Consider the following 1,153,433-nt stretch of genomic DNA (forward strand, 5'->3'; position numbering starts at 1 on the left):
TTTCATGCCTATGTGTGTATTCTTAGCAGTGGAATTGATGGGTCATAGACCAGGTGCATCTTCAACTTATTAGGTGTTACCAAGTAAGTCAGCAATAGGTACTTATTTACACTCCTACCTGTAGTGTGTATGGATTTCCATTTCCTTTCATCCTTGCCCAAAGCTGTTTTATTTCACAGCTTTGCTAGTCAGAGGGATTTAGAGTGATATCTTTCCCTGGCTGGTGACAGAGTGTAGGCCCCGTCAATGCATGTGCCTGGGGCTGAGGGTTCAGTCCTCAGTGGGGGCACATGCAAAAGGCAAATAACTGCTGTTTCTCTCTTATATCAATGTTTATCTCCCCCTCTCTCTCCCTCATGTCCCTTCTCTTTAAAAATCAATAAGCATGCCCTTGGGTGAGGATAAAAACAAAACAAAATGATATTTCTCTTCCCTGCATTTCTCTAGCTTCAGTATTATTGAACATATTTTAGATATGTATTGACTATTCTGAATTCCTTCTATGGAAATTGCTTGCTCAAACAATTTGACCATTTTTCTAGTGAATTTTTTATTTTAAAAACAGATTGGTATAAATTTTTACAGATGGCAGAGAAATACAAAAAACAATGCTCAGTAACAATTGTTGAAGAAATGGAAAGTAAAGCTACAATGAAATAACCTGACCTACTAGAACTTACCTTTTAGAACTGCTTTAAAAACTGACAATACCAAGTATGGCAAGGATAGAAACCATGGGATCAAGTACTCACACATCAATGGTGGTAAAAAAAAAAAAAAAAAAAAAGGCACAGCACTTAGGAAAACAAACAGTATGGAGATTCTTAGAAAGTTAAACATATGATCTATCATATAACCTAGAAGACCAATAATGTTTATTTGAGAGAAAGGCAAATACATGTTCATACAATATCCTGTATACAAATTTTTATGGTGGATGTATTTTTCAATATATTTTATTGATTATATTATTACAGTTTTCACTGTTCCTAACATCCCCCTGTCTGTTCCGTACTTACCAATTGGTACTTCTTAATCCCTGCACCTTTTCCTTCATTCTCCCAATTCCACTTCCCACCTGATAACCCTCCAAATGATCTCCATATCTATCTATGATTCTGTTTCTGTTCTGCTTGCTAGTTTGTTTTTTAGATTCAACTGTTGACAAGTATGTATTTATTGCCATTTTATTGTCCATAGTTTCAATTTTCTTTTTCTTAAACAAGTCCCTTCTCACATTTTATAAAATAATGGCTTGGTGATGATGAACTCCTTTAGTTTTACCTTGTCTGGGAAGCACTTTATCTCCCCTTCCATTCTAAATGATAACTTTGCTGGATAGAGTAATCTAGGTTTTAGGTCCTTGCATTTCATCACTTTGAATACTTCTTGTGAGTCCCTTCTAGCCTGCAGTGTTTCTTTTGAGAAATCAGCTAACAGTCTTATGGTAACTCCTTTCTAGGTAAATCTCTGCTTTTCTCTTGCTGCTTTTAAGATTCTCTATCTTTAACCATTTTAATTATGATGTGTCTTGGTATTGTCTTCTTTGCGTCCATCTTGTTTGGGACTCTCTGTGCTTCCTGGACTACTATGTCTACTTCCTTCACCAAATTAGGGAAGTTTTCTTTCATTATTTTCTCAAATAAGTTTTCAACTTCTTACTCTTTCTCTTCTTCTTCTGGCACCCCTATGATTAGAATGTTTGAAGTTGTCCCAGGGGCTCCTTACCCTACCCTATGTATGTGTGTGTGTGTGTGTGTGTGTGTGTGTGTATAATTTTTTTTGGATTCTTTTTTCTTCTTGCTGATCTGACTGAATTATTTTCCTTCCTTGTGTTCCAAGTCATTTATGTGATTCTCAGCTTTATCCACTTCACTGTTGATTCCCTGCAAATTTTTCTTTATTTCACTTAACCTTTATTTATACCTGGGTCCTTTCTATGTTGTTGAAGTACCCAATGAGTTCCTTGAGCATCCTAATAACCAGTCTTTGAACGCTGCATCTGCTGGATTGCTTATCTCCATTTTGATTAGTTCTTTGTTCTAGAGTTTTGTTCTGTTCTTTCATTTAGGTTGTATTTCTTTGTCTTTTCTTTTTGGCAGCTTCCACGTATTTGTTTCTATCTATTAGCTAGAGCTGAATTGATTCCTTGCATTAATAGCATGGCCTATTGTAGAAAAAACACCATAGATTGGATGGGTCAGAGCCTTAGGTAATGGCCAGGGCAGGGCAACCCATGTGAGCCAGGTTGATGGAGTCTCAGATATGGTGCTGCCACTCTATGGATTTGTGTGGGGGAGGGATCAGAAAAGGGACAATGGCCACTGCCTGGCTTCTGGAGTTTTGTCTGGGAAGAAGCTGTCCCCCAGCTCTTGCCCTGATGCCAGGCACATCAGTTTCTCCCTGTGTGCCACTGGTGCTCTTCCAGGTGCTTGCTCCAGTGTTGGAGCCCAGAGGGAGTGAGTCTGTGTAAGTCCTAAATTTGTTGTGGACCCTTTAAGAGGAGATGCCTGAGAATCCTGCAATATCTTCCACCACCCCAATACCCACTGGTTTTTACAGCCAGAAGTTATGGGGACTTATCTTCCTAGCATTGGAACCCTGGGCTGGGTGGTCTGGTGTAGGGCTGGGTTCCCTTGCTTTCAAGATATCCCTCCTGATTTTTATCTATCACACGTGGTTGTGGTATTGCCCCTTTCACGTCTCCACCCCTTCTACCCATCTGAATGAATGTGATGTAAAGCTTTAATTTCTTGGTTGTCTGACTTCCATACAGCTCAATTGTCTGACAAATATGGGTTACAGTTGTACTGTAGTTTAGTTGTAATTTTTGCTGTTTTTCTGTGGAGGCGAGCTGTGTTTACCTACGCCTCCATCTTGACAAGAACTCGAGAAACAGTGGATGTATTCATAATCTCTCCAAACAGGGAACATCCTAATGTTTCTCAACTGATGAATAAATAAACAATAATAACAACAACAAAAAATCTGATATCTCCATATGGTGGAACACTACTTAGCAGTAAAAATGAAAAAACTAGTATAAACAATGAGATGATCTCAAAAATTTTATGCTAAGTGAAGGAAGCCAGACTCAAAAAGCTGTGACTCAATTGAAATTACATTTGGAAAAAGCGAAAACATAGGGATAGAACATATATCAACAACTGTCAAGAGCTAGGGAGTACTGTGGGGGAGGTGAGACAGATGGATTACAAAGGCAGCCTACAAAACTTTTTGTAGATAAATATTCTATACCCTAATTGTAGTACTGAATATACAACTGTTATGCATTTGTCAAAATTCATAGAACTATACTAAAAAGGATGTGTTCCTGTTTATAAATTATACTTCAATAAACCTGGCTTAAAAAAAGAGTGATTTTTAGGAGATATGTATATATATCGTACATATGACACATGTACATATATCTACATATGTATATTTAATATGGATATAAATCTATGGTAGTTTATATGTCTGGAAATATTTTTTGCAGTCTGTGGTCTGTCTTGTAACATTTATATGTTGCTTATTATTGAACAGAACCTTAAAAATTTTTTTAAGAAGTCCACTTTCTTTAATGTACAAAAATGCATGAGTAAAAACAAAGGCAAGTTAAACATTATCACATAGGTTTACACTACTATCTAGTTCTTCATATCAACTTTACTATTCAAACATTAGAAAGCAGGTGGCCATTGAGGGGTTGGGAAAGAGATAAAACAAAACAAAACTTTTCTACTATGTTTATTCTGTACTGTGTAGAGCTGTGCTCACAGAGACGGCTTCCTTTACTTTCTCCACTGTGCAGGAACTCAGTTGTATATAAAGCTGAACGGGCTCAGAAGCTGTGGGAGGCTGGAGATGATGGGCCCGTACCCTGGTGCGTTGTCGTACAGCTCAAACAGCGGTGCGGCCACCAGCTTGTAATTTTGGGGGACACCAAACAATGCTTTCTCTTGAAGTTGAACCAAAAACAACTTCTTATGCTCCGGTTTTGTAATATGTGCAGGAATATATGGATACTGAGGAGGCTCGAAGTTCAGTCGCCACCAGTTACCGATGCAGTCGTCAATGACCCAGTCCTGCAGGACCCCGTCCTGGCAGCCTAGGATCTCTGTCATTAAGCATTTTAGTCCTTCAACTTCATCTTCCCCTGGGTTAAGTTCACCACCAGGTAGTTTGAAGAAAGTTGTCCCCAGCTGCAGCAGTAGCACAAGAGGTAGCCGGTGCTCGTGGACAATGAGAACCCCCTCCACAGTCCTCCTCATTCCAATCTTACCAAATTCCTCCCTCATGCGTTATCCAGTTAAAAAAATAAAATCTTCATTTATGTTTTAAACACATAAACTAATAAATATTCTAATAATATATATTGAGGCCTTATAACCTCAGACTCACAGAAGAATCAGCTTCAGCACTAACTGACTGGTAAGGAGTGTGGTGGAGACTCAGAGGGCTGGCTTGGCCCCCACAGGCAGCAGTGCTGGAGGGATAAGTAAGCGGCCGGTTAGATCCCCCTAAGAAGAATGGGGTCTAATCCCTAAGCTGGGATCCCCAGCCTAGAACACCAGAGTCCCAAAGTACACAGATAACAACTGGCGGCAAAACCCGCAGGGTTGCTCTCTGCCAGAGACAGAGGGCTGGAGACCTTAAGAACCATTTAAAGGGCCAACGCACAAATTTTCATTTGCAGCCACTTACCCAGGGCTCTGGCAAAGGCGGGGGCAGAGTGGGCAGGAGGCGCTTGAGGAGAAACTGGGGACGGAAGCTTTGGGGATAGAACTGAAAGAGTAGATGCTGGGATCTCAGTGCTGAATCATCCCCCATGCGGCAGCAGCCATCCTGCTCAGGCAGACCACTCCCCTCCAAGCAGCAGCAGCCTGAGGGGAAACAATAGCCCTGACCTCAGGAGGGATTCTGCGCCACCCTATGGTGCTTAAACCTGACTGCTGAGTGCAGGCTGACTAGATTAACAACTGTAGGAGAAAGCCACAGGCAGTAGATCCCTGGAAGTCTTGAACCAGCTGCCAATGGGGTCAACATCTGACGTCACCAGAGGCGGATCCAGAAAGAAAAAAACAGTGGTAAATACAAGAGGCTACTGAAATCCACTGTGGTATTCTCCATGACTTTCAATATTTTATTTCCTGCATAGCTTTTTAACATTCATTTATTGTCCAGCAAGCTTGTGCATGTTAAGTCACTAGATTTTATACTATAGTTTATTTCAATTCACACGTTTTGCCCCTCCCTTCTCTTAACCCATTTTACCTTCTTTCCTCTCATTGTTTTCATTTTTCATTTTATTTTCTCTTGTGACACAACTTGTTTCCATTCCACACTCTTACTGTTTTTCCCCCATCCAGACACCCAAAACCAATTTTCTTGTCCATGGTCATCTCACATCCTTTTCCCCTGCTCTTAAAATACCCATGTTCTCTCTCCTCCTTCAGCAATCTTTGCTAGGTGGTTGTGGGTAGGGTAGTTATTGTTGCATTTTTCAGTTTAATCTCTAGATCTTTGATAATTTTGTATTTCAAATATCAAATTTATTGGTCCCCTATCCTATTCTTTTTGCATCTCAATTTTTTAAATTTTTCCCTGTCTTAGCCTGGTTTTGTTCCTCACTGTTAGTATTCCCTCTCCCTGTATCATTTCAAAAGCCCTTCCCATTCCTCTAGACATCTCTTAAGCTTTTCTTTGTTTCTTTTTTCCCCTCTTACTCTCATACCACCTATAGTAATTTTAGCTCACTTGTTGATAGTCCTGTAGTGGATCTTTACCTCCAATTTGGTTCCTACATTTTTATAACTTATTTACTTTTTTCCTTACTTTTTGTTTCTCTCTCTCACTTTAATTTCTGTTTAAACCTAATACATTTCCCTTCTCATACTCCATTCCACAAATGTTATTCCTTTTGTGCATGATGTAAATTTTACTTTCTCCCTTCTCATTGCTCCTGTTTCCAACTCCTATTAGTGCTCCTCCAACTACTCTCTCAAAATCATTTTTCTGTCAGTAGGTCATTTCATATTTACTATCCTTTTTTATAATAGTCTTAATCTCATTGCATCTTTACTTATACTGGTTCATTTGCTATTGATAGTGGGATTGTGAAGGGGAATTATTTTTGTGGGTGTGGGTTTGTATCCTTGGATTTGTGGTTTGTTCTGGCAGCACCTGCACAATGGCACACAAGCCCTGCTGGACGGAAGGACCCTCAGTCAACCAGCCGGAGGGAGGGACTCACCAAAGAAATACCAAAGAAAGAAAGACTGGTGTAGCCACTGTGGAAAACAGTATGGAATTTCCTAAGAAAACTAAAAATGGAACTGCCCTTTGACCCAGCAATTCCACTGCTGGGATTATACCCTAAGAACCCTGAAACACCAATCCAAAAGAACCTACGCACCCCAATGTTCACAGCAGCACAATTTACAATAGCCAAGTGCTGGAAGCAACCTAGGTGCCCTTGAGTGGATAAAAAACTGTGGTATATTTACACGATGGAATACTAAAGAGCAGAGAGAAAGAAGCTCTTACCCTTCACAACAGCATGGTGGAACAGGAGATCATTATGCTAAGTGAAGTAAGCCAGGTAGTGAAAGACAAATACCATACGATCTCACTTATAAGTGGAACCTAATCAGCAAAACAAGCAAGCAAGCAAAATATAACCAGAGACACTGAAATGAAGAACCAACTGACAGTAACCAGAGAGAATGGGAGAGGTGGATACTGGGGGAAAGAATGGGAAGTGTTGTCAAGGAACATGTATAAAGAACACATGGACAAAGTCAAAATGGGGGCAGGATCAAGGGTGGGAGGTGGGCATGGCTGCAGTGGGTGGGAGTCATGGGGAGAAAATGGAGACAATTGTACTTGAACAACAATTTTAAAAAAGAGAGAGAAAATGCAAAAAAAGAAAGAAAGAAAGAAATGGCTATTTGCCTAAAGAAAGAAAAAGGAAATATTGAAAGTCCTGAAAAGTAGGGACCTGTAGCCAAAATTGCTCTACTCAGCAAAGATATAATTTATAATCAAAGGGCAGATAAAAAGGTTCCCAGATAAGAAAAAAATAAAAGAGTTCATTATCACCAAACCATTATTATATGAAACATTAAAGGGACTTATTTCAGAAAAAGAAGACCAAAACTATGAACAATAAAAGGGCAGTAAATATATACCTGTCAACAATTGAATGTAAAAAGAAACTAAGCAACCATCTGAACTTCCAGCCAAGGTGGAGGCATAGGTAGATACTTTGCCTCCTTGTACAACCAAGAGAAGGACAACAACAAATTTAAAAACAAACATAACCAGAACTGCTAGAAAATTGAATTATATGGAAGTCCACCAATCAAGGAGTTAAATAAGAAACATTCATTCAGACTGGTAGGAAAGGCAGACATGGGCAGCTGGGGTGGAGAGGACCCACCGCCAGATGGCAGTTTTAAGATAGAATGGTCCCACATTTGTGAATGGATAAATCAGGAGGAACAGCTGGGGAGTAAGACAGACCACACAACCCAGTGTTCCAGCACAGGGAAATAAAGCCTCAAAACCTCTGACTGTAAAAACTTGTGGGGTGCAGTGGTGGGAGAAACTCACAGCCTCATAGGAGAGTTCGTTGGAGAGACCCACAGGGTCCTAGAACATACACAGACCTGGGAATCAGCACCAGAAGGGCCCAATTTGCTTGTAGGGAGTGGGGGAAGTGACTGAAAGCCTGCTGAGAGCCGAGCAAGCCCCATTGTTCTGAACTACACAACACAGCAATGTGGGTTGTCCCGCCCTGGCAAATACCTAAGGCCCCGCCCCTTACAATGTAACAGGCACACCGAGAAAAAAATTGGCCCAAATGAAAGAAAAGATCAAAGCTGCAAAAATAGAACTAAGCGATGAAGAGGTAGACAGCCTATCAGATGCAGAGTTCAAAACACTGGAATCAGGATGCTCACAGAAATGGTTGTGAGTAATGGTTATGGTTGCAAAATAGAGTAAAAAGTGAAGGCTATGCAAAGTGAAATAAAGAAAAATATGCAGGGAACAAACAGTGATGGGAAGGAAACCGAGACTCAAATCAATGATTTGGAACATAAGGAAGAAATAAACTTTTAACCAGAATGAAGAAACGAGAATTCAAAAAAATGAGACGTTTAGGAACCTCTGGGACAACTCCAAACATTCCAACATCTGAGTCATAGGGGTGCCAGAAGGAGAATAGGAAGAGCTCAAAATTGAAAACTTATTTGAAAAAATAATGAAGAACTTCCATAATTTGGCAACAGAAATAGATTTCCAAGAAGTCCAGGAAGCTCAGAGAGTCCCAAAGAAGTTGGACCCAAGGAGGAACACACCAAGGCACATCATAATTACATTACCCAAGATTAAAGAGAAGGAGAGAATCTTAAAAGCAGCAAGAGATAAGGGGAGAGTTACCTACAAAGGGGTTCCCATAAGACTGTCAGCTGATTTCTCCAAAGAGACCTTACAGGCAAGAAGGGGCTGTAAACAAGTATTTCAAGTCATGAAAGGCATGGACCTACATCCAAGATTAGTCTATCCACCAAAGCTATCGTTTAGAATGTAAGGGCAGATAAAATGCTTCCCAGATAAGGTCAATTTAAAGGAGTTCATTATCACCAAGCCATTATTATGTGAAATGTTACAAGGACTTACCTAAGAAAAAGAAATTGATCAAAACTATGAACAGTAAAATGACAACAAACTCACAACTATCAACAACTGAATCTAAACAAAAACAGAAACTAACTAAGCAAACGACTAGAAGAGGAAGAGAATCACAGAAATGGAGATCACAAGGAACATTATCAGTGTGGAGGGGTAGAAGGGAGAATGGAGGAAAGGTACAGAGAATAGGTAGCATAAGTGGTAGGTACAAAATAGACGGGGGAGGTTAAGAATAGCATAGGAAATGGAGAAGTCAAATAACTTATATGTACAACCCTTGGACATGAACTAAAGGGCTGGGAGGGGGAAAAGCTGGTGGGAGGTGGGTGCAGGACTGAGAGGAATAAAGGGGAGAAAAAATGGGACAACTAATAGCATAATCAATAAAATATATTGACAATAATAACAAACAAACTAAGCAAACAAGAAGAACAAACAAGAAGACAGAATCTTGGATATGGAGAGCATTTTAATGGTTGCCAGATGGGAGGAGTGTGTAGGGGAATGGATGAAGAAGTGAGGGTATTAAGAAGTACAAATAAGTAGCTGCCGAATTCCATGGGGATGTAAAGTACAGTATAGGAATTGGAGTAGCGAAAGAACTTATACACATGACCCATGGACATGCACAATGGTGGGGGAGTGCCTGTGGGAGTGGGGAGTGCTGGGTGGATGGGTGGCAAAGGGGGAAAACTTGGGACAACTTGTAACAGCGTAATCAATAAAACGTAATAAAAATAAATAAATAAAAAGGAGAAACATGCCAAATTAATTTAGTAACATTTTAATTAACTCATTATAGTCAAAATATTATAATTTTGTTATTTAAGTAATATAAAAATTTTGAGGCACTTTACATCCTTGTTTTCATATATCAAATTTTGCATGAAAATTTGATGTATATTCCTAAATTCAGAGTAGCCTCATTTCAAGTTCAATAGCCACACATAGCTGGAGTGGCTACCGTATTGGACAGTGCAGATTTAGAAAACCTTGCCTTTGTAAATAACTAAAAATGCTGGATTAAAATCTAAATGAAGACAATAATCTAAAAAGTTAAGTTTATTGCTGATCAGGTTTTATCTGAGGGCATTTGCCAAAATGGCTAAACTGAGCTTTATCTTCAGGGCTCCCAGGGTCTTAGGAGGAAGACCGTGAAGCCAGGACCCTAGGTGGAGTCTAGCAGGACATTTCCACTCCTCCCCGTCCCCCTCCCCCATTAAGCTAAGACACCAAAAGGCAGCAAGCAACCTTAGTGCAAAGATGAAGCAAAAATTAACCCATCCCATGGCTACAACTAGGCCACCTCTAGGGTGCTCTGGTGCCTTTAACACAATTAAAATCTTGTGAATCAAAGAAATATCATAAAATAAATTAAGTGCCTTAAGTTACATAATAATGAGATACATATTAAAATTTGTGAATGCATGAGGACTTCCCCTGCATGCTCAGCTTATCGGGTCAGTGCTGAGAAGGGTTCATTGGAGAGTTTATCTCCTGGAGTTGGCATTAGTGTTTGGAGGACCTGCTCTTGAGTCTTAGCACCCACAGGATTTCTCCACGGAGCTCTAGCTCTCCGGCTTCCACCATGCATGCAAACCACCTTGGTGGTTTGATTGGGATGCTGCCTGAGTTTCCTTACTAGGGTTGGAGACCTGCCCTGAGTCTCAGCCCACTGAGCTCCTTTAAGTGATTCAACTTGACCCTTGGATTCCTAGACAAGCAGATGACCATCTTGGCCCCTAAAAATAAAATAAAATAGAAAAAAAACCCTGTGGTATGCAGATAAAATACTGTGTAGAGGAAAATTGATAATAATTTTAACATGCTTTTATGAGATTATACTAAGAACCCAACCCAAGAAATTAGAAAAGTAAAAGAGAATGAAACCAAAGAAAATAGGACAAAATAATAAAGCTATGACTAGACAGTTTTACAGGTAATTCCACCATATGTTAACGACAGACAACTCTATCTTACATAAATTATTTCACAGAGTAAAAAGATAAAATGCTCCCTCAACCCATCATATAAGCCACTGTAACCTTAACTACCAAACAAGACAAAGACAGTGGAATGCCACTTATGAACACAGATGTAAAAGTTTTAAACAAAATATTGCACGTGAGATAAGTCTCTTCACTCATTTTTTTGAAGGCCAGCTAGGAACCAAGCTTTGTGCAATGCGGTTGGAACAAGGTGAATAATGTATGCTGTGTCCTTAACAAACAGCTAATTTTGTGGGAAGAAAGTTGCATTAATAATTATGATCCAATATAATTGCTTTAGTCAAGGTATGCACATAATGGGAACAAAGTATAACAGGCACAGAGACCAAAATGTCTAAATTTGCCTTGGTGGGTTTTAGAAGGTTCCACAGGGAGATCACTGAAGCTGAGACTTTGTGAATAAGCAGGAGTTTGATGGTTGAGAAGAGGTGGTGTTGGCACTGCAGGTGGAAAGGACAGTGGGGATGTAATTTAAGGTAGGGTGTGTGTTCCACGTGGGGGCAGGGAAGAATGAAACAGACAAGGATGAGAAAAAACAGCAATTCAAAGGAAAGCTTGGAAGCTTCCCCTTTCTTTAGACTCAAAATACAGGGAAGAGAAATGACTTCAGTTAATACCTAAAAGACTCTAAAAGTTATCAGAAACTGCAGAACAAATATAAGTAGGTAAAAATGGTTGTAAGTTTACCTTTAAGTTCACAGAACTTTATAATGAATTCACTAATCTTTGTTTTTAATTTTCAGTGTTTGCTTCTGCCTCTTTTTATTCATTTTGTTTCAATATATTGAAGTCTATACATTAAATCTGTAACAATTTTTATCTTGATAAAAATAAAGACCAAATTTTACTTTTAAATTTAAAAATTACTCAGGGCAAAAAAAGTAAAACATATTGCCAGCATACTATAATCACTCTGAAATCAGCTGAAATGCTTTAATAATCTGATTTCCAATTGAAATTGCATAGTTTATCAAATCATAGCTAAGCTAATTAGTGTTACATCTTCATGTTTCTTGCTGTCTGAAAAAGTGGCATCATGGTGTAATGAGCTTCTGGGCATTTATGTCTTTGGCTAAACAACATGTTATAATAGCCTCGATACTTAATGTTCTTGTTATCAGTTTAATGGGCATTGGCTTCTGCCTTTTAACTGGTTATTCTGCTGAATTTCTCCAGAGATATGTATTGAACAAATTATAATGGGTGAGTTTTATGTTCTGTTTCAGAGTCTTATTATTACCCAAATATCCATTTAAGTAAGATTATTGGTGAAAATGAAAAACGGGTCTTTTATTTTATGGAAAAAACTAAACGAACTTTTTGGCTAACCCAGTAAATTTGTTGACAACTGCTTGGAGCCCAGAACTTATTAGCCTGCCAAGCTTTAGTTTACTTTCTGTAAATTAGGGGCTGGGATGAGTGGAGAGGTTGCATCAGATCAGTGACTCTTAATCGTGACTGCAGGTTAAGAATCACCCGGGGAGTGTGATCAGTGTGGCAGCGTGGAGCCATTTGACAGAGATGCTATTCCACACGTCTGGGCTTGGCTTTAGCCATTGTAAAAACATGCTTTCCAGATGATTCTTGGACTGTTTGCTGAGAACGAGAAACTGTTAAACTAATGCTGCATTTTTAAAACGGTAGAACTGTGACCTATTAGTGCAGAAGTGGGGCAGCTGCCTATTTTTGTAAATAACATTTTAGTGGAACAGAGTCATGCTCCTAATGTCCATATTGACTAGGGCCGCACTCCCGCTGCAGCGGCAGAGTCTTGAGTAGATCTGACAGACACATGGCTCACAAAGCCAGAAAATACCTACTATCTGGCCCTTTAGAGAAAAAGGTTTGCTGATGCTTTCATTAGTGGGTTATAAAATCATTTTAATAGGTTGCAATCAGTATTTTATAAAACAAAATAGAAAATACTAAAGCACATTGCATGTATGTAAGTGCTGTTTTGTTAAATTTGTTAATATATAAACACGTTTGTGTGTATTTGTATATATACACATATATGTGTATACACATATTGGGGAAAATGTATTTCTCACTGTGGGTAGCAGTCAAAAAAGCTTGAAAAAAATTAAAACACTGACTCAAGGTCCCTTCCATTTGTGGACTTTCTCTTAGTCGCACGGGTGCTATGGCAGCATGGATTTGGGTGGGAGGGAGGCCTGGGTCGGGGAGGAGACAGGAGAGAACATGGTTTTCCTGACTCACACTGGTTCTGGGGCTGCTTTGTCTTAATCGATTACCCCTTGGACAAAGGGTAGTGCTCAATGCCCACGTTTATCCGACTGTTATTACCAGAAGCAGAACCGACTGGAGTTGTGTAGAGGGTGTGAGGGTGTTTCAAACGGGGCTGATAGTAAACTTACGGGGTGGTTATGAGGGTTAAATATACATCCAGCGCCTCAAACTAAGTACAACAACAACAATAACAAAAGAACTAGGATGCCACTATTTTTTCTCTGTAGCTGTTGATTCCTGCCCCGCCTTGCTTTGGGTTGAGCTCTGGAATGTTACCAGCTGCAGCACTGACCATCCATCCCTGACCATCCGTCCGTCTGTGAAGGCACCAGTGGCGGCAATGAGGACTAGGAGAGACAAACACCCAGGTCAAAGCTAAGGAAGAAAAAGGACTGGACTCAGATCCATTGAATGTTAGGACGATTCTTATTTCCAAAAATAGTAACAATAAAAAAAATAACAAACAGAAAAATCTACTGTATTTAGATTCCTTTGATAAAAATTCTAACTTGCTAGCACTGTTATAGTCTGAATGTTTGTCTCCTCCAAAATTCATGTTGAAACCCTAACCCCCAATGTGATGGCATTAGGAGGTGGGGCCTTTTGATTATTAAACCCTGAGAGCAGAGCCCTCATGAACAGGGTTCCTGTCCTTATAAAAGACTCCAGAGAGCTCCCAAGCCCCTGCAGCCGTGTGAGGACACAGGGAGAAGACAGCTGTCTATGGACCAGAAGGGGGCTCTCACCGGAGACTTAATTGCCTCAAGCCTTGAGCTTAGACTCCCCAGCCTCCAGAACTGTAAGAAATAAATTTTTGTTAATATCCACCCAAAAAGACTAAGACAGACTATAAACTGTTAGCTGCCCAGATTGAGGAATTAGCCTTTTGATTAATCAAGAATGATCACTATGTAACTACTTTAAAAATATTAGTATGTAATAAAATATGGTTAAAGTTTTGGTTGGTAGTGACTGATTTATTTATGATATACTCATATATGTAATCAAATATAAATATATATATTCAAATGTAGGACTTTTTAAAAAATTTTTATTGTTATTCAATTACAGTTGTATGCCTTTTCTCCCCGTCCCTCCACCCCACCCCAGCTGAACCCACCTCCCTCCCCCATCTCCACCCTCCCCCTTGGTTTTGTCCATGTGTCCTTCATAGTACTTCCTGTAATCCCCTCTTCCCACTGTCCCCGCCCCCACCCCGGCTATTGTTAGATTGTTCTTGACTTCAATGTCTCTGGTTATATTTTGTTTTCTTTTTTCTTCTATTGATTATGTTCCAGTTAAAGGTGAGATCATATGGTATTTGTCCCTCACCGCCTGGCTTATTTCACTTAGCATAATGCTCTCCAGTTTCATCCATGCTGTTGCAAAGGGTATAAGCTCCTTCTTTCTCTCTGCTGTGTAGAATTCCATTGTGTAAATATACCATAGTTTTTGGATCCACTCGTTTGCTGATGGGCACTTCGGTTGCTTCCAGTACTTGGCTATTGTAAATTGTGCTGCTATGAACATTGGGGTGCACAGGTTCTTTTGGATGGGTGTTTCAGGGTTCTTAGGGTATAATCCCAGCAGCAGAATTGCTGGGTCAAAGGGCACTTCCATTTTTAGTTTTCTGAGGAAATTCTACACTGTTTTCCACAGTGGCCTCACCAGTCTGCATTCCCACCAACAGTGCACTAGGGTTCCCTTTTCTCCGCATCCTCTACAACATTTGTTTGTGGATTTGTTTATGTTGGCCACTCTGACTGGTGTGAGATGGTACCTCATTGTGGTTTTAATTTGCATCTCTCTGATGGCTGGTGATGCTGAGCATCTTTTCATATGTCTCTGGGCCCTCTGTATGTCTTCCTTGGAGAAGTGTCTGTTCAAGTCCTTTGCCCATTTTTTAATTGGGTTGTTTGTCTTCCTGGAGTGCAGTTGTGTGAGTTCTTTATCTATTTTGGAGATCAGGCCCTTGTCTGAGGTATCATTAGCAAATATGTTTTCCCATACTGTTGGTTCTCTTTGTAATTTGGTGCTGTTTTCTTTAGCCATGCAGAAGCTTTTTATTTTGATGAGGTCCCATTTGTTTATTATTTCCTTTATGTCCCTTGCTTTAGGGGACGTGTCTGTGAGGATGTTGCTGCATGGAATGTCTGAGATTTTCCTGCCAATGTTTTCCTCCAGGACTTTTATGGTGTTACGACTTATATTTAAGTCTTTTATCCATCTTGAGTTTATTTTCGTGTATGGTGTAAGTTGGTGATCAAGTTTCATTTTTTTGCACGTAGCTGTCCAGATCTCCCAACACCATCTGTTGAAGAGGCTGTTTTGGCTCCATTTTATGCTTCTGCCTCCTTTGTCAAATATTAATTAACTGTAGAGACTTGAGTTTATTTCTGGGCTCTCTGTTCTGTTCCATTGGTCTATGTGCCTGTTTTTATGCCAGTACCAGGCTGTTTTGATTACCGTGGCCTTGTAATACAGTTTATCAGGTATTGTGATCCCTCCTGCTTTGTTCTTCTTTCTCAAAATTGCTGCAGCTATTCAGGGTCGTTTATGGTTCCATATGAATTTCTGAAATGTTTGTTCTATATCTCTGAAATATGTCATGGGTACTCTAATAGGGATTGCATTGAATCTATAAATTGCTTTGGGTAGTATGGCCATTTTGATGATGTTAATTCTTCCAATCCATGAGCATGGTACATGCTTCCATTTGTTTGTGTCTTCCTTAATTTCTTTCTTCAATGTTGTGTAGTTTTCTGAGTACAGGTCTTTTACCTCCTTGGTTAGGTTGATACCTAGATACTTTATTTTTCTTGTTGCTATATCGAATGGGATTTTTTTTCCTGATTTCTGTTTCTGATGTTTCGTTGCTGGTGTACAGGAATGCCTTTGATTTCTGGGTATTGACTTTGTATCCAGCTGTTTTGCCAAATTCATTTATTAGGTCGAGTAGTTTTTTGGTGGAGTCTATAGGATTTTCCATGTACACTATCATGTCGTCTGCAAACAGTGACACTTTCATTTCCTCCTTTCCAATTTGGATGCCTTTTATTGCTTTTTCTTCTCTGATTGCTGTGGCTAGGACTTCCAATACTATGTTGAATAGGAGTGGTGAGAGAGGGCATCCTTGTCTTCTTCCTGATCTTAGTGGGAAAGCTCTAAGTTTTTGTCCATTGAGTGTGATGTTGGCTGTAGGTCTCTCATATATGGCCTTTATTATGTTGAGGACTGCTCCCTTTATTCCCACTTTGCTGAGTGTTTTTATCAGAAATGGGTGCTGTATCTTATCAAATGCTTTTTCCACATCTATTGATATGATCATGTGATTTTTGTCTTTGCTGTTGTTGATGTGATGTATTATGTTTATTGATTTGCGAATATTGTACCATCTTTGCATCCCTGGGATGAATCCCACTTGGTCATGGTGGATGATCTTTTTAATCTATTGCTGGATGCGGTTTGCCAATATTTTGTTGAGAATTTTAGCGTCTATGTTCATCAGTGATATTGGCCTGGAGTTTTCTTTTTTTGTTGTGTCTTTATCTGGTTTGGGGATTAGGATGATGCTGGCTTCATAAAGAGAGTTTGGGAGTCTTCCATCAGTTTGGATTTTTTGGAATAGTCTGTGAAGTATAGGGGTTAGCTCTTCCTTAAATGCTTTGTAGAATTCTCCTGTGAAACCATCTGGTCCAGGGCTTTTCTGTGTTGGGAGTTTTTTGATGACTGCTTCAATTTCGTCTGCTGTTATTGGTCTGTTCAGGTTTTCTGCTTCTTCTTCATTCAGTTTTGGAAGATTATATTTTTCTAGAAATGTGTCCATTTCATCTAGGTTTTCAAATTCCTTAGCATACAGTTCTTCGTAGTAATTTCTTACAATCCTTTGTATTTCTGTTCTATCAGTTGTAATCTCCCCTCTTTCATTTTTAATTGTGTTTATTTGGATCCTCTCTCTTTTCTTCTTGATGAGCCTACTTAAAGGCTTGTCGATTTTATCTTTTCAAAGAACCAGCTCCTGGATTCATTGATCCTTAGAATTGTGCTTTTAGTCTCTATGTCATTTAACTCTGCTCTGATCTTGGTTATTTCCTTCCTTCTGCTTGCTCTGGGCTGTCTTTGTTGTTCCTCCAGTTCTTATAGGCGTAGGGTTAGGTTGTTTGTTTGAAATGTTTCTATCTTCTTAAGGTAGGCCTGTATTGCTATGAACTTCCCTCTCAGGACTGCCTTTGCTGTGTCCCATAGGTTTTGGGTTGTTCTGAGTTCATTTTCATTTGTTTCCAGAAATGTTTTGATTTCTTCCCTAATCTCATTCTTGACCCATTCATTGTTTAATAGCATGCTATTCAGTCTCCATGATTTTGAGTGTTTTGGGTTTTTTCCTTTGGGGTTGGTTTCCAGTTTCAGTCCCTTGTGGTCTGAGAAAATGCTTGATATGATTTCAATTTTCTTGAATTTGTTGAGGCTTGCTTTGTGTCCTATCATGTGGTCTATCTTTGAAACAGTTCCATGTACACTTGAAAAGAATGTGTACTTTGCTCTTTGGGATGAAAAGCTCTATATATATCAGTGAAGTCCATTTCCTCTAGGGTATTGTTAAGTGACACAATATCCTTGTTGATATTTTGTTTGGAAGACCTGTCCATTTTTGACAGTGGGGTGTTAAAGTCCCCTACTATAATTGTGTTGCTGTCAATATCCTTCTTGAAATCCTCCAAGATTTTCTTTATGTTTTTGGGTGCTCCTATGTTGGGTGCATATATATTTACAATGTTGATGTCTTCTTGGTGGATTCTCCCTTTGAGTATTATGAAGTGACCTTCTGGGTCTCTCTTTATGGCCCTTCTTTGGAAGTCTATTTTGTCTGATACGAGTATTGCTACCCCTGCTTTTTTTTCCTGTCCGTTTGCTTGGAAAATTTGTTTCCAGCCCTTCACTTTCAGTCTGTGTAAGTCTTTTGTCCTGAGATGGGTCTCTTGTAGGCAGCATATGTGTGGGTCATGTTTTCTTATCCATTCAGCTATTCTATGTCTTTTGATTGGAGCATTTAATCCATTTACGTTTAAGGTTATTATCGATAGGTAGTTATTCATTGCCATTTTTTCCTACCTGTGTTCCTCTCTCTTTCTCTTTTCCTTCCTTTCCTTAAAGCAGTCCCTTTAGCATCTCTTGCAGAGCTGGTTTGGTGGAGCTGTATTCTTTTAGACTTCTTTTGTCTGGGAAACTCTTTATTTGGCCTTCTATCTTGATTGAGAGCCTTGCTGGGTAAAGTAGTCTTGGTTGCAGGCCTCTGGTTCTCATTACTTGCAATATTTTTTGCCATTGTCTTCTGGCTTGGAGCGTTTCCATTGAGAAGTCAGTTGCTAACCTTATTGGGGCTCCTTTGTATGTTACTTCCTTTTTCTCCCTTGCTGCCTTTAAGATCCTCTCTTTGTCTTGGAATTTTGCCATTTTAATTATGATGTGTCTTGCAGTGGGCCTCTTTGGGTTCCTCTTGCTTGGGACTCTCTGTGTTTCCTGGATTTGGGTGACTTTTTCTCTCATCAGATTAGGAAAATTTTCCATCATTACTTTTTCAAACAGGTTTTCTATCCCTTGCTCTTCTTCTTCTCCTTCTGGTATTCCTATTATACGGATATTGTTACCTTTCAGGTTGTCCTGCATTTCCCTTAATCCCTCTTCATTCTTTCTGAGCCTCTTTTCCTTTTGTTGCTCTTTCTGGGTGTTTTTTTCTACTTTGTCCTCCAGCTCGCTGATCCGATCCTCTGCTTCATCAAGTCTGCTTTTCATTCCTTCTACTGTGTTCTTCAATTCAGAAATTGTATTCTTCATTTCCTTTTGGCCCTTGTTGATAGTTTCTATTTCCTTTTTCATGTTGCTATAGTTTGCAGTGAGTTCATTGTAGTTTCCCTGTGGTTTCTGGTAGTTCTCTGTGAGCTCACTGTGCTTCCTGATAACCATTGCTTTGAACTGAGTATCTGATAGTTGACTTGCCTGTATTTCAGTTAGCATTCTTTCTGAGGCTTCCTCCTTTTCTTTCACTTGGGAATTGTTTCTTGGTCTTCCCATTGTTTGTAAGACTCTTCTTGTTAGCCTCTGCTTCTTAAATTGATCTATTCTGACTCCCTGGGTTTATGGTATGAACTTCTATGGTAGAATGCCAATGGGATTCAGTGGTGCTGTCTCCTTAATATCCTGTGCTCACTGGTCTTGAGCTGACGTTTATGGGTGTAACACAGTCTTACTCTGGTCTTTTCAGCACTCCAGGTTCTCTTGTATCACCTGTGGGAAAGAGAGAAATGGGGGCAAAAAAAAAAAAACCCGGAAGGAGGGAAAAAGGGAATAGGAAAGGAAGGAAGGGAGCAGGAATAAGGAAAGATCGGAGGCAAGATAAGAAGGAATTTTTTAACAAAAATTAAAACAGAATAAATAAAAGAAGGCAGGAAGAAGGAATAATAAAGGTAAAGGATGGAAGGAAGAAGGAATAAAAAAAGAAAGAAGGACAGAAAGGAAGAAGGAATTCAGGGGGAAAGAAGGGAAGAAAAAAGAAAAAAGAAAGAAAAACAAAAAAAAAGGTCTTCTGCTGGCTTTAAACTGGTCAGGTTAGTTCTGCTGGTCATCCTGTCTGTGGAACGGGAGGGGGTGGTTGGAAGGATTGGTTTCACTTTTCTCCCTTCCTGAGCCACACTCTTCATTGTTTTTCAGCCTTCTGTCTAGTTCCTTCGGGTCCTTCTGCTCCCCACTAGGCCTTTAGTTCACCAGCTGTGGCTGTCCTTGAGTTGCACCAATTAGGGGCAACTCACATTCCACCGTCTTGCTCTTTGCTGTCTTAGATGCTAGGGGCTTTCGGTGCTGCTATGGGGTAGTTCAGCCCCCTACTGGGTCGAGTCTTTCTGGGGCATGCAGTCTCCCCTAGCCCTGCAGCTCCCCTCTGCTGGGCGTTCTGCCTTCCTCCTAGAGAGCCAGTAGGCCCTGCAGAGTTCTGTACACCGGGGCTACGTAGGAGTTTTCAGAACCAGTGCTTTTTTTGGCTGTGGTCGCCTGCAGGCAGCCAGGCCGTTGATGGGGTTGTGTGGCTGATCTCCGCTTTGGATTTCGGTTGGTTGCCAATCCCCTGCTGTGGGTCTGTGCGTGGGGGCAGCCAGCCACTGATCTAGTTGCGCGCTCACCCAGGAGCTTTTTGTCTGTGCTCCCAGGCGGCTGGGCGCTTATCAGGGCGCCCACCCACCGGGGTTTCAGGTGTGGGCCCCAGGCCACTGTGGGGTACGCACCCACTGGAGCACTTTGGGACTGGTGCTCAGGCAGCTGGGCTGCTTATCAGGGCTCACGCTCACCCAGGGTTTCAGGTGTGGGCCCCTAGGCGCGTGCCAGCCGGGCTTCAGGTGAGTGCCGGGGCTGCTTTTCTGAGTTCACAGTCCAGGGGCTGAGGGGGGAGGGGCACCAGAGGCTGCGGCTGCTGCGGAGAGTTCTCTAACTAGCTACTACGTGCCTCTATTTTCTTTTCCTTTTTGAAAAATTCTTCCTATTCAAGCCCCCCTGGTCCAAACAAGCACCTGGCTGCTCACACTGCCCAGCCTGGCTCTCTCCCACGAATCCTGCAGCAGACCCTGCGCCCGGCGGGGGCTTCAGTCGCCCTCCTCCCTGTGCGCATCCCGGGGATCTTATTGTCCTTAAGCACTCTTCTTACCGTCTGATCTTTCGGTGTCCTGTATCTTTGGTCTTCGATCTTCATATATGCTGGAATACCGCTGGCTGTTCGCTCTGCTCCTCAGATCAGCTAGGTATTTCACTGGCGTTGAGGGGAAGTGGACTCTGCTCCCACCTATCTTGCCGCCATCTTCTGTTCCAAATGTAGGATTTAAAGGGACCCCAAGGTGACAAGGTGCCATTGTCTTTTGATCTGATGCCTGAATTACTTCTGATTTAGTCAATAGATATTGTGCACATACCATGTGCCAAGCACTGTTTCATACACTGGAATACACAGGTGAAAAAATGTTCTTCCCACACAGAGTTCACATTCCCTCAGCCTGTTTGAACTGCTCTCAAAGGGACCCATTCTAAGGGACGGCCCAGTGCATCTTTAGATTTGGCAGGTTTTCCTGTCAATTTCACTCATTTAGAACTAATGCAAACCCATTTCTCCATGACAGTCCCACAAATATTTGAAGGCAATTCTCAATGTCCAACCTCAACTCTACGTTTACCCTCACTCCTCTCCCGATTTTTCTCTTTTCAAGCTAAAAGTCTTCCATTCGCTCAACTATCCCCCCGGGGCAGGAGGCTGCCCCACTCTCCACGGAGTGGTAACAATCCTGCTTTTTAAATTTTTCTGCTGCTTTTAATGTTAATAAAACATTCTTAAAATGAGAAACTTACATAAGTGAAGATAGATTAGGAGTTGGGGAGAGGGAAGTAGGTGTGGCTGTAAGAGGGCACAGGAGGGACCCTTGTTGTGGGTCTTTGTGGAGAGAGGACTGTTCAGCACCCTCTCCGCGTCAATGTCATGAACCTGGTCAGGATATTGTACTATAGGTTTTCAAAATGGAGAATGGGTGAAGGGTGCACAAGCTCTCTCTCAGCACTATTTCTTGCAACTGTGTGTGAATCTACAATTATCTCAACAAAAACAGTTTAATATAATATTTCTCACCAGAAAGAATACAGACTTTGCACATTGTCCAAATGCATTCTTTTTATTGGAGAAGGACAATCTCAAGGCAGCGCCCTTTGAGAAAGGCATCTCTCATCATCATGTACATGGAGATCAACCATTACTCTCCGCCAAGTACAAAAATACACACATCAGTGACTTCCGTACAATAAATACATAATCATGCATCCCACAATAAAAGGCACGGAAAACTGGTCACTTAGTAGTCATAAAAATTGCTAGCTACATTATTAACAAAGCCACCCTAATTATCGGTATAAGGAACTGTAACAATATATTCCAAAGGTGAAAACACATAAGACATCTTTAAAATAGTATGCAATAAATATCTCAATTGTTTTATATATTTAAAAATTATGCCATTGTAAACAGCATGTAAACAAACAAAACTCACGTTTTCTTGCCATTATTAAAAGTAATTAGAGCCAAAGTTATAACCTCTGCTCTGTCAGGTATATTTCACTGGCAAGTGTGCTAAGCAGTGAAAAGTTTCACTCTTTTCTGCAGCAAACAGAGCCCACTGTGTAATAAATAGATGTGATCTGCATCTTTTAGATACAGTATAATTTCAAAACAGACTACCGAAATGTAGTAAACTCTTAACTATAAATAATATAGAAGAGGTTAAAGTAAAACTATCTCTTCCAATGTAAGGGTCAAAAGGAACTCTACTGTTATGATTTTGATAAGATAAATATAAGGCAAACAGTTACCAAGTATCTTTAGCAAAAGGGTCAAGTGTCTAGCCTTCTGAGCTTCCCTCTTTTATGGACTTTTATAACATCCAACAAACTAAGAGTTTTCTTTTGTTAGAGAACATAGAAATGGTTAATACTTTATGCTGACGGGAAATGGTGACTTCAAAATGTGCCTACCAAAATGTAAATATACATACAAGTAAGGTTTTTTTCATACTTATGGACAATAAAGGGCAGTTTTTTCCTTCTCGTAAAGGAACCCTATTGCCTAATCATCAATAAATATTCAGAAGTGCATTTTTTATAACTCAAATATTTTTGTTTTATCTCACCTGTATGTCAGTGCATTGCGGCACACCAGTATTACCAGTATTTCACTATGTGCCTAGATAAGTATGCTACCTGTTAAAATATTACTCCCTGCTCTCCAATAAAAGTAATTGAGGTGGAAACATCTCTACCAGGAAGCATTACTTTACAGTGCTCCCCCTCTGCTGTGGTTCACAAGGCCTACCTCATACATTTTGGTGTATGTGTCATTCATAGGGACACATGCCTTTCTAAAATGGACTTGAAATTTAACTCGTGCTCTACAAATCTGTTAGTCTCCTGGGTCACACACAGCACCTACGACTGTGTAAACGAGGCTCCACAGGTTTGATGAAAGCTACACTTGGCAAATGATGGGCAAAGGTACTTGTGGTTCTCCTGAAGATACAAAAACTGTAGACACAGAAATGGGATTACTTCCTTATGACACAAGATTTGTTAGTTTTTTGGTGTGGAAGGAGACCACTTCTCTGAAAAACTCTGAGAAATATTTGCTTTAAAAAGATACCCTCCTAATTTTTTAAGTGGACTATAGAAAAGTAATTATGAAAACAAACAAGCCCTACCAGACAAGAATTATGTGTTACTTTAGTTGTATCCCCAGCATCTAATGAGGTGTCAAGAATAGAGCAGGTAGAAAAATGGCTATTAAGTGGGTGAAGGGAGAGGGCATTTAATCACAGCATTTGGGGCTATTTAATTTTAGAAATTATTAACTTGATAGACCTTTTTGCGTTAATCTTAACCATGATTTGAGGACATTGTTGAAAGACTTTACAGAATCACAAGAGGGAAACAGACCCTTGGTTGTTTGGAGTGCGTATAGAAGAAGTAGTAATAAGTTTTTGAAGATTTTAGAAGTGAGGTTTTAGTCTCTCCTAAAATGAATAATATGAACATGTAGAACACAGATAATAGATTTTAGTCTTTATAAAACTATAGGGGGTAAAAGTCACAATCTTTCTTATACTTGCATCATAAAAAAATCAAACAAGTTATTAGCTACAAACCTGAAATCACACAAATTCAGTGTGATTTCACAAAAATCTCTGGCTGAATATTATTTTTAAGAGAATTTCAGCTGATTACTGTTTTAATTCTTTCTGAAGTCCCATTAGTTTGTGTAGGTGATCAGTGCACGTGTTTCTGTAGATCGAATACACCGAATGTCTACAAAGTACAACGACAATCTTTATGGCATATGTATGGAGTACAAATAAGAGTTTGTCAGTTATGTGACATTTGATAAGTCTCATAATTTAGAAACAAGAATTCAGATTTGGTAAATATTTCTGATAAACAGCTAACAGATGAGTATCCTTCATAAAGCAATGGCTCTTTCCTGCTTTTTATCTTCTGTTGGTTTCCTAGAGTATATGTGTGCTCATGAATACACATACCTCATGTGGACTCTCAGAGAAGTCTACGTTTACATTTGTGAAAATACAAAACTGTAGAAAAGTTGGGGTTCTTTACTTCCTTCACTCAAAAACACTTTTAAAGTCCTATCATGTGCTGGCTAGACAGTGAGACTACAAAAAAGAGAGGTTAATGGGGGAGGCAGGAATATATAATACATAAAATTGTTGAAATGTGATGTTATTTTAACAGAAAAAGTTTCAAGATTCTATGGAGCATGGATGAAATGCTGAAACTGGTTTGGGGAATTTGAACTGAGTCTTGCATGACTTAGCCTATGGTATGTGATTATGCCAAGGCACTAAGTTGTGAATAGTTCCAAATTCCGGAATTACAAAAGATCTCTACAGGAAATGGTGGGTGAGGAAGCTTCAAAAAAAAGGTGAAAAAATGGTGGGGTGAGGACGCTAAAAAGGACGCTAAAAAGTCAGGGTCACAGAGATCCTTATGCATCATGCTAAACTGTTAGGCTGCCATGCTGTAAGGAGAGTGTATTTAAGAACTTATAACAAAGCATGCAAGGTAAATTTGTGTTTCAGAAAGACCACTGTGTCAACAATGAGGAAGATGGACTAGAGGTGGGGAATGAAGGTAGGAAAACTGGTTTCTGAAAACCAGAAAGGCACAGGATAGAAAAATGGTGAGTTTGTACTAATAAAAGCAATAGAATTATCACTTTACTGCAACGAATTAAAAATAGAACATAACATGCAGATTCAATTTTAAAATGGACAAAAAATGAAATATGCAACAGCATAAATACTGAAAAAACTTTGAGATATAAAATGCTTTTGTTTATACAATCCAAGACCAAGATTAGAATTAAGCATTTGTTTTGTTCCATATTTTAGTTTATGAGTTTCTTGGCAGAAGGATATAACCATATAATGTTGCTATGAAAACTGTGTCATCTCTTCAAAGCTTTGTGAAAGCTTTTCAAGTAAAATGAGAAGAACAAAAAGAACTGCTGAAGTTTGCAATTTTTCCATCCTCAACCTTATGCATATTAAAATGTATTGCACAATTAAAATCTGTAAATAGGGCAGGCTCTAAAAAATCATAACTTTAATTATACTAAGGTCAACTGTGTATCAGGTCATTGTGGGAAACAAATTCCCAGAAAAAGTGATTTCTTCCTGTCACTATACCAGATCATGCTGGAATTATCAATTAGAGATCTGTCATTATGATAAGTTGTGCCCTGGTTGGGGTGGCTCACTTGGTTGGGCGTCAACCCACAAACCGAAAGGTCAACAGATCAATTCCTGGTCAGGGCACATGTCTAGGTTGTGGGTTTGATTCCCTGTTGGGGTACATTCAGGAGGCAACAGATCAATGTTTCTGCTTTACACTGTTTCTCTCTCTCCCTTCCCTCTCAAATGAGAATAAAATAAATACTTAAAAAAACTAACTTGTGTTATTAAGACATCAAAAGCCATGTGAATAAGTTCCGATTCAGTCTTTTCCTTTATGTCGTATAGCTTTCACACTTTTACGGGAGCTCCAAGTTATCACATTATGCTATAATAAACACCTGATTTTGCAAAGAAACCTTAAGCCAAGGATCAAATAGTGACTGAATTCAAATGTCAGGCAAAAATAAAAGCAATATTCATTTCCTCTAATGTGTATTTAATGGTTTTAACTAGGTTATTCTAATTTATTTCCCTTAATTGTACTAAGGTTTTCATTATGGCAGTAATTAAGGAAATCGCTAGTTTAGTCTCTTTACAGAAGTTTGGAAGGTACTTTGCATTAGAGAGTACCAATCCACAGGCAGAAAATGTAGCCAATGATCCATGCTTGGGATCAAGCAGCGAGGAAACCATTCAGCAGTCACTTAGTATAAAGAGTAAATGACATCACAGGATACGACAAGGTCAGGGAGTCCTGTGATCCATTTTTTTAATGACTGATTTAAATAAAGCTCCCCCCTCCAAAAAACAAGAGGAAGAGGAAGAAACATTTTCCTCTTTAGAGAATTAATATTAGAAAACACGAAGGTCTTAATTTAAAAAATATTCACTGCTGTAAAATGGTTGGAATAGGTACAGAAAAAAATACTACTAAATTTCTGGAGATTTCAGAGGTGAGTTTTTAGATGATCCTAAAATGAGTAATATGAGCCTGTAGTGCACAGATGAAAATACCCATAACCTACTCTGATACAGACAGTACTAATGTTACTTCACTCTTATTTTTAAACTGAACATCAAGGGATATTAATTTGGAATTTTAATTTTCAAGCTATAGTCTTGGAAGCTTTCTTTATGTCTTAAATGACAGTGGGAAAGAAATGGTAAATTTAGGTATGATTCACACTTATGTAATTTTTTGCCAAAGAAAAATTCCCAAGTACTTATAATTGATAATATTGTGTGCCATCTCTAATTGGGGAAACTGAGGCATGTAGTTTTAGAAAGGACACCGTGAGCGACCACCAAAGTCAGTTATGGAACTCAGTACACCTAAACCATATTCCTGTTTCCAGAATCACAGAATTCAGCTATGTGTAGTAATTATAAATGTTAATAATTTTTTTTTGTTTCGAATGAAAGGAAAATCTATCCTTGCTAAAAATTTTAAGTCAGGTTCATGAAGATCTCCTTTGTCTGAATGGTATGATCCGATCTGTATTTATCAGAGTTCTTCTCCAGGGACTAGTGAAGCCCTTCTGACAGGCTCTCCCTCTACCAACCAATCACTAAGTGGAGGAAGCAGACATTATCTGCCTTATGTAGGAAATAAAAATGATTAGTAGGTCATCCAAACTACTTGCTTCAATGGCTTCTAAATTTCAACAGTGAAATGGGCCCCCTGAATTCTACTGGTTATTTGGGAAAAATGCAGACAGAGTCTCAAGAGGCTTCAGCAGGGTGACATTTTGGGTAGTGATTGTGACATTGTGCCTACCCTCAAAGGTTTTGTGCTTCTATAATATATGGTGAAAGCTATCTATATTCAAACTATTTATTTCCAAGTCTTTCCAAAAGAACTCAAGCCTCATTTCTTTTAATACCCATATGATGTTTCTCACATTTTCTTTTTTCCTGCCTTCAATAATTGCTTGTGTAACAGTAAAGTTAATATTAAACTGTCTTTAAAATTAAAGTAAATTAATTCTGGATCTCTTATTATAGTTTTTAAATAGTTTATAATTCATCTACTGCTTATACTATAAAACAGTTGAATTTAGGGCTTGCTAAAGTGATCTCTTTGGTATACAATACTGCCCCACATTTAGTCAGAACAGTTTTATTTTCTTGAAAACGTGATTTTATTCTGTGTGTTATGTTGAGCCATTATGTTTTAGATATTGTTTTTGAAACAGTTGAATAGACTACTTTTAAACCAAAATAATTCAGAACTCAATTAAAATCCCATTGACTTAATTGACAGAAACAAACTATTAGTCACCATGGTTACTATTTGTAAAGTAGCCCAGATTAAATGCAATTATGTGTTAGAAATATACACCCTGGAACCTGGAGCTAGCCACTGGAGGTATGTGCTAATTTGGGGTTCAAGATTCTTAATGTGCATTTGAATGTCATACTGGCAGTATAATCACTGAGATCTCGTTTACAGTACAACAAAAATTGAAAATTTACAATAGAAAAGAAGTTCTGATTTGAAGATAAACTATATACATATCGGCAAAAAACAGCACAATGAATTCCTTGGCTACATTAAATCCTTAATAGTGGTGATTTCATTTTGGCTTTTTGCTTTTTCCACATTTATTTTAACCATGATAATTATTTTTAGCACAGTCCCTATTACTATTTAGTTACCTATGATAGTAGAGAATACTTTTTTTTAATATGGAAAAAAACTGGGCATCTGTTTGACAGAAATGAGTATTTCAAGTATGCAAGTAAATCATCAACAGAGCTATTATACTCTAAGCAAGAGCAGTAACAAGAAAAGAGCTAGAATATGCATTTTGTATAAAGATTACATTTCACAACATAATAAATAAATGCACTGATTTATACAACTTGTGAAAACCTTCTACTGATGATTACAAATAATACTGTCTATTGTTGACTTTGCTGGTAACAGCACTGCCTCCCTTAGAGACTCAAAGGTAAAATTCTTGCCCCAAAGCCACAAAATATACAAAGCTAGTTTGTTATTAAATATTTTGTCTGCTACAAGTCCAGCAAACCAAAGTACATTTTGGCAGTTTGAATAACCAGCATGACCTAATTATCTGGGTACAAAAAGATAAGACAAAATTTAATATGAAAATTAATAAAACCAGTAAAAGGAGAAATCTGTTGTATAAATAGACACTTTAACATAAAAGTGAGAATTTTATCTCAAGTGGAAAAAAATTTTGATACAACTTATTTAAAGATTTGAAAATAATTATATTTCCCAGCTCTAGTCAAATATATTACTTCAATTTATTAGTCATCTTAATATACAATATATAACTCACAAAACTGGGAATGTTACAATAGCAAAACCTTTTACAACATGTTACCAGTTACCAGAACTGTAAGAAATAGTAGTTGTATATCAATTTAATACTTAGAATATAGAAATAGACATGGCTAAGTTTTGTGGTAAACAATAGTGCAATCAAATAGAAAGGACCACAAAATATATTCTTTTTCTTTTTTAGCTTGTACATCTAACCTCATTATCCTACTTCAATGGCATAATTAACTGAGTATAAAACTTATTTTCATACATTTAAAAGTAACCCTACATTCCTTTAAGTTTGGCTAAGTTATTCTTGAAATGCAGTTCCTATGAAATACCCAGACTATTAATAAATTCCTATGAAATGAATAACTTGTAGCTAAAATAAAATACTTTATGCAAAGTTTTTAGAACTTTTAAGTAATGGTTTGTCTTCTATTTTTCCAATTAAAACTTGGAAGTGCATAAAAAGAGAGAATATAAATATATGTAAATAGAGTATCTTACTTACATAAAGGAAATTAATCTGTTTACCTATATTAGTAATGTGATTTCTAAAACAACATTACTGAGTTTAATGCAGTCTCAGTTACTGTTAAACTTCTTTTCCTGGAAATAACAGAAAGAAGTATACAAACAGGTACAGTCCAGCTGTCTTTTATCTCACTGTTCTTGGTAATAATAAACCTTTACAGTTTTTTATTCTAACAGAAATATCTCTAAACAAAACCTAGAGAAAATAGTAAAGAGAAAACATCAAGAAAGATTAAAAATTAGTGCTTTGCTTAGTATAAAACCAATAATCATTGCCTTTCTAAAGTTTTGGCTATTTCTTTAGGAATGCATCCTATTGCAAAGGCAACATATTACCCTGACAGAGAGACAGCTACACAAAAGCCACCAGGGAGATGCCACAGCAGGGACGGGCCAGCCCCAGGCCACACTGGACTGGCAGGGGGTGGTGAGCAGAGATGGAGAGGCGTGGGGAGGCTATCCAATTGCCTTATAGCATTTGAGGAATCTTTACTTTTCACTCTTCTCAGCTGATTTAAAGGACTTGCGTTTTAAAACTGCCACTTGTATCATGAATCTCTAAACCCACTGTTTTACCCAAATTCCATCTGAAAAATGCAGTTTTCTGGAGTTTATTTTCTGGGGGGAAGAGAGCACAGGAGAAACACTAGATACCAAGGTTGAGAGAGGTAATACTTTTATAGCTTAATGAAAAGCTACATCCTTAAATAATTCACATCTGCATTAACACAAAAGTTCAATATGTTGTTAGCCCAGTTGGAGATGATAGATAACTTGCTTTAGAACAATGTGTCAAGTTCCCATTATAATTTTTTAAGTCATGGCTTTGCCTGAATATTTCTTTCCTCAATTCCTGTTAAAAATGACTTTCATTAAGATTAAAGTAGTGACCTTTTCATTCACAAAAATTAGCTAAAGATTCTCTAGGAAGCAATGTTTTGGTAAATTATATAAAAGATTAAGTGAAGGACTATTGACAGTTTAAGTCATAGGGAAAGGTCCTACTATAGAATTAAATAATTTGTATTTTGAGGGTCAAGAATATAATATAGTATTTTTCAGACATTATTTTAAGAAATTATTAGCTATCTGAAAATGAAGATTAAATTAGCGTAAGAAAAACATTTAGTCTAGCAAACATGCCGTCTTTGAGGGCTTTAACGACACGTCTCACTTTACTGGCAATCTTTTGAGTTTTCACGCCTAATGATTCATTTAATGTGCTGCTGTGTCCTCAAGCATGAATGATGTCAGCAGGATAATCTAACCATAAGAGAAAGTGAAAATGTGCAAGGTGTCAGAGACTGACCCAGTCTTACTTATCTCAGTGCATATTCTTCTGACACATTTTCTGTGACTTAAGTTGTGAACAAATGAGAACGCCACGTGAGCAGTGGACTGAATGAATGTAGACTGGCAGTGACTAAGACGTGGTGTAAGGCCAACTGTGGTAGTTAGCCAGTCTCCTGTGTTCCACCTTCGCCACCGAAATGTAATCACTGGGTAGGCAGGGCTCATCTAGAACCGGAATTAGGAATATGGACTGAGAAGAAAACTCAGCTAGGGTGATAACTGAGTTTTAGCTGATTTCTAGGATTAGCTGGAGAGGCGATATGAAACAGTGGATTGGGGAGTGAGCTATTCTAAAGACCTTTTGAAGACCTCAGATCCCTAATATCTTGGAGGGATAAAATGTATTTAGGCCAGTGCAAATCATTCGGATGAATCTTGTTTAAAATTCTTGATTCACTAGGTCTGGACTAAACCTAAGAATCTGCATTTCTCTTAAGTTCCCAGGTGATAAGGATGCTGCTGGTCCATGGCCCACATTTTGGGTAGCAATGCCCAATGTTATCCAATAGTTTCTGTAATGATGTAAATGTTCAATATCTGTACTGTCCACTATGGTTATTTAGCCCTTGAAATGTGGCTAATGCAATTGAAAAACTCAGTTTCTACATAAAGTAACTTAGATTTAAACAGCCACATGTGGCTAGTGGCTACGATACAGGACAGCACAGATCTAGACATTCGCGGTCACCTCTTCTCAGTAACAGCAATATATATGTGTGTATATACACACACACACCATGGTCCCCACACTGTCTGTGCCACACGTGGCAAACACAAGGCCCACAGGCCAAATCCAGCCTCCACCTTGTTTTATGCAGCCCGGCACCTTGTTTCTACCCGCTGGCAGTGCCGAGCCCTTGCTTAACTGTTAAGGAGTAGTTACATTAATACAGTCCTAAAATTACATTCAGCTCTTTGAAGACAACTGTGAGGCTGATGTGGCCCCTGGTGAAAATGAGTCTGACATGCCTGGTAATCCAGTAAAATTCACTTAAGATTAGCAAGTCTTTTATAAAATGCGAATGGTAAAATTAGTTTCTTTAAATTGTTTTATTTCTAAAACTTTGCTAGATGACCCCCAGTGAGTGCTAAGTTGGAAGAACTGAGTCATTTTGCAGTAGGACAGTTGATGAGGAAAGCGTAGTATACAGCAGTGAGAATTCTAGCAACCATCACTGTGCTGGGCATGTGGGAAAATGTGAAACCAGGGAGTGGAAAAGAAACTCAGAAATGGAGTGGAAAGACACAGAAGAGAAAAATTAAATAGACACCGAAATTTTATTTAGGCCTGCCTCTGTCCCCTTACTTCTTGAAAAGCAAGTTCTTCCTCAGGAAAAGGAGACCGAAAGGAAGTGGGTGTTGGCTTTGATTCCTCTCCATCCCTCCCAAATTATTTGCATGTGGAACAGCCAAGCAGGTTGGAAGGTGGCAATGACAGCTGGCAATCAGGAGCAGGCTTGGGCTACTCACCCCAGCTTATGCTGGATCAAGGCACAGAGGCCTCACCTGCACACCCCAGAGCTGTGATCAGGCACCAGGAGAGAAATTCTTCCCACTATTTTTTGCAACCTCATCTATTAGAGAAGCTGGTTCCTCTGTGATACTGACAGGCACCTAAGGAGGCTCTGAGGGCACCACCCTGGCAGACAGGTGTTGAGTGAAGTTGTTTGGGTCCTACGTAACCACAAATGACAAAGTGGGCAAGAAAATTTGCTCTCATTTAGCAAAATAAAAAAAATTAAATGGTCATTTTAAAGGATTTCCCTTATCCAAGAGCCACTTGCAGGAAAATTCTACCTAACTAAAGATTCCGTTAACAGAGGTTTTACAGTATATGTAAGAGATGGTATCTATGAATGAAATACCAACATCAAACAAAAAAATCCAATCATTTACATCTTACTCTTACATTCTGAAAATGTAATAGCTTGAGAATTTTTTCTATTGGCAAAGCAGTATTTTGGGGGAGTGAAAATCAATAAAGGTTTTTATATTCATTCATTTTTTTCTAATGTTCCTCACCTCCTTGCCCTGTCTTACCTTTTTGGGCAGAGCTGGATAGGGATCTGTGACCTGCGCAGAGTTCTGAGAACCTGGCGACATATCTCCTATTCTGATTCCACAGGGAAGTGCCGGGAAGAGCAGGACTCCTTGTGGGGGTGGGGGACAGGGCTAAAAAAGGGACTAGAAAAGAAGACCTTTGATTTCTTAGGTGTGGGTAACATTAAAATTTTAAGCAAAGAGCTTTTTACTCCATTAAGCTACTTGATATAATTCTCTTTGGAAAATTTCCATTTATTCACAACTTAGGTAAAATATGTCACATACTTGGTTAGGAAACCATCAGGTTCATTTATTTTTAAGATATCCAAATTTTGTGATTTTCACTAGTAGTTAAATACTAAAGTTATGAATAAGAATAAAGTGTCAAATATTTAAACTCCTTTGACCTAATTGTGTCTGACAGTAGTTCATTTTAATGCTTTCCTATCAATACTTCTCTTTAAGCATTCAGCAAACGGTTGTCTAGAAAATATCAATGAGAGTATATTTTGTGATTTTAAGTGTGAATATACATATAAATGTATACGTGTGTATATACATATCTATGTGTATATGTATATATGTGTATGTATGTCTATTGAGCACCTACCTAGAAGGCTACTTTATGAAAATTGTCACCACTGGGTCAGTACAGTACCCTGTTTACTTCTTTTATATAGAAGATTTTTAAATATTACAATTAACTTTTGGTATATAATATCTAAAGAAAGCTTATTTAAAGGTATTTGTGTGACTTTTTGAAATGCATGCCTTTGACTTTCAAAGATTTGATAATCGCAATGTTGACTCCTAATGAGCCACACTGAAGTGTAGTGGTTTAGAAAAAGGAAAATAGTATCTACCCGATAGGATATAAGAATTAGGTGAGATAAGAAGAAGAATGTAAAGGCCTTTAAAATAATTTAAATTTCTCTTGTTGGGAGGCAGTTTGTGTCAGGAGTAACTTGAGCTAGTGGGTAAGTCACTAGTATACAAATCCCAGTTGAGACACTGAAGAAATTTCTGGAGGTCAACAGTCTCCTATATCATAAATGCAAACACAGCATTAAATAATTATTAAACTGAAATGGGAAAATAAGTGCAAATGTGGGAATTTAGGTTTGGAAAGCATAATTAATGTTAGACAACAGATGTAATTTGTGAAAATATTCAGAAAATATTGTTAATGTGTATGTCCACTGCTTATGATAAGTGGACATAAAACTGGCTTGCAAAAGAGTGTATCATTTGTTGATTATGGGACAGACACATGTTCACAAATTCTTAGATACGGGTATTTATGCAAAGTCCACACTGAAGAACAGAAAATGCCTTTAGCTAACAAAAAGGTACTCAGGTAGTAATAAATTAATTCCATTAAAACTGAGAGTTAACAATATTAGATATGACATGCAAGAAAAAGACAATTCAGGCAGCAACAACGTGCGTTAAGATTCGCATTCATTCATAGTACTTGAGGGATTTTAAGCATACTGTTTGACCACGGAGCACTAGGAATGTGAGGTGATACCGATCTAACACTTAAAACACACCTTAATATATCTTAGACCCCTAACCCATGAATTTAAGGAAGAAGCCAATGCCTCCAATAATGAGCTCTAAGAGGTTTTAGCCATATATTGTTTTGTGGTTGCACAATAAGAATATTCCACATGACCAGTTTTAAGAAAAGTAAACATTTTGCAATCCCATCTTTTTGACAATCCAATTTTCTCAGTCTTCCCATTTTTTACAAACACGAGCAAATTTGAACATATTAGGTTTGCACAATAAGAAAATGGCTCTGTGAAATGTATTTTTGGCACAAAAATATTTTCTAATACCTCAAATCAAAATTTTCACCCACAGCAAAATATCAAGTCATCAAGGTGCTTCAGTGGTGCTTACTCATCTAGGCAGAAAACTACAAAAACAGGCAATTGCTTCCAAGAACTTTGTATTAAGTAGCAATTACTTCCCTTCCAAGGAATAGCACCGATATGATTACACCTCAAACTGGGGAGTGCTTCTTCCAAGCTCTTTAATTCCCTGCAGAATTCGCTTCACATGGCCCACTTTCAGTATCCCCAGGTCCTAAAAAGAAAAAGAAAAAAGGTACAAAGAAAGCAAGAAGGAAGAGAAAGAAGTTTATTGACAAGAAAAAATTAGCGGTTAAATATTTAACTTATAATTAGCATCCACTTCATTTATTTTAGTTTATAGTCAATGATTCAGAAAGTGAAAGCTAGAAAAATAAGTTTATAAAACAAAAATAACCTGACATTGAAATTTTACCAACCAGTAAAAAAATCACATCCTATACAAATTCTGAAATGTAACATTCTGATAAATGATATACTATGGCAGTTCTTCAAGAGTCTACATTTGTTTCTCTTTTTTCTTCTTTTTTTAAGAACACCGGTTCTTTTGGGATCCCTGAGAAAAAACATGCGACACCTGGGCACCCACAATCAGTCTTAAATTAAAGCACCTGCACTTTTCCTCCATCAAGTGAATGTGGGGCCTAACCCTAGAGGAAGATACTAGTACCCATTACCTGCATTTGGAATGCAAATGACTTTGTAGTTGCATTAAGAGTCTTTGATTTCAGAGGAATATTTAAATATTCTGAACATTTTGTAATGTGTAAGTGTAAAAAATTCTTAAGCATAGGTATCTGCGGGTTGATGCTTTTCCTCAAACACTTTTGGCTCCCTTCCCTCAGAACTCTTCTTGTTTCTTAAAGAACTATCTTTCTATAAAGAACCAAGAATTCAATAGTTAACTCAGACATGGATAACGATTGGAGTGTGCACAGGTAGCGGGCACTTGGCAAATAAATTCCTGTTGCAGAAATGAATGAAACCCATCCAAGATAACCATAACATTCACTATTTGAAAAACTAACAGAAAGGGTGAAGGTCTCCAAACACAACAGCTTCTTTACAGGTGAGGGGCATAATATGTGCAGTGGATAACTTTACAAAACAGAGTTTAAAATATTTGAAAATTAGTAAAATGATTACTACTTCCAAAGTAGCCTAGAAAATAGGATTATAAGGTATTGGGTTGGCCAAAATGTCCGTTACGTTTTTTCCATAAAATATAAGACACATTTTTTATTTTTGCCAATGACTTCATTGATTTGAATATTTTGAGCATTTGGGTATCTCCTGCTATTGGCTTCTAGTGAGTAGAGGCCAGGGGTGCTGACATCTTCCAGTGCATAACACAGCCCTACAGCAAAGAATTATTGGGCCAAAATATCAATAGTACCAAAAAACTCTGCAAACCACTTTTGACACAATCAGTTACAGCACCTTCTCCATACACTGCACAAATCTTTTTTTGTGTTCCAGTTGCATTTTTACCTTTCTTAAAATAATAAAGCATAATACGCTGAAAATGTTGCATGTCCTCTTTCTACCTTGAATATTAAAATTCACCAATTTTGATGTTCTTTTTAAATGCATGCTGATATGACAGTTGTCACAACACAATCTAACAAAATTGTTTCAAATGAAGGTAAAGACAACTAAGCGCTAGTAGAGTCATTGTATGGGAAAAACCGCACAAACTTTTTCTCCAACCCAATACTTTATGAGCAATTTGAATTCTATAGCAACAGTGCTACTGGAGACTCTGAATCATCTGGAAAGTTCTCTTTCCATAAATAGTGCTTTTTTCAAGCTTGAGATGACTTCAGGGTAAAATTTTTACAATATTTAACTGACCCTGAAAAATATTTTCTCATATGACAACAGATCATCCACAATCAGTCTTAAGGCTACTATACATTTCCTGAGTGTGTGTTAAAGTAAGAAAAGCAAGGCCAAATCCTAGAGGAAGATATAATACCAGTGTCTGCTGCCTCAATTTTAAATACAAATGCATTTACAGTTATATTCAGACTCTTCAAGTGAAACATTAAATATTCTTTATACTTTGTGATAACATAGTTATCTGGGGAAGCAATCCAAGTGCCCATCAATAGATGAGTGAATAAAAAAGCTGTGGTATATATATACAATGGAATATTACTTGGCCATATAAAAGAATGAAATCTTAACATTTGCATCAGCATGGATGGACCTAGAAAGTATTACACTAAGTGAAGTCAGAGCAAGAAAAATACCACATGATTTCACTCATATATGGAATCAAAAGAACAAAATAAATGAACAAACAAAACTGAAACAGACTCACAGACACAGAGAACAGACTGATGGTTGATAGAAGGAAGGGGGTTGGTGAAAAGGTGAAGGGATTAAGATGTGCAAATTGGTGGTTACAAAAGAGACAGTGATGTGAAGCACAGCATAGGAAATATAGTCAATAACACTGTAATAAGTATGTATGGGGCCAGGTGGGCACTGAAAAGATCAAGGGGGGCACTTTGTGAAGCAGTATGTTTGACCATCACACTGTACACCTGAAACTAACACAAAATAATAATGAATGTCAACCATAATAAAAAAATTTTTAAATTAAGTGTTACATTTAACACTCAACATTTTATTTGAGGTCATATAAACTTCTTTGGGAGGGGTAATCTCTACTCAAAATTACTCTTACAGTATAATGAGATGAAAGTTTTCCACTGGGTTACACCAGCTTCTTAGCTATATTTTCTTTAGTTTGAGTTCAATACTTTCATGTCTTAGAGAAATTAGGCTGTGATAAAGTTATGCCCTGACATCAGTTATATATATATGTATATATCTGTATATATATATTTAAAGATTTTATTTATTTATTTTTAGAGAAAGGGTAAGGGAGGGAGAAAAGAGGGAGAGAAACATTAATGTGTGGTTGCCTCTCACATGCCCCCTACTGGGGACCCAGCCCGCAACCCAGGCATGTGACCTCACTGGGAATCAAACTGGTAACCCCTTGGTTTGCAGGCCTGCGCTCAATCTACCGAGTCACACCAGCCAAGGCCAGTTATATATTACTTTATTTTTTCATATTCTTTATTACTGGTTTTTGCTTTCTTTGGATGAATAGGCCCTAATTTTACAGAAGCATGCTTTGTGGATATTCTTTGTAGTTATCATTCTAGCCACACATACACAAGTTTTTAAATGGAAAAAAATAAAAAATAAGAAATAAAAACCAACTAAAAACCACTGTGCCTTTACCATTTTGGGGGGTATCCACCTGTTTTCTCTACCTTCCTCCAGGAGAAAAAATACTGCAATCAATGTATTCGTCTGTGGTGTGATTTTCCCCCTTTGCTACCTTTAGACTGTCACACTGCTATCTGTAGTTGTGGTGAAAGGAAGTAACGCCTGAGCCAAGATCTGAGCAAGAGTTAGCCAGGTGAGGGATAAGGGGCAGGGGGAGAAACATACCACCAGAGGGTACACTCCGAAATTGAGACAATTTATTATTTTTAAGTAAATGAAATCAGGCCAGGGGAGACAAAAGGTAAAACCCAGCAGGGGGACAGTAATTCCACCCGGAAGTTGAATAAACAGGCAGAACCAGATGGCCTCACAAAGATGTAAGTTATCCTAACACAAACAAGCCACTCAAAGGTTTTAGGCAGAAAAGTGATATGCCTGATGTTAACATTATCACTCTGATTGCAATGTGGGTAATGGGGTAGAGAGAGCAAGAGAAGCAGAAGGGCCAGTTAGGAAGCCATTAACCTTACACAGGCAGAAGTTATAGTACTTCGGAGTAGCACATGGACAGGAAAAAGCAACCTGACTTTGTGAAGGGCTCAATGAATTAGGAGGGAAAGGATAAGGAAGAGGAAGGTGTTAAGTATGACCTTGGGTTTCTCTGGCTCAAGTACCTGGAAGGAGAGAGGGGTGATTACTAAGATGTAGAGCACTGGAGAAGTGCCAGAATGGGAGTGGGACAGGAGATCAAAAGTTTGGTTTTGGACATGTTAAGATTGACATCCCTGTGTGATAGCCAAATATCAGGTAGAATTGGTGACATAATCTTAAAGTTCACAAACAGGGTCAGGACTGGGAATATAAACTTGTGAACCACTGATATAATGTATTTATAGAGTAGGTAATCCTTCACACTTAAGACACTCTATTTCGAAGTGTGTGCTCTCTCTGACAGCTACAACCACAGAGACTGAGGGAGAACTCAACCTCTACTTTCAGTTTTGTTCTAGAAGGCTCTTTCTGTAAAATTATTTTTCTTTTCCCATTTCCCTACACCTTATTTTAGAACTAAAAGAATTTAAAAGGACCACCAATACAAATTTCTAAAAAAAATGTTTTAAAGGAAAGAATGTTGTTTGTATTAAAAATAAAAACAAAACAGACAGAACCAAAGTCCCATGAAAGCTAAAGAGAAAGTTTAGTAAAATAATTCTTTATTATCTACTTTTTACTTAGTCTTTTTTTCCAGCCAGGTCCTAGCACACTAACTTTGACTTAGTATGTGTGTATGCCATTATTTTCATTCTAAAGGTAGTTGCTTCACTCGCTGTGTATGTATTTGCATGTTTATATGTGCTTATATGTACACATATATAACATTCACATATATACAAACACAGTCTTTTCCGCAAATGTAGGCTTATTCATGGCAAATAAGATGTAAGCTTCCAGAGGGCAGATATCAACTAGGGAAGCTCCCATAAAATATATCACTCAGTAGCTATTCCATAAATATTTCTGCCTGCTGATGATATCAGCAGCTACACAAATATGTTGTAAATAATGATTCACCCGCTTTTTTTGTGTATTCATTTCAAGCTTTGAAGTCAATCTTTATGAACTTGAACAATATCTTTTGCTGGGTTCTAGTTTTGGGTCTCTCAACTAAGGTAATTAATCTATTATTTTATTATTATTCTGGGCTAAAAATGTTTGGGTATAAATGGTGCCCACCTTTGATGTGCTGAAACTGTATAACTACATTCTAAAGATCTGTACTTTACATTAACCTGTATCTGCTCAAAACATCTAACATACTTATAGGTAAAGACATAGACATTTCATTAATTTGTTAGGAACTTACTGAATCAAGCATTTTAGAACTTGGTCTACAGGAAAGAGATCATGCCAGTGAAGGCTGAAGGCATTGCCACTTGTTTATTAAGCATCTTGAAAGTTTTTATATGGCAGCATATGCTACGAAAATATAACATGAGAAACCCTACTCCTAACTCTGACACCGAATGGCCACTTTGGCCATTTCTACTGTTGAGTGTCCACCCAAAGAATTAAAAGCAATGGCTGCAGACCATGAATTAATGATTTTCCTTTTCCATCATAAATGACAAATAGGCTCTGAGCTGCTTTCTAGCAAAAGCAAGACATAATTTTTACTTCATTTACTAAAGAAAATAATAAATTTATTTTTTAGGATAATACAATTTTAACAGTAAGTCATAGAAAGGAAATTTGAATTTATTGGTCTAGTTGTTCCTCTGATATCTGAAAGATCAATTTAGAAATGCAACAAAAGCACAGAACTGCTATAAATCTATCATCTAGTTCCACATATTAGAAAAGATGACTGATATTTTGAATTACTTTTTAGTTGTTAACCTTGTATTAGATTTTTTAGTCATTTTCAGCAACAATTGTCACCTTTCATGCTAATTTAGTAGAATGAGCAGATGGAAACATCATCCATTTAAAAATATTAGCACATAGGGACAGCCATACCATTGGATGCACAGAAAAATTAGTAAAGTCATGCTAAGCTTTAGCTATAATAGCTGGAGAATGATTTTGACAGGAAAATATTGCAGACATTCTTGTTTAAAAAACATACAAGGAATTCAGACCACAGGATAATGCACATTAGATTACTGCACGTTTGCATAATATCAGCCAAGCTATAAGCACATAACAGAAGCGGCACAGGAAAAAGGATTCTGTTTTGCAAGAAAATTTCAAGAGCAAAGGATAGCACAAAGGAAATACCTTCAGATCTCGCCTCTCCAGATGCAAAAGTTCAGCCCCTCTGATGTCATGACGGATGAAGATTTCTTTGTACTCTCCCAAATTGATCAGATCCAGCCAAGCAGCAACTTCCTCTGTGCCCCATTTCTGAACTACCAAAGTTAAGAGCAAAACCCCCTTAATTTCTACATGCTCAATGCATTACAAAGCAAAGGTTGGCCAAAGAAGATGCAAACAGAGCGGCAGTGCTAGCAAAGGGAAAGGTTAAAGGTGTTTCATCAAAACCACAATTCCATTTTCCCCCATGCAGGTCAACACAAGGACCACAAGGACATTCGCTGCAGTGCACCTGTGCCCTTAGCTTCAGCTGAACTTCCTCTGTAAAGCCACCCAAACTACACAGCATGTAGGAAAGATGGATTTCTCATGATTAGGATCAGTAGTATAAGGTCTAAATAAGTTCAGATGATTTTCTTAAGACCATGTATGAAACTGGCTACAGTTTAATTAACTACAAATGTTAATTAAAATTTAAAATCTAAAACAGGGTACTCTAAATTTTACAATAACTTCTGCTTTAGGTTTTGCTGACTTTAAGTGCCACCTTTATTGATTCTATTACTATTGATAATTATAAAAATAAATGTCCTGTTAAATTGATTTAATATCATCTAACAATGGTCAATACTACTCTCTGAGATTAACTGGATTGTTATTTCTCAGCAGCTATACTCATTCTTTTATACATTTTATTCAGCATTGATTAGCTTTTAAAAGCCTACTTATTTGCCATGTTTGGTTTTAAAATGCCATTCAACAGCTGCTCTATGATTATCAAAAATCAGGTTATATGTCACTTTTGAAAAGTTGATAGCTAACTCAGAAAAATTAGAGATTGATTTGATTGTGAAAGGCACCTACCATCATATACACAGGACTTGCAGGTGCTTTGGCACTAGTACAGCATTAAACTGAATCTCTAGGGAGTGGGAAGCGAACTAGAAAGACAATTTCAAAGACAGAATTTAATCTGCTTGAGAATGCAAGTCACAGTAGACTGCCATTACTGAGGGGCTGAAATGGTGTAGTAAGTCCTAAAAAAGGAGAAAGAAAATACAGAACTTCAGGAAGAAAATACATTTAGCAAGCTAAAGGAATATATGAAAGTTTCCATGTTCCATGCATCGAAATGATCTAGATGTTGACTTCTGAAGACGAAAAACAAGTTATGCGCAATGCTTTGAACTGCTATTGAGCGAGACAGAGACCATCTAAACAGAGCAGCAAATCAGCAACCACCTCTTTTTCTTGTGTGTTTCTTAACTACTAATTCCTCTGACATTTGGACAGATTTCAGGTACAATATAATTGCAGTAAAACGAACATTAAAGAAGTCACCACTTTAACCATTTTATAGTGGCATGTAGCACATTCAAAATATTATACAATGATACCCATTATCTGGAACATTTGATCGCCTCAGTGCTATCACTTCAGTGTTATTTTTCTATAATGTTATACAACCCTCTGCTCCCACCATTATGGACCACCTACCAGGCTGTGAACTTGTCTTCTGCTTCTGAACCTTTTCCTTTTTAAACTTTGGCACTATACGAAATACTGTGCTTCTGTTGTTTCTCTTGGTGCAATCCATAGGAGGCTCCTGTTCAAGTAGAGCAAGAAAAGAGTTTTCTCAGGATAGTAGGAGAAGAATAACCCATTTTAATATTAGAGATAACACAGGTATAGGTTAGAAACACAAAACATTGTTGAAGTGATAACTTCTTCCAAGAAGTTCACGACGTTATATGTTGCTAAAAATGTACTGACCCCTAAGTTACCCTGGTTCACATAAAAGCCTTTGTTGTTTGTTCATGAACAGTACATTTGAAAGTGATATTCCAAATTTATTTTCCCGTGAATGTTTCTTACAAAAGATGAGTTCAAATTCCATCATTATAAAGTCTGCACTTACAGAGAAGCAGGCCGAGTTTCACATACCTCATCCTCATTCGGGTGTAAGATATAATAGAGCCAGGGGATCTCTGTTAGTTTCTGTAACTCCACTTCCACAGAGTGTAAGGCACTGGACACCCGCTCTTCATGTGGAGATTCCAGCTGCTATTTACCAGCACATTAAAAAGAAAACAAAACAAGGCTCAGTGCCCAACCTCAAATAGAATAAATTATTTTATTTGATAATGAATATCTTCATCTCTTATTAGGCTAGGCTAGGTTGTTGTTATTGTGTAGTTGCTTTTGATATAAATAAATATTTAAAAAGTACAAATGATCTTATACTGGGTTCACTGAAAAAAATCTGGATAGATTTATCCTTCCTTTCCATGATATAAGCTAGTGTGACTTCTGCTTTAGTGAGTAATCTCATATTTGTGGCAGAGATCCTTCTGATTTACACAGGTCACTAGGTAAACAAACAATAATACTTTAAAAATTAGTAAAAAAATACATCATATAAAAGGAACTGCTTGGCAAAAAAATCTCCTGGAGAATGAAAATAATAAGATTAAGGAGAAAAAGTCACAAATCTCAGAAAAATTTGTGATGAAAAGCTGACGAAAATTGGGGCAAAGCAACAACCTAACTAGCCTGTAATCTGGAAGAAGTTTTGTAAACTTTAAAAAGAATTTAACTACTCACCTATTATCTCCCCACTCGAAATAGTTATTAGAAAGCACTTATAAATTCAATAAATGAAAAAAGGCAAAATAAACACGAGCGTGTAAAGAACTGGAAGGGAGATGGCTGAATTCTGGTCCTGGACTTGTTACTAATTTGCAACCAATGGAAGGTTAGTTGATTTCAGAAGTCTTAGTTTACTTCTCAATAAACAGTAGAATATGACCAGATTATTTCTAAGGTCTCTTTCAGCTAATCAGTATTTTTACAAATTACTTTAAAATTGTAGAATACCACACGTAGATTCACAGAATTTTAAACTGACAGTTCAAAGAAAATGTTACTGTTATTATGGACATTATATTTTTCCCTCTGTTATTTAAGATATCTACCATTTCTTGTAGTTAAAAACATGGAGATTCTCCAGCCTGTCATATAAAATTTACCACTTTCCTTTCAGTCTAAAAATACATCTCTTACAAAATCGATAAAATGGTGATTGTACATTCATTCTAGAATCAAAATAAAGAGTAAACCTTAGTTGCTCTCAAATATGACTGACTCTTCATGGTGATATCAACATTGTCAAAGGTAAATTTGATGAAATTTAGTGGTATACATTTTAAGCCAAACATCCATTTTCTGACAATGACAGAAGCACTGAAAGTGGAGGGGAGGGGTCCTTCTATATTAAAATAATATAATTGATAAATATTAACCAAATAAGACTCCCGGATACTTTCGGTGTAGAGAACTAAAACACAGAATAAGTTAGGCTTCCAGTCCTTGTCAATCAGAAATCACCTTAAATGTACTTCAAACAACACAAAAAATACATGTCGTCTATCCAAAAACCGGGACCCAAGTCACGGCTCAGTAGATTTCCTATAGGACTAATTTTAGAAGAGCAGCACGAAAAGTCTGGTTAATAGAAGTATCAAGAATAGCCAAGATTCCCACTGGTTTTATCAAAAAATATAACCAACGTTTCTCCCTACAAGTTTCTCTTCACGGCCACGGCAGAAGCAGCCACCTCTTGCATTAAGGAAGCTGTATTTCAGTTGCCTCTGGAGGTAGGTGAGCAATGTACTTCATGCAGCCTTTCAGTTTCTCTTCTCAGAGTAAAGGATGCTCTGAGGGCAGCACTCTGTTGAATGCCAATCCAGCAGAAATTCCAACTACAGTCACTTATAAGTTAGCCAGACTATGTGACATACCTCCCATTTTTTCACTGTGCTGCAGGTACTATGACTTCTTTATTTAAGTGTATATTTTCCAAAGCAAGAGATAAAATTACAGTCAAGAGAAATGTTTTAAGAGCATCACCTATCAATTAATCAGAATTGTTACACTGTACAAGGAAGAAAAATTAAGGCTTTCTATAGCTACAACAGCATGTGTGAAAAACCCACAACTGAACACTAGGTGGCGAAAAGACCCACTATGCTAGAACCTTTGAAACCAGAGAGGGAATAGAGGCTGACAAGACAAACCAAACAGGACACCTATGGTCTTCTAGCACTTAAGCTTAAGGTCCACGGACTGTGGTCAAATGCAGACTTGGCCTTGATGTCCAGCACCAATCCGAGTTAATCTAGGAATATGGCTACTTCTTGAAATTTAGTTTTTGAAACTCTGAGTCTAGAAAGTGTTGTCTTCTAAGCAAATCTAGAAAATCATACCAATCATATTTTAATGTTAATTTTGAGAACAAACCTATGATTTCCTCTACTTTTCTGCAATAAGGAGTTAATGATAACTGAGGAATATCTTATAATTTTATAAACTTCAAGTCTCTTGAAACTGACTGGACAGCAGGATTGCCTGAAAACACGTTGGTGTTACGTGAGGGGAAATCTCCTGTTAGCCTGAATCGTAACTCCCAGGTTTAGCCTTTTCTTTTATTAAAGGCAAAAGCTAGGTGAAAAGACAGCTCTAAGGTTGGGGGCCAGAAGGCTGCTTCTGTGCTCCCTAATGAAGGTAAACCCCATACATCCAACATCATTCTTATGTGACCAGTCATTTCTTTTCCTTACCAAAGGAACTCTGCCGACTAGTAAAGATTCTGTTTCATTATATAGTGCCTTCACATTGATGGCTATTTCAGTGGCAGTGTCTCTTGTAAGACTCTAGAAAAAAAATCAAAGCCAAGTAGTTTTGTATTAAATTGGGATTTAATCATCAGCAAATACTTTAAATTTTATTATTCCAATTTAAATTCACATCACAAATATTTTTAAAAATCTACCAAAATTCTATTATAACTGCACAGTCATGATTATCAGTGCAATTACTCTTCTAATTCTTGTATGCACTGACTCTAGTCAATATTCCCAGGACCACATCTCCTACATATAAGTATGTACATGCTGGCAACAGTGTATATACAGATTCCGAGAAAAAAAGTTAAGTCAAAGAAAATGATGTTTTAAAAGGGTATTATGATCATCTGATCATAACTAGTTCTACCCATGTTTTTCAATAATTGCAACCAGACTACTTTTTAGACTATAACCCAAAGGACCAGCACATTTGTATATGACTGGAGAACCCCCCAAAACCCTGGAATTTATTTATAAAAAACTGTGTATTTATTCTTGCATGTTTAAACTTCAGTCACCTTCAAAGTGGCCTCCATTTGATGCAATACACCTATTGAGATGTCCCCCCCCACCCCCCCCCCGCTCAAAACAGTTTTTGAACTCATTGATTTTGATGCTTTTTAGTGCTTCTCCATTTTTTGTTTCACCTCTCCCACATTGGCAAAATGTTTCCCTTTGAGGACTTGTTTCATCTGAGGAAACAAAAAGAGCTGCCTGGGGTTGAGATCGGTGAATAGGGAGAGTGGGGCACGGGGGTCACGCTGTTTTTGGCTGAAAACTGCTGAACACTCAGTGTGATGCGGGCAGGTGTGCTAATAAATCACCCATCAGGAAATGGGCAAACACATTGAAACAGTCTTCAAAAAAATTCATTGAGGCTGAATGTAGCATCTCACAACAATGCCAGCTAGTACACCAATACAGATGGGTTCCTAGAACAGTCACCTAGCGGGGCAAGCCTGTACTACAATGGGTCCACCCTCCAAAAGATAATCCAGTTTTTGGGTTTCCCTTGTATTAATGTAGCTAACTTCAATTGAATTATTAAAATAAAATAATGTTATCTGTTTTCTATACACTATAGCCTTTTATAATGTATCACATTTCAAGGGAGTTATAGCCATTCTATTAACTTCTACAAAATTTTAATTTCTACATTAAAAATTTACTGAATTTATTAATTTAATAAAATAAAATGAAATAAAAATAATTTCAGTATACAACCTCAAAAATGAATGAATATCATAAATAAAATGCATGATACCTAGGTTTGTCCTATAGCTAGGTACAGGGGAAAAGGTAAAAGAAGAAATAAGGAGGAATGGTAGCAGTTATAGGAAGAAAGAGTAGAAGGAAGATAGTGAGGTGACAAGTGATGGAAAATGAAGCAGAAAACATGAAGAGAATGTAAGAGCAGGTGTAGAAAAATGGCAGAAAGAAGAAAAAAAAAATTTGGCCACAAATTCTAGACTATATACTGTTCTTCCAAAGTGCACGTTTTATGGTATCAAAATATACACGTAACACCATAAAAATCTGTGGAATGAGGTTTACCATTAGCTCCTCACCTCTGGGAACTGAGGGTTGGCTTTGTTCAGTGCATGGGAGCAGGCATTCACCGCGTGGGCCAGTTCTTGCTCCAAAAGACAGTGGATTGTGGCGGCATCACAAATTCTGAAAGAAAAACCCAAACAAACAAAACACTTTTTTGAGCACTGCTGATTGTTCTGAAGCATAGAAGTGGTAAAATAAATACAGGTTAAAAAAAAATAAAGTTTCCCATTAAGGGAAACTTTTAAAAACTGACTTCAATTACGAATGGCACAGGTTGATTTACAAAATTCAAACCCCATCACAACAAAGAATACTAAAACCAGAAATCTTTATATAAAAAGTTGGCTTAGAATCAGAGATAAATATACTGAGGTGCTATGTGGAAAAACAAAATTTAGTCACACTTGATTTTGCAGAATCATTGGAAAGTGAGAGGGGGGTCCCAAATGTAGAGAGTAGAAACTTATCTTTCATTCATTGAAACTTCAAGCAGGAACAAATACAACAGATTAGGGGAGGAACATTGCCATATCTATTATCTACATACTAAGTACTTTATATGTATTATCTAATTTAATTCTCATAATGTAAAAGATAGCTGTGACTTTCTCCACTTTATAGATGAAGACATTGAGGGTCAGAGTGATCTAGTATGGATACAAAGCTAGTAATAAGTGATAGTCAGTTATGTCTACCTAACTCCAAAGACTGGTGTTCCAGAGTCTCTGGAATTGAAACCTTCAAGAATAGTCCTACAAAGACAAAATCCTGGAGGGCTCTAAGGCCAAAGAAGAGAACAGAAGAAAAGTTCTACCAACTGCTAGAAAATGTAAGGTTTGTAGATGAGCAAGAATTCAAGACTATTCAAACCCTTTTTGCTTCTCACATCTTCAAAGAAAATGATTTTCAATATGGAAAGAGTAGGACAAAAGAAGAGACGGAGTCCTACATAGTCGAATCAAGAGTAAAGGAAAAGGGTTTAATTCCTAAGGATCACGCAATTGATATCCAAGGCCTAAAGGAACTTGCAAATGTCACCTCAGCATTCTTACCAATAACCCAGGGAAATCATAAAGAACTGGTTGTTTACCAGAATAGAGACGGGTAAATGTTCTAATTTTCAAAGAAAGTTAAAGTGGTAAATCAACTTCAGATCAACATTTCTAAGTGCCAACGGAATCTCCTCCTAGATATTTTCAACATAACTGAAATTCTCTTAAGTCTAATCTGGGGCCCACCTATCACTTTCTCTCTCAAAATCTGCTCCTTTTCCTGAATACTATGGCTAGCATTTGACTGGAAACCTTAGGGCTACCGTGTCTCCTAATTCATACTCACGTACTAATTTTAGATCCTGACCTACCTGAAATCTCTCTCCTCCTTCCCATGTCTCTTGCCTCAATCCATGTTTCCTAAGGACCATTCTGACAGCGCTCATCCTGCCTCAGCTTTGCTGTGCTGCAGACAATGCTCCACGTTGTTCCAGAAATGCCCTGACAAAGCTGTGGCCCCTCCTCAGCCCTCCTTCCACATTTCCTCACCGGCAAATGTACCATGCCATCACTTTAGTCACCCTGAACTCCCTGAAGTTTCCTTAAAGTGCCAGGTACTCTCGCTCTTCTGGCCTTTGCCCAGGCTGGGTCCCAAGCTTAATTAGCTTGCTCCTTTCCCACTCTTCTTTCAAGACTTGGCTGAGAGGCCACTTCCTCCAGGCAGTCTCCCTCACTGCCTCTGGCCTCCTTTGTAGAACTACAGCACCCACTATGCGACCTATGACAACACTCCAGCCACACTTCTCCCTCCTACTACTCTGCCCGCAAACTACGAGGAACTGCAAGAGTTACCTTGGCATTCCCAGTGACCAAACTGGTGACCAACACACAGAAGAGGTTCAAAATATGAGTTAAATACTGAATGACTAAATTCTGAGAATTGACGAGTGAGTCTGATTTTCATCATTTGTAAAATTTAAAAAAACAAATGTAACCAAACTAGGTTGACCAAAACCAATTCTGGCCAAGCTGTACTTCCTTTTTTTATAAGGTTATTTGGTTGTTTGACAGGATGACAATATAGGAAGCACACTTTGGTTTCAAGGGAACATATTTTGGTTTTAAGAAAATGATGTAGATCTATTTCTATTTTGTTGAGGAACCTCCATACTGTTTTCTACAATGTATTAATTAGCTTGATTGTGGCAAACATTGTACAGTGCACACGTGTATCAGATCACCACCCTGCATACCTTAAGTGTATGTAATTTTCATGTCAATTATACCTCAATAAATCTGGGGAAAAACATGGGAAGTTGGGAGTCCACAGATGTTGTCTATAGCATCTAAAAGATGGATTTACTCTAAATCTCATATCTCTGTCGGTAAGAAGCTAAGATGTACAATAATGCAGTTATATGAGTTTAGCTATTCATTTTCCCTGAATTTCTTCAAAGCTTCTCAGTATCTGGCAGTTATCATACATTATTCTAAGTTTGAATGTTGGTCTCCAGCAGTAGGGAGAGTATATATTTCTTAAAAAATATCTTTAAAATCTAGTACATTCTAGGTGTCTAACAAATGCTCTTCTAAAGAGAAGAGGAAGGAATGGGAGGATAGCAGACAGTGGGTCGGAGGGAGGAAAAATGGGGCAAGTAAGCACCTAGTACCCCCGAGCTTTGTTTTTCTTCTTTTTCAACATTTTAATGAGTAACCAGATGAACGAGTGGGAAGAATATAATAGCTAGCATTCAGAGAACACAAAATGTGCCAGACAGGATGTGATAATAAGCAATGTACACAGTGGGTCTCATTTAACATTCATAGTGGCCTCGGAAGGCAGTGCTTAATTATCCCCACCTGTCCACAGTCCCTCCTCCCCTTTGAAGGTTACTTCCTAGTCATAGTGATTTTTATCGGGAACTTGTCATTTTTATCCTTCCCCTTTCTGTCCACCAAAATTAATTTCTGTATGGTCTCTCAGTCTCTGTGATAAGTCTGTTGGAAACTGATTCTTGGACTCTTTCCCTACCTCCTCAACTCTCCTTGGGAGCAATTTCCTTCTATATTCCATCAACATTTAATTAATAATTAATTATAAGGCGATATAGAAGTCAGTAAAGATTGCATATAAACTGCTGGGGAAATAATAACAGAAAGAGTACTGTGTGGTAGGGTACATTGGGCAAGCTCTCCACTGTGTTTCAAGAAGTCTGAGATCTGTTCTGTGAAGAACACAGGTGTGAGTATATATGTATTAGAGGGGATCTGATGAAGGAGAACAGTAAGCATTGAGGCAGAAAACGAAGGAGAGTAAATGCATCTCTTTTACATACTCCAAACAACTGAAATGATGTATTAAAACTAATAAAACAAAATTGGGCAACACCAGAGTTCTCATGGTTCACAAGTCAGCAGGACCACCATACCTCGTAATGAGCTCCTCAGCAGCCTGGGAGCACAGCTGCATCTGTGATACCTCCTCCGTGGCCAAATCAACAGCATGTTGGATGTACAAATGGGTTCGAAGAACTGGTTTATCAGAATCACACTTCTGTTTCTCTTCCCAAGATTTTAGAGTGCTTTCAAAAGCCTATTTAAAGTCAGTATTACAATGAACTGTTGGTTTAGAGCTCTGAGACCCAAATAAATGTGTATTTATATAATGAATGACTTTGAAACTACTATTGCTTTTGTTCTAATCTTACACATCATTAAATAAATCATGAGTACAAAAAACATAGTTTTCCAGTATACATAATAAATAAAAAGCAATGTAATCAATTATGAATAAATACTACTAGAAAGTTAAAAAGAGGACAGCTTCAATCGTTACTATTCTATGTGTAGTAGATAGGATGGACATTGGTAGTTTTATTTGTTATGTGTGTGACTTTAATTAAAAATGCATATTCTGGAAAAGCCAAAACTATAGAGATAGTGTGAAGATCGGTGGTTGCCAGGGGCAAGGGTAAAAGGGGGAGGAACGGATGGGTGGAGCATGAGAGGTTTTTAAGGCAGTGAAACTACACCGTGTCATCCTGAAATGCTGGATACTAGTGATTGCACATTTGTCAAAACCCACAGAACATGCAGCAGAAACAGTAAACTATAAACTTCAGGCAGTAAGTATCAATATTAGCTCATCAATTATAATAAATGTACTAATACCAGATTCTAATAGTAGGGGAATTCATGGGCTTGTCCAGGTGATGGGGTATGTGGGAACAGAATTAGAATTCTCTGTACTTTCTGTTCATTTTTTTGGTAAACCTAAAAACAAATTAATTTTTTAAAAGACTAAATAAATATTTGTTCATATTTCAAACCACAATGACTTAACTGTCAAATTTAAAAGACAATTTAAATCTTTTTCCTTGACTTCTACTTTTACATGACAATGTAAGATTTTTTTTAGAAGTCTTGATAAAAATCTAGAGGAGTGTGTTTGGTTACATACCCTGTCCCTTGTTAGCATCTGAGCTCTGTTTTTGTGCACAATTTTGATAATCCCTGGAGGCTGAACCCATGCTTCGCCATCCACCTGCACTGGGACTCCCTCATCACCAAATATAGTGATTTTTACTGTACGACACTGAAACAAAACACATTATTTTAAGAGTACAAATCATCCTGAGAAATTGACATAAAATCCACATTCAAGTTTGCCCTTTAGTCCACAATGTGGAACACTATGTTAGGCTTTTCCACTGTGATGACATAGTAGTAACTGACATTGGGAGAAACTCAGTATTTTTTAGATGAACATGCAGTGCAGGAGTCATGGAAAATAGCTTCCCCAGTGTCCACACAGGGGAGTCAAGTTCCACTAGAAAAACAAACCTGGGCTATCCGGTGATGCTGTAGTTTAATGACCCTTGAAACCGCCATTTGCACGCTATCAAATACTGCTACGACTTCCAGGATCTTGTCATCAAATGAAGGTGCAGCAAATATCTGAGAGAAAAAAACTGTGTTACACTTCCACTAATAAAATTAAGGTTTAAGTAAACTGGCACATCAAGCAATGCACACTCTGTAATACATATGTTTTTAAAAAATCATGAAAATACTAAGAAAAGTAAATATTACTAGGAAATGATAACCCCAAAACAAAAATATCACTGAAGATGGCTTAAAACAAACAAACATAATAAAAATTAGGTTTTGAGACCCACATGACATCATATTCATGCCACTCATAATTCATCTTGGTATAAAATGTATTAAATATCTGAAAGATAACACAGATGTCCTGACAAAATGACGCATGCAATTTTCAGAAACCTAAAAAACCTGAAAGGTAATACAGAGTTCATAAGGTTAAAGCTAAAAGAACATGCAGATTATGATCCAGTTTACTTGGTATGTTTTTTAAATTGATTTTAGAGAGAGAAAGGAAGGGGTGGGAAGGAGAGGAGAGAGAGAAAGAGATCATTTGGTCGTTCCACTTATTTATGCATTCATTGGTCAATTCTTGTATATGCCCTGACTGGGTACTGAACCCACAACCTTGGTGTACTGGAACGATGTTCTAACTAACTGTCTTATCAGGGCCACTTGGTATGGTCTGAGGGAAATCTTTCAAGGTGTTACAAACAATATGTATATGTGTTTTATATCTTATTACAACTCTTTAGAGCATTTGACAATATGGACATGGAAACCTCAGGGGATAAAAATCATGTAGGCTTACATTATTTTGATGTTAATTGCATTTAAAAAAAACCTAAAATTTTAAAATTTCACCTGTTTTATTCTGTCTCTTTTACTCTTTTTTTACTATATCATAAATAATTATGCCTTTGAAAAAAATTATTCAGTACAAAGTAGCATCCTAATTAAAACTTCGACTGAAAATATCAGAACACAAATTTGCAGACATGATATTTCTGATCATTTTTTAAAACCAGACTGCCTAGTTTTAAACTATGTCTCTGTTACTTATTAACTGTGTAAACTTAGTGTCAGTTCTTTAACTGATAAAATTTAGATGAAAATACTAGGTATTAAATAATAAATATGTAGCGCTCAGAACACTGACTGCCTAGGAAGTGTTCAAGGAATGTTAGCTTTATTCATCTTAGTATCACTGATTTCTTCCCCTTAAAATATTTAAGAGTAGTGACAGGCTGACAAAAAACTGACTGCTGATGTTAGTTTTTATACACCAATAGGATTGGAATATATTCACATCATGAAAATTACAAATGCTTCCCAATTTATTTCACACGTTAGTTCCTGGCTGTTTATTTAACAGCTCTGAGAAGATGGGTCAGTGGGACTGTTACATCATAAATCTCAAATCAAAGGGCCTATCATTTAATGTATGTGACTCTTCAGACAAAGATCGTGATAACACTGCTCATTTTTATGTTCTATGTACTTTAGTAATTGTGCCCTCTCTTTTTAAGTTATTTTGAGAACAATTAGCTTTGTTAGGTTGTGTGTTTTTTAAATATAAAAAACCATGAAAACAAAACAAAATAGCTATCAACCTCAATGGCCAAATGAACCCTCTTGACATTCTTCAAAATAATTTTTAAAATAATATATCACATAAACTTAGAAAACTAAAAGTACAGAAAGGTATTCTGGTGGGCAGAATAATGTCCCTGTCCCACCCCCAAAATGTCCATGTCCTAATCTCTAGAACCTGTGAATGTTATCTCATCACATGACAAAAGAGACTTTGCAGATGTGATTAATTTAGAGATGTTGAGAGGGGAAGATGATCCTGGATGATGTGTGTGAGCCCAATGTATTCACAAAGTTCACTAAAAGTAGAAGAGGGAAGCAGAAGAGGAGATCAGAATGATGCAATGTGAGAAAGACTCACGCTGCCTTTGTTGGCTCTGAAGACAGGAAGGTGCCAGAAGCCAGGGGATATGGGCAGCCTCTAGAATCTGGAAAGAGGAAGGAAATACTTACATCGTCCTCTTTAGTTCCACCCCAAAAGTTAGTGCCTCCGGCATAGCTGGGGATGTTCAATACTGCTATTCCTTGCAGACTGGGGAGAGGAATATATTGTCCATCACACTGTAAGGTAAAGAGCTTAGAAGTTAGATAAAAAGAGCAAAACCGCTAGTTTTGAAGCCACCAGTACACTAAAAAAAGAGTGATGGAGGAAAGTGTGCTGGTAAAGTCTGTTTTCCTGTAAATATATTCCTAAACATTATTTTTATCTTATTTGGTTTTAATTAAAATTTTTTGAGGTATAAACAACTATAGCAGAAATTTTTATAGAAAACCACACTAAATAAAAAAAGGTTTTACCTCTTTTTTCAACCAAATTCAGGCAGTACTTTTCTTGAGTTTCTTTTTCAGGTCAGTTAAGATATTCTCACTTATATTACGGTCATCCTGGTCCTTACTTTATGCATCCCTTTGGAAAGTAGCAGCTGTGAGGATAGACTCTGAGTCCTAACCATCTCATCTAGCACCTCTCACAAATCCTGGTATTTTGCTGGTGCCGTTACTAACCAGTGACTGGTTAAAGTCAAAAATGAATTTTTAAGTATCAGAACCAAAACCAAAAAAAGAAAAAAGAAGTTAAGAAGTATCTTATACTCCATGCCTCCTAATTACTCACTTAGATGAAAATTACATTATCACTTTAAAAAGAAAAAAAATCAGTTATACATGATATGAATAAATTCTCACCGAATACAGGGTTTAAGGCTTCATTTAGAAGAAAAGAGCTTACAGATGCTATACTTAAAATACATGCTATATTTTCACTAAATAATTCTTACATTAACACTAAAAGTAATTAACAGATCTTTTTAAGACTTGCATTTTAATGTCCAATCAAAATTATCTGCCATCTTTAAAACAAATGAGAATCCAGTCTGAACCCATTTTCAACCATTTGAAATAACTGAGAATACGTTATAATTTACCCCACGGACATTTAAAAAAATTCCCTTTCTTCACTTTTGCATGGAACACAATGAAAGGTCCACACTGTTCCAGCACTGAGGGCCATTCCTGGCACCACAGCTGGTGCTCACTGTATGTTAAATGAAGAAACATTAAACATTTAGAGGAACAGTATCTTTCTCTGGACCCAATATTCTTAACAGGCATCCTTGTGTTCTTTAGAGTGACTTGAATTATATAACTAACTTAAAGGAGATGAAAACATCTATCACTATTAAATATGAAGAAGTACTTCAAAGAACAACTAAGAGCGATCCTAAAGATTTTATAATAAAGGTCATATACAAGTGTGATAAGCCCACAGCTAACGTGATATTCCAATGTGAAAAGCTGACAGCTTTTCCTGTAGGATTAAGGACAAGACAAGGCTACTCTATCAAAAAACTGTTAGAATAAATGAATTTTATAAAGTTGCATGATACAAAATCAATATACAGAAATCTGTTGCATTTTATATACTAATAATGAACTGTAAGTACAAAAAATTTTTAAAAATCCCATTTATAATAGTATCAAAAAATCAAATACTAAAAGATAAATTTAACCATGGAAGTGAAAAACCTGGATATTGAAAAAATATGCCCTGACTGGTGTGGCTCAGTGCAGTGGGCGTGGCACCAAAGAACAAAAGATTCCCAGTCAGGGTACAGGCCTGGGCTGCGTGCCTGGTCCCCATTTGGGAGTGTGTGAGAGGCAACTGACTGATGTTTCTCTGGCACATCAATGGTTCTCTGCTTCTCTCTTCCTTCCTCACTCTAAGTAAATAAAACCTTTAAAAAATTGATCTCTGTTGTCTTTAAGAAAAAAAGAAAATTACAAGACTTTAATGAAGGAAATTGAAGAAGACATACATAAATGTAAACGTATTACATGTTTATGGATTAAAAGAATTAATATTGTTAAAATGCTGATACTACCACCCTGGCAGGTGGGCTCAAATGATTGAGTGCCGTCCCGTACTCTAAAACATTGCGGGTTTGCAATGTTCTCTCTCATGTCAATGTCTGCCTGCCTGTCCTCCTCTTTCCCTCCTTCCCTCCCTCCCTTTCTTTCTTTCTAAAATCAAAGAGCATGTCTTTGGGTGAGGATAAAAAAATAAGGAAAATTAAAAAAATAAAGTATTCATACCACTCAAAGCAATCTACAGATATAATGCAATCCCTATCAAAAATCCAATGTATTTTCACAGAATTAGAACAAATAATCCTAAAATCTGTATGTAGCTATGAAAGACCCCAAAGAGCCCAAACAATCTTGAGAAAGAAAAAAGCTGGAGGCATCACATTGTCTGATTTCAAACTATATTAAAAAGCTATAGTAATTAAAACAGTATGGTACTGGCATAAAAAGACACATGGATCAATGGAACAGAGCAGAGGGCCCAGAAATAAACCCATGCATATATGATCAATTAATTCACAAAAAAGAAGCCAAGAATATACAATGGGGGAAAGGACAGTCTCTTTAATAAATACCGTTGGGAACACTGGAAGCCACATGCTTCCGAGGAAGCAATGAATGAAACTGGACCACTATATTACACAATACCACACACAAAAATGAACTCAAAATAAATTAAAGACTTGAACACAAGACCTAAAACCATAAAACTCCTAGAAGAAAACGTAAGTGGTAAGTGAGCTCTTTGACACAGGCAATGGCAATGAATTTTTTAATGTGACACCCAAATCCAAAGCAATGAAAGCAAAAAAAGAATAAAACAAAACAACAAAAACAAACAATTGTAACTATATCAAACCAAAAACCTCTCCACAGGAAAGGAAACTAACAAAAAAATGAAGAAGCAACCTACTGAATGAGAGAAAATAATTGTGAAGCATATATCTGATAAGGGAGTAATATCCAAAATATATAAAAAATTCATAACTCAATAGCAAAACAATCTGATTAAAAATGGGCAGAAGATCTGAATAGACATTTTTCCTAGAAGACATAAAGATGGCTAACACGTACATAGAAAGCTTCTCTACATCATTAATTATCAGAAAAAAGCAAATCAAAACCACAATATTACCTCACACCTGTTAGAATGGCTATTATCAAAAAGATGAGAAATAGTGTTGCTGAGAATGTGGAGAAAAGGGAACCCTTGTGCACTGATGGTAGCAATGTAAATTGGTGCAGCCAACATAATAAATAGCATGGAGGTTCCCCCCCAAAATTAAAAATAGAACTACCATATAATCCAGCAATTCCACTTCTGGAATTTATCTGAAGAAAATTAAAACACTCTTTGGAAAAGATATATGCATCCCCAGGTTTACCACAGCATTATTTACAACAGCCAAGATATAAAACACCCTAAGTATACATTGATGAATAAATGGGTTAAAAAAATGTTGTGTATATGTTACAGAATATTATTCAGCCATGTATAACAAAAAATTCTTTGAGGGCCTTATACTAGGTGAATGAGTCAGAGTAAGACAAATACCATATGATCTCTCTTAGATATGGAATTAAATTTAAAAAAAATTAAAAATTAAAAAATTCAGAAGTCATATTTATAAGTGAAAATAAAGTAAAAATATTTATAAATGAATACACTGCATGATATGAATGAGTGTATGGTATGAATAAAATGAGTATCTTCAGAAGAAAGCTCTATTTAAATTGCTTAATTTAACATACTAATAGTTTAAAAATATTTTGTAAATTATTTCAGTATTATTGGTTTCTTTTCTATGTCTATGTATTTTATCTGTTGCATTCAAAACAATGCTTTGAGTTCAAGAGGTGGATAGGTAAACACAGCTCATGTCCTCACACAACCCCAACTAAATTACAACTAAACTATAGAACAACCATCATTCAGAATTGTGACAAATTGAGCTGAATAGAAGTCCTACAATTACAGAATTAATGAAGAAACTGCACCTTGACTGGTAGGAGGGGTGCAGATGCAGAACGGGCAGGTTCCACACAAACATGTGGCAGATAAAAATTGGGATGGATATCTAAGGAGTGAAGCCCTACACCAGGCCCCCCAGCCCAGGGTTCTAGTGTCAGGAAGAGGAATCTCCATAACTTCTAGCTGTAAAAAACTAGCGGGGATTGAAGCTGTGGAAGACAGAAACTGCTGGACTGCCTTGAAGTTCCTCTTAAAGGGCCCATGTACAAACTCACTCCCTCGGAGCTCTATCGTGAGGGCAGCAGATTGAAAGGCATCAGAGGCATATGGAGAGAAAATGAACTGTCCAGCATCAGGGTGAGAGCTGGGGGATAGCTTTCTCCTAGAAGGAAGTGCTGGCAGAGGCCACTGTTCCTTTTCTCAGCCCTCCCCGTACAGAGCCAAAGAGCTAGCAGGCATGTGCCATATCTGAGACTCCATCAACCTGGCTCACTCTGTTTGCTCCACCCAACCTGTTTCCAGTGTCTTTTCCTTATGAATGACTTCTTGGCTCATGCTTCAGCTTTTCCTTAATTATTTCAAACAAGTAGCATCTGGCTTCAGCAAACCCCATACCCCTCACTAAGTTGTCCCAGGCCTGGCACTAGCAGCTGCCAGCCTCAGGTCACAGCTTGGCCTTGCCTGGGCACCTGCAAGCCCAGCACAAGTAGCAGCAATCTGCAGATTACTTTGTAGTTTATGTTATGTGACCCCAGAGAGAACACTGGCAGTGGCTGATCTTGGATGTACCAAAAGCAATCAAGGCTCAACTACAACCAGCACACCTTGAGTACCCAGGTTGGGTAATAGAGGAGGCTGTGCCACTGGACCCTGCAGGACACCTACTACATTAGGCTACTCTACCAAGCTTGGGAGATGTAGTAGCTCTACCTAATACATAAAAAAATAAATAAATAAATAACACAGAGAGGCTGCCAAAATAAGGAGACGATGAAACATGGTCAAAGGAAAGCACAGAAAACAACTCCAGAAAAAGAACTAAAAAAACCAGAGACAAGCAAACTTCTAGATACAGAGTTCAAAACACTGGTTATAAGGATGCTCAGTGAACTTAGTGAGAACTTCAACATCATAGACAGGGCATGGAAACCATAAAAAAGAACCAGTCAGAAATGAAGGATACACAATGAAAATAAAGAACACTTTACAGAGAATCAACTTTCCTAATTTTGTGAAGGAAATAGACATGAAAGTCCAGGAAGCACAGAGTGCCAAATAAGATGGATGCAAAGAGGCCCACTCCAAGACACATAATTAAGATGCCAAAGGTTAAAGATAAAGAGAGAATCTTAAAAGCAGCAAGAGAAAAGCAGTTAGTTACCTATACTGGGGGTTTACATAAGATTATCAGCTAATTTCTCAAAAGAAACTTTGCAGGCTAGAAGGGATTGGCAAGAAATATTCAAAGTCATGAAAAGCAGGAACCTACAGCCAAGATTGCTCTACACATCAAAGCTAGAACTGAAGGACAGATAAAGAGCTTCCCAGATAAAAACAACTAAAGGAGTTCATCATCACCAAGCCATTATTATATGAATTGTTAAAGGGACTTATTTAAGAAAAAGAAGATCAAAACTATGAAAAATAAAATAGAAATAAATACTTATCTATGAATAATTGAATCTAAAAAACAAACTAAGCAAGCAAGAAGAACACAGACAGAATCATGGATATGGAGAGTATTTTGATGGTTGTCAGATGGGAGAAGGGTGTAGAGGAATAGGTGAAGAGGTGAGGGGATTAAGAAGTATAAATACGTAGTTACAGAATAGCCATGTGTACATAAAATACAGTATAGTATATGGACTAGACAAAGAACTTATATGTATGACCCATGGACCTGCACAATGGTGAGGGGACTACCTGATGGATTAGGGGGTGCAGGGTGGAGGGAGGTAAAGGGGGGAAATATTGAGACAACTGTAATAGCATAATCAATAAAACATAATTAAGAAAACAATGAGGATAGTGTAAGGAGCCTCTAGGACAACTTTAGGCATACTGATATTCGTTATCGTGGGTATACTGGGAGGAGAAGAGAGAGCGCAAGAAATTAGAAATCTATTTGAAAAAATAATGCCAGAAAACTTCCCTAACTTGTTGAAGGAAATACACACACAAGTCCAGGAAGCACTCTCAAACAAGATGAACCCAAAGAGGCCCAACTAAGACACATCATAATTAAAATGCCAAAGGTTACAGACAAAGAGAGAATCTTAAAAACAGCAAGAGAAAAGCAATTTTGAAGGCTCAAAGGGATTGGCAAAAAATATTCAAAGTGATGAAAAGCAAGGACCCACAATCAACCAGCATAGCCCTCATTTAGAATCAAAGGACAGATAATGAGCTTCCCAGAAAAGAAAAAGCTAAAGTAGTGTATTACCACCAAACCAGCATTATGTAAAATGTTAAAGGGTCTTCTTTTTTCAAGAACAGCATTTTGTAACTGTGAATTTTCCTGATTCTGTACCTTTTCTGCAAGTGACATTTATCTTAACTTTACAAGCATTGATGAATCAAGATAGCTGATAAGTAGTCGGCATTCTAGAATGGGAAGTGTAAGATGTTTATCTTTCCTAGAACATTTAGTTCATAAGGAATGAGGCAGGCGCCTGTTGGTCTACATTCCAGAGTTAAGAAAACACCAGCAATAATAATGCTCTGTTTAATTCAATGAGCTATAGATACAAGATTTGCTCACTTTTCGGTGTATAGCATATACCTTTAATTAGAAATTTAAAAAGATACAAGATAGGAAAGAAATGCCTATCAGCACAAACAGTGAGCCCTGGAACAAGGGTAAAAGAAAACCAAAGTCATAGAAATTAGTAAACTTTTCAGAGTCATATCCCCAACCTTCTTTTTCCTGTTATTATAGATTTAAATCACTTTTGCTTTCCTTAGTTTCCTTTTTAAATTAGTAAAAAATACTAAAAAACTTTAAGTACTCAAAGTATCTTTTTCTATTACTAACTTGTCAGAAATAATTGGAACAAAAAAGGTATTTAAATCAAAAGATTCTATTTATGACTAATGTTGTTTTCAGGGATTTGTGAAACTTCAGGCATTATAGACTGGGGTCAGTATTTGGAAATTTATATAAAGAAATCTATTAAAAATGCTATCCTATAACTATACTCCCACAGAGTCATCTCTTCACAGGGTCCCATGACTCCACAGTAGCATCCAAATTACAAGAGCTAATGAGTATGGTAATTAAGTGCATCACATATCCAGTGTCTATACCTTCTTTAGTAGAAGGTGATTACTATTTCCATTTTTTTCCCCTTGAGTGTTTAAATGCTAATGAAGAGGAATTTAGGCCAAATGAGCTCCACAAATACAATCACTTTCCTAAGAAAGGTAACTTGAAATCTCTCTACTGCAAGATGAACTTACCTCAAGTTGAACCCTCTGTTCTAAATTCTTGTATGATCTCTGTAGTAACTCCCGGGTTCCAAGGACTCCATACCACATCAAGTTTTTAGTTCTGCTCCTGACAATAAACGTTGGCAGGCAATTTCAGTAACTATTATTTATTTACTCTTTAAAGGCAGAGCAAGCAAAAGAGATAATGAATGAAATTAAAGTAAAATTGCCTTTATGCAGTAACATTATTACTATTACCAAAATTACCTGCATTTTTCAGGATGTTCCTCTCTCTTATTATTAAATTCTAATGAAATTTTTGCATCTAATCCAATCCCAAAGTAATTGTTCATGACACATTTTTCTGAATATCCATCTCTATGATAATAAGAAAAAGTACATGAAAGTCAATTTCAGGTTCATAACACTTACAATTTATATACAGCACTTAAAACCATTAAAGATTCCATTCCTGAGAATAAAGCTAAGCAGAAATCACTTCCTATTTATATGCAATATGCACGACCCCAGTGTATGGGTGTAAATATTGGTAATATATAAAGGAATGGTGGTCAAGACAAAGTGAAGAAAGAGTCACGGTAATGCTTCTGTATGATTTGTAACAAAATCTTAGTTCTGTCTCCTAAACGAGCCCCCCGCCCCACTACATACACAACTGGGAAGGGCTTGCAGTCAGGTGCCAATACTCCTTTCATCGTTAAAAAGTTTACTCCACTTCTCTTATCAAAGGACATATATGTGCCAACCAAAAAACTACTAGATCTATTCCATTTTTCTAGGTGCTTTGGAAAGTGCTAAGTTTAAATATGGTACTATAGTTGAGGACTGTCATTAGAAAAATGAGACATAATAAAGGAAAAATCAAATATGAAAGTAAAAGGAAGCATATACTGAACTGCCAAAAAGAATTTTAGGAGTCTAAGAAGGGAAGAAATCAATGTGGGCCAAAAGCTTCCTGAAATAAGTAAACTCAGAAGCTGGATGTGGAAAGATGATGGATCTGGCAAGACCAAGAAGAAAGGAGGTGAAGGGAAACACATGAATATGAACATGAAGGAGTCAATGAAAAAAACATTCCAGAGAAAAGTGAGTGGAGTGTTGTCTCACTTTGCCATAGGCTTGTTATCGGAGACAATAGGCTGGAATGGATCTACTTCAGGAACACAGCATGAAAACCATTGTATTTCACTTGGATCAATGTGCTCATCATTATCAACTTTTGAAATTTTCTGATGATTACTTTTGTACATGGAAACATATTTATTGTAATACATTTAAAATGTTACCATTAGTATAAAACAGCAACAAGAAAAGCCAAAACAAAACTTCTGTGGGAGTATTTGCTTACAGTGAATCTGGATCTGGGTCAATAAATGGCGTTGCACCAAAAGGATCAATATTTGCTAGTAACATTTTGTTGATAATAGAACTCCCAGCAATTGAGGCAGCTAGTCCTGCTCTTAAACCTGTACAGGGAAAAATAAATACATACAGGGTCACACGTTAAGGAAAGAAGACAGAAAGAAACCCAGTCCATTATTTTCAGGCCTAATCTCAAACATCTTGTTCCCAAAGCATGGTTTTTCTGTGCCTGCTCCTCTCATTAATAAAAATTTAAAATTATTACATTGGTAAGTACAAAGCTTTTAATGCCTCTTAGGATCTATACATTGCAATAAAAAAAGAAGAAACAGATGAGCACCTTGATAGGAGTCTCTTTGTGACAGTTTCTTATTCACCATCCCAACAATTCTATAACTTCAACAAGTATTACTTCCTTTATTATAACAAATAAAGTACAAATACAGTTAGAAATTTATAATAAAAGCTGAATTACCCAAAATGTCATGGAGTTACCACTTCCATACTCTCAAAGTATAGATAATAATACTCAGTTTAAAATGTTAACAGATGTACTAAAGTAAAAACACAAGTTGGTGTCAACAATAAAAAGTAAAATGTTAAATGCAGGCATTAATATTTTAATTTAAAAAAATTTTATTGATTGATTTTAGAGAGACAGAGGGGGAGAGAGAGAGGAGAGAAAGGAGAGAAACATCAAGTATTGATTTGTTGTTCCACTTATTTATGCATTCATCAGTTGAATCCTATATATGCCCTGACTGGGGATCGAACCTGCAACCTTTGTGTATCAGGTTGATGCTCTAACCAACTGAGATACCCAGCCAGGGTGTGTATTTATAGTTTTAGAAGACTACAGCATTAAACATTAAAAAATGAAGCATTTATCTTACCTCTAAATATGCAAAACCAAATTTATCTTAACATTATTTCTACTAAATAGTTGTGGTATTCAAAAGTGAATGATTTTTATTACTACTCAACCCAATATTAAGGCCAGAAGCACAAAGTCTGGAGAGAAAACAATGTAATAGGCGCTTAAGGGAACAAACAAACATAAGGAAAACTAGTAAACAAAAATATGTCATGCAATTGAGGAACATTAGGGAATTACAAAAAAAAGACCTTTCATAAGCAAACATTTCTTTCCCAACATGTGCCATGTGTACTTCTTAGATTATTATTCATTGTTTTACCTACTATAGTTTAGCTGACTATCAAATAATCAAGATGAATTTTATTCTGCCATTTAATTTCATAGTTGAATATGCAATAGCATACTTTACTATGCCAACTGCCCTTATGTCTAATTAAGTAAATAAAGAACAAAGCAATCGTTCTGATGAAAGGAAAGAAAAGTATGGACAGGTGAAGAGCTATACCCCAACTGTCCCATAGAAAAGTGCAATATTTTCTAAAATGTTTTAAGGTTAGCCATATTTACAGTTTCAGCCCCAGAAAGGTCACTTCAAAGTTCCAGGATTGTATCTCTATGACTTCTAGACATGAAGGTCTTTCCAGAATCAGGCATGTTCTGGATTTATCTTTTTTGTTTTAACATTTTCATTGAGATATAATTCACATACCATCAAACTCACCCTTTAAAAGTGTATAATTCAGTTGTCTGTAGTATATACAAAAAGCTGTGCAATGATAGCAACCATTTAATTCTACAACTTTTTTTATTACTCTCAAAAGAAACTCCATACATATTAGGAGTCATTTCCATTCTTCCCTACCCACCGACCCTGAAAAGCACTAAAACACTTTCAGTCTCTGTGGATTGGCTATTCTGGACATTTCATATAAATGGAATCATGTGACTTTCTATGTTAAGATACTTTCACATGACATAATGTTTTCAAGGGTCATCATGTTATAGTAATGTATCAATTCTTCATTCTTTTTAATTGCTGTATAGTATTACACTGTATGAATATATTATATTTTCTTTCTCCATTATAGTTGATGGGTACTTGAGTTTTTCCCACTTTTTGGCTTTGTAAATAACCTTGTTATAAATACTTGTGAAAAAGTGTGTGGATAGACATATATTTTCAATTCTTATGGATACATGCCTAATATTGAATTTCTAGGTTATATGTTAATTCTGTTTAACTCTTTGAGGGGCAGCCAGACTTTTTCAAAATGGCTTCACCATTTTTTATTCTAAGCAGTGACGATGACACTTCCAGTTTCTCTATGCCTTTGCTAATATTTATTTTCTGTCTTTTTTATCACAGCCATCCTAGTGGCGGGGGGAGCAGTATCTTACTGTGGGTTTAAAATTTACTTTCACTTTTTTTTGCTCATCCATGATCAATATTCTTCTATTTTTTTTATTGTTGTTCAAGTACACTTGTCTCCACTTTCACCCAACCACTCCCCCACACCCCAGCCATCTCCACCTCCCACCCTTGATCCTACCCCCCTTTGGCTTTGTCCATGTGTCCCTTATACATGTTCCTTGACAACACTTCCCCCTTTGCCCCCTATTATCCCCTTCCACTTCCCCTCTGGTTAGAGTCAGTTTGTTCTTTATTTTAATGTCTCTGGTTATATTTTGCTTGCTTGTTTTCTTGATTAGTTTCCACTTATATGTGACATCATATGGTATTTGTCTTTCACTGCCTGGCTTATTTCACTTAGCATAATGTTCTCCAGATCCACATCCATGCTGTCGCAAAGGGTGGGAGCTCCTTCTTTCTGTTGCATAGTATTCCACTGTGTAAATATACCACAGTTTTTTGATCCACTCATTTACTGATGGGCACTTAGGTGTAGCTTCAAGCACTTGGCTATTTTAAGTTTTGCTGCTATAAACATTGGGGTGCATAGGTTCTTTTGAACTGGTGTTTTGGGATTCTTAGGGTATAGTCCCAGCAATGAAATTCCCAAGTCAAAAGGCAGTTCCATTTTTTGTTTTCTGAGGAAATTCCATACTGTTTTCCACAAATGGCTGCACGAGTCTGTATTCCCACCAACAGTGCACTAGGGTTCCCTTTTCTCCATATCCTTGCCAGCACTTGTTGTTTGTTGATTTGTTAATGATAGCCATTTTCTGACCAGTGTGAGGTGGTACCTCATTGTGATCTTAATTTGCATCTCTCTGATGGCTAGTGTTGCTGAGCATCCTTTCATATGTCTCTGGGCCCTCTGTATGTCTTCCTTGGAGAAGTGTCTATTCAGGTCCTTTGCCCATTTTTTAACTGGATTGTCTTCCTGGTGTTAAGAGATATGAGCTCTTAATATATTTTCAAGATCAAACCCTTGTCTGAAGTATCATTGGCAGCAAATATGTTTTCCTATACAGTTGGTTCCCTTTTCAGTTTGATGATGGTTTCTTTAGCCAGGCAGAAGCTTTTTAATTTTATGTAGTCCCATTTGTTTAGTCTTTTCTTTATTTTCATTGCCCTAGGAGATGTATCAGCCAAATTCTGCAGCGTGGGATATCTAAGACTTTACTGCCTATGTTTTCCTCTAGGACTTTTATGGCGTCACAACTGATATTTAGACTTTTGTCCATCTTGAGATTATTCTGGTGTATGGTGTTAAGTTAGTGGTCTACATTCATTTTTCTCCACATACCTGTCCAGATCTCCTGACATCATTTACTGAAGAGGCAATTTTTACTCCATTCTATGTTCCTGCCCCCTCTGTCAAATATTAATTGACCATAGAGCCTTGAGTTTATTTCTGGGCTCTCTATTCTGTTCCATGGATCTATGCGTCAGTTCTTAATGCCAGTACCAAAATGTTTTCATTACAGTGGCCTTGCTATAGTTTGACATCAGGTATTGTGATCCCTCACACTTTGTTCTTCTTTCTCAAGATTGCTGAGGCTATGTGGAATTGTTTTTGGATCCATATAAATTTTTGAAATATTTGTTCTAAATCTGTGAAATATGTCATTGGTAGTTTAATGGGGTTGCATTGAATCTATAGATTGCTTTGGGTAGTATACATATGTTAATTATGTTAATTCTTCCAATCCATGAACACAGTATATGCTTCCATTTATTTGTATCTTCCTTAATTTCTTTCTTTAGTGTTCTGTAACTTTCAAGTACAGGTCTTTTACCTCATTGGTTAAGTTTATTCCTAGGTACTTTATTTTTCTTGTTACTATAGTAAATAGGATTTTTTTCCCTAGTTTCTGATTCTGATTATTTCATTGTTGGTGTACAAAAATGCCTTCAATTTCTGAATATTGACTTTGTATCCTGCTATTTGCAAAATTCACTTATTAGGTCAAGTAGGGTTTTTTGGGGTAATTTTATTTATTTATTTTTTAGAGAGAGGGGAAGGGAGGGAGGAAGAGAGGGAGAGAAACATCAATGTGTGCTTGCCTCTTATACATCCCCAACTGGGGACCTGGCCCGAAACCCAGGCATGTGCCCTGACTGGGAATCGAACCAGCGACCCTTTTGTTCTCAAGTCAGCACTCAATCCACTGAGCCACACTAGCCAGGGCAGGTCAAGTAGTTTTTTGGTGGAGACCAGAGGGTTTTCTACGTACGCTATAATGTTGTCTGTAAACGATGACAATTTTACTTCCCCCTTTCCAATTTGGATGCCCCTTTTTAAAATTCTTGTCAGATCGTTTTGGCTATAATTTCTAATACTATGTTGAATAAAAGTGGTGAAAGCGGACACCCTTGTCTTGTTTCTGTTAAGACAGGGGAAAGCTTTTAGTTTTTGTCCATTGAGTATGATGTTGGCTGTAGGTTTCTTGTATATGGTTTTTATTATGTTGAGGTATGCCCCCTCTATTCCCACTTTACTGAGTTTTTTTATCATAAATTGGTGATATACTTTATCAAATGCTTTTTCAGCATCTATTGATATAATCAGTGATTTTTGTCTTTCCTTTTATGTGTTGTATCACGTTTACTGATTTGCTAATATTGTACCACCTTTGCATCCCTGGGATGAATCCCACTTGCATCATCATTTTAATGTACTGATAGATCCTGTTTGCCAATATTTTTTTAAGGATTTTAGTGTGTATGTTCATCAGTGACATTGGCCTGTAGTTTTCTTCTTTCTTGTGTTTTTACCTGGTTTTGGAATTAGGATAATACAAGCCTCATAAAGAGAGTTTGGTAGTCTTCCCTCTTTTTGAATTTTTTGGAATAGTTTGCAAAGGACAGGAGTTAGTTCTTCTTTAAATGTTTCACAGGTAAAATTCACCTGTAAAAACATCCGGTCCAGGGCTTTTTTGTGCCAGGAGTTTTTTGATTACTACTTCAATTGCGCTAGTTGTTACAGGTGTATTCAGGCTTTCTGCTTTTTCTTCATTCAGTTTTAGAAGATTTTGTGTCTCTAGTAACTTCTCTATTTCACCCAGGTTGTCCAATTTCTTGGCATATAGTGTTCATATTAATTTCTTACAATCCTTTGTATTTCTGTGGTATTAGTTGTAACTTCTCTTCTGTTTCTGATTTTATTTGGGCCCTCTCTCTTCTTGATGAGTCTGGGTAAAGGGTTGTCAATTTTATTTATCTTTTCAAGAGATCAGCTCCTGGATTTACTGATCCTTTGAATTGCTTTTTAATCTCTATGTCATGTAATTCTGCTCTGATCTTGATTACCTCCTTCCTTCTACTTGCTCTGGGCTTTGTTGTTGTTCCTCCAGTTCTTATAGATGTAGGGTTAGGTTGTTTATCTGAAATGTTTCTATATTTTTTAGGTATGCCTGTATCACTATGAACTTACCTTTGATGTACCCCATAGGTTTTGGACTGTTGTGTTTTTCTTTTCATTTGTTTCCACATAATGTCTGATTTCTTCCTTTGATCTCATTGTTAATCCATTCAATATTAAATACCATGTTATTCAGTCTCCATGTATTTGCATGTTTTTGAGTTTTTCTCCTTAGGTGGCTCCTTAGGTGGGTTTCTAGTTTCAAGCCATTATGATCCAAGAAGATGCTTGATATGATTTCTTTTCTTGAATTTGTTGAGGCTTGTTTTGTGTCCTACAACGTGGTCTATCTTTGAAAATGTTCCATGCGCATTTGAAAAGAATATATATTTTGCGTCTTTGGGAAAGAAGGTTCTGTATACATCAATTAAGTCTATTTGCTCTAGAGTGTTGTTCAATGCCACAATATCCTTGTTGATTCTTTGCTTGGAACATCTGTCCATTGTTGACAGTGGGGTGTTAAAATCCCCTATGACGAGTGTGTTGCTGTTGATACCTTTCTTGAAGTCCTCCAAGATTTTCTTTATATATTTGAGTACTCCTATGTTGGGTAAAGGATTATATCTTCTTGTTGGACTATTCTGTTAAGTAGTATATAGTGACCTTGTTTGTCTCTTTTTATGGTCTTAGTTTTGTATTTTATTTTGTATGATATAAGTATTGCTACCCTGGCTTTTTTTTTCATCTTCGCTTGCTTGGTATAGGTTTTTCCATCCCTTTACTTTTAGTTTGTGTAGATCTTTTGTTCAGAGGTGGGTCTCTGGTAGGGAGCATAAGTGCGAGTCATGTTTTCTTATCCACTCAGCTACACTGTGTTTTTTGATTGGAGCATTTAATCTATTTACATTTAAGGTTATTATTGATAGGTACTTACTTCATTGTCACTTTTTCTCTTTGCACCTGTATTCTCACCCCCACCCCTCTCTCTTTTTCTTCATTTTCTTAAAGCAGTCCCTTTAGCATGTCTTGCAATGCTGGTTTGGTGGAGATATATTCTCTTAGCCTTTTTTTGTGTCTGGGAAACTCCTTATTTAGCCTTCCATTTTCAGTAAGATCCTTGCGGGGTAAAGTAGTCTTGGGTGTTCACTGCGGTTTTGATTTGCATTTCCCTGATAACTAATAATGTCATCATCTTTTCACATGCTTATTGGCCTTTTTAAAAATCTCTTTTGGGAAAATGACTACCCAGATCCTTTGCCCATTTTTAAATTGGTATATTTGTCTTTTTATTTTTGAATTTTGAGTTCTGTATATATTCTCTTATCAGATAAGTTATTTTCAAATACCTTCTCCCATCCTGTAGACTGTCATCTCACTTTGTTGCTGCTGCCCTTTGAATCAGAAATATTTTTAATTTTGGTGAAGTCCAATTTCTATATTCTTGTGTTGCTTGTGCTTTTGGTGTCATATCTAAGAAGCCAGTGCCTACTCCAAGGTTATAAGCATTTATATCTACATTGTCCTTTTATGGTTTCATAGGTATAGCTCTTACATTTTTATGTATGATGTGAAGGAACAGTCCAACTTAATTTTTGCTTATATCTAGTTGTCCCAGTACCAGTGGTTGAAAAAACTATTCTTTCCCCATTGAATAACTGTGTTATAAAATTTGTTGAAAATCAATTATCCATAAATGTAGAAGTTGTCGATTTCCAGTTCTCTTCTATTGACCTACATCACCATTATTAAGCCAGTTTTATGCAGTCTTGAACACTGTAGCTTTGTAGTAAGTTTTGAAATCAGGAAGTGTGTCCTTCAACTTCTTTCTTTACAATATTATTTTAACTATTCTTGATCCTTTGTATTTCAATGTGAATTTTAACATCAGTTTGTCAATTTCTTCATAATAGGCAGTTGGGATTTTGGTAGGGATTGTGAGGAATCTGTAATCAATTTGAGATGAGTTGCCATCTTAATAATACTGTCTTCTAATCCATGAACACAGATGTTTTTACATTGTTAGATCTTGTTTTCAGCAATGTTTTGTAGTTTTCGGTGTTCAAATCTTTCATCTTCTTAGTTAAATGTAGTCCTATTTTTTCTTGTTATTTTTTATGCTATTGTAAATGAAATTTTTTTTCAATTTCATGTTCAGAGTGTTCACTATTAGTGTACAGAAATGCAATGACTATTTGTATATTGATCTTTTTATCCTGAAACCTTGTTGTACTGATTTATTATCTCTTTGGTTCACAGCCCACACTCAATCCACTGAGCTACACTAGCCAGGTGATTTATTATCTCTAATAGTGTGTGTTTGTGTGTATTCCTTAGGATTTTCTAAATGTAACATAAACCATAAAGGCATGCAAGTTTTACATCCTCATTTCCAATTTTGATGCCTTTAATTCTTTCTATTTTCCTAATTTTCCAAACTAGAAATTCCAATACAATGTTGAATAGGAGTGGCAAGTGGACATCCTTGTCTTGTTCCTGATCTTAGAGAGAAAGCTTTGAGCCTTTTCCCATTAAGTGTTGTGTCAGCTATAGGTTTTTTATAGCCAAGAAGTTCCTTTCTATTCCTGGTTGTGGGTTTTTACCATCAGAGGATGTCGAATATTTAAAAATGTTTTTGTTGTATCTACTGCGATAATTACGTGATTTTTGTCATTTATTCTATTAATATGGTATATCATGTTGATTGGTTTTCACATGTTGAATCAAGCTTGCATCACTGGGATAATACTGGTAATGGTGTGTAATTCTTACAAGTTGTTGGATTCAATTAGCTAGTATTTTGTTGGGAATTTTTGTGTTGTTACTCATAAAGATATTGATCTTTAGTTTCTTGTGATGTCTTTGACTGGTTTTGGTATCAGAGTAATGCTTGCCTCATAGAATATGTTGGAAAGTGTTTTTTCCTCTTCTAGTTTTTGAAAAAGTATATGAAGGACTCGTGTTAATTCTTTAAATTAACTCTTTAAATTAAATCTTTAAATTAATTCTTTAAATTTCATGCTTAAATTTCAGCACAAAAGCAATTTGGTCCTGGGCTTTTCTTTACAGAAAGTTTTTGATTACTAATTCAATCTCTCCACTTGTTTTAGGTCCAGACAGATTTTCTATTTCTTCTTGAAGAAGTTTAGGTAGTTAGTGTGTTTCTAGAAGTTTGTCCATTTGATCTAGGTTATCGAATTTGTTCATATGCAATATTTTATAGCTTTTCCCTTATAATTCTTTCTATTTCTGTAAGGTCCATAGTGATATCTTCTCTTTAATTCCTAATTTCAGTAATTTCAATCTTCTCTTTTATTTTCTTTGTCAGTGTAAAGGCTTGTTAATTTTGTTAAACTGTTCACAGATCAACTTTTGGTTTCATTGTTTTCCATATTATTTTTTCTACTCAATTTCACTTATTTCCACTCTAATCTTTATTGATTTCTTTCTTATTGCTGCTTTGTATTTAGTTTGCTCTTTTTTTTCCATTTATTAAATTAGAGAGTTATGTATTTGAGATCTTTCTACTTTTTTTAATATAGGCATTTAGAGTTATAAATTTCACTCCAAGCACTGCTTTAACTGCACCATATATGTTTTGGTATATGACGTATTTTTGTTTTCATTCATAGCAAAGTATTTTTAAATTTCTCTAGTGGTTTTTTTCTTTGATGTACATATTTGTGCATTTCCCTACTTTCCAAATTTCCTTGCATGACTACAATCCTTTAAATTTACTGAGAATTGTTTTATGGCCTAATACATGGTAAATCTTTTTTTTATGTACTTGAGAAGAATGTGTATTCTAATGTTGTTGGGTATAGTGTTCTATAAACATGTAGTAGGACTACTTGCTTTATGTGTTTTCAAGTCTTCCCTTTCCTTGTTGATCTCTTTTGTTCTATCCACTATTGAAAGAGGGTACTAAAGTTTCCAACTATTACTATGGAATTGGGATTTACCTTTAAAAATACCTTGTAGAAGACACAAGAGTGTGCTATATATCAGGGTGTAATTTGGGGTCCAATCTACTCTGGAATGAATCTGGAGAGTTTTCACTAATTCAAACAGCAACGAATTAAGAAGGCCTCTGAGACACCTATGTTTTCCTCCATCCTCTGCTGCACAAATTACTAGGTTTCCACTAGTATAAACCTAATCCCAGTGAAAATTCATCTTATTAGGTCTGGCATAGATTTTGCAGGTGTTACAAAATGAAACAATATTTCTATTCTAAAAATAACTGTAGAGAGACTTGTGGGTTAAAACAAAAAGGAGGCCCTAGCCAAGTACCTCAGTTGGCTAGAACATCATCCCAGCATTCCAAAGTTGCGGCTTCAGTCCTCAGTCAGGTCACATACAAGAATCATCCAATGAATACATAAATAAGTGGAACAACAAATCGATGTATCAATGTCTCTCCCTCTTTCTCTCTCCCCCCCTCCACTTCCTCTTTCTCTCTCAAATTAATTTAAAAAAAATTAAAGGAAAGCTGTGAAGATACTTAAAAAGTAGTATAATATAAGATCACATTTATCTTGGGTATATAATAAATGGAGATTCCTGGGTTCTACTCCAGAACTACTCAAAGAAAATTTCCCAGGGCAGAGCCCATAAACATGTATTTTAATACTTTCTAGGCAATTCTTACACACTTAAAATTTTAAGGATCTGGATTCTAGTTGGTAAATGTACCAAGCACATTCTCTTAAAGGGACATTTATCTTTAAGAACACATTTCAGAGAGAGATCCAAGATGGCGGCATAGGTAGATATGCCTCCTCGCACAACCAGAACTGACAGAAAATCGAAGGGCAAGGAAGTCCGGCACCAAGTTGATAAAAAAGAAACATTCATCCAGACCGGTAGGAGGGGCAGAGATGGGCAGCCAGGGCAGGGAGGACTTGCGTTGCCGGGGCGGGACCTAGACTGGCGGAGTGTGGGACAAACGGGGCAGGCAGTCTGACCACTAGCAGACCCTGTGGCCCCACATTCGTGCACAGATAAACCGGGACGAACGGCGGGGAGCAGAGCAGACCACGTAACCCAGGGCTCCAGCTCGGGGGAAATAAAGCCTCAAACCTCTGAGTGAAAACACCCGTGGGGGTTGGGGCGGCAGCAGGAGAGACTCCCAGCCTCACAGGAGAGGCCGTTGGAGAGATCCACAGGGGCCTAGAGTGTACACAAGCCCACCCACTCAGGAACCAGCACCAGAGGGGCCCAATTTGATTGTGGGTAGCAGAGGGAGTGACTTAATTCTGGTGGAGAGTGGAGTGGGCGCCATTACTCCCTCTCGGCCCCTCCCCCACGTACAGCATCACAGCACAGCGACCAGCGTTACCCCGCCCCGGTGAACACCTAAGGCTCCACCCCTTTAAGTAACAGACGCGCCAAGACCAAAAAAAAAAAAAAAAGCCCCAAATGACAGAACACTTCAAAGCTCCAGAAAAAATACAACTAAGCAAGGAAGAGATAGCAAACCTATCACATGCACAGTTCAAAACACTGGTTATTAAGACACTCACAGAATTAGTTGAATTTGTTTGAAAACTAGATGAAAAATTGAAGCCTACGCTAAGAGAAACAAAGGAAAATGTACAGGGAACCAATAGTGATGAGAAGGAAACTGGGACTCAAATCAATGGTGTGGACCAGAAGGAAGAAAGAAACATCCAACCAGAAAAGAATGAAGAAACAAGAATTCGGAAAAATGAGGACAGGCTTAGGAACCTCCAGGACATCTTTAAACGTTCCAACATCCGAACTATAGGGGTGCCGGAAGGAGAAGAGGAAGAACAAAAAATTGAAAACTTATTTGAACAAATAATGAAGGAGAACTTCCCTCATGTGGCAAAGGAAATAGACTTCCAGGAAGTCCAGGAAGGTCAGAGAGTCCCAAAGAAGCTGGACCCAAGGAGGAACACACCAAGGCACATCATAATTCCATTACCCAAGATTAAGCAAAAGGAGAGAATCTTAGAAGCAGCAAGAGAAAAGGACACAGTTACCTACAAAGGGGTTCCCATAAGACTGTCAGCTGATTTCTCCAAAGAGACCTTACAGGCAAGAAGGGACTGGCAAGAAGTATTCCAAGTCATGAAAGGCAAGGGCCTACATCCAGGATTACTGTATCCAGCAAAGCTATCATTTAGAATGGAAGGGAAGATAAAGTGCTTCTCAGATAAGGTCAAGTTCAAGGAGTTCATCATCACCAAGCCATTATTATATGAAATGTTAAAGGGACTTATCTAAGAAAAAGAAGATAAAAAATATGAACAGTGGGAATGACAGCAAACTCACACTTATTAACGACCACACCTAAAACCAAAACAAAAGCAAAGCAAACAACTAGAGCAGAAACAGAACCACAGAAATGGCGATCACAAGGAGGGTTATCAATAGGGGATTGGGAGGGGGAGAGAGGTGGGAAAGGTACAGAGAATAAATAGCATAAATGATAGGTGGAAAATAGACAGGGGGAGGGTAAGAATAGTGTAGGAAATGTAGAAGCCAAAGAACTTATAAGTATGACCCATGGACATGAACTATAGGGGGGGAATGTGGGAGGGAGGGGGTGGGCAGGATGGAGTTGAGTGAAGGGGCGGAAATGGGACAACTGTAATAGCATAATCAATAAATATATAAAAAAAATAGAACACATTTCAGTAGTTCATAGAAATGAGTACTTATACATCTTCACAGAAATACAAATAGACAATGTATCAGAATATGTATTACCTGGGCATATTATTCTGGTATTGAGCACAGGGAGGGTTTCTTTGCTGGCTGCCACAGTTGGACCAGGGCCAGAGTCAGTTTGGGAACGACTTGCCCGACCATCTGGAGACCGAGGTGCAGTTTTAACTGCTGGCAAAAGGTCCAGATTAAAAAGAAAAAATGATAACGTTACAGAAATAAGCAAGCCCCTAAAAATTCAAGACAAAACAATTTAATACACGTTTAAACCCATCAGTAGTAATGATATTACACTGTGCTCTCCTACTTTACTATTCTGTTTTCATTTTCTTGGGATTTACTACATGGAGAAACTCTACCACAGGTAGATATCTTCACCTCTCATTTCAAATAGATGAAGATCACTAGAAAAGAGGTGCTTACCGTACTTAAAGGTCAGTAATACTCGTAATTTGAATGTGACCACCTCATGTGTACAGATAAAAAGAAATTCCGAAATCTGATTATTTTTTAAAAATAAAATGTGTTATTTATATTATGAATGCAATCCTTTTTTCATAAATGTTGAGTGAATGATCAAATGTAATTAATGTAATTACCAGGACTAATATGTTAAACATGATTTAACATTTTCTTCTATAAATGGAAAGAAAAATAGGTTTTTTTTTTCAAATAAAAGCAATATACTTTTTCTCAATTATTTATTCAAAATAATGATTTGCCCCAAACAGTTCTATCACATTTTTTAAAACCTCAATACATTTTAAAATTTGTTCCAAAAGAGAATTACTCTCAAATTTAACAACAAAGAGAGAGATTTAATTCTACCTAAATTGGAGTATTTTAATGGAGAGCATAACTAATTTAGGAGTTGTTGGCAGGTGTTTTAAAAAACAGTAATCCTCAAACTCAATTTAAAAATACTCTAAAACTTAATTAACTTTATTCTTTCTAGGACTAATTACAAACTAACTATATTAATCTTACACTGTCTTTTCTTTGTTCAAAGACAGTCCAGTTGCACTAAAGAAAAGTAACAGAACAGATACAATTTTTTTTTTTGACAGATGGAAGCCCTGGGGCTAATTTCTAATAAAAACCACCTTTTGATATTCATCCCTGATAAAAAGCAGAGAACATCCTAGTGGCTAAGATTGATGTTTCATTGCAAGTAAATAAATTAATATTTCATGCTTCTTCTTATAAGTTTCATTAGTCATATAAATATACTGTTCTTGCACATCTCAGACATTAATTATTATACAAAATAATGGTAATACAATGAGGGTGCTTCAAAAAATAATGATTATTTAATACAGAAACACTTCTATTGTGGATTCTGACTAAATTGGATTACTCGTCACCAAATAAGATCAAACACTGCATCCTTAAAGACACATAATCTGCCATTTCAAGATCAGTATGTATAGCTCTACAATTGCATTTTTTAGTTTCCTTTGCTGACTACAATGGAAATGTCATGTTCATGAGAATATTAGTAAGGTGTGTGATAACTAGCTGAAAAACCATTAGCAGTGAGGGCTGAAAAACTAATCCTCCAAAGACAGCCATTGTGTTAGGGGGAATTATCAAGCACCATATTGTAACTACACCATTGTCTGCCTTGCTTGAGTCAACATGTTTTCATGGATGAAACATGGAAAGCCTGCTTATAGAATTCCAGATGAAGTACATGTAAGATGCCAAAATAAAGCTTCAAAAGACTTTCACAAGGTGAAATGATAGATCTGCATCAAAAAGATAAAAAGTTCACAGGGCTGAGTGTAAACTACTATAATTAGGTTAAAAAATCACTTGCACTGAAACAAAAGGAGGAGTCCAGTGTTATATAGTACTATTATATAATACTTCAAGGAAAAAAAAATCTTAGGTAATATTTATAACACCAACAATGTCCAGAATGAGTAGTTTATGCATATCAGTGTGCTATTACACTACAGGAACAGAGAATTTGGTTCAAAATGGGAATGATATTTTAGAATAAACAATGACCAAACAGATGGGTGCAACCAGATAAACAAGAAGCTTGAAATTATCAAATCAAAGACTGCTAGAGGAATTTAGGAGAGATAATTTGGAAATGAGGATAGAAGGTGTAGAAAAAGGATGTGGTGACATGGCAGGGTCATCCTCAGTGTAGTGGAATAACGCGTGAAACTGCTTTTAAACTAACCATAAAGCACTACAAAAACGCCATTAGTCACTACTGGTAACATTATCACATAGAAAACTTTATGAGTAATAACAATTTCCTGGGTGAAAATTTAAGGAAGTAAGGTCTAAGGTTATAAAACTGGACTGTGTGCTGGAACGGGTGTATATTAAGTCTGAAAGGGTTAAGGTTGTAGAATATGCAGGTGTTGGTTGTACACCAGACATTTTGAGTTCTGTAAGGTCTAATTTGAAGTTGTTTTAGAGTTTTAAATACAATGAAGGGATGTTTTTTCAAAGTTAATGTAATCAGTACCAGTGCCAGTAGTAGCAATAATGATGATGACATCAAACACTTATACAGATAGCATTATGCCTGAGTCTCTATTCTAGGCATTTTATATATATTAACTTATTACACAAACCCTAACAAGTGGGTATGTTATGAAGCAGGTACACTAGTATCCTCATTTTACAGATGAGGAAGCCACAGAGTAGTAATCTACCCAAGTTAATATGTAATGAAAGTAAGTGGGATGATTGCAAACACTGTAAGTGTTGACTTTACATTAGTACTATGTAATTATATTCATATTATTTTCTCACTTTCATTAACATTTTAATTTCTGCTGTTAATCTCCTAAATTAATCTTTCCCTTCTACAACATGATATATTAAAAGTGTAAGTCCATCCTCAATTCAAACTTAAAAGGTAAAGAAATGGTTAGCATTCTTAAAGCACCTACATATTAATTTACTGGTAAAATGAATTTCAGTAGTGAAGGGGTTGTAACTAGACATCTTACGATTTTTAAAGCTTAATTTAACAATAAGGATTTAAGTGGTTTATCAACCACTTATACACTGATCAATGGACTCAAGGAACTGATAAATTATTTAAATGCCAAATTTTATGCCTGTGGGGCCTGCAGCTTTATATGTGGGCACAAATATGTTAAAATCTGGTTATATAGGTGTTTTGTTTCTTCCCTGTTTCTTCAGGAAAACTGAGACATTAAGCATGTTTGCTCCTATAATCCTTAGTTTACTATGATAATGTCTACATTATATGATAAAAAGGAGATGTGAAAGAACTTGACAGGAGTCTAAATAATGTTACCTTTAAGTATTCATGAATAGCTAAGCTTTACATTTTGAAAAGACTTGTTAAAGCATTATGCTAAGTGAAATAAGCCAGGCGGTGAAAGACAAATACCATATGATCTCACCTATAAGTGGAACCTAATGAACAAAAGAAGTGAGCAAAATAAAACCAGACACATGGAAATAAAGAACTGACAGTACCCAGAGGGGAGAAGGGAGGGATAATGGGGAAAAGAAGGGGGAGGGTCACCAAGGAACATGTATAGAGGACACATGGACAAAGACAACTGGGGTGGAGGAGTGAGGGTGGAAGGGAGGACTGAATGTGGGAGGTGGGGGCTCCGTAGGGCAGGGGAGAGTACTGGGGGGAAACTGGGGACAACAGTAATTGAACAATTAAAAAAATACAGTTTATTTCAAACTGATAAAACTAAAAAAAAAAAAAAGATTTTATTTATTTATTTTTAGAGAGAGGGTAGAAGAGGGAGAAAGAGAGGGAGAGAAACATCAATGTGTGGTTCCTCTCATGTACCGCCCAACGGGGAACCCAGGCGTGTGCCCTGCCTCGATGCAACAGCGACCCTTTGGATCACAGGTCAGCACTCAATCCACTGAGCCACACCAGCCAGGGCCAAACTGATAAGCCTCTTGAAAAGAATAAGCACTATTATATTTTATTTAATTTCAAAATAATTTTATCATAGTTTTCTTACCAGTTAATGACTCTTTTGCATCATCATCTTTAGATTCTTTAGATTCATCTGTTTCTGTGCTATCATAATCAAATGACTGATTAACTGGTTCACAGGGGTGAACTGTCTGGTCTTCCATAACTTTAAGTAATAAGAAGATAAATATGTTTAAATAAGAAAAAATAAAATCCATGAATATAAATAATGCTCAGGGAAGGAAAATTGGAACATAAATCAAAATAAATTCCATATTCACAAATAAACACTAATTGACAATAAACTTAGGGGTATTACCCGTGAGTGCTAGAGATTATAAAATTAAACTGTAAAAATTACATTTATATTAGAAGCAAAAATAACATAAAAATTTTAGAGAATGAAATACAAGTGCAATTATAAGTTACAATCTGTAAAGGGTTTTTCGATATTTATTAACTATGTTATAATTAACTTTTAGTATGCTATAAAAATTCTAAGAGTATATACATTATACACAAAAATTAAACTATAGGCAGAGCTTCTATAAACTCTTAAAAAGGCAACATAAACATTTAGGAAATAAAATTTAAAAAATATACAGGTTTGATTTTTGTTTAGAATTCAAAGATTCCAATTATGTGAAAAAGTATTTTAAATCTTAGAATATTATTTAAAGACATTTTCCATTTTATTTCAATGTTCCCAGTATAACTTTGTTTCTGAGATTTTAAGTATCATTATGTTGAAACTTACTATTAAAACAATAAGTAGGACTATTCACTAGTAAAAATTTCACTTTAATAGCTTTACCTTTTATTTTGTCTTAAAAAAAATACAAACTTTTTAAGTGTGTCCAGTCTGACCAATACAAAAATTTCAGTTTGTAACCAGTATGTTGCTAACTTCTTCAAAAGCCAATTTTGTTAATGTGTACCTTTTCCTGCTTCTTCGATGACCTGCCTCACTGCTTTCTTTAAACTGTTTGCCCGCATCATTATTTCCTTTGGTTTCACTGCTTTCTGGGAGGAAGGTTTTGTAGTGTCATCCAAGAGTTGTTCCTTGCTTTCACATAAGGATTCTTCACTTGAAGATTCCACAGTATCTTCTTCTACAATGACAGAGCCAATGCCTGGGAGAACTTGAGCAGCCTGGGAATCTGTGTGCAAAGCCTGGAGCAGTTGTTCAAGCTTCTCATTTAGGACCGAACACTAAGAAAACAAAAAATGTCACAGTGAATCTCATTTAGTGGATTAAAAAAAAGGGTAATTTAAAAATGATTTTAGAGGAAAAATGCGATATACTGATGTTTACCATTAATTGACTATTACATATTACTTTAAATAGATACCCATGGACTAAATAATTTAAAATTTTAAAAGAACACAATTACGGATATTTATACTTCAGAACCATTCAGCCTCCATTTCATGGGTGAAAATCTTTACAATCTTGGTATAGCTATTTTTCCTTAAAACAAAACAACACAACAAACACTTTACTATAACATGACCATTGGCCCTGGATGGTGTGACTCAGTGGATTGAGTGCTGGCCTGTGAACCCAAGGGTCACGGTTTTATTTCCAGTCAGGGCATGTGCCTGGGTTGCTGGCCAGGTCTCCAGGGGACATGCAAGAGGCAACCACAAATTGATGTTTCTCTCCCTCTCTTTCTCCTTCCCTTCCCCCTCTCTGAAAATAAATAAATAAATAATTTTGAAAATAAAATAAAATGGCCACTGCACGAAAGTTTTATATATTATGCAAAATTTCCTATATATTATACAAAATATCGAATAAACACTTTTTTAAGTAGTCAACTTATGGCACCATCTTAAGCATCACAAGTTGCAGATCGAGGTTTGGTAAGCTCACCTTCAAAGCTTTGGTTTGCAAAGGAGTGAACAGTGCTTAAGGAATCATTGGCTCAAAGGAAGAGCAAAAAGGAAAATGCAAAAGTAATCAGCCCTTGTTTTTTTTGGCTTTCCTTGAATTCCTGGGGGCACAGAAACATTTAGGACTGAACTTTAAACTCTTTCATTCTCCACTTATTTGTTTTTGATGACTGGCCAAGACAAAGTTACAGCAGAAAATGTGAAAAGAAAAAAGTGTCACTAAAATATTTGACAGAGGAAGCAAGCACATTCAATGGGCTAATGGTGTTGGGAAATTTGGACAAATACACGCAGCAAAATGAAACTAGATCACCTTCTTCACGACACACAAGAAAAATTCAAAATGGATTAAAGACTTAAATGTTAGACCCAAAAGCACAAAAATCCTAGAAGAAAACATAGGCAGTAAAATCTCAGACACTGCTTGTAGCAATAGCTTTCTAATATATGTCCTAAGGCAAGGGAAACATAAGAAACAATAAACAAATGGGACTACGTCAAACTAAAAAATTTTGCACAGCAAGGGAAATCGTCAACAATATAGATAACCCATGGAATGGGAGGATATGTTCACTGATATATCTGATTACGGGTTAATATCCAAAGTTATAAAGAACTTACAAACTCAACACCAAAAAACAAACAAACAAACAAAAAAACAAAAAAAAACTACTCAACAAAAACCGAACAATCTAATTAAAAAATGGGCAGAGGACCTGAATAGACACTTCTCCAAAGAGGCCATACAGATGGCCAATAAACACATGAAAAGATGCTCAACATCAGTAGTCATCAGAGAAATGCAAATTAAAACCACAATGAGATATCACTTCACACCTGTCAGAATGGCTACCATCAATAAATCAATAAAATGTAAGTAATGGTGAGGATGTGGAGAAAGGGGAAGGAACCCTTTTGTATTATTGGTGGGAATGCAGATTGGTGCAGGCACTGTGGAAAGCAGTATGGAGATACCTCAAAAAATGAAAAATGGATCTGCCTTTTGACCCAGCAATCCCACTTCTGGGAATATATCTGAAGGAACCCAAAACACTAATTCAGAAGAACATAAGCACCCTATGCCCACTGCAGCATTATTTACAGTCACCAAAATATGGAAGGAGTCCAAGCATCCATCAGTAGATGAGTGGATAAAACAACCATGATACATATAAAAAATGGAATACTACTCAGCCATAAAAAAGCAACAGCATGGATAGACCTGGAGAGCATTATGTTAAATGAAATAAGGCAGTCAGGGAAAAATAAATACTGTATGATTTCACTCGTGTAGAATCTAATGAACAAACTAAACTAACATGCAAAACAGAGACTGAGTCATAGATAGAAAGCAGGATGACACCTTTGGGGTGGGGGTTTGGGGTAGAGGGATTGAGGAAAAGGACTCATGGACATGGATAACACTGTGGTGATTGTAGGGGTGGAGGGGGAGGATGGTATAAGGGGAATAAAAGGTTAATGGAAAAAATACAATTAAAAAAGTTGTCACTAGAGAGGGTTTCTGTTTTCTGAAGCTCTCCACAGAGCAGAAAAACAAGAGAAAGGCTTAAAAACTCAAATGTATGTTTATTTGTATTTTCTTTTTCTTCTGCTCAATTATCCTACTATCTACACCGTGAATTTCGGGGAGATCATTTCTTTGCAAGCCCAAAAGAGCCCAGTCTTGTAAAACTGCCTTGCCGTGAACTCATGAAAGCAAACACAGTAGCAGCTTTTAAGGTTCAGTAAACTACTCTCATTTTAGCCTCAGAAAACTCTCGAAGGGGAAAGAAATCTATAAAGATAAAGGCAAGAACAGAACGCTGAAAGGTACTGAGGACTGTGAAGTCTAGGGAATCTAAGGAACTGTACTGTAGGGTGCCTGACTAGCTGAACTCTGCCTGAAATGGAAAGCCATTCCACATTCCCCTGGAACCCCAGCCACCCAGCATTCTTCCCCAGTAACCTGGCTATTGTACATTTCTCCTTCCAGATGCCAATCCGTTGGCACAGGGAGTTATGTTATAAAATTCAGTTTGTCAGATGGTCTTCAGCAATATAGTTTTCCAACCCCTTAAAGGCTTACTCTAAAATAGAATGTTTTTAAATCGTCGTATGTGATTCAAAAATAACTTTTCTCTTGATTTATAGTGTTTTGGCAGGAAAACCACTTAATCACTTTATCTGTAAAACAAGTTCAATGCTAACACTGTCAATGAAATTCTTCCATGCCCTCTGTATGTCCTTACTTTACTGGCCACAGCATCAGCTACAACAGCATTTTCCAATGTTTTTTCATATGCCTTCTCTACTTTGGCAACGAAGTCCTTTACAGTTTCACATAGTATCCTTTGAAGAAAAGAAATTGTACAATTCAGTATAGTCAGTAGGCTGATTTGTTCTCATTTATAAACATATTAAAAGTAAATACAACTAAGCAAACTCTCAAAATATTGGGACCATTTGTATATAAACCCATAATTCTATCTGCTGTTTGATACATCTTAGAGTAAGTTAAAACATGCTAAGTGATGGATACTTGAAGAAACCTTGTACATGATATAAATAAAAGCAATTTTAAAGTAATAACAAGCCTTTGTCAAATATTCAACTTATATCTTGATAAGAGTATTTTTAAACCCCATTTGAAAACATATCACCTGTTAAACATAATCTCATAATAACAGGATAAATCTGTCACTTATGTTGCCACTGTCACTCTACTATTCATCCCAGTGGTGTCTTGATTTTACATGGTTCCTGAAAACAGGTTGTGTATTATACTAGAAATGTACCCATCACTTGAACTGAGTTATATTTTCTGTGAATTCATTCATTTCTTTCCTTAAGATAATATGTGAGATTAATTTAATTTAGGTCTTGTTAGTGCCAATGCATATAGTTTACTTCTTTAAATTATTTTTTAAATTACATTTCGTTTCTTTGTAAGAGACTGGAAGAAAAAATGATCTGAAACACTAACAAAATCTGTTTTTCAAAAGTCTCTGGAGCTTGTGTTGGATTAAAAACAACAACTAACAAGCAGAAAGGTATCGTATGACCAGCTTTTTGTAGCAAAGACTAATACTGGTTCTGAGAACAAAACCAGACTATTTACAAATAATATGGACAATAATGTGGTGACTGTGGGGGCAGGTAGAAGTGGCACAGGTGTAAGCAAGATAAATGGTAATGGAAAAAATACAATACAAAAAGAAAAAAATCTTTCTCTTTATCATTGGTATAGATAGAGGAATTTGAAGGAGGGGAAAACAGATTCCAGTAATTCTTCTGGAATTTACACAATTTTCTCTCATATGTTAAGTGACATAATGGTTAAGTTCCTAGATGCCTAAGTGTTATTAAATCAAGACATTTAATAGCTACAGGACTCTCTCTCTCCAAACCCTTACCTTGATTGACTGATTGATTGATTGATTTCTCATCAAGGAAATAAAGGCACTGCTCCTAACAGTTTTTGCTTTGTTTGTTGTTTTTTGTCAACCACTTCTAGATTTCACTTGGACAAAATGTAGTGTTCCCTAATCCTCAACCTTTTTGATTGGCCTTTTAAACTCAAATTTCTGCAGATAATATTTAGCTTACTGTTTATTAGAGATGCAATCATGTGCTTCACATCAAGTTTTGTGTTTTTTTTCATGTATAATACTTTTATGGAATTTATTGAAATATTAAAGCAAGCTATCATGGAATTTATTCTATGGCCCTTACTGATAGTTTCTCCAAGATGTCTCACTTCTAGGGCAAGGAGACACTGACATTCCCTTCTCCTTATGTAACTCCAAAATAGAAGTCTCTCTTGCCATAATTACAACACTGTCTCGATGTAATTTTCTCTTGGATTAATGAAATTGTGAATGCTATAACATTGGGATAGCTACATTGCTGGTATGTTACTAACTGCTAAGGACAGAGCCCACTGGTTCATCTTGCTTGGAATGAAAGGGGCGGCAAGGGTGCCTTCCCCCAGCTGTGCTAGGCTGTTGAGGCAGATGGAGACTGAAGGACAAAGGATGATTCTGTGCTGGGAGAAGGCTTGCCACATAAGTTGAGGGAAGAATCAGAAGAAATGGTCTCTTATGGTCCATTAAGTTCCATATTCCAGAAGATATAGGATATTTACATTCTGATGGCATGAATTAACTTTTTATTATACTTAAATAATAAATGAGAATTCTTAAAATAGAAGTAAATACATTTAAAACTAGCACAATTTTAAAGTCACACCAATTGGGAACTTACACACTGGAGAAAAAAAACTTTAAGATGTATTTTCTATAGTAATGCAAAAGACATTCTCCAACTACTTTAATGCGTCAAGACTTCTAGAAAACGTGCAAACATCAAATGAATCAAGTAAAATATGAATTTTTCCAATAGAGCTAAAAACATTTAAGTCCCTAATTACATCTTTAATTAATGTTAGGACAATTTTGGTGAGCTATTGCAAGCATTTTGTCTTTAACTTTGTATTCCGTTGAAGTTGAACAGTTAATGGTGTATATCACATATACCATTGAAGCTGACAGTAGTCCACATTTAGCATGCTTGATGATTTCTATCATCTCAATTATACTATATATATGACCTATACTTCTTATCACTAGTAACAGCACCTTCATTCCTCAGTTTTCCATTTATTTTTTAAAATAGAGACAACGGACAACAAAACATGCAAATACTACCCTACAATAAATATGGTGATGGTGCAAACAGAATCACATACTGGCAGGCAGGGGCCAAGTCCTATAAGAGCCTGAAAAATTCACTTTTCATGAGATATAGAAAGTTTAAGTCAAAAATTAAAGGTGTTTTAAAACAAACCCTATGTAAACAAACCATAGCTATCTGTGTGCTCTGAGGAAAAGATTCTAATAGCCACATACTTTACCTGACCTACTCAAGGAGGGGGGTTGCTGAAATTATCTCTAAGGTAAATAAATATCAAAACTAAAATTCTCTGGTTCTGTGACGATGGTTATTACTTTTTCTTACCAGCGATCCTTATTTTTGAAAAGTTCTGTCCATGGAACCAATTGCCTCAGGACAATTACTTTGCTTTTCATTTTTAATCAGGACACTTATGATTGCTAATTAGCACTACTGACTCTTAGTGCTTATAATTCTCAAAAGATAACTCACATTACGCACTGAACTGACAAAATTCCAGTCAAAGAAATAAACTACTTTCTTAACCTACACATTATCTATGCTAATGGAACATAGCTTTTCCATTGGCATTTTTGATATTTAAAAAAGATAAAAATAGCTTAAGCTACTGGGAATTACAACTTTATGAAATAAATATAAACACATTTTCTGAGCATTAAAGCAGTCTGCCTTAATGTATCATTCTAATGGTAGTAACAAAATAAGGGAGTTCTGCACTGGTGGTGGGTACAGGGACGTGAATGGGTGTGTATGATTTTTCTAATCACTAAGTTGTGCCCTTACGATCTGGGTAGTTCATTAGATATATATCATGCCTGAAAAACAAAAAAAATTTTAAAGCACTGGGACAGTATCAGATTTTACAAGTCTTAAAGGGACATAGCACCCAAATGCAATACATAGACCTTGTTTGGATGTTAATTTGAACACATCGATTGTTAAAAACAAAAACAAAAATCCTTTGATATAACTGGGGGAAATGGATGGAATAATATAGTATTATTAATTTTATTATATTTTTTGAAAAGATTATTGGACATATATATTGAAAGTGGAATAAAACAATTTGAGGTTTGCTTAGAGACACTGTACCAAAAGAAAGTGGGGAGTATGTGACAAATATTGATAAATGCTGAAGCCGAGCGAACAAGTACGGTGGGAAATCACTTTCTACTTGTGTATGTTTGCAAATGTCCATAATAAAACTAAATTAAAAGTACATAGTATTATGGGTATTATATGTTATCCTCTCTTTTCTGTCTTCAATCTCTTTAAAATTTTAATCTGGGGTTGTAAACACAGGGCAGCCAGGCAAGCCCCCAGTAGTACTGATGAGTGATGAGAAGAGACCAGGGCTGGAACAGAATCTGCTCAAAGGCAAATGATTTAGTCAGAGAGAAATCCAAAGCTAATGCTGAAAGCACAGCCTAGAAAAGGGGCCAGGTCAAGGTCAAAAATTTTTTTTTTATCTAACTGGGAAAAACATGAGGTGATAATTTGATGATTTAATACAGCACTCTACAGTTTATAACATCTACTTATTTTTTTCTTTTTAAAGTAATATTTCATTGATTATGCTAATACAGTTGGCCCATTTTTTTCTCCCCTTTATTCCCCTCTGCCCTGCACCACCCTTCCCACTAATCCCTCGACCCCCTTAGTTCATGTCCATGGGTCATACATGTAAGTTCTTTCACTTCTCTACTTCCCCCTATTTCGTACATACCATTTATGCTTCTTATTCCCTGCACTTTTCCCCCCATTATTTCCCTTCCCTCTCCCTGCTGATAACCCTCCATGTGATCTCCATTTCTGTTATTCTGTCCCTGTTCTAGTGTTTGTTTAGTTTGTTTTTGTTTTAGGTTCAGTTGTTGATAGTTGTGAGTTTGTTATCATTTTAGTGTTCATAGTTGTGATCATCTTCTTTTTCTTAGATAAGTCCCTTTGACATTTCATATAATAAGGGTTTGGTGGTGATGAACTCCTTTAACTTGACCTTATCTGAGAAGCACTTTATGTGCCCTTCCATTCTAAATGATACCCTTGCTGGACAGAGTGATCTTGGATGTAGGTCCTTGTCTTTCATGACTTGAAATACTTCTTTCCTGCAAGTTTTCTTTGTAGAAATCAGCCGATAGTCTTATGGGGACTCCTTGGTAGGTAACTGTCTCTTTCTCCCTTGGTGCTTTTAAGATTCTTTCCTTCTCTTTAATCTTAGGTAATGTGATTATGATGTGCCTTGGTGTGTGCTTCCTTGGATCCAACTTCTTTGGGACTCTCTGATCTTCCTGGACTTCCTGGAAATCTATTTCCTTTGCCAGATTAGGGAAGTTCTCCTTCATTATGTTTTCAAATAAGTTTTCAGTTTCTTGCTCTTCCTCTTCTTCTTCTGGCACCCTATGATTCAGATGTTGGAATGTTTAAAGATGTCCTGGAAGTTCCTAAGCCTCTCCTCATTTTTCTGAATTTTTCTTTATTTTCTTGGTTGGATGTTTCTTTCTTCTGCTGCAAACTGTTGATTTGAGTCCTGGTTTCCTTCCTGTCACTGTTGGTTCCCTGTATATTTTTCTTTATTTCACTTTTCAGAGCCTTCACTTTTTCCTCTATTTTGCAACCATACTCAACCATTTCTGTGAGCATCCTGATTACCAGTGTTTTGAACTCTGTATCGGATAGGTTGGCCATCTCTTCAACACTTAGTTCTATTTTTGGAGCTTTGATATGTTCTTTCATTTGGGCCATAGTTTTTTGTCTTGGCAAATGTTACATTGTAAGGGGCAGAGCCTTAGGTATCCATCAGGGCGGGGCAACCCACTTTGCTTCTTTGTGGAGCTGTATGTGGGGGAGGAAGCAGAGAGGAAACAATACTGCTTGTTCAACTCTTGACACACTTTCAGTCACTTTCCCCACTACCCACAAGCAAATTGGGCCCTTCTGGTACTGATTCCCAGGTGTGTGGGTTTGTGTACGTTCTAGGACCCTGTGGGTCTCTCCACTGAACTCTCTTGTGAGTTTGGGAGTTTCTCCTGCTGCCACAACACCCACAGAATTTTATAGTCAGAGGTTTTGAGTAATTCTTTTCCTGTGCTTGCACCCTGGGTCACATGGTCTGACTTGCTCCCCAGTTGTTCCTCCCAGTTTGCGTGCACACAAATGTGGGACTGCCCAGTCCTCTAGCCACCACCTTGCTGCGTGTCCTCTCCACCCCAGCTGCCCGTCCCTGCTGCCACTACTAGTCTTGATGAATGTTTCTTCTTTAACTCCTTGGTTTTCAGACTTCATACAGTTCGATTTAGCCACCACCTTGCTGCGTGTCTTCTCCACCCCAGCTGCCTATCTCTGCTGTCACTACTAGTCTTGATGAATGTTTCTTCTTTAACTTCTTGGTTGTCAGACTTCATACAGTTCGATTTTCTGGAAGCTCTGGTTGGTTTTTGTTTTTGAATTTGTTGTTGTCCTTCTTTTGTTTTTGCAAAGAGGCAAAGTTATCTACCTACACCTCCATTGTGGCCTGAATTTCAGCTCTATTTATTTTACTACTCAACTTAGTTCTGTTAACAATTCTGTGAGAGAGGAAGAATAGGTATTATTTCCATTCTTAAACCTGATAAACAGGCATAAGTCACAAAGCTAGTAAATGGCCGAGACTCAACTAGGACCCTAGATTTATTCCTACTTAGTGCAACACAGTGACTTAGGTTTTGAAGTTGTTTTGCAAAAATATTTCAAAGATTCCACAAATGCTTGATTCAAATTATTTAGACATATAGAAAATAATTTTAATGCCCAAATAATCATCAGAGATATTAAGAGACAAATATGTTAACTTTTACTGGTTTTGTGCAAATTCACTAGTGTTGTGCATGTCTTGGACTAAAACATCTTCTGCTATTTTTATTTAATTGAAGGTGACTTCTTTATACCTAAATAAAATAAAATACAGAAGTAGGACTGCATTAAATATGAAATTGCCATCTATAACCATATTGCTTAATATTTTTTCATAAATGACTAATAATTTAATCCTCTCCAATTTATTAATGCCAACAAAATAAAATTTTAATTTTTTTAACATTGAAATTCCACATAAGTTTTTATTTGAAAAAAATTCCCACTGCTAAAAATGTTGTACTTCACAGGTACTACATTTAAGAACACTAGGGAGAAAGAGGGGATGCGGCTATAATGAGCTGTTTGTATCTGACCAAATTTTGTCACATTAATTCTATTTACTTAAAAATATGAATAGATCTTAAAGGTTCTCATCACAAGAAAGAGGAATGTAACTGTGAGGCGATGGATGCTAACTAAACTAATTGTGGTAATAATTCTGCAATGTATACATATTTCAAATAATTACAGTGTACACCTAAAACTAATACAATGTCAATTATATTTCAATTCATAAATTTAAAAAGGATGTTTAGAACATGTAGGAAGAGTCAGTGATCAAACACATGACGGCCAACAGTGACGCTTTGCTAACCTCCAAACCACGAAATGTGACCAGATAAAATATTTTCTTAACTGTATTAAGAATAATTCTTTCATAACTTTACATACCATTAAAAAGGTTCCATTTCAATTTTCTGGCTTTTTCTATCAATGTCCTATAAAATGTCCTATAAAGAAGCATTTTATTTATAGGCAAAGGTGGCAAACATTACATGTCTTCCTTGAAGAAGTAATTTAGGAAGCACCTAAGGAAGTAACTTTGGTATATGAATTTGGCCCAAGATGACCAAGTCAATAGGGAGTGCTGGGGCGTGGAATAAGCTGGAGATCTGCACATTTCACCGTAAATCAATAATTCACTAAAAACACCCAACCAAACAACAACGAAACAACCACCAGCAGCACTGCCATCACACAAATGGTGTCTGCAGCCCACCTGAGTGGACAACCAGGGTGCTTTGAGGGCCATTCAGCTCTTTTCCTATTGCTCAGTCTTGTTTCCTATTTCTGGGGGTCACGGCATCAAAACCAATTGTCACTACATTTGTACTTTTATCACAAGCAAATTTATTTGTAACTAATTGTCTTTCCTTGACTTTTTTGCAAATTAAGTATACACTATACAAAAGTTTGTGTTTTTTTCCTCCACCACTTTCCCACTCTTTTTCTTTCCCCCTTCCCCTGCTTTTTCTCCTCTTTCTGCATGATAGTAATATTCCCTTGGTAAACCAGATTCCTAAAACATTCTTTTATTTTTGATTATCAGTTGAAAATTTCAGTTGTTTTCATTCCTTCATCTAGTTAACTTTCCAGTCTTCATAACTTCAGATTAGGATGCCTTAAAACTAAATTCTAAATTCCAGCCAGGCAATATTTGGGATAATGAAATCAAGTAGCTTTGGCTCCACATACAGAATCAACTTAACTACAATCCAGTAACTTCAAATGAAAATACAATTATACAATTTAAACACGCTGAGAGAAGTCCTTTTGAAAAAAATTCATTATTGTTTTCCTTTTCCTGATAAACAGTTCCTAAATAGTAGTGTCTATGGAAATAATAAATTATAATAAAATATGTTTGCTGCATTATAATTAATCATAAATATTTCTTTAAATAGGAACTTAGAGTAATTGAACTCTAAATGTTTATTTCACCTTGACAAAAAAAATCTTTCAAATTAAGCATTAAAAAATACCCTCTGAATATTCTCCAATGTAAGGAAGATGCTAAAATGATATTTTCATATGAAAATTTACTTTGTCTAATTCTATAAGCTACTAGAAAGATACTTTTTGGAAAATAAGTCAGAACCAGCTTTTCTTTCATCTTTGCCATATAATGATTACATGACATCACTCTGTAACTCACTTGGCAGATGATCTGACCACTGCATGTTCATCAGAATTAAGGATTTTTGTAAGATGAGCTGCAACTGAGTCTTCATAAATTGTCATCTGAAAAAAATTTTAAAACTGCATTGTGTTACTATTGCTGGCATTAGTAATAACTCAGTTATTACTGCTTCGAAGATGGGATCATTTGTGACATATGACACAGGGCAATGGCTACAAATAATATGTAACAGAGTCATTATACAAAATAGACAAATATTTTCTTTCTGTGAGAGCTTTTAGTTTCTGGGATTCTTTAATTTATACTCTTAGAGAAATCCACAAGACCCTCTTTAAATTTTTTTAAATGTTAAAAGGCTGAATATATAAAGTATTCATACAATTGAGTACAATAATGCTACATAACCTAATAAGCATGGGACAAAGATGAAAAATTTAATGAGGTAGATATCCAAATGATTCATAAACAGATGACAAGGTGTTCAACCTTATAAGCCCCCAGGCAAATGTAAAGTAAAGCCACCATTTGATACCACTATGTATCAGCCAGAAGAGCGAAAATAAAAATAATAACCAGAAAATGTCAAATACTGGCAAAAGCAGAAGAACTCTCATACTCTGCTGGAGGAGCAATTGATACACATAATCTATAAAACTTTGGATAGTATCTATAGAAGTTGAACATATGCATTAACACTGCAGAACCCAGCAATTCAACTTCCACATGTATACACAAAAGAAATGCAGATGTATGTTCAGCAAAAGACATGTATTAGGATGTTAACAGCAACATTTACTTAATGGTAGAATGGGTAACAAATTATACAATGATATATTTGTGCAATGGAAAACTAACTAAAGGGCAATGAGAACATATGATTCATAACTAAACCACCATACAGATGAATCACACAGAACATAATGTTGAGTGAAAGAATTCAGAACCAAAGGAGTACATACCAAATGATTCTATTTTATAAAGTACAAAAGCAGACAAAACTAATCAGTGCTGTTAGAAGTCGGGAGAGTGGTTACTGGAGTGGGAGATGGGGTGGTGAACGAAAGGGGGCCTGAGGAGGTCTCATGTGGTACCGGCAATGCTGGCCTGTGATCTGGGTGTTGATTACATTTAGTTTGTAGAAATTTACCAAGATGAACATTTATGACATGTACACTTTTCTGTATTCAAAATTCAACAAGGTTTTTTTAAAATGCCAAATGCAGTGTCATACAAGCATGTAAATAAATATTTCTCTCAAATCATGAAATAATGAAATGCTAAAGGAGTCCCATATCCCGTTTTCTATTGGATTCAAACTTTAACATTCTGTTGAAAGAATACATCTTCCTAATAATGAAAATGTGTACAGTATTTAAACAGTTTCATAATGAGAACCTTCCATCAAACGTTTGCCTCAAATACTCCATGTCGCAATGGTTCAAGAACTTCCATTATAAACCACCTGTTCTATTCAAGTCAGTTGCCTAAGCTCTTCTGCCTGACTCAGATATCCTTTCATTGCTTCTTTTACTAATCAGCATCAGTTTATTCAGACTTAAATGAAAATTCAATTACCCCCTAGGCAAATATAAGGCCCCAGGCAAATGTAAAGTCCCCTCAGTACAGCCTTCCTGACTAGGTCCCCCAAAGGGACCTCATTCCTGACTAACATCCAATTCCAAAAATGGCTAATCAGTATGTTGTTACTCTTTTAAATTTCTATCTTACTTTTTTCAAAGGCAAATCACATATGGAAAAAATTTACATGAAAGAAAGGTGGAAAAAAGTGAAAATGGAAAAAATTTACATGAAAGAAAGGTGGGAAAAAGTGAAAATGGAAAAAATTTACATGAAAGAAAGGTGGGAAAAAGTGAGAAAACAAAATATTTTTTCAGAAAGATTAGTTTTATTTCTTTTCTCTATAGGATTATTGTAAAACCTAAGAAGGTAGAAAAAAAAAGTACTATAAACTATCATTAATTCCATTTCAATTTACATTTAGAAACCCAGTGTTTTGCCCTGACTGCTGTAGCTTAGTGGGTTGGGTGTTGCCCTGCAAACCTGAAAGGTCACGGGTTCGATTTCCAGTCAGGGCACATGCCTGGATTGCAGGCCAGGTCCCCACCTCTGGGCATGCAAGGGGCAACGGATTGATGTTTTCTCTCTCTCTCTCCCCCTCCTTCCCTTCTCTCTAAAAAATAAATAAAATATTTTTTTAAAACCAAGTTTTTGTCCATTAAAAATAAACAAAAGCAAAAAATACCGTCTCTTCCAGAGGAAAATGAAGTAAGTTCTGTGTCCAAGGGCAAAATTACTGATACCACTTACTAACCTATTATGTAGTCATTTAGTTAAGTCACAAAGATAAGGTAATAATAACAGTTAACATTTTAAAATTGTGTATCAAGCACTGTGATTAAGCACTGTGTATGTATTTGTCCCATTACGTGTCCTGTTCCACAGCCAAGGAATATGAGGCTCACGTGAACTGAGTGATTTGCCTGAGACCCACAATTAATGAATGAAGAGCAGACAAACTAAGGGCCAGCTCTGAGGCTTTTCCCACCACACTGCCCCCTGCTTCCTCTCCCACCAAGTCCTGGTCTTTGCCTAACTGTATTTGTTAAACTTAAGTATCATCATTTCTCAAGTGTATCATTTATAACAGCCTCCTTGTTGAGCTTCCTAAGTCTCTCCTACTTGTTTTCAAACCATTCTCCAGTTTACAGCACAGTATTTTAAAAAAAATATCTGATCACATTCCTGCCAAACAGTGTCTCAGTGGATCCCTCCTACTTTCTAGATAATGTCAAAACCCTTCAGCTAACAAGGAAGGCCTCCCGTAATTCCCGAGATCTGACCCTCCTTTCCTCTCTGTCTTGTCTGTTGATGCTCTGTCTTTGCCCCACATGTTCTAACTCTACAGAATTACATGTAGTGCCACAAATTTACCAAAATATTCATTATCATGCTGTATGTAATGCCCTTTTTCAAATGGCTCATCTCTACTTTTCTTCTTTTGTGCTGAAAACCAAGTTTACGCACAACTCCCTCTGTAAAGACTTCAATGAACTTGCCAGGCCAAGAAGCCTCTCTTCTGAGCAACCATTATACCCTGAAAATAACCTAAATACTATTGATCATTTCCTTGTCTGTCCCTCCCACTACAGCAGAGATTCCAAACTTCCTGAGTTCATGGCATCCTTAGTGTCTGAACAATTTTGTCATACTGTCCTTAGGTCAAAAGAAATACCTAACAGTAGTTAACTCTAAACAATAAGTATTTATGTCCTAACAACTTAATAACTATTTTAAAATAATATACATACATTAAAAGGAAAAAATCTTATTTCATTCTTAAATAACTAATTGTAAGCCTGTTGGCATGGTATACACGGTATACACATAACACCTTGGCATCAGATTGGACATTGATGTCCTCATTTCCTATTCCACACAAATTTCTGTGTGGTGTTTGCTTTTTACCAAGTAGTAAACACCCAGCTTCACAATAATATGATGTCATCAAAAGGAATATAGCGCAGCCTAATGTTCAAACTGTGCACTCCCTCAATCTAGTAGTTTGCCCAGCATCCAACAGATGTTGAGTATTACCATGTGTTCTTTGAATTTAAAAATATCATGGTGGTACCCTGAGGCACACAGCTTGGGAACCACTACTCTAAGCTGACTGAAGCTAGAGGGTCTTTCATTTCCAGTCCCAGCTACCAGAACTCAATCTTGCTAAATGAATGAGAGAATAAAGTTACAATTTCTTAGCATGCTGCTACCAAACATCTAGAAAACCAACAGAATTGAGGGGAGAGAACTTTTACTATTCTACCAGAGTAAATTTAAAAATAAACTAATAGGAAGGATTCTGTTTCCATATTTTTAAGGCCATTCTTTCCTGCTTTCAGGGAGATGACTGAGGTGCAGTAGTTCTTACTTCCTCTTTGATTACCTTGGCATTCGTAAACAAGCATCTGTTGCCTTACTAGACTTGTACGATTGGGATATGATATGGAAGAGACCAAAAATATGACTCCTGCACCAAAAAGCTTTTAATCCAATTGGAAAGCAGTAGGAATCTGGCTTCTAAGAAACAGGCAAGGCCAGAGGGCTTTGATGCCAAGATGCCCACTGTTCCAAAAGGGTTTGGTCTTTCAATCAAAATTTAAGAAGAATGTGGTTATTCTGCCAGTCATAGTGTTAGGTGACAACACACTGGTGAGAGAATAATACACAATGCCTGACCCTTACAGCATGATAGTACCAAGATAATGAAAGGTGAACAGGACTACGGAACCACAGAGGAAGAGCACAGTACTAGGACTTGAGAAACAAGGATGGCTGCTTGGAGTGAGTGATACCTAAGCTGAGACCAAAGGTAAGAACGAGTGAACTAATAAGCAGAGGCCAACGGAAGGATACAAATTTGTTTGCAGAGGGTTAGAAGAAAAAACATGATGGGCATTCTATGTTAAATGCAAACAATAAATTTTCTAATACTGAGTACTAAATAACAGAATCACTCTTACTGAAGGAAATCAGGAAATTACTCTTTTTACGATGTTTAAAAAGTACAACACCAGGGGTGGGGGAAAAGGCAGAGAACTGTACTTGAACAACAATGAATTAGAAAAAAAAACAAACTTCATAATAAAAACTTTTATAAAACTCAAAAAAAAAAGTACAACAGCAAAGAGAATTACTTAATTATGGCCATAAAGAATTAATCGACAAAGCTCACAATTCTTTAAGCTCTGTAATTCTACAATGCCAGCAGGATGCTGGCAGTAAGATAAGTAGGAAAATCAACAACTTTTTTGTACTTCTAAGAAAACTGAAAAAATAATTTCACAATCAGGCATAAGGGAACCCAAAATGAATGTTTTATATCATATAAAGGAAAGTGCAGCTTACTTTTATTGTAGTTTTCAAGGCAAAAAAGTCACACAGTGACTGGTCAGAGTGATGCAGAAAATTGACTTAGCCTATAACCTTAAGGCATTCTATCCTTTTGTTGTGAAATATTATAATAAGAAACCAAAACAAATAAAGGTTCATTCAAAACCCTTTTATATTAAAAAAGAGGTTTCTTCCACGTAGCTGCAATTGCACCTCACATTTAGTGACCATATATGTGGGAAAAGCAAACTGTCAACCTTTTTTTTAATGCTAGGAAATAGACAACTCTGAAGTAAGTAAAGTAAAAAATTTGCCCTTTGTCTCTTTGGAGAGAAAATAACATTTACAAAAATTATTATTAAGAAAGAAGACTAGTTCCTATAAAACATGTATTATGGTTATAGTTAGATAAAATAATATTATATAGTCCTGGTCACATGGCTCAGTTGTAGTATCATTCTGTGCACTGAAAGGTTGCTGGTTCGATTCTCAGTCAGAGCACACACCTAGGTTGTGGGTTCGATTCCCAGTTGGGGTACATGCCAGAGGCGACTGATCAAAGTTTCTCATGTGGATATCTCACTCTTTCTCCATTCCCCTCCCCCTTCTACTCTCTCAAAAATCAATGGAAACATGTCCTCAGGTAGGGAAACAAAGAAACAAATAAATAAAATAACATTGTAAATGAAAATACTGCTGGAAATCAAATAGTAAATAAATATATTAATCTTCAATAGTAATTATATCTGGGTGGAAAGACTCTAAGATTTTTACTTTCTTTTTCATATAATTTTTATTTTCAAATTTTTTAGACGCAGCTTTTGCTACCTTTAAATCAGAAAGTTTTTCAAAATTCAATTAGCTTCTTTAAGAGCCCCATGTTCCTAGTTACCATTCCTTTCCTTAGTTTTGACAAAATCATAATTTTATTAATCACAAAACAAAGATTTCAAATGTAAAATAAACAGATGAATTTTCTTTGAGGGAAAATTAAGCTATTATAGATCAAATGGTCTGAGTGAGTTAGAGAATAATCCTTTGAAAATTTGGTTCTGTTTTAAATCTCCGGTGCTTTGATGTTTAATCAGAATACTGAATCTTTAAGAAGTCTAAAAACTGTACTTATTAATGGTCTACAGCAGGGACGGAATAGAGTGCACTGTTTTCTTTCTTATTTTGATCAACAGGCTTATTAGCCTGTAGACCTGTGCTGATGAACCTTCAACGAAGCAGGCAAAGCAGGAGAAATTACATAATATTCTGGCCACAAGTATCAGTGTGTTTGAGGATTATTAAGAAAGAGGAGTTAACCCCTAATAATCATACAGGTGCTCATGGCTGAAGCAGAAGATGAGGAAATGCTAACAGGAACTTGCCATTAGTTGGCATTCCCTGGAGCCCTGTTGGTCAGAGGAAGCAGACAGGTGCAATATTCAGGAAGAAATATTAGGGGAGGTTGAAGGGAAATTTGCATGGCTGGTGTTTTGCACACATTCACTGGCCTATTTAATCCTCACAACATGGTCATCTCACTCTACAGATGAGGTAACTGAGGCCCATGAAGGTGAGCAATGTGGCTAAACTCTCACTCCCAGTGTGGTGTTCACAGAAGGACTCTAACCTAGGTCATAAAGATTCAGTCCTCTGGGGGAGAGACTACAAGTAGTCAGTGAGACCATACCAAAACCTATGAAACATAAAATTAAGTAAACATGCTACCATGTCTTATAAGCTTTCTTATTTGTTCAAGATATTCACCCCCATCTTCAAATGGTAAATACGTAAAGGGTTAAAGTCTTACATAAAATTCTTCAGATGCGCCTGGAGGTTCTGGAAGTAGAGATGCCTTTGGTGGCAATTTGAGTTCATAGGTCATTATACTCCACCTGAAGGGAGAAACATCTTTGGTCTAAAATTCCTTTAAAATTTAATAAACTGATTTTGTCCTCACCTCATATATAAAAATATGCACATATATTTATGAACTATGCTTTATTGTATCTAAAACAACCAAATATGATTGAATGTAAACTGTACTTGAAAAATTAAAAAGTGAAATAAAGCAACCAAATATGAGACAGATAAAATTTGGTAATTTCATAAAATGCTGAATTCATAAGTTATGCTTTCTATATCTTATCAATTCTGTTATTAGTGACTTCAAAAATTTTTAAGGTCTTGACCACGGTAAGAAATGCATGTACCTAACACCTCCCCTTCTTCACCAGATACAATGCACTAATTTTTCTGTTCTTGTCTGTTTTACTTCTAAAATGATGCTCATCGTATTTTACTAACTAGATTATAAAGTTACTAATGGATCACAACCCAAAGTTCTAAAACAACACCCTAAATTAAATAAATGCTTACTACCTATAAAAACTACATCACACTCCATGCCACAACCAGCCATGTCAAGTCAGCTTGCACATACATGAAGTGAAAATCAGCTAATTATCCCTTCTTAAGTTAAGAATGGGATGAGAGAAAAACACTAATAGAGGTAACTGAAGCAAATTTATTTCAATTAGCTACAAATATTAATTTCAAACCTAACATTGAATCATTGGTGTTACAGAAAAGCAATCAAATCCAGATAAATCCAGTTGTGTATTTAAAATAATTTCAAACTCTGCGAGAACAATTGTGTATGTTGTCCATAACAGGATGTGAAATAAAGGTTTTACAAAGACACAAAGCATAATAAAAGTAGTACCATAACACATAAATTTTAAGAAAAGCATTTCACAGCTGAAACCAGAACCTATAGGATAGTTCCAAGATTAGCATCGGTATTCAAATAAGCTTAGTGCATCACTCAGAGTAGTAAGTTTTTGCATAAAAATATAAATTCCCAGAAAATCCCCTAAAAGACATATGTTATATTTTAGGATGTATTAACTGAATAGTTACTTATAGTTTATTCAACTCTTGACAGGAAGGTACTACACAGAAATATATACTTGACCATAAAAAGCCATTCATTCATCCATCATCCATCTATCCACCCACCCATCCACGCAAGAGATAGTCAACATCTCAATGTGACAAGACACTATTCCAGAGTCTGGAAATATCGTAGTTTTTAAGACTTCCTTAAGGAACCTTATATTCTAAAGCAGAAAATAGATATAATACAAGCCATATGTAAAATAAGTAAGCCTTGAAAATATCCTAATAGGGAGAAACACAATTGAAAACATGCAAAGTGAAGTTCCTTAGAGCTGGAAATATTCTGGTTAAAGGAGAGTTAAAGAAATGGGACAGAAATTCATCCAAATGTCTTTAATTCTTTGTACCTTCCCTGCTGCACCTCCACCCTTGATGGGAAATGACCGGGGTCGAAGAAACAGGAGAATGCGGCCATATGAGTCAGAAATGGACACATGTTGGTACTAGCTAAGCAGAGTTAGAGGCCAGAAGGTAAGGATCCATCTGGTATGTATGTGCATTAAAGAGGAGAGAGTGCACTGCTGAGGAAAGACCTGGGGAACTAGAGTCTGGAGTTAGTTTAGAGTGCCAGTTCTACCACGTGCTAGCTTTGTGACACTGATAAGATAACGACCTCCTGAGTCTCTTTATCTGTAGGATGGAGATTATAGTAGTAGCTCTCTTCAACTGTGCAGTGATGATTAAATGAGATGATACTCTATCTAGCAAATACTCTATCTATCTAGATTTACCTATCTAGTAAAGCCACTAGAAGTGCTAGGCAGACAAAAATCTAAGTAATTCTTACTATAGTGTCTCCACTAGCCTTTTCATCTCTGTAAGATAGTCATTGTAATGCTTTTATTAGCTATCCCATGGTGTTGTTTTGAGGATAAAACCAACTGGCTTATATGAAAAAGTGTACAAAATTTGGAATATTATTAAACAATGATATTTTCACACGGCCTTAGCAAACAGTATTCTTAAGTTAGTAATGAAAAGCCAGGAGCACCTTCCATCACCAGATATTTGGACCCCCCTTTACCCACATGGTAATGGAAGATGATTTGACTTTGGGTGGTAGGCATACAATGCAATATACAGATCATTTATCATAGAAATGAACACTTGAAACCTATACTGTCTTATTAACCAATGTCACCCCAATAAACTTTAAAAGAATCAATTCGAAAATATTTTTTTAAAAAGCCATGAACAAAATATTTTTATGTTCCTAATAATGGCCTTTTTTAAGGTTAAAAAATCTAATAGGTTTCTTTAAAAATCCCCTTTTATTATTTTTTTTCTTCTTATATTTTTTTGCAGGTCTGTATCAAGGAATTTAACCATGGAGACACAATTTCTCTGTTCACTATCTGGAGAAGGTAATTCTCATTGCACACAGGGAAAAGCAAACACAGGGTAGAGGAAATGCCTAGCAGCATTTCCTAGGACGAAATGAGAATGTGGTATTTAAATCTGCACAAAAAGCCCTTTAAAATAACTTGTGTGGTTTGGTGAGCACAGAATTGGGTAGTTGTCTGAGAAGTCACCTCCCAGCTCCTTTAAGACTTGAAAGTTGAATTCACTTTATGCACCCAAACTACTGGAGTAACTGGGGTATCCCTCTCACTGACGTTAGATACATATCTAACTACTACGCTATACACTTGAAACTAATATAATGTTGAATGCCAACTGTAAATTAATGAAAAAAAGTTTTTCAAAAGAGCATTTGGGATAAACTTAGATAAATGTTCTACAGTTCAGCTCTCTTTTTATTTTTTTCATAGTTTAATATTTTATTGTTTATGCTATTACAGTTGCACTAATTTCCCCCGTGTTCCCTGTCCACCCAGCCCACCCCCCACTTCCACAGTAAATCCCCACACTATTGTCCATGTCCATGCGTCTTTCACTTATGTTCTTTGACTAATCCCTTCACCTTCTTTCAACCAGCTCTCTTTTTAAATATTCTGCCAGCAAAAGAATCAACCATTACAACATTACCTTATGACAGGCAAGGTTACAATTAATTAGGTTACAGTTCATTTGAGGGTAATTACATTTTAGAATGGTGGCTCCCTGATGAGATTTTGTTATTTTCGGGAAGAGTTCCACAGATGGCTAATCCTATCAAAGTTGTTTTAATTCATGTTAACTCAAGTTTATAATGATATTTTGATATCTGTCTTCTACTTACGGAGTTGGTAAGGTGGGGGTGGGTCGTTACTGCTTACTGAGTCCTGTTGTTCCCTATACCCAAAATCGAAACCCCTCCTCCAGGATACTCAGGGCACACACATTGTGATTTCTTTCTTATATGTGGAGCATTCAGAGAGAAAGCAGTGAAGAGCTGCGGTCAAAGGACACTACAACATACAAGGATAGTTCCTATAGTTCCTTCAGATGAAGCTGTCTTCCTAATACTTCCCTGGAAAAGGATTATCTTTTTATTGTTTTATTTATTTATTTTTATAGGGTTATCTTTTTTAGCATTTACCATATTTTGCCATGTATGATGAGTACTTTTTTGCTCACATTTTTGAGGGAAAATAAGGACGTTACATGTGTGTTATGACTACATAGCATGGGTATAACAATGGGTATAATAATCCCATGCATAGTGTACACAAAGCCATGGGTGAACATTATACACAGCAAAATATGGGTAGTCCTTTGTTGTTTTAATTCATTCTTCCCAGGTATAATTAAGAAGAGATATTCTAACAAATCTGAACTTCATAGGTCTTTTTCTGCTTTAATAGAACAAGATGATAGGCATCAAGAGCACTACTCCCCATGTTAACTATTTAAGCTTTCTCCTGCACTGAATAACAATGAAAAGTAGTTAGTATCAACCTTCTACCTTTAAAATAATGGGTTTATTAGACTACTTTTCTCAGTTTTTGTTAAAATTAACTCACTCAAAAAATATTTCTATTGAGTGTCTACTCTCTGCTGGGCTCAATTCTATACCTCAGGGATGACAGAGTAGACAAGACCAGGAAGTCTCTGCTCTCAAGAGGTTTATAGTCAGTAAAATTTGAATGATCAAAAAACGATTTCAGAGTGCCATTTTCACACTAGGTGTAGAAGAGAAGTCACTTTTACCTGTCCAACATTTTGGTACTGGCCCGTTCCAACTTCTCTAGTATCTGGGGAAGTTGAGTGTCATCATCATACGAACCTCCCCAGCCAAGAACCCGGGCAAGGTCATTTCCAGTACCCAAAGGCAACACTCCCAGCTGACACTAGAAGTAAGAGCACAACAAGGAGGCCTCAGGCAGGGTGAGAAATAGGGGCTATTACAGTTCTACACATTTCTTGCAGCCGGTGAGTATACGTTCATGTTAGCTAATAATGAAAATAATTAGTACTTGCCTGTTTATTCAAGTTGAGCTTATCAATTTCTGACAAAACCCAACCTACACTTCCATCTCCTCCACAAACAAGAATCCGGAAATTGTCAAACTTCTGGAATAATCTTAAACTGAAAGTAAAAAGTATTTTATTTTAATATAAATAAATAAAATTCACTTTCCCCATTTCTTTGTTATTCTGCATCTACTGGTATTCAAGTTCAAATTAAATATAAAAACTCTTACATATTAATTGTACTATAAAGTTAATTTCAGTACATAGTTTTAACTTAAGCAAACCTCTTAATCATAAAGACAAAAGGGGATTATAAGTAGAAATGGAGACAAATTAGAGAGAAAGCAAAGGAAGAGATGGGAAAACACACAAAGGAAGAACCCAGGAAAGAGAATGAAAGGTAAGTAATGTGAGATGGTAGACATAGTGATTTTTCTCTTTCCATTACCAGGCTATGTGATTTCCTTAAGCACAGCAGATTACAAACCAGGGGTGGGAGGTCTAGGGCACTGAGCAAGGCAATTCCTACAGGGATCCACCCAACTTTGTCAATGCATCACTTTTTGTACTTCCTGTCTGTTTTTCCTCCTCCTCTTCTCTGAGTCTCAGGCCAATCTCTTTACTTCTATCTTCTTTCCTCTCAAGTTGTGATACATCCTACCTCCTGAATGTACCTTTGATACCTCAAGTATTACGGAAAATCTAAAAAATATGTTATACAGACAATCTCAAGAAGTTTAACAAAGAGAGTTCCTTGGGTACGAAAAAATGAATGTCAAGAATATAAGATATTGGAACTATTAAGGATTATTAAACAGATGTACTATAAAGGGTGACAAAGCTAACCAGCAATGGAAGAGACAAAGGTGAGAAGAGAGGCCAGATGAGGAAATGCCAGGACCCAAACAAAGGAAAGCAAGTGATGTCCAAGCAGATAAGGATGGAGCAGGGTACACAAGAAAAAGACCCATACCCAGGTGACCAGAAGGGCCTGAACTTAGCAAGAAAAAGATAACGGAAATAAGAAGGAAGACTCTGAAGGGACAGAAGTGAAAAGAAGCACAAAAAGAGACTGAGGAGAGAGACATAGAAGACAGGAAAGAGTTAAATTATAAAACATAAAAGGCCTTTTCAGGCACTAGCATCTAAAAATCCCCATTTCTACTTTCATGTTCATGCGTAAGGTGATGAGAACCCCAGAGAAAAGCCAAGTTGGCATAAGGAAACCATATAGAGATGGCTGGGCTCTGGCTCCAATGACACAATCAATGAACATCCCGTACTCACACGGAAAATGTGCTGAGGAATGCCTCCAGGCATATTTCCTCTCACTGAAAATGTTATTTCATTTTTTTCAGATTTTACATTTAAATGACATTCCAGATAGCCGAAACAATCAACGAAAGTCTTTCTTTGCCATTTGTATGAAGTGAGTCTGAAATCCTTAAGGAACTGACTTACAGACCCACGACAGTTCTGTGCTTTGGCTAAATAATTGACCGTATTATATGTAAATCAATACTAGCCTCCCATACGAATCATTTTCTGAGGTTATTTTGTATTTCTATATTTACACGTTCATCTTTCTTAGAGCTAAGCATGCTGTGAGTGCTTGTTTAATCTGTAGTGCAAAACTTTTCTAAACAAATTTTGCAATTTTTAGCACATAAGGCAGTTACGCAAATATCAAAAGGTTGTGGTAAATTTATAATTAGAACTTTTAAAAGAGAGAGAGGAGTGGGAAGATCAACACACAGATTTCTAGGAGAGTCTACAACGGTCATGAACTGGAGTGCCAGGCATTATTTCATGCTCAGAGCTCCATTTCACTTAAAAGAGATTTATCAATAATCAATTACCCTAAATAAGGGCCTCCATTCATTAAATCAAACACCTGAGCCGGATTTAGTAACTGTTTAAATCGTCGGAGGAACTTTACTCCCTGATTATCTCCACTCTTAGAATTGACAAAAACCAGCAGAGGACTAACACAGAATGAAAAAGTTGCTCTACAGAAACCTGTAAGAAAACACAGGACAAGATCAGTAAGCACAGTTTCTCTCTTAAACTGCTAACAAAGACTCAGAGAAAACAAGAGAAATTCATAAAAATAAAGAACTATGTTCATTACTTTTACAGAAAGTTAAAAATTAGCCACTGAAATGGAGATAGCTTTGTGATTTACATACTGAGAATATATGTTATCTTTTAAAATATGCTCTATAATGAAAAATTATAATAAATGATAAAAGTATTAATTATAGATAATTTGAGATATACGACCTGCCTTAACACTTATATAAGAAAAACCAATCATAGTCTGTGTTCATATTCATTGCTATAAAATATTTTAACTGCTCCTTGATGAGGCCTGAACAAATACTTTAAAATTTATAATAAACAACAGAACCTTGATATATCATGGCTTACAGAGGGAGGGCTTTTAATACCACTGTTTTTTCTTTTTTAAAATAGCTTCTTTTGAGGCTATATCCTTAAACCTGTAAGATCTATTGGCGTAATTTGCACAAAAAGTTTGAAAACCATAATGTACTTTATCAATACAAAACACTGATAATATATGGTAAAAGCCTTCTGTAATATGGTTCGCTTAGAAGGTTACTAATATGCTATTCCCAAACCAGTGTTGTAAACAGGTTCCTTAGCACTTACAACTAAGTTGTAAGATTCTAGAAAAAGTGAATAAACTTATAGCAATATAAATTCCTGCAATGAAACTATAAGAAAACAGCCCTGGATGGTGTAACTCAATGGATTGAGCACAGGCCTGCGAACCAAAGGGTCGCCAGTTTGATTCCCAGTCAGGGCACATGCCTGGGTTGCAGGCCAAGTCCCCAGTAGGGGGTGTGCGAAAGGCAACCACACATTGATGTTTCCCTCTCTTTCTACCTCCCTTCTCCCTCTCTAAAAATAAAAAAATACTAAAAAAAAAAAAAAGAAGAAACTGTAAGAAAACAGATTTCTAAATAAGAGATATGCTAATGGGCAGTTTCAATTATGGAATAATAAAAACACAAAAATTAACCTTTTCAAATTACATTTTGGCACAGAATAATGATCTTATTTGCTGAAATGTACAGAAATTTCACCAATGCGTTTATACCTATGTTAATTTTTTTAATGTTCTCTTAAAAATTAAATGTACCGTTCAACAACTTAAATAGGTTTATTATATAAAAGTGGTAAGAATAACCAGTTACAATTCTGTTCATTTTAGGAAAATAAATGTACATATCAACTTTCGATATACCAGGAATGTCCATACAGTGCTGCTACATACCATCAGAATCAGTGCTGTTCAGTGCAATTGGAGGTATGATAGACACTCTACACTGGCCAAGTGGACATATAGGATGGTATAAGTCTTTGCAGGCAGTGTGTACCTAATAACAAACAAATACACTTTTAAGAATCATAAAAACAAATCAATATTTAGTTATGTTGTAAATTATATCTAAGTAACTGAAAATTTAAGGATCAACTACATCACAAAATGTTCAGTAATTCATAAATTACTTTAATGGTACAATATTTATGCTTCTAAGAAACGGGCTAATAATTTTAGAGATGGGAATTTGATTTTGTCTGTGTAGCTTGTTTTTGTGATTGTCTCAGGAAAGTAGTGTATAGTAATACAGTAAGTGCTTGTGAAGGCAAGGAGAGGGGCGAGAAGAGAAAGGAGTGCAGAGGAAGGGATAGAAAATAACCAGTATGCCTCAATATCATTGTCCGTTTAAAAAAAAAAACTGATGACATCTATCTTATAAAATTCTTACAGAATTTAATGAAAATAAATAAAATCTATTATATGTCCACTCTTTGTGTAACAACCCTATAACTTTCTATTCACACCTCTTTATAACATTTTCATATTATAGTTACAAGTATATCCGTGCCTACATAAGGAAAAGGAAAAGGTCCTATTATTATACACTCATCTTGGGAAGTGATGTACATAATAGGCACTCAGTAAATGTAGAAACAAAGTTTCAAGGTCATTCCAGATACTACTGAGAACAAAAAACACAGGGTTAACTTACTTATTAAGTGGGACACAGGCAACTTTGAATACTTTATGGTATTAGCTCCAGAGCCTTTATGTTCTAACCAGTAAAAGTAGATATTCAATACTTCACAAAACACTTAATATGGCATATTTCTTTAGTCCTTTTAGATAACTGGCATATTAATGAAACATGCATTTATCCAAACTTTTGGGAAAAAAACTGAAATTTAACTAATTCTTGTTCTGCTGATGACCTAATTTTAGACATCTTCCTAATTTGATTTATAATAACAATCCAAATTGATTTTACAAAAACAAGCATGCACAGGTAGTTTAAAAGGAATAAAAATAAAGTAAAACTGAAAAATATAACAATGTTAAATGAGAGAAGTGGAAGATAAAATTGTACCTTCACTATTTTTACAGAAAATGTAAAACTATGTCTAGAGAGTGACAACAACTGGAAAAATGAGGAGTCGACTCATTAGGGTTGTGGAACTGGTTTGGTTTTTCACTTAGATGACTGTGTTTAGACACTTAATATTCTGCTGTTAGAAACTCCTATTTTAAAGGCAAAATAATATATAAACAGATAAATCAGAGTGTACAGGAAGTACAGAGTAAAAGATGGCTCAGAAACCCACACATCTAACAGGTAGAGTGGAGCCAGAATGATTCTACAATAAGGTGATATTTAAATTTGCCAGGAAAAAAAAAAAGGGAAAAGACATTCCAGAATGCTCTCTTCTATAATCTGTAATAATATTATTAGTGAAATCTTTTAAAGGTAAGGGTGAGTAGAGTGAGCAAATAAAAAAACTAATTTACTCTTATTGTTAAAGTTGGTGAAGTTTAAAACTACTGACTAAATACAAGTACAAATCTATATATTGCAGGCAAAGACAATTTATATAATTGTCATTTAAAAAATAGTTCATTACACATGACCTTTCTTTTAAAAAGTTAAAAAAAAAACAGCTGAAGTTCTTGGAGAAGAGAGTCAGACTCCAGTAAATGTGGACCAATAAGACTAGCAGCAGGTGCACGTATCACTGGTTGTCCCGCCGTCCCCACCAAAACCAATCTTAGGTAGGATGAAAATTTAAAATCTTGTTTAGGGAGCACTCCTTTAAAATTAAGGAATGGCAAAAGAGGGTTTTAGGGTTTGTGGTTACACCAAAACTCCAGAGAGAGATAGTCTATATTAGTATAGTCTATATTATATTAAATGGGATAAAAGAAACGAAAAGTATGCCTATGCTAACAAAAAGAGGCAACTGGTGAAGAATAAATAACAAAAGGACAAAGAGAATCATGTTTGATTTAAAAATGAAAAGGAAACACAGATTACTTATTAGGCCTGAGTAAAACACTATAGGACTTATTTTCCTCCGTAGCCTATGGAATCGATCTCAATATGAAACCAACACGTCACACTCGCTTCTCTTACACTTGCTGAACTACACCATATTTATTAAAGGCAAATTTTTTCCCACCCATTTTTGGAGGGGGCAGGATGGAGAGCAGGGCAGCTGAAGTAGAAGACTCAAAACAAGACAAATCAGCCCAATGCAAGGCAATCACTGTCACAGTAGCCAAGCATCACCCAGTAGTAAGATAAGCACTCACAGCTGTTGCCTCCTGGCCCTATGATCTCTTAGTCCCCACGCCACACTCTGTGTGGCCTCGTTCACTCTGAGTCCTGCTCTAACCGCCCACATGCATGCGGAGGCCCGGTCCTCACACAGTCCAGCACAGACTATCACTGGTGCCACGTTATGTTCAGTGTGCTTCTCTCCTCTTGCTTGCACAAGCAAGAAAGCTTTAAAGTACGTATTTAAATGCACAGTTTAACACATGGCCTACTGAACTCGGCATTCTGTCAGAGAACATCCATAGATTGTAGCAAAATTACATTTTGTATGCCAGGCAAAATTTGGTGGCTTTCTGTATGCAATACATAGTAAAACAGGCCTGAAAATAGCAACCCACTGCGGGTGACTAAAGCATAATGAAAAACAATAAAACCGGGGAATGGGTCTTTAGACAAAGGAAATATATAACAAGAGTAAGTTTTACAAAAAGGGTATTTGAAAAAGTAACCAGACTGAAAGGAATACACCTTGAAAAAGACAAATTTTACAGTGGGTACATGTGCTACCCAGCTCTGCTGGGCCATAAATTCTTTAAAATGTCTCTAAAGTGCACACATAAAAGTTATGAAAAGGAGCTAATTAAAAAGGACTCACCATCGTTTTACACCAAAGGCACTTCCAATCTTGGAGACGAAGAACACTGCCGCAGGTTTTGTCACAAACAGCACATTTGGCGCTCACAGGCAAGTTACCCTCTAGCCACTGGTGAGGCATAGCCACCTGTGCAGCAGGATTAAAGGACAGTCAAATTAAAGACTGTGGAGCACACCATTCTTCCCCCAGGGAAGCTATACAATAATTTCTTACTCTGTGAATTGAATAATATGTATTATCATGGCCCACATTCATTTACCCCACATTTATGGAGCCTGTACTATGCCCCAAGCACTATAGAGGTAAAAAGATAAGTAAGACTAAATCTCTAGCCTTCAGAATTTGTAGTACAGTTGAGGAGAAAGGAATGCAAAACGCATTATATCACAGTGACCAGAAAATGCTATCCAAATGTTTAGGCAAGGTATAATGGAGGCAAGATTTTGAAGGTGGGGGCACCGTTCAGAGGACGCCCCAAGGTCTGAAGAGTCAGGATCTGGGCAGACAGCCGAGCTAGGGCTTAGAGACATCTTCGTTTCCCAGGTCAGCGACACCAGCCCCACACCACTCCTGAGCCCTAGTCACATTTCCCGTCAAGTTTAAGAGCTGAAGGATCCAAGAAGCATCTAATTGAAAATAAAAACTCACAATACCCAAATTCTTCCATTTAATACTAATAGTAAATATTCCCACCTAAACCTGTCATTATTTTCCACTGGACAGCAAATCAAAGACAGGAGGTACTGGGAAGAGATCGGAGACAGAACATGGCTCACCCCATCTTCGTCCTCTATGATGTCCTTCCCGATGGAGGCCAGAGTTGTCCATTTGCAGTTATTTGTTGCCCTCACTGCACACCTTTTGTGAGCCTTGAATTTACATACTAAAAAAATAGAGAAGACCATTTCTAAATGCCTGTGTACTTTTCGACAAATGATTAAAGGAAATCACAGGGTGAAATTTAAAAGAGTTGGAGGGTGGAAGGAAAACAATATTTTAAAAAGTTCAAATTACTCTTCAACAGAGAAGATGGCAGCGAGATAGGTGGAAGCAGAGTCCACTTCCTCTCAGCACCAGTGAAATACCTAGCTAATCTGAGGAACAGAGCAAACAGCCAACGGTATTCCAGCATATATGAAGATCAGAGACCAAAGATAGAGGACACTGAAAGATCTGATGGTAAGAAAAGTGTTTAAGGACAATAAGGTCCCTGGGACCTGCGCGGGGACCAGGGCAGCTGAAGCCCCGGCCCCGAGGCAGGGTCTGCTGCAGGATTCTTGGGAGAGAGCCAGGCTGAACTGTGTGAGCATCCAGGTGCTTGTTTGGACCAGGGGGACTTGAATAGGAAGAATTTCTCAAAAAGAAAAAGAGGAAATAGAGGCACTCAGCGGCTAGTTAGAGAACTCTCCACAGCAGCCGCTGCCTCTGGCGCCCCTCCCCTCTCAGCCGCTGACCTGTGAACGTGGGATACACAGCCCCAGCGCTGACCTGAAGCCCCGCTGGTGCGCAACCAGATTAACGGACTGGGGGCCCACACCTGAAACCCTGGTGGGGCATCTACACCGGAAACCCCAGCTGGGCGCCCACACCTGTAACCTCGGGTGGGGGGTGCGCACTGGGAGTAGAGGCGACCTGCCCCACGCGCAGCCACAAAGCAGCGGACCCGCCAGCCTTGCAACCCAGGCCCAAATAGGCAGATGGGCTGATCAACAGCCTGGCTGAACTGCAGGCGACCACACCGAAAAGCACCGGTTCTGAACAACTCCTACCTAGCGCCTGCGCACAGAGCCCTGCAGAGCCTACTGGATCTCTAGGACGAAGGCAGAACACCCAGCAGAGGGGAGCTGCAGGGCTGGGGGAGACTGCATTCCCTGCAAAGACTCGACCCAGTAAGGGGGTGAACTACCCCATAGCAGCACCAAGAGCCCCTAGCATCTAAGGCAGCAAAGAGCAAGAAGGGGGAGTGTGAGTTGCCCCTAATTGGTGCAACACAAGGACAGCATATCTGGTGAACTAAAGGCCTAGTGGGGATCAAAAGGACCCCGAGGAACTGGACTGGAGGCTGAACAACAGCGAAAAGAGTGTGGCTCAGGATGGGAGAAAAGTGAAACCAATCCTTCCAACCACCCCCTCCCTTTCCACAGACAGGAAGACAAGCAGAACTAACCTGACTGGTTTAAAGCCAACAGAAGACTTTTTTTCCCTCTCTTTTTTTTCCCCCTCCTTTCGCCCTGAATTCCTTCTTCCTTTCTGTCCTTCTTTCTTTTTTTATTCCTTCTTCCTTCCATCCTTTACCTTTTTTATTCCTTCTTCCTGCCTTCTTTTATTTATTGTTTTGTTTTATTTTTGGTTAAAATTCCTTCTTATCTTGCCTCCGATCTTTCTTTACTCCTTCTTCCTTCCTTCCTTTCCTTTTCTATTCCCTTTTCCCCTCCTTCCCTTTACCTTCGCCCCCTTTCTCTGTTTCCCACAGGTGAGACAATAAAACCTGGAGTGCTGAAAAGACCACAGTTAGACCGTGTTACACCCATAAACATCAGCTCAAGACCAGTGAGCACAGGAGATTAAGGAGACAGCACCACTGAATCCCATTGGCATTCTACCATAGAAGTTCATACCATAAACCCAGGGAGTCAGAATAGATCAATTTAAGAAGCAGAGGCCAACAAGAAGAGTCTCACAAAAAATGGGAAGACAAAGAAACAATCCCCAAATGAAAGGAAAGGAGGAAGCCTCAGAAAGAATGCTAACTGAAATACAGGCAAGTCAACTATCAGATACTCAGTTCAAAGCAATGGTTATCAGGAAGCACAGTGAGCTCACAGAGAACTACCAGAAACTACAGGGAAACTACAATGAACTCACTGCAAACTATATCAACATGAAAAAGGAAATAGAAACTATCAACAAGGGCCAAGAGGAAAGGAAGAATACAATTTCTGAACTGAAGAACACAGTAGAAGGAATGAAAAGCAGACTTGATGAAGCAGAGGATCAGATCAGCAAGCTGGAGGACAAAGTAGAAAAGAACACCCAGAAAGAGCAACAAAAGGAAAAGAGGCTCAGAAAGAATGAAGAGGGATTAAGGGAAATGCAGGACAACCTGAAAGGTAACAATATCCGTATAATAGGAATACCAGAAGGAGAAGAAGAAGAGCAAGGGATAGAAAACCTGTTTCAAAAAGTAATGATGGAAAATTTTCCTAATCTGATGAGAGAAAAAGTCACCCAAATCCAGGAAACACAGAGAGTCCCAAGCAAGAGGAACCCAAAGAGACCCACTGCAAGACACATCATAATTAAAATGGCAAAATTCCAAGACAAAGAGAGGATCTTAAAGACAGCAAGGGAGAAAACAGGAAGTAACATACAAGGGAGCCCCAATAAGGTTAGCAACTGACTTCTCAATGGAAACGCTCCAAGCCAGAAGACAATGGCAAAAAATATTCCAAGTAATGAGAACCAGGGGCCTGCAACCAAGACTACTTTACCCAGCAAGGCTCTCAATCAAGATAGAAGGCCAAATAAAGAGTTTCCCAGACAAAAGAAGTCTAAAAGAATACACTTCCACCAAACCAGCTCTGCAAGAGAAGCTAAAGGGACTGCTTTAAGGAAAGGAAGGAAAAGAGAAAGACAGAGGAGCACAGGCAGGAAAAAATGGCAATGAATAACTACCTATCGATAATAACCTTCAACATAAATGGATTAAATGCTCCAAGCAAAAGACATAGAATAGCTGAATAGATGAGAAAACATGACCCACACATATGCTGCCTACAAGTGACCCATCTCAGGACAAAAGACCTACACAGACTGAAAGTGAAGGGCTGGAAACAAATTTTCCAAGCAAATGGACAGGAAAAAAAAGCAGGGGTAGCAATACTCATATCAGACAAAATAGACTTCCAAAGAAGGGCCATAAAGAGAGACCCAGAAGGTCACTTCATAATACTCAAAGGAAGAATCCACCAAGAAGACATATAAACATTGTAAATATATATGCACCCACTATAAGACACCCAAATACATAAAGAAAATCTTGGAGGACTACAAGAAAAATATTGACAGCAACACAAATAAAGTAGGGGACTTTAACACCCCACTGTCAAAAATGGACAGGTCTTCCAAACAAAATATCAACAAGGATATTGTGTCACTTAACAATACCCTAGAGGAAATGGACTTCACTGATATATATATATATAGTTTTTCATCCCAAAGAAGCAAAATATACATTCTTTTCAAATGTACATGGAACATTTTCAAAGATAGACCACATGATAGGACACAAAGCAAGCCTCAACAAATTCAAGAAAATTGAAATCATATCAAGCATTTTCTCTGACCACAAGGGACTGAAACTAGAAACCAACCCCAAAGGAAAAAACCCAAAACACTCAAAATCATGGAGACTGAATAGCATGCTATTAAACAATGAATGGGTCAAGAACGAGATTAGGGGAGAAATCAAAAACTTTCTGGAAACAAATGAAAATGAACTCACAAACAACCCAAAACCTATGGGACATAGCAAAGGCAGTCCTGAGAGGGAAGTTCATACCAATACAGGCCTACCTTAAGAAGATAGAAACATTTCAAACAAACAACCTAACCCTACACCTACAAGAACTCGAGGAACAACAACAAAGACAGCCCAGAGCAAGCAGAAGGAAGGAAGTAACCAAGATCAGAGCAGAGTTAAATGACATAGAGACTAAAAGCACAATTCTAAGGATCAATGAATCCAGGAGCTGGTTCTTTGAAAAGATAAACAAAATCGACAAGCCTTTAAGTAGGCTCATCAAGAAGAAAAGAGAGAGGATCCAAATAAACACAATTAGAAATGAAAGAGGAGAGATTACAACTGATAGAACAGAAATACAAAGGATTGTAAGAAATTACTACGAAGAACTGTATGCCAACAAATTTGAAAACCTAGGTGAAATGGACAGATTTCTAGAAAAATATAATCTTCCAAAACTGAAGGAAGAAGAAGCAGAAAACCTGAACAGACCAGTAACAGCAGACGAAATTGAAGCAGTCATCAAAAAACTCCCAACACACAAAAGCCCTGGACCAGATGGCTTCACAGGAGAATTCTACAAAGCATTTAAGGAAGAGCTAACCCCTATCCTTCACAGACTATTCGAAAAAATCCAAACTGATGGAAGACTCCCAAACTCTTTTTATGAAGCCAGCATCATCCTAAACCCCAAACCAGATAGAGACACAACAAAAAAAGAAAACTTCAGGCCAATATCGCTGATGAACATGGATGCTAAAATTCTCAACAAAGTATTGGCAAACCGCATTCAGGAATACATAAAAGATCATACACCATGACCAAGTGGGATTCATCCCAGGGATGCAAGGATGGTACAATATTCGCAAATCAATAAACGTAATACATCACATCAACAACAGCAAAGACAAAAATCACATGATCATATCAATAGATGCGGAAAAAGCATTCGATAAGATACAGCACCCATTTCTGATAAAAACACTCAGCAAAGTGGGAATAAGGGGAGCATTCCTCAACATAATAAAGGCCATATATGAGAGACCTACAGCCAACATCATACTCAATGGACAGAAACTTAGAGCTTTCCCACTAAGATCAGGAACAAGACAAGGATGTCCTTTCTCACCACTCCTATTCAACATAGTACTGGAAGCCTAGCCACAGCAATCAGACAAGAAAAAGAAATAAAAGGCATCCAAATTGGAAAGGAGGAAATGAAACTGTCACTGTTTGCAGATGACATGATAGTGTACATGGAAAATCCTATAGACTCCACCAAAAAACTACTTGACCTAATAAATGAATTTGGCAAAGCAGCTGGATACAAAGTCAATACTCGGAAATCAAAGGCATTCCTGTATACCAACAACGAAACTGCAGAAACAGAAATCAGGAAAAAAATCCCATTTGATATAGCAACAAGAAAAATAAAGTACCTAGGAAGAAACCTAACCAAGGAGGTACAAGACCTGTACTCAGAAAACTATACAACACTGAAGAAAGAAATTAAGGAAGACACAAACAAATGGAAGCATGTACCATGTTCATGGATTGAAAGAATTAACATTATTAAAATGGCCATACTACCCAAAGCAATTTATAGATTCAATGCAATCCCTATTAGAGTACCCATGACATATTTCACAGATATAGAACAAACATTTCAGAAATTTATATGGAACCATAAGCAACTGCAGCAATAGCTGCAGCAATTTTGAGAAAGAAGAACAAAGCAGGAGGGATCACAATACCTGATATCAAACTGTATTACAAGGCCACTGTAATCAAAACAGCCTGGTACTGGCATAAAAACAGGCACACAGACCAATGGAACAGAACAGAGAGCCCAGAAATAAGCTCAAGTCTTTACGGTCAATTAATATTTGACAAAGGAGGCAGGAGCATAAAACGGAGCAAAAACAGCCTCTTCATGTTGGGAGACCTGGACAGCTACGTGCAAAAAAATGAAACTCGATCACCAACTTACACCATACACAAAAATAAACTCAAGATGGATAAAAGACTTAAATATAACTCATAACACCATAAAGGCCCTAGAGGAAAACACTGGCAGGAAAATCTCAGACATTCCACGCAGCAACATCCTCACAGACATGTCCCCTAAAGCAAGGGGCATAAAGGAAAGAATAAACAAATGGGACCTCATCAAAATAAAGACCTTCTGCATGGCGAAAGAAAACAGCACCAAATTACAAAGAGAACCAACAGTATGGGAAAACATATTTGCTAATGATACCTCAGACAAGGGCCTGATCTCCAAAATAGATAAAGAACTCACACAACTGCACTCCAGGAAGACAAACAACCCAATTAAAAAATGGGCAAAGGACTTGAACAGACACTTCTCCAAGGAAGACATACAGAGGGCCCAGAGACATATGAAAAGATGCTCAGCATCACCAGCCATCAGAGAGATGCAAATTAAAACCACAATGAGGTACCATCTCACACCAGTCAGAGTGGCCAACATAAACAAATCCACAAACAAATGTTGGAGAGGATGCGGAGAAAAGGGAACCCTAGTGCACTGTTGGTTGGAATGCAGACTGGTGAGGCCACTGTGGAAAACAGTATGGAATTTCCTCAGAAAACTAAAAATGGAAGTGCCCTTTGTCCCAGCAATTTCGCTGCTGGGATTATACCCTATGAACCCTGAAACACCAATCCAAAAGAACCTATGCACCCCAATGTTCATAGCAGCACAATTTACAATAGCCAAGTACTGGAAGCAACCTAAGTGCCCATCAGCAAGTGAGTGGATCCAAAAACCATGGTATATTTACACAATGGAATTCTATGCAGCAGAGAGAAAGAAGGAGCTTATACCCTGTGCAACAGCATGGATGGAACTGGAGAGCATTATGCTAAGTGAAATAAGCCAGGCGGTGAGGGACAAATACCATATGATCTCACCTTTAACTGGAACATAATAAAAAGAAGAAAAAAGGAACAACTGTAATTGAATAACAATAAAAAATTAAAATTAAAAAAAATTACTCTTCAACAATATTAATGGTATTCTATAAAGCAAATATGGCTATGTATTTATGAAGCACTTTTATTAATCTATGAGTTGCTACTTAGATTCTATTTATTCATAAAGGAAAACAGAAAAGGAATAAATACAAAAGAATTGGTTCTTGAGGAGAAAGGAAACAACACACACACACACAGAACTAAATACAATTCAGTCAAACATAGTTGCTAATAACATCCCATTTCTTACTCCGAGTGCTAGTTACATAAATGTGTTTAATTTGTGAAAAATCCAACAAGCTGTACACTTATAAAACTTAAAAAGTATGAAAATACCATTAAGGGAAAGAACAAGGTAATTCAAAGGAGTTCTGAATTCCAAGTATGTCAACACACTTTCCAGGCATCATGGGAAATAGCCTAATAAGGGTCACAAATTTGGCACTGTGCTTTGAAAGTATGGTATTGGAATGCCTACAGCAAAATGTAGAGGAAAGAAATGATGAAGTTCTCACTACGTGCATCACTAATTCTCCCCAGCCAATTTACCATAAAGGGGCCTACAGAAAATAAGAGACACTGAAAACTATATAGCATGGATGAAAGAAACTGAAGACAAATAAATGAAAAGATTCTGTTCTCATAGACTGGAAGAGTTAATATTGTTAAAATGTCTATACTACCCAAAGCAATCAATAGATTCAATGCAATCCCTATCAAAATTCCAATGACATTTTGCACAGAACTAGAATCACAAAAGACCACAAACAGTCAAAGCAATCTTGAGAAAAAAGAAGAAAGCTGGAGGCATCATGCTCCCTGACTTCAAGAAGAAATTGTTTCTCACGTGCTCACAACTGTAAACCTACTTTTATCCTATCCTGTATATTATAAAGCTGCAGTAATCAAAACAGTATTGTGTCGGTATAAAAAAAAGATGCATAGATCAATGAATTAGAGAGCCCAGAAATAAACCCATGCATATACGGTCAATTAACTTATGACAAAGGACCCAAAAAAATAAATGAGGGAACGACAGTCTCTTCAATAAACTGTGTTGAGAAAACTAAACAGCCACATGGAAAGTAATAAAACTGGGCTATTCCTTATACCATGTACAAAAATTAACTCAAATTGGATCAAAGAATTAAAAGTAAGACCTGAAACCATAGAACTACCAGAAGAAAGGATGGGGTGTAAGCTCTAAGAGGGACAACATCAAACTATAAAGTGTCTGCACAGCAAAGGAAACCATCAACAAAATGATAATGGAATCTACTCACAGGACAAAGTAAGTGCAAATCATAGATCTGGTAAAAGGTTAATATCCAAAATATATAAAAAAGTCATATAACACAATAGCAAAAAATAATTTGATTTAAAAAATGGGCAGAAGGATCTCTTAAGTGACATTTTTCCAAGTAAGACATGCAGATGGCCAACAGGTATGTGAAAAGTTTCTCAACATTACTAATCATCAGGAAAATGCAAAAACCACAGTGAAATATCACCTCACACCTGCTAAAATGGCTATTAGCAAAAAGACAAAAAAATTACAAGTGTTAGTGTGGTTCTGAAAAAAAGGGATCCCTTAGTACTGGTAGCAGGAATCCAAACTGGTACAGCCACTATGAAAAACAGTAAGAAGGTTCCACAAAAATTAAAAATAGAACTACCACATGATACAGGAATCCTACTTCTCAGTATTTACCTGAAGAAAATGAAAACACTGACTCGAAAAGATGTCTGCACATCCATGTTCACTGCAGCATTATTTACAATAGTCAAGATATGGAAACAATCTAAATGTCCACTGATATATGAATGGATAAAAAATGTGAGATACATACATGGAACATTTTTCAGTTATAAAAAAATGGCATCTTGCCAGTTGAACAACATGGATGGATGCTGAGGGCATTATGCTAAGTAAAATGTCAAAGACAAATACCATATCATCTCATTTTTTATGTGGTATATAAAAAAACAACCACCTAACTCATAGACACAGAGAACAACAGTTTGGTGGTTGCTAGAGGTGAGGGATTGGGAGGGTAGGCAACATGGGTAAAGGGAGTCAAAAGGTACAAACCTCCAGTTATGTAAGAAGTAAGTAGTGAGGAGGTAATATACAGCATGGTAATTAAAGTTAGTTAATAACACTGTACTATGTATTTGAAAGTTGCTAAGTTGCTAAGAGAATAAATGTTAAGAAGTTCTCACCACAAGCAAAAAAAATTCTGTAACTATATATGGTGACAGTAGCTAGACTTATTCTGGTAATCATTTGCAATACATACAAATATTGAGTCAAAAAAAAAACAGAGAGAGAAGTTAAGAGGAAACCACCATGAAAGAAGCAGCATAAATATGAAAAATAAGTAAACCACAGATCTGTAAAATTAACCCTTGCTTATAAAAATCAGAACCTGACTACCATTAAACTTATCCTTCTAAGGACACAAATTATCCAAGTGTTAGTGGATTCCAATGTTACACAGGTTTCTGACTTTTCAGATAAATAGTTAAAAGTAGAGATCACTTCAGTGGAAATATTAATAATACGGTAACTGTTGCTAAATTCTAATTGTAAGGTGGCTCCCTTTCACTTAATTTTGAGTTCCTAACAGTAAGCTATGAATAAACTAGAAATGATGGCCAACACACCATTCTTTTTAAGAAAACCTAACGTAATGTAGCATGAAAACTAAAGGGTCAGGTAAAATAACTAAGGTTTCTACAGTCAAATGTTCAAATGCTTCAGGTGTCAGGAATAGCCCATACTTAAATAGTCACTTACACTAAGCTGGCTTTTCCGAGTCTGCACACACTGGAAATGTTTCATTTACATGCTTCTTTGTGTGCACTCACAAATTATTTCCTGGAATCATACTATTTTTGAGATAAATGACTTTGTAACTACAGCACAGACTTCATACAGACTACAATAATTACTGAATTGAATGTTATTGCTGATAAACATTATTGTAAAAAAGAACACTATAGGAAATAAGCTTAGTTTGAAAACCAATTTCGGCATCTTGCTCCAATACAAGTGACTATTTTAAAACTATGGTTAGTTAAGTGTCTCTAGGCCTTTTCATCTGTTTTAGTATCGCTCAAAAGCATGGTCCTAGTTTTAATTTTATCTGCAACATAATCCCCAGGCTGCTTTTTAATACAAGTAAGTACTTGACATTAATGGTCAATAACTACTTTCTAAGAGGCAAAAGAAGGAAGTAAAAAAGGGCAACAGGATATAATTTCACGGCTTTTTAAAATTTTGTTACTCAAAATCAAGCAGCACATTAAAAATAAAAACCACAGGTTTGTAATAATAAAGTACTTCTTGAAATAACTCTCAAAAATTGCAAAGTTGCTTAATATACAATAACTATAATAATAATACAAATGAGGCTGTAATTATGGTCACTAAGAAGTGGAAATGATTAATAGGTACCTTAATTTCGTTAGGTAACAATTAAATTTCACCAAATAAATTATTCTGAAATAAAGCACTTTCCCCTGACCTGTAAACCCATTATTTTAAAACTCTAAGACTTATAAAATATACTGAAAGGTAACAAAATTATGATTTTTTATTGTAATGTTTATTCAGCCTTTACTATACTGAATCTTTGTGTTCAATCATGGTTAAGATAAAAATTCCTAAGTTCATATATTTGATACTGTTAATTAAAAAATTCACCATTTAACTTTTTTTGTAAAATTGCTATTTAAATACCAATGAAGAATAATTATGCTCTGAAATTATAATTAACAATCTCAACTGATTTAGGGGATTATTTATGAAAAGTCTTTTGTCTTCTATTTTTTTCATATACTTTATACATGAAAGGTTTCAAAGCAATAATTTTAGTTATTACTCAACAAACCTGGAATACAGATCTGTACAGCCTTGTGTTATTGTATGAAACAAAGAGGCAGACTAAGTAAACTCAGCAAGGCTTCACACACTGGAAGCTGGATTCCATTCTAACACGGAGTTTTTCGTTGTCACTGTTAAAAAAATTTTTCTTGTGTTTGAATCTCTGTTATAACTTAAATCCTCTTGCATTCTGTGGCTTTAGTTTTATTAAGCAGGCAGTTTAATCAGATTGGGGGGCGGTTCCCTAAAGTTTAACTATGATTACAATAAAAATATCCTAAATAGCCATATTCTCATAAAATAAGAACACAACTTTTTTATATATTCATAAAACCCTTGATATTTTTAAAACCTCTGCTACAGTTCTAAAAATACTAATGGTCAAAATGCTATAGATTTAGGATTTTGATCAGCAGAGAAAATGAATACTACCATCAGTTCCTCTAAGAATGTAATTTAAAAGCACAATAATTGAGACTTTTTTATAACTCAGGAGGACTTCATTATTAACTGAATAATATAACAACAAATTTATTTAAAGACTTTAAAGTTTCTTATTCTCAGCAGCTAGTGTAATTTTCATTTTTCTTTCAAAATACTCAGAAAAATATTCAATCATCCCACTATCAATCTCAATTTCTAAACAAATATATTTAATAATGTGTAACTCTCAAATCATATGGGTACCACAGAGTACCTCAGATCTGATAGCATTTTTAGCTTTTTTTTTTTTTTTTAGCATTTTTGGGAAGAGAGACTAGAGGGTAACAGTAAAAAGACCTTCAAGATAATGCCACTTGTCACAGAGCTGGAAGGAGGTACTCGGAGCCATAGGAACCTTTAATATTATTAAAGTCATAAAGGCCGATTATAGCTTTGTTTGCAAAGATTCTTAAAATCTAAAACAAAATGTTTCCTGTCTCCTCCAAATGTTCATTTTTATGATTTTTAAAATATATATATTTTATTGATTATGCTATTACAGTTGTCCCATTCCTCCCCTTCACTCCACTCCATCCTGCACACCCCCCCCTCCCTCCCACATTCCCCCCATGGGTCATACATATAAGTTCTTTGGCTTCTACATTTCCTACACTATTCTTAGACTCCTCGTCTATTTTCTACCTACCATTTATGCTACTTATTCTCTGTACCTTTTCCCCCTCTCTACCCCAACACTCCCCTGTTGATAACCCTCCATGTGTTCTACATTTCTGTTATTCTGTTCCTGTTCTAGTTGTTTGCTTAGTTTGCTTTTGTTTTCGTTTTAGGTGTGGTTGTTAATAACTGTGAGTTTGCTGTCATTTTACTGTTCATATTTTTAATCTTCTTTTTCTTAGATAAATCCCTTTAACATTTCATATAATAAGGGCTTGGTGATGATGAATTCCTTTAACTTCACCTTATCTGAGAAGCACTTTATCTGCCCTTCCATTCTAAATGGTAGATTTGCTGGATAGAGCAATCTTGGATGTAGGTCCTTGCCTTTCATGACTTGGAATACTTCTTTCCAGCCCCTTCTTGCCTGTAAGGCTTCTTTTGAGAAATCAGCTGACAGTCTTATGAGAACTCCTTTGTAGGTAACTGTGTCCTTTTCTCTTGCTACTTCTAAGATTCTCTCCTTCTGTTTCATCTTGGGTAATGTAATTATGATGTGCCTTGGTGTGTTCCTCCTTGGGTCCAACTTCTTTGGGACGCTCTGAGCTTCCTGGACTTCCTGGAAGTCTATTTCCTTTGATTAGCGAAGTTCTCCTTCATTATTTGTTCAAATAAGTTTTCAATTTTTGCTCTTCCTCTTCTCCTTCTGGCACCTCTATAATTCCGATGTTGGAATGTTTCAAGATGTCCTGGAGGTTCCTAAGCCTCTCCTCATTTTTCTGAATTCTTGTTTCTTCATTCTTTTCTGGTTGGATGTTTCTTTCTTCCTTCTGGTCCACGCCATTGATTTGAGTTCCAGTTTCCTTCCCATCACTACTGGTTCCCTGTACATTTACCTTTGTTTCTCTTAGCATAGCCTTCATTTTTTTCATCTAATTTGCAACCAAATTCAACCAATTCTGTGAGCATCCTGATTACCAGTGTTTTGAACTGTGCATCTGATAGGTTGGCTATCTCTTCATCACTTAGTTTTATTTTTTCTGGAGCTTTGATCTGTTCTTTCATTTGGGCCATTTTTTTTTTGTCTTGACATGCCTGTTATGTAAAGGGGTGGAGCCTTAGGTATTCACCCTGGCGGGGTGACACCTGTAGATGTGCTGTGACACTGTATGTGGGGGAGGGGTCCAAGAGGGAGCAATGGTGCTTGTTCCCCTCTCTGCCAGTTTTCAGTCACTCCCTCCACTACCCACAATCAAATTGGGGCCTTCTGGTGCTGATTCCAAGTGGGTGAGTTTGTATATGTTCTAGGACACTGTGGGTCTCTCCAACAAACTCTCCTGTGAAGGTGGGAGTTTTTCCTGCTGATGCCTCAACCCCCCAAGGTGTTCAATTAGTGGTTTGAGGCTTTATTTCCTCACTCTGGAAGTCTGGGTCGGGCGATCTGTCAAGGGGGTCCACCAGCAACTGTCTTGCCAGACAGCTGCAGCTTTGCCCAGCCCGCTCCACAATCTGCCACCTTGCTGGGTCCTCCAGCCACCGCCTTGCCACAAGACCTATCTGTCTGGCTGCCTGTCTCCACCCCTCCTACTGGTCTGGATGAATGTTTCTTCTTTATCTCCTTGGTTGTCCAACTTCCATACAGTTTAATTTTCTGTCAGTTATGGTTGCTTTTTGTTTTTAAATTGTTGTTGTCCTTCTTTTGGTTGTGGGAGGAGGCACGGTGTGTCCACCTACCCCTCCATCTTGGCCGGAAGTCCCATTTTTATGATTTTAATGCATCAGGTCATGATGTAATCTGTATTTATTTTTTTACTTGATACATTTCTTATGGGGCACAGTTAAAATTTCTATAATTTACTTGACTAGAAAAATAGGTTTATTGCATGTATTCTCTCATTTAATTTCCATAATGTTTTATGAAATAAAAATGACTATTATCCCCATTTTACAGATGAGGAAATAAAAGTCTGAATGAGTTAAGACTATTTCCCCAGGTTACAACATGAAAGGCTAGAAGTAAAACTGGAACCCAGAGGGTGTAAGTGCAGAGCTCCATTCTTGACCACTATGCTGTGTCATATTAAGAAGCTGAATTAATGACATTTCTCAGATCTTATCATTTAAAATGAATAAAACTGTGACTCTGTTTTGTTATTTAATTATAAAAAGTTATATTCTCAATTACTCAATAATTTTTTGTATTAGAGAAAAAAGCTAGTAATAGTATTATAGATTGTTCAAGAGTAGTGCACAATGATGTAATCACTGAAGTATGAAATTAAATCAATCTAAAGAAGTCATGAGTTGCCCTGACCAGTATGGCTCAGGTAGGGCATCATCCCACAAAGCGAAAGGTTGTGCGTTGGATTCCTGATCAAGGCACATGCCTGGGTTGCAGGTTTGGTCCTGGTCAGGGCAAATATGAAGGGCAACCAGTGGATGTTTCTGTCTCACATTAATGTTTCTCTCCCTCTTCCTCCTTCCCTTTCCCTCTCTCTTAAAATAAATAAATAAAATCTTTAAAGAAGTTATGACTTTTCTCTTGGTAATTATTAAAGTATTTCCTTTAAATGGTCATTGCTCTTAAATTAAAAAATAATCTGCAAAGTCTATAATGAAAACAACATAGGCCTTATTTTTAGAATATGTTAAGTAAAAGGTTGGCATCAATTTAAATTAAACATACTTGAAATAAAAGAAAACAGCGTTTAAAACAATGCAGTGTAAGTAACAATCAGAAATCATGCCAAAGAGTATAGACTGTCCTCACAGAAAATTTTGTTCTCCATCATCAATCACAACAGAAAAAAGAATACTTAAAACTGGAATTATATACAAAGTCTAGAGAATTTTTTTCTAGTCAGTAGTTACTAGTTCCTCAGGAGTGAAATACTTCCTTCAAATTATTTTATATTATCTCTTCCTGAGCCAAAATATTAGTCTTACGTGTGCAGACCTCCACTTTAAGCCACCATAAAACTTAAACCCTCTTTTTCCACTGCGTTGCTCTCAGCTACTGTTTCTGCCCAAGGGAAATGTTTTGCTGTGGTGGTTTTTCTCTATTCACTTCTCAGAAATACCGATGGCAGCATGTTTACGGTATGGTCAGTATTGAGGGACAGCAAATGCAATGCTACAGTACCTTCGCAGGACAGGCCATGGGAGGTGACTCCAGAAAGACTTTCTCGGCACACATTACAGAATGTGGGTCGGGCATGGGAGCAGGCGTACCAGTTGTGCATCCCTGAGAAATGCTCCACATTAAACTGGGCCACCTAAAAATGAGACGTTAGCACACATCTGCCAAACAAGAGAGCAAGACTACAGACACTGAATATTTGGAAAGTACATAGTTATGATTATAATTTCAAATCCATATTTTAATAACTAAAACACTAAGTAAAATTAATGCAATATCAGGTTTAACCAAGTTACTGAATGAATCTCCACATACATATTTTTGCAGAAAACAGAATCAGCTCTTCAATTAACATTCTCTAAGAACATGAGATGACCGAAGAGATGCTACTCTACCTCGTAGGGTTCTCTGGTCTGTACAGACTTCAGAGAGCTGATCCAATCCTCCATCTCCTTTCTGTTCTCAGCGCATAGCATTAGTCTTCTGAATGGAGTGATTATCTGAAAGGGATAATTCAATCTAATGATTGTTAATAACGAACAAGAGAGGTTATTGCAAAACCTGACATCTTACAAAGTATTCCATTTCTAATATGAGTCCTTACTTCCTTGATGAATAAAGTAAAAGTCTATAAAGTAACTGAGTTTAGTTCTATAAGTGTGATGCAATGTGGTCTAGGAAAGAAAATTCTAAGGAAACTTTTCTTGACTTTGATCTCATTGCTACGTACTTATCATGTTTTTTAGCCTTTTACCAAAGGCTATGAACATAAATAAGCAATGTATTCTTATTTCATAAAATATACCTTAAAAATTGACTCTAAATATACTTCAAAATGACTTATGGTAAGCTTAGAATTAATGCATAGCTATCAATGTGGAATTATTATGAAAACTGAAAATCAAAGGAATGTAGTATAATATGGTTTTATAATTGGCTTACATAATATCAAGAACACTGTTATTAAATTGCCTGTTTTAATATGATTTATATGAAGGACTTTTTTCCCCATTGTGTAGAACTCCACTTTACTATTTTTTAGTGAGAGCAGGGAAGAATTAGCATAAAAGTCCTTTATCTGGCTTTAAGGGAAAAAAATTGTGAGTGTCATCTGTTTTCATATCATTAAAGAAAGCAAATTAATTAAGAATCTTAATGCAAATGAAATGGAAACTTCATGCTGTTATAGCACCAAAAGTGATTCAAAGTAGGATTCTGAAATGATTTGAAAAAGCTCCCATTTCTGTGTGAAAATATTCTGGTTGTAATCCTGAAATTGATAAACCCTAAGCATTTGCTACAATAAGAGACCATTTATTTACTTGTGGAAGAGGAGCAAAATGTTATATTCCTACCCAGAAACTATTCCCAAATAATAAATTACATATTTATTTATATATCAAATAAGTTTTCTCAGATTAAAAGGCATTTGATCAAGTGATAATCTACATATTGCATTATAGGACATATTTCCCAAGTAATGAAAAAGCACTAATCATCTTATTTAAAAAAAGGAACCCTGTCAAAAAGTAGACTAGCAATCCTCAGTCACTACTGTTCATCTTAGTAAATAAGTCCATTACTCAAAACTACAGAAATCAGCCCAATCTTAGCTACTCACCAGTCACAGCCTCCTCTCATTACCTCAGGCTACAACATCCTTCCCTAAACCATGAGGCCTTAAATACATCTGACAGTCACTCGCACTTACACACAGCTGGCCAGAGTCACATGGAAGAAGAGCACCAATCGTAGCTTTGGGTTTGGGGTAACTGCCAACAAAACTGAACAGAACCTCCCCTCTGCATTTTCCTCTGTTTTCCAGTATCCTCTTTGGATAAAGCTCATTAGCAGTTGGTCACGTCTCTTCTTCAATAAATAGTTAATGCAAAAAGCAATGACTCCCTCACTACTTAGGAGCCAAATGGATGCTTTATTGCTTCAAATGTGTTTTTGAGACAGCTCACCAAAAGCAAGAGAGCAATGCCATTAGATCACAATACACTCCTGGCTCTGACGACTGGCACGGCATGCTTGAGATCTCAACATTCACTGGGCTGAATACATCTGATATTTACCTGAAAAAATATCACCTCAGGTGTCTTACTTATTTAGCAATATATATAATGTAACTGTAAAGATTCCCTGTCTTTCATTCTGTTACAATGAGATAATTGTTACTCAGATAAATAAACCAGACTTGGTATCTTATTCTTTAATTTTGTTTTGTTTAATTCTAAGTAAAGCAGGATGTCTGAGATTTTAACTATCTTTAATGCCTTTATATTCCTTCAAAGTCAACATGAATTCAATAAAAAGGGAGAAAGAAGGATAAATAGCTTCTCACTATTCCTGTCATTTTTGGAACTGCATAATGCCTCAATTCTAAAGGATTTCAGCAATAAGAATCATGCATGTATCTTATACACTGATGACACAAAACATCAGAAATTTCTCCTTTTTAATAAAATTTGTTTAAAATGGATGATCATAAGCAAGTAAAGATTGTAACACATTTAAAAAATAATAATTAAGTTTTAAGAGCCAAAAAGAAATTAGAAGTAATTTTGATTTAAGAAATTCACTGATTGTAAAGGTCATCCCTCATTAGCCTTCAATGCTCTGAGTCCCCTTCATACCTTTTATTTAAATTCTTCCCCAGCCCCAACCTTGGAAGGAAAGAGAATTACAGTTGTTAACTGACAGGCACTGCTTGTGTCCTAAGTGAGCCCCATTGCAGGATCTGATCATTCAAATTTTTATTAGGAAAACATTTGGGGAGCAGCAAACTCTGAAATTATTTCTTTTGGTTCTTACTCTGAAAGTACATCTGACTCAGCCTTTTTTATTCTGACAAATGAGTAGGATAGAGAAATGGAACGATAAGAAGATGAGAGGAGGGAGTTATTCCCAGGCAAGACTGTCTGAGCCTACTGGGGGCCAAGGCCAGGATGTTTCTGGAATTAGAGGACTTTCTACATTTCTTGAAGAACCTGCAGCTTACCTCTCTTAAAGTGTCCCTTAGCCCCTGTCCTCATCTCAATTCCACTCTTATTCTCTCCACCTACTATTCCACCATTCCCCAAAATAATTTTTTTCAGGCACATCTGAATTTATTTCATTAATTAGTTTTTTCAAACTTTAACCACCAGTCCCACTTCAGATCCCAGAACATAGCTGTGTCTGTTCATGCATCCCAGCACTTACTGAGCACACACTGCATGCCAGAACCCAGGGGGCTTTGAACCATATGGTCTTTGCCTTAGTAATTTAGAAGGAAGACAAGGAAGCAAACCAAGATTTACTTGTCTGAAAAAGAGCTATACAAGTAGTACAAAGGAGAGACATCTAATCAGTTTGTCTCCTAAATGCTACCTCACATAACATACAAACTCTCCATTAATAGGGATATTACTCTACTCTTGAGAATTACTGGGCTATAAGGGTTAACCAAAAATACTGCTATATGTGCCTAAGAATCAAGTATTTCTCAGTCTGGTAAAGCATGTGACTATATGAGAGATACAGGCAATATGGCATTAAACACATAAAATTTTATAGAAGAGTGGCATAGCATTACAGTTAAGACTTTAAATACAGAAGCTTTTTAATTTGATGTAGTCCCATTTGTTTATATTTTCCTTTATTTCCTTTGCCTTAGGATAAATATCAGTAAAAATATTGCTATGCAAGATATCCAAAATTTTACTGCCTGTGTTTTCCTCAAGGATTTTTATGGTATCACAACTTATATTTAAGTATTCTATCCATTTTGACTTTATTCTGGTGTGTGGTGTAAGACGGTGGTCTAGTTCCATTTTTTTGCATGTTCCATTCCATTTCACCCAAGACGATTTATTGAGGAGACTATCTTTACTCCATTGTATACTCTTGCCTCCTCTGTCAAATATTAATTGACCATAAAGAGCTGGGTTTAATTCTGGGCTCTCTATTCTGTTCCACTGATCTATGTGTCTGTTCTTATGCCAGTACCAGACTGTTTTGATTACAGTGGCTTATAGTATAGTTTGATATCAGATGTTGTGACCCCTCCACTCTGTTCTTCTTTCTCAAGATTGCTGAGGCTATTCTGGGTCGTTTTTGGTTCCAAATAAATTTTCAGAATATTTGTTCTAGATCTGTGAAATATGCCATTGGTTTCTTAATAGGAATTACATCGAAATCTATAGATTGCTTTGGGTAGTATTAAAGAAACCATCTTCAAAATGAAAAGGGATCTAACTGTGTGGAAGAACGTATTTGCCAATGATACATTGGACAAGGGTTTAATGTCCAAAATACATGAAGAACTTAATACAAATCAACACCAGGAATACAAATAACCCAGTTAAAAAATGGGCAAAGGACCCCAATAGACATTTCTCCAAGGACATACAGAAGGCACACAGACATATGAAAAAATGCTCAACATCACTAGCCATCAGAGGGATATAAATTAAAACCATAATGAGATATCACCTAACACCTGTCAAAATGGCTTTCGTTAATAAATCAACGATAAGTTAGCTGGTGAGGGTATAGAGAATAGAGAACCCTAGTGAACTTTTGATAGAAATGCAGCCACTGTGGAAAACAGTATAGAATTTCCTCAAAAAACTAAAAATGAAACTGCCTTGACCCAGCAATTCCACCGCTGGGAATGTACCCTAAGAATCCCAAAACACCAGTTGAAATTATGCACCCCCATGTTCATAGCAGAGCTACTTACATTAGCCAACATTTGGAAACAGCCTAAGTGCCCATCAGTAGATGAGTGAATAAAATAATCTGTGGTACATTTACACAATGGAATATTATGCCACAGAAAGAAAGAAGTCCTACCTTTTGTGACTGCATGGATGGAACTGGAGACTATTATGCTAAGAGAAATAAACCAGTCAGTAAAAGACCATATGATCTCACTTATAAGAGGAATCTAATGAACAAACTAAATTAATGAGCAAAAGAGAACCAGAACCATAGAATCATGGAACAGACTGAGAGCTGTAAGAGGGGAGTGGAGAGGTGGGGATTGTTTGAAGGAAGGTGAAGGGATTAGTCAAAGAACATATATGAAGGGCCCATGGACATGGACAATGTTTGGGGGACTGATTATGGAAGTGGATGGTGGGCTGGGTGGAGGGGACGAAGGGGGAAAAAGTGGGACAACTATTAATAGTATAAACAATAAAATATTTTTTAAAAAAGACTTTAAATATACAAACATACCCAGAAGAAAAAGATACATAGCAAAATCCTATGCTGCTTGCTCAGCGAAGGAATTACAGATCATTTTAATTGTAAATTTGTATTGGTTTGTTTTTTTAGCTTCTAAAGTAAATATGTAGTACTTCTATAATAAAAAGTTATGTTTTTTTATTTAAAGAATAGAAATTTAGAATCTAAAATTTTGTGTTGTTCCAAAGTGGGAGACCTCAAACTCCACTGTACATTGAAATCACCTGGGAGATTTTTTTAAACTCCCAATCTTCAGGCCACACTCTATACAATTAACTCAGAACATGTGGCGGTGGGACACAGCTACCAGTTGTTGTTGTTGTTTTTAACTCCCAAGTGACTCTAAAATGTAGCCGAGTTCAATAATCAGTACTCTAAAGATATTTTATTGTTCCCCATAACACTGTTAGAACTTGAGAAATGAGGGAAGTTTCTGCACAAGTGAATTACAGGGAATTGTTAATCTGCAAATTCCCAACTGGAAACCAGTAATGTAACAGCAGTGATTCAGAGCCTAAACTCTGAAGTCAGACTGATGAGAAAATACCAATGGTACCCTTTCTTATCTGTGTGGCTGTGGACCCGGTTCCTGGGCTCTCTGAAGTTTGGCCTCACCTCTGCTAAGTGGGGACAGAGCAGTAAGTAATTCTCTGCTCTACACAGTGCTGCAAATTAGTAACATAACCCAAGTAAAGAACTCAGCAGTGTCTTTAACAAAGCCAAAGCTCACTACAATGTTAGCATCACGATTCTTCTTAGCACTAAAATTGAGTATATATGTTTGTAAGTTCTGTAATTAACATATTTTGTGTGTGTGTCAGTGTGGTCCACAGACAAAAATAACACAGCTTAAGTCAGAAATAGAGGCATTTTGCCAACAGAATAGTGACTGACTAGCAAACAACCAAAATAGAACTGGGGGTAATTACCTCCTTCTTAACAAGATATTAAGAAAATATCAACAAACAAATTAGGGAAAAATGTGCCCCCTTAAGTGCACTATGTCTAACCTTCCCCAAAGCAGGAATATGAGATGGTAAAAGGCTTGCCAAAGTTAAGAGCATCAGATGCCAGTAGATAACATGCTTAAACTGCACAAGATAAATGCTTGCTCATTTTAACTCATATTTTCTGATTCTGTAATCAAAGAAACTCTGCAACCTTCTCTGGCAATTTTAAAGGTACAACTTTTTTTGTTAGGCAATTCTTATTTCAGTTCTAAAGTTCTTTACTACAAACTTATCACATTGGCCCTCCTGCAAGTAATTAATGTTTAATCTTCAGTGATTAATCCTGAACAGCCATGAATGAAATAGAAATTCACCTGCAGTGAGCAGCCTTCCTTAGAAAGCGGGACAAACAGAAAGCTTAGTTGTGCTATAATAATTTTTATTGTCTATATTTATTACAACTCAGGGGCTACAACTCGACTTTTGTGAGAAACCGAATCAGGTATAATGTCTTTTTAATACTAAGTTTGCTATAACTGTAACTGCCAACTGGTTAGTCTTAATATACCTCTTCAATCCTTCCTCATAAAACCTATATGCAACTCTTAAATTATGTATGTTGCTATTTTTCATTCTTCCTTTATGGAATGAAATAAATCACTTTGACAATGTAAATGTGCCAAATATATTCAGGCATCTTAAATAACTATTTTGAGGGCAGAGATATGTACACCCATATTTCAAAGACTAAACTGGAGATTTCTACCTCTCCAAGAGTACAGGTCCTTAACTATGCACTGCATGTGAATCCAGCGAAGAGTTGTTGTTTTTTTTTTTTCCAAAATATCCAACCATGCTCCATACCAGACTTAGTGAACTGAAATCTCACTTGCAATGAAGGTGTGGATTATTTCAGATGTTATCTATAGTTCGGCAAAGATACACAGGCAACTCTGACGCATACCCCTGTTTATCAACCACAAAGGTAGCAGCATCCAACTTTCTCATTAGTAAAATCAGGATCTCATCTAAAAAGTGTAAAGCAGACTGGGTGGTCCCATATTCGCATGTGGAAAAGCCAGGAGGAGCAAAGAGGGAGCAAGACAGACCCTGCAACCCAGTGTTCCAGTGTGGGAAACTGAAGTCTCAAAACCTCTAGCTGTAAAAATTTGTGGGGGTTGTGGCAGCAGAAGAAACTCCCAACCTCAAAGGAGAATTCATTGGAGAGACCCACGAGGTCCTAGAACATACACAAAGCCACCCATCTAGGAACAGCACCAGAAGGGCTCAATTTGCTTGTGGGTTGTGGAGGAAGTGACTGAAAGCTGGTGGAAAGCAGGCAGAGAGCCAAGCAAGCGGCATTGTTCCCTCTCTGATGCCTTGCCACATACAGTGCCACAACACAGCAAGGTGGGTTGCCCTGACCTGGCGAATACCTAAGGCTCCTCCCCTTATAACAGGCAAGCAGAAACAAAGAAATATGGCCCAAATGAAAGAACAGATCAAAATTCCCAAAACAGAACTATGTGATGAGGAGATAGCCAACCTATCAGATGCAGAGCTCAAAACACTGGTAATCAGGATGCTCACAGAAATGGTTGAGTATGGTCACAAAACAGAGGAAGAGGCGAAGGCTATGGAAAGTGAAATAAAGAAAAATATATAGGAAGCCAACAGAGAAGTAAACTAGGACTCAAATCAATGATTTGGAACAGAAGGAAGAAATAAACTTTCAACCAGAACAGAAAAAGAAAGAAGAATTCAAAAAAAATGAGGAGAGGCTTAGGAACCTCTGGGACAATTTCAAACTTTCCAACATCCGAATCATAGAGGTACTAGAAGGAGAAGAGGAAGAGCAAGAAATTGAAAACTTATTTGAAAAAATAATGAAGGGAAACTTCCCCAATCTGATGAAGGAAATAAACATGCAAGCCCAGAAAGCTCAGAGAGTTGCAAAGAAGTTGGACCCAAGGAGGAACACACCAAGGCACATCATAATTATATTACCCAAGATTAAAGAAGAGAGAATCTTAAAAGCAGCAAGAGAAAAGGAGACAGTTACCTACAAAGGAGACACTTACCTACTCCTAAGACTAGCAGCAGATTTCTCAAAACAAACCTTGCAGGCAAGAAGGGGCTGGAAAGAAGTATTCCAAGTCATGAAAGGCAAGGACCTACACATCCAAGATCACTCTATCCAGCAAAGCTATCATTTAGAATAGAAGCGCAGATAAAATCCTTTCCAGATAAGGTCAGTTAAAGGAGTTCATCATCACCAAGCCCTTATTATATGAAATGTTAAAGGGACTTACCTAAGAAAAATAAGATGATCAAAACTAGGAACAGTAAAATGACAGCAAACTCACAACTATCAACAACCAAACCTAAACAAACACACAAAACCCAAATAGAATAGGAACAGAATCACAGAAATATGGGAGGGTTATCAGCAGGAAGGGAGTAGAATGGGGAAAAAGGTACAGGGAATAAGAAGCATAATTGGTAGGTACAAAATAGACAAGGGGAGGTTAAGAATAGTATAGGAAATGGAGAAGCCAAAGAATTGATATGTATGACCCATGGACATGAACTAAGTGGGGGGAATGTTGGTGGGAGGGGAGGTGCAGAGCAGAGGGGGATAAAGGGGAGAACAAAATGGGACAACTGTAAAAGTATAATCAATAAAATATACTTAAAACAACAAAATTTTTTTTAAAGTGCTGTAATCATTATGGCTCCCTATCTCCCTTTTCAGCACCCCTCTGCTCTCAAATCTCCAGTGTTCTCACCTGCCTCTAATGGTATACCTTTGTGTGGGACCAATCTGAACTAGCCTACCACCTACAGCACCCCACATGATATAAAAGCAATCTCAAAATGATGAACTCTGAATTTTTTGTTGGTCCATTATGTTTGAACCCTAAAGTGCTGTGTTATAAAACATCAACAACAAAATTAAAGCCCATCATATTAGACAGGTACTTTGCTCACTCACAGTAAAAGAGTTTAAACCTGTTTTCTTCAGCTGCCATTTCATATACATGTACTACCCAGTGGGCCCTAGAGGCACCTGAGATTGCAACTCCGTTACTTTCTGGGGTTGATACTCCCCTATTTTATTATCCAGTTGCTGTTAAGTTCCATGTGTTTTCTAAGATGGCAATTCCTGACCTAAAAAGTCATTTTTTTTTCCTGTAGTGTTAATAGACAATGAAGGTTTCATGTATATTTTCTCCCAAGGATGCTTGAATTTTAACAGAAGACTAAGAAATATAATGCCACAAGTTTATTTCTGGCATCAAATTCAAAGAAAGTGACAAAGCTATTTTCAACATAGTATAATTTAAATCGGCAACACCATAAACATTCATTTTATAGCTGTAAACACTGGAATATGCATTAAGTGTTCACAAAGAAAAACTAGTTCAATAAAATCCTGAAACACAAATTGCACAATATCTAAAATGATGTGAACAAAAAACTTACAAAGATGTAATGGACTAATGGTAAGGATGAGATTGACAGGTAATTCACACATGTGCAAGAACCTCAATATTAATCTGCAGGTTACAAAGAAATTCTGCTACTCAGACAGTGCATGATGTAAGTAGGATCTTAAATCATTTTGCTTGGTAGTATTCCCTTTTGGAATGATCTAAAACAAGCAAAATAGAGACAGACTTAGAAAGCAGACTGACATCTGGGTGGGCGATTGCTTAGGGGCTAAAGGGATGGAGGGATTGAGCAAAATATAAAAAATGAGAAAGTCATGGATATGGACAACCACATGGTGACTGCTGGGGAACTAGGGGACAGGATGGATGGAGGTGGAAGAGATATACAAAGAGGTGGAAGAGGGGGGATAAATGGTGATGGAAAAAACAGAATAAAATAAAGAAAAAAATGTGTATGTAAAAAATTTTTGAAAAATCCCCTCACATGTCTGTTTAGAACCATGTTTAGATTCATACACAAACACACATGTAACTCTTTACTATGAGTCCAAAGGGATCTTTGAAAATCATTCCACACTTTCCATTTGTGCTGGCTGATCACCATTCTAACTGAAGAGTCATTCTGGCTGAGTAACAACTTACTGATGTTAATATGCATTCCTATAATGTAGACTAGGAAGTAGGAAACATCCCCATAGTCTCTCAAAATAAAGAGGCAGGCATTAGTCATGAACATAAGGAAGTCTGCCCCCGTGTTGCTTATATCCCTATCTAAGGAGAAGTTATATATATCATCTGCATATGATATTTATTTTTTAAAAATGAAGTAATTACCTATATATTGACATAAATAATTGAGAATTGTATAGCATAGATATGAAATATTACTCGTGACAAGATTCTACAAAAAAGTGCAACTACTGAAAAAAATTTTTAATGGAAACTTTTTGAAAATATGTACACAATTATTCTGAGAAAACAATGAACTACAGAATGAAAAAAAGACCTGTGGATGAGAGTGGAAGATCTCTGCCAAGAGTATGTCTGTCTTCTTGTCTATGGGAATACTTGACTACAAACTTATGGCACAAAGGCTATATATCTTATTGACTCTCCCATCATCTTTTTATATTAAGTATAAAGTTAATTTTGTTACAACACATTGAAGAGAAAAAAAAATGTAGAAGTTATATGAGCTATCCACAATTAGTTAATATACTTTCTATATGAGGAGTTGACAAAAAAGTACCAGCATTGCTATAACAAGTTAAAAAAAGATTATTTCTTCACTGTAAAATTGAATTGAGTAACTATGGTCAACTCAGTTAATGCTTTTCCTTCAAAGCTTCTGCATACTCAGGCTGTGTTTAAGAAGAAATATAGAGAAGAGGCAGAGTTAAAATTAGAAAACGGTATTTTTAGGGGTGACAATTGAAGAATGTGGGGTCAGGTAAGAGGATCAGAAATACCTGCTTTAAAATACTTAATTTTTCATAATTAAATAAAAATGTACTCAAGCATTTGTGAACCCCAAGCAAATTTCTTCAAGGATCTAACAAGGTAAAGGACCTGGTGTCTTAGTCTCATATCAACCTTATACAACCCTTAGCCCTGAACTCACCTTGCAGACACAAGTCTCTGACCTCTTACATCCCTCCCCCTATCAAATTCAAAGTAGATGAATAATGTGGTTCCCTTGCTGGAGTGATCCACAATGTCCTCAGAAGCTGATGAATTAAAACTTCTGATCACTGGGGGAGATGGGGTGGGATGGATGGAGCTGAAGAAAGCTATGCAAATTTGCTTCCAGATTTCTTTAGCCTCAGTGACTGTGCTTAAAATTTGGTCAGCAGATCACAAAACTTCTTTGGTAAAGGAATCATGACTTTAGAACAATGCCATTTTCCATGTTAATTTGATTTCCCTGTATAACCTCATGTTGGATTTTTTATTGCTTTAGAATATGAAATATAAATAAAATGTGAATTTTGATACCATTTCCATGACAAAAAAGCCTACAAATTTTAGAGCTATTAGTGCCAATATTTTCACTACATACATAGTATTTCCAAAGGATCTCACACTCTAAAAGGCAAATCTTCCTTTATTAAAAAAATCCAAAAACATGCTAAAATCAAAATTTTATTGAATATTTTTGACAAAATATTATTGAATATTAATACTAATAAATTAAGTTTATTAATTGTTTGTTAACACAAAATAAAGATATAAAAGCAGAATCCAAACACTTTTCAAATCAGCAACTGTATTCAACATTATATAATTTATATAGTCTTAGAATTTACTAAAAATGTAAAAGAGAGCAGTGTATTTAACATCTTCCTGGGACTATCCTGTCTTAGAGCTTTGCTGCAGAGTAATAGTCCTGATTGTCATTTCCCAAAAGCCCTGGATTCACCAGAGAGCCATGGGGAGAAAGACAGTGAAACCATGGAGGTACAGACAGTCCCTTGGCATATTAGGCTCCTTTGCCCTGCTGTCCTGGAAATATGGCAAAGGCCTTCAATGTTATTTGTTGGAGTATTCTATCATTTATATATAAAAATTACATGCATAACCATAAACCACTGTTTCTTTGATGATGAATGAAGTTTGGATTAAAGTCAGTACTAAAAGCACTAAAATCTCTTAATACAGTATAAGCAGTTTCCTATTGCTGTTATAACAAATTGTTCTTTTACAGTTGTGATGGTGAGAAATTAAAAATCAAGGTGTCCAGAGGGCTGTGTTCCTTCTGGAGGTTTTTGAGGAGAGCCCATTTCCTTGACTTTGCAGCCTCTAGAGGCCATCTGTACTTCCTGGCTCATGGCCCCTTCCTCAAATCAATCCAACCTCCCTCCATAGTCACAGTTCCTCTGACTCCAGTTCCTCTTGCCTGCCTCTTGTAGGGACCCCTGTGATTACACTGGGCCTGTTACAGATACTCCAGGATGATTTCATTCAAGATCCTTAACATAATCACAGCTACAGAGTCCCTTTTACCATATAAATTGACATTGACTGGCTACCGGGATTAGGACATGAACATTTTTGGGGTGTTCAACCTACCACATCTAGAAAATAACGTAACATATTTAAGAAAAGTTATAAACATAATTATAACTTTTCTGGTTATAATAATGAACTGGTAAATCAATGGCACTTGTAATCTCTTATAGTCATAATTTCAAATAATATGCATTGATGCAATTTTTCTTCAAAGGAACTGATACTTAAGTTCATAAAAATAGGATAATTAGGGAGCTCTATGTTCATACTTTAATTCAATTTTTATTTATTTATATTTAGATACTTGTTTTTTTGAATTATAAAGGAATTTTGACATTTATTGTTGAACATATAATGGTACAAGAAATTTTATGTAACAAATAATTAAAAACACAAGAACGAATGCAAAGTCTTCTAGGTACTACCTATGTATAATGTGCATCCTTATTTTTCCCTCAAAAATTTGGGCAAAAAGCTGCACATTGTACATGGCAAAATACATAAACCCTATGCATCGTACAATTTGAAGTGTTTTGCTGTCAATATGGTCACATACATTATTTCACTTAATCTTTCATATATTTGGCCTGCATAATAGGTACAAATAAATTAATTTGTTTTTAACGGCAAACTCAGTAAGTAGGAGTCAGAGGGTACCCATTAAATCTTCCCACTTCAAATCACAACTCTTTTTTCTGTTATTCCAGGCACGTAGTCCTTTTACCAGCTGCCTTCAGGTGGACCATAGAACCTGCCCAAAAAGCAACATCCATTGTGCTGCAACTGTGTATGTAGCTCTAAGAAATCACCTGCTATCAAAATAATTCTTAATAAAAAATAAAAGAATTAAGGTAGTGAAAGTTTCAATTAGTACAAACAAAATACTACTTACCATAAAAACTTTCAAAACAATTAAACTATAACTTCATTTAGCTCGAGCTGTACCTAATTATTAAAAATATACTTGCTTATTGAAAGTTGGTAAGAAAAAGGAACTAAAAATAACTGATAAGCATCCCAAGACCAGCCAGCCCCTAATCAATTAACTTTTAATTTTCTAAAAAAATATTTGATTATGTTATTACAGTTGACCTGATTTTTCCCCCTTAGCCTCTCTCCACAAAGCTTCCCCCACTCCCTCAGGCAATCCCCACACCATTGTTCATGTCCATGGGTCATGCATTAAGTTCTTTGGCTACTCCATTTCCCGTGCTGTACTTTACATCCCCATGGCTATTCTGTAACTACCTATGTGTACTTCTTAATCCCCTCACCTCACTCACTCCCCCACAACTCCCTCGCATCTGGCAAATATCAAAACCCTCTCCATATCCAAGATTCTGTCTCTGTACTTCTTGCTTGCTTAGTTTGTTTTTTAGAATCAATTATTGATAGATATATATCTATCACCATTTTGTTTTTCATAGTTTTAATCTTCTCTTTCTTAAATAAGTCCCTTTAACAGTTCATATCATAATGGTTTGATGATGATGAACTCCTTTAGGTTTTCTTGTCTGGGAAGCACTTTATCTGTCCTTTCATTCCAAATAATAGCTTGGCTGGGTAGAGCAATCTTGGCTGTAGGTACCTGCTTTTCATGACTTTAGATATTTCCTGCCAAACCCTTCTAGCCTGCAAAGTTTCTTTTGAGAAATCAGCTGACCATCTTGCGGTAACTCCTTTGTAGATAAAACGAACTGCTTGTCTCTCACTGCTTGTCTCTCACTGCTTTTAATCTTTGGTGTTTTAATTATGATGTGTCTTGGAGTGGGCCTCTTTGCATCCGTCTTGTTTGGGACTCTCTGTGCTTCCTGGACTTGCATGTCTATTTCGTTCACCACATGAGGGACATTTTCTTTCATTATTTTTTCAAATAGATTACCAATTTCTTGCTCTTTCTCTCCTCTTCTGGCACCCCTATGATGTGAACGTTGGACCTCTTGAAGTTGTCCCAGAGGCTGCTTACACTATCCTCCTTTTTTAAAATTCTTTTTTCTTCCTGTTGTTCTGATTGCTTTGTTTTTTGCTTCCTTATGTTCTAAATCATTGATGTGATTCTCGGCTTCATCCACTCTACTGTTGTTTCCATGTACATTATTCTTTATTTCAATTAGTGTGTACTTCACTGCTGACTGGATCTTTTTTTAGGCTGTTGAGGTCCTCACTAAGTTCCTTGCACATCCTTATAGCCATGTTTTAAACTCTGCATCTGCTCAATTGCTTATCTCCATTTTGTTTAAGTCTTCTTCTGGAGTTTTGATCTGTTCTTTCGTTTGGGCCCTGTTTCTTTGTCTCCTTGTTTTGGCAGCCTCCCTGTGTTCGTTTCTATGTGTTATGTAGAGCTGCTTCGACTCCATGTCTTGGTAGTGTGGCCTAGTGTACTAGATGTCCCATAGGGTCCAGTGGCCCAGTGGCCCCTGTCACCCAAGCTGGGTATTGAGGTATGCCCTTTGTGTGGGTGGAGTGCAACTTCCTTTTGTAGTTGAGCCTTGATTGCTGTTTCAAGATCAATGGGAGGGATTTACCAAGGCCATTCGGCTCCAAGGACTGGCTGTGACCACTGACTACCAACCTGGCCATCCATGGAGGATCAGCTGTGTAAGGGTAGGATGGTGGGGCTCGGAAATGGTCTGTAGCTGTCCACTGGGTGTGCCGGCTCTAGGGTTTCCCCGGGTGATGCAGGCCAAGGTCAGCTACCACCTGTGTTCTGCCTGGGGCCACCCTGTATGAGCTATAAAGCAGTCTGAGATGGCTGCTACTTGTGGTGGGCTTGGAGGTTTCCAGCTGAAGGTAATCTGTAAACCTATGCTATCTGCTGCTAGTACCAGGCCTGGGACCACTTAGCAAAATAGGGTGGGTAGGGAGGAGGGGCGTGGTGCTGAGAGCTGAGACCAGCTGTTGTTTGTTTGAGAGGATTGGTGAAGCCTGAGCCCAGAGCAACCATTCATATGGAAAATTCACTGTTAATAGTGAGGGTGGGCCTGTAAATTGGGTTGATAGGAGTCTTAGGAGATTTCCAGGGCGGGGCAAAAGTTGAGGGTTTTAGCCAGGTTGATGGAGGCTCAGATATGGCACCTGCCTGCTGGTTCTATGGCTCTGTGGCGGGGGGGCGGGATCAGAAAAGGGAAAATGGCCTCTGCCTACCTTTCTTTCTGGAAGAAAGCTGTCCTCAGCTCTCGCTGTAATGTCAGACATTTCACTTCAGCCCCATATGCCACTGGTGCCTTTCAAGCTGCTACCTTGGTGCTGGAGCTCAGAGGGAGTGAGTCAGAGTAAGTCCAGGTGTGAGTTCTTTCAGAGGAACTGCTTGGGAATCCAGAAGTTTCTTCCACTGACTCAATCCCCCTGGTTTTTGCAGCCAGAAGTTATGGGGACTTGTCTTTCTGGCAATGGAACCCTGGGCTGGGGGACCTGGTATGGGGCTGCAACTCCTCACTCCCAAAATATCCCTCCTGAATTTTTATCCATCACTCATGGGTATGCGACCAGCCTGTTCCATGTCTCTTCCTTTCCTACCAGCCTTGATGGATGTGTTTTTTTTTAATTCCATAGTTGTTGGACTTCCTTTCTACTTGATTTCTGATGGTTCTGAGTGATAGTTGTTTTATATTTTTATATGGCTGTGCGAAGGGGCAAGCCATGTTTACCTATGCTGCCATCTTGAATGGAAGTCCCCAATTAATAGTTAGACTGACAATGTAAAGTAAGGACATTTTACAACTACCAAAAATAAGAGAATTCAAAACTGAAAGGCAGGCCACACAAATCAGCTGCATAATTCAATATAATTTGCTTAATGCTTGGAAATTGACATCATCCTAGAAGAACGGGCAGAAAACACTGCACCTGCTGCTTTTTCTCCCCTTAAAAGTAATTGGGGGTCCTGGCTGGTGTGGCTCGGTGGACTGAGCAACAGCCTGCAAACCAAAGGGTCGCTGGTTTGACTCCCAGTCAGGGCACATGCCTGGGTTGTGGGCCAGGTCCCCAGTAGGGCCGTGTGAGAGGCAACCACACATGGATCTTTGTCTCCCTATATCTCCCTCCTCCTGTCTCTAAAAACAAGTAAACAAAAAAAATAATCGGGACTACTGCAGAGTTATATCTCAACCCAACACTTGTGCAATCTTTAGAGATAAGCAAGAAAGGGGATAAAAAAATGCTGGTAAAAATTAATAGTAATAATAATGATAAGATTAATTTTACTAATTTAGGTCTCTGCAAACCAAGCATCTTATATAACAAAATATTTACAAAATATATAATCACATATAGCACTGTAATTAAGGTATTACATTGTACATGGGAAACAGGGGTTTTTTAGCATTAATTGTAATAACAAGGACCAAAGTGATTTCAGAAATTATTTGTTTTTGTCACATACACTTCCACTGTAAATTAGCTGTGAGTATTAGTTAATGGACACATTAAAAATTTTACCATTCATTTGGTAGTTTCAGACTGTACCAGAGATGGGAACAATGCATTAGCCTTGTTCCCTTGGCACAGGTCCTTTATTTTATAACAGGAAATTGCTTTGTACAGGGCATGTATGTAATGGGACATTTCAAAACAAAATAATTATCTTGTTTGTACCGGTCATCACAAAACTAAAACATTTCTAAAACCTAATTTTTCCATTACACCATAATCACACTTAAGGAACAGAGAAGATATTTGAATATGCTGAAACTTTAAAAGAGACATAAAAATGCTAATACAAAAGTACTTTAAGCCATTGTAACAGTTTTTAAAGCATCTCTCTCAATTGCCTGCAGACATCACCAGGACATCTTACCACTATTTCAAATTCACAATGTACAATTCACAGCATCTTCATTTCACTCCCCACAAATCTTTTTTTCCCTCATTTTCTATGCTTAATTAAAGGCATCATTTATGTACCAACCATCACAATTTCAACACCTCTATGTTAATTTCCTCCACTCCCTTCTCCTTCCCTCCATCCGCAGCTCTCTCTGGTTCTCCCTACATGATCTCTACCTTCCCTCATCTTACAGGCGGGCTGTTATGTATGCACCCTTACCATGGTTTCTTGGACATCATAGCAGTGTCCAAGCTGTGCAAACCTACCCCTCTTGTCAAATGCATCTGTTAGGAAGCTGCCAGAAAGAGTTCCTATGGAGCATTTAACTATTTTCTGAATAGATAATACATATTTGTGATACAATATCCAAAACACATTTAGAATGAAAAGTATGCTTCCCTCCTGAGCCTGTCCTAAACTACTGAGTTCCTTCCCTGAGTCAAATAAATTTTTGTCAGCTTCTGTGTATCTCCCCAGATATCTGTGTATCTCTCTGTATATATAACAAATATGTGATCATTTTAGATTTAAACATTTGTACACATAAACACAGAGTAACATTTTGTACATGCACATTGTTCCATATCTGGCTTTTCCCACTGAATAAAGTTTGGACCTCACTGCATGTTGTTATGTGTAGAGCTGATACATTCTTTTTTGTGGTTGCATAACATTCCACCATGTGACATATTTCATAATCCACTTCAACCAGTCCCTAACTTACACATTTGGGTTGTTTCCAATCTTTTGTTACTGCAACGTGCAATAAATATCCTTATATGTTTGCACAATAAACAGTACATTTCACTAGCCCTGCTAATTCTGGATGATGTGGACAGTGAATTCATTGATGAATCTAAAGATATGAAAGAACCTTCTTTACAAATCTATCCTATTAAGTGTGTATCTTGATCATTGTGTTAAACCTCAGGTTAAAGTTTTTAGAAGCCTGTCAATAGTCACTTTGAGGATAGTCACGTCAGTCCTTGCTGGTAGGCACACTGTTACCGAGGCTGAAGAGAAATACAATCTAAAACATACTCACATGAACAACACTTTCCCTGTATACACACATACACACCTCTAAATTCTTACAAAGGTACTCAAAGGGAGAGGGTGTAGCTCCTTTATCCTGATTATCCTGACAGCTTTTCTCACATACAAACCTAATAATTAGGGCAGCTCTAATAATATTGTTGAGCAATTATGAAATTCAATTACTGTATCTTTTATGAAAATGAAAATGGCCAAGGTTTGTGCAGAAATCAGACCACAGAGGCCAAACACTCAATCCAATGCTCTCATAAATTATGAGATAACATAAAACATACATCTATGTAACACACAGAATACTGTCACTCTTCCTGCTAGAAGATTAGGGGCAGGCCTGTGTGACCAGGCAACTTCTGGTTACAGTCCCAGCAGCTTGCCACTCTCTGATGTTCATACTAATACCATGTCCTAAATCAAAACAAAGCATTCGTGAAGTGTGTAAAAGCAACCCATTTGCAGAGACAAAAAATCCCACCAGCTGATCCAGACAGACCATGTCACTAGGCCATGACTGGTGACTAAATCAATGGAAGACATCATCCAACCTTCCAGAAGGGGCCTAATGAAGTTCTGAGGTCAAGAGCTATGATATTATGTAGCCACATCGCCTAACGTAACATGTGAGCTCTGTTTAACAGTTTCTTGCTACTAGTCTGTTTTTCTCCAATATTTAAAGACCATCTTCTACTTTGAGTTCCACATCATTGGGTGCACACTACCAGAAGCTTCTTCTGAAAGGTATCCTAAGAGAGCTATCCAACCAGCTAACACAAGCTGAGTGCCAGGAGTGTCTAAAACCCTTCAGATCTACTACGAGCAAGTCCTGTGACAGCAACAACAACAAAAAAAGAAAAACCTCCAATGGATAGCCCTCAACCTACCTTTTGTCAATAGAGATCTTGCCTCTGACTTCATTTGTCTGTTGCTGACTAGACTGTAATCTGTGTCCCATAACCACAACTGTACCTTTGCTTTATGTAGTAAGATTTGGTCTTGGCAAAGTTTAAACTGGGTCCAGGGACTAAAATACATTTAAAGCAGAAACTATTGAACTGAAAATCTCCTTTTAAACGACTTTCTTGGCATAAAATAAATTCATTCTTTCTCTTTCTTTTAAATTTTTATTGTTACTCAATTACAGTTGTCTGAAAATAAATTCTTATCTGAGAGTTGTCACAAGGCAGAAGGAGATCAACGTTGTATGCTCTCAATTCCATTAGAAATAATTAGCCTGATGACCACAAGAATTGACATTTTGTGGCAAACAATGCCAGCTGGTACAATAATCAACATAAACTTTCTTCTCACTTGTAAGGTAATGAGGATTCACTAGGAATGGCCAGAGTGAACTACATCCTATTAAAAATGGTGGTTACCATTATTGTACAATTTACAGGGGCCTGAAAATTCTAATATGTTATGCATTCTCATGGAAAGAGCTCATATTTAAATATTAACTATGCTACTTATTGACTATATAAATTTAAAAAGTTATTTTCTGGGCCTTACCTCTTCATCTGTTGAAGAAAAGGAAGAATACCTATATCATGGGATAATGAGATAATGACAGAACATAAAAACTTAAAAGTTACTGCTGATGTGCTCATTACTCCTTGATTGTGAGTGACAGGGTAGCTCAACAAGATTTTAAAAATAAATAATCATTTATTTTTCTCATCTATATTATAAATGCATTAAATTTTTAAAATCTTGTATAGTAAGTTTTCCTTAGTACTGGTTTTACTATTTCACTAACATTCAAGGCAAACACAGCTATTTTGAACTTTTAAATTTCTTCTCTATCCTACAGTTTATATATTCATTTTAAATTATATTTCATTGATCATGCTATTACAGTTGTCCTGATTTTTCCCCCTTTGACAAACCCAACAAGAACCTCCCACTCCCTCAGGCATTTACGCACCATTGTTCATGTCCATGGTCATGCATTAATTTCTTTGGCTACTCCATTTCCTATACTATACTATACTATACTATATTATACATCTCCATGGCTATTCTGTAACTACCTATTTGTACTTCTTAATCCCCTACCTCTTCGATCATTTGCCCAAGCCTGCTTCCCACCCGACAACCATCAGAACACTCTCCATATCCAAGATTCTGTCTCCCTTCTTCTTGTTTGCTTGGTTTTTTAGAGTCAATTATTGATAGAGATGTATCTATTACCATTTTATTGTTCATAGTTTTAATCTTCTCTTTCTTAAATAAGTCCCTTTAACAGTTCATATCATAATGGTTTGATGATGATGAACTCCTTTAGGTTTTCTTGTCTGGGAAGCACTTTATCTGTCCTTTCATTCCAAATAATAGCTTGGCTGGGTAGAGCAATCTTGGCTGTAGGTACCTGCTTTTCATGACTTTAGATATTTCCTGCCAAACCCTTCTAGCCTGCAAAGTTTCTTTTGAGAAATCAGCTGACCATCTTGCGGTAACTCCTTTGTAGATAAAACGAACTGCTTGTCTCTCACTGCTTGTCTCTCACTGCTTTTAATCTTTGGTGTTTTAATTATGATGTGTCTTGGAGTGGGCCTCTTTGCATCCGTCTTTTTTGGGACTCTCTGTGCTTCCTGGACTTGCATGTCTATTTCGTTCACCACATGAGGGACATTTTCTTTCATTATTTTTTCAAATAGATTACCAATTTCTTGCTCTTTCTCTCCTCTTCTGGCACCCCTATGATGTGAACGTTGGACCTCTTGAAGTTGTCCCAGAGGCTGCTTACACTATCCTCCTTTTTTAAAATTCTTTTTTCTTCCTGTTGTTCTGATTGCTTTATTTTTTGCTTCCTTATGTTCTAAATCATTGATGGGATTCTCGGCTTCATCCACTCTACTGTTGTTTCCATGTACATTATTCTTTATTTCAATTAGTGTGTACTTCACTGCTGACTGGATCTTTTTTAGGCTGTTGAGGTCATCACTAAGTTCCTTGCACATCCTTATAGCCATGTTTTAAACTCTGCATCTGCTCAGTTGCTTATCTCCATTTTGTTTAAGTCTTCTTCTGGAGTTTTGATCTGTTCTTTCGTTTGGGCCCTGTTTCTTTGTCTCCTTGTTTTGGCAGCCTCCCTGTGTTCGTTTCTATGTGTTAGGTAGAGCTGCTTTGACTCCATGTCTTGGTAGTGTGGCCTAGTGTACTAGATGTCCCATAGGGTCCAGTGGCCCAGTGTCCCCTGTCACCCAAGCTGGGTACTCGAGGCCTTTCATGTGGGCTGAATACAACTTCCTCTTGTAGTTAAGCCTTGGTTGCTGTTTCAAATCAATGGGCAAGATTTACCCAGGCCATTCAGCTCCAAGAACTGGCTATGACCACTGACCACCAACCTCCGCCCTCCTTGGAGGATAAGCTGTGCATGAGCAAGGTGGTGGTGCCCTGACGTAGTCTGTAGCTGTCCACTGGGTGTGCAGGCTCTGGGGTTTCCCAGGTGGTGCAGGCCATGGTCAGCCACTACCTGTGCCTGCCTGGAGTCACACTGCATAAGCTATAACGCAACCTGCAGATGGCTGCTACTTGTGCTGGGCTTGGAGGTTCCCAGGCAAAGCCAAGCTGTAAACCTAGGCAGTCTGCTGCTATTACCAGGCCTGTGGCCACTTGGCAAGAGGTAAACGCTCACTTGGAGCTCACTTCACTGGCTGTTCTCTGTTTGAGAGGATTTAAGTTGTGCAGCTTAAACTGAGAGCAGCCATCATATAGTTGTTAAAAGCCACTGTTAACAGAAAGGGTGGGCCCTTAAGTTGGGTGGGACAGAGCCTCAGGGGATCTCCAGGGTGGGGTAAACAGTCTTAGCCAAGTTGAGTCTGGATGTGGAACCCACCTACTGTCTCTGTGGCTCTGTAGGCAGAAGGGTCAGAAAAGGGAAAATGGCCTCTGCCTACCTTTCTTTCTGGAAGAAAGCTGTCCTCAGCTCTCGCTGTAATATCAGACACTTCAGTTTAGCCCCATACGCCACTGGTGCCTTTCAAGCTGCTACCTTGGTGCTGGAGCTCAGAGGGAGTGAGTCAGAGTAAGTCCAGGTGTGAGTTCTTTCAGAGGAACTGCTTGGGAATCCAGAAGCTTCTTCCACTGACTCTATCCCCCTGGGTTTTGCAGCCAGGAGGATTATGGGGACTTATCTTTCTGGCATTGGAACCCTAGGCTGGGGTGGGTGGTGTGGGGCTGTGACTCCTCACACCTGAGATATCCTTCCCAAATTTTTATCCACCATCTCTGCCCCTCCTACCAGTGTTAATGATGTGGTTTCTTCAATTCCATCATAGTTGGGACTTCTGTTCAACTTGATTTCTGATGGTTCTGAGTAATAGTTTGTTCTCTAGTTTAGGTGTAATGTTGATGTGGTGTGTGAGGAGGTATGCCTCCATCTACCCTGACCAAAGTCCCCGATTTTTTTTTTTAATAAGAGATCAATGTTTTATGTTTTAAAATGAAGCAAAAAATCTGAGAGGTGTAATAATGTGTTCTGGTTTTTAAAGCATTTCCTACTGGACAGCAAGCCTGATTCTGGAATCATCCATAACACTAGGTGGGATGGACGGGGTGCCCATATTTGAGTGCACATCACCTGTGCATTGTCAAGGTGATTCAAGATGCCAGCAAACTTGGACCACTCATAAAGCACAGGATTTTAAGTATCTCTGGGACTTTCTAGGCAGTTTGAGTGCAATAGCTGTCCACTATTCTCAATTTCTTAACAAGACACCAAATAGTCTGGCTTCCTGAGAGACCTGGAACATCAAAGGTCTTAGAAAATAAGACTCCATCAAGCTAGTCAGTACAAAATTCACAAGATACTAAAATCCTTAGGGTATCATGCTCTAGTCAGATGGCCATAGGCCTTGAGGCCCTCTTAAGCTGATATCCTAATACTTACAGTGTTTTAAAAAAAAATTTTTTATTGCCAGTAGTTTGTTTTCCCATACAGGCCCCCATTCCAGGTACCTTCAAGGAGACAAAATGTCATTTACAGGTTTTGAGGATTTATTCTGTACCACAAATGAGTATCAGAAGTTGAGGCTCATTTAAATAAATGTGGAACTAAAGAACCTTCAACTAAGCACTTCAGCCATGTAAAAGACCCCAAGTCCAAGTAAATTCAATAGCCCTTCTTCAAAAAAGGCACGAATGGAGCAGTTAATATACCTTTCATGTTAGTGCACACAGCTTAGAAGCCTCTGCATAACTGAATGGTTGGTGGAACTGGGGCTGCTAGTTCAAAACTGGACAAATCCTTGCGAAGTTTTCATGCAAAATCTCTCCAGAGAGGAGATGGGATCTAGAAGTTCAATTACACATAGCTACAGCTACACTCTCCAGGATCATGGTGACAGTGACAGCATCAGCTCAGGACCATTTAGCTAGAGCTGTGACAGGCCTAGCAGTGTATGGAGCACATGAGTGAAAATCAGATTTATAACTAGTCCCAAGAACAGAGGCTGTGCAGCATGTTGCCTTTCAGTGGGGAGCTAAGTATAGAAGGGACACTATGAAGGTCACTCCTCTATGACACAAGGTTAAAACGGAACAGATGGCCATAAGGTGTCTGAGGCTAAAGTCCTCCTAGGGAATGAGTTCCATAAAACACTGGAATCTAGGGTCAGAGATAAGCAATTCTACATAATCATTATATTTTGGCCTCAGAAATACTGGCATGGGGGTAGCGTTTGTGGAGAAGAGCAAAGGGAATTCTACATTCCCAGAGGATTCTGTCTGTGGAATCCAGAATGGTTTGGGCTTCAAGTTCTAAGGGGGTATATAGTCCCCTCTCTTTCCTATAACCTGTGATGAGACAGTTTCCCATCCCCATTGAGTAGAAATTCCTTGTTTTTTAAATTTATTCTTTATTGTATTTTTTCCATTACCAATTCCTTATTTTTTGTATCCCAACAATCCTATTCCAGGGCCACATATTTTAAAGACCGGGACCTATCCACAGGGGCTTTAAAACTTTTTTAAAAAATTGTTATTCAGTGGTCAATTCTTTTTATTGATATTCACCACTGCAAATCCAGAATCTAGCAAACAGCAATGACTGATCCATGTAGCAAGCTCTCAATAAATATTTCCTATATGGATGAATGAATATCTAAGGGCAGTCCCAGAAGGGAGGATGGGGTAGGGAATGGGCTGCTCTACACTAGCCTGTGGGATACAAAAAGTACTAGAGGCGGCCAGTTGAAGGTCACTGAATAGGAGGACAACATTATCCCTGAGTCACGGACCTGCAGCAAGACCAGGACAGACAAGGGGAAAGTATTGATGCCAAACACAGCTACTTAACATGGCACCTTGCCTGGGCAACCAGAGACACAGTTCTTTAGATGATAAATCCTCTCTCCCAAACTATTGATAGTGTCTGTTCACACCATAAGAGTCCCTTTGATGGAAATTACCTATGTGCTAGGACTCCCAAGGTCTGATTATGCAAACAAGCCAAGTTACTAGAGTTCCAGAGTTGACAGAATACCCAAGGATATGGTCTCTGGTTTCTGACTACTTGAAAGGCCATGGGAAAGATTTATGGAAGACTACCAGTGAAGGCAGAGACAAAGCACAATTTTTCCACCTATTTCCTATGTTCATACCAAGACAAGTTTAGGTAAAAAAAGGATCATTGGTTTATTACCCTCAAGGATTTTGGTCTGTGAAATTTCTTAATAGCTTTAAGAGGTATTTTTCTGGGTTGTACTCTTCAAAAAGATAATATATCACTAAATGAAAACATAAAATTTGAAATACCCACAGAAACAATGATCAGATATTTTATTTCTAAGACTGGTGTCTAATTTATAGAATATAAATTTCAAACTTAACTTATAAACTATCAGCTTTTGTAGTATAAAGGTATATCTAAACTACATATATCAACTTTAAAGAGCAAAAAAGTAACTCAAATTGCATTAGTGTGATATCATTTTAGAGTACTATAAAATATTTTAACCAACTTGGATGTAAAAAATATTAGTTTTTGCACTATCAGGCATCTAGTAGTTATGTGAACCACTGCAATGATTAATAACAGGCAAGAGTCATGTTTATAAGACTTATTTTTGATATAACACCAGTCTGGGTCATGATATAAAGACTGCAACAAGAATACAAGTATTTGTAGGTATATTACAATTCAACATCATGGGAAGAGGATTGAAAAACTCTTCTCTAAGTTACCACTTGAAATGACATTTTTCTCCCAAAGAAAATTTAGAGTTTACAAATATCATTCATTCATTCATTCATTCAACAAGACACATTTCTTCATTCATTCAACAAATATTCATTGTCTTTCCCCTCTATGCCAGGCCCTGTGTTAATCCTTGGGGATTCAGTGGTGAAGACAACTTCTGTGCCCGCAAGGAAATTTCAGTCTCCTCCATCTCTCCTCACCCCTCCCATATACACATGCCACGCAAAGATTTCCCCAGGAGCATTCTTAAAGGATGGTCACTTAGCTCTTGCTGTATGCCTCAATGAGACAGTGCATTTAAACGGTCCAGCACAGTGCCCAAAAATCTCTAAATCCACTCCCCCTTACAAATGCAAAGAGCTGTAAGACACATATTCTGGACTAGCTGTGAAAAGCTACTAGCCATCCAACCTTGAGTACTTCGCTGTGAGAACTCTCTTCTTAAAGGCCCTTTTCAGTTCACAGACAAGGGATGACTAGAGAGTTCTAACACTGGCTGGAACCATGACCTCACAAGGGACCTGTTCTCTCAGATGACTCAAGTTAGAAAGTTCTCTTTGGCCTAGAGCTGAAATTGAACCTCCGTGAGTTCAATGACAAGTCTATGCAGTAACACAAAACTAGTCTACTACCTCTTTTACATGATAATTCCTCAAGTATTAAACAGATATGTCACAATTTACCAAATCTTTAAAACAAAAAGTGCCCTTTAATGTCTGCCAACCCATAACTCCCAGACCTTTTCATAATATTGATTACCTTCCTCTGTGAGCTCTTCAGCCGATATTTCTATTTCAAATGTAGTACCCAAAATATAATGCAATAATTCTAGGTTTGTAGTATGACCAGCAAGTATAAAGTAAGATTCTGGTAATGTAATGGGAGACACACCCCCTGGAAACGGGGCAGGGTTTGAGCTGCGTATGTGTGACTGGAGACTTTGCCCCACTGCTGAGCATGGCAGCCAGAAGAAGGGCAACGGCAAACATGGCCCACACTGGCCCTCATTGGTTGGAAGGCTGGACACTCTCACTGACTTTGGGTGTACCTGGAATTCTGGGAGAGGACTTTTGAAACAGAAGGCGCCAGAAAGCAAAAAAGGCAGTTGGTTCTTTCCCCTCCCCTAGGGTGGGGTGTCAATGGTCGCCAGCAGGCCTGCCGACAGTGGCCAGTGAAGAACTATGAGTGGAAGGCTGGGGGTACAGACTCCAAAAGATGCCTGAGGCTGGACAGGGACTGGACACCAGCTAAACCACCTATGTTTATGATATTTTGGGTGACAGAAGAGGTTCCTGGCGCAACTTTGAACTGAGCAGGCAGAGGGTGACAGGGTGATTTTTTTTTTTTGCATGTCTTGGAGGGAACAAGCTTTGAAGCAGAACTTGGTTATTTCCAATGACCTTGGTGATAATAGCACTGAAGAGATTTTTCTTCTTGTGTTATTTTCAGTTCTTGAACCTATCTGGTAGTTATAATGAGACTATTTTTGATGTCATACTCCAACTTTTTCATTCCCCTTATGTTTTTTATCCAGATATTTTAGGCCAAATATCTCTTGTTCCGTTTTATACCCTGGAAAGGTCTACCAGACCGTTTCGCTGTAAAACTCTAAGCAATCTACCTAACATTTGAGTCTCCACATTTCTAATCCAATCCAACTTCAGAATAATGTTTGAGAGAAGAAATTTCTAAAAAATATTTTAACAAAAATCTTCTCATGCCTAAAATAAACTTTCATCTTTATCAATTAAATCAACAAATACAGATAAGGTAATATGAGGTAAAAAGATAAGACACAGTCCCCAGCAATTATAGGTCAAGGAGGTTATAATAAACATAGTTAAGTATTTAACTAAATATAAGGCAGAATACAGTAAGTTCTATAAGGAAAGTAGAACAGAAGAGACTGCTTGCAGTTGACGGTCCAAGAAAAGAGCTGTGCAAAGGATTTGAATAACCTACCTCAAAAATCCAAGTGTTTCAGTTTCCTTTACCTTTATCTACTCCTATACCCTGGCGCTTGTCTTCACCTGAAATTATTCCATCCCTCAGATCATAAATGCTTAAATCCGCTTTCAGACTAACCTCTTGATCCTTGTTGGGAAGAAACCTATGCAATACCTGACATGCTTTTTAGCCTTTCTGAACCTCAGTATCTTTTTTTAAAAAAATGTTTTATCGATTATGCCATTACAGCTGTCCCATATTTTTTCCATCTCTTTATTCCCCTCCACCCTATACCACCCCTCCCACCAGTATTCCCCCCCAACTTAGTTCATGTCCATGGGTCATACATACAAGATCTTTGGCTTCTCCATTTCCCATTCGATTCTTAAGTTTCCCCTGTCTATTTTGTACATACCATTTATGCTTCTTAATCCTTGCATCTTTTCCCCCATTCTCCCCCCACTGCCTCCCTACTGATAACCCTCCATGTGATCTCAAGTCTATGATTCTATTCCTCTTCTAGTGTTTGCTTAGTTGGTTTTTGTTTTAGTTTTGGGTTTGGTTTCAGTTGTTGATAGTTGTGAGTTTGTTGTCATTTTATTGCTCATAGTTTTAATCATCTTTTTCTTCGATAAGTCCCTTTAATATTTCATATAAAGACTTGGTGATGTTGAATTCCTTTAACTTGACCTTATCTGGGAAGCACTTTATCTGCCTTCCCATTCTCATTGATAACATTGCTGGATAGAGTAATTATGAATGTAGGTCCTTGCCTTTCATGACTTGGAATACTTCTTTCCAACCCCTTCTTGCCTACAAGGTTTCTTTGGAGAAATCAGCTGATTGTCTTTATGGCCACTCCTTTGTAGGTAACTGTCTCCTTTTCTCTTGCTGCTTTTAAGGGGAATGTAATTATGATGTGCCTTGGTGTGTGCTTTCTTTGGTCCAACTTCTCTGGGACTTTCTGAGCTTCCTGGAAGTCTATTTCCTTTGCCAGATTAGGGAAGTTCTCCATTATTTTTTCAAATAAGTTTTCAATTTCTTGCTCTTCCTCTTCTTCTGGCACCTCTATGGTTCAGATGTTGGAATGTTTAAAATTGTTCTGGAGGTTCCTAAGCCTCTCCTTTTTTTTTGAATTCTTGTTTCTTCATTCTGTTCTGGTCAAGTGTTTATTTCTTCCTTCTGGTCCAAACCGTTGATTTGAGTCCTAGTTTCCTTCCCTTCACTGTTGGTTCCCTGTATATTTTTCTTTTATTTCACTTTGCATAGCTTCACTTTTTCCTCTATTTTGTGAGCATACTCAACCATTTCTGTGAGCATCCTGATTACTAGTGTTTTGAACTGTGCATCAGATAGGCTGGCTATCTCTTCATTGCTTAGTTGCACTTTTTCTAGAGTTTTGATCTGTTCTTTCATTTGGGCCATTTTTTTTTTTTGTCTTAGCGCACCTGTTACATTGTAAGGGATGAGGCCTTACATATTTGCCAGGGCAGGGCAACCTTCATTGCTCTTTTGTGGCACTGTATGTGGGGGAGGGGTCCGAGAGGGAACAATGCCACTTGCTCGGCTCTTGGTCGGCTTTCAGTCACTTCCCTCACTACCCACAAGCCAATTGGGCCCTTCTGGTGCTGATTCTGGATGGGTGGGTTTGTGTACATTTTAGAACCCTGTGGGTTTCTCCAGTGAACTCTCCTGTGAGGCTGGGAGTGTCTCCCACCGCTGCAACCCCCACAGATTTTTATAGCCAGAGGTTTTGAGGCTTTATTTCTGCGCACTAGAATTCTGGGTTGTGCAATCGCTCCAGCTGTTCCTCCCAGTTTATCTTCACGCAAATAGTGGGAATGCCCAGTCCTCCCACAGCCGCCTCACCCGCCCTGGTCCTCTAGCTGCCACTTTGGGGCGTGTCCTCTCCACTCCAGCTGCCTGTCTTCATCCCTCCTACTGGTCTAGATGAATATTTCTTCTTTAACCCTTTGGTTGTCAGACTTCCATACAGTCAATTTTCTGGCAGTTCTGGTTATCTTTTGTTTTTAAATTTGTTGTCCTTCTTTTGGTTGTGGGAGGAGGCAAAGTGAATCTACATACATCTCCATCTTGGCCAGAAGTTCTCTCTACCTTTTATGAGTTTCCATAGAAGGGAGAGGACTATTATTCACTCCTCAGGGAAGGAAAGTGGTAAACCTGATTGCTTCATCACCCTACCCCACCTTCACTAGGAAGAAAAGAATAATAAGGAACATTTTGGCCTTAGGTCTCCAACAATTTATCAGAGTCTCTGTATTTAGTGGTTATTGGATCCTGTGAAGCCATTAATAAGCTGCCCCTTAGCACCTGTGTTTCATTCTCAAAATATGAGAACTCAGAGGGTGAAGGTAGATGAGTTACTAATCCTCCAAATATCCAACAATCCCTTTATCTTCTGTCCAACATTTCCTAATCAGTGGTTCCCAACCTTTTTGGCACCACGGACCAGTCTCATGGAAGACTGTTTTTTCACAGATGGGGTAGGGGTTGGGGGGAGGGACAGGAGGCAGAGCTTAGGCATTAAGGCGAGGGAATCTTCCCTTGCTCATCTTCTGCTGTGTAGCCCAGTTCCTAACAGGCCTTGAACTGGTACCAGTCTGCGGCCTGGGGGTTCGGGACCCTTGCTATAAATAATCAACCCTGGATCATTTTAGTTGTTCTCTAGCCTCATCTTTAAAAAATGCTATATCCCTAAGAACTAAGAACATTACTAAATTTGATCTCCAATCTTTCTTTCGTAGACACTACAACACTGTCTACTACCTCGTAAATCTTCCACAGATCCCAACTCAGTTTCAATTCTTATTTTCTATAGAAGCTATTCGAAATTCTCCTAAACTCTTATTCAGAGCAGATGACCTTGTCTTCAACTTCACTGAGAAAATGGTAGTATTTCCTGCCAACATCTACGGTTAGCAGTGGATGGTCAGTTGGAGCTCACAGAGTGTCCCCCATCGGCCAGGGTGGTGAGAGGGGAAGGTTCTTACACTGAGTGTGGGAAAAGCCCTTCCCCTTAGGCCCCCTGGTACCAGACTAGGGGTGGGACCAGGGGAAGGCAGGCACATGTGCCATAGAAGTCAAAATGGTACAGAAGATACGTTGGAGGCCTGCACCAGAGGCCTGTAAGTCTAGCCTAGGAAAAGAAGGGACTAGATGGGAGGTGGACCCACCTGAAGCACACAAAAGTTTGGGAAGTTGATTCGTTATTTTGAGAAAGCACTTGGTCCATCCCACACCCAAGCTAACATAGTCCCATGGGAACAAAGAAATGCTATCTCTTGCTCAATGCTCAAGCTCAGGACCTGCACTCACACAGTGTATTTCTCTCCATGGGCTACATGGCTGCTAAGGCCACGTAGCCCATGGACTCCACGACGGAGCCTTTCTCGCTTTCTCCCCCACCTGGAGATGCACAGGCTAGTGCATTCCCGCTTTCCCTCCTGGGAGCACGTGACCCTGGGGTCCTAGCAGCTGCATGGCCCATGACCTGCAGGAGAGAGCCTGAAATGGGCAGCAGCTGGGAACATGCTAGGCTACCTGGATAACCACGTAGCTGCCACCTGTGCGCTCCAAAGGACTATGCTTTGGAATGGAGCAGAACTTTGGACACTTGCTCTTCCATGGTTTTGCTGAAGTCATGAGCTTTTAGACCAGAGTCTGCCATTCTCTCATTGCACAACACCTGAATAAAACCTCTTTCTTCTTTCACCAGCAAGCCTTACAAGTTTGGCTTTTGTGGTGGCAGGCAGACTAACTCCCTTTTTTTATTTGGTAAGACTATTTCCATAAACTTTCTGTCTCCTGTTCAGGGCTAATCTCCTTATCCTGTCCTCTAGTTCCTTATCTCTTTGGCTTATGCAGCAATCATGCTCCATTAATTATTCCCCCTCTCTCTAGAAGCTTCAATTTCCAATTCCAACAATTCTTTATTCTCTTCACACATACACAACCAAAACCCATTTTAAAAACAAAGCAAAAGAACAACAAAACCAAAATCCCGTCTTCAAGCCTGACTATTCTTCTAGCTATACTTGTTCTCCTTTAAAGAGCAAGTTTTGGATTCCAGCCAAAATAGAGGTATAGGTAGACACACTGCACCTCCTCACACAACCAAAAGAAGGACAACAACAATTTAAAAACAAAAAACAATGAGAACTGACAGAAAATCAAACTGTATGGAAGTCCGACAACCAAAAAGATAAAGAAGAAACATTCATCCAGACCGGTAGGAGAGGTGGAGACATGGAGCCCAGGAGGAGAGGACTCATGGCAGGCAGCGGCTGGCGGACCCAGCGAGGTGGTGACGGATTGTGGAACGGGGCAGGCCGCGCTGCAGCTAGCAGACCCCACAAGGTGGTGGCTGCAGACCCCGCGACCCCACATTCCCGCATAGATAAACCGGGAGAGACGGTGGAGGAGCAAAACAGACCGAGCAACCCAGGGCTCCAGCTCGGGGAAATAAAGCCTCAAACCACTGATTGAAAACACCCATGGGGGTTGAGGTGGCAGCGGGAGAAACTCCCAGCCTCACAGGAGAGTTCGTTGGAGACACCCACAGGGGCCTAGAGCATGTACAAGCCCACCCACTCGGGAATCAGCACCAGAGGGGGCCAATTTGATTATGGGTAGCGGAGGGAGTGACTGAAATCCAGCACAGAGTAGAGAAAGCACCATTGCTCCCTCTCGGCCCCTCTCCCACACACAGCGTCACTACACAGCGACCTGCGTTACCCTGCCCTGGTGGACCCCTAAGGCTCCACCCCTTTACATAACAGGCATGCCAAGACAAAAAAAATGGCCCAAATGAAAGAACAGATCAAAGCTCCAGAAAAAATAAAACTAAGCAATGAAGAGATAGCCAATCTATCACATGCTCCGTTCAAAACACTGGTAATCAGGATGCTCACAGAATTGGTTGAATTTGGTTGCAAATTAGATGAAAAAATGAAGGCTATGCTAAGAGAAACAAAGGAAAATGTACAGGGAACCGATAGTGAGGTGAAGGAAACTGGGACTCAAATCATGGCGTGGACCAGAAGGAAGAAAGAAACATCCAACCAGAAAAGAATGAAGAAACAAGAATTCAGAAAAATGAGGAGAGGATTAGGAACCTCCAGGACATCTTGAAACATTCCAACATCGGAATTATAGAGGTGCCAGAAGGAGAAGAGGAAGAACAAAAAATTGAAAACTTATTTGAACAAATAATGAAGGAGAACTTCCCTCATCTGGCAAAGGAAATAGACTTCCAGGAAATCCGGGAAGCTCAGAGAGTCCCAAAGAAGCTGGACCCAAGAAGGAACACACCAAGGCACATCATAATTACATTACCCAAGATGAAACAGAAGGAGAGAATCTTAGAAGCAGCAAGAGAAAAGGACACAGTTACCTACAAAGGACTTCCCATAAGACTGTCAGCTGATTTCTCAAGAGAGGTCTTACAGGCAATAAGGGGCTGGAAAGAAGTGTTCCAAGTCATGAAAGGCAAGGACCTACATCCAAGATTACTGTATCCAGCAAATCTACCATTTAGAATGGAAGGGCAGATAAAGTGCTTCTCAGATAAGGTCAAGTTAAAGGAGTTCATCTTCACCAAGCCCTTATTATATGAAATGTTAAAGGGACTTATCTAAGAAAAAGAAGATCAAAAATATAAAAAGTAAAAATGATGGCAAACTCACAGTTATTAACAACCACACCTAAAACAAAAACAAAAGCAAACTAAACAAACAACTAGAACAGGAAGAGAACCACAGAAATGGACATCACATGGAGGGTTATCAACTGGGGAGTGGGAGGGAGAAAGAGTGGGGAAAGGTACAGAGAATAAGTAGCATAAATGATAGGTGGAAAATAGACAGGGGGAGGGTAAGAATAGTATAGGAAATGCAGAAGCCAAAGAACTTACAAGTATGACCCATGGACATGAACTATGGGGGGGGGAATGTGGGAGGGAGGGGGTGGGCAGGATGGAGTGGAGCGAAGGCGGGGAAATGGGACAACTGTAATAGCATAATCAATAAATATATTAAAATTAAAAAAAAAAAAGAGCTAAGTTTTTAGGAAATGCAACCTACCCTGGCTCCCTCTGCCTTTCCATTTTGAATTCTCAGTGCAGCCTAATGCATGCCACCCCTCCACTGAAACTATTCAAATAAATCACTGTGACCAAATGACGTGCAAGCTAACAAATTCAACAATCCATTTCTATTTCTTCGACTTGACCTCTCCACACTTCTTGATGTTGAACAACTTCTTTCTTGAAACTCTCTTCCAATGGTTTTTTGTAACAGCATTGCCTCCTGATGCTCCTTCGATACTTCAGAATGTTCTCTTTCAATTTTATCGGTCAAACCTTAAAATTTAATATTTTCCTAGGATTCTATTCTTGGCTTTCCTCTTCTCAAACTCACCTCTCCCTGGGGAGGGACTGGGGAAGGGGAAGGAATATTAACACCACAAGTTATCCCCCACATCCATAAATCAATAAGACTAAATCTGAACTCACTTGCTTCCTCCCCCACCCCCACCCCACGAGTGCTTGCCTCTATCATGGCACTGCTCTGTGTCTATTTGTCTGTCTGTCTTCCGTGCCCTAGTATGCCTAGGGGATGCACACAACACAATGCTGTCAGCAGTGGTGGCTCCCTAGAGCAGGGACTGGGAGTGAGTGTGGTGGCATCTTAGAGGATTTAAGGAGTATATAGTTATAAAAGGAACTCTAGATTGACTTCACTAACCTATGCTATGAATATTTTAAAGGGAAGTGATATTTATTTGCTTATCCATCCATCCATCTCTGAATCTCTGTGCACAGCACAAGATCCTGGCACATAGTACTCAACCATAAGGTACTCAAATCATGTGTTTTTGAATCAGAGACGTACAAGAGGAATGGGGTATCTAAGATAAGCTTCGAAGAACTGGTAGAATCTTCAATAGGTACAGATGGAGGAGAAATCATTTAAGTCAAAGGGAATAGGCAAAGCACAGGCACAGACAAAAATGATGGGCTGGCAGGGTGAATAAGTCAAATAATTATCAGTTAACACGAGGATACTGGGGCACAATTTTATAAAATTTTAGGATGGAGTTGCAGATGCAGCCTGACAGTCAATGACATACCTGTGAAGTGTCTTAAGTGATGGGATTTGCGATTGGAAACGGAAAGAACTAAATGGACAGAGGACACCTCTTAAATAGTTACCAAATGAGTTACTTAACTGAGAAGAAATGAAGGCCTGAATATAGCAACTGTCTAAACCTAAACGACACAGAGCAACTAGAGTAAAAGTAGAAGAAAAGGGGGAAAATATTGTTTTTGAGATTGCAGGTAAAAACCAAACTTTTTGAATACTCAAGAACAATGAAATTAGTTGAAGTATTAAATTTAAAGGAGGTAAAAAATGGAAACTACTAACATTACAATCATGAATGATGTTGGGTGCTGGCGTACGCAATGCACTTATCAAGTTTATTGTGTTGGTCAGAACTCCAATAACAATAGGTTGACACAGCTGGTAACTGAAAAGGGCATTTTTTATATGTTAGGGAAGGTCATTCTGTAACTTGAGTAGGGAGTTTGCAAAATATAACCATACCGTGAAGCTGTTGTTAGCATTTTTTGTGCTTGCTTCAGCTACGCTGGCATCTGAGAGGTCAACTTCATCAAATATCAGAGACTGTTAATGAAAAACAACACAAATATATTAAGTGAAAACCTAACTCATTGCTCCTCTGTGTGTGTGTATATACATATACACACACACACACATATATATAATAAAATACATACATATATATTTTTTATTATGTATGTATTTTATTATCAGGTCATGACTATGAGGGTATGTCAGGAATTAGGAATAGAAAAATGAAGAAAAATTTAAGTGACACTTCGTGAGGAAAACGACAAAGTACAACTAACACATAAATCAGCAACGTCTGTAAACCTTGTATCTTTTCACAACTTCACCAGGAAGTCAGAGGCAACATCAGCAACATCGTCGTTCCTACACTGGCTAAGTGAGAAATGAAAAGAACCAGTCCTGACTGAGATCATGTTGAGTTACTTAACTTTCTAAACCTTATTTTCCTCATCTATCTAAATGTTCAAATGAGCTGATGAATATGCTCTGCAAATATAAGATGATGCTTCTCCTATACTCTTAAAAGTGGTTTTAATCAAAAAAGTTACACTGCTAAAAACTCCACAGAAATGGAATCTTTAAAAAATTTATAATTCAGAAATTCAGAAATTCTAGTAAATAAATGTATCCTTCCCACTTTTAGTCATTTGGTCATTTTTCACACTCATTCAACAATCTTCCTGCAAGGCTGTACAACGATGCTTCTCCTGAAGCCAGCCCCCTTCTCTGATAGCGTCCACTGCCTCCCAAGATCTCCAGAGGGTTATGCTTCAAACCAACTGATCTGATTATACGCCTTGTTCCCTGACACAAAAGAATTTATAATCTAGCATGGGTGATAAAACATACAGAACTAATTTTAATGTAAGATAGACTATTAAAAGTAGAACAGATAAGATACTATGAAACGCTATGAAAGGTCACAGGTAATTTCCCCAGTAAAGGACATTTAGCCTCTTTCACTTATAAATAATGGAATAAGGGGCACTTTAAATAATTTCAAAGAAAATGGAATTTCATCAAGTGGAAACAGAGGGAAAGTCACCAGATGATGGGAAACAAGGGGCCAGGCTGCCAAGTGGTCAGTGCTGCCTAGAGACAAAGTGAAGTCAGGGTGGAGCCGGGTCAGGGACGACCCTGAACATAACGACTCTTAAAATAAGATTATTTTATTGGGTTATTACTTCTACGGCTGTATAAACCAAGACTTAGGTCTTGTTTGTTGATTTGTTTTTATTTCCTGGTGTATAATTCTAATTACATCAGGAACATACATTGTTTAATATGGAAATTATCAATTACTTAAATGGCACAGCAACAAAAAAAATCTTCATTTTTTTTTTGAAAAAAAATAAAACTAATCATTACAATTCTTTTCTTCCAAAACTACATCATTCGTATTTTATTCAACTGTTATATAAAAATTATTTAAAGCCTTATTTTGACTTTGCTATGATTTTTACTCTTAACCACTAGTGCAACTGAGAGATTACGGTGTGTCAAGTGCCATATATGCAATCAGCACTTTGTGTCTACAATCTCATTTCAGCCTCCTCTCAAGTCACATGCTGTCCACAGCCATTCCACATGCTGGAATTGGATAGGAATTCTTGTCTGAAACCAGAGTATTGATTCTTTTTTTTTAATTTAATTTAATTTTATTTTAGAGAGAGAGGAAGGGAGGGAGAGAGAAACATCAATGGGTTGCCTTCTTGCAACCCAGGCATGTGACCTGACTAAAAACCAAACTGGCGACCTTTTGGTTTGGGGGATGACACCTAACCAGCTGAGCCGCACAGGCCAGCCAGGGCAGAGCACTGATTCTTAACAACTATAGCAATTCTCTCACTTATGGTCAGGAAAATATTTATAATGTAAAAAAATAGCAAGAAAGGGAGAAAAACCAAATTTTGAGTTTATCATACCTAATAAGGTTACATTTAATATTTCATTTAGTTGGAAGGAAAGAAGAACAAAAATAATGAAAAAGGAAGGAAGGAAAGAAAGGGAGAGAGGGAGGGAAGGAGGGAAAGAGACAGGGAGAGCTAGCTACACTAGAACCTTCCTATTCCATTGTCCTTAGGGGACATGCTGTGAAACTGACTCAGATGGTCTCCCTCGGGGTTGGGCCCAAGACGGATCACATTTACACGGAATTCATGCAACTGCAAAAGGCTACAGTGAGCCCCAAGACAAAAACAGTTTAGAAAACCAAAATTTAAAATCCATATACAATCTCAAGTGCTTGCAACTAGTATTCTCTTGAATTACCTTTGAGTCTTTTGCATAATAAAGTGTGCGGCCTCGAAGCTTGAAGTATCGCTTTTTCCACCTTTGGAAAGAACTGGTTTGCTTCAATAGTTGTCCCTCTTTAATACTGGTCTGGAGAGAAAGAGAGGCACAATGACAGAATTAAAATGAAGTTCAAAACCAAATAAAATTCTGAATTAAAAACACATTATCATTAATATTTTGAATATTGTTTCCCATGTCCTACAAATTACATGAGAGAATATTTTCTTCTCCTTTTTTTTATTCAACCAAGGGAGCATACGTGCAAAGTCCCAAAGAGCAAAGGTAAATTTAACATGGCTCCCTGACCTCCACGCAGTCACAAATAGTATGAAAGGCACATGCACACAAACTAGTAGTCGTAATACAGTGTGATGCATACAATGACTTGTACATACTATTTAATAAATGGTGAAACGGGTAAGAGGCGTAGTATATGTAATGATTAAAAAGGGCCCAGGCTTTACATTCCCATGACTTTTTATAACTGGAAATTTGTACTTCTTTCACCTTTTTACCCATCCCCTCTACTCTTCTCCCATCTGACAACCTTTATGAATATAGTCAATAATATGGTAATAACTATGTATGGTGTCAGAAGGATACTGGACTTATCAGGGTGATTACTCATAAATGTCTAATCACTATGTTGTACACCTGAAACTAATATAATATTGTATGTCAGCTGTAATTAAACAAATAAATTTAAAATAATTAAAAAAAAGAAAAGCATGGGCTCTGGAGCCAAAAATCTTGTGTTTAACTCCTTGTGCCACCACTTAGTAGCTGGATGGTCTTAAATTACTAAACTTCCTTATACCTTTATTCGTTCATCCATAAAATAGGATAATAACTTATAGGTTGTTGTGAGAAATTAATTTTAAAAAATTTATAAAGGGCTTACTACTGTATGGCACATAGTAAGCGGTCATTAAGTAACAAATACCTAATGATACATGTTATTGTAACAAACTCAATGCACTGTGCACGGCTGTCCAGAGAAAGAAGCATCAGCTCTGCTTCAGAGAGTCAAAGACATCCTCCCAGAGGAGGGCCCAGAAGGGTCTGGAAAGAGTTTATCAGAATGATAAAGGATGAGGAAGTGTATTTTAGGTGTGTGCCAAAAAAGAAAGGTTTAAAACAGTATGAATATTTGAAGAATCTTCAAAAAGCTTCAGTTATAAATGCAGGGCAGGGTTTATAAGGGGAAGCAGCAAGAGATGTGGCTGAAAGAGGCAGGCAGGGGCTCTGTGCCAGACCCTGTGCTAAGTGCTTATGTACCCAAGTTCATTTCAACATCACCAGCAAAATACTTGGAACCCCTCCAGCCTCATCCTAGTAGCTCTCCCTCACCTGGTCTCCTCCATCCACAATGTTTGCTTTTGGAGTGCATGCATTCTCCTCCCTTAGGTTTGGATACTACCTAGTCCCTCCTCCTGAACTGTTCTTCCCTCAAATACCCATCTGCCCAACTCATTCACCTCCTTCAGTCTCTGACTTTTCAATGAGACCCACCTCACCGACCTGCTATTTAACACAGCTACATGCTCTCCATATCTCCCCCATCTTGGTCTTACTTAGTCCCCCACACAAAGCACTTACTATCTCCTAATGTATAGTGTAAAGTATTATGTTTATTGTGCTGTCCCTATTAGAACAGAAGGTCCTTGAGTTTATTATATATAACAAAATTAAACTTAATGTTTCACATTAATTGGAAGTAAAAAAGAAAGGAAGGAAGAAAGAAGGAAACTACACTTACAGCAAAATAAACTTCCAGCCTCGCTGTTGAGTTTGTCCTTAGGAGACAAGTCACAGGACTGACTCAAATAGACCCCCTTGGGAGGGGGTCCAAGATGGGTCACACTAATACTGAATTCACAGGAAAGCCGGAAGGATATACTGAGCCTCCAAAACAAAAACAGCTTATAGAACCAAAATCTTAAATCTACCCCACTGGATTGCACACTGATATCTCAAGTGCCAAGCACATACAATATTGAGACTTATATGAATTTATAGCAGGTACTAATATTAAACGCATATCTATTTTAGGGCAGAGTTTATTACCAACTTTTATACTTCACTGTCTTTTATTATCAAAAAGACATAAAATATTGAGAAAAGTTTGACGTCACCAATAAGGTAGTTAAGTTATATTAATGTTTATTTGCAATTTCAAAAAAAGATTTTTCTCTATAGCTTTCTCTAAGACTGTCCTCCAGGAACTGCTGAGAGGTCACTAAAATTTAATGATAACAAAATATTTAAAAAACTTTAATACCAAAAAGGTTGAACTGGATGCAGACAAACTTCAAGACCAGCTCTGCAACACACTAAGAATAGAACCTGGGCAGGTTACTCCAGCTCTCTGTGCCCCAGTTTCCTCTCCTAAAATATGGGAATAATAATACCACCTTAACAAGCTTGTTGCATTTAATTTAATTACAAGTTAATGCCTGGAGAGCACTTGCGCTGTCTGGGTTACAGAAAACATTCAATAAATGGCAGAAAGTGGTATTATTATTATATCATTATGTTATTAACTTCAGGGAATATTTGCCAGGCAACAAATTGTAGAGCTTCTTGGATGAAGAGAATAAATGTTCAACAGCTACTGTGAGGGCAAATAACAGCTGGAGCAGGAGGAGAGTATGAAGAGATGAAGCTAAGGGAGACAAGAGTTAGGAGCTGCTGGCTTTTTTATTCTAAGTGCAAAAAGCGAGTGAAATGTTAGGAGCAGGAGAGTGAGAATGGGGAAAGGGGCAAGAAAGGAAGAGGGGGACAAGGTAGGAGGCTGCTGCGGTAGTTCAAGGGAGAGACTCTAGGAGCTCAAACCAGGTTCCAGCGTCACTGACATGGACAGAAGTAGAGCAATTTGTGATGTTATCTTGGAGGCAGAATCTACTAAACTTGCTGATACTCATAAAGGACAAGAGAGGGAAAAGCACCAAGGAAACTCTCAGCATTTGGCTTGGGCAGCTAGATGCAGAAGACTGAGAGAGAGGACGGGCGCTGGAAGAGTTCCATGTGAGCTTCACTGCGGTGCTGCTGCAGCGTTGCGTGTTACCCTGGGCAGGGACTCTAATTCTTAAATCCAAACACGAAGTACTGAAACACTATAAAAATGTAATTTATCCAAAGAACAAATCAGTTGGAGATCCGAATTACAGAAGTGAGTGTTATTGTGATTTTGGTAGAATTCTCTTTAAGGCAACGAGGAAGAAAATCTAATGTTTGGTCTATTTGTGTTCTGTGAGCACTGTTTTAAGAAAGCATAAACAACCTACTTCATTCTCCACATGGTTATTAAAGTAATTTTCTAAAACAAAGACCTGATTATATTATGCCACAGCTCAAAGCCCTTCATTACTTCCCTCCTGCCTACAGCATAAAGTCCAAACTTCCGTCAGTACCACAGAAGACCCCTGCTTGATGCTCTCTGACCTCATCAAGGCCCCTTCCCTTGCTGCTCCCTCTGCCCTAAGTGTTCTCTCCTCAGTCTGTCTTAAAAGCTCCCATTCATTTCAACTTGGACCCAGTGCTACTGGCCCTGTGAAGGCTTCTCTGACCGGAGGAAGAAGTGACCACTCCCACCTATGTCTCCCGGACCACCCTTGCCCTATCTGTATAGTCTTCCAACAGCCACCTATTACATTGCTTCAAACCTAGCTTTTCTATCAGCCTCCAAAACTTCCCACCAGATCCTCTTGAGTCCAGGCCATTTTGGCTTTCTACTGTGTATCCTTTCCTCTTCTGAATTTTGTCCCACCATGAATTTCTTACTTCCTTAAAATTAAATTTGAGCTCTTAATTGAAGCAAATGCATATATCACATTAAGCTTTATTAAATATACCGGTTGTTCTAAAATCTGGATAATCATCTGAATTAGGTAGAAAACTTTGTAGACATTAACAGCCTCAGTTCATCTGGGAGGTTCTGATTCAACATGCTTAGTGTAGGGCATTTGTTAACCTGTACACGTTAACATCTCTTCCAGTGACTGTAATTGTCATCCAGGCTTAATAAGCACTCTCATAAACAACAGTAAGTATAATAATTTGTGTAAGTCCTTTAAAAAGATAATTCAGCACTTTGGGGTTTTTTTTTTCATTCACTTTTAATTGGTACTGATCAGTCTAACCATTTTCTCTTATCTGACTTTGTGTATTTAAAAAATTTGATAAGAGTCTAAAACACATCTTTCAGGAGGTGCTATATCACTACAAACTCAAAATGTTTTTCTCATGTGTGCAGCCCCATCACATGCCAGTCCTACCCTCTTTCCACACCCACTAGCTCTTCTCCAGGGAAGGAGGGGGTAGTAATTTGGGTTAGTAACTGTGCATGCTCATTCATGTTCTTCCCTTTTTCTTCTTGAGAGCTAGCTGCCCATAAGGAACCAAGTCATGCTCAACTGTCATTCAGAAAAACAAACAAACAAACAGATTTGATTTGCAGAAGAAGACTAGAATAAGACTTCTGAATAACGGAATGAAAATCTGGGATTTGTACCAAATACTACCATGTACTACGAAATGCAGGGAGGGAGGTAGATAAAGAATAGCAGCCCTAGCTGTTGCTTCTTCCTCTCCTTTAATGTCTCCAGCCTGAACCACCACCCAAAGCCGGTGCTGGCACTGGCCTGACCCAGCCAAGAAAGCAAATGCCTGCAGAGGAATCACAGTGGGAACAATGAAAGGATGTTTCACACAGGAGCCAGAAGATAATGCAGTAAAAGAGGGAGATCTCAGCTTATAAAAGAATGGAGATAGGGAGTGTTTGTGGAATCAGATTTGATAATGATGCAATGAAGTGATTCAGCTGATTTGTCATTTACAACATCACTAAATATTTCCCCTTTTATGAACTGCCATTTGAATAAGTTTTGTGTATCAGAATAATCAGATGATATATGACAAAGCACTTTTAAACAGTAATCCAGAACCTGACCAGCTGAGCCTCCTCCCCAATCTGGAGGACCTCTAAGGAATTCTCCAGTTCTATGAAATACAGTCCAAAACTATACAGCACGATAATTACATGCCCTTAATATAATGATATTTAATAGTCATACAATAATCAGCATCTAGTATTCTAGAAGTCTGTGAAATAGCTTTATTTGTTTTAGTCATACACAACTACTGCTGTTTTGGTTAAAAAAATTTTTTTTTTTCGGAAGTAATTGTTTACTTTGACATGTAATACACATCCACACAGGACTCAGGTTGCCTGGGATGTGACTGTTGAGAGAGAAATGTAATCTGGTCATCCGTCCTGCACTGGCAGCAGATACACTCTAGCACTGTGTGTACAAGTGTTCGTTAAGTCAAGGGAAGCATAATACTCTGGGTCTGTGGTTCTGCAATTTCTCGTCCTGCCATGTGCAATGGAAAGGGCTTCCCACCACAACTTCCAGGACCGACCTCTGTCCGAAAGGATTCAATCTGTCAGACGATACCCAACTCTGCAGCAGCAGAACGCACTAACCCTGAGAAGGCATGAGGTCGGCTCCTCAAGAAATCCAGGGAACATGTGCATAAGGAGACAATGAAAGAGCTACAGTTTCTCCAGACCTCGTGAAATATTCTGAAACCTCCGAATCTATTCAAGATATCATCATCATTTTGTTTGAAATACTCTAAACTCTCATATTTGGAACACATTTAATTATAAATTAACACATTCTAGAGCAAAATCATGGAGATTACCTAACGTTGTAATTGCCCTTGATATCAAAAACCATTTAATGATTGCTGAGGTACTTCATCCCTTATATTGCTTTGTAATTCCCTTGAGAAAAGCTATTTAATTACTTTCCTGAAACTGTAGTTGTTTTGTGAACTTTTAATTTGTTAATTCCTAAAATTAAGCTTTCTTTCTATTTTTAATATGTTCCTTCTTTAGGAGTTTCTAAATATATTTTTCTAATAGGTAATATTAAAAAGATAAACATATATAATTTTATAACATGCTATTATACTCATTTAAAGGAGAAGATAAAAAATCTGGGCAAATCAAATATGCTTTTTCCCTATAAAATACAATGAACTACAACATATTACCACAGGGTGGTAGTGGTGTTATGCCTAATGCTCAGGTTTTTCTTTCAGGGCCAGGAACATAGATGGGCCTTTTGTCAGAGTTAGAGGAATCCTGGCCAATACCCATGAGTGACACATAGTACTCCGTTGTAAAGGGGTAAAAAGATCTATTCTTTCAACTGTGAATTTACTTCTTCCTTTATTAAACACCCTGACTCACTTCCAAAAATAATCCCTTTGCCAACACAGCCACAATGACACAATTATTTTGATGTAGAAGCCCAAAATAAACCACTAAACATTATGTTTATTTTTTTAAACTAGAAACTAACATGCAAAACAGACAACCTCACACCATGCCTGAGTCACAGTGTTCCCACTGCTCCCAATCCCAGGTCGCAGTTCTTGGCTGAGGGAAGAGCTGGGCATCAGAGGTGTGGTCAAGGAAGGGATGGAATGGGGTGAAACTCAGGACCTGCAGACTAACTAAATATAAGCAGGAGTCATATAGTCACCAAATATATTTGTGTCAGAAGGACTATTAACCATTCTATGCAAAATATCTGCTTATTTTCTGGAATTCAAATTGTATACTCAATCATATGCTTCTCAAATTCTCTGGTTCTTCCCAGAGATTAAGTATCTGGGTCCCAACTGCATAAGAAATTCTTAGATTTCTGCCAATTCATAGGAAAGTAGGTAGACACTGATATATTTAATATCACAAACTGCACTCTAAAGATGGTTTCAAGGGGCAGGACTGGTGCCCCTAAAAGGATGACCCACTTCCAGTAGACTTTTAAGAAAATCTTAGTTGTTCACAGAAATGAGTGAAATCAAATGTGACTATCCTCTGGGAAAGGTCAGAGAGGAAAGCTGGGCAAAGGACTAAGAAAAACAATATGCGCACACACAAAAACCTTACACCAACACGGGCTCTGCACTTTGCTCACGACAGTGTGTCCCTTTGTCTGGATTCAGCCCCCGTCACCTATGTATGCCTCCAGAGATCTTGCCTGCCTGAAAAACTGAACTCCTCACTCCTTTATGCTGCTTCTGTACACTCCTTGTACTTCTCTCTGCACGGCAGCACTGCAATCTGTTTACGCGGAGCACAGAGGTGCAGAGCTGTGGCCTGCGTACAAACCCTGGCTCCACAGCTGACCTGATGTTAAAGAAAGGCCTTGGGCAAATTACTTAACCTTTCTATGCCCAAGTTTCCTTTAAAATCCGAACAATAATGATGATAACTAACTCATACGAGTTGTTTGGACTAAATGAGTCAACGCATGGAAAATACTGACAACAGTTCCCGACACGTAATGTTCAGTATGTATTAGCTGTTCTTAGGTTTCTCTTGTTCCTGCCCTTTACTAGGCAGTAAACTTCCCACAGGCAGCACCGTGTTCGTTGACTTCATCTCTGTATCTAGTACACAAAGCACATGCCCATCACCTCAGTGGTACTTATAATTTCTTAAGCCAAATTGAACACTTCCCTCTGTTTTCCATCTCTGATTGTTCCTTCTCCACTCATTCTTTCCCCTTGGCATATCTGGCCTTAAAAAGCAAAACCTTTCTTTTCACCTCTTGACTACATCCCAGGTCACAATCTATGCCTTCTTCATGACTATAACACTCATGTAAAAAAAAAAAAAAAAGAATATTCCTGCTGCCGCTTTCCTTTTTTTCAACCCACTGTATCACTTTCACTCTTTTAAGAAAACAGCCCCGTGGCTATTTCCAATTATATCCTCTGTGCCAAATCTCTCTGGGTGAATGTGTCCTTCACATTGTCCCAATTATGTCATCTGAATATATGTGTAACTCCTAAAAAAATCTGTATTTATTTTCAATTTTTCACTCCAGCCCCATTTACGACTGTGCATTTGACATCTCCACATCCACCTAAAACTCAACAAGTATATTTTATTTCATGTAATATATGTCTTATTGTAACAGAAAGAAACATTGATCTGTTTCAGGAAACCTAGATTCAAACTCTGAAACTTCCAGTCAATAACTACCTAACACTGAGTAAAGGTCACCCTATCTGGAATTCAAAATGAACTCAGCACCAACCTACGGCCAGTCGGTCCCCTTTCCTGTGACCCCCATCTGCTAACAGCAGTTTCATTTCCCTAAGCACACAATCCTCAAATTCCAAACTATCTTTTATTCTCCCTTGCCTCTAAATTCATTAGTCTTCCAACAAAATGATTTCAAAACCTGGACTTCCTTTCTGCTTCCACTACCAGTGTTTCAGTGCTAGTAACTTCACTGTTTCTCACCTAGACTTAGTGAATCACCTCCTGTGAAAAAATGAAGACTAGCACCGGAGGCAGAAATCTCCTGCTAGAGAGATGGATCAGCTGGATCAGCCAGCCTGATTGCCTCCAGCACCAACCCTACGTTTGAAAGTTACTGTCCCCTTTAACTTTGGCTCAAGTGTGAAAAACTATTCTTAAAAGCCCATAATAAAGTGGAGGCACAACAGAACACTAAAACAAGTCTTAACCAAGTCTTATTGCTGAATAAGAAAAGGGATGAAACACAGAGAGGACCATGCTAGACAAGATGAACAAAATATCTTGTCCTCCAGGCCTATAGCCCAAAGAAGAACCACAAAACCTTCTCCTGACTCCCCCAGCAGGTGCACACCAGGTGTTCTCCTACCATCAGGGAGCACAATCTCAGAGAGACACCACATTCAAGGTCTCCAAAGCAAAACCAAGAATTCAGACCCTCCTGTCAGACTGTTACAGCCTGTTCTCACAGCTGTTCCTCTACACATAGAGATGCTGGCTTGCGGGGGCAGGCCTCAACTGAATACTGGTCCTTATTTTTCATAAAAGAAAACCACATGGACATAAATATGAAAAACACGTACACCAAATTAGTCCCTCCCCAACCAATTCTCTACACTCCGTCCTTCCAGAATGACTTCCCTTTTATGCAGGTCCCATCATATCACTTCCCTGTTCAAAATCTTTGTTGTTCATCAACTACAGAGTTAAAGAAAATATCTGCATTTAGAGCCCTTGACCATCAACACCTCTACTGCTTTTGTAGCCTCCTCTCTAGGTGCAGCTTCCATCCCACACTCCTGCAGCTTATGCTCCTGGCATACTGGCCTACCTGTCATTGGCTGAGCAAAACACACAGCCTCCTACCTTGCAGCCTTTATTTCAGTGTCCTTCCACAGGCCCAGAATGCTCTTCCCCAGGATTTCCCCCCTCATTGACTCACCCTTAAATATGTCCTTTCCAAATGTGTCACCCAAGCGAGTAGCACTCACTCATTTACAATTCCATGTGCTCAGTGCCCTATTTGTAAAAGGTAATGGAATCGCAGGAAGAGAGAAATGTGCTAATATGATATTTACTGTAAAGACCTTATCACTGTCATTTTCAATATTGTCAGTGGTACACAAATTCCGGAAAATAATTACACTATGAGAATAAAATAAATTACAAAACAGGTTAAGTTACCCACTCAGTCTTCATTAGATTGTTTAATTCTTTCTCCCTAACCCCAAAAGTCCAATTATTTTTTTCCTCATCTTACTCAAACTCCAATCCACTTGAGAAAAGTTGTGTTCAAAAAAGTGGGTGTTTCTTATTGCCCATCACCTCAGTGGTACTTATAATTTCTTAAGCCAAATTTATTATTGGAATGAAGTGGAACATTTTCTTTCCCTCTCTCCAATTCATATATTCCTATGTCTTGGATGCCTTTATTAGGCCACATCACATTACGTGGTATCCTTATTACACATGATGCTCTGCATACACACAGACTTGTCTGCTGAGGTTATATAAAGTCAGGGAAGACTTCCTGCTTGCTGTACTTTTCCCTAAGAAGGTAAAGACTATTTCACTTAGATGCCTAAGAAGTAAAAAAAATTCCTGAAGTGGTAAAAATGAGGTTCAATGATTCACACATGAACTATTTAACATCTTTTCATTCATTTAACACATTTATGGAGTATCTGCAAGTCAGCAACTATTCTAAGCAATGGAGATAAAGCAGTAAACAAATCAGATGAAAATGGGTTCCTTCCTGGAGCTAGTAAGACCAGACTTAAGATTCTACAAAGGATTTTTATCAATATTTAATTTCATTTTAATTAACCTATATATAAAAGGTGTGTAGACGCTACTCACCTGCTTACAAACCCTACTAAACTAGTTTGTATGACCAAGAAAATCTGTAAGTAGCATACAAAGCAGTAAATATAAAAGTTTGGAACAACATCCTATGATCACTCAAAGAACAGAGAAAGCAAGCAGCCACCTTAGAGTAGCAGAATCAAAGTCCAAACGAGTGTCAAAAAGAGAATTTACCACGTACTTCCAAAAAGATGCCTGTTTTCTTTTATGAAATGTATAACCTTAGTATATAAAACTTTAAAACCACACTCACACACACACACACAACTGTATAAATTGTTAACTGTTTTAGATGGCCAAGATTATGTATTTTTTATAAAGCAACTTCAAAAGTTTTTCAACTTTTCTAAATTAAATATTTTATTCCTTTAATACTGCTTTACTACTAATACCAGAAGTAACCAAACTCAGACATGTTATGAGTGACTATCGGCCTTAGGCATTAAATAAATAATAAAAAAGTAGTTTCCCGATAAAGAGATCCTGTGCAGCACAGAGAAAATCCTTTGTGTGTTGGCCGGGGGGGGGAGTCAGTTAGTAATCTACCATAATCAGTTCTTCCCTTCTCCTCATCCTTGGCCTTCCAGCTACAAACTCCATTTCCTGGCCTCCCCTGCATGTGGCCATGTGACTAAGTCTAGGTTAACGGGACGTGAGAAGAAGTGATAGGTACAATTTAAGTATCATCCTCTTATAGACACTTGACCTGGGTTTACACTGTCTCTTTCCCACCTTCTGCTGGCTGGCGATGGTGATGACTTGAGTAACCTTAGAAGCTGCCCAGAAACACTACACTGCCCAGGTATGATAGACAATATCTGTATCCCCCCCAAATTCGTATGTTGAAGCCCGAGCTCCAAAGTGATGATAAGGTCATAAAGGCAGAGCCCTCATGAATGGAATTAGTGCCCTTATAAAAGAGACCCCAGAGAGCTCCCTCACCCCTCTACCATGTGAGGACACAGAGAGAAGATGGCCATCTATGAACCAGGGACAGTGCCCTCACCAGACAGTGAATCAGCCGGGGCCTTGCTTGATCTTGGACCTCTAGCTTCCAGAACTAGAAGAAATAAATGTTTGTTGTTTACAAGCCACCCAGTCTGTTTTGTAAGAGTAGCCTGAACAGACAAGTCACGAGGCTTTTTACAGAAGTAACAGATGTCACTGTAGTCTAGGCCTTTACACATGGGCCAACGTGCTCCATGTTTTCTTTCACTGCTTTCTGTCTGGAACCCAGAAATGGTGACATAGCTTTGACCATAAAAGCAAGGACGATCCCCTGGAGATACAGTAAGGAAACACTATGGAGGGAACCAGGGTTCCTGAATGGCCCTGAGCAACAGAGATACCCACTTACCTCAGAAGCTTTCCTGGAGCCTGATGTTAAGACAGAGACTTTTTTTGTCCTCTGAGTCTCTAAACTTAGGGGATTCTTAGTTATTACAACTTGGCAACAATGTTCAAGCTAGATTAAAACCACCCCACCAGATCTGGACCACATGCCTCTGAACTGTTTCTGGTGAAAGAGAAATGAGCTTTTACATTATTTGAACCACTATATTTTGGGTTTTGTCACAGCAGGTTAGTCAACACATACTATGTTCCTACCATCTAGTCTGTAAGTAGTCCGTACACATGTGTTGCCACTGTTCAAGGTCTGACAGGTCCGTGGTATTTGTGCAGATGGAAAAATATTCACGGAGCTGTTGGGATGTCTGGCATGCCTTTATTCGTGGGTGGGTGAGCCACGCATGTTGCAAGTTGTGTGTTTATCTGCATGTCTCATGTCGTGGCCCTTGCTCCCCATCGTGGCACCCATCGTGGCAGCTGTCCCCTTGTGTGTCTCTCATCATCATCACCCCCAGCAGGGAGTCCCTACCTGTTTAAGTACTAGAGGGGAACAAAGCCGGAAAGATGCCAGAACATTACATAACATAACATAATTCTGCACATGTGAGCCCACTTCATGTTATGGGAACGGTTTCTCAGACCCAGTCTCAAGGCTATGAGAACACTAGTTATCAGGCCCCTCCAAGGCTATGGGAACACTGCTCCTCTTAGCTACCTAGACACCTGGGCGAGGAAGCCAGACTGCCTCCACTTCCCCTACAACACACGAATCCAGGAATAGATGAAAGAATCTATCCAACATCCATTTCCCTTTTCCTCCATTGCAACAGAACCCTGATCTGGTTTATACACTCCTCTGAAAGTCATGTGCTTAGGGGAGGCTTGCTGACTCTATTCCTAGTTCTAGCAAGTACACAATAATTAGTTTAATAAATTGCTATGAGGATTCCTTCCCCCTTGCCATCAGTAATTAGTTCAGAGGTTGGACATGACCCGATTCCTGCCAATGAGAAGTGAAGGTCTCCTGGGGAGGTGGTGGGTAAGCTGCTTTTGGTATCCAAAAGAAAGAGCCCACTTTCTGTCTGCTTTCTGTGACACCTTGAATTGATTCGGGCACTTTGCTAGGGACACAGCTAACACAGTGATGAGGGCAAAGCCAAGAGAATCAGAGAGAGAAGTCAGTCAGAGCGTGCCCCTCCTCTAGGTGCTTAAGCCAGTATGACTTACGGCCTTTTGGTTACCTGCAGCTGATAAAATATAAGAGTCCCCATAGAGTATACATAATAAATAGACCAATGCTGGAAATGAAACAAATAATACACTACCCCATCCCAATCACAAAATGAGGGAAACATACTTAATTGCTGTCACCCTTGGAGCATCAAAGGGCACCTGGAACCACCACAAGCAGAAGAAAGCTCAGCTGTGTTAAACAGCATTCATTTGCTTTTACTTCAAAATGGCAATCCACAAAACTCTAAGGCTTAATACTACATAAACCCCAAACCCTAAATAAAATACAACACTCTCCTCCTCAGGTGGACAGTAGAGGACTCCCAGGAACAGAAGCAAAACCTCATCTGCCTGAGCCACTTGGTTCCTGTGCTTTCTCTTCAACCCCGGCACACTGAGGTGATCTTTTCGCTTACTTCTTACTAATTCTCAACCCAATCTTTTAAAAGCTTTTCGAAACATTCTTGTCAAACTCCAAATCAGTCTAGTCATTTCCCCCCCCAAAATAAAGCTCCACTGAGTACAAACAGCAGAAACAGTAATTTCTCCAAATCCATTCAAACCCTAATCATTCCTTGTCATGGATGAAATGTTCCAAAGCTTTTCCAGTCATTCATAAAAATTAAAAGACCTTTTTGGTCACAAAACAACTTTGTATCAGGAGGTAAAATGTCCAGCCCAAACTCCAAACTTTATTCAAAGTTCAAGTTTCTCCCCTCCTCAAGCCGGGGCTGCTCTAGGTACCACAGGCATCTTCTCCTGAATCTGTCAGCTCTTCCCTTCAAATCACTACCCAGAGTGTCTGACTCCTCAAGTGCAGCCTCTTCATGGGTTCTGCAGAGATTTTTCCCTCCGGAAACATCCTGCTGTGGCTCCCAGGGCTCACAAAGAGCCTCTCCTCCAGATGATCTCTTAGAATGTCCCTGCCCTCCAGCCTCTGCATTTAATGGGCACACCCGCAGCCTCTACTGCAGAGGCCACGCTGCCACTGGCAGGAAAGGCTCTTGGGCAGGGACACTCATTAAAAGACCCTCTCCTGGTCTTCCTGGTCCAAAGAAAATAGTCCCCACTGCCTATTATTAGTGAAAACACAGCTGGCTCCCAGGGTGGCCACATCTTGTTGTTCTGCAGCCAGACAGGTGGGTATAGCTCCAACATTTGACCTCTAAACTTTTCCAGTCCAGTTTCAATGTCCCCCACAGCCTCCAGAAGATACAGATCAAGAGAACCAAGCAGTCTCTTTCCAACCCCCTCACTCAGCTTGAGGTGAAATGGAAGCACCCCTTTCCTTCCTGCCCTCCCAGCCCATCTTGGCTGCTTCAACCTAAGTTACACCTTCAAGGTGGTGGGCTAGGGGGAGCAACCTTGCTTAGGAATGTGGATGTCATTGCCACCTATTGTTTTGTTTGCAACCTTTTGGGGCCTCAGCCAAAACTGAAGTAGAACAAAACCCATGTCAACATCCTGTTTTGCTTGTTTGTCCCAGTATCCAGTAATCTACCTCTTCCTACTCACTCTTCCTCCGATGTCTAGGACAGACTCAGTCCTTCTGTTTTCACAAACTTTTTTTACACATACTTTTTTTTTAACTTAGCCATTGTGTTTTTTCCCTATGTCTCTCCCTCTTGAAACTATAGCAAACCTCTAAAATTCCCTAAGCTCGTCACCTCTATTTCTTCAGCAATCATTTCCTCTGACCATGTGCAAATATATTTGTCCTCCAGAAATCCCTGAAACAAAACTCTCAAGTCACCTGTGACCTTTTAGACCGGTGTTGTCCAACAGAGTTTTCTGCAGTGATGTAAATGTTCTATATCTGCACTGTCTAATAGAGTGGGCACCAACCGCACGTGGCTGTTGAGCACTTGAATTCCCAATTCTTGATTCACTGTATCACTATCTTTTGGTGCTGCCAGGTGTTCTTCCAGGAACTTTTCTTTATCCATTAGTTCTACAAGGCGATTTTTAAAACATGTGTAGAATTTAAAACAATGGGCTGAAAAAAGAGGCCAGTCTAGGCTGGGAAAATAACATGAATATACCCTTATGCAGGGATTAATTGATCAGTAAATTATGTCTTAAAAAATGTACATACATTAATTTAAAAGTACTTAATTGCTCAAAAGTTTTAACCATCATCTGAGCCTTCAGTAAGCTGTAAACTTTTTGCTGGTAGAGGTTCTTGACTAGATATTGATGGCTACTAACTGATCAGGGAGGTGGTTTCTGAAGGATGTATTGGCTGTGGCAATTTCTTAAAATAAGACAATGAAATTTGCTCAATCGACTGACTCTTCCTTTCATGAACAATTTCTCTGTGGCATGCAATGCTGTTTGATAACATTTTACCCACAGAACTTCTTTCACAATTGGAGTCAATGCTCTCAAACCTGCTGCTTCTTTATCAAATAAGATTATATAATATTCCGTCTTATTTGGGACTCTCTGCACTTCCTGGACCTATGTGTCTTTTCCACTCACCAGATTAGGGAAGTTTTCAGTCATTATTTCTTCAAATAGGTTCTCGATCCCTTGCTCACTCTCTTCTCCTCCTGGTATCCCCATGATGCAGGTGTTGTTACGCTTCATGTTGTCCCAAAGGTTCTTAAACTCTCATTTTTTAAAAAATTCCTTTTTCTGCTTATTTTTTTTCTACCTTGTCTTCCAAATCACTGCTTGATCCTCTACTTCACCTAACCTACTGTTTATTCTTTCCCATGTATTATTTATTTCAGATACTGCATTCTTTTTTTCTGACTGTCCTTTTTTTATGGTTTCTACTTCTTTCTTCATGCTGTTGAGCATTCTTATAATCTTTAAACTCTATACCTGATAAATTGCTTGCCTCCATTTCATTTAGTTCTTCTGGAGAGTTTTCTTGTTCTTTCATTTGGATCTGTTTCTTTGTCTTCCCATTTTGGCTACCTCTTTGTGTTTCTTCTATGTATTAGACAGATCTGCAAAGACTCTGGTGCACACTTATGTCAGACATTGCCTGTGACTGGCCCTGGGCAACATGTTTGGCGCTATCAGTGATCCACAGCTTTTACTCCTCTGCTGGGCCTGGGTATATGCAGAAAGAACCAAGCTGCACACCAAGGCCAGCTTTTACCAGCACAAGGCCTGGGTAAGAGTCAGTGAAGGTCTCAAAGCTCCCAGAGATCTACCTTTGCCTTCAGGCTTTCTGTTAAGCTGAATCAGTTATAGTGGCTCTAGCTATAGTGGCAGTAGCCTGCTTAAGCTCCACAGGATGGGGCAAGAGGAATTCCTGCTAGTGAGACTATTGCTTCCACCTAGGCAGGGAAGGGAGTGCTCTGCCTGAGAAGGATGGCTTTGGCATGGGGAATGACTCAGCACAGGGATCCTGGTGGCTGACCCTTCAGCTCTATCCTCAGAGCCATTAACCCCAGACTCTCCTCACGTGGCTCTAGTTGGGTCTGCTCTCCCACCCCCAGAGACCAGGGTAAGTGGCTGAAAATGAAATTTTGTGTGTTGACCCTTTAAGAGGCTCTCTGCGTCTCCAGCCATCTCTCCCTGGTGGACAGAAACCCCGTTGCTTTTCACAGCCGGATGTTATTTGGGTTCCATTCCTGGTGCTCCAGGCTGGGGACCCCCACTCTACACTTCTGAGGGAGAAACCCCTGGCTGCTGAAACATCCCTCCAGAACTTCAGGTGCCAGCATGGAAGCCCAGCTAGCCCTTTCATGCCTCCACACTCCCTACCAGTCTCCATGCAGTGAAGTGGTTTCTTCTGTAAGTCCTTGGTTATTAGGCTTCTCTCCAGCTTGTGTTCAGTTGGTTATTCAGGATGACTTACTTGTAATTCCAGCTTGGTCCTGGGAGGTTAGTGTAGCTTCCCCCTACTCTGCTGCCATCTTGAATACCCTTCTATGTAATATTCTAAATTCTTTGTTGTCTTTTCAACAATCTTCACAGCATCTTCATCAGGAGTATATTCCATCTCAAAAAGCTAACAGAAAAAGCAACTCTTCATCTGTGAAGTTTTATCATGACATTGAAGCAAATCAATCACAGCTGCAGGCTCCAATTATAATTTTAGTTCTCTTGCTATATCCATCACATCTGCAGTTACTACTACCACTGAAGTCTTAAGCCCCTCAAAGTCTTCCATGAGGACTGGAATCAACTTCCTCTAGAAACGTCTGTTAATGTTGACATTTAGACCTCTTCCCATGGATCACAAATGTTTTTAATAGCATCTAAAACAGTGAATCCTTTCCAGAAGGTTTTCAATTTACTTTGCCAAGATCAATCAAAGGAATCACTATCCATGGCAGTCATAGCCTTACAAAATGTATTTCTGAAATAAGACTTGAAAGTCAAAATTGCTCCTTCATCCATGGCCTGCAGAGTGAATGATGTGTTAGCAGGCACAAAAACGAGGTTAAACTTGCACATCTTCTCCATCTATCAGAGCTCTTGGATGACCAGGTGCATTGACAACAAGCAGTAACATATTAAAAGGAATATTTTTTCTTAGCAACAGGTCTCAACAGTGGGCTTAAAATACTCAGTAAACTACATTATAAACAGATGTGCTGTCATCCAGGCTTTGCTGTTCCATTTATAGAGCACAGGCAGAATAGAATTGGCATAATTCTTACGGGGCCTAGGATTTTCAGAATGGTAAATGATTACTGGCTTCAAGTTCAAGTCATTAGCTGCATTAATTCCTAACACAAGAGTCAGCCTGTCCTTTAAGTTTGAAGCCAGGCACTGACTTCTCCCTTTTTGCTATGGAAGTCCTAGATGGCATCTTCTTCCAATACAGGGCTGTTTCATCCCACTGAAAATCTGTTGTTTAGAGCAGCCATCTTCATTAATTATCTTATCTAGGTCTTCTGGATAATTTGCTACAGTTTCTACATCAGTACTTCCTGCTTTACCTTAAACTTTTATGTTATAGAGATGCCTTCTTTCCTCAAACTTCAGAAGTCAACCTCTGCTAGCTTCTAACTTTTCTTTTGTAGCTATTTCATCCCTCTCAGCCTTCTTAGAGAACTTTTCCCTTTGCATTCACAACTTGGCTAACTGGCGCCAAGAGGCCTAGCTTTTGGCCTATTTCAGTTTGCCTTTCTCCCTAAGGTGAATCGTTTCTAGCTTCTTATTTGAAATGAAAGACATGCAATTCTTCCTTTCCCTTGGACACTTACAGACACTGTAGGGTTATTAATTGGCCTAATTTCAATACTGTTGTGTCTCAGGGAATATGGAGGACTGAGGAAAAGGAGAGACATGGGAGGAAAGGCTAGTCAGTGGAGCAATCAAAACACACACATCAATCAAGTTTACTGTCTTACACAGATATGGTTCATACCATGGACTGCTGATCACAGATCACCATAACAAATATAATAATAATGAAAACATTTGAAATATGGTGAGAATTGCCAAAATGTGATACAGAAAGAGAAAGTGAACAAAAACTTCTAGAAAAATCATGCCAACAGACTTGCTGAATAGGGTTGCCACAAGCCTTCAATTTATTTAAAAAAAAAATCAGTATCTGTGAAGCACAATAAAGCAAAGTCCAATAAATGATGTATCCCCGTATTGCAAAGTCAATTAATATGAACAAAACTATTTTGAAATCTAGGCCTTTTTCCAAACACGAGCACAAGTTAATGCTTTAGTGGTATCTACTGTGTAAAACTTTGTACACAATGTATTTGTCTGTGCTTTTTCTCATTAGTGTTTTTGAAGTGTTTTAAAGCATATTAAAAAAATAAAATTCAGAACAAATGCTTCCTAATCCCCCGCAGCACCTCTGTAGCCCCCAGGTTTCCGTGAAGCAGTGTGAAATTCATTCAATCACAGGTCCACAATCCCCATGTCCACCCTCCTGCTTTATTGTTTTCTCTTGCAGTTATCACCTTCGCACACAACCTACTTACACAATCTACTTATTTGCTACACTTATGCTTTTTATATGATTCTATGAGATTTATATTTATACCTGATATTATATGTTCTGTTCACTGCTGCATTTAATTGCAAAACAGTTGCCTGGCACATAGCTGGCACTCAATAAATATTTGTTAAAGGATGAATAAAATATCTTTCAAGACTTCACCCTTGCTTTTAGTGCTGCCTCCACACCTTCAACTCCAAAACACCAAACTATGCCCAAGTACTCGCTACTGTTTCAGGCCTTCTAAGATCCTATGCACTACACTTTCCTAACACACCCCATGTTTTTCCTAAAATGTTCAATGTTCACATCTGCTGCACCCATGAAGGGGTCCAGACTTCTTGAGGGCCTTTATTCAGCCTCAACACTGCACACTTCCTGGCTCGTATTAAGTCCTTAAATAAACATGCTGAGATGCTATATAATTGAAGTGACAAACTGGAGACATATTGCAAAGGAAGAATCAACAAGATTTGATATTGTGAAATAGAGAGGGTAAATATGCAAGACGGGGAATGGAAGAATTGGTTCTGCCACTAACAAAATGAGAGACAAGAGTGGGTTGCCCAGGCACTGAGACTCCAAGCAGAGACAGGAGAAGTATATCTATCTATATAAAGAAATGAAAATGCAATAGAAGAGTTGGAAAGTAAAATTTAGAAGATCACCCAGAAAGCAGAGTGAAAAGACAAAAAGATGTAAAATGGGGGAGGTGAAGGGAAAATGAGATGATGAGTGGAGAAGGTCCAACATCCATATAAGAATGATTCCAAAAAAAAAGAAGTACAGACAAAACAGAAGGGAAGAGATAATTCAAGCCAATTACCCAGAACTGAAATCTGAAAAAGTATACAGAAAGCCTACACAAGGGAAGAAAATAAACCTACACGAATATCACTGTGAAGTTTCAAATTACCATAGAAAACAGAATATCCTGCAAGCTTCCAAAGAAAAGGGGGGAAAGGTATAAAAAGCATCAAAGATCCAGATTATAAAGGATTTCTCATTTCTGGCAATTCAAAGGTAATAAAGCAATGCCTCCAATGTGCTGAAGGAAATGGTTTATAAACTATAATTCTGAACACAGCCAAAGCATAAAGCCTGTGTGATTAAAAAAAACAGATGCATCTTCAAACATGGAAAACCACCTGTCCAGGACCCTCGACTCCTACGTGCTCTGACTCATCATCAGACCCTGAATAATCTTTGCCCATTCTCCTTTGTCACGTGGGTATTTCCATCCCACCTCGAGTGACACCTGCCTCTTGAAACAGTCCTTGGTCTGGTAACAGGAACATCTCTCCCAATAGGGCAGCAATTTTATTCTCATCTTTGTAAATCCCACTAAGCATAACAGAATGTGCAAAGCATTACATTATGGAATAGAAGTTACTAAAATTCATCAATGGGCTAGAATAGGCAAGACTTGAATGACTGTGAGGCTCTTACCACATAAATGGAATCTGAACTGAATGTGATGCTCTCAAAAACTACTTTGACCCCAAAATAACAGATTTACACAAGTCAAAACAGAAATATTCATAAAATTAAAAAATTTTAAACTACCAAAAAATAACAAACAACATAGAAATGATACAATTTTTAAATAAACCAACACAAGTACACTGTTCTCTAAACTTAAAGAGATTTGGGCAAATCAAGCAATGTTTTTAAACCAGAATACCAACAATGCATAGTTACCTGTCAATTCGTGAAATAAATCAGATCACAACCTTGATTAAATTGTGTTAATTATAACAATATTAAGCTAATGGTCATCCATAGGTATGAAAGGAAATACTGTTTTATAGAAGTAGGATATATAAATACAAAAATATATTCACATGTAGATACTCATATATAAATTAGTAAAATTTTAAATTTATTTTAAGAAAAATAGAAAGGATAGGCTTCTTCAGCTTTTCTCTGGAGAGGAAAGAATACAGGAAAAAAAATGGAGGATATAAAAATTGACTAATCATCATTATCTAACAATTCGGATTAAATAGCTGGTAACACTCCAAAAACACAATTCTTAACTCCAACATTTAATTTGTTCTTCCTAATTGTATTATATACTAACTAAAAGTAGTCAACATTTATTGAGTAGCTGCTATATGTACGACAGTACTATAGCAATATCTTCCACAGTCAAAATAGAACAAAATTGTTGAGTAATAAGTAAAATATAGGACAGCCCACTTTTCCTTCTAAGTCCCCTTTCTATCATTGAATAATCTCCTGCTTCCCAACACTCCCTCCTGCTCCCTACTTTACCAAGTCCTTTGCCTATTTCTAGTCAGGAAACCAGATGACATACTTCACACTACCTATTTATTTTTTGCTACCTTTCTATGGGTTCTCTTTGAAATCACAATTCTACAAATCTGGAAGGAAATATGAGAGGTATACAAATATATTTATTTTTAAATAAAATCTGTAAATAGTACACTACTGTATATTTGCTGCCTATCTTTATCCAACTGATAGTACTCAGTTCATTACACAGATCTTGGTCTGTAAAAAACAGGAAGGAAAAATATAAACCCTTTATAAAGCAAGAAAATTTGAACAAAACATTATTACAATGAAATAATACCAGGACAGGAGACTTCTGGTCAAGATGGCAGCATAGGCACACATGACTTGCCTTTTCACACAATGTTAAAATTACAACTAAAATACAGAACAACCTCACTCAGAACTGTCAGTAGTCAAGTTGAATGGAAGTCTGACTACTATGGGATTAAAGAAACCATGTCCATCCAGACTGGAAAGAGGGGCACAGATGAGGAATGGGCTGGTCCATCACCCACATGTGGTAGATAAAAATTCAAGAGTGATATCTCGGGAGCAAGGAGTCCTACCCCCATACCAGGCTCCCCCGGTCCAGGGTTCCAATGCCAGGAAGGTAAGTCCCCACAACTTCTGGCTGCAAAACCGGCAAGGGTTGAGTTGATGGCACAAATGGCTGGATCCCCAAGCAGTTTCGTTAAAGAACCAACACAGAGACTGACCTACTCAGACTCACTCCCTCTGAGCCCCAGAACCCGATAAGTACCCTGAAAGATACCAGTGGAATACGGGGAGAAATTGAGGTGCCTGTCATCAAGGCGAGCAGAGGCCATTGTCTCTTTTCTAAAACCTCCCACCACAGAGCCAGCAAGCTGGTGCCATACCTGAGACTCCATCAACTTGGCTAACACTGTTTGATTGGCCTTGGAGATCCCCAGAGACTCCACCCACCCAATCTATAGGCCAATCCAAGCTGGTTTCCCTAAGAATTGCTGGTCTTATCTCATGCTTCACTACTTCCTAAATCCTCTCAAATAAGCCACAGCTGACCTCAGTGAGCCCCAGGCCTGGCACTAGCAGCAGATAGCCTAGATTCACAGCTGGGCTTCACCCAAGAATCTTGAAGCCCAGCACAAGTAGCAGATATCTCAGATTGCTTTACACCTCATGCAGGGTAACCCCCGGTAGAACAGAGGTCGAGGATGACCTTGGCCTGCACCACCAGGGAAAGCCTATAGCCTGCAAACCCAGTGAACAATTATAGACCAATTCTGAACACCACCACCCTGCCTCTGCACAACTGATCCTCCACAGAGGGCGGAGGTGGGTGGTCAGTGGTCACAGCCAATACTTGCAGCTGACTGCCCTGGGTAAATCCCTCCCACTGATCTGCCAACAGCAATCAAGGCTCAACGACAATAGGAGGGTGCACTCAGCCCACATGAAAGGCATACCTCAAGTACCCAGCTTGGATGATAGGGGAGGCTGTGCCACTGAACCAAACAGGATGCCTACTACATTAGGCCACAATACCAAGACACAGAGTCAAAGCAGCTCCACCTAACACATAGAAAAAACACAGGGAGGCTGCCAAAAGGAGGAGACAAAGAAATATGGCCCAAATGAAAGAACAGATCGAAAGTCCAGAAAAAGAGCTAAAGGAAATGGAGATAAGCAATAGATCAGATGTAGAGTTCAAAATATGGGTATAAGGATGCTCAAGGAACTTAGTGTGGACCTCAGCAGCATAAAAAAGATCCAGTCAGAAACGAAGGATATACTAATTGAAATAAAGAACAATGTATAGGGAAACAACAGTAAAGTGGATGAAGCTGAGAATCAAATCAATGATTTGGAACATAAGGAAACAAAAAACAATCAGAATAACAAGAAGAAAAAAGAATGCAAAAAAAGGAGGATAGTGTAAGCAGCCTCTGGGACTCCAAAAGGTCCAACATTCGTATCACAGGAGTGCCAGAAGGGGAAGAAGAGAAAGAGCAAGAAATTGGGGATCTATTTGAAAAAATAATGAAAGAAAACATCCCTAATGTGGTGAAGGAAATAGACATGCAAGTCCAGGAAGCACAGAGAGTCCCAAATGAGATGGATGCAAAGAAGCCCACTCCAAGACACATCATAATTAAAATGCCAAAGGTTAAAAGCAGTGAGAGACAAGCAGTTTGTTTTATCTACAGGGGAGTTACTGCAAGATTGTCAGCTAATTTCACAAAAGAAACTGCAGGCTAGAAGGGATTGGCAAGAAATATTCAAAGACATGAAAAGCAGGGACCTACAGCCAAGATGGCTCTACCCAGCAAAGCTCTCATTTAGAATCGAAGGACAGATAAAGAGCTTCCCAGACAAGAAAAATCTAAAGGACTTCATCATCACCAAACCATTACTATATAAAATGTTAAAGGGACTTATTTAAGAAAAAGAAGATCAAAACTCTGAAGAGTAAAAGGACAAAAAATACCTATCTATCAACAATTGCATCTAAAAAACAAATTAAGCAAACAAGAAGAACAGAGAGAGAACCAAAGATACAGAGAGCATTTTGATGGTTGCCAGAGGGGAGGGGTGTATGGGGGAATGGGTGAAGAGATTAGGGGATTAAGAAATACAAACAGGTAGTTACAGAATAGCCATGGGGATGTAAAGTACAGTATAGGAAATGGAGTGGCCCAAGAACACATTACCAATGGACATGAACAATGGTGGGGGTATTGCCTGAGGGAGCGAGGGGTGCTGGGTTGAGGGGGACAAAGGGAGAAGAATTAGGACAACTGTAATAGCATAATCAATAAAATATAATTAAATAATAATAATAATACCAGAACAAATCTCTGTGAACTTTGTGGCATTTTCACAGACCCACACTAAATTTTATTCCCACAAATCCAACACAATTTATGAGTGAAAAAATGTGTATTTAAAGAGGAATGTTGCACTACAAATTTTGAGTCAAAGTCTGCTTCTTAAAAGCTGCTTAAAATCTAGAACTATAAACCAAATTAGATAAGTTTTTCTAAGCACTATTTTAACAAACATCTTTATATAGTTTCTTTAAGCTTTTTAAAAAATTGTGCTAAAATACATGTAACACAAAATTTACCATCTTAACCATTTTTAAGCATGTAGTTCAGTGATGTTAACTACACTTACACTGTTGTGCAACTATTCTCCAGAAATCTGGCATCTTGCAAAAGTGAAATTCTCTATCCATCGAACAAAATCCCCTTTCTCTCTACTCCTAACCCCCCCGTAACTACTACTCCACTTGCTTTTTCTACGAGTTTAGTTACCTCATATTAGGGGAATCATACAGTATTTGTCTTTTTCTGGCTGGCTTATTTTATTAGCAAAATGTCCTCAAAGTTTATCCATGTTGTAACGTGTCAGAATTTCCTTCCTTATTATGGCTACATAATATTCCACTGTTTGTGCATGTGTATATATGTGTTTGTGTGTATACATATACATTTATATATCACATTTTGTTTATCTATTCACCCACTGATTGTCATTTCAAATGGTTCCACCATTTGGCCATAGGGAACAGTACTGCTACAAACATGGGTATACAAATATATTTTGAGACCCTACTTTCAGTTCGTTTGGGCATGTACCCAAAAATGGAATTACTGGATCACAATAATTCTATTTTCAACTTTTTGAGGAACCACCATACTGTTTTCCATAGTGGCTACATACCATTACACTCTCACCATCAATGAACAAGGATTCTACCACATTGTCACCAACACTTGTCCTCTCTTGTCTTGTGGGTAACAGCCATTCTAATAGGTGTGAAACAATACCCCATTATGATTTTGATTTGCATTTTCCTGAAGATTAGTGATGTTGAGTACCTATTCAAATACCAGTTGGCCATCTTTATGTATTCTTTGGGAAAATGTCTATTCAGTTCCTCTGCACATTTTTTAATCAAATTGTTTGGGAGTTTTCTATTGAATTGTATGAGTTCTTTATATACTTTGTGTACTAGTCTTTTAGCAGATACAGTAGGTTGCCTTTTCATTTCGTTGATTTCCTTTTTTGTGTAGAAGCTGTTTAGTTTGATATAGTCCTACTTATTTTTGCTTTTGTTGCCTTTGCTTTTGGTTTCAAATGCAAAAAATTATAGCCAAGGCCAATATCAAGGACCTTACCACCTGTTTTCTTTTAGGAGTTTTATGGTTTCAGATCTTACATTCAAGCCTTTAATCCATTTTGAATTGATTCTTGTGCATATACTTTTTAAATAATTAATAATGACTGAAGTTTACTGAATGTTTTCTGGATGTACCTTTAATTCTTAAACTTTATGAGGTAGTTTTATCACTCTTTATGAGGCTGGGACTACCATTCAGTTTGAAGGAGTGAAGTGACTTGTCCAAAATCAAATAACTGGTAACAGGAAGAGCCAAAATTTCAACTCTAGTGCTTTTTCAAAATAAGACATTAATTTGTAACTTATGGTGGAAGAAATTTACTGATGTCCTACTACGTGTCTTAGATGCTTAGATGTCTACGTGTACAGTGCTTTCCTACGCTGTACCTTATTGGTCACACAATGAACTAGACATTATTAGCCCATTTTACAAATGAGCAAAATAGGGCTGAGAGTTTAAGGGACTCAACTGTCAGAAGGGAAAGCGCATGAAACCTCAACTGCCATACAACCCAAGGCTTCTGGGCCACAGAAGAAGTAACTGATTTCATATCAGTCAGACCGAGACAAAATGTTCCAGACTGTGCATCTGTAAATGTATGATGGGGTCCAACTTCTAGAGCTCGCGCTGATGGCATCACACAGCTGAACAGCTCTATACTGTGTACATCCACATGAGTTTTTCTGATTGCGTAGCTTATGAATGGGGAATAACCAACCCTGTAGCAAGTCAGATAGCCAGATGCAGCTGCTACTCTATGGGGAACGGTTCCAAGCGTGGGAAATGTGGCTCAGCCCCCACTCGGAAAAGCCAGTGGGGAGCGAGGTTGGCGGGCAGGACCCACGTCCATGGATAGGTTCTCCCATGGGAAATCAGGCCTGCATTGTACCTAGACTGCTATGGGACTTGCTCTTGCTAAAACTCCCTCACCCTGAGGCAGCAAATGTTTACTGAGTATCTTTAACTTCCTAAAGTCTGTGCTAAACCACCCAAGTATGGAGTGTGAGCAGTTTCCCCCTTGAGCTGTAACATCCTTCTCTTTGAAGTAATTAGCAGTATTCTGTCCTTTGTTGTCCTTAAAAGGTAATCACCTGTGGTGAACCTGTGCATAGTAAATGAGGAAAATCCTAGATGTAATGTGCCCAGAAAAGCAATAAAAGCCTGTCCAGGCAGGGGTCGGCTCTCTCTCTTGGACTCTCTCTAGCCCTCTTGCCCTCTCTCACTTAGAGAGTGGCCATGCCATCCCTTTTTCTCCACAGGATTTCTGTAGTCCGTGTGTATTTGTATATTTCAGCCACAACACAGGATCCTGCGGGCTGGGATCCGCGTCATCTGCAGCTGCTACTCGACTGAGGTGGATCATACGATTGTCCAGGTTGTGGTGGGAAAAGAAAATTAATTGCTTTTCCCCCTTTCTTAAACTCTAGAATCTGAAGTTTTTTCTCCTCAGGTGCCAGGGCTGTTTCCTCACAAAATCAGTGCATTCCATTCCAGTATCATAACTTCACCTTTTTTCTAATCAACTCCTCCAGGATTTTTCCCTACAGTTCCAAATATCTTGTAATTAGCCTTGTGATTCTTCTTTAACCTATGCATTATTGAGAAATGTGTTGTTTAGTTTACAAACATTTAAAGATTTTTCCAAATACCATTTTGTTATTTTTTCTATTTAAATTCCCTTGTGTTCAGAGAATACACTCGACATTATCCCAATCATTTTAAACACAGTAGGGAGAACAGTGCTTCCCTCCAAAGAAGTTCATGTCCTAATTCTCAGGACTGTGAATATGTTACCTTTTGTGGCCCTGAAGAATTAAGGTCCAGGTGGAATTAAGTTTGTTTATCAGTTGACTTTGAGATGGGGAGATTATCCTAGATTACCCAGGTGGGCCTGACATGGTCACCAGGGTCCTTTTAAGTGGAAGAGGGAGGCAAAAAGGAGAGAACCAATGAAATGAGGGTATGAGGAAAAACTCAGCCAGACATTGCTGCCACTGTGGGCAGCCTCTAGAAATTGGAAAAGGTAAGGAAACAAATTCTCTCCTAGAATCTCCAGAAGAAACATAGCCACATGAATACCTTTGTTTTAACCCAGTGAGACCCACTTTGAACTTCAGACCTCCAGAAATATAAGGCAATACAGTTATGCTATTTTAAGCCACTATGTGTTTGGTAATTTGTTATAGCAGCCAAAACTAAGACATCACATTTATTGTAACTTAATTATTACATAGAATATATGGTCTATTTGGGAAATAAACTTAAAAAGAATTTGTACTCTGTTATTGTTGGATTGAGTGCTTTGTAAATACCAATTAGATCCAGTTGCTTAAGTAATATTCAAATCTTAAGATCCTTAAAGTCTTTCTGTCTATTGTTCTATCAGTTATTAGTAAAGTGGTGTTGAAATTTCCAAATATAACTGTAAATGTGGTCATATCTTCACTCAGATCTATGAATTTTTTTCACATATTTTAAAGCTGTTATTAGCTGCATGCACATTTAGGATTTACAGGTCTTCATGATGAATTGACCACTTTGCCACAAATAATGTCCCTCTTTATCCCTAATAATAGTCCTTGTTCTGAAGTCTATTTTGTCTGATATTTACATAACAACTCTAGTTTTCTTTTGATTAATATTTGCATGATATATCTTTTGCCATTCTTTTATATTTTAAAAATCTGTGTCTTTATTTTTAAAGTGGGTTTCTCATAGAGAGCACATAATTTTGTTGTGCTTATCTACTCAGTCTAGCAATTCATTCAAAAGAGAGTATTTTACTCCTGGTCAAAATGGAGACGTCGGTAAACTTGGCTCACCTCCTTGCACAACCACATGAAAATTACAACTAAACTACAGAACAGCCATCACTCAAAACTGGCAGAAATAGAGCTGAATGAAGTCCAACAACTACAGAACCAAAGAAATCACATCCATTCAGACTGGTAGGAGACATGGAGATATGGAGACCTGGAATGGGCTGGTCCCCCACCCACCTGTACTGGATAAAAATTCAGGAGGGATATCTTGGGAGCAAGGGGTCTCAGCCCCACACCAGGCCCCCCAACCCAGGGTTCTAGTACCAAGAATATAAGTCCCCACAACTTCTGGCTGTAAAAACTAACAGGGTTTGAATTGGTGAAAGAAACTACTGGATTCCCAAACAGTTTCTCTTAATGGGTCCACACATGGACTTCCTCAGACTCCCACCCTCTGAGCTCCAGCACTAAGGTAGCAGCTTGAAAGGCATCAGTGGCATACAGGAAGTGAAGTGTCCAGCATCAGAGCAAGAACTGGGGGACAGATTTCCCCCAGAAAGAGCAGGCAGGTAGGGGCCAAATGTGGGACTCCATCAACCTGGCTCAAGTGGTTTGTTCCACCCTGGCGAATCTCTGAGGCTCTGTCCCACCAACCTACAGACCCAGCCAAGCTGTTAAAAGTGATTTTTCCGTATTTACGGCTAGCCTCAGCTCAGGTATCGCATCTTTCTAAATCCTCTCAAACAAACAATATCTAGCCTCAGCAAGAACCTAGACCCCATACGTCTGGTAAAGCAGCCCCAGTCGAGCAAGAGCAGCAGCCAGCTTTGGATCATAGTCTGGCTTTGCCTGGGAACCTCCAAGCCCAGCACAAGTACCAGTCACCTACAGACTGCTTTGTAGCTCAGGCAGGATAGCCTTGGGTGGAACAGAGGTAGGGAATGACCCTAGTCTGCACCACTAAGAAAACCCCAGAGCCTGCACACCCAGTGGAAAGCTACAGACCACATCAGAGCACGAACACCCTGCCCCTGCACAGCTGATCCTCTATGGAGGGTGGAGGGTGATGGACAGTGGTCACAGCCAGTCCTTGCAGCTGACTGGCCTGGGTAAATCCCTCCCATTGACCTCCCAACATCAATCAAGGCTCAACTACAAGAGGGTGTACTCAGTCCACAGGAAGGATGCACCTCCAGTAGCTTCGGTGATAGGGGAGGTTGTGCCACTGGCTCCTATGAGACATGTACTACACTAGGCCACACTACCAACACAGGGAGATGTAGCAACTCTACCTAACACATAGAAACGAACACAGGAAAGCTGCCAAAATGAGGAGACAAAGAAATATGTCCCAACTGAGAGAACAGAACAAAACCCCAGAAAATGAACTAAACCAAATGGAGACAAGCAATCTACTACATGCAGAGTTCAAAACATGCTTATAATGCTAAAGGGACTGCTTTAAGGAAAGGAAGGAAAAGAGAAAGAGAGAGGAACACAGGCAGGAAAAAATGGCAATGAATACCTATCAGTAATAACCTTAAACGTAAATGGATTAAATACTCCAATCAAAAGACATAGAATAGCTGAATGGATAAGAAAACATGACCCACACATATGCTGCCTACAAGTGACCCATCTCAGGACAAAAGACCTACACAGACTGAAAGTGAAGGCTGGAAACAAATTTTCCAAGCAAATGGACAGGAAAAAAAGCAGGGGTAGCAATACTCATATCAGACAAAATAGACTTCCAAAGAAGGGCCATAAAGAGAGACCCAGAAGGTCACTTCATAATACTCAAAGGAAGAATCCACCAAGAAGACATATAAACATTGTAAATATATATGCACCCACCATAAGACACCCAAATACATAAAGAAAATCTTGGAGGACTACAAGAAAAATATTGACAGCAACACAAATAAAGTAGGGGACTTTAACACCCCACTGTCAAAAATGGGCAGGTCTTCCAAACAAAATATCAACAAGGATATTGTGTCACTTAACAATACCCTAGAGGAAATGGACTTCACTGATATATATATATAGTTTTTCATCCCAAAGAAGCAAAATACACATTCTTTTCAAGTGTACGTGGAACATTTTCAAAGATAGACCACATGATAGGACACAAAGCAAGCCTCAACAAATTCAAGAAAATTGAAATCATATCAAGCATTTTCTCGGACCACAAGGGACTGAAACTAGAAACCAACCCCAAAGGAAAAAACCCAAAACACTCAAAATCATGGAGACTGAATAGCATGCTATTAAACAATGAATGGGTCAAGAACGAGATTAGGGGAGAAATCAAAAACTTTCTGGAGACAAATGAAAATGAACTCACAACAACCCAAAACATATGGGACATAGCAAAGTAAGTCCTGAGAGGGAAGTTCATACCAATACAGGCCTACCTTAAAAAGATAGAAACATTTCAAACAAACAACCTAACCCTACGCCTATAAGAACTGGAGGAACAACAAAGACAGCCCAGAGCAAGCAGAAGGAAGGAAATAACCAAGATCAGAGCAGAGTTAAATGACATAGAGACTAAAAGCACAATTCTAAGGATCAATGAATCCAGGAGCTGGTTCTTTGAAAAGATAAACAAAATCGACAAGCCTTTAAGTAGGCTCATCAAGAAGAAAAGAGAGAGGATCCAAATAAACACAAGTAGAAATGAAAGAGGAGAGATTACAACTGATAATATAGAAATACAAAGGATTGTAAGAAATTACTACGAAGAACTGTATGCCAACAAATTTGAAAACCTAGGTGAATGGACACATTTCTAGAAAAATATAATCTTCCAAAACTGAATGAAGAAGAAGCAGAAAACGTGAACACACCAATAACTGCAGATGAAATGGAAGCAGTCATCAAAAAACTCCCAACACACAAAAGCCCTGGACCAGATGGTTTCACAGGAGAATTCTACAAAGCATTTAAGGAAGAGCTAACCCCTATCCTTCATAGACTATTCGAAAAAATCCAAACTGATGGAAGACGCCCAAACTCTTTTTATGAAGCCAGCATCATCCTAATCCCCAAACCAGATAGAAACACAACAAAAAAAGAAAACTTCAGGCCAATATCGCTGATGAACATGGATGCTAAAATTCCTAACAAAATATTGGCAAATCGCATCCAGCAATACATTAAGAAGATCATACACCATGACCAAGTGGGATTCATCCCAGGGATGCAAGGATGGTACAATATTCGCAAATCAATAAACATAATACACCACATAAACAAAAGCAAAGACAAAAATCACATGATCATATCAATAGATGCGGGAAAAGCATTTGATAAGATACAGCACCCATTTCTGATAAAAACACTCAGCAAAGTGGGAATAGAGGGAGCATTCCTCAACATCATAAAGGCCATATCTGAGAGACCTACAGCCAACATCATACTCAATGGACAGAAACTTAGAGCTTTCCCACTAAGATCAGGAGTAAGACAAGGATGTCCTTTCTCACCACTCCTATTCAACATAGTATTGGAAGTCCTAGCCACAGCAATCAGACAAGAACAAGAAATAAAAGGCATCCAAATTGGAAAGGAGGAAATGAAACTGTCACTGTTTGCAGATGACATGATAGTGTACATGGAAAATCCTATAGACTCCACCAAAAAACTACTCGACCTAATAAATGAATTTGGCAAAGCAGCTATATACAAAGTCAATACTCAGAAATCAAAGGCATTCCTGTACACCAACAACGAAACTGCAGAAACAGAAATCAGGAAAAAAATCCCATTTGATATAGCAACAATAAAAATAAAGTACCTAGGAAGAAACCTAACCAAGGAGGTAAAAGACCTGTACTCAGAAAACTACACAACATTGAAGAAAGAAATTAAGGAAGACAGAAACAAATGGAAGCATGTACCATGCTCATGGATTGGAAGAATTAACATCACCAAAATGGCCATACTCCCCAAAGCAATTTATAGATTCAATGCAATCCCTATTAGAGAGTACCCATGACATATTTCACAGATATAAAACAAACATTTCAGAAATTTATATGGAACCATAAACAACCCCGAATAGCTGCAGCAATTTTGAGAAAGAAGAACAAAGCAGGAGGGATCACAATACCTGATATCAAACTGTATTACAAGGCCACTGTAATCACAACAGCCTGGTACTGGCATAAAAACAGGCACATAGACCAATGGAACAGAACAGAGAGCCCAGAAATAAACTCAAGTCTTTACGGTCAATTAATATTTGACAAAGGAGGCAGGAGCATAAAATGGAGCAAAAACAGCCTCTTCAACAGATGGTGTTGGGAGATCTGGACAGCTACGTGCAAAAAAATTGAAACTCGATCACCAACTTACACCATACACAAAAATAAATTCAAGATGGATAAAAGACTTAAATATAAGTCGTAACACCATAAAAGTCCTAGAGGAAAACATTGGCAGGAAAATCTCAGACATTCCACACGGCAACATCCTCACAGACACATCCCCTAAAGCAAGGGGCATAAAGGAAATAATAAACAAATGGGACCTCATCAAAATAAAGACCTTCTGCATGGCGAAAGAAAACAGCACCAAATTACAAAGAGAACCAACAGTATGGGAAACATATTTGCTAATGATACCTCAGACAAGGGCCTGATCTCCAAAATAGATAAAGAACTCACAGGACTCCACTCCAGGAAGACAAACAACCCAATTAAAAAATGGGCAAAGGACTTGAACAGACACTTCTCCAAGGAAGACATACAGAGGGCCCAGAGACATATGAAAAGATGCTCAGCATCACTAGCCATCAGAGACATGCAAATTAAAACCACAATGAGTTACCATCTCACCCCAGTCAGAATGGCCAACATAAAGAAATCCACAAACAAATGTTGGAGAGGATGAGGAGAAAAGGGAACCCTAATGCACTGTTGGTAGGAATGCCAACTGGTGAGGCCACTGTGGAAAACAGTATGGAATTTCCTCAGAAAACTAAAAATGGAACTGCCCTTTGACCCAGCAATTCCACTGCTGGGATTATACCCTAAGAACCCTGAAACACCAACCCAAAAGAACCTATGCACCCCAATGTTCACAGCAGCACAATTTACAATAGCCAAGTACTGGAAGCAACCTAAGTGCCCATCAGCAAACGAGTGGATCCAAAAACTATGGTATATTTACACAATGGAATTCTATGCAGCAGAGAGAAAGAAGGAGTTTATACCCTTTGCAGCAGCATGGATGGAACTGGAGAGCATTATGCTAAGTGAAATAAGCCAGACGGTGAGGGACAAATACCATATGATCTCACCTTTAACTGGAACAGAACATAATCAATAGAAGATAAAAGCAAACAAAATATAACCAGAGACATTGAAGTTAAGAACAATCTAACAATGGACAGGGGGGAGTGGGGAGGGGACAGTGAGGAGAGGGGATTACAGGAACTACTATAAAGGACACATGGACAGTTGGGGCAGGAGGGCGGAGATTGGGAAGGGAGGGGGGTTCGGCTGGGGTGGCGTGGAGGGATGGGGAGAGAGGGCACACAACTGTAATTGAATAACAATAAAATTAAAATTAAAGAAAAATTTTTTTTAAAACATGCTTATAAGGAAGCTCAAGGAACTTAGTGAGAACTCTAAACCAAAAAAAAAAAAAAAAAGGCCCAGTCAGAAATGAATGAAATACTAGCCAAAATGAAGAATTTACAGGGTATAAGTAGCAGAGCAGACAATGCTGAGAATTAAAGCAGCTTTTTGGAATATAAAGAAACAAAAAATACCCCATGAGAAGGGCAAAAAGAAAACAGAATCCAGAAACTTGAGGACAGTGTAACAAGCCTCAGGGACAACTTCAAAAGTTCCAATATTCACATTATACGGGTGCCGAAAGAGGAGAACAAGCAAGAAATTGAAAAGCTATTGAAAAAACGACCAAACTTTCCTAACCTGGTAAAGGAAATAACCATGCAAGTACCATGAGTAAAAATAGTAAACAGAAATCTAGGGTACATACACAATATCCATTTATGGGATTAAATGTTATTTTATACTAACAAAGAACAAATATTATTTAAAAATTCACTGGGTTAATAAAGCAGAATTTGACCATTAACATCCCTTACCCAAATTTGCAATATTCCTCCATTCCTCCATCCACTCAAAACTGAGGAACTTATAAAGTCCTTGTCATTTTGTCAGAAACCTACCAACCCGAATTATTGTGGTATATTGCTGGAAACAGAAATCTGCATGTTTAAACTATCAGTTTTGGGGGGTATATCTAATCATTAACTATCCTTCTACAACCTACACAGGATATTGTTAACTGTAAAATTATATTCTAAGAATATATTATTGGTTGTGTCAAATATAACCATAGAGTTTATTTAATATTTGTTCAGGATGAAAAGAATATAGGCAATTCTGTATTGAGCTAAAGCTTAAATATAGGGTCTAGCACAAATAACACCCCTTTTTTATTACAAAATCTTTTAATAGAAAATCAGAAGCATGTAATTCTGTAACATAACAATATCTCACTCAAGCACACCATGTGACATTTTAGGTGAAATGTTCAAATTAAAACTATAAATTATTACACCCATATTATTACTCTACCAACCACACTGAAGCAAGCCTTACTTCTGCTGGACCCTATATAGTAACATACATTTTTTAGGTAATTGCATCTTACTATGTTTATATAAAGTTAACCTTAGTATCAATTTTTTTAAGTAGTAAAACTCTTTTAGATAAATGAGGCTATTGTGAATAACTTCCTGAAAAAAAATCCTGGTAGTTTTAAATATTTACACCTAAGCTAAGAACACACAAGCACTCTCATATACAACACTGAATAGCAGATGGGATCATTTCCTAGGATGTGGTAGCAAAGAAAAAAAAGAACAGATTGTACTATTTCTGTTTGGACAGTAAAAAGATGAACAGCAAAGAACTTCTAAGAGATACCTGGGAATAAACAATTCAAAAATGTTCTTAAATCACTTTATAGTGCCAACATTTATAAACATATAAAGTGCATATATATATATAAAAATGTCTGTGTGGTCCTTTATATAAAATATTTACATAAATATGGTGACTTGTCTCACTAGGCCAACAGTGTTATTAAAGTTTGGTTACCAGTTCCTATATTGACTTCCCCTTAACTTGCTCTCAAATTTGGTTCTCTGCTGTGGTCACTGTTTCTACCTGGAATGCCCAGGCTGCTGCTCCCCTGTCCTCATGCTTCTTAAAATGGGGTGTAACACCCATTCCACTCTTTTTACTTTGTAGAATCCTTGAGAAAGTATGGTGGGTTTTTCTGGGATATTCTCTCTCCCTCTCTCTTTGCTTGTTTCATTTTCAGAATTTCTTTCAAGCCTTTAAAGACAAAGACACCTGTCCTAACTCAGATGCCTTAGAAAACTGAGTCCCAGGCAGCAAGAGGGGAGAAAGGATTAACAGAAGAAAGACAATTAGAAGGGGGCCAGCCATGGATTCACAAACAGTTGCTCAGGGAAGCCACAGACATTCCACAGAAGCCTATAAGGGAGAGGGCTAGGGTCCATCCCTACATCTGGTGGCTCCAGATGGGCTGGGTTAAGACACCTCTTAACCTTGGCAGAGTCCCTGGCTTCCACTCCCATCCCCCACCCACAGGGCTGCCCTGCCAGGCAGCACCAGGTGAGATGGTGCTGTGGCATTTGTATAACTCTATTATTTTTAACATTTCTCCATTTGAGTCTCACAGCTGATTAAAGTAAGATGAGGATGGCACATCACAGTTAACAAATGGAACAGTTTCGGCAACCCCTCAATTTCATACTGCTACTTAGGGGTTTCACTGCCCCTTTCCAGGCCTCCCTCTCCCCCCACTTAAGATGCAAGTTCCTTGAAGAAAAAGCAAATCTTTTGGGATGGGGCAGGGGGCTTCTCAAACACTTTAAATGCTGACAACTGGCATAATATTTACTAACAGGACCATCTTTAAACACCCTTATTTAAATTCTTTAATTTTTAAAATTTTCCATGATCCTAAGTTATGTTTTCATAGAACCAGAGTACTAAAGTACTACATAATTTCAGGTAAATTACTCATATGGCTCTAGTTAAAGTTGAAATTTCTAGGCTTTTTCCCAGACCAAAATAAGGAATAAAGTCTGGGCAGTCTCCAGCATAAATGCTATCAATTCTCCTTTATCCCAAAGACCTAGAACTGATGCTCATTTTCACACTCTTCAAAAGAATTTCAGAGAACCAAGATGGCGGCATAGGTAGACACACTGCGCCTCCTCGCACAACCAGAACTGACAGAAAATCAAACAGCAAGGGGGTCCAACACCAAGGAAATACAAAATAAACATTTATCCAGACTGGTAGGAGGGGTGGAGAGGGGCTCCGGGGTGGAGAGGACTCGCGTGGCTGTGGCGGGACCAAGACTGGCTGGAGAAGTGTGGGATGAATGGGGCAGGTAGTCTGACCACTAGCAGCCCCTGCGGCCCCACATTGGCGCACAGATAAACCAAGAGGGCCGGACTCAGAGTGGCAGAGAGCGGGGCAGGCTGAGCAGTGGGTAGCACCCCGCGGCCCCACATTTGCACACAGATAAACCGGGCGAACAGCGGGGATCGAAGCAGACCTCGCAACCCAGGGCTCCAGCTCAGGGAAATAAAGCCTCAAACCTCTGATTGAAAACGCCCGTGGGGGTTGGGGCGGCAGCAGGAGAGACTCCCAGCCTCACAGGAGAGGTTGTTGGAGAGACCCACAGGGGCCTAGAGTGTGCACAGGCCCACCCACTCAGGAACCAGCACCAGAGGGGCCCAGTTTGATTTTGGGTAGCGGAGTGAAAGGTTGAAATACGGAGGAGAGTGAGGCAGGCGCCATTGCTCCCTCTCAGCCCCTCCCCCAAGTACAGCATCACAGCGCAGCGACCAGCGTTTACCCCGCCACAGGGAACACCTAAGGCTCCGCCCCTTAAAGTGACAGACGCCCCAAGACCAAAAAAAAAAAAAAAAAAAAAGGCCCAAATGACAGAACACTTCAAAGCTCCAGAAAAAATACAACTAAGTGAGGAAGAGATAGCCAACCTATCGGATGCACAGTTCAAAACACTGGTTATCAAGATGCTCACAGAATTGGTTGAATCTATTCGAAAAACAGATGAAAAAATGAAACCTATGCTAAGAGAAACAAAGGAAAATGTACAGGGAACCAATAGTGATGCGAAGGAAACTGGGACTCAAATCAATGGTGTGGACCAGAAGGAAGAAAGAAACATCCAACCAGAAAAGAATGAAGAAACAAGAACTCGGAAAAATGAGGAGAGGCTTAGGAACCTCCAGGACATCTTGAAACGTTTCAACATCTGAATTACAGGGGTGCCAGAAGGAGAAGAGGAAGAACAAAAAATTGAAAACTTATTGGAACAAATAATGAAGGAGAACTTCCCTAATCTGGCAAAGGAGACTTCCAGGAAGTCCAGGAAGCTCAGAGAGTCCCAAAGAAGCTGGACCCAAGGAGGAACACACCAAGGCACATCATCATTACATTACCCAAGATTAAACGCAAGGACCTACATCCAAGATTACTGTACCCAGCAAAGCTATCATTCAGAATGGAAGGGAAGATAAAGTGCTTCTCAGATAAGGTCAAGTTAAAGAAGTTCATCATCACCAAGCCCTTATTATATGAAATGTTAAAGGGAGTTACCTAAGAAAAAGAAGATCAAAACTAGGAACAGTAAAAATGACAGCAAACTCACAGTTATTAACGACCACACCTAAAACAAAAACAAGAGCAAACTAGGCAAACAACTAGAACAGGAACAGAACCATAGAGATGGAGATCACATGGAGGGTTGTCAATAGGGGAGTGGGAGGGGGAGAGGGGGGGAAAGGCACAGAGAATAAGTAGCATAAATGATAGGTGGAAAATAGGGGGAGGGTAAGAAGAGTGTAGGAAATGTAGAAGCCAAAGAACTTATAAGTATGACCCATGGACATGAACTATAGGGGGGAATGTGGGAGGGAGGGGGTGGGCAGGATGGAGTGGAGTGGGGGGGGAATGGGATAACTGTAATAGCATAATCAATAAATATATTTAAAAAAAAAAAAAGAAGAAGGAATGCCGTACTCTGTGAATATGCTAAAAGCCATGGGAGTGTCCAGCTCAGTGGGTAAATTGTATGACATATGAATTAGATCTCAGTAAAGCTGTTAAAAATAAAAAGAGAAGGGGTTGGGGGTCCCGGAAAAGATCCAAGCCCCCACAACAGGTGCAGAGGAGCCTGGCACCTTCGGAAGAAGCCCAGGTGGCCAGAGCCAGTAGAGCCAGCAGAAGTGGCTGGGTACATACGTCAGACCGCACAGGGACCTCAAGGCCATGAGGGACTTTGGTCTCTTTCTCTAGAGCAACAAGGACACCGAAGAGCTTTACAGCTGGGTCCGACCTGATGAAATTTGCATTTTGTAAAAGTCGCTCTGGATGACATGTGGCAAAAGGAGTGGAGACGGGCAGAGTGGGAATGTGCACAGTTCAGAAGAGTTTGGCCCTGGCTGTGGCTCAGTGGACTGAGCACCAGCCTGCGAACTAGAAGGCCTCAGGTTCGATTCCTGGTCAGGGCACATGCCTGGGTTTCAGGCCAGGCCTCCTGTTGGGGAGTGTGCAGGGCAACTGATTGCCATTTTTCTCCCTCTCTTTCTCCCTCCCTTGCCCTCTCTCTCAAAATAAATAATTTTTTTTTTTTTTTTAAGAAGCAACATTTGTTGTGAGCTGGAGAGAGGTGAGGGGCTTGCTCAGGAATGACAGCGTGGGGACTGGGCTGAGCACACAGACTGGGAGAGACATCCAGCTGGTCCCACTCTGTCCACGCTCCACTGCCCCGAGCGAATGCCAGCCACGCTGCCAGGCCCCCAGTTGCCACCCAGGGGGATGACTGTGGCCACTTGGGACACAAAGCTGCTCTGCTCTCACTTGTTGCGTGTGCTCCTTCCGAAGAGACTGCACCCGTTTGTTTTAAAATTAATATTCCCAAAGGACACTGGGGGTGGCAGTGGGAATTGGTGTCGCCTTTCTGAGGACCATGTGGCAGCATATTGGAAAAGAGTTTAGGAAATGAACTACTGAGGCAGATCGCTGTGACAAGGGCCCCTGTGACTCCACCTCCCTGCGGCCATGACCCTTGGCACGTGCTCCACCCATCAGGAGACAGAGTCTGTTTCCCCACCCTCCTGAACTGGGCGGGCCCTGGGGCTTGTTTTGGATAATAGAATGTGGCAAAAGCAGTATCCTGTGAGTTCAGAGTCTGGGCCTTGCAGCTTCTGCTCTTGTGCTCTGGGAATGCTGGGTCCCCGAGGGGCAGCCCCAGGCCGGCCTGCTGGGGGCAAGAGGCCATGTGAGGAAAAACCGAGGAACTCGGTGAGTGCCAGAAATATGAGCCGGGCCACCTGGAAGCTTCCAGGCCAGTGGACCCTCCAGCTGCATGCAGCCCCGTGAGTGACTTCAGAAGGGGGTCACCCTGCAGGGGATTTATTTCTCCAGCCATTTCTCCCTTAGAATCATAGGAACTAATTAATTGTTGTTTTAAGCCACTGCATTGGTGGGGGGGGGGGGGGTATCTCCCAGCAATAGATACTGAAGAAATACTTACTCTTTTAATTACACAAATCCACTTTAGGTATTCATACCAATAAAAACAAAATCCACAACATAAAAAAAAAAAAAAAAAAAAGAATTTCAACAAGCCCTATGCTGACCCCTAGGGATATTTAAGCCAAACAAACAAAAGACTGGGGGATCTAGTAGGGAAACAGATGTAAATCAACAATACAATGTCTAAGTGTAAAGAAAGCGGACTACAGAGGACTACTGATGCCCACAGGAGGGACACCGAACCCCCGGGAGAGGTATTACCACGGAGTGTCCTCTTAACAAACAGAGCGCATTCCAGAACCTGGTGAAATGATTTAAAAATATCAATGTGACTCCTTGTTACAAGTCAGCATTATTTTATATATATTAATTCTACTGCAGGACAAGCATTGCGATCCAATTATTTGTGACATCAAACAAAAACACTGTACCATAAAGCTTAAAAAATTGGGCTTCTGCCCTGGAATTGTATTAACAATGGGGAGCAAGTATAATAATAAAACAGAAACTGATGGCTGGACATAATTTCAAATAATAAGGCAAAGAGTACAAGAAAAATATTAAAGAATATAAAAATCATAAGAACATGGTGCAGCTCATTAAAAATACAGCTGAAAGGTATAGAAAAATATTTCAAAAAGTAGCTTATTTTGTGCTCTTATTGCTAGTAATAAAAATATAATGTTTAAGAACTCAGTCCAAAAGCCAACTAGATGGGGCTGAGCAAGGGAGGCAAGTGTGGGTTATGAAGCAGGTAGTCAAGGCGGTAGTGAAGGTCTGTCTCCACATAGCCTTGTTCAGAGCATGGTATGTGACACCCAGCCCACAGGAGGTATTGGAGCCCGGGGCGGTGAGAGTGGGGTGAGGACAGCAATCATGGGGGAGAAGGGATAGAAGCAAACAAAGAGCGTTGATATGATCTAAATGTTTCTTCTTCTATCTTAATCCAATAGAATTAGGATAAAAATATCTAGTTAGAATGTGAGCTGCAACAGTAGTTTAGGATTATTGCATCACCATTCTAAGTGCCTTTCCTGATTCCAGCCTTGCTTCCTTCCAATCCTCTCTCTACAGCTAAAGTGCACTATTTATTTCTTTAACAGAGAAATATTTTTGGAAAAAAACGAATAAAAAAGTAAAAGATAATAGCCTTTTATATTCCCATCATGAGGAATTAAGCAGTATGAACATCTTGTCATGCTTTCTTTTTTTTATTTGCTTGAACTAAAATCACTGTATTGCTTTTGCAAAAATAAATACTATACCAGCAATTGTACAGAATCAAAATAAATGCGGTAAAGTCCTGTATCAGCAAGGTTTCAATCTAGGAAATAAAACATTTTTGTTATTTTAAACAGAAAGAGTTTTAATTCGGGGAACTAGGTCCTTAAAAATCCGGGAGAGGTGAGGAGAGCAAAAATCAAAAGCTGGTGCGGGACTGTGTTAAGGTGCCATCGGGGGTTCCAGGGGCCGCAGCTGCTACAGCTGCCTCACACCTGCAAGCACTTTCAGGACGGGGGCACGGGTATTTTTTTAGTTCTTTTAGGTTTGAGAGTGTCTGCCTGTTGCCTTTTTTGCATGAATAATTCAGCCGAATATAATCTCCAGTCTCATTTTCCTTTCCTCCAAATTTTGTTCTATTGTTTTATTACTTTGCTTTTGCTTTTATTATTATTTATTAATAGTAAATAATTATTTATCCTTGAAGTAATGGTTTAGTTTTCACTGTAACCAAATAGAAAATTTTCTATTTAACACTGTAATTTAGATTTCTTTATCCTCACCTACTGGTGTTGTTTTCCTTTATGCTTTCTGACATATACATTCCATACAATAACTAGTGTTTCTCATATTAAATGTAACAATATTAGAGAAGGCATTTAACTTTTCAGTTCTAGATTTACTACGTACCTTATGAGAGGCTGAGTTTCCTACCATAGAGGTGGATGGGCACTTGAATGAAATGAGTTTCTGTCCTCTGGGACAAAGGGCTGGAATACGTGACCTTTAAGTTCCCTTCCAGCTCTGGTATTTCTTGATTAGTATTTTGTGACTTCCAGTAATAGTCCATAATTAGGCTGTATTTTGGTGAAATTATTTGGTAATTGTGTTTGATGTAATAAAAATGAATGATTTCGGTTCTTCATAATCTTTTGAAAACTAATGTCTGAATCTACTCATCTTTCAGAAACCTTCCACTAGGAGGTTCAGATTCTAGGAAGGCTACCAAAATGGACTATTGTAAAGGTCAGGTCTGCAATATTAAGTTATAACAGAATCCTTTATAACTGTTTTTTTTCCTGCCCTGCATTTTTTTAAAGTCTGAAATCTCCAGATTTCTGAGCATTTTTCATAAAGTCTACCCACTTTAGTTATTATTTAAATTTTCCTTAGAAAAGGCTTCATGTAAGATTTTATTTGGAAAAATAAAAGGGCTTTCTTGAATTTAACAGGTCAGAACCATGAATCTAATTTAGATCCCTTTCTTCATAGGTGAGGAAAGTAAGAATCAGAGAAGCAGTTAAGAATTTGGCACAACCTGTAAATCAGAGGGTTTAAGTCCTAACTTTTATGCTTCTACCGTGGAAAACAGAGACTCAGATCACTCTTTATTCAAAATTTACCATTTATATATACATATTTAAAATGCTACAGATAACTTTTTTTAAAATAAGGACCGCAGTATTTGCCAAATGGATTTTCTAATTTCATCATTCTTTCTCTACAGGGTGGGACAAAAGTAGGTTTACAGTTGTTCATAAGGAAAAATAATACAAGAATCAACTGTGTTTTGCATACTGACAACTGTAAGCCTACTTCTGCCTGACCCCGTATTTTTTAGTTGCCATTCTGCTAAGGAAATGCTTTCTCTTCTCCCCATTTATTTTTAGGTTTATTTTTGTGTATATCAGTGCAGACTTATGACTTCCTATTTTACTCAGTGGGTTATATGCCTTACTGTTACTTGTTTCAATACCCAAGTTATCTTAGTTCACCGAGTAGGTACCCTTTTAGGTTGGTTTGTATGTTCTCTGATATGTCACCATCATTCTTAAGCACGTCTTTACTTTCTGGCATAATGAGATATCCCACGTTCATCTGTTCTTTCCTTTCTCCTTGAAATAAGCCCCTTCTCCAAGGAGCCCTAGTTCCTTTAAACAGAGAAAAGTGTTTGGAAACCAAGATCTGAGCATTACGTGTGCTCACGGCACTGAAGTGGCACTTTTCTCAGCCTCCCTCAGCAGCCAGAAGTACATACGCATTTATGTCTTTATTTATTTCTGTATTCATTCAAATTGAAAACCATGATTTCACATGGGCACCCTTGATTTCAATCCAGTACTACAAGGTATGTTTAACATTTCTCTCTTCTCAGTGAGAAACCCCATTCTTATTATCCTCAGTATGTATATACATGTGTGTATATATACACACATATATAACAAATACAACCAATCTAAAAGCAACAGGAAAAATGTCTGAACTGAAGTGCCAAAAGAGAGTGAATAACCATTGTGGAGAAAGAGAAGGTAGTACATAATTGTATATTTTATAATGAAGAAAAACTTCAGGGACTTTTGTTTTAAAAGGATAGAAGTCTCACCTACAAACCACCAAAACAAAAACCTATATGCACATACGTTTTGAAACACAGAAAATATTCTAATAACCTATAACTTCTTTCTCAGTGCTATAGAAACTTGAGCTATACCAAATTATTTTTATTTATTTATTTATTTATTATTTTAAAATCCTTAACCAAGGACATTTTTTCATTGCTTTAAAGGAGAGAGGGATGGTGGGAGAGGGAGACAGACATCATTGTGAGAGAGAAACATCGACTGGGTGCCTTCTCATACACACCCACAACCTGAGTGTATGCCCAGACCAGGAATCAAACCTGTGACCTTTTGGTCTACAGGACAATGCTCCAACCAACTTAGTCACATGCGCTAAGGCTATACCAAATTATTTTAAGTAGCAGACTCTTGGAAGAATTGCACTGTCACATATGAATCGCACATTTTTTAAACCTGTATTCTATTGCTTATGTATTCTTGGAAAAGAGCCATAAACTACTTATGATAAAACAATCAAACTCTCAACATTAAATGTTAAAATTCTATGGTCACAGGAAATAGAAACAAAGTTAAAATAGAGTCAACTGTGGAGAAAACATGGTTAACCTAAATGTAAAAATAGCAGTAACAGTTCTACAAAATAGGTAGTAAAAAAGGTTATGTTTTCTTACAAAACACTTTACTGATACAAATATGATGGAGGTTGATTTTTCTCTCCTCTCTTTAGTTGGTCATTGTCCAAAAGGCAGGTGCAGAAAGTTCCCATGACAGGCAATAGAAAATAAATTATAAGGTCCATCAAGGAACATGTATAAAGGACACACGAACAAAGCCAAAGTGGGTAGGTTCAAGGGTGGGAGGTGGGATGGATGGGTGGGGCTGGGGGCTGAGATGGGGTGAAAATGGAGACAACTGTACTTGAACAATAAAAATAAAGAAAGAAATTATGTTAGTACATATTATACATTTATATATACCATACATTAAATTCTTTTTCACAAGTAATAATTGTCTTAGTCTGTTCAGGCTCCTATAACCAAATACTGTAGACTGGGTGGCTTATAAACAAGAGAAAATTTATGTCTCACAGTTCCGGAGGCTGGGAAGTCTGAGAACAAGATGCCAGCAGCTTCAGTGTCTGGTGAGGGCCCGCTTCCTGGTTCATAGATGGCTATCTTTTCACAGTGTCCTCTGATGGCGGAAGGGACAAGGGACAAGGGACATTTCTGGTATCCCTCTTATAAGGGTACTAATCCCATTCATAAGGGCTTACCCTCACAACCTAATCACCTCCCAAAGGCCTCACCTCCTAGTACCATCATCATGGGGGTTAGGTTTCAACATAAGAGTTTTGGAAGGAACACAAACACTCAGCCTATAGTAATAGCTATTTATTCTTTAGGACAATAAAGAATCGAGCTACTTCCTCTCCAACACAGCAGTCTGTTACACAGGCTACAAACAACATGCCTATCAATTTTTACCCATCTCGTAATTTTTTTTAACTTATTTTAAGTTTGTGTCTTGGGGGCTAGAGACTTGGGTATTTTTAAGTCATAAGCTAAATGTTGAGAAATTTATTTATAAAAGCATTTGTACAAATATTATCCAATATTTACAACCACTATCTGCAATTTCCAGAAAAAGGTTGTAAGAGGATTATATGCGATGATCCAAAATAGAAAGTGGAATCACATCGAAAGGGAGCTCATATTAAAAGGAAAAGGCTATTATTGTATGAGATTGAAAGCTTAGTATATTATGCGTTGTTTAAAACTGTTCAGAAGTTTTCGAGCTTTCAAAAACTAAAATAGGAAGACTAGATGAGAATCACAGAAATCAAAAAAGGAAATAGCTAACACTGGTGGAAATGAGGTGACAATGAGTTTGTAAATTGCAGATATCAGTCTGAAAATAGGAGAGTAGGAGGAAGCTGCTGAGACAGGTAGCAGCAAATGCTTAGCTGGTAACCACAATAACCAGATCCATCATTTACTGCATGAGGCCTAAGAGAATCCCCACCTTCTCTCCTTAAATTTCACTTGATGGCTCCAGCAACCCATAAACATTAATAAGTAACATTTAAGTAGTCTAAACAAGCAGGCAGAAGCAATGGAGACTAGGTAACAAATCTGTTAAGGGCTAAACTTCAAATGGACTCCTGAAGATTTGCAAATTAAGGGAAGAGAATGACTCTATTTTATTTATAAATTAACAATGGTGCAAAAATAATGACAGTAGAAGTTCAGCCAAGTACTTACTGCACTTTTACACATAGATCTCATATTCACTGATGTCCTTAGTCCCAAGAGACACGCTTTCACAATTAAGTAAATATTTCAATTATGAAGTTCTTTCACTTGAGAACAGTGAGAAACAATACAGCAACATGACCACCACAAATCTGTCAGCCTGGAAATTAGTATTCTAAATGCACTGTGTCAAATTGTAGGGATTTATTACGCTTTGAAACACCACTAGTAAATTTAAATGTAAACTTAAATTACAGAAATATGGCCTAAAGCAGAAAAAAGCAGAACAGAAAGCAAGACTGAAGCTCACTTTCTCATATCTCATGTCATTTAATCCTGGTAACAACCCAAGAAGGTGAATCTAATTATCTCAACTTTAAAACTACGTATTGATGCTTGAAGGCGTTAACTAGCTCATCTACTACCATACAGCTAGTAAGCATAGGAGGCAGAAGGGCCTAATATTAATATACCTTAAAAACTCAACTTCATCCGTCACATGCACTGCTGCTGTGGTGCTCAGTGTGACAGCACTGCCGGTAACTGGGTGCGACGTGAGACAAGCACTGCCGATGCAAGAGTGGAGCATACTTTCAACCCTGCGATTCGGCTTGTCCAAAACTTGTTCTGTTAAATCGAACTATGCATCTACTAGAAGTTTTGAGTTGTTGTTCAACATTAGAAAGCCACACCAGACAGTGAATAGCTAAAATACAGGAACCGTGTTCTATTAATCCTTGTAATTCCAGTGCAAATAGTATGGATGCAGACTTTGGGGGCTAAGTAGATGGACGGAGACTGCACCATAACCTGTTTTAAAACATTATCTGAGTTAAGAGATGTGCCGATGTAATACAGCCCATAAATTGACGTGGGGCAAATGCCTCTTTCAAATAAAAAGTTTACAGATGTTTACTTACTCAAAGGTGGAAGGGAAGAAGAAATCTAGGGCTTTTCACAACTTATTTTTGAACGAGATGCCTAAACTTTTATCGTCACCAGGATAGATTACAGGAGACATGTAAGAATAGGATTTAAAAATGGGAAAAATCATATTTTAAAGAATTACTTAGTACTCTTTTAAAAATACACATAACCTCAGTAATAATTCTCTATGTCCAAAACACAAAAATTTCAAAAAAATCAGCACCATTTAACTGTTAAGTTTTCTAGAATTTACCTTAAAACCATAATGACTACACATTTTAGATCACAATAAGAATATAAAAATAACTTAAAGGTTTCTATACTCTGGTTTCTCTTCAGATTGTATAAATCTTTCGCCTTAAAAATAACTTAAAGTTTCTAATTAGTCTTTCCTGTTTTAGGCAACCCCAAAAAACACCATGATAAGTTCTTCTATGAGAACCCCTGAAAAAGTTCTATGAATTCAGGGGACTGAAAAAACGTGTTTTACATTAAGGGTAACAGAGTACTCATAGTGGAGTACTAGGAGAAAAAGCCACTGTGCCGTTCAGTCTTGCTAGGATGCCTTTCTTTCTTGGTGCCTGATTTCCGTTGCTCACTCTTCAAGCTTCAGTTCAACAGGGCTTCCTTGGAAGCCTTCCATATCTACCCAAAAGTGCCGTGTTTGCCTCTGTTAGAACGTGCATCCATCACCACATATATATTTACATGCATGGCTGTCTCCTTGCTACAAAAATAGACTGCATCCTACTAATTTTATATCTCAGCACAGAATAAACCTTTAATGAAATGCAAAGGGGAGAAAAGGTTGGGGAGAAAGTAGGTTTATAATTGTTTGCACAGAAAATAATACAATAATTGATAACTAATAATACAAGAATAAATTCTGTATTTTGTGTACTCACAATTGTAAACCCACTTTTGCCCCACCCTGTATACTGCAAACCAGCTATAAAATATTGAGAGTACCTATCATGCAGGATACTGATCTAAAATTGAGTTACTCTTACCATACCACACACATATCAAAGAGAAGGACGAATATTACCACATCAACTAAAATATAAAGAAGAATTTCTCAAAATTAGAACTGTTCCTTATTCAATCAACAAATACTTTTTAGGCAAGTACTATGGGACAGGCAGTGTTCTAGGCACTGGAGATAGAGCGAGGAACAAAACAAATATCTCAGCCCCTATGGGGATTTTATTTTAGTGTTTAGAAGATGGACAATAGAGAAAAATATACATACTATGTAGGTATTAGATGGTGATCAGTAATCAGGGGAAAAGAAACTGGAGCATGCCAGGCTCTGGGTGGGGTGCAATTTCGGATGGCACTGCCCCAGCAGGTCTCCCAGAGAAGGTGGCATCAGAGGGAGGGAGGGCATCTGATTAGTTGAAGATACTTTTTCCTTTGTTTAAAAATTCACTGGTGGCGAGAACCAAGATGGCGGCGTAGGTAGACACACTGCGCCTCCTCGCACAACCAGAACTGACAGAGAATCTACGGCAAGGGGATCCGACACCAAGGAAATAAAAAATAAACATTCATCCAGACCGGTAGGAGGGGCGGAGACGAGCACCGGGTGGAGAGGACTCCTGTGGCTGTGGCGGGACCGAGACTGGCGGAGTGTGGGATGAACGATGCAGGCAGTCCCAGCACTAGCAGCCCCTGCGGCCCCACATTCGCACACAGATAAACCGAGTGGGCCGGAATATAGGAGTGGCGGGGAACGGGGCAGGCAGAGCAGTGGGTAGCACCCCGAGGCCCCACATTCACGCATAGATAAACCTGACGAACGGCGGGGAGCGAAGCAGACCGTGCAACCCAGGGCTCCAGCTCAGGGAAATAAAGCCTCAAACCTTTCATTGAAAACGCCCGTGGGGGTTGGGGCAGCAGCAGGAGAGACTCCCAGCCTCACAGGAGAGGTCGTTGGAGAGACCCACAGGGGCCTAGAGTGTGCAGAGGCCCACCCACTCAGGAACCAACACCAGAGGGGCCCAGTTTGATTGTGAGTAGCGGAGAGAAAGACTGAAAACCGGAGGAGAGTGAAGCGGGCGCCATTGCTCCCTCTCGGCCCCTCCCCCACGTACAGCATCACAGCGCAGCGACCAGCGTTACCCCGCCACAGGGAACACCTAAGGCTCCGCCCCTTAAAGTGACAGACGCCCCAAGACCAAAAAAAAAAAAAAAAAAATTGGCCCAAATGACAGAACACTTCAAAGCTCCAGAAAAAATACAACTAAGCGAGGAAAAGATAGCCAACCTATCGAACACACAGTTCAAAACACTGGTTATCAAGATGCTCACAGAAGTGGTTGAATCTGTTCGAAAACCAGATGAAAAAATGAAGCCTATGCTAAGAGAAACAAAGGAAAATGTACAGGGAACCAATAGTGATGCGAAGGAAACTGGGACTCAAATCAATGGTGTGGACCAGAAGGAAGAAAGAAACATCCAACCAGAAAAGAATGAAGAAACAAGAATTCGGAAAAATGAGGAGAGGCTTAGGAACCTCCAGGACATCTCGAAACGTTCCAACATCTGAATTACAGGGGTGCCAGAAGGAGAAGAGGAAGAACAAAAAATTGAAAACTTATTGGAACAAATAATGAAGGAGAACTTCCCCAATCTGGCAAAGGAAATAGACTTCCAGGAAGTCCAGGAAGCTCAGAGAGTCCCAAAGAAGCTGGACCCAAGGAGGAACACACCAAGGCACATCATCATTACATTTCCCAAGATTAAGCAGAAGGAAAGAATCTTAGAAGCAGCAAGAGAAAAGGAGACAGTTACCTACAAAGGTCTTCCCACAAGATTGTCAGCTGATTTCTCCAAAGAGACCTTACAGGCAAGAAGGGACTGGCAAGAAGTATTCCAAGTCATGAAAGGCAAGGACCTGCATCCAAGATTACTGTATCCAGCAAAGCTGTCATTTAGAATGGAAGGGCAGATAAAGTGCTTCTCAGATAAGGTCAAGTTAATGAAGTTCATCATCACCAAGCCCTTATTATATGAAATGTTAAAGGGAGTTACCTAAGAAAAAGAAGATCAAAACTAGGAACAGTAAAAATGACAGCAAACTCACAGTTATTAACGACCACACATACAACAAAAACAAGAGCAAACTAGGCAAACAACTAGAACAGGAACAGAACCATAGAGATGGAGATCACATGGAGGGTTGTCAATAGGGGGATGGGAGGGGGAGAGAGGGGGAAGGTACAGAGAATAAGTAGCATAGATGATAGGTGGAAAATAGACAGGGAGGGTAAAAATAGTGTAGGAAATGTAGAAACCATAGAACTTATAAGTATGACCCATGGACATGAACTATAGGGGGGGAATGTGGGAGGGAGGGGGTGAGCAGGATGGAGTGGAGTGGGGGGGGAAATGGGACAACTGTAATAGCCTAATCAATAAATATATTTTAAAAAATAAATAATAAAATAAAAATTCATTGGTTAAACAATGATATTTTGTAAGTTTTTTATTACAAATTGAACTCCAATGGTTCTGTCCAGGTTTTCTTAAGGAGATTCACAATCTAGTAAATTTAGAAACTGTTTAAAACAAGTAATGGGAAGCTATTGTCTGATGACAATAGGCAGATCTATATATTTGCAATCTTAACATTTTTTTCTTGATTATCACATAAGTTTGTTTTACATGCTTTTATTTTAAACATCAAACTTGCTATGGTACATTAACTATTTTCCTTTAATATTAATCTAATAACTGACTTCTATTAAATAACAATCATGTTTCTAGCCACTGTTCTAAATACCTGTATTATCTCATTTATATGCTCACAACAACTCTGAAATAAGTACTATTATTACCCCACTTTTACAGGTGAGACTGGCTTAGAGAGATTAGATAACTTTCCCAAAGTCACTTGCAAACAGTAAGTAGGACAACTGGGATTTAGACCATACCTTTCTCAAAAAATAAAGTCCATAATCTTAACCACACACTCTATTGCCTCAAATATAAGAGCAGTTATGTGACACAGCATTTCAACATACCTGCTTATTAGCTGTTCAAATACAAATTTAACGTGGAAAGAGACTTTGTAATCCATACATTAAGCAATACGAACTCAGAGAAGCAAAATAAAGCCCCTATTTTTAAAGATCACCTTAGGAATCTATTACATAGACATAGTGAATAGTGATCCCAGAAGGATCATTATGTAGGAAAAGGAATATAAAATGTAACTGACAAAAACAAAAGTCAACCACATCCTTATGCCTCTAAGAATAGCTCTAGTCTCAGAGCTGTTCCTTTTAAATTAAACCAATAGAGAAGAAAAAAATAGATCATTGATTGCTAAACCATTGTGGCAATACCTAGCTGATAACAATTAATAATTAGATGAGATCAGGCGCATTCAGGGTGGTATGGCCGTAGACTACAATTAAATCCAACGATTAAGAACTAATGTAAAGTGTTGGTATTGGTATACACAATGACATCTATTTGCCATTTCAAGCTTTCAAGATCCTTCTGAGACAAAAACCATTTTATATGACATAAAAAGATCATATCAAATATGTTTAGTGTAGAAAAATGAGTCATTTTAATAAAATGAGTAATTCTAATTCTGTCTTCTATCTTCAAAATTTTTTGAGTGTGTTGAAAATTAAAACATAAACTACTTTCTATTCTGACAGAGCAGATTTTTTTGATATACAGTTCTGACTTGACAGGTTCTTAAATTATGGGTTTCAGCTCAAACATTATCTCTGCTTTGATGAAAATGACTTAAAAGTCTCTGATAACTTTTTTCTCCTGAAACAAAAATAAGGAACTCAAAGATTTTTAATGAATGTTTTCTTATTTATTTATTTATTGACTATTTAAATTCATTTATTGGTTGATTTTAGAGACAGAGGGAGAGAGAGAAAAATACATCAATTTGTTTTCCACTTATTATGCATTCATTGGTTGAGTCTTGTATATGCCCTGACCAGGGTTTGAACCCTCAACCTTGCCATATCAGAACAGTGCTCTAACCAGCTGAACTACTGGGCCAGGGCCTGAACGTTTTATTATCAAATCATTTTCTAAACTGGGTTCCACAGAACATTTTAGTTTTTCTTGAAAAGCATCGATACTGATAATATTTTCCCATAAGACAGTTTAATATACAGTTGACTCTCTTCATTTGCATAATTAAATAAATAGCCATAGAAATCTTGAAAAAGAAAAACAATATCACACTCCCTGGTTTCAAACTATATTACAAAGCAATAATAATCAAAACAGTATTGTATGGGCATAAAAACAGACACACAGATCAGTGGAACAGAATACAGAGCCCAGAAATAAACCCACACATATATGGTCAATTAATTTATAACAAAGGAGCTATGAATACACAATTAGGAAAGGATAGTCTCTTCTATAGATACTGTTGGGAAAAACTAAACAGCCACATGCAGAACAATGAAACTGGACCACTATCTTATACAATACATAATAATTAACTCAAAATGAATTAACGACTCAACTCAAGATCTGAAACCATAAATATCCTAGAAGAAAACATAGGTGTTTAAGTTCCTTGACATCTCCTGGCAATGATCTCTTTTTTTTTTGGGGGGGGGGGGGGGCGGGGAAGGATTTGACACCAAAATCAAAGACAAAGGAGCAAAAAAAAACAAGTGGGACTACACCAAACTAAAAAACTTACACAAAAGGAAATCATCAACAAAATGAAAAGGTAGCCTACTGAATGAGGAAAAATATTTATAAATCATGTATCTGGTAACAGGTGAATATCCAAAATATATAAAGAACTCATATATAACTCAATAGCAATAAAATTAAATACATAATGTGATTGAAAAATGGGCAGATAATCTAAATAGACATTTGCCCAAAGACATAAAGACTGCCAGCAATTATATGAAAAGGTTTCAACACCACTAATCATCAGGAAAATGAAAATCAAAACCTCACGCATGTCAGAATGGCTAGCATCAAAAAGACAAAATAATTCTTTGCAAAGATGTGTAGTAAAGGGAACCCTTGTACACTATCAGTGGGAATGTAAATTGGTGCAGCCACTATGGAAAACTCGAGGTTCTTTAAAAATCAAAAATAAAAATACCATATGATCCAGCAGTTCCACTTCAGGGTATTTATCTGAAGAAAATGAAAACAGTACTAAAAAAATAACATAGCATATTTATAATAGCCAGGATATGGAAATTACCTAAGTGTCCATCAATGAGTGAATGAATGAAGAAAATATGGTTATATAACAATAGAATGTTATATAACCATTAAAAAAATGAAATCTTGCCGTTTGTGACAATACCAATGCACTCTGGGGGCTTTATGCTACATGAAATAAGTCAGACAGAGAAAGACAGATACCATATGATCTCACTTATATATGGAATCTAAAAACAAACAAACCAATAAAATAACAAGCTCAAAGATGCAGAGAACAGTCTGGTGGTTTGCCCTGGATAGGAGGGGAAGGGAAGGTATGATATGGGTAAAGAGGATCAAAAGGTACAAACTACCAGTTATAAAATAAATAAGTCATGGGGATGTAATGTGCAGCATGGTGACTACAGTTAATAATACTGTATTGCATATTTGAAAGTTACTAAGAGAGTAAACCTTAAAAGTTCTCATCACAAGAAAAATACATTTGTAGCCCATGTTAACTAGACTTCTTACTGTAGTCATCATGTAAAAATATATACAAGTATTGAGTCATTACACTGTATGCCTAAAACTAATATATGTCAATTGTGCCTCAATAAATCTTTTTTAAAAACTGAAAACTGAAGAGAACATAACAAATAAGGTATCTCAAAACTCAAAAAAAAAAGTCACTGTGAACACAGAATTGGCAAATAGTGAGCCATAGTTCCTAAGGGAAACGCAGGGTTAATTTCCTATGTACCTTTCCATCAACTAGTCAATACATGATCTTGTTTTTTCTATGTGTTCCTGATTAATATATATTGTTGATCCATTAACACTGAACTTACAGCCAATAGCGCTGTAACTCACACCTGAAGGAAACTTAGCGAACACATAATTTTTCTATAAGGCACATCCCAGCCCTCTTGCTTCTAGGTAGACAACATTTCACAACTTAGCCTGGGGTCATTTCAAACACTGAGATCACCAAGAGAAAGCACAAAAATGTAAAAAATGTCTCACTAAATAGATCACAAAAAGGACACTTGTTTACTATATGTGAAGACAGGTTGTCCCCTGGTTCAACCTCAGCTGGGGATATGCTCAAGCAACAACTCAAATCTTCTGCCACTATACATGTGTCCACCAATGACCACAAAAGCAAAGTAAGTATTGGTTTTGGAATTACAAATAAATTTGAGTGAGTAGGCAAATTAGCAAAATGGAATTCACAAATAATGAGGATCCACTATATAAAATGTTAAGTCCATGCATGTAGTATCATTATGTGACAAACTACACTTAATGTGTTATGTTAGACAACAACGTCAGCAAGCTGAACTAAAAGGTTGCCAGATACCAGAAGGGATATGACTTCTGACCTCACAGTAATGCACAGGTTGCATTTCACTAATATCTGTCATTTGATGTGGGTCATCACTGACCTGGGCCATGTACTCTGTTGTATAATGTCAAAATAAATTTCAATGGTTTCTTCACACAAAGCATTTCTACTAGACATGTTTATGCTCTATTTCAGGGGCTGAAAGAAGGGAATTTCTCACAAAAGGGGTACATTTTATCAAACAAGGTGGTATTACTATTCTTTCAGCATATTATACTAAGTATTTTTTTGTTGAAATAAGTTTTAGTATTGCTATCAATAGCCAAGGCCTTTTATTATAAAAAATTTTAAGAGTTAATGTTTAGGATTCCAACATGGCAGAGGAGTAAGTAGAAGCTACACTAACCTCCTCCCAAGACCAATCTGGAATTACAACTAAATTGTAGAGAAATCACCCAGAAAAACCAAGGAAACAAAAGCTGAAGATAAGCCTTATAACCACTGACAGACAAAAGAAACCACTTCACTACAACGTGACTGGTATGGAGTGTGGAGGGAACAGGAGAGAGCTGGCTGGGCTCCCATGGGGGGCAGCTGAAGTGCCAGAGGGAAATTCAGTGGCTGTAGGTTTCCTCTTGAGAAGTGTGGGGTCTAAACCCAAAGCTGGGCTCCCCAGCCTACAACACCAGAGTCAGGAAAGGAACCCAGATAACATCCAGCTGTGAAAAGCTGCAGTTTCTGCCTGCCAGGGACAGACAGCTGGAGCTGCAGAAAGCCTAAGCCTTTTAGAGAGCCAACAAAGCAGGATGGGGGTGGGGGGTGGGCAAAGTGGACTACAGACGCTGAAGGAAACTCAGGAGTCCGTGGCTTTGGGGGTAGATCTGAGGGAGCAGCCACTAGAATCCCTGTGCTGAGTCACTCCCCATACTGCAGGAGCCATCATCATCTTACTGAAGCAGAGCAGTCCCCTCCAAGGGGCATCAGCTGCCTTGGGGAAGAAATAGTTCCATCCATGGGAATTACTCTGCCCCACCCTGAAGTACTTAAGCCTGACTGCTCATTACAGATTGACTATTTCCTCCGTTCTCTTACTACATTTTACCTTCATCTTTCCTCTTATTTTCATTTTACATTTTATTTTCTCTCTCACTATGACTTGTTTCCATTCCACGTCCTTACTCTCCCGCCAAGCCACTTAAAACCATTTTGCTTGTCATTAGTCATCTCACCTTCTTTTTCCTATTCTTAAAATATCCTTATGCTTTCTCCGCCTTTGCCAATCTTTGCTCATTAATTGTGGATATGATGGATATTGTTGCATTTCTCCAATTTAATCTCTAGATCTTCACTATTTTTATATTTCAAATCTCAAATTTTACTACTGCCCCTCATACTCCATTTTGCCTTGCTTCTGCCCTTTCTTTTTTTTCAGTTTAAATTTTAATTTTTCCCTATCATATCCTGGTTTTCATTCCTCACTCTTAGTATTGCTTCTCCATCTATCATCTCAAAATCACTTCTCTTTCCTCTAGACATCTCTTAAGCTTTTCTTTCTTTATTTTTTCCCTCTTATTCCCCTCCCAAGTATATTAATATTTGCTCATTTTTGCTGATAGCACTGTGGTGAATCTTTTTCTCCAATTTGGTTCCTATTATTTTTCTTCTCTACTGTTTTTATTCTATATTTTTTATTTATTTCTTTAAATTTGTGTTTAAAACTAATACTATACGCTTCCCCTTCCTTTTCCATTGTGCCTTCTTTCCTCCCTTTTTTATGATATAATTTTTTCTTTCTCTCGCTTTACCTTCTCCCTATTCCCTACTCTTATTGCTCATCCCTCTACCCTTTCAAAATCATTTTTCTTTCAGTTAGTCATCTAATATTCATTTCTTTCCTTTCTTATAAGTCTTAATCTCTTTATACCTTTATTAACACTGGTTCATTTATTGTTGATCATGAGATTGTGGGCGGGGGTTAATATTGCGTGGTGTTTGTTTGTTTCCTCAGCTGTTTTGTATTGTTCTGGCAGCACCTATACAACAGCATAGGAGACGTGGTGAGCAGAGTGACTCTCAGTGAGCCAGCCGGAGGGCAGGACCCAATAAAGAACAACCCAATGACAACCAAAACCCAGTTATAAGCAGAGAGCCCATATGAATGACATAAAGAACGTCCTAAGAGCATCAAGTTCAGGAGATCAAGGAGACTGCACCACTGAATCCCACAGATCTCTTACCACAAAGGCAGAGAGCCATAGCCGATCAATCTAAGAAGCAAAATCAAACAAGAAGAGTCACCTAAAATGGGAAGAAAGAGAAACAAACCCCAACTGAAAGGAAAGAAGGAATCCCCAGAAAGAGTGCTAGATGAAACTGAGGCAAGCAAACTATCAGACAATGAGTTCAAAACAATGGTTATAAGGATGCTCAATGAGTTCAGTGAGAACTACAAAGAACTCCAGGGAAGCTACAAGGAACTTACTCCAAACTACACTAGCATGAAAAAGGACATAGAAACTATCAATAATAGCCAGGAGGAAATGAAGAACACAATTTCTGAAATGAAGACCACAGTAGAGGGAATTAAAAGAAGGCTAGATGAAGCAGAGGACTGAAACAATGAGCTGGAGGGCAAGGTAGAAAAAATTACTACACACAGCACCAAAATGAGAAAACTCTAAAAAAAAACAAGGATAGTTTAAGGGAACTTCAGGAAAAACATGAAACGTAATAATATTCGTATCACAGGGATGCCAGAGGAGGATGAGGAGGAGCAAAGGGTAGAAAACCTGTTTGAAAAGCTTCTGACAGAAAACTTCCCTAACTGAATGAGAAAAAAGTCACACAAGCCCAGGAAGCACAGAAGGGCCCAATCAAGATGAACCCAAGGAGGCTCACTCTAAGACGCATCTAAGACAAAGAGAGAATCTTAAAGGGAGCAAGGGAGAAACAGCTAGTAACATATGAGAGCTCCCATAAGGCTATCAGCTGATTACTCAACAGAAACACAACAAACCAGAAGGGGGTGGCAAGAAACATTCCAAGTACTGAAAAGCAAATGAGGGAAACCAAGACTATTCTACCCAGCAAGGCTCTCATTGAAAATGAAAGGGAAAATACGGAGTTTCCTAGATAAATAAATAAATAAATAAATAAATAAATAAATAAAGGCTAAAAGAACATATCTCCACCAAACCAGTATTGCAAGACGTGCTACAGGGACTTCTTTAAGAAGATGAAGAACAACAGAGAGAGGAACACAGGTACAAAGAGAAGAAATATCAATGAACAAGTACCTACCAATAATAACTTTAATGTAAATGGATTAAATGCTCCAATCAAAAGAAATAGAACAGCTGAAGAGATAAGAAAACATGACCCACATATATGCTACCTACAAGAGACCCACCTCAGAACAAATGATCTACACAGACTGAAAGTGAAGGCACGGAAAAAAATATTCCAAGCAAACGGACAGGAAAAAAAAAAGCTATTATATTATACATAATAGATTTCAAAACAAAGGCCACAAAAAGAGACAAAGGACACTTCATGATACTCAAGGGAAGAATCCATCAAAAAGATATAACCCTTGTAACACACATGCACCCAACACTGGAACACCCAAATATATAAGGAAAATCTTGGAAGACTTCAAAAAAGGTATCATCAGCAACACCCTCATCATAGGGGATTTTAACACCCAGTTGTCAACAATGGATACACCTTCCAAGCAAAGAATCAACAAGGATACTGTGGCACTGAACAACACTCTAGATCAAATGGACTTAACTGATATATACAGATCCTTTCACCCCAAAGAAACAAAATACATATTCTTTTCTAATGGACATGGACCATTTCAAAGATAGAGCACATGACAGAGCCTCAACAAAGCCTCAACAAATTCAAGAAAATTGAAATAATATCAAGCATCTTCTTGGATCATAATGGCTTGAATCTAGAAACCAATCTCAAGGAAAAAACCTCAAAAACATTCAAATGCATGAAGACTGCATAACATGCTGAATGAATAATAATGAATGAGTTAACAGGGAGATCAAGGAAGATATCAAAAAATTATGGAAACAAATTAAAATAAACACACACAAGGTGAAAACCTATGGGACATGGTGAAGGCAGTTCTGAGAAGGAAGTTCACAGAAATACAGTCCTACCTAAAAAAGAAAGAAAAACTTCAAATAAACAACCTAACCCAACATCTGTAAGAACTAGAGGAACAACAAAGCCCAAAGCAAGTAGAAGAAGAAAATAATCAAGATAAGAGCAGAATTAAATGGCACAGAGACTGAAAGAACAATTCAAAGGATCAATAAATACTTGAGCTGGTTCTTTGAAAACGTAAACAAAATCAACAAACCTTTAACCAGACTCATCAAGAAAAAAAGGGAGAGGACCCAAATAAATAACATCAGAAATGAAGAGGAAAAATTAGAACCAGTATCACTGAAATAGAAAGGATTGTAAGAAGTTACTATGAACTATATGCCAAGAAATTTGACAACCTGGGTGATATGGACAAATTTCTAGAAATGTATAATCTTCCAAAACAGAATCAAGAAGTTGAAAGCCTAAATAGACGGATAACAACTGGTAAAACTGAAGTAGCAATCAAAAAACTCTAGGCACACAAAAGCCCTGGACCACATGGTTTCACAAGAGAATTTTACCAAACATGTAGGGAAGAGCTAACTTCTATCCTTCTCAAACTATTCCAAAAAATTCAAGAAGAGGAAATAATCCAAACTCTTTTCATGATATTAGTATTACCCTAGTTCCAAAACCAGGTAAAGACACAACGAAGAAACAAAACTATAGGCCAATATCTCTGATATACATAGATGCTAAAACACTCAACAAAATATTGGCAAACCAGATTCAGCAATACACTGAAAAGATCATATACCATGACCATTTGGGATGCATCCCAGGGATACAAGGATAGTACAGTGTTTGCAAATCAATAAATAATACACCTCATAAACAAAGTGAAAGACAAAAATCATGATCACATCAATAGATGCTGAAAAAGCCTTTCATAAAGTACAGCACGTATCTATGACAAAAACCCTCAGGCATACCTAATAATAATAAAGGCCATATACAAGAAACCTACAGCCAACATCATACTCAGCAGGCAAAAACTAAAAGTTTTCCCCTTAAGTCAGGAACAAGACAAGGGTATCTGCTCTCACCACTTTTATTCAGTATAGAATTGAAAGTTCTGCCACAGTGATCAGACAAGGAAAAGAAATAAAAGGCATCCAAGGAGGAAGTAAAACTGTCATTATTTGCAGACAACATGATAGTGTACACAGAAAACCCTACAGTCTCCAAAAAAAAAATTGTTCAACCTAATAAGTGAATTTGGCAAAATAGCAGGATACAAAGTCAAAATTCAGAAATTGAAGGCATTTTTGTACACCAACAAGGAAATATCAGAATCAGAAATTAAGAAAAAAAATCCCATTTACCATAGCAACAAGAAATAAAATACCTAGGAATAAAATTCACTAATGAGGTAAAAGACCAGTACTTGGAAAACTACAGAAATATGAAGAAGTTAAGGAAGATACAAATAAATGGAAGCATATAAGCATGTTTGTGGATTGGGAGAATTAACATCATTAAAATGTCCATACTATTCAAAGCAATCTACTGATCAACGCAATCTCTATTAAAAACCAATGACATAGTTCACACATTTAGAACAAATATTTCAAAAATGTATATGGAACCAAAAATGACCTCAGCAATCTTGAGAAAAAAGAATAAGTAGGAGGGATCATAAGACCTGATATCTAACTATATTACAAGGCTATTGTAATCAAAACAGTCTGGTATTGACATAAGAACAGATATATAGAACAATGGAACAGAATAGAGAGCCCAGAAATAAACCCATGTCTCTATGGTCAATTAACATTTGACAAAGGGGGGCAGGAGCATAAATGGAATAAAAATAGCCTCTTCAATAAATGGTGTTGAGAGAACTAGAATGATACACGCAAAAAAAATTAAACTAGACCACCAACTTACAACATATATCAGAATAAACTCAAAATGGATAAAGGACTTAAACATAAACTGTGACACCATAAAATTCCTAAAGGAAAACATACGAAGTAAAATTTCAGATATCTCACGCAACAACGTTTTTACCGCTATATCCTCTAGGCAAGGGAAATAAAGTTAAGACTAAACAAATGGGACTATATCAAATTTAGAAGCTTCTGTACAGCTAAAGAAAACATCATCATTTTAAAAAGGGAACCAACTGTATGAGAAAACGTATTTGCCAACAATACCTCACAAAAGAGTTTGATCTCCAAAATATATAAAGAACTCATATGGCTCAACACCAGGAAGATAAAAAATCCAATTAAGAAATGGGCAAAGGACCTGAACAGATACTTCTCCAAGGAGGACATATAGAGAGCCCATAGGCAAATGAAAGGATACTCAACATCACTAGCCACCAGAGAGATGCAATTAAAACCACAATGAGATACCACCTCACACCTGTCAGAATGGCCATCATTAATAGATCAACAAACACCAAGTTCTGACAAGGATGTGGAGAAAAGGGAACCTACTGCACTGTTGGTGGGAATGCAGACTGGTGCAGTCACTATGGAAAACAATATGCAATTTCATTGTAAAGCTAAAAATGTAACTGCCTTCTGACCCAGGGATTCCACTGCTGGGATTACACCTTACAAATGCTGAAACACCAATTCAAAAGAACCTATACACCCGTATGTTCATACCAGCATTATTTACAATAGCCAAGTGCTGGAAACAGCCTAAGTGTCCATCAGTAAATGAGTGGATAAAAAAAATGTGGTACATTACACGATGCAGAAACAAAGAAGAAATTCCTTCCTTCGAACATCATGAATGGAACTGGAGAGTATTATGCTAAGTGAAATAAACGAGGCAGTTAAAGACAAATACCATAGGATCTCACCTATAAAAGAAACCTAATGAACAAAACAAACGAGCAAAATAGGACCAGAGGCATGGAACCAAGGAACTGACAGCGACCAGAGGGGTGGTGGGAAAGATGTAGAATGATCTAATCAATGAACAGATATAAATGACCCACATAGACAACAGGGTGAGGATTGACTGTGGTGGGGATGGGCGGGGCAGAGGAGAGCAAGGGGGGAAACAGGGCAACTGAATAGAACAATAAAAAAGTTAATATTTAACTTTTTGATAAATGTTATTGATTATGCTACTACAGTTGTCCCATTTTCTTCCCCCTTTATTCTTCTCTGCCCTGTACCTACCCTCCCACAACCATTGCCCCACCTTAGTTCATATCCATGGGTCATACATAAAAGTTCTTTGGCTTCTCCACCTACCATTTGTGTTTCTTATTCCCTGTACCTTTTTTCCCATTCTCCCCTCCCTCCCTGCTAACCATCCTTGTGATTTCTATTTCTGTGAATCTGTTCCTGTTCTAGTTGTTTACTTAGATCTTTTTGTTACTGTTTTTTTAGGTTCAGTTGTTGATAGTTCTCAGTTTGTTGTCATTTTGTTTGTATCTTTTATCTTTTTCTTAGATAAGTCCCTTTAACATTTCATACAATAAGGGCTTGGTGGTGATGAATTCCTTTAAGTTGACCTTATCTGGGAAGCACTTTAACTGCCCTTCTATTATAAATGATAGCTTTGCTGGATAGAGTAATCTTGGATGTGAGTCCCTGCCTTTCATGACTTGCAATAATTCTTTCCAGCCCCTTCTTGCCTGCAAGGTTTCTTTTGAGTAATCAGTTGCCAGTCTTAATGGGCAGTCCATTGTAGGTAACTCTCTCCTTTTCTCTTGCTTTTAATATTCTCTTCTTCTCTTTAATCTTGGATTATGTAATTATGATGTGCCTTGGTGTGTGCTTCCTTGGGTCCAACTTCTTTGGGACTCTCTGAGCTTCCTGGATTTCCTAGAAGTCTATTTCCTTGGCCAGATTAAGGAAGTTCTCCTATGTTATGTTTTCAAATTCTTGCTCTTCCTCTTCTCCTTGCACCCCTATGATTTGGATGTTGGAACATTTAAAGTTGTCCTGCAGGTTTCTAAGCCTCTCCTCATTTTTTAAAATTCTTGTTTCTACATTCTGTTCTGATTGAATGTTTGTTTCTTCTTTCTAACCCAAACCATTGATTTGAGTCCTGGTTTCCTTCCCTTCACTGTTGGTTCCCTGTACACTTTCCTTTATTTCACTTCTCATAGCCTGTACTTCTACCTCTATTTTGCAAACATACTCAACCATTTCTGTGAGCATCCTGATTAGCAGTGTTTTGAATTCTGCATCTGATAGGTTGGCTATCTCTTCATTGCTTCGTTGTATTTTTTCTGGAGCTTTGATCTGTTCTTTCATTTGGGCCCTATTTTTTTTGTCTCAGTATGCCTGGTCCCTTGTAAGGGGTGGGGCAAATCACGTTGCTGCATTGTGGCACTGTATGTAGGGGAGGGATCCAAGAGGGAACAATGCCTCTTACTTAGCTCTTGGCCAGCTTTCAGTCACTTCCTCCACTACACACAAGCAAACTGGGCCCTTCTGGTGCATATTCCCAGGTGGGTGGGTTTGTATGTCCTAGGACTCTGAGGGTCTCTCCAATTAACTCTCCTGTGAGACAGGGAGTTTCTCCTGCCACCTCAACCCCCACAGGTTTCTTCAGTCAGAGGTTTTGAGGCTTTATTTCTCCACGATGGAACCCTGGGTTGTGTGGTCTGCCTCGCTCCCCAGCTGTTCCTCCCAGTTTGTTCTCCAGCCGCTGCCTGGCCATGAGTCCTCTCCACCCAGCTGCCCATCTCTGCCCCTCCTACCAGTCTGGATGTTTCTTTAACTCTTTGTTTGTCGGATTTCCATACAGTTTGATTTTCTGTCAGTTCTGGTTATTTTTTGTTTTGAAATTTGTTGTTGTCCTTCTTTTAGTTGTGCGAGGAGGCAGTGTGTCTACCTACGCCTCCATTTTGGCCGGAAGTTCTAATATTTAATTTATTGAAGAAACAAATTAAAAACCTAGGTCAGCTTAAGGTTAAGTTCAGCTTACAACCCGTATTATTCTACTTACAAATCTGGCAAATTTTGACAACGTTTCTTAGGAGCTACTGATGTTATCATCAATATTTAACCCTTTACCTATAATATATATTAGGCTATAAAGACTTTCAGCTTCTAACATCTCAATAACATCTTTCGAGTAATCATGTTTATGAATATGGATGACACCTCTAGAGATTTTTTGTTTTTGCTTTTATAGAAATGATAAATTAAATCATTCCTTTATATAAAAATACAAATTAAAGCATGCCTCTAGGTAAACAGCATCAGCTATATTTGTCATTTCTACAGAAATGTTTAATCTACCTTCACAAATATGAAATATTATGCCATCTATTTATTAGATACATTTTATTAGTACAAACTGAGTGGTATTTGAATTCCCTTGGTGTATGAAAACTCAAAATTTTAATTTGCATTGTGCTGTAATGAATTACATTGAAATTTAAAAACTAAATTTAAACGTTTTATTATCACAAACCTGTAAAGAAATAAAAGGAAGAGTATACACCCATAATTCCATAATACAGTGAGAAACCCCTATAGCTGTTTTCTCATTCCGAGGAGCTCAGAATCTACACATGGTATGAGTATCTCCCTTTTTCTGCCCAATACATTGTGAGTACCTTCCATGTCAACATCATGCAAATTCACTGGCTTATTTTTTCATTTTTCTACTCAGTATCTACTGAACACCTTATGCCTCCACACACTGTGTACCTGATGGAATAGTGGTTTTTTATAGACATATAGTATATGCATTTAACCAATACTTTATTATTGAACATTTGTATCATAAACAAGGAAAGAGAAATAATCTTTCTAGCTAAACATTCAAGTAGCTGGGGAAATTGCTTGCCTTGTAAACTGGTTCATGATGAATTTTAATTATTAGGATTCAATAAACTTTTTCATTGGTTTCTTCTTCAGTGCCACATTTTAAAATTCCTTCCAAACCTGAACTATGCGATTTACTCACCTATATTAAGTGCTTTTATGATTCCTTTACTGTAAGTTTGATCTTTAACCGATGTAGTAAGTATGTAGTTTGTAGTGTGAGGTAAGGATTGGCCTTGCAATTTTTTTAAACTAAATGGTGAGCCAGTTGCTTCAACAAAAATGATTGAGGAACCCCTCTTTTTCCAACTGATTTAAAACATTATCTTTATTGTAAAATATATTCTTCTATATTAATGGTTAAGTTTCTGGACTTTGTATTCTGTTCCACTGATCTTTCATTTTATTCCCAATTCAAAGCTACACTCATTTTTTCTTTTTGTAGCTTTGTACTGTTTAATTATATCTTATTGGTTAAGGCCTTCTTTCTTACTCTTCCTTTTCAGTATGTAACTGAGTATTATTTTAAGATCTTTCAGATCATTTTAATAAATTAGCCAAGATTCCAATAGCAAATATATTCATAATTGTGTGCAACTTACAGACTAATTAGGTAAAATTTTTAGGCTTCATTGAAATACTTTTTGTCCCTCAACAAAGTTTCATAGTTTTCTTAATGTTTTAACAGTTTTCTTGATGTTTGCACATTTCTAAAGTTTTTCACTTTTATCTCACTAAAGAATTCTTGTAGCGTTGTTATCTGAGTGTATACTGGGCCATTCCTATGAAGCTGCTTTATAATTTGTTATAATTGTGGTAAAATACACACAAAATTTACCATCTTAACCATGTTTAAATGCACAGTTCTGTGGCATTAAGTACATTTACACTACTGTACAACCATCACCACCAATGTATTCGGCAGAATCCACTCACAGAATTCTTTTCATCTTCAAAACTGAAACTGTATACCCATTAAACACTAACTCCCCATTCTTCCACTTCCCCCAGTCCCTGGAAACCACCATTCTACTTTTGTCTCTCTGAATTTGACTACTCTAGGTACCTCACATAAGTGGAATCATATAGTATTTATACTTTTATGACTCACTTATGTCACTTACAAAGTTTTGAAGGTTCATCCATGTTGTAGCATGTGTCAGAATCCCTGCTCTTGTTAAAGCTGAATAACATCCCATTATGTGTGTGTGTATACCACATTTGTTTATCTACTCATCTGTCAATGGGCACTAGAATTGTGTCTTCTTTTTGGCTCTTGTGAATAATGCCGCTATGAACATGGGTATATAACTGCCTTATAGTTTAGATATTTTATATATTATGTGCTCATATTGTATTTTAGATGGTTAAAGTATACCATCATTTCCCAGGGTTTACCAGGGTATAGATATACATGAGGTCGCAACGATGACAATAATCCATATTTTACTAACTGTTTCTCTCACTTAGTCACGTAGGACTCCAGTCTTCCTCTTTCACCTAAATATTTCCCAGGGAATGTCTGGAGTAGTATGCCACAGGTTGCCTGGACTGGAAAGTCAAGCAAGCACATGTAACTTCCTCTGTTCAATCCAGCTCTTCAATTACACCACATATACTAAGGCCCTTAAGGTAAAAACGCAGTGGGTGGGGTAGGGTGGGGTGGGATGGGGAAAAATGGTGGTGGGAAAATGGGGACAACTATACTTGAACAATAAAAAAATAAAATACAAAAAAAAAATGTTTTTAAGGTAAAAATGCTATAGAGTGATTTTTTGCCCTGTTCCATAAAAGGAAAATGAAGGAGCTGATCCAACAAGGGCTTCTCCTGTAACAGGAGGAAGAGAAAGACCATGAACACTCAAATGGTAATAATTGAGAATTCTGACATGTTTGGATGATGACAAGGTAAGAAGTGTTACCAGGGGACAGTTGAATCTCCGTCAACATTCTTCCCTTCTTACATGGAATCGTAACTAGATTTATGATAAAATCTCCTTCCTACTCCCCACTTACAAAAAGGTATATAAGCAAACAGCTGGTTTCTGACCTGCCAAAGGCACAAGAGGCACAGGAATTTTTTCACTGTGACCACAGATTTCATTAGCACCTCACTCGCTTGCATACTTGTACGTACAGAAGCACCTTCTGAAAAAAGTGCCACTAACCTTAAGATTCTGGAATATACTGCTAACAATTAAAAGCATTACTATCTAGCAGGGAGTTAAGGATTTGATCTCTTTAAACCTCACAAGAGCCTTAAGACTCCTAGATACCTGTGAGGAAACCAGTACTTAGATTCTGTGATTAAACCATTGAGAGCGGGAACTGGGACTCAAGAGTTACTCATTTTAGGTTGTCATTTGTATATTTTTTAAATTCCAAATCACATCTATTTATTTCTTTGAGGAACTTTATTTTTCATGTCCTAAGTAAAATATTCTTTGTATTTTACTGATAATTAAAACTATATAGCTTTTCTAGGTAGTCTTTATTTCTTCTTTTTAATTTGAATGACTAAAGTTTACTTCTGTGCAATGATTTTCTCTTCCACCCTTCCACAGCTGCTCAGACCCATACTCACCTCAAACGATTTGTCTCAAGCGCTCATTCTCTACCCAATATAAATTCCAGAACTTGTCATTTTAATCTCTCCTTTGTATCCATCCTCAATCTCCCTGTTCCCCTTCTTGTTTTGTCATATTTAATTAGACAAACCACAACCCTGGTTTAACCCAGTGCTCCTTACTCCATGCCTTCACCCACGAAAGTGAACATGGCCCTATAGCCAGGCTGACAGTGCTTACCTTTAATTTATGGTCTCCTACTTCAAATGTGCCCTAAATGCCGCTTGATATTGACAATGCATCTCTCTGCTTTATTCACTTCTGCCCTTTCCTATTCTAAAATTTCATACCTTTCCCTCTCTCCTCAGAGTTCTAGTATCTTCTGTGTTGATTCTCAGCTGATGACCTAGCTTCTTGCTCCACCAGGAGAACTGAAAATGACAAAAGAACTACCAAAAACACCTACCTACCCTGCATCTACTGCATACTCTGACTAATCTGTCCTGCTCCCAGTAAAGACCACCTCCTCAGAAGACCACATCCTGCCTCACGTATTTAAGAACATTGTTCCAGTAATCTTCCTCTCTTTCTGCATCATCTAGTCTTCCTTCTCAACTGGATTATTCTCCTCAGACTACAAACATACCCTTCCATCTCCTCCTAAAAAAAAAAAAAGCCAAACAAACAAACAAAAGACAACCATTTAACCTAAAAAAAAAAGCCCATATTTGATCCCTGGGTTGCTCTTCTAGCTATTGCTTCATTTATCACCTATGTTCTAAAGGTTTGTTTTGGATGCTGATTTTATTTTAAAGATCAAACTAGCTATGGAACAGCAATTGTATTATCTTAATATTACTATAATAACTAGTACCTATTAAATGCTAAGTGCCAGCTACTGTGCTAAAAATGTATTGTTATCTCTCAGAAATCATCACAATACCCTACTTGCGTTTGTTTCCCTGACCTGATGGTTTTCCCTGCTACTTAACTGTATCTCCCCCCTTCACTTTGTTACACCCATTCTTAACCTCCTAACATTTCTGGACTGTGCCAAGGATGTTTGCATTTGCTTTTCCCCTGCTTGCCTTGCTCATCCTTTGGATACCCTCACAGCTATCTCTCCAAACAAAAATAGCTTAGATAATACTGTACAATCGTCCCCAAAATGTTTTCAGAAGCCCATGAGTCCATGCCAACAGTTTTCATAGTATCTTAGAACATACACATCTTCTTAATCTACAATGCACTCACACATATTTTATATTCCGTATTTTTGTAGTTTTAGTTTTTAATTATATTTTATTGATTACTCCATTACAGTTGTCCCAACTTTGCCACCTTTGCTCCTCTCCACCCAGCACCCCACTCCCTCAGGCAATCCCCCACACCATTGGTCATGTCCATGGGTCACGCATATAAATTTCCTGGCTACTCCATTTCCTATTTATACTTTATATCCCCATGGTTATTCTGTAACTACCTATTTGTATGTCTTAATCCCCTCACCTCTTCACCCACTCCCTCACACCTACCTCCTGTCTAGCAACCATCAAAACGTACTCCATACCCATGATTCTGTCATTGTTGTTCTTGTTTGCTTGGTTGAGTTTTTAGATTCAATTGTGGACAGATATGTATTTATTTCCATTTTATTGTTCATAGCTTTGGTCTTTTTTTTCTTAAATATGTTCCTTTAACATTTCACTTAATAATGGTTTGGTGATGATGAACTCTTTAGGTTTTTTTCTTGTCTGGGAAGCTTTTTCTACCCTTTGAATTAAATGGATCTTTGCTGCATAGAACAATCTTGGCTTTAGGTTCCGGTTTTCATGACTTTGAATATTTCTTGCCAATCTCTTCTAGCCTGAAGTTTCTTTTAAGAAATCAGCTGACTGTCTTATGGGAACTCGCCTGTAAGGTAACTAAGTTCTTTTCTCTTGCTGCTTCTAAGATTCTCTCTGTATCTTTAATCTTTGGCATTTTAAATATGATGTGTCTTGAAGTGGGCCTCTTTACATCCATCTTGTTTGGGACTCTCTGTGCTTTCTGGACTTGCATGTCTATTTCCTTCACCAAATTAGGGGCATTTTCTTTCATTATTTTTTCAAATAGACTTCCAATTTCCTGCTCTTTCTCTTCTCCTTCTGGCACCCCTATGGTGCCAAGGTTGGTAATGACTGAAGTTATCCTAGAGGTGCTTACACTATCCTTGGGTTTTTTTAATTCTTTTTTTCTTCTTGTTATTCTGATTGCTTGTTTTTACTCCCTTATGTTCCAAATCATTGATTTGATTCTCGGCTTCATCTACTCTACTGTTGTTTCCCTGTAAAATGTTCTTTATTTCAATTAGTGAACCTTCATTTCTGACTGGATCGTTTTTGTGCTGTTGAGGTCCTCACTAAGTTCCTTGAGCATCCTTATAACCAGTGTTTTGAACTCTGCATTTGACAGATTACTTATCTCCCTTTTGTTTAGTTTTTTTTTTCCAGAGTTTTGATCTATTCTTTCATTTGGGCCATTTTTCTTTGTCTCTTCATTTGGCAGCCTCTCTGTGTTTGTTTCAATGTATTAGATAGAGCTGCAATGACCCCCTGTCTTGGTAGCGTGGCCTAATGTAGTAAGTGTCCTGTAGGGTCCAGTGGCAGAGTCTCCCCATCACCCAAGCTGGGTATTCGAGGTGCACCCTTCGTGTGGGGTGAGAACAATTTCCTCTTGTAGTTGAGCCTTGATTGCTATTGGCAGGTCAATGGGAGGGATTTACCCAGGCCAGTCAGCTACAAGGACCATTGACCAACCTCCACCCTCTGAGGAGGATCAGCTGTGCAAGAGCAGGGTGGTGGTGTTCTGTCATGGTCTATAGCTATCTACTGGGTGCGCAGGCTGTGGAGTTTTCCAGGTGGTGGAGGCCAAGGTCAGTTCCCCCTTGTGTTCGGCCTGGGCCACACTGCATAAGCTATAAAGCAATCTGAGATGGCTGCTACTTGTGCTGGGCTTGAAGGTTCCCAGGCTGAAGCCAAGCTGTGAATCTTGGTTGTCTGCTGCTAGTGCCAAGCCTAGTGCCACTTAGCAAGTGGTACAGGGGCAGGGGCTCATTGAGCCCAGCTCTTGCTTGTTTGAGAGGATTTAGGAAGTTGTGAAGCATGAAGAAGTCCAGCCATTCATATGGAAAAACCTCGTTACACCTTGAGTAGGCCTGTTACACCTTAAGTAGGCCTATAAATTGAGTGAGATGGAGTCTCAAGGGATCTCCAGGGTGGGGCAAACAGTGTTAGCCAAGTTGATGGAGTCTCAGATATGACACCCATCTGCTGGCTCTGTGGATCTGTGGGGGGAGGGTTCAGATAAGAGATGCCCACCTTTCTGTCTCCTTGAAAGCTTACTCCCAGCTGCCACCTACATGCCAGACACTTGTATGCCACTGGTTCCTTTCAAGCTGCCACCCTGTTGCTGGAAGTGAGTCAGAGTAATTCTGTGTGTGGGTTTTTTAAGAGGAACTGCCTGGGACTCCAGAAGTTTCTTCCACCAACTTAATCCCCGCTGGTTTTTGCAGCCAGAAGTTATAGGGACTTATCTTCCTGGCACTGGAACCCTGGGCTGGGGGGCCTGGTGTTGGGCTGGGACTCCTTGTTCCCAAGATATCCCTCTTAAATTTTTATCAACCAAATGTGGATATGGGACCAGCCTGTTCCACATCTCTGCCCCTCCTACCAGTTTGGATGGATGTGGTTTCTTTAATTCCATAGTTGTCAGACTTCCATTCAACTCGATTTCTGACAATTCTTAGTGATGGTTATTCTACAATTTAGTTGTAAATTTGATGTGGTTGTGCAAGGAGGCAAGTTGTGTTTACCTACGCCACCTTCTTGACCAGAAGTCCCACACGTATTTTTTAAACCTGGTTGAAGAATCATTTTATTAGGGACATGAAGTTGAGAGCCACCAAAAAACCTCAGATTTTTCTACCCATCAGAATAACAGCTAAGAACAACCATTCAATCACGTCTTATTAATTACATCTGAACAAATAAAAATAACATCTGAATAAAAATAAAAATCTGAGATTCCATAATACTTTGGAAATGTTTCAACAGATACCCATTTAATAGGAGGATTGTCTGAAGTACATGCCATTTATTCACTCTTCAAAATAGTTTGGATTTTATGACTGGATTTTGCCATAACTAAAACTGCCTTACTTAAGTCCCCTGTAGAAATGCTGTCAGGAAGTTACAGTTAGGATTACATCCGGACCTTATAAGGAGGGCATGATGAGGACACTGCTCATGTATGTATTATAACATAATCAAAGGGAGCGTCTGTTTCATCCCTCTGTGACTCCCACGTGGAACACTGACAACACATGTCTTTGAGACTTAGGAAAACTTTTTTTCCTGCTAAAATCTAGAGGGCTTTTTCACCAGTGACAATACAAATTTTGTAAATGAGCTTGTTGCCTTGGTTGCCAGAAAACTTGGAGCCAAATTTATAACTCATCTTTAAATATACGCATATACACAGAGAGAGGGAGAGGGAGAGAGAGAAAGAGAACAGACAAGCTGCTCTATAGACTAACCTAACCTTCCTCTTGGTCTCATAGTCCTATCTATATTTTACCTAAGCTTAATACAGAGTATTGAATGTAAACCACTTCGAATATTTTCAGAAATGTAAGGAAATAGTACATAAAAATAAATCAGAAAGAGAAATAGGAGATGGGGAGTATTCCAGGTCAGTGAAATAACACGTGCAAACACTTGGAGATAGGACAGGATCTGCCTTATCTTGGCAACAGCGAAGAGTTTGATATAACTGGCCATAGGATGACAGTGACAGAAAACAACTGGCATACCAAGGCACTGACTCTGCCTGGGACACTCTGACACCAGATACCTGCATGGCTCAGATCTCTGTTTAAACATTACCTCATCAAAAAGAGTCCTTCCTGGGCCAACCAAAATACTTAACACACATGCACACACACACCAGTCTATTACTCCCTCCCCCTCGACCTTTTTGATTTTCCTTCATTATGCTTGTGAACATCTGCTATATTATATATTGGTTGACATGTTTATAAACCCTCTCTCAATAGAAAATAAGCTCTCATAAGCAGGGTTTTTTATGTTAATTTGCCATTACAACACAAACAATAGTAACTCAAATATTGGTTGAATGGACAGGTAATTTAGTATCATATTAGGAAAGACCTACCAAGCTGTGCTAAGAAATTTAGACTTTATCCCACTAGTAATGGGCAATGCCTAAGAGTTTATTAAAAATATATTATGATCATACTTCTCCTTTATAAGATAACTCTGTAGAGGAGGAATAGAGAATGACTAGAGAGAAAACCCATGGCAAAACCCAAGTGATAAATGATACAGGTTAAGTAAAGGTTAGGGTAAGCAGCAATGGAAATGGAAACGAAGAGATGAATTCACAACAAACACATGCAGCAGACAAAGGAAGAGTGTATCATAATAGTTAAATCAGGCAACAAACAAGTCACCTGATAGCTGAGTGACCTTGGGCAAGTTATCCAGTCCTTGGGTTCCTTGTTTCTAAAATATGGGTAATTGTACCTAGCCACTTGTTAGTTTTATTGTGAGGATTAAATGAGATGATGTATGAAAATACAGAATTGACCAAATTTGGTGAATGCTGACTGAGCTTTGTACACTGTTGTATCCCGAGGCCCCAGCATTTCCCTACGCGTAGTAGGCAATGAATGCATATTTGCTGAAAGCAAATGAGTTCGTGGAGATGATTAGCAAGACAAAAAGTCAAGGTTAACTACAAAGCAAATCCTTCCACAAGATATAAAAGTAGTGAAAACAAAATCTGGCCCAGAGGTGGAAAAACTGTGTGCGTACCTACTCAGTCTGAGAACGCTGAGGCTGATATGGCTATGGTTAAGTGGCTAGCAGGCAAGGGAAACACAGGTCCAAATCTCAGGAGAAAGAATGCTATACTCCTTCTGATAGTTGAAGCCTAATCTAACCCATCAGATCCACTAAGGAAGGCACAAATGAAATTAAAATAGAATCCAAAGAAACAGAAATATTCAGCATTACCAAAAGGAATCAGGGATAGCCCTGGATGGAGTGGCCCAGTCGCCAGTTCGATTCCCAGTCAGGGCACATGCCTGGGTTATAGGCCAGGTCCCCGTAGGGGGCACATGAGTGGCAACCACACATTGATATTTCTCCCCCTCTTTTTCTCCCTCCCATCCCCCCTCTAAAAATAAATAAATAAATAAATAAATAAAACCTCCTTTTTAAAAAAGGGAATCAGGAATAGGGGCAGTAAAAACATATTAAGAATGATAAAATAGAAATTTAAACCTTGAAAGCAAAAGGGGAAGATATGAGGAGGAAAAGGGGGTCAACAGTGTCAAAACTGGCAAGGAATACACTAAAGTGAAAACTAAAAAAAGACCACTGGATTTTGGCAATTCGATCATTAGTGACACTTGCAAAAGTTTTCGTGAAGTGGTTGGGGCAAAACCAGATAGTTTGGACTAAGAAGAAAATAGGAGTTGAGGAAGGGGAGAAGTATAAGGAAGGTCTATCAAGATTTGGCCAGGAAAACACATAGAAGCCTACCTGGCCAATTATTTCCATTACTGCCTCCAAGTGGTCATTCATTTACCCTTGTAACGTACATTATAAACAGGTTGGCTCTAACTAAAATCATCAAACAGAGCAGGCCTACCTTCACTGCACCTGCAGGGTGAGTTTTCATATGTCCAAAGGGTCCTTCATGGTAGCAAAGACACTTTTTTATTACAAAATACTGATGTGTAAAAACTTAAGTTTTTTCCCTTTTTTCAAACAGAAAAGTTGAGTCAATTATATAGTGCACATGCATATTACCAGCACCTAGATCCTATAATTAGCATTTTTCTGTATTTGATTTATCACATATCTATCCATTTGTCCATCCCTGTATTATTCATCCAAACAATGGTACATGTTCCTCTGGCCTTTATTTTCTGCAAACTGGCAGATGGATCCAGCTGCCTAATCAGATTCAGGTTTGATCTCTGTGGCAAGACAAGGTGGTAGTGCACTGTTTCATCATGAGGCATAGAATACCTTTTTGTAAAGATAGATTTCTTATTTAGAGCAGATTGTAATAGTTTTATCAAGCCTTAAATAGTCTATATATCCTACTGATTACATTATTTAGAAAACATGTAAATCAAGAATAATTAAGTTATTGTGATTTTATACCAATTTTTAAAAATAACTCTGATAATCAGAGATACAAAAGCATACTCTGTATTTCTTTTTTAAATTATATTTTATTGACTTCTTTAATCCTCATTACCACCTACAAGGTAGGAATCACTATATCCATTTTGCAAATGAGAAATCTGAAGTTCAGAGAAATGAAGTCTCTTGGTAAGAGTGTGCTAACTGCTATTAGCAAACAAAGTTCAAAGCCCAGGTGCTTATTTTCCCTCTCGTGTCACAATCCAATGTGATTTGGGGTCAGGAGTATTAGAGGCTCTGCTCCATGAAGTTGTTCCGGATCCCAAACTCCTTCCACTCGATAATCTACATCTAGCTAGCAGGTGAGGGAACAGAGAGCATGCACAGCCCCCAAAGCAGCTTTAGAGGCCAAGTGACAAACATCACTCCCACTCATATTCCACTGGCCTGAACTCTGTTACACTGCCGCACCTATCTGCAAGGGGTAAATGAAGGCTAAAGGTAGGCCAGGAAGAACAGGAGACACACAGATACTGATGAACATGGCATTTTCTGTAACATTAAGTAACATGACTAGGGTCACCTAACAATACATGAAAGAGCTGTGAAGTGAACCCAACATTACCTGACTATTCCATGCTGCTTCTATTTCATTTCATTGAACCCAAACCTCAATTTCAGCATTTTTCCAAATGATGACAATGGTTATAATGTGTGTGTATTTTTCATCTATCTTTTATTGTCTGTCCTGCAATTCCCCTTTTCAAATCAGTGGTTTTGTCTCTGAGGTGCATACACATTAACATAAAGTTTGGGGAACCCTCTGAACCCCATCCATGCTACAGAGCACACGAACCCTACACTAAGAATTCTTCTCTATTCTACTTTACTTTCTGACTCAATTAATTTACTCCCCACTTTCTACCTGCTCCCCTAACCACACACCCCCAACCCCATTTCAGCCCCACCAACTCCCTCTTTGTTGTAGCTTCTGTCTCTTGGTCTTTGCAGATGCTGTTCCTTCTGCCTCAGCTGCTCTTTCCCCTGGGGTCTACATGGCTCATTCCCTCAAAACCACTGCTCAGATTTTGCCTTCTCAGGAAGACTTCCCCTTCCCACCTCACTCCCACTCCCATTCATGCTTTATGTTTCTTTATAGCACTTCCTACCTTCTAACACATTATGCATTTTACACAAGTTTGTAAATTCTTCTTGCATTAAAATGTTAGCTACATGAGAGTAGAGCATTTTTGTTATTTTTTTTTTACATAGCTCTATCCCTGGCACCTATGGCAGTGCTTGAACACCATAAAAACCTTTTTGAATGAACTGAAGGGCAACAAAGGAGTAAAAAAGAGAAGCAGCACACAGGTAGATGCATGGACTGGCATTGTTCTAGTTCTAAAGCCGATTTACATGAGTCCACTGTGCTTCACAAATTACAGAGATATTATATAATCATATGCACAGAAACAGCGTAACATAATTTTAAAGTACTATATATGTTAGTACAAATAATCCAACTCAAAATAGTATACCCGCTGAGATATACACCTTGGCACCTTTTCTTACATAAATAAAAGGGAGCTGGTGAAAGCTGGGCCCCAAAAATGTCATTTTCATTCCTTCGCTAGTTAAAAATAAATTTTACTCGTATTTTTTCTTCAACTATGCCTGAATAGGCCAAAAGGAAAATTATTTCATATAATTCTTTTTAACACTATATTATGACCTTTTAAAAAAATAGCATCTTACCTCATGGAAGTGAAACTAACAGTTTTCTTTGAAAACCTATTTGAAGAGTTTGAAACCTATAAGGAGTTCTTCTAAGTGTATCCTAAACATGTTTTCAAAGAATTCCATGATTTTCCTAATAGTAATTAAAATTAATATAAATTTCAACTGAAATTTTTATTCCAAAATTTACTTTTAATACATATACTCTTAAACATGTCACATAAAACATGGGATTCAAATGCAAAAAGGCATTATGAAACCTGAAACATTGGTGAGAAATGTTCACAGATTTAAAAAATGCTAACAAAGGACAAGGCAGGAGAAAGGGAGGGAGAGAAGGGGAATGAAGTTAAGGGAGAGAAGGAGGAGTGCAAGAAGTGGGCAAAGGGGAAGAGAAGTGAGCACACGGCATGCACACACCCGTACAGGACACTGCAAATGTAAAGTTCCAAACCCAAGAAGCTTATGGGACTACTCGAAGGAGATGTCTGGAACCCCTCCATTGTATCCACTCTGTGCCAAGGGATAATGGTACAGCAGTTAGAAGATCTGATTTTGAGTTCCAGGCCTGCCATTTACTCAGCAGAGAGTCAAACTCAGTCATAGTTTTAGATTTGTAAAATTCAGATAATTTCACACCATTGTTAGATAAGACCATGTATCTAAAACTGCTACATAAATAATAAAGCGCTAAGTAGAAAGGCATTTTTAATTTCTGACATAAATGCTCCAAGTTTATAAAAAAAATTATCATACTAAATTATATTTTAGTGGTTTGAAAATGTCCTGGTATTCAAACAGCACCCAAGATTAGAGATTCCTGCTTCACACCTGATAAAGTTAACGGTATTTCCTTGGTATCAAACAAGAGCCTAACAGTCTTTCAAATATCCTCACAACAAAAAGCACAGGGGAGGAAATTATTACCAAATATGTTCATTTGAAAAAATAAGCAACAATCTAAAATAGAAACAATATACACTGAATCCTAAATTAAGGCTATTATCAATAATGGTTATTGATAATGTTAAAACACTTAACAAAACCAAAAATACAAATGTGTTTTCAAGTAACTATATATTCACAGAGAAAAATACTTGGTACCTAACAAGACCAAACACATTTACCAAAGGAAAATGTAATGTTCTAACATGTTATGGTCTTTGTAAAGGTCTATTTTTAGACATAAAACAAACTCTTTAATTAAAACCTGTGCTTATAAACACATTTCCTGAGTGAGTAAAGCCTAACAAATCCAGTATGAGTGAAACACTGTACCCTAGAAACAGACAGGAGCCCCTGTCATTTACAGCAGGAGTTTCATATAACCTTTCATCAACTCCCACCACAGCGGCAAATGTGCAACCTTAAGCTAAGTGAAAGCTTTCCAAATTTAGATACTTTCAAATAATGCATCTGAAGTTATATGTAAAGGTTTAGTAAATTATTTATTATGTCTCTTATCTTTAATAATGGGATATCATGTTTAACTGGCAATCAAAATGGAAAGAAAGCTGTTATACCATATATTACTGTACCAAGACTCAAAGTTTCCAGTCTATATTTAGTTCATATTAAAATGGAAGCAAAGACGCAAACCAAGTTAAAAATAAAACGTTCTACAAAGATGAGATTTTTAAATGGATTGAAATCTAGCTTTATTTGGTCCCTTACATGCTGACTGAATTTAGCAGCACCTTAACGTCACAGCGCTTTGCAAACCTAATTTTCCACCATGTAGAGTAAGGGTCAGCAAACTACCTCCCATAAACCAAATCTATGCGCATATCCTTCTGGTACCTGATTTTGTACAGCCATGAGCTAAGAAGGTTTTTACATATTTTAATGGTTTTTTTTTCAAAGAATATTTCTCAACACATGAAAATTTTATAAATTCAAATTTCAGTGTATTTAAAGTTTTGCTGGCACACAGCCACCCTCATTTACTGAAGCATGGTCTCTGGCTGCTTTTACACAACGGGAGAGCTGGGTAGTTTTGTCTCACAGACTTTATGGCCCACAGAGTCACAAATACTACCTGGCCCTTTATAGAAACAGCTGACTTCTGCCCTAGATGAATGTTAATTATTCTTATTTTTCAAGATATCTTCCTGCTTATTACCTATCAAAATGTAAAAGTTCTTACTTGCCTCTCCTATCATATTGAGTTTCTGAACAATAAACCTGTCAATATTATTTTATTCGCATTTCTTAACAATCTTCTGGCCATGGCTTGGTTTCTCATCCTATTTGGACCATTACCCAATCCAATGATTCCACCCAGAACTGTTGGTAAAAGTTTTAAATAATATTTTCTAATCTATGCTGTTTCTATTTTAAATGCTGGATGTAAACCATCATAACCCACTAATGCGCTGCCACAATTTGAAAAACACAGAGCAATTTTTCTCTAGTCCACTTTACCTAGTTTATGATAAAAGATAGTTTTAAATGTACAAACTGCATCTCATAAAGCAGTAAAAAATACAAACCAATATTTCCATATACTGCTTTACCATAAAGATATGAGTTTATTCTTATATCCTTCATATTAAATTATTACCAAGGTACTAACTGAAAAATGTGGTGATTATTCTTTTCTTAACGGGCTTAGAGAGATGTCTTAATCCAGGTATAATGTTGCAAAGCTCTGAAGAGCTTTCCAGTGTTTTATTTAGGCAGGTTTAACCTAAATTCAGTCTCATTTAAAGATATTCAAAATTAACTGTGGGAGACACATAAATGTCAAAAAATAAATGAGACTGTAATAAACCCATTAGGATATATTTTTGATACATGAAGTTTCAAGACCTTGGCAGTCATGAGTCAATGTCAGAAAATGTAATTGAGATGGCTCCCATTTGTTTGTACTATTTAGCTTATAATGGGTGAACAATCTTAGACCATAAACCCAACCAAGGGTTCCTCTAGCCATCCTCTGCAAAATGAAAGGCTATGTATGGTATTTATGGGTGAACAAAAAAGCAAACACATCCTCCTTCACATTCATGTTCAAAATCAAGCTGGCTGGAGTTTGTATTGGCATTGTTTCAGAATGTCTCATTCTCAGGAAGTACCTGTGAAATTCTCTACAATCATAAATCAGAATGTAAAATCAACCACCTCGGGACAGGATTAAGAATTTAGGAATACCAGCCAAGGGTAAAGAGAGAGAAAGAGATTACAATGAGTTACAGCTCCTTTTGGCTTCCCCTCATCAATACTATTTCCACTTTCATATGTTTCCCCCCGCCTTGAAGAAATAGAGGCAGCCATAAAATGATCTAGTACACAGGTGGCAAACACAAGGCCCATGGTGCGAATCCGGCCCTCCACCTTGTTTTATCCAGCCCAGTACCATGTTTCTACCCTGTAGCAGTGCTGAGCTCTCACTTAACAGTTAAGGAGCAGTTACATTTATACAGTCCTAATATTATACTCGGCCCTTTGAAGGCAACCGGGAGGCTGATGTGAGCCCCAGTGACAATGAGTTTGACACCCCTGATCTAGTGTTTAGCACCTGAGTAGCTAGATGAAACTATTTGAAATTCCACTAAGCTATTACAGAGAAAGGAATCAAGTGAAAAACAGAGAAACACCAAAGACAAAGAAACCAGGGATGAAATGGATAACAAAGAGATATATAATATGGGGATATGAGGAGGGTCCTAGAAAGTACATGAGGATTTTATTAAACCACACTAATTTTAAAAGCATGCCAGTCTTACTCTTCACTTAAAAGTCATCATATCCAGTAGGAGGAAATAAAACCTGAGATCAGTGCTGTCCTAAAATAATACCTATTTCTTTCCATAGGGAATTGTTTAATTAAATGAAGATATATCACATTGGGTTGAACCATATGAAATTTCCCATATTTATTGATATTTTCCAGCTTTATTGAGATGTAATTGACAAGTGATATTGTACATACGTAAAGTATACAATGTGATAATTTGACAGACATACACACTGTGAAATATTATCACAATTAAGTTAATTAATACATCTATCATCTCACAGTGATCTGTTCTGTGTGTGGTAAGAGGATGCTTAAGGTTGCCCTGGCTGGTGTGGCTCAGTGGATTGAGTGCCAGCCTGCAAACCAAAGGGTCACTGTTTCAATTCCCAGTCAGGGCACATGCCTGGGTTGCAGTCCAGGTCCTCAGTTGTGGGGAACGAGAGAGGCAACCACACATTGATGTTTCTCTCCCTCTTTCTCCCTCCTTTCCCCTCTAAAACTTAAAAAAAAAAAAAAAAAAAAAAGAATGCTTAAGATCTAGCCTCTTAGCAAATTTCAAGTATACAATATAGTATTATTAATTATAGTCACTATGTTGTACAGCAGATACCCCAAATTTACTCACCTAATAACTGAAAGTTTCTACCCTTTGACAGACACCTCCTCATTTCTCCCACCTCCCAGCCCCTGGCAATTACCATTGTACTTGTGACCATTTTTGGCCTACTGACAGCAACTGCACCTAGCTCAGCCTAATATAATGGAATACTTTGCCATCAGTAAAAAGAAATTATCTCCATATCATATTTCCAAACAAACAAGACACAGGATGTATATAGAATGTTCCCATTAGTATTTTTTGAAGAAATATGTGTATGTGTGTAAAAATTTTCTAGAAGCACACCAAGAAAATGTCCTCTGAGAGGGAGAATAGAAAATCTGAGGTGAGAGGGAGATTTCTTTTCATTGGATATCCTCCATTCACCAAATATCCTCTCTCACCCTCTTTGAATGTCTTATTATATGATGAATTACTTTTTCGATTAAAAAAAGTCTGGACATTTTTCAAATGCCACAATAAATTAAGTTTCCCTACTAACATTCATATTATTTAAAACATTAACCAGTATTTACAACAAAAGATAACACTTCAACTAAGGTAATTACTTAAAGTTAGTGGCCTTTTTTCACTCCAAACCTAAACTAGATGCCAAATAGTTTTAGGACCCTAAGGATTTTAAAGGCAACTAAAATAAGCACTACATCTTAACAATAATATCTATATATATGAAGCATTATATGTAAGTATATACCATGTACAGTCATTTATTTAAGAATTTTTTTCTCTATGTGTAACTCATTCTGCTGCAGGCCCTCTGTACATCTATGCATAAATGCTTTATAAAGAGCATACATATGCATACTATAATATATAAGCATATATACATGTGTGTAGATATGTGTATATATGCCACACACGCCATCCCATGCTACTTAGTATCAAAGATGTGACTAGTAACCACAACCTGTGAGACATTGTGGCCTCTCCATCTATGTTCAGGATGTTGGAGCAAGAACTACTGCTGTCTTAAAAACCACTAGGTCTTGGCTTAGTCCTGAGGCCTCCTCTCCTCCAAGATCTTTACATATCTGTGGAAGAGATCAAGCAAGTATCTGTCTTTTTCTAAAGATCTTTTCCCTTAACTATTATCTGGATCACAATTGAGACTGGGAACCAATATTAAATTTAGCAGTTCTCATTCTATTAATTCCCTTACTGCCCTTGCCCTCTTCCCTGAGAATCAGCATATGTGCTAAAGAAATACAACAGATGAGATTTGTGGTGTACATGAGCAGTCTGGATTGGGGGATATGGGCAGGCAGGGAGGCTGAGGCTCACTCCTCTCAGCAGTTTTAGGCCCTGGTCTCGGGTGTGTTTATATGAAAATACTGATTAACTTATATGCACTTATACATGCTACAATAAACTGCAAAATTTCTGAAATTACATACATGTTGGGAAATTTTTTTTTTAAGATTTTATTTATTTATTTTTAGAGAGGGGAAGAGAGGAAAGAGAGGGAGAGAAATTTCAATGTGTGGCTGCCTCTCGCACACCCCCAACTGGGGATCTGGCCAGCAACCCAGGCATGTGCCCTGACTGGAAATCGAACCCTTTGATTTGCAGGCGGGCACTCAATCCATTGAACCACACCAGCCAAGGCACATGTTGGGAAATTTAAGGAACGTTTCTTTTTTTTTTTTTTTTTGACTTTTTATTTTTTGTTTTTAATTTTAATTTTGTGTTGTTATTCAAGGGAACGTTTCATTTATTGATCACTAATGATCTATACTCATAGCAAAATATATGTGTTCAATATTTTTATCACAAAGTTGAGAAACTAACAGTAAATGTGCTTTTTGAATTTACTCTTAGTCTCAATAAACATGCTTTTCCCCCACACCATTGGGAATATCAAACTTAAAGAGTAGCTATTACTCTTTAAGCTATTATTCTTAACTATTACTATGAGTTCATGAAATCTACAAATTTTAGTGGTACTCCCAATAAATTTGTTGTTTTACTGTACTCAATTCAAATTAGAGCCATCTCTAAATTTTCTTTCAAACTGTATAAATTTACTGGATAATTGGGTGGGGTGGAGGGATGGGGAGAAAATGCAGACAACTGTAACTGAATAACAATAAAATTTTTTTAAAAATTTACTGGATAATCTTAATATAAGTATGTATGGAATGTTAACCACTTTATATAAATACATAAAATATACTATTTTTTAAAACCTGCCATTTTGCCCATTAGTAACAATTTTATGAACTATTTTTAAAAATTAAGATTTCAAATGTTAAAGAGACTGTTAGGAAACAGTCTCAAATGTTAGGAAAGTTCCTATCTTGTTAGCCTTAATCTTCTAAAAACATTAAACCCCATAACCTTACTTTATCACAAATGATATAAAATTCATAAGTGTCACTATTAAAAGGAATTACAAGATGTGCTCTTAAAAAATGACTGACACAATCCTTTACTTTTTACTAGCAGAAATGTTAACAATTGGGTGTTCTTACACATTTATTTTAGAAAAACAGGAGGCAGCCTAATTCAAAGATGAGTCCATAGGCATATAATAAAAGTTATATTTTCAAATAGGGGGTCTGTTGACCTTAGAAAACAAATTCTAATAAAAATATAGAATAAATTAACCTTTGCAGAACACACATCCAATGGTTTTGTTAGTTCATTTTTCAAATTCCTCATTAAAGTCTCCCAGTGATAACAGACTCTGTGCAATGGTTTTTAAACTAGGATGAAAATTAGAAAGTATAAATTATCTTTCAGTCCTAAGAATTTGCTATGTGTATGTTCACGACCAAATGAAAACTCTCAACTTTGAGCTCTGACAGATCAAAAGTACCTGCTAGATAACAAGTTATCAGCATGCTAATCTCCATATAATACAAAGATACTACTTTTCACTATTAAAAGTAACAATGGGTATGTTGGTAAAATTTGAACTGTGCACTTAACGGGAAACTACAACTGGAAAGCCTAGCCTGCTGCTATTTGCAAAGCGCAGGGTGCGGATAACCGCGAGTATCATTTACCAGCGGCGTCATACAAGGCTCCCCCTTCCAAACCGCAATAGGAGGCAACGGGGCTGTGCGGCATCACCTGGCCACCCCGTCAAAGTGGGCCAGAGAAGGGGCAGACTGCTGCCCTCAAGAAGGGAAGGTGGAGGGGCACTGCAGCCCTGGCTCGTAGGCCTGCCCTTTTCTCCCTGCAGAACGCAAACACCCCACCGAACCACTGCTCGGCAGGGAGGAGAAAGAAATAAAGACTCCTTTTAAGTTTCCCAAACGGGAACTCAACAGCGCCTCTCTTTTTCCCACGCTCCCGCCGAGCCGCAGCTCTACCCGCCGGGACCCCTGGAGTCCACCCCAGCGGCCTCCCACCGGCGCCGGGGTCCGGCTCCCGCGGGCCCTGCCCCCACCGCGGCTCCCTACACTTCCCGGAGCGCCCGTGCGCTCCCCGCGCCCCAGGCGGCGTCTCTCTCCCACTCCCCGCCCCGTCGCGCCCCGCCTTCTACACTCCCCAGGCCCGCCTCACCTTGGTCCGGATCTGCCCGGAGGTAGACACTTTGCGGATCAGTTTCTGGGGTCCCTCTTGTTCCGCTTCGCTGTCGGACGAATCCTCTCCGGGCCCCGCGGAGGCAGCGGCGACGGTGACCACGGCGCCAGCCCCGGCGGCCGCTCCTCCCGCGGCCCCTGGAGGGTGGTGCTGGCTGCCGGCCCCGGCCATCCTCTCCGACTCCTGCGGGGACACAGCACCGCCCGGCGGGGGCGGCGGCGTTGGTCAGTGGGTGGGCTCTGCCACAGCCGGAGCCCCGCGCAGCTGCCGCCGCCATCTCCCAGTCCCCCAGAGGGCGCAGCGGGCGAAGGGTCTGCGCGGCTCAGGCGCGCTCCTGGCCCTCCACCTGGCTCCGGCCAGACCTGGCACCCCTGCGCACCCCGCCTCGGGATGGTATAGGGGTCCTGACCCGTAATACGACTAGCGCGGGTAGAGAGGATAGGGGTGACTGAGGGAAAAGGACTTCCCACTTCGCCCAGGGTCTGGGGTCCCCGGGATGGACGCGAGCGTGGGGCGAAGAGGGGGACGTGGGGATAGGGAGAAACCCCGCAGCCACCCCCCGAAAGCCCGACAGTGCCGATGCTCCCTCCTTGGTTCACGGGCAGCAGCAGTAGAATGGCCCCTGGGGTAGAAAAGGGACCTAGAGTTTCTTCCCCACCCTTTTGGGTGCACCCCGCCACCTCCTGGACCCAGAATCTCCTCAGACACACTTGGGCCTCTACGCAGAGTTCCCACTAAATAAAAGTTCCCTCCGCCCCCGAAATGCATTTACGAAGCCCCTTGCCTGCCTCATGACCCCCCAGCCTTTCTCCAATGAACCACACCTCTCCCGCCTCTGCCTGGAGTTCTGGTCCTTCCTTTCAGCGCTACCGACAGTGGCATTGAGTTTCTGGGCCACCCCCACTCCCATCCGGTACACACGGAAGAGAAGAGCATTTTCCGGGAGGTTCCACTCCGTTCTGATAACTTTTCGTTCGGAAAGAGCGATGCCTTTGGCTAACAGGAAACTGGGAAGAACGGGGGAGAGAGCAGAAACAACAAGAGTACTTGCAGCCCAAGACGGCAGAATGCAAAATAAAGGTCTAAGCTGAAGCACTACCCGCGACTGCCTAGAAGAAAACAATGCACTGGAGCCATGTGAATACCAGTGCCAGAGCACGAAAACAGTGGAAGTCCTGGGAGAGCCACTCCCTAACCCGAACTAGAGCAGAAGGAAATGGGATCAACAGGCTACAGCCACTGCTCACAACTCGTCCCAAGCAAGTTGGATAAGCCAAGACTTGGGAACAGCAGCCCCGAGGGCTGTTTGTGCGTGCATTGAGTCAGAGAACTCGGGCAGGTGTGGGAGGCTGGAAGGGCTTAGGGGAGAAAAGTACAAAAATTAGATTCTTCTTGTCATCCACAGGTAACTACAAATTGGTATTAGCTAAATTTTAAAGTCCACGCCCCGCAAAAAAGTCCCTGCCAGACGGTGGAGTCCCTTCACACTTCCGTAAAGCAATCTTTTTAATGTGTTGAATGGGCCTTCAATACCCATTTGTATTTTTTCAGTTGTCACGACCTACTTTTTCAGTTGATATCACCCTTAATGGTAGTCCAAACTAAGATTCTATTGGGTTTTTTTAGTTGCAATACTACTCCCAGTAATTTTATTTCTTTGTCAAAAAAAAAAACCCCTAACAGTTCTAAGAGATTTTAATAAACAGTTCAATCCCAATACTGTATATACACACTGTAGATGAAATTCATTGATACTTAAAAAGGGCTGGTTTGTTTGAATCTTCAAAGACAGGAGATTGCCAACATGCAGTACAATTGATAGAGGTTACTTCTGCAGCTTCAGTTGTCTTCTTTAGTCAGGAAGGAGTTGGGCAAAATAAACTTTAAGCACTTACAGCTCTGTAAATATGTAATTCTATCTACACAGAACATTACTGTGAGCAGAAATAAGAAAAAATAACTAATTCAAATAATGGCCTTTATCCCAACCTAGCTCTTTGCTCACTGATAAGTCCAGTGGTTCTGCAATGTAGACAAGAATACCTAGTAAAGGGCCTTTTGAAAGAAAAAAAAAAAACTGTTCAATCCTCTCTTAATGAATATAAAGAAACTGAGGCCCCAAATCAAGAACTGGAACCAAAGTCAAAAATCATATGATTCCTGCCCTGACTGGTGGCTCAGTGGGTTGGGTGCCCTCCCAAAAAAGGAAAGGTCTCAGTTTGATTCTGATCATGGCATATGCCTGGGTTGCAGGCCAAGTCCCCAGCTGGGGATGCAGGAGAGGCAACCAGACTGCTGACTGATGTTTCTCATCCTCTCTTTCTCCCTCCCTTCACCTCTCTCTAAAAATAAGTAAGATCTTTAAAATTAAAAAAAAAATCATGATTACTATTCTAATGTTCTAGTCACTTAACCACACTATATAACAAGAGTTAATCTGTCAATTATGTTTCTATTCATACTTTAGGCTTTCAAGTTTTATATAGTAACATTCTTCCAGAATCCAGGCAGAAAAAGAGTGATTAAACTGAAAGGCATTGTTTAATACCCATGCCTATTCATTCTGTGATCTTAACAAGAGAACTGAATAAATCTCTCACTCTGATTCAAATAGTTACTGCTTAAAGATATTTTAAAATAGTTTCAAGTACAAGAGCTGGACAATTAATACCTCAAAGTAAAGGTATTCATTACTTCATAAACATGTTAACCCCACAGTTATCCCTGCTCTTCAAAGACTCCAGTAACAAGTTCTAAAACTTCGTTGTGACTTAGCCTACTCATGCTAAATGAGTGATCCCTGCTCTACAATTTCCCTAGCACATAGAACACTCAGAGTGGAAATACTGTGTAGGAAGGAATGTCACTTCATTTCCCACAAAAGACAGCTTATGAAAATACCCTCTTTTCTTCAATCATCTCTACTGAAGAGAATTTTTCCCTAATACAATCCCTAATTTTCCCAGTATTAATCCCTAATACAAGGTACCTGACCCACTAGCTTTTTCTCAGGTTTTGTCTGCAAATTAGAAGTTTCCAAAATGAATAACCAATCTGTATATTGTCTATCTGCAATGCACTCCACTTTCCTTAAAATGTAATAGCAATGTCAAGAGCTCAATATTTTCAACCATTTTAATGTAGCTCAAAATGGCAACTGATGTGAATTTCAAATATGCGGTATGTTATATTATTCTTTGATTTATATGACTTCCTTGACATTTTCCTTACTTGGTGTTTTCAGATTTTCAAATAATTTCTTATATGTGTCTTACATAATTCTTTTATTATTGTTAGTTTGAAATCTGTGGAACATACCACAAAAACACTACTGAAAACTTGGACATAAGCCATGCAGATACTGCATTCAGGACAAAATGGAAATGGAAGCTACCACTAAATCAGGTTTCTACTCAACAGTGCTTCCTGACCCATTTAAAAAAAAAACAACAAAAACCTATTACACTGGATATATATAAGTAACAGCCAATTCTCATTCCCATACCAACTTTATGCATATTAGCATGTTACTATCTATAAACATCCTGAACTACTATTGATCATTTTAACAGAGGTTTATTATCTATTTGTGACTTTTTAATCCTGTATGTTCTATGGCTTTATGTTAAATATTTTATCATAAACATGTAGAAGTCTACATTTGTATCCTGAAGAACCCAAGTAGACACTTTAAAAACAGACATGTTCTGAGACTCATGTTCCTAACCAATGGGACTCATGCAAAGAACACTGTAGGTTGAACAAGTACAGGCCTGCTTTCATCCAAATTTCAAAACTACTATCTGTTACATATTTAGAACTTAATATTAAAAACTTTACTGTATTAAAGTTGCCTTGTTACCTGAATGAAAAAGATTGAAATTAATTGATATCAACTGCATGTATATATATGGTCAGCTCTGCACCTAAGGGAAAATCCTTTCATCATCTAGACCTAGCGCACATATATACATGTAACCTCTCATTTATATTTTGGCCCTTTTTCCTTTGAAACTCTTCCTGCCTAGTTTTCCATTAGTTCTGAATAGTTTCATCAGAGCCAACTAGATATAAAAATTATTTGGACAGCTCTGACCGGTGTGGCTCAGTTAGTTGGCCCAGTTAGTTGGCCAGGCATCTTCCCGCAAAGTGTAAAGTTGCCAGTTGGATTTCCGGTCAGGGCTCAGTCCTGTAGGAGTGCTTAGGAGAGGAACCTGATCGATGTTTCTCTCTCTTCTTTCTCCCTCCCTTCCCCTCTCTCTAAAAATAAATATAAATAAAATCTTTTTAAAAAGTCATCTGGACATTAAAAAAATTTTTTTTAGTAAGTAAAATATACCCTGACATCACTCCATTGTCTAAGAACCACTTTGCAAATGGTCCCACACTTTTTAAGTTTTGGCTATTATTTACGAGTAAGGGTTGTTTGGCTATCTTCCTACCCACCTATTCCCACAACCAAAATATTTTTTAATTGATTAGAAATTTAGGTAATGCCTCTATTTCTACTAACTTGACTACATCCTGAAGCTAGCATTAAAGAAAATACAGACACCTGAATATAACATTTATCTTCTTTTAGGCCCAACATCCTAGCTGGGGTAATGATATGGCTACCAGTTTATTTATATGCCCTTGCTTAACTAAATAACCTAATTTCACCTTCAAATAAAAGAATGCCATGAAGTCCAGCAGCTGTCTCTCAGCTCCAGACATGACTACATTTCACAAGCAATAAGAGCTGTTCTCTTCACTACTATTCAGCATCAATTCCCAAGGTTATGTTTACTTTTCTGTGAATAGTTCCATGCAGAACCAAAACATCATTATTTTAGATTCCATCAAAAAAAAAAGAATGAGTAAATCCTTAAATGTATGGTGTTATACGCAACACGGGATAATGCAACAGGATATATGTAATGTGAACATTGCCTATTTGATATTGGATATCCCAATATCGAAATCTGTATGTTTAATTTTCATAAATATAAATGAATATACTTTCATAGTACAGTATCACCTACATTTGAATTCTATACACCTATATGAATTATAAAAGCAGATTTTAAATAAATCAAAGCCGAGTCAAAGGATCCAAGTCAAAGCGGATGTTTTCAACCCAAAGTCTCGGAGGGTCCACAGATTGGGCTTCAGTAAATCTGTGTTTCCCCTGAAATTTTGTATGTATGTGGTATTAAGAACATTTGGGGAAGAGTCTTACGGGTCACTGATTGAGCCTTTCAATGTCCAAGGACAGTTCAAGACTGCCTGATTTTATGGAATTTTGTGTCCTTTAAAAACATATTTAAACTGGTATTTCATCTGTTAGCTCCAAATGACTGAAATAATTAACATTTAAATACTCTTTTTTCCCCTAATTTATCCCTCCTTTCTTCTTGTGCATGCCACTTCTCAATAATTAGGATAACTTACTTTTTTAAGAACTTAAATCCCCTTTATTAGATCTTAGACTCTGTAGCCATACATGTATGGTCACAGTAAATAAAATCACTTTGTCAAAAGTATCATTTTATGGAACATACCTGGGATCTCTGAAGATGCTTTTTGGCTTATCTGAATGTAAACCATTAACATATACGAAACAAGACATTGTTAAGAATATACTCTCTGTGAGGATTTAAGTATTTGTGTCTATGCTGTTAGCAGCGATATCCAACAGTCCTGAAACATGATAGGTGCTGGATAAAATATCTGTTGAGTTAATAAAAGGCATTCCATTTTTAAAGAAAATAAATCTAACTTTTAAGAAGAGTTCTGCAGTCTGGATAAGTGTCACAGTTCACTCACACATTTGTGTTAGGGCTCAAGTTTTAAAAGCTAATAAATAAGCATTTTCATTTTTGTCATTTTGAGATGTAAAACAAAACAAAAATTAGTTTCTCTGCATATTTCTAGGCACAAAGTAGTTCTGGCACTAGCACCCTAAAGTAAAATAGATAAAACTAGGTATTTTTCCATTGTGATTGGTGGTGGCTTAAAGTATCGAGGTTCAAAAGGACTTTATATAAGAAAGCTTAAAAGTAAAAAAGTAACAAAAACAGGTAAGTCACTGAATTTAGTTTTCAATGATCTTTCGTTTAAACTTCAAAACTAAATTCTATGTTTAATTTCAAGATAATTTGATCCCCAGTGATAGTCACAATAGAACATGAGCAGATGGGCAACCTAACATGTTCAAATTTACAAAAGCAAAGACAGCTGCAGATGCAGAAGGATCAGAGTCCAAAGACACTTATGGAAGGTCGGGAAGCAGGAGGCAGAGAAACGTACTCTGGGCAAAGGAGCTGGGAGTGTGCATATTATAAAAGGAAAAGGAGAATCAAGCCTGGCACCTGACGTAGAAGCTCTCAGCAGGCAGGGGGCCAGCCTTAGAAGACACGCGGAGTCCCTGGGAAAAAGAGTATCTGAACACGTTAAAAAAAAGAGCGTGGATGAGCCCAAAAATTTCGAACAAGACTTTTCAGACAGGCTCAAGAATTTCACCAAGACGGTGTAGCAAACATCGAGGAAGGGCGTGGAAAACCAAAACTCGATGCCAGGGAAAAGGCAGCCCACACACGCTTACAGAGCTCTGAGTGAGACAGGGATTCCGGTGTAGAATCCCTGGAGGATTGTGAGGTGGTTCTGTCAGAGTGGGAAGAAAGAAGGAAGTTAAAGGAAGCAAATGCAAAGCCGCCTCCTTCCGTCTCCTCCCCATTCTCACAAACACAATACGCACGCACACACTACCCTCGGTCCCTAAAATGACCCAACCTCCGCGATGCACGTGCAGCGAAATCGAGGTTGGCTTCCCGCTTCATCCCTGGCAAAACCGAACCCTAGAAAAGCCCAGGGCTTTAGCGGCGAACGGAGTCGGAGGCGTGGTTCTGGGCGGCCAGCAGCGACCACCCTCCACAAGCACCGGTCGTCAGGAACCTGCGCGCCCAGGTGACCGCCAGGGCGCGGTCTCGGGAGAAGAAGCCGGTCTCCCCAGCGCCCCACAGGCTGACCCCAGAGCCTGGGTTTCTCCTCTCCTCTACCCTACCTACTACGCTCTAAAATCAAATCACAAAGTTGAGAGATCGAGGAAGCTCAAAAACGTCCTCCTAGGGCCTTCCTCAGCGGCTCGCCAGCGGCCCCTCGACAAGAACCTCTGCCAGTGGGACGAAGGCGCGACGGGCGCCGCGCGAGGAGGAGCCCGGACGGCGGAGGAAGCGCTGCCCCGGCTGGGAAGCAGCTGGAGACCTCATCCCGGGCCATTTCCTGAACGGAACACGGCCCGGGCGGGAGGAGCAGAGAAGAAGTGGGAGGGGGTGGGCGCGGCGCTGTACCCACCGGTTCCTCCCAGGCCGGGCAGCGGGCGCAGGGCGCGGGGTGCACGTGCTGCGGCTCCATCGCGCCGGCCCGCGCCCGCCGGCCGCCCAAGCGCGCGTACCCGGGCAGCCGCCGGGGCCACTGGATGCGCCTCCCACGCCGCGATCCTCTTGGCCGCTGTGGCCGTAGCCCCGGCTCCCGCCCGGGGCCAGCCACCGGCCCTCCCGCCGTCTCTGGCTTCCGCCGCGCTTCGCTCTCCCGCCCCCGCTCCGGTCCCTTCCTCCTCCACCTCCTCGGTCCAGCTCCGCGCGATCCGCTCCCCAACGCGGCCGCAGCCGCCGCCGCCACCTCCCACGGCCGCAGAATCCGCCCCTCGCTCCTTCCTCCGCCTCCGGCTCCCTCCCCTTTTCCTCCCCGCTTCCCGCCCCACCCCCTGCCGCCCCCTCCTCCGGGCGGGCGGCCCGGGACGCACGTGACCCCTCTGTCAGGCCTTATAAGGCACAGAACCGAAAGCGGCCGCCGGGTGGTCACAGGCACCGGGCGCCCAGAAGTGGCTTTTCCGGGGGTCGGCTGGCGGGGAAAGCCCGGGCAGGGCCGGCCGTCGCGCAGGCAACCGGAGCGGTGGTGGTCGGTAGTCTGGATAGACTCCTCGAGCGCCCGTCTCCCTCTCTCCCGCTCCGGGCGTGTGCAGCCTGCGTCCGCCTCACTCCCAACGCCCGCTGCCCACGCTGCAGGCCCCTCCCCTACTCCGGGCGCTGAGGCTCGAAGAGGAATCGCACTGGACAGTATCGACTTCAACGGAGCAAGGGAGAAAACTGCATTCCCGAGCCGCTCTGGAACCAGCTGCGCCAGAGGTGGCTTATTCATTGTGATGTTAAAAAGATTGCAGACCGCTTAGCTTCTGAAAGAGGTTAAGTTTGAGACAGTGCTTCTTTTATTGGTTTTTCATCATTAACGGTTTCCTGAAAAGAAAAAAACAGCTAAGGAGTCCATCTGCCTTCCAGTTCGACCACTGTATTTAAATTAGGAACCTTTTGAAAATGTTACAAATAGCTTTTCCGATCATCTTTTCTGGCCTCTTAAGTCTGTTGCCATCTAGTTCCAATCCGAGATTGGCTTTTTCATGTTATTTCCTCTGTGAACTTCCAGGCTCTTTCTATCAGCATTTTCCCATGGCCCCTAATAATGTCAAACACAAATCACCCATTTTAAAAACAAACCGAGAAGTTGAAAACGCTTACTTGATCAAGTCTGCCTTCAGTCCCCACCTTCTCACAGCGGCGCTCTTCGGGAGATAAACTCCTATCAATCTCACGTCCACATCTTAATCTGCCACTCATTCTTCCCTACAAACTGACTTCTGTGGAATTACGTAGAGAGGACCTTGACAAAGATCATCTGTGGCTTTGAAAACGTTCTAAACCATTGGGTTTAGAGGGGGAGGGGTGTCCTAATTCTCTTCTTATTTAACCTATCCACAGCATTAGTCATGGGGACCAGACTGTTATCCTTGAAACGATCCCTTTTATTGGCCTCTATGACACTTCATTCTCCAAGTTCGCTAACCATTTCTTCCTCAGCCCCTTTGCCACCTCTTCCATGTTGGAGTGCCTAGATAATCTGCCCTTGGCCTGTTCCTAATGCTGCCTGGTCTGTCCAGATCCACCCTTGACTTCAACTACCAATGTGCTAACTCATCAATTCCCATTCCTATCCCAGATCTCCAGTTCTGTAAAGGCAATTTTCTTTCCAGAAATTTCTACCCAGACATCCCAGGGGCCCTAACCTCAGCTTGACTGAAACAGAAGTTAACTTTCCTGCCAGCTGGCTTCTCTCTCTAGTCTCATTCTCTCAGTAAAATGTCTCCACAATTCACCCAGACACCCAAAGGAGAAATCTGAAAATTGTCCCAGGCTCCTCCCTCTCTGTCCCATTGCCTCCTCCTCACACCAAATGTTCCTGTCACCTTGCCTCCATTTTAGTGTTGTTCCGGGTTTCAGGGCCTTTGTTTCAAGCCCCTGAGATGATGTATTACTTTCCTTATTAGTCTCACTGCGTCTAAGCTAGTTGTAACTCTACCCCGGCCATCTCTTATGTTTTGGCCAAAGTAAGCCCTCTAATACAAAATCAAGGGAGTCATTACCTGGATAAGCCCTTCAGATGACTCCCCATTACCTGTAGGATGAAAGTCTTAATATCTTATCCAGTATCGTTTCCCCAGTCTCATCATATACTCTGTGTTCCTCACATGTAATTCCCTATCAAGCCTCTTATTTTTATTTGTGCTCTCTCATGGAATGCCCTTTCTCTTACTCCAGCCTGTCCCAATACCTGCTCATCTTTCAAGATTCAACCTAAGAATCACCTTTGATGAAAGGTGATTCATCAGAATCACCTGATGAAACTTTTTGACCCCGCTGCAGGTTAGAACTGGCCACTCTTTCTAGACTAAATGTACCCTCTCTGCACCATTATGCCTTAGCAGAATTTATCAAACTGATTTTTACATATAATTTCTCTAATGACATGTATCTTCCTCGTTCTCAGTACAGTTTCTGATGCATAATAGGTGCTTAGTAAATGTTGGATAATTACTTATGTATTAGAATTTTGTTATTATATCTATGGCTATAGAAAAATCAGTTTCTCATGCACTATCTCATTTAATTTTCACAATTTTGCAAATAACATTATTGTCTTTTATAGAGATAAAAACAAACTAGAAAAGAATAAAGCAATTTGCCCAAATCACAAAGCCAGGACTATAACTCAGTTTGCCTAAATTTATTATGTTCATCTGTCCATTGGTTTTTTTATAGCTTAAATTCTAATTTGTATGATACGAGAGCTCTCTTTTTGTTAGTGGTTGCCTAGTATATATCTTTCCATCTCTCTATTTTCACCTATTCTGAGTAATTATGTTTTAAGGGCCATGTAAATAACAGTTGAATTCAATATTATTAACACATTCTGAGAGTCTGTCTTTTAGTAGTCTATTTTAATGTTTTCATTTATCATGTATACTAATTAGGGTAAAGTTTAGTATAAGAAAGAAGTCCTTCCTCCCTGCCTTTCTCCAAACACAGTGTATATTTCTCTCACTTGAAATAGTTGTGGGAGTGGTCCAGGTTGTTACTCCATATTGCTATTCTGTCCCCTAGGGCAGGAGTCCTCAACTCCTGGGACTGCGCCTGTTAGGAACACAACCTCCACCAAAGCTCGCCTGAGCTTCACCTCCTGTCTCCCCAACTCCAGGAACCGCTCCCTCCCCCACAGCCTTCCATAAAACAGGCCCCTAGTGCTAAAAAGTTTGGAGACTTGCCGCCCTCTGGCATTTGCCTATATCTACATGGTAGAAACTGATCAGGGAGTTCCAGCTTGAGAAAGGGCATGAAGGACCACAAGTCCAACTTCTTAAGGACTAGACCCAGAGTGACACACTATTCATCTGCTCACATCCCTTTGACCAGAACTGACTTTCATGCCAAATGAAGCCCCTAGCCAGGCAGCCATATCCCAACTTCAACTGTTAGTATGGAAGACAGAGAATAGATTTCGGCAAAAACTAGCACTCTCTGTCAGATTATGATCACCATCTTTGGGTATATTACCATTCTCTCATTTCGTATTATTTATCTTTCTTTTTCTTTGCCGGATTTTTTCTCCTTTCTTGCCTTCTATTCTATTAACTGAATTTTCTGTAGCATATTCCCTTTTCTAAACACTGCTACTGATTTGAAATTTATATCTTTTATTTTGATTCTTAGTGGTTACCCTTGAAATATTAACATTTATACTTAATACCCAAAATTAGTCACTATCATCATTCCCTTCCTTTATTTTTTAAATATACTTATTGATTATGCTATTACAGTGGTCCCATTTGCTCCCCCCACACTCCACTCCATCCTGCCCACCCCCTCCCTCCCACATTCCCCCCATATAGTTCATGTCCATGGGTCATACTTATAAGTTCTTTGGCTTCTACATTTCCTACACTCTTCTTATCCTCCCCCTGTCTATTTTCCACCTATCATCTATGCTACTTATTCTGTGTACCTTTCCCCCCCTCCCCCTCCCACTCCCCTATTGACAACCCTCCATGTGATCTCCATCTCTATGGTTCTGTTCCTGTTCTAGTTGTTTGCTGAGTTTGCTCTTGTTTTTGTTTTAGGTGTGGTTGTTAATAACTGTGAGTTTGCTGTCATTTTTACTGTTCATATTTTTTATCTTCTTTTTCTTAAGTAACTCCCTTTAACATTTCATATAATAAGGGCTTGGTGATGATGAACTTCTTTAACTTGACCTTATCTGAGAAGCACTTTATCTTCCCTTCCATTCTAAATGATAGCTTTGCTGGATACAGTAATCTTGGATGAAGGTCCTTGCGTTTAATCTTGGGTAATGTAATTATGATGTGCCTTGGTGTATTCCTCCTTGGGTCCAGCTTCTTTGGGACTCTCTGAGCTTCCTGGACTTCCTGGAAGTCTATTTTCTTTGCCAGATGAGGGAAGCTCTCCTTCATTATTTGTTCAAATAAGTTTTCAATTTTTTGTTCTTCCTCTTCTCCTTCTGGCACCCCTATAATTCGGATGTTGGAACGTTTCAAGATGTCCTGCAGATTCCTAAGCCTCTCCTCATTTTTCCAAATTCTTGTTTCTTCATTCTTTTCTGGTTGGATGTTTTTCTTCCTCCTGGTCCACACCGTTGATTTGAGTCCCAGTTTCCTTCGCCTCACTATTGGTTCCCTGTACATTTTCCTTAGCATAGGCTTCTCTTAGCATAGGCTTCATTTTTTCATCTGGTTTTTGAACAGATTCAACCAATTCTGTGAGCATTCTGATCACCAGTGTTTTGACTGTGCATCCGATAGGTTGGCTATCTCTTCCTTGCTTAGTTGTATTTTTTCTGGAGCTTTGAAGTGTTCTGTCATTTAGGCCATTTTTTGTTGTTGTTGTCTTGCCGCGTCTGTTACTTTAAGGGGCGGAGCCTTAGGTGTTCCCTGGGGCGGGGTAACGCTGGTGGCTGCGTTGTGACGCTGTACGTGGGGGAGGGGCCGAGAGGGAGCAATGGTGCCCGCCTCGCTCTCCTCTGGATTTCAGTCTTTCACTCCGATACCCCTAATCAAACTGGGCCCCTCTGGTGCTGGTTCCTGAGGGGTGGGCTTGTGCACACTCTAGGCCCCTGGGGGTCTCTCCAACGACCTCTCCTGTGAGGCTGGGAGTTTCTCCTGCTGCCACCCCAACCCCCACAGGCGTTTTCAATCAGAGGTTTCAGGCTTTATTTCCCTGAGCTGGAGCCCTGGGTTGCGCAGTCTGCTTCGCTCCCCTCCGTTCATCCGGTTTATCTGTGCGCAAATGTGGGGCCGCAGGGTGCTACCCACTGCTCTGCCTGCCCCGTTCTCCACCACTCTGAGTCCGGCCCTCTTGGTTTATCTGTGCGCGAATGTGGGGTCACAGGGTCTGCTAGTGCTCGGACTGCCTGCGCCATTCGTCCCACACTCCGCCAGTCTCGGTCCCGCCACAGCCACACGAGTCCTCTCCACCCCGGTGCCCATCTCCACCCCTCCTACCAGTCTGGATGAATGTTTGTTTTTTATTTCCTTGGTGTGGACTTCCTTGCCGTTTGATTTTCTGTCAGTTCTGGTTGTGCGAGGAGGAGCAGTGTGTCTACCTACGCCGCCATCTTGGTTCTCCCATTCCCTTCCTTTAAAGATAATTTTATACAAAACAGAAATAAATAAAACTCTTTAACTCCCAAATTTCTCTCCTATAAATTACATATTACTATTTAGTGTTTTTAATTCCCCATTTATCTTTTTAATTCTTTACTAAATTAATCATTGTTACAATTTTTACGGTTATTATTTAGTTAATTTTTTCAAAATATTTTATCAGTATTTGTCCTTACTATTTGTTTTTTTGTATACCTACTGGGCTCAATTTATATCTTAGTGAAGTACAGTCTTCAATATTTTTTCATCATACCTGTGACTAAAATTCTCTATGTCCTTGTATATCACTCTCATTTGATTTTGTCTCACATTTTTGAATCATAATTTTACCAGCCAAGGAATTCCAAGTTGACATTATTGACACCAACACCTTGAAATTACCATTCCATTACGTTCTGGCATCAACTGTTGGCAATTAGAAGTCTGCAGTCAGTCTCATTGTTAGTTCTTTATGGATTTTTTTCCTCTGAAGTAACAATACTTTTTTCCACTTGATGCTTACATTATCAATTGGTGTCTAGATGGATTTTGTTTTTAGATATCTTGTTCAGGACTTGGCATTCATTTTCAAACTGAAGTCCTTCTTCAATTTCACAAAATTTTCAGCCTTTATAATTCATATATTTCCCCACCCACATAATGCATTTTTCTCTATTTTATCTTTCTGGAACACTTATTAGATAATAGTTGGAGTTTCTTGTTTTATTCTCCATGTCTTGATTTTTCTCTCATATTTTCCATCCTTCTACTTCTTTGTGCTGATCTTAGGGAATTTTCTCAGATCTGTCATCCAGGTCCCTCATTCTCTTTGCAGCCGTATTTTCTACTCTTTAATCTGTTCCTTAAATGCTTATTTATTTACGTTTCTGTAATTTTCACCTTATACTTTTACAAATCCACCTGGTTTTTTTTCATCATTTCTTGCTTTTTACCTTGGAGTCTATTGTTTTCTTTATGTTTTTAAATATTATAAATACATTTATCTAAAAATCTCTTTCAAATTGTTCAATTATCTATAGTTGATAGAGTGCAAATTCTCCCATTTGTTGCACTGGCTGAGTCACATTCATTTCTTGTGGCATGTTTCCTTGTGTACTTTATAATGTCTTTTTATATATTTATTGATTATGCTATTACAGTAGTCTCATTTCCACCCCTTCACTCAACTCCATCCTGCCCCCCCTCCCACATTCCACCCCATAGTTCATGTCCATGGGTCATACTTATAAGTTCTTTGGCTTCTACATTTCCTACACTATTCTTACCCTCCCCCTGTCTATCATTTATGCTATTTATTCTCTGTACCTTTCCCCCCTCTCTCCCCCTTCCAACCCTCTAGTGATAACCCTCCTTGTGATCTCCATTTCTGTGGTTCTGTTTCTGTTCTAGTTGTTTGCTTAGTTTTCTTTTGTTTTTGTTTTAGGTGTGGTTGTTAATAATTGAGTTTGCTGTCATTTTTACTGTTCATATTTTTTATCTTCTTCTTCTTAGATAAATCCCTTTAACATTTCATATAATAAGGGCTTGGTGATGATGAACTCCTTGAACTTGACCTTATCTGAGAAGCACTTTATCTGCCCTTCCATTCTAAATGATAGCTTTGCTCCATAGAGCAATCTTGGATGTAGGTCCTTGCCTTTCATGACTTGGAATACTTCTTGCCAGCCCCTTCTTGCCTGTAAGGTCTCTTTGGAGAAATCAGTTGACGGTCTTATGGGAAATCCTTTGTAGGTAACTGTGTCCTTTTCTCTTGCTGCTTCTAAGATTCTCTCCTTCTCTTTAACCTTGGGGAATGGAATTATGATGTGCCTTGGTGTGTTCCTCCTTGGATCCAGCTTCTTTGGGACTCTCTGAGCTTCCTGGACTTCCTGGAAGTCTGTTTTCTTTGCCAGATGAGGGAAGTTCTCCTTCATTATTTGTTCAAATAAGTTTTCAATTTTTTGTTCTTCCTCTTCTCCTTCTGGCACCCCTATAATTCGGATGTTGGAACGTTTCAAGATTTCCTGGAAAAACATTTCCTGGAGGTTCCTAAGCCTCTCCTCATTTTTCTGAATTCTTGTTTCTTCATTCTTTTCTGGTTGGATGTTTCTTTCTTCCTTCTGGTCCACACCACTGATTTGAGTCCCAGTTTCCTTCGCATCACTATTGGTTCCCTGTACATTTTCCTTAGTTTCTCTTGGCATAGGCTTCATTTTTTCCTCTAGTTTTCAAACAAATTCAACCCATTCTGTGAGCGTCTTAATAACCAGTGTTTTGAACTGTGCATCTGATAGGTTGGCTATCTCTTCCTCGCTTAGTTGTATTTTTTCTGGAGCTTTGAAGTGTTGTGTCATTTGGGCCCTTTTTTTTTTTTTTTTTTGTCTTGGCGCATCTGTTACTTAAAAGGGTGGAGCCTTAGGTGTTCACCGGGGCGGGGTAATGCTGGTGGCTGCGCTGTGACACTGTACTTGGGGGAGGGGCCGAGAGGGAGCAATGGCGCCCGCTCCACTCTCCACTGGATTTCATCACTCCCTCCGCTACCCACAATCAAATTGGGCCCCTCTGGTGCTGGTTCCCGAGTGGGTGGGCTTGTGCACACTCTAGGCCCCTGTGGGTCCCTCCAACGACCTCTCCTGTGAGGCTGGGAGTCTCTCCTGCTGCCGCCCCAACCCCCACGGGCACCCTCAATCAAAGGTCTGAGGCTTTTTTTCCCTGCGCTGGAGCCCTGGGTTAGGCGGTCTGCCTCGCTCCCCGACGTTGGTCCCGGTTTATCTTTGTGCGAGTGTGGGTCCGCGGGGTACTACCCGCCGCTCTGCCTGCCCCGCTCCCCGCCACTCTGAGTCCGTCCCTCTCGGTTTATCTGTGTGCGAATGTGGGGCCGTAGGGTCTGCTAGTGGTCAGACTGCCTGCCCTGTTGGTCTCACACTCCGCCAGTCTCAGTCCCGCCATGGCCACGCGAGTCCTCTCCGCCCCAGCTGCCCATCTCCGCCCCTCCTAACGGTCTGGATGAATGTTTATTTTTAATTTTCTTGGTGTTGGACTCCCTTGCCGTTCGATTTTCTGTCAGTTCTGGTTGTGCGAGGAGGCGCAGGGTGTCTACCTATGCCGCCATCTTGGTTCTCCCTTTATAATGTTTTATAGTGAGTTTATCTTCAAAGGGACTTGTTTTCCATGGGAGTAGTGCATGCCCTATGGGGTGTTACTTTTGATTCTTTCAGGGATTCTTTCAAGTTGTCTTGGCTCTCTTCCATGCCTGACAGTGGATGCTAGAAGACTCAAACAGATGACAGCTGGCACTGTAGGGGTTCCTTATGTATTTCTCTATCTCTAAGAGGCCTCTCCACTACCCTTCCAAGGATGGTGGTTTCAGGGTAGTTGAATGGACTTCTTATATGTAGGATCAGGGCTTCCAGAGTTTGTGTTGAGGGAGAAAGCCAGGTGGATACTGAATCCTATTATGAACTCACGTCACAAATCATATAGCATCAGTTCCACCAAATGAAATGATTGGAGCTGTCACAAAACCCTATCCATTTCCTTCGTCATGGAGCATAGGCCCCACTTGTGAGTAGGAGGATTGTCAGAAACACTGTAAGAGGAACACATGGGATGAAATATGTATACTTGCAAAAGCTTCTTTGGAACATACAATCTATCACAATGATATACCTCACTAAGTCTCAGTGGTCATGTTTCTGAGCATCCAGAGATTCATTCTCAGATTACATTATAATATAGAAGGTAGTCCTTCTTTCTGACACAGCACCTGAAAAATGTGAATTATTGTCCATGGGGAATGCAGCCAACTAAAACACAGGCATAGAGTTTTCACATTGGAGAAGCAAAGAGCTGCAGCATCTCACTGTTCCAGCTAGATTTTTTATGGAGCATATTGGAGTCTTACAAACCTTCCCACAGAAACATTCTGATAAAGACTCTGTACTTAAGGATTGTTGGGGACCACTCTGTGTGGTTTCAGAGATTGCAGACCCATGAGAGCAGGCTCTGAAATGGGCTAGTTAGTCTCCCTGGAAAACCATGTAATGCAGGTGGCAGACATGACCCAACTCTAACACTGAGGGTTCCCCTGGGTAACAAGCCTGATAAATACATTGTGTCTTTTGAAGCTTGCTCTGCTTTGCTTTGTATGGCTCTGTTGATATAAACCAGATGTTTAAGTTCAAGGCATAAGGAGTAAACTCCTTATCTCATGAAACACGTCTTAAAGATCCCCTGGCATCAGCATGACTAACAGACCCTGACCTATGACAGATCTCTGTATTCTTTCAATTGTTATCTATAGAGAATACCTGTTTTTGTATGACAATAGCCTTTTGACATTGATTGATGAGTTATGCATGTATACTGTATACACCTACACACAGCATTCCCAATAAAAACTTTCTGGGAGAAGGGCTCAGGGCATTCTACACTAGAGAGAATTTCTATACCCTTTCCTGCCTGGAACAGCAAGATTGTGTCTGGGACAACTTATTTCTCATCCACGGCAGATGGGAGGAATTCTGACCCGCAGAATTCCTCCCACAAAGGATTGTACTGGAAGCAACTTAAAAATAGACTTTATCTTGTAATAATGCACCTGAAGCAAGAAATGGTAATTCCAGCTCTTGTTTTGCTTTATGAAAGTAATGTGGAGCACACAAAAAGAAGATCCATAGCAAACCCCATTCTCCTGAGTCATATTGGCTGTCATCCCTGCTGTTCTAATAAAAAGACCCTTCATGGTTCTTCATGGAAGCAGGGTTTTGGTGATGATCTCTATTTATCACAATTTGTGGAATTTGTGCAAGTTCTACAAATGACCTTATCTGGCTCTCCTGCCCTCATCTCACACAATATAAAGAGAAATAAACTTCCAAATTATTAAAAATTTGTTGACTGAATATTTACCTGTAAAGATGCCAAAATACAAAAATGAAAAGGCAGGTTTTAAAACACATTGTGAAAAAAATATAAGCATTATATAAATATACAGTAAGGAGTTTGGCAGAATATGTCTCAAAATGGTTAGTGATTATTGGTGGACAGTTTAAAACCATAATCCTAAGTAATTGTCCTTTCTGTTTTGTTTGATGTGTGGTAAATTATGGGTGTTCTTCAATCTTCTTATTTTCCCACAATAAACATTTATTGCTTTTGAGAGAAGAAAATTATTAATAATTGATCATAATAAAGTTAACAAAAATCAATGTATTTGTGGAAATATAAATTTCTAAATGCATTAAAAAAGATATATTGGGACTGGGGAATCAGCCAGAGGAAAAGGGAAAATAACAGGGACATAGAGGTTCTGTCCTCTAGGCCAGACAAGAGTGAATAAATGGGTCTAATGTTAAAAAAAAAATGTGACAATTTTAGTTGTAATTCAAACAATGGCAAACTGTGGGGTTTCCACCAAGTGAGCACAGTCAAGTCTGGGGAATCAAGCTTTGATGATCCCTGAGAATACATTCAATGGACCTCATCTGAGCAATGACAAGGGCTCAGCTACTTTAGAATCAAGGTCAGAGTTCTAGATCCTAGGGACAGGTCTGTGAAGAACCAAGAAGCAGGATCCAAGCCAAAACAAAGTGCTGGGAAGTGGGGCAATAGATGGACAGGTCTCTGACTGAGCAGCTCAGCACCCAGCTCCGTGGCCCTCAGATGGAAATCAGGAGTCAGGGAGGCTGGAGAGGGCAGTGGGACACAGTGGTCAGTGATGGCCTTCAAGATCGGGGACGCAGGCAGCGAACTTCAACACAACTAGTCCAGATTAAGGGATGAAATTTATACATTGGTTTTCTTGGGGCAGTTTAGGAGTATTTTCTTTTGGAAAACTATGCAAGGAAAAAATAAAGGCAAGAAGAGTGAGGTACAGCACTTTGTAATTTGAGGTATATTAACATTGAATGGAAAGCACATGGGATTCACTGTTATAGAGAATGGTGTCAAACTCCTTGAGCAAGTTATTTACTCCATTGTAAACGAACATAATCACACCAATCTCTCAGTTCTCTCTGAGTGCTAAATGAAATACTGTACTAAAAATGTTTGGCATAATCTGTGTTTTCACAAACAAAAAAATGCCAACTGAAAAGGAAAAGAAGTCACACAAATTAGAAGGGAAGCACTGCCCCTCATTCCCTCATAAAGCAAGTCATATAGTCTTTGAAATTAGCAGCTACTTGAATTAGAAAACCATATATTTTACAAAAGTGTGCACACTTTTCAAAGCTTCCGCCCTCTTTAAAAAATTTTAAATTGCTTTGAGAGAGAGAGGAAGGGAAAGAAACATCGGTCAGTTGCCTCCTGTATGCACCCCAACCAGGGATTGAACATGCAACCCAGGTATGTGCCCTGAGTGGGAACTGAATCCACAACCCCTTGGTGTATAGTACAATGCTCCAACCAAATAAGCCAGCCCACAAGGCCTCTTTTTTTTCAAACCTCACCCTAGGTTATGCTTATTGATTTGAGAGAGAGACACAAAGAAAGAGACAGAGAGAGAGACATCAATGTGAGAGAGAAACATGAAACTATTGTTTAGAATTGAAACACAGATAAAATGCTTCCCAGACAAAATACAGCTAAAGGAGTTCATCATCACCAAGCCCTTATTATATGAAATGTTAAAGGGACTTATTTAAGAAAAAGTAGATAAAAACTATGAACATTAAAATGGCAATAAATTCACAACTATCAACAATTGAATCTAAAAAAATAAGCTAAGCAAACAAGCAGAACAGAAACAGAATCATAGATATAGAAATCATTTGAAGGGTTACCAGTTGGGAGGGGGAAGGAGGAGCAAGGGGGAAAAGGTACGGGGATTAAGAAGTACAAACTGGTAGGTATAAAATACACAGGAGGATGTTAAGAACAGTGCAGGAAATGGAGAAGCCAAAGAACTTATATGCACGACCCAAGGACATGAACTAAGGGGGGGATTTCTGGGAAGGGGGATACTGGGTGGAAGAGGGCAAAAGGGAAAAATTGGGACAACTGTAATAGCAATAATCAATAAAACATATTTTAAAACTCAATAAAATCTTTAAAAAAATCAGTTGGTTGCCTCCTGTATGCCCCCAACTGGGGATTGAATTTATGACCTTTTGGTGTATGGGAGGACACTCCAAACGAGTCACCTGGCCAGGGTTAAAGCCCCATTTAAATAAGCGATGCTTTGGGTTTAGTCATCACAAGAACTATTGTAAATTGTACTGCTATGAACATTGGGGTGCACAGGTTCTTTTGGATTGGTGTTTCAGGGCTCTTAGGGTATAATCCCAGCAGCAGAATTGCTGGGTCAAAGGCCAGTTCCATTTTTAGTTTTCTGAGGAAATTCCATACTGTTTTCCACAATGGCCTCTTTGCAACAGCATGGATGGAACTGGAGAGCATTATGCTAAGTGAAATAACCAGAAGGGGAGGGACAAATACCATATGATCTCACCTTTAACTGGAACATAATAAATAGAAGAAAAAAGCAAACAAAATATAACCAGAGACATTGAAGTTAAGAACAATCTAACAATGGTCAGGAGGGAGTGGGGAGGGGACAGTGAGAAGAGGGGATTACAGGAACTACTATAAAGGACACATGGACAAAATCAAGGGGGAGGGTGGAGGTGGGGGAGGGAGGTGGGTTCAGCTGGGGTGGGGTGGAGGGATGGGGAGAAAAGGCATACAACTGTAATTGAATAACAATAAAAAATTAAAATCAAAAAAAGAACTATTGTATATGAGGTAATTATTATTATCTCCATTTTACAGATGAAGAGACTAAGATTCGGGGATTAAGCAATTTGCCTGAGGTCAGAGCACTTGTAAGAAATAGAGCCAGCATGTGGAATGCTCAGCATGTAGGAGTCCTGTCAGAGAAACAGAGTAAGAATCAGGAGACAGAGGTACAGAGGAAGAAGCAATAGAAGAATGGACCTCATATACTTCGAGAACTTTGTTGGGAGGAAGTTGGTGTTGTTTTATAGCATAGGGAAGCAAGCAGCCTTTTAGGCAAGTGGGAAAGGAGCTAGAAGAGGAACATGACTGAAGTGCCTAAATCCTGGGAAAAGTTGTGATGCCCACATGAGGGATAGAGGTTATACAACTCTATTTCTTCAGAGCCAAGAATAAAGGAGTCAAGGAAGAGAAACACACCATAAAGGTTAACTGTTGTCAAGATGTGAGCTGGAATCTAGGACTAAAGCATGTTTTCTTTCCTGTTGCCCCAGGATACAGCAGCTGCCCTTTGTACAAAGGTCTTAGACATGCTGGGTCTAGTCTGGCTCTCCTCTTGCCCAGCCTCTTGCCCATGATGCCCCTTTGCCTAGATAGCTTTATTCATTTGCTTTCCTTTGCCCCTGCTTCCTGTACCAATGCCTTCCCACCCACCCCAGAACCTTGCCAGGCTCCCTTAGTTGCCCCTTCCTCTCCACCTTTCTTACTCTAGCCTTTTCAAAAGACTAGATAAGGACCTAGAAGACCACAAGCAGATAATGGGACAGGACCTCAAGAGTTTTGTCTGACCCAGCTGGCATTGCCTCACGCCTCTGCCGCAAGTGGGTACCAGCTATACCTGAGCTCAGAACAAAGCACATGCCGTTCTTTCTGCCCAGTCCTGCCTCTCCCTCTTACGCAGCCCCACCCTGGTGGACACTCATGCATGTGCATTCAGTGAGGCTGGTGCAGGCTGGGCACCACAAGCGTAGTGACTGAAGAAGTGGGAGAAAGGAGGACATTGTGGGGTGGCGGTGGGCAGCTGGGAGAGTGGGGCTGTTTTCATTTAATCTTCACAAGGAGGGCAGTGTGTGCACTGCAGCAAGTCAGAGAGGGTGTCAGGGGGCTGCTAATTGGATGCGAAAGCCATCTAATGACACTTCTGCTTTTTGTGTCACCAAGAAAGTGTTTCAAAGCCTTACATTTTAATTTCTTTACCAATAAGAATTTATTGAATATCTACTTTGTACAAATCATTAACATGTGCAAACCACATTAAACTGTCCTCTAAAATTAGCTAAAGTGTATCTGGTCATAGGTATGATATTTTTAGAATTTTATAAACTGTTACACTAAAGTTAAAGTGGTAATTCATTTGATGTTATTTATCATTGTCATTTTTTGAATCAATTAAAGGAAAATATTTTATGACTTACAAAATCATACTTATTTTTATTCATTCATTCAGTGAATATGTATTGAGCACTTATATACATTAAGCTTGGTGCCAGGGATATATCTGTACCTTTATAATAAAGTATGTTAAGTGGTATGAAGCAGGGACTTTCAGAGCATGTAGAAAGGATGTGTAATCCAATATTGGATAGTTAAGGAAGGCTTCCTGGAGGAAGTGACATCTAAAAGTGAGCCCTACTGCTCATTCATGAATTAGACCAAGTTGGTTAGAAAGGGGAAGGGTGGAAGGAAAGTAATGCTACAGGGAAGAAACAGATTCTTTACAAATGCCAAGAGGCAAAAGAGAGCTCTGCTGTTTCTTTCAAATGTTGAAAAGAACTGTGATATGAAGGGCTTAATACAGCAGTAAGGACTTTCCATGTTCACATCTTTAATATAGTGATAATAGCAAGCAGTGAGCACATCATTTGATTGATTAATTAATCCTTATATCTCCTAGAAGGCAAGTGAGGTTTGATTATAACAACTTATTATCCTCTATCTTTAATACTCTGATATTATGTCTTCAAAATTGGAGAGCAGATAACATTTTAAAAGATCAACTTCTTTTTTCATATATATATATGAAAAAAGAAATATATATATTTCATATATATATAATCTTTTCTTTTTAAATGGATGTTGAAAGAGTGGAGATTCATAGAAGTGTTGATTGAAGTGGAGAGGGAGGCATTTTGAACAAGCTTAGAAATCTGACTAACCAGTCTGGCATCTTGAAAGATCTAGAAATTAACAGTTTCCTCCAGGGCGGAGTAAAGAAATCAAGCTGGAACAGGCTTTACCCTTTGGGGAGGGGTTGGGGATGAGGCTGGAAACTATTTTAAACACAAGGCTCTTATAATTTAGTTTTTAAAGCACAGCTTTGAATAAAGAAATCAAAGTGAATAAACAATGGTAGGTTGAATTGCCTATTATTAGAATATGATATTCTTGCCTCACAGTCTGAAGAATATCCCATCTATGACTAGACAGTAGATTAATGTACCTACAGAGTAAACTTTCCTAAAGAAAAATTTCCTGTTGGAATCAGTCAGTGACTAGGCCACTGAATTAGTCATGTTGTTTAATTTGTTTAAGCATATAGTTAACAAGTTTAAAAGCTTTCCAAAGCTGGGATTAAAGGTCAAGTGTCATTCACATTGAACACCTATGCCCACTTCCAATAAGGTTTTTTAAATGAAATTGGTATTCTAATACTTGTCAGAATTAAAGTAGGTTGGGTTTCTCAGTAAATAGAGAGAAACAGATAGATTGTGACAGAAAGCTAGTGTTCTGCCCCACCATGGCTAGCCCTCCCAAATGTTCTTCAGGAAGAAAATACATATATATGGAAAGGGACAGTGTGCCTCTGAATCACAAAGAGGCTTTGTCCCAAACCATGATTTAGTCCATTGCTGAGCTGAGGTAGGCGGAGGCAAGCCTAGAGTCAGGAACCAAATCAGACCTCTGTTGCCCTTTCTTCCTTGAAAAACAAACTGGTCTTTCTGGCCTTCTTTCCTTATGACTCTAGTGGTGAGGAAAGAGCAGTCCAAGGAAAATAGTCCCCAACTCCACTTTCCCACTCCCCAATCTCTCCTTAATTCATCATAATCCTGCTCTGTCCCTTCCAAACCAGAGAAGCCAGTTGTCAAGCTCACCAGCATCCTCCATGTTGACACTTTTCAGTCCTCACGTAAATTAGCCTGTCAACAATACTTGACCTTTCAACAAAGTTGGCCACTCCCGGCTTTTAAAAACACTTCCTTCTCTTGACTTCTATGTTTATAAAGAACCACAGAATTACACTCAGTTTTTTCCCATCTCACTGGCCACTCCTGCTCAGGCTCCTTTGCTGGCTCCTTCTCCTCTGCTCAAACTGAATGCTGATGAGACCCAAGACCCGGTTGCACATCCCTTTCTCTTCTTCACTTATTCCTTCTTCCCAGGTACTTTGATTCAGTCTTATGACTTTGTAATGCAATTACATGCTGATGACATTGATATTTATATTTCCAACCCCGACTCCCAAACTCCATTTTCATACATGCTCGTATGCACTTGACATCTCCTTTTAGATATCTAATGTTTAGATAACATTAATTTTTATTTTTTTGATTTGAGAGAGAGAGAGAGATGGTAAGAATATCATATTCTGTGAGGCAAGAATATCATATTCTAATAATAGGCAATTCAACCTACCATTGTTTATTCCATTTGTTATTCTACTTATTTATTCATTCATTGGTTGATTCTGGTATGAGCTCTGACTAGAGATCAAACCTGCAACCTTGGTGTATTGGGATAATGCTCTAACCAACTTCGCTACCCAGCCGGGGCCTCTAATATGCATATTAAATGTAACATATCCAAAATAGATTTCACCTATAACCTGTTTCCCTCTCATCCCCCTGTTTCTGTAACAACCTGACATCCCATAGCCATGGCCTTTCAAATGCAGGGATTTTTAAATTCAAGCTGTTATGTTTATATTTTTGATGGTCTAGTTTAGTTTTGTCTCTGCCCAGGAAGAAATTAGTTTTGCTATGTGGCAAGTCCACCTATTCCTTCGTATCCAATCACTGATGGACTTGACCACTCCAGGCCCCTGAAATCCACAGCCACAATCTAACCTTATCTAGATCCATGGCAACCTCCATGAATCCTGCTGTCAAACCACACAGACCAGCAAGACTGGCCTTGTTGCTTCCCCCTCTGACTACCTTCCCACATAATTATAGAGAGCAGAGGTCTGTATCTAGAACTAAACTAAGAGCTTACAGTAGAAAGTTCAGAGACTGCTGATAAGCCACAGGCATTCCTACAGTGAATACCACTCAGACTCCTTCCTTGATCCTGGATTGGAATGAAGATGTTGACAAAGATAAGAATATAGTCAAAGTATTTATACAAAAGAGCATGAGCTGGGGCAACCAATCTGGAAGCATATAGAATTAAAAATTAAAAAGCCAAAATTCTCACACACCATGACTGTTTATCTGAAGGTGGCCTACAGTAACCATGTAGAATTTACTGTCATTGGATGTGACCAGCAATAAGTAACAAGCAAGCAAGGCAGACAAAGCCAGATAGAGAAAGGAGAAAACTAACTAGAAGACAGCGTTTTAATTTTGTCTGTGGAAATACTTAACATTATTTTCCACCTCATCTTCAAAAGGAAAGGTCTAAGCATAAATATGCATTCCAGTGACATTTCTCTTTTCCTTCAGTGACACACTATTCCTACCAAGCCAAGTTCAAGCTCTTTAATATAGATTCAAGACCTTCAGTTTTTCAGCTTCACCATGCTCCCTTTTTAGATTATTATTTGCTCACTATAGTTCCCTGACTCTGGAATTTCATAAAGCAGAGAAATTTTTAATTTTGAAAGATCAATAAAGGTATGTTGTAGTGAAGAGCTGTCATTCAGCGCCCAAATCTTTGAATACCCTCTGCACGGTGTGACAGTCCTCCCCACTACAAGCCCTCCTTCCCATAGTCAAACCCACAGCCTCTCTTGTCTCTAGGCTTCAGGCCTGTGACTGAGGTTCGGCCAATATGACACACCTTCCAGGAGATTCTGATTTAGGCTTGTTCTGGAGGGAAGGGTCCAAGCATAGTTGTATGGTGCATGTGAGGGGCTGTGGGGGTGGCTTCTCTGTCTGAACAAGCTCCTGATTGTGGGAGAAGCAGCAGTTCACTTGGGAGGCCAGTGCTGCAACACGGTTCTGGGAGTAATACAGAGAGTTGATTTCTTTATCCTTTGTGATAATCTATCTATATTCCTTAATCCTTCTATGCTTAAATTAGCTGGAGAGAATTTTTTTGTTTGTAATCATAAACCTTGTCTAAGAGTTGCTTATTATTTTATTTTGACAATAGGAAGCATTTTAAAAACAAACAGATTTTCTTTTCAGTTAATTGGTATCAAAGATTCATGTCTGCTTAAGACTTTTGTTTCCCAGGGGACAGGGGAATGAGGAGGCCAAAGGGCAATTTTTATTCAGAAATATGTAAACTGAAGGATACAGTGAAGTAAAACACAATCCCACATCTGTTCACAGATAGCTAATAAGCATGGCACCAGAAAACCTCCTTGGTTCCTCTAGACAGGTTCAATAATGGCAAAGAACACGGGATTGTCACCTTCTCTATCTGTCCCTTGCTGCTCTCTGAATAACTCCTACCCTAACTTCTATGGCTAAACTCCTACAGAAAAGATCTCTGCTCTGAAGGCAAGTTGTCATTACTGTCTACATAATCTGTTAAACTGCTTCAATAGTTTAGTTACAATATTTTAAATTCATTAGTCTTGATGGTTTGGAATTTGTTTTTCATTAATGTCTTTTTCTCTAAGCTCATTGTCTTAGGTAGAGCAAGAAAAGAGAAGAGACAGATCATAAGGAGAAGACAGAACTAAAGAGGGAAGAAAGAAAAACACTGAGAAAGAAAAGGAAAGAAGGTATGTCAAATCTAGGGAGCATCCCAAACTAACTTCCCCTTTCTCTTTCATGCCCTTTCATGTTTGCTTCCAGCGGATTAGGCCCATGGTTCAATACCTGAAAAGAGAAACTACCAGTAAGAAATACTGAGGATAGAGGTGTGTTGAGAGAGTTTTCCTGATGCCAGCCCACTTAACTGTGGTAACTTCCATTTATGTTGGTAAACAGACTTTGATTTCATACATCTCACCTGAATAAAGCCAATGGCTGTACCTTCTCCTTGAGAGTGCCTTCCCTGATCCCTGGACCCAGGCTGAGGCCTCTTTACAAGCTCACATGGCAACTTATGTCTTCATTTTCATATTCAACAGTGCTGTAAGTAAATAACTGTGCAGAAAGAAACTGTCTGCTATCACCATCATTTCGTAGTAGAAAAGTCTTTAATATAAAAGCATTTAGGAAGAGACAAACTTATTTTAAGAAGATATAAAATGTTTTTAATCATTTAAATGTATATTTTATGTAATTGTTTTTCATACAAGTTTGTTGACTTTGGCATCTTTATTGGACACTGCAATAAGGAAGAAGAGCTCAAATGTCCGACTTATTCTAGTAGTGTGGTTTTAACAGACTCCCCAAGGATTTTGAGCAAATGGACACCATATTCTCACATTTCTGACCCAGAAATATTCTGGGTAAACTGACAAAGGCTAAGGAACAACAGTCCCTAGACGTTCAGCTCTGGTGCCCATCTTGTTCTTAGTGTACCAGAGCTGCAAGAACTTTCTACGTGGAGCTGCCCAGCTCAGGCCTCTAATGGCCCTGTGAAGCCAGAAATCCATTTCAGAGGGATGCTGTGGACCAGAGGACCCTGGGGATGAATTGGCTTTAGCCTACGGACGCGTAGTATTTGGAGACCACCTTGTTTAGTCCTTGTAACGATTCTTCGCACCTGCTCTTTTTGCTCCTTTCATGCTGGGTGTTAGATTTAGGAGCTTTTACTTTATTTATATATAGTTTAGAAGTGTTTAAATGCTTTTAATAACTTTTCATCTTTGTCAACCGTAGTGTTATTTTCCAATATAATTTCAGAGTTTAATTGAGGTATTTATAATTTACGTTGGCAGATGCTCTGTAAAGATCATAAAGCTGTTCTTAGTTTGTGCATGAATAAAAAGTGGTTGTACCTTTTGTTGGAAGAAACAAAAACAATCTGTCTTAATTCCATATTACTGTGTGTTTTATTTTCAGTCTGACTTCTATAAGGTTCAAGTGACTTCTGTCAATTCAATAGAATTGACTCAAATAATAGGCACACCTTACCGATAGGATGGTATTTATACATAAATAGCTTTAATCTTAGATTTATCAAAATGATTTTAAAGATCCTTAACAAATATGACAATTTTTAACAACTGGCAACTGTGTACCATTAATAAGAAGATCCAAAATATAATGATTGAATCTGGTATTGAATTTCATAATCAAATGTCTTGAGAGGAATACTTGAAAAATCATCTCAAAATATTATTTGATAAAATTCAACACCATTCCCATTTAATGCTCTGCATACTCTAGGACAAGAGTGAGACTTGCACCACTTGTAAAAGTGTATTAACAATAATAAATATCCCAGTTGACATTTGTCCACTAAGCCCAAGAAAGAACAACTGCCCACTATTACTGGGCAAATATTATTAGACAAAAATACCCACTATTACTGCTATATATTTCTTTACAAAAATTAATAGTAGCACTTGCCAGTGTGGCTCAGTTGGTTGGAGTGTTGTCCCATATGCCAAAGAGCTGGGGATTTGATTCCTAGGTCAGGGCACACGCCTACATTGTGGGTTTGATCCCTGGGCAGAGCACAAATGGGAAACAACGGATTGATGTTTCTCTCTCACATTAGTGTCTCTCTCACATTAGTGTTTCTCTCTCACATTAGTGCTTTTCTCTCTCCCTTCCTCTCTAAAACCAATAAACATGCCCTGACTGGTATAGCTCAGTTGGTTGGGTATCATCCCACAAAGGGAAAGGTCACTGGTCCGATATCTGGTCAGGGCATATGTCTGGGTTGTGCGTTGGGTCCCAGTCTGAGCACATGAGGGAGGCAACTGATCGATGTTTCTCTCTCACATTGATGTTTCTCTCCCTCTTTCTAAAAATAAATAAATAAAATCTATTTTAAAAAATAAATAAAACCAGTAAACCTATTTTTTAAATTTAAAAAAAATCACTAGCAATAATCAGTTGTACATTAAAAACCCTATTCATAATGGTAACAAAAGATATAAAATATCTAGGTTAAATATAAATGTGTCAGGTTTATATAAAAGAACTATACAACCTAGTTGAAGGATATTCAAGAACATGTGAACATATCTTATTCCGGCATAAAAATATTTAAATATTATATGTACAAATATTATGTTATATACTCACATATAATGAGTATATATGACATATAACTATACAAGATATAACATATAAAGTATCTTATTTATTCATTATTGTATACATTTAATATTAACATACTACTATTATATAATTATTATATGACACATTTTACATTGGTATGTTACTGTTATATTAATATATTATGTGATATATTATTTTAATATATTTATGTGGTATATGTACATATAAAATCATATATTTAATATATATGTATATTATAATAGAATGTAAATTCTCCCAGTTGATCTATAAAACCACTGCAGTTAGTTTAGTACCCACAGTTTACATCTATCTCTAGATGTCCCTAATATATATAAAGGCAACTTATGGGACAACATAAACAATATGATGTCATATTTAAAACAAACAACAAAAATCTGTGGGTGTCCATATATACACGCATTAAAAAAAGGTTTGGAAGGTTGAAAAATAAACTATCAACAGGTTTCATTAATTGAAGAACAAGTTCTAAATATATAGATCAATGCAATCAATTAATATAACTAAATCTGTACATGTATATATCATATCTAAATTATATATATCACACATGGTATATCACATATATAATCAACCAATAAATGGAAGTATCAATTTACTCAATAAATGATGTACTAAAAATTTATGTTTACTAAATACACATTTTATAATATACTGAAAAATTGAAACTTCTTTAAAATTTCTTTCATTTTCAGATTTCTAAGTTTGAAATTTTTGAGGATTTCTTAGTTAATTTACTTAGTATATTTTGGTCATACAGGTAGATTTTAAGCTACTGATTGGAAAAAGAACCAATACTCTCAAAATGATTAAAATAATCAGAACATTTTACATTTCTTTGTCATCTCCTTTATCTTTTTTGTTTTGTTTTGTCATGATGACAAAAAAGAAACAGACTAAGCATAAGTAAAATTATTGTAGGGTAACGAGTATTTTCTCTGATAAACTATAAATTTCCAGTAAACTATCACTGAGCATTTAGAATCATAGTTCATACCATACACCAAAATGAATTATGATAGATTAGGGAGCTGAATGAAAACAACCAATTTTGGTATTGCTTTTGACCAAGGAACTAATTTTACAGCAAAAGAAATGGTGCAATGGGATCATGCCTAGGAAATTCACTGATTTTATCAAGTCCCCATCATCTAGCAGCCCCTTACAAAATACTGAAATGGTGCAAGATTGGAGTGCCGTCCATAGGATGAAGTACAGGCTTTGAGTCAGTGATCAAAGTCACCAGTATATGGTGGATTTTCTCCCAGAGCCAGAATACTAGGTCCAGGGATCAAAGTTTGGGGGTGGCAGTCACTCCTCTCACTATCACATGAAAGAACCCACTCGCAAACATTTCCTTCTCATCCCTGCAACTTTAGGCTTTTGTGGTTTTGTCATAGTTCTCAAGGAAGTAATGCTTCCTTTAAAGTATACTATGATACTTCTATTGTACTGGCAGTTGAGTGGACGTTGAGACCGTAACTTGGTCATTTGGAGCTCTACCAAATTAACCTGTAAAGGAAAAATAAACATCACAAGGGCCTCTTCTAACCTGATTACACTATAAGATCAGCAGGTATCCTTAAAGCTTCAATAGTAATAGAAAAAAAAATCTGAAGAGATGGTTTAAAATGTAAAGCTTAAAAGTGTACCTATAAAACAAACAACACCACCAACAACAGATCTCTCCATTCAATCTGTGAATGGTGTTGCCAGAGAAACACATACAGAAAGAAATCATTGAAAATAACTTGTCCTCAGTTAAGATAGAACAAGAAATCTTTCCTGAGTATCTGGAGAATTATTCCTGGCTTGTCAAATTCTTCAGCTATAGAAACATTCAATATTTAATGGAAACAGATAAAGAGGAGAAATATCATTCAAAGATTAAGAGTATAAGGTTTTAAACTTCTATAATAGAACATAAGCAAGCCCTAAGAGTAAAATTATCATAAATCTCTTAAAAACATTTGATTCTCATTACACTTCCATTATAATGCCCCATCACCACTGTTTGTTTTGGATATTAGTTGTTTTGCTTGGTTTGATTTGGTTGTTGTTTATGTTTAAGGCAGAAGAAAGTCCCTTGCAAACACAGAATCAGAAGGAGTATTTTAGCCCAACCTGCATCTACAAAATAAACTATAAAAGATTAGGACTATAGAAAGGACAATACATTTAAGATGATTTAGAGGACTATCACGGTAAAGGTAGTTAAATTTCTTTCTTTTTTTTTTAAAGATTATTTATTTATTTATTTTTAGACAGAGGGGAAGGGAGAGAGAGGGAGAGAAACATCAGTGTGTGGTTGCCTCTCACATGCCCCACACCAGGGACCTGACCTGCAACCCAGGCATGTGCCCTGACTAGGAAACAAATCGTCATCCCTTTGGTTCATAGGCTGGCACTCAATCCACTGAGCCACACTAGCCACGGCCAAATTTCTTAAATAAACTATTATTGTTATAAAATTCAAGATGCAAAAGGAGAACAGTGTTAAAATTTTTTCTGAACCAAATTTAAAGTTTGAAAATAATACTAAAAGGTAAACATGATCTTAATCTGTACTAAAACTTGGTACATAGTAAACAGTTCAAGACATGTTAATGTCCTTATTTACATATACCAAAATAATTTTGTAACAAAAACACAGAGAAGCAAAGAGAGATAGGAAAAAACTAGATTCTAAAAAAATAAAGACAAAATATATTGGAAAATTAGAAAGCAATTTTATTGATAAACTTAAGCAAAAGTTGTTTTTTGTGCTACCAAAATTGTTTGACTACCAGCATAACTTGACTAAAAGAGGAACCCAATTTAAAAATCTAAAATAAAGAGAGACCTATAATAACTGATATGAAAAAGCAATTAAGGGCTATCACATGCAATTTATGTGGTAATTTTTAAAACTAAGTAAAAATTCCAAATATAAAACTGACATATGAAATAGAAAACAAATTTGGAAATTGTTCTGTTGTTTTATTTATTTTTTATTTTTTAAGACTTTATTTTTATAGATAGAGGGAAGGGAGGGAGAAAGAGAGGGAGTGAAATATCAATGTGTGGTTGCCTCTTGTGCACTCCCTACTGGGGACCTGGCCTGCAACCCAGGCATGTGCCCTGACTGGGAATCGAACCAGCAACCTTTTGGTTTGCAGGCCCGTGCTCAATCCACTGAGCTATACCAGCCAGGGCTGTTCTATTGTTTTAAGTCTTAGAAAATCTTTCCTTCCCTATTAGTTTTTTTTAAAGATTTCATTTATTTATTTTCAGAGAGAGGGGAAGGGAGGAAGAAAGAGGGAGGGAAACATCGATGTGCGGGTGCCTCTTATGAGTCCTCAGCTGGTGACCTGGCCTGCAACCCAGGTGTGTGCCCTGACTGGGAATCAAACTGGCGACCCTTTGGTTGGCAGGTGACACTCATCCACTGAACCACACCAGCCAGGGAGGGCCCTCCCTCCCTATCAGTTTGAGATGTACTTAACTATGTTGTCTTCTCTTTATAACCTAAATTACATTGATTCTGTCCTCTGTAGAGTCAGGCAGAAACTTCAGCCTTTTACAAAGCACTGCTTGGCTATCCCAAAGGTATGTGTGTTGGGGGGGTGCCCCTAAGAGATACTTCCAAAAAGTTGCGGTCACTCCAAGTTGTTGTCTTTGCTTGTTGTCAGGCTCTGCTGAAGACATTGCTCTTGCCCTTCCAAGTTACAGAACTTCTCAAAGCTCACGGTGTTATGAGAAAATGGCATACTTAGTTAATGTTGTCTCTGTTCCCCTTGGCTGATGGTCTGTTAAAGGGATCCCACAGCATATCACCTGGGTGCAGAGGTGTTTCAGAGTCAAAAGGTCCCTCTTTTGGTTTAACACAATTTTCCCCCGCTCAGAGCACAAGCTATCAGACTTGCTTGAAACTCGGTCACATTGTCAACACTACTCTCTTTTGACTCCCAGACTCTCTTCCTCTTTGGGCCTGACTCCTTTTATAATGAGTTATCTGCCACAGTGTCTATATTCTTCTAGTAATTTATCACCTCTCATCACAACCTTCATAACTCACCCACACAGCAGTTCTCCACATATGTATACCTATGTCTGCAACATAGGTGGAAGCAAGATTTCATTTTTCCATCCAAGAAATTCCTGGCTTCCATACAAGGCAGTGATGCAACCAGGGGTGGGCAGGGATGGTACCACCTAACTCTGCCTACCTGGTGAAGCCACACTTAGCCCTGACCTAGCTGACATGCCCTGCTGTATTAATGAGGGCCCAATATGTAATATAAAAACCACTCTAGGCGGACAGATTTCAACAGATGGAACTTGATACAATGATAAAATGTGAGAGTGCATTATAAACCCCACACACAACGGAAATCATTCTTTAATAAAGTCACCAATGAACTCCTAAATGCCATTCATTGAACACACTTTATTACTTCTCAGTATTTAAACCTGTTGAACATTTGCTTCCTCCTGAAACTCCTTGCTTGGATTCTTTGATACTTTCCTGTTCCCCTACCTGTCCAAACACACTCTCTCAGGCTCTTCATGGGTTCTACTTCTACTTCCTTTATTACTTGATAAGTATTTGCTGAAAAATTAAATTAGTATTGATGCTCAGAAAGATTTATAATGACATGTTCACCTTTTTTTCTTATATTTTTCAAATCTTCCATCCCCCAAATTTTCAGGCTGTTAATATTTAAGTACTTCATCCCAGAGAGTTCATTAATTTTGTTTTTCTTTGCTGAAGAGAAAACCCAAGGCCTTGGAGTGAAGTCATGCACATAAAACTAGGAAGTAAGTTAAAATAAAAGTTTCAGTGGCATTTATACAAGCCTGACTCCTAGTTCTTAGCCCGGGTTCAAGACAATAGTGCCTCTTCAAATATTAAGCAAATAAAAATTCCCAGGGAAGTGACAAAATGCCAGAAGGCATTGTTCTTGTTATTTCCTTATTTTTTTAATTTAATTATTTGTTTGTTCTGTGAGAAAGAAGTTAAATAAAAGCTATATACAACATGCATATTTCTATCTTGCCCATTTCCTTCTCTTCCATGCCTAATAATATTTTTAGAGTTTTGAAAAGTAGTTTTTATTTAAATAGAATTAACTTAGTTTATAATATAACAAAGTTATTCATTTGAATTATATTTTATTGAATTATATTCATATAAATTCATTCAAATTATGTTTGCAATATTACAAACTTATTGACCTGAATTCATGTATAATATAACACTGGTTTATTTCACTGTAAGTATCCAGCCTACTCTGTTTTGGAAAATATTAATTGCCAATTTGATTGATCTTCTGTAAGTTGCTTAAGTGAATTATTTTGATATATATGGGATTGGTTTTTACAGTTTATTTCCTTGGACTGTGAAAAAATAAATAAATAAAAATGAGGGGTGACAGCCCCATAAGTCACAGTAGGCCTTCAAGGCCCCACATGATCTGTTTCTACTTGTTCCCTTACCTCTCTGCCTTTTCCCCTTCTATCTTTCCCTCACTCACTTTTGCTGCTTTTCCTTGCCATACCTTAAATGTCCAGGCCTCTGCCACCTGAGGAACTTCACACTGGCTGGTCCCTGTACCTGGAATGTTCTTTACTCAAACCCCTCATGACTCACAACCTCACCTCTCACAAACCTTTGTACAAATGTCACCTTCTCAGTAAGGCCTACGCTGACTGCCTTATTTAGAATTCAAACTGCTCCTTCCTCCCTGGGCATGCCCTACTCTGCTTTTTTTCCATGAGACTTCTCATCTTCAAACATTCCACATAACATTTATGTCCATGTTATTTTGGAGTTTGGTGTTTACTGTGAAGGAATTTTAAGCTGAACCTGAGGCTTACTCCCACTTTTGAGAAAGAGATAATAAGCATCACCACTTGCTTACTCTGCTCAAAAAGAGTCAGCCAAGAAAGAAGGAAGATGCACTAGGCTCAGGATGCCAGTCTCCTAAAGGGGCAGGTTTTTGTCATTTTCAGAGTAGGCATTTAGGCTATGACTTGCTCAGGGTTCTGACACCGTGGAAGTCACATTCCTTCAAACAGAATGGCCTGCTGAGTCACTGGTTACACCTAGGCCCTGGCAAAAAACTAACACTGCTAACAGAAACTGTGAGTGTTTAACAAGCAGGACCTTTCTGGGGTGGGGGGGCATACATTTATATCCGTTCACAGGAGCTGCTGTTCTTTTGGAGGAAGGAAAAACAAGTAGGGTAATTTGCCTTGGTTTCTCCTCACCAGACTCACATAAAGGCAATATAAACCTCTTTCCGTTACCAGTGGATGGTCAATTTGAGCCTGGGGAGTTTCCTGGGATGGCAGCAGGGGGGAGGTTCTTATACTGGGTACATGATAAACCCTTCCCTCACCTCTGGTACCAGCTTGGGGGTGGGACCAAGGGAAAGCAGTTACATGTGCCATAGAAGTCAAAGTGGAAGCAGGGGAAGGTGCTGGACCAAAGAGGTCTGTCAGCCTAGCCTGTGTAAAGAAAGGGTTGGTTGGGAGGTAGATCCACCTGAAGCTTGCGAAAGTTTGGGAAATTAATTGGTCATTTTGAGGAGACACACGGTCCATCCCACACGCAACCTCATATAAACCCAGGGGAATAAAGAATCCTCTCTCTTGCTTGTCACTCTTGCTTGTGACCTGGACTTGCATGGTGTTCACCTGTTCTCTCCATGGGCCACGTGGCCTTAGCAGCCATGTAGCTCATGGCCTCCAGGAGAGAGCCTCTCCTGCTCACCTTGCCCACCTGGTGATGCATACGCCAGTGCATGTGACCCTGTGGCCCTAACAACATGGGCTATGGACTCCAGGAGGGAGTCTGAAATGGGCGGCAGTTGGGAATGAGCTAAGCTACTTGAATGACTGCTTAGCAGCCATCTGTGGGATCCAAAGGATTGTACTTTAAAATGGAGCAGAACTCTGGGCATTGGCTTTTGTTTAGGTCTTGTTAAGGAGAGGGCCTTTGAGGCAGGAAGTCTGCTATTCTCCCAGATCATGCAGCTTCGGAATCCACATGCAGACTCCAGAGGGAGCCTGCAATCGACAACAGCTGGGAGCAAGCTGAGCTATCTGGACCACTCAGCAGCTGCCTTTGGGCTTCAAAGGACTGTATTTTAAATTGGAACAAGACTTCTGGACACTGCCTTTTGTTTTGGCCTCAGTCAAGGAAATGGGCTTTGAGATAAGAGTCAACCATTCTCCCAGACTGCACAGCATCTAAATAAAACCTGTTTCCTTTTTCACCAGTAACTGCCTCATGAGTTTGGCTTCTGTGGCAGCAGGCAGATGAACTCCCCTTTTTTGTTTAGTGACATGCCTACTTTCTAGAAGAAATGATAACCAGAAATATTGGGAAAAGAGGAGGAAGCGGGTACCACTACATGGATAATTGAAAAATTATTAAGACTGGATCATATAACTGAATTTAGTACTTCTTCCTGGAAAGTACATACGAGGAAGATAAATAATATTCAATAAATGGTGTTGAAACATTTGGAAAAAGATGAAATTATACCTTCATCTTATACCTTATTATACCTTGCACCAAAATAATCTACAATAATGTGAAATAGAAAAACAATAAAGTAATACAATAAAATATAAATTGAATTCATTCACTTATTATTTTCTATCAGTATGTAACTAAAGGTAGAAAATAATAGATTTGGTAGATTTCCCTCCATGTAAAATTTAATCTTTTTAAAATTTTTTATTGATTGATTTTTAGAGAGATAGAGGAAATGAGAGAAGGTGAGAGAGAGAATCATCGATTTGTCGTTCCACATATTTATGCATTCGTTGGTTGCTTCTTGTATATGTCCTGACCAGAGATCAAACCCACAGCCTTGGCGTATCAGGACAATGCTCTAACCAAATTAGCTACAGGGCCAGGGCCAATTTAATCTTTTAATACACAAAAAAAGAGTTAAAAATAAAGCAAATCAAGAAACATATTTAAAGGCCTAATTTCATTCACACATAAAGATCTTGTATAAATCAATAAGAAAACGGAATGTTTAATAGAAAATAGTCTGAGGAATGAAAAGGCATTCATGAGAAAAATAAGCCCCCCCAAAAAAGTGAAGAACAATATATTGCAGCTTGATAAATGCCTAGTTCTGGTGAATGTGGTAGAAAATTGAACTTCTTAAATTCTTTTGTTGACAGTGTAAATTGGTACACATTTTTAGAGACAGTGTGGCAATAAGAGCCAAAATGTAAAGTGGATGTAATCTGTAATATAGTAACTCTACATCCAACAAAGTATATTGCAGATATCTCATATAAATAAACATATATATTGTGTGGAAGAAAAGGGGCTGTGTGCGAAACCTGACAGGCTCAGGGGAGGCCTGCGTGGCAGCCATACACACAGAGACCTAAAGCAACCACATAGGGTGGTCTGAAATTAAAGCTTTCCAACCAAAAGTAGTTCATGGAGGGTAGTCATGTCCTAGGCTGTTGTTTTTCCCTAACAAAGGTCAATCTTTACCTTACATGAGCCTGTCTATTATCTTTTTGCATCTAAGATAACATACATTTGGGATGTGAATTTCCTTTTTCCAGACTCCTCAAAGCCCAGGCCCCACACCAAGGAGAGACCACAAATCCCCTCATTGTTATCATTATCACGTTAATTGTTGATTGTTAACTATCTTGGACCCACCTGTGTAAAAGAAATATTTCTGTCATTTTGCCTTTTATCCAGTTCCAGAGATTCCCTAGCCCAACCCCCTCCCCCCACCAGTTTTGCTTTCTTCTGCCTCCCTAATCTATCACCAATGGATTTCATGTAACCCACTTATATCTTCTCTTTTGACTGCAATGCACAAAATAAGGTATAAAACTACCATTTTCTGGAACATTTTCTCAACCTATTGAGATTCCCCGCAATTGTCATCAGTTTGACTCAAACAAACTCACAAAAATACTATACAGGTTTGAATGTTTCTTATGTTGACAGTTGCTTTGATGGAAAATCTGCAACCTGGAACTACCTAAATGTCCATCAACAGTGGACTAATTCAATAAGCGATACTATATATTGAGACAATTTCATATTACCCAACTGTGTAAGGGTCTAAGGTAAGTGTACATGTACTGATTTGGAAAAAATATCCCTGATATTTCATTGAATGATAAAAGCAAGCTATAGAACAGTGGGAATAGAGGAGTTATACACGTGAGCAAAATAAGTAAACCCGTTAAATAGATCAAGGATCTATAAATGTGGTGGGATAATCCTTTGAAGTGTTTACCTGAGCCTCATCTCCACCCTCCAGCCATCACCGGGGCTGTCTTGACCTTCCACCTGTATAGGGAGAACCCAGGGCAGCCCCAGGCCTCAGGGGAACAGGGAACAAAAGATTTGATTCTCAGCTTTTTTAGTTCCAAAACACTTTTGAAACTCCTGGCAGAGACAATAGGTTAAACAATAGCTTTGAAAAGAATGAATGTTGATATAAGAGCCAGTTTTCCTGCTTTCAACTAGATAAAAATATTCCAGGAGAGACAGAAGTGCAGAGAGTATAGAGCTAGGGAGAATAGTCCAGAGATGAGGGTCCAACATAAGCTGAGCCAGAGAGTGGGGGTCCAAGAGAAAGCAGCGCTGTGCCCAGTTTCCTGCCTGGAACCCCATTTAACTTCCCTTCGTTGACATGGCACAGAATAGAGGAGAGCCAGGTAGGATAAATTGTGACAGGCACTTGGGCCTGGGTCAGCTTCACTGATGGGACCAAGGGAACCCCCTCAGGTATCTTGTATAGAATCAACAGTCATACACCAAAAGGTTATGGGTTAGATTCCCGGTCAGGACACATACCTAAGTTGCAATTTTCATCTCTGGTAGGGGTACATATGGGAGGCAACTGATTGATGTTTCTCTCTCACATCTAAGTTCTTTTTCCCCTCTCTCTTTCTCCATTCCTCTCTCTCTAAAATCAATAAGCATGTCTTCTGATGAAGATGACAAAGAAATGAGTCAACAGCCAGGTAAGGCCTCTGGGCCAGCGTGAGGAAACACCATTATAAGATGAGTTTCAGCCATCTGGCCTGTACCAGATGACACTATGGAAGACTGGTGGGCAGCAGCCACCCAGAGCCACATGTGGTGGTGGGCACATGGCTGGCCACCCCTTCCACATCACTTCCGTGCCATACCCTTGAATCTAGAACAACAACCATCTAGGGCAGACCAGCAGAGAGGAAACTGCCTGGTTGACTGAGAAAACCCAAAGTGCCTAGGCTTCCTTTGAACCGACAAACATTTTCTGCCACTTGACAGAATTGGGGCTCAAAAAAGAGATTAGGATATTATTTTTTAAAAGTTACATTTTTATACTTCTGCATGTGGTGTTCTAAAAGTAATCATGCCTGCATTGTGTAGATATTTGCTTGTTTATAAATAGAGAAATTCAGGAAGGTATTTCAGAAATTTAAAAAGAATCATCTCCAGGTGGTAGAAGTGAAGGGATAGGGGCATTAGGAACTTTTGACTTCTGCACTGGCTGAATTTTTGAGCATGTATTAATTTTGTAATAATTCTTAAAGATCTTCTCTTTAAAGAACACAGAGTAAATGATGTCAAACATACAGATAAAGAAATAATTGCAGGAGAGTGTGATACATGCTCCAATTAAATGTTCAAAGAAGTACAGATGAGACAGGATAAATGTCTCCTTAGAGGTGACTATGCAAGGGCTCAAGAGAACATTTGGGGACCCCAGGACAAGACACTTAGTAGGTACAGCGTCCACTGAGAGCATCCTATATTAGGATTATCCCAGATAGCTCCGAGGACCTGGTCTGTGAGGAGAGGGTGAATTAAGAATTAAGTTTTTGACCTAGATTCAGACAGGAAAGAGGACACTAGAGCAATCCAATTGTATCAATTCACTCACTCCTTTATATTAATCCTGCAAAAGGCCTGTGAATGTAACTCTTTTTTAAAATAATTTTTTAGAGCAATTTTAGGTTTACAGAAAACTTGAGGGGAAGATAATAGATTTCCCACATAACCTCTGCCCTCACATGTGCATAGCCTCCCCCATGATTAACCTTCCCCTTCAGAGTGGTGCATTTGTTACAACTGGTGAACCTATACTGACACATTATAATCACCCAGAGTCCATAGTTTACCTTAGGGTTCACTCTTGGTGTTGAACAAAACTTGGGTTTGAACAAATTCTATGGGTTTGGACGAAACTTTAATGACATGTACCCATCATTAGGTATCATCCACCAAGTGTAACTTAAAAAAAAAATGATTGGAATGAACTTTGCAAACGAATGCCAAGAAATTGATGGGTATCCTTGAACTATTTTTTACCATGTGAGTTCCCCAGGGTGTTACTGAGAGAGTAAAGACCATCTGTATCCTCAACTATGATTTAAACTTACACTGTATATCCATGCTCAAGTGGAATTTATTCCAGGGATGCAAGGTTGGTATAATGTCTACAAATCTATAAATGTAATACACCACATAAATGAAGGATAAAAACTATGTGATATTATCAATAGAGGAAAAACTAATTTGATAAAATCCAGCACCTATTTATGATAAAAACTGTCAGCAAAGTGAAAATAGAAAGAATATACCTCAATGTAATAAAGGCCATATATGACAAACCCACAGCCAGCATCATACTCTATGGGCAAAAACTACAAGCACTTCCCTTAAGACCGGGAACAAGACAGGGATGTCTGCTTTCACCTGTCTTATTTGACACAGTACTGGAAGTCCTAGCCACAGCAATCAGACAATGAAAAGAAATAAAGGCATCTAAATTGGAAAGGAAGAAGTAAAACTGTCATTATTTGCAGATGACATGATATTATGTATAGAGAACCCTAAAGATTCCACACAAAAAAAACTACTAGAACTGATAAATGAAATTAGTAAAGTAGCAGGATACAAAATTAATGTCCAGAAATCAGTAGCATTTTTATATGCCAATAACGAACTAACAAAAGGGAAATTAAGAAAACAATTTCATACGCAATTGCTTCAGAAAGAATAAAATACCTGGGAATAAATTTGCCCAAGAATGTAAAAAACCTGTACTCAGAAAATTATAAGACACTGAAGAAATAAATTGAGAAGGATACAAATAAGTGGAAATATATGCCATGCTCATTGATAAGAAAAGTTAACATCACTAAAATGTCCATACTACCCAAAGCGATCTATGGATTCAACACAGTTCCTATCAAGATACCAATGACATATTTCACATATCTAGAACAAATATTCCAAACTTTATATGGAAACACAAAAGATCCTGAAGAGCAAAAGTGATCTTGAGAAAGAAGGACAAACTTGGAGGAATCACGCTACCTAATATCAAACTATATTATAAGGACATAGTAGTCAAAATGGTATGCCAGCATGGTACTGGCATAAAAACAGGCACATACATAAATGGAGCAGAATAGAGAGTCCAGAAATGAACCCACATTTTTATATTCAACTAACATTTGACAGAGGAGGAAAATACAAACAATGGACTAAAGATAGTTTATTCAGTAAATGGTATTGGGAAAACTAGACAGATACATGCAGAAAAATGGAACTAGACTATCTTATGCCACACACAAGAATAAACTCAAACTAGATTAAAGACTTAAATGTTGGGCTTGAAGCCATAAAAATCTTAGAAGAAAATATAGGAAGTAAAATCTCAGACATTGCTCATAGCAATATTTTTGCTGATATATCTACCCAGGCAAGGGGAACAAAAGAAAAAATAAACAATGGGACTACATCAAACTACAAAGTTTTCTGCAAAGCAAAGGAAACCATCAATAAAATGAAAAGGTAACCCTCCTAATGGGAGAATATATTTGCTGATACATCTGATAATGGGTTCATATCCAAAATTTATAAAGAACTTATAAAACTCAACACCAAAAAATCCAAAGATCCAATGAAAAAATGGGCAAAGGACCTGAATAGACACTTCTCCAAAGAGGACATAGAGATGGCCAATAGGCATATAAAAAAGATGCTCAACATCACTAATCATCAGAGAAATGCAAATTAAAACCACAATGAGATATCACCTCACACCTGTCAGAATAGCTATCATCAATAAATCAACAAACAACAAGTGCTGGCAAGGATATGGAGAAAAGGGAATCCTAGTGCACTGTTGGTGAGAATGCAGACTGGTGAGGCCACTGTGGAAAACAGTGTGGAATTTCCTCAGAAAACTAAAAATAGAACTGCCTTTTGACCCAGCAATCCACTGCTGGGATTTTACCCTAAGAGCCCTGAAACACCAATCCAAAAGAACCCATGCACCCCAATGATCATAGCAGCACAATTTACAATAGCCAAGTACTGGAAGCAACCTAAGTGCCCATCAGCAAAATGAGTGGATCAAAAAACTATGGTACAATTACACAATGGAATTCTATGCAGCAGAGAGAAAGAAGGAGCTTATACCCTTTGCAACAGCATGGATGGAACTGAAGAATATTACGCTAAGTGAAATAAGCCAGACGGTGAGGGACAAATACCATATGATCTCACCTTTAACTGGAACATAATCAACAAAAAAAAAAAGCAAACAAAATATAACCAGAGACATTGAAGTTAAGGACAATCTAATAATAGCTAGAGGGGAGGGGGGAAGGGATAGTGGGGAGAAGGGTTTTCAGGAACTACTATAAAGGACATATGGATAAAACCAAGGGGGAGGGTGGAAGCAGGGGAGGGAGGTGGGTTTGGCTGGGGTGGGGTAGAGGGGTGGGGAGAAAATGCAGACTACTGTAATTGAACAACAATAAAATAATTGAAAAATTGAAAAAAAATTAAAAATGGAACTGCCTTATGATGCAGCAATTCCACTTCTGGGAATTTACCCAAAAAAACCTGAAACACTAATTTGAAAGAATATATGCACCCCTATGTTCATAGCAGCACTATTGTAAATCTTACAAAAGCCAATATTTGGAAGCAGCCCAGTGTACATCAGTAGATGAGTGGATAAAACAGTTATGGTATATTTACACAATAGAATACTACTGGGTCATGAAAAAGAAGAAAATTTTACCCTTTGTGACAGGATGGCAGACCTGGAGAATATTATGCTAAGTGGAAAAATCCTATCAGAGAAAGACAAATACTATATGATTTCACTCATGTGTGGAATCTAATGAACAAACTGAACTAACAATCAAAATAGAGCCAGACTCATAAATAGAGAGTAGGCTGACAGCTGAGGTGGCAGGGAGTGGGTTAGGTGGTAGAGGGAGGGAGCAAAAAGAAAAAGAACTCATGGACATACAATGCACAACAATTTGGTGATTGTGGGGGATATGGGTGGGTGGAGGTGGAAGAGGGTATAAGAAAGATAAGTGGTTATGGAATAAAAATGCAATAAAAAATGAAAAAATAAACTTACACCATTTATATCATGCCTCTTCCTAGAGAGCTGAGTGGAGGAGTCATTAGTAAAACTTCAAACAATGGCAGGAAAGACTATATGTTTTTGTAAATGTTGCTGTTGTTATTATCATTAATATTCTTATTGGTGGGACTGGGGAGGGTGAAAAGTGTCATTTGAGCACAGCTCAGACAGGTATCTGGGGGGAATTAATTCCAAGCTGAAGGAACGACAAGAGCAAAAGCCACAGTGTGGGAGCCTGAGGCATCAGAGGACAGTAGGAGGCCACTGAGCCCAGGCGGCCAGGCATAAGGGCCTTACCAGCCATTAGGAGGACTCAGGTTTGATAAGAAGTTGAGGACAAGGAAGGTTGTGCAAATACAGTTTAGAATTTAAAATCATCATCAAGCTGCTATGACCTGAGTGGGCTGTTGGGGGCAAAGGCAGAAACAGGGCCTTTTAGAGGCTAGTGTGACACAGACATTCTGTGCAAGGCAAAGTCTTTCTCCTGTGGTGCCCCTAACCTGCCCACTGGTGTCTTATTTCCTCTTTTAGACAGGCTGCATTGTTCCTTATAATTTAATCTCACTAAATAAAAATGGTCAGGGTGGTGGTAGCTGGGCCATTAGCCCACAGCATATTTTACCCTCCAGTGTTCATAAAATTACCTCTTTTTGGTGGTAATTACTAAAAACTATAGATGGGAAGGCCAGTAAGATGGTAGTTCAGGCAGCACAAAATAAGAGAATCAGGAAGGAACAGCCATCCTTGAATGATGTGGTGGGGCAGATTAGTCTGGATTTCGCAAATAAATTCATGTGGCTAGTGAAAGGAGGTCAGAGGCACTGCTGGGAAATTCAATCACTTGAGGCCATTTTTTTAAATTCATTGATTTTTTTTTTTTTAGAGAAGGAGAGGAAAGGGGAGAGAGAGAGATTGATTTGTTTTATCATTTATTTATGCATTCATTGGTTGATTCTTGTATGTGCCCTAACTGGGGGTGGAACCCACAAACTTGTCCTATTGGGATGATGCTGTAATCAATTGTGCTACCTGGACAGGGCCACTTAAGGCCATTCATAATTGACTTATTGCTATTTTGTTCTGTGAAAGCACTGGGCTTGTGTGGAGATTAGGGGATAGCCCCATGTGCATTAGGATGTCATTTCAGACTGTGGAATTACTACAAGAAATCACAGTCACTTAGGACAGAAGGAGATACTTTTGCAAAGGGCTGCCTGACCTATAGCACTAGGCAATCAGGAGTGGCATCTTCTCTCACACTGAAGAGCTTCAAGCTAAGGGTGGAATGACCACTCGGAAGGGATAAAATAGGAAGAATCTATGTGTATGAGTCTGGTAGGGCTGCCGTAACAGAATTCTGCACACTGGGAGGCTGAAAGAACACAAATTTATTTTCTCATGGCATCTAGAAGCCCATGATCAAGGTGTTCGCAGGTTTGCTTTCCTCCGAGTCCTCTCTACTGATCTTGCTGATAGCCATCTCTTGCTGTGTCCTCATATAATCTTTTCTCTTTGTGTGCACATTCCTCCTGTGTCTTTGTGTGTCCGAATTTCCTCTTCTTATAACAACACTAGTCAGATTGGATTAGAGCCCACTCTAACACCCTCACTTTTACTTAATCACTGTTTTCAGGCCCTACTTCCAAATAACAGTCATATTCTGAGGTACCGCGGCTTAGGGCTTTGATGTATGTATTTTAGAGAAACACAATTCAGCCCAGAACGCAATGTTTCCATTGTTTTTAAGAACCACACACAGCCCTGGCCAGGGTGGTTCAGTTGGTTGGGACATCGACCAGTAACCAAAAGGTTGAGGGTTCGATTCCTGGTCAATGCCCATACCTGGGTTGTGGTCCCATCTACCGTCCTGGTACATATGATCCCTGAACCCTGGTCAGTGGCTTACAGGCAGCAACCAATTGGTACATCTCTCTTGCATAGATGTTTCTCTCTGTCCCTTCCTGTATCTCTAAAAGGCAATGAATAAATGTCCTCAGATGAGGATTTAAAAAAAAAGAACCACAAATACTCATTACCAAAAATGAATTCACATTCCAAGGGATAAGTGTAGAGGAAGTATAGAGATGAAATTTAAATGCAAGAAATGCTTTGAAAAGCAAAAAAATTCTTTTGCTTAGTAGTAGGTTAAAGAAAAACACTTCCCCAAAGAGTTAAATCACTGTCAAATCATTTCAAGCCAGTGGTAAGCTGGGTTAATTGTCAAATACTTCAGAAAGATCTAGTGGGGGAGTTAACAGCAGTTATTATCTTAAAAAGAACACGTTTCTTTGAAATGGTATTATGTTTTTGAAGCACATAAAAGGTTTCCAAGGAGAGTCCCTTTTGTGTGATGATGCAAATTGAACTGAGTGGTACGCATCACTTCAGGAATGACAACTGTGGGCAAAGTCAGAAAAATCCAAAGGCTGCACACTATGTAAGATAAATTTTCTTGAACTGGAAGAATTGAGATAGTTTCTGAAGATGGAACATGCAAAGCTTTGTAACAAATAGATCATAACAGGGGAAATAGCAGGTTTTAGAACCTTTCAGGTTTCCTACTGTTTATAGCTCATAGATCCAAATATAGCTGTATTTTAAGTTTTTTAAAATATTCATTTTGTGAAATCTTTCTCTATAGATAGTCTTTGCCTTAGTGAAATTGACGAGGAAAAGAATATCTGGAACCTCATAGATCGCTTTAAAAGAAAATGATTTGCTCCAAGGAAACCTGGCTATCTAGATTTTCTGAGTATAAATAAAGGACTTCTGGGAAAAGAATAGCAGAATGAGAAACATTAAAATGGAAGAAAAATGGGAAAAACTTAATCTAAAATGAGATAAACATCTACTGTTACTAATTCTTACTTCTCCTTAATTAGTATTTTATTTCCCGGTACTAATTCCCTTCAGAGACCAAGAACTTCTAGCCCACTTATTTATGCTCTATTACTATTATTTCTCCTGAGATCGGTATTCAAGTCATATGAAACAACCGAACATTTGCAAGTGCTTTGGCAGTGGGGAATTTTTTTTTAATGTGAATCCATTAGACATCTGCCTTTATTATGTTGTCAATGCACCCTGGGTCTAATAAAGCTCTGGATGCATCTAGGCCATGCAGCAAATAGCTCTGAAGTATTTAGGTGCCACTGTGATGAGAACTTCATAAATAATTATGTGTTAGAGTATCACATCATTCACTAGAGAAGCATGCTCTCTTTAAAGATTTTTTGAAGAAATCATCTGTGAAATTCCAGTAAAGGATTCATCCTTTTTTTTTTTTTTTTTTTTACTGCTGCCTGCACCCAGCTTACTTTGGCTCCATCTCCCAGTCTCCATCTTGCTTACGAAGTCTGAAGGATGTTGAAAACAATTCAATAGCAGTGCCTCTGCTGATTCCATCTTCATCATTGTCTCCCAGATGCTTTGTACTAATTGCATCCCCCCCAAAACCATTGCTCTGTTTTTGTTCACAGCAAATCTGAGATAGTGTATCAGTTCCAATGAGGGACTTAGTCTCATAACCACACTGTGGTTAACAAAAACAAAAAGCTCACCCTGTGTCTGTGAAATCACTTTTCTCATGATTTTTCAATAATAGTCTACATTTGCAATGCATTATTCACAATCTGCACCTTTACAAAGTGAAAGGTATAGCAGTAGGAATAGCCAGCACTCAGCAAAAGTGATGTTAACCAAAGGTCATCCCGTCTCCCTTCCTTCCTTCTCTCTCTCTCTGTCTCTCTCTCCCTCCTTTTCCCTCTCTCTTTCTCCCTCTTCTTTTAGTGCCCAGCTTTTACATAATGCATATACTGTCTATTTTAATCCAGGCCCTATGTCAAGGCACTGGGCACTAAAAGATGCGAAGATAAATAAGGTAAGGCAGCAATGATAATTCAATATAATAAATGTTATGGCCATATAGAGTGTATGGACATGTACAAATAGTGTCCAGCCATATAGACGGGATACTATTAGTATATGTGTTAGTTTGGGTACTCCCACCTGCCCAAAGATGTTTAATTTTTAAATCAGAGCCTAAGAAAAACATATGGGTACAGGTAGTAAATTTGGGTGGTCACGCCAGAAAGCAGAGGTGAAGAAGTATGGAGAGAAAGGAAGGAAAACAACTAACAAAGAGTGTCAGTGAGCAATGATGACCTCAAGCATACAGTCCCCCTGGAGACCATCTATAGAAAGGGCCTCAGATCATCCACTGACTCCTGTCCCCTATTAATTCGGGGTTGGCTCTGCATGTATTAGCTTCCACCACACTTTCACATTGCTTCTGCAACTAGGCTGAGCAGTTTTCCTATTGACTCACAGAAAGCTCCAAGTCAGCAAAGTGCAAAAATATTTCAGATTTGATTTGGGGAAGGACAAAGCACATGGAACTGTCCCCAGGTAGGCCAAGAGGATGTGGCACAGTGAGTCATAAGTATTTGCAACAGAGAGGAACAAGGGGCTCATAATTTGATCTTGAAGGAGCAAGAGAGGTTTCCTAGAGGAAACAAGATCTGAGCTGGATCTCAAAGAGTAGGAGTAAGCAAAGAAGGAAAGGGGCATTCTAATATACAGAGGAGCTTGAACAAAGGAGGGATCTAGGACTGTTGGAGAAGCACAAGTGTTTTGTTTGCTGGATGATGTGAGAGAATAGAGAGAAATATGTAAATCCAAGAGGGATTCAACAGACAGACTGATCAGACTTGTTAAGGACAAGTGGTATTTGAATAGGAATAAAAGGGAGAACAAAGTTTCTGGTTATGATGCAGAGTAGGTGGATACAAGGAGAGGGATGGAGACACATCTGTGGGATGAGGAACATAACGAGTTTGCTTAAAATGTCTAAGGTGCCTGTAGAACACGCAAGGTACACAAATCCCATAGATAGTTGGGTGTTTAAAACTATGACTCCGTTGGGTATTTGCCTTCATTATATTCATAAAAACACTCTTGAGTCTAAGAGTGGTTTTGTTTTTTTTTTTTAGATTTAAAATTTGGGTGTATCTGGCCAAACATTAACTATGTCTGAGCTCAGGGAAGAAGTGAGGGCTAGAAATACAGATTTATATGAATCCCCCCTCAGGGGTTACTCAAGGATGTAGGTGTAGATAAGAACATGAAGGGATAGTATATGGAATCACAAGAGAAGAGAGTTAAGGGTAAGGCCTTGATGTTTAAATGGCAGTCAAGGAAAGAAAACTTCATGATAGATATTGAGAATCTGTGGTTAGAGGTGTGGAATGGAAACCATCAGAAAGTAGTAAAAAGAAAACCAAGGGAAGAGAGAATGGCAAAAAGAGAGAGGTCAACCATGTCAAATACTCCAGAAAGGCCAAGGAAGGTAAGAAGTAGCTTTTGGCCCTGGATGGTGTGGCTCCATTGGGTGGAGCATCATCTCATAAACTGAAAGGTCACAGGTTTGATTCTTATAGAGCACATGCCTGGGTTGTCAGTTCAGCCCCCATTGGGGCGCATGATCGATATTTCTCTCTCACATCAATGTTTCTCTCCCTCCCTTCTCTCTCTAGAATCAATGAGCATGTCCTTGGGTGAGATTAAAAAAAAGTAGATTTTGGATTTAGTGACAGGGTAGTTGTTGGTGATCACAGCATAGTGATAAGTGGTTATTACTATTCTGCACCAACAGATTTGTGCCCACTTTTTCATTTAATCTTCAAATCCACCTTCTGAGTTATTACAACCATTTTTGTCTGAGTTGTATAGATGGGGTGTGTGAGGAACAGAAAGATTATGTCACAAGGCTAGAAAAATGGTAGAACCAGGACCGACATCTGGGCTATCTGAATCCAAAGCCTAACACTAACACTGTAACATGCCATAGATGGCGTGCCCTGGAGGAAGGATGCCTTTTCCATAGAGATGGGGAGAAGGGGAGGCATGGGTAGAAGGAGAGGTTTGTTGTGTGGAAGTGGAGAAAACTTTTGTAATTCATGTCAGCTTCTATTAAGAAGATGGGCAACATGAAAGGGAGGAGACAGGACAGAGACAAAACTTTGGGATACCTGCTGAGGGAAGAGGCAGACGTCTAATTCTGGGACCTCAAAGCCCTTTTTCTTTTTGAGAACTGTCTTTCCTCCATGCAATTTACTCAGCTGAAATTGGGTCAGCCATGCAAGCATTTCCCCCCTACAACATAAATGCTTAACAGTCTCAGATAATGCCCATGGGCCAAATGGTTGACCTATCCAGGGCCCTGCAGCAGGTCCAGTGCAGACTGAGCCTCTCCCTCAGACTTTGATAGGGTGAGTGCATCGCCCTCACATATGGGGCCTTGCACATTTAAGACAATGGAATGGCAAGAATCGTTCATGAATTCCATGCACACCTCCCTGCACTGTCCCTGCTAGCTGGTCCTGTCCAGCACATGGTGACACACGATGGGCCTGTTTCCATGAAGATGGTACAGCTACACTGGGGTGGCCATGTCCTGTTACTATTTGACCTAACCTTTTAAAAACTATTTTTGCTGGAGTATAAAGATTGTGAAATATAAAAGTTTGCAGATGTTGGTGGTTGTGAGGTTTCAATAGAATCAATATATAAAACCCTTCTTTTACATATACACACCTACCTAAGCTTCGAATAAATTGGGAAATAGATGTGGGACTCAGACAATTGGAGATCAAGATGTCATATTTATTATGATCAGAGTCAGCCTGGAGATCACAGCAGAATATATAATACAAGGGCCAGTTTCTGTCCCGCCCTGAGTTAAACAGAATTACCCACCTAGTCACAGCAGCACGAGAGCTAGCTACCCACTTGGGTGTCTGACCCCTTAAAACTTATTGCTTGGAGGGGCAGAAACTGTGTACACCCTGTAGGCTGACCTATCCTGAAAAGAAAGGGAGAAGGATGCAGCTGAAACACATATATTCAACTCCTTTCCCCAAACTGCAAATCAGGTAGATATGCCTTTCTCTGGGTTGAGACTGGGGAGTCAGACTGCAGAGAAAGGCAGTGTTACTTAGTAGCAGTTTCTCCAGGTAGAAACAAGAGGACATGGTGAGGGTCCACGCCCCACAAACTTGGTACTTTCTCTCCAGGTGAACCACAAAAACAGATGAAACTGCAAGGAGGAGAAACAGAAAAACAGAGACAGAGACAGAAACAAAGCAGATGAGAGATGCAAAGTCCTGATGGCATTTGAGTGGCTCCTCCTGGTTGCAACAGTAGGAGTAGAATAAGAGACAGATGATGCAGAGAAAATCTACCTTGGTGCCCAAGAATCGTCAGACTGGAAGACCTTATATCTTCATAATGAAATTGACTCAACTATTATAAAGAAGTAATACACTTGTCTCTTTTTAAAACTTACTACACACAATGCAACGTTCAGATGAGGTATCATACATTTGTACACTTGAAACCTACATCATTTTATTAAGTAATGCCATTCCAATAAATTTAATTAAAAATAAATTTTATGTATAGAAAACATATATAATTTATATACAAAACACAACTCTACTTGGAAAGTTAATCTAGAAAAAAACACATTCTCATACAGTTTTAAATAGACTCATTTTTTTTCAGATAGGTTAAAATAAAACCATTTGTAGATTATTACTGTAAATTGTTTTCTCTTTAACAATGCATCAGCCTATCTCCCCACCCCCACTGCCATAGTTAGTTAAGCTAACTTAGGTCATTCTTGTCTCATTCAACATTTACCAAACAAGAAGAGCATATCTAAAAACAAACAAATAAATAAACAAACCAAAGGACTACATAAGATCCCCTCTTGACACAGTTACTAATTTAATAAAATGTATAACAATACCAGTAGGCTGCCATTTTTAAAAGGATTTTATTTACTTATTTTTAGAGAGAGAGGAGGGAGGGAGGAAGAGAGGGAGAGAAACATCGATGTGTGAGAGAAACATCCAGTGGTTGCCTCTTGCACACCCTGACCAGGAATCGAACCAGAAGTGACCTTTCTGTTCACAGGCCGATGCTCAAACCACTAAGCCACACCTGCCAGGGCTAGACTGCCATTTTAAGATCACCCCTTAGTCTAATGGGAGCCCCCCAAAAGGCACAAGAAGGGGATGTCGTGGCTTGAATGTGGAGTATTTCAGATTTATCCCAGACTGATCTCCAGTAGCAGCTATGAACTCTTGGTTGAAGAACTTCTTTTGTTCCATCAGTGGTTTCCTAAAGTTGCTCACCTTTGGGTAAACTTATCTTGCACAGGTGTGGGATGGGAGGAGGTAGAGAAATATCCTTTTATTGGTACTGGTAATATCAAACTGTTTATATTATCTTATTTTTTTGAATTAATAAATACATTTTGGAAATCTTTCCACATCAGCTCATATGAGCTAGATACCTCATTGATTTTAAGACCTGTAAAATATTCCCTTGGTTGTATGTAACACCATTTATATTAGTGGTCCCCAAACTTTTGGGCACCAGGGACCAATTTCGTGGAAGACAATTTTTCCACTCATGGGATGGGGGGGACAGAAGGCAGAGCTCAGGTGATCAGGCAGTAATGGGAGTGAAGCTTTCCTCACTGGTCCTCTGTTCACCTCATGCTATGCAGCCTGGTTCCTAACAGGCTACGGTCTGTGGTCCAGGGGGGCAGGGATGGTGGGGTGGGGACCCTTGATTAATAAGACCAAGAACCCCCTGGTGGGCACTCAGTTGTTTCTGAGTTTTTCACTATTACCAACAGTGCTGCAATTAACAGCCTTGCATGTATACCTTTGCATACTTGCACAAGTAGATTTGTAGAATGACATGAAATTTCTGGCTTCCTCCAGTGTTAAAAACTGTATTCAACACCCAACCCCTGCTTGTGGCCTAGTTCTGGTAATTGGGTCACAGCTCTGATTTTCCATGTGGGAGTCTTGTCTTTTACCAGTACTCCACTCCTTAAAGAACTGAGACTCTGCTTTGCTCTTGTCAGTTCCCTACCAGAGACTAAAATCCTACATCTGACCATCCTTCCAGGTATCTTGCTGTCTTGCCATCTTCTAACAGACTTCTTTCGTATCTGTTTGGATCTTGAAATATTTTTACCTTGAAATATGTTGCACCTAAATGTCAATTTTCATGCTTTGTCCACCTAGTGGAATACCGTTAAGTGTTGAATCCCATTGATACAATTTACATTGGCTACCATTTGTTGCTTTAATTTCTGGATATTGCTTTATCAGCTGAACTGGATTGTTTGTATCTGCAAATGAAGTTCTTGGAAACATAGAATTACATATTAGTCCTCTTTGTAGCCTAAAAGCCTCTCTCATAATAGGGGCTTGACACACGCTATGAGGTAATTGTTCATCTGAGGATTATCAAAGATTAGAGGGTCATTCCTAGTGAATACAAAAGATATACTGTAATCACAAAAAGAAATTTAGGATTAGAACAGAAAAGGAAGTAGAGAGGAGTGCAGAGAAAGTTTTTGCAATCCTGGGGGCCAGATAAGTAAAACTGGTGGTGTTCATATCCTGATTTTAGTACTGCAGTGACAAGAAAAGAGGAATCTCAGGTGGTGGGGAGGAGGAAGCAGAAAAGCATCTGTGGTTTGGTATGAAATTAGCAGGAAAGTTATATAATCTCTTGGTACAGGGGATGGTTTCAGAAACACGTACTCTGATATGCTCAGGTCAGCTACTGTTGCTGCTGTTCCCCACTCCAGAAACCTAACTGACAAAGTTGGAAGAATCTAGAAGGTAGGAGTAAGACACACAACCTCAGAGTCTCTCTCTCTCTCTCTCACAGGCACATGCATGTGCACACACACATACCCCCCTTCTGAAACAAAACAGGAGAAATTTAAGCATCTCACTACAACTGCAGAGGAAGAAAATGCTTAAGAGTTTCTATTTAGCAAAGGGTGGTAAATACAAAAAGCAGACTGGCAATTATTGCCAATATGATGGCAATAGTTGTAAAATATCATTGTTAACTATCATTACGTGATAAACCGTTTGCATTATTTTAGAGAATACAAAATTTCAATGAGACTTTTATATGTTTATTCTCAATTTCAGTCCTCATATTCTTTTTTTCCATAAAATCTTGAAGTTGCTAACTAAAAATTCTCCTGCCAGTGGATTTTTTCAGGACTTTTTCTAATTCCTACAGTAGGAAGGGACTAATACACAGTAAGTCTATCTAAGGAAGACAGTGACATTTTCTGGTGACAGGAATGCCTGAGATGTGTCTTGAGCAGGAAGAGTAAAATTTACCCACCTGGCTAAATAAGAGGGGACACTCCAGGCAAAGAAACATCATAAACAAAAGAGTATGCAAGCCTGAGAGCAAGTTATATTTAGGAACAGCAAGTAGGTGAGTATTACTGGAACATAAAATAGAAGAGGCAGTGTATTCATTACTTATATTTTTGCATTTACATATTGTTATAAAGTTTGTGGCTTAAAACATAATCGATTTAGTAGCTCACAGTTTCTGTCACTTGGGAGTGTGACACGTTTTAACTGGGTCCTCTTTACTCAGGACCTCCTGCGGCTAAAATCAAGGTGTTGGCTGGGTGAAACCTCCCCTGGAGGTTCAACTAGGGAAAGATCTGTTTAAAAAGCTCTTTAAAATATTGCTTCTGAGACCTCACCAGGATAGATCTACAGATCCGGAATCCGTGAGAGTAGAGCAGATGATCTTTAACCCTGTCAGGGTGGGCAGGGATATCTGCCTGGCAACCTAAGCCCGCCCCTTATCCTATCAAAGATGTCAGAATATCAGGGTGGGTGGGGATATCCACCTGGCAGCTGGAGCTTGAGGGGAACCACCAATGATGGATCGCAGCTTTGTTCCAGGAGACCAATCCCTAGCCCTAGAGGGGAGTCAATCAGAATCTGGTGTATAAAATCCCGCCATATTCCCTGCTTGGCACGACTTCTTTGTCCTGCTCTGCAGACCGGAGAATTTCACCCGGGTGCGCAAACCCCAATAAAGCTCTGTACTGCCTAATTTTGTGGCTGATTGGCATTTATTCCTCGGCAGAGTCTAAGAAAACCTTTCAAACCCAGGGTCCAAACTGCGTCTGTTTTTTTCGTGCCTCTTCCCATTGATCATATACTTAGTTCACCACCATAAGCGCCGCTTTCTGTTTCAGGGTTTCTCTTGAAGGGGACTTAAATTACACCCCAGGCAAACTTTCTAGAGTCCCTCTGAATCAAAAATATGAAATATCACATGGATATAAAAAGATTTAGTAATCAGGCTGCTTTCTTTGTTCAGCCACCAAAATGGATGATTGTATGATTGTAGACACATTTTATAATATGAATGAACCTTGAAAACAGTACACTAAGTGAAATTAACCATCCACAAAAGAACAAATATTATGTGATTCCACATATCTAAGACACCTGGAATAGTCAAATGGCTAGAAACAGTAAGTAGAATGGTAACTGTTAGGGGCTTGGGGGAGGGGAGAGCGTGGAGTTAGTGTTTCATGGGCACAGAGTTTCAGTTTTGCAAGATGAGAAGAGCTCTGTGGAGGGTGATAATTGTTGCACAACAGTGTGAATGTACTTAACGCCACTGAACTGAACACTTAAGCATGGCTAAAAGGGTCAATTTTATGTGATGTATAGTTTACCACAGTTAAAAACAATTTTTGAGGAAGATCATATCAGTGAAAACACATGAGAGTTCCTTAGCAAGCTTCCTTCCCTGGGGATTCCTACTGTGTCTTCATAGAACTAAAGCACTTACATAGAAAAATATTTTCCCAACTCGGTTTAATGATTTAAAGAATCCAGAGCTACAGTGGCATGCTGACTGTGTGTTGGAAAGGAGCATAGCTCTTTAAATATAGCATATTTTGGTAAATTTGCCTTTTATATTTTATTTGACTGGTATAGATTATTAAAGAACCACTTGACTAGATTGCGATAGAGGAAGAAAACACAAACACCAGGTCTTGATTTCAATGGGCAAGTCTTCAGACTGAGAAAAGGTTTTCTGTAATATGAGCTCTTTTCCTCTAAAATGTACAAATAAATAAATATCAGAGTGCCAAATCCCACCTATCTCCATATTCATGCCTAGGCACTGACTTTGACTTGTTCTAAATATAGACTGGCAAGCGCTGAATGTCAAAGATCAAGTCCATTGCAATACAAAGCTGTTATTTTTCCACTTTTAGGAAGAGTCCTATTTTATAGTCTGTTTCTAAACTATAAATTAATCACTTCCTTTACTTAAATCCTGTCTTCCTTAAACTTTCATATATCATATTAGATTTTAAAATTTCTACCCATGAAGCAATTTTTACATTTGATATTAGCACAGTAATTAAGGTTTCACTCCCTCAGAAGCCACCAAGTATATGATAATACACACTGGAATTCCCCCAACCCCACCTCCCTCGCTCTTCTTCAGAACACTCAGGGAGGTCGTTCAGTAAGGAATCTCATCTCATTGGGTTACATGTTTTCTGTAATAACCTCTGTTTTTTTTTTAATAGCAACAAATAGCACCAGAATTATCTGTTCAATTAAAAAATGAACAGATCTGATAATGAGTGAAATTTTGCCCGCTTTCCTGAGGAATCTAGATGTAAAGTGTCTGTTAAGAGTCAATTAAAAAGTTTACATAAAATCATATATATGACATTACTCGACATTCTTTTGTTTCTGAGGCAGGGATTTAAAGCCATATATTTTCTTTCTGATAAATCATTTAGGTTTATGCTTAACTGTGTAATAGAGCCTAAAGATTCTCTACCCTAAAGTCAGAGATATTGTCCTCTAAGAGTTAATATGATATTGTGGTTAATTGCAAAATGCTAACAGTATTACCAGAAGGCAGCCTTTTCTCGTGCCCATCTGTCGGCACCCATGGGTCCACGTTGTGGGTTTTGAGGCCACAGCCTCCACTGCTTCTCCAACAGCATCGTGAAGCCGGCGTATCCGGCTGCTCTCTGTGCGCAGCGTCTCATCACCATGACTCTGCATGGGAATGTGCGTGTGTGATAGAAAAGTGGTGCGGGCTTGAGGCACTTGAGAATGTTCTGTTTTCTGACCACAAGTTTTAATGAAGCATATAATCTGAACTTGGGTTCTGTTCAATTATGTGACTCCTCAAAATTGTTTACCTTTGTGGTAAATTGTCAGCAACTCTAATTAAATAGCTTTCCCCCACTTATTTCTTTCCCCCTTGGATATATGCCACTCCGCTGACTTCTTTTCAGTTCACATTGGCAGCCTTAGTATCATAATCTAGTTATTTCCTGTTTGGTTGTGGCATGCTTTAAAAAAATTGTTCTTCTCTTTAATATCTTTTATATGCTACTATATTTAACTTTATTTTGTTATATTATTTTCTTTCCTTAAATATGTGCAGTTATTTTCCTCTTTTTCAAGAAATCCAACTGTTCCTTATTTCATAACCTTTACTGTATATTAAAACTAAAACATTTTTTCTTAATCTGGAAGAAATTACATTATGGTCTTTTTGTTAAAGGAAAGGGGTTTGTATTAATACATTTCAAAGGGGAAAGGTAAAAGGAACCACTTTTTCACTATATGCATTATATTATTTATATTTTACACTCTGACAACTCCATCTGGCAAGCTTGGTTGGAAAACATAACTGGAGTTTAACATAAGAAACAGGGTAGGTTGGGGTTTTCAAAAGTGTGTTCTATGAAAACCAGGGTCTGTAACATGTACACAGCCATTATGCCTGGAAAGGTTGTTTTGTCCGAAAACCTTGGGGAAGCAGTGGGTTAAACAAAGTTAAACAAACTTATTTACAATATGACTTTTACAAGCCTTTAAAATGCCAATGTACATTGCATAGCTGTAAGATCAGCATTTTCAGCACGTGTGTGCATGTTTCAGAACATTGGATAGAACTGGAATTTTATAAAACACACTTTGATAAACACTGGTGAGTAGATGAATTCTTGACCTAGAGAATAGTCTGGCATGGTATATATTTGGTTGAAGTAATGTTCTGAAATAATTAGTCACTTTCTAGGAGCCATACCAAAAAACTTGATAAAAAGTCTTGAGGTCTAAACTGTCCATTTAATTAGTTAGTTTCGTGTTAATATTTTACTTAAAGAAAGGTGAGGCATGAAGGTGTGTGGCCAGTTTTGGGGGTGGGACACAAAACGAGTAAACAATAGTCCAGTGGAGCAGTTGCTGCCAGGAGAATGTCTAAAAATACCCACACTGTAAATGTCACTGTGATGCATGATGGAGAATCTGTTTTCAGCTTGGACCAAATGGAGAGTTTAAATACCCCACCCCCATGCGCACACACACCCGTGAATGCAGGGAGCTCTGTTGGAAGGAATGTAAGTGGGAGTCTGCAGGTGTGCCTTTTCTCCTTACTCTGCCGACCTGTGGCTGGTAGATGTAGCAGCTGTAAGTGAGATAGATACATGAGGACGAAATCTGGTGGGCTAAGAACAGTGGGGCAAGAGGAGAGACAGAGAGACAGAGCGCGGTGCCTGATGGCCTCTTTGAGCCACTGTACTGGCCTTGGCCCACCGAATATTGTGTCTGAATACTGTGTTCTGAGACACAAGTGAAATCCTATTTTGGAAGCTGACATTAGTTCGGGCATCAGATTATCTGCAGCTGGAACACCTTCTTAACCAAATCAATACTCTTGGCTGGGAAAAAAAAAAAAAACATTGTGGAAATAATCCATCTGTATAGTAGGTGAGCTGAAAATCAGATGTGATTACGCACATTCGACGGAACTGGGATGACTCTTCCAGAAGCAGTCTTCTGAGCTCTGAAAAGCCTCTTGGGGGAAACTCGTCCTGTAGAAGGCAGATGACAGACATTGTAAGGAGTTTCTCAGCAAGAAAGCTCTGGTTGTTTGAGGAGGAAGGGGTATTATGAAAACAGCATTAATATTCAAATATCAATTTTACTTATCAAGTACTGATATTCAAATTTGTTTCCTGACCCAGAACCCATTGGGCTTATATTGAGTCATCAGGAAAAGCAAAATGAAGTATCTCTCTCTGTATAACCTCACAGCACAAGTTTGGCTTTTGCCTCCTTAAAGGGCGTAACACATAAGAGACACTCTCCCCTTTTTGGAACAGAACATTGTGACACTTTGACGCCTTAAAAGCTCTAGTGTGTCAGCTGCTTCAGAAGGTGCTGATGCCCCATAAGCTGGCAAATGCTAGGTGTGAGGTGGTGGTACTCAGTGGAAAGGGGAAATTTGTTTGCATGGACATGTAAGATACTGCCTGGGGACAGAAGTATTTGGAGGAGTCTTTGCAGGGAGACTCAGAACAGCTGGGTAGGGCAAACATCCATTTACCGAAAGGAATGTGGTAAATGCTATTAGCATAACATTAGGTGTACCTATTGGCTGATGAAGCCTAAGGCAATTTATGTACAGAGCATGTGGAAGTGTTAGCCACACCCTTAGCTTTACCCTTCACTTCAGCCTCCTCAGGGAGGGCATCTCTGGGGCACAGGGCTACAACACTTACTGGGAGGGTGACTGGATTACAAATGTCACCTTCCTCTCTCCTCTCACTATGCTTTCTCTCTGGCAGAATAAGTCACCAGCTGCATGTACTATGTTAAATTCTTTCTTTGATTCTGGAAATTTTTTGAACATTCACCCAAAGATACGTTTTTTTAATTGATTTTTAGAGAGAGGAAGAGGGGCAGAGAGAGAAACATCAATTGGTTGCCTTCCATACACTCCTTGACCAGGGATGGAGCCTGCATGCAACCTTTTGGTGTAGGGGACAATTCTCCAACTAACTGAACAACCCAGCCAGGGCTGATTCTGGAATTTTAAGAAGAACCAGGATAAGGTCAAAAGAGAGTGGAATTTAAAAGGTGGCTGTCCAGAGCTGGCCACAGGCTTAGGAAGAGGATACCCTGAATGTTAAGGTGCCTGTGTTCTCCAGCTAGTTCAATAGGAGAGGAAAGCAGCCAAAGACTCAAGGAACAAACTCTAGGAGAGTGTGCACTTGGCTGGAATAATTTCCCATATTTTATTTCTTATGAATCATAGCACAGCAATAGGCAATAGGCAGGATTCAGATGCACCTAAGGAAGGGAACTGAATACATCCTCAGAAACTAAATGGAGCAACATTGCAACTGTTTCAATTCTTCCTCTCGCCAAGTGGAAGAGGGCCATCCCTGAATACTCCTCTGCCCTGACCAGTAGCTGAGCTTCTTTAAAAAGAGAGGGGACAAATTTGGGGGGAGGGCAAAGTGATATATAGAAAAGCCCAGTTTCTAGATTCTTAGTCTTGCATTTGCTAGTCATCCACATGTGGGTAACTCATAGCCTGTCTTTAATTCTTAATTTCCTCATTTGTAAAATACAGCATTATTTACCTCATAAGGATACTTTATATATATATATTATGGAGTGGGCAAAAGGAGGTTTACAGTTGTGAGTACATGAAACAAAAGTTTATTATTATAGTATGTATTAATTATTGTATTATTTTTATATGAACTGTAAACCTACTTTTGCTCACCTCTGTATATATATGATATATACATATATATCGTGTATATATATATAATAAAGCATTTTGTAAACTATGAAGTACCTTATGGATGTTCATTATTTGTGTCATATGTGCAGAATATGGTGGCACCTGAACAGAGTGTGCAGAAGAGGCCAGAACTTGGAGTACTGAAGGGTGATTCTGGCAGGTATCCTGATCAAAAAGACCATGGCTGAGGTCAGAGAAATATGCAGGATTGGAAGGATTAGCTGGATATTGAGAATCAGGAAGATTAAACTTTTAGTACAGGGCAGGAATGACCAACAAGATGTTGTGATGCCACCCTTCAAGGCCTGACAGGTTCATGGTATTAGTGCAGACGGAAAAATATTCATGGAGCTGTTGGGATGTCTGGCATGCCTTTATTCGTGGGTGGGCGAGCCATGCACGCTACAAGCTGTGTGTCTATCTGCCATGTCATGGCCCTTACTTCCCAGCGTGGCACCCATCGTGACACCTGTCCCCTTGCGTGTCTCTCATCATCATCGGCCCCAGCAGGGAGTCCCTACCTGTTTAAGTACTACAGGGGAACAAAGACGGCAAGATGCTAGAACATTATACAACATAATTCTGCACATGTGAGCCCACTTCATATTATGGGAACCGTTTATCAGACCCAGTCCCAAGGCTATGAGAACACTGTTTCCCTTAGTTACCCAGACACCTGGGTGAGGAAGCCACACTGCCTGCATTACCCTACAGATGTATTTCAAAGTCTTCAGTAGGATGGAATCATTCATTCTTCTATTCTGCAAAACTGTGTTGGTCCAGCAAAAGGATAAATACTGTATGATTCTACTTATATGGGGTACCTAGAATAGGCAAGTTCGTGTGGACAGAAATATTATAGTAGAGGTTCTCAGAGACTAGGCAGAGGGGAATGGAAAGTTATTGTTTAATGCATATACATTTCCTGTTTGGGATAATGAAAATGTTCCGGGAATGGGTAGTAATGATGGTTACACAATGTTGTGAAAAAAATTGGTGACACTGAATTGTACACTTAACAATGGTTTTAAATGGTAAATTTTATGCATATTTTACTGCAAAAACAATATTGGTGCAGAATCTAAGGTTTCAGAGGGTTCGAACACGAAAAAAATGGTCATATTATGGAAGCTGCAAGCCAAGGCGTGGAAACAGAGAAACTTGGGTTGAAAATCAGGCTCTTTCACATAACTACTTGTTGATCTTAAACAAAATTGCAGCCAGATACTTCTAAAAAAAAAACACAAAGGGATTTATTTGGGGACAACAAGGAATTGCAATGCAGTACATGAAAGTGTGGCGAGCTATGAGCGAGTGTGCTATAACATGAGTGGAAACTCTTCTGTAGAGGGAGAAGGGAAGTTGGGAGTGCTATCACAAACCAGAGTTCTTTCTGTTGTCCTTAATTGACATAGGGCATGAGAGCTCCCCCTACTGGCCCTCCCAATTCATTTGAAATGAGGTTTCTGTTTACTAATTTTTTTTTATAAGCTATGTGAGGGGCCTTATGTATCAAAGCTGTATGTTAATATCTACAAAATGGGGATAATAACAGATCCTACATCAAAAAGTTATTTGAGGGTTAACTGAGATAGTGTAGGGAAATACTCCACAGAGTGCTTAGAACATAATAGTTGCTCAATAAAATTTCACACAGCAATAATGATTAGTGAACAAAAGGCCCTGTTTACATTTACATCTTGTGTGTGAGCCAAAAAGGCTCACAAGTCTGGACCCAGAGGAGGATGAAGGGTTTAAAATACACAAATTGATGCTTATTACAGTGGGAGCAGAGGGGATAGGCTTTTTAAGATGCTCTTTGAGAAGAGCATGGAAAGACAAGAAGGATGAAGACTCGGGTTGGGAGTTGAGGATAATAGTGATGCTAATTGTGATTTGCTTCTAAGTATGGAGATTTAAATTGTTAAAAGCCAATGAGGGCCTTCTTGACCCACACGTCTTCTAGTCTTGTACTTTGGACATCATTAAAAACTTTATATAAGGAATTGTGGAGAAGGGGGGAAAAAAAGCCTTTCCTCCACCTTCAGGGTTCTTTTGGCTGTTCTAATAAGCAAATAGACATGAAACAGATTAGCAAGAGAAAAATGACCAAACTTAATTACACATATATGTATGGGAACCCTATATACATGAGTCAGACACCCCACATACGTGAGTGGTTCTAAGATAAAAAGGGAAATGAGATATATATGACATTTTGAGCTAAGGATCATCTTAGGGCTTCAAAGGGGAAGAAAGTAAGAGAGCAGATGTTCAGTAATTAGAAATTTGTCTTGCTCTACTGATAGGTCAAAAAAGCCTATCTCTGATCATTTATTATGGGCAAGCCCCTAATTCAAATTCTTCTAGATAGTTAAGGGGCTAGGGGGTAGGGGGATGGGCAAAGAAATTTCTGTTGAGCCTGTAGGGTCTTGGTGGCCTTTAGCCACCACAATCTGCATACCACAGAGGCACATCTTAGGGTGACTGGTTTGGAACCACTAAGGAAGTTAGGGAGGAAGGAAGCAAACAAGGAAGGGGGGGGAAGAGCGGGAGGGAGGGAGGGAGGAAGGAAGGAAAGAAAAAAGGAAAAGGAAGTCAAGATGAGGCTTCCTGCCTTGGGTTCTATTTATTGACACATTGAGACATGTAGAGCATGCTTACACATTTGGCAAATTTTCCCAAGTCTAAGACAGCAGCCCTGCCAGAAGGTTGAGGTCTACTTTATTCCATTTTAGTTTCTCTGAAAACATCTGTAGGGCACAAAAACTATTTTTCTGCTGTAGGAGGGTAATTGGAAAATTGCTGAGGAAAACTTAGTTCGAAAAATGGAAATGAATTCAGTAATTTTAGTATTCTTTTTTATTTCTCCCCCCCAAATAAAATGAAGTCTGGGCTTTTTGATTTCCCTCCAGTCCACTAAAGGATAGTTTTCCTTTTTCATTTAACTGATTTCTATCTCTAGAACTCACATAAAATCCCCAGTTTTGGAAGATAGACTTGATTTGCCCCATAGAAAGAATAAGAAGAGACATACTTTTCCCAACAGTCTCCTGGTTGCTGCGGCCACTATGTCTTGTTCAGTCAATAGGGGTGGCCCTGTTTAACTTCAGAGGAACGGCCAAAGCATTTTCCAAAGTGGCTGCACCAGTGTACATTCCTTTCAGAAATGTACAAAAGGTCTTTTGGTAGAAATCATTCCGGAAATATTGTTAAAAACTTTAAAATTTTGAAGCTTTTAGCATCCCCGTAAAAACAATATTATATAATTAATAATTATTTCATAGTATAATGGTGGCTCCTATTATGTGTTAATAAATAACCCAAATAAAAATAAACATGCATCTTCCCATATAACTTTATTTTCTCTCTCTCAGGTGTAGAGGTTAAACCCAGTATCTCCACAGAGCGGTGTTACTCCGTTCTCCTTCTGCTGTCATGACGGGTAGAAGGAAATTACTGAATTGCTCACAGAGCCTAAAAGCCAGAGGATAAAAGTTGTAGAAAACACTTGTTAAAATATTTCTTGGCCCACGGTGTGGAGAATAAAATAAAAATTCCTTTAGACACAGAACTTAGTACAAAAAGCTTGAAGCACAAACAAGCTCAGTAAAATCATTGTTCATTTTCCTTGGAAGAGATACAAAGCCTAGAAATAAAGTCCAGGAGAAAACTGAGCTTGAAAAAGAAACCCAAAGGTAATTAATTTTACTGTGATAAAGCAGTCTGAGCAGTAACCACTCTGTCACTTGCCCAAGGCAGCTGAAAATTTGTACCAGATAAAGGAATAACAAAGAATTCTGACTATTTTACTCTCATGGGAAGGGTTGACTGGTTGAAACAAAATCAGAAATTGGTAAGCATTTTAAATTTATCTTCATGTTTGTATAAGAAAGATGTGGGAACAAGAAAACTAAAAATCTCAGAGGGTCTTAAGAAAACAAAAAAGATGCAGCCTTTTAAAAACAAAAACAAAGCATGAGCTAGTACAGTGCAGACCATTCCTGGGATTAAACAAAGGAGATTCACCATAGATGCGAAAGTGTGACAGCAACAAAAATGAGGGCAGTAAAGCAGTTACTAAGAAAAGTCAACATAGTAATGCTAAAGCAGTGTAAAAGGCTCACCCTCAAGCAAGACTAGGAAGCCTTTGGAGCCCAGAGGCCTTTGAGGGGCCCCCTACATTTCCCTGGTGTGTGGCTTTTGCCTGAGCCTCACCCTGAGACCCCACCCTGGAACCCTGTCCCATGCATTGGACCAAATGGAAACAATAAAGCTCTTTGCAGCAAAAAAGAAAAGAAAAAAAGAAAAAGAAAAAGAAGAGATAAAGGCAGCATTACTCATAACAAATTTACCAGAGGAGAAAGGATAAAGGATTACTTATATGTAAGAAAATGTCTGTTAAGGAAATTCTAATTCTGAGAGGGAAGCCCACATAGTAGGAGGAATTTCATGGATCAGAGAGGAACACAAACTACTCAGTTCAAAATGGTTAGAACTAGTGGGAAAAAATTATTTTAACTTTATATTTCTTTTAAATAATTGAGATATTAGAGAATAGCTGCTCATTTAAGTTTTTCAACAAACAGTCCTGTCATAAAATGGGTGAGAGTCAGAAATAAAAATTAGAGGAGAATGTGTATTTTTTTTTTTTACTAACACAGACTCCCATATTTCCCATAGAACTTGCTTGGTAACATTTAAACAAATAAGCTTCCTGATAACACTAAAGGCACCTAATGGTGAAATAGTACTGTCCTTTGGAGGACTGACTTCCACACCAAAAACATTAAATTATTTCAGACTGCTAAGATGCCTTTTTATAGTTGACTCAATTATTTAATAGGAAATATTGAAAAGGTAAAGAGCAGGGACAATTGTGGAATATGGAAAGAAAACCTAATTAACTTCTAGAATGGTATCTCACTTTTTTCATCTGCAAAATGGGGATAAGAAAATCTATCTTTTGGGTATTTTCGGTCAAGATGGCAGTGTAGGCAGACATGGCTTGCCTCTTTGCACAACCACATCAAAATTACAACTAAAATACAGAACACCCATCACTCAGGAATGTCAGAAATCAACTGAATGAAAGTCTGACAACCTCGAAATAGAGTTGAATGGCAGTCCAACAACTATGGAATTAAAGAAACCACACCCATCCATATGGTAGAAGGGGCACAGACACAGAACGGGCTGGTCCCACACCCCCGTGGATATCTCAGAGTAAAGAATCCCAGACCCACACCAGGCCCCCTAGCCCAGGATTCCAGTGTCAGGAAGGTAAGTTCTCACAACTTCTGGCTGCAAAAATGAGCAGGGATTATGTCCATGGAGAAATACTGGAACCCCAAGCAGTTCCTCTTAAAAAAAAACACACACATGGACTAACCTATTCAGATTCTCCCTGTCTGAGCTCCAGCACCAGGGTAGCAGCTTGAAAGGCACCAGTGGTATACAGGGAGAAACTGAAGTGTTTGGCATCAAGGCAAGCAGAGGGCATTGTCCCTTTGCTGAACCCTCCCCCCACCAAACTGGTAAGCTGGTGCCATATCTGAGACTCCATCAACCTGGCTAGCACTGTTTGACTTGCCTTGGAGATCCCCAGAAGCTCTGCTCCACCTAACTTACAGGCCTACACTAGCTGCTTTTCCTTAAGAATGTCTTGTCTTAGCTTCTAAATCCTATCTAACAAGCAACAGCTGGCTTCAGTGAGACCTAGTGGCAGCCAAATTAGAGTCACAGCTTGGCTTCACCTGGGAATCTCAAGTCCAGCACAAGTAACAGCCTTTTCAGACTGCGTTATAGCTCAGACAAGGTGACCCCAGGCAAAACACAGGTCAAGGATGACCTTGGCCTGCACCACCCGGGAAGCCCCAGGGTCAGCACACCCAGTGAACAGCTACAGACCAGGCTGGAGCACCACCACCCTGCCCCTGTGCAGCTTATCCTCCACGGAGGGTGGAGGGTGGTGGTCAGTGGTCACAGCTAATATTTGCAGCTGAGTGCCCTGGGTAAATCCCTCCTGTTGATCTGCCAACAGCAAGCAAGACTCAACTACAAAAGGAGGGTTGTCTTGCAGCCTTTCAAGGCCAGGCAGGTTCACTCGGGATTCGGGCAGACAGATGAAAATGTGCAGAGCTGTGGGAATGCCTAACATGCCTTTATTCAAGGATGAGGTGATTTACACACCACAAGCCGTGTGTTGCACTGGCAAGGAGTCCCAACTGCCTTATATACTAAATGCACACAAAGCTGGCAGGGTGCCAAGATACTGTATAAGTGTGATTCTGCACATGTGGGCCCATTCCCAAGACTATGGGCATACTGCTTATCGGGCCCATTCTCAGGGCTGTGGGAATGCTGCTTATTTTGGTTGCCCAGACATCTGGGTGAGGGAGCCTAACTGACTCCATTTTCCTTACAAGGGTGTACTCAGCTCACATGAAGGGTACACCTTGAGCACCCAGCTTGGGTAATAGGGGAGGCTGTTCCACTGGACCCTACAGGACTACATTAAGCCACACTACCAAGACATGGAGTCAAAGCAGCTCTACCTAATACATAGAAACAAACACAGAGACGCTGCCAAAATGAGGAGACAAAGAAACATGGCCCAAATGAAAGAATAGATCAAAACTCCAGAAAAAGAGCTAAATGAAATGGGGATAAGCAACCTATCAGATGCAGAATTCAAAACATTGGTTATAAGGATGCTCAAGGAACTTAGTGAGGACCTCAGCAGCATAAAAAAGACACAGTCAGAAACAAAGGATACACTAGTTAAAATAAAGAACAATTTACAGGGAAACAACAGTAGAATGGATGAAGCCAAGAATCAAATCAATGATATAAAACATAAGGAAGCGAAAAACAGACAATCAGAACAATAAGAAGAAAAAAGAACCCCCCCAAATTAGGGTAGTATTAGCAACCTCTGGGACAACTTCAAGAGGTCCAAGATTCACCTCATAGGAGTGCCAGAAGATGAAGAGAAAGAACAAGAAATTGGAAGTATATCTGAAAAAATAGTGAAAGAAAACTTCCCTAATTTGGTGAAGGAAATAGACATGCAAGTCTAGTAAACACAGAGTCCCAATTTTGATGGATGCAAAGAAGCCCACTTCAAGACACATCATAATTAAAAGGCCAAAGGTTAAAGATGAAGAGAGACTCTTAAAAGCAGTAAGAGAAAAGAAGTTAGTTACCAGAGGGTTGCCAGATGGGAGGGGGGATGGGGAAAATTGGTGAAGAGGTGAGGGGATTAAGAAGTACAAATAGGTAGTTACAGAACAGCCATGGGATTGTAAGGTACAGTGTAGGAAATGGAGTAACCAAAGAACTTATACACCTGACTCATGTACATGAAAAAAGGTGGGGGATTGCCTGAGGGAGTGGGGGTGCTGGGTGGAGGGTGAGGAAATCAGGATAACTGTAATAGCATAATCGATAAAATATAATTAAAAATAAACAAAACTTCTGTTGGAAAAGATCTATCTTTTGGGTTCTTAGCAAATCCAGTGTGCTGCAACCCAGTAGTGATGGTATAAGTTGCCTGTGGGCTTATTACCAGGAACAAGCCCCTCAGAGTGATCCCTCCTGTTTCTGAGGAGCCCCAAGGGGCTGCCTAGGTTAGCTTGGGACGTTGCCTTCTGGTCCCTGTTTCAGCCTCTTTGTCAAGCTGCCACAGTGTAGCTGCAGAGTCAAGGCTCTCCTAAGGCGTTGTCTTCCCGCTCTCCCAAGTGGTGAACAACTCCTTCTTTCTTCCTCACAACATGATGGAGACCAGAATGTGACTTTTTATGACATTTAAGGGATATTAGAAAGTAGGACACCAAAATAACATGCAACTTCCACACAGGTCCAGCCCCATTCTAGGGCTGCTCAGAATGACCACTCCCAATCTTTCTCCTAACCTGCCTCCTGAGGCAGCCTGTGTCAGTTAAGCCCTTTGGGAAATAGGGGTATAAAAGGTTTGTTGGGGAATAAGATCTGTGGGATGAAAAGGGAGGAACTGGGATTGAGTAAGAGCCATCAGACCGAGATGCGTATCTGACAAAGACTCTCTTAGCCAACAGGAGATCCAGAGCAAATACTACTCTTTGCTGAGGTGGACCTGAAGCAGTTAACACCTGGAAGATGTCAGCTGACAGTACCCCTCAGAGCTGGGCAATGAGTCTTTCTTAAAGGAATCTCTAAGAAGCACACATCCCCATCTGCCACACCACTCAACACAGCTGGTTACCCACTCCAAATCATCAGAAATGCCCCAGCAATACTTTGCCTCCCATTCTGGCCAAACTGCCCCCTAACTCCAGAGAGCAGAGAAAATCGAAGGCCTGATTCCTATATCCTCATGTCCTGCCAAGACAGGCTTCTCCCTCACAAGACTGACAATCAGAATGTCCATCCCACACATAGGAAACCCCACTGCCAGCCACAAAATTGTGGTTCACATATGGCTCTAATAAGACAATCACATAAAAGTCTAATATTAGTATACAGATACTCCTCAACTTACATGAGGTCACATCTCCATAAACCCTTGGTAAGTTGAAACTTCTCTAAGTCACAGGTGGCAAACACAAGGCCCGTGGACCTAATCCGACCCTCTACCTTGTTTTATCTGGCCCGGCACCTTATTTCTACTTGGAGGCAGTGCTGAGCTCCTTGCCCCTAGTTAAGGAGTAGTTACATTTATACAGTCCTAAAATTATATTTGGCTCTTTGAAGGCAACTGCAAGGCTGGCTGATGTGGCCCCTGGTGAAAATGAGTTTGACATCCCTACTCTAAGTCAAAAATGCATTTAATGTTCCTAACCTACTGACATCACAGCTTAGCCTAACCTACCTTAAACCTGCTCAGAACACTTACATTATCAGGACGTAACCTCATCATAAGTCAAGGAGCATCTGTAATTTCCTTCCTCTTCTTCTTATTGCCAGAAGCAGGAGACTCACATGGACATTTTGTAGACATGATAGGATGCGAAAACACAAAATACAATATTCAAAAAACACTGGCAACATAGTACTCAAGGCAGAATGTTGGTTGTGTGCCCTCGTGACTACATGGCTGAGGAGAAGACACGGCTCCCTGTGTGGTGTTGCCCAGCATCACAAGAGGGGTGCGCCACATACCGCTAGCCCCGGAAAAGATCAAATTTCAAAATTTGAAGTATGGAGTCTACTGAATGTATATCACTTTCACATCATCATAAAATTGAAAAATCTTATGTTGAAACATCAAAAATTGGGGATAATCTGCATTCCCCAAATGTGGGTTATTCTATTTTGAAAAATACCATGTGTGGCCTATTAACAGCTAATCAAACTGGCACAGTGCCAGTACCGGTGAAGCTACTTACCTGTTTCTTCTCTTCAAGGGTGCCATAATCTTGGAATTCAGTTCCATCCAGGGAAGCTTATTAAAAAATAAACAATATATGTAAAAGGCGCCTTGATTGCCTTTGCTTTTTATGTAAATACAAGAAAATATCTATATAGTGCTAAATATTTATGGGTGTATGAAAACTTTCTTGACTGAATTTGTCACTCTCATTCTAAATATGACTATCATGTACTTTCAAATAGTGAGTAATTATCAGGGACAAGGCAAAGTTCCAGAATAGAACATTAAAAGCATTTTCTGATTCTCCTCTTCACAGTATATACTTAATATGGTTAGTCCTAAACTCCAATACGGATTTTTTTCCAAAAGTTAATAGTAAGACCTTTGTTTGGAACTTAAAGTGTATTTCCCATTAAAACAATGCTACAGATGGCACGCACTTTCTTGAGCGAACCCGCAAAAGGCAAATTATCTGAAACTGTAAAGACTTTTTCTTCTATTATGAAATATACTTAGAGATATAATGTGTATCAAAACATTTTTATTTTTATTTTTAAATACTTTACTAATTCGTTTTTAGAGAGAAGAGAAGGGAGGGGAAAAGAGAGGGAGACAAACATTGATGTGAGAGAGAAACATTGATCATATGTGCCTCTACCTGTGACCAAATTCACAACCCAGGCATTTGACCTGATGAGGAATTGAACAGGCAACCTTTTGCTTTGTGGGATGATGCCCAACCAATTAAGCCACACTGGTCAGGGCTCAAAACATTTTTAAACACATATATTATTCACCCTCTTCACAATACAACATGGCTACTTACAGTATAAATAAGACTCAAAGATGGTAACAAAGATGGGAACAACATATACAGATAGTATAGATATACTATGTATATATGTTATAGATAGTAAAATATCTATAATACTCAAAAAGGGGGAGGGGACAAAGGGCTTGGAGGGGGTGATGTGAGGAGAAAGGTTGGACAAATTTTCCTCCTCCTCTTTTCCAGTTCTGATTTTCACCATTCCTTAATTTCCCCGGTCCCTCTCAATTACCTGGCAAACGGAAGCCCATGCTGTTGGGATGGGAAGAGCAGTAATGGAAATTTCTCTTGCTCTCTTTCCCTTCTTCCTCCAGTGCCATCACTATCTCCATTTTTCTCCCTGTTCCCCTCTGTCTTCTCTCTGTCTCAAAGGCCTCTCCATTCTTCTTTGTCCCTGATCCACATGCCCCATCATTCCTTATGTTGTATTGCTTCCACCTTTAGATTTCTCTACAGTTTATCTCCTTGTATGCATCCCATGGCCACTGCCCACCACAGGCTCTCACCATCTCTTACCTGCAACCCCCATGATTCTCCCTGTCTCTACTGCTCCTCATCCATCTTCATCCTGTGAGTAAGACAAATTCCACTGTGTTGCTGTCCTACTTGTGGACCCCGATACTTTGGGGAAAAATCTAAACTTCTTATATCTGGGTCCTTCCTACTTCTTCAGTATCATCTCCTTGCCACCCCTCCACCCATTACATCGGACTGATTCCTTCTTGGACCCTCAGACTGGCTTGAGCAGGCCTCCTTCAGCCCCTTCCTTCTACCAGCCTGAGGAGAGACACCAAGTCTTTTATCAATAATACAGTGTTGCCAAATTAAGTCTGCTCTACTACCAGTTTCGGGCATGGTGACAAGTAAAGTGGGACCTTGGAACAAGGTGAGAAGGGACCAGGAGTGACTAGGGATAAGAAATGCAACATGTGTGAGAGAGACATGTCATTTTGGGTAGCAAAGGACCTGAATTAGCATGAGGGAAAGGAGTCCTAGTGAGAGGGTCATTCTCAGCAACTGATGAAAGAGAGGGCCACTTTTACAGCAGCCGCTAGAGCACAGGTGAGGATTTGGGTTAAACTGGGCACGAGTAAGCCAGAAATGTCCTGTACCCTTATAATATATCACCACATAAAAAAAGCAAACATTAAAAATTAGTATCTGGGCTCTAATGCTTTAGTCTAATAAGCTCAATTGAAAATGAATGCTGTAATTCTTGTGAAAAAACTTCCTATGATACTCTTCTAAAATTAAATGTAAATAAATTCTACATACACATATATATCTCTATATATGTATTATATATAGCAATATATAACATACATTCTGAAACAAACTCTGCTGAGTGTGTTTAATAAAGAGTAGTAGCTAACACTTTCTTTTGCATGGGGAGACCCTCCTTCAATCTACAAACCTTTTTCTTCCCAAGCAAATCTTGTTCTTAAAAATAGCACTTTTTCAAAATAAGAACAACAAAACTAGACCCAGATTCCTGGTAACAGAAACATTTGCTTATGAATTTTTCCTCTTTAGGAGTTGGGGGTGTCCATGCATTAACTATGTCAGGCTAGAAGGGAAACACTAATTTACTAATCTTGGAGTGGAAATTCTTTTTTTCCTATCTAAACCTGCTGACCCACAGAAACAGCAAAAACATAAAATCAATCAAGGTCTACATAAATATGTACTTTAATATGGTTTTTAAAAAGAGAAATAGAAAGTATTCTATTTCATGCTTTAGCATAATAAATATTTAATAAATACAGCAAATTAAAAAATACTTTTGTTCTTTGTTCAGGTGACAGGGAAGGCAGAGGATAAGGAAAAATGAGGAAGAGAACAGAATTGCAAATAAATGAGAGGGAAAGAGGCAGAGCCATATAGACACAGAGAAATCAATATACAAATGAAAATGTAAAGAAAGACAAAAGCAGAGCCAGAAATGTAGATGCAGAGGTTTCAGACCTCAGTAGGAGGTGGTTAGCACTAATGCAGTTGAGGGAACATCAAGGGAGGAACGGGGTAGGGGTGTAAGGAGGGACAGCAAGCTCTGTCTTGGACATATTGTGTTTGAAGGACTCAAAGGAGGTTCTAATTCAATAATTGGAAATATAAGACTCAGAGCTAAAGACTTAAATTTGGAGTTCATCCCTTTAAAAATGACAATTAAATCTATGAGAATAAAAAGAAAAACATACAAGGTGGTGAGTGAAGAAAGAAGAGGCCAAAAGTGCATGTTAAAGACTGACTTCATTATCACTGGCTGCTGTGGTTCAGTGGACTGAGTGCCAGCCTGCAGACCTGGTCGCTGGTTCAATTCCCAGTCTAGAGCATGTGCCTGGGTTGTAGGCCAGGTCCCTAGTAGGGGGCACGTGAGAGGCAAACACGCATTGATGTTTACCTCTTTCTCCCTTCCCTTATCTAAAATAAATAAATAAAATCTCTTAAAACAAAGAATGACTTCATTAACCTATTACAGTAACTGTTTTTTAGAGGATGCAATGGGACCAAATATGCTGAATTATTTCGCAATATTGTGGTTTGATATTTTGTGATACATTGATCTAAATGCCTATTTCTAGCATATTTATAGCTATATTTTGTTATATGGTAAAGTTTCTCACAAAGATACACAGAATCAAAGGGCAAAGTGCATGATTGGCAGCACGAACTAAATATTAATATTCATTTTTCTGTTCTATATGTGAAAGTTTTTGTTGAAACGCAGATGGTCAATTTCTGTCTTCATTGATATCAATTGGTTATTCTTGCAAATTAATTAGAAAACATTGTACAAAAAATGGATTCAAAGCCCACTGAGTTGCTTCATTTGGTAGATTTTTAAAACAGTTAGAAAATTATATTTCCAAGATTTTAGGTGTGCAGATATGAAAAATTTTGTCATTTTTACATTAATTAAGCAACAAAATCTTTCAAAGGTGGAAAGAAACATTGCCAACTTCTCTTTTCAAAATGCTGTGTTCACAGCACAAGTTTATTATGAAAAGTAGTTAATTTCCCATTCTTAGGCTGACTTCATATTAGATCTGATTAGACCATTGTTTCCCTTTTTACTGTGGCTGATGGAAGAGCACTTACTAAAACCAGTTCTGCCAGTTCATATTCCCTTGGCTCAAAATATTAGTACCATCTTCAATCAGTAGCCTCTTTGCAGTGATTTTTAAAACCCTTTGTCCATTTTCTGAGAGTTAGTTTGCTTAAAACTAGATATTATAATCCACAAAGCCCACGTAAATAGTAACTTGTGGCAACACGCTGAAAGCAAGTGAGTGAATGAGATCACAAAGGTCAGTCTCCGCACTCTGTGGTTTTCTGTCTTCCCTGGCATGTCTCGTGCACCTCACAGGAGACAGGTGGAGTGGGACAACAATGTCATTCTGTGTATAAATATTAGTAAAGCCTTTAACATAGATTTCAAAATAATAATCTCCTCATCTTTACACTTAAAAATATTCAAATAGGATTTATATTATTTTGTCCCTATACCCCAGTGGTTTTTATTCCAGAACTCAGGGATATGGAGAGCACTGCCTCAAAGTGGTAGTTCTGAAATGTCAGAGTGTCTAAGAATCTTTTGAAGGTTATTTATTTATTTATCAAGTTTATTGAGAAATAATTTACATACAGTAAAATTTACCTATTTAGTTATGTACTTCTGTGAGTTTGGACCACTGAGTGTGTAACTACAACTACAATGAAGACATAGAAAATTTTTATCATCCCCCACAAATTACCCCGTGACCCTTTGTCGTTCATCTTCTTCCACTATTTGCAGCCCCTGCCAACCATGGATGTGATTTCTGTCCCTATAGTTGTATATTTTTAATTGAGATAAAATTCATATAACTTAAAGTTGACCATTTAAATCATTTTAAGTGGCTTAAATATATTCATAATGTTGTACAACCATCACCACTACCTAATTCTTGGAGTTTTCATCACCTGTGAAAGAAACTCCATAGCCATTAAGTGGTATGGAAATATTTATTTTAAAAGCTTGTTAAACATGCAGATTCCCAAGCATGGGTTGGGGCTTTAGAATCTGCATCATGCCTTCACTAGGTAGCTCAGTTGGTTAGAGTGTTGTCCCACTACACCAAGTTTGCCGGTTCAATCCCCAGTCAGGGCACATACAAGAGTCAACCAACGAATTCATAAATGAATGAAAAAAAATTAATGTTTCTCTCTCTCTATCATATCAGTAAAAAAAAAAACATTTAAAAAGTATTCTTAAAACAGAACCTGCATGTTTAACAAGTCCACAGGCGTTTCTGTGTTCTGAATCATTGATTTAAATGGTGATTGCTCCCAGTTTTGTTTTTGTTTTTTTGTTGTTCAAGTACAGTTGTCTCCATTTTCACCCCACCATGCAGCCCCTGCCCCACCCATCCCCTCCTCCCACCCTAGAACCCACCCCATTTGGCTTTGTCCATGTGTCCCTCATACATGTTCCTTGATGGCCCTTCCCCTATTTTCCCCCATTATCCCTCTCTCCCCTCCTCTTTGGTTACTGTCAGTTTCTTCTTTATTTCAATGTCTCTGGTTGTATTTTGCTTGCTTGTTATGTTGATTAGGTTCCACTTATAGGTGAGATCATGTATTTGTGTTTCACCACCTGGCTTATTTCACTTAGCATAACGCTCTCCAGTTCCATCCATGCTGTCACAAAGGGTACGAGCTCCTTCTTTCTTTTTGCTGCATAGTATTCCATTGTGTAAATGTATCATAGTTTTTTGATCCACTCATTTACTGATGGGCACTTAGGTTGCTTCCAGCACTTGGCTATTGTAAAGTGTGCTGTTACAAACATAAGGGTGCATAGGTTCTTTTGAATTGGTGTTTCAGGCTTCTTAGAGTATACCGTATTTTTGTAGTATAAGATGCACTTCCCCCTCCCCAAATTTGGGAGGAAAATGGGGGTGTGTCTTATAGTCTGAATGTAACTTACCTGGCTCACTGAGGGGGTGGGGGCCTGTGGTGGAGCAGGGTTTTTTTCTCCTATTTTCCTCCTCTAAAACCTAGGTATGTCTTATGGTTTGATGCGTCTTATAGTCTGAAAAATATGGTAATCCCAGCAGTGGACTTGCTGGCTCAAAAGGCGGTTACATTTTTAGTTTTCTGAGGAAGTTCCATACTGTTTTCCACAGTGGATGTCCCAGTATACATTTGCACTAACAGTGCACTGGGGTTCCCTTTTCTCCACAACCTTCCCAATATTTGTTGTTTGTTGATTTGTTTATGATGGCCATTTTTGCCAGTGTGAGGTAGTTTCTCATTGTAGTTTTAATTTGCATCTCTCTGATGGCTAGTGATGCTGAGCATCTTTTTATATGTTTCTGGGCCCTCATTATGTCCTCCTTAGAGAAGTGTCTGTTCAGGTCCTTTGCTCATTTTTTAATTGGTTTGTTTGTCTTCCTGGAGTGGAGTTATGTGAGTTCTTTATATATTTTGGAGATTAAATCCTTGTCTGAGGTCTCATTTGCAAATATGCTTTTGCATACAGTTGGTTCCCTTTTCATTTAAATGCTGTTTTCTTTAGCTGTGCAGAAGTTTTTTATTTTGATGAGGTCCAATTTGTTTATTCTTTCCTTTATGTCCCTTGATCTAGGGGACATATTGGTGAAAATGTTGCTGTGTGGAATACCTGAGGTTTTCCCACCTATGTTCTCTTCTAGGACTTTTATGGTATCATGACTTATATTTAAGTCTTTTATCCACCTTGAATTTATTTTTGTGTATGGTGTAAGTTGGTGATTGAGTTTCATTTTTTTGCATGTAGTTGTCCAGATCTCCCAACACCATTTGTTGAAGAGGCTATTTCTACTCCATTTTATGCTTCTGCCTCCTTAGTAAAGTATTAATTGACCATAGAGATTTAGGTTTATTTCTGGGTTCTATTCTGTTCCATTAGCCTATGTGTCTGTTCTTGTGCCAGTACCATACTGTTTTGATTATAGTGGCCTTGTAAATAGCTTTATAGCAGCTATTGTGATCCCTCCTACTTTGTTCTTCTTTCTCAGTATTGCTGCAACTATTCAGGGTCATATATGGTTCCATATAAATTTTTGAAATGTTTGTTCTGTATCTGTGAAATATGTCATTGGTATTTTAATAGGGATTACATTGAATCTATAAATTGCCTTGGGTAATATGGGCATTTTGATGATGTTAATTCCAATCCATGAATATGGTATATGCTTTAAATTATTTGTGTCTTCTTCTTTAATTTCTTTCTTCAGTGTTGTGTAGTTTTCTGACCATAATAGGCCTTTCACCTCCTTGGTAAGGTTTATTCCTAGGTACTTTATTTTTCTTGTTGCTGTAACAAAGGGGATTTCTTTTCTTGATTTCTGTTTTGGATCTTTCATTGTTGGTGTACAAACATGCCTTTGATTCCTGAATATTGACTTTGAATCCTGCTGTTTTGCCAATTTCCCTTACTAGGTCAAGTAGTTTTTTGGTGGAGTCTATATGATTTTATATGTACACTATCATACCATTTGCAAACAGTGCCAGTTTGACTTCCTCCTTTCCAATTTGGATGCGTCTTATTTTTGTTTCTTGTCTGATCACTATGCCTAGGAATTCCAATATGTCAAATAGGAGTGGTGAAAGTGGATATCCTTGTCTTGCTCCTGATCTTAGTGGGAAAGCTTTTAGTTTTTGCCCATTGAGTATAATGTTGACTGTAGGTTTCTCATGTATGGCCTTTATTATGTTGAGGTGTGCTTCCTCTACTCCCACTTCTCTGAGTGCTTTTTCATAAATGCATGCTGTACCTTTTCAAATGCTTTTTCCGTACCTATTGATATGATCATGTGATTTTTTCTTTCCTTTTGTTTATGTGATGTATTGTGTTTATTTATTTGTGAATATCGTACCATTCTTGCATACCTAGAATGAATACTACTTGATGATGGTGTATGGTCTTTTTAATGTATTGCTGGATGCAGTTTGCCAATATTTTGTTGAGGATTTTAGCATCTATGTTCATCAGTGATATTGGCCTGTAGTTTTCTTTCTTTGTTGTGTCTTTATCTGTTTTGGGGATTAGGATGATGCTGACTTCATAAAAAGAGTTTGGGAGTCTTCCCTCTTCTTGGATTTTTTGGAGAAGAATAGGGGTTAGCTCTTCTTTAAATGTTTTGTAAAATTCTCCTGTGAAATCATCTGATCCAGGGCTTTTGTGTACTGAGAGTTTTTTGGTTACTGCTTCGATTTAGTCAGCTGTTATTGCTGTCAGGCTTTCTGCTTCTTCTTCATTCAGTTTAGGGAGATCATATTTTTCTAGAAATTTGTCCATTTCACCCTCATTTTCAAATTTCTTGGCATATTGTTCTTTGTAATAATTTCTTACAATCTTTTGTGTTTCTGTGGTATCAGTTGTAATCTCTCCTCTTTCATTTCTGATTTTGTTTATTTGGGTTCTCTTTTTTTCTTGATGAGTCTGCTTAAAGGCTTGGGGACTTTATCTTTTCAAAGAACCAGCTCCTGGATTTATTGATTCTTTGGATTGTTGTTTTAATCTCTATGTCATTTAGTTCTGCTCTGATCTTATTTCCTTCCTTCTACTTGCTCTGGGCTTTGTTGTTGTTCTTCTAGTTCTTGTAGATGTAGGGTTAGGTTGTTTATTTGAAATGTTTCTATCTTTTTTAGGTAGGCCTGTATCGCTATGAACTTCACCCTCAGGACTGCCTTTGCTGTGTTCCACAAGTTTTGGGCTGTTGCATGTTCATTTTCATTTGTTTCCAGAAACCTTTTGATTTCTTCCTTGATCTCCCTGTTAACTCATTCATTATTTAATAGCATGTTATTCAGTCTCCATATATTTGAATGTTTTTGAGTTTTTTCCTTGAGGTTTGTTTCCAGTTTTAGGACCCTGTGGTCCAAGAAAATGCTTGGTATGATTTCGATTTTCTTGAATTTGTTGAGGCTGGTTTTGTGTCCTATTATGTGGTGTATCTTTGAAAATGTTCCATGTGCATTTGAAAGGAATGTGTATTTTGCTCCTTTGGGATGAAAAGTTCTATATATATATTTGTTAAGTCCATTTGATTTAGGGCATTGTTCAATGCTGCAATACCCTTGTTGATATTTTGTTTGGAAGATCTACCCATTTTTGATAGTGGAGTGTTAAAATCCCCTATTATAATTGTGTTGCTGTCTATATCCTTTTTGAAGTGCTCCAAAATTTTCCTTATATATTTGGGTGTTTCTATGTTAGGTGCATATTTGTTTACAATGTTTATGTCTTTTTGATGGCTTCTTGCCTTGAGTATTATGAAATGTCCTTTAGGGTCTCTTTTTATGGCCTTTGTTTTGAAGTCTAATTTTTCTGATTTAAGTATTGCTACACTAGCTTTTTTTTTCCCCTGTTCATTCGCTTGGAATATTTTTTTTTCCAACCTTTCACTTTCAGTCTGTGTAGGTCTTTTGTTCTGTGGCGGGTCTCTTGTAGGCAGAGTATGTGTGGATCATGTTTTCTTATCTATTCAACTATCCTGTGTCTTTTGATTGGAGCATTTAATCCATTAACATTTAAGGTTATCATTGACAGGTAATTGTTCATTTTTCCCTCTTTGTACCTCTGTTCTTGTCTCTCTCACTCTTTTTCTTCCTCTTCTTAAAGCAGTCCCTGTGGCATCTCTTGCAGAGCTGGTTTGGTGGAGGTGTATTCCTTCAGCTTTCTTTGTCCAGGAAGCTCCTTATTTCGCCTTCCATTTTAATTGAGAGCCTGGCTGGATAGAGTAGTCTTGGCTGCAGGCCTTTGCTTTTCATTACTTGGAATATTTCTTGTCATTCCCTTCTGGCTTATAGTGTTTCTGTTGAGAAATCAACTGCTACCTTATCTGAACTCCCTTGTATGTTGCTTCTTGTTTCTCCCTTGCTTCTTTTAAAATTCTCTCTTTGTCTTTAAAACTTGGCATTTTAATTATGATGTGTCTTGGAGTAGGCCTGTTTGAGACCCTGTCTGCTTCCTGAACTTGTGTGGCTTTTTCCCTCTCTAGGTTCAGGAAGTTTTCTGTCATTATTTTTGCAAATAGGGTTCTATCCCTTATTCCTTTTCTTCTCCTTCTGGTATTCCTATGATTTAAATGTTGTTGTGTTCCATGTTATCTTGCTGTTCCCTTAAGCTATCTTTATATTTCTTGAGTCTTTTTTCATACATCTGTTCTACCTGGGTATTTCTTTTACCTTGTCTTCCAGCTCACTAATTTGGTCCTCTGCTTCATTCAGCCTCATTGCAATTTCTTCTAATGTGTTTTTTATTTCAGAAATAGTATTCTTTGTTTCTTCCTGGTTCTTGTTTATAGTTTCTGTTTCCTTTTTCATACTATTGTACTTCTCACTCAGTTCTTTGTACGTGTCTGTGAGTTCCTTGAGCATCCTTATAACCATTCTTTTGAATTCTATATCTGATTGTTTGCTTGCCTCCATTTCATTTAGTTCTTTTAGTAGGTAGTCTTCCATTCCTTTTGATTGCAGGTTCTCCCCATTTTAGGTGACTGTTCTTGTTTGTTTCTGCAATCCTGATGCTCTGCTTTGCTAGATGTCTTTGTATGGTGAACTTCTCTGGTAGGAATTCTATGGGATTCAGTGGTGTGGTCTCTTTGATCTCCTTGTCTGGACGCTCTAGGTTTGCCCTTTCTCCTGTTTATGTGGGCTCTCTTGGGTTTTACCTGTTGGTGGCTTCTTTGTTGGTGGGTTCTCTCCTCCATCAGTTTTACTGGTGTTCACAACTCCCACTTCATCTTGTATGTGGCTAATGGCAGGGAAAAGGCAAAATGGATTAAGTGGGAGAGTATTCTATGGGATTTAAAGTACGAACAAGTAGAGAACAGATAGGAGATCCTTTGGAGAAGTACAGCAATAACCATGATGTTTCACCCAACTAGCCACTTTTTGTAAAAGGTGAAAAAGATATAAGACTCTAATTAGAGGGGAGGAAGAATATAAGCTGAATCCAGAAGACAGAGTGTTTGTGTGAAGTTAGATGGTGAGATGTAGTGATTGTAAGGGATAGAAGTTAGGCATATTGTGCAAGAGGATAAAGTTAACGACAATAGTAACAAAGCTCAGGAAGATAGTGCAATGGGCCAAGACCAGGGTGGGGTGCTGTGTAGTATTTACAATTGTATGGAACAGCAATTATTTACAATAATAAGGAACAACAATAATATGACAAGAAATACATGATCTGAATACAAAGAATGGAAAATAAAAGACCAAGAGTAGTGTGTTATTGGAATACGAGTGAAGTGAAAGAAGAAAAATTAAAATACAATGTGAAAGGGAGAACAAAGAAAACCAAACAATACAATTAGAGAAACAAACACAATGAAGAAAACTAAACAGAGAAATAAAAATAATAATAAAATAAAATAAATAAAAATAAAAAATAAAATGCAAGTTCTGTAGGTTAGCAAAGTGAAATTTGTCTCAGTTTCCCAGTTGGTGTTAGCCTTCTGATCTCTCTTTGGATCTGTCTTTGGTTCTTTGGTCCTTTCACAGCTCTAGGTCTTACTGTCTTTTGGGGGGGAAGGGGAAGAAGCCTCCTACTGTATTTAAACCCACCAAGTGAATTCTGCTGGTCTTCCTGGCTGCTACAGCCACAGCGGGGGTGGGCTTCACTTTTTTCTTTTCCTGTGGTTTTGAGAGGATGGGGGCCAGGTCTGGGATGCAATATTCACAGGTTCCTAGCCTGAAGCCCAGGTCTGCTGAGCACTGCAGGGCTCCTACTGTCCATCTGTGCCAGGCTGGCGCCTTTAATCCACCACGTTGTGCCACCCATGAGGTTCACTGATTAGGAGCAACCTGCACCTCCTCCTCCCTCTTTGCTGGCCTGGGTGCTGTGCATGTGCACTCTCAAAGTCCCTTCCGGGCAGTTTAGTTCCGCTGTTAAATTAAGTCTCTCTGGGAACTGCTAACTCTCTGAGCCCTTACTGCCCTCCTCTGATTAGTCCAAGCGGCACCCCTCCTCCTCCCTCTTCACTGGCCAGCTACTGTGAGAGAGAGGTCCTTGCACACTGGTTACAAGTCGGTTTTTTGAGTGACTTTTTCTTGGTTGCGGGCGGCCATTGTTAACAAATGCCCGGCTTTTCATACAGCCCAACTCTCTGACTAGTCCCAAGACTCTCTGGGTCACAGTCAGTCTGGCCCAACTCTTCTCCCATCTCCAGGTGTCTCCCTGCTCCCTGAGGTCTGTGGTATTGTTGAGCCAGAGACCACAGTCCAATCTGGGGAACACCCCCTGCTTTGTGTCTCCCAGTGACTTTATCCCCCCAGTGACTTCAAGCATTCAGGTCTCTACTAGGTGAGACTGATTTCCCTGCTCTGGAGGAGAGGGAGCTGTGAAGTTACAATGGCTGCTGACCCAGCTCTCCTCCAAAGCTCCTACAGCAGCCATGGTCTCTGGCTCAGGGCCTGGGGACCTTCCCATTAGTCTCCAAAATCTCCTTACTGTCCGTTTTTAAGCATCCTCTGTAATCTTTGGCTTCCAAACTTCATATAAGCTGGGAATCCATTTGCTGTTCACTCTGTTCTTCAGAAGATCAGCTAGGTATCCCAGTTGGGTGCATGAGGAAGTGGGTTAAACTCCCACCTACCTCGTTGCCATCTTCAGGAATACTTCCCAGGGTTTCAACTGGGAAGTATGCTAATGTACTCATATTTGTATCTCACCCCACATATTCTGAGCTCTAGGCTAACATCATAAACAGCTTACCAGACATTGCCAGATTGGCAGGGCAGGAGGAGGACCCAAATTCAGTTCAAGGTGAGATTTATTGGGTTGACCAAAAAGTTCATTTAGTTTTTTCCATATGATGGCTCTAGTAGCGCTTAGTTGTCTTTAACTTCATTTGAAACAATTTCATTAGATTGTATTGCGACAGCCGTCATATCAACATGCATTCAAAAATGTCACAATTAGTGAATTTTTGTACAGCCATTTTAATATTGAAGATGGAAGAAAATATGTAGCATTTTCAGTGTCTTATGCTTTATTATTTCAAGAAAGGTAAAAATGCAACTGAAATGCAAAAAAGACCCAATTGTGCAGTGTATGGAGAAGATGCTGTGACTGATCGATTGTATCAAAAACGGTTTGTGAAGTTTCTTGGTACTATTGATATTTTGGCCAAATAATTCTTTGCTATGCCGCTGTCTTGTGTGTTGGAAGATGGTTAGCAGCACCCCTGGCCTCTACCCACTAGAGGCCAGTAGCGGGAGGTAGCCGCCATACTCAAAATATCCAAATCAATAAACATAGGTGAAAATGAAAAATGTGTCTTTTATCTTACGGAAATAAAAAACTAAATGAACATTTTGGCCAACCCAATACATTCTATCAGCACACATTCTATTTGGAATTCCATTGCCAGTTCTTTAAAATGCATAAGGGGCACAAACTGTTGTCATTTTTTTTTTAATGCATAGAGAAGTTTTAAGAAAATGAGAAAAAGATAAAAATTAAAGAATGCTATACTTTTATTTGAAGGTTCTATTTGTTTTCCTGGCAGTAATGCCTCCTTTGTAAATAAATAGGCTGATCTTTTAGGACTTTAGGGAAATCTAAGAATTCAACAACAGACTTTTAAGTTACCTAAATTTGGTCAAATTGGGTTGTCCTAAATTCATGAGTTTAAATGTGTTAAAAAAAGTTCGTTCTCTACATATTCTCTTGGTATAGGAATAGAGCTGATGTTCTTCTCCTTTATTTTATTATTTTCCCTAATAATAAAATGAATATATGTTTGCAGCAGAAATATTTTGAAACATTAAACAAATAAAATTTATTATTCATGAATTCATGAACTAGCCACCTATATATGACCTAGATTATATATCTTTATTATACATTTTCAAAAAATTGGAATCGTGTTGGATATATACTTTTGTTTCCTAGTCTTCTAAACATTGTATCATGAAGCCTTTATGACTGTAATATAATTCAGTTAGTTGTTTCTATTGAACAGTTAGTTTTCAGTATAAATAATGCTGCACAAAATACCCTTGGACCAAATCTGATAGCATCTCTGTGTATTTCCTAAAGCAACAAATTGTTTCCAGGTCTCTGATGCATGTCATTTTGCATCCCAGAATAACTATACCACTTTACCCATCACAGTAACAGAAGATGAGCCTTTTACCTTTATTATCAAGGCTTTAAAAAAAATCTTTGCCTGTCTGAGGTGCATAAGCATTTTTCCATCTTAAGTTTGGCAATGAGAATTAGTTGTCTTCCAAGGGGTACAATGCCCATTGTTACAGAGGGAAAAGAAAAGGATTCAGGCTGCTCTGCTGCTGGGGCACCCAGGCAGGGTGCGGTGGAGAAGGCTGTGAAGAGGGTTTGCACCTCAGTGTTTCTTTACATGCAGTTGCCTCCTACAACCTCCCCTGTCCTAGGAGCATCTAGCATCATTATGCTTTTTATTCCTGTCAAATTTTGCTCTCCAAGGATTTGACAGATATTGGTTAAGGACAAATTTCTTAATCACAGATAGGTATTTAAATTTTGGGTTTTTTTCTTTTACTTACAGACACAGTGATAGGTTTCTTCTATCATATAGGATCTTAAAGGTCTTGGAGGGTTGGGAGAAGACTCCTGCCCTGAAGGACTGGGTTGGTTCTGAGAGAGATCAATGCCTGTGTGTTAAGTATCTGTTCCTGAAACCTGCCCCACAGAATATCAGAACAGAGAGAGTAGATAAGTCTGCCTCTGGTGCAGACAAACATGTAGATGAGAGCTTGTGTTCTTTTTGTTTTGTTAATGGGTTTGTGATGGGGGCATGGTGATGTAAGATATTTTTTCTTTTCTTCCACCTTCTCTTTCCTTCCTTCCTTCCTTCCTTTGTTCCTTCGTTCTTTCCTTCTTTTTCAAATTACAAAAATGACATATGCTTGTTTGAACCTTCATTTGTCACAACAAACATATTGTCTTTGTAATTTAAAATAATACCAAAACAAACAAAAAATTTTCCCTTATCCCATCATCCACCCCTCTGAGCTAATCATGTTAGCAGAATGATATGTGACCTTCCCCACCTCTCAGAGCTGAACTCACACAACATGTACCAACATAAGCCTGGAGGGACTGTTCACTTCTTTTACTTTTATTCTTATGCCTATTATTATGTCTATTACTATTTTTACTACTATGCTCATTACTATGGAGCTTGCTTTGTTAACAATACATCATTTCAAGTCAATACACATAGACTAATTTACTCCTCCTCCCCTTAAAAATACCTTTTGACTGAATAAAGTGACAGGTGCATATGGTATAAACTTCAAACAATACAAACAGATACAGTGAAATATTCATCCACCTCCCACTCCAGACCCCCAGTCTTCTTCCAGAGAGGCAACAACTATATACAATAACAGGACTTTAAGAAAACACTATACTTATGATTATAGTTTTGTTATAAAGGATACAATTCAAGAACAGCCAAGTGAAGGGACACAGGGTGAGATGTGGGAGGGTCCCAATCACAGAGATTCTATGCTCTCTCACCCCAGAATCGGGGTCAATCACCCTCCCAACACATCAGTGTGCCCACTATCGAGAAGTTCTCTGAGCTTTGGTGTCCAGAGTTTTTACTGGAGTTTTGGCCATGTGATTGAGCTCATGCTCTAGCCCCTCCCTTCTCTGTAAGTCAGGTGGTTGGGCTGGTATCACCCTCATCCCTCTAATCACACAGTTAGTCTTTTCAGCAGGACCAGCCCCCATCAAGCTGTATGAGTCACCTCATTAGCATAAACTCAGGTGTGGTATAAGGGGTTCATGAATGACAAAGACAGTCCTATCTCTGCCAGGAACCCGAGAGGAAGATCAAATTCTTTATGATATGATAGACTCCAAAGCACAATGAGAAAAACACTGACTTACAGAACAAATGCTACGCTTTTAAATATTATACAGCCTAAAAGGATGAAAATTCCATGAGGGCAGGGAACTGGTTTATTCACTTCTATTCCACCAGTGAATATCACAACACATAGCATACAGTGGGCACTCAGTAACAGTATATGAGAATTTCCCTAGTTATTTCAAGCACCAATATGTATTTTCCCTTCCTGGTGTCTAGTTGGTAAGCTCCTGGAGGTCAGATGTTTGTATATTCTGGCTAAGGGTGTGATAAATAACAAATTAATCCTTCTTTATGAATAATCACAATATAAGATGCTCAAAGAATAATTTACTTTAAATGATACTGTAATTTAAAAGAAAACAGATATCACACATAATTTCATCATAACACAAATAATTCACAATAGTAATTTTAGATACAAATTTACAGTTAAATTTTGGGGTCTCTTCTTTAATTGAGAAAAGTCTATTAAGAGTTAGGGTGTGGCTCAAGAACCAAGATGGCGGCGTAGGTAGACACACTGCGCCTCCTCGAACAACCAGAACTGACAGAAAATCCAACGGCAAGGAAGTCCGACACCAAGGAAATAAAAAATAAACATTCATCCAGACCGGTAGGAGGGGCAGAGACGGGCAGCCGGGGCGGACAGGACTCGCGTTGCCGAGGAGGGACCAAGATTGGCAGAGTGTGGGACGAACGGGGCAGGCAGTCTGACCACTGGCAGACCCTGTGACCCCACATTCGCACAGATAAACCGAGAGGGCCAGACTCAGAGTGGTGGAGAGCGGGGCAGGCAGAGCGGCGGGTAGTACCCCGTGGCCCCACATTCACGCACAGATAAACCGGGACAAACGGCGGGGAGCAAAGCAGACCGTGCAACCCAGGGCTCCAGCACGGGGAAATAAAGCTTCAAACCTCTGATTGAGGGTGCCCGTGGGGGTTGGGGCGGCAGCAGGAGAGACTCCCAGCGTCACAGGAGAGGTCATTGGAGAGACCCACGGGGCCTGGAGTATGCACAAGCCCACCCACTCGGGAACCAGCACCAGAGGGGCCCAGTTTGATTGTGGGTAGCTGAGGGAGTGACTGAAATCCGGTGGAGAGTGGAGCGGGCACCATTGCTCCCTCTCGGCCCCTCCCCCACATACAGCATCACAGCGCAGCCACCAGCATTACCCCACCCTGGGGAACACCTAAGGCTCTGCCCCTTTACGTAACAGATGCGCCAAGACAAAAAAAGAAAAAAAATGGCCCAAATGACAGAACACTTCAAAGCTCCAGAAAAAATACAACTAAGTGAGGAAGAGATAGCCAACCTATCAGATGCACAGTTCAAAACACTGGTTATCAAGATGCTCACAGAAGTGGTTGAATCTGTTCGAAAACCAGATGAAAAAATGAAGCCTATGCTAAGAGAAACAAAGGAAAATGTACAGGGAACCAAAAGTGATGCGAAGGAAACTGGGACTCAAATCAATGGTGTGGACCAGAAGGAAGAAAGAAACACCCAACCAGAAAAGAGCGAAGAAACAAGAATTTGGAAAAATGAGGAGAGGCTTAGGAACCTCCAGGACATCTTGAAGCATTCCAACATCCGAATTATAGGGTGCCAGAAGGAGAAGAGGAAGAACAAAAAATTGAAAACTTATCTGATCAAATAATGAAGGAGAACTTCCCCAATATGGCAAAGGAAATAGACTTCCAGGAAGTCCAGGAAGCTCAGAGAGTCCCAAAGAAGCTGGACCCAAGGAGGAACACACCAAGGCACATCATAATTACTTTACCTAAGGTTAAAGAGAAGGAGAGAATCTTAGAAGCAGCAAGAGAAAAGGACACAGTTACCTACAAAGGAGTTCCCATAAGACTGTCAGCTGATTTCTCAAAAGAGACCTTACAGGCAAGAAGGGGCTGGCAAGAAGTATTCCAAGTCATGAAAGGCAAGGACCTACATCCAAGATTACTGTATCCAGCAAAGCTATCATTTAGAATGGAAGGGAAGATCAAGTGCTTCTCAGATAAGGTCAAGTTAAAGGAGTTCATCATCACCAAGCCCTTATTCTATGAAATGTTAAAGGGACTTACCTAAGAAAAAGAAGATCAAAAATAGGAACAGTAAAAATGACAGCAAACTCACAGCTATTAACGACCACACCTAAAACAAAAATAAGAGCAAACTAGGCAAACAACTAGAGCAGGAACAGAACCATAGAGATGGAGATCACTTGGAGGGTTGTCAATAGGAGAGTGGGAGGGGGAGAGGGGGGGAAAGGTACAGAGAATAAGTAGCATAGATGATAGGTGGAAAATAGACAGGGGGACGGTAAGAATAGTGTAGGAAATGTAGAAGCCAAAGAACTTATAAGTATGACCCATGGACATGAACTATAGTGGGGGGAATGTGGGAGGGAGGGGGTGGGCAGGATGGAGTGGAGTGGGGGGGAAATGGGACAACTGTAATAGCATAATCAATAAATATATTAAAAAAAGAGTTAGGGTGTTGGAGATAATGTTTGGCAAAAGGATTAAGCATCATCAATGTTCTAAGAAATGGGTTTTTTCTTTTTCAACTTTGAGATATAATTGACAAATAAAATTGTAAGATATTTAAAGTGCACATTGTGATGATTTTATATATACACACACACACACCCAGTGAAAAGATTCTTCCCATGTAGTTAATTAATATAGCTGTGGTTAGTCAGGAGCAGAGCAAGGACAATGGGCCAGGTGCAAAATGTTACCAGGGTGGAAAACCCCAGGTACCTAGCAAAGGGCAAAACTGGGAAAACAAAGACCTTGCCCCCAGGCTAACCTTTCCTCCCCTAACATATTGCCGGTCACATGGTTAGAGTTCCTGACCTTTTCTCACTTGGCATATGGATAGTCATGTGGCTTTAGACATCCTTAGCGGGGAACAAAGGGGCCAGAGGATAGCCTCATACAACTGCCATACAAACCCTTACAGAATCTGTCCTTTCAGCATTAAGTTCTCAGGACAATGAGTCTGTGACCTGCATCAAATGATATTGGAAGCAGAGCCTTGGGTCTGTTGATCACAGAGATAGAGCTTTGGCCTTTCTAGAGATAACATCTAGGCCTCAGGTGTGTTTCAGCTCCGGCCCAGTTGGGGTGATGTCATGGCTGACATCAGGACCAGATGTGATGAACAATGATCCCTTGTTCTGGTGTCGACCAATTAGCAGAGACCACAACCCTGAAAGGACACACCTGGAAAGCTAAAAATATTTTATTGGAATCCTTCCCTGAGACCTCACGATAAATCCCCTCAAGACAGAGGACCAGTGCGCCTCTTTCTCTGGAGCAGCCTGTGCCTTTCCCCACCCCCTTCCCCCAGGTGTGTTTTCCTTGCCTCTCTTTTTCTTCTAAGCTCCAAGGGCTGTTCTTGTGCCTCTGTAACTTGTTTCCTGAGCCCATTTCTTCCACAGCTCACTTCTTCTACCTCTGTGACTTTCTAAATAAATTTTCTCTTATATTTGAGGCTTGACTCTGAATTCTTTCTTAGCCAGAACTCAGGTGCTGAGATCGCTGAATGAAGGTTCAGTCTGACTCCACTGGTCTAACACTTGGTGTCATTTCCCCATCCACATAGCTATCGCCTCACATATGTATGTATGTGTATATGTAAACACATGTGTGTATGTACATGGGTATAAAATATATATGTTTCTTTTTTGGTGAGAACATTTAATTTCTACTCTCAGCAAATTTTAATTATACAATCCAGTTTTATCAACTACAGTCAACATATTATACATTAAATCTTCAGGCTCTATCTTATAACTGAAAGTTTGTACACTTTTACTAACCTCTCCCTATCCTACCCCCCTTGCCTAGTTTCTGACATCCACTTTTCTACTTCTAAGAGAGAGGTTTTGAAGCTGTTAGTAAATTTACATTTTTATTTATATTTTATTACTAGATATACTTGCTAACATTTCTACCACTACAGCAGTGGTCGGTGTGCTTGGTATGAAGTTATTTTAGATGATAAGGAACTATACTATTTTCCTCCCTCTAGCTTCCCACTCCAACTATAAATATAAATGACTGTTTATTATAACCATTTGGTTCTGAGAAGAAGATTTTCCATAACATACCGCCCACATCCATGCCTATTTCCTCTTTGCTACCTATTTTGATTATTTTTCCCAAACCTAATGACTTCCTATTTCTTCTCTAGCCTCTATTTACTATAGTTCTTTTGAAAGTTACCACTAAACACTACTGATTAGTCATCCCTGTATCAAGCATCATCTCTGACACCTGAGCCTCTAGTCTTAAAGAGGTAATGCCAATGAATCTAGTAAAAGTGACCAAAATGGACAGAAAGTGACCAAAATGTAAGTATAAAAGAAACTAATAATCACCTCTTACCCACTAGAAAGGCTGCTATTAAACAAAAACAGAAAATCACAAGTGTTAGTGAGGATGTGGAAAAATTAAAACCCTTGTACACATTGGGTGGGAATCTAAAATGGTACAGCTACTGGTGGTTCCTCAAAAAATTACGAATAGAATTACCGTGTGATTCAGAAATTCCACTTCTGCGTATATACTCAAAATAATTAAAAGCATGGACTGGAAGATATATTTGTAAACCCATGTTCATAAGATCATTATTCACAGTAGGCAAAAGGTGAAAGCAACCAAGTGTCCATGGGTGGACAAAGGGATGAGCAAAATGCACTGTACACATAGAAAGGGGTGTTTTTCAGCCTTAAGAGGGAAGGAAATTCTGACACATGCTACGACACGAAGGAACCTTGAGGATGTTTTACAAAATTAAACAAGACAGTCACAAAAGGACAAATACCATATGATTCTATGTATATGATGTGATGGTTATTTTATGTGTTAACTTGACTGTGTCATGGGGTTCCCAGTTATTTGTCAAGTGTTCTCATGTGTCGGTGAGGGTATTTTTGAATAAGATTAACTTGTGAAATGGCAGATTGAATGCCTTGCCCTCCCTAATGTGGGTGGCTTTTCCCAATCTGTTGAAGGCCTGAGTAGAACAAAAAGCCTCACCATCCTGTAAGAGGGAACTTCTCCTGCCAGACTCTTTGAACTGAGACATTGGCCTTTTCCTGCCTTTGGATTCAAAATAAAACATCAGCTCTTCCTGGTTGCAAGCTGCCAAGTTTCAGATTGATACAGCATCAGCTCTCCTGAGTGTCCAGCTTGCTGACTGAAGATTAGCCTCCAGAACTGTGTGAGCCAATTGCTTATAATAAATCATTTTCTATATACTTATATCTACAGCTACTCATATCTATGTAATCCATTAGTTCTGTTCTCTGGAGAACGCTGACTAATACATATGAAGTACCTAGAGCAGTCAAATTCGTGGAGACAGAAAGTAGAAGTATAGTTAGCAGAGGCTAAGAGGAGGGGGAAAAGGGGTAGTATTTAAAGGGTACAGAGTTTCAGACTGCTAGTATGAAAAGAGTTCTGTGGTTGGATGGTGGTTATGGTAGCACAACAATATGAATGCACTTAATGTGTTAATTTACACTTGAAACAGTTATGATAATAAATTCTATGTGACATGCATTTTGCCACAATTTTTAAAAATTTTAGAAGTTTTAAAAAGCCAGCTAATAGTCTTACCTATTAAACACACCAAAGTTATCAGTGATGACAATAACCAAATGCAACAGTGTGACTGTCTTTGTGTTATTTACCAACCTCATTATCCATAGTTTGTGTTATGGTATCTGACGTTGGTGGGCATAATGGCAGTCATCGTCAGTCTTGCTAATTTCATGATACTTAATAAGAATGTAGAAAAAAGAACATATCATTTATTCAAGAAATACTTAATGAGCACTTACTCTGCCAGGCAGTGTGGTAGGCACTTGGGAGACAGTGCTCAACCAGACAGTCCTGAAGCTTAGGGTCCAGTGAAGGAGAGAGACAATAAATAAAAGGTCAATCGTACTTACACGTTGTGATGGGGCAATGAGATAGAAAATAGGAAAGGGACCAACTTTGATAGGGTGCAGAGGGAAGTTTCTCTGAGAAGTAGTACTTGTGATTGTGGTTCTCAGACCAAACTCAGTATTAGAAGAATGGATGTAACAGATATTAAATCAGACGCAAAGGTGGCTTTCGGAAATGGGTTTCCAGATTTTGGACAGTATGGAGCAGAGACGTTTGGGATGATGCTGTTCTCCCTTGCTGGCCTCTGTGATGCAGGACTGAAGTCAAGGATCAAAGAGCCTGACATAAATATTTCTTTACCCAGAAGTACATAGATTAATTAAAATGTTTCCTGTAAAGGCCTTGAGTGTAATGAAAATTATGGTGCTGCAAGGACTGAGCTTTCAACATTCGGCAAGACCCTATCTTGAATGGAAAGTTGTGCTGGAAGGATGTACCCCCCAATACAGACTTTGGGGGCCAGGAGAAATACATATGTGGCCATCCTGCTTCCAGCAAGAGTTTTCTTCTTTGTTAATAAGTTAGGAGCTGAATGTAACCCACAGTGATAAGCTGCAGCCTACCATATTTCCATATAGGTAGAAAGGCACTATGAAGTGATGAAACATCCCTCGGTTAAGCAACTCCTGAAAGGCTTCAGAGTAACAGCTGGCATCAGTCAGAACTTCAAATTATGAGTGACGGTAAACTATCAAACTTACATTAAATAAATATACTCACAGATATCCAAAGGTGGTTCAGACTTGGCTGATTCAGGGTTCAGACTCTATTGCCAGGACTCTGTTTCCCTTTGTCTTAATCATTTGTTATGCCTTTCTCTGGCTCCGGTAATCTCCCCCTGAATTACAGCAAAGATGGGCCTGGCACTTCTTGACTTGCATGGGGGTTGTAAGCACCCGTGGTCTTAGTAAGGAAGAGTTTTTGCAGCCACAGCTATCTCTGATACAGTTTTCTGGTGTTGGATCAAGCTCTGAGTCACGTGCCCAACCCTGCGCCTGGCAAGGTGGGATTACATGATTGACAGCCTCACCAGGTGTAGGAGATGCCAGTGCCAAAGGAAAAGAAGTTAATTTCATTAGAAGAAGTGGAAGGGGAATTCTGGCAGGCAAACAGAGCAGAATATCTAGGAGAGACAGAAACCTACAAATTGCTATTCTGGAGGAGAAGAGATAGAAGACTGTTGTGCCTTATTATACGTTTTGTTAAATGTAACAAAAGCTACTTATGATAGTAATCAAGACTTCTAGACTACTTTCTAACACTGGATTTACATTTAATACCCACTTAAAATCTTTTAAATTATTGAGTTGCCTAATTTTTGAAGATTGGTTACCCAAATTGTTAACATTTCCAAAATACCTACTTATTATTGAGTCCTCACAACACCTTATTACATATTATTATTTCTATTTTACAGACGAGGCTACTGAAGTGCAGAAAGGCTAAGCAATTTGCTCAATGTCATACAACTGTAAGTAAAGGGTGACTGAAACCCAGATGTGCCTGGTTCCAAAGCCCACAGTCTTCCTACTTCCCATTTCTTCCTTAATTCAGCTAATTTCCTCACAGAGATTTGAGAATTTGAGCTGCATGAGTGTAGAGGAAGAAAAAAGCAATGTAAGTGTAGTGGAAACTTACTGGAAACATGTTTATGTTTTTAATATGGAGAGAGTTTTCAAAATCAGAGCAATATTTCAAAAATACATGAAGGAGAATTAGACAATTAGTAACAAAAATACAAATGACTTTAAACTTGTGAATAAATGTTCATCCACATTGGTAATCAGAGGGATAGAAATTAGAACAGCAATGCGATATCAGTTTTGGAGTACCTAATAGACAATGGCTTTCCTTAATTTTCCTCCTTTCTTAAAATTTGTTTTTAAATCCTCACCTGATGATATGTTTCTTTAAAATTGATTTTTAGAGAGAGAGAGAAACTTCAGCGTGAGAGAGAAACATGGGTCAGTTGCCTCTCATATACACCTCAACCAGGGATCACATCCACAACCTCAGTTTGTGTCCTGACCCAGGATTGAATCTACAATATTCTGGTGTGCGGGAATGACACTCCAACCAACTCAACCACCCTGCCAGGGCTTTCCTCCTTTCTTCTCTCCCTCCACCCCCCTCCCTTCCTTCAATTATTTTACCCTGGGAAGGCAAGGGATCAGGGAAGCAGAGACTCATACAATCTGGTGATAGTAAATATTGATACAATCCCTTTATCTTCCCCAAATTTAGTTTTTTAAGACTGCTATGAGAAAAAAGAACCCCCTGAGCCCCTTCTTCCCAATTTGCCACAACTGTTTTAAATTCTTTTAGCTGATTTTTAGTGTTTATCTTAATATCTCTAACAACATGCTTATATGCTACTTCTTGAGTTTTCAGCTTTAGGCATTAGCTGTTGACTTTCTACTTTGGAAGATGGGAATTTAGTTCTCATTCATTCCCTTTCCCTCACTAGTCACTATCCTCATATCTTGCTACTACAGTTAGGCCATAATTTTGTCTAGCTTAATATTCAATTTTATATTACTATGACTATATAAATGCCCATTATAGTTGAGTTACTGTATAATATAATAAATATATAATATAATATAATATAATATAATATAATATAATATAATACTATATAATACTATATTTTCCTGTGCATTCTATTTTCCTGGTAATTAATAATTATATTTTGTTTAGTTTTCACATATTCATCATTAACTCACTACATTCAAACCCTCTAGTGTTTTCCATTTTCCTGACAATACCTATTGACTGATATTCTTGAAGGAGTCTCTTTGAAGCCTCTGACCTCATCCCATGGAGACTGATGGCCTTTAGCCTGGTGCACAGCAGTCTCCTTTCAATCACTCTTCACCAGCATTCAGGGATTCTCATTTCCTTTCTCCTGTGTTACATCTCTATTTCCTAAGGTACTATGTCTTTCTCTTTTTTGGCATACTCCCTCTCTTCCCAAAAGAGGTACATGCAAAATAAATTGTTTTTGAGATTTTGCATGTCTGAAAATGTCTCTTTTCTATCTTCAACTCTTTACTGATAGTTTGGCTGGGAATATCGTTCTTGGAAATTATTTTCTTTCAGAATTTTGAAGACATTGCTTCATTGTCTTCTGGCTTCCACCATTGCTATAGCAAGGGCAAATTTCTTCCTGGGGGCAAATATAATGTATTACTATATTATATACATCTTGCTATAATGTACTCCTAAATAAAAATACACAACAAGAAGTACCATTTATACATTCAATATTCAAAAATTTAGATATTGTAAGTCATTGCAAAAGTTAAATAAAAAGTATCTTATTGTCATCTTTATTGTCCTGATAAATAGGTACCCGGGGTTAAGGTGTCTTCCCTCTCTTCCCCTTAACCTTGACTTTGGAAGTCGAAGACCATTCTGATTATTGATTTTTATATAAAGCCTGATTTTCTCTCTGGAAGCTTGCAAATTCTTTTTTTTTTTTTTTTTTTGTCCTTGGGTTACTGAAATTTCACTAACAGCTTTCTTGGGCTGAACAACTTTTAATCTGGACATTTGCTTTCTTCATTCCTGCAAAATTTTCTCGAATTTTGATGATTCAATGATTTCCTTCCTTCCCTCCTTCATTCTGTTCTTTCCCTCAGGAGCTCTTGAACTCTAGAATTTGTATGTTAGATTAAATCATTTTTTTTCTTTTTCTTATCCTTTTGTTTCCCCTTTCTGGGTGACTTACTCAATTTTATCTTCTAATCTTACTATTGAGGTCATCTTATCTCTGCTATTAAAAAACAGTCTTTATACATAACTAACTTTTATCTTTGTTGATTCTCTTAACTTTGTTTTTTTACTTCAGCAATTTTTATATCTTTACTATTCCTTCTCTCAACTTCCTTTGGATTTAATCTATTATTCTTTTTTTTACTTAGGTTGAAAAATTTGCCTGTTGATTTTCAGCCTTTAAGCACAGAATGGCTTTAGCTCCACATATAGGATTTAATGGGATGCATTTGCATTATTGTTCAGTTCCTAGTGTTCCCAATTTTATTTTCTTCTTTGATTCTTGAGTATGTAGAACCATATCTAGGTTTAAAAATTGACATAAAATTCATCTTTACATAATTATATTTCTATCAAAAATTGTGTCTCTATCTTTCATTTTTGTTGAATTTACTTTATGTCTTTTAATGTAACCCATCTCTAATGTTCTATTTGTTTTTGCAAGTAATGTACACTATCCAAATGATGCTTGCTGATTTTTGTGTTCATCAAATAAAGCTTGATAATGGTTCTTTTTAAATATCCTATATATATTTACTAATTTTAAATTAAAATTATTGGCTTATATATCTTTTCATAACAATTAAATACTGCATATTCATGCCTCAAACCCATCTGATTTTCAAGTACAAGCCACAAATTCTTAGAAGGGAAAAAATGATTCTACCTAGAATCAAACAGACAGACATGATATCTTGCTGCTCCCTCTGCCTAGTCTACTGTTTAGCTAACTGTGTAGCTCTTTGTCAGTTCTGGCTTTATGCTGGGGTCGTTGACCTCCTTCCTGTTGGTACTGCAGGCACCAGAGATAGTAGAAGTAGATGTCTCCAAGGCCCCCAGCACCTTCAGTGATTCCTTATTCTTCTTCCAGCTTCATTCCTGGTTTTAGAAAATTTTTTATACTTTCATATAAGGCTGGAAATTCATTTTGAATCATATTTACACATATTTTATCCAACATTAGGTGTTTTGTTGCAGGGCATTTCTGGTAGTGTATCTTCTCTCTCTCTCTCTCTCTCTCTCTCTCTCTCTCTCTCTCTCCCCCCCTTCCCCTTTCTTTCTTCCCTCCCTCAACTGGTCACGTTTTTGATTGTTCTTATTTCATGAAGACTGACTGTTTTTGTAACCTTGTTAAACATTGCAAGCAACACTCCCCCAACCCCACAATTGCTGTAAAAACTTTTCAGAGGTTTACATACCTTCCAAATTGACAGGATGTTACTCTATTTTTTTGTTCCATAGTATTTTAAAAATAGTTTCCATTTCCCCCCTTATTACTTATTCTTGAATATAGAATGATCTGTTCTGACCTGATGTCTGCAAGCAGACAGACCGGTGAAACTGGCTTTGGCTCTCTTTTCTAAGCACTTCTGTGCTGGTCAAATTCCCTTCACAGACTTTAGATCTAGCAGGCTTTAGCTTGTCTGGTTCCTTTGGGATGAACCCATATAACAGATGGGATATTTTCACGTCTTATCATACACATGACTTTCACATACTCTAGATAGATGGAATTGAAGAAAAACAACAGTTACAAGTTTTCTTTGGGCTGTGTTTCTGCTCGTGTCCTGTCTAAAAACATTTCGCTATGTAAAGGGTCCCTTGTCTGTTTTCTTCATTCCTCTTTTCTCCAGTTCCCTACTCAGTTTTATTTCATTTTGGTTGCTTGTGAATGAGGTGAGAGTACTTACAAACTGTTTTAGAGAAGTGCAGAAGAGGATGAAGAGGTGGGACAGCCTTAGCAGCAAAACAGAACAAAAGAGGGAACTGTTCTCTAGTTTTATGACTCAAATGTGTGGCATATAGTTGATCTTCTATAGATATTGCTAAAAAGGCATAGTCTTGGGCCCGTTCAGACCTCTTATACCAGAATCTCAGAGTGGGGGTGGGCATGAAGCCTGGGAAATACATTTTAACAACTTCTCCAAATGATCAGGATGCACACTGGTGTCTGGACCACTGATATAGACCTGTGACTTCTCACTAGGGTGGACATTAAGGAGAGATGAAGCACCTACCTTCTTGTAATTGGACATAGCGTGGATGGATTATTAATTGCATTTCTATCCAGTTACATTAGTGTAATAGGTAAAAAAATGTTCCCCACAGCATCTGGAAAAAGCTTAACAGTCAATACCAGTTTATGGTAGTGTGATTTAAAAAATATATATATATGATTACTTTAGAGAGAATATGAGAGAGTTACATAGGGAGTGTGATGGATATATCTTAAACCCAAATACCTCTGGTTCATCTTTTGTATATTGCTAAGGTCTATTCTTTCCCATTCATCAAGGGAAGTTCATTGTTTTGAGCAAGAGACTATTTTTACTGCCACATAGCTAGAACTTAGTTAGTGCTTCTTATCTTTCTTACTCAATTCACAGTTCATGCCTTAAAAGTGATAAAAACATCCAGGGGTTAGTCAAATTGCTTGTAAGATGAAGTCCAACTTCTTCCAGCCATCAGAGATTCTTCTCTCTCTTCTTAACTTCAATCTTTTTCTCCTGCTCTGATAATACTTTCTCCTATTCTCTAAAATTACATCCTTCTCCCCTGGCTGGCCTCACCGTCCCTATAAACTAACCATGCTTGCTAGGACTCAGGTTCTAGTGATGCTCTATACTCCTCATCTTCGTTTATCCAAATATAAACTAGCATTCAAAGTAAAGCTCTGGTGCTACCTCTTCTCTGGCTCAAAATTCTTCTTCATACTGCAGATTTGCCATAGTTCCAATGTTTTACAGTCTTATCTCTACAAACTGCTTTAAGTACTTGACCTCCAGATGCAGTCCCTCTCTGATTTTCAGTTTTATCATATATTTTAAGCTCTCTGTGTCTTTGCATATGCTCTTCCCTCTGCCAGATATGATTTGCCTTTTTCTCAGCCTAACAAACTCTTTCATCTTCTTCAAGAATTATTTCAAATATTATCTTCTCTGTGAAACCTCACTGACCTCTCCCAGGTGAAGTGCTCCACTGCTGAGTATCTTGAATCTAAATATCCTAAACATGTGTCTCATTGTATTGAATTTTTTTTAAAACTTTGCATATTTTAATTTCAAAACAAAATTAAAAAACCCCAACCCCCACAATACACAACATCGCAATCCAATGTCAAATGCGGGAAGGAAAGGCTTGGCACCCTTGTATCCTCCCTCCTCTGAGTGCTAGTCAAGATGCAGCAGGGTGAAGACACAAGCCCCGGAGACTGTCGCATTCTCAAAGATTTCTTTTTACTTCCATTTTCCATTTTAAAAATATATATTTTATTGATTATGCTATTACAGTTTTCCCATTTTCCCCCCTTTGTTCTCCTCCACCCTGTACCCCACCTCCCCACCGCCCTTAGTTCATGCCCATGGGTCACATATATAAGTTCTTTGGCTTCTCTATTTCCCATACTATTCTTAACCTCCCCCTGTTTATTTTGCACCTACCATTTATGCTTCTTATTCCCTGTACCTTTTCCCCTTACCTCCTCCTCCACCTTCCCACTGATAACCCTCCATGTGATCTCTATTTCTGTGAATCTGTTCCTGTTCTAGTGGTTGGCTTACTTTGTTTTTGTTTTTTTTAGGTTTTGTTGTTGATATTTGTGAGTTTGTTGTTATTTTACTGTTCATAGTTTTTGATCTTCTTTTTCTTAAATAAGTCCCTATAACATTTCATATAACAAGGGTTTGGTGATGATGAACTCCTTTAACTTGACCTTATCTGGGGAGCACTTTATCTGCCCTTCCATTCCAGATGATAGATTTGCTGGATACAGTAATCTTGGATGTAGGTCCTTGCCTTTCATGACTTGAATACTTCTTTCCAGCCCCTTCTTGCCTGCAAGGTTTCCTATGAGAAATCAGCTGATAGTCTTAGGGGAACTTATATATAGGTAACTCTTTTCTTTTCTCGTGATGTTTTTAAGATTCTGTTTTTATCTTTAGCCTTGGGCAATGTAATTATGATGTGCCTTGGTGTGTGCTTCCTTGGGTCCAACTTCTTTGGGACTATCTGAGCTTCCTGGACTTCCTAGAAGTCTATTTCCTTTGCCAGATTGGGGAAGTTCTCCTTCATTATTTTTTCAAATAAGTTTTCAATTTCTTGCTCTTGTTTTTCTCCTTCTGGTACCCCTATGATTCCGATGTTGGAACATTTAAAGTTGTCCTGGAGGTTCCTAAGCCTGTCTTCATCTTTTTGAATTCTTGTTTCTTCATTCTGTTCTGGTTGAATGTTTATTTCTTCTTTCTGTTTCAAACCGTTGATTTGAGTCTCAGTTTCCTTCTTGTCACTGTTGGTTCCCTGTACATTTTCCATTATTTCACTTTTCATAGCACTCACTTTTTCCTCTATTTTGTGGCCATACTCAACCAATTTTATGAGCATCCTGATTACCAGTGTTTTGAACTGTGAGTCTGATAGGCCATGTATATCTTTGTCACTTAGTGGTATTTTTTTCTGGAGCTTTGATCTGTTCTTTCATTTGGACCATTTTTCTCCCCTCAGGGCACCAATTATGTAGTAAGGGGTGGAGCCTTAGGTATTCACCAGGGTGGGGTAACCCACACTTGTGCTTTGTGGCACTGTATGTGGGGAAGGGGTCTGAGAAGAAACAATGCTGCTTGCTAGGCTCTCTGCTAGGTTTCAGTTACTTTCTCTGCTACCCACAAATAAATTGGGTCCTTCTGGTGCTGATTCCCTGATGGGTGGGTTTGCATACATTCTACGACCCTGTGGGCCTCTCCAATAAACTCTCCTGTGAGGCTGGGAGTTTCTCCCACCACTGCAACCCCCACGGGTTTTTTCAGTCAGAGGTTTTGAGGCTTTGTTTCCCCAAGATGGAACCCTGGGTTGCATAGTCTGTCTCGCTCCCCAGTTTTTCCTCCTGGTTTATCCACACACAAATGTTGGACTGACTCATCTGTCAGATGCTGCCTTGCCCGCCCTGGTCATCCAGCCACTGCCTTGCTGCTTGTGCTCTCTGCCCCAGCTGCCCGTAACTGCCCCTCTTATCTGGTCTAGATGAATGTTTCTTTAACTCCTTGGTTGTCGGACTTCCACACAGATCTTCTGGCAGTCTGGTTGGTTTTTGTTTTTAAATTTCTTGTTGTCCTTCTTTTAGTATATGAGGATGCACAGTGTACCTATATACACCTCCATCTTAGCTGGAAGTCCTCCTTATCCCAGATTTCTTTCATGAATTTGGAGAGGTTCTCAAACTTGGCCTTGCTATTGTCCATTTTCTTCTTCTCCTCTTCATTCCCAGGTAGCTCCAGGCCCTCCTTGGTAAGTGAGACCAGACTCTTCCCATCAAATGCCTTGGGCAGCATGCAATACTCATCAATAGGCTCCATTATATATACTACCTCTATGACTGACTTCCACACTCTCTCCAGAAAAGCAGAGTTGGCAACCTGCTCTTTGCTCTCACCATAATGTAATAGATGGACTTCTGGATCTCATTTATGTGAAAGAAATATTCCAAAAGAGAAGTCATTTTATCTGCTGATTAAATGGGAGGTGTGATAGTGCAAAAGCTCATAAAAGCATCACCAATCAGTAGAGTCCTCATAGATCCTAAACTTTAGGTTTTTAGAAAATGCTTTGTAGAATTTCTTATAGTTCCCCTGTCTCCTACCAGCTCAGAGAGGAGCTCAAGACATTCTTAACAATGTTTTTATGAATGAACTTCAACATTTTTCTTTGCTGCAGGACTTCTGAGATGTTTGGGGGCAGGTTCTCAGAGTAAACCATGTGAGAGATGAAGTTGAGATACTCTGATATCAACTCATCACAGCTGTCCATAATGAACACATGGTGGACATAGAGTCATGTTGTTGCTCTTCTTGTTCTCGAAGAGGTCAACAGGAGCCTGAGGAGATGAATAGCAATGCCCCAAATTCAAACTGACCTTCTATATGAAGTGCTTGACTGCCAAGTGATCTTCCCAGTCATTATTAAGGCTCTTATAGAACTCTCCATCTTCTTTCTGAGTGGTATCATCAGGGTTTCTGATCTAAATGGGCTTAGTCTTGTTCAGTTCTTCCTGGTCAATATATTTCCCCTTAATCATCTTTATTTTCTTTTTCTTATCCTTAGCACTATTATCCTCCTCATCTTAGCCCACATCTTTAGTCTTGGCCTTCTTCTCATCATCTTTATCTTCCTCTTCCTTCTCACCTTTCTCATCTTCTCCTTCATCACAAGTGATTTCTTTCTCTCATTCCTTCTCCAAATAAAGGGTGATGGGATAACCTATGAACTTTGAGTGCTTATTCACTACTTCTTTGACCTAACTCTCCCCTAAGTACTCTGTCTGGTTTTCTTTAAGGTGAAGGATCACTTTGGTATCCTGGCCAGTGGGCTCACCATGGTTAACTTGTATAGTGAAGGAACCCCCAGAAGAAAACTTCCAGGCATACTGCTCACCATCATTGTACTTTGTGATCACAACTACTTTCTCTGTCACCATATAGGCAGAATAAAAGCCAACAAAAATTGTCCAATCATGGAGATGTCTGCACCAGACTGCAGAACCTCCAAGTTTGCCTTAATACCAAATTTGGCAATGGTTCTCAGATGATGTATGAGGTCAGCTTTGGTCATGCCAATGCCTGTGTCTACCAGAGCCAGGGTATGTTTGTGGGGGTTGCAGATTATGTTGATTTTCAGCTCTTTACCATTATCCAACTTGAAAGTCAGGCTCTCATAGCATATCTTATTGAAGGAGTCATTACTGATCATTATTGATCATCTCCTGAAAGAATATTTCCGTGTTGGAATAGAAGGTATTGATAATGAGAGACATGAGTTGGGCAATTTCTGCCTGTAAGACAAAAGTCACCACCTCCTCCTTTCCATGGTGCATTTCCTCAGGCATTTTAAAGATGAATAGATGCAAGTGACAGAGAACAGGGTGGGCAGGGCCTGTGTCAGTTCACACACCGCAAGAATGATGTGCAGGGATTAACTCAAGCAAGATGTATTGTAATACTTTATTTGTTTTTTATACTTGATGTGAACCCATTGGCACATGGTACATAGTGGGGTACTGGTTTGTTACACAAGAGTTGCTCAATAAACCTTGTTGAATACTAAATGTTCTAACTTGTTTGGTCTTCCCATTGTCTTAACTCCAAGAGCTCTTAGTGCTTACATTAGTCATTCTGCTAACTTACTTTAGATTGTTCTTCCACTAAACACTGTGTACTGCATTCCAGTAAGAGTAAATAAAAATGCCCCAATCAAGGTACTTAACTTTCAGCCTTAGTTTATTCATCTGTAAAATGGGGTATAGTAATAGTATAATACCCCAATCCAAAGTGTTGCTGTGTGAAATGAGATAATGCATTAATGTTATTAGCAAAATGCCTGGGTCATAGTATGTACTCAGTGCGGGCAAGCATTTCATAAACTGTTACATCTTACATTTTCCATAGCACTCTTATAGCACTGTTGTGATGTTCATAAGAGAACATATATGCAAAACCATGTTGCAATGCATCACACAAATGTTCACCTTTATTAGCACTGTCTCCCCAAGTAGTTTAGAAGCCTGTTTCAGCCTTTACCCCTTCAATCTAAGTCCTCAGCAAGAAATACAAAGTCTTCTCCTGCTCAGCTCCTTTCTGTTATAGCCTCTTATCACTTTCTTCTCAGCACACATGACAAGGTTATGCATGTTAGGCCCTCAGTACAGATTTAAAAATAGCAACAAGTCTAGAGTTAACAAATCCTTTAACTGAGTAAAGCCTCTGCCTTCTTTTTGATGCTTCTGTTGTATACTTGATTTTAACATTTTCCCTCCGTCAATTCACCCCTGACATTTGGGAGATGCAGTAGAATTATATTAGGCTTAGTTTGCTTTGTGGTAGGAACACTTCTGCTGTTGGCACGCATGAAAGGGAGGCAGTCTTAGCCAGTGTCCTACTTTTTTCTCTTACTAAATACACAAATTATATTTATATAACTCTTGCATTCCAGAATTTCTGGAAACAATGTTTAACTTGGGTCCTTTCTGACATTTTTGCAATTTCTATGTATTACTAAGATATGAGTTTTCTATTTAAAATTTAGGAAAAAGTAGAAAAAACAATAAGGTGCAAGGCTTTCAAATACTGTATGCAAACACTGGTACGGTTACAATGACTCGAGATAGGCAAAAGTTTCGGTGATCTCGTGAATACATCCTAAATTTCTGGAAAGGATTTGAAGCAGCGTACGGGGCAAAACGCACTATAACAAGATTGGGCTTTTAACCAGCAAACGAAGACTTAGTACAAACATCTGACAAGCCACACCATCAAACTCTCCTAAAACCCTTCAGCATTTCCCATACTCCTGAGAGCCTACACTGGCAGGGGTGTTAAACTCATTTTCACCCAGGGCCACAATGGCCTCAGGGTTGCCTTCAGAGGGCCGAATATAATTTTAGGGCTATATAAATGTAACTACTCCTTAACAGTTAAGTGAGAGCTTGGAGCTGCCTCTGGGTAGAAACAAGGTGCCAGGCCCAAGGTGGAGGGCTGGATTCGGCCTGGGGGGCCTTGTGTTTGCCACCTGTGGCTTACAGGACTGCAAGTGAACCGAGGGAGGCTTCCTGCTGAATCCAGACGCACAGGTGGAGGCAAGTAGCCTCAGTCGCGCGCAGGAGTGGAGGGCCCGCCACTCCCCGGCAGGAGCACCCAAGCCGCCCGCCAGGCCCAGTGCGCCGCCCGCAGGCTCTGCAAACCGCCCCGGTTGGCCCGGGCCAGCTCCCTGGGCTCGCTCTCCGTGGGCTCCCTCTGTCTCCGCTGGCCGCAACGGGCGGAGCCAGTGCTGCCGGCCGCTCCGGGGGAAGGAGTTTCCGGCGGACTCGGCGGGCGCGGTGCAGCTTCCTGTCTCCCCAGCCGCGCCGCCCCACGCTGCCAGCCCGGGACGCTGCTGGTCCCGGAGTCCCTCACCATCCCCAGCAACACCCTGGGCCCATGCAGTCCCGGCTCCTGCTCTTAGGGACGCCCGGCGGGCCCCGCGGCCTGGCTGCACGGCGCGTGCGGCTGCTCTTGCGGCAGGTGGTGCGGGGCCGGCCGGCTGGCGACGGGCGGCGGTCGGAGGTCAGACTGCTGCACGCCGGGGCGGGGGCCGAGACAGGTAACCCCTGGACGCCCCTGCGCGCCGCCGCCTCACGCTTCCTGCTGCTTCGCAGCGTTTGGGAAACTGCTGTGTAATGCGGCGTAAAGCGTTTTCACTCTGGGCCTCATTCAGTAACCTGAGGGGTCTGTACTACGCTTTCTGATGACTTAGAATACATAGTGCTTTTTCATTCTCCCACTGCTGCTTTTACCCACTGTTGCTTTTACCCCCCAAATTCTGACTTAATTACAGGACACACAGAGGTTAATGCAGAAGCCCGTAGAGGTTGTTGAAAGCAAGACTTTGACCTTGCTCTCTCAGTCTCAAGGTCCTGGAAGCCGATTTGTGCCATGTTCCAGCCAGGGCTAGTGGTGTCTTAGAAGTGTACATTCTCGGTAAAGGACCCATCGTTCACCGTGTTCTAAATGTGTTCTCGAGCCTTTCCAAGTTCTACAGGAGTTTGCTTTTCTCACAGGTTCACATTTTCTTAGAACTGAAAATTGCAATTTAATTAAGTTAAAACCCCTGACGCTATAATCTAGGTCATCGAGAGAGAGGGAAAAGTGCGTTCCTGGAGATCACACAGCGAACTAGTGACTACATAGCTCTGATTTATAAGCCTAGTTTTTTTTGTCTCTACCTAAACTGGTTTTAGGAATCTCTTCTGTGTTGAAGTTAGAGCATTTGTTCTGGTTAAAGGAAGGGATGTATATTGTTGCTGCTTTTGATTGGCAAAAAGTTATTTTAGGCAAGATTTTGTCAATGTTGTTGTTGCTTAGAAAAATAGAGGTTTTCACTATGAAATTGTAGGTTTAATTGTTCCTCTTGCTTGCCACGTTTTCCGTGCTGCAAATAATTATCCTTGCCAGGAAATGAGGGAGTTGAAGTCCCATACATTTTATTTCATTCATTCATTCATTGAACAATTTGTTTTTCCTGTATGGAGTTGTGATGTCACATTTTGCCCCTTATCAATTACTGTGACTTCTAGGGTATTTGTTTTTTCCTTTGTTTTTTGTTCTTTGAGTTTTTGTTTGTTGCTCTTTTGTCCTAGAAGGCAAAGGTCAAGGGGGGAAGTGTAGCATAATCTGTAACTTGGGTTTTGAAGTAAGCCTGGGTTGCACTGTCTAGATATGGGGATTTGAGGGTGGATAACTTAATTTTGTGTCCCAGTTTTTTTAACTGTAAAATGAGGATAAGTTGAGTATATCTGTTAGGGTTGTTGTGAGGCTTTAGTTAGTTAATACAATCCCTGGCATATGTTAATGTTCAATGAAAGTTAGCTTCTTTATTATTGTTAGTATATGTGTTTTCAGCATTGCGAGAGTAAATCTGTTTCCTTGGCTTGCTTTAGAACTGAAACCAGTTCCTTTTAGGTTGAGAAATACCAGAACTGGGTAGGCAGATGGAACAGAGTTAATTTATGTGAACCTTCTAAAAAAGAAAAGTGTTCTTTGTGCATGACTAATACATGTTAATGTAAAAAAAAAAACATTAGAAATCCATGTGGGTGTGAATTTTTAAAGTCTATTTCATAGGTATTGGTGATTAGTTGTAAATGTCCTCAAAATTTGTGTTATGTCCAACAAATCAAAATACAAGCTTTGCTCCAAATGTGAGACTCATGGACACATTACAGACAACATACTGACTTAAATTCAGTTATTGACTTTGACTTTGGCAAGACCCACAAGGAATAGGTATGAGGACTGTGGTTACATGCACCTGGAAACGCACCACAAATCTGGGCTCAGGTAAGAACAGCTCTGAGCCAGGTAAACAGGAGGCAAATTCTTGGCTACCCTGGGCCATGACATTGACCATCAAGGTTGGGGTGTCCTATTTTAAATCAGAAGTCATACACAGACAAATGTAAAACCACAAATCGCAGTATGCCTTAATGAATTACAATTTGGGTTGGAAAGATGCTCTCTGCAGCACTCACACATGGGACTGTTATCTCCTCTCTGCATGTAATTGATCCTGCTTCCTAGTAGTAGTTTGGAAAGAGCAACAAGGTACACAAAACAGTAGATACAAGCTATATACTGTTCTTATTTTGCATGCATGGTATGTATATGTTTATCTTTACATTCTTTTTAGTGCCTATCAACCCTTTGTATCTAATAAACACTCAGTGGCTTCTTATGTTAAAGTTCACGCAGAGAAGGAACAGGAGAGGCTGGAATTGCCTTGTTGGCTTTCAAGATGAAGCTTTGTAAAACCTTTTAAGCAGAAGGGAAGCTCATTTATTTTAAGGAAAAAAAAATTGAAACCCGCAGTTTTTTATCTCTTGCTATCAGAAAGTCTTATTTTCCATAATTTGTCAATTCTTTGTATTTCTTCACTTCCTAGTAGTATTGTATTTTGGTTTTAGGAATAAAGAGGTTAACAAGGAGGTTAGCAATTACAAAGAGTTTTCAATAGAAATTATTGTAGTGTTTTCACATTTAGAGCCTAGCAAGTTGGTTCAGTAGCACTGTGATGTTAAATAGTTTCAGCTAGACCATAGATCAAGATCAAATGATAAACCTGGAAACATAACTTTATAAATCCACTATGACATATTTAGTGTTGTTCTTTAATACCATTATTATTTATAGGAACTCACTGCCTAAGTATTATGACTTTTGTGTATGAAATAAAAATTTTAATGGAAACATTTAAAACTACTTTTTGTATAAGAAATCTGTGTTTATTATAGAAATGCAAAAAATACAAATTCCCTAAAACATAATTCTCCCATACAAACTCATGATTTTCAACTTTTTGATGTTATTCCCATCAGATTTTATAATATATTTATTATTTATATGATTAATTCTTTTTTAAAAATAGGGATTGTGTGTTTTATAATTTAGTCTCAGTCACTATGATGGACATATTAACATAGTGATAAGTATTGTTATATATGGTTATTTTAAATGGAATTAAGTTCATATATTTGCCTATATAATATTTAGTTTACCAATTTTCCATTCTTGGATATTCGGGTTGTCTATTTTTAAATTTAGAAACCGTGCAATAAATATCTACCTATATGCATTTTTGTGATTTTAAGATTATATTTTTGGGTGTAATGGAATCAATGCCTTTGGGGAGGAAATAAAGAACTGTGGCTTCACCTGACAAATATGGTATAAAGGGAAAAACTGTAGTAGGGTTCAGGTCTTAGCACTTCATTTACTAGGTGTTAACTTTGGGGAAATTATTAACTACTTTGAATCCAAGGCAGGCTGTTTTGACCCTGGGAACATTGTGACCCTATTGCATATTAAAGAATTTAGCAATAAAGTCCCAGAACAATTATCACCTAATAAATCATTGGGAAGTCCTGTATTAGGAAGATATATAACATGAAAATTGCTGCTATATTTGGTTTTCTCTTCGGTCTAACTTTTGTATGACAAAAAAATCTTGACACCAGTGGTGATTCCCCTCCTGTAGGAACCGTTCGGCAATGTCTGAACACATTCTTGGTTGTTGTAAACAGGAGGAAGGGGATGCTACTAGTATCTAGTGGGTAGAGGCCAGGGATACTGCTAAACATTTTACAATGTACAGCCCCCACAGCAAACAGTCATCCCACCCCGTATGTCAGTAGTGCTGCTGTTGAGAAACCCTGCACTAAAGCAACTTGTATGCCAAAGCTACAAGTCATTGAATCGTGAGCTCGTTTTACAGTTTTGAGTATCCTAAAGGATGTATATTCATTAACATAGTCTGAAGTTTACAATTTTTGGTGGATTAAGAGCATTAAAAGCACTTTTTAGATGGACTACCACAGATGTGCCTGAGATACATAACTGAGAAAAGCATTTTGAGGTGGGTAAAGATCTTGACAGCATAACAGCTTTGAAATATCTGGGGAAAATATCCAGATTTCTCATGAGTTAGCGAAAAATTAAATAAAACTATCAGTCATATAAAAATTATTTAACAGTTATTGGAAACTAACAATATTAAATAAAACTCTGAAACACTGTATACTGAAAAATTTGTTATTGATTAAACATTGATGAAAGAATAAAATGTTTTTTAAAACCCATGTTCATGGCCACAAAGGAAAACATGAGGTTTTAGATTATATAATTGGTAAAATTCCATATGGACAAAGAAGTGATTCACTCTAACATGCTTTAATAAAATGCACTCTATAAAAATTGAACAGAATCCTTTGCCTTAATTTTTTTCTGAAAGCTAATTACTTGATGAAAATTTGTGAATGTTAATATTATTTTGATTATATTTATTTTCAGAATATCCTCAGGGACAAAATGTCCTATATTGCACTTTGACAATACAAATGTCTTCTTTGTAAAATAGGAATTGTTACACTTGCCTGCCTGCCTTTACTTGAAAAAAAATGTATTAGCTAGCAACCATTTTTTTTTTAGTATGGGCATTAAAAAAATATATTTTATTGATTATGCTCTTACAGTTGTCCCATTTTTCCCCCTCTATTCCCCTCTGCCCTGCATACCTCCTCCCACCTACATCTTCCCCACCCCCTTAGTTCTTGTCCATGGGTCATATATATAAGTTCTTTGGCTTCTTCATTTCCTATACTATACTTCCCCTTGTCTATTTTCTACCTACCATTTATGCTACTTATTCCCTGTACCTTTTCCCCCATTCCTCCCACCCCTTCCCCACTGATGACCCTCCATGTGATCTCCATTTCTGTGATTCTGTACCTGTTCTAGTTGTTTGCTTAGTTCATTTTTGTTTTTGTTTTTTTTAGGTTCGGTTGTTGATAGTAGTGAGTTTGTTGTCATTTTACTGGTCATATTTTTGATCTTCTTTTTCTTAGATAAGTCCCTTTAACATTTCATATAATAAGGGCTTGGTGGTGATGAACTCCTTTAACTTGACCTTATCTGGGAAGTACTTTATCTGCCCTTTTATTCTAGATGATAACTTTGCTGGATAGAGTGATCTTGGATGTAGGTCCTTGCCTTTCATGACTTTGAATACTTCTTTCCAGCCCCTTCTTGCCTGCAATGTTTCTTTTGAGAAATCAGCTGATAGACTTATGGGAATTCCTTTGTAGGTAACTGTCTCCTTTTACATGCAGGAATGAAAGTTGGGATGAGAGATATAAACTCTATGCAAATTAAATGGGATGGGTTCCCCACTGGGGGAGGGATTCTATTGTCAAAAGGGGAAAGATATTGGGCATGTAAAACAAAACAGCTACCCATTAAAATTACCTAAAACTCAAGTGAATAATGTTTAAAAAGGTTTGTACAAGATTAAATGTTACACAAAAGATACTATTATCTTGTATATAGAAAATATTTTTCTATAAACCTTTGGAAAATCCCCTTAATTTATGATTCTTGAGTGTGGTAAAATCAAGGCTTGTTATTTTATAGATGGCCTAAATTTAATTTCATTTGGAAGATTTTATCTTTTGGATTCTTTTCAGGGTTTTCAATTCCCAAGTATGTGTGCTTCATATCTGAATAAAGTATATAATTTATTGGTAGTAGTGTTTATGTGACAGTTTGTATACTGTAAAGGGGTTTAGTTTAATCTGACTTGTGTGTTGTTGCTTTTTTGCATTATGTGTAATAAATGCAGTTAAGCTTTAAGTGGCATATTCTGTAACAGTTTTACTTTTTTATTAGCAATTTGTACTTGTATTATGCTTATTCTATCAATTTCCATTATGGGTATCTTTATATTATTACCTAAGATCTTTTTTTAATGATTGCACTTAACCAAAATAGTTTTTTTTTTTTTTAAAAAGGCATTCAGTAGTTTCTTCTGCCTATGTTATATTACTTGTTGTGTTATAAGTATTTTTATTCCCCTTTAGGTTAATACTTAACTAAATTTTATAGTTCATTTAAACAAATACTTTTCAAATGGCTTGACTTCTGAGCATATTGATGATGGGCCGTTCACAGAAAATCACGAACCAGAGTTTAAAATAATTATGAAAACAAAATTTAGAACTACAATCATTCGTTTATTTGTTTGTTTATCAAACATTTATTGAATACCTGCTTGGCGTGAGGTATTGTTTTTGGTACAAAGATGATTGGAACATAGGCCCAGCCCAGAAGTGCTATGGTTTTATTTATTGAGCAGTGATCTTTAAACATTTTTCTCAGAAAAGTTGCTATAAGAGAAGGCAACAGTTTTTCTTTTGAATGGCAAGTTGATTATTTTCATACTGATCCAGAAATCTATTATGTTAAAGCTCTTAGTTTTTTGTTTGGTAAAAGTTTTTAATTCTTTTAAAAATTTGTTTGTGTGTTTAATTGTTTTGTCACATCAGTGAATTTGTAGAGCAGGAGCGAAATAATAAATGTCAGCCACATAGTTCATGGATTTTATTTTAATACTCTGTATGATAGTATATATATGTGTGTGTACATATATATATACATTTAATATATAGTATGTTAAGTGCTTCATGAATCTTTCCTTAAAACTTCAAAGTCAAGAAAAAACCCATACATTGAAATACATATTTCTCACTGATTTCCTAAATCGATTTTGCAATATGTATCCCTTTGAACATTTTTAGGTTGATATCTAAATATTTTCCTGATAAGAATCAATAGTTACACAGTATGATGTTTCCAGTGTGTTGTAAATACTGACATTTAAAACAAGAATTGTCACAATCCTCTTTAAAGTATATCTTTTAAATGGAATCAGAATATCCTAACACTTTATTAGCTAAAATCTCTACTTTGAAAATAGATTAAAAGCTCTTTTTTTAACTGTCAGAAAATTTACACTATTTCTTTATCTCCTTGAATTTGTATTTCAATTATACTTACTCATATTTTTAACAATATATTTTTATTCTTCAGAGTTTTATTTTTGTCATACTTTATTGCAATGAAAGTGTTTAAATGTTAAAATATTTCTATCATTACAGTTATTAGAGCACATTGTTCACAAGAAAATACGGAACATCAAAAGGTTCCATATTTTCATAAAAACTGAAATTTTGTGGAAACACATCTGTTAATGACACAAGTGGTGCTTTTCCACAGTTGAATATTAATTATTGTGAAACATGTAAAGAATTTTGATATAGTAATGAGTCAATTCTTTGCTTTGCAAGTAGAGTCATTGAATCACTGAATTAGGGAGGTTCACTAAAAAGGTTTTAGCAAAATGTGTCAGATGGCTATGGTTACTTTCTCACCTAGAGGCTGCTGTTTAATCTAATGTACTCAGAAATGCTGATTAAATAAAACCATTACTGTAGAGGAGATATAATCAATAATTATAATACAGTATGAGGAATATTATTATAGAACATAAATCAGATACTATAGTAGCAGAAAGATGGGAATAATGGGGTGATCAATTCTTGAGGGAGGTGGAGATAATGCAAAAGGAAAAATTAGGGAAGGTTCAATAGGGAGATAAAGATATTTGAGTAGTTGTATGAAGGAAAAGTGTGTGAGAGAGATTTGGAAGGCCTCGGCCAAGGAAATAAAGATTCAGTCACTGAGATAGGAATACAAGAGGCAGAGCTGGTTAGAGATGGCTGGTTGGTACAGAATGGAGAATATAGAATTCTGCTTTTCTCATGTTAAATTTAAGGTGTCTCTGGAATATCTAAGTAAAATGTTCAGTAGGTTACTGGCAGGTATGGGACTCAAGGGAGAGATTGAGCCAAATTAGACATTTAAAACTTTAGTTACAGTTTCAGAGTTGGCCCATTGGTATGGATTAGATGATTTAGGAAATGGTAGCATGATAACAGAAGATGGCCAAGAACGTCAGTATCTGAAGCAGGGAGGGCAAATGCCTGGCGCATTTGAATGTCATTTTCCTCTTTGCCTACAGTACAGGCATGGCTAATTGATCACGGCCCTATCTTTTAATGAGTCCAACTTCCACTGCGATTTCTTCTTTGCATTTTTAAAGAAGCATGTTGCTTGATTTCTGAATGTTTAGAGACTTTCCAGTTATTTCTAGATCTTTCTGTTACTGATTCCATTTTCATCAGAGAACATACTTTTGATTTCAGTCCTTTGAAACTTATTAATACTTGCTTTATGGTTTAGCCTATGATCTATTTTGGTGAATGTTCCATGCACAATTAAAAATGAAATATATTCTGCTCTTGTTGAGTATAGTGTTCTATAAAAGGTCATTCAGGTTGAGTGGCCAATAGTGTTTTCAGATCTTCTCTATCCTTACTCCTACTCTTAATCTTAGTCAGAAGATCGAAAAATGATTATCTTTACTTCTGTATCCTCCTATCCCCCCCCCCCCCCGGAAATTCTTCCACCAATTACGGTGGGGGAGCTTTGCTTGCTGGGCGTCCAGTCATGGATGAGAATAAGTCTACCAAAACATGATCTGCTTGATCTGCTTGGAGAGGAAAGGTGGCTGATCTCTCAAAGGAGAAGGGCCAGGAGCCTTTTCCTCAATGGCCTTTTATTGGGTTTAATTTGTATAGGAGTACCGGGCATATATGTAAAGCTCAATCATTGTCAGGCAGTAATGATCAAACAATAGATAACATTCAAAGAACTATGATGGCTTATTCTGAGTCAGGGTCAGATAGCTAAAGGGCTATAAAACTTTGGGGAACAAACTCATTTCATGCTTGGATCCTTATCATTTAAATTGAGGGTATTAGAAAAGCAGGTTTCACAGGATTTTATGCATTGTTTCTTAGGCCTTATCGCCCAGGGAATCTGCCCTTTCCAGCATAGGGCCGCACCCACCTCTGGCATTGTTTCAGGCTTAAGGCAGACAGGGGAGGTAAGGCAGCTAAGAGATTAGGAGACTTCTTGCAGACAGAATGAGGTCTCAGGATATGTTGAAGCCGAGGGGCGAGGGTCCATCACCCCCTTTTTCTATAGCCCCCCAAGTCCTACCCTGAGGACCTCTTCATGACTGTGCCTGTCTTAGGTTGTCCCTCCCTTGAGGAATCTTACCCATCATTGGCTAACCAGTCATGCACTGGGGGGCAAGCAGGGTGAAGTAAAGTGGGCAGAGGTGGTGCTCCTGCCAGGGACATAAGCTTTGTCTCCTTAGTGGCTTAGGGTCCCAAGGTCTCTCACTCAGCCTTAGTCATGGGGGGTTACAGCTTCTGAAACCAGGCTGGGCAGTTCCCAACAAATTACCAAGAGAACTATATTAAAATATTCAGATATGAGTTTGGATTTGTTTATTTCTACTATTGCTTTTGTCAGTTTCTGGTTCATGTTTATTCTCAGTGCCCTCTTGTCAAGGTCACTACCATAGGTTTGCTGTGTTCCTCTAAGAAGGGTCACAGCTCCTTTTAGAAGCTTTCTAAATATACTTTCTCTGCTTGTTTTTTTCCCTTGCCCCTTCAGGCATGGGGGTGGTGGTAATGGCTTTCTGTTACTGGTAGTCCCATTCTTGCTAGTTTTACTAAGCTCTGCCCATACCTTCATACATGGTGTGAATGTACCGTCTGTTTCGTACTGGGACCCCGATTGATAAATGGATATGTTTAGGATAAGCATTTCAGTCAGTAGGAAAATCCAGTTCAAAAACCTAAAAAGAGTATGTTTCTGACATGTTTAAGGAACAGTGAGGAGACCTGTATGGCTGAGTAGAGTAAGTGAGGAGGACAAGAGTAGGAGGTAAAGTCAGAGAGGAAATGGAGGAGCCTTATCAGAATAGCCCTTTAGGCCATTACAAAGACTGGAGTGTTGACTGACATTACTCGATTTCTCTGTTGAGAATAAACTGTATGGTGCAAGTGTTGAAATAGGAGATGTGTTAGGAGGTGAGAGATAACACTGTTTAAAAGCGAAAATTTAACTAGTAAAACCCTTATTGCCTTGGGTCGGTATTGTGGTGGTAGAAGATGTGAAAATTGGACAATTCAGGATATATCTTAAAGATAAAGTTAATGGGATTTTCTGATAGGTTATGAGAGAGAAAAATTAAGAATGGCTGCAAGATTTCTGGTGTGAACAACTAGAAAGAGTAAATTGCCATTAGCAGAACTATGGAATACTGTGCATAGAGCACACTTTGTGGAAAGATCAGAAGTTTAGTTTTGAATATGTTATGTTTAAGTTGCCTATTAGGCATCTTGGGTATCTACGTTTGGAGTTTTGTGGGTTAGAGATATAAATTTGGAGCCAGCAATACATATTACTTGCACTTAAAGGCATAAGACTGATTGAACATATCAAAGAGTGATTGTAGATAAAATTGAAAAGAGGCTAGACCTCTCACTTTGCATCCAATGTTAAGAAATTGTGAAGAAGGGACTTCTGGCCAAGATTGAGGCATAGGTAGATATGCTTTGCTTCCTCGTACAACTGAAAGAAGGACAACAAATTTAAAAACAAAAAAACAAACAGAAGTGCCAGAAAATTGAACTGTAGGGAAGTCCAACAACCAAAGAGTTAAAGAGGAAACATTCATCCAGACTGGTAGGAGGGGAGGAGATGGGAAGCCAAGGAAGAGAGGACATGTGTCAAGGTAGTGGCTGGTGGACTGGGCAGTCTCACATCTGTATATGGGTAATTCAGGAGGAACAACTGTGGAACGAGGCAGACTGTACAACCCAGAGCTCCAGTGCAAGGAAAGAAAGCCTCAGAAACTCTAGCTGTAAAAACCTGTAGGGGGTTGTGGCAGCAGGAGAAATACCCAGTCTCATAGGAGAATCTGCTGGGGGTACCCACAGGGTCATAAACCCATTTACCCAGGAATCAGCACCAGAAAGGTGGAATTCGCTTGTGGGTAGCAGGAGAAGTGACTGAAAGCCAGGTGAAAGCCACGCAAGCAGCATTGTTCCCTCTCTGACTCCTCCCCCACATACAGCGCCACAACACAGCTAAGTGGATTGCTCTGCCCTGTAGAATACCTAAGGCTCTACCCCTTACAATGTAACAGGTACACCAAGACAAAGAACTACATCCCAAATGAAAGAACAGATCAAAACTCCAGAAAAGAATTAAGCGACGAGGAGATAGACAACCTATCAAATGCAGAGTTCAAAACACTGGTAATAAAAATGTTTATAGAAATGATGAGGGCAGACACAAAATAAAGGAAGAAGTAAAGGCTATGCAAAGTGAAATAAAGCAAAATATACAGAGAACCAACAGTGAAGGGAAGAAAATGGATTCAAATCAACAATTTGGAACAGAAGGAAGAAATAAACATCCAACCAGAACAGAATGAAGAAAAAAGAATTTTAAAAAATGAGGAGAGGTTTAGAAGCATCTGGGACAACTTTATAACATTGGAATCCTAGGGGTGACAGAAGGAGAAGAGGAAGAGCAAGAAATTGAAAACTTATTTGAAAAAATAATGAGGGAAAACTTCCCCAATGTGGCAAAGAAACTAGACATGCAAGTCCAGGATGCTCAGAGAGTTCCAAAGAAGCTGGACCCAAGGAGGACCACATCAAGACACATCATAATTAAGTTACTCAATATTAAAGATAAGGAGAGAATCTTAAAAACAGCAAGAGATAGTTACCTACAAAGGAGTTCCCATAAGACTTCCAGCTGATTTCTCACAAGGAATCTTGCAGGTAAGAAGGGGCTGGAAAGAAGTATTCAAAGTCATGAAAGGCAAGGACCTACATCCAAGATCACTCATTCCAGCAAAGTTATCATTTAGAATGGGAGGGAAGATAAAGTGATTCCCAGATAAGGTCAAGTTAAAGGAGTTCATCATCACCAAGCCCTTATGTGAAATATAAAAGGGACTTATCTAAGAAAAGGAAGATCAAAACTATGAACAGTAAAATGACAAAAAACTCGAAACCATCAATGACTGAACCTATAAACAAAAACTAAACAAACAACTGGAATGGGAGCAGAATCACAGAAATGGAAATCACATGGAGGGTTATCAGCAGGGAGGAGGTGGAGGAGAGAGGGGGACAAGGTACAGGGAATAAGAAGCATGATTGGTAGGTACAAAATAGGGGGAGGTTAAGAATAGTATAGGAAATGTAGAAGCCAAATAACTTATATGTACGATCCATGGATGTGAACTAAGGGGGAGCGAGAGGAATGCTGGAGAGGCTGAGTTCAGGGTAGAAGGGGGTAAAGGGAAGAAAAAAAATGGGACAACTGTAATAGCATAATGAGTCGGATACACTTAAAAAAAAAAGAAATTGTGAAGTGGAAGAGGAAAGGCAACTTGGAAAGTCATTGTGAGGTAGGAGGAAAACAGGAGGTAAGGGGCAAGGTGGAGGGGGAAAGAGAGGGGGGAGAGGGAGAGAGATGGAATCCCTTTTTGTAAGTCTTAACAGCAGGCAGGGCCCTGTCTTCACTCTGGAAATCACAATTGTTCTGCCTCCTACCTCCCCTACCCCCAGCTCCCCCTGCCCTCTACCCCCAGCTACTAGGCTGTGGGTAATAATCTAGGTTTGGCTGATTAAATGCTCCTGCCCAAGACTGAATCACGAGGGAGTTATGTAACAGATGCAGGAACAAATTACTTATGGCAATGTTCTTATTATTGGAAGAAGCATCTGAAAAATTTAGACTAAAGATGAAGAATCATGATTTTTGCAACTTAAAATAATGTTTTTCAACTTTTCTACATGTGTGAACAATATCAAAATACAATGGGAAAAAGTTGTCCTCTGCTCATGGTATTCATTATTTAGATTTAGTGCTGCCAGGGGCAGGGTCTCAAGTGTGTTTATCCTGGGGAGTGACTTTGTGTTTCCTGTTGCCTTCCCTGCCACATTTGATCTAGTTTCTGAGCCTAGGTCTCTTCAGTGACCCATGGTTCTGTGAGTTATTTCATATAACTGCTGTAACAGAAACCTTTTACTAAGCTATTTTTGAGATGTTTCTGTTACAGTAGTTCTGTGAAGGAGCTCAGAGGACTCATGCTTACTTAGAGTCAAAGTTAAATGAAATAATATAAATAATATATCTGTAACAATATTTGCCAAATAGCCAGTATTCAGTAAGTATTAGCTGTTTACTTCAGAGGGAAATTCTTTTGATTTGTACAATTGAACTCTAAATATATGTGTTCTGTATCAGAAAGTACGTATATACCTGGGTTTTGCACTGTATTTCTACATTTCTCTCAATCTGTCACCAGACAGGGACAAGGCCCTGAGCGGATATGCCTCAGGCTGGCCTGTAGTGTGTGGGTTCTTAACTTCATGCAGGCAAGATTTCACAACATGAGTCCAGGTAATTTTGAGAGTATGTTTATCAGAGCTGGGGAAGTGAAACAAAGGAAGAACTTAGGGTAGAAGAAGGAACGGGGGAGAGCCTAGGCTGTGCTCTGCTTTGGCTCCCTGGAACCATTATAGGAAAGAAGTGAGCCAAGGTGGGGCTGCTTTTAGCTCCCTGGAAAAGCAGAGAAAAAGGGACCTTAGAGACAGGAGCAGGGGGTAGGCCTGGGATGAGCTGCCACTGCCTGCTGCTCCCCTGCTTGCAAGTCTCCTGGGGACCTTTAGACAATACGAGGAAGTAGTAAGTTCATGCCTGAGAAGGGGCACGCATGTGCTCTAGAGGGAGCCTGCACTGGTGTTCTTTGTCTTGAGGGTTTTAATTTCTCTTCTGCAGGTGAGAATCTTAGGGGAGGGTTTTAGCAGAATATTCAGCTTTCAAGGTGTATTTTTAATATGCTGATGCATCAGAATGAGTGTATGGAAGAGTTTGGAATTATTCTTTGGTCTGCTTTATTGTTTTACATTTATCTTGGGTTTGTGTGGCTCTAATTGGGTTTTTGTTATTTGTTCCTCTGACTTTGTCCATCCTTGGGTTTAGCTAGCACAAATGGCATTAAATTGGGTTTTTGTCTTCTATTTCCCCAACCGGTGTGACTTAAGCTGTGGATGTATTCTCTGGTTAGGGAGGAGAGGTATAAAGCATTTGCTCTCAAGTATCCTTGGTTAGGGAAATAAGGTCTTCTGATTCACTAGCTGGCTGTAAGTTGTTCAGATAGTTTGGCCTTGTTGAATTATCTTGACTCAGTTTCCCCATTCTACTTGCCCAGGAATTTTCCTAGCTTTCCAATCCTGCCTCATCTGTAATACATTTATTCATCTATAAAATCTTTCCCCCCCCCATATTCACAAATTTCTTCATTTGTAAATTCTGTCTCGTGCATTATTTTAGGAATGTGTAAAGTACTTAGAAGATGGTAATCATTCAACAAGTCAGTACTGTTGTTATTATTGCCGTGATTTATTTAAGGCCTTGGTCTCCAGGATACCTCACTAGCTCCAAACCGACAGTGTTAAAAGATGTGTCATAGCGTCTTTTCCCGAGTATTAGAGCTCTTTCCAAATGAAGTTCCAGGTGCAGATGGTATTGACATACCTATTTTGCTGTTGGAGAGAGCAAAATAGAGGTTGTTGGTTTAGTCTTCCACTTTAGAAGATTAGCTAGAAATTAATATTATTTAAAAAAAATTAAAACCCTGTAGAAGTTCCTGAGAACTTTTGTTCTCTTTAGTTTGTTTCATGTAAGGATTCTTGGCAAATATACCACTGGGGCTTTATTTTTTTATGTATTTAGAAATATTGAATTTCGAGGCTACGTTGTTAGAGAACCTGAAGTTGTATGTAGAAAAATAAGAACCTATAGAGATGTAAAAGGTTGTAGAGCTGTGATAACAGTAACACCCTAGATGCTTTGGATGATTCTAAACAAAATACTTCCTTCTTTATTGTTGTTGACTCTTGATATTTATGAGAAAAAGCTGGTTAATATGCATATTTTATTATACTTTACCTTTTTTGCTGAAGTGGCATTTAAAATGCAAATTTCACCTATGCTTCACTTCTCCTTTCCATCTTTATACTTCGGATGGCAGCTTTACTGCATGGTGTCTAAGGCGCCTGACACAGACTGATCTGAGTACGTTTCTATAATAACCCTCTTTCTAGGTCAGGAGAATTGTTGCTGGGAGAGGCAGTGTGTGGTTTTCTCCCTTGTCTCTTGTAATGCTGTGTTTCTTTATTCTCTTTTTAGGTGATACAGTTAATATTGGAGATGTATCTTACAAGTTGAAAACTCCTAAGAGCCCGGAACTTGTGCCACAGAACTACAGTAAGAAATATTTATTTATGAGAGAATAACTGTTAACATTTCATTATGTGAATTTTTAAACATGTACAGCACTAAAGGGAATAATATAAATCTGATATATATATCAGTTAGCTTCAGCATTTATCAGCATATGCTAGCCTTCTCTTACCTGACTTCCAGGTTTTTGTTCTGATGTGTTTAAAACCTGACCCTACATTGTATCACCTCACCCATGAATATTTCAGTAAAACTTTCATTCTTTAGTTAGGACAAAATTTACATATAATAAAGTGCACAGTTCTAAGTAATTATTTTGTTTGGTTTTGACAATTTTATAAACCTGTATAACCACCAAGATTATTTTCATCACTGAATGTTCTTTTGTGCCCCTTTCCAACTACCCTGCCCTGGAAACCACTATTCTCTTTTTTACCATAATAGATTAGTTTTGCCTTTTCTTCAGCTGTATATAAATACAATCATATGGCATGATTGTTTTTGTGTGTAACTGTCTTCTTTCTATCAAGGTAATGATTTTTAGGTTCACCCATGTTGCTATACCTATCAGTTTGTTTTTATTGCTGGGTATTATTCTATTTTATAAATATACCACATTTTGTTGATCTATTCTCCAGTTCATAGACATTTGAATAGTTTCTATTTTGGGGCTGTTATAAATAAGGTGCTATGAACATTCCTGTACAGTGATGTGGTCCTAAGTTTTCACTTCTCTTGAGGAAATGGCAGTTGAATATATGTGTCATGGGGCGGGGGGCCTGTTTGTAAGATATTGCCAAACAGTTCTACAAAGTAGTCGGGCCATTTTACCCTTTGACCAGCAGTGATGTTGTATATCCTTACCAACTTGGTATTTCTAGTCTTTTTCTTTTAAATTTTACTCATTCTACTAGATATGAAATGGTAACTCATCATGGTTTTTGTTTTATAACAGCTTTATTGAAGAATAATTCATATAACATAACTTCACCTTTTTGAAGTATAAAACTCAGTGGTTTTTAGTATATCCACAAAGTTGTGCAACCATGGCACTATCTAACTTGAGGACATTTTCATTACCCCAAAAAGAAACCTCACATCCATTAACAGTCCCTTCTTATTTCCTCCTCCTTCTACCCCTGTCTGCTTCCGCAAACCCCTGCCTTTGGCAATCACTAATATATTTTGTTTGTATGGATTTGTCTAATCTGAACATTTCATCTGAATGGGATCATACGTAATGTCGCATTTGTGTCTGGCTTATTTCATAGTATCATCATAACTGTCATAACTTAAAATGTTTTTAAGGTTCATTCATGTTTTAACATGTATTGGTAATTCATTTCTTTTTGTGGCTAAATAATATTTCATTGCATGAATGTACCACATGTTGTTTATCCACTGATCAGTTGATGGACATTTGGATTGTTTCTGCTTTTGGGCTATCATGAGTACCATTGCTATGAACATTCATGCAAAAGAAGTTTTAGTGTGGGCACATGTATTCAGTTGTCTTGGGTATGTACCTAGGAGTGTTATTGCTAGGTCATATGGTAACTCCATGTTTAACATTTTCAGTAATTACCAAACTGTTTTCCAAGGAAGGTGCACCATTTTACATTCGGACCAACACTGTGTGAGGATTCCAGTTTCTCCGCATTTCACCAGCACTTGTTATCGTCTGTTCTATAGCCACCTTCGTGGGTGCATTTCCCTAATGACTCACAGACACTTCTTTGCTCAAAATCGTGTCACTTCTTAATTCCTTAAATTACTCTCTAATACCTTAGGAACAAAGGTCAATCCTTACCTTTCATGACCTAGTCTCGGCCTAATCTTTTGCCACTTTCAGTCCCTTATTATATGTTCCGGTCATTGAATACAATACAGAATAATTTTTTGTTCACTCTTCATATTCTTCCACTAGACTACCTGCTCCTTCAGGGAGAATATCTCACTTTCATCTAACATAAATTTCCATTTGCTGTACTTCCCAAATGGCTCTGCAATCTGTCTTTTCCATTCTGTCCTACTCTTACTATATTTTTTGAAGTTATTTTCTTAGTGGTCTACTCTAGGGATACAATTATTAATTTAAGTTAAAATAAATTTGTTCAGATTAATTCCAACTTAAATTCAATAGTATAAAAACTTATTGTTCCCTTTCACTTCCTTTGTGCTATTATTGTCATACTAATTATATCTTTTTATTTTATTTTTTAAAATATTTTTTATTGATTATACTATTACAGTTGTTCCATTCCCCTCCTTTATTCCCCCACCCCTGCACACTCCCTCCCACCCACATTCCCCCACTTTAGTTCATGTCCATGGGTCATACATATAAGTTCTGTGACTTCTACATTTCCTATACTTTCTTAACCTCCCCATGTCTATCTTCTACCTACCATTTATGCTGTTTATTCTCTGTACCTTTTCTGACTCCCTCCCTCTCCCCCACTGATAACCCTCCATGTGATCTCCATTTCTGTGATTCTGTTTCTGTTCTGGTTGTTTGCTTAGTTTGTTTTTGTTTGTGTTTTAGGTGTGGTTGTTAATAACTGGGAGTTGGGAGTTTGTGGTCATTTTACTGTTCATAGTTTTGATCTTCCTTTTCTTAGATAAGTTCCTTTAACATTTCATATAATAAGGGCTTGGTGATGATGAACTCCTTGAACTTGACTTATCTGGGAAGCACTTTATCTGCCCTTCCATTCTAAATGATAGCTTTCCTGGATAGAGTAATCTTGGATGTAGGTCCTTGCCTTTTATGACTTTGAATACTTCTTTCCAACCCCTTCTTGCCTGTAAAGGTTTCTTTGGAGAAATCAGCTGATAGTCTTAGGGGAACTCCTTTGTAGGTAACTCAATTTTATTTATTTATTTATTTATTTATTTATTTTTTTTTTCATTTAAGACAGGGAATACTTTATTCAAACCCATCAGAGAAATGAACTGGTTGGGTCTGTAACAAAGTGTCATGTGTTAAAGCATAGGCCAGTAATTGTATATGAGTATACCCTGCTACATATAAATTAACCAATCAGACCACAACTTTTCAATGTTTAAAACAGAATAAGCTTCCCTGTAAAAGCAGCACCATTGTGACATTTTAACTTTAGTATTCCTCTCTTTCTTCCTCACCCTCTCCTTCAACAGAATCCATACCAACCTCCTCATAATCCTTCTCTAGGGCAGCCATGTCCTCACAGGCCTCAGAAAACTCTCCTTCCTCCATGCCCTCACCCACATACCAGTAGACAAAGGCGCGCTTGGCGTACATCAGGCCAAACTTGTGGTCCAGGCGAGCCCAGGCCTCAGCAATAGCTGTGGTGTTGCTCATTATGCACACAGCTCATTGTACTTTGGCTAGGTCTCCACCAGGCACCACAGTGGGGAGCTGGTAATTAATGCCAACTTTGAAGCCAGTGGGGCACTAGTCCACAAACTGGATGCTACACTTGGTCTTGATGGTGGCAATGGCAGCATTGACATCTTTGGGAACCATGTCTCCACGGTACAACAGGCAGCAATCCATGTATTTACCGTGGCGAGGGTCACATTTCACCATCTGGTTTGCTGGCTCAAAGCACGCATTGGTGATCTCTGCTACAGAAAGCTGTTCATGGTAGGCTTTGTCAGCAGAGATGACAGGGGCATATGTGGCCAGAGGGAAGTGGATGTGGGGATAGGGCACCAGGTTGGTCTGGAATTTGGTCAGATCGACATTCAGGGCTCCATCAAACCTGAGGGAAGCAGTGATGGAGGACACAATCTGACCTATCAACCTATTCAGGTTAGTATAGGTTGGGCGCTCAATATCGAGGTTTCTACAACAGATGTCATAGATGGCCTCATTGTCAATCATGAAGGCACAATCAGAGTGCTCCAGGGTGGTATGGGTGGTGAGGATGGAGTTGTAGGGCTCCACTACAGCTGTGGAACCCTGGGGGGCTGGGTAAATGGAGAACTCCAGCTTGGACTTCTTGCCATAATTGACAGAGAGACGCTCCATCAGCAGGGAGGTAAACCTGGAACCAGTTCCCCCACCAAAGCTGTGGAAAACCAAGAATCCCTGAGGACCTGTGCAGTGGTCAGCCAGTTTCTGAATCTGGTCCAGCACGAGGTCAATGATCTCCTTGCCAATGGTGTAGTGTCCACGGGCATGGTTATTGGCAGCATCTTCCTTGCCTGTGATCAGCTGCTCAGGGTGGAAGAGCTGGCGGTAGGTACCAGTGCTGCTTTGTGGAGCTGTATGTGGGGGAAGAGTCAGAGAGGGAATAATGCCAGTTGGTAGCTTGCTTGGCTCTTGCCTTACTTTCTACCACTTCCCTCGCTTCCCACATGTGGATTGTGCCCTTTCCTGTGCTGATCCCAGGTGGGTAGTCTTGTGCATGTTCTAGGGTCCCTGGGCCTCTCCAATGGACTGTCTTATGAGACTGGGAGTTTCTCCTGCTGCCACAATCCCCATAGGTATTTACAGCCAGAGGTTTGAGGCTTTATTTCCCCATGCTTGAACCCTGGGTTGTGCGGTTTTTCTCACTCCCCAGTTGTCCCTCCTGGCTTATCTGCACACAAATATGGGAAATGCTGTTCACCAGCCACTACCTTGTTCTCTGCCCCCGGCTTTCCATCTCCGCCCCTCCTACCAGTCTGAATGAACATTTCTTCTTTAACTCTTTGGCTGTCAGACTTCCATGCAGTTTAATTTTCTGGCAGTTCTGTTTGTTTTGTTGTTTTTAAATTGGTTGTTACCCTTCTTTTGGTTGTGTGAGGAAGTGAAGTGTTTCTACATATGCCTCCATTTTGGACGGAATCCCTGTTAACTATTATTATATCTTTGTATATTAAAAGTTTACTGACACTTATTTGTAATTATCATTTTATGAAGTTGTGTTTTAAATCACATAAAAGAGTCCTGGCTGTTGTGGCTAAGTTGGTTGGAGTGTTGTCCTATAAAATGAAAGGTTACAGGTTTTCTTCCCAGTCAGGGCACATGCCTGGGTTGCAGGTTCAGTCCCTGGTCACAGCTGTTTCTCTCTGCTTTCTATCCCCTTTCTCTGAAATCAATGGTTTCAGGTGAAGATAAAAAAAAATTAGAAGAAATGAGTTACAAACCAAAATATGTTTATACTGTCTTTCTATTTGCACATGTAGTTACCTCCACTGGTATTCTTCCTTTGTGTGGATTTGAGTTCTGTCTTGTGTGCTTTCATTTCAGCACAAAGGAAGGACTCCCATTAGTATTTCTTATAGGGAAGATCTGCTGGTGATGAGTTCTCTTTGTATTTGTTTATCAGGAAGTTTCCTAATTTTGCTTTATTGTTTGAGAGATAATTTTACTGGATATGGAATTTTGATTTGACAGGTTTTATTTTCTTTCAGCACTTTGACTATGTCATCTTACTGCCTATGGCCTCCATAGTTTCTCATGAGGAGTCAGATATGTCATTAAGGATCCTCCTTTATGTGATGAGTCACTTTTCTCTCTGCTATCAAGATACTCTCTTTGATTTTGGCTTTTGATAGTTTGGCTGTGGTATGTGTAATAACAAATCTTTTTCAGTTTTACCTATTAGGAGGTTTACAGCTTCTTGGATGTGTAGATTAATGTTTTCCCATCAATTTAGGGGAGTATTTGCCAATTATTTTTAATTGTTATTTTTTCTTTTCCTTTCTTTGTCTTTCTGGGACTCTCAATATGTATATGTTAGTATACTAGATAGTGTCCCATGGATTTCTGTGGCCCTTTTTATATTTTTTCTTTATTTTCTTTCTTTTTTTTTTCTGTTTCTTAGACTGTATAATGTCAGTTGGCCTATATTCAAGGTTGCTGATTATCCTGCCTGGTCACATCTGTTGTTGAGCTCCTCTACTGACTTTTTAAATTTTACTTATTATACTTTTCAACTTCAGAATTTCTATTTGGATCTTTTAAATTATTTCTTTCTTTAGTGATATTTTCTGGTGAGATATTGTTCACATGGTTTCCTTTAGTTTATAGACATGCTTTCTTTTTAGTTCTTTGAAAATATTTGATTAGCTGACTTAAAATGCTGTCTACTAAGTCCAATGTCTGGCTTCCTCAGAGAATTTTTATTGAGTGCTTTTTTTTCTTTGTATAGAAGCCATAATTTCCTATTTATTTGTGTTTCTTATACATTTTTTTGTTGGAAAGCAGACATATTAAATAGCATAATGTAGCAGATCTCCTCCCTTTCCCAAGGTTTGTTTTTACTCATTGTTTTTGTTGTTGTTTGTTTGTTCACTGACTTTGGGGACTGTGTTTCTAAAGTTTATATACCTTGTCATGTGCAGCCATTGAAGTTCCTGCTTAGTTAGCTTAGCAGTTAGGTAATGATTGGACAGAAATTTCTTAAATGCTTTGAACAAATAAATTCTCTCAGTCTTTGGGCACGATTTCAGTGTTCCACAGACAGCTTACAGGTGTGTCTTAGCCTTCATTTCCTGTTTGTGCAAATCTTTAATGTCAGCCAACTGTGTGAGATTTGGCCCTTCTCAGGACTTCCCTGGACATGTGCATAGCCTTTTAGATACCTAGGCATGTACTGGAGCTATACAAAGCCTCCTTTGGCCATCTCATTCCCAGTTTTTCCTTTAGCTTGAAATGGTTTTGCTTCCTCAGGCAGCTGTGCTGTTAAGCAAGTATAGCTTATTTTTTTTTGACAGCGGCACTGGGGTAGTGCTGTTTCTACACAGGGAGTTCTGAGTGGGTCAAATAAAGACAAATTCAAAGAATGGAGCTTTTCTTTTCAGGGTGCTGCTAGATAGGTCAATAGGGATAATTCCCTATGTGTGGGGCATTTGGGGAGCCCTAGCCCTGTACTGTCCCTGTCAGTGGTTGCCAGACTGATGGATTTCACCATCAATGTGGGCAGTTGATTTTCAAGACCACCACAGATGTGGGGAGAGAGATGGGAAAAGCCCAAGTTAAAACACCACAAAGCTCACTGTTATTACTAAGGTTCATCTATTGTTATTGGATAAATATTGTCAGACCATTGGAAGTCTTTTGTTAATTACTAGAGTTCTGAAAAAGTTGATTTTTGGCAAATTTTGCCAGTGTCCTTATTACTTTCATGAAAGAGTGGATTTCAGAGGTCCTAGGCTTTGTTTTGCTTTCATTAGATTCCATTTAAAGCTGAAAATATGTAAATGATTCCATTTACATATTTTGAGGAATTGACCAGAATTTTCCCTTCAGCTGGTTTGGGATCTAAATTCTGGTGAGATTCCAGAGTTCTCTTAATGCTCTTTATCTCAATCTCCAGATCTACACACAATAGTCAACCTCTCTTTGCTTTATAGCTACCAGCTGTTTGGATGACTGGGGAGTTCTCTTTGCATTGAGTCCTGTATTATGCTTTTTGCAACTCACATCTCTCTTGTCCAGTTGCCTTGCCTCTGTTCCTTAGAGGACATGTTAGAGAAGGTCAAGAGAGCCTCAAAGGGATTTATCTTAGCTCTTTTGCTTCAGCATCATCCTTGAGAACTACCTTGCACTGAGTAAAGACCTGAAGTGTTTTGGAAAGATTTCTGTTGCTTTTTCTGTCCCACCCCCAGCCTTCTGTGGATGGTTGACTTGCTTTATAAAGAAAGGTCCAGCATGCTTCAGGAAGGATATTTCTCAGCTCCTGTCCTGCATCTGGTTTTTAGTGTGTACCCCTGTATATTTAGTGAAGCCAATGGACAAGTGTTAGTGGGTGGGTGGAGATTTTCCCTGTGGCTGGGACTTCTCAGTAGATTAATTTATCATGCCAGCCCATGTGTGGCTATTACAAGTTTGTTAGAAGTTTACCTTGGTGATTCTGACACATTTATGGCAGATACTTTCTCCTCCTGCCATTCTACTAGGAATAAAAATTAGCTCTGTGTTTTTTTTCTCCTTGAAAGGGCTCATTACTTTTTAGAATCTAGTTCATTTAGGTTTCTTAGTATCTTTAGCTATATGATGGGCTTTTAAGAAACTGTGCTTTTTGTAGATTAACTGGCTTGTTCTGGTTGTTAGGTGGGAATTGAAATTCTTTTATAATTCTCCCTAAGCTAACTAGATGTGGGAGTTATTTTTAATGTTCCATTATTTATTGACATGCCTACTTATATTATTATAATAAATAGGTTTTCTTTTCTGAGGTTAGACTAGTGACATAATTCTTTATTATACTTATCTAGAGAAAAATTAACAAAATATTCGATAACAACTTACATACCCTAGATACACAATAATTGAAAATCACTAATTTTTCTGACTTTTGGCTGTTTTCTTCTTATGAATGTGGCTAATGTTTTATAGTAAACTTCACAAGTGAGGAATAATATCCACTTAATAGATAGTAGGAAAACTTTTATGTAGTCTGAGTTCTATAGGGTAACAACTGCTTGGGGGGAAATTATATTTATAATTTTTTCTGTACTACTTTCTTCTCTTTTTTTTTTTAAAGATTACCATGGATTTGTTGAGGGGGTGGTTTTGTGTGGGGGATTGGAGGCTTAGCACTTTGAGGGTAGAAGGGAGATGCTATCTGTACTACTTTCTAGATGTGTGAATTTCATTTTCTTTCTTTTATATTTAAATGTGTTAATTTCTGTAGTCATTCAACTGACCTCAGTCTCCTTGATTATATGGGGATGATTATTTCAACTTTATGGATATATCATAAGGATTAAATCAAATGGCATAAGTGACATGTGTGATAGTGCCTGGCTCACATGGCTCAGTAAATGAGTTCCTGACACAACCATTTTCCCAGTCTCCTGATTCTTCTTCCTTTTCTTTTTTAAATTAATTAATTAATTTTAAATTATATTTTATCGATTGTGCTATTACAGTTGTCCCAATTTCCCCTTTACCCTCCTCCACCCAGCACCACCTACTCCCTCAGGCAATGCCCACACCATTGTTCATGTCCGTGGGTCATGTGTGTAAGTTCTTTGGCTACTCCATTTCCTATACTGTACTTTACATCCCCATGGCTATTTGTAACTACCAATTTATACTTCTTAATCCCCTCACCTCTTTACTCATTACCCTACAACACCCTCCCATCTGGTAATCATCAAAAATCTCTCCATATCCATGATTCCGTCTCTGTTCTTATTTGCTTAGTTTGTTTTTTAGACACAATTGTTGATAGATATGTATTTATTGCCATTTTTATTGTTAATAGTTTTGATCTTCTTTTCCTTATATAAGTCCCTTTAACATTTCATATAATAATGGTTTGGTGATGATGAACTCCTTTAGTCTTTCTTGTCTGGGAAGCTCTTTATGTGTCCTTCAATTCTGAATGATAGCTTTGGTGGGTGGAGCCATCTTGGCTGTATTTCTCTGCTTTTCATGACTTCGAATATTTCTTATCCCTTCTACCTGCAGTTTCTTTTGCAAAATCAGCTGACATTCTTATGGGAACTCCCCTGTAGGTAATTAAATTCTTTTCTCTTGCTGCTTTTAAGATTCTCTCTTTATCTTTAACCTTTGGCATTTTAATTATAATGTGTCTTCGAGTGGGCCTATTTGCATCCATCTTGTTTGGGACTCTGTGCTTCCTGGACGTGCATGTCCCATACATGCAAGTCCTTCATCAATTTAGGGATAGTTTCTCTCATTATTTTTTCAAATAGATTTCCAATTTCTTTCTCTTTCTCTTCTCCTTCTGGCACCCCTATGAGGTGAATGTTGGAATGTTGAAGTTGTCCCAGAGGCTGCTTACACTATCTGCCTTTCTTGTATTCTTTTTTCTTCTTGTTCTGAATGTTTGTTTTTTGCTTCCTTAAGTTCCAAATCATTGATTTGATTCTCGGCTTCATCCACTCTATTGTTTTTTCCCTGTAAATTGTCCTTTATTTCTATTAGTGTATCCTTTGTTTCTGACTGGATCTTTTATATACTGTTTAGGTCCTTACTAAGTTCCTTATAACCATGTTTTAAACTCTACATCTGATAGATGCTTATCTCCATTTTGTTTAGGTTTTTTCCTGTAATTTTGATCTGTTCTTTCATTTGGGTCATGTTTCTTTGTCTCCTAATTTTTGCAGCCTCCCTGTGTTTGTTTCTATGTATTAGGTTGAGCTGCTATGACTCCCTGTCATGGTAGCTTGGTCTAATGTAGGTTTTATATAAGGTCCAGTGGTACAGCCTTCCATATCACCCAAGCTGGGTACTTGAAGTGTGCCCTTTGTGTGGGCTGAGCACACCCTGCTATTGTAGTTGAGCCTTGATTGCTGTTGGCAGATAAATGGGAGGGATTTATCCAGGCCATTCAGCTGTGAGGATTGGCTGTGACCACTGACCACCAACATCTACCCTTCATGGAGGATCAGCTGCTCAGGGGCAGGGTGGTGGTGCTCTGACATGGTCTGTGACTGTCCACTAGGTAGGTGCATAGGCCCTGAGGTTTCTTGAGTGATGCAGGCCAAGGTCAGTTTCCACTTGTGTTCTGCCTGGACCATGCTACATGAGCTATAAAGCAATCTGAGATGGCTGCTACTTGTGCTGGGTTTGGAGGTTCCCAGGTGAAGCCAAGCTGTGAATCTAAGCTGGCTGCTGCTAGTGCTGGACCTAGCACTGGGACCACTTAGCAAGAGGTACAGAGGCTGGGAACTTACTAAGGCTGGCTGTTGCTTGTTTGAAAGGATTTAGGACCTGTATGCCACTGGTGCCTTTCAAGCTGCTACTCTGGTGCTGGGGCTCAGAGATAGTGAGTCTGAGTAAGTTTATGTGTGAGTTCTTTAAGGGGAACTGCTTGGGACTTCAGAAGTTTCTTCCACCAACTCAATGCCTGCTGGTTTTTGCAGCTGGAAGTTTTGGAGACTTAATCTTCCTGGCACTGAAAACCTGGGTGGGGGGTACCTGATGTGGGCTGGGACTTCCTGCTCCCAAGATATCCCTCCTGAATTTTTATCCACCACACATGGATATGGAACAAGTTGTTGTGCATCTCTGCCCCTCTTACCAGTCTGTATGGATGTGGTGTCTTTAATACCACATCTGTAGTTCTCAGTCTTTCTTTCAACTTGATTTCTGATGGTCTGAGTGACGGTTGTTCTATATTTTAGTTGTAATCTTAATATTGTTGCGCAAGGAGGTGAGTTGTGTTTACCTATGCTGCCATTTTGACTGAAAGTCGTCCTCTTGTTCCCTTTCATTTTCCATCACCCCATGCCTGTGACACCGAGTATGGGATTACTAGGGCTGCTCTGAGTCAGGTTAAAAGATATGCTAAAAATATCTTTTCTTCATTCAGTCTTACTCTTAAAAGATGAAAACAGTAAAAGATTACTGTTTTCATGCATCTCTTCTTATATAATCAAAATTTGTTATTTCTTTTGTGTTTTCTTACTAGTAGCTTTGTTATTATTACACTTTGAAATTTATCTGAAAGCTGTTAGATGGTTCATAGACTACAATTTGCATTTTTTGTGCTTGCCATCTATTCATTATCATTCCTAGTATATTTACAATATAAATATCTTTATCTATTATTTTTTGTCTATCAAGATGATGGTGCATATCATATGTTTTACCTGGTAGTACAAAATTTCTAGTAGTCTTTCTTATCAGCAGCTCTTCCCAGTTCTAAGAAAAATACTGTTGGGAATTTGGTTAACTTGAAGTAACTGGCTGAGCTAAATCAACAAAATCTTTTTCTTTTTTTTAATTAAAAATTTTTTTTACAACAATGTGAGAGAGAAAAATTGATGGGTTGCCTCTTGATTGCACCCTGACCAGGGACTCAACTTGGAACCTAGTCATGTGACCTGACTGGGAATCAAACTGGCAACTTTTTGCTTTGTGGGATGATACCCAACCAACTGATTCACAGTGGTCAGGGCTCAACAAAATCTTATGCATCCACATAAGCATTATGGGGTTACTACATATTGGTTGGATGGATATATTGTATTGCATATTATAACATGTTTTTATACATCTGTTTAATGTATTAAGTTCTGCTATTGTATATTTTGAACTTTTTCTTTCTTGTCTCAGAGGCTATATCCCAAATGAGAAAATTACAATTCTTTGGCTTGCTATTACATGATTGATTTATTAGAGATTATGGGTTTTGGTTATTGGAAAACTTCGTTGGATTTTTTCCCTCTCTTGGAGCTATTTAAAAAATTATTTTGGAAATGGTATTCTTATTCTGTTGAACTTTGATAGTGCTTTACTTTCCTTCCTGTTTTTATGCTTCAATTTAGCTTTTTGCCTTTTGGATATTTAATATTTTCAAATGAAACATAAAATGATAGGTTTTTGTTAAGGACAGGAACTTTAGCAATTATTATTCTCTCTGAAACTCATTCATTGCCAGGAAAATAGGGAAGAGGTCAGAAGACTCATTAATTAGTAGCAAAATCTCATGCAAAGCCTAGATTTCCTGACTTCACTTTGATTTTCCTTTTATAATCTGTCTCAGTGGCTCTGGCTACTATTCTTTAAAGGAAATTTTGAAATGGAAAGAAGATTGGTGTGTTAGAAAACTCTTTTAGAATTTAAAAGTGTGAAAGATTATTAAAAAATATTGAAATAGTTGAAGCATGGCAGTGCTGTTTTATTTCTGTCTTTGTCAAAGTTATTATTCAAAGCACTAAAAATCACATTGTCTTTTACTAATGAAGAAATTAAAACCACAGTGTTCAAATATGAACTTTGATATTCATATTTAACATCTATCTAATAGAATGGTAGAAATCCTGCTGGCCGGCCAATGGTGTAGACTGGAAATATTCTTATGTGCAAGTCTAAAATTCTATTAAAAACCTCGGGACAGCAGTAGTACCTCATCAAAGTAAAATTGCTTCAGTTGGTGACTGTGTGATTGAGATAATGAATGCTTATATGTTATAGTCAGTTGTCAATTTTTCATTCGCACTGTGACAATGTTGGGCATAGCAGGCCATCCTTTCTGTCCCCGTCATCTGTGTAGCTCAGTGCCTGGAATGTAACGGACACAGGAGTTTGATTGCTCTTCAGGTTTTTATTACCTAGGGTTTTTTTTTAACTTCTGCCTTGACCATTATAACTTCCACTTAACCATCTTAGTCCCTAGTCTCTCACCTGCAAGTGTCGAAATGGATAATTAAAGCTTTTTTGCCTTTTTGTATGAAATCTGAAATCTCATAGCTTAGATGAAATTGGCAGCTTTTGGAAAAAGGTTCCTTCATGTTTTTGTGTTTGAAGTTAAACTATATAGTATCAAACTTAGTATTTCTTCCAGGGTTTGCCTTGTGAAGTTGTGTTCCTGGGTAGCAGTTTTCAATAGATGACTTTAAACCTGACCTGAGAGTAATGTATCTACTTCCTTCTATAATATTCTTGTTGCAGTCCATGGACTAATTATATGTGAGGCCCTTTAAGGTTTACTGGACACACTGACCTCTTATCCAAGCAATTAGGGCCTACAAAGATTTTCTGGAAGAATTATAACCCCTGGGCTCTTAAAATGGTGAGTTTTGGCATAAAGTCAACAGGATGAGAGTGCTTTTGGGGGCGGGGGGCGGCGCTTTGTCTTTGGTTTGCAAATAATTTTTTTGAAAGGTTTTACTTATTTATTTTTAGAGAGAGGCAAAGAGAGGCAGAAAGAGAGAGAGAGAAACATCAATGTGTGAGAGTCTCACTTGTCTCCCACCTGAGGACCTGGCCCACAACCCAGTCGTGTGCCCTGACTGGGAACCAAACCTGTGACCTCTGGGTTTGTAGACTGGAACTCAATCCACTGAGGCACACCAGCCAGCGCAAGCTTGCAAATTGCTCAAACCTGAGAAACTCATCAGCATCATAAAAGACAGAACACAATGGAAAAACCTGCCATTTTTGTGTAAATATAGATAATGTGGAACAGTCTTTGCAGCTACTTGTCAGTTTTAGTGAATTAATGACAAAAGTTACACAGACTGTCTCCAGAAAGTTGTTACCTAACATTCCTTTATTTAATAGAGTCAGAGCTTGAAAAACAATCTGAGAAACAAGGCCTCCAGTCCTTAAGATATACCTTATTTTTTTTTTTTTTTTTATTGTTATGCAATTACAGTTGTATGCCTTTTCTCCCCATCCCTCTACCCCACCCCAGGTGAACCCACCTCCCTCCCCCCTCTCCACCCTCCCCCTTGGTTTTGTCCATGTGTCCTTTATAGTAGTTCCTGTAATACCCTCTTCCCACTATCCCCGCCCCCACCCCCCCACCCCCGCCCTGGCTATTGTTAGATTGTTCTTAACTTCAATGTCTCTGGTTATATTTTGTTTGCTTTTTTCTTCTATTGCTTATGTTCCAGTTAAAGGTGAGATCATATGGTACTTGTCCCTCACTTACTGGCTTATTTCACTTAGCATAATGCTCTCCAGTTTCATCCATGCTGTTGCAAAGGGTATAAGCTCCTTCTTTCTCTCTGATATACCTTATTTTTAATAGTGCAACTATTGCCTCTCATTGCATGACAATTTGAGGAAAGGATTTCCTTTGAGATATCTTTAGATCTATTTTAAGGAACAGAGCCCTCAAAAAGACAAGTCCCATCAAAAGTGTCCCCTCCCCTTAAAATCCTTTAAGGTGACCTGAAGTCTCTGGAGTCTCCACAGCAGTCTTTATTCAGTGCCTTTAATTTTTTCTTTAATCTTTTTTCTCCCAGACACCATATTAAAGATGACTTAAAACTTTTGGATACATTTTATTTTCTGTTTAATGACTGTTGTTGCTTTTGTCAACTTTCATTGCAGATAAACAATTTTTGAGCCGTATAATATGTTAAATAGGCTTCTTTGGATCCACCTGGTAATTTAGCCACCATTAATGACATTGTTTAAAGAGAAAATGAATTCAAGATGTAAATCCCTAAATCAAAGTCACATTTTTAATGTATATGTAACACATATGATAGAGAGGATTAACACCCACAATATAGAAATATATCTTACAAATGGATGAGAAATATCATGTGATCCAGTACAAAACAGACAAAGAATTTACTGGTAAATAGTCATGCCAGAGGAAATGAAATCCAAATGGATAATAAGTTGATAAGCATATGTTCTAACCCTGATTAATAGTTTAGAGAGATACAAATTATACAATAAGAAAATACTTTTTATGCATCACCTGGGTCAAAATTTAAAAGAATTGCAATGTTTAGTACCTACCGGGTTGCAGAGAAATGACATTGTCATACATTGCTGGTATAAGCATGAGTGCATATGACCTCTTTGGAAAATAATATGGTAGTAGCTATTAAAATAAAAAATACACATTCCTTTTTTTAAAATTCTTTTTAAAAAATTTTTATTGTTATTCAATTACAGTTGTATGCCTTTTCTCCCCATCCCTCCACCCACCCCAGCTGAACCCACCTCCCTCCCCCCCCCCTTGATTTTGTCCATGTGTCCTTTATAGTAGTTCCTGTAATCCCCTCTCCCCGCTGTCCCCTCCCCACTCCCCCCTGGCTATTGTTAGATTGTTCTTAACTTCCATGTCTCTGGTTATATTTTGTTTGCTTTTTTCTTCTGTTGATTATGTTCCAGTTAAAGGTGAGATCATATGGTATTTGTCCCTCACTGCCTGGCTTATTTTACTTAGCATAATGCTCTCCAGTTCCATCCATGCTGTCTCAAAGGGTATAAGCTCCTTTTTCCTATCTGCTGGGTAGAATTCCACTGTGTAAATGTACCATAGTTTTTGGATCCACTCATTTGCTAATGGGCACTTAGGTTGCTTCTAGTACTTGGCTGTTGTAAATTGTGCTATGAACATTGGGGTGCATAGGTTCTTTTGGATTGGTGTTTCAGGGTTCTTAGGGTATAATCCCAGCAGCGGAATTGCTGGGTCAAAGGGCAGTTCCATTTTTAGTTTTCTGAGGAAATTCCATACTGTTTTCCACAGTGGCCTCACCAGTCTGCATTTCCACCAACAGTGCACTAGGGTTCCCTTTTCTCCGCATCCTCTCCAACATTTGTTTGTGGATTTGTTTATGTTGGCCATTCTGACTGGTGTGAGATGGTACCTCATTGTGGTTTTAATTTGCATGTCTCTGATGGCTAGTGATGCTGAGCATCTTTTCATATGTCTCTGGGCCCTCTGTATGTCTTCCTTGGAGAAGTGTCTGTTCAAGTCCTTTGCCCATTTTTTAAATGGGTTGTTTGTCTTCCTGGAGTGGAGTCGTGTGAGTTCTTTATCTATTTTGGAGATCAGGACCTTGTCTGAGGTATCATTGGCAAATAAGTTTTCCCATACTGTTGATTCTCTTTGTATTTTAATGCTATTTTCTTTAGCCATACAGAAGCTTTTTATTTTGATGAGGTCCCATTTGTTTATTCTTTCCTTTATGTCCCTTGCTTTAGGGGATGTGTCTGTGAGGATGTTGCTGCGTGGAATGTCTGAGATTTTCCTGCCAATGTTTTCCTCTAGGACTTTTATGGTGTTACGACTTATATTTAAGTCTTTTATCCATCTTGAGTTTATTTTTGTGTATGGCATAAATTGGTGATTGAGTTTCATTTTTTTGCACGTAGCTGTCCAGATCTCCCAACACCATGTGTTGAAGAGGCTGTTTTTGCTCCATTTCATGCTCCTGCCTCCTTTGTCAAATATTAATTGAACATAAAGACTTGAGTTTATTTCTGGGCTCTCTGTTCTGTTCCATTGGTCTGTGTGCCTGTTTTTATGCCAGTACCAGGCTGTTTTGATGACAGTGGCCTTGTAATACAGTTTGATATCAGGTATTGTGATCCCTCCTGCTTTGTTCTTCTTTCTCAAAATTGCTGCAGCTATTCGGGGTCGTTTATGGTTCCATATGAATTTCTGAAATGTTTGTTCTATATCTGTGAAATATGTCATGGGTACTCTAATAGGGATTGCATTGAATCTATAAATTGCTTTTGGTAGTATGGCCATTTTGGTGATATTAATTCTTCCAATCCATGAGCATGGTACATGCTTCCATTTGTTTGTGTCTTCCTTAATTTCTTTCTTCAGTGTTGTGAAGTTTTCTGAGAACAGGTCTTTAACCTCCTTGGTTAGGTATATTCCTAAGTACTTTATTTTTCTTGTTGCTATATCAATAGGGATTTTTTTCCTGATTTCTGTTTCTGCAGTTTTGTTGTTGGTGTACAGGAATGCCTTTGATTTCTGAGTATTGACTTTGTATCCAGCTGTTTTGCCAAATTCATTTATTAGGTCAAGTAGTTTTTTGGTGGAGTCCATAGGATTTTCCATGAACACTATCATGTCATCTGCAGACAGTGACAGTTTCATTTCCTCCTTTCCAATTTGGATGCCTTTTATTGCTTTTTCTTGTCTGATTGCTGTGGCTAGGACTTCCACTACTATGTTGAATAGGAGTGGTGAGAGAGGGCATCCTCATCTTGTTCCTGATCTTAGTGGGAAAGCTCTAAGTTTTTGTCCATTGAGTATACACATTCCTTTTGATGTAGGTTTTATCCATAAAGGAAAAATCAGGACATAAAAGAGAATATTTGTTCACAATGTATATTGCAGCATTTTGGTGTTTGGGCAGTGACAAAAACTAGAAGCTGAATGAATCAAGAAGAATGATTCAATAAATTGTTATATACCCATTTGGGAATCTTCTAGAGCTGTTTAAAAAGATTAATTAGATTTATATTTGTGTACCTTGAGGCTGTCCATGTAATGTTTTTAGCAGAAATTGCAGACTACAGAGCTGTGTATAAAGTATGATACCATTTTTGTTAAAATTTTTTTTTGACACACATTTTACAGGTGTTCTATATACATAGAAAAATTGTTGAAGGATATACTCCATGCTCTTAAACTTGGACTTCCTTCTGGGGCTTGGTTTAGGAATGGGATTAAGAATGGGAGGGGTTGCTCTGGATGGTGTGGTTCAGTTGGTTAGAGATTCACCTCATAGACCAAGAGGTCATATGTTCAATTTCTGGTCAGGGCACATAGCTTGGTTCCAGGTTCGATCCCCAGTTGGGGCATGTACGAGAAGGCAGCAGATCAATGTTTCTCTTTCACATTGATGTTTCTTTCTCTCTCTCTCTAGAAGCAATGAAAAAATGTCTCAGGTGAGGATAAACAAACAAACAAAAAGACAATGGGAAAGGTTAAGGGAGATCATTAAAAATTTTTTTAATACATTTTAGATCTTTTCTTTATTATGGATAAGGACATATCAGCCAAATCTAATAAAAATCCCATGTTTAAATTAAAACTTATTAAAGTAAAAATACATTCATTACAAGTTTTAATTGCTTTTTTTTGTGATCTGACTCATAAGAATGGAAAGGTCATGCTTTATGTTTAAAGGATTTGGACTCTTTTGACAGGATTTGAAAATACCTGGTTCTTCTGAGATGTGCTCATAACCAGAGGTCACTCCTTGCTTTCATTTTATGTTTTTGGTTGTCATCATCTTGTCGTGAGTGCTAAGACCAACACTTAACATCTTCAGTAAATTATCATAATTTAGCAACACATTATAGATAAGCACTTTAGGAAGCTTAAGTTGCAAATTGAACTTTGGGTATTAAATTATGATCTAATGATCAGTCAAAATACAGCTACATAATACTGATATTGATCAGTCACCCATTATATTGCTACTTTATCACAGTCCTTTCCTACTTCCAGTATGGCTATTATTACTTTGCAAAATAGTTTTTTTTTTTTAAATATAACTTACATTCCTATTACAAAAATAAAACACAATCAATACAGAAAAGCCATAAAACACTGAAAAACACAAGGGATACAACCCAATAATCCATAAGCCAAATAAGCATAGTTAATATTTTAATGCGTTATTCTAATCTTTTTTTTTACTCTTTTTTATTGTTGTTTAAGTACAATTGTCTCTATTTTCACCCCACCATGCCCCCCATCCCACCCATCCCTGCCTCCCACCCTCAAATCTTTTTAAGCAGTGTGACTAACTGTAAATTACATACAGTAAATTTCATGTATTTAAAATTTAAAGTTTCATAAATTTTGGCATATGCACGTGACCACGAAACATTACTATGATCAAAATACTGACCAAATACTCAGCAGCGCAGCTTGCGGGAGGCGCCAGGCTGGGCAGGTGGTGGGGTGGGCGCAGGGTCCCGCTGTTCCGGTGCAGACTACTGCCCAGAAGAAAAAATTTTGGGTTTTCACAAGCCAAAAATGTACTGAAGTATAGAAGGCTGCTGTATTTGCAGAGCTAAGTTCTCCAGTTCTCGATTCACGGACAGTAAACGCTACGAAGACGACTTCCAGAGCTGTTTCGGGTTGCATGACTCCTGTTTGGGAGACATCTGTAATGCCTGCGTCTTGCTTGTGAAAAGATGGAAGAAATTGCCAGCGGGATCAAAAAAAACCTGGAATCATGTGGTGGATGCAAGGGCAGGACCCAGTCTAAAGACTACGTTGAAACCAAAGAAAGTGAAAACTCTATCTGGAAACAGGATAAAAAGCAACCAGATCAGCACACCGCAGAAGGAATTTAAACGTCACAATTCTGATGCTCACAGTACCACCTCAAGTGCCTCCCTCGCTCAATCTCCTTGTTATAGTAACCAGTCAGATGATGGCTCCGACACAGAGATGGCTTCTGGCTCTAACAGAACGCCTGTTTTCTCCTTTTTAGATCTCACGTACTGGAAAAGACAGAAAATATGATGTGGGATTATCTATAAAGGCCGCTTTGGGGAAGTCCTCATTGGCACACACCTATTCAAACCTTGCTGCAGCAATAAGAAGGCTGCTGCCGAGAAGCCGGAGGAGCAGGGGCCAGAGCCTCTGCCCATCTCCACTCAGGAGTGGTGACTGAGGTTTACGTAGGAGGGGAACAAAAAACAATTTACCTTTTAGGGGGGGAAAACCCCCACAGCAACAAAATGACCCTCCTATTTTTAACTTGGATACCTACTATTCTGCCAAAAGACAATTTCTAGAATAGTTCTGAATGGGTTATTTTTCCTTCATCTTTACAAGTTCCACAAACTATGAAGCCAGTGTCTAGCTAACTAAGAGGAAAAAAAGACATGTACATGATATTTAAGATGCTGAGTATTTCATAGGAAAGCTGAATGCTGCTGTAAAGTGCTCTTTAAGTCTTTTTCTTTTAAATCCCCTTCTAATGAATGAAACTACGGGAATTTCAGGGGACTGAGGTGGGATTTTGGTGTATGATAAACGTCTGTAGTTTTAGTCTTTCTCTATTGAGAAGCAGTGGTGGGGGCATTTTTAAAGATGGCTGACCACTTAGTTTCCTTCATGATAATAAATTTGTCATAACTCAGTAACCTGGACTTGCCCCTAGAGGTAGTTGTTAATAATTTTGAAATATTAAGGTCTGGGCAAGGTTCTGATGATTCAAACCTATACTACTGAATATTAAACAGGACAGACTAGCTCTCTGCACATACCTTGAAGGAGTAATTTTCTAAGTATACAAAGAGGTAACTGGACTGTATATGTTGTATCCTGTGTCACCTCCCTCATGTTGATATTTGATGAAGATTTTAACTTATATGAAACCTTTACAGCAGAATCGGAGCTCCTCGGGGGAGATGTCAAGCCTTCAGGATGAGCAGTCTCACCTGAGTGGTACCAAAGCTTTACCCACGACAGAGAACACACTCTCTTAAAAATGTCACATTATCTGAAAAGTACGATGTGCACGCCTTCAGGATGGCATCAAAATAACAAAGGTTAACGCTTCTTGGGGCACATTTCTTAGAGGGCTTGCCGAGTGTGTAAATAACTGACCTGTTTGTGTTACATGGCTGGTGACTTCACTGAAAATCTACCCGATTCAGTTTTAGCTCTGGATTACTTCGGTTGACCTTTGTGAAGGTTTTTTTCTGTGTAGAGTGTTTGACTTGTTCTAATCTATTAGGGCTTGGGGTTTTTTTCACTATGTTAAAGTGGAATGCTAATACAAGAAAGAGGTGTGTTAATGCTAAGTGGGTTGGTTTTGGTCTGGCTTCTTTTAGTCAAGCTTTCTCAACACCGAGATGTTAGATGTACATTCTGAATGTGAGGTCCTTCAGTTCTAAAACCTTTATTAAAAGCCTGCTACTGGAACCCAAACCAAAGTACTCTCATTGCTTCTTTTCTCAAAGTTCATGGGAAATATTACCAGTTCATACTTTTCCTGACAAGGGAGGATCAGTTTCCTACCTTAGAACGAAATGACTCAATGCTTATTTTTAAAGCTGGATTTAAAAAATTGGATAGTATAAATAATAATAAAGGAGTGAGCCACTTTTTATGGGCACCCTGTAGTTTTATAGTTTTTAATCTAAACTTAAAATTTTACATTCCTTTTGGAGGAAACTACAAGCCACTGTATATACAGACTCCTCAGTGAGTTGGGGCGGCTCGCCCACAGCCTTTAAGGTGTATTGCAAGAGTCTCAGCCATTATCATCTTCCTGAGTTATTTTGAAATGGTTCTCTTTTGTGTACATTTTGGCTACAGTATTGGTGGTAGAATATACTATAATATGGATCATCTCTACTTCTGTATTTATTTATTTATTACTAGACCTCAACCACAGTCGTCTTTTTCCCCTTCCACCTCTCTTTGCCTGTAGGATGTGCTGTATGTAGTCATGTACTTTGTATTAATATATTAGAGATCTACAGGTCTGTTTTGTACTTTTTATACTGTTATAATCAAAACTTTTACTAGGTTATTGAATAAATTTAGTCTTATTAGAAAATAAAAATGACAAAATACTGACCAAATAAATTTACTAACTGCCTTCCCCACCAAGCCCTTTATAATGTCCCTAGTTCCTCTATTCTCTGGGAATCATTGATCTACTTTATAGATGTATTTGGAATTTTTAGAATTTTATATCAATGGAAATATATACCATATAATATATACCATTTTTGTCTACTTTCTAACAGTCAGCATATTTTTTTGAGATTCTTCCATGTTGCATGTCTTAATAGTTCATTCCTTTTTTATTTGATGAGTAGTATTCCGTTACATGGAAATATTGCAATTTGCTTATCCATTCACCTATTTATAGACATTATTGTTACCATTTTGAGGCTCTTGAAATAAAGCTGCTTTGAACATTCATATATAATTCTTTGTATGCACATATGCTTTCTTTTTTGTGTGTTAAATACCTAGTGGTAAAATGGCTCTATCACATGTTGAACTTTTTAAGAAACCACCATTCTGTTTTCCAAAATGGTTGTACCATTTCATATTTCTATCAGCAATAAAAAAAGAGTTTTAGTTTCTCCATATTCTGGCCAGGTCTTGGTGTGATCAGCCTCTTTAATATCCTTCCACACCTTGTTCTTACTGGCTGAGCTGGTGGACAAAGTGCTTTACTTACAATCCTCAAAATAAGCATAACCAGTAAATATTATCACCACGCTTTTGAAAATAAGGAATGTTAGGTTCAGAAGATCCAGAATACTTGTCCAAGGACATTGATAAAGGATAGGATGAGAAATCACAACTTAGCCTGTTTGCCTTCAGAGACTTTTTCTTTCCATACATTATGTTGCCTCTTGGGGTAGTAAAAAAACCTCAGTTCTTTTGAAGGATTTATTATAATAGAATTTGAACTATGCATGATTTTCTGAAGTTTTAATTTATATATATGATAAATCTGAGACTGTGGAGGGAGAAAATGATAATTTATGTACCGTTAGTAGAATTATTGAATATTCCTGGGCAAAAGTAGTACATATTTTTTTGAAATAAGTATTGGCTAGGAATTGAATGAAGAATTTTGTCCAACATGACCCAGATGTTTTATTTTTACATAGAGAAGGAAATCATAGAATATAGGATCAGTTTCTCTGGTATTATTTTGTCATAATTTTGTTATTCTGTGGACTCCTGGAAGGTAGCATGTTGTACCTGAAGACATTGAAGTGGGGGACTTCTTTCATGCACTGGAATGTATTCATAGTAGGCTGTGCGTGGCAGTTTCAGTTTGTTTTGCAGATGTTCATAATGTACAGTCTTACATCTTGTTTCTATTTCTGGAATGCTTTTAAGTATGATTCATGTGTCCTTGAGGCCATACTAAAAGTACAGCTAATTTCAAGCCTTAATGTAAAATACACCACAGATACCACACAGCAGCACATATTACTTTCAGTTGTTTAATGCAATTTCCTGACAAATATTTTCTTGGAAAAAATACACTATACCAAAATATAAATAAGTGAAAATGGGTTTTTTTTGAGAGTGGGTCCTCCGATAACATTATGTAAACAGCAGAATGAATTTGAATTTTTAATAAAAGGAGTTAAACATTTCATTGGTATCTCCAAAATCCAAGAAATATATTAATGGCCAGAAAAGCAAGTCCACTAAATTTGAGGGTTCCCAGTGGGGTCCATATTATAGGGAAAGTCTTGGACCTAAAGGTAGAGCCTATTAAAAAGATTTTAGAGGGGCAATAGGACATATGACTGGAATGCAAGCTTTGGACTCAAACAGTGTAGGTCTATATCTTAGTTTATGCACTTATCACCTGTGGACAGGGTAATGAGTATTTAATAAATGCTTATGTGGTATTACTATTAATGGATACTTCTATATGCCTAATTTAACCCTCATAACAACTTTATAACTAAGTATATTTATCATTTCTACTATATAGTTGGAGAAACTGAGCACAGAGGGTTTAAATAACTGATTTAACATCACATAGCTAGTAAACAGCAGAATTGGGATTTGAGCAGTTTAGCTCAAGGCTGTGTCTTTACACACTATAGTCTGCCACTTTTCAGGGTTGTTGTGGGATCTAGGTAAGATACTGCACAAAAAATCATTTGTATTTTTACTTGGCACTTGACAGGAATGCAATAAATTATGACCATTCTGATCACTATTATTGAGGGGAGGAGAAAGAAGGGAAAAGAAGAGGTCTTTGTAAAGATACAGCGTAGACTACAATGCCAGCCACAGGATTCAGAAGCTGCTTATACATACTGAGTAAGTTATGTGGAATTGAAATGTAGTGGTGATGAGAGTCTTAGATATCCTGACATCTAGAAGCTCAATATAAAGGTAGAACATATTCACTACTGACTTGCCTTCCTGACAATTTCAGCTTTCGAAAGATGGGGAAACTGAGAGAAACTCTTTCTCTGGGCTCAGTTGTGAATTAAAAATAACTCGTTAGTGGTGTGCAAGCAACATAAACCTTGATAAAACAAATGACACAGACACGCTACTTCTCAACAGGATGCCATTGACACATTAGGCAGATGGGACTGTCTTGAGCATTGTATTTAGCATTTCTAAATGTCAGTGGTGTACTGAATTATACCTATCCCCCAAAGCTTTGCAACAACTAAAAGTTCACCCAGATGTTTCCAGATGCCTTCTGGCAGGCATAGAAAAAGTGAGTAGTGGAGGTACCACTACTAATTGAGAACCACTATTGGCAAGAATAAAGGAAGGGATTGCTGAGAATTGTCAGCTGTGCCTTAGGCCAGTGGTTCTCAACACACAGGAGGATCATGCTAAGTAGAAGGCACTCCCACGAGTATCCTTAGGAATATACACAATTCCCAGGTTTCCAGCTTTAAGTAACTCTGTGCCTTTCTCTCTTACTTAAGAAAGTATCTTGGTGTACAAACCAAACTGTGATTATAGGTATAACTCTGATTGTCCTTCAGTTTGCTAATAAAAAAGGTAAATTTTCTTTTTTAAAAACATATTTTATTGGACTTCCAGCCAAGATGGAGGCGTCGGTAGACACACTGTGCCTCCTCGCACAACCAAAAGGACAACAACAAATTTAAAAACAAAAAACAACCAGAACTGACAGAAAATCAAACTGTATGGAACTTGGAAAACCAAGGAGTTAAAGAAGCATTAATCCAACCGCTATGAAGGACAGATATGGACAGACAGAGATGGACAGGCAGAGAGGACTTGTGGCAAGGCAGTGATTTGCAGACTGGTTGGTCCCACATTCGAGTGAAGATAAACCGGGAGGAACAACTAGGGAGCAAGACAGACCGAGCAGCCCAAGGTTCCAGCATGGGGAAATAAAGCCTCAAACCTCTTATTGAAAACACCTGTGGGGGTTGAGGCAGTGGGAGAAACTCCCAGCCTCACAGGAGAGTTCACTGGAGAGACTAACAGGGTCCTAGAACATACAGAAACCAACCCACTTGGGAATCAGCACCAGAGGGGCCCAATTTGATTGTGGGTAGCAGGGGAAGTTACTGAAAACTGTCTGAGAGCCCAGGAAGCGGCATTGCTCTCACTCAGACCCCTCCCCACATACAGCATCACAACACAGTGATGTGGGCTGCCCCACCCTGGTGAATACCTATGTCTCCACCCCTTACTACATAACAGCCACAGCAAGACAAAAAAAATATCTCAAATGAAAGAACAGATCAAAGGTCCAGAAAAAATACAACTAAGTGGTGAGGAGATAGCCAACCTATCAGATACACAGTTCAAAACACTGGCAATCAGGATGCTCACAGAATTGGTTGAATATGGTCTCAAATTAGAGAAAAAAAATGAAGGCTATGCTAAGTGAAATAAAGGAAAATGTGCAGGGAACCAACAGTGAAGGGAAAGAAACCGGGACTCTAATCAATGGTGTGGACCAGGTGGAAGAAAGAAACATTCAATCAGAATAGAATGAAGGAACAAGAATTCAAAAAAATGAGGACAGGCTTAGGAACCTCCAGGACAACTTTAAATATTCAAACATCTGAATCGTAGGGTTGCCACAAAGAGAAGAGGAAGAGCAAGAAGTTGAAAACTTACTTGAAAAAATAATGAAGGAGAACTTCCCCAATCTGACAAAGGAAATAGACTTCCACGAAGTCCAGGAAGCTCAGAGAGTCCCAAAGAAGTTGGACCCAAGGAGGAACACACCAAGGCACACCATAATTACATTACCCAAGATTAAAGATAAGGAGAGAATCTTAAAAGCAGCAAGAGAAAAGGACAGTTACTTACGAAGGAGTTCCTCCAAGACTATCAGCTGATTTCTTAAAAGAAACCTTTCGGGCAAAAAGGGGCTGGAAAGAAGTATGCCAAGTCATGAAAGGCAAGGACCTACATCCAAGATTGCTCTATCCAGCAAAGCTTTCATTTAGAATGGAGGGGCAGATAAAGTGCTTCTCAGATAAGTTGAGTTAAAGGAGTTCCTCATCACCAAGCCCGTATTATATGAAATGTTAAAGGAACTAATCTAAGAAAAAGACTAAAAATATGACCAGTAAAATGACAACAAACTCACAACTATCAACAACCAAACCTAAAAAAACAAAAACAAAAGCAAACTAAGCAAATAACTAGAACAGAAACAGGTTCACAGAACTACAGATGACATGGTGGGTTATCACTAGGGAGGGGAAGGGGGGAGAATGGGGGAAAAAGTACAGGGAATAAATAGCATAAATGGTAGGTACAAAATAGACAGGGGAAGGTTAAGAATAGTACAGGAAATGGAGAAGCCAAAGATCTTATATGTATGACCCATGGACATGAACTAAAGGGAGGGGAATAATTTTATTGATAGAAAAGTTGGAACTTTTAAATTCTTACTTTGTTTCATTCTTAAACAGCAAACAGATTGATTTACTTGAAGTAAGAAAGAGTAGGCTGTATAATCACAAAGATGGATTTAAGCCTGAAGTAGCAAATAGTTTTGTGAGCATTCGGTAGTTATGAGGTTGACTCTCTGGGCTCAGATGAATTGTATCGTAGTATCATGAAACTCCTGAATAGATTCTCAAAGGTATAGGCCTTAGAGCAATGCTTCTCAAGACCTGTTTTTCATTATTGCTCTACGAAGGATGTTTTTCCTCCAATTGTCTCTCCCAATTCCATGAAATTTCAATACCACATATATACTGCATAATCTGTTTATGCACGATAGCCCTTTAGGGGGATGACAGACCACTGTAATATCTAAGAGTGTTTCTCAATCCCCCCACTAGGAACCAATGTTTGCCCCCTTAGGGGTGGTATTCCCCTATGGTGTTGTGCATGTCCTAGAGGACTCACAGAGGAAGGAGAGAAGCAAGCGTTCCCACTGTAGTGATGCTCTAATCAACTGAGCTATCCTGCCAGGGCCAGAAATTTATTTTTATTTTTCCCAGTGATTAGATGTTAGGTTTTTGGGGGAAGTGGGAGGAACTACCCTAGCAATATGGTGTTGTCAGAGTTGAGGAAAAGCACTTTAGTCCATTGCTAAGTGTTCTCAGGTTGAGCTTTGAACTCTTTCATGACCTCACTGTATAATTAAACAAAGTTTTAAAAGTATGGAATATTCAATAAATATAAATATATATATTTGTATGCATATGTGCTTATGGATAAAATGCAATATAATAGTAAAGCAAACACTGTAGCCCACACTCAGGTTAAGAGTTAAAATATTAGCAATACATATTTAGAGAAGATGGCGGCAACATAGGTGGGAGCGGAGTCCACTTCCCTTCAACGCCAGGGAAATACCTAGCTGATCTGAGGAGCAGAGCGAACAGCCAACAGTATTCCAGCATATACGAAGATCAGAGACCAAAGATAGAGGACATTGAAAGATCTGACGGTAAGAAGAGTGCTCAAGGACAATAAGGTCCCCGGGACCCGGGAACGCGCGGTACAAGGGCGGCAGAAGCGCCAGCCCTGGCGCAGGGGCTGCTGCAGGAGTCTTGGGAGAGGGCCAGGCTGAGCTGTGAGCAGCCAGGTGCTTGATTGGACCAGGGGGGCTTGAAAAAGAGGAATTTCTCAAAAAGAAAAAGAAAATAGAGACACTCAGGGGCTAGTTAGAGAACTCTCGGTAGTAGCCGAGGCCCCTGGTGCCCCTCCCCCCTCCGCCCCTGGACTGCGAGCGCGGGATAAGCAGCACTGGAGTCACGGCGCTCACCTGAGGTCCGGTAGCGCGCGCGCAGGTTAGCGAACGGGGCCCACACCTGAAACCTCCGAGATCATTTGGAGCAGAGGCTAGCTGCTCCACCCACAGGCCCAAAACCTCGGAACCGAGTGCCGCATGATTCAGTCCCAGGGCGGCCCCGCCCGCCCGAGAGACTCAAGCCCTGGGCGGCTGGATCGGCCCCCCAAGCACAGAGCCTCTGGCTCGGCGGGTTGCGGGCTCACCAAGCGCAGGGCTGGCTGGATGCGCGTTTTCCAAGCACAAAGCTGCTGGTGAGTGTCCTAACCCCAAGGCGGCTGAATCGGCCGCCTGTGCGCAAGCGGCCCAAGCCCAGGCTGCTCGATCGGCCGGCTGCGCCCTCAGAGCACAAAGCAGCTTGAGAACGTCCCAAGCCAAAGCGGCTGGAGCCGCCGCTTGGGTGTCCCAAGAACAAAGCTGCTGGATTGGCTGATCAATGGCCTGATTGCCTGCCAGGGACCACACCTACAACGCCTACCTAACACTTGCCCACCCCGCAGGGCCTACTAGCTCTCTAGGATAAAGGCAGAACACCCAGCAGAGGGGAGCTGCAGTGATAGGAGAGTCTGCAGGCTAAACAACAGCGAAAAGTGTGACCCAAAAAGGGAGAAAAGTGAAACCAATCCTTCCAACCACCCCCTCCCGTTTCACAGACAGGAAGACCAGCAGAACTAATCTGACCGGTTTAAAGCCAGCAGATTTTTTTTTTCTTTTTTTTTTTTTTTCCTTTCCCCCTGAATTCCTTCTTCCTCTCTCTTTTTTTTTTCATTCCTTCTTCCTCCCATCCTTTACCATTTTTATGTCTTCTTCCTGCCTTCTTTTATCTATTTCTATGTTTTAATTTTTGTTAAAATTCCTTCTTATCTTGCCTCCGATCTTTCTTTATTCCTTCTTCCCTCCTTCCTTCCTTTCCTCCTTTTCTATTCCTTTTTCCCTCCTTCCCATCTTTGTTTTGTTTTTGTTTTTTTTTTGTTTGTTTTGTTTGTTCTGTTTTGTTTTGTTTTTCTTTTCTTTCTCCCCCCGTTCTCTTTTTTCCACAGGTGAGACAACAAAACCTGGAGTGCTGAAAAGACTAGAGTTAGACTGTGTTAAACACATAAACGTCAGCTCAAGACCAGTGAGCACAGGAGATTAAGGAGACAGCACCACCGAATCCCATTGGCATTCTACCATAGAAGTTCATATCATAAACCCAGGGAGTCAGAACAGAGCAATTTAAGAAGCAGAGGCCAACAAGAAGAGCCTCACAAACAATGGGAAGACAAAGAAACAATTCCCAAATGAAAGGAAAGGAGGAAGTCTCAGAAAGAATACTAACCGAAAAAGAGGCAAGTCAACTATCAGATACTGAGTTCAAAGCAATGGTCATCAGGAAGCTCACTGAGCTCTCTGAGCTCAAAGAGAACTACCAGAAACTACAAGGAAACTACAATGAACTCACTGCAAACTATATCAACATGAAAAAGGAAATAGAAAATATCAACAAGAGCCAAGAGGAAATGAAGAATACAATTTCTGAATTGAAGAACACAGTAGAAGGAATTAAAAAGCAGACTTGATGAAGCAGAGGATTGGATCAGCGAGCTGGAGGACAAAGTAGAAAAAAACACCCAGAAAGAGCAAGAAAAGGAAAGAGGCTCAGAAAGAATGAAGAGGCAATAAGGGAAATGCAGGACAACATGAAACGTAACAATATCCGTATAATAGGAATACCAGAAGGAGAAGAAGAAGAGCAAGGGATAGAAAACCTGTTTGAAAAAGTAATGATGGAAAATTTCCCTAATCTGAGGAGAGAAAAAGTCACCCAAATCCAGGAATCACAGAGAGTCCCAAGCAAGAGGAACCCAAAGAGACCCACTGCAAGACACATCATAATTAAAATGGCAAATTTCCAAGACAAAGAGAGGATCTTAAAGGCAGCAAGGGAGAAAAAGGAAGTAACATACAAGGGAGCCCCAATAAGGTTAGCAACTGACTTCTCAATGGAAACGCTCCAAGCCAGAAGACAATGGCAAAAAATATTCCAAGTAATGAGAACCAGAGGCCTGCAACCAAGACTACTTTACCCAGCAAGGCTCTCAATCAAGATAGAAGGCCAAATAAAGAGTTTCCCAGACAAAAGAAGTCTAAAAGAATACACTTCCACCAAACCAGCTCTGCAAGAGATGCTAAAGGGACTGCTTTAAGGAAAGGAAGGAAAAGAGAAAGACAGAGGAACACAGGTAGGAAAAAATGGCAATGAATAACTACCTATCGATTATAACCTTAAACGTAAATGGATTAAATGCTCCAATGAAAAGACATAGAACAGCTGAATGGATAAGAAAACATGACCCACACATATGCTGCCTACAAGAGACCCATCTCAGGACAAAAGACTTACACAGACTGAAAGTGAAGGGTGGGAAACAAATTTTCCAAGCAAACGGACAGGAAAAAAAAGCAGGGGTAGCAATACTCATATCAGACAAAATAGACTTCCAAAGAAGGGCCATAAAGAGAGACCCAGAAGGTCACTTCATAATACTCAAAGGAAGAATCCACCAAGAAGACATAAACATTGTAAATATATATGCACCCAACATAGGAGCACCCAAATACATAAAGAAAATATTGGAGGATTTCAAGAAAGATATTGACAGCAACACAATTATAGTAGGGGATTTTAACACCCCACTATCAAAAATGGACAGGTCTTCCAAACAAAAGATCAACAAAGATATTGTGTCACTTAACAATAGCGTAGAGGAAATGGACTTAACTTATATATACAGAGCTTTTCATCCCAAAGAAGCAAAATACACATTCTTTTCAAGTGTACATGGAACTGTTTCAAAGATAGACCACATGATAGGACACAAAGCAAGCCTAACAAATTCAAGAAAATTGAAATCATATCAAGCATCTTCTCTGACCACAAGGGTCTGAAACTAGAAACCAACCCCAAGGGTAAAAACCGAAAACACTCAAAATCATGGAGACAGACTAGCATGCTATTAAACAATGAATGGGTCAAGAACGAGATTAGGGAATAAATCAAAAACTTCCTGGAAACAAATGAAAACGAACTGACAACAACCCAAAACCTATGGGACACAGCAAAGGCAGTCCTGAGAGGGAAGTTCATAGCAATAAAGGCCTACCTTAAGAAGTTAGAAACAGTTCAAACAAACAACCTAACCCTATGCCTACAAGAACTGGAGGAACAACAACAAAGACAGCCCAGAGCAAGCAGAAGGAAGGAAATAACCAAGATCAGAGCAGAACTAAATGACATAGAGACTAAAAGCACAATTGTAAGGATCAATGAATCCAGGAGCTGGTTCTTTGAAAAGATAAACAAAATCGACAAGCCTTTAAGTAGGCTCATCAAGAAGAAAAGAGAGAGGATCCAAATAAACAGAATTAGAAATGAAAGTGGAGAGATTACAACTGATACCACAGAAATACAAAGGATTGTAAGAAATTACTATGAAGAACTGTATGCTAAGAAATTTGAAAACCTAGATGAAATGGACACATTTCTAGAAAAATATAATCTTCCAAAACTGAATGAAGAAGAAGCAGAAAACCTGAACAGACCAATATCAGCAAAGGAAATTGAAGCAGTCATCAAGAAACTCCCATCACACAAAAGCCCTGGACCAGATGGTTTCACAGGAGAATTCTACAAAGCATTTAAGGAAGAGCTAACCCCTATCCTTCACAGACTATTCGAAAAAATCCAAACTGATGGAAGACTCCCAAACTCTTTTTATGAAGCCAACATCATCCTAATCCCAAAACCAGATAAAGACACAACGAAGAAAGAAAACTTCAGGCCAATATCGCTGATGAACATAGACGCTAAAATTCTCAACAAAATATTAGCAAACCGCATCCAGCAATATATTAAAAAGATCATCCACCATGACCAAGTGGGATTCATCCCAGGGTTGCAAGGATGGTACAATATTCGCAAATCAATAAACATAATACATCACATCAACAACAGCAAAGACAAAAATCACATGATCATATCAATAGATGCGGAAAAAGCATTCGATAAGATACAGCACCCATTTCTGATAAAAACACTCTGCAAAGTGGGAATAAAGGGAGCAGTCCTCAACATAATTAAGGCCATATATGAGAGACCTACAGCCAACATCACACTCAATGGACAAAAACTTAGAGCTTTCCCACTAAGATCGGGAACAAGACAAGGATGCCCTCTCTCACCACTCCTATTCAACATAGTAGTGGAAGTCCTAGCCACAGTAATCAGACAAGAAAAAGCAATAAAAGGCATCCAAATTGGAAAGGAGGAAATGAAACTGTCACTGTTTGCAGACGACAAGATAGTGTACATGGAAAACCCTATAGACTCCACTCAAAAACTACTCGACCTAATAAATGAATTTGGAAAAATAGCTGGATACAGAGTCAATACTCAGAAATCGAAGGCATTCCTGTACACCAGCAACAAAACTGCAGAAACAGAAATCAGGAATAAAATCCCTATTGATATAGCAACAAGAAAAATAAAATACCTAAGAATAAACCTAACCAAGGAGGTAAAAGACCTGTACTCAGAAAACTACACAACACTGAAGAAAGAAATTAAGGAAGATACAAACAAATGGAAGCATGTACCATGTTCATGGATTGGAAGAATTAACATCATCAAAATGGCCATACTACCCAAAGCAATTTATAGAGTCAATGCAATCCCTATTAGAGTACCCATGACATATTTCACAGATATAGAACAAACATTGCAGAAATTCATATGGAACCATAAACGACCCCGAATAGCTGCAGCAATTTTGAGAAAGAAGAACAAAGCAGGAGGGATCACAATACCTGATATCAAACTGTATTACAAGGCCACTGTAATCACAACAGCCTGGTACTGGCATAAAAACAGGCACACAGACCAATGGAACAGAATAGAGAGCCCAGAAATAAACTCAAGTCTATACGATCAATTAATATTTGACAAAGGAGGCAGGAGCATAAAACGGAGCAAAAACAGCCTCTTCATGTTGGGAGACCTGGACAGCTACGTGCAAAAAAATGAAACTCGATCACCAACTTACACCATACACAAAAATAAACTCAAGATGGATAAAAGACTTAAATATAACTCATAACACCATAAAGGCCCTAGAGGAAAACACTGGCAGGAAAATCTCAGACATTCCACGCAGCAACATCCTCACAGACATGTCCCCTAAAGCAAGGGGCATAAAGGAAAGAATAAACAAATGGGACCTCATCAAAATAAAGAGCTTCTGCATGGTGAAAGAAAACAGCACCAAATTAGAAAGAGAACCAACAGTATGGGAAACATATTTGCTAATGATACCTCAGACAAGGGCCTGATCTCCAAAATAGATAAGGAACTCACAGGACTCCACTCCAGGAAGACAAACAACCCAATTAAGAAATGGGCAAAGGACTTGAACAGACATTTCTCCAAGGAAGACATACAGAGGGCCCAGAGACATATGAAAAGATGCTCAGCATCACTAGCCATCAGAGAGATGCAAATTAAAACCACAATGAGGTACCATCTCACACCAGTCAGAATGGCCAACATAAACAAATCCACAAACAAATGTTGGAAAGGATGTGGAGAAAAGGGAACCCTCGTGCACTGTTGGTGGAAATGCAGACTGGTGAGGCCACTGTGGAAAACAGTATGGAATTTCCTCAGAAAACTAAAAATGGAACTCCCCTTTGACCCAGTAATTCCGCTGCTGGGATTATACCCTAAGAACACTGAAACACCAATCCAAAAGAATCTGTGCACCCCAATGTTCATAGCAGCACAATTTACAATAGCCAAGTACTGGAAGCAACCGAAGTGCCCATCAGTAAACGAGTGGATCCAAAAACTATGGTATATTTACACAATGGAATTGTACGCAGCAGAGAGAAAGAAGGAGCTTATACCCTTTGCAACAGCATGGATGAAACTGGAGAGCATTATGCTAAGTGAAATAAGCCAGGAAGTGAGGGACAAATACCATATGATCTCACCTTTAACTGGAACATAAGCAATAGAAGAAAAAAGCAAACAAATATAACCAGAGACATTGAAGTTAAGAACAATCTAACAATAGCCAGGGCGGGGGTGGGGGGTGGGGGCGGGGACAGTGGGTAGAGGGGATTACAGGAACTACTATAAAGGACACAGGGACAAAACCAAGGGGGAGGGTGGAGGTGGGGGAGGGAGGTGGGTTCAGCTGGGGTGGGTGGAGGGATGGGGAGAAAAGGCATACAACTGTAATTGAATAACAATTAAAAAAAATATATTAGCAATACCATTGAAACTGTGAGAATCTGATTCCATGCCCAGGTGTCCTTATAGTGAATTTATCATTCTCTTGCATTTTTGTTTTTTTCAACCACTGTTTTATTACATATGTATATATTTCTAATGAATTCAATTTGCTAGTTTATTGAGTTTTATCAAAATAGTTTCAAATGTGATTCATTCTGAGATTTTATTTTTGCCCTTAATATTATGCCTTTTAATAGTTAAACATTTTGTTGAAAGTAGTGGAAGTTCATTTTTTGTCACTATATAATATTCCTTGTGTGTCTTTTATCCATCTCCTGTCTCCAGTTTTATTCTGTACAACACTGCTATGAGAATTCTATATGTTACCTGATGTACAAGGTCAAGAGTTTTTCTTATGTATGTAGGAATGCACTTGCTTGGTCACTGGGTCATTTACAAATGAGTAAACAAAAATTAATTGTAATAACTCAACTATTTTAGAAAATGTTTAGGTAGAAGATGAGCACATAGATTGGTGACTTAAAGTAGACTTATAAGGGCATTTTATGGAGCAGTTTTCTATTTCCCAAAGAGTTGGTGTAGATGAATAGACAAATTCTAAAGAAGGCATTTAAGTCTTCATTAAACTTTTTAATTGTGAAGTGTTGTCAGGTTGATCTTCGAACTCTTTCGTGACCTCACTGTGTAATTAAAGTTTTAAACGTATGGAATATTCAATAAATATAAATATATATATATATATATATATCTGTATGTTTGTGTGTTTATGGATAAAATGCAAAAGTCTTACAATGCATTGCCAACTTGAGTTATAATATAGTTTTATTACATTTTTAAAGACTACAATAATCATTGGGATGATTTGATCATATCCCTTTTTAGAACAAAAGGGTTGGACTCTAAAACTGTGAGTGAGTAATGATACTATTCCTCATATTACACTTGAAAATCACTTCATTCCTTTAGCAACACATAGGTGATTGTTCAAATGCTCTTATAAGCTTTTAAGTGTAATGTGACTCTTTGTGATATTATAAACGTTGTCCTATTTTAATATTGATAATGATGACTTTATTGTAAAACTGAAAATCCACCAGGTGTATGTATCAATATATGTATATATAACTGTGTGTATGCATTTTAATATAATACATAATTTTTATTGATTACTTGGAGGTTTATACTATCTGAAGTAGTCTGATTTGCATTTGATTTCATCTTTTTTCTCCCTTAAAGTTTCAGACTCTCCGGCTCAATCTGTAGTTCAGCATCTAAGATGGATAATGCAGAAGGATCTTCTTGGGCAGGATGTCTTTCTAATAGGACCTCCTGGGCCCCTTCGACGCTCTATTGCTATGCAGTACCTGGTAAGCAGTCAATTCTTGTGCATTCCTAAGGGTCTTAACATTGACAAGTTATGTTGGAAAATAAGTTAAAATTTAGAATTTATAAAAATATCAGGATTAGTTATTACTTAAAAAAATGTTAATGTTAAAGAATGATTTGTTTATAAAGAATTTGGAGTAAGTTATTTGGGAAATAAATGTATTGCTATTAATAGCTTTAGCAAATTTCTGCTATAACTAGAAAGTCCTCCATTTCCTTTCCAAGTGGAAATGAAATATAAATTCAGTAAACAAGTAGCAAATAGAATCAGCAATTCTGAAATTATAAAACCACACTTAGTTTCATACTACTTAGGGAAAATTCTTTTATCTCAGATCTACATTTTAAAAGGCCTAATAATTCTCTTGACTTTTTGATATTACATGGTCTTTAAAGAGAGCCTAAGGTTTGTAGAATATCTGTTATGTGTGACACTGTCTCTTTTTTTCTTTAACTAGATGAGAAAATAAGATAGATGAGTGAATTATTCATTAAATAACTCACTGAAGCTGTATTCAGCTAGTTAATGATGGAGCTAGACTTCAAATCTTATTGTTTCCTTTTTCTGACATGTTAGCCTTTTAAATGTTTGCTGTTCTGTGAGTACCTGGAGTGGACTGAAGTATTCAATTCTCAACCTAAATTTAAAAACTTACAAGATATTTTTCTACTTTGTCATCCTTAATAGGCATTGCTCTAGAGATTGAGGAAGAATGCTCTCAAATAAAGTTGTTTTGTTCTGAAGATACTTTTTAGGATGAAGACAAAAACCTTGTTTGTTTTGCTTGATATTAAATAATTGATTTCTATGCTATTGAAACATACTTTGTGTACACTTTCATGTCACTATTGAATTTATTTTGGTACTCACAAAATCATGTAGCCCAGGAGTGATAACATGATGAATAAATCGGAACTTACCTACCTCTAGTCTATACATTTCATATATTTTGTTCCTTTACATTAATATTATGGAGCATCAATATAATATATTTTTGCTCATTCAACTTTTTCTTTATACTACAGTAAATTATTTTGTTTTCTTTGTTTAGTGGAAATGTATTGTATGCTGCCTTCAGTTGGAGAACGTCATTGTTTTTAATTCAACATTGTAAAATCAAGGATAATGTTGAAAACTTTTTGTTCATAGATAATTACGAGAGATGGATAAATTATTATTATTATTTTTTAATATATTTATTGATTATGCTATTACAGTTGTCCCATTCCCCCCCAACTCCTCTCCATCCTGCCCACCCCCTCCCTCCCACATTCCCCCCCTATAGTTCATGTCCATGGGTCATACTTATAAGTTCTTTGGCTTCTACATTTCCTACACTATTCTTACCCTCCCCCTGTCTATTTTCTACTTACCATTTATGCTACTTATTCTCTGTACCTTCCCCCCCTCCCCCTCCCACTCCCCTATTGACAACCCTCCATGTGATCTCCATTTCTGTGGTTCTGTTCCTGTTCTAGTTGGTTGCATAGTTGCGTTTTGTTTTTGTTTTAGGTGTGGTCGTTAATAACTGTGAGTTTGCTGTCATTTTTACTGTTCCTATTTTTGATCTTCTTTTTGTTAGGTAACTCCCTTTAACATTTCATATAATAATGGCTTGGTGATGATGAACTCCTTGAACTTGACCTTATCTGAGAAGCACTTTATCTTCCCTTCCATTCTAAATGATAGCTTTGCTGGATACAGTAATCTTGGATGTAGGTCCTTGCGTTTAATCTTCGGTAATGTAATTATGATGTGCCTTGTTGTGTTCCTCCTTGGGTCTAGCTTCTTTGGGACTCTCTGTGCTTCCTGGACTTCCTGGAAGTCTGTTTCCTTTGCCAGATTAGGGAAGTTCTTCATTATTTGTTCAAATAAGTTTTCAATGTTTTGTTCTTCCTCTTCTCCTTCTGGCACCCCTATAATTCGGATGTTGGAACGTTTCAAGATGTCCTGGAGGTTCCTAGGCCTCTCCTCATTTTTCCGAGTTCTTGTTTCTTCATTCTTTTCTGGTTGGATGTTTCTTTCTTCCTTCTGGTCCACACCATTGATTTCAGTCCCAGTTTCCTTCGCATCACTATTGCTTCCCTGTACATTTTCCTTTGTTTCTCTTAGCATAGGCTTCATTTTTTCATCTACTTTTCGAACAGATTCAACCAAGTCTGTGAGCATATTGATAACCAGTGCTTTGAACTGTGCATCCGATAGGTTGGCTATCTCTTCCTCTCTTAGTTGTATTTTTTCTGGAGCTTTGAAGTGTTCTGTCATTTGGGCCATTTTTTTTTTTTTTTTTCTTGGCATATCTGTTACTTTAAGGGGCGGAGCCTCAGGTGTTCACCGGGGCGGGGTAATGCTGGTTGCTGTGCTGTGACGCTGTACGTAGGGGAGGGGCCCAGAGGGAGCAATGGCGCCCCCTTCACTCTCTTCCGGATTTCAATCTTTCACTCCGATACCCACAATCAAACTGGGCCCCTCTGGTGCTGGTTCCCGAGTGGGTCGGCTTGTGCACACTCTAGGCCCCTGTGGGTCTCTCCAGCAACCTCTCCCGTGAGGCTAGGAGTCTCTCCTGCTGCCGCCCCAACCCCCACGGTCGTTTTCAGTCAGAGGTTTGAGGCTTTATTTCCCCGAACTGGAGCTCTCGGTTGAGCAATCTGCTTCGCTCCCCGCTCCCTGCCGTTCCTCCGGTTTATCTATGTGTGAATGTGGGGCCGCAGGGTGCTACCCACTGCTCAGCCTGCCCCGCTCTCCACCACTCTGAGTCCGGCCCTCTTGGTTTATCTGTGTGAATGTGGGGCCACAGGGTCTGCTAGTGCTCTGACTGCCTGCCCCGTTTGTTCCCACACTCTGCCAGTCTCGGTCCTGCCACAGCCACGGGAGTCCTCTCCACCCCAGTGCCCGTCTCCGCCCCTCCTACCGGTCTAGATGAATGTTTATTTTTTATTTCCTTGGTGTCGGACCCCCTTGCCGTTAGATTCTCTGTCAGTTCTGGTTGTGCGAGGAGGCGCAGTGTGTCTACCTACGCCGCCATCTTGGTTCTCTCGATAAATTATTATTTTTAAAGTATGTTTTATTGATTATGCTAATACAGTTTTCCCAATTTTCCCCCCTTTATCCCTTCTCAGTCCTGTATCACCCAACTCTCCAGCATTCCCCCCGCCTTAGTTCATATCTATGGGTTGTACATATAAGTTCTTTGAGTTCTCTGTTTCCTATACCATTCTAACCTCTCCCCATCTATTTTATGTATACCATTATGCTTCTTTTCCCTGTACCTTCCCCCACTCCCTCCCTTCCCCCTCCCCCTGAAACTCTCCATATGATGTCCATTTCTCTGATTCTGTTCCTGTTCTAGTTGTTTGCTCAGTTTTTGTTTTTCTTTTTTTTAAGGTTCATTTGTTGATAGTTGTGAGTTTGTTGTCATTTTACTGTTCACAGTTTTTGATCTTCTTTTTCTTAGATTAGTCCCTTTAACATTTCATATAATAAAGGCTTGGTGATGATGAACTCCTTGAACTTGACCTTATCTGAGAAGCACTTTATCTGCCCTTCCATTATAAACGATATTGCTGGATAGAGTAATCTTGGATGTAGGTCCTTTCCTTTCATGTCTTGGAATACTTCCCAACCCCTTCTTGCCTACAGTGTCTCTTTTGGGAAATCAGCTGACAGTCTTATGGGCACTCCTTTGTAGGCAACCCTCTCCTTTTCTCTTGTTGATTTTAAGATTCTCTCCTTATATTTAATCTTGGGTAACTTAATGATGATGTGCCTTGGTGTATTCCTCTTTGGGCCGACTTCTTTGGGCCTCTCTGGGCTTCCTGGACTTTCTGGAAGTCTATTTCCTTTGCTAAATTGGGGAAGTTTCCTTCATTATTTTTTCAAATAATTTTTCAATTTTTGCTCTTGTTCTTCTATAATTAGAGGCACCCCTATAATTAGGATATTGGAATATTTAAAGTTGTCCCAAAGGTTCCTAAGCCTCTGTTCATTTTTTTTTTTTTTTGAATTCTTGTTTGTTCATTCTGTTCTGGTTGGATGTTTATTTCTTCCTTTTGTTTCAAATTGTTGATTTGAGTCCTGGTTTCCTTCCTGTCACTGTTGGTTTCCTGAATATTTTGCTTTATTTCACTTTGGGTATCCTTCATTTGCTGTTTCATTTTGTGACCAAGCTCAGTCAGTTCTGTGAGCATTTTGATTACCAGGGCTTTAAATTTTCCATCAGATAGGTTGGCTATCTCCTCATTGTTTAGCTGTCTTTCTGGAGTTTTGCTTTGTCTTTTTATTTGGGCGATATTTCTTTGTCTTGGTGCACCTGTTAAGTTGTAAGGTGGTGGGGCCTTAGGTATTCACCAGGGCAGGGCAGGCGCTGTCTCTGGGGGAGGGGTCAGAGAGGGAACAATGCAGCTTGCTTTCTCAGCACTAGCCCCACTTCCAATGAACTCTTGTGTGAGACTGGGAGTTTCTCCCACTGAGGCAACCCCAGCCGTAGTCCACAGTCAGCTCTGAGTCTGTTTCCCATTCAGCCAGCTCCGCTTGAATGGTCTGCCCCTTTGTCGTGGGACCTTTCAGTCCACCCCCCCCCACCCCCCACACAGCCTGCTGTCTCGCCTCAGGTCTTCTCCACCCACCTGGCTGCCCTGCTCCTTCCTACAGGTGTGGTTGAATGTTTCTTTAATTCCTTCATTGTCAGAGTTCTATGCAGTTTGATTTTCTAGAACTTCTAGTTGTTTATTGTTTTTATATTGGTTGTTATCCTCCTTTTGGTTGTGCGAGGAAGTGAAGGGTTTCTACCTATGCCTGCATCTTAGCTGTAACTCCCAGATAAATTATATATATTCCAAAAGAACTTAATGCTAGATGGTTTCCCCTTCAAATCCTATGTGATTTTTGAGGGTAAAATAATTATTTCCTCCTCCTCATCTTCTCTTTCCTCTTCCTCTTTTTACCCCCTTTCCTCCTCTTCTCCTACCTGAATAGCCATGTGTACGTCTCTCTCTTCTGTTGACTTGACTGTTGGTATTTACCTTATTTTCATACTTGGTAAAGTATACAGTTGGTAAGCATTGGTTAATGAAATTAATTTAAATCACTCTTAAAAAATGATGGATATTAGTTGCAGAAACGTCTATCTTTTGGGGTAAAACCAAGTAGCCAAATTATTACTCATGATATTTGAAAAGAATTCTATAGGTGACATTAAGATTTATTAGATCTAATTTTGATTATTATAGTAAATAATTACTAAGTGGTGAATAATGGGGTGCAGTAAAAGTAGAACTCTACATGTTTTGATTAATGCTCAAGTTATTGCCTTTTTCTCCGAGCTGAAATTTAAAAGGCTTAATCCAGAATTATATTTAAATTATATTATATTATATTTGGACTGACAATGCTGGGACAGTAGCATTGTCAGTCCAAAGCACATGGTGGGAATTTGATTTTTATTTTGGAACAATTTCACTTTCTGCCCTACAGGAGCTGACCAAACGGGAAGTTGAATACATTGCTTTGTCAAGGGACACCACAGAAACCGATCTCAAACAGCGTCGAGAGATCTGCTCAGGCACAGCCTTTTACATTGATCAGGCAAGTTCTTACGACGCTCTAACATGTGACTCTTTACTCCAGATCTAAATGGAACTGATTTTTAAAGTAGAAAGAGAGCAGCTCTTGTAGTAGTGAAAGATAGCTTTACAGTACTCTTTCTAGACAAATATGATTTGGATATTTTGAGTTTCTGTTCTTGGAAATGCCTTCTTGGTTTAGTACTAAATAAGAGAAACCACAGATGAAATTAATAGTTCTAAAATGTTAGCTAAAGATCATTATTCTGTTTTCTTAATTTTCAATTACTTTCTACTACTTGCCTATAGAAACTTGATTTTTAAAAAAGGAACTAAAGAAATTTTAATATAGGAAATTCTCTAGCACATTTACTAAAGTATTCTCAATGTAAAGGTCAGGCAGGTAAAGGTGTATTAAATATAGTGAAATTAAATATATGCTTATTTATAACTAAACAGGAACTAAAGTTTTCTTGAGGGTGGGAGGTGGTTCTTAGGTATCAATTACCAACTAAAATAATATTTTATGAATGTTATAATGAAGCTTGTTATACATTTTTCAAATTATTGCTTAAAATATTAAATATGGTTCTTATTAAATATTAAAGATACCTTTTTTATCTAGGTATACCTAACAAAAGAGACTTTAAATGGGCAATTCATAGAAAAAACATTTTAAATGTCCAATGTATTTGTGACAAGATGCTTGACTATTTTGTTTACAAGAATAAAAATTAAAACACTAGAGAGCTGCTGTTTTTCTTTTACCTCTCAGATTGGCAAAGATTAAAGAATTTTCTAGTATGCATTGTTTTTGAGGAAAAAGGGCTGATTAAAGAGCATTGCTGTTGATAAGGGCATAAATTGATTTAATTGAAAGAAAATTTAGCAGTATGTATCAAAAGAATACATTTTGACCTAGCATTTAGTTTCTAGCAATTTTTCTTCCAAATGTTATACACACAAGCATGCAAAGTTATATATACAAGGATGTTGGTTGCAGTATTATTTGATATCATATAAAAGTATAAGTGAAAACTGTAATGATGTACATGTAGGTGGTAAATAAAAAGTGGCAAGCAGAGTTCTCTGTAGCCTTTAAAAAGAATGAGGTGAATTTATATGTAGTGATAGGAAAGAAGTCCAGGATGTGAATGAAAAAAATTTAAGTTGTAAGACAGTGTATATAATATGATTCCGTTTATGATAAAAAGAAAAATATATGTATAAATGTTTGTGTATACATTGAACATTTCCAGAAGGAAACACAAGAATTGGTGAAGACAGCTTACCTCCGTGGAAATGTGATTGGGCATCTATGGTGGGGTGAAGAACAAACTTGCATAGTTCTTTAAATTTGAAGCTTTTTCATGAGCACACTATTACTTTATAATTAAAAATAGTATAATTGTAAAAAACCACTGAGGGACAGAACTTTTGGGAACTAGGATATTCACGTGTCACATAGTTTACTTATTACAAAAGGAAAAATGCACTTCAAGTGGAGAGAAATGACAGTCACCACCTTGATAGTGATCAAACTTAGCATCATATAGTGGGAAAATCTGAGAAGTTTAGATTTCCAACAATTAAAAAGTAATCCTTTGTGGATGAACCATACAGTACATTTTAAATAAGTCCATTTTATTCACATGTTGCCAAAGGTTCACTTTATAGATTATTTCTAATTACAAATGGGAAAAAATTTACCTTTACAAGGCTTGTGTCCTTTCTGGACCCAAGGAGGATGAGAGTGAGGACATGAGATTTGAGTTGGGATAGTGAGGTGTGGGGGAGCTTTGTCCAGCAGAGTACCACCGGCTGTCATGGATGAGAATAAGTCTACCAGGATATGATCTGTTTGGGGAGGAAAGGTGGCTGATGCCATAAGCCAATGGACTTTTATTGGGTTCAATTTGCACAGGAATACAGGTAAAGCTCATCAATCATTGTCAGGTAGTAAGGATCAAACAATATGTCAGATAGCTAAAGGGATATAAAACTGGGAAACAAAACTCATTTCATGGCTGGACCCTTATCAGAAAATTGAGGGCATTCAGTAGCAAAGCAGGTCTCACAGGATTTTATGCATTCTTTCTTAGGCCTGATTGCCCCAGGGTACCACCCATTCCTACCCAGGGCTGCACCGCCCTCCTGCATTGTTTCAGGCTTAAGTCAGGCAGGAGAAGTAAGGCAGCCAAGAGATTAGGAGACTTTTTGCAGACAGAATGAGGACTGAGGCTATGTCAAAGCTGAGGGGTGAGGGTCCATCACCCCCTTTCTCTATAGCCCCCCAAGTCCTTCCCTGAGGGCCCCTTCAAGACCATGTCTGTTTTAGGTCGTTCCTCCCTTGAGGAATCTTACCCATCATTGGCAAAGCAGTCATCCGCTGGAGCCAAGCAGGGTGAAGTACAGGGGGCAGAGGCGGTGCCCCTGCCAAGGAAGAAAAGCTTTGTCTTCTTAGTGGCTTATTGCCCCAAGGTCTCTTACTCAGCCATGGGGGTTTACAACTTCTGAAACCAGGCAGGGCACTTCCCAACAGTGAGGAGCTGGCAAGAGGGATTAGAAAATGACAAAAGAGCTTAAGTCGAGGGGAGGAGATAGGAATATATTTAAGTGACAGTGAAAGAACTGGATTTGTTTTCTAAAGTATGAATTTGAAAACATTGTTTGAGTGAATTTTATATATGGATTAATTGTTACAGGAAGAGAAAGTGGATTTTTATATGTTTGTAATTTTAAAGACAGCTTAAAACTTTGGCTATTCTGAAATCTCAGAAATGGGGTTATTTTAAGTAACTAAATTTTTTGATTAGCTAAAGATTTATTTCTTGAAACATAAATTATTTAGGTGAAACTCTGTAATATTAAACCCTCCTGCCATTCTAAAAAGCATATTTTCATATGTCTATTTTACAGTTTATAAAATATTTAAAGTGATATTTAAATGTATGGTAGACAGTATTTTATACTTTCATGGTTTCTTGGGGAATCCTATTGATTATGATGCACCTCAGTTATTTAGCCAGTTGTAATGCACTGACACCTTCAAAGCCTGTAGTGTAGGAATGTGGATCCTTTCTATAAGTTGCTTCAGACTATTTATTGAGGTTGTATCTGATTTTCATTTTTTTCCTCTATTTCGTTTCCTGTCAGTTAATATTCCTTATTGTAACAGGGTGCAGCCAAGGGGGTCCCCAAATAGGGACTTGTAATGGGGTCCAGAACTCAGGGTGTTCAGGAAATATTAGAGAAAAATATATATATGATGTCCTCACCCCCACCAGTCAGCTGGGGGATGGGACACATGGAGCTGGGCCATTGAGAGCTGTTTTGTACAGCAACAGCTTTGCAGCTAACCTCTGGCATTGCCATTTAACATATCTATAACCTTTAACTGGTTTCATAGATATGTTGAATAGCTGTGACCATGCTTTGAGGCAGGGGGATGGGAGTGACTTCAACCCAGGATGTAACTGGAAAGCAACTCCCCCTGGTAACAGCACCTGCGTGAGAGCTTGGAGATGCTTGGCTCCACGCCATGGGGCCATGCCTGCTCGGACTTACTATGGCAGCCCAGTAAAGCTGGAAGAATAGAGGAATGCTGGCAGGTGTAACTGATTGTGGGAGGAGTCAGAAATGGGGCTGCAGAGGAAGATTGGCACGGGATTTAAACCTAGGCACAGCAGCCATACTAGAGTGGACCATGCTGCTTTGGCGGAGTAGGTTGGGACCACGCAGCTCTGGCAGAGGTTGGGATCACTCAGCTTGGGTGAGAGTTAGGACCATGGAGCTTTGGGGTGCTCCCTTTTGCCAAGTGGCTTAGGCAGCAGGAGAGACTTTGCCTGGAAGAAAAGGGGAGAAAGGACTCTTGCTGGTGGGCCATGAGAAGGTGCCACATGGCTCTGGATGAACTGTAGATTGTGGTGGTAACACAGCGGATGGTGCCGGAACTGAGGGGCTGCCTGAACCACGGACTTCTGCTTCTTTTCCTGAGATATGGTACCCTGGACTGGGCAAAGGAGGGAAGGAAGGACTGTGTGCATCTGTGGGTATTCTAAAGAACTTCAGTATTTTAATGAAGACATTAAGTGATTACTCTAAATCTGTATAACTTTAAAATAAATAATCCCTTTCCTTTTCACCAATCTCTGGCATTGAGAGACGTCTTTCCTCTGGCATCAGGGAAAGTGATCCTAGTAAGTAGGGGGGAACCCCTGAAGAAAATGGGGGGTTCCTTTTGGTAATAGTATATTGTCCAGTCACTGCCCCCCCCCCATCTGTTCTGTAACACTTACTGTTTGCTCATTTCCTATCATATCCTATCATTTCTTTGCCATCAATCCCACCACACCCAGAATGAAATCCAGCCCCTTTAAAATGGCCTGCAGCACTCTGCAGGGCCTAGTCTTGTCCACTTCATCTCCTTCCCCTCTTTGCCTTGCTTTCTAGGCTCCAACTATAGTGGCCTCCTTGTTCTCTTAAAAATAGAACAAATACTTTTCAGCCTCAGAGCCTTTGTACAAGTGTTACAGAACAGACTGGAGGTGGGGGGTGGACAATATACTATTACTGAATGGACCTGCCCTAGTGCTCTGGGGTTCCCTACCCCCCCGTACTAAGTTCGCTTTGCCTGCCACCAGGGAAGGACATCTTTCAATGCCAGAGATTGGTGAAAAGGAAAGGGATTATTTATTTAAAAAGTGATACAGATTTAGAGTAATGACTTAATTTCTTCATTAAAAATACTAAAGTCCTTTAGAATACCCACAAACTCACAGTCCTTCCTTTTCCCCTTTGCTCAGTCTGGGATACTGTATCTCAGGAAAAGAAGTAGAAGTCTGTGGTTCTGGCACCATCACCTGTGTCACCAATGAGATCTCCAGTTAATCCAAAACCATGTGGCACCTTCTCTTGGCTCACCAGGAAGAATCCTTTCACCCCTTTTTTTCCAGGCAAAGTCTCTCCTGCTGCCTAAGAGCTGCACAATGCCAACTTTCACCAAAGTCGTGTGGTCCCAAAAAGCCCCAGCACGGCTACCACATCTTGGTTTAAATCCCTGTGCCAATCTTCCTCTGTAGCCCCATTTCCAACTCCTCCCACAATCAGTTTCACCTGCCAGCATTCCTCTATTCTTCCAGCTTTACTGGGCTGCCATAGTAAGTCCGGGCAGGCATGGCCCCATGGCATGGAGCCAATCATCTCCAAGCTCTCATGCAAGTGCTGTAACCAGGGGAAGTTGCTTTCCAGTTACATCCTGGGTTGAAGTGACTCCCATCCCCCTGCCTCAAAGCATGGCCACAGCTATTTAACACATCTATGAAACCAGTTAAAGGTTATAGATATGTTAAATGACCATTCTTGAGGTTATCTGCAAAATTGGTGCTATGTAGAACAGGTCTCAATGGCCCTGCTCCATGTGTCCCATCTCCCAGTTCAGACTTGTGGGGGTGAGGACATCCATATATATATATATATTTTTTTTTTTTCTAATTTTTCCTGAACACCCTGAGTTCTGGATCCCATTACAAATCCGTTTGGGGCCCCCTTTGGCTGTACCTGTTACACAAGGACTTGATATTTCCTCTGCTTGGCATATGTTCTCCTGGCTCTGTATATTGCTACCTCCTCACCATTCGGATTATAAATTCTCAGAATATTTTAGCTGAAATAATGAGTGATGTGCCCACTCCCTTTCTACATGTACCATGCTGTCATATTACACAATATAATCTTTAGAGCATCTATCAATATCTAGATTTATCTTATTATTGTCTGTCTTCCCCACTAGGATGTAACTATCTTGTTTATCTCTGGCACCTAAAAGTTGTCTGGAATATAACTGGCACTTACATTTGGTGATAGATTTCTCCTTTGCACAATCAACCTTGTTAAAATTTTAAATAAAGTAATAGAAAACAGACTGTAGAGGACCAGGGGACTTTCCAATGGAAAAGATATCTGTCTTTTTGAAATCTATTTTGAGTCACCAAAACGAATAATTCCCATCTGAATTCTCAATAGATGAGCTTGCCATTTGATTACCACTAGTCATATGTTTGTTTGACTAAAAGGTCTTTATATTTATCTTATTTAGAAGTTTTAAATTTATTTAAAATTGTAAACTATTGAATTTGATATCTGGGGTTAAGGGAGAGTCAGTATCTTCATTTATTATCAGATGATGCCTCTAAACCTAGGTGGGCCAGTGTAGAAGTGGGTACTGGGAGAAAGAGTGTGGGATTTTCATTGTGGTTGACATTGTATGCACATTATGAGTGATGTCCAAGTAATTATTTAATTGACATTTCAACCGGAAACTTTGGCAAAACTCGCAAATCCAAGTTGGGGGTCATAGCCATTGACCTCTGCTTATTTTCTTGTAGGATTAAGGATGATTGATGATGAAGTGGGAAGTTAAACTCAACTGTTACTCTTGTAGTTCAGAGTTAGGTTAATTCTGTCATGGGGAATTTATATTTTCTTTAAAAATAATTATTTTTTCTGATTAATAAAGTCATAAATTCCCATTTTTAGATGTATGTGTGTATATAGACACACAAATAGTACGGTATTTATTAATTAACAAATATTCCTTGAAATCACTGCTATATGTCAGGCACTAAGTGCAGTGAACAAAAGTGACAAATACTTGTCATCATAGAGCCCATGTTTTAGTGGGAAAAACAAAAGAAACAGAGTAAAGAATGATAGTACAATAGAGTAAATGGTAAATAGCACAGGGAAGAATGTAAAAATTACTACTTGTAATTTCCCCTTTACAACCAACAATGCAAATATTTTCTGCATTTCTTTTTATTATGTCTATTTGCATATTTATTTAATCATGTGTAATTTTTAAGAAAGTGGTGTATTCTATGTATATAAAGTTTTATGAGGTCTGTCTAGAAAAAGTCCAGCCATTGTTAATATGAGAAGAGTTTGCACAACATTGCTGTAACCTGACAGCCAAGAAGAGTGGACTGGAATGTGGATGTGTGAACAATGACAACTTCACTGTATGTACTAGTCAGTGGGGGCGGTAGACACTGTTGAGTGAGCATGTGTACTGTGTGGATACTTGCATTCAAAATAAGCCAGTAGAGCAATGAATCTGCATCACATTTTGCATTAAGCTTGCACATTCCTCCATGGAAACTGTTTGGATGATTCAGAAGGCCTCAGCTATGGGCAACTGGTGATTGGCAGCTTGCTCAGGAATCACGTCTCCTGTGGAGTTTTTTGGTGTAACATCAAATCACCCAGGTGACCCAGCCCTCCTATAGCCCAGATTTGGTGCCTTGTGACTTCTGGCTTTTCCCAAAACTAAAATCACCTTTGAAAGAGAAGAGATTTCAGACTGTTGATGAGATTCAGGAAAATACAGTGGGGCAGCTGATGGTAACTGGGAGAACCGTGTGAGCTCCTAAGGTGCCTCCTTTGAAGGGGACTGAGGCTTCATTGTCCTGTGTACTATGATTCTTGTATCTTGTAACTTCTTCAATAAAGGTCTCTATTTTTCATTTTACATGTCTGGACAGACCCTGTTTATAGTGTGCTTTTAAAAAAACCTGATATTTTATCAGGAGCATCTTCCTGTACCATTAGATATTCTTCAAAAATATGATTTTTAGACCTGAGTGGTGTGGCTCAGCAGGTTGGGCATTGTCCTCGCAAACTGAAAAGTCACCAGTTCGATTCCCAGTCAGGGCACATGCCTGGGTTGTGAGCCTTGGGGGGTGAGCAAAGAGGCAACCAATCAATTTTTTTCTTGCATATTGATTTTTTTCTTTCTCTCTTCTCTCTAAATAAATAAAATTTAAAGAGATGATTTTTAGTATCCAAATAGTATTTTATCAAATACATGTGACATTGTTTATTTAACATTACCATTTTATCCACATTCCCATGTTGTTGGTTATTTGGGTTCTTTCTAAATTTTCACTGTTACAAATAGAACTTTGTTGAATATCATAGTAACCTCTATTTTGTTATTATCTCTGATTACTTTTTTGATTTGAATGCTAGAAGTATAATTACTAATCGAAGAGTCTGGACATTTTCAAAAGTCATAATATGTATTTATTGCCAAATTGCTTTCCAGAAAGGTTTTGCAGTTCATACTGTTATCAGAACAATATGAGTGATTGCCTCGACTTTGTCATATTGATAGGCTTTCATTTGCATTAAAAACTACTAACCAGGCTGAATCTTCTGTATGTTTATTATTTGTTATTGCTTTTGTAAGATATTGATTAATTGAGTGGATAACAAAAAGGAGAGAGGTACTGATGGAATAAATTACGGTCTGTCAGGAAAATGTTGAAAATTTACACTATGCTTGTCTATGTGAATATTTGCCATAACTTATCCACTTACTGCTGTGAAGGTAATTTAAATATTTTTATGCAATTACTTTGGTAAACAGATGATATACACTATTTTTTAAAAAAGTAGAATTGGTTAAAGACAGAAATAGGAAAATATATATTATGGGAGAAGTAAAGAGACTAAATAAGACATTTTGCCTACTACATTGATTTCAATTTGCCTGAGCAGATTAAAAAAACCTGAAAAAGCCTAAATCATCAATATTCCAACCCCTTAAAAATCTATTACTGTCTTCATTTTTTTCTTCATGCCATTCTAATCATTAATTCTGTTTATTGCTATGTGACTCTAAAGAGAAGAGGACTTTAAGTCAATATACAATTGCTTGGATTACTCAAATATAAGCCAAAACAAAGTAGTTAAGCTACAGATAACTTACATGTAGGTTTTATGTTTGACTGAGAGGAGACGCAGTTTACCCCGAAGCTAATTTCAGGAGTAGAGAGCCAGGATAGGGAAGTTCAGATGATTTTCTTTAACTTTTTTAGCCAGGACCTCTTTTCATATTTGCATCTTGTTAATTTGTTTGACATGATACTGTGAAGTTCCATGATGTACAATATATATATTTAATATTAAGTATAAACATGTAGTTTGAACAGTAATATAATATTACAGTGTATTCTGTCTTGGATTATTCTTGACTCTTACTAATAGAAAAAATAATATTAACTTTTTTAATGCACTGCTTAAGTATTATAGGTCAGCAAAAGCAACTCTTAATAAATTGAATAATAGCGCTATTGATCAGAAAAGACTTTTATCTAAATTCTTTTTATTTATTTTAGCAAGTAAGGAAAAACATTTATTTATAAACTTTATCTCACTTATGGATTGTGAAGCTACTTTCCACATGTAACCACTGTGAAAATTACAAAGTTGTGTTTTAGAGGTTCATTCATAAATTAAGTCTTGGAATTTGGAAAATATCTCCAATAGAAACAGAGATGTTGAGAGTGGTTGAATTCTGGTACTTGCACCAGATTCTTTGCAAACACAATATTACAGTGTGTTCTCATCATCGGGGCAGTTGGGGAAAGTCTGTGTTTGGCTTCTGTGTTAGGAATAATTCAAACCTTGGCTCCTTACAATGTTGCCATTTTGTGCAGGCCAACTCTTATCTACTCAGATAATGTTAACTGTTTGATAGATTTGTATAATTCATTAAAAAATTGAGAAAGATGAAAATAACTTTTATTGAGGAGACCTCTGTTGTGCTAGGTGTATTTAATTCTCAAAACATCCTTAGGAAGGAGATGACTTCCTCGATGTATAGGTGAAGTAACTGAGCCTTTGAGGGCCTTGGCCCTCCTACTGATGAACAGAGGTGGGATTAGAGCCAGGATCTGTCCAATTTCAGAGTTTAGGTTTTTTTCTACCATATTATGCCACTTCCCTGAAAAAGCGATGATGATGATGGCGATGATGGTGACAATGACAGTATTCATCATAATGTCAACCTTTTCTTAAGGACTTAGCATGTGCCACAGGTTATCTCATTTAATCTTTAGCATAATTAATGAGATATGCACCCCAAGTAGTATAGCTTTAGAAAGAAATGGAGCTCAGAGAGGTAAAGTGACTAACCCACCGCCAATAGCAGGTAAGTGCCAGAGCAGCCAGAAGTGAATCTGATAATATTCTGGTATTTTGTTTTCTTTTTTATATATACTTGTTTCATTCATAATTTGTCATGTTTTAGGATACCAAAAGTGATTCTAATGGTTGCTATTTAACAAAAAAAATTATAACCTCATCTTAAATCCACTGATTCATTTCATTCAATGGTAGGGGACAGGTGTATAAGGGGACAAAATGGTAATGGAAAAAATACAATAATGATCAAATTTAAAAAAATTGAAAGCATTTTGATGCAGGGGGAAATAGGAACATAAAAACAAACACGCACACTACCGCACAGTTTTCATGAAGGTCTATTTTATTATTGGTGGGTAGTGCATTTACTTAACAGTCAAATACATTTGCACTGGTGACTAGATAGACAAGCAATTCGCCTGGAAACCAGCTAACAAGTAACTGTCTAAATATTTAAAACACAGCCCTTGTTTAGCTCATCCTTTGTTTTGATCACCTTCCTGGAGGGAAAACAGCCTGCTGGTCACACTGGAAATGTATTAAGGCCAGACCTCCCGATATCCATTCCCAGTGGTTTCTTTCAGCTGGATTAAGTCTCCACCTCCAGGGCAAGCTGAAGTTTGTGACCTCGAGCATTAATGCTCTTCTAATCTACCAGAGTTGACAGTGTAATCTTTATACCAGGCCTCAGAGTCCTTGTGTAGCCCACTCAGATTTAACTAGAGCTGTTGACTCTTGCAGAAATGGAAGCAGTGGGATCCAACTGATACTTAGTGCCAAAGTGAGTGCAGTTGGTACTTGGTGTCTAAGCAGGTTTACTGAAGTGTCAAGATCTTCACATACGTTCTGATGAATCAAGCCTCCACATTCTGTCCCATCATTGACATTAGCGTGTAGCTGGATGCCCTGAGTCCTGTAGCCCACTGCAAAGTTGTCCCTTGTCAGCTTTGATTTTGGCACTGTTAAAGGTCATCTGCTATCCAGCAAGCAAGCCCTAGTAACCAAAGGCAGCTGAACCATGGATGGCAGGTCCAGCAAAATCAAAGTTAACATCTTAGCCGAGGTTTATTCATTCCCTTTTGTAAGAACACTTGATTTTACCACTTTTTGTGTGTGTGTGTTTGGCAAAAATATGGTATCAAATGTCATTTTCAAACCTTGACAAATCTGGTCTTCAGTTGTGATTTCTGTTCCTAGAGTGGGCATACTCACACCATTTATATTTGATATCCAAGTTCCCAGTAATTTTACCAGTGTCAGTATTAAATGAACCAGATGTTGAGAGTTCCACGCCACTGCATGCCTTTATTTTCATGTCCAGTTTCACCAATCCAAAACCAAATCCTTTGTTGAACATATGTCTGACAGCTTTGCCAAGCTCAGCATATGATGGAGAGATATGCATTGGCCACACACAGCTCTGTCTGTAGGTTGCCAAGGCGAGGCCACTGGAATAGGTGATCTAGTGGTCTCCTGAGGGTGCTGGCCACTAGCTTGCTGGCTGGATCTGGTCAGCTGTGGCTGCCACAACTGGAAGGCGAAAAGAAGGAGACACCATTCTACCCTCCATAACCCTGTCCTCCCCGCTCCAGCCATATTCTTATTTTCAAATAAAGAACTTGAAATGTAATATTTTAAGGGTTTCTTTATTTTGCTTTTTGCTTCTTCAGTGCTGTTATACTGTAGCCATTTTGAGTAATTTATTTTGAGTAATTTATTCTAAGCTCTTTGGAATTTATTTTAATTAAATCATGGCTGTATTAATAATAATTTATATTTTAATAGGTTGGACGGGTTTTAATTTTTTCCAGTACTGCTCTTATTCATAAATAGTGATAGTGCACAGTACCCCTTGAGGGTACTCTCATTTAGGAAATGAGGACACAGGCCTCTAGGTCGATTGTCTGCCTCAGGTCTTCAATCAAATTAGAAGGAAATCTAGAACAGGGACTTGGACAGTTTTAATTTTAGGTCATGCAGCTGCTTTTATCTTGAGATCCTTTGTGTCCACATGTTGGGTTGTTAGAGCTGTTATGTAAGATGATTTTTCCAGAAAGAGCTTGCCCTATTTTTTTGATTTTTATTTGAGAAAATTAGGTCTCTGGCAGTCCTGTAGCTTGAAGGGCAGGAAAGAATCCTTACAGTTGATCTAATCTCCACTTTGAGAAATGATCACAAGTATTCTTTCCACCTAAAATATCTATGTACTGTTTCTTTTTTTAAAGATTTCACTAGAAAAATTTGCTGTGTTTATAATGTTGGCAGCATTTAACATTAGAATAAACTTGAATTCATTTTGATAGTGACTCTTGTTTAAAACCTTACAGTCTCCAAATGTTCTCACCTGAGATCCTCTCAAGAAACTTGTGGGATAGATAGGACAGACATGTTCATTTTGCTTCTGTAGTTAAGGACTCTGTTTCCTTGTTTAATTGTTACTGATTCAAAGATAGCTCAAAGTTTTCTATTTCATTGGGTGTTATCTGCAATGTTATAGCTGGGAGGAACTTTAGAGATTATTTCTTCCATTCTCTTCATTTTACAAACAGGGGAAACAGGCCTAAAGAGAGAAAAATCAATTGCCTAAGATCATACAGGCAGATTAAGCAGAATTAAGATCTGGAGCCCAGCTTTCCTAGTTTCTGGTCCCTATAGTAAGAACCACAAGTATATTTTGCATTACAAGTAAAATTAGGCCATGCTCTGCTAGCTTCTATATTCTCATACTACTTTTGTTTCTTGGAAACAGTGTGCGGTTCGTGCAGCTACAGAAGGCAGAACTCTTGTTTTGGAAGGCTTGGAAAAGGCGGAGAGGAATGTTTTGCCTGTTTTGAACAACTTGCTGGAAAATAGAGAGATGCAGCTTGAAGATGGACGCTTCCTAATGTCTGCAGAGCGCTATGACAAACTTCTCCAAGTAAGAAAAGAAAAACTCAGCTGCTTTGTCTTAGCTCCTGAGCTGTGGGCAGTGCCATTTGTTGGATAAACATGGTTGTATCAGAATGAGGACACATGTTTAGTTTGCCCATATCTGTAGCAAGTTGCTGAAGTCATCATGAATTTGCAGTTTTACAAGGCTCTTCTAGTATTTGCAGACTCATATTAGACAACCTCTAAAATTTTTACTTTATCTTGCCAATCTAATAGCTTTGTCTTTCTCTCTTCCTTCCTTTCTTTCTTTTTCTCCTTTTAATTCTTCTTCCCTTTCCACTTTTCTGTTTTTCTTTTTTCATCTCTCAATAAATATCTACTAAAAGCCTAATGGCTTCTAGTCAGTGGTGGGACTACAAAGCTGAAAAAAGTTCAATTCTTGGCCTTAGAAAGTACAAAGTCCAGTAAATATTGTAGAAATGAATAAGATATTTAAAAGATACCCTGACGTTTCAAGCTACCAGCATCTGATGCCTGAGTTGTTCTAAGAGCCTCCTAACTGAGCTAATACAAGCCCAGAACAACCTAGGCAGTAAATAATAGATGTTGACACCAGAGGGTCTGTTTGAACTGATGCGTCATGACTGGCATGACTAGGAGCATCTCTTTTTAACTGGACCCCCTGCTTCCATCCTTCCTGCCCCCTAGCAGTCAGTGATCTCTTTAAAACACACGACAGATCGGGTCATTCCCTTGTTCTGACCCTCTCACAAGTTCCCAAAATCCCGTTCTTCTCAGAATAAAGTAAAAAGTCCACTGAACACAGGGTCTCTGTTCCACTACTGCCTCTTGGGCCTTATCTCCTTCTAGCTCCCTCCTTTCTTACTCGGCTCCAGCTGCTAGAATTCCCTTTACTTTAAACATGCCGGATGGGCAGGTTCCTACCTCATCACAGGTGCTTTGCATAGGCACTTAACTCTTCTGGAGTGGTTTTCTCCCAGACATGTGCCCAGCTCACTTCTGTACCTCCTTCAAGTCTTTGGTCAAATATTTTATTATCAACAAAGCCTGCCCTCACCCTCCTATTTAAAATTGTAATGTGCCCTCTGCCCCCACATTCCCTTACCCTGCTCTTTTTTTTTCCACACCACCTTCTAACATACTACATGATTTACTTATTATGTTTTTAGTTCATTCTTTGCTTCCCCTTATTAGATTCTAACTTTCCCTAAGGGAGGGATTTTTGTCACTGATGTTATCTCAAGCTCTTAGAGCAATGCCTGGCACTTGGTAGGTGCTCAATAACTATTTGTTGGATGAATGAATAACTGTAATAAAATCATTAAATACTGTGATACAAGTGCATATAAAGAGGGCAATGACAAGGGAATGTGGGCTCTTCAAAGGCCTTGGAGAAGGGTCTTTGTGTAATGTCACAAAAGGACAGAAGACGGCCCTGTTTATTCAGCTCCAGCTGCACCACACTGGAGTTCTCTGGCTAACTAGGTTTCCAGGGACTGTTGGCTCTGCCTCTGTGTTCTAGGATTTAGAGCCTTTCTCACACCTGTGCTGTAGAGTTAGGTTAATCTTCCTGCCCCAAGTTGGTTACAGATTTCTTGAGAGCAGGACTTAAGCTTCTTGCTCTTAAGCTTCTTCTTGATCCTGCTCCCAGGGAGCTAATATAAGCCCAGAACAACCTAGGCAGTAAATAATAGATGTTGACACCAGGGGATCTGTTTGAACTGATGCTCCATGACTGGCATGACTAGGAGCATCTCTTTTTAATTCCTGCTGTGTGAGTCTGTCTTCTCGGAAACCTATCTTGCAGTCCTTTTAGTACTGTTTCTTTACTGTTCTGGGGAGATCCTAGCTGGTGTTTTCATTGTGCAGTATAGTTGTTTTCTTTTTGATCTATCCAAAGTGGTACCATACGAATATAATAACAGGGGGATAATTGAAGATTTAATCAGAAAAATTAAAGTCATTCATTCATATTGTTATAGTTAATTTATTGACATGAAAGCCATTTTATACATTTTTTAAAATCTTATTTTCAGTTTTATTAATTTATATTTTATAAATTACATTAATACATATAAATAGAAAAAAAATAATTTACATTTACTTTAAAATTAGGTAGATATGTTATAGAACATTTTCTCTCTGATACTTTCTAATTATAAAGTAATTATTATTTGTCTTATATAGTTATATATCACTTTTAGTAAATGATTTGGAAAAGAATCCAAATAGATTAGATTATGAAATCAGTTTTCATATGGAATTGAAATTAGATTATGGAATCAATTTTGTAAGTATATGAGTTACTCCATAGCAAGAACTTTGACCTAGTCTTTATTCATGTAGTAGAATTCTGTGCAAAGTTATTGAACATATCACTTTGGATAGGAATTTGGACATGGGGTCAAAAGGGTTTTGGATACAAGGACTGTTTATTATTAAATAAGAAAGATGTACTACATTTTTTTTTAGGATGTACTATATTTCTTCCAATGTAATTATCGGTATCAATAGATAATTTTTATTGGTAAATGTAACTTCTGTATTCCTAGAATCTGTCTCATGAGAACTTCACAAAATATAGGCAAACTCCCTTCACAAAACACCACTATTTTAACACAATTTATATGATAAAAGGATTTCAATACCATAACTGAAGTTGCACTTATTTCTTGCTAGATTCAGTATATCAAATTTGAATATTTCAAAATGTTAATGGTTTTATGAGGTAATTATGGCAGAATATTATTAAGGAAACAGATACAATCAGTTTATATAAGTTTTATTTATATTCTGATTATAATTTTTAGGTAAGTGGAAAATAGAAATATTTAGCTTTCTGAAAATTATACTCTAGGTTTCTCAGTCATATTCAAATTCCAGTTTTCTAGTGCACATGACATAGTGTTAGTGTTAGGCTTATTAATTAAATGTAGAATCATGATTTTGATAGTGCTAGAAATAATTGTTTATTATATTTTTAAATATTTAATGTAGTTATTCAACAGACATTGATCCCAATATGTGCTGGGGATAGTAAGTCCTTTCAAGATCTTGGATTCAGCAAGGGGCAGTCGTGCACAGCATTCAGCGCACAAATGTGTGCAGATAGACACTTGCCTGGAACATAGTGCAGGGTACAAAAGCGGTTCTCATGGAGGGAGGGGCTGGAAAGGAGCTCATTTCAAAGACGACATTGTTTGTTCTAAGCTTTGAATGATACTTGTGTTTAGGCTGTGCAAAGTGGAAAGGGTGTTCCAAACAAGTGGAGCAGTGTTGGTGATGCAGCATGATGTGTCTGGAGAGCCACAGTGATGGGATGGGCACGAGCACATGGTCAGGGAAGGCGGGCTGAGGGGATGGGTGTGCAGTGGTTGCTGAGACTGGGAGGATCAGACTTGAATCTGGCCAGGAAAGGCCTTGAGTGTCATGTGAAGAGTTTCTACACTGTCATATGGGCCACATTCTCTAAAAATCTGCTGAAAGCTGAGGCCTTGTCTCTCGGAATGTGCACATGCACATTCATATCAACTTAGTTAGCTCCATTCTACAGCTGAGGACAGTGAAGAGCCATGATAAGGTCAGGCAGAGATGGAAGGATTGACCTTTAGGAGGTGCCTGCTATGGGCCAGTTGCTTTCACACACATAATCACATTTAATTTTCATAACAGCAATAATAATGATGATATTACTCCCACATTGTAGGTGAGAAAGCTGTGGCTCAGAAGGTGTAACATGTCCTTGGTCACTTAGCTGGAGTTTGCACCAAGCACTGGAGCTAGGATTTATAACTCTAAAACCTGTGCTGTTTCCAGTCTCTCAACACCACAATATACTAGTTGCGGGACCTATGGCAAATTGTGTAACTCCTCTGAATATCAGTTTGTTCATTCATAAAAAGGAATTAAATGTCTATTTAGATTCTGATGAAAGTTAAATGAGAAAAATTCATGGAATGTTCTTACCATGTCGTTACATTTTCAATGTTACATGTTAGTTGGTACCATTAATATACCTTGGTAGAAATATACACATAGACATAGGTATGTATTTAAGGTCCATGGGAAGGCTCTGCTCTTCTCTGCCAGTGGCCTGTCCTCTGGGACTACCTTTTTACTTCCTCTGGTCTGAACCAGTGTATTTTCCTTCTGTTCCTCTGTGTTCTGAGTAGGACTTGGAGATCTGACCCACATCTCCTTTGTTCCTTGATATGTTCACTGCTTCTTCCTTTAACACCAGTCTTCATATTGTGAGCCTTCCCTGGCACCCTGATCCTTATTTAACTTTGTTTCCTTCTTTGACACTTTGACTGTGAGAGGGTTCTAAAATAGTTTATGCAGCAGGCAGGGCCTAAATTTCTTAGCCTGGAAGCTCTCGCAGTTGTAATCTATATTAGTTATGCTGTATTATTTGATCTCATACTCTTTAAGGATCATACCAAAACAGAGCTGGATGCTTGGAAGATTGTTCGAGTCAGTGAAAACTTCCGAGTGATTGCCTTGGGCTTGCCAGTGCCTAGGTACCCTGGGAATCCATTAGACCCCCCTCTCCGTTCTCGGTTTCAAGCCAGAGATATTTATTATCTACCCTTCAAGGTAAGTATGAACAAGGATAATTTATTTCTTAAACAGTTTTTCTATTCATGATAAATTCAGTTACTATAAAAATGTTACTATATTGGTAGATGTCCTCCTCAGTAGTTAATGGTAGGTAAAAAGGATATAGGGTAGAGAAAATCTCTGGAAATGAGGAAGAAAATTATTGTGCTTTATTTTTCTAACAGATTTAAAAATAACTACTTTTTAAAGAGCATGACATGCATCAATAAATCACTTTTTGTTATTGATTACTTAGTATCTGTTTAATTAAAAGATTGGGTTATCTATAAAGCATTTGCATTTGATCTGTTATATTCCTTCTTAATTGTTTTGATGTTTCTGTGTTATTTTAGGACCAACTTAAACTGTTATATTCTGTTGGATCCAATGTTTCGGCTGAAAAGTAAGTCAGTTATACATTTTTATATATATATATATATATATATATATATATATGTATATATATAGACACTTAACATTGAATTTGTTTTGCTGATTGGTTGACTGGTTGATTGATTCATTCATTCAACAACTATTCTTTGAAGAAATTTTCGTAGCTGTGGTAAGTCCTGATTATAAAAATGATGAAGGAGATGATAAATGTAAAAATCTTGGTAAAGACATGATTTTTGATGTAAGAAACTCAAGATCTAGTAGAATTTAAAGATATTGGAATACTTTAGTTAAACAGTATATAAGGTAAAAATTTCAGAGTATGGGCTGTTGTGGTTGAGAGTTTATAAGGGATTCACACAGGCATTGGCATATGAGATGGATCCTAAAGAATGAATAGGCTTTTGCCAGATAGACATTGGAATTAAGGAATTCTAAGAATTTTTTTTTGAAGCATGAGATATGAGAGTGTATGTCTCATTTTTGAGGCTATAAAAAGCTTCTGGTAGCTAGAGAATAGGATGAGATTGAGAAGGATAGGAGGTGAAGCTACCAGGTTGTGAAAAACTTCACATATTGTGATGGCTTTCAGAAATATATGTGTTATCTAATCAGCTTCTGAGATTTAAATGGAATATAGTAATATGGAACTGTTGTTCCTTAAGAATTTAATAGTAGATGTCTTTTTAGATTAAACAGAATTGTACACTTTATATATTAAAACTTTAGAATAAAATTTAATATCATTTATCTTTTTACCCTAGAGTTTCTCAGCTTTTGTCTTTTGCCACCACTCTCTGTTCCCAAGAATCTTCTGCTCTTGGAATTCCAGATTTTCCTTTAGATAGTTTACCAGCTGCAGTTCAAATCCTGGTATGTATAAGTAAATTAATGGCTAATATACCCAAATGTGGCAAAGAAAATTTAAAAGTTCATCCTTGGATATTAATCACTTCAGTTTGCCTTGTCATATTCTTTTATAAATATTGCAAGAACTGAGATTGATTTGTTGTACAGTGAAGCAAACTATACAGAGACCAATGGTGTGTTCTGAGCTCTTAAAGAGCTTACAGTCTCGGAGGGGTGAAAGTAGATACACAACTCAGGTGTAAGTTCCATAGAGGGAAAGAGTTTTAGCCTCATCACGCAGAGGTATGCTGTAGTATAAGCTGTGCCTTACACTTGCTTCAACCTGATGCAGAGGGGCTGGGGCTTTCCTACGCTAGCATGGTCAGTCATTGGTTATGGTGGTCCCAGGCTACACAAATTCCCAGTCACTAGCTCTCCTCCCAGCTGTGAGCAAAGCTGGCTCTAGGAACTCAAGGGCAGTCTTTTTCAAAAGACTGAGGAAGACATCTAGCAGCTGATTGGATCGGCGAAAACACGGAGGGAGGCACAGAAGAGATGAAAATACGTCTGAGGGGATTTGGTGCAGCACTGACAAAGGCCATGACAGTAGTGTCTGAAACAGCGGACAGGCCCTCCAGGCAGAGGGAATAGCACTTGCAAAGGTGCCAGATCACAAAAGGTCCTGGTTCGTGTGGAGATAAGTTGTAGCACTAGAGCAAGCCCATATGGTGAAGCCAAAGGTTAAAACCTTTAGTGTGCTGTGTTTTACCTGACGAGTGAAGTAGTCTGGGTTTTGTAATGTGGAAGAAGTGGCCCATCAAACATTATTAAGTAGGCCAGGCATGCTGCAATCAGATATATGTTGGAGGAAGATAACTCTCTTGGCAGGAAGGAGGGATGGAGAAAGCCTGGTTGCGCAGGGAGACTGTTGAAATAGTTAGTGACAGACTCTACTAAGAAGCATAGTCCCAGGTAGTGGGAACACCACCTAGATGAGATTTACTTTTAAACTTTTATTGCTATTTATTTTATATTTCCTGAGAATCGGTAAGTTAAGTTTCCCAAGTATTGCTTACACTGTTCTATGTATCTAGAACACCTTTTTTCTTCTGTTTATTGCATCTTTTAATTTTTGTTCAGAACTTTTTACCTGGACAATTCTTAATTCGAAAACAAGTTCAAAAATTGTAAAATGAACATCTCTAATTCCTTCAAGTAGAATCACCAGCTGTTAACATACTACTACATTTGCTTGCTTTCTCATTGTTTTTTTCTGAACCATTTGAAAGTATACAACAGTTAATATTCTTAAATGCTTCATTATGGAATTTCCCAGAGTTAGGACATTCTCTTACGTAACCAACACCATTATCCCAACCCTCAGCATATTAACAGAAGAAGGTAGTTTGGGACAAGTAATGTAGGTAGATGTGTTCAGACACAGAGTTTCAGACAGGCTAATTGGGGGTTTATGGGATATTCATACAGTCACATCTAATGTACAATTGAGAATTCAAGTCTAGAGCTCAAGAAAGAGGTGAAGACTAGATATATGAAAGCCATCAAAATAGATAGCAGCTGAAAGATGGGAGTGGGAGAGTTTATCAAGGGAAAGGGTCTGGAATAGGAAGAGAAGAAGAAATATTGAATATTTGGTTATGTAGACTTATGGGAAATATTGGTTATTATTTGTAAGGCAATTTTAATGTCATATGTACATTTCAGATAAAATTTCAGATTTATTTTATAGATGTTCCTCATTCACACTTATTTTTACTCCTATATAGGATTCCTTTCCTATGATGTCAATCAAACATGCAGTCCAATGGCTTTACCCATACACTATTTTACTAGGACATGAAGGGAAGATGGCTGTGGAAGGTGTTTTAAAAGTAAGTATCTGCTCCCTTCCCTTCCCTATCCTTCCCTTCCCTTCCCTTTCTGTTCCCTTCTCTTCCTTTCATTCTTCCCATCTCTCCCTTGCTCCTTTCCTACTTTGCTCTCTTTGTCTTTCTTTCTTTCCCTTGCTTCTCCTTCTATTCCTTTGCAGGCATAAGACATTGGCATGCCAGTAATTGGGAAAACAAGCATTGAGGTGGCTGATGTGGTTGGGAGATTATTTATATTGAGTAAATAAGTAAAATATTGAACAATTGAGTGAATATATTGAGAATAAGAGCTGCATTTTTTACTGTTGGAGGAGGAATTTATAAGCATAGAAAGGGGAGATGAAAGAAAGAATCCTCAGGTATTAGCTTGGAATTGGAGAAATTGGTATAAACTGATTTTTTTCCAATATATATAAACAGATAGATATAAATAGTATATATGTATGTGAATATATATGCCTATTTTCCAGCTCTGTCCCCTAGGAGGGCTTAAAAGCTATGATGCTCCAATGGCAATGATCATACCAAGTGCCAAGACATTGGTTTCTAAATACCATGCTTCCCTAAAAGTACTCCTTGGAAGTACTCAAGTCTTGGGTTAGGGAATGTGCATGGTGAGCCTGGACCATCTTGTGCTAAAAAGTAAGAAAATGGGTTTTTGTCCATGGAAATACTCTCAGCTAGAAAACCATTTGGTTGCTTTCATCTCCTCAAGTTTGAATATGGTGCGGACTACAGCAGACAGTGTCCCAGGCACCTATAGAAAAGTGGTGGCTTCTCAAGCCCCCAGGAAGGCGCTTGGTTCCTCCACCTCTGCAACTAATTCCATGTCCCCTTCATCGAGGAAGGCTGAAAATAAGTATGTAGGAGGGAATCCAGTTTGTGTGCGGCCAACTCCTAAATGGCAAAAAGGAATTGGAGAATTCTTCAGACTGTCTCCTAAAGACTGTGAGAAAGAGGATTGGATTCCAGAAGAGGCAGGAAGCAGTGGCTTAGGAAAAGGAAAGAGCAAAGTATGTCCTTTGCCACCTGATCACAAAGATGACAAAATAGAATAGAACTTTTTAATTCATCCTTGACTAATGTCTTCTATTTACTCTGGTGTTCTAGGATGTAAATTTGCATAAATGTATTTGTTCCAGTTAGCATTTTGAATAGATATTTAATTTAAAAAATTGAGGGTTATATGTAGTTATTAAAAAGCAAGTAGTTATGGTATTAGAAGATCTATGAGATAATTATGGTTACTTAACCTTAGTATTCAATATAATACAATAATTGGTTTCTTTTACCTGTCATTAAGCTTCTTGTTCTTGATAAAAATAAATCAATGTATGTTTTGTACAACAAATCTGCTGTATATGAGATTTGCTTAGATCTTTGTGCTGCTGCCATTTTTTATTGGCATTAGATTTTTGGAATGGTGCCATAGTTTTCCTTTTATTTGATTTAAAAAGCAGAGTTAGATTTCCACACATTAAAAAAAAGATCAGTATTAATTAAACTGTACCTATATCCTTTTTAAGAATGTGGGCCAAAGATGTAATATCGAAAAATCTTGAGGGTTATCTGTCTTCTCCTTAGAAAAATGTAAAGGCAATTTGGTCTTGGGAGTTTCAGACAGGAAGATTTAATGGACTACATTAAAAGAGAAGAGTTTTCTTAGAGTATGCATTTGATTTGGTATAATAAAATATTACCCTCTGGAAATCAATAAAACATGAAAGGCAAATCATGCCATAAACCCAGAGCTATGCCTAAAGTTCTTAGAGCTACCATTTTATTTTTCAAGGTAACTGGGGTATAACTGAAGAGGTGGGTATAATATTACTTAGTAACAGTAATGCCTACCTCCTCATCACACTTTTTTGCTCACTGACATCTGTTGTCAAAATTAACCATGTTTTAATAGACATGTTTTTCTGGTCTGTTTTTAATACATAAATACTTATTTTCAAAAAAAAAAAAGTAAGGGAATGTTGACATTGTCAAAGCAGACAGATGAGCTAGCTTGGAGTGGCTCCCAATGGCCAAAACCTGGGACAAGTTTAGCATGAAATTAATGGTAGTAATCAGTGATAACCATTGAATAAAATAGGAATCCATGAGTTCATACTAATATAAATGAATAGATAAATACTTGTGGGAGAAGGGGATGCTTTTCCTTAGTAGATTGCCTATTAATAAAAACAAGAAATTATATAAATAGAAAAATCACCATTTGGCAGCCATCAGAGTGGGACTGATTTAGGCAGGAGTCTTCAAAGGATGTCAAAGCTGATGGAAATTCTAGGAGGAGCAGGATACTGGCAAAATCTAAGAATATTCCACCCCCCCACACTCCAATACTAGATTGACTACAAAACAAAAAAATTGTATTTTTATAGTAAACACCAACTTGACCAGATGAGATACCATCAATATCATGTGCTTCCTGAGAGTTATGTTAAGTAGAGCTCAGCATAATTTCTTAGGTATTCTGATAGGAATTCATGGTGCAAGTTTGGACATGATGAAATATTGTATAGACCTAATTGATGGCCGTCTTACAGAATGAAAGGCCTGTATTGTTTGGAACTGTCCAGGTCACGAAAATCTGAAAAATTGAGAAATTGCTTCACATTAAAAGAGGCTAAAGAGAGATGACAGCCAAATGTATTGTGTTTCTACATTGGATCCTGAACCAGATTGGAAAAAGTGGTGTTGGTACAGTTGGTTGAGTAAGGTCTGTGGATGGATAGTAGTGTTCTATTAAATTGTTCTCCATATTTGGAAGTCTGTGTGGTGATTACATTGACCAGAGTTCTTGTTTTCAAGAAATATGAACTGGAGTATTTAGGGTTAATGGGGTATCATATTTGCAGATTACTCTCAAATGGTTCAGAAAAGACCAGTGATAGTATGTGTATGTAGAGAGGGTTGGAAGGAGAAAGGGAACAAATGTGCTAAAATATTAACCACTGTGAAATACAGATAAAGGCAAAATAGAGTCATTTTACTTCATGTAACTTCTATATAAGTTTGAAATTATTTCAAGGTACAAATTTTTAAAAAATGAATGGATATCAAGTATAATTCATTTCAAAATTTAAAAAATATTTAAAAAAACAGATTCTATTTATTTATTTTTAGAACGAGGGGAAGGGAGGGAAAGAGAGGGAGAGAAACACTGATGTGTGAGAGATACATCAATCAGTTGCCCCTTGCATGCCCCCAACTGAGGACCTGGCCCGAAACCCAGGCATGTGCCCTGACCAGGAATTGAATTGTCAACCTTTCAGTTCGCAGCCGGCATTCAATCCACTCAGCCATGCCATCCAGGGGTGAAATTTAAAAAATTTAAAAGCAAATGTAAGACAATACTAAGTTTGAAGACTTCTGAGGCCCAGGTGGAATGTGAACAACAAGCATTTATGGCTATAAAAGCCATCAGTCCTTCATTTTCTGGAGGCCAGAATTTAACAACCTTAAGTATATGACATGGTATTTGTTCCTTCTCTAATCCCAAATCTACACAGTGACTTCGGGAGTACAGCATACCTATTCTCTATGCAGCTAGTAACAGTGAGATGAATGCAGAAGAATGGAACAATAGATTCTAGTTATTTCAGTGGAATTTTTTCACATATCATCTAGCCAAAAAAAATCCCAAAACCCAATGTTTTATTGACTGGTGGTGTCAATAATATCAATAAAATAAAAATAATAAAAAGCTTTTCCTCATACATGCCAAGAAGTATAGTTAGAAACAAAGTCGAATAGCAAAGCATAAAGAAAGAAGGGGAAATAATGCTTAATAAAGAGGCAAAAGAAAGCAGAAGAGACAGCAGAACACGGAAGCAGAGCTGAGGAGAGTGAAGTAGCAGACACAGAAGAAAGAGAAGTCTGTGTGAGAGAGGGGTGAAGAAGGGGATGAGGGAGTGAGGAAAAAGGGAGAGGGAAGAGGAGTAGGTAGCAGAATATTAAGGGGATAATGAAGAAGCATTTGGAAATGGAGAGATTAATTCATATAGGCTCAAGGAGTCAGGAAACTACCCTTTTCTGACTATAGTTTACTTTAAGTTTTATTCCAGTTGCTGGAAAAAAGAAAACTGGAACCCACCTTTGATTTAATTAGCCTCTAAGCTATGTTGGCATTGGTCATTGAAATAGAGCACCTAGTGTTTAAGAAAAAGGCTGCGATTTCAGATAAGTTCCTTTGATTTAGCACAAAGCCTAATGTCTAGGGAACAGGGTAAACAGGGAGGAAGAAAATGTCACAGGAAGTTGTAGTACAATGAAGCAATGTAAAGTTTTTTATGATACAGCTGAGAGAAGAAAATCAGTGCCTATATAAGTCAGTTATGAACAGAGGTCTTTATTTTTACCAAAAAAACGCCACTTTGATGTGTTTCTGACCTCTAATTTCGAAAACTAGTTATACAAATTAGATAAAGTTCTAGAATGCCTCTTAATTGACTTTTTAAAAGAAAGTAGCTAGTGTTGCTTCATTTTGTTTGACCTTTTTTTGACCTTTTGTAAGTAAGGGGAACATAGAAAAATGATTAAAGGTCCATATGACAAAGAAAAATTATTTCAAATTTGATTGTAGAGTTTAAAGAGAGGAAAAAGGGAATGATATTCCTTAGATAAGAGAAGAAAAAGTGACTCTCTTTTCTTACCTTAATTATGTAAAGTGCTTGCTAAGGAACAGCACTTTTTTCCAACTCCTCAGTAGATAATTGGGGAGCAGAGAGCTAGATTCATTCATATGAACCCAATGAAGAACTGTCTTTATATAAGATCATTACAAACTGATGCAATAACTATATTAGAGTATTAGATCTCTTTTAAAAAGTGGAACAGTCTACTGATTGGTTTAATTCTTTATGATCTGTTTCAGGGAGTCTCTACAGCCTGTTTGTTATTCTAAGTGTCTCTATTTCTCAAGCTAATGTTTGCAGATGAACAAGAATTTTTATATCCTCAAATAATTTTTAATTAAGAGTGGATAAAATTAAGGAAATGTTGTAGAATTTGAAACAATATTGAACTAAAGAATAGAAATATCTATTATAATAGCAAACCAAGAAGGTATATACCTACAATAACTTTTCCTTGACAAATAATTATATTCTGACCTACATTATATTCTGACCTATATTGTCATAGAAATTAATGGATAGTTGCATTTGAATTAGCTATTCTTTTGGGTTTTAGTGTAATAACTTAATTAAACTATTTTTTAAGAAAAGATAATACTCACTGAAAATGCAGTTAGCTAAAATTCAGAGCACCTTTCTTTTTTCTAAGCAAGCTATAAAAATAGCTGCAATGTCTTTCATTCCCCAGATGGTGCTCATCTTAGGATGTTCATACTCTAAAAACATGTTTCTATAGTCATAAAATCACTTCTAGTTAAGGATGTCCTAAAGGAAATACTCTCATTCTGAATCTGCTATACTTTGAGAATCATGTTTGTTCAGAATAGTAACAAGTACATCCAGGCTTCTGGTACAGTTTCTTGGCTCTGGGTCTTAGGTGGGACTCTATCATAACAATGGTTAAATTGTTAAGTTTTGGTGGTGATTTAGAAAGACTGTGCTGCCACTTATCCACCGATAATATAAAATGAACTATACTCTTTACTGAGAAACTTGGAAGGTTCTTGCATTTAGTGTTTTCATTTCAGTTAAAGAAACATTAATTGAGCACTCATTATTTGGCAAATGATGTGCATACAGAAGTCTGGGGATACAGAAAGGAATATGATCTGATCTCTACTCTTGAGGAACTTAAGGTGTGGTTGGAGCATCACATATGCAGATAACTATTTTTTAATCCTAACCTGAGGATATGTTCATTGATTTTAGGGGAAGGGGCGAGAGAGAGAGAGAGAGAGAGAGAGAGAGAGAGAGAGAGAGAGAGAGAGAGAGAGATGTGAAAGAGAAACATCAATTGGCTGGCTCCTGTATGTGCCTTGATCAGGGATTAAAACTGCAACCTTTTGGTGTATAGGCCAGTGCTCCAACCAACTGAGCAACCTTGCCAGGGCATAAATAACTATTTTAATGTAATGATTTTATAGTAGTGTAGCATAGTGATGCATAACTCTGATCAAAATAATAAAGATCTGAATTAGGTCAGTGAAATAGAGAATGAATGGACGTGGGAAATGTTTCAAAGGTGAGATTATAGACCTTACTAACTGATAAAGTATAAGCTGGGTTGGGGGACTATGAGAGAAAGTGTGAAGTCTAGAATGGCCATGAATCCTAGCTTGGACAACTGAGTAGAGAGAGATGCCATTAATTAGCATGAGAACGAAGAGAAAATGAGCACATTTGGGATGAGGGTTAAATAGTTTCCTACCGTAGGGTCTTTTTAAATTTGAGGTTCTTAAGTGGGTTTGTGTAGCTGACTTGAAAACATGGATCTGAATCTGGAGCTATTTTGATATTAAAAATAAATACTTGGGAGTCTCTAATATATGGTGTTAGTTGAATTCATCACAATGGATGAAAAAACCCAAGATGAACATGTATAGTGAGAAGAAATAGTGCCTGAAGACTGAGCTCCAGAAGCACCAAAATTTAAGGATTGGGCAGTGAGCAAACAACCTTGGAATTAGGCTGAGGAAGAGCAGTCAGACATACCTAAGTAGAATAGCAGAGAATATTCTTATGAGCATGGAGAGAGACTGTTTTAAGAGGGAGGGAATAGCCAGTTTCAGATGTTTTGGACATGTCTTGTTCAATGAAGCTTTTAGAGTATTCATTCCAAAAAGGTTATTCCACCCATTTCTTCCATCTCATCAATCAGCCAGGCACAATTGTGTTTGAGATGCAGGAGTAATCAAAGATGGACAAAAGTCTACTTCCACTGAGCTTATTTTTTACTGAAGGGGAATGATCAATCAATCAAATAAGTAAGTATATATTATGTCAGTTGAGGAATGGATACCCGCACTGAGATGACTTTTAAGATCTGAAGAAGGAATGTGGGAAGAAAGCAGAGGGAATACCCAGTGTAAAAGCCCAGAAGCAGGAGCACTTCTAGGGTATCCAGTGAACAGCAAAGAACATTTTGAGGAGGCAGACTGAGTGAAGAAGGGGTGAGGAGGACATGAGTCAGAAGGTAAAGGAGGTTAGGTCATGCAGGGATTTATAGGCCATTGAAAGGACTTTTGTCTTCAGGTCAAATGAGATGGAATGTCATCAGAAGGTTTGGAGCATAGGAGTGTCTTATAACGTCTTAACAGGCTCCTTCTTGTTGTTAAGTAGTGAGTAGACTGAAGAGTAATGGTGAAAGCAGGGGAAAACCAGTTAGTAAATTGTTGTAGTAATCTAGTTAAGAGAGTATAGTTGCTTCAACAAGCTTTGAGCTTGGTAGGAAGTGGTTGCTTTGAGGTCATATTTGAAAATAGAAGCGATATGATCTGCTGAAGGATTGGAAGTAGGGTTGAGACAATGACTCACGATGATTTCAAGCTTTTTGGACCGAGCACCTGGGATGATGAAGTTGGAGATAGAGAAGATGGGAGGAAGATCAAGACCTGAATGTTGTACATGTTGAGTTTAAAATTCCTATTAACTACCCTCTCTCTAAAAATAAAATAAATAAATAAAATCCTATTAACTATCCAAATGGAAATGTCAAGGGGCAGCTGCATGTACGAATCAAGAGTTTAGGAGAGAACTCTGAAATTTTAGGAGAGAGAAAATTGGGGGTCATGGATATATGGACAGTTTGTAGTCTGAAACTGGATGAGATTATTTAAGAAGTGAATGTAGGTGGAAAATATTATGTAAGACCTATTCCTAAAGTACCCAAATGTGTGCTGGTCAGCAAGATGAAGAAGGACCTGCAAAAGAGACTGAGAAGGAGGAAACAGAAGAATGGGAAAACTAATTTATTAAATTTGGCTAATTATTTGTAGTTTATTATACAAATAGATTTGTAGACTTGTAAATTATTATTTGTGGATATTATTGGTGGATTTACCAGAAGCACTGCTGGCAGAGTGGTGGGATTATAAGCCAAAAATCAGTGGGCTAAATAGTAACTCAGAGTTGAGGAAACTGGAACAGTGATTATATACTACTTGTAAAATAAGTTTGATGGTGAGCAGAAACAATAGGTGGTAGGTCACTCAAGGATGATGTAGAATTAAAAAATGGCTTTTTATTTCTTGAAATGAGGGGAGACAAACAGCTCTTTAGGAAAAAGGGATGAACTCTGTGGAGAAGATGGAAAATACTTAGGGAAATATGGTCTGAAGTAGGCAGGAAAGGACATTGCCAGAGCACCACTGTGCCTTGGTTTGGAATGGTGGGACACCTATATTGTACTGAGCAACTGACATGATAGAATTATCATAAAGTGAGATGGAGAAAGTAGACTTCTAGTGACTTTCCATCTACTTATAGTTGAAGCCAAGTCCTTGCTACCAGGACAGTGGGAAAGAAGGACTGGTGAAAATATAGATGATTTTCTTTTCAATTTTTTAATTATTGATTATACTATTACAGTTGTCCCAATATTTCCCCCTTTCTCCTCATCCACTCAGCCCTCCCCACTCCCTCAGGCAATCCACACACCATTGTTCCTGTCCATGGGTCATGTGTATAAGTTCTTTGGCTTCTCCATTTCCTATACTGTACTTTACATTCCCATAGCTATTAGGTAAGTACCTATTTGTACTTCTCTCTTTATCTTTAACATCTTAATTATGATGTGTCTTGGAGTGGGTCTCTTTGCATCCATCTTTTTTGGGACTCTCTGTGCTTCCTGGACTTGCATGTCTGTTTCCTTCACCAAATAAAAGAAAATATAGATAATATATTGAAGATGAAAGAAAAAGAATTTCATTTGTTCAGAAAATGAACCTTTATTGACTATTAACTATGTTCCATGTGTGCGATTCTAGGTACTGGAGGTGTGGAGTGAACCAAATAGATACATTTTGATATTGCCTTAATGAGGTTTATATTCTTGTGCAGTGTGGAGAGTAGTAAAGGTTTATGTCAGTTGCTAAAGGCTTTGGGAGGAGTCCAGCAAGGACTGGAGGCTGACATATTTGTTCAGCAGCTGGACCACATGGTATGGTGATTTTCTCTTTGAGTACTCAAAAGCCTAGAAAAGGATAAGAAGAAAATAAGTATCTTGGTGGGACAGGATTTGGAATTGTGAGAGTGAATATGGAGGCCTTGCAGACTAACACTCCTGTGATTTACATTTCCTTTTATTTAATTATACTTCACAGTTCAAACAATATAATCTCAAAGAAAATGCAACAAAAATACATTGATACTGTTTGTTTACTTGAAAATCAAGAATTCATAGGAAATAGTCATTAATATAAATGGTAAGGTGCTGTATTTTGCCATGTATGATGCAGACTTTTTTGCCCAAATTTTTGAGGGAAAAATAAGGATGCATATTATACACAGGTGATACCTGAAATACCTTATATCTTTTCATGTGTTTTGTAATTATTTGTTACATAAAATTTCTTGTACCATAATATGTTCAAAAATAAATGCTAAAATTCCTTTATAATACAAAAAAACAACTATCTAAATATAAATAAATAAATAATTGGATTAAAAAATTAAAACAAAAGATTTTTTTTTCCTGAAAGTTTGGACCAAAAACATGGGTGTGCATTATACATGGCAAAATACAGTAAATAAACTTGGTTTTCTACTTCTTGTGAACATGTAGCCTGTAAGAATTACATATCTATTTTACTCCTCAATTACTGTTTTGATTAACAGTCCTCTAAATTTCCTATGCTGGCAATGTAAGTCACCTTGCAACTTGAGCTCTTTTACTATCTTAGTGTATTCTAGCCTACTATTATTTGGCTGAAATATTTTAGCCTGAATTATTTATAAGGACATAACCACTATAGTAAGTGGTTCAAGGCATTAGTGTTCATGTCTGGAATATAAGGGCTCTGACATCAATCTTATATCAAGTTAGACTGACATTATTATAGCTGGGGTGAAAACATACCTTTAAGCTCGTGTATTTGTTGTCTTAGAATGTAATGGCTCTAGGTTCTAAAGTCTAATGAATTTAATCACTTCGCTAAGGTCTTACTCCTTTCCTATTAAACCTCCCTCAAAATACAGTGTAGGAAGCAGTTCCAACCAAATTATGCGATACTATGGGAATTTGCATATACAATCTGTCCAGAAAGTTTACAGCCATGTAATATGAAAAATAGAGGCATTTACTGAAGAAGATACAAGATGCAAGAAACATCGTACACAGAACAGTGATGCCTCAGTCCTCTTCAAAGTAGGCATGGTGGGACCTCACCCAGTTCTCCCCGTCACCATGAGCTGCCCTGTTATGTTTTCCTGAATCTCATCAACAGTCTGAAATCTCTTCCCTTTCAGAGGTGATTTTAGTTTTTGGAAAAGCCGAAAGTCACAGGGCACTAAATCTGGTCTGTAGGGGGGACTGAGTCACCTGGGTAATTTGATGTTTCACCAACAAACTCTGTATGCAGTGTGATGCATGAGCAGGTGTGTTGTCGTGATGAGGCTGACAATCACCAGCTGACCATACCTGCGGCCTTCTGAATCATCTGAATAGTTTCTGTGGAGGATTACTCAAGCTTAACACAAAATTTGATGCAGAGTCTTAGTTCTACTCAGTCATTTTGAATGTGACAGCTACACAGTACACACGCTCACTCAATTGCATCTACCACCCCCACTGACACTGACTAGTACAGGGAAGTCATCACTGTTCACACATGTGCATTCCAGCCCACTCTCCTTGGCTGCCAGGTTACATTGAAGTGACACAGACCGTTGTCATTATGTTAATGGTGGTTGCACTTTTTCCAGACAGACCTTGTAAAAAGTGTATGAAGTGTAAAACTTACTTTGTATAGTAGCACTAATAGATCATTTTTCTTAAGTTTGGGGAAAGGAGTGAGTGATTGTATTTATGACACCAAACAAAGGCTTGAATTGGGCTGTTATGTTTGTAATATTGTTGTTGAAGATAATTTTCTTTTCAAAAGTCTACTTTTTCAGGTTGTGTCATTCTTTGAGTAAGTGGTAATCAGGTGCAACTCTTTCACTGTAGCGATAATGCTCTATGGCTGGGTTTGGGGGTGGTTATTTCTGCCTGTTTAATACAATCCAGAACATTCCATAAGATTTAATTAATTTTAAATTACTATTCTCATTTTTTATACTTATTTTTTTTTCTCTGTGCCTTTTTTACAAAACTAGCTGGTGTGAGGAGATGTAATCAATTGTTAGAATGTTGATAATTGGCCCACATGGAGAAAGAATCAATAGTATTTGCCTTTTAAATCCAGTTTGACAAACATGAGAACCTACACTGTAAAAGGCTCTGTGCCAGATACTGTGGAAGATTGATTGTTATAATTTATTGTAATCAGTTAAGCTAACCACACACAGAGATAGCAGAATGGTGTCCAGGAAGTTCTGGTTTTGTGAATTTCAGGCAACATATTAACTTCAGTTTATTTAAGAAATCAACTGATAAATGCCTTGTTTTACTTTAGCATGTTTTCAAGAGTCTCATCATCCCTTTCTAGGAAACTGGACTTTTTATTATCAAGAAATGTAGACTGTGAACTTCTACCAGGTCAGGAATTCAGTGATTCCATTTCCTGTCATTTAGTAAATTTTAGGGACTATTTTCATACCACCTTTAGTGATTGGAGTAAGTAGAATGTATTCATGAAGATAGGAAAAATTTTCATTAATTTTTTTACCTCTACTTTTATAATGTAGAGTGAGTTTTAGTTCTAATTGAGATGGAATCTTCCAAATAACCACATTATACTAAAATGAAAAGTAATTTACATGATTTTCTTGTAATTTGACAGCGTTTTGAACTCCAAGATTCAAGAAGCTCTTTGCTTCCTAAAGAGATTGTGAGAGTGGAGAGGGTGACTGAAAACCTCTTCTCCCAAGCTTCTGTGACTGTCCGGATTGCAGAAAAAGAGGTGACCATTAAGGTAAAAAATCTGAGTTTATACTTTCTAAAATGTGCCTGGTTTTGCCCATATTTATGACCTAAGTTGGGTATATGATCCCCTTATGATTCTTCTTTGGCTTTATAGCATCACATCTCTATCTGTATCTATATTTATCTATGTCATGTGTGCTTTAAACTGGAGGAGTTCAGGAGAAACACAGGGATAGTCTTTTATCAAAAACAAAAGTGGACCTCTGAGGAAATGAGGTTAAATATTGTTTAGTGAAAGCATTTTGTAGTCTGCATCTTTGGGGAAAATCTTTTTTAATAAAATCTTAACTACATGGGACAATTGAAAGAGGAGCTGTTCTAGTCGAACAGCTTTTAGAGGAGAGAAATGTTATTTGGTCACAGAGCTCCATCTCCTTACTTGACCTTCCTTTCCTCCAACCCTTTCTTTGAGGGCCCTGTGAACCCTAAGAGGTGATGGGAAAATGTCTCCAGGATACACAGCTTGAAAAATCCTGACACAAATAAATTGTAAATGAATATAGGAAAGAAAAAGCTTGTCTTCTTATGTTGTGACAGACCAAACTTTAATTATTGACTTCTTTGGTGTATTTTAATGTGGTATCACTAATATTTATTTATGTTACTGTTTTATTCATTAATCAAACTGAACATTGATTATGTCTACTATGAGCCAGGCTCTATATTAAGTTTTACTAATGCTGCTGTGTATTAGTCACTGTATTTATCTTTTTGCATATATTATGCATTAAATCCTCCAATAACCCTGGAGGCAAGTTTTATTATCTCCCTAGATTAAAAAACAGATGTAAAGAGGGTAATCAATTCACTCATGGTCACCAGCCAGGAAATGTTACAGCTGGGACCTCTAGGCAGGGTTATTTTCCCCTTCACCTTTCTGTCTTCTTCAGATGAACGACTTCACCAAGCTGATGGTGGAGGATAGTGGCAGATAAGTGCACTAGAATGACTATAGGGATATAGAGAAGGAAGTAATACAAGGAGTCAGGAGGAGTAGAGAAAGTTTCAGAGAGGAGGTGGGACTTGAGCTAAGTCTTGAAGTATGGCATAGAGTTTTCCAGTGGCCCAGGAGTGGAAAGATGATAGGATATTTCAGGTAGTTTAAACAGTATGTCCAGAGGCATGAAGTATGAGCAAGCTTTCATTATTTCCTTCCTTTTAGTGATAGCTTTCTAACTTTATTGCCTCTGGTCCCTTCCAGTTAGCTTTCTCTGTTACAAACCAGGATGATCTTTTTAAAATGCAAATATGTGCTTGTCACTTTCAAACTTACAATTATTTAGGGTTCATGTTGTGTACGCTATGATCAAGTTCAGAGTCCTCAGCAGACCGTGGAAATCTCCTTCTGATAGGCTCCCTAGGAGACTATTAAGGAGGAGATAGGAAATAAAAGAGGGACGGGAGCCAGAGGTTTTAAGAACAGGTGCTTCTGAGTGGGTATCTAACATAACGGTGGGAGAGGATTTGTGGACGTGAATTTTAAAAGTCAGCAGGTCACTGGTGACTTTGGAGAGTCTCAGTGGACTGATTTTTAAATTCTGTACTTATAATGAAATTTGGACAAAAACCTTCATTCTCAAGTAGTGACATTGTTGTTACAAGTTATAAATAGCATGAAAAGGACATGATTCTTATGAAAATGTCTGCCAGCATGAGGCTGTAATTTTAGAGGGATGATTGATTTGGAGGTTTCTTGATGATCGTCAGATCTGTGAATGAGAAAATAGTTGCTGCTCTATTGAAATATCAAAAACAGTATAGAATTGAATTCTGCAAGAAATTAGTAGGGGCTTCACATGGCAGCTATGTGCTTTCAATTACTAATATTTTGATAATACATATGCATGTTAAGTTTATCTCTCTTTAATTCCAGGTGCCAGCTGGAACTAGACCATTCAGTCAACCTTGTGCATCAGAACGTTTTATACAAACTTTAAGCCATAAACAACTACTGGCTGAAATGATGCAGTCGCACATGGTTAAGGACATATGTTTAATTGGAGGAAAAGTAAGAACGGCAGCCTCCCTGCAAAGTTTTCTGACTTTTGGTTGTTTTGACTTATCCGTTAAATGATTGTGTTTCCATTTGTAGGGTTGTGGAAAAACAGTCATCGCTAAGAACTTTGCAGATACCTTAGGATACAACATAGAACCTATCATGCTCTATCAGGTACAATGTTCATTTTAGCACTTGGACTATAAACATATGTTTAAACCATCAGTAGAATTTATAGATATTTTCCCTTAACTTACGACCTGTTAATTTTGATGTAGGTGAATAACTAAAATAGCAATCATATTGGAGTACGATTATAATTACATGGAAATTTGCAAGTACATTCTAGGGTATCTAAGGTGCACAACATGCCAAAGTCTGTTTTTCAAGGGCAATTCATTTTATGTGTGTGTGCACCCATGCAGATTGCATTTAATCGTCATTTGGGAATCTAAGCAGCAGTGGGAGATAATTAGGTATTTACCAAATAGGTTATTTTTTACTGTGATAAAATAGGCATAACATAGGAACACATACAACGGACCCATGGACAAAGCCAAAGGGGGTTAGGATTGAGGGTGCGAGGTGAGAGTGGGTGGGGTGGGGGGAAGTGGTGATGGGAAAATGGAGACAGCTGTACTTGAACAACAATAAAAAAAATTAGAAAAATAAATAATTCCCTAAAACATATATGTATAATGGAATTTACCATGTACAATTCATTCTCATTAAGTACATTGGCAATGTTGCGTAACTACCACCACTGTCTATTTCCGGAAGTTTTTTATCATCCCAAATAGAAACTATACCCATTAAACAATAACTTTCAATTCCTCCCTTTACCCCAGACTCTGGTAACCTCTATATTATTTTCTATCCCTGTGAATTTGCTTATTCTAGGTACCTCAAATAAGTAGTATCATATACTTTTTATCCTTTTGTCTTTAGCTTATTTTACTTAGCATGTTGTTTTCAGTGTTTAGCCATGTTATAGCATATATCAGAATTTCATTTTGATGGTTGAATAATATTCTTTTGTATATCTATATATCTACACACACATCTCTCTCTCTCCCTCCATACACACACACACACACACACACACATTTGTCCGTTTTTGTTTGTCCGTTCATATAATGATGAATTTTGGCTCTTGTAAATAATTCTGCTGTGAACATTGGTGTACAGTATCTGAGTCCCTACGTGTCGTATATTGTACCTAGGAGTGGTATTGCTCATCACATTGTAATTCTGTTTAACCTATTGAGGAGTCCACAGTAGCTGCATACTATTCTCGCCAGCAGTGTACAGAGAGGTTCCAATTCCTTCGTATACTTGTCAATATTTATTTTCTACTTAAAAATTTTATAATAGCCACCCTAATGGGTGTGAACTGGTAACTCATTGTGGTTTTGATTTGCATTTCCCTAATTACTAATGATATTGAGCATCTTTTCATGTGCTTATTGGCCATTTGTGTATCTTATTTGGAGAAATGCTTATTTAAGTTTCTTGTCTATGTTTTAATTGGGTTGTCTTTTGTTGTTGAGTTAGAGGAGTTCTTTATGTATTACAGATATTAACCCATTCTCAGATAAGTGATTTGCAAATATTTTCTCCCATTCTGTGGGTTGTCTTCTCACTCTCTCGATAGTATCCTTTGATGCACAAAGATTTTAATTTTAATAAAGTCTAACTTATCTTTTTGTTGACTATGTTTTTGGTAATATATACAATAAATCATTGCCAAATCCAATGTTGTGAGTTTCCTCCTATCTTTTCTTTTAATAGTTTTACAGCTTTAGGTCTTATAATTAGGTCTCTGGTCATTTTTAGTTAATTTTTGTATATGGTGTATAGTAAAGGTCCGGTTTCAATCTTTTGCATGTGGATATCTGGTTTTCCCAGCACTATTTGCTGAAAAGAGTATCTTTTCCCCATGGGATGGGGTTTGCCTCCTTGTTTAAAATCAGTTGACCTTATATGGGAGGGTTTATTTCTGGGTTCTCTATTTTATTCCATTGTTCTGTATGTCTGTCATATCAGTATCATACCGTTTTCATTACTATAATTTTGTACTAAGTTTTGAAGTCAGGAAGTGTGAGCCCTCCATATTTGTTTTATTTTCCAGGATTGCTTTGCTATTTAGGGCCCCTTGAAATTTCATATGAATCTTAGGATGTGTTTTTTTACTTAAGAAATAAAAATGCTTTTCAGATTTGATAGAGATTGCCTTGAATCTATAGATTGCTTTGGGTACGTAGTATTGTCATTTTAATATTAAAATCTGTGAACAAGGATGTCTTTCTGTTTATTTATGTCTTCTGTAATTTCTTTCAACATGGTTTATATTTTCAGTGTATAAGTCCTGTATCTCTTTTGTTTTTTTTAAGTAGATTATTTTGGTGGATATATATTTTGTATATAATATGATGAAAAAGCAAACTTACCGTCTGTGTTTTTACAGAGTGAAATTTTCTGTCGTGTATTTTTTTGTAATGATATCTCCTAAGATACTTTTATCCTGCTAATTTATTGACTCTGTATGTTATTTTTTGGTATCTTTTTACTTATAGAAGAGTCTTTTTATTCTTTGAACAGTTTTGGAAGTGGATGTGATACTGTGCGTACATTGTAGGATGGATTTTTTGTTTTTTAGTTTATTCTTTGGGTAAACATTTTTATTTTTATTGACACTAAATATATTTATAATCAAATGTTCTCATTTTTAAAAGTGGCATTTAAACCAGCTACTTGTTGTGACCCTAGATCATAGAAAATTTTGTTAATAGCTCATAATTCAAATGACTTTGTTGAGAAGATTTCTTCATGCTGAATTAAGGAACTTTGTGCTTACTGGTTGAATTGAGCAGAATTTAGAAGGAATTGTAATCACATGGTACTGGTAACTTTTGTGCTATAAGCAAAAGAATCTATTATAAAGATATGGGAAAATTCTCCCTAAAATTATTTTTTCTCTTTCTTCTGTATAGTTTTAGCTCATTCAGAGCACCAAGTTATTTAGGATTTTGAGTTTCATTAAAAAGAATTTTGGAAAGAAAGGAGAAAGCATCCTGCCTTTGTACAAAATATGGTGGCTCTACACGCCTATTATTTTGCTCAGTTTTTATTTCAAGAAAGATAAGTAAAGGTAGGTAGATAATTAACTGATTTGAGGACTTAAAAGGTTCAAATTTTTACTAAGAAGTACTGTATGACTGTAAAAGATGAAAGCTATGAAAAAGCATATGATTGAGATTATGAAATCATGAAGAATATGAATTAAGGTGAAGATACTTAAAGTAGGAGTGCTACCCTGAATCTTGAGAGATAACATATAAGGAAAAGAAAATAAATTTCTGTGTTGTACAGAAGGTGGCAAGTCTTGGAACTCACTGAAAATATTTTTGAAAATAATTTTTATATATTGATTCTAGGTCTATTGGATTTTTAAAAGGGAAATCAGGAAATTGGGGGAGGGTAATATCTTGAACTTAGTTTATGGAAGATGCCATGAAGAATACCCTGCCCTCCTATAGTACAATCCCTCTTGGTATCTTCGTCAGAGGTCAGAGGACAGGTGGTTAGCTCACTGTGTATAGTTCATCTGCCCTTCCCCTCCACAACTCATTTTAGAAGTGACCCGAGGATGGCATTCTATTATCTCACCAAGCTGTTAAACATCAACTATATACTCTCCAGTGAAAATGCTTTTCTACCAGATAATGGGGGGGAGGGGCAAATCATCAATATAGTTGTAAAATAGGTTAAATTATATTATAAATATATCATATTCTACTTATACATCAAGGATAAATATAAACATAATTAACCTGCCCAAGAGCCACTGCTTTGAAATTATTTTGAAAGGACCTTTTGAGGATAATATTTATTTTCTCTTTGACTCTATCCCAATTTATTAGAAGTAGTATTTCTAAATTTATACATATGATTATTTTCTTCATATGAAAATAAAAACTCTCATTCTAGGGAAAGCTGGACATTATGCCTTATCTTCTTCCAGATAGTCCTGTTTCCGTGTCAGATTTCTATAGTAAGTTTACAGTGATTTTTATGTTGTAATAGCAGACTATCTTAGGATCATATGCTTGAGCTGTGATAGTGATGGTGACCTCATTCTGCTATCCTTTAGAAGAAGAACCCAGCAAGAGAGTATGTATATACCCATCAATTCCTATCTCTCAGCTCCACTGAAAAACTACCCCCGTATCTTGCCATTGAGAATGTTATCTTTACATGTGAAACAATTAGTGCAAGAGGCTGAGAACATATTTTTCAATATATTTTTGGAGAGGGACAATGAGCTCACAATATTATTTTATTTTATTTGTTTATTTTCCCATTCAGTTAATAGATAAACAGAGGTAGGAAGATGCTACCTACTATTAAAGCTGATGGCAGACCATTTTATTTCCTGATACTATTCTGAGATACAAAGTCAGTCTCTTCTAGTTTCTCCACAGAATAACGTCATTTTAGTCATATCTTATTAATCCTCTATCTGAAAAACATGGGTAATGATAATTGAAAGGCACTTAAGTTTCTCATAAGAATATTTTGTCCATCTTCCGCATATACACTGTCTACCTTGTAAATGCCCTGCAAGAATTGCGAAAACTGATACAGAGATAAGCAAACTAATCACATATTCTGAAAGCCCCTTTTCTAATTTTACTTTTCTGTGCATCAATCTTTAGAGAAATGTCTAGTAGAACAGTGGTTTTCAGTAGTATGGACTCAGAAAGTTATAGAGAAATAATAATAGTAACCTATTTTTTTTTCAAATTTTAGTGTTGTTAAAGTACAGTTCTCTGCCTTTTCTCCCCACCCCAGCATAGTAACCTATTTTAAAGTGAGTTTGTTTTTCTCTTTCTCTCTCTGTATGTCTTCTTTTCATGGATCTAGATCAAAGCACATATTAGATACTGTGTTGACATTTGGAGATTTTGAAACTGTTAATCAGTTGGTGTTCATGATAGAAACCAAGCTCCTGAGACCAAATATAAAACTCTTTTTGCTCACACTTTCATATTTATTAGTAGAGTTCATTGATCTCTCTTGGGCAGAGGAAATAATTTAATGGAATTAAAGAATTGATTTGCGTTTTATAATAATACAGTCCATATTAATGAAGAGTTTCCAGAAGTTTGACCCAACATAGAGAATTTAGTGGGAATAAGTAACCCAACATCTGTTTTCCTAGAAGATGTGGAGATTTCCCTGTTACTTGTATATGTGTAAATCTACACTTAATCTGTGGGTTTTGCCTTATTTTTAGACCTGACTATTTTTAGACCTGGATTTCATATGAAGAAAAACAGAATCTTAATACAAATTTGTGGCAGTACATAAAATAAGTTTTATAATAGGTTATAAAAATCTTAAGTTGTTTGGCTCAAGTGTCATGTCAGATTCTTTTGTCTGGTTATTCTTTTTTTAGTGTTGAAGCCAGTGATTTCATAGAATTGAAGAAATACAAGTTATTATTCTTTTCCTTTACAACCAGATAAAGGGCATATTTCCAGATTTCTTTCCATACCATAAACAGCCCCAGATCTAACATCTTTTTCTTCTGTTTAAGTACTGGTTGGATTAAAGACCAAGTCAACTCCTATCATAATTTAAGAATAAATAAATTTAAGGGACTTGTAATGAAAATAATCACTGTCTAAAACATGTTGAAGTCTTAGGATCATTTTTGACTCCTTGGCTAAGATTTTCTTCCCAAAGCTAAATTCAAACCAAATACCTTTCTCCCTCTTGAATCTAATCTATAATCCGTATGTCTTCCTGTTTATCCAAATAGAGTGGAAATAGCTTTGCTTCTTATATTCTTATTTGTTTTCACTGCCTCGTCTTGGATTTATACTTGCTTCTCATTTTGCCTTGCTTTTTTGCACTTTTCTCTCATCAAGATTTCAGGATATCTGTATTCATTTAAGTGGTTTATATTCCACCTTGGAGCCTGGCTTTCTAGATAATTCTGTAACTCTTCTTGTTTTTTGATAAATTGTTTTGCTACAATCTGTCATCTTTTCTGTCTTCTTAGAACTTTTCTTTTCCACCTGTAATAACCTTCAGAAGGCTATCTAAGAGTTCACTTACCTCAACTCTTTCGATTTTTTAAAATAAGATTTATTTTCAAAGAACAATGTGTATCATCACCACATAAGAACTTTAAATGGTGACTCTAGTAATTTTTTCAACTCCCAGGCTTACTGAGGCTTCTATCTCATGTCATTTTCAATTTCTCCTTGATAATGATGTTGCTTTGTCTCCTGCCTCGTTTATGTAGAATACATGTTAAATTTTATTTTGATCCATCAGAGTATAAAATTTAGTACAGTATAAAATTTAAAAAGCAGAATAAAATTTTCCTTATAATTTGAAGGGACATTTTTTATTAAATATAATTTCATATTTCTTGCCTATAATATCAGAGACATGCTATAAGAGGACAAATAACTATGTATTGTATTCTTTGCCACAATGTAAAAGATAAATTATAATGCATTATGTTGTTACTTGTAATTGCAAAATTACAAATATTACACCATGTATGAAATAGTCATCTTAATAAGTTTCATCAGTGTACTAATATGGCAATTGCACAAACAAGAAATTTTATAAGTTAAATTGTAAAGGTAGAAAGTATAACCTTTATTGCAATAAGTGGCTTCCCAAATATACTTTACTGAAAACAATAGAGTATGGATGATTCTCTGTAATGTAATACCATTACTTGAAAAGATTATTCAACTTTATGCCCAACTAATTGTAAGTCACCATTGTAATTATTGCCTATCACAATAACATTTCTTCATTTTAAAAATAAATAATGAAATAAATATAACTTGGTCATAAAGACTTTTTAGTATAATTTCTTATCACATTTAAAATCTTCACATAGTGTTCTATTTTTATATAAAAATGCCACATACTTTTTTGTTTATATTTTACAGCTTCAGAAGAGAAGTGTAAGTCAGTTTATAATGCCTCTCTAATTATTTGAATTCATACTTTAAATGCACAGGAAAGCTACTTCTTTCATGTAGAAGTCAAATGAAGAAGCAGTTATACAGATTGTAATTACTTAAATAAAAGTCCAGTGTCTTGTCACTTTCACACACACACACACACACACACATACACACACCCCCAAAATCCAACATATATATAATTTAGGCGATAGGTTGAAATAGGAGATGTGGTGATTATAGGGAAGGTTTTGTGAAAGTTCTTTTTTTCTTAAATCTGTGGCTGTTATTGAGAACTGAATAAATACTCTTTTTTTTTGGAGACTTAATTCAGGATGTATTTGGAAAACAACTGATTTCTATACCCCAATAATTTGAACAGGAAGTTCCTGTTGAAACCACTCAACACTGCTGTTACAGTGGAAAAGCAGTCAGAGACAATACATAAATGAGTGTTCTACCTTATCACATTTTTGGTGGTTTTTAAAAATATATATTTTATTGATTATGCTATTACAGCTGTCCCATTTTCTTCTCCCCTTTATTCCTCTCTGCCCTGTGCCCCACTCCCACCAGAATTGCCTCCCCCTTAGTTCATGTCCATGGGTCATACATATAAGTTCTTTGGCCTCTACATTTCCTATACTATTTGTAACCTTCTCCTCTCTGTGGAAGACCCCATCCCGCAGTGTCCCCCGGAGTCACAGATGAAATGAGGCTACCAACACAAGATCTGCTTGGGGAGAAAAGGCTGGCTAATCTCTCAGAGAAGAGCCCCGAAGTCCTTTCTCCTGAGACTTTTATTGAGAATGATACTTGCAGGGTTATACAGCATGCATGAAAAGCTCATCAATTAATGTCTAAAGCCCATAGTTACAGCAAACAGATGTTATCTATAGATAACAATTGAGGAAACACAGAGATCTACCTCAGGTCAAGGTCTGTTAGAAATGCTGCCAGTCAAAGGCGTGGTTCACGAGATTAGGAGTTCACTCCTTGTGCTTTGGATTTAGATATCTGATTCCTGGCAACAAGGCTATACAAAGCAAAGCAAGCCTCAAGGGGTATAATGCATTCTTTAAGCCTGATTTACCATGGGAACCCTCTGAGCTAGTATTGGGTCACGCCTGCCTCCCAGCATTCCCAGCATTCTGGTCAAGACTTATTGGCCCTTATTCAAGGCCTGGCTTGCGTGGGGCTATAATTCCCGATACCACACAAGGTGGTCCCCAACACCTGTCTATTTTGTACCTACCATTTATACTACCTATTCCCTGTACCTTGTCCCCCATTGCCCTCCCTTACCCTCCACACTGATAACCCTCCATGTGACCTCCATTTCTGTGATTCTATTCCTGTTCTAGTTGTTTCCTTAATTTGTTTTTGTTTTTGTTTTAGGTTCGTTGTTAATAACTATGAGTTTGTTGTCATTTTACTGTTCATATTTTTTATCATATTTTTCTTAGATAAGTCCCTTTAACATTTCATATAATAAGAACTTGGTGATGATGAACTCCTTTAACTTGACCTTATCTGAGAAGCACTTTGTCTGCCAATCCATTCTGAAGGATAGCTTTGCTGGATAGAATAATCTTGAATGTAGGTCCTTGCCTTTCATGACTTGGAATACTTCTTTCCAGCCCCTTCTTGCTTTTAAGATTCTCTCCTTCTCTTTAATCTTGGGTAATGTAATTATTATATTTTTAAAAGATTTTATTTATTTTTAGAGAGGGAAAGAGAAAGAGAAGGAGAGGGAGAGAAACATCAGTGTATGGTCACCTTTCTTGCACCCCCTACTGGGAACCTGGCCTGCAACCCAGGCATGTGCCCTGACTGGGAATCAAACCAGCGAACCTTTGGTTCACAGGCTGGGACTCAATCCACTGAGCCACACCAGTCAGGGCTTGGGTGATGTAATTATGATGTGCCTTGGTGTATGCTTCCTTGGGTTCAACTTCTTTGGGACTCTCTGAGCTTCCTGGACTTCCTGGAAGTCTATTTCATTTGCCAGATTAGGGAAGTTCACCTTCATTATGTTTTCAAATAAGTTTTCAATTTCTTGCTCTTCCCCTTCTCCTTCTGGCACTACTATGATATGGATGTTGGAACATTTAAAGTTGTCCTGGAGTTTCCTAAGCCTCTACTCATTTTTTTGAATTCTTGTCTCTTCATTCTGTTCTGGTTGAATGTTTCTTTCCTCCTTCTGATCCGAATTGTTGATTTGAGTTCTGGTTTCTTTCCTGTCACTGTTGGTTTCCTGTATATTTTTCTTTATTTCACTTTTCATAGCCTTCACTTTTTCCTCTATTTTGGGACCATACTCAACCATTTCTGTGAGCATCCTGATGACCAGTGTTTTGAACTCTTCCTCTGATAGGTTGGCTATCTCTTCACTGCTTAGTTCTATTTTTGGACCTTTGCTCTATTCTTTCATTTGGGCCATGTGCTTTTGTCTTGGCAGACATGTTACATTGTAAGGGGCAGAGCCTTAGGTATGAGCCAGGGTGGGGCAACACATATCATTGCATTTTAGCCCTGTATATGGGGGAGGCATCAGAGAAGGTATGATGCTGCTTCCTCAGCTCTTGGCTGGCTTTCAGTCACTTTCCCCACTACTCAGAAATGAATTGGGCCCTTATGGTGCTGATTCCTAGATGGGTTGGTGTGTGTACATTCTAGGACCCTGTGGGTCTTCCAGAGAACTTTCCTGTGAGGCTGGGAGTTTCTCCCACCCCCGCAACCCCCATAGATTTTTATGACCAGAGGTTTTGAGGCTTTATTTCCCTGTGCCGCACCCTGTGTTGCATGGTCCGTTTCATTCTGCAGTTGTTCCTCCTGGTGTATCCACATGCAAATGGGGCACCACCGGGTCTGCCAGCTGCTGCCTGACCCACCCAGTCCTCCACCTGCCACCTTGCTTTGAGTCCTCTCCACCTTGGCTACCTGTGTCCACCCCTCCTGCCAGTCTGAATGAATGTTTTTTCTTTAACTCCTTGGTTGTCGGACTTCCATACAGTTTGATTTTCTGGCAGTTCTGGTTATTTTTTGTTTTTAAATTTGTTGTTGTCCTTCTTTTGTTTGTGCAAGGAGGCAAAGTGTATCTATCTACCTATGCCTCCATCTTGGTTGGAAGTCTTTGGTGGTTTTTAAAGTAATGTTTATTGAGGTATAATTCACATATAGTAAAATTCAGTGCATCTTGCCAAGTACATTTGGTTGTGTAACCACCACAATGGAGACATAAAACATTTCCATCACCTCAAAAAATTCCCTTTTGCCCCTTTTAGTCACTTGTCCACCACCCCAGATCCTGGCAAACACATCTGTTTTCTATTTCTATTAGTTTTGCCTTTTCCAAAATGGCATATAAATAGAATTAGTAAGTAGTTTGTGCCTCTTGAGTCTGGTTACTTTCACTTACATAATACCCTTGAGATTCATCACATTGTTGCATCTATCAGTGGTTTGTTGTTTTGAATTGCTGGTATCATAAATCATTTTTATTGGTGTTTATATCTATACTTCTCTGTGTTCCTACTACTTTATCTTTATTTCTGATGCTGAGACCTTCCAACCTAGATTATCCACACTAGCTTTCTAAGCTTTCCTCCTGTTTCCAGCCTTGGTTTTTCCCATTCTGTTCTTCAACACTGAATTTTTTTCTTTCTAATAGCTCCCTGCTGCTGCTGCTGCTTCTCATTCAATTTATTTAAACAAAAAAACAGTCCACCTGTTTTTCCCACCCCCATTTCCCACCTCTGGTACCCATCAGTCTATTCTGTATCTATAAGCTTGGTTTATTTATTATTTATTTATTTAATTAGATTCCACAGATAAGACATATATGGTATTTGTCTTTCTCTGACTTATCTCACTTAGCATATTGCTGTTGCAGTCCATGAATGTTGTCTCAAGACAAGATACCAATCTTTTTTATGGCCAAATAATATTCTATGTATGTGTGTGTGTGTGTGTGTGTGTGTGTGATAATATTCTATATTCTATGTGTATATATTTATAGAATATAGAACATTATTTATACACATCTCTATTACATGGTTGTCTAGTCCACTGATGGACACTTAAGCTATTTTCATATCTTGGCTTTTGTAAATGATGCTTCAGTGAACTTTTCAAGTTAGAGTTTTGGTTTTCTTCTATTAAATTCCCAGAAGTGGGATTGCTGGATTTTATGGTAGTTCCATTTTTAATATTTTAAGGAACCTCCATAATATTTTCCATGTTGGCTGCAACTATTTTCATTCCCACCAACAGTGCAAAAATGTTCCCTTTTCTCCACATTCTCACCAATACTTGAATTTCTTGTTATTTCTTGAATTTCTTGAATACTTGAATACTTGTTATTTCTAGTCTTTTTGATAACAGCTGTTCTAACAGGTGTGAAGTAAAATCCCATGTGGTTTTGATTTGCATTTCCCTGATGATTAATGATGTGGATCATCTTTTCATGTACCAGTAGCCATATGTATGTTTCTTTGGGAAAACATCTATTCAGATAGTATTTTTTAATCATATGTTTGTTTTTTGCTATTGTTTGCTAATTTTGAGTTGCACGAGTTTTTACATACTTTGGGTATTAGCCCTTTATTATATATATGATTTGCAAGTATTTTCCAATTTATTGGGGTGACATTGGTCAATAAAAGTATATAGGTTTCAGAGGAGGTAAAATTCTATAACACATTCATCTGTACATTGTGTTATGTGTTCACCACCCCTTCCAGCATCATTTATTCCCACTTTACCCTCTCTTAACTCCCTCTGCCCCACCTTACCCACTGGAAAACACACCATACTATTGTTTGCCTATGAAATTTCTTTCTTTCTTTTTTTTTTTGCTTAGTCCCATCACCTTCACCCAGACCTCCCACCTGCTCCACTCTGATAGCTGTCAGTCTGTTTTCTGTACCTATGAGTCTGTTTTTGTTTGTTAGCTTATTTTCTTCACTAGATTCCACATACAAGCAAAATCATATAGTACTTGTCCTTCCCTGACTGGCTTATTTCACTTAGCATAATGTCCTTCAGGCTGGCTGACTGTGACTATCAACCCTGAGTACAGTGTATGAACTGCAGTGCAGGTGCTGACCACAAGAAGCAGAATTCACCTTGGTAGGATCTGGTGCTTGTTGAGATTTCTCTTTGGATATGCTGCTTGTGAAGCTAATTGGATCTTGTTCTGATGATATCTGATGCTAGTCACTGGATGTGTTGTTTCTGGGCTTCTTGGCAGGGACTCTGGTTCAGTCCAATGTCAGATGCTGCCTGTAACTTGTCCTGGGCAACCTGGTGGAGTTGCAAGTGATCCACACTTTGTGGCTGCCTCTGTTGGGCCTGGGTATGCATGAGATGCAAACCAAGGCTGGCTTTCACCAGCACTGGGCTCAGGAATAGGACTGCAGAAGTCTCAAGGAACCCCAAGGTCCACCTCCACCTACCTCTACCATCTGTGTGCCTGTTAGGCTCAGTCACAGAAGGAGCCTCTAGTGGTACTTGAGTTGCTAAGTTTTCAGCGAGTCACCAGGTAGGGCAAGAGGTGTTTACCAGGTCTATCTATATACAAACTTGATGCCAGTGTGCTGTTTCTTAGGCCACTCAGCAAGTGTCCCAGTGTGTACCAAGTGTAGATATTCGTCCCAGGGCTTACATACCTTTGTGATGGTGCAAGGTCTCAGGGAGTTGTCATGATGAAGTCTGCAGTGTTTATGAGGCCAAAAAACACCAAGATATGGCCTTGTGAAGGGGAAGCTCTACACTGGTTGTGTGTGCGAGGGAAAAATTTCCCCTGTCCTAGAGCCACACAACTCAGTCTGTCCCAGATTCTGCCATTAGCCTGATCTCAGTAGGGTGGGGCTGCTGGTAGTTGGGAGAAGTTGCTGGTCAGGCTTGGGAGAAGTTAGGGGGTGTGGCCTCTGCCCCAGTGCCACACGACTCAGTCCCAGAATCTGCCCAGACCTCAGCAGGGTGAAACCACCAGGAGTCAGGAGGTTGGAGCTTCTGGGAACCTGGAGAGTGGGGCAGTGGATCTCCCATGAGGGAGAGATGCCAGTCAGGTTCATGGGAAAGTGGGGGGAATGGCCCTGCCACAAAATCACTCTACTTAGTCACTGGTTGCAATGAAGAGGGCTTTAAGTGATTCAAAATTAACTTCTTTCCATCAGTAGCAGAGCAACTTAAAACAATAATGGTACTGTGTAACAACATGATTGTGTACATAAAAAGAACATTTATTATACATGGGATATGTTAAAAATAGTTCTTGAAAGGAAGAACTAGAGGGAGAAGCATGGAAGTGTTTACAAATAATTTTATAGTAGATGTAAAATAAGAGGCCCTTTTGTCTGAGATCAAACATAAATGACACTGAAGAATGTTGGCAGCATGCCTTGCATTCTGTTCGTAGAGCATGTTTAGACTGTAAATAAAGGCTTCATTTCTATTCTAGGGCCTAAAAATTAAAATTCTGTGTTTATGCAATATTTATGAAGTATTCTGCCAACAATAGTACAGACATTATTAATCCCATATTGCAAATTTGAAGGCTTATATCAGCTAGTCTTGGTGTATTTTATTCACTTAAATTCCAGATTTTCTTAGTATAATATTTATATTGCTGGTAAGATATATTTTAGTAGGATAGGTTTTGCTCAAAGAAGCAAAACTTATTTGAGGTAAACTTGGAAAACCTACAGAATTCCAACTAGTTTCTTCTGGGCAAAAATCATTAATACTTATTTACTTGAATAAAAAAAACCCCACTGTTTATATTTTTAATTCAGAAATAAGAAAATGAATAATCATATCCCCCTAGATATATAATTACTATTAACTAAAGCATTTATTAAAGCATTTTAATTTTACTCTTTTGGATATATACTTAAATATATTTTTAGCAGGAATGGAGACTAGCTGCATTTGGTGGCATTTCAGGGAGTAGTCACTACTTTCTGACTCTTCTCCAAGAATTTGAGAAATAGCTTTTGTCAAGAGCTGCCTGAGAAGTGTGCATTTGGCATATGAACTCTGTAATGTACACATGGGTTGAATTGGTTGCCATATTTGTCATAGTAATATTCTTGAGGACTTCCTGGCTCCTCTGCTTATTAGCTGTGTGTCCTTGTTTGGGTAAGCCATTTAACCTCTTTGTAACTCAGTTTTCTGATCTGCAAAATGAAGACAGTAATTGTATCAAAGAAGGGTTCAGTCTGTTAGGATTATGTAAGGATTACACAAATTAATTTGTTAAGTATTTGGCACCTAGTAAGCTCTCCATAAATATTAGCTGCTATAATTATTGTTATTTCTATTAACATGTTAACACACTGTTCTTTATATGATGACCTGACCCATGTGACAAATTTTTCTCAATTTCATTATCAAGAATTGTAGTTCTGCTGCTCTTTTGGTTTCAATGCTGTGGTTATTATGACTTTATGTAACATATATTTTATGTCACTCTTTTTTTGTGTTCAATATTAGAAAGATTAGATTTGCTTTTAGGCTCTTATAATTCATTTTGTGTAACATCTTTACTTTTCTTGGTTTTATCTTCTCTTTTTTAGTTTTCTTTATCTATTTTTTAAGTTTTGTAATACATATTTTTCAAGCCAACTTAAAAAGTTTTACTTTCTAAAACTCTTCTGTGTTCATATATGTAGTAAAAGTGTATTTTTTTTAACCTAGTTGAGGTGATACTCTGTATACACTTTAATATGCTATTTTTGCTATAATCATTTAAATTTTCTATCATAAAATTATATATTCATTAGAATGTAAATTTTTATTCTTATCAATATTCATATTTAAAGAGAAAGCTCAAATTTCTTTATACACTAAAACATCACTATAAAGCTTTCAGTTGTTTTTCAAATATTATACCTTGGAAAATTAACTCTAATCTGATTCTAGCCACTAAACACAAAACTACTTTTTGCAGTTCTTTTATCAAAGTAATGACTTATATCCAGGTTTCTAAGAGAATCTCAGAAAGAATTAGTGTTTACCATTCAAAGGTACTAAAAAGCTTAAGGTACACAATTGTTTTTGGGTTCAAATGTATATTGTCTGATACATTCTATTCAGTTATGTTTCTTCTCATTTTATTGGGACATTTCTATTTTGAGAAGGATTTCTTTGTTGCAAATCAAAAAATTCCAAATGACATAGAATCTTAAGAGACACATGGGTATTTTTCAGGGATCTGAATGAAGACTGAGGTGTTGAAGGTTAGACAATGGTAGCTCTAAAGGAATTAGATTTCATGTCCTGTTGTTTAAAAGTGTTTAAGGAAACACAGAGGAAATGGTTAGGACCCTATGATATCATTAGCACTATTTATATTCTCTCAAGGTCAAAGGTTTCAGGGATAAGAAAATATAGGCAAAGATGGAGACATTCATCTTTCTTGATTTTTATTAGTGCACTTTCAAATGCTCATGTGGAATAAGCATACTTTCTTTTTAAATTTTTGTCTTTCCACTTGCTTTAAGGATTTGTGTATAGGTGGGAAGAATAAGGAAATTGTATATTTTTACCATTACCATGATGTACAGTTAAAATATAAAGATTTTACAATATCATGGTAATAAAACCCACATATTCTCTAAACAAAAACCCTTAAAAATGCTCTTATTCTATTTTAAAGGTTAGCTTATTATTGAAATTAATTCATATCACTGATCCATTTTAGACTCTGCTAAAAAAGTTATGTTAATTAAGTTAGATTAGGCTCATTTGCTCTGTGAAAGTTTAGTATTGTTCTCCTTGCACTTTTACACAATTGAAAATAACTTTTACATCAGAATTATTTCTGATTGTAACAAATAATGTGAGAACTGGGGCCAATGATCTCTTTTAAGGAAAAGCTGGAATTTCATCTTTTCTCCCAATATAGGATCTTAAGTATGAAAACCAATCACTTGTCCTAAAGGGAATGTTTTTTTTCTCTTTATGAGGGTTTTTGTTTTAATTCAAAGATGTATTATAAATGGAGAATAGCTCTTTTAAACATTATAGCATGCAGAGTTTAGGTGATAAAACTGAACTGAGCTAGTCTTCTAAGAAATGTCAAGTATTTTCCATTTTCTACGTACCCCTCTGAAGACTGAGAAAAGGGAGAAGAGTTGTGGTCGGTAGTTGCCGTTGGGACTGAGAGCACTGGGTGGTGGTGTCTGTTACTGCTTGTCGTGTAGCAACAAGTTATCATTTTGTTTACTTCATTAAGAATAAGGGAATCTCAGACTGCTAGGTTGGAAAAGAGGAGCTCTGTATATTGATTGTCTTTCTCATCATTGTTATTAGTAAATATTTACTTAATTGAATGGGCAAGTACTGTAGACATTGTGTGAATTAACAGATATGGAAGTACTTTGGAATCACGACCATGAAGCAGTGCTTACTCATGTTGTCCACAGAATGACGATTTATGATGTGTCGACATGAGAGTGAGGAATTTTCTCTACTGAAAAACAATATTTTTTACAGTTATCAATTGCTGGCCTTAGCTCCTCAGGAGTCTGTAGCTCTTATGCCAGGGTCACATTCCTCATCTCTGTTCCTGGGTTAAAGCCACAGACTCCAGAGCTGAGTTGGGTCAGGATGCCGTCACCTATTATCAGCTTGAAGCTAGGATATTCAAACCTAACACCCATCTATTTCTTTAAAAATATGTTATCAGTGGGATGCCTTCTTCACATTACTTCCTCTCTGAATATCAACAGGACTTATTACTTATATTACTTCAAAATATCAAAGGAAACAAGAGTGGTCTTTCTTTTTTTCCGCTTTTACACCATTTTGTTAAGCATTTTGTATGTTCTCATGCAATCTTATAATTCCTATTAAAATGAGAGGGTATAGTACATAGGATGGGACAAAGTTTGACATTAACTTAATGACTCGTGTTTCACACCTGGGAGGCATGTCAGATATCACCTATGTAATGTTTAATGAAACACAGGTGGTAAGCCCTAGTTTGGATATGTTGAATCCAAATATTCAGGGTAGTGGTGCCTAAGCTTATATATTTTCCAAAAGTTCCCCTAGCTCTTTCTGATACGTACTTTGACTTAGAACCGCTGTGCCAAAGAATATTTTCTGTTTGTTTTAGTCTCTAGGACAATATGTGAGGTAACTGTATAGTGAATATTTTTCTGGCATAAGTAGTACCAAAAGTTTTCTTTAAATTTACCTGGTTTTATATTAACTTTAAAAAGATTTTGTATATTTATTTGTGTATACTTATATATGTGTATATGTGTGTGTGTGTGTATACACATGTATACTTACATACATACTTGATGTTTTCATCATTTGATTATGAAAACGACCCATGATTCATCCTATATTTATTGCAGGGCAGTCCATCTCCTGGTGTGTAGCACAGCGTGAGTGGGAATGAGCTCATTCTCACCATGAACCATCCTAATAAACACTGATGATGGTGATAAATGTAGTCTCGGCAGTTTAGAGTGACATGCTCATATAGTTTGCATAGAATTTAAAATTCTTAATTGAGGAATTACATAAAACTAATGAGTTAAGCCAAATTTTTATAATGGCCAAAGCCATCTCTTTGGGGCTATGGGGTCTTCCTGAGTTTGAATGTTACTGTTTCTCAAGTGTCTTTATGATTTAATATGAGCCTACTAATACTTCCCAAGTCAGTACTTTTTTGAAAGTGAGAACATCGGTTTCAATACAGACTTGTTGCCATTGTGAATATAAGCAAATTCATTAGTTTTCTATCTGCTTAAAACTTGAAGTGGGTATCACAAAATTACAAAAGACTTGAGTTTTGGTTAAAATTGCCTTTTGTTTGAGATAAGTGGCACAAAATGTATCTGAAGCTGATAACAGAAACTATTTTCAACATTAACACATTTAAGAAAAATTGTTCATATTATATGGCACCAAAATTTTTTGTAGTAGACTTTTATGTGCTACTACTATTAATAGTTTGCTTATATCTGTTACACTGTTTTCACGCTAGCACATTTAAGAAATTGCTTATAAGTGCCGTGCTATTGTTTGTCAGTCCCTGTACCGCATCTGCTGACTGTTCCCCTCAGTATCCTCCATTTTTAAGCCACTTTAAATATAATGAATAACTTTGGTGGTTCCTAGCATGGCTTTTCAGGAGCTCATCCACTACGAGAAAAGGCATATTATTGATAAGCACCTCCACTCATTGAGTTTGTATGGCCTCTTATTCTTAAAAAGGAATTCATACATTTTCATCCCTGCAGGAATAGAGCTGATAGAGTTATCCATTAAAATCAGGTAGAAATTACTACCATCATCTGTGTAGATATCAAATGAACAATTTAAAAATGGAGAAATGCTAAATGAGAAGAGAAAAAAACATTATTCTTACTATGTTATGTGGATGATTATGGGGGGGAACCTCCAATGGCCAAGAAAAGCTTCTGAATATCTTTTTCTTTGATGAGTTGGAGATGAATTCCCAATTGTTGTATGTAATGTTCAGAGAGAGCTAAATAAGCTGCCATCCATGTCTTAAAAATTAACTCCAAATTTTTTGGTGGGTTTGGCCTTAGGATATGACAGCACGTGATCTGCTACAGCAGAGATACACTCTTCCAAATGGAGACACTGCCTGGAGATCCTCGCCCCTTGTGAATGCTGCTCTGGAAGGGAAGCTGGTGCTCTTGGATGGCATTCATCGTGTCAATGCAGGCACCCTCGCTGTGTTGCAAAGGTTTGCGTGAGTCACACGCAATAGCACACCAAGTAAACAGTGGATGTGGAACTCTTTCATTCTTGTTTTTTAAAACTGGGTTATGTGGATCCTTAAAACTTATAATTCTATATCCAAGTAGAACAGCAAATTTTTCAAAATTTTGTGTTTTAAGAAAACTTTTAAATAGTGATTTTGAAAGACATATATGCTTATCGTGTGTGTGTGTGTATGACACAAGTCACATAGCTCAAGTTTCTATAGTTTGTCAGAGTCATAGCTCCACTGTTTACAAACTCCTTGTGAATCATTGGTTTAAATTACTGGTTGATTTTGTTAGTATTTTTTTTTAGAAGAAATGTAGTTCCTTATATAAAAATGTATAATGGCTGTTTTATTATGCTTTTAAGCTAAAAAGCTCACTTTGTGTACAAACATGAACATTTGTTTAACTGCTGTTCTCTTATTACAATTGTAGGTGGGGAAAATATCCACACATTCCTAATTAATTTCTCTTGAATTTAATGTTAAGAAGAAATTTCATGTATGACTTTCAATGGAAAATATTCCCATCCTGTATCAGTAATGATACTAATTTTTTGTTGTTACAGCTTGATTCTATCACTTGTAGATAATATTTGGTTTTTAACTTTGACTTATCAGGAAAGTCCAAAGAAGTGGAATAATAACTATTCAAATTTTTTTCTCTTGAAAACATGTAGATGCCAAGTAAAATGAAAGATTCCAAAATCATTGTGTTAATCTTGATGAGATTTGAGAGCATTTAAAAATACTTTGAGTGATTTATCATAAACAATACATAGATTTATAATTTTTTCTCTTCTAAACAGACAAAAGCGGACACAAAATAACACTTCCCCCTTTATTAGTCATCTCTTGTCCATTAGGACAAGTAGTAGTAGGGCAGCTATCATTAATTGAGTACTCACTCTGTGCTGGGTGTTGTGCTAAGTCAGAATGTCTCAGGTTCTCAACTTGGGAATCACCTTTTGGGTGTGAGGTTTAAAAGTCACTGGTGCCTGAGCTCTAGCCACCTTGAAATTTCAAAAGGTGCACCTAACTCTTTCCAGGAGTTGCTAATGTACAGCCAGGATTGAGAACAACTATATTAAGCATATGCCTTCCATTAACTGTATAATTTTCACAGCCATACTATGAGGTTCATATTATAGCCCTAATTTTATAAAAGATAAAAGTTTAAATTAGTTGGTCATTCAGCTAATAATGTGCATGGCTGGTTTTGAACCCTGGTCCAATGGACTCCACTGCCCATGCTCCTAACCTCTGCATCATGCACTGTCCCTTCCCCTCAGTGCTGGTCAAGTAGACGTGGTATGGGGCACTGGGACGTGGGCATCAGGAGACTTGGCGGTTGGTGTAAGACCTAGAGCAGCACTTTTCAACCTTTGCAACATCTGGAAGACAGTGCTGTTGTGCTGTGGATGGTTAGGTTGACCCCACAGTAGATATATGAAATAGCACTAGTTATTTCATTATAGAGATTTTTGATATTTGAAATCCTACAATTCCAAAGATAGAAACATCTTGATAATACAAATATTAAAAAGTTACATTGGACTCAAGGGAGCATGTGCCAACTGCCTTGCACATTAATATGCACCTCATGGTTATCCTGAGTTACTCATTCATCTGTTTTTTTCATCCCCCTCCTCCTTCCCCTTTCCTGCTTTTCCCCGTCCCACTCCTCCCTGTCCTCATCTGGTATCCATGATTACTGCCCTTCAGTGCAGAAACCATAGTTTGGCCAACTGTACAGCACTGGCCAACTTGAAATTTTGAAAGGTGCATCTAAAATTTTGACTCAATAATTGCCAGTAACAATGGACATTATGACAATATTAACTGACTGATCCTACCTGTAATAACTTCACTGTTCCAAACTGATTTGTTTTGTGGCTTCCCTCCACTCCATTAGGTTGATCCATGATCGAGAGCTAAGCCTCTATGATGGTTCTAGGTTGCTGAGAGAAGACCGGTATATGCGTTTAAAAAAGGAGCTGCAAATGTCTGATGAGCAGCTACAGAAGAGGTAATTTATGATACACTGCTCTCATTCTTATTGTTGAGTGTGCCTTTGTTTTCTTATTCTTCTAACCTTAGCCTCAAACCAAGATAACTTTGAGCAGCTTGATAATTTGGTATCCTGGGCATGCTCATAGTGTGGCACTTCTTAAAACTTGAGTTTACGATCCAAGATGAACTCTGCACTCTCAGCCTACTTTTACATAAGTGTTCAAACGTGTTATAGGGACAGTAGTTTTAAGAAGGTAGTTCTTCTCTTGTCCTAGCCAATCAGTTTTTGTCCTATACTTTGTATCTTTTCAACAAATAGAGAAACAAAAAGTTTTGTCATGAACTCAGCCCACTCTCCTAAGAAGTCATCAGTTATTACTGGGGTATGCCACCTGATGCAGGATTATCCTTTGTGGCTTAAACATTTTCCAGAGACATAACCCCCAAATGCAATGTATAAGACTTGACTGGATCCTGGATCAGGACATAAAATGAAAATAGCTATAAAAGAAACAGTGGTGACAATTGGGAAAGCTTAAATATGGGCTATATATATTACATGACATTGAATTAATATTAATTTTCTTAAGTCATAATGGTATTGTGGTTATGAAAGATAATGTTCCTATTCTTGGGAGACGCATGCACAGATATTTAAGGGATGAAGTAGAAAGATGTCTGCAATTTACTTACAAATTGCAGGGGGAAAAGAGGTATGTGTGCATACAAACATACACCACACGGAGACAAAGAGAGATTAAGAGAGCGAGAACAGTTGGTGAAATGTAGGTGAAGGACGTATGTGTATTCTGTTCTTCAAATTTTCTGTGGGTTCGAAAATTTCAAAATAAAAAGTTTGAAGGAAAATATTTCTTACTGCTGCATACTGTACTTTTCCTTGGAGGAGTTTTGGCAATAACTTATTTGCTGCCTCATTACATTTCCAATGCTATTTTGACATAATTAGAGATTTGCTACTTTGTAGAATTCTTAGTCATTTAATTGGATCTTATTTAATTGAAGCTTCACCTCCCTCCAAAGGGGTTGCTGCCATATTTAAAACATTAAGATTCTACAAATGATAATTAAGTGCACTTATTGTGTTTATGTTTTAAGGACAGTTTTGTTTAAAAATTGCCTTGGAATTTTTTCACAGAGAGGAAATGTTCAATTTCCTACTATTGCTGTATAGATTATTTAAAAATTCACTTCTTACACAGCTATTTATGCTTCTGAGGTACATATCATTGAATTTCTCTAGCTCAATAAATGGTTTGATTAAGTGTTAGGGAGGCAAGTTATGAGGATCCCATTAATTTCATACCTTCAGTTTATAAAATTCAGCTTTTGTATACTGTTTGCATGTGAAATATTTGTCTGGGAAAAGTTTTTATTTTCTAGGGAGATGAATCAAAGCAGTTGGGCAGTAGATCTCAGCAAGCCTGCCAGTCAGTTTCCCTTAGGACTTCAGGAGCATTGTGTTTGTAGCCAAACATCCCGGAAGTGACAGCCCTTTTTTATGAAAAATACCCACATTCTCCCTAATGGTCACAAGCAGTGTTACCCATGAAAACACTTTCAGGAAGAGTAGCACCGAGCATCAATTCAGGGTTTGGCTCAAAGTGGTTAGTTGCACTCTTTAAACTAGTGTCCCATATTTCCCTGACTGGTGTGGCTCAGTGGGTTGGGTATCATCTCACAAACCAAAATGTCACTGGTTTGATTCCCGGTCTGGGCACATGCCTGGGCTGCATGCCACATCCCCAGCTGGGGGCATGTGAGAGGCAATTGATATATGTTTCTCTCCCTCTCATTCTCTCTCCCTTCCCCTCTTTCTCTAAAAATAAATAAATAAAATCTTTAAAAAATTGTCCTATCTTCATCATTGTTGATTTTCAGCTCTCATTTCAATGTAAACCAGACCCAATTCTGTCTCCAGAATCACTCTGAATAGGTAGAGACAGGTGACAGCACTGCTTGGTTTCATTCACTTTCTTTTTGTTTTTATTTGAATTTTTATTATTGTTAAACATTCATGAAATTTGAGCCAGATAGTTTTTCAAGGCTTTTTATTTCAAATATCAGTCCTGTCATCTGTTCTGGGACACTCCCATTTATCACTCCCCAAAGGCTACCACTTTTAACTCTTGGCTGTTTCTTTTGGTATTTACCTCCATATCACAAAACAATATACATTCGGTGATACTTCTTGGTTTATTTTGCAGTGTTAGGCACTATCTAGTGATTTCCTATGATGAAAAATTAAGTTTAGTCCCCTTCCATCACCGCTTTTCCCATTACACATATGTACTCCCTATGTAGTAATTTGGGGAACTTTGTTGAGTGTTTGCATCACTATCACAGCACTAGGCCAGTCAGTAAACTATAGCTGTTTATCCTTTCTTATATACATTTTGTTTTCCTAAAGTTAATACTTAACCTACATATGAAAAGTGGCAGATATATAAATAAATAATTACAGTGCACCCAGTTTGACAAACTTAGACACCGGTTAGCCTTTCAAATAGGAACAATTTTAATATTTGTGTTTGTCAGGATTCCTTTAGTTACAAATAACGAAAAAAAACTTTAATTGTCATAAAAAGGAACTTAATGGCATCTCACATTTTCAGCAGAAGGGCTAGAATGCATCTGTGCCTCAAAGTAACTGGAACCTAGGACTTTAGTCTTGGCAGGACTGTCTTGCTCTCTGTCTTTGTTTCTAATGTCACAGTATCTGGCACATAGTCAGTTACTTAATAAATGTTTTTGAGTGAGTAAATAAATCTTAACCTAGGATAAATTCTAGGACACTCAAGGTAAAGGTAATTATATTAATCTAGTTTTAGATGATCTTCTAAGCTAGCAATGTTTCTTTTTATGAGCCTTCTTATTAGGAAGACTTTGACTTTTAATGATAAGTCTGATACCATTGGGTCTCATGAGTAACAGCTAACAGTGGGCTACCAGGCCTTTCAACTTCATATGTGAAATCCTATATTTGACTTCTTTGCCAAACTTCATTATATGTCATATGGGTGATATTGTCAGTTTTAATCAATTCTACTGAAAACCCCAGTGGAAATATCACCTCTAAAGGGTAATATTATCCCTGCTAAGAGAAAGGAGAGATGAACTCAAACATCTGCGAATATATTCATAAAAACCAAAATACAGGTACATAACTGGCCTTTCTCCAGAAACAAACTGTCCATTGTCGTTAACTATTATAACAGAACCCAATAGTTAAGTGGTTAGGCAGCTAAGACTATCAGGAGGCAGGGTATGTGTGGAGAAAAATGGATAAGTACTCTGAAGATTTCAGATAAGAAGAAGTCCTCCCATTTCAACAGGTAGGTCCACCAAGCCCCAGACTGCATGATCTGTAATTTGAGAGGCCCCATCATAATTTGTAAGCCAAGGAAAAACAGTTTTTAGAAATGTGCATGTGAAAGGTCTGGATGAATTCATGAAGCTATCAGACGTCATTTCACTTCTCTAGGTAGAGAGAGAGATTTACAGATGTCCAAGCCGGGCGCAGAACGATCTGTTCAGAGGAGTTGTTCGAGGTCACAGGCGGCAAACACAAGACCCGCAGGCCAAATGGGGGCCGAATCCGGCCCTCCACCTGATTCTGTCCGGTGGCAGCACCAAGCTCCTTGCCCCCAGTTAAGGAGAGTTACATTTATACAGTCCTAAAACTCCATTCGGCCCTTTGACGAAAACCGAGAGGCTGATGTGGCCCGTGATGAGTTTGCCACCCCTGTTCTCGGAGAAGAGGGTGTGATTACAACATGGACAGCACCTGAATGTCCTGAGGGTAAAGTGACCACTCAGGATTCTAGTATTCAGACAGTCACATAACAGACTCTGGACACAGAAAATTCTGTGATTCTGGGAAGGTTATTCCATTTTCCCCTTCTGCTATGTTGTTTGTTATAATCCAGAGATCTTTGTTCATGGCTCAGCAACAGATGTTGGATTCATCCCTGATCCCCTTCTCTCCTAGTTAGAAGAGCAATTAACATGCAAGCAAGGGAGGTGGTTAGAATTTAAATAAGGCGATGGTCATTGCTCAAGACATACACTGCCTGTGGCTTCCTTTTTGGTACTGACTCACAGGGTACCTTCACTGGGTAAACTGGCCCGATTTAAAGAAGGCAGTTGCTGAGACAGCAGGTATGTTGGGCAGAGAAGTATATGCTGACTATAGAAACATTTATCAAAGTATTGAATAACAGGAGGAGGAGGACTTTTTTTTTGCCTAGATTCTCCCGAAAGGCTTCCTTATTTATAAATAGGTCATATGGAAAGTCATTTCCTGATGATACTAGGTTCTCCAAGTCTGAAAGTTAGAGAACAGAGTACTCCTGAGGAGCTGCCAACTACTTTCAAGTGGTTGGTATTACGCACGTACTGATGGTAATGCAAAGCCTGAAGAAGTGGTAAAGAACTGAGAATTAAGACACAAGCACTATTAAAATAAAAAATCAAGGGTAACTTTAATTTTACTAGAATTTAACAACCAATAACAAATGGAACTAAAGAAATGGCTTAACTTTAGATAAGTAGATATTTTTTCCTGAAGATTAACAATTTTTAAAGCATAAAGATCTTATGAAAAATATCTTAAAAATAAAAATATTGAGGTCAGTTTGTTTAGGGGACATGATTAAGATTTATAGATATTACTTTCCGATGCTTCTCAGCAATAAAAAGGAGTAAATTATTGATATACATAACATGAGAGATCTAAAAATAATTTTGCTGAAGGAAAGACGCCAGACCAAAAAGAGTACATATTGTGTGATTTACATAAAACTCTAGAAAATACAAGTTATATAAAATAACTATAAATAGAGATTAGAAAGGAGTCTAAGTATACTTTAGGGGTCACAGATATGTTCATTCTCTTGATTGTGATAATGGTTTTATAGATATAAATACATATCAAAAATTATCAAACTGTACACTTTAAATATGCAGTTTATTATATACCAATTATACTGCAACAAAGCTATAATAAAACAGATTACAATAAACTCCAATTTTTTGAAGGAAATATGGTACATTTGGTCAAATTTGTATATTAAGGAGCTTGAAAGAAATAGGGATGGGCAGAAAAGGCACACAACTGTAATTGAATAACAATAAAAAATTAAAATTTAAAAAATGATATAGGTTTCTTTTTTAATTTTTTTATTTTTAAATATATTTATTGATTATGCTATTACAGTTGTCCCATTTACCCCCTTCACTCCACTCCATCCTGCACGCCCCCTCCCTCCCACATTCCCCCCCCAATAGTTCATGTCCATGGGTCATACATATAAGTTCTTTGGCTTCTACATTTCCTATACTATTCTTACCCTCCCCCTGTCTATTTTCTACCTACTATTTATGCTACTTATTCTCTGTACTTTCCCCCCCTCTCCCCCTCCCACCCCCCTGTTGATAACCCTCCCTGTGATGTCCATTTGTGTGGTTCTGTTCCTGTTCTAGTTGGTTGCATAGTTGCGTTTTGTTTTTGTTTTAGGTGTGGTTGTTAGTAACTGTGAGTTTGCTGTCATTTTTACTGTTCATATTTTTTATCTTCTTTTTCTTAGATAAATCTCTTTAACATATCATATAGTAAGGGCTTGGTGATGATGAACTCCTTGAACTTGACCTTATCTGAGAAGCACTTTATCTGCCCTTCCATTCTAAATGATAGCTTTGCCTGATACAGTAATCTTGGATGTAGGCCCTTGCCTTTCCTGACTAGGAATACTTCTTTTCCAGCCCCTTCTTGCCTGTAAGGTCTGTTTTGAGAAATCAGCTGACAGTCTTATGGGAAGTCCTTTGTAGGTAACTGTGTCCTTTTCTCTTGCTGCTTCTAAGATTCTCTCCTTCTGTTTCATCTTGGGTAATATAATGATGATGTGCCTTGGTGTGTTCCTCCTTGGGTCCAGCTTTTTTGGGACTCTGAGCTTCCTGGACTTCCTGGAAGTCTATTTCCTTTGCCAGATTAGGGAAGTTCTCCTTCATTATTTGTTCAAGTAAGTTTTCAATTTTTTGTTCTTCCTCTTCTCCTTCTGGTACCCCTATAATTCCAATGTTGGAATGTTTAAAGATGTCCTGGAGGTTCCTATGCCTCTCCTCATTTTTTTGAATTCTTGTTTCTTCATTCTCTGGTCAGATGTTTCTTTCTTCCTTCTGGTCCACGCCATTGATTTGAGTCCCAGTTTCCTTCCCATCACTGTTGGTTCCCTGTACAGTTTCCTTTGTTTCTCTTAGCATAGCCTTCATTTTTTCATCTACTTTGTGACCATATTCAACCAATTCTGTGAGCTTCCTGATTACCAATGTTTTGAACTGTGCATCTGATAGGTTGGCTATCTCTTTGTTGCTTAGTTGTGTTTTTTCTGGAGCTTTGATCTGTTCTTTCCTTTGGGCCTTTTTTTTTTTTTTGGTCTTGGTGCACCTGTTATGTAAAGGGGCAGAGCCTTTAGAGTTTAAAACTGTTCTTTCACCATAAAAATATTTGGGGTCACTTTTCAAAATCAGAATATCCTTAAGGCTCTTTGTTTTGAGAATCAAACATATAGATTTAGGCATAAAATCCTGGATCTACCTTGAATTCTGTTAAAAATTTACGTGGTTTAATTTACTAGCAAAGAGATGCTGGAGTTTCTGGGGAGGTAGGAGGGAAAGCTCAGATCCTAACTATTTCAAACATAAGAGTAAGAATAGTCCTGGCTGGGTAGCTCATTTAGTTAGAGTGTTGTCCCATTGTGCCAAGGTTGTGGGTTCCATCCTCAGATGTGGCATAAGTGAGTGGAACAAATCAATGTCTCTGACTCTGTCTCTCTCTCTCACTCTCCCCCGAACCCCTTGGCCCTTCCTCTCTCTTTCTCTGAAATAAGCTAACAAAAGAGTAAAAGTAAAAGGGTCCAGAGAAATCTGCCAGTCAAGGATCTGCCCATTGTCCAGTTATGGCTTACTACTGATCAATAATGAAAAATGAGAGATTATAAGCTGTTTTTAATATTGTCACAATAAAAAAAATAAAATATTCAACAAAAATGAAAAAACATTAGAGCATATATAATTACAACTGAGACTAGGCCACTGATCTTTAGTGCTTCCCTGAGATAAGCACTAAGAAGCCTTTTCTTGGCAAAATAAACTGTTGGTACTTCACTATTTTCTCAAGAAATCTCACTCCCCTCCACCACCTATGCTTTGCCCAACAGCAGGAAGGGACACATTTAGCAATCTATAGTATTCATACTCACCCTTTCCCCAAAGAAGTTTTTCTCATCAGAGGAAGCAGTTCTATTTTGGTCCTTCCTGTGAGAAATGCAGGCATGTATGTTGTCTGGTGTTTGGCCATCATACTATTTCTAACTACCACATCCATGGTATTCCTGGTGTTTTGCAACAAGAGAAGGAAAGCCTCTAACATTTCTTAATGGTATATTAAGAAATATAGAGCCATTTTTAATGGTACATTAGCCATGTGATTACCTGCAAAGAATGTGAAAGCCCTCAGAAATGATCTAGTTGTATGGTCTTGGTGATTAGGTCACAAAAGGGATTTTTAGTCCCTCGTCCAAAAACTACTCAAATCATTTCACAAACCTTGGGAAGTCTTATCTTATTCCTCTATGTGTCCTAGAGTATTTACATTTTCAGATTCCCTAGCAGAGATTTATAGAGATTACTTTAAAAATCATAACATTTCCTATAAAACTACAAAAGAGTAAATTATATAAAAGTTTAAATTTCTCTACCTTTTTAAGAACTTAATATTATTTCTGAACTAAATTGAAATTTAATCCAACCCCTATACTGCTTAAATTTTCTATTTATTGAGAAGTCTTCTTGAATCATTCTTCTTTGGCTATGTAAGATTGACATATAATGGGTTCCTTGCAAGACAGGAGATTTTAAGGGGATTTTGAATAAAGAAAAGAAACCTATGTACTAAATATGAATTGGATGGGATTCTGTTTCAAGGGACTATGGGGGAAATTTATTATAGGCATAATAGCATATTCCAAACAAGTGCCAGTGATAGAGTTTTACCAGTGGATATGGTACATTTTATATTAGCAGTAGGTGATTCTTTTGTCTGTTTGCTTTTGTTTTAATCTTAGGGTCTTAGAATGTCTTGACTTTTTTCAGTCTATTCTTTGGATAATAGCTTTGACTGTATTAACTGCATTATAGAATTACCATTGCCTAGACTTTAGCCACCATGACTTAATTTCTAATGTAAAGGTTATGTTTTTAATTTTTTTCCTTTTTTAGATCCATTTTTCCTGTCCACCCCTCCTTCAGAATCATCGCGTTGGCTGAGCCCCCTGTGATTAGAAGCACAACACAGCAGTGGCTGGGGCCAGAATTCTTAACCATGTTCTTTTTCCATTACATGAAACCACTTGTCAAAAGTGAAGAAATCCAAGTGATTAAGGAAATGGTAAGAGTGAGGCCAGCTCTAGCCTGAGCCTTCAGTTTTTCTCTTTTTAAGATACTCTGACTCCTACTAAAGCAAAATTGGACATTTTTGGCTTTTTCTCCCCACTGACTCCCATATTTCCTCATATAATGGTTCTGAAATGTGACCTTTTTACAGAACCATCTGGAGGACTTGGTAAAAATGCAGGTTGCTTAGTCATTTGGTCTGGAATATGGTGCATGGGAATCTGCATTTCTAAAGCTCTTAGGTGTTGCTGATGTTGCTACTGCTGGTCTCTGGACCCTACTTTGAGCACCGGGGATGTAGGCTGTCTCCCCTCTTTCCTTGGGTGGAGGCAGTTTGGGGATTCCTTTTCCTTTCATATTCAGCCAAAGGTGACTGTTTAAGTCCCTACTGTAAAGGGAGGTTAAGTATATCTTAGTTCCTTAGATTCTGTAGAAAATACTAAGGAGTCCTGGTCCCCTCATGACTTCAATACGAGGTCTGTCCAGAAAGAGTTCAGCCATTCTTAATACAATGAGAACGGTTTGCACAACATTGATGTAACCTGGCAGCCAAAGAGAGTGGTCTGGAATGCGCATGTATGAACAACGATGACTTCACTGTACTGTTGAGTGAGCATGTGTGCTGTGTGGCTATCTTATTTGAATTGAATGAGTGAGTAGAGCAACGAATTTGCATCCAATTTTGCGTTAAGCTTGAATATTCCTCCATGGAAACTATTCTGATGATTCAGAAGTCTGCAGCTTTGGGCACCTGGTGATCGGCAGCTTCATCATGACAAAAGTGCCCACTCATGTGTCATGTCTCATGCAGAGTTTTTTTGCCAAACATCAAATCACCCAGGTGACTCAGCCTCCCTACAGCCCAGATTTGATGTTCTGTGACTTCTGGTTTTTCCCCAAACTAAAATCATCTTTGAAAGGGAAGAGATTTCAGACTGTCTATGAGATTCAGGAAAATACGATGGGGCAGCCGATGGCAACTGGGAGAACTATGTGAGGTCCCAAGATGCCTACCTTGAAGGGGACTGAGACATCATTGTCCTATGTACATGTTTCTTGTATCTTCTTCAATAACTATGTCTATATTTCATGTTACATGGCTGGATACCTTCTGGACAGATCTCATATATCCTATCCTACACTTACCTGATTAGTTGTCTGTTGGCTTGAAATACATGTAAACCATTACTTCGTGTCTGTCTTAAGTGGCATTGTGGTTAGCATTTTCTAAAACTGTACTATTCTATATATTAGCACTGGCCATTAAATTTTAAAATTTAGTTTCTCAGTTGTATTTCAAGTGATCAATAGCTACATAGGTGCTTTGGCTAACATATTAGAAAACATAGTAACAAACATTTCCATCTTCATAGAAAGTTCTACTGGATGGTGTTATTCGAGATCACAAGTAGTAATCTTACATCTGTGTCTACTGAGTTACATAAAAAGTTAACATTCGTCAGTTTTCAAATTCCAGAATGAACTTTTTAGGTCTTGTCAGTATGGCTGAGGATAAAGGCAGAGGTTTTAAAGACAAACAACTTACCTTTAAGTGCCAAATTCACTACTTATTATCCTGCATGTCTTGGATAAATTACTCAACCCTAATTTCTTCATCAAAAGATAGGGATAATACTACTTACATCACAGGATTGATTTAAAGAATAAACAAGATAAAGTATGTGCTGAATAGAACTTAGAATTTTAAAAAGTTTCAGTCAATTAAATGGCCAAAGAAACTCTGAACAGTTTGCTTCTGAAATGGCCACATTCTACCAGTCATTGTTCTAACATCCCTTCCTGATCTTTAAATTAAAATTTTAAATTTGTTATTAAGTAAAATTTTCTTATAATCAATTAAATATTTAATTAGATTAAATTTGTTATAGTTAAGGCAATCAATGTGTGTTATTTGGGCAACTACTCTTTCGAGTTCATTGAGAAACTGATCATGTTGCTTAGGTATGCAGTTTAAAAGTCCTGAAAAAATGGACAGCTTGAGCATCCATTCTTTATACAAGGGTACCTTATGTACTTAGTAGTCTTGCTGTAAGATTACTACTAAAAGAATGAGTTTGGGTTCAGTAAGAAAGGGCCTAAATTAGATAGGGCCTAAAAAATTATGCTGAAGGTAGCAAAAAAGGAAATGATAGTATATGAAAGATTTTTATAGGCATATTATATGCCAGTCTCTGAATTAGAGACTCCTTTCAGTTTTAGCTAGTGATAGAATTGTAAATAGGAAGAGTAGCTTGGTTTTAATTACCTGATTCTTAAAGAGAAGGGGGAAGGGTTGGGTATAAGCATTTTTTGAGAAGATGAATAAGTAAATTTTCCATGAATTAAACATGTAAGCTGTAATTAGTCTTTCTAAAAATATAATTCTTGTATTATTTGTTAAGTAGCTATGATTTTTGATTCATTGATCAGATATCCCAATTCATTCTTTCTGTTTTTCCTCAATTCTCTCATAAAATAGGTCCCAAATATGCCTCAGGAAGCTTTGGACAAATTATTATCATTTACACACAAACTCAGAGAGATACAGGATCCAACAGTAAGTCTGGATTTTCTGTTGTTGACAGGCTGCTGCTTTTTGTTCTTAGAGTTCAGTGCTTTAACATCTGTTTTCTAAGCTGGTATTTTTATGCCTGTGTTATGATTTGTCCTATGAATATGTTTTACTCTTTCAATGATTTTAACATTTCTTCCAGCTCCTCATGGCTGATATCATAGGAAAAAACTTTGTAGAGGTGTACCATGTTTTGCTGTGTATAATGCACCCTTTTTTGCCCAAATGTTTGAGTGAAAAATAAGGATGCATGTTGTACATGGGTTGTACTAATTCTCATATATAATTTGCAAAACATGGGTGCATATTATACATGGGAGGCACTATACATGGCAAAATAAGGTACTTGGTACTCCTGGGGTTCAGCTTTGCTCCTTCTGTCTCCTATACTGAGCAATCTCATCTCTTCTGATAACTTCAAGTACCACCTCTACAATAATGCCTATGTCTTTATCTTCAGCTTCTAACTGTTCTTTTCTGATTGATTGTTTATTTCTAATTACATTTCCATGCTGGGATAGTATGTTGGAAAGATCTAGGGCTGTCACCATCTAACTCTGAGTCTCAGTGTTCTCATCTGTAAACTGGGATACTCCATGTATCTCAGGGAGGTACAGATGTATCTTAGGGAGGTGTGATGATGGGAGGTTGCGATTGAACAGTCTTTTCCCTTTAAATCTACCTATTCTTTATTCGATTTCCTGACTTTGTTAATAACTTGTCTACTAAATTATCTAAATTAGAAACCTTGACATCATTGTTGATTCCTTGCTTTACCACTATTTCTACTTAATTTGAAAGCAAATCTCATTAATTTAGTATCTTGATGTCTATTCTGTGCTCTTATCTATTGTCAGTTATTATCCTAGTGTTGGATTTCATAATCTTTCTCCTAGAATGTTGTCACTTTCTCTTGTCTGTCCTCTCAACCAATAATCCATTCGTCTTGTGGCCCTCTATTACTTTCCTGTGCTGTTGTTACACATTACCATAAATTGGTGGTTTATGACAAAAAAACTTTATTTTCTGGGCACCAAAAGTTTGAAATGAAGCTAAAATCAATGTGTCAGCAGAGTCACATTCCCTTGGAAGCTCAAGGAAGAATCTCTTCTTGCCTCCTCCGGTTTCTGGTGGCTGCTGGCATTCCTTGACTCATGCCTGTCACTTCAGTCTCTGCCTCCATCTTCGCATCACCTTCTCTCTGTGTGTCTGTGTCAGATCTTTTTCTGCTGCCCTTTCATGAGGATACATGATTGCATTTAGTAGCCATTCAGGTAATTCAGGATAATCTCCACATCTCAAAAATTTTTAATGCTATCTGCAGAGTCAGCTTTGCCATGTAAGGTAAAATTCACAGGTTCCAGGGATTAGGATGTGGATCTTTTGGGGGAGGGACTATTTTCTAGCTGTCACAGGAGACCTCATCTCCAACTACTTTCCCCTTATTCATTCTTTTCAGCTATACCATTCTCCTTGTCGGTCTTTGAACAAACTAGCGCCCTTGCCACTTGAATGAACTAGTGCCCTTGCCACTTGGTGTCTCCTCTAACTCAGGTGCTCCTCCAAGGTAGCGATAGGTTTGCTCCCTCACCCTGTTTGGATTTGCTCAGATGTCTTCTTTTTAGTGAAGGCTTCCTAAAGCACTCTATTTAAAATCACTTATCCTCCCCATTTTATTCCTTTCTCTCTGTTTTAAGGTTCTTCATAGGGTTTATTACCCTTTGATATTATATGTTTTACTCATTTTTTTAAAATGAAGTGAAGAAACATCAATGTGTGAGAGAAACATCGATCAGTTGCCTCTTGTACATCTCCAGCTGTGGACTAGGCCTGCAACCCTGGCTTGTGTCCTGACCAGGAATCAAACTGGTGACCTTTCCCTTTGCAAGACAATGCCATGCCGGTCAGGGCTGTTTTACTCATTTTTTTATTGTCCTTTTCCCCTCACTCAGATTTTAGTTCTGGGACGATGAGTTTTTATTTATTTTGCTCCCTGCTGTATTCCCAGCATCTGGAACTTTGCCTACTACATAGAAGATATTCAATAAATATCTGTTAAATGAATGAATGAATGAATGAATGAATGAATCTTCCATTTGTCCCAGAAATGATCTTTCTCAAATTTATTTCCTAAGTTCTTCCCCTTCTTCATAGCTTTTAAGAGATGAATTCTCTTTGTCTGGAGTCTGAAGGACAACCTGCTAGGCATTCCTGTGAGTTCCATCTCACCCTGGCTGCTTTTCCAGCCTCATTTCCTACAGCCTTTCTTGAAGCACCCGCAGCTCTTCCACACATTGTTTCTTGCTGTTTTCTAAGCCCAGCACTTGACCCAAATGTCTGTGCCTTAGATAATGCCTGGGACTGTGCTTTTCTCTCTCCACTTGCACTCAGGTTCCCTGTTCTATCAGGTGTCTTCTCTCAGCCCCCTTAGGCAGAGGTAACCTCTATATCCAATCTTCTTTTATGACGTTTGGCATATGCTTCTTATATTGACCTGTTGCAGTTGTATCACAGTGTATTTTTATCTCTCCAATTAGAATTTCAACCCCTTGAGGCCAAGTCTTTTGCATTCTTTTATTATCATTTTCCAGTCTGGTGCCTGGCACATAATAGATACTTAAATGTTTGATGAATGAATGAATAAATAGATTAATTAATAGATTGTCTCTAGAGTTTTATCTCCCAGAAAACATGTTACATTTTGGAAAAGGAAAATAATTCTTTAAGAGGAAAAAGAAAAATTATTTTTTCGTGGTTATAAAAAATATTTTATAACCAAACCCTTTATTCAGTACTACAATGGCTGAATGTAAAGCTTTGTTCTCATTTTTTAAAAACACTAGATATTATTGAAAAGCATTTTGGCTTTAACTGAGAGAGCTGGTATTTTTCAAAGTCATGAGAAATCCTTACTGATCACTGCAATGAAATGTGAAGCCTGAACTGTGTCACGCTTGGAATGAGATTAGAATGTTGTACCCTAGAAAGTTACCATGTGGTTTAACAGGACTCTTGTCATGAGAATCCTCTTGTTGGAGTCATCTGTCAAACATTTTCCGTGATTAACATAGTCACGGTCCCAGGTATTAAGGATGGGAATTGCTGAGTCATACTTAACTGCTGATACTTTCAGTCATACTGGCTGAAATAATCTTGTCCTCAGTTCTTCCTTCTTTCTGATATCCATCAGTTGTCAAACCCTTTAAAACATATTTCGATCCCTTCCTTCTATTCTTTTTGCTAGTAACCTCACTGTAGGACTTTATCTTTTTGTAGGCAGATTCCTGTCTCAATTCTGTCTGTCCTTCAACTACTTTACATACAGCTGCCAGATTAATCTTTCTAAACTCATGTTACTTTGTTGCACATAAGAAAGTCTTACTGCCTTTAGGAGCCAGGGCAAACTCCTTAAAGTGTCAGTCATAGATAGGTCTTTGTTATTTGGGAGCAAAGCTCCCAGCAGGGCCTTCTAATACAGCTGGGCTGGTTTCCTCACATTCTGCAAATATTTCTGTTCCTTTTGCATTCATGCCTTTGTAGCATTTCTCTTTCCCACCTGAACATTCAGGCCCCTATGCAGTTGTCAAGTGCTCCACTTATTTTGGCATTAAATTATATGCTATTTTGAACTGCAATTTTTCTTTCTTTTATTTAAATATTGTCCCCAGGCCTAGAACACAAATTTGTTAGAAACAAGATGAAACACTGTTTGCTTAGAGATGACTTCTTTGAAACTTGGTGTTTTTTAATAGAAAAAAAAAAGATATGTTATAAAAGGTGGTCAAGCTCTCAACCTAGTCCCCAAAGGGCTGTTTAACCCGTGTTGTAGCTGCAGTATAATGCTAATAACAGCAGGGCAGCATTTCATAGAGCTATGAAATACATCAGGAAGGAGAAATCAATTCACTCTTTCTTCCTGGGACATGTGGAGATGACCTTAAGCAAAATGTGGAAAATAAGCAAAGGCACAGTATGTCTTTTTCATCTTCAGATTGTCCATTTTGAGCCCTTTGTTAATGTCATAGAGTTCCCTTCTCCATTCCCTCAGGTGATCAGGGCCACTGTACCGCCTTTATCACTCTCTGTGACATTTCACTCAGGCCTGTTCTGCCCTCCCAAAAGGCAAATTGCTTCAAAGTTGTTTCCTCTGATTTTCGGTGAAAATCCTTTGTCTCCTAATGTTACTGATCTAAGTTATTAATTAGGCCACTAATAATCTGATTCATTAAATTCATTCTAAAGTATAGGTTACATTCTCTTCTTCTGTTAGATTTTTTTTTATTATTTTGAAGAGGCTGATTTTAATAATTACTAGTATTTGTTGCATACCCATATGTGGCCTACATGACCTACACTAAGTCCTTTAGAATAATTTTCTAATTTAATTCTCAAAATGACCTTAAAAATGAAGGCATTATTATTGCTATTGTAAAGATGAGGAAACTTAGCATCACTAGCCATCAGAGAGATGCAAATTAAAACCACAATGAGGTACCATCTCACACCAGTCAGAGTGGCCAACATAAACAAATTAACAAACAAATGTTGGAGAGGATGCGGAGAAAAGGGAACCCTAGTGCACTGTTGGTGGAAATGCAGACTGGTGAGGCCACTGTGGAAAACAGTATGGAATTTCCTCAGGAAACTAAAAGTGGAACTGCCCTTTGACCCAGCAATTCCGCTGCTGGGATTATACCCTAAGAACCCTGAAACACCAATCCAAAAGAACCTATGCACCCCAATATTCATAGCAGCACAACTTACAATAGCCAAGTACTGGAAGCAATCTAAGTGCCCATCAGCAAATGAGTGGATCAAAAAACTATGGTATATTTACACAATGGAATTCTACACAGCAGAGAGAAAGGAGGAGCTTATACCCTTTGCAACAGCATGGATGAAACTGGAGAGCATTATGCTAAGTGAAATAAGCCAGAAAGTGAGGGACAAATACCATATGATCTCACCTTTAACTGGAACATAATCAACAAAAGAAAAAAGCAAACAAAATATAACCAGAGACATTGAAATTAAGAACAATCTAACAATAGCCAGGGGGGAGTGGGGAGGGGACAGTGGGGAGAGGGGTTTATAGGAACTACTATAAAGGACACATGGACAAAATCAAGGGGGAGGGTGGAGGTGGGGGAGGGAGCTAGGGTGGGGTAGAGGGATGGGGAGAAAATGCAGACAACTGTAACTGAATAACAAAAATTTTTTAAAAATTAAAAAAATGTAAAATAGTTGAGTTTTGTACAGCATTTATACTGTTCTGGTAAGAACAAAATACATGTGTGAGTTACATAATAAAAAAAAAATGAGGAAACTTAGGCTTGAAGAGTTTAAGAAGTTTCTCAAGGTCACATAGCTAATAAATGGGACCTTGTCTTTTCTGATTTCAAAGCTTATAGCCTTTACCATTACATTATGCTTCCTGCAAGGTAGTTTTAAATTCAAGTTAGCAAATATTTATTGGTACTTACATGTCCTAAGTTCTGCACTAGCAACTCTACCATCGGGACTCGGGGAAGTACAAGAAAACAAGTCAATTTATCATGACAGTATAGGGGAAGAATTCCACACAGCAAGCTGCCACTGAAGGGACAAATTCATTGACATCTCTGTGGTCAGATCCTAAATTGCCCATTACTCTTTTTCTGTATTTCAAAAGCCATAGATTTACTTAAAGCTCTAAGCATTTTTAGGATAGCTTAACAATTCAGCTTTGTATAAGCAGAAAAAAATAAAAAATAGTTCATTGTACATAAAGGCTATTTTATATCCTTCCTCCATTCAACCACCACCCCCAAAATGTATACACAACATTTAGTACAAGAAAACAATTTAATTGAATTTAATTGATAAACACTTTTCATAGATTAAAAAAACTATGTTCAAGAATGTTTGAAATGTTAATTGCTTTCTGATTATTTTTATTTGTAATTCATTCACAGTACGTATGTATTTTAAGTTTAACCTTGTCCTTCAGGAATAATGAATTCTGCTATGATACCCCTCTAAAGGGACTTGCAGCAGGTTGAAACAAGACCCTTAACAAGCTGTCTTTGCCTTTTAATAGGCACAGTCATTGGCAGCATCACTTTCTACCAGACAGCTGTTGCGGATTTCTCGTCGGCTGTCCCAGTACCCTAATGAAAACCTTCACAGTGCTGTCACTAAAGCCTGCCTTTCCAGGTAACCACATTCCCCTGTCTCAGTGAATTCAAGTTTCTGAATTTTTGCTAAAATAGTAACGTAAGTTTGATTGATAGTCTGGAAAAAGGATTGGTCTGGATATGTAGCTATTTCAGCCTTGTGTTCAGTTTCAGAATGTATCTTTCATAGGCATAACAACAATTTTAAGAGGTATTCTAGAAAAGAAAACTTTCTAAGTCACTTGGCTTAAGTGATGTAGTGTTAAATATGTAAAAGTGTATTTGGGATTTGAATGCTGGTTTCATGTTTTTTCTGAGTTAGTTGTTCTTAATCATTACACTTAGTGCCTCCCAAATTTCTATTGAAACTTTTCATGCTTTATAGCACTTCCCCGTTGCCCAAATTGAACAAAACAAACATCTTTTCAGTCTACACTAGTATTTTTCATACCCAGTTGGAAGTGGTTATAAATCATTGGCTTATAGAATGTTCTTGCAGAATTACACTTGGCATGAAACTATTTTAAAAGAATAGTAAGCCCTGGCCGGGTGGCTCAGTTGGTTGGAGTGTCATCCTATGCACCGAAAGGTTGCAGGCTCAATCCCTGGTCAGTGAGCATACCTAGGCCCTGGGTTCGATCCCTGGTTAGGGTGTGGATGGAAGGCAACCAATCAGTATTTTTTTCTTGCTCTTCCTCTCTCTCTAAAATCAACATATTCTTGGGAGAGGATTTTTAAAAAGAATAATAAGAAAGATTAAGAACAATATTCAGTAGGCCCAGAAGTTTCTTTTAGACCAGTGGTCCCCAGCCACACCAGGGACCAGTTTTGTGGAAGACAATTTTTCCATGGGGGAGGAGGAGACAGGAGGCAGAACATGGTAATGCAAGTTCACTCACCAGCCACTTCCCTCCTTCTGTGTGGCCTGGTTCTTAACAGGCCACTGACCAGTACCTGTATGCAGCCTGGGGGTTGGGGACCCATTTTAGACTCTTTACATATGATCTGGTAGTATTTTTATGGTGGTTATATCTGTTATTTATTCATTCCTTGACACATAAAAGGAATTAAAAGAGAATCTATTTTCAAACTAGGAGAATCTATAATTGTCCTCTATAAATTCAACTCAGTGCATAATTTTACTTATAAAGTAAGCTCCTTTTGTTGCAACTTGAGTTTGGTGTATCCAGCTAAAACAAGGCTCCTCTCCAGTGTCTTTACAGTAATTCTTTGAATAACTAATAATTACAAGAAATAGTAAAATTCTCTTTTTAATAAAAGAACATTAGACTTCCAAATGAAAATTAGAAAAAAATGCTTTAAGTGCTTAATTTTCAGGGTCATGAACTGAATAAAGCATAGACAGCCATTACCTACCCAGTATTTTCTTCATCAGAACTTGGTTATAGACTTGTGTTAATAGAAGTAAATAGTCAGTGCTAAGCAATATAAACAGTTTTCGAGCCAACGGGAAATAATACTTTGGATATATTAGCATGAAATAATCATGTTTTACAGACATTTATATATGCCCTGGTAGTTAAATCAACTTTCAATATCCTTTATTTATAAAAGCAAATGAAAATAAATCAATTAATGTGAATTGATGTAAGAAATAATTAAGAGTGATTAGAGTTTGCGGAACAAATATGCATTGCGATATTACTGCATAGCATTAAAACAATGAGCAACTTTAAAATTGTGAGCAGAAAATACATACAAGGGAGCAATATTAAACTGGTAACTCCTGATCAGCAACAATAGATTCCAGGAGGAGTAGCTAGCATCCTAAAAATGTTGAGGGAAAATAACCATCAACCCAAGAAGTCTCAGCTTAGCTAAATAACATTTTTTTTATGAAGACTGAGTTTACTGTATTGCTGAAATAAATACAAGAGCAAATGTTTCAAGAAGAAGGAATCTGAATTCAGAAGGAAAATCTGGCAAGCAAATAATGATGAGGACGGAAATAGGTAAATATATTGATAATTTAAATATATTGTAAAAAAAGGTTGTTAAAATGAATACTAATGTGGGGAAATAATTAACAACAGAATAAAATTAAAACAGTAAACAAGAGAAAAACTGAAAAAAGAGAAATGAATGCTCAAGTTCTCCTATTTTTTAGGAAGAGTAGTATTTAACCCCTTTAGACTTTGTTCAAGTATGCACATAAAATTTGGGTAAACATACAAAAAAATGGAAATGGATCCAGTAGACATGAAAGTAAGCAACAGAGAAAACTTGATCAATACAACATTAAGTAGAAATAGACTTCCAGCAAAGATGGAGGTGTAGGTAGATACATGTCGCTTCCTCGCACAATCAAAAGAAGGACAACAAATTTAAAACAAAAAATAACGAGAACTGCCAGAAAATCAAACTGTATTGAAGTCCAACAACCAAGGAGTTAAAGAAGAAACATTCATTTAGACTGGTAGGAGGGGTGGAGACGGGCAGCTGGGGTAGATTGGACGCGCAGCAAGGAGGCAGCTGGAGAACTGGGGCAAGGCAGCTACTGGCAGACAAGACGGTTCCACATTTGTGTGCGGATAAAGAGGGAGGTACATCTGGGCAGCAAGACAGACTGCAATCCAGGGTTATAGCACAGGAAAAGAAAGCCTTAAACCTTTAGCTGTAAAAATCTGTAGGGGTGGCAGCTGCAGGAGAAACTCCCAGCCTCACAGGAGAGTTTGTTGGAGAGACCCACAGGGTTCTAAAAGGTACACAAAACCAATCACCTGGGAATCAGCACCAGAAGGGCCCAGTTTGCTTGTGGGTAGCAGGGGATGTGACTGAAAGCCAGCTGAGAGCCCAAGCAAGCAGTTTTGTTCCCTCTTGGACCCCTCCCCCATAGAAAGCACCACAACACAGCAACCTGGGTTTCCCCCCACCTGGCAAATACTTAAGGCTCCACCCCTTAGAATGTAACAGTCATGCCAAGACAAAAATATATGGCCCAAATGAAGAACAGGTCAAAGCTCCAAAAAAAAAAAAAACCAACTAAGTGATGAATAGATAGCCAACCTATCAAATGCACAGTTCAAAACACTGGTAATCAGGATGCTCACAGAAATGGTTGAGTACAGTCACAAAATACAGGAAGAAGTGAAGGCTATGCAAAGTGAAATAAAAATATACAGGGAACCATCAGTGAAGGGAAGGAAACTGGGACTCAAATCAATGGTTTGGACCAGAAGGAAGAAATAAACATTCCAACACAATGAAGAGACAAGAATTCAAGAAGATGAGGAGAGTCTTAGGAACTTCCAGGACAACTTTAAATGTTCTAACATCTGAATCACAGGGGTGGCAGAAGGAGAGGAGGAAGAACAAGAAATTGAAAACTTCTTTGAAAAAATAATGAATGAACAGTTCCCCAATTGGCGAAGGAAACAGACTTCCAGGAAGTCCAGGAAGCCCAGAGAGTCCCAGAGAAATTGGACCAAAGAAGTACCACACCAAGACACATCATAACTATGTTACCCAAGATTAAAGATTAGGAGAGAATCTAAAAAGCAGCAACAGAAAAGGAGACAGTTACTTATAAAGGAGTTCCCATAAGACTGTCAGCTGATTTCTCAAAAGAAACCTTGAAGGCAAGAAGGGGCTGGCAAGAAGTATTCCAAGTCATGACAGGAAAGGACCTACATCCAAGATTACTCTATCAGGCAAAGCTATCATTTAGAATGGAAGGGTAGGTAAAGTGCTTCCCAGATAAGGTCAAGTTAGAGGAGTTCATCATCACCAAGCCCTTATTATATGAAATGTTAAAGGGACTTATCTAAGAAACAAAGATGATCAAAAAATATGAACACTAAAATAACAACAAACTCACAAGTATCAAAAACCAAACCTTAAAAAACAAAAACAAAAGCAAACTAAGCAAACAACTAGAACAGGAACAGAATTACAGAAATGGAAACTACATGGAGGGTTATCAGTGGGGAGGGAATGGAGGAGAATGGGGACAAAGATACAGGGAATAAGAAGCATAAATGGTAAGTACAAAATAGACAGGGGGAGGTTAAGAATAGCATGGGAAATGGAGAAGCCAAAGAACTTATATGTACAACCCATGGACATGAACTAAAGTGGGGGAGTGCTGGTGGGAGGGGTGTTGCAGGGCAGAGGAGAATGAAGGGGAGAAAAAATTGACATGACAGCTGTAATGTCATAATCAATAAAATATACTTTAAAAAAATAAGTAGAAATGAAAGGGGTGAAAAGTGAAAAAAATCAGTCTAAAGAGTAAACATGAAATAATATTAGAAGCGAGCACAAATATCATGCAAGATTAAACTTTCTAGTTGAAAGTTGGAGATCCTGATTGAATTTTAAAAAACAAAACCTAGTTAGTTATATACTCATACAAAAGTCACATCTAAAACATAATAAAAAGGTCAGAGGTGAAGGCATAAGAAGATATACCAGAAAAATACTAACCAAAAGAGAAGATACATAGTATTATTATTAGACAAAATATATTTCAAAGCCAAAATCAAATTGGGAATAAAGAAGATGAGGAAAGAAGCTTAATTTAGTAGATTTAATAGTTCCGAATTATTCACACTTCAAATGGAATATAGTGTCAAACTATATGACAGAACAACACATATTTCTTAACAGTATGGTAAAACTTGACAAAACCACCAAAGTTATATTTTTTTAAATAAGATATATACTGCTAATTCAATTTCTTTCAAGGTTATGAATCTATTTGAAATTTTTTATCCTTTCTTGACACAATTTGGTAATATAAATGATTCTAGAAAACTGACCTTTTTTATGGTTTTTGTAAATACTGACTTTAAGTGTAGTTCTGTTACATTTTTCCTTCTAATATTATTTATTTGTGCTTTTTTCTCTTTGAAAAAAACTTTGAAAACATAGCAATTCACTTTGACTCTAATATAATATTGATATGTAAATCAGACAAGAATAATGTATGAAAGGTAAATTATAAGTCAAATCATTAGAATGGGTGCAAAAATCTTAAATGAGATACTAACAAACCAAACCTAGCAAAATATGTAGTTTTCTTTTTTTAATCATGAGCAATTTGGAATTGTCTGAAGAAAGTGAAGAAATTATATTTTCAATTTACTATATTAACACAGTGGGAAAATATCATTATAAAAAATGAGTAAAATGGAATTGATAATACCCACCTGCAAAACTTAAAAACAAACCAAAGCAAAAAACAAACAAAATTCTTAATGAATCAGGAATATTCTTAGTAAGTCATGAATAGAAATGAAATTCTTTAATCTGGTTAAGTGCATCTACCAAAAATTTACAGCAAATATTTTTAGGTGGAATACTTGATATATTTCCTTTAGAGGAAGGAACAAAACAAAAATATCATCTTTCTATACTTTTAGCCAGTGCATCTGTCCATGGTTATAAGATTAGCTACATAAAAGATTCAGGAGAAACTGCATATAAATTATTAGAACAAATAGAGTTTAGTGACATTACTTATGTACCCAAATCAGTAATATTCCCATATTCCAGTAATAGTTAATGAGAAAGTCTAGTTTTTAATAATAGTCCCATTTAAAATAACGTTGCAAACTTTTGAGTACCTAGAAATAAACATAATGAATGACATTTAATGGTTTCAAGGAGAAAAACATAAATGTCTATTGAAAGCTCTAAAAGATTGAAACAAATGGGAAGTTATACATGTTTATGAAAGGTAACATTCAGTATTGTAAGGCTGTTTCTTTTACCTCAAATTGATACAGAATTGGTATAATATAGTCAGAGAACACCAAGGTTGTAATGAATTTAACAAGCTAATCTCAAAATTATCATGGCAGTGTGAAGGGCCAATAAATAGTCAAGCATTTTTGAGGAAGATTAAGGAGGTGTACTGTCAAGATCTATTATAAAGGTGTATTCATTATAACGGTGTGGTATTGGTACAAGAAAAGACAAAGAGACCATACGAATAGACTACACAGCCCAGAACGAGACCCACTATGGGAATTTGGTATATATTAGAGGTGGCTTAATAAATCAGGGTAGAAATGGATGGACTTGTCAATAAGTGGCTAAAAATGAGAAATATCCACTTTATTTCATAAAAAATAGTAAAATCCCATTATATAACAAAATGTCATAAGCGACTCTACAACTTAAAAGTTACAAACTAAGAGATGTTTCATAAGATTTATAATCACAAAAGGACTTATATTCTGGAACTATTAAGTACTAATTAATGAGACAAAGAAAAAAACCCTAAATAGGCAAAGGATGAGTAGACATACACAGAAAAATTAACTCAAATGACCAAAAAAATATTTGAAAAGATGCTCAACTTCATTATTTATCAGGGAAATGACATTTAAGACAATAATCATCTATCATTTTATACTTAAAAATTTATACTTGTAAAAATTAATTTTTTTCCATGAGTGGAAGTGAACTTTCATGACTGCCATTGAGATAGAAGTCTCATAACTTTGGAGTTGATGGCACAGTATCTTTATGCATAAATATATTAATACTATATTATTTGACAGTTCTACTTCTTGATATTACCTCAGAGATAGACTTATATGTATTTATAAGAAGATGTGTAGGAGGATATTTATTGCATCATTGTTTGTAAGAATGAAAAATTGGAAACAACCTATCAGTAGGAAATGAATATATAAATTGACATATTCTTGTAATGAAATACTACATAGAAGTTAAAATGAAGTAGATCATTTTCTCTGCATGAATGGATAGGTATGAATCATAACAACATGATATCGAGTGAAAAAAGCAGCTTGCAAGAGGAGGTTTGGTATATGATGCCCTTTATATAAAATGTTAAGTACACTAAACAGTGTAATATATTTTTTACTCCTATATATGTAGCAAAATAAAAATATGGACAGGAAGACACCCACTAATTTCAGGGCGAGGGTTACCTATAGGGATGGGGTGAGATGAACAGAATGCTTAATATCCTTTGTAATTTTCTGTATGCTTGAAATATTTCATTCTTAAAAATTAAAAAACTAAAAATTGCTTACTTTCCATACTCATAAATATTTCACTGAATCAAATAGCTAATTCTTCCAGTGTTATCAATAAAACTGTATTTGGTTACCACCCCATGACCCTTTGCAAATAAGTCAAACAGCTGTCTTGTTTGTGCATCATCTGTTGACTTTAGCAAGGCTACAGAGTCAAAGCCTTTTTACTAATCTCTCTTCAAGATAGCACAGTGGCAGGATGAAACAGTTAGTGGTGTATACAGGGTTTTTTTTTTATGGCCTCATTCCATATTGAAGCAGTGAAAAGAAATTTTAGAACAAAAATTGACATAATATATATTCACAAGTCTATTATTAAGCAAAGAAAATAAAAAGAAATTCTCTAGGCTAAATTCATTAAACATTAAACTTATTGAGTACTAGCTAAGTTGGTTTTGTTAATTTCATTAAAAAATATTATTCATTTGTTTGCTTATGGCCAGTTCAATTCAGAATGGAACATTTCTCCATCTGAGGAAATGGCTCCCTAAGGACCTTGTCCTCATAGCCCATAATGTGTACATCAGGTCTTGAAGCTAGACGCAAAATTCATTTTCTAGATGAATGTCCTCTAGTCTAAGAGGACAAAGAGAAGAAAATTTAGAGGATTAGGAAATTATCAATTTTTTCACATGCAAAAAAATATTATAGAAGAGTTTATTAAAATTAACTGTTACAAAACTAATCCATCCAAGTATTTTGCATTCCATTAAATTATTTAGTTCTGGAAAATCTTGGGGTTGATCATCCTTTAGCATAGAAATTTGGGGCAGACCTATAAGAATTTAATCAGAAATGAAGATTAACTGTCTCAGACATTGAGGTAATGGGGAAATTTTTCATTCACCAACAACTTAGTTTACTTACATTTTCCAGACATTCCCTTGTGACATGAAATGAAAGACATCTACATAAAATTTGCACGTTGTTTAAGCTCTTACCTGATTAATTTTTAAAAAACAAACCTGATAGAATTATCATACATAGTGGTAAATGATTACAATGGTTATTTTGATGTCAATTTTTTGTTGTCCTTAACAATGATTGTTCTTACAAGAGAGACTATTCATGGACTTTAAAAGAGACTTTTTGACTTTAAAACTGCTATTGAATTTTTTAACTCTACAATCTAAGAAATTTAGATTTCTGCTTTCTGTTATTCAGCTTACTCTATAAGTCTGTCAGATCTAATTACTTTCATGGGCCTTTGAAAGATGTGTGACCCTCTTTATAAAACTTGTCTAAATTAAGTATCTTCAAACATTTGAAATTATGTTAGTGAATTTTATATATTGTTTCCTTTTAAGCTCTTTAGACATATGAATTAAGAAACAAAATCTTCCTGAGAAATTACCTGACTCAGAATTTAACAATTTAGATTTTTTAAAAATATATTTTATTGATTATGCTACTACAGTCGTCCCATTTTCCCCCCTTTATTCCCTTCTGCCCTGCAACCCCCCTCCCACCTGCATTCCTCCCCACTTTAGTTCATGTCCATGGGTCATACATACAAGTTCTTCGGCTTCTACATTTTCTATACTATTCTCAACCACCCCCTGTCTACTTTGTACCTACCATTTATACTACTTATTCCCTGTACCTTTTCCCCTTTTCTCCCCCTCCCCCTCCAGCCACTGCTAACCCTCCATGTGATCTCCATTTCTGTGATTCTGTTCCTATTCTAGTTGATTGCTTAGTTTGTTTTTGTTTTTGTTTTTAGGTTCGGTTGTTGATAGTTTTGAGTTTGTTATCATCTTACGGTTCATATTTTTGATCATCTTTTTCTTAGATAAGTTCCTTTAACATTTCATATAATAAGGCACAGGTGGAAAATACAAGGCATGGCGGCCAAATCTGGCCTGGTCCCTTGTTTCTACCTGGCGGCAGCCAAGAGCTCTCACTTAACTGTTAAGGAGTAGTTACATTTATACAGTCCTAAAATTACATTTGGCCCTTTGAAGGCAACCCCGAGGGTGATGTGATCCCTGGTGAAAATGAGTTTGACATCCCTGTAATAAGGGTTTCGTGATGAGGAACTCCTTTAACTTGACCTTATCTGGGAAGCACTTTACCTGCACTTCCTTTCTAAATGATAGCTTTGCTTGACAGAGTAATCTTGGATGTAGGTCCTTGCCTTTCATGACTTGGAATACTTCTTGCTAGCCCCTTCTTGCCTGCAAGGTTTCTTTTGAGAAATCAGCTGATAGTCTAATGGGAACTCCTTTGTAGGTAACTGTCTCCTTTTCTCTTGCTGCTTTTAAGGTTCCCTCCTTCTCTTTAATCTTGGGTAATGTAATGATGATGTGCCTTGGTGTGTTCCTCCTTGGGTCCAGCTTCTTTGGGACTCTCCGAACTTCCTGGACTTCCTGATAGTCTATTTCCTTTGCAGTCTATTTCCTTCATTATTTTTTCAAATAAATTTTCAATTTCTTGCCCTTCCTCTTCTCCTTCTGGCACTCCTATGATTCAGATGTTGGAACATTTAAAGTTGTCCTGGAGGTTCCTAAGCATCTTGAATCCTTGTCTCTTCATTGTGTTGGAATGTTTATTTCTTCCTTGTGGTCCAAACTATTGATTTGAGTCCCAGTTTCCGTCCTTCACTGATGGTTCCCTGTATATTTTCCTTTATTTCACTTTTTATAGTCTTTACTTTATCCTCTATTTTGTGACCATACTCAGCCAATTCTGTGAGCATCCTGTTTACCAGCATTTTGAACTGTGTATCTTATAAGTTGGCTATCTCTTCATTGTATTTTTTTGGAGCTTTGATCTGTTCTTTTATTTGGGCCATTTTTTTCTGGTCTTGGAGCACCTCTTACATAGTAAGGGGTGGAGCCTTAGGTATTCTCCAGGGCAGGGCACCCCAGGTTGCTGCGTTGTAGCACTGTATGTTGGGGAGGGGTCCCAGAGGGAACAATGCCACTTGTTCAGCTCTGTGCTGGCTTTTAGTCACTTCCACTGCTACCCACAAGCAAATTGGGTCCTTTTGGTGCTGATTCCCAGGTGGGTGGTTCCGTGTATCTTCTAGGACCCTGTGGGTCTCTCCAGTTAATTCTCTTGTGAGGCTGGGAGTTTCTCCTGCTGCCTCAACCCTCATAAGTTTTTTCAGTCAGAAGTTTTGAGGCTTTATTTCCCTGCACTGGAACCCTGGGTTTTGGGGTCTGTCTCTCTTTCCTGTTCCTCTTGATTTATTTGCATGTAAATGTGGGTCTGCCTGCACTGCCAGCTTCTGCCTTGTCTGGTCCTCCAGCTGCCAGGTCTGCCAGCAGCTGCCTTGCCGGGTGTCCTCTCAGTGGCTGCCTGTCTCTGCCCCTCCTACCACTCTGAATGAATGTTTCTTCTTTAACTCCTTGGTTGTCAGACTTCTATACAGTTTGATTTTCTGTCAGTTCTGGTTGTTTTTTGTTTTTAAATTTGTTGTTGTCCTTCTTTTGGTTGTGTGAGGAGGAACAGTGTGTGTACCCATACCTCCATCTTGGCCAGAAGTACAATTTACATTTTTAACTTGGATAAACCATAAATTATCTTAGATATTCCAATATTGTTTATAAATTTGATTTAAAATTACAGGTAAAAATAAATCAATTGCACTTTCTAAATAGAACTCAAAGCCTGCCTGGCATCCACTAAGCCCCTCAGTCTTTTTCTCTCATTCTTACTTCTAATACTTCTTCCCTCATGGGTGGTAATTTGGGAGCATCCTCCGCCCTGGTTCTAGCTTCTCATGCTACCATCCTGAGAAATCCTATTTTATTCTTTAATCTAAAGATCCTATTCCACTCTGGTGACAAAGATAGTTATTTGAATTAGCCTAGGGCAACTTCTTCTGTTTCTAAGTTTCCCAGAATATGGTTGAATCTTTCTTTAGTTTTTCCTATAACCGAGATCTAACAAAACTAGTGACTTTCCAATTCTTTTTTTGTTGGAAATAAATAATGATAATAGTAATAATGATTTTTAAAAGACACTATGATGCTCATATTACTGATAAATACACTTTAAAAGTTTGAAACAGGATATGTGCTTGCTTTGGTTATGGGAAGATAGGATAGAAATAATGATATTTCATTCATTTACGTTTTACTTATTTTACCAAAGGCCAGGGAAGGAGAGGGAAAAAAATAGAAAATAGCAGTGAGCAGTAGGAAAGGAAGCAGTTAACTTTTTAAACTAAAAAAATCCAGCAGTCCTTTACATGCTCATCCATTTGCCTCCTCACTCACACCAACATCTCCTTTATTAGAGTTTATTCTCGAGGCTGTGAGAACAATCACAGAAAATTTAGAGCTATGGAAAAACCTAAATTAAAAGTGGTATGTTGATTGTATGGTTATTTGGAACATTGTGGCACATAGTATTTAGTTTATAGTAGTATAGCACAGGTAACCATGGATTAAATATCATTTGTATGGACTCACTTGGGTTCAGAATTCAGATACTTGTGCGGGAAACTCTTTTCATGTTCTAAGCCCAGGAAGTTCATGTAGTTTATTTATAGATTAAGAATGCCTCTGTCACTTGCCCGAGTGTCGTTTTGACAAAATACATGTAGAATAGATAGGCAAGTATAAATGGAAAGAAGAACCAAGCTAGATAATATTAAATTCATTCAATAGTTTGGTTAGAATGTAAAAGAAACATCGTTAATCCATCGTTAATCCATCGTTAATTGTCAACTTGGAGCAGTTTAAAATATTGTTTTATCTATTTAAGAAAATTTGATAAGCTAGTTAAATGATAAACAAGATTTATGAGGTATACAAAATGTTTTCAAAAGCAAATTATTTTAAGTTTTGTTTTGCAAAATGTTGTATATAAATGAATACCATTAATTACTAGTGAGTTTTACTTATTAAAGAAGATTCAACAAACATACTTTATTATCACATGTACTCAAAGTTTATTTACTATTTGTATTTCACAGATCCAGATTGAACTTCCTTAATTGGTTGTAATTAGTGTGTGTGTGTGTGTGTGTGTGTGTGTGTGTGAGAGATATTTAGGAATCACAGAAAGTTTTGACTTTATCATTCAATCCTCTCCCCGACTCCAGGTTTTTACCAAGTCTTGCAAGGTCAGCATTAGAAAAAAACCTGGCAGATGCTTCAATAGAAATAAGTACTGATAATAATCTAGAACCAGAACTGGAAGATTACAAATGTAAGTATTTGATTTATAATTTTTAAGTGAAATAATATTAACTTTCTTTAAAAAATGGTTTTGTTTTCCATTTATTTTGTTTCATTTTGGGTTGAAGAAATAAATCTTTTTTTAAAAAAGAATAGATTTAAACCCACTTAAAAGTTAAGCCTTAGAATACTTCCTTTATTTCCATACCAGGTACAGGTCCTCCCCCCATGCCCACTCCCTTAAGAATCACAATTGACATGCACATGTTAAAGGCTCTCAGAATTTCTGATATAAATAAACTTGTGTGATTTTGTTTAACATTTTTTTGCAAATGTGTTTCACATAGAAACTAAAATTCTGTTTTCCTTGCACAACATTTCCATTTTGAGGACCAGCAGTGTCTTATGGGATGTGTTTGTGAAGCTATTCTAGGTTTAGATAGACTAAGGTAATATTCAGGGTACCATTTCATGCCTCCTTAATCTTCCACTTCCACATGTACGAGGTCTGTCCACAAGGTATCCAGCCATGTAATGTGAAAAGTAGAGACATTTATTGGAGAAGATACAAGATGCAGGAAACGTTGTACACAGGACAATAACACCTCAGTCCCCTTCAAAGCAGGCACCTTGGGACCTCACACAGTTCTCCCAACCACTATCAACTGCCCCTTACATAGTACTTTACTGAACCTAGTACTTTATTGATGGTCTGAAAACTCTTCCCTTTCACAGGTGATTTTAGGGAAAAAATCACCTGTGATTGTTTGGGGAAAAGCCAGAAGTTGCGGGGCACCAAATCTGGGCTACAGTGGGGCAGAGTTACCTGAGTGATTCAATGTTTTGCCAAAAAACTCTACATGTGACGTAATGCTTGAGCAGGTGCATTGTTGTGATGAAGCTGACAATCTCTAGTTGCCCATAGCCGCAGCCTTCTGAATCATCCAAATAGTTTCCACGGAGGAATGTTCAAGTGTAATGCAAAATTGGAGGCAGATTCATTGCTCTATTCTCTCAGTCATTTTGAATGCAACGGCCACACAGTACACATGCTCACTCAATGGTGTCTACAGTCCCCACTGACTAGCACAGTGAAGTCATCATTGTTGACGCATGTGCATTCCAGTCTACTCTCCTTGTTATGTCAGTGTTGTGCAAACCATTCTCATTATATTAACATTGTCTGGACTTTTTCAAAACCAACCTTGTATTATCATTTGTTGTTCTTTTCTCCTGGAGAGCCACAAGTATAATTTTAAATTGGGGGGAAGTTTATTTCTTCCTATACAAGTTGCTCATTCTTCCATTAAAGGGCAATGAAAGTTTCTCAATTTTTGCGGTATTAATTACCTCAAAACATCCAATGTGTGACCCTTCTCCAAAGGGGTCTATTGTGGTTTTCTTTGTAGTAGGTGTTCTTTTTTATTTTATTATTATTTTTTAGGTTTTATTTATTTATGTTTAGAAGGGGGGAGAACAGAGGAGGAAGAAAAACATCGATGTATCAAAGAAACATCATTGGTTGCCTGTCACACGCCCCCAGCTGGGGACCTGGCCCACAACCTAGGCATGTGCCCTGACTGGGAATTGAATTCGCAGGCCAGCTTTCAATCCACTGAGCCACACTGGCCAGGGCTGTAGTAGGTGTTCTTGGTTGTTGGACATACACTGAGATAAGAATTTGATATTAAGAAAATAAGATGATTTTTGCTTTTTTTAAAGCAAAATTTTAAACTCTGAATACTGATGGATCTGGGTGTAGATATACATAGCCAATTCAGAGACAGAATAACCTGGGTTCTTTTTAAACTCATAATGTTATGTGTGAATTATTTAACATATCCAGAGAAAGACTGCATCATTCAAACTATAGATTGTTTTGTCTTGCTAACAGGCTGTTGTTAGCAGTTCCCACCTCAGCCATGTGTAGGGGATAAGGAACCTAAGTCAAGAGACTTGATTCCTCTGATTCCATCCATCTTTAATGTCACTGTTTTTGGAAAATTCATTTAATTCACTTTCTTTGTTTTGGGGCCATGCTCACCAAGCAACATTCTGATAAGGATTTGGCTTTTTCCATTCAGATGTTCCTCTAGGTAATATGCTGATCTGACAACCAGCGTACCATATAGTTCATATGAAAGTTGCAGTTTTCATTGCAATGTAATACTTTGCAACTTTGGGTTTATATAGAAACATTTATATATAGATCAGAATCTATGTCTTTAATAATCTCTTGAGATTTAGGTTTGTCCTCTGTTGTGATGACAAAATCAGGTTTTGAGCTTATCAGGCTGGGGACTTAATAAATTTACCAAAATAATGCCATCCTCGGAGATTTTGTAGAAGATTGTTAACCAGCTTTCTCCCAGGGAACTGTAGTATCACCATTCTCTCCATGCATTTGTCTTTTTTAGCTTGAAATTTTAACAATAAGTATTGGTTGATTGAATTAAATTGTCCTAATGACCTAAATGTATTAAAGCATAAATGATATCAGATGCTGTTTGAATCTGAAATTATGTCTGTCATTTCAACATGCAAGTATATAGTAAATTTACTGCACAATCCTGGTCTTTTCTTTCACAGTTTTATAGTGGTAAAGACAGACCTGATGGTAGTAAATAAATAATAAACCCTCATCATGACAGCTTACGGTTTTTTCCCCTATAGAACTTGTAAATAAAAAGAAAAATGGTGTGGATCTATTAAAAGAAGAGGTCTGCTGTGCTTTGGCAAGTGTGTAGCACTCAGCAGTGATTAAACAGGGTGACAGTGTAATTATTTTTAGCTTAAAATTGTTCATGGTACTCCACAGAGGCTCATACTGCTTTTCCACCTTGTCTTTTAACATGCGTTAACACTAAAATAGAAATTTTCTTATTTAAAGTAGGGAGGAAAAAGATGGGTCAGTTGTTTAAGGTATTGTAGTTGTCTACCTGCATGCTAGGGTATTTCCACAGGATGGAATATTATTTGGCGTCAAAGGATTGAACATACTCCATATGGCAGAAAGGACATCAATTCTATTTTTATCTCTAGCCATACCAGCTGGGAGATTTGAAGCAAATTACTTAATTTTTTGTTTTTCTTAGCTTCTTCATAATTCTTGTCTCATTATTAGGAAAATTAAATTATATGAGAAAACAATGAGCTGAAACTCCTACTGTGGGATCTGGCACATAGAAGTTTCTCAATTAATAATAGCTTCTATTACTGTAATGATTGCTACTACTACAATGACTACTATTAGTGTTATCATTATTGACCTTGGCATATATCAGACAGAGAACATGGATATCTGGTTACTGTAAGGAATACAGATGTCATATCCCTGACTTCAATAAATTTATTACTTAGGTTCATGACTTCAAGGAACTTCGATTCTATTCTAGACCAACTATAAGAAACATTCCAATAATAATATCACAAAATAATTGCATAGCTCCTGGGGTGCTCATTTGAAAATACAGATCTCCTGGACCATCACTGAAAATAGTAATTTCGGAGGTCTGCCATGGGTTGATTCATTTGTATTTTTGATTAGTTATCTTGGGGATTCTTGTGTGGGGTTTTTCAATGGGTGGGACATGACAAAATGATGTTCAAGGTACTTCAAAGCTTTTGAATGTATATTTGGCTTATTATATGTGTGATAGTCTTTGACTGAACGAGCTTATTAAGGTTACTCAGTTCTGGGGGTTTTTTCCTCTCAATTTTATCTGTATGCTGTTTGCTATATATGTTGTTTTAATTAAATTTTATTACATTTTAGAACACTTCTTAAAGCTTTTTGTAGAGCTTTAACCTGTTTATGTAGAGCTAAAAACACTCTAGCATCCCTGACTGGTGTAGCTCAGTGGGATGGGCATCATCCCACAAACGGAAAGGTTGTTGTTTCTGATTCCCAGTCGGTACATACGCCTGGGTTGTGGGTGAGGCCCCCTGTTGGGGGCATTCAAGAGGCAACTGATTGATGTTTCTCTTCCTCTTTCTCCCTTCCTTCCCCTCTTTCTAAAAATAAATAAATGAAATCTTAAATAAAAAACATTCTCATGAATAAAATACCTTCAAGGTTTTGATTATTTCTATTTCTATTTCTATTCCACCTTCCAGCTTATTTCTATTTTGTATGTTAAATTAAAATTCCTTGATGAGCCCACAAGATAGTAAAGACGCTGTATTGCATTCTGTATGGTCTGAACTTGACTTCTCTGAGGAGAGTGCCATGAATAATTCTCTGTCCTGTGTGAAATTTTTAGGTGAGGTAGCATCGGGATCACTGAGGATTGGAGCTGTCAGTTCACCAATCTATAACGCCCATGAGAAAATGAAAGTGCCTGATGTTCTGTTCTATGACAACATTCAGGTAAGATCATTGCTTTGCAGTCATGGATAAATCATCACTTACGCTGTAGTAGTTCATTCTGATTCAAGTGAAATTGTTTAATTATTTTTGTAATTCACTAAGTCCAGTTTAGCTGATGCCAAATGAAGCGTTGAAATGTCTTCCATTAATGCACTGTGATAGTGGAAGAGCTGCTGCTATTAGAGTATAATAAATTTTATGTGCACATATAATTATGCTTCAGGTACATAAAATGAACATATTATTGAATTAAAAACAAAGTAGAATAATACTAATCCTCTCTTTTGCATTCCTGTTGGTTAAATCATTTTAGTTCAAAGAGTGATATAACCTATGTTTTCTTTCCTTCATATTCCTCTCCTTTTCCTGAAAATTTCTACTATTTTTCTGTTCTTTACTTTTCCTTCTTTTTTTTTAAGGGATGAAGGTAGATAATTTCCCACTTGTAAACTAAGTTATTATTAGGACCTTCTACTAAGACACAAAAATTAAGTGTATATAAAATGCTTTATTGTAGATGTTCACTTTAATAAATTTTCCAGAGAAAATCACTCATAAGAAGTTGTTTTTCTTTTCCAGATTTTTCTGTCAAGTGGTTATATATTTATTTTATAATAAAACACATACTTAAATTTTTCTATAATATTTGGTCACTAGTCTACATGTAAATAATAACCTTACATTACAAATAATGTTAGAAAAACTTCTACCTATTGTTTCCACTATAGTAAGTATTTAGGCATACTAAAGTAAATTTTTTTATTTGCCATTTTCCAATCTGTTGTTCAATGAGTATTATAATTTATATCCCTATATTATATTAATAACATAGAAGTTATCTGGGTAAATTCTTCTTTCTCAGTAAAAATGTTAATGAAATATTTTGAAATCTGTCAAAACTTTAATTGTCATCTGTGACATAGCAAAAGGCATAACCCAGTTTGCTTTTTATTTATTCTTCAGCTTACTAACTAATGTAGATTTTGTTTTTTCCAGAATATTAATATTCTTAAGTAAGCAGTAGACAAATGAACAGAAAATGAGGTTTCTTATAGGACACAGAGGAGGGAAAAAATCTTGCCTATCAATAAAGACAAAAATATGATTGTAAGGAAAATATACTATTTCAAAGTAGTGATGGTATTACACTGTCCATATAGTAGAAAGGAATAAAGAAAAAAGAATCAGGAAACTTTCATATAAGTGAAAATTTGAAAGACTCCTAGTTAGTAAATGTTGAATGTTGCCAGCACATAAGAATGTGGGAAATTCAGGGAGGGCCATTGAGCCCCTGAACACAGTGTCTGTTTCCATGGTGCTTGTGACACAGACATTGAAGTCTGCAGGGCTGCTGTGAACTTTGCACAGTGGCCCTGAGGGACTTTCTATAGCCTGTCTCCAAGCATACCTTCTCTTCATAAAGCATTATGAGTTAACCATTAGTGAAATATTTTAGCTGTACCAATTCTAGCAACAGTGGCTTGATTAAATTTGATTTTGTTGTATACATTACTATTTCCTTTTATTGCCACACCTCATCTTTGAAGCAGCAATCTTAAGTGCCTCTTGAATATGTAGGTGCTTCTACACCATCTTGTTCTATGCCCTGTGGTCCTCTTACCACATTGCGTTGAAACCGATTTTTAAAATGTGTTTTTCCGGCCCTGACTGATGTAGCTCAGAGGATTGATCATAGGCTGTGAACCAAAGGAGAGCCAGTTCAATTCTCAGCCACGGCACATGCCTGGGTTGAGGGCCAGGTCCACAATACAGGGTGCTTGAGAGGCAACCACACAGGGATCTCTCTCTCTCTCTCTCTTTCTCCTTCCTTCCCCTGTCTCTAAAAATGAATAAATAAAATCTTTTAAAAAGTGTCACTTAAAAAATAAAATAAAATGTGTTTTTCCATACCACTAATGCAGAGTGTTGTGTTTTCTTTATTTTGTATCTCCAGCAAATGGCATAATTGCCTGGCACATAGTGACTGCTGAATAAATATCTGTTGAGTGAATTAGTGAAAAGATGAATAATATTTTGAGTGTTCATAATAAGGAGCACTAGTTCATTAAACTTTTATCAAGAAATATTATAATTGCAGCAGTTACTGAAATTGAAGGAAAAATTGAAATTGAAGGAAAGAGAGCTTAATAGCCTTTTAATAAGCTTAATGAGCTTTAGATTTGAAAAATTATAAAAATATCTACCATGTGTCAAGCCTTGTCGTGAGATGTTAGGATACTGAGATCAAAATACACATATGCATGCCTGTGTGCACACATGCACACAGCTGCAGAGCTCAGGTTGCCTGGGTTTGTCAAGGCGGGAGAAAGACAAGTAAGTACACACAGTTACTACCCAGGGTGATAAAAGTACAGGCAGGTTACCATGGTAGCACTGAAGAGGGGATGGTCCCAGATTGGAATGATCATGGAAAATCAGTTTACAAGGCAAAGTTGAGAGAGTCTTTCAGGCAGAGAGACTGGCATTTGCAGAGACCTGGCTATGTGAGAAAGTAGCTAATTTAGGGAGCTACATATAATTAATTGTCATTGGAAAAGAGCTGAAGTTGTGAATGGAAGAGTGACAAGAGATGAGGCTGATAAGTTAGGAAAAGGTCATATCTCCTGGCCCTTGCTAATTAAGGAATTTGGATGCTGTTCAGAATAAGAGAGAAAGCCGTTGACAGTTTTTAAGCACATTTCCACTCTTGCTAACTTTTTATTCACTCTTTAAAGTTGTCTCTGAGTTGGAACCAAGGTGAAGAGAGACTAGGTAGGAGGCTGTTGTAGTAGTCCAGGTGAAAGTCGTGAAGGATCTGAACAAAGGCAGTGACAGTGGGGCCAGAGTGGAAAGGACACATTGAGGGCTATTTAGAAGGGAGGTAGAGTCAGTGGAACTTTGTGCTCGATTCAAAGATAAAGATTCTCCCTCTGGAATTGCGTAGTCTGGTGGAAAAGTTAAAACAAAAGAGTAAAGAATAAATTTTTCCAAATTTTGCCCATGACTGCAACACAAAATAGAAGGAGAATGATAGGAGATGAGACTGAGACTAAGTCTGTAAGTTAAGGAGTGGCCTTTCTTCCTAAGGTATTAAGAGTCATTTAAGGAATTTTGAAGAAAGAAATGACATGATTTTGACAAACAAAGTGACAGTACAGGCACACCTCAGAGATATTGCAGGTTTGGTTCCAGACCACTGCATTAAAGCAAGTATACCAATAAAGCAAGTCATAGTTTTTTGCTAGTGGGGGGTCTTACCTTCAACTGGTATAAAAAAAAATCTGTGAAGTGCGATAAAGTGAAACACAATAAAATGCTGGTATTGTAGAGAGCCTATTGGCTCAAGAAGAGACTGAAGTTAGAGAAGCCAAATTGGCTTATAAAAATCTGGGCCAGAGATCATAAAAACCAGAATGAAAACTGTGGGGATGAAAAGGAAAGGATAGGTACAGTTGACACTTGGGTGGCTTAATACTATAGCTTAGACTTGGTGTTTAATTGGCTCTTGGTAAGGGAGGAGTGAGGTGGGCAGGCAGAATATGATGAAAGGGATTTGGCCAGGTGGTAGAAAATTATACTATTAATCAAGATAAAAGATACAGGATATAGAATGAATTTGAGAAGAAAGTAATGAGCTAAGTGTTGGATATGTTGAGTTTGCAGAGACGGGGAGATAAGCAAGTAGTTTGATAGTTACTCCAGAAGGACAGGGCTGAAGTCAAGGAGAAATCTTGCTGTTGAAGATCAGTGTAGAGTTGGTACTTGAAGCCATGGAATGGATGAGAGAGAGGAGTTAGGGAGAGTAGGGTCAGAAGTAGCTCTTCAAATACTGAAGTGGGGCTCCCTACCTCTGCGCATGGCCCTTCCTCTGTCATCAGGGGGATGCTGTTTTAAAATATACACAACCTGCTCTGCCTTATATCGTGATGCCCCACACCCCAGGAAAGCATGTAAAAAGATAGAAAGATATCAAATAAAGGAACTTGGGGGAAATTTAAGGAATTACTACAAGAAGAAGACCCAACTCAGAAGACTATGGAGAGAAATTGCTAGAAAGGTAGGAAGTAATCTGGAGAGACAGAGAACTGACAGAGGATACTTTTAAGAAATAATCTGTGGTAGTAAGTGGTCCAAGATGTTGAGAGAAGAATTTTGTAGGCAGTGATCTGAGCCTTAGCTAATATTTGTTGATTTGAATAATCTAGTTAGATCTAATGAAGGCATGTAGTAGGGAGGCATAAGAAAAAGTAAAAAAGACTGTAGATATATTAGTTTGGGGTATTTTTCAGTTATTTGACATTGCTTTTTTTACCTGGCTATACAGGTGCTCATTCCATTTTTTTTCTATCTACTTTTTATGCAGATTAGCCCATTTATTTCTGGGAGAATTTAATGTTGTCTGGATATTGGCTCTGAATTTTCATGTTAGAAGGAAGAGGTCTCCAGATTACAGTATCACTAGAACCAGATTAAAAGAGTGTTCTAGGACTCCTTTTGAACTTGGTGACCATGTACCTTGGTTTGCTTAAGATAGTCCCTGTTTACATTTGTTGTTCCAGCATAAATATTGATAATATATCTCTTTTTATACCTAAAAGTGTTTCAGAAAAGACCATAAATTGATGTCTCATCCTACTCCAAGCCTTCTTAAATTCTAGCTCCATGGTGTATCTGAAAGCATTTTAAAAAATAATAAGAACCTCCAAGAAATATCAGGCAATACTCATTTGTTCTTAAAGGAGGGAAAAATCTTTCTGTTTTTCTAAGATACTCTAAAAGAAAATATTGATTAACTTGACAAGTGAAAGAAAAATATTCTATATATCAAAAAAGTTCATAAACCAAATTAGGAAAAGAAAAACAAATAACAAACTAGAAAAATAACTGCAGCATATATTAGATACAAAATGAGGAGCCAATTTAAACAAAATAGAGAGACTTAATCAGATTTTAATATTGAGAGAATCAGATTCCTCTCTCATCTGTTCCATGACTTCAGTTACCAACTCTACTGTGCCTTTTTACAAGTAGGGAACTTCAGTAATTTTAGTACTTATGAGGCCAGTATCATTTTGATACAGAAAGCCAGGAGAAAGTCATATGGATATTAATTGTTTGGGGGTATATTAATAGCTCTCCCCTCAATCCCAACCCTCCTGAGCTACTTTGTGACCTACTTATTGTTGTCCTATTTTTCAAGATACAAAAGAGCAATGTGATTTCCTTTGTGGCTATTATGAATAACTTTAATCTTGTTCTTTTATTATGTTGAATCATAATTTGAATAAAAGATGTGGATAGTAAATAAATATTTTTAATTTTAAAGCTACACATCCTTTGAGGGTAATGATTAAGAATAAATCAGTGTAGCCTCTCTGGGTAGCTCAGTTGGTTAGAGTGTTGTCCCAATATGCCAAGGTTGTGGGTTCAGTCTCTAGTCAGAGCACATACAAGAAGTCACCAGTGAATGCATAAATACATAGAACAAAATCAATGGTTCTCTCTCTCTCTCTCTCTCTCTCTCTCTCTCTCTCTGTCTCTCTCTCTGTCCCCCCTCCCCATCTGTAAAATCAGTAAGTAAAAAGTTAAAAAAAAATAAAACTGTAAAATGTTCCCTGGAAATCTGCAATTATTTTAGAAAACCTTTCTACAGTATATTTACATTAGCAAGTATTAATTTAAATATTATATTAAATTATAATTGTGCAATAGCTGAAAAATATTTGAAATATTGGTGAATGGCTTAGTTTTGCTCAGGTGTACTATTTCAGGTTTTTAATATGAGTGACCTGATTGGTTATATAACTTACTTATAACCACAGCATTAATTTTTGTTTTTATAAAAAATCAAACTGTTTAGTTATTATATGTTAAAATAGATGTTTTCCTTTCCATTGAAGACATCATTATAGTTAACTTTCTTATTTCCCTTTGATTAATGCAAAACACAATTAACCTGTAGTTCCTGTTCTCCAGCACATGGTAGTGATGGAAGATATGCTCAAAGACTTTCTTCTTGGAGAACATCTGTTATTGGTTGGTAACCAGGTAAGTTATGGCTGGAACTCAGTTACTAATTTATAGTAACAGTATAAAAGCAGTAAGTTTATTGTTTTTGTTTGAATAAGTTTGTAGAAATTATTTTTTTTTCTCACCTAAACTACTTATTTAATTAAATGATAAGGGTCTTCTACCTTCTAAACTTCAGAGTCACCTCAGGGCTTAAATCATCCCCCCCCACCCCCATTTAATCAGCCATCAAGCTCTCTCTATTCTACCTCTTAAATATCTACTCTTCTTTTCCACAACTGTCATCCTAGTCCAGCTCATCATGACCTAGCACCTGGATTATAGCAAGTTTCCTAATATAGCTCCACCCTGGCCCTATTCCCACTTTGATCAACTCTCTACTCTGCAGCCAAACTGATACTTGTAAAAGTAAAATCTGATTAAGTCTGATTCTATAATCAGAAAATCATTTAAGATTTTCTTTAGCTATGCAGAAGCTTTTTATTTTGATGAAGTACTATTTGTTTATTCTTTCTGTTATGTCCCTTGGTCTAGGGAACGTATCAGTGAAAATATTGCTGCTTGGAGAATATCTGAGATTCTCCTCACTATGTTTTCCTCTAGGATATTTATGGTGTCTCAACTTATTTTTAAGTCTTTTATCCATCTTGGTTTATTTTTATATATGGTGTAAGTTTTTGGTCGACTTTCAGATTTTTGCATGTAGCTGTCCAGATGTCCCAACACCATTTGTTGAAGAGGCTATTTTTACCTCATTTTGTGCTTCTGTCCCCTTTTTGAATGTTAATTGACCATAGAGACTTGGGTTTATTTCTGCACTCTCTATTCTGCTCCATTGATCTATGGGTCTGTTCTTATGCCAGTACCAATTTTGATTACAGTGGCCTTGTAATACAGTTTGATAACGGGTGTTGTGATCCCTCCAACTTTGTTCCTCTTTCTCAAAATTGCTGTGGCTATTTGGGATCATTTATGGTTCTATATTCTTGAAATGTTTGTTCTATATCTGTGGAAAGTGATAAATTATTCATGGTATTTTTTCACTATTTGCAAAGCTTTACTTACCTACTATTTACTGAAAAATCATTTTTCCTGATCAGTTTATATACCAGAATAGGAGGAAGATCAGTTTATAGTCCATTCAGTATTCAGTCTTTGATATTGAAGCCCAGGAAATCAGGAGATTCTAAGACAAGTTGACCAAGCTTTTTATTTTGTAAACTTGCAACTGTTCAGTGAAGGAATCGGGTAAATTAGATAGAATCTAGGAGGTGTCCACTTACAAGAGTAAATAGTTAAGTGACCCATTCAACTGGATATGGTAACATACTGAGAGGATCAGAGACTGGCAGCATTATTACTAGGACAGAATAATGCAGTACTAATTATGGTATTTTAAAATTTCTATCAATAGTAATAATTAAGTGCTAATTAGTATTTAGCTAATTAAAGGAGGTCTAACTTTGTGCATGCTTACATTTACCAGGTCAGGGAATGGAAATTGGACCAATGTGGCAGGTTAAAATCTAAAAAGAACTTTTGGAGTACTTTAGCCAGTTTCAGTTCCTTTCCTACTTGTTTTCAAAAGCTAATGCCTATCTTGGCCCATGTGGCTTAGTTGTTTGGAGCGCTGTCCCATATGCTGAAAGTTTGTGGGTTCAATTCCCCATCAGGGCACATACCTAAGTTGCGGATTCGATCCCTGGTTGGGAAGCATATGGGAGGTGGCCAATCAATATTCTTCACATTGATATTTCACTCTTTCTCACTTTCTCTCTCTCTAAAAGCAATGAAAAAAATGTCCTTGAGTGAGGATTTAAAAAAAAAGCTAATGTTGGTGTTAACATCTCAGGAAGATTATAGACTCTTTTTTCCCTTATTTTCTTTATTGAGGTATAATTGACAAAATTATATTTAAAGTATATAATATGATGATTTGATATACTTATGCATTATTAATAATTATACATTGTGACAGGATTCCTCCCATCTAGTTAACACATCCATTACCTCACCTATTTACTTTCTTTTTTTAATATATTTATTGATTATGCTATTACAGTTGTCCCATTTACCCCCTTCACTCCACTCCTTCTTGCCCTCCCCCTCCCACCCACATTCCCCCCCCCATAGTTCATGTCCATGGGTCACACATATAAGTTCTTTGGCTTCTACATTTCCTATACTATTCTTACCCTCCCCCTGTCTATTTTCTACCTGCCATTTATGCTACTTATTCTCTGGACCTTCCCCCCTTTCTCCCCCTCACACTCCCCTGTTGATAACCCTCCATGTGATCTCCATTTCTGTGGTTCTGTTCCTGTTCTAGTTGTTGGCTTAGTTGCCTTTTGTTTTTGTTCTAGGTGTTGTTGTTAATAACTGTGAGTTTGCTGTCATCTTACTGTTCATATTTTTTATCTTCTTTTTCTTAGGTAAATCCCTTTAACATTTCATATAACAAGGGCTTGGTGATGATGAACTCCTTGAACTTGACCTTATCTGAGAAGCACTTTATCTGCCCTTCCATTCTAAATGATAGCCTTGCTGGATACAGTAATTTGGGATGTAGGTCCTTGCCTTTCATGACTTGGAATACTTCTTGCTAGCCCCTTCTTGCCTGTAAGGTCTCTTTTGAGAAGTCAACTGACAGTCTATGGGAACTCCTTTGTAGGTAACTGTGTCCTTTTCTCTTGCTGCTTCTAAGATTCTCTCCTTCTCTTTAATCTTGGGTAATACAATGATGATGTGCCTTGGTGTGTTCCTCCTTGGGTCCAGCTTCTTTGGGACTCTCTGAGCTTCCTGGACTTCCTGGAAGTCTATTTCCTTTGCCAGATTGGGGAAGTTCTCCTTCATTATTTGTTCAAATAAGTTTAATAAGTTTTCAATTTTTTGTTCTTCCTCTTCTCCTTCTGGCACCCCTATAATTTGGATGTTGGAACGTTTCAAGATGTCCTGGAGGTTCCTAAGCCTCTCCTTATTTTTCCAAATTCTTGTTTCTTCATTCTTTTCTAGGTGGATGTTTCTTTCTTCCTTCTGGTCCACACTGTTGATTTGAGTTCCAGTTTCTTTGCCATTACTATTGGTTCCCTGTACATTTTCCTTTGTTTCTCTTAGCATAGCCTTCATTTTTTAATCTAATTTGTGACCAAATTCAACCAATTCTGTGAGCGTCCTTATTACCAGTGTTTTGAACTGTGCATCTGATAGGTTGGCTATGTCTTCATTGCTTAGTTGTATTTTTTCTGGAGCATCTGATAGGTTGGCTATGTCTTCATTTCTTAGTTGTATTTTTCTTTGAAGTGTTCTTTCATTTGGGCCATTTTTTTTGTCTTGGCATGCTTGTTACATAAAGGGGTGGAGCCTTAGGTGGACACCAGGGCTGCGTAATGCTGGTGGCTGTGCTGTGACGCTGTATGTGGGGGAGGGGCTGAGAGCCGGATTGCAGTCACTCCCTCTGCTAGCCACAATCAAATTGGGACCTTCTGGTGCTGATTCCCGAGTGGGTGGGCTTGTGCATGCTGTAGGTCCCTGTGGGCCTCTCCAATGACCTCTCCTGTGAGGCTGGGAGTTTCTCCTGCTGCTGTCTAACCCCTAAGGGGTTTTCAATCAGTGGTTTGAGGCTTTATTTCCCGGGGCTGGAGCCCTGGGTCCTGGGTTGCTCAGTCTGCTTCGCTCCCCCGCCATTCCTCGTGGTTTATTTATGCGCGGATGTGGGGCCACCTTGTGGGGTCTGCCAGCTGCAGCTGGCCTGCCCTGTTCCACAATCCACCAGCTTGCTGGGTCCGCCAGCCGCCAGCGTCCACCAGCTGCCGCCTTGTAGGGAGTCCTCTCAGCCCAGCTGCCTGTCTCTGCCCCTCTTACCAGTCTGGATAAATGTTTCTTCTTTATCTCCTTGGTTGTCGGACTTCCAAACAATTCGATTTTCTAGCAATTTTGGTTGTTTTTTGTTTTTAAATTGTTGTTGTCCTTGTTTTGGTTGTGCGAGGAGGCACAGTGTGTCTACCTACACCTCCATCTTGGGCGGAAGTCCTATTTACCTTTTTTTGGTGGGTACTTTTGAGTCTCAATTATGCAATACAGAGTTATCAATTATAATCACCATGGTAAACATTAGACCCTCAAGCATTTATTATCTCCTAGGTGAAAGTTTTAACCTGCTTACCAATTTCTCCCTAATTTCCCTGTCCTTCCTTCCCCCCGAAACGACTTTTCTACTCTCTGTTTCTAGGAGTTTGACTTTATTTACTTTTTTTTTTAGATTCCACATATAAGTATTTATCTTTCTCTGACTGGCTTATTTCAGTTACATAATGCCCTCCAGGTTCATTATAGTTAGACTCGACTGCTTCCATTTGGTATGTGTGAGGGAGGATGACGCCACCTGTGGTTAGCATGTACCCCACAGGGATGTTCTTTGTGAAGGACTGGTATGGTGTTACATGTTCTCTTTCCCTGTGCTTGTCTTCATCTAGATTTCTTTTTTGGGAATGTGTACTTTTGCAGTCATGGTAACAACAGCTTTGAAAAAATAGTCTGCTTTTTTTTTTTTACCAGTGGTATTTCAGTATTTCTCTTTATATTTTATGCACCTTCTCAACTTCACCCTTATTTCTATCTTGTGAAACAAAACAATTTAAAAAAGACAAGCAAGTGAAGGTGCAGCTGATAGATAGATTAAGAACTGCTGACTCAACTCTCATGGGGAAGTATCACTGGTGTTTTCACTCAAGTGCAACATGACAACCATCTGGGAAAGTGCCTATTTTAATCACATGATTTGAATCGCTTCTTGGCCTTTTGGCTAAGATCAAGTGTAGTATCTGTTCTTATCAGTTTAATCACATGATTTGTTTTGAAAATAAGTACACCATTTGAAGCAGTTTATCTGGCCCATTTCTTTTTTCTTTTTGTTTTTTTTAGTAGGTTTATAGTTCTTTTATTTATCTATTTATTTTTTTGATCTGATTCCTTCTCTTTGTCTTTTTAAAATAGTATATGATGGCTACTCAAAAAAAAACAAAACAAAAAACAACTCAATTTGAAGTGAGGCTTTGGGAATTAAATATTGACAGAGAAGCCAGGAGTGGATTCGTATAATTATACAATATAGTGTTAATGAGTGCTCTTAAAACAAACTGTCTATAGACAGATACAGTCTACCCAGCCTTCTTTGGGCAAAGTAGAAACTGGCCATGAACAAAAAGCTTTAATAGTTGAAGTAGAGAGGTTTTGAAAGATTGCTGTTACCAGTGGCAATTTTTTACATGAGGAAATTAAAAAGACTAAGAAAGTGTGCTGATTTAGAGAAAGCTCAAGGTTTATCATCTTTACTAAGCCCAACCCCAGCTTTTCTTTCCATATAATGCTCTTTTCTATCAAAATTAGTCAAGATTTCATAACTATTCTATTGTGAAGTTAAAAACAGTTCTATAAACATCACTTCTGGCAAAATAAATTAGCCCACATATTATTTGGTGAAATGAAATTGATTTTGGGGGCAGTTTCATAACTTTATTTGACTATCAGCAGTTAATTCTCTTCCACATTAACTGTTTGTAGATTTTTGAAAGTGGTGACAGGCACATAGGTAACCAAGGTATAGTAATTGGTGAATGTTCATCCTCATTACGTTTTTCTGGACAATTGCACCTGGACACAGCATGGGACACTCCTTATTCCTTTGGAGCAGATGGCTTTCTTAAGCCTGGCATCAATGTGTACATTTGGACTTCCCCTCTTCTTCATGGCAAATTTCCTAATCTCTTTGAGTGCCTGAGGGGCACACTTCTTGAAACCCACTCTGTGGGTGCACTTGTGAATGTTGATGGTGTATTCTCTGGTCACTACCTTGTTGATTACAGAACAGCCCTTCTTCTAGCCACCCTTCTTAGTGGGAGCCATTATGCCAGGCCCAAGACGGAATGAAACCAAAACTCATTTTTAAAAAAAATTTTTTAAATTTTCTGTGTGAGATTTTAGGGCAGAGTACATCTTCTTTCCAGTAAGTGAGTCAGAATAACTGTCTGTCAGTCACAGGGATAGGGTGCCTGGAAATTACACATTTGATGGTCCCCTAGTACATAATACTACATATTGTAAAACCACAGTTATATGCTATTACATGCAGTGTTTTCCACTTACTCCAATTATGACATGACATGTACCTTTCATGCAATTAGAAGTTCATACTGGCTTTTTTAAAAAATTCATAGCATGACTTCCTATTTATTTCAACTTTACTAACAGGGTAAAATGAGAAATGCCTATTTTTTTCCCAGTCAGTAGTACTTTTTTATGGCCCAACTCTACTCAGGAACGATCTTCCTTCCTTCCTATATCTTATTTTCTTTTGATTTGTACAGCTATATTCTATTTGATATACAAAATACTTACTGTGAACATTTTGGGTTATAGAATCAGCCTACAGTAGCATTTTTTGTTGTTGTTTAAAAACTCCATAAGAAAAACCTCTGTTTTTGTGTAGGAATGCTTGAGTTTTGAGGGGCAGTTGCATTTTATCAGAAATTGGAAGGAAAAAAATTTTTTATCAATGTAGTGTTATAAAATGCTAAGATACCCCTTAAATAAGAATTATTTTTTAAAATGTGCAGTATTTTAAGAAATGAAAATTTAATCATCTAGAGAGTGATTTTTTCTGGTTTCTGACATTAGACTAAATTGCAAAGCAGGTCATCAAAATGTAATTTATATGTAATGAGGCACAATTAGTAATTCACAGTCACTTCTACATGAATGTAGTCCAGTTATTTGCCAGGTTTGTCAACTTCTTAAAACGTATTAAGGGAGCCTTTTTACCACTTTATCAAATAATAGCACTTGGTGAAATTATCTGTAAGCTCTTGAGGTCTACAAACCATATATGTTACCCTTACCAAAATTCTAATATATTATGCCTTCCTTATCAAATAAAAAGTTAGCCCTGGCTGATTGTCATATAGTATGCCTTCTCTATCTCTGACGGCACGTGCTTCATGTTTTTACAGTGCTAATTCTTTAGGTACTCTTTTCATTTCCATGGTAATATCTGATCAGCAGTGAGATAAATCTTAGAAAGCATCTCTTAATTTTATTTTCCTGCTAAAAGTTGAAAGTGGTTCCCCCTTGCCTATCAGATAAAATCTCTTACATAGGAAGACATTCAGAATGACCTTTGACCTGGCTACAAACTACTTTTGTAATTCTAGTTCTTCCAAATTAGAGTTTCTTATCCTCCCTGGTATACCATGTCTTTTTGTTCCTTTAGCTGTTTTTCATACACTGCTCCTTGCCCTCATCTTTGCCTGTGAAAATTCTGCCAGTTTTCAACAGCTCAGATGTTCTTTTCTCTCTGAAGCCTTTTTAGTGTCCCCCAAATAATCTTGCTTTCCTCTGAACTTTTACAGTATCTATCATTATTTCGATTCAGTTTTCTTTTATGGTTCTAATAAGATTTTTATTTCTTCTATAATTGAATTAAAGTTTCTTATGAGCAAGGATTAAAAATTGTAGTATTTATGTTTTACAATTTCCACTGTACTTTTTTGATCATCTCATTTAGTGCTACAGCATCCCTTTGAGATAAATATTTTTATTTACAAATAAGCAGAGTGAAACTCAAAAAAGTTAAAATATTTGCTTGAGATCACACAGCTATTTAATGACAGATTTAGGACTTAGACATTTAAAGCTCATGCTTTTTCATTTTTTCCCATCGGATCAGGCTAATTCTTATACTAGTAATAATAGCAAGAACAATGATAAGGTATAATAGCTAACTTATGTGAAGTGCTTTACATGCAGAGTACAGAGCATTTAAAAATTTTCTATTATAAAACAATTTTAAGTATATCCTACAGAAAGGGGAGTATGTCATGAACTCCCTTGTACCCACCACTTAGCTTCGACAATTATCAAAATTTTGTCCATCTTATTTTATCTATCCCCTCAGCACTTTTAAAGTACATCTTTTACATAATATATTTTATGTAAATATCTCAGAACTTATCTCTAAAATAACCATAATTCTATTATTACACCTAACAATAAACATCCAATCAAAATTTGATGCTTCCATTTAATTGATGTGCCTCCCAAGTCCCTTTGGTTTTTGTTGTTGTTGTTGTTTTTTAACTTATTTTATTGTTGTTTAATTACAGTTGTCTGCATTTACCCCCACCACGCCCCCACCAACCCAGCCAAACCTCCCTCCCTTGCTTCCACCCCCACCCCCTTGGTTTTGTCCATGTGTCCTTTATAGTTGTTCCTGAAAACCCTTCCCCCCATTATCCTCTCCCACCTCCCCTCTGGTTATTGTCAGATTGTTCTTAATTTCAAAGTCTCTGGTTATATTTTGCTTGCTTTTTTCTTTTGCTGATTATGTTCCAGTTAAAGGTGAGATCATATGGTATCTGTCCCTCACGGCCTGGCTTATTTCACTTAGCTTAATGTTCTCCAGTTCCATCCATGCTGTTGCAAAAGGTATGAGCTCCTTCTTTCCTTCTACTGCATAGTAGTCCACTGTGTAAATGTACCATAGTTTTTTGATCCACTCATTTGCTGATGGGCACTTAGGTTAGTTCCAGCACTTGGCTATTGTAAATTGTGCTGCTATGAAGATTCAGGTGCATAGGTTCTTTTGGATTGGTGTTTCAGGGCTCTTAGGATATAATCCCAGCAGTGGAATTGCTAGATCAAAAGGCAGTTCCATTTTTAGTTTTCTGAGGAAATTCCATACTGTTTTCCACAGTGGCTGTACCAATCTGCATCAGTCTGCAATTCCCATCAACAGTGCAGTAGGGTTCCCTTTTCTCCGCATCTTCTCCAACACTTGATTGTTGATTCGTTTATAATGGCCATTCTGAAATGGTATCTCATTGTGGTTTTAATTTGCATCTCTCTGATGGTTAGTGATGCTGAGCATCCTTTCATATGTCTCTGGACCCTCTGTATGTCCTCCTTGGAGAAGTGTCTGTTCAAGTCCTTTGCCCATTTTTCAATTGGGTTGTTTGTCTTCCTGGAGTCGAGTTGTGTGACGTTTTATATATTTTGGAGATCAGACCCTTGTCCGAAGTATCATTAGCAAATATGTTTTCAGATATAGTTGATTCTCTTTTCATTTTAATGCTGTCTTCTTTAGCCATGCAGAAGCTTTTTGATTTGATGAGGTCCCATTTGTTTATTCTTTCCTTTATGTCCCTTGCTTTAGGGGACATATCAGTGAAGATATTGCTGCATGGAATGTCTGAGATTTTTCTGCCTGTGTTTTCCTCTAGGACTTTTATGGTGTTTTGACTTATATTTAAGTCTTTCATTCACCTTGGATTTATTTTTGTGTATAGTGTAAGTTGGTGACAAAGACCCTTTGAAAGAGAAAGGATATGCTCTCCTGTTCTCTTTATCCAGAGAGGTATTGGCCAATTTTCATCAATATGAGCATTTTATTCAGAATTATACCACTATTGATAAACTTCAGATGAGGAAATATTTTCTAGAGTAAATTTCATTAAATCAATTTAAGTTCTTGATTAATTTATACAATATTAATTTTTTTCCAGGCTAGAAATAACTTTTATTTTCTAATTTTCATAGCCTTTGATTTTGAAATCTTTTATACACTGTGAAAATCAATAAATATATATTTTGTGTCAACTAAGCAGGACTTCATGCATATTGTTACTATATAATTCTGTATAATATTACTATATAATTCCATATAATTCTTTGTATCTCATTTCATCTATTAATCATAGACTTATTATGACCATGAAATTAGTTTTTCTCCTGGTACAGCTTAGTAAATGATTGTCGAATTATTTAATATTGAATACTGTGAATTTTTTATTGCCAAAATTAAAGAATATGTGAATTTTGCTAATTAATGATTTTAACTGAGCCCTGGCAGATTGCTGTGGTACAGCATTAGCCCATGTTGCTATGCCAGCATAATTGTCTAAGGTCAATGGAGAGTCTGAACAGTTTGTTCAGAAATTTTCTTGCCTGTGTTCCCAGCTGGTAGTGGCAGCAGGTAATTTGATAACTAAGTGTGCTGTACTTCTAGTAGCTCCAACAGACTGGGAATCCCAAGGCTATGAAATAATTGGTTTTATCAAACAAAATGACACTCATCATTATATTGTATCATATTATATTATATATCATATCATATATTTATTATATTATTTTGTGTTCCTTCTCAAACCCCTTGCTTAGTAAATTTGCCTGAATTGCAATCTGGAAATTTTTTGCCATTCTGCCAGTGATAGGAACATGAATAGGGGGACAGTCCTGACCTCAAGGAGTGTGTCTTCTTGCCAAGGCACTTGACATATAACTAGAGTACAGTGTGGTGACTGCTATAAGAGGCAGTGATTTAGGATCCCAAAGTGGGAACCATTCTGGTCCTCAGATTTGAAGGAGAGAACACAAGGTGAGAGTCAGGCAAAGCTTCAGAGGAGCAGGGACATTGCATCAGAACAGTAAGGGGTGAGTGGAAGATGGCAGATAGATGGGGAAGGATGGGCTATTCTAGCCAGAACAGACAATGAGAACAAAGACGTAGAAGTACAAAGGTCCTGGAGACAGTTGGCTGATTAGGACCATGTTTGAGTGGACTTGCAATGGGCTGACATAGCAAGCTTACCAGTGTATGGACTTTGGTGGGGATCCTTCAACTTTTAAGTCCCAGTACTTAATTCCATTCCTAGACTCATTTACTCTTTGCCTGCTTTCCATTCCTCTTTAGCCCTTTTCTCCTATTCTACTCCTGCACCTTCTCCCTCTTGACACCATGTGGATAGTTTTCCAGGTTCTGTATTTTCTTCTTGTCCAGGAATACTAACCCACAAACCCTTCTCTTCTAAAGGCTTTTACTGCTAATCTCTCTGAAGAAACAGAGTAATGAAAATAGTAAGCCTGACGACATTATAAGAGTCCCAGACTTCAAAGTGCTTCAAGTCATGGTCCCTGATCTTTTCTCTCACAGGAGCTGGAAGCATGTTTACTTCTTGTCCTCAATGTGATTCCTGTCTGTGGGGGCTCAATGTATTCCCTGTTTCTCCTAACCCTGCAGTGTAGGGGCCATCGGACTGCTACCTCTGTGATGGTCCTTCTTCCCAGTACATTGTCGTGAGCAACACAATTGGACACAGCAGTGATTGATGGCATTCTCATGAGACAATTTCTAGCTTAAGATCTCTCATTCTATAGGTTCCTTCTCCCTTTTAATTTTTCACTCACTAAATAGTATCTTCAATAAGAGTCAATAATGATGTAAGAACTATTTCATGCTAATTTTTACTAAGGGGTACAAATTGTATATACAGAATAATGACTAGTAAGTATAGGTAAATATTCACAGCAACAAAATAAAAATGGTAGCAGATTTGTTTTAGCAGTTGCACGTTGGGAAGTGCTTTGTTTCCTAAATTTTCCAGAGAGAAAAATGAGCACATATAGCTTTTATAATGGAAAGATAAGATACTATTTATGTATTTATTCAGTTAAAGTAATCCCAAGGATTTTCTGTGTTAGGTGAGAACTGTGGTTGGAAAGAGCAGATGCTTTAACTTTCATTTTGGTCAGGATATTTACAGAAATTCCTTCCTAGGTTGTGCTTTTAGCATTTCCTTGAAGGAACTATCAGAACTTTAAAAATGAGGTCAAAACTGACCTGATGAGATCTGTGTTTTAGAAAAATAACTTAACAAATTGTGCGCTGGCCTGTCATTGAGTCTGGAGGCAGGAGACCAAATAGAACCCCTTCTAGGAGTCTGAGCAAGATGATGGGCTGCCCTTGAGTAGTGATAGTGAATTGGAGAGAAAGGAACAGATGGGGGAAGCAGGCACTTCAAAGTAAACATGTGCAAAATTAAACTGCCTTTTTGAAAACTAGACTTCTCTCCTCCACCCAGCAAATTCATTTCTTCTCCCCTATTTCATATGTCAGGAAATGGTACCACCTTCCACCCTTCTGTCCAAGACTGAAACTTTGATTTCTCTATCACCTCATCTCCAGATCCAGCCCATCACCAAGTGTGGGCTGAGTCAAGGATATATGCATACAATGGGTCTTAATTGCCTACTACTGTCTTGCATATCTCTGTCTTATTTATTAAGTAGTTGGTCATCATTCCAGTCCTTTTAATCTCTCTGGTGCCTATCATCTTGTGGCATATTTAATCAACCCAAGAGAAGAGAGAGACTCTACAGCTGTTAGAACCTCATCACACAAGTACATCACACAAGTTGTTTATTTACACCCATGGCTTATCTTCTGTGCCCCAATGCTATATATCTTGCCTCCCTTTGAGAATTTTGAGAGACATTCTTATATGCCATTTGTGAATTTATCTTAGAGGGACTGTCACAGTGTTAGGACAAAGATAATGCTCAATAAATACCAATTCAGTCTTTGGTGCTTGACAGGGGTGTCAAACTAATTTTTACCAGGGGCCACATCAGCCTCGCAGTTGCCTTCAAAGGGCTGAATGTAATGTTAGGACTGTATAAATGTAACTACTCCTTAACAGTTAAGCGAGAGCTCAGTGCTGCCGCCTGGTAGAAACAAGGTGCCGGGCCGGATAAAACAAGGTGGAGGGCTGGATTTGGCCTGCAGGCCTTGTGTTTGCCACCTGTGTTGTAGAATACTACTCTTCATGAGATGTGTAGTAGAAATACCACTAATAATGCCTGCTTCCCTTTACTGGGCTTCTGCTGTTGCTACCATGCTTTTCTCTTGTCTGCCTAATTATTTTTATAGGATGGATTCCTAGATGTGGGGAAAGAGATAATGCAAGGCCAAGGTTACCTAAACCAATTACAAATTGAAAGAAATATAATCCATAATGTTGTGACTAAAATGACGAGCATCAGAATGGGACAGACCCAGATTTGAACAGAGGCTCCACCGTGGTTAGCTGTGCAACCATGAGTGTGTCGCTTAACTGTTTCGAGTTTTGGTTTCTTGATTTATGAGGTTCGAATAACCATAAGACGAACCCCATGGAACTGTTATGATTTAATGAAATAACATGTGAAAGTACTTAACATAGAGCCTGGCACAGTGTAAAAAAATCAAATGTGTTATTTATTGCTATCACATATAGAACTCAGCTTTTTTTAATCTACCTCTATTCTTCCCACACAAATCACTTGTTAAAATATTTACATCCCACCTCTAAGTGACAACTATTTATTTATTTGTTCATTTTATTTATGTATAACTTTTTAAATTAAATTTGTTGGGATGACATTGGTTAATAAGATTGTATAGGCTTCAAGTGTACAATGCTATGATACATCATCTGTATATTGCATTGTGTGCCTACTACCCAAAGTCACATCTTCTTCCATCACCATGTATTTGACCCCTGTTTCTTTAAACTTGGGAAATAACATGGAAGTGGATTCCATTTTTAATAGTCTGTCTTCTCCAAAAGGACAACAACTCAGCATTAATAGGTGGTAAGTAAATTAGGGCATTTGTAGGAAGAACACATATAGTTGAGACTTGGTGTGTTGCAGCCTGTCAAGGCCTAGCAGGTCTGCTCTAGATTCAGGGAGACAGAAGAAAATGTGCAGATCCATGGGGATGCTTGACGTGCCTTTATTCACAGGTGGGCGAGCCACACACTCTGCAAGCTGCATGTCTCTCTAGTGAGAAGCCCCTACTGGCTTAAGTACTAGAGGCAAACAAAGCCTCTTTAAGCCAGAAAATTACATAACAGAATAATTCTGTGTATGCAAGCCCACTTCATGTTATGGGAACAGTTTATCAGACGCGGTCTCAAGGCTATGAGAACATTGCTTGTCAGGCCTATTTAAGGTTGTGGGAAAGTGCTTCCCTTAGTTATCAGACACCTGAGTGAGGAAGCCAAACTGCCTCCATTTACCCTACACTTGGTAATACCTCTGGTTGTACTGTTTGGTTTCCAAAGTTTTAAAGAACTAGAAAGTGGGATAAAAGGAAAAGTGATTGTTTGATTCAGACAGAAGTACTGTTACAGAACAGGTGGAGGGTGGTTCACAATAAATTATTACAGAAAGGATTCCACCTTTCTGTCTCTGGAGGTTCCCCCCATACACACACCTGCTAGGTTCAAAATGCCCGCCGCCAGAGGAAAGATGTCTCTCAATGCCAGAGACTGGTGAAAAGGAAAGAAATTACTTATTTAAAAGTTACACAGACTTAGAGTAATGACTTAATGTCTTCATTATGATACTGAATTCCCCTAGAATACCCACAGATGGACAGTCCTTCCCTCTCCCTCTGCCCAGTCAGGGGTACCATATCTCAGGAAAAGTAGAAGTCTGTGATTCAGGCTCCCGGCACCCTCCGCTGTGTGGCTGCCGCAATCTCCAGTTAATCCAAAGCCATGTGGCACCTTCTCATGGCCCACCAGCAAGAGTCCTTTCTCCCCTTTTCTTCCCTGCAAAGTCTCTCCTGCTGCCTAAGCTGCGTTGCAAAAAGAAGCACTCCGAAACTACATGGTCCTCCTTCCTCTCCTATTCATGCTGCCAAAGCTGCATGATCCTCTCCCTTCTTCCCCAAAACCTCATGGTCCTCTCTATTCACTTCAGAACCGCTTGGTCCTCTCCTATCCACTCCTTCAGAACCGTGTGGTCCTCTCCCATTGGTCCAGAACTGCGTGGTCCTCTCTATACACTCCTTCAGAACCGCATGGTCCTCTCCCATTCCTCTGGAACCCCGTGGTCCTCTCCCTCTATGGCTGCCACACCTAGGTTTAAATCCCAGTGCCCATCTTCCTTTGCAGCCCCATTTCCAACTCCTCCTACAATCAGTTACACTTGCCAGCATCCCCATATTCTTCCAGCTTTACTGGGCTGCCATAGTAAGTCCAGGCAGGTGTGGCCCCATGGCATGGAGCCAATCTTCTCCAAGCTCTCACGCTGGCACTGTAACCAGGGGGAGTTGCTTCCCAGTCCCATCTTGGGTGGAATTTGCTCCCATCCCCCTGGTTCAAAGCATGGCCAGAGCTATTTAACATATCTATGAAACCAGTTAAAAGTTATAGGTTAAGTGACCATGGGTTAAATGACCATGCTAGGGATTAGCTGCAAAGCTGTTGCTACCCAAAACAGCTCTGAATGGCTCTGTTCCATGTGTGCCCCCCCGCCTCAGGCTTGTGGGGGTGAGGACATCCTATATATTTTTTTCTAATATTTCCTGGACACCTTGAGTTCTGGACCCTATTACAAATCCCTTCTTGGGGCCCTCCTCTTGGCTGCACCCTGCTTCAGTACAATATTACCTCTTTCTGCAACTGAAAATCATTTTCTGAAGAACTAATTAGAGAAATCATTGTTGTTACACTTACTTGATCACCTTTCATGCCATTTTTTAATCTGAAATTGTTAATCTTCTGCTGTAATATTGATGTTTCAGTGTAAAATTATAGAAAAGAAAACACAAGATGTAGAAGGCTAAAATTATATGTATTTTTTTAATAAGAAGAGTTTAGATCTTAGTGTACTTAGAAGTAAATTTATAAAAATCCCTATATTGTGGAAGTTGTACTCTATATGTTTACCAGCTTGGTTTTCATTAACAATAGCTAAAACAGCACAACTCTGAGGAAATAGTCTTGGTTAAAATTTTTGTTCTCAAAACATGAGAACAAAACATGTTGAGTGGAACTCAAAAACATGTTTGTTTTCCCTCCAGATAACAATTTCACTTTGTTTAATGCTTTCTGTGTAATTACAGGGTGTAGGAAAAAACAAGATTGTTGACAGATTTCTTCACCTGCTCAATAGACCCCGAGAATATATCCAACTGCACAGGTAAGAGGAAAGACTCACAGCCTCTCAAGATCTGGTTTAATCATTTATTTTTACCTCAGTAAAATTTAAAAATACTTTTCTAAAGGCCCATTTTATAAACCAGTTACATTTCTGTTCCTCCTGCTCTTATCTCTCCTCTCTTTAAAAGGTAATAAAATCATGCAAAGTTTATTTTTAAAGTGACTAATGCTCTTTATAAACTTAAACTAATAGATATTTTGTGGACAGGGAGTGATGAACATTATATTCTAGGAGCAGATTTCATCAACATAAAGGTTTTGAGAAGAAAAATATGTAGAGGCTAATGGCTCTAAAAGGAAGCCAAAATAGCTCACAAGGAGAAACAATACACTATGAATCTCAGTTATGAGATAAGGAACTCAAAAACATGGAAGAAGTAAGTTACTAGTTTTTTTATTTAGTGGGGGGTTGCCTTCCTTAAAAATACTTTGTGTACTATCTAAATTTGTGTGGTCAGAATGCTGGATCCAGGGACACTTTTTTAAAAATATATTTTATTGATTATGCTATTACAGTTGTCCCATTTTCCTCCCTTCACTCCCCTCCACCCTGAACACCCCCTCCCACCCACATTCCCCCCCTTTATTTTGTGTCCATGGGTCACACATATAAGTTCTTTGGCTTCTACATTTCCTATACTATTCTTACCCTCCCCCTGTCTATTTTCTACCTACCATTTATGCTACTTATTCTCTGTACCTTTCCCCCTCTCTCCCCCTCACACTCCCCTGTTGATAACCCTCCATGTGATCTCCATTTCTGTGGTTCTGTTTCTGTTCTAGTTGTTTGCTTAGTTGCCTTTTGTTTTTGTTTTAGGTGTGGTTGTTAATAAGTGTGAGTTTGCTGTCATATTACTGTTCATATTTTTTATCTTCTTTTTCTTAGGTAAATCCCTGTAACCTTTCATTTAATAAGGGTTTGGTGATGATGAACTCCTTGAACTTGACCTTATCTGAGAAGCACTTTATCTGCCCTTCCATTCTAAATGAAAGCTTTGCTGGATACAGTAATCTTGGATGTAGGTCCTTGCCTTTCATGACTTGGAATACTTCTTGCCAGCCCCTTCTTGCCTGTAAGGTCTCTTTTGAGAAATTAGCTGACAGTCTTATGGGAACTCCTTTGTAGGTAACTGTGTCCTTTTCTCTTGCTACTTCTAAGATTCTCCCCTTCTGTTTAATCTCAGGTAATGTAATTATTGATGTGCTTTGGTGTGTTCCTCCTTGGGTCCAGCTTCTTTGGGACTCTCTGAGCTTCCTGGACTTCCTGGAAGTCTATTTCCTTTGCCAGATTAGGGAAGTTGTCCTTCATTATTTGTTCAAATAAGTTTTCAATTTTTTGCTCTTCCTCTTCTCCTTCTGGTACCCCTATAATTTGGATGTTAGAATGTTTAAAGATGTCCTGGAGGTTCCTATGCCTCTCCTCATTTTTTTGAATTCTTGTTTCTTCATTCTCTGGTTGGATGTTTCTTCCTTCCTTCTGGTCCATGCCATTGATTTGAGTCCCAGTTTCCTTCCCATCACTATTGGTTCCCTGTACAGTTTCCTTTGTTTCTCTTAGCATAGCCTTCATTTTTTCATCTACTTTGTGACCATATTCAACCAATTCTGTGAGCTTCCTGATTACCAATGTTTTGAACTGTGCATCTGATAGGTTGGCTATCTCTTTGTTGCTTAGTTGTGTTTTTTCTGGAACTTTGATCTGTTCTTTCCTTTGGGCCATTTTTTTTTTGTCTTGGTGCACCTGTTATGTACATTAAGGGGCAGAGCCTTAGGTATTCACCTGGGCGGGGCAACCCACAGCACTGCACCATGACCTTGTAAGTGGGGAAGGGTTCCGAGAGGGAACAATGGTGCTTGCTTTGCTTTCTGCTGGCTTTCTGTCACTTCCCCCAGTACCCGCAAGCAAAATGGGCCCTTCTGGTGCTGATTCCCAGGTGGGTGGGTCCATGTATGTTCTGGGACCCTGTGGGTCTCTCCAATGAACTCTCCTGTGAGGCTGGGAGTTTCTTCTGCTTCCGCCTCTACTCCCAAGGGGTTTTCAATCAGTGGTTTGAGGCTTTAGTTCCCTGAGCTGCAGCCCTGGGGTTGCACAGTCTGTTTCTCACCCCCTCCATTCCTCCCAGTTTATCTGTGCATGAATGTGGGACCACAGGGTCCGCCAGCCACCATTTCACCTTGAGTCCTCTCTGCCCAGCTGCATTTCTCTGCCCCTCCTACCAGTCCGGATGAATGTTTCTTCTTTAACTCCTTGGTTGTTAGACTTCCATACAGTTCAATTTTCTGTCAGTTCTGGTTGTTTTTTGTTTTTAAATTGCTGTTGTCCTTCTTTTTATAGTGCAAGGAGGCACAGTGTGTCTACCTATGCCTCCATCGTGGCCAGAAGTCCAGGGACACTTTTTAATCAAATAGATTTTCTAGGCATGGATTGTTTTTAGATTTATCAGTGAGCCTATTCCAAATCTTTTAAAATAAAATATAAGCAGGTTGGAGGAGGAGGGAAGAAGAGTAAAAGGGGGAGGAGGGAAGAAGGCAGAGAGAAACTAAGGAATATACCAAGTAATAAGGAACTTAAAACTAGATTAAATTGTTAATGGTTTAGTCCCTGGAGATAAAAAAAATATTGTATAGTCAAAAGAATATTGGATTGAATCATAAGAATTGTTTTCTGGTTTGGGTCCTTTCATTAAATAATGATGTGCTCTTGGAAAAAATTGTGGGTAAAAAGAAGGCAAAGTTAGTGGGCCAAAAAAGAAGAACCAAAATAAAGCTGAAGGATTGTCAAAACCTCCCTTTTGGTATTTATACCTCCACCTATGAAGTAGTAACTGGTACTAGATTAGCCCTGCCACAGTAAAGACTCACAAACACTGGAAGAAGAACAACTACCAGGAATAGCTATGAGCTGAACAACCACCCACATGGTTAGACTTCCACATGGTTAAGAGTCTTCATTAAATAATCCTGGTATTCAGAAGATGCCCTATGAAGTCTATGCTTTAGAAGTAGGACCCATCTATCCCTATTATAAAAACTGCTCTACACCCCTCCATTAAAAACTTTAAAAATAAGCCTTGAAAAAACGAGGATATTTTCTATTTAACATTATGTAGAAGTTTTTCTCATATAAAATGACTTTTGTGTGAGATTTTCTCACACAAAATTAACTGTGTGGCTTAAAAAACTTAACCTGAAGTAAAGGAAGACTATAAAATCTAGACATGCAACAACATACTATTCATAATGTCAAGCATTCAATGGAAAATTGCTAGGTGTACAAAGAAACAAGAAAAATCCTTAATAGAAATAGACCCTAAAATTATAGTTAATGGAATTAGCAGAGAAGGACTGTAATATGTTGCCATGAATATGTTCAAGCATTTAGACTTTAAACTGCATCAAAATGGTAAGATGCATCTATGAAAACGCCATGACTAACTTATGAGGTCTGTCCAGAAAGTATCCAGCCGTGCACTATGAAAAATAGACATTTATTGAAGAAGAGTGAGTTACAAGAAACATTGTACGTAGAAAAATGATGCCTCAGTCCCCTTCAAAGGATGTACCTTGGGACCTCACACAGTTCTCCCAATTGCCAACAGCTTCCCAATTGTATTTTCCTAAATCTAATCAATAGGCCGAAATCTTTTCCCTTTCAAAGATGATTTTAGTTTTGGGAAAAGCCAGAACTCACAGGATGCCAAATCTGGGCTGTAGAGGAGATAGAGTCACCTGGGTCATTTGATGTTCTGCCAAAAACCTCTGCATGAGGCTGCCAATCACCAATTCCCCCATAGCTGGCCTTCTGAATTATCAGAATAGTTTCCACAGGGGAATGTTCAAGCTTAATGGAAAGTTTGATGCAAATTCGTTTTTCTATTCACTCAGTCATTTTGTATACAACCACACAGTACACATGCTTACTCAATGGCGTCTACCACCCTTACTGACTAGTACAATGAAGTTGTCATTGTTCATGCATGTGCATTCCAGTCCACTCTCTTTGGTTGCCAGGTTACATCAATGTTGTGCAAACCATTCTTGTTATATTAATGGTTGGGGTTTTTTTGGACAGACATCGTATATTTAATGGTGAAAAACTAAATGCTTTCCTCCTATGTTTCTGGAAAAGACAAGGATATTCAGAATTATGCTGAAGGTCCTTGAGAGTGCAATAAGGCAAGAAAGGGTAGTGAATGGCATGCATGCTGAAATAGAAGAAGTAAAACTTTCTTTTTAGAGATGACATGTTGTGTGTATAGAAAATCCTAAGAAATCTACAAAAAAATCAGAACTAATATGTGAGTTGAGCAGGGTCACAGAACACAAACAATGTAAAAAAATGAAATGGACAATAGGGTAATAAAATTTTTTAAATACTATTTACAATACCATAAAAACATGAAATACTTAGGAATAAATTTGTCAGCATATGTGCAAATTTTAATTCACTGATTTTAATAGGGCAGAATAAAGTTATCTCAACTCTTAAATTTTTGTAAGTCACCTGTACAGTTCCAGAAAATTTCTAGCCTATTCCCATAACTTCTCATGATTCCTTTTTGTATTAATGATGCCTTATATAAACCTATGAGTTTCAAGTCACCATTTTTTTAAAAAAGAATTTACTATATTAAATTAGATTTCAAAATGGTGGCAGAGTAGGTGGAAGCTTCACTCACCTCTTCCCAGGACCAACCAGGAATTACAAGTACATTACAAAACAATCATTCTGAATAGCCAACTCAAAACTACCTGAAGAGGAGTCTTATAACCAAGAATTTATAGAAGAAGCCACACTGAAACTGGTAGGAAGGGTACAGGTGCAAAAAGGTCTGGCCCTGCTCCTACAGGAGGTGACTAAGGTGCCAGAGGGATATCTCAGCTATAGAGGGTTCCCCTTGAGAAGTGTGAGGCCTAAACCACAAGCCAGGCTCCCTAGCCCAGAGCATCAGAGTGGGAGAGAAATGCCTACATAACATCTATGAAAAGCAGTAGGGTTTCTGTTCACCAGAAAGAGATAGGAGTCCACTAGAGATACAGACACCCTTTTAAAAGGACAACACACAGAATTTTATTCACAACAACTCACCCAGGGCTCCAGTGGAGGGAGAACAGAGCTGACTAGAGTTACATTAGGAAAGCCTGGCATTTGTGGCTCTGGAGTGAGACCTTGGGGGACAGCTACCAGGATCCGTGTGCTGAGTTATTCTCCAATACCACAAATGCCAACTTTCTTGGATGGAGCACTCCCTTTCCTGTGGTATCAGTCTGGGGGAAAGCAGTTGCCCCACCCGCTGGACTTCTCTCACCTACCCTTTGGAACATATGCCCACCTGAGGAGTCAGCTGCCGTGCCAAGGTATACAGGTCTGGGCAGACTCAGGGGTATCAGTGGCTGGGTTGTCTAGCTTTGGGCCATGCCCACTTTCCCATGAACCTGACTGACACATCGCTGTCATAAGAGATCTGTCAGAGGCACTCTTCCAGCTTCCGGTAGACCCACCCTCCATGTTCTGATGGCCTCACATTCCTGACTCCTAGTGGCTCCACCCTACTAAAGTCAGAGCAAATTCCAGGACAGACTAAGACCTGTGGTTCTGGGCAGGGGCTACACCCACCACCTTTCCTGAGTCCTGGAATCTCCACCTAATAGGTTATCTACTAGCCGCATACACCCGACTCCACCAGAGGCTTTTTTGCTGAGCCTAACAGGAAGCAGGCAATCAGAGGCAACCAGAGGCAGATATCAAGGTGCCTTGGGATTTTTGCTGACCTGCCCCAGGGATGGTGCTGGTAAAAGGCAGACTTGGTATGCAGCTTGGTCCTTTCCATGCACACCCAAGCCCAGTGCAGATAGCCACAAACTGGATCTCTTGTAGCTCCAGTAGGTTGCCAAGGGCTACCAGTTTTGCCCCCAAGAGGCCCAGAACTTACACAAACAGTTGCCAGATTTAGATAACATCATAGCATCCAGTAGGCTTCAAAAGCAGCAAATCCAAAGGGAGATCTAGGCAGGCACCAAACTCTGTTGAGATGAATTCTGCTTTGTTTGGTCAATTCCTGCATAGCAGTTCACACACCATGGTTGGGATTGAGCTTCACAGTTAGCCAGCCTGAAGGGTGACTCCATGTGAGATTGGGCCAATAGCAAGAAGACTCAATTACAACAGGAGATCCCACATAACTGACACAAAGAGACATTTCTGGAGCACCCAGTCAGGTGATCAAGGAGACTGCACCACTGGGTCCCACAGGACACCTACTACATAAGGCCACCCCATGAATACTGGGACTCATAGTGGATTTATGTAATACATAGAAACAAGTACAAAGAAGCAGCAAACATGAGGAGACAAAGAAACAGGCCCCAAATGAAAGAATAGGAGAACTCTCCAAAAGAAGAGCCAAATAAAATGTAGGCAAGCAATTTATCAGATATAAAGTTCAAAGTGATGACTATAAGGATGCTCAAGGAACTTAGTGAGAACTACAATAGCATGAAAAAGGACATAGAAACCATAAAAAAAAGAACCACTCAGAAATGAAGAATACAATATCTGACATCAAGAACACACTAGGAGGGCAAACAGTAGGTTGGATGAAGGAGAGGACCAAATCAGCAATTTGCAAGAGAAGGGAGAAGAAAATACATAATCAGAGCAGCAAAAAGAAAGAAAAATTAAAAAGGAATGAGGATGGTTTAAGAGATCTTGGGGACAATATGAAGCAAATCAGCATCTGCATAATAGGAGTAACAGAAGGAAAAGAGAGAGAGCAAGGAATCGAGAACTTATTTGAAGAAATAATGACATAATAATTTCCTAACCTGATAAAGGAAGAGGACATCTGAGTTGAAGAAGCTAGGGAAGCTCAAACAAGATGAACTCAAAGAGGCCCACACCAAGACACATATTTAAATGGCAAAGTTTAAAGACAAAGAGAAGAATCTTGAAAGCTGCAGGAGAAAGATAGTTACCTACAAAGGAGCTCCCATAAGAGTGTCAACTGATTTCTTAAAATAAAGATTTCACACCAGAAGGGATTGTCATGAAATATTCAAAGTGATGAAAAGCAAGGACCTACAACCAAGACTATTTTATTCAGCAAGGCTGTCATCTAAAATTGAAGGAGAAATAAAGAACTTCCCAGATGAGAAAAAGCTAAAGGCGATTTTTACCACCAAGCCAGTGTTACTAAAAGCAAAGTAAAGGGCCTATTTAAAAAATAAAAGAAGGGAAAAAAGAGGAACATGGTGAAAATAATAAAATGTCAATAAATACATACCTATCAATCAATTTTAATGAAAATGGTTTAAATGCTCCAATCAAAAGACATAAGTAGCTGAGTAGATAAGAAAGCATGACCCAGATATATAGGCTGTCTATAAGAGACCCACCTCAGAACAAAAGAAACAGTCTAAAAGTAAAGCAAAGGAAAAAGATATTCTATGCAAATAGAATGAAAAAAAAAAAAAGTTGGGGTAGCCACACTTATATCTGACAACAAAACAAAGGCTATAGTAAGAGACAAAGAAGGACATTACATAATGCTAAAGGGAGCAATCCAACAAGATGATATAACCCTTGTAAAGATTTATGCACCCAATATAGGACCACCTAAATATGTAAAGCAAATTTTTATAAAGGGAGAGATTCACAGTAATATAGTCATAGTGGTAGATTTTAACACCCCTCGGATATCAATGGGTAAAACTATCAGACAGAAAATCAACAAGGAAACAGTGGCTTTAAATGACACATTAGAACATATGGATTTAATTGATACCTTCAGTGTTTTCTCCAAAACAACAGAATATACATTCTTTTCAAGTGCACATGGAACATTTTCTAGAATAGACTACATGTTAGGACACAAGTTTCCATAAATCTATGAAGATTGAAATCATGTCAAGCATTTTCTCTGACTATGATGGTATAAAACTAAAAATAACAAGAAAAAAACTGAAAAACACACAAAGACATGGAGGCTAAATAACATGTTACTGAACAATGAATGGGTTAACAGATCAATGAAGAAATCAAAAAATACCGTAAAACAAATGAAAATGAGAACACAACAACCCAAAATCTGTGGGACACTGGGAAAGCAGTCTTCAGAGGGAAATTCATAGCATTACAGTTCTACTTCGGGAAACCAGAATAATTTCAAACAGCCTAACTTTACACTTAAAAAAACTTGAAACAGAGCAACAAACAAAGCCCAAAGGGATTAGAAGGAAGGAAATAATAAAGATAAGAGCAGAAATAAAAGTATATAAAAAATACAAAAGATCAATATAATCAAGAGCTGGTTCTCTAAACATATAAACAAGTTTGACAAACCTTTAACCAGACTCATCAAGAAAGATGACCCAAATAAATAAAATCAGAAATGAAAGAGAAGTTACAACTGACTCTAAAGAAATAGAAAGGATTGTAAGAAAAGATTACAAAAACAATAAACCAACAAAGTAGACAAAATGGAAGAAATTGACAAATTCCTAGAACTGGATCAGGAGGAATCAGAAAATCTGAATAGACAGATTATGACTAGTGAAATAGAAACAGTCATCAGAACATTCGCAACAGTAACAACAAAAAAGTCCTGAACTGGATGACTTCACAGATCAATTTTACCAAATATTCAAAGAAGAACTAACACCTTTCTTTTTCAAACTATTCCAAAAAATTCAAGAGGAGGGAAGACTCCCACACTCATTTTATGAGGCCAGCATTATTTTCCTTCCAAAGCTAGATAAAGATACTACAAAGAAAGAACATTATAGACCATATCTCTGATGACCATAGATACTAAAATCTTCAACAAATACTAGCAAACCAGATCCAGCCATATATTAAAATGGTCATACACCATGATCAATTGGGATTTATTCCAGGGATGCAAGGTTTGTACGATATCCTAAATCAATAAATGTGGTACACCACATAAAGAATATGAGGGATGTAAACCACATGATCATATCAGTAGAAAAAGAAAGAGCACTTGATAACATACAGCAGCTATTTATGATAAAAACTCTCAGCAAAGTAGAAATAGAGGGAACATACCTCAATGTAATAAAGGCCATACATGACAGACCCACAGCCAACATCATACTCAGTGGGCAAAAACTTACAAGCATTTCCCTTAATATTGCGACCAAGACTTGGATGTCCGCTCTCACCACTCTTATTCAACATAGTACTGGAAGTCCTGCGACAGCAATCAGACAAGAAGAAGAAATAAAAGGCATCCAAATTAGAAAAGAAGAAGTAAAAATGTCATTATTTGTAGATGACATAATATTGTATATAGAGAACCCTAAAGATTCTAACAAAAAACTAGTAGAACTGATAAACAAATGCAGTAAATTAGCAGGATACAAAATAAATATTCAGAAAGCAGTTGCATTTTTATGCACCAATAATGAACCATCAGAAAGGGAACCTAAGAAAACAATATAATTACTTTAAAAAAATAAAATATATAGTAATAAATTTAACCAAGTGTTTGAAGGAACTATGCTTGGAAACATATTGGAGAAGATACAGATAAATGGACTCCTATACTTTGTTCATGGATAGGAAGAATTAACATCATTAAAATGTCCATACAACCCAAAGCAATCTACAGATTCAATGAAATTCCTATCAAAATACCAATGGTGTATTTTGCAAACTAGAACAAATATTCCAAAAATTTATATGGAACCACAAAAGACCCCAAATAGCCACAGAAATCTTCAGAAAAAAGAATGTAGTTGTGGGCCAGGTCTCCAGTTCGGGGCAGGCAAGAGGCTACCGATTGATGTATCTCCTGCACATTGATGTTGCTCTCCCTCTCTTTCTCCTTTCCTTCCCCTCTCTCTAAAAATAAGTCTTTTTTAAAAAGTTTAGATTAGAGATATCATGCCCTACTTTCTACCTAGAATGTCTTTTATACCACCCTTGTGTTGTAAAATAACAAATGATCTATAAACAGTAAAGAATTCCACTTATGTTTGTGGACTTTATATTTGTGGTAATTCTGACATTGGCTACATAAATGTATAGATATGTTACCTATGAAAAAACTTTCCAAATTCAAAATGTAATAAAAGTTTCAAAACTATATTCTTGTTTTTGTACACATTGATTGCAAAATCAATTGCTTTTTAATATTATTAATTAATGACAGTATACAAAAAAATCTATTCAGTTTACCTGGACCCCTACGTATCTGTTTGGCATATTTTATATTTATTATGTGAAGTTGGAAGTAAAAGGCTCCATTTCTATTTAAATATCACATTAAGGAATTTCATTAATTAGTCTAACATTCCCATTAGTTTCAATATGGCAAGTTTTTGCTTTATTATATACACCATTAGAGCTGTATTTGCCATAAAGTTGAGGCTCATAATATTGTTTGAAGAGAAAGATTATTTTTAAAGACATAAAAATAGCAGTCAAAAAAATCTTTATACTTCTCTGATCTATGGGTGACCTACTTAAGGTCTTCACTTTGTTTATTTTAGATTCCTTTTAATGGATTTGGATGTTACCATCTAAATAATCAGTCATGCTCAATTTAGTTTATGGATGTTATTCCAACAAATTAGTTATGAACCATTCAAAACATAACCTTGATAAGTAAAACCATTGCCAAACATATATGAATGGCCATCTTATCATAATCAAATCTCAAAAAATAAGTAAACCGGGCAATTCACATCTTTAGTTAAAATCAACATGTTATCCTAATAGTAAGATTTAGGTAATTTAAAAGATTAATGGAAACAAGCCTTAACAAATTCAAGAAAATTGAAATCACATCAAGCATTTTCTCCAACCACAAGGGACTGAAACTAGAAACCAGCCTCAAGGAAAAAAAACGAAAAACACTCACTCATGGAGATTGAATAGCATGCTATTAAACAGTGAATGGATCAAGAATGAGATTAGGGAAGAAATAAAAAAGTTTCTGGAAACAAATGAAAATGAACATGCAACAGTCCAAAACGTATGGGACACAGCAAAGGCAGTCCTGACAGGGAACTTCATAATGATACAGGCCTGCCTAAAAAAGATAGGAACATTTCAAATACACAACCTAACCCTATGACTACAAGAACTCAAGGAAGAACAGAAAAGACAGCCCAGAGCAAGTAGAAGGAAGGAAATAATCAAGATCAGAGCAGAGCAGAATTAAATGACAGAGACTAAAAGCACAATTGTAAGGATCAATGAATCCAGGAGCTGGTTCTTTGAAAAGATAAACAAAATTGAGAAGCCGTTAAGCATACTCATCAAGAAAAAAAGAGGACCCAAATAAACACAATCAGAAATGAAAGAGGAGAGACTACAACTGATACCACTGAAATACAAAGGATTGTAAGAAATTACTACGGAGAACTATATGCCAAGAAATTTGAAAACCTAGGTGAAATGGATAAATTTATAGAAAAATATAATCTTCCAAAACTCAAGAAGAAGCAGAAAGCCTGAACAGACCAATAACAGCTGATGAAATTGAAGCAGTAATAAAAAACCTTCCGACACACAAAAGCCCTGAACCGATGGTTTCACAGGAGAATTTTACAAAGCATTTAAGGAAGAGCTAACCCCTATCCTTCAGAGATTATTCAAAAAAATTCAAGAAGATGGAAGACTCCCAAACTCTTTTTATGAAGCCAACATCATCCTAATCCCAAAACCAGATAAAGACATAACAAAGAAAGAAAATTTCAGGCCAATGTCGCTGATGAACATAGAAGCTAAAATCCTCAACAAAATATTGACAAACCGCGTCCAGCAATACATTAAAAAGATCATACACCATGATCAAGTGGGATTCATCCCAGGGATGCAAGGATGGTACAATATTCGCAAATCAATAAGCATAAGACACCACATCAACAAAATGAAAGACAAAAATCACATGATCATATCAATAGATGCGGAAAAGGCACTTAATGAGGTACAGCACCCATTTACAATAAAAACACTTAGCAAAGTGGGAATAGAGGGAGCATTCCTCAACATAACAAAGGCCATATATGAGAGACCTACAGCCAACATCATATTCAATGGACAAAAACTTAGAGCTTTCCCACTAAGATCAGGAACAAGACAAGGATGCCCTCTCTCACCACTTCTATTCAACATAGTATTGGAAGTCCTAGCCACAGCAATGACACAAGAAAAAGAAATAAAAGGCATCCAAATTGGAAAGGAGGAAATGAAACTGTCACTGTTTGCAGATGACATGATAGTATACATGGAAAATCCTATAGACTCCACCAAAAAACTCCTTGACCTAATAAGTGAATTTGGCAAAACAGTGGGATAAAGTCAATATTCAGAAATCAAAGGCATTCCTGTACACCAACAATGAAATATCAGAAACAGAAATCAGGAAAAAAATCCCATTTGATATAGCAACAAGAAAAATAAAATACCTAAGAATAAACCTAACCAAGGAGGTAAAAGACCTGTACTCAGAAAACTAAATTTCATTCTTCAACATTGAAAAAAGAAATTAAGGAAGACACAAACAAATGGAAGCATGTGCCATGTTCATGGATTGGAAGAATTAACATCATCAAAATGGCCATATACCCAAAAAAATTTATAGATTCCATTCAATCCCTATTAAAGTACCTAAGACATATTTCACAGATATAGACCAAACATTTCAGAAATTCATATGGAACCATAAACGACCCCGAATAGCTGCAGCAATTTTGAGAAAGAAGAACAAAGCAGGAGGGATCACAATACCTGATATCAAACTGTATTACAAGGCCACTGTAATCAAAACAGCCTGGTACTGGCATAAGAACAGACACATAGAGCAATGGAACAGAACAGAGAGCCCAGAAATAAACCCAAGTCTTTATGGTCAATTAATATTTGACAAAGGGGGAAGAATCATAAAATGGAGTAAAAATAGCCTCTTCAACAAATGGTGTTTGGAGATCTGGACAGCTACATGCAAAAAAATGAAACTCAATCACCTACTTACACCACACACAAAAATAAATTCAAGGTGAATGAAAGACTTAAATATAAGTTGTGACACTATACATGTCCTAGAGGAAAACATTGGCAGGAAAATCTCAGATATTCCATGCAGCAACATCTTCACTGAATGTCTGCTAAAGGGATATAAAGAAAAGAATAAACAAATGGGATCTCATCAAATTAAAAGGCTTCTGCATGGCTAAAGAAAACAGCATTAAAATGAAAAGAGAATCAACTATATCAGAAAACATATTTGCCAATGATACCTCAGACAAGGGTTTGATCTCCAAAATATATAAAGAACTGACACAAATCCACTCCATGAAGATAGACAACCCAATTGAAAACTGGGCCAAAGATTTGAACAGACACTTCTCCAAGGAGGACATGCAGAGGACCCAGAGACATAAGAAAAGATGCTCAGCATCACTAGCCACCAGAGAGATGCAAATTAAAACCACAATGAGATATCACCTCACACAGGTCAGAATGACCATCATAAACAAATCAACAAACAAGGTTGGAGAGGATGTGGAGAAAAGGGAACCCTACTGCACTGTTGGTGGGAATGAAGACTGGTACAGCCACTGTGGAAAACAGTATGGAATTTCCTCAGAAAACTAAAAATGAAACTGCCTTTTGATCCAGCAATTCCACTGCTGGGATTATACCCTAAGAACCCTGAAACACCAATCCAAAAGAACCTATGCATCCCAATGTTCATAGCAGCACAATTTATAATGGCCATGTGCTGGAAGCAACCTAAGTGCCCATCAGGAAATGAGTGGATAAAAAAACTATGGTACATTTACACAATGGAATGCTAAACAGCAGAGAGAAAGAAGGAGCTCCTACCCTTTGCAAAGCATGGATGGAACTGGAGAGCATTATGCTAAGTGAAATAAGCCAGGTGGTGAGGGACAGATACCATGTGATCTCACCTTTAACTGGAATGTAATCAGCAAAAGGAAAAAGCAAACAAAATATAACCAGAGACACTGAAATTAAGAACAATCTAACAATAACCAGAGGGGATGGGGATGGGGGAGGGGACAATGGGGGAAGGGTTTTCAGGAACGACTGTAAAGGACATATGGAGGAAACCAAGGGGGAGGGTGGAATCAAGGGAGGGAGGTGGGTCTGGATGGGGTGAGGGGTGTGGTACGGGGGAAATGCAGACAACTGTAATTGAACAACAAAATAATTTTTAAAAAATTAATGGATGTAATTACTTGTGATGTTATATATTTGAGACAGAAGAGACTACATGGCTCACGTTTGTGAAGTGCATTTATTTACTTGTTTTCCTACAATTTTATGTTAATTTGACATTAAAGTGGACACTTGATATGTCAACTTCTAGAGCAATATTTCCTTCTTGGATAAAAATACACTTCTATGATAAAGTTAGAGTTATCCTAGGGTTTGAAATACTTATGGGACTAGACATTTTTGCATTTACTACCCCTCATATATGAACATGAAGGCACAGGTTCAGTCATTATAATGTCCTATGCTCTTGGTTATTTTTCCAATAATGGTGCCCATTGTAAATACGGAGTCCCCATGTCCCCCAGTATAGTCCCAACTTTTTCTTCCAGTGAGATTTTCTTCATGTATGCTCAACTTATTTCAGACTGGACCATTCCATAAGTTTTGAGTTTGTATCCATGACTATCCTTATTCTTCCACCTAAAATGCACTGTATTTCTCCCCTAATTCTTTAAGATTTGGCTTCTATGTGGAAGCTTGTTATTCTGGGTATAACTGTTCCCACCTCTGAAAGTCCATAAGACTGAATTTGTACCATTGTGATAAAAAGAATATGAATTTTAGACATCAAAATGTTTCTTTACCATTAACTTTTGTGTGCCCCTGAACTTCTTGAGTCCTAATTTCCTTTCCCACCAAATTGAAATAATAATACCTTGCAGGGTAGTTCTGAAAATTAAGTGAGAGAATGTTTGCAAAGGATCAACCACAGTGTTTGGCACATTTTAAGCACCTACATTTTTAGGCAAACATGTAAATACTAGTTTCTTGCCACCCCATTTTCTTGTCTCATTCTGATTTGTGTATAGTTCATTTCATAGCTTATTTCCATCCTCTCCCCTTTCTCTAGTTGTGCCTCCCCAACTAAACAGGGAACTTTTTGAGGGCAGGAGTCTGGCTTATTTGTTATATATTAATTCATTCATCTCATTTGCATTTATTAAGTTCCAGTTGATTGCCAGTGGCTGTTTTAGGTACTGATAATGTATATATGATGATACTGATCTTGATGTAGAGGTGCTTGCTTGCTTTCTAGCGGGTGAGAATCCATCAACATTTGTAATACAGTGTTGTGTATCAATTATGAGAGGGGTGTGTGCAGGTGATATGGGAATCTTCTGAGCATATCTATGTGTTGTGGTGGAAGGTACCTGGAGAAGGTGGTACTGAAACTGAGTCTTAGGGGATAAATAGGAGTTTTCCAAGTGTGGAACAGAGAGACGGGCATTATGCTAACTGAAAACAGGCTATCTAAACACCAGGAAGTGAGTGTCAGCTTGCTGCAGCATGGGTTGTATGTACATAGATGCAAGAGGAAGGTGTGGGCCTTATAGGGACTTCATAGACCCTGCTAATGTTGGATTTTATCCGGAATGCAATGTGATGGAGTTAAAGCAAGAAAGATTATTATGACTAGAGTCTGCAGGTACATCAGAGTCAAATGAGACTTGAATCACAGAGAACACTAGGAGGGGATTGAAATGATCCAGATAAAATTTGGGGGGTGAACAAATATATTGGCAATGAGAATGGAAAGAAAAGACATATTACAAATAGGTTTAACTGACTAATTTTAGAAACCTTTGTACCTGTATGAAGGGTGAAGAAGGTACTTTGTGTGGTTGCCAATGCACACAGGATTTCCAATACGTATTTGTTGAAATGACTTGAAATGTGCTAATTCCATCTGGACCTTCCAGTTTAAGCTTCCCTATGATCAGCCCTCGCCGTCTAGAGGCATTGACAGTTGTTTTAGAATTGGGCAAGGTCCCTTATCTACAAATGTATGACCTGTGACTGCACTATGTAAGTATTCTAACCTCTGAGCTGGTTAGAACATTGCATTGTGGATGGTGATTGTTATAACACCTGCTTTTCCCCTTTTGTATTTTTATATACTTTGTAAAATCAAATGAGATAAAATGAAGAATGAAGTATACAACTATAACATTGACCTTCATCAGGTCAAATATCCTGGAGTGAATGCTGACATTCTTTAAAAAGCATGGCATAATTCAATATACAAATCTTTCCCCAGGCTGCAGAAAACTGAATGTGACAGTATAAAATTTGAAATTCACAAAGCCCCAGAGGACAAAGAGATAAATTGGTAGAAAATAGGAAAACTAAAATTTTTCTGAACTCTCATGGAAAAAATTATTATTGAGCCATCAAGACATCCTTAGCACTGATAAGAGCAATAGAGAACTGGAGGCATGCCAGCTGCTACCCAGCACCTCTGGGCTATTCCTTCTCTTTCCTCTTTTCCATTATGAATTTGAAAAGTCTACTTTAGAAACATTTTCATCTGTAGTTAGATAGTAGCTTTCCCTTCCACTGTCTCTGTTTTACTAAATGAATTATGATAGTACCTCTAACTTATCCATGTATATTTTTAGGTTTGTAATAATTTTTTACTGTTTTCTTGATGATCTCCAAATCCATTTCAGTTTCTGTATTATTTTTTTTTGTGGCATCTGTAGGGTTTTCTGTGTAAAGAATCATGTCATCTTCAAAAAATGACAATTTTACTTCTTTATTTCCAATTTGGGTGTCTTTTATTTCTTTCTATTGCCTGACTACTCTGGCTAGGACTTTTAGTACTATGTTAAGTAACAGTGGTGAGAGCAGGCATCCTAGACTTGTACCTGACCTTAAAGGAAATTTTAGTGATGATAGTACTTTAGTCAATACCTCATTAAAGTCCTAGCCACGTGGTAAGACTGTTGGTCAGCCAATTCTTACATTCTATATTTCAGTCTATGTATAATGGCTTGATTTTTAAAATTCCAGCATCATAGCCCTGGCCGGATGGCTCAGTTGGTTGGAGCATCGTTCCGGGCACCATCCCAGGTCAGGGCACGCCCAGGAGGCAACCAATTGATGTTTGTCTCTCACATTGATATTTTTTTTCTCTTTCCCTTCTCTCTCTAAAATCAATAAATATATCCTTGGGTGAGGATTTTTAACAATCATTCTAGCATTATAGGTCTTATCCTTGCCCAGCTTGACCTCAAGGTCTTTCCTTTGGCCAGTTAATCCATATTTTTCCATTTTTCAAGAGTAATAGCCTTATTAAATTTCATTTTCTGTTTTCTTGACCACTTCTCCAGATTAATCACACATATTCTGTGTTGTGTTATCAGTAAATTTAATAGTTCTATTTTCTGTTCTGTCACCCAAGTAACTCATAAAAACATAAACCAAAGCATTTCCTGTGGTCTTTTCTGTGATGTTCCTCTCAGGCTGACCCTGCTTCAGTTTTTTCAGTGCACCCATCAGGTAGATACGGGTGAAAAGGTTGGTGAGTCAGACAAGCAGGTAGACTCCTGAAATGGGGTTACCGGCCCACAGCATGTTCCAGGCTGTTTTGGAAGAGAAGACTGGAGACAAGGAGGATTCTCTGGGATTCTTTTTTATCTTTATTTCTTAAATCACAAGTTAAATAAGCTTAAGAACCCCTGATGCAATGTGTATTTTTTCCCTCAGTTTTGTTATATCCCTGTATTTTTCAATTGAGAAAAACTTCATTAATCCAAAAAAGTAAGTAAAAATAAATAACATATGTCAAAACTAATTACTTGGATTTAACAACTATTAATATTTTTTCAAATTTGATTACACTATTTTTTGCAGAAATAGAACACTTCATATAATGGTTGCTGAAGTCCCTTTACCTCCAATCTCATTTCCCCTTTTTCACATCAGTCACTATTGTCAATGTAGTTTCTAACCTTTCAGCCTTTTGGGTTTTTTTAAACTTGTAAAGCAAATTTTTGTTAAGAAAATTATCATTTCACACTGACTTCCACTATAAAATCAGTGATATTCTGGTGGGGAGAGGGATTTAAAAACACTTAGTCCTCAGTGGTAATGAAAATAAAAATAAAATCCATCTTACAGTTGTTTCAGTGACAGGTCATGTCTCAAGCACTCCAACCTGCTCTCCTCTCTTGTCCTCTCCAGTCAGCATCAGCTCTAGGGTTTTTGTTTCTTGTTTTATCACCATTTATTCCCCCATACCCTCTTCCAGCCATGCCCCAACCCCCACAGTAACTACACTGTTTCTTACAGAATCCGTAGGTAAGTGGATAGAGAGATGTATCCTGGGCCAGCACCATACACTTCCCAACAATCTTTTTATTTACTAAAATCTAAAAAAAAAATTGTTGAGCTTTATAAAGTTCTGTTCCTTAAAAGTGATGCAGATAATGCTGTAGACACACTCCTCAGCAAGGTTTTATGGTCTTTTAACAGCTTTGTGCGTTCTGGAGACCCAGTGCATGAATTGACCCAACGTAGGGTAGATCCATAAACAATTACAGATTGCAGTGCCTAGAGGGAGAACTTGGACTAGTGGTAGTTTTGAATAGGACTCTAACCACCACAGACGGTACCAGGCCTAGCTAGCGTCTAACCCAGAAGGAAGTGTTACCAGGGATACTGGTGTGATAATCAGGAAGTGAAGGGAAAAGAGGTAGAAATAGATGAGGCTTGTCATAAATCCCCAAGTAGGAGCTTTATTACCTCTTTGAGCATAACCAAAGTCACCTGTGTCATTCCCTGATTAGTAGAAGAAACCAGGAATTGAACAGAGCTGAACCTGAAGCTAGGTGAAACTGAATAAGCGGGGTGGGGTGGGGTGGGCGGGGGGAGCACAACAGGCTTTCCAATCTGTAATAACAAAGGTGTCTCATATTAAACACATGTGCACACAGACACACATTCTGAATGTGATTTATTTTTTTGCCAACTCTCAGTGGCAGATGTATATAATTGAATATCATTTTCCGCCAATAAAAATTCTGCTGCTGTGTTTTTTGAATACCGTTACTGATACTTAAGGATTCAAAACAAAGCATCGCCATAAAGAAATAGAAAGTCTTGCAGGATGTCTCCAGTTTGATGTGGCATAAAAACAAGACCCTCAAAGTAAAGCCAGAATTATTGCAGTATTTTATAGTGAGATAGGAACTAACCATAAACTCTTCTAACTACAGTCTCAATTATAGTCCTATTGTATTTAAAAGATCTGTCAAACCTACACATTTGTCTTTACCAAGTCAAGAGTTTACAATTTGTTGATCCCTCTGTGTGTTAAATGGATGCCAGAGAGATGCCATATAACAGATATTTTAAAAATTAAAAACAATTTTTAAATTTAATCCTTCAAGGTAAAGGTCATGCTTTAGCCATAAGGGAGAAAATAACTCCTTTAAAAAAATCTCTGGAGAGAACATTTTTAAATCAAATGTTTATAACTATTTTAATTGTTAAAATATTGTGACTAAAAATAATGTGTGTTACCCTATGATATTACAATATAATAAAAATATATATTTGGCCTTTTTAAAACATATTTATTGATTATGCTATTACAGTTGTCCCATTCCCCCCCCTTCACTCCACTCCATCCTGCCCACTCCCTCCCTCCCATATTCCCCTCCTATAGTTCATGTCCATGGGTCATACATATAAGTTCTTTGGCTTCTACATTTCCTATACTATTCTTACCCTCCCCCTGTCTATTTTCTACCTACCATTTATGCTACTTATTCTCTGTACCTTTCCCCCTTCTCTCCCCCTCCCACTCCCCAGTTGATAACTCTCCATGTGATGTCCATTTCTGTGGTTCTGTTCCTGTTCTAATTGTTTGTTTAGTTTGCTTTTGTTTTTGTTTTAGGTGTGGTTGTTAATAACTGAGTTTGCTGTCATTTTTACTGTTCATATTTTTTATCTTCTTTTTCTTAGATAAATCCCTTTAACATTTCATATAATAATGGCTTGGTGATGATGAACTCCTTTAACTTGACCTTATCTGAGAAGCACTTTATCTTCCCTTCCATTCTAAATGAAAGCTTTGCTGGATACAGTAATCTTGGATGTAGGTCCTTCCCTTTAATGACTTCAAATACTTCTTGCCAGCCCCTTCTTGCCTCTAAGATTTCTTTTGAGAAATCAGCTGACAGTCTATGGGAACTCCTTTGTAGGTAACTGTGACCTTTTCTCTTGCTATTTCTAAGATTCTCTCCTTCTCTTTAATCTTAGGTAATGTAATTATTGATGTGCCTTGGTGTGTTCCTCCTTGGGTCCAGCTTCTTTGGGACTCTGAGCTTCCTGGACTTCCTGGAAGTCTATTTCCTTTGCCAGATTAGGGAAGTTCTCCTTCATTATTTGTTCGAATAAGTTTTCAATTTTTTGTTCTTCCTCTTCTCCTTCTGGTACCCCTATAATTCGGATGTTGGAACGTTTCAAGATGTCCTGGAGGTTCCTAAGCCTCTCCTCATTTTTTTGAATTCTTGTTTCTTCATTCTTTTCTGGTTGGATGTTTCTTTCTTCCTTCTGGTCCACACCATTGATTTGAGTCCCAGTTTCCTTCACATCACTATTGGTTCCCTGTACATTTTCCTTTATTTCTCTTAGCATAGCCTTCATTTTTTCATCTAATTTGTGACCAAATTCAACCAATTCTATGAGCATCCTGATTACCAGTGTTTTGAACTGTGCATCTGATAGGTTGGCTATGTCTTCATTGCTTAGTTGTATTATTTCTGGAGCTTTGATCTGTTCTTTTATTTGGACCTTTTTTTTTTTTTTTGTCTTGGCATGCCTATTATGTAAAGGGGGCGGAGCCTTAAGTGTTCACTGGGCGGGGTAATGCTGGTTGCTGTGCAGTGACGCTGTGTGTGTGGGAGGGGCCGAGAGGGAGCAATGGCGCCTGCTCTACTCTCTGCGGGATTTCAGTCACTCCCTCCACCACTCACAATCAAACTGGGCCCCTCTAGTGCCGACTCCCCAGTGGGTGGGCCCGTGCACACTCCAGGCCCCCGTGGGTCTCTCCAATGAACCCTCCCGTGTGGCTGGGAGTCTCTCCTGCTGCTGCCTCGACCCCCACAGGTGTTTTCAATCAGAGGTTTGAGGCTTTATTTCCCTGTGCTGGAGCCCTGGGTTGCTCGTTCTGTTATGCTCCCCCGCGGTTCCTCCAAGTCCATCCGTGTGTAAATGTGGGGCCTCGGTGTCTGCCAGCTGTTGCTCTGCCTGCCCCATTCCATAATCCGCCACCTCTCTGGGTTTAGCCTCATTCCTGCGAGTCCTCTCCGCCCCCCGGCTGCCAGTCTCTGCCGCGGCTGCTGGTCTCAGCCCCTCCTACTGGTCTGGATGAATGTTTCTTCTTTATCTCCTTGGTTGTCGGACTTCCATGCAGTTCAATCTTCTGTCAGTTCTGGTTCTTTTTTGTTTTCAAATTGCCGTTGTCCTTCTTTTGGTTGTGCGAGGAGGCACAGTGTGTCCACCCACGCCTCCATCTTGGCCAGAAGCCTGTATTTGGCATTTGTCTTTATTCCTGGCACAAGAGCTTCTAAAACCCTTGCCATTCCCTGAGGTTTCTGAGTGTCTTTTGATATAATATTTGATTTTCATTTCCAGGTCTATAACCCGGGGAATCTCTGTGGTAATAAGAGAGTCTTTTTATTAGGTACTTAAGGGACTCTAGGACTCCTAGATCACATCAGAATGGGGATAGCTTGCCAGAGGAACCAACTGTGTGATTAGAGGGTTGGAATTTTCAGCTTCACCCACCTCCCCAATCCCCACCTGTGGGAAGGAGAAGAGACCACTGAAGATTTAATTATGAAACCTAGAGTGGAGTCATGGGAAAAGGGTGTTTTTGGTTGCTTTTTTTTAATATCGACACATCAGAAGAAGTATGGGAGCCCCAGGACTTGTAATTGGCATCTAAAGTAGGGGCAGTTTCATGGGAATGAACCCTTAATCTGTGGGATGTGCACTAACTCCCCTGGGTAGTTAGTGTGATAATTGAGGTGACTTCTAGGGCACCTAATTGGTGTCTGCAGAGAATTAGAGAATTGCTGAGTGTGGAATACCCTCAGAAGTATGGTGTCAGAAGTATGAAATATATAAATAGATTATATATCCCTAAAATGCCTCGTGTCTGCACACTAAAACAATTTGAAATACAGTTTCCTAAAATGTTTAAAAATCTTATAAATGAAGAGCTTCAGTGACCCATTTGTTCAAAATATAAAACATGGCATTATCCAATTAGTTTGCAAAATCACTGCTTGACACCAGGAAAGAAGGAAATCTCCAAGCATAAGTGTAATAAAAACCTTTGTATGTTTGATGAAATGTTGAGCTATAGGGAGCACAGTCAATGTCATGCTTCTTCTCCTTAGATCTGTATTTCTTTGTGAACTTTTTTCACCTATAGTAGCCACTAAAATAAGCATAAACATAAATTGAATTTAGGACTAGACCTTTAATCACAGAAACAATAAAGTATATCAGTCACATTGTTCTCTCCAAAAAACCTTCTTTAATTTTTAATGAGGACAAAAAGATTTTTGTATTATTAACAAAATCTAAAACTGTCTTTATGTATTGTTTTCATCTTCAGCTCACTTTTTATTTTTTTATATTTTAAAGTGTATCTTCTCAAAAGAAAACTCTTTTATTGATAGTATGTTTAGAGGCACTGGCCTATAACAGGCTGTGCTGTTGTACATGTCATTCTTCAATTCATCACAGTTACATGCTCCCGCGTCTGTCTCCTTTTCCAGACACTGAGCTCTCCTTAAGGGCAGGGATATGTCTTTGAACTGTCTCCTTCCCGCATCATGTCTGGAGTACAGTGGATGTTCAGTACACATTTAGTAAACAAATGAATTAGTACATCCTTCCCATCCATCTTGGGACATCCAGTAAGGGTGTGCTGTCCCCGAAAAGCATAGGTGTTTAGTCTTCCACTTCCCTGAAGTGAAAGTCAGACTCTTGAGTGTGATATTTAAGAAAACCATACATTCTGACTCACCCTAACTGGGCCTACTCCCCTGCATGCTTGCAGTGGCAAACACCAGGCCCATGGGCTGAACCTGGTGCTCCACCTTACTTTATCCGGCCTGGCACTTTGTTTCTACCCAGTGAGAGTGCTGAGCTCTCGCTTAACTGTGGAGTAGTTACATTTATACAGTCCTAAAATTACATTCAGCCCTTTTGAAGACAACCATGAGGCTGTCTTCAAAAGGGCACTTCCCAATGAAAATGTGTTTGACACCCCTGCTCTATATATTCTAGACATTCTCGGTGTTCCCAACTTTTCTTGTACCTCCAAACTTCTACGTGTTTTTCTGTCCCTCTTCCTCAGGCACCTTGAACCCATCCCTGCCAATTAAAACCATTTTCAGTCATTGACAACTGGTTCTCTTCAGTCAGAATTAACTGCCTTCTCCCCTCTGTCCCCACTGAACTTTGTTTTAATTTCTATAATAACCTTTATCACCTTTGGACATGAATTATATTTAATTTTCTTATATCTATCTGTCATGTGAGCTTGAGAGCAGGATCTCTGAATTATTTATAACACTTCATGCTTAATAATCCACTTTGCCTTTAGCAATACATATTTGTTTAATATACTCAAGTGTTATTCATTCTTAAGGCAAACATTTATTGTGTTCCTAGAAGGTATGAGGCATGCTCATAAGCACTAGGCACATAAAAAAAGATGATATCCCCCTCATCCATAGATGGTATACCTTCAGTTAATATGAACAACTAAATTGTTTCTACAACTAAAATACTTTACATGGAACAATTGCTTCAACTGGGAGGCTAGAAGTGAGCAAACGGAATGCTTCAAAGAGGATAGACCTCATTTGAGTGGAGCCTTTAAGGAATGGGCCTTAACAGCTTGTCAGGCAAAGGCAGAAGGGAAGAGAAAACCTTACAGAAGAGGGACACACAAGTATGCGCAGTGCTTTAAGGAACTGCCAGTTACTCATTATGGCCTCAGGGTGCATAACTGAAGTGGGAGACTAGAATGCATCCTTTCAACAAACATTATTGAACATCTATTGGGTTGGCCAAAAAGTTCGTTTGATTTTTTCCGAAAGATGGCTCTAGTAGTGCTTAGTTGTCCTTAACTTCATTCAGAACAATTTTGTTAGATTGTATTGTAACAGCTGTCATATCAGAGTGCATTTAAAAAAAACTTATCAAAATTGGTAAATTTTTGTGTAGCCATTTTAATATTGAAGATGGAAGAAAAATGCAACATTTTTGGTATATTATGCTTTATTATTTCAAGAAAGGTAAAAACACTACTGAAATGGAAAAAAAGATTTGTGCAGTGTATGGAGAAGGTATTATGACTGATCAAATGTGTCAGAAGTGGTTTACAAAATGGAGACTTCTTACTGTATGATGCTCAATGGGGTAGACCACTTGAAATTCATAGTGATCAAATCGAGACATTAATTGAGAACAAGCAATGTTATACCATGTGCTAACATACTCAAAATATCCAAATTAATGAAGTTATTGGTGAAAATGAAAAATGTTTTTTATTTTATGGAATAAAAACCATATGGACTTTTTGGCCAACCCAATATTATTTGGTGGTCACTTTTCTAAGCATGAGTGATTACATCAGGAACAAAAGAGCTAAAACCCCAGCCTTCATGTTTATATTCTTGCTGGCGAGAGTGAGAGACAGAGACAAGAGGGAGAATATGTAGTACGTCAGTTAGTGTCAAATGCCATGGGAGAAAATAAAGCAGGAAGGGGGGCAGGTGTAGGGTTTAAGATCTTTAATGGGTTGGCCAGAATGGCTTCTCTAGAAGGTTGACATTTGAATAGCACTGAGACAGTAGCCTATTTTCAGTCTTTTGCTTCTATAATCATGCCTTTTGTTTAAGCTTCATCTAAGTATTAAGTAATTTTTTCTTTTTGTTGTGGTCTTGGAGATTTTCTGAATACCTTACAGAAATAGCAATAATGCCTAAAATCAAATGACACAATAGAAAAAGTAGAAGAGATTGCCCAAGAGATTAGAGAACTTTTCAGTCCCAAGATGATGTAGCTATTTTCTATCTTTAACGGGTGTAGTTGTTGGAACTCCCACCAACACAAGTCTGAATATGCTGTACTTCCAGCCTTTCAGCATCATTCTGGTGGCTCTCCACAGTGATTCTCCTGACATAGTTCAGAAAGCAGGGAAAAGAACAATTGCCATTTTAAACCACTCATTTATTTAATTTTGGGTTCAAGAAATGTGATAGATACCAGAGGAGAAAGGCTGCCAGATGCTGAACTTGCTATGCAGTGTCGCTGTCTTCAGCTCAACCTCCAGAAGGTGTTAGGTCAGGACAACAGCTCCTTGTTGCTGTTTCCTAGTTGTGACTTAAACGTTTTTGTATGGAAACAGCTGCGTATGTTATAGATTAATGTTCAAAATCTCCACCAAATTTTAAGATAAAACAAAGATGACAAAGAAATGTGCTTAGAAGGCTGCTTCAGTGCTCCTCCCTCTACTTCCTCCGAGTTATTTGTTCTTTCTCCTCTGCCATTAAAATCACACTGGAAAATAGACTGGTGTTGAAAAGTACTCTTTCACTTCTGCTGTGATATATATTATTTGTTGTATGATGCAGTAGTGTTTTCCTTTAAGAAAACCTACCACAAAAACGTAAAATAGGTAAATTATAGAAACCTTAAATGTAGATTTCCTTTAAGTTAAAAATTCTCCAAATATAATGCTTATTTACATACTATTATTGTCTGTTTGGCTCAAGTGGTTAAGGTGTGATAAATTTAAAACTAGAGCATTGTGAATTTTTTCCAGTTGATGAATAACCAGAAATATAAAATAATTCATGGATTATAAAATATCAAATATCATTATGAAATATACAACATGAAAATTACATAGAAAGTTTTAAGCAGTAAGTATTACATGGAAAACATTACGGAGGCCTGCCTAACCAGCTCCATGCAGATGCCTGTTCTGGTGGACCTAAGGAGCAGCAGGCCAGTTCTGCATTAGTGTTGGTGATCAAAACCACTTATATTAACTTTTATTTCTTTGGTAAGAAATACCAAAATATCTTTATTAGTAGAGATAGCCTGTGGTAAAATATCTTTATATTAAATCATAGGCAAGATCTAATTCATACTGTACCAAAGGTGGCACATTATTAGTAGAGTACAATTTGTAAGACCTCTTAAATACAACATGAGTCTAAGCCAGAGATTTTCAACCTTTTTTTCATTTCAAGGCACACATAAACTAATTACTACAACTCTGCACATACCAAAAATTTTATTTTTTGCCAATCTGTCAAAAAAAAGTATAATTTTGATTCATTCACACCAAATGGCCATTGTTGTGTTGGCTGTTGTCACTTTTTAATGTGGCAGTCTAAGGGAAAAGAGGTCAGCGCCCCTGACTAAATAGTCAGGAATTGCATGTTTTAAAAATTCTTCTGGCACACCAGGGTGCTTCTTGCAGCACACTGGTTGAAAGTTGCTGGTCTAAGCTCACAAGGGAAGGAATTTTTACCTGTTTTGTTCACAGATACTTAAACATCTAAACAGTGCTCATTAGTAGGTGTTCAATCAATATTTGTTGAATGAATGATTCTGGAATGTCCTGACAGTATAAAAGTGGGCACTTATTAAATTTTGACTCTTCATAACACTTTTATATTGTTACCTAACTAGTGAGTGTATGTATATATGTACATATACATATATGTATGTATAGTGTATGTGTGTGTATACATATACACACTAGATACTATATTTTCTGATAGAGGTTTATCTAGTGGACACATTATTCACCAGCCTCACATTCTGATTTCCTCTGTGTGTGCATCTTTGTACACTCAATCAATTTTTTATTTTAATCTGCATTTCATTACTTTATTCCTTTTTAAAAAACAGAATAGAAAATATATTTTAATGGCATAGAAAAAGGAAACCAAAGAAACTGTATACTGTTTTTCTTTTTGTCTAGAAAAGGATAAATGAAATTTCTACCAAAAATTAAGTCATTTTTGAATTCCTAAAATTTTCCAGGCTAGAAATGTAGTTTTCAGAGTAAAGATAATAGATCCAATTTTTAATATGCCTTTTTAGTAGATTTGTTTTCTTTTCAAATTCCAGACAATTTACAAAACTTTCAAAGTTTGTTAAGAGACTTGACTATCACATGGCTTTGAATACTGGAGAATTTTTAAAAATAGTGTCAATATAGTGCTAGGAGATGTGGTAGAAGGGTAAGCAGATTTTGCAAATTAAGCATGTGATTGTTCTGCTGTGGCTATTTTTTACCTGCTCTTCCCAGCAAAGACCTACTTCTGGAGAGCAGAGTGTTGCATCACAGTAGACTTCCTTTCACAAATATTATTCCCTTAATGTCTTCCTTCCTTTTGTGGTTTGTTAGGATTTTTTGTATCTGGACATAGAAGTGATGAGTGATTGACTACTATATAAACTATTTGTCCTCCAAAACAACTGTTTGAAGAGGTGGAGTCCTTTTAGGCAGTTGGAAAAGATTATATTTTACTTATCTTACTAAAAGGACTTTTTCCTCAAAGCATTCAAAGCACATATTATAATACTATTTCTCTTTCTACTTTTATCTTCCTTACCTTTTACTCTATTATATTTCCTCACATGTTCTATGTAGCAATGAGTTATCTCAGGCTTCAAGAGGTTAAGTGATTGACCAAATGAGGAGGATTCAGATTCAGGCCACTGCTGGTTTTTAATTATCACTGCAGTAGTTGTAGCTTCTTTTGGTCTTCCTTTTTTTGTATTGGATGGCAACACTGCTTATAATAACAACTGTTTCTATGTGAGGGCCTTGGAAAATTTCTTTCCCAACATGGTGAAATAAATTTACCTTTTACAGGCAAGGATAAGAAGGTGGTGTGCTGCTATTCAGTAGAAAGCCGACAATGTTTATAAGCATCAATTCATTCTTAACTTTGTAAAGTACTTCCTATAAGCCATATCATATCTTTCCTTTCTCATGTTTGGCTTATATTAATAAGTGGACTCTGGGTATAGCCATATTTATTTTAATGACCTATGAAGTTAGAGAAGATTCTTGTCAGCTCTTTGAAACTCTGTGTATTTCTTACTTCATTCTTATGTTTAACATTTTTTTTCTAAAATAAAGCTAACCATAAACCAATTAAATACAGCTAAAATATCGTCCTCAAAATAAACACCACTATTCTGAGATCCTTTGCTCCTCAATAAATTAGAGGATATTAGCTTGTGTACCTTTACAAGCAACATGTCAGGACAGATTGTGCTTGCTCTCTAGAAGCCAATTTTCTTTCTTTATTTCCACACACACACACACACACAAAAAAATACAAACAAACAAACAAAAACCGTGAGTCCTTATGCAATATCATTACTTTATTGCTCCTGGAATCATTTTAAATTACGATTGAAAGATTAATTACTCTAATTTAAAAAAACGTTAAAATCACAGATTTAAAGAAGGTTACAGTTTAGCGCCATATTCCTTAATTTCTTAAAGAGTAGCCTCTTTATTAACACAGGTCTTAATTGATGGGTGTAGTTTGTAAGATAGTAAGAAGTGCTAAAATAGTGGAATTCATCCCAGAGATGCAAGGATGGTATAGTATTCTCAAATCAATAAACATAATACACCACATAAACAAAATGAAAGACAAAAATCACATGATCATATCAATAGATGCGGAAAAAGCACTTGATAAGGTACAGTACCCATTTATGATAAAAAACACTCAGCAAAGTGGGAATGGAGGGAGCATTCCTCAACATAACAAAGGCCATATATGAGAGACCTACAGCCAACATCATATTCAATGGACAAAAACTTAGAGCTTTCCCACTAAGATCAGGAACAAGACAAGGATGCCCTCTCTCACCACTCCTATTCAACATAGTATTGGAAATCCTAGCCAGAGCAGACAAGAAAAAGAAATAAAAGGCATCCAAATTGGAAAGGAGGAAATAAAACTGTCACTGTTTGCAGATGACAGGATAGTGTACGTGGAAAATCCTATAGACTCCACCAAAAAAACTACTCCACCTAATAAATGAATTTGGCAAAACAGCTGGATACAAAGTCAATATTCAGAAATCAAAGGCATTCCTGTATACCAACATTGAAACAGCAGAAACAGAAATCAGGGGAAAAAATCCCATTTGATATAGCAACAAGAAAAATAAAGAACCTAGGAATAAACCTAACCAAGGAGGTAAAAGACCTCTACTCAGAAAACTACACAACACTGAAGAAAGAAATTAAGGAAGACACAAACAAATGGAAGCATGTACCATGTTCATGGATTGGAAGAATTAACATCATCAAAATGGCCATATACCCAAAGAAATTTATAGATTCCATGCAATCCCTATTAAAGTACCAAATACATATTTCACAGATATAGACCAAACATTTCAGAAATTCATATGGAACCATAAACGACCCCGAATAGCTGCAGCAATTTTGAGAAAGAAGAACAAAGCAGGAGGGATCACAATACCTGATATCAAACTGTATTACAAGGCCACTGTCATCAAAACAGCCTGGTACTGGCATAAAAACATGCACATAGAGCAATGGAACAGCACAGAGAGCCCAGAAATAAACCCAAGTCTTTACAGTCAATTAATATTTGACAAAGGAGGCAGGAGCATAAAATGGAGTAAAAATAGCCTCTTCAACAAATGGTGTTGGGAGATCTGGACAGCTACGTGCAAAAAAATGAAACTCGGTCACCAACTTACACCATACACAAAAATAAATTCAAGGTGAATGAAAGACTTAAATATAAATTGTGACACCATAAAACTCCTAGAGGAAAACATTGGCAGGAAAATCTCAGACATTCCACACGGCAACATCCTCACAGACACGTCCCCTAAAGCAAGGGACATAAAGGAAAGAATAAACAAATGGGACCTCATCAAAATAAAAACCTTCTGCATAGCTAAAGAAAACAGCATTACAATAAAAAGAGAACCAACAGTATGAGAAAACATATTTGCCAATGATACCTCAGACAAGGGCCTGATCTCCAAAATATATAAAGAACTCACACAACTGCACTCCAGGAAGACAATCAACCCAATTAACAAATGGGCAAAGGACCTGAACAGACACTTCTCCAGGGAAGACATACAGAGGGCCCAGAGACATATGAAAAGATCCTAAGCATCATTAGCCATCAGAGAGATGCAAATTAAAACCACAATGAGGTACCATCTCACACCAGTCAGAATAGCCAACATTAACAAATCCACAAACAAATGTTGGAGAGGATGCAGAGAAAAGGGAACCATAGTGCACTGTTGGTGGGAATGCAGACTGGTGAGGCCACTGTGGAAAACAGTATGGAATTTCCTCAGAAAACTAAAAATGGAACTGCCCTTTGACCCAGTAATTCCACTGCTGGGATTATACCCTAAGAACCCTGAATCACCAATCCAAAAGAACCTATGCACCCCAATGTTCATAGCAGCACAATTTATAATAGCCAAGTGCTGGAAGCAACCTAAGTGCCCATCAGTAAATGAGTGGATCAAAAAACTAAGGTACATTTACACAGTGGACTACTACACAGCAGAAAGAAAGAAGGAGCTTATACCCTTTGAGACAGTATGGATGGAACTGGAGAGCATTATGCTAAGTGAAATAAGCCAGGCAGTGAGGGACAAATACCATATGATCTCACCTTTAACTGGAACATAATCAACAGAAGAAAAAAGCAAACAAAATATAACCAGAGACATTGTAGCTAAGAACAATCTAACAATAGCCAGAGGGGAGTGGAGAGGGGATAGTGGGGAGAGGGGATTACAGGAGCTACTCTAAAGGACCCATGGACAAAATCAAGGGGGAGTGTGGAGGTGGGGGAAGGAGGTGGGTTTGTCTGGGCTGGGGTGGAGGGATGTGGAGAAAATGCAGACAACTGTAACTGAATAACAAAATTTTTTTTAAAAAAGTACTGCTAACATAAATGTCAGCAATTAGCAGAATATTCTAATTAGTTCATCAAGCATTCTGGCAACTGTTATGTACTGGGAAGCCATCTCTTCGTCAAACCTTAGACTGAGGATATGTGACTAGATGTGTTTTAACTTTTCCTAGTAGTGTTGAAATTGTTGACTCTATTTAAACTTTTGTAAGTTTATATTTCAAAGCTCTCCTTGAGAGGAACAAATTATAATGGAATTGAAATTGTAACAAATAAAATAGTCTCCTAGGGTTATTGCTCATTTGTATGGAGAATTAGTTTCTTTTGATCCACTATATTCAGAAATACAGAGAAATAATTTTAATCAAATGATGTGAAAAAGAATCAGTCGTAAAGATGCAGTCAATTCACATGCTACGTGTGACAGCAGTGGTCACCTTATCTCTTACTAAGGTGAAGTTTGTAATATTATAGGGTATCGGGAAACAATCTTTCTTTTTATATTAAGTACTATGCAGAAGACATTATATTGTTTTTATATTCTTATACAATCAGGGAGACTTACTGAAATATAAGCCAACCTACTTCTTAAAATTAATAGTTATGTATTTTACTAGCGTTTGCTTTTTGTTTCATGTATAAGACAAAAGGATCAATCACAAGAATAGAACAAAAATCACTTTTATCTTACAAATTCTCATTTGTATTTATCCTCTGATTTGTGCTTGTTCACACAAACTTATGGTTTTGATTTCTGGCATAGAAATCTTTTCAGAAATCTAATTTGATAAGTTTTATGCTGTCAGGATTCAAGTGTTTTGGACTCTTTGCCTTTTTAAAGTTGGAATTCAGCTTGAATTTCCTATTCTTAATGTGCTATGAAACACTATAATGATTAAAATAACTGAATTTCCTTTCTACCAACAATGGTACAAGAGTTCCTTTTTCCGTTTTGGTGCTGGAAGGTGTCATACTGTTGCCCATTAAATATGTGACAGCAGAAGTGAGAAATTTGCTATGTTGCTATAAAAATCTGTGTGAACACATAATTTTTTCTCCCTCACCCACCCTCCTCTGCATTGCTAGAATATTAACAATGAATGTAAGTACAACAGCATGGGAATTGACTGTGGGAACAGGGGATGGGATGGGCAAAGGAGGGCAAGGGGGGGAAAATCAGGACAACTGTAATAGAATAACAATAAAAATGATTTAAAAAATGTAAGATAATTAAATCCTGCTGTTGATATTTTTAAAACTCTAAAAATTAATTTTTAGCAGAAGATAGCATAAAGTATTTCCTAAGGTATACAGAAAATGAATATATGACTATATATTATTGCATTGCATGAGAAACATTTTATTGATAGTAAAGTTGATAAGCTCCAATAAATTGTTAGAACATATTTTCACTTTCCTTAAATCCCCTAAGGCTTTATTTTAGACACATTTTAATTTGAATTTTAATGAAGATTGAAGAATAATACTAGATTCCTTGTAAAGTGTAGTGCTAGGCCATAGGAAGCAGTCGCTCTTGGGAATAGCACCAAGTCCAGGAGAGCCCGGATCATGGGATTGGGAGCTTGGGACAGGGGTCAGTGATGGCAGTACACTGGACTGCCAGGGAATTCACTAAAGAAATCAGTTACCACTTGGTCAAGTTAGAAGGAGAAGCCTTTCAAGCTAGATGCAAGTAGGGCAGACATTCTAGAAATTTTAAATGTCAATAGTTGTATTGTTAGCATACCTGACCACGCCATGGTAACTGAAGACTCTGATGCAGAAATTACCTGCTACAATAATAAGTAAAACCCAACTCTGCCAGAGTCCATGATGGACGTAAAAATTCTTCCTCTCAGTCCCTTGACTAGTGAACCCTAAGTGTGCTTCTCAACATGACTGTACTTTCTAATACACACTTATAAATGAGTAAGAAAGATTCCTTACATCTAAGAAAATCAGCTTCAATCAAACTCAACATTTACAAAAGTGGGTTCTGTAGTTCCAGATTCTCTACTTAAAAAAAGAGTTCATGATCCAGTGAATTTGGAAGTTCATATACTGTATGTTGCATGATAAATTACAATTAATTTTTCAACTTTTAGCATTTTTGTTCATTTATCATTAATTTATTCAATAAATATCTATTAACTTTATCCTGTGAGCCACATATCCATTAGGACAGGGTGAGGGACAAGGTAGATCAAGGCATATATGGTTTACACTCTTAAATCTTACAGTCTGTGTAGAAAGGTAGATATTAAAACAAGCAACTACAGCCCTGGCCGGTGTGACTTAGTTGGTTGGGCATCATCCTGGAAGCAAAAGGTCACCAGTTCTATTCCCTGTCAGGGCACATGCCTGGGTTGCAGTTTCGGTTCCTGGACAGGGTGTGTACAAGAGGCAACTGATTGATATTTCTCTCTTACCAATGTTTCCCTCCCTTTCTTTCACATTCCCTTCCCCTCTCTCTAGAAATAAATAAATCTTTTAAAAAAGAGCAACTATAGCATAGAGTTTTAAGGGCTAAAATAGGGGGAGAGCCAGGGTTCCGGGGGAACAGACAGCAATGCCACCTATCCTGGCCTAAAAAGGGTCAAGGAGGGGAGTTCCTGTAAATACTGTCTACGCTAAAAACTTGAAGATAAAGTAAAAGTTAGATAGGCAAGTAACTTTCAGTCATAAGAGCAGCAATAATGATAACAAGAAATAGTTAAAGCCTACATATAAGTACACTCTCTCTCTGCCATATACTGTGCTAGATACTCTCCCAAGTATTCTATCAATGAGCTTCCTGGGTAAGTTTTATTACTTACCCAAGATCATGTGGCTAATAATTGGCAAGAACTAGAATTTAAATCCCAATTGGTCTGACTCCAACATCCCCTTTCCACCACTGCACTACTGCCTCTCAAAGCAATGGACTGATTTTGATTAAAAAAAAAAAAAATTTGACTTATATCTGAAGTTTGCTTTGTTTGTGATTTTTATGTAGCATTTATTTTTTCCTAATAGATACACATTTTATAATTTTAATAAATTATAGTTGAATTTGGAATTTGGGTAGAAGTTTCAGAAGTATGTTATAGTACTAAAGTCTGAAGTTCCCATTCCAAGCTGTGTCTTACACATAGTAGGTACTCAAAACAACAGTCATAATTTTATATTTTACTTAGAATAAGTGGTAGGGTAGTTTGAAAAAAAAACACTTTGAACTCTTGTAAAGAAAGGAGCTACTGACATTTAAAAGTAATTTAGTTCTCTGTATGATATGATTAAGATGGCTGTAAGATTTTTTTTTTTAAGATAGAGCATATGTAAAAGCTGAAGATATACATTGATCCTCTTAAAAATGGCTGGACCTACCTATCACTTACAATGCATGAACACACATTGCTGACAAGAATATTCATGGGTGGAATGAACATATTTCATCATGTGAGGAGCACTTAGCATCCAGAAAACTTACTATTAATACTTTTGAAGATCATACTCTCAAAGAGGGTGTGTGGTCAGGTAAATAGTAGCAGGTAGATTTAAGAAAAGAAAATGGATTCCATGGTGCTTGGAGTCAGGTAAAATAATCTGGCTTTCACCTAATGAAACACTCTCTACCTGGGAGTGTACCTGAGAGGGCAGATTGGGTGAGGGCCAGAACGTGCCATTCATAGACTTGCTTTAATTAGCATGCAACATGCCAGTCATCACCAAACACACCATCAAAATTATTTTAAAATAGTATAATGTATATATCACATACATACTTTAAATTCTCCTCTTCATCCTCAGAAGGTGATTTTTGAGGAATTAAATGATCACAAGGGAAAGAGAACTGATCTGTCTTCTTATCTGGAAGAAAAAGGAGAACTTGGATAATCTGGATTAATTCCCAAATCCTTGTAATTTATATTTACATCTACAAAATACTGTTGCTGAAAGGAATTTTATCTGCTTTTTAAAATTTATTTTGGGAAAAACAGAATGATGACGAAAAAGAAGATAAGAAGTGCTGTTGTGTTGTATTTTTATTCATGATCAAATGTCAGTTTATTTCCTGACTAACTATAAAATGTGTTGGTTTAACTTTAGGGACACCACAGTACAAACCCTTACTCTTCAGCCTTCTGTTAAAGATGGACTTATTGTGTATGAAGACTCACCTTTGGTTAGTAATCCAATTATATGAATGTTCTCAACTGTTGTTTTTTTTTAATGATAGTTGTATTTCAGCCCTTGGGGGTCAGAGAGTGTGGAATCTCCCATAGATTCCAATATATTTCGGTCTTAACTGGAAAGCACTCATTTGTATGTTATTTGGGAAATGGATATTTAATTGCAAATTATTTGGGGAAAATAACATTGTTTCTTACTCTGTTCTCTCTCCAGAGTGAGAGACTTAGGGAATGGTGGAAATCCTCTAATGATTTCTTTTCCATTCCAGAATTTAAAAAAGATAAAGAAAGGTTTTCTTTTTCAAATGTATAGAGTTTGAAGTTAGATAATGCTTCTGAGGCATTTTTAAAAATGATTTTAATAAATAAAATATTAACCCAATGTTATGGGCAACTGGGAAGATCAGCTCCCCAGCTTCTCCCATAAGGGCCCAAAAGAAATCTGAGCCCGCCTGGCCTATCCTTCTGTGTAGATAACTCGTGGCAGCAATGGTGTGAATAAGCCATCATGAGAACCCCTGTGGTACGGACTCCCATGACAGGAGTCTTTAGGAGTTCCTGCCTCAATTGTCCTGGGTTGGGCCTGACTTTCCCTGAACACAGAAGTGAAGGCTGGGTTTGGGGATACAGCTGTATGGGTTCTTTACATTTTAAATTCAGTTTATTTTTACCCTGAAATTAAAAGGGAAAGTCTTTATTGGTTTTTTAAAGAATATGCAATAGCCCTGACTGGTGTGGCTCAGTTGGTTGGGCATTGTCCCAAAAAACAAAAGGTCATCAGTTCATTTCCCAGCACATGCCTAGGCTGTGGGTTTGTCCCCCCGAGCAGGGCCTATATGGGAGGCAATCAATTGATGTTTCTCTCACATCAATGATGTTTCTCCTCCTCTCCTTCTTCCTCCCTTCCCTTCTTTCTAAAAATAAATTTTTTTTTAAATGGAATAAAATATGTGTGGTGGAGAGAATCACTTATTTCTCCATCTGTATTTCCTTACAATTATTTGCCAAACTATGTAACAAGAAAGGTTTATAATTCAGTCCATCTTATGTTATGGGATATTTCTTACTATTTAAAAATATACTTGGGTTTACATTTAAATTCATTGAGTATTTCTTCCTGTCCATTCTCTAAAAATGTTTTAAAGAGTTTTCCTAGTTTTACCTTTCTTTTCATAATGTTGCCATTCACTCTGTCACCTAAGACCTAGGAGTTTTTCTTATTTTTTCTTTCTCCTCTTCCCCTCCTAACAGTTGCTGAGACTGTAGATTATACCTCTGAAAAACTCTTCAGATCAGTCTAATGCTTTTTATTTCCATTTCTACTATGCTTTGTCCCCTAAAATCAGGTCCCCAGACCATTTTTTAACAAAATTTTATGGTAATCCCTCTTTAGTCGATTCTACATGTTGCCGCCAGGTTAAATGTCCTAAAGTGTAGCTCCAAACTCCATCTTATCATGTCTGAACTCAAATACTGTAGCCATATTCCATTACTTAATGAGGGAAAGTACATATTTGTTTAGTAGTAGAGACCCGATCTACTATTTCAGACCCTCTTCTCTCTTTTCTTACATTTTAGCTCTAGAAAGATAGACTACTCATATTCACTCTTCCCTCAGTATACTTCAGGGTGTCTAGAGTTTGACTATTGATACCCTTTGTTTGAATACCCACCTCTTCACAATCCATTCTGATCTGTAAAAAAATGTATGCTCAGAACTCTTAACAAATGCAATATTCTGAAATCCACTAGTTATTATAATGTCTCACTTAACCCCCATGGCACTGTAATTTCTCTATTTGTTATGCTCGTCTTAAATCTCCCCTACTCTGGTATGTATATGTTGCGGACTTCACCAGCATAGGAATAATTATACTGCTAAAGGGAAACAAAGTAATTAGTGCAGAGTTAGTAGTTTAGTAACTGTAAGGTGCTTGCTTTTTGTGGAGATCTGTAAATTTTGTTTCCAGCTCTGCTACAGGCTTCTTTGTGATAGTGTATGTATAACTTAAGTATAATTAGCTATTGTAAATCCAAAGCACTGAATGATGAAATTTTAAATGTTTGCTTTTATTTTTATTTGATGAATGTTCTGTCTTCAAAGGTTAAAGCAGTAAAGTTGGGTCATGTTCTCGTAGTAGATGAGGCAGACAAGGCCCCAACAAATGTCACCTGTGTTTTAAAAACTCTAGTAGAAAATGGAGAAATGATTCTAGCAGATGGAAGGCGCATTGTTGCAAGTGAGTATATGAAAAAGCAACTCTTCCTTTAATGTATGCAATTTTTTCATCCTTGGTATCCAGTCACACCCGTAGCTGGCTGCTTATCTCCAAGAAAATGTTAAGTTCAAATTGTCCTTACTGACAGTCATTTACAAAACTCAGTATGTCTGAATCTAACTTTCTTGGTTTCATTTTTTGTAGCCAGATAGTATCTTTGAAAATTTCAATAGTAGTTTTAGGACAGATCAGCTTCAAATTTTCCTACTCTGAGAATACCAACATATAATTTTTAATATACTCATCTCTTAATTATTGTGCAATATGTTTTCTTTATTGTCATCTGAATTTTTTTAATTTCAAGCAAGTTTCTATTATAAAACTAAAATTGTTATCTCAGTATAATTACAAAAATTAGGCATTTTATTGTATATATTTATCATATATGTGTATAAATAGATATGTGTGTATACAGATATATTACACACACATACACACAGCCACCTCAGGAAGAAGTTATCCTCTGTTTTGTATTATCGTCTTCCTTTTATTTACTTATTTATTTCTTGGTGTTGTCAGAGAAAATGTAGGTAGATGAATTTAATCAGTTTGTTTGACCTACAAAGAAAAATTGTCTGCTAATGTACATGGAAGAGAAAATGTTATATAGTCATTCATCCTGATTTTAGGATGATTGTTCTGGCCAACAGACCTGGATTTCCTTTCCTGGGCAATGATTTCTTCGGCACTTTAGGTAAAATAAGCAATAATGATAATAATAACAAAAAACAATAGCAACAGCAATAATAGCACTGTCTTAGGAACACTGCTCTAATGGCTGTCCCTGAATTGCAATGTGAGAACATTTTCTGGTTTCTAATTTAAAAGCTTTGCATCATAAAAAGACTTGAAAATCTATAACTAACCATTGAAAATATATAGCCAATACCAGAGCAATCAAACAAATTGAGACTGATAACTAAAATCTTCAATATTTGAAGAGAACATGTCAAAAAAGACCTCATTAAAAATGTACAAATGCGTCACCACAGAGATGTTCTTCTTGGATATTGTCATTACAAGATTGCTGTTTCCAAACCCAGGAAATTCAGCCCTAATAAAAGTATCCTACCATTTCAGCTTCACAGTGAGTTTATGGGAAAAATTAGAATTTGAGTTAGAAAGCCTAAATACCATCTATTAGAAGTATCTTTCAGACTCTCCAGTTTAGAATTCTGCCTGCCCTTTTTAGAGGCATTATGAGGACAGTGAAATGGAAAGCAAGAAAGAATGGCTAGAGCAAAATTGTGGTTAAAGAATGATGTTGTCTCCATTTTCTGATACATTTTTGAAAGATAGTCTGGAAGTAAAGGGTCATCATGTTTTTTAAACTTAGGTTTGATTGTAAACCCTATTTTAAACACAAGAGCTCCTGAAGTTCTTTTGAACATGATTTCATAGAGCATCACTTCAAGGGCTATGTTTTTCATTTTCTTTGCTTTTTAAAATTTTCAGTTTTTACCAATCATTTTATGTTAATTAACTAATTATTAAATTTTGTCTGTGACCACATCCCTTGTTATTTGCCACTACTAAAATTAAAGGGGATCAAACATTAAAACTGTTGGTTGCATTAGTACATGACTGTATGGTACATTGAAAGACTTTTTTGGTATCATAAAAAAGTATGAGTATAGGTTCTTATAGACTCAAGTAAAACTGCAGGTGTCAACTATCTTTTTTTTTTTAATGATAGTATTCAGTTCCTTTAATACCTTAAACATTTCCACAAAGAAAGCTCCAGTCAACTTGAGATTACTTATTTTAAGAACTGTGGAAGTTGGTCCGAAGGGTGTGGGTTATTGTTAAGCTGATTCAGAATTGCAGTAGAATTTCTTCATTGGAAATAAATCAGTATTGCACTAATGACTTGACTATGTGTTCAAGACCTTTATTCTGTGTGGTTGAGTGTCAGGCACATAATCTGAACAGAAGTCACTCCTTAGCTGCGTAATGGCAGATTCTCTGCAAATGATGCAGCTGCAGATTTGATAAAAATAAAGGATGTTTGGATTGTCCTTGAATGTCCTTTGGATCACCCCTTGTTAATGGATTCTTTTTTTTTTTTTAAGGAGTAACAGCATCTCAAGCCAAGTTTAAGTACTATAAAACAACATTTGGACAAATTTGCTCTTTTAGGTTTACATTGAATTTACATAAAAACACAAGTTCCTGTACAATTATTATGTGTATGCTTTATCAGTATTCTGTTCCTAAACAAACTTTCTCAAGAAAAGTGTTATTTTTCTGCATCGAAGTTGTTATAACCAGATTTCTTAGAGGTTTTTAAATACTTGAATAGTATGACTACTTGTTATATTATTTTAAAGGCTGTAACTTGATATTCTTAAGAATTATTAAATATCAATAAAGAATAAATAGAAATTTTGTTTTTCAGATTCTGCTAATGTTGATGGAAGAGAAAATGTTATAGTCATTCATCCTGATTTTAGGATGATTGTTCTGGCCAACAGACCTGGATTTCCTTTCCTGGGCAATGATTTCTTCGGCACTTTAGGTAAAATAAGCAATAATGATAATAATAACAAAAAACAATAGCAACAACAATAATAGCACTGTCTTAGGAACACTGCTCTAATGGCTGTCACTGAATACTACCATGTGCTCTGCGTCACCCTGGCCACCTGGGGAAGTCTTTGTTATCCCAATTCAAAGGGATTAACTGTGTTTCTGGGTCACTTAGATGATGGATATTAAAGCTTGGCTCTGATTCCAGAGCCTGTTTCTTTAAACAATGACCCTATATTTTGTTGTTTACGGCCTCTTAGAAATAAAACACAAAATAAGGAATGGTTTTTATTGTTGGTTTTTGTCATAACCTCCTAACTATGAAAATGTTGGAGGCCAGCTCAGAAGACTTCTTCACGTTGATTGGAGAGGCCCTGGGCTAAACTTAATCATCGGAAGCCTTAAAAAGGACATTTCTTTCTATGACAAGGAGTTAATCCTGGATACTGGTAATTCTCATACTGAACATGAAGCCGACTCAGTGTCCTAGAAAGATTTTTGGCCTAGCAATTTCACATCAAGAAATTCATCCAAGGGAATTACCCTGCAATGATATAAGTACAAGGATAGGCAATGTAGCATTTTTTTTTTATAGTAGCAAAAGAAAAAAAAAAGGAAACAATCCAAATGGGACTGGATAAAGAAATTCTATTATATCCACACAATGGAATACTATGCAGCTGTTTTAAAAAAAGAGTGGGATAAGTTTACCCTTGCTGGTAAAATTTTTTTTTCAAAATGCAGTAAGAACAGTGGGTTTAGTAGTCTACCATTTGAATTAATGAAAAACAAAAGGCAAGAGGGATATATATACATGATTATGCTTTACATGCATAGAATCTTTTTAGAAGAACACATAATATGTCTCCGAAATCCTCTTATCTCTCTGATCTCCTGGTCTCCTGTATTATGAATCAATAGAATTACATGAACCTTTAATATAAGAAAGTCATCTCTCTTGAGCATAGATTATATTTTCTTAGTGTATTCTCAGTTTCCTAAATTACAGATGAAATATTCTGTTTCTGCATTCCTTTTTCTTGATTCTAATTTAGGCAGTTTTCTCTGCAGGTTTACTTTTCCAAAAGTAACTTCTGAAGTATAGTCCAGTAATCTGCACAAGATATAAATTACTTAGAAAGTGATGATACTGATACCCTGTATTTTAGTATACATAAAGTTTGCATGTGAGATAAATGTATATAATTTCTCAAGGTATTTAACATGTATTAAAGTTAAAAATGCAGCCCTGGCTGGTGTTGCTCAGTGGTTTGAGCGCTGGACTTTGAAGGAAAGGGTTGCCAGTTCAATTCCCAGTCAGAGCACATCCCTGGGTTGCAGCCCAGGTCCCCAGCAGGGGGAGCATGACAGACAACCACACATTGATGTTTCTCTTCCTCTCTCCCTCCCTTCTCCTCTCTCTAAAAATAAATAAAATCTTTTAAAAAAATGCAGTCTCAGAACCATATGAAGATTATTTTCCAATTAAATGGAAAAGGAAAAAATTTCCAAAACTATTTATGTTGGTGTATGTGTATTTAAAAAAAATGAGAGAATAAATGCACTGAGTACTTAACCCAGGGTGCCTGTGGGAAGCGAGTGGAATTGGCAGAAACAGGGGCTTCTCCTTTTTGTTCTTTATATTTGAATATCCCCCAATGAGATTATATTCAAGTATTATTTAGTTTTTTAAAAACAGAAACAAATCTATGCAGAATAAACCGCACATAACTCAGTTTCCTTTTTTTTAACTTTAGTCACTTGCTGTCATCCTATTGTTGAATGAGCTCTCTGTACAGTTTTACACATTTAAACACAGAAGTGCTTTTGTGAGCAACCAGTGGCACTTTAAACTACTGCTGCATATCTGCTACGGCAATATAATGGATTCGTTGCATACTGAATGTTAATTTTTTTTTCTCCTACAGGTGATATTTTTAGCTGCCATGCAGTTGATAATCCCAAGCCCCACTCCGAGCTTGAGATGCTCAGGCAATATGGACCAAATGTGCCTGAGCCCATCCTTCAGAAACTTGTGGCTGCCTTTGGAGACCTGAGGAGTTTAGCTGACCAGGGAATTATTAACTACCCTTATTCTACCAGAGAAGTTGTCAACATAGTCAGACACTTACAGGTATGGCAAACAGCCTTGCATAAAGGTTTAAAATGAACCATCAGTCTTGTTTTTTAGACTGCTTAATTTATACCAACTCTTTCAATTTCTGTATATACACTGATTTAGATGATATAACATGTTATAATCTAGATTTTAAGTCTGGAAGACCAATGAATATTTTATGTTTAGCCTTTGAAGGGAGTTTGATGAAGTTCTATGCCATGACCATTACCAAGGAGCCAGGAAATTTGGTGGAGGGTTTTTTTTGGTATAGGGGTGGTTGAGGGGAAGACAAGAGAGTGAGACTGTAAGGAAACTTTGTTACTATTTCACTTTATGCAACAAGCACTTTAGTATCTGAGTTAAAACAAAAGACTTGGGGATAGAAAATAAACTAGGAACAAACAGTACTGATTATATGCCTGTAAATACTGCAAGAAAATTTTATAAGATAGACTAAATGAACAGGAGAATGAAATGCCGTGTAGCTGTGTATAATGTGTAGTCTACATTGGTAAAGAAAACAGAAAACCTATGTAAGAACCTATTTATAACAAATAATGGTCTTTAAGCTAACAGTCACAACCTACTAACTCTTGGTCTTTGCCCCATCCCCAACCTTCCGAGGAAAACCTGCAAAGGAATACAGAAAACTTCATTCTGCCTATGAAACCATGATAAGTCCAGCTTGGATCCCAGAGGGCGTTACTAGTATAAATTTACACTGGTGTGAATTTAGCTGTTAATAACACTTGTTTTTTCCCCTGTGCTGTTCCTTATTTCTCTGTGCTCTATAGTTTTATGTTCTTTCTGTCTTTACTTATTCTGTTACTATTTTTTCATTTACTCATAGATGTTTGACTTCTCTACTCCTGTATAGTAATTCAATATTCTGCTTTGTTTAAATAGTACCTTTTAATTTGTTCACTCTGGTGTTCATTTGCAAGTCAGGAGATTTCTGAAATCAGTACAAATAACTGAGCACCAAGATCTAACATTTGATCTAACATTATTTAACATTTGAGAGAAGGAACTGTGCCCCCTCAAATTCTGATATCTGTTTAAAACAGAAAATCTTAAGTCATCAGAGCAAATGTTAAAAGAGAAAATGCATATATTCCTTCTATCTGGTTAGCAGGCAAGGCTGTAAATCCCTGCTAAATTTTACTGAATCATTATTGTTCTGTCAGTTTTGTAAATCTTTATATTGTGTATTTTATCACATTTGTAATAGGTTGTTTTTTTTTTTTTAATGCAGAAATTTCCCACCGAAGGTCTCTCCAGTGTGGTTAGGAACGTGTTTGACTTTGATTCCTACAACAGTGACATGAGGGAGATTTTGGTTAACACTTTGCACAAATATGGGATACCAATTGGAGCAAAGCCTACCAGTGTGCAGCTTGCGAAGGAGTAAGGCAAACTCACTGTTGATAAAATGCTGCTGAGCGTTACTGTTCTGGTTCTCACATGCTGATGATTCTAAATCTACTGTTAACTCTACTCAACTGAATTAATGTGGAAATTACTTTCCACAAGTAAACTTTTCAAATATATGTTGCTATTTGCTGGCTGGCTTTCAGTTAAATAGCGTTATTTAGAAGCCTGTAAATTGAGAATTTTAATTATTTTGAATGTTGCAAGGGTAGATGTATTATAATCAAATAAAGGGAAATATTTGTTTCTTTAACAGTCTCTGTCCTTTTGTTGAATTTGCTCTGACTGACTAGATTATGTCCTAATCTAGTACAAAATCTGTGCAAACATGGAAACAACATAAAGGGGTAACTGTCCTTAGTTTAGATGTTCTTATTTATGTCACCATTTATTTTTTTGTTATGATAGTTTCTAACTTTATAATCATATTAACCTAAGAGATTTTTGGTTACTTATTTTAGCTTGACAGATAAAAGAGGTTGTAAAAATAAGTGGGTTTGTTTCATGTGGACTGGTTGCCTGACTTTTATTTTATCATTACAGGCTATGTACTCAATCTTACCAAAGAATCTTGCATACATGGTGTTGACCAGAAAGATAGTTTACAGACTTTATTAGTAGAGTAATTCAGTCAATGCATATTCAGTAGAAAACAGTTTTAAATATGTATAAATTATTAACTTCTGATTATGAATCCAGTGCTTTGTGTATAAAAATAATTAGCATAAGTTCTTAAGGCACAATAATTACTTTTAAATTATTATTTAATTTAGCTTGTATAGGAGGCACTCTACCTTCCTTAGAAAAAATTATTAAATATAAATTAATGAATAGTTCAGCTATTTATTATTTATATCTACACATGTATACACATATATATCCTATGTATACATCATCCTCATTTATTCTTTGAAGTTATTATAAAATTTGTCAGAATACATGCCAATAACAATACATTGTTAAAGCTTTAACAATTTGCTCAAGGATTTCTTAAAAGAGAAACAAATATTTCCCTTTAGTGTAAAGGCTCAGGAGAGCCTTTATTAGATATTAGATATTGTCAGTGAATTGGTTTATATTAGATATTATCCGTGAATTGGTTTATACTATTGAGTGAGTAGATTATTTTTTAAGAGTGATTTGGTGTCAGTTTCTAATACATAAAGCTTTCTGAAGGATACTGTTTTACTAATTGATCAGCAGTGTTTGTGGCCATTTTGGAAATAGGTATGGTATATCTTCTATATTAGAATGTTCAAAAAATTGTCTTTAATATGCAAACTTGTTACTGCTCATGTTTTTTAAAATTTTTAAATACTGTGTTTTGCCATGTATAATGCACATCCACATTTTTATACACTTTTTTTTTCCTGAAAGGCCCAAACTTTCAGGAAAAAAAAATCTTTCAATTTAATTTTTTAATTCAATTTTTTATTTATGTTTAGAAACAAAACTGATTATCATATTACAGGGAATTATTTTGTGTACAGATATTATTATTGCTTTCTAGAGTTACACTGTTAATGCATAAACATAAATAAAAGAATGAAAAACATTTATATAGATATGGAATTAGTACTACCCATGTATAATGTGCATCCTTATTTTTCCCTCAAAAAATTGGGCAAAAAAGTGCACATTATACACAGCAAAATATGGTAAACTATATCTTTATTTTCAATTGGAAATAAGATGGTTTTTATTACCTTTAACAAGTTTATAATTAGAATTCTAGCTTCTTGGAAACCAGGCTTGTGACTTAAAAAATAACTTTTTTTTTGCACAATTTGGAATAATAATTAAAATACATATTAGTTGGTAAGATCAATCAAAAGAAAGTTGTTGGCAATTTTATTTTGTAAGGAAGACAGATGAAATGATTTAACTTATTTATTCCTGTCCTCAGTTCTTAAATGAAAAATTCTTGCCATGGCAAGTTAATTTCAACTCTGGCACTTACTAGTGGAGACAAAAGTACATCGAGCCTGGAAACAAGCTGGTCATACTTATGCTTAAGATGGGGATGGAAACAAGTAGTAGTCTACCCACAGCATGTAGCTAAAAATAGACTTATAGCAGATGTGGAGGATGAGGGAATTTTCCCCTTGGGGTGAAGATAATAGTACACTACAATTTGCACATTCAAAATATTTTTTCCTCATTTGTAAATTGCAATGTCTTCAGCCACTCAAAAGTAGTGACATGGTTTCGTCGCCCTTTAGTAAAATCTACAGGTTTCCTATGTCTATTTCTATCAAATTATCAGCCTTTTTCTTTGAGAGGGTAGTATGGTAAATTGAACTAAGCAATGGCTGATGAATTAAGTAGTTAGTTGTACTTTCAATCTGCGTGCCTGGCTCAGGGAGAAACAGATTTTACCCTGATGGTAAAACAAGGGTATTTTATTTTAGATATCATAATCAGGTAACTTATCATTTAATTAGGACATTTTTGAGAATGGAATGGGGTGCTATTAATAATAACTGTGTAAAAAGAGATATAAAATAAGACTGTCCTAGTGAGGCCAGAATATATGGTCATCTTCATAAGGTTAATAAGGTTCCTTCCTATTCTAAAATCCTTTGCATTTTAATGTAATCTTAATTTTCTCTCATCTGCAGAAACTAATAAAAAAGAAGTGATACTAACACTTTTCTTTTTCCTTGTAGAATAGCACACTGTTAATAGTAATCACATGGGCCTCTTAAGATTTAAAGTTGTCCCCATGCAGTCTTATGATTTACTTTGACTTTCTAGACCTTTTGCTAGGCCTTTCACTTCACTAGCTTTTTGCTAAACCAGTTCTTTGAGGCTCCTCCTGCCCACCTGTCCTGACACTGTTAGTCAAATAGATCCACCTTCAATTTCTCTTCCTAAGGAAGAAGGACAAAATGTTTTAATTACTATTAATATTATTTTTCTCTGAATGAAAATATTTTTGCCAAAACCTGTTATTTTCTTGTTCTGTAATCCAGCCACAGTGCTTACTGAATGGGAGCAAACTTACACTGAGTCCAGAATAAAATATGCACATTCCCACTTAAGATGTGGATGGAAAAATAGTTGGCCACTCACTGCCTCTAACTAAACAGAGACATTAGATGCTGTGGAAGAGGGAAGTTTTCATGGCAGCAGGTGATACTAAACCACTGTTTGTTCAGTCTTCTACAGACTTCCTTCCTCAGTGAAAATCAAAATATACTTTGGCTGTTCACTGATGTCCCATTAATGCTCTTCAGTAAAATTCCCAAAGAGAGGTGCTGTCACTTTCCCTTTTGTTCCCCTAAATAGTGCAGTGACAGAATGTATGTCAGTCTCTGCACATTTTTAAAAGGTCCACTGTGATATTCTGAGGTGAATGTGACTTTTCTTTACTAAACCTTTGCTAAACCTAGTACTTCTGGCCAAGTCTGACTGGGTGATTATTTTTCCATGTTTGATCACGCCTTCATGCAGCTCTTCTTCCTGACCTGCAGTATATTTCCAGATCTTAGAACTGCGGTCAGAAGTGGCTACCTACACCCCCACATTGCATTTGCCCCTGCCCACTGTTACTTCTTGAGGTTTTTTTTTAAAATTCCCTTTTAAGTTTCTAATATATAGGAAAGGATATGCCAAAGAGAAGTGAATATAACCAAATGAGGCTCACTGGGAAAAATTTAGGCAGAGATAGGAAGATTTGGGTTAAAAACTGAGCTGTTAAAAAAATAATTGGAGCTCTTGACTTTCAAATGTCACTTTTGACAAAAAAGAATGCACACACATATAATTAGGTCCCAGCACCCAGCCAAAAGCATATAGATTACCTACTGTAGCAAATATAGATATAAATTTCAAAGTAAACTTTGCTTATTTTTCCCTCAAATGAGCTTTTATTTCTGAAGTTTGTTTTATTTACAACTAAACATACTGTTAGCACATTAACTCTTCCAAGTTTAAATGTGTTTTCAGAGTGATTTATGAACTCTAACATGTTAGGAAAACATTTGTTTTAAAGGAAGAAAAACATCCTGTTTTTTTCTACCTCCATTTTAAGTGATGTATACAATATTTTATCTTGAATTTGTATGCCACCCTCAAACTGAGAGTTCCTAAGAAGAGAGAATTGTTATTTCATAAATTTGCAATAGAATATACTCTACTTCTAAATGTATTAATTAATAACAATAATGATGATGGTAATAAAAACACTTATAAACATCTGTGTGCCACGCATATTTCCACTCTCTTTCCGTGAATTTATATAATCCTCATAACAAACCTATCTATATAAATATTATTGCATTTGTGGATAAGGAGTTTGAGGCACAGAGAGGTTACATCACTTTTCTAAGGTTAGAAAGCTAATGGGACTGAACTGTAATATACATATTAATTCCAATTCTAAGGACAATATAAGCAGATTGATATTAAGATGCTAGGCAATTTCTAAGTCAGAGTTATTCTTTAGACTGAATATTACCAATAGATAGTTTAAAGGGCTTTGGGGTTTTAGGTAATCTACTGGGAAAGCATCATTGACCATGATGTCATACACGTATAATATACAAGTTCTTATTCTTCAGCGAGTTACAATTAATTCAGTTGTTGGGGGGGTAGGGGGAGGTTAGCCATATGTCACAGTCAAAAGGCAAAAGGTGGATTAATATAGACTTTTGGCACAACAAATATCATTTTAGAGATCTCTTCATTCCCAATTAAGCTTTCCCCTCCTTTTTATTTTATTTTTTTAACATCATGAGGGATCATGAAGTAAAACACATGAGGGATCATGAATTTTTATTTTAAAAAAATAAAATGAATAAAATAAAATGAATTCATGAATATAATGAATTTTTATTTTTCTGAAATAAAAATTCTAGAAAACTATTTGACTATCATATGTAAGAAGCATACTAACCATCATTTCTTTCTGATTAGGAACATTAAAGCAGTGTATATAATCTTTTCAAAGGTTGTAGTCATTTTGAAGTAAGTCAAACATACAGAGAAATTATTCCTATCTTCTTAAGTTATCTTCATGTATTTTTTTCTCTCCTTGTCTTCCATAAGAGGCACACATGTCTACAAAATATTTAAATGATCATCCTTCTTATTCCAAATTCTTTGTCTTTAGCTCTTTTTGTTTCTTTTTTAATGCTGCCTTGTATATTTGTAAGCCACTTTCATTTTTCTTCCCCAAAGCATTTATTGCCTATTTGTCACTGGCAAACTGCATATAACATACCAATCATTTCCTTGTATCAATCAAGTAGAATAAAAAATTGGAGGAAATTAAAAAGTTTTACCATGTAGGATTTCTTTGTGATGCATATTTACTAAAGGAAAAATGGATTTCCACTTAAATATAAAACAAATTAGGAAAAAGAAAACACCTATAGTTCCACTATCTGAAGATAACTGGTTTTAAATCCTTCTAGATATTATCTTGTGATTCTATGTGTTATTTCATACACTGAGAAATATTTCTGTCCAGGGCTTTTTGTTTGTTTCTTTGCTGAGTTTTTCTTCTTAATAGAAGAGACATATCCCTCAAAAGGGGTTCTTTTCAAAACATTTTATTCCGAAGTATCTTTCTTGAAAAGAAATTGATCTCTAATGAAATTAATTTGAGTACAAATGACACTACTCCCCAGTCCTACTTTTTTCTCCATTCTCCTTGAGATTTTTAAGCCTTAGATATTTAGTGTACACATAATAAACAGATTCATAAAGTACATAAGGTACTCTCACAAGGAATAAAAATGTTAATGCTTTGTGTCATTATGCATATGTGTAAATCTCATTATCCTTTTCAAACATACAAAAATGCTGTTGTTAGACAGACTGCACTTCTAAAAATGACTGTCATGTGAGACTTTAAAAGTGTCTGTTAGCTGGTAAAGAAGCCCTAATGGAGTCTTAAAACTACTCCTCAACCTCTGGCCAAGTTGGAGGCATAGGTAGACACGCTTTACTTCCTTGCACAAGAATAAGAAGGATAACAACCAATCTAAAAACAAAAAACAACCAGAACTTCCAACAACAAAGGAGTTAAAGAAGAAACATTCATCCAGATGGTTAGGAGGAGTAGAGACAGGCAGCTGGGGCAGAGAGGATGCACAGTGAGGCGACGGGGTGGCAGCAAGTGGAATGCGCAGTCCCACATTCACATGCAGTGGATAAAAACTGGGAGTGACAACTGGGGAGTAAGTAATCCCACCCCCAGGCCAGAGGCACAGTCCAGTGTTCCAGCACTGGGAAAATAAAGCCTCATAACCTTCAGCTATAAAAGCCAGTGAGGGTTGCAGCTGTGGAAGAAACTGCCAGTCTCAGGAAAGTCCATTTAAAGGGCCCAAAGGGTCCTGGAATATACACAAACCACCCACTTGGGGAATCAGCAGAAGGGCATCACCTAGAAGGGCTCCAGTCACTTACTGGAAGTGGGGGAGGTAGCTGAAAATGGGGTGAGAGCAAGGCAAGCAGCATTGTTCCCTCTCTGGCCCCTCCCCCACATACAGAGGCACAAAGCATTCAAGTGGGTTGCCTTGACCTGGTAAATACCTAAGGCTCCCCCTCTTACAACATAACAGGTGCACCAACACAGGGAGTCAGAGCAGTTCTACATAATACACAGAAACACAGGGAGGCTGCCAAATAGAGGAGACAAAGAAATATGGCCAAAATAAAAGAACAGGTCAAAATTCCAGAAAAAGAACTAAGCAACACAGAGATAGCCAACCTATCAGAAGCATAGTTCAAAACACTGGTGATCACTCTGCTCAGATAGATGATTGAGTACAGCCACAAAATAAAGGAATAAGTGAAGGCTATACAAAGTGAAATAAAGAAAAATATACAGGGAACCAAGAGCAAAGGGAAGGAAGCCAGAATTCAAATCAATGATTTGGAACAAAAGAAAGAAATTAACATTCACCTGGAACAGAAAGAAGAAACAAGAATTTGAAAAAATAAGGAGAGGCTTAGGAACCTCTGAGACAACTTCAAACATACCAACATCTGAATCATAGAGGTGCCAGAAGGAGAAGGGGAAGAGCAAGAATTTGAAAATTTATTTGAAAAAATAATAAAAGAAAACTTTTCTAATTTGGCAAAGGAAATAGACATACAAGTCCAGGAAGTACAGAGAGTCCCAAACAGGTGGACCTAAAGAGGGCCACACCAAGGCACATTGTAATTAAAATGCCAAAGGTTAAAGATAAGGAGAGAATCTTAAAAGCAGCAAGAGAAAAGAAGAGTTACCTACAAATGAGTTCCCATAAGACTATCAGCTGATTTCTCAAAAGAAACGTTGCAGGCAAGAAGGGACTGGCAAGAAGTATTCAAAGTGATGAAAAGCAAGGACCTACATCCAAGAACACTCTGTCCAGAAAAGCTGTCATTTAGAATGGAAGGACAGGAAAAATGCTTCCCAGACAAGGTAAAACTAAAGGAGTTCATCATCACCAAGCCCTTTATTTTTTTTAAACCAATTTTTTACAACATTTTATTTATTTATTTTTAGACAGAGGAGAAGGGAGGGAGAAAGAGAGGGAGAGAAACATCAATGTGTAGTTGCCTCGCACACACCCCCTACTGGGGGCCTGGCCAGAAACCCAGGCAAGTGCCCTGACTGGCAGTCAAACCGGCGACCCTTGGGTTCGCAGGCTGGTGCTCAGTCCACTGAGCCACACCAGCCAGTGCCATCACCAAGCCCTTATTATATGAAATGTTAAAGGAACTTATCTAAGAAAAAGAAGATCAAAACTATGAACAGTAAAATGACAACAAACTCAAAACTATCAACAACTGAACCTAAAAAAAAAAGCAAAAAACAAGCAAACAGCTAGAACAGGAACAGAATCATAGAAATAGAGATCACATGGAGGATTATCAGTGGGGAGGAGGAGGAGGGTGAATGGGGGAAAAGATACAGGGAATAAGAAGCATAAATGGTAGGTACAAAATAAACAGGGGGAGGATACAAACAGTGTAGGAAATGGAGAAGCCAAAGAACTTATATGTATGACACATGGACATGAACTAAGAGAGGGAATTGCTGGAGGGAATGGGGGCACTGGATGGAGGCGGGTGAAGGGGAAAAAAATGGGGCAACTGTAATAATATAATCAATAAAGTATACTTAATTAAAAACTACTCAGATGTCTTGATGACATCTCTATTCCCTCTTTGCTTTCAAGTACTTTAATTTTTTTAAATTTCATTTTTCAGGCAAAATAAGATAATTTTGAATTAACAAGGTCTAGGACCATATTGACAAATCTTTAATTAAATTTCATTAATATGTTCACATTTCTTTTGTCATTAATGTGATTTGATTAAAAACTAATTGATAAAAATCAGTAATCATATATATATATGCATACATTACATGCATTTGTTTTTTTTAATTGTTGTTCAAGTACAGTTGTCTCCATTTTCACCTCACCATGGCCCCCTGCAGCACCCATCCCTGCCTCCCACCCTTGCACCTACCCCCTTTGGCTTTGTCCATGTGACCTTTATACATGTTCCTTGATGACTCTTCCTCCTGACCTCCCTACCCCCCACCCCCCATTATCCCCTCCCACCTCCCCTCTGGTCACTGTCATTTTGTTCTTAATTTCAGTGTCTCTGTTTATATTTTGCTTGCTTGTTTGTTTTGTTGATTAGGTTCCACTTGGAGGTGGCATCATATGGTAATTGTCTTTTGCTGCCTGGCTTATTTCACTTAGCATAATGCTCTCCATTTTAAACAACTGAAGAACACAATGGTAGTGTTGATAGTAGTTGCCTTTGAAAGGCCCTGGAAAGGGAAAAAGAGGCCTCAATTTCTGTACTATTTTAATATTCTAACATGTATTATTTTCTATATTTTATTTTTTTAAATGTCCACAGATTATCTGGGCACTTGAATTTTTCATTTTGCTTTCATATTTAAATAAAATAAAAATTTTAAGGAAAAGGCCTACTCTGAAATTGCTATTTCTTGCCTCTAGTACAGCAAAGCTTATGCTACTCTAAAGGCATAACACTGGCACCCTTACTAAAGGCAGACAAGAAGTTAACTGATAAACTCAATGGCATTTCAACAAAATGTAAGTTTAACAATTGGTAGACATATCCAGGGAGGTTAGACAACACATTTCTACACAGCAAAAATTAAAATATTTGATATTTATCACATGTTTACTAAGGACTCTAAGCACTTTACAAATATCAATTTACTTAAACTATACAACAATTCTATTTTTTCTATGAGGCAAGTAATTTTTTAAATTTTATTACGTATTAGATATAGGAGTGTGTGTGTATGTGATTTTATTTTACAGATGAAGAAAATGAGTTTCAGGAAATTTTAAATATTTAACAAATTATACAACTACTAAATGACAGGATGAGGGGTTCAACCACAGATCTGTCTGTCCCAAAACCATCATCATTTCACTCACTCCACCATGTTGCCTGTACAGCGCTTTCTATGAGAAAAGCAATGCAATACAACACTGGATTGCAAGATTTTTAAGAGAATAGAAACTTTGGAACTTGTCAAATTTCATTTCCCACCATTTGTGGACCTATATCATACAAAATATGCTTGTAACTTATATATTAGTGGCTAGGTGCATTGTTTTAATCACAGTTTCCTTTAAGTTAATGCTATTTGTTATTCCATAAGTAAATAAAATATACTTTTTATGAGATGCAAGCAAATTCTCTTGCAATAACAATTTGCTTTTTGAAAAATAAAAATTGGTGACATTCACAAATTCCTCAAAATGAGTAGAAGAATTGTTTTTTAAGCTGATTCTACATAGAATCCTTTAGGTAGAACTACCATCCTTAAAATCATGCTCATCACTATAGTCAGCACTAGCAAAGTAATTATAAATCACTGTGCACTTCCTGTGTAGCCGTGAGTTGCTTCTAAGTCAGTACAATTTAGAGAGAGTTGGCCTGCATTTCGGGGCCAATAGCTCCCGTGTTCAAACATGGAATGGATCACCCAAGGGAACGGGAGTGTGTATCTCCTATAGAGTGAGTTCAGACAGACCTGGACCACTCTTATTGGGGAATTACTCAGGGGGATTCAAACTTGCAAAACTGGATTAAAAAATCTTTAAGTTCTTCCAACTCATAGATTCTATGATTCACTATCTCTAATTGAATTGGGAAGCTAAATAAGCAGTTATTCTCCTACCTTATGCCAGTAACAATTTGTTACTTTATCAGCCTGTGTCAAAAGCATATTTTAATAGAACTCCAATGAAAGTAGCTGAGATTGTTTTTTCTATTATAAGAGGTGTTAGTATCTCATTGTAGTGTGTATTACACGATCATTGATCTTTCCCTTTAGAGTAGTGCTAGGTGTGTGTATTGGTAGACAGCACAGCTTCATCTATATTGAATGTGTCTTTGAAAGGGTGTCTGTGTAGAACAGGTTTTCTATGTTAAAAATTTATCCTGTGTAATTGGAACATCAATAGCAGCTGCTGCTTCTCTGCCCAAGATTAACCATAGGGCCTCCAAAGTACCAGAGGCATTAAAAAGAGCATTCACAACCAGAGTCTTTCTCTTTTGATTAACTTCATTAGGTTTATCTTTGAAAATAGGAATGATTATCAATATACTGTTTGTCTCATTAAATTTTAAGACTCAAAGTTTTGTGCCTCTCCTTCCATTTTCCAAACAATTATATGCTATCATTTTCTTTTTGTATTTCTCTTAGTTTTTACAAATAAGTTCACAATATTGGTCATGGGGTTCTAAGGTGTGCAGTTCCACTCTGTATGATGATTTCTTTTTACTTCATAAGAGAGATCTTCGTTTTCAAGTATAATAAGGTTTCCATTATGACATCTCAGAACTATTATAAGTAGAGCAGTGATGTTAGGTTTTATAGTTGCATAGTCTTGGTCCCATATTATTCTTTTGGTGTATTATGAAGTAGCTTCACAGCCATTTCATTTGCTTTCAGCAACTTTAATGGGGGTGCAGAAAAAAATTTAAAAATATACCCAATATGCATAGAAAATGCCAAGATCCATAAATCTTTATACTCATCTTAAACAGTCTCACACAATTAACCTTGATCTGTTAAGCATTTGTGATACTTTGTGAAAGCCCGTCACCTGGCTGGATAGAAATGCCCAAACCCCACCTATAGCTAACTCTTTCAGATGCCTCAGAAAGTAGATTGCATCATTGGCTGAGAATCATGCAGTCAGGACACAGTGGGGAAGATTTGCCATTGCGGTGAGGAACAAGCAGGTAAGATGCTGGCAGTTCTAGTGTAACCAAGCATTCACTCATTTAACAAACACTGTCCAGCCCTTTTATGGTAGGGAGTCAGAAATATAAAGGTGAGGAAGGCTCAATACCTACTTCCAAGGAGGTGACTGTTAATTGGGAAAGCACTCAAGTAAAGAGTGACTTGGGTCAGCGAAGATGAGGGTTACTGCCTTCCCTGCCCTGGGGGAGCGTAGGGATAACCAACCCAAATCTTTCAAGGATTCCTAGGGGTTCTCCAGGCAAACAAGAGAGGAGAAACACTACAAGCAGAGTTTTAAGAGAGTGTGGTGCATTTTGGAAATTGCTAATGGTTTAGTGACGAAAATCAAGGATTAAGTGAAGTGTGGTGAGGCTACACAGGAGAGAAGAGTTGGGGGAATCATAGAAAAAATTTAAACCAGATTTTATTATAGTCAGATTTGTAATTTAGAAAGACCTTTTTTGTGTAAATGTACCTTAGTTTTTTGATCCACTCATTTGCTGATGGGCACTTCGGTTGCTTCCAGTACTTGGCTATTGTAAATTGTGCTGCTGTGAACATTGGGGTGCACATAATCAACAGAAGAAAAAAGCAAACAAAATATAACCAGAGACACTGAAGTTAAGAACAGTCTAACAATAGCCAGAGGGGAGGGGGACGGGACAGTGGGGAGAGGGGTTTACAGGAACTACTATAAAGGACACATGGACAAAATCAAGGGGGAGGGTGGAAGCAGGGGAGGGAGGTGGGTTTGGCTGGGGTGGGGTAGAGGGGTGGGGAGAAAATGCAGACAACTGTAATTGAACAACAATAAAATAATTTAAAAATTGAAAAAAATATATTTAAAAAAATAGAAAGGCCTTTTTTGGTTTTCTAAAGGTGATAAACTGAAAGGCAGTGAAACTGAAGGCAGGAAGACCCACGGGGCACAGCTAGAGGAATCTGCATGATGAACAATGGGGGCTTACATTGTCACAGTGAGAATGAAGAGGGACATGAGAGATATTTAGGTGACAAAACTGATGGACTGGAGTGTCAGAGATTCATTGAGTGAGATGTAAGCCTTCCCCCAGTGAATTGACGGTCTGGTTGGGACAACGTGTAAACTCTCAACCTTGTTATGCAATGTTATATTCAAAGCTACATTCACAGTAGGGTTATCTCATCCCATAAGTCCTTGTGAGAAAGAAATACAGAGGTTTTTTTCTCCCCCTGGGAAAATCTCCAACTGGAAGAGTTTCAGTCCCAGTCATTTTTGATGTGGATAATTACAAAAAGAATTTAAGATTAAAAAATACTTAAATGTGGTTAATAAAGCAGATGGCAAAAAAAGACTTTTCACAGTGAAACTTGAAGATGAGATCAAGGAAATGCAGGCCCCAGAACTGTAGTCTGGCAGCTTCTGTGAGGAGGAGGCAAGCCAGAGATGTGGAGCAAGCTGACTACATCTGCTTGGATGGAGGGACACTGGGCAGCAGCACTAGACTGCACAGTGTCCTTCTCGATGTTGGGTATTGGATTTGAAAAGTCTTGCTAAGAATAATAGCAAGTTCCCCACATCTTTTCCCATCTCATGCATCCAAATTACTCTTCATTTCTGTGTCCTTGACAGGGCTTAGGTGGCAGAGCTGCACAAGTCTAAGTTATAAAGTGGAAACCACGTGTCTAAATGCAGAACCAAGGACAGAAAGAAACAACAGACACATCCTCATTCACCAGCAATATGTGAGACTATAGGGGAGGGAGATTCAGAAGTTTCTAGTAAAAATGGAGGTTAACTGGGAATAATAATACCCATCCATAATTACTAATTTAAAGTGTTTAAAAGGGATTTTCTATAAGCCAGACGGTGAAGGACAAATACCATATGATCTCACCTTTAACTGGAACATAATAAATAGAAGAAAAAAGAAAACAAAATATAACCAGAGACATTGAAGTTAAGAACAATCTAACAATGGGCAGGGGGGAGTGGGGAGGGGACAGTGAGGAGAGGGGATTACAGGAACTACTATAAAGGACACATGGACAAAATCAAGGGGGAGGGTGGAGGTGGGGGAGGGAGGGGGGTTCAGCTGGGCTGGGGTGGAAGGATGGGGAGAAAAGGCACACAACTGTAATTGAATAACAATAAAAATTAAAACTAAAAAAAGGGATTTTCTATTTTAATTTAGTGTGCTGGGTTTGAAAATTTTTATTTCAAATAAAAATATGAGGGATTTCCTAAATTCACTTGTGATCTTGATCTCTAAAACTTTTATGCTCTATCAGGTCGTAAATTTGAAAATTGCCAATTATATAGAACTCTATGTCAGGAGTGCAAATTTACCATGGTATCCCAGAAGAACAAGAGATGCATTCTTCCCAGAAAGAAATATGGGAGAGGGATGCAAAGGGAAGTGATATTTGAATTGGGCTTTAAGAATGAGGATTTCATGAAAGACACACTAGCAGAAAGGAGCTCTAGACAGAGGTAATGGCCTCATGGAAGTGTGACCGTGCATAGCATGTTCAGGACTAGCAAGTAGCTGTTTGAAGTAGCAAAGACATAAATTGGCTGTGGTGTGAGAGGAAGGGGTAAGAGCCACAGGTGGAAATATTTGTCTGGGTTATTCTCTTCAGGCCCTAGTAAACTCAGCTGGACAATCCACCTTAATTGGTACTAGAGGTTAAATTTAAAACATTAGGAATGAGTGAGGCCTGCTAAAATTGCAGTTCTTTTTCTTCTCAAAAATGGTAACAGTTGGTGGGTTTCTGAGAGTTGATGGAACTACCCTGAAGGGTTTCTTTATTCCCATGAAAATTAGTAGTTCTTGTGGTAAGGAAATGTTTTAGGAATTGCTGATAATAGGTATGTCAACAACTTCCAATTACATAATGCCCCTAGAAAGATCCAAATCTTTTTCATGTGTTTCTTTCATACTCCAGAAATAGTACTGGCAAATGTTCAGAGAAGGCAGAAATTTACCAGAACGTACTCTTTAAAACCCCGGCTCACCTCTTTATGGAGACAATCTTAGACAAATCCCTTGTATGTCTTTCAGACTATATTACTTGACTTTCATGTCCATATGCATCATGTTATACATGCTTTAAAAAAATACTTTTTTTCTTTTTGTAACTGTGCAAGAGCTATAATTTGACCTGAGTCATGATTCAATATTCACCATTCTCATGAAATGTTAAAACTTTTCTTCCAGATTTTTGTTAATACTTCCACAAAGGATTAAGAAACATCACAACATATGAATTAAAATACTTTATTGTTTTAAGAAGACATAAATTCATGAATGACATTGAAGATAAAAAGTAGTGCTATTTATAGGCCTTAAATTCGTCCTTCTCCCCTATAAAATTAAATCCAGACACCACTCCTGCTCGAACTTTAACAAAGTTAAACAAAACAAGTGACAGGATCTTAAAACCATGGAAAATGCCATTGTTGTTTCAATCCAGTCAGGTGTAACTACTTAAGTCTCGTTGGAGTTGGATGACGTGTCTTAATTATGGAATATAGGATATTTTGCTAACTGGTTATTTAGAATTCTCTGCAAGTTAATGTTGATTATGCTTCAAATTCAAAGCTTGCTCATGTATCCAGTTTTAGTGCTTCTCTTTTCCCTTGACTACTAACTTATTGAACGGGAAAGAGTTAGTGACCATCAAATTTTTCCACAGCCTTACTAGGAGAGCTTAGTAGTGGAAAATAAATGAGAGGCTTTGGTTTACTTCAGTTGGCCAGCCTGGAGCCCACTGGAAAAGTCTGGAAGCAGCACTTCATGTCTCCAAGGAGCTGGATGAAGTCAGTTTGAGCAAGTCCAGAACACTTTGGAAATGTGACTTTTGGCTGTAAGTTGTGAATGCCCATACATAGCATCTCATGTGGTTCTGGAATAGATTCTATATGGGGTACCTGAATGTCCTTCCCATACCCTGCCAACCAGAGTGCTTCTTTTATATGGAACACAGGCAGCCTGTAATTTCCATGACTATTTAGAATGAGTTGGCAAGTTCAAACCAGATTTAATGAACATCCCTGGAACTGTCAGTAAAAACTAGATGCTGAGTAAAGTTACTTTTTCTCAAATGGATGAAATGCTTTGTTTTTTTTAGCATCTGTATGACATTTTTATGATTATTAAGGACATATGAGATCAATTTTAGGCTACATATTAACCTATCAATCAAGGATCATTTTTATTAAGCAGTTCTTTGCCTTTTAAGAAACATAAATTTCAAACTATATAACTACTGTCTTCAAAGAATGGGGTATATTTAGAACTTACTATTAAAAGCTAATTAATAAAGCATGCTTGTCTTTTTTTTTAATCTTTTATTCAAATGACCTTCAAAAGAGTCATTTTTGCTTGTTAAAGTGCATGTTATTTTTTTTAATTTTAATTTTTTATTGTTATTCAATTACAGTTGTGTGCCTTTTCTCCCCATCCCTCCACCCCACCCCAGCTGAACCCCCCTCCCTCCCCCACCTCCACCCTCCCCCTTGATTTTGTCCATGTGTCCTTTATAGTAGTTCCTGTAATCCCCTCTCCTCACTGTCCCCTCCCCACTCCCCCCTGCCCATTGTTAGATTGTTCTTAACTTCAATGTCTCTGGTTATATTTTGTTTTCTTTTTTCTTCTATTTATTATGTTCCAGTTAAAGGTGAGATCATATGGTATTTGTCCCTCACCGTCTGGCTTATTTCACTTAACATAATGCTCTCCAGTTCCATCCATGCTGTTACAAAGGGTATAAGCTCCTTCTTTCTCTCTGCTGCCAAACAAAATATCAAGAAGGATATTGTGTCAGTTAGCATGCCTGTCTTTTAGGGTACCTATTCAATTGGTAGTATAGATATTTTTGTTTTTTGTCTATTTTCACTCCAGAGCGCCAAGGTAAGGCAAGGCTATTGAATCTACCACTGACTCCCCTCTACTTGCTTCAGTGATCACCAGAGACTCCCCAAGCTCTAAGGAACTTTGCAGATCTTCCCCTTGATTTCACAAGGGGAGAAATTAACATTCAGAGACATAAGCCACCTTTTCCTCTCCAAAGTCTGTAGAGTTAGTTGCTAAAAAAAACTAAAACTAGAACCCAGGTCTCCACCATTCTATTGTACTATGTCTTCTCTGCTAAAAGGAAATTAGGTATGTCTTCTTACTTCATTTATCTCCTTTGATATTTGGAGACCTAATTCTCCTTTGGTGAACTGCTGAAAGCAAGTGAAGAATAGTTTATTTTCTAAATAAGGAAAGACCCAGTTTATGACGTGTTTTCAAGATCTCTATTACACTTAATAGATGGAACACAATAATAATAAATCCCCTTTCTCAGCACTCTTTCTACCTCATTTCCAGTAAAAACATAGAAGTAAGTGTGACCAATCAAAATAATTTAAAATGTATTTAAGGTTATAGATACAAAAAGCACCTACTTCCTATTAAGAGATTTTTGTCAGATGGCGTCAAAGAATTTCAATGTAAATTTCTTTCCTTTTCTGTTAATCACAAATGTTCCAAAGGGCCAGAGTATATTCTACAAGAATGCTTGAATCTGTTATTTTATGCAAAAAATGCCTGAGCTTTACATGGTCTTATTAAGCATATGGAAATATTGTGTCAGACTTCCCTTACTGAAAATAAAATGATTTCTAAATAAAAATATGTACTTTTAATGATCATCAAATTCATTCCAAGCATGCATTTCAATTTATAGCTAATGTGCATTATTTTAAAAGAAATTTAATTCTGAATCATTGTTTGCCTTAATTTATCATGGAATAAGAAATTTCTAATGAATTAAATGACAAATTGATAGTTCCTTTTTAAAGATTCAAAGAAAAGATAGTATGATTTAAAAATGAAGGCTTCATTCTCAAAAATTTATTTGTGATTTTATACCTTAGCATTGCCATATGTGTTTTGGCAAGTCACTTTCTTTAAAGGTGATTTTAAATTGAAATGGAATCTGAACACAAAATAATTCCATTAGAAATCAGGTTAGGAGCTCCCCTGGTGAGTATAATGACCAAAGTAGCCTTGAGGGGCTTTCTGGGTGCTGGCGATGCTCTGTTTCTTTGGGTACTGGTGTGTTGAGGAATAAGTGACACATTTATGTGAATGTTTCTGTATATACTATTTCAATTGAAAGTAAAAAAAATTAAGGTGCTAAAATAGAGTCAATGAAACATGCCCTCTACAACGTACAAACATGTGTATTATTTATTGTTTGACTCCAGATTTAAAAGAATATACTAAAAATTGATAGATTACTTTTTTTGTTGTTTTGCCTAAATCTTTTCTAAGCTTTACTGGCAATTTGGATGTCAAATGGCTAAATATTTTACCAACTCAAGAAAAAATATATATGTAATCAATTATATTTGTCATTAAAGTAAAAACAGAATAGTACTTTACCTTCTGAGTTTTTGAAATGTGGAATCTTTTTTTCTTAGAGTGCATTATAAATCAACATGGATTTATAGACTCTTAATAGAGTGAAAACAAATTCTAAGTAAACCATTCTTCAAGTTCAAGTTTATTTGTTTAGTTGATAATAGATGGTTCATTATGTTTTCCTATGACTGAAACAAGAAGGAATGTTTACTTTTCAAATCATCCTTGACAGATTGCCTCTGCCCGAGCAGGCATTCATGGGCTACTGGACAATTGGCCAGTCAAGAAGTGGAATGCAGAAACTGTTGTGTCCAGCAGAAACTCATCATATAGACATAAAGGTTGATATTATTTCTTCATTAAAATATTGAATGTTTTTTTACTATTCAAAAGAAAGAGTGAAAATATTCAGTGGTAGGTCAAGGAGACATATCTTTCTTTATGATGCCCATCTCCAAGGGATGTATTGAGATTTCCAATGAACTGTCCAGGGACTTATCCTCATAAACAATTTGCACAAACAAAACAGAAAGACAACCCACTGAATTGGAGTACATATTCACTAGTATATCTGTAAGGGGTTAATATCCCCCCCCAAAAAATATTGAATGTTACAGATTTTTATATATCTTTACTAGATAAAATTCATACAAGCTCAGAAATGTCTGGTTCTGATGTTATTTTAGAGTTGATTTAACGTCTGTTCTAACTCTGAAGCCAGTGTGGCCTCTGAGGGACTCAGTGTAGGCAATTAGTAATGGTCAGTAGAATTCCTCAGAGCTAACTTGTATTTCAGGAGAATCGGATATCTTGTATGTTATCCTCCATGATATTCATCTTCATGTAAAAAGGTAAAGGAAAGGAGTGTCACTAGTTGCTCTATGTATTTCAAGCAAAAAGGGATTTACTGTAGGGACTTAGATGCTTATAAAATCATTACAAAGGGCAGGAGGGACAAAAGTCTAGGGGCTACCACTGGACTTTTAGTTTCAAAATCAGTGTTTCTGTTTCTGCTACCACCCCTGTTGCTGTGAGCTACACAGTAAAAAGGGGTCAGCAAACTTTTTCTGTAAAAAATCAGGCAGTAAATATTTTAGGCTTTATGACCATACAGATTCTGTCACAACTATTCAACTCTGCCATGGTGACATAAAAGCAGCCTTAGACAATACATTAGAAAATGAGCGTGTCTGTGTTCCAGTACAAATTTATTTACAAAAGCAGGCAGCGGGTCAGACTTGACCTGTGGGCCACAGTGCATCAGTGCCTGCAGTAGAGCATAGAATCCGACTGCTCATATTTGTCAGAGACTCCTTGTCGACTTACAGCTGCAGGAGGATGGCCTCTACCTCTTCTGCCTTCCAAATCTCATGCAAGTGCATTCATAGGCAGAACCTAAATCATATCTGGAACCCTTGCTGCAAGGGGGTGTAAGGAATGTAGTTTCTAATCTTCTAGCTCTTGAGATAACGGGCTAATCCCAAAGGGCGAGAGGGGCGTGGATGCCACAAGAGTCTATATCTAACCCAAACATATTTGATTAATTAAGGACTGACTGGAAGGCATACAAATCATTGAAATGTTAGTTACATCTGTATAATCCTTCAAGGATATCATATCTAAGTACCCTGTACTAATATTAATCATACTATTAAATTTGTTCCTCTGCTTAGATTCCTATTGAATAATATTTTACCATGTGTAAAATATTCTACCTTTTATACTTAACAGTAGTGGTTATCAGGAAGTTGTTTTTAATTTCAGTTGTCACTGTTTTTCATGTTTTATTTCCAAAACCCAGGTTTAGCCATTAGATTCTATATAATGATTCAGTAATCATTCTTTACAATAGAATTATATCAGGTGCTGGTTCATTGATTTACAAATTATTCTCCTGGTTTGGACTGCTCTGGGTCCCAATAATTGGAGTTCCAAAGTTGCTCTTGCTTAGAAAGAAATGAAATGAGAAATAGTATGGGATTTTACATATGGTATATTTTATGAGTAAAAAGAAAATAAAGTGAGAAATTAAATAACAGTACATGTGGAAATATTTATAATGCAATTTTATGTTATTATTATTGTTATAAGTATGAGGCCAATCGATAAAATAAGAAGAGATACATCATGATATTATTTGAATTTCAATTCTACTTTTTAGAAAAATTATAGCTTTTTTACATTTTGGTAACTACCCAAATTTCTTAACTCAAATAACTACTTAATTATAGGGCCCAGCACTTATAAACATACAGGAGTATCCAATAGAAAGACATGAAGGAAGATCTCAAACCTTTACTGAAGAATGTGCCTCCTGGAGGTTGCCATTGGATGAAATTAACATAATCTGTGATGTTGCTATATCACACGGTATGTCAGTTTATTCATTTGATTATTTTTTCCATCTTTCACTGATTTTCTAAACAGTGGGATTCTAGATGTCAAGAAGTCCATAGAGTCTATGGCATAGACTCAATAACTGTCATTCTTGAATTGGATAGCAATTAGGTATAATTTGAAACTCATTTCCTACAACAGCCTAACAAAATACTGTTGTGGAACCCACATACGCACTGCTAAGTTTGTATGCATGTGTCTGTTTCTCATTACAATTGTAGCACAAAGTTAAACACACCCTGGCCTGTGCTAAAAATAGAAGGGAAAAAGAAAAAGGAAACACTGGAGTTTTTGGCTGGGATTCCGGTTTGGTGATTGCATGAACCACGAAAGCAGGGCTGGAATGATTTTCAGTCATTAAACTTCTCATTGTAAAGAATGACAAAGAAAGAATGTGAACCTTTGGCATCTACATTTCTGGACTGTTGCCATTGCCTACTGATTCATGCAATGTGCCCTGGTACCTTTTGGCAGAAGTTTCTCAATTAGTGGCAATTATTAAAGTGATATAAACAGAAGTGAAAGCAGGAGGAAGGGAGAGAGTCTCCAACAACTAAGATGGGGATTGTTTAAGCAAACATTCATATGCAACTTTTGCTCCTATAAATTCTATGGATATTGTTTATTCCTAAAATCAGCTATCTTGAATAAAATATGTGCTTTAAAAATGTACAGGGTTTTGTTTTGTTTTGTTTTGGTTAACGTATTGGTGTTCTCATTAATAGAAAGTAAGTATGGATTTTTTGGATATGGTTTAAACTTTGGCCTTTGTCTCATATTTAGAGACTGTAACTAAGCATGCTGTGACCCTGTGCCCCTTTGCCTGTGACAGGCTTCACTAATCAGGTGCAGCACTTTCTCATTAAACCTTGTCACAGTGTCACAGTTCTCACCAAACATTCCAGGCAGCTGCTGCCAGTTGGTCAGAACTGGCCCTTAAAAGATGAAACTCCTTTTCTATCCCATACATAATTTAACCCTTTACTTCAGTATTGTCCACATTTGCAAACTGAGTTTTTTGTTTTTGTTTTCTTGTTTTTCACTTATTCTGTATTTGTAAGAGAAAAGAACATTTTCTTGCATTAAAATCAGATGATGCCACTATAACTATAGATATAGATAGATACATTTGAGCCAAAGACCAAACAGCACTTAATGCTTGCAAAATGAGAGAACAGTTAATAAGTTTAACTACATGTGTGTTAATACTTTTACTCTATTCCCTGCTACCTTATAATGTGTGCTAAGGTACTCAATAAATGTCGAATTCAACTGATGTGTGCTGATAGTGGAAACATTAAAAAGATTCTTAAATTATAAATTATGTGATTCTATCTGATATTTGGAACTGTAACAGAACACAGTCTCCTAAATAATGTCTTCTTCTGCAGTTTCCATTGCCTTGTGTTTCTTACCAATGTTAGCTATTTTATTTAAATTTTTTATATTTTTGCATATAATATTTGGTCTTTGTAGACATGGCACACACACACAAACAATATATGTATACATATGTCCCAAGTTTTCTAGGATAATTCCAAATGTTACATCTCGTCATATGAGGTCTGTCCAGAAAAAGTACAGCCATTCTTAATATAACAAGGACAGTTTGCCCAACATTGATGTTACCTGGCAGCCAAGGAGAGCGGATTGGAATGTGTATGTATGAACAATAACAACTTCACTGTATTAGTCAGAGGGGTGGTAGACACTACCCAGTGAGTGGACTGTGTGGACTGTGTGGCCATTCAAAATGAATGAGAGGACTTCCAGCCAAGATGGAGGTGCATATAGATACACTTTGCCTCCTTACCCAACCAAAAGAAGGACAACAACAAATTTAAAAACAAAAAATCACCAGAACTGCCAGAAAATCGAACTGTATGGAAGTCCAACAACCAAGGAGTTAAAGAAGAAACATTCATCCAGACTAGTAGGAGGGGCAGAGATGGGCAGCCAGGGTGGAGAGGATGCCCAGCAAGGTGGCAGCTGGTGGACTGGGGAGGAGGAGGCTGGCGAAGCAAACAGTCCCATATTTGTGTGCAAATAAATCAAGAGGAACAACTGGGGAGTGGGACAGACCACACAACACAGGATTCCAGCATGGGAAAATAAAGCCTCAAAACCTCTGAATAAAAAACCTGTGGGGGTTAAGGGGAAAGGAGAAACTCCCAACCTCACAGGAGAGTTTGTTGGAGGAGACCCACAGGGTCCCTAGAATGTACACAAACCACCCACCCGGGAATCAGCACCAGAAGGGCCCAATTTGCTTGTGGGTACTGCGGGAAGTGACTGAAAGCCAGCAGAGAGCAGAGCAAGCACCATGGTTCCCTCTTGGACCCCTCCCACACACACAGAGGCACAAAACAGAGAAGTAGGTTGCCCCCTGATGAATACCTAAGGCTCCTCCCCTTACAACATATCAGGTGCACTAAGACAAAGAAATATGGCCCAAGTAAAAGAACAGATCAAAACTCTAAAAAGAGAACTAAGCAAGGAGGAGATAGCCAACATATCAGATGCAGAGTTCAAAACACTGGTAATCAGGATGCTCAAAGAATTGGCTGAGTATGGCCGCAAAATGGAGGAAAAAGTGAAGGCTATGAAAATTGAGATGAAGGAAAATGTACAGGGAACCAACAGTGAAGGGAAGAAAACCAGGACTCAAATCAACAATTTGGAACAGAAGGAAGAAATAAACATTCAACCAGAACAGAATGAAGCAACAAGAATTTTAAAAATGAGGAGAGGCTTAGGAACCTCTGGGACAACCTTAAACATTCCAATATCCAAATTATACGGGTGCCAGAAGGAGAAGAGGAAGAGCAAGAAATTAAAAACTTACTTGAAAAAAGAATGAAGAACTTCCCCAACCTGGCAAAGGAAATAGACTTCTAGGAAGTCCAGGAAGCCCAAAGAGTCCTGAAGAAGTTGGATCCAAGGAAGCACACACCAAGACACATCATAATTACATTACCCAAGATTAAAGAGAAGGGGAGAATCTTAAAAGCAGCAAGAGAAAAGGAGCCAGTTACCTACCAAGGAGTTCCCATAAGACTGTCAGCTGATTTCTCCAAAGAAACCTTGCAGGCAAGAAGGGGCTGGAAAGAAGTATTCCAGGTCGTGAAAGGCAAGGACCTACATCCAAGATTACTCTATCCAGCAAGCATATCATTTAGAATGAAAGGGCAGATAAAGTGCTTCCCAGATAAAGTGAAGTTCAAGGAGTTCATCATCACCAAGCCCTTATTATATGAAATGTTAAAGGGACTTATCTAACAAAAAGAAAATGGTCAAAATGAAGAGCAGTAAATTGACAACAAGCTCACAACTCTCAACAACTGAACCTAAACACAAAAACAAACTAAGCAAACAACTAGAACAGGAACAGAATCACAGAAATGGAGATCACATGGAGGGTTATCAGCCAGGAGAGGGTGGGGAGATGATGGGGGAAAAGGTACAGGGAATAAGAAGCATAAATGGTAGGTACATAATATACAGAGAGAGGCTAAGAATAGTATGGGAAATGGAGAAGCCAAAGAACTTTTATATGTGACCCATGGACATGAACTAAGGTGGGGAAATGATGGTGGGAGGGATGGTACAGGGTGGTGGGGAATAAAGGGAAGAAAAAAATGGGACAACTGTAATAGCATAATCAATAAAATATATTTAAAAATAAACAAAAATGACTGAGTGAGTAGAGCAATGAATCTGCATCAGGTTTTGCCTTAAGCTTGAACATTCCTCTGTGGAAACTATTCAGATGATTCAGAAGGCTTCAGCTATGGGCAACTGGTGATTGGCAGCTTCATCACGATGACACACCTGCTCACGTGTCAAATCTTGTGCAGAGTTTTTTTGGCATAACATCAAATCACCCAGGTGACTCAGCCCTCCTGCAACCCAGATTTGGCACCCTGCAACTTCTGGCTTTCCGAAAACTAAAATCACCTTTGAAAGGGAAGAGACTTCAGACCATTGATGAGATTCAGGAAAACACAACGTGGCAGCTGATGGCGATTGGGAGAACTCTGTAAGGTCCCAAGGTGCCTACTCTGAAGGTGACTGAGGCATCATTGTCCTATGCACAATATTTCTTGTATATTCTTCAATAAATGTCTCTATTTTTCATATTACATGGCTGGATACCTTCTGGACAGACCTCTTATCTTGTGTCTTAATTTGAAGTTCAGAAAATATGAACACTGTCAAATAGATACCTGGATGAGGAATGATACTGATATCATTTATTATGCAAAAGCAACTTAATCTCATGCCATAGGTAGAGATTATGGGAAACACATTCTATTGCCTGACTACTCAAAGAGAGGCCCTCAAACCAACAGCATTGACATCTCCTGGAAGCTTGTTGGCAAGGCTGAATCTTAAACCCATCCTAGACCTACTCAGTCAGAATCTACATTTTCATTAGATCCCTTGTAATTCATATGACCTTGGTAGTTGAAGAAACACTGATAGAGAATTCAGAACATGGACCTAGTCAAGTACTCAGATCGAAAATACAGAGATTTTGATTTTATTTTTTATTAAGTTATAACTGATATATAACATTGTATTAGTTTCAAGTATACAACATAAATATGTGATATTTATATTGTGAAATGATCACAATAAGTCTTGTTAACATTTGTCACCATACACAGTTACCCATTTTTGTGTGTATATGATGAGAAGGGATGGAGATTTTATAATAAATATTCAAAAAATAAACAAAAGTTTGGAAAATTAGATCCATAAAGCTAAGAATAAAATATAGAATTATTTATAGCAAGAAAAGCCTGAGGATCTAGTAATTATCTAGGAAATGCAAGATTACTGGGTAGCTGTTGACCAGCTTTTGTCCATGTAAATGAACAATAAAATAAGAGAAAACGGACCTTTATTGAAGCACAAAGCACTTTGCTTTCATACAAGGAAGAATTTCCTGCATTGAGAAGTGTTAAATATTTAATGGTATTATTATTAGATATTATGGAATGCTTTGGGGAAAAATACTTCCTCAAATACATAGTTGTCGTCCTATCTACATTTAGAGTAGGAACTGAATTGCTGCTTATGGTCTTTTCAGCCTAATCAATCCATCTACAAATCATCTGTTCACTTCCAACTGTTCTTAGTCTCATGATTCAGTTTTCAATGGACCTTTTGACCTGTCACAAAATCTGTTGCAGATTACAAAATTAATTCCTTTTTGTCATTTCAGAAAATGAGGAAAATACTCTCTATGTAGCTGCATGCAATCCTGTTTCCTTATACTTTATGAATATGGCTGGGAAAAGTGGCTACTTTGTGGACTTTTTTGACATCTTCCCACGAAACGCCAGTGGAATTTGGCACCCATTTGTGACAGTGGCACCCCTGGGAAATCCCCTCAAGGGTCAGGTGATTCTCCATGAGCAGCAGGTAATATACCAAGGTCATTCCCAAGGTACTCATATGCCAAGGGCACCTGATGTGGAGAAAAAGTCGTAAATGATTTGTAACCTATAACCGAAAATATGTGCTTTTATATGTGCTGAAAGCTGAGAAGTCCAATGATAAAGGGAAGGTGCTTGAGGGAGGGTCCAAAGTTATCTTTTGTCAGTACTACAGAATCAGGCTAATATCTTCCTCTCTGCAGAGACTTCAGGATGACCTGTAAGTCTGGAAACATGTAAATAAGGGTTTCTTGACTTTTAAGGCCAGATAATTCTTTGTTGTGAAGCTTGCATTCTCTTTGAACAACAAACAAGTAAACCAACAAATAAATATGCCAATTTCAGGTAGTATGTGTTTCACAGTTTGTGTGTATTTTAATTAGTGGGAATTCTAAAGGTCTAAGTTATACCAATAGAAAGGAATGTAATAGAAACCAGATAATAGTCTAAGGCAGGGGTCCTCAATCTCTGGTTCATGGACCGTTACCAGTCCAGGCCTGTTAGGAGCCTAGCGCACAGAAGGAGGCAAGCTTGAATGTAAAGCACTTGCATCATCTGGACACCATCCCTCCACCCCAGTCCATGGAAAAATTGCCTTTCACGAAACTGGTCCCTCGTGCCAAAACGATTGGGGACCACTGGTCTAAGGAGTGATGGGGGTCATTAGGAGGAGATGGGAGGGTGAACAATATTGAGGTAACATTTTACCTGAACCCTGAATGACATTTTTTACACAGAGGGTGCCACATAAATGCACTGTATGAAATTGTCTTAGTCCATTTGGGCTGCTGTAGCAGAGAAACCATAGACTAGGTAGCTTATAAACACTAGAAATTTTTTACGCATGGTTCTAAAAGCTGAGAAGTCCAAGATCAAGGCATTGGCAGAGTCAATGTTTCATGAGGGACCACACTTAGATAACCATCTTTTCGCTGTCACCTCACATGAAGGAGTGAGGGATTTCTTTGGTGTCTCTTTTATTTTATTTTATTTTATTTTATTTTATTTGTGTGTTTGTTTGTTTGTTTACTTTATTGGGGTGACATTGGTTAATAAATCAGACAGGTTTCAAGTCTACAGCTCTATAACATACCACCTCCATACTGAATCGTGTATTCACCACCCAAAGTCAAGCCTCCTTTTGCTATCTGCTATCTTCTACTCTCTGGCATTGACTTTACTATTGTTTGTGTCTGTTTGGGTTTTTTTCTTAGTCTCTTTACCTTTTTACCCAGCTCTCCAACACCTCCCCTCTAACAAGTGTCAGTCTGTTCTCTATATCTGAGTCTGTTTCTATTTTGTTTGTTAGTTTATTTTGTTCATTAGATTCCACATATAAGAGAAATCATGAGATATTTGTCTTTCTCTAACTTGCTTATTTCACTTACTATAATACTCTCAAGTTCCATCCATGCTGTCACAAAGGTAGGATGTGCTTCTGTCTTATAGTCAGTTAGTATTCCATTGTGTAAATGTGCCACAGCGTTTTTATCCACTCATCTACTGATGGAAACGGGCTGCTTCCAGATCTTGGCTATTGTAAATAATTCTGTGATGAACATAGGGGTGCATATATTCTTTCAAATTAATGTTTTGGGTTTCTTTGGATACATTCCCATAAGTGGAATTGCTGGGTCATAAGGCAGTTCCATTTTTAATTTTTTAAGGAAACTCCATACTATTTTCCACAACAGATGCACCAATCTACATTCCCACTAACAGTGCACAAGGGTTACTTTTCTCCACATCCTCTCCAACACTTGTTGTTTGTTGATTTATTGATGGTAGCCATTCTTACAGGTGTGAGGTGATGTCTCATTGTGGTTTTAATTTGCATTTCTCTGATGATTACTGATGTTGAGCATCTTTTCATGTGTCTATTGGCTATCTGTATGATCTCTTTGGAGAACTGTCTATTCAGGTCCTTTGCCCATTTTTTAATTGGATTGTTTGTTTTCTTGGTGGTGAGTTAGTTGTACAAATTCTTTATAAATTTTGGGTATTAACCCCTTATCAGATGTATCTTTGGCAAATATGTTCTCTCATTCAGTGGATTTTCTTTTCATTTTGTTGATGGTTTCTTTTGCTGTACAAATGCTTTTTAGTTTGATGTAGTCCCATTTGTTTATCTTATCATTTGTTTCCCTAGCCCAAGGAGATATATCAGAAAAAAATATTGCTATAAGAGATATCTGCAATTTTACTGCCTATGTTTTTTTCTAGGACTTTCACAGCTTAACTTAAGTATAGTGTAAAGAGGTGGTCTGGTTTCATTGTTGTTGTTGTTTTTGGGGTTTTTTTTTTTTTGCATGTATCTATCGAATTTTCCCAATACCATTTATTGAATAGACTTTTTTTACCCCATTGTATATTCTTGCCTCCTTTCTCAAATATGAATTTACCATAAAAGTGTGGGTTTATTTCTGGGCTTCCTATTCTGTGCCATTGATCTGGATGCCTGTTTTTATGCTGGTACCATGCTGTTTTAATAACAATGGCCTTGTAGTATAGTTTGGTATCAGGTAGTATGATTCCTCCAACTTTGTTCTTCCTTCTCAGGATTGCTGTGGCTATTTGTGGTCTTTTGTGGTTCCATATAAATTTTTGGAATTTTTTATAGTTCTGTGAGATATGCCATTGGTGTTTTAATAGGCATTACATTGAATCCATAGATTCCTTTGAGTACCAAGGACATTTTAATGACGTTAATTTTTCCTATCCACGAACATGGTATATGCTTCCATTTATTTGTATCTTCCTCAATTCTTTCTTTAGTAACCTATAATTTTCTGAGTACAGGTCTTTTACTTCCTTGGTTAAATTTATCTCTAGGTATGTTATTTCTTTTATTGCAATTATAAATAGGATTTTTTTCTTAGTTTCTCTCTCTGACAGTTAATTATTGGTGTATAAAAACCCCACTAATTCCTAAATACTACTTTTGTATCCTGCTGCTGTACTGAATTCATTTATCACTTCCAGTAGTTTTCTGGTGGAGTCTTTAGAGTTTTCTTTATACAGTATCATCTCATTAGCAAAGAATGACAGTTTTACTTCTTTCTTTCCAATTTGGATGCCTTTTATTTCTTCTTGTCTGTTTGCCATGGCTAGGACTTCCAGTACTATGTTGAATAAGACTGGTGAAAACAGACATCCCTCTCTTGTTCTTGATCTTAAGGGAAATGTTCTTGCCTGTTGAACATAGTATTGGCTGTGGGTTTGTCATATATGGCCTTTATGATGTTGAAATATGTTCCCTCTATTCTTACTTTGCTGAGAGTTTTTAACATAAATCAGTGGTGGATTTTGTTAAATGCTTTTTCTGAATTTATTGAAATAATCATGTGATTTTTGTCCTTAATTTTTTATGTGGTCTATCACTTGTATTGGTTTGTGAATATTGTACCAACCTTGCATTCCTAGAATAAATTCCACCTGATAATGGTGCATGATTTTTTTAATGTATTGCTATATCTGGTTTGCTAATATTCAGGGGTGGGGATTCTATCCATGTTCATCAGTGATATTAGTGTAAAATTTTCTTTCTTTATAAGGTCTTTATCTGGTTTTGAAATTAAGATAATGCTGGCTTCATAAAATGAGTTCGGGTGTCTTCTCTCTTTTTGAATTCTTTGAAACAGTTTGAGAAAGGGAGGTGTTAGTTCGTATTTGAATGTTTGGTAGAGTTCACCTGTGAAGCCATCTGGTCTAGGACTGTTGTTTGCTGGGAGGGTTTTTTTCTTTTCTGAATTTATTTTTATGTATTTTTATTTTTTAAAGATTTTTAATTTATTTTTATTTTAAGTATATTTTATTAATTATTCAATTACAGTTGTCCAGGTTTTTTTTCTACCCTTTATTGTCCTCCACCCTGTACCATCCCTCTCACCAGCATCTCCCCCTTCCTTACTTAGTGTCCATGGGTTGTACATATGAGTTCTTGGCTTCTCCATTTCCTATACTATTCTTAGCCTCTCTCTGTATATTATGTACCTACCATTTATGCTTCTTATTCCCTGTACCTTTTCCCCCATCATCTCCCCACCCTCTCCTGGCTGATAACCCTCCATGTGATCTCCATTTCTGTGATTCTGTTCCTGTTCTAGTTGTTTGCTTAGTTTGTTTTTGTGTTTAGGTTCAGTTGTTGAGAGTTGTGAGCTTGTTGTCAATTTACTGCTCTTCATTTTGACCATTTTCTTTTTGTTAGATAAGTCCCTTTAACATTTCATATAATAAGGGCTTGGTGATGATGAACTCCTTGAACTTCACTTTATCTGGGAAGCACTTTATCTGCCCTTTCATTCTAAATGATATGCTTGCTGGATAGAGTAATCTTGGATGTAGGTCCTTGCCTTTCACGACCTGGAATACTTCTTTCCAGCCCCTTCTTGCCTGCAAGGTTTCTTTGGAGAAATCAGCTGACAGTCTTATGGGAACTCCTTGGTAGGTAACTGGCTCCTTTTCTCTTGCTGCTTTTAAGATTCTCCCCTTCTCTTTAATCTTGGGTAATGTAATTATGATGTGTCTTGGTGTGTGCTTCCTTGGATCCAACTTCTTCAGGACTCTTTGGGCTTCCTGGACTTCCTAGAAGTCTATTTCCTTTGCCAGGTTGGGGAAGTTCTTCATTCTTTTTTCAAGTAAGTTTTTAATTTCTTGCTCTTCCTCTTCTCCTTCTGGCACCCGTATAATTTGGATATTGGAATGTTTAAGGTTGTCCCAGAGGTTCCTAAGCCTCTCCTCATTTTTAAAATTCTTGTTGCTTCATTCTGTTCTGGTTGAATGTTTATTTCTTCCTTCTGTTCCAAATTGTTGATTTGAGTCCTGGTTTTCTTCCCTTCACTGTTGGTTCCCTGTACATTTTCCTTCATCTCAATTTTCATAGCCTTCACTTTTTCCTCCATTTTGCGGCCATACTCAGCCAATTCTTTGAGCATCCTGATTACCAGTGTTTTGAACTCTGCATCTGATATGTTGGCTATCTCCTCCTTGCTTAGTTCTCTTTTTAGAGTTTTGATCTGTTCTTTTACTTGGGCCATATTTCTTTGTCTTAGTGCACCTGATATGTTGTAAGGGGAGGAGCCTTAGGCATTCATCAGGGGGCAACCTACTTCTCTGTTTTGTGCCTCTGTGTGTGTGGGAGGGGTCCAAGAGGGAACCATGGTGCTTGCTCTGCTCTCTGCTGGCTTTCAGTCACTTCCCACAGTACCCACAAGCAAATTGGGCCCTTCTGGTGCTGATTCCCGGGTGGGTGGTTTGTGTACATTCTAGGGACCCTGTGGGTCTCCTCCAACAAACTCTCCTGTGAGGTTGGGAGTTTCTCCTTTCCCCTTAACCCCCACAGGTTTTTTATTCAGAGGTTTTGAGGCTTTATTTTCCCATGCTGGAATCCTGGGTTGTGTGGTCTGTCCTACTCCCCAGTTGTTCCTCTGCACACAAATGTGAGACTGACAGCCGCCGCTTCGCCCACCTGGGTCTACCAGTCACTGCTTTGCCCACATCCTCCAGTTGCCACCTTGCTGGGCGTCTTTTCCACACTGGCTGCCCGTCTCCAACCCTCTTACCAGTCTGAATGAATGTTTCTTCTTTAACTCCTTAGTTGTTGGACTTCCATACAGTTCAATTTTCTGGCAGTTCTGCTTGTTTTTTGTTTTTAAATTTGTTACTATCCTTATTTTGGTTGTGGGGGGAGGCGAAATATAGCTACCTATGTCTCCATCTTGGCCAGAAGTACTGGATAGCGTAGTCCTTGGTTTTCATCATTTTTAGTCCCTCTGACCTGAAGTGTTTCTGTTGAGAAATCAGCTGACAGCCTTAGGGAAGCTCCCATGTAGGTAACTAACTGTCTGTCTCTTACTGCTTTTAGGATTCTTTCCTTATCTTTAACCTTTGCCATTTATTATGATGTGTCTTGGTGTGGGCCTCTTTGGGTTCATCTTTTTTGGTACTCTCTGTGCCTTCTGGACTTGTGTGTCTTTTTCTTTCACCAAGTTACAGAAGTTTTCAATCATTATTTCTTCAAACAGGTTCTTTATCCCTTGCTCTCTCTTCTCCTTTTGGTACCCCATATGATGCAGATGATATTACAGTTGATGCTGTCTAAGAGGTCCCTTAGTCTTTCTTCTTTAAAATATTTTTTCTTTCTGTTGCTCTGCTTGGGTGTTTTCTGTTAACTTGTCCTCTAAATCACTGATTTAATCCTCTGCTTCATCTAACCTGCTGTACATCCTTTCTACTGTAGTATTCATTTCAGATATTGTAGTCTTTATTATGACTGGTTTTTATGTCCTTTTTAATTTTTACTCCATGTAAGTTCTCACTGAGATCATTTATTCTTCTCCTACGGTCTGTGAGCATTCTTGGTTTTAAAACATGGTTTTAAATTCTGCACCTGGTATCTTGGTTGCTTCCATTTAATTTCTTTTTCTGTATATTTGTCTTATTCTTTAATTTGAAGCATATTTCTTTGTCTCCATTTTTTGTTTGTCTCTGTATATTAGATAGATCTTCTGTTACCCCCATACTTGTTAGGATGACTGTATGATGCAGTTGTCTTGTGGGGCTCAGTGGTGCAGTCTTCCAGATCACTTAACCTAGGTGATCCAGGAATATCTCCTGTTTGCGTTAAGAGTGCCCTCCTGTTATAGCTGAGTCTTGAATGCTGTTGGCTTATTTGTGGGTGGAGTTAACCCTCAGGCTGGCTGACTATAAGGATAGACCTCGATCACCCTATATGAGTTGCTGTGCAGGGGCTACCACCCGAGGCAGAGTTGTTCCCAGCAGGGTCTGGTGCCTGCTATAGTCCCTCTTTGAGTGTGAAGTTCCATGGTTAGTTGGATAGAGCACTGGTGTGAGGCCCATCACTTGTTGTGTTATTTGTAGGGCCACTTGGGTGGCATTCTGGTGCAGGTCGATGTCAGCTGTTGTCTATAACCAGACTTGAGCTACCCATCTGAAGCTGCCACAATATTCACTGTTTGTGACTGCATCTACTCTGTCTGGGTACATATGGGAAGGGCCATGCCACCCATAAGGATTGGCTTCCTCCAGCTCTGAGCTAGGGACAGATCAGTAAAAGGTCCAAGGCTCCTTGATATCTACTTCCACCTGTTGGCTACTTTTCCACCCCCTTAGCTTACCTGGTGTTCTCCCAGAGCCTTCCAAAGAAAAACTGTAGAGTGGGCCCAGGCTGGTAACAACCCATAAACCTTCCACAAGGCACAAGCTTGGTAGGGCAGGTTGACTGGGATCGGGAGAGTGGAGCTGATGGGTCCCCTGCTTGGGGGAGGTGTGGTCAGGAACTCAGTGTGGGGAAAGTGGCCACCTACTGCAGAGCCATACCTCAGTCTCTGTCAGAGTTTCTGACCTTAGGTCCCTTAGGGGGAACACACCACAGGTTCAGGTTGGGTACAGCCTGCTGGCCCCACTGTAGGAGCAAGTTCATCAGGCAGAGCCCTTGGGACTTGGTGGGACAAATTGAAAGAGTCTCCCACTGGGGTTGGTGCCCGTCAAGCCTGCAGGAAGGTAACAAGCACATTGCCTTCCTCCACTCCACAACTGCACAACCAAGCACTCATCTGGGACAAGGGCCTCTGAGGGAGACACACTCTGAAGATCCCAGCTCTGAGTAGCATTCCCTTCTCCCTACTGAACTGAGCTCAGCAGGCCAGGGATACTGGGACTTTGGAAGACAGAAGAGAAGAGTCTCCCACTGGGGGTGCTGCCAGCTGAGCCTGCAGAAGGAAGGCAAAAGTGGCCTCTGTGTTCCAAAGCTTGAGAGTCCACCAAAAGCTTCTCCAGAAAAATAATGCACCAAAGGTCCCTATTGGGTGCAGCCAGCAGACTCATCTGCAACACTTGGGCTTGGCAGGATGGTGTCATCAGGAGTTGAAGGTCTGGGTTAGTTCACTCCCCAGCCTGGTGCTATAAGAATAGGAGTGCTCAACCCTGGGAAGATAGTGCTTGAAGGTGTTATGAGGTAGGGACTTGACACAGGGACCTTAGTGGCTGACCCTCCAGATCTCTCTTCAGAGCCACACTACCCAGACATTCTCTTCATGACTCCCATATGCCTTGAATTCCCTTCCCTCTATTAGAGCCCTGGGTGAGTGTTTGAGGGCAAAATGGCCCTTTAAGATGCTGTACACCTGGGTTTCTAGCAGACTTCTTCTAAGTGGACAGAGTCCCCACCTGCTGATTTTCATAGGCAGATACTCTTCAGGCTTTTCTTCCTGGCTCTGATAATCTAGGTTGGAGATCCCAGTGTAGTGCTGAGACCCCCACACTCCTCAAGGGGTAGTTTGCAGCTGAGATATCCCTTCAGCTTCTCAGCCACCACACTTGGATGCGGGGGCCAGCTCTCTCTGTGTCTCTGCCCTTCTCATCAGTCTCGATGTGGCTTCTTCTGCAAATCATTGGTTATAGTACACCTGTTCAATTGTCCTTCAGTTGATTATTCAGTTTGGTTTTTTTGATATATTCATTGATAATGCTATTACAGTTGTCCCATTTCTGCCCCTTCACTCAACTCCATCCTGCCCACCCCCTCCCTCCCACATTCCCCACCTATACTTCATGTCCATGGGTCATACTTATTTGGCTTCTACATTTCCTACACTATTCTTACCCTCCCCCTATCTATTTTCCACCTATCATTTATGCTATTTATTCTCTGTACCTTTCCCCCCTCTCTCCCCCTCCCAATCCCCTATTGATAACCCTCCATGTGATCTCCATTTCTGTGGTTCTGTTTCTGTTCTAGTTGTTGGCTTAGTTTGCTTTTGTTTTGGTTTTAGGTGTGGTTGTTAATAACTGTGAGTTTACAGTCATTTTTACTGTTCATATTTTTTATCTTCTTTTTCTTAGGTAACTCCCTTTAACATTTCATATAATAATGGCTTGGTGATGAATTCCTTTAACTTGACCTTATCTGAGAAGCACTTTATCTTCCCTTCCATTCTAAATGATAGCTTTGCTGGATACAGTAATCTTGGATGTAGGCCCTTGCCTTTCATGACTCTGAATACTTCTTGCCAGCCCCTTCTTGCCTATAAGGTCTCTTTTGAGAAATCAGCTGACAGTCTTATGGGAAGTCCTTTGTAGGTAACTGTGTCCTTTTCTCTTGCTGCTTCTAAGATTCTCCCCTTCTGTTTAATCTCGGGTAATGTAATGATGATGTGCCTTGGTGTGTTCCTCCTTGGGTCCAGCTTCTTTGGGACTGTCTGAGCTTCCTGGACTTCCTGGAAGTCTATTTCCTTTGCCAGATTAGGGAAGTTCTCCTTCATTATTTGTTCAAATAAGTTTTCAATTTTTTTGTTCTTCCTCTTCTCCTTCTGGCACCCCTATAATTCGGATGTTGGAACACTTAAAGTTGTCCTGGAGGTTCCTAAGCCTCTCTTCATTGTTCCGAATTCTTGTTTCTTCATTCTTTTCTGGTTGGATGTTTCTTTCTTCCTTCTGGTCCACACCGTTGATTTGAGTCCCACTTTCCTACGCATCACTATTGGTTCCCTGTACATTTTCCTTTGTTTCTCTTAGCATAGGCTTCATTTTTTCATCTAGTTTTCGACCAAATTCAACCAATTCTGTGAGCATCTTAATAACCAGTGTTTTGAACTGTGCATCTGATAGGTTGGCTACCTCTTCCTCGCTTAGTTGTATTTTTTCTGGAGCTTTGAAGTGTTCTGTCATTTAGGCCTTTTTTTTTTTTTTTTTTTTGTCTGGGTGAGTCTGTTACTTTAAGGGGCGGAGCCTTAGGTGTTCACCGGGGGCAGGGTAACGCTGGTCGCTGGGCTGTGACACTGTACGTGGGGGAGGGGCCCAAGAGGGAGCAATGGCGCCCACTCCACTCTCCACTGGGTTTCAGTCACTTGCGTGCTACCCACAATCAAACTGGGCCCCTCTCGTGCTGGTTCCCGAGGGAGTGGGCCTGTGCACGCCCCAGGCCCCTGTGGGTCTCTCCAACGACCTCTCCTGTGAGGCTGGGAGTCTCTCCTGCTGCCGCCCAACCCCCACAGGCTCTTTCAATCAGAGGCTTTATTTACCCTCACTGGAGCCCTGGGTTAAGCGGTCTGCCTCGCTCTCCGATGTTCGTCTGGGCTTATCTATGCGAGAGTGTGGTGCCGCTCTGCCTGCCCCGTTCTCCGCCACTCTGAGTCCGGCCCTCTTGGTTTCTCTGTGCACGAATGCAGGGCCGCAGGGTCTGCTAGTGGTCAGACTGCCTTCCCCTTTCGTCCCACACTCCGCCAGTCTGGGTCCTGCCATGGCTACGCGAGTACTTTCTGCCCTGGTGCCCATCTCTGCCCCTCCTACCAGTCTGGATGAATGTTTCTTTTTTATCTACTTGGTGTCGGACTTCCTTGCCTTTCGATTTTCTCTCAGTTCTGGTTGTGCGAGGAGGCGCACTGTGTCTCCCTACGCCGCCATCTTGGTTCCTGATTATTCAATTTGATTTCTCTATAATGAAGCTGTAAAACCAGTTTGGTGCCCGGAAGGGGTGAGTATACCTTCTACCTATTCCATAGCCATCTTGGAATCCTGGTGTCTCTTTTATAAGGGCACTAATCCCATTCGTAAAGACTCCGTCTTTATGAACTCTTGAAGACCCCACCCCCTAATATACTGGAGCTTGAAATTTCACCATATTAATTTGGGGAGACATAAACATTCAGTCCATTACAGGAATACAATGAAATCATTTAGTATCTAATGATGATCAACTTCTATCCATCACTACTATTCTAAGATAGAACTAATGAAAAGTACAGATGCCCAGAGTTAAGCTAAAAATAATTCAGAACAGAAGATACAATTCAAAAGACAGGCTGCATGTGTTTCAGTTAGTAAGAACTGTAAAAGTCTTCCTTAGCCATGCAGAAGCTTTTTATTTTGATGAGGTCCCAGTTGTTTATTCTTTCCTTTATGTCCCTTGCTTTAGGGGACATGTCTGTGAGGATGTTGCTGCGTGGAATGTCTGAGATTTTCCTGCCAATGTTTTCCTCTAGTACTTTTATGGTGTCACGACTTATATTTAAGTCTTTTATCCATCTTGAATTTATTTTTGTGTATGGCATAAGTTGGTGATCTAGTTTCATTTTTTTGCACATAGCTGTCCAGATCTCCCAACACCATTTGTTGAAGAGGCTATTTTTGCTCCATTTTATGCTCCTGCCTCCTTTGTCAAATATTAATTGACCGTAAAGACTTGAGTTTATTTCTGGGCTCTCTGTTCCATTGGTCTATGTGCCTGTTTTTATGCAAAAAGTATGGTATATTTACACAATGGAATTCTATGCAGCAGAGAGAAAGAAGGAGCTTATACCCTTTGCAACAGCATGGATGGAACTGAAGAGCATTATGCTAAGTGAAATAAGCCAGATGGTGAGAGACAAATACCATATGATCTCACCTTTAACTAGAACATAATCAACAGAAGAAAAAAGGAAACAAAATATAACCAGAGACATTGAAGTTAAGAAAAATCTAACAATAGCCAGCGGGGAGTGGGGAGGGAACAGTGGGGAGAGGGAATTATAGGAACTACTATAAAGGACACATGGACAAAATCAAGGGGGAGGGTGAAGGTGGGGGAGGGAGGGGGGGTCGGCTGGGGTGGGCTGGAAGGATGGGGAGAAAAGGCATACAACTAATTGAATAACAATAAAATTTTTTTAAAAAAGAACTATAAAAGTCTAAGTTATCTGTACTATACCAGTAGAAAGGAGTGTAATCCTCCTGCATAACTATTAGCCACCTAATATATACTAAAGCATTTTATTCATTCAACAAATAGTCATCGTATGCCTACTCCTGGGGATACTACAGTGAAACAAAACAACAAAAATCCTTGTGCTCAAAAGCTTACATTGTGGTGCAGGAAGATAGACAATAAGCAAAATAAATAATTAAATTATATCTTAAGTTAGAAGATAAAAAGCCAGAGATAGTAAAACAGAAGGCTAGAAGGAAGATTGCCTTTTAAAATAGCATGGTAGGCAGGGATTTCTTAAATGAAAAGGTCATATTTAAGCAAAGACTTGGTGGAAGCAAGGAAAGAGCAGATATCTGGAAGAGACTTCTAGGTAAAGGGAATTATAAGTTCAAAGACCCAGAGGCTGGAATCTGCCTCTTCTTCTTTAAAAAGATTGGATGGAGGAAAAGTATAAGGAGGTGATGTCAAAGAGGTCACTTAGTGGGGTAGGGTAGGACCATGGGGGAGTGGGGAGGGAAGCAGGTTGTGTAGAGCCTTGTAGACCATTGTAATATTCTGGGCACTGACTCTGAGTGGATTGGGAAGGTGTTTCAAGCTCAGGAGTGGCATGATCTGACATATATTTTTAGAGGATTTCTCTGACTCCTCTGTGGTGAATAGTCAATAGGTGCTAAGGCAGAATGAAGACTAGTGAAGAGATTTGGGGCATTATCCAAGCAAGAGATAATGGCAGTTTTGGAGGAGTATGGAGGTCATAAGTAATGATGGATTCTGGATATATTTTGAAGGTTAGGTCAACAGGATTTCCTAATAGATCAGATATATGGGGGGAGAAAGAGTAGATTAAAGGACAACTTTAAGTTTTAGGATTTGAGCAACTGAAAGGATAGAGTCCTATCGATTGAGATGAAGGAGGAATCAATTTTGGAGGGAAGATTAAATGCTTGATTAAATTTTATGTCTATAGGCATCTAAGTAGATGAGTCTGGAGTTCTATGGAGAGGTCAGAACAGGAAATATAAATTTGGGAGTCATTGGCATGTAAGGCATGAGACTAAAAGTGGTTACCAGGGAGTAAATATGGGTAGAAAAGAGAAGTTTGACCACTAAGCTCTGGGTTAATAAAACATTAAGAAATCAGGGATGTAAGGGGGGATCTACCAAGGGGATTGAAAATGAGTGGCCAGTGAAGTAGGTAGATACACTGGGAGTGTGTTATCCTAAAAGGAATGTGATGAGTATCTCAAGGAGAGGGATCAATTGTTAAATGCCAACAATGTGTGAAAAAAATATTACATCCACTGTCCCATGTCATTCTTCCAGCTGCCCAGTGAGATAGTTGTTAGCAATATATATGTGTAAGGAAACTGAGGCTCAAGGAATTTTGGCAGTTTACTCATCTGCATGTGAACTGAGAGTCAAACCACATGGGGTGGACCTCAGCAGAGTCGGACTCTACCCACTCTCTCACTCACTTCAGATACTTGGGGAAAGAATAGTCTGAAAAATTTAAAAGTATCCCTCATAGGAAAATATTAACGAAATGCAGTGCGGTTGCTTACAAGTATTTAAGGTCACTATAAAAGTAAAGTTACCAAGAAACAGTGCTTTTGGAATGTGTCTAATCAGGGGGAAAATATTGCATAAATAACATGTCAGTAGTTCACTGAGCAAAAAAGTCAACTTTAATTTTAGGCCTTGCCCTAATAATTGTCATAAATTCTGAGTTAATAATTTTATTCTGGTTTTCAGATTTTTTTCATGTTCACTTTCTCCTAGAAGCAGAGTTATGAATATCCAGATATTGCTTATAAAAGTTTGTTTCTAGCACATTGAAATAAGGGTTTTATTGTATAGATTTCCAACAAATTATCAATGCCATTGAACTGAATTCTATAGCCAGAAGAATCTGTCTTTATGACATGAAATTTTGATGATTTTTAATTCAGTAAACCAATTAAATTTGGATAGGAATCTAAATTTGGAGCATCTATTCACATAGTCCTGCCAAATTTTCAGCGGTGAAATTAACTCTCAAATTTATATATACCAATTCTTTAAAAGATTTTTAGGTTGTCAGCAAGTACTTTATTTTCTCAAAGGATTCCATTATTTGGTCATATTGCTGGTTAATACTCCGTTCACCTTCAACGACTTTCATCAAGAAAAATAGGTTTTTCATTGTAAAGATATGCATGACTTCCATAGCCAGCACTTGGCCTCCTGCCATTCTAGCATGCTATCTGGCTTATCCTTTTGACTATGGTTTCAACGGTTTTCCAGAAGGCTACCTCAGTACCCTGAGCAGGCATGCCTTAGCTTATCTGGAAACTTCCATTCTACCTATCATCTGAACTGCCTCCTCTTTTTCCAAAGAGAATCTTAGCTGCCTATTAGGATATAAGACCTCTTTGATTCCAAGTAAACAGCATGCAGCTGTAAAATTTAACAAGTGATAAATAATTCTAATGGAATAAAAAATGAGTGTACTGCCTTCAATCCCTTCAATTCCCATTCTGCTCTAACTGAAAATGGAGCTAAAATACTATAGAGAAGAACTTCCATTCTCTCTCTTGTCTTTAAAAAATAAATCTTTGTTCTGGGTGCATTTCCCTGATTAGCCTAAGAAGTTGTTCAAAAGACCTTGCTAAAATAAAATCTTAAGTGAGGAAAGGGAAACTTCTCCATGCCTAAAAATAAAGCATCCCCCATGAGATTACTCATTACATCTGTACAAAGTTTACAATTTCAGACTTTGGGACATTGAGGTCATCCAGAGGTTACTTTTCTCCCAGTCAAATACAAACATAATAAAATTGCTCATTGGCTTCTCTTCCCTGCCCCCTTAAAGGCGTGCCAAAGCAAAAGTTACATGCACTCGTGTGTGACAAAGTTCTATTTTTAAACACAGACAGAATATATCATTAGTCATTTGCAGAAGGAAACCATTAAGTTGTAAAAGGATGGAGCAACAGAACTTCATGTTGCCAATTGCTTCTAAAACTAATTCTAAATACAGCAGTCGCTGGAAATAAATGTTTTCTGTCACTTAGAAAAGTTTTTCAGTTCACTTAGACCAGGTTTATGAGTATATAAGTATTAGACCCTAAATAGACAGAAAAATATACAACTGTACTACGAACTTATTTTTCTGCTTAATCATATCTATTTAATCATTAGCTTATTCTTCTGCTTAATCATATTTTGGGATCAAACATTATTTTTAGGACTTTTTTTTTGCTTAGAAAAGTTAATATTATCCAAATGGACTCCGTGCTAAGATTTCGTGTTACTGTTGTACAAATTTATCATATACAAAAGAGTTTCTCCTTAAAAAAACACTTATTTTAAAAAGATTTATTTTAGGATGGAAACTGTAAATTTTTAATATGTTTTCTTAAGGAAAACTTTTAGACATCACTATTTTCAAACTTTCAAATGCCAGGAATAGTACTTCTTATATGAAATGGTCTTTTCAAAAGAAATATTCCTAACACACATTCTCAATGGGAAATTGCATTTTACACAGAATAGTGGATTCTAAGGGTGATGTTGTGGAAAAATTTAAGATCTGTCAACACGCTTAGTAGAATTTTTACTACAGCCAAGATTGAGTATATAGAGTGAAGGAAGCTATGTAGTAAGAATACTACTTTAATTCTTGAGCACTTCAATAAAATTAGCTAGTAAAATAAATTTGAAGCAACACTATGTGGCTCCAGATTTGCAGCTGAATCATTAATCCTTTTACATTTATTTTTATTTCTCTCTGACTGAATTATATAATAGAGGATAAGGGCCATAATTAATTCATCATTGTATTCTCCTTTGTGCTTTAAATAGCAGCTGCTCAATAGATATTATGGGAGAAATGAACAAACATTTCATATTGTTTCCTAATTTTGCAAAGTATATTAATTGTCTGGGTATTTTGTGACTTAATTTTCCCCAAAGGAAATTCTTAAAATGAAAATTGATAAGGGTTAGGATAATGAAGGAGTACCAAATTTAAAACAAAACAACAACCAAAAAAAAGAAAGAAAAGATAATTGCATAACAATGAGGCCTGACAACCAATTTGCTGGTGCCTTTTTGCAAACCTGTTAAAAGTCTTCATATTTTAACTAGAAAAGCCAACCACTTTTCATCCCTTAAAAATATTCAGTCTTTTCTTGTTTTTTTCAGTTTTGTGTTATTTCATGTACTTCAATTCTTTTCATGTTTAAGGTTTATTTAAAAATGCTTTTCTTAATAAACCTCTTCTAAGTACTGAGAGATTGTTAACTTCATTAGCATAACTGTGATAACTTGTTTGCATAACAAGATGAGTAATGTTGGGGAAGTCTCTTGTTTGTTCATTATTACACCATGTAAGTTTTTTAAGCTTAATGAATTTTAAATGAAGAATCACTCATTACTAGCGAAGTTCTTGGAGTCCTTGATACTTTCTTGCTAGCCCATCTTTACATGTGCATGTTTTCTGAATTGAACTGCATTTTTGTAAATAATTAATTTAATTTATTATTTTAATTACTAAATTTAATTTTAATTATGTACAATGTAAAACAGTTTTCAACAGAGCATTCTGTGTCATTTTGATAAAAGTAAATGGACTTTTAAAAATTATTAGTCCTCTTAATGTTATCATTACTATGTAATAAAACAGAATCATGGTTTTGCTAGCCTATATTAAGAAGGGGATGGTTTTAAGATAAAATCTTCAAAGAGAATACCTTCTATATCATATAATTAGAAACATCTCCATGAAACTATCTAATACTTTAAATTCTGGGTTAAGAAAACCATTTGTTATCTTCATCTTAAGTGTTTCAATATTGCCATCTCCCATTTACTTTGCCACTATAACCTTTACTCCCAAGTTGCCAAGAACTTCTTCAACAAAAAGGAACCAAGCTTGAACTTTTCGCTATTCTCTTTATTTCAGAGTAATGTCATCCTCTTGTTGGACACCATTGGCCGAGCCCTTCGTCGACTCATCCTCCCTTTAGAAGAAGTTACATCTAAGAGACCTTCCTGGTGGAACAAGGAAGAAGCTGTAAGGAATGCCCGACTTGTCCAGCAAATTGTCAAGGATTTTCTATAGATTTTAACCATAAATGTGGATGCCTGCCCATCCCTTCTCAGTTTGCTATAATGCACAAGAAAATTGTCTTATTTTGCACTTGTAGATGTTAATAAACTACAAATAGACATAGATACACACATCATTAAATAACAATAACTTATTTTTGTATCCATCATACTCAAATGAAAACTTGTCAGGACTGAATTCATAATAACAGAACATTTTGAACTTTTTGAGTATGATATTCGCAACAAATTTTCAGTCATGCAGTCAACTTTGTGTTTATACAGCAATATTTATATCTGGGTTCCAGATACCACTTGATGTTTTGGATTTATATGATAAACCCAGGAGTACAACACCTGATTGCACCTATTAGATGAATAAATGTTTATAGTTATTAATTAAATTAAACTGGTAAATAAACATTTTAGACCAACACAAGAGAATTTATTCTGCTATTCAGGAAAAGGTAATGGATATATAATAAGGCTTATCATCTGCCCTACAGGATAGCATACTTGGGTCTTAAAAGACCATGAGAAAAAGAGATTTTTAAAATGTCATAAATAGGACTTCTGGCCAAAATGGAGGCATAGATAGACACACTGCCTCCTCACACAACCAAAAGAAGGACAACAACAATTTAAAAATAAAAAACAACCAGAACTGACAGAAAATTGAACTGTATGGAAGTCCGACAACCAAGGAGTTAAAGAAGACACATTCATCCAGACCAGTAGGAGGGGTGGAGACAGGCAGCTGGGTGGAGAGGACTTGCTTCAAGGTGGTGGCTGGCAGACCCAGTAAGGCAGCGGATTGTGGAGTGGGACAGGCAAGGCTGCAGCTGGCTGACAAGGCAGCAGCTGGCAGACCCGGCAACAGACTGCACAACCCAGGGCTCCAGCGCGGGGAAATAAAACCTCAAACCACTGATTGAAAACACCTCTTCGGGTGGAGGCAGCAGTGGGAGAAACTCCCCGCCTCACAGGAGAGAGTTCGTTGGAGAGACCCACAGGGTCCCAGAATATGCACAAACCCACCCATTTGGAAATCAGCACCAGAAGGGCCCAGTTTTCTTGTGGGTAGCGGAGGGAGTGACTGAAAACCAGCAGAAAGCTGAGCAAGTGCCATTGTTCCCTCTTGGATCACTCCCCCACATGCAGTGACACAGCCCAGCTACAAGCATTACCCCGCCCTGGTGGACACCTAAGGCTCCTCCCCTTACAACATAACAGGTGCACAAAGACAAAAAAAAAATGACCCAAATGAAAGAACAGTTCAAAGCCCCAGAAAAAATACAACGAAGCAACAAAGAGATAACCAACCTATCAGATGCACAGTTCAAAACACTGGTAATCAGGATACTCACAGAATTTGTTGAATTTGCTCACAAATTAGATGAAAAAATTAAGGCTATGCTAAGAGAAACAAAGGAAAATGTACAGGGAACCAATAGTAATGGGAAGGAAACTGGAACTCAAATCAACGGTATGGACCAGAAGGAAGAAAGAAACATCCAAGCAGAAAAGAATGAAGAAACAAGAATTCAAAAAAATGAGGAGAGGCTTAGGAACCTCCAGGACATCTTTAAACATTCCAATATCCGAATTATAGGGGTACCAGAAGGAGAAGAGGAAGAACAAAAAATTGAAAACTTATTTGAACAAATAATGAAGGAGAACTTCCCTAATCTGGCAAAGGAAATAGACTTCCAGGAAGTCCAGGAAGCTCAGAGAGTCCCAAAGAAGTTGGACCCAAGGAAGCACACACCAAGGCACATCATCATTACATTACCCAAGATTACACAGAAGGAGAGAATCTTAGAAGCAGCAGGAGAAAAGGACACAGTTACCTACAAAGGAGTTCCCATAAGAATATCAGCTGATTTCTCAAAAGAGACCTTACAGGCAAGAAGGGGCTGGCAAGAGGCATTCAGAGTCATGAAAGGCAAGGGCCTACATCCAAGATTACTCTATCCAGCAAAGCTTTCATTTAGAATGGAAGGGCAGATAAAGTGCTTCTCAGATAAGGTCAATTTAAAGGAGTTCATCATCACCAAGCCCTTATTATATGAAATGTTAAAGGAACTTATCTAAGAAAAGGAAGATAAAAAATATGAACATTAAAATGACAGCAAACTCACAGTTATTAACAACCACACCTAAAACAAAAACAAAAGCAAAATAAGCAAACAACTAGAATAGGAACAGAACCACAGAAATGGAGATCACATGGAGGGTTATCAACATGGGAGTGGGAAGGGGAGAGGGGGGAAAAGGTACAGGGAATAAGAAGCATAAATGGTAGGTAGAAAATAGACAGGGAGAGGGTAAGAATAGTATAGGAAATGTAGAAGCCAAAGAACTTATAAGTATGACCCATGGACCTGAACTATAGGGGGGGAGTGTGTGTGGGAAGGGGTGTATAGTGTGAAGGGGAGTGAAGGGGAGAAAATGGGACAACTGTAATATCATAATCAATAAAATATATTTAAAAAATAAAATAAAATGTCAAATAAATCCAAATCTAAGAAGCAAAGTATTTCTTATTTACTTATGTTATGGTGTGAATTCCACAGTGAATCATTGGATAGCATGTTCGTTTCTAACCAGAATTGGCTGTAATTCTAAAGATGCGTTAGTATGTAATTCACAGTAAATTTTGAAATATTTTGTATTTAGTCTATTTTACCATAAGTCTTGGCATAGATAAAGAGGTAGCTTCTCTGAGAATTGCTTTGTACATGTTGAAGAATTTTATTTAAGGCAAGGCAGCTAAAGAGATGTGATGATCTGACATATTTAATGTGAATTTTTTGTTTTGTTTTGTCTTTAGGAAACTTATAAAATATGTAAAGAATTTTCACACAAAAACTGGCTAGTATTCTACAAGGAAAAAGGGTGAGCTTTTGGTTGTAAAAGATTTAAACTGTGGTCCTTATTTTGCCCATTCTATTTCCTATTTTAAATATATTTGTTTATTAGTAAACCAATGTCACCAAATTTATAAATGTTTTATTATAAAAACAACTCATGTCGCATTGTAAAACAGCATGCAGCTGTAAAATTTAACAAGTAATAAATAATTCTAATGGAATAAAAAATGAACATAAGAACAGACAGTGCTCACACTTCCGTACTTCAGCCATTAATTACTAACATGGCAGCTATCACTTTCTATTATTTCTTTGCATACCCTTACATAGCTTACACTTTGTGTATGTTTGCTCAGTCACCATTTTTCCATTACCTAGTCTTAAAAATATTCTTTTTAAGGTTGCATATATATTATGAAATGATTGTGCCATGGTTATTCAACCATTATCCTCACCACTTCCTTGCAGATATAGTTTTCTTCTCTTTTTTCAGGAACAACCTGACCGTGCTGGATGTGCTAGAAGGGCGAACTCATACCATCTTACTTCCCATCAACCTGAGGACAGTTTTTCTTGTAGCAGAGGACAAATGGCTTCTGGTGGAGAGCAAAACAAATCAGTGGGTAGATCTACATCGTACCTCATGCCATGTGCTGTAGCTCCACCTTATCAGTTATCCAGCATCCTTATTGTTCTGTCTTCCTATGTCTCTTAAATTTCTGAATTTGGCAGCATCTCTATAAGTGAAAGTTAAGAGAAGTGGGGAGAGAAAATTAAAATAAATTAAATGTGACTTCACAGAGTAATCAGAGAAGTATTTCAGAGGATCACATTGAAATTAACAGTAAAAACATAATAACTTTTATGTATGATCCATATTTCTGTGGGATTTTTCCTCTTAGCACATTGAGAACTCACCGCATGCTTGCCAAACTAAAGATACTTCAAAGTAGATTCTCAGTTTATCTTCAAAGGGCCACAGTCTGCATCACAAAGCTGTTGCCTTTTAGTGACTTCACAGAATCACTTCTTAGAAGTTCCTTCTTCATTTTATCTTGTGTGCTCTTACTTGGTTATGTTTATGTTTGTGATGCTCCCTCCATTGGACTGTATGTACACTCCTTCATGAAAGGGCCATCATGTGCTCTTGGCATAAATAGGGTACACAATAAATTTTGAGTCCCCCTCCTTCATGCGTTTTATCCACTAGCTAAATGCACTTTCCCTGTGACTGCTGACAAGCAGATGTAGCCTGCTGCAAAAGCTTTCTGGCTATTTCTACATCGCCATCTCAGAATTCCTACAAATAAGTAGGCCAAGGAGATGACCATGGTGAAGGCTCCTGTTCCTCAGCTGGTCACAATCAGAGGTCGGGCTCCCCCTTCCTGGCTCATCAGTCACAGCAATAGCAGGCTCCATGATAATCAGAGCGTGTCTCATTACAGTTGTTTTTTCTTTTTCTTTTTTTTGTTATAGCCCTTCCTCTATACAAAGTGTTGGATTTTGGGTTCACAATTATTACGGCATTGTGATTATGTACTGCTCTTTATACACAATGTTGAGAATAACAATGAAACTCTGGAACTGCAAATTATACTCAAAATATAAAAAAGGCAGCTTGCGGGGACAAGCTCCATTTTTCTAGTCTGGCTACATGATTATTGGGAAAAGAAAAACTTTCACTTAGATGTTTGTTTTGTTTACAGGAAATACCTCTTAACTAAGCCTGCACACATCGAATCTGAAGACAGTGGGGTTTGCCAGTTGTATGTGTTGAACGAGGAGCCACCCAGCACAGGGTTTGGTGTTATGCAAGGTAAACTCTGTGTTCTCCGTGTGTTTGGCTCTCTGGGTGCATGCTTGTTTACGTACTGTGCTCCAGAATCACTGAGCAGCAATAATATCAGCGTATGTTAAACTTACACCAAGAGAAAACTTAGTCACTACACTAGAAATAGTAATTTAGAATCTACCATCTTTTAAGTTCTGTCTTTGAATTTTTTTAACTGACAAATAAGAGTTTTTATATACATTTAAGTTCCAAGTCTAATTTAAGATAGTATTTTTTTTTACATACACCATTAGGACGTCTAATTCATCAGAATTTGTGGGGAGTGTATAGTACTTAACAAATAAAATCTAAAACATACCATTGCCAACATGGATTAGGTCAGTTTTATGTCTTTTCTACAGGGTTCTATTAATGATAATATTTGTTGTTAAGAAAATTTCAAATTCTGTAAATACTTGAAATTGCTTTGTGAAGATGCCTTGCTTGTAAAAAACTGAGTTTTCTCAGGCAAAATGCCATGAATGTAATTTAAAATGTTTTCTCATTTTTAACATGTGCTTTTCTGCTTGAGTTGGTGAGGATGAAACTTTGTAAAAATTAATTCAAGGAGCATTTTAGGGGCATATGGTATCTAATGTTTCTCTGACACTATTTAGAAACAGATTTCAGCCTACCTCATAAAATTTCAAGCGATCAGTTATCATCTGAAAATCTGAGTTCAGCTGTGGGACAAAAGATCGCCTCTCCTAACCGAATTCTCTCAGATGAGAATAGCTATGCCACAGTCGTTGTCGGTTTCCCAGATCTCATGGTAAGCACCAGTTTTTTAAAATTATTGAGTATGAATATTTCTTTCTCTTAATTTGTCCTATTTGATATAAAGCCTATTCAAGGAGATAATTAAAAATGCAATGATTTTCTGATAAACATTTCAGATCAACATTCTTCTTTTCACATCAATCATTAAAAATGTGTTTCACCTAAATCTGGGGTGTGAAACTCATTTTCACTGAGGGCCACATCAGCCTCACCGTTGCCTTCAAAGGGCCGAAATAATTTTAGGACTGTATAGATGTAACTACTCCTTAACTGTTAAGGAGTTGAAATTATATTTGGCCCTTTGAAGGCAACGGTGAGGCTGATGTGGCCCCTAGTGAAAATGAGTTTGACACACCTGACCTAAATGGTTTCATGGCTTTTTAAAAATTACCCTTTAAAGTGTGATGCAGTTATGTAATTTAGTAAGGGAGAGCCAGTATCTTCTATACAAGGGCATTCATGTGCACATGCCTAACCTACTGACAGGGATTTCATATCATGTCGTCTTAATGTGTGCTCATGTAATCTGTCAAGAGGAACAATTTGAGACTAATAAAAAATATCTTCTAGAATTTTTAAAAGTGGAATATGTCAGGATCTTATTATTATAAATTAAAATTCTCAACATTGATGAACATCAATTCACTTTCTATTGAGTTTTGCTCTGATTGTATTATTGCGGCATCCATATTATACTGTAAATGCTGTTGATCTCAACTTAATTTGCTTTTAGATGGGCCCTTCTGCTGTTATTTATTATTATCTGTAAAGAAGAGGCTGTTTGTAATTGGTCTCAGGAGAACTAGGCACCATCTTCCCCCGATGGTAATGTGGACAAATGAAACAGAAAGGTCACTTCAGTCCAAGTCACCATCTAATAACCTTAGATGTAGCTCCATGTATTTTGATTAAGCATTTAATTTTCATCATTCCCTTTAGAGCTTTTAGGTGGGATGATAGAATCATTTGAAGATAAAATCATCAGTTCTGCTTGATAGAATACCAATCTCACATACCTCAAAATGTTAATGTAATTAATGAATGATGAGTGTTTCAGGGTAAAAGACTTTTGAAATCCAAAACTCAATGGATAATGTGTGGCTTAGGACTTTGCCATATGTCTTCCTAATTATCAAGTAAAAAGCATTCGCTATGATAATATATAACTGAAAATGAAACATGTTGTTGAAATACAGTTTCTACAGCAGCTTTAATTGAATGAAAGAGATTTTTAATATGCTTTCCACAATGATGCTGTTATCAGTGAATGCTGGACCTATTTTCCTAAAGGTAGATTTATTTTAAAAATTGGTCTTCTGATTGAAGATATTAGTATAGAAGTATAATCTTGCTATAAAAAGTTCAGAAAGTAAACACTGAATATAAGGCACTGTTTGTACTAACCCTGTGTAAATTCTTTATGGCCTGTAGGCCTAGTAAACTTGTTAACTTAAAAGATCCTCCATATTTAGTATGGTGCCCACCATGCAGAAGATGTTCAATGAATTTTTATTTAATGAAGGATTAGAGTCAGTTAGGTAGACTTTCATCATTTTATGATAACAATAATATTTTTAGGTATTTTCAGGAGCACCTAAATTGTTATACACATATTAAAAGTTTCTTAACCAAATACCAAATATCAGCACATGTCATCCTCGATAGTGAGAACATTAAAAGTATCCCTTTAATATCAAGTATATGACAGCATTACCCACTGTCACCATTTCTATTAAACATTGTAGCAGGCATTTTAGGCATGATCCATTAAAAAAAAAACAATAAATTAAATTTCATCAAAACTAAAAACCTAAGTTCTCTGTAAAAGACACTATTAAGAGAAGGAAAAAGACAGTCTGTGGACCGGGAGAAAATATTGGCAAATCACATTTTCAACAAAGGTCTTGTATCAGGAATATATAAAGATTTCTCAAAATTCAAGAGTGAGAAAACCAATAATCCAGTATTTCAAAAATGGACAAACAATGTCCCAGTGTGAGATGTAAGAGGTCAGAACCCGAGCAAGCGGAAGGAACATCTGGGTGGGGGGCGGGGGGTATAAACACTGGTGATGGGAATCAAGTCCAGACAGGATGAAGATGGGGTGTTCCCATGAAGGGGAAGTTTGGTGTGCTTTGTGGGAGCCCAGATAAGGTGAAGAGGGTGTCCATGCATGAGCATAGCCCAGTGTGGGCTATCAGGGCCTTATGATAAGTAGACTTAACATGGTGATCATTTTGGAAGGTATATAGGTGTTGAGTCACTGTGCTGTACACCTGAAACTAATACAGTGTAGTATGTCAACTATACTTTAATTAAGAAAATACTGTTAATGTTCTATTCCTTATGCCAGACAGTGGATACATTAGGCGTTTGTTTTATTTTTAAATGATCTATATTGTTATATTCCAGCCTTTTATTTATAATTTACTTCAAGATAAAAATGTGTTGTATATTCATGCTTGTCTGAAAATTATGATTATTGGTGAAGCAGCTATCTCCTCTACCGAATTCAAAAAGTTTAAGGAATATTTTATTTTATTTGTAAAAAGGAAGTTACCACAGGTATCTTATAGCTTATAAGATACGGTAGCTTATAGGGCTGCATTATGAAAATTGTGGTGAATGTGGTGAATAGCACTTCAGGGCTTTGATCTCTTTTTATTTTACTCTCAGTCACCCAGTGAAGTTTATTCTTGGAAAAGGCCATCATCTTTACATAAGTCAAGGGTCACTGATACAGGGTTCTACGGAGGAAAGAAGAAGAGTGGAACTCCAAAACAGAGCAATTGTGTGACTCTCCTAGATACTAATCAGATCATCAGGATTTTGCCGCCGGGAGAAGTCCCTCTAAAAGATATCTACCCGAAAGGTAAGAAACTTACCAGTTCCTCGTCAGCAAGGTAGTTAAAGGTAGTTTGCTTTTGGTAGGGATATTTAATTTATAATTATCATTGTATATTTATAAATGTAAATAATTATAACGAGTCTAATAGTTTTAAACACTTGTATGTACTCAGAAAGTTTTCACTCAACTTCTCACACGGTGCAGTTGTAGCCGTTACTGTTAGAACACATGTTCATTTGCACTACAGTCTATACAACAACTTTACATAGAATGTGTTGTCAAGAAACCTGAAAAATCACTAGAGTATTAGACATAGAGAATGGGTTCTGGCTTTTGTCTTAAACCAGCAATTCTCAACTGATGTGCCACTGACCTCTTTTCCCTTAGATTGTCAAATAAAACAAAAATGACAACAGCAAACACAATAGCTGCCCTATATGAATGAATCAAAACTCTACCTATTTTTTGTTAGATTAGCAAAAAATAATATATGTGTTTGGTGTGCCACAGAATTTTAGTGGTTAGTTTATGTGTGCCATGAGATGAAAAAAGTGAAAACCGCTGGCTTAAATTCTTGTGATGAAAGGCCAGAGATTTAGGTGACTGATTTCACTTATTAATCCTCTCAAAAATCAATTTATATTTATTACTACATGTGTTGTTTGGGGCTACAAATTATGCTCAGAGACTGAGCTTTCTTTGCCAGCAATTTATTTAACACATGTTCACTGTAGGAATTTCATAAGCCAATAGCATACAGAATAATGTCTTTTAATAAGCCAATAAAGAAATAATATACTTCAAACCAATGATCAATTAATCACACTATTGTTTCAGTCAAAGAGAGGTGAAAGAAATAAAGTCAAATTTAGTTGAGGTGTACCTCTTCTTTGAGAGACCACATAACCAGCCTGGAGCACACTGCCAGCTACCAGCACAAAACAAAAGTCCCTTGTTGCTATAGCACGTTGCTAGAGAGGGCAGCTCTGGTGTTGGCGGTCTCCTCAGGCTGCTGCTGGTATATGAGTTGCCTTTACCAGGGCACGAGCTGATGCCCCAAAGTCTTCAGAGATCTATTTATATCAGCAAGTGACCCTTTGATTTAAAATTATATCAAACCAATATGCAGCACTGCATAGCATATGTCAAGTCCTATGCTGATCATTTTCTTTATGTAAATTCATTTAATCTTCAAATCCCCATTTTATTGTTAATGTACACTCTAATTTATATGCAGGGAAACAGAGAGGTAAAATAGTTTGCTGAGGGTCACCCCAGAGCCCCGTTTGCACCAAGGCCTTCAGTCCCTAGTCCAGAGCTATTCTTACTGAAGCATACTGGCTTTCATTATGATAGATAATTATGAAAAATTTTGGTCATTGTGCCACTGATTATTATTTGCATCATAGAGGTGTTTACATTTTTATACTAGTGTGGACTTCATAAATATAATTCTAAATGAATTATAATAATCTATTATTGGGATTGAAAAGTCTTGGTTATATGTTAATATTTAGAATTAGTCGTTCCTTCCACATAAATCACCGTTTCCTTAAAATGGTTTCCATGGTAGAAGAGGCAGGTGAATAAACTGCCGACCGCTGTACACTGCTGTGGGAGGAATGGTCACAAGGTGACATACGAGCACAGAGGAGAAGCTTACAGCCCAGACTGGTGGTTATGAGCCGACTCTTGAAGGGTGAGTGGGAGGAAATCAGATGAAGGAATTGTTCCACCAAGAGGGAAGCCCGTGTGAAAGGTGCAGGGGCATGACAGAGCATTCCAGGGATTACAAGAAATTCTGTGCTAGAATTTAGAGCACCTTCTTTTACCCAGGAACCTGGAGGTCAGCCCTCATACTTCCCCCTCACCCTCCATATCAAATCCATCATCAATTACATGTCCTTTTGATACAATCTTACAAATATATCTTTTGTCCACCTTCTTGTCTGCAGTTGTTATCGCCAACATCCAAATCATCACCAACACCTTGCACTGGAATATTAGCCTCCCGATGTACTTCCCTCTTCCACTCTTCCTTCCTCCTCACATTCTCCACACATGAGTGATATTTTTAAAGAATACATTTTCATCTTATTAAGATCCATTTTATATACAGTAAAATTTACCCTTTTGAGTGTTACAGTGCTGTGAGTTTCACAGATACATACAGTTGTGTAACTGTCACCACAACAGATAGAGAACTGCTCCATCCTCCTCACCATGCAGTTGTATGGTGTTTTGGTGTTTTGCATGGTGATATGGTGTTTTGGTGTTTTGTATGGTGATATGGTGTTTTGTTCCACCAAATCTCCCTCATGACACTTTGTGATCAAGCCCTCCTCCCAACCCACCAACCCTTGCCCATCTGACTTCTGTACTTACTGATGTGCCTATTGCAGATGTCATGTAAATGGAATCACACAGTGTGTAGTCTTTTGATGCTGGCTTCTTTCACTTAATGTAATGTATTTGAGAGTCACTCATGTTGTGTGTACCAATACTTTGTTCCTTTTTATTGCCAAGTAGTAAGTAGCCTATTTGGTAGATGTACGAAAGTTTGTCTATCTATTCACAAGTAGATATTTGGATAGTTTCCAATTTGGGGCAATAATGAACAATGCTGCTGTGCACATTTGTACACTGGTTTTTAAATGAACATAGGTTTTTGTTTCACACGGTTAAATACCTAGGAGTGGCGTTCTTACATCATATGGTGAAACTGCCTACGTGGCAGTACCATTTCGTACACCTCTCAGCAATGAATGAGGGTTCTAGTTGCTCTGCCTCTTTTCTAGTACTTGGTATTGTCAGGTTTTTGCCATTCTAATTGGTGTATAGTGACATCTCATTTTTATTTGCATTTTCCCTAGTTCCTAATGATGTTGAACATCTTTTCATGTGTATCTTCTTTAATGAAAAGTCTCTTCAGGTCTTTTGCCCATTTTTTGAATTGAGTTATTTGCTTTCTCTTTAATGAGTTTTGAATGTTCTTTATATATTCTGGATACAAGTTCAGTATCAGATATATGCTTTCCAAACATTTTCTCCCATTTTGATAAAGGAAAAACCTCCTATGCTTTCTTCTAGGAATGTTACATTTCTAGATTTTACATTTATGCTTCATTTTGAGTTAATTTTTCATATGGTACAAGGTGTGGGGTGAGACTTATTGTTTTGCAGGGGAATGTTCAGTTACGTCAGCACCATTTGCTGAAACACTCTCCTTTCTCCGTTGAATTATTCAGACTGCAGCTGAAAATCAACTGACCTTATGTGTGAGTCTGTTTTGTTCCACTGATTTATGTGTCCATCCCTTCACTATTACCATATTTTCTTAATTACTTTCTAGCTTTATACTTTATAGTCAAGTCTTAAAATCAGGTAGTATAGATCCTCCAATTTGGTGACGATCAGTGAATGAAAAATTGCTAAGAGGGTGAGGGAAAATTCTGACTAAGTCAACCTAAGAGGATTTTTGCTGAAGGCAAGCCAGTGGATGATCAGGAACTCAATCAGATACCGAGAGTAGGGAATTTGGATCAAGCTTATGTGGCATTATTCTTGCTAACATTGAACAATGCAGAGACAAACTTTTGGAAGCCCAAAAGTCAGGGTCTAGTTGGAGTCTGACTAGAATTTGATGAGAAAGAGAATCTTTGTTATCATCCATACTGATGGCTCTACCTCATTAATTTTCACTACCGTAATACCACAATTTATTCATCTCTTCTTTATTGATGTGCATTAGTGTCTTTCTGATTTATTGCTATTAAAAATAATGGTCTATATATAGTCTTTTACCTGGCATCACTGTGCATATGTTGAGAGTCTGTAACGTATATATTATATCTATTTCTTTTTTAAAATTTTTTAATTTTTATTGTTATTCAATTACAGTTGTATGCCTTTTCTCCCCATCCCTCCACCCCACCCCAGCTGAACCCACCTCCCTCCCCCACCTCCACCCTCCCCCTTGGTTTTGTCCATGTGTCCTTTATAGTAGTTCCTGTAATCCCCTCTTTTCACTGTCCCCGCCCCCCGGCTATTGTTAGATTGTTCTTAACTTCAATGTCTCTGGTTATATTTCGTTTGCTTTTTTTCTTCTATTCATTATGTTCCAGTTAAAGGTGAGATCATATGGTATTTGTCCCTCACTTTCTGGCTTATTTCACTTAGCATAATGCTCTCCAGTTCCATCCATGCTGTTGCAAAGGGTATAAGCTCCTTCTTTCTCTCTGCTGCATAGAATTCCATTGTGTAAATATACCGTAGTTTTTGGATCCACTCGTTTGCTGATGGGCACTTAGGTTGCTTCCAGTACTTGGCTATTGTAAATTGTGCTGCTATGAACATTGGGGTGCACAGGTTCTTTTGGATTGGTGTTTCAGGGTTCTTAGGGTATAATCCCAGCAGCAGAATTGCTGGGTCAAAGGGCAGTTCCATTTTTAGTTTTCTGAGGAAATTCCATATTGTTTTCCACAGTGGTCTCACCAGTCTGCATTCCTACCAACAGTGCACTAGGGTTCCCTTTTCTCCGCATCCTCTACAACATTTGTTTGTGGATTTGTTAATGTTGGCCACTCTCACTGGTGTGAGATGGTACCTCATTGTGGTTTTAATTTTCATCTCTCTGATGGCTAGTGATGCTGAGCATCTTTTCATATGTCTTTGGGCCCTCTGTATGTCTTCCTTGGAGAAGTGTCTGTTCAAGTCCTTTGCCCATTTTTTAATTGGGTTGTTTGTCTTCCTGGAGTGGAGTCGTGTGAGTTCTTTATCTATTTTGGAGATCAGGCCCTTGTCTGAGGTATCATTAGCAAATATGTTTTCCCATACTGTTGGTTCTCTTTGTAATTTGGTGCTGTTTTCTTTAGCCATGCAGAAGCTTTTTATTTTGATGAGGTCCCATTTGTTTATTCTTTCCTTTATGTCCCTTGCTTTAGGGGATGTGTCTGTGAGGATGTTGCTGTGTGGAATGTCTGAGATTTTCCTGCCAATGTTTTCCTCAAGGACTTTTATGGTGTGTAACATATATATTATATCTAAAAGTGACATCACTGAGCCATTTCCCAGAGCTGTCAATCACAGCATAAAAGGAGTCCCGGGGCTCTGCGTCCTCATGTGCTCTTGTAGAAGTTTTTAGGTTGTGGTTTCACATTACCTTTCCCTGTTTTCTAATAAGTTTAAATGTCTTTTTATATGTTGTGATTTACTCTTCTAGAATTGCCTATTTGTATCTTTTGCAATTTTTTTGGATTGGTAGGAGTTTTATTTCTCCTCATTTGTTTTAAGTAGTGTTCTTTAAATATTCCTAAGCACAAAAGTGCTTAGGATAGTGGCTGGTACATAGGAAGACTTATTGGGCTATTGAAAAAAATCCCTAGGAAAATGGTAAAGGGAGACCCTGGGATGATAGCTGGGCAGAGGCCTAGGGACCAATCAGTTCAGATTAGAAAAAATGAGAAGATTTCAGGAGAGATACCTCCAAGAAAGTGAAAGTGATAAGTCCAATATGTTTAAATATACTTAGAGATTTTGACAGTTAGAGGACACTTTGAGGATGAATTTGTGCTAGGTGAAAAATTAAACCAACAACAAAACACGTTGATTATTAACTCCATGAAAAGAAAAGGTTGTACAGGAAATAGAAAGCAATAATACCAAAAATAAGTCGTAGCTCAGCTATGAATAGCATTTATATAATCATAATAATAGAAGCACTGGATATTAATCTAACCAAAATTTTTTATATAAATACATTGGGAATGGGAAAACAAGGTGCTGGGCAGGGAGGGGGTATATGGAAAGAGTTAACTGTGACTCTTTATGCTCATGTAAATCTCTGATGAAAATTCAGTCTTTTAAAGGAAATAGAATCCAATTACCTGACTAGTCAGGAACTAATGCATATCAGCCTTTTATTAAAGAAATCAATAGAAACTGCAAAGGCTACTCTCCTGGTGGCTTAACGATGGTATAACTTTTGTTTAATACATGGGGAAAGAGATATACTGCTTTCTTCTAATTGATTTTCTTATAATTAACTGTTACCTTGTTTTAATCATAAGCCTCAGCTCTTTAAATGCAAAATAATGATTCTTGATTGAAAGCAGTGTACTGTTTTCTGAACTTTGCTTAAATTCAAAGATTTGGTATCAGCGTGATTGCAAGGCACACATCACCCTTGATTTGTGAGTACAAGATTATTAAGTAGAAGTTAACAGATGCACATCAAATTACATTGCTAGAAGGAGTAAATTTTTTTAACATAATTTCATTTTCTCTCTGTAAATGTTCTTGGTGCTTTTGCCTGACAGTTTTTCTACCTCTTCCTCACCTTGGCACTGTGCGTGTGAGCTGTCCCCACTGTCCATGGGAACGACGTGGTCTACACTGCAGCAGACTCCCCTTTAATCATCAGAGAACTAATCCCTAAATACAGTTTATACCTGCCTTTGAAATCCACCGGGATTATAAATGTGATGGAAATTTACTGAGCCTCCGTCCTCTCTGCAGTGTTGGAACATTTAAAATGGATAGACAAGGATTTGGCTAAGTTTGGAGAGAAATCTAGCCAAGGTTTTTTACTTCCTTAATCATATATTCTGAGCTGATTTATTTTCAAATCAGCAAACATCAATTCTGATTAGTTTTCAAATGCTTACAATTATCACCACCACTACCACCAGCTTTGGTATTTTTTGAAGTACTTTATAGACATAAATTGCCTTTTCTGATAATGAAAACATTTTTTAGCACCAAGAGTAAAATTATTGCTTTCTCTACTTGAAACAGACACAGCTATTGAATTTTCTCATCCTCTTTATGCCATGAAATTAATTTGCACAATGAAAAAAAGAAAAAATTTTTAAAAAGATAATTTAAAATGAATTGGCTTGCTGTGCTTTCTCGGGCAATCTAAAAGTACTAATGGCAGCAACTCAACTTAATACTAATAGTTATGAAAATAGTTCCTGTTAGCGGCAAGCCAAAAAAGCTAGGCAGCTCAAGCCATCCCAACTGCTTCAATAAGTGGTCATTTTTGGCAAAGAGCCTGGGTCTATAAATAATTGAACCTACTTCAGCTAGGTCTTAGCAGCAGGAACTGTCAAAAATGACATACGATGCACAACTTTATCCAAGATTGACCTTATATCGCAGGCAGCACTTCCAATGCAGTCAGTACCTGACTTAGGATAAGCATGTTCATCTTGTACAAACGGCCAATCCAGCTGGGTGGTCAGCTTACCATAGTAACTCTCTCTTCTTACCCTCTGCTATCCCTGCACATTATCTTCTCCTCCCCTGACCCCTTCACCCCTGGCCTCACTCCTTGCCTAGCTCTGCAGCTCTTACTGGGCCCCAGGCCTGTGATCCCACCCTAGAATTCTTTCTAAGTCCTTCAGGGCCCACAGTGGGTTTCTTTTTTTCTTCCCAAAAAAGAACTTTCCACCTTATCTTGTGGGTTCCTCATCTCTTTCTTTTCTATTCGTAAAATTGTTGTTGCTCTAGGGCCCACTCAAGTAGGAGCTGTGGGAGTGGTAGACAGAACATAGATTTCAGAGGCAGAAAGCTGTGGGTTTGAAAACCACCTCCATTGCTCTACCGCTACGTCACCTCAAGCAAGCCACATTATTATATTACCTCTGTAAACCTCAGCTTCCTCATCTCTTAAACCAGAATCCTAAGTCTTTGTTGTTATCAGTATTAAAAAAGCTATCTGTAAAGACTAAGTAGAGCTCTTGATGCACACTGAATGGCAGCTAGAGAAGATGAGAGTGATGGTAGTACTCAGGGCTGTGGAAAACCCAGAGAATTTCAGTAAACCCCAGGAATTTGCTGAGAAACAACATCATTGTTGTTGAACCCTCTCCTTCCCCATATTTTCCTATTCTTCATGACTGTGTCCTCGCCCCACTGCCCCATCCTCACTTCACCTTTTCCTGTCTCCTAGGGCTGCGCTAACTGCAACTCTGTGTTGGGCCATTACTAACTTGGTGCTTTGAATTTACTAAATTCATCTAATCCTCAAAATAATGTTTATGATGATATTCTGAAGCTGCTGTTTATCCTCATTTTGCCAATGATAAAAGCAGGTCTCAGAGCAATAACTAACCTGACCAGCATAAAACACTGTTCAGAAATGTAAGCCTTTCATACAAGGTCAGCCTGATTACAAAGTAGGTGCTGATTCTGACAAATCAGGGGTGTCAAACTCATTCACTGGGGGCCACAGCAGTCTTGCAGTTGCCTTCAAAGGGCAGAGAGTAATTTCAACTTCTTAACAGTTAAGGAGAGGTTACATTTACACAGTCCTAAAATTATTTCAGCCCTTTGAAGGCAACTGCGAGGCTGATGTGGCCCCCAGTGAAAATAAGTTGGCACCAGATTATGCTAGCATTGTGACTTCCTAAGAAAGAAACCAGAATTCAAATGAAACATTTCACTGAAAGTACTAAAACATTGACCCATCTTGGGATGCTTTTAAAGACAATGAAAAGAACTTAGGTTACTTTTTGACAGTAAAGAATCACTGTCTAATACGCATCTAATTGACAGTCTTTGTATTTCCCTAAGAAAAACATAAGTTGAGGAGTCTGGCCTTGAGGCTGGACTTAGCCCAGGACCTTGTCAAGTGGGTCTCAGAGTTCTGTTTCAGGCTATTGATAACTTCATTCCACTTTTAGCAGGATTCATGCTTTTGGGGGGGTCCTATTTTGGTACCATGTAGTAATTTAATGCTCTGCTTATGTCCTGACTATTTGCAGATGCTACCCCTCCACACACATCCGGTTATATAGAAGTCACTGATCTTCAATCAAAGAAACTCCGATATATCCCTATTCCCAGGTAATCTGTTTAAACCTTTCTTCTTAGCTTGTGTGTCAGATTTTTTTAAAAATGAGTGAATTCTTAACAAGTACTTTGAGTAGATGTGTGCTTCTTGCTTCCTTAAATAGAAAGCTCTTTTTTTTTTCACTTACAGATGGTTTATATCTTGCTGTTCTTCTGCATGCCTGACTGCCTTTTTAATTTTCATTTTGGAAAAATGTTCAGTTGTTACATAGGTATAAATCAATCAGCTTTATAGACTTCATTTCTCTTTTGTTGATCTGTCCTAATGGTAATTTTTCTGTTTCTGAAGCAGCATTTTTAGTATTGCAGAAATTTTAATACTTACTAACTTTATGTATTATTTCTCTGAGGTAAATGGGTTCAAAATGTCAAAGTAATTTAAATAGTATTTGCTTAATACTGTTTTAAAATATGTTATTGTGCATCTGCAACCATGAAGGCCATATAGTAGTCAAAGGATTTTAGAGATTTGGAATAGAATTCATTACCATTCACTGCTTTTATTATTGTCCAGGGGCGGAAGCAAAGCATTCACACTAGCTAGACGAGGACACAAACAGAGAAGCAATGAGGCTCGGTGGGCCTTGATGGGCATAGGTGTCCTCACCTGTAGCCCATCCCGCTCTGGTTGCACACGTGCCTGACCTCTTTCAAACTGCGAGTACACCTGCTTTGGTCTCACATCCCCTCCTCACACATAGTCCCTCACAGGTGACTGAGCCTTCACAACACAGTGGCGAAAACATCACTCAGGGCGTGGAAGGGGGTTGGTGGGGTACAGAGTGGATAAGTGGTGATGGAAAAAATAAAACAAATTAAAAAATCATTTGAAATCCTGAGCAGAGCAGCCTGGAAAGCCTTCCAATGTCACAGGAAGGCCAGGGACACTGGAACTTGTCGATTACCTGCTATATCACCAGGCCACCTTTTTACCCACTCCTCAATTCCCAGAGGAAAATAGCTCAGCATAACAGTACAAAATAACTCAGAAGCGCAGTTTCATTTCTTAGGACCCTTTGGGCAAGTTCAAGAAATATAAATAATGAAAGCATATTTGAAGACATAGATTTACTTATTCCAACATATATAAGTATGCCTTCATGTGTCAGTTTAATGGAAAATAATTTTAGTCATTTAGGGAAAGTCCTTATTCATATTAATTGCATGCTCATTAAAATACACTGTTAGTGCAAGTTACAAAAGCAAAGAACAACTTTCTGTATTTTACATTTCTAAAACATTAAACAATTTCTTTTATTATATTCTCCTTATTAGCCCTAGCTTTTGATTTCTATGTTTTTCTCTTTTAACTTTCTCAGTAACATATCTGTTATACCTGCCATAGAAAGAACATCTGGAAGAGCAACTATGTATAGAATCAGTGCCAGCTGGTCACCATAATTCATTTAGATGCACTGTCCAATAGAAATATGTAATGTGAGCCACATATGTAATATTATTTTCCTTGGTAAGCACATTAACAAAGTAAAAAAAAAGTGAAATTAACTTTAATATTTTATTTACAATGTATCTTAAATATTATAATTTTGACATGTATTCAATATAAAATTTTAATGATATAGTTTACATTCCTTCTTTTTTATGTCTTTGATAGCTAGTATGCCTTACATAGCTAGTATGTATTTTATACTTACAAAACATCTAAATTTGGACTTGCCACATTTTACATGCCACGTGGTTTACAGTCTGTTCATTGTCAGTATGTCCTGAGTTTCTCTTGAGATTAACTCTTGTCATATTTTGGCATATATTGTAACCCAAGGGAACAACCCATCTGGATTTCAATTTTGTTGCTAAGTGCTTAAATTGAGCATTCTGCTAGATATCAGGAATTTTCCATTTGATAGCTAACTTCAAATAATAGAAAAATATAGCAAAATTATATGTAAATGAAGGGCCAAAATGAATATATCAATTTTGCCCTCAGTAAAATGTATTTTTCTCAAATTTTTATATTATTTCTACTTGTAAAATGATACTGCCTAGGTAGGTGGGTGTATATAAATCTAGATTTCACTCTACTATAAATCTTTGTGCTCTTTAAAGAACTTACTATGATCTATAAGGGGAACACATATTTGAAAAAGAAAAAGTGGAGATTTTAGACCTAGTATACAAATTGTTGTAAGAATGTGATTTCTTCAGCACTGTTTATTGCCATATTGAAGAAATTGCCCTTGTAAATTTTGGTTTTCACGGTGGCGAGTTAAATACTCAACCAGTAGATACAGGGCTCATTAGACGCACAATCTTGAGTACTCTTGGAAGACTTTCAAACATCATAGTTTCACATGAATAAATTTCATTACTCTTGAGTAGCCCTTTACTTCACCATCTGTACCTACTAATTTTTTTTTCGTAAGGCAAATGTTTTTTTGGAGAGCACAAACAGTGATAGCCTGTATTATATCAATGTTACTTTCTTTCAGTCCTTCTGGTACTGCAAAGTAATTCTGAGACACTTGGTCCCATCCTACTGTTGTCATCCTCTTCGTATAAACATTTTCTAAGACTTCTGTGTTACAGAGGAGCTGGCTTTGTTACTCTGTGTTTACAATCTACGAAGGCAGACTGAAAAAAAAAGGTCAAAGTAGTCTTGGTTTACTTTTGGAATATAAGACTTCCCCTAATACATAGTGGTTTTGTGGTTTTACAAGTCAACAATGATAGCTAATGTTTTTATTATCTGATGAGACCATCCCTGTAGACAATTCATTTCATATAGAATATATCAGATGTATTTAGAGAGCCAACACTAGTAAGTGGAATTTCTAGTGTATGTTTTTGTATAGTACTAGCTGTACTCAGATAAAGTATGTATGAAATCAACTCTTACGGGCAAAATTGCACTCCTAGAAATGATTTGATAGATAGATAGATAGATAGATATAGATACATATAGATATATAGACATACATATCATAAATATAAATAAATGAAATATGTATTTGTATGAAATATATAACACAAGAAATACATAAATTCCTGACTATAAATCCTTATAACTTCCTAAGTTAGAAAAGGCAAAATATCAAACACAAACAGTTAAAACACATAGACAAAGATCACTTTCAGCACTGACCTTAGGCTGCATGTTTGAGAAGTGTGAGTTGATTTAGAGTTTCTCTCTAACAGTGAATACTGATGTCATCTGACATCCACAAATACAGAAAAATTACCAATAACTAAATGTGTGTTTTTTTACTTATAGATAGATCTGTTGATGTCTTTTAATGTGTTTACTCTTAGAATTCTTTATAGCAAGTTTAATGAACCTAATTCACATTAAACTAGCTTCATTACCTAGACTACCAGTTGGCTGAATACCGTGATTTCTTTTTCAGATCAGAATCTCTGTCTCCATATACCACATGGCTATCTACTATTTCAGACACAGACGCGCTGCTAGCTGAGTGGGGGAATGGTGGCGTTGTTACTGTTGATATGGGAGGTCACGTCAGGCTCTGGGAAACGGGACTTGAACGTCTGCAGCGGTCACTCACCGAGTGGAGAAACATGATTGGGCAAGATGACAGACAAATGCAGGTACCACATGAATTGACCTTATCTCTTAAGGGTGCATACTTAGATATAAATTCAGTTCCTAATGCCACAGTTGTGAAAACTTCTAGCCAGTGACTCAAATATAGTTGCTTAAATGGCTAAAGTAAATTTGGGACCCAGAAAAAGGCAAACTTTATCCGTTTAGGTAGGGAATAAGTAAAAATATGCCTTTTTTCTGTCAGTGCTTAAATATACAGGTTCCTCACAGCACAGCATGCTAATACAATCAACTTTTATTTTTTACCCTAAAACATTAATCAGTTACCAGCACCACCTTTGCATCTGGCTCACTTTTACTACCACCAGTGTGAGTGCCTGTGCGTGCTACACAGGAAATAGAAATACTGAGGATCTAAAATGCAACACATTATTATAAGGCCGAAACCTTTAGGCTAGAGAACATAAACAAATTATGCATCTAATAGAGATGTGTTTTTATCAATTTCCTTGCCTCCAGATAATGCAAGTTTAGCAGTCATAGTAAGTAGACCCAACCCTACCCTGGAAAGATGTAAGGGAACAGGTCACAGAGTAAGAGGAGACTCCATGGCTACAAAAATGACTCAGTCACACCTGATCTAGCTGCTTCCTGGAACCGATGTGAACAATGAGGAAGTCTGTATTCCCATAAATACTAAAGCATATCATTGAAGGATTTATTTGTAATTTCTTTAATTTTCAGAAGAAAACTTTGTTTACATTTCATTTTTTATCCAGAAAAAGAAAGGTAGGTTTCTGCCATTTGTGTTGCTCTGCAAATTAGCAAGATAAGAAATTTCCATAAACTATTCAGTTGATACCTGATTAATAATTAACTATTTATATGGTTACTTTTGTGATTTCCTTAAAAGAGAACTATATATATTTCTGAAGGAATAATACATAGTTCTCTTAGATTCGTAAAAGCTCGAAGGAACATTTTTAAAATCACAAACCAATGTAGGCAAACAATCTCAAGTCCTTTTGAAATGGTATGAATATATTAATTTAATCAAGCTAAAACAAATGTATAGCTCTAAAATAAACATGTCTTTAAGTGCAATGGATTTATCAGAGCAACAGACTGAATGTTGGTCACTATTCGTAACAATAATTAGAAAATTAATTAACTATGGTTCTGTTTCTTTTACTATTCTGAACATCAGTTTCTTCTTCCTTTTAATTAAACTCCTATTTTCATACAATGATTGATAGCTAGTAGGGAACACTATTGTATTTATATCTTTATTTTATTTTAATTTCTCATGTGTTATAGAGAGCAAAGGTCATTTTTTCCTGTGGCAATAGTTGTGGTCTATTAAGTTTATCTTTTACCACGGGACTTTAAAAAGGACTTTTACTCATGATTTTGATAACTGGTGTCAACTGCTACAAAAATTAACCACTCTTTGTGTGTTAGCTATGTGACTTTTCCCTCCCCAGTGTCTTCCCTGACTTTGTTGCGCGTCTTTGCATTCCCAGCTCATAGAATAACGATTGGTACACGGCAGGCAATTAGTATGTTTGTTCATGCTCACATTCATGCATACTAAATTACACTGCTCATTATAGCTATTTGATAACAAATGGAATTCTTTTAAACTGTCATAAATTATTCATTTGTTTTATATACCTGAATAAGTATTTGTTGAATATATATGATTATTAAGTTAGGAATAAACAGAATTATAGTATCTAACATCTCAAAAATAAACAAAATATTTGGCTATATTATACCAGACAAATCTGATCCTTCCTCAAACCACCTGTTTTCCAGGAAACATATATCTGTGTCTCCAGTTCCATGTTCAGCTATAACAGAAACAAAGTTACGTAATTTGTAATTGAATCATAGTTCCATTTAGAAAATTAGAATAGTTGGTATCTAACATTCTCCTTGCATCTCTGATGTTCCCTGATCCGTTGTGATTGATACTAAAAATGTATAGTTATATACAGATTCAAACTGAGAAACAAATTGTGAGCATATCTTTATGTATAAACAGTTAGGATTCATTGTCCAAATAGTCTGCCATTGTTTCAATTTTGGTTGCATATCTCCTCTTCCTTCTCAGTGCTTGGTAAACAATGAGACAACATATTCAATTGGTCTTATTTAGACCAATTCATGTTATTATTTACTAGTACTTTACACAACCAACTCTACATGTGAATTATCCCAGGGGTAATGCAAACAACAAGCAAATATCTGTCTTTTCCAGTTCTCTTCCTGTTTAGTCCTTCAAGCTCTTCCTCATTTATGGACCCTCTATTCAACCTAGGTCTGCTCCTGATTTAGGGGCTTAATTGTAAGTATTGAGAAAAGAACAGGTTCTCCATACCATATGACCACTTGCTGACTGCTAGCAGCTTCCCATGTCACTGCAGAGTAACCCGATCTCCATCTAGTGGCCAAAAGGATTTACATTACATCATAGAAGTGAAAAGGCCAGGTTTGCACTCAGTAATTTGAGGCAGCCCCAGGCTGCTATGAGAGTTGTACACACTGCTGCTTGGGTGGTTCCTGTTAGTCCTGATGTGCTGCTTTAGGTCAGCAGTGGAGGTCAGGCGAATCACCTCCCATACCTCCCACCACCTATGGGCCCCCATCATTCCTGAATTCCTTTGTCTGGTGTCGAAAGAAATGTTTTATTTAGGTAACTCTGTCAGTCACATGCTTTATCTCTATCCTTATGACTTTGCTACATGTCAGGCTTCCAGATTTGTTAGCTCTGAAGCCATTGTTGTCTTGCATTTTTGTTTTTGTTTAATGAATTCATTGATAGTTGTTTTAATGAGTATAGCTTGCAAGAGTGTATATACTAAGCTCTGGGTATATAATGTGTTCATTAATTTTACATGCTTTGATAGGAACACGTGGTTTTCAGATAGTAAACAATTGTAACAACAAACTCAAAGCATCATTCTAACTGTTGTTCTAACAGCCCATTATTAAGAATCCATTTTTATTACTCTTAGACTCCATGTTTTCAGAAGCATGGGTTAATTATAAGACAAAATTTTCTGACTATGCTTCACACTATTCTTTATAAATCATACTTTTTGTATTTTTTTTATTTATTGCCCTTTGCATTCTTCCTGAGAAGGCCATTAAAACTATATCACAGCTTTCTTCAGAAATCAAATCATTTCCTCTAAAACACTCCTGGTGACTATTCTTGTGACAGCAAAAAGGCTGAAAGGTTTCAAACGTTGTCTTCTAATCACAGTAAACTAATCAGAAACTGAATATTTTGTGTATTACTGGTAGAACCTCTTTGAAGATTTTGAGTAATACTATATACCTTAAAAATGGATAGAATCCTCTAAAACAAAGACCGTATGGTACTGGAACTTATTCATCCTTAATAATTAAGATAGAGCCTGATATACAACAAACATTGTAAATATTTGAAAATGGAGAGATGTGTAGTAAAAAAACAACATAGAAAAGGAAGCTAGTTTGCACTGAACACAACTCATCCTTCCCTGTTTCAAAGAAAATATTCTAGGAATGTTTGTCAATGTAGCTTGCTGTACTTAGCTAACTAAGCCTGACCACTAGTTTAACAGTTAACGATTTTTTAAGATCTCAATAAGATGTGAAGGCCTACTTTCAGTTTTGGAAACCACTAGGTTATTTGATTGGTAAAATTAGTTTTTCCATCAGTAAATTTAGTTTTTCACCTTACAAGCTGTGTTATCTCCAGATCTTCTGCGGAGCTTCGCAATTCCTTGTTCTTTTTAAGGAACATAGTCCGCTCTCATACTTCATGCTTTGTTTTTGTCAGTAATTCTGAAAATACTTAACAGTCTGATTCTGTGGGTCATTGCTATAGGATAATACATATTTTACAGGGTTGTTATACATACATATGCCTTTGGGGATCATCCTTCACCCAGAAAGGCAATGCTTTTTTAAAAAAAAATTTATACTTTCCCACCACGTCTCCTAGCAATGCGTCAGCAGAGCTGGTTTTCAGAAGATCATCTAGCTGTTTGCCTACACAGTAACAATTAGGCAATACCTCTAAGAATTTTTTCCATTGTTTATTCCTATTAGAGCAGTGATTTTCTACTGGTGTACTACAAGAATTTTTAAAACATGCAATACCTGACTATTTAGTCAGAAGCACTGACCTCTTTGCCCTTAGACTGTCAAATTAAAAAAATGACAACAGCTAACAAAACAAAGCCATCCAGTGTGAAGGAATTGAAATTTTATATATGTTTTGTCGGATTGGCAAAAAATGTATTTTTGGTGTGGCACAGAATTTTAGAAATTAGTTTATGTGTGCTATGAGATAAAAAAATGTTGAAAGTCGCTGTATTAGAGAAATCCCATCCATAGAAGTTCTCTTTTTAAAAAAATATATTTTATTGATTATGCTATTACATTTGTCCCATTTCCCCCCCCCCATTCACTCCACTCCATTCTGCCCACCCACTCCCACCCACATTCCCCTCCTATAGTTCATGTTTATGGGTCATACATATAAATTCTTTGGCTTCTACATTTCCTATACTATTCTTACCCTCCCCCTGTCTATTTTCTACCTACCATTTATGCCACTTATTCTCTGTACCTCCCCCGCCCATGTCCCTGTTGATAACCCTTCATGTGATCTCCATTTCTGTGGTTCTGTTCCTGTTCTAGTTGTTGGCTTAGTTTGCTTTTGTTTTTGTTTTAGGTGTGGTTGTTAATAAGTGTGAGTTTGCTGTCATTTTAACTGTTGATATTTTTTATCTTCTTTTTCTAAGATAAATCTCTTTAACATTTCATATAAAAAGGGCTTGGTGATGATGAACTCCTTGAACTTGACCTTTTCTGAGAAGCACTTTATCTTCCCTTCCATTCTAAATGATAGCTTTGCTGGATACAGTAATCTTGGATGTAGGTCCTTGCGTTTAATCTTGGGTAATGTAATGATGATGTGCCTTGGTGTGTTCCTCCTTGGGTCCAGCTTCTTTGGGACTCTCTGAGCTTCCTGGACTTCCCGGAAGTCTATTTCCTTTGCCAGACTAGGGAAGTTCTCCTTCATTATTTGTTCAAATAAGTTTTCAATTTTTTGTTCTTCCTCTTCTCCTTCTGGCACCCCTATAATTTGCATGTTAGAACGTTTCAAGATGTCCTGGAGGTTCCTAGGCCTCTCCTCATTTTTCCAAATTCTTGTTGCTTCATTCTGTTCTGGTTGGATGTTTCTTTGTTCCTTCTGGTCCACACCGTTGATTTGAGTCCCAGTTTCCTTCCCATCACTATTGGTTCCCTGTACATTTTCCTTTATTTCTCTTAGCATAGCCTTCATTTTTTCATCTAATTTGTGACCAAATTCAACCAATTCTGTGAGCTTCCTGATTACCAGTGTTTTGAACTGTGCATCTGATAGGTTGGCTATCTCTTCCTCGCTTAGTTGTATTTTTTCCGGAGCTTTGAAGTGTTCTGTCATTTGGGCCATTTTTTTTTTCTTGGCGCATCTGTTACTTTAAGGGGCGGAGCCTTAGGCATTCTCCAGGGCGGGGTAACGCTGGTCACTGTGCTGTGACCCTGTATGTGGGGAAAGGTCCGATAGGGAGCAGTGGCATTTGCTCTACTCTCTGCTGGTTTTCAGTCACTTCCTCCACTATCCACAATCAAATTGGACCCCTCTGGTGCTGATTCCCGAGTGGGTGGGCTTGTGCACACTCTAGGCCCCTGTGGGTCTCTCCAACGAACTGTGTTGTGAAGCTGGGAGTTTCTCCTGCTGCTGCCCCAACCCCACAGGTGTTTTCAATCAGTGGTTTGAGGCTTTATTTTCCCAAGCTGCAACTCTGGGTTGCTAGGTCTGTCACCTGGTCCACCAACTGCTGCCTCCCTGGCCAGCTACAGCTTTGCCCACCCTGGTCCACAATCCGCCACCCCGCTGGGTCTGCCAGCCGCAGCCTTGCTGCGAGTCCTCTCCACCCAGCTTCCAGTCTCTGCCCCTCCTACTGGTCTGGATGAATGTGTCTTCTTTAACTCCTTGGTTGTCAGACTTCCATACAGTTCGATTTTCTGTCAGTTCTGGTTGTTTTTTGTTTTTAAATTGTTGTCCTTCTTTTAGTCTTGCTAGGAGGCACAGTGTGTCTACCTACGCCTCCATCTTGGCTGGAAGTCCCCATAGAAGTTCTCTTTGAATATAGATTTTTGAATAAGGTTTTTAGGAATACCTAATGAAAGCACAAGATTCCCTGGAGAGCACAATCCCCAATGGTGTGCTGATGAACCAGCACTCTGGGAGTGGTTCGGCATTTACCTCTCAATGTCCACGTTGTACATATTTCCTCCTGGCTGATGTCAAGCTACCAAAGGTTAATAGTCTACTCCCAAAATTCTACTCCCAGGAAAATTGTTAATATTCCTGAATATTAGCAATTATCTCTCAGCCAATTCCAGCATTCTCCTGGCCTGGTTAAGCCTTTAACTCCCCAGGGAGAATTAGGACAGTTACCTAACTGCAAGGCCTTCCAGAAAGAAGGCAGTGGAAATCTGGATGGGGAGAAAGAAGCAAAAGAAGGAAAAGGGGCATGTAGGATGCAAATAAGATGGTATCATGTTATCTCTGGGAAATGTTGAAGCCCACAGTGTCCCAATTACTCACTGGCAGTGTCCTTGAACCAGAAATATGGTTTGAGTAAAGGATTAGAGAGAAGTCTGCCCTCGAGTAGGATGACACTCATGGGCTCGTGCACAGGGGGGCACCTTTCTTCTAAGCACTGTATTTCAGAAGGAAATTGCTAGTTGATTTTTACATTCCTCCAAAAGTATTGCTTCTATTGGATTACAACTTAATCAGTAATTGCTAAATATAACTAAAATCAGCAACCACCTCCTTAAGACAAATCAACAAGTGTATGATTTTAAAGTACTATAAACAAATTAATTCTATAATATATAAATTATAAATTGAGATGTCAAATGCAGTGAATATGTTCACAGTCAATGGCTATAGAATTTTTATGGTTCTGAGCTCATAATTTATATACTCATAAAAAGTCAACATATCATAGTGGCAATAGAAATAAAACCTTGCTGTTATATTTATAGATGGAATTGTAATTTTATTCATAGGCCACATAACCTGTGGTTTAAGAGCATAAAATTTAAAGTGGTTAAATATAGGTTCAAATCCATGTTCCACTACTATAAAGGACACATGGACAAAATCAAGGGGGGAGGGTAGAGGTGGGGAAGGGAGGTGGGTTCAGCTGGGGTGGGGTGGAGGGATAGGGAGAAAAGGCATACAACTGTAATTGAATAACAATAAAAATTAAAAAAAAATAAAAACAAATCCATGTTCCACTTTGTATGTGATCTTTGGCAAATTACTTGTTCTTTCCAAGTTTCACTTTCAATCATAATATAAAGATAATATCATCATACCTTACAAAGTTGTTGTAAGAATGAAGTGCATTAATGTCTGGCATAGAAAAAGTACTCAGTAAACAAATAAAAACTTAGAAAAAAGTTACAAACTTTAGAATTTGGGTAATATTGGACTACAGAGTTGTTTAATGCTTACATGGAAACAAACCCAAATTACAATGAAGACCTGTTACCCAAACACTTAATGTTAAAATATGACCCAATGAGTTACATAAATCATTATCTCTCCTAGTGTTAAAATGTGCAGTTTGTTTATCATCCTGTTTGGAAAACTTCTGTGAGGCCCAAAAAAGTAACTGAAAAAAACAATCTCTGCCTAAACCTGTCAGCTTAAAGAAAATCAGGAAATCAATAGTCAAGTAATAGCTGGGCAGTGCCTCCATCTGCAGAGGATTGTAGTGGTCAGCCTTATTCCAAAGGCAATTAGAACAGGACCGAAAAACATACAGCGAAATGTACATCATCTTTAGCGTGAGTCCTGAGAACAGTTAAGAGCAAGTCAAATTTGGAGCTGTCTTTCTTAGTTTTTCTGTATACAGTATTCTTCTGTGTCTCTATAACATTCTAAAGATGTCTTTATTTTTATTTTCTACTTCCTTACAAGGCCACAGGTACCATCTCTAACCTCTCTCTTTGAACAGTTTCACCTATTTATTCATTTATTTATTTAATTAACATTTTGGGTGCTCCAAATTGCTAGGATAAAGAAATAAGTATGATACAGGTGCAGACCCAGGGTACTCACAGGGCAGTAGAGCTACAGTCAAATAAATGACAGTGCAGTGTGGTGAAGAAAGGGATAAAAGCATGATGAAAGAATCGGAAGATAGCACAGGATACTGTATTTTGCTGTGTATAATGCACACTTTTTTGCCCAAATTTCTGAGAAAATAAGGATGTGCATTATACATGGATAGTACTAAATCTGTAGTTACATAAATTTTTAAATTATTTTATTTATGCTTATACATTAAGTATATCTCTAGAAAGCAATAAAAATATAAGCAAAATAATACCCTGGAATGCAATAATCGGTTTTTGTTTCTAAATATAAATAAATAAATAATTGAATTTAAAAAATAAAAGATTTTTTTCCTGAAAGTTTGGGCCAATAACATGGATGCACATATACACGGTAAAATACGGGTAACTAACTATCTTTGGAAGCAGTTCCAAGGTGAATTAATACCTGAATACAGTTTTTAAGAAAGGAGGTGGGGACTCCTGATAAATGAAATACATGTGATTGGCTTTGCATCTTACCAAAACCCGGGTAAAAGAATGATAAAGGATCAAAGAAGGTACAAGGATGAATGGTACAAAATCCACGAGGACCAGGAGAGCTGGAGGCATGACAACGGCAGGGTGGCACAAGCCTTTTGGAGGACGGAAGGCAGATGGGTGGGTGGTAACTCAGTGAGTGACTGGAGAGAGCTAAAACCCACTTCTCCAGAGGGGAAAGCCAGCAAGACACATGCTGTTTACTCTGCGGAAGTGCCTAAAGCATCAGGACTTGAAGACATGTGTACTTTTGAAGGCTGGAGTGCCAGGTGGCACTTAAAAATGGAAGATCGGTTAAAAGACCAATAGAGGCCTCTTTCTGTCTTGTGCGCTCAGTCCGGAGGAGCCGCCGTGTCGCCCCCCTGCGGTCGATGCTTGTCCAGAACTGCTCCAGCGGCCTGATCGAGAGGACCAGGCGGACACACAGCACGAAACCCAATCACCCGAAGGCCCGCAACTCCTCCTGCGACAACTGCTGATTTCCCCGCGAGGCAGTGGGCCTGGAGCCAGAAATGGATATCAGCCCGCCAAAGCCAGACACCTCCTAGGTATGAGCACTGTTTACAAGAATCTGCAGACTACAGGTCCGCAAGAACAAGGACCTCCCGGCTCTGCGCGGCCCAGGGACGCAGGGTCCCCGGCATCCAGCGCAGCCAGAGTCCAAGATGGTGAAGAGGGAGCTGGCCACCCTGCCAAGAGCACCTGAGCACCGCCCCCCCCCCCCAAAGCAGTAAGAGTATCCTCTGACTTTCCTCAAAACAAAAAAAAGTAAGCATGAAAAGAGATTAAATTTAACTTGTTAGTTGTTCAACATTTTCTTTAAAAAATACATACTTTGAATAGAACAAAATAAACTGGTTAATTTTATTTCACCTCAAAATGACTCAAGGATTCCAGTGCTGAATAAGATGGAGTGGAGTAAGCACATTCTATCCTTTCTCTCACACTGAATTCAGCAATGAAACTTGGACAGAATGAGGGAGCAGCTTATTTCAGGTCTCTTAAAAATAAATGAAAGCAGATGGATTGCGGAAGATCAGAATTTGAACTACCATTGAAATGGCTGTTTGTTTCCTTTTTTCCTCCAGAACCTCCTGGCCTTGACTCAAGGCAGCCTGAAAATAGAGATGTGGAAGGGAACTTCCTTCATTGGGGGGGGGGGGGGAGGAAGGGGGGATATGCAAAACCTGCGGCTAGGACAAAGACGACACACACACATCACTGATATTGAACATCAAACAAAGTCCCAGCCATGCCACAAGAAAAATAAATAAGAGGTACACAGGAAAGGAAGAAATAAAACTGTTCCTATTTGCAGACAACATAACTACCCAGGGAACCCACAAAAATCTATAGTCAAAAAAAACCTCAACTAATAAGTGAGTTTAACAAGGTTGAAAACAAATCATTTCTATATACTAGCAATAATTTAAATATGTGTATATATTTACAAACAGCTCCCCCTAAATATGAAATACATGTCTAACAATAGCAGTTGAACATGTATGCTGAATACTACCAAACACTAACGACAGTAATCGAACACCTAAATAAAAAGGAGAGATATACTGAATTAGTGGATTGGAAGAGTCATCTTAATAAAGATGTCAGTTCTTTCCAAATTGACCTATAGATTTAACTCAATTCCAACCAAAATCCAAGCAGGACTTTTTTTATAGCTATAGACAGTTGATTCTGAAATTTATATGGGAAGAAGAAACTAAAAGTGCCAAAATAATTTTTTAAAAGAAGAATAAACTTAGAGGAATCATGCTACCTATTTTTTGAAGATTTACTATAAAATTACAATAGCCAAAACAGTGTGATGTTGGCAAAAGGATAAACACGTAAACCGATGGCACAGAATAGAGTGTTTGGAAATAGACCCACAGACATGTGGCCAACTGATTTTCAATAGCTACCAAAGCAGTTTAATAGAGACAGGGTAGTCTTTTCAACAAACGGTGCTGCAACAATTGGACATTATATGCAAAATGAATTTTAAAAGAACCTTTAATTTTAAAAATAAATCAATAAAATTCCTGAAGAGCTGCCAACCCAGGAATATTACTCGTAGACAACAGTAAATGGTACCTGTCATGTCATTGTTCATTGTTGCTATTTTATGGGGAATGGGAAGCTAATTCCCAAAACTTAGAAACTCCCTTAAGATAAAGAAAGCTAATTTGGTCAGAGAATTTTTCTTTAAGTATAAACCTTTGAGGGTAAGAAAATATTCCAGATAAGTAATTCACAGATGGGGAAACTGTGGTCCAGAGAGATTAAGTAACTTGACCAAGGTCACACAGCTATTCAGTGGCAGAATCAGTGACTCTATAATGTATGTTCTTTACTTATCATGTTCTACAGTCCAGGCAGCTTTATCTACTTGCACCATTTCATCACATATCCTGGGTGTCCAGAATACCTCCTCCTGCCAAGATCTGAAAATGCAAGTGGAATTAACACTTGCATTTGTCTCTAACCCCATCAGATCATGTTAGTTCCCATGAAGTCAGTATTTCTGAGGAACCAAGTAATATTATGCGGTTCTGTGGCAAAGAGTGATAAAGGATCCTTTTGGTTGCTCTTAAGTATTATGATAGAAAACAGAGTTCTCAATGATTCTTATGCTATTTCTCAAATCCCTGGCACTTTTTCCTCTAATAAATACATAAAATAGGTTAAAATGTTATAAAATTTCCATGCTGTTCAGTTGATCAAGGCAGCAGGATCTGAGCTTGGGTTCTAGAAGAGCAACCCTGCTGACAGAAAAGGGATAGCAACAAGCACAGTTGCAGGGGGGGTGAATTCAGAGAGGCGGAATGGTGTGCTGTTGATACAGTGTTGTACTAGGTGACATTGTTACCGATCAGCTTTCCAGAAACTGTTTCACAACATGCTCCTGTCCAGTGATCTCTATCCTCCGTTTAAGAAATGTAGACTTAAAAAATAATACTAAAGTTGTTTCTCTTATTCACACATACACATAATTAATTTTTAATTAAAGTGTCATACAAATGATTAAAGGCCTGATGAGGTTTAAATGATTTTCTAGAACTAGTTTCATCTGAACCTCTGTAGGATTTGCTGGTACAAAGATAGAGAGCTGTGAGAATGGCTCTTTTCCCATGTAATTGCTGCTCACTTTCCAGGCAGAGCACTACTTGTGTATTTCCTCCATGAGCCATCAATGTTCTTGGCTTCCATCAAAAAACTGCTAAAAGCATTGGATCCTAGAGGAATGGTGCACTGTTTCTAGAGTGGCTGTGGCGAAGACCCCAGGCTGCAAGGCAGAGCAGAATCCTGGCTTGGATACACAGACAAGGGGAACTGGACTAGCTGGTTTGTCCCACAGGAGGCTGGCATTTCATTCACTTAGAAGTCACTTTTGTTTTCCCAAGTGCTCTGTTCCTATGATTTCATTTAACCAGTAAAGCATCAGTCTTGTTTCAGCCATGGCTGTCTACCTATGAAATAATTATCACTGAATTTTTAAAAACGAATTGATTTTAAAGCAGGCTTTATGACGTTTCTAGTTTGGATGTCTGGCAATTGTCTGCACATGAATAAAGTGAAAATTTTTTTTTTCTTGATGAACCTGCTTAACGGCTTGTCGATTTTGTTTATCTTTTTTTTCAGCTATTTTTTAAATATATTTATTAATTACGCTATTACAGTTGTCCCATTTCCCCCCTCTCACTCCACTCCATCCTGCCCACCCCCTCCCTCCCACATTCCCCCCCTATAGTTCATGTCCTTAGGTCATACTTATAAGTTCTTTGGCTTCTACATTTCCTACACTATTCTTACCCTCCCCCTATCTATTTTCCACCTATCATCTATGCTACTTATTCTCTGTACCTTTCCCCCCCTCTCCCCCTCCCACTCCCCTATTGACAACCCTCCATGTGATCTCCCTCTCTATGGTTCTGTTCCTATTCTAGTTGTTTGCCTAGTTTGCTCTTGTTTTTGTTTTAGGTGTGGTTGTTAATAACTGTGAGTTTGCTGTCATTTTTACTGGTCATATTTTTGATCTTCTTTTTCTTAGGTAACTCCCTTTAACATTTCATATAATAAGGGCTTGGTGATGATGAACTTCTTTAACTTGACCTTATCTGAGAAGCACTTTATCTTCCCTTCCATTCTAAATGATAGCTTTGCGGAATACAGTAATCTTGGATGTACGTCCTTGCATTTAATCTTGGGTAATGTAATGATGATGTGCCTTGGTGTGTTCCTCCTTGGGTCCAGCTTCTTTGGGACTCTCTGAGCTTCCTGGACTTCCTGGAAGTCTATTTCCTTTGCCAGACTAGGGAAGTTCTCCTTCATTATTTGTTCAAATAAGTTTTCAATTTTCTTGCTCTTCCTCTTCTCCTTCTGGCACCCCTATAATTCGGATGTTGGAACGTTTCAAGATGTCCTGGAGGTTCCTAAGCCTCTCCTCATTTTTCTGAATTCTTGTTGCTTCATTCTTTTCTGGTTGGATGTTTCTTTCTTCCTTCTGGTCCACACCATTGATTTGAGTCCCAGTTTCCTTCATATCACTATTGGTTCCCTGTACATTTTCCTTTGTTTCTCTTAGCATAGGCTTCATTTTTTCATCTGGTTTTCGAACAGATTCAACCAATTCTGTGAGCATCTTGATAACCAGTGTTTTGAACTGTGCATCCGATAGGTTGGCTATCTCTTCCTCGCTTAGTTGTATTTTTTCTGGAGCTTTGAAGTGTTCTGTCATTTGGGCCTCTTTTTTTTTTTTTTTTTTTTTTTTGTCTTGGCGAGTCTGTTACTTTAAGGGGCGGAGCCTTAGGTGTTCACTGGGGCGGGGTAACACTGGTTGCTGCTCTGTACCTGGGGGAGGGGCTGAGAGGGAGCAATGGCACCCGCTCCACCCTCCACCGGGTTTCAGCCACTCCCTCCACTTCCCACAATCAAATTGGGCCCCTCTGGTGCTGGTTCCTGAGTAGGTGGGCTTGTGCACACTCTAGGCTGCTGTGGGTCTCTCCAACGACCTTTCCTGTGAGGCTGGGAGTCTCTCCTGCTGCTGCCCCAACCCCCACAGGTGTTTTCAATCAGGTTTGAGGCTTTATTTCCCGGAGCTGGAGCCCTGGGTTGCGCAGTCTGCTTTGCTCCCCGCCATTTGTCGTTTGTCCGGTTTATCTGTGTGCAAATGTGGGGCCGCGGGGTGCTACCCACCACTCTGCCTGCCCCGTTCCCCGCCACTCTGAGTCCGGCCCTCTCGGTTTATCTGTGGGCGAATGTGGGGTCACAGGGTCTGCTAGTGGTCAGACTGCCTGCCCTGTGCGTCCCACACTCCGCTAGTCTCGGTCCCGCCACGAGACACGAGTCCTCTCTGCCCCGGTGCCCGTCTCCGCCCCTCCTACCGGTCTGGATGAATGTTTATTTTTTAGTTCCTTGGTGTCGGACTTCCTTGCCGTTTGATTTTCTGTCAGTTCTGGTTGTGCGAGGAGACGCAGTGTGTCTACCTACGCCGCCATCTTGGTTCTCTCTAAAGTGAAAACTTTTAAGTACAATCTCAGTCTGTACCAATGAATGGCCTTCCAGCATCCCCAAGTTTCAAGCAACAATTGATACCTGTAAGTCCAAATATAATTGCATATTTGTCATTATAAATACCCTTTTTTCTTTTTGGTAGGGAAGTTTTCCTGTTGTGTCATTATACCTTGAATCTCATCTTCTTTTTTTTTAATCTTTTTTCAATTTGAATCTCATCCTCTTAAAAACAGTTGGTACCCACCCCTCATATTGCTAGTTGATTTTCATATAACTACAGCGTTTATACTCTAAACCTGGCTTCAGGAAGGTCAACAAATGCTAATTTCCTAGGGAGATGAGAGTGATCTGAGCTGTAGGGTTCCTCTGTAGCATCGGCAGGTTATCATTTATTGAATTGTGGAAGTTATGGACAAAAGAGATATGTGAGTCCCTTGAGAATCAACCAGCCAGAGTACTCTTGTGAAGCACTTACTCTGTACCCTCCAGTGGAGGCCCTGTGGGGCAGAGGGTAGACACTGAAACATTAAACACGGTTTTTACCCTCAGGAAGTTCATACTATGGTAATTGGGAGTCGAGGCTGATAGTCATGAAGCTGCAGCAAACAGTACAATATAGTGTGTGGTTCAGTGTTAAATTGGGGAGTTTGGTCTCTGTGCTGTAGTAGTTCAGAGGAGAGTTATCTATGCAAATGAAATTAATAAGCACAGGAAATGGGGCTGGGTTGCATTTTTATTTTATTTATTTCCATAGTTCAGAAGGAGAGGGAAGGGCATTTCAAACAACATGATCACAGACTTAGATAAGAATGAACACTGTGTCTTTCCTTAATAAGAGGAAGAATTGTTCCATTAACTTGGATCCCCACAAATCCAGGGGAGACTTGGGTGCAAATACCACATGAGAAGTGAACAAACATCACAGCCAATCGGACGCAAGCACAAAGCCCAGAATGCAAATCCACATTCAACATTAACTATCCCAAGGGGACAGTGGGTGTACACCAGAGCCGAGGCAGGGGTAAGAGTGGGTCCAGGACTGCCAGAACCCACAAGCTGGAGGACTTGAGAAGATAGGTGTGGTTTAGTTTTTAGCATGGTGTTGCTGACAGAGAATATTTTTAAAAGCAGTTGAAAGGAAGTCCACCTTCCAGGCAACCCTTGATCTATCTTAAGTGTATCCTATAACGTAATGCAAGACATACTTAACTAAGCAAACCTAGCCTTTTGAAGAGTGGTGCATTAAAGGAGTCTCCTGAATAGGAGAAGCTAAGCTATGTGAAGGCCCACTAAGGTTTTTAGGTTCCTTATACCTGGGAACTGCTGAAAGTCATGGAAGAGGAAAATCATAATAGTGAAGGCTGTATTAGGAAGATGGACTTGGTAGTGATGTTCTCTCTGGGAAAGAACCCTGAGTGAAGTAGGGTAGCTGTGAGGCTGACCGAAAGGCCAGGTGTGAGCTTATGGAGAAAGGCTGAACATGGGACATGGAAGCAGACTTCACAGACGTTTCTGGTTTGGATGTCTGGCAAAACGGCAGATCATTGAACGTATCAGGAAATTGGAGAGGTAGAAGGTTTAGGCAGTTTGAGAACACTGAGTCTGAGGTAATAGTGAGATGTTGAACTAGAGCTTTAAGCTAGCAAGAATGTTACAATGATCTTTAGCATGAAAGTTTTAGTTGAATCCATGAAAGTGGTTAGATGCTAAGGAGAATAGAGAGATCAAGCAAAATGATCAAGACAAATGAGCTGTGTTTTTAGAAATACAAATAGATATTTCTGAAAATATATTCTCAGAAGCCTTTTTAATAAGGAATCCATGTTCAAGCTGTTGGGAGACACTGTATAACTTGTAGCCTCTTAGAGATAAAATTACCATTATTAAATACCTGGTTTTGAGAAGTTCCATGTAAAGAAACCTCTTTAATTTGTTGAACCCAATAGTTCCCAAATGTATTAAACTTCTTTTTAATACTTCAGTAAGTTGCCAGTCTCTATATTCCTGGTTTTCTTTGCTTCATTTCACCATGGACTCTGTGTAGTAGATCTCTTAGGACACAACTTTGACGCTAATTCTAATCCTGACTCATGATACGGCCAGGTTGCACGTCATTTATGACTTCAGAAAATGAATATGGATTTCTAGAGTTAAATTGATAGTTCAAAAAATAATTTCCCCTGCATCTTTAAAGAAAGGACCTATTATTTCATGTGATTCCAGGTTTATTGTGGAATCAAAAGGTGTGTAAAATGATGTTTATTAGGAACATTGAAAGTGACAGAAATTCAACTCACACTAACTTAAGCTACAAAAGGGAATTTATTGGCTTGTGTAACCCAGAAGTTCCTAGGCACAGCTCATACCAAGGGCTCAACATCACGGGATCCTGCCTCTTTCCTATTGGCTCTTCTGTGTTTCTCAGGTAGCTTCATTCTCATATAGTCTTTCTCCACCTGGTGGCAAAGAAGCCCTGGTAGCACTGGGGAAAACATGGCTCTTATGGCCAGCAATCGCAGCAAAAGGGGGATGTCTCGCCCTGTAATTTCAGCAGAAGTCCTCAGCAGTGCTCCAAGGCCTGGGAGGTCACACACCTATGCCGGAACCAGTGACTGTGGCCAAAAGTATGGGATACTGTGTCAGGGGTGTCCAACCTTTTGGTGTTTCTGTACCACACTGGAAGAAGAGTTGTCTTGGGCCACACAATTAATACAATTGTGACATGTAATCACAAAAAAATCTCATAATGGTTTTTTTTAATTTTTAATTTTTTATTGTTATTCAATTACAGTTGTGTGCCTTTTCTCCCCATCCCTCCACCCCACCCCAGCCAAACCCTCCTCCCTCCCCCACCTCCACCCTCCCCCTTGATTTTGTCCATGTGTCCTTTATAGTAGTTCCTGTAATCCCCTCTCCTCACTGTCCCCTCCCCACTTCCCCCTGTCCATTGTTAGATTGTTCTTAACTTCAATTTCTCTGGTTATATTTTGTTTCCTTTTTTTTTCCTATTTATTATGTTCCAGTTAAAGGTGAGATCATATGGTATTTGTCCCTCACTGTCTGGCTTATTTCACTTAACATAATGCTCTCCAGTTACATCCATGCTGTTGCAAAGGGTATAAGCTCCTTCTTTCTCTCTGCTGCGTAGAATTCCATTGTGTAAATATACCATAGTTTTTGGATCCACTCATAATGTTTTAAGTAAATGTATGATTTTGTGGTGGGCTGCATTCATAGCTATCCTGGGCTGCATACAGCCCGTGGGCCACAGATTGGACACCCTGATAGATGGTCAGACCTAGGGCATGTCTCTGCTCCTAGAGTTTGGAATGAGAGAAGACTGTATCAGCCCCACCTGAACCACAAAATGGGGTATTAAGGATAGGGAGAATGCCCCCAAAGAAATACTGAATAAGCAAAAAATATCACCATGTGATTTGTGTGTGTGTGGTGGTAGTGATTTTGACAGCTAGGGTCAGTTCAGCCTCTTCCAAGTGACAGCTAATGACCTCTCTTCTATGATAGGGCTCACTGGGTGCCAGGACTATTATCAGATTTGTTTTGTTTTGCACTCAGCACAAAATTCGTGAAACATGACACAATATGATAATTAGGCCAGTGGTGATATATCACATACATTAATTTTACCTTCCCTTTAGCTCCTGGAGTCCCTCAGAAATTATCTTAATACATATAGGCAGAAATAAAAAGTCTAGTTACAACTGTCTTCTTAAGCTACTCTCCAGTTGCCAGAGTTCTGAGTAGAATTGTCAAGTCTTCCCTGCCCGTGATCTGACGGCACTGCAGTGGGCTTTCCTGCCAACAAGAAGAACTTCCTGACATTGGCTGACTTCCATTATTTGTCCTTTTAGATATTTCTGTTTTAACAGATAAATGTAAGGCTGTTAAAGGCCCTACATGTCACACTGCTGGTGTGGAGTGAGAAACCCTTTCCGTAAAGAACAAAGTCTCTGGAGCCCCAGCAGGAATATTGGACACATACACTGGTTTTGTGCTGGACAAAGGGGAAGGTGCAGCCTCCCACGGTGAGTCATCATGACCTCAGCTGTCTGCCGTCATATTTACATATATTTACATATACATATTTACATATTAAATATGATGTCACCCAGAAAGGGAAGCCCTGACATGACATCAGAGGCAAATTTATGTGTTCTGAGTCTAGTTTGAGTTACCCCATATAACTCCCGATAAATGTAGGGTTATTTCACAGCAATTGATGGTAACTATTTTTGTCACTTTGGCCCTCTTAACACGAAAGTACAATGCTTTTTCCTATTCCGTAGCTTGCAACTACTTAGACACTTAAAAATCAGCTTCACATATCTCTGGTTTGATGGTGGGGTGGGCCCCTGGGCTGCTCTCAAGATTAAATAGGAACAGATGTTAAGGTTCTGAACGTAACTCTCCTTCTCACCCAAATCCAGCTTCAGAAATAGATACATTTGTAAATAGATAGATAGATATAGATAGATAGATAGAAGGAATACTTATATTTACATATATATGTAATATATATATTTACACATATATATAGTATATATATACCATATCTCTGCAAATTCTACTGCAACTTTAGAAAGGTTATAAGTTGCAGTAGAATTTCCTTTATAAAATAGGTCTTGATTCTTTCACCTCAGAGTTTTTCATGATATCTTCTAATCTTTGGTGAGTTTGAAAGGAACTTAGGTTCACCAAGGACAGCTGCTAATAGGAATAATAGGAAAAAAAATCCCTCCTTAGAGCCTTAAATCCAAGCTGTATATTTTCATCCTCAGGTATAGACAAATAATTTAACCTTTTTTTTTTTTTACCAAATCTAATCATGTTGTTTAATTTTTATTTATTTTATCTTTCTATACGTATTTTTTCATGAACCATTTGAAAGTAAGTTTTAGACATGTGGTTACTCCATTACCTATAAGCGCTTCAGTGAGTATTTCCTCAGAACAAAAGCACTCTCCTATCTAACCACAATACAGATCTCAAAATCAGGAAGTTACCACTGATACAGCATTAATGTCTAATCCACAGAACTTGTTCAAATTTCAGATGTCCCAATAACATCCTTTTCAGCAAAAGGAAGCGATCCAGGATCATGTATTATATTTAGTTAACATAACTCTATTACCTTTTAATCTAGAACAATTCTTCATCTATCCTTGACATTCATGACCTTGAAATTTTCTAAAAAATAATAAAGACCTGGCCAGTGTGGCTCAGTTGGTTGGAGCATCCTCCCATAAACTGAAAAGTTGAGGCTTCAATTCCCAATCAGGCAGGGCACATGCCTGGGTCTGGGGCCTGGTCCCCAGTCAGGGGCATGTGCAAGAGGCAACTGATCCGTGTTTCCTTCTCACACTGATGTTTCTCTCCCTCTCTCTTTCCCTCCCTTCCCCTCTCTCTAAAATCAATAAACATGTCCTCAGATAAGGATAATAAATAAAAGTATAAGACAGTTATTTTGTAGAACATCCTTGATTTGGCTTTTCTGATGTTTTCTCACTTTTGATTCAGTTTATGCATCTTTGGCAGGAATATCACAGAAAAAATGCTGTTTTTCTCAATGTGTCCTATTAGGTAACACAGAATATCAATTTGTCCCATTGCTGGTGATAGTAACTTTGAACATTTGGTTAAGATATTATCTCCTCTCTATTTCTCCCCTGTGAAGTTACTGTGTTTTCCTTTTATAATTAATACATGTGTTTATAGGTATACATTTCAAAACTGTGTAAATATGTTGTTTCTCATCAAACTTTCATCCATTAATTCAATCATCTATTGATGATTCTTGTCTAAATCAGTTGTAACTTCTATGGTTGCCAAGTGGTGATTTTATTTTCTCATCCCATCATTCCTTCTACATTTATTAGTTGGGATTCCATGCTAAAGAAGTGCACTGTGGTTTGTTTGTTATTAGTATGACCTCATAGATTGCCGTCTTATTTAATAGGTTATAGTCCATTGTCATTCTTTATTCTGATGCCCAAAGTGTTCCAGATTTAGGCAGTGGGAACCTCTGGAAGCCAGTTCCCTAATCTTTTTGACAGGTTTCAGTCATTTTTTGAATACTTCCTTACTTTGTGATGCAAAAAGTAAATCCAATTATTTTTGTCACTGATTTTCTATATAATATAGATGTTTCTTTGGGTACTGCCTGTTGACTTAAGTCAACCTGTTAATACAAGAGAAGTATTCTGACCTACTTCCACGTAACCAACTTCCCCTCTTGAATGGATGTCCAGAGAGTCTTAAGCATTTGCAGCTCAACTTCTCTCTAATATGCCCTCACACTTCTGTTCCCACTTGTTGAGTTGTGCTTAGATTTGATAGGAGACATTCTAGTGGAGGCTTCTATGCTTTACACATACCAATTGCACTCAACAAGTCCCAGAATGTCCCATCACTCATAACCATGTGTTTTAGAGAAAAATCTACAAAGATCTGAGATAATACAGCCACTATATATATTGAATATTCTTCTTCATTAAAACAGAGAAATCATTCATTGTAATCTATCAGTCTCATTAAAGATTTGTTCTGATGTAGGTAACCAGTTTTTCCTCTGGCCGTTGACCAGACCCTAAAATAATATAATTATAGTGACTTGTTATTGAACACTTATCTACCTATCCTACTATACTTTATCATTAATGTTAAGTAGCTCCTGATTTTTCCTGTTTTTTAGACTGAAATTATTATTTCTACTGACCACATGAGGGTGTCCATGAGCTAGGAATAGGAGTATTTAAGATAACTTCAACAACTAATAAATAGAAATTGAACATAATAACTGTTGTCATTTCACTATATTTGGACATTATAATTAAAAAAATGGAAATTACAATTTCTAAAAAAGTGTAGTCAGGTTAGCCAGAAAACTTAACTCAGCATTTTTTCCAATTAGAAGATCTTTTGGCTATCAAATGAAAGAATTTTATGAAAAGAATTTAGAACTTTGAGGTTGTGTGGCCCAGACAAATTTCCTTAGGTCAAGAATGATGAGATCTGTGAGGGGACATGAGGCTGGTGGGAGGTGGGCAAAGGGGGAGAAGAAATGGGGACAACTGTAATAGTATAAACAATAAAAACTAAAATTAAAAAAAAAAAAGAAATAAGAGATCCAGATCTTCCTCTGGGCTCCACCTCTTATGTGTGGCTTTGGGCAGTCATGTCAATTCTCTGGGCCTTAATTTTTTTATGTATAAAATGAAATAAATTATAAGCTGATCATTTAGGCCCTTACAGAAAAGACAATGATGAAGACAGGGTCTAAAATTAGATGTACATCAAAGAACGTATTTATCCTAGGGATTCTTTTTTATTGACTGCTTAGTATGTGCTATCTGCTTTCAATACAGTCTCTCCTATAACCATTACAACCACCACTTCAGGTATGTATTATTGTTCTCATTTTGAAGTTGGTCTTAAGTGATTTGCCAAAGATCATTCCCCTCACAATGAACAAAACTGAGATAGGTGCAGAGAATAAGAAGCATAATTGGTAGGTACAAAATAGAAGGGGATGTTAAGAATAGTATAGGAAATGGAGAAGCCAAAGAACTTATATGCACGATCCATGGGCATAAACTAAGCAGGGGATTGCTAGAGGGAAAGGGGGTATTAGAGAGAGGGGGCAAACAGGGAAAGATTGGGACAACTGTAATAGCATAATCAATAAAATATAGTTAAACATTTTTTTTAACTGAGATTTCAGCCTAGTTCCCTCTAACTCAGAAGCCTGTGTTTTCATTCCTCTTTACCATGTGGCTTCTCTAGGACCAAAAGATTAGTTTCAATGGAGAGTGTACCCTCAGAGAAGAAAACAGATCGTTCTCTGCCCAGTAGATTTTAGACCAAATTCTTACAGGTCCCAAACAGGTAATGTGGATGGGAGACACAGTCCAGGAGGGCCCGCCTAGGAGTGCAGTCTCTACTAGCTCTTGCCATCTCAGAATACCAGCTTCTTTTGGCCTTCTCATTTTCAAGAGAAGACTGAAATCATATTTTTAAATGAAGTTTCATTAATTTGAAATTTTGGCAACAAACTCAGAATTTTTAAGGGGCAGAGGTACAGCAGAATATTCCAGGACCCATAGATCTCTCCCCTCTTACCAGGTTGGGGCAAGGTCAGGAAGTGAAGCCCCATTCTCTTCCAAGCTTTTTCAAGTAGCTTGCCTATGTTGGTAAATTTTTGTCCTTGCTTCACAAAACCCTTATGTTCTCCTAATGGCATTAAGAATTTAGAACAGGAATTAGCAAATTACCACTTGTTTTTATATGGCTCCTGAGCTAATAGTTGTTTTTGTTAAAAAACAGAAAGAGTCTGTCTACCTGGAGGTAGCAGAGCCAAACAGTAAACACGGAGAATTCAGTGGAGAAATATTGGTCATTTTATTATGGATGGTGCCACATAAGAGAGCAGGAAGCTAATGCTCAAAAGCCCCACCTCCATGATGGCATATAGATAACAGATTACATAGGACAAAATCTCAAGATGCCCTGGGTTTTACATCCTGGGTCGTGCTGGGAACTGATTGATTGAAGGTGTGGTAAGGGTAATAAATTTTTTCTTCAGGTCTTGAGGAATTCTGAGGTTTTTTCTGTCATCCCTCTGGTTGCATGTGAAAATAACCAGGGTGACCTTGCACCTTAGGGCTCAGGAACTGAAACATAATTTAGGTCAAGATGTTATCTTTAGCCTGCAGAGGTGCAGACTGTGAGCATGAGTCAGGTCTGAGCTAGTGCCTCGGGGGTTGCTGATTATCCAGGGGAAAGGCTAGGTCTCTAAGGGAGGACAGAGAGAGAGGGAGAGAGGGGGTGGGGGGGAATGATTTCTAGAGCTAGGATTTAAAGCTTAATGTAATCAAAGTCATAAAGACTCTCAGTTTCATTTTATATTTTAACTGCTGAAAAAATCAAAAGAAGAACAATATCTTGTGACATGAAAATTATGAAATTCAAATTTCAGTGTCCATAAATAAAGTTTTATTGGAATACAGCCCCACTCACTCATGTTGTCTGTGGCTGCTTTTGCACTAGAAAGGCAGAATAGATCATATAGCCCATAGAGCCTAAAATATTTACTGTCTGGCCCTTTATGGAAAAAGTTGCTGACCTCTGGCATAGAATACAACAGCCAAAAAAGATGAGCAGTGTACAGCTCCTTTCTGCCCTATTATACACCTAGGCTGACATAATAAAAAAGGAATCTGCTTAAATCAGAGAGAAGGAAAGGGGGGAAATGAACAAAGAAAAATAAAAAATTATCTCAAAATACTATCTAGGCATAAACAGAAAAAACTTATGTTTCTTCTCACAAAGTTATATTCGTGCCCTCTATTAAAAGCCAGAGTATATCAAATACATATTTTACAAGTTCTTTAAGTCACAATAATAAACAACAAAACTCTATTAATCATTGGGGAAAAACCCAACCTGGTATTGTTGTTTTTCATGCATTTTATGAGTGACAAAGCAAAATTGTCTGATTATCAGACGATGAGCAGAATGAAGCTAGAACACTCTCCATGTCAACATGCATTGCCCTGCCCCGGGCCTTCCCTCACGTTGTCCTCTCTGGCTGAAACGCCTGCCACCCACTTTGTGTCTCATCCTTCAAGGCTGAGCCCAGATGGCTTGAGTCCATTTATGCCCACCCCCCTCCGCGCCCCCCACACACACACTGAATTCATCCCTCCCTCCTTGGCATCCCCCTGCTCTGGTCAGACTGTGATCTCTTACTTTGATGCATGTCAAAAAGGGAAGCTCCTCAAGAACAGAATTCACACCCCCCTTTAGTCATCTGCTTGGGAGTCGGACACCTGGCAGAGCTCAATAAATTGTTGACGAATCAGTGAATCAATAAGTGAATGTATGATTAATTTGGTCATTTAAAGCTTTTCTGTGGTCCCTGCGAGGGGCAATAAAGGCTGCAAACCCCTTGGGTATCTCCTAGAAGGCTGAATCTTTTGTTTTTGTAAGTGAGCTCAATGTTCACTGGCTGACTGTTGCAAAGTTGGCAGAGCCAAATGGTGAAAATCTCCTTCCACCTCTTTTTCCCTACACTTGTTAGTTTGTTGCTGTAGAATGAACAATCTGAGAACCAATCAGCCACAGCCTGATTCCCAATTGCAGTCAGTGATCTTAGGTGAGTCATTTAACCCCTCTCAAGATCTATTTCCCCATCTGTAAAATGGAGACAATCATAGCAGCTACCTCACAGAGTTGTTGTAAAAAACCAAATGATATAGCACATGTTCAGGTGCTCTGCAAACTGTAAATAGCATATGAATGTGAGATGTTATTATTTATGAAGATAAATCTATACAATAAGTGGGGGAATGATTATAGAACATGGGGAACTAATTTCAAAATTTATAAAGAGCTATTGAATTAAATTTGACAATTGTAGGAATCCTGTTCGTTTAGGAAACCCCTTTTTATTGGGAGAGGAATTAATATTTTGATCATAACTTACGTAGATTAAGACAAACAGTCCAAGGAATTAGATTTTTTTCCTCTCCCGACCAGTTTTGCGGAGGCACGATGTTTGTTGCCATGATCATTTTCATTTCCACTTCTCTCTAAGTTTCACAGGCAACCACTGGTGTCATAGAATGTCTTCCTTCTGAGACATGATACTGAGTGTGTGCATAAAGCATTCTGGTATGTTTCCTTCAGCTCTAAAATTCCTTGGTTTGATATAAGACTTATTCATGGAAATAAATTCTGTTTTGCCACCAATAGACATTATATCACTGGAAGTATATTTTAGTAGAAAATACAGCAGCCCGTCTTAACAGCAAACCTTTGGAAATTAAAAGATAAAAGGAAAGAAACTGGTAATTAAGTACTAACAATACTGAAAAAATTAACAATACTCACCATATTAACACAAAAAATCTGCTGTAGTCAAAATTATTCACAAAGAAACACATATAAAGTATCCCACCAGAAATATAGACAATACAATTATCTTCCTGACTATAACTCATAGATGATTTGTTTAATATAAGTATGTCTATTCAAGTAACTGAAGATGGAAGTCATTTACCCTAAACATTGCAATATCTAATCCTTCCCTAACAATGGAAGTTTGTCTGAGATTCAGTCTTCTATTCTAATCCATTCCACATAATCTGATGAATTAAATCTTACATAGAACTCTAAACATGGCACTCTAGATCAAAAACCTTCAGAAATTGCGCTATTGAACTACAACCCACTCTTCCCAGCCTTCACGGCCTCCCCAAATACAGCCCATCCTTGCCCTCCCCTGCACTTTTGCCCTTGCTACCTGCCATTTGAGGCACATTCCCTTCTACTACTCCCTCCTTCCTGTTTCTGCAGGTCACAGCCATCCATCTCAAAGTTCCATCCCAAGTGCCGCCTCCCCCAGCCACCCCACTCCCAAAGTGATGTGTCTTCTTCCTCCTTCTGACTCCATGCCACCAACTAATCTACTTTCTGTCTCCATGGACTTGCCTGTTCTGTACATTTAACGTAATGGAAGCATACAATATGGGGTCCTTCTTTCACTTAGCATAATCTTCTCAAGGTCCTTTATGTTGTAACAGGTATCAGTACTTCATTTCCTTTATTGCTGAAATACACACACACAGACAACATTTTATGTATCCATTTGAATTCTTTCTCATTTTGGGGTATTATGAATATTACTGCTATTAACATTTTCATATAAATTTTTATGTGAAGACATGTTTTCAGTTCTTTTGAGTATATACCAAGGAATGGAATGGCCAGGTCATATGACAACTTTGGTTTAATCTTTTGGGGAACTATCAGACTGTTTTCCTAAGGAGTGCAGGATTTGAGCTGATAATGGTGACAGTAAAATGTTTGCAAAATCTGTAGATAGGTAAGGAAAGATGTCTGGAATTTCCATAATTACTATATAATTTGGTTTTAGCATACAGTTCTTTTAAATATTATAAACATAATTACCCATATTAATTTTAAATTTATTATAACTAGGAGGTTTGTGAAGAATAAAACTTTGACCTGGCTGCGTGGCTCAGTTGGTTGAAGCATCATTTTGTAAACCGAAGGGTTGCCAGTTGATCCCTGGTTGGGACATGTATGGGAGGCACCCCGTCGATGTTTCTCTCTCTCATTGATGTTTCTCTCTCCCTTCTTCTCTCTCTAAAATCAATACATAAATTTTAAAAGAGAATAAAACTTTAAAGCAGGAAAAGTTAAATATTTATTTTAGCTAACTAATATCTCATCATTCCTGTCAGTTTAAAATATTAATAGTCTTCTGCTATGGTCATAACAAAATCCGTTTTTTTAAGTCTAGTATTTAAAGTAAATTTTAAACTCTTACGCTAAATGTAAACATCAGCCTAGTATTTTAATGCTTTATGAGAATGCTTTCTCATAAAGCATTTCTTTATTCCTGAAGACTCTAAGCATAAATGATGTTACTTATAATTTATGGCATAAGTTATCTCTAGCAGTACTCCGATCTATGTGTTATTATTGCTATTATGAGGTTATTGTGGTTCTATCTCTCCTGAGATGATAAAAAAGGTTTTGTAAGTCTGTATGCAAAGTATTCAAGAAAACATTACTTTACTGCCTGCCAAATGTAGCCTTGAGCAAGAACTATTGTGCAGGATCTTTTATAGACATAGATGAAATTCCTTTTGCCATTTGAACAATGTTTACATTCAGGAAAGTTCACAGTTAAGTCTTTGACATACTGTGAAAAGATCCTTTGTTCTCTAGAAAAACATACTTCCTCATCCTTTGAGTCACCTTGTTTTTATTCCTTTGTTTACTTTTCTGGGGAAATAATGTCTGCCTCCCAAGTCATGTCAAGAGGAGAAGAGTTTCAGAAACCAAGGTCGTCCTCATGGGGAAAGAGGGCTTAGTTATTAGCAAAAAAAATCAGAAATATTTTTAAAACCTGGATAGGATAAACAATGTCATCTCAAAAAAATTACTTGGGTGGGTTTTTTTCCCCAAGGCTACAGAAAAGGGAATCTTTTTTTATCATCATGATTAACAGTGATGAGGCTCCGGAAATGTGAGACACTGCACTGGGGCCACAGGCATAGTCCGAAGACACTCTCTGTCGTCTTAGGGAAGCGCTCCTCTGCTAACTGTGTCGATTCTCTTAGACATGCCTAGTTTAATGTTTTCTCCCAGTTACTAGGATCTAGGACCACTTCCATGACGAGCTCAGGCTAAGGTCACTCAGCTCTAAATGTTCTTAGTGATATTTATTTATCAATAATGTGTCTGATTCCACGTGGGACCCCAAAACTGATTTTGAAGGAAGAGGACACTGCTGTTTTGTTCATCACCGCATGCCCAGTCTAGCACAGTGCCCCACATTCACCCAGCTCCCAGTTGACATCAGTTAAGTGAATGAATGAAATAGATACGCGTGCTTTCAGTGTGACCATTTCAAATAACAGTCTTAAATGGACGTGTTCTGGTGTGTGCATTTTTAAAGTCTTGGTAGTGAATACTTACACTCTATGTATTAGTGTGTTTATATATCCTTACCTAATTTGCGTTAAGTGGAAGATTACTTGCGGTTTAGGGATTATCTATTCAAACCCTTCTTCAGTCACCCTAAACCTGCATCATCCAGAAAATGTATCCTAAAAGTTTCTAATTCTCATTTATGTCCTAGGTTTTGCCATAAGCAGGGCATCAAAGTTAGTGATCTTCGTGCTCTGGCACATTTCATTGGAGGAATTTTTTTGTCTCTAAGTGCTAAACAAAGGTATACTTTACTCTCCTTTGTCAGAAAAGCTGTTGTTTGTATGTGGGGGAACGGAGAGAGACTGAAGCCTGCCCAGCATAGTTAAACATTCAAAAATGTACTTTCCTCCATTTACTCTTCATAGTTCTCCGTGTGATAGGTGATGATATTCCCATTTTACAGGTGAAGAAATAGAATCTCAGAGAGCTGATGTAATATGGCCTATGGCCAGTATATGACAGCATCAGATTTGTACCACCAGGGCAGGCACCGAGTCTGCAGGTTGTGTTCAAGATTGTCTGGTATAAAGCTAGTTCAGATCATGTACAATGTAAATACTATATTTTACTAACCTTCTGAAAGATATGTTAGCCCTTTGAACAAGGGTCCCATTTACTGACATTCCTTGCTTTACATAAATCTGATGTATATTAAAAAGGAAAAAGTGATTGCTTTTCAGAAATAGTCCTTGCTTTCTAAAACCATGATATGCTTCATAAAACATTGAAATCTGTAACTTTTGAGAACATACTTATTATATAAAGCCAGTGCAATGTAATAAAAAGAATCTAATAAACCTGGCTTTTGGAATAAGATGGACTAGGATTTGAATCCCAGCTTTGTCAGTTAATAACTGTGTGACGATACATGAATTGCTTAAGTTAAGGCTTATATTCCTGGCCTGCAAAGTAGAAATAACAATGACTAATGTGGAGAGCTGTGAATACTAGAAATAATATATTTAATGTTTCTAAATTGTAAACAACATGAGGGCAAGGATCATGGATGTATCGTTCTTAATATCTTTCCAATGCCTGTCAGGGGCACATAGGAGGCATTCCTCATCAGTATTCATCACACGAATGGATGGATGAGTGGATGGGTGAGTCAGTTCTCCCCAGCAGTCAGATTATGTTCCATTGTTTAGCTCTGCACATATAAATCAGGAAAATTCTGTAACAAGTTTTAGCAAGGGGAAAAATAGTATACATTTTCTTATTTGCATTCTTGGAAATGCCTTTCTTCTACCAGGTGCACTCAGAAAAATATGAAGTAAATGGAACATTTGATGCTTTCTGATGTAAAACAAAATTTAATTTAACATGTGAACAAGTAAAATTGGTTGAAGTGCAAATCCTAACTTGGAAGACTTGGAATTTGTAGGCAAAGAATTGCCTTTTCCTTGGCACTTTAGCATATTTTATTCTCATTTTTAAGGTATTCATTTCTCTCAAGTCTTGGTTGGGGCAGCCATGTGGCTGGGAATGGTTGCACTTTCCTTCATGCCACATCTTTTGCAGCTGAGAGCAAACATGTTTTCAGGAGCTCAGAAGTAATCAAGTTCTCATTCCAGCTGCCAGAGCCATAAAAGGGGCCTGCTGCACTCTGGGCAGAGCACCGCATTAGGAAACATCAGTTTGGTATTTGTAATATTTGCAGCAACATTGAACTTCCTGAGTGAGGTCATGAGTGAACAGAAGATCACAAGTGTTGTTATAAGAATTGGACAGAGTATAAAATTCTCATTCAACCCAAATTTCAGAAAATATTCTTGATTAAAATCCTGTTATTTTTTCCCAATGTTTATGTTAACATGATATATATCTAGCATATCTCTACTGAAAAATGAATGTTTTGTAATAAGTATACCTTGTTTTCACTCTCAGAAAATAAAACAATAGTACTAATAGCTAACACATGCAGCATTTAGTATGGCCACCCATTGTTCTAAGTGTTCAAATATATTAACCCTTTCTAACCCCCACAGCGGCCCTAAGACGTAGGTACCATTATTATACTGTTTTACAGATGAGGTACCTTACCCAGCTAATAAGTGTCAAGAACCAGGATTTGGACTCAGGCAAACTGGTTCCAACGTCTGTGCTCTTAACCACTGTGTTAGAGGACATTCTTGAGTGGCAGTAAGCATGTCTCTATATTTGGTCATCCCAGAGAAGTGCCTGAAGGCAAGGCAAACCACCTCCCTGTACTTTGTTTATCCTCAATTGCAACATGCCTAAGTTTCACATGTAGACTAGAGGCCACTTTGGAGGGAATCCTCTGAAAGAGCCTTCTGAGTGTTCTTCCAAGGCTAAGAGCATTCACCTCACTCCCATGGGGAAAAAATGCTTCAACATAAGGGTACAATAAAAAACATGAGTTAGTCAGCTACCATTCTAAAGTTCTTACTTTTAAATTCTGATGAAGTGTGTCTTTATGTTGTCTTTATGTATTTTCAAGCAAAGTTTTGGGGTCTTACCTACAAGAAGCAAGAAAGGTGATGATAGATCACCCCTTCACAAGTGCTTGTTCCTTAAGAGCGGCACTTGCCAAAACCCACTTAAACCACTTCCTTGTGAGAGTGATGTCCATGCTGGGGCCTCTTCCAGCACACTCAGGCTGCTGGCTCTCCGACGGGGGGATGGATTGCAAAAAGGACCCTCTCTGGACAAACCACTTAGAACAAAAAGAGCCACTCTCTCTAGCCACCCTCCTCGGAGCCTAGTGATGGCAGTGCCACCACAGTGTGAATTTTAGCACCACGGTACACCGCCTCAGCCGGGACTTACCCTGTACAGCCCCATTCAGGACACACCTGAATTACCCAGCGCTTTTTAAACTCTGTTCCTGTGTTAATTCATCCAAGGGTAACATACACGAACAGCATTTACTCCCTGAGCCCTATTCACAGGGGGCAGAGCCAGGGTGGAAGTGGCTCTTGAAAGGAAACCCAGCTCTACTCAATGAGAAGGAAGCATCAATGTTCATTCATCATTCATTTATTTAACAATGGCTTGTTGCAAATATACTCTGCACCAGCCATTGTAGTAAGTACCAGCTCTTCAAAAATGAGAAGTCCTGAATGTCTGTTCTTACTGTCAAGAATATAAGCAGAATAGAGAATTAGGAGTGTGATGACTGGCAATGGGTGGGGATCCCTGAAACTCCAGAGAAGGGACAAGGAAGGGAACCAAAGCATAGATTAATGCAATAGGGAACCAAGCTGGGAGCCAGTTGCTAAAAGAGGGATGCAAGCTAGGTGCCAAAAGGCAAGAAGTCAGTTTAGACTATGCTGCAAGAAGAGAGGGGGACCAGCCACAGGCCTGGCCTGAGGCTGAGCAGCATTTGGGGCTAAGTGGCCACAGCTATAGGGACTGCCTCAGCCTCTAGCCTACAGCAGCCTCGAGCCTACAGAAGTACGTGCCTTAAAAAGCTGACATTTGTCTATTATGCTCTAACTTTTAAAAAAGATTTTATTTACTTATTTTTAGAGAAAGGAGAAGGGAGAGAGAAAGAATGGGAGAGAGAAAGAATGGGAGAGAAACATCAATGTTTGGTTGCCTCTCGCGTACCTGCAGGGACCTAGCCTGCAACCCAGGCATGTGCCTTGACTGGGGATCGAACTGGTGACCCTTTGGATCTCAGGCCGGTGCTTAATCCACTGAAACTCACCAGCCAGGGCCTATTATGCTCTAACTTTTTATAAAGAGTCACTGTAAGAAACAGATAACAGAAAGTTTATTTGTGAATTTTGGAGCTTGGAATAAACATATCTTTACAGACAAACTTGTATGTATCCTTCTATCTAGTGGTGAGACATGTATAACCTAGTATTGCCTTTGGTGATTACAATGCAGAAACAGTTTAATTCAATATCCAAGTGGAATAATAAACTCCTTCAAGGGGCTGGGATATAACTACATGCTTGGTTATTATAGGGTGATCATATAATTCCATGTAAGAGACTGAAAGGGATGCTATTAATAATTACCCTGGGACAACAGACATTAACTGGGACTGTCCCAGCACAACAGGATGTATGATTGACTGGTTATTGTAATTTATTTAGAACATGGTTTTGTAGGACCCCTCTAGTGTTTTGGAACTCTAAATCTAGAATATATGATTGCATAAAACACATGCATACCAAGAAAAGGATTTCCTATTCCTCCCACTTAGAATGTTTTAATAAAAGTCTTCTTTTCCTTATAAACCTATATTATGCATTCTGGAACACCACACAGCATAAAAACAAATTACCATGGCTAGCTTGCTACCTAGAATCCTTTGGTTGCCAGGGGAGACATCATTTCTATTGTCAGACTTTCCCAAGTTTGATGGAAATTGCTTTCTTTTAATAAATAAGAGCATAGCAGCCATCTTCAAACTAATAACACCTCAGCAGTACTGGCCTCTCACCAGTAATAGATATTATAACTCTTCAGAAAAGCCGAGCCAGTACACAGAAGGAGATTCAGAACTCCAAATGAACTCTATCTTCTAGGTATGACCCTAAACAAGTCCCTGAAACATTAAATTCTAAAGAGATTGCAAAATGAAATGATCTACCTGACTTTGACCAGCATCATACTTTTTTAAAAAAACAGTGATCTCTAAATGCTCTGAAGACTAATTATTCTCATAGAATTAATATTTTAGTTTTAGTTTGTTTTGTTTCTATTAATATTTAAGATTAACATTTTTCTAAAAGAACTGCTCTTCCTACTCGAGGTTCACCCTAGTACCCTCTTTCCCTCAGAAATGCCCCTGGCCCTTTGATCAATATTTTGCCTGCAAACAACCACCTGATTCCCCTGGTATTCCTCCTTCTCCTTTGGTTTCATTCAAGCAGGTACTTAAAGAATTTTTTAAATATGCATATATATCTTGGAGGAACAAAAGGGAGGGTTCTTTAGAATAGAAAGTATGCTCTCCTGTGTAAGCAAGCTGTTGATAAACCCAGTGGTTATCGGAGACCAAGACCAAATAGGAGGACTTCTCAGACTGATTCCCCTTTCTCCTTCACTCCAACCTGTGTTTTGTTTATTTTGTCCTCTTTGTTTTTGTGTTTTTCAAAAATAGAATGAAGCAATTAATTGTTGGATTCTTTGTTTTAATAAATTGGAAATATCACTTTTCTAAAATAATCTAAGGTTTTATCAGAATGGTCAAACTGAATTGACTTATTATGTGGTAATAATTGCCATCAAATATTAGATAAATCTGTAGGAAGCCTCAGACTATTTTGAATATAAACAACTCAGAGATTGGACAGAAGCTCCAGTTTTAGCATTAAGTAATCAGATCACTAGATAAAGCTCATCTGGTGTGTTTTAAAATAGCCCCCCCCCTCAAAAAAAACTAAATTTTTTAAGAGATTTTTTTTAAACTAGCAAGCATATGATTTTTAAATCACTGAATTTGATCTCCTATATGTTTTAGTTAATCTACCAGCACTCAGAATGATTACTTTTTCTTACCAGATTGATTTATTTTCCCTCTTATTCCAGCCATCTTTCAGGTTGAAAGCATTCAGTTTTATTGAGCAAAGGGAGTATGTATCCTTAAAAAATTGATTGCATTTGGTTTATGTAAGTCTACCAGCAGGAGAGTTTTATCACTCCCTAGGGGTGACTCTGAGCTATTTGGGTCTGGCCGCCTGCTCAACTATTTCTCTTTATTTATGGTCTGTGTAACATGAGTGAGAGTAAAGGTTGGCTCCTGTGGGTGAGTGTTCCCTGAGCCTGGACATTGCCTTGCTTCTGCTAAAAACACTGACGTGAATTGACTCTGCCACAGACTCAAAGGTCACTTTTCTATTTTGTTCATATTGAGAAATACTTTAGATAATTATCTGTCTTTTGTATCTAAAAAGAATAGGGCCAGGGGGAGGGAATTGTTTCATTTCCTTGAATTTTCTTTGTTCGGCAACATCGGGCTCTCTCTTTTTTTTTTTCACTTTTTTTTGTTGTTGTTGTTCAATTACAGTTGTCTGCATTTTCTCCCCACTCCAGCCAAACCTACCTCCCTTCTCCGCCTCCATCCTCCCCCTTGGTTTTGTCCATGTGTCCTTTATAGTAGTTCCTGAAAAACCCCTCTCCCCACTATCCCCTCCCCACTCCCCTCTATCATCAGCAAATGAGTGGATCAAAAAACTATGGTACATTTACACAGTGGAATTCTACACAGCAGAGAGAAGGAAGGAGCTTATACCCTTTGTAACAGCATGGATGGAACTGGAGAGCATTATGCTAAGTAAAATAAGCCAGGCGGTGAGGGACAAATACCATATGATCTCACCTTTAATGGCCTCTCTTGAAACTGTAAAACAGAACGGAGCTGCGGCCCACGTGAAGAGCACTTGCTTCCAAGCGTGGCCCACCCATTTGTCGATAAGTTGCTGTTTCTGGAAATCCTTTGTTCTTACAACAATACTTCACTTTATGACACGAGAGTCTACCTCCAGGTGTATAAAGACAATTTGTATAAATCAGATAACACTTCCTCTGAAGTGTTATCTTTGAAATGTATATAACCATTTCAAAGGTTGCAAACATTTATTGAGAGATACACTGTGCAATTCAGCTATGAGCTATGGGCTCTTGCCTTCAACACAACAGGCCTAGAGCTTAGCAGGTGGATAAGGTGCTCATGGGTTGATAAGACTGTCACAAAGGACAATATGGAGAGGGATAGGGTGCTGAGAGCACAGAGGAATGAAAGCATCTTTTGTTTGGGAAATTTAGGAACAACTTCTAGAAGATATCATTTGCAGAATGGCTCTCTTCATGTCCAGATAATTGCAGTTTGTTCAAATGATAGCTTTAGATTTCATTTGTCACAAGCAGTATATCTATCTAATACTTCATCTCCTAACAGATGGTTATTCTCCACCAAACTTCCATTTAAAGGAACATGTTTGGAAATTTAAAATTTCTGGCCCTGGCTGGTGTGGCTCAGTGGACTGAGTGCCAACCTGCGAAACAAAAGGTCACTGGTTCAATTTGCAGTCAGGGCCCGTGCCTGTGTTGTGGGCCAGGTCTCCAGCTGGGGGCATGCGAGAGGCAACCAATTGACATCTCTTGCACCAATGTTTCTCTCCCTCTCTTTTTCCCTCCCTTTCCCCTCAAATAAATAAAGTCATTAAAAAGAAATTCTGTTGAGATGAGAAAAAGTCTTAAGCCTAATCTCCATAATGACTTTCATACAGCCTCTGCTTTCTTCAAACTTCAAGCTACTCTCCCTCATATGCTCAGATAATACCGGTCTCATACTTCCCAGAGAAAATAGAAGCTACTCAAATGCAGCTCCGCCAACTTCCCAGGTGCAGATGTACAAGCCCACCTGCAGCTGCACCAGCCTCTCTCCCTCTCCTCTCCAAGCCTCCCCCCTTTCCAGGTACTTTTCTCCATCCTTTATCTCCTTGTTCTCAGGTATCTTCATTCTCTCTTCTTTCTGAATCCTTCACATCAGTATTTAAACATGCTGTAATATTTTTCTAGACCCCACAGATTTCACTTGCTATTACTCTAACTCTGATTCATGTCACCGTAAACCCTTTCACAGCAAAACCTTTTGAAAGAATTATCCACATGCACTGACTCTCCTTCCAGACCTCTGGCCACTCTCCTCATTCTAATGTGACTTCTATCCCCACCTCCCCATCTGCAGAATTGCTCTCACTAAAGTCACAAGTAGCCTCCACGTTGTTCAATTCCATGGTTACCTTTTCAGTAATCATCTCATTCGCTTCTCTCTTGCATTGAATTCAGCACATCCTCTCTTTGCTGAAGCCCAGTCTTCCCCCTTGGTTTCCATGATCCTCACAATCTCCTCCTGACTTCCCTCCACCTCTCTCATCCACTCCCACTCACCCTCTTTTGCTGATTTGTTTCTCTCTTGGACCTACCCTCTTCATTATAAACGCGCTTTTCATCAAACTTCTTTCACTTCCATGATTTCAGGTGGTTGGTACTTACAAAGTACACTCACAAATAAAATAGAGAAATGGTGGGAATTTATAAAAATACTTAGCAAAAAGATATATAACCCGCTCTCCCTTTTCTTCTGTTTTATTTAATGATCATACGTCTCTACTACAGCATATACTTGAATGGTGCTTCACGTTTTTTGGAAGCATCTTTATATAGACACACAGGTTTCAAGCTGTGAACGGCATGTGGGGACACGTCTGGGTGCAACTGCTTCATCCTGTAGCTGCAGAAGCTGAGTCTGGAGAAATTAAGTACTTTTCCTAGAGTCACACAAGTGCCCTGTGTCTTATTTAAACCTCACACTAACTCTATGAGGGTATATGCATTTATTGCTATTTAAGAGATGAGAAAACTGAGGTTCTAAGTGTTTGAATCTTGCCGAATGTTGCATCACTTGTAAGCAGCAGAACTAGAACTAGAACTCAGGTCACCTAGTTCTGTTGACGTGCCCCCTACTGCTTCTCTGCATTCCTAGGATTGGTGCAGTCACAATACATTTAAGTTAATTGAATAGGTTGTCTTTAAAAAGAGAGAGGCAAACACAGCAACAACAGCAACTGCAGTGTGTGCTCTCACAGCGTGGCATGCCTGGGGAAGAGGCGGCAGGGAGGAGACACACAGTGTAAGTTCTATGTGTTTATCCGTACTGAAGACTGAGTTAAGTTTTATAGGTTTTTTGTTGCTTGTTTGTTTGAATGTATGTACCGATTACCAATGAATTGATATAATAATAAATGCATTTCTCTGATCTTCAATAATGGAGAATAACTTTGGGAGTGATGAGCCCTAACTTCTTTGGTTATTGGAGTTTTCATATAAACCTCTCTGTGCTCTGATTAGTTTATTCTACTTCAACTTGGCGGAATGGGTTGGGTTCAGGATGGGGCATGTCATCATCATAAACCTCAATGGATATGTCACATGCAGGTAGGTTATACTGGGTGCTGTAGTAAGAGCTGTATGAACACAGCAGGCAAAGGGCTCTCCATGAAAACTATCACTGGTTTTCAATTCAGCACCCTCATTGGTATTCTTTCTGCCTGAAATCTCTGGCCTCCTATTCTAACCAACTTTTATACTTCCTTTAAGACTCAAACTCTTCTTGGCCGTCACCTCTTCCAGGATGCTTTTTCTGACACTTCTCCTGACCCTAAGCCTTAGGAGCCCTTCTACTATGTTCCACTAACACATTGTGTTGACCCCTGGCACGGTACTCCACCCCACCTGCCCCACACGGGTTAATGAGAGCAACCCCACCTCCCACACCTGGCTGAAAATTCTTTCACAAAGTACAGAACTGGGTTGCATGTGTCTTTGTATCCTTAGCATCTAGCAGAGGGCCTGGCTCGTTACTGGTGCTCCTTAAAAACTATGATAGGCAGGTAGGCCATCTGACAGGAAAGAGCCAAAGGAAGGCACTTGAAGGTTCATTTAAGTCATATGTGTACATAGTTTTAAAAATTAAACTTATAAGACTGGCTATGAAAAAATAGCTCAGAGGCAAATACTTTGAACTCTTTTTGCTGATTTTTTTTGCATCCATAGCTTTAGCATAGTTATGCTTCATCTTGATTTTTTTCATTTTTAAGCATTATCTTTTGACTTCAACCATGGAAGTTCAGGGTTTAGCTCTTTCACTTTCCTATTGCTACTGTGTGATACACACTTACTACCATCTCCCTGTCCCCACTATACGGTACACACTTTCCCTCAGTAAATTTGTCCTGGAATTTTGGTTAAGCCAGTGTTCAGGTTTGATATTATAATAACTATGTAAAACATTATCAGCCAGAAGAACTATGTTGTGTACTTGAATTACATTTCTGCCAATCATCCCCCTCATTTTCTGGGTGAAAAGAAAACTAAGAGAAAATGAGTAACTTTGGCCAACAACATTTGGCCAGTTAATGCCAGAACCAGTAAACTAGTTTTCTAATTCCCTGTAAAATTGTTTTCCATGATATCAAGCTGCTTCTCAAAAAATTTACTTTTTTAATTTTAAAATCTTAGTGAACCAATTTGAAGAAAAGACAAAATTTTACATGATTATATCAAAATATTCTTTACACTTAACTTTCGTTTTACTCAAACAATCCCTGGTGATAGTTCATATTTCTTATAAACTAGAACTGAAATAAATGTAGATAAGGACCCAAGTAAAGAACTTAGGGCTAGAAAGAATTTAGCCTGGTTTTTCATTTTGAAGATGAAAAAACTGAAGCCCAGATAGGTCAAATGGCTTGCTCAGCATCACGTAGCAAGTTAGGGGCCACACTGGACTGAAATTCATGTTTGAGCCTTCAGCCCATTACTCTCCCTGTGCTGTGTATACCCCCATCCTCTCAAACACAACGTAATTCCTCTCGGGCACTTTTTGTTTGTTTGACTAAAATCTGTCTTGTACAGATGTCTCACCTATTCTCTATCTACGTTAAACTTACTCATACCTAAAAATGACATTAAGACATGTCTATTTAAGTCAAAAGTGGAGTATAAAGTATGTTTCTTAAACCCAGGATTCTGCTAAACTACTTCATATGGCTGCACAACTAGATACTACACTGTGTTAGGACTGGGGCACAATGATGTCAGTGGAAGGATAAAGTGAAAAAATTCCTAAGTGCCATAAGAATTATAATAAAGCAATAGAAGACAGTACAAGCACTGAGAGGACACAAGGGAAGGTCTGGCTGCCGCCCCACTTCCCCCAGTTCTGCCCCAAGCCCCATATTAATTTGGAGTCTCTGTGGGTTGTATGGTGTTCTCTCCTCTCTCCTGTGTATGATCACCTTCATTGCTTAGTGACCCCGTCATGGCACTCATAGCCAAACATACACAGCTACATGTCCCCAAGATCGTGCTGCCTCCTGCCCTCAACCTGCCCAGCTACCAAAGCCTGGCCCAGCTGAAGCAATCCTCAGATGAGGCACAGAGGGAGATGAGTGGGATGGGTGTAGGGAGCGCAGGGAACCATGGGAGGCAAACACAGAAGGATCTTGTTGGAATGCCTACCAGCACTTCTGTCCTTAAAGGAGTATGAGCTTCAGGATGTAAATGGAAAACAGGCAGATTCGTGCTATTAAAGAAACTGGAAAACTAAGACAAAGGAGAAAAATGACAAACTGGTCTCTGTTGCTTATCAGAACCCTTAATTAATTACAGTCATTATAGGAATTGTTTGTTTCTAATTATCATTGTGGCTCAATGTCAGTGATACATGAGATAAATTTTTTATCATGTCAACTATGCCCCAAGTTTCACTAGAAAGCTTTACCCTGGATATTCAGTGCTCTAAGTTTGGTGCCCACATAGAGCAGCAACCTGCAGACTGAGCCTTCACAACCTATCATAACTAAGAGAATGTTTCACCTTACAAGAGCTACTAGTATTTTTTTTCTTTTACCCCAAAGTTCCTGCTCTCCAACTCACCTCCTTAAGTTCCAGGAAGGCAGTTATCAGGTTTCTGTGCATTTTCAGTTATCAGCACTGAGCCATATTCTACAGCTTTGAAATGACCACAAGGGCAGTGCCAATAATGCGATCGTTCGTTTATTCACCAGACACCTACTGAGCTTCTGTGATACGCAAAGACTGTGCCAGGAGCTGACATAAAAAGAAGAGTAAGACCCAGCCCTGTGCTCGAGTCCAGAGCCTGGAATCAATGCCACCTTACATTCTGACCACACTCCCACACACCCCATAGCACTGATTCACTGTGATGCTATCTATCGCTGAAATACATTTTTTCTGTTTTTTAATTTATTTTTTTATTGTTTTTCAGTTACAGTTGTCCCCACTCCCCCCACCATTGCTCTCCCCTGCCCCGTTCAACCCCTGCTCCCAAAGACAATCCCTGCCCCATTGTCCTTGTTCATGGGTCCTTTGTACATGTTCCCCTTCTTTCCCCTGTTATCCTGCTCCCCCTCCCCTCTGTATCACTGAAATGTTTTCTTTAAAAAATAGTATGTGTGTGTATATATATGGGTGCATACATATACACACATACAGAAACATACCATAAAAAAATGTACACATTACATTTACTTAATAGATGCATTGTGGCCATGTTGCGTGTGGTGTGTTATAGTCTTAGCCCATTGAACTAGGGTAGCACATGGAAGCTCTCCTCACACGGTAAGCCTTAGAGCCCAAAACCATGAATGCTCGCAGCTAACGAGTGATGTAGCATGCTGTCCTGAGTGCTGGGGTGTGCGGAGCATAGAGCTTATTCCTGTATGGCCCCTCCTCCTGCCACTGTTGTGTTCTGTTGAATGGTTTTGACCCATAGTGGCTGTCAAGAAGTGTTTCAGGGTGCTAGACCTGTTGGAAGCAAAGGAAGGCTTTATTGCTAGATGTGAAAAAACAGGCTTTATAAGAACTCCATGTGCCTTGAGGAATTGGTTGAGAAAACTGGGTAAACATCAATAGGCAATGGCTTTAAACAGGTATTATAGCCTGGGATGGTGAAGCAACAATTGTATGAAGGATAGCTGGAAGAAATAAAGGTTAGTGGCAAAATGTGACTTCAGCAGGAACAAACTAAATGGAAAACCAGTTGCCAGTGGTTGATGCAGGAAACACGTCTCCACAGGGAATATGCTGTAATAACCTGCCCACCACTGATTCAGTTAGTGTTCCTATTTTCTGAAATGAATTTCCCATGTTAAGTGCATTTGCATGGAGCTGTGGTCAGTGCTTCCAAACATTTTTAGAACCTGGGTCATATTAAAACCCCTTTTTGTTTCTATCCCCTCTAGTGGTAGGATGGTTTTTCCACCCACCCTTCCATCTCCTAGGTACACTTGATACCTTAGAGCACTCTGCTGACATGGAAAGCACGAGAGCTTTAAAATTGCCAGATAGGCTTTGTGTTTCTGAGAGAGCACATAACCCCAGAATTAGGCTGACGTCATTTAGCTTCAGGAATGATAAAAGCACATGGCAGGGTGTTTCTGCCAGGGCCACCTTGCAAATAACAAAACCAAAGCATTTTATACAATTTGCTGCGGTTGAGGCGGCGCTGCACTGCTGACCTCCTTGGCAGTAGAGATCTTTGGCCAGGCTTGCAATTACTCTGGTGTTGCCTGTTAACTTTTTGGTGGGTCTTTAAAATAGAAAGGGTAAGGTATGTAAAGACCTGGCAGTTTGCCCCACTCCTGCTGTCTCGGAATTTAATGAGCAGTTGTTTTTGTGAGAATGTGTAGAATACTGAATGAGCTGGTGTGAAGTGATGGCAGGAGGGTCGTCTATGTTCTATATTCTCAGATTTTCCACAAATCTTCTTCATCTTTTGTTCCTATTTGAATTGAAATAGGAAAGAAATGAGTAGAGGAAGTACTCTAAGTAACGTGAGAGGTTGCTTTGGATGGATTCTGCAACCTCATAGTTGCACTTTGACAGCCATGCAAACAGCCCTGCCTGGGCCAGAGAACAAGGACAGAGAGCACCACCACAGGCTCGGAGGCTGTGGCAGGGATGCCCACAAGGGGCCTGGCCAGAGACTGAGCTGAGGCTTTGGAAGGAAGCTGAGTCAAGCTGAGGGAGGTGCAGGATGGGGCTTTCAGAACAACCCAAAGCTAAAGGGTCCACATGTTCCCTTCTCTGTCAGATGGCTCTCTGCTGACCAGTGTCTGGGCTCCACTGTGCTGTTTGCCAGTTATGGGCTGGCAGGCGGAGCAGTGGAAGAGTCCCAGCAGACACCCTGCTGACAGCCTATTATGGAGAGGATTATGTGCAGAAGGTGAAATTCTTAGTATTCTATCCCCAGCAGCTTCCCACACATGCATTTAATACATATATATATTAAGTTCCTATTGTGTTCAAGGATGTATGTATAGCCACTATGCCAACTACTACTGTCAGATAATAATAAAGTACTCAGAAATTGATATTTTGCCCTCCTTTTAGCCCAAGTCTGAAATCCATAAAGTTTTGTTCATTTTAATCAGGCTCAGTGTTTTTGTTGCATAATATTGGACCTAGTGAAAAGGGTCATTCCCATGAAAAAGTCCTTTGTTAGAAACTGCAAATTCAAATAGAGAAATGACATAGGATGCATAAAGGGGTGTGTTCCAGAACATCACATCAGATAGAGGAAGGAGGATGTTTTGGGTTATAGTTTCAAATATTTTAAAATATTTACCAAGCATATCACTTGTGCCAAAAAAACAAAATATGCATGTCTCTAGAAGTGTTCAAGCAGGAAGGAGGAGGGTAAGACAGAATTGGGTTGAGTTTCGGGAAGTGGGCAAAGGGCTCCAGCCCAAAGTGAGGATGAAGGGGCTGCTGGTGGACTTGAAGAAGTCATGTCAAAGGACAGGAACCCTTTCTCTGTGGGAGACTCTACCTGCCCTGTCAGAGCAAGAGCTGCTGCAGGACAGACCATGGACAATACAGTCCACTTCTCACCTCTAATGTTGCAATTGCTCTAATAAGCATCTGTCTGTGATGTCCCACCACCCCACCCCATACCCCATTCTTCTACCTCTTCCTGCTTGCTGATTCCTAGACATTCAAAGGAAGGACTCTATTTCTTAATTAACAATAAAAGTACTTGCAATATGAATGTCCCTTGGGGTTAATTATTTAGTATGAATGAATATTAGCTATGGTTTAATTTTTTAATATTGATCAAAAATCAGATTCTTTCCTGTTTTCTGAGAGTGAGGAGGGATTAAAGAGGGCAGGAGGTCATTGAGTATTTGAAAGCAAATGTTGCTACCAGCCAGGGAAGAAATGAAGATCAATTGTATACCTGATGGCTTTGTTGGAGATTAAAAATGAAACATACAGATGCTGCCTATGGACAAGGTACTTTCTGTCATGCATTATCATCATAGAAGCTGAATGTTACTTAAGAAAACTGGATGGAGGTCAGCTTTTTTTTTATCCAGTTTTCTTCATATGAAGGACCATCATTCCTGGGGACATATTAATGTTACTTTCATTGTATCTATGAAAGAAATTTCTAACTTGTGAGTAATAATAACCTGAGACAATAATGTTTTAGGCAGATGTTTTCAGTACTTTATTATGGCCTGTATCACCCTGTGCTGTGACTTTGTTCCCCTTATCAATATCCTCCTGGAAGCATAGATCCTGTTTTGTGAATCTGTATTCCAATGAATAGTAGATGTATCATACACATGCACAGAAATGTTTGAATAAGAGAGTGAATGAACAAGTGAATGAATGAATTTACTTGCCTGCTAGTCAAGAAAATTGTAGGCAACTGTAATAAGTAGGATTTCTGTCTGATATTACTATGGCAACTTTTGATAGCAGAAAACTCAATGCACGTCTTCTTGTTAGAAGTAGGACTTCCTCCAAAAGATAATATCAAGATAATATCTTCTGCCCAACTGCCTCTCAGTCACCCTTTAATACAATAATCAGTTAGTTTTCATGCAACTGACTCCAAGTAGCAGAAAATCCAACCAACTAGCTTAAACTATAAGGACATTTAGTATTTGCTTATGTCAAAGATCAGAGGTGAGTGACTGCAAGCTGGATCAGCAGCTCAGCAATGCCATCAGGCACATAGGCTCCTCTATCCTTCCTTCTACCACCTTCTTTTGTTGCTACATGGTCATCAGATGGAGACAACAGCTCTAAGCATCACATCCTCGCTGTGTCACAGGGCACCAAGTGCCTACATGTTGGAGGGGAGGGAGGGTGGTGCGTCAAGGGAGTGAGAGCTCTTCTTTTACCTGGGAGAAAAGCTTTCCCAGAAGTCTTCTGACAGACTTTGTCTTATATCTCAGGTCACATGCCTTACCCTAGATCAATCAGTGGCAAAGGGGATTGCTCTGCTTAATTCCAGCCAACCATGATTTGTCTGACTTCTGTTTAAAAGAAGGAAGAGGGAGTGGGTGTTGGGTAGGCAACCTGGAGTGTCTGCTGAGCTGCACCAATCTCTGCTGGAAAGTGGGAATCAGCTGTACTGCCCAGTCACACCTCCAAGGGCTAACTTTTCTTCCAGGGTTGTATTCTGGCAGTTTCTATCATTTCACTCATGGTTTTTAAAAATTACGAGCTTGAGGAGGAGCCTAAAATGTATGGACCTTGCCCAGAATTCCAGGGCTTTTAGTGAGTCATGTCCCTTCCCTGCTCTAGCTTTGGGTTGCTTTACTCTGTAACATTTTTATGAGTTATAATTTACAAGGCCCCTGTTTTTTTCCATTTTAATTCATATGAAAGAGGATGACAATTCTAGGATTACAGCATAATTACCTAACTGCCTCAGCTGTGAGAAATACATCCAAGGTATCAGCATGTACATCAATTTGCATAAAAACGTAACAGTTCACAATATTTTGTGGTTTGAGGAAAGTTGTGATCCATTTAAGTGAATAAATACAGTAGCGTTTATTTCAGTAATTGGAATGACTTATTTGAGCTCTTTCTGGGTAAAACCATTCCCTCAGAATGAGGAAATGCATTCCAAGTCCTCAACACATACTTCAGAGTACTCAGCAGTTCATCAACTCTCTGACCAATGGTTCTATAGCACCGGTCTGTCCCAGGAAACAAGCTTCCTCAAATGATTGGCCTTGCCTAGTATCCGTTTCAGTTCCTAACCTGGGTTGGACTTGTGTTTTTCATGAATCATTGTCAATTCCTGTAAGAGATGCCCTAAAATGGCTTTGAAAACATTTTTGCAGATGTGCTCTTCCCACCCACCTAGAGAAATATATTCCTGTGAGAATCCCTGGATTTTTTGGTATGTGTTTCTCGAGAATAAATCAGTATGGGCTGATGACAGTGTTTGTCGAGAATTTGTCAGTTTTGAAACATCTCTAGACTCCCACATGGGGCTGGTGTGGGGCTGCCATCTTGGCAATGTAAGCAGTGCCATTCCCAGCAGATGGCCTGGCAAGACACACCGATGACAAAGAACACATTAGTTCCTTTCTGCCCAGAAGTCTCACAGCCAATTTTCTGCCTCCCTGTTGGCCCATTGTAGGTATCTCTGTGACTTCAAGAGCATGATTTGAGAGGTAACTGAACTGGGGTAATATGAGGGGCTTTTTCCTTTGCCTTGTGCCGTCATTTTTAGTAATGGTTCTTAAAGGGCTATTATTTTCTTACAACAGAATTACTAGATTGTGTGAAATGTCTAAAGACGATAACTAATTTCTGATGAAAGTAAGGTTACCGGACACACAGACACTTGCTTTCTATACCTCTTCTGAAGTTTTTCACTTGCTATTTAAACAGTACACCTTAACACACACACACGCACAGACCAGAGTGAGGAATGGTATTCAGAACAGTTATTCCAGTACTTCTGCCACTGCTCCGACTATTTTTGCACTTTATCTTTCAGAACTGACCTGTAGAGCAGTCATAACTCTCCTAAGCAAACTAATCTCATCATTGCAGAATTGTACCTGGTTTTGACTAAAACTCCAGCTTCATCACCTTATTTACCAGATTTGGAATCATTGAATCAGTCAGAGCATGTTGGTGCTAGGTGGAATGGTAGACATCATTGAGTTCAAACCCGTTAGTTTCTGATAAGGAAGCTGAGGCCCAGAGAAGTTAATTCACTTGCCAAAGGGTACATATATAGCAAATTAGCAAATAGTTTATATCAGAAATCAACTCCAAGTATCCTTTGGCTGTTTGTTAAAAATAAAATCTATTTTTAAAGAACACATAATTGCCACTATTAGAGATATTAAAAAAGAATCTGCCATGGGTTCTGCAGATCCTTCCAGAAGCAGTCCATAGTATTTTAAGCAATGATAGCACTACTATTATAAATGCATACAATACAAGCTTATAATAAATCTATCTCCATGAGTAAGCTCCATTATGTTTGTTTTAAAAATCAGACTGAAAGCATAACATTTATCTAGATTTTTTTTTATTTTTCAATTACAGTTTACTTTCAGTATTATTTTGTATTGCTTTCAGGTATACAGCATGGTGGTTAGACAATTATATACTTTATAAAGTGTTACCCCCACTATTTCCGGTACCCACCTGGCACCATACATACTTATCGCAATATTACTGACTATACTCCCTATGCTGTACTTTACATCCCCATGACTGTTCTGTAACAGCCAATTTGAACTTCATCTCTTTACCACTTTCACCCAGTCCCCTGGCCCCTTCCTCTCTGGCAACCGTCAGTCTGTGTGCTGTGTCAAGGAGTTTGTTTCAATTTTATTTGTTCATTTATTTTGTTCCTTAGATTCCACATATAAGTGAAATTGTTTGATATTTGTCTTATTTCACTGAGCATAATACCCTCTAGGCCATTTGTGCTGTTGCAAATGGTAATATTTCATTGTTTTTATGGCTTTTGTAATATTTCATTGTATGTATGTACAACAGCCATTTTTATCAACTCGTCTATTGATGGGAACTTGGGCTGCTTCCATATCTTGGCCATTGTAAACAATGCTACAGTGAACATAGGGGTGCATATATTATTTTGAATTAGTGTTTTTGGTTTCTTCAGATAAATACCCAGAAGTAGCATCACTGGGTCATAAAGCATCTCTATGTTTAATTTTTCTGAGGAAACTCCATAATGTTTTCCACAGTGGCTGCACCAGTCTGCATTCCCACCAACAGTGCATAGGGTTTCCCTTTCTCCACATCCTCACCAGCACTTGTTGTTTGTTGATTTACTGATAATAGTCATTCTGACAGGTGTGAGGTGATATCTCATTGTGGTTTTAATTTATATTTCTGTGATGATAGTGATGTTGAACATCTTTTCATATGTCTATTGGGCATCTGTATGTCCTCTGGAGATGTGTCTGTTCAGGTCCTCTGCCAATTTTTTTATTGGATTGTTTAATTTTGGCCTGTTGTGTAGTATGAGTTCTTTATAAATTTTGGAGAGCAACCTCTTATCAGATTTATCATTGTGAATATATTCTTCCATTCATTGGGTTGTATTTTTATTTTGTAGATGATTTCCTCTGCTCTGCAAAACTTTTTTGTTTGAAGTAGTCCCACTTATTTATTTATTTTTTCTTTTGTTTCCCTTGCCAGGAGAGATATATCAGAAAAAAAATGTTGCTAAGAGAAATGTCAGAGGTGTTACTGCCTATGTTTTCTTCTAGGATTTCTATGGTTTGAAGTATCACATTTATTTAATCCATTTTTAGTTTATTCTTGTAAATGGTATAAAGAGTTGGTCTAGTTTTATTTTTGTTGCAGGTATTTGTCTAATTTTCTCTATGCCATGTGTTGAATAGACTGTCTTCACCCCAGTGTGTGACCCTGAAGTATAGTTTGAGTGTGATTGCTCCAACTTTGTTCTTCGTTCTCAAGATTGCTGAGGTTGTTCCAGGTTTTTGCAGTTTCATGTAAATTTTTGGATTATTTGTTCCAGTTCTGTCAAATATGCCATTGGTATTTTGATAAGAATTGTGTTGAATCTATAGATTGCTGTGGGTAGTATAGACATTTTAATGATTTTAATTCTTTCTATCTGTGAACATAGTATATGCTTCCATTTATCTGTATCTTCTTAAATTTCTTTCTTTAGTATCTTATACTTTTTTCGAGTACAGGTCCTTTACCTCCTTGGTTAAATTTATTCCTAGGTATTTTTTAATGTGACTGTAAATGCAGTTGTTTTTCAGTTTCCCTTTTGGTAGTTCATAAATGGTGTATAAAAATACAACTGACTTCTGAATATTTATTTTCTATCCTGCTACTTTACTGAATTCATTTAGCAGTTCTAGTAGTTTGGGGTAGAATCTTTAGGGTTCTCTATGTACAGTATCATGTCACCTGCAGGTAATGACTGGTTTACTTGTTCTGCTTCCATTTGGCTGCCTTTCATTTCTTCTTTCCTGATCACTGTGGCTCGGACTTCCAGCGCTGTGTCAAATGACTGGCGGAAGTGGACATTCCTGTGTTGTTTCTGATCTTAAGGAAAAAGCTTTTAGTTTTTCCCAGTTGAGTATGGTGTTGGCTATGGGTTTGTCATATATGGCCTTTATACATTGAGGTATCTTCTTTCTATTCCCACTTTCCTGAGAGTTTTTATCATAAATGGGTGCTGGATTTTGTCAAATGTTTTTCTGCATCTATTAACATAATCATATGATTTTTATCCTTCATTTTGTTTATATGGTATATCACACTAATTGATTTACAGATATTGTACTAACCTTGCATCCCCAGAATACATCCTACTTACTCATGATATATCATATTTTTAATGCATTGCTGGATTCACTTTGCTAATATTTTGTTGAGGATTTTTGCATCTATGTACATCTGAGATATTGGCCTATAATTTTCTTTTTTAGTAGTGTATTTACCTAGTTTTGTAATGAGGATAGTGATGGACTTATAAAAGGAGCTTGAGAATCGGCCCTCCTCTTGAATTTTTTGGAATAGTTTGAAAGGATAGGTGTTAGTTCTTTGAATGTTCATAAAAGTTCACCTGTGAAGCCATTTTGCCCAGGACTTCTGTTTGGTGGAAGTTTTTTGATTACTACTTCAATTTTATTAGTTGTAAACAGTCTGTTCAGATTTTCTGTTTCTTCATTTAGTTTTAGGAGATTATATGTTTCTAGAAATTTATCCATTTCTTCCAGATTATACAATTTATTGGCATATAGTTATTTGTAATATTTTCTTACAGTCCTTTGCATTTCTCTGGTGTCCATTATTAGTTCTCCTTTTGCATTTCTGATTTTATTGATTTGGGTCCTCTCTCTTTTTTTCTAGATCAATTTGGTTAAAGGTTTATCAGTCTTGTTTATCTTTTCAAAGAACGAGTTCTTGGGGTTTTTTTTTTAATATTTTGTATTGTTTTTGAGACTCTATATCATTTATTTCTGCTCCGTTCTTTATCATTTTCTTTCTTCTGTTCACTTTGGGCTTTGTTCTTCTTCTCGATTCTTTAGGTGTACAGCTAAATTGTTTATTAGAGATTTTTCTTGCTTCTTGGGGTAGGCCTGTATTGCTATGCATTTCCCTTGTGGGACTGTTTTTGCCATATATCATAGATTTCGTGTCGTTATATTTTCATTTTCATTCATCTCAAGGTAACTTTTGATTTCTTTCTTGATCTCATTGTTAGCCCATCCATCATTTAATAACATGTTATTTAGCCTCCATGTCTTTGTGTGTTTGTTGGCTTTTTTTTTTTGATATATTTATTGATTATGCTATTACAGTTTTCCCATTTCCACTCCATCCTGCCCACCCCCTCCCTCCCACATTCCCCCCCTATAGTTCATGTCTGTGGGTCATACTTATAAGTTCTTTGGCTTCTACATTTCCTACACTATTCTTACCCTCCCCCTGTCTATTTTCCACCTATCATCTATGCTACTTATTTTCTGTACCTTTCCCCCCCTCCCCCTCCCACTCCCCTATTGACAACCCTCCATGTGATCTCCATTTCTGTGGTTCTGTTTCTGTTCTAGTTGTTTGCTTAGTTTGCTTTTGTTTTTGTTTTAGGTGTGGTTGTTAATAACTGTGAGTTTGCTGTCATTTTTACTGGTCATATTTTTGATCTTCTTTTTCTTAGATAAGTCCCTTTAACATTTCATATAATAATGGCTTGGTGATGATGAACTCCTTTAACTTGACCTTCTCTTGAGAAGCACTTTATCTTCCCTTTCATTCTAAATGATAGCTTTGCTGGATACAGTAATCTTAGATGTAGGCCCTTGCCTTTCATGACTCTGAATACTTCTTGCCAGCCCCTTCTTGCCTGTAAGGTCTCTTTGGAGAAATCAGCTGACAGTCTTATGGGAAGTCCTTTGTAGGTAACTGTGTCCTTTTCTCTTGCTGCTTCTAAGATTCTCCCCTTCTCTTTAATCTTGGGTAATGTAATTATGGTGTGCCTTGGTGTGTTCCTCCTTGGGTCCAGCTTCTTTGGGACTCTCTGAGCTTCCTGGACTTCCTGGAAGTCTCTTTCCTTTGCCAGACTGGGGAAGTTCTCCTTCATTATTTGTTCAAATAAGTTTTCAATTTTTTGTTCTTCCTCTTCTCCTTCTGGCACCCCTATAATTCGGATGTTGGAACATTTCAAGATGTCCTGGAGGTTCCTAAGCCTCTCCTCATTTTTCCGAATTCTTGTTTCTTCATTCTTTTCTGGTTGGATGTTTCTTTCTTCCTTCTGGTCCACACCATTGATTTGAGTCCCAGTTTCCTTCATATCACTATCGGTTCCCTGTACATTTTCCTTTGTTTCTCTTAGCATAGGCTTCATTTTTTCATCTGGTTTTCGAACAGATTCAACCAATTCTGTGAGCGTCTTAATAACCAGTGTTTTGAATTGTGCATCCAATAGGTTGGCTATCTCTTCCTCGCTTAGTTGTATTTTTTCTGGAGCTTTGAAGTGTTCTTTCATTTGGGCCTTTTTTTTTTTTTTGTCTTGGCGTGGCTGTTACTTAAAGGGGCGGAGCCTTAGGTGTTCCCCGGGGCGGGGTAACGCTGGTCACTGCGCTGTGACCCTGTACGTGGGGGAGGGGCCGAGAGGGAGCAATGGCCCCCGCTCCACTCTCCACCAGATTTCAGCCACTCCCTCTGCTACCCACAATCAAATTGGGCCCCTCTGGTGCTGGTTCCCGAGTGGGTGGGCTTGTGCACACTCTAGGCCCCCGTGGGTCTCTCCAACGACCTCTCCTGTGAGGCTGGGAGTCTCTCCTGCTGCCTCCCCAACCCCCACCGGTGTTTTCAATCAGAGGTTTGAGGCTTTATTTCCCTGCGCTGGAGCCCTGGGCTGCTCGGTCTGCTTGGCTCCCCGCCATTGTCCCGGTTTATCTGTGTGCGAATGTGGGGCCAAGGGGTGCTACCCACCGCTCTGCCTGCCCTGTTCCCTGCCACTCTGAGTCCGGCCCTCTCGGTTTATCTGTGCGTGAATGTGGGGCCGCAGGGTCTACTAGGGGTCAGACTGCCTGCCCTGTTCATCCCACACTCTGCTAGTATCGGTCCCGCCACAACAACACGAATCCTCTCTGCCCCCGCTGCCCATCTCCGCCCCTCCTACCGGTCTGGATGAACGTTTATTTTTTATCTCCTTGGTGTCCGTCCGACTTCCTTGCCGTTTGATTTTCTGTCAGTTCTCGTTGTGCGAGGAGGTGCAGTGTGTCTACCTACGCCTCCATCTTGGTTCTCAAGTCTTAATATTTCTTGTAATACTAGTTTGGTGATAATGAACTTTTTAGCCTTTCCGTGTTTGCAAATCTCTTTATTTTGCTTTCAATTTTTTGCATGATATGTTTTTATTCTTTATTTAACCTTAATTATATATTTTTCCATTACCATTTAGTCCCCTTATACCCTCCTCGTTCCAGCAGTCGCCACGCTATTGTCCATGTCTGAGTCCTTTTTCCTTTTTGCTCAATTGCTCCACCCCCTAACCTCCCAACTAGCTGTCAACTGTTCTCCATCTATGAGTCTTTCTCTCTTTTGCTTGTTAGTTCAGTTTGTTCATTGGATTACACATCTGAGTGAAATCATATGGTATTTGTCTTTCTCTGACTGACTTGTATCACTTAGCATAATATTCTCCAGGTCCATCCATACTGTGGCAAAGGGTAAAATTTTCTTGTTTTCTATAGCCCAGTAGAATTCCATTGTATAAATGCCCCATGGTTGTTTTATCCACTCATGTATTGATAAACACTTGGGCTGCTTCCATATCTTGGTGATTGTAAATAATGCTGCAATGAATACAGGGGTGCTTATGTTCTTTTGAAGTAGTGTTTTGGGTTCCTTCAGATATATTCCCAGAATTGAGATCACTGAATCAAAAGTCAGATCCATTTTTAATTTTTTGAGGTATCTCCATATTGCTTTCCACAGTGGCTGCACCAGTCTGCATTCCCACTAATGGTGTAAAAGGGTTCCCCCTTCTCCATATCTTTGCCAGCACTTGTTTTTTAATTTATTTATGATAGCCATTCTGACAGGTGTGAGATAGTATCTCATCATGGTTTTAATTTGCATTTCTTGATGATTAGTGACATTGAGCATCTTTTCATATGTCTAATGGCTATTTGTCCTCTTTGGAGAAGTGTCTATTCAGGTCCTTTGCCAATTTTTTAATTGGGTTGTTTGTTTGTTTTGGTGTCGAATATGTTCTACCATTCTATGGGTTGCCTTTTTATTTTGTTGATGGTTTCCTTTGCTGTGCAAAAATGTTTTAGTTTGATGAAGTCCCATTTGTTTATTTTTTCTTTTGTTTCCCTTGCCTGAGGAGATACATCTGATAAAAAAGCAATGTCCAAGATCTTGCTGCCTATATTTTCTTCTAGGGTTTTTATAGTTTCGGGTCTAACATTTAAGTCTGTGATCCATTTTGAATTTATTCTTGTGTGTGGTGTAAGAAGGTGGTCTAGTTTCATTTTTCTGCATGTATCTGTCCCATTTCCCCAACACCATTTATTGAATAAACTATCTTTAGCCCATTTTATGTGCTTGCTTCCTGTGTCGAATATCAATTGACTATAAAGGTGTGTGTTTATTTCTGGGCTCTCTGTTTCATTGATCTATGTGTCTGTTTTTACAACAGGCTGTTTTGATTACTATGGCCTTATAGATAGCGTGATTCCTCTAAATTTGTTCTTTCTCATGACTGCTGTTGCTATGTGGGTCCTTTTGTGGTTCCACATAAATTTTTGAAATATTTGTTTTAGTTCTGTGAAATATGTCATTGGAATCTTGATAGGAATTGCATTGAATCTATAGATTGCTTTGGGTAGTATGGACATTTTAATGATGTTAATTCTTCCTATCCATGAATATGGTATGTGCTTCCACTTATTTGTATCTTCTTCAATTTCTTTCTTCAGCGTCATATAATTTTCTGAGTACAGGTCTTTTACATCCATGGTTAGGTTAATTCCTAGGTATTTTATCCTTTTTGAAGAAATTGTGAATGGAATTTTCTTAGTTTTTCTTTCTGTTAGTTTGTTATTGGCATATAAAAATGCAACTGATTTCAGAATATTAATTTTGTATCCTGCTTCTTTGCTAAATACATGTATTAGTTCTAGTAGTTTCTTGGTGGAATCTTTGGGATTCTCTATGTATAGTATCATGTCATCTGCAGGTAAAAACATTTTTACCTCTTCCTTTCCAATTTGGGTGCCTTTTATGTCTTCTTGTCTGATTGTTGTGATTAGGACTTCTAGAACTATGTTGAATAAAAGAGGTGAAAAAAGACACCCTTGCCTTGTTCCTGATATTAAGGTGAACACTTATAGTTTTTGCCTGTTGAGTATGATGTTGGCAGTGGGTTTGTTATATGTAGCCTTTATTACAGTTAGGTATGTTCTCTCTATTCCTACTTTGCTGAGAGTTTTTATGATAAGTGGGTGCTGATTTTATCAAAAGCTTTTTCTGCATCTGTTGATATAATCATGTGGTTTTTATCCTTCATTTTGTTTATGTGGTGAATCACATTTGTTGATTTGCAAATGTTGTACCAACCTTGCATTCCTGGAATAGATCCCACTTGATCATGGTGTATGATTTTTTTGATGTATTGCTGTATTCAATTTGCTAATATTTTGTTGAAGATTTTAGTATCTATGTTCATCAGTGATATTGGCCTATAATTTTCTTTCTTTGTAATGTCTTTATCTGGTTCTGGAATTAGGATAATGTTGGCCTCACAAAATGAATTTGGGAGCCTTCCCTCCTCTTGAATTTTATGAAATAATTTGAGAAGGAGAGGTATTAGTTCTTCTTCGAATGTTTGGTAAAATTCACCTGTGAAGCCTTCTAGTCCAGGGCTTTTGTTTGTTGGGAGTTTTTGATTACTACTTCAATTTCACGAGGTGTAATCTGTCTAATCAGATCCTATGATTCTTCCTCTGATTCTATTCAGATCCTATGATTCTTTTTTTTTTTTGGAAGATTGTATGTTTTTAGGAATTTATTCATTTCATCCAGGTTATCCAGTTTCTTGCCATATAATTGTTCATAATATCTTCTTATCATTCTTTGTACTTCTTTGGTGTCGGTTGTTATTTATCCTCTTTCATTTCTGATTTTATTTATTTGGGCCCTTTCTCCTTTTTTCTTAATGAGTCTGGTTAAAGGTGGTCAATTTTGCTTATCTTTTTAAAACCAACTCTTGGATTCATTGATCTTTTGTATTTTTTTAGACTCTATTTCATTTATTTCTGCTTTGATCTTTACTTCCTTCTTTCTACTCACTTTGGGCTTTGTTGTTCCTTTTCAAGTTTCTTTAAGTTGGAAGTTATATTGTTTATTTGAGCTTCTTCTTGGTTTTTGAGATGGGTCTCTAATGCTATGAATTTCCCTCTTAGGATTGCTTTCCCAGTATCCCACAGATTTTGGATTGTTGTGTCTTCATTTACATTTGTTTCAAGGTATCTTCTGATTTCTTCTTTGATCTCATTATTATCACACTCATTGTTTAATAACATGTTATTTAGCTTCGATGTCTTCGTGTGCTTTTCAGTGTTCGTCTTGTGATTGATTTCTAGCTTCATAACATTGTGGTCAGAGAAGATGCTTGATATGACTTTAATTTTCTTAAGTTTATTGAGACTTATTTTGTGTCCTAGCATGTGGTCTATCCCAGAAAACGTTCCACATACACTTGAAAAGTATGCATATTCTGTTGCTTTGGGGTGAAATGCTCTGAAGATCAATTAAATCCATTTGATCTACTGTGTCATTAAGGCCGTTGTCTCCTTGTTGATTTTCTGCCTGGAAGATTTATCCATTAAAGTTAATGGAGGGTTAAAATCCCCAACTGTGACTGTATTTCTGTTGATCTCTCCTTTTATGTCCATCAAGATTTGCTTTACATATTTAGGTGCTCCTACATTGGGTGTTTACTAAGGTTATATCCCTCTCGCACTTCAGCTGCCATCCATGGGAGCCCAGTCAGCCCTCTTGCGTCTTCTCCCTACTCCCTCCGTCATGTGGTGAAATGTTTTTTTCTGTCTGTCTGTGGTTATTAGGCTTCTCTCCAGCTGCTGTTCAGTTGGTTATTCAAGATGATTTCTCTATAATTTAGTTGTAATTCCAGATTGGTCCTGGGAGGAGGTTAGTGTAGCTTCCACTTACTCCTCCACCATCTTGGATCATTCTTGCCTTCAATTTTAAATGATAGTATTGCTTGGTAGAGTAGTCTTGGTTAGGCCCTTGCTTTCATCACTTTGGATATTTCATGCCAATTCCTTCTGGCCTGAAATATTTCTGTTGAGAAATCAGCTGACAGTCTTATAGGAGCTCCTTTGTAGGTAACTAACTTTCTCTTGCTGCTTTCAAGATTCTTTCTTTGTGTTTAAACCTTGCCATTTTAATTATATATCTTGGTGTGTACCTCTTTGAGTTCATCTTGTTTGGTACTCTCTGTGCTTCCTGGATATGTGTGTCTATTTTCTTCACCAGGTCAGGGAATTTTATAGCCATTATTTCTTCAAATAGGTTCTTGATCCCTTGCTCTCTCTCTTCTCCTTTTGGACCCCTATGATGCACATGTTGTTACACATGATGTCCCAGAGGTGCATTAGACTCTCCTCTTATTTATTTATTTATTTATTTGCTGCTCTGATTGGATATTTTCTGCTACCTTATCTTACAAATCGCTGGTTTGATCCTCTGCTTCATCTAACCTGATGTTGATTCCTTCTTGTATGTTCACATATTGTATTCTTCATTTCTGCCTGATTTTTTTCTTATGGTTTCTATGTCCTTTTTTATTCTTGATATCTCTTTGTTAAAAGTTTTCACTAAATTCCTTTAGCATCCTTATAACCATTGTTTTGAACTCTATATCTGGTAGCTGGCTTGCCTCCATTCCATTTAATTCTTTTTCTTGGGATTTCTCCTGTTTTTTCATTTGGGGCATGTCCCTTTGTCTCCCCATACTGGCTATCTCTCTGTATTTATTTCTGTGCATTAGGCAGTCTTTGTAGGGTAGCCTTAGGTAGTAGGTGTTTTGTGGGGCTCAGTGGCACAGTCTCCTTGATCACCTAAGCTAGTTGCTCTAGGAATGTCCTTTGCGTTAGGTATATGAGCCCTCCTATTGAACTTAATTGCTATTGGTTTGTTTGTGGATGGCATTTCCCCTCCAACTAGCCATTAGAATCCTCTCCCACTGCAATGTATGAACAGTTGTGTGGCAGCTGTCTCCACAAAGCAGAGTTTGCCCCAACAGAGTCTTGTGCCCACCAAGATCTTTCTTAGGGTGTGCTGTTTATGGACCTAATTAGGTCATGCTCTGATGAGGTCTGAATCCCACTACTGGGTGTGTTGTTTGTGGGGCTGCCATGGTGGGATGCCGCCTGATGACCAGCTCTGAGTTACCTGTTTTGAGCTATGAAGTAATCCAGTTTATAGCTGCCTTTGTTGGGCCTGGGTGTGCATGGGAGGGACCAAGCTGTGCACCAAGGCTTGTTTCCACCAGCACTGAGCCCAGGGGCAGGTCAGCAAAACGCCTAAGGCTACCTGACATCTGCCTTCACCTGCTAGCTGCCTGTTAGGCTCAGTCACTGAAAGAGCCTCTGGTGGTCTGCGAATGTTGTGCGAGGTAGGTTCTCAGTGAGTCACCAGGTAGGGATGAGTTGTGTTCGCCAAAGTGATACAGATTCAAACTCGGAGCCAGTGCTGGGTCTGAGGCCACTCATCGACAGTATCAGGTTCATTACAGTCAGCTACCATTCACCAAGTGTTCTCAGACTAGTGTTGTGGGCCAGAGTCTTGGGGTGTCATCAGGGTTCATCAGAAGCCAGCAGAGTTCATCAGGCCCAAACAGACCAAAATTTGGTTGTGTGAAGGGAGGGCTCTGCACAGGAATGGTGGCTGCAGGTGGGCATGCAAGGGAAAAATGGCCCCTGCCCAAGAGCCATACAACTCAGTTTTTCCTATAGTTTGCCCGGACATCCTGTAACTTCTTCTGCACTGTGGGACCAGGTTGGCCACAGCCTGCTAACAGTATTGTAAAGTGTATGCTCAGTGGGGCCGGGCCACCAGTAGTTGGGAGGATAGAGCTAGCAGTTCTCCCATGGTGGGGCTGGTGGATCTTCGGGGAGGGCAGGGGCAAGGGGTGGGGGAAAGTGTTGCTGCTCTGGCAGTGAGAGGAGGGGATAGATTTCTTAAATTAGCAACAATAAAACTCTATCCCATTTTTTAATTGTTTCTTGTTTTTCTCATTTCCCATGGAGAATATCTACAAGATGCTACAAAAATCTCCAAATAATATTCCCAGGGCTTAGGCAAGCTTGTCCTTGTGCTTTGCTGTCCAGTGAGATAGCCACTAGCCCTATATGGCTATTTAAATTTAAATTTTATGTAATTAAATAAAATTTAAAATTCAGGTCCTCAAATACTGAATAGCCACATTGGACTAATGGCTATTATTTTCAATACCACAGTTGTAAACATTTCCATCAACACAGACAATTTTATTGGTTAGTGCTGGTCTAGAATTCCTGTATCACTATACACATTTTAATTTACTGCTTTTCTCTTACATCACCTCTGGACCAGTTGGAAAGTAATGGCATGTTTTGGGGAAAGTATTTTAAAGGTTTATTTGTTCTCTAAATGTTACTAGCTATCTGCATAGTTTAATTTTTCTTAAAGTAGAAGAAATTATATTCATCTATTTTTAGAGCATGATTATGTGTGTGGAATTCATATCAATTATCATGCCCTGGCTGCTAAATTTTCTTCAAGTATGCTGAAGTTATGGCACAAATTCTGTTAATGCTGCCAAAGCTATTGACAGAAAGTTTCAGTTAATTAAAATCTCTTTATAATGTCAGAAAATTTGAAATGAACTAGTCTGGGTATAGACAATGGAAGTTATGTTGAGTTCATTTTTAATAGCCATGTTATTTGCAAAGACTTTTAATGTTACCTGTGTGCCTTCATTAATCTTAACATACAAAATGAAAAGTCCATGTCCCAACAACGAATGGGCTAGCCTGTAGAGACTGATCTGGCATCATGCTTCAGGTCCACTTGCAAGCTCCCCGCCCCGTTGTATGCAGTTTGAGGGCAGTGACCAGTCCTCTACAGCTTTGGGAGGCCTCATGGCACTTTGCATTATGTCCTGCCGGTACAGTTTTCTGTGAGTCTTACTCAAACAAATTAATGAACATTTGATCTGATCTGCCCTGAAAATCATTACATTTGGGAACAGGCTAAGAGGGTATGTTAAATGTAACTGCTTCATGTTCTTTTTATTGTAGAGTAATATCCACTGAACTGCCCACTAGGATTGGAATTCCATGTGGCTATCAGTCCTTTTGGTGAATCTGTGCTGAATGAAAAGAGGGACTAATGAGCCACAGGCTCTCACAAAGGAAGGCTCAAGTGCTGCTTACTCTTTTTGAATTGCCAAATAGTAAATCCAATTTTAAAATAGAAATGAATTAGGAAAGATACAAAATACCATAACAAAACTGGAGTGGGTCCAGGAAATAAATAAGCTGTTTTTAGTGTCTGTGTATATAACATGCCACTGAAATAAAATAGATATATTTTCCGGGGGGAGGGGGCATTCACATATTTTACGTAAAATGACATTCCTCAGAGAGTGGGATTTCTTTGAAAATTAAATAGGGCAATGTCCATCTGCTGTAACTCAGCTGGAATAGCTGGGCAGTAATCCCTTTAAACCACTGGAGAGTGGCTGTCTGGTGTGATCCATTTTCCCTGTTTCCGATAGGTTTTGCCCCTTGTGTAAATGCTTGAGGCATGTTCTGTAAACCCAGTCCAGCTTCTTTTCTTTTTAAAAATATATTCAATTTTTCTCCTCCCCCCAAAATGGCTGTTAAATCTGATGACATTTTTGCCAGACACTAACAGTATCCGTGGGCGCTATGGCCTAAGTTACGGGATACCTTAAGGACTTCGGGGAAAAGAATTCTCTCTGCCCTGCAGCTTCTGATGTTGGTCACGGGATGGTGATAATATCTCAATTCTTCATTTTTAGATAACAATCAACAGAGACAGTGGTGAAGATGTGAGTTCTCCCAAACACGGGAAGGAAGACCCAGACAACATGCCCCATGTGGGCGGCAATACTTGGGCTGGCGGAACAGGTTGGTAGCACTGGCATTCCCCTGAGTCAGGCTTCCTGTGACTTCACAAGCCCATGTAGACAGCACCGCACCCCTCAAGGACCAGCATGCCTTTTCTGCCTCCCCTGTTAATCATCGGGATTGTGCCCTTGGCCTGTGGCCCAACATGACAAGACATGGAAAAACCCTACCATTTGGATCCAACAGACTCTGCCACCCTATGACCTAAGACCATTCCAACTCTCCCCAATCTGCTTCATTAGTAAAAGGGTGATAATGTTAACTGCCTCCCAAGGTTGTGGTGAAGATTAAATAAGATTATGATTCTAAAGCACTGAGCACAGGGCCTGGCACAAAGAATGTAGTCATTAAAAGTGTTAATCCCTTCTTTAAATTCCTTGCCCTTGGGATCATGCCAGAAATGTATAGTAAATTCTTTCCTGACTAACTGAAAAGAAATGGTGCCTGTCTTCCACATCTCAGAAGTGAGTATGAGGATGCAGGATTTTAAGATAAGAGAGTTGGTTGCAGTTTGAACCGATGGCTGGGGCCCATTCCTTCCTCTTGGCTGCTTGACGAGAGTATTGTTCCCATGACTGCTGTCTTCCTCTTTCCTCTGAGGCAGCTGGAGCAGACACATCTGCTAGGCCGCAGGAATCCGGCCAGACTCTGTGTGCACTGTCTGATCTTATCTCAGCCTGAGCAGTGTTGGCAAGGGCTGCGAACTTCGCCTTCCCTTAGGATGGTCTGTGCCTCTTGGCCTTGAGAGTCTCAGGAGGAAATGGGTTTCTGTGCTGGGACAATGTGGTATCAAATAGGCCTGTGGATTTCTTGCCTACTCTGTTTATTCATTAAGCATCAGCTCTAAAGAAGGGATATTTTTAGAAATGTCCTTTGATCTGGAAATCAGTGTCCAGCCAGCCAGACTAAGTCCATATGGAATGCATTGTGGAACAAGCTGGCCAGATGGAGGTTTCCCATGCATGTACTGCTCTGAAGTGGAGGTTCTCGCTTGTTATTCAGCTTGAATCTACTATCTCACATATATGCCTGGACTGAAGACCTTGCCTTTGCTTCCCACAGTCTTTACTTTTCAATTTTCAAGCCTTCTTTGCTTCAGATTCTTTTCCTCTCCCTCAGTATTTTCCCACAGAATTCTCTATATCAGGGGTGTCAAACTCATTTTCACTGGGGGCCACATCCACCTCATGGTTGCCTTCAAAGAGCCGAATGTAATTTTAGGACTGTATAAATGTAACTACTCCTTAACTAGGGGCAAGGAGCTCAGAAACAAGGTTCCAGGTAGAAACAAGGTGCCTAGTGGGTAAAACAAGGTGGAGGGCTGGATTTGGCCTGCGGGCCTAGTGTTTGTCACCCCTGCTCTATATGGAACTGAGCTCTGACCCAGCAAGTCATTCGATTCCTTTTTCATCACCAGAGCCCCTCCCTGGCCTATTCTCTACTTATCTCTGAACTGATTTAGGATATTCACTGTTAGCTTCAAGATTATGCCTTGAAGTCTAGAACCTCCAGCAAGCATTTTTATTAAATTAGTATAAATTAAGGTTCTTAGAAGTGGTGGTTATGAGAACTGTCTCCTTGTGCCCTCTCCACCAGTATGACTGCCTCGAGGGACCATGTGGCTCATGCTGATCATCACTCACACCAGCCTCCAAACAGTTGTAGGTTCTTTCCTCCAAAAATGATGTCAGCTCAGTGCCAAGAGCTCTGATTCATGATCCACCCATTCCTAAGGAGAACCTTCTGTAAGAAGGGAGTCAGGTCACATAAACAGCTTTTCCTCCTCTGTTGCTCATTGTTATTGTCCAGTAACTGGTCCCCCCTGCCTATAGGTTATCCATGAGTGAGCCAGGAATTACACACATCCAAGAAGGAATTTTCCACTACCAATAGCTAAACAAGAATGAAATAAGACGTGCTCAAACCAAAGGGTAAAAGTACTATAGTTAATAGACTGTTCTCATGGTATTTCCCAAAAGGAAATGACCTACCTGGACTTTGATAAGGAAAGCTGTACATGCTGAGTTCTTGCTTTTGACTCATTACACCAATTAAGGCTCCAACAGAGAAAATAAAAACACAACATAATTTAACCAAAGCCTAAAAGCTTTCAAATTTTCCACTTTATGAAACTTAGAAATGACCTCATTTATGTGACTGGAAATTGCCTAAATGATACCAGTAAGATCAGTCACTTATTATAGCTCTTACTATGTGCCAAATACTGTTCTAAGCATTTTAGCTTCATGACAATCCCATGAAGGAAATGATAATAGTAACCCCATTTTACAGATGAGGAGACTGAGACACAGAAGTTAAAGAATATTCCTCAAGGACACATCACTAGTGCATTGGAGTTCAGATTCAAACTCAGGCTTAAATCAATCTGGCTTAACTATACAATACAATATGATATGATACTATATTATATTATGCTACCTCTCCAAATTGGGTTCCTTCTAAGTTCCTAAGTTACATGTGAATGAACAAAAAACAGGTTACAGTATTTTAATTATTATAAAGCTGGGGTGATAAACTGGTAGCCCAGAGACCAAATCTTGGCCTATATATATATTCTTTAGGTCAATGCAGTGTTTTAAAATAATTTGAATTTGAATGTATTTAGACAAAGCAAGTCCTCTCTAGTTAGCCACAGTTCTCACCACTTCTTATAACATTACCTACCTAGTCTTCTAGACATTTAATGTATGTTTACATCATAAACCGTTTCTATAATATTATGTAATACACGTTTACAAGCTTGTGAACTTGGGTCTATATTGGAAAGTTGCTCTGAAGCTGGCAGTGTTTATCTGTGATATATTATTCTAAGCCAAAACTTAAATTTGGTATAATGATTGGTTTGTAATCTTGTCTACACCACTGATACCAGGTTGTAAACAGGTCTCTTAACCTCAGGTGTTCCTCATTTTTATCATTTGCAGTGTAGATGAAATAGTATCTATAGCCTAGCTATCTTTTTCTTATTTCAAGGAAAACTAATGTGAGGGAAGAGAAGTGTTTTTTATTTAAATAACAAATATTTACTAAGTATTTTTGATGTTCAAGCCACTCTTACAGGTGCAGAAGTACAAAGATATATAAAATACGATCCCATCTATCATATAGTTGGTGAGAAAAGAAAAATGAATTTTAAAGATTAACAGGTGGTACACAGGAATATCGATCCTTGTGAGGCAGTCATAAGATGACATGCCATGGAATTTGGACTGAGATTTGAAATATGGATAAGATCTGGCTGGATGGAGAAAACAGAAAAGCATTGTGAACAGGGGACACCCTTTGTTTCCAAAAGAAGGTCCTTTGAATATTTAATTATTAGTTAAGTGCATTTAATACATTTGATGGGACTGCTTTGAACATGATCTGACTTGTTTGGTGGTCTGGATCAGAGTAACCACCTGGATTTTCCTGGCTTCCTCCCAGGGGGGAGAGACACTGCAGGTCTGGGTGGCAAAGGAGGTCCTTACCGGCTGGATGCAGGCCACACAGTGTACCAGGTCTCTGAAGCTGAGAAAGATGCCGTTCCTGAAGAGGTGAAGAGAGCTGCGAGAGAGATGGGCCAGAAAGCGTTTCAACAGAGGTGAGTGGTCCCTGCTGCCTTTAGAGCAGTTCTGGCCACTGTGGTGAAATGTCGTCGTGGACCCTGAATAGACCCAGATATGTGGGCTCTCCATCTCATGAAGCAACTTGGACCACAAGCTGAAGTCCATAGTGTCCCCCGCCCTAGTGGACACAGCCAAGTGAGCATAATTCCCCATTCTTTCTACTCAGGCTCTTTTAAGTGTTGATTACATATGGCCGTGTAGAAGATGGAATTGAGGACATTAGAAAATGAAACCAACAATACTTCTCTTAAGAGAAATTAAAGTTCAAATCATTCCATCTGTACCTGTTCCTAGGCCACACAGGGAATTCAAATAACTCTACGTGATGGTCCCTTTTCTGCCCTCAGGAATCTTGTGGGTTTATGTGGAGATAGGACTAGTACATGCACACACCGTCCCTCTCACACTCACTTGCACTCAGATACGTTCCTGTTAAATGCTAAGGCCACATGGTATGGAGACTCTGCCCTCCGACAGTGTAGAGAAGGACAAGGTCAGTGATGTGATAGGAGCTCAGCCAGGATTAGGACCTTCCAGGAAGGGAAAACCAAGTGAGTGGAGGCACCAGGGTAGGATGAGCATAGTGTCTGTGGCAGAGGGAGCCAGTTTGCTTCTCTAGATTAAAAGCACCAGCTGAGGGTGGAGGGGAATGAGTTTGAACAGGGAGGCTCTGTCAGTGGTTTGAGGCCTTGAAGTCAGGCTGAAGAACCTGTGGATTTCAGACAATTCCAAATCATTCTGGGCCACTTTGATTGAAACCATCTAAAAAAATAAGAAGCCACAGGATGCTTTCACTAGACACCCACATATGCTCTTCAGCTAAAAGTGGAAAATGCCAAAGGAGCAGCAATATCTCCTTTAGGACAGGGGGAATCAACAGTGGTTTGGGAGACAGATTTATGTTGTTGTGCTCAATGAAAGGAGCTGGGCGCGGTCCAAAAAAAGGCATGCTCAAGTGTATGTGATTTATGAAATTCCTCCCACGTAGAACATCTGGTATTACATTACATGCTGTGCTTACACATCCTGCAAGTAAACAGAACCGAACAATGGGGACAAACATGCAGGTTTCTCCTGCCACGCCCACAGGAAACCCTGCAAGCCTTAGGACTCTCATGTACTCAGCAGGTACATAAGGCAAAAATCTTGCCCTCAGCCCTTCTGCTGGCTTCCCTGGTGACCTTGAACAATTATCTACCTCATTGTGCCTGAATTTGCTGTTCTGGAAATAGGTGACTCCCTCTCCCTGCTTCTCAGAGAGGTTATGAGGACAGATAACTATGTTACGAATGCAAGTAGTTTAAACTTCTCAAAAAAAAAAAAAAGCTGGGAGGAATTCTATAATGAAAGTTCTTATTAGAATTAAAATATCACTCTACATTTCATGAAAACAATATCCATTTAGGAAAAGAACCAAACTATTAGTTATGTGTCATTCTCCTCTCCCTGATTGATGAGTTTCTACTTTTGCCACGCTCAGAAGCTCACAAGTAAATATCCAGTCTCAATTTTTGAATAAGTGGGCACATGGATAGATGCTCTGACACATGAGTAGATCATGGGAGGCAGAAAGGGCTTTTAGTAGTGCTTGGGCACACGTATACAGCCCGTGCTCCAATTTCCATAATAAGATTAAGGAACCTGCTTCTATTAGGACCATTGCCCCACAGGCGAAAGGAGTCAAGGAGCACCTGCAATGACAATGCAATCAAATTTAGTGCGTGTAGGAGAGGAAAGAGAGAAAGTGGGAAAGGAGTAAATGAGAAAACCATCCACCTCTACAAAATGCTGGGGCAAAGAATCTAAGCCCCAGTAAAAGAGAATACCATAAAGTGGCTGAAAGAGGAGGTAGACAAGGGTATGAGAATGGAGAGGAAGAAATAAAAACACATGGAGATCCTGAGAAAGACAGGGCATAGCACAATACAGAGAGAAAAATGTTGCTCTCTCCTTTCATGTAGTAAATGCTCCCATTTGATGAGTATTCAATTTGGTACTACTAAAGATTTTTTTGTAACTTTTTATTATGGAACTTTTCAAAAATAAACAAAAATAGATAGAAACATACAGAGTGGGCCAAAAGTAGGTTTACAGTTGTGAGTACATGAAACACAGAGTTTATTTTTGTGTTATTACTTTTTAAATTATTGTATTATTTTTCATATGAATAACTGTAAATCTACTTTTGCCCCACCCTGTAAAATGAACCCTATGGACCTGTCCCCCCATCTTCAAAAAGAAAAATCTGGCTTTACTTTCAGTCCCCATCCCTGGATTGTTTGAAACTAATCTAAGATGTCCTATCTTTTCACCATAAATACTTCAGAGTGTTATCTCTGAAAGATAAGGACTCTAAAAAAACACACATACACAATACTACTATAGTGTCTAAAAAAGGTAATAATACTTCACTCTCATCAAATAGTTTTTTAAAGATTTTGTTTAGTTATTTTTAGAGAAGGGGAAGGGAGGGAGAAAGAGAGGAAGAGAAACTTTGATGTGCGAGAGAAAACATCAGTCAGCCGCCTTTCACACACCCCCAACTGGGACTTGGCCCACAACCCAGGCATGTGCCCTGACTGGGAAGCAAACCTGTGACCTTTCAGTTCGTGGTACAATGCCCAACCCACTGATCCACACCAGTCAGGGCCAAATAGTCAGTTTTAAAGCTATTTTGCAACTCTAAGCATATGCAGAATGAGGTAAGGTCCTCATTTATGCTTTTATACATTTTCTCCATCATTCCTATTCTTCCCCATTATATTATTAGTAGTGTAAATACCTGTTTGTCTCTTCACTGACTTTAAGTTCCTTAAGGGCAGAGTGCTTTGCTCTATAATACGAGGTCTGTCCAGAAAAACTCCAGCCATTGCTAATATATGAGAAGATTTTGTGCAGCACAGATTTAACCTGGCAGCCAAAGAGAGTGGCCTGGAATGTGCATGCATGAACAATGATGACTTCACTGTACTAGTCAGTGGGGTTGGTAGAGGCTGTTGAATGAGCATATATATACTGTGTGTCCATCACATTCAAAATGACTGAGCAAGTAGAGCAATGAATCTGCATCAGATTTTGCATTAAGCTTGAACATTCCTCTACAGAAGCTATTCAGATTATTCAGAAGGCTTTCAGGGACAATGCAATGAGTGCAGCACGAATAAAAGTGTGGCACAAATGTTTCAAAGATGGCCAAGAATCTGTTGAAAGTGATCCATGTTCTGGAAGGCCTGCAACAAGTAGAACAACTGAGAATGTTGAACTTGTATGGCCTGCAATCAACAAAGATTGGCCACTCACAGTGGGGGAACTAGAACTTGATCTGGGGATTCCAAAAACTACTGTGTCTGAGATTTTGATGCAGGATTTTGGCATGAAACATGTCGTGGCAAAATTCTTTCTGTGGCTTCTGCTACCAGAGCAGAAGGAACACTGTGCTACAGTTGCTAATGACTTGACTCAAACCGCTCCCAATGAACCAGACTTCCTAAAGAAGGACATAACTGGAGAAGAATGATACATCTACTGCTATGATCTGGAAATGAAGGCCCTGTCATCCAAACGGAAGTAGTCTGGTTCTCCACACCTGAAGAAGGCACAAAGTCACAGCAAGATCAAAACCACGTTAACTTTGTTTTTTGATTGGTAAGATGTTGTCCATCATGAGTACGCCCCTCCAGGCCAAACAATTAATAAGGAGTACTACCTGAATGTTCTTTGTTGGTTGAGAGATGCAACACAACAAAAGCAGCTGCAGCTATGGCCAACTGGTGATTGGCAACTTTATCACGACAGTGCACCCACTCATGCATCACATCTTGTGCAGAGTTTTTTGGCAAAACATCAAACCACCCAAGTGACTCAGCCCCCCACAGTTGGCACCCTGCAACTTCTGGTTTTTCCCAAAACTAAAATCGCCTTTGAAAGGGAAGAGATTTCATACTGTTGACGAGATTCAGGAAAATACGACTAGGCACCGGATGGCAATTAGGAAAACTATGTGAGGTCCCAAGGTGCCTACTTTGAAAAGACTGAGGCATCATTGCCCTGTGTGCAATATTTCTTGTATTTTGTGTATTCTTCAATGAGTGTCTCTATTTTTCCTATTACATGGCTGGATACTTTCTGAACAGACTTCATATATCCTCAGTGCCTACACCCAGAACCTGATGCACAGCAAACATTTGTGCATATTGTGCAATGAGTAATGTACATGTTCATACAAATAATGGTATCACTGTTAATTCAGAGTCTGGCTGAAACCAGACAGCCAGACCTATCTATCCATCAGCCCGCAAGTCTACCACATTGCCTAAAGAGCCTAATACTACTGATGGGTTCTTGACATCATCAGCATAGCATTTAGTTAGCATTCATTTGTTTTTTTTAATATATTTTGCTGATTATGCTATTACAATTGTCCCATTTTTTTTCTCTCCTTTATTACCCTCCACCCTGTACAACCCCTCCCACCAGCATTCCCCCACCTTAGTTCATGTCCATGGCTCGTACATACAAGTTCTTTGGCTCCTCCATTTCCCATACTATTCTTAAACTCCACAGATCAAAGCTCCAGAAAAAAATTCAACTAAGCGATGAAGAGATAGCCAACCTCTCAGATGCAGAGTTCAGAACACTGGTAATCAGGGTGCTCACAGAAATGGCTGAGTATGGTCACAAAAAGTGAAGGCTATGCAACGTGAAATAAAGGAAAATGCACAGGAAACCAACAGTGATAAGAAGAAACCGGGACTCAAATCAACAGTTTGGAGCAGAAGGAAGAAATAAACATTCAACCACAACAGAATGAAGAAACAAGAATTCAAAAAATGAGGAGAGGTTTAGGAACCTCTGGCACAACTTTAAGCAACCTAATATCCAAATCACAGGGGTGCCAGAGGGAGAAGAGGAGTAGCAAGAAATGGGAAACTTATTTGAAAAAATAACAGAGAACTTCCCCAATCCAATAAAGGAAATAGACCTCCAGGAAGTCCAGGAAGCTCAGAGAGTCACAAAAAACTTGGACCCAAGGAAGCACACACCAAGGCACACCATAATTACATTACCCAAGATGAAAGATAAGGAGAGAATCTTAAAAGCAGCAAGAGAAAATGGGAAAGTTACCTACCAAGGAGTTCCCATAAGACTATCGGCTGATTTCTCCTAAGAAACCTTACAAGGAAGAAGCAGCTGGAAAGAAAGTATCCAAAGTCAAGAAAGGCATGGATCTACATCCAAGATTACTCTATGCAGCAAAGCTATCATTTAGAATGGAAGGGTGGATAAAGTGATTCCCAGAAAAGGTCAAGTTCAAGGAGTTCATCATCACCAAGCCCTTATTATATGAAATGTTAAAGGGACTTATCTAAGAAAAAGAAGATAATCAAAACTATGAACAGTAAAATGATAAACTCACAACTATCAACAACTGAACCGTAAAAAGAACAAGAACAAAAACAAACCAAGCAAACAACTAGAACGGGAACAGAATCACAGAAATAGAGATCACATGGAGAGTTACCAGTGGGAAGGAGGTGGGTGGAGAATGGGGTAAAAGGTACAGGGAATAAGAAGCATAAATGGTAGGTGCATTCATTTGTATCTGGGTTTCATCTAGATACTAGTTTCTGTATATCAAAATTGATTAATTCAGGAAGAATACCAGAGGTAGAGCAGCATAAGACATACATGAAGCAGAACAAAAACATTAAACCAACAAAACATGAATGAAGTAGATGGTAAGGTACTTTTACATTCTTAGAAACACATTTAAGGTGAGCGCCAGCTGTGAAAATCGTACCAACTACCATATGCAAAACTAATCAGCCTTACACAGTGGATCTCAGCTTATGTTTGCTTTTCTCATAACTGATCCAAAATTATAGTGTTTAAGTCTAACCTACACAAAAAAAAGTAAAATGAAAACTAAAATTCCCAGACTCTGACATAGCAATAAATATACCCTTTAAGAATATACTGTGCCAACAAGGTGCAGTTAGTCCACATAGATTACTAGGACGTGAAGCAGCTGTGCCCTGCAGCTTTGATGCAGGTTAAAGCATCAGAAAGACTTACTTTCAGCTAGTTTTGTGGGCTTGAGAATATTAGCACTGGGAACCTTTTCCAATCCAGAGGCTAAAATTACCTATTTTCTTTCCCCATTCCCTACTTTGGTCTTCATGCTTCAGAATTTATCACTTTTGAACACCTTGTAGTTGATCTTTCTAAAAGCTGACACAACCCAGAATATGATTTCCAGATGTCTTCATAATTAAAACAGCATGTGGTATGTTTTGGGGTGCAACATGATTATGCCAGAGGTAGCCCTATAACTGGAGCTAATTCTGACCTCTGTACAAAGGTCATTCTGCTCAAGGTGACTTACCAACTGCCTGGCTCCTTCACTGGTATGTGTGTATTTTCCCCCCTGCTAAGGACAAGTTACATCTACATTTTTTTTTCTAATCTCCCTTCTTTGGAAAAGTATTAATCTTTCTTCTTTGGGAAAGTGCATGTTTGACTTCTAGGTATGAAGGGGTAGGTAGCATATACTGTAATATTCATTGTGCCCAGCTGCTATCAGCCTTGATACCTGAGACATGCCTTAATCTAATGAAGGTGTATAGAAAAGTTTAAGAGATCGCCAAAACTAAACATAAGAAGTATTGTTAGGAGGTCAAGTTCTAGACACATATTCAGTTTTGTTCTCCAGAACAGAGTAAATCTAAAAGGGCACCTTGGCATGTCATCTAACGAAACAACCATTCAGATATTATTTAACTTTCAGGTATTTATCTTTTGATAGTGTTTTCAAAGTATTTTTGACAGCATTTATTGAGTGCCGCTGTGTGCCAGGCATTGTGCTAGGTACTGCAGATTCAGAGAAAAAATGATATATTTCTTCTCCCAGAGAAATAGAAGAGTATATCAGAGTGTATTACCTGTAGTAAACATATTTTTCATTAAATTTTTGGTTCAGTTAAAAACACATACACACATGCATTTGAGTGTAACTGTATCTGGGTATATTAAAGCAATGTTCTTACTGTGGAAAATAAAGTTTGAAAACACCATGACAGGTAGAAACAAGCATAGCTATTAAAAGCAATAAAGTGTACAGGTTCTATAGTAGATATCTGTAGAGGACACATGAAATGGGCATGATCACTTTACTGGAGAAGTCAAGCAAGTCTCCACAGGATGTGGCCTTCGAGCTAGGTCTTGAAATCTGAATTGGCAATAGCTAACCCAGCTGGGTGGTAGCACAGGGATTGCAAACCGGCCTCATGGTAGTCTAGGCCTAACATTATGTGAATCTAGTAAGCACTCTTCCCTGTGATGGATGGAGGCTTCCCAGTGCTTGGCCTGACAGGGAGGAATAGAGACCCTTCATTCTCACTGCAGCCCAAGGTGATAAAAGTAGACTTTAGGTAAGAGTTTCAGCTGTACGCCTGGCATCCATACCTCTAACTTCGCATGCATGCACACGCACATACATACACATGCAGCCGTTTAGAAGACCATGTTGTGGTCTTTGGAGATATGCTTTCAGTACTCCCTGTTCTAGGACCAGCACCCTTTGCATTTATAAAATTTATAGAAATGTGTTTTAAAATTAGTGTATTATGAATATGACACTGTAAAACTCAAGGGAGATTCACTCAGTGAATGAACCCTCTATGTCTGATTAGTTTAAGATGCTGCATTTTAAATGGGGAATCCGGATAGGCTTCCTAGCAGAGGTGGGCATGGATTTGAGCCTTGATGAGTACGTGGGAGTTGGTAGGCAAAGAGGCAGGGAAAGGCACTCCATGTGGGAGAGAAGCCTGCGTGGGAGCTGCAAGGCACAGGTGTATGATGTGTTCAGGGAACCACAAGTGCACTGGCAAAGCCACAGGAGAAGCGAATGAAAAATGGTAAAAAGCAGCACTATATTGAAAGGAAGGACTTTCAAAGCCACAATATTAAGATACAATTATCCTGTTAAAAGTACACAGTAAATAATTTCAGAAAATTCTTGTGTTTTCCATAGCAACACACTCAATTATATTCTTTGGGCCTCAACTACTATCTTAGTCAACCAAATATATGTCCTTGGTCTTAAAAGCAACTAAGAGCCTTGGCCAGGTGGCTCCGTTGGTGGAGCTACGTCCCGTACACCAAATGGTACAGTTCAATTCCTGGTCAGGGCACATACTAGGTTACTGGTTAGATCCCTGGTCGGGGCCCATACAATTGATGTTTCTCTCTCTTCCCCCTCCTTTAAAATCTATAAACATATCTTCAAGGGAGGATTTATTTTTTTTAAAAAAAGCAACTGGGAGCTTCCTCATGAACTGACCAGCTGCCATCATCAAGGCACATCTTTGGCATGAGAGCCAGTGGTGCATGTTTCTGTTTAACTCAGTGTTAGTGAGCTCATTGTTGGCAGCTAGAAATCCATGGTGGCATTTACATCACAGAAATCAGCAGATACTATAAACCAGGACTTTTATTTTGTCCTGAAGGGTGACTTGTTAATCATTTACCTGGACATTCCCCTCCTTTGAAACTCCTAGCTGGAGACATCACCACTTGCCTTTTTCCTCAAAGGCAACCTCAATTACCAAGAAGTTTGCTACAGTTCTAGCAGTAGACGAATGGAACAAAAAGACCCACCTGTACGTGATTTCAGCTGTTGTCTTTTTTGCCCCCCCTTGATTTCAGGCTGAAGGAGATCCAAATGAGTGAATATGATGCCACAACTTATGAAAGGTTTTCAGGCGCTGTCCGAAGGCAGGTGCACTCCCTCCGAATCATCCTGAATAATTTACAGGTAATCCTCCATTTATGGACCATGGAAATAGTCTGAGCCTAAAGCTGAGCTGATCCCAAAATGTTTGGAGAAAATTATTCAAACCCTAATCAACCAGTCAGAAAAAAAAATCAATGCCAAAATGTTTGCATAAAGCTGTGGGTCTCTCCATGGCTTTCTTAGTTGAGTTCAAGGAAAAAGATTTGACCTCACCTTACCCCCCTGTACAGGAAGCAATAATTTGACCAGCATCCCCAGAAGGCATCATGCTTCCTGATTCCCCACATCTAGGATCTGTGATCATCTCACCTCTACTAAAAATTCACAAATAGAATTCCTCTAGAAATTATTTCACTGTCGTTGTCTGGAGAGACAGAGGAGCATTTGGGGTCATCTAGGCTATACATTCTCCATGCCTCTGGCCTTCTTCTCCTCCAGCCCTCTCCTGGCCCCCAGATTGCCTACCTTTTTGCAGTTTCACAGACTGGTTGCCCCAGAACTGCTTAACATTGCTATTGCACCTAAAAGTATCAATGAAGATGCTTCAGTGTTTCCTAAGCAAAGACTTGTTATTTGCAGATTTTACATTTGATATGGCATCTGGCCAATTTGCACAGATAACTAAGTCAGGGCTAGGTATTCCCTAAAATCACAAATCATGTAAGATTATTTTTGCCAAGAGAGACAGGGGGAGAGACGAGGGGGAGATGCCTCATTTCAGGGGAAAAGGGGAGGGGTTAGGAGCTAGGCCATAACATGCTTCTCTACTCTACCCTAGAACCTTCTGTGTCCTTTCCATGCAGTGTTTGAAATTGATTTCCTTCAGTTGTGCTCTTTTCCTCTTTGGTTCTTGTTTATAATTGTTCTTTGGGTGGGGGGAGTTGCTTTTCATTATTTGCTAAGTATTGGGGGTAAGAAGTTATATGATGCAATTTTAATCCACCATCTTAACCCAAAACTCTGGGAAAGCCTCATTTTTTAAAAGACCTAAACTGCATCATGAGATTAGGAAAAGTTCTGTAATTTCCAACTAAATTCCTAATTTTAAAATCTTGTGAATGTAAGAATTAAGTCATTTGCTGTTTTTTAAAAATCCATAATACAGCTATTTAGGATAAAATAGCATAAGATTTTGTATAAAATATGTGTACATTTGAATGGCTGAATTTTCTTCTATAGTCCCTCACTTAACAAGTGCTTATTGCTCTGGGCATTGAGGGCAACTGCTGGATGGACTCTGAGCGCCAGGACAAGACAATAGATGAATAAGAGCCAAAATGAGTAGTTCACAGAAGATGATGGTAATGGGAGCTAGTGCTTGTACTGAGACTGAAGAATGAATATGGTTCAGTCATTCATTCATTTCTTGAATCCTTGATGTATACCAGGCATTAGGGGCAGAAAAATAAAATGCAGGCTCTGCCCTCAAAGAAGGAACTTAGGGAAGACAAATAAGCAAACAATTTTCTAAATTCTGTAGAGAAGTATGTACACGATGCTGTGGGATGAATGAGAAAAGCCTTCACAGAAAATGTAGTGCTTCAGTTCAGCCTTGAAAATGTTTAGAAATTTCCCAGGTGCTTGAGGAGTCAGGACATTCCAGACAGAGGACACAGTGTATACAAGTGCAGGTTGTTCAGCATGACTAAGGAGGGCATGTATGTGATGGGAGATAGTGGCGAGGGAGAAGGCTGGCAAAGCAGTAGGGACCAAATCATGAATAGCCCAGGATGCTGTGAGAATATGCAAATCACATTGGGTTTCACCCTGTGGACAAACAGGCCATTAGAGGATTCACAGTATTAGAAGGGGCTATAAGAATACATTAACTGAGGGAATCAGAATCCTCATCTGGCATTTGTAGATGTCTTCATTCGTATTTATTGGGCACCATACTGTAGTTACTTTTACAAACATCATCACATTTAATACTCATATCAACCCTTTTAAATAAATGATTACATTTACAAAATCAGCCAAAGGGAGAAAAGTCAGATCTACTGGTGTGACTTCTTACAGTAGAAGGCAGATTAAGCCTAGTTAGGAGAGTTTGCACTCAGGAATGACTCTCCTGCTAAACACCCTAGTGACAAAACCAGGATCAGAAAACAGTATCCAGTTTTGTTTTCAGCTTTAAAACAGAGAAATGAAAGAAAGCTGTTACTGGCTCAAAGAAATGCAACCAATAAGATTAAATAGATGGCAACCTAAAAAAATACATAAAGAGATTGGGCTTAATAACCTCCTGAATATTTGTAAATAGAACATTTCAAGAATGTTTTTATTTCCTTCCTTCCTGGAAATCTGAAAAAGAAAAAAAATAGGCTTCAATAACAGCAAGAAAAAGTTTTAATATATAAGAAAGGAAATAAAAGTGATTTAACATGGAAAGAATATCTAAAATGAATATAGAACTTCCACCTGTAGAAATCTTTGCAAATAATCCAGCATTTCCATTATACCAAGCATCTATGGAGGAGTTACCGTGTGCCAGGCCTCACATATCAACATCATCATCAAGATCTCCTCCATCATCCTTATCGTTGTCACTTTGCAGCTCATAGTGCCAGCTCTGGGGCCAGACAGCCTGGGTTCTGTAAAGTGGGAATGACAAAGAATAGGGCAGCTAGAAAGATTAACTCAGATGATGCATGTAAACCATTTCCAACAGTGCCCAGCATACAGCTTTCACTACAGAAGAATTAGCTTCATCATTACTTTCCTTATACTTAGTATTCTTTAGCCTGGACTGCAGGCTAGGTACCCAGTCAAGTACTTTATGTGCATTGTCCTAGTTAATCCTTACAGTCACCCAGTAAGGGTATGTTCTATGTTTGATAGATAAGGAAATTGAAGCATATAGTTATCTCCATGAGGGAATTGGAGATTAGAAAGATGCGGCTGGTGAAACAAGCATCTGAGCCAAAGGTCAGGTCTCTATTATCTGCTCTGTTGTCATCTTCCAACTCTGCAATTCTATAAAACATATAATTCTTCCATATACTCATAAAACATTTTGCATCATTATCCAAATGCCAACACAGCATTTTCAAGTGTTTTTATTTTTAATGAACAGAGGTGCTATTGTCAGGTAGGCCATCTAGTCCTCAATTTTAAGAGATAGTGCTAGTTAAAAACACAGCTACCAGTCAGGATGGGCAGGGCCTCATCTGGAATATGAGTTTTTAGTTTGTAACCAGTATGAGAAGGGTTTGATTTGGTCCTGTTTTTGCCATCTTCTGCCAGTCCTGTGTGCTTCTGATTGACTAATACCTGCCAGCTGTTTTGAGGTCGCTGTGTAATCTCCTTAACCATGGGTGTTTCCTTGGTGAACAGTACAAAGTCTGGATGGGAACTAGCAAATCATCACTTAAGATGACTTTCCAAAGCACAACTTCAGGCCCAGGCACTGATTGCAGGTGTCTGGGCCATTTCCGGGTGGCCAGGAAATGGTGTTGCCTCCATCGGATTCGACATGTGCCTCGGTTGCAGCACATCGTTCTTCTCAATTAAGAAAGCTCTCACCAGTGACCTTCCTTTGCTTCTTCACTGGACTGTTTATGGAAAATCAGTCTTGGTTATTGGACCTTTTATGAACCAGCAGTGAGAATTTTCTTATTAGAGTAGCAGAGTCTATAATAACTTCAGTTATACTTGATTTAGAATCTGAATCTCTAATTCCAGAATTACCTAACAAAAGAAAATATCCATTCCTACAAAAAGCCATGGATTTTAATTGTCTGTCTCTCCAGTGTTTTTCTGATCTACAATCAGTAATTTCACTCCCAGGCTAATCTAAATTAGTCTTTCTCTGATTGCTTTGGCTATCCTGATAGCTCCAGGAACCAACCATTATGTTTCTTGTTTTGGTTTTGTTTGTTTGTTTGGTTTAGTGCTTCAAAATGACCTTGTGTTTAGATAAAAGGTGTTTTTGAACACTGATATGTGACATACACTAAGGGCACAAGATATTGTCCCTGTCCTCAAGGTTATAGTCTCGAGGGGTGGGAAGGTAGGCACCTAAACAGATCATTTTAGTCTAACACAGTAGGTGTCCAGGTGGAGGGATGTATAAAATGCAGTGGAAATCCAGAGGAAAGGGAGGCTAGGATAGATTTTGAAGGAAAGGATACATGAGCTGAGTCTTGAAGGGCACACAGGAATAACCAGACAGAGAGGGTGGAAACGGTGCCCCAGTAGTGGCCACCGTGAGGCATGACACTGTGGTCTCAGGTGGGAGCTAATGGCCCAACACAGGTGTGAGCAGGATTCCATCTAGTGTAAGTGCCAGGCAAGGAACTTTGACCTTATTCTGAGTACTCATTTTGCTAATGTGTAAAGAATGGAAAGCATTTCTCCACTTTTATTTAGTATCCAATAACTGTGTCTCATCTTACAGACATTTATTGAATATTTTGCCTAACGGTTCTTGCCTTCCACAACTAACCTAGAGAGGAAGACACATGTGCAGCTACTAGAAGACACAATGTGCTAAGTACCACAAAAGGGTTTTAAACAAAGTGCTATGGTTATGTAGACAAATGTACAAGCATTTTCTAAGCTGGACATTAGGGGGAAACTCACAAAGGAAGTGTCATTTGAGGTGGACCATGAAGGATGAGCATAATTTCAGTTGGTTACTCTTTTAAGGATGGGGGTGGAAATACAGTCTTGACCAGAGTTTCTCAGACCTTCTGTGGTGAGGTGGCCTGGTTTTTTACAACTGGCCATGTACTAATATTTTTATAAAATAAAATAGAAATGAATCACTGGAAAAATTATATAAAAATAACATACAGAATACAAGCCTATATTACTTAATATCAGAGTCAACAAACATAAAATTACTTTGTCAAACTGCCGTACAAGTTTCTAAATGCTTACTAACAATTTCTGTTACATATGTCATCACAGACCCGTAGCAAGTGTTCACACACTGAAGACTATTTGTATAGCTCTGGTCTAGATAGAAGAAACCTATAAACAGAGGACTAAGACTTGAATACAAGGCTGTTTGGAGAATGGCAAACTGTCCAAATGCCGAAAGTTTGGGGATGGATTTGGGGACCTAGTGGGTGATGGAAGAAAAAACTAGAGAGAAGATGAATCCGAAGAGCCTTGCACACCATGGTGACTGGATTCTGTAATCAGTGAGGAGCATCAACCTGATTGAGAAAGGAAAGGTGCGACTATATCTTCTTTAGGAAGTTTTATATCCATGGAGGGAAAAAGTTTCAGAGAAGAGAGTTCTGGAAGCCAGGAAAACAAATGCTAAGATTACTTCAGTTATTCAGGTGAGAGTGATAGGAACCCAAACCAGAGTAATTGAAATGAAAGTGGAAAGGATGGGACAGTTTGGAGGCAGGATGAGAAGACAGTAATAGATTAAAAGTGGGGAGAGGGGGATGGTGAGGTTTTCAAGCCCTAGAAGACAAAAATAGGAAACACAGGAAGAGGAGAGACTTGTGGGGATAGCAACTATTTGGTTTGGATTTTATGTTTTCTCTCTACTTGGATACCTGTGTAAAAATATGAAGCATGATGTTTCAATCTGGAGTTCAGGATCAAGGTTAGGGCCAAATAGGGTTGCATATCTATATAGGTACCTATGTCTGTATTTTAATGCTTACCTCTATAAAGGAACATCCAAAGCCAAGAGAACTATGTTGATTAAGATGAGAGTACAGAGCAAAGAGAAAAGAAAGGTGAAGGCAACCATGTCAAGGAACATCTATATTTCAGGGGAAGCAGTGAAGTGCCAGTTCCTCTTTCTTAGCACATAAATGCCTCATCACTCAGCACATGGCATCCGTGGCCGTAAGGGGACCACTTCAACTGAGTGCAGACTAGAAATATGGTCCTGACTTCCAGACTGTTTGAGCACAGGCATCTAGCTCAGTCTTTGCTGGGTGACCATTAAATTGAGTAAAACAGCAAAAAACTGTAAATAGTGAAAAACCCATATGATAGAAGAAATTAGGGAAGAGTGACAGTGACATGCAAAAAGCTTTTAAGAATTTTTACTAAACACAGTGTGATGTGACCCCTATGAACGATAGTACCAAAGAGAACTCAAGAACCTTCCTAAGAAATCATATTACTAGGGAATCAGTGCATGAGACTGACAAAATCTCATTAACACCTTGACTTGGAGAGGCAGGAAGTAGAAGAGAAAGCCCTACAGGTGGTGAGAAGCAGATCACTTGACCTCCATTTTGTCACTGCCAAGCAGCAGCCTTGGGAAGCATGGGTTGGGGAGCTCTAGGTTTTATACAGTGGCCATGACAAGCAAAAAGGCTGGAACATAATAACACTGGGAAAGGGGCCAAACCAGCCTCAACTTACACTTGGCTTGAGGACTAGATCAAACAAATGCCAAATGACCCTGTTGCAATGGCTTTTCCAAACAAAGTAAGAAATGATGTGGAGATGAAGTTCTCATGCTGTGAGGGTCCACAGTTCCAACTCCTTCTCTGCCAAGTCTTGAGTTAGTAGTGTAGACTCAGTTCAACTACTAACACTAGTGTAAAATCTTCGGGGAGAATTCTAACAAAGTGGGGAGTAAGTGAAACCAAGGAGAATTTATCTAATCTGTTCCTGAACAGTTTTGTGCTGCCATCGTATCATTCAAGAATAAGGATACCAGTCTCTTCTGGCCAAGATGAAGGCGTAGGTAGATACACTTTGCCTTCTCACACAACCAAAAGAAGGACAACAACAAATTTAAAAACAAAAAATAACCAGAACTGTCAGAAAATCAAACTGTATGGAAGTTCAACAACCAAAGAGTTAAAAAAAAAAATTCATTCAGACTGGTAGGAGGGGTGGAGATGGGCAGCTGGGGCAGAGAAGACAGGGGGTCCACATTCATATGAGGATAATCCAGGAGGAACAACTGGGGAACAAGACACTCAGAGCAACCCAGGGTTCCAGTGAAGGGAAATAAAGCCTCAAAACCTCTGGCTTTAAAACCTTGTAGGGGTTGCAGCAGCTGGAGAAACTCCCAGCCTCACGGGAGAGTTTCTTGGAAAGACCCACAGGGTGCTAGAACGTACACAAAGCCACCCACTTGGGAATCAGCACCAGAGGGGTCCAATTTGCTTGTGGATAGCTAGAGAAGTGACTGAAAGCCACCAAGAACCAAATAAGTGACATAGTTCCCTCTTTGACCCTTCTACCATATACCATATACAGCACCACAATGCAGCAACCTGGGTTGCCCCACCCTGGCGAATACCTAAGGCCCTTACAACATAACAGGTGCACTGAGACAAAGAAATATGGCCCAAATAAAACAACAGATAAAACTCCAAAAATAGAACTAGTGATGAAGAGACAGCCAACCTCTCAGATGTACAGTTCAAAACACTGGTAATCAGGATGCTCACAGAAATGGCTGAGTATGGTCACAAAATCAAGGAAAAAATGAAGGCTATGCAATGTGAAATAAAGGAAAATGCACAGGAAACCAACAGTGATAAGAAGAAACCGGGACTCAAATCAACAGTTTGGAGCAGAAGGAAGAAATAAACATTCAACCACAACAGAATGAAGAAACAAGAATTCAAAAAATGAGGAGAGGTTTAGGAACCTCTGGCACAACTTTAAGCAACCTAATGTCCAAATCACAGGGGTGCCAGAGGGAGAAGAGGAGTAGCAAGAAATGGGAAACTTATTTGAAAAAATAACAGAGAACTTCCCCAATCCAATAAAGGAAATAGACCTCCAGGAAGTCCAGGAAGCTCAGAGAGTCACAAAAAACTTGGACCCAAGGAAGCACACACCAAGGCACACCATAATTACATTACCCAAGATTAAAGAGAAGGAGAGAATCTTAGAAGCAGCAGGAGAAAAGGACACAGTTACCTACAAAGGAGTTCCCATAAGAATATCAGCTGATTTCTCCAAAGAGACCTTACAGGCAAGAAGGGGCTGGCAAGAGGCATTCAGAGTCATGAAAGGCAAGGGCCTACATCCAAGATTACTCTATGCAGCAAAGCTATCATTTAGAATGGAAGGGTGGATAAAGTGATTCCCAGAAAAGGTCAAGTTCAAGGAGTTCATCATCACCAAGCCCTTATTATATGAAATGTTAAAGGGACTTATCTAAGAAAAAGAAGATAATCAAAACTATGAACAGTAAAATGATAACAAACTCACAACTATCAACAACTGAACCGTAAAAAGAACAAGAACAAAAACAAACCAAGCAAACTGACTAGAACGGGAACAGAATCACAGAAATGGAGATCACATGGAAGATTATCTGGGGGTGGGGCATGGGGGAAAGTTACAGGGAATAAGAAGTATAAATGGTAGGTACAGAATAGACGGGGGAAGATTAAGAATAGTATGGGAAATGGAGAAGCCAAAAAACTTATATGTATGATCCATGGACATGAACTAGGGGGTGAGGTGAATGCTGATGGGGCAGGTAAAGGGCAGAGGGGAATAAAGGGGAAAAAAATGGGACAACTGTAATAGCATAATCAATAAAATATACTTAAAAAAATAAGGATACCAGAAAATGCAATAATATGAGATCTATGAAATTATTCTACAATGTGGCAATCTACCCGGCATTCAAGATGTAGAGGGAGAAGATGCTGCTGGGCTAGAACATTTTCCTCAGAAAACACCAGATATTTAGAAAACATATGTTTTGTTTTCTCGAAATTCAGAGAATTTTGAAGTATGTGAAATAAGACATGGATTTAAAAGGATCTGGCTAAGAGGTCAGCAGAAATAAAACAGGAGATGAATGCAACAAGGAAAGATTTTAAGAAAACTAAAAATGCAATGCCAAAACTGAAATCTACTTGAATTGTCATTCCAAATTGTGGAGGAAATAGAGGTAAAAACCATAAGAAAGCTGATCAATAAAAACAGACCAGGGAACTACCTTTCAGAGCCATGAGCTACCCCAATAAGTAGACAGTACTTGGCACATGGTAAGTGCTCAGTATGTGCTGAATGAGCCCATGGTATTCCCAAAGAGGCCTCTAAAAAAGGACACATAAACAATGATCAGAATCATCACAAAAGTAAACTACTGGGTTGAAGACAGGCCTGAGTCTATGGGTCAAAAGAACTTCACTAAGTACCAGGCAAAATTAATGAAAAGAAATCAGCACCTCACCACAGTTTCATGGAATTTAACACTTCAAAAATAAAGAAAATATCCTAAAATCATACAAGCAGACAAGAAAATAAGCTATTACAGAAAGAGAAATTAATCTTGCATTGGTTTTTCCTGAAACATTGAATGCCAAAAGATAGCAAAAAAATGTCTACAGGATTTGGGGGCAGGGTGCTGGAGGAGTTGTGACCCAAGAATTCTATACTCAGCCGAACTACAAAAGTGACAGAAAGACTTTGCACGTATTCAGAGACTTAAAGTATATGTCACTTAAGCCCCCCTTTTGAAAATAACTTTGGGGGTATAAGGGGCCTAAATAGTAATAGAAAAAATATAATAAAGATTAAATCAAAAAAAGAAAAGAACTTTGAACTAAACATATATATATGTGTGTGTATATATATGTATTATATATATATAAACACATCTGCATATATGTAAAAATACTCCAGTCAATTAAGAGAGGAATCAAAATTCCTCAAGAATGGGAAACTTTTGTTGTAAAAGGGTTAGCAACGAGCATTGGAAACAGTTAAACACAGAATGGAATCAGGTCTAAATAATTGTGCCAAGTACATTTGAAAGAAAACTTAAATATGAAGAAGAATTCTTTTTAAAAATACACAATAAAAATAGTGAATTTAATAATAAAAAGCAGGGCCTAAATCCTAAATTACTTCAAAAATTAAACAAAAATCAAGAAGTTGATATACAAGAGAAATAGAAGAAAGCAAAAAGTGTGATAATTCATGTTGCATACAATTGAGACAAATACTGTTTCATTCCTAAAAATAATTGCAGAAATAAAAGTTCGATCAGGCTTTTTAAAAACTTAATCATACTTATATTTTTAAATGTATTTCTTGCACATACAGCATGTTTTTATAAAGATGCCTCTGATTCCTGTGCAGAAAGGGAAGGGCAGGGGTCCAGGGCTGAAGCAGGGAGACTCCTGGGAAGCTCTTGAAATGGTCCAAGGAGAGAAAATGATGGTCGCACTATCATTTTCCTATCTGATAGGAAAGATGCGATGGCATGGAGATAGGAAGAGATGGTTTCATACTGCTGGAAGATGAGAGGATTTGCCAGTGGACTAGGTGTGAGATGTGAGAGAAGGAGGAGTCAAAGAGGACTCTTAGGTATGTGGCCTGAACAGCTGAAAGGTTGGGGTTGCCTCTTTTATTAAGATGAGGAGGACCTGGGGAGAGCAGAGAGTCGGGGAACTAAGGCTGAGTTTTGAACTGTTAAGGTTAAGATGCCTATTATGTATGCATATGGGTAGGTGTAGATCCCAGCTTCTTTGAAGTACAAAATACCTAATTCTTGAAAGAAATACATGAAATCATTTTTGTTCATAAAAACTAATTATAAAATAGCAGTAAATTGACACCCAAAGTAGTAGTTTAGTTCCACGTCAGCATCCAAGAGTACAAATTCTTCTAACAAGAATTATCTTTGTTAGCCCTGGCTGGTGTAGCTCAGCGGATTGAGTGCTGCCTGCAAACCAAAGGGTCACTGGTTCGATTCCCAGTCAGGGCACATGACTGGGTTGTGAGCCAGGTCCCCAGTAGGGGGTGTACTAGAGGCAACCACACATTGATGTTTCTCTCCCTCTCTCCTTCCCTTCTCCCTCCCTAAAAATAAATAAATACAATCTTTCTTTTTAAAGAATTATCTTTGTTAAATACATGAATCACTGGTTTCTCTTGCAATGAGATGTTGCTTCAAGAAACAGGAAATTCTTTAAAATAGGTTCTGAATCTTCTCTTTTTTGGTCAATACTATACAGCATTTAAAGCAGCTTGCAACTGAACAGATATTTAGTAAGATATTTTTACTATCTCAAAATATTGAGAACCTCAAAGAAAAAATTTTTGTTTCCACTGATTTATACGTTGTTATTTTATAAATATTGTACAAAAATATTATACTTAATCCAGCATATCTTTTTTGTTTGAATGACACAGATTAATAGCATAAAAGTATACATTGGTTGAATGTAGAGAAATGTTAAAATAATAGGAGCTAATATTTAATAAAAAAAATCATCGATCCCAGGTATCCTCAAACATGTATTTGCATATATTCTTCTACCCAACAACTTTTATTGATGATCATCTACATGCTTTGTTGTGTCGAATGTTTATGCTTTCTGAAAAAAATTGGTATTTAAGTCTTTCTAATCTCTTTAGTAAAGAAATTGTGAAAGAATTATAGAAAATTGGCTTGTTTGTATGGTTTATACGTAAAGGAAGACTTGATTAACCATAACCCAGATAAGTGAACACTTAAGATTAATCAGAATATTTTCAGTGCTGAAATCACAAGACAAAGTGTCACAAACCACAGTAAGTTTTTGTCTAATTTATTCCTCCTAATGCCCTCATTGTTGTAGGGGTGTGTGTGTGAGGGAGTGGGTGTGTGTACTTTCTGGTTAACCAATTACTTCCCAGGATAATGAATTAACCAGTATACATCATCCTCTGAGCATTTCAATTAGTCTGTGTTCTTTCTTCTTTTTCTTTTCTTTTTTTTCACTTTTTATTGAATTTATTGGGGTGACTTTGGTAAACAAAATTATATAGGCTTCAGGTATACAATTGTACACTACATCATCTGTGTGTTGTGTTGTTCACCGCCCCAAGTCAAGTCTCCTTCTGTCACCATTTATCTCCCTACACTCTCTTCCGTCTGCCCCTAACCCCTACCCCTTTGGTAATCACCATACAGTCTAAGTGTTCTTTATGTGAAAGTAATAAAACTGTATTTCTTTTTTAGAAAGTCTGTAACATAGACTTTTCACTAGAAAAACCTAGCTGTATATATAATAAATTCTCACTAATATGAACTTACTGTATAATGCAAAACAGACATATAAGAATATTTCATTCAGTCAAAATATACAATAAAGAACATGTTTGGCCCTTATTATAAATAAAAACATGTATTTAAGTGAACAAGTATTTTAATGTGTCCCATAAAACCAGACTAACAAGTATTTCTATTCCCGTCTCGTTGCCTTCAAGAGCATTTGTTCGGACAGGCCTCTTCTCTTTTCAGTTCCCAAGTACTGGTGGGCTGACTGGATGGTAGATAACCAATTATCTGCTCATATTTACACACAAGTTTATACCTGAAAACTAACAGAGGGTGCTACTACTATACAAATGTCTTTGTGCCCAATAGTTTTGGATCAGAAGGCTAGTACATACTTTCACTTCTCAAAAACAAAAACTGTTCCTGAAAATCTCACTGACTACCAAAACCAAAAGTAATTCATCTATCCAGAAATGAAATTACAAAGGAAGGGGATATACTATATGCCTCCCAGAATGGCTAAATTATTTTTACAAAGAGGAAGCTGTCAATATCAGGTGATGGTGAGGATATAAGCAAATGAAACCCTCATTCTCTGCTCATAGGAATGTAAATTGGAAAAAACACTTTCGAAAACTGTTTAGCAGTACCTAGTAAAGCTGACTGTGTCCAAGATTCCACCCAACAGAATACACACCCATCTGTTCCAAAAGACATGTGCAGTAATACTCGTCGTGGCAGTATTCATAGTAGCCCCAAATTGGGTACAACACAGCCATACAGTGGACAGATAAACTGTGACAAAATCATGCTATTGAATGTTGTTACAGCAGTGAAAGAGAATGAAGTGCTGCCACACACAACAACATAGGTGACTCTCACAGGAACAATGTTGAGCCAAAGAAGCCAGACGCAAAAGAGTACATATTGTATGATTCCATTTTATGAATTTCAAAAACAGGCAAACCTCGTCTACAGTGATGAGTCGGAATAGGGGCTTACCTGTGGCAGGGGACAGTAAAGTCCACAGGAGACTCTGGGAGACTGCGGAGGTGCAGGGCGGTACCAGGATGTGTTCGTGTTTAAAGTTCCTCAAGCTCTGCTCTTAAGACTTATGTGGTTTATTCCAAGTATGTTATACTTAAATTTTAAAAGTTGACCAAATTAAACAAAAAGAATAAGAAAGGGATAGCAGGTTTATTGGAAAAAGCATATCCCTTCTCTTACTCTCACCCCCGATTTTACTAAGTTCTGTGTTGGCATGCATAATGGAAACAGAATCTCAAGCTAAACAATGCTTTAAGGGATGATAATCTAATCATATGTAGCAATAGAAGCAACATCAACATGAGAAAATTAAGACCTAAAATCTTTAGGTTCTTAACATAATGGTGAATCCAGAGACAGCAGACAAACCTAATATTCTAATAAAAAGTAAGTATTTTATGATTCTTTAACCTCATTACCAAGGGTAATAACAGGTCCCCTAAAAAGGACCCACTTTTATGTTTTTTACAAATTATTAGCAGATACACCAAAAGAAGAATTCTGCAGTGCTGTTGGGTTAGTTGTTCAACAAGTCTTCACTAGGTCATGATTCTATTGCTCCTCATGTCTCCTGCCTTCCCGCCCTGCGTCCGCGAACACGGGGGACCTGCGATGCCCTTGTGTGCCTTTAGTCTGGCACACTTGTCTGGAAAGGATATAATAAGGCAGGATTTTGTAAACCTCTCGTAAGGAGTTGACATTTGTTCCCTTTATAGTTTTGAAGAGCTGCTTTATAACAAATTAGCTTTGAAAGTTAATTTATTTGGCTCATGAGATTTCTATCTTGCAAGCCTACTAAAGGAATTGAAGAAAAATTATCCTGGTAAATGTTAAATGCACTAGGTTAGTTGAGTCGAATATAGGAATATCTAAAATAGCAAACCATAATTACTCCAGATTGCTCTACTACAGTGGGATCTTTCTCAATATATTTAGAGGATATTCCACTGAAAATTATATTTAGATAATACTCCTATCTGATGGGCATAAAACATGCGACTGTGACATTCTTTGGCAATTTTAAATTTAAATCTTAGGAGTATAAAATAATGTCACGGAATGCTTTCCTGGGTATGACATTTAGTAAATTGTATCACTTTTGTATTGTAATGTGGTCATTTATTTCTGTTGTTTTACTCAGTTATGTCCATATGCTTATTAATATGTTTAGGTACTCTTCAAAGATACATATGAATACTATAAGCATTTATCTGTTGATATATAGTGAACTCTATTAAAAATTCTAATGTCCTGAATATTTCTAGTAAAATTGTTCTTAACATTTCCTAGATCTGGCTCTATCCCAGTTTGGAGAACAAAATGAATTACTGAGAGTCTCAGACAGCTGGTTAGGAGGTTCTAGTATCCCCAAAACTCCAGATTATGAAATAAAAGATTTTCATCCAGTTACATGTCTTCTGGGTTCTAGATGTTTTGTGCTTTTTTTTTAATGCGGATGTTGGGATAGAAGGACAACAAAGTTTGGAAAGCAAAAGCTAATTTCCTATAACTAATTATTCACCCAAGGCTCTCAAAATGCCTAACATCAATAGCAAGCTAGCTTAAAATAAACTTCATTAAGACTAATATCAAAATAAACATGGAATGACTATTTTCTAAGAAATTATTTTCCCATAATTTGTTGCACTTAGCAGATAATTTTCCTATTTCTATTATTGAGGAATAGATTTACTACTAAAAAACATTTTTTCCATCACTTTTTAGCATTCTTAAATCAACTTACTTTTAAAAGCTTAGAAATTGGAGCCAATTCTCAGTTATTTGAAAAAAATATTACTGTCATTACCATTCTGATACAATTAGGAAGAGTCAAGGGGTAAAAAACTAATTGGGGAATCTTTCTCTTAATACAGGTTGTTTTCATTACTAATGAAGTGTACACTGCCACACTTCAAACAGACATTCACAGACAGTGCCCCCTCGCTTTGCAGATGGGATGACTGAGACCCAGAGAATCTTAATCATTTGCCCACAGTGAGCCAAGACTAGAATCTTATATGTTGTATCCTAATCTGACACTTTTTCTATCACAATCCACTCTTTGCCTTGATCATTGCATTCCTGAAACGAAAATACATTCTGCACCATAAACTGTTATCATTATATTTATATCTAGATTTTTAAAAAACAGACTTCATTTTTTGGACCAGTGTTAGATTCAAAGCAAAATTGAGCAGAAAGCACAGAGTTTCTACATGTCTCCTGCCCACACCCCCACACAGGCACAGCCTCCCACATTATCGACATCCCCCTATAGAGTGGGTCATTTGTTGCAATGGATGAGCCTAAAGTGACACATCGTCATCACCCAAAGTCCATAGTTTACACACAGTATGATTCACTCTTCGTGTTGTGCATTCTATGGATTTGAACAAAAGAATACGTATGTATTCATACATACATACATCTATGTATTCATCATTATAGTATCATACAGAGTATTTTACTGCCCTAAAAATCCTCTGTGCTGAACCTGTTCATCCCTCCCCCTGGCAACCACTGATCTTTATACAGTCTCCATAGTTTTTCCTTTCCCAGAAAGTCATATAGTTGGAATCTTACAATATGTAACTTTTTCAGATTGATTTCTTTCCCTTAGTAATATGCACTTAAGTTTCCTCATGTCTTTTTCCATGCTTGATAGATCATTTCTTTTTAGCACTGAATAATATTCCATTGTCTGGATGTACCCCAGTTTAATTATCCATTCACCTACTGAACAGCTTCTTAATTGCTTCCAAGTTTTGGCAATTATAAATAAAGCTGCTATAAACATCTATGCACAAGTATTGTGTAGACATAAATTTTCAAATCATTTGGACAAATACCCAAGGAGTGCAATTGTTAGGTTGTATGATACGAATATGTTTGGTTTTGTAAGAAACTTCCAAACTGCCTTCAAAAGTGGCTATAGCATTTTGCCTTCCCACCAGTAATGAATGAGAGTTGCTATTGCTCCACATTCTCACCAGCATTTGGTGGTGTCAGTACTTTGGATTTTGACCACCTAATAGGTGTGTGGTGGTATCTCATTCTCATTGCAATTCCCTAGTTACATGTGATGTGAAGCATCTTTTCATATCCTTCTTTGCCTTCTGTATATTTCTTTGGTAAGGTGTCTGTTCAGATCTTTTTCCCATTTTTTTAATCAATGTGTTCATTTCCTTATTGTTGAGTCTTAAGAGTTCTTTGTGTATTTTGGATAACAGTTTTTATCAGTTATATCTTTCATAAATATCTTCTCCCAGTCTGCGGCTTGTCTTCTTATTCTTTTGATAGATTTTTTTAGTAGGATGAAGTTTGATACATATTACATTTTGGGAGAAAGTAACGGTTGTGACCATCACTGTGAAGAGATCTGTAAAGAGATCTCCACACCATTTTATTAGTTTATCTGAGGTAAGGAGCAAACTTCGGAGAGAGACTGGGTCTGTGCTAGTGCACTTCTATATGGTGGTTTTCAACAGGCACTGCACAGACCACTTACATTCCCCAGGAACCCTCCATGTCCCTTCTCATCAGTGTGTGGTCTATGGGCCAGCTACACCTAGGAAATTATTAGAAATACAGAGTCTCAAGTACTAGCCTAGACCTACTGAATTAGGAATTGAATTTCAATAAGATCCGTAAGTTATTTGTATGCATGTTAAATTTGAGAAGCCCTGCTCTCCATAACCTGTAAACTAATCTTAAGAAAGATTTATTTCTTAAAAGTATAAAATGAGCCCTGGCTGGTGTGGCTCAGTGGATTGACACCAGACTGTGGACCAAAAGGGCACTGGTATGATTCCCAGTTTGATGCCTGGGTTGCAGGCTGGGTCCCCAGTTGGGGGCATGAGAGAGGCAGCCAATCTCTGTTTCTCACACACATCATGTTTCTCTCCCTTTCTCCCTCCTTTCCCCTCTCTCAAAAAATAAATAATCTTTAAAATATGTATATATATAATATGATTTTTAAATCCCTTTGAGAAAAAAGTTTATTTTTGTTTTTTCAGATTGTAAAAGTCACAAGTTATATGAAATTTGGCAAAATAAATTAATAGAAGAAAACAATATCACCCATAATTCCATAACTCAAAAATAACCATGATTATTATTGTTTTATTCATTTTCTCCTACATATTTTTGTATGTATGTAATATACATGCATAAACATTGAGATAATTCTATATAAACATGCTTTCATTTCATACTTTTATCACTTAACATTTTACAGGAAGCAATCAACTTTCATTCAGTACATTTTTATTCAACACCTACTATGTGTCAGGCACTGTTCTTAATCTGGAGTGACATAGGGCTCTTATCCATGACCCTTTCTTTTAGTAGAGCAGATAATAGAGAGAAAAATAATACATTTGTAAACAGTGATAAGTATAAAGAAAATAAAATAGAGCAGTAAGCTAGAGAAGGACACAATGCTTTTTTTCTTTTTTATTAACCCATACTCATGATCCGGACCTCTTTAATTCCTTTAGGATTGGCAGTATAATCTCTAGTCTTATCAAAAACTGTAATACTTTTTAATTATATTTTGTTGATTATACTATTACAGTTGTCCTGATTTTTTCCCTTTTGCTCCCCTCCATCCAACACTCCAAGTGCTCCCTCAAGCAATCCCCACACCACAGTTCATGTTCACAGGTCACGGGTGTAAGTTCTTTTGCTACTCCATTTCCTATACTGTATTTTACATCCCCATGGCTGTTCTGTAACTACCCATTTGTACTTTTTAATCCCTTGACCTCTTCATCCATTCCCCACACTCCCCCCATCTGTTTATCTTTAACGTTTGGCATTGTAATTATGATGTGTACTGGTGTAGGCCTCTTTGCCTCCATCTTGTTTGGGACTCTGTGTTTCCTGGACTTGTGTGTCTATTTCCTTCACCAAATTAGAAAAGTTTTCTTTCATTATTTTTCAAATATATTTCCAATTTCTTACTATTTCTCGTTTCCACCTGGCACCCCTAGTAAATGAATGTTGGATTGCTTAAAGTCCCACGGGCTGCTTACACTATCCTCATTTTTTTGGACTCTCTTTTCTTCTTGTTAAGATTGGTTGTTTTTTGCTTCCTTACATTCCAAATCATTGATTTGATTGTCAGCTTCATCGATTCTACTGTTATTTCCCTGTAAATTGTTCTTTATTTCAATTAATGTATCCTTCATTTCTGACTGGATCTTTTTAATTCTTCTGAGGTCCTCGCTAAGCTCTTGAGCATCCTATTAACTAATGTTTTGAACTCTGCATCTGATAGATTGCTTATTTTGTTTAGGTCTTTTTCTGGAGTTTTGATCTGTTCTTTCATTTGGACCATGTTTCTTTGTCTCCTTATTTTGGCAGCCTCCTTCTATGTATTAGGTAGAGCTGCTTTGACTCCATGTCTTGGTAGTGTGGCCTAATGTAGCAGGTGTCCTGTAGGGTCCAGTGGTACAGCCTCCCCTGTCATCCAAGCTGGGTACTTGAGGCACGCCCTTCATGTGGACTGAGTACACCTTCTTCTTGTAGTTGAGTCTTGATTGCTGTTGGCAGATCAATGGAGGGGGTTTACCCAGTCCAGTCAGCTGCAACAACTGGCTGTGACCACTGACCACCAACCTCCATCCTCCGTGGAGAATCAGCTGTGCGGAAGCAGGGTGGTGGTGTTATAACATGGTCTGTAGCTGCCTACTGGGTGCCTTGGCCCTGGGGTTTGCCAGGTGGTGCAGGCCAAAATCATCCCCCACCTATGTTTTTCCCAGAGCCACCCTGCCTGAGTTATAAAGCAATCTGAGATGGCTTGGAGATTTCCAGGCAAAGCCAACCTGTGAATGTAGGCTGCTGGTTCTGGGCCTGGGGCTCACTGAGGCCAGCTGCTGCTTGTTTGTTCATTATGGAAAATCAGCTTGGGTGGGACTGTAATTTGGGTGGGTTGCAGTCTCTGGGGATTTCCAAGGTAGGTCAAACAGTGTTAGACAGGTTGATGGAATCTTAAATAGGACACCAGTCTGCCAACTCTGTGGAGGGACGGCCCAGAAAAGGGACAATGGCCTCTGCTCAACCCAATGCCAGACACTTCAGCCTCCCCATGCATGCCCCTGGTGCTGCTCAAGCTACCTCCCCAGCACTGGAGCTCAGAGGGAGTGAGTCTGAGTAGCTGAGTCCGTGTGTGGGTTCTTTAAGAGGAACTGCGTGGGGGTCCACCAGTTTCTTCCACAGACTCAATCCCTGCTGGTTTTGCAGCCAGAAATTGTAGGGACTTATCTTTCTGGCACTGGAACCCTGTGCTGGGTGGGGGACAAGGTGTGGGGCTGGGACTCCTCACTCCCAAGATATCCCTCCCAAATTTTTATCTACCACATGTGGGTGTGGGACTAGCCAGGTTTATGTCTGTGCCCCTCCTGCTAGCGTGGATGGTTGTGATTTCTTTAATTCCATAAATGTCAGACTTTCATTCAACTCAATTTCTGTCAGTTCTGGGTGATGGTTGCTCTCTATTTTAGCTGTAATTTTGGTGTAGTTGTGCAAAGAAGCGAGCCATGTCTGCCTATGCTGCCATCTTGACCAGAAGTCCAAAAACTGTGATATTTTCTACACTTAAGTATTTGGTTAAACTGAGAGTTACATATTGTACTTAATTAAATTACATGTGACTGGAAATTCAGTAGCTTCCCTTGAACTTTTGGACAGGTGTATAGTGTCTGAGTGATTATTCTCTCATGGTAAATGAGTCAGTCTCCCCAACTTTCACAAACATTAAAAATGCAGTGATCTGCTTTTATGAAGTGTAGAGGTTTCTCCTCTCTAATTTCAAGGCCAGGCCTGTGACATTCAGTCCTCTACACATATGTCCTCCTAACAAATTTAAACCCACGTTCCTTCTGTCAGGGAGTTATACCTCGTAGATCTTACGAGTGCAGTCATTTCTGCAGCAAAGAATCCTGCTTCACTTACAATGTATTTGTACACTAAGGCTCCATATCTTTGCTCATTATTCTAATGCTCTATTTTAGTGTCGTGTTCCTTAATCCATTTAAATTAACAATTAGGAATTTTAACTCAAATTAAAAGTCAATTTTCTGTGCTGCCAGTGAAAAAAAAAATTCAGTGAAATGATACCTGCTGTGCTCAGCCAAGGTTATAAGTATGTCCTCCAAGCATAAGAACCAGGGCACAACGAATCCCTCTGCCTGTTACCTTGGCAAATGTCTTATGCCATCAAGTAGAAGATATGTTCTGTTTTCAGAAACACTAAACTATGGAGAAGGGAGTAGAATTATTAGTTAGAAGTTTGGCATTTTATATTTTTACTATGGTGAAATGGTCAGGGTTTTAACTTATTTTTACTACAGTTGTGACCTGAATTAAAAATCACAAAAATTACTTTATCTGCAGGCATTGCTATGGTTCTTTATGAGGTTAACACATCACTGGTTAATAAAATCAATGTAGCAGCTAGTGGAATTGGGTGGGGAATCCTCAGTTTTATCAATTCATTGGCAAGAGTCATTCCCTTGCCAATGAATTGATAAAACTTTGAAAATCAGTACTTGATAACAGCGGTACAGCTGTTACATGACATGTCATACGCTCTTGTTCCAGTTCTAATCCCATATCCTGCTCGTACCCAGCTCTAGAATCCAGCTTCCATGCCACGTTGATGGCAGCTGACTACTGCTGCCACTTTCCCTTGCACTTTCTGCAGTGCTCATGTTCCCAGCCTAGACCAATCTGCAAGAGTCTGTCCTCACCTATGACGGCATTAGAAGCCAGTGCTCTGCCTCTAGGTACCTCCAAGAGTCATAGAATCTTAGGATTGGAAGGAACCTAAATGCTCATCCACAGTTGTGTTGGCCACCATAAAGTATCCTAGAAGCAAGACATCAGGAATGACTGGGAAAAGGAGGAAATAGGAGCTGCGTCCCAATCACTGTTGCAGGGGCAGCTAAACCTTGTCTGTCTGATCCATAGCCCACTGAGAAAGGATTTTGGAAGACTCTGCTCATCCCCTCCTCCTGCCACATGTAACTGTGCGTTTTACTAAGTTACATGAACTCATTAAACTATGCTCCAACAAGTCCCATGTTCCTTTGAAATCATGGGGGTCTTACCAAGAACACTTATCAGGAAAGAAAACACTCCCAAGAGGCACAAACCTGGTAGTTCCTGGAATTAACTGCCAACCAAATTGAATATGTTTATGCTGGCGGCTTAGGAGTTTTTCTCCTTTTATTTCATATTCACATTAATATATCTGTATTCAAACATGGGAATTTTGTGCCTGCTTGCAGCAAGCATGTTAGGAACAAGAAAACAACACATACAGCACTACCCAGAGTTTTATGGTGTGGGGCTTCTTTGTGGGGTGGTTAGTCTGCCCCTAAAATAGACACTCGCTGCCTGAAGAATGGCTTTGTATTTTTTCAGTGACAACGCTGTCATACTGCCACCTTGAAACAGTGATGGAAGTGTTTTCAGATTAATGTGTACTTGGTTGTCTTTATTATGTCTCACCTGATGATGATGATGATGAAGATACCAGCTAACATAGGTTGCCAGGCTCTTTCTCAGCTAATTCCATGTATAAGTCATATAACCTTCACAAATAACGCATTAAAGTGGAAACTAGTGTTTTCATTTTAGAAATGGAGACACTGAAATGCACACTGGTTAAGTAACTTTTGAGGTCAGACATCTGATCATGGGGCAGGGAGGATTGGAACCGGGCTGTCTGACTCTAAATATTTCAGCTATTCCTTCCTCTTCTTAAAATATATATAATCCCTAGCTATTAAAATCCTATGCCTTGACTAGGATATTATAATTCTTTATTGTTTAACTACCATCTTAGTCTACCTGGCATAACTGTAACTTATTGTGGGAAAGGATTACGGGGAAATAACATTAGATTTTGAAGTATGGATGATCAGTGAGACATGTGGAACACCAAATGTTCACACACTGTTGTTTTCAGCTGTTCCCATTTGCACTGTACGTCACAGAGAACCTGAGTAACAAATTCTCTCCAAAATGAAGAGTTCTGAAGATTCTCTGTGCTTGCAGACAATGTTCACAAGTTCAAGCTCACTGTTTTGCTACCTACTAAATTTTCTAGGAGTACACTGACCAAAAATCCTTAGGCAGCGCATCACCATTACATTTTCAGACATCGCACATTTCTCAAGGGCTTCATCTGCATACTGTTTTCCCATTAGTATGTGCTCTAAGTGAGTTTGTTTTATCATTCCATATGTTAAAACAATTAAAATTGACATAATCCACACAAAGGGCATTTCTTTGTCAGAAGAGCAGAAATCAGTTCACTTATGAACTGTGTTTATGCAGAACCATTACTTTTTTAAAAGATACTGGATATGTTTCCTGTTGATCCTGCAGAACTAATTAAAATAAGGATTTGTGTGTGTGTCGTTGTAGGCTAAAGGTAAAGAAAGACAGTGGCTAAGACACCAAGCTACTGGGGAACTAGATGATGCCAAGATCATTGATGGGCTGACTGGAGAGAAAGCCATCTACAAACGCCGGGGTGAGCTGGAGCCACGAGTAAGTAATGGTCAGCTAGTCACCTCAGATCTGCAGAGTTTGGCCTTCTCCACAGACAACTGCTTTCCTGAGTTGCTGTCCTTGTCAAAACACCATAAACCTTGTATATGCAACCAAGGAAAGCACTGTATTAAAAAAAAATTAGAAAAAACATAACTATTAATACTATTTATTATATTATTCAAAATCCAATCAGGAGTCAAAAAATACCAAGCAGGCATGCTCAAATTGACTAATTTATGGAACAGTTAATAAAAAGACTATTTATGAAAGTAAGGGTGGGGTTTAGGAAAGCCAGACAGAGGCAGTGTGGGATCCTGACAGCAGAGCCCTAACCCACCCCAGGTCTGAAAGGCACAGAGGGCAAGAGCCTGCAGAGGACAAACCAACAGGAGCTGAGCCTGCAGTGGAAGGAGAGCTCACCCATGGGCCACAACAGAAAAGGGGCCAAGGGAACAAATACCCTACCCTCACCCTCTGACCTCCTGCCAGTGCCTCCCATCATCAGAGCCCACCTGGAAGCCAGCAGCCAAGAGAGAGGCTGATGCTTCCCTGCAGATCAGTTCCCAGGACAGCGAGCAGGGTGCTCTAGAGGGGTCTGAAGACCCTTGGAGCCTGTGAATCCCAGAGGCTCATGTGAGTGAAAACACCAGCATAGTCTTGGTGGTTTTCTTCTGTTCTGTTTCTTTAAAGATCTGTATCTATCCTATGAAGAAAATTTTAGAAAACAAGGAATTTTCCTTCAAATAACTCTAATGTAAACATATGTAAAGCTTTAGATAGTCTAATATTAAAATATTTGCAAAACAATGGCAATAAAATGAAGTATTGAGCTTCTTGGAAGGTCCTGTGACCTCCTATGCCCCTGAATAATCAGAATTGTGAAATAGCCACTGAGAGCTGGGGGCACAGTGACTGGTAGGAGAGGGAGTCACGTACTCCACGTAAAAGTTTATTCAGAGAGGATCCTTCGGTGGTTTGGAGTCCATGCTTCCATGTCATTGGTATGAGTCAACAACTGCTTTCTCTCCTGACTCATTGTGGTCAAGAAATGTGTTTAGATGCATCTGAAATTGTGAGCAGTCATGGAAGCATGGGTGGTACTCTTCTTAATTTAGGCAGACTCAGCAAGTTTTTAAGAAATATACTGAATTTGTCTCAAACCATTACACTGATACCCACAGTATTTTCTTCAAATTACTGCTCTGCTCATTAATTCTCATACCTGTCAGCAAGTATATAATAACAGAATAGTCTGGAATTTTTCTTCTTCCTTTTTTCTTATAAGTAAAGTGACAAATATACTTTTGCTTTTGATTCTGCAAATTAGCAGGCATGAGTCCAAAATCAAACTGAAACTCATGAGGTTTTCATAATTTAATTGACAGTTGTTGCTAAATAGCAGTAAGGTGCTACTTTTATGCCTTTGACTGCCAAGGAAGTAAAGAGAAGTAGTAATTCAGTAACTGGAAGGAGGAGGAAGCTGAAAGCCTACTAAACACAAAAGACTGAAGAAATATTTTCCTTCAGTTCTTTGCTAGACTCGCTCTCACAGAACCTTGTTTTAGGAATCTGGCATTTTTTTGTACTCTGTGGAAAATGACATTCAGAGCGTTACACAACAGGTACAAGTAAAACCCATGTGGGCTTCCAAATAGCCCAATCTTGCTAGAGTAGCTGAGTCTAAGGTATGACATGAGAATGACATGTTAGGGTTTATATCTTTCCAGGTTATTTTAAAGACAGCGTCAGCTTCAATAAGGCAGTTTTACTAGATTGGATTGGGTCTTGACAGGACCATATATTCCAAAGGAAGATCTTTCCCATATGGCCCCACTACCAGCACAAGTCTGAAATTCCATTTATTGAAATACAGTTGGTAGAAGTCTTTCCCCTTGCCTCATGCAGCACTGAGCCCATTGCTTACTTGCCTGCCTCATGGCTGGTACTCTGGGCCTGTGTGAGTGAGATCCCCAGAACAGCAGCCAGTGATGGTTTTCTGGTTCACAAGACTCTGTTGTTCCCTCCCTCAGCTGGGAAGCCCCCAACAGAAACCCAAGCGCCTGCGCCTGGTGGTAGACGTGTCTGGCAGCATGTACCGCTTTAACGGGGTGGATGGCCGGCTGGAACGCTCAATGGAGGCTGTGTGTATGGTAATGGAAGCCTTCGAGAACTATGAAGAAAAGTTCAAGGTAATTGCATGAACTAAGGATGATGAGAGGCATCACTGACCACATCTGCCTAAGACTCAGCCCCAACTTAAGGCATGGTGATGGATAGGTGGTTGTAGCCTCCACCCAGAGTGGACAAAAATCTTCACCTTCTCATCAGTTTACATATCACAGAAAAAGTGAGTCAGTAGTTTTGTCTGCTCTAACAATCAAAAAATGATACCACCTGAATTTGAAAGGGCACTTAGTACAGAAGAAAGCGCTGCACTTCACAAGTTGTGTGATGTTGGCCATAATGTTCCAGGGAAACAACAACAAAAACAGGCACTCAGAGGAACCACAATTTTCTTCTCCAAATTTCTCAGAGCTGCCATCCTCATTCCAATTTCCCCCACCCCACTCCCATTCTTGCCCATCACCAACCAGGCAGCCTCCCAAGGTTTGAGCACACCCTCCAAATATGCTGTTCTCAGCACCATTTTGTTTTTCCACTTGGGTGGGCATTACACAGTAATAGATGGCTCCCCAGCTGACAATGAAGATGGTAACCCTGGGAGAAATGCAGCCTTCCATTCAGACTTTTCCATCTCGCTGCTGCTCAGTTTGCTCTGCATCCTCCTTTAGAGATCTGAGCATAGAGAGGGGATCCCCTGTAGCCTGAGATTAGCCCGTAGGTTCTCTCTTACAATGCAAGCCACAAAGAGCTCTTGCACTTTCGGCCCTTACCAGAGCAGATGACCTTTAATTCAATCACATGCTGTGTATTTATTATCGGAAGTTCAGTTGAAAGAAAAGGTACGTGTGTAGACATGTGTAAAGGGGTACAGAGTCTGTCCATAGACATTCTAGATTGTATTCCAGATCAAATGTATCCTTCAGAAATAGGTGATCTTAGTTCATTATTTGGCTTGACATCCCACCTACACTTGAGGATTGCTATGTGTTATAGTGGATAAAGCAAGAAACAGATTGGTGAAACCCATTGCCTCATTTCCTTTAGGCCCGTTTGTGAGGCTCTGAGTCTCCCAGGGTCCCTTGTATGATGCTCTACATGAGAGATTGCTTTTAGAGTTAAATGATAAAAAGGTACGTGGATTAAATGGTAGGAAGGAGGAATGCTGTGTGTTGCCAGGTTCTGTACAAGTACTGGATGCAAATGTAAATAGAACATGGACTTTCACTCGGGGGGAGTAGCTTTGTTTCCCTTAAAGAACTGGAGTATATTTCCCCTTGTGATCAGTGAAAACTATGAAACTATTTTAAGATTCCCTCTTGTTCACTGCCAGGAAGCTCTGAGCTAAAATCAAAGCCCCGCCGTGTTATGTCTTACAGCTTGAGACTAGTGCTCAGCTTTTCCTTCCCTTGACCCTCCCTCCCTTTAGATTTAAGTTTTTCTTGATTTTGATTATTTAAATTAAAAAAATTTTTTTTCTTTAACCCTCACCCAAGGATATGTTTTTTAAATTAATTTTAGAGAGGGGGAGAGAGAGAGAGGAAGAGGAACATTGGTGTGAAAAAGAAACTTGATCAGTGACCTCCTGTACGTGCCCCGACCAGGGATCAAACCTGCAACCTTTTGTTGTACAGGACAATGCTCCAACCAACTGAGCCACCCGGCCAGGGCTTGATTTTGATTTTTTTTTTATTTTGTTATGGTTTATGGATTTCTAGAAAATGTTTCTTTTAAAATATTTTAGATCCTTTCTAGTATGAAGTGGAGGATAATTCTTAAATCACATGGACCACTGACAAACACAGGATGGTTAAATATTATTGCATCAGGATAAATCCCACCTGTTTTAAAACCTTTGGGTTCTGCTAATATTCGAATCAGCACATTAACCTCTTTTGTGTATCTTGAAGGTCAGTGTTCCTCAGCTTCCTTTGAGATTTTAATCAATTATAGGCCATAGCAAAATACCACTATGAAATTTGGCATACTTATCCGGAATAAAATTTCCAGTTAAAAAGAGAATTCCTATACCTTTGAGAGCAGAACTGCTCTGATTTGTGAAACAACAGTTCTTCCAGGTTTTAATAAAGATTTACTAGAAGTTAATCAAGAAATTGGTCACACAGCTCCCCGGGAGCTGTTAGGGATTAGACAAAGGGCAGAAGGTGACAAAGCTGATAGGGAGTTCGGGATCCACTCTGACAGCCTGAAGGAGGTTAGTGTGGTTATCACGGAGCAGATTTTGTATTCCACTACATTTTACACAGTGCAGTGTAGAGAGATTCATATTTGCCCAATTCTCACTGTTAAAAGTCTGTAATCTGGAAGCACCACTAATGAAACTGAACAGACAAAAAAGAAGCAACATCAAGAAAATGAGTATTTACAAGATGTTATTTTATTTTGTTCCTGATCGATAGTTACAAACCAAATTATGCTGAATGAGGTGCAATATTTCAATAAAATTACTAACATTAATTGAGCACTTGCTAAATGTAGTGTACTCCGCTGGGTACAGAGTTCCTTGCCATCCTTGAGCTTGTGGCCTCATGATGGAGGCATGTAAAAACTGCTAATTCAGATAGATTTGCTGAGAGAATTGCAGTAAGAGATACAAACACAGTACTGCCCCAGATACTCCCCTTCAGGACATCATTTCTAAAGCAGTATTTTGCTTTAGATTGTCTCTTCTATTGCCACAACAGTGTAAAGAATTTTCTGTCTTTATTAGTAAAACCACAGCTATGTTGATCACTGTAGCAATATGTGACAAGTTGAGTCATATTTATAGCGAGATATTATAGCAGAACAGCAAGAAAAACTTGAAGTAGCTTTATCATTTTTATGCTGTTCAATTTTTAATAGGCAGTACTTTAATGATTTTGGTTTTGTGCATTTCTGTGTACTTACAAACATATTCTTCATATTCACTACAGTTCCTTTGGAACTAAAGTTCCTTTAGAACTTTTTAAAATTTATTTATTTATTTTTATTCAGTTACAATTGTCTTCATTTTCTCCCCTTCCCTCCACCCCACCCCAGCCAGTCCCACCTCCCTCCCCCACCTCTACCCTCCCCCTTGATTTTGTCCTTGTGTCCTAGTAGCTCCTATAGACCCCTCTCCCCACTATCCCCTCCCCACTCCCCTGTGGCTATTGTTACAATGTTCTTAATTTCAATGTCTCTGGTTATATTTTGTGTGCTTTTTTCTTTTGTTGATTATGTTCCAGTTAAAGGTGAGATCATATGGTATTTGTCCCTCACCACCTGGCTTATTTCACTTAGCATAATGCTCTCCAGTTCCATCCATGCCATTGCAAAGGGTATAAGCTAGAACTTTTTTTAAGAGTATACAAAGTGTTATGAAACCAGCGCATTAAAATCTTTTCAACAAGAGGAAATACCTTAAGACTTCACAAAACAAGCTCTTTGAGGAAAAATGGTACATAGGCAAGTGTCTGGAGGGATGGGGTAGGGGAACAGAGCAGGGAAGGCATAACCGAGTCCTGTTCCTGCAAGCTCCTCGTCATGTCCACAGACATCAGAACTGGGCCCACCTCCCAGGTCACTTCCTCGAGTTTCCTCCTTCCTCAGATAGGAAAAGTGAGACCCAGAAAGAGTCAGGACTTTTCCCAAAGTTGGAAGGCCAGCTGGAGACAGAGTCGGATGGGACCCAGGACTCTTCCGTTTATTTTCCCTTCTTTGTTTTGTTTGGTTTTGTTTTGAAATTGTTCCCTTCTCAACCTTCAAAAAAATTTAAACCTACAAAAATTGTTGAAAGAAGAATAAAATTAACACCCATATGTCTTCACTTCGATTCTCCAATTGTTAATATTTTCCTTCATTTGCTTTGCATTTCCCTCTAGATATATATACTCAACCCCCACACCCTGAATCATTTGAAAGAGAGTTATACACACCATAATGCTTTACTTCTAAATACTTCATTATGCTTCTCCTTAGGGTAAGGACATTCTCTAACTCAACCTCAATACCATTATCACATCTAAGAATATTATCAGTAATTTCATAATATCTTCTAATATCAAATCTAAAGTCACTTTTCCCAGCTATCCCAAAGGTATTTCTAATTGTGTTATCCACCCCGACCCCAACCCAGGATCCAGTCAAAGTCCACACCTTATTTTTGGTCATCATGTCTCATCAGCTTCATTTCATCTGGAGCAGCCATCTCTCCTACCACTACCACTTTTTCCTTTCATGATGGGCGCTCTCTTGAGTCCAGATCAGTTGTTTGTAGAATGCCCTTCATTCTGGATTTCCCTGGCTGTTTTCAAATAGTGCCATTTACCTCGTCCCAATATCCTCTATATTGCCAGAACTGCCAACAGTCTTCCCCCCACACCAGGTATACTGGACACTTTGTTTAATATTCCCACCACTGCTGCCAATATATCTAAGATTTTGGTGGCCACAGGCCACCCAATCTCTGCGGGGGGCTGTCCAGGCCTCCTTTGTAGACAATGTGGAGTGGGTGGGATGGAGCCTACTTACATTCCATAAGATCTTTTTGTTATAATTACATATTTTAGGCTATAGGGAATGGGTACACAAAATAGTACAAAAGATACAAAGGAGCAAGAGTGAAGCATAAGCTTCTCTGTCTATCAGCACCCAGTGCCCATCTCTGGTGGTAACTAGGGATAGTGGGGGTTTTTGGCATTTTCTCAGAGACATTTGATGCATGTACATCAAGTGGCAGTATAGCATTCCACTCTGCTCTGTGTCTTTATGCTATGTGATTATATTCAACTCATTTAATCTCTCTGTAGTTTAATTTTCTTATTTACTTAGTTAGTCAGTCAGTTATTTTTTAATCCTCACCCAAGGTTGGTTTTAGAGAGAGAGGAAGGGAGAGAGAAAGGAAGAGAGAGAGAAATATTGACGTGAGAGAGAAACATTGATCAGTTGCCTCCCGTATGCACCCCACCCAGGGATTGAACCCACAACCCAGGCATGTGCCCTGACTGAGAATCAAACCCGCAACCTTTTCAGTGTGCAGGATGACACTCCAACCAACTGAGCCACCTGGCCAGGGCTGTACTTCCATTTTCTCCTGTGAAAGAAGCATAGTAACTAGGACTCACTCATGACAGTACGGAATTTACTCAGCAAATATAAAGTGCTGCATGAACAAAAGACAGTTTTAGGAGCTCCTGGTGAGAAATGTATATTCTGTAACCCAGGATGGCGTTGCATGTGGTGTCTTTAAGAATTCAGGAGTGTGCTCTGAGACTTCCCACCCCCCTCTCCCCAGTTCCAGACATTCTTAATGTTGTGTTCCTGCAGCTGTTCCTCTGTTGTAAAGGTGTCTAGTCTGTATTTGCTTAGAAACTGTCAGAAGCTACTGTCCTGGCCCGGTGACCTGGACTCTTCCATGAACCCTCTTGCTTGGCATCTGCTTTGTGTTTTGTTTGGCTGGGGCTCAGCTCCTGAGCGCTGGGTCATTAAAGTCCAAGAGGCTCATTAGGAGTGAGCCTCTACTTTTTGTTCTACCTCAGCATGACCTGTGTGCCAGGCCACAGGGACCCTTGAGCAAGACTTACTGAGAAGGAAAGGTAATTCAGTGGCGGAACACATTTCAAAGCCATCTGGAGTTTTTAAAGTTCCTTGTAATCATTCCACCAACCGAATTCAGTTCTCAGGAACAGCATTGATTGTAGGTCACTTAAGACAGGAGCAACATTATATTTGATAATAATCAGCATAAACTCCTCTGATCTTCTAATCAGCAGAGTTTTTAAACACAAAGGTGAAAAGTGGAATGGAAATGTTTTGCAAACCACTTTACTGTAGTCAGGAAGCATTTTTTTCCCTTTATCTTTATTCCAGTTTGGTCCTTGTGATTTCTCCAAGCCTCTGGGAGTGTTTCACTAGGACCTTAAGGCCGACCTCCTTTCCAGAAGCTCTCAATGCCTTATTTTTTTTTCTTGAAAGTACTCAGTAACACTGAAAGTTGGCTGATCCAGCACCAAACACTCAAATAGTGATACCAGAAAACAGACTTATTTGGTTATTGAGAAATTGGACTTTGGGGAAAGAAAGTACCCAAATTTATTGTTTCTATGGAGACAGATAAACCATATGCTAAGACCGTAGTTTTCAACATTGTACCAAAGAACCCTTGAAGGGTGGTGGGAGGCAAGGGTGAGCGGGCAACTTTTATCTTTTCCCCTGCCCTCCCCAATTCAGCCCAAACATTTCCCCTTACATTGATATTGCCTGGTTCCACAGTCTGAGCTTTTGTGCAATATTTCATATGGAAAGAGAGTTCCACTGCTTTAAAAAATTTTTAGGTAAAAAACCACTATTCCAGGGCCAATCCTGGATTGTGATTTCTTACAGACTCTGAGGGCTTTCTTTCTGGAAAAGAGTTTGTCGATCCCTAGTTTGGTTTAGATAATTCACTCCCCTGACAGGAAAAACAAGGCACAGGTGTTCCTACAACTAAGTGAAGCAGGCTTTTTACTCCATTTTTGGGTCTACATTGAATTTTCATAGAACCTTGGGGGCAGGAATGACCTTGGAAATTATTTTTAAACTCTTTGTTTTACAGATGAGAAAATCAAGAGCAGAGAGAGGTTAAATGCTTTGCTCAAGCTCACATAGCTAGACTGTAAAAAGCCAGGACTCTGACTCCCCACATCAGGGCCCTTAGTTGATGTTCTCTCTCTTTTTTTTGCAGCCATTTTATTCCCACTGAGTAGGTATTTTTACAAAACTGTAATTCAGGAGCTATACCATGTACATAAAGTACTCTATCTTCTCCCCTTAACGCTTCATCATCTCAAGGAAGTATAATGGACATACTTTTCTCAAAGATATCTTAGTCAGAAAGACAGGGTTAACTCACAGAAGGATGTGGAAAGGTATAACTCACAAACCAGAACCTGCTGGGAAAATTCCTTCTATCAAAAACAGTTCAGTGTCTTTTCCCCACACCTCAGGGATATTTCACACATTTAGAAGTGGAAACCAGTTATCCTGTCAAGCTCAGTATTTGAATAAATTCTTATTGACACATGGAGATAGAAGCGAAGAACAGTGTATAGACTTCTGAGTCCAAAGTTAAAAATGATTCAAAATTGACTCAATTGTTGACGTAGAGAAGCATTGGCCAAGCCAACCATTCGAAAAACTGATGTAGAAATTGGGCAGGTGAGGAGTTAGGAAATGGTTATTTCTCTGTAACAAAAACATTGGATTTAGAGTCAGAACACCTGGGTTTGGCTTCCACCTCTGACAACACTAGGTCTCTGAACTTAAGAAATTGTCTGTTAGTCTCTCTGAGCATCAGTTTCTTCATTTATGAAATGAGGTTACTAACACTTACCCCAAAGGTGTGGAGAGAATCAAAATGAGATGAGATATACAGAAGCACTTTGTAAACAATTAAGAATTGTACAAAGCCCTGGCTGGTGTGGCTCAGTGGATTGAGTGCTGGCCTGCAAACCAAGGAGTCACTGGTTCGATTCCCAGTCAGGGCACATGCCTGGGTTATGGGGCCAGGTCCCCAGTAAGGGGGCGTTCAAGAGGCAACCACACATTGATGTTTCTCCCCCTCTCTTTCTCCCTCCCTTCCTCTCTCAAAATCTTTTTAAAAAAAAAAGAAGAACTGTACAAACATTGGCATTAGGCTTATTAAATGTATAGCCCTATCCTTTCATCGACCCTGTGAGGTTAGGTAAAACAGAGATTATCCCTATTTGTCAGAGAGGCTAAGTGATTTACAAACATATAATATTAGGGGTCATCTAAATTGGCATTATTTACAAGGTAGAAACAAGATTTGGAAAGGTTAAGTGACTTGCCCTCAGTCAAAAGCTTGTTAATGTCAGGGCTGTCTAGAATCCTTGATCTGCAGAACATTAATTTTTTTACATTAACTTCTATGATATTAAGGAAGGTTAGCTAGCTAATACTGTAGATACTGGCTAACTAACACTGTAGGTTTCTGTTGGCACTTTCGATGTTTTAAATCATATATTTATCTACTAGTCATTTGCTGACCACTGGCAGTAGTGCCCTTTTAGAGTGGTGTGTTTGGATTTCTAGAAGAAAGTTAGAATTTCACATGTGGTCAGTCTTCAGGAATAGCCTCAGGTGATTGTCTCATACCTACTTCTAATGAGGATGCATAATAAAGCATCTCCTCTCCTAAAGTTAGCAAATGATTATCCTTCCCAAAAGAAATTTAAACATAAACCTCGTTCATAAAAAATGCTGACAGCTCTTTATTCTAAGCAGAGCTTACTTTTCAGTCTAAGTATTATAAATCAGCCTTCATATTTGATGATAAATCTTTGTGCCCTGGATGAAACCCAGCATTTGTTTTCATTTGTGATACCTTTCACTAAATAAATGAGATTTTCAAAAGAAAATGTAGCAAAAGGGCATTTAAACAAGTTTTGAAAGCAAAAAAGTATTAAAACTGGTCTTCTTTAATTGAGATTTTTCTTTATATCTGTGGCTTATCATTTATGTTGGATGCTAAATGCAAGACCCCACAAGGATTTCAGGGATACTCTGAAAAATATAGAAATTGTTATTACATATAAAGATTTTGAGCTACTCAAAAAAAGTATAATCTAAATATTAGGTGCTGTTATAATGACAGTGAGGTTCTTGTTTAATGACTCCTGTGAGCTCTCCAGGGAAGCGAGCTGAAGCCCCTACCAAGTCTGATTTGTCACTGCGGGAGCCAGAGTGGATGAGTGGCAGAATCAGGAGTTAGAGAATGGAAATGAATGAGTTTATATACTTTTCCCTTTAACCCAGACAGTTTTGAGGATGGGCAAATTACTGTCTGCAAAATGTGTTGGCATCCTTGGGCAGCAGATACCAGATAATTATGACAGAGGAAGTATTGGTTTTCATGGAAGTTTAGCGTGATCTATAGTAACACCAAGAAATGCTCCACATTTGGAGATCCTTTGGTTTCCTCTCAAGCATTTTATTTCCTCTGGGCACAAAATCATCCCCAAGCACATCTGAAAGATGAGAACCCAGGTCTGCAAGTCATTTTATAAGCCCCATCCTATTCCTTATGTTTGTCTTCTCAGCTGCTGTAATACTAATGAGGCACAGGCAAAGGCAGATTCTTCTGCAAATAGCACTTTCCTCACCACAAATAAAGGGAAAAATCCAAGAAGGAAGAAAAGGAAGTAGGGAAGAAGGAAGAAAGGGAGGTCCTCAACCCATTTATCTTTATTTCATTTGCATGAAAAATATAGTAGATAGATTAGTCAGTCAAATTATAGATAGTTACTAAAATGCTTCTGACGTATTTAATCAGCTATATCTGGTTTTGATAAAGAACATCCAACAACTCATTTGGCTACTCTTTGTTTAATCATAAACTAGCAACTGTGGTGACCAGTTACGACAACACTGTGAGCAGACCACATGGTCAAATATTTCTGCAGTCTCATCCATGGTTATCTGATTAGTAAGAACTTTAGCCTTCAGTTGAAAGGGAGGAAAAGGTCTAATATATTTATAGCCCTCTTATCTCAGCCAAATAAGAAAAATCTCTGTTTCCAGAAGCTGATGTTATCCCCTGGTGTAGGATTCTGTTTAACAGATTACTTCACCAGCCCTGGAATGAAAGCAGCCTGCCTGGCATCTTCTTGGAAGGATGTGGCTTAAAACAATTTCCACTGTGACCATTGTCCAATCATACTTCAGGGCCTCGAGCATACTTCCCTGGAGGAATCTTGCCGGCTCTCTCCACATCCATGCTGATCCTAGCACTGAGCATGTGGGTGACCTCAGTCGCATGCATACTGAAGCCAATAATCTCCTATACTTATCCATTGTTCAGAGCTGTGCAGATTTTAGGTTCCAAATTTATTTGTTACCTTTTCATTATATTGATAGCAAACTATGCTAATGAGATTTTTTCACATATGGAATTTCTTATGTCCTTAGAAAGTATTTATCGTCAAGCTTTTAAAAATACATTGGTAGATGGCTCTCACAATTATTTTGTTATTATTCTTTGTATTAAAAAAAAAATCTTAAAACAAGCATAGAATGATCTCCAAGCCCCCTGCCCAAGGCTCCACTCTGGCCCCCCTCTGACCGTGCCTCTTCTGTTTGGCAAAGAGTCTATGCACCCAAGGGGGCGTACCCACTTAGAGCTCATTTCTAAATCATGCTCTGGTTCCTGGGACCCCCAGCTATCCTGCTAAGATGACCCCAAGCCTGCTCCCAGGGCCTGTGCAGACCTCTTCCATCTCTTCTTAGGTCCATCATCCTAGGGCAGACTGGCCAATGGTGTGAGCCCCCAAGTCCAAGGGATGGCCAAGGGACAACTCCATGGCAGAGTGGATGGTATCTGGATGGGAGGGCTGGGTGTCCACAGACGTGCATGTTACGTGCCTCATGGTGTGAGATGGAGCCAACTGTGCAAAGAAAAGATGATGGGCTATAAGCCAGAGGCTCGTACTGCCCACATTGCCATGTCCAAATACTTGAAATTCGACACCGGCTTTCCAGCTCATTATGTGTATTTATCAAATTAGGAGGACAGAGCACATTTTATTTAACAATGTGTAGCTGGATTTACGTCTCTTAAATATTTAGACATCCTATATAAGCCTTCACTTGTACACTTGGCCCTTCCAATTATGCATTTATCTCTGTCCATTCCTATTTTCTCTGCCTCCCTTTTGGTCTCAGAAAAAGGAATCTCCCTCCTTCTCCAAACCAGACCCTCTGACTATGATCCGGATCTCCTTCCCCAGAGCCTCTGCTCTGCCACCTGTAAAATGCAGGCACCTGTCCCCAACAGCCCTTTAGGTGCTGTTCTAGTTCTCTTTTTATACCACAAACCTTTCACTGAAATTGTTGCCCAAAAGTTGCCATTAAGTCTGATGCCCAGGGATCATTAGCCATCATTCTTCTTGATGGCCATGGTTAGTGTAACTGAGCACAGACACACGACCATGTCCCGAAACCCTACATACTGGTTTCCAGGGCTGTGTCCTGCTTCTGGCACCACTCTCTCCCATCTTCACTCAGCTCCGTGTCTTTCTTCCACTCCACCAAGGAGGATGCTCCCCAAGGCTCAGGGGTGGGGTCTACTGCTCTTCTCCTTCTGTGCATTTGCCCTCGGCAGTCACATGCCCCCCAACCCCCCACCCCCAGGGATAACAGCCACATATCTGACTACATTAAATAGTTTTCTTCTCGAATGGTTCCCCAAGTGCATGACTTCAACATGTCTAAAATAGAACTCATCTTCCTCAATAACCTAACTGCCTTCTGACTTCCTATTTTTACATAACAATTATTTCTATAGGAATTTTTCTACTTTTCATTTTAACTACAATAGTTTCAGTCATTATGGGTTGTTCTTTGTCAGCTAGCATGGGTCAATGACCATTTATCACATGATTGCTGGGGTTGGAGGGGAACTCGTTCCAATTTCCAAACAGCTTATTTGTGAAACAATGTGGCCCTTATTGGAAAGGAAATCTTCCTATTGCCCCCTTGCATATATTCTTTTTTTAAATTATATTTTGTTGTTTATGCTGTTACACTTGTCCCAGCGTGTCCTGCTTTGCCCTCCTCCATCCAGCCCCCTGACTATCTCGGGCAATCCCCACACCATTGTCTATGTCCATGGGTCGCGCAAATATGTCCTTTGGCTACTATATTCCCTATGCTGCACTCTACATCCACATGACCATTATGTAACAACCGTTCAGTACTTTTTAATTCCTTCGCCTTTTTTGCACATCCCCCTGCTGCCCCTCCTATCTGCAACCATCAGAATGTTCTCTGCATCTTGTTCATTTATTTTGTTTTTTAGACTGAATTGTTGATAGATATGTATTTACTGCCATTTTATTGTTCATATTTTTTATCTTCTTCTTAAAGAAGACCCTCTAACATTCCGTATAATATTAGTTTGTTGTTAATGAACTCCTTTAGCTTTTTCTCATCTGGGAAGGACTTTATCTGTCCTTTGATTCTAAATGATAGCTTTGCTGGGTAGAGTAATCTTGGTTAAAGGTCCTCACTTTTCATCACTTTAAATATTTCTTGCCAATCCCTTCTGGCCTGCAAAGTTTTTTTGAGAAATCAGCTGATAGTCATATGGGAGATCCCTTGTAAGTAACTAACTGCTTTTAAGATTCTCTCTTTTTCTTTAACCTTTGGCATTATAATTAGATTGTGTGTTTGGGTTCATCTTGTTTGGGACTCTCTGTGCTTCCTGCATTTGTATGTCTATTTCTTTTACCAAGTTAGGAAAGTTTTCTGTCATTATTTTTTTGAAATATATTTTTTTAATTTCTTACTCTTTTACTTCTCCTTCCAGCATGCCCATGATGCAAATGTTAGTATACTTGAAGGTGTCCCAGAGTCTCCTTACCCTATCCTCATTTGGCGGGGGGGGGGGGGGGGGCGGGATTCTCTTTTTTTGTTACTGTTCTGATTGGGTGTTTATTGCTTCCTTAATTTCCAAATCGCTGATTTGACTCTCAGCTTCATCCACTCAACTATTTATTCCCTATAAACTGTTCTTTATTTCAATTAGTGTACCCTTGATTTATGACTGGATCTTTTTTATGCTGTTGAAGTCCTCAGTAATTTCATTGAGCATCTTTATAACCGGTGTTTAGAGCTCTGCTTCTTGTAGATTGCTTCTCTCCATTTTGTTTAGTTCTTTTTTCTGAAGTTTTGTTCTATTCTTTCATTTGGCCCTTGTTTCATTGTCTCCTTATTTTGACAGCACCCCCCCCCATGTCTGTTTCTATGCATTAGGTAAAGCTGTTACTCTCCCATGTGTGATAGGGTGGCCCAACGTAGTAGGTATCCTGTAGAGTCCAGTGGCACAGCCTCTGTGTCAACCAAGCTGCGTACTTGAGGTGTGCCTACCATGTGGACTATGTACCCCGTCCTCTTGTAGTTGAGCCTTGATTGCTGTTGGCAGGTCCAAGGTCAGCCACCACTTGTGTTCTGCCCAGCGCCACCTATCATAAGCTACAAAATGAACTGCAGATAGCTGCTACTTGTGCTGAGCTTGGCAGTGCCCAGGAGAGGCCAAGCTATGAACCAAGGCTTCCTGCTGCTATTGCTCATCCTGGGGCCACTTAGTGAGAGGTATAGGGCTCGCTGAGGCCATATGCTACTTGTTTGAGAGATTTTAGGAAAATCTGAAGCATGAGCCAAGACAAGCCATACATATGGGAAAGCCCATGGAAACTGCTTGGGTGGGCCCAAAATTTGTGTGGGGCAAAGCCTCAGGGAATCACCAGGATGGAGCAAACAATGTGAGCCAGGTTGATGGAGTGTCAGATACGGTGCCCACCTGCTAGCTCTGGGGGAGGAGGGCTCAGAAAAGGAACAATAGCCTCTGCCAGCACTTCTGCATGAGAGAAAGCTATACCCCCAGTTCTCACCCTGCTGCCAGATAATTCAGTTCCTCCCCATATGTCTCTGGTGCCTGCCAAGCTGCTGCCCCTGCACTGAAGCTCAGAGGGAGTAAGTCTGAGTAGGTCTGTTTGCAGGGCCTTTAGGAGAAACTGCCTGCACTCTAGAATTGTCTGTCTTCCACAGCCTCGACCCCCGCTAGTTTTTACAGTCAGAAGTTATGGAATGGGAACTTGTCTTCCTCACACTGGAACCCTGAGCTTTGGGGCCTGGTGTGGGGCTGGGCATCTTTATAGGGACCCCTTGCTCCCTAGATATCCCTCCCAGTTTTTATCCCCCACACATGGATGTGGTACCAGCCCTTTCTGCATCTTTACCCCTCCTACCAGTCTTGATGTGGTTTCTTCTTTAATTTCTTCTGTAATTGTAGGACTTCCATTCAGCTCAGTTTCTGATGGTTCTGAATGATGGTTGTTCTGTAGTTGTTATTTTGATGTGGTTATGCAAGGAGGCAAGCCATGTTTACATATGCTGCCATCATGCCCAGAAGTCCACTCTTGATTTACACACATTGTTAAAGCAAATTGTGCAATAGACACACTGGGCACACTCATAGATACTGGAATTCAAAGATGAATACGAATGGGTTCATCTTCAAAGAACTCACGAGTTAAAAAGAAAGACATGTAAAGAAATAGTTGCATTCTCCCACAACTCCTTGAGAAATGTATTACATATGACAGGTGTTCAAAAGACAGCTGTTGACTGATGGTTAGTTGATGAATAGACAACAGTGATTCTTAAGCATCTTGTGCCATAGTACTCCAAGTACTCCCTAAAATATTTTGCCCCAGACCCACACTTAGAATTTTTTTGCAGATGCCTCAGTTGCCCAGAACCCTGAGGTCTATTTTAACATTTATATGAACATCATAAAAATTCGTATAGGTTGTAGAAGGAGAAAAGGGAATTTGTTGCCAAACTCAACAGTTGGAGAGAACCACCTTGCCCCAATTTTAGTTTTCCTCAGGCCCCAAACTTCTTTCCAGATTCTGTAAAACAGAATCTATCTAGTCTCTTCTCAACAGATAGGACTTTCTCGTGTACATTGTGAGATAGAAAAAATTTTAAGTATTTTCTAAATTGGCAAATATATGTTATACATCATCAAGTAAAAAAGCAGGTTATAAAATCACACGGGCAGTGTCATTCATTTTTAACTAAAAACTCTGTCAATGTAAATGTGTATACGGGTGAATGTGCAACCTCTTACACATACAGTGGAAGGAAATAAAAGCCTAGAGCTTACACAGCAAAACATTAACAGAGGTTATCTTTAAGTAGTGAGATTATGAATAATTTTTACTTTGTGCTTTTCTGTCATTTTTACAGTGTATATGTTTCAAAACTTTTATGTTCAGGGAAAAAAGCACATGTGTTAGTTTTCTATTGCTGGGTAACAAATTACCACAAACATAGCATCTTAAATAAAGACCCATTAATTAACTAACAGTTGGTTAGAAGTCTAGCCAGGTTCATCTGTGTTCTCTGCTTAGGGTCTCATAAGGCTGAAATAGGTGTCAGTCAGGCTGGGCTATTGTCTGAAGGTTCTGGGGAAGAATCTGCTTCCAAGACCATTTAGATTGTTGGCAGAATTTGGTTCCCTGTGTTTGCAGGACTAAGGTCCCTGTTTCCTTGCTGACTGCCAGCCAGGGTCGCTCCTAGATGCCACTCTCACAGCCTTGCTGCATGGCCCCCTCTATTTCAGCCACAGATAATTCCCACAAGTCAAATCCCCTTATGCTTCAAATCTCTCTATCTTTCTCCTCTACTACCAGCCAGGAAAAAACAAAAAAACCTCTCTACTTTTAAAGGACTAGTATGATTAAATTAGATCCACCTAGATCATCTCCCTTTTGACCACCTCAAAGACAATTGATTAGTAATCTTAACTATATCTGCAGAATCCCTTTTGCCACATAAGGTAACATGAGTGATATCCCATCATATTCACAGGTCTTTTCCCCACTAGGGGAAAAGCATTATATAAGCCGTCTGAACCAGGGAGGCAGGAATCTTAAGAACTCTGCCTACCACAATGTAAGTGTGTTGCACCTGTGCGCATGCACATGTGTGTGTGATTTTTTTAAGTCGCTCCTTAAAGTTAAGAACAGAATTCCTGGTAGCCCCTGAGGCCCTCATCACATTTTCTGCCTCCTGCTGGAGAGTAGAGATCACATGAGGAGGGACCAGAAGTTGAAGGAGTCAGGAATTTGTCTTTTGATAAACACATATCCCTCTCTCTGCACTTCTCCGTGGCCGTATGTTGAGCAGTTCTGGATAACAGACCAAAGACTTGGAGGCTTATAGGTCCAATGATGAATCTGTAGTTGACAGAGCTTCTAACTCTCTGATTGTCTTGCCTATAGTATGACGTCGCTGGACACTCTGGAGATAACTACAACATTCCTCTGGTTCCAATTAACAAAATCCCCAAGGACAATAAGCAAAGACTAGAAATTCTGAAGGTAAATTCATTTAATTACCTTTATATTGTGAAAACTTTTACTAGATTAGGCAAAGTATCTCCTGGTCACTGAAAAAATTCACTGAAAAAGCAAAAAAATGGCTACTTGAGTTTTAAAACTTAAATGCCAAATGGGATTATTTGGGAACATTTCCTGGTTCTAAAAGTCTTAACCACATACAAATATTACTGTGTTCTTCAGTCACTCCAGGGCACCAGTTCAGCCGACTCTCTTGGAGCCTTCTCATCCACGTGTAGTAATTGTTATTGTGCATCCTCATGGTCAATAGAAAAATCATCACGTTTGTTAAAAAAGGCATTTCTCACCCAAGGTTTTTGTGCCACATTTGTTACCCCCAGACAATGCACGCCCATGCTCAGTTCTGCATGAGTGGGGACCACACGTTAGAGGGGACAGAACACGCCATCCGGGAAATTGTCAAAGAAGAAGCTGACGAGTACTTTGTCATCGTCCTGAGTGATGCAAACCTGTCACGATATGGAATACATCCTGCCAAGTTTGCCCAAATCCTGACAAGCAACCCTGAAGTAAATGCTTTTGCCATTTTTATTGGATCTTTAGGTGATCAAGCAACCAGGTAAGTGTTACCTCAGGATATAGCAAAGGGAAGGTATAAAGATACTTGAGTCCCTGGCACACTCCACTTCATGGGCTCAGCATCTTGAGGGGCAGTGGGGAAGACAGAGGGAAACGGAAACTAGAGTTGCTCCCCTGATGGCGCTGATAGTCTAGTTCAGAGGATGTGATGTTCTAGCTTATGTTTGGATGAGCAACAATCATTTTAAATTAATTATTTTTCAGCTTATATTAAACTTACCAACAATAAAATAAATTGCAAATTTATTTGTCCACTAGTAAATTAAACAGTATCTAACACATTTTGCACTTTACATCTAGGTCCCAAGTTCAGTTGTAATCAGTTCATGTTCAAATCACACTCAAAGGGGCACACATCTACTATTTTCCTAGCATAAGAGATTGTGTATGTCTATATAGTATATAGAGGCATATGCAAACATTAAATACTATATAATTTATATCTATATATACACATAGATACAGACATGTATGTCTATACACACATACATAGAAACATATATCTAGATATTTCTATATGTCTGTATATAGACTATATGTCTATATATAGACACATAGATAGCTATATGTCTCCCTTACTGGGAAGACAAGACAGGTGAATCACGTGGAGACAATGTAAGATAGTATATATAGTAAGATGCTATACTGAATATACTGAACGTTCAACAGAGAAATTTATGATCAGTCAGTAAATGTCAATGTGGGTGATCTGAAAGCAGAGATCTGGAAACACTTTCAGTGACAAACACACTAACATTTCTCTTTTTCAATTACTAATAGGAAGGGCTTATGCTTTTTGTCTGCTTAAAATACTTGTAAGAAGAGAAATTATATCTTCTCCCACACCAAAATATAATTTCTGCCTAAAACTCAAAAGGCCACACGCCTTTTTATTATTCCATCTTTTTTACCTGCCGTACTTTGGTTTCAAGTCCTATATAGACTAGGAAATGTTTTAGTGCCCCAAGTGCTGGCATTTTTTCTCTTTCTGTTCCTTTCTCCAAGCTGCAGGATTGCAGAGTAAGGTTAAGAATAGACTTAACATATGTAACTACAGTCACTTTATTACTTTGTATTTTTCTCAGTTTTGTATGTTAGCCTTTTCTAGAACTTCAGTGTCCTCGAACACAAACCATGCCTTTCTACCCAGATTTTCTTTACGACCAGCCCAGTGTTAAGCAGACAGCAAGCTCAGCAAATACTGGTTGAGCTGAAATAGCTATTTTGTCTTTCTAGTGAACAGATCCTGTTTGAATACTTAAGCACAATAATACCCTTGTGGTTTCCTAGGGAAATGGTCCAACATCCATTGGCAAAAGATATGATGCAGAATTAGCTGGTGTACCGGGCATGCCAAATGCATGATACTACACAGGATGGTTGACTTTTATTAAATGTCATTTGAAAACCAAACTTTGTTGGCACAGTGAAAGGAGGCGTTCTTTTGGATAGAATTTTGTCTTGCACTTTTATTGCCTTCCAAAATGGCCCTTTGTTCCAAATGATAAATTGGCATTTTAAAAAATTATCATAAGCCTATATAACCTCAGTGCCATCAAAGCAGCAATTGCACAAATCAGACTGCATTTCACATTATGTGATATGGTGCAGAAAGAGAGGGGTGGTGGAGAGAAAATAACACTTGGGGTTTGCCTGGGCAACATTTTTTAAATTTTTTAATTGATTTTTTAGAGAGGGGAAGGAGGGGGAAGAGAGAGAAATATCAGTTTGTTGTTCCACTTACTTATGCATTCATTGGTTGATTCTTCTATCAAACCCACAACCTTGGGGTTTGGGGACAGCGCTCTAACTGGCCGAGCTACCCGACCAGGGCCTGGGTGGGTAACATATTTTGAGGCTTGTTTTCTAAGGCAGGAAAAGTTCTTAGAAGTACAATGTGAGGCCAACACACTCACTTGACCCACGTGAGCTAATCTCAGATTGGTTCCTGGGGCTCTGTTCTGTCAAGGGAATATAAAATACCAGAAAATAACAGTAATAAAAGGGAGAAAAAAAAATTTCAAATCCACTGATTTACTCACTGAAAAGACCTTTCCTTCAGTTCACTGCTTTCAATGTGCTCTCCCTGTTGTTCTTCCAAACCTTTCATTGCCTAGTGACAGCCCATTCAATTGCAAGCAGGGGCAAGGTATTAGGAAGTAAAAAATTTCCTTTCCTAAGAAACCACTTGGATGCTGTGGTTTGTGGGGGCAGGAGGTGGAAGGGGAGCCTCAATTTGCAATGGTAATTTTCTTTCCCTCTCCATCCTGGCAGGCTCCAGAGAACTTTACCAGCTGGCCGGTCTTTCATCGCCATGGATACCAAGGACATCCCTCAGATTTTACAACAGATCTTTACCTCCACCATGTTGTCCAGTGTTTAAGAAGTGCCCTTCATCACCCTGATTCCTGGGATTTGCAATAAGATGGGAATAAAGAGTACTCTGAATAAAAGAAGACGTAGTCAAATGAACACATGTAATAACTGGATAATTCTGACATTCCTGGCTCTTCCTACACCTTGGCCAGTAATCAGAATTCAGAAAAGTACCCAGAGGAAGGCTTGTGCATGGACATCTACACCCATTGATAGCTTTACAAATAATTAGAGAAAGCAAGTTGACCTGCATTTTATTAACTGTAAGGGTCAAAGGAAGGTCATTTGACAGCCAGTTTCCAAAAAGAGAATACCTAGCTTTTGCCTTAACACATCTCTGGTCACCTAAGACAACAAAACTGACTCCAGCAAACTAAGGCCTGATGCCACATTCTGACATTCAGTACAAGTCTGTACAAACCCACCCAACCTGTTCTTGTCCAGTAATTACTTTTATTTCTTCCCCCACTCTGTGTTGTCCAACAATGACGTTACAGTAGTAAATCCACTGAGAAGTCCTAACAGCAGTATTATTTTTATAAAAGGTTGGGTTTTCTCAGTAATTCCATTTTCTTGGCCAAAACCAAAAGGAATCAAAAGATCCTTGAATTGCTTCCTTTCCCACGTGACTTTTAAAAGTTTCTTGAAATAATAAAGAGCAAATGTCCGTTCTCTATGCTGTCAGGAGCAGAAGGATGAAAATGTCTGGCCTTGAGTTTCCTGGTTCTTCTTGTTCTTCTAGTGCTTCTCAAAAGTGTCACACTGCTCCCTTCTGATTTCTAAAATGCAGTGCTCAAAATAGCAAATGCTTCTGTTTTTACCTAAAACAAAGTAAAAACAAGACAGTATGTTTGAACTGAATGATAACTGGAAATTTCTTCAGCTGTTAAAAAAATACTCTTTTCAAGCCTCATTCTTTATCTTTGAAAGTGTACCTTACTCCCACCCCATCTTGGGCTGACCTTTATTTATCAATAGGCTCAATGTCACTTTGTTTAAAATCAAATGCTTCAGCAGAACTCAGTCTCATTCCAACCATATAATAAAAAGTTCCTTTTTGACCTGACCAGCTTGGCTCAGTTGGATGGAGCATTGTCCCATAAACTGAAGGGTCACAGGTTTGGTTCCTAGTCAGGCCACATACCCAGGTTGTGGCTTCAGTCCCCGCTTGGGGCACGTACTAGAAGGCAACCAACCAATGTTTCTCTCTCATCTCTCTCTCTCTCTCTCTCTCTCTCTCTCTCTCTCTCTCTCTCTCTCTATCTCTATCTATCTCCCTCTCTCTCTGAAAGCAATGAAAAAATGTCCTTGGGTGAGGATTAAATAAATAAATAAAGTTCCTCTTCATCATTGATGGCAAAGTTGGGAACACTGGACACACCAATGTATGTGTGCCTTTTAAAAATGATTAAGTTGGAAAAACTAGTCTTGTAAATAATGTTACCTTATTCACTCATATATATATATATACATACACACACACTCATATATATATACTCATATATATTCATTCATACATATTGACTCATAATGTTAACTTATTCATACATATATTCACTCATAATGTTACCTTATTCATATATATGTATATAGTAGTGAAATTGTGTGGATCTATTTTATTTTAATTATTTAGAGGAAATGAAAAAAGCTAGCACCCATCTGTTCCACCACTCTATCCCCCTATTGCCAGTCAAAGAAATATAAGCAACCGGATATCCAATACAGCGTTACCCAAAGTGTGTGCATGGCATGTTCTTGGTTTTCTAACCAGAGCTTGCTCTGTGTGTTGAATCAATGTAAACTGCAATCCAATAAGTACCTTTAAAAATGTAATTACATTAATAAAAATAATATAACAACAGCAGGTAACATTTACTTATTATGCACCAGGTATGCTAAATTATTTCATATCTCATTCAACCCTCACAACAATGCATGCAAAATAGGGTTTTTTTACCTCATTTTACAGATAAGGAAATTGAGGCTCAGAAAACTTAAGTTGCTTTCCCATGATATTAGACTATTGACTATTCATTGTACTAATAAAATCCTCATTTACAAATAAGGAAACTGAGGCTTAGAGGAGTTTGAGAGAATAGACCATGCTCACTGTCAGGCAGGCGCAGAGCTAGACTGTGCCGGTAGCTCTCATGCTTCTTTATTCTTCCAAACCTAGACAGCAAGCTCTTGCTGCCTCTTTCTTCTTTCTCCCACTGCAGTTTCTCCTATAAACTGACCATAGAGCTCTCCCCACTCCTTGGTACTCACAAACTATGCTCATATTCAGGCACTCAGAGGTGAGTGTGAGAACCAAGGACATGGGACACTGCTGCAGGGACATTTCCAACTACTCCTTCCTGGACACAGCAGCAAACTGAGCATGTCCCCATCCAAGTGTCAGTGTAAGCCCTAGGGATGCCGCTCTACCAGAAGGTCACAGCCCCCAAAGCCTATAGAAGTCCAGTGTGAGAGTGATTGACAGATCAGCCGTTTAACAAATCTCCCCCTTGTGTAACTACCTGAGTGAGCAGAAGCCATTTTTTTTTAACATGGAAAGAATGTTCTCAAGTGTTTTAATTTACCTTTCCCCACTGGCCAGACATCCTTTGCAATTGTTCTTTAAAAAACAAACAGAAAGCATACAACTCCTGGCTTTTCTGATTTGTAAAAGGGAAGAATGATGGAGGAGGGGAGGGGAGAATGAGAAAATGAAGGGTTTTATTTTCAGTTCTTGTAATACCTAAGAAGTGTGTGCCTTTATTATTAAATGCACTTAATTATCGACCACTCCAAGCTGTTCCCAGGCCCTTCTGAGAGGCAGGACATTATAATAAATGCATTGTGTGCCTCAGGGGGTTCCACTGAAAGGCGTCTAACCCTGTCTGGTCTGTGTGGTGAGCCCCTGTACTGCTGAGAAGGTTCATTGTTACGCGTGAGCAGCCAGGAGGAATGAATGCTGTGAATGCTGCAGTACATGGTGTGTGCTCCCCCTGGAAGCCTTGTATGCCCCAGCAAATGACCTCATCATCACACCGGGCAACTCGAGCAGCCACAAGAAGTGGATCATAGCAGGAATGCTTGAGCCCATCACATGTTTGGAATGAATCATTTAATTCTTCACACTACACCCTGTCCTGTGAGCTGTCAGCAGAGGAGAAATCCATCAATGCCAGCAAGATTTTCTCTAAGCAAATTCTAGGGATTTGAAAGCCCTTTAAAAGTGGTTTTCTGTAGCCAGCATTGTCAGTGTTTCTAAAAAGGTCAGCTGCAAAGGCCGCAAGCCTTCCTCCACCTGGCTCCTTCCTGTGCCTGTCAGATCTGCCAGAATTGAATTTGCCAGTGAGCAGAGCCGAGAGGTACAAGGCTAGGGGAACAAGAGCAATAGTCACTTATTTACTGTGTCTCTTTCTAATTTGTTTCTAACCATCACAATTATGAGATATTCCACACAGGAGATAAGCTGATATCTCCTGGCTGGACAACTTCTTCTGGAATTGCATCCAGGAATAGTCAAATGTCCACTTGTATTTAGTATATTGTACATAGCTTTTTCATATTAAGAAATAAAATGTGCACGTTTTAACAATTACTCCAAACAGTAACACATGTGGCTTTATAAAGTAAGTAGACAAAGAGTCTCACTTACTACCCGTTTCTGGTCAGGGCTGTGCCATAACTTTCTTGCCTATTGCCCTTCCTTCCCCTCTCCTCTGACCCTGGCTGTGACGACAATCCTGCAGGTTCTGTAATGGAAAGGCACCTGAAGTGCCATTTGGTATGGGGAGAATTTCCAAACTCTGGGTAGAATTAGGCAGTGGGAAGGAAGTTCTAGATGCTGTTCAGCTATTACTACCTGTGCAAACTTGGACTAATCACCTCTGGTCTCAATTGCCTCATCTACAAATTTTCAAAGGTGGACAAAATTATCTATAACCACAGTTCCATGGTCCCATACCTCACACGGTGAATTGACTTTGCCCCTTGTTGTCTTAGAGGAAACACATCATTTCAGTGTATTTTTGTCTCCAGAACCCCACACACATATTAGCCCCTATTGTACAGAGGATCTTGGCACATTTATCAATTGCCCTAACAAAACCTGTTACTGAGTATGCATTCTGCAAGTTATGTAATCTTCATTAGAATTGGAAAAGAGGATAGATATTTCTATGGATAATTTCTGACCATTGTCTTTTACTCAGCACTTTGCTGCCTTAAAATAAAACTCCATATCTGCTGATCTGCACAGTGGGATCAAAAAGATGATGAATTGGAAAACTACTGTGTACTGAGAGCTGACCTTTGTGCCGTGGCTGAACAATGTGCAATTGTGTGTGTGTGTGTTTTTTTAATTGTAAAATCTTGTAAACAGAAATCTCCTCCACAGGGGAAGAAGCATTTTGCCAGGCTAACCTCTCAAGTTGAGAATGACTTGAGGATTGTTGAGACTCAACACTGTCTGGGGCTTTCACCTTCCAACAGAGACGGAGTCTGCTCTTATATGGCCACACGTATTGTCTTTGGAATGCCAGGGTTATGTAATTTTAAATTGAGTGGTGCTTGTGTTTGGCCACTCAGAGCAAAGTGTAACCCTCTTTTAAGGTGCTTTGGCTCTACAGGGTGTCAAGAACAACATGTTCTGCTCTAAGATATCTCATCAAGGGACATAACAACACTTAGGGATCGACCGTGCATTGTCCTCCCCCTCGACAGGCACCAGAGGCTCTTCCCTCTTCTCACAACCTTCAGTAAAAGAGTCTTGGAGCTTCCAACTCTTTCTCTAAAGGAACAATTAAAGTGTTTGGCAAGAAAACCTGACCCTCAAAGATGGTGGATGTGACCCCAGAGGAATTTCAGAATATAAGGACTTATTAAAGTTACATGCAACACTGAAACACTAGTAATGGTAGCTGGAGCTTGACCTGGAAATGGAAGGGAACAACATCTGTGTGAACATCCCAAAGCAGGTTTGTCTCCTAATGTAGCGGGAGTGTGGCAAGAAACTAATGAGCTTGTCAAGAGTACTCCGTGTACTTGATGCCATACTTGAAGCCTTATTCATTGAAACAAGGGGGAGGGGGGAAGTATATTCACTCAGAACATTAAAGTTGGAATTTCAAATGAATATGTATAATAAATACTGATGCTAACGTAATGAGACTGACAATTTCTTCATTCCAGCACTAATTAAGAATTCTTCACTGGCTTCCAGGAATAGAGGGAACCTCAGCAAAGCTAGATGGTCCATTTCCTTTTTGCGGAGGACTTGCTAGCATGTATGAAATTCAACCCTGAATACCCTGACCCAGAAAGGAGCTCTTGCGCAGCCCAGTGTAAATCCAATGGCAATGCTGGGGAAGCAGCCTGTTCACCAGCCTTGGCCTTGCCTCTTGGGGACAGTTCCCACAGAGCCTGGGGCTGGTGAGAAATCTGAGGGTCTGTGCAACAGGCCCGGATCCCCCGATTCCAGGGTGTTATGCACAGAAAATGACAAGGGCAGATGACAAAGGGTATCCAGGAAGACCCAGCCAGGGCTTATTTAATGGACACATGGGCTGGGAAATACAGCTGCTTATTCTGCAGTTGATATTGAAGGGGTCTTTGTCTGAAATGTGTCCCTCAAGTCCCCCATGCTTTGGAACAACTATTTTCCAAGCTGATGGAATATGCACATTCATACATTGCAGGCTTAAGCACAAAAATCTGATATTTAGTATGCAGCACCCGAACTAAATCTCTTTCTATGACCTTCCGTGGAAACTGGAACGAATGAGAATGAGCTCTTCAGAGGTGGAAGGTTGCCGCAGCTCCACAAAACTGCCTGGAAGCAGACATTTAGTCACTTGGCTGGAATACAGCTCCACAGCTGGCCTGGCTCCTTGCCCCCTAACATCTGAAGTCTGTCTTTGGAGTGGTGTCTCTCAGTGAGAGGGACTTCTCTTTTAACATACAAATAGCCCTGAGAGGCTATCCATCATGGACATCTTGGTTTCAATTCCTTCATTCACATGCTTTCCTCCTAGCCCCAGCTGAGATGAAGGGCCTCAGACAGAGACTGTGATGGGGGGAAGGGAGAGGAGCTGGTCAAGGCAGAGGGGTGTTTGCAGGTTGGAGCATCACCCAAACAGAGGACTGGGCCTGGGACACAGTGTGAGGGCATGGAACTGGGCATGTAGGGGGTGACATTCTTGCCTCGGGTGATGGATTTGGCCTCTCCCTCCTCCCAGGAGCACTCAGTGAAGGCTTTGTCAGGTGTGGATGAGGAGTTGCTTGGTTCTCTTTAGTCTTGCTTTTTTAGAGACAATAGATTTCCATCTGTATTTTGCCCTCCCTTTTCTGGAAGCTCTGTCTGACATCAGGGTTATGCCAGGAAGTGCCTGTCCGTGATCAAAGGCCTTCCACCTAAGGGGAAGCCTCTCAACATTGGACACATACCCACAGCCCCTGGGCCATGTCTCTGGGGAAGTGCACAAATCAGATATTTTTATCCCTAGTTTGGTTTGCCAAAGAGGGAGTCTTGCCCAGTGCCTTTTGAAAGACAATTTGTACCCCTGAGAGGCCACAACCTTTATTGGAAGTCCCTTCCCTCCACTACAGAAGCTGGGCTGCTATGTGCCCCGTTGGACAATGTGGCAAGTCACAGGGAAGTTCTTGTGCAAAGAACTTTGGAATTCCTGAGCTCCGTCCCATCCCGGTACAGATGGAAATGAGGTCAGTGTGAGCCTCTTAAACTCAGAATGTTCCTCCTGTGGAATGAGAGTGTTGACTGTACTTCGGTGGAGCCTGCTCTACGAGGAAATTTTCTGAAGGGTCTGTAATTCAGCCTTTAGGAAGAAGCTGTTATGTAACAGTTTCTAAAAATCCTTCAGTATTATTACCTTAGCACTAAAAAAACCCAAGTGCCTCTAAAAAATGGATAGGGCTTAAAGAAAATAGCTCTTTTTTTCCTCTAAGACAGATTTTTTCCCTCTTCTAAGGAGAACCAGATTTTTTATTAATATGATTGATATATAACATTATATTAGTTTCAGATGTACAACATAATGACTCAATATGGGTATATATTGCACAATGATCACTACAGTAAGTCTAGTTAACATCCATCACCACAAACATAAGAAGAACCAGCTTTGCGTTTCCTGATCCTCGCTCTGCCAATGACCTTCTTCCACTTCACTACTGCCATCCCCAAAGAGCTTATAAGTAAAGACCGTGACATCAATTTCCTTCTTAAAACCACTTCAGCCCCTCCCTGGGACGATCTCATTTTCCTGTCATTTCGACATCATTAAATCAGACTGTCCCACCCAGATCTGCAAAGAAGCCACATGGCCAGACCCCTGAAAATGCTGGGTAAGTCGGATATGCCAAGGGGTGAGCACAGGAGGCAGAGGAGCGGACATTTGTGATGACAAGACTCACCCTCCTTTATGTAGTCAGATCCATCGCTCCCATGCCATGGCACTGGAGAAACCCCACACACAACTCGCAACTCAGCATAGTACAGGCTTAGAGTCAACGGGACCTGCCCCTCCAGGCTCTGTGACTTTGGGCAAGTTTCCTGGTCTCTCTGAGTATTAGCTTTCTCACTTTTAAAATGAGGATAATAATTGTATGTCTCAGAGTTCACGTAAAGATCAAAATAAAATATGAAAGCACCTCATTAACAGAAAGAGCTATTCAGTTCAAGAGGCATTTAATTTTAGGACCGAGAGGGAAGTAGGCCCTCAGGAAGTGAGGGTCTATTTGAACAATTTTGTGTGAATCCTAGTCAAACACCTCAGGATGGATGCAGAGCCCAGAGCCTCCCTGTCAGAGTAAATGAAGTGGGGACCAAACCAAGGAAAATAAAAGGCAGAGTGGCAGAAGGTGTGAAGTGGCTGATGCGAGGCCACTCAGCTCCAGAATTTGATGCCCCTCCAGGAGAGTGCAGAGCCCATGTGCTTTGTCTTATTTGCAGACATGGTCGTGATCATGAATTTCTTCCTAATCAGAGCTTTGTTTCTCGGGTTCTGCCGTCACCTGTCTGGGGGAGGTGAGGTGAATGGCCTTTCTTAGGAGTGGCTCCAAGTAGTGTCCACTGTAGCCACAGGTTTCCCTTTAGAAGGCTGTGAGTGCTGGGACTTTATAAAAATAAAGGCTGTAATAGAGTCTGAGATACCTCCTTGGCCAGTATCCCTTCCTCAAATCCAGGGGAGGGGAGAACCCTTGACTCAATTACATATTCAATATCCCTGTCAGAACTATTGGTCCCTTTAGTCAGTCCTTTTGGTTGGTAACTAAGGAGTCTTAGAAGGCAAAGCTTGGGGTTCCATGTTCTGGTATATGCAGGGAGAATAATAAAAATTATTTTTATTCAAAATAATAATAGCTAACTCTTATCTAGCACTCCCCATATGCCAGATACTTGCTAAGCACTTACATAAATAAACTCATTACGTCCATGAGACAGGTACTGTTGTTATTCCCATTTTATTTAGAAAGCAAAGTCTACCATAAAAGATACAAAGCCAACTTGCTGATTGAGGGGGAAAGAAGCTCACATGGAACCCTGAAAAATCTAAGAACCTGGCCATAGTTCCTAAATTCCCAATGCTTAGTTTCAATTCCTCTTGGGGTTCAGGTGCACTCTCCTTCCTGAGACCCATAAAAAGGCTTGGTCTCCTCCCAACAACCCCCTTTTTAATTATACCAACCTAAGAAAGTGTGGCAGGGCAGCTCACTGTTCACTGAACATGTTCCACATATCCCTGTCCCCTGGCAATTAGGTTGAGGCCATATGGTAAGTTCTGGCCACTAATTCTAGGCAAGGAGCACAAGTGATATGTGTTAAAAGCAAGCTAAAGCCCTGGACAATGTGTCTCAGTTGTTTGTAACGTCATCCAGTAAATGGAAGTTTGCATGTTTGATTCCCGATAAGGATACATACATAGGTTGTGGATACATCCCCAGTCCAGGTGCATGTGATCCCTGGTCCAGGCGTGTATGAGAAGCAACCAATCGATGCTTCCATCTCCAATCGATGTTTCTTGATCTCCCTTCCTCTCTCACTAAAAAGAAAGAAAAAGTCTTTAGGACTCCCAGTCAAGATGGAGGCCTAGGTAAACATGGCTCACCTCCTCGTACAACCACAGCAAAAATTACAACTCAACTACGAAACAACTATCACCCTGAATTGTCAGAAAACTGAGCTGTATGGAAGTTCAACAACCAAGGAATTAAAGAAGGCACATTCATCCAGACGAGTAGGAGGGGCTGAGACACAGAACAGGCTGTCCCATACCCATATGTAGTGGATAAAAATCAGGAGGGATACCTCAGGAGCAAAGAATCCAAGCCCCACACCAGACCACCAAGCCCAGGGTTCCAGTGCCAGGAAGATAAGTCCCCATAACTTCTGGCTGTAAAAACCAGCAAGGGTTGGGGCAGTGGAAGAAACTGTGGGATTCTCAAGTATATCCTCCTAAAGGGCCCACAATGGACTTAGGACATAGGCAGACTCACTGCCTCTGGTCTCTAGTACTGGAGCAGTAGCTGGAAGGGCACCAATGGCACATAGGGAGAAATTGAAGCATCTGGCATTAGGGTGAGCACAGGGCGACAGCTTCCTCCAGTACAAAACTTCAGAGGCCAGTCAGCATCATTGTCCTCTTTCTGAGCCCTCCCCCACACAGAGCCACAGAGCAGGGACACCATATCAGAGACTCCAACAACCTGTGTTACCAGGGTTGCCCTGCCCTGGCAATAGCCTAAGGCTCCGTTCCACCCAACTTACCAGTGCACTTTTCTACTATAGGCCACACTACTAAAACAGGGAGTCAAAGCAGCTGTACCTAATACACAGCCACAGACACTGGGAGGCTGTCAAAATGAGGAGACAAAGAAACATGCCCCAAATGAAAGAACAGATCAAAAACTTCAGAAAAAGAACTAAACAAAATGGAGATAAGCAATCTATCAGATGCAGAGTTCAAAACACTGGTTATTAGGGTGCTCAAGGAACTCATTTGGGTACTTCAGCAGCATTGGGAACTTCAACAGCACTAAAAAAGACCCAGGCCAAAATGAAGTTTACACAAAGTAAAATAAAGAAAAATTTACAGGGAAACAACAGTAGAATGAACGAAGCTGAGAATCAAATCAATGATTTTGAACATAAGTAAGAAAAAAAACATTCAATCAGAACAGCAAGAAGAAAAAAAAATCTAAAAACACAAAGATATGCTAAGGAGCTTCTGGGATAACTTCAAATGTACCAACATTCAAATCATAGAGATGCCAGAAGGAGAAGAGCAAGAGCAAGAAATTGAAAACTCATTAGAAAAAATAATGAAAGAAAAATTTTCTCATTTGGTGAAATAGACATGCAAGTCCAGGAAGCACAGGGAGTCCCAAACAAGATGTACACAAGGAGTACCACACCAAGACACATCATAATTAAAATGCCAAGGGAGAACCAAGATGGCAACATAGGTAGACACACTGAGCCTCCTCGCACAACTAGAACTGACAGAAAATTGAACGGCAAGGAAGTCCGACACCAAGTAGATAAAAAAGAAACATACATCCAGACCGGTAGGAGGGGCAGAGACAGGCACCAGGGCAGAGAGGACTCGCTTGGCTGTGGTGGGACCGAGACTGGCGGAGTGTGGGACGAAAGGGGCAGGCAGTCTGACCACTAGCAGACCCTGCGGCCCCACATTCGTGCACAGATAAACCGGGATGAACTGCGGGGAGCAAAACAGACCACGTAACCCAGGGCTCCAGCGTGGGGAAATAAAGCCTCAAACCTCTGATTGAAAGCACCCGTGGGGGTTGGGGCGGCAGCAGGAGAGACTTGCAGCCTCACGGAAGAGGTTGTTGGAGAGAGCCACAGGGGCCTAGAGGGTGCACAAGCCCACCCACTCAGGAACCAGCACCAGAGGGGCCCAATTTGATTGTGGGTAGCAGAGTGAAAGACTGAAATCTGGTGGAGAGGGGAGCGGGCGCCATTGCTCGCTCTCAGCCCCTCCCCCACATACAGTGTCACAGCGCAGCAACCAGGGTTACCCCACCCCAGTGAACGCCTAAGGCTCCGCCACTTAAAGTAACAGACAAGCCAAGACAAAAAAAAAAAAAATGGCCCAAATGACAGAACACTTCAAAGCTCCAGAAAAAATACAACTAAGCGAGGAAGAGATAGCCAACCTATCGGATGCACAGTTCAAAACACTGGTTATCAAGACACTCACAGAATTGGTGGAATTTGTTCGAAAACCAGATGAAAAAATGAAGCCTATGCTAAGAGAAACAAAGGAAAATGTACAGGGAACCAATAGTGATGAGAAGGAAACTGGGACTCAAATCAACGGTGTGGACCAGAAGGAAGAAAGAAACATCCAACCAGAAAAGAATGAAGAAACAAGAATTCGGAAAAATGAGGAGAGGCTTAGGAACCTCCAGGACATCTTGAAATGTTCCAACATCCGAATTATAGGGGTGCCAGAAGGAGAAGAGGAAGAACAACAAATTGAAACCTTATTTGAACAAATAATGAAGGAGAACTTCCCCAGTCTGGCAAAGGAAATAGACTTCCAGGAAGTCCAGGAAGCTCAGAGAGTCCCAAAGAAGCTGGACCCAAGGAGGAACACACCAAGGCACATCACCATTACATTACCCAATATTAAACAGGAGGAGAGACTCTTAGAAGCAGCAAGAGAAAAGGAGACAGTTACCTACAAAGGGGTTCCCATAAGACTGTCAGCTGATTTCTCAAAAGAAACCTTACAGGCAAGAAGTATTCCAAGTCATGAAAGGCAAGGGCCTACATCCAAGATTACTCTATCCAGCAAAGCTATCATTTAGAATGAAAGGGCAGATAAAGTGCTTCTCAGATAAGGTCAAGTTCAAGGAGTTCATCATCACCAAGCCCTTATTATATGAAATGTTAAAGGGACTTATCTAAGAAAAAGAAGATAAAAAATATGAACAGTAAAAATGACAGCAAACTCACAGTTATTAATGACCACACCTAAAACCAAAACAAAAGAAAACTAAGCAACCAACTAGAGCAGAAACAGAACCACAGAAATGGAGATCACATGGAGAGTTATCAATAGGGGAGTGGGAGGGAGAGAGGGGGGGAAAGGTACAGAGAATAAATAGCATAAATGATAGGTGGAAAATAGACAGGGGGAGGGTAAGAATAGTGTAGGAAATGTAGAAGCCAAAGAACTTATAAGTATGACCCATGGACATGAACTATAGGGGGGGAATGTGGGAGGAAGGGGCTGGGCAGGATGGAGTTGAGTGAAGGGGCGGAAATGGGACAACTGTAATAGCATAATCAATAAATATATCCAAAAAAAGTAAAATTTAAATAGAAGAACACAGTTCATCACTGCTAGATAGCTATTTAATCCAAGGACCTATTGAGTCACCACTGTGCAAGGTGCTCTTAAAATGAGAGAAGGCATTTAAGGCCCTTCCCTGGGTGCTTACATTCAGCAGCTGAGCAGACAGGACACTTCACTGTGATGTGGAGAAATAACTCCTAGCAGAGTTTTGTACCAGCCTCCCTAGTCATGGGCGCACAAACAGTCATGGGTGCTTCGCACACTATCTCATAATTGTTCCGATATCTGCCTGCCATATCATGAAGAAAAGCATGGATAAATCTTGTTTGTCTTTGGCCTGTTCCTGAAAAATTGGTCTATAAACTCTTATTGTATAGATAGCAGTGGGTTGCAGAGGAACCATGGTCCAGATGTGGAAATTAATGCTGGCTCTCAAGGATGGGCAAGATTTGCATGGGCCAAGGGGAGTAGTGGGGACTCCCAAGGGAAGAGTAGTTTGAGCAAAAACCTGAATTTGGAATGTCCCAAAGGGTAGCTGAGGTGGCAGGCTTGACAGGCCTGTTCGCCTTGTCCTTGGCTCCCACTGTCCATGCAAGAATTTCAAAGTAAGGCCCATCTCTAAAAAGCAGCCTTCTCCTGAGAACCTCCAGGGTGGCCTTCTGGGCCTTCCAGCTGCAAACTCCTGCTATGACTGCTGGGGGAAGGGAGGGCAGTGGGAGACTAGTGGGTAGCCCCAGTCCTTCTGGAGCCCAGAATAATGACAGCTCAACAGAGCAAGCCTCATTACGTGAGCAACTTCATGATGTGGCTGTTTCGTTTTGCTTTGCTTTTTTTTTTCCTTGAAAATAAGCTGAGAACCTTCTTTTACCCATGATTACAAGTTGGGTTGGTGATGAAAGGTCTGTGCCACACAGAAGGAGCCCTAGAGGAGGAGCTTTCACATTTGCAAGCCCTTTTGTTGAAAAAAGTTTACTCTGTGGCCAAGAAAAAAGAACAGGGTGGAATTAGCAGGGAGGATCAGAATCATGTCAGTCTTTATGGGGCTGCTTGGGATCCCTGGCTGATCATCACCACTGCCAAACATTTCAACCCTACACACAACCCAGTAGAATCATCAGACTCATAAAGATCTAGAAAACTTTGGGGGAAAAAATCAGTTGGCCCTTTTCCCACATGCAGGCAAAACTGTGCTTTAGCAGTTTTTGCAGAGAGCCTGGCACAAAGTGGATTAGTCAAATGGGATGGATGGATGGATGGATGGATGGATGGATGGATGGATGAATGGATAAATGAGTGGGTAGGTGATTTTATGAGCATATGAGTGGGTGGGTAGGTTGAAGAAGAGAAAGTCTACCCTATTTAAAATACCTCAGGAAAAGGTGTAGCAGAAGTGGAATCTCACCTTTAGCATAAGCAACAATTCTGCCATATCTGCTAGAATGCAGCAGAGGCCCACCCCTAACCCATTTACATGAGAGATGAAGAACTACGTGAAGAATTGTACACCTGTGGCTTATATCATTATATTAACAAATGTCACCCCAATAAAGTTTAAAAAAAGAACCATGTGGAAAGGATTTCAACCCAAGAAAAGAGCACTCAGATACACAAGCTGACCCTATGACAAAATCTTAGTAGTGGGAGAGGTAAGGATGGCTGTGTAGTATTGAACATGAATTTGTCTGGGTCAGCTCCTGATAACAAGCAGACATCCAGGCAGTTGTGCCCCAAAGAAGCAGTGACACCCAGCAGAAACTATTTTTCCATGGGTACCTGAGACAACTCTAAAGGACTACCTGCTAGCAAGGCACAGATGCCCTGGCAACAGATGTTCCTAAGCTCATGGGTATTGGATTTAAATCATGACTTCTTTACTAACTCATTTTCTGTCCCAGGAAATTTTTTTCATATTTTATTGAGATATAATTTACATACTATAAAATTCTTTATATATGCACATAAAGCATACAATTCAGTGGTTTGAGGTATATTCAAAAAGTTGCACAAACTTCACCACTACCAAATTCCAGAATATTCTCATTACCCAAAAGGAAATCCCATACTTATTAGTATTCATTCCCCATTGCTCCCCCTCTCCCCAGTCCCTGGCACCACTAACTTTCTTCCTGTCTCATGGATTTGCCTATTCTGGACATTCCATATAAATAGATTCGTACAATATGGGATCTTATTTTGCCTTTTTCACCTACCATAATGTTTTCAAGGTTCACCCATGTTGTATCATAGATCATTACTTCATTCCTTTTTATGGCCAAATAATATTCAATTGTATGAATACACATTTTTTTATCCATTTTTCAGTTGATGAACATTTTGGCGGTTTTTATTTTTGGGCTAATATGAATAATGCTGCTATGAACATTTATGCACAAATTTTTCTGTGGACATATATTTTCAGTTCCCTGAGCTATATTACTAAAAGTAGAATTTTTCAATCATACGATAACTCTGTGTAACTTTTTCCAGAGTGGCTGCACCATTTTATATTGTTACCAGCAATGTGAGGGCTCCGATTTATTCACATCCTTTCCAACTCTTGTTATTTTCGACCTTTTTGATTATAGTCATGCTATCAGTTATGAAGCAGTATCTCATTGTGGTTTTGATTTGCATTTTCCTAATGACCAATGATTTTGAGCATATTTTCAAGTGCTTAATGGCCATTTGTATATCCTTTTGGAGAAATATCTATTCAAATCCTTTGCCCATTTTTTAAATTAACTATTTGTCTATTTACTGTTGAATTATAAAAACTCTTTCTATATTCTGGATACTAGGCCATTATGAGATAAATGACCTGCAATTCTTTCCCCTATCTTGTGGGTTGTCTTCACTTGCTTAATAGTGTCTTTCAGTGTACAAAAGTTTTTAATTTTAATGAAATCTAATTTATTTTTTCCTTTGGTTACTAGTGCTCGGAGTGTCATAGCTAAGAAACCATTATCTAAATTCAAAGTAATGAAGATTTTCATTTACGTTTTCTTCGAAGAGTTTTATAATTTTTGCTCTTACATTTTGGCCTTTGATCCATTTTGATTTAATTTTTGTGTGATGTAGGGGTATAACTTTACTGTTTTAAATGTAGATATCCAGTTTTCCCAGCACTACGTGTTGCAAAGACAATTCTGTCTTAGTTGAATTGTCTTGGCATCTTTGTCAAAAGTTAAGTGACCATGAATGTTTGGGTTTGTTTCTGGACTATCAGTCCTATTCCAATGGTCTATGTGAGTACCCTTCTGCTACTGCCACACAGTCTTATTGCTGCAGTTTTCCAGTGAGTTTTGAAATTGGAAAGTGTGAGTCCTCTAACTTTACTCGTCTTTTTCAAGATTATTTGTGCCATTCTAAGTCCCTTGCATTACTATATAAATTCTAGGATCTTGTCATTTTTGCAAAAGAACAAGCTGAGATTTTTGCTGGGATCGTATTGAACCTGTAGATCACTTTGGGGAGTGTTGCCATCTAACAATAGTAAGTCTTCCAACCCATGGATACAGGATGTGTTTTAATTTATTTAGGTCTTCTTTAATTTCTTTCAGGAATATTTTGTAGTTTTCAGTGTATAAGACTTGTGCTTCTTATGTTAAATTTATTCCTAAGTATTTAATTCTTGTTGATGTTATTGTATATGAAATTATTTTCTTATTTCATCTTCAGGTCGTTCATTGGTAATGCACACAGAAATACAACTGAGTTTTGTATATTAATCCTGTATCCTTGCAAGTGTGCTGAACTTGCTTATTAATCCTAATAAGGCAAGTTAAAACACTACAAAGCTCACTTGTCTTACTAAGTTTCAGCCATTTTTTCTCAAATAAATGCCCCCAATTGCTGCAAGTCTTTGGTTAATTTTCAGAGTTTTGAAAGAGCTGATTCTGACTTTTTTTTTTTTTTTTGGTGTCTGTGATATTATTACTTTTATGGAGGGGAGAGTTTTCAGAAGTCCTTACCCATCCATTTTCACTGACATTACTCCCTCTTAAGAGACTTTCTTGTACCTCCTGTTCCTCAGCTGTATTATCATCTTCCATAGTTTGGGAAATGATTAATAAGATACTGTGGTTGAGCACCTAACATTACCTGGCACTAGTAGATACTCAAAAAAGCTGTCACTAGAGAAAGCAGAAATAGCAGTGACTGTGCAGTGGCTGCCTGACCTTGCTCATGAAAGCACAACAGTGCCATCCTAACACCACTGAGCTGACATCCAGATAGCCCCCCACCAACCCCAAACTGGCTTACACCAATTCCTCGTACAGCAAACCCTTCCTTTCACTCCTGTCTCCCTGTCAAATTCTCACTACTTTTTCCAAGCTGTGCTACCTGTGTCTGTTCTCTGCTCGGTGGTAACATGCTGATTACTGATATGTCACCTCTCCAGGTAACTGAGGGTTTGAACCTAGTTGTGCTCACAGGTCTGAGTGAGGTTCACAAACCCTGAAGGCAGCCATAGCCACTTAGGCCACAGTAGACTTGGAGGAGGCAGGAAAACAGTTCCTTCAAACCACAATAGCTTCATCCACCTCCACTTCAGGCCAGCCCTGGCTAGGATGACTTCTGTGGCTTACAAATGATTCTAGGGAGACTAAACCCCGAGTCCACATGGTCTGTGGTATCAACCAGAGAGAGTAGGTGAGTGATCACAATGAACCTCAACACTGCACAGCACCTTTTCCTAGCTACATGGGCCCTCCATGCACACTCACATCATCCCAGCCGCACCGCATACCTGAGGGTCAGTTAGTTAGCAGGCTGCCCAGGACCCTTGAGGATATGCTGCTCTCCCAGTACCCTCTCCTGGTGCTCCACCTGTGCCCCACTCTCTAGTCAGCCATAACTCCTGATCAGCTTACATCTGCTGTCCTCTTTGTTGGAAGCCCCTCCCTCTCCATCTGCCACCTGCTCATCACTCAATCCAGGCCCAACCCACATAAACTTTCTGAGAATCTTTTTTTACTACTTCTTTGACTCATAAATTTACTCACCCATTCAACAAATATTTGTCAAGCAACTGCTATGTTTCAAACACTGTCCTGCCCTGGGGAATACAACAATGGACTTGCTCTTATGGAACATACATTCTAGTGACTGGTGCCAAAAAAATAAGCAGAAAATACATAGGGAGTAATAAGCTCCCAGAAGAAAAATAAAAGAGGGTGAGGGTTGGGTTTTGGGCATCATATTATGTAGGGTACACAAGGAAGCCTCTATGATAAGATAACAATTGAGCAGAAACCTTGAGGAAGTAAGGTCATGAGCTACACAAATATTAGGAAGAAGAGCATTTCAGCCAGAGAAAACAAGTGCAAAGGCCCCAAGTTGGAAGCACATGTTTCATAAGCTTAAAATACAGCCAAGCCAGTGAGGCTGGATTAAAGTGAACAAGGAAGACAACATCAGATGAAGAGGCCAGAGAGATAGCAGACCATGTGTGGCTTTATAAATCATGGTAAAAACTTTGGATCTTATAGGATGTAAGTTCTGAGCAGAAGCATGACATATTCCAAATTGCATTTCAAAAGATTCACTCAGGTGCCATGTTAAGAATAGACTGTGAAAGGCCAGGATGGAATGAGGCAGACCAGTTAGGAGGTTGTTGCAATAAGTCAGACACAGTGAGATGGTGCCAGGGACCAGGGTAAACAGTGGAGGTGGTGAGAAGGGGTCAGAATCTCAATATATTCTGAAGGCGAAGCCAACAGGATTTTCTGATAGGTTATGTGCAGGATGTGAGAGAAAAATAAGAATCAAAGATGACTCTAAGACTCTTGGCGTACAAAACTGAAAACACACAGTTGTCATTTACAGAGATGGGGAAGCCAAGCAGATAAAGGCACCTCCCTCTTGTCTTCAAGGCTGTGCTCCTCCCACACAACTGCAAGTTTACCTTTTAACCCATGGCTGTGGACTGCAGGCCCTTTGGACATCTCCAGCTAAGATCCTCTTTCATCGAGTTACATTGTCTGAATATTCTGGGAACTAGCAGAAGTTCTGCAGGTCCCAGTGGTTGACAAGAAGAGCAGACCCTGAACTGAGGCACTGACAACTTCAAGCAGGGCTGGCACAGGAAGAGGAAAGGGCACTAGAGTGACAGTTACACACGTTGTCTGCACTTTGGCATCCCATGGGAGCTCTTGTCCAGGTCCTACTCCAGGCCAATTCATCAGAATGCCTGCAGGTAGGAGGCAGGCATCCATTTTTTTAATTTCCCAGTGGATCCCAACATTGGGCCAAGGTCGAGAGCCAATTTCTACGATCAAGTGCCTCTTCAGTGCCTTCTGGTGTTTGCTGGTTCCAGCTGTGCTTAGCCAGGGATTGGAAACTATCAAGGGACAGACACACCTCTGTCCTTACAAAGTGAGGTGGACCAGATATGGGCTGCAGAGCATTTTTCTGTTTAGAACTGAAACCAGATCAAACTCTCTAAGAAAGCATTGCAAGACTACCCGACCTCACTCCACATTCCACCCCCAGCCCTGCTTTGAAGGTGAGCATATTTCAAAGAGTTTTTCTTTTAATACAATCTGGCCAAACTCTGTCCAGGAATGCCTCCAAGGCAAGCCCACCAGTGTGTGGAATGTGGCAGAGGTAGCAGAGCTCAGGGCTGAGCCCAGTGTCAGGTGTTCATTTCCCACATGGGCACTGGGACAGGCAGGGATGGTGGCCAGGAACCAGAGGATTGTGAGAGAATGAAGGATCCCCCAAGGCATATCGACTTGGGAACAGGTCAAATTTCAATTCTAGACCCAGGAGCCAGAGAGACCTGCCCCCTCCATGAATGCCCCTCAGTCAGCCATTTCCCAGCCAACCAGCCAGCAGACAGACAAGCCATTCATTGCACAGAAGCTCTGTTCCAGGCCTGTGGGTGGCTGGGACCCCTCCTCAGTCACCTGGCTCCCCAGACACCCCTGTAGACAGAACCCAAATAACTTGATTAAGGTAAGATGAAATGAGAAACATTTGCTCCTGAAAATTGCTAACATCTGTCCTGGCTTTTTGTAACTAAGGAAAGGGAATGCCCGAGGAGTCTGGCTGTGGGAGCAGAAGCTACTCTTTCTACACCCACTTCCCCAACCACCTACGGGAGGCCCGCAGGAGACACCAGGACTGAGGAGAAGGTGAGGCCATAGTCATCAGGTCACCCTGGATGCAAACCTTGACTCCCTGGGACTACCCAGGAGACCTTACAGCTGATTGTTTGACCTTTCTCATCTTCAGTTTCCTCATAGGCTTGTCAGGAAGATTAAGCAAGTGATGTGAGCAGATGCCGACACATGAAGGTATTCAATTGGGTTAAGTTTCCCTCTGGGTTTCCTCACCTGCCTGGTGAACCCATTATTTGACAGACTCAGTTAAAGCTGAGTCAGGCTCTCCCTCCCATCCCCCCAAAACCTCCTTTCTGTGGGTACAGAAGGAGAGAAGTGAAAGACCATGTTATAGACTGAAAGTTTGTGTCCCCCCACCAATTCATGTGTACAATTCCTGTCCCCAATGAGAGATTTGGAGGTAGAGCCTTTGGAAGGTCATTAGTGCCCTTATAAAAGAGATCTCAGAGAATTCTCTCAGTCCTCCCTCCCATGTGAAGGCACAGCGAGAAGACAGCCATCAATGAACCAGGAAGCAGGCTCTCACCAGACACCAAATCCCCTGGCACCTTGATCTTGACTTTCCAGCCTCTAGACCTGTGAGAAATAAGTGTTTGTTTATTAGCCACCACTGTATGGTATTTTTGTTATAGCAGTCCAAAGAGACTAAAACAGACTGAAGCCTGACCTCATAGAGAAGGCCCCCCACACATGTGTGGGACAGGTGTGGCTTCAAAGTCCTGTCAAGTGAATGATTTTGAAGAGCAGTGCCAAGTGAGGTTGTTGACTGGTTGACCTGAAACTGTTCCCAGAGACAGATCACTGTGGTGCCATTTCACAGAGGATGACGTAAGGTCTAGAGAGCATCTAAAGATGTTGCAATCATACCTTATTGGTCCAAGTCTGCAACAAGATGGGGAAGAAGCAAGGGATGCAGTTCTGAGGTCTTCCACATCCTCAAGGAGACATGTGTTGATATGACTTTGGCTTACTCCTCCTTCTTAGCAGAGCCCATATAGGGTCCCTGTAGTTGATTAAAGATGACCACAATGCCTTGTCATGCTCTCGTCAAGAGTCTCATACCCGAGGCAACACTGGCACAGGGATGCTTACCCATCAGAAAGTGGTAGAAATATTCCCTGCTAAGCCTTAAGAGGCTGTAGCACTTTTGGGAGCTGTTTGCCTCCATGTAAGAATCCCAGCTCCTTGGCCAGAAAGTCCTCATGGAAACATCATTCAGAAGCCATCTTGGAAGTGGAGGCCTTGAGATGACATGGAGAGGCCAACTGTCCTCAGGCCTGAGAAGACTCCAGGTGACTCCAGCCCCAGGGTCATCTGACTGCAACTGCATGACAGGCGCCAAGTGATACGGCCACAGGAGCTGCCCAGCTGAGCTGAGGCAACCTACAGAGCCCCAGGAGGCAATAAATACTCACTGTTTTAGGCCAGTAAGTTTAGGGATGGTTTGTTATGCAGCAATAGATTCCTGAAAAAATCCCCGGTTCTGTTCCTAGCTAACTTTCTCCTGCCTCCATCTAAAATTCTCCCACCCCTCCTTCTCTTTCCCTACCAGGGTCTTGTGAGGTTCTCTGCACAGAGCCCCTCATGGCACACACACTTCAGTTCACCTCAGACATGCTCTGTGCCACACAGCGTGTAGGTGCAGAGGCCACAGGGAATCGAACAGACAGAAGGTTAAGACACAAACAAGCCCTTCTACTCCCCTTTCATCCTATCCCATTTACCCGGGTCCTCCTCTCTTTCTGATACTCAGAATCACCATTTGTCATTGCTACTCACTCCCCTGCATCTGGAGTTTCCTCACTCTTGGCTCAAGGTCCACCTCCAGGTGGGCACAGTTCTCACAGTCCTGAACGTGGACATGGCCTTCTCAATTCCCTCCACGGCCTCCCACTTCAGGGCCGCTCTGCAGGGTTCACTTGAGCCTCGTTCTCACCAGGGCATCCTGACAGACCTGTACTCCTTCCTCCCCCTCTCCCCTGGCTTTGAGGCTGCTGCCTCCCTCCCTACCCCCTGACAGAAGCCCCAGTCTCCCAGATAAATAGGAAGATATTAGAAGCTCTCATTATAGGGGGTGCCATCCTGAGAGCATGAGCAAGGCTGCCAGATGTGCAGATATCAGAGAAGGAAGATGGACCCTCTGGGCTTGGCCTCAAAGGACTTCTGCAGCTACATCCTGAGCCTGGAAAATTCCAAATATACAAAAGCAGTGGATACATACATTAAACCCCATGAACCATCACTCATGGCTCACAACAAATCTTATTTTCTGTCACCCCACCAGATCTCCCCCAAAACTGGCACCAGGAGAAAGGCCCCAGGTTAGGCCAAAGGTAGGCTGGCCTGAGTCACTATAGAAATGCTCACCATGTCACCCCAGACACTTTTGAGGTTGCATACATTTTCCAGAGCATTAAGGTCCTCATGACAAAAGGTACTGCTCAACCATTTGGGGGTCTGCACCCATTTACAGGAAGCTATTCTAGCAACCCTGGTCTCCTGTCAAAATAAAATGCCAGTTGCTCTGCTGGTTGGAGAGTTGTCCCATGACCAAAAGGTTATAAGTTCGATTCCCAGTCAGAACACATGCCTAGGTTGTGGATTCTCTGGTCCCAGCATGGCCTGGGCAGGTTTTGGAGGCAACCTGTTGATGTTTCTCTCTCCCTTTCTCTCTTCCATCCTCTCTCTAAAAGCAATGAAAAAATGTCCTCAGTTGAGGATTAAAAAAAACAAAAAAAAACAAAACCCAAACCCAGATGCCACAGAGACCCTGTGAGAAATCTTAGTTTGAAAAAATGAAAGGAAGGAAAATCTGATCTGAGTAACCTGCTGGGGAAAAAGTTCCTATTTCCCAAGGATGTCAGAGTGAGCAAGAACGCAAAGAGCAAGAAGCACTAGGGCACCTGGATGGCAGTCTCCACGATGCCCTGGAGGCCACAGGGCCTGCTAGGGTTAAGGTGTAGAGAGTCCCCAGCTACAATGCAAGCATTTCTTTATCAATGAGCTGTCACTGTAGAAAGTGGCGAACAAGGTAATGAACTGACAATGGCCTGTGTGAGTAAGGGAAGGTGAATGCTTGGCCCCTGTGGGGAGGTGGGGATGCTGGTCAGCTTTGAGGCTGACCTGCCTCCCTCTGTGCCTGAGTGGAGCCTCTCTCAGTCTCTGGGCCCAGAGCTGCTACACTGAAGGTGAAGGTGGCAGGAAAGGCCTTCTCTGGCATATCCAAACTACTCCCACAAGGTTAGCCTCTTTACTTTGAGACTTCAGCTCCAACCCTGCCCAGGAAGAGGGAAGAAAAGACTCCTGTCAGAGATTAAGTCACAGCAGGAATATCCTTAAAAGGGAAGATGGAAATTTTAACCTTTTTCCTCCTGAGTAGGACAGTGAAAAGGAAGGCTGTTCTGAAGGGTGGGGATTCCGGGCACACACTGCATTTGGGGACCTGATATGCCCTTGACCAGGGTGTACAGGGCAGGAAGCTGAGAAGTACTGACCCTTTGGCACAGGGGAGGCTTTCAGGCAGCTATTCTGGGGATCAGCATCTTGCTGGGTGCCCTAGCCAGGCCAGGAGATGACCCCATCCCTGGTGGGACATAGGGTGGGGCCTTAGGAGACCACCCCAGATTGCCCAGTAACCACCACCACCTCCCCAGCCCCCAGGCTTGCTGGATCCAGCTCATTCCATTGCTGCCTCAGGGGCCCTAGGGCTTGAACAGAAGCCCATGTCAGCCAACAGAAGAGACTTTGTTTCCTGGACTGAGCTGGGCTTTTTTCCTCCTCTCTCTGTATGGGGTACAGGGCTACTAAGAAGGTTTAGGTTATTGTTATTTCCAGCTTGGCAAAAATATAAATGTGAGAGTTCACAGTGACGGAAAATAGATGGTAGCCACCACCTACTGCTCAGACCCAGACTGGCAGCTCCCACACTGAGCAGTGGCAGAAACTGCACATAGAGGTCAGAAGTGAGGAGCTGCCTTCTAAGGTGCTACCACCAGCTTCGGAAGAAGGTACCACCTAGAGACCTTTGCTATAGCAGCATCTGAGCTCCCCCACTGTGCCCTCCTGACACCCACCCCTGGGGCCTGCCCTAGCCTGTTCTGCTAACTGCTTGTTCACCTCCTTTCCTTAGATGAAGGGTCTCTCTGTTCCTGGAGCTTTCAGGGTGTTTCATTTAATCTCCACGACAATAGGTTCAATCATTCATTCATTCACTCAGTGATACGTATCGACATATTGGAGTCTCGGGTCAGAAAGGAGGATGGGCAGATGCAGAGCAAGGAGCCCTTGAGGAAGACAGAAAATGAATAACTATGAGAGAGATGAACAAGTGGTAGCAACAATAATAACCACTAATTATTAAGAACTCATGATGTGCTGGACATGTGGAAGCTCACTATCCTCCCAATTCCACTGTCGGAGGACTCTTACCACCCCAATTTTACAGCGAGGGCTAAGTAACTTGGCCAAGGTCCCACCGTAAGTGGTAAGTGGTAGAGCTGAGGTAACAGCCTCAGAAATGCCCCAAAGGCTGCTCCCTCAGAGGCAGACTCAGTTTTCAGGGGTCCAGAGCAGCTGGTCAGCTGTGGATGGTGGTCAGAATTGCAAAGCAGAAATGCACTGGGTGCAGAAGCCCATGGTGGAAACCAGGAAGCCCCTCTGGAGTCAGGCAGTTTGCAGAGCCCTGGCCTGTTCTGCAGGATAAAGGCTGGTCCTCTCAGGGCTCAGGGAGAGGCAAACACTGCTGACTTGGTTTCCACCCTCACACTGCCCCAGTCGCACTGGGTCCTCATCCTGCTGGGTAGTGTCCCCAGGACCCAGCAAGTCAGGGGCTGTTTGCCTGGAAAGACCAGTCCCTATCAGGTGCTTCTAGAAGCGACTTAGGCAGTATGACCAATGTGTACATTAGCCAGTGCTCTAGAGGGAAAGGGGAAAGAGCTGGGACAGGGAGTCAAACAGCCTGACCCTAGGTTCTGCTCACCAACTGCACAAAGTTCATTAAGCCACTTGCTGTCAGTGATCAAATAAATGGTCAGAGTGAGTAAGGGTAAGGCCAAGGTTTCCAGCCTGGCAGGTGGTGCTCCAGGAGCAAGGAACACAGGCAGGGGGCAGGAGGTTCAAAGAAACACTGCTCGGTGCATAGGGTTGGAGCTCTCCACTGGAGGCATCTTCCCAGCCTGGGAGATGAGGGTGGTCCAGGAGTTGAGTGAGAGTTAACCAGGAGTCCTGTTTGAACCCAAAAGGAGAAGGTCATCATTTGGTTTTGCTTGTTAGACAAGTGAGATTAGGAGAGAGTGACCTAACATCTCAGAATAGCAACTCTCCAGGGGCAAAACCAAAACACGAAGTCTAGCGTATTAACCGAGGTCAGCAACTGTGAAAAATGGAAGAAGTCTGAAGAGGTCAGGAAGGGGGTGGGGCAGTGCTGCCACAGTCGCTCACCCGCAGACCCCTTGCCCTGGACCTGGGGAGAGCATGAGGTGCTGGGCGAACCTGCGCCTTTTGGCGCATCCCCTTATTCCATACTGAGCTCAGCTAGAGGACTTGGCCCACTGTTCTCCTGAGACTTTGATGAGAATTTGTTCCTCTTTCTCATAAGCTCCTGCTTTGCTTGACAAACCAAACCGTAAACTATGGCTTTCTCAGTCACAAAGTCCCGCGTGAGTCATCTCCACAAACCACTTTAGAATCCAAGTGCTAGAAGACGTTCCCCTGGGCAGAAGAGACTGCTCAGTAATGAGAAACTCCAGTGGAAAAATATCCCGAGAATCTGGGCTCCTGTTGACACCCACACTGGAGAAAGTCACATGGTGAGGCAGGCAGGTGCAAGTCAATCGTGTACATGAGTGTATGTGCTGGTTCCCTCCTCCCCTTGCAGGGCCTGGGTGAGGCTATATTTATCCATGGAGGAAGCTTCCAGCCCCCAGCCCTCTTCATCCAGTCACCCCAGTTCTGTCCTTCCATGCACCCATCCCATCTCTTCCAGAGCAGCTGTCCTTGTCACCCCTCAGATCTAGAGTGCACACACTGACAGGGAGGATCCCCTCTCAAGACTGGCCCCAGAAAACCAGAATGCAGGTAAGAGGCCCATGCAAGCTCTGGAAGCAGCTCAGGCCAGCTAGTCAGAGTCTTCCCATACCTGGCATGTGGCCCAGAAGTGCAGGCACAGTTTCCAGTGAAACATCTCCTTGTCCCTCCAGGTTTTTCACCCTGTGAGTTGGGGAGCAGTCGGAGGAGAGCAAGAGCAGATCCTTTCTGAAACAGGACTGCAAATAGGGGTCCCAGATGTCTCTGGTGGCAACAACATGTGTGGAAAGCAGTGTGTGTGTGTGTGTGTGTGTGTGTGTGTGTGTATGTTTGTATCTGGTTCTTTCTCTCTCTAGTTTTCATTCTTTCTCTCTCTAATGTAAAATGCAAAACTATAAAACTCCTAGAAGGTAACAGGAGAAAGCCTAGGTGACCTTGAGTTTGCCAATAACATTTTGGATAGAATACCAAAAGCACAATCCATGAAAGAAGGAATTTATAAGCCAGACTTCATTCAAGTTTAAAATTTCTGTTCTGTGAAACACAATGTTAAGAGAATGAGTCTAGGAGAAAATCCATGCAAAAGATACATCTGATAAAGGACTGTTATTTCAAACATACAAAGAACTCTTAAAATTCAACACTAAGAAAACAAACAACCCTATTTAAAAAGTACGTCAAAAACCTTAACAGACACATCAAAAAAGATATACAGTTGGCAAATGCGCATATGAAACTATGTTCCACGTCATATGTCATCAGAGAAATACAAATTACAACAGTGGAATACTACTACATGCCTATTCGAATGGCCAAAATCCAGAACACCACCACCACCAAATACTTACAAAGATGTGGATTAAAAGGAACTCTCACCCAATGCTGGTGGGAATGACACGTGGTACAGCCACTTTGGGAGACAATCTGGAAGTTTCTCAAAAAACTAAACATAATCTTACCATGTGATCCAGGAATCATACTTCTTGATACTTAACCAAATGAGGTATAAACTTATGTTCACAAAAAAACCTGCACACAGATGTTTATAGCAGGTTTATCTATGTTCATAGCAATTTATTCATAACTACCAAAACTTGGAGGCAACCAAGATGTCCTTCAGTAGGTGAATGGATAAATAACTGTGATACATCCAGACAGTCATATATATATCCTCACTGAAGATGTATTTTGTAGAGAGAGAGAGATGTGAGGAAGAAACATCAATGTGAGAAAGAAACATCAATCGGTTGTCTCCCATACTTACCTCTACCAGGAACCAAACCCTCAACTTTTTTTGGTGCATGGAATGATGGTCCAACCAATTGAGCCACCTTACCAGGGCAGACAGACAATAGAGTATTATTCAGCAATAAAAAATATGAATTATCAAGCCATAAAATGACATGAAAGAAACTTAAATGCATATTGCTAAGTGAAAGAAGCCAATCTGGAAAGGCTACGTGTTGTGTGATTCCAACTATCTGACACGCTGGAAAAGTCAAACTAAGGAGACACTTTAATCAGTGGTTGCCAGGAGTTGGGAAGGAGAGAATGAATAGGCAGAACACAGAGGACTTTCAGGGCAGTGAAATACTCTGTATGATTCTATAGTAATGGGTTCATGTCATTATACATTTGCTTGAGCCTACAGAACCTTAAGGTAAACTATGGATTTTGGGTTTGATAATGATGTGTCAAGGTATCAGTTGCAAAAAATGTACCCTCTACTGGAGGATGGTGCTGGTGGAGAAGGCTATGCATGTGGGGAGCAGGGGTACATGGAAAATCTCTGTACCTTCCTCCAATTTTGCTGTGAGTCCAAAGTTGCTTTAAAAGTAATAAAGTCCTTTTTAAAAAGATAAAAAGGAAACTTTCAGTCAGTTTTATTCTTATTTTTAAATCCTCTTGGCACAACGTGCTTGCTTATTTCCTGTCTCCCAGTGAGGCTGATCCACCACCCTCTCTTCACATGCCCCTGGGTACCTGCCCTCAAATTTTATAAAACTTACTGAAGGCTCTTTACAAGGCATAGGCATACAAGGCATAGTTGTTAGAAACTATGCGATTTTTATTTTCTGATTTGCAGAGAAGTTCACAAAGGAATTAAGGGCCCCAGAAGTCCTTCAAGAGTCTACCACAAGAAGTTCTTCCTTTTATAATGGCCCTACAGAAGGAATCAGGAAAATATTTGTAAAGGGAAATGTCGATGGTTTTGATGACTACTTAAGAACTGAACATCTCTGTGTGACAAAAAACAGCAACAACAAAATTTTAAATCAAACAACAAATTAAGGAAATTACTTCCCCTATTTATGACAGGCCAAAGGCCAATATACGTAAATGTAAAGCATTCATGCAAATTGATCAACAACAACCATTGATGTTTCAACAAGAGTGTGCACAAAAGACTTGAGCAGAAAAACCATAGATTTCCTTACAATCCTAAGGAAAAATGTTTTGCTTCACAGGACTCAAACCAATGCCACTGACACTTAAAAGTGAGATGCCCTTTCATCTCACATTTTTAAGGTATACAAGTGTGTAGTATGACGGGCCACTCTCATATTCTATCTTAATATCATTCCTTGAGTATTTATATTGCAATATTTTCCAGGTTGTTTTTTTCCCATTTAATGTTGTTTATTGTATTTGGCCACTTCACTCTAAGGATTCAAAATGACATCCTCTCTAGAGGAAGTCTATTCTCCTACCCACAGCTGTGATAAGAGCCTCCCCAAGCTCCAGCCTGAGCAGAGCCCAGTGTGTTTGGTGGGTTTCAGATTTGAGGGTCTTCTGAAACATGCATTTCCTATGTTCTGCCAACCATTGGCAAGACTACTCTGGCCTGTGGGATATGAACAGCATGGACAGGAGAAGCCCTTCCCCCTGATTCTGGCTCTAAAGCTAGTCCTATTTTGCTGGGCAGGGCTTTTTCCTGAAACGTTATATATGTCACAATTTATTATGTCAGCGACATAATAGAGACTTTCATCATCACTAACATAAAAAAAATCAATTACCTAAGAAACCTCTGAAATTGCAGCTTTATGACAAATGTCCCAGCTCTGTGCTCTATAATAGCACATGAAGTGGTTTGCTAACTTAAATTTTAAAACCTCTCAGAATTGATTGATAAGGTAGGTAAAAAATTATCTTGGAAAATCCTACAAAACCATCAGATGTTTTAGTCTACAGGAGAAAGGAGTAAGGAAGTAAAAGACCTTGCCATCGTAAGATTTTGGAGGCCCACAATCAGAAACACAGCTCACATCTGTTCAGAGGAGTTCCATTTCACCTGCTTCAGGATACAATGGGAACCTGTCAGAATAAGATTCCAAAGGAGCAGACTGCCTGTCACCATAGCTGGGAGTGAATCTCACCTTTCAGACCCAGAGATGACCTCTTTCTCATGGCTCAACTTCAATTCTTTCCATGGCTGGAGCATCAGCCAAGGCCCTCAGGTCTTACAGAACCAGCCCCAGTCAGACATAGGCAAGTAGGAAGAACCATGGAGACCAGAGGCTCTTGAAAATTGCTGGTGGCTGTGCCTTTTGGAAGGATGCGTTTGCAATATGAATATGTATAACAAGTGTTCCCTCTCTGAAAGCTTTTAGGACTTTCCTATGTAACCTTGTAATTACAAAATTGTAAAAGGATATGTTTAGATTTACATCTTTTTTCCATTGTTCCTGCTCAACACTCAATAGGCTCTTTCATTCTAAAGACTTGTTGGTGTTCTTCAGTTTGGGAAAATTTTTTTCTAAGTCAGCCAAGAAAAGAGGACAGTAATCTATAAAGGAAAACCCATTAGATTATCATTGGATTTCTTGGCAGAAACCCTACAAACCAGGTGAGAGTGGAATTAAATATTCAAACTATTAAAAGAGAAATTACCAGCCAAGAATAATATATCCAGTAAAGTTATCCTTCAGGTATGAAGGAGAAATAAAGACTTTCCCAGACATACAGAAGCTGAGGGAATAAACTACCAGAAGACCTCCATTACAGTAAATACTCAAGGGGATTATTTTACCTCAAATAAAGAGCAAAAATATATAAAACTATGAGTAAGATTACTAACACACAGAAGCCCTTATATTATGACCCTGTAGGATGCCCCATCCCAAGGAGCTCTCCCAGCCGCTGCATATGAGAATGAGTTGTCTGGACACAATCTGTTGTTCCGGGGGGAAAGGGGGCGGTGATTCCCTCTAGTGGAGAATGTCCCAAACACTTCTCTGAAACGACTTTTATTGGGAATGGTATGTACAGGGATATACAGCATAAATGCATAGCTCATCAATCAATGTCCAAAGGCTATAGTTATAAAAAACTGATATTATCTATAGATGACAATTGAAGAAACACAGAGATCTGCCTCAGGCCAGGGTCTGTTAGACATGCTGGCACCAGATGGTTGTTAAAGCATATTTCATAAGATAAGGAGTTCACCCCTTATGCTTTGAACTTAAATATCTGGTTTACATCAACGGGGCCATACAAAGCAAAGCAAGCTTCAAAAGATACAATGCATTCTTCAGGCCTGATTTCCCATGGGAACCCTCGGTTTTAGTATCGGGTCATGCCTGCCACCAGCATTCCTGCTTTCTGATCCAGACTTACAGGCAACACCTTGCTCTCACGGGGTACAGTCTCTGAAACCACACAAAGTGGTCGGTCCCAAACATGACCCTATTTCAGAATACAGTATTATATATTTAAATATAACATAAAGGATAAAGGAGGCAAACATTTAAAAAGAGAGAAGACAATAGCTACTGCAATTTGGAAAGGAACTCGCAGCATAAATAAGGATAATTTGTGACAAAAACAACAAAAAGAGAGGGAGTAAAAGTCTGAATTTTCAAAGGGGAACAGACATAAGATGTATTCTGAAGAAAAAGGACTACTATAAATTTTTAAGTAAGTTTTTATTTAATTTTTTGCTTTATTTATTTATTTAAAAATATATTTCCTTGATTATGCTATTACAGTTAGTTGTCTTATTTTCCCTCCTATATTCCCCTCTGCCATGCACCCCCTACCCCAACTGCATTCCCCCCAATTACCTAATGTCAATGGGTCATACATATAAGTTCTTTGGCTTTTACATTTCCTATACTATTCTTAATCTCCCCCTGTCTGTTTTGTAACTAGTATTTATGTTTTTTATTCCTTATACCTTTTCCCCCATTCTCTCCCCTCCCCCACCCTGCTGATAAGCCTCCATGTGATTTTCATTTCTGTGATTCTGTTCCTGTTCTAGTTGTTTGCTTACTTTTTGTTTTTGTTTTTTAGCTTCAGTTGTTGATAGTTATGAGTTTGTTGTCATTTTACTGTTCATAGTTTTTGATCTTCTTTTTCTTAGATAAGTCCCTTTAATATTTCATATAATAAGGGCTTGGTGATGATGAACTCCTTGAAATTGACCTTATCTGGGAAGTACTTTATCTGCCCTTCCACTCTAAATGAAAGCTTTGTTGGATACAGGAATCTTGGATGTAAGTACTTCCCTTACACGACTTGGAATACTTCTTTCTAGCCCCTTCTTGCCTGCAAGTTTTCTTGGGAGAAATCAGATGATAGTCTTATGGGCACTCCTTTGTAGGTAACTGTCTCTTTTTCTCTTGCTGCTTTTAAGATTATCTCCTTCTGTTTAATCTTGGTTAATGTAATTATGATGTGCCTTCATGTGTGCTTCCTTGGGTTCAACTTCTTTGGGACTTTCTGGGCTTCCTGGACTTCCTGGAAGTCTATTTCCTTTGTCAGATTGGGTAAGTTCTCCTTTATTATTTGTTCAAATATGTTTTCAATTTCTTGCTCTTCCTCTTCTCCTGGTACCCCTGATTTGGATGTTGGAATGTTTAAAGTTGTCCCAGAGGTTCCTAAGCCTCTCCTCATTTTTTTTGAATTCTTGTTTCTTCATTCTGTTCTGGTTGAATGTTCATTTCTTCCTTCTGCTCCAAATCATTGATTTGAGTCCTGGTTTCCTTCCTGTCACTGTTGGTTCCCTGTACACGTTCCTGTATTTCACTTTTCATAGCCTTCACTTTTTCCTCTATTTTGTGAGCATATTTAACCATTTCTGTGAATATCCTGATTACCAGTGTTTTGAACTGTGCATCTGATAAGTTGGCTATCTCTTCATGGCTTAGTTGTATTTTTTTCTGGAGCTTTGATTTTTTCTTTCATTTGAGCCAATTTTTTTGTCTTGGCATGCGTGTTACATAGTAATAGGGGAGCCTTGGGTATTGGCCAGGGCAAGGCAACTCACGTTGCTGCTTTGTGGCACTGTATGTGGTAGAGGGCTCCAAAAGGGAACAATGCCACTTGTTCAGCTTTCTGCCGGCTTTCAGTCACTTCCCCCACTATCCACAAGCAAATAGGGCCCTTCTGGTGCTGATTCCCACGTGAGTGGATGGCCTTGTTTATGTTGTAAGACCCTTTGCATCTCTCCAATGAACTCTCCTGTGAGGCTGGGAGTTTCTCCGGCCACTGCAACCCCCACAGGATGGTTCAGTCAGAGGTTTTCAGGCTTTATTTCCCCGAACTGGAACTCTGGGTTGCAAGGTCTCTCTCGCTCCCCAGTTGTTCCTTGCAGTTTTTCCACTCACAAATGTGGAACAACCCAGTCTGCCAGCTGCCATCTTGACTGCCCCCATCCTCCAACCGCCACCTTGCCAGGCATGATCTCCACCCTGGCTGCCCATCTCCGCCCCTCATACCAGTCTGGATGAATGTTTCTTCTTTAATTCCTTGGTTGTCAGCCTTCCATACAGTCTGATTTTCTAGCAGTTCTGGTTGTTTTTTGTTTTTTTATTTGTTGTTATCCTTTTTTTGGTTGTGGGAGGAAGAACAGTGTATCTACCTGTACCTCTGTCTTGGCCAGAAGTGTATTTATTTTTGAAATTTTTAAGTAAGTTTTTAATTATAATAATATCTAACAGTAAAAATTGATTCTTTAAATAACAAATTTTTAAAAGCCCTTTTTGTGTAAAGCTAAAGCCCACAGTTCCACTTCATCTTCTGGCCTAATTCTACTTGGGTTAGAATACACACACATAGAGAACTAAGATGGCGGCATAGGTAGACACACTGCGCCTCCTTGCACAACCAGAACTGACAGAAAATCGAACGGCAAGGAAGTCCGACACCAAGGAAATAAAAAATAAACATTCATCCAGACCGGTAGGAGGGGCAGAGATGGGCACCGGGGTGGAGAGGACTCACGTGGCCGTGGTGGGACCGAGACTGGCGCAGTATGGGATGAACGGGGCAGGCAGTCTGACCACTGGCAGACCCTGCGGCCCCACATTCACAAATAGATAAACTGAGGGGGCCAGACTCAGAGTGGCAGAGAACGGGGCAGGCAGAGCGGCGGGTAGCACCCCGTGACCCCACATTCGCACACAGATAAACCAGACAAAAGGCGGGGAGCAAAGCAGACCAAGCAGCCCAGGGCTCTAGCTCGGGGAAATAAAGCCTCAAACCTCTGATTGAAAACGCCCGTGGGGGTTGGGGCGGCAGCAAGAGAGACTCCCAGCCTCACAGGAGAGGTCGTTGGAGAGACCCACGGGGGCCTAGGGTGTGCACAAGCCCACCCACTCAGGAACCAGCACCAGAGGGGTCCAGTTTGATTGTGGGTAGCAGAGTGAAAGATGGAGGACCGGTGGACAGGGGAGCGGGAGCCATTGCTCCCTCTCGGCCCCTCCCCCACATACAGCGTCACAGAGCAGCCACCAGCGTTACCCCGCCCCTGTGAACACCTAAGGCTCCGCCCCTTTAAGTAACAGACAAGCCAAGACAAAAAAAAAAAAAGGCCCAAATGACAGAACACTTCAAAGCTCCAGAAAAAAATACAACTAAGCGAGGAAGAGATAGCCAACCTATCGGATGCACAGTTCAAAACACTGGTTATCAAGACACTCACAAAATTGGTGGAATTTGTTCGAAAACCAGATGAAAAAATGAAGCTTATGCTAAGAGAAACAAAGGAAAATGTACAGGGAACCAATAGTGATGAGAAGGAAACTGGGACTCAAATCAACGGTGTGGACCAGAAGGAAGAAAGAAACATCCAACCAGAAAAGAATGAAGAAACAAGAATTCGGAAAAATGAGGAGAGGCTTAGGAACCTCCAGGACATCTTGAAATGTTCCAACATCCGAATTATAGGGGTGCCAGAAGGAGAAGAGGAAGAACAACAAATTGAAACCTTATTTGAACAAATAATGAAGGAGAACTTCCCCGATCTGGCAAAGGAAATAGACTTCCAGGAAGTCCAGGAAGCTCAGAGAGTCCCAAAGAAGCTGGACCCAAGGAGGAACACACCAAGGCACATCATAATTACATTACTCAAGATTAAAGATAGGGAGAGAACCTTAGATGCAGCAAGAGAAAAAAACACAGTTACCTACAAAGGACTTCCCATAAGACTCTCAGCTGATTTCTCCAAAGAGACCTTACAGGCAAGAAGGGGCTGGAAAGAAGTATTCCAAGTCATGAAAAGCAAGGACCTACACCCAAGATTACTGTATCCAGCAAAGCTATCATTTAGAATGGAAGGGCAGATAAGGTGCTTTTCAGATAAGGTCAAGTTAAAGAAGTTCATCATCACCAAGCCCTTATTATATGAAATGTTAAAGGGAGTTACCTAAGAAAAAGAAGATCAAAAATAGGAACAGTAAAAATGACAGCAAACTCACAGTTATTAACGACCACACCTAAAACAAAAACAAGAGCAAACTAGGCAAACAACTAGAACAGGAACAGAACCATAGAGATGGAGATCACATGGAGGGTTGTCAATAGGGGAGTGGGAGGGGGAGAGGCGGGGAAAGGTACAGAGAATAAGTAGCATAGATGATAGGTGGAAAATAGACAGGGGGAGGGTAAGAATAGTGTAGGAAATGTAGAAGCCAAAGAACTTATAAGTATGACCCATGGACATGAACTATAGGGGGGGAATGTGGGAGGGATGGGGTGGGCAGGATGGAGTGGAGTGAGGGGGGCGGGAAATGGGACAACTGTAATAGCATAATCAATAAATATATTAAAAAAATAGATCAGAGTGGAAATCAATGAAATGGAGTATTAAAAAAATACAACAAATCAATGAAACCAAGAGCTGTTTCTTTGAAAAGATGAACAACATTGGTAAACCTTTAATCAGATTCATCAAGACTCAAGGAGAGAGGACCCAAATAAATAAAATCAGAAATGAAAGAGGAGAAGTAACAACTGACACCACAGGGATACAAAGGATTGTAAGAAGATATTGCAACTATATGTACACAACTAGGACAATCTGGAAGAAATGGATAAATTCCTAGAAACATACAACCTTCCAATGCTAAAGCAAGAAAACACAAAATCAGAACAGATCAATTCAACTAATGAAATCGAAGTAGTAATCAAGAAAGGACTGACATACAAAAATTCTGGATTGGATGGCCTCAGAGGTGAATTTTACCAAATATTTTAAAAAGAACTAACACCTATTCTTCTCAAACTATTCCAAAAAATTCAAGAGAAAGTAGGACTCCCAAGTTTATTTTACAAAGCCAGCATTATCCTCATTCCAAAACCAGATAAAGACACTAAATAGAAAGAAAATTATAGGCCAATACCCCTGATGAACATAGATGCAAAAATCCTCAACTAAATGTTAGCAAACAGAATCCTGCAATACATTAAAAAGATCAAACACCATGATCAAGTATGGTTTATTCCAGGGATGCAAGTTTGGTACAATATCCAGAAATCAATAAATGTGATACACCACATAAATAAAATGAGGGATAAAACTCATATGATTATATCAATGGATGCAGAAAAAGCATTTGATAAAAACTCTCAGACTGGCTGGGGTGGGGTGGGGTGGAGGGAAGGGGAGAAAATGCAGACAATTGTAACTGAATAAAAATAAATAAATAAATTTAAACTAAAAAAAAAGGAAAACCTCTCAGTAAAGTGGCAATAGAAGAAACATACTTCAACATAATAAAAGCCATATATGACAAACCCACAGCCAGTATATACTCAATGGAGAAAAACTAAAAGTATTTTTCCCTTAAAATCAGGAACAAAACAGGGATGTCCACTTTCAGCACTCTTATTCAACATAGTACTGTAAGTCCTAGCCACAACAATCAGACAACAAGAAGAAATAAAAGGCATCCAAATTGTAAAGGAAAAAATATAACTGTCATTCTTTGCAGATGCCATGATACTCTATATAAAGTACTCTAAAGTATCCACCAAAAAAAAATAGAACTGATAAAGGAATTCCGTAAAGTAGCAAGACACAAAATAAATGTTCACAAATTTTTATACACCAATAATAAACTGTCAGAAAGGGAAACTAAGAAAACAATCACATTTACAATTACACTTAAAAGTACCTAGGAATAAATTTAACCAAGGGGCTAAAAGAAATGTACTCCGCAAAATACAAGATACTGAAGAAATTGAAGAAGATACAAATAAATGGAAGCATACACTGTGATGAGAAACATTATTTTTATAATTAATAGAACTTGAGAAGTTTTGGTAAAGCATGCAGAACATTGACACAGGGGACAAGCGTTTCCATGTTGCAGGCACTGAAAGCTGTCCCAGCATCACAGAGCAACGATTAACACCATATGATTACCTGCATTTAAGCATTTTACATCCTAATGTGGTACTTTATTACTTATATGTAGGTGTTTTACCAAGTTAAATTACATTAATAAAATTGATTGTCAGGTATATGCATTATAATTTTTTCCACTTAAGATGACAAGTATTATTTCTTGGTTAACATTTCTACATGGAATGTCTGATATTTAGGAAGAGATGACTTCCCTCAAGTGGGAAGTATCTGAGAGAATCAGCATCATTTCCCAGGCCCCAGAGAAGAGAGGGCTGGTACATCAGCATCAAAAGGAGGCATTTCCAAGGGAAGCAGCATCAGAAGCCCCTATATGAAGTTCCTATCACTTCACGCCTTACAAGGAACACGTGTTATCCATTTGGTCACCAAGGATGCTTGTAGGCTGTCCCCCGCATTGTGAGACAGAGCCCACCTCACTAGAGAAACCAAAAGTTCCCCTAGCAGGTGGGTCAGGTAACTAACTGACCTGGGTTGTCTCTTACAAGAAGAATCTTGGAGAGCTCAGAAATGTACTTTGGCTTGGATAATGGTGATTGTGATGGCAATACATCCAGTTTCTAGAGGCATTAAGGGCTCTGTTTCTGACTTCCAGCAAGATGGAGGCATAGGTAGATACAGTTTGCCTCCTCACAAAACCAAAAGAAGAACAACAACAAATTTTTTTTAAAAATAACCAAAACTGCCAGAAAATCAAAATGTATGGAAGACCAACAACCAAGGAGTTAAAGAAGAAACATCCATCCAGACTGGTAAGACAGGCGGAGACAGGCAGCCAGGGTGGGAGGATGCCTGGCAAGGTGGCTGTTGGAGGATGGGGGCAGGCAAGACGACAGCTGGTAGACTGGATGAGGTGAGGGCTGGCAGATTGGGCAGTCCCACATTTGTGTGCAGATAAACCAGGAGGAACAACTGGGGAGTGAGACAGACCACACAACCCAGGGTTCCAACACAGGGAAAGAAAACCTGAAAACCTCTTACTGAAAAAACCTGAGGGGGTTGAGTTAGTGGGAGAAATGCCCAGCCGAATAGGAGAGTTTGTGAGACAGACCCACATGGTCCTAGAATGTACACAAAACCACCTACCCAGGAATCAGTACCAGAAGGGCCCAGTTTACTTGTGGGTAGTGGTGGGAGTGACCAAAAGCCGGCAGAGAGCAAAGCAATTGGCACTGTTCCCTCTCAGACTCCTCCCCCACATACAGTGACACAATGCAGCGACCTGGGTTGGCCTGCGCTGGTGAATACCTAAGGTTCTGCCTCTTACTATGTAACAGGTGCATCAAGACAAAAAAAAAAAAAGGCCCAAATGAAAGACCAGATCGAAGCTCCAGAAAAAATAAAACAAAGCGACGAAGAGATAACCAACCTATCAGATGCACAGTTCAAGACACTGGTAATCAGGATGCTCACAGAATTGGTTGAGTATGGTCAAAAAATAGAGGAAAAAAATAAGGCTATGAAAAGTGAAATAAAGGAAGATGTATAGGGAACCAACAGTAACAGGAAGGAAATCAGAACTCAAATCAACATTTTGGATAATTACATTATCCAAGATTAAAGAGGAGAGAATCTTAAAAGCAATAAGAGAAAAGGAGACAGTTACCTACAAGGGAGTGCCCATTAGACTATAATCTGATTTCTCCAAAGAAACCTTGCAGGCAAGAAGGGGCTGGAAAGAAGTATCTGAAGTCATGAAAGGCAAGGACCTACATCCAAGATTACTCTATCCAGCAAAGCTATCATTTAGAATGGAAGGGCAGATAAAGTGCTTCCCAGATAAGGTCAAGTTAAAGGAGTTCATCATCACCAAGCCCTTATTATATGAAATGTTAAAGGGACTTATCTAAGAAAAAGGTCAAAAATATGAACAGTAAAATGACAACAAACTCACAACTATTAACAACCAAATCTAAAAAAAAAAAAGCTAAGCAAACTAAAACAGGAACAGAATCACAGACATGAAGATCACATAGAGGGTTATCAGTGGGGGAGTGGGAGAGAGAGTGGGGGGCAAGGTACAGGGAATAAGAGGCATAATTGGTGGGTACAAAATAGACAGGGGGAGGTTAATAGTATGGGAAATGGAGAAGCCAAAGAACATGTATGTGACCCATGGACATGAACTATGGTGGTGGCTGGAGGGTACAGGGTGGAGAGGAATAAAAGGGAGAAAAGTATGGGACAGTGTAATAGCATAATCAATAAAATATATTTTTTAAGGGGGGGCTCTGTTTCCAGCCAGCACCCAGTGCCCTGTGTTGGGAAGTCAGCAGTGGCCACTGCTACAGAGCAAATGTGTCTTCATTATGTGGGTCCTGTGACAGGAGTTGGAGTGCTCTACCTGGCTGTGCCACTTCCCAGCCAGGTACCCCAGGACTCCTGGAGATGCTGTGAGCTACCCAATGTATTGTTAATAAATTCTCTGTGCTTCATCAGCCAGGGTCAGTTGCTTTTGCTTGCAACTGTGAATCATAACTGAAAGAAGGTCTTGTATTTTCTTTTTTGGAATCCTTTATGCCATGTTACCCTAAATTTTGCTCCTCAAGTGTATATCAGGTATCAAGTGTCCATGGCCAAAGGCCACTGTGGACAGAATGACATCCTAGTAGTCACACTCTGTGAATATCCCTCAACCTAGAGACCTGAGACCACCATCTCCCCTTTTCCAATCTCAAGCCATTGGCCACCTTTCTAGTTATCATGAGCAAAATGCCCCAATGTGGATGTGTGTGCCTGCTCCCCACTTTATCTTGGCTCTGTAAAATAAATAGCTCTCACTTAACCACCAACCCCTTCTCCAGGGACTCCTTAGAGTCTGTGGTTTTCTAGCTGCTTTGGGGATGAGTGTGGGAAAGTAGATAAGGAAGAGCACAAAATTCAAACTCTTCCAGAAGCATCAATAGGTTTGTGTCTTATTAACACTGGTTTGCTCTTCTCTCCCTGAAATCAGACCACATCTGTCATCACACTGGGAAGACAGAGGATGAATCAGACATTATAGATCTAGGGAATCCTTAGGGTCTCCCCAGCCACCCTTGGCACAGAACCCATAGTGCCTGAACAGACAAGCCAGGATGAATTTCTAACCACTGACACTGAAAAATGCTAAAACCATGTCACCTTCACAGCCCACTGAGTCTCCATGTTGTGGTTCTTTTCCTTCATGTATGATTGTGTCTGAAAGCCCGATGCCTTCCCAGAAGGCTCCCCGCACTAATTACATGTGTGGTCTATGGGAGAGATTTGCTGACTTTGGAGCTTGGAAGCAAGCAGTGCTAGACAGCAAGTCTCTCTGCCTGCCTGGCTCCCATGACCATCAGATTCCCAGGTCCACATTCTCATCTTTTCCAGAAAGGTCTTTTGTCACATGCCTTACCCAATTGATGTACACTAACTTCCCTTGAGGTGTAGAAGGGCATAGATTTTGTGATCCAGCTGGGAAAGTGAGGCCAGAGAGGTCAAGAGGGACTTTGAATGCAGGAGAACTGTGCCAACTTACAGCTGCTGACACCAGTTCTGGGGATCTGTCCACATCAGCTATCAATGGCATCATCACCTGTGCTTGCCCTCTGATGGATAAAGGCTTCCATTTCCTCTCTTCCATTCTTCCTCTTCTAGCCATTAAATGAAGCTCTTTTTGGAAATGCCTACTTCTCTAGGGACCATGGCAAAGATATGATAACTAGAATCTAGACCAACAAAACAATATTGCAGCTTTGCTCTCTAAGAGGGGGCTTATTCTCCAAACAAGATTTGTGTTGCTCTTTCATTGTCTCCTGGGTCATTGATCTGCTTCTCCTAGTGGGACTTTTCTACTCCAGAGATGACATCTTCCCACCCATGGGGCTGCTCTAAAGGAGGCTAGACAGAGGATAAGAGTGAGGCCAGAAAAACATAACTGAGGCCAGACTGTGAAACATGGTCACCCCGGGCTAACTTAATCCATCTACCCTCCACATTTTTTTCCTGGGTTGGAGATGAGGATGAGAAACAAATGCTCTGGCCTCATTGTTTCACTTCCACGTCCCTTTCCCAACCCCAAGTTGTGGCATTTGAAAGCTGCAGGGCTTTGAGACTCTTCCTAGCCTCTCATTTTACAGTCAAGGTGACCTTGCTTCAGACGTCTTGTATAGGCAGGAGGCAGAGGTCAAGCAGAGATGTGTTCTGCAGTATGACATGGGGAATATACTTGAGACTCACATATGGGGCACTTTGGCCCAGGCTGAAGCCCAGCATGTGGCATAAAAAAGGAAAATGGCTGGAAATCTCTCCAAAGCCAACCCTGCAATTTTTCTGAATTCTCCCTACCGCAAAATAGCCAAATGTCCAGAACGGATGAGAAACAGATCCATAGCCTATCGGTTTTGCGGTCCAACTTTGATACTCATGTGCCCTGAGAGATGCCCCCGCACCCTGATCTCCTCGGAGTTCTGGGACTGATGTAGACAAGGGTCTTCAAAAACAGTGAATTTCTGAGGAAAATCTGAACCTCATTTAAACCATTTGGTCAGCTTCTGACAACATCTTTCTCAGGTTCCCTGCCACTGAGAAAACAAATGGCCCCCATTTCTCTCTACTGTGAAGTAGCTGAAGTCCATTCTATATCCACAATTCCTATCTCTCTCTGATTCCAGGCTTTCCTCTCCCATCAGGAGCAGCCACTAGATGCAATTAGACTCCAGAGCTGGGGGTAGGAAATTCCAAGTAAGTCATGTCATGTTGAGATCCATGCAAATAGTGACCTGGATGGGACACCATAGGAACCACCAGCCCCCACGGAGCCACACATGGATCATTTGGTGGGGGGATGTGGTGTTAGGCTGAATAACACCTTCCCAAACATGTCCACATCCTAATCCCCAGAACCTGAGAATACTTTACATGGCACAAGGGAGTATGCAGATATGATGAAGTTAAGGGTCTTGACTTGGAGAGATTATCCTGGTTTACCTGAGTGGGCTCAATTCAGCCACAAGGGTCTTTGTAAGAAGGAGGCAGGAGGGCACAGTGAGTGGGAGGAGATGTGATAAAGGGACCAGGAACTGGAGTGATGGGAGGAAGAGGCCACAAGGAAGGAATGCAGGGAACCGATTCTCCAGAAGCCTCCAGAAGGAATGTAACCCTGCCAACACTTGTATTTTAAACTTCCAACTTTTAGAAAGGTAGTAAAATACATTTGCGTTCATTTAAGCCACTAAGTTTTTGGTAAATTATTACAGCAGCAATAGAAAACTAATGCAGAGAGCTAAAGGTAAAGAGTTCATAGGACCAGAAGGAAAGCTGGTCATGTCCCCTCCGGTGCAGTCTCCCAGGTCACGGATCTTCTAGCACTGGGTGATGCAATGACAGCAAATAATAGAAAAACCCAACTCACCTGGCTCACGCCATGGGCAGGCTCCAACCAAGCTGGGTGGATTTAGTGACTTGGTTATGTTAACGAGGACCTTGGTTCTTCCCACCAATTCATTCTTCTGCACTCACTGCTGTCTCAGTCACAAGATGGCTGCCAAAGTTCCAGATGTCATGTCCAGGCACAACATTGCCAATATTCAGGGAAGGAAGCCATTTCATCCTTGAGTCTCTCCTGGCAAGTAAGAAAACCTTTCTCAGAACACCCACCTACACCAGAGGACTGTCCCTACATCTACCTCATTGGCCAGAATTGAACCACATGTCCATGTTTAAACCAATTCCTGGCAAGCATGATGGGAGCATTTTGATGGGTTTAGACCAATCAGGAACCTGCCCCTGGAAGCCAGCCTCCTTGAAGTATTTGATTGCTACACAGACCAGTACCAAATCAGGTTTGTGTGAGCAAGGAAAAAGAGGGCAAATGTGCATTGGGTAGGCATCCAGAAGTGTCTGCTCCACTGGTGTGGGGTGGGCTTCACGGAGAACCAGAAGTGTCTCTCCTTATTACTCCACACAGCTCCAGAGCTTACATCTCTTCCTTGCTCTGTGTTTACCTAGCTTTTATCCTTCATTTAAAGACAAAGAAGCCCTGGCTAGGTTTCTCAGTTGGCTGGAGTGTCATCCCACCAAAAAGTTGCAAGTTCACTCCCCAGCCAAGTCACATGCCTCGGTTGCAGGTTCGATCCCCAGTCAGAGCATGTAAGGGAGGCAACTAATCGATGTTTCTCACATCGATATTTCTCTCTCTTTCTCTCTCCTTTCCTCTCTAAAATCAATAAATATATCCTTGGGTGAGGATATGTTTTTTAAAAAAAGAAAGAAGGCTGCCTGGCTGGTTTCAGTCACCTTGGATTGCACCCTCTGAGTAGTCATCCTGCCAAGCCACCTTGACGCCTGAGCTTCCCTTCACCTGGCCAATTGCCTTGACCTACAGTGTGGTGCCTGATCCAGCCATCCAGGTCTCCGGTAACAAAGCTGGGTTCTGTTATCTCACTAGCATTCTCCACCCACAGCCACAACTGAGATGAAGAACAGTTGGGGCTACTTACCTGAGAAAGAGGTTCCTCGAACTTTAAGGATTTCTCCATTGGCCTGTCCTATTTCCTGCCCTCACCCTCTAGAGGCAGACAGACTCCTCTGCCTGCTGCTCATGGTGGGTGATCAGGTCCTCAGATCCCTCTCCATCTAGCCACACTGTGGGCTTTTCTTTCCTGCGGCCATTAACACGTCACAAAATGCATCTCAGTGTCTTGTTCCCAGAACAGAGGACTCTTGCACTCACCTCGCTGCCTTCCTCACCCACCATACTCTCCCTGTCCCAACACAAAGTGGGAGAAAAGGGAGGTGTACAGAGAAGACAAAACAAACAAACTGCGGTGACTGGAATAAGAAAGGAAAGTGAGCTAAATGTAATGTGGTCCTGGAATGGAAAGAGGGCAGAATGGGAAGTCTGGTGCAACCCAAATGAAGTCTGTAGATAAGTGTCGTTTCAGTGTTAATTTCTTAGCTTCAACAGATGTACTACGGTTAGGTGCATTTTATGCGTGTACATATAGATGTATGAACATTGGGGAAAGCCGATAATGGGGACTCTCTATACTGTCTTTGCAACTGTTTTGTAAATCTGCAATTATTACAAAATTAGAAGTTTATTTTTTAAAAAAAGGAAAATAAAAGTGTCAGGCCTTCCAGGGTCCCCACTCCTTACCCCTTCTGTGCTCCCTCTGCCTGGGCCACTTCAGAATCCTCTGTCCGGGTCTCTACCTTAAGACCAACGTTCACCAGAGGAAGGAGGAAGTTAGAGTTTTAAAACCGAGAAGTTTCTGGGATATACAGTTCCTAGCGATGATAGTGAGCATTTGGAAATGGGGGTCAGGGAGAATAAGTATGAGGATCAGTGGGGCTCTATCCTGAGGCATTTCCTACTTAAGCCACTAGAGAAACTAGTCCCACCACCGCTGTGGGAAGCCCTGCCCTCAGTCCTCTGGGTCAAGCTGTTCTGGCTGCTTTTCCAGCCCCACCCTGAAGCCCAGTTCTGACCCAGGCCACAGCAGCACCTCAGCTTAGGAAATAGATCTGCATCTTGCTGAAGGAGCAGCCTGCTTAGAGCCCAGGCCCTCTGTGACCATAGCCACCTTGTTGAAATTGAAGGTCCTGTCACACGAGAAAGGACATAGCCATCCTTTGGCAGACGAGGACACTCAGGCTCAGAGATAGGTCATCATTTGCCCAAGCTCACCCACTGTTTGCCGATGAAGCTGTGCCTCACTCATCTGCCCCCTCTCCTCCAATACCTGTTAACCCCTCGCCTGCTCCCAGAGAAAGCCCCTGCCTGTGCATTTGCACCCAGAACCTTGACTTGCAATCTACATCCTACTATCAGTGTCTCCCTGCAATAGTATTTGCTGTAAGTTTGTGGTTTTGCTAACCGCCAGCTGCTCCCTGCCTTGTCCTTCCTGTTCCCACATACATGGTCAGATGTGCTGGCTGACTCAAGGGAACAGTCTCCATCTGACTGGCCCCCCTGGCTGCAGTTAACCTGCCCTCCCCAAGTCCCAGCCCACCAGAGGACCAGAGAGAGGACAAGGGAACAGTCTCCATCTGACTGGCCCCCCTGGCTGCAGTTAACCTGCCCTCCCCCACCCCAGCCCACTAGAGGACCAGAGAGAGGACAAGGGGAAGGAGGAGAAGAAGGAAGGGCAGGAATGAGAGGGGAGACACAGAAAGGGCAGCCTCACTGCCAGGTGCCTATGTTGGACCCAGGGCAGAGGGAAAGGATGGTGAGGACTCCATGTGGGACCTGTGTTCCTGGTCTCAGTGCACTGACTCATCTGCTTTAGTCAGTGGAGTTCACTGACTTTGGCCACTGAAACTTCCTCATTTGCTGCTCTCCTTCAAGGGACCCCATGGTTAACTAGAAGTTATGGCAGAACCATGTTCCGCAGATCTTAAAGCTCAAGGGCTCATGGATACAGGCCCAGGGTGGCACTATAATCTGTGAGCCAGTGGCGTTGGTCTCAGAGAACTCCTGAAGTGCTTTTATGAGCCACGTGTGTACTTTGCAAAAGGAGGTCCCATGCAAAGACACTGACTTTTCTTTGGTGTTTACTTTGAATTGCATTAAAATTGGGATATTTTCCCTTTCCTTTCACAGCCCAGTCCAGAATAATAAACACCCCAAGAAAGATCAGTAGCTTTGGACATCAGCAGAAGGAACATTATAATTTACAAGTTATTTTTCAAAGTTATCATTCTTTGTTCCCAAGGGATCTCTTTTCAAGTAACACACTTAACATTAAAATAAATGCATGATGAAGAACCTCACTAAAAGTCTGATATCACTGGACAAATGGGGAAAAGGTTTTTTAAAAGACTCTTTTATTTATTACATGTTAAACTCTAGGACCCCCACAACTTTGGGGTGGCTGCTCAGGTTTCTAAGGAATGAAACTGCATGGATGAAGTGAGTTCAGATAAAAAGTGTCTCTCACAGCACTTAATGAGACACGGCAGAGTCCTCAGGCTGCAGACTTTTGAGTGGCAGGTGCTCAGTGTTTATCTTGATTTATTAGATTCCTGCCAACCTCACACCCCAACTGCTCACTTGGGGAACATTTCCTGAGCTCCTCTCCACTCATCTTCTGTTGCATTCCCATTTTAATTCTTTTCATAGCACGTGTCACTCTCTGAAATTACGTTTTTATCTATTTGGGTGGGTTTTTTTGTTTGTTTGTTTGTTTTTTTAACTGTCTCTCCACTAAAACATAAGCCCCACAAGAGCAGAGACTTCGTTGGCCTTGTTCATTGTTGGCTCTGTTGAACCTAGAACAATGTCTAGCATGAGAAGGGGCAAAAAATGTATTGTGTAGATTAATGCCATCGTCATTGTCTTCATTTTCATTAGACATCTTCATCGTCATTAGAGACAGGTGGTGCCAGATAGCTTAAATTCAAATCCTGGTTCTGCTGCTAACTAACTGCATGCTAGTTACTCAACCCTTTGTGCTTCAGTTTCCCCATGTAACCACAGGTGTGTAATAATGAAACCCCTCCCATCCTATCTATTGAGTTCATATATGTAAAGCATTTAGCATTTAGGATGGATTTCTAGCATGTAAATACTCAGTAAGCATTAGTTATAATTAGTCAGTGCCAGTCCCGTGCAAAACTGCTTATCAGCAAACCCCACCCTCACGCCCACCATCACTGATCTGGTCGCTTCTCATTGTTAGTCCCGTTTGATAGAGGTCCCTGGGGTCCTTAAGCTTTCTCCAGTTTCTCAGAGCCTCCTGCCACACACACACCAGGAGTGCCTCCCACGACCTTGCTCCATGCTCAGAATGAGCTTCCAGTTCCAACACCCTCTCCTCTTCTCTCCACATAATAGTCTCCATCCCATTGTCTAGGGGTGAAAAAAAAATCTCATTAACCAAACGGCACTGAAGTATACGAAGAAATCTGCTATCTCCCTTGAAAAAACAGTCCCTGGATCCTCCTGAGTTGGCAGTGGGGTAAAAAGCTCATCATGAGAAGGGTCAGCTGGAAGGCTCAGTCTCATGTCTTTGAGAACTCCTTTCCCATGGGGACAACTCCATAATGACCACAGCCATCAAAGACCTCAAGGAGTTGGCCCAAGTGCAGGCACAGGCTTGCCCCGCCCCCCATAAGATAGCTGAGGATAGACTGGAACACTTGATTTTGCTAAGGCTCAGGGACAATTGGTGTCTTCTCAGTGTCATTTTTGTGTGGCATCTTCAGCTGTTTGGGGAAGAGGGGGACAGCTTTCTTCTACCCTTTTAGGTTCTGTAGCTGGGCTTAAGAGTTGTACTTGAGACAGATTAACAGGAAAAAAGCATACAAATTTTATTTAATGGTGTTACATGTATATGGGAGTCTTCAAAAGAAAATAAAGACCTGAAGAAACCATTAGGCCAAAAAGATTATACAGTGACCATTTTACACGAAGAATGATACATTAGGAGGACGTGACAAGACAAAGGAGCTGGGGTGAGAGCAGAAAATTGTGGGGCAGTGACTCAGAAATGTATGGGGGAAGCTAACGGAAGATAAGAGTTATTTTAGAGGGTTGGTTTGTACAGATCCATTTAGGCATCAACTCTAGTCTCCAGGGATAAAGACGTTCTCTTCCTAGTACAGGGAAAGCACCTTTCTCAGGAGAAATTTTATGATCTGCTTTTAGGTGGAAAAAGGGAGGTCAGAAAGCCCTTCCCAAACCTATTTCTCAAGTGCATTCAGCTCAAATAATCAATATGTCAAAGTGACATATTTGGAGGTGACATGTTCTGAACCCCTTCAGCTGGAACACCCTTCCCTCTGTCTTTCCCAGTTATGTCCACTCGCAGTCTCTGTCTTCATGTCTCTGAGTAGATCTACTTCCTCCAGGAAGCCTTCCCTGACCTGACAAGTCTGAGCGGGATTCCCTCCCCGTGCCCCGTGTCAGGCACCTGCTCACACAGCATCCTAGTCACCTGGCCTCCTTGTGAGCCCCTGAGAATGGGACATGGCAATGTTACCCAATAGCAAGCACAGGGCCTGGGGCAGAGCAGGCCTTTGATTACTATTTGTTGAGCTGTTAACCAAAAATTTATTTCAATTTCAGTGCTTCAATGATGTGTTTCTCTGATTCTGGCTGGAAACTCAGCTGCTAAAGAATTGTTAAACAACAGATTTCTGTGAAACCTGACAACAAGGAGGGCTTCAGGGAAAAACAGGAAGATCTTCCCCTCTCTCTGCCTGTGGCTCCCAGGCTTGTCCCCCAGTTTCTTCTCCACAGCCAACTACTGTCCTTTTGAGAGACTTAGGAGGTGAAAATAATGTACAGTGAGTTGGGCTGAACCACTCCAGGTCTGGCAGGCTGGAACCCCCTGGTCATTCATTTGTAAGGCTGCGGTTTAATGGGACAGTTCCTAGACTTAAGTTAAGGGCAGGTCCTAAGTTCTTAGACAATGGCGAGGTGAAAAGAGGGGTAGGTCCTCTCAGAGGAATTCCTGGCACTCCCACTTCGCCATACCCAGCTTGTGGTAATTCCAACTAGAGGGTAAATAGCTTGAGCAGGCCTTGTAGTCCGATAGATGCCCAACAGATTCTTACCCACCCAGCGGCCCTCCTCCCCTAGTGTACTGGAGGGAGAGCAGGCAAAGCTCACTAATGAGACGATGAGAAGGAAGAGTCCCTGGAACAGTAATGTGGGAACACTAAGGAGTCAGAACATGTCTGTATTAAAGGTAGTCTTTAAAGGTTAAATGTCTTTTTAATGGAAATCAGTACATTTCTTAAAAAATGATGTATGAATGTTATTTTCAAAATCAAGTAGTACAAAAGGAATCTAGTGACAATAACTCCTTCCCCAGCTGGGATCCTCCAAAACCCCAGACTCCACCTGTTCCAAGTTCTTTCAAATATGTTATCTCATTTCCTTCTTATTTATTTATTTTTAATGGAGTATTTTTAACTACATGTTAATTTCATTTTGATTAAATATTAAATAATTACATGATAACTAATTAAACAGTGTTAGATAATAAAAATGTTCATTCTTGAAATATATCAAAACATGATAAAGATTTTAAAAATAAGACTGACAAAAGACTGAAATAAAAATAGAAATTAATAGAAAAACAGCAAAATGCTAACAGTTGATGATAGAGATATAGGTAATTTTTTTAATTTTTTTTATACCTTTTATATTTTATAAAAATTCTACCATAAATATGTATTGGTGTTACAGCATTAAAAATCACTCTTTTTAAAAAGATGTATTGACATACTTATGTAAACTACACATACTATGTGTACAATTTGAAAAGTTTTGCTGATTCGGGAAGATGGCAGCAACATAGGTGGGAGCGGAGTCCACTTCCCTTCAACGCCAGGGAAATACCTAGCTGATCTGAGGAGCAGAGCGAACAGCCAACAGTATTCCAGCATATACGAAGATCAGAGACCAAAGATAGAGGACATTGAAAGATCTGACGGTAAGAAGAGTGCTCAAGGACAATAAGGTCCCCGGGACCCGGGACTGCGTGGTACAAGGGCGGCAGAAGCGCCAGCCCTGGCGCAGGGGCTGCGGCAGGAGTCTTGGGAGAGGGCCAGGCTGAGCTGTGAGCAGCCAGGTGCTTGATTGGACCAGGGGGGCTTGAAAAGGAGGAATTTCTCAAAAAGAAAAAGAAAGTAGAGACACTCAGGGGCTAGTTAGAGAACTCTCGGTAGTAGCCGAGGCCCCTGGCGCCCCTCCCCCCTTCGCCCCTGGAAAAGTTTTGGCATCTATACATGTAAAATCATCACCATAATCAAAATAAAGAATATATCTTCTCTGCTTTATCCCATTCACAAAAATTCACTCCAAATGGGATCAAAGGCCTAAATGTAAGAACTAAAACTATAAAAACACTTAGAAGAGGGCATAGATACAAATCTTCATGACCTTGGATTAGACAATGGTTTCTTAGATATGACAACAAAACACAAGCAACACAAGAAAAGAAAATAAATTGGACTTACTCAAAAGTAAAAACTTTCATGCTTCAAAGAAAGTGAAAAGACCCACTGAATGGGAGAAAATATTTGCAAAGCATATATTTCATAAGAAAATGTATTCAGAATATTCCAAGAACTTCCACATTTCAACAACAAAAAATAACAGCCCAATTTAAAAATGGGAAAAGGATTTGAAAAGATACTTCTCAAAAGACATATACAGATATGGCTGTGGCTGGTGTAGCTCAGTGGATTGAGCACGGGCCTGTGAACCAAAGGTTCATTGGTTGTATTCCCAATCAGGGCACATGCCTGGGTTGTGGGCCAGGTTCCCAGCAGGAGGTGCACAAGAGGCAACCACACACTGATGTTTCTCTCCCTTTCTTTCTCCTTCCCTTCCCCTCTGTCTTAAAATAAGTAAATAAAATCTTTTTCAAAAAAGACATATGCAGATATGGCCAATAGGCACACAAAAAGATGTTCCACAATATTAGTGACTAGGGAAATAGATACCACTTTATATCCACAAGTGTGGCTATAATGTGGCTGTAATTAAAAAGATGGACAAAAACATGCTGGCAGGGGCAGGGACAGGGTGGTGGTGCTCCAACATGTTCTTAAGCTGTCCATTTGGTGCACAGGCTCTGGGGTTACCTGGGTGGAGCAGGCCAAGGTCAGCCCCCACCTGTGTTATGCCCAGGGCCACTCTGTGTGAGATTCACCTGAGATTCTCAGGTGAAGCCAAGCTGTGAGTGTAGGCTGGCTGCTGCTAGCACCAGGCCTAGGTTCCACTCAGCAAGAGGTACAGGTGGGGGGGTGCAGGGTGGACTTACTAGGATTGGGGGCTTACCTCAGCAAACCTGGCTATTGCTTGTTTGAAGGGATTCAGAAAGTTGTGAAGCATGAACCAAGACCAGCCATTCATGTGGAAAAAGTCACTGTTAACAGTTCAGGTGGGCCCATAAGTTGGGTGGGACAGAGTCTCAAGGGATCTCCAGGGTGGGGCAAGCAGTGTTATGCAGGTTAATGGACTCTCACATATGGCACCTGCCTGCTGGTTCTATGGCTTTCTGGACAGAGGGTTCAGAAAAGGTACAAAGGCCTCTGCTCACCTTTCTCTCTGAGAGACAGCTGTCCACCAGCTCCCACCTTGATGCCAGACACTTCAATTTCTCCCTGTATGTGATTGGTGCCTTTCCAGCTGCTACCCCTGTGCTGGAGCTCAGAGGGAATGAGTCTGATTAAGTCTGTGTGCAGGTGCTTTAAGGGGAACTGCTTGGGACTCCAGAAGTTTCTTTTACCAACTCAATTCCCAGGGATTTTTGCAGTCAAAAGTTGTGGGGACTTATCTTCCTGGCATTGGAAACATGGGCTGGGGGGCCTGGTGTGGAGCTGGGACTACTCACTCCTGAGATAACCCTTCTGAATTTTTATCCACCACATGTAAGTGTAGAACCAGCCTGTTCCACATCTCCACCCCTCCTACCAGTCTGGATGATTGTGGTTTCTTTAATTCAGTAGTTGTCAGACTTCCATTAAACTGAATTTCTGCCAGTTATGAATGATGTGTGCTCTAAATTTTAGTTGTAATTCTGATGTGGTTGTGTGAGGAGGTGAGCCATGTTTACCTATGCCTCCATCTTGAACTACAGGAAGAGGGTATACTCAGCCCACATGAAGGGTACTCCTTGAGTACCCAGCTTGGGTGATAGGGGAGGCTGTGCAACTTGACCATTAAGCCATGCTACCAAGACAGGCAGTCGTAGCAGTTCTACATAATACATAGAAGCAAACACAGGGAGGCTACCAAAATGAGGAGACAAAGAACATGGCCCAAATGAAAGAATAGATCAAAACTCCAGAAAAAGAGCTAAATGAAATGGGGATAAGCAACCTATCAGATGCAGAATTCAAAACATTGGTTATAAGGATGCTCAAGGAACTTAGTGAGGACCTCAACAGCATAAAAAAGATCCAGTCAGAAACAAAGGATACACTAATTGAAATAAAGAACAATTTACAGGGAAACAACAGTAGAGTGGATGAAGCTGATAATCAAATCAATGATTTGGAACATAAGGAAGAAAAAAAACAACCAATTAGAGCAAGAAGAAGAAAAACAAATCCAAAAAATTAAGGATAGTGTAAGCAGCCTCTGAGACAATGTCAAAGGTTCCAACATTCACATTATAGGGGTGCCAGAAGGAGAAGAGAAACAGCAAGAAGTTAGAAATCTATCTGAAAAAATAATGAAAGAAAACTTTTCTAATTTGGTGAAGAAAATAGACATGCAAGTCCAGGAAACAAAGAGAGTCCCAAACAAGATGTATGCAAAGATGCCCAGTCCAAGACGCATCATAACTAAAATGTCAAAGGTTAAAAGATAAAGACAGAATCTTAAATGCAACAAGAGAAAAGAAGTTAGTTACCTACAGGGGAGTTCCCATAACACTATCAACTGCTTTCTCAAAAGAAACTTTGCAGGCTAGAATGAATTGGCAAGAAATATTCAAAGTAATGAAATGCAGTGACCTACAGCCAAGATTGCTCCACCCAGGAAGGATACCATTTAGAATCAAAGGGCAGATAAAGAGCTTCCCAGACATGAAAGACTAAAGGAGTTCATCATCTCTGAACCATTAGTATTAGAAATGTTAAAGGGAGTTATTTAAGAAAAAGAAGAAGATCTAAACTTTGAAAAATAAAAGGGTAATAAATGCAAATCTATCAACAATTGAATCTAAAAAACAAACTAAGCAAACAAGACGAATGCAGACAGAATCATGGATACAGAGAGCCTTCTGATGGTTGCCAGATGGGAGGGAGATGTCAGGGAATGGGTGAAGAAGTGAGGGGATTAAGAAGTACAAATAGGTAGTTACAGAATAGCCATGGGGATGTAAAGTACAGTATAGGAAATGGAGTAGCCAAAGAACTTACATGTATGACCCAGGGACATGAACAATGGTGTGGGGATTACCTGAGGGAGTGAGGGGTGCTGGGTGTAGGGGGAAAAGGGGGAAAAATTGGGACAACTGTAGTAGCATAATCAATAAAATATAATTTAAAAAAATAAAAAAGGACATATTTTGGCAAGAATGTGGAGAAAATGGATATTAGGTCGTAGCCACATTTTACCATTACAAACAAATTAGATATAAACATTTGTGTACGTATCTCTCCTTGTAGTATCTTTCAAAGAAAAGTTTTTTTATTTTGATGAAGTCCAATTTAGCAATTATTTTCTTTTAAGGATATTGCTTTCAGTATTTTATCTAAGAAATATTTGACCAACCCAAGACAACAAAGGTCCTGTTTTCTTCTAGAAGTTTTATGGTTTTACATTCAGACCTACTTGTACACATGGATATCCATTTGTTCCCATGCCATTTATTGGAAAGACTGTCCTTCTAATACTTTTAGCTGATTATTTTCCCCACCCTTGACTAGTTTCCTCACCTACATAATTCAGTACTCAGTACTCAGTAGAAGAACTTCGAGTTCTTTCTCTGTACAGTTTTTTTTCCTCTTTCTCTCCCCAAACTCTCAGGGCCTTCTCCTCAACTCAGGGATACTGCCAGGCTCTGCCTCAGTTCCCCTCCTTGTGCTGCAACTTGGAAACTCTTTCTAGACAATAAACTGGGCAATTGCATGACTCACCTTGTTTATTTGCCGTTTCTCAGGAACCAGTACCCTTCCTTGCCTGTTAGGCAATGTCTTAAAGGCCATTGTATCATGTGTTTTGTCTGTTCTCTGCTGTTTCAGGCATAGTGGATTCCTGTAATTCCTGTCCCTGCTACTCCATCTTGGCAAGAAGTGAAACTTCAAGTGAGTTTTTAAAAATGAATGCTGCATTTTGAAAATAAATATAAGGAGGCCAATCTCCTCTGGAAGCTCAATTTCCTAATTAAGTTCCAAGTCCAGGAAGTTGGGAGGAAATTGTCACTGTAGGCACCCAAGGTCCCTACTTCTTAGAAACATGATGCATTTTGCACAGAGAAGATTTTCACATTGGTATATCTAACGAATGTTGTAAAACTGCCTTATCTGAAGGTCCAGAAATCTTCTAATGGTTCCTTTCCTTTCCCTCATCAAAATTATACTCAAATTTCAAGGAAAAGGATCTTTCCAGAGACATAGCTGTTAAAAGGACTAAACATTGGGCCCAAACCTCATCCTGCAGTGTTTTCCCATAGGAATATAAATATAAACTAAATAAATAACCAAATAATACACTCACATAGAATAAATAAAATAAAATATACATTTTAAATTATGTATCCTGAAACTATTAGTGCATGTTACATCATATACAATGATGTAACATCATATACAATGTTTTGCTTGGTTTTTCCTCATGCTTCCTCTGCTCACTAGTTTCTGCTCTGCTTTTTTCCTGATTTTTCCTTTTCTCCTGCCTCCTCCTGTGGGTACAGTCACAGGAATTTATTTTTACCCCAGCTCATAGTAGCTAGACAGCTTTGGACTTCACCTTACAAGCCAAAACAAAAGGCAAAGAAAATTAAAACTCACCTTTAACTGGATTGCTGGTGTTTTTACTTTTAATATGCTAGTGCATTAGCTACTTATTTTGGCTTAGGGTGAAAATCAAGCTCTAGCAGAGACAAAGAAGGTAGATCACCTTAGTGGATGTGTAACAGGGTGCAGCCAAGGCGGGTGGGGAGCCAAATAGAGATTTGTAAGGGGGTCCAGAATTCAGGGTATTCAGGAAAAATTAGAGAAAAATATATATAGGATGTCCTCACTCCCCCCACCTCGACCAGTCTGAGCTGGGGATGGGACACATGGAGCAGGGCCATTGAGAGCTGTTTTATACAGCAACAGCTTTGCAGCTAACCTCTGGCATGGTCATTCAACATATCTATAACCTTTAACTGGTTTCACAGATACGTTAAATAGCTGTGGCCATGCTTTGAGGCAGGGGGATGGGAGTGACTTCAACCCAGGATGTAACTGGGAAGCAACTCCCATTGGTTACAGCACTTGCATGAGAGCTTGGAGATGATTGGCTCATGCCATGGGGCCATGGCTGCCTGGACTTATTATGGCAGCCAAGTAAAGCTGGAAGAATATGGGAATGCTGATTGTGGGAGGAGTGGAAATGGGGCTGCAGAGGAAGATTGGTGTGGGAATTGAAACCCAGTTGTGACAGCCATACCAAGTCGGAACCACTGCTGCTTTGGCGGAGTAGGTTAGGACCACGAGGCTCTGGGGTGCTCCCTTTTGCCACGTGGCTTAGGCAGCAGGAGAAACTTTGCCTGGAAGAAAGGGGTGAAAGGACTCTTGCCAGTGGGCCATGAGAAGGTGCCACACGGCTTTTGATTAACTGGAGATTGTGGCGGCGACACAGCTGATGGTGCCAGGACCCTGAATCACGGACTTCTACTTCTTTTCCTGAGATATGGTACCCCGGACCGAGCAGAGGGAGAAGGAAGGACTGTGCATCTGTGGGCATTCTAAAGGACTTTAGTATTTTAATGAAGACATTAAGTCATTACTGTAAGTCTGTATAACTTTTTTAATAAATAATTCCTTTCCTTTTCCAATCTCTGGCATTGAGAGACGTCTTTCCCCTGGTGGCAGACAAAACGAACCTAGTATGGGCGGTGGAACCCCCCGAGAAAAAGGGGGGGTCATTTTGGTAATAGTATATTGTTTACCCCCCCGGGTCTGTTCTGTAACAGATGGACTATCATGTGCTTGATGTTTTATATATGAACATAGATACAATGAGCAATCCTCAGTGAAGGCAATCATAAATCAACCCCCCTGTACAACTGTCCTATCAGGCTACTTCTTCTCCTGACCTGGGTAAAAGAGCCTAAGAGCAGACCTCAGGCTCTTTTCTGGCCATTTCTGGGTAATCCTAGGCACTTCAGTGGGAAATTAAGATGTCCAGTACTTGTAATAGTACAAAAACCAACTTTATCTAAAGGCCCAATTATTATCCATCCTCCCAGTTCAGGCTTCTCCTGGCAAGAGGTCTATATCATAGAAAGGAGACTACCTTTTACTTTTTCTCATCCTTTTTCCAATTTTACTTCTCTTGTCACCATCTTGCTAACTATCATTTCTGACAATAGGTAAGGGAATAAAGAGAAGGGAGAAAAAGTGAGGCATTAGAGGAAGGAAAGTTCCTCCTTGTTAGGTACGGTTATAAGTTTGATGGGGGACTCAAATGTTGGAAAAATTTTAGTTTCAGATAGTAGCTAATAAGCTTAGTAATCAATGTATGTAAAAAGCTATTGTTTCAGGAACCGTAGGTATGACCCTCCTTGACACCAGGAGACCGTAAACAATTTCTACTTTTGTGCCTCAGGAGGACTGCGAACAATCAAGATGGTATCTGAGCCATTGTGCTCCAGAATTAAGACACCCAGGACACACCAGGACACAGATAAAGACCACGCCCCCCCCCAGGATGCAGATGAAAGAATGTTGCCACTTTTATCTGATTAGTTTTTCCCCTGAATTTCAAACCCCTTACCTATACTTTTCATCCCCTTATAAAAAGGGTTGGTTTAAAATGGAATTTAAGATGGTGTGTTAGGATACCTAAACCACCGTCTTCTCAGATTTATCTGAATAAAGCGCCCATAAATATCCAATACCTGGCTCGGCTTATTGGGTCTGGTAGGTGACACGCAGCATGAATGCCGGTTTTTCTGGTTTCAAGTCAACACAGCTCTCTCTGGGATGAGAAGGTATTGAAAGCTGAGTCCTTCTCTCATAAGGCACACATGGGTTCTTAGTTAGATATCCCAAGTCACTGAAGCGCTCTCTTGCAGTCCCCTTGACAAGGACACGTGCATCTATCATCTAGTTCATCTTTTACTCCTGTTTGCCAAGGCTTTTCCACGGTGGTCCTCTCTGGAACAGGACTGAGGCAGGTCTATAACTGAAGGAAAGGAGGCTGAAGCAATGAACAAGGTGGAGAAGAACACCCCACACCAAGGGAACAGTGAGTAAAAAGGCCCTGAAGTGGGAGCATGCTGTCCATGTCTGAGAAACAGAAAGGAGGCCCATTTGTCTGAAGCACAGTAAGAAAAGCAGGCAGGGACTGGTGCCCACAGGGCCTCCTGGGCTAGGCTGTTGTTACTCTGCTGTGTAGGGTGGATAAGAAGCCAGGGAAGGGTTTTGATGAGAGGAGTCACATGATCTGACTTTAGCTTTGAAAGGATCACTCAGCTGCTGTGTGGAAGATAAATGTGGGGGGAGGGAGAGTGGGAAAGTCTGAAAGTACGGAGATTAACCAGGAGGTTTTACAATAATCCAGGTGAGAAAAGATGGTGACTTGGACCAGGGTGGAAGTGCTGGAGGTGGTAAGAGTACATACAGGGTCTATTTTGAAAACAGAGTCAATAGATTTCATGACTCATTTTATCAGGAGTATGAAAGAAAGGATAGAATCAAAGCTAACTCCAGAGTATCTGACCTTAATAATTGGAAGGAGACAGTTTGCCTGAGGAAGACTGCATTTGGGATTTGGATGGAATCTGAAGATTGTTTTAACATGCTGATTTTGAGATGATGTTAGATAGCCAACTGGTAAAGTCAAGCAGACAAGTGCATGAGTGGAGTTTAGGGAAAGAATCAGGCTAGAGATACCAATCTTAGAGTTATCAGCGTACAGATGCTATTTAAAGTCATGTGACTAGATTGATCAATGGGGATGAAAGTGGATAAAGAAGAAAAGATGCCCAAGGGCTATGCCTTGGGGACTCCATCCTTAACAAAGGGAGATACAGAGAAACTGCAAACAGACTGAGAAGAGCAACCAATAGTCAAGAGAACCAGCAATGTTCTGGAAGCAAGGGTGAAGTTAAGTCCCCAGGAATGACCAACTGTGTCAAATGCTGCCTAAGTCAGAGAGAGTACAAGATGCATTGACCATTGTCAAGGTTGAATTCACTGGTGACCTTGGCAATGACTTTTGACAGAGGAGTAAATGCTGATACAAGTGTGCCCAAAAGAGAATGGGAGGAGAGGAAGCAGGGACAGTGAGTAAGAAAAATCTTTTGAGGACGTTTACTGTAAGTCCACAGAGACAGTAGCTGGGAGGAGATGTGGAGTCAAAGGAAGTTCTGGGTTTTATTTTGTTTGTTTTGAAAGTGGGGAACATTAGAGCATGTTTGTATGCTAATCAGAATAATGCAAGAGTGAGAGGAGGGAATTGCCAGAGTGAAATGCTGAGGTAGACAAGAAAGGATTAGACCTACTGAACCTCAAAGCAGTTGACCCCAGATTATTGTTTAATTACAGAAAGAAGGGCAAAGTAAATGGCACCAATACAAGCAGGATGGTGGGGGGAGAATGCAAAAGTCCTATTCATTTTCTCAATTAAATATGGAGTCATCAGAAGAGTGTGAGGATGAAGAAGGAGGTTGGAGGAAACAGGAGAAGGTATGTAAAAGCAGTTTAACAGAGTGGAAAATGGAGTCAGATTGCTTAGGGCCCCTGGAGGTCACTAGCCATGGAGTCAATTGAAACCAGCCAGGGGAGAGGGTTGGTTTGCATTTCCCCAGCCATGTTAGTGCCCCCCACCCCAGGAGGCACAAAGGAAGAGGTACAGAGGAACAGGCTTCAAAGAAACACAAAGATAAATACCATTTTTTAAAAATTCACTTTAACAGTGAAGATGTTTAAAGTATCCTCAAACTGTAACAGAAAAAAAGTGGCATAGACACTCTCACATATCTAGTAAGTGTTAATTGAGACAATTAACTCCAGAAATTATTTCCCTGAGTCTTAAAAAATATTCACTTTCACTTCTAGGAATCTATTCTATGAAGACAGTACACAACTAAGAAAAATCCATGTAAAAATATTTATAAAAGTATTACTTACACTTGTGAAAAATTGAAAAAAATTAAATTACTAACATTAGGGGTTGGTAACAAAAGTAACATGATAACCATTGATAAAGGAGTAGCATTCATTGAAACATATTTACAAAGATTTTTTTTGTCTAAAAAGATTTGTTGGGTTTTTATTGTATTTTTTTCCATTACCATTTAGTCCCCTTACACCTCCCTCCCCCCACAATCACTAAACTATTGTCTATATCCATGAGTCCTATCTCCTTTTGTTCAATCCCTCCACCCCCTAACCTCTACCCCCACCACCCTCAGCTGTCAGCCTGCTTTCTATGAGTCTGTCCCCATTTTCCTGGGTAGTTCAGTTTGTTCATTAGATTCCACATATGAGTGAAATCATATGATATCTCCGACTGGCTTATTTCACTTAGCATAATGTTCTCCAGGTCCATCCATACTGTTGCAAAGGGTAAAATTTTCTTCTTTTTCACAGCAAAGTAGTATTCCATTGTATAAATGTCCCATCATTGTTTTATCTATTCATCTACTGATGGACACTTGGGCTGCTTCCATATCTTGGCAATTGTAAATAACAATGCAATGAAAAGAGGAGTGGTTATGTTCTTTCAAATTAGTGTTTTGGGTTCCTTCGGACAAAGAGTCTTTAGCAACATGGAAAAAGAAATATATATATATATTCCCTCTTGAACAGCCACTAAGGTCCCTGTGCTGAGCCCCTCACCCACAAAGCCCATGGACACCATCTTTCCAGGGTCAAACACTCCCCTCCATAGGGCACCTGCTTCAGGAAATACAATACCTCACCCTCCCAACTCCCTGTGGCCCCACCCTGTCAAGCGCTAGCCCTATGGAGGAACCCGCTAGCTACCTCCAACCTGGGCCCACAGTGAAGACTATCTTGGAAGGCTCTTGAAGAGTTCTAGGCAGAGTCAGCAAGTGGCAGAGACTGAGTTGTGTGCTTCTAGGGCAAGGACCATTTCTCCCTTGCACACTGGTGCTACCATTCTTGTGCAGAGCCCTCTCTCCACAGGGACAAATCTTAGTCTGTTTTTGCCTGAGGAATTCTGCTGGCCTCATCCTGATGATGCCTTGACACCCTTCCCACCAAAAAGGTCCAAAGGTCCCAAGGTCCCCAGCAAGTGGCAACTGCCCTTGGTGTACCCTGAGACTTTTGTTGAGTGACCTCAGACCCAGCACTGGTGCCAAGTTTGAATCTGTGTCAACTGGTGAACAACACCCACCCTTATCTGGTGACTCACTGAGAACCTATCTCACACAACTTACATACTGCCAGGGGCCCTTTCAGTAACTGAGCCTAACAGACAGCTAGCAGGAAGAGGTGGATTTCAGAGAGCTTTGGGCCTTTTGCTGCCCCCCCTCAGGCTCCATGCTGGTGGAAGTGGTTTTGGTAGCAGCTTGGCCCCTCCCACACATCAGGTTCACCAGAGGCAGCCAAAACCTACGGATTGCTTAGGTTGCCTATGGATTACACAGGTACAAATATAGAGAGAGCCAAAGTAGGGAGACAAAGAAACATGCTCCAAAGGAAAGAACAGGAGAAATACCCAGAAAAAGAACTAAATAAAATGGAGGCAAGCAAGCTACAAGAGTACAAAACAATGGTTTTAAAAATACTGCAGAAACTTAGGAAAAGAATGAATTAACTCAGTAAGAACTAAAACAAAGAGATAGTAAACATTAAAAAGGACATAGAAACTATAAAAAAGGACTGGTCAGAAATGAAAAATACAATATCTTAAATGAAGATTACACTAGAAGGAATCAACAAAAGAATAGATAAAATATAGGATCAAATTAGCAATTTGGAAGAAAAGGTAGCAGAAAATATCCAATCATAGCAGCAAAAAAAGAATCCAAAAACTGAGAATAGCTTAAGGGACCTCTGGAAAACATCAAATGTAACATCTGTATCCTAAGGGTACCAGAAGGAGAAGAGAGAGAGCAAGGCATTGAGAACCTATTTGAAGAAACAATGACCGAAACTTCCCTAACCTGGTAAAGAAACAACACACAAGTCTAGGAAGCACAGAGAGTTCCACACAAGATGTGGACCCAAAGAGGCTCACACCAAGACACATCATAATTAAAATGGCAAAGGTTAAAGACAAAGAGAGAATCTTAAAAGCACCAAGAGGAAGACAGTTAACTATAAGGGACCTCCCATAAGACTGTCAGCTGATTTCTCAACAGAAACATTTCAGGCCAGAAGGGATTAGCACAAAATATTCAAACTGATGAAAAGCAAGGACCTATGATCAAGACTACTCTACTTTGCCCTATCATTTACAATTGAAAAAGAAATAAACAGTTTCCCAGACTAAAAAAAAAGTTAAAGGCATTCATTACCACCAAACCAGTATTATAAGAAATATCAAATAACCTTCTTTAAGAAGAAGAAAAAAAGAAAGGAACATAGTTATAAAGAATAAAATGGCAATAAATACTTACCTATCAATAATCACTTTAAATGTAAATGGATTAAATGCTCTGATCAAAAGTCATAAGGTAGTGAGTGGATAAGAAAATAAGACTGTCTACAAGAGACCCACCTCAGAACAGAAAACACATACAGACTGTTTAATACCTTATTAATATCAATGTACAGATTTACAGGAAATCAACAAGGAAAGAGTATACTTAAATGACAAATTAGACCAGATAAGTTTAGTTGATATTTTCAGAGCTTTTCACCCCAAGCAGCATGCATTTTTTTCCAAGTGCACATGGAAGATTTTCTAGGATAGACCATATGTCAGGACACAAAAAATGTCTTGATAAATTTAAGAAGATTGAAATCGTATCAAGCAAGCACCTTCACTGACCACAATGGTATGAAACTAGCAATCAATTACAAGGAAAAAAACCTGAAAAATACACAAACACATGGAAGCTAAATAACATGCAACTAAACAATGAATGGGTTGATAATGAGATCAAGAAAGAAATCAAAAGTTACCTTGAGACAAATAAAAATTGAAACACAGCACAAAATCTGTGGGACACAACAAAAACAGTCCTAAGAGGGAAATTCATAGCATGCAGACCTATCTCCAGAAACCAGAAAAAATCTCAAATAAACAATCTAACCTCTCTTCCCCATGTGAGGGCAGAGCAAAACTGACTATACTGGAACTCTGGTTTCAGACTTTCAGCCTCCAAATGGCTGGACAAACACAGGTCTGGCTGGATGTGGCCCCAGGTTCCTCTGCCTTAAGTAGCTGCTGAGCTACAGTGAAACTTAAAAAATGTAGTTCTCTGCTTACCTTCCCTTCACCCCAACAAGGTACTTGCCCAGGGAAGGGAAGAGTTTCTAGATTCAGCCATGGTAGATCCTGCCTGGACAAGGAAGTACCTCTGAGGCCCAGGAAGAAAGAGCCTCTCTCCATTCAGGGCAAGTACTTACTGACAGGCCATAACCTGCTCACCTCAGACACATGCCAACCAGGACCAGCGCCTACTGAACCAGGACCAGAGTCAGGCTCCTTATTTCTCTGGGTGGTGAACTGCATCATCTAAAGCTGAAGCTTGCTTTTGATATAAGACAAGCCCTAAAGAAGCAAGTTATTTTACAAGTAGGACTGAGAGAAGTGACTATTCTTGCTGAACCATGTGAATACCTCAGTGAGACAAAAACTTCTAGAAACACTGATCTCCAAAATGGGGTGCAAGTACTTGGGGAAGTCAAGAAGAATTCATTGGGATACAGAAGGAAATATTACAATTACAACTAAGTAAATTTCAAGAACTGGTAGACATTAGGGAAGATGGAAATTTACTAGCTGAGTTTCACAACAATCTTTGCATACCTGGGGGATGAGATTAAAAACAAGGATCTTGTTTCAGTAATGCAGCCAACAACTCACTTGTTCCATCTCTTTATCTGGTGAGAAAACTCCACCCACACAGTGTGGTAGCCACTAGTGCCATTTTCCAGGCTCTTTCTTGCACTCTCCTTTCCAAGCAAGGAGTAGAATTGTAACCTCCTACCCACCTTAGGTCAGGTTTGACCATGTGACTAATTCTTTTTTTTTTTTAATGTATTTTATTGAATATGCTATTAGAGTTTTCCCAATTTTGTCCCGTTTGCCCCCCTCCACCCGTTACCCCTATCCCCTCCAGCAATCCACCCCCGCTTAGTTCATGTCCATGAGTAGTGCATATAAGGTCTTCATCTTCTCCATCCTATACTATTCTTGACATGTCCCTATTTTGTACCTCTTAACTATGCTTCTTACCTCCTGCCTCTTTCCCCCATTCCCCCTTTCCTCTTTGCAGCTGATAACCCTCCAAATGATTGCCATATTTATGAATCTGTTCCTGTTCTGGTTGTTTGTGTAGTTTGCTTGTTTGTTTGTTTGTTTTATAGATTCAGTTGTTGATAGCTGTGAATTTGTTGCAATTTTAATGTTTATAGTTTTCATTTTCTTTTTTTTAAATAAACCCATGTGACTAATTCTAACCAATAAAATGTGAGCAGAAATGCTAGAGCACTTCCAGGTGGAAATTTCAAAAGTCCACAAACAATTCATGTTGTTTTTTTGCCTCTGGCACAACAATTGGTGACATTCAAAAGGATGACTGCTCCATCAGCCTGGGGACCTGAGCACCCTCCCAACCCATGACAGAGCCATAACTTAATATAAAAGAAAAATAAACATACTGAGTTTTAACATGCTGGGACTGTGGGTTTCTTTGTTAGAACATAATAAATCCATTTTTGTTGACAAGTGAAGGTTCAAAATGATCAAAATTCAGGACCAAACCTTTAGCTCACTGATCCCAAAATGTTGAACCATGATCAAATGGCATCACATTGAAAATTTTAGTGATACCAAAATTAGTTAAATGTATCTCATTAATCATAATAAAAATTTTTGTATTAGTAATCAATCCATTAAAAAGTATATTAGTTGACACTTTAAAAATCTAACCTTACACCTAAAGAAACTAGAAAAAGAACAACAAAGCTCAAAGTGAGTAGACAAGAAATAATAAAGGTCAAAGCAGAAATAAATAATATAGAGTCTAAAACAACAATACAAAAGATCAATGAAAACAAAACTGGTTCTTTGAAAAGATAAATGAGATTGATAAACCTTTAACCAGACTCATCAAGAATCAAAGAGAGAGGACCCAAATAAATAGAATCAGAAATGAAAGAGAAGTAACAACTGACATCACAGAAATACAAATAATTATAAGAAAATATTATGAATAACTATATGCCAACAAATTGGACAATCTGTGCAAAATGGATTAATTCCTAGAAACATACAATCTTCCAAAACTGAATCAAGAAAAAACAGAAAATCTGAACAAACTGATTACAATTAATGAAATTGAAGCAGTAATCAAAAAACTTCCAAAAAACAGAAGTCCTGGGCTGGATGGCTTTACAGGTGAATTTTACCAAAGATTCAAAGAAAAACTAACATCTATCCTTCTCAACTATTCCAAAAATTTCAAGAGGAGACTCCCAAGCTCATTTTATGAGACAGCATTAACTTCATTCCAAAACCAGATAAAGACACTCCAAATAAAGAAAATTATAGTCCAATATCCCAGATGAACATAGATGCAAAAATCCTAAACCAAATATTGACAAACCAAATTCAGCAATATATAAAAAGATCACACACTATGATCAAGTGAAATATATTCCGAGGATGCAAGGTTGGTACAATATTTGCAAATCAAATTAACATGATATGCCACATAAAGAACATAATGGATAAAAATCTTATGATCACATCTGTGGATGCAGAAAAAGCATTTGAAAATAATCTAGCACCCATTTATGATAAAAAAAAAAAAACTCTCAGCAAAGTGGGAATAGAGGGTACACATCTACATAATAAAGGCCATGCATGACAAACCCACAGCCCACATCATACTCAACAGGGGAAAACTAAAAGTGTTTCTCTTCAAATTAGGAACCAGATGGGGATGTCCACTTTCACTACTTTTATTCCACATAGTACTGAAAATCCTAGCCACAGCAATCAGACAAGAAGAAGAAATAAAAGGCATCCATATTGGAAAGCAAGAAGTAAAACCGTCATTATTTGCAGGTGACACGGTACTGTGTATTCATTTATGACTTATTCAACGTGTAATAACAGATTCTTATTCTAGAATGATTACTATCTCCTACCTTCTGCCTTTCTATGCTTGCCCCAGCCCTCCCCAGAATTTGGAGATGCCCTTATATACTTTGGAACATCTCGTCTCTGGCAGATATTCTAACTAAGGTTTGTAAAGATTCCACAAAAAACCTAGAATTGATTAATGAATTCAGTAAAGTAGCAGGATACAAAAGACATATTCAGAAATAAGTGGCATTTTTATAGACCAATAATAAACTATCAGAAAGGGAAACAAAAAATCCCATTTACAACTCTATCAAGAAAATAAATAAAATACCTAGGAATAAATTTAACCAATGAGGTAAAAGGCCTGTACTCAAAAAGAATTATAAGACACTGAAGAAAAAAACTGAAGAAGATACAAATAACTGGAAGCATATATCATGCGCATAGGTAGGAAGAATTAACATCATTAAAATGTTCATATTACCCAAAGCAATCTATAGATTCCATGCAATTCCTACAGAAATACCAATGGCATGTTTCATAAAACTAGAATGATAATGAAAAATTTATATGGAATCACAAAAGACCTCAAATAGCCACAACAATCTCGAGAAAGAAAAACAAAGTTGGAGGTATCACACTATTTGATGTCTATACTGCAAGGCTATAGTAATCAATCAGCATGGTACTGGCATTAAAAACAGACATATAAATAAATAAAACAGAATGGAGATCCAGAAAAAAACCAACACCTATGTGGCCAGTTAATACTTGACAAAGGAAATAAGAACATACAATGGGGTAAAGACAGTCTATTCAATAAATGGTGCTGGGAACATTGGACAGATACATGTAAAAAATGGAATTAGGCCACCTTCTTACATCACATGCAAGAATATACTCAAAATGGATTAAAGACTTAAATGTAAGACTCAAAACCATAAAATTCTTATGAGAAAACATAGGCAGTAAAATCTCAGACATTTCTTTTAACAATATTTTTTTCTGAAATATCTCTTTGGGCAAGAGGAAAAAAAGAAAAAATTATCAAATGAAACTATATCAAACTATTTTGCACAGCAAAGACAACCCGCAACAAAATGAAAAGACAACTTACTGAATGAAAGAACATATTTGCCAATGACACATTCAATAAGGGGGTAATATCCAAAACGTATAAGGAACTCATACAGCTCAATACACACATACACACACACACACACACACACACACACACACACACACACACACACAAAACCCCAAACAATCCAATTAAAAAATGGTCAGAGGACCTGAATAGACACTCCTGCAAAGGTGGCTAAGAGACATTTGAAAAGATGCTCAATGTCACTAGTAAAAGAAATGCAAATTAAGACCACAATGAGATATAACCTCACACCTGTCAGAATGGCTATCATCAATAAATTTACAAAGAAATGTTGGTGAGGATGTGGAGAAAAGGGAACTCATGTGCATTGTTGGTGGGAATGCAGACTGGGGCAGCCACTGTGGAAAACAGATAGATTTTCCCCAAAACATTAAAAATGTAACTGCTGACAGCATTTGAGATTTTGCTCCCTAGTCATATGTCACCAATTTGGGCTCAAATAAACTCATAAAAATTCTCTAAAAAAAATATAAAATAAAATGGAACTGCCCTATGACCCAGTGATTCCACTTCTGGGAATATATCAAAAGAAACCCAACACACTAATTTGAAAGAATATATACACCTCTATGTTCATTGCAGCATTATTTATAGTAGCCAAGATATGGAAGTAACCCGAGTGCCCATCAATAAAAGAGTGGACATATATCAAATGTAATATTACTTGACCACAAAAAAGAACGAAATCTTATCATTTGCAACAACATGAATGGACCTAGAGGGTATTATGCTCAGCGAAATAAGTCGGAGAAAGATAATATCATATGATTTTACTTATATGTGGAACCTTAAGAACTAAATAAGTAAACAAACAAAAATGAAATAGACTTATAGATACAGAGAACAGACTGATGATTGCCAGAGAGGAGGGGGGTTGTGGGACTGGGTGAAAAAGGTGAAGGGATTAAGAAGTACAAATTGAGGGGTGAGGAGTTAAAAAAAAAAGTACAAACTGGTAGTTATAAAAGAGTAATGAGGATGTAAAATACAGCATAGGGAATATAGTTAATAATATTGTAATAACTATGTCTGGTGCCAAATGGTTACTGGAAATATTGGGGTGGGGTGCACTTTGTGAAGTGAATGGTTAACCACTATGCTGTACACCTGAAACTAATACAAAATAACATTGAATGTAAACTGTAATAAAAAATATATATGGTCCTTCTTGAAAGCAGGAAGATGAATGAACTTGAAGACAAGGCATTCTTTCTAGTCTTGTGGTTCACATGGAGTCTCACTCTGAGTATGCAAATTCTAAGCACATCCAAAAATTCCCTCCCAAGAAGTCACAGTTTACCTCATAAGAACTACAGACTCTAAAGCTTTAACCTGAAGATAAAATGGAGTCATTCATTTACGACTTATTCAATGTGTAATAACAGATTCTTATTCTAGAATGATTGCTATCTCCTACCTTCTGCCTTTCTATGCTTGCCCCAGCCCTCCCCAGAATTTGGAGATGCCCTTCTATACTTTGGAACATCTAGGGTCTGGCAGATATTCTAACTAATGTTTGTAAAATCCTTTTACTTTTAATTTCAGCAAAGAAAACATTGGAGAGCATCAAAAGGAACTTCTACTAATGTATCAGTCAGTTATTACTACATAACAAACAGCCTATAATTGCCTGTAATTGGCATTATAGAATGCCAATAATAATAAGCATGCACAATAATAGGCATGCATTTCACTCAAGCATTTGTGGGTTGGCTGGAGCCACTCTGATATAGTTGGAGCTTGGCTGGGCAGCTCTAAGCCTCAAGTTGGGACCAGATCTGCTTCATGTGTCTCTTATCTTCCTTAGATCAGTGGGCTAGCTCCTTGGCATGTTCTAATGATGATGGCAAATTCATGAAAAAATAAGCCCAGCCAAGCCACATCCCTGTCAAGTCCCTATTTGATGTAGGTCTGTTAACAGCCTGTTCACCAAAACAAGTCAAAGGGCAAGCCCAAAGTCAAGAACAAATCACCTCTGTCTTTGGTGGAAGAAATGCAGAATCACATGGAAAAGGGTGTAAATACAGGGAGGAGCAAAGAATCTGAGCCAATAAATCAAACATAGAAGGTAGAAATTAATTTACAAACAGTAGTTTCATTAGTCAAAATCTAATCATGGACAGTTCCTATTCATAGTTACTTTCTCAACACCTGTGTTGAAACTCAACTCCCAAATCCCCAATATTCAGCTCTGGAGCATTTCTCATACCCATCTCCTCCAAAGGACAGACCAGAGCTGGAGACCCAGCCTAGCTCTTCAGCGGGATAATGGATATCATCCTAGGAAACAAAGAGGAACCTTGGCTTTTCTCTATCATGGTAATACCAGAGGCTAAAGCCTCTCCCAAGCCTCTAAGGCCATCCAGTCTGCCCTGCACTCCAAAGCTCCAAAACGGTGATGAGGGAACAGGACTAAAGAGTCATTTCTCCCATCTTTCCTGGAGATAGGAGGTGGGAGCTAAGCTATGTGCCATTGAGTTCCTTCTAATGTGAGATTAGGGAATTCTGTCATCCCTAACAGGACAATCATGCATCTGAAACACTGAAAAGAGCCTGTGTTAATGGCATTAGAATATGCTTAATGCAGTCTGAAAATTTCTCCCTCACCCTCCCTACCCCCACCCTCTACCCTCCCACTCTCTCTGCTTCTCCCTCTCCCCTTCTTTCTTTCAAGCCCATTTCCAAAGCTGAGCTGAATCTTCAGCAAAGACCCTGAACCAGTCCAGCCACACAGCTTGTGGGGCTGAGATGCACCTTAGTAATGATTTACATTCCCACATTATGCGTGTGTCACTCACAAGTCAGGAGTTCCACCTTCTGCTATGAAACATGGTTAAGTGGGCTGGACTTTGGGGTCAGAAATACCTGAATGAACACTTGTCTCCTCCTCTTACTATGTGACCTTGGGCAAATTGTTTAACCCCTCAGTTTCCTCAAGGGTAAAATGGGAACCGTAGCAGTAGCTACCTCACTATTATGTGGATGTTGTAAGATAAAATGTGAAATGCTTCCTACAGTGCCTGCCACATAGTAAATGCTCAATAAAGTGTAGCTAATATAATTTGATGTGGAAACTATAAACCTTCACTGGGAAAATACCCAATCTTTGTAAACTCCAAGGAGCAGGGACCCTGCAACATGAATTTCATGTCCACAGTATCTGAAATTCTTAAAAGACTGATCCCTCCCTTGGAGGTTAAAGGAAAGTGTTTGGGCCAGTTTGGAGTTAACTGCTCCTGGGTACTGAAACGTTATAGTAGGGATTTTTTGTGGTCTGAGCAATAAAATGCAAAAACACAGGTGTGTGTGGCCAGCGAACGTAAATGTGAAACAACGATCACCCAGCAATAAAGAGAAACACCTGTTGGTATCCGTTGGCAGCCATCACGTGGCACAAACCAGCTCTTTCCTCTCCCTCATTGGGTAGTTAAGCAAAATTGTTCATGTGACTTGTTAAGATACTAGTTGTCATCACAACACTTCTAAATAAATTGGATGTTGTTTTGGTAAATTCAATTTATTTCCTAGGACCATTGATTCAATTTGACAAATATTTTTGGAGTGGTTACACTGTGGCAGATGTTGTGGGTATTTAAAAGGCAAAAAGAAAGAAAATAAACATTTTTTGTTTTCTTGCTATGATAAACAACCTTATGGGTATTTATAGCCCCATGTTTTGTGTGGCTGGGAGTAAGGGGGTAAAATGGGAAATACTAATGCTTCATGTTAAGAAAAGTGAGGCATTTCAGTGGTCTAAGACAACAGAAACTTGTTTCTCACTCCTATATCAGCCCAGTGCGATGTTCCTGGTCAGCACATGCTTCCTTCCACATGAGGATTCCGGTACCTGTGCTCCCTCTATCTCTCAGACCTGCCATGCCTGTGGCCTCAAAGTCCCATGCACCCAACAGCAGAGAGAAGGAGAGAATATGGAGAAAACCCACCCACTTCCTAGAAGTCCTCTCCCAGAAGCTACACGCATCGCTTCTATTCACATTCCACTGGCAAGGATTAATCATATGGGCACTTGTGGATACAAAAAAAGGCAGGGAAATGTAACCCTTGTTCCTGTTGGAACAGCAACAATTCCACACTGAAAACTTTTTCAGTAAATTACTAGCTCCTTGCATGTATGCATGTTAATACTTCAATATAGTTCTTTTTGCCTATTTTCCCCACTCTGACATAAGTGCCAAAAGAGCAGGGACTTGTTTTGTTCATTGTAGAATCCCCAGTTGGTGGTGATGCCTGAAATGAACCTTGAAGGAGTTACCCAGGTGCAGAGGTTAGAGAAAAGCAGGCCATACCAAGGGGCTGGATGGTACGTAAAAGGGCAGGAAGTATCAGGGTGTGGTGTTTTCAGAGAGCTGCAGTTACCTACTCCAACAAGAGAGAAGAGTGGGGTCTGGGCCAGGGCATGGTAGGCTCAAAGGGCCAGAGCCCAGAACAGGCCTCGGGCTAAGGAGTTGAGATCTATCCTTAAGTACCACACGACCCAGAAATTCCACTCCTAGGCATAGATGCAATAGAAATAAAAACATATGTTCACACAAAAATCTGTACACAAATGTTCATAGCAGCATTATTCACACTAGCGAAAAAGCAGAGACAATAAAAATGTGCATCAGTAAATGAGTGGATAAACAAAATGTGGTAAATCTATATAATAAAATATTATTAGTCACAAAAAGGAATGAAGTACTGATTCACGCTACAACATGGACGAACCTTGAAAACATGATGAAGCCAGACACAAAAGACCACATATTATACGCTTCCATTTCAATGAAATGTGCAGAATAGACAAATCCAAAGAGATGAAAGTGGGTTAGTGGTTGCCAGGGATTAGAAGGAAAGAGGAGCTTCGGCCAAGATGGAGGCGTAGGTAGACACACTGTGCCTCCTCGCACAACCAAAACAAGGACAACAACAACTTAAAAACAAAAAACAACCAGAACTGACAGAAAATCAAACTGTATGGAAGTCTGACAACCACTGAGATAAAAAAGAAACATTCATCCAAACTGGTAGGAGGGGCAGAGACGGACAGCGGGGCGGAGAGGACTCATGGCAAGGCGGCGGTTAGCAGACCCTGTGGCCCCACATCCGTGCATAGATAAACCGGGAGGAATGGCAGAGGAGCGAAACACACCACACAACCCAGGGCTCCAGCGTGGGGAAATAAAGCCTCAAACCTCTGATTGAAAACACCTGTGGGGGTTGAGGTGCCAGTGGGAGAAACTCCCAGCCTCACAGGAGAGTTCGTTGGAGAGACCCACAGGGGCCAAGAGCATGCACAAGCCCACCCACTCGGGAATCAGCACCAGAGGGGCCCAGTTTGATTGTGGGTAGTGGCGGGAGTGACTGAAATCCAGGAGAGAGTGGAGCAAGGGCCATTGCTCCCTCTTGGCCCCTCCCCCACATACAGCGTCACAGCCCAGCGACCAGCGTTACCCCACCCTGGTGAACACCTAAGGCTCCACCCCTTTATGTAATAGACCCACCGAGACCCCCCAAAAAAATGGCCCAAATGAAAGAATAGATCAAAGCTCCAGAAAAAATACAACTAAGCAGCAAACAGATAGCCAACCTATCAGATGCACAGTTCAAAACACTGGTAATCAGGAAGCTCACAGAATTGGTTGAATTTGGTTGCAAATTAGATGAAAAAATGAAGGCTATGCTAAGAGAAACAAAGGAAAATGTACAGGGAACCAATAGTGATGCGAAGGAAACTGGGACTCAGATCAATGGTGTGGACCAGAAGGAAGAAAGAAACATCCAACCAGAAAAGAATGAAGAAACAAGAATTCGGAAAAATGAGGAGAGGCTTAGGAACCTACAGGACATCTTGAAATGTTCCAACATCCAAATTATAGGGGTGCCAGAAGGAGAAGAGGAAGAACAAAAAATTGAAAACTTATTTGAACAAATAATGAAGGAGAACTTCCCCAGTCTGGCAAAGGAAATAGACTTCCAGGAAGTCCAGGAAGCTCAGAGAGTCCCAAAGAAGCTGGACCCAAGGAGGAACACACCAAGGCACATCATAATTACATTCCCCAAGATTAAGCAGAAGGAGAGAATCTTAGAAGCAGCAAGAGAAAAGGAAACAGTTACCTACAAAGGACTTCCCATAAGACTGTCAGCTGATTTCTCAAAAGAGACCTTATAGGCAAGAAGGGACTGGCAAGAAGTATTCCAAATCATGAAAGGCAAGGACCTACACCCAAGATTACTGTATCCAGCAAAGCTATCATTTAGAATGGAAGGGAAGATAAAGTGTTTCTCAGATAAGGTCGAGTTAAAAGAGTTCATCATCACCAAGCCCTTATTATATGAAATGTTAAAGGGACTTATCTAAGAAAAAGAAGATAAAAAATATGACCAGTAAAAATGACAGCAAACTCACACTTACTAACAACCACACCTAAAACAAAAACAAAAGCAAACTAAGCCAACAACTAGAACAGGAACAGAACCATAGAAATGGAGATCAATGGAGGGTTATCAAGAGGGGAGTGGGAGGGGGAGAGGGGGGGAAAGGTACAGAGAATAAGTAGCGTAGATGATAGGTGGAAAATAGACGGGGAGGGTAAGAATAGTGTAGGAAATGTAGAAGCGAAAGAACTTATTATTATGACCCATGGACATGAACTATGGGGGGGAATGCGGGAGGGAGGGGGTGGGCAGGATGGAGTGGAGTGAGGGGGGTGGGAAATAGGACAACTGTAATAGCATAATCAATAAATATATTTTTTGAAAAAGAAGGAAAGAGGAATGGGGATCGAGTATTAATGAGTAAAGAGTTTCTTTTGGGGGAGATGGTAATGCTCTGGAATTACATAGCAGTAATGGTTATGCAGCACTGTGAATATATCCAAGACAACAGAATTGTACATTTTAAAAAGGCAAACTCTATAGTATGTGAATTATATCTCAATAAAGCTGTTATTTAAAAAAATTGTCTTATAGACAATGAGGAAGCGTGAAAGGGTTTTAAGCAGGTGGAGATGACATGGTCAGATATCACACTGGTGGTTATGCAGGCAGTAGTTTGAAGAAGATGGAGAACAGAACATGGAGACTGGTAACCCCAGTGAAGCAAAATAAGGAGCTGAGCTAAGGCAGTGAAGTCAACACACCCCAGGTGAGTTAATACTGGGTCAAAAGCTAGAAAAAACAGAAAGCACAGAACCAGCTTTGCAGCTCTCCCTGTAAAACCACATTCTAGTAAGCTGTGCAAGCAATACATGCATAGAGCACAAGACATACCAGGCCCTTCTGCATACATTTGAGGAGTGGCTGCTGGCACAGGAATTCACCTCCAGGGAGCCTGACTTTTCAGCACCAAAACATGAAGCAAGTCTGCAGGTTCTCGGTCCTGTTGATCTGGGCTGTGCAACACTGGCTGCTGGCTTTGTGGTTGACATTTGGTCATTTCTCTATTTAAATATTAATGAATAGCCCTGGCTGGTGTGGCTCAGTGGATTGAGTGAGGGCTGCAAACCAAAGGGTCGCTGGTTCAATTCCCAGTCAGGGCACACGCCTGGGTTGGGGGCACACAGAAGGCAACTACAGACTGATATTTCTCTCCCTCTCTTTCTCCTTTCCTTCCCCTCTCTCTAAAAATAAATAAATACCACCTTTAAAAAATAAAAAAATAAAGTGTAAATATTAATGAATAAATGCACACATAGGAAAACTATTTGTATATCTTTAGCATGTCTCCCATTGAAGCAGAGGGTGATGTTTTGTAAATTAGTAGACAGGTGACACAGGCAATGAATTCAGGACCTGCCAAATTTAATGCCCTGCCCTAAAACAAACTCTTTAGTTTGTCCGGGTTTCACAGATACCTATGGCATGCCAGGGACCAAGGGATACACAATGGGCAGGAAAGTGGTCTAGGTTCTTAAGAAACTCACCGACTGCTGGGACTGAATGATTCTGAATCAGATGAGTGTGAGGTTAAGGAACTGCGATGGTGGAGGGACACATGTGTGTCCAGCCTGGGGCATGGGGAGATGTCACAGAGGCCTCCTAGAGGGGCAGCTTCCAGTCTAGGTAGACTCTACTGTCTTGGAGCCCTGAGGCTGGCCTTGCATTCATCAGCTCATGAAGCAACTTTTTTTGGATGGGACAACCCAGTGCACATACACAACTGGAAGGCAGGGCAAGGGGAGCTGGGACTGCAGAGTTGGACCAAACAAGCAGACTTTTCAGCCCTGACCTGTGTGGCTCAGGTGATTGGTTCACTCCCAGTCAGTCAGGACACATGCCTGGGTTGCAAGTTTGTTCCCCAGTCAGGGCACGTGCAGGAGGTGGCTGACTGATGTTTCTCTTCACATCGATGTTTTGCTCCCTCTCTGTCTCCCTCCCTTCCCTTCTCTTTAAAAATAGACAAATATTTAAAAGAAGATGGAGAAGGAGGAGGAGGGAGAGGAGGAGGAGAAGGGAGAGGAGGAGGAGGAGGGAGAGGAGGAGGAGGAGGAGGGGAGGAGGGGGGGAGCGGAGGAGGGGAAGGAGGAGGAGGAGAATTATTAGGCAGTGGCAACTTTCCAGTGAAATCCTAAGACTAGACAAAAGGAAAGTCCAATCTATAGTTGCCTTTGGGAGTTTCACTCTGAAGGTCCCTGAGAGAGCCTCTTAGGAAGCTAAAAATGTTCTATATTTTGATTTGGATGGTGATTGTAGGAGAGAGAGAGACTTTAAGATTACATCAATGAACAAAACAAAACCCTAGACCTATTACATTATTCATTTTGTCTTTTCAATAGCACAAAAATTATCCACCTTGTATTTCCCATTTACTGTGTTTTTGTCTGTGTGATCTCATTTATCTCTCTCTCTTTTTAAATCCTCACTGAGGACATTTTCATTTGCTTTTTTAGAGAGAGAGAGAGAGAGAGGAAGGAAGAGAGAGAAACACCGATGTGAGAGAAGCATCAATTGTTTGCATTCCCATGTACCCAGACCAGGAATCCACGCAGAGCCAGGGGATTGTATGCATCTGGACTGGGGGTCACACACACCCATACCCAGACGGTGAGGAACCCGCAACCTAGGTATGTGTCCTAAGCAGAAACTGAGCCCACAACCTTTCATTAAGGGATGACACTCCAAGCACTGAGCCATACCAACCAGGGCTCATTTATTTCTCTTAACAAGCCTGAGGTTAATTAGAGTTTTATGCCAGAAACTCAAACTCAAATGGATTAAATAACTTTTCCCAAATCACCCAACTAGAAAAGAGCAGAGCCAGAATTTGAATCAGTTCTCACTTGTAATTCAGCTCTATTCCCATTATTCCAAGCTAATTTAAAAATTGGCAGCTGAACCAGAGAGCATTATGCTAAGTGAATGAAATAAGCCAGGCAGTGAAGGACAATACCATATGATCTCACCCATTTTGTCTTTTCAATAGCACAAAAATTATCCACCTTGTATTTCCCATTTACAGTGTTTTTGTCTGTGCGATCTCATTTATCTCTCTCTTTTTTAAGTGGAACCTAACCAACAAAACAAACAAGCAAGCAAAATAGAACCAGACACATGAAACTAAAGAACAAACTGACGGTGACCAGAGGAGGAGAGAGAGTGGTAATGGGGGAAAATAGGGGAAGGTCCATCAAGGAACATAATATATAAAGGACACACGGACAAAGCCAAAGAGGGTAGGTTCGTGGATGGGAGGCAGGAATGGTTGGGGCTGGTGGCTGAGATGGAGTGAAAAGGGAGACAACTATACTTGAACAACAATAAAAGAAAGAAAAATAAGTAAATAAATAAAAGTTGGGAGCTATTAATTCCATATTCTGACTGCAGAGTGTGCCAAGAAGGTCGAAGAGGCATCTCCAAGATAAACTTTTTTCCATTCAGTCTAGCCAAGCCTCCGTCTGCCATGTGCCAGGCACAAATTAGCTCCTGGGGAACCTGGTAGGGAGACACCACCCACACCTTCACAGAGCTCATGGGCCAGTGGAGGAGACAGGAAGTGAAAGCCTGGACATGGCTGAAACAGAGTAAAATAGGTGCTATGCTGGAGATACAAAGGGCAATATGGAGATAAATGAGGCAACCATGGTGTTCAGTTGTCATTCATCTCATCCCCAACATATTTGGCTCTCTTGAAGGCCAGCCTGGGTCGCAACCAATTTATTATCTAAATTGCTTGGCTCCTGAAGAAACTGATTCTATGCACTTTTCCAGGTAATTTCTGTGTTTCCTCTTTTCCACATATCTCTTGGGCCTAACTTGGGAAGGAAAGGGGAACCCTGGAGTTTTACTCATCAGCCCCTTCTTCTCTGGAAGAGGAGAAGAGTTAACCATACCAACATAGAGCTTGCTTCTGAGATTGTTAGGCATCAGCTGGAAGATGAGTGAAAACACTGGATTTCATTGACACGGAGTAAAGTCTCTGAGATTTCTGCCTCATAAAAGTCCTAAGGAAACCAGCTCACCTAGATCACTCCCTGAGGGCCAGCTGGTACAATGGGAGCATGAGTTTAGTCCAGATGAGCCAGATGTGGTCCTGCTCTCCCTCTCTCCACTGCTTGTAACCAAAGCTTTAGTTTCCTCCTCTGGGCATGGTAACACCTGCCTCCTAGGGCTGCCCTGAGAAGGAAATGAGAGCAGCTATGTCCAACGTACTCTGTACTGTTGTAATTGACACTGAATTTCTGCCCTGAGGAGATCTTTCAGAGTTTCTCTTAAAAGCTCAGTTGGTTGGAGTGCCATCCCATATACCAAAAAGTTATGGGTTCGATTCCCAGTCGGGGCACGTACTTAGCTTGCAGGTTTGATCCCTGGTCAGGGCATGTATGGGAGGCAATCAAAAGATGTTTTTCTCTTACATCAATGTCTGTCTGTCTGTCTGTCTGTCTCTCTCCTTCTCACTCTCTCTAAAGTGAATAAACATATCCTTGGGTGAGGATTTTTTTTTTTTTAAACTCTGAAGTGAATTCACTGGGTATTGCATTTACATAAACATCACTCTTTAAGTGGCCCTCTTTGAAGATTACTTCACACTCCTTAAATGCTAGACTTGTCTATTTAAATTCCAGAACAGGATGTCTTTGCTTTTAGAAACCCCAGTGTGACCTCTAAGGCTACAGTGCTACCCTGAAAAAGGTGCAGCTCATACAACAGCCACCTCATTCCGTGGCACGGATGAGATGTGGCTGAAATGGTGACTTGACTGGGGCCCATTCCAGGTTCTCATTTTGCCCTGCAGGCTCATGCACAGTTAGCCATCCAAGTGGAATTCAGTTTCCTAATGTAGAACAGCTCAGGAAGCCCACAGTGTGGACCAGAGGCTAGGGAGAAATAGCCATGGAACAGGAAAAGCCTTACGAGGTCTGCCGACTTCCCTACACCCTTTTGAACAAATGGAGATGTATCCTTAAAAATGAAAAAGCCTGAGGAGAAAGCAAGCCCCAACATCCCTTACACTCACCACCGAAGAATGTGTCTACAGCTTAGCCCCAGACCCTTTGTCCATCTTTGGTGATATGGAAAGCACGTGACATCTCTTTAGTAGCATTAAATTGTCATTCAGCATTTTAAGGAAGTGGGACAACGTAACCCCAGCCCTTGAAAATGAGGAGTTTTATTTCCTGAACCCTCACACCATGTCTCAGACCATTTCCAGGTTCCCCATGTTCCTCTTGGATCTGGAATCCAATAAGAGACCCAGAAAATATGCGTCTAAGCTCTGAGAAGGTGCCTATCATCTTTAAAAGAAATAAAGTAGTGATTGTTTAGTATAGAGTCTTAATTATCAGGGAAAAATGTTAATCTGATCTTTCACATAATGTTAGTACAACTGTCTTTTTACCTCGAACAGTTTTGCCTTTAAAAACAGGACTTAATACAACATGAAAAGAATTCTGGATCTCAAGATGTGGCAGAACTGAGAAGGCAGGATTCACACAAAGGAAAAGTTACTATTTTGGTATCTCAGATCACAAATTACAGGCGATCACAAATTTGTACAGTCTGAAAAACACCATTCAGTAGCCTGCCAAGGAGAAGCAATCTCTTCACTTTTCAACCAAGATTTAAACATTAGAAAAAGACCTAGATTTCGTTTTTCCACACGCATGGGGCCTGGGCCCCAACCTTCTGCATAACCTCTGGGAGGGCCAGCTCTAATCTTAGCACAATGGCTTCCTCAGATCAAGGTGACCTCCCTCAGCAAATGTTTTTCTTGTCTGCCACTCCCTGGCTCCCTTGCCTGTGGACTCACGCAACTTCTCTTATCTGGGCAGGAGCAAGTGATAAGTGAATGTCCTTCTAAACATGGCTAATCTCTCTATCAGTTCTAGATCTCTGAGATTATGATGGTTAATTATACTTTGGGTTTGGGGAGCTAATTTCCCCCATAGTACATTCATGTCTCTGATTTCACCTTCCTGAAACTTTTTTGTCTGAGAGATACAATGTTTAGCCACTTAACCCTTCTGCCCCTGTTTTCTTCTTTCTAAAATGAAGTTGAGGGCAGAGCCAGCCGAGACTAGGGATCCAATGCCAGGCTCTCTCCTGTTTGGAAGATGAGCTGCTGACCTACCTTTCAGAGTGATCCTGAACATCCTGTTCACTTAACCTTCCTTTCCTTCAAGTCTGCTCCCCTTCTACAAACCTCACTGAGTAACTCATTCTGTTTCCCAGATTTCGCTCTGGTCACCTGAGTTATCCTGGGAACTTACCCCACGCTCCAGGCTTCCTTCATAGAAGCCGGCCCTTCACTCAGAATCCCCTCCATAATGGCGTGGTAACTGCTGCTCCCTTCCTACCTGGGCTTGCAGGGCCTCCTTCCCACATCTCCAGGCCACACCCTCAAGATACTGTTACAAGTGACAGGTCACACTCTGGTCCTGCCCCTGCCTGACCTGTTATTGGTGAGAAGGGGCTTCCTTTGGCTCAGAATTCACAACCAAGCCCTGACTCTTGGTTCCAGAACAGGCTTTGGCCCTGGGCCTAGGACAGCGGGTCACATGCCTCCTGGGAGCACACAGGAATGGGCCCTTCCCATGAGATGCAAGAAAAATCACTTACAAAGGTAATCCTGTTTTGTCACATTGACAAGCAAGAGCAAGCCTGTAGGAGGGAGGCCATTCAGCCCCGGAGGCAGGCCGTGCTATTGCTAGCAGGGCAGTCTGGTAGGCAGTTCAACACCAGGTCCCCTGAAGACCCTGCCTTCTATGGGTCTTCCAAACGAGGGCCCATGTCTGTCTCCTGTTCCTTCTACCTAATTTATAACATGCATACATATACAAATACACACATATTCATGTGTATGGATACACAAACACACATGTACACATGCTCACATGCATGCACACATTCACACGGACATGGTAAGTCAACAGAGTGTTCTATTCACAACGAGGCTCAGAAGATTTCACTGACTTTAGAACCCTTGAATTCTAAGAAAATGTATTCATGTGTGGCAGGATGAGGGCCAGCCATATATCGCCCAGGAGTGACAGGAAGTTCACCTCTTTCCCTCTACTTCATTATGCCCAAAGTTCCACCATTAAAGATTCATTCCTTTTGGCCTCAAGGGTCTCCCAGGCTTCAGAGTTCCCTTCTCCTCCAGTAAATTGTAAGTAGCTGGGGAGGACACTGCTATGGGCCCCCAGCACCAATCTTGGCCTTGGATGAATTTTCTCAGATGCCTTGGTAGTGTGGGAGCAAGGCCCTGGAGAAGGGGAAGCAGAAAAGACCTGCAAGGGAAGGGTGGCCCAGTGAGAGGACAGAGTGGACAAGGCAAAAGACCAATACACAGTCATGGTGTCATATCCAGCCTGCTTGGGCTATAAAGGAAGTGAGAAATTTCATTCATTCATTCAACAGGTAGGAACTGAGTGCTTACTATGTCCCAGGTGTCATGCCAGGCACAGGGGATACTGTGGCAAGTGAAGCCAGAAATGATTCCTGCCTTTGTGGAGCTTATGGTTCACTTGCAGGAGGTGGAGAGAAATCAACCATAAAAATCACGCTCACAAACATGTGTTTGCAAACCAAGATGAGTGTACTTAAGGAGGGTTCTACAAGAATAGCTCCAGGGAGCCACCTAGACTGGGAAGCCCAGAAGACTTTCTGAGAAAGTGATGTTTAGTCCTAAAAAAGTAGGATTAACTAGAAAAACAGAAGAGTAGCCATTCCGGGCAGAGGGATCTGCATGTGCAAATGCCCTGTGGTGTAAAGGAGCCACTTAGTATTTCCATTGTGTGCGAAGGTTTACTTAACCTTCAGTAAACTCTGAACCTGAAGGAAAATGTTCTCTTCTAAAAATGGGTTTCCCTTTCCCTTTCCCTTTCCACTTAAATCAATACCAAGGGATGCAGAGAAGGTAAGCTGTGCAGGAGAAAGCCTTAAAAAAACAAAAGAGCAGACAGCAGCTATGACAGCCATTTCCTGTTTGGTATGTCTCACCACAAGCCTTCTTAGCCAAATAAATTAGCACAGGAAAATATTTTGGGGAAGGGTGTGGAAGAAACACAGACTAAAAAATCAAGAAAAATATCTCATCTGCTTTTCAGAAAAGAGCACAAGTCTGAGGTAAGAGCTAGAGCCACCCAACTGGAGGGGCTAAGAGACCCAAGGACATTGCGTTCCCTCTCCTGTGCTTAACCTGGGGGAAGCTGAGGCCCAGAGAGGGGCCAGGATCCAGTCAATGGCAGAGCTGGGCTTGAAGCCTGTCTCTGGGCTCTTTATCCTGTGTTTTCTCCCTGCCTTGCTCCCTTTGGTCCTATCAGACAACACCTGCTGACTTCAGTGGGGTTGGAACTGCCTCTGAGACCACTGAAAGTGAAGCTTAATTTTGCCTTGGGTCCTCGTGATATGAAAAGGAGGGTGAGGAGCTCTAGACACTGTGTTTCTATATTTGGTCTTCACAACAACCGTGGGAGACAAGGACTCACACCCCCATTTCACAAATAAGGAAACAAAGCCTCTGAAACAAGGGCAAACACGAGATAGCACCCAAGAATAGTGATAGAACTGGTCTGGCTTGAAAGTCCATACTTTCACCTCCTTTTCCCAATGTAATTCCCACAGAGATGCTTCTGTGGAGAAACCTCCTCAGCTTCCCAACCAAATTGTCGGTAGACTACCTACCAACAACAACAGCCCCTCAGCTCAGACGGCCTTCTTGTGCCTGGGAGAGATGTGCAGCCTGCCTCTGTCACAATGCCCCCAAGAAGAGGTTTCATTGATTCCTCTGTCCCATCCCAGAGGTTGGCTCATGCATAAATATTTGGGCTGGCACTGAACCCTCTCACTTTGGGTGTGTGTCATATTTTTTTATTTGTTTTGGTTTAGTTATTCCTCCCAGAAGTTAGAACAGAAAATTTCCAAACTCAAAACCATAGTATTCATATCCTAACAGCTCTGCATGCTCAATCTCAGGCTTGTTCTGGTCCAGAAAAACCCACTGACTAACACGCTCCAGGTAACAATCAAGCAGTTTGCAAGAGCCTGCTGTTGGCACTCGGGGCTTAGAGGGAGTTGAGTGTTGCAGAAGTCAGTGGCAGAGATGACTAGCTGTCCTCCAATACCCATTCTCTTTGTCGTTTTTTAATAATAGCACTCTCAAATTTTAGCTGCCCGACTAGAGACGTTTTCCACAGCCTCCCTTGCAGCTGGGAATGACCATCTGACAAAGACATAGACAAGAGAACATGCACAGAAGTGATTTTTGTTCCTTCTAGTCATGCCATTAAAAAATAAGCCTGTGTTGACTTGCCTGTTCTCCTTTCTACTGGCTGGAACGTAAATGTGATAACAAGAGCAGGAGCAGCCACTTTGAACCATTGAGCCACTCACCCAGCCCTGTACTGCTTACCTCTGGGCTGTGAGGAAAAAAACTTCCTGTTTGTTTAAGACACATTTTGCATTTTCTGATTCACCAACCTAGTCTGAACCCTAAGTAATTTATGCACCAAGGTGCATAATAAATATCTAAGTGGGGTACATACCATGCAGTAGTTATCAAGTATACATGACCTGATATTTGTTTTTCAAAACTAGTTAGGAATGTGCTACTTGAAATGCATCTTGGAAAACACTGAAAACACTTTTTCAGCATCTCTGAATCCCAAGCTGTGTGGGACTCAGCCCACAAGCTCTGCTTGTCCCAAGTTATTCATCCAACAGAGGCTTATAGAATGTAAACTCTTCTCCCTCCAACACTTCTCTAAAAGAATCCATTTCCTTTCCCCAAATCACTGACCTTACCTGACAACAGGCCACATATCCTGCACTTCCAACTTTTGAGTTTGTGTTCCATGAAACCATAAAGTCAGAGTTGCCACATGCAGACAGATTCTCAATGCCAGAAGAGGCTAGTAATAAAAATTATACTACAGTGAACAACCAGCCACTGGTGTCCTGATGGAAGAAGATTTATCCGAAGCAGATGAAACCTCCTAAGCATAAGCAAGAAACACGGAAAAGTTGTAGTTAAAAAAGAAAATGTGCCCACAGCTAACATCATACTTAATGGTGAAAGACTAAAAGCTTTCCCCTAAGAGCATGAACAGATCTAGGATGTTCCTTCTCACCTCTTGTTTTCAACATTGTACTGAAAGTTCTAGCTAGGGCAATTAAGCAGAAAAAATTAAGAAGGCATTCAGATTGGAAAGGAAGAAGTAAAACTATTTCTATTTGTAAATGGTATAATTTTGTTTGTAAATCTATAAAAAAACTATTAGAATTAATAAGAAGTATACCAAGTTTGCAGGAAACAAAATCAAAATGCAAAATTCAAGTGTATTTCTTCTAAACACTAGCAAAAACAATCTGAAAATAAAATTTAAAAAAACAACTTCATTTACAATAACATCAAAAAGAATATAGTATTAGGAATAACTTGACAAGAAAAGTCTAAGATTCATAGACTGAAAACTACAAAACATAGTTGAAAGAAATTAATAAGACCTAAATAAAAGACATTTTATGTTCCTGAAATGGAAGGAAGACAATGTTGCTAAGATGGCAATACTCCCCAAACTGATCTACAAATTCCATGTAATCTTTCTGAAAATCCCAGCTGCCTTTTTTGCAGAAATAGACAAGCTGAGCCTAAAATCTTAACTTGTATGAAAATGCAAGTTACTCAGAACAGCCAATATAATGCTGCAGAAGAACAAAGAAGACTCACACTTTCTGATTTTAAAACTTACTTCGAAGCTATAGTAATGAAGACTGTGTGGCACCGGAATAAAGATAGACATACAGATCACTGGACTAGAACCGAGAGTCCAGAAATAAACCCATACGTTTATAGCCAACTGATCTTCAACAAGGGCACCAACACAATGCAATGGGGAAAAATAGTCTTTCCAACAAATATGGTTATGACAACTGGATAGTATTTACATACAAAAGAATGGAGTTGGTGCCATTTGCAACAACATGGATAGATCTTGAAAGTATTACACTTACTGAAATAAGTCATATGGAAAAAGGAAAGAATATGATTTCTCTCATATGTGGGATATAAAACAAAGCAACAAATGAACAAACAAAACAACAATAACAAAAAACTCATTGACACAGACATCAAGCAGTAGTTACCAGAGGGAAGGGGGCTGAGGGGAGGTTGAAGAGGGTAAAAGGGGTCAAACATATGGTAACTGAGGAAGACTAAACTGTGGGTAATAAGCATATAATGTAACATACAGGTAATGTATTATTATATTGTGTACTTGAAACTTATATAATTTTATTAGCCAATGTTACTTGAGAAATTTATTTTTAAAAGAGTGGAGTTGGTCCTGGTTGGGTGGCTCAGTTGGATGGAGTGTCGTCCCATACACCAAAAGGTTGTAGGTTCAATCCCTGGCTAGGGTACATACCTAGGTTGTGGGTTTAATCGCTCATCGGGGTGCATACAGGAGGCATCTGATTGATGTTTCTCTCTCACATCAATGCTTTTCTCTCTCTCTCTCTCTCTCTCTCTCTCTCTCCCTCTCTCTCTCTCTCTCAAATTAACAAACATATCCTTGGGTGAGAATTTTAAAATAAAAATAAATTAAAAAATTTAAAAGGAATGGAGTTGCATCACTACCTCACATTGTGTACAAATACTAATTCAAAGTTCATCAAAGACCTAAATGTGAGAACTGTATAACTTTATACAACTCTTAAAAGAGAACATGTAAGTAACTGTTTTGAACCTTTGAACCTTGAATTAACCAATTGTTTCTTACATATGACACTAATAGCACAAGTAACAAAAGAAAAATACAAATAAATTGTACTTCATTAAAGTTTAGAACTTTTGTGCTTCAAAGGACAAAATAGAAGAAAATACTTGCAAATCATAGGTCTTATATACCTGGTACACAGAATACATAGAAAACCCCCTGAACTCAACAATAATAAAGACAACCTAACGAAAAAATGGGCAAAGGATTTGAATAGACATTTCTCTAAAGGTCTGCCAATGGCCAACAAGTACATGAATAGATGCTCAACATCATTAGCTATTGGGAAATGCAAATTAAAATCACAGTAAGATGCAACTTTTCACCCACTGGAATATCTATATTTAAAAAGACAGATAATAACAAGTGTTGGCGAGGATGTAGAGAAATTGGAATGCTTATGTATTCTTAATGGGAATGCAAAATGGTGCAGCTGCTATAGAAAAGTTAAACATAGGGTTATCATATGATCTATAAATTCTACTCCTTGTTATATACCCGATAAATTAAAACATATCCACACACACAAAAATATGATATATCCGTACAATGGATTATTATTCAGTCATAAAAAGGAATGAAGTACTGATTCATGTACAACATGGATGGACCTTGCAAACAGTATGGCAAGGGAAAGAAGCCAGACACAAAAGGCCACACACCGTATGATTCCATTCATCTAAAATATCCGGAATACGCAAACCCGTAAACACAGAATTGGATAGTGGTGATGGTTGCACAACTATGTAAGTATGCTAAAACCCACTGATTTGTAAACTTTAAAAGGGTGAATATCAGGGTATGTGAATTTTATCTCAATAAAGAAATAAATAAGTGTTTTTTAAAAGTTTTCATTTCCTAATGTCCTAAAAAAATATCAAATATCATAGTTTACTTTTGAAGATATAAATAAAACTATAAGTAGCTAAGTTGTGGATTTGTGACCTATAGGAACACAAGAATTAAAATTTTTCAATTACTTGATTTTATTATCAAAGTGATACCTAGTTATTTGAGGTTTTTAAACAGAAAATCATAAACAAGAAAATCATGAACTTTCCTGTTTTTATACCTCTCTCCATCCTCCAAAAGAGGCAGCTGGGGAGGCACGGGGACTGAGCACTGGCTGCTACGTGCAAGCCCACACTATGGAAGACCTGGCGTCTGGACCCTCTGGTTTCACTGAAGCCAACTGAACATCAAGGCCACCACCATCAAGTCTTCCTTAGCACAGAGATTTTTTTTTAATTTTTATTGTTATTCAATTACAGTTGTGTGCCTTTTCTCCCCATCCCTCCACCCCACCCCAGCCAAACCCCCCTCTCTCCCCCACCTCCACCTTCCCCCTTGATTTTATCCATGTGTCCTTTATAGTAGTTCCTGTAAGAGCATCATCATTTTTAAGTGTCCCAGATGCCCAAACAGTCCCTCATATTGAAGTCCTGGATTGTGAGTGAAAATACTATTTCCCTTAAATTGGAGGAGAACAGAGAAGAGAAGCCCAACTTCCATCAAAACCACAACCCTCAAATTAAAATTTTCCATTAATCATATGTCAACATTTCCCTCTACAGTGCAGAAATGAGCTCCAAAGTAACACTTTATGTTTACCATCCTATTGTCTAGTGCAATTGTCAGCATCCAAGCTCCTTGTTAGAAGTCAAGAAGCATGTCATTCCCACTAGACTATTATTTGAATTGTAACATATTGAAAGAAATTAAAAAAATGAAAGCTTACAAAATACAGAGTCCAGTTCAAATTTTATTTGCATACAAAAATATATTATAATGAGAAAAGCATATCACTGTTTCCAACTATATATAATTAATTACAAATATTTTCATAAAAGCACTTTAAATTACAGGAAAGCCATGTTTTAACAGAAAATACAATATTAGCATGGGTGGTGTGTTCTAATATGCTGCAAGCAGGTAAACAAAGACAGTTTCACCATCAAAATTGCCCAGAGATGAGTCCAAAGGCTAGTTTTAGGACCAGCCTGAGGATGACCTGGTGGTAGGTGAGTGCTCATCTCTGTTCCCTCTGGCAGCAAATTCTGTAGGCGATTTTACCAAGCCCTCTGAGCTTTCCTAAGCTTCTTTATGATGAAAGGACCCAGAACTTCTCCCTTTCTCACATACCTGTAAATAGGATAGACAAGGTTATCTACTCACAAAAGTTTACAATTCCTGTGCTTAACCACCACCTCAGACATGCATCAAAGCAACAAACTTAATGGCATCTTCCTACATAACGTGTGTCTGATGAACTGGTATCACTGGTCAGCCGGCTGCAATTTCCATGAAGTAGACAGGCTTGTTATGAGGGTCTAATACAAACTGAGTTGCAATTACAAAAATCTCTGTTAACACAGGCCTTGGTCTTCTGATGTAGGTCGGCATAGTATGTAAGAAAACGGGCAATCAAATCTGCAGGGGGAGAACACACAGACTTTCCATCTAACATTTAGGTCTGTCTGAAATAGTGTTAACAGTTATTTTTAAATAACCAGCTTTGGATATAACTTTTCATATTTTACCCAGCTATTCAGCAAAGCAAAACATAAAATATTTATTATGGAAAAATCAGCTCTTTCAGTGAAAAAGTAAGGGGCTAGGACAAAATTCTCCAAGCCTGCTCTGTGACTGAACAAAGCCCCCCAAGAGTAGAGCTGCTGAAATGTGTATATCAGAAGCTCTAGCTCAACCTTCTGGCTCCTGCAATTCTGTCCATTTGAAACAGAATGTGTAAATTGAGTCTCCCATCCTTCTTCTAGACTCCCCGTTGCAGTCGTGATCAGATAACTTCAGTTTCCAACAGTTTTGGTCACACAAAATGGGGTATCATTGTGTAACGGCCAAGTGGGAAATCAGGTGTCACTTAATACAGGTCTTCCAATAACTGGCGTGGGTCTTTGGTTAGAAGGCCTCCCAAAGCCAATTCTCTCCCTCGGAACCCAACCCTCAGGAAGTCAGATGTCACCAAGCCCCTGGACCTATCCTGGGAAAATCTCCCCTGCCCTTAGGATGGAATCCTCTGGCTTGTCAGCATAATGCTTGCACAGCAATCAGCTCATTTCTTCTGTGAAAAGCCTGGGCCACCATCGTGGCAGTGAAGCTCCAATATTGCTCTAATGACTATACTACTTTACTCTCCACTTTTCAAACAAAATGCCACTGTTGGCTGGTGGTTTGTTCTCACTGTTTGAAAAGGCACCAGTCAACTTTAAGGCAAGCTGATCCTCCCAGTTTCTTTCTGAGCCACTAGGGTCCTATTTGGGAACCTAAAGAGGCCTTATGGTGTAACTTCCTGCCCCCAGGCAAGTTGGTAAGCATTACTGCACTTTATCAGAGGTGTCGGTTAGTTTTCTGTTTGATTTGTTAATACTTGCATGTACTCACTTGCTAATGTTCTGTCAAGATCAGCAATAAAGTCTTCTAGTTCTTTTGTGTCTCCCAGTTTAGCTGAAAAACAACAGGTGGAGTTCAGTTTCCCCATATCAGAGACAGCTGATGACTCCCACGTTTTCCACCACTATGAGACCCTGGTTTGCATCTCTGTATCTTCAGAGATGGTGAAGAGTGTCCTGTACCAATCTAAAGTGTCTCTCCAGTGTTCACTGACAGTCAACTCAGAAACTTATTCTGAAGTATGGCCTAAATGTTTCTTTCATTCCCCTCCCCTACCCAGCAACTTGGAAGAACCACCTCCCTTCAAGGCCTTCAAAGTTTGGGGAGGAGGTAGTGGGGGTATGAGGAGAAAGGAAGGAAGATAAAAAGGTTTTGATTTTCTGATTGTGTAGGATCTGAGTTATCAGTCAAAAATATTTGGAAAGCATGACCTTGTGTGGAATGGAGCCCCAGATCCTTGAGTCCTGCTGTACTTCCTCTCTGACTCTTCCTTGTTTGTGCTGTCACCTAGGCCCTCAGTGTCCCTCCAGTAGGAAATGCATGAAGAGACACTGCTTCTGGTCAAAGTGGTACAGGGAAGGCGACAGGAGGCTCTCTCATCCCACCCAGGTGCCAGCAGGACGTAAGGAGTCTTTACCCTGATTTTGTTCCTTCTGCATCCTGAGATACATACTTTTTTCTGCATACCTTACTTTTTTTGTAGAGTTCATCACCTGTGCCTTCTCTGAAATGCATTATTGGATATTTGTATTAATTAACCCTGCTGGCTACAAATGGCTTGTTGTTCTTAGCTTTTAAAGTCAATTTGCCAGTAGGGCTTTGTTCCCCCCTTTACTTTCTACCGCTTGAGGATCAAGTAGCACATCTGGGCATGTTTTAAACCACTTTCTGTCTCTCTGCAGAAATTCAACAGATCTGTTACAGACGGAGGGCTAGACAATGTCAGAGTCCCTGGCGGCTGCTAATATTACTGTGCTAAGAGAATTTTAAAATGTCTCCTTTGAAAAAGAGGGAAATTCTGCCTTAATGCCAGAGTGACAAAAGTGATGGAATCTTCATATTTTTTTTAACTATGTTCCCTTTTTATTGCATTCTGCAACTATTTCTAGCAAGTATAATGTTTCTTAAGGAAAAAAAACTCCTGACCTGGCCGGTGTGGCTCAGTGGATTGAGCACCAGTCTGTGAACTGAAAGGTTGCCAGTTTGATTCCCAGTCAGGGCACATGCCTGTGACGCGGGCCAGGTCCCCAGTTGGGGGCTTGCGAGAGGCAACCACACATTGATGTTTCTCTCTCTCTCCCTCCATTCTCCCTCCCCCCTCTCTAAAAATAAATAAATAAATAATTTAAAAACAAAACAAAACTCCTTTTGTTTTCAAAAGGGCTCTGTTCACTATAACAGAACATTTGGTTCTTTAGCAGGAGACACTTTACTAGTTACAAAAAGTAAGAAACTGTTCATACATCTTTAAAAACTTCTAGGTCTATTAATATCACAGCAGAGACAGGCTGGACTACTGTTTTGAATCACGTCAGATCATTGCTTGTCTCATAATGATGGCCCCATTGAATTGCTAAATTGGTAATCCTAAATCATTGGTTAAATAGTTTATGCAATAAAAAGAATCCTACTTACTGCAAAGCCCAACTGCTGAGTTTTAAGTTCTAGAATCCACCAGTTAGGGAGGGCACTGTCCTCTGGCACAGTTGTGAGGACACCACAGGAAGGAAAACAGAGTCTAGAGTCTACAAGCTTTCTTTCTCCCTGTGAGTTTTGTTTGTTGCACTCTGCCCCCCAACCCCCGCTACTGTCCCTCTGGCTATTATCTGATTTCATTTCACACTGATCAAAATCCTGAAAAAAACTAACAAATTCCGCCCTGGCTGGTGTGGCTCATGGATTGAGTGCCAGCCTGAGAATCAAAAGATCACCAGTTCGATTCCCAGTCAGGGCACATGCCTGGGTTGCAGGCCAAGTCCCCAGTTGGGTCTATGTGAGAGACAACCTTTCTCTTGCACATTGATGTTTCTCTCCCTCTCGTTCTCTGTCCCTGCCCTACTCCCTAAAAATTAAATTAAAAAAATAACAAATTGCATAAGATATTAGTCATCTACTTGCTTTGCATTTGGGAAAGATTAATTAAGGATCACGGGGAAGGAGAGAAGAGACTGAGAAGGGAAGGGAATAAGGAATTAAAAAACCTCAACTCCAACTAATGAACTCACCTTTCCGAGGAGTGACAGTGGCAGAGAGCAGGGCCGGGGTGGAGTCTGTTGGAGAATTCAGTTTTTCATCACTGAAGCTGAAGCTGTTCCTATAAAGTGAATCTGCACCTTTTAGGAAAGAAAATGTAACTCAACTCATTAGGAATGGTTTCCAGTCTATAGTCTGTTAATAACCAACAGCTTATGTCCAAAAGAAGTAAAAGAAATAAATTTCTGGTAAAGAAAACAGGTTGATTTCCAGATTTTATATTTATGTCCCCAAGTGAGTTGAGGCAGGAGAGTATGCCGGTGTGTGTGTGTGAGTGCGTGTCTCCCATCCCACACACCAAAGGCCCTTCTTCCCTGAAAAAGGCATGGTGTGAGGGAGTCTCACCACCAGACCAGACTCCTCTGCAACACGCAGCAGCCCACTGCCCGGGTGTCTGAATGACACCAGGTTGGTTTGGGATCTTAGACATAAAGAACTATCTTTCCTTAAAAGTTTCCTTTCTGCCCTCTGAATCCCCTAAAGTATAAACATAAGTTTGGATCCCATGACTTAATAACGTTCCCTGCCTCTTCAAGAGAGAATTTTGTCATGTGCCTACACTCTGGGGATAAGGTCGAGGATCAAAGATAAAGATTTCTCCTCCTACAGCTTGTCTGTTACGGACACTTCAAGCTATCTCATCGTCATACCCCCAAAGACTAGTGGGAGAGCAAGGCAAAGTCCCAGAAGCAGCGCTGCACTGGGAGTCAAGGAAACCACTCAGCTACTAAGCACTTGAGCGTCCTGAAGCAATACAGTATCTCTGGACCTCAGCTTACTCATCACAAAATGGAAAGATGGACTAAATAATCCTTAAAGCCCTTTCCAGCTCTGAAATCCTGAGATTCCATTTCTCTGACTCCTTCCAAGGGAGAGGAAACCAACCCACTGGCAGCCCAGCCATGTGGCTGTGACAAGGACAGGAGCTGCTGGCAGAGCTGCACCAGCGCAGTGGGCTCAAAGGCAGAGCAGACAACAGAAGCAGGATGTGGCCACTGAGGTCACAAGGGAGCAGTCTTCCTGGTTAAAACAAAACACAAAGCCAGCCACGGCTGTAGCAGAGATGCAGAGATGAACTCCGGAAAGGCCTTTCAGGTGAGAGAAGGAAGCTGAATCATGAGGTCCTGGCCAGCCCCCACTCCTCCAAGACCATTGCTCACTTAATCCAATTACCTCCAGGTCATGAGGGGGCAAAGACATCCTTCTTTGGTCCCCTGAACTAAAAGTGAACATGACTACCTTACAATAGCTTTGCCCAGAATAAAAATGGCTTTCAGACGCAGGGATTTCTGGTCCCAACAGAATTATTTTCATCCCTAAAAGACTTATACAAGCTCTCAGGCACCTCACCTGGCTCTTTTTCCTTCCTCCCTCTTCTACCATGTGGCCCAGCACCCTGCCATCTTGTCTTCCAAGCCTACACACCCATCTTGTACACTTTTCCAAACACACCCAACCTCCACACTCTTTTTGCCATTAAAGGTCCAGCTCACCACATCATTTTTCAGGGCTTTGCTGATGAGCACCTACTGAGATCCAAAACATCGAACCTCTCACATTTCCCCCAAAATATATTCCTGTGATTACTGGTCCTTTGAAACGAAGAACTGTGTGATCAACTAAGCTTGGGAAACACTGAGCACCCTTGGGACTCCTCTTGTGCATTTCCACTTTAACATCCTGAGATGTCTTACGATAAACAAAGCCCTATTTCCCAAGTTTACTTGGTCATAGGACACTTTTTTGTGGCACCCCTATTAATATTTCTTAGGACCCTTGTACTCAGTAGAACTCAGATTGCAAAGTTCCTCCTGTTTGCCTTGTCCGCTAAGCCTGCCTCTAGAGCAGTCTGGATTTTCTCAAGGGGAAGCCTTTCCCCTACCTCCAGGAAAGTGGTTGTGTCCATGGCAGCCCTACATTGGAGTGTTACTCTTTGTCACCATGCAATGGTCAGGAGAATCACCACAAATTTGTGGGAAAAAGATGAGGCAAGACTCAGGGGCAGGAAAGCCACAGAGGGCCCTGGGGAGGCAGGCCTTGTGCCCAGACTCCTGAGCCAGAAGGAAAGAACATGAGGCCTCTGGCACATTCTCTTTGGCTCCGAAGAACATCCAAGAGCTTCACCCCAATCCCTGGCCCAGAGTGCCAAACCCAGATCTCAGTGGCCACACCTCTGTTCTCTATCTCCCAGAGACAGCTGGCTCTGGAGAGCCAGTTTCTCCACCACACCTATTCCACCCTACCCTGCACCATTGGCCCCTTGCCCTGACTTCGGACTTTCATCTCTATCCTGCTCCAACTCTCCAGCAATTTTACATCCACATACACTCATCTATTGGCAGGGGAAAAAACATGTGCATACACACATTAGCTCATATTCTGGCTCACTGAAACACCCTGATACCTCTATCTTTCCAAGAGCTCCTGTGCACAGTCTGGGCCAAGCTTGACTCTAGGCTCCAAAATGTTCAACCATCAAAAGGAAATGAACCCCAGCATCCTTGAGCCAATACTACCCACAGTTTAGCTCTACCCTGTGATAATATTCTACAAATGTCATTCATGAAAAAGATGAAAAGGGCAACCTCAAAAGCCTCAAAGATACTATGGGCCCAGCAGAAGCTGCCACCTTACAGCTGTGGGATAAGAGGCCATGTGAAAGCTGGGTGCCCTGTGCAAGTCACTGCACCTCTGAGCTTTAGTTTCTTCTTTTGCAAAAAGGAAATAATAACTTAGATGCTCTACGTATGATACCTATGGTTTTCACAATTTTATTCTAAAGTTCCTGGCAAAATGGAGGATGGAATACCCAGTAGAAAAAAGGTGACCACAGAGAATAAGAATCAAGATTCTGGGCCCAGGCTTCCTCCTTTTTATCAGGTAGTAGCAAAGTTCCTAAGAGAAGTTTATCTGCAGGGGTGCCCTAGAACAAACCTCCCAAGAACAAACCATCTACACAGAAGAACCTCAAGCTCTAGTCCTATCTTTACCCTTTATCCAATAAAATCTCATAGTACAGACTTTTATTAAGCACCTTCAGTGAACAAGATCTCATACCAGGCATTGTGGTAAATTAAAAGATGAGCAAAGCCTGACTTTCTGCTCTCCTCACTCCCCTGGAATGCTTTTCCTTGCAAAATAGCCAGTAAGTCTAATAAAATGACAGCAATGTGTTAGTGGCTGATAGCATATTAATGTATTATTGCCCCACCCAGATTTCAGGTGCTATTAACAGGGGCTTAAGGGACATATAACAGTGATGATTTGGAGAACTGTGGCAGGTGGCAAGACTAGATATTTTAAAGCATTACACCTATTTCAATCAGCTCGAAAGCCCATCTCACAAGCAACTCAAAGCCCCATTAAAACATCCTCAGCAACTCAACTTAGTGTCTTGAAGCCAAGGACCTCAAATTCAGGGACCAAGTTTCCTAAGACAATGTCATAAGATATGTAAGCACATTAAACATACAAACATCTAACTTTAAGAGCACCAAGCAAGCCTGGGAAGCTCAGCTGCAAAAACAGAGGCTTGTTTAAAAGGTAGGTGTGCTTTTTTAGGTTAGGGGTGGGGAGAAAGGTAATTTAAGGTTAGCACCAACATGTGCTAGTCCAGAGGGAAGTAAAACCACAGACACTGAACCTTGTCCAGAGCTCCTGTAAATATAGAACAATCCCACATGTTTAAAGCAAGCAAACTATAGTAATTAACTGAGGAAAAGAAAGCCTTGGACCTGTTTCCCTTTTGCCACAGGGAATGGGGGTGGTAAATCTCCTCCTCAAAAATCTAAATTCTGACAGCCTCACTAAAAGTGGGATAAAATAAGAAAGAGCCTTTTTCTCAGTTTCACCACAGTTGTCTCAGCTTCCCTCCTGGGACTGCTCAGTCCCTGTCCGCCCTCATCAGGTGGCCTTCAGACTGAGATCTGTCACCCACCAAGAATTCCTAACACAGTTCTAGGGCAAGCTGAGAGCCCTTAACTCCCCAGTCTTTCATAGTTTGAACAACTTCAAGTTGTAGTCTCAATGGCCCCTATGCCTGATCAGCCATATGCTACCCATTGTGCTGGCACTCAGGATCCATAAGGTCCCATCTCCCAGGCCAAGCTAGAATGGCCTAGGTAAGGGTATACAGACATCCTAGGTCTTGCTCATGCTATGGAAGCCAGTTGCTGGTCCTGCAATATCCAAATGGCCCTCGCATATCCAGTAGACTTCAGACTTTAAACACGTTTGAGAAGTCATGATGTGCCCTTGGAGTTCTGAATATATTGAGAAAACAATGTAGTTTTTTATATAAGTTTAAACCAAAGATGTTTACAATTCCTGAAGCACCTCTGAGGATAGAGTTTGAACCACATTGCATAGCTCCAACTGCATTGCCCTTTTACTGCTGAAGTTAAAACAACTCCCACTATGGGGCCTGATATTACCTGTAGGAACCCAAGTAGGGAAAAGGAACAAGCCTATTTTGATCACCGCCATTTGAATGCCACCCCTAATGTGAAGTTATCTTGCAATTGTTATTTTGGTCCTCTTCACGTCTTAGGACTCCCTAAGTGGAAACAGGAAGGAGTATTTCATTATTAAATATCCGTTCTTCTCTCCTATCTAAGTAACTTGCTTCTTCGGGTGGAAGAAGAAATGTGTATTTTTCTCATTTGAAGGCAAGTAACTTAATTTTTTTTTAATGAGAAAAAGAAGGATTCTTCAAAAATCAGGAATGCAAGGGTAACATCTTCAAAGCAATACAACTGTAAGAGTCAAGTGAAAACCAAGGTAACCTTGGTTTAGAGTTTCATATGTTAACATTTTCATGCAAGATATTCACTTAAATGTGTATGTGATCTATAGGACATGGCATGATACATGCATTTTAATGTTTCCTTGAAAGCATTAAACAGAGCAAATATTTCTCATAATCATGAGCTTATGGGTATTTCTAATTACACTATTAAATAGCATTCACTCAACTTACAGCTACAGAACCTAAAGCCCACTCATCACTCAGAGCCCTGACAGCACTCAGCCTGGGTTCCACTGCCCCGGCCAGATGACTACTACCAGAAAGATACACCTTCAAACACAATGACTACTAAACGGGCACATGATCTGGGTCCACTGGGACTTGAAGTTTACTCCCGAGGACTTGGCTCCCATTCCAGCCAACAATCCACTGTGACAGATTAAGGCCTTAGGGAGAGAGTCCATGTGGTTCTGCTCTTTTCTCAGAAAAACATAAATAACAGTGTCTACCTTATAGAACTGTGGTAGTTATCCTATAAGATAACACATGTAAGGCACGGTGAAGAGATCACTAATAGTAATAGCTAATAAATAATAACAGTAAGGGCTTGGCAAAAGTGACTTATTATTATCCTGATGTGTCTCCCTTTTGATGGACTAAATTCAGTAGGACCTTCCTCTCTCAGGCATTCTCTTCCACAAGAAAGCATTAAACAGACAAACCAGACGAATGAGTATAACAAATGTCTGTGCTCAATTCTTAGTGGCAATTAAGATACACATATTATGCTTCCCTAAGAAATTACTATCTAGATATACACTGCTTCTGCCAAGACTCTTTCTCAGCAGTCTTATGGGTGACCAACTACACATTTGTCGAAAAGACCAATGTCATTGGAACCTTCTTTATACCCTCCCCATTCTGAACACCAAACTAAGGGTTAATTTAACAGTTAACAACAAATGCACAAAGCAAAATATACACACATACCCTAAGAACAACTACGGATTATTCTAAATGTGCCCCCAAATCCATTCAGACTGTTTCAAGTGCCTTCTCTTTGAGGCCCCTGAAAACAGATCCCAGATCTGAAATTCTACCCAGAAGGAACTGCAATCACCCATGAGTGGGCACTCAGACTTTATTCCAGCCAAATGCAGCTGTGGTTTAGAAAGGAGCTGTTCTTGCAATAGAGCAGCCCTAGACAGGCCGCCCAGTTCTCTTTCCTGTGGGGGAGAGAATTTGTCCTCCATGAATAACTTGCTCCATTACCCAGTGGAAGGAGATGTATTTCAGTTTGGCCACAGATACTGAGACAAATTTCAAAAGTTTTTTGACTTCCCTTTGAAATTAAAAATAAGCGGTCTGGTCATTAGCCACAAAGTCCAAAAATACAAAGCGGAAAATTAACAGCACACTATTACATTCCCTTTCACCTCTAAGCTGCAATTAGATCTAACCCTTGGGCAAGGCTGCCAAACAAAAGTCAGCTGGAACTCAGGTTTCTGACTCATACCCTGAAGGGTGGTAAGTGCCCTTTATCCCTTCTCAGGGAGACAGCTCATGTTTAAGTCTAGGACTGAATCTTTGCTCTGTTACAAGGAAGAACTTCAGATTTCAAAAGAAGAGAATTACAAGGAAAGGTCATTGCCTTTACTTCCAGAGTGGAGGGCAGCAAAGGGAGTGATGTTCATGTTTGTAGCCATCTCGGGAGTGAAGTCTCAAGAATAACCCAGAATTGTTTCAAATCCACTTTGAAAAATAATACATAATCCAGGATTTGAAATCAACAATCATGTAATACTGAAAAGTCACCAAATTTGCTGTTTGACACCTAAACAGATACCCATAATCCTGACAGGACATCTGAGTTCCTGATTTAGTTAGGACAGAGAGAACCTGGAAGTCACCAGGAAACATCCCTGTGCCCATCTGCTCTCTGACTCCTCGCCCAGTCCGAGTGGGCAATCAAAGCCAGTACTCCCCGTGACAGACCTCCCTGAAGAGGGGCACTTCCTAAGACACTTGAACTCAGCAGTGCACGGGAATCTTTCAAAACTCTACGTAATGGAGCAGCAAGTCTGGAGCTCCGGGCCAAAAGAAGTGCAAGAAGTTATTTCAAAAATTCCAAGAACACCAGTTTATGAAACCTTTCCTGCTTTCACAAATGTTTCAGTATTGTGCCCTCCCATGTCCCCTCCCACCCCCATTCCTGTGGCACTTGCTCCACATCCTCTGAAAAGTTATTGCAGAGAGGGGAGAGAAGGGGGGAAAGAAGGGAGTAGAGAGCACTGTGGAAAAGCTTGAGTCCTCGGAGTCCTCTCTGGCTGAGGCAGGACAAGCTGCTTAAACCTTCCTGACTCCTGACTACTGCGGGTGACAGGTAGACCAGCTTGCCCGCAAGAGGTTTCCCAGGACTATGGCCAGTTTTTTTTGGCTGCTGGGCCTACCGCCCTGGCGACTCAACTCTCCCAGTGCCCTAGAGCCTGCTTTGAGCTGTAGGGCTTACTTCGCTGGGCCCTGCACCCCTCCCTTGGTTTACAGATACCCGAACTGAGACCCGCGCCACAGCGCTACTTAGTGGGCGGGTATGGGCAGTCCCTAGGGCTCTGGGCACCTTCCCTGGTGGGCACACACTTACTCTCGGAGTCGCTGAAGCCGCTGCTGTCGCTAACACTAGCGCTGCTCCGCCGCTTCATACGCTCCAGATGCTCCTCGTAGCGGAAGTGGCGCTCGTGGAAGGGAGACGCGAAATCGGCCAGCACCGCGTCGAACTCGCAGAGCGCATCCGACAGGTCCCCAGCGGCAGCGGAGTCCAGGGCCGGCGCTGCGGGCAGGAACCGGGGCTCAGACGGCGCGCGGCGCGGCCGTCCCTGGGGGGCCTCGCCGGTTCCGGAGGATAACTGTCACCGCGCACTCGCCCAGGGACAGCCACGCGGCTGGGGCGCTGCTGCTAATCTCTTTAACACTCCACCACCGCTCAGAGGCGGGAGCAGTACCGCGCCCACGTCGGAGACTGAGACGAGGGAACGGAGCCGCGGGCTGGAGAGCTGCAGGCCAAAGGTCACCCAGGAAACCGACGCGGAACTCCCCCCACGCGCCACCAGGACCAGTCCACGTCCCCGCGCCTGCTCCAGCGGGGGCGCATGCGAGCCCGGCAGCGGCGGGGAAACTGAGTCAGGATGTGCGCGTGGAGCGTCGGGCTCGGGGCCCCAACCCCACGCGCAGAGAGCAGCGGCACCCGCCAGGGACGGGCTCCCGCCGCTGAGGATGAAGGGGAGGCGGGGTGTAAAGGGACCAGGCGGCTTCACCCTCCTTTCCCCGCCCCACCCCCACCCCCACCCGTGGACCCAGGGCTTTACACCGGGACCCCCACTCACCTGCGGCCGCTGCGGCCGCGGTGCTGCCCTGTGCTGCTGGCGGCTTCATGGGCGGGCTCGGCCCGGTGCGTGGCGGAAGGTCCTGCGCGGTGCTGGCGCGGGAACAGTGGGGCGCTCGCACCGAGACCGCGCTCTACCGGTCGCCTCCACCCGGCAGCCCTCCCGCTGGCCTCTCACAGCGAGGTCGGCAAGCGCACACTTTCACCGGCAAACGCCACGGCAGCCCCAGCATCTTATAGTCGCTGGCGGAGGCGGGGCTGGGCGGGGCCGCAGGGTGGGTCCCAGCCGCTGCGCCGGGGACGCCCCTGTCCCCAGACACCGCCCTCGCCACGCGCCCGCCGGGAACCGCAGTGACGGGGAGTGGCCGCAGCCCAGGTTACAGCCCCAAATATTTACCCACCGCTTTCCCCGTGCGCCCTGGCAACTCAACCCACGCAAATGTCTTTGTCATCACCGGAGGTCCAAAGACTTTACCCTTGGGCCGGAGCTCGGTGCTTCCCGCCCTGTGCCCCCGAACCTACTCCAGCCTCAGTTTTCTCATCTGTGAAATCGAAATGCTGAGCCACCCGGGTTTGCTGCGAAAAATAAAGTAGCGGAACGCTGGAGGAGGCCCAGAGAAAGTCTCCTGCACGACCCCACTCCGCTTCCCCAAGGGAATTAAGAGTTGTGGGTGGAGAGGATGGGGGCAAGAGAGACACAAGTCGGCGGAGTCCGAGCGTTTAGGAACCTTAATTGCCCGCAGCCCGGAGCCCAGGGCCTGACTACAGCCTTAGGCGCCCCCGCCAGCCCCAACTTTATCCGGGAGAGTCTTGTTAGCGGGAGAAACGACTGGGTAGGTGCAGAGACTACGTGGCACCTTTGTAATGGACCACCCTGCCCAGCCACCTGGTGGGGGACCAGTCATGCTGCCCAATGCGGTAGCTACTCGCGACAGGTGGCTATTTAAATGTAAAACAATTAAAATAGAATTAAATGAAAAATTCAGTCTCTCAGCCGCACTGGCCATAAATTAAGTGCTCAACGGCCATTGTCACTAAAAGTTCTACTCGAACTCATTGCCAGGGTCTCTGGCCTCAAGGAGAAGCGAGATATCTTGTCCTGGTTATCAAGGGACCATTTTCAGCCCCAGAGCAACCCTGAGAGGTGAAAATATGTTCTACAGGTGAGGAAACTGAGCCACAGAGAGGTTAAGTAGCCTAGCAGTTGGCAGTGATGGAAAGGCAGCTCTTGCCTGGTTTCAAAGCCGCTTTGGGCTTCCCCACACCCTCCCTTCTTCCACGGTGTAAGATGAAGAACTGAGCAGACAGGAGGACGAGGCTCCACAGAAGGAAGCAGATAACCCAGGTCCTTACAGCAGCAAGGCAATGCATGTGCATCTTTTTTTTATCCTCACCTGAGGATATTTTTATTGATTTTAGAGAGGAAGGGAAAGAGAGAAACATCAATCAGTTGCCTCTCCTGGGTGTCCCAACCAGGGATTGAATCTGCAGCCTAGGTCTGTGCCCTGACTGGGAATCAAACCTTCAACCTTTTAATGTATAGGACAATGCTCCAACAGCTGAGCCACCCAGCCAGGGCAAAGCATGTACACCTTTCATTTTACCTCTTTTTTTTCTTTTCCCCACCTCCCTTTTAAAAATATTTTTTCCCTCTTTCTCTTCATGCCCTTTGAGTTTCTATGGCACCCAGCGGTGACACCCTGGGTTAGCAGAGCAGCAGCCAGTCTGGCAGCTAAGACCAAGGAACAGACTTTCAAATGCAGCTCTCCCTCCTTGGCCAGGGCTGGATGCAGGGTGGCAGATACCCCAGCCCAGCTCTTGCATGGTGACTCCAGGTCCCCATAAGCTGAATAATTGACCAAGCTGATTTTCAAAAGAGCCTATGAAACAGTTCCAGTTTTCAGCAGCTATGTCAGTTTACTGAGAGAGTGACAATGAAGATAGCCTCATCTCCACCAGGCGAGGTTGGTTGTTGGTTGTTGTCATCTGCTCCCCATTGTAAGGGAACCCACCCAAGCACTGGGGAGATGGCTGAGCAAGGGGCCCCAGTTCAAAGTGTCACCTCCTCCAGGATGGGTGTCACTTTGGTTATGGAGGACTACTGCTCACTCACTCTCTCTCTCTCTTTTTCCTAATAATAAATTTAATATACAGGGAAATATGGAGGATTGGGTAATGGCGCTCTATATAGCCACCACTGAAAATAAACACGTAAACATTTTGTTATTTTTGCTCCAGATAAATTTTGAAGTATAACTTACATACAAGGTATGTAAACATTGAGTACACAGTTTGGTAAATGTTTACCCGTGTAATTACCATTCAGATTAAGTTGTAGTATTTTATCACCACCCCAAAAGGGTCCTTATGCCATTTTCCAGTCAATAAGTAACTCCTATGGTAACTCATTCTGAATTCTGTCACCAGGGATTAGTTTGCCAATTCTGAACTCCTTAAACAAAGTCAGTCTGTGTATTCTTTCATATGTGGCTTCATTTGCTTAATGTATTGTCCATGAGATTTATGCAGTTTGTTGCAGTATTAATCCATCCTCTTGCTGATGGACATTTAAGTTGTTATTTTGTTGTTGTTGCTGCTGTTATTGGTGGTGGTGGTGGTGCTGTTGTTACTTGAAGTAGTGCTGCAATGAGTATTCTTTCACCTGTCTCCTTGTATGCATGATCATGAGTCTCTAGGATATACGTCTAGAGGTGGAATAATCAAATTGCTTTATCTCTAGTCATTGACTAATTAAAGCGGATATGAACATCCCTGTACCTTTCCTTTGGTGCACATAAATACTTCTCTTGAGTTTATACCTAGGAGGGAAATTCCAGAATCACAGGAGAGGCATGCACTTAGCTTTCAAACATACTACTTTCCGGAGTAGCTGAATGAGTCTGCACTCCCAGCAGTGTATAAGGATTCTAGCAACATATGATATTGCGAGACTTGTTCATTTTAGCCATTCTGATGAGTGTGTACTGGTACTTACTAAAGTTTTATTTGCTCCTTCTCCCTGTGGCTTTAACTTACATCTCCCTAAAAAGTAATTAAATTGGCTACTTTTTATATGCTTCAAATATTTGTTAATGAGAGAAATTAGAACAGTACAGATAAAGTTGAATCCCCTTTTCCCTTTCAGTCCTGTCTTCCCTCCCTGCCTCCTCAGAGGCAGTCATTACCATGAATTTATAAGTACCCTACTAGTCCATGTTTTTATACCTAAGCTTTATTTATATGTTTATGTAGTAATTATAGTATTTATAACCACTTTCCTGTTGCAATATGCTTTGGTTTCACTCAACATTGTTTTCATATATGTTGACACATGCAGATGTAGTTTACTCATTTTATCTACCAAGTAGCGTTCCATTGAATGACAGTGGCATAGTGTATCCATCCATGCTTCAGTTGATGGACACTTGAGTTGTTTCCAGTCTTTCTCTATCGCAAAAATACTGCAGTCATCCTGTTACCTATCTCTTAGTGCACACAAGCGAGTCCACTTCTGTGTTCATCTTGATTCCTTCCCTAGAACTAGACGAAAGGCAAAGTTAAACCCTTGGTTTCTTGAGCCTTCTGGCTGGGTTTTATTTTTATTCCAGAGCATCCTCATAGTGCACAGCCATCTGACCACAGTGACAAAGATAAGTGACCTCACTGTTTGGGTGTGACCTCATCCCTCACTGAGGAGGGGTGGGAGCACTGTCTTTCACAAGCCCAGAACCTAAATTAACCATAACATTCTTATACTGGGATTTATACACATTTCAGGTTCTAAAAGTTCATTCAGTCACACAGGTCTCCTTCAAGAATAAAAACGTGGCAGCCAATGATTTTGAAACAGGATAATCACAACTTCTTATGTTTTTAAAGACTAGTTCTTCATCTTAGTTGGCATTCATTCCTCCGGTGCACTGTTAACCAGTCTTTCCTTAAAACTTGTCCTGAATATCCATGTAACAGCCCCACATCCTTCTTCTCAGGGCCCTGTTGAATCCCTCCCCTATTTGTGTAATTAAACTCTGAGGTTCCCCACAGGTCTCTCATTGACCTTTTCTTCTCTACACTCTTGCTGGGCTATCTTATCCCCTCTCAAGGTCGTAGCTAACATTTATAAGCTCTCAAATATCTATTTCTAGACCTGAATTTTTTCCCCTCAAGTCACTTAGAGCCAATCATCTATGACTCTTTGCCTTCCTCTAAAGACACTCTGTGGGAGAAACTTCCAATTGTTTTCTATGTCAGATCTCCCCATCCTATTTAGCAATAAACAGGTAAGCCCAGGGATTCCTGAAATAAAGATTTCCTAGCCTCCCTGCAGTTAGGAGTGGTCATGTGACTAAATTCTGGACCTTTGAGCAGAGGTATCATGTGCAAACTTCTGGAAGGTATCCTTAAGGGAAGGAGGGCAGACGCCCTTGCCCTTGTTTCTTTCTGGTGGATGGAAGGCAGGCATGAAGCTAGATTTCACACCATGAAGATGGCAGCAAAAAGATAGAAGAATCCTGGGTCCTGGATATCATGGAGCTGCTATACCAAAAATTCTGGAGTACCAACACATACATGAGAGAAAAATAAAATAAAATGTTTATTTTGGTTTATTTTGTGTAAGCCACTATTGGGGAGTTTTTGACCCTTCCAATTGAGCCTAATTCTAATACCTCACACAAATCTCACCTATTGAAACCCTTCAATTCTGGATTTGTAAGTTTAAAAGACAGTGATTTTTTTTAATTGCTTAAGCAAGTTTGAGTTGTATCTCAGTGACCATGTCAATTCTCCAGAGCTGCCATAACAAGCTACCACAAACTGGGTAGTTCAAACAACATAAATGTATCCTCTCACAGTTCTGGGGGCTGGAAGTCCAGAATCAAGATATCAGCAGGGTTGGTTCTTTCTGAAGGCTATGAGGAAGAATGTGTTCCATGTCCCTCTCCTAGCTCTTGGGGTTTAGTGCCAGTATTTGGCATTCTTTGGCTGTAGATGTGTCACCTTGTAAATGATGTCTGCCTTCATCTTCACATGGCCTTCCCCATGTCTTTGTGTATGTTTTTTCTCATTTTCTTAAAAGGACAGTGTCATGTTAGAGTAGGGTCCACTCAAAGATAAGTACGATCTCATCTTCACACGATTGCATCTGCAAAGACCCTATTTCCAAATAAGGTCACATTTGCAGGTACTAGAGTTTAGAATTTCAACGTATTTAGGGGTATTACCACTCAACCTAGATCAGTATATAAAGCTCAAAATTAACTTAGAGTAACCAAAATCATCTTAAAGAATAGTTACACTACCTGATTTTAAGACTTTCTATAAAGTCACAATTATTAAAATCATGTGATATTAGCCAAGGATTGGCAAATAGACTAAGGAACAGAGTGAGTTCAGAAATAGATATATATGTATTTCATTAATTGATTTATGACAAAGGTATAAATGCAATTCAATAAGGAAATAAAAGTTTTTTCAACAGTTGTGTGGGAATAACTAGCTATCTACACAGAAATTTTTTTTACTATAACACCTACTACGCCCTACACAAAAATTAATTTAAGATGGATCATACCTAAACATAAAAGCTAAAACTACAAAGTTTTGAGAAGAAAACACAGGAGAATATCTTCACAACTCTGATGTAACTTGACAAATCATACTTCATCAAAATTTAAAACTTGTTCATCAAAGATACTATTTTAAAAAAAGAAAAAAGCAAGTCATAGGCTGAAAGAAAACACTGCATTACATATATCTGACAAAGGATTTGTTTTTAGAACATATAAAGAGCATCTACAAACTAATAATAATAATAACAAATAGCCTAGTAAAAATAAAAGATGGACAAAACACTAGAACACACCCCTTATATGAGAAGATATATGAATGACCAATGAACACCCGAACAGTCAAACCCTGTGATCTAGTGAGTCTCCTGCATATTTTCCCAAAGAAGTAAAAGCCAACATAAGAATGAAGTTTTATTCATAGTAGCCCAGCACTGGTAACAACCCAAATGCTCAGCAATGGAGGACTAGACATACAACTGTGATGTGTTCATACACTGGAATGCTGCTCAGCAATAGAAATGACAAACTACTGACACACACAAGAACATGGATGAATCTTAGAAATATTATGTTTGCCAGAGTACCATGGTAGGTGGAATCATAGCGCCTCCAAGATGTCCAGGTTCAAATCTCTGTAATAACATGGCAAAGCGGCCTTTGTGTGATAAAGGGTAAGGACCTTGAGATGGGGAGATAATTCTGAATTAAGTGAGTCCTTAAAAGCAGAGAACCTTTCCTGGTGATGATCAGGAGCATTTGTGACTTGGAGGAATTGTCAGAGATGTTCGGTTGCTGGCTTTGAGGATGGAGAAAGAGGCCACATGCCAAGGAATTCAGGTGGTCTCTATAGAAGAAAAAGGTGAGGAAAAGACTTTCCCCTGAAGACTGCAGAGAGGAAGCCAGCTCTCCAAACACCTTCACTTTGGCCCACTGAGAACATCTTGTTGGACTTCTAAACTGCCCCCCAAAAACCAGTAAAATAATACATTTCTGTTGTTTTATTCAGTTAAGTTTGGGGTAATTTGTTATAGCAACAACTACAAAACTAACAAGGTGTACTGTTATAATCCCATTTATATGAATCCAAGTGTAAAAAATAGGTAAAATTGATCTCTTGAGTTCTAAGTCAGAGCAATGGTTACCTGTAGGGAGGGGTACACCCCAGCAAAGTGGGTCACAAAGGAATTTTCAGGAAATGTCTGTGCCTTTATTTAGGTGATGGTTACATGGGTATATACATTTGTCAAAATTCATCGAACTGTACACTTGAGATTTATGTAGTTTACACAAAACACACCTCCATAAAAAGTAAATTGAAGCAGGAGCAACTATGCAGGTGGCCTCCCTGATAATCAGGACCTCCTTTTCACAGGCTCTGGTCTACTCTTTTCAAGGGCAAGCATGCACCCTTGTCACTTGCCAACCCACAAAATCACCATCCTGCATCCAAAGTACCACTGCTTTAATCATGCTAAGAAGTCCCAAGAAAGCATAGGATTTCTCTGGCAAACAGATGCAACCAGCATAGTCCATAGGAGGGAAGAGAAGCAACTCCAGCACCTGTTATGTATCAGACCCTTTGCATTCTTCTCCTTCAGTCCTCTTGACAAACCCACAAAGATGATATTAGGATCTCCATTTTACAAATGAGGATACTGAGGTCCACACAGCTAAGAATCTTTCTGACATGACTCAGCTAACGGGAGACAATACTTCACTCTACATCTTTTTAACTCCCCGGGTTGACCCTTTTTCAGTGACCCCAAGTTACCTCCCTCCCATACTTATTCCTTAGGCTCTGGCATGGTGCCTGCTTCCTTTCAGGGACTTCCAATGACTTATAAGAAACAAGGAAGAACCAAGATGGCGGCGCAGGTAGACACACTGCGCCTCCTCGCACAACCAGAACTGACAGAAAATCGAACGGCAAGGAAGTCCGACACCAAGGAAATAAAAAATAAACATTCATCCAGACCAGTAGGAGGGGCTGAGACGGGCAGCCGGGGCGGAGAGGACTCATGTTGCTGTGGCAGGACCAAGACTGGTGGAGTGTGGGACGAATGGGGCAGACAGTCTGACCACTGGCAGACCCTGCAGCCCCACATTCGCGCAGATAAACCGAGAGGGCTGGACTCAGAGTGGCGGAGAACGGAGCAGGCAGAACAGCGGGTAGTACCCCGAGGCCCCACATTCGCACACAGATAAACCGGGACTAACGGCGGGGAGCGAAACAGACCGCGCAACCCAGGGCTCCAGCTCAGGGACATAAAGCCTCAAACCTCTAATTGAAAACGCCCGTGGGGGTTGGGGCAGCAGCAGGAGAGACTCCCAGCCTCACAGGAGAGGTCGTTGGAGAGACCCACAGGGGCCTAGAGTGTGCACAAGCCCACCCACTCAGGAACCAGCACCAGAGGGGCCCAGTTTGATTGTGGGTAGCAGAGTGAAAGATTGGAGTCTGGTGGAGAGTGGAGCGGGCGGGCGCCATAGCTCCCTCTCAGCCCCTCCGGCACCTACAGCATCACAGCGCAAGGACCAGCGTTACCCAGCCTCAGGGAACGCCTAAGCCTCCACCCCTTAAAGTAACAGACACGCCAAGACGAAAAAAAAAAAAAAAGGCCCAAATGAAAGAACACTTCAAAGCTCCAGAAAAGATACAACTAAGTGAGGAAGAGATAGACAACCTATCAGATGTACAGTTCAAAACACTGGTTATCAAGACAATCACAGAATTGGTTGAATTTGTTCGAAAACCAGATGAAAAAATGAAGCCTATGCTAAGAGAAACAAAGGAAAATGTACAGGGAACCGATAGTGAGGCGAAGGAAACTGGGACTCAGATCAACAGTGTGGACCAGAAGGAAGAAAGAAACATCCAACCAGAAAAGAATGAAGCAACAAGAATTCGGAAAAATGAGGAGAGGCTTAGGAACCTCCAGGACATCTTGAAACGTTCCAACATCCGAATTATAGGGGTGCCAGAAGGAGAAGAGGAAGAACAACAAATTGAAAACTTATTTGAACAAATAATGAAGGAGAACTTCCCCAGTCTGGCAAAGGAAAGAGACTTCCAGGAAGTCCAGGAAGCTCAGAGAGTCCCAAAGAAGCTGGACCCAAGGAGGAACACACCAAGGCACATCATCATTACATTACCCAAGATTAAGCAGAAGGAGAGAATCTTAGAAGCAGCAACAGAAAAGGACACAGTTACCTACAAAGGACTTCCCATAAGACTGTCAGCTGATTTCTCCAAAGAGACCTTACAGGCAAGAAGGGACTGGCAAGAAGTATTCCAAGTCATGAAAGGCAAGGACCTGCATCCAAGATTACTGTATCCAGCAAAGCTATCATTTAGAATGGAAGGGAAGATAAAGTGCTTCTCAGATAAGGTCAAGTTAAAGAAGTTCATCATCACCAAGCCCTTATTATATGAAATGTTAAAGGGAGTTACCTAAGAAAAAGAAGATCAAAAATAGGAACAGTAAAAATGACACCAAACTCACAGTTATTAACGACCACACCTAAAACCAAAACAAAGAAAACTAGGCAAACAACTAGAACAGGAACAGAACCTTAGAGATGGAGATCACATGGAAGGTTGTCAATAGGGGAGTGGGAAGGGGAGAGGGGAGGAAAGGTACAGAGAATAAGTAGCATAGATGATAGGTGGAAAATAGACAAGGGGAGGGTAAGAATAGTATAGGAAATGTAGAAGCCAAAGAACTTATAAGTATGACCCATGGACATGAACTATAGGGGGGAACGTGGGAGGGAAGGGGTGGGCAGGATGGAGTGGAGTGGGGGGGGGAATGGGACGACTGTAATAGCATAATCAATAAATATATTTTTTAAAAAAAGAAACAAGGAGATGAATCTGAGCATTCCAAGGTTCAGGGCCTTCCGAAGAAGGCTCAGCTGAGTCTGAAAAAAAACAAAACCCCAGCTTTTTTCATAATTGTCAAAATCCGAAAACAACCAAGAGGCCCTCCAGTAGGTGAATGGACAAATAAACTGGTACAGCCACACTATGGAATATTATTCAACACTAAAAAGAAATGAGTTATCAATTCATGATAAAACATGGAAGAAACTTAAATGCATATTAGTAAGTGAAAGAAGCCAATGTATAACATTCTAGAAAAGGTAAAACTATGGCATAGAAAGATCAGTGGTTGCCAGGGGTTAAGGAAAGGAGCGATGAGTAAGTAGAGTACAGAGGGTTCTTAGGGTGGTAAAACTGTTCTGTGAGATACTGTAGTGGTGGATACGTCATTACACATTTGTCCAGACCCATAGATTGTACAGTGTGAATTGTGGATTTGGGGTGACGATGATGAGTCAGTGCAGGCTCCTCAGCAGTAACAAAAGTACCGCTCTGCTGGGGGATGTTGACAGTGGGGAGGCTGTGCCTGTGTGTGAGGGAGGTACCTGAAAAGTCTCTGTACTTTCCACTCAATTTTTCTGTGAACCTAAAACTTCTCTAAAGTTTATCTTTAAAAATAGTAAATAGAGTCATGTCAGAGGAAACAAGAAATGTTTAGAAAAAGAAAAATACCTCAATATGATTGTTTACAGCTTTATCGCAATATGATTGACATACAATAAACTGCAGATTTCAAGTGTACAATCTGATGGGTGTCGACTTCTGTTTACAAGATAGTGAACACAGGCACCACCCTCGAAGGTTTCTTCCTGCCCTGTGACAGTCCCTTCCCTTCCACCCTGTCCCTACCCCACTCCCAGGCACCACAGAGCTGCTTTTGTGTCACTGTAGATTAGTGTATTTTCTAGAATCTTATATAAATGAAACACATAGTATATGATCTCTTTCTGTAATTATTTTGAGACTTATCCATGTTGTTGTGTATATCAATAACTCACTCCCTTTTTGCTAAACAATATTGCATTGTACAGATATACCACCTGTTGACAGACATTTGGGCTGCCTCTTATTTGAGCTATGAAAAGTAAAGCTAGGATACAGCTATGGGCCAACGTTTCTCATGGGTAAATACCTAAGAGTAGGAAGACTTGATCATATGGTAGGTATGTGTTCAGCTTTCAGCTCTTTAAGGGAAGAACACCACTTTAATGTGATTTTAAACCAAAACAACCCACAGCATGTCTCGGGCACTTTCCAAGCAGAAGTTCCCCTATAGCCAGGTTCTACAACTTTTTGCTGCCACCATCTGGGGAGCAAAAAGAGAAGAGACCATCCCCAGAAATCCACTTCGAGGACAAGGATCTGCTTTCTCTGCTCTCTTCAGCAATGTTACCCCAACCCCATCATACCCACAGTCTAAAGCCCCTTCAAGGACCACTTACCTCATTTGATTACAAGTGAGGAATTTCAGAGTAATTCAAACCACAAACACAAGTCAGTGGGGAGGAAAAGGAACGCGGGCTTAAATCTACTTTCTGACCAAATGTAGGGTCACAGAGACAGAACTTTAAATACTAGAAATGAGCTAGCACTCTCTTTAAAACCCAAACTAGCTTTTCAAGCTGTAAAATATGTCAGAGATTTTTTTTTCTCTAGTGCCTGGCACATGGTATATACTTAATTTGCATTTGGATGAGTGAATGAGTACATGCATGAATATCACGTAGATTCCCCTAGTTAGTCACAGTAACAATGAAGATGCAGTTGGTTCATGGCAAAAGTGCTCAATGAACTAGCAGTCAGAAGACCAGGACTCTGGTACTTACTTTCCTTGCTATTAAACTAGCTGTGCACCATGGGCAGGACCTGGAACCTTCCTGAGCCTCAACTTCCTATATTTAAGGAAAACAACCTCTACTTTTAAGCTTTGGGGATATTTAAAAAAGATGACACATGCAAAAATCCTTTATAAACTGTCAGTGTGCCACAAATGTAAAATGCCTTCATTTACAAATTTATTTACAAATGTATTAGCAAATAAAAACATTTATGCAATATGACTTTTTCTTATACTGTCTTCTGAAAACTCAAATCTGTTTCATATTTAGCTCGATGTTGTTAGTGAGTTAAGGAAGAGCAAATTTTTGCCAACCATAGTAAACCAAGAAGGTGATCCATAAAGAGGTTAATTGAACTTCAAAGATCACACTTGGAATCATTTTTCAGGCAAATCTGAAGCAGACGTTCCTTCCTGAGGGCAAGTTCATGTCCTTTGTCTGCACATTTCCCCCAGTGTTGCTCTCCACTGTTGTACAACTGACACCCCCAAATCTGGAGACTGGCTTAGTAAATCTACCTGGAAATTGAAAGCTAATTTCTCCCTTGCACCACAGAGGATTATTAACTTCTGTGCTTGATTATCTTGTGTGTTAGTTAAAACTTCTCAGATAAAGACCACCTAGTTCAAATACACAGTCCAACATTATTAGAAGAAAATAAAACTAGCAGTCTATTAATGCAAGAGATTATTTCTACCACTGTTAGAAGAAAAAGTGATACAATAAGATCTAAAATTCTTCAGAATGGGCCAAATCCTCATCTGACACTTCCTTGTCCTCCCCTACCTCTCCCCACTAGCCAGAGTTTATTTAGGATGAATTTCTTATTTGGGTTGGGGTTGGGGAACATTACTGTAGATGAGAAGTGGTAAATCATGACCTTCTGAGGACTAGACAGTGGATTCTTCATCTTCTGTATTCCAATAATATTACTCCTCCTTGTGTCCTAACACAGGTGCTTACATGACTAGGAATTAATAAATGAACAAACACACAAAGAAGGCTTTGTGGGGAGAAGTATAGAGAAAAATGCAAAATTCCCTTCTGAATAGCATCCTTCACCAAATCTTCTGGTAGAGGAAACTACTAGGCCCAGATGTCTACCATGATCTTGCCAAGATCCTGAGATTTGGGGGCATCCAACTCCATGGTCAACCCAGAGTTGGCAATCTGGCTTCATGGAGCATTTACTTCCTCCTTGTGGTTCTTCTTTACAAAGAGAAGTTCCTCCTTGAGAGCCTCGATCTCTGTCTCCAGCTGCAGCCAAGTGATATTGGTGTCATCAGTGACCTTTCCAAGCCCATTGATGTCACTCTCCACAGATGGGCACATGGCCAGCTCTGTTTCATACTTGACTCTCAAGCCATCAGAAGCAAGATGGACATTGTCAATCTGCAGAACGGCGTGGGCATTGGCCACAGAACTTGCAAAGATCTGAGCCCTCAGGTCCTCGATGGTCTTGAAATCATGCCCCCAGTGTCCAACCTGCGGTCCTTTCTTCTCCAGGTGTTCCAGGATTTTGCTCTCCAGTCTCCAATTATCAGTCTCTAGGCTTCTCACCCTCTTTAGGTGGGAGGCCAGGTGGTCATTCAGGCATTGTCCAGCCTCCTTCCTGCTCTGGGTACCTCCTATGCCTGCTAGGCCCCCAGTCATCCCCACGGCCAGGCCCCCAGATCCCCAGCCACCCCACATGCCACTGGAATAGGACACAGAGATCCAGGAACCCGAGCCTCTAGTGCCTGCATAGACAATGCACGCATTGCTGGCCGGACAACCTGGTGGCTGAGCGAGGGCATGGAGCCCAGGGTCCGGTAATTTGGAGAAGCTGGAGCGAGCGGGTGCTGAAGTTTATATTCAGGGAGGAAGGCGAGAAGCTGAGACTCAGGTTAAAGCAGCAGTCAGGATTACCTTTTGAGAGGGAAATGTAGTCTAACTAAAACTTTTTTTAAATTAAGAGTTTGGGTAATTTTGCAAGAGAAAGAAACAATGAAAATAAGTTCTATGCTGTCAACAAAGTAGAAAATTTTAGTGTTCAGTAAAACCTCACACTATAAGTAGAATATAGTAACTTATGCTAAGTGGGAGAAAAAGATCAGTGTGAGTACAGAAACTTTAAGCTCTCTCACTAACTGTGGCCCAACCCAGCAGCTGTTCGTTGGATCACCCCCAATACATGTGAACATTGCTAACGCTAGGACTTTGTTCTCTAATTTCATTAAATGGGAAAAGGACTCCTTGGAGAGTTGCTGATTGACTATCTTAGTGAAGGGGAAAAATCACTTTGAATCTGGAATATCTTGTTTCCAGAAAGCAAAGATGCTTTTCAAAAATATCTGCAGTTAAGTAACTCAGAGCGGGCTCCCACTGGCCACGTGAGGACAGTGTAAGTATCACCATCTTCACATGGGCGTAAGTCAGTTGTCCTCACCCTTGAGAGAGCATTGAACACACCTGGGCCCTCCTGAGTTTCTGATTCAGTAGGCCTGGAAGAGGGCCCAAGAATCCGTATTTCTAACAGGTTCCAGATGAAGCTGCTGCTGCTGGCCCAGTGACCATACTTGGAGAACCATTGGTATAATTTATCTTAATTGAGCTGGGTGAGTCTGTGAGCATCTGTGAGTTTGTTATGATGCCCAACAGATAAAAGTCAATATCAAATGTATAGAAAGGCAGTTGTAAAAAATTACATTTATTAATATACATGGATGTTTGTAACTCCTTTTAAATACATGTTGGATTATAAGGCATAGTTCTTTTAAAATCTGTGTAAACAATGAGTGGAAATCCACAAGTTAATGAAACAACTCCAGAAAAAGTAGGAACTGTACCAAAAGCAGGCAAAAATTAATAACATGGTAGAAAGGGGTCCAGTCCCCAATCAGCACCAGTAATGCACAATAACCAAGCGAAATCCTGTGTTCCAAGATAATGAACTAACCAAGTGGCCCAAAAAAGAGAATTAACTCAGTCCCTCATACCCTAAAAAAGAACACCTCTAAATGCTTCATTATGTTTGAGATGCTCATAAGGCAGCAATATGTTTTCAATTAAAATATCAAACGAGGTTAACATATCATAAAGGCGGTACAATTTCTTCGGCAATGCTGGCCATGTGAAACCTAAACCGATTTCATTTCTGAGGAAGACATCAAGTTTCTATAAACTAAGAAGTTTATAGAAAAAGTAGCAGAAAATTCCCATCAATGAAACAAGCTGCAACTGAAGTATAATAGGCATTTAGTTAATGACTCGGGTTTGCGTTGTCCTGGACTCTGAAACCAAAGTGAGGTCTCAGCCAAGAACCCATCCGCTGACAACACAGCTCTAATTTTGTCCTGTTTTATTTTTATCTTTAGAATCTTTCATTCCTTCAAACTAATATTTTCCTAAGTTGTTTTTGTTTGTGTTTGTGTTTTTACTCCTAAGTTTTCTATCTCTGCTATTCTATCTGGAATCCATGCTTTCCTATGGTTCTCTGACCATTTGTGCTGCCTTTTCTCTTTCTCCATTTGGTTTGTTTTCAGTCATATCTTTTCGGTTGTTTTCTTTAGGCATTCATTGCTGTATATTTTAAATAGTGTATATGTCTTATGGTATTTATATTTTATATCTTAAATTCTATATACTGCTTATAACCCATAACTATATGATTAGTTTCCATGTCTTCAAATGTTGTTTTTCATTTTAATGGGTAGGTGGGTAAATCACAATTTAATCAGTTTCTCATTTTTAACATTTAATTGTGTTCACTTTCTCACTTTTGTAGAAGATAATTTGATAAATAGGCTAGTAGCCACATCTTTAGGCATATCCATGCTTGCTTCCTTAGAATAAATTCATACATACATTCATGGAACAAGTTCATAAATTGCTGAGTCAAAAAATATAAAATTCTAAGTCCTTTAGTATGTATTTTCAAATTACAACACAATTATACCAATTAAAGTAGAAGTTTCTGTAGAAAACACAAGTAATATTATCACAAAAGTTAATTTCCTTTACATACTCTCCTATAGACCAATCTTCAGAAATAGTAATATTTTGAGCTCTTTTCCTGAAAAAATACTATGAGCTCACATTTTAAGAATCTGATACTAAAGAAGTGACACTCTTTGAAATGTCACCTTTATTAAACCAGTGCTGAGGGCAGCTTACAATGCAGTGCCTGTTTTGTGAGAGCACATTTGTTTGATTTCTAGGTTTGTGCAGGAGCCTGGGGCACTGCTATCCTCCTTTGTGCTCTGATTCTCCCTAGCGGTGCTGACTAAGCACTTTGTTTCCGACCACAGAGTCTGGGCTCTGCATAGCTATATCGTGCCTTTTAGATTAAACCTGATTTCTTCCTTTAAGTGGTGCTTTATTCTTATAGCCAACAGGGCACAGAATTCACAGAAAGAAGATCGTGTTTTATAATGTTTATTAATGTCTTAAAACTATGTGCCCATCTGCTCTGAGTCTGAAAGAAATTAAAGTTAGGCTTACAGAAAATCAGGCAGAGTCAATCAATCAATGTATTAACCATTGCTGAGTGCCAGCAACAGGAGTACCATTGTTGAGCGTAAGGCAACAGGAGTAACTAAAGTCAGAGAGTAAACTTAAAAATACATTGGTAAACAATCCACTTTCCTTTCATTTTAGTTAATTTTCCTGGAATATTGAATGAATGTTGAAGTTTGCATTTTGTTTTCTAGATGTTAATTTTTTTCTTAGCCTGGAAGAAAACCATTGTAGCTATGTTTTCCTTTTTATTTATTGATTTGAGGGGGAGGGAAGGAGAGAGGGAGAGAGAAGTATCAACTTGTTTTTCCACCCATTTATGCATTCATTGGTTGATTCTTGCATGTGCTCTGACCAGGGATTGAACTTGCAACCTTGGTACATCAGAGTGCTGTTCTAACCATCTGAGCTGCCCAGCCAGGATCTGAAGCTATGTTCTTGAAGTATCCTATTTTCCCTCAAAAGATGTTTTTAAAATTCAAGAATTACAGTCTCTTACCATATGAGTATTGACTTTATGTTTTCTGTGAAATGTTCACTTATGTCTTATGCCTATTTTTCTATTGAGTTGTTTTACTTATTGATTTGTAGGAGTTTTTATATATCTTCTCTCAGTTTGTAGCTTATCTTTTCACCTTCTTTAACATGTCTTTTGATGACTACAAGTTCTTAATTTTCATATAGTCAGACTCATCACACATCTATTTCATAATGGGCTTTCCTGTGTCCAATATTTCAGACCCTTTCCTACCCTCAAAATCTAAAGATAGCCACCCATACTTTCTTCTAAGAGTTTTAATTTTTTAATATATTTATTGATTATGCTACTACAGTTGTCCCATTTCCACCCCTTCACTCCACTCCATCCTGCCCACCTCCTCCCTCCCACATTCCCCCCCCCATAGTTCATGTCCATGGGTCATACTTATAAGTTCTTTGGCTTCTACATTTCCTACACTATTCTTACCCTCCCCCTGTCTATTTTCTACCTACCATTTATGCTACTTATTCTCTGTACCTTTCCCCCTTCTCTGCCCCTCCCACTCCCCTCTTGATAACCCTCCATTGATCTCCATTTCTGTGGTTCTGTTCCTGTTCTAGTTATTGGCTTAGTTTGCTTTTGTTTTGGTTTTAGGTGTGGTTGTTAATAACTGTGAGTTTGCTGTCATTTTTACTGTTCATATTTTTTATCTTCTTTTTCTTAGGTAACTCCCTTTAACATTTCATATAATAAGGGCTTGGTGAAGATGAACTCCTTTAACTTGACCTTATCTAGAACCACTTTTTCTGCCCATCCATTCTAATGATAGTTTTGCTGGATACAGGAATCTTGGATGTAGGTCCTTGCCTTTCATGACTTGGAATACTTCTTGCCAGCCCCTTCTTGCCTGTAAGGTCTCTTTGGAGAAATCAGCTGGCATTCTTATGGGAACTCCTTTGTAGGTAACTGCGTCCTTTTCTCTTGCTGCTTCTAAGATTCTCTCCTTCTGCTTAATTTTAGGTAATGTAATGATGATGTGCCTTGGTTTCCTCCTTGGGTCCAACTTCTGTGGGACCCTCTGAGCTTCCTGGACTTCCTGGAAGTCTATTTCCTTTGCCAGGCTGGGGAAGTTCTCCTTCATTATTTGTTCAAATAAGTTTTCAATTTGTTGTTCTTCCTCTTCTCCTTCTGGCACCCCTATAGTTCGGATGTTGGAACGTTTCGAGATGTCCTGGAGGTTCCTAAGCCTCTCCTCACTTTTCTGAATTCTTCTTTCTTCATTCTTTTCTGGTTGGATGTTTCTTTCTTCCTTCTGGTCCACACCATTGATCTGAGTCCCAGTTTCCTTCCCATCACTATTGGTTCCCTGTACATTTTCCTTTGTTTCTCTTAGCATAGCCTTCATTTTTTCATCTAATTTGCGACCAAATTCAACCAATTCTGTGAGCATCCTGATTACCAGTGTTTTGAACTGTGCATCTGATAAGTTGGCTATCTCTTCATTGCTTAGTTGTATTTTTTCTGGAGCTTTGATCTGTTCTTTCATTTGAGCCATTTTTTTTTTGTCTTGGAGTGCCTGTTATGTAAAGGAGTGGGGCCTTAGTTGTTCACCAGGGACGGGTAACGCTGGTCGCTGGGCTGTGACCCTGTATGTGGGGGAGGGGCCAAGAGGGAGCAGTGGCACTTGCTCTACTCTCTGCCAGATTTCAGTCACTCCCTCCGCTACCCACAATCAAACTGGGCCCCTCTGGTGCTGATTCCTGAGTGGGTGTGCTTGTGCACACTCTAGGCACCTGTGGGTCTCTCCAATGACCTCTCCTATGAGGCTGGGCGTTTCTCCCACTGGCGCCTCAACCCCCACAGGTGTTTTCAATCAGAGGTTTGAGGCTTTATTTCCCTGTGCTGGAGCCCTGGGTTGCATGGTCTGTTTCGCTCCCCCGCCATTCCTCCCGGTTTATCTATGGGCGGATGTGGGGCCACGGGGTCTGCCAACCACCACCTTGTGGGGTCTGCTAGGTGCAGCCTGCCCTGCACCATTCCACAATCTGCCACCTTGCTGGGTTCACCAACCACCACCCCTCCACGAGTCCTCTCTGCCCCAGCTGCCCGTCTCCGCCCCTCCTACTGGTCTGGATGAATGTTTCTTCTTTATCTCCTTGGTTGTCGGACTTCCATACAGTTTGATTTTATGTCAGTTCTGGTTGTTTTTTGTTTTTAAATTGTTGTTGTCATTCTTTTGGTTGTGCGAGGAGGTGCAGTGTGTCTACCTATGCCTCCGTCTTGGCCGGAAGCTAGAGTTTTAAAATTTTGCTTTTGACATTTGAATCCTTAATCCATCTGGAATTGATTTGCATGTCTGATTTACTTTTCATATGGATAATCACTTTTTTCCTGTTCCATTTGTGGCATTCCTCATAAGTTATTCAGGAAAAGCAAATTAAGACCATAAAGGGGTGCCAGTTTACATCTGGGAATACCAAGTGCTGAAGAAGATAGATCAATAGCACAGTGAGAGTATAAATTGTTACAACTGCTTTGGAAAACAGTCTGGCATTATCTTGCAAAGTTAAATATTCATACACCCTACCACTGACCCACATCCCATTCCTGGGTATAAACCAAGGACAACCCCAGGAGGTGTGCCCTGAGAGAGAGAACCATGTATGAGCATACCCATCATAGTGCTGTTAATTATAGCAAGAAATGTGAAAGCCTAACCTTTAGTGTCTAGGAAGCCAGATAAATAAACGCTGGTGTATTCACACAATGAAATACTATATAGCAATAAAGATAAATGACTCACAGAAGATCACAACAAAAATGAATGACTCTTAGTAATAGGAAACTATTACTAAGTAATGAGGAAAAAAAAGCCCAGAAGATTATGTACAGCATGATATCCTTTTTATAAATGCCAAACATAATTAAAATTAATGATTATATTGTTTACATGCATATAAGTATGATTAAAATATTTTAAATCAAGAATGAATAAGAACATACAAATTCAGAATCCCAGCTCTGTAAGTGGGAGGGAGCAGGAAGGAAACTGGCTAAGCAGGAGCATGTAGAAGATGTTAAGTCATTGTCGGTGTGCTAGTTCCCTAACTGGATAGTGAGTTCATGATGTTCATCATATTTTTAACAAACACACAAGTAAATAAAATAAAAGAGATTCAAGCAGGGATCAATGATGAGAGTGGGAAGAAAACCTAAGGTGATGAATTCAAGTAGGTCCACCTAAGGCCCCCTGAAAATAAAACTGAGTGAGAAAGTCAACCCAGAACCTTTCAGAAATGACTGTCCTACCTGTTGGTGGTGGGGAGGGAAGCTGTGGGATTGAACAAAAAAGAAAAAAATTAATGGACACAAACAACAGTATGGTGATTGCCAAGGGGGGCGGGAGATTGTGGGGTGGCTTTGCCCACAGGGCCCCCCTCTCCGTCCACCACAGATGAGAATAAGTCTACCAAGACATGATCTGCTTGGGAAGGAAAGGTGGCTGATCTCTCAAAGGAGAAGGGTCAAGAGCCTTTTCCTCAATGGGATTTTATTGGGTTTAATTTGCACAGGAATACAGGTAAAGCTCATCAATCATTGTCAGGCAGTAAGGATCAAACCATAGATAACATACAAAGAACTACAAGGGCTTATTCTGAGTCAGGGTCAGTTAGCTAAAGGGCTATAAAACCTTGGGAAACAAACTCATTTCATGCTTGGACCCTTATCAGAAAACTGAGGGCATTCTTAGCAAAGCAGGTTTCACAGGGTTTTATGCATTCTTTCTTAGGCCTGATCGCCCCTGGGGAATCTGCCCTTTCTAGCACCGGCCTGCACTGCCCTCTGTCATTGTTTCAGGCAAAGTCAGGCAGGGGAAGTAAGGCAGCCAAGAGCTTAGGAGACTTCTTGCAGACAGAATGAGGACTCAGGCTATGTCAAAGCCTAGGGGGGAGGGTCCATCACCCCCTTTTTCTATAGCCCCCCAAGCCCTTCCCTGAGGGCTCCTTCATGACCATGCCTGTCTTAGGTCATCCCTCCCTTGAGGAATCTTACCCGTCATTGGATTACTGGTCAAGCTCAGGGCCAGGCAGGGTGAAGTAAAGGGGGCAGAGGTGGCGCCCCTGCCAGGCAAATAAGCTTTGTCTCCTTAGTGGCTTATGGTACCAAGGTCTCTCACTCATCCTTAGCCATGGGGGGTTACAGCTTCTGAAACCAGGCATGATGGTTCCCAACAGGAGATGAAGAAGGGTATGGTGGAGGAAGGTATAAATGGTGATGGATGGAGACTTGACTTGGGGTGGTGAACACATACTACATTGCAGAGATAATACATTGTAGAATTGTGCACCTGAAACCTGTATAACTTTGTTAACCAGTTTTACCCCAATAAATTAAATAAAAAGGAAAAAAGAGAAATGAGCTGTGCTAAGGTGCGAAGTCATGATGCTTAAGAATAAATATTAAATCCTGGCTGGTGTGGCTCAATGGATTGAGGGCTAGCCTGAGAACCGAAGGGTTGCCAGTTCGATTCCCAGTCTAGGGTATGTGCCTGGGTTGTGGGCCAGGACCCCAGTAGGGGGCGGGTGAGAGGCAACCACATATTGATGTTTCTCTCCCTCTCTTTCACCCTCCCTTCCCTTCTCTAAAAATAAATAAGTAAAATCTTTAAAAAAATAAGTATTGAAAGCTATTTGGTATAAGTAAGAGTTAGGTATTAATAAATCAAAACTCCTGACCTTACAGGAACTACTATAAAGGACACATGGACAAAATCAAGAGGGAGGGTGGAGGTGGGGGAGGGAGGGGGGTTCGGCTGGGGTGGGGTGGAGGGATGGGGAGAAAAGGCATACAACTGTAACTGAATAACAATAAAAATTAAAAAAGAAAAACAAAAAAACCCTCCTGACCTTAGTAATTTTTTCACAAGATACTAATTAAGTGTTAATAAGTATGCAGCATGCCTATATTCCATGTTCTTTCAGGTCTGTTTGGCCCACAGTAACAAATAAATAAATGAATTCTCTAGGGAGGGGCTAGATAGAACGGGAAGCAAGCTAAGAACACACTAGATTCCTTTAAGGACTTCCCTTATATCACAAGAATAAGTTAAAGACTATGACATTTCCAAACTTTTAATAATAAAAGCAGCTTACATTTTTCTAGGATTTTTATCATTGGCATAGTGTTCTCATATATGAGGTCTGTCCGGGGAAAGTCCAGACATTGTTAATACAATGAGAACAGTTTGTGCAACATTGATGTAACCTGGCAGCCAAGGAGAGTGGACTGGAATGCACATGCATGAACAATGATGATTTCACTGTACTAGTCAACAGGGCAGTGGACACCGTTGAGTGAGTGTGTGTGCTGTATGGGTGTTGCATGAAATATGACTGAGCAAGTAGAGCAACGAATCCACATCAAATCTTGCTTTAAGCTTGAACATTCCTCCATGGAAATTGTTCAGATGACTCAGAAGGCCACAGCTATGGGCAACTGGTGATTGGCAGCTTCATCACAACAACGCATGATGAAGCTGCCAATCACATCTTGTGCAGAGTATTTTGGTGACACATAAAATCACCCAGGTGACTCAGCCCCCCCACAACCCAGATTTGGCAACCAGCAATTTCTGGCTTTTCCTAAAACTAAAATCACCTTTGAAAGGGAAGAGATTTCAGACCATTGACAAGATTCAGGAAAATACAACAGGGCAGCTGATGGCAATTGGGAGAACTGTGTGAGGTACCAAGGTGCCTAGTTTGAAGGGGACTGAGGCATCATTGCCCTGTGTACAATATTTCTTGTATCTTGTATCTTCTTCAATGAGTGTCTCTTTTTCATACTACATGGCTGGATACCTTCTGGACAGACCTTGTACATGCTCCATTTGATAATGGGACAAAGAGGCTGAGAATTTACAAAAAATCAAGGCTATCAGATTTTAGTGACAAAAAATAATAACAATAGAAATGAAACTGAATCCTGGTGTTATTCCAAAGCCAAGTCTCTGTAGATAAGAGAAAGCTAAAGGCGCGCCAAAACACGGGATAGAAATTTATCAGCATGATCTTTTTGTGCTCCAACTTCTTTAAATGTTAGTCTTAACAGGAGGTTATCTTACTGTTCTATACAATTCAACAAATATTTGTTGAATTCCTAAAGTATGCAGGCACCGTACTTGGACCTAGGAATAAAACAATGACCAAGAAAGACAATAAATAGCCATGGCTATTAATAAACATTTAGTAAAATAAATATATTTCCATTTCAATTTTGAAAAATTGTGTCATGCACGATATATTTTATGGAGCTTTACTTGGCTTCACCTGGAACATCCAGGAGAGTTGCTGACCCCGCCTGTGTCCACACTGCACCTTACAGCGCTTCTTCTGTGCTATTTATCATGCTGGCTTGCAATTATTTGCATACACATCTGCAGCAGTCATCTGTTTTTTGTTCCTCCAGGATATTTTCTTCTCAGGAACTCCCTTTTCCTGTTCTTCTAAGGTTGTTAATTACATGGCCCCACCTCACTCACCTGAAGGGAGGCACAAGGTATAGCTGGCCACTTGGAAAAGGTGGGTCTATGACTCAAGCAGAGCCATTTTTGAAAGCTTTATTCGAATCCTGGAAGAGAAAGAATTCGTCTCTCTTCCTAAAATTATTAGTATTAATATGAACACCTAGAGCTTTGCCTCCAGGAGAAAATCTAAGAATCCAGAGGAGAGCAAAGGTGTGAGATAGACAGAATTCTGATGATACTCTAAGCCTGAATCCAGCAGTGCCTGAAACCCACATCTCTGGAATTCTCAGTTAAAAAAAACCAATACATTGACTTTTAATTTAAACTTTGTTGGATTAGGTTTTATCACTTAAAACTGGGGAAGTCCCAACTAATACTGTGTGTGTTTGTGTCTCCTCTATGAGATTGTGGGCTTCTAGAAGCACCTGTGCTCAAGGGCCTAGTTTGCACTGACATTGAACTGGTAGCAGTTGCTCGTGTAAGCAGGCATACGTGTAGATAAAATTGCTCAGCTTTTACAGCAGGTATGTGAAACCCTAGGTCCACAAACTCCTAGAAGGATTCATGAGAGGATGTGTCTATGAAGATTTTTCAGGTGAGAAAGTTAATCATCATCAGAGGCTCAATGGAGTCTCAAACTCAGCCTGGTTTTGGTGATAGCAGCCATCATATCTGGAAACATGGAGCCAGGAAGAGTTTTACTAGGACTTTTCTTCAAGTCTAGAGAATGTAAAAGCTTGCTATATTCCAGGTAAAATCAATTCATGTTTGCTTGTTTGGCTTTAGTGAGTGAGGATGCTTTGTGGTTGGTTCTTCTAAGCCCACTGAGGGATACAGCTGGGAAATATAAGATAAGATGAGAAATCCCCCCCTTGACCACAACCCCCATGCCACATCACAACTGACAGAAGCCCTCCTGTGTACTCTCCTAGTCCATGGGATCCCTTGAGCGCTGGCTAAACCTCTCTAGCTTCCGTTCTTTTAGTTTATTTCCTTTCCTTTTTTTTTTTTTGTTGCTGTGATAAATATATATAACATAAAATTTACCATCTTAACCATTTTTAGGTGTACAGTTCACTGGCATTAAGTATGTTTATATGGCTGTGCAACATCACTACCACCCTCTCTAGGAATTAAGTTTCCTGTGGCTGCCACAACATACATTACCACAAATCTGGTGGCTTACAACAACAGAAATGTATTTGTTCACTATTCTACAGGCCAGAAGTCCAAACTCAAGGAGTCAACAGGGGCATGCTCCTTCCATAGGCCCTAGAGGGAAATTCCTTCTTGCCTCTTCCAGCTTCTGGTGACTACAGGTGTTTCTTGGCTCGTGGCTGCACTCCAGTCTCTGTGTATGTCTTCACATGGCCTTACTTATCTCTGTGTCTTCTCCTTTTCTTTCTCTTATAAGGCCACTTGTCTTTGGATTTAGGGCCCCTCCTCAGGGGTAATTCAGGATGCTCTCATCTTAAGATTTTTATTTATACATTTACAAAAACGTTTTCCAAATAAGGTCACATTCACAGGTGCTCCGGGTTAGTACATGGACATAACTTTTTGGAAATCACAACTCAAGCCACTACAGCTGGAACCCCAGAAGCCAAGATAAGACTTGTCTGTAAATGCTAAATTAGGGAGGTGATCCCAGGAAGCACCAACAGGGGCGTCGAAAGTGATAGGAAAGAGGAGGAAGCCTATATAGAGTGCCTTCATGAGCAAGTCACCACTGTGTGAGACAGGGCTCACTTCCTTAGGGAACCCTGGGGTAGAACACACCTCAGTGGGTATTTATGTTCACAATTTCATTTTTCATCGACTGAAAGCTGTTCTCAGGAGCATTAATTCCCTGGCACTTGTTTTCCTCACACTCAGGCAAAAACGAAAGCTCTCAGAGGGACAGTCATAGGTCATTGTAGTAGAACATCATCTCCATGTCCTGAAATGCTTAGTTCCTCAGAGATGTGGGTGGAGCATTGACAACCTCTGCTCCAGGGCCATCAGGAAGTTTTCACTTCACTGCTTAAAGGAGCTACTAGAGGGGTAGAGGACGAAGACAGACTAGGTTGATGTTACACTCACCTCCTCACAGGACCAAATTCAAATTACAACAAAAAATATCGAGCAACCAACTTGAATAACCAACTGAAGGCTAGCTGAAAAAGAGTCTTATATCTAACAATTTACAGAAGAAACCACAGGGAGACCAGTAGGAAGAGTGGAGACCAAAAAGGGCTGGCCCTGCTCCTACAGGTGGGCGGTGGCTGTGATTCCAAAGGGATATATCAGCTGCAAAGGTTCCCCCTGAGGACTTTGGGGTCTCAACTCCACGCTGGTATCCCCAGCCCAGAGCACCCCAGCCAGGATGAGGTGCACTTACATAACATCTGGCTGTGAAAATCAGCAGGGATTCTGTTTACCAGGGAGAGGCAGAAGTTGGCTAAAGACACAGACACCCTCTTAAAGGGTCAACACACAAAATCTCATTCACAGTCACTCAGCCTTGGATCTGGCAGAGGAAGGGTGGAGCAGACTAGAGTCATGTGAGAAGAGACTGGGATTTGTGGTTCTGGGGCGATAGCTGAAGGGACAGCCGTCAGGACCCCTGTGTACAGACTAAATGTAAAGAGATAGAAAAATATGTTTTATGCAAATGGAAATGGATTAAAGAGCTGGGATAACAATATTAGACAAAATACACTTCAAAACAAAGGTCATGACAAGAGGCAAAGAAGAATATTACATAATGCCTGTGGGGTAAATCCAACAAGAAGATATAATCCTTGTAAACATATATGCACCAACATAGGAGCATCTAAATATATAAAGCAATTTTGATGGATATAAAGGGAGAGATAGACAGTAATACAGTTACAGTGGGAATTTTAGCACCCCATTAACATCAATGGATAAAATTTCCAGACAAAAAATCCATAAGGAAACAGTGGCCTTAAATGACACACTAAATCAGATGGATTTAACTGATACCCTAGAAGAAAACATAAGCAGTAAAATCCCTGACATTTCTCATAGCAATATTTTTTTCTGATATATCTCCTCAAGCAAGGGAAACAAAAGAAAAAAATAAACAAATGGGACTACATCAAACTATGACCTTCTTGCACAGCAAAGAAAACCATCAATAAAATGGAAAGACAACCTAATGAATGGAAGAATATATTTACCAATGATAAATCCAATAAAGGATCAATATTTCCTTTCAGTATAGTGAGCATGCATTTTCTATTTGGTAAAGAATTTTTATAAAGTGCTTGCTTTATTTATTTGTTTGTTTGTTTATTAGAGAGAGAAAGTAAGGGAGAGAGAGAGAAAAACATCACTTTGCTGTTCCACTTATTTACACATTCATGGGTTGATTCTTGTAAGTACTCTGACGAGGGATCAAACCCACAGCCTTGGTGTGGTAAAGACCTTTTAACATATTTAGCTTAACGTTATTTCTCTGTTGTGGAGTATTATTATTGTGTGACAGAGAGTGCTGAGGGAGTGAACAAAAATGCCATGGTTGGCAGCATTATTATAGCAACTTGGGAAACTGAAATCTACAGGAGCAGGACTCAAGTTCAATCTGAGAACTTGATGTCTGTGCCAGAGCTTTCTGGTACCATTGCCCTGTAAACAATATTCACTCAATTTTTTCCCTTTTTATTTTACCAAATTACAGGTCAAGAAGACCCTAATTAATATGAAACAAACAAAAATAATTATTGTTATTAAAAGGAGCTACTAGAGTTGTCCACTGATAAATAAATATTTGATGAAATCTTACTAAGTAATTTCTGGCATAAAACTGAGAGAATTTCAAGGGATTGAGTAACAATATGCAAATTACCTACAGTCTCCTTTGCACACTTATGTGGACAAAGTAATTCACTATATATATTGATTATAGGTATATACAACATATAGCCAATAAAAATGAGGATATGTCATATTCATCAATATTTATCACTGAAAACATGAACTAAGAGTTTAAAAGGCCAATACAATTTTACTGCACATGAATGCTTATGAAAATATGTAGCATATTTAACTTATTTTTAACATACTGAGAGCTTTATGGTCACTGCAAGTTTTTAAATTTTTAATTTCAATTTACATAGGTATTTTCATTCTGAAAAAGTAAGATAGTGTGATCAGCCCTGGCCAGTGTTGCTCCAAACACTCCAGTTGTTTGGAGTGTTGTCCCATGAACCAAAAGTTCATGGGTTTGATTCCCGGCTGGGGCACATACCCAGGTTGCAGTTTCAATCCCCATTTGGGGCATATGTAGGAGGCAACCAATTGATGTTTTCACTTTCTCACATCAATGTTTCTCTCTCTCCCTTCCTCTTCTTCTAAAATCAATGAAAAAAAGTGTCCTCAGGTGAGGATAAAAAAATATATAATGTGATCAATTAAATAATGGAGAATTTGGAATTTAAACATAAGTTTAAAGAGAAAAAAAAGAATAGTGGAAAATATCCAGCTGTTAACAAAGTACTTTTTAAAAATGAATGATGAGTGGATGAATTTAGATTCCACTGGATAAGGGAAAAAAGAGCAATATTATTTTATTTTAAAAATGTAAGAATTTATGGAACCCAGGAAATAACATTCTTTGCAATTCCAAAAAATATTAGAAGTCACTCTAAAATTCTTTTAGGAAGCATATTAACTAAACTCTAAATTCAAATCCCATATTTCAAGGAAAGAGAGTCTGATTGGACCAATGTGCATCAGATATCTTCCCCTAGTGGAATCCGTTGTGGCCAGTGAGGTAGGGTCACAAAGCTTGCTGTCCATTCAACAGAGGTTACAGGGGTTGGGTAGTACATGATCAATAGTTCTCAGAAGCCCTGGCCAGGTAGCTCAATTGGTTAGAACAGTGTCCCAATATGCCAAGGTTGCAGGTTCAATCTCTTGTCAAGGAACATACAAGAATCAACCCATGAATGCAAAAATAAATGGAACTACAAATTGATGTTTCTCTTTCTCGCTCTTTCTCAAAAAAAAAAAAAAAGGACAAACAGTAAATTAAAAAAAAAAAAAAAACAGTTCTCAGAGAAGAGGGTGGCACCCAAGCAAGCTTGACTACTTAATGGATGTTTTTATTTCATATACAAGGGTTTATTTTCTTAAATATTTTATTTATTTATTTTTAGAGAGAGGGGAAGGGAGAGAGAAAGAGAGGGAAAGAAACATTGATCATTTGATTGCCTCTTGCATACCCCCGACTGAGGACCTGGCCTGCAACCCAGGCATGTGCCCTGACTGGGAATTGAACCCTTGACCTTTCGGTCTGTGGGACAACACCCACCCCACTGAGCTGTACCAGTCAGGACAGCAAGTGTTTCTTACATATAGAACCCCAGTGAACCTATTTTTATCCTTAATCCATTCTTTTATAAAGTTTTGTTTTGTTTTGTTTTTTGACAAAATGGACTGTGGCCACTCAGAAATATATTGGCACCCACTTTCTCAAAAATCTCTGAGGCATACTGACTTTCAAAGACAATTAGGGATGCTGGATGTGCAGCCAGCCCCCACATCTTGGTTTGTCTCCATGTGGGATGAGAAGCAGCTCAGACTCTGTGTTCAGTGATGGAAACACTCAGAACGTGATCACATAAACCTCCCTCATGACAAAAATTTCCTTCCTTTTTCCAGGCAGTGGTCCACTGTGCGTTTTAGCTTCCTTCTTTAGCATCCATCAGCTTCTGTACCTCCTATTTCATAAGAAAACCTATATTTTGTTCTTATATTTTTAATCAGGTTGAGTAATACAGCTACCAGTCCAGGCCAAAATTGGATTGATTTTCCTGTGACTATGAATAACACAACAGTGAATAAAAAGGAAACATGTACAGACAGTGTGTCTCCAGGGAGGTACATGAGATACCCTGAGGAACGTCAGTCTCCAATTCTGTGTTTCCCTGCTTCAGACATTTCTGGACTCATGCTATGAACTTAGTTATATCCAGTTACATGTACTTTAAAAAAAATAGCTGTATCGATATGTAATTCACCCATTTAAAGTGTTCAATTCAATGTTTTTGATATATTCACAGAGTTGTGCTATGATAATATAATCTCATTTTAGGACATTTTCATCCCCCACAAAAGAAAGGCCACTTTCTCTCTACCAGCAGTTACTCCCTATTTCCCCACTCCTACTCCCCATTCATCTACTTTATGTCTCTATGGATTACCTACTCTGAACATTTCACATAAATAAAACCATAACATTTGTGACTGGATTTTTTCACATATGTAATGTTTTCAACGTCCATCCATGTTGCCACATGAATTAGTTCTTCATTTCTTTTTATTACCAAATAATATTCCATTATATGCATTTACCACTGTATTAGTCAGGGCTCTCCAGAGAAACAAGACCAATAGGTTATATGTGTGTATGTATAGAGAGAGAGAGAGGAGGGGAAGGAGAGGAGAGGAAAGGGAGAGATTATTTATTTTTAAGGAATTGGCTCATGTGATTGTAGGCTTGGCAAGTCCAAAATCAGATGGAATAGTCTGGCAGGCTAGAGTCCCAGGGAAGAGTTTCAGTTCGAGCCCAAAGGTCATCTGCTGGCAAAATTCCTTCTTACCTGGGGGAGGTCAGTCTTTTGTCCTATTCAGGCCTTCAGCTGATTGGATAAGGCCCACCCACATTATGAAGGGTGATCCGCTTTACTCACAGCTCACCAATTTAAATGTTAAATTATAAAAAAAAAGGAAGAAAAAGAAAATAGCTCCAAAGGAACATCCAGAATAATGTTTGACCACAGCCCAACCATATTGACACATCAAATTAACCATCGTTTTACTTATCCGTGCATCAGGTGATGGACATTTGTGTTATTCCTACTTTTTGGTTATTTTGAGCTGCTATGAATATTCATGTACAAATGTTTTTATTAATCTAGGAGTGAAAAGACAGGGTTAAATGTCAACTCTGTGTTTAACATTTTGAGGAACTGCCAAAACTGTTTTCCCAAGCAGCTGCACCATTTCACATTCCCACCAGCAAAGTGTCAGGTTCCCAATTTCTCCATAACTTTGCTAATACTTGTTATTATTTTTTTTATTAGCCATTCTAGTAGGTGGGAAGTGGTATCTCATTTCCATTTCCCTGATGCTATCAAGCCTTTTTTCACATGCTCATTGATTGACCTTTTGTATACCTTCTTTTTTAAAAAAAAGATTTTATTTATTTATTTTTAGAGAGAGGGGAAAGGAAGGAGAAAGAAAGGGAGAGAAACATTGATGTGTGAGAGAAACGTCTTGATCAGTTACCTCTCACATGCCCCACAATGGGGATCCGGCCCTCAGCTCAGGCATGTGCCCTCAATGGGAATCAAACCAGTGACCTTTTGGTTCAAAGGCTGGCACTCAATCCACTGAGTGACACCAGCCAGGGCTGTGTATCTTCTTTGGAGAAGTACCTATTCAGATTATTTGTCCATTTGTTAATTTCTCTTTTAGTAAGTTTAAGTTGTTCTTTACATATTTGGAATATAGGTCCCATATCCAACACATAATCTGCAAACATTGAATTGGTGGACCAATTACTCAGCGGTGTGGGCAGGCATCTCCCTTGAGAGCCTGTACAGACAAAAAGGCCCTCTCATTTCTTGAGCTGGGTGATCCATGTTTCCCTGTCCTGGGACATCAGAGCTCCTGCTTGTCCGGCCTTCAGCCTCAGACTGAATTATACTGCCCGCTTTCCCCGGTCTCCAGCACACAGACTGTGCAACCTCTCAGCCTCCATAACCACGTGAGCCAATTCTGATTTAAAAAAATATATTCTTAATAGATATGTAGATAGATAGTTACCTCCTATTGATTCTGTTTCTCTAGAGAACCCCTACTAATACAGAGCTCTATAATTTTTTTCCTATTATAAAGAATGTCCTAGTAAATATATTTATGAATGTAATTTTTATAAAATAAATTTATTTTGTAATAATCCATGTTCACTGTAAATAAAACAATACAGAAAATACAAATAAAGTAAACATTATCCAATGCTAACACATGTATACATGTATATATGAACACAGAAATGTATAAATATATGCAGTAAAATATACATGGGATGTTATATATGCTATTATATAACTGGCTTATCTCATTCAACCATATGCCATGCAACTCTTTCCTCATCATCATTATTAATGAATCCGTAATATTCCATTGCACACAGCACAATTATCTTATCCATTTCTTATTGATAGATATTTAGACTTACTCTTTTTTCAGTTGTATAAAAACAAATGAACGTATACAGCTCTCTTTGCTTCTGATTATTTATATAATAAATAAGGAGTGGGGTTCACAAGTTTTTAAGTCACAAGATCATTTTACAATTGTAAACAGAAGAGTACAATAGCTGATGGGAGGACACCCTTCTACAGAAAGAGAGTAAACCAAGTTCTGTCCATCTTGGAGAATGATAAGCCCGAAACACTCCCCAACACCCGTTACACACACACACACACACACACACACACACACACACACACGACGTCCTGCCCTCAGGCTCACATATAGTCTGCAGAGCAGCACTTGCAATGGGCTCCATTATTAATTAGGACCCTCAAAAGCTAGTCTTGAGGATTTCAGAACTTGTATTGAGAAGGGTGGATTTTGGCAGTGATAATGGCAACTCTAAAGATCAGTAGGAAATTAGAATTATAAAAGACTTATTTGCAAAGATCATTTAAATTTCAAACAATAGTAGAGACTGTAGATAAGACAGAACAACAGACCAGAAACTGAGAGCTGTGGGATCTTTAGCTGTCTCCATAGAGCTCTGAATTTGGTGTGTCTCTCTCTCCCTCTCTTCATTTTATGAGCACCAGGGTGCTGTGAGAAATACAAAGGAGCAGGTTTAGAACCCCCTAGCTTGAATTTTCTAGGCTGGCTCCAATTTGAAATAATCATATACTGCATAAAAACCTGAAATCTGTACATCTTTACCTTAAAAGAAAATTATAAAATATTACCTAAAGTCATTGAACATTTATCCTTTTATAACCATTAAAATAAATATCCACAATTTTTAATAGATTTTATGGGGTTTAGTCTGGCTCTTTAGTTCAAGAAACACAGTCACAGCATCAGGAGCAGTCCTCATCCAGGGCACTTCTGGGCTGTGGGAGGAGCGAGCTGGAGGCTCTGATTGCAACCTCCTCCTCATGTGGAAAGAGGTTTGAAGAAGCAGTTGCCTCTTTGAACTCATAAGTTTTCACCTGTTACCTTGCCGAGAAATAAAAAGACAAGACCCAAACATTTACTAAACTGAAGTCATAGCCTCCATGCTAGGCAGGCTGCAGTCAGATGAGATCTCACAGACGCCAATAAGGCACAGTGGACAAGTGACTTGTCCAAAGTCACCCAACCTGAAGGGCATCACCAAGCCCATCTCACTCCAAAACCTTGTTTTTTCTCAGTGTACTAGCCTCAGATCATGTGCTGGGAAGAAACTCGGGCGGAACTGGGAAGATGTTCTCAAGAGAAGCCATGAATCACCTGGCGAGAGTGTCCAGCTACTGCCCGCAGCTCGGCAGCCTAGGCTCTGCGGCTCTTGGTCTCCTGATGGGCCTTCTCCCAGAACAAAGGATCTCAATGCGAAAGCTAGGTTCCTTTGTTTATTTAGAGAGCTTTCAAAAAATGCCAAAGGCCATGCCTCACACAGATAAATTGAACCGGAAGTCTCTCAAGTGACTTTAATGTGCAGCTAAGGTGGAGAACCACTGTCCCAAAGCCAAACACAATAGTTCTCTGCCTGATCTGCGCAGATTTTTAAGAGAAATATTCTCTAGTCTCCATCCCAGGCCAGTCAAATCTGAATCTCTGAGTGCAGTCTTTCAGACTATACCACTCTACAATGTAGCATAGGGTGTTGTTAGAATTGCTGTACTTTGTGTATCTGTCTTCATGACTTGACTTGTGGGATGTACTTAGACATTGATAATTAAGAAAAAAAGAATCTCTGTGAGGGGTCTGGTATAGCTTTCTTAAGCTCCCCACATAATGGCCTTGGGCGTCAGGTAGGGAGCCACTGAGCGCAGTGCTGTTTCCTTTGGGGGAACAGAGAACAGAGGGCTCAAGGTCCCAGGAGAGGTGTTGGCCACAAGGCTCCTATTGTCTCGAAAGAAATTCCTTAAGGCACAATGGAAAGCTACCTTATTCTGTGGAATCCATCAGGAGCCTAAGTCCTGGTAGGAAACCCTGGCAAGGTGCTGTTGGAGATAAAAGATATTAATTACAGCAAATACTGATATGACACTGACTTGTTCAAGAATTGTTCTAAGTACTTTGCATACGTACTCATTTAAAACTTGCTGCAGCCCTATGAAGAAGTTACTATTGCCCAATTTTATAGATTAGGAGACTGAGAGATTAACAAATTTGCCAAAGATCATGCCACTGCTAAGTGGCAGAGTAGGGATTCAAACCCAGGCAGTGACACTCACCCCTGGGCACAAGGAGATTACAGTTCAGTAGTGGTGATGAGACAGGCATCCCAATAATGTCCCAGCAAGGTGGAGTGTGATAAATGTGGTGTTTAAAGAAGTGCCATAGGAAGGCTCGATGTACGTTTGGGACAGATTAGCTTCATCAGAGGAACCAGGGAAGCATTCTGGAAGGTGGTGGTACCGGAGCAGAGTCATGAAAGGTTAGGGAAAGGGCCCTCGAACTCTGCTCCTGGGAGCTCTGGGTGTAACTTTAGTTAGATGCGAGTGGTTTGCCACTAAAATGAAACACTGGCAAACATATTCCATCAGTGGGAAAATTAAGCAACTAAAGGCGTCTTTTCCATTTCAAGTGTTTCTGTCACAAATTTTCCTAAATCTTTTATGCCTACTAATATGTACATGCTCATAATGAGAAGAGAAAAAAAGAATATGTAACAAGTGAATATTAATGAAAGTCACATCAATCCTGCCTAATTCTCTGTTTCTTTTGTTGGTTGCCAATGGTCACCTCTTCCTATTGTATAGATAAGACAGTTATCATTTCTGCTAATAAAATGATCCCCTTTGTAAATGTAGAATTAAAAAGACCAGAATCTTATGATGCTCTCAAAGTGTTCTTTGACTCCAGATTCTTCCCCATGATTGGGGTGGTGAGAACCTCCATCAACGTAGGGCAGCATGCTGCAGATTAAGCCCCTCCCCCATCAGCAAAAATGGAGATGAGATGAGAGCACCTAAGAACCTAAGTTACTCAGTCACCCTGGTGACAGTGACTAATGAACATCTCGTTTGGAAGAGGCTCACATGACTCTTGGGTCCCCTGGTAACCATGGGACAAGATGTGCAATTGCACTGTGACATGTTGCAATGAAGTTTAAAGGAAGATTTGTGGGCACAAGGAGAGAACCTGGAATCCTCACTTGCATAAGCACAGGCAGCTAGATTCATGTATAGATAGAGTTCCCATCATATTCTAATATGTGGAACAAGTTGGATTAGTGCATTAAAAGGCTTAGTTTACTTTTGTTCTACACTTAAAACTCCCATTGTCTATACTTCTGAGCCAGAAGGAGGGCTGATTTGACCATATGGTGCACAGAACCATAACTGCTTCTACCCCTTTTGTTAGGAGAAGGCTGCTGAAGCATATCTGCTCCTGTATCCCTGTATTCCCCGGGGATTTATTTTGTGCCAGGGAAGGTAACTGTGGAGTAAGCAAAATAGGTCTGACACAATCCTTGAAGTTTAGGATCTTCCAGGTTGAGAATACAGACTCATGGGATTCTGGTCAACTGGATAACCTTCCTCCCTCTACATATAAGAAGCAGGCCCAGGGTGGTTGTGACCTGCCTGAGACCAGTGCCCATTTTTCACTCTCAGATCAGCGCCCTCTGACTTGCAAAACTGTACCACTCTGACAAACCACTGAGCAATGGGCTTTACACTTAACAAAAGCTGCATCTAGGATTTTGAATCTCTGTGGAGGGCAACTATCAGGACATACCGAATCACAAATTTATATATGACACAACTTTCAACACATGGAAACAATTTCATTTCCCTGAAACAATTAAAACACAGAAAACAGCTCAGGCCATGTATATAGTGGTTCTTTTAATTCTTAAGAAATTAGAAAAGTAAGTAAAATTAACTTGGAAAGCTTGCCCTCCAGTGGGGAAACAATGAATTAACCACATACTTCAAAGTTTCAGATAAACAGTTACTGCCCTGAACTACATGTACTGGGTTGGCCAAAAACCCTGTTTCATTTTTTCCATAAAATAAAAGGCACATTTTTCATTTTCACCAATAACTTTATTGATTTGGATATTTTGAGTATCAGCTATCTTCCATGTGGTATAACATTGATTGTTCTTAATTAATGTCTCAATCTGATTGCCATCAACTTCAACTGGTCTACCTGTTCGTGCAGCACCGTCCAGCTAGAAATCTTTACCATGAAACTTTCAAACCACTTTTGGCACATCCGATCAATCACAGCACCTTCACCATACACTGTACAAATTGGGGGTTTTTTTGCATCTCAGTTGCATTTTTATCTTTCTTGACATAATGAAGCAAAATATGCTGCAAATATTGCATATCTTCTTCCATCTTCAATATTAAAATGGCTGCACAAAAATTCACCAATTTTGATTCATTAGAACTTCAAACCAAGATGGAGGCATAGGTAAATCCACCTTGCCTCCTCGCACAACCAAAACAAGGACAACAACAAATTTAAAAACAAAAAATAACCAGAACTTCCAGAAAATTGAACCATATGGAAGTCTGACAACTGAGGAGTTAAAGAAACATATACCTAGACTGATAGGAGGGGTAGAGACAGACAGCCAGGGAGGAGAGGACTCGCAGCAAGGCAGTGGCTGGTGGAGTTGGTGGTCCCACATTTGTGTACAGATAAATCAGGAGGAACAACTGGGCAGCGAGACAGACCACACAACCCAGAGTTACAGCTTGGGGAAATAAAGCCTCAAAACCTCTAACTGAAAAAACGAGTGGGGATTGTGGTGGCAGGAGGAACTCCCAGCCTCACAGGAGAGTTCGTTGGAGAGACCCACAGGGTCCTAGAACATACACATATTCACCCACCCAGGAATCAGCACCAGAAGGGCCCAATTTGCTTGTGGGTAGAGGAGGAAGTGACTGAAAGCTGTCTGAGAGCTGAGCGAGAGCTGAGCAAGATCTGAGCAAGCAACATTGTTCCCTTTCCAACCCCTCCCCCATGTACAGTGCCACAGCGCAGAGATGTGGTTTGCCCCACCCTGGCTAATACCTAAGGCTGCACCCCTTACTATGTAACAGGCACACCAAGACAAAAAAAATATGGCCCAAATGAAAGAACAGATCAAAGCTCCAGAAAAAATACAGCTAAGCAAGGAAGAGTTAGGTAACCTATCAGATGCACAGTTCAAAACACTGGTAATCAGGATGCTCACAGATTTGGTTGAGTATGATTGCAAAATAGAGGAAAAAGTGAAGGCTCTAAAAAGTGAAATAAAGGAAAATGTACAGGGAACCAACAGTGATGGGAAGGAAACCAGGACTCAAATCAATGGTTTAGAGTAGAAGGAAGAAATAAACATTCAGTCAGAACAGAATGAAGAAACAACAATTCAAAAAAATGAGGAGAGGCTTAGGAACCTCCAGGACATCTTTAAATGTCCCAATATCCAAATCATAGGGCTGCCAGAAGGAGAAGATGAAGAGCAAGAAATTGAAAACTTATTTGAAAAAATAATGAAGGAGAACTTCCCTAATCTAGCAAAAGAAATAGACTTCCAGGAGGTCCAGGGAGCCCAGAGAGCCCCAAAGAAGTTGGACCCAACGAAGCACACACCAAGGCACATCATAATTATATTACCCAAGATTAAAGAGAAGGAGAGAATCTTAAGAGCAGCAAAAGAAAAGGAGACAGGTTTCCTACCAAGGAGTTCCCATAAAACTATCAGGGTTTCTGAAAAGAAACTTTGCGGGCAAGAAGGAGCTGGAAAAAAGTATTCAAAGTCATGAAAAGCAAGGAACTACAAACAAGATTACTTTATCCAGAAAAGCTATTATTTAGAATGGAAAGGCAGATAAAGTGCTTCCCAGATAAGGTCAAGTTAAATGAGTTCATCATCACCAAGCCCTTATTATATGAAATGTTAAAGGGACTTATCTAAGAAAAAGAAGAAGATGAAAAATGCAAACAGTAAAATGATAACAAACTCACAACTATCAACAACCGAACCTAAAAACCAAAAACAAAAACAAAGTAAGCAAACAACCAGAACAGGAACACATTCATGGAAATAGAGATGACATGGAGGTTTATCAGTAGGGAGGCAGAGGGGGAGAATGGGGTAAAAGGTACATGTAATAAAAAGCACAAATGGTAAATACAAAATAAACAGGGGGAGGTTAGGAATAGTATGGGAAATGGAGAAGCAAAAAAACTTATACGTACAACCCATGGACATGAACTGAGAAAGGGGAATGATGGTGGGATGGGGGTACAGGGAGGAGGGGAATAAAGAGGAAAAATGGGACAAATGTAATGGCATAGTCAATAAAATACATTTTTAAAAATTTAACAAATTGTTGGATACTTTTTTTTAATGCATGCTGGTATGACAGCTGTCATGATACAATCTAACAAAATTGTTTCTAGGAAATAAATATAACTTGGAGAAGGAATGTGAGTACTGGCCATGGGCTTACCCTGCACACTGACCTCAAGGAACTGACTCTATTGTTGAGACAAGACTAAATACATGCAAGGTCAGCCTGATGTGTAAGATACTACATGACTACTGAGCCATCGTGACAGAGAACAAGGAACCCAATGAAAAGTTGAAAGAAGTAGGTTTGGATTCTGCTCTGCTATTGAGAATCTCTATAGCCCTGGGAAAAGCTTGTATCCTTACTAGTTAAGTGTCATATAAAATGAGGATGATAATAATACCTCTCCCACAGGGGAACTGTGAGGGTCACATGAGTTAGTGACAGAACTTAGTGACTGTAAGCATTCATTAACAATATTATGGATACTTTGTGATGGGCTCATGCTTCATACTCAAGACAGACCAAATTGGTGGCCTTTGGGAAGCAAACCAACAAGCTAAGTAAATGGAGTACCCAAATAAGGGGTAAGCCCTAGTACACATAGCTGCCCTGAAGGATTTTAAAAAGACACCCTTCTAGTGGACCAATTAGAAAATGATGTGTCTGTGGGAAGAACCATTAGACAAATGTCACTGGCATTGTAGCCAATATCCATCTGTAGCTATTTAAATTTAAATAAAATACCATTTAAAATTCAGTCCCTTAGGCACACTAGCTACTGTTAAATTTCTGAATAGTTATATGTGTTCAGGGCTACCAAATTGGACCTTGCAGCCTTATCCAGTGTGTCTCAGTTGGTTGGGTGTCATTCCACAAAGCGAAAGGCCACTTGGTTGATTGCCGGTCAAGGTACATACCTGGGTTACAGGTTCACTTCCTGGTCGGAGTGCATATAAGAGACAACCAATCAATGCTTCTCTCTTGCATCAATGTTTCTCTCTCTCTTTCTCTCTCCCTTCCCCTCTCTCTGAAAATAAATAAAATTATTTAAAAATAATTGGACATTGCAGGTTAGACAAATAGTTGGTAGGTTAGATTTTTTTTTTTGCCTTGTACTCTTTTTTAGTAATTTTCATCCAAGAATATGTTTATTGATTTTAAAGCGAGAGTAAGGAATGGAGAGAGACACAGAGAGAAACATTGATGTGAGAGAAACATTCATCAGTTACCTCCAAGACACGCCCTGACCGCAGATCAAACCAGACACCTAAGTATGCCCTGACCAGGGATCAAACCCATAGCCTTTTCGTGTATGGGACGACACTCCAACCAACTGAGCACCTGGCCAGGAATGGTCTGCTACTATTTTTTTTTTGTCTTCAAACAGAGTATTCCCAATTCCTCCCTCATACCTCTTATGACATTGTTGTTATTCATCCCACTTATGCATGTGCTAAATAATCCAATATATTGTTATTATTTTGAAAAACTGTTATTTGTTAGATTAACTAAAAACAAGAATTACAAAATAGTAAAGAACAAAAATTAAGAATAATAAATATTTTATATTACCTTCATTTATATCACCTGTAACACTTTTTATGGAGACCTTAGTTTTTGTAACTATATTTTATTAATTATGCTATTACAGTTGTCCCAATTTTCCCCCCTTTCCCCCCCTTCACCCAGCACCCTCTACTGTCTCAGGTAATCCCCCCACCATTGTTCATGTCCAAGGGTCATACATCTAAGTTTTTATGCTATTACATTTCCTATGCTGTACTTTACATCCCTATAGCCATTCTGTAACTACCAATTTGTACTTCTTAATCCCCTTACCTCTTCACCCATTCCCCAACACCACCCCCTCCCATATTGCAACTATCTAAATGCTCTCCATATCAATAATTATGTCTCCATTCTTCTTGTTTGCTTCATTTATTTTTTAGATTCAATTATTGATAGATATGTATTTATTGCCATTAAATTGTTCATACTTTTGATCTTTCTTCTTAAAAAAAGTCCCTTAACATTTCATATAATAATGGTTTGGTGATGATGAACTCCTTTAGTTTTTCTTGTGTGGGAAGCTCTTTTATCTGCCCTTTGATTCTAAATGGTATCATTGCTGGGTAGAGCAATCTTGGATGTAGGTCCCTGCTTTTCATCAATTTGAATATTTCTTTCCAATCCCTGCCAGCCTGCAAAGTTTCTTTTGAGAAATTAGCTAACAGTCTTATGGGAACTCCCCTCCCTGTAGGCAACTAACTGCTTTTCTCTTGCTGCTTTTAAGGTTCTCTCTTTATCTTTAAACCTTAACATTTTAATTATGATGTGTCTTGGAATGAGCCGCTTTGCTTCCATCTAGTTTGGGACTCTCTCTGCTTTTTGGACTTGCATGTCTATTTCCTTCTCCAAATTAGGAATGTTCTTTCATTATTTTCTCAAATAGATTTCCAATTTCTTGCTTTTTCTCTTCTCCTTCTAGTGCCCCAATTATGTGAATGTTAGCATGCTGGAAGTTGTCCCAGAGGCTATTTACACTATCCTCATTTTTTTGGATTCTTTTTCCTTCCTGTTTTTCTGATTGGTTGTTTTATCTTCTTTATGTTTCAAAACATTGACTTGATTTTCGGCCTTATCCACTCTACTGTTTTTTCCCTGTAAATTGTTCTTTATTTCAATTAGTGTATCCTTCATTTCTGATGAACTTTTTATGCTGTTAAAATCCTCACAGCATTTCCTTGAGCATCCTTAAAACCAGTGTTTTGAACTCTGCATCTTATAGATTGCCTATTTCCATTTTGTTTAGTTCTTTTTCTGGAGTTCTGATCTTTTATTTCATTTGGGCCATGTTTATTTGTCTCCTTATTTTTGACAGCCTCCCTGTGTTTGTTTCTATGTATTAGGTAGAGCTGCTATGACTCCCTGTCTTGGTAGCATGGCCTAATATAGTAGGTGTCCTATAGGGTCCAGTGGCCCAGACTCCCTATCACCCAAGCGAGGTACACAAGGAGTACCCTTTATGTAGGCTAAGTACCTCCTCTTGTAGTTGAATCTTGATGGCTGTAGGCAGGTTAATAGAAGGGATTTACTTAAGCTAGTTAGCTGCAAGGACTAGCTATGACCACTGACTACCAACCTTTACCTTCTGCGGAAGATCACCTGTGCACGGGCAAGGTGGTGGTACTCTGACATGGTCTGTAGCTGTCCACTGAGTACACAACATGGTGGCTGGGGACTCACTGAGACTGTGGGGTATCCCAGATAGTACAGGCCAAAGTCAGCCCTACTTGTATTCTGCCTGTGGCCACCCTGCATGAGCTATAAAGCTGTCTAAGGTGGCTGCTACTTGTGCTGGGCTTGGAGGTTTCCCAGGTGAAGCCAAGCTGTGAATCTAAGCTGACTAATGCTAGTGCTGGACATGGGGCCACTAGCAAGAGGTATGGGGGCTGGGAGCTCACTGAGGCTGGCTGTTGCTTGTTTGATAGGATTTAGGAAGTTGTGAGGCATGAACCAAGACCAGCCATTCATGTGGAAAAGTCTCTGTTAATAGCTTGGGTGGTCCCGTAAGTTGTGTGGGACAGAGTCTCAGGGGATCTCCAAGGTGGGGCAAACAGTGTTAGCCAGACTGATGGAGCCTCAGATATGGCACCTGCATGCCAGTTCTGTGGCTCTGTGGGTTCAGAAAGGGGGCAATGGCCTTTTCCTGCCTTTCTGTCTGGCAGAAAGCTGTCCCCCAGCTCTCACCTTGATATAAGACACTTCACTTCCTCCCCGTATACCCCTGGTGCCTTTCAAGCTGCTATCCCAGTGCTGGAGCTCAGGTGGAGTAAGTCTGAATAAGTCTGTGTATTGGCTCTTTAAGGGGAACTGCTTTGGACTCCAGAAATTTCTTCCACCACCTCAATCCCCACTGTTTTTCATAGTCAGAGTTATAGGGACTTATCTTCCTGGCACAGGAATCCTGGATGGGGTGGGGCTGGAGTGGGGCTGGGACTCCTCATTCCTGAGATATCCCTCCCTCCCCAATTTTTTTTGTCACAAGGTAGTTTTATTTACTTGCACAAGTAAAGGAAACAGGGTATTCATATCCAAAACTCTGTGTCCTGAAAGCCCTCCCAAAATGTTATATACCACCTGTGGATGTGGGACCAGCCCATTCCATCTCCTCCTCTCCTACCAGTCTGGGTGGATGTGGTTTCTTTAATTTCAAAGTCATCAGACTTCCATTCAACTTGATTTCTGACAGTTCTGAGTGATGGTTGTTCTATATTTTAGCTGATATTTTGATGTGGATGTGCAAGGAGGTAAGCTATGTTACCTATACTGACATCTTGACTGGAAGCCTTCAGATCTGAGTTTCTGACCTATGAAATTTTTCTTCTCTCTGAAGACATTTTTTTTTAACATTTCTTGCAAGACAGGTCTACTGTTCACAAATTCCAATTTTTGTTTTGTTTTAAATATTTTGAACTAAATGAAAGTGAAAATATAATATCAAAGTTTGTGAGATGCAGCAAAAGTAGTTCCGATAGGGAAATTTATACCACTGAATGTATATATCAGGAAGAAAGATCTAAAGTCAGACTTCTGGCCAAGATGGAGGCGTAGGTAGACACACTGTGCCTCCTTGCACAACCAAAAGTACAACAAATTTTTTAAATATATTTATTGATTATGCTATTACAATTGTCCTATTTCCCCCACACACTCCACTCCATCCTGCCCACCCCCTCCCTCCCGCATTCCCCCCCCCAACTATAGTTCATGTCCATGGGTCATACTTATAAGTTCTTTGGCTTCTACATCTCCTACACTATTCTTACCCTCCCCCTGTCTATTTTCCACCTATCATTTATGCTACTTATTCTCTGTACCTTTCCCTCCCTCTCCCCCTCCCACTCCCCTGTTGATAACCCTCCATGTGAGCTCCATTTCTGTGGTTCTGTTTCTGTTCTAGTTGTTTGCTTAGTTTGCTTTTGTTTTGGTTTTAGGTGTGGTTGTTTATAACTGTGAGTTTGCTGTCATTTTTACTGTTCATATTTTTTATCTTCTTTTTCTTAGATAAGTCCCTTTAACATTTCATAGAATAAGGGCTTGGTGATGATGAACTCCTTTAACTTGACCTTATCTGAGAAGCACTTTATCTTCCCTTCCATTCTAAATGATAGCTTTGCTGGATACAGTAATCTTGGGTGTAGGTCCTTGCCTTTCATGACTTGGAATACTTCTTGCCAGCCCCTTCTTGCCTGTAAGGTCTCTTTGGAGAAATCAGCTGACAGTCTTATGGGAAGTCCTTTGTAGGTAACTGTCTCCTTTTCTCTTGCTGCTTCTAAGGTTCTCTCCCTATCTTTAATCTTGAGTAATGTAATTATGATGTGCCTTGGTGTGTTCCTCCTTGAGTCTAGGTTCTTTGGGATTCTCTGAGCTTCCTGGACTTCCTGGAAGTCTATTTCCTTTGCCAGACTGGGGAAGTTCTCCTTCATTATTTGTTCAAATAAGTTTTCAATTTTTTGTTCTTCCTCTTCTCCTTCTGGCACCCCTATAATTCGGATGTTGGAACGTTTCAAGATGTCCTGGAGGTTCCTAAGCCTCTCCTCATTTTTCCAAGTTATTGTTTCTTCATTCTTTTCTGGTTGGATGTTTCTTTCTTCTTTCTGGTCCACACCGTTGATTTGAGTCCCAGTTTCTTTTGCATCACTATTGGTTCCCTGTATATTTTCCTTTGTTTCTCTTAGCATAGGTTTCATCTTTTCATCTGGTTTTCGAACAGATTCAACCAATTCTATGAGCATCTTGATAACCAGTGTTTTGAACTGTGCATCCGGTAGGTTGGCTATCTCTTCCTCGCTTAGTTGTATTTTTTCTGGAGCTTTGAAGTGTTCTGTCATTTGGGCCTTTTTTTTTTTTTTTTTTTGTCTTGGTGCTTCTGTTACTTAAAGGGGCAGAGATTTAGGTGTTCTCTGGGGCGGGGTAATGCTGGTCACTGCGCTGTGATGCTATATGTGGGGGAGGGGCTGAGAGGGAATAATCGCGCCCACTCCACTCTCCACTGGATTTCCGTCACTCTCTCTGCTACCCACAATCAAATTGGGCCCCTCTGGTGTTGGTTCCCGAGTGGGTGGGCTTGTGCACACTCTAGGCCCCTGTGGGTCTCTCCAATGACCTCTCCTGTGAGGCTGGGAGTTTCTCCTGCTGCTGACCCAACCCCTACAGGCGTTTTCACTCAGAGGTTTGAGGCTTTATTTCTCCGCACTGGAGCCCTGGGTTACAAGGTCTGTTTCGCTCCCCGCCTTTTGTCCGGTTTCTCTATGCACAAATGTGGGGCCGGGGGGTGCTACCCACCACTCTGCCTGCCCCATTCTCTGCCACTCTGAGTCCGGCCCTCTCAGTTTATCTGTGCATGAATGTGGGGCCATAGGGTCTGCTAGTGGTCAGACTGCCTGCCCCATTCATCCCACACTCTGCCAGTCTCGGTCCCACCATGGCAATGCGAGTCCTCTCTGCCCCAGCTGCCCATCTCCGCCCCTCCTACCGGTTTGGATGAATGTTTATTTTTTATCTCCTTGGTGTAGGACTTCCTCGCCATTCGATTTTCTGTCAGTTCTGGTTGTGCAAGGAGGTGCAGTGTGTCTACCTACACCGCCATCTTGGTTCTCTGTCTTACAACAACAAATTAAAAACAAAAACACCCAGAACTGGCAGAAAATCGAACTGTATGGAAGTCTGACAACCAAGAAGCTAAAGAAGAAACATTCATCCAGACCGGTAGGAGGGGCGGAGACGGGCAGTCGGGCAGAGAGGACTCGAAGCAAAGCAGCAGCTGTAGGACCAGGGCGGGCAAGGTGGTGGCTGGTGGACCAGGCGAGGCGGTGGCTTGCAGACTGGGTGTCCCACATTCACGTGAAGATAAACCAGGAGGGAGCAAGATAGACCACACAACCCAGAATGCCAGTACCAGGAAATAAAGACTCAAAGCCTCTGACTGAAAACACCTGTGGTGGTTGAGGTGGCAGCAGGAGAAACTCCCAGACTCACAGGTGAGTTCACTGGAGAGACCCACAGGGTCCTAGAATGTACACAAACCCACCCATCCGGGAATTAGCACCAGAAGGGCCCAATTTGCTTGTGGGTAGCCAGGGACGTGGCTGAAAACTGAGTGAAGCAAGCGGCACCGTGCCCTCTTGGGCCCCTCCCCAACATATAGCATCACAACCAGCGACTTGCCCCGCCCTGGTGAATACCTAAGGCTCCTCCCCTTACTATGTAACAGGCACACCCATACACACACAAAAAAAAGGCCCAAATGAAAGAACATTTCAAAGCCCCAGAAAAAATACAACTAAGCGACAAAGAGATAGCCAACCTACCGGATGCACAGTTCAAAACATTGGTTATCAGTATGCCCGAACTTAAGTATGGCAAAAATAATAATAATAATAATAAAGGAGGAAATGCAGGTTATACTAAGTAAAATAAAGAAAAATTCACAGGGAACCAACAGAGAAGGGAAGGAAGCTGGGATTCAAACCAACATTTTGGAACATAATGAAAATATAAACATTCAACCAGAACAGAAAGAAGAAATAAGAATTCAAAAAAGATGAGGATAAGCTTAGGAACCTCTGGGACATCTCCAAACGTGCCCACATGTGAATCATAGGGATGCCAGAAGGAGAGAGGAAGAGCAAGAAATTGAAAACTTATTTAAATAAATAATGAAAAAAAACTTCTCTAATTTGGTGAAGGAAATAGACATACAAGTCCAGGAAGCATAGAGAGTCCCAAACAAGATGAACGCAAAAGGACCACACCAAGATACATCATGATTAAAATGCCAAAGATTAAAGATAAAGAGAGAATCTTAAAAGCAGCAAGAGAAAGGCAGAGAGTTAACTACAAAGGAGTTCCCATAAGACTATCAGCTGATTTCTCAAAAGAAATGTTGCAGGCAAGAAGGACTGGCAAGAAGTATTCAAAGTGATGAAAAGCAAGGACCTACATCCAAGATTACTCTATCCAGAAAAGCTATCACTTAGAATGGAAGGGCAGATAAAGTATTTCCCAGACAAGGTAAAGCTAAAGGAGTTCATCATCACCAAGCCCTTATTATATGAAATGTTAAAGGGACTTATCTAAGAAAAAGATCAAAAATATGAACAGTAAAATGACAACAAACTCACAGCTATTAACAACCGAACCTAAAAAAAAAACCAAAAAAACCCAAAAACAAGCTAAGCAAACAACTAGAACAGGAACAGAATCATAGATATGGAGATCATTTGGAGGATTATGAGCTGGGAAGGGGAAAGGGGAGAATGGGGGAAAAGGTATGGGGGATTAAGAAGCATAATTGGTAGGAACAAAATAGGAGGATGTTAAGAATAGTATAGGAAATGGAGAAGCCAAAGAATTTACATGCACAACCCATGGACATGAACTAAGGGAGGGAACTGCTGGAGGGAAGGGGGTACCAGGCTGAGGGGGTAAGGAGGGGAAACTTGGGACTAGTGTAACAGCATAATCAATAAAATATGCTTTAAAAAGGAAGAAATTGATAAAACCAAAAGCTCATTCTTTGAAAAATATCAATAAAATTAATGAAATTCTAGCCAGGGCAAACCAAGAAAGAGAAAGATACAGATTACTAATACCAGAAATGAAAGGGAGGAGCCATCCCTACTGATCCCATGGACATTAAAAGGCAAATAAAGGAATATTATGAAAAACTCTGCCCACAAATTAGTAACTTAGATAAAATGAAACAGTTTCTTGAAAGATGTAAACAATAGAAAGATAGATGACACCTGTGATTACATTTAGGGTCCACTTTGACAATCAAGGATAGTCTTCCCATCTCAAGATCCTTAATCACATCTACAAAGTCCCTTTGCTACATAAGGTAATACATTCACAGTTTCCAAATATTAGGACATGTATATCTTGGGAGGAGTGGCTACTCCCAAAGATATTATTCAGCCTACAACACATACCTGCTGAGAGTGAGGCAAGAAGGCCAGGCTAAATAGTGAGTGGAGAATTTTTTAAATAAACATTGAATAAGCCCTGGCCAAGTGGCTCAGTTAGTTGGAGCATCCTCCCAATGTGCTGGGGTTGTGAGTTCAGTCTCTAGCACATTGAACAACAACCCTGGCACATACAGAAATCAACTAGTGAATGCATGAATGGGTGGAGTAGCAAATCGATGTCTCTCTCTCTCTCCCCCTTTCACTTTCAAATAAATAAATACATTTTTTTAATGTTGGGAAACAAAGAGTGGACTCACTGAGGTTGGAGCCCAGTCATGTATAGGCTTTGGTGGCTAAAGAACAAGTTGAACTCAACCAAAGTTGGGATTTTTTTCCTTGGCATATGGGATGAAAGAACAACGGAACAAGAAAGTTGTTGCCAAGAGTTTTTGATCTGATGGAACTTTAAAATCAGGGAAAGGAGATGGGAATAACTAAAGACTGGTGGTAATGCTAATTGGGAGAAAGTTGTGGGAAGTTGTTATGAAATTAAACAGCTACAAAAGGAATGACCAAGTAAGCAAGTTAAAAGAAACACACTGTCAGAGTGGCTTTAGTTCATTATTTCAGAAGTTAAAGTTTCTCCTGATCAAAATAAGTGGATATGGCCAGGGAGTTGGATAGATGATTAGGAGGAAGATGAAATTATTGAAGTGAGGGCAATCAAGGAACTGAGAACCCAGTATTGAATGAGTGCACCAAATAGATGCTAAAACCAGCTGAATTTCAGCATGGTTGTGAGTCGGAACAATATGTAAATGATAGCAAGAGAGAGGGGTCTGGGGTAGTACGTCCCAGTGGCATTAATCTCAAAGAAGCATATGTTTTTGTACAGTGAGGGAAGAGTAATGGGCTGGAAGCCGTGGTTGGCAGTGAAGATACTACGAACCTTCTCTCCCTATACATGGTGAGAAAATAAACAGCCTTCAACTGAAAGGGCTGCATAATGAGTGGAGACCTCAGTTAAGTTTTAAGTTAAGGTCAAAAGATAAAGGGAAATGTTGAGGAAAGAGACTGAAGATGTATAGAACTGTGATAACAATGGAGTAAAATAGTTTCAGAGCATAAGTTGCAAAGAATATAAAAAAGAGGCATAGGGGAGAGTATGGCTAAGGAAGAGAAAACAGAGAAGGTTAGGATGAGAGTATGGGACAGGAGAAGAAGCCAGAGCAGATTATGCCTTTAGCAGTCACTGAGAGACTGACCACAGGTCTGCCAAGAGTATATTTCAAGTAGACCCTTGGTGGATTAGATGAGGATAGAGTATCTTGAGCAATTCAGCAATAACCGAGATAGAATACCTTTCAAAGGCAGTCCTAGCGTTTCATGATTAGAAAAACTCTAATTAGTCCTAAATCAGCTAGGAGGTAGGCCAAATATATGGCTGTAGGTTAGGAGGCTCCCAAGAGCCAAAGGCAACATACAGTCCAACTCAGTGCTATGAAGACACTTTAGCTAGTGGAGATAAAGAATATTCACTTATCACAATAGTTATCCTAAAATGCAAACTCAGAAAGTACAGCTAAAATATTAACAGAAATTTGTGTTCTAGAATTAACATCTACACGTGCAGGGGAAAGAAGATTGGGTCATTAGGCATACCATGGTGATTAAAATCATTTTCTTTAACAAACTGTTAAGAATCAAATCTATTAATGAAACTACCCCCACATCTAAGCAATTTCACAAATAGAACTTTTCAGACCTCATTAACTATCTTCTCAGAGGACAGGAGTCACTCGGCACTGAAATTGTTATAATTATTTTTTAAACATTTTCATTTATTTATTTTTAGAGAGAGGGGATGTGGGGGGAGGAAGAGAGGGAGAGAAACATCGATGTGAGAGAGAAACATTAATTGGTTTCCTGTTGCACACCCCCAGCAGGGAACCTGGCCCACAACTCAGGCATGTGCCCTGACCAGGAATCAAACCAATTTGATTCCTTTCAGTTTGCCAGATGACACCCCACCCACTGAGCCACACCAGTCAGGGCAAAACTGTTATAATTCTTATATTATTGTATTTTGCCATGTATATAATGGGTACTTTTTTGCCCAAATTTTTGAGAGAAAAATAAGGATGTACATTATACATGGGTAGTACCTGAAATATCTTGTATCTGTTCTTGTGTTTTGTAATTATTTGTTACAAAAAATTTCTTGTACCATAATATGTTTTTTAAAAAGCTGAAATTCCTTTATAATACAAAAAACAAGTATCTAAATATGAAGAAATAAATAATTGAATTAAAAAACTAATACAACATATTCTTTTCCTGAAAGTTTGGGCCAAAAACATGACTGCACATTATACATGGCAAAGGCCAGTAAGCTTCACAGTTACTTAAATCTACACCATCCTGTTTTTATTCTACAACATATCAAAGAACTTAAAGAAACACACTGTCACCTAGTCATCTATTAATCATTCTCACCTCAAGACCTTGAGCCTTTAATCCTTCTAGAATGCTCTTCCCCCAAATATTTGATCTGCAAAGTTTTTCAAATGTCATCTCATTAGAAATGCCTTCTTGGCCCATCCTCCTTAAAAACACCAAGCCCTTCCCAATCATTCTATTTGGCACAGGGTTCTATATGCCAACTAGTAAAGCTAATGGTAACTTTGTTTTGAATAACTGCTCTCTGCTTGAATTTCAGTCAAGTTGGTGGAGTAGGTAAATGCTGTACTTGCCTCCTCCCATGACCACATAAAAATTACAACTAAACTACAGAACGATCATCACTGAGAACTGTCTCTGAAGACTAGCTGAACAGAAGCCCTAAAACTAAGGATGTACAGAAGGAGCCACAATGAAAATGGGAGGAAGGTGAAGACATGAATGGGCTGGTTCCACACCCACCTGTGGTAGTTAAAAAATGAGAGGGCTATCTTGGCTGTGGAGGTGGTCCTTGAGGAGCAAGGGGTCCCAGACCCAAATTAGGTTCTCTAGCCCAGGGTTCCAGTCCCAATAACTTCTGGCTATGACAACCAGTGGGGATTGTGGCTGAGACAGAAAGTTGCTGAAGTCCCAGGCAATTCCTCTCAAAAGGCCTGCACACAGATTTATTTGCTGACCAATTCAGGGATATATGAGAAGGAAATGAATTGTCTGGTGTCAGGGTGAGGGCTGGAGGGGCAACTTTCTTCTAGACAGAAGTGCAGGCAGATGCCACTGTTCCTTTATTGAGCCCTTCCCCCACCCAGCTGGTAGATGCAGGCAGGCAACAAGTGCCTCTCTATTAGTCTGGCTAACACCGTTTGTCTCACTCTGGTGATTCTCTGAGATCCCCACTGCATCACACATGCAGGCCACCCAAGCTGCTTTTGGAGGTTTTTCCATACAGCCAGTCTCAGCTTGTGCCACAGACTTTCCTAAAATTTCTCAAAGGTTCACAAACCCCAAACAAGCGATTGGCCTCAGTGTGCCCTTTATCTCTTGCTAAATGGCCCCAAGCCCAGCACTAGTGGCAGTTAGCAGTTTTGCAGCTTAGCGTCTCCTAGGCACTCTCAAGCCCAGGACAAGAGGCAACCATCTACAGATCACTTTGTACCTCAGACAAAGTGGCCCCACCCAAACACAGGCAGAAATTGACCTTGACCTGCATCAGAGATTCTCCCAAGAGGCCCCAGAACCAACACGCCAGTGGCCAGCATCAGTCCACACCACAGCACCACCCAACCACCTCCACAAGCACAACAAACACATCCAAAGAGCAGATTTGACAGGCACCGGAGCCCAGCTAAAGTGAATCCTGGTCCATGAAGTCAGCCCCTACACAATAGCTCCTCTGCTACAGTCATGGCTGTTCCTCATATCCATTCAGCCTGAGAGTCAGTCCCTCCCATTGACATGCCAACAGCAATCAAGGTTCAATTACAACCAGATTACGTACACACAACCCACACAAGTACACATCTGGAGCAACCAGCTCAGGTGACCAGGGATACTGCGTCACTGGGCCCCACAGGACACCCACTACATAAGGCCACTCTGCCAAGATTGGGAAATATAGCAGCTCTACCTAATACACAGAGACAAACACAGGGAGACTGCCAAAATGAGGAGACAAAAACATGTCTCAAATGAAGCAACAGAACAAAACTCCAGAAAAAGAATGAAACAAAATGAAGACAAGCAATCTACCACATGCAGAGGTCAGAACACTGGTTATAAAAATGGAGATAGAAAACACACACAAAAAAGAACCATTCAGAAATGAAGAATGCAGTAACTGAAATGAAGGAAATCAACAAATTAGATGAAGTAGGGATCAAATCAGTGATTTAGAAAACAAGGTAGCAGAAAAAATCCACTCAGAACAACAAAAAGAAAAATAATCTAAAAAAAATGAGGATAATTTAAGATGCCTGTGGGTCAACATCAATTGTAACAACATTCATATTATAGGGGTACCAGAAGGACAAGAGAGAGAACAAGGGATTGAGAAACTATTTGAAGAAATAATAACTGAAAACTTCTCTAACTTGGAAAGGAAATAGACATAAGCCCAGGAAGCAAACAGTCCCAAACAAGATGAACCCAAAGAGGCCCACAACAAGACACATCATAATTAAAATGCAAAAGGTTAAAGACAAAGAGAGAATCTTAAAATCAGCAAGAGAAAAGAAGTTAGTTACTTAGAAGAGAGCTCCCATGAGACTGTCAGCTGATTTCTCAACAGAAATATTTCAGGCCAGAAAAGATTTGCGAGAAATATTCAAAGTGACAAAAAAAGCAAGGACCTACAGCTAAGATTGTTCCACCCAGCAAAGCTATCATTTAGAATGGAAGAACATATAAAGAGCTTCCCAGACAAGAAAAAGCTAAAGGAGTTCATCACCCCCAAACCAGTATTACAAGAAATGTGTTTTTTCTTTTTTTCTTCAGTTGTCTCCATTTTCCCCCCACCACTCCCTGCACCACCCATCCCCACCTCCCACCCTCTATCCTACACCCATTTGGGTTTGTCCATGGGTCCTTTATAGATGTTCCTTGATGAACCTTCCCCTTTTCCCTCCCTTTATTCCCTCCCCTCTCTCCTCTAGTTACTGCGAATTTGTTGTTTATTTCAATGTCTCTGGTTATATTTCATTTGCTTGCTTGCTTTGTTGATTCGGTTCCACTTATAGGTGAGATCATACAGTATTTGTCTTTCACTTCCTGGCTTATTTCACTTAGCATAATGCTCTCCAGGTCCATATATCCTGTTGTGAAGGGTAGAAGCTCCTTCTTTCTTTTTGCTGCATAGTATTTCATTGTGTAAATATACCTCAGTTTTTTGAGCCACTTATTTACTGATGGGCACTTAGGTTGCTTCTAGCACTTGGCTATTGTAAATTGTGCTGCTATGAACATTGGGGTGCATAGGTTCTTTGGAATTGGTGTTTCAGGATTCTTAGGATATAATCCCAGCAGTGGAATTGCTGGGTCAAAAGGCAGTTCCATTTTTAATTTTCTGAGGAAATTCCATACTGTTTTCCACAGTGGCTACACCATTCTGCATTCTCACCGACAGTGCACTTAGGGTTCCCTTTTCTCCACAACCTCACCAGCACTGGTTGTTTGTTAATTTGTTTATGATGGCCATTCTGACCTGTGTGAAGTGGTGTCTCATTGCGGTTTTAATTTGCATCTCTCTGATGGCTAGTGATGCTGAGCATCCTTTCATATATCTCTGAGCCCTCTGTATGTCCTCCTTGGAGAAATGTCTGTTCAGGCCCTATGCTCATTTTTTAATTGGATTGTTTGTCTTCCTGGAGTGGAGTCATGTGAATTCTTTATATATTTTAGAGATCAAACCCTTGTCTGAGGTATCATTGGCAAATATATTTTCCCATACAGTTGGCTCCCTTTTCATTTTAATGCTGTTTTCTTTAGCTATGCAGAAGCTTTTTATTTTGATGAAGTACCATTTGTTTATTCTTTCCGTTATGTCCCTTGGTCTAGGGAACGTATCGGTGAAAATATTGCTGCTTGGAGAATATCTGAGATTCTCCTCACTATGTTTTCCTCTAGGATATTTATGGTGTCTCAACTTATTTTTAAGTCTTTTATCCATCTTGAGTTTATTTTTATATATGGTGTAAGTTTTTGGTCGAGTTTCAGATTTTTGCATGTAGCTGTCCAGATGTCCCAACATCAATTGTTGAAGAGGCTATTTTAATTCCATTTCCTGCTTATGCCACCTTTGTCAAATATTAATTGACCACCAGTATTAGAAGATATTTTAAAGATTAAGTTATAATAAAATGTTAATAACTATACACCTATCAATAATTACTTTAAATGTAAATAAATTGTATGATCCAATTAAAAGACATAGGTGACTGAACGGATAAGAAAATGACACCCATACAAATGCTGCTGACAAGAAGAGATTCACTTCAGAGAGACACGCAGACTGAAAGTAAAGGGATATAAAAGATATTTCATGAAAATGGAAATTTAAAAAAAGCTGGAGTAGCAATACAAAATGAACTTTAAAACAAATGCTATAACAAGAGACAAAGAAGAATCCAGCAATTTCACTTGTAGGTGTTTATCCAAAGAAATGTGAAACACTAATTCCAAAAGACATATGCATCCCTATGTTCACTGCAGCATTATTTACAATAGCCAAAATATGCAAGCCATTTAAGTAAGAGTTAGTGGCTCTTACTTAAATAGATGCTGTATATATGTACCATGTATACAATGGAGTATTGCTCAGCCATAAAAAGAGTGAAATCTTGCCGTTTGTGACAACATGGATGGACCTAAAGGGTATTATGCTGAGTAAAATAAGTTAGAGAAAGCGAAATACCATATGACTTCACTTATATGTGGAACCTAAAAAGCAAATTAAACAAACAAGACAGAAACAAACTCAAAGATACCAAGAACTTTTTGATTGTTGCCAGATGGGATTGGAGAGATGGGTGAAAAGGGGGAAGGAATTAAGATGTGCAAATTGATTGCCAGTTATAAAAAACAGTCACAGGGATGTAAAGCACAGCATAGGGAATATAGTGAATAATATTGTAATAACTATGTATGGTGTCAGATGGATACTAGACTTATTCAGGTGATCATTTTGTAAGTTATATAAATGTCTAATGACTATATAATATTGTATATCAACTGTAATTGAAAAATAATAAAAATTTAAAACCCTCCCTGCTTAATTTTTCATCTTTTTTTGAGGGGGGAAAAGTGTTTTAAAATCTCCAAATATAGCTGTTGATATTTCCATTTCTTTAGTTGCCTGTTTTGCTTGATATTATTTAAAACTATGTTAAGTGCATATAAGTGAAAATAGATGTTGTTTTTTGTACTTTTTGATATAATTGACATATAACATTAGGTTCAGGTGTATAACAGGATTTGGTATGTTATATATTGCAAAATATCACCACAATAGTGCTAATTAACACCCATCACCACATAATTACTCACTTTTACTGTTAATTTACCATTTAATTTTTACTCTTAATATTTGTGTTTTCTTAACCAATGTTCAATATCTCTGTCATATTTTACATTAAATTCTATTCTATTTGGACTATTTCATCTTTATTCTTGTTCATATTAGCCTGTTGTATCTATTTACATTTTTTTATTTCAAGTTTCCTGTTCTTAAGTTTCTTGTACAATCTTTAATATAATACAAAAATCTGAGTCTTTTGTTAACTTAATTCATTTACATTTTTTTGTAATCAGTGTTATATCAGACTTTCTGCCATGTTATTTTCCATTTACTGTAATCTTTGTTCCTCCTTTCTGCTTTCTCCTAGATAAACTGAGTTCATGTTTCATTTGTCTTACATTTTCTTTCTTATGGTAGTTTTTATAATCATAGTAATGTTTATTCAATTTCTTAATCTTTTCAATCACTGTAACTTCCTCTTAACTGGAGAAGCATTTGTCACAATCTGTATCTACAACTTCAGTCTGTGGGTGAAAAGGGGGTTCTATGGAGAGTAACTTCACAGGGCAATCTGATCATAAATTCCTAGCTGGGTAGGTTATGACAGGTAGTCATGCCCCAGGCCTGTAACTTTAGTGAAAAGTTTCAAGCCAGCTCTGTCCATTGTTCTTGTTCAACTAGGTTAACACACCTTTGGAATATCAGAATACCCCTCAAAGGAGGGTATTAACCCTCAAGAAACGACTTACTTTTGTTATTGTTTAGGAGCAAGCAGCAATTTTCAACCAGTGTGCCACAAAAAAATTTTAAACATGCAATACCTGACTATCTAGTCAGGGGCACTGTCTTCTTTTCCCTCAGACTATCAAATTAAAAAATGACAACAGCCAACACAACAACAGCCATCTGGTATAAATGAATCAAACTTATACCTAGGGTCAGAGTCAGTGGGAGATTTGAAAATGCTACACTGTTGCCTTTAAAGATGGCAGAAGGGAGATCAGAAGCCACAGAATCCGGGACCTCTAGATGCTGCAAAAGGATACATTTTTGTCTTATGCAAAGACATGATGTGAGGAGTGACACCAGAGGAATGGCAGCATGAGAAATACTCTAGGTCTTTCCTATTGAAGTTTCAACAATTTGAACAGCTACAACCCTGCTCAACACACAAATACACCTAAGAGATCTGCATTGAAACACCTAAAGGTGGGTAAGTGGAGCAAAAGGGGGAGGTGAAAAGGAAGAGGAAAGGAATCTGGTTGTGGCTGACACACCCTTCAGTCAGGAGGAGCAGAGAGACTCCACAGGTACTGCTGCAGGAGTGAGCAGTACAAGCTGCAGCCGGTCCTAGAGACCTGGGCAAGGACACACAGTACGGGAGTCAGGTGGTCAGCATTTCAGAGAAACAAAGCCATGGAGCCTGGCCACCTCCCCTTAGCCTCCCCTTAACCTCCCAGGGCATACCTCCCTTTGACCATGGTGTTGGGTTGCAGAACACATTATCTGCTTATCTGAGAACTATTATTACAGAATTATATTTCTCCTTGAGCAAAGGGGGTCAAAGGGGGTCAGGGTGTAGAGGGGACTCCACAGAGGACTGAGGTCACCAATACTGGAGGGAACAAGGGAACAATAAAGAAGCTGGCAGGTTCCCCCAGCCCTCCCAGCATCTACACATCACAGCTACACTGATGGCAGCCAGAGACAGTGGGTCAACATTGGGATTTCACAGAGCAAAAAAACCCCCCTTGTGATTCAGCATCACCTATTGGAAAAGAATAGATCTTCTTTGTATCAATCTACTACAGAAGTGCCACTCACATATTGCTGCCTGGACAGAGAAGGAATCCATCAAATACCTGAATAACAAAGGTAGCAAGGCAAATCAAAAAAATTTTTTTTAATCTCCAGAAAACAAACAATGACATGGAAATATGGGACATAAATAGCAGAGAATTCAAGATTGCAGTTCTGAAGATACTCTGTGAGATGCGAGAAAATCCAGACAGGAAATTTAGCAAGTTCAGAAAACAATGAACAGAACAAGTACTTCACCAAGGAGATTGAAACTTTAAAAAAAACAAATAGAAATTCTAGAGATAAAGAATTCAATAAAAAAGAGATCAGGAATGAACTAGCGAGCATAGAAAATGGAGCAAACCAAATGGAGAAATGGATCAGTGATATTGAAGATAGAAATATAGAAATGATGAAGAGGGAAAAAGAGACCTGAGCACTGAAAAAAAATAAGAGTCCTATGAGAATTATCTGACTCCATAAGAACAATATAAAATAATAAGCATACCAATAGAAGAAGAGAGGGAGAAGTAAACAGAGAGTCTGTTCAAACAAATAATTGATGAGAACTTCTCAAACCTAGAAAAAGAACTAGATCTTCAAATCCAAGAAGCAAACATAACACCTAGCTCCCTCAATCCAAACAGGCCTTCTCCAAGGCACATTGTAATAAAACTGTAAAAAATTAATGACAAAAAAAATTCTCAAGGCAACCAGGGAAAAAAAGAAAATAGCCTATAAAGGACAGTCCATTAGGTTATCATTGGACTGCTCAGCAGAAACTCTACAAGCCAGAAGAGAATGGAACCAAATATTCAAACTACTGAAAGAGAGAAATTACCAGTAAAGAATAATACCCAGCAAAGTAACCCTATAAACATGAAGCAGAAATAAAGACTTTCTCAGATATACAGAACCTGGGGGACTCATCACCAGAAGACTTCTTTCTATTGCAGAAAATATGCAAGCAGGTTATTCTACCTGAAACAAAGAACAAAAGGCCACAAATCTATGAATAAGATGACCAGCAAACTTACAGTGTAAACATGAATAATCTGTGACAACAAAAACATAATAGGGGAGGGAGGAAAGGTCTAGGGAGGAAGGGAGGATGGAGATCAGATGCATTCAAAAGAAAAAGCACTAGTGTATAAATGAAACTTTCTTTTTCATAAATCTAATGGCAACCACACACACAAAAAACCAAACTCAGACACATATAGGAAAAGAGGAAACAGAGGAATGATGTATGGAATACCACCAAACAAAAACAACAGACAGAAACACAAAGGAAAAGAATTAACAGAGGCACAGATCTATCAGAAAACAAAAGCTAATATGGCTATATGAAATCCTCATCATCAATAATTACCCTAAATGTAAATGCACTGAATTCACCAATAAACAGGCAGAGAGTAGCAGACTGGATCAAAAAACAAAACCTAACCATGTACTGCCTTCAGGAAACACATCTACGCTGCAAAGACAAAGGTAGATTCAAAGTGAAAGGGCGGAAAATGACTCTCCCAGCAAATAAAATACACAGAAAGGCATGATATTTTGTCAGATGTAAGTAGCCATACTTATATCTGACAAAACAGATTTCAAGATAACAAAGGTAACTAGAGACAAAAATTGACATTTTAGGATGATAAGGGGCACTGCATCAAGAAGACATAACACTTCTTCATTACACACACACACACACACACACAATCAGGGAGCACTGAAATATATAAAGCAACAACTAACAGTAATAAAGGGAGAAACAGACAAGAGCACAATCATAGCTGGGAACCTTAATACTCCATTGATAAGTCTAGACAGATCATCAAAACAGAAATCCAGAAATAGCAGCCTTAAATGACACTTATACCAAATGGACATAATTGACATTTACAGAGCCTTTCATCCCAGAACTTCAGATTATACATTCTCCTCCCAGTACACAAGGAACATTCTCAAGAATAGACACAGTTTGGGTCACTAAACTAGCCTCGACAAATCCAAAAAGGCTGAAATTATACCAAGCATATTCTCAGACCACAATGCTTTGAAATTAGAAATCAAATGCAAAAAACAAAAATAAAAAACACACAACACAAATATGTGGAGATCAAACAACACACTACTAAAAAGTGACTTAGTCAAAGAAGAAATAAAAGGTGAGGTCAAAAAATATATAGAGACAAATGAGAATAACAATATGACATATGAAAACCTCTAGCATGCAGCAAAAGCAGTAATAAGAGGGAAGTTTATATCATTGCAGGCCTATCGCAGTAAACAACCTAAGATTGCATTTTAAATAATTAAATAAAGAACAAAAGCAACCCAAAGTTAGCAGAAGAAAGGAAATAATAAAAATTAGAGCAGAATTGAACAAAATAGAGAAAGACTATGAAAAAGGATAAATATAACAAAGAACTGGTTCTTTGGAAAAAAATTAGTAAAATTGACAAACCTCTGGCTATACTAAGGGAAAAGAAGACTAACGTAAACAAAATCAGGAATGAAAGAGAAGTTACCACAGACATCACACAGATACAAAGGATCATACTAGAATATTATGAAAGCCCATATGCCATCAAATTCAACAACCTGGGGAATATGAATAAGTTCCTAGAAATATATAACCTTCCTAGACTGAATCATGAAGAAATGGAAAGCCTAAATAGATTGATAAACAGTGAGGAAATTGAAACCATCAAAACCTCCCAAAAAGTCAAAGTCTAGGACCAGATGGCTTCACTAGGGAATTTTACCAAACATTCAAAGAAAATTGGATACCTATCCTTCTCAAACTTTTCCAAAAAATTGAAGAAGAGGCAATATTTCCTAACACATTTTATGAGGCCAACATAACCCTGGTACCAAAACCTGGCTAGGATGACACTAAAAAAGAAAACTACAGACCAGTATCTCTGATGAATACAGATGTAAAATGCCCAAACAAAATACTAGCAAATCAAATACAACAATACACTTAAAAAAATAACACATCACAATCAGTGGGGTTCATTCCAGGGGCAAAAGGATAGTTCAGCACACACAAATCGATCAATGTAATACACCACATTAGTAAAATAAAGATAAATATCCTATGATCTTATCAATAGATGCAAAAAAGCATTTGATAAGATACAACATCCCTTTTTGATTAGAACACTCAATAAAATAGGTATAGAAGGAAAGTACTTCAACATAATAAAGGCCATGTACAACAAATCCTCAGCTATGATCATACTCAATGGTGAAAAAATGAACGCTTTTCCTCTAAAATCAGGAACAAGACAAGGAGGCCCACTCTTACCACTCTTATTTAACATAGCCCTGGAAGTTCTAGCCAGAGCAATCAGGCAAGAGAAAGAAATAAAAAGCATTCAAATTGGGAAGGAAGAAGTATAAGTGTCCCTTTTTGCAGATGACATGATTCTGTATAGAGAAAACCCTAAAGACTCCACCCAAAAACTATTAGAAAAAATAAATAGAGTAAAGTTGCAGGATACAAAATCAATGTACAAAACTCCATTGTTTTTCTATTGGGTTGGCCAAAAAGTTCTTTTAGTTTTTTCTGTATGATGGCTCTAGTAGTGTTTAGTTGTCTTTAACTTCATCTGAAACTATTTTGTTAGACCGTATTGTGACAGCTGCCATGTCTGCATGCATTTTTTTTTAATTGGTAAAATTTTGTGCCGCCATTTTAATATTGAAGATAGAAAAAAATATGCAACATTTTTGGCATATTATGCTTTATTATGAGAAAGGTAAAAATGCAACTGAAACACACACAAAAAAGACTTATGCAGTAAATGGAGAAGGTGCTATGACTGATCAAACGTGTCAAAAGTGGTTTGCAAAGTTTCTTGGTAACTATTGACATTTTGGCCAAATAATTCTTTGCTGCGGGGCTGTCTTATGCATTGGAAGATGTTAAGCAGTACCCCTGATCTCTACTCACTAGAAGCCAATAGCAGGAGATAGCTGACATACTCAAAATATCTAAATCAATAAAGTTATTATTGCAAGTGAATAATGTGTCTTTTATTTTATGGAAAAAACTAAATGGACTTTTTGGCCAACCCAATATATACTAACCGTGAAACTTCAGAAAAATAAATGAAAAAAAAGTCTTTTGCAATTGCATCCAAGAGAATAAAATACCTAGGAATAAACTTAACAAAGGATGTGAAGGATCTATATACTGAACACTTACAAACCATTATTAAAGAGCTTGAAAAAGACATAATGAAATGGAAAGATATTTCATGTTTATGGATTGGAAGAATCAACACAGTTAAAATGGCCATTACCCAAAAGAATATAGAGGTTTAATGCAATCCCCATCAAAACCCCAATGTCATTCTTAAAGAAATTGAACAAAAAAAAAATTGTCAAATTTGTATGGAACCACAAAAGACCCAAAAGAGCCAAAGCAATCCTGAGAAAAAAAAGAATGAAAGCATAGGTATCACACTACTGGACCTCAAATTACACTACAAAGCTACGATATCAAACAGCATGGTATTGGCAGATCAGACACATAGACCAATGGTACAGAACTGAGAACCCAGAAATAAAAGCATAAGTATATGGGCAAATAATTTTTGACAAAGGAGCCAAAAACACACAATGGAGAAAAGAAAGCCTCTTCAAATATATGGTGCTGGGAGAATTGGAAGGCTGCATGCAAAGGAATGAAAACTAGATTAGTTTGTCCTCATGTACAAAAATCAATTCAAAATGGATCAAAGACCTAAATATAAGATCTGAAATAATAAAGTACATAAGGGAACATAGGTACTAAACTTATGGACTTCGGTTGGAGAGGACATTTTATGAATTTGACCCCAAAGGCAAGGGAAGTAAAGGCAAAAATAAATGACTGGGACTATATCAAACCCAAAAGCTTCTGCACAGCAAAAGAAATTGCCAACAACAAAACAAAAAGGCAACCAATTGAATGGGAGATGATTTGTAAACAACAGTTCGGAAAAGGGGTTAATAACCAAAATATATAAAGAACTCATATAACTCAACACCAAACAATCTAATTTAAAAAATGGGTAGTGGACCTGAACAGACACCTCTCCAAAGACAAACAGCCACCAGGTATGTGAAAAGATATTCAACTTCACTAGCTATCAGGGAAAAGCAAATCAAAAGTATATCATCTCACACCTGTTAAAATGGCTATTATCAACAAGACTGGGAATAACAAGTGTTGGAAAAGTTGTGGAGAAAAAGGAACCCTCATTCAATGCTAGTGAGAATGTAAACTGGTACAGCTACTATGAAAAACAGTATGGCGGTTCCTTAAAAAACTAAAAAGTTACTGTATGACCCAGCAATCCCTTTTTTGGGAATATACCAGAAAAATTCAGAAACGTTTATTTGCAGATTTACGCACCCCTATATGGAGACAACCAAAGTGTCCTTCAATAGAAATTGGATAAAGATGATGTGGTACATATATATTATGGAATACTACTCAGCCATAAGAAAAGTTGAAATACTGCTATTTGCAACAACATGAATGGACCTTGAGAGTATTATCCTGCCCTGGCTGGTATTGGCTCAGTTAGATGGAGCATCATCCCATGCACAGAAATCTTGCAAGTTCAATTCCCAGTCAGGGAATGTACATAGGTTGCAAGTTCAGACACTGATCAGGGTATGTAGAGAAGGCAGGTGATTGGTTTCTCTCACACATCAGTGCCTCTCACTCTTCACCCCCCTTCCTCTCTCTCTCTCTCTTTCTCTAAAATGAAAGAATATATTATCCTCGGGTGAGGATTGAAAAACGAGATTATGCTAAATCAGTCATAAAAAGCTAAGAATCATACAATTTTACTCATATATGGGATATAAAACTGAAACTCATAGACACAGAAAACAGTATGGTGGTTACCAGAGGGAAAGTGTTGGGGGAATAGTAAAGGGTAAAGGGGGCCAAATATATGGTGACAAAAGATGATTTGACTTTGAGGGGTGGGCACACAATGTGACACACAGACCATTTATCACAGAAATGTACACTTGAAACCTCTATGACCCTATTAACCAATGTCACCCCAATAAATTTAGTTTTAAAAATTATTTTTCGTCAGATTGGCAAAAAATTCATTTTGGGGTGTGCTGCAGAATTTGTGATTAATATATGTGTGTCATGAGATGAAAAAAGTTGAAAATCATTGTCCCAAAGTATTTTCTTTCTTAACAGGCGAGAGCACAACAGTCCCCCACTACCACCAATTACGCATTCCAGTTTCCCATGTTAGGGGAAACCGTAGGGGTCAGCACATCCTCACTACAATGGATAACCCTCGCCCTGGGGAAACCACCTTGGTGATCGTGGTAGCTCCCTGCCAAGTATCTCAAGTATTTTCTTGAGGACTCTTGTAAGGTTAATCTTCTGAGGTTTGTATACTTAAAAATATTTTTAAATGTTGTCACCTTCTAATGCTAATTTGGCTGAAAATTTGAATCTTTTTTCTTATATTCAATAATACTCTTGAGAAATCTGGTGTCAATTCTATTCATTCCTTTGAGAAAAATCTTTTTACGGAGGGAGAACCAAGATTGCGGCATAGGCAGACACACTGTGCCTCCTCGCACAACCAGAACTGACAGAAAATCAAACGGCAAGGAAGTACGACACCAAGGAAATAAAAAATAAACATTCATCCAGACTGGTAGGAGGGGTAGAAACGGGCAGCCGGGGCGGGGAGGACTCGCGTTGCTGTGGCGGGACCGAGATTGGTGGAGTGTAGGACGAATGGGGCAGGCAGTCTGACCACTGGCAGACCCCGTGGCCCCACATTCGCGCACAGATAAATTGGACAAATGGCGGGAGCACAGCAGACCTCGCAACCCAGGGCTCCAGCTCGGGGAAATAAAGCCTCAAACCTGATTGAAAACACCCATGGGGGTTGGGCGGCAGCAGAGGAGACTCCCAGCCTCACAGGAGAGGTCGTTGGAGAGACCCACAGGGGCCTAGGGCGTGCACAAGCCCACCTGCTCGGGAACCAGCACCAAAGGGGCCCAATTTGATTGTGGGTAGCAGAGTGAAAGACTGAAATCTGGTGGAGAGGGGAGCGGGCGCCATTGCTCCCTCTCGGCCCCGCCCCCACGTACAGCTTCACAGCACAGCAACCAGTGTCACCCCGCCCTGGGGAACACCTAAGGCTCCGCCCCTTTAAGTAACAGCCATGCCAAGACCAAAAAAAAAAAAAAGGCCCAAATGAAAGAACACTTCAAAACTCCAGAAAAATATACAACTACGCGAGGAAGAGATAGACAACCTATCGGATGCACAGTTCAAAACACTGGTTATCAAGACGCTCACAGAATTGGTTGAATTTGTTCAAAAACCAGATGAAAAAATGAAGCCTATGCTAAGAGAAACAAAGGAAAATGTACAGGGAACCAATAGTGATGAGAAGGAAACTGGGACTCAAATCAACAGTGTGGACCAGAAGGAAGAAAGAAACATCCAACCAGAAAAGAATGAAGAAACAAGAATTCAAAAAAATGAGGAGAGGCTTAGGAACCTCCAGGACATCTTGAAACGTTCCAACATCCGAATTATAAGGGTGCCAGAAGGAGAAGAGGAAGACCAAAAAATTGAAAAGTTATTTGAACAAATAATGAAGGAGAACTTACCCAGTCTGGCAAAGGAAATAAGACTTCCAGGAAGTCCAGGAAGCTCAGAGAATCCCAAAGAACCTAGACTCAAGGAGGAACACACCAAGGCACATCATAATTACATTACTCAAGATTACACAGAAGGAGAGAATCTTAGAAGCAGCAAGAGAAAAGGACACAGTTACCTACAAAGGACTTCCTATAAGTCTGTCAGCTGATTTCTCCAAAGAGACCTTACAGGCAAGAAGGGGCTGGCAAGAAGTACTCCAAGTCATGAAAGGCAAGGACCTACATCCAAGATTACTGTATCCAGCAAAGCTATCATTTAGAATGGAAGGGAAGATAAAGTACTTCTCAGATAAGGTCAAGTTAAAGAAGTTCATCATCACCAAGCCCTTATTATATGAAATGTTAAAGGGAGTTACCTAAGAAAAAGAAGATCAAAAATAGGAACAGTAAAAATGACAGCAAACTCACAGTTATTAACGACCACACCTAAAACAAAAACAAGAGCAAACTAGGCAAACAACTAGAACAGGAACAGAACCATAGAGATGGAGATCACATGGAGGGGTGTCAATAGGGGAGTGGGAGGGGGAGAGGGGGGGAAAGGTACAGAGAATAAGTAGCATAGATGATAGGTGGAAAATAGACAGGGGGAGGGTAAGAATAGTGTAGGAAATGTAGAAGCGAAAGAACTTATTATTATGACCCATGGACATGAACTATGGGGGGGAATGCGGGAGGGAGGGGGTGGGCAGGATGGAGTGGAGTGAGGGGGGCGGGAAATAGGACAACTGTAATAGCATAATCAATAAATATATTTTTAAAAAATCTATTTACCTACCTTTAGACTATTCTTATTCTTCGAAATTTTAAAATTTCACTATAACCAACACTACTCTCTATATTCATACGTGGTTTTTTCTATACACTCACGATATTATTTATTTCTCTCTCTCCCCACTAGAATAGAATAAGAACTTAGTTTTGTTCACTACTGTATACGTCATACCTCGAAATCTGAAACCAAATAGGGATCAATAAATACAGATTGCATTATGGTTTTGTATTCTGTAGGCTTTGCCCATTAAATTCATTATTCAAGAAAAATCACAAAAACCTGATGCCAAACTCTTAAATTTCCACACTATGCCTTGAATCTTGGTGTTTTGTTTCCTATCTGTTCTGATAAACTTGGCAGGACAAAGACCTTTTTGCTTTTGAGACTTTTTAAGTACTTAATTTTTTTTAAAAAAATATTTCATTGATTATGCTGTTACAGTTTTTCCTATTTTTCTCCTTTTCCCCCTTTACCCAGCAGCCCCCCACTCCCTCAGGCAATCCCCACATTATTCATGTCAATGGGTCATGGGTATAACTTCTTTGGCTACTCCATTTCCTATACTGTACATCACCATGGCTGTTCTGTAATTGCCTATTTGTACTTCTTAATACCTTCACCTCTTCACCAATTTCCCCACACCCACCGTCTGTCTGGCAACCATCAAAACACTCTCCATATCCATGATTCTGTCTCTGTTCTCTTGAAGTACTTGATTTTAAGATATCTCCCCTTTCAGCTTGTTTATTCTTTAGCTTTACAAAACTAAAAGGGCCTCTGCCAAGGTCGGGGATAGGGTGGAAGTAGCGGGGGGTAAAGGGACATGATACAACCCTCCACACTTATCTAAAAATGATCCCTGACCATATATTTCCCAGGTCTATTCTAGATGTAGGGAGAAGAATAAACACAACCTCTATACACTGACTGACACTACTGACATTTCACTAATCCATGACACCAATTACCCCGCCTTCCTCCTTACCTTGAACCAAACTCCTCACCTCTCAATTGTATCTGCCTATAACTCTCAGAAACTAAATGATCCCAATGGAATACTTTTTAAAATACTATACCTGATTCCATATCCTGGTGATTGCAAATAACACTGCAATGAACATAGGGGTGCTTCTGTTCTTTTAAATTGTGTTTCAGGTTTCTTAGGATAAATTCTCACAAGTGGCTTATTTCTGTAGTGGCTGCACCAATCTGCATTCCCACCAACAGTGCAAGAGTGTTCCCCTTCCTCATAGATGAGTGGATAAAACAACTATGGGATGTTTACACAATGGAATTCTACTCAGCCATAAAAAAAAAGAAAATTCTACCCTTTGCAACAGCATGGATGTAACTGGAGAACATTATGCTAAGGGAAAAATGCCTGTCAGAGAAAGACAAATACCATATGATTTCACTCACATGTGAAATCTAATAACAAACTGAACTAATAAGCAACAGAGAGACAGACACATAGAGAGCAGGCTGATAGCGCTGGCGGTGGGGTGGGGTAAGGGGGTGGAGGGATCAAACAAGAAGGAAAAGGATTCATGAACATGGACAACAGTGTGATTGCAGGGGTGGGAGTGGAGAAGGGAGTATAAGGGAGACAAATGGTAATGGAAAAAGTACAATAAAAAATAAATTAGAAAAAATAAAAGACTACACCTGAAAGCACAATTTCACATTAACTATGAACTGCCATCTTTTATGCAAATGGCATCTTGCTGAAAGCAACATGACAAATTGCATATTTAGTGACAAAGATTGTTTACTCCTAAAATTATTACAACAGTAAAAGGATAACAAGCTGCTGTAGCACCAGAATATATTGGTAGGTGATTTTTTAAATAAACTGGTAAGAATTAAGATGATTAAAACTTTTTACTCCCTCAAAAATAATTTTTGCAAAATATTTTGATAGTGTGCAGCAATACACAAACACAAACAAGCAAGTGTGTACAAAATAATTTATTACAGCATTATATAGATTGACTTTATTTTACAGTGAGTGTTTTTCTCAATAATTATGAATCTAAAATACCTTAGAGTAAAAGAAAATCATTTCAATTAGAACTGTTTTTCTAAATAAAATCTCCCTTTTTGAATTTATATTTGCCTTAAAGCATTAATATTACACATATTTATACAATTCTGAAAGAAGCATATCGAATGATGCCATTACTGTTTTCTATATAAGATAGAAAACGCTCGCTATTCCTCCACAAAAAATTGCCCGACAATACCATGTTTTAATAATTAAACTAGTCTTAAGAGTTTAAATTCCCAATCTGTTAATATAAAAACGTATTTAATAGTCAATATATGACTTTTAAGAGTAAGAATGCTTCATTATAACTTGTATTTTGCCTAGTTACACTCCCTTGATATGCCACTCAGATATACACTATTTATTAACACGCAAGGCAATATAGCCAAGAAAGCATAATTCTTGCCCACGGGTCTTTAAAACTCATGTAGGAAAAAAAAGACTAATCTGGAGATACAAATTTACCAGTGAATTTCAGTGACTAAAAGGGAACCCAATACCCACATTCTAAATTCAACAGAAATTATCATTTTCATGGATATTAAAAAGAAAATGATAAATCACGAAAAAGGTAGACAAAAACAGCCAACTAAATTTTAAAATAAACCTCGGTATCTGCCAAAAGGAGTTCCATATGTTTTTAAGATATATTTAACACTTTAAAAACTGATGTACTTTAATTAAAAAGGAAGTAAATAATAATAAAACAAACCAGTAAGGGATCAAAATATAGATTCTAAAACCAGAATAAAAAAACAACAACAACCCCGGAGTAAATCTTTGTATAATTTACCAAAACAAGAAATTGTCACATTTATGATATAGAAGTGACAGCACCCATCGCAGTGCTGATAATTCTAAAGTTTAAGAAACCTGTACAAGTATAAACAGGTAATTTTTAACAGATGTTTATGTATACTGGCAGAGTCAGAGAATAAAATAAGCTTACAGAATACTTTATTGAAAAATTCTATCCAATTATTTCATTTCATATCTATATACATTCTGTAGAGGAAACTCTGATCTGAAGTCAGCTTTGAATCTACAGAAGTCAATTTTCTATGGACTTTCAAATTTCATTTGCCAAGACATCATAGTTAGCCGTGTTGTTTAGGGCCACACTGTGACTGCTGACTTCGTTCACAACAGGCAGGAAAGCAGGCGTGAAAGGAAGCAGGTTATGACAGGCCATCCTGTATTCTTCATATTGGGAATTACAGCTCCCAAAGCTTCCATCAAGCAGTGCCTCAGAAACCTTTATTAAAGTCTACTGACACAAAGAGAAACAAATTTTTTTAAAAGTTTGGTTAATAATCACTTTAATCAAGATGCAATCTGTTAACTAAGAGAAGGGCAACAAGCCCTACTCTAAAATAACTTTTTCCTATCTATAGTAAGTAATCACCTCAAAAAAGGAACATTTTAAAAATCAGTTCTGCGAAGCCTTAAAAAAGCAGTAAAATTCTGATACTTGAAAAGGTGAATCCCTGAAACTGTGATCACTAAAATAAAAGAGTCCTTTATTAATAAACTAGCTCCCATATACTAAGTTCTTACATGGGCCAGGCAGGCAGTAATCACTGCAGTTTATTATTTCATTTAACCCTTACACCAACTCCATGACAAGGAAGCTAAAAGACATGGGTTACTTGTCCAAAGTGACAGAACCCATAATGAATAGAACTGAGATTCAAATCAAAGTATAACTCAGAACGTCCACTCAAGAATTATGTTATAAAGACATGTTTTGTAAGATCACTCAATATCCGTAAGTTTGCAGAAATCAGTCTTTGGAAAAATCTTACCTTTACATTTTTATCTTTTATAGTTTCATCCAGTCTAGTGGCAATGGCAATTGCTTTCTCTTGTCTTGACTTGTCCAGAAAATACATCATTTTAGCACCTGAAATAGCATGACATTTCAAAATGAGTGAACTCCTATGGCTACATTTGATCTGATCTACACTGACTAGTAGTGACATTATATGGTTCCAAGTGGTTAATCAGTGGTGGGGTAGAGTTGGCTCCCACCTGCACTCAGAGACAATTGTGACATCTCTTCCCACTCCCCCTTCAGGGACATCCTACAGATAGCTTGGGGGCACAATGGAAGTATTTATATTATGTCAAAACACTACAAACCAGGCTTTTCCTGTTACAAAGAGATGGTTGTTAAACATTTAATGGGAGATTTAATACTCCCCTCCCCAGAAAATGATATAACTCAAAATGTAAACACAGGCCACCTTGTGGCATTAATTTTATTTAAATGATATCCTAAAATAAAACATCTAAGAAACAAATAATTACCAGAGTGTGGTAGAGGGACAAAAGGAAAATGTTTGCATATTCACAAAGAAAATAATCCTTAAAGCTTAAAAAAAATAAAACCCAGTTTCTATTTCTCCAATAAATTACATGGCCCATATTCTGTGCTCATTTTACTATTGGGATTGTTTATTAGTTTATATGGTTAATTGTTCATTTATAATACTCCATGTATATTATTAGCTTTTTATCAGTTGCATATCTGTATTTTTTTCCAATTAGTCTTTTCACTTTATGGTGATTGAATTTTTTAAATTAATTTATTTTTTAAAGTATATTTTATTGATTATGATATTAGTTTTCCCAATTTTTCCCCCTTTATCTCCCCTCTACCCTACATCCACCAACCCTCCAGCATCCACCCCCCTAGTTCATGTCCATGGGTTGTACATATAAGTTCTTTGAGTTCTCTGCTTCCTATATCGTTTTTGACCTCTCCCCATCTATTTAATGCCTACCAATTATGCTTCTTCTTCCTTGTACCTTTTTCCCCCTATTCCTCCCCACTGAAAACCCTCCATGTGATCACCACTTCTCCGATTCTGTTCCTGTTCTAGTTGTTTGCTTAGTTTTTGTTTTCATTGTTTTTCTTTCATTTGGGGGCGGTCATTTGTTGATAGTTGTGCGTCTGTTGTCATTATACTGTTCATATTTTTGATCTTCCTTTTCTTAGATAAGTCCCTTTAAGATTTCATATAATAATGGCTTGGTGATGATGAACTCCTTGAACTTGACCTTATCTGGGAAGCACTTCATCTGCCCTTCCATTCTAAATGATAGCTTTGCTGGATACAGTAATCTTGGATGTAGGTCCCTGCCTTTCATGACTTCAAATACTTCTTTCCAGCCCTTGACTGCCAGGTTTCTTTTGAGAAATTAGCTGATAGTCTTATGGGCATTCCTTTGTAGTTAACTCTTTCCTTTCCTCTTGCTGCTTTTAAGATTCTCTCCTTACCCTTAATCTTGAGTAACTTAATGATGTACCTTGGTGTGTTCCTCTTTGGGTCCAACTTCTTTGGGACTCTCTGGGCATCCTGAAAGTCTATTTCCTTTGCCAGATTGGGGGAATTTTTCCTTCATTATTTGTTCAGTTAAGTTTTCAATTTCTTGCTGTTGTTCTTCTCCTTCTGGTACCCCTGTAATTCGGATATCGGAACGTTTCAAGTTGTCAAAGAGGTTCAAAAGTCTCTCTTCATTCTTTTGAATTTGTTTCTTCATTCTGTTCCAGTTGGGTGTTTATTTCTCCTTCCTTTTGTTCCAAATCGTTGCTTTGAGTACTGGTTTCCTTCCTGTCATTGTTGGTTCCCTGAATATTTTGCTTTATTTCATTTTGGATATCTTTCATTTTTCACCCAAGCTCAATCAGTTTTGTGAGCCTTTTGATTACCAGGACTTTATATTCACCATCAGATAGGTTGGCTATCTCCTCATCGTTTAGCTCTCTTTCTGAAGCTTTGCTCTGTTCTTTCATTTTGGCCCTATTTCTTTGTTCAGGGACTCTGTTAAGTTGTAAGCTGTAAGGGGGTGGGGCCTTACATATTCATCTGGGCAGGGCAACCCTCCTTGTTGTGCTGCACTGCGGCACTGCTTGGGGGGAGGGGCCAGAGAGGGAACAGTGCAGCTTGCCTGCTCCTCTCTACCCATTTTTCACTGAACTCTCATGTGAGACTGGGAGTTTCTCCTGCTATGGCAACCGCCGTAGTCCACAGCCCACTCTGAGTCTGTTTCCTCTTAAGTCGGCCCTCCCCAATCAGTCTTCCACTTTGCCAGAGTTTCTCTACCGGTTTCATTGCTCTGTTTGACTGTTTCTTTAATTCCGTGGTTGTCGGAGTTCCATGCAGTTTGATTTTCTGGCACTTCTGGTTGTTTATTGATTTTAGATTGGTTGTGCAACAAAGTGAAGGGTTTCTATGTATGCCTCCATCTTGGCCAGAACTCCTGACTTTATGGTGACTGTATTTTTACGTGGCAAAAATGATCTTTTCTTTAGCATTTAATATAATGTTTGAAAAGGCATTTCCCATCATTATAATAAGGAAATGTTGTCCTCCATTATTCTATGTTCTTAAAGAAAAATTCTTATCTGCCTTTACTACCAAGAAGTATAATTTCTCATATAAATTAACTCTTTTCTATAGATATCAAAACCAAAAAGTTTCCCTTTACAATAAAAAAGCTTAGGTTAAAGTATTTAAATACAATATATGGCTTAAAGTAGGAGCAGTTAATTATATACTTCATTATGTCTCCAATTCTCTTCTATAATCTTCTGCTCAGTTTGCACTTATGCCATATTGTCATTGTTTTAAAGATTTTATTTATTTATTTTTAGAGTGAGAGGAAGAGAGAGAGAAACAGAGAAAGAGAAACATCAATTGGCTACCTCTCATATGCCCCTATTCAGGGGCCCGGCCTGCAACCCAGGCATGGGCCCTGACCAGGAATCGAACCAGCAACATTTTGGTCTGCCAGACAATGCCCAACCCAGCCAGGGCATCATCTTGTCATTTTATAAATTTGTATAAATGGCCTAAACTCCTTCCTGTAACAAGGCAGAATATAAATAAATTCTCAAAATATAAAATGCATAAAGAAATAAAAGTACAAGAAAAAAAAATCACTCATAACCACAACACCCAAAGGCAACAATTAAAGCTTTGGTATACACTTCTTTTTAGCCTTCTTTTATCCCATGTATATTTTTACACAGTTGATATTATTTTCTACGGTAATTCTGCACACATATTAAAAAGTATTTACCCTCTTTAAAATAAACATCACTTCATAAAATTACCTGGTATTTCATCCTACAAACCTACTACTTCTCCTTATTATTAGACATACATTAAATTTGTTTCCATTCTTTTCCCACACTTAGACACATTTCAGTTAACATCTTTGCACTTAAAGTCCTTTTTTTTTTGCTTTGGAATAATTCTTTAAAAATATTCACAAAAGATACTACAAAATGACTACAGCAAAGGACACAGGTAATGTGATGCCCTTGCTGAGAATGACAAATTGCTTTCTTAAATGGCCAGGCCAATTTACACTGTAGCAGCAAAATACAGAAGTGGCTGTTAACTACAACTTGACTAAACTTTAATCTCTTTTAAATAAACAAATAAAAACTTTCCTAATTTGAAAGATCAAAAATGGCATTGTGCCCTGGCTGGTGTGGCTCAATGGATTGAGGGCCAGCCTGTGAACCAAAAGGTTGCTGGCTTGATTCCCAGTCAGGGCACATGCCTGGGTTGCGGGCCAGGTTCCCGGTAGGGGCATGTGAGAGGCAACCACACTTTGATGTTTCTCTCCCTCACCTTCTCCCTCCCTTCCCCTCTCTCTAAAAATAAATAAATAAAATCTTTATAAAAACAGTATTGTTTTTATTTATTCTTTGATAATTAGTGAGGTTAAACATCTCTCCAAACTTTTTTTTTTTAATCACAATCTAACTTTTTTCCATAAACATTTTAACCCTGGAAGCTATATACCAACCTGAAAGTAGATGCTGAAGAGAGGCAGCATTGTGTTTGAGAAAATCCTCATTAAAGGTTTCCAAATCCTTATTCAAAAATATCTTCTGCATTTCTTGAGATAGAACTTTGCTCACAATGTCTGGAAGATTACTATGATTAGACACTATAAAAACAAAATTATATTTGGAATTTTACAAAATTCAGATCTGTCCTTTGAAACAAAGTCACTTGAAATACATTTATTTAAGTTCTACATATTTTACATAGTAAAAAATTATTGCTTCTTTGGAATATAAGTTCATTCTAGCTTAAAAATGCACTCGTTTCCAGCATATCTTTGCTAGCATATTTAATTTATAAACATATCTTTATTAAATACTATATATAAACATTTTTTTGCTTTTACATTTTTCAAATCTCTTATAATGTGCAGCTTAAATGGGAAAAAGTTAAACTGTTACATTTGCTTTTACATAAATATTACTTTATACTTACCAGATTTAGAAAATTTAATTAAACATTCATGCAACCATGGATTATTACTGTTGATGGCAAAAGCTCGTTTGACAGATTGCAACATTAACAGAAACTTTCCTGTGTGTCAGAAAAAAAAATAAAACAAGATCAATATTTATGTATGATGTTTTATTCACTTTATTTTAGCCTCACTTAAAATCTAGTAACAAAGTGTTACCTTTCCTAAAACATTTGTAAGCAAAATTCAAAAATAATTTTGGTTATCAAAGGTAACTTTTATTTTCTTAAGAACACCTTGAATAATCATAAAGAACTGCTTCAGATATATGATTTGTGTGATTGTTCAAACTATTCTTAAAATGGATTTGATCAGAATATTCTAATTTATTATCCAGTATAATTCTATGTAGCAAAAGAATAAAAGGATCAAGAGCCTTTGTGGAATGTTGAGATAGAACACTAAACCAGAAATAGGTCTAACTAGCCCTGGCTGGTGTGGCTCAGTGGACTGAGCACCAGCTTGCAAACCAAAGGGTCTGGGGCTTGATTCCCAGTCAGTTACCTTGTCAGTTACCTGGGTTGAAGGCCAGGTCCCCAGTAGGGGCCACTCAAGAGGCAACTACACACTGATGTTTCTCTCCCTCTCTTCCCCTCTCTCTAAAAATAAATAAAATCTTAAAAGGAAAAAAAAGTCTAACTAATAAGATTATACTGAATATGGTCACCAAAATAATTAAGAATTAAAAACTGAATTCAAATCATTACCTTTTCTAAAATATATTTCAAATGCTAATAGATGAGTGTCAATGTTATCAGCAACAAGGTTCTTAAGAGGTATAAGGAACTTGATAGCTTCTTCCAGTGGATTTTCTATCTATTTTGAAACAGAAAGGAAAATTATTACATTTAAATAAACAGCTGCACAAGTCAAATTTCTTCCCAAATTTTATACTAATACATATATGAAGTAATTTTGACACTGTGGAGAAGGAAAAAACTTTCCTCTACCTTCAAGGTATTTCAGTTAGTCTAATAATCAAGTAAACACAAGACAGATTAACAAGAGAAAATGACCAAATTTAATTATATACACAGACACATATGGGAAGGAACCTCACATACATAAGATAGTTAGAGATCCCACATATATAAGAGGTTCAGAGAGAAAGGACAAATGAGATACACATTTACATATGACATTTTGAGTTAAAGATCACTTTGGGGCTTCAGAAAGGAGGAAGGTAAGAAGACCAGATTTTCAATAATTAATAGTTTGTCCTGCCCTATAGAAAGGTCAAAAAAGGTTATTTCTGATAATGTCCTATTGTGGTAAAGATCCCTAATTCAAATTCTTTTAGGTAGTTAAGGAAGGAGTAGTTAAGGAGTTTCTCTTAAGCCTGCAAGGTCCTGGTTGCGTCTAGGCACATCTTGGAGTGACTTGTTCTGAACTCCTACAATACTTCTTTTTATATAACCAACTGAAGGAGATAGTACACAAAGTTACTGACAGCCCCTTATACTACAAACATCTAAAGTATGGAGACAAATATAACTTTATCAAGTAACTAAAAAAAGTAATAACACATTTAAAACATTTATACTAGATTCATAGTGAATAAACCAGAAAAAAAATTTCCTTATGTCTGATCCCTAAATAACTAAATTCTGGAGATGAGGTGCTAATTCTCTGTAGCTAAAACATACCTAGTAAGATACATAAAATGTTTCCATATTTAACAGACAACTGTATTGTTGCTGTCCAAAACTTTAATGTCTTAATGAAACAGGGTACAAAGCGGGGGTCCCCAAAAATATTCCCTACAGCCCATGGTTGGACGATGGGGGAAGGAGATGAGGGGGAAGGAGATGATACGGCAGTTAAGATAGTTTTCATAACAATGCCAAGTTGATAGCTAGTTGATAGCTGTGCTGCTGCCCCAGGTAAAAGGTCTACATGACTTTGAGCAGCTATAGTAACTGCTGACTTGGTGAGGAGGAGTGAGGGTGCAGCAGGGAAGCTTATAAAGGCCTGCTCAAGAGGCAGGAGCCAGAGGCTCCTGTGTCTCGGGGTACTCTTGCCCTGACTAAAGATGGCCAAAAGAGGGTAAAAGATACAGGGGAACTGGCAGAAGTAGCACATCGTAGGAGGAGCTGGATATGAGTCATATAGGAAACTCTGGGTCAGCATTTAAAAACAAGGGTGGACTGAGGGAGAGCAAGATAGCAGTCATGCAGTTTGAAAGGGTATAGAAGAGCCACCCCGTGGGCCATAAGGTCAGTAATGAGTAGCAGCCATGAGGGCTGACAGAGGAGGCAGCCAGGAGGAAGGAGCCATAAAGTAGGGGGATTGGCCATGAGGTCTGGTGTGTAAGGAGGTGCCGTGTGGTCTGGAGTAAGGAGATGCTACATGGTTTTGGATTAAGAGCTGGAATAAAAAACACAAAACCCACTGGGAAACCTACCTGGAGAACAGAGGCAGAGTGAATGGAGTTGTGTGGAGACCTGACTGGAATGCTGGGCCGCAGATTTCTGCCTTTCTGAAAGACAGTACCTCTGACTGGCGTATTCTGAAACTGACCTCGGTGGGCAAAGAGGGGAAGGATTTATGTATTTTGGGTTGTTTTAAAAGCAGTGGGACTTAAGAGCAGAAGTCCGCCATTATTCTGGATCTGTATAACCTGTAAATAAACAATCCCTTTCCTTTCCCACCAAACTCTTGCATTGGGAGTCATACTTCCTGGGGGTGGGTGAACCCCATAGCTGTTCCAGAATGGCATAGGGGGGGTTCTATAACATGAAGACAACACAAATTTCTTATCTTGCAGTTCTGAAGGTTAAAAGTTCAATACCAGTCTCACTGGACTTAAAATCATCAAGTGTCAGCCAGACTGCATTCCCTTCTGGAGGCTGTTAGGGAGATTATGTTTCAGTGTCTTTTTCAGCTTCTCAAGGCTGCCTGCCTTCTTTGGCTTAGAGTTGCCTCTTTCCCTCCCCTCCCTCCACCTTCAAAGGCCATCAACCAGGGATGGAGGTCTCATACCACTACTACCTCCTTTCCTCTTCTACTTTCAAGGCTTCTTCTGATTACAATAGGCCCACCTGGACAAACCAGGCTAATCTCCCTACCTTTAGGCAAGCTAATTATTGGGTTGGCCAAAAAGTCCATTTAGTTTTTTCTGCAAAATAAGACACATTTTTCATTTTCACTAATATCTTTATTAATTTGGATATTTTGAGTATGTCAGTATGTCAGCTATCTCCTGCTGCTGGCTTCTAGTGGGTGCTAGGGGTGCTGCTGAACATATTCCAGTGCATTAAGGCAGCCCCACCACAAAGAATTATTTGGCAAAAATGTCAATAGTACCAAGAAACTTCACAAACCACTCTTAACATGTTCAGTCAGTCACAGCACCTTCTCCTTACGCTGCACAAATCTTTTTTTTTGCGTTTCAGTTGCATTTTTACCTTTCTTGAAGTAATAAAGCATAATATGCCAAAAATGTTGCATATTTTCTTCCATCTTCAATATTAAAATGGCTGCAGAAAAATCCACCAATCTTAATTTTTTTTAAATGTACACTTGATATGACAGCTGTCACAATACAACCTAACAAAATTGTTTCAAATGAAGTTAAAGACAACTAAGCACTACTGGAGCCATCATACAGAAAAATTAAACAAACTTTTTGGCCAACCCAATACCACCCTGAATTCTATCTACCACCTTCATTCCCCATTGCCATGTAATGTAACATGTAACATGTTCACTGGTTCCAGGGTTTAGAACATGGACACCTATGGAGGGTCATGATTCTGCCTACCACAACTACAATTCTATGTATAATATGCAATGGCAAAAGTTGCATGCTATCATTCAAAAATAATTGATGATTATCATAACCTTGAAAAATTATAAATGTATTATTTATAAATTTAAATAAAACATTTATGACTAGCACAGAACTAAATAACTTAAATTTTATCAAATTAACATAGTAAATTCATCTCACCCTTTCTAATTTTTCAGGTATAAGTTCTTCTTTGAGACCACTGGCTTCTTCTTCATCATCATCTCTTTTTTTCTTTTGATTTTTTTGTTGACGTTCCCTTTCTGTGTGCTTTCTCTCTTCTTCTAACTTAGCCTTTTTCTCAGCTCTTCTCTGCTTGCTAAGCATTTTCTTCAATTCTTTGGCTGACAGGTTTTCTACAAATATCCAAATGCATAAGCATTCTGAGTAAACGTTTCCATTCTTCCTCATATTCTTGTGCAATACATACGATTAGTATAGCTCTTTGGGGGAAAGGGGGGAAAGGCAACTATTTAAAAAGTTTTAGAAAGTATATTCCTAATGATTAGCACTAAATATGGCACACAAAAGACAACCAGCAAATGCTGCATTGACTAAAATTAACCAATTCTAGCCCAGTTCTCTCTCCCATACAATGCATGACTTTGGGCAAATCATCTCAGTATCAAGTTTCAAACTGTGTAAAGTGGGGCTGATAATACCAACTATTCTCTCTTTTTTTTTTTTATGTTTTTGCAAATGAATACCAACTATTCTCTCAGAGTATATCAATAATACAGACACACTTATGCTCTCTAAACACTGCATAAATATTACAAATGAAAAATAAGAAATTTTTCTTTATGGAATATTTTCTCTATAGGAATATTTTCTCAAATATTCCTAGATATTAACATTTTAGTGAATAAAAGCTGTATTATTCTCATTAGCATTACTATTATTTTCAATAAAGTAGGTACTAGAAGTTGTTAAGAAAAATTATTATTCCCTACAAGGCTCAATGCTATTTTCAGTTACAATTAAAAAAAAAAGAAGAACCCAGTCCACAGACATTTTTGTTTTCCTGAATTGGTCTTAGTGAAGATAAAAATAAAAAAAGATTGCAAGTCATTCCATTAGGGTGATTTAGAAGCAGCAGCTACAGAACATCATCTTGCCAGCTTTTTCTAAGTCTTTCCCTGCATTTTTTTTCACACAAAGATATATTGTCTTCACATCCATTTGACAACATACTTTTTCTATGTATTGTTTGTTAATGACATTCTGAAATTTAGTATTCTTTTCAAATTTTTAAAAATAGTTCCTTGTCAGTTACCTGAATTTATTTCTTGTTGTTTGCCTTCACTGGTTAAGGGATTATCATGCAATTTCAAGTACATTTCAATCGCTGATCTAGCAGCCTTGAAATAGAAGGCATGTTTTCTGAGCATATCTTCTAATCTTAGAAGGTCAACATAGGCACGAAGGGTCATCTTTCGCATGCAGTATGTATGGAAGTCAAATTGATCATCAGTTATCTCTAAAAAATGCTTAAAAAACAAAACCACAAAATTATCTCTTACATTTTGTCAATAATATCTTTTGAAAAGAAAACCATAAAAAGCCCCCCAAAACATTTTTAACAGTCACAATTTCACTTAGTTGCCACCTTCTCCAGTGTTTAACACTGTGAAGGACATCAAGTTCTTCTTTGCATATAACAAGTTTCTCTTTCTACAACTGATGATCATTCACTGTAAATCATGTTTTATGATGAAGCTCAATTTCTATATAGTAAGTCAGATTTTTAAGCCTGGAAATTAGTACATATTGATACCTTATATGAACATTTTTCCTCAGTTTTCCCCCAAAACAAGCATTGCAGAGTTAAACAGACCTCCAACTGAAGACTAAAATATATACTATAGGTTCACACAAAATGTTTACAAATCAGACTGTTCTGCTCAACTGTGAGCTAGCTCTTCAAGGGCAAGCCTTGTTATGTCTATCCCCACTGACTGGCAGAGGGCCTAACATAGCAGAAACTCAACAAGCCCAATATTTGCCAATTTAAGAGATCAGATGCTTATCAGACACATGACCTCAATTATCTTGAGCCTCCATTACTTACTTAAGTTAGGAATAAAGAAATCTGTACAGTTTCATAAGACTGTTAAAGATCATATAAGGACATATTTTAAAGTTCTTTCTAAACGGTAAAGTGCTATACAAACACAGAGCATTATGGTTTTCTCTCATTCAATAAGCTACCATTATTCTACCTACATTCCATTTTAGCAAAGGTTCTTAGTCTGGAGTCTAGGTATAAACATAGCATTTTGAGGCTTTCATCCAATTCTCAAAGGGTCCATGGCTCTCCAAAAGTTTAAGAACCAATCTCTTACATAGAAAGGAGATCAACTCCCTACAAAACAATTTATACTTTTATTTTCTTCTCTGTGTGCATCTCTACTGGTTCCTTATTTTCTCCCACTTTAGCTTCTCCAAATATATATATTTAGAAAAATAAACTCAATATAGCAATACGGAACAAGTTCTTCTATCACTTCATTTTCCTCTGTGGGGACCTAGTAACTCACTATGCAGAGAACACATTAGTAAGTGTCCGTATCACTTGATAATTGTTGTTATCTTGGTAATTAGAAATACACCATACACAGAATTACATTAAATACCTGAGACTTCAAAAAAAAAAGAATTTTAAGGTAAAAGTACAGTGTAGAGGGAAAGAAATAGAAAAAAAAATGGACACATTAGTTTGTATTTACTACTTCAAGAATCATGCTTTAATAATTACATTTGAAAGTAACATTCTTCCCATCAATAAGACAAATCAACTCATAAATAGTAACAAACTTGTTTTTTAAAAAAGGATTACATATTTCATAAAGTTGTTCGTGGTCCTCCTTATGTCATCAATCAAGTTATATCTAGCGCCATAGAATATCTTAAAATTCAATACAGCTGACTAAGAAAAACCACAGTGTCAAAAATCATGAAGATGAAAACTTTGAGATTATAGGACCTTTTTGAGGTTGAGAAACATTTATGTATAAAAAGGCAGACATAAGTTTTAAGAAATATTCCTAGTAGCATTAGTAAATAGGTTTTAAGTCAAATCTTAGAGGGAGCCTTTGGAACCACAAACACTTAAGCCTCCTCTTTACCAGCAATAGCCCACAGGCTGCCTCTCTCCAGTAATTGTCTTCCATAAATAGGGTAACCAACCTATCCCACTTTGCCCAAGGCTTTCAGTTTTTCCATCGAAAGCCTTGTGTCTTAGGAACTTGCTGAGCCCTACAACCCTGGATGTTGATCATTCTACAATAAGATAGTGGTGGTGGACCAGATATGACTAGATTAAATTAGAAAATTTAAGGTACGACCAAATAATTTTGCATTTGGAAGAAATGATGTTTAAAGAATCCTACTTTAAAACTAATGTTGATTTTCTTTTTTACCTTTTTATTTGGAATAATTATAGATACAGAGGAAGTTGAAAGGTAATATAAAGATGTTCTGTACCCTTTTCCCTTAGTTTCTCCCAAATAAAGCCTACATAACTGTAATATGATATCAAAACCAAAGGACTGACACTGGTGCAATTTGTGTGTACAGTTCTATGTGATTTTATCATGTGTATATTTGAGGAACTAATACCACACAATTAAGATACAGAACTGTCACATTACCACAAATATGTCCCTTGTACCACACCACCTTGGGGTGATTTTTAGGTCCCCAAATTTATAAAACATAAAAATATGTTCAATAACATAAATAGGTAAAGTTAGTTTCCCTGAACTTTGGCCAAACATGAACGTGGTAAGGCCACTTAGCTTGCTATAATCTCTAGGTACTCAAATTTTAACATACTGCTCATGCCCTTAACTCAGTGTTCCCCTCATCACAAACACTAGTTTTCTTTTTCTTAGGGTCAGGAGAGTAGTAATGCAAGAATTGCTCAAATTGTGAAAATTAGGCTTCAATCAAAGAGAAGTCAGCAAAGAATGAAAAAATGCAATTCATAGCTTAGAGTGCAGTTTTGCCCTGGCTGGCGTGGCTCAGTTGGTTGGAGTGTTGTCCCATAACTGAAAGACTGTAGCTTCGATTCCAGGTCAGGGCACATTATCTAGGTTGCAGGTTTGATCCTTGGTCCACATAGTCCGGGTGCATACAATCCCCAGTCTGAGCACATATGGGAGGCAACCAATTGATGGTTCTCTCACACCCATGTTTCTCCCTCTCCCTTCCTCTTGCTTTAAAGCAATGAAAAAATGTTCTCTGGTGAGGATTTAAAAAAAAAAAAAAAAAGAATGTGGAATTCCCTATTAGGCCCTCTCTTCTGACCCAGATTCATCTACCCATTCCTTCCCAGAGTTCCTGGAGTAGACTAATAAGAAGTATGAGAAAAACCCCTGGACTTAAAAAAATCAATAACTAGACCAAAGAGGGTAATCAACAACTCTATGTCCTTTATAGAGAATCTGCCATTATAAAGCATGTGCCAATTTGATAAGAATTAAGATGCATTAGAAAAAAGTTACAAACTTCCTATGGCTTTGAGCTATCAGAAATCCTGTATCTTATCAAAAAGTTTTAGGAATATGTATTGTTGTTCTGTTTCAGATACAAATTAGCACACTAAAATAATAAGAAATCAATCATCTGAAAAGGGGGAAAAGAAAATTCATTTCTTGGAAGATAAAATAGTTTTAAAAAATTATTCTGAATACAAGTTTATAGTCAACATTTTAAAGACAGTTGTTTTGCTTTGCTTTGCATAAAACTTAGTTTCTAAACATCAGATTGGAATATATATACATCTCCTGTACATACAATCCTAGGGCGGGCGGGCAAGATAGACAGAAAAGTACTATACTGGGCCATTCCAGAATTCTAACATTTCAAATCCAGTTACTAAGAGCTCACAGCAATATGTATCCTAGCTGAAACTGCTTTCAGTGAAAGAATTCTGGAAGGAGTTCTTGACAGCACAAGACTTAGCCTTTATTTGAATTTATCTCTCTATTCACTGACCTTCTATTTAGAAAGAAAACTGAAACGTTTTTTTTTTAAATACTCATTTCTTTACTAAAGTACCTTAAACTTAGGTACAAAGTAATTCATGCAGATACCTATCATAATAAACCTTTTAATTCAGTAATTACTCCTAAGTACTTACAATTACATTATAAAAAATTTTCTTTTAGATTACATTTTACTGGAAGTTCATTTTAGAAGCATTAATCAGTCAGAAAATATTTAATTATCATATTTGTACTAAGCACTCACATTTCAACATATAAACCATTAGACAAGTCTTACTTTTGGTATGAATTTACTATATTTTTTTTACTAATTTACAAGTAATATAAGAATATGCTCTTGTTTATGTTTCTAGTTTTTTTCTATTCTTAAGCACCAACAGCAAACCCTAAATAAAGATAGTAAAGAATCTAAGAATAACTACGTAAAATGACCAGAGGGTGATGTGTACAAGTCAAATCATGTTTTAATGTTTTTTGAACTAAAAGTACAGTTGACTCTTGAACAACATGGGTCTTTATAATTTTTTAAGATTATATTTATTTATTTTTAGAGACAGGGGAAGGGAAGGAGAAAAACAGGGAGAGAAAGACTGATGTGAGACAGAAATATCCATTGGTTGCCTCTCGCATGTACCCTAACGGGGGACTGAACCTGCAACCCGGGCATGCTCCCGGACCCAGAATTAGACTGGCAACCTTTTGCTTTGTGGTACGACACCCCAGAGCCATACAGATCAGGGTGATTTTTATAATTTTTAAAAATCTGCATATAAAAGTGGACCTGTGCAATTCAAACCTGCAGTGTTCAAAGGTCAATTCTATTTTTCTATTTTTGATCCCTGATTGGAAATCCACAAATGCAAAGGACGGATTATAGTTACACAAGGATTTTTGACTGCACAGGAGTTAAGAGTCCCAATCCCCTCGTTGTTCAAGGGTCAACTGTATTTTATCTAACATTACAGAATTTTACTTCATGTTACTCAGCCAAAATCACTAAAAATTTAAGGGAAAGTATAATCTAAATAAAATTTAGTAACTGAATAGCTATTAATCATAGTCTAACAATTGTCAAAAAATGTTAAAAAGAAATTAGTAATATAGTTATTAATATTAGCAGGAATGGAATTGAAGCTGGAGAAGTTTACAATATGATCCTAAGAATACAAAGAAAATCTGATAAATTTCCAGTTATGGTCCTGCTGGAATTACTGATCCATAAGTAAACAATCTGTCCACTCACCAAGAATGTCCTGGTTAATAAAAATGTATCTTTCCTAATAACAAATAGAATGTTTTAAAGTGACAGTCATCAAGTTAATGATCTCTGGTTTTATCACAGAAGAGCCTGATTTATACTACAATGCCTGAATACTTCACTTATTATCCAAGGGCTTTTTATATTTTCAAGATGAGAATTTTTCCCAGAGATAGCCATGAAGCCCAAGCTAAGAATTAAAAAAAGTAAAAAAAACAAAGCAAAAACTATGTTATTTGTAAAAGGGCTCATATATAATCGTAGTTCCAGTTCCCATCAAAAGCCACCCCCTAAGGTTTAGCCTTTCTTTTGGGTAATCTCAGAAGTTTCACATGGGAAAAAGGCCAAAGTGACTGCCAGAGAGCAGACATCAGGCTCACCTGACTATGATGCCTGTGGTTTTATACTGCGTCAGCATGGGAACAGTGGTGCCGATTGACCCCAACTGAGGGCTGCTGAGGACTGCCTCAGGGGTGCATTTGTGGCTCTTTTCCTCCTGTTGTCCATTGGAAGGAGAGTGCTTCAGAGATGACAAAGAACAGGAAAACAAAAATTCACACAAAGGAAAAGAAAAGGCCCCTCACTAAGGCAAATCACACACATCATCCTAAAAGCAAGTAATAAAATAAGGCTGCAAACCAGTCACTGACTGCTGTCCAAAGTACTGAAGTGAGAACAAATATCCTGGGAAGACAAACTGGAGAGAGGCTGACTACTGAGCAGATCCTGACATAAAGGGGAAAGAGGTGGCCATCAGCTTGTGTATCCTTCTCCGCTAGAGATGAAAATCAAATAATGGCCCGATTAGGGAACAGATATTTTGAATATATGTTACTAATAGCAATAACGGCTTACTAAATTTATCTCTTACTTGTTCCTTCAGACAAAGACATGGAGACATGTTGAAATCACAACCATCTGAGGATCAAACAAAAGCAACCATTTATTCACAACCTCTGAATGTTTGAATGAATTTTTCACAGTGAAGTTTCCAAAGTAAATAAAAGAGGTAGATGTTACCATGTAGAAAAATACCTGCTTTTTTCATCTCCTTACCAGAGAAAAATAAAGTCAAAATTCTATCAACTTACCCTTTCTACTTCATGGCACTTTTTTAAGGCATCCCCGTATCTCCCCAAACGCTGATAAGCTGAAATGCACTCTGTTTGAAACCACATGCACTGCATTTCATTTAGATTTTCCATGGCAGATGTTCCTTCCTGAAATAGAAGCATTCATTAATATAAAAAGCAAATAATAAAAGAGATCCCCCAAATCTCATTTTCTCTTTTACAACTATAGCTACAAATATTTTGACAATAATAATTAACAAATATACTAAATACTACCAAAAAGCTCCTATTGATTTAAAATTGTATGTCTTATTTATCCAGTTTTTTTGGGGTATTCAACTTCTATATAAAAGACTCCAGATTACTAAAGCTAAGTTTTTAAGCAACAAAGCTTCTATTTAAACCACAGGTGGCAAACACAAGGCCTGTGGGCTGAATCCGGCCCTCCACCTTGTTTTATCCGACCTGGCACCTTGTTTCTACCCAGAGGCAGTGCCAACCTCCTTGCCCTAGTTAAGGAGAGTTACACTTATACAGTCCTAAAATTACATTCAGCCCTTTGAAGGCAACCGTGAGGCTGATGTGGCCCCTGATGAGTTTGACACCCCTGATTTAAACTATTTTAGATAGCAACCCTATGAAATACTGCCTATCTTCTGCTTCTTAAGTAAAAGCTACTTAACCTTTCTTTGCTGACACAGGGCTATGTATACCCATTATTGTCAAATCCGTCAGTACTAGGGCCCAAGCCTACTTTTCAGTTTCCCAGTCCCCTCCCTGCACATTAGGCTTAGGCTGTCAGTTGTCACTTTTTTGCACCCACAGGTCTGCTTCTAACAGCATTTCCTATTCTATGCCACCTCTTTCCCTTGAAGCTGACAAAACCAAATAATGGAATTTGTTAAGAATATTTGTTAATTCAGGCTCAATGTGAGTTCTGAGAACAAGGTACGTCATAAAGCACCTAGTTTCAGTGCAGGGGAACTGGAGTGTTGCCACACTTTTTAAGGATATTTCAAATATATTTTATGTGACCCCAGGGAAGATGGCAATGGTATATTTACATAAGTCATTTTAATCTTCAATTCTTTGTCACACCCATTTTGTATTATCAGTTCAATTTTCAGAATTCTCATTAAAAGGATAAAAACTGGTCACGTGAAAGTATGAGTGTGTTTTATTGTTCTTTTTTTTAGTGTGTATTATTCTTTTTTTAAAATTTTTATTGTTATTCAATTACAGTTGTGTGCCTTTTCTCCCCATCCCTCCACCCTAACCCAGCTGAACCCCCCTCCCTCCCCCACCTCCACCCTCTCCCTTGATTTTGTCCATGTGTCCTTTATAGTAGTTCCTGTGTTTTATTGTTCTTTTTGGTTACATGTATTTTACATTTTTTGATGACTACCTATGTTTATAAGAAATCTACATTATATTTCATTTCAAAACCATTACCAACTAGAACTATACAACTTGCATCAACAACCTCATACAAGAATTTCAAACTGTGAAAAATTTTCAAGAATGAAATATGAGCACTTCACTGAATGAACAAGCAGATACAAACTGGTTACTCAAGGTCATTAGCAGTTTTCCTGCTCTGGCTCACTATGATTGTCCGTAACCACCTGTTACGGACATATCTGGCCAAGGAACCACTTTGGATAAACTGAACAAGCTCTCCATATATCATGGCAACTTGTCAAGAATGGATGACTGAAAGCAGTTATGATGAGCAAACTAGATTTTAGTGACTACTCTCAAACAGCCCAACTTTCCCCTTCTTTCATTTCTCTGTGCTTTTTCAGACAGTTGTCTCTGGTTTAGGGGGTGTGTGTGTGTGTACTAGACTTATTACCTAACTTTAAAAGTTTTGTGTATTCATTTTTAATTTTATTTTACTTCTAATCTCTACCTTGGCCTTCCAGGTGGTAGGTACTTTTCTCTACAAACATCACTGTTTTTATATCTATACTTATACTTTCTTCTAACTTTCAAAATTGTGACTCAGTGGGAAGGGCACTGAAAAGTCTGAGCCCCAGCAATATTCACTATGTGACCAAAGATGATTCAAGTAACCTCTTCAGAAGCCCAATTATATTGCTGTAAAATTTCAGACAAACACAATAAAAGTGCTGCATGAACATAAGCTGTATTACTATCTTCCTAATTTTTTTCCTCCTAATACTCATCATTCTTGCTAATACTTCTTGCTAACATTTCAACTGCCCCTTTGCATCTGTTGTTGATCCTACAGCTTCTGAGTTTTAGAAACACTAGTCACTGTAGTTTCTGTTCCTACAACACAATCCTAAAACCTAGGTTTTAGAGTCAGAGACACCTAATTTAGAATCCTGGCTCCAAATAAATGACTAAGTGGGTGATCTCTAGATGCCACAGTATTTGACCTCTCTAAACATTTCCTTAACTGTAATATGGGGGTAATGATATCCTAGGATTGTTAAGTGACATCATATACATATATATGTAAAATATATACATGTAAAACATATTCTTTGTCAATACCTAGTAATGTCAGACTTAAACTTCTTAAATTTAATGTGTACAAAATGATATCTTATAATTTCCCTGATTACTGTTAAGTCATCTTTTTTGGCCATTCCATTTACCATTTATGTGAACTATTCATATCCTTTGCCCATACTTGTCTTAATTTTTATTGAGTTTTGTGTGTATTTATGTTTCTATCACATGATCCTTACAAGTAGTTACATTTTCATAATAAAAGTTCAAGCTTCTAAATTACAAGGGGTTTCCATTAACAATCAGACACAACCAGGATCTAGTTAACATTTAAGGAAGGTGGTACAGTGGCGCTGTAGTAGCGACACATTATTAGCATCACAGAGCACAGTGGTAATTTACGTTCATCCTAAATACCTCACCTGTAAACAGCAGCACTAAGCCCTCCACTTTGTATGTAATGTGCACTTGGACATACATTTATTTCATGGAATCTTAATTAAAATTTGGAAATCAAACTTGCAGCAATGGTTTCCTCATGAGGCCTCAATATTATATTCAATATGTGCTATATAACTATATCAGTGAATTCTTTGGAGTTCATTATAAATTCTTTTCTCATTATATGGATTAGAAACATCTTCTCCAACCAATTCTGTGGTTTATCTTCTCACTTTACGATGGTTATGCTGTTATACATTACCTTGATTTTTAATAGTTAAGTGTTTCAATTTACTCTCGTACTTTACACTTAACGTGTCTTAAGAAATGTTTCCTACCTTAGGCCCTAAAGATAAACCTCTATACCTTCCTCTATAACTTCCACCTTCTTAAGTCTGAAAACTGTGCTTTCCATACTTAGACCTTCAATCCCTCTGGAACTGATTTGTTTTCAGCACAAGATAAGAATGTCATTTTATTCTTTTCAACACAAATAACTAATTGTCCCAGCAATATTTTTTCATCTCTGATTTTTAATGCACCTCTGGTTATATACCAAGTTTGCAAATATGTATGAATGTGTTTCTGAGCTTTCTATTCTGTTCCACAGTCTACTTACATTTTTAATCATAAACATGTAAAATATTATTTTTATAAAACAACAGGAAGTCTATGTTGAAAGGATATAAAAGGACTGTGAAGGAAGAAAGGAAAGGAACAACATTTGGTCCAACCATTTCAGTGAACTTAAATTCTCAACTGGCACAGAGACCAGTAGTCCATGAACCTTAGTTTTACATAGAAAGAACTTTATGAGCAATTCTGAAGTAACACTCTAAAAGAAAAATTAAACAGCAGTCACAAATTTCTAGCGAGACAAAAGAATTGTAAACTGAATATTACACACATTCACTGAAGTACAGCATATTGCTTATTTTTGTATAAAGGTATTTGCTCCTGCTGTTGCTTTTTAACCCCCTCCCCTCCCAGAAGCACATGTACACACACACTGAAACCTCAGTAAGAATCCATGCTTAGGATATGAGCCGCTAAATGGGATTTAAAAAATAACAGGAATGAATTCTTAAAAACCTCAGTGGCAAACTTCACAAATCATCCCAGAACTGAAGTTTAATGCTATTTCCTACCCTTGTGAACTTGGAGCACATTTCCTCTGCTTCTTTTATCATATTTGCTCGAAGCATGTATTTTGCACATTTGGAATTGATGAACCTATCGGCCGTGTCTAAAGACTGTGCTTCATCCATCCACTTTGCAGCTTCTTTTAGATTACCTATATGCTTTAGGAGATAAAAGTATTAAAGAAATTATAGTTTATGATTAAGATAATATGGGAGCACTACAAATAGCAACAGTTTATAAAGACAAATTAGAAATGTAGTACCAGTTCTGTAAAATGTATCTATAAATCTTTAAATTAAAATTCACCTTTACTAAGAGTTGAATCAAATAATTAACACTGAGTTCAAAACTATGCAACCTAAAACTCTTTATGATTTTTAGTGTATTAGAAATAGATTATCAAAGTACCATAAAAGTTATTTCTGCACAGAAATAATTCCAAGGGTTCTTAAATAGCTAAACTGTTCAATTATTCAAAAAACATATGTAGGATTTTACCTTGTAAATTTTTGCTTTCATATAGAATAATTCTATTAGAGTTGGAGTACTAGCAATAGCAGCATTAATATAATCCAAAGCCAAAGTATATTGCCCAAGTTTATCAAAGTGCTGTGCCAGGAAATACTGAACCCAGAGCAGTGTTGTTGGGGGTTCCTTCTCCCCATTCTCTGCAATCAAACAAATATAAAATTATTATAGGGAGAAGGCAAAGTAAAGGATATCACATACACTGTCTCTCCCAAAGCATAATGAAATTAATAATTATTATAATAATAAACAGTAAAAACCCAGTAAAAATGACAAATTTCAACAGAAAGAGGTATGACTATATGCCATCAAGTTCAAAAAGTGGCAGCCAAACAGAGAAAGAAGATGCTACTTTCAAAGGCTTCTAATCCTCCACCTCACTCCAAAGAAATAGGGCTGAGGATACAAGATAATCTATGAATTCTCAGGCCAGGGGCATAAGGCAGCAGACCCAGGAAAACATCTTGGAAAAAAGATGTCCCTCACTACCACCACAAGATTTCCACAAAGGCAAGAGCTGCCAAGGCTTAGCATTGTCTAGGCCTCAACACTAAATCAGGGAAAGGTGAAGGATATGAAGAAGATACATTCCTGATAAGGTAGAAGTAAACCTATGTGTCAAAAGCAGTCACACACTGTCAGCTAAGCTCTATGCTGTTCCCCATCCTGTACCCTCAAGCTACAAAGAGCAGAGAAATACCAAGCTCTCAAATTAGATTTCAGAAGGGAAGACATACAGGTACAAAATGAGGAAGAAAGAGTGAAAAAGAGAATTTACCCACACTACATCAGAAAAACACAGGTCTCCTATACTAGGTGACCAAATAAAATGACAACATGCAGACAAATTAGTATAAATTAAAACACAACTAATAAAGGCAAAGAGTTTATCTTGCTCCTCTTCCATGAAGTATAGTTCAGGGAAACCAAATAGCTGATGAGGGCAAGATTTTTACTAATAAATACAGATGAAATGATGTCTAACTAACTAACAAATACAGATGAAATGATGACTTGAATGAAATAAGGGACTGGGGCAATGATTTGCATTGACTGCTAAAATCATTAGGTGAGAGGCCAAGGAGGAATTCTTTAATGGGCAGATGGCTAACAATATCTGAACCCTGACCAACCTAAACAACATAAAAAGAGAGTCAAATAGAATGTCTTCTGCCTCCAGTTGTGATATAACGGGAAGTACAGTACATCATGTATCAAGTATTCACTCGGAACCTGGATCTAATCAAGCCTGTAAATCTTACTGAGTTTACAAGAAATATATTAAATGACACCATGAGAAAGCAAATCAGCCAAATGCAGAACATGGGACATTCCACAAGACAAATAACCTTTCAACAAATAACACTTTTTAAAAGGGAGGGGAGGACACTACTCAAGATTAAAAGAGTATCAGAGACATGAAAACCAAGTTGGATCCAAACTCAAATAAACGAATTATACAAAGACAAGTTGTTAAGATAATCAGGGAAATCTGCATGTACACTGGGTGTTAGATATTATGGTATGAGAATTAATTTTGTATAAGATAGCACTGTGGTTATATCATCTGCTTAAGTGTTTTAAACAGAGATGTATCCTAAGGTACTGACAGGTAAAAGAGTATGTCTGCTTTAAAAATACTCCAGAAAAACTACACAGAAGGTACTTCAAATAAGTGTAGCAAAATGTGGATAACAGAAGCTGGGTGAGGGAGACACAGTGTTCGTTATCCTACTTACTTCTATGTCTATTCTCTTACATGGAATTTGTTTCAAACTAACAAAGACAAAAGAGCAATGACATGTAAAAGACACATGAAGAAAGAGACTATAGTTAGCATCTGCATGAATGAAAGCAATCTACAGTGTTTTCTACAGTTGCCTTGATTTACATATGCCCCTACAAACAGAGAAACAAACAAATTTTACAGGATTTAAAGTAAAAAAAAAAAAAAAGTACAAAGAAAACTAGGGATTCAGTAAAAATATATTTCAATATAAACTAACTGCATCATCTTTGGCAAGCCACTCAATCTCTCAAATTGGTTTACTTGTGTTAAAATAGGGTTCACTCCCACCTCACAATATTATGGATAATTTAAATTAAATAAAATTGAAATGCACTCTTTGCATTTCAAAAATTATTCTTCATGAATTAAAAAACTACTCAGTAAATACCTATCATGTAGCATTTAAATAATAAACATTTAGTCTTATTGTGATTAAAATGGACAGAAATGAGTAACTAAATTCCAATAGAAGCTAATTTAAACTTACCATAAGGGCTAAAAAAGTCACATGTTTTAAGAGAGGCTTCATAATTAGTAACAAGTTCCTGGATTATAGAAATCTGTTAAAAAAACATAACATAGTTTTAAAATTTAAAAATATTTTACTGAAGGTATTCATATTCATTGTGGATTAAATTAGATTGGGAAATAATATACATCTTATTTCAAAATTATAAATTAGCTATTAGGGTATCCATTCTTCCTGCCTATAAGTCAATTATATTGTTAAACTATGATTTCCTTTTTCAAGTTTGTAAACATTACAAAAATCTAAAAATAAGCAAATATAAAATTAACAAAGAGACATTTGCTTATGAATCACTGTTAGCATGTCTACGAAATATGAAAAAGTTTTGAAAAGTGTAAGTAAAATTTAGAATGATTCTAGTTGGCTTATTATTGTCAGCAGCCCTGCAAAAAGGCAGAAAGTGAGAATGTGTATTATACAATAGGTTTTCCTATCCAAATTCACTTACCTACCTACTAAATAATAAGTCCTGACATACTGCTTACTATTTTGTGAAAATGAAATTTAAACACTTATTTTCAGAACTATAATTGTTTCTTTTCTTCCCCTAGGCCTGTTTAAAAACTAACTAAAATTCACTATAGTTCCATTGCATTGAAGAGCAGACCATTTATCACAAAGTCCTGAACAGATTTTTCTATGTATATATCATATTCATACATATGTGTATGTGAATGTATATGTATACATAGCACATATGCTATATACGACTACAAAAGAAACCTCTTCACACTTTCCATGGGAGGTGATGCAATTAATTAGTTTAATTGTGAATGCAAATTGGAGCCCCACCCACAAAGTCACATACTACACAGAATTCAGGAAGCCACTGACCATCCCACTGGCACCAGTCAATAAACAAAACAAACAAAACACTGCTCAGACCTACACAATATCTTTCTGATACAATGCTGCATGATATGGCATAACTCTCTAGGATACAAAGGCAATAGGGAAATAGGTAGGACTACACATTAGTAGTGGGGAAAACATGTTAAGTAACAAATAAAAAAAACATGAAAAGAATTTACACACATTATGACTTGATTAAAACATCCATGTATAGATACGTTCTCAACAAAAACATAACCAAATAGATTAGGGCAGTAGAATATGGGTATTCTTTTGAAACACAGTAATAATGCTGTATTGTTTTAATACTAAGACTTTTAAAACCAAGACTATTTTAAAATGATTCTTAAAGTATGAAGAGACCCATAACTAGTAAAGAGATTGATTCAGTAATAAAAAAACCTGTGAACAAAGAAAAGCCCTACAACCAATAGCTTCAGTAGTGAATTCTACCAGACATTTAAAAACACCAAACTTTTCCAAAAAAGAAAAGAAGATGAAGAAGGAAACACTTTTAACTTATTCTATGAAGCTAGCATTACTGTGACAGCAAAGCCAGATAAAGACATCACAAGAAAACTACTGAACAATATTCCTCATGAATATGGATGCAAAAATTCTCAATAAAATACTAGCAAATCGAATTCAGCAGCATATTAAAAGGATTATGTACCATGACCAAGTGGGATTTATTCCTGGAATGTAAGGATGGTTTAACATGTGAAAATTGAGCAATGTAACATGCCACATAAATCAAAGGATGGGGAAAAAAACTACATGATCATCTCAACTGATGCAAGAAAAAGCATGACAAAATTCAACACCCTTTCATTACAAAAACACTCAACAAACTAGAAATACAACTATCTCAACATAATGAATGTCATATATGAAAAACCCACAGTGAGGCCCTGGCTGGTGTGGCTCGGTGGATTGAGCGCTGGCTTGTAAACCAAGGGGTGGCAGGTTCGGTTCCCGGTCTAGGGCACATGCCCGGGTTGCGGTCCAGGTCCCCGGGAGGGGGCATGTGAGAGGCAACCACATATTGACATTTCTCTCCCTTTCTTTCTCCCTCCCTTTCCCTCTCTCTAAAAGTAAATAAATAAAAATTTAAAAAAAAAAAAAAAAAAAAAAGAAAAACCCACAGTGAGCATCATACTCAATGGTGAAAGACTGAAACCATTTCCACTAAGATAAGAACAAGAAAAGAATGCCTGCTTCCAGCACTTCTATTCAACACAGTATGGTGAGTTGTAGCCAAAGAAGTTAGGCAGAAAAAGAAGTAACTGTAAAAGGCATTCAAATTAGAAAGAAGTAAAAACATCTGTTTGCAGATATGATCTTATTTAAAGAAAATCCTAATGATTCCATTAGAAAATGAAACCTGTTAGAATTAACAATTTCAGCAAAGTAGCAAGCTACAAAGTCGACATGCAAAAATCAGTTGCATTTCTATACACAATGAACAATTTGAAAAGGAAATTACAAAAACAATTCCATTTACAATAGCATCAAAAGGGATAAAATGCTTAGGAATTCACTTAACCAAGGAACTCAAAGACCTGTACAATGAAAACTATAAAGCAACGCTGAAGGAAACTAAAGATAATAAATGAAAACACATCCCATGTTCATGGAGTGAAAGACTTATTATTATTAAAATATCAATGCAACCCAAAGAGATCTACAGATTCAATGCAATCACTATCAAAATCCCGGTGACTTTTTTATTTTTTGCAGAAATAGAAAAGCCTATCCTAAAATTCACATGAAACCAAGGGATCCCTGATAGCCAACACAAACTTGAAAAAGAAAATCAGAGAACTTACACTTCTGATTTCAAAACTTAGTATTATTATAAATTTACAATAATCAAAACAGTGTGGTATTTACATAAAGCCTGACATACAGATTAAGGGAATAAAACAGAGAGCTCAAAAATATACCCTTGCATATTTGGCCAAATGATTTTTAACAAGGATGCCAAGACCGTTCAATGGAGAAAGAACATTCCACAAATGGTGCTGGGGAAACTGGATATCCAATATGAAAAAGAATGAAACTAGACCCTTACCTAATCCCATATAACAATGAACTAAAAAATGGATCAAGGACCTAAATACAACACCAACAACAAAACTCTTAGAAAAATACATAGGACAAAAGCTTCATGACATTGGATTTGGCAAAGCAATGCTTTCTTGTATATGACACTAAAAGTAACAACAAAAATAGTATACAAATTGAACTTCATGAAAATTTTTAAAATTTTGTGTATCAAATGATACCCACAGAGTAAAAAGGCAACCAACAGAATGAGAGAAAACACTTGCAAATCATATACCTGATAAGAGATTAATGTCCAAAATACACAGAACTAAAAAGAACCCAATTCAAAAATGAACAAGATACTCGAATACATTTCACCAAAAAAGATATATGAATAAGCACATAAAAAGATGCACATCATTAATCATTACAAAAATGCAAACCAAAACTACCAGGAGATATAATCTCACACCCAGGAGGATGGTTAAATATTTTAAAAAAGAAAACTACTGTTGATCAGGATGTAAAGAAAATGGAACCCTTGTGCACTGTTAGTAGGAATGTAAAATGGTAAAACTGCTGTGGAAAACAATATGGCAGTTCCTCAAAAAATAAAAAATAGAATTACCAAATTATCCAGCAATTCCCCTTTTGGGTACATATCCCCCCAACTGAAAGCAGAGCCTTGAAGATATATTTGTACCCCATGTTCATCACAGAATTATTCACAATAACAAAAATGCGGAAGCGGCCCAAGTGTCTATCAATGAATGAACAGATAAGCAAAATATGGTATACACATAAAATGGAGTATTTCTAACCTTAAAAAGAAAGTTTGCAATATGCTAAAACATGGATGAACCTTGAGGATATTATGCTAAGTGATATAAGCCAGTAACTATATGATTCCACTTATATGAAGTATCTACCAGTAGTCAAAAATCGTAAATACAGAAAGTGTAATGAGGGCTGCCAAGGGCTGGGAGGAAAGAATAGAAAGTTATTGTTTAATAGGTATAGAATGTCAGTTCTCTCCCGGCCAAGATGGAAGCATAGGTAGATATCCTTTGCCTCTGCGCACAACCAAAAGAAGAAAAACCACAAAAAACAACCAGAACTGCCAAAAAATCGAACTGTATGGAAGTCCAACAACCAAGGAGTTAATAATGGAGAAACACTCATCCAGACTGGCAGGAGGGGCAGACATGAGCAGCCTGGGTGGAGAGGACTTGAGGCAAGGTGGCAGCTAGAGGTACCATATTTGTGTTACATATAAACTGGGAGGGACAACTGGGAAGCAAGACAGACTGCACAATGCAGGATTCCAGCACAGGGAAATAAAGTCTCAAAACCTTGGGCTGTAAAAACTTGCGGGGTTGCAGCAGCAGGGGAAATGCCCAGTTTCACAGGAGAGTTCACTGGAGAGACCCACAGGGTCCTAGAACATACACAAACCGACCCACCCAGGAATCAATACCAGAAGGGCCCAATTTGCTTGTGGGGAGCAGAGGAAGTGACTGAAAGCCAGCTGAGAGTCGACCAAGCAGCACTGTTGCCTCTCTGACCCCTCCCACACATGCAGCACCACAAAGCAGCAATGTGGGTTGCCCCGCTCTGACGAATACCTAAGGCTCCATCCCTTAAAATGTAACAGGTGTGCCAAGACAAAGATATATGGCCCAACTGAAAAAACACATCAAAACTCCAGAAAAAAAACTAGACAACTAGGAGAGAGCCAACCTATCAGATGCAAAGTTCAAAACAATGGTAATCAGGGTCCTCACAAAAATGACTGAATATGGCCACAAAATAAAGGAAGAAATAAAGGCTATACAAAGTGAAATGAAGGAAAATATACAGGGAACCACGAGTAAAGGGAAGGAAACCAGGACTCAAATCAATGGTTTGGAACAAAAGGAAGAAATAAACATCCAACCAGAACAGAATGAAGAAACAAGAATTCAAAAAAATGAAGGGAGGCTGAGGAATCTCCGGGAATTATTTTATTATGTTATTTTATTTTATTATGTTATGTTATATATTTTATTATGTTATTCCAGTTGTCCCAATTTTCCCCTTTGCCCCCCTCCACCGGGTACCCACCTTCCCTCCAGCAATCCCCCCTCTTAGCTCATGCCCCTTAGATGCCCAAAGTCGTGCATGTAAGTTCTTTGACTTCTCCATTTCCTATACTTTTCTTAACATCCCTGTCTATTTTGTACCTACCAATTATGCTTCTTAATCCCTGTACCTTTTCCCCTTGTTCTCCTCTTTTCCTCTTCCCACTGATAACCCTCCAAATCTATGACTCTGTTCCTGTTCTACTTGTTTGCTTAGGTTTTGTTTTTTAGAATCAGTTGTTGTTAGTTGTGAGCTTGTTGTCATTTTACTGTTCATAGTTTTGATCTTTTTCTTAGATAAGTCCCTTTAACATTTCATATAATAATGGTTTGGTACTGATGAACTCCTTTAGTTTTTTCTTGTCTGGGAAGCACTATCTGCCCTTTGGTTCTAAATGATAGCTTTGCTGGATAGAGTAATCTAGGTTATAGGACCTTGCTTTTCATCACTTTGAATACTTCTTGCCAGTTCCTCTTGCCTGCAAATTTTCTTTTGAGAAATCAGCTGATAGTCTTATGGGAACTCCCCTGTAGGTTAAGTCTCTTCTTTTCCCTTGCTGCTTTTAAGATTCTCTCTTTATCTTTAACCTTCAGCACTTTAATTACAATGTGTCTTGGAGTGGCCTCTTTGTATCCACCTTGTTTGGGACTCTCTGTGCTTCCTGGACTTGCAAGTCTACTTCCTTCACCAAATTAGGGAAGTTTTCTTCAATTATTTTTCAAGTAAGTTTTCAATCTCTTGCTCTTTCTCTTGTCCTGGTATCCCTACATATCAGAGTCTTCTTATTCTCTCCTCACTTGTTTTGAATTCTTGTTTCTTCATTCTGTTCTCATTGATCATTTATTTCTTCCTTATGTTCCAAATCATTGATCTGTACCTTGGCTTCCTTCCCTTCACTGTAGTTTCCTGTGGATTTTTCTTTATTTTATTTAGTGTAGCCTTCATTTCTTCCCTTACGCTTCTGCCATATTCAGTGAGTTCTCTGAGCATTGTGATCACCAGTGTTTTGAACTCTGCATCTGATAGGTTGGCTATCTCTGTTTTGCTTAGTTATTTTTCTAGGGTTTTCTGTTCTTTCAAAAATTGGGCCATATTTCTTTGTATCCTCGATTTCACAGCCTCCCTATGCTTGTTTTTGTGTATTAGGTAGAGCTGCTTTGACTCCCTGTCTTAGTGCACCTATTAGGCTGTATGAGGCAGAGCCTTAGGTATTCACACCAGGGCAGGGCAACAGGCTTCACAGCTTTGTGGCTCTGTAAATGGGGGAGGGGTAGGAGAGGGGACACTGCCACAGAGGCTTGCTCAGTACTCGCCCTGTGTCCAGTCACTTCACTGCCTTCCTGTATGTGACTGGCATCCCTCTAGCTGCTGCCCTGGTGGTGGTTCCCAGAGTATGTGGGTGTGCATTTGTTGTAAGACTGTGCGGGCCCTGCCTGCACAGAGACTGGCAGTTTTTCTGCTGCCCCAACATCAGTGGTTTTTACAGCCACAAGTTATGAGGCTTTATTTTGCCAGCGCTGGAACCCTGGGCTGCACGATCTAGACCGAGGCTGGGATTGCTTGCTCCCAAGGTATCCCTTCTGATTTTATCTACCACACGTGAATGTGGGACCACCGTTCTGGTGCCCACCTTGTTGCTGCCACACTGCAACTTCTCTGCCCCTCCTACCCATCTGGATGAACATGGCTTCTTTAAATCCTTGGTTGTCAGACTTCCACAGAGTTCAGTTTTCTAGCAGTTCTGGGTATTTTTTGTTTTGAGGTTAGCTGTGATGTTTCTTATGGTTGTGCAAGGTAGCAAAGCATGTCTACCAATGCCTCCATCTTGACTGGAAGCCTCACATTTGTATAAGCAGTATTTTTTTTATATATATATCCTCTGGCAAAGGAAACAAAAGAAAAAATAAACAAGTTGGACTACATCAAATTTAAAAGATTTTGAACAGCAAAGGGAACCATCAACAAAACAAAAAGACAACCTACTGAAAGAGAAAAGATATTTACCAATGATTCACTTGATAAGGGGTTAACACCAAAAAGTCATAATACAACCAATCCAATTAAAAAGTAAGCAGGGAATCTGAACAGACATTTCTCCAAAGAGGACATGCAGACAGCTAATAGACATCTGAAAAGATGCTCAACATCACTAATCATCAGAGAAATGTGAATTAAAACCACAATGAAGTATCACTTCACACCTGCCAGAATGGCTATCATCAATAAACCCACAAACAAGTGTTGTCGAGGATATGGAGAAAAGGGAACCTTCCTTCACTGTTGCTGGGAATGCAGACTGGTACAGCTACTGTGGAAAGCAGTACAAAGGGTCTTCGAGAATTTTAAATTACTGCTGTTTTATGACCCAGTGATTCTACTTCTCAGTATTTATCAAAAGAAACCCCAAACACTAAATCAAAAGAATATATGTACCCCTAGGTTCATCGAAGCATTATTTACAATAGCTGAGCTGTGGAAGCAAACAAAGTGCTCATCAATAGGTGAGTGATAAAAAGGTGGTGGTACATATATACAGTGGAATATTATTCAACCATAATAAAGAATGAAGTCTTACCATTTGCAAAAGCATGGATGGACCTAGAAGGTAGTATACTAAGTAAACTAAGTCAGAGAAAAACAAGTATCATATTATTTCACTTATGTGTCAGCACTAATGAAAATATAAACAAATAAAACAGAAAAAGACTCTTGGATACAGAGAACAGATTCATGGTTGACTGAGTTGGGGTTAGGGAACTGGATGAAAAAGTTGAAGGGATTGAGAAGTACAGACTAGTGGATACAAAACAGTCATAGGGACATAAAGTCCAGCAAAGGAAACAGAGTCAATAACATTGTGGTAACTGTACAGTGCCTGCTGGGTACTGGAAATATCAGGGAGAACACTTTGTAAAGTATATGACTGTCTAACCACTATGCTGTACACCTGAAACTAATACAAAATAATACTGAATATAAACTGTAACTGAAAAAAGATTAAAAAATAAAAATAAATAAACAATAAAAACTTTTAAAAATCTACAAGCAACAAGAGTTGGCAAGTGTGCGGAGAAAAGAGAACCCTCATCTGTTGGTAGGAATAAAGATTTGTCCAGCTACAATGAAAGACAATGTGGAGGGTCCTCAAAAAATTAAAACTAGAACTGCCTTATGACCCAGCACTTCCACTTCTGGGTATTTATCCAAAAAAACTCAAAATACTAATTCAGAATATATGCACACCTACGTTCATGACAGTGTTATTTACAAGAGCAAAGTTATGGAAACAACCCAAGTGCCCATCAATAAATAGACAATGAATATGACTCAAGTATAAAAAAAAAAAAGAAAAGAAATCTTACCATTTGGGAGAGCATGGATGGACCTAGAGAGTATTATGCTAACGAAATAAGTCAGCCAGAAAAAGACAAATATCATATCATTTCACTTACAAGTAGAATCAAAAAAGGAAAACAAACAAACAAAACATAGTAACAGACTCATAGATACACAGAACAGATGGTTACCAGAGGGGAGAATGTAGCGGGGGGTTGGTGAGAAAGGTGAAGGGATTAAGAAGTACAAATTGATAGTCACAAAATAGTCCCAAGGATGTAAAGTACAGCATAAGGAATATGGTTAATAGTATTTCTAAGAACCATGTAGGTGCCAAGTGGGTACTTGAATATTGGCGGTGGAGGGAGGGGAGGGCAGTGAGGTGGCTTTGTTAAGTATATGACTATCAAACCATTATGCTTATATCTGAAACTAATACAAATAATATTAAATATAACCTGTAATTTTAAAAATATATATTTAAAAATAAATTAAAGAAGATCTAAATAAATGGAAATCAAATGTTCACAGACTTAATTTTGTTAAGATGGAAATATTTCTCAAAGTAATCTATGAATTCATGCAATCCCTATAAAATCCCAGCTGGCTTCTTTGTACAAATTGAAAAGCTATTCCTAAAATTTAAGCAGAAATTTAAAAATCTTAAATGGCCAAAAAGAAATTGTAAAAAACCTAACTAGGCACATTCATACTTCCTAATTTCAAAACTTACCCCAGAGGTATAGTAATCAAGATGAATGTACAGGTGATATATGGCAGAACTGTATACCAGAAAACTACATAATTTTATTAATAAATGTCACTCCAATAAATTCAATTAAAAAGAGAAAAAATAGAAAAAACAAGTGCTACTAGTGTAAAGATAAGCATACAAGTCAGTAGAACAGAACTGAGAGGCCAAAAATGAACCCTCACATTTCTGGTCCATTTACTTCAACAAGGGTGCCAAGATCTTTCAATGGAGAAAGAATATGATCTCTTCAACAAATGGTGCTGGAAAAAATGAATAGTCACAGGCAAAAGAAGCTGGACTTCTACCTGATACCATATACGATGATGCATTCAAAGTGTATCAAAGACCTCAATGTAAAAACTAAAAGTTAAAACTGTTAGAAGTAACAATGTAAATCTTTATAACCTTGGACTTGGAAATGATTCTTAGATGCAACACAAAAGCACAAGCCAGAAAAGGGAAAAAAGTTAAGTTGGACTTCATAAAAATTTAAATTTTGCAAGATGGTGGCATAGGTAAACATGGCTCGCCTCCTCACACAACCACATCAAAATTACAACTAAACTACAGAACAATTATCACTTAGAACTGTCAGTAATCGAGTTCAATGGAAGTCTGACAACTACGGAATTAAAGAAACCACATCCATCCAGACTGGTAGGAAGGGAAGAGATGTGGAACAGGCTGGTCCTATATCAACATTTGGACTACAAGCAAATTCAGAGGATAAAGACCTTAAAAGGAATTTACATGAAGAATGTTTTTTAACTATATATATAATTTAAATTTTATTTATTTTAGAGAAGGGAAGGAAGGGAGAAAGAGAGGGAGCGAAACATCAATGTGTGAGAGAAACACCCATGGGTTGCCTCTCACATGCCCCCAACTGAGGACCTGGCCCAGAACCCTGACATATGCCCTAACTGGGAATTGAACTGGTGACCTTTCAGGTCTCAGACCAGCGCTCAATCCACTCAGCCACACTAGCCAGGGCAAAGAATGATCTTAATAGTCTTAAAATGTATATTCACAATATAAAATGCTGGAGACATTTTTTAAAATATTCTTTTTACAATCATATTGCATCCTGAACTAACTTCAAAAGATTATTTTATTTTCATGCTACCTGATGTGGCTTATTCTTCAGACTTGGAAGGTTGTAAGACCATAATTGTTTATCAAACGTAATCTCTTTGAAATCCTTCCTCAAGAGTTAAAATGCAGCCCTTAGCTAAAAACAAGACTCACTGCTGATTACAAATATGCACATTTTGAAATGCATTTATAAGTAATCACAAATATACGTGGCCGTAATTATTTGAGAAGCATTTCCCATACTTGTGAATTTTTTCTCACTGTATTAAGTTCTGATAACTAAAACTCAATTTTCAGAGCTTAATTCAATTCTTATTAAAAGCACGTGGTAAAATTCCTGTTGTGTGCTTTAAAAATTAAAGAAATGTCAGCCCTGGCCAAGTAGCTCAGTTGGTTTGAGCATTGACCTGATATGCAAATGTTGCAGGTTCAATCCCCAATCAAAGCAAATACAGGAATCAACCAATGAATGCATAAATAAGTAGAACAACAAATCAATGTCTGTTTCTCTCTTTCCCTCCTTGAGCCCCCTCTCTCTAAAATAATCAATAAATTAAAAAATAAAAGGGCTCTGCCACCTTTAGAAAGGTCAATCGTTCCTATATAAATACATTATCAGTGCCTCCTTCAAAAATGCAAATTCCACGCTTTATTTATACAATACCAACAAATACTTAACACCTTTATGATGGTAATTTTCGATCAGTATTGGAGGTTATTTGAAAAAAAAAAAGCCTATGCCCCTTATGATAACTGAGAAAGCCAGTGAAAGTCTAAGGGAAACAAATTTTTTAATGACCACTGTATTCAGTAGTTGCTATAAGCGTATGTTTGTTATAAAAGCAGTATTCTCATTCACGTACATGTAAGTTCTTTATTATTTCTGATTTTCCATCTCACCTTTCTTCCTTTGCCAAAGGAGAAAAAGGAAGTTTGGCAAACGTAATTTTAAATAACCCACAAATTTTTGGTAGTCACTGCTACATGTTTTCCTAAGAATCAATCACTATTAAAAATCGACAGTACCATTACAGTTAAATAAAGCATAATACAGATATTAAAGAAATGTAATTTCTTAAATGTAAATGACAATTTCTACTAACCAGTACTACATACAATCAGTTGTCACTTTTAGTTTATGAAACCTGCTGCCATGAGGAAGAAAGTGCCAATCAGTTAGTTATACCTATTATTGACCTTGTTTTCAATAGTTTATTATTCACAAATATTACGGGTTGAACCTAAATAAAATGACACAGGGTTAACTAAAAGCATCATGAAATCTTTTTCTTATGCACCAGTAACTTTCAAAAACTCTTAGCTAGAGAAAACAAAATTTTAGAACTTAAATTAAGAAGCAAGGATTGGAAATAGAATTACAACTTGTCTTGTATTAACTTATAATTTCCTAATTATCTTTCTAATTTAAGACCAAGTGCCTCTTTTCTCATTAAAAACAAGCAGAAAAGTATTAGTCTCTTTATTCAAGAACTACCTAAGCTATATTTATTAAAATGTTGCCTTATGAGTTAAAACCAATAGTACCAAATGGCATATTACCATTGCACTAACTCAATTATTCATGCTAATTTTAAAAGCATGCATAACAAATTAGAAAGTCCACAATACTATAAAACAATAAAGGATTAATCACAAAATAGTTAAATATAGACCTCTGGTGACAATACATCAAATTTATATAAAAGTATAGCCGTTAAAAATAACAACAATCTTTAATCATCCTAATGCTTTTGTAAAGCCTTTACTCTGTAAATTTCACACTGACATTCCTTTTGATAGAACTTACACCACATGCACATAATTTCAAGCGAATAACATTATTAAAACAGAAAATGATTAAATCATAGTATATTATTTACATGGAAATCTTTCTAAACAGTTTAGTAAAAAGACTATAGCAAAACTGAATGAAGACCAAATTTTACCTTTTCTGTATTGTAATATAAAGATTTCAAAGTAGTAAACAAGGGTGGGCAGCCTTTACTGAAGTTAACCCTCAGGAACTTATCCATAAGTTCTCTAAATTTTTCACCTAGAAACAAAAGTGTACTTTGTTATACTTCAATTAATGCAAACAGTTCTCAAAATGATTTTATAAATAAAAATCAATTCAGCAACAATTTTTAAACCCAATTAGTCAGCATGATTTCTTGCTGTTACCACCAAAAAGCCTAATACCAAATATCTCATACAGCAGCTATAGTTTTCCCTAGATCTAGGTTTAAAATAACTTCAAGGAACACTTCCAAAGATAGATAAACAAAACTGTGCAGCTTTGAGTAAAAGTAACCTACTCTATCCATTCTAAATATAGTCCCCATAGCAAATATCTTTCCTAATCTCAATGACCAGCACAGGCTCAGTTGTACTATCAGCAAACAACTCATAAAGCACTCTGAAGACTATAAAATGATTCTACTGTAATGCGTACTATATTCAAGCAGCAGCAAAAATACATTTAAAAAAACTAAAGCAGTATTTACAAATGTTTTCCAAAGTAACTAGTGATTACTTCAATATTCATTCATTCCACAAACATCTAAAAAGCACCTACTGCCCTGGCTGGTGTGGCTCAGTGGACTGACTGTCCATCTGCAAACCAAAGGTCGTCAGTTCTATTCTCAGGGTCAAGGCACATGCCTGGGTTGCAGGCCAGGTACCTAGGTGGGGGTGTGTGAGAGGCAACCAATCAATGTTTCTCTCGAATATTGATGTTTTTCTCCCTCTTTCTCCCTCCCTTCCACACTCTGTAAAAATAAATAAATAAATAAATATTTTTAAAGCACCTCCTACGTGCAAAGCACTGTTCCCAGTATTGGGGATATAGCAGTGATTAAAATTTAAGAATCATGAAATTGATATTTCAGGGGTAAGAAAAACAGTAAGTAAAAAAAAAAAAGGCATTAGATTGAGCCCTTGAGCATTCTAACATCAGAATTAAAATACCCTATTTGTAACATCTAGTAAATAATTCTATTATTGTTAAAACTTTACCAAAAAGTTTTGAAAGTGGGAAAGAATTCCTTTTTGAAAGTGGAAAAAAATTTTAATATTAAGTACAAAGGCTCTAACTCAGATATACGAACTTTTTGACAGTAATATAAAGACATGGATTTGTCTACTCATTTTTTAAAAAAGATACATACATGTCATAAATGGTTTAACCTAAAGATTAAGGAAATGAACTCTTAAGGTTTATGAATCATAACACTTTATTAAAAAAAAACTCACAGTGGTTATTTCTATTTGTTTTGACTAATCATACTGAACAAAATATATATACTCAATATCATTAGATGTCATAAAATTTAAAAGAGAAATTAAAATTTTGAGTGGAAAATTTATCAAATATAAAAAGATGTATTTGTTAACTCAATTTACTATACACACTTTTCAGATTATCATTAATCTTTTAATAGAACATATAACGAAGAATAGGCCTTCTGAAAATCACACATTACCAAGACAATACAAAATTTCTCTTTGGTAGCTCTGGCTAGATCTCAGTTGGTTAGAGCATCATCCCGATATGCCAAGGTTGCGGGTTTAATCCCCGGTCAGGGCACATAAAATAATCAACCAACATAAGTAAGTGGAACAACAAATTGATGTTTCTCTCCCCCTCTCCCTAAAATCAATAAATAAATTTTTAAACAAATCTATTTGGGTTAAATATACATCAGTACTTCCTTTAAAATTCTAAAGGAATTTCACAGATCAAATCTTTCCAGCACTTCCTCTGATATAAAGCAAGAGTTAATATTGTGGTAGACAGTAAAAGATGATGTTGCTTACAGAAATGCATAAATCTCCAATTATTTTGTATGGCCTCGCACAAATAACTGTCCACTAAAAACCTCACTTTCTCCACTGTGAAAGATGAGGGTAACACTACCACTAGTCTCAAGATATTGTTGTATCACTGAAACAAGTATATAGCAATAAGCAGTGTGTATGGCACACCGTAATCACTCAATACATGTTGTCTATCATTATATGCCTTGGTATCTGACAGCTATTCTATTTCTGTGGTTAAGAATCTTTTCCGTATTTGCTATCATCCACTGAAAAAACAAGCATTTTATCTTCATGTCAGAGGCTACTCTAAACTCTACTTCTTGGTCAAATTTCTCAGTCTACGCAGATCACACTGGCAAATTTGATTTAAGATACTACAATATACTCAACTCCCAATTATCCACAATATTAAAAGCCTCTTTTCCCATTAAACTATTACTTACCTGTGCAGCTATGAGAAAAAAAAAAATGAGGAAGCTCTTATGTGCTCAAACAGAACTAAACTCCAGATAGTGAGTGAAGTGGGGGGAGGGGAGAAACAGAGTAATCTATGTATCTACTACTTTTGTACAAAAGGGAAGGGAAAAATGTATAAATAAACTTGCCGTACATATTTTTGTTTGTACGAGCTCAACATACTTCTGGAACTGCACACCATCTACTGGTAACAATGGCTATCTCTAGGGAAATAAGCTTGGTAGCCAGGGAACAGAGGCAGAAAAAAGACTTTCACTTAAAAATCCCTTTGTACCCTTTTATTTAAACTGTATGAATGTATTATCTAAACAAGAAGCCAACACAGCTACTCAACTACTCAGTCACACACTTGTGTCCAAAAATTACTATCTACCCATCTTACAATTTTTTGCCTTAGGTATAAGAAAAACCCTTTCAAAAAAACAAATAATCTTCTTTCTTCCTGGTTATTTTAAAATAACTTTTTAGTAACTCCACAGTCTTTCCTTGGGAGGGGAAAAATGCCCATCAACCATTATATGCCTGTTTAGCATTACAGCTTACAAACCAGTTATGTGACTACATAGATGCTATACTAATTCTCTTTAGATATGTAGCATAGATTCACATAAAAACTGATGTCCCCAAAACGACTGCTAAAATAATTTAACATAAACATTAATATGAGACTTTATCTGATTCACTGAAAATTTATTCTAAATTATGGAGCATGTTCTCACCTTAAAACAGAAATGATAATTATGTGACCAGATGGAGGTGTTAGCTAACATTACACTGGTAATATTGCAATATATAAATATATCAAATCAATAATTCTGCACCTTAAAACTTCCCCAATGTTATATATAAATTACATCTCAAAATAAGTAAATGAAACAAAAATCAACAGAGCAAAATTTTATTAGATTCGATGTTTAATATTCTCCATTATCACCTTCCCTCTCTCTCCACCTTGGCCAGTGAAGACTAATAGAACACGATGTCTAATTACTTTTTTTTAAAGATTTGATTTATTTTTAGAGAGAGGAAGTGAGGGAGAAAGAGAGAGAAACATCAATGTGTGGTTGCCTCTCACATGCCCTTTACTGGGAACCTGGCCTGCAACCCAGGCATGTGCCCTGACTGGGATCGAACCAGCGACCCTTTGGTTCGCAGGCTGGCACTCAATCCACTGAGACACCTCAGCAAGGGCTCACTAATTATTTTAAAAAGTGGCTATATCTCTGCATTCTTCTCTCAGCACTTAAAATTTTAGGTTATTAGAGGATTGCCTCAGGAATTCTGCTGTATTCACTACACTGTACGTATTACACCTTTATAGTTAAAAACTGGAAAGCCTTTTTCAAAAGTTTCATCTTGTGTTCTTGAGTCCTATTGTGTTTTTGGCAAAGCTCTTAATTTGTTTTTGATAATGGTGAGATGCCTTTCTTATTACACATATATTTTTTCTAGAGAGGCAAAAAACCTTTAATGAAGTATTCAGCTTTTCCACAGGTACAGTTAAATATCTGAACAATTTTATATATGTTCACTAGAACTTTGTAAATACATGCATGTTATAACCCCACAGTGATGACCTTTGAAGCCCATGACATCAGGCCCCTCTACTGAGACCTACCTGGTAAAAAGATTCCAGAGGATACAGGATGATTCCACTTTAACCTAAGCACTTCACAATCAACAATCGGTTCCAGGCTATCTTTCAATAAAAATACATTTCCTTTCATGTACTGAGAGCTTTTAGCAAACATCATTGACTATGAAAATAAATCTAGGCAGTATAAACTTGAGGCCCCATATTCCATAATGGAATAACAGAACTAAGAACTTGTTTTGTAATCTTAAAATTATAGGTTTTCTTTCATTTTCTAAGAAGCACAAAAATGCATCTGAAAGTTCCAAACTAAGAGGATATACCCAACTCCCATTGTGAAATATAAAACACCCCCTAAAACTCATTTAAGAGAAGAAGAAAAAAAAGCCACACAAAACAGCCAATTTTGGCAGGGATGAAATGTCCATAAACAAATTACATAAGTAAACAAAGTAGATTAGTGCACTGCCTGGTGATGAGGGAGCATGGGTGGAGGGCTGAAGGTTAGGAATTGGGGGTGGGTGGGTGGCAGTGACTGTTAGTAGGTACAGGTTTCTTTCAGATGTTAATAAAACTTTTTACATTATATTTTACTGATTATGCTATTACAGTTGTCCCAATTTTTTGCCCTTTCTCCCCCTCCACCCAGTACTGCCCACTCCCTCAGGCAATCCCCACACCATTGTTCATGCATGGCCATGGGTCATGTGAGTAAGTTTTTTGGCTATTCCATTTCCCATGTTGTACTTTACATCCTCGCGGCTATTCTGTAACTACATATTTGTACTTCTTAATCCCCTTACTGTGGGGAACTGTTCCAAGTGTGGGAAATATGGCTCAGTCCCCACTCGGAAAACCAGTGGGTAGAGAGATTGGCGGGCAGGACCCACGTCCATGGATAAGTTCTCCAGTGGGAAATCAGACCTGCATTGTACTTAGACTGCTATGAGACTTGCTCTTGCTAAAAAACTCCCTCACCCTGAATTGAGGAAGCAAATGTTTACTGAGTATCTTTATCTTTCCAGAATCTGGGCTAGACCCTCCAGGTATGGGACATAGCCCTTTCAACCATTTACATTTCAACTATCCTCCTTTGATGTATTCAGTGACTTCCTCTCCTGTGTCTGCAAAGATAACCACCCAAAACAAACCTTTGTATAGTAAAGAGGACCTTCTTTGATGTTAAGGGCCTCAAAAACCTATAAAGGCCGGTCTTGGCTAGGCTCTTGGCTAGGCTCTTGGCTAGGCTCTTGGCGCTCCCCCCTTGAGGGAGTGGCTGAGGCGCTGAGAGGCGCTCTCCTCTTGAGAGTGGCCCCGCAGTCCCCTTCCCCCCCACAGGACGTCTGTAGTCTGTGTGTAAGTGTATTGGAATACTGAAACCTCAACAGCAGATCTTGCAGGCCGAGATCTGTGTCACCTTACCTCTTCACCCATTCTTCCCCTCACCCCTCCCATCCGGCACCTATCAAAACACTCTCCAGATCCATGATTCTGTCTCTGTTCTTCTTGTTTGCTTAGTTTGTTTTTTTTAAGATTCCATTGTTAATAGATATGTATTTATTGCCATTTTATTGTTCCTAGTTGTGATTTTCTTTTTCTTAAATATTTAAGTGTCTTATTTAACATTTCATATAATAATGGTTTGGAGGTGAACTCCTTTAGTTTTTTCTTGTCTGGGAAGCTCTTTGTCTGCCCTTCAATTCTAAATGTTATCTTTGCTGAGTAGAGCAATCTCGGCTATAAAACCCTGCTGTTCATGACTTTGAATATTTCTTGACAATCCCTTCTAGCCTGAAAGTTTCTTTTCAAAAATCAGCTGACAGTCTTATGGGACCTCCCTTATGGGTAACTAACTGCTTTTCTCTGTTTTTAAGATTCTCTTTATCTTTAACCTTTGAAATTTTAATTATGATGTGTCTTAGAGAGGGCCTCTCTGGATCCATCTTGTTTAATATTCTGTGCTTCCTAAAATTTCAAGTCTATTTCCTTCACCAGATTAGGAAATTTTCTTTCATTATTTTTTCAAATAGATTTCTAATTTCTTTCTCTTTCTGAAGCAGGGTGCAGCCAAGAGGGGGGCCCCAAGAAGGGATTTGTAATGGGGTCCAGGACTCGGGGTGTCCAGGAAACATTAGAAAAATGTATATAGGATGTCCTCACCCCTACAGGCCTGAGCCAGGGGGGATGGGACACATGGAACAGGGCCATTCAGAGCTGTTTTGGGTAGCAACAGCTTTGTAGCTAACCCCTGGCAGTCATTTAACATATCTATAACCTTTAACTGGTTTCATGGATATGTTAAATAGCTGTGGCCCTGCTTTGAGCCAGGGAGATGGGAGTGGCTTCCACCCAAGATGGGACTGGGAAGCAACTCCCCCTGGTTACAGGGCCTGCGTGAGAACTTGGAGATGACTGGCTCCAAGCCATGGGGCCACACCTGCCCAGACTTACTATGGCAGCCCAGTAAAGCTGGAAGAATACGGGGATGCTGGCAGGTGTAGCTGACTGTAGGAGGAGTCGGAAATAGGCTGCAAAGGAAGATGGGAACTGGGATTTAAACCTAGGCCCGGCAGCCATAGGTAAAGAGAGACCATGCGGCTCTGAAGTAAAGAAGAGACCATGCGGCTCTGAAGTAAAGAAGAGACCACGCGGCTCCATAGTAGTAGAGGAGGGCCACAAGGTTTTGGGGGAGAAGGAGGAGACCACGCGGCTCCAAAGTAAATGGGGAAAAGGACCACGCGGTTCTGAAGGAGAGTAAAGAGGACCACGAGGTTTTGGAGTGCTTCTTCTTGCCATGCGGCTTAGGCAGCAGGAGAGACTTTGCAGCCATAGAGAAAGGGGAGAGAGGACTCTTGCTGGTGGGCCATGAGAAGGTGCCACATGGCTTTGGATTAACTGGAGATTGCAGCAGCCACACAGCGGATGGTGCCGGGAGCCTGAATCACGGACTTCTACTTCTTTTCCTGAGACACGGTACCCCGGACTGGGCACAGGGAGAGGGAAGGACTGTGCATCTGTGGGTATTCTAGAGGACTTTAGTATCTTATTGAAGACATTAGGTCATTATTCTAAGTTTGTGTAACTTTTAAATAAACAATTCCTTTCCTTTTCACCAGTCTCTGGCATTGAGAGACGTCTTTCCTCTGGCGGCGGGCATTGCGAACCTAGCAGGTGGGCGTGGGGGAAGGAACGTCCAGAGACAGAAAGGGGGAATCCTTTCTGTAATAATTTATCGTGAACCACCCCCGCCTTCTGCTCTGTAACATTTCTATTCTCCTTCTGGAACCCCTACGATGCAAATGTTGGATATCTTGAACTTGTCCCACAGGCTGTTTATACTGTCCTCATTTTTTGGATCCATTTTTCTTCTTCTTGTTCTGATTGGTTGATATTTGTTCCTTATGTTCCAAATCATTGACATTATTCTCGGCTTTACCCCCCTACTGTTGTTTTCCTGTAAATTGTTCTTTATTTCAATAGTGTATCTTTTGTTTCTGACTGGATCTTTTTTATGCTGTTGAGGTCCTCTCCAAGTTCCTTGAGAATCCTTATGACCAGTGTTTTGAACTCCATATCTGATAGATTGCTTATCTCCATTTCATTTAGCTCTTTTTCTGGAGTTTTGACCTATTCTTTCATTTGGACGTTTCTTTGTCTCATTTGGGAAGCATCCCTGTGTTTGTTCGTATGTATTAGGTAACGCTGCTTTGACTCCATGACTTTGTAGTGTGGCCTAATGTAGTAGGTGTCCTGTAGAGTCCAGTGGCACAGGCTACCCCTATCACCGAAGCTGGGTACTAGAGGTGTGCCCTTCATGTGAGCTGAGTACACCCTCCTCTTCTAGTGAGCCTTGGTTGCTGTTGGCAGGTCAATGGGAAGGATTTACCCAGACCAGTCAGACCACTGACCATCAACTTTCACCCTCCTTGCAGGGTCAGCTATGCAGGAGCAGGGTGGTAGTGTTATGACAGTGTCTTTAGCTGTCCAATGGGTGAGCAGACTTGGGGTTTCCCAGCTGGTGGAAGCCAAGGTCAGCCTAACCTGTATTTTGCCTGGAACCACACTGCCTGGGCTATAAATCAATCTCAGATGGCTGCTACCTGTGCTGGGTTTGGTGGTTCCCAGCCGAAGCCAAACTGTGGATCTAGATTGGCTGCTTGTAGTGCTAGGCCTGGGGCCACTTAGCAAGAGGTACAAGGGCTGGGGGCTTACTGAGGCTGGATGTGGCTTGTTTTAAGAGGATTTAGGAAGTTGTGAAGCATGAGCCAAGACCAGCCATTCATACCAAAAAGTCACAGTTAACAGTTTGGGTGGGCCCACAACTTGGGTGGGACTGAGTCTCAGGGAATCTCCATGGCCAAGCAAAATGTGTTAGCCAGGTTGGTGGAGTCTCAGATACGACACCTGTATGCCAGCTCTGTGGATCTGTGTGGAGAGGGTTCAGAAAAGGGACCATGGCCTCTGCCCACATTTCTGTCTGGGATAAAGCTGTCCCCCTGCTCCCATCTTGATGCCAGACACGTCAGTTCCTCCCTGTATGCCACTGGGGCCTTTCAAGCTGCTACCTCAGTGCTGGAGCTCAGAGGAAGAGAGTCTAAGTAAGTCCACGTGTGACCTCTTTAATGGGAACTGCTTGGGACTCTAGAAGTTTCTTCCACCAACTCAGTCCCCACTGGTTTCTGCAGCCAGAAGTTATAAGGACTTATCCTCCTGACACGGGAACCCTGTGCTGGGGGGCCTGGTATGGCTGTGGGGGGCTGGGACTCCTTGCTCCCTGGATATCTCTCTGAATTTTTATCCACCACACATGGATGTGAGACCAGTGTATTCCATGTCTCCTCCCCTCTTACCAGTGTGGATGGATGTGTTTTCTTTAATTCCATAGTTGTCAGACTTCCACTCAACTTGATTTCTGTTGATTCTGAGGGATGGTGTTTTTTAACATTTTCATTGTAATTTTGATGTGGTTGTGTGAGGTGGCAAGCCATGTTTACTTATGCCACCATCTTGACCGGAGGTCCTGGAAAATTTTCTTCAACTAGACAGTGACCATGGTGGCACAACTTCATGAATATACTAAATCACTGAGTCATACACTTTCACAAGTGCATTTTATTTTATGGGAATTATATTTCAATTGTTATAATTTTTTTTAAAAAGGAGATACAGAAATGACAGCACAAGCATCTTCCATAAATCACTTTTATTAGGAAAATGCTCCTTTCTGCACAGTGCATCTGATCTTGGAAGTTCACAATGCATACAGGGTGGGGCAAAATATAGGTTTACAAATGGAAAATAATACAATAGTTAATAAAATAACAAGAATAAAGGCTGTGTTTCCTGTACTCACAAATGTAAACCTACTTTTGCCCCAACTTGTATATTAAAGTTTCTAAGAAGTCCTTAAGAAACCTGATTTTGTATTTATTCCAGTTTCCCAAATGCACTTAACTAAAGAACATCTCAATATACCAATACCTTCCCCACCAGGCCTATTAATATCCATCTGGACCTAATGTTCCCTGGAAAACATTAGTAATATCTGCTTAGTATTTCAGAAATACAAAACAAAAAAAAAAAGGATCAGAAGACTATTACTTATCATTTGTGGAACTGAAATGTACCAGTGGAAATGTTTTTAATAAATCTGTATTTACTGTCTAAACCAATACATTTCTAAGAAGTAGTTCATATATTTTGTAAGCCAGTTAATAACTAAAGTGCTTTCAATTTCCATGAATCTTTTGATAAAAAGAAATTACAGCCCAATTATTTAAACAAATACAACTACTATAAAGGAGAAATCATTAGAAAATACACTCTTTCCTTACCCCATGCCTAGAATAGAGATTTTTAAAAGTTTTATTAGCTTTCTAGGATCTGCTTGTATCAAAAGATATGTCAGAAGCCCTAATAATTCAGTATCATAACACTTCCAACTAAAAATAAAAATGATCTTTAAAAGGTAAAATTTGGTATGAAATCATCAACAAAGATATCAACTATCTGAAGAGCTTTCTCCTATACAGCCCAAAAGTGAATGAGTTCAGCTACATGCAACAACTTATATCAAGGTCATTAACATACTATATTGTTCAATAAAAGCAAGTCACAGAATACAAACCATAGTACTCCAATTTACAAAAAGTTCAAAAGCAAGGGGTTTTTTAGTTTTTGTTTTTAGGAATATAATATATATGGAACTCTACAAAACAATGTCATGATAAAAAGCAAATTTCAGAAAAATGGTTAACTCTGGGGAGAGAAGACCTTCAATAGGAATGGTGGTGATATTCTTACATTGAACACCGTGGGCACAAAGAGCTCACAACTCTTTGAATTTATACTATAAAAAGATCTACAACTTCACATTTTCTACCACTGAAATCATACCACATGTGAAATTTGTCATCAACTTGAGCAAATTTAATTCACCTTCTAAATACTGCATTTAATTTTTAAAGTCCCATAAGAAAAAACTTCATATAATTTGATAACATTTTATATAATTTTAATTTTACATAATTTTAAACATAAAACCAGCATAGCTATACACTGAACTCATTAACATATGCAATAATATATTCATAAATGACCATTCCCATCCCCAAGAATATTACAGATGTAAAGTAAACTCTATACAAAAACAAGTTTTTAAAATGTAAATGGTGTTGAGTAATTTTGACAAATAATTATTAGTATTACAAAAGATATCCTAATATTACCTGGGACAAGATTCAAAGGTAATCTTCTAGGTGAAATTGCTCTGGGGTGCTGCTTACTAATTTCTTCATAAATCTGAAGTCTTTCTTCTAAAGTGCCTGTTATCAGTAAATATGTGTGAGATTCAAAGCATCAAAACCTTTGTCTATGAAAGAACACTAATACACTTCAAAAATTATGTTACAGAAATTGCATTAACAATATTAAAGCTGCTCTTGATTTTTATAAGAATAACATTAAAAATTCTGTGGTGGTAAATATACCACATTTTTTGGAATACAAGACGCACCCCCCCCACTTGGGGGGGGAAATTGGGGTGCGTCTTATAGTCCAAATGTAGCTTACCTGGTTTGCAGGGGGCCGGGGGGGAAATGTTATGTTATTTATGTTATTAAATATTTTAGATTTTTTGCTTCAAAATTTTTTATTTTCCTCCATTAAAACCTAGGTGCATCTTATAGTCCGAAAAATACAGTAATCAGTAAATTACCATTTTAACCCAATCTGGAGAAATTCAAAATTTATTTTATTACCAACAGATTCGATATCCAATTCAATTCATATACACAAGATGCAATGATTCAAGATACCTCACACTGCATTTGTCTTATATTCCTTACCCCAGAACCCATGAAAAAGAAAATGTTTCTTTTTAAGAGCAATTTTCAACTGGTGTGCTGCAAGAAGCACACTGGTGTGCTGTGAGAATTTTTAAAACATGCAATACCTGACTATGTAGTCAGGAGCACTGATCTCTTTTCCCTTAGATGGGCAAATTAAAAAATGACAACAGCTGTCCAGTGTGAATGAATCAAAATTTATACCTCCTTTTTTTCTGTCAGATTGGCAAAAAATATATGTTTTGGTGTGCAGCAGAATTTCAGTCATTAGTTTATGTGTGTCATAAAATGAAAAAAATTGAACATCACTGCTTTATAACATACCTTACATAAACCCTCTAGCCCAATGAAGCCTACACACATCCCCACAGAAGTCTGTAACACCCATTGATTAGGCTTAGAGAAGCAACACTTTTAAGATCTTGAATGCAAATGTTTCATATGTAGGATGATAAATTAAATATCTAAGGTAGCCTTGACACTTAAAATCTTCAATGAAATTCTATTATAAAGAATCCCATTACTACAGATCATGTTTAAAGTAGCAATCATTCCTCCCAAATACAATGATATAGAGTATACTTCTAACAGAAAGTTGTATCTTCCCTCCCAAGACCAACCTAATTTTATAGAACTAAATAAAGGCTCTACATACAAACTATATAATACTCTGCAAAAACAATTTCCAGATTATAATCTTGATCTGGTTTGCTATTCTAAAACAATATCCTGCATAATTTACAACGAGAGACTACATACATTATTTTATATAAGCAATAAGCCAACTTACAGCGGAATTTTCAGAAAAAGCAGAAGACTTGTTTTTAAACTATAAGGTTTAAGGAGGATTTTAATTCAGACCACAGAAATACAATTATTTTAAGAATAACCCTTGGTATTAGCAATCAAAGTATCTCCATAATAAATGTAGTGTTCAGTATCATGATTATAAACACTGCACTTGTCTGATTTTAAGACTCTTTCCTTCCCCCAATAATATGTTTTGGAGCTCCAATGTGGTTGGGTTTTTAGAAGTTGGATATGTGAAAAATAATTTTCACATTCTGTTAAACAATTGGAGACTTCATGAAATATTAAGGACCCTTCCACTAAAATCACACAAAGGTTTTTTTAAAAAAGCAATCCTCATAGTCACGCCTGTTAAAAAATGACAAGCTGTAAGTATAACATCATTTTCTTCACTACATCAGATATAACGAGTCTTACAAATATAGTTAAATTAACACTAAGCAAAACCAAACCATTCCAATGCCCTATTTCAAGTCACAAGTTGGAGCTCCAGAACTTACCATGGGGGAGAAAAGGTCCTAAGGAACCTAAAAAGATAAAGTAATGTAATTAGTTTTGCAAACAACACATTTTAGATTAAGTATGGATCCTGACATAAGGAACATAATACATTCATTTCACTAAAGCATATAAATAATCTGTATTATTAACCACATGTCAGTAATTGGTGCTTTACAGAAAAATCATGGTTTTCTCATATTTCTAACTTTCAAACATTATGACTTTAGTCCTATTTTTTTAAAAAAATAAAAGACTGATGTAACCAAAAATTAAATTTTCATCATTTCCTTAAAAATATTTAAGAAAATTACTTTAAAAATCGTAATATTAAATCCTAAATACAAAGAGAAAACTTGGATTAATTTATAACAGTGATTAGGATACAACATACAAACTTTCTTATGGTTCATACTGCCATAAATGAATATGGGTAGCTACCTATTTAGCACACTTTTTAAATTTAAAAGTTCTGCTGTTTGAACAACCCTGAGCCATATACTTATCCATAAGTAATATGATTTTAGAAATATTAACTCCTAACATCTAATTATGAAAATATTAGGAAAAATTTGGACTACTACATATTTCTGAAAAGGGTCAGGGTCATATAATCTCAAAAGATGTAAAATATTTTCTGCTATACAAGTTAACTTAATTTGACATTAAGAGAGTAATTTTTAGGCCAATGCTATATACCATATACTCTCAGTAAAATTTCTTTGGCCCAGTTCTTATATTAAGAGATTGAGGGTAACAGACCCCTAATTCTTTAAAAATATTAAATAATTATAACATTTCCCAGAAAGAGCATGCTCAGTTTCTTTCCCAACTCTCTAGTCTAAATAGGTAATATCATAATCAGTCAAGGAAACTAAACCTATCTGTACACATTTATCACCCAAGTATAAATATTTTAATTAATTTTCACTTTGGTGTTTAACCAGTAATTTTCCTACACTAAAAACTGAATCCTAGGGCTAAAAATATTTGTCCTCAAATATTATTACAACTTAAATTTTATTATACTTCAAACACTAAAGGTAGGTAGAGGAGAAAAATCATTACATACTAAGTTGTAGAGCTTTTTCCAAGCCTTCATAATAACACCAATTTTCTGCATTCCGATCAATCAAGTTTTTGAATACTTCACTGGCTTCTTTTAATCTTCCCAATTTCAAAAGCATTTCCCCTAAAATTAAATTTAAAGGCACACTCATTTAAGCATTAAATATCTTTCTGATCCCAGAGACTGCACTAAACATTAGGATAATACATGTTTATGAAAGACAGAACTGTATGTGCTTTCCTCTGGGGCATATTGCAGGTTATATAACTAAGCATAGATCAATTTACAGCTTGCCTTCAGAAATATACTTTCATTTACACATTCTGCTATACTAACATTCATTTTTGGCTCCCTCCAACATCCCAAATATACATATAGAATATTAATTTATTAGAAAACTCCCCTGGCTGGTGTGGCTCAATTGAGCACTGGCCTGTGGACCGAAAGGTCACCGGCTGAATTCCCAGTTAAGACACATGCCTGGGTTGCAGGCCAGGTCCCTGGCTGGGGGAGCACGAGAGGCAACCACACACTGATGTGTCTCTCCCTCTCTTTGTCCCTCCCTTCCCCTCCCTCTAAAAATAAATAAATAAAATCTTAAAAAAAAAAAAGAGCTCAGTCACTCAGTGGCTACACATTAACAAGTAAGATTTCGGTCAAGATGGCTGCATAGGCAGACATGGCTCACCTCTTTGCACAACCACATCAAAATTACAACAAAAATACTGAACAACCATAACTCAGAACCATCACAAAATCTAGTTGAATGGAAGTCTGACAACTATGGAATTAAAGAAACCACATCCATCGAGACTTGTATGAGGGGAAGAGATGTGTAACAGGCTGGTCCCTCATCCATGTGCAGTGGGTAAAAATTCAGAAGGTATATCACAGGAGCAAGGAGTCCCAGCCCCACACCAGGCCCCTGAAACCAGGGTTTCAGTGCCAGAAAGATAAGTGCCCACAACTTCTGGTGGCAAAAACCAGTGGGGATTGAGTTGGTAGAAGAAACTGCTGGAGCCCCAAGCAGTTCCTCTTAAAGAAGCCACACATGGACTCACTTACTCAGACTCACTCCCTCTGAGCTCCTGTACTGGGGTAGCAGCTTGGAAAGCACCAGTGACATCTGAGAAACTAAAGTGTCCAGCATCAATGTGGGAGCAGAGTCCTTTGTCCCTTTTCTAAACCCTCCCCCCACAGATCCAGCAAGTTGGTGCCATATCTGAGATTCCATCAACCTAGCCAGCACTTAGCACTGTTTGACCTGCCTTGGAGATCCCCACAGACTCTGCCGCACCCAACTTATAGGCCCACCCAAGTTGTTTGTCCTTATGAATGGCTGGTCTTGGCTAAAGCTTCACAGCTTCCTAAATTCTTGCAATCAAGTAACAGCTAACTTCAATGAGCCCCAGGCCTGGCATTAGCAACAGCCAGCCTAGATTCACAGCTTGGCTTTGGGTGGGAATCTCCAAGCCCAGCAAAATTAGCAGCCATCTCAGATTGCTTTACAGCTCAGGCAGGATGGCCCCAGGCAAAACACAGGTGGGAGCTGACCTTTGCTTGCACCACCCAGGAAACCACAGGGCCAGTGCACCCAGTGGACAGCTATACATCACATCAGAGCACCACCACCCTGCCCCTGTACAGTGGAGGGCGGACACCGGTGGTCAGTGGTCATAGCCGTACCTTGCAGCTGAATGGTCTGGGTAAATCGCTCCCACTGATCTGCCAACGGCAACCAAGGCTCAACTACAAGAGGAGGGTGTACTCAGCCCACACGTAGGGCACACCTCAAGTACTCAGCTTGGGAGATAGGGGAAGCTGTGCCACTGGACCCTACAGGACACCTACTACATTAGACCACCTTACCAAGACATAGAGTCAAAGCAGCTCTACCTAATACATAGAAACAAATACAGGGAGGCTGCCAAAACAAGGAGACAAAGAAACATGGCCCAAATGAAAGAACAGATCAACACTCCAGAAAAAAAGCTAAATGAAGTGGACATAAGCAATCTTATCAGATGCAGAGTTCAAAAAACTTGTTATAAGGGTGCTCAAGGAACTTAGTGAGGACCTCAACAGCATAAAAAAGATGTAGTCAGAAACAAAGGATACACTAATTGAAATAAAGGACAATTTACAGGAAAACAATAGTAGAGTGGATAAAGCCAGAATCAAATCAATGACTTGAAATATAAGAAAAAAAACAGCCATTCAGAACAAGAAGAAAAAGGAATCCATAAAAATGAGGACAGTATAAGCAGCCTGTGGAACAACTTCAAGTGGTCCAACACTCACATCATAACAGTGTCAGAAGAAGAGAAAGAGCAAGAAATTAGAAATCTGTTTGGAAAAATAATGAAAGAAAACTTCCCTAATTTGATGAAGAAAATAGACATGCAAGTCCAGGAAGCAAGAGAGTCCCAAACTAGATGGACACAAACAGGCCCACTCTAAGACACATCATAAATAAAATGGTGAAGGTTAAAGATAAAGAACCTTAGAAGCAGCAAGAGAAAAGCAATTAGTTGCCTACAGAGCAGTTCCCATAACACTGTCAGCTGATTTCTCAAAAGAAACTTTGCAGGCTAGAAGGGACTGGCAAGAAGTATTCAAAGCCATGAAGAACAGAGACCTATAGCCAAAATTGCTCTACCCACCAAAGCTTCGATTTAGAATCGAAGGGCAGATAGTGCTTCCCAGACAAGAAAAAACTAAAGGAGATCATCAGTATCAAACCATTATTATATTAAATGTTAAAGGGACTTATTTAACAAAAAGATCAAAACTATGAACATTATAATGGCAAAAATACATATCTATCAACAACTGAATCTAAAAAACAAATTAAACAACTATGAAGAACAGAGACAGAATCATGGATACAGAGGGGTTGTGGGTAATGAATGAAGAAGTGAGAGGATTAAGAAGTATAAATATGTAGTTACAGAATAGCCGTGGGGATACAAAGTACAGTATAGCAAATGGAATAGCCAAAGAATGTATATGCATGACCCATGGACATGAACAATGGTGGCAGGACTGCCTGACGGACTGGTGAGTGGTGGCTGGAGGGCAGAAAAGGGGGAAAAAATCAAGACAACCATAGTAGCATAACCAATAAAATATAATTTAAAAAAACAAGTAAGAGTAAAGTATAGCAGTTAAAAAGTGAGGGCTCGAGGAGAACCAAGATGGCGGCATAGGTAGACACACTGCGCCTCCTCGCACAAGCAGAACTGACAGAAAATCGAATGGCAAGGAAGTCCGACACCAAGGAAATAGAAAATAAACATTCATCCAGACCAGTAGGAGGGGCGGAGACGGGCAGCTGGGGCGGAGAGGACTCGAGTGGCCGTGGCGGGACTGAGACTGGTGGAGTGTGGGACAAACGGGGCAGGCAGTCTGACCACTGGCAGACCCTGCAGCCCCACATTCGCGCAGATAAACCGAGAGGGCTGGACTCAGAGTGGCGGAGAACGGGGCAGGCAGAGCGGCGGGTAGCACCCTGTGACCCCACACTCGCGCACAGATAAACAGGACAAACGGCAGGGAGCGAAGCAGACTGCGCAACCCAGGGCTCCAGCTCGGGGAAATAAAGCCTCAAACTTCTGACTGTAAATGCCTGTGGGGGTTGGGGCGGCAGCAGGAGAGACTCCCAGCCTCACAGGAGAGGTTGTTGGAGAGACCCACAGGGGCCTAGAGTGTGCACAAGCCCACCCACTCGGGAACCAGCACCAGAGGGGCCCAGTTTGATTGTGGGTAGCGGAGTGAAAGACTGAAATCTGGAGGAGAGTAGAGTGGGCACCATTGCTCCCTCTCGGCCCCTCCCCCACATACAGCATCACAGAGCAGCCACAAGCGTTACCCCGCCCCGGTGACCACCTAAGGCTCCGCCCCTTAAAGTAACAGACTGGCCAAGACAAAAAAAAAAAAAAAAGGACCAAATGACAGAACACTTCAAAGCTCCAGAAAAGATACAACTAAGTGAGGAAGAGATAGCCAACCTATCGGATGCACAGTTCAAAACACTGGTTTTCAAGATGCTCACAGAATTGGTTGAATTTGTTCGAAAACCAGATGAAAAAATGAAGCCTATGCTAAGAGAAACAAAGGAAAATGTACAGGGAACCAATAGTGATGGGAAGGAAACTGGGACTCAAATCAACGGTGTGGACCAGAAGGAAGAAAGAAACATCCAACCAGAAAAGAATGAAGAAACAAGAATTCGGAAAAATGAGGAGAGGCTTAGGAACCTCCAGGACACCTTGAAATGTTCCAACATCCGAACTATAGGGGTGCCAGAAGGAGAAGAGGAAGAACAAAAAATTGAAAAGTTATTTGAACAAATAATGAAAGAGAACTTCCCTAATCTGGCAAAGGAAATAGACTTCCAGGAAGTCCAGGAAGCTCAGACAGTCCCAAAGAAGCTGGACCCAAGGAGGAACACACCAAGGCACATCATCATTACATTACCTAAGATTAAACAGGAGAGAATCTTAGAAGCAGCAATAGAAAAGGACACAGTTACGTACAAAGGTCTTCCCATAAGACTGTCAGCTGATTTCTTCAAAGAGACCTTACAGGCAAGAAGGGACTGGCAAGAAGTATTCTAAGTCATGAAAGGCAAGGACCTACATCCAAGATTACTGTATCCAGCAAAGCTATCATTTAGAATGGAAGGGAAGATAAAGTGCTTCTCAGATAAGGTCAAGTTCAAGAAGTTCATCATCACCAAGCCCTTATTATATGAAATGTTAAAGGGAGTTACCTAAGAAAAAGAACATAAAAAATATGAACAGTAAAAATGAGAGCAAACTCACAGTTAGTAACGACCACACCTAAAACAAAAACAAGAGCAAACTAGGCAAACAACTAGAACAGGAACAGAACCATAGAGATGGAGAACACATGGAGGGTTGTCAATAGGGGAGGGGGAGAGGGGGGGAAAGGTACAGAGAATAAGTAGCATAGATGATAGGTGGAAAATAGACAGGGGGAGGGTAAGAATAGTGTAAGAAATGTAGAAGCCAAAGAACTTATAAGTATGACCCATGGACATGAACTATAGGGAGGGAATGTGGGAGGGAGGGGGTGGGCAGGATGGAGTTGAGTGAGGGGGGTGGGAAATGGGACAACTGTAATAGCATAATCAATAAATATATTTAAAAAAAAAGAAAAAAAATAAAAAAGTAAGGGCTCATGAAAAGACATGAAGAAAACTTAAATGCATATTACTATGTGAAAGAAGTTAATCTCAAAAGGCTACATGTTGCACAATTTCAAATACATGACATTCTGAAAAAGGCACAATGATGCAGACAGTAAAAGGCAGTGGTTGCCAGGGTCGGGGGCAGGGCAAAACAAATAGGCAGAGCACAGAGGATTTTTAGGGCAGTGAAAACTAATACTCAGTGTGATGCTCTAATGGTGGGTGCATGTCATTATACATTTGTCAAAACCGAGGAGGTGTACAACATCAAGAGCTAACAGCAATGTAAACTATAGACTTCAGGTGGTAAAGATGTGTTCAGTGACTGCAATAAATGTACCACTCTGGTGGGAGATGTTGATAGTGGAGGACGTGATGTTAGAGTAGGAACATACAGTATATGAGAAATTTCTGAACCTTCAATTTGATTTTGCTGTAAAATTAAATCTACTCTAAAAAAGTCTATTATAATTTTTTTTTTTTTAAAGTAAGGGCTCTGAAGTCAGAAAGATGGGCAAGTCCTTAATATCTCTGAGCCTCAGTTTCCTCAGCTATTAAATGGAGATAGTAAATAATACCCACATTAGAAGTGCTAAACTTTTAAAGAAAACAATTTAAGCAATTACCATACTCCGAAACACAGGAAGAATAAATGTTAGCTATTATTTTTATTAAGCTTTAGAAGTCCTGCAACTATACTAAATTTAGTTTTAAACTAATTATTTCAGTTGGACATTCTATAGTAAGAGTATTGCTTATGGAATGGGTAATTGAGGAACAAAGCTTTGTTAAGAAGCATAGCCCTTTGAACATATTTAACAAACTATTAGAATCCTGCTTTCATAATTAGCCCATAATGAATCTTGCTTTCTTGATGACCCCAGTCATTTACTAGTCTCATTATATTTTACTACACAGAGATATACGAGTATATACGGATGGATGGACGGACAGACAGAGAGACAAACAGAAAGACTGACTAGCTCTAAAAGCAGTAAAACATTTTGCTTAAGAAAATGAAATCTGGCCCTGGCTGGTGTGGCACAGTAGATTGGAGTGCCAGCCTCGAATCAAGGGGTCACTGGTTCAATTCCTAGTCAGGACACATGCCTGGGTTCTGGGCCAGGTCCCCAGTAGAGGCAACCACACACTGACATTTCTCTCCCTCTCTTTCTCCCTCCCTTCCCCTCTAGAAATAAATAAGTAAAGTCTTTTTTAAAAAAAATAAGAAAGAAAAAAAAAAGATAATGGAGTCTAGAGTCAACATTCCTGGCCTCAAACCAGCACTACCCAGCTTACTTAGCTGGGTGACTATGGACAAGTCACTTAACCTTTCTGTTCCTCAATCCCCCAACTCTAAAGTGAATAAAACAACAACATCATAAGTTTGTTATGAAGATTAAATTAATAGTGGCTTAATAAGAGTTTAAAATGGTGCCTGATACATAGTAAGTCTTATTTAAGTGTCAGGACAGAATAAAGTACATGGTTTTGGTTTTCTTCAACTGAGACCATGAAAAAGAAAAAGCACGTCAACTAACCTTTAATTTCTTCCACCAAAAGTTTATCACATATTTGTTTCTCATATGTTTCTATATGTTCCAAAGATTCCTGAAACAGATCTGCTTCTCGCATCACTTGATTCTGGTATAGTATCAATTCACTGTACTCATAGTCTATTTTGTTGAGAGGAACCTAAAAAAAGAAAGGACCAAATTATCTTATTTATATAATTACATAAAGCAGTTGCAGATCTTTAATTTCATTGCTTTCTCAGGAAAGTAATTCACATGAACTTAAAAAAGCAACCCACAAACAATTACAAATAGAACAGTGATTAACAGCAAAGATTAATACATTCTTTTTGTTTTTAGATTTTATTTATTTAGTTTTAATTTTAGTTTTAAGGAGGGAGAAAGAGAGGGAGAGAAACATCAGTGAGTGGTTGCCTCTCACACCCCCCCAACTGGGGACCTGGCCCACAACCAAGACATGTGCCCTGAATGGGAATTGAACTAGTGACCCGTTGGTTCACAGGTCAGTGCTCAATCCACTAAGCCACACCAGCCAGGGCTAATGCATTTTTTAAAGTGAATGAAGGGGTAGGACTTCAGTACATAGCAAAGCGAATAGGTCCTATACCCCCCAAAACCATAAAAATGATTAAAATCCCACAGAATCTGTATTTAAAAACCTATTAGAACTCACTAAGAATTGGGCAAGGTGATAGAAAACAAACCAATATATAATACAAAACCAATTATGTTTCTATACACTAGCAAAAACAACCCAAATTAAAATAATTTCATTCACAATAGCATTAAAAAGAACAAAATATTTAGCAATAAATTTGAGAAACAAGATCTATATACTGAAGACTACAAAATATGCTGAGAAAAATTATAGACCTAAATAAATGGTGAGATAGTGCATCTATGTTTATGGTAAGAATACTCAATAATATTTTGGTGGCAATTCTCCCCAACTTGTTCTATAAATTCAATGCAATTCCTACCATACTCTCAGCAAGCCCTTTTTTTGAAGAAATTTAAGCTAATCCTAAAATTCATATGGAAATAAAAGAACCCTACATGACCAAAAGAATTTGAAAAAGAACAATGTAAGAGAACATGCATTTCAAATTTCCAAGTTAACCACAGTTACAGTAATCCATACAGTGTGGCACTGGCATTAAGGATATACACATGGAACAGAATACAAGGTCCAAAATTAAGCTTTTATATTCTGGTCAATTGATTTTCTACAAAGGTGTCAAAGCAATTCAATGGGGAAAGGGTAGTCTTCTCAACAAATAATGGTGGGACAATTAAATATCCATATGCAAAAAATGACCTTAGACACACAATTCATACCATATACAAAAATTAATTCACAGTGGATCACACACCTAAACATGAACACTGAAACTATGAAAGAAATCCTAGAAGAGTAGAATAAATTATTTTTGACCCTATGCATAAAAGAAAAAATTAGTAAACTAGACTTCATCAAAATTATAAAAGTTTTCTTCTTCAAAAGACACCACTAACATGAGAACACAAGTTACAGGCTTGGAGAAAATATTTGTAAATAATATATCTGATAAGAAACTTATATTAAGAATATAAGGAACTCTTACAACTCAGTTGTAAGACTAATAATAATCCAATAAAAAATGGGCACAAGATTTGAATAGACATTTCATCAAAGAAGAAATATAAATGGCTAATAATAACATAAAATGGTCAATGTCATTATTTGTTAGGAAAATGCAGAAATATCATTAAAACAGATACTATTAACGCATCCACTAAGATGGCTATCATCAAAAAATTAGACAATAGCCCTAGCTGGTGTGACTCAGTGGATTGAGTGCGGCCTATGAACGGCCTATGAAGGTCACCAGTTCAATTCCCAGTCAGGGCACATGCCTGGGGTACAGGCCAGGTCCCCAGTTGAGGGCATGTAAAAGTCAACCAATTGATGTATTTCTCACACACAGATATTTTTCTCCCACTATTTCTCCCTCCCTTCCCCTCTCTCTAAAAATAAATAAAATCTTAAAAAAAAAAAAAGGAAACTGTAGGCAATATCTATTATCCTAATATCCCTTAACCTCACTAATAATCAAGGAAACACAAAAGAAAAATAGGATATACTTCTTCATATCCAGATTAGAAAAACTAAAAAAGCTAACAAGTGACAGCAAAGATGTTGAGGAAATAATTTTAAAACCTTGCTGGTAGGCATGTAAGTTAGTGACAGCTACTTCAAAGTGATAACAATACCAAGGATGAAAACACACAGCCACAGCCCTCCAATTCCAGTTTTAGGTATATACTGAAGAGAAACTCACAAATATAATAGACAAGAATATTCATTACAGCACTGTTTTTAATAGAGCCAAGCAGAATGGATAAACTATGACATTTATATAATGAAAACCAAGTAGCAATTAAAAATGGATAAACCAGCTAACCCTACATGTATCAATATAGACATATCTCAAGAAAAACTGAATGAAAAACTGTATTATCATTCATAAACATTCTTAAGTATACAAAATAGTAACTTTCATGAATTTATGAACATAATGTAAATGCACTATAATGATTTATACCAATTTCAGAATAGTGACTACCTCTAGGGAGGTATATAGGAGGACCTCAGCTATTTCTGTAAATTTATTCCTTTAAAAAATAATAAAATCTGGAGCAATATGACAAAATGTTTACATCTATTTATCATGCATGGTTTTGTACTTTTCTATTTATCATATACATTAAAATGTACTTATTAATGTTCATATCAAATATAAAGCAACATATTAGAGAAACAATTCCCAGTCACAAAACTACTTTTGTTTTCCTGCAGTCTTTTATCACTTAAATATTGCTGAAATTATAGTATACAAAAATTTTTATATATATTTTGAATTAAGAATTCTGTTTTCCCCCCAACCAGTTTACATTTAATGCCATTCCACACCAGTTCCAAATGTACAGCAACATGGCCAGAAAGCTATGCAGACTAGAGCGTCCCCCCATCTTACCAACCCCCTCTGCCCCAAGCATCCACCTGACCCCACATCCAGTTACCTCGACATTACTAACCTTATTCTCCATGCAGCAATCTACATTTCTGTGGCTATTCTGCAACTACCAATTAGTACTGCTTAATTCCTTTACCTTTTTCACCCAACCCCCAATACCCCTCCCACCTTCTGACAGCTGTCAGTCTGTTCTCTGTTATCTACGAGTCTATTTTGTTTACTTTGTTCATTAGAGTCCAAATATAAGTGAAATCATATAGTATTTGTCTTTGACTGGCTTATTTCACTGAGCATAACACCCTCTAGGTCCTTCCATGCTGTGGCATAACATAAGATTTCCTTATTTTTTACAGCTGAGTAGTATTCCATTGTGGAAATGTACCACTACTTTTTTATCTACACATTTACTGATGGGCACTTGGGTTGCCTCCAAATCTTGGCTATTGTAAATAACACTGCAATGAACATAAGGGTGCACACATTCTTCTGAATTAGTATTTTGGGTTTCTTCAGATACATTCCCAGAAGTGGAACTGCTGGGTCATAAGGCAATTCCATTTTTAATTTTTTGAGGAAACTCCACACTATTTTCCATGGTTGCACCAAGAAATTATATTGTTTTAACTTGTCAAATTTTTTCAAGTTTTTCCATAGGTCTCAAAAGACTTTAATTCACATTTGGGGGTGGGAGTGTATAAGAGAGTCTAGAACTCAGGGTGTCTGGTAAATATAAAAAATAGGATACCCTCATCCCCACAAGTCTGAACTGGGGGATGGGAAACATGGAGCAGGGCCATTGAGTTATCTTTGCATATCAACAGCTGGCCAGCTTCACATAGCTGATATGCAAAAATGGTTATTTTACATATCTATAACAGCTGGCTGGCTTCACAGATATGTTAAGTAGCTGTGGCCAGGCTTTGAGCCAGGGGGATGGGAGTGACTTGGACCCATAAAGTAACTGGGAGGCAGCTTCCCCCCTCCCACCCCCGCCCTGCCCCACCCACCCCTCCCGTTACAGGGCTTGTGTGAGAGCTTGGAGATGGTTAGCTCCATGCCAGGGGGCCATGCCTACCCAGACTGACTTACTGGAAAAATAAAGGAGTGTTGGCAGGTGTAGCCGATTGTGGGAGGAGTCAGAAATGGGGTTGCAGAGGAAGATGCGAACAGGGATTTAAACCCAGGCGTGGTAGCCACGTGGGTGGGAACCATGCGGTCTTGTGAGGGCTGACCATGCAGTTTTGGGAGCCACATGGGGGCTCCCTTCACCACACAGCTTAGGAAGCAAGAAAGCAAGGTGTAGCAGACACGCAGAGCTCTGTCTCTTAGCTGTTTGGAAGAACACAGGACAGACAATGTGGGAAGGAAAGGGGTGAAAGGACTCTTGCTGGTGGGCTATGAGAAGGTGCCACATGGGTTTGGATTAAGAAGTGGAGAAAGAAGCAACACAGCTGATAGTCCTGGGAACCGACGGAGGCCTGCCAGCCAAGCACAGATTACTGAGAAGAACTGGGAGCTAGCCAAGCCATGGACTTCTGTTTTTTTCTTCCAGAGATATGGTACCCCTGACTGGCCTGACTGGGCAAAGGGGGGAAGGAAGGACTGTGTGTGTTTGTAGGTGCTCTAAGGGACTTTGGGATTTTAATGAATACTTTAAGTCATTACTCAAAACCTGTGTAACTTTTAAATAAATAGTTCCTTTTCTTTTCACCAAACTCTGGCATTGAGAGCCATAATTCCTAAGGACAGCAGCAAGACAAATCTAGTACAGAGGGACCCTGGGGGGAGGGGATCCATTTGGTAACAGTATCTTGTCCCCCACCACAGGTCCATTTTGTAACAGGGGCAATACTGAAATTAGCTATTTTATTTGTGAAGGTAGGAAAAAATGTTAAAATTAATTCCTTACTTGCTGAGTTTGTCTAAATTCTTCCAGTAGTTTTAGTGCCATGTCATAATCTTTCAGCAAATGGTATGCAATAGCATATCCAATCCAGGAAGCACGCTGTGTTGGGCGCAACTGAAGAAGCTGATACCTTGTCTCCTTAAAAATAATAATAAAAAAAAATAAAATATAATTGTCTTTTAACGTTTTTAACTTTCTTTAAAATATTTATTAAAGGAATACCTTTAATTCCCTTCTAATGAATTCAATTAACAAATATAAGTTCCACAATAAAATGTATTTTGAGTTTATCTAAATTACTTAAGTTGTAAAATACCCCATAATGCTCATTTTAAGGCTGTCACAAAAAAAGCTGTCCTTATGGTGCCCATGTTTTTGGGCTGACTTATAAAATTACCTTTACATAATAGAATTTCTTTTGGTAATTACACATCTTAGAAGACAAAGATAATTTTTTACTGAACTAAATTTTGCTGTTTATAAAATTATTATATGAAATTACAAAGGACTTGCACTGTTACAGTAGGCCCCAGAGAAAGGATGGACACAGCCAGGGGGAAATCTCAGACATCTGACAGGACTTTGCAAGCAGAAACACCACTGCTGCCACTTTAAGACAGGTCAGTATTAACCTGTCTTAAACCTTATTAACCTTGCAACAACCAACACAACAGTAGTCAACCAGTGTGAACACTCTGTCTTAAACCATAAATATATAGGTAATAAAATAGAGTTGAATCTTATTGGTCACAATGCATAATAAAGTTGCATCTGACTGGTAATTCTTGGTACCAGAAATCGTTATATATAAGGATAGGCACCTGCCTTTTTAAAAAGTCACCTGGGAGCAAAAAGGGTAAGTAATTACTTTTTTTTTTTTTTGGTGTGTCAATCAAAATTATACCTATCTTTTTGTCAGATCAGCAAAAAGTATATTTTTTGGTGAGCCACAGAATTTTAGTAATTCATTCAAAAAAAGCTGTCATGAGATGAAAAGGGTGGGAAATCACTATCCTAGGCCTATTTGCCCAGAAATCATGAATTCAAATATCTCACTCTGTGGCCATAGTGCCTATGCTGTCAACATTCTCACTTAGTGACATTCCTACCTTTGTTCTTAAGAGGACACCATCAGTAACTCTAGTTCCTTGGGTTCTTCACTTCTAACCGCTGGTTCTTTTATCTTCATTGACTTCACCTTCCTTCTTAGGAACCACTTTCTTTGAGTTTATCTAAAATTATTATCTTGCCAGTATTCTTAATTTCTTTGACTCATACATAAATATAACTGATCTTAACTCTCACCCTACCCAAGTTGCTAAATACTGCTAAAGAAAAACTACACAACCTTGAAGAATGTTTATTATTATTAAGCTCAGCAAAACTCTTGAAACTTCTGTAAAAAGCTAGGCATAGGGTATAAGCACTTATATGGCAGTAGAGAGCAAAAGTAAAAAGTAGATGAAACAAGATTTATTTAAGGAGAACTGTTAAGAGTTGGTTGGTGGCCTCCTTCACATAAGAAAGTAAGAGAATTCCATTTTGAACATAATGAATTTAGGATATGGAGATGCCCTGCAGAATTCAAGATGCCAGTTTGAAGAGATCTGGACTACAATCAGTCTATACATAGATAGATTGATGTATGGCAATCCTCACATTATTTTATATTTCCTAACCCATAATAAAAAAGCTAATTAATCTTTACTTTTTTAGATTTCAATAATAAAAGTTATTTACCAAATTTGTAAATGTCAAACCCACAAAGAATCTGGTACATTATTTGCACACAGGAGATAGCCTAATGTTGTAAAAAGCATTAAATGAATAAAATTATCCTTTTTTGATGATCAAGCATGCAGCTCTACAACTATTATTGGGAGAAGGTCCCAAGTGACTTTCCCCTTCTACAGACTATCATGAACAAGCTAATTTTCATGATCACATGCTTTTAAATTACATCTATTGTAAAAATGTGTACACTTGAGACTAAAGTACTTACTCGGTAACCTTCAAGGTCTCTCATTTGGATCTGCAACAGAGAGAGATCCCTCAAAATTTGCAGATTATCTTTATCTAATTTGAGGGCATTTCGGTAACACTTAATAGCTTCATCATATTTCTTATCAGAACGCTGCAAAAGTCCATATACATGCCAACCTATTAAGTTAAGGAAATACAAACATTCACAGGTACTAGAAAACACCATGCTACATATCTATCTAATATAAAGCTTAGTTTAATAAAATAGTATTTTGTCTGAAATTTACTTCAGGACGGTCTAGGATCAGAGGGAAGGGGACAGTAAGTAAGTGGTAAAAGATAAAAGGAGATCAGCCTTGATTGACAACTATTAAAATTATTGAAGCTGGGTGCTGGGCACATGAGGGTTCATTATTCTATTCTATTTGTGTACATGTTTGAAATTTCCCATACTATTTTTAAAGGAGCCTTAGAAAATTCTTGGTAAAATTCTTCACATTCCCTACCTTCTACCCCCTCACTCTCCTTCACTCTCCTACCCAAGTACCTCAATGTTCACTTTCTACATACTGAAACAGAATATATACAAAAATTGTAATTTTTTAAAAGATTTTATTTATTTATTTAGAAAAAAGGGAAGGGGGGGAGAGAGAGAGAGAGAGAAACACCAGAGGTGTGAAAGATACATCGATCAGTTACCTCTTACAAGCCCCTGGGGGCTTGGGCCACAACCCAGGTATGTGTCCTGACTGGGAATCAGACAGGTAACCTTTGGTTCTCAGGCCAGCACTCAATTCACTAAGCCACACCAGCCAGGGTGCAATTATCTTTTAAAACAAATTTATATTCAGTCAATTGTAAAACATTAATCATTAGTTAATTCACTAGTAATATTAAAAACCAACAAGATTAAGTTTTTATTTATTGTAATGAAATTCTTAGCATTTCTTAGAGCCAAAAAACCTGTCTTATTTACATGCACTCTCTCTTTACTCAGGAGTAAGCATTGGGATAAAGAAATAAGTATTTCGTATTTTGAGAGAACTCTAAGCTAAATATGTGAGAACACTACCAAGACTACTGATATTCAATACTGGCCCACAAATAGATAAATCAAGTGTAAAAAATTAAGAAACAGGACAATATATGAAAAGGTTATGAATAAACATATAGATAAGCAAAATGGAAATGAAAATAATTTTAAAAAGCATTTTTGTTCTTATACAAGCTGGGATACTAGACATAGGAAAATACAATTATGACTATCAGTGAAAATAGCTATGTCCCTGGGCAACTGAAACAAGCTGAAGAACCAATACAATTATCATATTTAACACTAAATAAAATGTTTTCAAACAAATTTCTTCTAATTTTCTTCCTAAAATTCTAAACCGAAGTTTAAAAAATACAAATTTTACTATATATGTTTACTATACAGATAATTTATTTAAAATGATGGGAAAGTATCACTCAGTTTATAGAAGTATAGGAAAAACAATGGGTTTCAAGTCACATATAATTATCAAAGTTACTCTTCTCACCCTGGCCGAGTGGCTCAGGTGGTTGGAGCAACATCCCATACACCAAAAAGGATGCTGGTTCAATCCCTGGTCAGGGCACATATCTTGGTCACAGTTTTAATCTGTGATGGCGGGGGGCGGGGGGGTGGGGAGTCGGGGGAAGAGTATATGGGAGGCAACCAATTGATGTCTCTCGTCTCTCTCTCTCTCCCTCTCCCTCCCTCCCTCCCTCCCTCTCTCCCTCTCTCTCTCTCCCTCCCTCCCTCCCTCTCTCTCTCTCTCTCTCTCTCTCTCTCTCTCTCTCTCTCTCTCTCTCTCCCATTGATGTTTCTTTCTCTTTTTCTCTTGCTCTCTCCCTCTCCCTCTCCCTTATCCCCTCACCAATCAATGAAAACACATCCTTAGGTGAGGATTACTTTTCTCTCACACTAAGCACAACTGAAGTAAATACCATACATACTGTACAGGGATTCTCTTTAAAATATTCCAATAAACAGAAAATGAGGCATAGGGCACAGATTAAACTAATACTACAAAATGTTAATAATTACTGAACCTGAGTAATCAATACACAGAGTTCATTAAATTCTCTTCTATATAAGCTTGAATGTTTTCATAGTAAAGTTTTTAAAATTTGAATTAGAAAAAAATTAGTAAATGAAAAATATACATATGAAATTAAACTACTCAACCACTGCAAAAGGATACAGACATGACTCTTGACATCGTTACGAAGTCCTTTACGAACAAATTCATATGCTTCTTCTTTTTTTCCTAAACAGTTCAATGTTAAGCCTTTCATAGCCAAAGTCTCTGAAAAATATTTTTAACTTCTATTTATACATGAATGTTTCAAATTATCTTAGCACTACTTTAACCTTTGAGATCTGCCATACTTATAATGTTAAAACTTTTTAATCCCATAGTTACAGCTTCTCCCCCAAAACTACATTTTAGTATTTGCTTAAAGTTTAGCCCAAGTCCTTTCCTGAAATTCCTTAGTGTGAGACTAAGTTGCTACAATGCTTTCTGCTCTATAGAAGACTCTTTAAAGGAGGCTGAGATTATTTTGCTGAGAAAAGGTAACATGGCAGGCACCTGAACCCTGCTGCTAAATCTACTTACTCCATCAGTCCACACCCTTCACCTGAGATCAACTCTAATCAACTCCAATCTAACTTACACCCCACAAAACAATCTACCTTAACAAAGAGCCATACACAATTTAAAAATAACCTTACTCAACATTGGAACACACTGCATTTTTAGCAAGTGGATTCCAACTAATCCTAATTAGGCTAATTAACATTATTTTGTATTTCAAGGATATAATACTCAGACTACAGGAATGGCAACCCAAAAGCAGGTTTAAGGTAGTTAATGAAAGATGGTTTAGAATGAAATAACCATGAATAATCCACAAGAAATAATCCACAAAGGAATTAGACATGAACAATTGATCTCTGTGGATTCTGGTTTCCAGATCATGGTACTATAGCAATCCAAATCCCTATAACCAAACATTTCTTTTATCTGTTGATATATAAAGAACTTCCCCACATGCTTCCATTTAGATAGTGGTTCCATAGTGGAAAAGCTTGAAAACAAGCTTTAAATTTCTAAAATTTATGAAATGAAGAGTTCCTTCCATTTCCTTCAAAGAATGTTGTTAGAAAGCTGAGCCAGGTCAGCCTATTTTCCCAATAAGATAGTCTCAAGAATTACCCAAGTCTAATATTCAGAGGTCCCAGTTATCTATGCTTTGCTATAGGATAATCTGCATATCTAACCTAATCCATCCTTTTAACAGTGGTCACCAGTGAAAAAGAATGAGACAAGCAAATATAGACTTATTAATACCAGTACTAAAAAAATACTCTCAAGATAAACAATCTAATGATAAATTAGTAGTGTCATATTTATATATAAAGGTCAGCAAATACATAAAAGATGTCTACCAAAGAACAAAATACATTTGTATATTTATACTACTTCTATATTGCAAATATTGTCCTAATTTTATACATAGGAAATCAAAGAATAAACTTCTAGTCAAAGTAATAGATGAAATCAGGCCTACAAAAATACTGGTATATTTCCAACTGATCTGTAATTGACCAACCAACCACTTCCCATCCAATAATAAAGACTATACATATACAAACATAACAGAAGTAAAGTAACCTACAATAAGACTGATATGAGACATAACTAAGAATGTTAAATATTTATATACTCTGGTAGAGAGCTACAAGGCCATGGAATGTGGGAAGTATTCTTCTTTCACTGTTAGGAATCCTGTCTGATTTTAGAATTAAATTTCCCCAAAGCAGTCTCTCACAGGTAAGACAATACCTCCATGTTCAGCAAATTTTGGATTCGAAAGAATCATCTTGCAAAACTTGAGGCCATTTTTGTATTGCTTCTGTTCATAACATTTCTGTAAAGAAATATGAACAAAAATTATTTTATAAAATGAATATACATGGAGCAACTTTTCATTGCATAATAAAATTTTAAATTCAAGATCCAAAATGAGGTCTAGAAACACATGATAGAAAAGTTTTGGAGAACCAAGATGGCGGCGTAGGTAGACACACTGCGCCTCCTCGCACAACCAGAACTGACAGAAAATCGAACGGCAAGGGGGTCCAACACCAAGGAAATACAAAATAAACATTCATCCAGACCGGTAGGAGGGGCGGAGAAAGGCACCAGGGTGGAGAGGACTCACGTAGCCATGGCGGGACTGAGACTGGCGGAATGTGGGACGAACGGGCAGGCAGTCCGAGCACTAGCAGGCCCTGCAACCCTACATTTGCGCAGATAAACCGAGAGGACCGGACTCAGAGTGGCGGAGAGTGGGGCAGGCAGAGCAGTGGGTAGCACCCCGGGGCCCCACATTCGCACACAGATAAACCAGGCAAACGGCGGGGAGCTAAGCAGACTGCGCAACCCAGGGCTCCAGCTCCGGGAAATAAAGCCTCAAACCTCTGATTAAAGCGCCCATGGGGGTTGGGGCAGCAGCAGGAGAGACTCCCAGCCTCATGGGAGAGGTCGTTGGAGAGACCCACAGGGGCCTAGAGTGTGCACAAGCCCACCCACTGGAGAACCAGCACCAAAGGAGCCCAGTTTGATTGTGGGTATCAGAGTGAAAGACCGAAATCCGGAGGAGAGTGAGGCGGGCACCATTGCTCCCTCTCAGCCCCTCCCGCACATACAGCGTCACAGCGCAGCAACCAGGGTTACCCCACCCCAGTGAACGCCTAAGGCTCCGCCCCTTAAAGTAACAGATATGCCAAGAAAAAAAAAAAAAAATGGCCCAAATGACAGAACACTTCAAAGCTCCAGAAAAGATACAACTAAGCGACAAAGAGATAGCCAACCTATCGGATGCACAGTTCAAAACACTGGTTATCAATATGCTCACAGAATTGGTTGAATCTGTTCGAAAAGTAGATGAAAAAATGAAGCCTATGCAAATAGAAACAAAGGAAAATGTACAGGGAACCAATAGTGATGTGAAGGAAACTGGGACTCAGATCAACGGTGTGGACCAGAAGGAAGAAACAAACATCCAACCAGAAAAGAATGAAGAAACAAGAACTCGGAAAAATGAGGAGAGGCATAGGAACCTCCAGGACATCTCGAAACGTTCCAACATCCGAACTATAGGGGTGCCAGAAGGAGAAGAGGAAGAACAAAAAATTGAAAACTTATTTGAACAAATAATGAAGGAGAACTTCCCCAGTCTGGCAAAGGAAATAGACTTCCAGGAAGTCCAGGAAGCTCAGAGAGTCCCAAAGGAGCTGGACCCAAGGAGGAACACACCAAGGCACATCATAATTACATTACCCAAGATTAAATGCAAGGACCTACATCCAAGATTACTGCATCCAGCAAAGCTATCATTTAGAATGGAAGGGAAGATAAAGTGCTTCTCAGATAAGGTCAAGTTCAAGAAGTTCATCATCACCAAGCCCTTATTATATGAAATGTTAAAGGGAGTTACCTAAGAAAAAGATCAAAAATAGGAACAGTAAAAATGACAGCAAACGACCACACCTGAAATAAAAACAAGAGCAAACTAGGCAAACAACTAGAACAGGAACAGAACCATAGAGATGGAGATCACATGGAGGGGTGTCAATAGGGGAGTGGGGGGGGGGAAGGTACAGAGAATAAGTAGCATAGATGATAGGTGGAAAATAGACAGGGGGAGGGTAAGAATAGTGTAGGAAATGTAGAAGCCAAAGAACTTATAAGTATGACCCATGGACATGAACTATAGGGGGGAATGTGGGAGGGAGGGGGTGGGCAGGATGGAGTGGAGTGGGGGGGGGAAATGGGACAACTGTAATAGCATAATCAATAAATATATTTAAAAAAAAGAAAGAAAAGTTTTATGTCAGTTCATATTACTTATAACAAGAAATGTATTTCTGTTTCCTAATCTTTGCCAAATTAATCTAGTGGGTAAGTATTTTCCTTATACAGAAGATAAAAGAAAAAAGAAACTTAATAAACAGGGACTTTAATTGTCAATCAACACTGCTACAGCTCTTTAAAATTCAAAATCCAAAAGCAAAAACATATATGATAACAACAAAGAAAAATACTAGAAACTGCATTAAAAGCCTCTGCTCCTTCAAGAATGGAACCAAGAAATACACAAAATACTGCCCTTTATTGAGCAACCTATTATGTGTCTCTACAGAACCTGTTATAACTCATATTAATCCCTTACAGTACATGTCATTACCACCACCAAACAGATGCTCATAAAATGTGTTTATGAGTGACTCAGCTTAGCTGCAAACTCTGGTGTGACTCCAAAGATCATGGTCTTCCCACCACTTGTCTGATACAACTGTAAGCAACCTCTTTATTCCTAAATTCCACCAGCCAGGCTAAACAATCAGTGACTGTCCTCCACAACCAGTGATTAAGAGAACATCTCATCCCTTTTCACTTGCATTCTTGCTTATGTTGTTATGGTTGGTTTTCTCCCAGTTCTAAAGCAGTCACTATTTATTAATGGACCAGATAACAAAAATAACCATGGTAGATACCTTAGTTCATCCTTCTAATAAGCCTGTTGATCTGGTCTTCCCTGTTACCAGCATTTTTATGTTCTATAAAATGGGTGGTCTGTTTCTTCATTCCATCTCATGGAAAAGATAATTTGAAGGGCCACAGGAAGTCGTTTGCTTCTTTGAAGCATTGTCCAACAGTATGCATCTCATGAATCTGATCCTCCATGCAGGTGATGCCATATTTACCAAGAGATCTAGCAATCAATGTGTTATCTGTCAGGGCAATTTGTTTTTCGTTGATTTGTTGTTATGGTTATTCTTTCCAGTACTTATGCCCAGCTTATTCCCACCTTAGGGCCTCTGCACTTGTGTTCCTTCTACCTGAAATATTCTTCCTCAGATCTTTCTGGGGCTAGTTCCTTATGATCTCAGTGTTATAGATCACCTGCCTGACCACTCTATCTAATATTGCCAACCTCCTACCCCTCCCCCCCAACAAACATATTCTTTATCATATTACTTTATTTTCTACACAGCACTATCAATTCCTCAAATGTCTACTTAGGTAATTACTTATTTAATATCTTATTATTACCATATTGTAAGCTCCTTGAGAACAGGGATCTTGCTATTGTAAACACTCCCGTTATCCTCAAGTTTAGACAAATAAGCCCTGCTCAATAAAATAGCCTACTAAGTTCAAAGAAAAACAGTATCAGCAAAGTAGGAAAAAGTGCTTAATCCTTGAAGCAGGAGTGTAATGTGGAGAAGAGAATTAGAAAAGTGTTAATAGAAAAAAATGTTTATATTAAGAATTCTTGATTGCCTCTGGGGAAGGAAATTTAATGGTTGGGAGACAAGAATAGGACAGAAACCTGAATTTTGAACCATGAAAATGTATTACTTTGGTATTACTATACCAAAGATATTTTAAAGTAAAAATTAAAACATATCTGAGTTTGACTATAGGAATTCACCTGACAAATGACAAGAACAAAAAAGAAGCAGAGGGGATTACTGGGGAAGAGGAAAAGAAATGGGGTTTTTTTCCCCCGATTTACCAAGTGGCCTCAAAAGTAATAATCATCATACTACCAGTAACAGTAAAAATAAGAGTTAACACTTATTGGAACCATTTACTATGTGCCAGCAGGCACTGTTCTGATTTAATCTTTACTTAAATCCCAAGAAAGCCTATGAGATGCCTGTTATCTCCCTTTTCGATGGCGCAGCTGAGGCACACAGTCACTGAGTTTTCATGGCTAGTGTCAGAGCCACAATTCGAACCGACGTAGTCTATCTCCCGTACCCAAGTACTCAAGTTAAAGAAAAGTCTTAAGTTCAGGAAGGAATACATATTTAGCACAAAAGACAGATCCTAGTTTTCAACTTTGCTACTAACCAGACAGAGAACCTTAGCCACTTAGTCATTTACCATTCCTGGATTTGATTTTCTCAACCACAAAAGAGAGTATGAAGTATAGCTCAAATATTCAACAAAATGTAATCCCGACAGCCAGTTTGGGTAATAAGATAGGAAGGCATAAGCCACGCAGATCATGTAATAAGGTACCTGGTGAATTTGTATGAGTGTGTTTATATACACTAACTAATAATTAATAAAAATTTACTGTTGTTGACAAAACACTTTGGTCCACCAACCAAACTTCAAAACAATGTTATTATAGAGACTTCAATTTGCCATGGAATTTGTTGCAGCAAAATTTACCCACATTTATTGCAATTGTGAGATGATGAAAGCATTCACTTTTGCAGTATCCTCCTAAATTCATATAACCTTATAATAAACATTACATACCCAGATAAGGAAGTGTTTAGCATTTCCCAATTTATCTGAGGATAAAGTTAACTCAGCATCAGCTTTAACTTTTCTGTAACTAGGGCATAATAAGTCATGGAATTGTTTTTTGTTATTCTACTGATAACATGATTTGAACTACAACTAACCACATACAGAGAAAGTAAGCGTTCTGTCATCTTTTAGGTATAACGTCAAATGTCCTGAAATCTAACTAACAAATTATAGATAATTTTTCATTAACATATATCAGACTCCCTAAAAAAAAAAAATCCACCTGCAAAGGGCACTTCTCCAATTCCATACTGTGAAAAACATAAATGTGTGAGGAAAAACAAAATTAAAAATTTTTTAAAAAGTATACTACCAAGTCGAGCAAACAATCTGCCATAATGCATTAATTACAATTTTTTGCTTTTACACTTGCCTCATTATTTGCTCAACACTAAGCACCATTTAAAATTAACACAAAGTTTTTATCCCATCTATCATGTATCTTTTTCAACATTCTGAGTACTAAGTGTGAAGTTTCTATTGGCTAGAAACAGAACAGCTCCTATGAATTTTTATCTGCCGTTGATAATACTTATAACACTCTAAACTCAGTGGTTTTAGTAAAGGTAAGTAATAGCTAAGTTACATAACACGAGATCTCAATAATAAATTCACCCTTAAAATCTAAACGCTTATGTTCAGATGAAAAGACAAACTAGGAAAAAACAGCTATTTACGATACTAGTTTAAAAGCCACGGTCCTCAGTGGCTTGGGAAAACCAAAGGCATGCTGCCTCTCGTCTCGGGCAGAACGGGAACCCCCGGAAAACCTTGAAGGCATCCGGGACGCTGGCCCTCAATCTACAGAAAACACACTTCTAGGAGGGCCAGCGGTCATCACTACGGGCCCCTATTCAGGGTCTGCTCACAAAGTAAATGCGTTCCTCAAGTGTAATACCAGCCAGTTCGCCAAGCATTTAACCACTTTCTCAAGGCACGGACTATGTGAGTTAAAAGCTATCAGAATTATGTTCGCCTTTATAAATTAGAAATGCAGTTCATGTCACCTTTTCACTTCCCAAAGAAAATAACAACATCAAAAACAGGTTAAGTTTCCCCCAACTAAATGCTTGCCTCCCAGCGCTCCCTAATTTTGCCCTGGCCAGTATGTATCCGAGCCCCACTCACAGGATCGCTCCAGCTTTAAGGGGTATCGGGGCGCGCTGTTCAAAAGATTAAACACAAAGCAGGGAATGAACACCTCGCCGAGGAGAGCCTGGCAAAAAGAAACCAAGTGGGGAGAACAGGAGGAGGTCGCGGGTCTGGCCCCAAGGCTCCGCAGAGGGCACGGGTACCACTACCTGGCCGAAGCGCCCTAGCCCGGAGTGACAGCGGAGGGCGACGTGAAGTTTCTGGAAGGAGCGCTGCGGTACCTAGAGGAGCAGCCGCAGAGGGAGGAGGCGCGCAAAGGAGGCCCGGGTGGCCGGGGACGCAGGCAGTCTGGCCGGGCCAGCAGAGGCGGGTAGTCACGTCTTGCGGGCTCCGACGCAAACAAAGAATAGAACAGGGGGTCCTGCCGGCCCGCGCAGGCGCCGCCGCAAGACCACTCGCCGCGCCGAGCCCCGGGCTCCCAGGGACCGAAAGCGCGGCCTCCCGCCACTCACCAAGATGCGTTTGAAGAGGTTGCTCTCCTTCGGCGGCAGCTGCACGTTCGGCATTGCGGCGAGGGGGAGAGGCTGGGTGACTGGGCGCTCCGTTCCGCGGGGGTGGGCACCGAGACGAACCGCTGCCAAGAGTCGGGTGCGTGCGATGGGTCAGTTCATTGGCCTAGAGTTTGGGGTGGGCAGATTCGGCAGTACTTTTGCGCAGCGCTGGGAATGGAAAAAGGGACGCAGTTTGAGCAAGACACCCTCAGTTCCTGCCTTGCTTTGGGGTAAGCAGCGGCTGCTCCAGCGCACTGCAAGATGGCAGCCAGGGTCCGCCCCCCCCCCCCCAGCGGGGCGAAGTGCGCTTGCGCGCAGCGCCCAGCGGCAAGGGCCTGCGGGGAGCTGGTGAGGTAGGGAGGACACTGTTGGGGGCAAGGAGTTGTGAGATGGTCGCTCTTGTCTTCAGAACCTTGACGCCCAGAGGGATTCATGCACCTAGCCCCTCATAAGTCGCCTGCATTGCGCGCTCATTGTTAGTGTTGTAGCCCACTAGTTAGTGCCGTAGACTTGGGATTTCTCTCCACTCGAACTTAAAACAGTGCTCGAACTCAAAGTAAATGCTTGACGTAGGATGAAGTTGTGGAGACCAACGATGTATTCACTACGTATGTGAGGTCGTTGGGCAGACTTTGACATGAGCGGATGTAAAACAACGTTTGAAATGTCTCAGTAAAAGAGTATTCCCAGCAGTTTAGCGCACCTAATACTGTCAGTAAGAATTATGGCCACTGCAAGTCTACCTACCCTGTCTCCTCAATGGTTCCCCTTTACACAATACATATAATAAGGAAACAAGATTCAAACCCAGAATCTTCCAACCCTGGGACACTTTCTTTCATACAAAGAAGGTAGAATATACCAAAACAAAAACAAAGCAGAAAAAGGTAAAATAGTGACATAACATATGTGAGTCTAGAAAGATATGGGTATGCATAGTTGACAATAATAGCCAAAATACAATCTAGGTTTAATATTAAGGAATATGTAGCTTTGACCAGTGTGGCTCAGTTGGTTAGGCATTGTCCTGCAAAGCAACAGGTTGCTGGTGCCATTCCGGCCAGGGTACATGCCTGGGTTGCAGGTACCATGCCTGGTTGGGAGTGCGTGAGAGGCAACAGATTGATGTTTCTCTCTCACGTGACTGTTTCTCTCCCTCTCTTTACTCCTTCCTCCCCCTCTCTGTAAAAATAAATACTTTTAAAAAGGAATGTGTAAATATTAGGTACACAAACTTATTTATACATGTTCTGGATATTGTACATGGTTGTGAGACTACAGCATAGTTGATGGATAAGTGGTCTGTAGTTAGAGCTAGGTTGCAGCTTATTTAATTTGTTTTTCTTCTCTAGCCTTGTTTGAGATGGTAGAGGTGAGAGTTCTGGGAACCCATCTCTATCAGTGTACTAGCTGTAATTCTTGTGAGAGACTGGGTTCGGCTCCAGTGAGGTTACTTTGAAGACTCTTTGAGTGCCTTTGCCCATTTCATGATGGCAGATTTACAAGTGCTCCTGCCCACACTACGCTGAGTGTTAAGCACTTTTTGACCAAAAATAGGCATGACCTCCATGCTCCACCCTCCCTATTCACCTGATCTCTGCCCAAGAGATCTGTGTGTGTGTGTGTGTGTGTGTGTGTGTTTCACCAATGAAAAAAGTCCTCAAAGGGAAACAGTCTGCCAATGTGGTAGAGGTGAAACAAAAAAGTGGTAGAAGCACTAAAAGGCATCAAAATCGACGAGTTCAAAATCTGTTTTGAGCAATGGAAAAAACGTCTTCATAAGTGTATTGCATCAAATGGAGAGTACTTTTAAGGTAACTAAAGTTTAAACGTGTAAGGATAAATACACAATTTTTTATAAACAAATTCTGGGGGTTTTTGAGGTCACGTACACACACACACAGTATAGATTACATTGTATTCCTCAATTTAGACCACTTTGGATCTAAGTTGGAAAACACTTTATAAAGAAAAAAAATTAAACTTTGATATTCATAGTGGTTATTTGAAAACTACTTATGAAGAACATTTGAAGGAGAAAAAGATCGAAAATAAAATTATTGAAATAAAGGCTTGAAAATGTACAATTTAAAACCAAAGTAAGTTATTAAAAAAAATATTTAGGGTGATATTGGAAAAGAAATTTAGGATGATGGAAGAGCTGAAATTACCAAGAAGTTGTAAGAGACACTACTAAATGATCTTATTAACAAACCAGACTTCAAGCAAGACTAATACTAGTTTAGAGGGAGTTCCCAAGATTATTCTTTGAACTCTTTTTTTTTTTTTAAAGTAAAAGGAAGGTAGTAGGTTGTTGACCTTTTAAGGCCTATTAAACATCTTGACAGAAAATTGTTTCAATAATGCCAGCAGGTGGCGCATTTCGTATCTTTTTTTCAAGCTAAGAAAAAAATTTGAGAACAAGTTTAAAAGAAATGCTGCCTTTTTATCCTTTGTATTCTACTTGTCTCAGGAAAAATAATAATAATATCAAGAAAATAATCTTTGTTTTGCTACTTCCTTTCCACCTTAGTGTTACCTTGAATTTTGTATTAAATTGCTAAATAATTCCCGATTTCATTTTTTTTCTATAGTAAAATAATCCTGATGAAAATCCCAAACTATTGCTAATCTTCACACTGTGGGATTCTAACCAAATGCAAATCCAGCAACCTGCCTCTATGAAACTCAATGCTCAAGAGGCAGGTGCTGATGTAAAAGAAAGTGGTTTATTTGCAGATTCTGGCCATCTGGAAGATGGGGGACTCATGTCACAAAGCCCAACTCCACTTCTCAGTGGAGGCAGAGGTATTTATAAGGAGGGAGAGGGCAACAGAACACAGAGATCAGGGGAGGGAGGGTGTGTTGCAAAGTTTTCTACATGTAGGCAAGCACAGTCCATTCCAATAAGGCAAGTGATTGTCCAATGTGCATCATCCTGGTTTAGTCATCCTGGCTCCACGGGTGAAAGTCAGCAAATCTCCCAGAGCTGGAATGCCTGAAGGTCTTTTGAAATTAGTTCCTAGGATTCTTAGACAAACATGTTGTTCATCTATAAGCTACATATTAGAGTCAGCACTTACAGAAACAATGTCAAAAGAATAGTTGGCTGGGTTACAATTTCCTACTGTTAAAATTTTCCATTGTTGCAGGACGCCTCAAGATGTGGTCAAGAGCCTAAACTCCAGGGAACCACAAAGCCAAGTGCATCTTCACAATGTCCTATGAACTATGTCCCCAGAGTGCTATGGCTTGTATGCAGGATTTTATGTTGCTTTCAGTGCCTCTGAAAATTTCCCAAAGGTTTCAACTTAGCCTGGAATGGTCTTTATACCCACTCTTGTCTGGCTCCCCCCAAAAAAGTGCCTGGAGCTGAGGAAGTCCTGATGCTCTGCTTCTCTTAGGGAAAGCCTTGTGGACAAAAAAAGGGGTTTACTGGGAAGTAACCTCTCAAGGTTATATGATCATAAAGTCCTAACTGGGCAGGTAGTCACACCACAGGCATATAACTTCTTTAAGTAAGAGGTTTATTTTTACCTATAGTAAGCCCTGTCCATTGTTTCTGTGCACCTAGGTTAACACACCTTTGAAATATCTCCTCAGGACAACACATAATCTTGTTAACTAACCTGCGATCTAGTCCCCATCTTCATGCACTTCCCTCCTTAATGTCAAATGCATAAAAGAAACTGCAAAACTATTCTTGGGAGCATTTGAGATCTCACTCCCCAGCATATGTCATCAGTTTGGCTCAAATAAACTTTATAAAAATTCTTTACAGCAGCTATTTTTTTTTTAATTTTGAGAGGACATTTATTAAAGCTGGGGACAGTGAAACAAGGAAGGGCTTAGGATAGAAGAAGCCTAGGAGAGAACCTAGGCAGAGTTGCTTTTCGGCTCTCTGGAGATGTCATAGGGGAAAAAAAATGATCATAGGCAGGGCTGCTTTGGCTCACTGGTAAGTCAAAAGAAAAGTGGGCCTTGGAGACAGGTTCCAGGGCTTAGCCTGATACGAGCTACTGCTACCCATTGCTCCCCTGGTTCCAAGTCTTGTGGGGACTCTTAAAGTTTAGGAAATGCTCGCCTTTGAGGGAAGAAAGTCACTGGCGTGCTCCCTGGAGGGAGAGCACGCTACAACAGTGATTTTCAAATGGTGCGCCATAAACATTTTTTAAATAAGCAGCACCTGACTATTTCATCAGGGACACAGACTTCTTTTCCCTTAGATTGTCAAATATGAAAATGACAACAGCCAACACATTAGTGTGAATGATAATTTTTTTGGTGTATGCAGAATTTTAGTAATTAGTTTATCTGTGCCATGACATAAGGTTGAAAATTGCTGCTGTACAGCCCTAAGTGGACACTTTATTGATGAGAAATCCCGCAGAAGGATACAAATCAACCTTCTGTTATTACTACAGACATGAATGTCCTTGAAATCTTTAAAATGATCTGGAGGTCTCTGAGAGTAAAAATTTGTTAAAATACCTATTCTGTACCCCTTTGGGTTTGGGGCTGAGTTTGCTTTAAATAGATCTGAAATACAGCCCCACCTATTGTTGTTTTAGATTGCTTCCCTTTGGAGGAGGGCGACAGAGGTCATTTAGTTTCTCAAAAGGATACCAAATTGTCAGTGCCCATCAAAAATTCATTCAACAGCAAAAAAAAAAAAAAACCTATAGTCAACTTTACTGTGAGAAGTATTTCAGACATTGTAGCTCTTGTTTGTAACTTAATCAAATGATATTTTTATTAAATCAAAATTTAAATTATTCAAATTTTTATTCTGCAATATGAAAGACTCTTTAGAAGGTTTTTGGTTTTTTTTTTTTTTAGTTTAACAAAAAAGTCCCAAATCAATACATGGCTTTTATTGCATCTTTAAAATATCACAAATAGTCCTGGCCAGTGTGGCTCTCTAGATTGGGCAATGTCCTGCACACTGAAAGGTCAAGAGTTCAATTCCTGGTGCGGGCACATGTGTAGGTTGCATGCTAAGTCCCTGGTGGGAGCATGTGTGAAAGGCAACAAATCAATGTTTCTCTCTCACGTCAATGTTTCTTTCCCTTCTTTCTCCCTCCCCTCCCCTCAAAAATCAATAAGCATGTCCTTGGGTGAGGATAAAAAAAAAAAGATATATATGAGGAATCAGTCGGCATCTTAATGTTTCTGTAGCTGGACAACTTAGATTTTACTTATCAGCCTGCTGTACTCTTTCTTTTTCAGAAACATAGATAACTGTGGGGAACTGTTCCACGCGTGGAAAATATGGCTCAGCCCCCACTCGGAAAAGCCAGTGGGGAGTGAGGTTGGCAGGCAGGACCCACGTCCATGGATAGGTTCTCCAGTGGGAAATCAGGCCTGCGTTGTACCTTGACTGCTATGAGACTTGCTCTTGCTAAAATTCCCTCATCCTGAGGCAGCAAATGTTTACTGAGTATCTTTAACTTCCTGAAGTCTGTGCTAAACCACCCAAGTATGGAGTGTGAGCAGTTTCCCCCTTGAGCTGTAACATCCTTCTCTTTGAAGTAATTAGCAGCATTCTGTCCTTTGTTGTCCTTAAAAGGTAATCACTTGTGGGAAATCTGTGCATAGTAAATAAGGACCATCCTCGATACAATGTGCCCAGAAAAGCAATAAAAGCCTGTCCAGGCAGGGGTCAGCTCTCTCTCTTGGGCTCTCTTCTAGCCCTCTCGCCCTCTCTCACTTAGAGAGTGGCCATGCCATCCCTTTTTCTCCACAGGATTTCTGTAGTCCGTGTATATGTGTATACTGCCGCCACAACACCGGATCCTGCAGGCCGGGATCCGAGTCAGATATAACATCCCCAAATTTTCTGCTATCATATTTTTAACTGCTGTGGCTTGTTGAATCAAAGCAGCTCAATTTGATACAAGAATCAGCTGATCTTTCTGGGCTTGAGATACCAAACAAGCAATGCCTGTCCTCATCCAAACCCCACAGATGTATTTTTTCACTCAGGAAATTTCTGATTTCAACAAGGGAACCATTCTCCTGAAGAACATTGATGGGGAAATGAGCGTTCACAGACCTCATCTTGTAACGGAAGCCCAGCGTAACACCCTTGATCATGTTCTGTGCATTACTGCAGATAGTTTGAATAGTGACAAGTTCCTTTCTATTTCCCCACCATTTGTCATCCCAGAGCTTCTTCTTTTTCTTTCCCAGGAGACTGAGTTCTACATTGATGTGAGTGAAGTCCTGCAGGGTGCCTCTGGGGCCCTTCACAATAACTGTGCATCCCTCCAGAGTGATGTCAACATTTTCTGGAATGTTGACAGTCTAATTGCTGAGGGTGGTCTTCATCCTTGCAGTAGATGAGGCAAAAAGAGCTAGAAGTTATTTGACTTCATAAAATGATTCAATAAGAATAACTTTCATAAGTCTTTTTCAGTCAAACATTAAAGAATAAATTTTCTTTTATAGCTTTCTTGTTCATAATACTACTCATTACAAAACTTCAGGAAATCCAGAATACTATAAGGAAAAAAATATTACCTATCATTCGACCAGACTTTTAAATATATATGCATTACATATGGCTTTTAAAATGGAATAGTTTGTTGAGTTTTTTAACATCCTCTTTCACTTAATGTGTTGTGGCTATCTTTGCATATTAATAAATATATCACTTTAGTTTCTTTCTTAAAAACATGGAGGAGGAAGAAGTATTTATAGTACCAAACATAAATGTCTTAAGGGATTTTTTAAAATTGAGGAATAACATAAAGTTCATAAAGTTTCATTATCTCAATAAATTTTTATATATGTGTTTTAGTTTGCTTGGGTTGCCTTAACAAAATATCATATATTGGGTAGCTCAAACAACAGAAATTTCTCAGTTTGTGAGGCTAGAAAATCTAAGATCAAGGTGCTGGCAATGTATGTTTCTTTTTTTTTTTTTAAAGATTTTATTTATTTATTTTCAGAAAGGAGAAAGGAAGGACAAAGAGAGGGAGAGAAACATGGATGTGTGACAGAAACATCAATAGGTTGCCTCTTGCACGCCCCCAAATTGGGACCTGGTCCACAGCCCAGGCATGTGCCCTGACAGGAAATTAAACCAGTGACTTTTTGGTTCACAGCAGCACTCAATCCACTGAGCTACACCAGCCAGGGCTGGCAAGGTATGTTTCATTCTGAAGTGTCTTCTCTTGGTCTGTAGTTAGTTGCCATCTTGCTGTGTTTACATGACCTCTTTGTGCTTGGCAGGGGTAGCGGGGGGAGGACAGAGACCGACCAAAAAAGCCCTTTGGTGTCTCTTCTTATAAGGGCGTTAATCCTATTAGATCAGGGGTCCACCTTTATGACCTTGTTTAACCTTAATCACTTCCTTAAAAGCCCTATATCCAGTACAGTCACATTGAAGTTAGCTTCAATATATTGAATTTGGCGGTGGGGGCGGGTCACAATTCAGTCCATAGCAGTAAGAGAATAAAGCTTTATATATAATAATTTGTATATCTACACACATCAGAATAAACAAATAAAGGATTTTGTTGTGTAATTTAGGAGAATGACTTGTATGGTCTTTTGGCATTTGTTTCCTATTGGAACATGAGTGCTGTGAGGACAAAGATTTTTGTCTTTTCTACTCATTGCTAAATTCTCATGTCTAGAACAGTGAGGAGCACATAACTGGTGTTCAATATTTACTGAATGAGTATTTTCTTTCTTTTTGTAAAAAAGGTTTTATTTAACCACCCTGGCTGGTATGACTCAATGGATTGAGTGCTGGCCTGCGAACCAAAGGGTTACAGGTTCAATTCCCAGTCAGAGTACATGCCTGGGTTTCCAGCGAGGTCCCCAGTAGGGGGCATGTGAGAGGCAACCACACATTGATGTTTCCCTCCCTCTCTTTCTCCCTCCCTTCCCCTCTGTAAAAATAAATAAATAAAATCTTGAAAAATAAAAAAATTATTTAAAAAGATTTTATTTATTTATTTTTAGAGGGGAAGGGAGGGACAGAAACATAGATCAGTTGCTTCTCGTGTGCCTCCCCATTGGGGATGCAACTGCAACCCAGGCATGTGCCCTGACTAGGAATCAAACCCGACCCTTTGGTTCCCAGGCTGGCACTCAATCCACTGAACTATACCAACCAAGGCTCTTTCTTTTCTTTTCTTTTTTCTTTTTTTTGATAAGGGACTTAGGAGTCACAGATCATTAAGACAAATTGATTGCCTTGATGGAATGTCTGCTTTATCACTTACTACTAGTTCTTTTACCTTGGAAAAGTTATTACTAAAGGTCTCTGTGCCTTAGTTTTCACTTATGAAAAATGGGTATTCTAAGGTTGTTGTAAGGATCAAATAAATTAATAGGTTTAAATTATGTAGAATAGTATGTAACATGTAGATAGAAGTAGATAATTTTAAGTAGGTAATAAAGATATTCACCTTTATGGCCAATTCTCCTTCTTATATGTACAGTCATAACCTAAGAAAATATTCTGGGAAATTGGTAATATGGGATTTTTTTGCCTGTGCTTTTTAGGAAGAAATATTGAGGCACACAGTTCACATGACTTGTAACTGTGGCTGCTAAAGGTTGTCTCCCATTGGAATATTTAAAGTAAGGTAATATGTTTGCACTCCCCTGGAACTATTATTTGGATTTTTAAATTCTTTACTTAATTGGTCATTTACAAGCTATGAACCTAAGTTCAGCCCCTAAATTCTGTATGTGCATGCAACATCTATAAAATCATGAATATGTAGGTATCTATATAGTCTATATTTTGGATCCCGTTATGATTTTTAAAAATACAAACTTATACACTCATTTAGTCATTAGGTATTTTCTCAGGCAACGGAAGCTGGAAAGTACAGCTATTAACATGCAGAATCCCCTAAATTTTTGAATGCTAAAATGGGGGATCCTCATAAAAGAAATTAAGGAATCACTACTTTACTGGTTCCATATATAAGGAAGTTCTTGTACCTCTACATTAATATATTGTAAATCTTGATCTCTTCATCAAAACTGTAGATTATATACCCTTCTGGTCCCAAGATTATGGCCAGAAGGATCGCAAGGTCACCAAGAATAATTTGGAAGTTGCCAAGGACTTGTTTTAAAGTGTTTTCAACTCTGACTGAGAACTCTTGACATTTAGAAAAATATAAGAAATAAACTGTAGAAAATCTCTCTTATGGGTTGGCCTGAACCTGAAAACCAAACCTCCACCTTTGGCCCAGAGAACGGGAGCGGGGCGCCTGTCAGGAGATAAACTACAACTCCCAGGATTCCTGGGAGGACGCTACTGGGAGTTCTCAATACATTCTGCCACCCGGCCAACCGCTTCGCACCCCCGCCCCTCCACGCCCCCTCCGGCGCCCCTAGCAACACTACCCACGCCCTCGGCTCCTATTCTGGGTGAGTACGCCGCGTGGTCGCTTTAGGGGAACTTTTCTCGATTTGTTATTTTTTTTCTTTCTCGCTGTCATTTTTCTCTTCTGTTTCCTCTGTTACCTCATTGTTGTAATGCACGTCCAAGCACTACTTCTCTCAAGAGGCGTCCAGACGGAGGTGGAGCCGGGAAATCAAGTTTTAACCCGGAAGAAGTGATCCAGGAAGTGAAAGTGATTCCGTGCCTCTCCGGAACTGTAGCGGGTTAGAGAAGGTTCGCCCTGAGTAAGGAAAGCTGACTTCTTTTTCATTTTAGGTACTCACAAATCATTTCCCTTTTATGATCTTAAAAAGTCTCTTTTCTTTCTCCAATTTATTTTCCGTGTTCCCTCTTTATGGGATCGCTCCCTAACCGCATCACCCAGTATGGCTTACATGTGCTGCTCTCGCCCAGAGTTAAGGTCACTTCGGTTATACCGACACTGAGAATTGTTCTAAGAGTTATCAGAGTAATCCTGGTAACTGGTGGGTGGTGGAGAAAACTTGCTGTTCTCAGGTATAGTCCCAGAGAGTAAAGGTCTCGAGTTTTTTCCCCCCTTAACAGTTGAGGTTCGTGACCTTGAGAATTACTCATTCTACTATTGTTCGGAAAATGGAAATTTTAGCTAGAATTGTGCTAACCAAAATGTTTACCATACTTTTACTCTGTCCCTTTGCAAATGGACACAACTCCTCTGATGTTCTTGAGAATCGATGTAAAGACACACAGAAACTTCTGCTGGAGGACTGTAACATTTGTAGTTACTGGGCATAGATGCATTCTTCTATAGTTCTTTTCTGCATATAATTCATTATGTTAAAGTTCATTAGTAGAACCGTGCAAACTTTGAATATTTTAGAGACAATTCTCAATATTTTATTTCCTAGGTGATAATATAATGATATATGTTAGTAGACTTGTAATGATCAAATGAGCTAATATATGAATGCATCTCCTAGCATAGGAACACCAGAGACTCTAAAGGTTGATGTCGATACATTTTGACCATTATTTAAACTTTGAACCACAGGATTTTAGGGGCAAAATGTTATTCTTAGAACCTTTCTTAATAAAACGATAGTGTACTTTTGTTGGCTCTTCATTGTTTCTGTTAGAGGAGAGAACAAATAATGATTGTACACAGCCAGTTTCACCTAACCTGTAATTTTTTAAGTAACTTTATTTCTTGATTGTAAAAGTAATACATGCTATAAGTATAGAAGACTTGGAAAACACTAAAAAGTAGAAAAAATAGCAAGCAAGTGGTATCCATAATTCCGCAACTAGGAATCATCTTAACATTTTGATATATTTACTTTTTAGTTTTCTTTTTAAAAATATTCTGTACCTTTTTTACATTTATATCCTATAATGTGGAAAAATTTTGAAAACAAGTTGATCCTTGACCATTGCAGGGGTTAGGGGAAACAACCCTCCTAGTCAAAATATTTGCATATAACTTTTAACTCTCCAAAAACTTAGTCTTCCTGATTACACTTGTTAGATTGATTCTAGGACCCCCACAAATACCAAAATCCCAGATGCTCAATCATTGATACAAAATGGTATAGAACAATGTATATAGTTGGCCTTTTGTCTTCACAGATTCCCAACAATTGATTGAAAATACTGTTTTCAGCTGCAGTTGGTTTAACCTATGGATGTGAAATCAGGGGATAGAGAGGGCTGATTATTTGAAAAATTCAAGATGTAGGTGGACCTGTGTAGTTCATACCTGTATTGTTTAAGGGTCAACGGTAATTATCACCATTGCCCTTTATCACCAGACCTACTTTCTTTTTCTTAATATAAATATAATTTTTATTGATTATGCTATTACAGTTGTCCTTATTTTTACTCCTTTGCTCCCCTCCATCCTGTGCTCGCTACTCCCTCACGCAATCCCTCTTCCATGGTTCATGTCCATCGGTCATTCATATAAGTTCTTTGGCTACTCTGTTTCCTATACTGTACTTTATATCCCCATGGCTATTCTGTAACTCCTTATTTGTACTTCATAATCACCTCACCTCTTCTTCACCCATTTCTCTCCCACCCCCCTCCCATCTGGTCCCCTTCCGGTAACTAACTTCTTTTCTCTTGCTTTTAAGAGTTCTCTCTTTATCTTTAACCTTTGGCCTTTTAATAATGATGTGTCTTTTAATGGGCCTCTTTGCAATCATCAAAATTGTCTCTGTACTTCCTGGACTTGCATGTCTATTTCCTTCACCAAATCAGAGAAGTTCTCTTTCACTATTTTTTCAGGTAGATTTCCAATTTCTTGCTCTGTCTTTTTTCCTTGTGGCACCCCTGTGAGGTGATTGTTGTCCCAGGGACTGTTTATACTATCCTCATTTTGCGGGGTTGTTTTTTGCTTCCTTATGTTCCAAATCATTAATTTGATTCTTGGCTTCATTCTACTGTTTTTCCCTGTAAATTGTTTTTTATTTCAATTAGTGTATCCTATGTTTCCGACTGGGTCTTTTTTATGCTGTTGAGGTCCTTACTAAGTTCCTTGAGCATCTTCATAAACATTGTTTTGAACTCTGCATGATAGATTGCTTACCTCCATTTCATTTAGCTTTTTTCCTAGAGTTTTGATCTGTTCTTTCATTTTGGCCGTGTTGCTTTGCCTCCTCATTTTGGCAGCCTCCCTGTATTTGTTTCTATGTATTAGATAGAGCTGCTTTGACTCCGTGTCTTGGTAGTGTGGCCTAATGTAGGTTTGGGGGATAGGGTCCAGTGGCACAGCCTCCCTAACATCCATGCTGGGTACTCCAGGTGTGCCATTTGTGTGGGCTGAGTACACCCTCCTCTTGTAGTTGAGCCTTGATTGCTGTTGGCAGATCAGTGGGAGGGATTTATCAAGGCCAGTCAGCTGCAAGGTCTGGCTATGACCACTGACTACCAGCCTCCACCCTCCTTGGAGGATCATTTGTGCAAGGGCAGGACTGAGGTGCTCCTTTGTGGTCCCTTGCTGTCTGCTGGGTGTGTTGGCCCTGGGGTTTCCAGGATGGTGCAGGCCAAGGTCATCCCCCACCTGTGTTTTGCCCCAGGGCACCCTGCCTGAGCAGTAAAGCAATCTGAGATGGCTGCTACTTGTGCTGGGTTTGGAGATTATCAAGTGAAGCCAAGCTGTAACTCTAATCAGCCTGCCCTAGGGCTCACTGAAGCCTGCTGTGGCTGGAGATTTTGATAGGATTTAGGAGCCATGACCAGCCATTGTTATGGAAAAGCAGCTTGGGTGGGCCAGTAAATTGGGTGGCCAGAGCCTCTTGGGATCTCCAGGGTGGGTCACACAGTTAGTCAGGTTGATGGAGTCTCAAGATATGGCGCCACCCTACAGGTTCTGTGGGGGCAGGGTTCAGCTGAGGGAGATGGCCTCTGCTTGCCCCAGTGCCAGACACTTCAATCTCTCCCTGTATACTACTGGTGACCTTCAAGCTGTCACCCTGGTGTTGGAGCTCAGAGGGAGCAAGTCTGAGTAGGTAAGTGCTGTATGGCTTCCCCAAGAGGAACTGCTTATGGCTCCAGCGGCTTCCTTCACCGAGTCAGTCCTCCCTGGTTTTTGCATCCAGAAGTTTTGGGGACTTAATCTTCTTGGCACTGGAATCCTGGACTGGGGTGCCTGGTGTGGGTCTGGGACTCCACGCTCCTGAGATATCTTTCTCAAATATTTATCCATGTGGGTGTGGGGCCAGCCCATTCTGCATCTGCCCCCCTCCTACCAGTCTGAATGGATGTGGTTTCTTCAATTCTGTAGTTGTTAGGCTTCATTCACCTTGATTTCTGACGTTCCTGAGTGATGGTTGTTTTATATTTTAGTTGTAATTTTGATGTGGTTGCATCAACAGGTGAGCCATGTCTGCCTGCCTATGCCACCATCTTGATTAGAAGCCCAGACCTTCTACTTTCTTAGTTTGTTAATATTTGAAGTTTTCTTCAATTAGGATTTCAGCTAAAAGGAAAGCATCTTAGAAGAGAAATTGTGGAATTGAGAATAAAAAGCACTGAGCTCTGGCCTTGGTCGGTGTGGCTGACTTGGTTCAGTGATGCCTGATGTCCCATAAAGTGAAAGGTTGTGGGTTCGATTCGTGGTCATAGCATATGCCTAGGTTGTGGGTTTAGTCCCCAGCCCAGGCGCTGACAAGAGGCAACCGATCAATGTTTCTCTCTCTTTCTTTCTCTCACCCTTCTTCTCACTCTAAAATTAATAAGCATGTCTTCGGGTGAGGATTTTTTTAAAAAGAAAGGAAGAAGGAAAAGAAGAACCCTGAGCTCTGAATAGGGAACCTGCATTCTAGAATCAGCTCTGTCTCCCCAGCTGAGTGAATAATCATGATTAAGTTACTTGGCTTCCTTGGACATTTGGATACCTAAAATTAAAGAATTAAACAAGCAAATAGTTATTATTTACATCATACTTTAGAAATCTGTGAATATAGGAACCACCTAAAGTTTGCATGATTATTTTATACCTTTCAAGTGCTTGTTCATGCTCTTAGTTCTAGATTCTGGATACTTTCTAGAAAATAGCTGATTTAACCCAGTGTATCGATACATTTATTGGTTGTACTCCTACTCATTTCTCTTAGATAATTATGTATGTTGAGTGGGTAAAAAGCAGTGCTTTCTTCATTTATTTCAATACATTCTTTTCAGAAGTTGGAGGAATTATTTTCTTTTTGTGAGTTAATGGAATTTGGGGACCATGTTTGGAGCTGGCTGAGACAGTGAACTGAGCAAGATTTCTTAAGTCTCCTTCCAGCTTTATTGTATCTGTAGAGTTGATTTTTTTCCAGAATATGTTTATTTATTATATTTCAGATGCTGAGATGAATCGTCACCTCTGTGTTTGGCTTTTTAGACATCTGTCCCTTTATGGTCACTGCCAGTGCCACATCCACCCCCTTTTTCATCAATTTACACGGATACATCTTGATACACGGCTGTGGGGTTTTAGACAAAATTGGAATCACATTTTTCACCTGTTAAATAAGAATTGCTCCAGGAGGTATTGTCATCAAGACACCAGGATGCTCTGGAAGCATAAAGCACTACAGAAATATATGGAGGACCTGAATAAAGAGTACCAAACGCTTGATCAGTGTTTGCAGCGTATCTCTGTGAATCAAGGGGACCAAAGGTCCTTAAATCAAAGACATGCTGAGTTGGCACCACTTGCAGCCATTTACCAAGAGATTCAGGAGGCTGAACAAGCAATTGAAGAATTAGAATCAATGTGTAAAAGTAAGTAAAAGATACTGTGTGTATTCAAGTATAGGATTGATTTTCTAAGGTAAACTTTTATTGAACTCAGTCTTTAAAAAGCGTACCAGTAATAAGCTCTATGCTTGGAAAGGACAGGACTCTGTACTCTGGGTATTTGAAGTATTTTAGTAGTTCTTTAGTAGCTGAGAGACAGAACTCCTTGTGGTTCTTGCCAGCAAGATTTTAGGGTCTGGGAGACTGAATACTGATCTTTTCAGAAGCTTTAATTTCTTGCATAGGCCTTTACTGAGCACTGGCCTACAGTGCTACATACCATGGACTCAAAAATACAGTTCCTACCCCATTAAAGGGCTTATATGGTCTAGGTATTTCATCATCCTCCAGCCATCTCATCCCAGTCCCTCCCTTCCCTACCAGCCCTAGGCAACCACTAATCTACTTTCTGTCTCTGTAGGTTTACTTACTTCAGGCATTTTATATAAATGGAATCATAGAGTATGTTGTCCTTTGTGACTGGCTTTTTAAAATTTACTGATTGTAAAGAAAAAGGAGGAATGGGGGGGAGAGAGAGAGAGAGAGAGAGAGAAAACAACATTGATTTGTTTTTCCACTTATTTATGCATTCATTGGTTGCTTCTTGTATGCGCCCTGAGCAAGGGATTGAACCCACACCTTGGCATATCAGGACAATACTCTAACCAGCTGAGCTACCCGGCCCTGGCTGTGCCTGGCTTTTTTTCACTTAGCATAATACTCTATAAAGGTTCATCTCTGTTGTAGCCTATATCCATACTTCTTTTTTTTTATGTATTTTTTTAAAAGATTTTATTTATTTATTTTTAGAGAGAAGGGAGAAAGAGAGGGAAACATCAATGTATGGTTGCCTCTCACACACCCCCTACTGGGGATCTGGCTAGCGACCCAGGCATGTGTTGAGAAACGAACTGGCAACCCTTTGGTTCGCAGGCCAGCACTCAGTCCACTGAGCCACACCAACCAGGGTCCATACGTCATTTTTTTATTGCTGAATTATATTTCATGGTATAGGTATACCACATTTCATTTTATTTATTCATCAGTTGATGGATATTGAGATGCTTTCACTTTTTGATTATTATAAACAATGCTGCAATGAACATTTCTGTACAAGTTTTTGTGTGGCCATAGATTGCTGAGTTATATCATAACTCCACGTTTAACCTCATGAGGAACTGTCAGACTGTTTTCCAGAGTGGCTGCACCATTTTCATTCTACCCCTGTGTAGGGTTCTTATTTCTCCACATCCTTGCCAACCCTTGTTACCTGCCCCTTTGATTCTACTGATCTAGTGGGTGTTTAGTGCTATCTCCTCATGACTCTGATTTGATTTTCCCGGCCTCATTAATGACATTGAGCATCTTTTTGTGTGCCCAATTGCCTTATCGTCTTTGGATAAATAACTGTTGAAATCCTTTGCCCATTGAGTTATTTGTCTTTTTATTATTGATTTGTAGGTGCTCTTTATATTATAGACATAAGTTCTTTATCAGTTACATGACTTGCAGAAATTTTTCTCTCATTCTGTGGATTGTTCTTTGAAACACTACACTGTAAAATTTTGATGTTGTCAATTTATCTTTTTATTATTTTGTTGCTTGTGTTATCAGTGTAGTATCTAAGAAACTGCTGTATAATCTTAAGATCACAAAGGTTTGTAACTTTTTCTTCTAAGTTTTATATTTTTAGTCCCTACATTTAGGTCTCTGATTTACTTGAGTTAATTTTGTATATGATGTCAAAGGTGTTTATTTTTAATTTTAGTATTTCTTAACATTGCTATTGGCTTAATATTTTTTCTCTTAGGAAAATTTTTCACAATATGCAGAAGTTGAAAGAAGCATAGTGGACTAACCTAGGATTCAACATTTATCCAGATTTTGCTATTGGCTTTTAGTTACTAAACTTTCTTCTGTGCTCTGTCCTGTTTAATTAAGCCTTAGAAATGTTAAGCATTGTCAAGGCTAGTCATAATTACACCTGTGAAGTCCTGCATGTTCAAAGCCTTATATTTTCCTGTCTTCTATGGGTGGCACCACAAATATCTCACCCACTTTTAGTGAGGATTATTTTTTACTCTTTTTGCATAATGCCACTCAAGTTTGTAGTTAATTAATTTTGGGGAAGTTCTTCACACATAATAGGAGCTTACTGAATGCTTTCTAAATTGAACTGGCATAACTTCTTTCAGCTTTGGTTGTATCATGTGTAACATTAGATTGGATTAGATTGTTTCTAAACTCTGTTCTAGGTTTACAGTTCTGCTATTCTATAATAATAGCAATACTAGCTACCTTTACTCTACAAAAATGGAGGCTTTAGCCATGCTAAATTATTCACAGTATGCTGGGTAATAGTTGCCACCTTTAGACAAGAAGTGGCCCCCAATTGATTCCAAAACTTACGTTTTTTGGGTTTATATTTAATTAGTCCCTTTTTAAACCTGTTTGATTAATTACTAATTTCTATAATTACTTACAAACATTCAAATCACAAGCTTTTGGGTCAAGATCATGCTTCTTTTTATACTGGATTTTTTTGGGGAAATATTTTACAAATGCTTATTGATATTCTCTTAACTATTCTAACTTGTTTTATATAATGCCTTGCCTTCACAACTGAAATAAAGCTCAGTAGTCAGATATTAGGTAGCTATTTAAGAGAGTCCCTGTATTTAAAAACTTTTACCATTATTACTGTTTCTGGTTTGTAGGTCTAAATAAACAAGATGAAAAGCAGTTACAAGAACTTGCATTGGAAGAGAGGCAAACCATTGCTCAAAAAATCAACGTGTTATACAGTGAGGTATGTTTTAGTTGGTAAACTAATCTTCATACATAGTGTTAATATAAAGGAATACTGTTCATGGTAGATTATGCATTGGTGCTCAGAGTGCTTTCCAAACATCAGTTTATTAAGTCTTTTCTTAAAATTAGTGATTAGGTGGGGTGTAGCACTGTAATTTGCTATAGAATGCAATTGAAGAGATTGTGATAGATATCAGAGAATAAAACACTCCCCCACCCCCTAGCAGCAATATTCTAAAATTGAATCTGTTAACCTGCCAGGCAAAGGAACACATGCTCATAAAGAAATTTAGTTCACCAATGGGAAGCATTAGGTGTTTTTAAGTCTTAAAAAAGGGGAGTGGTTCATGTTGATTGTGTTAATTAAGGGTTGAAAATTTACATTCTGGGTAGAATAGAATGAATACAAGGGTATAGTTGGTTAACACAAGTATTTATTGTAGCTTCTTCCAGCTCAATGGATGATTTGTCTGAAATCACAGAACTGTATACCATGCTCCCCTCTGTCATATTTGCCATCTTCCTGCCTTCAGTCTTCCCCACTCTGGGAATCCAATAGAGGAGGTTTTGCAGGAGTTGAAGGGGATGAGGTAGAGGTATTGGTTATTTTTGTTACTGATTTAACCAGCAAATCAAAGATGTCTGACTCTAATATATTCTGTAATAATCCCATTTCTAGCAGAGATGGAGTGTGTATTTCAAAAATCAACAGTAGGGAGTATCATGACACGTATGTGCTTTTAGTTTGATTTGAAAGACCTTTTAGTAATAATACAAATAAAATTACCTTTTCTTTCTAAGAGGAAGGTTGGTTACCTATTAGGATGCCCCTTTTTCTTGTCATAGCTAAGAAAGTATTTGAGCCTCATCTTGGGATTCCTCAACATACTCTTTAAGCAAAGTACCTACTGAGAAGTCAGGACATAACCTGGTGTTTTGCTGTCATTTATGGCAGAAGAGAATATGCAGTCATATAAAGAGAAGACTCTCAAAGCTTTACTTCATTCGTTAAGTGAAATAAGCTACTGTTCAGAACTAATATCAGGTAAAATCCAAAGAAAATTGAATGGGACACTGGACTTTGATCTAAATTTCTGGTCTAATTAGGTCTACTTATTAAAGCATTTTAGGAGTAGACTTCCTTGGGGTGCTATGTGATTTTTGTTAATTACTGAATTTATTTTTAATATTTGGGGGTCTTTTATCTAACTTCAAGTAATAATAGTATATATCTAATATATATACCATAGAACACATACATACTAATGCTTATAGTTTTTCCATTTTTTAGCTTATCCAGAATCTAGCGCCAAAGGAGAAATACGACAAACATGATGTTATTTTAGAGGTGACATCTGGAAGAACTACTGGAGGTCTGTAAAGTAGTTTTCTTATAAATAATCCATGAAATAATCTAAATTTTACTTTGATTAGACACACTATAACTTTAAAAAGTGTGCTCAATTTATTTTGACTTGATACACTATAACTTCAAGTGTTTTGCTTTTGAAGTAGTTACCAATTTCCTAAGGTGCCTAATTAAGACTGGTTCTCTTGGAAATAAGTGCTGACTGAATATTTTTTGTATTTTGTTTTAGGTGATATTTGCCAACAATTTACCCGTGAAATATTTGACATGTACGAGAATTATTCAAGCTATAAACACTGGAAATTTGAACTTCTGAATTATACACCTGCTGATTATGGTAAGTGTATTTGAGGATTTGTCCATAGATGATGCTGGAAATTATTTTTCTTCTAAGTTTGATTATATTTATGTTGTCCTGTATTCTAATTTTAATTTTATTGTTTAAAAAATTTTTTTCTTTATTGATTTTGAGAGAAGAAGAAGGGGCGAGAGAGGAAAGAGGAGAGGAGAGAGAAACACCGACTTCTGTTCCACTCATTCATGCACTCATTGGTTATTTATTGTATGTGCTCTGACCAGATAAGGACCCTCAACCATGGCATAGTGGGATGACACTAACCAACTGAGCTACCCAGCCAGGGCTGTCCCATTTTTTTTAAACATTTGATCTGTATCTACTAAATACTGTGACATAAGTTCGTCAATCACAGTGGCTTACTATAGTAGAGTTTTTAACTAGGAGAAAAGAGTGGGAGGGATTGCATCCACTGATAGACCTTGAACAATCTTATGTTCTTTTGGTTTGCACTAGGATGCAAAATAAAAAAAATCCCTGTGCTTTCTGTCTGTCTTTGTGGCAGCCCAGATTGAATAGGGGACTACATCTGCAGAAGAAAAAAAAGAGAGAGTGGGAGGGAGGGAGATATCCTCATAGGAAGGAATATCTAAGTAAGAGAAAATTTCCCTATGGAGGATAGGTGTGTACCTTGCCTGGAAAGCATTGCTTTGTTCTTCAAAGATACAGTAAGATTTTTACTCAAAAGAACTTTAATCAGAAGATTTATCAGTTAGACTAAGTGGCTAGTGATTTATCAAAAATTTTTTTGATATATTTATTGATTATGCTATTACAGTTGTCCCATTTCCACCCCTTCACTCAACTCCATCCTGTCCACCCCCTCCCTCCCACATTCCCCCCCTATAGTTCATGTCCATGGGTCATAATAATAAGTTCTTTCGCTTCTACATTTCCTACAATATTCTTACCCTCCCCCTGTCTGTTTTCCACCTATCATTTATGCTATTTATTCTCTCTGCCTTTCTCCCCTCTCTCCCCCTCCCACTCCCCTATTGATAACCTTCCATGTGATCTCCATTTCTGTGGTTCCGTTCCTGTTCTAGTTGTTTGCTTTTGTTTTTGTTTTAAGTGTGGTTGTTAATAACTGTGAGTTTGCTGTCATTTTTACTGTTCATATTTTTTATCTTCTTTTTCTTAGATAAGTCCCTTTAACATTTCATATAATAATGGCTTGGTGATGGTGAACTCCTTTAACTTGACCTTATCTGAGAAGCACTTTATCTTCCCTTCCATTCTAAATGATAGCCTTGCTGGATAGAATAATCTTGGATGTAGGCCCTTGCCTTTCATGACTTGGAATACTTCTTGCCAGTCCCTTCTTGCCTGTAAGGTCTGTTTTGAGAAATCAGCTGACAGTCTTAAGGGAACCCCTTTTTAGGTAACTGTGTCCTTTTCTCTTGCTGCTTCTAGGATTCTCTCCTTCTCTTTAATCTTGGGTAATGTAATTATGATGTGTCTTGGTGTGTTCCTCCTTGGGTCCAGCTTCTTTGGGACTTTCTGAGCTTCCTGGACTTCCTGGAAGTCTATTTCCTTTGCCAGACTGGGGAAGTTCTCCTTCATTATTTGTTCAAATAAGTTTTCAATTTTTTGTTCTTCCTCTTCTCCTTGTGGCACCCCTATATTTCAGATGTTGGAACGTTTCAAGATGTCCTGGAGGTTCCTAAGCCTCTCCTCATTTTTCCGAATTCTTGTTTCTTCATTCTTTTCTGGTTGGATGTTTGTTTCTTCCTTCTGGTCCACACCATTGATTTGAGTCCCAGTTTCCTTCGCATCACTATTGGTTCCCTGTACATTTTCCTTTGTTTCTCTTAGCATAAGCTTAATTTTTTCATCTAGTTTTCGAACAAATTCAACCAATTCTGTGAGTGTCTTAATAATCAGTGTTTTGAACTGTGCATCTGATAGGTTGGCTATCTCTTCCTCGCTTAGTTGTATTTTTTCTGGAGCTTTGAAGTGTTCTTTCATTTGGGCCTTTTTTTTTTGGTCTTGGCATGGCTGTTACTTAAAGGGGCAGAGCCTTAGGTGTTCCCCAGGGCGGGGTAACGCTGGTTGCTGTGCTGTGATGCTGTATGTGGGGGAGGGGCTGAGAGGGAGCAATGGCGCCCGCTCCACTCTCCACTGGATTGCCATCACTCCCTCTGCTACCCACAATCAAATTGGTCTCCTCTGGTGCTGGTTCCCGAGTGTGTGGGCTTGTGCACACTCTAGGCCCCTGTGGGTCTCTCCAACGACCTCTCCCATGAGGCTGGGAGTGTCTCCTGCTGCTGCCCCAACCCCCATGGGCGTTTTCAATCAGAGGTTTGAGGCTTTATTTCCCTGCCCTGGAGCCCTGGGTTACGCAGTCTGCTTCGCTCCCCGCTGTTTGACCGGTTTATCTGTGCGCAAATTTGGGGCCACAGGGTCTGCTAGTGGTCAGACTGCCTGCCCCTTTCCTCCCACACTCCGCCAGTCTCGGTCCCGCCATGGCTACGTGAGTCCTCCACGTGAGTCCTCTCCGCCCCGGTGCCCGTCTCCGCCCCTCCTACCGTTCTGGATGTATGTTTCTTTTTTATCTACTTGGTGTCGGACTTCCTTGCCATTCGATTTTCTGTCAGTTCTGGTTGTGCAAGAAGGCGCAGTGTCTACCTACGCCGCCATCTTGGTTCTCTATATTGATTTATCAGATTTTTATGGGAATATAGAAAAAGTTAATTTTTATTTTCAAAAAGCCTCCATTTAGTTGGGCTGATAAGAACTTATACAACATAAACAATAACAAACAATGCAAGCCTGTAAACTTGCAAGCATGTTAACTATGTTAAATCATTATCATCCGATAATAATTATTTTTCCCATTCTTTTAATCTCTCTGGAAGTAGTTGTCTGCTTGGTTACATAGTGATACACTGTCGTAGACAGAGGGGATTATGAATAATAAACCACAAACTATCAAAGTGGAGAAAGAAGATTAATGTAAGTTAAACAATCTAGGGAAATGAAAACCAGTATATAGCATGTTGCGCTTGGTATAGATTTTATTTTATTTTTTCCTTTTTTTTAAATTATATTGTATTAATTATGCCATTGCAGTTGTCCCGGTTTTTCTCCCTTTGCTCCCTTCCACCAAGCACCCCGCACTCCCTCAGGCAATCTCCACACCATTGTTCATGTCCAGGGTTCATGCTTAGTTCTTTGACTTCTTCATTTCCTATACTGTACTTTACATCCCCAAGGCTATTCTGTAAGTACCTATATGCACTTCTTAATCCCCTCATCTCTTCACTTGTTCCCCCACAGTCCCCTCCCATCTGGCAACCATCAAAATGTTCTTTGTATCCATAATTCTGTCTCTCTTCTCCTTGTTTGCTATTTTTTTATTCAGTTGTTCATAGATCCATATTTATTGTCATTTTATTGTTTCTAGTTTTGATCTTCTGTTTCTTAAATAAGTCTCTAACATTTCATATAGTAATAGTTTGGCGATTATGAACACCTTTAGTTTTTCTTGTTTGGGAAGCTCTTTATGTGCCCTTCCATTCTAAATGGTATCCTTGCTGGGTGGAGCAATCTTGGCTGTAGGTCCCTGCTTTAGCTTTAACCTTTGGCATTATAGTTATGATGTGTCTTGTAGTGGGACTCTTTGCATTCATCTTGTTTGGGTCTCTCTGTTTACTTGTGGACTTGCATGTCTATTTCCTTCACCAAAGTAGGGAAGTTTTCTTTCACTATTTTTTCAAATAGATTTCCAATTTCTTGCTCTTTCTCTTCTCCTCTTTGCACCCCTATGATGTGAATGTTGGAATGTTTGAAGTTGTCCCAGAGGCTGCTAACACTATCCTTGATTTTGGATTTTTTTCTTCTTGTTCTGATTGGTGGTTTTTTGCTTCTTTATGTTCCAAATCATTGATTTGATTCTTGGCTCCATCCACTCTACTGTTGTTTCCCTGTAAATTGTCCTTTATTGCAATTAGTATATCCTTTGTTTCTGACTGGATCTTTTTTATGCTGTTGAAGTCCTCACTAAGTTCCTTGAGCACCCTTATAAGCAGTGTTTGGACCTCTGCATCTGATAGATTGCTTATCTCCATTTCATTTAGCTCTTTTTCTGGAGTTTGCATCTGTTTTTTCATTTGGGCCATGTTTCTTTGTCTCCTTGTTTTGGCATCCTCTCTGTGTTTGTTTCTGTGTACTAGGTACAGTTGCTTTGACTGTGTCTTGGTAGTGTGGCCTAACATAGTAGGTGTCCTATAGGGTGCAGTGGCATACCCTCCCCTATCACCCAAGCTAGGTACTCGACTTGTACCCCTGTGCGGGTTCAATACACCCTCTTGTAGTTGAATCTTGGTGCTGTTGGTAGGTCAATGGGAGGGATTTATCCAGGCCGGTTGGCTGCAAAGATTGGCTGTGACCACTGACTATGAACCTCTGCCTTCCATGTAGGATCAGCTGTGCAGGGGCAGGGTGGTGGTGCTCCCATGTGTCTGTAGTTGCCCACTGGATGCTCAGGCTCTGGGGTTTCCTGGGCAGTGCAGGCCAAGGTCAGCCCCTAGCTGTGTTTGTCCAGGGCCACCTTGCTGAGCTGTAAAGCAATCTGAGTTGGCTGCTACTTGTGCTGTGCTTGGAGATTGTCAGGCAAAGCCAAGCTGTGAATCTAGGCTGGCTGCTGCTAACGCTGGGCTTGGGGCCACTTAGCAAGAGGTGTAGCACCTGGAGGCTCACTGAGGCCAGCTGTTACTTGTTTGAGGGGATTTAGGAAGTTGTGAAGCATGAGCTGAGACCAGCTGTTCATATGTAAAAGTTTAGGTTAACAGTTTGGTGGGCCTGTAAGTTGGGTAGGGCATAGTCTCAGGACCTCCAGGGCCAGGCAAACAGTGTTAGCCAGGTTAATGGAATCTCAGATATGGTACCTGCCTGTTGCCTTGGTGGCTCTGTGGGGAGGATGGTTCAGAAAAGGAGCAATGGCCTGCCTTTCTGTCTGAGAGAAAGCTGTCCCACTGCTCCTCCCTTGATGCCAGACACTTCAGTTCCTCCTTATGCCGATGGTGCCTTTCAAGATGCTACCCCATGCTGGAGCTCAGAGGGAGTGAGTCTGACTAAGTTCATGTGTAGATTCTTTAAGAGGAAGTGCCTGGGATTCCAGCAGTTTCTTCCACTGACTCAATTCCTGCTGGTTTTTACAGCCAGAAGTTGTGGGGACTAATCTTTCTGGCACTGGAACCCTGGGCTAGGGGGCCTGGTGTGGGGCGGGGACTCCTTGCTTCTAGATATCCCTCCTGAATTTTTATCCATCACATGTGGATTTGGGACCAGACCTTTTTGCCTCTACCTAGCAGTCTGGATAGATATGGTTTCTTTAATTCCATAGTTGTCAGATTTCCATTCAACTCGATTTCTGGTGGTTCTCAGTAATGGTTGTTCTATAGCTGTAATTTTGATGTAGTTGTGCAAGAAGGTGTTTACCTATGCCATCATCTTTGGTATAGAGTTTAAATACAGCTAGTGAGAGCAGAGGGAATGGACAGCCTGAGCTGTAGCATGGTGGTGGGAAAGATCTTGGTGTGTGAGTGGAACAGTGAGGAAGCCAACTACCCCGGACATACTTGTGAGGGGAAGTAACAGGAAATAGATTTGAACATCCTTGAAAGCTGAATAGGCCTTGATTGTTAGGGAATAGAAAGTTGTTGAAGCCCTGGCTGTTGTGGCTCAGTGGATTGAGCGCTGAACTGTGAAGCAAAGGGTCACCAGTTGGATTACCCAGTCAGGGCACATGCCTACATTGCAGACCAGGTCCACAGTTGAGGGTGTGTAAGAGGCAACCACACATTGATATTTCTCTCCCTCTCTTCCCTCCCTCCCCCTTTCTTTAAAAATAAATAAATCTCTTTTAAAAAAGAGTAAAATACTTCTATCAAATCAGATATTGATGCACTAGTTTCTAAAATACAATGTCAAACATCCCACTAGTTTTATGTTGCCCTCTTTTATTTTTATAATAAAAAAATTAAAAGAAAGAACAGATTTAACAGGTTATATTTAAAGCAGACTGCAGAGAGGTTATTAGCATAATCAAGCTATGACTAAGAGTTAGAACTTGAAGTAGGGAGACATGTGAGACACCTTCAAGGGAAGAATAGGGAAAATTTGGTAACTGATTTGATACAAGAGGGGTATTGCTTGCCCACTGTGTCCTCTATGCAGTGTAGGTTGTTTGATGTGTCCTGTGAGAGAGATATTATTAATTACATTTTACAGATGAAGATCTAGGCTCAGAGAGTAAGTAACTAATCCAAGATCATGCAATAAGTAATGCAAGTCCTGGGATTAAATTTAAGTCTGTCTGATCCAGAGCCACACTACATCCGGTTTATCTCTTCTGACACAAAGGAGATGAGCCACAAGGATTCTAATCTTTCCAGCTAGCAAGACTGTGATACTCATGTGCTACTGAATGGAATAGAAGTTGAAAGGCAGAGCCAGCCCATTTGGGAAGGATAATGATAAGTTGTTTTTGAATCATTAAGTTTGTGGTTATACTAAGCATTTATTTAGAAACATCCAGTAAATTGTAAAGTTGTATAAGCAGAGCTTTAGTGAGAAAACAGAATTGAGGAGATATTTGTAGCTGTTAGCACAGAGATAATGTCTGGTACTGAAAGAAAAAGCGAGGGAGAATCCATAGAGAGAGAACAAACATCCAGGACACCAAACCTTGCAGAATGTCCACATTTAGAAACATAGACTAGGTGACAAAAGAAAAGGGGGAGTCAGATAAACAGAAAAAGGATGAAGATGGCATAATATGTAAGAAAGGAGAGAGTTTCAAGGAGAATGTAATCAGAAACAGCAGCATTATAAAAGACGGAATAGTGGGAAATGTCATCAGTGACCTCTGAGAAGTATATTTTGAATCCAACTTTCCAAGAATGAAAGGGAGATGCACATAACAGGAAGATTGTTTCAAGTATGTAGAGCATCCTAAACAGTGGGTGAGGAACCTTTCTTTTAGATACACTGACTCACCAACAAAATAAAATAATTTAAAAAAGTAAAATGAAATTAAGAGTCCTTTGCTCTCCCGACTGAGCTAGCCAGGCACCTAGAACAATCTAACAATGGTCAGGGGGGAGTGGGGAGGGGACAGTGAGGAGAGGGGATTACAGGAACTACTATAAAGGACACATGGACATAATCAAGGGGGAGGGTGGAGGTGTGGGAGGGAAGGGGGTTCAGCTGGGGTGGGGTGGAGGGATGGGGAGAAAAGGCACACAACTGTAATTGAATAACAATAAAAATTAAAATTAAAAAAAAATAAATGAAATTTTCAAAAAACAAAAATTTTTAACATTTAATCATGCCTTTATAATTAAGGACTAGAAATAAAGCTCTATTTACTGAAATTATAAAATAATTTTTAAAAAATTTATTTATTTATTGTAATTAGAAGAAAACAATATGAATACAAAAAGACTAAAATAGAGGGGAAAAAAAGCACCTACCTTTAAAATATATAAAATTACTTATATGTGTATATATATAAAGTTATTGTTTAGTTTACATAGAGAAGAATTCTACAGAGATATACAGAGACAAACTGTGTGAGAAGAGACACCTACATGCAAAATTTCATATATCAAGACAATTAAAGCACACTAGAAGGATGTATCCATAAAACAGATCAAAACAATCAGCTATTTCAAAACAAGTCAAAAGACAGAAAACAATATGAAATATTAAAGAACTCCATAAATCAGGATTAGAAATGAAGTGATATTCTCAGGCAAGAATTACAAACAAAAGAAAAAGCATTTCAGAAGTGAAGAATAAATCAGAAGGAACAGATGAGCAGATAAACAGAATAGATAGTGCTTTGGAAAACAGTCACAAGAAGGAATTTTTTTTTTAAGAATCAAAAAGAAATGATGAAAAATAAAGAGTCAAGGAGGCCCTGGCCCAGTAGTTGAGTTGGTTAGAGTGTTGTCTTGGTTTGCCAAGGTTGTGGGTTCCATCTCCCTTCAGAGCACATATAAGAGGCAACCAATTAATGCATAAATAAGTGGAATAACAGATTGATGTTTCTGTCTGTGTGTCTCTCCCCAACTACTTCTCTCTAAAATCAACACATAAAAATAAATAAAAAGAGTCAAGGGAAATGATAATATGGATAGGCCAAGAAGGTTCATTACATGATAAAAAGAGCCAGAGCAGATACTGTTCCTGTTATCAATTGCTGTGTAACAAATTACCAAAACTTTACAACTTTAAAGCAACATTTTTCTTACCTCACAATTTTTGAAGCTCAGAAATGGGGATCAGTTTACCTCAGTGTTTCTGGTGTAGGGTCTCTCATAGAGTTGGGGTCAAGCTGTTCCCTGTGGCTGTAGTCATCTCAACACTTGACTGGGGTTTAAGGGTCTGCTAACTTCACTGTTGTGGAACCTCAATTTTCACCGTGTGGGCCCTCTCCATAGGGCTGCTTACAATTTGCCAGCCTGTTTGTCCCAGTGTGAGTGATAGAGAGAGAGAGAGAGTGTGTCAGCACCCTATATGGAAGCCATGGTTCTTTGTAACCTAATCTCTGAAGTTGTGTTGTCAGCTCTGCTGTATGCTATGGATCATGCAGACTAGCTGAGAGGGAACTGTAAGGGTGTGAATACCAAGAGGCACAATGATTATGGGGGCACCTCTGAGGCTACCTACCACAAATACATGCATACATACATTGCAATAAAACTCTTCTGAATAGAAAAATAATTTTGAAGCCATATTTAAAGAGGAGATATGAAGATAGCCAGCTAAAATGGCCAACACTAAGATATACTCTAATAAAATTATTGGGCCTTTTTTTTAAGGGAAAAATCTATTAGACATGGAGGAAAAAAAGAGCCTGTGACTTCTAAGGGAAAGAAAATGAGATATTCTTCAGGCTTTTTGGTAGCAACACTTTGTGCCAGAAAGCAATGGAGTTCACTCAAAGAAAGGAAGTTTGACTTAAGGATTTTATAATCAGAAAAACTGACTTATAAGGGTACTAACTGTTATCAGTATTTAGGAAATCAGGAAGTACTCTTCCCATAATCCATTTCTGAGAAATCTGTTAGAAAACAGAACTTCAGCCTTGGCTGGTGTGGCTCAGTGTATTGCGTGCAGGTCTGCAAACCGAAGGGTTGCCTGGATTGATTTCTAGTCAGGTCCCTGGTGGGGGTCATGTGAGAGGCAACCACACATTGATGTTTCTCTCCCTCTCTTTCTCCCTCCCTTCCCCTCTTTCTAAAAATAATTAAAATCTTTAAATATATATATATATATATATATATATATATATAAATATTTTTTAAAAAAACAGAACTTCAGACAATTAAAATATGACTTATCAACATAAAATAGGGATGAGCATTAAATATGTGGGTACCTATAGAACTAAGCCTAATTGGGAACTAGGAGGGAAAGAATATAGTACATAAGGACTATAAGATCTGACAGTATAGAGTACAGCCATTTGAAAAAAGGTGGTGGGAGAATGAGAAGAGCATATGCAAAAATGTCTTAATGTTTTTAGTAATCATATGGTGGTAGAACTAGTATTGTTACTCTGAGACTGTTAGACAGGTAACATGGATAAAATAAATGAGTAAGTATGAGATACTCTAATTCTAGTACCCTCTCTGTCTTTGAGAACCAAGACTCAGTATGGAAGATAAGAGATATAAGAGTAGTAAAGAAGAAGTTGTACTCTTGAATTTACATTGGAAGTATCAGTTGTCAAGAGCTGTGGATGTTCTGAGATTTTTACCCTACTGATAAGCTAACAAGTTAGCATGCCAATTTCATGGGTCATAGACAAAGGACAGTTTGTTATAGCAGTAGCAGTATCCAGAATATGAGCATTTTTGTGCTGGTTCCATGAGCCCCAAGTCCCACAAGGCAATTCAAAGAAGCCCAAATGATACCTGCCCACACGGTGGGTTTCATTATAGGAGGGGAACCCTGAACTTAGGGATTGTCTTTTTTAATGGTCAGTAAGTATGCCTGCCTGTTGCTCTAGAAGGAGACACACTGTCTTCCAAGGCTGTCAGCAGATTTGTCCTCCTCTCTGGAGGGACACATTATCTCCAAAGCTTTTCACTATACAAACACCCTTGAAAAGATTTTCTGGAACAAAAGGGCAGGCAGTGCCTCGTTTGCAAGATGTGCAGAAACAGAAGAGACTGGTAGAGAATTGTTTCCCAACATCAGTATGAACTCATGAGGTATTTCCTATCTGTGTCCACTAGAAACAACGACCAACCCAGTAGCAGTGAATGTTCCTAGCAACCAAATTGTGTTCCTGCAATATTATTTCTCTTAGAAAGGAACCAGGGCTTCTTGGAGATATAGCTGTTTCCCGTGTGGGTCAGGAAGTATTCAAGATATTCATGGGACATCTTGCTATACTATTGCAAAAGCCATGTCTAAAGAACGGAGAAGTTAATTTGAAGAGGCTCCCACTGGCCAAAAATGGAAAAGTAGAGTTTCAATAATAATAAAAAATTGATTTAAACATGCTGGATGTATTCAAATCCTTGAGTTCATAATGATATTTTTAAAAATAATTGGTCAAAGGATTAAAAGACCCTTAATTCAGCCCTGGCTGGTGTGGCTCAGTGGTTGAGTGCTGGCCTGCGAATCGAAGGGCCACTGGTTCGATTCCCAGTGAGGGCACATGCCTGGGTTGCAGGCCAGGACCCCAGTAGGCGGCACGCGACAGGCAACCACACATTGATGTTTCCGTCCCTTTATTTCTCCCTCCCTTCCTCTCTCTAAAAAATAAATAAATAAAGTCTTGAAAAACAATAGAGGACTTTAATTCATTATATCAAAAAAAAAGTATTGGTATGTTAATAAAACTGGTAAATGAACAGAATCAAGCATTAATCCTGCCTTTTCCATATAATTGTATCAGTGGATAATCAAATAGTAGGCAAGAGGAAATGTCTCTTTATAAATATATGTTAATTAAAACAGAAAGAAATGATAGAGTTAGACTGTCACCATTTTACAACTCCATGATACAGTAAGCATCAAAGGCTGTTAAGACCATAAAAGGAGAGACAACCAGACTTACCAAGGAGCTCGAGCTAATAATGTCTGATCCGGTCTCTGGATATAGCTGCCCAATTGCAGTCAATACAGAGGGCAGCAGAACAGGTTGAATTTTGCCAAGAGTATGCAATCAACAAAATCAGACTGGGAAATTCTACAGGTCAACAGTCCAGTTTCCTCAACAGATAATTTGTAGGAAACAAAAGAGATAGACGAAGAACCTTTAGATTAAGGGATTTAAAAGACGAAATCATCCCTGGCCAGTGTGGCTGTTAGTTGGGTGTTGTCCTGCAATCTGAGTGGTCAAGGTTCGATTCCCAGTCGGGCGCATGCTGGGGTTGCAGTTTGTCCGTAGTTGGGGTGCTTAAGAGTGCAACTGATCCATGTTTTTCTCCTGCTCTTTCTCCCTCCCTTTCCCTCTCTTTAAAATCAAAAAGCATGTCCTTGGGCAAGGATAAAAAAAGAATTTAAAAGACATAATCAAACTTTTTTAAATGGACAAGACTAACTAGTACCTAGGGCAGCACATTTAGGTAATACAATTATTTTTTAAAAAGGAATAAAACTCAGAATAATGATTACTCATGAGAAAGGGAAGAGATTGTAACTGGGAAGAGGTATATGGGAGGGCTTTTAGGGTGACTGACAAAGTTCTTTTGATCTTGTGGTAATTAAGCCATACATTTGATTCGTGTGGCTTTCTATGTCTGTATATTACTGCATAATAAAAATATTTTTTAAAAAGTGTATTTGATAAGAAGTTAGCCTAGGCATCAAGATCCTTTTGTGATAATCTTCCCACTCAATAGATAAGCTAGAGCTACATTTCAATAGATCCTCGAAAACTTGGGAGGGCCTATCCAGTTATTCATCATTATCAAAGTGTTATGTAATTAAGCATTCTTTTCTTTATGGCACCATATTAGCCCAAGATGAGATAGGATAGTTCAAGCAGAAAATGTCCTAGTATTTTTTTCTAATAGCATTTTTATAAAAGTAAAACTTGTTTATTATAGAAAATTTTAAAACGTAAAAAGTAAAATAAAAATCTGCTGTTATTCTGTTCCCTAGAGATAATCATACATAACATTTTGTTATGTTTCCTTTTATGTATTACATTTACATTTGGAAAATACAGTCTTGTACCTACTTTACGTTCTCATCTCAGTCTCTGTTTCGTGTTCAGACCTTAGATTACAACATTTAAGATCTTTATCCCTTTCAAATTAGAATTTATTAATAGTTTGGGATATTTTTCCCTAGGTGGGCTACATCATGCAGCTGCCCGAATTTCTGGGGACAATGTCTATAAGCATTTGAAGTATGAAGGTGGGATTCACCGAGTTCAGCGAATCCCTGAGGTGGGCCTGTCATCAAGGATGCAGCGTATTCACACAGGAACAATGTCAGTTATTATCCTCCCTCAACCAGATGAGGTAAATTCACCAGGAGACATTGAAAACTTAACTCTTTGTAAATGGGTGTTATGCTGAAAAACATTAGCTTCTTGGAAATTATGTGATTTTTAGCATTATAGGTTGAATTCAACAGTTACTTTTGGATTTTCTAGATAAATCTTTCTCCAGGTAAAGTTGCCCCTCTTATCCCTGACCAAAATGTTTTGTTTTGTTCTAAATAGAAGTCACTTCTCATAAAACAAAATCCACACAGCTTTTTAAATGTTGTTGCCTAAGTTTTATCTTAAGAAAAAAGTGAATTCTACAGATAATATTTTGAAGTCAGTGATATGTCTATATGGGGGTATATAGCTTGTTGGTTGAATATATTCATATTCCCATATTTTTAATTTTCCTAACTTTTAAAAATTTATAGTAAACATATAGAAAATTGAAAGACTACCACACTGAAAACTTTTATAACCTTCACCTGGATTCAGTTGTTTACATTTTGCCACATTTTCTTTATTCCTATGAATGTGTGTATATACACAGAAATATGTATACACACACACATATACACATATATCCTTTATACATAGCAGACACTATAAGACTTTAACTCCCCCCAAATCTTTAACTTAAATCTCCTAAAAATAGGCCATTCTCTTACATAAACTCAATACCACTACCTATGAAAATCATACATAGTTCTGTAATATTGTCTAGAAAAAAACTATGTATTCTGTCTATTCACAGAATACCTGTACTTCAAATACGTGTTTTATTCCTCCCATCAAACAATTCACCAATTCTCTGCAGACACCAAGTGGGTGTCCTAAAATTTAGTTAAGATTTGTTGCTATCTACCTGGAGTTAGCATCCGATCTCACAGGCTAAAGGCTCAATCCACAAGACTGCCTCCCTTCCCCCTTCAGAGGCCAGTAGCAAGCCCGGGTGTTACCTGTGCTTCTGACCAACTGGTTATATAAATTGGAAGGTTCCTACAACCCCTCCTTGGGTTTGATAATTTGCTAGAGTGGCTCACAGAACTCAGTTCACTTAAGAGATTTCTAGTTTATTACAAAGGATACTACTAAGGAATATCCAGATGGAAGAGATGCCTAGGGCAAAGTACATGGGAAATGCTGCAGAGCTTCATACCCTCTCCAGGCATGCGACTCTCTGGCACTACCCACCACAAATTCCCCAACCTGGAAGCTCTCTAAATCCTATAATTTGGGGACTTTTATGGAGGCATTAATATGTAGTGATGATTGATTAGATAATTGGAGATTAATTCAATCTCCAGCCCCTCTCTCCTCCCTGGAGGTCGGGGAGGGATGCGGTGAAGCTGAAAGTTTCAACTCTCTAATCATATGGTTGATTCCCCTGGCAATCAGCCCCATCCTATGGTAATCAAGGGCAGCAATTTTCAGTCTTTTTCATCTCATGACACACATAAACTAATCACTAAAATTTTATAACATACCAACCCCCCCAAAAAACAGGTATAATTTCGATTTATACACACCGAACAGCTACTCTTGTTGTATTGGTTGTTGTCCCTGTTTTATCTGACAGTTTAAGGGAAAAGAGGTCAGTGCCCCTGACTAATTAATCATGCTTTAAAATTTTTTGAGGCACACAAGTTGAAAATAACCGATCTAGGAGCTTTCTAATAATTACATTAACATAAACTCAGGTGTGGTTGAAAGGGCTTGTTATGAATAACAAAAGGACAGCCATATCATTCTTACTCTTATACTTAGGAAATTCTAAGGCTTTTAGGAGCTCTTTTGCCAGGCACTGGGCAAAGACCAAATATATATTTCTTATTAAAAATCACAATATCACAGTTGTCTGATATCTACTTCATACAGTTTCCCCCAAGTCATGTTAAAACTAATTTTGGAGTTTTTTTTACAACCAAGATCCTGACTTCTGACCAAGATGTAGGCATAGGTAGATACACTGCCTTCTCCAACAACCAAAAGAAGGACAACAACAAATTTAAAAATAAAAAACAAGCAGAACTGCCAGAAAATCAAACTGTATGGAAGTCTGAAAACCAAGGAGTTAAAGAAAAAACATTCATCCAGACCAGTAGGAGGGGCAGAGATGGGCAGCTGGGGCAGAGAGGACTTGCGACAAGGTGGCAGTTGGAGGACCTGGGCAGGACGGTGGCTGGAGGACCAGGCAGTCCCACATTTCCATGAAGATAAACCAGGAGGAACAAATGGGGAGTGAGACAGACCAAGCAACCCAGGGTTCCAACCCAGGGAAATAAAGCCTCAAAACCTCTGACTGAAAAAACATATGGGTGTTGAGGTGGCAGGAGAAACTCCCAGCCTGACAGGAGAGTTCATTGGAGGAGACCACAGGGTCCTAGAACATACACAAACCTACCCATCCGGAATCAGCACCAGAAGGGCCCAAGTTGCTTGTGGGTAGCAGAGGAAGTGACTGAAAGCTGGCTGAGACCTGAGCAAGCAAGCACTGTTCCCTCTCAGACCCCTCCCCCACATATAGTGCCACAAAGCAGCAAGGTGGGTTGCCCCACCCTGGCTAATACCTAAGGCTCCACCCCTTACTATGTAACAAGCATGCCCAGACCAAAAAAAAAAAAAAAAGTGGCCCAAATGAAAGAACAAATCAAAGCGCCAGAAAAAATACAACTAAGTGATGAAGAGATAGTCAGCCTATCAGATGCACAGTTCAAAACACTGGTAATCATGATGCTCACAGAATTGGTTGAGTATGGTTGCAAAATAGAGGAAAAAGTGAAGGCTATGAAAATTGAAGTAACGGAAAATGTATAGGGCACCAACAGTGACGGGAAGGAAACCGGGACTCAAATCAATGGTTTGGAGCAGAAGGAAGAAATAAGCATTCAACCAGAACAGAATGAAGAAACAATTCAGAAAAATGAGAAGAGGCTTAGGAACCTCTGGGACAACCTTAAATGTTCCAACATCCAAATCATAGGGTTGCCACAAGGAGAACAACAGGAAGAAATTAAAAATGTGTTTGAAAATATAATGAAGGAGGACTTCCCCAGTCTGGCAAAGGAAATAGACTTCCAGGAAGTCCAGGAAGCTCAGAGAGTCCCTAAGAAGCTGGACCCAAGGAGGAACACACCAAGGTACATCATAATTACATTACCCAAGATTAAAGACGAGGAGAGAATCTTAAGAGTAGCAAGAGGGAAGGAGACAGTTACCTACAGAAGAGTTCCCATGAGACTATCAGCTGATTTCTCAAAAGAAACTTTGTAGGCAAGAAGGGGCTGGAAAGAAGTATTCAGTCATGAAAGACAAGGACCTACATCCAAGATTACTGTATCCAGCAAAGCTATCATTTAGAATGGAAGGGCAGATAAAGTGTTTCCCAGATAAGGTCAAGGGTAAAGGAGTTCATCATCACCAGCCCTTATTATATGAAATGTTAAAGGGACTTATCTAAAAAGATCAAAAATATGAACAGTAAAATGTCAACAAACTCACAACTATCAACAAAAAAAACAAAAATAAAAATGAACTAAGCAAACAACTAGAACAAGAAGAACAGAATCACACAAATGTAGATCACATGGAGGATTATCAGCAGGGAGTGGGAGGAGTGAGAATGGAGGAAAAGGTACAGGGAATAAGCATAAATAGTAGGCCCAAAAATAGAAAGGGGGAGGTTAAGAATAGCATAGGAAATGGAGAAACCGCCAAAGAAGTTATATGTACAACCCATGGACATGAACCAACGGTGGGGAATGCTGGTGGGAGAGGGGGTGCAGGGCAGAGGGGAATAAAGGGGAGAAAAAATGGGACAACTGTAATAGCATAATCAGTAAAATATATATATATATTTTTAAAAACAGGATCCTGTTGAGTTTCACACATTAGTTTCTTGTTAATTTTTATAAGTCTGGAACAGTCTCCCACCCTTTTTTTTTTTTTTTTTAAATCTCCCACTTTTGGAGATTTTTTAAATATATCCCACCGATGTTGACTCTTTGAAGAGTTTAGACTATTTGTCTTTTAGCATTTCCCACATTCTAGATCTTATTGTTTCCTCATGGAACTTTTTAACTTATTCCTTTATCCCCTGTGTTATATTGAAAACTATATCTAAATGTTCCATTCTATTTAGGTTACATGTTTTGAGCAAGATACTTTATAGGTTTAGTTGTACTCATGTTGCATCTTATCAGAACACAGTATCGGACTGTCCTTTTTTTAGTGAGGATTACTTTAACATTTAGTTAAGACAGTGATCACAATGATATCTCCATTATAAAAGTATATTTTTCCTTTTACAATTACTAAATAATCTAGGGTACGTATATCTCATTCCCAACAACTTTTCTTCCATGTTTTTAACTTCATCTTTGCCTGAATCAATTATTTATTTTGGAGTTGCAAGATGGTGATTTTCTAATTCAATAATTCCTTCTACTTTTATTAACTAGCCGTCTTTTCTGTAAAGAATTTTCCTCTGCACTACCATGTCTCCTTCCTTGTTTTCTTTCTCTTTTACCTCATTATAAACTCATAGTGAGTTTCATATATTGACCTCATTATAGATTTACAGATTTGTTTTTTAAATTTAGTGAGTTATAATCATTATTGTTTCTGATGTTTACATTGTCCCAGGTTTAGCCAGTAGCAGCCTTCAAAAGAGTAACACTTTTGAAATGACCCTATCAGTCTTTGAGTATATCCTTCCTTTCTGGTATGATTACAAATCCCAGGCCCACCTTATACTCCTGTGCCTCTGACTTGATGTCAGACTTCATTCCTTTTAGTGGGGAATGGACCCAGAAATCAAGATCTGGGTTCTGGATGTGTTCATTCGTTATTACTAAAGTGTGCTTACATCTAGACTCTTCAGTGGACAGAGCTAAGAAACATGTGATTTTAAATCACAAGTTCATATTATTATTACCAATTCAAATTTAACAGGGAGCTTTGCTTCCTCACATTCTTACATTTTGTATTTGTATCTCTTTCCACTTAGAGTAAAAATCTTGTTTTTTAATTACATAAATATGTTTACTTTTTCCTTTATTATACAATATGTATATGTGTATACAAGTATATAACACAGTATTGTTACTTTTAGTGATTATTCGGTACATTAGATTCCAAGAAGTCAATTGTCTTATAACAGAAAATTTGTACCCCTTTACTGATAACATCTCTCTACTCACAATTTCTTTATTTTTGTATCTTTGTAGTTTTACATGGGGGTTCATTGTACTATTCTGATTACTTTCTATATGTTTGAATTTTTCCATAATGAATGTTAAAAAAAAGTTTTAAAATTACTCAGTAAATTACTAAGTAACATTTAAGATTTCTGTCCTCAGAATCTATTCTACCAAAAAAGGATAGTCAGAATACTATGTTGAAAGATAATCTGAAATAATGTTTTTCTGTATGGTTATGCTATTATTGTAAATATTGTGGTTCATTTGTTTCTGTTTTTATTTAATTATAAGATTTAATTTTTCTTTTAAAATTTTATTTATTTAAATTTTATTTACCTCATTTTTGCTGTATGTAAGTATTTACATGGTTCAGAAATCAAAACCATAGAGTTGTCTTACTTCCACCTTTATTCCTCCTACTCCATTCCCACCTATTTGCTTGTTGTCTTCATATTCTTGAAAATTAAACTCACTTAATGAAGCTTCATTTTTCTAAAAGAACAAGTTCTTATTCCCTTAATTGACATTAAAGTTTTTTTATATACTATTAAGTCACTGTTTCTATATTCAGAATTTCCCTAAAGTCAGTAGGTAGTTTCTGTAACTTTTGGGAGAATATCACATACAATATCTACATACTTGCTATGCAACTATTTCATACACTATAAACACAAGAAATAAGACATACTCTTCCTCTCTTTAGTGTTTATTTAGGTACCCAACATATATTAAAAAAGGCTATATAATCTTTTTCTTCACAATATTATACTCCTTATACAGGAAATAAAAGAACAACCAACTAAGTTGTATATTAGATTGTAACCTTGACCTTCTGTTAATGTACTTTTCAAAGAGAAAAGTCACACTTACTCTCTGTCAAACAAATAAGTGATAAAATGGAACAGAATGTTAAAACTTCCCTCAAAAACAGCATATTTTTAAACTATTTGTATGGATGGGTATGGGTGAATATATATGAGGTCTGTCCAGAAAAAGTCCCAACTGTTGTTAATATGAGAATGGTTTGCATGACATCCATGTAACCTGGCAGCCAGGGAGAGTAGACTGGAAGGTGCATGTGTGACCAGTGACTTCACCGTACCAGTCAGTTGGGGCAATAGACCCTTTTGAGTGAGCACATGTACCTTGTGGCCATCGCATTCAAAACGAGTGAGTGAGTAGAACAACGAATCTGCATCACATTTTGTTAAGCTTGAACATTCCGCTGCAGAAACTATTCGGATGATTCAGAAGGCTGCAGCTATGGGCAACTGGTGATCGGCAGCTTCATTAGGACAATGTGCCTGCTCAAGCATCACATCTCGTGCAGTTTTTTTTTGAGAAACATCAAATCACCCAGGTGACTCAGCCTCTTATAGCCCAGATTTGGCACCCTGCAACTTCTGACTTTTCCCAAAACTAAAATCACCTTTGAAAAGGAAGAGATTTCAGACCATTGATGAGATTCAGGAAAATACAATGGGGCGGCTGATGGTGATTGGGAGAACTGTGTAAGGTCTGAAGGTGCCTACTTTGAAGGGGACTGAGGCGTCATTGTCTTACATGCAATGTTTCTTGTTTCTTGTATCTTCTTTGATAAATGTCTCCATTTTTCATACTACATGCCTGGAAAGCTTGGGCAGACCTTGTATATCTCCAAAATCAAGATATTGGTAGGGCCGTGCTCCCTGCAAAGCTTTAGGAGAGAATCTTTCCTTGCACCTTCTTGCTCCTGGTGTCTCCAGGTGTTACTTGTCTTGAAACTGTATAACTCGAGAACCAAGATGGCGGCGTAGGTAGACACACTGCGCCTCCTCGCACAACCAGAACTGACAGAGAATCGAACAGCAAGGGGGACCAACACCAAGGAAACAGAAAATAATCATTCATCCAGACTGGTAGGAGGGGCGGAGACGGCACTGGGGTGGAGAGGACTCGCGTGGCTGTGGCGGGACTGAGACTGGCGGAGTGTGGGACAAATGGCGCAGGCAGTCCGAGCACTAGCAGACCCTGCGGTCCCACATTTGCACAGATAAACCCAGAGGGCCGGACTCAGAGTGGCGGAGAGTGGGGCAGGCAGAGTGGCGGATAGCACATTGCGGCACCACATTCGCCCACAGATAAACCAGATGAACGGCGGGCAGAGAAGCAGACCGCTGCGCAACCCAGGGCTCCAGCTCGGGGAAATAAAGCCTCAAACCTCTGATTGAAAGCGCCCCTGGGGGTTGGGGCGGCAGGAGAGACTCCCAGCCTCACAGGAGAGGTTGTTGGAGAGACCCACAGGGGCCTAGAGTGTGCACAGGCCCACTTACTCGGGAACCAGCACCAGAGGGGCCCAGTTTGATTGTGGGTAGCGGAGTGAAAGACTGAAATCCGGAGGAGAGTGAAGCGGGCGCCATTGCTCCCTCTCGGCCCCACCCCCACGTACAGCATCACAGCGCAGCGACCAGCATTACCCCGCCCCGGTGAACACCTAAGGCTCCGCCCCTTAAAGTAACAGACGCGCCAAGACAGACAAACAAAAAAAATGGCCCAAATGACAGAACACTTCAAAGCTCCAGAAAAAATACAACTAAGCGACGAAGAGATAGCCAACCTATCGGATGCACAGTTCAAAGCACTGGTTATCAATATGCTCACAGACTTGGTTGAATCTATTCGAAAAACAGATGAAAAAATGAAGCCTATGCTAACAGAAACAAAGGAAAATGTACAGGGAACCAATAGTGATGAGAAGGAAACTGGGACTCAAATCAATGCTATGGACCAGAAGGAAGAAACAAACATTCAACCAGAAAAGAATGAAGAAACAAGAACTTGGAAAAATGAGGAGAGGCTTAGGAACCTCCAGGACACCTTGAAACGTTCCAACATCCGAATTATAGGGGTGCCAGAAGGAGAAGAGGAAGAACAAAAAATTGAAAACTTATTTGAACAAATAATGGAGAACTTCCCCGATCTGGCAAAGGAAATAGACTTCCGGGAAGTCCAGGAAGCTCAGAGAGTCCCAAAGAAGCTGGACCCAAGGAGGACCACAACAAGACACATCATAATTACATTACCCAAGATTAAACGCAAGGACCTACGTCCAAGATTACTATATCCAGCAAAGATATCATTTAGAATGGAAGGGAGGATAAAGTGCTTCTCAGATAAGGTCAAGTTGAAGAGGTTCATCATCACCAAGCCCTTATTATATGAAATGTTAAAGGGAGTTACCTAAGAAAAAGATCAAAAATAGGAACAGTAAAAATGACACCAAACTCACAGTTATTAACGACCACACATAAAACAAAAACGAGAGCAAACTAGGCAAACAACTAGAACATGAGGGTTGTCAATAAGGGAGTGGGAGGGGGAGAGGGGGGTAAAGGTACAGAGAATAAGTAGCATAGATGATAGGTGGAAAATAGACAGGGGGAGGGTAAAAATAGTGTAGGAAATGTAGAAGCCAAAGAACTTATAAGTATGACCCATGGACATGAACTATGGGGGGGGAATGTGGGAGGGAGGGGGGTGGGCAGGATGGAGTGGAGTGGGGGGGGAAATGGGACAACTGTAATAGCATAATCAATAAATATATTTAAAAAAATAAAATAAAATAAAATAAAATACGAATTAATCTTCAAAAAAAAAAAAAAAAAAAAAAGAAACTGTATAACTCCAGTTTCTGCCTCTGAATTCATGTTCTCTCTCCTCTAGCTGTCTTTTCTAGGGACACATTATTGGATTTAGGGCCTATCTGAGTAATCTAGGATGATGTCATCTTAACTCGATCACATGTACAAAGACCCTTTTTCCAAATAAGGTTCCAGTATTTAGAATATGAACATATTTCTTGGGTACCTCCATTCAGCCCAGCAATTAGTGTGCGTGCACACACACAGATACTCAATTCTCATTCTTCATAGTATGTTCTATAAAGTCGCAGTGAACACCGATTTAGCAAATACTGAACCATTTCTCCTAGGGGAAATATATATAGCCCACATAGATTATAACCTTAAATCCTAAAAGCAACCCATCCTGGTAGTCTATTATATAAAAGGCAAAGTGAGGTTCAGAGTGACTCCCCTGAGGCCACCTCACTAACAGTGTCAGAGTCGGAGCTTCTTGCACCACACTGCCCTTTTCTCTTCCTGTCTTCATCCTGTGGTCATACTAAAATAAGAAGGATCGTCATCGCCTTGTTTGTCCTCAGCTGGGAATTTGCACATGTAGAGCAACTTGAACTTTTAAAGACTGAAAGTGCTATAATAATTGATTTTGAGGAGCAAATAAATTTAGTGAGTAGGTGAATTTTCAGAATCAGAAAATAAATGAGGATTAGCTTTATATATAGGTACATACATATATACATACATATATTTTATATATTTTGTCTGATGTAACTCGTAAGATGATGGATGATGAAACCTGAAGGTTACATAATGTAGTGACCTCATAGCATCTTACATCTGTGTTAGAAAAAATATGTCCATTGAAGTAGGCAGTTTATTTCACCTCTTAGTTTAATAGCTGTGACACAAAGCAATACCATTCATGTGAAAATGTTTGAATAAGTTTAGTACGAAAGTAATTCATTGAGAGTAGAATTTACTTATGTTATACCTTCTGTTCTAGGTAGATGTGAAAGTAGACCCCAAGGATTTGCGAATAGATACATTTCGGGCCAAAGGAGCAGGAGGCCAGCATGTTAATACAACTGATAGCGCCGTCAGACTTGTCCATGTCCCCACAGGTAAGCAAGTCCATTGCTTTTGTACTTTTAACTTTTTTTTTATAACTTATAATTTAGCATTTAGAAGGAAAGAGTTCCATGTTAGTGTCTCACACAAACCCTTTAAAGGTGACATTGGGGTCATAGGTCTGAAATCCGCAATGTGTTCATATTCACCTTCTGTTTGGAAAAGACACCTCTCTCAAAGGAGGCAGAGAGCTAGAGGACCTATTCAGAGAAGCTGCTACAGGAGTAAGCAACCAGAGGCACCCTAGCCTAAAAACAAACTTGAAAATGGTATTGGACATGCCACTGCAATGGATCTTTTATCACCTTATAGATTGACTGCTAGTTCCATTAGGCTCTGCTGCATGAACACTGTTATTTTATTTTTTTTAATTTTTAAATTTTTTTTATTTTTAATGACTGAAACAAAAAAGATCTAAAACTGCATCTTCTGGAAGAACGAACCATTTGTTCTTGCCAGTCTTCTACTTCTCTTCAAACTTGACCTTGGCCTTCCATTGAGCCTTGCATTTCAGACAGGATCTCTGAAGATGTCCTTGTTGACAGCAGTTTTGTCCAAAGAGATATCCCCAGAGTACCTTGTGGCCATGAGTTGATTGTAGTTACAAACTTTCACAAAAGACTTGATCTTTGACCTCTTGGCAATTTTCTTCTTGCCCATGGAGGCTGTTACTTTGTGGGGGTATGTGGTCAATTCCAGCCAGCAGAGCATGGCTGTAAGGCAATCTGGTGCTTTACATATACATTAATTATCCCAATGAGCCTATGAGGTAGCAACTATGATTACTCATTTTATAGATGAGAAAATGGACATTAGATCACCCAGACCATGTCACACAGCTCAGAAGAAGCAAACAGGCGAGATTTAGGCTGGCTCCTCATCACTATATTTAGTTAGTATAACCAGCTACAAACAGGAGATCATTCCTGGTACCTACCCTTGGCTCCAGTAGCCATCTGAGTATAGTGTCTCTCTCTCCTCCTCCTCCTCCTTTCTTCCCCTCTCTTTCCCTCTCCCCATCTCTCTCACCTCAGTCATCATCACTGTTCTTTATGATGACCGCTTTGTGTCCAGAGTAGCATCTGGCCAGGACCAGCACTACCTTCCCAGGTTTCATAAACTTGCCCATTTTTGACAGCAGCTGAACACATTTAGATACTGGTCATTTTGGTATACTACGAGGTAGTTTTGCAGTCCTTAATGTGATTTTCAATATTTCTATCATTTTCCAAATTTTTAAAAAATAGATTTTATTAATTATGCTATTACAGTTGTCCTGATTTTTCCCTTTTGCCCCCCTCCACCTGGTACCCTCATTCCCTCCAGCATTCCCCCCCTTATGCATGTCCATGGGTCATGTATATAAGTTCTTTGGCTATTCTATTACCTATACTGTTCTTAACATCCCTGTCTATTATGTACCTACCAATTTGAGCTTTTTTTTTTAATATATCCAAGTCCAATAACTTTATTTAATTTTTAAACCTTCTCCCATGTTGAAAAACACATTAATTTTGTATTTTAAGAGTATTGATTGAATATTCATGATAAATTCAGGGGTTAAGAGAGCTCCTAGGATCTTTTCAGAATTTTTTTAATGTATTTTATTGATTATGCTATTACAATTGTCCCATTTTCCCTACTTCACTCCCCTCTGCCCTGCACACCCCCTCCCACCCACATTCCCCTTCTTTAGTTCATGTGCATGGGTCATACATACAAGTTCTTTGGCTTCTACATTTCCTATACTATTCTTATCCTCCCCCTGTCCCATTTTCTACCTACCATTTATGCTACTTATTCTCTGACCTTTTCCCCCTCTCTCTCTCTCCCACTCCAGTTGATAACCCTCCATGTGATCTCCATTTCTGTGGTTCTGTTCCTGTTGTAGTTGTTTGCTTAGTTTGTTTTAGGTGTGGTTGTTAATAACTGTGAGTTTGCTGTCATTTTTACTGGTCATATTTTTGATCTTTTTCTTAGATAAGTCCCTTTAACATTTCATGTAATAAGGGCTTGGTGATGATGAACTCCTTTAACTTGACCTTATCTGGGAAACACCTTATCTGCCCTTCCATTCTAAATGATAGCCTTGCTGGATAGAATAATCTTGGATGTAGGTATCTTGCCTTTCATGACTTGGAATACTTCTTTCCAGCCCCTTCTTGCCTGCAAGGTTTCTTTTGAGAAATCAGCTGATAGTCTCATGGGAACTCCTTTGTAGGTAACTGTCTCCTTCCCTCTTGATACTCTTAAGATTCTCTCCTCATCTTTAACCTTGGGTAATGTAATTATGATGTACCTTGGTGTGTTCCTCCTTGGGCCCAACTTCTTTGGGACTCTGAATTTCCTGGGCTTCCAGGAAGTCTATTTCCTTTGCCAGATTGGGGAAGTTCTCTTTCATTATTTGTTCAAGTAAGTTTTCAATTTCTTGCTGCTGTTCTCCTTCTGTCACCCCTATAATTCGGATGTTAGAGCGTTTAAATATGTCCTGGAGGTTCCTACGCCTCTCCCCTTTTTTTTGAATTCTTATCTCTTCATTCTTTTCTGGTTGGATGTTTCTTTCTTCCTTCTGGTCCACACCATTGATTTGAGTCCCAGTTTCCTTCCCATCACTATTGGTTCCCTGTACATTTTCCTTTATTTCACTTAGCATAGCCTTTGTTTTTTCATCTAATTTGCGACCAAATTCAACCAATTCTGTGAGCATCCTGATTACCAGTGTTTTGAACTATGCATCTGATAGGTTAGCTATCTCGTTATTGCTTTGTTTTATTTTTTCTGGAGCTTTGATCTGTTCTTTCATTTGGGCCATTTTTTTTGTCTCCACTCACATGTTACATAGTAAGGGGTGGAGCCTTAGGTATTCACCAGGGCAGGGCAACCCAAGGCGCTGCATTGAGAAGCTGTATGTGGGGAAGGGTTCCAAGAGGGAACAATGGCACTTGCTCTGCTCTCTGCCAGCTTTCAGTCACTTCCTCTGCTACCCACAAGCAAAGTGGGCCTTTCTGGTGCTGATTCCGGGTTGGGTGGGTGTGTGTATGTTCTGGGACCCTGTGGGTCTTTCCAACGAACTCTCATGTGAGGCTGGGAGTTTCTGCTGCTGCTGCCTCAACCCCCAAGTTGTTTTCAATCAGTGGTTTGAGGCTTTATTTACCCAAGCTAGGGCCCTGGGTTGCTTGTTCTGTTTTGCTCCCCAGTTGTTCTTCCTGGTTTATCTGCACTGGATGTGGGACCACCTGGTCTACCAACCACCTCCTCACCTGCCCAGGTCCTCCAGCCACTGCCTTGCCACAAGTCTCCGCCGAGCTGTCCATCTCCGCCCCTCCTACCAGTCTGAATGATGTGTTTTCTTTAACTCCTTGGTTGTCGGACTTCCATATAGTTTGTTTTCTGTCAGTTATAGTTGCTTTTTGTTTTTAAATTGTTGTTGTCCTTCTTTGGTTGTGTGAGAAGGCACAGTGTGTCTACCTATACCTGCATCTTGGCTGAAAGTCCCAATTTGAGTTTCTTAATCCCTCTACCTTTACCTCTATTTTTGTCCCTTCCCCTCCCAGCTGATAACCATCCAAATGGTCTCCATATCTGTGATTCTGTTTCTGTTCTGCTGGTTTGCTTAGTTTGTCATTTGGATTCAATTTTTGATAGTTGTGAATTTATTGCCATTTTAGTGTTAATCATTTTGGTCTTTTTTTCCCTTATATAATTCTCTCTAGCATTTGATACAATAATGGCTTGAGGATGATGAATTCCTTTAGTTTTACCTTGTCTAGAAAGCACTTTTTCTGCCGTTCCATTCTAAATGAAAGCTTTACTGGATAGAGTAATCTTGGATGTAGTAGGTCCTTGCTTTTCGTCACTTTGAATATTTCTTGCCAGCCCTTCTGGCCTGCAAAGTTTCTTTTGAGAAACAAGCTGACAGTCTAATGGGAACTCCTTTGTAGGTAACTGTCTCCTTTTCTCTTGCTGCTTTTAAGATTCTCTCTTAATCTTTAACCTTTGGCATTTTAATTATGATGTGTCTTGGTGTGGTCCTCTTTGTCTCCATCTTTTTGGGACTCTCTGTGCTTCCTGGACTTCCTTCACCAAATTAGGGAAGTTTTCTTTCATTATTTTTTTCAAATAAGTTTTCAGTTTTTTGCTCTTCCTCTTCTCATTCTGGCATCCCTGTGATTCAGATGTTGGGATGTTTAAAGATGTCTTAGAGGTTCCCTAAGCCTCTCCTCATTTTTTTGAATTTTTTTCATCCTGCTCCTGATTGAATGCTTTTTACTTCTTTGTGTTCCAAATCTTTGATTTGATCCTTGGCTTCATACACTCCACTGTTGGTTCCCTGTAGATTTTTCATTATTTCACTTAATGCAACCTTCATTTCTGCCTGGGTCTTTTTTATACCATTGAAGTACCCAGTGAGTTCCTGGATCATCCTGATCACCAGTATTTTTAACTCTGCATCTGATAGGTTGCTTATCTCCATTTCATTTAGTTCTCTTTCTGGAGTTTTGTTGTTCTTTCATTTGGGCCATATTTCTTTGTTTCCTCGATTTGGCAGCTTCACTGTGTTTGTTTCTGTGTATTAGGTAGAGCTGCTTTGAATCTGTCTTAGTAGCGTGGCCTATTATAGAAAAGCACACTTATTAAGTTGTATAGGGTGCAGCCTTAGGTAATGGCCGGGTGGGGCAACCCATGTACAGCTCTGTTGTTTTGTGTGGGGGAGGGCTCACTGTGGGGACAATACTGCCGCCTGGCCTCTGGAGTTTTGCCTGGGAGGAAGCTGTCTCCCTGCACTCACACTTCACTTTCTTCCCATATGCCACTGGTGCCCTTCCAGCTCTTGCCCTGGTGCTGAATCCCAGAGCGGGTGGGTCTGTGTGAGTCCTAATTCTGTTGTGTGCCCTTTAAGAGGAGTCTCTTGAGAATTCCCCAGTTTCTTCCACTGCCCCAACCCCCACTGGTTTTTACAGCTAGAATTTATGGGGATTTATCTCCCTGGTGCTGGAACCCTGGCCTGGGTGGTCTGGACTAGGGCTGGGATCCCTTGCTCCCAAGGTGTCCCTCCCATTTTTTATCTACCACATGTGGATGTGGGACTGCTTGTTCCTCTCTCCATGCCAGTCCATGTTTCCAAGCTTTTCTGTACCTCTCTGCATCTTAGTGTATCCACCCCTCCTACCTGTCTGGATGAGTGTGGCTTCTTTAAATCCTTGGTTGTTGGACTTCTACACAGCTCAATTTCCTGACAATTCTGGGTGATATTTGTTTTGTAGTCTAGTTTTATTTTGTACTATAGATGTGCACGGAGGCAAGACTTGTTTACCTACGTCTCCATCTTGACTGGAAGTTCATTTTTCAGATTTTTTAACTTGTTTTAATCTTTTAAATTTCTTTTAAAATTCATTTCTACATTACATGTATATGGTTTTAAAAGTCCAATGGTGAAGTCTTATAACAAAAGCAGTTCCCTGTACTTCTTCTTCCTGCCCCTTTCTTTCTTTCCTTGACCCTAAATTTCTGTTACTCACATACAACCACTTTAAGCTCTTTAAGCTATTTTTTGTGGTAATCATCTCAGTGTTTCTAAATAATAGTCAGATTTAATTAAGTAATTATAAGATTATATGTTGACTAATATAGTAGATGAGGATTTTGGCTCTCTCATAATAAATATCTTCTTTCCCCTTCCTAATATATTTGTATTTTGCAAAATTAATCTTTAATGTTCTTATATAAGGAGCAGGTAAATAGTGTTTACTTCTGAGCCAAGTAATATACTGTGATTTCAATTCCTAAAGTTAATAATTACCTCATTGTTTTTTTATTTGCTTAGTTGTGTTTTTCTTTTTGACCCTAAGTCTTCCTATAACTTTCAACTGTAAACTCAAATTAACCCAGTTTTCTTCAGGGCTAATGCTTTTTTTATACAAAAAAAGATTTTATTTATTTTTAGAGAGAAGGGAAGGGAGGGTGAAAAAGAGGGAGAGAAGCATTGATTGGTTGCCTCCCATATGGACCCCTACCGGGGACCAAACCCACAACCCAGGAGGCCTCTTACATCATGTGCCTGACCAGGAATCAAACCTGCAACCCCTTCATTTTGCAGGATGACACCCAACTGATCCACACTGGTCGGCGCACAAGGCTAATGCTTTTGATGACACCTCTAACAGACCACTCCACTATCCTGCTCCAGTCTGGACAGGTTGCTCTCCTGGGATGCAGAGGTTATTCTGGTCACCAACAGTCAGGGAATTCCCTTAATTTCTATTTTGTCTTGGAGCCTCCTGTTTCTTGGATCCCATCTCATCTTGGTTTACTCCCCCATTTTAGAGAAGCTCGTATTTAAGTAGCTTCCTGAGAAAAGATGCATGAGATGTAAATATTTTGAGACTTTCTACTTCTGAATACTTTTATTCTCACCCTTCATTGATCATGAACACTTGTTGAAAATCATTTTTGCTTGGAACATTTAAAGGTTTTATAATTCATTGTATTTGTTACTTTCAATTTGGAAACTCATGCCCTTTATTTTATTTTTGATTGGATTTATTGGGGTGACATTAGTTGATAAAATTATATAGGTTTCAGATGTACAATTCTATAAGACATTATCTGTATATTGTATTGTGTATTCACCACCCCAAGACAAGTCTCCTTCCATTACCATTTATCCTCCCTATGCCCTCCTCCACTTCCCCTGCAATCACCACACTGTTTTCTGTGTTCATAAGTTGGGTTTTTTTTTACTTAGTCTCTTCACCTTTTTCACCCAGCCACACAACACCCCTCCCCTGTGACAGCTATCAGTCTATTCTCTATCTAGAGATTCATGCCCTTTAATTCTGAAAAATTTCTTCAATAAATTTTTCTCACCATTTTTTGTCCTTCCCAGAATTTTTATTAGTCAGATGTTAGACCTCTTAAATGTATCATTTTATTTTCTTCTTTCCTCTTACATCATGTATCACATTGTTTTAATTTTTTTATAACACTTTTATTCCCTGCATTGTCTCTCTTTCGTAGCACTCCTTTGTTATCTTGTTGATGCATTTTTCTTATTGCCCAAGTGTACAGGGTCTGGCATAAAGAACACCCCCTTTTTATTACAAAACCTTTTATTACAAAATCATAAGCATGTAATTTTGTAACATAACAATATCACACTCAAGCATACCATACCACATTTTAGGTGAAATGTTCAAATTAAAATTGTAAATTATTACACCCATATTATTACCCTAACAACCATATTCAAGCAAGCATTACTTCTGCCAGACTCTGTATTAATTTTAGTTTCCCTAATTTTTTTTTCTGCTTCCGGCAGTGTCTCTATTTCTTCTGAATTTATTTTTCTTGTTTGGTCTTCCTTTCATTTTGGAAATGTCTAGGAATCCTTGGCTGCCTGTACACTTTTAATAGTGAGGTTCTAAAAACTTTGAGTGCATGGGTGCCACTTATCCACTAGTAAGTTTTACTGCAGGGCAGTTAAGTGATTAATCAGCTTTTTTCTTTATTAGGAACCCCCCAAATGCCATTGTTTGTAGATCTTTTCTTTCGGATAGTTTCTCCTGAGAAGGATCATCCAGGGTATAACAGAGTAAGGTCAAGATTTCACTATTCATTAACAAACTTTTACTAGTCTTCTTGTTTTCAGTGCCATGCTTCATATTTGCCCTTCTTTTATCTAGTCTCAAGTCTGGAACATTCCTTATTTAATTCTCTAAAGACTATACTTCCTGCCTCCTACAGATTGAGAAAGTAGACTTGAATTTCTACTTCAAGACTGTTTTTAGTCCCCAAATCCTTAACTCCAACTTCTGAACTAACTAATGTCTCAATTCCTAAACCTTTCTGACACTCAGCAGGGCAAATAGGCTTGTTTCTGATCATCTCCCTCAACGGGGACCTAAGTTTCACTTACCTCCCCTCTGCTAAGCCATTTACATTTGCTTTTTCTCTGTATATATTATGTTTGGAGAAGCAACTGATCAGTGTTTTCTCTCTCTTTCCTTCCCTTCCCCTCTCCCTAAAAATAAATAAATACAATTAAAAGAAAAGACAAATATGCAAGTTATTGGATATTTGTGTTTTATTTTGTGAGATACTGTTCTATATTATAAGCAGTCTGGAATAGTAATAATTAGCTTAAGATTAATTAAAATGAGGAAAAGTAGGGTAAAAGGTGATAAAAATTCTGATGAAATGAGCCAGAATACTTTAAAACATATTAAAGGGTTGTAAAACCCCCCTGTGGAGCCATAAATTACTTAATTTACAAAAAGTGACTGTTGTTTGTGTTGCCAAACTTACCGTGGGCCAAATTATTTTTTAGCCACTTAAATCTGGTTCTTTGATGTAAAACAGGCCTCAAGGCTTACCCTCAAACCTTTCCTAGGCAAGGCATATCAAGGCCTATTAACTCTTATGAATCCATAGTTATGAGCAAGTGATTTATGAATCATTGTCTTCCTACTTTGAAGTTTGACATGATTTCAGCACCTACTACAAGGAAAACTCAGCCTTTCTGCTATTTCTTCCATCCCAAGACCCTTAGAGTGGAAAGTATGTTCTCGATAGAATTGAAAATGAGAACTGCAGGTCATTCTCCCATTTTCTCCATGTACATGGACTCTGAAGAATCACATTTTTTCTAACTTACTACTTCTATATAACTCCATTTTTATTTAACCTTTGATTTTATATAACATGTCATCTAAGAACTCATCAGTTGAAAAACAAATGACTATTTTATTCCTAAGAAGAAATACAAAAAATACTGTTAATTGAACTATGCCAATGATTGTAAGATGCAATTCAATTTCAAAGAGATTAAAAAATGTATACAGTATTTTTCTCACTTATAATTCTTTTATAAGTGAACATCTTTTAAATAATATATGTAGTTACTCAGCAACTATATATAAATACCACTTGGTGTTATTACTCCCTACAATTTTGGAATCTCCTGTAGAGTAAGTACTGAAACAACACTGAGAAAACTTATTTTTTCCAAAAGCCCTTTTATAGTTTTTTAACCACCCCAAAACCTTATCCTAACAGGTCTTCTATTATTTAGCACACCTTTTCACCCCCCAAATCCTCTATTCTTGAGGGAGTACTTATGATTAAATACTCCCATATAGGAAGATATTGAAAAGATAGGATCACAAGATTCTCTTAGGAATTACTGAGCTGCTAAGTAAGAGTGGTATGCTATATAAGTTCTAGCCTGAGGTACTGAGCTATAGGAATAGTGCAGGAGTCTAAGCAAAAATCAGTACAAGTCCGCTGACAAGGAGATGAATTTCAAAGCAATCTTATGACTGTCTATCTATCTTGAAATGGAAATTTTCATACTCTTTTAGGTGGTAAAAAAAGGATACCAGATTTAAGACAGTTCCAGGCAAATGCCTGGAAGATAGAAGCCAGTTGGTACTCCAGCCCAAACATGTGGCTGCAGTAAAGCAGTCAAGAAATAAGTTGAACCCTGGCAGGATGGCTCGGTTAGTTGGAGCGCTGTCCCGTACACCAAAAGGTTGTGGGCTCAATTCTCAGTCAGGGCACATACCTAGGTTGTTGATTCTGATTCCTGGGTGGGTGGGGTGTGTACAGGAGGCAACTGATCAATGTTTCTTTCTCACCTAGATGTTTCTTTCTCTTTTTCTCCCTCCCTCCCTCCCTCCCTCTTTCTCTAAAATCAATGAAGATATCCTCTGAGGATTTTAAAAAACAAAGAAATAAATTTGAACTAAAAGAGGTAAAACCTGGGTGTCCTCCTTAAAGTGTTAGTTGGTGTAGATTGTAGCTTATTTAGGCAGGGTGAAAACATAGTGTCACCAACACTAGTGAATCAGGGACCCAGAATCAAGGTCCTTCCACCCAGTGTCTCTCAGGCCAATAAAACAATACAGAGTTCAGTAAAGCAGAACAGAAACTTTATTCTTTGATCAGGGAATGGAGGAGGGTGAGCTTGCACTCAAAAAGCACCTTCTCACCCTAGTGAAATAATTGGGTAATTTTAAAGGATCAGGGAAAGACTAAGAAACATATCAAGAACCTAGAGAATCAAATTTCTTCAAAGGGAGCATATGTGCAGTTATCCCCTTCCTTCTGCACACCACCCAGAATGTGCCTAGCAGAGCTTTCCTCCCACCTCCATGGTGACTTTAATATGTCAGTTACTCATAGATCATCTAAAATTCACTTATCTTTCGTCATGGTGGTATTTTCCAATTTAAATCAATTTCTTAGTTGTGCTTCTTGAGTTTCTTATCTGGTTCCTACCTATAATATTAGCTCACTGTAATAAACCCCTGACTTTATAGTCAATATTTGACAGAGGAGGCAGAAACACACAATGGACTAGAGATAGTTTATTCAATGGTGCTGGGAAGACTGGACAGATTCATGCAAAAAAAAAATGAAATTAGACCACCACCTTATGCTACACATAAGAATAAATTCAAAATGGATCAAAGACTTAACTGTTAGACTCAAAACCATAAAAGTCCTAGAAGAAAACATAGGCAGTAAAATCTCAGACATTGCTTATAGCAATATTTTTTCTGATATATCTCCTCAGGCAAGGGAAACAAAAGGAATTACATAAAGCTAAAAAGTTTTGCACAGCAAAGGAAACCATCAACAAAATGAAAAGACAACCCACTGAATGGGAGAACATATTCTCCAATGATACATCTGATAAGGAGTTAATATCCAAAATTTATAAAGAACTCATAAAACTCAACACCAAAAAAACAAACAGTCCACCCTTCTTTGATTTCAGCCTGCTTTTGTCAGGGACTATGTTAGAGAATTAAGAGAAAGCAAGAAGACAAGAAAGTCATTAGCAGTTTCAGGATTAACGATGTGGTGGCACAATCCCTTGGCAGTAGTTTGGAGAGTAGAATTTTATAGACATTTTTAAATCTCTTGCAAAATAGTTACTGACCTATCAGTGCAGTGGGCCCTCTGATGTACCTGGGAGCAGGATTGGACACAGACCTTCCAAGTGGTAGCTGCAAAGTTCAAAACAGCAGCCTAAAGTTTCAAGGTGTCATTATATTTGGGCTAGTTACTGGGCTCCACAGTGGGGTGAATTCGCCCAAATTCTGAAGTTGGCTACCCGAAACATGTGATTAGATGTGTTGATTAGCTGGATTTAGAACCAAGACAACTGAAATACATTCACTCTAAACTCTTCCTCTGAAAGAGTTTGAGCAGTTTCTTTTCATTGGTTTCTATATATATATAAAGTCATTTTTAAAACATAGCTCTCTGTGTATGTGTGATTTAAAGTGGAAAAGCTGACTACTCAAGTAGGACAGAGAATGGAGTACTACATAGCGGGTGACAGTATTTTGCTCTTTTTGAGCTACAAAAGTATCTGGATGAGGTGGGCTGGAGAGGCAGAGTTCTGAGAATGAAAGTATGTGTAACCACCATCAGATGCTACTGCTCTGTCTTCTCATGTCAGAATCTAAATAGCTGTCTACCGCTGTTACCATCAAAACCCAGGTGTAGTTTCTGAAGTATGCTAAATCCCAAATGTATTTAATCCTTTATCTTTTCCTGATTAACCTTTCCCCCTTTAAAATATTCTCCCTTTAAAAATGTCTTTTTTCTTCCAGTATAACTGACACCTCACTTCTACCTTAATTTGGCTTGTGGAGGCTACAGTTTACCTCTGATCTCTGTTATTTTTTAGGGCTTGTAGTAGAATGCCAACAAGAGCGGTCACAGATAAAAAATAAAGAAATAGCTCTGCGTGTGTTGAGAGCTAGACTCTACCAGCAGATTATTGAAAAAGAGAAGTTGCAACAACAAAGTGCTAGAAAACTGCAGGTAAGATTTATTTGGTATAAAATTTAACCTCTGTACCAAAAGTCGTGTTATGTAGAAAATGTAGTATTTGTTTTTGTTTGAATGAATGTATAGTAGAGCATAGGGAAACATGCTTATTTGTAAATGAGCAATATTTTAAATGCATTTGGACAGACAGATTATGACTAAAATTGGATATGCCAGCTTGTGAATGAGTAGATGGCATATGCATAAACTAAAAATTATTTCCCAGTTGTTTCTCTCCAGTGTTTATATCATAACTGTCTTAAGAGGAAATTACTTTAAAAGATGAAATAACTCTCTGGAAATTAAGAGATTTTTTAAAATCTAAAAACCTATGCTTTATAACTCTGTGAGATCAAAAATAAATGACATTGCAAAACACTGGTAACAGTAATTGCTATTGATGGAGTCTAGGGCAAGGTGTAGAAGATTTATTTTTCATTATATACCATTTTGTACTTTTTGAATTTTGTACTGTATATAAGAACAGTATTATTTATTCAAATATATACATAGGTTGTAAGCACAATGAATAGATGTCATTATTTTAGGTAAACAAAGTGATTTATGATTTTAAATCCTAAAAAACATAGTTTGTATTTGAGACACATTAGAAGCGAAAGTGAAACCTAGAAATAACTGTGCTTTTGTGTTATTTGCAGATTGGTATGCAGCAGTAAATTTGGAACATTTTGTGGCTTTATAGGATAAACAGTTCCATAACACTAAAGATTCTTTTTGTTTAGATGTCCTAGTCTTTTTATACTTTTTTCCTTCTGGTTTCCCTTACCCACATTCTAATCTGCAAGTAGTTAAAAGCAACAGGATAAATAATATGATCCTCTTCTATTAGTGGTAATCCCAGATTGTGGCACAGCATAGTGTATACATTTACAGATAAGAAAGCTCATTTACGAACCATACTTCTTGGCAAATGAGCAGTAATATAAACATTGTGAAATCTGCCTCATTTGATTTAATAAAAGACATTGGATTTACTTGCCATTTGCTGTTTGGGCACTAGAAGTTTCACATTAATTTTTTTAAGATGTTATTTATTTCTTTTTAGAGAGAAGGGAAGAGAGGGAGACATCAGTGTGAGAGAGAAACAACAATCTGTTGCCTCTCATCAGGTGCCCTGTCTGGGCGTCGAACCCACAACCCAGGCGTGTGCCCTGACTGAGAATGGAATCAGTTGCTTTGTGGGCCAACACCCAACCAACTGAGCCACACCAGCCAGGGCTCACGTATTAATTTTTTAAAATATATTTATTGATTATGCTATTACAGTTGTCCCATTTCCCCCCTTCACTCCACTCCATCCTGCCCACTCCCTCCCTCCCACATTCCCCCCCCCATAGTTCATGTCTATGGGTCATACATATAAGTTCTTTGGCTTCTACATTTCCTACACTATTCTTACCCTCCCCCTGTCTATTTTCTACCTACAGTTTATGCTACTTATTCTCTGTACTTTTCCCCCCCTCTCCCCCTCCCACTCCCCTGTTGATAACCCTCCATGTGATCTCCATTTCTGTGGTTCTGTTTCTGTTCTAGTTGTTGGCTTAGTTTGCTTTTGTTTTGGTTTTAGGTGTGGTTGTTAATAACTGTGAGTTTGCTGTCATTTTTACTGGTCATATTTTTTATCTTCTTTTTCTTAGATAAATCCCTTTAACATTTCATATAATAAGGGCTTGGTGATGATGAATTCCTTTAACTTGACCTTATCTGAGAAGCACTTTATCTGCCCTTCCATTCTAAATGGTAGATTTGCTGGATAGAGCAATCTTGGATGTAGGTCCTTGCCTTTCATGACTTGGAATACTTCTTTCCAGCCCCTTCTTGCCTGTAAGGCTTCTTTTGAGAAATCAGCTGACAGTCTTATGAGAACTCCTTTGTAGGTAACTGTGTCCTTTTCTCTTGCTACTTCTAAGATTCTCTCCTTCTGTTTCATCTTGGGTAATGTAATTATGATGTGCCTTGGTGTATTCCTCCTTGGATCCCTGGGTTGTGTGGTCTGTTTTGATCCCCCGCCATTCCTCCCGGTTTATCTATGCAGGAATGTGGGGCTGCAGGGTCTGCTAGCTGCTGCACGGCCTGCGCCGTTCCACAATCCATCACCTCACTGGTTCTGCCAGCCACCGCCTTGCCGGGAGTCCTCTCCGCCAGGCTGCCTGTCTCTGCCCCTCCTACTGGTCTGGATGAATGTTTCTTCTTTATCTCCTTGGTTGTTGGACTTCCATACAGTTCGATTTTCTGTCAGTTCTGGTTGTTTTTTGTTTTTAACATATTGTCCTTCTTTTGGTTGTGCACAGTGTGTCTACCTACGCCTCCATCTTGGCCAGAAGCTACACATATTAATTTTTTAAATAAGTATTTAAGATTGGCCTTACAAGAATTGTATGTGTATATCATCTTTAGTTGTCTGGTTTGAAAGGCTAGAATAGACCTCCATGCTTCCCAATTAACTTGTCCATCTGTTTGAAATTTCATAGTAGGTATTTCTAATGCTTAGAAATTTTTCTTCAGCTAATATATGTAGTAGCTTTTATATGGAAGGCATTATGCCAGGTTTTTAAACCTGGCTCCACTTATTACCTAAAGAGCTCTATAGATGTCTAGGCCCCACCCTAAGAGATTCTGATGTAATTGCTCTAGGTTGGGCCCTGGACATTGATACCGTGCTTTGGGATAGTAGTATCCAAACCTGCTGGTTCCAGAATGGATAGCCTAAGGAACATTTTTAAAATGCACAATCCCTGCCCTGGCTGGTGTGGGTCAGTTGGTTGGAGTGTTGTCCCTTACACTGAAAGGTCACGGGTTTGATTCCCTGTCAGGGCAGACGCCTGGGTTGCAAGTTCAATCCTTGGTCAGGGAGCCTGTGAGAGGAAACCAATTGATGTTTCTCTCTTACATTGGTGTTTCTCTCTCTCTTTCTCCTGCGCGTCCTCTTTCTGAAAAAGGCAATGAAAAACGTGTACTCAGGTGCAGATTTAAAAAAATTTTTATATACATAAATAAATATGTTTAATAATTCAATATATTGATTCAATTCAATAATTGAATTCCTAATTCAATATATCTGAGCTTGGGCTATGGAATCTTTAATTTATAAGACTCTCCTGATGATTAGCCATATTTAGGAGTTTAGTTTCATATTATTTGCTTTAGAAAATAAGCTGTAGAAATGTCTCTTTTTTATCTTAAAAGGTGAAAGGGAGTAAGAGGGTGTTGTGTGTATCATATGTTGAGGTAAGAAGAATAAGAAGAATATAAATAACCATAGCATAAGGCAGACTTTGGTGTGCCATGAAGATTCCAAGGTGTGGAGTTTCAAAGGAGGCAAATAACATATTTCAATTATTGGGACCAGGAGTGGCAAAGATGGTGGGAGAGTGTTAGGGAAGGGCATCCCTTGAGATGATTTAGCAAAGTTCACAGACACACATAATAATGATATGGTGTAATAAATAGCATTGTAAAGGTACACATCATTTTCAGAGATCACATTGGGAAATTTGGCCACATTATAAAGTGCCTTGAAGTCTGAGTTGAGTTGTGTCTGCTTAGTAGATAAAGAACCAAAGAAGATAATTGATCAGAAAACTGTGCTTGGGGAAGACTAAGCAGGGCAACACAATGTAAGCAGAGAAATAGAAGATTAACCAGGAGATTTTATAGGAAGTAAAGAGCCCTTGAATGATATATAGTAGAAATGGAAAGGGCAAGATATAAAAATAGCCCTGGCTGGTATGGCTCAGTGGATTGAGCGCCGGCCTGTGAACCAAAGGGTGGCCAGTGGGATTGCCAGTCAGGGTACATGCCTGGGTTGTGGGCCAGGTCCCCAGTAGGGGGCACTCAAAAGACAACCACACATTGATGTTTCTTTCCCTCTGTCCCTCCCTTCTCCTCTGTATAAATAAATAAAATCTTTTTAAAAAATACTTTAAAAAAAAGATGTAATAAGAGATCCTTGAAACCATTGAAGTGGGCAGGTAGAGAATGGGATTAGTTTAAGGTGGTTTTCAGTGTCTGTATCAAAGCCTAGCAGATAGTAAGGTCTCATGAAATGTTTGCTAAATTGCAGGATGTCAGAGTTTACCACCTGGATCAAAGGGAACATTGTGGTGTCATTTATAGAAACTAAGAGGAAGAACTGATTAGAGTAGAAAGATAATTGGTTTTATATAATTGGAGTTTGAAGTACTGAAGAGACATAAATTCTTGTTCTATAACTAAGCTTTAAACCTGTACTAAGTTCTGTCCATTCTTGCTCTTTGCCACTTTGTATATATAACTTCAGAAAATATTTAAACTGTTAAAATACAAAAGTAATTTATAAGTACTTTTTTTCATTGTAAAAAGGTAATTATAAAGTTAAAATATGAATTGCTTTTCATTATTCAGGTGGGAACAAGAGCCCAGTCAGAGAGAATTCGGACATATAATTTCACCCAGGATAGAGTCACTGACCACAGGATAGCATATGAAGTTCGTGATATTAAGGTAATGTCACTGAGTATGCTTTCTGTAACTTTCGACTTTTGAAGAAAGTATAGTCAAGTTCTAGAGCAATGTCTAAAAACTCAGCAATAATTTAAAGTCATTAAAAGCCAGTTAGTGCCATAAAATTTGCAAACATTTTTATTAGTTTGCTCGTAAGAAACATAGTCTTTATGTCAGTTTGGAAAAGCTATCTTGTAAGTTGTAATTTCTTTGTTGTGCAGTGACAATTAACATATTTTAAATATAGCCATGTGCCACTTAACAGGGATATATTCTGACAAATGCATCATTATGCAATTTCATCATTGTGAAAACATCATAGAGAGCACTAACACAAACCTAGACGATACAGCCTGCTACACGCCTAGTTATATGGTGTAGCCCATTGCTCCTGGGCTATAAGCCTGTGCAGCATGTTACTGTTCAAAACAACATGAGAGTAAATCAAACACAAAGGAAAATGCTGCAATCAAGAGACACCGTAAACACCAGATGCATGCCACTGCTGCCAGAGTGACGGGGCGTATGTTTTAACAACAAACATTTTTTTAATAAGTAGAAAGAGTACATTCTAAAATAATAAAAAATATAATAAATACATAAAACAGTAAAGTAGTTTATTATTGTTATTGAGCTTTACGTACTGCACAAAATTGTATGTGCTACTTTTATAAGATGGGCAGTGCAGTAGCTTCATTGGTTTGTTTAAAGGAGCATCACCACAAATGTAATTCTTTTATTCTTTTTCCTTTTTATTGAATTTATTGGGGTCACTGGTTAACAAAATTATACAGCTTTTAGGTGTGTAATTCTACAGCACATCATCTGTACACTGTATTGTGTGTTCACCACCCCAAGTCGAGTTTCATCACCATTCATCCCCACTGTACTCTCCTCTACCTCCCCACTCCCCTCTCCCTCTGGCACTCACCATCACACTGTTGACTATGTCCATGAGTTTTTTCTATTTTCTTCTTTTTTGCTCAATCCCTGCACCTCCCCTAGCACCCCACCCCACACAGCTGTCAGCCTACTCTCTCTGAGTCTGTCTCTGTTTCTTGTTAATTTTGTTCCCACATATGAGTGAAATCATATGGTACTCGTCTTTCTATCACTGGCTTATTAAACATATGAGTAATTCACTGTGCTCTGACCTTACAAGGACTACAGTGTTACAGTGTCATATGATGAGGAATTTTCAGCTACGTTATCATCTTATTGGACCACTGTTGAATATGTGATCCTCTGTTGACTAAAAAGATGCCATGCAGCACTTGACTGTATACATATATATGTGTGTATCAGTTTTCTATTGCTGCATAACAAACTACCACAAACTTAGTGGCTTATATTAATACCTATTTACTATCTTATTGTTACTGTAGTTCAGAAATCTAGGCATGACACAGCTGAGTTCACTGCTCCATATCTGACAAGGCTGAAATCAAGGTGTTGGCCAGGCTGCATGCCTTTCTAGAGCTTCAAGCCCTCTTGGAAACTCATGTGGTTGTTTGCAGAATTCCATTTCCTTGAGCTGTAGGACAGACACCCCCATTTTCCTCCTGGCCATCAGCTGGGCAGTGCTGCTCTCAGCTCTTAAAGACTCACGCAGTTGCTTGCAACATGGCCTCCTCCATATGCCCACTCCCATTTGAATCTCTTGCAGAAATGGCCCAGGACTTTTTAAGGGCTCATATGTTTAGGTTATCCCACCTAGATAATACTCCTTTTTAACTTAAAGTCAGCTTAATCACTGGAGTGATATTCTGCCATATTCACAATTTCTGCTTGCCCTTAAGGGAGGAAGTTATGCAAGGTGTGTGCACTAGGGGGCATCTTATATTTCTGGGTACCACAATGTGTATTCATTAGATTGAGATGTTAACAGTTGTGCATATGGGAAAAAGACCATGTCATTTTGGTTTGAACGTTAACTAAATCCCATCTACCTAGGACCACTGACATTCATACATTAATGATGAAGTACAGAAAAATTTCCCTTTTGCTTCCACCGATGGGGAAGTGAACTAGTTCCCATATAGGACTATGTGGAAAAAGCAGGGGACAGGTTTTTACCCTTTTCCTGGGTGCCATGTGATACCTATGGCTTCTTTCACTTGATTCTGTCTCATTTTGTACTCAAAGTCCTAATTTTACGAAGGAAATGTCCACATTTTTAATATTTAGAAATTTCTATATGTCTTACATCATTTCCTCTGTTTTCTCAGCAATTTAAGGCTGTCTTGCATAGGAACATAATTGCCTTGTTGAAAAGGAGAAAATATTTGCTAACTTCCCTTTCCTCAGGAAACACACAGTAAAAACCAAACACATTTGGCCATATTGTTCTAATTACACCATGATCTTTCAGTTATTTTTCTAGTAGTGGGGGTGATTTTCTATGAGACAGTGGTATTTTAAAAGAGCAAATAGGTGCTCTGTATAATATATTCAGTTATAAAACAAAAGCAGGTTAACTAGCTTTTATAGTTATAAAATATCTGACTTTGGCCTAAATAGTAATGTGTTACTACTAACCAAATAAGCATGTCAGACTCAGAAACGATAAGGAAAATCATATTGGTATGCTCTAATAATCACTAACCAACTTACTGGAAAAAAAAGAAAACGTTCCATTTTAGTGAAAGGAACAAGTTTGAAAGTGGCATTAAAAATGTTGTAGTGTCCTGACTGGTGAGGCTTGGTTGAGCATTGCCCTGCAAAGCAAAAGGTCGCTGGTTCAATTTCTGATCAAGGCACATGCCTGGGCTGCAGGCCTGGTCCCCAGTTGGGGCATGTGGGAGAGGCAACTGCTCAATGTTTCTCTCTCTCTCTTTCTCCATCCCTTCCCCCCTCTCTAAAAATAAATAGTAAATAAAATCTTTTTTTTAAATGTAGTAAAACATTAAAATCTGCATGCAGGGCAGTTAAAACTCTAGTTTAGGACTTAAATAATAGTTAAGTAACCAAATAGTTGTAGAAAAGGCAAGAAAGCCCTGGCTACTGTGGCTCAGTGGATTGAGCACAGGACTGGGAACCGAAAGGCCACCGGTTCAATTCTCAGCCAGGGCACGTGCCTGGGTTGCAGGCCAGGTCCCCAGTTGGGGGTGTGAGAGAGGTGACTGATTGATGTCTCTCTCTCACATTGATGTTTCTCTTCCTCTTTCTCCCTCCATTCCCCTCTTTCTAAAAATGTAAATAAATAAAATCTTTAAAATTTAAACATTTCCTTTAGAAAAAGGCAAAAAGAAGTTGCTTTAACCCCAGGGCAACTTCTGTAAGAATGGAAGGAGGAAAGAGGAAGTAAACTGGATATCTGAGGGGCTCTGCATCTCTCATTATTCTAGACCCTGACCTTCTCCCTACTTCTCCCACAGTTCTTGATGGAATTGCTCTATTCTTACATGAGCATGCTTCTGACCCAGGGCAATATTTGATTTGTTTGGGAAGATTTCCAAACAAGCCCTAGCCAATGAGTTCCTTCCTGGGATTTTTAAACTGAAAACACAGAGGATCATCCTTTTCCTTGATGGCTAAAGCTGAAATACATAAAGTTTACAAGAGGTTAGAAGCTACCTTTCCAGCCATGGGGAGAAAGCAATCTGCAGCAAGAGAAGAATGAAGCTGATATATTGAAAGGAGCAAAACTGAATGAAAAATATCCTGATGATATGAATCCCCATATTCACTTATTCCTGAGACCCAGCTTCATTGCCAAGGTGATGGCAGCAGCCCTGTAAATTCTTATCCTCGGGGTCTGTAAGGTCACCCTGTATTCTTATGAATTCTCTTGTGGGTATTGTTATTTTTATTTATCTAGGTAATAAGCACAGACTACCATGTAATATATAGTTTTGGATTTTTGTTTTCTCAAAGTCCTTGTGCAGATTTGTTAGCATCAGCCTATCTCCTGCCTTTTATTCCATTTATACTGGAAATTACCCCTTACTCTGGGCATTGAATGTACAGTTGACCTTTCACAGTGCAGGGGTTGGAGGGCTGACTCCCCCAAAACTACTAATAGCCTACTGTTGATCAGAAGCTTTACTGATAACATATAATGCATTAATTAAGTAACATATAATTAAATATATTAACTCATAATACATCACATGTATTGTACACCATGTTCTTATAATAATGTAAGCTAGAGAAAAGTGCTATTAAGAAAATAAGGTTCATCTGTGAGGTTCTTTTTTCAAATTGTAGCAAATGTCAAAAAAAATTGCCAATATATTTATTGAAAAAAAAATCTGTGTGTTAGTGGACCCATGCAGTTTAAACACATGTAGTTCAAGAGTCAACTGTACTTTGTTTCCAGTTTGAAAAACTGGAAAAAGAATGAGTATGTACTTTCTTCATACTTGTTCTTCTTTTCTCTATTGGAGAAATACTATTCGCTTTTTAAGATCTAATTCAAATTTTTTCTTTCCTGAACTCTTTCCTGATGCCACCTTCCTTTCAAAATTGATGGCTCCCTTAAAACCCTTTCTTCTTTATTTTTAAATTTCTTGCGTTGTATTATGATGCTAGTGTTGCCTAACTCCCCCACTAAATTATGAGCTCTTAAAAAGTAGGATCTATAACTCCTTCATTTTTTATCTTTTGTACTGTGGATGTCATTATTAATAAGAGATAATCCTTGTTGCATAATTTCTAAATGACAATGTCACCTTGGCAATACTATAATAATATGAGCTTCAGGAACACTAATTTTATAGGAAATTTTCATATTATGCTCAAAGTGATATAAATCTTAATTTAAATTTCATTTTAGTGGTTTTACTTTCTGTTTTAAGTTTAAGTGAAACTTTAAGTTTTACTATATGCTGGTGTTTTGTGGAATACAAAGATAGTAAGGCATATCTTTCCCCCTGTAGTTTAACTTGAGAGGTAACTTAAGTGTGTATGCTTAACCTAAAATTCAACTTTAAGACCTTTCAAGAAAGACTATAAGATTAGTTCATGCCAACATCAAACTTTCTATGTTGTATATTCCAGATGCTGATGTTAAAGTATTTCCATTAAGCCGATGTCTAGATTTTGCTTGATGTTTGCATTTCTAAAATATGAGAATTTTCTAATTTACTAATCCCAACAACTTTATTACACCAAACTTCTATAACACAGGAAAGGTACTTGAAGTCGTCATTTTAGTCATTTCTCACGAAGGAACTTTATGGAGGACTATAGGGAAGTCTAACTGGAACAGTTTTCATTCAGTGGAATTATTTGGAAAGTAACAGAAGAGAAAAAATTATCAGAAGTTTTTATTTTGAATTTTTGAAGCACATGTTTAAAGACAAGTTCAATGTGCACCCTATACCTAGATGCAACAGTTAACATTTTGCTATTTGCCTTCTCTCTCCTCCTCCACCTGCTCTTTCTCTCCATATATACACCTGTGTTGCTATTGAATCATTTGAAAGCAGGTTGTAGACCTCAAGATCCTTGTCCCCTAAATATTCCAGGATAAATATTTTTTTTTGTTATACAGGACTTTTAGATTTTAAAAGTACTGTATTTCCAATTTAAGAAAAAAACAATTATTATAAACCATTTATGGATTAAGTAATTTAAATTTGGGGGGTTGGCATGAGAAGTGTGATCTGGAATGTTCTGGGGAAGCTTTAGCTGAGCCAGGTCCAGAGGATTTGGCAAGGCAGAGAATGGCAAGGAGCGGTCTGCCCATTCGCCTGACATTTCAGTGTTTTTTCCCTTGTGAAATAATGTGATATTAATGAAAAGGGTGGAATTTTCAGGACAAGAATAAAAGGCCTTATTTTTTTTTTAGGGTACAAGAGGAGAAAGGATTCAGCAAACATAGCCTCCCAAAGATAGTTTGAGAACTTAGAACTGTGTCATCAGAAAAATCAAGCAGTGAGGAATTTTAAAGAGAGGGAGGTGATAGATTGCAAAAGTTGATTCAGATCTCTGTTTTGTTGTCTTCAGGGTTATTGGAAAAATCCAAATCCTACAAGATTGATTTTTATACATAATGCTAATTTAAACAATTTGATAGGATATAGTTCCATTTACTCTTTTGGATTTACTTTACATAAAAAGCCATAATAACCAGAATTATGTGGTATAGGACAAGTTCACTTGCTCTCTTTATATGCCTTTTTTTAAGCCATCTATAAATTAATTTAAACACATTTTTTTCATCTGTTACTTAGGAACTTTATAACATCGTAAAATTTAGTGATACAAGATTTATAAACTTCTTTGTAAATTCCTATTAAAAGACAAAGTATTATTAATTATGTTACATTTAGTGCTTAAACTTCTGCTTTTCAGTAAAAATAAAAGTTGTGAATGATTTGTGTCAATAACAATGGTCATCCTCCCAAGTTAGCAGTTGTGTTCATTATACTGTAGATTACTAATCCTTTGTTGCCATTAAGGACTGTAAAGAAATGATACAAATATGCATCTAATTCTTTGCTTCATTTCTCCTTTATTTACTAATCAGATTTTCATAACTTTATTTTACCAGAAGTTTTTATGTGGGGAGAAGTACCTGGATCAGCTAATTGAGAGACTGCTTCAATCAGCCGACGAAGAAGCCATTATTGAAGTTTTGGATAAAAACCTTAAATCGACAAAATGCTGATTTATTATTACATAAATGAAATGGACCTATGTCAAGAAGCTGACTGATGCATGGAAATCTTTGAGAATGTTCATAAAGAACAGCTAAAAATACAGAATACTCACAAATGTATTTTTTAACGAATCAAGTCATATTTCTTGACCTAAGAGTTTATTTTAGGTTTTTGTAAAGTAAAATCCAACTCTTCAAGTAGAAAACAAACATGCATAATTGAAAAGAGAAATAAAGTCTTCAGAATTAGGTGATTTGGGACAGGTCACTTGTTCTCTTTATAGGCCTTTTTCTTTAAACCATCTACAAATTTAAACACATTTTTAATCTGTTACTTTAGGACTTTATAACATGGGAAAATTTAGTGATGAAAGAACTATGAACTTCTTTGTAAACCCCTACTTAAAGACAAAGTGTTGTTAATCCTGTTACAACTAGGGCTTAGCCTGCTACTTTTCAGTAAAAAAATAAAGTTGTGAAGAATGTGAGTCAATAACCATGAGTATCTCTAGGATACAGATCATAAAGCTCTTTGAGAGCTGAATGAATTCTATGCTGTACAAACTACAATACAAAATCAAAGTAGACTCTCTGCTTGGCTTCTGTTTCTTATTGTGTTGGCTTAACTTAATGATTATCAACAGATGTGTAAATTGAGTAACTTACTGCCATCAGTTTTGTGCACTGATATATAAAACCTAGTCCTTACCTCACAGAGATTGCAGTTGAGTGAGGAAGCCAAGACCCCCCTCTAATTGATTAGGTCAATTAGAGTTGATATAATCATCAACTCTAATACAAAGTGGCATGTGTACAGTAGTCCCTGTTGTCCAAGGAGAAGTATATTCCAAGGCCCCCAGTGAATGCCTGAAACCATAGATAGTACCAAATACCTAAATACCAGGTCCTTTAATAATGTCATTTTGGTATAATGTTGGCGGAGAAAAATTGATTCCTGGTCAAGAACACTGTGGAGTTTGTACATTCTCCCCCATTGACTATGCAGGTTTTCTCTGGGTACTCTGATTTCCTCACACATCCCAAAGATGGGCATGTGAGATGAATTGGCATGTAAATTGTCCTAGTCTGAGTGGGTGTGAGTGTGCCCTGCAATGAAAAGGTTGCCTGCACAGGGAGGATGCCCGCCTTTCACCCTGTGCTACTGGGATAGGCTCTGGCCTCCTGTGACCCTGAACTGCAATAAGCAGGCTGGAAAGTAGTGATCACACTTGCTTTTATTAATCTTTCTTAAATTTGTACATAGTTTGTATTTATTTCAGTGTTTAATATTAGAAGTATTTTGGGTTTTTATTGAGAAGTTTGGTGATGTGTTTGTGCCCAGAAATATGCTATAGAAATGTAACTCCTGTTAATATCAATTAGCCTATGATAAAATGGTTTTGTGATAAGTTGTTTCAATTTGAAGTTTTCAAGAACCTATTGATGTTAAGTGAGGACTTACTGTATATACTATATTTTTTCTATACTTACATAGCTATGATAAAGTTTAATTTACAAATTAGGCACAGTAAGACATTAATAATAACAATAATAAAATAGGATAATTATAACAGTATATGATAATAGTTATATGAATGTGGTCTCTCAAAAGATCTTATGGTACTGAACTCACCATTCTTGTGTGAAATCATACAATGCCTGCATGATGAGATGAAGTGAGGTGAATAACAGCATTATGGTATAGCATTAGGCTACTATAAGGCCTAGCTAAACATAAAGCAATACCTGACAGTCTATCTGGTAACCTAGATGGCTAGGCTAAGTGACTAACATTTGGGTAGTGTGTACAGCATAGAGATGTACACACTACATCTCTAGGGATGATTCACATCCTGGGTAGGAGTGAGAGGGATGGCTTGAGATTTCATCATGCTACTCAGAATGGTGCACAATTTAATACTTGTAAATTGCTTATTTCTGTAATTTTCCATGTAATATTTTCAGATCATGGTTGTCTGTGAATAACTGAAACCTCAGAAAGTGAAACTGTGGATAAGACTACTGTATATAGCCCTGGCCAGTATGGCTCAGTTGGTTGGAGCGTTGTCCCATAACCAAAAGGTTGCAGGTTTGATTGCTGGTCTGGGTGTGTAGAATCCCAGGTCCCGGAGCAGTTGATGCTTCTCTCTTGAATCAATGTTTCTCTCTCTAAAAGCAATGAAAAAACCCTCAGGTGAGGATTAAAAAAAAAAAAAGACTACTATATTTAGTAATTGTTCTCAGGAAGTTTCTTGAGTAAAAAAAGAGTTATTATTGACATTTTAGGCATTCCTCAAGGGGGGAACTATATGCCAGGAAAGATGAGCTAAAATAGAGTTTTAAGACCAGTAGAATTATTTGGAGGTAAAGATGAAAGAAATTTTTCCCTAGGTTTTTATTTTGAAAAATTTCAAGCAAACAGAAAAGTGTTTATGTAATTTTCAAGAAACAGTTCATTGACCACTATGTACTCTAGATTCAACTATTGTTAACCTTTTTCCACATTTGTTTTTCTCTTTGTACAGACACATTAAGCACTCACATACACAAACACATGGTGATTATTGCACTATTTTTTAAAATGTTTTTTTCTTTAATCCTTACCCAAGGATATATTTACTGATTTTAGAGAGAGGATGGAGGAAAGAGAGAGAGACATCGGTTGCCTCCCATATGCACCCCAACCAGGGATCGAACCCACAACCTAGATAGGTGCCCTGAGCAGGAATTGAACCTGCAACCTTTTAGTGTATGGGACAACACTCCAACTGAGTCACCTGGCCAATTTGTTGCGCTATTGAAAAGTTAGTTGCAGACCTTTTAACACTGCTCCAAAATCAGCATATTCTAAGAAAAAGTACATTTTCCTACAAAATAACTCCATTATCATACCTAATTAATTGTATGACAATAGTATAATAATGTATAAGATGGTCTAATACAGTTCCAGCCAAGATGGAGGCGTAGGTAGAAACCCTTCGCTTCCTCGCACAACCAAAAGGAGGGTAATGACCAATCTAAAATCAATACACAACCAGAAGTGCCAGAAAATCAAACTGCATGGTGCTCCAACAACCAAGGAATTAAACAGTCAAGATTTTAAGATGGTGGCGAAGTAGGTGAGAGTGGAACCCAGTTCTCCCTGTGCCCAGCTGGGACACCTAGCCGATCTTCTGAGGAACAGTGAACAGCCAATGGAATCCCAGCTTATATGAAGTTTGGAGGCAAAAAATTGCAGAGGACATTGAAAAACAGATGGTGAGGAGAGTGCACTGGGACCAAAGCTGCTGCACCCCCGGCCTGGCACCTGCCACAGAATGTGGGGAGGAGAGTTAGATCACCAGCTCCCTCCCCTACCAGAGAAGGGAGGGCAGCCCAGCATCGGGAGGGACTTGGGTGCTGGAAGTTGCTGGGGGGAGTAGAGATAAAGTAGGAGACACACAGGCAGTACACATCCGTTGGGACTGTGGATGCCGGCATCAGAGAAGTTGGGGTGCCAGGGGACACCTGGAGAAGGGAGGAGTAGGGCCATGTTGGATCCTGACTCAGATAATCTCCGTTGGAAAGTGGGGTTGTGTGAAAAGTCCTGCAATTGTTAATGGCGGGCAGCTGCTTTGTAAGGAACTCTGCAGCAGAGGCTGGCGCCCAGAGACAGTAGCAGAGGGGAACCATGTGCTCCACTTGTCTCCAGCTCTGCACTGGAGATTGAATCATGCTGTGAGCATCTGAGTGGCTGATTTGAGCCTGGCAGTTCATGGGAACCTGGGCTGGAGGCCAGGAAACTGAATATTTTGACCCAAGCCTGGCCCCTATCCTCTCAGAACCAAAGGAATGGAGAAAAGTGAAGCCCAGCCCACTCTTCCTGTGGCATCTAGGAAGACCAGCAGGATTCACTGAACAGGTTTAAAGTCAACAGGAGGCTTATTATCATTTTTTTTCTTTTGGGATCCTCTACATCCCCTTTTTTTTTCCTTCCCCCAAGTGAGATTATAAGACCCGGAATTACAAAGCGTCCAGAGATAGATCGAAAGTGAGAGCACAAGGCTAACCTCAAAAACTGAGAAACTGAGACAAATGTCACATTGCTATCCCACAGAGCTGGCATTACATTGTGTGTGTGTATTATTGTCTTGTGATTATTTTTTACCACTTATTTTATTAGTATTTTTTAAATTTCTCTTCCTTATATTTAGTTTTCCTCACTTTATTTCCCTGTTTAATTGCATTGTTTGACTGGTTTTCCTTATTCTCTCTGTATTACATTTTAATTTTCCTTTTTTCACTTCACCTGTATTCCAATAACACACAACTCTTGATTGGATACTTTCTATTTTGGTTATCCAAATCATATATTTCTTGTCATGTTATTGTTGCTCCAGTACTATTGTAAACAATTGTTCCATACAATGGTACATACTACACAGCAACCCTCCATGATCTTAGCCCACTTCACTTTAATCCTGAGCATTATTATTATTGTGGTTATCTCTATTCTCTCTCACACTAGGCCTACTTTCTGTCCTTTAATCTCACTATATCTCGTCTAACCTTGTACAAGCACTCTGTTTTCTGGATTCAGCTCACAAACATCCTCCCATCTAACAGGAGTCTTATCTCTCACCTTTTATAAAAAGTGGTTAATTGGGTGAAATATCACAGTTAATGCTATACTTATCCAAAGAATCTCCTATCTGTGTTCTACTTGCTAGTACTTTAAATCCCACAAAATACTCTCCTTCTGTCTTAATCCATTATGCCTACCCCTGCCACTGATCACATACAAGAATAGGTGGGAGGTGCGAACATCAGTATACCTGCTGGAGGAGAAAACCCACCAATAAAGGAACCACCAAAAGGTACAAACCCAAGTACAACAAGAGAACCCACACAAACAAGAAAGGGCAAACCTAGAGCATCCAGTCAAGGAAATCAGAGACCACACCACTGAACCTCATAGAATTCCTACCATAGAAGTTCACCCTACAAAGACAGCTAGCAAAGTGAAACATCAGGAAGCACAGAAACAAAAAAGTCAACTGAAATGAGGAGATAAAAGAACATGCAATCAAAAGGAATGGAAGACTCCCCACTAAAAGAGCTAAATGAAATAGAGGTAAGCAAACTATCAGATATAGAATTCCAAGTAATGGTTATAAAGATGCTCAAGGACCTCACACACCACTACAAGGAACTGGGTGAGAACTACATCAGCATGAAAAAGAAAATAGAAACTATAAACAAAAAACCAGGAAGAAATGAACAATAAAATCTCAGAAATAAAAAAAAACACATTAGAAGGAATTACAAGCAGGCTGGATGAAGCAGAGGGTCGAATCACCAAGTTGGAGTACAAGGTAGAAAGAAACACCCAGAATGAGCAAGAAAAAGAAAAGAGACTCAGGAAGAACAAACAGGTGGTAAGGGAAAATGCAAGACAATGTGAAACACAACAATATCCATGTAATAGGGATACCAGAAGGAGAAGAAGAGGAGCAAGGGATACGAAAACTGTTTGAAAAAGTAATAATGGAAAACTTCCCTAATTTGGTGAGAGAAAAAGTCACACAAATCCAGGAATCACCGTCCCAATCAAGAGGAACCCAAAGAGGCCCACTTCAAGACACATCATAATTAAAATGGCAAAATTCCAAGACAAACAAAGAATCTTAAAGGCAGCAAGGGAGAAACAGGAAGTAACATACAAGGGAGCCCTGATAAGGCTAGCAGCTGACTTCTCAATGGAAACACTCCAAGCCAGAAGAGAATGGCAAAAAATATTCCAAGTAATGAAAGCCAGAGGCCTACAACCAAGATTACCCAGCAAGGCTTTCAATTAAAATGGAAGGCCAAATAAGGAACTTTACAGACAAAAGAAGTCTAAAAGAATATACCTCCACCAAACCAGCTCTGCAAGAGATGCTAAAGGGACTGCTTTACGAAAAGGAAGGAAAAGAGAGGGAGAGAGGAACACAGGTATGAAAAAATGGCAGTGAATAAGTATCTAGCAATAATAACCTTAAACGTAAATAGATTAAATGCTCCAATCAAAAGGCATAGAGTAGCCTAATGGATAAGAAACCATGTCCCACACATATGCTGCCTACAAGAGACCCACCTCAGAACAAAAGACTTACACAGACTGAAAGTGAAGGGCTGGAAACAAATTTTCCAAGCAAATGGAGAGGGGAAAAAAAAAATCTGGAGTAGCAATACTCTTAACAGACAAAATAGACTTCAAAAAAAGAGCCATAAAAAGAGAACCAGAGGTAACTTCATAATACTCAAGGGAAGAATCCATCAAGAAGACAGAAACATTGTAAATATATGTGCTCCCAACATAGGAGCACCAAAATACATAAAGAAAATCTTGGACTACTTCAAGAAAGATATTGACAGCAACACAATTATAGTAGGGGATTTCAACACCCCACTGTCAAAGATGGACAGATCTTCCAAACAAAATATCAACAAGGATATTGTAGCATTGAACAATGTCCTACATCAAATGAACTTAACTGATATGTATACAGCCTTTCATCCCAAAGAAGCAAAATACACATTCTTTTCAAATGCACATGGAACATTTTGAAAGATAGACCACATGATAGGTCACAAAATAAGCCTCAACAAATTCAAGAAAATTGAAATCATATTAAGCATTTTCTCTGACCACAAGGGACTAAAACTAGAAACCAACCTCAAGGAAAAAACAAAAACCCTCAAACTCATGGAGATTGAATAGCATGCGTTTAAACAATGAATGGGTCAAGAAGGAGATCAAGGAGGAAATCAAAAACTTTCTGGAAACAAGTGAAAATGAACTACGACAACCCAAAACTTATGGGACACAGCAAAGGCAGTCCTGAGAGGGAAGTTCATAGCTATACAAGCCTATCTAAAAAAATAGAAACATTTCAAATGTTACTACAACCTAAATGTTTAAAACAACCTAACCCTACACCTACAAGAATAACAACAAGACAGCCCCGAGCAAGTAGAAGGAAGGAAATAACCAAGATCAGAGCAGAATTAAACAACATAGAGACTGAAAGCACAATTCTAAGGATCAGTAAATCCAGGAGCTGGTTCTTTGAAAAGATGAACAAAATTGACAAGCCTTTAAGTAGACTCATCAAGAAAATAAGAGGACCCAAATAAACACAATCAGAAATGAAAAAGGAGAGATTACAACTGATACCACAGAAATACAAAGGATTGTAAGAAATTACTATGAAAAATTATGTGCCAGGAAATTTGAAAACCTAGGTGAAATGGACAAATTTCTAGAAAATATAATCCTCCAAAACTGAATGAAGAAGCAGAAAGCTTCAACAGACCAATAACAGCGGATGAAATTGAAGCAGTAATCAAAAAACTCCAGACACACAAAAGCCCTGGACCAGATAGTTTCACAAGAGAATTCTACAAAGCAGTTAAGGAAGAGCTAACCCCTATCCTCAAGTCTTTTGGAAGAGCAGACCATTCCAAAAAATACAAGAAGATGGAAGACTCCCAAACTTTTTATGAAGCCAGCATCATCCTAATCCCAAAAACAGATAAAGACATAACAAAGAAAAAAAAACTACAGGCCAATATCTCTGATGAACATAGACACTAAAATCCTCAGTAAAATATGGGCAAACTGCATCTAGGAATATGTTAAAAAAGATCATACACCATGACCAAGTGGGATTCATTCCAGGGATGCAAGGATGGTACAATATTCACAAATCAATAAACGTAATACATCACATACAAAAATTCAAAAATAAAAATCACATGATCATACCAATAGACGAGGAAAAAGCATTTGATAGGTACAGCACCCATTTATGATAAAAACACTCAGAAAAGTGAGAATAGAGGGAGCATTCCTCAATATGTTAAAGGCCATGTATGAGAGACCCACAGCCAACATCATACTCAATGGACAAAAACTAAAAACTTTCCCACTAAGATCAGGAAAAAGACTAGGTTGTCCACTTTCACCACTTCTATTCAACATAGTATTGGAATTCCCAGCCACAGCAATCAGACAAGAAAAAGAAATAAAAGGCATCGAAATTGGAAAAGAGGAAACAAAACTGTCATTGTCTGTAGATGACATGATAGTGAACATGGAAAATCCTATAGACTCCACCCACCAAAAACCCAATCAACCTAATAAATGAATTTGGCAAAACAGCAGGATACAAAGTCAACATCCAGAAAGTCAAAGGTATTTTTGTATACCAACAATGAAACATCAGAAACAGAAATCAGGAAAAAATCCCATATGATATAGCAACAAGAAAAATAAAATATCTAGGAGAAAACCTAACCAAGGAGGTAAAAGACCTGTACTCAGAAAACTACACAACACTGAAGAAAGAAATTAAGGAAGACACAAACAAATGGAAGCATGCACCATGCTCATGGATTGAAAGAATTAACATCATCAAAATGGCCATACTACCTAGAGCAATGTATAGATTCAATACCTATCAAAGTACCAATGGCATATTTCACAGATATAGAACAAACACTTCACAAATTTATATGGAACCATAAACATCCCCAAATTGCTGCAGCAATTTTGAGAAAGAAGAGCCAAGTATTATGGATCGCAAAACCTGATTTCAAAATTACAAGGCCACTGTAATCAAAGCAGCCTGGTACTGGCATAAGAACAGACACATGGGCCAATGGAGCAGAATAGAAAGCCCAGAAGTAAATCCAAGTCTCTACGGTCAATTAATATTTGACAAAGGAGGCAGCAGCATAAAATTGAGCAAAGGTAGCCTCTTCAACAAATGGTGTTGGGAGAGCTGGACAGCTATGTGCAAAAAAATGAAACTCGATCACCAATTTGCACCACACACAAAAATAAATTCAAGGTGGATAAAAGATTTAAATATAAGTTGTGACACCATTAAAGTCCTAGAGGGGAACATAGGGAGGAAAATCTCAGATATTCCATGCAGCAATATTTTCACTGATATGTCCCCTAGAGCAAGGGACATAAAGGAAAGAATAAACAAATGGGACCTCATCAAAATAAAAAGCCTCTGCACAGCTAAAGAAAACAGCATTAAAATGAAAGGAGAACCAACCATATGGGAAAACATATTTGCCAATGATACCTCAGACAAGCGTTTGATCTCCAAAGTGTATAAAGAACTCACACAACTCCACTCTAAGAAGACAACACAAAAAATGGGCAAAGAACTTGGACACTTCTCCAAGGAGGACATACAGAGGGTCCAGAGACATATGAAAGGATGCTCAGTATCGCTAACTATCAGAGAGATGCAAATTAAAACCACAATGAGATACCACTTCACACCTGTCAGAATGCCCATCACAAACAAAGCAACAAACAACAAAGGTTGGAGAGGTTGTGGAAAAAGGGAACCCTAGTGCACTGTTGGTGGGATTGCAGAGTGGTGCAACCACTGTGGAAAACAGTATGGAATTTCCTCAGAAAACTAAAAATGAAATTGCCTTTTGACCCAGCAATTCCACTGCTAGGATTATATCCTAAGAACCCTGAAACACCAATCCATAAGAGCCTATGAACCCCAGTGTTCATAGCCACACAATTTACAATAGCCAAGTGCTGGAAGCAACCTAAGTGCCCATCAGTAAATGAATGGATCAAAAAACGATGGTACATTTACATAATGGAATTCTATGCAGCAGAGAGTAAAAAGGAGCTCCTACCCTTTGTGACAGCATGGATGGAACTGGAGAGCATTATGCTAAGTGAAATAAGCCAGGTGGTGAAAGACAAACACCATATGATCTCACCATTAACAGGAACCTAATCAACAAAATGAACAAGCAAGCAAAGTATAGCCAAAGACATCGAAATTGAGAACAGACTGACAGTGATCCAAAGGGAGAGGGGAGGGGATAATGGGGTAAAGGGTGAAGGGTTTATAGGAACTTTATAAAGGAAATATGGACAATAACAAGTGGGGGTGGAAACGGGGGAGCGAGACCCAGAGGGCTGTGGTGGAAGGAGGGGTGGGGGAGAAGGCAGAAAAAAGTACTTGAACAACAATAAAAAAAAAAAAGAAATTTAACATAGATAGTTATGTAGTCAATGTTACATATCACAGTTTACATTTGAATTTCCAGACTGTTGTAGGGATGTTCTTTAAAACTGTGGATCAATTGTTTGATCTAGGATTCAGTCAATGATTATGCATTGGATTTAGTTGAATATCTCTCAGGCCTTGTTAAACTTACCCATGATTCGATTCATGTTAAACATTTTTGGTAGGCATGGATGATATGCTCTCAGTGTATCACTAAGAGGGCACATATGAAATTTCCCCCTTATCAGTGACATTTAGTTTGATAATTTGACTAAAATAGTGTTCAACTGATTTCTCCATTGTAAAGGTATCTTTTTTTAAAATTGACTTTATTGAGATGATAAATTCTTTGGCATTAATAAAATCCTATAGGTTTCAGGTGAAAAAAACAAAAACAAAAATAAAGGAACAGTCAACCAGACCAAGCAGTCAAGTCAGATGGGCGGACGGAGAGAACCAGCGGCAACTCGGCGGACCTGGCGGGCAGTGCCAACTGAGAGAAACCTTGGAGGCGGCAGACTGCAAAGGCCAGACTGACTGAACGGGAAACTGAGACTCAGAGCTGACTGTGGACTACAGCAAGGGTTGCCACCATGGGAGAAACTCCCACTCTCACATGAGAGTTTGTTGGAAAGTGGGGCTAGAGCCAAGCAGGCGAGCTGCACTCTTCCCTCTCTGGCCCCTCCCCCACAGGCAGCGCTGCAGCACAGCAAGGTTGCCCTGCCCTGGTGAATACCTAAGGCCCCACCCCCTTACAACTTAACACGTGCGCCGTGACAAATAGGACCCAAAAGAAAGAACAGCAAAACTCCAGAAAGAGAGTTAAGGGGTGAGGAGATAGCCAACCTATCTGATGGAGAGTTTAACCTGGTAATCAAAATGTTCTAGAACTGATTGAGCTTGGTTGAAAAATGAAAGAAAAAAATGAAAGATACCCAAAGTGAAATAAAACAAAATATTCAGGGAACCAACAGTGACAGGAAGGAAACAAGGACTCAAAGCAATGATTTAGAACAAAAGGAAGAAATAAACATCCAACTGGAACAAAATGAAGAAAGAAGAATTTGAAAAATTGAAGAGAGGCTTAGGAACCACTGGGACAACTTGAAACATTCCAATATCCGAATATAGGAGTGCCAGAAGGAGAAGAACAAGAGCAAGAAATTGAAAACTTATTTGAACAAATAATGAAGGAAAACTTCCCCAATCTGGTGAAGGAAATAGTCTTCCAGGAAGCCCAGAGAGTCCCAAAGAAGTTGGATCCAAGGAGGAATACGCCAAGGCACATCATCATTACATTACCCAAGATTAAAGATAGAGAATCTTAAAGCAGCAAGAGAAAAGGAGAGAGTTACCTACAAAGGAGTTCCCATAAGACTATCAGCTGATTTCTCAAAATAAACCTTGCAGGAAGAAGGGGCTGGAAAGAAGTGTCTGAAGTCATGAAAGGGAAGGACCTACATCCAAGATTACTGTATCCAGCAAAGCTATCATTTAGAATGGAAGGGCAGATAAAGTGCTTTCCAGATAAGGTCAAGTTCAAGTTGTTCATCATCACCAAGTCCTTATTATATGAAATGTTAATGGGATTTATCTAAGAAATTGAAGAAGATCAAAAACTATGAACAGTAAAATGACAAGAAACTCACAACTATCAACAAATGAACCTAAAAAAAAGAAAAAAATAAAAACAATGAAAACAAAAACTAAGCAAACAGCTATAACAAGGAACAGAATCAGAGAAATGGATATTGCATGGAGAGATTTCAGTGGAGAGGGGGAAGGGAGGAATGGGGGGTAAAGGTACAGGGAAGAAGCATAATTGGTAGGCATAAAATAGACGGGGAGGGGTCAAAAATGGTATAGGAAACAGAGAATTCAAAGAACTTATATGGACATGAACTAAGGTGGGGGGATGCTGGAGGGTTGGGAGGTGCAGGGTTAAGGGGGGATAAAGGGAGAAAATTGGGAAAACTATAACAGCATAATCAATAAAATATACTTTAAAAAAAGATGGTCTAATAGCTATTACATATTAAAATTTCATTACCCCAAAATGTCTTTTTTTAGCTGTTTTTGTTTGTTAGTTTTGCTCAATCCAGGATCCACTAAAGATCACACATTTTGGTTGTATCTCTTTACTTTTGGATTACCCCAACCTTTTTTTTCCATATGACATTGACCCTTTGAAGATTCCCACAAGGTTGTTTTATGGAATAGCCTACATTCTGGATTTGTGTGGCTGCTTCCTCACGCACTTGGTAGCTTTCATCCATCTCCTCAATGTACTGTAAAGTAAAATTAAGTCTAAAGTTTAACTGAATTTAGGTTAAACACGTTCATCAATACTAATTCATGGGTGATGTTGTAAAAGTCATACTGTACCATCTCTGGAAGTTCCACTATTTGTGATGCTAAGCTTGGTAACTCAAATCTCTCCATTCTAACAGTACATGTTTTCCTTAATGAATTATTACACAATCTGTGGGGCAATACTTTGAAATCATGTAAACATATAAACACATTTCATTGTGCTAAGCAGTTTCTGAGATAACCCTAGAGATCCCTGTCCCTGGCATTTATGCCTTTGTATAATCTCCCTCTGGACATGGATCAGATGTACCAATTCACCTCTAACAAATAGAACAGGTAGAAGTGATGGGGTTGTCAGTTCTGAATGTTACATTATAAAAAGACTTGCCTCTGGCTCTGTTTCTCTATCTGTGTCTCTCTAGGTCTCTACCTCTCTCTTGGGCCACTCGTGCTGTTGGAGCAGATACATGAAGTGGCCCACATTGTGTGGCAAAACTGAGGCCTTTGGTGCAACAGACCTCCAGAAACTGAAAAGTCTTCCAACTAGCCTATGAGTGAGCTTGGAAGCAGACACATTCTTCCCTAGTGGTGTCTTGATATGACTATGGCCCTGGCCAATAGCACCCCTCTAAAATGCGGAGCATACTTGACCCTCAGAAACAGTAAATTAATGTTGTTTTCAACTGCTAATTGTTATGGTAATTTGTTACACCAAAATATGTAACTCTAACATACCCAATGACCTTTCACCTCATTGATTTAACATCAGTGAACGATTCTTGCTTTATCTGAATCAATTAGTACATTGGGAGTCACAAAGTGGTGATGTCCTTATTTTTTCATTCTTTCTAAATTTATTAGCTGGCATTCTTTAATGAAAGCTTCCCTTTGTTTTTCCTCTCACCTCCTCTGAGTTTAGGGATAATGTAATCCTATTTGAATCAATATTATTTCCCTAGGGGTAGGCATTGCACACCCCTCCAAAAAATTGGTTTCTCTGCAGAGTCTATTGAGTTGAATAGAGTGAAAGTTAGAAACATAGAAACTGATTTTTGTTTTCAGGCATTTTACACAACAGAAACATTTATCCAAGGAAGTATAACTATTAAAGCATTGTGTGAAACAAGGCAAAATGATGAAAATAGTCTAATTTACTATACCATGTCAAGTATGAGATCACATGTCATTTTTTAAAAATTCTATCTTGTTGCCCTGACTAGTGTAGCTCAGTTGGTTGAGCATTGGCCCACAAAATGAAAAGTTGTGGGTTCAATCCCTGGTCAGGGCACATGCCTGGGTTGTGGGCCCTGTCCCTGGTTGTGGTGGTGTACGAGAGGCAACCAATCAATGTTTCTCTCTGACATTGTTTCTCTCCCTCTCTTTCTCCTTCCCTTCCCCCCTCTCTAAGAATAAATAAAATCTCTTTAAAAATTGTACCTTTCTTATACCATATGATCCAGCAATTCCACTTATGGGTGTTTATCCAAAGAAGGTGAAAACAAAAAGATGTATGTATGCCTATGTTAACTGCAGCATTATTTGCAATAACTAAGATATGGAAGCAACCTAAATGTCCATCATTAGGTGAATGGATAAAAAAGATTTGTTATATATAACGATGGAATATTATGCAGTAATAAAAAAGAATGAAATCTTGCCATTTGTGCCAACATGGATGGATAGATCTAAAATATATTATGCTAAGTGAAATAGGCAGAGTAAGACAAACACTGTATGGTTTCACTTATATGTGGAATATAAAAATAACAAAACAAACAACAAAACCAGTGTCACAGAAACAGAGACCAAAGGCATGGTTATCATAAGGGGGAGGGGTGAGGGATGGGTGAAAAGGGGAAGAGGAATATAGATAATAATATTGTGATAAATTTACAAGGTGACAGATAATTACTAGTCTTAGTAAGGTGATCAAATTGTAAGGTATATAAATGTCAAATCACTATATTGTACACCTGAAACTAATAAAACCAATATAAATTTGTATACCAACCATACTTAAATCAAAAATTATTTTTCTACCTTCTTCATTTTTTCTCTTTTTGTTTTACCTTTTCCAGAAAAAAAAACCAAACTAAACACATAAACCTCAAAACATGATTTCTGCAAAAAATTTAATTTAAAAAAGAGTGCCCTGGCTGGTGTGATTTAGTGGATTGAGTGCTAGCCTGCAAACCAAAGGGTCACTGGTTTGATTCCCAGTCAGGACACATGCCTGGGTTGTGGGCCAGGTCCCCAGTAGGGGGCATGAAAGAGGCAACCACACATTGATGTTTCCCTCTCTTTCTCCTTCCCTTCTCTCTAAAAATAAATAAAATCTTTTTTTTAAAAAAAGGAAAGTGAAATATTTTAAGACATAAACAAAGAGAAAGGTCTATTGATTTTGCTACCATTCACTCGATCATTGTTAACATTCTATACACTCCAACAAAGGTAAAGCTATCAAAGAGAAAGGGCAAAAGAGAAAGTGTTTCTTCAGCCAAAGGGAGGTTCCACCTTAATTTGTCCAGTAACCTTCCTACAACCACCAAGATCTTTGCCCTTCTCTCATCCTCCAGCTCTGGCTTTTCCTTAAAGCACACAATTTTTTTTTACACTATTAATTAATTTATTTTTTTATTGTTATTCAATTACAGTAGTCTGCATTTTCTCCCCACCCCAGCCAAACCCACCTACCTCCCCTGCCTCCCCCTCCCCCTTGGTTTTGTCCATGTGTCCTTTATAGTAGTTCCTGAAAACCCCTCTCCCCACTATCCCCTCCCCACTCCCCTCTGGCTATTGTTAGATTGTTCTTAACTTCAATGTCTCTGGTTATATTTTGTTTGCTTTTTTCTTTTGTTGATTAGGTTCCAGTTAAAGGTGAGATCATATGGTATTTGTCCCTCACTGCCTGGTTTATTTCACTTAGCATAATGCTCTTCAGTTCCATCCATGCTGTGGCAAAGGGTATGAGCTCCTTCTTTCTCTCTGCTGCATAGAATTCCATTGTGTAATTGTACCATAGTTTTTTGATCCACTCTTTTGCTGATGGTCAATTCGGTTGCTTCCAGTACTTGGCTGTTGTAAATTGTGCTGCTATGAACATTGGGGTGCATAGGTTCTTTTGGATTGGTGTTTCAGGGTTCTTAGGGTATAATCCCAGCAGCAGAATTGCTGGGTTAAAGGGCAGTTCCATTTTTAGTGTTCTGAGGAAATTCCATACTGTTTTCCACAGTGGCCGCACCAGTCTGCATTCCCACCAACAATGTACTAGGGTTCCCTTTTCTCCGCATCCTCTCCAACATTCTTTTGTTGATTTCTTTATATTGGCCACTCTGACTGGTGTGAGATGGTACCTCATTGTGGTTTTAATTTGCATCTCTCCAATGGCTGGTGATGCTGAGCATCTTTTCCTATGTCTCCAGGCCCTCTGTATGTCTTCCTTGGAGAATTGTCTGTTCAAGTCCTTTGCCCATTTTTTAATTGGGTTCCTGTCTTCTTAAGAGTGGAGTCGTGTGAGTTCTTTATATATTTTAGAGATCAGACCCTTGTCTGAGGTATCATTGGCAAATATGTTTTCCTATACTGTTGGTTCTCTTTTCATTTTAATACTTCTTTCTTTAGCCATGCAGAAGCTTTTTATTTTGATGAGGTCCCGTTTGTTAATTCTTTCCTTTATGTCACTTGCTTTAGGGGACGTGTCTTTGAGGATGTTGCTGCATGGAATGTCTGAAATTTTCTTGCCAATGGAAAAGTTTCCTCTAGGACTTTTATGGTGTTATGACTACATTTAAGTCTTTTATCCACTTTGAATTTATTTTTGTGTGTGGTGTAAGTTGGTGATCGAGTTTCATTTTTTTGCATATAGCTGTCCAGATGTCCCAATACCATTTATTGAACAGGTTATTTTTGCTCCATTTTATGCTGCTGCCTCCTTTGTCAAATATTAATTGACCGTAGAGACTTAGGTTTATTTCTGGGCTCTCTGTTCTGTTCCATTGCTCTGTATGCCTGTTTTTATGCCAGTAGCAGGCTGTTTTGATTACAGTGGCCTTGTTACAGTCTGATATCAGGTATTGTGATCCCTCCTGCTTTGTTCTTCTTTCTCAAAATTGCTGCAGCTATTTGGGGTTGTTTATGGTTCCATATAAATTCTTGAAGTGTTTGTTCTATATCCGTGAAATATGTCATGGGTACTTTGATAGGGATTGCATTGAATCTATAAATCCCTTTGGGTAATATGGCCATTTTGATGATGTTAATTCTTTCAATCCATGAGCATGGTGCATGCTTCCATTTGTTTGTGTCTTCCTTAATTTCTTTCTTCAGTGTTGTGTAGTTTTCTGAGTACAGGTCTTTTACCTCCTTGGTTAGGTTTACTCCTAGATGTTTTATTTTTCTTGTTGCTATATCATATGGGATTTTTTCCTGATTTCTGTTTCTGATGTTTCATTGTTGGTATACAAAAATACCTTTGACTTTCTGGATGTTGACTTTGTATCCTGCTGTTTTGCCAAATTCATTTATTAGGTTGATTGGGTTTTTGGTGGGTGGAGTCTATAGGATTTTCCATGTTCACTATCATGTCATCTACAGACAATGACAGTTTTGTTTCCTCTTTTCCAATTTCGATGCCTTTTATTTCTTCTTCTTGTCTGATTGCTGTGGCTGGGAATTCCAATACTATGTTGAATAGAAGTAGTGAAAGTGGACAACCTAGTCTTTTTCCTGATCTTAGTGGGAAAGTTTTTAGTTTTTGTCCATTGAGTATGATGTTGGCTGTACGTCTCTCATACATGTCCTTTAACATGTTGAGGAATGCTCCCTCTATTCTCACTTTTCTGAGTGTTTTCATCTTAAATGGGTACTGTACCTATCAAATGCTTTTTCCACATGTATTGATATGATCAGGTGGTTTTTGTCTTTGTTTTTGTTTATGTGATGTATTATGTTTATTGATTTGCAAGTATTGTACCATCCTTGCGTCCCTGGGATGAATCCTAGTTGATCATGGTGTATAATCTTTTTAATGTATTGCTGGGTGCAGTTTGCCAATATTTCGTTGAGGATTTTAGCATCTATGTCCATCAGAGATATTGGCCTGAAGTTTTTTTTCTTTGTTATGTCTTTATCTGGTTTTGGGATTAGGATGATGTTGGCTTCATAAAACGAATTTGGGAGCCTTCCATCTTCTTGAATTTTTTAAAATAATCTGTGGAGTATGGGGGTTAGCGCTTCCTTAAATGCTCTATAGAATTCTCCTGTGAAACTATCTGGTCCAGGGCTTTTCTATGTCGGAAGCTTTTTGATTACTGTTTCAGTTTCATCAGGTGTTATTGATCTGTTCACGCTTTCTGCTTCTTCATTCAGTTGTGGAAGGTTATATTTTTCTAGAAATTTGTGCATTTCATCTAGGTTTTCACATTTCTTGGCATATAGTTCTTCATAGTAATTTCTTACAATCCTTTGTATTTCGGGGGTCTCAGTTGTAGTCTCTCCTCTTTCATTTCTGATTGTGTTTATTTGGGTCCTCTCTCTTTCTTTCTTAATGAGCCTACTTAAAGGCTTGTTGATTTTGTTTATCTTTTCAAAGAACCAGCTCCTGGATTCATTGATCCTTAGAATTGTGCTTTTAGTCTCTATGTCATTTAATTCTGCTCTGATCTTGGTTATTTCCTTCCTTCTACTTGCTGTGGGTTGTCTATGTTGTTGTTACTCAAGTTCTTGTAGGTGTAGGGTTAGGTTGTTTATTTTACATGTTTTTAATCTTTTTAGGTAGGCCTGTATCACTATGAACTTTCCTCTGAGGACTGCCTTTGCTATGTCCCATAGGTTTTGGATTGTTGTAGTTCATTTTCATTTGTTTCCAGAAACTTTTTGATTTCTTCCCTAATCTCATTCTTCACCCATTCATTGTTTAATAGCATGCTATTCAATCTCCATGTTTTTTAGTATTTTGGGGGTTTTTCCTTGTGATTTGTTTCTAGTTTCAGTCCCTTGTGGTCAGAGAAAATGCTTGATATGATTTCAATTTTCTTGAACTTCTTGAGGTTTGTTTTGTGACCTATCATGTGATCTATCTTTGAAAATGTTCCATGTGCATTTCAGAATGTGTATTTTGCATCTTTGGGATGAAAGGCTCTATATATACCAGTTAAGTCCATTTGATCTAGGACATTGTTCAATGCCACAATATCTTTGTTGATATTTTGTTTTGAAGATCTATCTTTGACAGTGGGGTGTTAAAATCCTCTACTATAATTGTGTTGCTGTCAATATCTTGAAATCCTCCAAGATTTTCTTTATGTATTGTGGTGCTCCTATGTTGGGAGCACATATATTTACAATGTTTATGTCTTTTTGATGGATTCTTCCCTTGAGTATTATGAAGTGACCATCCGGGTCTCTCTTTATGGCCCTTTTTTTGAAGTGTATTTTGTCTGGTATGAGTATTGCTACCCCTGCTTTTTTATTTCCTGTTCATTTGCTTGGAAAATTTGTTTCCAGCCCTTCACTTTCAGTCTGTGTAGGTCTTCTGTCCTGAGGTTGGTCTCTTGTAGGCAGCATATGTGTGGGTCATGATTTCTTATCCATTCAGCTATTCTATGTCTTTTGATTGGAGCATTTAATCCATTTACATTTAAGGTTATTATTGAGAGGTACTTATTCATTGCCATTTTTTCATGCCTGTGTTCCCCCCACCCCTCTCTCTCTCTTCCTTCCTTTCCTTAAAGCAGTTCCTTTAGCATCTCTTGCAGAGCTGGTTTGGTGGAGGTGAATTCTTTTAGACTTCTTTTGTCTGGGAAACTACTTATTTGTTCTTCCATCTTGATTGAGAGCCGTGCTGGGTAAAGTAGTCTTGGTTGTAGGCTTCTGGTTCTCATTACTTGGAATATTTTTTGCCATTCTCTTCTGGCTTGGAGTGTTTCCATTGAGAAGTCAGCTGCTAGCCTTATCAGGGCTCCCTTGTATGTTACTTCCTGTTTCTCCCTTGATGCCTTTAAGATTCTTTGTTTGTCTTGGAATTTTGCCATTTTAATTATAATGTGTCTTGAAGTGGGCCTCTTTAGGTTCCTCATGATTGGGACGGTGATTCCTGGATTTGTGTGACTTTTTCTCTCATCAAATTAGGGAAATTTTCCATCATTACTTTTTTTTAAAGATTTTATTTACTTTCAGAGATAGGGGAAGGGAGGGAGAAAGAGAGGGAGAGAAACACGATGTGAGAGAGAAACATCAGTTGGCTGCCTCTCGCAAGCCTCCAACCAGGGACCCGGCCCGCAGCCCAGGCATGTGCCCCAACCGGGAATCAAACTGGCAGCCCCTGGGTTTCCAGGCCGGCGCTCAGTCCACTGAGCCACACCAGCCAGGGCCATCATTACTTTTTCAAACAGGTTTTCTATCCCTTGCTCTTCTTCTTGTCCTTCTGGTATCCCTATTATAAGGATATTACGTTTCATGTTGTCCTGCATTTCCCTTAACCCCTCTTCATTCCTTCTGAGCCTCTTTTCCTTTTCTTGCTCATTCTGGATGTTTTTTTTCTACCTTGTCCTCCAGTTCACCGATCTGATCCTCTGCTTCATCAAGCCTGTTTTTGATTCCTTCTACTGTGTTCTTCAGTTCAGAAATTGTATTCTTCATTTCCTCTTTGCCTTTGTTCATAGTTTCTATTTCCTTTTTCATGTTGATATAGTTTGCAGTGAGTTCATTGTAGTTTCCCTGTAGTTTCTGGTAATTCTCTGTGAGCTCATTAACCTTCCTTATAACCAATTCTTTGAACTCAATATCTGATAGTTGACTTGCCACTTTTTCATTTAGCATTGTTTCTGAGGTTCCCTCCTTTCCTTTCATTTGGGGATTGTTTCTTTGTCTTCCCACTGTTTGTGAGACTCTTCCTATTAGCCTCTGCTTCTTAAGTTGCTCTGTTCTGACCCCCTGGGTTTATGGTGTAAACTTCTGTGGTAGAATACCTGTGAGATTCAGTGGTACAGTCTCCTTGATCTCCTGATCTTACTGATCTTGGGCTGTGGTTTATGTTGGCTCTGTGTATGTCTTTGGTTTTTGGTTCTTGTTGGGTCTTTCTTTGGTGAGTCTTTCCCACCAGCTGGTTATCTGAGGGTCAGTCTGTCCTCCACCTCTTGTTTTCTGTTGTGCAGGTGTGGGCAGGTTGTGTTGGAGCTGGTTCTTCTGTGTGTACAAGGTTTTGAGGCTTTTCTCTTGCTCTTGTTCAGTTGTTTGTTCTCAGTAATTTCTTCACTCTTTAGTTGTATTTTCAGATAGGTCCTGGGTTGAGTTACTGTGACTTCCACTCCCTCCTTCACCTTCTTCTCTTCTTATCTGTTGGTGTTTCCTTTGTTGGTGAGTTTCCTCTTTCAGGACGTATCCTGGTGTTCCCGGCTTCTACCTACTCTTTTTTATGGCAGGTTGTAGGGGGAAGGCAAAATGGTTTAAGAGAGCAGGAATGTATTATATGATTAATTTAGAGTACCAGCCCTTAGAAAAGAGATAGGACATCCTTTGGATATATATAGTGTTAATTCTGATAATTCACCCACAAAACCACTTTTTAGAAAGGGTGGGAAGAAGATAAGACTCTTGTTCAGGGGGGAAGGATTGTGAGTTGGATCTAGAAAGCTGTGAGCTTGTGAGAGGTCAGATTATGAGGTAAAGTGAGAGTAAAGAGTAGAAAATAGGTATAATGTGTGAGAGAATAGATTTAACCACACTAGTAATAAAGTTCAGGAAACAGTGAAGTGTGCTGAGATCTGGAAGGGGTTCTGTGTAGTATTTACAGATGTATGGAACAGCTATTATTTACAATAGTAATGGAGCAACAATTATATGACAGAATCTATGTGATCTGAGTAACTAGAATAGGGTAAACCACACAATTTTTTTGAAGGAAAAAAGTTAAAACATAAAACTGGTGAAGCCATGAGCCTACCCAAATTTCAGGTGGTGTTTTTCCTCAAAACTCTGTATACAGTATATATAAGTCCCTTGGGGAGCTTGGCATAACACAGATTTTGATTCATTAGGTCTGAGGCCTGTGATTCTGCATTTCTAGCAAGCTCTCAGGTGATGATGGATACTGTTGACCCACAAACGGCACTTGGAGTAGTAATGATCTAGGACATCTGTTATTCAATTGATGAGTACTTTCAGTTGTTATACACTTTATTTTCAAACAAGATTCAATTAAACCCACAATCTTGCTTCATTCAGGCAGACTTATTAGCCTCCCAACTACAAAGATAAATTTGACATCTTTTAAATGTTAGTAGAAAAATGTTAGGGATGAAACATATAAACCAAAGATAAATCAGTGTTCTTGTAAAAAAAAAAATCTGGACAGCCAAAGTTTATTGCCTCATATGCACACCTTTAGAATACCAAGGAGTAACACCAAGGAGTAACAAATTTTATTTTTTAAAAAATAGACTTCAGAGATATTTTAGAACTTATTTCGAAATTGAGTCAAGGGACCTAGTAAATGTAAATGTTTTTAAAAGCATATGACTCTCATGTTGTGGGGGGCAATAGTGATTAGGAAAGCGTATTTGGTAGGGAGAGGGCTTCTGGGGTGCTGGTAATGTTCTTTTGACTTGAGTGGGTGTTACATGGGTGTATTTATTTTTCAATAATTCATTTCATTTACAATTTTGATTTGTTCTTTCTCTGAATATGTGCTATACTTCAATACAAAGTTTTTAATAAGTTTGAAAACATTTTGAAGTATGTAACAGGTTTGAAACAAGTTCACTGACACTAGATAATGTGAAATAGAAGTGATGTCCAGGATGGCTCACTCACCACACACTCTCCAATTGAGCAAGAGTAGACCCTTAAAAACTGTTGTGGCAGCCAATGGCTAAAGGCAGTGTGAGTAATTTTAGATATAAGCATAAAGGAGTGAATAGTTCATAGACTCTTTTAAAATCAGAGTAGAAAATAATATGAAAGAGCCCAGGATATAGAACTGGTGGCACCTGGCACACCCCTGCCTAGAGTTGGGGGGGTGGAGAATAGAGTGGCAGTACTCACCTCAGGTGAAGAAGATGGCCGTGGAGTATCACTTATAAATGGCACTGAAGCCTAAATTCCAGGAAGTTGAATGGGTGCTGTACTTTCAAGAAGCAAAGTGTCTAAAGCTTTTCATTAAGGATGAATTAGTGAAATACTTTGTATATTACAGTGGTTGGAATAAAAACTGGGATGAATGGGTTCTGGGAAGCAGAGCACTCAAAGACATGGAAACTAATCTGCAAAAAAGAGAACTTCAAGAAGCCAGTCAGGAGCCATATTCAGAGGGGAAGATGAGAGGGGCTGCCCCGGGAAAGATGTTTGATCTACAAGAGAGAAAAATCCTGCAGTCTCCCAGAAATGGAAATGGTGACAGTACCAGTGAGGTACCTCCCTCAGCCTCCTCAGAAGAGAAAGGCCCAAGCAGTCCCTGCTGTTGGAAAGATGCCTAAAGAACTAAATCATGGTTTGCTGATGACTGAGACTTAATTACCAGGCAAAAATAGCTTTTATCTTTCTGCCAAGGAGAATGTAGATTCCATTGTAGAGGTTTATGCAAATTACAGGAAATCTTGAGCAGACACAGATAAGTAGTATGCTGTTAATGAAGCTGTGTCGGGAATTAAAACATACTGGAATGTAAGGTTAGCCTAACTAAGCTAACTCCACAAATTTGAAAGATCGTATGCTGAAAGATTGTGCTCCTGCACCCTTGTTCCAGTTATATGGAGCACCAGCCACATCTACTAAGAATTGAAGCATTGTTAGCCTACCCATCTCTACTTGAGATGAGTCTTTGTATATGACTGAACTATCTCCATGGCTTCCTGACAAAAAAAAATTCTGCGATTTTAATTAGTGCCAGCAATTATGAAGTGGTACCTCCTAAAAGGAGGTATAATTTACACTAAATTAAATGCACACATCTTCAGAGATAGTTCATTGAATTTGGCAATTACATATACCTGTAACCATCAGCCCAATCAAGAAGAGAACATTTCCATCACCCCTAAAAGTTTGCTTGTGTTCATTTCTAATCAATCCAGAAATCCACCAACTCCCACTCATCCAACAGTGGCACACTCTGTTAAGATTTTTGTTCAGTGTAGCTTATTTTCACTATTCTAAAACTTCATATAAATGGTCATACAGTGTGTACTCTTGTATATCTGGCTTTTTTTGGTCAACACAACATTTTTGAAATTCATTTACATTATTGTATGCACCAAAGTTTGTTTCTTTTTTATTTTTTAGTAAAAGTATTACATGGTATGAATATAACACAACTAAATTTTTTCATTCTTCTATAGGGAACTGTTCCACGTGTGGGAAATGTAGCCTAGCTCCCACTTGGAAAATCCAGTGGGTGTGAGGTTCAGCAGGCAGGACCCACGCCCATAGATAGGTTCTCCCATGGGGAATCAGGCCTACATTGTATGTAGGCTGCTATGAGACTTGCTTTTGCTAAAACTCCCTCACCCTGGATTGAGGCAGCAAATGTTTACTGAGTATCTTTAACTTCCTAAAGTCTGTGCTAAACCACCCAAGTATGGAGTGTAACCAGTTCAACCACTTTCCCCTTGAGCTGTAACATCCTTCTCTTTGAAGTAATTAGCAGCATTCTGTCCTTGGTTGTCTGTGAAAGGTAATCACCTGTGGTGAACCTGGGCATAGTAAATGAGGACCATCCTCGATGTAATGTGCCCAGAAGAGCAATAAAAGCCTATCCAGGCAGGGGTCGTCTCTCTCTTGGACTCTCTCTAGCCCTCTCACCCTCTCTCACTTAGAGAGTGGCCGTGCCATCCCTTTTTCTCCACAGGATTTCTGTAGTCCATGTGTATTTGTCTATTACTGCCACAACACAGGATCCTGCTGGCCAGGATCTGCATTATCTTCTATTGATATGCATATGGATTATTTCCTGTTTGGGGCTATTAAGAGTAAAGCTACTGTGAAAATTATTGTACAAGTCTTTTTGGGAACATATGTTTTAATTTCCCTTGGGCAAATGCTTAGGAGTGAAATTTTTGGCCATTTTACATTCAAAGAAACTACCAAAGAGATTTTGAAAGGGGATATACCGGTTTACATTTCCAGTGGCTCCCTAGCACCACCAACATTTGGCATTGCTGATCTTTTTAAGTTCAGCCATTCTAGCAATGTGCAATGTTCTCTTGTGAATTGAACTTACATTCACTTGGTAATGAATGATAAAGGGCAGGTTTTCATATGTTTATTGGCTGTTAGCTAAATATATTGTGAATATTTTTTGCAATTCCATGGCTTGTCTTTTTGTTTTCTTTTCACTGCTTTTTATGGCATATTTTGTTGTTATTTTGTTGAAGTTATTTTTATTAAATTGTTTAATGTTAGCATTTTTTGTGTCCTAAGAAATCTTTGCCTACCTCAAAGTCACAAAGATAGTCTTGTATGTTTTCTTTTATGAGATTTGCATTTTTCACTTTTCTTTTAGAAGATTTACATTTTTCTCTTAATAATCAGAAGATTATTAAGAACTATGTCACACATTGAAGTTAAGAACAATTTAACAATAGCCAGGGGGGAGTGGGGAGGGGACAGTGAGGAGAGAGGATTACAGGAATTACTATAAAGGACACCTGGACAAAATCAAGGGGGAGGGTGGAGGCGGGGGAGGGAGGTGGGCTCAGCTGGGGTGGGGTGGAGGGATGGGGAGAAAAGGCATACAACTGTACTTGAGTAACAATAAAAAATTTTAAAAAAAGAACTATGTCACATTATTTTTTTTTTTTTGGTATAAGGTAGGGGTTAAGGTTAATATTTATTTTCAATTGTGATCCAGTTATTCCAACACCATTGGTTGAAAACACTTTTCTTTCTCCACTGAATTGCAGTGATACCAATTCTGTGTTTCTAAAATTTAAACACATGCACTAGCCACATTTCAAATACACAAGAGGTTTTGGAGAGTAAGGAAAGAATTACTCTGAATGGGTACACAATTTCAGTTTTGCAAGATGAAAAAAGTTCTGGACATGGATGGTTGTGATAGTTGCAAAATAATGTAAATGTACTTAATGCCAAAGAAATGATTTTGAAAAAATTGTTAAAATGGCCATAACTTTTATGTTAGGTATATTTTACCAATATTAAAAAATTAAGTTGCTTTTCCACCTGCTGGTGTTTAGTGCAGGTAAAAAAGCAATTAGTGTTACTAATGACTTAATTCTGTCTGGTGTATTTGATGGATACACAACAGAGGTATACAGGAGATATTGGAACCCAGAGACTCACTTAGTTTAAAGTGTCTTACTTGGAGTATTTCCAGTAGACCCACTTCAACTAATAGGAAAGGGAGAAAAACAATTTTAGAGTTATTCTCCTGCTATGTATTACCCACCTGTTCGTGTAATACCCAAGATTTCATTCATTATGTAAAGGTAACACATGGCAAACTAGCAGCAGGAGCAGTCTGGTTTTTAAATAAAAATTGTCTAACTTATAAAAGCATCAGTAAGCACTTGATTTTGAAAATTCGACTAGCAGACAATGGTAATTATTTATATATTCGCATATATGTAAATGAAGGGGACCTCCCCCCACAAAGGGAATTTATTTATAAAAAATGTGCACTTATTCTCACATATTTAAACTTCAGTCACCTTCAAAGCACTCTCCATTTGATGCAACACACCTATTGAGACACTTTCCACTGCTCCAAACAGATTTTGAACTCATCAATTTTGATGCCTTTTAGTGCTTCTGCCATTTTTTTGTTTTACCTCTTACATATAGGCAAAACATTTCCCTTTGAGTACTTTTTTCATCCATGGAAACAAACAAAAATGTAGCTTGAGCTGAGATCAGATGAATAGGGTGGGTAGGGCAAGGGTGTCCTGCTGTTTTGGATAAAAAACTGCTGAACACTCAGTACAGTGTGGGCAGATGCATCGTAAATCAGCCATCATGAAATGGGCAAACTCATTGAAAGAATTTTCAAAAAAAATTCACTGAAGCCAAATGCACCCTGTCACAACAACGTCAGCGGGTGCACTGATACAGGTGGATTCCTAGAACACTCATCTAGCGGGGGGAGCCTCTACTACAAGGGACCGCCAGAAGATAATTCTGGAGTTTTGGGGGTTCCGCCCATATACACACACATATACACACACAAGTATGTATATTTTTTGTAAAGCGTATAACTACTATATAAAATTAAGAAATGTCAGGGCATATATGAATACCAAGCTCTGAGGATCTTGTGCTTTTGTACAATACAAGGTCTGTTTGTTAAAATATTTTAATTTAAAATTCTCATTAAAACTTCTTAATGAAAGGTCCTGGTTAGGGAGTTCAGTTGGTTAGAGTGTTATCCAGAATTGACCAATGAATGCATCAATAAACAGAACAACAAATCACTATTTTTCACATTGCCTTTCTCTCTCTCTCCTCATTCCTCCCTCTAAACCCAATATTAAAAACTTCCTAATAAAAAACAAGTCCAAATAAATGGTGTTGGGAAAATTGGACAGATACATGCAGAAAAATGAAACTAGACCTCCTTCTTACATTACACACAAGAATAAATTCAAAATGGGTCAAAGACTTAAGGTTAGACACAAAACCATAAAAATCCTAGAAGAAAACAAGTCAGCAAAATCTCAGACATTGCTCATAGCATTTTTTAATCAGATATATACCCCCAGGCAAGGGAAAGAAAAGAAAAATAAACAAATGGGACTACATCAAACTAAAAAGTTTTTGCACAGCAAAGGAAATCATCAACAAAATAAAAAGACAACCCACAGAATGGGAGAACATTTCACTGATCCATCTCATAAAGGGCTACTATCCAAAATTTACAAGGTACTTACAAAACTCAACACCAAAAAATAAACAACCCAATTAAAAAATGGGCAAAAGACCTGAATACACATTTTTCCAAAGTGTATTTTTCCAAAGTGTAAAACCACAATGAGATACCATCTCACACCTGTCAAAATGGCTATCATTAACAAATCAACAAACAACAAGTGCTGGTGAGGATGTGGAAAAAGGGGGACTCTTTTGCACTGTTGGTGAGAATGCAGACTGGTACAGCCACTGTGGAAAACAGTACCTCAAAAAATTAAAAATGGATTTGCCTTTAGACCCACTTGTGGATTTGCAATTCCACTTGTGGAAATATATCTGAAGGAACTCAAAACACTGATTGGAAAGAATATAAGCACCCCTATGTTCATTGCAGCATTATTTACAGTCATCAAGATACGGAAGTGCCCAGGTGTCCATCAACAGATGAGTGGATAAAAGAACTATGGGACATTTACACAACAGAATACTACTCAGCAATAAAAAGAAAATTCTACCCTTTGCAACAGTATGGATGGCCCTGGAGAACATTTTGCTAAGTGAAATAAGCCAGTCAGAGAAAGACAAGTAGCATATGATTTCATCCATATGTGGAATCTAATGAAAAAACTGAACTAACAAGGAAAATGGTGACCAACTCTTAGATGGAGAGCAGGATTATAGCTGGCCAGGGGGCGGTGTAGGGGGGTGGAGGGATTGAGCAAAAGGGAAAAAGGACTCATGGACATGGACAAAAGTGTGATGATTGCTAGGGGAGAGGAGCATAAGGGGACTAAAAGGTAATGTAAAAAAATGCAATAAAAATTTTTTAAAATCTCCCAAAAAATGTTCCATTCATAACGGGAATAAAAAATGATGGTGAAGTATTTGACAACTTCTAAAGCAGCTACAGTAGCTTGGAATGCTAAAAACTGGAGTTTGGTAGAACATTGCTTAAGTTAGAGTAAAAAATAAAGACATACCAAACACAGAAATTAAAAAACAATTTCAGAATCTTCAACTGATTTTTAGAAAGGGAAAGGAGCAGTATTAGACAACTTGAAAACTCTCATATTAAGAGGCTATAAAAGTAATCGCGTTCCCTAGGAGACGAAGTGTTGATTTGGTAAGATACTGGCCCAATCTAACTATATCCCTGATTTGGGTATTTGAGGCCATCTATAAATGCTGTTCTCTAGGACCTCATTTTTTCTGAGACATCTTAACCTATGCATATTGTTTAGTATTGAAACTATTGTTAAATGCCCTTCACAAACTTTCAAAAGAAGCAACATGAAAAACTGGAAGATTCCTTTACAGAAATTGCTCATTGTTTCAAATAAGGGGGTGTCTTATTTTTATTTTTATAAATTCTGAAAGGAAAACTAACAATAATTAAATCTTTACATACCAGGCACGATGTAACCACTTAATTACTGTTCTAACCAACAAACATTTACTGAAACTTGTCTCTTATGCAATTTATCTCATTCTATCCAAACACAACCCTATGAATAACATTTTCCTTATTTTACAAAGACAGAAAAGTTCTTAAAGACAAATGACATAATTAATGAATACTAAAATGGGGCTTTTAGTCTCGATTTCAAAGCCGAAGCTTTAAACTATCAAATCTAGAAATAATGCTTTTCTAATTCTTTTTTTTCATTTATTTCGTTTGTTACCAATAAATGCATCTGCATTTCTCGATACATTTGAATGTGTCCTATACATATATACTAATAATGAATTCCCAGCAAGAAATATAACACATTATTGTGCAAAGCATATTATAATGACAAGTATTTTTAAAGTATGTTTTTAATACATAATTCAAGTTATCAAAATGTGGGAGTATAAATCACAGCAGAGTTTAGAAATGAACTTTTCAAATTTGTATATGTAAATTTCTAGCAAGAACCTTTCTGTTTTTCTTATGAATGGTGGGTTTGGACAATTACTTGATAGGCATCCACACATATTAATGGTTTCTGAGCATGTCATAATTAATCTGTGCTCCTAAATGTAACGCAAAGGTGCTTTTTCTTTAAATTACTTCCACTGTTCCAGTAAATGTGCCACAGCTTGTGTTTACCTTAGAGAATATCGTAATTTATGTCTGGTTTTCCTCTTGGTTTAATGAGCAGTTCACATACTGGAGAGGTTGGTCGTTATTTTTGTTCTTTTGTGATTAGACTGAGAGCTAAAGAGTGTGGAATTTAGACTAAAGAATAAAAGAACCAGGAACATCCAAGCCCATCTTCTCTCCCTGGATGCTGTGGCCTGCTTTTCTAATTCTGCTAGCCAAAGCAGTTCTACCTAAAAAACTTCGCGATATTACTCAAACTACTACTCCCACCATGCCAAGCGGCTTTTACCCATCAGCCCCGGCATACCTTGGGGCGTGAAAGGCAATCTGGGAGTTGCAGTTCAGGATTTGAACCAGTGTCACCAGCGCGGCGGCGGGGCTCTCTGGGTTCGCCCACCGGGTTCAGTGAGGGCGAGCTGAGCTGAGGCGGAGAAAGGGCGTGGAACTGGAAGAGGGTGAGTCAGGCAGTCCCTACGCGATAAAGGGAGGCGGCACCGCAGTGTAGGGCTGAGTTAGGTAGGTGCGGCCCCTGCTACACCCTGTACTCAGGGACTCGGTTTTTGGTTTTGTTTTTTTTTTGACCGGCAAGAGCTGGGGGAGGAGAAGCCAGAGCCCGGCCTCAGCAACGGTTCTCGGCCTCAGCACCTGCCGCCATCTCCACCATGCAGTCCCGGGAAGACGCCCCGCGCTCCCGCCGCCTTGCCAGTCCCCGTGGTGGGAGGCGGCCCAAGAGGATTTCTAAACCCTCGGTTTCGGCTTTTTTCACGGGGCCGGAAGAGCTGAAGGATACGGCTCATTCTGCAGCCCTGCTGGCACAGCTCAAGTCCTTCTATGATGCGCGGCTGCTGTGTGATGTGACCATCGAGGTGGTGACGCCTGGCAGTGGGCCTGGCACAGGCCGGCTTTTCTCCTGCAACCGTAACGTGCTGGCTGCCGCATGTCCCTACTTCAAGAGCATGTTCACCGGCGGCATGTACGAGAGCCAGCAGGCGAATGTGACCATGCACGATGTGGATGCCGAGTCCTTTGAGGTGTTGGTCGAATACTGCTACACGGGTCGTGTGTCGCTGAGTGAAGCCAACGTGCAGCGCCTTTATGCCGCCTCTGACATGCTACAGCTCGAGTACGTGCGGGAAGCCTGTGCCTCCTTCCTAGCCCGCCGCCTTGACCTGGCTAACTGCACCGCCATCCTCAAGTTCGCCGATGCCTTCGACCATCATAAACTGCGATCACAGGCCCAGTCTTTTATAGCCCACAATTTCAAGCAGCTCAGCCGGATGGGTCCGATTCGGGAGGAGACTCTGGCAGATCTGACTCTGGCCCAGCTGCTGGCTGTCCTGCGCCTGGATAGTCTAGACATCGAGAGTGAACGGACAGTGTGTCACGTTGCTGTGCAGTGGTTGGAGGCGGCTCCCAAGGAACGGGGTCCCTGTGCTGCAGAAGTCTTCAAGTGTGTCCGCTGGACACACTTCACTAATGAAGATCAGGCTTACCTGGAAGGGCTGTTGACCAAGCCCATTGTGAAGAAGTACTGTCTCGGCCTTATTGAAGGAGCTCTGCAGATGCGATATGGTGACATGTTGTACAAGTCTGTGGTGCCAAAGCCTGACAGCAGCGGCAGCAGCAGCAGCAGCTCTATTGTATCAGCAGCAGAAAATCCACCCCAGCGGCTGGGTATGTGTGCCAAGGAGATGGTGATCTTCTTTGGACATCCCAAAGATCCCTTTCTGTGCTATGACCCGTACTCGGGGGACATTTACACAATGCCATCACCTTTGGCCAGCTTGGCTCACACTAAGACTATCACCTCCTCTGCTGTCTGTGTCTCTCCAGACCATGACATCTATCTGGCTGCCCAGCCCAGGAAACACCTCTGGGTGTATAAACCAGCCCAGAATAGTTGGCAGCAACTTGCAGATCGCTTGCTCTGTCGTGAGGGCATGGATGTGGCCTACCTCAATGGCTACATTTACATCTTGGGTGGGCGAGACCCTATCACTGGAATTAAATTGAAGGAAGTGGAATGCTACAGTGTTCAGAGGAACCAGTGGGCACTGGTGGCTCCTGTACCCCATTCCTTCTATTCCTTTGAACTCATAGTGGTTCAGAACTACCTTTATGCTGTGAACAGTAAGCGCATGCTCTGCTATGATCCTAGCCACAATATGTGGTTGAACTGTGCTTCTCTTAAACGTAGTGATTTTCAGGAAGCTTGTGTCTTCAATGATGAAATCTATTGCATCTGTGACATCCCAGTCATGAAGGTCTATAACCCAGCCAGGGGAGAATGGCGGAGGATTAGTAATATTCCCTTGTTCTCAGAGATCCACAACTATCAGATTGTCAGTCATGGTCAAAAGTTGCTCCTCATCACTTCTACCACCCCACAATGGAAAAAAAACAGGGTGACTGTATATGAATATGATACTAGGGAAGACCAGTGGATTAATATAGGTACTATGTTAGGTCTTTTACAGTTTGACTCTGGCTTTATTTGCCTCTGTGCTCGTGTTTATCCTTCTTGCCTTGAACCTGGTCAGAGTTTCATCACTGAGGAAGATGATGCACGGAGTGAGTCTAGTAATGATTGGGACTTAGATGGATTCAGTGAGCTGGACTCTGAGTCAGGAAGTTCAAGTTCTTTTTCTGATGATGAAGTCTGGGTACAGGTTGCACCTCAGCGAAATGCACAGGATCAGCGGGGTTCTTTGTAAATATTTTGAAACACTAAGATGTTTCTACTGCTATGTAATATATCCTTAAAAAATATTCTTTCCTTTTCCTGAAAAAAAATTTGATTCGGTCCACAGATCTGATATAGAAAGGCTGATTGATGTTTGAATTTAAGAAGCTGATGAAATCAACCTATATAATAATTTACTGTGTTAAAATAGAGTTTAAAATGTGCAAACAATGAAATACATAATTAATTAGAATGCATGGTGGTTTTTTTCATTGTTCAAGTATTCATTGTAGCAGAGCATTATATTATTAGTTGCATTGTTTATATTTTAGTTATATAGTGTGTTAACTTTTTAATTTAGTGCCACAGGAATTTAACTTTAATTTTTATAATAGAAAATTGAACTAGAAACTGTTAATAGGATTTTGAAGGGTCATATTTTCCTTCAGAATAATGAAAGTAGTAAATTTACCAAATTTTATTGTAATCAGCTTTTAGTATTTATAGTTTGTTAAAATTGGGTTTGGTTTTCTTCCCTTTTGCAAATGAAATAATTTGAACATATAATGCTTATTAAATAGTGATTTCATTTTGATACAGGGCGGAGTGTAAGAGCTCAAAGAAAGTAAAAAAAAAAAAAATAAGGATTCCATGGTTTTAAAAGAAATTTAGCTTCTAATTTTGAAATATAAAACGTATTTTTGCTAAACGTTACCATTTTTCTGTCTTCAAAAACATCCATTCTAGTAGTGTCACCAATTATTTAAATACCCTTCTAAACCCTCCCACCAAAAAAAAAAAAAGAAGTGATTTGTAAGTTCATATATAACCTGATACATATTTCATTGAATCAGAGAAACAATCCTTTTTTTCACTGGACATATCGTTGGGTAACATAAATTTTATCCATTGGTCATACCCTGTCTTAAAAAGTTTATATGCTGTCCTGAAATATTTTGGCTGTATACTTTTGGTGTTTGTCTTAGAGGATTCTTCAGCAGGGAGTGATTTATTCTTACTGTTTTGTGAGGTAATAACTGGTTTTGAAAATATGTATAATCTAAAAAAAATATTTCATTGAGATCAGTAGTTACTGTGTCCATAAACTATAAAATCAAGGGTCAGCAGAGAAAGTTAAAACTTTAAGCTGTGTATAGAACTGTTTTGTGTAGCATTGAAATATTTTGTCAATTTTGTAAGTTACTATAAATGATTATCAGCTTGAAGGTATTTTTGTAGTAAAAGCTGACAGTTAAAGAACATAAGTGGATGATGGCAACAGTGAAAGTACATTTCCTCTAAAATATTTCCCTAAGCAGTGGTATGCATGATTATTTTATTAGGGTATTTGTATCTGTTCTATAGTTCTCTGTGAACCAATACTCCAAACTTTGGTTTTTGTTTTTAATGTTTATTTATTTATTTTCGTGTATCACCATAATGTAAGGGAAAGTCCAGAAATAGAAACTAAACTGCACAAGATCGACATTGTTAAATATAAGAACATATAGGTGCTTACCTTTTAAGAGGTCTGTAAATATATGTGACTTTCATAATACCTATAATGGTAAATGGTGTACATATACAGATGTTTATTGTCTATAAAGTTTTTTATGCCCACTTAGAATTATTTTGAATCTTTGTTCAGTAGTATGCTAATTCCTTTTCTCTATTTATTCTCTAGTGATCAAATGCTAACATTTCTTATACCCTGGTAGTCTTGAGGAGTGTTCATTGATAACAGGGAAGGTAAAAGCACTGCTCTTAACATAGAAAGCAATTACTTTGTAGTGGTATTTTTGGGGGCTAACTTTTTTCACTCCTAACTTCTTGTCGATAGCTTTTTGTTTTGTAAGGTTGAAATAGGACAATGCTTATCTCAACCAGATTATCCATCTGCAGAATTAAGGTATGCAACTGACTGATAAAAGATAAATTCTCTAAATTCTCATTCTCAACCTTTAAGATAGCTATCAGCTAATTAGTAGTAAAATCTTGGTTTACAAAGAGGCTTTCTTGAGAAGGATTTTTGCTTTGGTCAAATGTTTTTGGGAATAGGGAATAGATGCTAATCATTATTTTAAAGATAAGTGATCTGTACATGGTTAGTTACAAATAAAACTAGCACTAGATCTCAGGTCTTTTGATCTCTTTAATTTAGTGTTTCTGCTAAATGTGAAGCCCTTACTTAGGCATTGAGTGACACAACTAGCAGTGTTGAAATCCCTTCCTGACAGGAAAGCACCTTTATCTTAGGTTTACAATTAGCACATTTTTAAAAAATTATTTTATTGTTGTTATTTACAGTTGTCTGCATTTTCTCCCCACCCCTCTACCCCATAATTAGCACGGTTTTAAACAAATGCTCAATATAATGTGGTTTTCAGGACTACTGTTTGTAATATTTAGAATAATCTTAATTATTTTTTGTATCTATGTGCCTCTAGTCTGAAAACCTTAAAGAATTAAATTTATTTCAATACTTTAAAAGTTCAAATGATAAAGTAGCATTGGTGTTTTTCAAAAGGGTAAAAGACTAATTTAGCAAATAATTTGTTTAATTTTGGTTTAGGATTAATTTTAAATTACAGTTTGCTTCTCACTGCTTATTAAACTAGTGTTTGCCTGATGTCATTTTTACCAGTCTGTACTGAAATGAGGAAAAAATATAAAACACGATGAATGAGTTATAAACTGAAATTATTTAATTAAATTTGTTTTAATGTTCAGAAATTGGAAATATAAAAAATTTGCAGCAATATGACAGTCCTTTAAACTTTAAAAGAAAGTTTGTCTTTTTTTGAAAAAGACTTTGCTTTATTTTATTTTTAGAGAGAGGGAAAGGTAAGGAGAGTGAGAGAAACATCAGTGTGTGGTTGCCTCCCTTATGCCCCTACCTGGGGACCTGGCCTGCGACTCCTGACTGGGAATCGAACTAGCAAGCCTTTGGTTTGCAGACCGGCATTCATTCCACTGAGCCACACAAGCCAGGGTAGTTTACCTATCTTTGAAATCCTTAAATGCAATGCCCAGAATATAAACCTCTGCAGTCTGCTTTAGATTTGTACTCTTGGAATCATTTTATGTTGCATGCTTCTTAGCAGTTTTACCTTACTCTATCCTCTTAATCAGGTAACTCCTGTAGCTTTTCATTCTTTTTTAATTTAAATAACCTATTTTATTTAACCCAATTTATCCAAAATATTATCATTTCAACAAGTAATCAATACTGTGTTAAAAGTCAGATATTTCACATTCTTTTTTCACACCAAGTCTGAAACTCTGTGTGTATTTTACACGTACTATAACACACCTCATTTTGCATAAGCACTTTTTAATAGCTGTGGCTACTGTATTAGACAACACAGACCTAGATTTTTATGACTTTACCCTAAAGCAAATTATTTCTTTCAATGCCGGGACACTGAGTTCCTGGTCCCTAGAGATCTCCCATATCCTTTTTAAAATTTCAGTACCTTTTCATCATTACAACTTTAAAAGAATATTCATTATAACAAATATGATAAAACATTAGGAGGCAAAATTATTTATAGAAAATGTGACTACCCATCTTAAGAGAATTAATTGATAAGTTATTTTTAGAACCATTGAGATGGCTAAATATATACAAACCAGTTTTTTAACAAAGGAAAAAAGGGTACACAGAAACTGCCAAGTCTTAGAGTACCAGATAGGCGATAGGTTTTGTGTCCTCAACTCTGGGCCATTTGGTCACCCATTCCGTCAGCTCCTGTTTCTCATTTCTTTGACCTTGTGGACTAAACATAGTCCAAGACACAGTGTAGGGAACAGATACTGTTGCATGCCATTCCCTCCATTTTTGACACATTTTCTCAGAAACCATCCTACTCTGGGCAGTTGCCTCTTTCCCTTGGAATCAACTTTTTATATTCTCACCTCCAAAGCAATTTTAGCTGCTTGTAACCATTTTTTAATTTTACAGCACAAATGTTTTTAATAAGCACTACATTAGTACAGAAAACATATAGCCTGTAGCTTATCCTTTAAAACCAAAATAACCAAGTGAAAAGTCAGTACAGGTTCTTATTTTTTACTTAAAAACAAATCTAAGGTACACATTGGGAATTGAACTATGATTTTTCTTTCTAGAGCTATGACATCCATCTTTTATAGTCAGTAATGTTCTATCAAACATGCTAAGCCAACAATCTTCAACCTTTTTATTCTCGTGGCATACATTAATTAATACAATTCTTCAGCACACCAAAAAATACAGTTTTTGCCAATCTGATCAAAAGTGTGTGTGTGTGTATACATATATATATTTTTTTCATCCTCACCCAAGATATGCTTACTGTTTTGAGAGAAGAAGGGAGAGAGAGAGGGAGTGAAACGTTGTGAGAGAGAAACAAGGATTGGTTGCCTCTTGCGTGCACCCTGATTGGGGACTAAGTGCACCTAGTTTGCAGGATGATGCTCCAACCAATTGAGCCACACTGGCCAGGGCAAAATTTTGATTCATTCACACCATGTAGCTATTGTACTGGCTATTGTCATTTTTTCATTTGACAGTCTAAGGGAAAAGAGGTCAGTGTCCCCGACTAAATAGTCAGGTACTGCATGTTGTAGAAATTATTCTGGCACATCAGTGTGCCTCCTGCGACACACAGGTTGAAAACTGCTGTGCTCAATCGCAGCAGATAGATGAGCTGTTTGCTATGTCCTATTCCTGCTGAGCTAGACCAATTAGAACACCATCTTGGTAGAAAGATTTTGACAGGAAGAAGGAATTGCAGAGCCCCTATCCCAGCATAAAAATGAACAAACTGATATATACATAAAGGGTTTTAAGCAAACCTGCATAAACACTTAACATGCTATAAGTAAAGGAGAAAAAGATACCTTTAGCTTGCTTTCAGTATAAGCACACATTCACTGGTACCCAAGAAAATAGCAGTGCTGACATAGCATTTTTGCTTTCATAGCACGAACAAAAAACACAGCATATGATACTTTGATGTTGAAGTGGGTGATTGTGGAAGTTCCAATGTTATATCCACTTAGGTTAGTGTAAATATTCACCTATATTTTTTCAAAATTGCTTAAAAGAGAGTTCTAGAAACTGGGACTACATCATGACCAGCAGAAGACAGAGATATAGGGACTGCAAATTAAGACTAGGAATTAATTTTCACATGTAGCTTTTAAGTAAAGGACACCTCTCAGTTGTTTCCTACAGCCAAGACTAGCTGTGACAATGGGAGCTCCAGAACTCTCAAGAGAGACTATTGGCTTGAGTAACATCCTAGGTAAATACTCCCAAACAGTAAAAACCCCATTTAGGCTGGAGGACTGAAATTTTGATGCATGGAAAAAGCTGTATGTGCACAAAAAGACTCATGCAAAGCCTGGGACAGAGAGGGTGGTGATGTGGGTACTGACACATCAACATGTATGCTGGGGGAGGCCCCCCAGGTGGAATGCTGGGTGTGGGCTTGCTCCAGTGGAGCCTGGCTCGGAAGCCCCTGAAAGAGCTGTCTACTTGGGGGAGGAGTAGCAGGGTTACTGAACACAGGTTTTTCTGAAGAAATAGGTCCCAGGAGGGTCAGGTAATTTTTTTTTAAACCATCAATACTTAATGAAGAGTTGCAGAACAGAGCCAGCCTTTCCAAGATCCATACTTTTGTCATTATCTGAAGGCTTTTACAATATACTGGACTGCAATGGCCAGAACAGTCTCATTGCCTGGAGGTGAGACCTAGTGCTGCAGATTGTTCCGGGAAACTGGCATAGAGAATAATTTACAAAATGCGGTCGCCACCAAATCACTACTTAAGTCCACTCCTGGCCTTTTTCTGCTCTGTAGTCCAGAAATGTTTCTTTAAAAGCCAGAAAATCAGTGCACATCAGCAGCATATAAAGTATGTCATCAGCCACTTCATCTTTATGGTGCTCTTATATTGTTGTGAAAGCCGCCATGTTAAATCTAGGAACCTGCTCCTGCAGCCATTATTTAATATACTTTTTATCCAAACTATAGGTGTTAAAAATGGCATGTAGGTGAGTTTATTCAATTATCTGTATTCAAACTCCTGATAGTAGTTGTCCATGAAATTTCTCTGTAATAACTAGAACTCATCATCCATGATAATGTCCTCTAAATATCAAACCACAGCATCAATCCTACATCAGAGGCCAAAGAGAAATGAAAGACAGTATGAAGCTCTTTCCTCTAGGGCTTTCCTCTAGGAATTTTCAACCAGTGTGCTACAGGAATTTTGAAAACATGTAATACTTGACTTGGGTCACTGGCCTCTTTTCCCTTTGACTGTCAAATAAAAAAAATGACAACAACCAACACAACAATAGCTGTCTGGTGTGAATGCCCTGTCTTGAACCATAAATATATAGGTCAGATAATAGAGTTGCATCTTATTGAACATGTCGTATAATAAGGTTGAGCCTGATTGGCTAACCCTTGGTACCAGAAATCCTTATATACAAATATAGGCACCTGATTTTTTTAGAAGTCACTTTGGAGAAAAAAGGTAGGTAATTGTGTTACTATTCTTTAAATCAATCAAAATATACCTATTTTTTGTCAGATCAGCAAAAATATATTTTTTGTTGTGCCACAGAATTTTATTAATTAGTTCGTGTGTATTATGAGATGAAAAAGGTTGAAAACCATTGCCCTAGGGCTTCTATCTCCTCCACCACACAGACCAGCCAGCAGGTTGCCTTCTTCCCCACCTGTGGGCAGGGCCTAACCTCAGTCTGCTTCACCAAGCCCCAACCCTCAAGGGGGAGGCCTGGTCTCCAAGTCAGCAGCAGGCTCAGAGCTCAGCCAGGTCAGGTCCTGTTCACCAGGCCCTGATCTCAGGCTCCCCTGCTGCAGCCTCTCCCCTGCCATCCAGACTTCCATGGTGGTCCAGGCTTCTGCCCCAAGATGGGGCAGTGTTGCAGCAGTGGTGACTGACCTCAACTATATCGTAATCAGGAGGATTTTGGAGGTGGGGTAGGGGGACTAATACTTTGTTAATTCTGGGGAAAGCAGGAAATACCAATGGTCCAGAGTCTCAATGACCTTAAAGCTTTCTTTGTACAGAGAAGATAACATAGAGCAATATTTTCCTCTCACTGAATACATTAGTTAGGATGTAGATGTGGTTGTGCAAAGGGAAGTTGTGCACATTGCTTCCAGTCACGTGAAATTGGCCAGGTCTGAACTATGTGGCCACACCTTGCCACAAGGGTGCTTGGGAGAGGCAGTCTTTATTCTGCATCAATATCTAGTAAAAATTTAGGGCTTCCTTCTTGCAAAATGCTGAGGAAACATAGTGTGGTTATAAATAGCAATCTCTACTACACCATCTGTCTGGCTAGAATGCATCATGTGGCAGCCAAAATGATTGCCAGGACTCCTAAGACCCATTTCCTAGCAGCCTATAAAACCCAGAAAAAGGCAGTATTTCCTGATGATACCATGGGCAGATAACTCTGGAGGGGCCTAGGACTCTGAATAGCCAAGTTTGGTCACTTGTAATCCTCATACATGAAGTTGGGGGATGAAAATGTTGAGGAAGACAGGTAAAATAACCTCAGTTTAGGATTATAGTTCCTACTGTGGCAGACTATAGAGGTCATAGAGTTCCAAGGATGGGAATGTTGAGGTTATAACATGTATTTTGACCTAATCCTAGGATGTGTAGGGAAGCTTGGGATGGGAGCAAGCTGTCAGAGTTGGTAAACATCAGATCTTGAAGACTTTGTATGTCATGCCAAGGAGCTGGCTTTTTTTTTTTTTTTTTTTTTGCATACAGTATGAATTCATGGAGAAGTTTTAAGGAAGTACTTGACATAATTTAATATGTCAAGTACTTCCTTAATTGAGAGTCTTCACCTTATAATTGACAGTATAAGACTATGGGAGAAAGAATAGATAAAGGAATGCTGTTGTAGTCTAGACAGTGAGGTGATGTGGTATTCAGTATGTTGAATGCAGTTGTGGGCTTGGTGAGGAAGGAATAGACATAAGAGATTGAGCTGGACCTACAGTTGTATGTTTGGGGGTGATGGAGCTCTGAGGTGTATAAGAAGGACTATAAGCTATTTCCCAAGTTTCTTGCTTGGATATTATATTAAGATATAGGCTAAACTTTTATACCAAAGAGGCCCTGAAATATAAGAAAGACATTTGTTTCTTTCCATTCAGTCCAGAAGTGAGTGGTCAGCTGCTGGAGGGGTGGTTCTGTGTAATGAGGTTAATCATAAACCCAGGTTCCTTCATTATTTGTTTCTTCCAACTGCTAGTGAGTTGTCCTTATCCTTATGTGCAAGAATTATATCTAATGTCCCCAGAATTATATCTATGTTGCAGCCTGCAGGAAAGGGGAAAGAAAGGAAATGGAGGACAGAAAAATTTTAGAGGACTTTTACATCACTTTTGCCATTTTTCTACTGGGGATACTAAATCATATCACTACATCTAGCTGCAAGGTTGACTGGGAACTATTGTTATTAGATGGATAGCTATGTACCCAGCTAAAACACAGGGGATTCTATTACTAAATCAATTAATAACCTAATATATTTTAATATAGAAGTGTCCAGGCTTCCTCTGTTCAAGTGAAGACAATTTGCAACAACACGCAGACTTTATTGCAATGAGGTCATTTCAGATCTCTCTAATCATCCTTCCACATTAAATTCACAGCTAAAAGTTAAATTCCATATAATGCTGGAAGATGCTTTTTCACAAAAAGAAACACATACATACATACACATGAACACTCATCCCATCCTTGCCATTAAGTTCTGTCTCAGTCCAAGTATTTCTAGAAATGGTGGAAATTAAGCCTCCAGAGTGTTGGTTCTCTCCCTAAATGCCTAAGCTCTTTTCCAATCATTTCTCCTCCTCTGGGAATCTATCAGCCTAGCCCTCTCACTCATCCCACACCCCAACAGCTCTCGCTACTTATTACTAAAAGGGAAAAGAGGAGAATGAACTGGGAGTTAGCAGTCTCTGTCACAGTTAACCAAGTGGGTAGTGCTGTTATTCAGTGTGTTTGAGAATATAGGCATCAAATCAGAATTGAAGACACTAGTTGATGCATGTTGTGTTCCACATCACAACCTGTTGGCCACCCTCTGGTTCCAGCTGCAACTAAGGTGGACACTCCCAGACCATGGCACCTGGGAACTTTGCTTTTCTGACTCAGGGCTTTCTCAGAAGGATCATTCTCTTAACAATGCTTCTGCAACTACAACACAGGAGTTCAAGGGGAAGTTAATGCCCCCAGGCAGTCCTTAAGCAATGGAGATTGTGAATTGGTAATACATGCCTCAACATCAAAATTTTTAAAAAGGGACATTTCTGAAATGCATTCTACATGGATTCACAGAGGGTTCCTCCTGGATTGAACCCTAGTCTTCCACAACAGTAATCAACTCATTAATACACTTTCCCTTTATCACTTTCAGGGGATGGGCAACCATGTCACACCACAGAAATTTGATTTGACAGAAGGTCATTGGTGGTATTTTGCAAAGAAGTTGCAAAATACTAAGGTTCCCTTTTCTCCACATCCTCACCAGCACTTGTTGCTTGTTGGTTTATTAATGATAGCCATTCCAGCAGGCATGAGGTGATATTTCATTGTGATTTTAATTTGCATTTCTCTGATGATTAGTGACACTGAACATCTATTCATGTATATATTGCCCTTCTGTATGTCCTCTTTGGAGAAGTGTCGGTTTAGTTCCTGTGTCATTTTTTAATTGGATTATTTTCTTCCTGGTGTTGGTTGCTTAAGTTCTTTATGTATTTTGGAAATTAACCCCTTATCAGATATATCATTAACAATATCTTCTCCTATACAGTGTGTTCCCTTTGCATTTTTTAATTTATTTTAAAGATTTTTTAATTCATTTATTTTTAGAAAGAGGAATGGAGGAAGATAGAAAGGGAGAGAAACATCAATGCGTGTTGCCTCTCAAATGTTCCCTACTGGGGACCTAGCCTGCAGCACAGGCATGTGCCCTGACTGGGAATCAAACCAGTGACCCTTTGTTTTGCAGGCCAGCACTCAATCCACTGAGCCACACCATCCAGGGCCCTTTTCATTTTTTGATGTTTTCTGTTGGGCAGAATCTTTTTAATTTAATGTAGTACAATTTGTTTATTTTTTCCTTTGTTTTCCTTGTCCTTGGACATATGTTGGCCAAAATATTGCTATGAGTGATGCCTGAGATTTTACAGCCTATATTTTCTTCTATGGTTTTGCAACTTAAATTTAAGTCTTCTATTTATTTTTAGTTAATTCTGGTTTATGGTGGTCTGGGTTCATTTTTTTTTGCATGTACTTGTCCAATTTTTTCAACACCATTTATTGAAGAGACTATCTTTACTGTATGCTCTAGCCTCCCTTGTCAAATATTAATTGACCATAAAAACATGTTTTGGTTTCTATGCTATGATGTTCCATTAATCTATATGCCTGTTCTTATGCCAGTATGAGGCTGTTTTGATTAATATGGCTTTGTAAAAGAGTTTGATATCAGGTACTGTGATACCTCCAACTTTATTCTTCTTTCTCAAGATTGCTGAGGCTATTTGGGGTCTCTTTTGGTTCCATATAAGTTTTTAAAATATTTCTTCTAGATCTGTGAAATATGCCATTGGTATTTTAATAAGTATTGCATTGAATCTGTAGATTTTTTGGGGTAGCATGGACATTTTAAAGGTGTTAATTCTTCTGGTCCATGAACACAGTATATGCTTCCACTTATTTGTATCTTTTTCAATTTCTTTCTTCTGTATCTTATCATTTTTAAGTACAGTTCTTTTATATCCTTGGTTAAATGTATTCTTAAAAGCAGCAAGGGAAAAGCAGAGAACTACCTACAAAGGAGTTCCCCTAAGAGTGTCAGCTGATTTTTCAAAAGAAACCTTGCAGGCTAGAAAGGACTGACAAGAAGTACTCAAAGTGAAGAAAAGCAGGGACCTACAATCTGGGTTACTCTACCCAGCATTTATCTCCCCTTTACCTTCTTTTACCTCCCCTATCCCCCCTCTCTTCCCTCTGGTAATCACCATACTGTGTCTGTGAGGGTTTTTTTTTCTTAATCCCTTAGCCTTTTTCACCCAACCCCCAAATCCCCCTTCCATCTGACAGCTATCAGTCTCTTCTCTGTATCTATGAGTCTATTTCTATTTTGTTTGTTAGTTTACTTTGTTCATTAGATTCCACATATAAGGGAAACCATATGGTATTTGTCTTTCTCTGACTGGCTTATTTCACTTAGCATAATACTCTCCAGGCCCATCCATGCTACTGCAAAAAGTAAGGTTTCCTTCTTTTTTTATGACCATGCAGTCAGTATTCCACTGTGCAAACATACCAAGCTTTCTTATCCACTCATCTACCGATGGGCATTTGGGGTGCTTCCATATCTTAGCTATTGTAATTATAAATATTAGAGCTGTACCAATTTAAATTTCTACTACCACCACTCAGGGGTTTCCTTTTCTCTATATTCTTGTCAACATTTATCTCTTGTCTTTTTGATACTAGCCATCCTAACAGGTATGAGGTGATAGCTTGTAGTATTAATTTATATTTTTCTGGTAATTAGTGATGTTGAACACCTTTTTAGCCATTTGTATGTGTCTTTGGAAAAAGTCTGTTCAGGACCTTTGCCCATTTTTCAGTTGGATGATTTGTCTGTTTGTTTTTGCTATTGAGTTGTATGAGTTCCTTATAGCTTTTGCACATTAACCCCTTATACAATATATGGTTTAAAAATACTTTCTTCAATTCTATAGGTTTTTTATTTTGTTGATTGTTTTAATTTTTATTTTATTAATTTTTGCTGTGCAGAAGCTTTAAAGTTTGATGCAGACCCATTTGTTTATTTTTGCTTTTGTTGACCATGCATTGGGTACCATATCAAAAAAAAATTCATTGCTAAGACCAATGTCAAGGAGCTTTCCCCTGTTTTCTTCTAGGAGTTTTACTGTTCCAGGTCCTACATTAAAGTCTTTAATCCTTTCCAAGTTAATTATTGTGTTTGGGTCCAATTTCGTTCTTTTATATGTGATTATCCATTTTCTAACACCAATTATTTAAAAAGACTACCCTTTACTCATTGTATATTCTTGGTGCCTTTGTCAAAGATTAGTTGGCTATATATGCAGGGGTTCATTTCTGGGCTCTCTATTATGTTCCACTGGTCTGTGAGTCTGTTTTTATACAGGTATCATACTGTTTTGATGACTATAGCTTTGTGATGTTGTTTCTAAACAGGAAGTGTGATGCCTGTTATTTTGTTCTTTCACAAGATTTCTTTGGCTATTTGGGTTTTTTGTGTGGTTCCATATAAATTTCATGATTGTTTCTTCTATTTCTGAGAATAATGCCACAGGAAATTTGATAGAAATTGTTTTAAATCTATGGATACTTCGAGTAGTATGGATATTTTAATAATACCAATCCTTCTGATCCACAAACACAAGCTATCTTTCATTTATTTGTGCCTTTTAAAATTTCTGTGAACAACATCTTATACCTTTAAGTGTACAAATCTTTTACGTCTTTGGTGAAATTTACTATAAGTATTTTATTGTTTTGATGTTTGTTGGGAAGTGCCCTGCCTGGTTTCAGAAGCTATAACCCCCCATGGCTAAGGCTGAGTAAAGAGGCCTTGGGACCATAAGCCACTAAGAAGCCAAAGCTTATCTTCTTGACTGGTGTGCAGCGTCTGCCCCCTTTACTTCACCCTGCCTGGCCCCGAGGCTGACCAGTTAGCCAATGACAGGTAAGATTCCTCAAGGGAGGGATGACCTAAGACAGACATGGTTGTGAAGAGGACCTCAGGGAAGGACTTTAGGGGCTATAGAAAAAGGGGGTGATGAACTCTCCCCCCTCGACTTTGACAGGCTGAGTCCTCATTCAGTCTGCAAGAAGTTTCCTTATCTCTTGGGTGCCTTACTTCCCCTGCCTGACTTAAGCCTGAAACAATGCGGGAGGGCAGTAGAGCCCTGGGTAGGAACAGTTGGTTCCCCAGGGTGATCAGGCCTGAGAAAGAATGCATAAAATCCTGTGAAACCTGCTTTGCTACAAATGCCCTTAATTTTCTGATAAGGCTCCAAGCATAAAATGAGTTTGTTTCCCAAAGTTTTTTTTATGGCCCTTTAGCTAACTGACCCCTAACTCAGAATAAGCTCTCATAGTTCTTTGAATGTTATCTATTGTTTGATCCTTACTGCCTGACAATGATTGATGAGCTTTACCTGTATTCCTGTGCAAATTGAACCCAATAAAAGTCCATTGAGGAACAGGCTCATGGCCCTTCTCTTTTGAGAGATTGGCTACCTTTCTTCCCCATGCAGATCATGTCTTGGTAGTCTTATTCTCATCCATGGCAGACAGGGGCACTCTGCAGGCAACAGATGATATTGTAAATGAGATTTTTAAAATTGCTTTTTCAGACAGTTTGTTGTTAGTATATATGAATGTAACAGACTTTTGTCTGTTGATTTTTGTCTCCTGAAACTTTACTGAATTCGTTCATTAGTTCTAACAATATTCTTGTAGAATCTTCAGGGTTTTCTATGTACAAGAGCTGCAGATTTTCTATGTATAATATCTGCAAACAGACAGTTATACTTCTTTCTTTTAGATTTAGATTATTTTTATTTTTTCTCTTGTCTAATTCCTCTGGCTATGACTCTTGATACTATGTTGGATAGAAGGTGTGATTGGGACTTCCAGCCAAAATGGAGGCACTGTGCCTCTTTGCACAACCAAAAGGACAATGACAAATTTAAAAACAAAAAACAACCAGAACTGGCAGAGAATCAAACTGTATGGAAGTCTGATAACCAAGGAGTTAAAGAAGAAACATTCATCCAGACTGGTAGGAGGGTGGAGACGGGCAGCCAGGTGGAGAGGACTCGAGGCAAGGCAGCAGGTGGAGGACCAGGGAGGGTAAGCTGGCAGCTGGCAGACTGGGAGAAGCAGTGGCTTGTAGACTGGGCAGTCCCATGTTCACGTCCAGATAAACTGTGGGGGGACAACTAGGGAGCGAGATATACCACATAACCCAGGATGCCAGTACCCATAAATAAAGCCTCAACGCCTCTGACTGAAAACACCTGTGGGGGTTGAGATGGCAGCAGGAGAAACTCCCAGCCTCACAGGAGATTTCGTTGCAGAGACCCACAGGGTTCTAGAATGTACACAAACCCATCCACCCAGGAATTAGCACCAGAAGGGCTCAATTTGATTGTGGGTAGTGAGGGAAGTGACTGAAAACCAGCAGAGAGCAGAGCAACTGGCACTGTTCCCTCTCGGACTCCTCCCTCACATACAGCATCAAAACACAGCGAGGTGGGTTACTCTGCCCTGGTGAACAACTAAGGCTCCACCCCTTACTACCTAACAGGTGTGCTGAGACAAAAAAAAAAAAGGCCCAAATGAAAGAGGTTCAAATCTCCAGAAAAAATACGAAGTGACTAAGCAACAAGGAGATAGCCAACTTTTCAGATGCACAGTTCAAAACACTGGTTATCAGCATGCTCCAGCAACTCACTGGGTACTTCAACAGCATAAAAAAAACCAGGCAGCAATGAAGGTTGCATTATGTGAAATAAAGAAAAATCTACAGGGAAGCAACAGTGATGGGAAGGAAACCAGGACTCCAATCAACGATTTGGAGCAGAAGGAAGAAATAAACATTCAACCAGAACAGAATGAAGAAACAAGAATTCAAAAAAATGAAGACAGGCTTAGGAACCCCCAGGACATTTTTAAACATTCCAACATCTGAATCATAGGGGTACCAGAAGGAGAAGAACAAGAGCAAGAAATTGAAAACTTATTTGAAAACATAATGGAGGAGAACTTCCCCAATCTGGCAAAGGAAATAGACTTCCAGGAAGTCCAGGAAGCTCAGAGAGTCCACAAAAATGTTGGACCCAAGGAGATACACTCCAAGGCACATCACCATTAAGTTACCCGAGATTAAAGATAAAGAGAGAAACTTAAAAAGAGCGAGAGGAAAGGAGAGTTACCTACGGAGGAGTTCCCATAAGACTATCAGCTGATTTCTCAATCCTTGCCTGCAGGCAAGAAGGGGCTGGAAAGAAGTATTCCAAGTCATGAAAGGCAAGGACCTACATCCAAAATTACTGTATCTAGCAAAGCTATCATTTAGAATGGAAGTGCAGATAAAGTGCTTCCCAGATAAGGTCAAGTTCAAGGAGTTCATCATCACCAAGCCCTTATTATATGAAATATTAAAGGTAGTTACCTAAGAAAAAGAAGATCAAAAATATGAACAGCAAAATGACAACAAACTCAAACTTATTAATAACTCCCCCCCCAAAAAATAAACAAACTAAGCAAACAACTAGAACAGGAACAGAATCACACAAATGGACATCACATGGAGGATTATCAGTGGGGGAATGGGAGGGAAAGAGGGAGGAAAAGGTACAGAGAATAAGTAGCGTAAGTGGTAGGTAGAAAATAGGGGGAGGTTAAGAATAGTATAGGAAATGGAGAAGCCAAAGAACGTATATGTACAGCCCATGGACAGGAACTAAAGGAGGGGAATGCAACTGGGAAGGGGTGGTGTGCAGGGTGGAAGGGAATAATGGGGGAAAATGGGATGACTGTAATAACATAATCAATAAAATATATTTTTTAAAAAACGGTGGCCTGGAAAGAAGGGACAAGATGGTCTGTTAGGGTATGAACCCACCATATTCTCAGATTGCCAGCCATCTGAATAAAGCACTCATAAAGATTTTTTAAAAAGCCCTGGCTGGTGTGGCTCAGTAGATTGAGTGCTGGACTGAGAACCAAGGGGTTGCTGGTTTCATTCCCAGTCAGGGCACATGCCTGGTTTGCAGGACTGGTCCCCAGTATGGGGTGTGTGACAGGCAATCACACATTGAGATTTCTCTCCATATCTTTCTCCTTCCTTTCCCCTCTCTGTAGGAATAATAAGTTCTTAAAAAAAAAAAAAAAAAGAAGGTGTGATTGTGAGCACTCTCATCTTGTGATCTTAAAGAAAAAGCATCCAGCTTTTCACTGTTTAGTGCGATATTAGCTGTAGACTTAGAGTTTTTATTATGTTGAGCATTCCTTCTATACCATATTTTTTGGAAGTTGTTATGAAATGATGGTGAATTTTGTCAAATTTTTCTCTGTATCAGTTAAGATGATCATATGATTTAATCTATTTTATTAGTGTGATGTATTACACTTGTTGATTTGTTAAGGCAAATTTGCATCCCAAGAAAACCCCCCACTTGATTTATATCTATTGTCCTTTTAATGTGCTTTGAATACAGCATGCTAATACTTTGTTGAGGATCTTAAAATCTGTGTTCATAATAGCTATGGGACTGTAATTTTCCCTCCTTGTAGTGTTCTTACATGGCTTTAATACAAGAGTGAAGAAGGCCTCATAAAGTGAGCCTGTAAGTGTTCTCTCCGCTTTCTTTAAGTTTTGAAAGAGATTGAGAAGAATTGGCATTAATTCTTTAAATCTTTTGAGGAATTTACTAGGGAAGCCATCTGGGCATGAGATTTTCTTAGTTGGAAGGTTTTTGATTACTGCTTTAATCTTACCTTTTACTAGGTTGTTCAGGTTTTTTCTTCATGATTCAGTCACATGTTCTATGTCATAGGTTTTGTCATAGGTTTTATGTTTCTAGGAAACATAAAACATTTTTATGTTATCTTTTTCTGTACTATTAATTATAATGTTTCCTCTTTTATTTCTGATTTTTTGAACTCTTTTCTTTTTAGTCTAGTAAAGGTTTGTCAACTTTGTTTATCATTTTAAAAAAGCAGATATTAGTTTTGTTGATTTTAAAATTGTTCTTCTAGTTTCTATTTCATTTATTTCTGCTCTAATCTTTGTTATTTTCTTACTTCTGCTACCGTTAAAATATACGATCCTACAAATAGAATAGTGTCAGCTGTAATGTCTCCTCTTTCATTTCTAATTTTACTTGAATCTTCTATTTTTTCTTAATTAGTCTAGTTAAGGTTTGCCAATTTTGTTTATCATTTTGAAAAAGTAGCTCTTGGAGAACCAAGATGGCGGCGTAGGTAGACACACTGTGCCTCCTCACACAACCAGAACTGACAGAAAGTCGAACAGCAAGGAAGTCCGACACCAAGTAGATAAAAAAGAAACATACATCCAGACCAGTAGGAGGGGTGGAGACAGGCACCGGGGTGGAGAGAACTCACGTGGCCGTGGCGGGACCAAGACTGGCAGAGTGTGGGATGAATGGGGCAGGCAGTCTGACCACTAGCAGACCCTGCGGCCCCACATTCGCACACAGATAAACCGAGAGGGCCGGACTCAGAGTGGTGGAGAACGGGGCAGGCAGTGTGGCGGGTGGCACCCCACGGCCCCACACTCGCCCACAGATAAACCGGACGAACGGCGGGGAGCGAAACAGACCGCGCAACCCAGGGCTCCAGCTTGGGGAAATAAAGCCTCAAACCTCTGATTGAAAATGCCCATGGGGGTAGGGGCAGCAGCAGGAGAGACTCCCAGCCTCACAGGAGAGGTCGTTGGAGAGACCCACAGGGGCCTAGAGTGTGCACAAGCCCACCCACTCGGGAATTAGCACCAGAGTGGCCCAATTTGATTGTGGGTAGCAGAGGGAGTGACTGAAATCCGGTGGAGAGTGGAGCGGATACCATTGCTCCCTCTCGGCCCCTCCCCCACATACAGTGTCACAGCCCAGCGACCAGCATTATCCCACCCTGGTGGACACCTAAGGCTCCGCCCCTTAAAGTAACAGACACGCCAAGACAAAAACAAAAAAAGTGGCCCAAATGTCAGGACACTTCAAAGCTCCAGAAAAAATACAACTAAGCGAGGAAGAGATAGCCAACCTATCGGATGCACAGTTCAAAACACTGGTTATTAAGACGCTCACAGAATTGGTTGTATTTGGTCGAAAACTAGATGAAAAAAATGAAGCCTATGCTAAGAGAAACAAAGGAAAATGTACAGGGAACCAATAGTGATGTGAAGGAAACTGGGACTCAAATCAACAGTATGGACCAGAAGGAAGAAAGAAACATCCAACCAGAAAAGAATGAAGAAACAAGAATTCGGAAAAATGAGGAGGGGCTTAGGAACCTCCAGGACATCTTGAAACGTTCCAACATCCGAATTATAGGGGTGCCAAAGGAGAAAAGGAAGAACAAAAAATTGAAAACTTATTTCAACAAATAACGAAGGAGAACTTCCCCGATCTGGCAAAGGTAATAGACTTTCACGAAGTCCAGGAAGCTCAGAGAGTCCCAAATAAGCTGGACCCAAGGAGGAACACACCAAGGCACATCATAATTACATTACCCAAGATTACACAGAAGGAGAGAATCTTAGAAGTAGCAAGAGAAAAAGATACAGTTACCTACAAAGGACTTCCCATAAGACTGTCAGCTGATTTCTCCAAAGAGACCTTACAGGCAAGAAGGGACTGGCAAGAAGTATTCCAAGTCATGAAAGGCAAGGGCCTACATCCAAGATTCCTGTATCCAGCAAAGCTATCATTTAGAATGAAAGGGCAGATAAAGTACCTCTCAGATAAAGGTCAAGTTCAAGGAGTTCATCATCACCAAGCCATTATTATATGAAATGTTAAAGGGACTTATCTAAGAAAAAGAAGATAAAAAGTATGAACAGTAAAAATGACAGCAAACTCACAGTTATTAACAACCACACCTAAAACCAAAACAAGAGCAAACTAAACCAACAACTAGAACAGGAACAGAACCATAGAGATGGAGATCACATGGAGGGTTATCAATAGGGGATTGGGAGGGGGAGAGAGGGGGGAAAGGTAGAGAATAAATAGCATAAATGATAGGTGGAAAATAGACAGGGGGAAGGTAAGAATAGTGTAGGAAATGTGGAAGCCAAAGAACTTATAAGTATGACCCATGGACATGAACTATAGGGGGGGAATGTGAGAGGGAGGGGGTGGGCAGGATGGAGTTGAGTGAAGGGGGGAAATGGGACAACTGTAATAGCATAATCAATAAATATATCCAAAAAAAAAAAGAGAAAAAGTAGCTCTTATTTTCATCAATTTTTTCATTTGTTTTCCTGGTCTCTATTTCATTTATTTACACTTTGTTCATTGTTATTTCCATTCTTCTAAGTTTGCATTTAGTTTGTTCCTCTTTTTCAGTTCCTTGAGATGTGAAGTTAGGTAGTATTTGAGAACTTGCTATTTCCGTAACATATGAATTTAACAGTATAAACATCCCTGTTAGAACTTCTCCTGCAGCATACCTTAGCTTTGGTGTATTGTGTTTCCATTTTGACTCGTTTTGAGATATTTCATGTCCCTTTTCATTTTTTCTTTGATCTATTAGTGTTCAGTTTCCACTTGCTTGAAAATTGTAGTTTCTTTCCACTTGCTTGAAATTTTCCAGCTCTATTTTTGTCGTTGATTTCTAGTTTTATGACATTGTCCTCAGAAAAGATATTTGGTGCAATTTCAATCTTCTTAAATTTTCTAATCTTGTTTTGTGATCCATTATGTGATCGACCCTAGACAATATTCCATGTATGCTAAAGAAGGATGTGTATTCTGCTACCTGGGTGGACTGTTCTGTAAGTGTGTGTTAGATTCATTGGTCTAAACTATGGTTCAAATCCAATATTTCTTTACCGATTTTCTGTCTGGATGATCTGTCCATTGCTGGAAGTATAGTACTAATGCCATTCTTATTAATTACTTTCTGGCTGTATTGTAGTTCCATTGTTTTTTTTCCCTCTGTTTTTGCATACCTTTGTAAACTGGCGATTTTCCATTGTGGCACGGTGATTCCTCTTTCGTTATCATTTGTGAACCTATTCTAGGTTTTTGTTTATGGTTACCATGAGGCTAACATCTTGTAGATAAAAAGGTTCATTTTAAGCTGATAGCCACTTATTTCAATCAAATACAAAAGCTCCACACTTTTTACCCAATATATTTTTGATGTTATGATTTACTTCCTTTTAAATTGTGCTCTCATTAACAACTTATAGTAGCATTAATAAAATATAGTTATTAGTCTGTTCCTTTAATCTTTATACTATAGTTAAGGGATACACATGATCCTATGAAAGAATTAGAGTTTTCTAAATCTGTGTATTTGCCATTGCCAGTGTGTTGGATGCTTTTGTACGTTTTCATGTCACTTTTTCTTTGTATGTTTTCATGTCACTTTTTCGCATCTCTACATTTCAGCTTGAAAACTCCTTTCAGCATTTCTTGCAAGGCAGGACTGGTAGTGATGAACTCCTCAGCTAATGTCTGGGAAAGTATTTCTCCTTTACAACTATTCTGGACTGAGTATTCTTGGCTGAAATTTTTTTCTTTCAATATTTGGAATGTCATTCTTGTCTTTCTGGCCTGTATGATTTCTGCCAAGAAATCTGCCCATCGAATAATGGGATTTCTTTGTAGGATATAATCTTTATTTCTCTAGCTTCATTTAGGATTTGGCCTTTATCTTTGATTTTTGACAGTTTAATTATAACATATCTTGGAGAAGGTTGTTTAGCATTGAGAAGATATGTTGATCTATTATCTTTGTGAACTTAGATGTCCAATTCCCTCTCTCCCCAGGATTGGTAGGTTCTCAGCATTGTCTTCTTAATCAATTGACCCTTTTGTCAATATATACTTATTTTCTCCTGTAACAATTTTAAGTATATTTATTGATTATGCTATTAGTTTTCCTAATTTTTCCCCCTTTATCCCTGTTCTGCCCTGCACCCCACAACCCTCCAGCATCCCCCCGCCATCACCGCCTTAGTTCATGTCCATGGGTTGTATATATAAATTCTTTGAGTTCTCTGTTTCCTATACCATTTTTGACCCCTCCCCATCTATTTTATGCCTACCAATTATGCTTATTCTTCCCTGTACCTTTTCTCCCCTACTCCTCCCTTCCCCCTCTCCACTGAAATCCATCCATGTGATATCCATTTCTCTGATTCTGTTCCTGTTCTAGTTGTTCACTTAGTTTTTCTTTTCATTGGGTTTTTTTTTTAGGTTCATTTGTTGATAGTTGTGAGTTTGTTGTCATTTTACAGTTCATATTTTTAACCTTCTTTTTCTTAGATAAGTCCCTTTAACATTTCATATAATAAGGGCTTGGTGATGATGAACTCCTTGAATTTGACCTTATCTAGGAAGCACTTTATCTGCCATTCCATTCTAAATGAAAGCTTTGCTGGCTAGAGTAATCTTAGATGCAGGTCCTTGCCTTTTCTGACTTTGAATACTTATTTCCAGCCCTTTCTTGCCTGTAAGATTTCTTTTGAAAAATCAGCTGATAGTCTTATGGAAACTCCTTTGTAGGTAACTCTCTCCTTTCCTCTTGCTGCATTAAAGATTCTCTGTTTATCTTTAATCTTGGGTAGCTTCATGATGATGTGCCTTGGTGTGTTCCTCTTTGGGTCCAACTTCTTTGGGATTCTCTGGGCTTCCTATAATTCAGATATTGGAATGTTTCAGGTTGTCCCAGAGGTTCTTAAGTCTCTATTTTTTTTGAATTCTCATTTCTTCATTCTGTTCCAGTTGGGTGTTTATTTCTTCCTTTTGTTTCCAGTTGTTGCTTTGAGTCCTGGTTTCCTTCCTGTCATTGTTGGTTTCCTGAACATTTTCTTTATTTCATTTTGGGTATCTTTTATTTGTTGTTTCATTTTTTGACCAAGCTCAATCAGTTCTGTGAGCATTTTGGTTACCAGGGCTTTAAATTCTCGACCAGATAGGTTGGCTATCTCCTCATTGCTTAGCTCTCTTTCTGAAATTTTGCTCTGTTCTTTCATTTGGGTCATATTTCTTTGTCTTGGCACATCTGTTAAGTTGTAAGGGGGCAGGGCCCTGGGTATTCACTAGGGCAGGGCAACCCTCCTTACTGTGCAGCAGCACAACCTGTGGAGGAGGGGCCAGAGAGGGAAGAGTGCAGCTTGCCTGCTTGTCTCTAGCCCCACTTTCCAACAAACTCTCATGTGAGACTGGGAATTTCTCCCACCATGGCAACCGCCATAGTTCACAGTCAGCTCTGAGTCTCAGTTTCCCGTTCAGCCAGTCCTGCCCCCACAGTCCACTGTCTCACCGTAGGTTCTCGTCTGGTTGTTGGTTGACTGTTTCTTTAATTCTTTGGTTGTCGGAGTTCCATGCAGTTTGATTTTTCTGGCACTTCTGGTTGTTTATTGATTTTAGATTGGTTGTTACCCTCTTTTGGTTGTGCAAGGAAGCAAAGGGTTTCTACCTACACCTCCAACTTGGCTGGAACTCTCCTGTAACAATTTTTGACTTAAAGTCTATTTTCTCTGTTATTAATATAGCTACCCTTGTTCTCCACTGGTTACTATTTGTTTGGGATATGTTTTTTCATCCTTCTAATGTCAATGTATTTGTATCTTTGGATACAATTTGAAGAAAGTACTATTGAAATAATCAAATCAAGGTACTGCTGAAACCCTCTAGTGACTTTTTCATTTCAATTACTTTACTTTTCAGCTCCAAAATTTCTTTTTGGTTCCATGTTAAAAATTTTATGTCTTTATTGATATTCCCACTTTGTTCATATGTTGTTTTACTGGTTTCCTTTATATCTTTGTCCGTGGATTTCTTCTATCATATTTAAGACTATTGACTTGAAGTGTCTGTTACATCCAGTGTCTTAATTTTTTCAGGCATGATTTATGTTAACTTATTTTCTCATGCAAATAACCATACTTTCCTTCTTCTTTGTATGCCTTGTAATTTTTTGTTTAAAACTGGACATTTTTAAATACTATTGAAACATAATGTGGTAACTCTGTAAATAAGTATCTCCCCCTTCCCTATGATTTTCTGTTGTTGATTGTTGAGGCCTGCTGTTGCCTTCTTGTTTAGTGACTTTTCCGAATTATCTTTGCAAATACCGTGTTCATCATCTTATGTGGTTATAGAAGTTTCTGGTTTGTTATCTCAGCAGTGGGCCAAGAGTCCTGACAGAGATTTCCTTAAACACCTGATTCCAAAGGAAAAAGAAAAACAATACTCAACTATTATTTGCAGATTGATTCCAAGCTAGGATAATCATTAAACACCAAGCCAGGATGCCCCCAACTCTGCCTTAGCCTTTACCTCCTGCTTCTTTGGAGCTCAAAAGTGAGCCAGATGTGAAAAGCAATGGTCATATCAAATATTTTCTGAGCAAGCATCTGGCTTTCAGCATATGTGTTGTATGCTGTATTTCCTGGTATCTGCAGTAGCCTTTCAAAGCCCTTATTCCCCCCAAAATCTCCCCCAACAGCCTCATTCTTCCTAGGCTTTGGGTCTTCCAAGGCTTTCCTACCTTTGCAATCTCTTAACCCAAGTGACTACCAATGGTATATGCTTTTAAATACTTTTGTCACATGTGTCCTGGAAAGCTGCTTCAGCCCAATGTAGGTAAAAACAAAGATCATGCTGATTACCAGAAAGACCAAAGTACATAACCACAATTTTTTGAGACAAGATTCATATTGCACCCCTAGCACCAGCAAAGTACATGAAGATTTCAGGATTCCATCGTCATAGCCACCACTTAGATGGGGGATGGGTGTGATAGGTGAGTAAGCGAGGACACAATGTTCTCTTACTGAAATGTAACAGTCTGTTTCTTCATTAAGCAGTGGTTTCTGTAAAAATTTTAATTACATTCCAAAATTCCAAAATAAGTTGATTCTGTCAGTTTTTGTCAACTTACTGGTTGCTTCAGTGGAAGGACTGATTTCTGAATTGTTCCACTCTGCCATTTCCCTGACAGCCCTCCTGAGAGCATTTTTTAAAAGATCATTAATAGAAGCCACAAACAGTGACTAGTGTGGTACCTCCACACAGGTAGCCCAAGGCTGGTTACATACATCTGACATCAACCTATACCTGAGCCCCACCCAAGTACATCCAGAACCAACACAACCAGTGGTGGCCTTCAGAACACTCCAGACCTTGACCCAACTAGCCACGCAAGTAACTCACCCTAAGGGGATTCCAGCAGGCACCAGACCCTGCTGAGAACAACTCTGCCTCTGGGGACAGCCCTTGCACAGAGACATATACAGTGACTGAGGTTTATCCATATAGTCAGCCAGCCTGAAGGGTTAATTCCACCCATGAAAGGGCTAACAGCAAACAAAAACCCTGGACCAGATGGATTCACAGGTGATTTTTATCAAATATTCAAAGAAGAACTAACACCAATCCTTCTTAAACTATCCCAAAAAATTCAAGAGGAGGGAATACTTTCACACTCTTTTTTACAAGGCCAACATTATCCTAATTTCAAAACCAGATAAAGGCACTACAAAAAAAGAAAATCATAGGCCAATGTCCCTGATAAACATAGATACTAAAATCCTTAACAAAATATAAGCAAGCCAGACCCAGCAATACATTAAAAAGATCTTATACCATAATCAAGTGGGATTTATTCCAGGGACACAAGGTTGGTGTAATATTCACAAGTCAATGAACATGATACATCACATAAACAAAATAAAATATAAAAATCACATGATTGCCCTGAACAGTGTGGCTCAGTTGGTTGGGTGTGGTACCACAAAACAAAAGGTCACTGGTTCAATTCCTGGTGAGAGTACATGCCTGGGTTGCCGACCTGGTCCCTGGTTGGGGTGTGTGAGAAGGCAACTGACCAATGCTTCTCTCTCATATTGATGTTTTTCTCCCTCTCTTTCTCCCTACTTTGCCCTCTTTCTAAAAATAAGTAAATAAAACCTTAAAAACATCACATGATCATATGAATAGATGCAGAAAAAGCATTTGATAAAATCCATTTATGATAAAAACTGTCAGCAAAGTGGGAATAGAGGGATCATTCCTCAACACAATAAATGCCATATATGACAACCCACAGCCAACATCATAATCAGCAACAACAAAAGCATTTCCCTTAAGGTCAGGAACCTGACAGGGATGTCTACTTTCACCTCTCTTGTTCAACACAGTACTAGAAGTACTAGTCACAGCAATCAGACAAGAAGAAGAGTTAAAAGGCATTCAAGTTGGAAAGGAGAGTAAAACTGTCATTATTCACAAAGGACATGAATAATGGAAAACATTAATAACTCTACCAAAAAACTACTAGATCTAATAAATGAATTCAGAGAAGTAACAAGATACAACATTAATATTAAAAAATTGGTGGCATTTTTATACATCAGTAATGAACTATCAGCAATAAAACAATCCCTTTCACCTTTGCAACAAAATATAAGTTACCTAGGAATAAATTTAACCAAGGATATAAAAGATCTGTACTCAAAAACTTATAAGATACTGAAGAACCAAGATGGTGGCGTAGGTAGACACACTGCGCTCTTTGCACAACCAGAACTGACAGAAAATCGAACGGCAAGGAAGTCTGACACCAAGGAAATAAAAAATAAGCACTCATCCAGACCAGTAGGAGGGGCGGAGATGGGCAGCCAGGGCGGAGAGGACTCACATTGCGTGGCGGGACAGACTGGCAGAGTGTGGGATGAACGGGGCAGGCAGTCTGACCATTGGCAGACCCTGCGGCCCCACATTTGCGCAGATAAACCGAGAGGGCCAGACTCAGAGTGGCAGAGAACGGGGCAGGCAGAGCGGCGGGTAGCACCCAATGGCCCCACATTCGTGCACAGATAAACCGGACAAACGGCGGGGAGCAAAGCAGACTGCACAATCCAGGGCTCCAGCGCTGGGAAATAAAGCCTCAAACCTCTGATTGAAAACACCCATAGGGGTTGGGGCGGCAGCAGGAGAGACTCCCAGACTCACAGGAGAGGTCGTTGGAGAGACCCACAGGGGCCTAGGGTGTGCACAAGCTCACCCACTCGGGAACCAGCACCAGAGGGGCCCAGTTTGATTGTAGGTATCAGAGTGAAAGATTGAGGTCTAGTGGAGAGGAGAGCGGGCGCCATTGCTCCCTCTCGGCTCCTCCCCCACATGCAGCGTCACAGCCCAGCGACCAGCGTTACCCCGCCCTAGGGAACACCTAAGGCTCTGCCCCTTTAAGTAACAGCCGTGCCAGGACCAAAAAAAAAAAAAAAGGCCCAAGTGACAGAACACTTCAAAGCTCCAGAAATAATTCAACCAAGCAGTGAACAGATAGCCAACCTATTGGATGCACAGTTCAAAACACTGGTTATCAAGACGCTCACAGAATTGGTTGAATTTGGTCAAAAACCAGATGAAAAAATGAAGCTTATGCTAAGAGAAACAAAGGAAAATGTACAGGGAACCAATAGTGATGCGAAGGAAACTGGGACTCAAATCAACAGTATGGACCAGAAGGAAGAAAGAAACATCCAACCAGAAAAGAATGAAGAAACAAGAATTCGGAAAAATGAGGAGAGGCTTAGGAACCTCCAGGACATCTTGAAACGTTCCAACATCCGAATTATAGGGGTGCCAAAGGAGAAAAGGAAGAACAAAAAATTGAAAACTTATTTCAACAAATAACGAAGGAGAACTTCCCCAATCTGGCAAAGGAAATAGACTTTCAGGAAGTCCAGGAAGCTCAGAGAGTCCCAAATAAGCTGGACCCAAGGAGGAACACACCAAGGCACATCATAATTACATTACCCAAGATTACACAGAAGGAGAGAATCTTAGAAGCAGCAAGAGAAAAGGACACAGTTACCTACAAAGGACTTCCTATAAGACTGTCAGCTGATTTCTCCAAAGAGACCTTACAGGAAAGAAGGGGATGGCAAGAAGTATTCCAAGTCATGAAAGGCAAGGACCTACATCCAAGATTCCTGTATCCAGCAAAGCTATCATTTAGAATGGAAGGGAAGATAAAGTGCTTCTCAGATAAGGTCAAGTTAAAGAAGTTCATCATCACCAAGCCCTTATTATATGAAATGTTAAAGGGACTTATCTAAGAAAAAGAAGATAAAAAGTATGAACAGTAAAAATGACAGCAAACTCACACTTATTAACGACCACACCTAAAACAAAAACAAGAGCAAACTAGGCAAACAACTAGAACAGGAATAGAACCATAGAGATGGAGATCACATGGAGGGTTGTCAATAGGGGAGTGGGGGAAAAGATACAGAGAATAAGTAGCATAGATGATAGGTGGAAAATAGACAGGGGGAGGTTAAGAATAGTGTAGGAAATGTAGAAGCCAAAGATCTTATAAGGATGACCCATGGACATGAACTATAGTGGGGAAATGTGGGAGGGAGGGGGTAGGATGGTGTGGAGTGAGGGGGGCGGGAAATGGGACAACTGTAATAGTATAATCAATAAATATATTTTTAAAAATAAATTAAATAACAAAAAAACCTTATAAGATACAGAAGAAAGAAATTGAGGAAGATACAAATAAGTGGAAATACATACTGTGTTCTTGGATAGGAAAAATTAACATCATTAAAATTTCCATAATACTCAAAGCAATTTACAGATTCAATACAATTCCTATTTTAAAAACCAATGGCATGTATCACAGATCTAAAAGAAATATTCCAAAAATTTTTATGGAGCTACAAAAAACATCAAATAGCCTCAGTAGTTTTAAGAAAAACAAAGTTGGTAACTAGAAATGTCTCTGGTTATATTTTGTTTGTTTTTTTCTTTTATTGATTATGTTCCAGTTAAAGGTGAGATCATATGGTATTGCAATCTAACAATAGCCAGAAGGGAGTGGAGAGGGAACAGTGGGGAGAGGGGTTTGCTGGAGCTACTATAAAGGACACATGGACAAAATCAAGAGGGAGGGTAGAGGCGGGTTTGGCTGGGGTGGGGTGGAGGGATGGGGAGAGAATGCAGACAACTGTAATTGAATAACAATAAAAATTTAAACAAAAAAAAAGAAAAACAAAGTTGGAGATAACACACACCTGATATTAAACTATACTACAAGGCCATAGTAATCAAAACACCATAGTATTGGCACAAGAACAGGCATATAGATCAATGGAACAGAATAGAGAGTCCAGAAATAAACCCACACCTTTATGATCAATTAATATATGATAAAAGAGGCAAGAACATATAATGGGGTAAAGACACACTCTTCAATAAATGTGTTGGGAAAATTAGATAGATACATGAAAAACAATGAAAATAGGCCACCAACTTACACCATACACAAAAATAAACCAAAAATAAATAAAAGACTTAAATGTAAGTGGCAAAAACATAAGCAGTAAAATCTCAGACATTTCTTGTAGTAATATTTTTGCTGATCTATCCCCTAAGGTAAGGGAAAGAAAGGAAAAAATAGACAAATGGGACTGTGTCAAACTAAAAAGCTTCTATACAGCTAAAGAAATCATCATCAGAATGAAAAGGGAACACACTGTATGGGAGAACATATTTGCTATGATATGTCTGATAAGGGGTTAATTTCCAAAATAGATAAAGAACTTACACAACTCAACACAGGAAGACAAACAATACAATTAAAAAATGGACAAAGGACCTGAATAGATAATTCTCCAAAGAGGACGTATGGACAGCCAATGATATAAAAAAAATTGCCCAATGTCACTAATCATCAGAGAGATGCAAATTAAAACCACAGTGAGCTATCACCTCATGCCTGACAGAATGACCGTCTTCAATAAATCAACAAACAACAGTGCTAGAAGGTTGTGGAGAAAAGGGAACCCTAGTGAACTGTAGGCAGTAATGTAGAATGGAGCAGCCACTGTGGAAAACAGTTTGGAATTTCTTTTAAAAATTAAAAATGGAACTGCCTTTTGACCCAGCAGTCCCACTTCTGGGAATATATTCAAAGAAACTCAAAACACTAATTAGAAATACCGTAAGCACCCTACTGTTCATTGCAGTGTTATTTACAATAGCCAAGACCTGGAAACAGCCCAAGTGCTCATCACTAGAGGAGTAGATAAAAAAGCTGTGATACAAAGGAGGGTGGAATCATAGGAGGGAGGTGGGAATAGCTGGGGTGCGGGGCAGAGGTGGGGAGAAAAGGCAGAAAACTGTACTTGAACAATAAAATTTTTTACAAAAGGGAAAAAAATAAAGTAGGATATATATCCTATTTTAATATTATATATATATTTATTACTGCTACCAAATGTACATTGTGCATCATGTGTCAAGAATATACTATGTTAATTTATCCATAAAAATATTGTAATTTTTTAAATGTTCCTTTAAAAAAAAAGTTGTGATACAGTTTTGACCAGTGTGGCTCAGTTGGTGGGACAACATACAGCAAAGCTAGGGTTGCCAGTCTGATCCCCAATCAGGGCACATGCCTGGGTTGCAGGTTCTGTCCCAGGAAGCAGCACATGCAAGAAGGCAACTGATCTGTATTTCTCACCTCGATGTTTCTCTCCTTGTCTTTCTTTTTCCCTTCCCCTCTCTCTAAAGAATAAATAAATAAATATGTTTAAAAATAAAAGCTCTGGAACATTCACACAATGCATAAGCCAGTCAGATAAAGACAAATACCATATGATCTCACCTATATGTAGAATCTAATGAACAAACTAAACTGACAAACAAAATAGAAACAGAAGCATGGATACATGGAACAGACTGACAGCTGTCAGAGGAGAGGGAAGTTGGGGGCTGGATGAAAGAAGGTGAAGATTAAACAAAAAACCCATACATATGTTTGTGTGTATATATATATATACACACCATATATATATATATATCACACAGACACAGACACCAACGTGGTGAGGTAAGGGGGGCTCAGGGGTAGGTAGAGGTGGGCGAAAGGGGGAAATGGAGACAAAAAGATACTTTGCTTGGGGCGATGCATGCACGATGCAGTGTGCAGATGATGTTTTATTGTGAGCCAATGTCACCCCAATAAGTTCAATACAAATTTTTTAAAAAATCATAAATAGGTGTTAGAATCTGTAAAATGTGTTTTCTGCATCAATTGATATGATTTTTATTTATTAGTCTCTTGAGCTGGCAAATGACATCAATTTTTCACATTTTAAACCAGCCTTGCATACCTGAAATAAATCCCACTTGGTAACTATATATTGTTGTATGCAGTTGTTATCTGTTGTATTTTTATATTTGTTCATGACAGATATGGTCTGTAGTTTTCTTTTTGTACTGGTTTTGATATCAGAGTGATACTGGCTTCAAAAATGAATTGGAAAATGTTCTCTCCTCTTCTGAAAGTGATTATGTAAAGTTGGTGTTAATCCCTCTTTACACGTTTGGTAGAATTCTTCAGTGAAACCATCTGGAATGGAAATTTCTTTTGAGGGAAGTCATTTAAATAAATTCAATTTCCTTATTGATTATAGAGCCATTGAGGTAATCTATTCTGTCTTAGTTGTTTGATAGTTTGTGGTTTTTGAAAAGGAGTCCAATACTTTTAAGTTGTCATATTTATGAGTGCAATGTTTTCGGTAGTATTCCATTACTATTAACGGCTGCAGGATGTATGGTGACGTGTGTTTTCTCTCTTTTAATTTTTGTCAGTCTTGGTAGAAGTTTATCAATTTTCTTGATTTTTAAAAAGAACCAGTCTTTTATTTCATTGATTTTTCTCTGTTTCTTATTTTCAGTTTCAACTGTTCTGACCTTTTGTTCCTTTAATTACTCCTTTCACTTATGTGGGTTTATTCTTTTTTCTAGTGCTTTAAGGCAGAAACTTAGATTATTTACTTCAATTATTTTATCATGTTTAATGTAAGTGTTTAGTCCTGCAAATTTCACTTTCAAGAATGCTTTAGCTGCATCTAACTTATTTTGGTGTGTCGTATCCAATATTTTCACTATAAAGTCATTCTATTTTTAAATATTCTTTGACGTTTTCTCTTTGATGTATGAATTTTTAAAAGTTCTGAGCAGTTTATGAAAAGATGCAACAAATTTTAAAACGATGCAAAATATCATTTTCAAAACAGCATCAAAAAGTGAGTGTATTTAACCATACTCAACTCCAAACAGAGCAAACGGTTGAGAGGAATAATAATTCATGCTGTACTGTATTTAATAAACTGGTAACAGAGAAATTTGGTTGAAGAAAAGCAGAGGGACTTTGTCTTTTAAGAATTAGAACTGAGGCACTCCATAATCATCTAGCATCCACTCAATGTTATACCTGTGGTTAGAAATGTACATGATGGGAACCCAGGGATCTTCCTGACTCTAGTTTAAGGTTCAGGTCAACCCAGGCAACAATGTAACACTTGTGTGGAGTTACTCTCTGTAGTAAGCAGTCATCAGCATAAGCTCCCTTTGAGTGTGCATGTTGTTCAAATCCTGGGTCCTTGGTGATCCTTAGAGCCCCTTGATACTTCTGCCCCAATTTCTCAACTTCTGCCATTACACAGCCAGTTTGTACAAGGGATACATCTGGCATATAGACAGTCTATCATTGACTACACTAAAACCAGTTTGACCTTAATGGAAAAGTTGATAAAGTTGGTCTGAACCAGGATGTGGTAAGTTGGGCCCAGCTGAGTTTATATTGGAATGGCAAACAGGAAAGGTGTGGAGGGACTTCTCTATCCTCGAAGTTTTCTTATCCTTTTCTTTAAGTCTCTGATCTCTGACACTAAGCATTCCCTTCATGGTCACATACTTCCTTGTTTTCTTTTGCTTTCCTCATGTTCAAGCTGCACTCTTGTTTCTCTGATGCATGGATTATTTTCAATTGTGTTGTTTAATTTCTGTGTGTTTAAATATTTTCTTATTGTCATTCTATTTTTGATTTGTAGCTTGATTCCAAAATGATCAGAAAACATAGATTGTGTGATTGCAACTTTTGTATTTTCTCAGGTTTGTTTTATGATACAGGACATGGTATATCTTGACGAATATTCCATGGGCAAATGAAAGGATATGTGTGCTCTGTTAATATTTAGTGGAGTGATATGTCACTCTATGACTGGTGGTGTTGCGGGACAGGGACTGTGCCCAGAGCAGGCTTTCCTTGGGCCTGCTGGTAGTGTGTGGGTTCTTGACTTCATGCAAGAAAGATTTTACTATACAAGACCAGATGATGTCAAGACTATGTTTATTAAAGCTGGGACATTGAAAAAAAAAAGAGAAGGGCTTGAGAAAGAAGAAGCATCAGGAGATAGCCCAAGCTGGCCTTCTTTGTCTCTCTAAGAAACAGAAGTCACAGTAAAAGAAGTGAGCTCACTGGGAAGTCAGAGAAAAAGGGGGCCTTGGGGTCAGGTTCAGGGGGTAAAGTCAGGACAAGCTGCCATTGCCTGCTGCTCCCTTGGGTTGCAAGTCTCACAGGGTCCATTAGGGTTTTGGAGAAAAACAGCTGAGGTCTGGCTGGTGTAGCTCAGTGGATTGAGTGCCTGCCTGTGAACCTGAGGGTCACTCATTTGATTCTCAGTCAGGGCACATGCCTGGGTTGTGGGCCAGGTCCCCAGTAGAGGGCATGTGAGAGGCAGCCACACATTGATGTTTCTCTCCCTCTCTTTCTCCCTCCTTTCCCCTCTGTAAAAATAAATAAATAAAATCTTTAAGTATAAAATAGCAGGGATAAAAGGTGTGGGCATGCTCTAGCAAAAGCACTCCTGTGGATTCTTTGCCTTGGGGCTTTTATCTTTCTTTTTTTTTAATTTTTAAATTCAATTTATTTCTTTTTCTTTTTTTTAATTGTTCAATTACAGTTGTCTCCATTTCCCCCCCATTACTCTCCCCTGTGCTACCCACCCCCACCTTACACTTTCAGTGCCCCCTCCCCACATTGTCTTTGTCCATGGGTCCTTTAAACATGTTCCCTGACTCGATCCTTCCCCTTCTTTCCCCTGTTATCCCCCTCCCTCCTCCCTTTTTTTGTCTTTCTTTGGCCAGCCAGAATCCTAGGGGAGGTCTCAGGGGAGGTCTTAACAGAATATTCATTAGCTTTCTAGTTGTGTCCTTCCATATGTTAATTAACTGAAATGTGTGTATAGAGGGGTCAGGGTTATTTTCTGATTAGTTTTATTTTCAAAGAACATTATTAAAGAGGGACCAGGATTGAGGCCAGTCTTCTCTAGGACAGTCTTGACTGTGTAAACCATTTGCTCCTAAGTGTCCTTGGTTAGGGAAGATAAAATCTTGTGATTCATTTGCTGGCTATAAACTGCTCAAATTGTTTGGCCTTGTTTAATTGTTTTGTCCCAGTTTCCCTTATTCTACTTGTCAAGGAATTTCCCTAGATTCTTACTATTGTGCCTCAGTTGTATTGTTCAAATATTCTGTGTCTGTGTTGATTTTCTGTCTGTTAATAATATCAGTTGCTGAGAGGTCATGTTGAATTCCCCAGTGATAATTGTGGAGCTGCCTATTTTCCCTTTCAGCTCTATCAGTTTTTGCTTCATGTATTTTAAGGCTTTGTTGTTTGGTGCCTACACATTTAAGATCATTATGTCTTCTTAGCCCATTGATGTTATTATCATTATTTAATGTCATCCTTTGTCATCTCATCTCCACTTTAGTAATTTTCTTTGCTCTCAAGTCTATTATTTCAGATATTTACATTGTCTTTCCTGGTTTAAAAAAATTAATATTGGCATCGTATATCTTTTTCCATTATTTTATTTTAACCTATATCATTGAATTTCAAGTGAGTTTTTTATGAACAATAGATGATTGGGACATTTTTTAAATCCACTCTGGTTATCTCTTTCTTTTGCTTGGTGTTTTTAGACCTTTTGCGGTTAAGGTCATTATTGATATGCTACCATTTATGCCACCTATTATTTATTTTCTCCTTGTTTCCTCTGGTTTTTGTTCCTCTTTTTCTCTTTCTAGACTCCTTGTGAATTACTTGAACATTTGGGGGGCTTAGTCTGTATTTATTTGTAGTATTTTTTAGTTTCATTTCTTTGTATGGTTTTTAGTGGTTGCTTAGGTATTAAAATATACCTATGTGACTTGTCACAGTCTGCTATAATCAATGTTTTACCATTTTGAGATAAATGTGGGACCTACTTCCCCTTAGGTCCTTTTGCCTTTACCTTCCCCATATTTAATCATTATTATCTTGACTATTAGTGTTGTTTTTGCTTCAACCATCAAACATGATTTATAACAAACTATATAAATGATCCCTGAAAGTATAGTCTCCAAACATGATTTATAAAAGTCATGAATTATAAAATATACCATTGTATAATTAACAAAACATACTCTTGTATGTACTCATATTTCTGCTCTTTCTGTTCTCCCTTAGTCCTTCCTAATACTAAAAGATACCTTTTAAAATCTTCACCCAAGGATATGTTTATTGATTTTAGAGAGCAAGGAAAGGATAGAGAGAGTGTGAAAGAGAAACATCAATCAGTTCCCTCCACATGTGCCCTGACCAGGGATCAAGCCCACAACATTTTAATGTATGGGAGGATGCTCCAGCCACCTGAGCTACCCAGCCAGGGCAAGATACTTTCTTTTATTATATCCTTTGCAATCTTTAAATATAGTTCTGCTAGCAAAAAATTCTTTCATTTTTCATTCATCTGAGAATGTCTTTATTTTCCTTTCATTCCTTGAGGATGGTTTTTCTGGATTCAAGTTTTGCAGTTGACAGTTGTTCTTTCTGTTCTCCATGGTTTCAGATGAGAAATACACTGTTATTCAAATTGATATTGTCCTACAGGTAATGTGTCCTTTCTCTCCCTTTCTTTCAAGATTTTTTCTTTGTCTTAGTTTCAAGAACTGTAATTACGATGTATCATGGAATGGATTTTTTTCGGTTTATCCTATTTAAGGTTTGCTCAGCTTCTTGAATCTGTAGGTTGCTTCAACAAATTTGAGAAGTTTTCAGCAATTATTTTTCCAAGTATTCTTTCAATCTCACTCTCTTCCTCCTCTCATGAGACTTTAACGATACAAATGTTGGTTATTTTATTATTGTCCCACAGTTAATTTTTTCTAGTTTATTTTTCTCTCTGTTGTTCATATTGGGTAAATTCTATTGATCTTTCTTGAAGGAAAATGATTGTATCCTCTGTCATCTCCATTCTACAGCTGGGCCCATTCGGTAGAGTAGTGAGAGAGACATCAATGTGCAAGAGATACATTGATCAGTTAGTTGCCTCTTGCACTGGTGCCTCACACATGCCCCCCAACTGGTGACCTGGCCCAGGCATGTGACCTGACTGGGAATTGAACTGGGGACCTTTTGGTTTGTGGGCTGGTGCTCAATCCACTGAGCCACAACACACAGGGCTATACAACAATTTTTAAAACATGCAATACGTGACTATTTAGCCAGGGGCACTGACCTCTTTTACCTTAGTTTGTTAAATAAAAAAAAAATGACAACGGCCAACACAACAATAGCCTGCTGTGTGAATGAATCAAAATTATACCTATTTTTTTGTTAGATCAGCAAAAAAAATCAATATATTTTTGGTGTGCCACAGAATTTTAGTAATTAGTTTATGTGTGCCATGAGATTAAAAATATTGAAAATCACTGCAGTAGAGCAGTTGTTTTAGTTCTGTTATTGTATCTTTCAGTTTTATAATTTTCACTTCATTCCTTTATTTTTTAATGTATTTTATTGATTATGCTATTACAGTTGTCCCATTTCCCCCCCTTCATTCCTCTCCTCCCTGCACACCCTCTCACACCAACATTCCTCCCCTTTAGTTCACGTCCATGGGTCATACTTATAAGTTCTTTGGCTTCTACATTTCCTATACAATTCTTACCCTCCCCCTGTCTATTTTCTACCTACCATTTATGCTACTTATTTTGTACCTTTTCTCCCTCTCTTCCCCTCATACTCTCCTGTTGATACCCCACCATGTGATCTCCATTTCTGTGATTCTGTTCCTGTTCTAGTTGTTTGCTTAGTTTGCTTCTATTTTGTTTTGGTGTGGTTGTTATTAACTGTGAGTTTGCTGTCATTTTACTGTACATATTTTTTATCTTCTTTTTCTTAGATAAGTCCCTTTAACATTTCATATAATAAGGGCTTGGTGATGATGAACTTCTTTAACTTGACCTTATCTGAGAAGCACTTCATCTGCCCTTCCATTCTAAATGATAGCTTTGCTGGATAGAGCAATCTTGGATGTAGGTCCTTGCCCTTCATGACTTGGAATACTTCTTGCCAGCTGCTTCTTGCCTGTAAGGTCTCTTTGGAGAAATCAGCTGACAGTCTTATGGGAACTCCTTTGTAGGTAACTGTGTCCTTTTCTCTTACTGCTTCTAAGATTCTCTCCTTATCTTTAATCTTGAATAATGTAATTATGATGTGCCTTGGTGTGTGCTTCCTTGGGTCCAACTTCTTTGGGACTCTCTGAGCTTCCTGGACTTCCTGGAAGTCTATTTCCTTTGCCAGATTGGGGAAGTTCTCCTTCATTATTTTTTCAAATAAAATTTCAATTTATTTTTCTCCTCTTCTTCCTCTGGTACCCCTATAATTCGGATGTTGGAACGTTTCAAGATGTCCTGGAGGTTCCTAAGCCTCTCCTCATTTTTCTGAATTCTTGTTTCTTCATTCTTTTTTGGTTGGATGTTTCTTTCTTCCTTCTGGTCCATACTGTTGATTTGAGTCCCAGTTTCCTTCCCATCACTATTGGTTCCCTGTACATTTTCCTTTGTCTCTCTTAGCATAGCCTTCATTTCTTCATCTAATTTGCGACCAAATTCAACCAATTCCATGAGCATTCTGATTACCAGTGTTTTGAACTGTGCATCTGATAGGTTTGCTATCTCTTTGTTGCTTAGTTGTATTTTTTCTGGAGCTTTGTTCTATTCTTTCATTTGGGCCTTTTTTTTTTTCTCTTGGTGCGCCCACTATGTAAAGGGGTGGTGCCTTAGGTATTCACCCGGGCTGGGCAACCCACGGTGCTGTGCTGTGACGTTGTATGTGGGGGAGGGTTCTAAGAGGGAGCAATGGTGCTTGCTCCACTCTCTGCTGGCTTTCAGTCACTTCCCCCGCTAGCCACAAGCAAAGTGGGCCTTTCTGGTGCTGATTCCCATGTGGCGGGTTTGTGTCCATTCTAGGACCCTGTGGGTCTCTCCAGTGAACTCACCTGTGAGTCTGGGAGTTTCTCCTGCTGCCACCTCAACCACCACAGGTGTTTTCAGTTAGAGGCTTTGAGGCTTTATTTCTGCACACTGGAACTCTGGATTGCATTGTCTATCTCACTCCCCAGTTGTTCCTCCTGGTTTATCTGTGCACAAATGTGGTACCACCCTGTCTGCCAGCCACCACCTCACTGGGTCCACCAGGCACTGCCTTGCCTAGAGTCCTCTCCACCTTGTTGCCCATCTCTGCCCCTCCTACCAGTCTGGATGAATGTTTCTTAACTCCTATGTTGTTGGACTTCCATACAGTTTTATTTTCTGGCAGTTCTGGTTGATTTTTGTTTTTAAATTTGTTGTTGTACTTTTGGTTGTGCAAGGAGGCACAGTGTGTATACCTTCGCCTCCATCTTGGCTGGAATTCCCTGTATATTTGATTCTTGATGATTTGGTTTATCTGAGTCAGTACCCAAACTCAGCTACATCAAAGTATGGTAATAATTGAACATCCAAACTTCTAAAGCAGAGAATTGGATCTGGGAGACTGTGACTCTATTAAGCATTCATTGTAAGATCTGTGATGCTGGATATCTGATCCTCTCCTGGCAAAACCTTCCATTTTAGTGGACCATTTTTGATATTTATCAACAGTTGGATATCTAGATTTAGCTGTCTCAAAGGTTTGGCACTCCATCTAATGTTGTGTAGGATTCAGTGCTTATTTAAAAGAATAAAAATACTATACGTATTTCTAGAAGACTATAATGAAGTTCTTACAAATATATTATCAAAATGGGTTCTGATAATAAAATCTGTCATCTTAACACTATATGCTATACTCTCTTTCTTTCTCTTTGTCCTCTCAACAGTATCTTCATTGTCTCCATTTTATGTTATCAAAGATGGCTGGATGTACAACATTTATTTATTTATTTATTTTAAAAAATATATTTATTGATTATGCTATTACAGTTGTCCCATTCCCCTCCCCCACTCCACTCCATCCTGCCCACTCCCGCCCTCCCCCATTCCCCCCCTATAGTTCATGTCCATGGGTCATACATATGAGTTCTTTGGCTTCTACATTTCCTACACTATTCTTACCCTCCCCCTGTCTATTTTCCACCTATCATCTATGCTACTTATTCTCTGTACCTTTCCCTCCCCCCCTCCCACTCCCCTATTGACAACCCTCCATATGGTCTCCATCTCTATGGTTCTGTTCCTGTTCTAGTTGTTTGCCTAGTTTGCTCTCGTTTTTGTTTTATGTGTGGTCGTTAATAACTGTGAGTTTGCTGTCATTTTTACTGTTCCTATTTTTGATCTTCTTTTTCTTAGGTAACTCCCTTTCACATTTCACATAATAAGGGCTTGGTGATGATGAGCTTCTTTAACTTGACCTTATCTGAGAAGCACTTTATCTTCCCTTCCATTCTAAATGATAGCTTTGCTGGATACAGTAATCTTGGATGTAGGTCCTTGCGTTTAATCTTGGTTAATGTAATTATGATGTGCCTTGTTGTGTTCCTCCTTGGGTCCAGCTTCTTTGGGACTCTCTGAGCTTCCTGGACTTCCTGGAAGTCTATTTCCTTTGCCAGATCGGGGAAGTTCTCCTTCATTATTTGTTCAAATAAGTTTTCAATTTTTTGTTCTTCCTCTTCTCCTACTGGCACCCCTATAATTCGGATGTTGGAATGTTTCAAGGTGTCCTGGAGGTTCCTAAGCCTCTCCTCATTTTTCCAAGTTCTTGTTTCTTCATTCTTTTCTGGTTGGATGTTTGTTTCTTCCTTCTGGTCCATACCATTGATGTGAGTCCCAGTTTCCTTCTCATCACTATTGGTTCCCTGTACATTTTCCTTTGTTTCTCTTAGCATAGGCTTCATTTTTTCATCTGGTTTTCGAACAGATTCAACCAATTCTGTGAGCATATTGATAACCAGTGCTTTGAACTGTGCATCCAATAGGTTGTCTATCTGTTCATCGCTTAGTTGTATTTTTTCTGGAGCTTTGACGTGGTCTGTCATTTGGGCCATTTTTTTGTTTGTCTTGGCGCATCTGTTACTTTAAGGGGCGGAGCCTTAGGTGTTCCCAGGGGTGGGGTAATGCTGGTTGCTGCGCTGTGACGCTGTACGTGGGGGAGGGGCCGAGTGGGAGCAATGGCGCCCGCCTCACTCTCCTCCGGATTTCAATCTTTCACTCAGATACCCACAATCAAACTGGGCCACTCTGGTGCTGGTTCCTGAGTAAGTGGGCCTGTGCACACTCTAGGCCCCTGTGGGTCTCTCCAACAACACCTCCTGTGAGGCTGGGAGTCTCTCCTGCTGCCGCCCCAACCCCCAGGGGCGCTTTCAATCAGAGGTTTGAGGCTTTATTTCCCCGAGCTGGAGCCCTGGGTTGCGCGGTCTACTTCGATCCCCGCCGTTCATCTGGTTTATCTGTGGGCGAATGTGGTTCATCTGGTTTATCTGTGGGCGAATGTGGTGCCGCAGGGTGCTACCCGCCACTCTGCCTGCCCCACTCTCCACCACTCTGAGTCCGGCCCTCTGGGTTTATCTGTGCAAATGTGGGGCCGCAGGGTCTGCTAGTGCTCGGACTGCCTGTGCCATTTGTCCCACACTCCGCCAGTCTCAGTCCCGCCACAGCCACTGGAGTCCTCTCCACCCCGGTGCCCGTCTCCGCCCCCCCCTACCAGTCTGGATGAATGTTTATTTTCTATTTCCTTGGTGTCGGTCCCCCTTGCTGTTCGATTCTCAGTTCTGGTTGTGCGAGGAGGCGCAGCGTGTCTACCTACGCCACCATCTTGGTTCTCTCTGATGTACAACATTTAAACAGTTACTGGTTTTATAATGTCAAAGCCCAGGACGTCATTTGCAATTGTAATATAACTTCTTTTAGATAGGATAATGGTACTGCTTATTAGTGGGTATTACAACCCTATGTATGAGAACAATATTCAGATTTGCACAGAGGAAGGCTGTAGTGAAGTATTTATTATAGTGTCTAGCTTGCAACTGAATGGTGCCTGTCTCTCCCTAGTAAACATTGTAAACATTACCAAAACATACAGAAGAGAAAATACAGCATAGTGTACATGTATCCATCAGTAGAAAATAAACTGCCTTTGAAAAACTACATCCATGCTAGGTTGAATGGCCCAGATAAACCTGTTTTATTGAACTGATAATAATGAGTATTCTTTGATGACTAACCCAGTTTAATAAAAGCTTTCTCATTTCCTTTCCCTAAAATGTGAGGGTTGGAAGGAAAGATAGAGAGGTGTCTTATATTGGACCTTTTCAGTGAAAACCTCAATTTTTGTAAGACTATTAACATTTGCTAATTTAATATGAAAATTTAAACAACATGCAAGGAGAAAATATTTAAGGTGTAACAGAGCTCTTTAGAGTTTGTGTTGTAACAGTTACCTTTCAAAACTTCCATTAAAAACTTAGATAGAAAACCCAACAACATTCACAGATGTTTGTGGAGAAAATATGAAAAGGTTCAGAATGCAAATGTGTGTCATACTGATTTGTTTTTTTCCCCCTACTATTTACTGGTTTGAACAGATTTGTTCCTTTCTAATTCTCTGCCATCTTCATAAAAGATAAAGAAAAAAACACTCAGTGCCTCTTTATAGGGTGAAAAATGTGATTTGTAATAGCATCATTATTTCATAATTGAAAAAACTGTGGTCTTCCGGAAAAACAAGTACATCAGAATTAACTCATAGCTCTGGAAACCTGTGGGTTGCTATAACAACCAGAAAAAAAATGGTACAATAATAGGTCTCCCTCAAAGATAACTCACTAAATGATGACATCCATAAATACAGGTGCTTGTCATATAAATGCAAACAAGCACCAAATGCATTCACATTTCTTTTTTCTTTTTAAAATATATTTTATTGATTATGTTATTACAGTAGTCACATATTTTTCTTCCCTTTATTCCCCTCCCCACTGCACTCCCTCCCACCAGCTTTCACCCCTCTTGGTTCATGTCCATGGGTCATACATATAAGTTCTTTGGCTTCTCCATTTCCTATACTATTCTGAACCTCCCCCGTCTATTTTCTACCTACCATTTATGCTACTTATTCTCTGTACCTTTTCCCACTCTCTCCTCCTCCCACTCCTCCGCTGATAACCCTCTATGTGATGTCCATTTCTGTGATTCTGTTCCTGTTCTAGTTGTTTGCTTAGTTTGTTTTTGTGTTTTTTGATTTTAGGTTCAGTTTTTGATAGTTGTGAATTTGTTGTCATTTTACTATTCATATTTTTTATCTTCTTTTTTTAGATAAGTTCCTTTAACATTTCATATAATAAGGGCTTGGTGATGATGAACTCCTGGAACTTGACCTTATCTGGGCAGCACTTTATCTGCCCTTCCATTCTAAATGATAGCTTTGCTGGATACAGTAATCTTGCATGTAGGTCCTTGCCTTTCATGTCTTGGGATACTTCTTTCTAGCTCCTTCTTGCCTGTAAGGTCTGTTTTGAGAAATCAGCTGACAGTCTTATGGGAAGTCCTTTGTAGGTAACTGTGTCCTTTTCTCTTGCTGCTTCTAAGATTCTCTCCTTATCTTCAATCTTGAGTAATGTAATTATGATGTGCCTTGGTGTGTGCTTCCTTGGGTCCAACTTCTTTGGGACTCTCTGAGCTTCCTGGACTTCCTGGAAGTCTATTTCCTTTGCCAGATTGGGGAAGTTCTCCATTATGTTTTCAAATAAGTTTTCAATGTCTTGCTGTTCCTCTTCTCCTTCTGGCACCCCTATGATTGAGATGTTGGAATGTTTAAAGTTGTTCCAGAGTTTCCTAAGCCTCTCCTCATTTTTTTTGAATTCTTGTTTCTTCATTCTGTTCTGGTTGAATGCTTATTTCTTCCTTCTGCTCCAGATCATTAATTTGAGTCCTAATTTCCTTCCCATCACTGTTGGTTCCCTGTACATTTTCCTTTATTTCAATTTTCATAGCCTTTACCTTTTCCTCTATTTTGTGACCATAACCATTTTTATGAGCATCCTGATTACCAGAGTTTTGAGCTCTGCATCAAATAGGTTGGCTATCTCTTCATTGTTTAGTTCTGTTCTTGGAGTTTTGATCTGTTCTTTCATTTGGGCCATATTTCTTTGTCTTAGCACACCTATGACATTGTAAGGAGCAGAGCCTTAGGTATTTGCCGGGGCAGGGCAATCCAAGTAGCTGCATTGGGGCATTGTATGTGGGGGAGTGGTCCAAGAGGAAACAATGCTGTTTGTTCAGCTCTGGTCAGCTGTCAGTCACTTCCCCTGCTACGCATAAGGAAATTGGGCCCTTCTGGTGCTGATTCCCAGATGGTTGAGCATGTGTAAGTTCTAGGACCCTGTGGGTCTTTCCAGTGAACTGCAGTGAGTCTGGGAGTTTCTCCCACAACTGCAACCCCCACAGATTTTTACAGCCAGAGGTTCTGAGGCTCTCTTTTCCTGTGCTGGAACCCTGTTGCATGATTTGTCTCACTCCCCAGTTGTTCCTCCTGGTCCACCAGCCATTGCCTCTGCCTTGTCATATTTCCTCTCAGTCCCAGCTGCCTGTCTCCGCCCCTCCTACTGGTCTGGATGCGTGTTTCTTCTTTAACTCCTTGGTTGTCAGACTTTTATACAGTTTGATTTTCTGGCAGTTCTGTCTATTTTTTTTTAATATTTGTTTTCGTCCTTCTTTTGATTGTGCAAGGAGGCAAAGTGTATCTACCTACACCTTCGTTTTGGCCGGAAGTCCTTTTTTTTTCCCATTTGGAACACATTCCTTTGTTTCTTCATTTTGCTTGACTTTCCTGTGTTGGTTTGTATGTTAGATAAAGCCACGTCTCCCAGTCTTGAAGGGGTGGCTATATATAGAAGATGAACCTTTTCTCTTTTTTTCTCTGCCTCAGCTCTTGGTTTCCCTTCAAACCTTTGTGATTATCCAAGCAACCTATATTATTTTTAGCTGCTTCCAGTAGATAAGGGTGTGCCAGGACTAGTTAGTGTCCTGAAGGGAAGAATGTCTTTCAACACCTACATTTAGGCTGATTGGAAGCCATACTCACAGGTAGCAGCTTTTAAAGAATGCAAATATATATGTGTATATATGTGTGTGTGTGTGTGTGTGTGTGTGTGTGTGTGTGTGTGTATTCCCATGGGGCCATGAGTATAGTCCAGCTGGTAACCAGAGCGAAATGATCTGGAAGTGTTCCTCAGGCAGCATTTGCAAAAATGGGGGGCTCCAGATGAGTGATTAAGCTTCTTTCTTAGAGTTACCCATGAGCTTCAGTAAGACAGAGGGAGAGTGGAAAGATAGCACCCGGGCACATGTTCCCTGAGAGCACCTCTGTAGCCTTTAGATATGTGCCAAGCCTGAAACCTGCACCTAAGTCTGCAGCTCCAGGAAAAGCAAGTAGGCTCTTTTACAGAAAGGCCAGGAGCATGTTTCAGTCTGCTACCTGTGCTGTGCCCTGGGAGTGGTAGTCTGGCAAGAACTGTCTCTCTAATTGTTACAGTTCCACCGGACCCAGGCATGAAGGTTCCTCTGGCCTCCAGAGTTAGGTGATAAAGGGGAACCCCTTGAGTGGCAGCCACAAAAACTAGGTCTCCAGACTTGTGTAGAAGTTTCTACTCTGAGAGATACTGGCACTGTGGGGCACAGCAGAGGGAGAGTACAAAGATGGCACTGGCTGTAAAAAGAAAGAAAAAGAAGAAAAGGGATAAAATGGAGAAAGAAATGGGAAAAACTGGTGATCACTGGCTCTAGCAAGGCAGAGAGTGCAGGAAAAAGCACCTGCTGTCTGGAGCATTAATTTGGCACCCAGTGGAAAGAAAGGGGGGGAATGGTGTGTGCTGGCTTTTGCAAGGCGGAGGGAGAGTGGTAAGATGGCACCCAACAACCTCTGTCCCTGGAACGTTTCCTAGCAGGCTCCTGCCCCTCTAACCAATGTCTTCACATAAAATCTATGCATTTTTCAAAGGACTGCTTCTGTGCTATACCCTGGGCATGTGAGTCTGTTCTGGGAGCCCTCTGCGGGCCCTTTCTCAGTTCACTACAGCCCCACAGGTCTCTGGGTGTAAGCCACATATTTTGGGGACTCGTCTCTCAGGTGCTGGTCTTAAAAGTGAGGATGCCCAATGTGGGTTACAAAACCTTCACTCCTCAGAGTGAAGCTCCAGGTGTTGAGTTCCCTTACAATGGGTCCTGGCACCAGCAGTGGGAATTCTGGCTAGATTGTATCTCAGCCTTTCCTACCCATTTTGACAGGTTTTCCTTTGGTTTGCCCAATGTCAAGGGGTCGGTCTATAAATTTTTAATTTTTTTTTAAAAGAGGAAATTGTTCTATACATAGATGTAAGTTTAGTATGTCCATGGGAGAGGATGAGTTAAAGATCTTCCTATGCTGCCATCTTAAATCAGAATCTTTAGCAATTATTTTTGGTTCTTTCTTAGGCTTTCCATCTCTCTACATATCTCATCAGTTCCTTTTTCTTTTCCTTTTTCTAATCCTCACCCACGGATATGGTTTTTTAAAATTGATTTGAGAGAGAGAGAGAGAGATTGAGATCTCTGTGAGAGAAACATCTATTAGTTGCCTCCAGTACATGCCCCAACCTGGGACCAAACCCACAACCTAGATATGTGCCCTGACCAGGAATAGAATCCACAGCCCTTTGCTGTACAGGACCATGCTCCAACCAACTGAGCAACCTGGCCAGGGCTGCTCATCACTTCTTGCATGCTGTCTACTTTATCCTTAGAATCCTTAGTTTATTATTCATAGTTGTATTTACTTCCTCGCCTGACAATTCCAACATCTCTTCCATGTCTGTTTCTGTTGTTTACTCTGTAGGTTCAAATTGCCTTTTAATTTTTTTCTTGATAGCTGTTCATGATGTACTCAGTAAAAGGAACTGCTATAAATAGGCCTTTAGTAATGTGGTGGTATGACGCAGGGGAGGAGAAAATGTCCTATTGTTCTATGGTTATGTTACAATCTTTTAGCAAACCTATGCCTCTGAACTGCTAGCTCTGAAAGTGTTTTTGTTCTTTTCCTTCCCCTTAGGTGGAGTAGAATTGGGATAGAGTGGGCTGGAGTTGGGTATTTCTCTTCTGCCACCTGCCAGGCTAGAGCTTAGTGGACTTCCGTATTACTCTTTCTTTACATCAGTTAGGCTCTGGTTAACTCATTTCTCCTGAGGGCAGTCCTTGTTAAGAACAGATGCTCTAGTGCATTTGAAAATGGCTCCTTTCCCCCCTCCCTTTAGAAGTATGAGGGAATTTTTCTTTCACATTTACTGTGAAAACTTGTCAAGCTCCTGCAAGTAAATCTCATATCATGGTGCCCCTCCATGACTGGGTCTTCTGGAATTTTTAATTCTAAAGTTATCTACACTGAGCCTCTAGGAATTCATCCATTGTGTTTTGGGTTTTCCTACCAGGCACTGGTTCCTGCAGCAGTTTCTGCTCCTGGGTCTCTGCTGTGGTAAGGTGTTACTGCCTGTATTGGCCTCTCTCTCCAATCTTGGGGGTAGCTGTGTCCTCCCATCTCTTATGATCCAAGAAGTGCTGTTGATTTTCAGTTCTTTCAGCTTTGTACTTGTTGTTAGGAGAGAGTGGTGACTCTAAGCTCATTAAATGCAAAACCAGAATTGCCTTGCAGTTTTAAATTATGAAACATAAAGGATGTGTTGTACCCCTTTAGTTTTGTAGCAGTTATTGGTAGTTAGGACACAGTGTAAAATCCCATGCACTTGGATCCAAGATTGGTCTTTTGGTGGTATGTTTTCCAGTTAATTAAATCTCCAGTTTGAAGATCATGTAAGGGCTGTAGTGGGAAAGGAAACCTGACCTGTTGATGATAAATATGAGTGTATTTAATAGGACTTTTGCAGTATTTAAGGATAGGTGTTGGATTAGATGAAATTAGGGTCACGTAAGGACCAGAGGAGGTAAGGAATCCTCATTGGCCTGCCAGCATTATTTCATAAGGAGCTAATCAGTGTTGACTGGAGGATCATCAGGGCTAAGTTCAAGACTTTGTACCTGTTGTGTTGCTCAGAGAGTTTGCCTAGTTTGAATTTAAAAGCTTTGTTTGCCTAGTTTGAATTTAAAAGCTTTGTTTGCCTGTTTCATTTTCCCAGAGGATTGAGAGTGCTGAAAATAGTAATATTTCAGGCTATGAAGTGACTTCTTCTATTACAAGAGATGAACAAAGGGATCCCCAAGCTTAGCTACAAATGTGGCAGTAACTTGTTTACAGAGAAAAACTTCTAACCATTCTGAAACAAAGAATATGCATATCCTTCCTTTTTGTGTATAAAAAGGGAAAAGGGTAATGAGTAATTGGAAAGTCTAAAAGCAAGAGAAGAGCATAGAGAGATTTTCAGGTTTTGAAATGCAGACTTTGAAGGAGAGTCCCAATTTGGGGGCTCTGTGCTGTTTCCTTGGTCAAGGCATGTAGGGAGAGGCAATAATGAAAAAGCTAGGGATCAATTTCAGCAATAGCCAACTAAACCTAGCAACCCTCAGAATTGTGTTTTGTTCTCAGGGAATGGGGAGTTGATGATGAGGTTAATACACTTAGGGGACAAAATCTTCCCTTCAAGGGAGACAACATGTATTAGATAATGCTCTTGAGGGGGCTAAATATTTGCATTTTGTTTTTAAGAAACTTTATGTGTGTTGTGGGCCAAAGCTTGGAGTAAATGATTGTCAAAATCAGATAAGCAGAGAACAAAGTCATCTACATACTAGATAAGGAAAGAGTTGCAGGGCCAGGTTAAATTTCTCAGTTTGCATTTAGGGTCCTAGAGAAACAATTAACACCTAAGGATGTTGATTTTTTCATGTGATGGCAAAAAGGATATTGTGAGTCAGTGTGAAGGGGTATACTGAAAAAATGTGTATAAATTGATGACTGTGAAGGAGTGATGTTGACTGGGATAAAAGCCAGAATGGTATTGGGGTTAGGAACTGGAGGAAACCTGTGTTTAATTGTTCTATTCCTTGCAAGTGTTGGACTAGTCAGTATCCCTTGCCATTGGGATTCTTTACTGTGGGGGTCAAAGTATTACAGGATGTGTTGATAGGCCTTGCATCATAGGTTGAAAATTTTGGAGGGCTTCTAATTTTAAGTATGTTATAGTAATCTTGGGGATTTCATGGAAGGGTCTGTTTCTACTTCAAGAAGTTCATTCTCCAAGGTTTAGCTTATGTCAGTGGAGTGAGCAGCCCAGAGGAGTTAGGTATTTTAGTTAACATAATTTGTACTTAAGTGCTTGGGTTTTTTTCTGGGAACAAGAAAAGTCTGATGCTCAATGAGACTCAAAAGAACAAAGGTACATAGGTGTGGAGTCAGGGACTTCAAGGGTGAGGCACTGGGGAGAGAAAAAAACACTAATATTCCTATAGGAAAGTAAATTTCTTTCCAGAAAGATTACTGGGGTAGTAGAGCAAAGCAGAAAGCTATGCTGTGTAGTGAGAGGTACTAATGAGGCAAAAAGAAATTTAGACAAAGGCAAGTCATGTGGCTGATTATCATGTCCCACTGCAAGTATAGTTTGTGTACTCCCAGGGAGGGTAGTAGTGTGAAAATAAAAGGTATTTGTATTAGTTTTCTAGGACTGACATGGTAATTTGTTATGTACCACAGAATGGGTGGCTTGAACAAAAGAAATTTATCATCTCACACTTGTGGAGGCAAGAAGTCCAAGTTCAAATGTTAGTTCCTTCTGAAGGCTGTGAGGGAAGATTCTCGGCTTGTAGATAGCCATCTTCTCTCTGTCTCTTCACATCATGTTCCTTCTATGCATGTTCTAATTTCCCCTTTTTATAAGGATACTAGTCGTATTGGATTAGGGCCCACCCTAATGTCTCATTTTAACTTGGTTACCTCTGTAAAAACCATATCTACAAATAAGGTCATGTTCTGAATTATTAGGGATTAGGGCTTCAATATATGGTTCTGGAGGCATTCTGGAGGAATAGCAGTGTTAATGGTGAAATTGTTGCCCTTGTGTCCACTAGGAAGTTGGTGGGATGTCCATTAATGATAATGGTTATGCCTCCTTGCTCCTTAAGACTTAGTTGTTGATTTCACTTATATGTGGAATCTGAAAAACAAAATAAACAGGCAGAACAGAAACAGACTCAGATACAGTGAACATTTTGATGGTTTCCAAATGAGGGAGGGGTTGGGGGAAGATGGGTGAAAAAGTGACGGGATTTAGAAGTACAAATTGGTACTTACAGAATAGTCATGGGATATAAAGTATACCATAGGGGATATAGTCAATAATATTGTAATAACCATTTATGGTGTTAGATGGGTACTACATTTATTGGGATGATCACTTTGTAAATTATATAAATGTCTATCATAAGGTTGTACACCTGAAACTAATATAATATGGTACATCAACTGTAATTTAAAAATTAAAAAGAGTTAGTTTTTCCCCCCAAAAGGAGCATTTCTCTGAGGAAAGTCATTAAGAGATGGATTTTTTGTCTTTTACTAACTTTTGCCTTTGGAAGCTGGTTAATACTGAGTCTTATGTCCCTTTTCTTTATAACATCTGTAATTATCTCTTACTATGAAAGTTTGGGAGAGAGCAGATTATCCTGGCTTATTTCCTTCAAAATAAGTTGTAAAGCCTTGAGTTGGCATTTTTTTGATTTGAACTTTTCTGAAACAGAGTCCTTCTGATGTTGAGCTAGTATATGCATTTCAGGGAGAGATCACCTCTTTAATTTACAATGTGTTTTGAATATTCTCTCTAATTTCTGGTCATAGCCTTAATGAAGCTAGTGACTAGTGTAGAAAGGGGTCAGTCATTGGAGTAGTCCTTCCAAACATTTCCTAAACTATTTCTACAGATAAAGACAGATTCATCTCTATATTCTGGAATCTTTTATCTTTGACCTATCAATTAAAATTAAAAAAAAATTATCCTCACCTGAGGTCATTTGTTTTCATTAATTTTAAAGAGAGAGGAATGGAGAGAGAAAAATATCATTGTGAGAGAGAATCATCGATTGGTTGCCTTCTCATATGTGCCCAACCAGGAATTGAACCCACGATCCAGATATGTGCCCTGACCTGGAACTGAATTTGTGAACTTTTGGTCTATGGGACAATGCTCCAAACAACAGAGCTATACCAGCCAAGGCTGGCCAATTAATTTTTGAAGGAAGACAGTGGGAATGAATTCTAAAAGCCCTTTCCCTTATGATGTTAGCCTTTATGTAAGCCTCAAAGTGTTCTGATTTCTTTGAAGGTCATTTTGAAGAGTGGCCCATTTGGCTTTTCAAACAAAGTGGCATCTCTGGGACCCACTAGTAATGGCACAAGTTGTTATAAATAATGGGTCCTAAGAGAATATATTACAAATTGATTACTAGGTTCTTCCCTAATTTTATGGAGGTCCAGAAAAAGTTTAGTGATCAAACGTAAATCCTTTAGTGAAATCAAGGATTAATGAATACATGCTTAGGTGGGTGCTCAGGTAATTGACCTTCTCTTATGGGTTGGGAAGGACCAATAAATGTCTTTCATTTTGGGAGTTGGGAGCAAAGTAGTTTCAAGGAGGCAGGGAGGGGTAAAAAGGAAGAATAAACATGGAAAGAAGAGAAAGAGAATCCACAGAAAAAGCAAGAATAGAGGGTAGGAGAAAGGGCTTGGTTGGTCATATGGTGAGTCCTAGGAGAGGACAGGGTCCTGACATTATGGACTGATGGTAAAAGAGGCATTCTTTAAGAGACTGTACGGTTAGTTCAAGGTAGACAGGAGATATTTTATTTTTCAGCCTCCTCATACCAAGCAAAATAAGCTGACCATTGGTGAGAAGAAATCTTAGAGCACTAAGACTTTTGGGCACCTTGTAAATAGACAGACAGGCTTAGGGAAATCCCAAGTGTCTCAAATAGGCCACTGGAGTTGTAAGTTGTCTTCCAAATTCTGCCACTTTTCATAGGTGATAACCTGAATTTTCACCTTAGTAGTGAAGCATATAATTGGTGAGAATTTTGAAGACCCTTGAGAAGTGTGTTGACAATCTCCCATAATACTAAGTTTAAATAATAGCTAGCAACAGAACCAAACCAAGAGATGGCTTTAGGTAGTTCTTAACAAAACTAAACATAGTCTTCCCATAGGATCCAGCAGTAACTCTCCTGGGTATTTACCAAATAAGTTGAAAACTTATGTTCACAAAAAACCCAGCACATGAATATTTATAGCAGGTTTATTTACAACTCCAAAAACTTAAAGCGAACAAAATGTCATTCAGTAGGTGAATGGGTAAGTAAACTGTGGTATATCCATACAATGGAATATTATTCACTGACAAAAAGAAATGAGCTATCAAGCCATGAAAAAACATGAGAAACCTGAGATGACTGTTGCTAAATGAAAGAAGGTATCTTTTTAAAAATTGAATTTATTAGCGTGACATTGGTTTGCAAAACCATGCTGGTTTCAAGTGTACACTGCATCCTGCACCCATCACCCCAGGCAAAGTCTCTTTCTGTCCCCTTTTCCCCCGTTTTGCCCACCTCCACCTACCTCTTACTTCCCACCCCGCCGCTGGCTATCACCACACTGTCATCTGTGCCTGTGTGCTAAATATGTGTGTGTGTATGTGTGTGTATTGGCATCTTGTTTGTTTTATTTTAATTTTTATAAGATTTTGAGCCAAACTGACGACGTATGCTGGGAGCAAGATCTCAAATCCTCCCCCAACGCAGAATTTTTAGGGCAGTGAGAACTGTTCTGAACAATGGTGGATACATGACATTATGTATATTTCAAAACCCATAGAACTGTACAAAAAGAGTGAACTCTAATATAAATTATATGCTTTAGTTAATAATAAATCAGTATGAATTTATCATTTGTAATAAATGCATACCCTAATGCAAGCTATTGGCAATAGGGGAAACTGTGAAGTGTCAGAGTATACAGGGGCTCCTTGTAACTTTCTGCTGGGTTTCCCGGTAAACCTAAAACTAATCTGAACAATAAAATCTGTTATTTAAAACAAAATAAACAAAACTTAAAAGGATCTCTGCAGAAACTTCCAGGGCTTTAAAATTTTTCCTACAGCCTCTTGATTTCAAATGAGTGGATACTTCATCTTTTACAAGTGCTAGAAGAAAAGCTTAAACATTGAAACTTTATAGGTACTAAGTAATTTTTTAATTATTCTAATAAATACATATTCAGAGAACCCTATGTATCCTACGAAAATTTTCTCATTTAATCCTATAATAACGCTATGAGAGAGAACTCAATTGATAAATACTAGAACGGGCGTCTAATCCGGATTCCGTACTCAAAGTTCTACCATAATACCGAGTCGGGAAGATTAGCTATTTTTTTATTTCGTCATCCGAAACAATGAACGGCCGATAAATCTCGCGATACTATTGAAACTACTACTCCCAACATGCAAAGCAGCTTCTGTCCATCAGCCTATGCCCGCAGGGCTGGAGGGGCCCCCGGCATGCCTCGAGGCGCGAAAGGCCACCTGGGCACCGTAGTTCTTCTTGCCACCTAGCGGTATTGCCAGCGCGGCGGAGGTGGCTCTCGTGGCTTCAGCCGGCGTGTTCAGTGAAGGCAAGCGGAGGCGGGGGAAGGTCCGTGGAACTGGAAAAGGGTGAGTTGGCATGGTCTACGTGATAAAGGCAGGTGGCACCATGGCACAGGGCTGAATTAAGTAAATGAACTCGTGTAGCGGTCTCTCCGGAGACACCGTTATCTTTGTGCCCGCGATAGCAAGGTGAAAAGGAGGCAGAATCCGGTCCTAGCCTAGTACCCATTCTCGCCCCCAACACCCGCCGCCATCGCCACCATGCAGTCCCGGGAAGACGCCCCGCGCTCCCGCCGCCTTGCCAGTCCTCGTGGTGGGAAACGACCTAAAAGGATTCAGAAGCCCACGGTTTCGGCTTTTTTCACGGGCCCGGAAGAGCTGAAGGACACAGCTCATTCTGCAGCCCTGCTGGCACAGCTCAAGTCCTTCTATGATGCGCGGCTGCTGTGTGATGTGACTATCGAGGTGGTAACACCTGGCAGTGGGCCTGGCACAGGCCGTCTCTTCCCTTGCAACCGCAATGTGCTGGCTGCCGCATGTCCCTACTTCAAGAGCATGTTCACCGGCGGCATGTACGAGAGCCAGCAGGCGAATGTGACCATGCACGATGTGGATGCCGAGTCCTTTGAGGTGTTGGTCGAATACTGCTACACGGGTCGTGTGTCGCTGAGTGAAGCCAATGTGGAGCGCCTTTATGCCGCCTCTGACATGCTACAGCTCGAGTACGTGCGGGAAGCCTGTGCCTCCTTTCTAGCCCGCCGCCTTGACCTGGCTAACTGCACCGCCATCTTCAAGTTCGCCGATGCCTTTGGCCATCGCAAGTTGCGATCACAGGCCCAGTCTTTTATAGCCCACAATTTCAAGCAGCTCAGCCGGATGGGTCCGATTCGGGAGGAGACTCTGGCAGATCTGACTCTGGCCCAGCTGCTGGCTGTCCTGCGCTTGGATAGTCTAAACATAGAGCAGGAGCAGACAGTGTGTCACGTGGCCATGCAGTGGTTGGAGGCGGCTCCCAAGGAACGGGGTCCCTGTGCTGCAGAAGTCTTCAAGTGTGTCCGTTGGACACACTTCACTGATGAAGATCAGGATTACCTGAAAGGGCTGCTGACCAACACCACTGTGAACAAGTACTGTCTGGACCTTGTTGAAGGGGCCCTGCAGATGCGATATGGTGACATGTTGTACAAGTCTGTGACTTTGTCAAAGCCAGGCTGTAGCAGCAGCAGCTCTTTGGTATCCACAGCAGAAAATCCACCCCAGAGGTTGGGTGTGTGTGCTAAGAAGATGGTGATCTTCTTTGGCCACCCTAGAGATCCCTTTCTGTGCTGTGACCCATACTCTGGTGATATTTACAAAGTGCCGTCACCTTTGACCTGCCTTGCTCACACTCGGACTGTAACCACCCTAGCAGTCTGTATCTCTCCGGACCATGATATCTATCTAGCTGCCCAGCCAAGGAAAGACCTCTGGGTGTATAAACCAGCCCAGAATAGTTGGCAGCAACTTGCAGATCGCTTGCTCTGTCGTGAGGGCATGGATGTGGCCTACCTCAATGGCTACATTTACATTTTGGGTGGGCGAGACCCTATCACTGGACTTAAATTGAAGGAAGTGGAATGCTACAGTGTTCAGAGGAACCAGTGGGCACTGGTGGCTCCACTGCCCCATTCTTTTATCTCCTTTGACCTAATGGTAATTCAGAACTATCTTTATGCTCTCAACAGTAAGCGCATGTTCTGCTATGATCCTAGCCACAATATGTGGCTGAAGTGTGTTTCCCTTAAGCGCCATGACTTTCAGGAAGCATGTGTCTTTAATGATGAGATATATTGTATCTGTGACATCCCAGTTATGAAGGTCTACAATCCAGTCAGAGGAGAATGGAGACAGATTAATAATATTCCTTTGGTGTCAGAGACCACCAATTACCGGATCATCAATCATGACCAAAAATTGTTGCTGATCACCTCACGCACCCCACAGTGGAAAAAGAACCGGGTGACTGTCTATGAATATGACATTAGCGGGGACCAGTGGATTAATATAGGTACCACATTAGGCCTCTTCCAATTTGATTCTAACTTTTTTAGCCTCTCAGCTCGTGTTTATCCTTCCTGCCTTGAGCCTGGTCAGAGTTTCCTCACTGAGGAAGAGGAGATACCAAGTGAATCTAGTACTGAATGGGATTTAGGTGGATTCAGCGAGCTGGATTCGGAGTCAGGAAGTTCGAGTTCTTTATCTGATGATGATTTGTGGGTCCAGGTAGCTCCTCAGTGATATGCACAGGATCAGCAGTTTGTTGTAGATAGGTTGAGACACTAGGGTGTTTTACTGCTTTGGAAAGTATCTTAAAGAAATACCCTTTCCCTTTACAGGAAAAAAAAATGGTTGATTGATTTCAGGTTTTGTTTAGAAAAGGTATTGTTTGAATACTAATGTAATTTAACAGAGAATTTAACCACTTCAAAAATAAACCTATTTAATAATTTACTGTTCTAAAAGTCCAGTATTGATTTGATTGCATAGTATGTTTATGTTTGATTATGCTAATTTTGCCTTACATTTTGTTTAGTGCCGCAAGTACAGTTACTGGAATTTTTAATTTTATAACAGAAAACTGAGTGGACAGGAATTACTAGATATGGTTTTAAAAATATATATTTTCCTTGAGAATGTAGTAGATTTCCAAAACTTTTAAACTGTGGATTTTTACAAAGTATATTCTAACTTAAATATAGTTTCCTAAGTTTTAGTTTAGTTACCTCCTTTTTTGTGAAGAAAAAAATGCACATATGTTTAATGTGACTGAATGCTGATTTGTAATGTGACTGAATGTAATACTTTACAGAATGGCATTCACTGATAGTAAAAACAAATAAACCAGGATTTTACTGTTGGAAAAGAATTTTCAGTTTTAAATTTGTAATATAAAATGTGTATTTGCAAATAGTGACCAATTTTTCATCTAAAAATATTCCATTCTAGCACTGTCACCAATCACCTACAAAGCTTAAAAAAACAAAAAAAAACCAGTAATTTGCTTTGTAGGTTCATGTTTTTTCATCTCTACTTGGTACATGCTTCATTGAATCAGAGGAATAATCCTTTTTTCACTGGACATGATTGTGTAAATTTTTGTCCATTGTCTTAAACAGTTGTGATTCTTAAAATATTTTGGCTGTATAGTTTTAGTGTTCATCTTAGAAGATCGGTCAGCAAGATGTGATTATTCTTTACTGTTTTGTGAGGTAATACTGGTTTTGAAAATATGTATAAGCTAAGAACAGTATTTTATTGATTAGTAGTTATTGTATCTATCAATTATAAAATCAGATGCCAGAAAAGAACTTTAAAACTTTAAGTTTTAAGTATAGAACTGTTTTGTGTAGCACTGAAATACTGTCTGTTTTGTAAGTCACTAAATGTTACTATCAGCTTAAAGGTATTTTTGTATTAAAAGTTTACAGTTAAATAACATAAGTGGATGATGGCATTTGGGGCCAGTAGTGAAAGTATATTTCGTCTAAAATATTTCCCTAAGCAGTGGTACACATGGTTATTTTATTAGGGTATTTGTATCTCATCTGTGTTTCTCCGTGAATCAATGTTCCAATCTTTGTTTCTGTCACTGTATGTAAGAAAAAGTCCAGAAATAGAGACTACATCACATACAACTGACATTGTTAAATACAAGAAAATATAAATGCTTAATTCCCTCTTAAGGTTTACTAGATATGGTTGTCATTATTCATATACATAATAAATGACCAGATGCTTATAGTGTTTAAAACTTTCTATACCCAATTAGAATTATCTTCATTTAGTAACATGCTAGTTCCTCTTCTATGTGTATTTGCTGGCAACAGAATGCTAAACTAACATTTCATACACCCTGGCAGAGTGCTAAGGAGTGTGCTCTCACAGTTGGGAAACTGAATTTTTGAATGAAATACCATAGGGTGAAAATGAACAGACGGCAACATACAAGGTTTTAAAAAAAGTCTTCTCAGCCATTTTTATTGGCCATTTTAAGAGTCTACAGAACATTCCTGTTTAACATTTTTAGTGAAATAAGATGCTTCCTTAGCAGTATGTGTTCTTTTAAAAGATCAGACATGCATTTAGTTGGCTAAGGCTAAATTATGTTCCATTTGCCATCAAGGGTGTTATAAGCACTGTACTTAACGCAAAGCTTTTTCTCGGTAGTGTTATTTTTGACCAACTTTTTCTTTTCCAGTAACCTCTTTTGATAGCTTTTTTTTTCATGTTGAAATAGGGCATTGTTGATTTCATCCGTATTATCCATCTGTATAACTAAGGTATGCAACCAGTTTATAAAAGATTCTCCAATTTGTCATTTTCAACCTTTCATTTAAAATCTAAGACAAATGGTAGTAATATCTTCATTAACAAAGAGGTTTCTTGGGAAGAGTTTTGGTTTTGTGATATGTTTATGTGAATTAGGGAATAGATGTTAACCATTATTTTATAGGTAAGTGATTTGTATATGATTAGTTACAAATAAAACTGGTACTAAAACCCTGACTTTCTGACTTTTTAATTCAATGTTTCTGCTGAATGTATACAACCTTGTGCAGTGAATGATACAACTAGCAGTGCTGAAATCCCTTCTTAACAGAAAAGCACCCTTGTCTCAGTTTTCCAATTCATCACTACATCTTTTAGCAAATTCTCAATATAGTATTGTTTGCAGGACTCCTATTATTTATTAGATTCAGAATTACCTTAATTATCTTGTGTATCTGTTTCTGTACTCTGAAAAGCTCAAAGGGCCCAAATTTTTGCAAGTTCTTTTTAGTTCAAATGATGTGGCATTAAGGTTTCCAAAAGGATGAAATAGGAATTAATTTAGCAATTAGCTTGTCTATGTATGGATTAAATGTTGAAATTAATTTTTCATTTTTAGTTGAGCAGGAATTTAAAAATTGTTCATACATGATCTTGTTGAGAATCTCGGGAAAGCTTTTGATATATTCCCCCCCAAGGCAAATATTTATAATTTAATATTTTAATATTTTCAATTATTTATGACACTCGAAGCTCATCAGACCCAAAGTAAGTGCACTGTGGCAGTCTCTCTTTCCCATACCCGCTTAAAAACTTCCACACCCTCTTCATCATTCTAACTAACTTTAAAAGAACATTTATTTTAGTAAATTTGATAAAGCAGGATAGTATTAACAGGCAGAATTACTTATAGAAAATGTGACTATCAGTAGAGTCCCAAGAAAATTAATATTATTTTTAGAACCAAAAAGAGGGTTCAGTGTATACAAACCAATTTAAAAGTAATATAAAAATGTAATTAAAAAGATCCTGTTCACAAAATCTGCCAAACCCCAGAGTACCATGGAAGTAATAGGTTTTGTGCAGAGTAGGGAGAAGGACCCCCTCCTTGACTCTGAGCCAGATGTCTCCTGGGTCTGTTTCATCAAACTTCTATTCCTCACATCTTTAAACCTTGAGGACTCAACATGGTCTGAAGCATAGGGAAAGAAGGGAACATATGTTTTGCATAACATTCTGTCTATATCTGAGACGTATTTTCTCCTAAAGCAGCTTGTGGGAGTCACCTATCTCTACTGGAGTCAAACTTGTACATTCTTACCCCTAAAGCTAAAACTTGCTTAGAACCACCATCTTGCAATCAGGAATATTTTGGGGGGATACATTACTCATTAATTCTGGGAACACTAGTTAAAAAGGACTTTATGTAAATATAGGCAGAGTATTTCTTCCAAAACAGGTACGTTTGTGCGTTAAAGAAAGAGAAGAGCTTGGACTCTCAGTTGTAAATATTTCCTTAATTTAGATCATCTTAAGAAGATAAAGTAGAATTTTTTGCCCATTGTAACTGAAAAATCCAGCAATGTCATTTACTTAAGGCACAGCCTCAACCAGACAGAATCTCAGTGTCTTCAGGGCTTTCTTTGTACAGACAAGATATTACAGATATCTTCTCTCACTTTATACATTAGTTAGGAGCTAGGTGTGGTTATACATACAGAGACTTGACTGTTTTAATAAGATAGACATTTCTCATATAAAAGTTCAATCTATTATGTTAGCCCTGATTTAGAAACCATCTGAGTTCAGGCTTTCCTGTTTTCCTGTTCTGCTCTGCTTAGGAGTGTTGTCCTGGTCCACATGGTACAAGCTGGTTCACCCTTGTGTTCATATTCTAGTCATGAGGAAGTGGGGAAGGAGGTGGGACATGACTCTTTCCTGTAAGGGAAGTTGGGCACGTGGTATTGGTCAGATGTTAACCACATGGTCACACCTCATTGCAATGGTGCTTTGGAGAGGCAGTTTTTATTCTGGGTTAACATGTATATAGTTAAAATTCAGGGATTCCTTATTAAATGCAGGAGAAAAGCTGTTAGGTTAAATAGCAATCTGCCATACCATGTGTCAGGCCAGATTTTATCACATGGCAGCCAAAGTGATAGCACCATCCAAGGAGTTACTACAGTTGACACAACATGGACCGGCCTCCCACTCAGGAAAGACTTAAGATAGCTTCCTAGGCTCTTGCTGTTGCTTTGTACAGAAGAGGTAAGGGCACTTGACCTTGTTTTCATTACATAAACTTAATAGACTGTTGCATATTGGTACCCTAGATCATGAACCAAAGTCTAGGAATGTTCCAACTTCCTAAAAGGAAAGAAAACTGAAAAATGGCTTTGTATAGTCAATTGCACTATTAATTATCTTAACAAATGTTATTTCTGTTAAATAAATAAGAGATATAAGAATTAATAGAGTAATAAAAACTGATAATTTCTCAGAGCAAGCTAGTCTATTTAGCAACATTCTAGCATTTTCTGTGCCTAGATCATTTGTGCTATGTGAATGTAATCTACTCCCCTCCCCCTGTGTTGAAATGCAGACCATTAACCACAACAGTCTACTCAAACCTTAGTTTCTTGTGCTTGCTTTGGCAGCACATGTACTAAAATTGGAAGAATACAGAGAAGATTAACATGGTCCCTGAGCAAGGATGACATGCAAATTCATGAAATGTTCCATATATTTTTTAAAAACTTTATTGATGAATTCTTATAATGACTTCAGGTTAATCATGTCCCATTTTGTGTTTGTGAATAATTGCTTCTGTCATGTATGTGATATAACTTTTATCATTATAATTTTCATTACAGATACACATAGTTATTTTAAAAACACACTCAACCTTTGTTTTCGTAAAGAATCCTAACCTCTGCCAGCAAATGAGGAGTAAGTAATATTTCAGTTGTAGTTCTGTTTCTATTCTTATATTAACAAAGACTATAAGACTCCATTTTCTGTTTCACTTCTACTAAATCTCTTAGAAGCCTAAGGGCAAGAATTTAAATACATGCTGTGACTGGGTTCTTCTCCATGAATTTGTACATATACTGCTTGTTTAGTATCACAGTCCCATTGCTTTCTCTCTTGTAGGGCCTTCCTCACATGCTGGAATTACTCAGTTTATTGATTTGTTTACTCTTTATTATTTGTCTCCTACACTAGAATGTGCCCTCCATCATGGAAGGACCACATCTTTTTTCCCCCACAGGTCCTAACATAGAGCCAGGAACAGTATAGGTGCTGTATGAATATTTGAACAAAGAAATAAATGTATTTGGTGCTTGCTTGCATTTATATGAGAAACCATTGCATTTAGAGTTCTCATCTTTCAGTCAATTTTCCAGCTTTGAGGGAGAGCTATTATTAAACACTGTACCCTGGTTGTCATAGCAACCCTCTGGCCTCCAGAGCTACAGGTTATTTCAAATGGGTATATTCTGCTAGACTACCAAACACTCAGTATTTTCAATTATGGGGTAATGCTGTTATTATAAATCACATTTCTCACAGTATATATTTCTCTGTCTTTTATAAAAATGGTGAAGAATTAGGAAGTAAAATATGTTCAAACCAATGCAAGCTTGGGAAAATAAAGCAGTATGACACACATCTCTGTTCCTAACCCTTTCATATTCCTTCAAGTTCTTCACCTTTTCATAAGCACCTGTGAATTCATTGGGTTTTCTGTCCATGTGTTTAAGAAAGTTTTGAAAGCTAATTGCTATAAAACAAACTCTAAAGAGCTCTGATAGAGCTTGTGTTTTTCTCTTCTTTGCTCATTTCTTAAATTTCATGTTAAATTAGTAAATGACAGTAGTGTTACAAAAATTGAGATTTGCTCTAAAAAGGTCCAAAATCAGGTACTTCCCTCCCCCATTCCTTCCACTCATATTTTAGTGATAGGAAGTGAGACGGGTTATAGTAAACTGAATTAGTCATCATAGAAAACTTATTATTATCAGTTCAATAAAACAGGGCACATATGGGCCCTCAACCAGCCATGAATGTAGTTTTTAAAAGGCAGAGTCTATTTTCTAATGGTGGATATTCTAAGGGGATTTTACTTGTATGTTTTGCTATATTTTCTCTTCTGCAAGTTTTGGTCACATGTACTAGGGAGAGTCAGGAGCCACCCAGGTCCAACATAGATCCCATAATAATTATTTCATTACACTCTTGCTCTGTGCAGTTCTAATTGTAATACCGATCAGTAAACAATTGCATGACTTGGCCTAACTGGGTAGTTCAGTTGGTTAGAACGTCACCTCAGTAGCCAAGGTTGTGGATTCGATCTTCAGTTAGCACACATACAAGACTCAAACGATGAATGCATAAAAGTGAAACAACAAATTGGTGTTTTCTCTCCCTTCCTCTCTCTCTAAAGTCAATTTTTTATTATTACTGCTATGTATCAAGACCATTGAGGCCCCAGTGATCTGATTTTATTTTTTTAAAGATTTATTTATTTATTTATTTATTTATTTATATTTTATTGATTATGCTACTACAGTTGTCCCATTGTTTTCTCCCCTTTATCGCCCCTCTGACTTTTACCACCCCACCCTCCAGCGTTCTCCCCTCCCTTAGTTCATGTCCATGGGTTGTACATATAAGTTCTTTGGCTTCTCTATTTCCTATACTATTCTTAATCTCCCCCTGTCTATTTTGTACCTCCAGTTACAATTCTTATTCCCTGTAACTTTCCTCCCTCTTCTCCCCCTCACCACTGATAACCATCCATGTGCATGTGATCTCCATTTCTGTGATCTGTTCCTGTTCTAGTTGTTTGCTTAGTTTTTGTTTTTGTTTTTTAGGATCAGTTGTTGATAGTTATGAGATTGTTGTCATTTTACTGTTCATAGTTTTGATTATCTTCTTTTTCTTGGATAAGTCCCTTTAATATTTCATTTACTAAGGGCTGGTAATGATGAACTCCTTTAATTTGACCTTATCTGGGAAGCACTTTACCTCTCCTTCCATTCTAAATGATAGCTTTGCTGGATAGAATAATCTTGGATGTAGGTCCTTGCCTTTCATGACTTGGAATACTTCTTTCCAGCTCCTTCTTGCTTGCAAGTTTTCTTTTGAGAGATCAGCTGATAGTCTTATGGGAACTCCTTTGTAGGTAACTGTCTCCTTTTCTCTTACTGCTTTTAAGATTCTCTCCTTCTCTTTAATCATGGGTAATGTAATTTTGATGTGTCTTGGTGCGTTCCTCCTTGGGTCCAACTTCTTTGGGAGTCTCTGAGCTTCCTGGACTTCTTGGAAGTCTATTTCCTTCGCTAGATTGGGGAAGTTTTCATTCATTATTCAAGTAAGTTTTCAATATCTTATACTTCCTCTTCTCTTTCTGGCATCCCTATGACTCGGATGTTGGAACACTTAAAGTTGTCCCAGAGTTTCCAAAACCTCTCCTTGTTTTTTTAAAAAATATATTTATTGATTATGCTATTACAGTTGTCCCATTTCCCCCCTTCACTCCACTCCATCCTGCCCACCCCCTCCTTCCCACATTACCCCCCCCCCCCCGACTATAGTTCATGTCCATGGGTCATATTTATAAGTTCTTTGGCTTCTACATTTCCTACACTATTCTTACCCTCCCCCTGTCTATTTTCCACCTATCATCTATGCTACTTATTCTCTGTACCTTTCCCCGCCCTCTACCCCTCACTCCCCTCTTGATAACCCTCCATTGATCTCCATTTCTGTGGTTCTGTTCCTGTTCTAGTTGTTTGCTTTAAGTGTGGTTGTTAATAAGTGTGAGTTTGCTGTCATTTTTACTGTTCCTATTTTTTATCTTCTTTTTCTTAGGTAAGTCCCTTTAACATTTCATATAATAAGGGCTTTATGGTGATGAACTCCTTGAACTTGACCTTATCTGGGCAGCACTTTATCTTCCCTTCCATTCTAAATGATAGCTTTGCTGGATACAGGAATCTTGGATGTAGGCCCTTGCCTTTCATGACTTGGAATACTTCTTGCCAGCCCCTTCTTGCCTGTAAGGTCTGTTTTGAGAAATCAGCTGATAGTCTTACGGGCACTCCTTTGTAGGTAACTGTGTCCTTTTCTCTTGCTGCTTCTAAGATTCTCTCCTTCTGTGTAATCTTGGGTAACTTAATGATGATGTGCCTTGGTGTGTTCCTCCTTGGGTCCAACTTCTTTGGAACTCTCTGAGCTTCCTGGACTTCCTGGAAGTCTATTTCCTTTGCCAGATTAGGAAAGGAAAGTCTATTGCCTTTTCCAGTTCTCCTTCATTATTTGTTCAAATAAGTTTTCAATTTTTTGTTCTTCCTCTTCTCCTTCTGGCACCCCTATAATTCAGATGTTGGAACGTTTCAAGATGTCCTGGCGGTTCCTAAGCCTCTCCTCATTTTTCTGAATTCTTCTTTCTTCATTCTTTTCTGGTTGGATGTTTCTTTCTTCTTTCTGGTCCACACCATTGATTTGAGTCCCAGTTTCCTTCACATCACTATTGGTTCCCTGTACATTTTCCTTTGTTTCTCTCAGCATAGCCTTCATTTTCTCATCTAATTTGTGACCAAATTCAACCAATTCTGTGAGCATCCTGATGATCAGTGTTTTGAACTGTGCATCTGATAGGTTGGCTATCTCTTTGTTGCTTAGTTGTATTTTTTCTGGAGCTTTGCTCTATTCTTTCATTTGGGCCATTTTTTTTTTTTTTTTGTCTTGGTGCGCCTGTTATGTAAAGAGGTGGAGCTTTAGGTGTTCACTGGGGTGGGGCAATGCTGGTCTCTGTGCTGTGGCACTGTACCTGGGGGAGGGTCCGAGAGGCAGCGATGGCGCCTGGTCCACTCTGTGCCGGATTTCAGTCACTCCCTGTGCTACCCATAATCAAACTGGGCCCCTCTATTGCTGATTCACGAGTGGGTGGGCTTGTGCACGCTCTAGGCCCCTGTGGGTCTCTCCAATGACCTCTCCTGTGAGGCTGGGAGTTTCTCCTGCTGCCTCCTCAACCCCCACGGGCATTTTCAATCAGAGGTTTGAGGCTTTATTTCCCTGCACTGGAGCCCTGGGTTGCATGGTCTGTTTTGCTCCCTTGGCAGTTCCTCCCAGGTTATCTATGTGCGAATGTGGTGCCGCAGTGTCTGCTAGCTGCTGTACTGCCTGCCCCCTTCCTGGCCAGCTGCCGCCTTGTCACGAGTCCTCTCTGCCCCTGCATGTCTCCACCCCTCCTACCAGTCTGGAGTAATGTTTCTTCTTTATCTTCTTGGTTGTTGGACTTCCATACAGTTCGATTTTATGTCAGTCTTGGGTTTTTTTTGAATTCTTGTTTCTTCATTCTGTTCCAGTTGTATGCTTATTTCTTCCTTTTGTTCCAAATCGTTGATCTGAGTCCCAGTTTCCTTCCCTTCACTGTTGGTTCCCTGTACATTTTCCTTTATTTCACTTTGTGTAGCCTTCATTTCTTCCTTCATTTTGCAACTGAGCTCAACCAATTCTGCGAGCATCCTGATTACCTGTGTTTTGAACTCTGCATCAGACAGGTTGTCTATTTCCTTGTCGCTTAGTACTTTTTTCTGGAGTTTTGATCTGTTCTTTCATTATGGTCATATTTCTTTGTCTCAACGCACCTGTTATGTTGTAAGGGGGCTGAGCCTTAGGTGTTCACCAGAGTTGGACAACCCTCTTTGTGCGTTGTGGCAGTGTCAGTGGGGGAGGGGTCAGAGAAGGAACAATGCCACTCACTCACTCTGCTCTAGCCCCACTTTCCAACCAACTCTCCTTTGGGACTGGAAGTTTCCACCGCCTTCACCACCCCTACAGTGTTTTACAGCTAAAGGTTTTGAGTCTTTAGTTTCCCAGTCAGCCACCCCCACCCTGCTCATGTAGTCTGCTGCCTTGCCACGGGCACTCTCCACTCCTGCTACCAGTCTGGATGAATGTTTCTTTACCTCCTTGGTGTCAGAGGTCATACAGTTTGATTTTCTGGCAGTTTTAGTTTTTTATTGTTTTTAAATTGGTTGTTATCCTTCTTCTGGTTGTGCGAGGAAGTGAAGCATTTCTACCTATGCCTCCATCTTGGCTGGACTGTAAAGTCAATTTTTAAAAAACAATTGCATAACTTTATTTAAAAGAAAGTACAGTATATTTCATTAGCTTACCTGGGCTTTGACATTATAAAAACAGTAACCACATCAATATATTCAACCATCTTCAATAAGTAATATATAACTAAGTGAAATAAGCCAGTCAGAGACAAACAAATACCGTATAACTTCACTTATATGTGTAATCTAAACAATATAAATGAACAAACAAAACAGAAACAGACTTACATATATAGAGATCAGACTGATGGTTGCTAGGGGCAAGGGAGGAACAGGTGACTGAATAGAAGAAGTGAAGGGATTAAATGAAGAACATACATGCATGACCCATGGACATGGACAACTGTGGGGTGGGGGCTGGGTTGAGACGGGCAAAGGGGGAATAAGTCGGGATTTGCCAATGATACCTTGGACAAGGGTTTGATCTCCAAAATATATAAAGAACTCTCACAACTCCAATTCAACAGGAGTTGTTTAATTGGAAGACAGGAAGACAATCCAATTATAAAATGGACAGAGGACCTGAACAGACACTTCTCTAAGGAGGACATACAGAGGGCCAAGAGACATATGAAAAAATGCTCAATATCACTAGCCATTAGATGCAAATTAAAACCACAATGAGGTACCACTTCACACTGGCCAGAATGGCCATTATAACCAAATCAACAAACAACTAGTGCTGGTGAGGTTGTGGAGAAAAGGGAACCCTAGTACACTGTTGGTGGTAATGCACACTGGGGCATGCACTGTGGGAAATAGTATGGAATTTCCTCAAAAAACTAAAGATGGAACTGCCTTTCAATTCAGTGATCCCCCTGCTGGGATTTTACCCTAAGAATCCTGAAACACGAATTCAAAAGAACCTATGCATCCCAATGTTCATAGCAGCACAATTTACAATAGCCAAGTGCTGGAAACAGCCTAAGTGCCAATCAGTAAATAAGTGGATCAAAAAACTATGGTACATTTCTTAATGGAATACTATGCAGTAGAACGAAAGAAGGAACTCCTACCCTTTGGAACAGTATGGATGGAACTGGAGAATATTATACTAAGTGAAATATGGTAATCGGTCAAAGACAAATACCATATGATCTCATCTATAAGTGGAACCTAATCAACAAAACAAACAAATGAACAAAATAGAACCAGAGACATTGAAATAAAGAACAAACTGACAGTGACCAAGGCAGGGGTCCATAATGGAGGAAAGAAGGGGAAGGGGCAAGCAAAGTAACACAAATAGACTTACATGGGCACAGACAATGGTGGAAGGATGGACTGTGGGAGTTGGGGGGACAGGGTAGGGGTGAGAATGGAGAAAATGGTGGGACAACTGTAACTGAACAACAATAAAAAAACCCCTAAAACAAAGAGTACATGGAATATTCTCCAGGATAGATCATATGTTGGGCCATAAAACAATGACTTTTTCAAAATTTGACACCAAAAACAAAGGCAACAAAAGCAAAAAATAAACAAGTGGGACTATATGAAACTAAAACGCTTCTGCACAGCAAAGGGAACAATCAACAAAATGAAAAGGCAGCCAATGGAACCAGAGAAAATGTTTCCAAACTATGTATCTGATAAAAGGTTAAAATCCACAATATATAAGGAACTCATACAACTCAGTAGAAAAATAAATAAACCCAATTTTAAAAATGGGCAGCTGACCTGAATAGACATTTTTCCAAAGAAGTTATCTACGTGACCAATAGGTATATGGGAAAGTGTTCAATGTCAAATCATTAGGAAATACAAATCAAAACCACAATGAGATATCACTTCTCACCTGTCGGGATGACTAGTGTCTAAAAGACAAGTAATAACAAGTGTTGGAGACAGTTTGGGAAAAAAAAGAATGTTTCAGCATTGTTGGTGGGAACGTAAAACAGTGTAGCCATTATTGAAAACAGCATGGTGGTTCCTTAAGAAATTAAACCTAGAACTACCATAAGATCAAGCAAGTGTACTTCTGGATATATATCCAAAGGAAACAGACATCTCTGAGATCTTTTTTGAGATCAGATAGATATCTGGATTCCTATGTTCATTGCAACATTATTCAAAATAGTCCAGATAATGACAACAATCTAAGTGTCCATCAATGGATAAATGGATAAAAACTGTGGTGTATATATAATGGATTATTATTCAGCCTTTAAAAAAAAGGAAATCCAGCCTTGACTGTTGGGGACCACTTGGTATGGTATCAGAAACTGTAGCTCCACACAAGCAAGGCCTTGCCTATAAGTCTCGACCGGAATGCCGGGAATGCAGGTGGCAGGCACCACCTGATACTAACACCGAGGGTCCCTGTGGGAAATCAGGCCTGAAGAATACATTGTATCCTTTGAAGCTTGCTTTGCTTTGTATAACCCTGTTGGTATAAACCAGATGTTTAAGTTCAGAACATAAGGGAAGGAACTCCTAATCTCATGAACCATGCCTTAACAACCCTCTGGCTTCAGCATATCTAACAGACCCTGACCTGAGGCAGATCTCTGTGGTCTCTCAATTGTTATCTGTAGATAGTATTGGTTTTCTATAACTATAGCCTCTGGACATTGATTGATGAGGTTTGCATGCATACTGTATACCCTTGCGAATACCAATCCCAATAAAAGCCGTTTTGGAGAAGGGCTCGGGGCATTCTCCACTAGAGGGAATTGCCACCTCCTTTTCCGCTGGAACAACAGATTGTGTCCAGGATGACTCATTCTCACCCAAGGTGGCTGGGAGAGCTCCACGGGACAGAGAATCCCACACTTGACCAGTGTGGCACAGTTGTTTGGGCATTGTCCGGCAAAGAGGTCACTGATTTCATTCCCAGTCATGCCTGGGTTGTAGGTTTGGTCCCTGGGTGGGGCATGTAGGAGAAGCATCCAGTCACTATTTGCCTCCTTCTCTTTCTCCCTCCCTTTTCTCTCTAAAAATAAATAAGTAGAATCTTTAAAAAAAAAAAAGAAAGAAAGAAGGAAATCCTATGATTTGCAAAGCAAAATGAGCCAGATACACCACAGAAAGACAAATATTCCATGGTATCACTTATGTGTGGAATCTTTAAAAAAATAAAGAGTTGTACTCAAAGAACCAGAGAGTAGCATGGTGGTTGCTGGGGGCCGAAGGGTGTGGGAAATGAGGAGAGGTTGGTTAGAAGACACAAACTTTCAGTTATAAGATGAGTCAGTTTTGAGGATCTAATGTATAGTGTGGTGACTATAGTTAATCACATTGCATTGTATACTTGAATTTTCTAAGAGAATAGATCTTAAGTGGTCTCAGAAAAAAATTTAAGTAACTGAGGTGATGGATGTGGTAATTAATTTCATTGTGGAAATCCTTTCACAATGTTTTGACTATCAAAACATCACACTGTACACTTTAAATAAACTACTTTTTGGGTTTGTTGTACCTCAGCAAAACTGGGGGAAAAGGAAAATATAAATTTCAAGTAGAGTAAATAGATATAGTGATCCCTGATCAACATATTAGTTGTGTTGTCCAATCTTCATGAGAGACAAGATATGACATTTCCTGATTTCAAAATATATTACAAAGCTACATTAATCAGGACAACATTATGGATGAAAAAAGGTGTTTGATAAAAATTAACCTCACAGAGGGATCTGATCATAAATTACTAACTGGGTAGGATGCAGGCCTATAACTTCTTTAGTGAAAGGTTTTAAGCCAGCCCTATCCATTGTCAGTCCTTCCTTCCTTCCTTGCTTCCTTGCTTCCTTGCTTCCTTCTTTCCCTCCTTCCTTCCTTCCTTTCTTCCTTCCTTTGCAATGCTAGAGATCTGGCTTTTTATTTCATTTGTGTTTTCCATAACTTGTAGTTCAAAGCTGGAATCACAACTGGTACACATTCTGGTTTATTGATTAACAGTCATATTCCAAGGTGATAAGTCTGGTTTATAAGACCAAAAAAAGCAATTATGTTATATGCTGGATTAATTGTCATTAGCAGAGTTTACTTTAAAAATATGTCTTAAAAATATGCACTACATTTATTTATAAGAAAAAGTAGCTTTTGTCGCAATTTCCATTGTGATTTTTATTTTCACTTTAAGACAACCCTGATGTTTGAAACAATGCCAATTTTTAAATAATGATGAAGTCAGAAACTGCGAGTATGTAGACATTTTAGTAATGAACCTGAGCTTATAAAGAATCTATTGCAAGACTCATAAAATATTTATCTTTAAATGGACTATCTACACTAAATTTATTTGTGCATCTACATTAACACACCTTTGATACACCAGAAGTAATACTCCTGAAGGGGATATTAAATCTCAGTAGAGCACATATTCTTGTTAACTATCCTGTAATTCACTCCTTACCTTGCTCTTTCCAACCTTTCTGTCATCCCCTCCTTAATTTCAAATGCGTAAAAAACTGCAAAACTGTTATTTAAAAAAAAATTATATATTGATTTTAGAGAGGGAGAGAAACATAGGTTTGTTATTCCACTTATTTATGCATTCATTGGTTGATATTTTAAAGAGAGAGAAGGAAGAGAGGGAAATCTGTTGTTTCACTATTAATGCGCTCATTGGTTGATTCTTGGATGTGCCCTGACCAGGGTTTGAACCTGCAACCTTGGTGTATTGGGACAATGCTGTAACCAACTGAGCTATGCAGCCAGGGCAAAAACTGTTATTCTTTTGCAGGGGTGTCCAACCCATGGCCCACTGGTTGTATGCAGCCCAGGATGGCTATGAATTCAGCCCAACACAAAATCGTAAAAATACTTAAGACATTATGAGATTGTTTTGTGATTATGTGTTGCAGTGTATTTAATGTGTGGCCCAAGGCAGCTCTTCTTCCAGTGTGGCCCAGAGACGCCAAAAGTTTGGACACCCCTGCTACAGTATTTGAGATCTTGCTCCCTGGCATATGTTATCAGTTTGGCTTAAGTAAACTGCTATAGAATCTGTCTACAGGTTTGGGTATTTTTTTATGTTGACAGTGTGGTACTGGCATAAGAAAGGACATATAGACCAATGGAATAGAACTGAGAGTCCAGAAATGAACACATAGATATATGGCCTGTTGATTTTGATAAGGTTTCCAGCCTGTTCAAGGGGGGAAAAATAGTCTATTCAGCAGATAGTTCTGAAACAACTGGATTTTCACATGCAAAAGAATGGACACCAGTTTTAAAAATGAACAATAGATTTAAATATATATTTACCCAAAATATACAGATGGCCAACAAGCACATGAAGATGGTCCAACATCCTTAGTCATTAGGGAAAGGCAAATAAAAATCACAATGAGATACCACTTCAGATTCATTAGGATGGTCATCATGATGATGATGCTATAATGATAGCAATAAAAAGAAAATGAGTTAGTAAGATTCTGAACCCTCATACATTGCTGGTGGGAATGTAAAATGGTACACCCACTGTGGAAAGCAGTTTGGCAGTTCCTCTAAAAGCTAAACATAAAATTATTATATAACCAGCAATTCCACTCCTAGGTATACACCCAGGAGAACTGAGAATAGGAACTCAAATATGTGTTCACTGGTGTCCACTGCATTATTCACAATAGCCAAAAGGTTGAAATGATCCAGTGTTAATCAAGAGATGAATGACTAAAGAATATGTGGTATATATACATACAATGGAATATTATTTGGCTACAAAAAAGAAATGAAGTACTGATACATGCTACAATATGGGTGAACTTTTTAAACATCATGCTAAGTGAAGTAAACCAGACACAAAAGAACAGATATTGTATAATTGCACTTAGATGAAATATCTAGTGTGGGAGTCCAGAACAAGTCACCCCAAAATGTGCCTCAGTGGTATGCAGATTACTTTGAGCTAAAGGCAACTTTAGCCATACGTGCAGGAAAAACTTCTTTGTCCCCTCACCCCTAACTAGCTAGAAGAATTTGAATTAGGGGCCTTGTCCATAATAAGCTATTATCAGAGATAATTCCTTTTGAACTATCTATAGGGCAGGGCAACCTTCTATTTATTATTATCCTGTAATGACTCTTTGAAGTCCCTACGGTTCTTCATTACCTTATCCCTAACTTGGCATGTCTTATACACCTCAATCACCCTTTCTGTCTCTGAATCTCTGGTGCATGTGAGGTCTCTGACTTTCTCATGTATGTATGTATTAAATTTGGTTGTTTTCTCTTGCTAATCTCTCATGTCTATTTGATAATTAGACAAGCAAGAAGAACCTTGAGAGTAGAGGAAAGTTTGTTCCTCCTCCACACTAGAATAGCCAAATTCATAGAGACTGAAAGTAAACTAGAAGATAACACTATAAGGCACTGGGGTTAAGGGAGAATGGTAAGCTATTCTTTAATGGTTACAAAATTTGACTTGGGTAAAAATGTTTTAGAAATAGTGGTGATGGTTACACAACATTGTGACTGTAATTCTACCACAATAAAAATGAATTATTAAAACATAATTTTTTCTTTCATTTTTCTTTTTTTCTTAAATTCCTGGAAGTACTGAAATATCAAGGTGATGGGTGGAGCAAGCTCCTTTTCCATTTCCTTGTTTTAAAAATACACTTAACACAGAACCAAGATGGCGACGTAGGTAGACACACTGCGCCTCCTCGCACAACCAGAACTGACAGAAAATCAAAAGGCAAGGAAGCCCGACACCAAGTAGATAAAAAAGAAACATATATCCAGGAGGGGCGGAGACGGGCACCAGGGTGGAGAGGACTCCTGTGGCCGTGGCAGGACTGAGACTGGCAGAGTGTGGGACGAAAGGGGCAGGCAGTCTGACCACTAGCAGAACCTGCGTCCCTACAGTTGTGCACAGATAAACCAAGAGGGCCGGACTCGGAGTGGTGGAGAACGGGGCAGGCAGAGCCCCAGGTAGCAGACCCCACGACCCCACATTTGCGCATAGATAAACCAGGACAAACAGTGGGGAGCGAAGCAGACCGCGCAACCCAGGGCTCCAGCTCGGGGAAATAAAGCCTCAAAGCTCTGATTGAAAATGCCCGTGGGGATTGGGGCGGCAGCAGGAGAGACTCCCAGCCTCTTAGGAGAGGTCGTTGGAGAGACCCACAGGGGCCTGGAGTGTGCACAAACCCACCCACTCGGGAACCAGCACCAGAGGAGCCCAGTTTGATTGTGGATAGCGGAAAGATTGAGGTCCGGAGGAGAGTGAAGCGGGCGCCTATGCTCCCTCTCGGCCCCTCCCCCACATACAGCGTCACAGCACAGCAACCAGTGTTACCCTGCTCCGGGGAACACCTAAGGCTCCGCCCCTTAAAGTAACAGACACGCCAAGACAAAAAAAAAAAAAAAATCCCAAATGACAGAACACTTCAAAACTCCAGAAAAAATACAACTAAGCAACAAAGAGATAGCCAACCTATCAGATGCACAGTTCAAAACACTGATCATCAGGATGCTCACAGAATTGGTTGAATTTGGTCACAAATTAGATGAAAAAATGAAGGCTATGCTGAGAGAAACAAAGGAAAATGTACAGGGAACCAATAGTGATGCGAAGGAAACTGGGACTCAAATCAATGGTGTGGACCAGAAAGAAGAAAGAAACATCCAACCAGAAAAGAATGAAGAAAGAAGAATTCAGAAAAATGAGGAGAGGCTTAGGAACCGCCAGGACATCTTGAAACGTTCCAACATCTGAATTATAGGGGTGCCAGAAGGAGAAGAGGAAGAACAAAAAATTGAAACCTTATTTGAACAAATAATGAAGGAGAACTTCCCCAGCCTGGCAAAGGAAATAGACTTCCAGGAAGTCCAGGAAGCTCAGAGAGTTCCAAAGAAGATGCACCCAAGGAGGAACACACCAAGGCACATCATCATTAAGTTACCCAAGATTACACAGAAGGAGAGAATCTTAGAAGCAGCAAGAGAAAAGGACACAGTTACCTACAAAGGACTTCCCATAAGACTGTCAGCTGATTTCTCCAAAGAGACCTTACAGGCAAGAAGGGACTGGAAAGAAGTATTCCAAGTCATGAAAGGCAAGAGCCTACATCCAAGATTCCTGTATCCAGCAGAGCTATCATTTAGAATGGAAGGGAAGATAAAGTGCTTCTCAGATAAGGTCAAGTTAAAGGAGTTCATCATCACCAAGCCCTTATTATATGAAATGATAAAGGGAGTTACCTAAGAAAAAGATCAAATATAGGAACAGTAAAAATGACAGCAAACTCACAGTTATTAACGACCACACCTAAAACCAAAACAAAAGAAAACTAAGCAAACAACTAGAACAGGAACAGAACCACAGAAATGGAGATCACGTGGAGGGTTATCAATAGGGGATTGGGAGGGGGGGAGAGGGGGGAAAGGTATAGAGAATAAATAGCATAAATGATAGGCGGAAAATAGACAGGGGGAGGGTAAGAATAGTGTAGGAAATGTAGAAGCCAAAGAACTTGTAAGTATGACACATGGACATGAACTATAGGGGGGGAATGTGAGAGGGAGGGGGTGGGCAGGATGGAGTGGAGGGGGGGGGGAAATGGGACAATTGTAATAGCATAATCAATAAATGTATTTTTTAAAAATTATTTTTATGGCTCCTTGGCTTTTTGGCTAAGATCAAGTGCAGTATATGTTCTTATCAGTTTAATATTTGATGTGTCCTCTATCCAAGGACAATATATTAAGTGGATTTTTATTTTTTTGATATATGTATTGATTATGCTATTACAGTTGTCCCATTTTCCCCCCTTCACTCAACTCCATCCTGCCCATCCCCTCCCTCCCACATTCCCCCCCTATAGTTCATGTCCATGTGTCATACTTACAAGTTCTTTGGCTTCTACATTTCCTACACTATTCTTACCCTCCCCCTGTCTATTTTCCGCCTATCATTTATGCTATTTATTCTCTATACCTTTCCCCCCTCTCCCCCCCTCCCAATCCCCTATTGATAACCCTCCACGTGATCTCCATTTCTGTGGTTCTGTTCCTGTTCTAGTTGTTTGCTTAGTTTTCTTTTGTTTTGGTTTTAGGTGTGGTCGTTAATAACTGTGAGTTTGCTGTCATTTTTACTGTTCCTATATTTGATCTTTTTCTTAGGTAACTCCCTTTATCATTTCATATAATAAGGGCTTGGTGATGATGAACTCCTTTAACTTGACCTTATCTGAGAAGCACTTTATCTTCCCTTCCATTCTAAATGATAGCTCTGCTGGATACAGGAATCTTGGATGTAGGCTCTTGCCTTTCATGACTTGGAATACTTCTTTCCAGTCCCTTCTTGCCTGTAAGGTCTCTTTGGAGAAATCAGCTGACAGTCTTATGGGAAGTCCTTTGTAGGTAACTGTGTCCTTTTCTCTTGCTGCTTCTAAGATTCTCTCCTTCTGTGTAATCTTGGGTAACTTAATGATGATGTGCCTTGGTGTGTTCCTCCTTGGGTGCATCTTCTTTGGAACTCTCTGAGCTTCCTGGACTTCCTGGAAGTCTATTTCCTTTGCCAGGCTGGGGAAGTTCTCCTTCATTATTTGTTCAAATAAGGTTTCAATTTTTTGTTCTTCCTCTTCTCCTTCTGGCACCCCTATAATTCAGATGTTGGAACGTTTCAAGATGTCCTGGCGGTTCCTAAGCCTCTCCTCATTTTTCTGAATTCTTCTTTCTTCATTCTTTTCTGGTTGGATGTTTCTTTCTTCTTTCTGGTCCACACCATTGATTTGAGTCCCAGTTTCCTTCGCATCACTATTGGTTCCCTGTACATTTTCCTTTGTTTCTCTCAGCATAGCCTTCATTTTTTCATCTAATTTGTGACCAAATTCAACCAATTCTGTGAGCATCCTGATGATCAGTGTTTTGAACTGTGCATCTGATAGGTTGGCTATCTCTTTGTTGCTTAGTTGTATTTTTTCTGGAGTTTTGAAGTGTTCTGTCATTTGGGATTTTTTTTTTTTTTTGTCTTGGCGTGTCTGTTACTTTAAGGGGCGGAGCCTTAGGTGTTCCCCGGAGCAGGGTAACACTGGTCGCTGTGCTGTGATGCTGTATGTGGGGGAGGGGCCGAGAGGGAGCATAGGCGCCCGCTTCACTCTCCTCCGGACCTCAATCTTTCCGCTATCCACAATCAAACTGGGCTCCTCTGGTGCTGGTTCCCGAGTGGGTGGGTTTGTGCACACTCCAGGCCCCTGTGGGTCTCTCCAACGACCTCTCCTAAGAGGCTGGGAGTCTCTCCTGCTGCCGCCCCAATCCCCACGGGCATTTTCAATCAGAGCTTTGAGGCTTTATTTTCCCGCCCCGAGCTGGAGCCCTGGGTTGCGCGGTCTGCTTCGCTCCCTGCCGTTTGTCTGGTTTATCTGTGCGCGAATGTGGTGCCGCAGGGTCTGCTAGTGGTCAGACTGCCTGCCCCATTCATCCCACACTCCGCCAGTCTCGGTCCCACCATGGCCACGCGAGTCCTCTCCTCCCCTGTGCCCATCTCCGCCCCTCCTACTGGTCTGGATGAGTGCTTATTTTTTATTTCCTTGGTGTCGGACTTCCTTGCCGTTTGATTTTCTGTCTGTTCTGGTTGTACGAGGAGGCGCGGTGTGTCTACCTATGTGGCCATCTTGGTTCTCCAACATAATTTTTAAATAGAGTGTTTTTGTTTTTATAAGTCACAGATGAAAAAGAAAATAGCTTTGTAAAATCAATAACACAGTAACATTTTAAAATTTTAGGTGTTCAAAAAATATACTTTTCCAAAAAGAATTTATCATTAGTTAAGCCATGATTCAGGATCTCTGGGTGAGATGTACCCAGGTCCCCCTTTGCCTCCTTGGGAGAAGGATGGAGGACTGAGAAGAGGTGAGCGGAACCAGTTCAGGTCTCAGAAAAACCTTGCCTTCTGCCAGGTAGTCATCCCTGACTGACAACCAGAACATGGGCGGCAGAGGGACTTGTATATGTGCCATTCTCACATGGAGACATCACCCCCTTTAGTGGTCATTGCCTTCTCACAGAGGTGGAAGTCCACGTAGTTCTGCCAATAGTTCCTGGTCTAGTTCTGGTGGTTCATGATTTTGGGCGCGATGTCCTCTGCCATGTCATTGACTCCTAAAGACGCCCTCGAAGCAGCTTGTGGTTCAATGTGACCCTCAGCAAAGACTGATAAGTTTTAGTTTTAAGCTCAGTAAGTAAAACTACAGTTACTATAAGACTAAAACATCATATGAATCCCAAAGCATAGTATGTTATAAATGAAGTATATAAAATAATAACTGCATAATTTTGTACCCAAGCTGGGAGTATCTATGGTGTAGGAATCAAATAACTCTACTGTCTTTCCTACTACTTCTTTAATGCTGTTTCACCCACGTTAATCTTTGCAGCTTTCTAGTCTTCTGCTTTTCCCTTAAATACTTCTTGTCCTCTAACTCCTGTGTTGGCCATTTTCTCTCTTCACACATTCTCCCTGTGCCATTGCACACAATCCTAGTGTGATGATGATAACTCCCAAATTTACCTCTCTGGTCCATCATTTTTTCTCAGCTCCAGAATATATATCCAGTTATATTGTTTCATATCATGTTTCATATCATGTTCACACTGAACACATTCCAAACCCAAGACGTTACTTTTACCCAATCTCATTTCACTCAGGCTGCTTCTCTTTCCATGTTTTGTTTCCTATTTCCATGGCTTGCTTACTGTCCACTTGGTTAGCCAAGCAGCAGCTCAGACATCATATTTCCCCCACTGTCCACATCCATTCAAAACCCTATTGAGTCAGCTCATCAAATACAGTTATAATCTACTCATTCCTTCATTTCATATATATACTGACTTGGACTTCTATTTTAGCCTTCCAACTGGTTTCTTCTCTGATTCAGGCTTATTACACTGGGGTTCACAGTCCAAAGTATTTGTGGGTCATATTCAGAGAATTCATGAACTTTTCTGGGATAAAAATTCTATCTTTATTTTCACTAACCTCAACCTAAATCTTAGTATTTCCTTTTTATGAATGTAAGCAATGAGTTTATTACTAATGGAAATCATAAGTATTTTCATATCACATTACTTTGTTACAGATATCTTAAACTCATTTATGCTCATTAGTTTTTTGAAATATGGGAGTTATTAATAACACTCACGGCTAGATTTTTTACTTATGAAGAAGCACATATAATACTATCTTATACTTTAAAATATTTTGGTGACTGTATTTTAGAATAATTGGGTTTGTATGCAATTCAATAGCTTTATTGAGATGTAATGCACATACCATATAATACCCCTACTTAAAGTATATAATTAATTGACTCGGATCCTGGCCAGCAGGATCCATTGTGGTAGCAATATACACATACACACGGACTACAGAAATCCTGTGGAAAAAAAGGGGCTGGGTGGCTACTCTCCAAGTTCAAGAGAGGGCCCCTGACCCTGGCCTGGACAGGCTTTTATTGTTTTTCTGGGCACATTACATTGAGGGCGATCCTTATTTACTATGCACAGGTTCACCTTTTAAGGAGGACAAAGGACAGGACACTGCTAATTACTTCAAAGAGAAGGATGTTACAGCTGGAGGGGGAAGTTGCTCACACCCCATACTTAGGTGGTTTAGCACAGACTTTAGGAAGATGAAGATACTCAGTAAACATTTGCTGCCTTAATTCAGGGTGAGGGAGTTTTAGCAAGAGCAAGTCTCACAGCAGTCTAGGCACAATGCAGGCCTGATTTCCCATGGGAGAACCTATCCATGGACGTGGGTCCTGCCCGCCAACCTCGCTCCCCACTGGCTTTTTCGAGTGGGGGCTGAGCCACATTTCCCACACTTGGAACGGTTCCCCACACTTAATAGTTTTTATATATTCACAGAATTGTGCCACCATTACCACAATCAATTAAATTTTTTTTTCTGACCTGGGGTGGTGAACACACAATGCAATATATAGGTGATATATTATAGAACTATACCTCTAAAGCCTATATAATTTTATTAATGAATGTCACTTCAATATATTCAACTAAAATTTTTTTAAATGATATAAAAGCAAAAAAAAATTTTCTCATCACCTTAAAAAGAAACCCTGTACCCATTAGCAGTCACTGACCATTTCTTCTCACCTTCACTCCCTTCTCTTAAACCTAGGCAACCACTAATCTGTTCTCTGTCTCTGTGGATATTTAAGACCCATGTAATCATATAACATGTGGTCTTTTGTGTCTGGCTTCTTTAATTCAGCATAATATTTTCTCTTTTTTTAAATTTTCTTTTTATTTATCTTGCTCTTTTTAGCATAATATTTTCAAGGTTCATCCATACTCAGGAATATATCAGTACTTCATTCCTTTTTGTGGCCTAATAATATTCCACTGCATAAATATACTATAGTTTATTTATCCATTCTCGTTTGATGGAGGTTAGGGCTTTTTAGACTTTTTGGCTATTATGAATTATGCTGCTATGAACATTCATCTATAAGTTTTTGTGTGGACATATAATTTCAGTTCTCTTGAGTATATACAGATACATGTTTAACTTTTTGAGAAGTACCACATTGTTTTCCAAAACTGCTGCATCACTTTGCAGTCCTACCAGCAATATAGGAAAGTGCCAGTTTCTCTACAGTAGAAATTATTATTTCTTTTTTAAAATTAAAGCCATCCTACTATATGAAGTGTGTTCTGATCATTGTTTTGGCTTACATTTCCCTAGTATCAAATGGGTAATGATGTTGAACATTTTTTTTCATGTGTTTCTTGGCCACTTGTATATCTCATTTAGAGAAATGTCTTCTCAGATCCATTACCCATTTTTCAATTGGGTTGTCTTTTGATTGTTAAGTTGTAAGAGTTATTTATATATTCTGGATACTATTGCCATATCAGATATATAATTTGCAAACACAGCATCCAGCAGAAATAATGCCCCTTTTTTATTACAAAATCTTTTATTACAAAATCATAAGCATGTAATTCTGTAACACAGCAATATCACACTCAAGCAAACCATATGACATTTTAGGTGAAATGTTCAAATTAAAACTGTAAATTGTTACACCCATATTATTACCCTACCAACCACACTAAAGCCGGTGTTACTTCTGCCGGACCCTGTATTTTATCCCATTCTGTGTATCATGGGCTGAATTGTGTTTCCCCAAATTCTTATGTTGAATCCCTAACGAACCTAGTACCTCATTCCACATCTGTATTTGAGGATAGGGCCTTTAAAGAAGTAATTAAGTGCCCATCAGTAAATGAGTGGACTAAAAAACTGGTGCATTTACACAATGGAATACTACACAGCAGAAAGAAAGAAGGAGCTTCTACCCTTCATGACAGCATGGATGGAACTGGAAAGCATTATGCTAAGTGAAATAAGCCAGGCAGTGAAAGAGAAATACCATATCATATCACCTTTAAGTGGAACCTAATCAACAAAACAAACAAGCAAGCAAAATACAACCAAAGACATTGAAATAAAGAACAAACTCAGTAACCAGGGAGGAGGGGGGAGAGGGATGATAGGGGATAATAGGGGAAGGGCCATCAAGGATCATGTATAAAGGACACATGGACAAAGCCAAAGAGGGTAGATTTGAGGGTGGGAGGCAGGGATGGGTGGGACAAGGGATCATGGTGGAGTGAAAATGGAGACAACTGTACTTGAACAATAAAAGAAAGGAAAAAAACAGTAATTAAGTGAAAATGAGACACCCTAGTGAGGCAGGCTAGTAAACCAGGACAAATGGTATAGGGAAACTGAGACAGGTAATTAAATGGATAAGCAGTTTATAGCCATCTAATGAATAGTAAAATCCTAACTACTCTAATCAAGGACACTTAAGAGTAGTTGGTTTACACTTCTCCCTAACCAGAGGGTAAATAGCTTAAATCACCCTACTCAAGGAGATAGATTACAGAAATCCAGTTAGTGCCATTTGTACCAACCACAATCAGGGATGGATGAAGTCGGGAGAATAAGTTTCACTTTGGCACATCAGGATAAAGCTGATGAATACTCTATTGAGATACTCCCCTAAGACCTTTTCTAAACTCTCAGTCTTTAAAACCCTCAAAATGAGAGACTGAGCACTTACTCTGCCTCTTCAGAGCACACCAAGGCCTTTTCCTTCTCCCTTTTCTCCCCTCCCCCAGGCACTTTGCTTTTCTCTCCTAAGCTCCAGGAGCCTTTCTTTTGCCTCTGTAACTTGTTTCCTATGCCAATTTCTTCTATGACTCACCTTTACTACCTCTGTATCTTTCTAAATAAACTTTCTCTTGTAATCTGAGTTCCTGGTCCTGAATTCTTCTTTGTCAAACTCAAGAACTGAGAGGTCCATAAGACATCATCTGTATGTTGTATTGTGTGTTCACCACCCCAAGGCAAGTCTCCTTCCATTGCCATTTATCCCCCCATACCCTGTACATTTTGTATTATAAAAAAAGAAAGAGAAAATAAAAGATAGAAAAAAAAAGAACAAACAAAGAATGAAGGTCCAACTTTGCTGATAACAATTGGTGAGTTTCCACTGCCAGCATTGCCAGTAACACTAGAATGGGCCCTAATCTAATGTGATGCCTATGCACAGAGGAAAGACCATTTGAAGATACATTAAGAGGCATTAGAAGAAAACAAACTTGTCAGCATTTTAATCTTGAACCGCTACCCTTCAGGAACTGTGAGAAAATGAGTTTCTGTTGTTAGGCCATTCTGGCTGTAGTAGTTTGTTATGGCAGCCATACAAACTAATATAGATTTTGGTATTGGGAATGAGTTCTATTATTTCAAATACCTAAAAACATAGGACCAAATAGTGAGTAGAGGCTGGAAGAATTTTCAGACACATGTTAGAAAAAGCCTAGATTGCCTTGTGAAGACTATTGATAGAAATATAGACCTTAAAGATGCTTCTGCTGAGGCCTCGTTGGAAATAATAAATATGTTATCAGGCACTGGAGAAAGATTATCCTTGTTATAAAATAACAAAGAACTCAGCTGAACTCTGTTCTACTATTTTGTGGAAGGCAGAATTTGTGAATGATGAAATTGGATATTTAGCAAATGTGATTTTTTTTAATCCTCACCAGAGAATATGCATTTTATAGATTTGAAACAGAGAGAGAGAGAGAGAGAATATCCATCAGTTGCCTTCCCTAACCTGCAGTCTAGGTATGTTCCCTGACCTGGAATCAAACCCACAATCTTTTGGTGTAGAGGATGATGCTAGAACCAACTGAGCCACACAGCCAGAGCAGTGAACGTGACTTCTAAGCAATGTACTTAAGGTGTGGGTTAGTTTCTTCTTGTTGCTTACAGTAAAATGTAAAGTAGAGAGATAAAGAAGAACATTTTTAGGAAAAAAGAACCAGAACTTGAAGATTTGGAAAATTCTCAGTCTATTCTCATTGCAAAAATATGAGAAAGTATGTTCTAGAGAGAACACCAAATGTATAGCTGGAAAATCACTTCATAAAAAGATTATGGATGTGACTCATGAATCTAATCAGCCATTTTTAGCTGAAACCAGGAGTAAAGATGAGGTTATACCATCAGAAACCCTCCCAGTTTGGGCTAAAAGAAACAGATATTTAAGAAAACAAAGGCTATCGGGCCCCTGGGATTCAAAGAAAGTCACAACAGAACTATCCTCCGGCCATGAACATGCCTTATCCTTCAAGAAAAGTAAAAAATGACTCAGTGATTTGTAGGGCTGCCACTCCCACCACAAACCCACAGGGCATGGCCCTAGGGGTGAAGCTATTGCTTTCCGCAGACCTGGCTGCTCAAGGCCTCAGAGGTGGAGCTTCCTCCTAGAGCAGTAGAAGTAGGGCTTCCTCATCAGTGGGCCTATGGATAGAGTATCATGCTAAAGAATACTATTCTCCAGCCTGTGGAATTTTCTCTGGTATGTTCTGTACTTGCTTGAGATCCATGAGCCCTTTCTTTTTTCCAGTTTTCCCCTTTTGGAATAGGACCATCCTATGCCTGTCCCACTGTTGTGTTTTGGAAGCAGATAATTTGGTTCATAGCAAGAGAGTAGTTTTTGCCTTGGAATGAATCATAGCGCCAATCTCTCCCACACTTCATTTACATTATATTTAGGTGAACTTTGGGCCTTAGAGCTGATGTTGGAGTGGGTTAAGACATTTGAGCTATTGGGATTGTGGTGAATCCCATTTGAGTTAAAGATGGACATGAATTTGGTGTATCTAGGTGGTGGGCTAAATTCTGTCCCCGCAAATTCCTATGTTGAAGGTTTAATCCCCAGTATGTCTAAATGTGAATGTATTTGTGAAACTGAGGTTCATTATGACTTTAAAGTTAGTTTTAAATCCTAGCTCTGGAAATCACATCTCTCCCTCCATCAGGAACCTAGTTTCCCCCTTGGCCCCTTCCCAAATATTCAGCAACCCTCAAAGCAGCAGAAGGCAGTAGCCCATACCTAATGGTCACAGGGCCCCACCTCTCCACCTCTCCTAGGCTAAATATAACATCTCTTTTCCCCTCTAACTTCTTTTTAAAATCTTTATTGTATTTTTAATCTGTTACCATTTAGTCCCCTTATACACCCCTCCCCACAGCAATCACCACAGTGTCGTCCATGTCCATGAGTCCATTTTCCTTTTTGATCAATTTCTCCACCTCTCCTCCCCACCAGCTGTCATCATGCTCTCCATCCATAAGTCTGTCCCCATTTTCCTTGTTTGTTCAATTTATTCACTAGATTCCACATATGAGTGAAATCATACGGTATTTGTTTTTCTCTGACTGGCTTACTTCACTTAGCAGAATGTCCTCCAGGTCTATCCATACTGTCACAAAGAGCAGAATTTTCTTCTTTTTTTCATGGCTGAGTAGTATTTCATCGTGTAGATATCTCATAGTTGTTTTATCCACTCATTTACTGATGGACACTTGGGCTGCTTCCATATCTTGGCAATTGTAAATAACACTGCAATGAACAGAGAGGTACTTATGTTCTTTCGAATTAGTGTTTTGGGTTCCTTCAAATATATTCCCAGAGTGGGATCGCTATCAAAAGGCAGATCCATTTTTAATTTTTTGAGGTATCTCCATACTGCTTTCCATAGTGGTTTCACCAGTCTGCATTTCAACCAACA

General features: G+C 38.8%; 8 protein-coding genes, 1 long non-coding RNA gene, 3 other non-coding genes and 11 pseudogenes across 24 annotated transcripts; 11 read left to right on the plus strand and 12 right to left on the minus strand.

Moving 5' to 3' along the window:
* Positions 1 to 3,818: 3,818 nt before the first annotated feature.
* LOC112311122 (cleavage and polyadenylation specificity factor subunit 5 pseudogene) lies at positions 3,819 to 4,301 on the minus strand (annotated as a pseudogene).
* A 17,333-nt stretch (positions 4,302 to 21,634) lies between these two features.
* On the minus strand, positions 21,635 to 252,647 carry DGKH (diacylglycerol kinase eta). Of its 7 annotated transcripts, none has more exons than XM_053916770.1 (31): positions 252,552 to 252,647; positions 244,928 to 245,131; positions 161,693 to 161,803; positions 159,374 to 159,454; positions 124,466 to 124,570; positions 124,074 to 124,206; positions 109,199 to 109,305; positions 108,423 to 108,548; positions 105,448 to 105,550; positions 104,006 to 104,165; positions 102,153 to 102,261; positions 101,883 to 102,022; positions 97,639 to 97,723; positions 90,942 to 91,027; positions 82,672 to 82,771; positions 79,465 to 79,738; positions 78,573 to 78,692; positions 74,626 to 74,754; positions 62,231 to 62,348; positions 61,129 to 61,239; positions 60,892 to 60,988; positions 53,550 to 53,657; positions 51,462 to 51,575; positions 51,079 to 51,213; positions 50,048 to 50,211; positions 46,641 to 46,746; positions 45,007 to 45,099; positions 42,332 to 42,451; positions 41,885 to 41,993; positions 40,352 to 40,482; positions 21,635 to 34,538 (listed from the first exon to the last, which is right to left on the minus strand). In XM_053916770.1, the coding sequence occupies exons 2-31, from the start codon at positions 245,117 to 245,119 to the stop codon at positions 34,449 to 34,451; spliced, it is 3,657 nt and encodes a 1,218-aa protein (XP_053772745.1). In that variant the 5' UTR covers positions 245,120 to 245,131; positions 252,552 to 252,647; the 3' UTR covers positions 21,635 to 34,448. The 7 variants fall into 7 exon arrangements, with proteins under 7 accessions (XP_053772745.1, XP_053772747.1, XP_053772744.1 ...); XM_053916772.2 differs by having other exon boundaries at positions 252,384 to 252,647; XM_053916769.2 differs by having other exon boundaries at positions 74,626 to 74,751; positions 252,284 to 252,647.
* Positions 252,648 to 291,793: 39,146 nt separating this feature from the next.
* On the minus strand, positions 291,794 to 346,679 carry LOC112311497 (heat shock protein HSP 90-beta-like; annotated as a pseudogene).
* Positions 346,680 to 348,648: 1,969 nt separating this feature from the next.
* Positions 348,649 to 737,513, plus strand: VWA8 (von Willebrand factor A domain containing 8). The gene is made up of 45 exons (XM_024569321.4): positions 348,649 to 348,928; positions 363,850 to 363,927; positions 399,332 to 399,462; positions 404,955 to 405,065; positions 417,780 to 417,947; positions 422,354 to 422,518; positions 422,875 to 422,924; positions 423,679 to 423,787; positions 425,551 to 425,655; positions 437,516 to 437,647; positions 439,532 to 439,666; positions 439,751 to 439,828; positions 458,232 to 458,392; positions 460,329 to 460,442; positions 468,722 to 468,890; positions 471,375 to 471,452; positions 477,547 to 477,662; positions 489,713 to 489,819; positions 494,051 to 494,157; positions 500,134 to 500,205; positions 515,912 to 515,988; positions 551,160 to 551,235; positions 553,347 to 553,482; positions 555,920 to 556,039; positions 557,979 to 558,184; positions 559,425 to 559,576; positions 577,479 to 577,587; positions 579,478 to 579,616; positions 584,874 to 585,073; positions 601,740 to 601,850; positions 604,719 to 604,783; positions 605,252 to 605,377; positions 606,465 to 606,574; positions 607,207 to 607,361; positions 610,046 to 610,241; positions 618,986 to 619,067; positions 622,439 to 622,640; positions 681,302 to 681,410; positions 684,858 to 685,014; positions 693,746 to 693,854; positions 716,275 to 716,400; positions 718,434 to 718,592; positions 734,358 to 734,456; positions 734,816 to 735,054; positions 737,349 to 737,513. The coding sequence occupies exons 1-45, from the start codon at positions 348,766 to 348,768 to the stop codon at positions 737,455 to 737,457; spliced, it is 5,718 nt and encodes a 1,905-aa protein (XP_024425089.3). The 5' UTR covers positions 348,649 to 348,765; the 3' UTR covers positions 737,458 to 737,513.
* On the minus strand, positions 366,805 to 371,770 carry LOC112313497 (tubulin alpha-1A chain-like; annotated as a pseudogene).
* Positions 381,956 to 384,953, plus strand: LOC112313488 (SIN3-HDAC complex-associated factor pseudogene; annotated as a pseudogene).
* LOC112313477 (non-selective voltage-gated ion channel VDAC2-like) lies at positions 415,561 to 416,523 on the minus strand (annotated as a pseudogene).
* On the plus strand, positions 426,231 to 426,710 carry LOC112312771 (PCNA-associated factor-like). 2 transcript variants are annotated; one of them, XM_024569336.2, is made up of 2 exons: positions 426,231 to 426,500; positions 426,655 to 426,705. In XM_024569336.2, exons 1-2 carry the CDS (start codon positions 426,258 to 426,260, stop codon positions 426,703 to 426,705), a joined length of 294 nt encoding a protein of 97 aa, XP_024425104.2. In that variant the 5' UTR covers positions 426,231 to 426,257. The 2 variants fall into 2 exon arrangements, with proteins under 2 accessions (XP_024425104.2, XP_024425098.2); XM_024569330.2 differs by having other exon boundaries at positions 426,231 to 426,710.
* LOC112313864 (U2 spliceosomal RNA) lies at positions 504,969 to 505,086 on the plus strand (annotated as a pseudogene).
* A 467-nt stretch (positions 737,514 to 737,980) lies between the features above and the next one.
* LOC128779838 (uncharacterized) lies at positions 737,981 to 779,170 on the minus strand. Its single transcript, XR_008425914.1, has 3 exons — positions 778,968 to 779,170; positions 746,380 to 746,500; positions 737,981 to 738,271 (listed from the first exon to the last, which is right to left on the minus strand). It is a non-coding gene; the product is annotated as an uncharacterized lncRNA (long non-coding RNA).
* Positions 779,171 to 822,598: 43,428 nt separating this feature from the next.
* RGCC (regulator of cell cycle) lies at positions 822,599 to 834,877 on the minus strand. The gene is made up of 5 exons (XM_045202148.3): positions 834,648 to 834,877; positions 833,909 to 834,094; positions 826,493 to 826,600; positions 824,259 to 824,321; positions 822,599 to 822,998 (listed from the first exon to the last, which is right to left on the minus strand). Exons 1-5 carry the CDS (start codon positions 834,694 to 834,696, stop codon positions 822,991 to 822,993), a joined length of 414 nt encoding a protein of 137 aa, XP_045058083.2. The 5' UTR covers positions 834,697 to 834,877; the 3' UTR covers positions 822,599 to 822,990.
* A 61,576-nt stretch (positions 834,878 to 896,453) lies between these two features.
* On the minus strand, positions 896,454 to 896,613 carry LOC112313849 (U1 spliceosomal RNA). Its single transcript, XR_008425968.1, has one exon. It is a non-coding gene; the product is annotated as a U1 spliceosomal RNA (small nuclear RNA).
* Positions 896,614 to 900,546: 3,933 nt separating this feature from the next.
* Positions 900,547 to 974,978, minus strand: NAA16 (N-alpha-acetyltransferase 16, NatA auxiliary subunit). 2 transcript variants are annotated; one of them, XM_024569309.4, is made up of 21 exons: positions 974,667 to 974,978; positions 968,509 to 968,593; positions 966,862 to 966,966; positions 964,653 to 964,810; positions 962,654 to 962,788; positions 957,734 to 957,887; positions 950,981 to 951,100; positions 949,911 to 949,937; positions 947,983 to 948,078; positions 937,311 to 937,417; positions 925,116 to 925,188; positions 922,810 to 922,979; positions 922,317 to 922,469; positions 918,265 to 918,393; positions 912,180 to 912,393; positions 911,066 to 911,259; positions 907,821 to 907,929; positions 907,074 to 907,172; positions 906,598 to 906,741; positions 902,577 to 902,674; positions 900,547 to 902,038 (listed from the first exon to the last, which is right to left on the minus strand). In XM_024569309.4, the coding sequence occupies exons 1-21, from the start codon at positions 974,718 to 974,720 to the stop codon at positions 901,841 to 901,843; spliced, it is 2,622 nt and encodes an 873-aa protein (XP_024425077.2). In that variant the 5' UTR covers positions 974,721 to 974,978; the 3' UTR covers positions 900,547 to 901,840. The 2 variants fall into 2 exon arrangements, with proteins under 2 accessions (XP_024425077.2, XP_024425078.2); XM_024569310.4 differs by lacking the exon at positions 949,911 to 949,937.
* A 1,444-nt stretch (positions 974,979 to 976,422) lies between these two features.
* On the minus strand, positions 976,423 to 981,035 carry LOC112311472 (large ribosomal subunit protein uL6 pseudogene; annotated as a pseudogene).
* A 3,057-nt stretch (positions 981,036 to 984,092) lies between these two features.
* MTRF1 (mitochondrial translation release factor 1) lies at positions 984,093 to 1,039,873 on the plus strand. 5 transcript variants are annotated; one of them, XM_024569308.3, is made up of 11 exons: positions 984,093 to 984,396; positions 987,467 to 987,608; positions 988,948 to 989,370; positions 992,103 to 992,194; positions 993,488 to 993,569; positions 993,795 to 993,902; positions 1,006,245 to 1,006,417; positions 1,016,208 to 1,016,325; positions 1,028,034 to 1,028,170; positions 1,032,581 to 1,032,679; positions 1,039,179 to 1,039,873. In XM_024569308.3, the coding sequence occupies exons 3-11, from the start codon at positions 988,956 to 988,958 to the stop codon at positions 1,039,293 to 1,039,295; spliced, it is 1,341 nt and encodes a 446-aa protein (XP_024425076.2). In that variant the 5' UTR covers positions 984,093 to 984,396; positions 987,467 to 987,608; positions 988,948 to 988,955; the 3' UTR covers positions 1,039,296 to 1,039,873. The 5 variants fall into 5 exon arrangements, with proteins under 5 accessions (XP_024425076.2, XP_045058055.2, XP_024425075.2 ...); XM_045202131.3 differs by having other exon boundaries at positions 984,095 to 984,396; positions 988,988 to 989,370; XM_045202120.2 differs by lacking the exon at positions 987,467 to 987,608 and having other exon boundaries at positions 984,093 to 984,365.
* LOC112314079 (small nucleolar RNA SNORA31) lies at positions 994,324 to 994,451 on the plus strand. Its single transcript, XR_002975761.1, has one exon. It is a non-coding gene; the product is annotated as a small nucleolar RNA SNORA31 (small nucleolar RNA).
* On the minus strand, positions 1,016,724 to 1,017,461 carry LOC112313469 (large ribosomal subunit protein eL27 pseudogene; annotated as a pseudogene).
* Positions 1,039,874 to 1,061,760: 21,887 nt separating the features above from the next.
* On the plus strand, positions 1,061,761 to 1,062,612 carry LOC112311467 (mortality factor 4-like protein 1 pseudogene; annotated as a pseudogene).
* A 6,353-nt stretch (positions 1,062,613 to 1,068,965) lies between these two features.
* KBTBD7 (kelch repeat and BTB domain containing 7) lies at positions 1,068,966 to 1,074,330 on the plus strand. The gene has a single exon (XM_024567352.4). The coding sequence runs from the start codon at positions 1,069,286 to 1,069,288 to the stop codon at positions 1,071,335 to 1,071,337; it is 2,052 nt and encodes a 683-aa protein (XP_024423120.2). The 5' UTR covers positions 1,068,966 to 1,069,285; the 3' UTR covers positions 1,071,338 to 1,074,330.
* Positions 1,074,331 to 1,102,387: 28,057 nt separating this feature from the next.
* LOC112311109 (rRNA-processing protein FCF1 homolog pseudogene) lies at positions 1,102,388 to 1,102,936 on the minus strand (annotated as a pseudogene).
* A 19,796-nt stretch (positions 1,102,937 to 1,122,732) lies between these two features.
* Positions 1,122,733 to 1,127,450, plus strand: LOC112311099 (kelch repeat and BTB domain-containing protein 6). Its single transcript, XM_024567332.3, has one exon. The coding sequence runs from the start codon at positions 1,123,177 to 1,123,179 to the stop codon at positions 1,125,190 to 1,125,192; it is 2,016 nt and encodes a 671-aa protein (XP_024423100.2). The 5' UTR covers positions 1,122,733 to 1,123,176; the 3' UTR covers positions 1,125,193 to 1,127,450.
* Positions 1,127,451 to 1,129,864: 2,414 nt separating this feature from the next.
* On the plus strand, positions 1,129,865 to 1,129,971 carry LOC112313996 (U6 spliceosomal RNA). The gene has a single exon (XR_002975748.1). It is a non-coding gene; the product is annotated as a U6 spliceosomal RNA (small nuclear RNA).
* A 13,953-nt stretch (positions 1,129,972 to 1,143,924) lies between these two features.
* On the plus strand, positions 1,143,925 to 1,144,035 carry LOC128779898 (U2 spliceosomal RNA; annotated as a pseudogene).
* The last annotated feature ends 9,398 nt before the right edge of the window (positions 1,144,036 to 1,153,433 follow it).

Source organism: Desmodus rotundus, chromosome 13, assembly GCF_022682495.2.
Source record: "Desmodus rotundus isolate HL8 chromosome 13, HLdesRot8A.1, whole genome shotgun sequence".
Classification (NCBI taxonomy): Eukaryota; Metazoa; Chordata; class Mammalia; order Chiroptera; family Phyllostomidae; genus Desmodus; species Desmodus rotundus.

Excerpts from the sequence above, each read along its gene's own strand:
- LOC112312771 (XM_024569330.2), top strand. The coding sequence starts at position 426,258 with ATGTGCATGGTGAGCCTGGACCATCTTGTGCTAAAAAGTAAGAAAATG.
- NAA16 (XM_024569309.4), bottom strand. The coding sequence starts at position 974,720 with ATGCCGAACGTGCAGCTGCCGCCGAAGGAGAGCAACCTCTTCAAACGC. Across the intron at positions 957,888-962,653 it reads AATTTAGACAAACTCAGCAA|GTTCCTCTCAACAAAATAGA; the intron begins GTAAGGAATTAA and ends TTCTTTTTTTAG. Across the intron at positions 949,938-950,980 it reads GGAAAAAGCTCTACAACTTA|GTTCCTTAGGACCTTTTCTC; the intron begins GTATGTAATGAT and ends TTATCTTTTTAG.
- LOC112311099 (XM_024567332.3), top strand. The coding sequence starts at position 1,123,177 with ATGCAGTCCCGGGAAGACGCCCCGCGCTCCCGCCGCCTTGCCAGTCCT.
- KBTBD7 (XM_024567352.4), top strand. The coding sequence starts at position 1,069,286 with ATGCAGTCCCGGGAAGACGCCCCGCGCTCCCGCCGCCTTGCCAGTCCC.
- RGCC (XM_045202148.3), bottom strand. The coding sequence starts at position 834,696 with ATGAAGCCGCCAGCAGCACAGGGCAGCACCGCGGCCGCAGCGGCCGCA. Across the intron at positions 826,601-833,908 it reads CGGCTTCAGCGACTCCGAGA|GTGCAGATTCACTTTATAGG; the intron begins GTAAGTGTGTGC and ends CTTTCCTAAAAG. Across the intron at positions 824,322-826,492 it reads CACTGTCACTCCTCGGAAAG|CTAAACTGGGAGACACAAAA; the intron begins GTGAGTTCATTA and ends GTTGTTTTTCAG.
- DGKH (XM_053916768.2), bottom strand. The coding sequence starts at position 252,343 with ATGGAGCCGCAGCACGTGCACCCCGCGCCCTGCGCCCGCTGCCCGGCC. Across the intron at positions 60,989-61,128 it reads GAACATCCTGAAAAATGCAG|GAGCAGAACTAAAAACTTGA; the intron begins GTAATTTTGGTA and ends GTTTATTGTCAG. Across the intron at positions 51,214-51,461 it reads AGCATCACCGGATAGCCCAG|TGTCGTACAGTAAAAATCAC; the intron begins GTTTGTTTTTCT and ends GTTTTGTTTCAG.
- MTRF1 (XM_024569308.3), top strand. The coding sequence starts at position 988,956 with ATGAATCGTCACCTCTGTGTTTGGCTTTTTAGACATCTGTCCCTTTAT. Across the intron at positions 993,570-993,794 it reads ATCTGGAAGAACTACTGGAG|GTGATATTTGCCAACAATTT; the intron begins GTCTGTAAAGTA and ends ATTTTGTTTTAG. Across the intron at positions 1,028,171-1,032,580 it reads AAAGTGCTAGAAAACTGCAG|GTGGGAACAAGAGCCCAGTC; the intron begins GTAAGATTTATT and ends TTCATTATTCAG.
- VWA8 (XM_024569321.4), top strand. The coding sequence starts at position 348,766 with ATGCAGTCCCGGCTCCTGCTCTTAGGGACGCCCGGCGGGCCCCGCGGC. Across the intron at positions 458,393-460,328 it reads ACCCTCGCTGTGTTGCAAAG|GTTGATCCATGATCGAGAGC; the intron begins GTTTGCGTGAGT and ends CCACTCCATTAG. Across the intron at positions 734,457-734,815 it reads AAAGACTAGAAATTCTGAAG|ACAATGCACGCCCATGCTCA; the intron begins GTAAATTCATTT and ends TGTTACCCCCAG.